The 1,153,433-nt window shown below is 40.2% G+C and overlaps 1 protein-coding gene and 1 long non-coding RNA gene across 2 annotated transcripts; one reads left to right on the top strand and one right to left on the bottom strand.

Annotated features, from left to right (window-relative positions):
• The first annotated feature begins 306,172 nt into the window (after positions 1-306,172).
• On the top strand, positions 306,173-1,137,909 carry LOC140719596 (CUB and sushi domain-containing protein 2-like). The gene is made up of 5 exons (XM_073034301.1): positions 306,173-306,491; positions 491,108-491,324; positions 619,500-619,612; positions 1,114,178-1,114,372; positions 1,137,659-1,137,909. Exons 1-5 carry the CDS (start codon positions 306,422-306,424, stop codon positions 1,137,907-1,137,909), a joined length of 846 nt encoding a protein of 281 aa, XP_072890402.1. The 5' UTR covers positions 306,173-306,421.
• On the bottom strand, positions 372,581-388,619 carry LOC140719597 (uncharacterized). Its single transcript, XR_012096956.1, has 3 exons — positions 388,446-388,619; positions 378,734-378,868; positions 372,581-374,129 (listed from the first exon to the last, which is right to left on the bottom strand). It is a non-coding gene; the product is annotated as an uncharacterized lncRNA (long non-coding RNA).
• Positions 1,137,910-1,153,433: the final 15,524 nt, after the last annotated feature.

Below are 1,153,433 nucleotides of genomic sequence, written 5' to 3'. Positions count from 1 at the left end.
ATGCATTACTGACCAGAATAAGTGGTCAACTCCTGTTCTAATTTTATAGTACCGGCAAGAAATGAATAGGATATTGGGTGATCTAATCAAACTAATAGACGAGATTGCAGAAAGCTTATTAATAAATGTAGTTACAGTATATTCTGATTTCCATCTTCCTCAATATTTATTTATTGTATCAGCAATGCCCTTTTCACAAAAAACAAATTGTTCAGACACTAAAGATTAGTAGGTTGGAAAAACAGATTCTGAAAATTCTAAAAATAGAAGAAATATAGATAGGAGATGGAAATTCATTCCCACCCTTATGTGCCTGCTGCAGCATTCAGCATAATCTCGGCAGATTGTTCTACTTCAATGCCACTTTCCTGTACAAACTCCATATTGATTGATTTCCTTAATATCTAAAAATCTTTCAGCAGCTGCATTGTGTCTCAACAGCCCCTTCGGGTAGTGAACTCTGAAGATTTACTAACCACTGGACAAAGAAATTTCATTTCAGTCCTCAACAGCCAAATCTTTATTTTCAGTCTGCAGACCTTTGTTTCAGACGTCCCCAGCCAGACAAAACATCATCCCTGCATCTGTCATATCAAAGACTAAAATCTAACTGTTGCATAATTCAGTTAGATTATCTTCCACTCTTCTAACCCAAAAGGGCATAGGCCCAAAGGGTTTCTCCTTGTATGACATGCATATTATCCCAAAAAACAGACTCATGAATTTTCACTGATCTCCCTTTATTGCAAATATAACCATCCCCAGACCGAGAGAGCACACCAATACACAATATTTCAGATGTAGTCTTCCCAATGCTCTTTATAATTCTCTCGTACTCATCTTATAATAAATGCCATGGCTTGTTGTGCTTTCGAATCAACTTTCAATGATTTATAATTATGGATAGCAGGTTCCTCTACCTCTGAACACCTTGAAGACCTTTTTGAAATAAACTGGTTTGCCTGCATCTCATCTGCTAGATACAATCTCCAAAAACACTAACAGGCCCCTGAAATATGATGTTACTCACATAAATCCATTTTAAATGTGCCAGATTCTATAACTGTGACCTCTGACCCCCTTTTTTAAAACCGATTCCAGTATTTTTCTTATTACTGATTTTATCATGATTGGTCTTTTCTTTTTCTTGTTAAACAGTGGGGCAATATCTGCTGTCTTCACTGCTGGGAACAGTTCAAGAGTTCAGAATTTTGAAACATGACAACTTGTGCATCCCTCTACCTCCAGAGTTACCTCCTGCATACCTTTAGGTATGCTATAATGCCCTGTGGTTTTTATTGTCATCTAGTTCCAATGATTTCATTATCACTACTGTTTTCAACTCGTTAATTTCATGGAGTTCCTCACTTGTGATTTCTGGGAAGTTTTCTGTGAATTTTTCTGTGAAGGTGGCCATTAAATAGTTAACCAATTATGCTGCCTTCTTCTTATTCCTCAACGTTACTTCTTCTGCCTCAGTCTGCATCAGCACACATTAACTTTAGCTAATCTTTTCCTTTTACTTAGTCACAGAAGTCTTAATACTCTGCTTTTGCCACGAGTGCCTCCTTCAGGTCAGGGTAACGGTTGGGCCTTTCCTCGTCCATGGCTGAGTGGGCTTCCAGCACTCTGCCAGACAGGAGAGGGATGAGTCGACACGCCCCCATGTTTTGGCCAGCCGTTCAAACCCCAGGAGATAATTACAGATATCCTCTCTCTCTTGGGAGACTGGCATCTTGGGTTCTGACCAGTAAGCAAGGACTCCACATCGTGGCTCAGGTGCTGAAGTGGGCACAGGCACGAGTTGCTGGGAGGGGACCAGTGGTGTCTGTGAGGGCTGGTCCTGCATACCTGGAGGCCCAAGTAACAGAGAGCGCCGGGGTGCTGGTGGTGGAAGCAGCATTCTTGGGCTTCTACTGAAGATGCTATGAATCTTGGTGCCCCTGATGTGGTGGGTACTCCTTGTCTATGCTGGTGGGGCTCTGATCAGACTGGTTTGTAACTCTTGGAACGCCTGCAGAAGTACTCCTTCTCAGGCCTACTGCATGGGGATGAGCTGACCAAGAAGAGTTGTCAGCTCCAACATCCCTACAGTCTTCCTTGGCTCCTCAGAAGGACCCCGAAAGGTACTGGGCCGTGCCCCTAGAACCACGTACTCTTCCTCGTGCCCCATCATGTCCCACCGTCTGTCCTCATGAGGCTCCATCCCTGAAGCATCCAGCTTAACATTGGTCTTCCATGAGTGCAATCGAAGTCTTTTTGACATCTTCACCCCTTTTTGGCTTACCATCCAACGCTGCCACCATCTTTCACTCCTCACTATCAGGTGCAGGTAAGCGTGCCAAATGAGGATCACCAGTTGGAAAAAAAAACAGATGGCAAACCACAACAGCACATTAATGCAAGGGGCAAAATAAAAGAGCAAAAGGTTCTGAAGAAAGGAAGTATTTACAGATCGACAAATGCAAACAGAATGTACACAGTTTTACAAATGTACAGAGGCTTTCTCCATGACACATGTTGTCATTAACTTTCCAATATAATTATTCACCAACCACCAAATCCAACCTCCACCTCTCAGCAAAACCTAACTGAGGGCTTATATCTGCCTGCTCCCAATAACCCAGGCATTATTTTAGGATGGCCTACACTGCCCCTCGGGTCTTTTGGGACTGCTCGGCTGTTTTCTCCGTGGATTGTCACCTTGCCATGGTAGAGAAGCTTGTGTGGTCCTGAGATCCCGAGAACGATGCCGTCTGGAGCTATGCTCCTGGTAGGGTCACCCATGGCGGTAAGGTCGAGGGTGAGATCCCTGACAAAGAACAATCCAACCAAGACCTCAACGGTGGAACAGGCAGACAAAGTTACTTCGAATTCAATGGCTGTGAAGGTGGATGAAGGCTGCAACAAATCCATCAGCTCCAATCGTCGTGGTTTCCATGCCACTGGAATCAGTTGGTTGATTTGTGAAGTATTGTGTGCTTCTTGGAGTGCAACATCAAGTACACGTTAAACAAATACACGAACAGGCGTCTTCGCTCTGTAGTCAATGGAACAAAGACCATCATCCTCGACCTAAGTGAAGGATAGCCACAAAATGATGTAATGGTATGAGTGAAAATAAATGAAACTGTTTGGAATGCCTGTGTCTAGAATGCTTATTTTTATGAGTTATAAACCAGTAGAGCACATTAATTGAAGGGATTGTTTTGATTAGCCAAGCTAACGATTATTTTCTGTTGGAGTGTGTAAATGGTGATCTCCCAAGAACTGCAGAATGGGAGGGCAAAAGGGAAGCTAGACAAAGGACAGAACGAGGAGGGGTGAGTAACCAGGTAATGGGGCAAGATTAGCAGGTGAATTAGCACTGCTAGTCTATTCTGTCACAAATATCTAGGCATAAATAGAAATTTAAAGAAACATGACATGGAGCAATATACAAGAACACAATGAAAAATTATATTACATCAGAGCTGTTTAAGAGAAGATAAAAATCCTGAAAATGTTTACATTTACTTGTCCTATTTAATTTGCTGATCTTTCAGTGTAAGCATTTCTTCTGATTAATTTGAAAAGTTGCAAAGGTCATGGAAGAATCCTGGTTGACTTTCAAACTTTAAAATAGATTGGTTGTAAGGGGTAGTGTAGATTAGGATACTTTGCTCAAAAGTAAATTATATTACAAAATATTCACTATTTCTCTGCATTATAAAATACTTCTTGCTAACTGGAAAACTTGGAGAGTTGTTATATTAGCAGGGAGGAATTTCAAGATAAAAGTTTGAGTTGAGAATATAGTGGACACAGTATGAAAGATTATTATATCTTAGATAAAAGGCTCTGGATTCCATCTTTCTCCAGAAACTTAAGCACTCTGTCACATAAGTGCAGTATTGAAGAATGGTATACTGTGAAAGATGATAAGACCATAAGATATGGAAGCAGAATTAGGCTCATCAAGTCTGCTCTGCCATTTCATCATGGCTGATCCAATTTTCCTCTCAGCCCCAATCTCCTGCAGTCTCCCCGTATCACTTCATCCCCTGACCAATCACAAATCTATCAACCTCTGCCTTTAAATATACATAAAGACTTGAGTGCACAGATGCCTATGGGAAAGAATTCCACAGATTCACTGCCCTCTGGCTAAAGGAATTCCTCCTCAACTCCATTCTAAAAGGACGCCCTGCTATTTTGAAGCTATGTCCTGTCGTCTTAGTCTCTCCCATCAAAGGAAACGTCCTCTCCACATCCACCATAACAAGTCCTTTCACCATTCGATAGGTTTCAATGAAGTCACCCTCATTGAATTCTACTAAATACAACAGCCCAGAGCCATCAACGCTCTTCATATGACAAATCATTCAATTCTAGAATCATTTTCAGGAAACTCCTTTGAACCCTTTCCAGTTTCGGCACATTCTTTCTGAGATATGGAGCCCAAAACTGCTTACAATACACCAAGAACTCTATTAAATCTCAATATGACATCCTTGGCTTTATATACTAGTGGTTTTGAAATTAGTGGTAACATCGTATTTGCTTCTCTCAACACAGATTCAACATGTAAATTAACCTTTAGGGAATCCTGCACAAGGACTCCCAAGTCCGTTTGTGCCTCAGTTTTCAGTGTTTTATCTCCATTTAGAAAATAGTCAGACTTTCATTTCTTCTACCAAAGTACATGACCCTACACAGTATTCCATCTGCCATTTCTATATCCATTCTTCCAATCTCTCTAATTCTTTCTGCAGCCTTTCTACTTCCTCAAAACTACCTGCATCTCCATCTGTCTTCATATCATCTGCAAACTTTGCAACAAAGCCATTAATTCCATTATAGAAATCATTGACATCGAATGCACAAAGTATCAGTCCCAATACAGATCCCAGTGGAACACCACTAGTCACCACAGCCCACCAGAAAAGGCTCTCCCTGTTCCTAGTCATTGCCTCCTGCCAATCAGCTACTGCTTTATCTATGCTAGAATCTTTCCTGTAATACCATGGGATCGTAACTTGTTAAGTAGCCCCATGTGTTGTACCTTGTCAAAAGCTTTCTGATAATCCAAGTACACAACATCAACCAATTCTCCTTTGTCTATCCTGCTTATTATTTCTTCAAAGAATCCCAACAGATCTGTTGGCAAGATTTTCCATATTCCCAACCACTGATGTCAAACTAACTGGCCTATAGTTTCCTTTCTTCTGCCTGTGTCCCTTCTTGAAGAGTGGAGTGACATTTGCAATTTTTCAGTCTTCTGAAACCATTCCAGAATCTAGCGATTTGTGAAAGATCATTACTAATGCCTCCACAATCTCTTCAGCCACCTCTTTCAGAACTCTGAGGTGTACACCATCAGGTCCAGATGACTTGCTCAACTTCAAGCCTTTCAGTTTCCCAAGGTCCTTCTCTCTGGTAATGGTAACTTCACACACTTCATGACCCCTGACCCCTGGAACTTCCACCATACTGCTAGTGTTTCCCACAATGAACGCTGATGCAAAATACTTTTTCAGTTTCTCTGCCATTTCCTTGTCCTCATTCCTACCTATCCAGGAGTCTGATATCCACTCTCACCTCAGCTTTACATGTCATGTACCTGAAGAAACATTTGGTATCCTCTTTGATATTATTGGCCAGCTTATTTTGGTATTCCATCTTTTCCTTCTTAATTACTTTTTTTAGTTGCTTTCTTTTGGTTTTTAAAAGCTCCCCAATCCTCTAGCTTCCCACTAATTTTCACTTTATTTTATTCCCTCACTGAAGCTTTTATGTTGGTCTTAACTTCTCTTGTTAGCCACAGCTGTGTCATCATGCCTTTAGATTACTTATTCCTCTTTGAGATATACAGTGTGCATATACATATGCATATATCTTATGCCTTCTGAACCGCTTCCAGAAATTCCAGCCACTGCTGCTCTGCCATCATCCCTGCCAGTGTTCTTTTCCAATCAATTCTGGCCAGCTCTTCTCTCATGCCTCTGTAATTCCCTTCACTGCACTGTGTTACTGATATATCTGATTTTAGCTTCTCATTCTCAAGTTTCAGAGTGGATTTGATCATATTATGATCACCTGCCCCTAAAGGTTCTATTACTTAAGCTCTACCAGCAATTCTGGTTCATTGCACAACACGGGATCCAGAATAAATGTTCCCCTAGTGGACTCAACCACAAGCTGCTGTAAAAAGCCATTTCATAGTTAATCTCCTCCTGTAATCCAGCACCAACCTGATTTTCCAAATCTACCTACATATCGAAATCCCCCATGACTCTTGTAGCATTGCCCTTTGGGTATGCATCTTCTAACTCCCATTGTAATTTGTATACCACATCCTTACTACTGTTTCGGGGTTTGCATACAATCCCATCAGGGTTTTTTTAATGCTTGCAGTTCCTTAGCTCTGTCCACGATGTTTCAAAATTTCAACCCTATATCACCTCTTTTGAATAATTTGATTTCACTTTTTTACCAACAGAGCAACACCTTCCGGCTCCCCCCCCCCCCCCCCACCTTCCTGCCTGTCTTTTTTATATAATGTGTATCCTTTGACATTAAGCTCCCAGCTATAATCTTCTTTCAGCCATGAGTTAGTGATCCTATAACACATACATGCCAGTTTACAGCTGTGCTACAAGTTCATCTATCTTATTTCATTTACTGTGTGCATTCCAATATAACACCTTCAATCCTGTATTCATCCTTTTTGACTTTGTCCAACTTTAGCATTGCAACTCATTCTGTTGACTGCAATTTTGCCCTGTCAGCAGCCTCCCCTCAATACACATTGCCTCTGTTTGTAAACCGGCTACCGCATCTTCCGCACTATCATCCACCTTTCTTACAATACAATCTTGGAGGTCCGGCCCATTAACTTAGCATCTCACTCCCAGAACTCCCTATGCAGAACCTCATCACTCGTCCTACCAATGTCATTGGTACCTATATGGACCACAACTTCTGACTGTTCGCCCTCTCAATTAAGAATGTTGACAACCCAATCCGAGATATCCCAGACTCTGGCACCTGGGATGCAACATACCATCCAGGGATCTCGTTCTCGCCCACAGAACTTCAGTCAGTTCCACGAACTGATGAATCCCCTATCACCACAGTGTGCCTCTTCTCCCCTCCTTCACTTCTGAGTCGCAGAGCCAAACTCAGTGCCAGAGACCCGACCACTGTGACCTTCCTCTGTTATGTCAACCCCCTTCTCCAAAAGTATCCTAAGTGATGTGCCTGTTCTTGAGGGAAATGGCCACAAGGGTACTCTGTGGCTTCCTCCTCAACAACAGGTATATGAATGGTGCCATTTGCTGGCTTTGTTTGATGTGTAAAATACTGTTGCACTGGATTTTGCAGGCAAATGCATTGGTGTAGAATTGCTGATATATATGCTTGCATAACTACAACCACATATGAATTCCTGCATGTCTGATGGGAAATCAGTCTGAAAATTTGTGCCATTAATTTTGCTTCAGGAACTGTCGCCGTTCATTTAAACAGGAAATGATGACAACATGAGGCCAAGGTAAAGTTTAGTTATTTAAATATTTTTTGCTTAACTGAATTTATTTAAATTATTTTTATTGCAATTTTAAGTGTTATAAGTATTTCCTTTTTTAAAATTTAGATAGCTCTTCAAAACTGCCAAATGTTTGCTTAATTTTTAATTGCTTTAAAAATAGTAACTGTGGCAATTCATCTGAGCAACACCACAAAACCAAAATGTGCAAATGAAAATCTCATGAATGTGGCATTAACTAATATTTTACTTACTTCTGGAAGAGATAACATGCTATTTCAAGTGAGATCTTACCGCTGTATTTTTTATCCACGACTCACGCAAATTTTGCCATTGAAGTATATTTACAGAAAAAAATTCAATTACATTAGTCATGATAAATTTGATGTTTGCACTCACAGAAAACAAAAACAGCTATCAATAAAACTGAACGGCCAGACATGAACAAACCACTGCACAACTCCTGCCGAGCAACCATCAAGCAAACTTACCTAGTTGTGATCCCAGTCACCTTATCCCCAGGAAGTTTCGGAAACTGCCTTTCAAAATCAAATGGCCAGAATTGCCGGAGGAAAACCTGCTAAAGTAGGAATAGTCTGCCCTTTGGGCAATTCATCAATGTTTTTCTATGTGATTAAGCACATTCAGCTTTTATTTTAATGAAAAGTTTCTGATCTGTATTAGGTCACTCATTGTGCATTCAGGAAGTAGTAAGTAGAATATCACATTGGCTGGCAGAATGCTTGAGATTAATGTTAGGAGCAAAAGAAATTTCTATCTAAAACCTTCCTATTGTTTCCCCAGCAGAAGCATGGTTTGTAAGTTAACATTATTCGGTTTAGAAGTTCATCGGAAGGTATCAATCCTATTTTAATGAAACATAGTGTTAGTTTTAGTTTATTAGGTACTAACCTTGAAACTAATGCTTTGCACATATTATTAACCTGTAGTATTTACTTGTTGGAATCTTATAATACTTACCTGCAGGAAACTTAACTAAGTTCTTACTTACTTAGGTACATTTGCTTGTGTGAATGGAGCAATGCAGTAAATGCACTGTATTTTGTTTGTTTTCAGTGTCACCCCTTACTCACTCTGTCATGCCAATGAGTCTGAAATAAAATCAAGGTGCTAGGAGGTTATACCCTGACTCTCATGTCATGTTTCAATGGGGTTTAGCTGACTGTCTAGTTGATATTACAACTCGTCAGTGAAGGCAGTGCAAAGAGTGCTTAAATGTTTATCATATATAAAATAAAAGAAATCTCTCTGACATTGTTAGCCGTTTACATCGTGCAATTTGCTATTTCCCCATCTTCTCCTCAGATATTCCAATTCCCATTCCCATCCCAAAGATGTGCAAATTGATGTGCAAAGTGCCATTGTGAATTACCACAAGAGAGCAGGCAAGCGGAAGAACCTTAGGGGAGCTAAGATGCATGTGAATGATAATTCCATCTGTCTGCCTCTCAGTCTCTGTAGAGCTGACATCAAGACTATTCTTTCCTGCTGCCCTGACGTTGGGCCTCTCATGCCGAAAGGCATTCTATAACTACCCTCCACAGGCCGCGTTTTGCCTGAGTCTGAGGCAGATGGCCGCAGGTGTCAGTTTCAGCAAAATGGCTGCCTTTGCTATCTTGCTGCTTAGCTGCTAATGGGCCTTTGAGCTTTTAGATAACAGAAGAAAATAATGAGAAAGTAAGGATGAAGAAAAAGTAGACTGTTCACTCCATATTTATTTTGTAAATCAAATCTCACTATCACAATACAAGAAGGATTACAGTTATTATGTGATACAGCTCAATACACGCTCGGCAGTGGGAAGAGGGATAATTAGTTTGATAGCATACATTTATTGTCCCCTCATGAATCAAAGATAATTTACATTATCAGTCAATAAAATTGGGGGAGTGTTTATAAGCAGAGGCTGAATAATTATACCAAAAATCTAAATTTTTCCAACAGAGAATAATCAACTTGCAATGAAATTAAAGGAATGTTTGATACAATTGAGTTGCAGAAATATTTTATATATTTGAGTTGCAAGTATGTTATGCTAAATCTACAGGAATGGAATTGAAATTGGAAACAGTAGGGGCTATCAACAAAGTCTGATGAGGGAATACGTGACAGCTCATTGTGACAGATAGTAGTTGGGAATATTCTAGTATTGACTGGGAGCGAGCCTGTTCACTGACAAATTAATGACAAGAAAAATTCTACAACATTCTTCTCATGCAATTTTGCTATCGTGAGCAGAGTTAAAATTTAAATCTCCTGCAGAGAGGAATTGATCATGTGGCAATTGATTACTTTCCTCCCATTGTCTTCTTTTTAGAATTTTCAGCAGAATTTTTTTTTTATTTGCTCAGAAAGTAGCCCAGCTCTATTTCATATTCTGCCTGGCCTGAGGCAATTGCCTCCCACCATCTCTGATCCACACTCTCCATCATAGCTGAAAGTCCTGCTCAAAGGCACCATGCTTTTTGGCAAGCTGCAATCATTGCAAGTGGTTGCTTGTTGGTGAAGCTGCATGAGGTTTAAAAAGAGCTCAGGGCCTTTTGGAACTCTTTGGTGTGTTGCAGTCATTATGAGAGATCGTTCGTTGGTGAGGTTTTGCGAGACTTTACAAAACTTCGGAGTCTTTCGGAACTTTTTGTGGGCTGCAATCAGCATGAACTTTTAGTCACTCAGCAAAACCCAATTAAAAAAGTGAGTTGTAAGCAGAACAGCCATTGTTCGAATGGGCCAATGCTAGAATGGATAGGCTTTGACTCAACAGGCTTGGATGATAACAGGCGCAAGCTAGAACTTAAGCTTGATAAGTTAGAGATATAATAAGCGTAGGCAGGATGGTAGCTAAGGCAATGGAATGCTCCTCCCCTCAGATGTAGGATTTCAGGATACCTGAGAATCTCTCTGATGACTACATCTTCAGAAAGTGCAGTCAACTTCAACTCCTGAGTGACAAGGTCAACAAAATGGAACTGAAATTTTATGTGCTCAGGACTGTCTGGGAGACTGGAAACCTCATAGATGAGACTTCTATAGAGGTCATCTCAATCATAGTGCACACTTCAAATAGTAGATGGGTGACCACCGGCACAAGTACAGGGAGTAAGCAGTAAGTGTACCCAACAACAAGTATACACCTTTTCTGGGGGGAGGGGAATGGATAACCTACAATGGAACAGCAGCAGCAGGCAGGCTCTGAGGCTCAGCAGGGAAGGGTAAAGTTAGACAGAGTGATAGTGGTTGGGGACTCTTTGAGGGGATAGAACAGGAGATTCTGTGGCCACAAAAGAGACACCAGGGTTGTGTGTTGCCTTCCAGGTGCATGGGTACAGGTAGTTTCAAACCAGCTGCAAAAGATTCTCAAGAGGGAGGGTGAGCAGTTAGAGGTTGCAGTGCGCATTAGCATCAATTACGAAGGTAAAAAAGAGGGAAGAGATCCTGCACAGTTAATGAAGCGACAGAAGAGCAAGACTCCCAAGGTTGTAATTTCTGAATTATTCCCAGTTTCATGTGCTAGCCAGGACAGATGGTACAGATGAGTTAATGGCTGAGGCAGTGGTGCCGGGGGCAGGACTCCAGATCTCTGGTTCATTGGCATGTCTTCTTGGGAATATACGACCTATTCAAATGCAGTGTCCCGAAGGAGGCAAGTTTGCTAAAGCTGTTGGGGAGGGTTTAAACTAATTTGGCAGGGGGGATGGGAACCAGGGTGAGGATGGGCAATTGGTACACAAGTTAATGCTTTGTGTATTGAGACTATGAGGAAGGATAAGCAGATGATAGGGCAAAATTGCAGTCAATGGGATGATTTGAAGCGTAACATAGGAGCAAAAACGAAGAGGGTGATGAATATAGGACAGAAGGTGTGATATTTGAATGCACACAGTATAGAGAATAAGGTAGATAATCTTGAAGTATAGTTAGAGATTGCCTGGTATGACCTTGTTGGCATCACTGAGTCATGGCTAAAAGAAGATCACAATTTGGAACTTACCAAGGATACACCTTGTATTGAAAGGACAGGCAATAGACAGAGTCGGTGGGATGACTCTGTTAATAAAAAACTGAAATTAAAACCTTAGAAAGAAGTGAGATTGGATCAGAGGAGGGAAGATACTTGTGGGTAGAGTTAAGAAACTAAAGTGTTAAAAGACTCTGATAGTTTTATACCAGCCCCTGAACAGCAGCCAGGATGTGAGATATAAATTACAATGGGAGATAGGACAGTCATGTCGTAGGCATAATGCTCTGATAGTCTGAGGGGATTTCAATATACAGGTAGATTGGGAAAATCAGGTTGGCGCTGGATCCTAACTAAGGGAATTTGTAGAATGCCTACTAGATGGTCTTTTAGAGCAAATTGTGGTTGAGCCCACTAAGGGAAAGACATTTCTGGATGGGCGTTGAGTAATGTACCATATTTGATTAGAAAACTGAAGATAAAGGAACCATTCATTGGAATTGATGGCTTTGTGGCTGAGGATGATACAACGGTAGGTGGAGAAGCAGGAAGTGTGCAGGGAATGCTCATGGTCATGCATGTTGGTAGGAACAACACAGGTGTAAACTAATTTTTAAGTAGGAAGAAAATTCAAAAATCAAAGGTGCAAAGGGACTTGGAGGGTCCCTGTGTAAGATTCCCTAAAGTTTACCTTGCAGGTTGAGTCACTAGTAAGGAAGGCAAATGTAATGTTATTGATTTTGAGAGGACTAGAATATAAGATAAAAGATATTATCCTGAGACTTTATAAGGCATTGGTCAGACTGCACTAGAAGTACAGTAAGCATTGTTGGGCACTTTATCTAAGAAAAGTTAGATAAAAGTTAGTAAGAAAAGTTGGCTTTGAAGAGGGTCCAGAGAAAGTTCACAAGAATGATTCCTGGAATGAAAGGGTTAATGTATGAGGAGCATTTGATGACTCTGGGCTTGTACTCACCGGAGCTTAGAAGAATGGTGGAGGGTGGTGGTTATCTCATTGAAACTAATTGAATGTTGGATGAATGTGGAGGGGATGTTTCTTATAGTGGAAGAGTCTAGGGCCAGAGGACACAGCCTCTGAATAGAGGGACATCCATTTACAAAAGAAATGAGGAGGAAGTTCTTTAGACAGAGGTTGGTGAATCTGTGGAATTCATTGTCAAGCATACAATGGAGGCTAAGTAATAGAGTATATTTAAAACAGAGGTTAATAGGTTTTTGATTAGTCAGTCTGTCAAAAGTTATGGGGAGAAGGTAGAAGAATAGGTTGAGGGGGGTTAATAAATCAGCCATGATGGAATGGCAGAGGAGAATCCTTGGTCTTAATGGCCTAATTCTGCTCCTATGCCTTATGTCTTATTGTTTAGAGGTGTACTTAGATAAATGGGTTGCAGATATGGGTTATTCTCAAGTTACCAGATAATATCCATTGAGACTGGTGCCCACTTTACAGTGTATCTTAATCGATCTCAGCAGCTTAACTGAGGTCAGCAAAGATCAATGATTGCCGATGATACTCAGCTCGGTGGGATCATGTTCGTGGAGGATGCTGTGGAGAAGATTCAGCTACAAGTTAAATGAGTGGACATGACAAATGCAGATGGAATAATTATGAGACTATCCACTTTGGTGTACTTAACAGATAAGCACAGTGTTTGTTAGTCAGTGAGGGGTTAGATGATACAGTGCTGTGCTTGCTTTCCCCAACAGAGCACAAACTTAGCATGAAGCAATGCAGGGATGGCAAGATTGTTGAATAAGTAAAGATTGAGTAGAGAGGAAATGTACTCTCTAGAGATTAGAAGAATGAGAAGAGAACTTACCAAAACATAGACTCATAAATAAACACTGTATGACAATGAGTCCTTTAGTCTAACTAATTCTTAAAGGGCTTGACAAGGCTTGGTTGAAGTGGAATGGATCCCTTGAATGAGGACTCTAAAGGGTACAATGCATAGACCATTTAGGACTGATATGAAGGTAAATATATTTCTAGACATTAAAAAATATCAAGCCATACAGGGATAGTACTGGAAAATGGAGCAGAACAGTACAGAGTGTTTGGAGTAGTCCTACTTCCATTTCTAATGCTCGTAGGTTCCTAAACATCACAATTCTTTGCCCCAAAGTCATATCGATATTTAGCTGAAGTGAGTTTGAATATATAGGATGGAAATACAGGAGACATCAGGGAAACCCAATGTGCACCATTATTCTGGATTTCAAGCACCATTCTCTGTGTGTTTGTGTTGAGCTGTCAAGATTTTGCATGCGTTCAGAATAATATCACATTAAAATATGATAAAGCATTTGGCCTGTATTCTCTTGAATTGATAAAGTTGAGTGGAAGTCTACTAAAACTCTTCAAACTTATAATGGGTTTCATTAAAATAAATGGAAGAGAATTATTTTTTTAATGGGGAATGCAGAAAAGGATGGTCTAGCCTTAAATTAAAGTCAGACCATGAAAGAATAAAATCAAAATGCTTTTGCCTCTCTCACAAAAGGTCATGAAATATGGAATTCTTTCCTGCAACAGCCTGTGGAAGTTGGCTGTGTCAAAGTGTAAGGTTGACAGATTTTTTTTTTGGGTTAATGGTGTCAAGGCATGTGTAGAGAAGAGATGCAGTGCAGCCAAAATCAGAATGAAAGGTGGAACAGAATCAAGGATCTGTGCAGTCTATTCATCTTCCAACTTCAGTGTAATCTGTCTGCACACTGGAGTTAATATTAGTCTTATTTCAGCATATTTGGCAAGAAATCCATAGGTTTCATCTGTTATGTTCAAAGCTCAAAATAAATTTATCATCAAAATACTTATACTGTATGTTACCATATACAACCCTGAGATTAATTTTCTTGTGGGCATACTCAATAAGTCTATAATAGAATAATAACCATAACAGAATCACTGAAAAACTGCATCACTTGGGCATTCAACTATTGTAAAAATAAACAACATCAAACTGTGAAAATACAAAAAGAAAGAAATAATAAAAAGATAAGCAGTAAATATCAAGAACATCAGATGAAGAATCATTGACAATGGGCCTATGGGTTGTGGGGACATTTCAATGATGGGGCAAGAGAAGATGAGTGAAGTTATCCTCTTTGGTTCAAGAGCCTGATGTTTGAGGGTAATAACTTTTCCTGAACCTGGTAGTGTGAGTGTTGAGGCTCTTGTTCTTTATTTCTGAGAGCAGAAGTCAGAACAGAGCATGTGCTGGGTGGTATTGGCCTCTGATGATGGATGCTGCTTTCTTGCAACAACATCTGAAGTAGATGTGCTCAGTGGTGGGGAGGGTTTTACTCAAGGAGTACTGGGCTGTATCCATTACTTTTTGTAGGATTTTCTGTTCAAGGCCATTGGTGTTTCCATACCAGGCTGTGGTACAGCTAGTCAATATACTCTGCATTACACGTGTAAAGAAGTTTGTCATGCTGAATCTTTGCAAACTCCTAGAGAAGTAGAAATGCTGCTGTGCTTTCTTCATAATTGCTCAGGACAGGTCCTCAAAAATAGTAACACCGAGCAATTTGAAGATGATGATCCTCTCCATCTTTTGATCCGTCAGTGTTAACTGGCTCATGGATCTCTGATTTTCTCCTCCTGAAGCTAATAATCAGCTCACTGGTCTTGCCACCATTGAGTAAGGTTATTGTTATGTCACCATCAGCTGGATTTTCAGTCTCCGTCCTACATGCTAATTCATCACCACCTTTGATTCGGCCATCAGCAAACTTAAACTCAAACTTAAACTTAAACTCAGTGGTGTCCTCGGCAAACTTAAATACAGCATTGGAGCTGTGCTTAGCCACACAGTCAGAAGTGTAAAGTGAGTAGAACAGGTGGCTAAGATTTATGGTGCACCTGTGCTGATGGGCATTGTGGAAGAGATGTTGTTGCCAATCCAAACTGACTGCGGTCTGCAAGTGAGGAGATTGAAGATCCAATTGCACAAGGAGGTACTAAGACCAAGGTCTTGAAGTTTATTGACTAGTTTTGAGGGGATGATGGTATTGAATGCTGAGCTGTGGCCGATAAAGAGCATCCCTGATGTGCATATGCATATTTGCTTATGAAACAACCATTGAGAAAAAAGATATTGAATCCTAACATTTCCTTTTGAATTACAGTATTTACCTTATATATATCCCAGAGAATGAACCAATAGATGGTGTGCTTTGTATAACTGGATTATCTTGCCTCCTGAAATTTTATTTTTTATAATAGTTCGGTTGGTTCAGAGTCTTCTCAAAACTCATTCAGTAATTTGGATAATCTCCCCCTCAGAAATTTCCCTTAAAACCTGTGATTGTTTTGAAAAAATGACAAAAGCAGTTAGAGAGTACTAGAAATAGAGTACTAGTGGTTTTAAAATATAATTGGTCATTAATAAATGCCCATGAAATAAGGCATTCTGCAGCCTGAGTTTCACCCCTTGAGAATCCAAATGCCTTTGAGATTCCGTGTTTGTATTCTGTTTACACGTTGGCTTTTCTAAATCTGTTAGCAAAATGAAGTTAAACAAATTGCCTTAAGCAAGTCATACTCTAATGAAACAGCATTGCTATCAGGAGACAATACAACTGTCTTGAGATGTAATTAAATGGGTTTCTGAGCAATGACAGGTGGGCTTTGGCTGGATAGGGACCTTGGACAGAAGTAAAATGATCATCTGGTTCTGTGCCACCAGCAAAGATTCAACAAGGAATTCAGAAAGGAATCTCAATATCCAAAACTTGAATATTGACAATTTTCCAGAAAGCCTGCATAAACTCAATTGTTGCAGTGGTGCTTCTTCGTTGTATTATTTGGGATGGATCCATTCAATGATCTGATATTTTTGAAGAGGATAGAAATCTCACAAGCTTCACTAGACAGATTGTAATTGAGGAGAAAGGTACCTTGGCATCTCTGGAGTGACTTTTGGGCATGTGTTATAATCATTCCCAGATAATGAATTCCTTATCATAGTCAATTGCTTTGCAGGCAAAAGCGACTTCTGATTTATGGGTAGTTTTTGGATAGGGGATAAATGGAAGTCAGGACACAAGGTGAATTATGGACCAGTGTCACATAGAAAGATGCCATTTACCCATCTGAGTCTGCATTGGTTCTTTCAAAGAGAAATGCAGTTAGTCCCATTCATCTGCACTTATCCCACCTGACCACTTTATATTCCCTCAGGATTTTATTCAATTCTATTTTAAAGGTTGCCAGAAGATCTGTATCTATCATCCTGTCAGGCAATGCAATGCAAATCCTAGCCGCACATTGTACTAATTGTGTTTTCCCTCACATCTTCTCTATTATTATTTTTTGCCAATCGCCTTAAATCAGTACACTCATTTAAACTATGTCTAAGATCATCAGGAATACGATTTAAGTGTGAGTATTGCAATCTTTAGAGGTGCAAAAGGCAGGAGATCTTGACACAGATATTATAGGATCCAATTGGCCTCAGAATGCCTGATTCAAATGGCCCAGTGCCACAAATGTCACATATGGTGAAGACATTTAAAATTACGGTAAACTGCCGGTAAAGAGAGTGGTCTCCATCTGTCTTAGACTTGAGGGATCAATGGTAGGGAACAGTTCTCCTGAAGTCCTGAACACTCAGCAGAATCAGATAATTTGGTGAAGGAAACAGGAGCGTTGAACAGTATTGTTGAATGTGTGGGATTGATACTGCAGAAGGTCAGAGTGTCACAGGCAAGGCCTTTGCAGTGAGATGCGGCAAATTGGTTTGGGATATGCCTCCACTGAACTCTAACAACAGTCCAACTGATTAGAAATGAGAGCTTGGAATGAAAGGAGAGCTAAACAATTAAATATGAGACCTTCTTGGGAAGTGTTGAAACACCAATTTGATCAAAGCATGAATGTGCTGTAGGTTAAGTAAATAAAGACAAAGTTGTGAAATATAGAGTCATGGGATATTGTGAAGCTATGTGGTGTTGTGTGTGATAATCTTAATTGTGAGTTTGCAGTGAGAGTGGGCAATGTTAACAAAGAGCTATCGACAGAGATGTAAAAGAGAATATTGTGTGTCAGTCAGAAGGTCAATCCTTTTGTCTACTTCACTGGAGGTCAACCATTGAGACAGGTATTGCAACATCCCTGCAGTGCGATATTGGGAAGGGATGTATTAATTACAGGAGCAGCTCCAGGGACCATCAATATGTTGAGAAGCACTCCTGCAAAGCAAAGTAACAAATTGCTCGGAGAATTAAATCAGAGTGAGCTGTCCCAGGGGAAATAGTTTTCTGAGTTTGGGCAAAGAAAAACGTTGTTGATCCTGAGTAACCCAGATCAAAGGCATCACTTCAAAAAAGTCACGTCCATTCAGAGTAATGTGTTGATCATAATGTTCAGTGTCAAGCAGTTCAGCTGAAGAATCTGCAGTAGTATAAAACTTGAGCACTGGTGTGTCAGAACACCCAGGACACTAAAGAAGTCCTCAAACAAGGTGACAAGCAAAATTCTCAATACAAGATAGTCTAGTGAGGTAGCATCACAGATGATATTGACTAAAACGGAGCTTTTAGAAGTTCTAAGGAAAATGAATGTCCATAAATCTCATGTTTGCTGAATTACCTAGATCAAAGTCAAACTGTGTTGGATTCTTTAAGAGGGGACTGATTTACAATATAGAAGAACGTCCTCTAGTTTAATCTACATGATCTCCTCTCATGAAATATTTCATGTTCTATAAAATAAAGAGCCTTCATTTAATATGTCATTCAGACCCTACTTCCAACACTTGGTAAATTGGTTCATTAGTGTCGTATGTACCAAGTTACAGTGTAAGACTTTGTTTTGCTTGCTGTTCATACAGATTATTTCATTACAGCAGTGCACTGAGGTAGAACAAGGGAAAACAATAACAGCATGCAGTATTAAGTTTTACAGTTTCAGAGTTTCAGAGCAGGCGTAAGGTGCAAGATAATAACAAGATAGACTGTCAGGTCAAGTCTCAAGCGAGAGATCATTCAATAGTCTTATAATGGTGGGATTGAAACAGTCTTTGAGCCCAGCGCAATGTGTTTTCAGGCTTTTGTATCTTCTGTGTGATGAGAGAGGATTTAGAGAGAATGTGTGGGATTGGTGGAGTGTGACTGTACTGGCTGCTTTACTAAGGCAGTGAGATGTATGAAAATAGTCCATGGAGATGGGCTGGTGTCCATGAAGTGCTGAGCTATGTACACGACTGTGGCAAAGCAGCTGCCATACCTAGTTTTAATGCATCCAGATAAGATACTTTCTATGAAACGTCATTGGTGAGGGGCACGTCCAATTTCTCTAGCCTCCTGAGGAAGTCGACTCCCTCAGTTATGTATTCAAATGTGCTGACGACATGTAGCTGCATTTAGACTCAAAACCTACTGACTCACAAACACGAGGAAGTCCGCAGATACTGGAAATCCAAAGCTACACACTCTAAATGCTGGAGGAGCTCAGCAGGTCAAGTAACATCTATGGAAAAGAGTCGATATTTCAGGCCATGATCATTCTTCAGGACTGAGAAGGAAGGGAAGATGTCTGAACAAAATGGTGACTCAGAAGCTTTCATTAACCCAAGTGGGCAAAGGGCTAGAAAGATAATTGGTATTTTATAAAGATGAATCCAGCCATTTTGCTAGTTTATAACTATCATGGAACAGTTAAACTACAGACTTTGAAGAGTATGTTTCTGCACACAGTACAGGTTCTGACATAGAGTCTGTGTGGTTCTCACACACGAGAGGTAGATGAAGTTGTGATGTGCAATATATTTGGTGAACTGTATCTAAAATGGTTTGATATAATGGGAATTAATCCTATTGGAATTCATTAGATACAGAAAACATTCTAGCAAATGAAATAATTCAGATCAATATAAGTTACAGATTACTTTAGAGTTTTAAAAAGGATATCTCACCTTAAAAAGTAATATCTCTGAAAGTCTCACATTGAAAAGTTATCAAACCATTGTAAAGAAATTTAATCTAAATATCATTATTTTGAGTTATTTCAGGCTTGAGTAGGCAGACACTAAATTCCTAGATTGGTAATGAGGCATCTAAATGTGGAGAGAGAAAATAAAAGTGAGTAGATAAGGTAAGATGATAAAATTGTTGATGGTCTGGTTATGTAAGATTTCAAGTCATTATAGCACAGTAGCCTAGAAACTGGATTTCATCCCTTGTGCTGCATTATTCAATGCTTGTTCTAGGTTCATTTACAGACAGAAACAAGTACTAATTGACCAATTTTATACTCCCCTGACATATGGCTGTGGAGCTTTCAGAGAAGGGGGAGTCAGTGCTCTCTAGTGGAAGAGACTCAAAAGCACCATGTACTTTTCCTGCCACAGAGAAGCCAGAAAATGTAGAAAAGAGAAAGGCGAATACTATAATCACTTGAAGTGCCACGAAAATCCTGGTCAACAAGATACATGCAGGATTCTACATACTTGTAAACTCCGTGTACAAGGGACCCTGTCAGGTCCAACAACTTGGCAGGAATGGTTTCCAGAATACCCTCCAGGAGTGATGATACACAGACCACAGACAATACTAAATGAAATGTCTTAATTTCTCGAGATATGCTAAGACAATGTGCACATTACTGTTTAACCCAGAGAGTAAAATAAACTGTGATCCTCTGGGAGGGGGGGGCATGGTTGACATCCCGCCCCTGCATTACTAATGACTAGCACTGTTTATTGTCCTTATGTTAAAATGCTTTTGAGGGATTATGGTGGGAAGTTGCAGTTCATTTATTGTTACGTTTTAGCTTGGGTTATACAGTTATTCACTTGTGTATTTGTGGGTCACCCTGACTGTAACCGGGGTGAGTGATGGTCACCTCCCCCATCTGTATGAGGTTGGTTGGGTTCACTCTCTGGGTCATGGTGCCCGGTCTTTCACAATAAAACGGTTGTTGAGTTAACAAACTTTCCTCATCTGTCATTACGGACCAAATGCTCGCCACATTGGTGTCGGGAGTGGGATGCGAGATTGATGAAAAGGTTGAAGAGCTGCTACATTGGGTTGAGTGCCTTAAGACCCAGGGATTAAGACGAGGGACCGAGCAGTACGTCTCCCCTGCTCCCACGGGCAGGGCTCATGAAGATGAGACCCGGAGGGGGGACCTGAGAACCGAGCATTGTGCCTTCTCACCATCCCCCTTTGGAGCAAGTGTACACAGGCGCCCCAACCCAGGAGACATGGCAGAGCACATCACTCGCTTCCATAGTGACCCACACCGTGGAACCCAAGACACCTTAGCCATGGGAGGATGGGTAGCAGGGTAGATCCCGTCGAAGAAACAGGAAGACCAAAGTCTACCCTGATGCTCCCTAGATACAATGGTACCAGCCGCCAGGAGCATTACCGGGCACAAGTCAAACATGTCGCGTGGCACAACAGGTGGAGCCCCACTGAGACAGTGGTGTGCCTTGCCCTGGAACTGGAGAGAGATACCCTGTGGGCCCTCCTCGACCTAGCGCCGGTGGAGCAGCCTGACTACAGAGCCCTCGTGTTGGTGCTGGAGTGGTATTTCAAGCAGAGGCACCATATGGGAGAAAGACTGGGGGCATTAGAAGCTGATCTCCGTCACCGTGCTCGCCATGACTACCCCCAGTTCCCTCCCGTGGCCCAGGAAGAGCTTGTCCTCCACGCTTTTGTGAAGGTGCTGATGCTGGAGCACCTTCGGGGGGATGTTCACCTGACGTCGCCATCGTCGCTGGATGAGGCGCAGGCCGAAGCAGAGAGGGCAGAAGCAATTTTAGCCTCCTAAGGTATTCCAGCATTGCCCCGCACGCAGCAAGCCTGGGCTTGCGTCACCGAGGGTGAGGAGGAGCCCGTGAGACAGGTCCGATCAGCGCCGTGGGTCACGGAACAATCTCTGCTACCAGGGTAATGAGGTGGGTCACTTGGCCCGGGGTTACCCCACGCTGGCACCCCGCCACAACTCAGAGCAGCCATTGAGAAATGCCGAGCGGGCAGCACTGGCTGAATCCTCCAGCAGAACCTCTCCATTGTCGCCCCTGCGGGTGGGCCGTTTGGGTGAAGAGCAAGGCTTATGTGTGGACTATATCGTTGGAGGGTATCAGATGCCGTGCGTTGGTGGACATGAGATCAACCATCACTATCATCCATCCCGGTGTCCTCCCCTACACGGACCAGCCATCTCCGCCTGGGTGGAGAATGACGGTAGTCCAGCTGGCTACAGTCACCGGCGACTGTGCGGCGATGCGAGGGACGAGGCGGCTGCACATTGCAGTGGGGAAAAATGTGTGAGGTGTGGCTCGCTGATATCCGAGAGTCCTGCATCCTTGGCCTGGGCCTGCTGTCCTGCTGGAGGGCCTGTGCGGATGTGTCGGGGGCAACACTGTACCTCGGCGCTGAAGCTGTGGCTCTCCGGCAGGGCAGCTCCGAGAAACAGACACAGCGGGGGCAGCAACCGCCACCGGTTTCACAGCAGCCCAGTGCAGCACACCCGTCAGCGGCCCAACACAGCACAGCTGAACCACGGGCAAGCAACGGTGACAGCCAGTGACGACCTCCCCACTATGGGCGACGAGAGGCTGCGCAGCGAGCAGGTGAGCGATTCTGATTTGGCCTTAGTAAGGGAATGGCTGAGTGTGGGACGGCAACCGGATTGGGCAGAGGCCTCCACTCTGGATTCGGTGACCAACGTCCTATACTCGCAGTGGGGAATGCTGGAGGTGCGCGATGGGCTGCTGTTCCGGCGGTGGCAGTTGTCTGACGGGGACAGACATCTCTTCCAGCTGGTGGTCCCTGGGGGGCTCCGCGACATGCTGCTGTGATCGGTGCCCGGGCTGGTGGGTGTCTGCTTTCTTTGCTTTGATAAGAAATGAGTCTGTGGTAGCCGCTGCCTTGTTCCTCATGCTCCTACTGCCATCCAGTCTCTGCCTCACAGAGCGCAGCCTCAGGACACCTTGCTGTTTCTCCTCCGGCACCAGATATGGGGTGACCTACGTCACGGTGTGCACTGACAGATGACTGAACCCAGGTGCGGAGGAACGACAGACTCCTGTGCAGAGACAGGAACAAGAGGAGACTTATAGAAATTCCAGCAGAACATCGGTGGCTTGCCTGAGCGACACTGCAAGATGAATTATTCTCAAAACACAAGGATCCCATGATAAGCACTAATTGGGAGTCCACTATAAATAATCACAGTACACGGAAAACCTGTGCCAGTCAAAATAAACTTGACAAGATTAAATAGTAAGCACAAGGACTTAACAACTGTGGATGAGACAGCAATTAAAATCTCCAGGTGTATAGGCCTGCAGGAATCCTAACAGATCCATGTGGTCATTTGGAAAAATCCAGTGGGAATGAAGTTAGAAGTCAATGTAACCTTGACCTCCATGGATAAGAGTCAGTCAGCACAACAATATGGCTGAGTTTCTCTTCACATTATGTCACTAACAATGATGACAGTACTGGAAAACTAAAGCTACCAAATATCTTGCATAATAGAGAAGTTCAGGAAGGAAGTAATACCTGTGGAGACCTGGGAATAATATCTTCATTGATGATAAAATCAGCTTATTAGCCCCAAATTCCCTTTAACCACAAATGGCCATTTGTGGCCAAACCAACATCTTCAGCAATGAAGCATTGCCAATAATATCACCACTGAGGCACCCAATGAATGTCAATCTCAGCAGCTAAATATGTTAGAAAATATACTCCATGTTGACTATTGTTGTTGTGCACCAGCCCTGGACCAAACTGTTATTCCAGTTGCTTGGTTTGATCTTCCTTTGGTCTTCGCATTTTAGTATGACCCCACACCAATGGGTCATCTCAGCCCACTGCTCTTACAGAATAGATAGGACACCTGCTGAGATGTGGCCCTCCACTTAGTGGGCTGTCAGTGTGAGCAGCACGCTACAAGCTTATGGCTTAAAGGTTAACCATCACTTCTCAGGTTAGGGATGACAAAAGTCAGTACACTGTGAATGAATAAAAGGTTAAAATTTAGCTTCTATCAAAGGAAAGGAAGACAGATTGAAGACAATATGTTTATCACTCAGATGCAAAGTGAAATGTCAGAGTCCTGAAACACAGATGCTGCCCAATTTGCTGATAAACTTAATTGAGTCATTGAGCACAGAAATAGATCCTTCAGCCCATCTTGTTTGTGACAGCCTACATAAAATAGGCCATTTCATTCTCTCCACATTCCTTCATCCCTGGGGTGTGGGTGAGTGGTGGAATCTCCTATTCCAGAGCTTTTCACCACTCACCTATGTACCAGGGATGATTTACAGAGACTAATTAATGCAGCAACCCAGAAGGCTTCAGGGTATGTGAGGAAAGCAGGTCACCTTGAAGAACGCCAGGTGGTTACAGTCAAAATGTACGAACTCCACACAGGCAGCACCAAAGGTTGGGATCAAACTCAGGTCAGTGAAGCTGCAAGGCAGCAGCTTTACTAGCGGTACCTGCCAACATGAACTCAAGTTCAAGTGTAATTATCATTCAACCATACACGAATACTGATGGATAGAGCCAAATGAAACAGCGTTCCTCTAGGACCAAGGTACAAAACACAGTACCAACAGTCAGAAATAGCACAAGGCACATGTAACACATGAAAGATAGCAATAAATACACACACACACACACACACACACACACACACACACACACACACACACACACACACACACACACACACACACACACACACACACACACACACACACACACACACACACACACACACACACACACACACACACTCCTTGAGTGACATATTGACATATGCTGGAAATTGATAGCACATGGGTGTGGTTGGCAAAACCAAACAGTTCTCAGCAGTCCACAGACAAACATACACGTGCACACACAGACGACCCCAATCCAGCACGGGCACAGTGCCACACTCCCTCTGATATCTCCCTCCTGAAACTGCTGCAACAGGCACATGGCATAAGATCTTGTCCTCTCTACAACCGAGACCGGTGAACTGAAATAACTCCGATCTGAAGTAAATAATCTCATTGTCAGAAAAGAAAAAAAAATCTGTTTGTTTTTATTTAAATGTGTAGTTTTTAGATTTTAAGTACACAGCATTGCCCCTGTTTTTTTATGAGCTTTATAGAAAATAATGGAATTATGTAAATATCTATCACTGCTACATGAAGGAAGATCTCAACCTATCTTGCAGTATGAAGCTACAGCATAGCGATGGAGATAGTTTACAGATGAGAGATTAGTAGAATGTCTCTATTAAAGTAACTACTTGTTAATGTGATTGTCAATTAGAAGAATTACTTTATGTATTTTATTGGCACACTCATCTTTAAGGAAGCTTATTTTTGTCTCATGAATCCCATGGGTTTTATAATCAGTCTGTGGCAATTTAGCAGCCCCACAGCACAGCATATGACCATAATGACCAGTCATTTTGAAATCTTGTTTTGTAGGTTTGAGCTGGTGAACAGTGAACACCCTGGGGGGTAATGAGGGAGTAAATATATTTAAATATTTGATTAATTTCCTGCTCCTACCTCTTAGTGGCTTTCGTTGTTCATTAAGATGTTCACAGTGAACAGAAGCAATATTTCTCTTTTAAAATGGGCTCATCTGGAGAGAGTGATTACCACAAGAGTCCCAAAAGGAAAATTTACATTTCTCAGCATTTCCAAAGATTCTTCTTTATCTTCACGATGTAATGCAAAAAATATACCCATTTAAAAGATCTTTAATGATTTAATTAAGTAGATCACTTTTAAATGCTATTGTTTTTTAATAAATGAAGTAACATTAGAGTAAACAAGGAGGGTCTGGTATTTAAAATTCATGAATTCTTCAAAAATGCATCACAACATACATTGGTTTGTTTCCCATTGATAGCAGGGGACTGAGGGATAGTTTCATTGCAATATTCTCCAGCATTGCCTTAATTTCTGAGTGTCCATAAATATGTTGTTCCCAAATATTTCACTATTTTTTCAGCTTCCTTATGTATATAATTCCTGCCTTTAGTGCAACACTGAAACATCCCTTATGAATCACAGCAGATGACATCTCAGTTGACAGTGATGGTGGTGAACAATGCCTCATTATCCTTAGTTATCAACCTTAAGTCTTTAATACAATTGCTCATACCTTCAGTTGTCCTACTGGGTGAATCATGCTAAACTGTCTCAATTTCTATCTATCTGAATGTAGCCAATGCAGAGCATCTTCTGCCAAAGCCTCCTGCCCATTCCTGCACCATGTCTGTCATCATGCCCTGAGATTCTCCGCCATTTCTCATCTACAAGAGGAACTTACCAACATTACAAGAAAAAAAAAACACATCAGTTTTCAAAAATACATTTATCACACTTCCTATTATGTTGGGGGAGCAGCATCGGTGCTGTGATGATGCAAAAAGACTATATAAACTCGTCAAAAAGGCTGGATCCATCCTTGGCTACAACCCGGACTTTTTTGAGCTAGTGGTGGAGAGGAGATCATGAAATGAACTGTTAACCATAATGGACAATTAGGCAAATCCTCTCCATGACCTACTGAGTAAGCAGCGGAACACCCTTTTGAACAGGCTGCATCAGCTCTGCTGTCACAAGAATCATTGAAGAAAATCTTTCTTACCAAATGCAATAAGCATATACAACAATTCAGTATTGACCACAATAGGTCAACGGCAGATGCAACCTCAATGGCTCTCCACCTGGGCCTCTGTACCTCCCTCTGCAACTGGATCCTCGACTTCCTAACCAGAAGACCACACTCCGGATCGGTGATAACATATCCTCCTTGCTGATGATCAACACTGGCGCACCTCAGGGGTGTGTGCTTAGCCCACTGCTCTACTCTCTATATACACTTGACTGCGTGGCTAGGCACTGCTCAAATACCATCTATAAATTTGCTGATGATACAACTATTGCCAGTAAGATCTGAGGTAGTGACAAGAGGGCGTACAGGTGTGAGATATACCAGCTAGTGGAATGGTGCTGCAGCAACAACCTGGCATTCAACATCAGTAATATGAAAGAGCTGATTGTGGACTTCAGGAAGGGTAAGATGAAGGAATACGTACCAATCCTCATAGATGGATCAGAAGTGGAGAGAGTGAGGAGTTTCAAGTTCCTGGATGTGAAAATCTCTGAGGGTCTAACCTGGTCCCAGCATATCGATGTAGCTATAAAGAAGGCAAGACAGCGACTATATTAGGAGTTTGAAGAGATTTGACATGTCAACAAATACATTCAAAATCCTCTATAGTTGTACCGTGGAGAGCATTTTAAAAGATTGCATCTCTTTCTGGTGTGGAGGGGCTACTGCACAGGACTGAAAGATGCTGCAGAGGGTTGTAAATCTAGTCAGCTCCATCTTGGGCACTAGCCTACAAGGTACCCAGGATATCTTTAGGGAGCGATGTCTCAGAAAGGCAGCATCCAGTATTAAGGACCTCCAGCACCCAAAGCATGCCCTTTACTCACTGTTACCATCAGGTAGGAGGTACAGAAGCCTGAAGGCACACACTCAGCAATTCAGGAACAGCTGCTTCCCCTCTGCCATCCAATTCCTAAATGAACATTGAAGCTTTGGACACTACCTCACTTTTTTTAATATACAGTATTTCTGTTTTTGCACATTTTTAAAAATCTATTCAATATACGTAATTGATTTACTTCCTTATTTATTATTAATATTTAATTTAATTTATTTTTTTCTCTCTTTCTGCTAGATTATGTATTGCATTGAACTGCTGCTGCTAAGTTAACAAATTTCATGTCACATGATATAAACCTGATTCTGATTATTGTACGGTATTACGCATTGGTAAATTATTATTGTGTATATTATTATTCTGTACTTTATATTTTGTTATTATTATGTTTATTAATACTAATATTACCTTATTGACATACCTCTTCAGCCTTCTGAAACTCTTAATGTTTTCAGATCAGAAGATAGACACTGGAATGATTAAAGTCCCAACCACAGTTGCTGTTCCCATACACTTCATCCAGTCTCAGTCACCATTCCAATTCCATAACCAGTAACTCAGTTTACGTATGTTTGATCTAAGCACCCAAACTCACCATTGTGATGTTGCCTATTCCTCCCTGGTTTTAGCAAATATACACTTGAAATACCTTTGTAATTAGATCTGAAAATCAGCAGTGCACTCCCAGCTGACCTCAGTTTTTACCCTTCCATAAAACTCTCCAAAGCTCTCCTACTCATATCCTAATATATGCCTTGCTTTGTTTATCCTTTATCTTCCGCTTTCCACATCTGTTTTAAACACCACAGAGAACATCAACGTAGTTTTAAAATTCTTATTGTTAACTTTATTGCCTTGTCCAATCTTCCTTCAGTTCCATAAGATTAGGTTATCTTTAATTGTCACGTGTACATCAATACATCGAAACGTGCAGTGAAATGCATTATAGTTTGCGACGTGCTGGGGGCAGCCCGCAAGTGTCGCCATGCTTCTGGCATGAGCAGAACATGCCCATTACTTACTAACCCCAACCCCTGTGTCTTTTTGAAATATGGGAGGAAACCCATGCAGAAATGAGAAGGATGTACAAACTCCTTACATAAACTGTTGGGGATTGAGCCCCAATCTTCCAAACATTGGTGCTGTAAAAACGTCACGTTAATCCCTACGCTACTGTGCACGGTTACATTCACATGCATGTTCCCTGCATTCATTTAATTCTAGATTTTTGCTTATTGCATTTTCCTACTTTCCATCATTTGTGTCTTTGACTTTGGCAGCCCAAGCCCTAAATTCTGGAATTTTCCCACCTGAAACCTCGATGCTGTTAAATGGTATGCTAATATTTATCTGTAGTATATTTAAAGAAGTATAATGCTATTTCAGATGTATTTGATCCGATGTCCATCATTACGTAAACCCGTGCAGTTAAGAATTCAAATCAACCATTTTAACATATTCAGTATTTGAAAACTTCCTATGCGCTCACAACCCACAGTGTGTAAATATATTATACTGGTATTGAGGAAGGATTGGAAAATAACTGAACTTGTTTAAAGTAGTGAAGTCATCAACAGCATTGAACTTGTAGTGATGTGATGAATTATAATGCTTAAAAACAGACTGGAAACATCAATATTCAAAAGTAGACTCAAACGCAGAATAAAAAAGTGTTTGGGGTGGTAAAGTTAAAGCAGGAAAGGTTCAAACTTGAAGTTCAGGATCAGTTGACAAATTCAGAACCTTTGAAAAATATGATAAACTACAGAAGTACTGTGCAGATGTTAGAGACGTCGATGGAGTTGTGGATAGTGAGAAAGGTTGTTACCATGATACAGCAGGATATGTGCATCAGTTGGAAATTCGGGAGGAGAACTGGCAGATGAAGTTTAATCTAGTCATGTGTGAGGTCTTGCATTTTGGGTGGTCAAATGCAGGAAGAAATCTTGCAGTTAATAGCAGGACTCTTAGGCGCACCGATGTACAGAGAGACCTTGGGATACAAATCCATAGCTCCCTGACAATGGCAACACAAGTGGATAGGGTGGTGCAGAATAATTATGCATGCTTGCCTTCATCAATCAAAGCAGTGAGCTTAGCAGTCAGAAAACATTTTGCAGCAGTATAAAACTTCAGTTAGGCCACATTTGGAAAAGTCATCCTTATAGGAAGGAGTGGAGGATTTGGAGATGGCACAGAAAGGGTTTGCTATGACGTTGCTTTCAGATTGGCGTTCCTCTCCGTGCCTCGTGGCACATTCAATGGCTTCCTTACCATTGATTTAGCATTTGTCTGTTTTTTATGATGCCAAGTTGCTAGCTTGATGCTCAACTCAGCACGAAGGCATGCAAGGAGAGCCAGCTAGTTTCAAACCCGGGACAGCTCACTTCGAAGTCCGGTGCAAATGCCACTACACCACCAGCCGGCTAAGCTATAAGGATGGATTGGACAAACTTAGATCAGTTGCACTGGAGCATCAAAGCTAAGAGGAGATCTGATAAAAGTATTTCAAATTGTGTGAGGCATAAATAGGGTAAAAAGTCAAAGTTGGAAATATCAAATACCAGATAAGTTTAAAGTGAGAGGGGCTAAGTTCAAAGAGATGCTTGAGGCAATTATTTTTCACTGAATGTTAGGTCTCTGCAATGGACTGCTAGGGGAAGTGTCACAGTGAGGTTTATGAGGTATGTAGGCACTCACATGAACAGGGAGAGAATAAAGCGATACGGTCAATGTGCAGACAGACGAGATTAGATTAGATAGGCTTCACGTTGGTGCAGACCTGATAGCCCAAAGGGCCTGTTCCTACACTTACATTGAATGGATAGACATGGCATTCAGGGAAAATAAAAGCATTGACGCTAAGTATAAGAGTGAAAGCTTGTCTCCCAAAACAGTAGATGATTGCATATTATAAAGAATCAAGTGATATGAGGTAAGTGCAGGGAAGTGGCACAAAGATGTAGAGTCGGCCACAATCATATTGAATGATAGAGTAGACATGAGGACATGATGGAGCACAGTGACTGAGTGACTCTAATTTTCTTAATGTAGTGATGTCAAACCGGAATATAAAAAATATTCTTACTAATAGCAACAGGTTACTCATGTTACCCATTTCAATTGGTATACTGACGTGATGCAAGGTAAAGATGCTTTATTTTATAAGGTAATAGGGAGCTTGCAAAAGCACTTTACACCAGCACCCTCACAGAGATTAGAAAGTTGCAAGCAAGTCATTGGGAACCAAATGTCAGGCAGCACCATGAGTGGCTCTCACAGTGTTAGAGAAATCATTCCAATGTTTTAACTTTAGCAACTTTTAAATAATTGCTATGGGACAGGCTCACACGAATGTTAGATGAACAGCTTCTATCCAGTTATTAAAATTCAAGATTTAATTGTTGAGCCTGCATGTGAAGTCACCACCTCAGTGGAGGGGTCTTTTCAAAACAGCAACAAATTCCATCCCTGCCCAGTGCTACCACTCATCTACCAACTTCAGATGTATCTGCCGATGTCAATGTCAGTAAGAGTAAGCAACGAACAGAAAATGTCAAAGCAAAATTGCATCTTCGCACTATGTTCATCCTCCATCACAGGTATGGGCTACAATTGTACATAGTGCAATAGAAGTTGAAGTAGATAGGAACAATGTATGATAAGTGTAAATGGTTCTCAACGGAGTGGTCAGATTTAGAGTGATGAACTGAGGCTTTGGTGTGAAGAAGCAAAATCTAAATTAAGATTTTTGACAGGGTTCACTTTCTTTATTCATGCCTAACTAGAGAAGTGAGAATCGCTACCAGATCAGTGATGTGCCCATAATAGATCTGTTACTAGGCAATAAACATGACTGGATGAAAGTTCTCTTGGTGGGTGAGTGTTTCAGAGACAGTGATTGCAATTCTCTGACCTTGCACAGGGATAGGAGTGGATGGTATGGAAAAGTTGGGGAGGACAACTTACGATGCAATTTGGCAAGAACTTGGGAAAGTGAACTGGGAATAGATTTACTCATGGAAATGTACAAAGCAAATACAGAGCAACACACACAAAATGCTGGTGGAACGTAGCAGGCCAGCATCTATAGGAAGAAGTACAGTTGACGTATCAGGTCAAGAACCTTCGTCAGGACTAATGGAAAAAAGAAATAGTAAGAAATTTGAATGTGGGAGGGGGAGGGGGAGACCTGAAATGATAGGAGAAGACAGGAGGGGGAGGGATGAAGCTTAGAGCTGGGAAGTTGATTGGCAAAAGGAATACAAGGCTGGAGAAGGGGGAAGTTTGTTTAGCGAGCACTTGCATGGGGTTGTCGTTAGATTTGTCCTACAGAGGCAGGGAAAAGATACAAGGGTGAGGGAATCATGTCTGATAAGGGATGTGGAATATCTAGTAAAGAGGAAAAAAGAAGCATACGTAAGGGTTAGAAAGCAAGGATCAGACAAGATTCTAGAGAGTTACAAATAGCCAGGAAAAAAGTTAAGAAGGGACTTCAGAGAGCTAGAAGGGGACATGAGAAGGCCTTGGCAAGTAGGATAAAGGAAAACCCCCAAGGCTTTAAAGAACAGAAGGATGATTACAATGAGGGTAGGACCAATTAGGGATAAAAGAGGAAACATGTGCTTGGTGCTGGAGGAAGTATGAGAAATCCATAATGAACACTTTGCATCAATACTTAACCTGTGAGAGGAGTCTTGATGAATGTGAGGACAGAATAAAACAGGCTGATATAGAAACATAGAAAACCTACAGCACAATACAGTCCCTTTGACCCACAAAGTTGTGCCGAACATGTCCCTACCTCAGAAATTACTAGGCTTACCTATAGCCCTCCATTTTTCTAAGCTCCATGTACCTATCCAAAAGTCTCTTAAAAGACCTGTCTCTGATATGTTTGAACAGGCTGAGATATTCTTTGAGGCAGTGACTAAACAAATTGATGAAGGTAGAGCACTGAATGTGGTGCATAACAATTTAAGTAAGGTACTTGACAAGGTTCCTTATGGTAGATTCACTCAGAAAGTTAAGAGGCATAGGATCCAGGGAGAAATTGGTGGATTCATAATTGGCTTGTCCAGAGAAGGCAGAAGGTGGGTGTAGATAGAACATATTCTGCCTGGAGGTTGGTGACCAGTGGTGTTCTATAGGAATCTAATTTGGGACCCTTGCTTTTTGTGATATTTTTAAATGACATTAATGATGAAGTGGAAGGGTGAGTTAGTAAGATATGAAGGTTGTTTGCTGTGAATAGTGTAGAAGGTTGTAGTAGATTACAACGGGACATTGATAGCAAGCAGTGCTGGGCTGAGAAGTCAAAGATGGTGTTCAATCCAAAACAGTGTGCAGTGCTACACTTTGGAAAGAAAAGCTTGGAGGCAGAATACAGGGTTAATTGCAGAAATCTTAGCAGTGTGGATGAACAGAAGGATCTTGTGGTCCATGTGCAAAGAATCCTCAATGTTGCTGAAGTTAATAGGGTTTTTAAAAATGTGTTGGCCTTCATTATTCATGAGATTTAATTCAAAAGCAGTGAGGTAATATTGCAGCTCTATAAAACTCTGATTAGACCACACTTGAAGTATTGTGCTCAGTTCTGGTTGTCTCATTCTTGGAAGGCTGTAGAAGCTTTAGAGAGGGTGCAGAAGAGATTTACCAGAATGTTGCCTGGATTAGAGAGCATGTTTTATAAGAATAGGTTGAATGAGCTCGGGAGTTACTCTTTGAGAATAAAGGAGAATGAGAGGTGACCTGATAGAGGTGTACAAGATGAAAAGAGGCAGAGATTGAGAGGACAACAAGAGAGTTATTTTTCCCCAGGTTGAAGTGGCTAATAAGAGGGGCATAATTTTAAGGTGATTGGATGAATATATGGGGGAGCGGAAGGAAGTCAAAGTCAGAGGTAGCTTTACTACATAGAGAGTGGAGGGTGCATGGAACTTACCCTACCAGGGTAGATGATAGAGTCAGATTCATTAGGGGAACTTAAGAGTCTCTAAGATAGTCACATGAAAAAAAGAACAATGAAGGGTTATGTGGGAAGGATGGGTTAGACTGGTTAGATGGGTTAGTGTTGGCAGAACTTTGTGGACCAAAAGGCATAGAGTCATAGAACTTTGTAGCACAGTAGTAGGTCCTTTAACCCATCTAGTCCTTGCTGAACTATTATTCTGCCTATTTCCATCTATCTATAGATCTATAGATTCAGAGAGTTCTGGAATACAGTGAGCAGAGCACAGCACTGTGCTGTTATGTGGTTAAGGTTTTATGTTCAATTTGTGGAAGGGGCTGTTTCCAAACTGTGTGACTCTGTGGCTATGAATCTTTGACCGTATAAGATCTGGGAGTTCAGGATGAAGCATTTATAAGACCATAAAATATTGGAGCAGAACTAGGACATTTGGCCCATTGAGTCTACTCTGCCATTTCATCATGGCTGATCCATTTTCCCCCTCTGCCCCAATCTCTTGCCTTCTCCCCATATCTCTTCATGACTTGAACAATCAAGAATTTATCAATTGCTGCCTTGCATATATCCATAACTTGACTTCTATGGCAGCAAATTCCACCGATACGCAACTCACTGGCTAAAGAAATTCCTCCTCATCGCCATTCTAAAAATGGCCTCTATTCTGAGGCTGTATCCTGTGGTCTTAGACTCCCCCACCATAGGAAGAACCCTCTCCACATCCACTCCATCGAGGTATTTCAAGTTCTGATAGCTTTCAATGAGCTCACCCCTCATTGTCTAAATTCCGGTAGAGACCCAGAGCTATCAAGTACTTTTCATTTATGAGGTCCCATGGGCCATCAGAGGCAGCAGCAAAGTAGACCATTACCATTTGTAATCTTCTGGGCGAGAATATCCTTCGATCTGCTGATATAGTCAAGCTAACTAATCAAAACTTGCTTATAAGTAGGACAAAAGAATGCAGAAGATGCAGCAGTGAGCAAAGCTAAAACTGAGTTGTCAACCATAGTGAATGTGTAACATAGACTTTGTGTTTGGTGAACAGAAAAACGCAGGAGACAGAACTTAAGTGACAATCAATAGATTAGATCAAATCTCTGCAGTCCTGCTACATCTAGTTATGAAAGGCAGCGGACAATTAAACCAGGAATAATGTCAGGAATGCAGACATTGTGAGGCAGGCAGTGAACAACTGGTCCCAATGGACTAGAAATCACACACCATCGTGGTGCCAGTTTTGAGCAGCAATGTGCGTTGGCTACAAATAATCAAGTTGCCTGAGGAATTCAATGGGTCGGGCAAACATCTGAGGAGGCAGAATGATTTACCCCATGTTTCAGGCCCAGAGCCTGAATCAGATCATTAACTGTGAAGGGAAAGGCACAGGGTTTCACGCAGAGCAACTCAGGAGTCACATCTCACCGAAAGGGAACATTTAGGAAAGAAAGCTATGGAGAAAAGACTTGTACAACACTGGAGCAAATGAGCTGTCTGAAGAGAGAATTCTGAGCAGCACATTTAAGGTTATTAGTATATTGGAAAAAGTAATAATTTAGAGATCAACATGAAAAGAAAGATTAAAAAAAACATTACAAACCTTTAGGGAAAAAAAGGCAAACCAATTAACTACAACCTTTCATCAGAAGCCCCCAAGTCCTGTAAGTTCATGGCTGTTTGAATCAGAATCAGGTTTAATATTGCCGGCATATGTTGTGAAATTTGTTGCTCTTGTGGCAGCAGTACAATGGTAGAAAAAAATGTGAATTATAGTAAGTATAGGCAGTATATATGAAATAGTTAAATTAAATAAGTAGTGCAAAAATAGAAATAAGAAAGTAGAGAGGTAGTGTTCATGGGTTCAATGTCCATTCAGAATTCGGGTGGCAGAGGGGAAGAAGCTGTTGCTGAATCATTGAGTGTGTGCATTCAGGCTTCTGTACCTCCTCCCTGCTGGTAGCAATAAGATAAGATATGAGCTGGGTGCAGGTCCTGTTTATAGGTGGCAAACCGTCTTTGTCAGTCTTTGGGGTAATGAGTTCCAGATGCCTGCTCTGCTCTGTATGAAGTACTTGTTTTACCCTTTCATTCCTCTAATCCTCAAATTAACCAGGCATTCCTTTTTGAATGGTTCATATTTCTTCTCTGTTCTTATGCATGTGACTGCACAACGACTCGCCAGGTGTAAAGCATTGATTTCTACAGATGCTTTCCCATGCTTTACCTGTTCTAAAATGTGACTCGGTTCAAATTCTCTCTAATAATACTCCAGGAATACACATTGGGACATGCCTATGGTCTACGTAATTGCAAGTTAATAGTACACTAGAGACTTCCTCTGCTGCAGGAATCGATAAATAAAAGAATACAAACAGAAATCAGAGCTGAGCTTTACAAGAATGGAATCACGTAAGCCCTATTTCAGACAAATGCAGGACATTTTTCTCTGAAGTCCCAGCCAAAGTTTATCTCCTGTCCATCGCAGAAGCAGGTTATCTCATTAATATCACATTTCTGCTTATGGGAACTTGCTGTGCACAAACCAGATGCCACATTTCTGGTGTGGAAATTGGGATACACTTCAAACATGTTTCATTCCCTATAAAGTTTTTGGGAATTTCCTGAGGTCACAAATGGTGCTACATAAATGCAAACATGTTTTGTGTGTCTGTGTTCTGTAGTACCAAGACTTAGGTAATTGCTTTTTCTATTACTTTTGATTTGTCAATTTATATATAAATTTTTTAGAATTATTTTAAGTATAGTCAGCAATATGGTGTTGGTCTTGCATTACCAATTACATCTACATGGACTTGTTGGCTTATGAGCATGGCAAATTTGCCAGGCAGCAGCTGTGAGTTTACATTTACTACCAAAGTTATTATTTTCACTCCCAGCACTGTGGACTCAGTTGATCAAACCAGCCTTTCTAAATTTTGCTCACCTATTGGATAGACTTTTGCTTCAACTTCTAACAGATCAAGCACTTTCAATTATTTAGCAGAGATAACTTGATAAGGTCTCTGCATTGAAATGGCTTGACATCAGGACCTTTATGTGCATGGTTTCACATTTATCTTCATCAGATTTGTTTGCTGGCTGTAATCCAGCTAAAGTCCAAATGTACAAAGCCAACTGGTGAAGTTACATTCTATTATTTAATTCTTATTTTCCTTTTCCTCATCTTGTAAAGGTCACCTTTATAATCATTTCTGATACTTATGTCAAAATATACTTACGATGAAATTACTATCCAATTAAATATTTGTTATATAATTTTTGATACCAATGTCCATCTCAATTGTACTATGCGATGTATAATCATTCCTATGGGCTGCGACTTTATGTTACAAACTAACCAAATAATATCTGTGACTTAATTTTGAGTTACGTTTCAAAAGAATTTAATGACCTGTATATTGTGTTACATTGCTATTTAACTAGTTTTCAGTGGACTGGGGTTTTATTCCAACAGGAATTTTAGGATTGACTGTTTGTGAAGTGTGAGTAAATGTTGGAATTGACATTGACCATAAAAATGGTTATCTAAAATGGCCGATAAAGGAAAGTGAAAATTTGGTGAACTTACTCAAAGCATTAAATAGAACAGACACACTGAACTGTGATGCCAGAGAAGATAGGCAGCAAGTTAGTGGCAGCTTCAAGTACAATGTTCCTTGCAATCGGTTCTCATTAACGTAAGGATAGATATTGAGGAAGAGAGTGGTCAGAACTCTGATTGTAGAGATGCTTCACTGGTAGCAAAGCTGAAGTTAGATGAAAATGACCTGAGTAAATTCCATGGAAGCTGGATTGTTCTGTTGATACACCATCAATAACTCTTGGAGATGTGAGACGAGATATAGGCTTTTATTGGCTGGAAGAAAGAACAAGCAGCAATTGACCACCACACTGCATCCTGGAGACCGAGGCCGGGGCCATGTCCCCAATCGCCTTTATACTGGGGTCCATGGGAGGAGCCACGGTCAGTGGGAGGAGCCACAGAAGCAGTCAGCGGGGGGGCGTGTCCAGACAGGTATATGTAGTTCACCACATCTGTAAAAAGCCACATTTTTGACTGAGATGTCACGTTTCTTTTTAAGGATAAATAAGTCTTTGCTATGAAGTGTACACAATCACCAACCAAAACTTAGCTCTGGACTCCATACTTCCCCCAGTCTGAGATGACACATTACTCAGGGTGGTTGGTAATCAACAATAGCCAGTGTTATGTAAGGTCTGTCCTAGTGAAATTACCTGGCTGCACTCACAGAAAACTCTTGATAGTTAGTTGGTAAGGCACCCCATCCCCACCCACATCTCTCCAGATACTATAGCTGCCCTTTCAAACAAATGTTGTACTTCAGGTCCTTCCAGGTTGAGTCAAGGTTTTCTAGCTGTGTTTGTAATCTGGACAATTTGTAAGTCATAATTGAGTTCCCAGACAGCAAAAAATGCCAGAACCCACAGCAGTCAGCAAACCCATCTCGCCTGTCTCCGAAATGCTCACTCATAGGTGCAGGCTGTACATAAATTAGTCATTCTCTGTCATCGGCAAGTCAATACCAAAGATCAAAGCCCGAAGGCCGATCGGAAATCTGGAAGTCGAGGCCAGGTGGCCAGAGCCATGAGCCTAGGTATCTCTGTGAGTTCACTGCGGACTTGAACAGCCCAATGTTTGTGGATCCATGAGTCCGCTGGAGTCTGAGGACTGCCGCTGGAATGTGTGATGGCACTTGTGGGCTGTCCCCAGCACGTCCTTGGGCAAGTGGTTTGATTATGCAAGTGTCACACTTTATTGTGCATTTTGATGTACATGTGATAAATAAATCTGGATCTGAGTCTGAGGGAGGGCATTACATGTCATCCTGTAATGCAATATTTACTGCAGCGCCACACAGATCCAGCAAGCCGACTTCAGTCCTTACACTGGGCACTGACCGCGTGCAGTTTGCACGTTTGTCAGTATCCACATAACTCTCCCTTATGATGTCACAGCTTTCTGCCACATTCCAAGCACATTCCAATTATTTGGCAATTTCAAGATGCAACCCACTGTGACCAATGTGATGGTGGGTGCAGGTGTTTCGATGGAAGCACATGAGGCAGAATCAGTTATAAGAAAATAAATATGGAAATGGGATTAATGTGGATTGTTCCGAGATTCAGTATGGACTGGATGAATTAAGGAAATGTCGACTATATATTTCTTTCCATAGATGCTACCTGACCTGCTGAGTTCTGCCAGTATTTTGTGTCTGTTACTCTGGATTCCCAGCATCTGGAGAGTCTCTTGTGTTTATCAGTTAAGTTCTCCTTCTGTGTGCTGAAGAAAATACAGGTTCAAGTTCAAGTTTATTGTCATTCAACCATCCACATGTATACCACCAAGTGAAACAAAGCTCCTCCTGACCGAGATGCATACACACGGTATATACAACTGGCACGCAGAACACATGGAGTAATATTACCACTAGTAAATTCATAAGTAAGGTGCAATTGCAACATAAGTTTAAAAAGTAAACAGTATGACCTTATTAGCACTTCATGTGTGATGAGACCTGTGTGGTAGCAGGGAGTTCAGTATTCCTACAGCATGGGGAAAGAAGCTGTTTCCCTTCCTAACCATTCTTGCCCTAAAGCTGTGGTACCTCTTGCCTGATGGTAGGGGGTCAAAGAGATTGTTCGACAGATGGGGGGATATTATTAACAATGCCAAGGGCACTGTATGCACAGTGATCCTGATAAATATCTCTAATGGATGGAAGAGAGATCCCTCTTAGCAGTTCTCACAATCCTTTGTCGAGACTTGTAGACAGATGCCTTGCAGTTTCTACCCCAGATGGTGATACAGCTAGTCAGGAAATTCTCAGTGGTGCTCCGAAAGAAATTGCTTAGAATTTGGGGGGGGGGGGGTGGAGGGGGGAAGTCTCGCTCATCTCAGTCTTCTTAGGAAGTGGAGATGCTGCTGCACTTTCTTGACCAAAGAGGTAGTGTTCAGGGACCAGATGAGATCGTCCGTTACGTGCACTTGCAGAACCTTGGTGCTCATAACTCTCTCCGTGAATGAGTTGTGTATGTGCACTGAGGAGTGGTCAGCCTGCACCTCCCTAAAGTCCAGAATCATCCCTTTTGCCTTGTCCGTGTTGAGGGTCACGTTGTTGTGCTTGCACCCTTCTGCCAGCCGCCTCTGCCTCCTCTCTGTCTGCTGTCTCGTTGTTGATGGGGCCAACCACTACTGTTATGTCATCAGTGAGCTTGGTGATGCAGTTTGCACTGGATCTGGCAATGCAGTCATACATCAGCAGTGTGAACCGCAGTAGGCTGAGCATAGACAGTGCTCAGGATGATGGAGCCAGAAATGTTTCTGCCAACACAGACTGACTATGGTCTTTCCATCAAGAAGTCCAGGACCCAGTTGCAGAGAAAGGAGATGAGGCCCAATGAGGACAGTTTACCTACCAGCTGCTGAGAGGTGATCATAGTAAACACTGAGCTAAAGTCAATAAACAGCATCCTTGTGAATGAGGAACCATTTTCCAGGTGGGACAGGACAGAGGGGAGTGCAAAGGCTACAGCTTCATCAATGCACCAGCCTGAGCAATAAGCAAACTGGAAAGGGTCCAGTGTAGCAGGAAGATGGGAAATAATGTGATCCATAATCATCCGCTCAAAGCACTTCATTATTGTTGATGTCAGTGCCACTGTACAGTAGTCATTCAGGTAGGATGATGGTGGCTGCCACTAAGGAGATGGTGGACTTTTCAAGAGAGATGCTGAGATGTCTGTTAGAACCTCTGTTAACTAGGCTGCACAATTGTGTTTTATCATTCAAACAGTGAGAAAGTATATACAGAAATTAAGTACCCTGGAATTAACTGAATTAAATGAACTAACGAGTACTGCTTGCTCCATTCCTGTTGGCCATTTCTTCAAAATCATTTCAATGGACCCGCTATTCTTGAATCAACTGGGTGAAGCAGATTCAGTGCACAGGATATCAGAGGAGATCTGTGCTGTTTTGTTGGAGTCCATCAGAACGGAATCAGTGCAGAACAAGAGCCCTGGGGCCAGCAATGAAATGGAGCAGAAGCCACACTTCAGCCTGCTCATGGGGTCTCAAGCTATAGTTGCTTGAAGTCTAGCAGATCTGAGTATAACTGTTGACTTTTAAGTGAAAGTTATGCCCCAGTTTCAAACTTTCTTTCTGCCTTGATGCTCAGCTGTCTATTTCAATTCAGATTCATGTCTTGAACAATTCCTGATAATCATCTGATCGAAATTCCCATTTTAACAGACTTTGAAAAATAATATAAAATGCTGGTGATGCTCAGAAAGTCAGGCAGCATCTGTAGGGACAGAAATGGGGTTAATGTTTCAAGTCACTAAAACTGCAGCATCATTGACCGGAAACTTTATTTTTGCCTCTTGTCCCACAGATGTTCTTCACATGGGGAGCAATCAATCAAATTTTAATTGGAATAGGCTTCACCATCGCAAATTTTCTTTTCATTTGTTCCAGCCTCACACTCAAAAACTATCACATTTCCAGTTGATGACCATTAGGAGCTGTGGAATATGGCAGTACAGAAGGAAACCATTCACCCTGTCATGCCTGTGCCAGCTCTTTGATTGAGTCATCAAATTTAGTTCCTTATCCCACCTTCTCCCCTGAAGCCTTGCAAATTAGTTGAAGTACGTGTTCAATTGCCTTTGGCAAGTTCCCATAGAATCTGTTTCCCACACTTTTCAGGTGTTGCTTTCCAAATCTTAACAACTCTCTGAGCGAGAATAATTCTCATTTCCCATCGGCTTGACTTGCCAATTAACTTAGACCTGAGACCTTTGCTTACCTATCCACTTGCCAGGAGAAACAATTTCTCCTTACTTCCTCGTATGCAACGTTGAATTCTTCTGTTAACCTTCTCTATTCCGGTGACAATAGTGTCTCCATTCTCTGAACTGTGTTGAAAACCCGTTACTCTCTTGGGGCTTATGATATCCCACATAATGTACATACCCCAAAACAACCCAGAACTTGAGAGCTTGTAAATATGTCGAGCAATTTCTATCATATCCTCATATTATCAATATTCATGAACATAATCATCACTTTTGTGTATAGCAATTAATTTTCATGACCTTTCTTTTCGTTCAGTCTCCGTCAATGGAAAAACAATTGTTTTCCAGATTGAACAAAAAAAATGATCAGTTCTTGGTCATTTTTTGTCACTCCATAAATTAAATGAGGCGTTTAATGGATAATGTCACATTTACCCTTATGAGGGTTCCAGACATCGCACATAGAATGATGCAGTTGCTATAAAATTCCTCTTGGATAATTATGGAGATATTGAACTGCTGGGAGACTGACAGCTTGCTGAAATACACTCTTTGATCTGCCCAAGACTTGCTGGACTTTCACCACAGTGTGATGTCCGTCAAGGAACACTTCCTACGAGCAAATTCAGACAAAATGCTGGAGGAACTCAGCAGGCAAGGCAGCATCTATGGACAAGAGTAAGCAGTCAACCTTTTGGGCCAAGACCCTTCATCAGGACTGGAAAGAAGAGATGTGAAGCCAGAGTAAGAAGGCGGGGGGAGGGGAGGGAGAAGTACAAGGTAGTAGGTCATAGGTGAAATTGGGAGGGGGGGTGAATTAAGGAGCTGGGAAATGAATTGGTGGAAGAGATAAAGGGCTGGAGAAGGAAGTATTAGATAGGAGAGGGAAGAAAGAAGGCTGTGGAAGAAAGGGATAGAGGGGAAGCACCAGGAGGAGGTGATGAGCAGGTAAGGAGAAAGGGTGAGAGAGTGAAATGGGAATGGGTAATAGTGAAAGAGGTGACGGGTCAATTCCCGGAAATTCGAGAAAATGATGTTCATGACTTCAATTTGGAGTCTACCTAGATGGAATATAAGGTGAGGCCTCTTTGCAGCAGTAGAGGAGGCCATGGACTGACATGTTGGAATGGGAAGTAGAATTAAAAGGCACGGCCATGATGTAGCCAACATAAAGGCTCTTCGAGGAAGGACCACAGTCTAAGGTTGTTCACTGTCAGATGGGGAAGCTCATCAAACAACGAGCAGATGTATCACCCCGGGATGTAAAACCTACCACTTAGCAAGTCTTTGGGATCTAGATGTAAACCAGTGCACCAAGGTCACACCATGGTGACACAGCGATTATGAAACCTAATGAGACTGCACACAAGGCCACTGGGCTGTGTGAAGGCTGCACAGCCTCCTGTCTTCATCTGGTGCAAAACGTATCTGCTTATGCAATTAGATTTCTATTAAAACAGAACTCTCCTTCTAAATCAGAGGCATCTAGACATGTGCAGCAAGGCCCAATTACATATGATGTATGACTGACAATATGTCTGTAGCTTTTGGTGGTGCTTATGTTTGTAAATGGGATCTGATCTTGGTCTGGGGAAGTAGGTTTAACTGATGTTTAATATAGGTGACAAAACTCGTGAAAAACATTTGCTGCTCCAGGACTATCACCAGTTATCCCAAATGACTAACTGCTTTTGATGCTGAAAATTCCAGGGAAGTAGTCTGTGAAAAGTTTCTATATAAGTGACACATGCCTTGTCTGAACTCTTTGTGCCTCTGTGTATTCATCTGAAAGCCCTGAAATGAACTGCCTTGGAGGTTAAGAACTCACTGAACATATTCTATTAAAAAAAAATGATGACCTGATTCCCACATATGAGATATTGGAAATTCTCAGCTGGTCAGACAGCACCTTTGTTAAGATAAAAACAGAATATTTAAGCAGATAGGTGGTGCATGCTTGGAACTTTGCTTTTGGTTACATGCTGAGTACTAAGAAAATCAATTTCCACAGGATGCTAAAAGTTTGAAAATTCCCACAGACTATTTCCCAAAAAATCAAGTTAGAGAAGTACATTTGATCAACTAAGGGTACTGACAGGATCATTGTACCCAGATTCTGTACATTATCTCGTCACATATTCATTATTATTGGAGAGTAAAAGAAAATTCTTGATGACTTGAAAACTCTGGATCCATGGAAGTTATTATCACAGCATGCCAATTCTGCTGGATCTAAGTGATTTTGTACCACCTATTCAAAATTGTTCTGTCCACACTCTTGTACAGATCAGAATGCAGACACATGATAGAAAACATACCTCGCCAAGCTGTTGCCATTCCAATCCATGAGCCTCCAGAAGATCTTCCATATTTTCTGCCCAATAAAGATCTCCAGCTACACCCTATGTCCCAGTGTCACCAAGAGGGCATGGCCACAATCATCATGAGAAAACATTGGAGATGGATTGGGCACGTGATGAGATGAGAGGCCAGCTCTATTATCAAGACAGAACTTCATTGGATTCCTGATGGGTAGAGGAAATGTGGGAGACCATACACAACTTGGTGCCATACTATAGAGGCAGAAATGAAGACTTTGAATTCATGCCTTTGTGAAAACATTGCATACTTTCAATGCTGCTGTTAGGGACTGGAAGTTTCTTAAAAAATTAACTTTATCGTTCTAAAGAGAAAAAAACAGAATCAGCACTTCGAATGTAGGCAATGTTTTCACAAAGAGACGAATTGTTCTCACTATAATTAACATTTATTACTAAATATTAATGGTACAAATTTTAAAAATTGACACCAAATCACTTTGGTTCAACAGAATTGGTATCTTGTGGTAACAATCTAGTATTTGCTTTTTCTAATCAATATTGTTTTACATGATAATATGTTAATATCTAATCTCTCCAAATAGTACATAGAGTATACTGTTAAATTATATCTTCTGCTAATGTTCTGTTGGAGCTGAGCTGAAAATTAAATTTAAATACTGTTATATCGCTTGACAGTGAAGAAAATAAGATTTCAAAATGTAATTTTGGGGAAATGATTCATTGAAATGATTCATTGCAAACATTGAAAAGATTATTAATAATTAGAGTGAAAACAAATGCTGCATTTAAAATGTTTCCACATACTTAGTATTTGAGTAGGGAGGCGTGATTGATGCAATGATAAATAATTAAAAACACTGTAATGATTCTACAATTGTAACATAGAGAATGCAAGTATATTCATGATGTAGAAAGCGGAAACATGCTGTGGCAAGATAAATGGTATTTTTTCTAAAGGGGTGAAGGCAGGAAGCAGAGCAATATTGATTGACACAAAGATTTTGTTGATTGTGGTTATATGTGAAACATGAAGGTTGTAATTTAACTCAGGATCTATTCAAATGAACAATATCAGCATGAAATCAAAACATGGAAACCGGAAATCTTAAAAAACTGGAAAAAAAAAGGAAGGAAAGGAAATCATGACTGAAAAGTAGACCCAAAATTATCAAAGAAAAATTTTCCCAAAGAAAGCCATCCTAATGTAGGACTGAAGCAACATTTGTGAAATGAATCTGAGACTGGTGTATCACAGAATGGTGTTTTTGAAGTAAGAGATGTTTTGAATGTGTATTGAGGATAAGATGTAATGATATGAATCTATAGCTCGATTGAGGTTAAAATGCTGAAGACAGAGAAAAGTATGATTTCCTCATCTGTTTTCTCGCCTTTGGTCCATTCGGACCTTTCTTCAAAGCATGTTGTGTCTTCAAGGCGGTCAAAAACCAGGAAGGCCTACTTGGTTCTTGAGTGAATTCTGGTTTCCAGGCAACAGTTTCACTCCAAGCATTGCTGCATTTGATGTCAGCATTGTAATTGCTGAGGGGATTAGAAGATTAACATTTTTGTCACATACACAATATATAAAAACATATGTAACGTGTATTGTTCTGTGCCAAAGACCAATACAGTTCAAGGATTGTGTTGGGGTCAAACCTCAAGTGGAACCATGCTTCCCGTGCCAACATAGAATTTCCAAGTGTAAGACCATAGAGATCAGACATCAAAAATTGCCTTTTGCCCAGAGCTTTTCTACCACATTTATACTACTGATATGGATAACTTAGTTTTTTGGCCATGTGAGATAGAAATCATAAGTGTGGGGAGCAGGTTAGACTCATCAAAACCAAAATGACAAGAACTTCGCAAGCAATGGGAAGATGTGAACCTAGCATCATCTCTGGGTGTATCAGTACACTCATTGCGATAAGATGGGGAGTTCTCACTGCATCACTGTCGCTGGCCGAATCAAAGGTGATGATGAATCAGCATATAAGAGGGAAATTGAAAACCTCGCTGAGAGATGCCACAACAACAACCTCTTACTCAATGTCAGCAAGACCAAGGAGATGATCATTAACTTTAGGAGGAGGAAACTGAAGGTCCCCAAGACAATCCTCATCAAGGGGCCAGAAGTGGAGAGTGTCAGCAAATTTAAATTTGTCTGTGTTATCATTTCAGAGGTCTATACTTGGTCCAGCAAGTAAGTGCCATTACAAAGAAAGCACAGCAGCACCTCTACATTCCCAGAAGTTTGCAAAGATCATCTAAAACTTTAACAAACTTCTATAGGCGTACGGTGGAGAGTATATTGGCTGGTTGGTTACAGCCTGACATGGAATCATCAATGCCCTTTAATGGAAAATCCTACAAAAAGTAGTGGATATGGCTTAGTCCACCAAGAGTAAAGGGCTCCCCGCCATTGAGCGCGTCTAAACGTCTTTCACAGGAAAGCAGCCTCCATCATCAAGGACCCTCACCATTCAGGTCATGCTCTCTTCTCTGCTGCTCTGACGAAGAAGGTACAGCAGCTTTAAGACCCACACCACCAGGTTCAGGAATAGGTAATACCTGACTCTTGAGTTATCAGGCTCTTGAACCAGAAGGGATAACTTCATTCACCCCATCACTGAACTGTTCCCACAATCTATGGACTCACTTTCAAGGACTTTTCATCTCATGTTCTGGATATTTAGTGCTTATTTATTTGTTTGTTTATTATTAGTATTCATTATTATTATTATTATTATTATTATTATTTATTTATTACCCCTTTCCTTTTATATTTACACAAATTGTTGTTTTTATTGCACATTGGTTGTTTGACCATTCTGTCGTGTGTGGTCTTTCATTGATTCTATTGTTTTTCTTGTATGTACTGTTAGTGTTCTCAAGACTGAATCTCAGGATAGTTTGATAATAAACTTACTTTAAGCTTTTAACTTTGAAACTTCAGGAGAATTTTGGTCGCTTACAATGACAGTGAGTTGGCTAATTCATTTAAGTACTTTATAGCATTATTTCCACTGGGCTTCTACTTTATCATTGAAAATGAAGAACATCTTTCATTAACATTGCTCTGTCACTACTGCAAGATATCTCAGTACTTTATAGATATTAGAAATGTTTAGACTTCAGTTGCCAGTGTAAATGAGTAACTCTAGTACGGACAACAGCTCCTCAGCAATGTCTCCCAAAGAGTAATGAAATACAACTAAATACTTCATTAATAACATTTCTCTGTAAAAAAAAATATGGTAAATGATCATCGCAAACATTGACGAGGTGAGTAAAAGTGAGGCTGAGTTGAGGTGGGGAGAGAAGTTCAGGAATGTTCAAGATGGAGTATTCTAAATACTATTTGCTTAATTTTATTGTTTTCATGATTTGTTTTTCATCTCTCTTTGCACATTGGGTGTTTGTTGTTTTTAATAGGTTCTTTTGGGTTTCTTGTTCTGTGCCTATCTGTAAGGAGATGTATCTCAACATTGTATAAATGTATAGATATTTTGATATTGAATGTTCTTTGAACTTTGACCTATTTATTATTTATTGAGATACAGCCCCGACTTGGCCCTTCCGTCCCTTTGAGCCACACCACCCAGCAAACCCCCTGATTTTATCTCAGCTTACTCACAGGACAATATGCAATGACCAATTAACCTGCCAACTGGTATGTCTTTGCTCTGTGGGAGGAATCCAGAGCACCCAGAGGAAACCCACATAGTCACGGGAAGAACGGCCAAGCTCCTTACAGGGAACTGAACTCAGGTTATCTGTACTAGAAAGCATTATGCTAATCAGTACGCTATCATGCCAGCCAGTGGAAAGAATGTTATTAGAATACTTAAATGAATTAGCCAACTCACCATCATTTGTAAATGACCAAAATTCTGAGGAAGGCTCCTAGTTCAAAGTAAATTTATTAACAAAGTACATATATGTTAACATATACAACCATGTGATTCATTTTCTTGCAAGCAGTCACATAATTAGTGAAGATAGTTAAAAGATAATTATCAGCTGTTGGCAAGCATCATGGATAAATGTTAGTTTCTCTTCCTGTGGGTTTCACTGTTCCCCATTGATGATTAAATATCAAGTAGAAATAACAAAAGAGTGAAAACTGCAAGTAGTGATCCATGCTTTCAATTGTTAATATGATACTTTTTTATATGAGAAGACCCTGGAGCAGAAGAGATTGCTAACTAGGCTCGCATCTCTAAAAGAGCTTAGATCCTTCAAAATTAAATTTCAGAATTTCAACAAGATGGCAAAATGTCTCTAATTATGGGCACCCTGTTCCGACTGGATGAAGAATGATGTCAATTTCTAATGCAATTGATATTAGCAGAGAGAATGAAACCAGAAACAGACTGTAGATGGTAGCTTGGCACAACAGTAGCACTCTTATCTTTAATTCAAATTTTCATGCGTTCAAGGACCCCTCCAGAGCCTCCAGCCTTGATATTAAATGCAGCAACGAAGGAATGTTCGAATGCTGCCGGATCTTTCTTTTGGGCAATTTGCCTTTGCAGGGGTAAAAAGAGAATTTGGAACTGCTTTAAAATGAGCAGGAAGAGGCATCGTGTTCATTTATACTTTGATGGTATTCAAAGGAATCCAAGGAACCAGCTCAGCAGGAGCTGCTTATTGTAAGGTGATAAAGTTGCTATCAAAGATCGGACAAAGGAAATAATGATAACAAGGAACTCTGAGTCACTTCAAGTTCTGGCATTTGAAGTTTGTACTTCTGGCATAATTTTGAAGTCTGATATTTATCAAATGGCATAATTTCTTGTGCACTGCACCTTTAGGAGTACTGCCGGGACCAGTAGTCCGTGTGGCCCGGGAAGAACCTGCCACTGGTCACTCCTCAGAGAGTTGTATTTCTGTAGTGAGCAGACTGATGCTTTATCAAAACAAATCCCATAGCTGCCCTCTATTATTTTTCTTTTTTAAATTTTGGTTTTGTTTTCAATTAACTTTTTAAAACATTACAAGAAGGTTAAAGTATTGTAAAGGACAAGGGAAGACACCAGAATAAGAATTTGTGGGGGGGGGGGGGGGAGTGGCAAGCTGGCAAGTGATAGGTGAAATCAGGTGAGGGGATATTTAGGTGGGGGGGGGTAGGGGGAATGAAGTGGAGGGCTGGGAGCTCACAGGCAGAAGATGAAGGAATCTGATAGGAGTGGAAAGTGGACCAATGGGGAAAGGGGAGGAAGGGAGGTGATGGGACGTGTATTGCTTCCATTCCCCCTACTTCCTTATTCTGGATTCTTCTTCCTTCCGTTCCAGTCCCGATGAAGTGTCTTGGCCTGAAAGTCAACTGTTTGTTCCTCTCCGTAGATTTTGCCTGACCTGCTCAGCTTCTCCAGAACTTTGTGTTTGTTGCTCTGGATTTCCAGCAGAATATCATGTGTTTCGGTTAAATTATTGATATCACCATTCAGCATATGATCCATCCCACTAGTTCAATGGTGTTTCAGCAAGCTGGTGGACCTCATGGTTCTTTTGCCAGTGTCCCAAAAGCAGGGACATAACCTGGGAGAGGGTTATCCTCCCCTCATGCATCCCAGTCTTCCTGGCTAGTCACAGCCTAATTTTTGAATTCATTGAATCTCTGAGCCTTCAATCCATTTGACTGCAATTAGCACCCAGTCTCCATACTCCAACCTGGCCCATCCTAGTTACTGAATTCCTCCTTCATCTCCACTGCCACCAAAGTAGCCCTGATCATGGTTGCAGACTCTCCTCAACACAATATACAAATAGACCTCCAGCTGTTGTCTACTCCTTCTCCTCTCAAAACCTGCCTTTGGTCTTGGAAAACATATGTTTCTTTGTAGGGGAATTAACGGTTATGGGGAAAAGGCAGGTAGGTGGAGATGAGTCCATGGCCAGATCAGCCATGATCTTATTGTATGGCGGATCAGGCTCGATGGGCCAAGTGGCCTACTCCTGTTCCAATTTCTTATGTTCTTATGTGAAAATGTCCATTTATTAGAATTAGAATTGTAAAGCTATTTAAGAATGAGGTGGCAGCTCATTTAAGAGTCAAGATTGTTTAATGTCATTTCCAGTACACAAGTGAAAAGGAGAATGAAGTAAATGTTACTCTGGGTCTGATGTAGTATAAAAAGTTAGATAAAGAACACAAGAATAAAAAAAACACAATAAATATAAATACATAAAATAGCTTGTATACATAGATTGATTGATTGTATGTTTATAAAGTGATGCAAGGCATGACTATACATAAGGTGACTCTGCCAGAAAATTTTAAAAGTATAGGTAGCATGGAGGTAGGTTAGTGAGTAGATGTTTTGATCATCCTTACTGCTTGGGGAAAGTAACTGTGGTACATGGAGGTTATGTACCCACCTCTCTAATGGGAGTGGGACAAACAGTCCAGGAGCAGGGAGGTTGGGATCCTTTATGATGTCACTGGCCCTTTCTCGGCACCTTTTTGCATGTATGTCCTTGAAGGTGGGAAGGATGGTGCTGGTGATGCATTGGGGAGTTTTCTACTTGTTGCACAGCCATCCTGTTCGCAACGCTGCAGTTTCCACACCAACGAATGATGCAACATGTTAAAGTATTCACTACTGCGCATCTGAAGAAGGCCGTGAGCATTGATGTGCATAGTCCAGCTCTTCTCAGACTCTGCAGAAAGCAGAGGCTTTGGTGAGCTTTCTTGATTGCGTAGGATTTGATAGATAGATAGATAGACAGATACTTTATTGATCCCAAAGGAAATTACAGTGTCACAGAAATTCACAGATATAAATATTAGAAGTAGAAAGAATCAAAGATAAGTTACCACAAACAGTCTAACAGGAAGGGGAAGTCATCACTTCCCTGGCTATAGGTTGATTCATTATTAAGCTGAATGACCTCATATAGTGCTATTTAGAGCAGCGCAGCTGTCTTAGTTCTGGAATTATATGAGTGTGTGAGGTATGCACTCCCCGGAGTCTGAAAATGCTTGCAGCTTCTACTGCTGTGCTGTTGATGTAAAGAGGGGTTCGAGTGTGAGTTCTCCTAAAGTCAACGACCTAGTCCTTGGTCTTGTTGGCATCGAGGAAGAGGTTATTTGCCTGGCACCAGGCCTCGAGCTCTTCATCCTCTTCTCTGTAGGCCCATCACGAGTTAGTGAGTCCCTCTGTTGGTTAGAGTCAACCATGAATGTTACGTCTCAGTTGACTAAGCAAGTCAAGGCAGTACATTATGGAGAGCAAGCTGCTGTCCATGTAGCAGGGTCCCTCTTCCACTCAGCTGATGAATCCAAAGTAACTCCAGAGACCAATACAGTTTGGTACCAGCAACGTGGCAGGATTTGCCAATGAGTGTTGAATTTAACGTAGAACTGCCTTAAGGACTCCAGCTCCGGATTTTTCCTTGAGCTGCAAGTCCACAAAGGTTTGGGATCAGAGTTTTCCTTCTCCTAAATGAGCTGCAAACCATGGATAACCAACCTCATCTGCCCCAAGTGACTGGTTTTAAGATGCTAGTAACCCAACCCTTCTCCTGTCGGAAGAAATGGTTCCTCTGGACGTAGTAGCTAAACCACCCAAGAAGGCCAGGAGTTGAACTTGGTTGTCTGAGGCCATTTGAGACACACGACATTGGGAGCATTTCATAGATAGTGGAAGCTCAGCTGCATTACCACTAACCTTAAGAAATCATAATCAAAACTGAAACATACAAACAATGACAATATGATGTGGCTGTACCTGTACACTACATTTTTTTTTCAGCCATTATGTAGGCTTGCCTCTGTGGAACTTGATTCTGCATCAGCTGTTTGCTTCATTGCCAGATTCTAGGAAACGGTCTAAACTTCTCAACTAAAGTTCTCAACTGTGAAGAAATTCAGAACATTCTGGCTCACAAAATGATGTAAATAAATGTTATTTTCTTTTGTTCTTGCAGCTTGACAGCTCAATTCTGCTCAGTGTCATCAATTTTTTTTCTCTCTCTCCACTGGTTGAAAACTCCAACTGAAATGGATGGCTTTCATCTGTTCTTCTGGAGCTTGGGACCACAACAGTTCACATTTTATCAGTAATTGGTGTTGCCTGGAAAATGCAATGCCATAGAGATGAAAATATTTCAAATGGTGATTATGGAATCATAAAATTATAGAATGAGATAGTTTTGAAGATGTCCATTGAGCAGTTTGTGCATGTAATGGCTCTTAGAAACTGCTGCCCAATTAGTCCCAAACTCTGCTCGTTTCCTAATGCTCTGCCAAATTTTTGGCTTCAAGAATTTTATCAGGTTCCTTTTGAGTTATTATTGCATCTGCTTTAACCATCTCTTCAGGCAATTCATTCCTGATCTTAATAACCCACTGCATGAAGATATTTTTTTTCATGTCATTGCTGGATTCTTTTACTAACTTATTTATACTGTATAGATCTGAGCATCCATAATTCTGCTTATAATTATTTTAAATCTTCCTTAAAGTTCTCATTATCTCCTCTGCTTTAGTGAAAACTATCCCAGTTTCTACAGAAACTTAATTGTAAAATTCCTGGCACTAATCTCAATAAATCTGTGCTCTCTCCAAGAGCTATGCATTCCACCTTAAGTTTGAGACTGAGAATTGGGCCTAGCAGGGGCCTAACTAATAACTTATAAAGTTTTATGTTCAATTGCTTGTTGCTGCAATTTGAACACCATTTATAGAACATAGAAAATAGAACATAAAATAGTACAGCACAATACAGGCCCTTCGGCCCACAATGTTGTGCCGACCCTTAAACCCTGCCTCCCACCTTATACCTCCATATACCTGTCTAGTAGTCTCTTAAATTTCACTAGTGTATCTGCCTCCACCACAGACTCAGGCAGTGCATTCCATGCACCAACCACTCTCTGAGTGTAAAACCTTCCTCTAGTATCCCCCTAGAACTTCCCACCCTTTACCTTAAAGCCATGTCCTCTTGTATTGAGCAGTGGTGTCCTGGGGAAGAGGCGCTGGCTGTCCACTCTATCTATTCCTCTTAATATCTTAATATAAACCCACAAATCTTACTTCCCTGCTTAATGAGCTTCCTAACATGTCCCACCATCTTCAAAAGATTGTATATGCATATTAAATTGATTTTCAACACTTAACAGGTTACTGCAGCCAATTCCAAAATGGTTTTACTTTTTATAATTTGTCCCTCCCCTATATCATTTCTTGAAGATTGTGGATACAGAGAATCACAGGAAGTTCCCTTCTGTTTTTTGAGCTTTTCTCCACTTTGCTAATTTTGGAATTACCTGTACAAAAACGGAAGTTCAAGACTTGCAATTATTTGCTGGTTCAAGATATTCTGAAGTACTTTATTTATTTATTTAGAGATACAGAGCGGAATAAGCCCATAAAGCCACACCGCCCTGCAACCCCCAAGTTAACCCTAACCTAAGAAATTGATGAGGGTAGGGCAGTGGATGCAGTATACATGGATTTTAGCAAGGCATTTGACAAGGTCCTTCACAAGAGATTCATCCAGAAAGTCATGAGGCATGGGATAAGTGGAACCTTGGCTGTTTGGATAAAGAATTGGCTTAAAGGAAGAAAGCAGAGGGTAGTTGTGGAAGGGAAAGTATTCTGCCTGGAGGTCGGTGACTAGTGAAGTGCCGCAAGGATCTGTTTTGGGACCCCTGCTATTTATGATTTTTATAAATGACCTGGATGTAGAGGTGGAAGGATGGGTGAGTAAGTTTGCGGATGACATGAAGATTGGAGGAATTGTGGATGGAGCTGTAGGCTGTCGAAGGTTACAAGAAAATATAGACAGGCTGCAGAGTTGGGCAGAAAAATGGCAGATGGAGTTCAATCCAGACAAGTGTGAGGTGATGCATTTTGGAAGGACAAACCAGAAGACTGAGTACAGGATTAATGGTCAGTTACTTAAGAGTGTGGATGAACAAAGGGACCTTGGGGCTCAAATCCATGCATCCCTCAAGGTCGCTGCGCAGGTTGACAGGGTAGTTAAGAAGGCCTATGGGATGCTAGGCTTCATTAACGGGGGATTGAGTTCAAGAGTAGAGAGATCATGTTGCAACTCTACAAATCTCTCGTGAGACCACACTTAGAGTATTGTGTTCAACTCTGGTCACCTCATTATAGGAAGGATGTGGAAGCTATGGAGAGGGTGCAGAGGAGATGTACCAGGATGTTGCCTGGTTTGGAGAACAAGTCATATGAAGCAAGGTTAGCAGAGCTGGGACTTTTCTCTTTGGAGCGTAGAAGAATCAGAGGGGACTTGATAAAGGTCTACAAGATTATGAGAGGCATAGATAGGGTGGATAGTCAGTACCTGTTTTCCAGGGCACCAATAGCAAACACCAGAGGGCATATGTACAAAATTAAGGGAGAGAAGTTTAGGGGAGACATCAGGGGTAAGTTTTTTTACACAGAGGGTTGTGAGTGCCTGGAATGACTTGCCAAGGATGGTGGTGGAGGCTAAAACATTAGGGTTATTTAAGAGCCTCTTGGACAGGCACATGGATGAAAGAAAAATGGAGGGTTATGGGGTAGTGTGGGTTTAGTACTTCTTTAAGGATTATATGGGTCAGCACAACATGAAGGGCTGAAAGGCCTGAACTGAGCTGTAGTGTTCTATGTTCTAAACATGGGACAACTTGCAATGACAAATTAACCTACTAACCAGTAGGTCTTTTGGAATATGGGAAGAAACCAGAGGACCTGGAGACAACCCATGCATTTCACAGGAAGGACACACAGACTCCTTACAGAAGAAGTTGGAATTGAACCCTGAATTGCAATACCCCAAGCTATAGTAGTAGTAGTAACAATAACAATAATAATAATAATAAATATTAATCCCGAGTGGGAAATTCTTTCATTACAGCAGCAACATTTAAAAACACACTTAGCAGTGTGCAGACTTAATTAATAATAAAATACAGAATAATAATATACCCAATAATAACATACAATAATATGCAATACCATTCAATAATAATGTATGAAATAATAAAACAGAGACTACTGTACCATGATGTGTGTTCTCCTGTCTCACAGAGATGAACTGTTGGAAATGCTTTTTGTACCGTGTAGGAAAGATTTTCTGTAACGGTCCTTGTGAGAACGGCGCTGAATGAATCTGTTAGAAAAGGTTCTCTGCTGCTTATTCAGTAGGTCGTGGAGGTGATGTGCCAGGTTGTCCATAGTGAATAGCAGTTTGCTTAGAGACCTCTTCTCCACCACTAACTGAGAAGAGCCTGGGCTGTCACCAAGGGCAGATCTACCCTTTCTGATGAGTTTATTTAGTCTTTTTGTATCATCAACATTGATGCCGCTCCCCCAGCATAAAGCAGCAAAGAAGACTGCACTCGCTACAACAAACTGGTAAAAGATCTCTAACATCCTGCTGCACACATTTTGGAGGATCTCAGCTTCCCTAGAAAACAGAGTCTCACTAACTGCTATGCTACAATTCAGATTTCTGTTCATATTTTTAATTGGTTCCATTGTTAGATTTTACAATTGTTTTAAAATTATCCCAGTCTTAGAGAGATTTGTAATTGCACATAAGCTTTACCAGAATTGACAGCAAGCTAAGCTAGTCAGTTGACATTCTTTTCACACACTTTATGGCTTGGGCTTTCCCTGGGCTTCTACATGATGAAATTGCACCATGCTAAACCCTTCTTTTGCCTAAGGTCTAGCCAGTGACTGTACTACTCCGTGACAGCAAGTTTGCTCAGACAATTCTACAAGGGTAAGTGGATGTACCACATGCATGGCTGAGTATATTCCACAAACAAGTCCTGGCACACTATAGTTGAAACTGATGCACATAAATAGATTTTCTGCAGCACACTCCGTGTAAACGCATTGAGTCTCTGCTTAACCAATACCCAACTCAGAAAACTTAAGGTTCTTTCAAGTTGAAAAATGATGAGCATTTCAGAATGAGTTATTGATTATTTCTGACTTTCCCTGAATATTATATTTTATAACCCAATTATATGTCATGTGTGAGATTCTATTTCAAAGTGTAATTATCAAATTTTAATCTATGTTCTTCTGACCTGTTCTCTACTGGTCATGTTTTTGTTTTGCTTAATATTTTGCTCTAAGTAATTTAAAGTTCATGATTGTGTACATATAGCATTATTGCCCTTTGAGAGAAATCGCTATTTCATGTACACACAGTGGTATCTCCTGTACCTAATAAGACAGCCTCTGAGTGTACAGTCTGTGTGTGGTCTTCATGGCTATAGCAATTACCACTTCAAAGTTCAATGTGCTGTGTATTCAGAAATGCTCTTCTGCACACCACTGTTGTAATGCATAGTTAATTGAACTACTGTTACCTTCCTGTCAATTTGAACCTGCCTGGCCATTCTCTTCTGACCTTTCTCATTTACAAAGCATTTACACCCACAAAATTGCCACTCACTGTTTTCTTTTCACCACTCTCTGTAAACTCCAGAGCCTGTTGTCCGTGCAAATCCCAGGAGATCAGCAGTTTCTAAGACACTTAAGCCTCCTTATCCGGCATCAATATTCATCCCATGGTCAAAGTCACATTTCTTCCCCATTCTGATGATGGTTTGAACAACAACTGAATCTTTTGACCATGTCTGCGTGCTTTTGTGCATTGAGTTGCTGCCGCATGATTGGTTGATTAGATGTTTGAATTAATGACCTTCTGCACAGGTGTACCTAATAAAGCGACCATGAGTATACTTAGCATCTGGTGGTTAAGTATGAAGCTAAGACATCCGATTTGATTCCAGATCCTTACAGAGTACTGCAACCATTCATGAAAGATCTTGTTCTTGTAATCTATGAAATTCCCCAGCCCTCGAAGTGACACAGATGTTATTACAGTGAAATACAGTTCCAATGCACTCAAAGACTGTGGTATTGATGCCTAGAGAAGAAGTGCTAAGCTATACACCAGTTTCTAATTGCATTGATCACATCTTCTCGTTCCTGTTATTAATTTAATGAAGCAAATTTTATAAGTGCAAGTTAATATACATTGATTTTTATTTGCATTAATATTGCAATTCTCTTATGCTGAGAAAACATCTCATCAACTGGTATCTTTGCAGAAGCTGACAGCTGAATATTTGAAGTGTGCAGTGGGGATATATACATATTTCTAGGATAACAGCACAAGCCCATCAAGAAAAGGAATTGCAGTTAATTAACAAAAAGTGTTCGGCATGTATTAAGAGTTTCATTCTGCACTGAGCACCATGTAGTAGGAAGAAGATTACTCCTCTGTTACCATTTAGAATTCTTTCAGGTCTTCTTTTAAATCATTGCTTTGAGACTGTTTTACATTCTAAGCAGATTTCAACAGACTGACTGTTTCACTTCACTCTGAAGAAATGTTCCTCTATCTAATAAGTAGCAATCTAAATGACAAAAATTAAGAAATTTAAAAAAAAAACACTCCAGGGTCAGTAAGCCGATAGCATATGTTTTCTCTCACTAAGGTTTCTGTCCTTTCCCAAATCCTGGCTTTCTGAGGATATTAATTACTTCCAATACCTAGACAAAATGGCTGTTATTTTGGGAGTTGAATTATGATTACTGGAATCTTGCACCGGTATCTTATCGGTGAACAGCCTTCATAGAGTGGATGTGGAGAGGATGTTTCCTATGGTGGGGGAGTCCAAGAGCAAAGGACACAGTCTCAGAGTAGAAGGGTGTCCTTGTAGAACAGAGATGAGGAGTAATATCTTTAGCCAGAGATTGGTAAATCTGTGGAATTCTTTGCCACAGGCAGCTGTGGAGGCAAGGTCTGTATGTATATTTAAGGCAGAGGTTGATAGATTCTTGATTAGTAGGGCATGAAGGGATACAGGGGAAGGCAGGAGATTGGGGCTGAGAAGGAAATTAGATCAGCCATGATGAAATGGCAGAACAACTCTACTCCTATACCTTATGTTCTGATTGTCTTATCCCAGTCATTCCCTTACTAAGAAACCAAATGTGAATACCCAACAGGAATCATTTATTGATAAGGAGGACTCATTCAGTTTCACATGTGCTGATCCCGGTATTCTGCGATCAACTATGGCAGATTACCAGTGGTGTATTGGTATAGTTACATGGAACAGACGTAAGGGGGACACTTAAAACATGCTGATTTGTTGGGGATAGAATTTCCTCCACAAAGGGATCTGTGCCAGATTGTCCTGGCACAAGAAATTGATGTGCATTGCCCAGTACTGGATGTTTCATGGAATGCATGTTATCTCATTTGTCTTTTTGCTGATCTGCAGCTCCCAATATCCTGCCAGCTGCATTGCTGTGTGTGACCATTTCATGAGATAGGGCAGGCCGTGTGTGACTAGGCCAAAGGTGGCACCGGTTAAAGTCATGCCCATCAACTACCTCATGATCTCTTGCTGTCAAAGGCCTTTCCCCCTGATTTGCAATGTATTTTCATCATCGGAAATGTGCAGAACCGTATAAAGTGTTTGAATAATTTACTGTTGGAAATACATTCATTTTAAAATGCATTCATGAAAATTATTTACAAACAGTAATGTTAAATTGTATGAGCTTTTTGCTTATACCCTTGCTTTTATCATTTTAGCGAGGCATGGCAAACCCACCCAAATGAGGGGTGATGCCAGATGCTCAGGGCATAGCTGGCATGAAGCCATGCGGTCAGATATGAGGGACCTGATCTTTCGACTCTCTACCACCACTGGAGTCAGCACTGGATCCATTTTCAGAGAAAGGAGATCCAAGCTGAAGGAGAGACCCCTGCGAATGCAGAATTATAATTATAGCCACAAAAGTCATGAGAACCATAGTAGAGAGAACTACTAAGGTGAACAACGTGACAGCTTGTTTTCAAACAGAAAGACATTACCCCTGCAGTCGAGAAATGCAACCTCCATCAAGGCCAAGCCTTAAAGGCACACCCACCCATATCGTGACTATCCTGATTAAAGAAAGAGAAATCTATGCTTCACTTAGAGGGACTTGGGAATATTGATGATTGGAATGGAGGCCAAGACGGCGATACCATATACCAGAGGCACCACAAAAACCAATAAGGAAACTATTCAAGGGGCCTAGCTGGAAGTGGCTACAGTGGGCTCTTCCAAAATCCCTACAGACTTACAGAAGTTTCATGATTTCACACAAAGCTATCAAGGTGAGCCCTAGAACAACTATAATGTTTCTTGCATTCTCTCTCACACAAACCACTTGCTTCCATCCACCCACTCCTCAACACACCCTGTCCTGCACTACCATCATATTTTCATTAACATTGTACACCCTAAAAAATCCCCTGCTCACTCCCATAGACTTCATGCCTCCTAAGGGATAATTGAATTTTTTTTTGCTTTGTCGCTACTTATTTATTCCATTTTTGCAATATTTATTTAATTTAGCCATTTAATATATATACTTCCTGTAATTCACCAATTTTTCTCCATTATTGTGTACTGCATTGTACTGCTGCTGCAAAGTCAACAAATTTCATAACATATGCCGGTGATATTAAACTTGATTCTGATTCTCATTCTATCTATATAAGGAGATTCAGAAACAGAACAGAAATTTCTCCAAATGCAGCCTCACCAATTTCTTGTACAACTGCAACATTACATCTCAATTTCTATACACGATGGCCTGATTAGTGAAAGCCAGCATGCCAAAAGCCTCCTTTTGGACCCTGTCTACCTGTGACTGTAATTTAAAGAAACATGTATTTTACTCGTAGGTCAGTCTGTTTCCCAACACACCATAGAACCCTATCATTCTCTATGGGAAAATCCTGCCTTGATCTCCTTTCTCAAAATGCAACATTTTTGCTCTTTTCTGAACCCATTTGTCATTTATCAGTCCAATAATCCATCTGGTTAAGATCCCATTTAGTTTTTGATAACCATTATCATTGTCCACAATGTCAGCTATTTTAGTGTCATCTGCAAACTTGTCCCCTGCACGAACGACACAAAGGCAGATTCCACTTCTGTTGCTCAGGCAGTATCCTCTCCCATGCACACCGATTCAGCTCCTTCAATTGGCCATGGACAATAGACTGAAAGCAACCCATTCTGGGCAAGAACGTTGTGAGATAATCTTTTTCATGCGCAAATAATTTAATGTGGTGACTTCTACACTGGAGAAATCAAATGGAATGACAGCTTTGTCCTTGCACTTAAAGATAGATTTTCTGTGTCCTATCCATTCTTCAGCCCCACTTCCTTGCAACTTAAAACACACTTGCTTTCTCACCTTTCCAGTTCTGTTAAAAGATCTTCAAGCTGAAATGTTAACTATTTCACTATCCACAGATACTGCATAACTTAACTGTTTCTGGCATTTTCTTTTTTTTTCCATTCAGTTTTCCATCAACTTCTATTTTATTTAATTTTCAACCAAGTCAATAACTCCCATTCCCATGTTGAGTGCTCCCTATGTTAATCTGAGCTCTTTAGTTTGTGTTAAAGAGAATGCATACAACTAACACTGTGTATTCTTGCAGTTTGTTCATACAAAGAATACCGTGAGTAATTCTGCTCCACAATTTAGTTGGCTATCAAATGAATGTTATAAAGCAACAAACAGTAGCTTAATTTTAATGGTGATCATTAATTTTCCCTTTTTAAAGTCTCAATAATTGGAATTGTCCACGTGTTATTATATTTTAAAGTATCAAGTTATAGCTGATCAGGGACCAATGCTAAATGTGTACTTTTCAAAAATGTATACAATTGTGCAATCTTGCAAAGAACACATCTAACCATTGAGTAAATATGTTTGATTAATATATTGAGATTGTAGTGAAACAAACAGTGATATTAATGACAACTCAGATTGGAGCTGACCTATTTGGTATACTGCTGTGTTTTGTAATCCCACGATTTGCATAAATATAACTCCAACAATTACTTGGATCAGCTTTATTATGTGAAAGGATGGAAGTTCATTAAGCTTGTTAAACTTAATGGAGGAAAATGCAATAGAAAATCAATCTGCAGTACTTTGTATGTCTATAGCAATTATTTCTGCTCTAGCAGTTTATGAAGAGCTATCCAATTAATATATTGCATATTAAAATTAAGAAGTCAAGTCCTCCTGGTATTTTATGCACTTATTGCCAAGTGTATGCACTTATTGTCAAGCAGTATTAAAATGGTATCTCCATGTTATTTCTACTATAGAAGAAACAATAATCACCAAAATGTCATAAATTCAAGATTCAAAAGTAGCCTTTTATACAGAGTCAGGAATCTTCTCTGAACCTGCTGCTTGGTAAACCTGCTTTTTTAAGAAAGACAACACAATTGCGCATAAATATGGGGTCAGCTGCCTCACAAGGAAATGATTACGAAAGGTCAATTTTAGGAGTACTCTTCAGTGTTCAGGACTTTAACCATCATCCAACCAGACCATATGAGCAATAGATAGAAAACATCTCCGGAGATGAAATGAATTGAATTTTTTATGCTTCAGTGTAGTATTGGAGTTTTCTGTTGAAAGTCCATTTATATTGCATTCACCCATCCTGCAGAATAGCTGACTGTATTGAGGAATTGCACTCTAAATAATAAAATAAAGGAATGCGAAAATTGTTTGGGAGAAAAGCTGGAGATTACAAAGCAGAAAATAAAAGATTAAAGACTTTGAAACTACTGAATGCAGCTGTATTCAAATTTTCTTGAGGTCTGCCAATAGATTTCAGAAGCTTGAATCAATTCACTTAAACTGGTCAATGCTTTTGAAAGAAATATTTACACTATTAGTAATATATGTTTATGATTGTTACAGATTAGCTTGTAGAAACATAGCTTTGATGAAATACCAGCAAGAAGGATTTTATTTTAAGTGGTTTAGTTTACAGGCAAAGTGGTAGTCCTCATTTGGTAATAGATTCAACCACTCCAACCATTGGCTTGGATATTGCTCCTGGCAAGTCTTTCAGAATTCGTTGCCATTCTCACAGCAACTTCAGGAATTCCCCACGTGGCTATTTTAAATGAAACAGCCAACATTAGGTCCCAAGGATCTTTCACAGCTCTGTGGACAGTGTCGTGTTCAGCAATCACCAACAGTATCAAGTGAGTTTAATCTGCTGGAACACTATTACCACTGTAAAATACTCAGTGAATATTATTTTTTGTTGCAAGATGGTCAGAGATGTTGATAATGTACATAGCTATAACTGTGTCTCACCTAACTGACCCTAAAATGCTAGTTTCATACATAGAGATTATAATCTGATATAAATATTTCAGGGTTTTAGAAAACTAGCTTTCAAAGACAGTTGTTATCCACAATGTAATAAGAAAATGTAATAATGTTACCTACAACCTTTTACATTACCTTATGGAATCAATGGGAATAGATCTGGATCTTCTTTGTTTCTTGAAGAAGCTTACAGGTTAGTGCTTAAATATTAAATAAAGTTAATGTTTAACATTAATTCATTCATTATCGTTTCATCATACATTGTGAACTATTCGTAACTCAAGACTCTCCATTATCTAAGCTCATTATTGCTGCTTACCTCATATAAACTGCAATGCCAGTCTGGAATCCATAAAGCTAAATTTTATGTTTGTTTAAAAATTATCCTTCATCTCCATTTACATCTCCGTATCTTAAATCTCTGTCGTAGCCTTCCTACTCATGGTCCAGAATTTGCCTGGCTTTTTAACCTGAATGTAACTGTGATGTTAAGGAAGAACCTTCTATGTTGCCTTTTGTAACCATGAGCAATAGTTTCCACTACTTTTCTCAGTGTTACCGGCTAAACTTCATGGAATCCAAATATTAATCTGTCATCCCATTCTTGATGTAGCTGCTTTTCCAAAGATCTGTCTAGTATTACCACTCCACTGCTCTTCCCCCATAACTCTGCTGTTAATGAATGTGTTGTCACGTACCCCGTGATGGGTTAAAGAACCAGCAGAAATAGAAAACACTTTGGAGTCTGGTATTGCTATTAACTAATAGTGTTTATTAGTAACTACGCAATACAGTAATACAAATGCAAATATATCAAATAGGTTAGCAATGATTACAAATATATATAAAAGTGTGGAAATAGAAAAAAAACCCAGGCTTTCCCAAATCTAGGGGTAAATGGATACAGTCTTCCGATGATGAAGAACGTTCAGTTCAATTTGTGGTATTTAGTTGAGCAGAGTTGGAGAGAGAGAGAGGTCTTCAGGTGAGCTGGTGTCGTCGATCTTCCCGTTGTCCTCTGAAATCCTTTCGAAGTCACCGACTGTGATCATAACAAAGGTGACCATTCTTCCGTGGTGGAATTATCAGCCCAGGCAAGGGTTGGACACACAAATAACTCCCCACCGGTCACACCTTTTCTACACTGCGAGAGCCACTGATCGATTTCCCCGAATCGATCCTCCAAAAACCTACCTTCCTATGGGCACAACAAAGCTCATCCAGTGTCCAAAACCGTGTGTGTGCGTGAGTCCAGCAGCTGACCTGGTATTTATTTCAGCATGCTGAACACCAGCTGTCCATCAAACTGCTCCGCCTCTCTCTGTCAGACCTTACAAACAGGCAGTGTCCTTGTAGAAATGTAAACAAACTGCCGAGAAACCATAACATCAATCTTCCGAGCATTCTTCGCCTCTCTCTCTCTCTCTTAATAACAAGGTCTCTGCATTGGACACCTCCCTCTCTCTCTTTCTTTTTAAGAGCACAGTTCAAAGGGTCAATTCGGGACTCCGTCACAGTGTCCACACTCTATAAGAGGGTGCTGCAAATCATTACTATTCATTATGCAAAATAGTTCTTTCACCAATCACCTCAAATCTGAAGCCCTTTTCTTTTGGCATGGTTGTGCTTAGTGCATTTTTTTCTTACGGTACCAGCTGTAAGATTGAGGATAAATTCAAGCCACTGCCTTAAGGCATTTGTACATTCTCCCATAACCAGGTTGGTTTCCTCGAGGTGCTCCATTTCCCTACCACATTCCAAAGGCATATGGTTATGGTTAGTGAGCTACGGGCATGCTGTGTAGGCCCAGCACATTCTCGCTGATTTGATTTGACACATACGATGCTTTAAACATTATGTTTCAAAAAATAAAGTTAATCTTTGTTCCTTCAGCAACTGAAGTGGCTCGTGTCAAGTGATTAGTGCTGTGGACAGGGTGATATATTAATAGAGGCTGGCTGAACAGGGCCCAAGGCAGATTGGGGCCTGTCGACATGTGTAGGTTGGTGGCCTTATTAAAATGTATGTAATAATCATTCTCTTTTCTCCCATCTCCCATCAGGCAGAAGATATAAAATCCTGAAGTACATGCCACCAGGTTCAAGTGCAGTTTCTACCCCACTGTTATAAAACTATTCAATGGTTCCCTGTTATGATAAGATGGACTCCCGACCTCATGATCTACCTTGTTATGATCTTTGCATCTTATTGTTTACTTGCATTGCAGTGTCTCTGTAGCTGTTTTGCTTTATTCTGTATTCTCTTATTGTCTTACCTTGTTTGACCTCAATCCACCACGTAATGATTTGTTCTGTATGAACAGTATGCAAGACCAGCTATTCGCTGTGCCTTGGTACATTTGACAATAATAAACCAATTTCAATTCCTGCCTGAGGCAGTTCTGGAGTAAGCCTGGGATCTGCTTATGGGTTCCCAATCTTTTTTTAATACCATTAAACCAGGACACTTGATTGGGAACCCCTGCAATTACATTAAATTGCAATGCTGCAAAGCCAACAGCGCTATGAGATCGCAATTAAATAGTCAGTGCCCACGGGCAGACAAACTTACAATAAATATGATCTAATTTCTCCTGGCAATTTTCAAAAGGTGATTATATTCATATCTGATGCAGACATTGCCTTATCCATGAAAGCTGATTTTGTGACAGTAAATACTTATTCAAACTTAACATTGATGCAATCCAACCCAACAACTAGAGTTTTTAATCTAGTAGATATAATTTTTCAAGAGATGTAACTCTGCTGGAGAATTGTCTGCTTCCTGATTAGTGTTTTACTTCAACAGGATTTCTAGTCATTTCAAATAAAATTCACCTAAACATGAAAATTGTAACCTTTTGATTGGATTACCTTGTTACAAACCTTCCTTCCTGTGTTTTTCCTGAATTGTCCAATTACATCGTCTTGGTAATAAAAGTCTGTGGCTTCTTTATTTCTAGCAAGGGCCCTATTTATGCTATTAATCTATGGTCATTTCTATCTTTTATATTTCTTTCTGAATTTTAAATTTTAATTTTAAAAATTATAAATTTTAAATTGAATTTTAAAGTGAATTTTAAACATCATTTATTTTAAATACATAATATTTCTCCATCTTTTTATATTGTTAAGACCAGAAACTTTTATGTAACAATCTATATATATGATTCTAGCAATGTAATTTCTTCACTCAGGAAACATAGCTTCTCCAGTGCTGTTAACGTCATCAACAGGAGATCAAACTCTTAAAGCCAGATGCCTCCATCACTGTTCTATATTAAGATATTGTTAAGATATTTTCACATCTCAATATGTTCTATTATAATTGAATGTGTTCAATTTGCAAAGAAGGTCATTAGATGATATGGTGTAGAGCATGTTTGCTTAGATGCATTAGATGTTAATAATCTCATAATTGGTTATGTAATTTTGTTTCTCATAAATCGACTAACATAGAAAGTTGATTGCTAGAATATATCTGCCTGTACATTGGCTGCAACTTGGGAAGATATGCTAGTACATTTGTGAAGGAATAACACCCACCTTTCTCAAGGTTTACCGCAGGGAAATGGCACGGCACAAAACGAATGAACCACAGGAAAACCCACTGGAGAATGAAGCCGAATTATTCTGCGCTGGTGATGATAACTTGCACACTACAAAACTCTTCCTTCGTATATTCTGTCTTTGCAGGAGGTGCAGAGTCTGGGAACAGGAATGGACCTCAGGGCTTCCTCTGGAGTGGGTAGTGATGGCAAAGACTGAAGTGAGACTGCCAGTGGTGGAGTGTGGGCAGAGGAAATGCATGGTGGGCTGGAGATGGACACTCCTTCCAGTCTTTCTCAGCACAAGTTCCACTAGGTTTACTAGAATGGAAAATGAGGATTTGCAAGCCAGTTTTTCCATGATTTTCTCAACTCTTTTCTGACACTGGAATTCAGCAGTAAGGCATGAACTTGCTGCAGTTATCCAGCAGTTGCATTATGAATTTGCACCGTCCAGACCCGATGCTGTAATGGTGAATGGTTAGAGTGGGCAAATTGACATTGATCAATGGTTGTGGTTTGCAGTCATTGTAATAAATTAGCTTATTGTTGTCACATATATCAAGATACAGTGAAACATTTTGTTTTGCATGCTATCTATACGGATAATTTCATTACGACAGTGCACTGAGGTGCTACAGGGAAAAGCAATAACTGAATGTAAAACATAGGTATAGCAAAAGTGCATTGCAGACAGACAATAAAAAGCAAGGTCATAATGAGATAGATTGAGGTCAAGAATCTATCCCATTGTAGTAGGAGACTGTTCAGAGGTTTTAAATCAGTCAGAGAGAGATTGCTGTCATTGAGTCTGGCTCTATGTGCTTTCACACTTTTGTATCTTCTGCCTAATGGGAGAGCGGATAATATCTGGGATGGGTGCCATCTTTAATTGTTGTTGGCTGCTTTAGGAAGGTCGTGAATAATGTAGACAATGTCCACAGAGAGGAGGCTGGTTTCCAGGACGTGTCTCTGACTTCTTGCAGTCTGGGGCAGAGCAGCTGTCGTACCAAGACATGGAAAGATCCGGATAGGATGCTCCTGAGAGAATAGATTGAGTTCAAGAGACAAGTCTATAATGACAACATTTTTATAAATTTTACATTAGCAAGCATATGGCTCCCAAGGTCTTGCTACTAAGGCTCATCCTGTCAGGAAGGCTCTTGAGAACAGGATTTGAAAAAAAATTGTGAAACTATAACTGATTTAAAAAAATACTCACCTAAAATATCAATTAATGTATGTGAATTAATCTTAATGTTTTCATTAACAAATTTAAAAGATCCATAGCCTTACTTAGTTTTTAAATGAACATTTGTGGCACTATTTAAAATTAGTTGGTGGAAAACTTAAGAGGCCAGGTATGGGGTACAGGCACCTCAGTTCAAGTTGATCAGGAACACCATTGGAATCAGTTTGCAAGAAAACCACAGACAGGATTCATTGCTGGAGAAGACTCAGAAGACACTGTTAAGGCAGTGCAAGATGTTCAGTAGAAAAACCATACTAATTCAAAAGATTTTGCATAATTTCCTGTGATACCTTATATTATTTATGACACTTTGTAAATGTATTTTTCTGATATAGCATCTACTTAGTTTTAAAACACTTTTTCAAGCAATGACATGCTGCATTCTCTGTTCTGTGACACTTTGATTAATTTATCCTATCCAGATAGGGTAGGGTAGGGTAAACTCCGAGGATCGATATGAGAGAAAAATCTCTATCTTAAGGTCGGGAAAGGTGAGCCATTGTAAGAGCATGATTATTATTTATACTAATCACTCAACAATTCCTTCAGCATTTTAAAAATGTCTTATTTAGACCATAAGATGATAAGATATAGGAGCAGAATTTGGCCCATCAAGTCTGCTTCACCATTTCATCATGGCTGATTCATTTTCCCTCTCAGCCTCCGTCTCTAGCCTTCACCCCGTATCCCTTCATGCCCTCACTAACCATGCATCTGACATCCCTTTCAATGACTTGGCCTCTGCAGCCACCTGTGGTAATGAATTCCACAGATTCTCCACTCTCTGGTGGAAGAAATTCCTCCTCATCTGCTTTCAAAAAGCACATACCTCTGTTTTGAGGCTGGGTCCTCTGGTCTTAGACTCACACACCATAGGAAACACCCTCTCCAGATCCACTCTAGTGGGGCCTTTTAACATTTGATATGTTTCAATTAGGTCACCCCTCATTCTTCTGAATTCTAGTAAGTACAGGCCCAGAGCTAATAAACACTCCTCAAATGACAGGCCTTTCAATCCCAGAACTATTCTCATGAACTTCCTTTGAACCCTCTCCAATGTCAACACATACTTTCTTAGATAAGGAGCCCAAAACTGCTCACAATACTCCAAGTGAAGCCGAAGCAGTGCTTTATAAATTCTCAACATTACATCCATGCTTTTGTATTCTAGTCCTCTCAAAGTGAATGGTAATACCACACTTGCCTTTCTCACCACCAACTCAATCTGCAATTTGCCCTTTAGGGAATCCTGCACAAGAACTCCCAAGTCTCTTTGCAGCTCAGATTTTTGAATTTTCTCTCCACTTATAAAATAGACTATGCTTTTATTTCTTCTACTGACCATACACTTTCCAACACCGTATTCCATTTCTTTACTTCCTGCCAATCAGCCAATGAATCTTTCCTGTAATACCATGAGCTCTTAACTTATTACCCAGGCTCTGTGGCAAATTGTCAAAGGCTTTCTGAAAATCAAAATACACAACATGTACTGATTCTCCTTTGTCTATCCTGCTTGTTATTTTTTAAGAAAATTTGAACAGATTTGTCCGATAAGATTCTCCATTAAGGAGACCATGCTGACTATAGCCTATTTTATCATGTACCTCCAAGTACCCCAAAACCACAGCCTTAACACTCAAGTCCAACATCTTCCCAACCAATGAGATCAGACTAAATGGCTTATAAAAACACAAAATGCTGGCAGATCTCAGCAGGCCAGACAACATCTATGGGAGGAGGTAGTGATGACGTTTTGGGCCAAAACCCTTCATCAGGAGCTTCATCCTTCATCCTGATGAAGGGTTTTGGCCCAAAACGTCATCACTACCTCCTCCCATAGATGCTGTCTGGCCTGCTGAGTTCTGTCAGCGTTTTGTGTTTTTTTTTTATTTCCAGCATCTGCAGATTCACTTGTGTTGCCTAAATGACCTATAGTTTCCTTTCTTCTGTCTCCCTCCCTTCTTGAAGAATGGAGTGACATTTGCAATTTTCCAGTCCTCTGGAACCATGCCAGAGTCAATTGTTTCTTGAAAGATCATTAATAATGCCTCCATAATTTCTTCAGTTACTTCTTTCAGAACCATGTAGTGTGAACCATCTGGTCCAGGTGACTTATCTACCTTCAGACCTTTCGGTTGCCGAAGACCCTTCTCCCTAACAACGGCAACTTCACACACTTCAGCTCACTGACACTCTTGAACTTCTAGCAGACTGCTAGTGTCTTCTAAAGTGAAGACTGATGCAAAATACTTATTCAGTTCATCGGCCAATTTCTTGTCCTCCATTACTACCTCTCCAACATCTACCCTCAGCTCTCTTTTACATTTTATATATCTGAAGAAACTTTGAGAAGAAACTTTTACATTAGTTTATCTCATTTGGTGCAAACAGAACTTTTGATTATATGCTTATGAATTCCTGGGCTGTATATTTTAAAATAGAATGGAAGGTTACATTAAGTGGATAGGAAGTATGCATATTTACATAGAAAGTTTTTATATCCTTAAATAGGTTCAAAATCAACTAATTTTTAAGAGTAAAAATGCTGGAAGTGTTCACGTCAGACAGTAGTAATGGACACAACTGCTGATCTCTTCAGTGCAATAGATATTGTTGGGCAGGCAACTCCAGCAGACAAATCACATAGAGCAAGGTCCAAATACACAAGGAAATCAAATCTCCATTTAAACTATTGTCTGCTAATGTTAAATAGCATCTCTTCTTTGAAGTGTGCAATGGAGTCTTCTGAGCCAGGCATTGAAGGATAGCCATTGTTGGATATCGTAATAGAACAGTATGAATCTCCTCAGAATGAGTTCCCAAATCCTGAAATGAAACTTGAAACCTCAACCACCTCATCCAGTCATGGAAGCAGCATGTTATAGGTCATCTACGTAATCACAGAGCATTGTTTGTGGCTCAACCATTTCAGGTGCTGCTGAATTTCCCAGATCTGAGCAACACCACAATGCTCAAGAAGCCTGAAACCTTCCTGGCCAAAGAGTTCTCTTGATCAGTAGACTGCATATTTTACAATGTGTACCATCTGCAAGATATATGATATTACTCTCAAGGCAGACACATGATATGAAAATGTTATGTTAACTTCAACTAGGGAAAAGTTTCAGAATTAGAATCAGGTTTAATATCACTATTGCACTGTAAAATACGTCATTTTGCAGCAGTACATTGCAACACATAATATAAGAACTATAAATTACAATAAGAAGTGTGTATACACTACATATACAAACGTTTGTATAAAATTAAGTTAAATAAGTTGTGCAAGAAGAGCGCAAAAACAAGTGAGGTAGTATTCATGGGTTCATTATTCATTAAGAAATCTAATAGCAGAAGGGAGAAAGCTGTTCCTGAAATGTTGAATGTGTATCTTCAGGCTCCTGTACCTCGTCCCGAATAGCAGCAATAAGAAGAGGGTATATCCTGGGTGATAGGGGTCCTTAATGATGGATTATGCCTTTCTGAGGACTTTTGAAGGTGTCCACATCAACATCTGTAGAAAATTAATACGTGTTCTTGGTGACATACCAATTCTCCTCAAACCTCTAATGAAATATAACTGCTGTCATTCCTTTGTAATTGCATCTATATGTTCTGCCCAAGATAGTTCTTCAGATATGTTGACACCCAGGAACTTGAAATTGTCACCCTTTTCACAGCTGATCGCTCAATGAGGGCCGGTGTTTGTTCGCTTCACTTCCCATACCTGAAGTCCACAATCAATTTTTACTAACACTGAGTGCAAGGCTGTTGTTGCAACAACATTCAACCAGCTTATCTAAATACCTGCTCCTGTACGCCTCCTTGTCACCATCTGAAGTTCTGCCAAAACTAGTTGGGTTATCAACAAGTTTATAGATGGTGTTTCATCTGTGCCTAGTCACACAGCCATGGGTGTAGAGACAGTAGAGCAGAGGGTCAAGTACACATCCTTGAGGTGTGCCAGTGTTGATTGTCAGCAAAGAGGAGATGTTATTTCCAGTCTTACGGACTGTGGTCTCCTGGTGAGGAAGTTAGAGATCCAGTTGTAGAGGAAAGTACAGAGGCCCAGTTTTGAAGCTTGTTGATTAGAACTGAGCGAGTGATCAATAAACAGTTCCCTGTTGTAGGCATTACTGTTGTCAGGGTGATCCAGGCTGAGTGGAGAGCTAGTGTGATTGCATCTATTATAAACCTATTGTAGCGATAGGTAAATTGCAGCAGATAAAGGTCCTTACTTAGGCAGGGGTTGATTCTAGCCATGCCACAGATCTGGCCCCTGCCAGACTATGAATCTCCTGGTTCATCTATGGCTTTTGGTTTAGGAATGTCCAGTATGTTCTCAAAGGCATGCACCTATCCACACAGGTCTTCATGAAGTCAGTGGCAGCAGTGACATATTCATTCAGATTCAAAGATGAATCCTTGAATATTATCCAGTCCAAAGCAGTCTTACAAGTGGTCCTCTGCCTCTCTTGACCTTACTTTCTCGGTCCTCACCACTGCTGCTGCAGTCTTTAGTCTCTGCCTGTACGCTGGGTGTAGAAGTACAACCAGGTGATCGGACTTTCCAAGGTGTGGGCGTGGGGTGGCCCGGTAAGCATTCTTGATGGTGGTATAACAGTGATCAAGAGCGTTGGCTTCTCTGGTTCCACGGCTGATATGTTGATAGTTGTTCAGATATTTCTTCAGGCTGGCCTTGTTGAAATCCCCTGCAATAACAAGGAAGGCTTCATGGTTCACTGTTTTGTGTCTGCTAATTACAATACTTAATTTCTCCAGTTCCTGTCGGCTACTGGTCTAAGGTGGAATGGACACTGCTCAAAGGATGATGGCAGAAAACTCTCTCAGCAAAAATACTGGATGATACTTTACCACAAGGTGTTCCAGGTCAGCTGAGCAGGACTGAGACAGAACCATGTGCACCATGATGGCTTGACTACAGGAGTAAGGAAGTCTTATTGCAATTGTGTTGTGCCTCACTGATATTGAAGCTGGAATACTGTGTGTTGCTTTGGTTTCTTTACTTTAGAAAGGATGTATTGAGAAAGTGCAGTGAAGTTTCATTAGACAAATAATCTCTTCTCGAGGTTCCAGCTGGGTACAGGTATGGATTATAACTGACATTTCGATGACAAACTCTGCCACCTTCTTTAGGGACGACTGAAGAAGATGCAAAGTTTGTCGTCGAAATGTCGGTTATAATTGATACCTGTACACAGCTGAAAGCCCAAGAAAAGTTTATTCATCATATACACCGGGAAAGCTCCAGATCCTTATTGATTAAACAGCTTCTAGAGATGGTGCCTTTGGTGCAGGAGGGAAAGCTGAGCAGAAAAGGACTATATTCTTTACAGTCTTGAAGTATGAGAATAAAATCTCATCAAAGCTGAAAGAAGGTCCCTGGGCATATGGTACCCCTGTCTGAAGCGTATCAGACCTGGGACAGTGAGAAAAATTAGCCAGGTGATTTATGACAGAGCTGAGGACAAATATCTTGAATCCAAGAGGGTGAACCTTTGGAATTGTCAGCCCCAGACTCATGTGAAAATGTAATAAATAGATACTTTATTGATCCCAAAGGAAATGATAGTGTCACAGTAGCATTACAAGTGCACAGATATACAAATATTAGAAGAAAAGTTAGAAAGAATAAAAAATAAGTTACCACCAACAGTCTAACAGGAGGGGATCATCACCTCCCCAGCTATAAGTTGAAGCATTATAAAACCTAATGGCCAAGGGTACGAACGACCCCACATAGTGGTCTTTGGGGCAGTGCAGTTGTCTTAGTTTATTACTAAAAGTGCTCCTCTGTCCAGCCAAGGTGGCATGCAGAGGGTGAGAAACATTGTCCAGAATTGCCAGGATTTTCCGTAGGGCCCTTCGTTCCACCAGAGCTCCGGTGTATCTAGTTTGACTCCTAAAACAGCACTAGCCTTTCTAATCAGCTTATTGAGCCTGTTGACATCACTCATGTTGTTGTCATTGCCCCAGCACACCACTGCATAGAAGATTGTACTGGTGACAACAGACTGATAGAACGTGTGAAGGAGAGTCTTGCATACTCCAAAGGAAGTAAAGGCCACTCTGGCCCTTCTTGTACACAGCCTCTGTGTTGGTGCTCCACTCAAGTCTGTCATTTAGGTGCATCCCCAGGTACTTGTAGGTCCACACCACATCCACGTCATCACCATCAATGCTAAAAGGGAGCAGTGCAGGGATAATTGTTATGCTCATACAAAATGGAGATTTAAAGATTTCCAGATTTTGGGATCATTCCATGACCTTAACAAATGCCAATCAGGTTAGAAGGAACGTGGGGTTGATACCTGTTCCTGCTCTTCAAAAGTTCAATGGTTCAATGTAATATCAGAGAATATAACTTGAAATTCTTACTATTCACAGACGTCCACAAAACAGAAAAACAATCCCAAAGCCCCCCTCCCAATCCCCCACAAATGCATCAACCCAACCATTCACCATGCAAGCAATAGGCCATGATCTAGAGTCCACCAAAAACTACTGTCCATCCCAACACTTCGACATCTCAGAAAGACTCTCCCATTACCAAGGGAGAGATATCTGCCACAACGAGAAGGGGAGACCAAAAGCTTGCTGTTTTGATGTTGCAATCTGCCATGTCAACTCGAGGACCATCGAGAGAGCGAGTGAGAGATCACTCAAGTGCAGGGGCCTTCTTTCAAAGGCAGTGTGTATCGCCTGCCTGCTGACTCGATGTTTCAATCTCCCACAATGTTTCAGTCGGCAATATTGCAATGACTCAGGTCCGCCACAGGGCCGCATTCTGAAGGTGCTTGTCTTCCAGGCCGTACCTGGAGATTACAAAATGCCAGGCCATTTGGCAAGTTCTGAGATTGAGAATACAAAGCCAGTGAGGAACCATAGTTTGTGCTGCAGCTGTGAATCACAGACTCTGAGAGAACCCCTGCCACCTGGAGAAAGAAAGAAGAGACATGAGAAGAAAAGAATTAAACTGTTTCGCAGATGGACTGGAAGAAGTCACCCAGCTCCGCAAAAACCTCTGGTATCATCTTTAGCTCCTCAAGTACAACTTCTCTGATGGTATTTCTCAGTCTAAGCTCAGGCATGAACTTGGTGAAGGGAAGACGATGTGGGTTCAACAGGTGAACCAATGAATCTGTGATCAGTATAGTTCTGGGTTCAGTGTCTACCCTTCTCAAGTGAATGTGAAAGGATACAAGGGTTGGTAACCAATTTTCTCAGTTTGAATGACATTCATACCATTAAATTTAAATTTACATTCTGTTTCTAACATAAGTTGTCAATTTATGTGCAATAGAGAATTTGTATTTTTTAGGTTTGTTAGTTTTAACTGTGTTAAACCTGTGAAATCTGTGAAATTGGAGAAAAACACAAAGCATTGATTGAACAAATTCCTTGAAAGGCTGAAGACAGCAAGACAAATCGTTTGCACTCGCCTTCATAAATTTGACTTAACTGATGGTATATTGTTCATTGTGTTATCACTGACATCCATACAGTGATTGTCAAAGACTGAGCTGATGTGAACTCAGCTATCACTTTTCTTATCTGCAGTCCAATATTTAATTCTATAAAGTATTAGCAATTCATATAATTTGTCTTTTTTATTTACAGCCCATAATCCATTCACTTCTATTTATTCCGCTAGGACTGGAGGACAATCTTAAACATCTCCCTGCTGCTCAGAGGATCACATTAGATTTCTTGTCACTGAACTGTCCTAAAGGTGTCATGCTTGTATGTGAGTTAGATGTCTATCCACTCCTGTATATTTTCCTGTGATAATCAATTATTTACTGAAAGTCCATTGTCTATTGGACTGCATTCAGCTGCCTGACAACTGACTGCATTTGGCTGCCATCCATTTGAATCGCTGCTCATCTGGGACATCTGCATTGTTTCACTTAACTATGGATGTCCAAGATGAGTTGGAGGTCAGATAGTGGCTTGTAGAATAATGTAATTGTGAAAATGTACAAAATTCACAACCACTGACATTAAGTTGGGGTTCATTTAAGTGTCCGGCTGGACATGATTACGTATTACATAAAGTTCTGTTATCGCGCTTTTGTTGTCAGTGTTTGGAGTACAATAAATGAGTTGTTACAGGTTTTCATAAGCATAAAATGTTCCATGCTGTTTCATTTGCAAAACCTACAGGCTTATCAAGCTGAGGATGGTGGCAAAACCCTCTGTGGGTGTCTTTGAAATATTGTGTGAAAGTTCAGTGATCATAGATTTCCTTTCTTCAATAAAACTACAATTTCTTCAACAGTTTCTTCAATAGACTCAGAATGACTTGGCAATTTTCAAACGGATAAAGCTTCTGGTATTTTGATCAGCCATTTAATAAATTTAAGTTAATATTCACACTTCTTGCAATTCACCTCAAGGCAAATTGCTGTCACAATCATAGAATCTTTCTCTCAGTCACAGAAACATGCGTTCAGCTCATTTTGTCTATTATGAACTTTGAGTACTTATCTATATTGAGTACTGATCGCATTTCCACCACTGGAATTGTATCCTTCTATATCTTGACAATTCAAGTATGGTAATTCAATGCATGGGCCTTAAACGCTGTGGAACTAACTGCTTCCTCCACTCCTTTGGGCACTGCATTCTAGATTCAGGCACCCTTTGATGAAATAATTCTTCCTCAGATTTCTTCTAAACATTCTACTTCTTTCCCTAATATGATGTTTTATACACTTCTATTTGGGAAAAAAAATATTACTTTATCACTATTTAACCTTCTCTCGACTGATAAAACAGGAAGGCTACATGCACTAAAAATCCAATAGTGTCTCCTGTCAATAGTAATCCTGCTGAAGTTCTAAAACTCGTGGTGGAAAGAGTCAAACACCAGCACATAAATCCTTTGTCTACTTCCATCCAACGGAAGTACAGAGCAGGCCAGCATAATTGACAGAAGGAGCACATGCTTTGCAAATTATTCAGGTCTCCTGTCAAAACCAGGGTGATGCGAAGTAACCCTCAGGTCCTGCAAGGTGATTTGGCTGGAATGGAAGAGATGCTGGGTATCACAGCATTAAAGACACACAGTAAAAGGAAGGTCTTGTATCAATCAACACCTGGTCATATCAATCAAGAACATAGCTAAGGGAGCTTCTCAGCCCTATGGGCTATCCACATGTAAACATCCCACTGAGATCCATCTGGAGGGCTGGACAAGCAAATAGATATGCTTTTGGAACTGACAATTTGTGAAAAAGATAGTTTAATGAACTACAAAAAAAATCTCAAAAATTCCTATTAAGAAAACAAGCAGATAAAGCAATGATAAAATAGCTCCAGCAGGAATTTGAAGAAGTTTAAGAAACTTATACTCATATAGATAAGGATTGGAATTACAGCCATGTTTGCAAGGTATCCAAAGAAATGTAGAAATAAGTACTTACGGCAGTATGGTAGCGTAGTGGTTAGCATAACACATTACAGTACCGGTGACCCAGGTTCAATTCCCACCACTGCCTGTAAGGATGTTCTCCCTGTGACCAAAGAAATGCAATTGAGTTCAGTAATCCTCAATTATAAGGGCCTCCTTTAAAAAAAAGAGACCTTATTTGTTCAGAGTAGATAAACTCTCCTTAACAAATGCTATTACAAATCAGCTCCTATTCTTTTATTCAATTTTTTTTAAATGTGATAGTTCCTGGAGATTCACTTTGAAATTCATGGCATCAACATTCTCAGCTTTTAACCTCACAACAATTCTAATCAAGAACAAGTTCTCATTTAAATTTGACCTTGGAGTGGACATTGTTGGTAGAATCTCAGAGAGTGACGGCGGGCGTACTGGTGTGAGATTTGCCAACTAGTGGAATGGTGCCACAGCAACCTGCCACAACAACCTGGCACTCAACGTCAGTAAGACAAAAGAGCTGATTGTGGACTTCAGGAACGGTAAGTCGAAAGAACACATACCAATCCTCAGAGAGGGATCAGAAGTGGAGAGAGTGAGCAGCTTGAGGTTCCTGGGTGTCAAGTTCTGTAAGGATCTAACTTGGTCCCAACATATTGATGTAGTTATAAAGTAGGCAAGACAGCGGTTATACTTTATAAGGAGTTTGAAGCGATTTGGAATGTCAACAAATACACTCAAAAACTTCTATAGTTGTACCGTGGAGAGCATTCTGACAGGATGCATCACAGTCTGGTATGGAGGGGCACAGGACCGAAAGAAGCTGCAGAAGGTTGTAAATCTGGTCAGCTCCATTTTGGGCACTAGCCTACAAAGTACCAAGGATATCATTAGGAAGCAGTGTCTCAGAAAGGCAGTGTCCATTATTAAACACCTCCAGCACCCAGGGCATGCCCTTTTCTCACTGTTACCATCAGGTAGGCGGTACAGAAGCCTAACGGCCCACACTCAGCGATTCAGGAAGAGCTTCTTCCCCTCTGCCATCTGATTCCTAAATGGACTTCCAAGCTTTGAACACTACCTCACTTTTTTTAAATATAGAGTATTTCTGTTTTTGCACATTTTTTAATAATCTATTCAATATACGTAATTGATTTACTTGTTTATTTATTATTATGTTTTATTTATTCAATATTATTCTTTTTCTCTCTGCCAGATTATGTATTGCATTGAACGGCTGCTGCGAAGTTAACAAATTTCACATCACATACCAGTAAAAATAAACCTGATTCTGATAAGGCGCCACGGTAGCATAGTAGTTAGCACGGCACTATTACAGCTTGGGCCATCGGAGTTCAGAGTTCAATTCCAGCATCAGCTGTAAATACTCCTCATGACCATGTGGGTTTCCTGCAGGTGCGCTTGTTCCTTCCCACAGACTGAAGGCGTACCAGTTAGTAGGTTAATTAGTCATTGTAAATCGTCTTGTGTTTCGGCCAAGGGTTAGATAGGTGGGTTACTGGGTGGCACAGCTCATAATCGGCTGGATCTCTAAGTAAATCAATGAATTATTTCAGAATGAAATTGCCTCAGTGAACACATCAGACCAAGCTGCCTTTGACAAAGATATACAAAATTGCTTTGAAACTAACTAAATGTTGCTGGGGAGTGGCATGATGTTACAAACACTCCCTTATGTATTAATTCCCAACCTATGTTAGTGAGTACTGCTGTGCAAATTGAATGTACAAACTTATAATCCTCATTCTAACCCTTTCTCTGTCTTTAACTCAAGAAAAGATCTAGAAATGAGTTGTAAACCTCACAAAATAGCCCTTATGTTTCAGCACATAGCAAACAACTGGTAGAATCAGGAAGTATTTCCACTGTGAATAGATTATGACTGATGTGAAAAAACTGTGTTACAAAAGTGATCTGAATCTTTTGGAAATGTACAGAAAAATAGAATTCAAAGCAAAGCCCTATTCAACTGTAACAAGGGGACTTTAGAACAGTGGGTATCATCAGTATCATGTTTAATATCACCAGCAAATGTCGTGAAATCTGTTAATTTTGCAGAAGCAATGCAATGAAAAAACTGAATTACTGTAAGAATATATACATGTACATTGAATAATAAAGTTAAAATAAGTAGTGTAAAACAGAAATAGATTAAAAAATGGTGGTGAGTTAGTGTTCATGATTTCAATGTCCGTTTAGAAATTAGATGACAGAGGGGAAGGAACTGTTCCTGAATCACATTAAAAACAATTCTGTTGCAGGGTCTCGACCTGAACTGTCAGACTATCCTCTTTGCTTCCACAGATGTTGCCTGATGCATTGAATTCTTCCAACAATCCAGCTTCTATGGTTACTTCTTCTTTAGAAACAGTTCATTGACACAGAGGTTTTAATGTGTGGCCAGTCATGTTTCTGCTGCACTTTGTATCCATCAGTAAATTGATGGATTATTATTACACTACCAAATGCAATTGACTAATTATGTATGTTCCTCTTTGTCACAAACCTAGATACAAACCTATTAAAATTGTGATAAAACAACACAGGTCCATGTTAAAGTGAACTGAAGTTACCGATGGCATCAAGATAAGCCTTAAAATTGCCACATAATAAATTAAATTGCAAGGTAATTAACAGAGCTCGATCAGCAATTTGGACTGTTCCTTTTCACTCTACCACTGCAAATGTATGTGACACCCTCCACCAAAACAAGGAAATCTTTCCTTTAAACAAAAGCACTGGCTGTAGAGATGTGAGGGAATCCCCAACATTATGGAAAAGTGAAACTCCAATTATAAAACGTAGAATCAGAAGTCCTCTGTTTGAAGGGGATGTCCTTCTATTCTGCGACTGTGCCCTCTGATCCAAGGCTCTACCACTATTGGAAACATCCTCTCAACTTGCACCTAATCTAGGACTTTCAATATTTAGCAGGTAACAGTGAAATCTCCCTCATCCTTCTAAACTCCATTGAGTAAAGGCCCAGAGCCATCAAGTGCTCCTTATGCATTAACCTTTTCATTCCCGAGATCATTCTCATAAATTTCATCTGGATCTTCAACTATGCCAGCACATCCTTTCTTAGATATGGGCCCAAAACTGTTCACAATGTGCCAAATGAAGTCTGACCAATGCTTTATAAAGTCTCAGAATTGCATCCTTTCTTTATATTCCAGTCTTCTTGAAATAAATACTAAAATTGCATTTACCTTCTTTATCACCTACTCAACCTGCAAATTAACTTTTAGGGAATCCTGCATGAGGACTCCCAAGTCCCCTTACACCACTGATTTCTGATTTTGATCCTCATTTAAAAATAGTAAGTGCCTTTATCCCTTCGCGCAAAGAGCATGACCATATACTTCCCTATGTGGTATTCCATCTACCACATCTTTGCTTATTCTCCTAATCCTAGTCCTATTAGTCCTGTTGGCGCATGGCCAAGTGGTTAAGGTGTTGATCTAGTGAACTGAGGGTCACTAGTTTGAGCCTCAGCTAAGGCAGTATGTTGTGTCCTTGAACAAGGCACTTAACCACACCAACGACACCGGTGCCAAGCTGTATCGGCACTTGCCCTTCCCTTGGACAACATCGGTGGCGTGGAGAGAGGAAGGCTTGCAGCTTGGGCAACTGCTGGTCTCCCATACAACCCTGCCCAGTCCTGCGCCCTGGAAACTTTCCAAGGCACAAATCCATGGTCACTCGAGACTAACGGATGCCTATTTATTTAGTCCAATTACAGACTCCCTGGTTCCTCCACACTACCTGCCCCTCCACCTATCTCTATAGTGTTGCAAACCTTGCCACAAAGACATCAATTCAGTCATCCAGATCATAAACATATGACCTGATGAACAAAGGATCTAATGCAGAATGCTGCAGAACATAACTAGTCTTATGGTCTTATGATCTATTTTCATTCTGGACTCATGGCTCACATTCCAGATTAAATAGCAAACAGGCTGTGGTGAACTACAGATACCTGTCTGGACACGCCCCCCCCTGCTGACTGCTCCTGTGGCTCCTCCCACTGACCATGGCTCCTCCCACGGACCCCGGTATAAAGGCGATTGGAGCCTGAGCCCTGGTCTTAGTCTCCAGGATGTAGTGTGGTGGTCAATTGCTGCTTGTTCTTTCTTCCAGCCAATAAAAGCCTATATCTCACCTCACGTCTCGGAGAGTTACTGATGGTGCATCACAGGCACAACACCATCAGGAATGTTGAATATGAGCTATGAGTCCAGAATGAAAACATACCACAAGACCATAAGATTTAAGTGCAGGATTAGCCCTTTTGACCCATCGAGTCTGCTCCATCATTCAATCATAGCTGATTTATTATCCCTCTCAACCCTATTCTCCTATGTTTTCCCCATAACCTTTCACACCCTTACTAATCAAGAACCTATCAACCTCCACTTTAAATATTTCCAATAACTTGGCCTCCACAGACATCTATGGCAATGAATTCCACAGATTCACCACACTCTGGCAAGAGAATTTCCTCTTCATCTCTATTTTAAAGAGGCGTACTTCCATTCTGAGGCTGTGTCCTTTGGTCATAAACTCCCCCACTATAGGAAACATCCTCTCCACATCCATTCTATCTAGGCTTTTTAATATCTGGTGGGTTTTAACGAGATCCCCCCACTGTTCTAAAATAGGGAAGTTTACTTCTGGAGCCAGAGGTTCAGAGAGCATCTGGTGCAGGGGATAAGATCCAGAGCTCTGGATGTTAGGAACATGAGTATTTTGTCAGCTGGAGCCCTGTTCCGGAATGTGTGTACACCTTCCACATTCTTTAAGTGCTCTGGTTTCACTGAAAATATTTGTGACACGTGTAGATAATCAAGAAAGTGAAATAAAATCTTGTATGGGTATTAGAAAGAACAACATTAAATAGCCTGGAAAATCTTCTAATTTGGTACCATCAAGTATGGTGGATTATTGGAGTTTTATCATAAATACAACTCCTTTTTACAGTTTCTGTCAACTAATCTACAGCTTTATCACTATCCCGTTGTATATTAAATTCAAGCACTTTGCTAGCAGTATGATTCTCAAGATCACAGTTAAACTATTGACTCAATAAACACAGTTGAACTATTTTCCACATTTTGCGCTGATAAAATGTATTCACCATCAGTTTTTGACTCAACTTACTTCCTTACTGCCCGTTACACCACTGGCATTTAGGTTCTCCATCTCTGGCAGTGTTCAATAAAGGTTCTCCATCTCTGGCAGTGTTCAAGGCTCCCTCTATTATGTCAGTCGCTTCCTCTCGGTTTTAACTGCTGTCAGTCAACAAAGCCCGGGTGGACACTCAGGAATGCTGCCACACTCAAATGTAGAAGGATTCTTTATTACCATTTCCATAACAATTTTTTTTTAACAGTCAGGGTTGTTAACTTTGAGATGAACCCCTGAACTGGGAGGAGCGGTGGACAACTCTTAATATGGTCTCTATCCTTTGACCTGTTTGAAGTATCAAGAGCCAAAGCGTAAAGCCCTGACTCCAGCCAACGTAGCTCTCCAGGTCATTGAGTCATGCAAGCCTCCAAACCACAACAAGGTATGTTGTCCTCTTGGAGGATCTCTTGACTATGCACAACTGCTATTTGTAATTATTTCAAGAAAGATAAAATCTTAAGTAATATTTTGCATTGCCATCTGAGAAAAATAACAATTACTGGAAAAGTTCAGAGCAGGTTTGCTGTTACCAGTTTTATCCTGAAAATGTAAGACCTTCAATAAATTAATGCAACTCTATTTACAAGCAGGGCACTCTAAATAATGTTGCAGAACATGATCAATCAGCTTGATTCAAGTCTTTAAGGTCAGCAGAGAAGAAAATAGAATATGATGAATGACTATTTTGACACGGAAAGCTAGGAGTCATATCAAACTATGATAGATCTTCAGATAAATGGAACTACTATTAACTCTGCTGTAATTTGGGCATTAAAATGTATTTGTCTTCTATTGCCATATCTGATTATTTGGGCTTAAGGAGAATGTCAGTTGATAGCAGCTTTCTGAACATTGGCAATTTCAGATCAACCTTCAGCCTTCTGGGAAGTTTCAATTCTTATTGAAATGAATGGTGCTCCCTCCCAGGATTTACTCTGTTACTCTGATAATATGAGTAAGTGGTGAAGATGCACTGGAAAACTGAAGCAGCTCAAGGAATATTGCAATACAATAAATAAACCTCCTTGTAGCAGAAATTCTGGGCACACAGATAGGTATCTACTATAATATATGAAAAAAAATCTTCAAACAGCTTCATTAAATATTGGTCCTCTGTAGAAATTGTCCCAAGAACTCAGGACTGAAGATAGCCATTTGAGTTGCTATGAGTGGGGGACTTGTGGGTATAAATCCAATTGTGCTGCTCCTGAAAGAGGGGTGGGAAGACATAAGTGTTAGGCAGCTATTTATGAAAGGTTGGAACAGGAAATAACAGACACAATGCATAGGGATGCAGGACCCAGTATAAAAAGTGGCATGATTGGAACTTAAAAGAAAGGTCTGATTGTCTGGTTACAGCTTGATAGACTGCAAGGTGTGTCGGAAGTGAAATTTGGAATGAAGTGTGAGATATATTGAGAAGGGGGAATTGAGTGGGTTGCTGAAGTAACTAGTCTTCCTGACAAGTTGGGTCCAGATTAGTCTGGAAATATTTGATATCGTGTACCTACCTTTCAACTTCTAGATTGTTAGACTTCTTCTCAGCTCCCCCACCCTGCGGACATTCAAAATGCTGACTCCCATGCTCTGCACACCTCACAACCTCCAAGTCGTAGCACAGGACCAATTAGACTTGTTGTCATTGATCCACTAATTCCAGCCTCCTAGAAGAACAGGGGGCAGATCAGAGCCTAATGTGGTTTGGTAATTACACTAGAGAGCTCTGAACAATGTTCGCAGGGAATAACTTAATCGAGGGAAGAGTAGCCAACATCTTGAAGTGCTTGGTTGAATTTTCAAAGTGGCCTGTCAATACATTTCCACAACTGCATAAACCTTGGGGTGGCACGATGGCATAGCGGTTAGTGTAATGCTCTCACTGCACCAGCTTCCCAGGTTCGATTCTCCCGCTATCTGAAAGGAACTTGTACCTTCTCCCCATCACTATTCTGGTTTCCTCCTATATTCCAAAGATGTATAGGCTCGTAGGTTAATTGATAGCATGTTTAAATGGGTGGGGTGAGCTTGTTGGGCCTGAAGGGACGATTACTGTGCTTTATCTCTAAATAAATAAACTTAATGAGCTGTCAGGTACATGCAGACTGTTTATATAGAAGTATTTCACACAGGATATATTTGCTATTTTTTTAGTCCCCATAGTATTGCTTGACAGATTATAAACCTTTTTTGGTTATTTTGTCGCATTTATTTATTCAGAGAAGTTTAATTGCATACATATTTTTTTTCCTATTTTTTAAAATCCTGAATTTAATGCAAATTTTCCCATTGACTGCAACAGATTTCTTTAATTTGCTTTCAACTGTTACTGCATGTCAATGATTTGACTAAATTTTGAAATGAACCTAAATATTTGCCTTCAGCTCTGTTCATAAACTCATTCCCCCTAAAGCTTGTTTGACTCCGATGAGAAAGAATGCATTTCCTCTCTGGCATTTAACAATACCCGTATTCCACGAGTCAGTTAATGCAGCAAGGTATTAAAGGCTATAATTCTCATTGTAAGTTATGAATAATGGAAAGGTTTGTGTAAGCAGCTGAACAAAACCTAATTAAAAAGTGGTAATAGACTTCTCATTTGTTACATCTATTCTATCTTCATAAAAGTGTGTGGGAAAACTAGCTTGTTAGGAGACAATTAAAGAAGTGCTAAACTGCTACCTTCTGAAAATTGATGCACGAGTGTTCTATAAGAGAAGGAAAATATATATAAATGGAGTCCAGAATTTCTATTCAATCCAATTCTTTAGGCATATGACTGGGACTTTGTAAAGAAATGTTCAGCCCTAATTATATTTTATTTCTGACAAAAGCATGGGTAGGGTGGGAAAAAATTATGTTGAAAAGCTGAATACTGCCTCCAAAATGCCTACTTCAAACTTTAACAGGATTAGGGGAGAAATAGACACAAAATGCTGGAGGAACTCAGCAGGCAAGACAGTATCTATGGAAACAAGTACAGTCGATGTCTTGGGCCGAACCCCTTCGCCAGTCCTGCCCAAGGGATTCGGCGCGAAAAGTCGACTGTACTCTTTTCCGTAGGTGCTGTCTGGCCTGCTGGGTTCCTCCAGCATATTGTGTGTGTTGCTCGGATTTCCAGCATCTGCAGATTTTCTCTTGTTTGCAGGGGAGAAATAGAGTGATGTGAATGAAGCTGCAGATGAAGAGGCATAGTTGTAGTGGATCAGTGCAATTGCAGGCAGCAGGTTGCTCATCGAGATATTAGAGTGAGGCTTCATCCTTTAGAAATACAGTCGGCCCTCCTTATCTGTGGGGGATTGGTTCCGAGACCCCCAGTGGATACTAAAAATCGCGGATGCTCAAGTCCCTTATTTAACCTGAATCTGTGTGGTGGTCTTTAGGACCCAGCGGAACCCCGGACTTTATTTAACATGTTCTGAGCGGTGGACATTAGGACCTGGCGTAGCTTTGAATCCATGGTGTTTCTGTTCACGAAAATAATCACGATCGCAATTGAAAATAAGGTGGAAGTAATAAAGTGATTGGAACGCGGTGAAACACCACTGGTCATTGGAAGAGCATTACGCTACAGTCGGTCAACGATCGGAACAATTTTAATGGAGCATTTGAAAAGCCCTGCCCTGATGAAAGCTACAATTATTACTAAGCAACGCAGTGGTTTAATTATTGAAATACGTATGTTTCTTAAGTGTTTTATATGCATAGAAAGGTAAAATATGTACTATATACTAAGAAAAACGTTTGACTAACTGACGCTAAATAATACTGGATGTACCTGTTCCGACTTCAAATCCGACTTAAAGACGGAGTCAGGAATGGAACTCATTCATAACCCGGGGACTGCCTGTACTTTTAAGTCATTTCTAGATTACTTATAATACCTAATACAATGTAAATGCTATGTAAATAGCTGTTACGCTGTATTGTTTAGGGAATAATGACAAGAAAAAATAGTCTGTACATGCTCAAACAACGAGTGCTGGAGAGAGAACTTCCAGGTTTTCCCGTTCCACGGTTGGTTGAATCCGTGCATGTGGAATCCATGGATAAGGAGGGCCGGCTGTAGCTGAACCCAGACTAACCAGTGTTTTCCTGGGTAGATTTAACTTTTGTGCAGATTTATTGGCTCTGACATTTCTGTTCCCCCTGCCTACTCCTTTTCTTCGCACCTCAACCCTTATCCTATTCAACCTCCAACTTCTTCTTAGCTAGAGACTGGATTTCATCTTTGTTTAGTGCTGCATTCAACACTAACACCCAATCAGGGGACATGAAAAGGAAAAAAAAGATACTGAGAAAATTGTCTTTTAAACGATCATGGGATATGCACAGTGATTGTTGCTTCCACCTGACAGAGATATCAGTGGCTGCATCTTTGTTAGTAGGATATATGGAAAGAAGCTCAGACAACTGATCTCTCTATGGCAACTACAGAACAGCAGTTTAAAAAGCTGCCAAGAACTGAGGGGAAATGTGGGAGAGTGGAGCACATGTGCTTTCAGTCTGTGTGGCCTCATCACCAGCTCCCCATGATCATCTGTGCAGATCAGCCCCATGCAGGAAGTGGCTCCCAGCCATTGTCAGGCACTGGTTCATCATTTTGCAGAGCGCACAGCATGCCTCCTTGCTGCGAATGGCTACACTGAGCAATGTGGGACTTAGTAATGCTGTGTGAAATATGTACAACATCATAAGCTCAGGCAGGTGGATACAGGCAGCTGTACATTGCTGACCCAATGGGGATCCTTTTGATTCACATCTGCTTCTAACACCACAGGGTTTAAAACTTTATTTTGTTCGCAGTTGAAACAAAGGTCATGGCCTGAATGTTTGCTCCAGTTTCTATTGATAAGGCAGGTACTAATATTAAGGTCAACCATGCTAAGGGAAATCACACCCAAATTTTGCTTTGGGCGGGTTAGATTTGTGTTGAAATGCTATATTTAAAATGTTTCAACACTTTCTGTAAGGAGTTTATACATTCTGCCTGTGACTGTGTGAGTCTTCCCTGGTGCTTAGGTTTCCTCCTAGAGTCCAAAGATGTCCCAGTTCATATCAGAATCAGATTTAATATCACCAGCATGTCTCATGAAATTTCTTACTTTGTGGCAGCAGTACAGTCCCATACATAGAAATAAAAAAAACTATAAATTACAATAAAAGCATATATAATATATTAAGTAAATTAAGTAATTCTTCCCCCAAGCCATCAGACTCCTCAATACTCAAAGCCTGGACTGGCACCTTGCCCTATTGTCCTGTTTATTATTTATTGTAACGCCTGCACTGTTTTTGTGCACTTTATGCAGTCCTGTGTAGGACTGTAGTCTAGTGTAGCTTTCTCTGTGTTTTTTTTTACGTAGTTCAGTCTAGTTTTTGTACTGTGTCATGTAACACCATGGTCCTGAAAAACATTGTCTCATTTTTACTATGTACTGTACCAGCAGTTATGGTCGAAATGACAATAAAAGTGACTTGACTTGACTTGAAGTAGTGGAAAAGAAGGGGAAAACTGAGGTAGTGTTCATGGTTTCATTGACCATTCAGAAATCTAATGGCAGAGGGGCAGAAGCTGCTCCTAAAATGTTGAATGGGTGTCTTAAGGCTCCTGTACCTCCTCGTCGATGGCAGCAATGAGAAGAGGGCATGTCCTGGCTGAAGGGGGCCCTTAATGATGGATGCCACCTTTTTGAGGCTTTGCATTTTAAAGGTGTCACTGATGCTGGAGAGACTGGAATCCATGATGGAGCTGGCTGAGTTTACAACTTACTACAGCCTTTTCCGATCCAGTGCAGTGGGTCCTCCAGAACAGACGGTCATCTTATCAGCTAGAATGCTCTGCACAGTACAACGGTATAAATTTGCGAGGGCCTTTGGTGACATACCAATTCTCCTCAAAATCCTAATAAAAGTTAGCCTTCTTTGGAATTGCATCAATAACTTGGGCCCAGGCTAAATCATCAGAGATGTTGACACCCAAGAACTTGAAGCTGCTCAGCCTCCCCGCTTCTGTGAGGACTATGTTCCCACAACTCTCCCTTCCTGAAGTCCATCACAAATTCCTTGATCTTCCTGACATTGAGTTGCTGTGACACCACTTAACCAGCTGATCCATCTTGCTCCTGTGTGCTTCCTTGTCACCATCTGAAATTCTGCCAACGATTGTTGTGTCCTTGGCATTTGAGCTGTGCCTAGCCACATAGTTGTGGGTGTAGAGAGAGCAGACCGTGGGCTAAGCCTACCTCCTTGAACTATGTCAGTGTTGACTGTCTGTGAGATTAATTGGTCATTGTAAATTGTCATGTGATTAGGCTAGTGTTAGAGAGGTGGGTTGCTCTGCACACAGCTCATTGGACCAGAAGGGCTATTCTAAATAAATAAAATAAAACATAATAAGATGTCCTTTATGCCTGATTTGTGCAGATTGATCTGATTTTCTATTTTCTTTGGATGATTTCCAAGCTTTTAAAATACTGAAATCAAATTGATTTCAGAAACTGGTAGTGGCTTAATCTCCCAAAAATATTGTCTGTTAAATTGGGTGTGGATGAAATTATTCCTCAGAAATTGTGGCTTAATGCACACTTTGAAGTGCTAAGTGTGAACCAAAGGAAATCTGAATTTGCCATTTAAAATCTCCTATAAAACCCTTACTGAATAGTTCCAAATTAAAACAATAAAAAATGGGAGGATGTTTAATCTGAAGCCAAGTCAGAACAAATACAGTGCATAGGCTGAGTAATGGTTTGTCCTTGTCAGACCAGGAACTAGTGGTATTTTGTTCTTATTTTCAAGCACTGACAATTATTTTGTCATCTCTATGACAGTTATAGGAAGTTGGATGCTACATTTTTACAAACAAAGGCAAATCTGCAAGGACACATTTCAATGCTGTAATGCCATCAACATTGTTGGAAGTAAGGCCATTTTGACAATCTCCTTAGCTCTTGGTACTTTTTCAGCTTAATGTCTCCTGAAGTGTATCACCCTTTTTCACCCTCTCAGATGATTGCACAGTACTCTAAAGGCTGCTGGTGTTTTTAGTGTTACTTCAGGATACGTAGTGTTGACTCTAATCATTCAGACAACATTCAGACAGATCATGTACTATTTTCTCTGATAATATACAGTACAATATATCTGCTAGAAAAATTATAAAGCAAAAGATATATATGTACATTTATCATTACTTTGCCTTCTTTTTTCTCTTTTACTTAGTCGCTGTGCTGTCACCCTGCCACTTTCTATCGGAACAGCACATGAATGTCTTGCGGTACCTAGTTCTACATTCAGCTTGAAGTCAGGGAGTTCAATGCAGTTATGTATGATGAAACAATAAAATTATTCCACTTTCCTACATGATTGTTTGTTTTTTGTTTATTCCTGAGGCCCTTCCGTGCCATCTTCTAACCTTCCTGTATTTTTGATGGGGTGTGGGGTTAACTAATTCTTTTTTTAAAAATACTTTAGAAAATTAAAGTAATCATAACCTTGAAGGTTTTTTTTTCAACAAATAGGAGATGTTTAAAAATTTTCAGCTCATTTGTGTCTGTCTTATTAATTGAGCAATTCCTAACGTCATCATGCAGCACTGGACAACATAGTATTGGAAAAGCAAATGTAAATAATTATTCTTCCTTCTTTAGTTAGGTTCACTCACTTAAATGTGTTCTTCCAAAGTGACTTGATAGGAGTGTGATGAATGAGGAACTTTGTTTCCTCACAAAGCCACTTGTTATCCAACAAGTCATGAGGTGGATTCAGAAACATCTCACCAAACTCACTCTCAGCAGGTATTATCTCAACTGAGGCTTTGATATTCCTCTGGCGTAAGCACAGAGATTGTCAAAGGATAGATTTCCACCCATAACTCCTTAAAATGTAGTTTGAGGTGTAACACCCTGGAAATTGACGTGAAATTGATTAGAACCTCAAAAGTCATATATGAAGGAGAACGGACAAATCAGATTCGATGAGTTCATACTACAGTGGTGAATGTTTGAAATGCAGTGCCTAGAAGGGTGTAGATTTTAGTTAATGTCATTGTTTGACCCTGCTAAGTTGCCTGACACCACTTCTTCTAAACCTCAGTGGATCCCCTTGATCAAAATACACCAATTCAATAAAAAAAACCTGAATGGAAGAGTATAGTTAAATATCAGTGCTGGGAGTTGGAGTCATACTTATAGTATCATACTCTATTAGTACTCTCCTCTTTGATTAGGGCTTTGACTCTAACGTTGACTATCTTCTGTCAGTTTCCTTGTTCTAGAAGTTAATGAAGCCCTCTGAGAGGAGTATACTGTTTAAATCTAGATTCTTGTGCTTAAGTTTCCTGACAAAATTAGGTTGTCTTTAAGAGTAAGTCTAGGACATAGCAATCAAATTACAGCCAACAATAAATCTTATTATACAAGCTTTGGGCATGCTTACAGATTTATTTTATTTATCTCATGAACATCAAAACATACAATGACCAAAACAGTCTGAGATGTGCTGGGAGCAGCCTGCAATTGTCACCATAATTCAGGTACCAACATAACATGTCCAAAGCTTACCTACTCGTACATCTTCGCTTGTGGTACATTTTGGGTCTTTTGACAGATCAGGAATAGTGGAAAGATTGGTACTGGGTCTTTAACGATCATTTTTCAAGGCTTGAATTTCAATCCTTTTGAAAGTCAAGCCTGTCAAAATAGAGGTGGTCTTGGAGTTCTATGTGCATCACTGAGGATCTGGGGCATAAAGTAAAAAGGGTATCAGAAAAGGGTAAAGAAACATAAATCCTAAGAGAATGAGGGCAATTAATAGCCTCATTACTGCAAAGTTTATTTTGGGTCTGTTAATCCACACACATCAGATGCCTTAATGCCAAACTCTCTTTCCAACATCCACACAAAGCTCACTTGCATACAGCTGCGAAGGTCCTCCATTGCTTATTTTGTTTGACGTGCCTTCTATTGTACGAGTCAAAGGACCACCTCTCTGTTATAATTTGAAGGTACACTCAGTCAAAAACTGAGGCCTTGGACCCAATGATCTTAAACTAAACACTCCAACATAATATGGCATATCCTCCTACAACAGCATATTTTAGCACTTCATCTTTCTAAATCTCCAACATGATAATACTCAGGATATCTCAGCAGGGCTAAAGCCAGGTTACTCATATCCTCGGCTTTGAAAAGGGAGATGGTCTTGGCTAAAATCCTCTGCTTTGTGGACACACAGTGCACGTCGAAAGGCTAGAATGGAGACAAGGTGCAGCAAATGGGTTCTGACTATGAGGTAGAGCAGTGAGTGAAAATACATTGATCAGTGCTCCTACTTCCATAGCTGCTGTAACCCTTATCACTCACTTGGCCTTTCTGTGCTTTCTGATTAGCACTTCACTGCTCAGCACAGAAGAGGTCAATTTAAGTTTATCCTGTTCAATGCGGCAGTCATTATATGCAACCCCATGGTGAGAGACTGGAGATATTTGTGCAGTTACTGGGATTGATGTTCAGTGCTGCTGACCACACTGTTCATGACTGTGTGTGAAAAATGAGTCAATAGGAAGTGTGACATGCAGGAATAGACCAGACAGTTCAGATTCAGAATTATTAAGCATGTGTACACTGAAACACAATGTGAAGTGCATTGTTTGTGTTAAAAACCAACAAACTAACGATGCACTGGGGGCAGCCTGCAAGTGTCACTACACATTCTGGCACCAACTTAACATGCCCACAATGCTCGGCAGAACAATATAGAGCACAGCAATGCAAAACAACTCCAGGACAGGACTCCAGTCTCCAAAATTTGGACTTTGACTTCTGAACTTCTGTTTTGATCCTGGGCTTCGATCTTTAACCCGTTCATTCTGTGGTGGTCTCAGTCTATATCTTGATATAACCGTTAGATTCTTCCTCCATTCTCCTGGGCCAAAGTATTCTTTGGTAGGACATCCCAGTTGTTGCATATTTACAGTTCATTTCCCATCCTGTATTATGCAGTTAAATGCAGCTCCATTTTACGTGCATTAAATTATAGAACTGAAATTGAGTTGTTTATATCCTTATCATTTCAGCTCAACCTATTTGATTAGAAACTATATATATATATATAGTTATTGCGGTAATGTTAAAATTGCTCTGAAACACATGTTTGAATGTTTCACATCAGTGGACCAGTCCAACCTCCTCACCTTTCAACTTCCTCTGTCCCATGTCACGAATCTCAACAACATACCATGTGTGCAGAAGTTATATCTCAACCCTTTATCTCCAATTTGCTTGCGTTGATTGCTGCTACTTTGGCAATGAATCAACCTCTTTTTTACTGTCATGTAACCACAGGAAATTATCATTTAATTTAATGTGTAAATCTATATCCACCGTATCTTTAGAAACAAATTCATGGCGGAACTTTTGGCTCACATCACCTGATATTTTGATACTATGGCAGCTGTTGTTCAATCAGAATTAGTCCTAATTTAATCTCAAACTTCCCACTTCTCCAATAACAACCCTGTTCCTTGGTATTTTTTTATGCAACATATTGTTGGAACATGAAGATACAAAAATATGAGAAGCTCTCATCATTCTTGTATTTCAATTGTGTAGAATTTGGAGTGGACCCATTAAATATTAAGGAGTGTACTGCTAGTGTCAGTTGGAAGCCTTCTTTAAGCTTCGTAAAATCAACTGAGTCAGAATTGATATATTTTCTATAATTTTGCTGAACCAAAAAATCACAAATTGCAAGTTTTCCAATGAAAGCTGCTTGAAAAACCTGCAACTGTCATGCTTTTGCATTGTCAAGAAGTTCACAGGTCTTTAATCAAAGTAAATTTCAAAGTTTGAAGTAAATATATGTCACTATATACAACCCTCTTATTCATTTTCTTGCAGGCATCCACAGTAAACACAAAGAAACACAATAGAATCAATGAAAAACACTACATGAACAAAGATGGACTAAGAACCAATGTGCAAAAGAAAATAAATAGTGCAGATATAAATAAGTAAGTATTGAAAACATGAGTTGTAGAGCCCTTCAAAGCGAGTCCATAGATTGTGGAATCTGTTCAGTGTTAGAGTAAGTGAAGTTATCCACTCTGGTTCAGGAGCCTGATGGTTGAAGCATAATAACTATTCCTGAATCTGTGGTGTGGGACCCTTCTAACAAACCTCTAACCCCACCACACTTCCTTCCCACAAAAACTACAAATCAACTGCATAGAAATTTGTTAAGTATTGTACGGTGCGTGCTGGCATATATTAGTGACCTTCTGTGTGTGGACATTTGAAAGTGCTGGAAGATGGGGAGTGGTCACTGGCGGGCAAAGATCAGACTAAAGGAGTTACAATGTGATTCATCTGCCCTGATGGAGTCCTAAGCTACTGAGAGGTGCAAGATGCGCAGAGACTCAGAGCTGAAATAATTAACTGGTTTTTTTCATCAAGTATATTTCATCAAAAGAAATACAGCATGTTATATAAAAAAAGTAACTCTTTGAACCACCATCATCCAACTATCATTCTATTGATGAATAACTATTAAAATATAATAATATTATAGTACCGCTATTGATCTCACAAAATATTTCTTATTTTGAAATGTCTATTTGACTACAACTGTTCCACTTTTGAGCACCTCTTCCTGCCTATTAAAATTCAGCCTGAGGATATTAGACTTAAATCACTTTCTTTGTGTCTTTTTCATTCCTTACAGTGATACATATGCATTGATGTCTTCATGGTTATGACTATGCAGCATCATAGTTTGATTTTGATGTCATACTGTGCTTAATTTTTTAGCCAGAGCCAGAAATACAATGTGCATTCTGATCCAGTCTATTGAAAATTCTTCCCTCATCCCTATTTCTATTAAAGTCTTTTCTTGTAAATTCCTTTAATCGTTTTGTTTCATCGTGACAACTTCTAACAGGATGATGATCAATGAGAAATAATCAATCAGATTATTAGGATTAGATAACCTGTTTCAATTTTCACCACTTGTTCACGTTTATTTTAGCAAAACCACTAATTTGACTACAAAGAACCCATTCTTCTGCTGGAACTAGATTAGCATTGATTCATTGACTATTGGGCATTAGTCTAGAGACAAGAGATCCTGCAGATGATGGAGCAACTCAGCAGGGCAGCATCTAAGAAAATAAATAAACAGCTGACATTTCAGGCTGAGACTGGAAAGGAAGGGGGAAGATGCTAGAATAAGAAGGTGGCGGGAGGAGAAGGATAAGGTTGAAGGTGATACATTGACCATCTTGAATTTCAATCCACCTCCATTTATTCCCACATCCATTCAACATCTATACACGGAACAAATAATCTTCAGGATAATGTGAAAAATGCTGATGCCTGTGCATAATAAGAGAGGTTATATTCAATGGATCACAAGGGACCAGCACATTCATACTTATCTCGATGCTTCTTCATATTTTGATGATGTGAGATTTAGTCTTTTTTTTAGAAAAAAAAACAATTAATTGCATTTTGGTTAGTGACTAATTGCATATCTGAAGTAAAAATGGCTACAATCTATGAAGAAAGAGTAACAGAAGATCAACACTAGTTCATTCAAATCCCAAGACTACCAATGAAATGTTAAAGTTCAAAAACTGCATAGTTTATATGTAGTTAACTTACTGGGGACAGATCTTAAGCTGAAAGCTGATGATTTCTTCAGATCAGACTGCTCTTAACTGGTTAACTGGATGAAATCTTTGGACTCCTAAACATATTTTTTTGGTAACCCTCAAGCAACCTGTATTATGCCAGAGGAGTCCTCACTTGGTCTCAGAGGGCAGACTTCCCTGTTCCTCGGCTGGGAAAGCTGGCTGTCAAGGCTATGTCTGGTTGAAATGACAAGTACCACACGGGAGTTGCACTCCTAGAACTGGAGAGAAGCAGAAAACATTTAAAATACTGTTCTCACTGACCATGGGATAGAGTGAGAGCAGGTTCAGCAAAATATTACTTATTATCAGCCCAATTAATATCATGCCTGTCAATACAACTATTGTTAGACACCATCTTGTTGAGATCGTTCAGAGGTTACATTGGGAAATTACCTTACAGATCCTGAACTACGTCTGGCACAGGGTCAGACTCCCATTGAATTCAATGAGGATTGAAGACTTCTAATTGAAAGACCGAGGAGGGAAGAAAAGTGCTTTTCCTTTTAATTTTGTTTCAGTTTGAATATTTTATAAGTTTTTAGTTGATTAAGGTAATCTAGTTTCTTTTTCCTTCTTCAATAGTTATTTACGTTTTTTTTTAAACGTCTATAAATGTCAAAGACATTTAAAAAGTATTATAATTGCTACTCAGTGAGTAGCTTCTAAAAACAGAGGCAGGACATTATTCATTTTGAAGTCTTTGGAGGTGTGTTGTGGGTTGGGTGTCTTTCTGATGATGTTGGAGATCCAATGCCTAACTCTGCTCCTAAGTCTTATGGTCCTACAAGTTGTACTCACAAAAGGTGGTAAGTAGATGGAATGATCATCCAGAGAAAGTGTTAGAGTTGGTTAATAACATTTAAATATCATTATGACAGGCATATAAATAGGAAAGGTTTAGAGGGTCAATGGCCAAAGACAAGCCAATAGAATAAATTTAGGAAGGAACCTTGGTCAGCATTGATGAGGTGGGCAAAAATACCAAATTCAGTGTTGTATGTATATCTTGATAACTTTATGAGATAGTAATTGACAAATTAATATTGTCCAGAAAACTTGGAGAAATCTCCTGTGTCTGAGGTGGCAAGACAATGTTTTACTCATCCAACTCTAAAGCAGCACTCTCTCAGTACAAGATGCATGGATTCTTCCTTCATGATATTGAAGGGAATTTTCTGATTAGAAGCTCATTTTTGAAACAATATAGAAGTTTTTTCTCACCATTATATTTTCCAATATTGCCTTTGAGTTATCAATATCATTTATTGCAACAAGGATTTTTTCTTCCTTTCTTGAAATTATTCACCTAATTCTCTCTCTGCATCATTATCTGGTATTCCCTTATTTTCCATTTTCTTTGAAAGTTCAAAGATTCAAAATACATTTTTATCACAGTATCTGTACGGTATATAACCCTAAGATTATATAACCCACAGCCACAAAACAAAGAAAACCATGAAAACTGTTCAAAGAAAAACATCAACTCCCCCACAAAATAATAAACAAATTGCAAGAATGGCAACAAAAAAAAGAGTGAAAAACACAGGAAATAAAACACAACATCAGAAGACCTATTCAGTTCTGCTTAGGGTTCATTTGCTGCACTCCACCCCAATCAAAACCACTCAAAATAGCAACAAAAATGACCAGAAACACATGATGTGAATCACAGCGTCCAATCAACAAATCGACCCAATTAAACCTTGCCCAAGATTGAGAACCCTGGCACCATCCTCCGAGAGCATTGAGGGAGAAAGAGACCATTCCAACACAGGGACCTTCCTTTGGGATTATCGAGTGAGTGGGAGTGAGAGACCGTCACATGCAGATATCTTCCTCTTGCAGCAGTGATCAAGAGGCTGGTATACAGTGCTGAACACTCGTTTGCCATCCACCCTCGCCTCATTGATTTCAATTTTCCATAATGATTTAATTGCAAGATTGGTGTGAAACAGAGTCCATGATGGTCTCCAAGCTACTTAACTTTACTCAAATAAATACATTTTGTTACCACAAGAGATTCTGCAGATGCTGGAAATCCAGAGTTACACACACACAAAATGCAGTAGGAACTCAACAGGTCAGAACTAAAGGTTGTCTTTTTAGGCTGTGACTCTTCATCAGGATACTGACCCAAACCAATGATTCTTTATTCCTTTCTGTAGATACTGTTGAGGTCCTCCAGTATTTTGTACGTAAATACATTTTGTAGCTTGTTCTGATATCATAGTATTCCTGTCCATTTCAATCTTAGATTAGTGCGGCCACCTCAGAATAAACTCTGTTTATTCTGAATAATTTCTACAGAGTATTTTGTTCCCTAATTTAACCTCTGCATTAGTACAATACCGATGCAACATCAGCTGTAGCTTCACTCATTAAACTCTTAATTATGATTCAAACTGTTACATCTTCAAGTTGCATTTGAGGACGAAGTGTCCAAATGTGTCCTGATGTAGCAGAGGAGTGTTGGAAAAGCTGTCTTTCAGGTGGAAATGCAAATCAAACACCCCCCAGGCCCATCCATCGAAACAATCCTAGGACAGTAATTCCATGAAGAATACCAGAGTTGTCACCAGTTTATATTTATACATATTCTTTGAAGGCAAGTTTTCCAGTCAACATCACTTTGTCACATCAGGCAGTACCTCTTGATTAGAATGTTTTCTATGTGGAGAACCATGACCACACATCAAAAGTTCTTTATTGACTGTAAAGTACCTTGAGACATTCTGATAGTGGCATGAAAGGCACCATTAAATACAAGTATTTCTTTTATTTCTTCCTTTAAACCTCACCAGAACAATTTGTTTCACCAGCTCACTAATTTTATTCACAATATATAAAGCAATAATGTGCAAACAGTTTATCTGCTCTATCACAGGCAATGTTGCTCATCTCCCTTCTGATCTGTTATTCATTTTTATTCTCTTTGACATTTTTGTCCTTCACTTCCCTTTACTATATTAATTGTTTTCAATCTTATTTAAATAAAGTCTGTTTATCCTCCTTGGGCAGGATGCAGAATGTAGAAGTCTTACCAGCACCATCTAATTTTGCCATCCATTCTTCCAAGGCAAAATTGGTGAAGTTGTGGGTAGTGAGGAAAGCTGTCGAATGACGCAGCACGATTTAGATCATTTTCCAAGTTGGGTAGAGAAATGGCAGTGGAGTTAAATCTGGAAATGCATGAGGCATTGTATTTTGTAATGTCAAGTGCATGAGGGAGGAAGTGTGCAGTAAATGACATGGTACTTTGATAAGCAGTGATGTACTATGCAGATGGAGCTTGAGGAGCAAGTCCATAGCTTCCTAAAAGTGGGCACAAGTGGATAGGGCGGTAAGGGCAGCAAACAGAGAATGCTTCTCTTGATTGGTCAACACATTGAGTATAAAAATCAAGAAATCATATAGCAGCTGTATAAAGCTTCATGTGGAGTCGAGTGTTCACTGCTCTACTCTCTATATACGCATAAATGTGTGGATAGGCACAGCCAAATGCCGTCTATAAATTTGCTGACAACACAACTATTGATGGCAGAACTTCAGATGGTGGCAAGAGGCCGTACAAGAGCGAGATATATCAGCTAGATGAGTGGTGTCGCAGCAACAACTTTGCACTCAAAGTCAGTCAGACTAAAGAGCTGATTGTGGACCTCAGAAAGGGCAAGACAAGGGAACACACAACAATCCTCATGGAGGGATCAGAAGTGGAAAGACCGAGCCATTTCACCTGGGGGTCAATATCTCTGAGGAACTATCCTAGGCCCAACATATCGATGCAGCTGCAAAGAAGGCACAACAGTGGTTATATTTCATCCAGAGTTTGAGAAGATTTGGTATGTCACCAAAGACACTCGCAAATTTATGCGGATGTACTGTGGAGAGTATTATAACTGGCCTCATCACTATCTGATATGGTGCAGGGTGGGGGGTGGGGGGTGGGGTGTGACTGCACAGGATCAAAATAAGCTGCAGAGAGTTGTAAATTTAATCAGCTCCATCATGGGCACTGGCCTCCATAGCATCCAGGACATCTTCAAGGAAAGATCCCTCAAGAAGATGGCTTCCACCATAAAGGACTCCCATCACCCAGGATAAGCCCTCTTCTCATTGCAACCATCAGGAAAGAGGTACAGAAGGCTAAAGGCACACACTCCATGATTCAAGAACAGCTTTACCCCCTCTGCTATCTGATTTCCAAATGGATAGTGAACCCATGAACACTATCTCACCACTTTTTTATTTAATTTTTGCATTATTTAATATACATATTTTATATATATTATACTTGACTATAATTCTCAGTTTATTTTCTTCATTATTATGTGTTATATTGTACTGCTGTCACAAAGGCAACAAATTTCATGGCATTTGCTGATTATGTTAAACCTGATTCTAGATCCTGATTCTGACTTCTGGTCACCATACTGCATGTGGGATGTGGAGAGGATATAGAAGATGTTCACAGGGATGTTGCCCGGATGAGAATGTATTGAACTATAAGGAAAGATTGGAGAAACTTGGATTGTTTTCTCTGTAACAGTCGAGGCAGAGAGGTGTTATGATGTAAGTATGCAAAACCAATAGAGGCTTCGATAGGGGAGACAAGGTCCTTTTCTCAGGGTGGAAATGTTGAATATTAGAGGGCACAGGTTTACGGATTTATTTGAGAGGAAAAAGTTTAAAGAAGATTTGGGAGCAATTTCAGGAATGCTGTGCCACAGGAGGTGTTGGTCGGAATCAATAGCAATGTTTGCACGAAGAACATGTCTCCTGCAGGCACAATCTTCCCCAACCTTTCCAGTCTCTCTGATACCTACTAAATGAATCATGTCACATTTTGCTTCATTAAATTTTATCTATTACATGTCTTGTTATTTCACCAATACTCTCAAAGTCTCTCAGACTGTGTTACTTTTACCCAAAGTAAGGGGAATTCAGCAAATGCAACCTGAAAATCAAGAAATTGTTCAAATAAAAGCAGGCAACCTCATTTTAATATTGAAGTTACTAATCCAGCTTCTGGAAGCATATTGTTCAGCCAACCATTATTCTGACTAGTTAAGTCGAGAAATTGTAATTTTCAAGGCAGATTTATTTATTGTTCTAAAACTTTTGAATTTTAACTTCTGATATAACTCCTAAAAGAGTTTTGTAAGTTAATATTTAGCCCAATGCTTTCTGTTTGGGGGCACTGATGGTTCAGACATGCAAGGTAACAACAAATTGCAAAAACTCTTTCAGCATCATTTCTTTGCTTGTTTGGAAGAGGAATATTAAAGCATAGACTAACAATCTGACTACGAGATCCAACAAAGCTTAATGCTGAAAGAAATGAAAGACTTTGCATTGGAGAGTGATATTAAAGACCAAACACTTTAAGTTGCTCTATATAAAGTGCACCATCACAGAATGTTGTTCAATGCCATGTCTAATGGCTGAGGATTTATATAAAGTGCTATATTTTAGCAGTCTGAACTGTAAATCTGACAGAGAGCAGCTTCTACTTCCAAAGGGAAATCAATCATTCACTTAAGTTGAACATCTTACAAGAGGTACACAATTTAACATTTCATTTAACATGCTTTCTTGATAATAGATGGTAGATTTTAGAATGGTGAGAGTAACAACTCTGACATTAACAGTATTACTAAGATTATTCATAAAATTATCTATATTTCTATAGCCTTAACAACAAAAAATACATGAAATTAAATTTGCAGAGCTGGAAGACACCAGAGCTGCCAGTTTGCATATTATTTTTCTAAGTAAATGAGTGCAATTAATCATTAATTGATTTCCAGGAATACATTAAGAATTGTACATCAATGTAAGCTATTTAAAATGTTCAAGAGCAAGATCCTGGGACAGAACTCCTGGGTATGATCCATTATCTCCATTATAACAGGAATTACATATGCAGGGTGAATAATTACTATATTTGGAAAAAGATAGCATTCTCTCTTAAGGCAAAGTGGCAGTCACCATCATGCAGTTCAGCAAATCTGCTGAAATATAGTTCAATGGCTCAGGACCCCAACATGGAAGATTCCAACTAATTGAACTGTTTTGTGATGCAAGATGGCCATTGTTCCAGAATGTACGTACAATTAAAATTTGGAATCAAACAAAGTTGAAGTTTAATTGTCATTCAACCATACACGTGCATACAGCTAACCAAAACATCACTCTCCAATGCCAAGGTGTAAAACACAGTACGTAGAGTCACTCATTGCACTCAGCACATACAGTCACTAACTAATAATTAGCTCAAGTCCCTAAGTGGAATGGCCTGAAGATCAGTGGTGCATGGGATGCTGTCCTGGAGTCAAGTTTCTGCAAGAACAAGCATGTTCCTCATCTTGTGGTGGGTCAGTCATCAAAGGTTCATCTAATAATGTTGTTTATTTTCTAATTCTTAATTTGTGTTCCTCAATATTGACGTCAAGTACACCCAATAATCCCCATGTGTGCAATTGAATGTTTGAGCTCTGAAATTGGACCCATTAGCAATGATCTTTTTGAGAAAGTCATGCTTTAACCCTTACATACTGTTTGGGTCAAATTTGGCCCGTATTGACACTTGACAGCAGTAAAAACACCCTAAATGTCATTTTTTTTAGCCGAAATTTGATGACTTTACCTAAAGTGACCCAAAATGTGCAAAAATTAAAATATTTTAAAACTTTGTACTTTTGTACAGGTGCTACAAATTTTTGTACATTGAGGCTGTTCTGGGTCAAATTTGACCCCTATCTATCAAAATGGATTTTAGATCTCTGAAACACTAATTAAGGATTAATCACACATATATTAATGTCAGATAGGCTATTTATACATTCTAAATAGATCTGTGGTTCAAAATTTGGTATAGACCCTTGTTTGAGGGGATTCTTGGGCCGGGTCAAAATTGACCCAGACCATACCGTTAAGGTATAGAATATGAACAGTATGGCTTGGGTTATACTGATTAAGCATTGCAGCCATTGAACCAGACAGCTTCATGAAACATTCACTTCAGTGAGTCTATTATTTCTGCAGCATCATTTGCTCTGTTTCTGTTGTCACAAGTTAAGATTATAGATTTTACATCTAACCAGGGTAAAATGGAGGTTTGGATACTTCTGTTGAACACTCAAAAAAAGCTTGAAGCACCATGGTGACTTCCAAGTGAAATGTCACTTGAAGGGTTTTTGCATTAACATCAATATCTTCCTCAAGGCACCTGATAATCTCAATTTTCAATGCTTAGTCTAGTGGAAATCTCATCGCCGACAGTTTTTAAAAAAAAAATCAAATACTACATACTATATACATAGCAGCATACGACAATCAAATATTCATAGAGAGGTACATTACAGAAAAAAGAGGCCCTTCAGCCCATTGGGTCCAAACTGATCATCAATCACCAATTTTTACAGTAGTCCACCTAAACCCATTTAATTCTCACCACTCACCTTAATAATTTACAGTTGTGTCTTTTGGGATTTGTGAGGAAACTGGAGCAGCTGGAAGAAACGCATGTGATCACAGGGAGAGCGTGAAAACTTAACACAGACAGCAAGAGAGGTTAACATTGAGCCTGGGTCACTGGAGCAGTTGGGTAAAAGCTTTGTGTGTTGCATGGCTGTGCTGGCCTGCTTCTTACATCTTGCGGTGGTGTGTTGCCATTTGAGGGAGAAGTTGCCCTCACATATAGCAGACCATTCTGTCTCAATCATTTCTATTACTTCCATCAGCCCTTAATGGGCCAGAGGTTGTGAGGCCACATTGGTTCCAAGGTTGAGAGGTCAAGGGTCAGCAGTCATGCCCTACAGAAGGATTGAGTTCGAGCTGTCACTCTCCTCGATGTTGATGGAGAATGTTTTTGGAATTCTGATACATATGTGATTATTGCTATGGACTGCAATTTATATTGGTCTCCTGTCTAATGCCCTTGTTGGTGTTTCTCCGTGTGAGTGATCTGTTAGAGTTTTGTGCGTGAGAGAGAGGTAGGGGGTTTGACATAATCGTTGCTGCTTATTTTTTTTGTGTGTGAAGTGCCTGGGGGTTAGCGGTTTTGATATTTGACCTGCCATGTCCAGGTGGGTGATCTGTTAGTTTTTGTGTGAGAGAGAGATTGAGGGGTTTGAGGTTTGCGAGTTTTGTTTATTTTTATTTTTCATGCAGGAGGGAGGGTTGATGTCTCTGCTCTATATGGCTATTATGTTTTTTTCTGTATTTCATGGCTACCTGGACAAGATGAACCTCAGAATTGTATTCTGTGTAATACTTTGATAATAAAGTGAACCTTTGAACTTTGAAATTTGAACCTTCAGCTGTGTGTGACGGGTTCTTAAAAATCTGAAGCCTCCTGATCATCTGCCTGGCAAATAACTGGCAGATGGAATTTTCTCACACAATTCCAAATGGGATTTTTACATGTCCTGTTTTAGGCCAAGACTCTAGTATAAATCATCATTGCACAATGATTCTTAACATACTTTTACAAATTTTTGCAATATTTTACAGGAATCTGATTATTGCTAGCAAATATTTAGCACTTGTCCATGCAGAAAGAAAGTGTGAGATCTAATTTCTCAGCATAATAATCTAAGTTACTATATGCCTAAATTTCACAAACTATAAAAGGCAAAGAAAAGCATTAAATAATCTTCAGCAAAGTAAAAATGATGTTCAACAATTAAGCTACGTCTGTTATTTTGGCAATTATTTTAAAATATTTTGTGAGGTGCTGAGAATTGACCATGTGAAATTTTACAAATCAGATTATTGCTTTCAAGTTCAAAGTACCTTTGTAGATTAAATTCAATTATTTCAAATGTTCATCTTCTTTGTGCTGAATAAATGTAAAATAATATCTGCAATTAGTTCCGTTTCCAGCTGACATCTGCAAATTTATTAATGGTCTAACAAGATCGTAGGCTTAAACGTTGCATTGCAGTCGCAAGAAGATGGCGCTCACCTCCCATTCTGAAGCAGGTTGCCTCGAAAGAGCTTGCAGTTGTCATGGTGTGTCGGTCCCCTTTCCCAATGTCAACTGGTATCGGGCTTCAACTGTCTGTTATCTGTGTTGCTCAGCAACAGTGACATCCTCAAGTAGACAAAGCAGTCTCATTAACAATAAATTAGAAAGTATAAGCTCCTATTTTTGGCTAATTTTTTTTGCGTTTCACAATAGGTGAAATGAAAATATTGATCTTCACACGAGGTTGATGTGGAAGATAAAATATAATACCGATATAATTTATATTTGAAAATATACAATGAAAATAATTTTAATGATTTTAAACCACTGCAATTTGGAACATATCTTAGTTTCCCACACTTGATGAGCGCGATGCTAACGCAGCTCGGGACATCGGAGTTCAGAGTTCAATTCTGTGACAACGTGGGTTTTCTCCCATATTCCAAGTTACTAGTTACAGTATTACTAGTTAGTAGGTTAATAAGCCATTGTAAAATTGTCCTTTGATTAGGCTAGGGCTAACTATAGGCAGGTTTCAGGGTGGCACACCTCCTTGTGCCAGAAGGGCCTGATCCATGCTGGGGAATGCAGCATTATGAAAACCTATGAATTAGTAGTAGAATTAGGTCATAACACTTCTGCCCCCACAATCACCATCACATCACTCCATGCACTTCATTATCACAACACCCCACCGCCACCCCACAAATCTGCTCTGCCTCTCAGTAAGACTGAGGATATCTCCTATCACTAACCTGATACTAAGCTGGGTGGCAGTGTGACGTGATGAGGATGTTAGGAGAATTCAGGGTGACTTGGATAGGCTGAGTGAGTGGGCAGATACTTGGCAGATGACGTTTAATGTGAATAAGTGTGAGGTTATCCACTTTGGGAGTAAGAACAGGAAGGCAGATTACTATCTGAATGGTGTAGAGTTAGGTAAGGGAGAAATACAAAGAGATCTAGGAGTCCTTGTTCATCAGTCACTGAAGGTGAATGAGCAAGTGCAGCAGGCAGTGAAGAAGGCTAATGGAATGTTGGCCTTTATTACAAAGGGAATTGAGTACAAGAGCAAGGAAATCCTCTTGCATTTGTACAGGGCCCTGGTGAGACCACACCTGGAGTATTGTGTACAGTTTTGGTCTCCAGGGTTAAGGAAGGACATCCTGGCTACAGAGGAAGTGCAGCGTAGATTCACGAGGTTAATTCTTGGGATGTCCGGACTGTCTTACGCAGAGAGGTTAGAGAGACTGGGCTTGTACACGCTGGAATTAAGGAGATTGAGAGGGGATCTGATTGAAACATATAAGATTATTAAGGGATTGGACAAGATAGAGGCAGGAAATATGTTCCAGATGCTGGGAGAGTCCAGTACCAGAGGGCATGGTTTGAGAATAAGGGGTAGGTCATTTAGGACAGAGTTAAGGAAAAACTTCTTCTCCCAGAGAGTTGCGGGGGTCTGGAATGCACTGCCTCGGAAGGCAGTGGAGGCCAATTCTCTGGATGCTTTCAAGAGGGAGCCAGATAGGTATCTTATGGAAAGGGGAATCAAGGGATATGGGGACAAGGCAGGAACCGGGTATTGATAGTAGATGATCAGCCATGATCTCAGAATGGCAGTGCAGGCTCGAAGGGCCAAATGGTCTACTTCTGCACCTATTGTCTATTGTCTATTTTCACATCCATTTTCGCACCTGATGCCTATATTCTTTCAATTTTTAGATCTCAATGGTATCAATCTAAAATTGCTGTAATATCTGAGCACCCACAGGCTTCTGGGATAGAAAATTCCAATAGCTAAAATCCTTATCTTACTTCTAAATAACTAATTCTTTATACTGCAATTCTGTCCTTTTCTTCTCAACTGTCTCATTTATCCTTTCAATTCCTCTCAGAATGTTAAAACCTTTCTTGATGGAATCATCTCTGATTCTTCTAAATGTCAGTTAGTGTAGTTCAGTTCTAATGAATCTTAAATTATAGAGCAACCCTCCCATCCCAGGAATTAAATGAATGAATCCACACCACACAAATTCAGAGGGAATTACATCATTACTTAAGAACTAAGAACAAAGCTTCACAAAACTCCACAATTGGTCCCACCAACACTCTGAAGAAATGGACACAGTTTTCTTTCCTCACGGAGGGGCAGTGAACACTGACACTAGTTCATGAATTCCATACTAACTCTAGAAGTTGCTGTCTCATTTTCTTCATTACAAAGAGCTTTGACAAATTGCAGATCAATATGGAAATGAATAACTGCGCAGTAAGTTTATGTTAACTTCAGTGTGACGTTTAAGTGAATTTTAATGGAAATGGATGATCAAAAACATCAAAAAATGTAAAAATTGAATACTTAATCCAAATACAAATTATAATTAACAAAATGCTGGAAGAACTCAGCAGGCCAGGTGGCATCTATGGAAAAGAGTAAACAATCGACATTTCGGGCTGGGACCCTTTGTCAGGACTGAAAAGGAAGAAGAGAAGTCAGACTAAGAAAGTGGGGGAGGGGAGGAAGAACTACAACATGGTAGGTGATAGAGGAAAGCAGGAGGGGGTAGGCAATGAAGTAAAAAGCTAGGAAGTTGATTGGTGAAAGAGATAAAGGGCCGGAGAAGTCAGAATCTGATAGGAGAGAACAGAAGAACATGGAAGAAAGGGAAGGGGGGCGAGCACCAGAAGGAGTTATGGGCAGGTAAGGAGATAAGGTGAGAGAGAGAAACAGGAATGGGGAATGGAGAAAGGGGGGTGGTAATTACCAAAAATTCAATAAATCAGTGTTGATGTCATCATGTGGATCACTTTCGCGAACTAGTTTTAGAAGAGTTATTGTGAAGTCAGCATGAAAAGAAAATAAATTCAAAAGAATCCAGGAGCCACCTTCATAGTGGACTTAGCAATTCTCCAGGCTGTCCGACACTCCATTCTTTGATGTAGGCCAGTTCTCCTTACCTGCAGCTTCCATCTGCATTTCCTATCAGAGTAGATATTTGGCATAAACTAGCCTAATGCCATTTCAGACTAAGCAATCTTGCAATTTTTTTTTTGCAGAGAATCTGATTTGGCATTTGGGTTTAGCACAGCAATGTTTTAGTCATCAAAAAGAGATGCAATAAATTTTGCTAAGCATCCTTTCACAAATGGCATTGCCAGAAAATTATCCTGAATGCTTTCTCTTAGTTCATCCACCAAACTACTTTTGTCACATAGGTTTGCTTACTCTACCTGAATTTAAAATTTGCGGCAATTATTGTATTAACTTTGTCATTGACAGTTCTTGTTTAGGACCAAAGAACATAAGAAATAGAAACAGGAGACAGTCCCTTGTGTCTGCTTTCCCATTCAATATTATCATTACAATTCTTTTAGCTCACCTCTGCTTACTTGCACTCACCTCATATCTCTCAGTTCACTTATTAACCAAACTCTGTCTTTGATAATGAATTCCAATTCACCACACCTGGTTAAACATTTCTTCCCATCTCATTCCCAAACAGTTAACCTCTTACTTTGAGAGTGTGACCTCTGTTTTAAGACACCCCAGCTGAAAGAAACTTCATTGCTGAATTGTGATTAATTCTCTCTCCAATTACTTTGCTGGCAATAAGGAGCCAGTCAACCTTCACATTCAATGTTTTCTTTTTGTCTTCTCACACTGGATCGATTTTGTGTTCTTCTGCGTCAAAATCATCCCTCACTAATATTTTTGTCCTTTACTATTTGGCCACTTACCTTTCTTCGCTATTTGTTTGCCCTTTTTAAATAGCAAGAATATTAGACTATTTCAGTCCAACCTTGGTCACCTTGCAAATGTGTTTCTATAATAGCTGTGAGTCAAATAGGTTTAACCTATTAATTTGTCTATTTTGTTACAAATCCTTTATGTATTCATATACAATGCTTTTAATGTTGGCTTTTTACCTTTTTTTCCTTGAAGTGACTTTGTTTACTGATGTACTTTTACCACCACAGCTATTTCATTCAAACTGGCCTACCTAATTGCTGGCAGTGAAGTCTGCTGAAACAGCACTGTAGTTATTAATATCGTCAAGTTTCATTTCGATATAGCTTCTGATCTGTTGTACTGACAGAGACCCCATTGTCTCACTCTGAATAAGTTGTAAATGCTTCATCTTCTATATTCATTGCAAATTGCTGATTTGTACTGAGAAAGAACCTTGTACCTGCTCGGCGTTAAGCACAAAGTGAAGTGAAAAATAATCACTAAGTAAGGGAAAGATTGACTGAGGACTTCTTGGTTGAAAGTTGAAGTCATGGGCCTCACTTGCTTCAAACCTCATCTAGGCTTCTTGATGATTAAGCATAAACAAAAGAAATTGTCTAAATTGAATAAGGAAAAGGACATCTACATATTATCTTATTGTAACTTTACTCAAATATCAGGGCTGAGCTACAAAGAAAACTTAGACTGGCAATGAATGAGGAGTCTCTTGAGGTGCATGCTCAATAATTTTACTAATGATTATTTTGGATACTAATCCAAAGGTTTGAAATTGAAGACCCTCATCAAGAATTGTAGTTAAACTAATTCACTTGCTCCTCTCGCTAGTTGTCTGCATGAATTGAGTTGGAATATAGCGATGGCTGTCACTAAATCTGTGCAACTTCTATTGCTGAAAGTGGTGGGTTAGTAAGTTTGCAGATGATATAAAAGTTAGCCCCTGAGGCATAGAAACAAAATTAGGCCATTCAGCCTATCAAGTCTGCTCAACATTCCATCATAATTGGCTTATTCTCCCTCTCAACCCCGTTCTCCTGTCTTATCCCTGCAACCTTTGACACCCTGACTAATCAAGAACCTATTGACTTCCATTTTAAATATAGTCAGTTACTTGCCTCCACAGCCATATGTGGCAAAGAATTCCACAGATTAACTACCCTCTGGCTGAAGAAATTCCTTCTCATCTCTGTTCTAAATGGACATCCCTCTAATTTGAGGCTGTGCTATCTGGTCCTAGACACCCAATATAGGAAACATCCTCTCCATATCCACTCCATCTAGGCCTTTCAATTTTTTGATAGATTTCAATAAGAATCCCACTCGTTCTTCTAAATTCCAGCGAGTACTGAAGCCGAGGCATTGAAAAATGCCTCGTGCATTAACCCTTTCATTTCTGGAATAATTTTTGTGTACCTTCTCCAATGCCAGCACAACCTTTCTTAGATAGGGGGCCCTAAACTGCTCACAATACTCCAAGTGCAGTCTGACCAATGCCTTATAAAGCCTCAGCATTACATCTTTGCTTTTATATTCTCATCCTCTTGAAATGAATATTAACATTGCATTTGCCTTCCTTACCTCTGACTCAATCTGCAAGTTAAACTTTGGGGAGTCCTGCACAAGGATTACTGAATTTTTCTCCCTGTTTAGAAAATAGTTCACACCTTTATTCCTTCTACCAAAATGCATGAACTTACACTTTCCTATACTATATTCCATTTGCCACTTCTTTGACCGTTCTCCCAATCTGTCTGTCCTTCTGCAGAATCCCTGTTTCCTCAAAATTGCCCGTCTTCCTCTTATCTTCACGTTGTCTGCAAACATGGTCATAAAATCATCAATTATGTCATACAAATCATAGACATATAATGTGAAAAGAAGCGGTCGCAGCACTGATTCCTGCAGAACACCACTAGTCACCAGCAGCTAACCATTTAAGGGCCCCTTTATTCCCACTTTTTGCCTCCTGGAAGTTAGCCAATCTTATAAACATGCTAGTATCTTTCCTGTATTGGCAATAGTCCTATATCTTGTAAAGCAACCTCATATGCAATATCTTGTCATAGGCCTTCTGAAAATCAAAGTAAGCAACTTCCACTAGCACTCCTTTGCCTATCCTGTCTGTTATTTCTTCCAAAAATTCCAACAGATATGTCAGGAAATCTTTCCTCTTAAGGAAATTATGATGGCATTTGTCTATTTTATCTTGTGCCAAAAGTTGGTAGAGTTGTGAATAGTGTGGAGGATTGTTGCAAGTTGCAATAGTACCTTGACAGGTTGCAGAGCTGGGCTGAGAAATGACTGATGGAGTTCAACCTGGATTAGCGTGAAGCGTCAAACAAGAGAAAGTCTGCAGGTGCTGGAAATCAAAGCAATACACACAAAATGCTGGAGGAACTCAGCTGGCCGGGCAGCATCTATGAAAAAGAGTAAACAGTCAATGTTTCAGACTGAGACTCTTCATCAGTGTGAAGTGATTCATTTTAGAAAGGATTAATTGTTGGATTCTTGCCATTATGGAGGAACAGAGGGCTCTTGGATTCCACATCCATCAATCCCTCAAAGTTGCAATGCAAGTTGATAGGATTTTTAAGAAGGTTGTATGGTCTGTTGGCCTTCATTAGTCAAGGGATTGATTTCAAGAACCAAGAGGTAATGTTGCAGACCCATAAATCCTTGGTTAGACCACACTTACACAATTGTGTTCTGTACTGGTCACCACATTATAGGATGAATGTAGAAGCTCTGGAGATGATGCAGAGGAGATTTACCAGGATGCTTCCTGGACTAGTGGATATGTTGTATGAAGGTTGATTGAGCAAACTAGGCTTTTCTCTTTGGAGCGAAGAAGGATGAGAGGTATGTTGATAGAGGTCTACAAGATCATAGGTTGAGGCAAAAGACAACTGCCTTTCTTTCAGATCAGAGTAACATTAATGAATTCTGCAAATGTCGGACATTCTCTTACCATTAAAACTGTAGCCAGTAAAAATATCTGATTCATGAAATGAGTTATATTCCTTGAAAATAATGAATAAACTACAGTTATTGAATTAAGTCAGAATAACTGGCACTGACGTAATGATTTCAGCGACTACACGCTTTGTTTGGGCTTTCTCACAACCAGGATGGGATAAATAAATTAATTCTTTGAATAACTTCTGTACGTGTACACTGATGTAAGCATGTTGTGAAATAAAACATTAGCCATGAAGCAACTTATTTTATTCTCTGCTTAACTATGCATACGTCATTGCCTTGTTAATTTCGTATAATAAGAGTCTGTCTGTTAAGTGATAATTGATTGATTTGTGATTCAAAATTATTTGTGAAAAACAAACAACAGAAGTAAACTTATTTCAATTAGTCTCATTCCTGTGATACACCTATGCATGGAGTACATAAATCATGCATTGGTGGTTTGAATTTCCAAGCAATGCCATAAAATTGAATTACTTATGAATTAACTAACGGCATGGACCACAAGCATAAAAATGGATCTTAAAAACAGGGGCATGTTCTGTGGAAATTTAAAATAAAAACAGAAAATGCTGGAAGTATTCAGCAGCTCAGGCCATGTATGTGGGAAGTTCAAATTCAAGTTCAGTTTCAATTATCATTCAACCCTGCATGAATACAGCCAAATGAAACAGCATTCCACTGGGACAAAGGTGCAAAACACACTCCCAACAGCACAACACACCGCACATAGCACAAATAGTATATATGGTTGTGATTTCAGAATAATCATACAGTAGGGGAGATTCAAATAAGAGGACATGAGTTGAGAGTTAGGGGGCAAAAGTTCAGGGGTAACACGAGGGGGAATTTCTTTACTCAGAGAGTGGTAGCTGTGTGGAATGAGCTTCCAGTAGGAGTGGTAGAGGCAGGTTCAATATTGTCACTTAAAGTAAAATTGGATAGGTATATGGGCAGGAAAGGAATGGAGAGTTATGGGCTGAGTGCAGGTCGGTGGGATTAGGTGAGAGTAGGTGTTCGGCATGGACTGGAAAGGCCAAGATGGCCTGTTTCTGTGCTGTAATTGTTATATGGTTAGTCACAAAGAGAAAAAGCAAATAACATAGCCCAAGTCCCCATGTGGCATGGCAAGATTGATGTCAAGTTTTCTGAGTCCAGCTTGTTCTTACACTGAGTGAACACCAAGCAAACACCAAGAGAATAGCACTGCCCTGGCATCTCCTCCCTTTGGCTTCTGCCACAGGCAATCCTATAGCCTCAGTGTAGGCCTGGTCCTCGCTACAACCAATGCAATGCTGTGGGTCACACCAATGAAGAAGTGAACTGGACTTGCAGTATTCTATGTTACCATTGTCCAACAGGGTTTTGCAATTATAATAAAAACATCCAATACACTCACTCACACCATGCATGTTATGCAATAAATCCAGCTCCATCACTATCAAGCATCAAGCTAATGGAGTAGTTGATCTTCTTAGCATCCAGCAGTGACCTGTGGTCATAAAAAGACATACAAGACTTACAAGCTATTGCTTCCGAGTGCACCACCATCTTATCGACATCTACCGAAAAGAAACAGAGTTGACATTTCAGGCGGAAGATCTGTCACCAGAACTAGGGAGGAGGCAACAGAGGCTTTGTTGAGGAGCAGGGAGGGTAGGGAAAAGGAATCAAGGTGACCATGGGAGTTAATGGTGAACAAGACTATCTGGTTAGGTCTCTATTCATTGGAGCGTAGAAGGTTGAGGGGGGATTTGATCGAGGTATTTAAAATGTTGAGAGGGATAGATAGAGTTGACATGAATAGGCTGTTTCCATTGAGAGTAGGGGAGATTCAAACGAGAGGACATGATTTGAGAGTTAGGGGGCAAAAGTTTAAGGGAAACACGAGGGGGTATTTCTTTACTCAGAGAGTGATAGCTGTGTGGAATGAGCTTCCTGTAGAAGTAGTAGAGGCCAGTTCAGTTGTGTCATTTAAGGTAAAATTGGATAGGTATATGGACAGGAAAGGAGTGGAGGGTTATGGGCTGAGTGCGGGTAGGTGGGACTAGGTGAGATTAAGAGTTCGGCACGGACTAGGAGGGCCGGAATGGCCTGTTTCCGTGCTGTGATTGTTATATGTTATATATGGTTATATGGTTAGTAATGGAATGGGAGCAGTCAGAGAGTGAGAACACGGGATGGAAGAATATAGAAGTTGCAAAATGAAGAGTATGAAGGCATGCTCAGTAGGTTAGGCCAGTCATTGTCTCCTGTCGCAGCAAAATAAAAAACAAAACAAGCTGAGCTAATATCAGAAATGGATGGCTGATACGGAGAGAGAGATCAAGTTATCTCAAGTTGTAAAATTCAATATTGAATGCAAAAGGTGGAAGATGAAGTACTGTTCATGTGTTGAGCCTTATTGTAACTTCAATAGAGGCCATAGGCCAATAGGTCAATGTGAGGCTGGGAGGGAGAATTAAAGTGGCAGGAAACAGGAAGTTCAGGGTCACCCATGCAAACTGAACACAGGTGATCCACTCCCACCCTTTTGTTCTCTCCTTCCTGCCTCCCTTTCTTTGCTTCCTGAACCTATGTAACTCTATTTCCAGTTCCAATGTGGGGTCACCAGGCTGAAAGGTTAGCTTCCTCCTGACCACCTCTCCTCTATTTCCACCCCTAGTCTGTTCTCGCACAATGAATAAACAAGCATAATACCTCGTCACAATTCACTTTGAACTAAGATGAGTAAAGTTTCGTTTACACGTGACCGCCAAGAGGTTTTAAAAGAAAAAGACATTTCATTGTGCAAACTGGAAAAAAAATTGTTTTCTCCATAAAAAATCTGCAACAGGTTCAATTTATTTTACTGGCTGCAGTGGAAAATCCTTCCTTGTTGTTTAATTGTGGCTAATTAGCTTATCAAAGCATGATTCCAGGCCAACAAGGAGACTAGCCTACATCAGTTACTCTAACATTCTGGTGGGTCTGTTTCTTTCATTTCACATTGCAAGTGCACTTATTGAAGATTGATTCACAAAATGAAAATAAACTGCTCTCCCTGTAATTTCTATCACTACAGTGTTCTGTTCCTTACCTTAAACTTTGTATCAGTTGCCACTTTTTAAAATGAAAATAGCACAGTATGTGATTTAAAATTGATTCACTACAAAAATGTTTGATTTCTTTAACCTCCGAAGCGATTTGCTTGCTTTGGCTCATGCAAGTTTTTTCTGTGACTTCTTCTCCTTCAAAAAAAATCTGATATTGTCACTGGCGGACAACAGAAGCACAGCAGGACAATGAAGATGAACTCCAGGGTGGTTTTCTCAAGGTTACTACCCAGGCCACATGCTAATGAGGCCAGAAATAGGAAAATCGTGCAGTTTAACATGTGGCTAAGGAGTTGGTGTAGGAAGTGGCCACACTTCAGGTTTTTGGATCATTGGGCTCTTTTCGAGGGAAGGTGGAACTTGTACAGAAGAGAAGGTTTGCACCTAAATTGTAGAGGAACTAATGCCCTATATCCTAGTGGGATGATTTCCCAGTGCTGCACACTGGGGGTGGGTTTAATCTAGGGAACCAGAGTGCCAGAACAGATAGTGGAGTGTTTGTGGAGACAGATGTTGTTAAGACCTCGGACAAAGTTAGGAATCAAAAGGCTGAGCATGGTGTGACTTACTGTACGTTCTGAGTTCACAAGATCACAAGACAAAGGAGCAGAAGTAGGCCATTCGGCCCATCAAGTCTGCTCCACCACTCCACCAAGAGCTAAATTATTCTCCCGTCTAGTTCCAATTTCCGGCTTTTTTTTCCTATATCCCTTGATACCCTGACTAATCAGATACCTGTCAATCTCCTCCTTAAAAACCCTCAATGATTGGGCCTCCACAGCTGTATGTGGCAACTAATTCCATAAATCCACGACCCTCTAGCTAAAAAAAATTCTCCTCCTCTCTGTTTTAAATGGGTACCCTCTAATTCTAAGATTGTGACCTCTTGTCCTGGACTCACCCACCAAGGGAAACAGCCTTTCCACATCTACTCTGTCCAACACTTACAACATTCAAAATGTTTCTATGAGATCCCCTCTATGCATAGATCCTTCTATGCTCTAATGAATACAATCCAAGAGCCGACAAACGCTCCTCATATGTTAGTCCCTGCATTCCATGAATCATCCTCGTGAATCTTCTCTGAATTCTCTCCAACATCAGCACATCCTTTCTAAGATAGGGGGCCCAAAACTGCACACAGTATTCCAAATGGGGTCTCACCAGTGCCTCATAGGGCCTCATCAACACCTCCTTACTCTTATACACTATTCCTCTTGAAATGAATGCCAACATACCATTTGCTTTCCTTACTGCTGATCCAACCTGGTGGTTAACTTTTAGAGTATCCTGCACTAGGATCCCCAAGTCCCTTTGCACTTCTGATTTTTGAATTTTCTCCCCATCTAAATAATAATCTGCCCGATTGTTTTTCTTCCAAAATGTACAACCGTACATTTCTCAACATTGTATCTCATTTGCCATTTCTCTGCCCACTCTCCTAAACTGACCAAGTCTCTCTGCAACCTTTCCATTTCCTCAACACTTCCTACTCTTCCACCTATCTTGGTGTCATCCACAAACTTAGCCACAAAACCATTTAATCCATAATCTAAATCATCAATATACAGTGTAAAAAGAAGAGGCCCCAACACCGACCCCTGCAGAACACCACTAGTAACTGACAACCAACCAGAATAGGATCCCTGTATTCCCACTCTTTGCTTTGAGTTATGTATACTTCAATGCAAGATGTATCGTAGGAAAGACAGATGAGCTCAGGGCAAGGAAATATGATATTGTAGCCATTACTGAGACTTGGTAGCAGGAGGAGCAGGACTGGCAGCTTAAAATTCCAGGGTTCCATTGTTTTAGGTGCAATACAGCAGGAGGGATTAAAGGGTGAGGGATAGCATTACTAGTCAGGGAAAATGTCACAGCAGTGCTCAGACAGGACTGACTGGAGACCTTGAATAGTGAGGCTTTATGGGTGGAACTGAGGAATAAGAAAGGTATCACCACATTAATGAGGCTGTGTTATAGACCACCCAACAGTCCCAGGGATTTAGAGGAACAACTTTGTAGAGAGATCGCTGAATGTTAAAAGTAACATAAGTTACTGGTGATTTTAACTTTCCACATATTGACTGGGACTCTCATGCTGTTAAAAAAAAACTAGATGAGATAGAGTTTGTCAAGTGTGTTCAGAAAAGTTTCTTTAATCAGTACATAGAAGTCCCAATGAGGGAGTGTGCGATACTTGATCTCCCATCAGGGAATGAGACAGGGCAGGTGACAGAAGTTTATGTAGGGGAACACTCTACATCTAGTTGTACAATGCCATTAATTTCAAGGTAATTATGGTAAAAGATATGTCTGGTCCTCAGGTTGAGATTCTAAATTGAGGAAAGTCCAATTTTGATGGTAACGGGAGGTCAAGGGTTAAGGGTGAAAGGTGAAATTTTTAAGGGGAACGTGAGAGGATCAAGAGAGTGTGAAATGGGCTGCCAGTGTAACTGGTGGGTGTAATTTCAATTTCAACATGTTAGAGAAGTTTGTATAGGTACGTGGATAGAAGGTTATGGAGCTCAATGGTCCAGATGCAGATCGATGGACTAAGCAGTTTATATGGTTTGACATGGACTAGATGGGCCAAAGGATCTGTTTCTGTGCTGTAGTATTCTGTGACCCGATGACTCTATGTGCTTGTGTTATACAATCTATTATTCTAAATTGTACACCATCGCTCTTAGACATACTGATTAAACAGTTTGAACAAAACAGTACCATTTTGGAACATGAAGTCAATAAATCCCCCCCACATTAACAACAGCGTCAGTTACTTTTACTGAGTTTGGTACTCCTTTGGAAAATTATATTATCATGAATGCATATAATAATATAAATGTATATACACATGTACTGTAAATATAAGTTCATTAAGAATTCTAGAATTAAGATAGAGTGCTTAATTGTGAAAATTTCAATACATATAGAAGATTCAGATCAAGATCTTTCAAATAATAGACACAATATGATAGAAAGATTATAACTATTTTAACTGATGGATAAATCAAAAATAAAGAGGTTTAAATGGTCTGAAAATGGGAGCTAAACCAGGGAAGCATATTTTCAATCATCATATTTTAAAAATCTGGAAATCATCTCTTCCCATGCTTTGGATGCTCTGAGACAACATGGCTAATATTGATAGATCAACACACCATTTTGTTTCAATGAATCTCGCTTGTTCAATAACTCTGCAAGTTAATGATCGCTTTTGTGTATTAAGATATTTAAATCTTGTATTTTTCCAATTCAAAATCATATAGGTAAAGAGTATGCCTACATAGAAGTTAGGAAGCTCAAAACAAGAAAGCATCCCTTGAATATTCTGCTGCATATGCTTATTTCCACATAGAATGGTAGCAGTGCAGAAAGAAACTTTTTCATCCACACTGACTCGCAAATAAAAGCAATCCAACAGGTTTCACTCTTGCACCCTTTACGCCTAACACAATAAGTTCTTTTTTTTCCCTTTTCAACTAGCTTGCTTCTGAATTCTGCAAGTGAATCTGCTTCCACTAGTGTGTCCGACAATTGCATTCCAGGAGCCAACCACTCAGGGAGAAAAATACATTTTCCCCATGTCACTTTTGGTTCTATTGGCAATCACTTTCATTCGAATTCCTATCTCTTCACTCCTCTGCCATTTGAAACAATTTATTTCAATCCACCCTTTTTTCCGAGATATTCCCGATCTTAAACCCCATTCAGAGATTTATCTGCAACCTCCTTTGCTTCCAAAAGAGCAATCGGTATTTCTCTCATAACAAACACTTATAATACTTGGAATCTTTTTGGTAGATATTTTTCTTAGCCTTTTCACTTCTTTCTCAGCTTGAAACTAGATACAATAATTATGGAGAAACTATTATTTTACTAAAGTTCTTCATGAATGCTCAAATTTTGTACTCAATGTCTCTGTAGATAGATCCTTTATTTAAACTCTGTTAATAGTCTTCCCTACTACTTAAACAATCTCTGCAAATATACCTGAGACTGCTTTGTTATGTTACCCCAATTAGAACAATATCCTTTTGTTTACCTTCCGCTCTCATTCTTAGAATTAATTATTCTAATTAATGGGGTGGTACAGTAACGTAGTGGTTAGCATAACACTTTGCAGTACCAGCGGCTCAGGTTCAAATCGTGCCATTGCCTTTAAGGAGTTTGCACGTTCTCCCCGTGACCGTGTGCATTTCCCTCGGGTGCTCCAGCTTCCTCCCACAGTCCAAAGACACACGGTTTGGTAGGTGAATTGGTTGTGCTAAATTGTCCTGCAATTAGGCTAGGATTAAAATTGGGGATGGCTGGACAGCATGGCTTGAAGGGCCAACAGGGCTTCTTCCCTGCTCTATGACAATAAGTCAATAAGAACATAACTCTCCACATTCATCAGCAGTAAATGTCATTGCTGTCACTGATCTCCCTCTACCACAGCCTCCCTATATCTCAGTGTTCTACTTCACATAATTCATAGTGGCTCTTTGGATTTGCAAAATGTATATTGTACATGCATGTTTGATACAATTTCAAATTAAACAGCTCTCCTAGTACATTTCCCCCCACTATCACTATCACTGTTTCTTGTGAATCAGCAATTTTCTTTCTATGTTATGACAGATCTTCCTGTTCCATGTCCTTCAATCTTGTTAACAATTATATAGTACATTTATTAAGCACGCTTTCAAAATCCATATGTACCACATCAGCTGCACTTTCATCACTGTTTTCCCATCTTCATCAAAAAACTCTATTGTTTGACACAATTTGTCTCAAACAAGTCCACACCGGCTTTCTCTAAATAACCTACAGTTTTTCAAGTGACTGCCAGCTCTACAGCTGATTCTTGTTTCTAGGATTCCAACCCCCAAAAAGAAACAGATCTGTTTGCAGTTACTAGGTTTTGCCCCTTACGCAACATAAACAAAGGTGAATTGTTTGCAGTTTTCCAATTGTCAGAGATGATGACAGAAGCCACAGATGTTCAAAGATTAGGGGCAAGACCTCTGCACTTTCCTTCATTGCTTTCTTCAGCTACCTAGACTGCATCTGTCTGGACTGGGTAACTTAGCTACTTAGAATGGATTGATTGCTAACCTATCCAAAACTTTATCTACATCTTCCTTTACTGACACCAGCAGCATCCTATTCCTTGGTAAAGACCAAAATGAACTACTCATTTAGAGCCTAAACTATTCCTTGAAATAAAAAAATGATTTTTTTTATTGATTTTATATATTTATTGAGATACAGCATGGAGTAGGCCCTTCTGGCCTTTTGTGCCTTCAAATTAACCCTAGTCTAATCACAGGACAATTTACAATGACCAGCAAACCTACCAACTGTTATACTTTTGGACTGTGGGAGGAACCTGGAACAGCCAGAGGAAATCCACGCGGTTATGGGGAGAATGTACAAACTCCTCAAAGACAGTGGTTTGGCTCTACCTCTTCATCTACTAATTTTCTCCCCCTCCACCCCCCCCCCCCCCCCCCCGTTTACATGCTTTTGGACTCTGTTTTACATCTCTAGCCAGTCTTTCCTTTTTTAAACTTCCCCTCTAAACTTCCTATAGTCAGTCTGTTCTTCACTGCATTAATCATCCTGATATCATTTTGCTCTTCCTTCCTGGTCACCCACTGAACTTTGGTTTAAATTTCCCCATCTTTCTCTCTGTGCCTAGACTGCAAAAGAAATATACAGACATGTAAAGTAAAAGCAGGAGTAGGCCATTCAACCCATCCTACCTATTCCACTGTTCAATGAGATCATGGCTGATATTTTTCCTCAATGTCGCTTCCCTGAACTATCACACTTTATTAACATCCCTAATATCCTAAAACCTATCGAACTCTGTCTTGAATTTGCTGCATGGCTGGACCTCTATAATTCAAGTAAAAAATTTCAATGATTCACTTTTGTCCGGCTGAAATCATTTTTTTCACTCTTCTCAGTCCTGACTGACCTCAGCCTTATTTTGAATCTGTCACCCCCTAGTTCCAGATATCCAGCAGAAATATCATTCCTGTATCTACCCTTTAAACCCCATAAAAATGTTTTCTATCTCTATAAAAAAGAATTCCCACTTCTGCTTGCTAAATGCCAATTCCAGTTCTCCTAAAACCTTAAGGCAGAGAACTCCATGCACAAAGTCTATGCCAGCTGAGTGGCACACGTTCTCGGTGGCCCCTTCCACGGCTTTTAATTTATTGAGTTTCAAGTGTGTCCTGAACTACTTTGATCAGAATGTTTCTCAACAAACAAGGTACATGGGTCTGTGAAATGAGTCAGACCAAGTGATGTGAGTTTCAAAGTGAGAACATCAAGGAATCATAATCTTCTTAACTTCCGTTAATGCCCCTCCTCCCCTTCTTACCCCATCCCTGACATATTTAGTTGTTTGCCTGTTCTCCATCTCCCTCTGGTGCTTCCCCCCCTTTCTTTCTCCCGAGGCCTCCCATCCCATGATCCTTTCCCTTCTCCAGCTCTGCATCACTTTCGCCAATCACCTTTCCAGCTTTTGGCTTCAACCCACCCCCTCCAGTCTTCTCCTATCGTTTTGCATTTCCCCCTCCCCCCCACTACTTTCAAATCTCTTGCTATCTTTCCTTTCAGTTAGTCCTGTCGAAGGGTCTCAGCCTGAAACATCAACAGTGCTTCTCCTTATAGATGCTGCCTGGCCTGCTGTGTTCCACCAGCATTTTGTGTGTGTTGTTTGAATTTCCAGCATCTGTAGATTTCCTCGTGTTTGCTGTATAATCTCATAAGATTTGGACTCGCCACTGGAAAGGATTTAAACCTTTCCCAAAGTCAAAATAGTGAACTGTAGGACAGCTGACTTCAGTTGACCTAGGTAAATGGGCAGCACATTGAGATAATGTCTTGTGCAAATACTGTGCAACTACTGTACACCTCTCGCCCCCTTGGATTCACTCTGGACTGAGATTCTTGTCCATTCATCATTTACTTGTTCTCTCTGTGACTGTGGTGGGTGCACATTGCAAAAATCATGGACGTTGATAGACTTACTGGTGGAAGTAGTTGATAAAATGAAAGAAAAAAATTGATGAGTCCAACTGGATAATCTTGATCCAAACCATGACTGCCCATTTTCATTTTCCAATGCCACCTGACTCATTGACTTTCCTCTGCCTTTTTGTTCCCTGCTCTAAATCCAGCATCTGCAGTTTTTTGTGCTTCCAGGAATAGTTGATGGCCATTTTACAGAGAATACTGGGAAAAAAAAAGTCTGGGAAGAAATACTGGAGAAGCATGGTAGCATGGTAGTTAGCACAATGCCTTACAGGACCAGCAACCTGGGTTCAGTTCCCACCACTGTCTGTAATCCGTGATCACATGGGTTTCCTCCAGTTGCTCCAGTTTCCTCCCACAAAGATGTGTCGATTGGTAGGTGAATTGGTCATTGTAAATTGTCCCATGATTAGGCTAGGGTTAAACCAGGGATTTCTGGAGTATTTTTGTCAGGCAATACTACCAGTTTGACACTTGTTTTCTCTTGCTTATCTTTCCTGAACACGTACATTCAGGAATATATAGAAGTTCTTTTTCATAATTCAACTTGTTTACATGGATCTGCAACTGTCTTATCTTCTTCAATAACCTTGCATTTACATATGTCCTCTTTAAATTCTCTCCAGTCTTTCACGTGTTCTGGTTCTGTAATAAATTCATTTTTCTTTTCATGATTCTACTTATCTCTCCTGATCCACACTGCACTATTTTCTCATCTCTTCAGTGATATTCTCCGGTGCTGGAGTTTAAATATCAATAGTAAAATGCTCCACGAGGAGACTGCTTAAAGTCTATTGAGATGCAGTCCATCCACCCTGTGCAATTTCTGCTTCTCATTGCTCCCAATGCCCTCAGTGTCCAGGTCTTTGCTCCTGAACCAACTCACCACAGATTTCTCTGTACTACACTCCTATTTGTAGACACGTGAGAACAATACAAAGATTTTTACAGCTGAGGCCTCACCCAGCTTGGTCAAAATCTGCCTGCAGAGCTTCATTCCTTTTTCTAATTATGTGACTGCACAAATGCAACCCCGAATTTTAGTTGTCCATCCTATATTTCCAGAAATTTCTGCTGCCATTATATGCAATTACACCTATGATCCCAACACCAGTGAAACAATATGCTATTCTTAAAACTTTTAATATCCTGAGATTAACTACATAAATATCTACCTACTTGTCAATTATTGTACTCCTGAATTTTCCCTCTGTGTACACCCACTGTGCTGTGATCTTAGCTCAGAATGCAGTGCCACAGCTTTCTATTCCCCATCAACACTTAGAAAAGAATATAAGACCATAAGACATAGGAGTAGAATTAGGCCATTTGGCCCATCAAATCTGCTCCACCATTCAATCATGGCTGATCTTTTATTTTTCCCTCCTCAGCCCCATTCCCTGGCCTTCTCCCCCTAACATAGAACATAGAATAGTACAGCACATTACAGGCCCTTCAGCTCACAATATTATGCTGACCCTTAAACCCTGCCTTCCATATAACCCCCCACTTAAATTCCTCCATATACCTGTCTAGTAGTCTTTTAAATTTCCCGAGTGTATTTGCCTCCACCACTGACTCAGGCAGTGCACTCCACGCACCAACCACTCTGTGAGTAAAAAAACCTTCAACTAATATCCCCCTTCTAGATAGATAGATAGATAGATAGATACTTTATTCATCCCCATGGGGAAATTCAACTTTTTTCCAATGTCCCATACACCTGTTGTAGCAAAACTAATTACATACAATACTTAACTCAGTAAAAAATATGATATGCAACTAAATCACTATCTCAAAAAGCATTAATAATAGCTTTTAAAAAGTTCTTAAGTCCTGGCGGTTGAATTGTAAAGCCTAATGGCATTGGGGAGTATTGACCTCTTCATCCTGTCTGAGGAGCATTGCATCGATAGTAACCTGTCACTGAAACTGCTTCTCTGTCTCTGGATGGTGCTATGTAGAGGATGTTCAGAGTTTTCCATAATTTTCCTACTCAGCGCCCTTCGCTCAGCTACCGATGTTAAACTCTCCAGTACTTTGCCCACGACAGAGCCCGCCTTCCTTACCAGCTTATTAAGACGTGAGGCGTCCCTCTTCTTAATGCTTCCTCCCCAACACGCCACCACAAAGAAGAGGGCGCTTTCCACAACTGACCTATAGAACATCTTCAGCATCTCACTACAGACATTGAATGACGCCAACCTTCTAAGGAAGTACAGTCGACTCTGTGCCTTCCTGCACAAGGCATCTGTGTTGGCAGTCCAGTCTAGCTTCTCGTCTAACTGTACTCCCAGATACTTGTAGGTCTTAACCTGCTCCACACATTCTCCATTAATGATCACTGGCTCCATATGAGGCCTAGATCTCCTAAAGTCCACCACCATCTCCTTGGTCTTGGTGATATTGAGACGCAGGTAGTTTGAGTTGCACCATATCACAAAGTCCTGTATCAGTTTCCTATACTCCTCCTCCTGTCCATTCCTGACACACCCCACTATGGCCGTGTCATCAGCGAACTTCTGCACATGGCAGGACTCTGAGTTATATTGGAAGTCTGATGTGTACAGGGTGAACAGGACCGGAGAGAGTACGGTTCCCTGCGGCGCTCCTGTGCTGCTGACCACCGTGTCAGACCTACAGTCTCCCAACCGCACATATTGAGGTCTATCTGTCAAGTAGTCCACTATCCAATCCACCATGTGAGAGTCTACTCCCATCTCCGTTAGTTTGTGCCTTAAGATCTTGGGCTGGATGGTGTTAAAGGCACTAGAGAAGTCAAGGAATGTAATCCTCACAGCACAACTGACCCCATCTAGGTGAGAGAGTGATTTGTGCAGCAAATATGTGATAGCATCCTCCACTCCCACCTTCTCCTTATACGCAAACTGAAGAGGATCCTGGGCGTGCCTGGTTTGTGGCCTCAGATTCTGTATTATCAGCCGCTCCATGGTCTTCATCACGTGCGACGTCAAGGCAACAGGTCTGAAGTCATTCAACTCCTTTGGTTGTGGTTTCTTCGGTACCGGGACAATACAGGATGTTTTCCACTGTCTGGGTACTCTTCTCTGCTCCAGGCTCATTTGAAGATGCGCTGTAGTGGTGCTCCCAGCTCAGTCGCACAGGCCCTCAGTAATCGTGGGGAAACTCCATCCGGTCCAGCCGCCTTGTACTTCCCACCCATTACCTTAAAGCCATGTCCTTTTGTATTGAGCAGTGGTGCTTTGGGGAAGAGGTGCTGGCTGTCCACTCTATCTATTCCTCTTAATAGCTTGTACACCTCTATCATGTCTCCTCTCATCCTCCTTCTCTCCAAAGAGTAAAGCCCTAGCTCCCTTAATCTCTGATCATAATCCATACTCTTTAAACCAGGAAGCATCTTGGTAAATCTCCTCTGTACCCTTTCCAATGCTTCCACATCCTTCCTATAGTGAGGCGACCAGAACTGGACACAGCACTCCAAGTGTGGCCTAACCAGAGTTTCATAGAGCTGCATCATTACCTCGCGACTCTTAAAGACTATCCCTCCACTTATGAAAGCTAACACCCCATAAGCTTTCTTAACTACCCTATCTACATGTGAGGCAACTTTCAGGGATGTGTGGACATGTACCCCCAGATCCCTCTGTTCCTCCACACAACCAAGTATCCTTTCAATTACTTTGTACTCTGCCTTGGAGTTTGTCCTTCCAAAGTGTACCACCTCACACGTCTCTGGGTTGAACTCCACCTGCCACCTCTCAGCCCACTTCTGCATCCTATCAATGTCTCTCTGCAATCTTCAACACAACACCACCAAACTTTGTGTCATCTGCAAACTTGCTAACCCACCTTTCTACCCCCACATCCAGGTCATTAATAAAAATCATGAAAAGTAGAGGTCCTAGAACCGATCCTTGTGGGACACCACTAGTCACAACCCTCCAATCCGAATGTACTCCCTCCACCACAACCCTCTGCTTTCTGCAGGCAAGCCAGTTCTGAATCCACCTGGCCAAACTTCCCTGGATCCCATGCCTTCTGACTTTCTGAATAAGCCTACCATGTGGTAACTTGTCAAATGCCTTACTAAAATCCATGTAGATCATATCCACTACACTACCCTCATCTATATGCCTGGTGACCTCCTCAAAGAAATCAATCAGGCTTGTTAAACACGATCTGCCCTTCACAAAGCCATGCTGACTGTCCCTGAACAGACCATGATTCTCTAAATGCCCATAGATCCTATCTCTAAGAATCTTTTCCAACAGCTTTCCCACCACAGATGTAAGGCTCACTGGTCTATAATTACCCAGACTAACCCTACTAATTTTTTTAAACAAGAGGACAACTTTCGCCTCCCTCTAATTCTCAGGTACCATTCCCCTGGACAACAAGGACATAAAGATCCTAGCCAGACGTTCAGCTATCTCTTCCCTCGCTTCATGGAGCAGCCTGGGGAATATTCCGTCAGGCCCCAGGGATGTTCTTCACCATCATCAAGTTCCCTCTCATTGGTGAATACCGAAGAGAAGTGTTCATTGAGGACCTCACTCACTTTCACAGCCTCCAGGTACATCTTCCCACCTTTATCTCTAATCGGTCCTACCTTCACTCCTGTCATCCTTCTGTTCTTCACATAATTGAGGAATGCCTTGGGGTTTTCCTTTACCCTACTCGCCAAGGCCTTTTCATGCCCCCTTCTTGCTCTCCTCAGCCCCTTTTTAAGCTCTTTTCTTCCTATTTTCCTCAATAGACCCATCTGATCTTTGCTTCCTAAACTTCATGTATGCTGCCTTCTTCCACCTGACTAGATTTTCCACCTCACTTGTCACCCATGGTTCCTTCACCCTACCATTCTTTATCTTCCTCACCGGGACAAATTTATCCCAAACATCCTGCAAGAGATTCCTAAACATCGACCACATGTCCATAGTACATTTCCCTGCAAAAACATCATCCCAATTCACACCCGCAAGTTCTAGCCATATAGCCTCATAATTTGCCCTTCCCCAGTTAAAAATTTTCCTGTCCTCCCTGATTCTATTCTTTTCCATGATGATGCTAAAGGCCAGGGAGTGGTGATCAATGTCCTCCAAATGCTCACCCACTGAGAGATCTGTGACCTGACCCGGTTCGTTACCTAATACTAGATCTAGTGTGGCATTCCCCCTAACCGGCCTGTGAACATACTGTGACAGGAATCCATCCTGGGCACACTTCAGAAACTCTTCCCGATCTAAATCATTGGAACTAATCAGGTGCCAATCAATATTAGGGAAGTTAATGTCACCCATGATAACAACCGTATTATTTTTGCACCTTTCCAAAATCTGCCTCCCAATCTGCTGCTTGGTATCACTGCTGCTACCAGGGGGCCTATAGAATACCCCCAGTAGAGTAACTGCTCACTGACTCAAGATCATCCACCTTATTTCTCATACTCCTATTTCTTATTCCCTATTTCTGATCACAGTTCTTATGAATATGATCTCAGGGGTCTTATGAACTATCCAAAAAAGTGATTTGGTTGATCTGGCATGAACCTATTCTCCCTTTGCATGCACTCTCTTGATTTACAGAGTGAGTGGCTCCTTTCTTCGACCAATAGAGCCCAATGCAAATTGATCAGAGATTCCTAAAATATCGCCTCTGACTCCCTTAATAAGAAACTGAGCACTGTTCCTTCCATCATGTCTACAATTGGTAGCAGTTGGGCAATGCAGTAGTGCAGCAGTTAGCATAAAGCTATTACAGCATTAGCAACACCAACAGGGGTTCAATTCCCACTGCTGCCTGTATGGAGATAAGGAGTTTGTACATTGGAGACCTCTGTGCTCTCCAATTTCCTTGAACGTCCCAAAGATATAGAGTTAGGTTTAGTGAATGGTGGGCATACTGTTTTAGTACTGGAATCATGGCAGCTCAGTATAATTCTCAATGATCTGACTTGATTTGACACTAAAAAGACATATTCCACTGTATATTTCAATTTACACATGGAGAATAATGCTACTCTTTACCTTAAAAGAAAATAATTAGTTCTGAAAGATCTAGTACTATAAAGTAGTTGAATATGCGTGTACAGAGCAACTGGCTTCCCTATCCTGAAGCTGTATTTAGTAGCCTTGTTCTTTCTACCCATCCCTTTGATGAGAAAAAAAGTCATTTGCTCTTCTGTTAGTATAGTTAAAATACTTCTGTATAGTCTATGTTTTTGGAAATTGAGTTAAACTCCAGGAATTACTATATGTTTCCTGCCACCAAATTCTTGCATAAATTCAAAAGAATATTTCTACCCTTTTATTAACACGAGTTTATGAGAATTTTTAACAATGATATTAAAGTACAGATTGCATTCTCATTTTTCCAGCTCTTAACTGATAGCACTCATTCAATTGTTCAAATCACCAGACATAATAGTACTGCCCACCTCTCCACTCATCTCTACCTCACTTTTGAATCAGCAGGAATACTTTGCAGTTAAATTACTTACGCATTCTGATTCTTTCCTCTAAAATATGTTCTCATTCCTATTTTAAATGATCACCCTCTCAATTATACTTAGAATCTATCTTATAGTCTATTCTTTATAGTTCTCTGGCGCAAAACATCAATACAACGGATAATTTAATTGTGCTCACCTGAACCTATTCTATCTAATGGAAGCATTTTCTGTGGATAATGTCAAGCTATATTACTATGGTCTGAAGCCATGAACACTGATATATTGCCAGTTCTTTGTGATGTGGAATTGATTTTAAAATTTTCAAATGGTTTTCTGACCCAAATGAGCATTTGAGTTATGGATTAATGTTGGGCTGTGGTTTAGTTTAATTGATGGTTTATCAGTTTGGGGTGTCTGAAATACAGATCTAAAATAGATTCCAATCAGAACATTGAGTATATTGAGTCTGGGATTTAAAATGCATGAGAATATTTCTGATTTATTAAGGAGTCAGAGTGCCGTACAGTCAGAGAATCACAGAAAAGTACAAAAGAGAAACAGGCCCTTGGGCCCATCTAGACCATGTTAAGCCATTTAAGCTACCTACTCGCATCAATCTGCACTGGGACTTTAGCTCTCTGTACCCGTACCATCCACATACCTATCCAAATTTCTCATAAACTTTGAACTCGAGCTCGCAGGCACCACTTGTGATGACAGCTCATTCCATACTCTCATGACCCTCTGAGTGAAACAGTTTCCCCTCATATTCCCCTTAAACTTTTCACCCTTAACCCAGGACATCTAGTTGTAGTCCCACCAAACATCAGTGGAAAAAGCCTGCATGCATTTATCCTACCTATACCCCTCATAATTTTGTTTACCACTATCAAGTCTCTTCTTAATATTCTATTCTCCAATGAATAAATGCTAACCTATTCCATCCTTCCATATAACTCAATTCCTCCAGACCTGGCAAATCCTCGTAAATTTTCTCTGTTCTCTTTCAACCTTGTTCACATCTTTCCTGTAGGTAGTTGACCAAAATTGCATACAATACTCCAAATTTGACCTCACCGATGTCTTATAGAACTTCATAATATCCCATCTCCTGTTCTCAATACTTTGATTTAAGAAGGCCAATGTGCCAGAAGCTTTCTTTACGTCCTTATCTACCTATAGTGCCACTTTCCATGAATTATGAACATGTATTCCCAGGTTCCTTCATTCTACCTCACTCCTCAGTTCCCTACAGCCCACTGTATAAGACCGGGTTCATCCTACCAAAATGCAACACCTCACACTTGTCCACATGAAATTTCATCTGCCATTTTTCAAACAATTTTTCCAGCTGGTCCAGGTCCCACTGCAAACCATGATAGTTCCCGCACTGTCCACTACATTCCCAATCTTGGTGTCATCTGCAAATTTTCTGATCCTATTAACCAAATTATCATCCAGATTGCTGATATAGGTGACAAACAGCAACAGAATCAACACCAACTGCTGCAGCACTCCACTAGTCACAGGCGGCCTGTCAGAGAAGCAACCATCTACAGCACTCTCTGGCTTCTCAATGCCAGTGACCTGACCAGTGTGACTTTTCTCTGTTAGGTCATCCCCCTCAACAGTATCTAAAATGGTATACCTGTTGTTGAGGCAGATGGCCACGGGGTACTCTGCATAGGCTGGTTAATCCCTTTCCCTTTCCTGTGTCCTGCACCTTGGTGTAACCACCTCTATATATGTCCTATCTATTACCCTCTCAGCACTTCGAATGTTCTGGAGTTCAGCTAGCTCCAGCTCCAACTCCTTTATGCTAGTGTGAGAAGCTGCAGCTGGATACACTTCTCACAGTTATAGTCATCTGGGGCACTGGAGGTCTCCCTACCTTCCTACATCCCAGAAGAGGACACTCCACTGATCTGCTTGGCATCTCTACTATTCTAACTAAGCAAATATAAAGAAGGAAGAATAATACACTGTAGGGTGAACTCTAACAACAGCTTTTTTGCCTTCTGTCACTGAAGCCCCTCCTCCCTGATTCCTCAAAGTGCTCAAGCCAAAAAATCTCCACTCTAACTCTAACAATTGCAATGATGACTACTCCCATGATAGTCTCTTTGTGTGCCCCTGCCTTACTTTAATTTGTTCTTGCCAATGAATCCCACCACTGCTCAATGCACCAAACTGCCTCACATCGCTACCTTCTCTACTCAATCGGTGAACCTGAGTGAGCTGCACCTTCTCAGGCTTGGGATCTCCGCATTGCTACTGCTCAGAGCTCCAAACTGCCGCACATCGCTACCTTCTCTACTCAATCGGTGAACCTGAGTGAGCTGCACCTTCTCAGGCTTGGGATCTCCGCATTGCTACTGCTCAGAGCTCCAAACTGCCGCACATCGCTACCTTCTCTACTCAATCAGTGAACCTGAGTGAGCTGCACCTTCTCAGGCTTGGGATCTCCACATTGCTACTGCTCAGAGCTCCAAACTGCCGCACATCGCTACCTTCTCTACTCAATCAGTGAACCTGAGTGAGCTGCACCTTCTCAGGCTTGGGATCTCCACATTGCTACTGCTCAGAGCTCCAAACTGCCGCACATCGCTACCTTCTCTACTCAATCGGTGAACCTGAGTGAGCTGCACCTTCTCAGGCTTGGGATCTCCGCATTGCTACTGCTCAGAGCTCCAAACTGCCGCAAGTCGCTGCCGTTTTCTGCTCAATCGGGGAACCTGTGTGAACTACGTCTTCTCAGGTTCTCAGTTTCCAAGTCATTTATTCTGCATTTTGTGTGGCAGGAAGCAGGCTACAAATTCACACAAAACCAATCTTTTCCATTAGTTCCAAAAAAACAATGACTGGAATATCTTAGAAAAGAAAACAGAGAACGGAGTGCAGATATTAAAATGAAGTCACCTTGGATTTGATGTTCTTGATTAAGGAAAAGAGCTGACTCTTGGCTTCATTAAAAATAAATTGCAAATGTACTCTTGAGGCTTTTAATGGCTTATGGAGGACAAGTAGATTATACAAGACCAGATAACTCTGACACTGAGATAATCAAGCTGGGCAGTCCAAGGAATCATGTTTCACTTTAGTGGTTTTTGATAGGGCTTACCCATCATTTTTAAATGGAAGTTTCATTAAATTACATCAAAGGGGTATACGGCCTTTCATTATCCAGAATGATAACACAATGCATAACTCTTCATTCCCAAATAGAATTCTAGCATAGTCAGTAGTTTAGATTATATACATTTTGACCTGTGGGTAAAAAATAGAGGGCTATGTGGTAGGGAAATTCCAGGCAGTTTCTAGAGTAGGTTACATTGTGGGCCGAAGGACCTGTAATGTGCCGTAAATTTTTATGAGTCTATGATAAGTGATTGAGTAAATAAACAGATTTGGAATATGTTGAACATACAAGGTCTCTTGCCCCAAAGGGAGCAGAGGTCATACTGCTTGAGGCATGCTCATTCAACTCAGACCGTTGAATAAACTTGGCATGTGTCTGGTGTGTGAAGGAAAAAATAATCATCGCCCAAATTGATTGAATTTGAGGGCAAGCAAGGCCAGTATAGGACAAGAATACAACATTACAAGAACACAAGCCGTGAGAGTGGACCACCTGACCTCTCAAACTTGTCCCTAAAATATGATTTTTACTGATCTACTCCTGGCCTCAATGTCTCCTCTGTGACAAATTCTCATAAAACTGTATCCCCTGATCATTCAAAATGCTTTCCATCTCTGAATGTTTTATATGAGCTACAGTAGTGCCCACAGTTCTTTAGGGCAACAACTTCCGAAGATTCACTAACCGTTGCAGAAGGAATGTCTACATAGGTCAGATATTTTTGTAAAGTAACACTAATCCTGAAATCATGGCTCCTTTAGTGAGAACAACAAGATATCTACCTTATCACTGCACTTAGGATTATACATATTTCAATAAGATCACTCCTCATTCTTCAATTCTCAGAAGAATACAGACCAACCTGTTGAGGTTCTCTTGATAGGACAGACCTTTCATCTCGGGAATTAGCCTGGTAAATCTCCTTTGGACTGTCTCCAGTGCTAACACACTCAGTGCCCATATACATAAGAAAATGTCCACTGAGTGTATGCTTATGGTCTTCTGCTGCTCCAGCCCATCCTAAGTTCAAAAGTTCAAAGCAAATTTTATTATCAAAGTACATATATCACCACAAACTCCTAAGGAAGTAGAGGTGTTGTCATGCTTTCTTCACAATTGCACTTACATGCTGGGTCCAGGACAGATCCTCTGAAATAGTAACCCAGAAATTTAAAGTTGCTAACGCTCTCCCCCTCTGATCCTCTGATGAGGACTGGATCATGGACCTCTGGTTTCCCTCCCCTGTAATCTACACTCTGTAGGCTTGCTGACATTGAGTGAGAGGTTGTTATTACGTTGTTTCGATCTCCCTCCTGTAAGCTGGTTCATCAGCACCCTTGGTTCAGTCCACAACAGTGATGATCTCAGCAAACTTGAATATGGTATAGGAGCTGTGCTGAATCACACAGTCATAGGTGTAAAGTGAGTAGAGCTTTACACCTTCACGGTTTATTTCAAGGCTTGATGTGTTGTGTGTTCAGAGCTGCTCTCCTCTACGCCATTGTTGAATTGCATGGTTATTTGAATCACTGTCGCCTTCCTATCAGCTTGAACCATCCCGGCCATTTTCTGACCTCTCTCATTAACAAGATGTTTTCACCCACAGAACTGCCACTCAAACTATTTTTTTTGTTTCTTGCACCATTCTCTGTAAACTCTTGAGAATGTTCTGCATGAAAATACAAAGAGATCAGCTATTTGTGAGATACTCAAACCACCCCGTCTGGCACCAACAATCGTACCTCGGTCAAAGTCACTTAGATCAGACTCCTTCTCCAGTTGGATGTTTTGTTTGGGCAACAGCTGAACATATTGACCATGTCAGCATGCTTTGATGCATTGAGTTGCTGCCACATGATAGGCTGATTAGATATTTGCATTAATGAGCAAATAGAGTTGTACCAAATAAAGTGTATATCCTTTCTTAGATAAAGGAGCCAAAACTGTGTGCTGTACGCTTCAACAACATACTGTACACTTGTGATAAAAGCTGTTTCTAAACTCTGAATCCAAAATAATTGCATGTTGAAACATTATTAACATAGACGTTGAAAGGCTGTTTCTATCTTTCGCTCATTGACTAATTATTGTGAAATACAGATACAAGTCTGACAACACTTGGCTCATTTCCTTTTGTATCTGGTACATTGAGTTAATTTGTTACTATAGCTTTGAGCGACAAAAAAAGATGCTTTATTTTCCTGCTTAGCACTAAAACCAGCTGATATAAAAATGCAAATTGTGCCAGAAATATCTGAGTCTTTGGAACTTCACCTAAACATTTGGCTTACTGTATACAGTATCCAAATTTGGCTTCTGTTTGGAAGTTGCCAATTGGTTATAAGGGCACTTAAGGTGTTATTAAAAGATATTGCAGCAGTGCGATTGTACTTCTGGTGTTAATATCTCTTGTATTTCTCAGTTCAGGATATTACAAGTAGTGATTTGAGATATATTATATTTTTGAACTATCAATGATAAATATCTAATTCATAGATGCATCAGCAAGGAAAAAGGTCTTGTTTACTTTAGTCAGATTGATTTAGAAGGAACATATCTGGTTGTTGTCACACATGTTCCAAGATCATTTAGAGTGAGTATGTTGCTATTTTTGATGTCTAATCATGGCACAGTAGCAGAGTGGCTAGTGTAATGCTATTACAGTGCTAGCAAACCAGTGTCAATGCCACCGCTGTCTGTCAGGAGTTTGCACGTTCTCCAAAAATGTGTGGGATTCTCCCAATGCTCTCATTTCCTCCGACATTCCAAAAGACATGTGAGTTGTATGCTATCTTGGTGCTGCAAGTGTGCAACACTTGTGGGCTGCCCCCAGAACATCCTTGGAGTCTAATGGTTGTTGACATAAATGATGTCTTTTACTGTATATTTCAACTTCATATATATAGATATAGGTTTATATATATTTTGCCATTATTATTATTATTATTATTATTATTATTATTATTATTATTATTATTATTAATTATTATTATGTGTGTTAATATATACAGTATACACACACATATTTTATATATATATAGGACGGTGAATTTGTAAAATCTGTTGCCATGTGCAGCTGTGGAGGCCAGGTCGCCAGGTGTATTTGAGGCAGATATTGATAGGTTCTTGACTGGACATGGCATCAAAGGTTACGGGGAGAAGGCCAGGAACTAGGTTTGAGGAGGAGGGAAAAAAAAGGGATTAGCCATGATTGAATGGCGGAGCAGACTCAATGGGCCAGATTGTCTAATTCAGCTCCTACATCTTCTGGTCTTATAGTCTAAATATATACAGTGCCTAGAAAAAATACCCAGGCCCTTGGAAGTTTTCATGTTCTGTTGTTTTCCTGCATTGAATCACAAAGGATTTAATTTGGCTTTTTTGACACTGATCAACAGAAAAAAGACTGTTTTGTGTCAAACTGAAAACAGACATCTACAAAATGATCTAAATTAATTACAAATATAAAACACAAAATAATTGAATGTGTAAGTATGCACCCCTACCCTTTAATATGACACAGCAAATAATCACTGGTGCAGTCAATTGGTTTTAGACATCACATAATTAGTTAAATGGAGATCTGTTTTTGGAGATCTGTGTGCAGTCAAGGTGTTTCAATTGATTCTAGTAAAAATACACCTGTATCTGGAATGTCCAACTGATGGTGAGTTAGTATTCTGGCGAAGACTACACCATGAAGACAAAATAACACTCCAAGCAATTCTGTGAAAAGGTTATTGAAAAGCACAAGTCAGGAGATGGATACCAGAGAACTTCCAAGTTACTGATTATCCCTTGAGGTACAGTTAAGTCAATTATCAAGAAATGGAAAGAATATGGCAGAACTGTAAATTTGCCTAGAGCAGGCTGTCATCAAAAACTGAGTGAACATGTAAACAGGGGACTAGTGAGAGAGGCCACCAAGAGACCTATGACAACTCTAGAGAAGTTACAAGCTTCAGTGACTGAGATGGGACAGACTGCACATACAGCTGTTGTCCAGGTGATTCACTAGTTGTACCTTTATAGGAAGGTGACAAAGAAAAAGCCACTGTTGAAAAAATATCTAGAGTTTGCCAGAAGGCAATCTGGGAGTCACTGAAGTCAGCTAGAAGTAGGTTCTATGGTCTGATGAAACCAGAATTGATCTTTTTTTGTGGACAGACTGAATGCTATGTTTGATGTAAGCCAAACACCACCATACGGCATCAAGACCATCCCGACCATAAAGCATGATGGTGGCTGCATCATACTGTGGGGATGCTTCACTGCAGCAGGTCCTGGAAAACCTGTGAAGGTAGAGGATAAAATGAGTGCAGCAAGATGCAGGGAAATCCTGGAGGGAAATCTGACGCAGTCTGCAAGAGAACTGTAACTTGGGAGAAGCTTTGTTTTCCAGTAAGACAATGACCCCAGGCATAAAGCAAAAGCTAGACAGGAATGTCTTAAAAACAACAAAGTTAATGTCCTGGAGTGGCCAAGTCAGAGTCCAGAACTTAATCCAACTGCGAATTTGAGGTTGGACTTGAAAAGGGCTGTGCATTCAAGATCCCCTTGCAACCTGACAGAGCTTGAGTAGTTTTGTACAGAAGAATGGGGAACAATTGCAGTGTCCAGATGTGCAAAGCTGATAGAGACCTGTCCACACAGACTCAAGACTGTAATTGCTGCCAAAGGTGCACCTAATAAATACTGACTCGAAGGGGATGAAAACTTAAGCAATCAAAAAATTTTGTATTTTGTATCAGTAATTAATTTAAATCACTTTGTAGTGATTTGCTTTCACTTTGACGTGAAAGAATTTTTTTCTGTTGATCATTATCTAAAAAGCCAAATTAAATCCATAGTGATTCAATGTTGTAAAACAATAAAACATAAAAACTTCCAAGGAGGTGAATACATTTTATCTGTAATCATTGCAAATGCCGGATCAAAATTTTCCAAAATCATGCAGTTTAATTTTGGAGTAATAAACACCTCACACCATCCTTCTTCTATAGATCTGACCATTGTCCATAAAAATCATAATTACATATTCTACTTAGAAATATTAGCATCTCTGTTCCTTGCAATTAAAACAAACTCAGGAACATCCGATACTTCTACATTTATATTTTGGTTTGCTTTCTCATGAGCAAAACACCAGTGGTAATGCCATACAGAATCATAAATAGCCAGTTTATGGTACCACATGGTTTGTTGCCTTGTTATAGATGATGTTATGTTTATCATAGAATTACATTAAAAAGCTCATGACTGCAAATTCAGATCTTTAATTTCCAAGTATAGAGACAGTGTTACTTTACTAGCTCCTCACAATACCTTACGATTACCCATTGTATAACAGAACATCAAGAGCAGATATTATAAATTATACAAAAAACCTAATAATGAACACTGATCTGAATGGAATTCAACCAGCCTTCTGTGCCTTATAAATATAGATCCCATAGCAATTATCATGATCTTGTCTGCAGTGCTGTCAGTGGCCAACGCAGGAAAAGTAAATGTAACAAAACATGCTATCATTCCAAGTTAAGCAAATCAATTCCTAATTGTTGCCTTAGTTTCAATATCTGATGACGGAGATTGTAGTTTGTTAATTAAACTAAAAAAATGTGCCTTTGATATGGCAGCACTGTCTCTGAGATATGTTGTTTCATGCTTGTGCATGAATATATTCAATACTTTGCAATGTCAATATGACCTTCATGAACCTTAGAAAATATGAATTTCTGTAACTTATGAAGATCACTTTCTCTTCTGCTTATTGATGATTCAATCTACAACTATCAATACTTCACTTTTCCATTCTTCATTGACATGTGGTAAATGCTGCTGTCCATCCAGCTGTTTCTCCACAATCATTTCAGGCAGAGCTCTTAGTGCCTTATTTTGCTCTCAATTTTCAATTGATTAAGTCATATGTTTGCCAGAGAGAATTCTAGTCTGTGCCTACATTGCCATCATCTCTTGCTCGGCTCTGTGTATTGATTCAGTGATTATGATCACCTCATATTACATTAGATCTTATTTCAGGAACCTAATCTCCAATTCTTGAATGCTCAACCAGCAATAACTCAACAATATGATTAATAAGGGCATAATGTGTTTCTCAGTCATTGTCCATAAATGTGCTTGCGAAACCATTATTAATTATGATCATGAATATTTATTTTCTTATCATCTCTAAGAGAGGCAGAGTATTACAGCAGAGAATCCTTCAAAATGCAGATTTAAGACAATGCTGAAGCATTTATCTTGAGTATAAATTATATATTCAGATATATATGAGGTAGACAGGAAAGTTTCAAAGTAAATTTATTATCGAAGTGCATATACTGTATGTTACCATGCACTCCTTAAGATTCATTTTCTTGCAGGCATTTACAGGGAAACAGAAATACAATAGAGTTTAATGAAAATCTGCACGTAAACAAAGACTGACAAATAACTCATGTACAAAAGAGACAAAACTGTGCAAGTAAGTACTGAGATAATGAGTTGTTAAGAGACTTTGAAAGTGAATGTGTAGGTTGTAGAAACAGTTCAGAATATTGATGAATCAGATTATCCAGTCTGGTTCAAGAGCCTAATGATTGTAGGATAATAACTCTTTGTAAACCTCGCTGTGTGGGGACCTATGGCTTCTGTATCTCTTGCCTGATGGTGGCGCTTGGCTGATTGTGATTGCTTTCTTGTGCCTAAATTTATGCAAATTTCTAAGAAAGTAGAGGCACTATTGTGTCTTCTTTGTGATGACACTTGTGCACTGATACCAGGACAGACAATCTGATATTTTAATGCCAAGGAATCTTAAGCTACTAACTGTGTCTGTCTCTCTTCCCCTAATGTGGGCCGGCTTATGGAATTCCAACTTCTTCCTCCAATCTCTTTGGTTCTGGTGACATTGAGAGATTGTTGTGGCACCACTGAACCAAATTTTCAATCTCCCTCTTATATGATGATTCCTCACCGCGTTTGATTCAGCCAACTACAACAAATCATTAAGTGGTATGACTTAAGTTAAGCTCACTTAAAGAGCTAATTGTCATGTTGTTAACCTTTTCTTTGACAGATAGAATATTATGTTGTATTCATGCTGGCTCATTTCAAAGATTTAAAATACAATTATTATCAAAGTGCGTATACAGAATACAACTCTGAGATACATCCTCCCACAGGCAGCTACGAAACAAAGAAACACCATGGAACTCATTCAAGAAAACATCAAACACTGAATACGTGAGAAAAACAAATTGTGCAAAAGACAAAAAGTGAGCAAACAACTCACAGAATTTCAAATATCAAACCAGGACTCCAGCAGTACTCAGCTTAGTCCAGTTCAGCAGTGCACCACAGGTCGCAGAGCCGTTCTTCACTGAAGTGTCCCAGTCTGCATCAATCGTCCCCCGAACAAACCGCTTAAAAATAGCAACAAAAAAAAGAGTAAGCAGAATCCAGATGCACGTGCAACATGAACCTCAAAGTCTCCAAACGTGAGTCCACAGCTCAGCAATCAATCCTTGCTTTGCAGATCCCAAGGCGCCTGCACTTTTCTCTGACAGCACCCGTGAGAGGGAGAGGAAAACCAGAACAAAAATGCAGTGAGACGGCATGAACACCCACCCATCCTCCGCTCCCTTCCTCACCGAATGCAACTTTGCTTGGAGACTCAGTTGGAGGGAAGCAATGGAGTCGGTCATGGGCTCGTGCCCTAACCCCAGACCTCCAGGCCTCCAGGCTGCACACTCCGCTCCAAACCTCACCAAACTCTCTAGGAGACAGCCAAGCACCAGATCATTCAACTGGCCCAGAAACACACAATCAAGATGAAACTCACAGGTTCGAATCACACACAGCTTAGTAGTAGAAACATATTTGAAATAAGAAATAAAAGAAGTAATTTTGTGCACTGTCTGCAGGACGTTGCCATTGGTCGCATTGTTCGCTGGAGCCATCTTGATGTACACTATATTTGAACTTTGCTAATGCTAAATGAAATGCTGTAAGAACAGCTTTAGTCTTTTCCCAGTTAACTCCCTTCCTCTCCATGAGAAGGATCTATTCTGTTAACTTTTTTTCTGGCTTCATAAAACATTTATTCTAGCAGGATGGTTTGTAATGGCATTTGCAATGGTGTTTTGGCAGTGGAGATAACACATTATTGTGGTCCACATTTCTGTTATGCGAACTGAATCTCTATCAGGGCCAGCTTCTTTTTCTGTCCCAGTTCCAGCTCTGTCATGTTGTTGGTAACATCCATGTCTACATTAATCAGTAGGTTCCAGGGTTTTATGATCCAAATGGATCATTAACTGTGAGTAAAATCGGCAAAATTTACTCATCTCTGTGCTGAGCTGAAGCAATGGCTTATAACTAACGGGTTCCTGGGTTGGCTGTGACTGGCTTCGTGCCTGTGAACCCGCTTTTGTAAACTTTAGTTCTGAATGTTATTTGCTTCCCTTTATTGTTTTGCACTTTCTTTTGCATGTTGGATGTTTGAAGGTCTTCTTTGATGGGGTTGATTGGGTTTCTTTGTTTTGAGGCTGCATGTAAGGAGATGAATCTGAAGGTTGTATATAGTACACATACGTTGATAAGAAATGTACTTTGAACTTTTCTGCCTATCTCCAGTTTCAGTGACTGCTTACAGTAGAGAATGCTGTCTGCACTCTAAATGGGCAGCAGACAAGTGGTCTATGTCTATGGACTTACCGGCAAAGCAGAAGCATGTAAAATAATTAACAAACCATTAAAATTAAAATATGGCATTTACTCTTGGGCAATGCAATAAAGTTAGAAGAGAAGCAATTCTAAAAGTAAATGGATTTTATTCAATTTATATGTTGAATGTAAAGAATAGAATAGGAGAAGGTAACTCAGCAAGAATAAAGTTTGATCTGAACCTTGTTAGAAGGTGTGCGACATGCACAATTTTGGTAATATCATGAATTGTTACTTGTGTATCTATAAACACACATAATTGGTGGAATTATTGAGAGTGAGGAAAGTATTTAGATGAGGTATAGATCAGTTGGAGCTAAGGTTTAATCGAGAGGAGTGTGAGGTGTAAAATTTTGGGAAGCTAAATGAAGGAGGAATATACACAGTAAATGGCAAGACCCTTTGGATCTTGTGGCGCAAGTCTGTAATATCCTGGTTGTGTGTATGGTGAATTTTAAAATAAAGCATGTTGTATGTTTGTCTTTGTCAGTCAGGTCACTGAGTACAAAAGTTGGGAAGACATACTGCTGCTGTATAGAAATCTGTTTTGGTCACATTTGGAGCATTGAGTGCTCCTCTGATCAACATACTTTCGGAAGTGTGTAGAGGCTTAGAGAAGGTGCTGAAGAGATTCACCTTGGATGCTGCCTGGACTGTAATGTATTACTTCCCATAAAAGGAGACGTTCGATAGTTCACTCTGGAACAATGGAAGCTTAGAGGCAACCTGATAGAAGTATATCCTATTATGAGACTCAGATGTAGGGAGAATAGAGTCTGTTTTCCAGCGTGGAAATGGTAAATGCAAGAAGGCACAGGTTTAAGACAAGAAAGGAAAAGTTTACAGGAGATTTGCAAAGCAGGGATTTTAGAGAGAATGGCAGGAACGTGGAACTCCAGGAACTGCTGGGGATGGGTGGGTGGCATGGTGGAAGCAGATACAATAGCAGCTCTTAGATGCATAGATGTAGGAACAGCCAAGGAGTGGAGGGATATGGACTATGTTTAAGATCGTAAGAAGTAGGAGTAGAATTCTGCCATTCAACCAATTGAGTCTGCTCCACCATTTCCTCATGGCCAACTTATTAATCCTCTCAGCACCATTTTCCCTAGACTCCTCCATTATAGGATACATCCTCTCCACATCCACTATATCTCAGCCTTTCAGTATTTGAAAGGTTTCATTAAGATCCAGCCTCATTTATACTCCTTCTCCAAAGAGTACAGGCCCAGAGCCAACAAATTTACTCAGAGAGTGGTAGCTGTGTGGAACGAGCTTTCAGTAGAAGTGGTAGAGGCAGGTTTGATATTGTCATTTACAAAAAAAATTGGATAGGTATATGGACAGGAAAGGAATGGAGGGTTGTAGGTTGAATGCAGGTCGGTGGGACCAGGTGAGGGTAAGCGTTCGGCACGGACTAGAAGGGCCAAGATGGCCTATTTCCGTGCTGTAATTGTTACATGGTTAAATGTTCCACATATTTATTCCTGTGAACATTCTCATGAATACTACCAGCCCCATACACCTACCCTTGTATCATCCGCAAACTTGGCAAAAAAAGCCATCAATTTGTTCATCCAAACGATTGACCAGCATGTGAAAAGCAGCAGGTCCAGCACTGACCCCTGCAGAACACCAGCAGCCAACCAGAAAAGGTCCCCTTTATTCCCACTTTTTGCTCCCTGCCAGTCAGCCAATCTTATCTATGCTAGTATCTTTCCTGTAATACCATGGGTTCTTATCTTGCTTAGCAGCCTCAGGTGCAGCACCTTGTCAAAGGCCTTCTGTAAATCCAAGTGAACAATATCCACTGATTCTCCTTTCTCTATCCTGCCTGTAATTTCCTAAAAAAATTCCAACAGATTTGTCAGGCAGGATTTCCACGTAAGGAAACCATACTGACTACGGCCCATTTTATCATGGGTCTCTAAATATCCCAAAGCCTCAACCTTTACAATGGATTCCAAATCCTCCCATCCACTGAAGTCAGGCTAATTGGCCTATATTTTTCTGCCTTTTGCCTCACTCCATTTTTAAAGGGTGGAATGACTTCGCAATTTTCCAGGAAGCTGCAAGGTGTTGAAGCCACAATTACATGTATCAAACTTTTCATTCCATTGCTGCATGCTGGAAATTAAGCACACAAAGGTCTTAAGCATGGTATTATACATTGACAGGGTGCAGAGTTGGACTGAGAGGGGCCAGATGGCGTTCAGCCCAGAGAAGTGTGAGCTGATTCTCTTCAGAAGGTCAAAGGCAGGATTCGAGAGTGATGGCAGAAATATCGAGAAACATAGGAATCTTGGGGTCCATATCCATAGATCCCTCGAAGTTGCCCCTTAAGTTAATAGGGTAGTTAAAAAGGCTTATGGTATGTTTGCCTTCATTAATCAGGGGCTTGAGTTCAAGAGCCACAAGGAAATGTTGCACCCTGATTATACCACACTTGAAATACTGTGTTCAGTTAAGTGAGTATTGGTTTTGCTCCTTGGAGTGAAGGAGGGTGAGAGGCAATTTTATAGAACTGTACAAGATGATGTGAAGCATAGGTCAAGTGCATAGCCACATACTTCTTCCAGGGCAGAAATTGCTAATATCAGGAGGCATCATTTTAAAGTGATTGGATGAAAGTATAGTGGGGAGGAGGATATCAAATGTAGATTTTTTTACGCAGGAAGTGGTGAGTGCCAGTAGCGGTGGCAGAGGCAGATATATTAGGGGCATTTAAGGAACTCTTTGGAGTCATGTGGATGATAGAGAAATAGAGGGTTATGTAGGTGAAAAGGGTTAGATAGACCTTCGAGTGGGTTAAAACATTTGCACAACATCATGGACCAAGGAGCCTGTATTGTGCAAGGAATGTTCTGTGTTCTATGTTCTAAAACTTTTATTGATTTTTCATCCATCCATCCTTTCTTTTAGGGCAGCTTATGTTCTGATTTAGTCATTAGTAAACAAATATTATAGCCATTAAAATGGAAAATTGGCAGGAGGATCACCTCCAATTAATCAATTCGTTGTGACATCACTCACGGTAAATGCAAAAGAAAGTGACTATCTCTTAAAAGCTGGAAGGAGAGTGATTCATAAAGCCTTCAGTTTTGTCCCACTCAAAGTGGAATGGCTTAATTTGCTGTTCAAATAAAACTATATCCTCTCAAGGCCACAAAATCTAATTGCTATTAAGTGAATGCAGAATGAGTTCATTCATGAATAATTTGCCCTTTGGTGAGGAAAGCTTGCAACATGGAAGATTGATAGAAATAGCAGACCAATAATTATAATATGTTAGTCAATGGGTAAAATGTTCTAACTCTTGTTGATTTTGTCTATTGTTGGGTACATTCTTCTGTATGGTACAAATAATTTTAATTTTTAATAATTATAGGTACTAGATTAGATTAGATTATGAGGACACTCAGTCCTCGTTTATTGTCATTTAGAAATGCATGCATGCATTAAGAAATGATACAATGCTCCTCCGGAGTGATATCACAAAATAAAAAAAGGACAAACCAAGACCCGCACTGACAAAACCACATAATTATAGCATATAGTTACAGCAGTGCAAAGCAATACTGTAATTTGATAAACGCAGACCATGGACACGGTTTAACAAGTCTCAAGTCCCGATCGACTCCAATCGTCCCAATATCAGGCAGCAAATGGGAGAACTCTCCCTGCCATAAACTTCCAGGCACTGACAATGCCTCGGAAGCACCCGATGACAGCAGAGTCTGAGTCCGTCCGAAAACTTCGAGCCTCCGACCAGCCCCTCTGATACAGCCTCCCGAGCGCCATCCTCTGCCGAACGCCTTCGACCTTGTCCCGGCCGCCAAAACAAGCAAAGCTGAGGTCTCAGAGGCCTTCTCCTCCGGAGATTCCGGACCGCACAGTAGCAGCGGCAGCAAAGCGGGCATTTCAGAAGTTTCTCCAGATGTTCCTCCACGCTCTCACGTCTGTCTCCATCAAATCAGAATTGTGCACGGATCCCTACTTAACACATAACAGATATCCATTCTACAGAGATGCCGCGCACACTGCGTCTACTATCTTCTACTATCAGCAGATATTGAGGGCAATGCAGATACGTGATATTTTGAATTGGTAATCTATACAGGGATAAGTGATTTAAGTATCAGTAAAACACTTATTCACTGAATTAAGTATTCAGTGAAATAGTTTTGGATGGTTGCAGAATGAGATTAATCTTATATATGTAGTTTTGGTTGCCAATCAGCCCTGGTCATGTTTCTGTATGTTATTAAATTCTCAGGGCCAAAATTGCTTAGAATTCTGCACTACTTGCACCAAATGTTGAGATCCGGTTTATAGGGATGGTGTGAGGGTCAGAGAGGGGAGTTAAGGGTCAAGGTGGGATTTAAGTTCAGGGATGTAAGGGAGTTAGTAGAGATCAGGCCAGGACCAGCCCTCTGCTTGTGCTCTACGTTCAAAGGCCAACAATGTGGACAGGTGGCAAGGAGCATCCAGAGAACAGTCCTCTGTACCGCCCTTGAAGAGCCAGTGACAAGTGATGAAGGTCATCAGTGGAAGTCAGGGTGCCCGAGTCGGTAGATCCCGGGATTGGTTACACATATGAGCAAGAGGCACAAGGACTGGTTAGTCAGCAAGCCCAGGGACTGAAGTCTAGATTTCGGGGTCCCTCCATCAGCTACTCTGTCAGTCAGTACCTTAGGCTCAAAGCAAAGTGGCTGATTGGAAATCAAAAACCAAAGGCCAAAGTCTGCAGAGTGGAGACTGGAAATTGGAGTACTGGAGGTCTGTTCAGGCATTGGAGGACTGTCTGTGTCTGGGGTTGAATAGAGGGAGGAAAGGGACCGGTGTTGTTATTGTTGCTTTGTTGTTCGTTGTATTCCACGCTGCTCTGCCAGGCATGGTGAGCATGCTATGTTGACACTGGAATGCATGACAGCACTTAAAGACTCCCCCTGTGATGAAAGACCTTGACAAGGATGGTCAGGACACAGATCCTGGAGTATCTGAAAGCAGAACTGAGTCACAGTACAAAGCTGGAAAGAGAACTAAGCAAAAACAAAACGTTAGATGATATCTCTAGTTACGCTTATGATTAATCACTGAGGTTCATTTCAGGTGCTCTTTAAGTACTCAATTCTTGGTGCCAAAAACCTGATTGCCAATTGGCAGAACAGTCCTGAACAGTTAAACAATACTCCCGAGTATTAGAGCATTGAAACCCTGGAAGATGGCAATGTTGGGTGTGTTCCATAACAGGACCCCCTTCCCTATGGTTGACTCCTGACTGCCCTGGCTCTTGGGAGAGATGGTGATGGTAGTTGCAGATGAGAAATGGATCCAAGGCGTCTCTTTCAGGCACCCAGCACCTTTCCTCGGGTCCAAATCCCTCCCAGACCATGAGGTATTGCCGAACACACCAAACAGTTTGTGAGTCCAAATGTCTTCTCGCTGTGAAGGCCTGTTCCCCGTCGATAAATCCGGGTGGTGGTGGGGCTGATGCAGATAGGTTTTAATTCAGAGATATGGAAAATGAGATTGATCTGTAGAGTCTTGGGGAGCTGCAAGACTAGTGTAAGCCACTAGGTTTACTTTCCTCAGAACTTTGAAGGATCTAATGAACTAGTGGGGGGGGGGGGGCAACTTTCTAGACTCCATGTGGAGATGCAAATACTGAGTGGACAGCCAGACATGTTGCCCAGGCTGCAAAGTGGGACATTGTCTTCTCCTTTGGTTCATCTTAGTTTGCACCTTCCGGGTAGAGGCCAGCAAAGTCTCTGTTGCTTTATTCCATTTCTATTTGCAGTGTTCGACAAGATCTTCAGCCACAGGAACCCAACTTTTGCCATCCTGTTCGTGGAGGATATTTAAACTGGAACTTGAATGGTGACCTTTCATTCGCTGAGTGCTGTAAGGTGTTGTGGGTAACCTCTGCCCACATCAAATGATCGCCCCACCTCTCAGGTCTTTCTGAGGCCAGGCGTCCTAGGGTTTGTACCAAATCTTGGGTTGGTCTACACCCTCTTCTCATTGCCCTGTGGGTGAAACCCAGAAGAAAGACTTGCAGTTGTCACAGAACGCCCTCCAGAAATGTGATGTGAATTGTCGACCACAGTCTGAGACGACATCCACCAGGAATCCATGGATACTGAAGACCTGATCCAGCAAACTTTTGGCCATCTCTGCCGCAGATGGTAGCTTATCGAAGGCAATGAACTTGTAGGCTTTCAAAAACTGATCGACAATTACCATGATGACTGTCTTCCCATGGATGGTTGAAGACCCATGAGAAAGTTGATAGAAACAAGTGTCCATGGTCTTCTACAGAACTCCTTGATCCAGGCACACTCCTTGCACACTCCTTTGCATGTACTACAGAACACCTTTCATCATTCTGGGCCACCAATAGCTCCTCCTCCTGATAAACTCGAGGGTCTTTGCAATCCTTGGGTGAGCGGGCATTTTCAATTAATGTCCCCATTGGAGTACCTATGACTGGACAGAGCTTGGGATGAACAGCCAACCTGAAGGACCGTTCTTAGGAGTCTCACTTTGTGCATGGTCATGCATACAAGAACGTTGAGTCCCCAACGAATTGGCACTACCACCTTGGCCTGGGGCAAAATGGCGGTAGGCTGCTCCTCTCAGTAAGATAAAGGACATGGTGATGGACTTTAGTAAAACCAAGCCCACATTGCTCCTTATTACTATTGATGGTGAGATTGTTGACGGGCTGAGGATCTACAAGAACCTGGGGGTGCACTTGGATAACAAACTTGAGTGCAGCACCAACATGGAGGCTGTGTACAAGTGCCAGAGTTACCTCTACTTCCTGAGGAGACTGAGGTCGTTTGGAGTATGCAGATCTCTCCTTCTCATGTTCTACCAGTCTGTTGTTGCCAGTACTATCTCCTATGTGTCTGGTGCTGGAGCAATGATATCAACATGGGTGATGCCAGCAGGCTCAATAAACTGATTAGAAAGGTTGGCTCTGTTATAGGAGTCAAAGTGGACGGACATGGAGGCTGTAGTAGAACAAAGGAAAATCCTGGCAATTCTGGACAATGTTTCTCACCCTCTGCAAATCACCTTAGCTGAACAGAGGAGCACTTTCAGTAATAGACTACGACAACTGCGCTGCCTCAAAGAGCACAATATGAGGTCATTTTCTACTGATGGCCATTAGGCTCTATAATGAGTTATCCTATAGGCCTGGAATTGATGACCATCCTGTTAGACTGTTTTTAATCTCTGTTTACTAGATCTCTATTTAAGCTCCGTTTATGAAAATAGACAGTAGGTGCAGGAGTAGGCCATTTGGCCCTTCTAGCCAGCACTGCCATTCACTGTGATCATGGCTGATCATACACAATCAGTACCCCGTTCCTGCCCTCTCCCCATATCACTTGACCCTGCTATCTATAAGAGCTCTATCTAACTCTCTCTTGAATGCATCCAGAGACTTGGACTCCACTGCCTTCTGGGGCAGAGCATTCCACATATCCACCACTCACTGGGTGAAAAAAGTTTTTCCGCATCTCTGTTCTAAATGGCTTACCCCTTATTCTTAAACTGTGGCCCCTAGTTCTGGACTCACCCATCAGTGGGAACATGCTTCCTGCCTCTAGTGTGTCCAATCCCTTAATAATCTTATATGTTTCAATCAGATCCCCTCACATCCTTCTAAATTCCAGTGTATACAAGCCCAGTCGCTCCAATCTTTCAACATATGACAGTCCCGCCATTCCGAGAATTAACTTTGTGAACCTACGCTGCACTCCCTCAATAGCAAGAATGTCCTTCCTCAAATTTGGAGACCAAAACTGCACACAATACACCAGGTGAGGTCTCACCAGGGCCCTGTACAGCTGCAGAAGGACCTCTTTACTTCTATACTCAATTCCTCTTGTTATAAAAGCCAGCATGCCATTAGCTTTCTTCACTGCCTGCTGTACCTGCATGCTTGCTTTCATTGACTGATGTACAAGAACACCTAGATCTCGTTGTACTTCCCCTTTTCCTAACTTGACTCCATTTAGATAGTAATCTGCCTTCCTGTTCTTGCCACCAAAGTGGATAACCTCACATTTATCCACATTAAACTGCATCTGCCATACATTTGGCCACTCACCCAACCTGTCCAAGTCACCCTGCATTCTCATAACATCCTCCTGACATTTCACACTGCCACCCAGCTTTGTGTCATCGGCAAATTTGCTAATGTTACTTTTAATCCCTTCATCTAAATCATTAATGTATATTGTAAACAGCTGCGGTCCCAGCACCGAACCTTGCGGTACCCCACTGGTCACAGCCTGCCATTCCGAAAGGGACCCATTAATCGCTACTCTTTGTTTCCTGTCAGCCAGCCAATTTTCAATCCATGTCAGTACTCTGCCCCCAATACCATGTGCCCTAATTTTGTCCACTATTCTCCTATGTGGGACTTTATCAAAAGCTTTCTGGAAGTCCAGGTACATTACATCCACTGGCTCTCCCTTGCCCATTTTCATAGTTACATCCTCAAAAAACTCCAGAAGATTAGTCAAGCATGATTTTCTCTTCATAAATCCATGCTGACTCAGACTGATCCTTCTACTGCTATCCAAATGTGTCGTAATTTCCTCTCTTATAATTGACTCCAGCATCTTTCCCACCACTGATGTCAGGCTAACTGGTCTATAATTCCCTGTTCTCTCTCTCCCTCCTTTCTTGAAAAGTGGGACAACATTAGCCACCCTCCAATCGGCAGGAACTGTTCCTGAATCTATAGAACATTGGAAAATGGTTACCAATGCATCCACAATTTCTAGAGCCACCTCTTTAAGTACCCTGGGATGCAGACCATCAGGTCCCGGGGACTTATCAGCCTTCAGACTCAACAGTCTATCCAACACCGTTTCTTACCTAACATAAATTTCCTTCAGTTCATCCTTTACCCTAGTTCCTTTGGCCACTATTACATCTGGGAGATTGTTTGTGTCTTCCCTAGTGAAGACAGATCCAAAGTACCTGTTCAACTCATCTGCCATTTCCTTGTTTCCCATAATAAATTCACCCTGCTAGCGAGGGCACCCTGTGCAATATTGTGCAATACCACCATCACTTCTTATCTAGATGGTGTGGAATGTGCACCCATTACTGTGTAATATTATGGACAATCAGAACTTCTAAGTTCTCTGCTGGCTCTCCCAAGGTGAGGGCATCCTCCAGTTCTTCTCAGAGTCTGTGGAGGGATACAGTGGCCAAGATCTCCCCATTCCAGCCACTCTCTTGGGCCAAGGTCCAAAGTTCAATCGCATATTCATCCGCTGACTATCCACCCTGTCGAACCTTCATCAGGCAGTTCAAGTCTTGGCTGGCTTCAGCAGGGTAATGGAATACCCTCCTCATGGTGGCCATGAATTCACCCGAACCTGAGCAAAATTTTGACCTATATTCCCAAAGCATGGAGGCCCAGGGCAGGGCTCTACTAGTCAGAAAAGAGATAATGGAGGCCACCTTTCTACTCTCCAAAGGGAACTGGGATGGCTGAAGTTCAAACACCAATGAACATTAAATGAGAAAGCCACAGAAAGAACCAGGTCATTGTCAAATCTCTCTGGGATTGGAAGATGTGCTGGCTCCACAGAACAACCGACTGGCTCTCCGGAGTGACTCTGGCTTTCTGCTTGCGAAAGTTGATGAGTGGTAATCGGCGGTCATGGATGTCTAGGCTTTGTCTGGAAATCCTCCTTTTGTGGCTGGCCACAGTGACAAAAGATTCTGACACCCCACTGGGTCCATGTTAGCCCAATTGTACTGTGATGAAAGACCTTGAAGAGGATGGTTAGTAACCAAATGCTGGAGTATCCGAAGGCTAGGATCAAGACATGGTATAAAGCTGGAACAGAGACTGAGAGAATACTAAATACCAGACAATATCTCAAGTTAGGCTTATGGTTGAGCACCAAACCTCCATTCAGGTGCTCTTAAATACTCAATTTTTGAAACCCAAAACATGATCGGCAACTAGCGAAACAGTCCTGAATCTTAAAAGAGGCTACACCATCTACCTATACTCTGGAGAGTTAGAGCATCTACTGTAAACCCTGGAAGCTGGTGCAGTTGGGTGCATCTCGTAACACCCCCATCCCCCCAGCATTTCCTTAGGTTGTGTTGGTTATTAACAAGTATGACGTATTTCCTTACATGTTTATGTTTATGTGATAAATAAATAAATCCAGAATTTGATTTAGATTATGTCTGGCACTGTGGCAAATGGATGATAATGAATCTGGCCTGAATAACTTGAATCAAAACTCAATAGGCAAAACTAAAGTTTAAAAGATGTTTTGTTTTTAAGGAACTTACTTAAGCTTTAGTCTGGTTATATTGCCATAAAGAATGTGGGGAAATTAAATCCAGAGTTTCAGTTAAGATTCAGAATAGCTTGGTGTCATATATATATATACAAAGTTAATAGTGCAATCTGAGGAAGTGCAAAACAGAATGATAAAGTGAAAATGACAATAATAGAATAACCAAGGGAACTACAATTAAGAGATGGAAACAGTGGCAGAGACGTATGAAATACGTGATTGATTCAGAAATCTGATAGCAGTGAAAAAGAAGCTGTTCTTAAGTCTGATCATGCAAACTCTCACGTTTATCTATCTTCTCCCAAAAGGTACCAAGGAGAAAAAAGGAATTGACTGTGCCAACCAAACCAGCCAAAATGAGCTTTGCTGATATCATGAAAACAATGAAGGAACATTTAGAACAGAAACCAGTGCTGATTGAAGAACATTTTAAGTTTCATAAGCAGAAACAAAAGGAAGTGGTGTCCATTTCTGTGCATGTAACTGAATTGAGGAGATTGTCTGAGCATTGTCAGTTCAATGATGGGCTTCATGATGCAGTGAGAGATTGTTGTGGAAGCTTACAAGCAAGCATTCAAAAGGAGCTTCAACTGAAGGACAACTCACATTTAAATGAGCAGTTGACATTGCTGTATCAATGAAAATAGCAGGCAGAGACGCAGATGAGTTACACTCAGAAATGAGAATGAATGTGAACAATATTGAAATGTCGAAACAGAAATCTGCCTGGCTGAGCAAATTGTTTTCGAGGTTCACATTGACTAGACCAATGCAGACTGAGAGGTGAAACTTGCAGAAAATGCAACAAGATCCATGGCTTGGCTTCACGAATGAAGATTTAGGAAGGGGGCTGCCTACGTCTGCTGCAGGCTCGCTGGTGGCTGACGAGGCCAATACGGGACAGGCAGACCCGGCTGATGCAGCTGAACATGGGGGTGTCCTGCGGCCTGTGCAATGTTTTTTTTAGGTGGAGAGCAGTGTATGTGGTACTGGCCCCACCCTTTACACCTGGGGTTCATCTGCCGTAGCCTATCAAGCTGGGACGGTGACAGTGAGGTCCTCGGGTCGTACGAGTTACGTCGGACTTTTCTCCTCCTAGGCGGAGAACCCAGGCTGACGAGCCCCACCTGCCCGGGTTTGGAGTCAGAGTTGTCCTTCTCTTAGGCTGGCTGCCAACCAAGGCTAACGAGCCCAGCCTACCCATCCAGTTATACCGCCGGACACTCGGTCGCGCCATGACGTAGCAAGCTCGGTGGAAACGGGGGGCACCGATGAGAAGGTGTTGCTATGGATGCAGTAGTGTAGGAGAGGCCATTTGCAGTGGCCTCCTGCCTAGCAAGCCAGACGGTGACCACACGGTGATCACTACACTGGGGAAAGGAGAGGAGATGTATTGCGCGTGCACTTTCTCTTGGTGAGCGGGACATCAAGCCCAGACCTCACCCGCTCCCCAAAATAGTTCACATACAAAGAGCATATCAGAGAGTCCAAAATAAATGTACTGCACAGAGAAGAGAAAAAGATAAAAAGTCAAGTTGCAGTTTCAATAATAGCACTAATCTACATGTTGATGATGAAAAATCTGATGATGACGAAAGCGATATGAGATTGAGTATACTTGAGATTTACAATGTGAAATCTAACAATAGACAAGCTGTATGGCTTACAGCAGAAGGGAATGGCAAATTAATTAAAATGGAATTATTGGACACTGGCTCAGCTATTTCAATCATCTTACAACACGAGTTTGAATGGCATTTCAAAGATATTGAACTGAAGCCTGCTGATATCCAACTAAGAACTTACACTGGAGAAAAGATGACTCTTCTAGGAATGACATTCATTACAGTGAAATACAACTACCAACAAACCACATTGCACTTGTTTGTTGTAGAAACAGAAGGGCCAGCATTATAGGGTCATAATTGGCTGAGACAACCACAAATTGATTGGAGATCGATCCACCATTTGAATGTCACATCCTCTGCAAAAGGGTCAACAGAAAATGAATTAAACATGTTACTGAAAGATGCCACAGCAGTGATCAAAGATGACATTGGGAAAGTCAAACATATCAAGGGCAAAATAGTGTTAAATGAAATTGCCCCACCCAAATTTTACAAAACCTGTCTTGTTCCTTATACAATCCATGATAAATTAGCCAGTGAGCTAGATCACATTGAGGCTGAAGTAATTCTTTCCAAGGTTGAGTGTAGCTCATCGGTAAAGCCAATCGTTCCAGTAGCCAAGATGAATGGGTCTGTCAGGATCTTGAGTGACTTTAAGGTCACCATCAACCCAGTACTGAAAGTAGATCAATACACTATCCCAGGATAGAGGATATTTTTGCAAATCTAGAGAAAAGCACTTCAGCAAAGTGGACTTAGCTGAGGCCTACCTACAGATGGAGATAGAAGAAGAGTCCAAAGTGTTTATCATCATAAGCACTCTCAAAGGGCTTTATTACTGTAATAGACTTTTTTTGGGAGTAGCATCTGTATCTATACTCCAGCAGGAAGATGTGGCCCAGGTACTACAAGGCTGTCCAGGCACTCAGCGTTACCTGGATGACATCATTGTTTCCGATAAGGATAACAAGACACATCTCCAAAGTCTCTAGACAGTGTTAAAAAAGATGAGAAGATTATAGGCTCAGAGCCCCACATAACTAGTGTGAATTCTTTAAACCAAGCATCACTTATTGGGTTCACACCATCGATGCACAAGGCTTACACAAGTGTGCTGAGAAAATTCAAGCAGTGATGGATGCCCCAAGGCCAAAGGACATTTAAATGAAATGATGACATTTGACAATGTACTCACACATTATGATCCACATTGTCCAGTGACGCTTGTCAATGACACTTTGCCTTATAGTATAGCTGCAGTCATGTCACATTTTATGAGTGATGGAAGTGAACTCGCCATAGCATTTGCATCACATTCCCTTACCATTGGGGAGAAAAGTTACACACAGATTGACAGAGAGGCCTTGAGTCTGGTTTGGAGTGTAAAATGCTTCAATCAGTACTAGTACAGTTCAGAGTTTTCCCTCGTTACTGATCATCAGTCACTGGTGTCCATTTTCAATCCAAAGAGGGTGTTCAACTAACAGCAGCAGCACAAATGCAGAGATGGGCTCTGTTTCCTGGAGTACACAATTATAAGATCGAATCCAAGAGGACAACTAATAATGGAAATGCTGATGAATCATCCCATTTATCCTTGGAAAAGGAAATAAATGAAAAAAAATTACAAAAGAGGACACTCCTCTCGATGCATCCTCCCTAATGCAAATCAAAGGTATCGCCACTAAGGCAGAGGTGATACAATGGAAAACCAGAAAAGAACCCACACTGTCTCAGGTCTACATGGCAATCTCAAAATGGTTGGAACGTGCAGCAAAAATTCCAGTTCCTTCATTTTTACCAACACTGAGATGAACTTGTCTTTGACAGGGATTGAAAGTTGCTGTACTATCCAAGCTGAGAGCTAAAGTGTTGGACGAGCTACATCACAATCATCTAGGAGTGGTCAAAGTGAAAACATTGTCTCAAAGTTTTGTCTGGTTGCCTGGCATGGATCAGCAGATGCTAACACATCCAGAAGAAAGGTGCCCAGAGCAGCAAAACCACTTCCTGCAGTAGCAGAGTCAACAGCTGGAACCACCACAGAGAAGGTCCTAGAAGCTGAGATTGTTTCACAGCCTCAAGTCTCACCTACCAAGCAAAGTGACCCCTCCTTGTCAGGCATGATGTCGTCCCATAGGAGTAAGAAAACCTCCACTATGATTAAATCTTTAGGCCTGAATGAGAAAAATTTGTATTTTCTATGCTGTGGATAGCTATATAGTAGTTGTATTCTGCGTATATAGTTACATTCCATATTGATTTGGAATTTATAGCTAAGCAGGGAGGAGTATTGTGTATTTACTATTTGAGTAAATTATAGGTCTTATATACTGATTGATTAAGCATTCTTTGTTTAAATAATTCATTATGTGTAATATGTATGAAGTGAATGAATGTTTCATGTCATTACATTACCACATCACATTGGTGGGCCTCACATAAAGTAAAACACAAAGTTAGGCACGTTATCCCCGTCTCTCTGTCTTTCTTCTTCTGATTAGTTTTATAACAGAAAACTGCAAATGATTCACAAAAGGGTGTGAAAACACTGAACCTGCACAACAATCAGGTTCTCCTCAGTGGTGAGGTTTGCCGTGAAAATCATAACCAAGAACAGTATAAAAGACCTAACTAATCTGGTAGGAGTTCCTTTAACTTTTTACAGAGAAATCAAGATGAAAGTCTATAAGATACTGGTTCAGCCACCGGTCCTCTGGATCACAAAGAAACAAAGGGCTGAGAGAGAGTGTGCAGAAATGATTTACAAAAATGATTGCAGAGCTCATGGATTTTAGTTATGTGGGGGACTGGAGAGGCTGTAATGGATCTCCACAAGACAGATAAAGTTATAAGGCAATCTGACAGAGGAACTTAAAATCAGGAAAAGTATATAATATGAAACAAGAGAGACTCTTCCCTTTGGCAGAAAGTCAAGAACGTGGCTACTAACAAAATGAAAGAATCATAAGGGAAAAGCTTCTTCTTATGGAAAAGTCAGAGTCTGGATTACCCTTCTGTGGTGAACTACATATACCTGTCTGGACACGCCCCCTGATGGCTGCTCCTGTGGCTCCTCCCACAGACTCCTGTATAAAGGTGATGGAGGTCTGAGCCCGGCCTCTCAGTCTCCAGGATGTAGTATGGTGGTCACTCACTGCTTGTTCCTTCTTCCAGTCAATAAAAGCCGATACCTCGCTTTTACATCTCAGAGTGAGTTATTGATGGTGCATCACCTTCCAGGGAGAATACTGGAGCAGATTCAATAATGTTCAAAGGGAACTGGGAGTATCTAAAAGGAAAGGAAAATGTATTGATGGGGTGAGGGTGGCAGATTGCCCTCACATTCTGCTGGCTTTGAGGGGCTTCTTCATGTGTTCGAACCGTTCTGTTATTCTATGAATTGGTCACTCTAAAGTGACATCTTTTCAAAATTCTTTTCAGGCCTATTCATTGGACGTAGCCTCAGTTTGTATCTGACCAATTCATGTGATGTACCTGTGCTTTCAAGAGCACTACCACAAGACTACCATCTCCACAATAACCACTCCAGTGCTCACCTCTCCTAAAATCTTGATTCCTAATGAAGCTTTATTATTACTAAGAGTATCTTGTGCTTAACTGGCTAGTGGCATAGTGGCATCAGCACTGGACTTCAGATCCAAGGCTCCCGATTTCAAATCCAGCCGGCTCCAAAAAACCTGGAGAGGGATGGGCTCTGCCAGGTTTCAGATGCTCAAAACATGCCGTATCTCTCTCTCTCTCTCTCTCTCTCTCTCTCTCTCTCTCTCTCTCTCTCTCTCTCTCTCTCTCTCTCTCTCTCTCTCACACACACACACACACACACACACACACACACACACACACACACACACACACACACACACACACACACACACACACACACACACACACACACACACACACACACACACACACACACACACATATCAGAATCAGACTTTAATCGCCAAGTACCTATGCACATACAAGGAATTTACTTCCGGCAGATGTTGTCTCTCTGCTCATAACAATAATAATGATAAATATAAATGAAAATATAGATTATACATACAGGTAGTGCAATCCAAGTAATAGTTAGCCGACAGTTAACCGGCAAGTTTACCCCAAGGTAAAACCCACAGAGACAAAATACTGTAGAAGCTACAAATCTGACAGGGTAGCAAAAGATCTGGACCACATCAGCACTGAGAAATGTAACACAGGAGTAGGGGGGTGGGGAATGATGGTGCTTGTAATGATGGTCTCCTATACAACCCCACAGTCTTTATCTTTGATTGAGGTTTTTATTGTATGTAGCATGTTGATTTATACTTTATTTTTATATACTATTGATCTTAACATTTTATTTTCCAGCTTATTTTCCAAAGGCTTGCCTTCAGCATTGAATATGACAAAATCAATGTCTGAGAAAGAGTGTACAGAACTGTAATAATCTCCCTCATACAACCATTAAATGTTGTGTGCACAACAATTAAAATAAAGTTAGGAACAAAAAATAGATGATCTAAACTCGTTTTAATAGTGACACATCTAAAGAAAATCATTAAGAAATGTAATGGCTGGGAAATTATTACCAGGTACTTTGAATAGATCAATAGCTATCGAATAATGCAAAACCCTATCTTTACAAGTAATGAGATTCAATCACACCATTCTGTGCTAGCAGCCTCTATATTCAAGAAAAGCACACTATGACAGACTCCTGTAAACTACAATTCTGCAATATCTCCAAACATTGAGAATATTTTGTTTGAATTTGCAAGCAAACTTGCAAGGAATATATGCAAGCTTATCTGCATGACTTAATTACAATGTAAAGAAGTTTGTCAACAAATTGGAAGAGAACCACAACTGAGCCATATTGGTATTCAAGATTATTAGGTATTCTGAGGTGGAGCATAGTCCAGTAAGAGGCAAGGTGAAATTATTCATTGATATCATTAACGCTTTCCTCCTTCAACATGTTTGATGTGTGGACATTGGTGATGGTTGGCATCTGCCCGTCTTGAAGGACAATGGGTGATGATAATCACCATCACAAGCCTGGGCAGAAGGTATGGAGATCCTGAGATGCCCAGTTGTCAAGAATCCCCTCTCTGCCTTACCAGTGCAGTCCAAGGGAAAACTTACGAAGCAATACGTTTGGCACCAGCTTGGCTGCAGCAGATGCTGGAAGGATGTTCAACAACATCCAGCTGCCTTAGGGGTTCCACTCCGGATTTGCTGTCTGGATTTATTCCCATATCCTTCATCTCTCCCGAGGCTGCCCACAAGGCAGTGGAGCTATTTACCCACAGCTGGGGATCCGATTCACAAGCACCGGGGCGTGTCCACACACCGGTGGGCCTGTGTGCTACGTGTGCAGAGGCCAGACCTCCTCCCTGTCCTCTAGTTTAGCCTGAGTCCAAAAGGACTTCAGTTTCCGTGTGTCGCCACTGAGGAGGCACTACAGGGGGCATGTTGTTGGAGATGCTATGTACTGGCAGGGAGAGACTTACACATCCAGCTCTCCTTTTTATGAGACTACTAGCCAGCAGTGGAGATTGAAAGTGAGAGCGACAAACACTATCCACTACACTACCACACCAGACACATCACAACGACCATGTTGACTCAGTGAACATTAGGCCCAAGGTATTCTGCAGATGGAGCAAGATAAAAAATCAAGTAATTCAGTTGTGGATGGAATAATTTCAAATTTCAATCAAGCATTTGGCATAGATGAATTCAAGTTGAAATGAATAAAAAGGGTTATTTTTACCTTTAAAAATTTGGACAAATAATGTATCAATTCCCATGAAAGAACATACGTCAAAAGGAAGAGCTCAGAAATACTCCACATTAGTTTTCATTCTCAATTACAATTATACAATTGTCTAAATACTGCAGGCAATTTGCGTATTGCATTGGCTTCACTCCAAGCAATGACAAATAATGGTAGGAGGTAAATTAAAATGTTGAAACTTGATGGCACTACAGCATATAATGCACAGAGAAATTTTGAGGTTGGTTGGGATGTCATTTGTAAGCCAGTGGCTCATATATTCAATGGCTAATTGACATCTTAGTTGGTTCTTTACAAATGGAAAATGGATCATTTGAACCATTATTTTAAACCAGAGGAAGCTGTAATTATAGGCACATTAGCTTGGCATCAGTTGGATTACACAGAGCATGATTTATCTTCACTAGAAGAGTTTGGCGATTATTGGGGATTCAAATAACGGCTTTTGAAAATAGCTGTTATTTCTAATCTATTTAAGTACTTCTGAGGAAGTGAATAGAATGACAGATGAGGATGTTTACTACTATGTTGATTTACAAAAGAGAACAATCAGTAAAAGTAGCAAATGGACAGACAAAAATTAGTTGTCCTGGAACTATACGACCATGATTCATGGTCCAGATCAGAATCTGTAATGATGCTGAACCTGTTAGAACCCCAATTATTATTGTGGAGAAAAGAACAATGCTTTTGACCTATTTGCATCTGTGTAAGATTAACGAACTCTCTCTCTTTCTCTCCCTGCAGCTTCTTTGCTGTTGAAATCCTCATCCAGGTCTTTGTTGTCTTCATATTTGTCTTATTCAATGCACCCTCCCTTACCTTTGTTCTGTAAAAGTATGACATGGGCTTGAACTTTGTTGATCTTTACTTTCCCTAGATCTGTTCCTCTGATAGGCATCCTGCTTGGCTAACAGTTTAGTAGCATTCTGGCTTCTAATAGTTTCATTATTGTGCTCAGATCTCTCCACAATCTCATTATTTCTCCAATCTTCTCTCTGTCTGATGACAATCCAGCCTACTCTCACCCAGAGTTTAACAGGATAGACACGGAGAGGATATTTCTTCTTTCTGTAGAGTCCAGAACTATTGGAAAAGTCTAGGGATAAGGACTGATATGTGGAGAAATTTCTTTATGCAAAGGGTTGTAAATACTGAAGAATTCTCTGCCTCAAAGTTCAAAATTCAAAGTAAATTTATTATCAATCTACACGTAGTTTGCCATATACTATCCTAGGTTCATTTTCTTGTGGCTTTTCATAATAAATAGAAAGAAACACAATAGAATCAATGAAAAACCACACACATCAGAGATGGACAAACAGCCAATGTGCAAAAGACAACAAAATGTGCAGGTACAAAAAGAAAAGAAAAAACAGTAATAATAATAAATAAATAAGGAATAAATATTGAGAGCATGAGTTGTAGAGTCCTTAACAGTGAGTCCATAGGTTGTGGAATCAATTCAGTATTGGAGAGAATGAAGTTATATCCTTTGGTTCAAGAGCTTGATGTTTGAGGGGTAATAAATATTCCTGAACCTGGTGGTGTGAGAGTAGAGACTCCTGTACCTCCTTCTTGATGGCAGAATAGTTTGGATTGTAGGGGTCCTTCATGAGAGATGCTGCTTTCTTGCAACAGCGGTCCCTGTAAATCTACTCAGTGGTGGGGAGGGCATTACCTGCAATAGACTGAGCTGTATCCACTACTTTATGTAATTTTTTCCCCATTCATTATTATTGGTGTTCCCATACCAGGCTGCATGGCAATCAATCAATATACTCTTCACCACACACTACAAAACTGTGTCAAAGTTTTAGATGACATGTCAAATCTGTGTAAACTTTTAAGAAAGTAGCGGCACTGCTGTGCCCTCTTTGTAATGGCAGTTACATGCTGGACCCAGGACAGATCCTCTGAAATGATAATGCTGAGGAATTTTAAGTTGCTGACCCTCTCCACCTCCGATTTCCCGTGTTGAGGATTGGCTCAAGGACCTGAAGTTTCCTCCTCCTGTCGCCAACACTCAACTCTTTGGTTTTGCTGAAATTGAGTGAGTGGCACCACTCAGCCAGATTCTCAGTCTTCTTCTTATATGTTGATTCAGCCCACAAGAGTGAAGTCATCAGCAAACTTAAATATGGCTTTAGAACTCAGAACCAATGGGGGAATGCTGGAAATATGTGAAGACATGGTATTAACTTTGAAGTTGAATGATAGAGGAGGAATGTGGCCAATTCCTGCTTCTGTTTTGTATGTTCCTTTCATGATGAGATTTGGAGTTTTCAACCAATTGTGGTGAGGCAACTGACTCTTTGGGCCCCTGTCTTTGTATTTCAGATAATGGAGCTGTGTCTTAAAGACCACATTACCACTCAGTTCTAACCTGCTTCTTTCTCCTTTGGCTATGGCTGTAAGTCAGTGCTCTCCCCGTGCTGAAGTGACAGACGAGGCAGCATTCTCCTCTTAGAGCTTCCTGTGCATTTAGTGCATCAGATAAAATATGGAAGGCAAAGTAAACTGTTTAAGTTTGAAAGGGTTCTTCAGAGCTCTGCTGTGTATGTGAGGTTGATTATACGCATGAATTGTAGCACAATTGGATACTTCTTGTCTTTATGTTTGTTAAAGTGCTCAAGTAATATGCAGAATGGCGTAAAGAACCTGATAACAAACTGCCTATAGATGAAGAATTCACCATGTATAGTTTGAATGAGGAAATACTTGGATGGGTATCTTGGTTAGTATAGACCAACTGGGCCAAAGGGTCAGTTTTTTGAGCTATGTGACTGCATGAACTCTATTGGGAGCTGGTCTCTCATTTTACTTTCAGAAATCTTTGCAGTCTATCAATTTGGAAGACAGTATCACCATTTTTCAGCGTTTCCATCTGATTTCATGGTCAGAGTGTGAGTCAATACAAAAGTTATACCAGACTGAGTCTGATGAGCATTTCTTGGCATACTCAAATTTGTTACAAACAGATGGAAATTTAAAATTATAAAGTCTGCAGATGCTGGAAACACAAAGTAACACGTGTACAATGCTGGAGGAACTCAGCAAGTCGGGCAGCATCTATTGTTACGTATTCAGGCAACAATAAATATAGATGAGTTAGGCAAGGGTTTTTATAACAAATAACACGTTTATTAAACACTGAAAACAAACCCCCTCAAAAGTAAACAAACTCAAACGTGACCGGAACTCAGCTGCTGTACGGCAGATTCACAGTTCTTAATAGCGTTGCATGTTCAAACAGTTCTTAAAGCGGTATTGAAAAAAAACAGTTCTTTAAAGCGGTATGCCGAAAGTTCAAAAGCTCACAGTCCTTTTAAAAGGAGAGACTTTTTAAGGTGATTTAAATTTTCTTCCACGTCGTTGTCCTTCGATTCCCCGGCGTCGAACTTTCCCACGAAGAATTTTATAAAATATAACGGCTTAAAGGTACTGACCTTTCTTCCACACTATTCTCAAATCCTTTCTGGTCATCCCAGGGATTAACAGCGAGAATAGTCAACAAAATCCTTCTGAATGAGGATCACATAAGGTCGTAACCAATCCACCGTCGAAAATCGATTCTCCGCGATTTTTATCTTCCAAACTTTTCTTCACTCTCCACCAGCAAAGAAACCGCTGGCAATGACCTTTTAAACTTTAGGCATTTTATAAAACTTCATTTTTCAACTAAACTGCGTCATCACATTAAATCACGCAGTGACATGAAGTCATCTTGGCAAATCCAGCCACGAACTGCCCCACCTGACAGGGTGGGTCTTCCTTTTATACCCTGTAAAAAAAACCTGTCACATGACCTCTACTGGCGGGAAAATGACATCACTCCACCATCACAAGACCATTACCTCATGTCCAGTATAACTTCAACCCCAGTCACGTGACAAGGGTACCACTGTCACGTGTCACGGGTACGTAACACTATAGAAAAGAATACACAGCTGATGTTTCTGGCTGAGACCCTTCTTCAGGACTCAGAAGAAAGGGAAAGATACCAGAATAAAAGGGGTGGAGAGGGAGGGAGGTAGAAGATGATTGGCAAAACCAGGTGGATTAGAAAATTAAAAGGCTGGAGAGGAAGGAATCTGATAGGACAGGAGGGAGTACCATAGGAGAAAGGGAAGGAGGAGAGCACCCGGAGAGGTGATAAGCAGGTGAGAAGAGGCAAGAGGTAAGCATGAGGAACAAGAGAAAAGAGGAGGTATATTTTTACCGAAAGGAGAAATTGATATTCATGGCAATGTGTCGGAGGCTACCGAGACAGAATATAAGGTGTTGCTCCTCCACCCTAAGGGTGGCCTCATCTTGGCACAAATATAAACATATTTATCTTAAAATTATGTTTGCTGATATTAGCAGAGAAATGTTTTGGACCTTCGGCATTCTTTTATTCAAATCCACTTCCTCACTTCAAACTGATTAACATTTGAATTAAAACAATGAACAGAGAAAAAAAATCATGAGTGTTCTGTTGCAGATATCTCTAATGGAAACTTCCAGTTAGTTTTCCATTTATCACATTTCCTCTGAAAAAGTTGTTTCAGCTGGTGTCCTTTGTTTTTGGAAAGGGAATTTGTGAGAGAATTAGTGTTTTCATTTAAGATGGAAAGTTATTCTACAAAAGTTTGCTGTCAATGGCATTTTTGATTTTCACACTAATTAAGCAACTACAATGACAGCCAGAACTAATAATATTCACATGTGAGCTTGATGCTTTTATGATCTGGTATTAAAAAGGCTTTGTGCTCAATGGGAATGACAGATAAAGTCTATTGAATTCACGATTCAAGATTCAAGATTGTTTATTGTTATAATGTCAGTACAACAGTGGAAAGGAGAACGAAATTATTGTTACTCTGGATCCAGTGCAGCGTAAAAAACCAACACAATAACCATAAAAATAATAAAAAACACAATAAATATTAATACATAAGATTAGCTTATATGTATAGACTGTATGAATGTAAAGTGATGCTAGCTACAGGCATATCTGTACATAAGGTGACTGAAAGGAAGTGATAGAGTAGTGGTGGTAGGGTGGGTTAATTGGTTAGTGTTGATCATCCTGACAGCTTGGGGTAGGTAACTGGGCTGGTGATTCCGGTATGGATGATCCGTAGCTTTTTCCCTGGTGGGAGTAGGACAAAGAGTTCATGAGCCGGGTATGCGGAATCCTTTATGATATTGCTGGCCTCTTTTTGACATCTTTCTGCATCTATGTCTTTGATGCAGGTCAGGTGATGCATGGGTCAGTTTTGACTACCTGTTGTAGAACTCTCCTCTCTATCTCAGTGCAGTTTCCCATACCATGTGTAGTGTACTACATATACCTGTCTGGACACGCCCCTCTGATGACTGCTCCTGTGGCTCCTCCCACAGACCCCTGTATAAAGGCGATTGGAGGCACTGCTCCTCCCTCAGTCTCCAGGATGTTGTATGGTGGTCTCTCGCAGCTAATAAAAGCCTATCGTTCGCCTCCCGTCTCCGAGAGTTATTGATGGTGCATCACCAGCATGTTAGAATGTTCTGGACTGCACTTCCGTAGAAGGCCATGTGTACTGCTGTGCAGACTCCAGCTCTCCTCAGAAAGTAGAGATGTTGGTTAGATTTTGAGACTCTGGAGAATATGCTCTGGGTCCATGAGAGGTTGGGCGAGGTGTTCACTCCCAGGAGTCTTAAACTGCAGTACATCTTGATTCTTTGTGCAATGTGAAGATGGGTGTAAGTGATGTGAGTTCTTCTGAAGTCAATAACCATCTCCTTTGTCTTGTTGACACTAAGGAAGAGGTTATTTGCCTAGCACCAAGCTCAACCTCTTCGACTTCATCTCTGTAGGCTATCTCATCCGTTTTGGTGATGAGCTCCATCACTGTCAAGTCATTAGCAAACCTGACAATATGATGGCTCTATCTATATAATGCCCCTCAGACAAGAGAGACATGAATTCTGCTCTCTGTATAACATTCCTCTCTTCACACCTTTGCTGTCAGGTACCTCAGTTATTTTCAGAACTCTCCCCACCAACTAACACACTATTTGTTTTTTACCTATTGCCCTTGACGAGATAGCATTAAGTGACTTTTTGAAGTGCTGCAGTTCTACTGGTGAAGTTGCTTCCACAGTGATGTCCCACGACGGGAAAGTTTCAGAGTTCCCCTGTACATTTTGCTCTTGCTGTGTTTGGAAGGAGAGGAGATGGGTTTGGAAGGAAGAATCTCCACAAGCAACTGCAGAACATTCATTGTGTTAAGGATCCGGCCTGAACACTGGGTCAAAGGGGCTCTGCTGATAGCTCTAGACCACGACAGCCCTTAAATTCTACCTTCTTGCACCTGGCCATATGGGCTTTGAACCAGCCCCTTCCCTAATTGGACTCTCACCAATTACCCACTTATCTCCTCAATTGCACCCACCTGTTTCTGTTCTCGCTCATTACCCGGTCCACTTAAACCCTGCCTCGACTCACCCTCTCTATCTGTTTGTCCCAGTCCTGAACTGAGTTGTTCCAGCCTGCTATAGTGACTACTGCCAATGGAAATTGTTGAATTCTGTGTTTCTGGATTCTGCCTGTTTGGAACCTGATTCTTGCCTGAAGCACCCGTAATCGCCTGCCCTCGCCGGACAGCCTTTCCCGGGTAAGACCTCTGCCTGCCTTTCCAGCTTTGTGCCTGCCTCCTGGTGTTGAAAGACTGTTGCCCCTGTGGCTGCTAATAAAATCCTGGTAAAAGAACGTTCATTGGTCTGCACTTGAGTCCTCCCACAACCGGCCCCTCCTGACACATTGTAGCTACTGTGAAGGGAAGTTTAGAGTACCAATTTGTCCTGGATAGTGTTGAGTTACTGAGAGCTGGTGAAGCTCCATTCATCCAGACAAGTAAAACATTCCATCATCTTCCTGATGTATCTTGTAACTGGCAGAAAGACTGTGATGTTTTAGGGGATGACACAGCTACAGCAAGATACCTAGACTCTACCCCCTCCTGACATCACAGTAGTTATGTAGATTAACTAATTGTGTTTCTAATCCATGGTGATCTACAGAAGTTAATGTAGGGTGACATAGTGCTGGAAATTCCACTCAACATCAAGGGTATGTGGTTTTATTTTTTCTTGCTTATGTTAATCATTGTCTGCTCTGCTGAAGCCATGAGTGTTACTTGCCAATTTTCCATACATTAAAGCATATATGTCAAACTCAAGGCCCGCGGGCCAAATCCGGCCCGCGGTGGAATTATCTTTGGCCCGTGGGATAATACCTTTTTACTATTAAAGCTGGCCCCAGTAATCGAAGCAACTATGGTGTATGATATGGCTAATGCTGTTTATTCAGGTACCAGGTTTTCAGGGTTTTTAGTGTTTATTCGGCAGTCTTGCTCGCAGTCTTCTCCATAAGAAACCGAATTTGTAAAGTGAAACACTTTGTAGTTATAGCAGAGACAGACACATGAGAGCAGGCTGAAAAAACGGAGGCAACGAAAGCTGCGTTCGCACGCGTCCGACTGATCCGGCCCGCATGAAGCTGCATTTTGCTCAATCCGGCCTGTGACCTAAAATGAGTTTGACACCCCTGCATTAAAGGGTCCACATGAAATATAAACCTTTCCTCTGATGCTGTCTGCTTTGCTCAATGTTTCTAGAATTTTCTGTTATTTTTCAATTCCCAGCATCTGCATTTTGATTTTCATTATCTGGGCCTTGCTTCAGGCAGGCATGAATTACTTAATTTGCTAAGAACATGTAAATTAAATTGAACATTGCACAATTAGAAATGATTAAGTCTAATTCTAACTTTATGATGGAAAACACGGCATGATAGCATAGCAGATAGCGTATTGCTTTACAATGCTAACGATCCCCGATTGATATTCAAATCCTGCCACTGTTTGTAAGAAGTTTATACGTTCTTCCCAGAACTGCGCGTGTTTCTGCCAGGTGCTCTGATTTCCTCCCACATTCCAAAGTTTTACAGGTTAGAGTTAGTGAATATTGGGCATGCTTTGTCAGTGTCATGGTCCAATCCGAAGTCTGCATTCCGGTTCACGTTCTGGTCCGCAGACTCTGGACTCCGGGTCCTCCGGCTGTCCCTTGTTTCGGTTAGACTCAAGCATTTGCACCTGATACTCATCTTGTTGACTGGGAATATAAGTGGCTCTGGGATTGAGTGTAGTTGGGAGGTTGTCTTGTCAAGATTCTCGTTAGTCTCTGCTTGGAGCAACCCACTGGTGGAAGGCTAGTTCATTCAGTGCGTTATGGATTTGGCTGTTCTGGAGCCTGCCGAGGTTACCAGCCGCCTCGAGTCTTGGAGCCACCCCAGACCGAGCTCCCTTCCTGTCCCTCGCCTCAGTCGGGTAAGCCAGGCTGATTGCCGTCACCCTGCGGTTGGTTCTGTCCCCTCCTGTTCCTTGCCTCCTTCAGGTTGTGTCCCGCGTCCTGCCCAGGAGTCCCACGACCCGCCCGGGAGGCTAGCTCTAAGAACCCAAGATTCTAGCCTCGAGCTACCCAAGCCTCCAGGGACTCCAGGAACTCAAGTCTCCAACTCTTAGAACCCAGGCCTTGTCACGCCTTCGACTGGTTTGGGGGTCCGAGCCCGAGTCAAGGCCCAGGCTCTGGGTCCGTGTCCAGTCTCAAGCTCAGAGTCCACCCCAGGCTGCCTGTTCCCAGTCCTGTCTGCCACCTGTCCCATCCTTTCCCTTGTACTTCAGTGTCCTGCGTCCTGCATTTGGGTCCAGTCTCAACGCGCCCCCCGCCCCCCCAATGACAGTCGGGACTTGAATCATGACAACATAATCCTTGCTGGTTTAGTTTGATACAAACAATCCATTTAGTTGTATGTTTCAAAGTTTCAATGAACATGTGGCAAATACAGCCAACTTTAACCTTTAGAATGTGGGTCACTGGTGAAGCAGCTGAAAACGGCTGGTCTAGGATCTCTTCTGTGGAGATCTCCCACAATGATGTCCTAGGATTGGAATGATTAACCTCCCTCAACTATAATGGTCTTTGTGCAGCTTTAACTCCAAGCATTGGGAGCACGGAGTTGTACTTTATGCCTGTTGACATCAGATTTATGAGGAACCTTTGATGTCACTATCAGTGAAATAAAGCTTTGATATCAGCGACTCTCTCCTCACCCGTTTAAATCTTTGGTCTATGTTTTGACCAAGGTTGTGATAAGATTCAGAGCTGAAAGACGTAGTGGTCTGCTCTATGATTCAAAAAGCTTCATCACAATCAGTCTGCAGTCCAATATTTTATTACATTAGGAGGATCAGGGTTCAAGGGGTCGAATCGGAAGTCTGAACGATGAGGCCTGATGACTGGAGCCATAGTGTGAAAATCTCTGCTAGTCAAAGGCAAAGGTGTGTGAGTGAGTCTGCGGGATGTTGGAGGCTAAAGCTGGTCTGTCCTGGGCTTGGGCCATGTGTGTATGGGTAGATGGGAAAGAGGAATGGGCATGTTTTGTTCATAAAAATGAGAAAGTCTGCAGATGCTGGAAATCCAAATGAACACTGTGGTGAACTACATATACCTGTCGGGACACGCCCCCCCCCCCCGCTGACTGCTCCTGTGGCTCCTCCCACTGACTGTGGCTCCTCCCACAGACCCCGGTATAAAGGCGATTGGGGCCTGAGCCCTGCCCTCAGTCTCCAGAATGTAGCATGGTGGTCAATTGCTGCTTGTTCTTCCTTCCAGTCAATAAAAGCCGATATCTCACCTCCCATCTCAGAGTTATTGATGGTGCATCAAATACACAAAGTGCTGGAGGAACTCGGCAGTTCAAGCAGCATCTCTGGAAATGAATAAAGAGTCGACATTTTGGGCCGAGACCCTTCTTCAGGACTGAGAAAGAAGGGGAAGGTGTCAGAATAAAAAGGTGGGGGAGGGGAAGGAGGCTAGCTAGAAGGTGAGAGGTGAAGCCAGGTGGGTAGGAGAGGTAAAGGACTACAGAGGAAGGAATTTGATTGGGGAGGAGAAAGGGAAGGAGGAGGGGATCCAGGGGGAATTTATAGGCTGAGAAGAGGCAAAAGATCAAAGTGAAGAATAGAGGAAGAGTGGGGGGTGGGGAGTTTGTTGTTGTTTTGTTGCTTGCTGTATTCTGTGTTGTTCTGCTGAGCATTGTGGGCATGCTTTGTTGGTGCTGGAATGTGCAGTGACACCTGCAGGCTGTTCCCAACACACCCCTGTTGATTGTTAATGCACGTGACACATTTCACTGTAAGCTTCGATATACAAGTGATAAATATACATGTATCTTTAATCTTGAATTTTGAGTTGGGAATCTGAAGTTCACAGTTCCCTTGTGTGATATTATCCCTAAGTTGTTGATCAAGCCGTTCAGCTGTTTGTTTGCTAACATAAGCACTGAACCAGCAGCATACTTAATGGGATGTGTTATGGAAATCAGGAGAATAAATACTCGATAATAGCTCTGGTTTTCCTTGTTATTGTGTTTCTCCTGGTAATTACTTTTTGGCAAGTATATAACTGAAGAAGCAGAATGTAAAATATAGTTTAGATTTGTGAAGAGAAATAAACATTATATGAAATGTTACATCAGAATTTCATTGTGAATAATTATTAATACCTTTACATAAATGTAAAATAAAGGCATGGTCACCTTTCTACAGGAAGGATATGGAAACCATAGAAAGGGTGCAGAGGAGATTTACAAGGATGTTGCCTGGATTGGGGAGCATGCCTTATGAGAATAGGTTAAATGAACTTGGCCTTTTCTCCTTGGAGCGACGGAGGATGAGAGGTGACCTGATAAAGGTGTATAAGATGATGAGAGGCATTGATCGTGTGGATAGTCAGAGGCTTTTTCCCAGGGCTGAACTGGCTGCCACAAGAGGACACAGGTTTAAGGTGCTTGGGAGTAGGTACAGAGTAGATGTCGGGGGTAAGTTTTTTACTCAGTGATGAGTGCGTGGAATGGGCTGCCGGCAATGGTGGTGGAGGCGGATACAATAGGGTCTTCTAAACGACTTTTGGAGATGTACATTGAGCTTAGAAAAATGGAGGGCTATGGGTAACCCTAGTAATTTCTAAGGGAGGGACCTGTTCGGCACAACTTTGTGGGCCGAAGGGCTTGTATTGTGCTGTAGGTTTTCTATGTTTTTCCGTGTTTTTTCTATGTAGTTTTCTATGAAACTCAATATTATATATCAGCAACACACACACAAAATGCTGGAGGAACTCAGCAAGTCAGGCTGCATTTATGAGGAGGAATAAACAGTCAATGTTTTGGGATGAGACCCTTCACCAGGATTGGAAAGGAAGGGGGCAGAAGACCATTTAAGGAAATGGGGGGGTGGAATACAAGCTAGTAGATAATAGGTGAAACCAGGTGAGGGGGAAGTGGGTGGGTGGGGGAGGGACAATGAAGTAGGAAGCTGGGAAAGGATAGTTGGAAGATGTAAAGGGCTGAAGAAGGATTCTGATATGGGAGGAGGCTGCTCCATAGAGGAAAGAGAAGGAGAAATGGGATCAAAGGGAGGTGATGGGTAGGCGAAGAGGAGATAAGGGGTCAGAGAGTAGCCAGAATAAGGAATTGTAAAAAAAAAATGGAAGCAGAAAAGGGGGGAAGATATCAGTAGTTCAGAAATTGATGTTCATGCCATCAAGTTGGAGGCTACCCAGATGGAATATGAGGTGTTAATCCTCCAAATTGAGTTTGACCTACTCATCATGGGAGTGGAGAAGGCCATGAACAGACCTGTCAAGATGGGAATGGGAAGCCAAAGTGAAAAACGTGGCCACCAGGTGATCCTGATTTTTGTGGCAGACAGGGTGATAGTGATTGATGAAGTGGTCCCCCCACCCCCCCCCCCCCAGTCTGCATCAGGTCTCCAATGTGAAGACCACACCAGAATGGCCCTGATGATCTCTTTTCTTAGAATCCTACAGTTCGTCCACATGGAAGCACATGATCTTGTGCGATGCATGGTCTTCTCCACACTGAAAAGCAAACGCCTCCAAACATGTACGTTGCATTGGATGTGGTGGCTGTTTGTGCAAAGAGAATGAGAGGGATCGTACAGAGCCACTCTGCAAAAATGCATGTACATTCATTCTCAAAGACTTAACTCCTTTGACATTAGGTCTTTCCTTCTATTTCTAATAGTCGCTCTATGTTTTTTTTTTCTCCATTTTCTTGCGGTTCTTTAAACATGAATAAGGGAATAACACAGTGGCTGATTCGTGCTTGAGTCACTGTGTATTTTCTGGCTCCCACCATGAAACACCTGTTATCTGGAGTCTGTGCTTTAGTGGGTGTGACATGGCAGTTTAATGGGCATATATGATTTTGTTGGCATACAGTATGATAGTAATGCAGAAGCTTAATTACTTCACCAGGTGTAGAAGGCACAATGAAGACTGCATAAATACTGTCTATTACATTTCTGTGACATCTATGAACCACCCCCACAGTCTTGCACATCGAATACTTCCATGGTGCTTACTTGTAGTTCTAGTCCCAACATAAGGCTATTCCATAACATCCTCGTATCCCATTCCACAACTGGTTTGTTAATCTGCTGAACCTATAGGATGTCCACGCACTGATACGAGAATGCTTTCCTGACAATTAAAATGTAGCCTCTACCCTATTAGCCAGGGAACCTCACACAGAATGAAAATAAAGTTGCAAGTAAACAAGCTTCAATTTACTCCAGCTCTTCTCCTTTAAACTATAGACCTTCAAGACATAGAGCAGAGAAAACATTGTGATAATAATAATTGATAAATTCTGAAGGCAAAAGGTAATGATGAAATCTGTCCCATGATCTGTATCTGAATAAAATTTTCTATTCATTTCCTCTGTGGAAAGCATTAGAATGAGCCGCTTGCTGCTCATGAGAGTGAGCTTTTCATGTCTAAACTTCCTTAAATCCCACTTCAGCCTCATCCTATAATCCTATAATTCAGATGGTTTAAATATTGCGTGAACTTGATCATTTTATCTTCTTACTTGAAAAGCCCAAGCAATCTCTATCCACCTGCATTCTACTGTAGGTGATAAGAAATTAAGAGATGTGCTTTTGCTCACAAGCTCAGCCTAAATACTGGCAGTCCCCAGGCTTTAGGTGAGAGGGTAGAGACTGCTTCTAAATTCAGTGCTTTAAGGGACTGCCCTATGGTCGATGTGGGTATGCATCGCATGCCATTTCTCCAGGAGGGTGGGGAGAAGGGCTGTATCACATTGGTTCTGCTCTGAAGAACTCAGCTGAGGACTAAGTACTGATGCTTGGAACATTGGACTCCATATGGAGGTACAATTCCAAGCTTGGCACAGCTCCACACTGAACCTAGAGCTTAGCTATTGCAGTGTAGAAGTCGAGGCTGTTGTGTATTTAATATTTGAGTAACCTTGTATATGTAGATGGATTAAACATGTTTGTTTGAATAATCAAATACAGGTTGTATGTAAAAATATGCTAATTGTTTACATAGTCATGCTACCTCGTCTTTAAATTAGTACTAGACCCGTATTCCTGCGTCTATTTTGAGTTAGTTTAATGTTACAAAACATAACATTGGCGACAAGGTATTTTTAAAACAAAGTCCAGACGCAGCTACCAACCTCTTGAAGGTGCAGAGTGAGTAACTTTATGCAGCCCAGGATATGGAGAGACAACTTCAGAAGGGAAGACACGATCCAGCTTTTTTTTTAAGAAAAGACCATAAATGGAAGAATTCAGTGTTCATAAAGAGTGAGTACCAGGTGATATTAATCATTTTAAAAATCAGAAATGGGGGGGATACATCAGAAAAATTGAGTTTGATTTCACATCAGGTAATTGGCTCATGTGCACTAAGCTATTGGAACAGTATTTTGAAGCAAATGAAGTAACCAATGAGAAGCAAGTGGCAGTTTTGCCAAGTGCATTGGGTTAAAGGGATTTCGTTTGCTTTGAAAGTTGACTTCTCCAACCAAATCATCAGAACTGAGCTTTGTTACTATTGTCAAAGTGATGCAGGAACACTTAGAAGGGAAGCCATTGTTGATTGCAAAGCACTTTAGGTTTGATAAGCAGAATCAAAAGGAAGGGGAGGGGGTGCATTTCTGTTTGAGGCTGGGTTGAAGAAATTGATCTGAGCATTGTCACTTCAGTGATGGACAAAATGATGCACTGAGAGATTGTTTAGTTTTTTTTTTAGAATCTTACAAGAAAGCATTCATAAACAGCTCCAAACTGAACTACAACATATATTCAATAGTACAACTGACCTTGCTATTTCAAAGGAATCTGCAGACAGAGATGCAGCTGAGTTGTAGTCAGGAATGAAAGTGAGCGTGAACAAAATTGTATCATTCTAAACAGAAACCAGCCTGGCTGAATGAACTGAGTTACCTTTGTGGCAGGAGCTCACACACACACACCCCACACAAGCAGGTTTAAAGGTGAAACTTGCAGAAAATGCTCCGAAGTAAGACACATACAAAGAGGATAGAAACATAGAAAACCTACAGCACAATACAGGCCCTTCGGCCCACAAAGTTGTGCTGAACATGTTCCTACTTTAGAAATGACTAGGCTTACCTATACCCTCTATTTTTCTAAGCTCCATGTACCTATCTCAAATCTTCTTAAAAGACCCTATCGTATCCGCCTCCACCACCGTTACTGGCAGCCTATTCCACACACACCACTCTGAGTAAAAAAAAAAAAAAAAAAAAAAAAAAACAGCCCTGACACCTACTCCCCAGCACCTTAAACCTGTGTCCTCTTGTGGCAACCATTTTAGCCCTGGGAAAAAGCCTCTGACTATCCACACAATCAATACCTCTCATCATCTTGTACAACTCTATCAGATCACCTCTCATCCTCCTTTGTTACAAGGAGAAAAGGCTGAGTTCACTCAATGTATTCTCATAAGGCATGCTCCCCAATCCAGGCAACAACCTTGCAAATCTCCTCTGCACCCTTTCTATTGCTTCCTGTAGTGAGGCAACCAGAACTGAGTACAGTACTCCAAGTGGGGTCTGACCAGGGTCTTGTATAGCTGCAACATTACCTCTCGGCTCCTAAATTCAATTCTACAATTGATGAAGGCCAATACACCATACGCCTTTTTAACCACAGAGTCAACCTATACAGCTGCTTTGAATGTCCTATGGATTCAGACCCCAAGATCCCTCTGATCCTCCACACTACCAAGAGTCGTACCATTAATACTATACTCTGCCATCATAGTTGACCTACCAAAATGAACCACTTCACACTTACCTGGGTTGAACTCTATCTGCCACTTTTCAGCCCAGTTTTACATCCTATCAATGTCTCACTGTAACCTCTGACAGCCCTCCACACTATCCACAACACCTCCAACCTTTGTGTCATCAGCAAACTTAGTTACCCATCCCTCTACTTCTTCATCCAGGTCATTTATAAAGATCAGAGTATGGGTCCCAGAACAGATCCCTGGGGCACTCCACTGGTGACCAACCTCCATGCAGAATATGACCCGTCTACAGCCACACTTTGCCTTCTGTGGGCAAGCCAGTTCTGGATCCACAAAGCAATGTCCCCTTGGATCCCATGTCTCCTTACTTTCTCAGTAAGCCTTGCATATGGGGTAACTTATCAAATGCCTTGCTGAAATCCGTATACACTACATCTACTGCTATTCCTTCATCAATGTGTTTAGTCACATCCTCAAAAGGTTCAATTAGGCTCGTAAGGCACAACCTACCCTTGACAAAGCCATGCTGACTACTCCTAATCATATTGTACCTCTCCAAATGTACATAAATCCTCCCTCTTGGGATCTTCATCAACTTACCAACCACTGAGGTAAGACTCACTGGTCTATAATTTCCTGTGCTACCTCTACTCCCTTTCTTGAATAAAGGAACAACATTCACAACCCTCCAATTCTCCAGAACCTCGCCCGTCCCCATTGATTATGCAAAGATCATCGCCAGAGGCTCGGCAATCCCCTCCCTCGCCTCCCACAGTAGCCTGGGGTACATTTCACCCGGTCTCGGCGACTTACCAACTTGATGCTTTCCAAAAGCTCCAGCACATACTTTTTCTTAATACCTACATGCTCAAGCTTATCATTCTGCTGCAAGTCATCACTACAATCACTAAGGCTACATCCACACTACGCCGGATAAATCCATAACCAAAGCTTTTTCTCTTCATTTTTACCTTCCATGCACACTAAAATGACGTTTTCACCCCCCGAAACCGGAGCTTTTCAGAAACGCTTTCCAGGGTGGGTATTTTTGAAAACGTTGCTTGGGCAGATCAGTGTGGACGGGGTAACCGGAGACTTTTGAAAACGCTATCAGACGGCAGCATGCTATTTCATTGTTTTCTTGAACACAATCAAACCATTTCAGAACAGATGGCACGAGACTGAAGCCAGAAGAGTTAGAAATGTACTCACTAAATACTTTGATCCATAACTTACTGAATAAATAAGTATACTGTACTCACTTTGCCTTGTTTTCTGTCCGTCCTTGTATGAAGGTGGTTTACCTATTTATGCAAGTACTTCTGACAATAAATGTGTAACAGCCTAATGTAACATTGTAGGAAATGCAAGATAACACTGATGCAGACATGTTTTATACATTTAACAAGGTGCTTTATTAATGCAACAGAATTAGTCAGTTTTTCAATGTTTGTCGTCAGCCGGGTCAATCTGTCTGTGAGCTCCCTGTCGGTTGCCACCATACGCTCCAGTATTTGTTTTTTTTTTTTGGTTTTAAGTTCTCCTGCATGAGAGCCAACAACTGTCTGTCGTTTTGAGTTTTTCTAGTCTGTAACTACACAAATGCGCACTTTTACGGCGAGATTCGACACCAAACATGTTGTTTGGTTTTGGTAATGTGTCCTACATATGTGCAGGAGGAGGAGATTCACCAACATCTCCGTTTCAGTGCGGATAGAGATATTTTCAAAAACGCATAGTGTGGACGCCTATCGTTTTTACGCAAAACTGGTGTTTTCAAAATTATCTGGTCTAGTGTGGATGTAGCCCAAGTTCCTTTTCCATAGTGAATACTGAAGCAAAGTATTCATTAAAGACCTCAGCTATTTCCTCCAGTTCCATACATGCTTTCCCACTATCACACATGAAAGGTCCTATTCTTTCACATCTCATCATCTTGCTCTTCACATACTTGTAGAATGCCTTGAGGTTTTCCTTAATTCTGCCCACCAAGGCCTTCTCATGGCCCCTTCTGGCTCTCCTAATTTCCTTCTTAAGCTCCTTCCTGCTAGCCTTATAATCTTCTAATTTTCTAACATTACCTAGCTCTCTGAACCTTAAGCTTTTCTTCTTGACTAGATTTATTACAGCCTTTGTACACCACAGTTCCTGTACCTTACCATAACTTTCCTGTCTCATTGGAACATACCTATACAGAGCTCTACACAAATATCCCCTGAATATTTACCACATTTCTTCCATACTTTTCCCTGAGAACATCTGTTTCCAATTTAAGCTTCCAACTTCCTGCCTGATAGCCTCATAATTTCCCTTACTCCACTTACACACTTTCCTAACTTGTCTGTTCCTATCTCTCTCCAATGCTATTGTAAAGTAGATAGAATTATAATCACTATCTCCAAAATGCTCTCACTGAGAGATCTGACACCTGAACAGGTTCATTTCCCAATACCAGATCAAGTACAGCCTCTCCTCTTGTAGGCTTATCTACATACTGTGTCAAGATTCCTTCCTGAACACACCTAACAAACTCCACCACATCTAAGCTCCTTGCTCTAGGGAGATGCCAATCAATATTTGGGAAATTAAAATCTCTCATCACAACAACTTTGTTATTATTACATCTTTGCAGGATCTGTTTCCCTATCTGTGCCTCGATATCCCTATTACTATTAGGTGGCCTATAATAAACACCCAGTGAAGTTATTGACCCCTTCCTGTTCCTAACCTCCACCCACAGAGACTCCGTGGACAATCCTTCCAATGGCATCCACCTTTTCTGCAGCCATGACACTATCTCTGATCAACAGTGCCATGCCCCCAACTCTTTTGCCTCCCTCCCTGTCCTTTCTGAAACATCTAAAACCCAGCACTTGAAGTAACCTATCCTATCCCTGAGCCATCCAAGTCTCTGTAATGGCCACTACATCATATCTCCAAGTACTGATCCATGCTATAAGCTCATCCGCTTTGTTCACAACACACCTTGCATTAAAATAGACACATCTCAAGCCTTCGGTTTGAGTGCATCTCTTTATCACCTACCTATCATCCCTCTCGCACTGTCTACAAGCTTTCTCTATTTGTGAGCTAACCTCCTCTTCCCCAGTCTCTTCAGTTCAGTTCCCACCCCCCAACAATTCTAGTTTAAACTCTCCCCAGTATCCTTTGCAAACCTCCCTGCCAGGATATTGGACCCCTGGGATTCAAGTGCAACCCGTCCTTTTTGTACATGTCACACCTGCCCCAAAAGAGGTCCCAATAATCCAGAAATCTGAATCCTTGCCCCCCCGTTCCAATCCCTCAGCCATGCATTTATCCTCCACCTCATCCTATTCCTATTCTCACTGTTGTGTGGCACAAGTGGTAATCCCAAGATTACTACCTTTGCGGTCCTGTTTCTCAACTTCCTTCCTAACTCCTTGTTGTCTTTTTTTAAGGACCCCTTCCCTTTTCCTACCTATGATGCTGGTAACAATATGTACCATGACCTCTGGCTGTTCTCCCTCTTACTGCAGGATATCTTGGATGTGATCTGAAACATCTCAAACCCTGGCACCTGGGAGGCAAACTACCATCCGAGTTTCCTGCGTCCACAGAATCGCCTGTCTGAGTCTGACCCCCTAACTATAGAGTCCCCTATCACTACTGCCTTCCTTTTCCCTTTCCTACCCTTCTGAGCCACAGGGCCAGACTCTTTCTGCTTCCCCCCCCAGGTAGGCTGTTCCCCCCCCCAGCAGTACTCAAACAAGAGTACTTGTTGTCAAGGGGTACAGCCACAGCAGTACTCTCTAGTACCTGACTCTTCCTCTTCCCCCTCTTGACTGTGACCCACTTATCTGTCTCCCGTGGCCCCAGTGTGACCACCTGCCTGTAACTCCTCTCTATCACCTCCTTCTCCCTGACTAGGTGAAGGTCATCAAGCTGCATCTCCAGTTCCCTAACGCAGTCCCTCAGGAGCTGCAGCTTGACACATCAGGCGCAAATATGGCTGTCTGGATGTTGGGCAGACAAAAATAAATAAAAAGGAAGAGAAAAAGATAAAAGTTCAAGTTGCAATTTCAATAAGAGCACCAATCTGCATGTTGTTGCTGAAAAATCTGATAATGATGAGAGTAATCCAGAACTAGGCAGCCTTGAGATTTACAGTGTGAAAATTAACAATAAACACGCAATATGGCTTACAACAGAAGTGAATGGAAATTTAATTAAAATGGAATTGGATATTCGTTCAGTTGTTTCAGTCATTCCACAGTTTGAACAGCATGTCTGCAGATATCCAACTAAGAAATTATACTGCACAAAATATAACTCCCGTGGGAATGACGTTTATAACTTTGTAATACAACAACCAACAAGCTACATTGAGCTTGTCTGCTGTAAAAACAGAAGGACCAGCATTATGTGGTGTGACTGGTTGACACAACTACAACTTGAATGGAGATCCATCCACCACTTGCATGTCACACTTCCTGCAATGAAATCTGATGAAAGTGATTTAAAAATGTACTGGATGATGCTAATGGTATTGGAAAACTCAAACATATCGAAGGCAAAGTAGTGTTAAATGAAAATACCACACACAAGTTTAGCAAAGCCCGTCCAGTTCCTTATACCATTTGTGATGATGTAGCCAGTGAGCTAGATAGCATAGAAGCTGAAGGAATTCTTTCCAAGGTTGAGTAGAGCTCATGGACAATGCACGTGGTCCCAGTAGCCAAGAAGAATAGGCCTGACAGGATCTGTAGCGTTTTTAAGGTTACCGTCAATCCAGTACAGAAATTACACCAATATGCTCTGCCCAGGATAGAGGGTACCTTTGCAAACCTTTCCGGAGGAAGACACTTCAGCAAAGTGGACTTAGCTGAGGCCTACTTGCAGATGGAGATGGAAGGAGGATCTGAAGCATTTCTCACCATAAACATTGACTCGCGATATAATAGGCTTATTGTTGGAGTGGCATCTGCATCTGCACTCTGGCAGAAAGCTATGGACCAAGGCTACCCAGGTACTCAGTGGTACTTAGATGACATCATTGTAACCAGTAAGGATGACAAGGACCATCTGAAAGACCTCAAGACAGTTTTAAAATGATTAGATTATGGGCTCAGGGCATGACACGACAAGTGTGAATTCTTTAAAATAAGTATCACTGTGATCTCACGATCAATGCAAAAGGATTACGCAAGTGTGCTGAGAAAATTCAAGCAGTGGTGGATGCCCCAAGGCCAAAGGACGTGTCACAGTTGCAGTCCATTTTAGGATTTGTCAACTGCTATTACAGGTTCCTGTCAAATCCGGCTACTGTGCTCCACCCCTTGAACTGATCACTGCAGATCAGGAAGAAATGGTGATGGATGAAGCAGTGCGACATGGCTCTCAAAAAGGTAAAGAAAGTGGCGACATCAGACACTGTATTGAGACCTCATGGTCCACATCACGCAGTAAAATTTACCTGTGAGGCCTCTCCTTATGTTATGGATGCAGTCACATCACATGTTATGGGGGGGAGGGTCATTGTTCTTGTTGCGTTTTGTGCGGGGAAGGGGGCTTTGGGGATTGGTGATCAGGATGCCATTCATTTTTGTGCGGGGGATGGGTTTGACATTTCTCTCTGAATAATTTTCATGGTCTTTCTTTGTTTTGTGGCTATCTGGAGAAGACAAATCTCAGAGTTGTATGTGAATGCATACTCGGAATCAGGTTTATTATCACTGGCATGTGTCATGAAATTTGTTAACTTAGTAGCAGCAGTTCAATGCAATGCATTTAGAAGAAATTAAAAAAATAATAGTAATAATAGATTAGAAAATCAATTAGAGTATATGTATATTGAATAGATTAAAAATCATGCAAAAACTGAAATAACATATATTTAAAAAGTGAGGTAGTGTTCACTGGTTCAATGTCCATTTAGGGGACAGAGGGGAAGAAGCTATTCCTGAATCACTGAGTGTGTGCCTTCAGGCTTCTGTACCTCCTACCTGATGGCAACAGTGAGAAAAGGGCATGTCCTGGGTGCTGGAGGTCCTTAATAATGGACACTGACTTTCTGAGACACCGCTCCTTGAAGATGTCCTGGGTACTTTGTAGGTTAGTACCCAAGATGGAGCCGACTCCGATAATAAATAAAACGTTGAATCTTTTTTGAGTGACGGAAGTGAACACCCCATAGCTTTTGCCTGACATTTCCTGAATGTTGCAGAGAAAATAACGCACCGAGCGAGGCTTTGAGTCTGGATTGATGTGCAAAATGTTTCAACCATTGTATGGTTTCAAATTGTTTCAACCAATTCAGTTATTGTATGGGAGAGAGTTCACTTTTATTACTGATCATCAACCTTCATTTTCAATCCACAGAAGGGTGTTCCACTAACAGCAGCAGTACATGTGCAGGGATGGGCTCTGTTTCTTGGAGCACACAATTTCAAGGTTGAATTCAACAGGGTGACTAAGCGTAGAAATGCTGATGGATTGTTCTGTTTATACTTGGAAAAAGAAGTACCAGAAAATTTTACTAAAAAAGAGACTTAACGTATTCACTCTAATGTAAATTTATAGTCTCCCTATTATGGCAGAAATGATTCAAAGGGAAAGCAGAAAAGACCCCTCACTAGTCAGGTCTGCATGGCCACCCAAAATGACTAGAGTATGCAAAAGAAATTTCATCCCCATTTTTTCCTAGGGCCAGACAGGGATTACCCTATGTAGCTATTGAGAGTTATTGTACCATCCAAGCTGAGAGCTAAAGTGTTGGAGGAGCTACATGCCTGACATCTAGGCATGGTTGAAATGAAAGCATTGGCTTAAAGCTTTGTCTGGTGGCCTCGGAGAGATCAGCAGATTGAGCAACTTGCAAAGCACTGTACAGGATGTCAACACATCCAGAAGATGTCGAGAGCAGCCCCCCTCTATCATTGGGAATGACATGGATAGCCCAGGCAGAGGACTCGTGTGCATTTTGCTAGACAGTTCATAGGCACAAGTTTCTTGGTGGTATTACATGCAGCTACGAAGTGTTCCCAACAGCTTCTACTGGAGCCTTTCACACTGTTGAGCTATTGAGAAACCTTGCAAGGAACGGTGCTTCAAAACTCTTAGTCAACAACCACAGTTTGTGGCAGAACAGTTTCAGTCATTCCTAAACATGAATGGAATAAGATATTATATCTGTACCGTACCAGCTAGCTACAAATGGCTTGGCGGAAAATTTTGAGAGTCAAAAGAACACACTGAGCAATGTCAGCAGTGCACACTACACCAACACAACTAACAGCTCACCAATTCCTTCCTTGCATATCGTAATGCAACACATTCCACAACCAAAAGCTTACCATCTATGCTGTTCCTGGGTCATCATTTTCAATCACACTTGGATCTCCTAAAGCTCAAACTCAGAAGGAGTGTGCAGGATAAACAGCTGAGACAAAGTGAACGCTCCTCAAAGAAGATTTGATGTTTCACTCCTAGACAAGCCGTCCCGGCAAGGGACTACAGAGGTAATCAAAAGTATGTACTTGGAAAGATTACGAACAGAACTGGACTGCTCTCCCTCCTATCCAGTGGAGATTGAGTCTGATATTATCTGGAGATGGCACATTGATCAGTTATGGAGAGCAGAATCAATTAACAGAGAAGAAGAACCACTTCCTGCAGTCTCAGAGTAAACTCCTACACCACCCCAGAGGAGACCTCAGAACCTGCTTCACAGCCGCAACTCTCACCCAAGAAGAGTGATTTTCCCCCCCATGTCTGGTAAAAGATTATCCCGCAAGACTAAGAAATCCTCAACGATTAAATATGTAGACCTGAATGAGTCAATTTAAATTTACTATGCTGTGGATGTCTGTATATAGTAGATGTTTCATCTATAATACTGTGCATAGTATTGAGAACATAAGAAAATAAGAAATAGGAGCAGGAGTAGGCCATCCAGCCCATCGAGCTTGGCCAACCATTCAATAAGATCATGGCTGATCTGTCCATAAACTCAGCTCCATCTCCTGCCTTTTCCCCATAACCCTTAATTCCTTTACTACGTTAAAAAAAAAAGAGATACATTCTCTATTGAGTTGGAGTTTGTACCTAAACAGAGGTTTTGTGTATTTCAAAAATATTTGAGTTATATATATAGTTTGATTAAGCATTATTGTTCATTTAGATAATTACTTGTTATAAATCTTAAATTGTATTTAACATGTATGTTAAATACAATTTAAGATTAATACAATGAAGATTTCGCTTAATGAATACCTTTAGGTATAGCTTATGAATTTTTGGGCTACTGATCCTGAAAATCACCAAGAAATTTCCCTATCACACACCATTTTTAAAATAAACTTGTGTTTATTATTGCAATTCATAATTCAAGTCAATTAAAATGTTGCCTACAATGTAAGCTGGAAAGTTTCCTATCTTGTCCGGGCATGCTTAGGTGGCATGGCTGCTGCAAGGCAGGACAGGTTTTAATAATAGTTGTTGGGTTCAGGACTGTAAGGATGGAATTTGCTATCACCAGGTACAAAAATTTCTATGAAGGATTTTGATATTTGAGACAGATGCTTCCCAGAATAACTGATGCCAAGATTAAGGAAAGCATTTTTGTTGGTCCAAAAATCAAACAGGTCATCAATGACAGGCAATTTGAAAAATGTCTAGTGGGACCGGAGAAAATCACATGGAAGGCATTCAAGGAAGTTGTTGAAATTTTTCTTGGCAGCTACAGAGCACCAAACTACATGCAGCTGGTTGAAAGCATGCTTCAAGCATTTAAAACCATGAAATGCAACATGTCACTAAAGATTCATTTTCTGCATTCTCATTTAGACTTCTTCCCTGCAAATCTTGGTGCTGTTAGTGATGAGCATGGTGAAAGGTTTCACCAGGATATTATGGTCATGGAGAAAAGGTACCAGGGCAACTGGAATCCATCGATGCTGGCAAATTATTGTTGGACACTTAAGCGAAGTCTCAGTCACTGAGTACAAATGAAAATCATTAATTAAATATTTTTAACTTAGTTGAACTTTTACAAAACATCAGCACCATTATGCAAATAAACACATTATTTTCAATAAAAGTTAATTTGTTGTTCCTCCAAATTCCTACGTGATATAAGTATTCTGAAATTATATTTGTGTTCATCTTCAAGCGGACTATCATAAGCAAAAAAAAAAATTCTGAGGAAGCAACAAATGATATAGGTATGCCTCACAAAAATAAATTCAGACTAGATACCCCACATCTTTCTTTGAATTAGTTTAATGTTTGAAGTTGCTAAATGTAACAGAGGCCACTTTCATACCAATACTCATGAACCCAGAAAAGCTGCAGCAGGAAATGGCTGAGATCTCGGCATTAATTTCAGTACAGGCAGAGACCACACAATATCAGAGTGCTGTTGTCCCGGCAGTCCATGCCAATATGCAAAGGAGATTTGAGATTGCATCTACAAAGAGATCTGCCGCAAGAAAGCTGAATCTATCATCAAGGACCCCATCATCCAAGCCATGCTCTCTTCTCACTACTATTATCATGCAGAAGGTACAGGAGCCTTAGGTCCCACACCAAAGGATCAGAAACAGTCTTCAGGCTCCTGAACCAGCATAGATATTTTCATTTACCTCCAAGCTGTACTGACTTCAGAACCTGTAGGACCTTACAATCCATGTTCTCAGTATTCTAATTGTTCGACAATCCCTAACTGCTTTAGAATAAAAGAGACACAAGAATAGCTAATGTTGCTCCATTATTGAAAAACTGCTTTAAAGTAAGCCATGAAATAACAGGCCAGTGAGCCTGATGTCTGTAGTGGGTAAATTCTTGGAAGATATTCGAAGGGTAAGTATATTTACTGTAAACATTTGGATAGACAGGGCTGATTAGGAATAGTTAAGATGGATTGTTAATAGGGATGGTAGTTCATGTCTAACCAATCTTATAGGTTTTTTGAAGAGATTATCAGCAAAGTTGAAAGAAATGAAGTGGACTTTGTCTACGTGGACTTCAGCAAGGCCTTTGTAAAACCCTTCATGGGAAGTTGGTCCAGAAGGATTGGTCACTTGGTATTGAAGGATTAAGTTGTAAATTGGACTCAGCATTGACATAGTGGGAGAAAAGAGAGTGATAATAAAAGTTGCCCCTCTGACTGGATGCCTGTGACTGTAATGTGCTGCAGGTATCAGCACTGAGTCACTGTTGTTCATCATTTTAATTAAAGATTTGGATTAATATGCTTAACTGGATCAGCAAATTTGCAGATCACACCAAGATTTGCAGCTTAGTGAACAGCGAGAAAGGCTGTCGAAGCTTGCAACAGGATCTGAACCAGCTGGAAAAATAGGCTGATAAATGGCAGATGGAATTTAATGCAGGCAAGTGTGAGGTGTTGCACTTTGGGAGGACACACTAGAGTAGGACATACACAGTAAACAGTACAGAACTGAGAACAAAAGGATCTGGAAATACAGATCTATAATTCCTAGAAAGTGGTGTTGCAGGCAGAAGGATCATAACGGAAGCATCAGGTACACTGGTCTTCAAAAGTCAGAGTGTAATCCTTAGGTTTGGCCGGCAGCATTAGTCTAGGGGAACACAGTCTCCAGCCCTGCCAAACTTGTGAAATCTTGCTTGTGTGGATGCTGTGTAATGTTTTCCCCTGTATAAATCAGTACCGCGAAATAACAAACAGTATACCATATGTAGTTAAATGATTGAGCTTTATAATTCTTAATTTGATAAGGTTGGTAAAGAAAAAGGGCCCATTTTAGTGAAACAGTCTAATATGCACGTTGGAGCTCTCAATTTTCCCGTCTGTTTGTTCACCATCAATTTCCCCCGGGCGTCGTCAACTCCTGACCCCATTCCAAGTCCACTCCGTCCTGCAGTCTATGACCTCTCTGTTTCAGCATCTCCTCTCTCTCCATCTTCCGCCGAACAAGTGGCTGTGAATCCCTTGGTCTCGGACACACAAAGAAAAACACTCCCCTCATTGGATGCCACACATTCCAAAGCCCCCTTTATCTCTAGTTGTAACCCAAACACTGCTGCTACAGAGAAACCATTACACTAGCAGTGAAACCTTTCCCAGGGTATTACATTCTCCCCCCACTAAACTTTGTCATGTCCTCATGACTTTGAGATAATTTGCCAACCCTCCCTGCAAAACACAAAGTCTAACCCAGGTGTAAAAGTGGTAGGGGCCACACTGTTCCCCCAGTGCCACATAGGCCAGCCTATTCAGTGGTCTCCTGTTCCTTTGAGACCTCTGTACACTCTCATCTACCTCTTCATGTTCTGACACTCCTGGTCTACCTGGTAAGGCCTCCCCTGGCCTATCACTCATGCCCACCTGCAACTCAGACCCACCTGCCCCTTGGCTGACCTCCGCTTCTTCCGTTGCAGGGTCCTGCTGCAACCCAGGCTGTCCACAGATAGCTTCCTGATTTCACCTGACACAGTGTGAGAAGGGTTGGGTGTCTCTTCCTTTATCAGTGGTGAGTTAGCAAAAGGCACCACATACCACACCCCCATGTCCGCATCCTTCAAATCAGTATCCCACTCGGAGCGGGGACCGGACTAATCTCACATGCTTTTGGTCCTGTAGTCACCCTGCATTTCCACAGAGCCCTCTTATTAGGTGTAGGCTCTAGATGGGGCTCTGGGTCAACCTTCACCTCTTGTCCCAAGAGGAAGAAGGTAGTTCCAATGGAGAATCTTGACAGGCCCATTCCCATCCTCTGGATTCACCTGGAAAACCGATACATTTGGCATCTCACTCTCCACTACATAGGGCGTAGCCACCCAGCAGTTGGCCAACTTATACTTCCCAGGTAGCTCCAAATTCCTTATGAGAACTCTGTCTCCCAGCCTGAGTTGGGAGAACCTAACCTTTTGATCATACCTCTTATTTCTTTGATTCTGCTTGGCGGCCACAAACTCAGCTAATTCATAAGCCTTTTTCAGCTCCCTTCTCATATCAGAAACATACTTCAGATGAGTCTTCGGTGATAGGTAATCTTCATCAATCCCAAAACAAAGGTCAATGGGCAACCTCACCTCGTGCCCAAATATCAGATAATATGGCCAAGTTCATTTTGGGTACAGTTGTAACAGTGGACCAGATGTCTAATATATTGACTCCACCTGCTCTTCTTGCTGATCTCCAAGGTTCCAAGCATGTCGAACAAGGTCCAATAAAACCTCTCGGGTTGGCGATCATCCTACATGATGATAAGGACTAGTCCTCAATTTCTCGTCTCCAAGCATGCTCAGTAACTTGTAGATGAGCCTAGTCTCAGAATCCTGTCCCTGATCACTATGTATCCACCTGTGAACCCATAATAAATAAAATACTTCTCCCATAACACTTTGGCCACCGTGGACACACTCTGCTGCTTGGTAGGGAAAACCTGCACATATCTGGTGTAGTGATCTGTGATGACTAAGACATTCGCCATGTTGCTGGCATCTGGCTCTGTTGACAGGAAACTCGTATACGCCAGGGCCAGGGGCCCTGAACTCTGCAAGTGGGACAAGGGAGGTGCCCTCATAAGCAGTATCTTCCGCCGTATGCATCGAATGCATGACTTGCATATTCTTCGACCTCTGTCTTCAATCGGGGCCAGTAAAACCAATCTTGGAGAAATCCATAGGTCTTTTCAATCCCCAAATGTCCAGAGTCATCATGAAGTGACTTCAACGCCATCCTCTGATACTTCTCAGGCAGAACCACCTGGGAATGCCAAGGTCAGTCCAGAGATGAGGTGACCCGATATAGGATCTCCAACCTGGGCCATTCTCTCGGTTATGGATGCACCGCAGCGTATTTTGTCGTCTTCACCTGAGCCATATCTCCCTTTCTGACTACTGACCAAATGGTAATGATGGCTGGGTCATTTCACTGAGCAGCTGCCACTTCCCCAGGACTCAATTCCGGTAACTGGTTTGGCTTCAGAGCAGTCAGGTTACAGTAAGCTTGTGGAATGGCGTCATCAGTAGCTCCCGATTGCTTTACCGCTCGATCCTGCCCTTGCTTTCTGTCTGCCTTCACCATGATGGCAAACTGGCACAAGGCTTTCACCCCCGGGGCAGGAACACTCTCACCCTCTTCATCCCTTCCCAGCCCTTCATACGCACGTAGGGACAAAGCATCCACATCAATGTCCCTGCTTCCCAGCCAGTACTTCAGGCTGAAATCCTAAGCAGACAATGCTGCCAAACACCGATGGCCTGAGGCATCCATTTTCACTGAGGTCAGGATATAAGTTAAGGGATTGTTATCCGTCCACACCTCAAACTTGGCACTGTAGAGGTAGTCTCTCAGCTTATCCACCACAGCCCATTCCAGTGACAGAAACTCCAGCCTGTGAGTAGGATAGATTTTCTCAGAGGGCGACCGACTCTGGCTGAAAAAAATGCAACAGGTCTCAACCAGATGCCCAGATTCTGATACAGGACAACCCCTAATCCCTTTCTGCTGGCATTCTTATGCAGTACATATGGAAATCAGGGGTCTATGAATGCTAGCACAGCCACCTGGGTTAGCATTTCCTTCAGCAACTTCGCATTTTGCATCCCAACTCAGTCTAAAAGGCTCCAAAGGGCTAAGATACTCTTTACCCTCCTCTCCTTTTGTCCTCCTCTCTTTCTTCCTCAGGGGAAGGCAACCACACAGAAGCTGATTCAATGGTGATTCACTTTCGCGTAGCCCTTCACAAACTTCCGATGATAACCACAGAACCTGAGGAATGAGCGCAGAGTGTTCACGGTCTGCTGCCTTGGCCAGGTTGGTCACTGTCTCTATCTTAGATGGATCTGTATCTGCTCCATCCCATGAGACTATTTGCCCAACACTGGGCTTTCTGCTCTGCCAAATGCATTTTCCAGTGCTCCCATGAAATCGGCAGCATTAGCTAGGGGGTACTGGGACCTGACAGCTCTCATAGTGCCAGCAGCCCTCCCACTCAAACTCTCGATCAATCTCTGTTGCTTTACGTCATCAGAACACTGCCACTCATCTAACAACTGAGAAGTCTGCTCCACCCAAGTCTCATACACCTCTTCCCCTTTAGGGGTGGACATTATTCCAGAGAATAGGCAGAGCCTACCATAGCTGGGACTTCAGACCTGGGCACTTTTCCATTCATTTGCCAGAGAGGTCAGGGCGGATACTAACTTAGAATTCTCTCTCTTCCCTGGGGGACAGGGACTAATTAGACATTCCAAATCTGACCAGTCCTTCCCTTCACTCCTCAGAAACGATAGAACCCTGTCTTTGAAGTCTCTGCCCCAGCTATTGGAAACGCGACTTGTGATTCAACCCACTCCGCTACCATTACATCAGTGTTAATCTGCAGTAAAACGAGGGCTCTGCCCGCCATTTTATCAAATCTCCATCCTGCAATCGTAACTTTGCCAACAACTTTAACAGTATTTAACAGGCAAATTAACAATTCATACAGAGTACAAATATCTACCTCACTCAACACGCACGCATTAGTTACCATTCCAACCTGGCAGCATCCATACCAGCACAGACTTAAACACACAACCCACTGGTTCAATGCTCAGGGCAATCACACAGCATTCAACAAAATCAATCCTGGATGAGCCCCCACTATTGTAACTCCCAGGTTCGGCCGGCTGCGCTAGTCTAAGGCAAGGCAGTCTCCGGCCCCGACAAACCTGTGAAATCTCATTTGCGTGGATGCTGCGAGATGTTTTCCCCTGTACGAATCAGTGCCATGAAATAACAAACAGTACACCATATGACTTTAGGGTTAGTAAAGAAAACAAAAAGAAAAAGGGCCTATTTTAACAAAACAGTCTAATATGCACGTTGGAGCTCATGATTTCCCCGTCCGTTCGTACTCCATCGATTTCCCCTGGGCAACCTCTACTCCTGACCCATTCCAGGTCCACTTCATCCTGCAGTCTACGACCTCTCCATTCTTGCATCTTCTCTCTCCATCTTCTGCCAAACAAAATCCCGCGAATCCCTTGCTCTTGGGCACGCAAGAAAGAAAAACACTCCCCTCATTGGACACCACACATTTCAAAGCCCCCATTATCTCCAGTTATAACCCTAACACTGCTGCTACAGATAAACCATTATACCAACAATGAAACCTTTCCCAAAGCGTTACAAGAGTATTGTGTGAGTTAGGATGCTGTGCTGAAGATCTGTAAGATGTAGCTAAGGCAAAATTTGAAGTACTGTTTGCAGTTCTGTCACCTAACTACAAGAAAGTTATCAATGAGGTTAAAAGAGTATAGAAAAAAAAACATAAGGATATTGCTGAGCCTTGAGGACCAGAGTTATAGGAAAAGGTTCAATAGTTTAGGACTTTAGCCCCATAAGACCACAATATGCAGGAGCAGAATTAGATTGTTCAGCCTATCGAGTTCACTCCGCCATTCCTTTATGGCTGATCCCAGATCCCACTCAACCCCATATACCTGCCATCTCGCCATATCCTTTGAGGCCCTGACTGATCAGGAAACTATCGACTTCTGCCTTAAATGTACCCATGGACTTGGCCTCCACTGCAGTCTGTGGCAGAGCGTTCCACTCTCTGGCTAAATAAAAATCTTCCTTATCTCTGTTCTAGTAGGTCACCCCTCAATTTTGAGGCTGTGCCTTCTAGTTCTGAATACACTCACCAGATGAAACATCCTTTCTAGTCCAATCTAGTCCCTTCAACATTTGGTAAGTTTCAATAAGGCCCCCACATATTCCTGAAAATTCCACTGAGTACAGGCCTATAGCTGCCAAACATTCTGCTTTTGTTAACCCCTTCATTCCTAGAGTCATCCTTGTGAATCTCCTCTGGATTTTCTCCAATGACAATACATCCTTTCTGAGATATTGAGCCCAAAACTGTTGACAATACTCCAAGTGCAGCCTGACCAGCATCCTATAAAGCCTCAGCATTATCTCTGTTTTTATATTCTATTCCCCTTGAAATAAAGACAAAATTGTATTTGCCTTCTTTACCACAGACTCAACCTTTACATTAATATTATGGGAGTCTTGCATGAGGACTCCTAAGTCCCTCTGCACCTCTTGAGTTTTGAACCTTCTCCCCTTTTAGATAATAGTCCACACTATTGTTACTTTTATAAAATGCATTATCATACATTTCAGAAAACTCTATTCCTTCTGCCACTTTTTTGCCCATCTTCCAATTTGTCTAAGCCTTGCTACAATCGCATTCCTTCCTCAACACTACCCACCCCTCCATCTATCATCATATCATCTGCAAATTTTGCCACAAAGCCATCAATTCCATGATCCGAATTATTGATAAACAATGTGCAAAGCGGTGGTTGCAATACTGACCCCCGAAAAACACCAGTAGTTACTGAGCAAACAAGAGGAAATCTGCAGATGCTGGAAATTCAAACAAAACACACAAAATGCTGGTGGAACACAGCAGGCTAGGCAGCATCTATAGGAAGAAGCACTGTCAACGTTTCGGGCCGAGAACCTTGGCCCTCTTTATTCCCACTCACTGCCTCCCGCCTGACACCATTCCTCTATCCATGTCAGTATCTTTCCTGTAACACCATAGCTTTTTATCTTGTTAAGCAGCCGCATGTGAGGCGTCTTATCAAATGCCTTCTGAAAATCCAAATAAATGACATCCACTGCCTCTCCTTTGTCCACCTTGTTGTTACTTGCTCTAAGAATTCTAACAGAATTGTCAGGCAAGATTTCCCTTTATGCTGATTTTTTAAGTTATTTCATCGTTAGTCTGCAAGTACCCTGAAACCTCATCCTTAATAATAGACTTCAACACTTTCCCAAATACTGAGGTGAGGCTAACTGGCCTATAAATTCCTTCCTTTTGCCTTCCTCCCTTCTTAAAGAGTGGAGTGACATATGCAATCTTCCAGTCCTCTGGGACCATGCCAGAGTCAAGTGGTTCTTGTAAAATCTTGAGATATGCATCTATTATCTCCTCAAGAGCTTCTCTCAGAACTCTGGGATGTAGTCCATCTGGTCCAGCTGAGTTATCCACCTTAAGACCTTTCAGTTTGCCTTGTACTTTTCCCCTTTGTAATAGTAATGGTGCTCACTGCTGCTCCCTGTCACTCACGGACCTCTGGCACACTGCTGCTGCCTTCCACAGTGAAGGATGATGCAAAGTACCCATTAAGTTCATCTGCCATTTCTTTGCCCCTCATTACTAACTCACCAACATCATTTTCCAGTGGTCCAATATCAAAGCTCACCTCCTTTTTACTCTTAATATAACTGAAAAAAACTTTTAGTATCCACTTTATATTATTGGCTAGTTTGCACTCATCTTTTCCTTTGTTATGGCTTTTTAGTTACCATTTGTTGGATTTTAAAATCTTCCTACTCATCCAACTTCCTACTCACTTTTGCTACCTTACATGCCATTTTCTTGGCCTTTATACAGTCCTTAACTTCCTTTGTCATCTGTGGTTACCTAGTCCTGCCATTTGAGAACTGTTCTTCTGTGGGACATATCTATCCTGTGCCTTGTGGACTATTCCCAGAAACTTCAGCCATGTCTGGTCTGCCGTCATCTCCACCAGTATCACCTCCAATCCACCTGGGCAAGCTCCTCTCTCGTGCCTCTGTAATTCTCTTTATTCCATTCCGATACTGATACTTGTGACTTATGCTTCTCCCTCTTAAACTGCAGTATGAATTCAATTATATTATGATCACTGCCTCCTAAGGGTTCCTTTACATTAAGTTCCCTAATAAGATCTGAGTTACTATACAACACTCAAATAAGATATCTGCTCCCCAAGTAGGCTCAAGCACAAGCTACTCTGAAAAGCCATCGTGTAGGCATTTTTAAAAAATCCCTCTCTTGTGATCCATCATCAACCTGATTTTTCAATTCCCCTTGCATATTGAAGTCTCCCTTTACAATTGTGTCATTACCCTTATTACATGCCTTTTCCAGCTCCCTTTGCCATCTCAAACCCACACCTTGTCTACTATTTGGAGGCCTATATATGATTCCCATAATGGTTTTATTACTCACGCAATTTCTTAACTCCACCCACAAAGAGTCAACATTCTCTGACCCCATGTCACCTCTTTCTGAAGATGTAATGCCGTCTCTTATGAACAGACCTCCAACACTGCCTATGCTTTCTTGCCTGTCCTTTCGATACAAAGTATTTCCTTTGATGTTAAGCTCCCTACTATTCCCTTCTTTCTGCCATGATTCAGTGAGGCTCACAATGTCATAGCAATGAGTCTCAAATTGCACCACAAGTTAATCCACCTTATTCCAAATGCTACACAAATTTAAATACAGTACCCTCAGTCCTGCATTCTTCACCCTTTTGAATTTTGCCTCTGTAGTACAGTTTAACTCTTTGCTCTGTCTGCAGTTGTACCCTGTCATTGGCTTGTCCTTCCTTATATTCATTTTACATCTATCATCGATTGGTACTCTGCTGGCTTATCCTCAGCTCTATCATACAGGTTCCTATCCCCCTCCCATATTAGTTTAAGCCACTCCCAACAGTTCTAGTAAACCTGCCCTCAAGATTATTGGTTCCCCCTTGGATTCAAGTGCAACACCTGCCCCAGAAGAGCTCCCAATTATCCAGAAATATGCATCCCTGCCCCCTGCTCCAATTCCTTAGCTACACTTTTATCTACCACCTCATTCTATTCCTGTCTTCACCATTGCATGGCACAGGCAGTAATCCCCTGGAGCATCGGAGAAGGATAGGAGATTTGATAAAGGTATACAAATTATGAGGGCTATAGATCGGGCAAGTGCAAATATGATTTTTCACGGAGAATGTTTGAGACTAGAGCTTGAGGTCATAGGTTAAGTGAAAATGATGAAATATTTAAGGGGAACCTGAGGAGGAAGATCTTCCCTGGGAGGGTGGAATGAGCTGCCAGCCAAAGTGATGGATGTGGGTTTGATCACTGCATTTAGGACAAGTTTGCATATGTACAAGGATAGGAGGGGGTATGGAGGGTTTTGGTTCAGATACATGTTGATGGCTTAGGCAGAATAACAGTTCAGCATGGAGTAGATGGGCTAAGGAGCCTATTTCTGTTTTGTAGTGCTCTATGACACCATGATAAAATCTTCCCAAGTGGATAGCACTGACCAACAGCATCTTTAGTAATTGGTTGTGTTCAATTTACATACTCAGATAGTTATATTTTTCTGCTGATGAACAAGCAGTGATTCACATTTGTGAAACTTTGCTGCCACTGTTAGGGAGTCAGCACTCCAGGAACACCCATGTGACTTCTTCTCTTTCTGTCTCCCACATCAGAGACTACGGCCCAGCCTGCTGTTTTCTTCTCCGGAAGAACAGAAATTCCCCTTTCCCCATGTGCGGTGCCTCTGTCATATCAAATCTACAACAGTGGAGTGCAAACTTGTTCCATGAAATCATTTGAAGACCATGAACACTAGCACCTTTTCATTTCCCTGGCCCAGAGGGCCAGCCTAAGGTGCCAGCTAAAATGATAGATCTCAGTGGTAACCTGTTTTTAAAATGTTAGCCTCGGGCTTCATTGCTTCTTAGAGTTGGAATGTAAAGACAGCATTTCTCCCAAAACACTTGTGACCAGAGACCTTCTGCCCTTTCTTCTCTGACTTCCATCATAAGAAACCTGTCTTCAACTCAACTCTCTTGCTTCTGCTCAAACAGGAGGCCTATATTACAGTACATCTGTGTTAACATGAATAAAGAAACATTCAAATAACAAATAGAGAAAGTAACTATGGCACAAGCACTATGAAAGCACTAACTGTGGTATACAAAATAGTCTGTAACACTCGCTTTGCTTAGTGGCATGATCGCGGGGTGATAACCCACTGCCTGGCTAAACCTTAGCACTCTCATTTGGGTGTATGCTGTGTGTGATGTCCCCTGTGTAGAATCAGTACCAATAGCCAATATACAATAGGTGCAGAAGTAGACCATTCGGCCCTTCGAGCCTGCACCGCCATTTTGAGATCATGGCTGATCATCTACTATCAATACCCGGTTCCTGCCTTGTCCCCATATCCCTTGATTCCCCTATCCATAAGATACCTACCTAGCTCCTTCTTGAAAGCATCCAGAGAATTGGCCTCCACTGCCTTCCGAGGCAGTGCATTCCACACCCCCACAACTTTCTGGGAGAAGAAGTTTTTCCTTAACTCTGTCCTAAATGACCTACCACTTATTCTCAAACCATGCCCTCTGGTACTGGACTCTCCCAGCATCTGGAACATATTTCCTGCCTCTATCTTGTCCAATCTCTTAATAATCTTATATGTTGCAATCAGATCCCCTCTCAATCTCCTTAATTCCAGCATGTACAAGCCCAGTCTCTCTAACCTCTCTGCGTAAGACAGTCCTGACATCCCAGGAATTAACCTCGTGAATCTACGCTGCATTTCCTCTACAGCCAGGATGTCCTTCCTTAACCCTGGAGACCAAAACTGTACACAATACTCCAGGTGTGGTCTCACCAGGGGTCTGTACAAATGCAAGAGGATTTCCTTGCTCTTGTACTCAATTCCCTTTGTAATAAAGGCCAACATTTCATTAGCCTTCTTCACTGCCTGCTGCACTTGCTCATTCACCTTCAGTGACTGATGAACAAGGACTCCTAGATCTCTTTGTATTTCTCCCTTACCTAACTTTACATCGTTCAGATAATAATCTGCCTTCCTGTTCTTATTCCCAAAGTGGATAACCTCACACTTATTCACATTAAACGTCATCTGCCAGGTATCTGCCCACTCACCAAGTCACCCTGAATTCCCCTAACATCCTCATCACATGTCACACTGTCCCCAGCTTAGTATCATCAGCAAACCCTGAAATAACCAACAGTACACAATGTGCAGTTAAACAATTAGGATTTTATATTTGATTATGGGGTTAGTAGAGAAACAAAATATAATATAAAAGGGTGCCAATAATCTCATTAGACAGTCCAGTGCACAAATCGTTGGAGCTCACAGAGTTTTCTCTTCACTGATCCTCCTTCAGTCATCGCCAACTCTGGGCTCCCGCCCTGGACCCAGAGGCTCTCGCCGCCCATCGTCTCCTCAAGCCGTGTCTTCTCTCTTCATCCTCCTCACGCCTTCTCCTCGAAGCCCGCACAAACTAACAGCTTTCACACAGACAGAAAGAATAACATCTCTTCCACTGGTTAACACTGAATTCCAAAGCCACGTTATCAGTTATAACCCAAACATGCTGCTGCACAGAGAACCCACTACCTCAGCAGTTAACATTACAGAGAAGTCATTTTATTATAAGCCTTAGCAAGTAACATGAAAGGAGAAATCCTTACTAGTCTCTCCTTAAGTCGAAACAGAAAAGCAATTCAGGGTGCTTTCAAATATTTTGGTTGCAGGGCTTCTGTCTCCTGTGCAGAGCTAACCTCCTGTGTGAGATCCTTATTATATGCTAGGTGTCAAGGAGCCATCAAATGAGTTTTACAGGAGGATTGATAAGCCATTCTGTGTACTGCACATACTTCAGGGATGCAAAATTTGGGACTGAAGCACATAAAAAACCTTGGCTATGCAACCGTATTTATCAACCCTGCATGTCAGTTTTATTGCCAGAGAGGTTATATGGACAGACTTGGTGACATGTTTCTAAGTAGTTTGTAATGTTCTCTCCAAATTAAAGTAAAAAAAAATGTTCCCTGGAAAATGGATAGCATAGCATCACATATTTCTAGGCACCACAATTCAATTTTGACAGAAAGTAAATCGTCACAGATAATAAAGGGATTCATTGCATATTGCACCGAGTTTGCAGTTCCCCCCTTTTTTATGTGGTACTTTAATACACAGTGGAGCCTGGATATGCACAGCGGTGTACAGTTATGTGGAACAAATTGCCAGTGGACAGCATAATCTACTCCTGTGGGAATTGCAAAGACTGCTTCAGTGTTATGTGCTTGAGGAAGCCCCAGGTCATGAAGTCCATCATTGCAAATCAATCCCAGCTGTGCCCCTTTGAGTAAGATACTTAGCTGGCTCTCTCTTGCTCTTGCGTTCTGTAAACTACCACCAGCATTACAATGGGCATCAACTTCCCCCCAGTAAACGCTGGGTATAAGTAGTTAATTCAGTTTTCTGTCTTAGCTGCTTGTTGCAACTGAACTACAAACTGAATCCATTTTGCCATCATGCAAAAACGTGAATGTTATCCTTCACTGCGCACACAACTTACAGCTTTCAACTTCAGCCTCCTGATGCATCTTGAATTAATACGAGAGGCTGGACAACTTCAAGTGAAGCAGCAATTCACAGCAGCTCACAACTACTCATCAAAGGGCCTATTTAAAAACCAATTGTAGTCAAGTACACTGATGGATACCTCCGGATTAGTACAGAGACTACTCAATGAGATCAAAGGGGCACTCTATAATCTCTTCTTGATTCAATAGGTATCAGTAGGAGATAATCATTGCTTCCCTCAGCTCACAAGCCTCTAGACTCATAATTAGATGTAAAGATTTGTTTCAATGTAAGTTCCGAGAGTATGGCACTGTTGTGCCAGATTTTCATTTTATTTATTTATTTATTTGCTTAGCGATACAGTTCAGAACAGGCTTTTTCAACCCAATGAGCTGTACCACCCAGCAACCCGCTGATGTAACGCTATACCCTAATCACAAGACAATTTACAATGATGAATTAACCTACTACTGCTTGGAACGTGGGAGGAAACTGGAGCACCCAGAGGAAACCCACACACTCGCGGGAAGGAGGCACAAACTTCTTGCAGGAAGCTGGAATTGAACTCTGCAGGCCCGAGCTGTAATAGCGCCATGTTAACCGCTACGCTACCATGGGGCCCCAGATGCAAATTGTGGAGGAAGCAGTGATTTTTGATTTGCAATTAATTAGTAATGCATCAAGTCTTGACACTGTGGAGTGTCTGTTTATCCAAACATACTTTAGTGGTATGTGTGCTGTGAGTCAGTGTTTGCAGCTGGCTGATACACCGGTTTAAGCATGTGTTCTGTTAATTCAGAGTGATTTTGAAGGAGCTTCCTTGGTCATAGGACACGTCTCTGCAGATAAAGACCCCAAGCACTTAGCAAGTTCAGAACCAGAACCAAGTCTATTGTCACTGACATGCTGTTTGTTTTGAAATTTGTTGCTTTGCGGTAGCAGTACAGTGCAATATGTAAAATATACTATAAATTATAATGGGAAATGCAGTATATGTAAATAAAAATTACAAAACATAGAGCAAAAATACAGAGATGTTGTTCTAAGGTTCTATTGTCATGGTCAGGTCTGTGAAGTCCATGATCTGGTTCACGGTCCGATCCGTGGACTCCGGTCTCCGGGTCTTCTGGCTGTTCGTTGTTTCATTTGGGCTTAATCACAGATACCTGATTCTCATATTGGGGCTGGAATATAAGTGGCCCTGGGTTCAAGCGTGGTTGCTGGTTTGTCTTGTTGGGATCCTGTCCTTGCCTCTGTGGGGGTAAGTCAGGTGGTTCTTGCTGTTAGCCTATGGTGGGATCTGTCCCTTCCTGTCCTTGCCTCTGTGGGGTAAGTCAGGCTGTCTTTGCTGTTAAACTGAGGCTGGACTGTTCCTTCCCTTCCCTCTGAAACCTGGCCTGTAGCCCTGTTGGCTACCTGTGCCTGTAGCTCTGCTGGCAACCTTGCCTGCATCCTTGCCTGTATTGCTGTCAAGTTCAGCTGCCAGAGTGAGACTGGAGCCTTGCCATGCCAACAGAAGGAACTATCTATTGTTGAGCTTGGAAATGTCTCTTTGTGTCCCTGTGTTTGGTGTCCGTGTATCAGTCCTGGCCCTATGTCCTGTTCCCAAGGAGGGGTCCTAGCTCTGTGTTCTGTGTCCCTGTGCTCCAGTCCAAGGCTCAGTGGAAGTTCCATTCCGTGTCCCAGTCTAAATCATAGCCTATGCCCTGAGTCCTGGTCTCGTCCAGGGCTAGTGTTTGTGTCCAGCTACACCTCTCCCTGCTTCTGCTTTGCTCTCCCTTGACCTAGGCTCTGTGTTCCTGCTCTCCCTTGACCTAGGCTCTGTGTTCCTGCTCTCCCTTAACCAAGACCAAGTCTGAGCTTCATGTCCTTGTCCAGCCATCGAGTCCCGTGTCCTGTCCCCAACATCCAGTCCTGTTGCCTTGCCACGTTCAGTCCTCACCTGGATCCAGAGTCCGAGCCCGAGTCAAGACTGAAGTTCCAGGTCCCTGTCCAGTCTCTGGCTCGGAGTCCTTGTCCAGGTTCCTAGTTCCTTGTCCAGGTCCCACTTTCCTACTCTAGTCCTAGCCCATGCCCTGTCTCCTAGTCTTGTCCAGTGTTGTTTCTTCCCCACTTCCCTTGCTTTCTTGATACACCTCATCCTCTCTCTATTACATCAGTGTCTGTGTCTTGCATTTGGGTCCTCTCCCAATGCCCACCGTATGACATCTATGTCTGTTCTGAAATCTGGCAGAGGATGGGGTGAAGCTGTTCCTGACACGATAAGTGTGCATCTTTAGGTTCCTGTACCTTCTTTCTGATGGTAGTGATGAGATGAGGGTACACCCTGGGTGCTACAGATTTTTAATGACGGATGCCACCTTTTTAAAGTATTACCTTTTGAAGATGTCCTTGAAGCTGGGGAGGCTATTGCCCATGTTGGAGCTGGCTGAGTTTACAACAATCTGCGGCTTTCTCCGATCCCGTGCAGTGGCCCCTCCGTAGTTTAGTGGAGAGTGGCCAGTGAGTGAGTGGGCCAGTGAAGGAATGGAGCTTTGAGGCTTTGGCTCGAGAGGCTTCGGCAAGAAGAGGCGGAGGACAAGCTTGCTCCCAGTGAGGTAAGGCTGGGTAAGTTTCTTTAATTAATTTAATTAACTTAGGAGTTGGTAATGGAGGCAGTAGATAGGGCAGTCCAGTGCTCTGATTGTAGGGCGTGGGAAGTCAGGGACAGCACAATTGTCTCTGACTACACCTGCAAAAGGTGCATCCAGCTGCAGCTCCTCTCAAACTGAGTTAGGGAACTGGAGCTGGATGAACTTCGGATCATTCGGGAGGCAGCGGCAGTAATAGATCGGAGTTTCAGGGAGACAGTCACCTCTAAAAGTCAGGAGGCGAGTAACTGAGTGACTGTCAGGAGAGGGAAGGGGAACAGACAGAAAGAGCAGAGCACCCCTGTGGCAGTTCCCATCAACAATAAGTATTTTGATATTGTTGGTGGGGACGACCTACCAGGGACAAGTTGTAGTGGTCATGTCTCTGGCACTGAGACTGGACCCTCAGCTCAGAAGGGAAGGAGGGAAAAGAGGAGAGTGCAGAGTAGTGATAGGGGATTTGATAGGGGGATAGATAAGAGGTTCTGTGAGAGAGATCGAGAATCCCAGATGGTCTGTTGCCTCCCTAGTGCCAGGGTCCACGATATCTTGGATCGAGTTCTCAGTATTCTCAAGAGAGGGTGAGCAGCCAGATGTCATGGTCCGTATGGGGACCAATGACATAGATAGGAGTAGGGATGAGGTCCTGAAGAAGGAATTATAGGGAGTTAGGTAAGAAGTTAAAAAGAAGGACCTCAAGGGTGGTAATCTCAGGATTGCTGCCTGTGCCACAAGACAAAAGGTAGGAACAGGAAGTTATGGCATATGAATACGTGGCTGAAGAGGTGGTGCAGGGGTTTCAGATTTCTGGATCATTGGGATCTCTTCTGGGGAAGGTCTGACCTGTACATAAAGGATGGGATGCACCTGAACTGGAAAGGGACCAATATCCTGGTGGGCAGGTTCCCTAGAGCTGTTGAGGAGGGTTTAAACTAGTTTGGCAGGGGGTTGAGAATCAGAATGTGAGTTCAGGGATTAGGGTAGAAGGACAATGGCATGAAGCAATGTGTTCTGAGTTGGTGAGGAAGGACAGGCAGGGGACAAAACATAAATGTAGCCAGTTAGAGGTGTTGAAATGTGTCTATTTCAATGCTAGGAGTATTAGGAATAAAGGGGATGAACTTAGAGCATGGATCAGTACGTGGAACTACGATGTTGTGGCTGTTATTGAAACTTGACTAGAGGAAGGGCAAGATTGGCTGATGTAGTTACTGGGGTTTGGGTGTTTTAAAAGGAATAGGATGGGAGGTAGAAAAGAGGGGAGAGTAGCATTACTGGTCGGGGATAGTATCACAGCTATAGAGAGGGAGTGTCCACTGAGTCAGTGTGAGTGGAAGTCAGAAATAGGAAGGGATCAATCACTGTGCTGGGAGTAGTCTATGGGCCCCCAAATAGCCCTCAGGACACCGAGGAACAGATAAGCAGGCAGATTTTAGAATGGTGCAGGAAATACAGAGTAGTAGTTATGGGTGATTTTAACTTCCCTCATTGACTGGCACCTCCTGAGTGCAAGGGGCATAGATGGGGCTGAATTTGTCAGGTGTGTTCAAGAAGGATTCCTGACACAGTATGTGAACTGGCTGGCGAGAGGAGAGGCCATATTGGATCTAGTTCTAGGTAAAGAACCTAGTCAGGTGGCAGACTTCTTGGTTGGGGAGCATTTTGGTGAGTGACCACAACTCCCTTAGCTTCAGCATGGCTATGGAAAAGGGTAAAAACAGACAATATGAGAAAGTGCTTAACTGGAGAAAGGCTAACTATGAAGGGATGAGGCAGGAACTAGTGAGTGAATTGGAAACAGATGTTCAAGGGTGAAAATACAGAAATAATGTGGAGGAAGTTTAGGGACCACTTGTGCTGAGTTCACGATAGGTTTGTCCCACTGAGACAAGGGGAAAAATGGTAAGAAAAGGGAACTGTGGCTGATGAAACGTGAGGAAACTTGTCAAGAGGAAGAAGGAAGCATTTGTCAGATGTAAGAAGCAGGAAGCAGGGGGGGCTCATGAGAAATATAAGGTAGCCAGGAAGGAGCTTAATAAAGGACTTAGGAGAGCTTGAAGGGGGCATGAGAAGGCCTTGGCATGTAGGATTAAGGAGAACCCCAAGGTGTTATATGTGTATGTGAAGAACAGAAGGATGACAAGAATGAAGGTGGGGCTGCTAAAGGATATAGAAGGCAACATGTGCTTGGAGGTGGTTGGGGAGGTTCTTTGCTTCAGTATTCACAAGTGATAAGGACCTTGATCAGGGTGAGGTCGAAATAGAACAGGCCTGTGTGCTGGACGATGTGGAGATTAAGGAAGAAGTGTTGGATCTTCTTTAAAAACATCAAGATTGATAAGTCACCAGGGCCGGATGTGATATATCCCAGGTTGCTGTAGGAAGTGAGAGAAGAGATTGCTGGAGCAATAGCTATGATCTTTGAATCCTCTTTGGCTGCAGGGGAAGTGCTGGAGGATTGGAGAATGGCAAATGTAGTTCCCTTGTTTTAAAAAAAAAAGGTAATGGGGAGAATCCTGGGAACTATAGACCAGTGAGACTTACGTTAGTGGTCTGCAAACTATTGGACAGGATTCTTAAGGATAGGATCTATGAGCATTTGGAGAACTACAGACTACTCAAGGATAGTCAACATGGCTTTGTGAAGGGAAGGTCGTGCCTCACGAGCCAAATTGAGTTTTCTGAAGAGGTAACAAAAGAAATTAATGAGGATAGGGCAGTAGATGTGGTCTACATGGATTTTAGCAAGGCATTTGACAAGGTACCCCATGAGAGACTCATCCAGAAAGTTATGAGGCATAGGATCAGTAGAACCTTGGCTGTTTGGATAAAAAATTGGCTTAAAGGAAGAAAGCAGAGGGTAGTAGTGGAAGGAAAGTATTCTGCCTGGAGGTTGGTGACTAGTGGAGTGCCGCAATGATCTGTTCTGGGACCCCTGCTCTTTGTGATTTTTATAAATGACCTGGATGAAGAGGCGGAAGGATGGGTGAGTAAGTTTGTGGATGACATGAAGATTGGAGGAGTTGTGGATGGAGCTGTAAGTTGTCGAAGGTTACAAGAGGATAGACAGGATGCAAAGTTGGGCAGAAAAGAGACAGATGGAGTTAAATCTGGACAAGTGTGAGGTGATGCATTTTGGAAGGACAAACCAGAAGGCTGAGTACAGGATTAATGGTCAGTTACTTAAGAGTGTGGATGAACAGAGGGACCTTGGGGTTCAAATCCATACATCCCTCAAGGTCGCTGCACAAGTTGATAGGGTAGTTAAGAAGGCCTATGGGATGCTAGGCTTCATTAACAGGGAGATTGAGTTCAAGAGAAGAGAGGTCATGCTGCAACTCTACAAATCTCTGGTGAGACCGCACTTAGAGCATTGTGTTCAATTCTGGTCACCTCATTATAGGAAGTCTGTGAAAGCTATGGAGAGGGTGCAGAGGAGTTTTACCAGGATGTTGCCTGGATTGGAAAGCAAGGTTAGCAGAGCTGGAACTTTTCTCTTTGGACCGTAGAAGAATGAGAGGGGACTTGATAGAGGTCTACAAGATTATGAGAGGCATAGATAGGGTGGATAGCTAGCACCTGTTTCCCAGGGCACGAATAGCAAACACCAGAGGGCATTTATATAGAAAGTTAAGGGAGGGAAGTTTAGGGGAGACATCAAGGGTAAGTTGTTTACACAGAGGGTTGTGAGTGCCTGGAATGACTTGTCTGGGGTGGTGGTGGAGACTAAAACATTAGGGTTATTTAAGAGCCTCTTGGACAGGCACATGGATGAAAGAAAAATGGAGGGTTATGGAGTAGTGTGGGTTTAGTAATTTTTTAAGGAATATATGAATCGGCACAACATCGAGGGCTGAAGGGCCTGTACTGTGCTGTAGTGTTCTAGTGCTCTAGTGTTATAACAGTTAGAATGCTGTCCACTGTAGATGTGCAGAAATTTGCTAGAGTCTTTGGTGACATACCAATTCTCCTCAAACTCCTAATGAAATATAGTCAACAACATGCTCTTATACTAATTGCATCAATATGTTGGGCTCAGGATAGATCTTCAGAAATGTTGACACCCAGGAACTTGAAGCTACACCTCATTTCCACAGTTGACCCCTCAATAAGGGCTGGGGTATGCTTCCTTGTCGGCCCCTTTGTGAAATCCACATTCAATTCCTTGAACTTACTAACATTGTGTGCAAGGTCATTGTTGTGACACCACTGATCTATCTCAGTCCAGCATGCCTCAACGTTTGTGCTGAAATGAAATGTAATCATACCCTTCTGATCCTATACCAGCTCTGCTTTATCTTGTGCTTGGCATCTGCCCCAATACCTCCAAAAGTGTCAACCTGCTATCTCCTCATGCTACACATTTGTTCCTGGCAATCTTATTCTATAAGAACAACACACACAAAATGCTGGTGGAACACAGCAGGCCAGGCAGCATCTATAAGGAGAAGCACTGTCGACATTTCGGGCCGAGACCCTTCGTCAGGACTAACTGAAGGGAAAGATACTAAGAGATTTGAAAGTAGTGGGGGGAGGGGGAAATGCGAAATGATAGGAGAAAACCGGAGGGGGTGGGATGAAGCTAAGAGCTGGAAAGGTGATTGGCGAAAGTGATACAGAACTGGAGAAGGGAAAGGATCATGGGATGGGAGGCCTTGGGAGGAAAAAAGGGGGGGAGCACCAGAGGGAGATGGAGAACAGGCAGAGTGATGGGCAGAGAGAAAGAAAAAAACAAACAACTAAGTATGTCAGGGATGAGGTAAGAAGGGGAGGAGGGGCATTAACGGAAGTTGGAGAAGTCGATGTTCATGCCATCAGGTTGGAGGCTACCCAGCCGGTATATAAGGTGTTGTTCCTCCAACCTGAGTGTGGCTTCATCTTGATAGTGGGGAGGCCATGGATAGACATATCAGAATGGGAATGGGACGTGGAATTAAAATGTGTGGCCACTGGGAGATCCTGCTTTCTCTGGTGGACCGAGCATAGGTGTTCAGCGAAATGGTCTCCCAGTCTGCGTCAGGTCTCACCAATATATAAGATACCACACTGGGAGCACCGGATGCAGTATACCACACCAGCCAACTCACAGATGAAGTGTCGCCTCACCTGGAAGGAATGTCTGGGGACCTGAATGGTGGTGAGGGAGGAAGTGTAAGGGCAGGTGTAGCCCTTGTTCCACTTACAAGGATAAGCGCCAGGAGGGAGATCGGTGGGAAGGGATGGGGGGGACGAGTGGACAAGGGAGTCGCATAGGGAGCAATCCCTGTGGAAAGTAGGGGGGGGGGAGGGAAAGATGTACTTGGTAGTGGGATCCCGTTGGAGATGGCAGAAGTTACGGAGAATTATACGTTGGGCCTGGAGGCTGGTGGGGTGGTAGGTGAGGACAAGGAGATCCCTATCCCGAGTGGGGTGGCGGGCGGTTGGGGTGAGTGCAGATGAGCTCAGCATGCATGCAGGAGACATCCGTCCCCCTCTTTTCCTTCGCTACATCGACGACTGCATTGGCGCTACCTCCTGCACGCATGCTGAGCTCGTTGACTTCATTAACTTTGCCTCCAACTTTCACCCTGTCCTCAAATTTACCTGGTCCATTTCCAACACCTCCCTCCCCTTTCTTGATCTTTCTGTCTCCATCTTTGGAGACAGCTTATCTACTGATATCTACTATAAGACTACAGACTCTCACAGCTACCTGGACTATTCCTCTTCCCACCGTCTCTTGCAAAAATGCTATCCCCTTCTCACAATTCCTCCGTCTCTGCCGCATCTACTCTCAGGATGAGTCTTTTCATTCCAGGACGAAGGAGATGGCTTCCTTTTTTAAACAAAGGGGCTTCCCTTCATCCACCATCAACTCTGCTCTCAAACGCATCTCTCCCATTTCCCACACATCTGCCCTCACCCCAACCGCCCGCCACCCCACTCGGGATAGAGTTCCCCTTGTCCTCACCTATCACCCCACCAGCCTCCAGGTCCAATGTATAATTCTCCGTAACTTCTACCACCTCCGACGGGATCCCACTACCAAGCACATCTTTCCCTCCCCCTCTCTTTCTGCTTTCCGCAGGGACCGCTCCCTATGCGACTCCTTTGTCTACTCGTCCCCCCTCCCCCCCATCCCTTCCCACCGATCTCCCTCCGGGCACTTATCCTTGTAAGTGGAACAAGTGCTACACCTGCCCTTACACTTCCTCCCTCACCACTATTCAGGGCCCCAGACAGTCCTTTCAGGTGAGGCGACACTTCACCTGTGAGTTGGCTGGTGTGGTATGCTGCGTCCGGTGCTCCTGGTGTGGTCTTTTATATATTGGTGAGACCCGACGCAGACTGTGAGACCGTTTCGCTGAACACCTATGCTCGGTCTGCCAGAGAAAGCAGGATCTCCCAGTGACCACACATTTTAATTCTACATCCCATTCCCATTCTGATATGTCTATCCATGGCCTCCTCTACTGTCAAGATGAAGCCACACTCAGTTTGGAGAACAACACCTTATATACCGGCTGGGTAGCCTCCAACCTGATGGCATGAATATTGACTTCTCTAACTTCCGTTAATGCCCCTCCTCCCCTTCTTACCTCATCCCTGACATATTTAGTTGTTTGTTTTTCTTTCTCTCTCTGCCCATCACTCTGCCTGTTCTCCATCTCCCTCTGATGCTCTCCCCCTCCCCCTTTCTTTCTCCTGAGTCCTCCCGTCCCATGATCCTTTCCCTTCTCCAGCTCTGTATCTCTTTTGCAGGTCACCTTTCCAGCTCTTAGCTTCATCCCACCCCCTCCGGTCTTCTCCTATCATTTTGCATTTTTCCCCCTCCCCCCACTACTTTCAAATCTCTTGGTATCTTTCCTTTCAGTTAGTCCTGATGAAGGGTCTCGGCCCAAAACGTCGACAGCGCTTCTCCCTATAGAAGCTGCCTGGCCTGCTGTGTTCCACCAGCATTTTGTGTGTGTTGTTTGAATTTCCAGCATCTGCAGATTTCCTCGTGTTTATTCTATATGAGAAAGTTCCAAAATGTACTTAGGCGAACCTAATAATTATTATTACAGGTTGAGTATATATATTAAAATGTTCAATTAAATAAATAGCACAATAGGGAAAAATGTAGTGCGGTAGTGTCCATGGGTTCAATAGCCATTCAGAAATCTGATTGCAGAGGGGAAGAAGCTGTTTCTGAATAATTGAGTGTGCACCTTCAGGCTCTTGTACCTCCTCCCTGATGGTAGCACAGGCAGTTGGGTTATGGGGGTCCTTAATGATGGATGCCGCCTTTTTGAGGCATCACTCTTTTAAAAAAAAATATCCTGGATACCGGGGGGGCTTGAGCCCATAATGGAGATGACTGAGTTCACAACTTTCTGCAACTTATTTCGAACCTGCACATTGCACCCCCACCTCTTCCACCTCCCCCCACCCAGCCCAGCACAGAAGAGGCTTTGGGTTTTCTTAGCAAACCTGGGAGCAGATTCCTTCTCCTTTGGAATCTGAGGCATGGCATTTGCAGGAAAGAGCTCATCAACACTCTCCCCTAGGCACTGTATACTGCAATCTATTTGGAACTTTCTAAAAGAACACTGTAGGGGTTTGTTACTGAGAGAATGACTCTTATTTATCTACTTCATAATAGCTTTCTCATTTTGGTCATCATTTTCATGCATCTTTCACTGCTATTTTATAGACTCGCCTCTTTCCAGAACTGGATGGTCAATAACATTTTACTAAGCATAATTTCCTGACCATCTCATATCCCATTTTCCCTTATCAAGATCAGGAACTGAACACTTAAATCTAAAGGTTAATGAAATGTGTGTGGTGGGTGCCTGATGGCTGCCATGGACGGTAGGCCAAAAGGCCTGTTTCTGTGCTGAATGTCTGCATGACTCCACTAACAGTTTTGTTAATTTTCACTTCCAGCTGCAAAATATTTGTACACATACACAACACACACAAAATGGGTGGGGTGTGGGTGGATTCTCATCAAAAACCTATCAGAAGTTGAAAGGCCGAGATAGAGTTGATGTGGAGAGGATGTTTCCTATAGTGGGACAATCTAGGGCCAGACAAGGACAGAAATGAGAAGGAATTTCTTTAACCAGAGGGTGGGGCTGAGAGGAAAATGGATCAGCCATGATGAAATGGCAGAGCAGACTCATTGGGCTGAATGTTGTGTATTTAATATTTCAATAATATTTGAGTAATCTTGTAAATATATTGTTTGATTAAGCATTCTTGTGTTGACCATAGCGGATTTAAAATATGGAGTAAAACGTTGAACTCGATCAAGGACAGTGGAAGTAGACAAACCAATTGTCTGTTTCACCCCATTTTTGAACTCTGAACTGATTCTTGGTCTGGGGTAATATAACCAGAGCAACTGAATGTGGACACAAGGAACTTCAGCTACTTGATCTGCTAATCTTAAAACCATTCTCAGATGAGTAGCTATTTATTATGTAAAGTGGCAGGTTTATGGGAGAAGTAATTTGTAATCTCATTACACTTGGTGCCTGGATCACCTTGTATAACTAATTTGAACCAGTCAGAGTTGAAGTGAACAAAGACACCAAGCTTGAGGGCAGAATTCATAGAACTATGTGGGTTGTAGCCCTGGAAGAAGGTGACTCAGGTAGGTCTTGTGACCTTGAGCCAATGGGTTGGAGGTCATCAGTTCAACTGATGGGGAACAGTCATAAGAGTCAGGAGCTTTAAGTGCATAATGGTGATAACTTTTTCAAGAGAATTGCCATCGTGAGGGAGTAACCCATGCCAGGGGCTGGGTGAGAAAAGGATCGATTACATAGCCAATGGAGATCCTCTATTTTGGCGTTATTGGAAAAGTGGGCTGGGTGAGCATTGTTACAGAGAAAACTGCAGAATTCATTTTGGCCCAGAGTCAGCATAGTTATGTTCTTGTTTGTGCAGAGACAATAAAGTGAGAGCTTTGATTAATTAAAAGTTGTGTAGTGAGTTTCCTAATCTAGATAAACAGTCAACACTTGTTCATTTAAATAATTATGGATTATACTGTATATAAAATTACTTTAATTTCATACATCATCACGTTACCAAGTGATATATGCGCACCTCGCTTAAACTAAAATCAAAGTTACCCATATTTCAGACTCCTTGTGTCTTCCTTTGAACTAATTTAATGTTTTGAAGTTACAAAACATAATAGCTTAATTCTGTTCCTATGTCTTGCAGCTTTATACCTCCTCTTTACAATTATTTATTTGCCATGTAGTGACTGGACTGATTTAGACACGCTATATCACCCCCTACTGATGTAATCCAGTGACAAGGAGGGGCCTTAAAAGAAATATTGAAAGAAGAATGGAAACACAACGTGTAATTTCTTTCATTTTCAAGTTGATCATTAGAGTTGGGACTACAATAATATCTATGCTAATAGAGTCATAAATGTTAATCCTGTTAGGGATGCTTGATATTTTCTAATCAGGATTCAAAGTACAATATCATTATTTTGCTTTCAAGGAAAGATTCTGAAAACTGTGGGAAAAAAAAGACCAGATATGAACAGCAGTTGGTGTTTCAGTACCTCAGACCTGCTCTGGCATTCAGAAGCATTTCCGACTGATCCCCCACCTTCACAAGTTATTTCATATCCTTTGATTCCTTTAGTCTCTGAAATCTTTCAATCTCTATCCTGAATATATTGAAACATTTGCCATTCTCTATGGTGGAAAATTGCAATGAGTGGTGACTCTTTGAGTGAAGAAATGTCTTCTCATCTCAATTTCAAAAGGTCACCACTTTATTGTGAGTCTGTGATCTCTATTTCAAAGCTCCCCAGCCAGGCAGGACAAACATTTCACCAACTATCTTGTACTCAGTTCTTCCTCGAATGGAGATCCACCATATCCCCCTTTACAAACACACTATTTCAATTAGTGGAGCTGGTCTTTAGTCTCAGTAACATCTCCTTTGATTCCACTCACTCTTTCCCTATTAATAGTGTAGCTATGGAAACTGTCATGGTTATGTCTTTTTGTTGGATACATTGAACAGCCCTTGTCACAGACATCTTCAGGATCACTCGCCCAACTCTCCCTCCTATGAGTAAATCAGTAATTTGGTAAAATTGTGGAGAGATTGCAGAGGGTTATGAGCACAACTCAGCATATGATGGAAACCGAACACTCCTCCATAGACCCTGTCTATAATTTTTGCTAGAGCAACCAACATAATCAAAGATGATTCCCACTTCAGGCTTCTCTTCTTCCTCCTCCCATTAGGCAGAAGGTACAAAAGACCATCAGGCTCAAGGACAGCTTCTGTCTTGTTGTTATAAGGCTATTGAATGGTTCCTTAGTATGATGAGAGAGATTCTTGACCACAAAACCTATTCCATTATGGTGCTGCATCTTCTTATCTGCCTGCAATGCACCTTCTTCGTAACTGTAACACCATTCCCAATTTGTTATTGTTTTCCCTTGTACTGCCTGAGAACACTGTTGCAATGAAATTATATCAATGGCATGCAAAACAAAGATTTTCATTGTACCTCTGTGCATGTCATAATAAAAAATAATTTACCACTTTACCAATTCTCCCTCTGATACACCAATTACTGCATTAATGTTGCAGCCTGCTTCCATGCAGTACTGGAGGGTCTCGGCCCAAAATTTCAACTGTACTTTTTTCCATAGATGCTGCCTGGCCTGCTGAATTCCTCCAGCATTCTGTGTGTGTTACCTGAAAATGCAACTGATTTTCACCCAATTCACACATTTACCTGAACCAGCTCAGACACTTCTGACCCCTTTCTGGATCTCCCTGTTCCATCTCAGAAGCTAGACAAGCTACCAATATCATTAACAAGCCCACAGACTCTTACAACTATTTTAACTGACCATCTTCTCATCCTGCCTCCTGTAAAGATGTCATTCCTTTTTCCTAGTTAGTTCAAGTCCATCACATTTGTTCCAATGATGAGGCCTTCTGCTCTGGTGCCTCTGAAATCTCCTTCCTGGAATGTGGCTTCCCCTCTGCCATAGTGGATGCAATACTCAAGAACATTTCATCTGTTTGCATACCTCTCCTCTCAGTCCCTCTCTCAAGGATAGCACAAAGATAGTGCTCTTCAGGTTCATATCTTTCTCCCCACCAACCTTCACATTCATTTTCTACCAGATCAAACTTTATCCCATTAACATTAAGAGTGAGAAGAAACTGCAATGGTTGGGATTTGAAGCAACACATCAAAAGCTGAAGGAACTCATTTGGTCTATGGAATGAAATGGACAGTCAATGCTTCAGGTTGATGCCCTTCATTTGGAGTTATTTTCCCTCTCCTCCCAACTCTGAATTGTGCAATGTATACTCATTTTATGACTCTTGATCTACTCTTCCATCCCCAACCAGGGTTCTCTGTCCCATGGCATTTTCCCTTTCAACCAAAGCTGAAATGGCACTGAACCTTTCACCTCTTCTCTTCCCAATGTCCAGGGCTCCAAACAGTCATTCCAGGCTTGCATCTCCTCCTATCTAGTGTTATGTATTCAGTGTTTACAAAGTGACCTCCTCTGTATTGGAGAAACCAAATGAAGATTAGATGACTGTTTTCCACAACACTCGTCTTCAGTCTGTAGGGTTGATCTTGAGATTTCAAATGAAATGCAATCCCACTCCTTTTCTGATCGACTATCTGCAACTTCCTCTGGTGCCCCATGAAAACCTAGTAGAACCCAATCTTCAGTCTAGGTGCTTTGCAACCTTCTACAATGAAGATGAATGTTTCGACCTCAGGGAAACTCTTCTCTCATCTTTTTCCATTACCATGTTTATGCCTCTTTCTCGCATCATTTGCTTAATGCCTCATTAATGGTCAGTGCTCATGCTCCTTATCATCTGATCGATCATATTGTATCTCCATACGGTTTTACACCTCATCCTTCCCCTCCCCTGTCCTGCCTCAACTCTGCATAGAACACAGCACCCCCCACCCCCCACTCATCTAGTTTCACTCACCCAGTACAACAACTACTCTCTCATTTCACTGATGCTGCCTGACTGGCTAAGTTCTTCCAACTTTTTCTGTTTCTGATTCCCGTACTTGCAGTTTATTTATTCTCCTTAAGAATAACATCTGTTTCAGTCAGATTTCCTTTCATTCTTCTGTGCTCCAGAGGAATTAGAAATTGAAAATAAACCAGAGAAAAAATAACTGGTAGAGAAGTTCAACAGGTAAAGCAGCATCTGTGGAGAGAGAAGTATGGTTAATAATTTGAATCTTTTTGTTTGAATTTTCACAGAACTGTTACACTACCCCATCCCCAGGGAACTATACTTAAATTGTTGTAGTAATCAATGTGTTTTACTTAGTAGAGTATGATCTATTATTAACAAAGTTAGCTTTACAAGAAGTAAGCAACACAAGGGAAGCAATATTATACAGTCCACCTGGATTGTGCTTTGAATTTTTGTTGATCTTTGACCATCAGAACCTCAGTTATTTTTGTGTTGGGTGTATTCTACAACCTTAGTAATATTATTGAGATGATCACATGCCACATTATTCAATTTATACTGTATAACTCATTAATCATTTGATCAAATTTTCAATTTGATTTAAAATTATATGGAAAATGCTGAAAACAGTCATCAGGTTAAGCAGCATCAATGGAGTTCTGCAATCCTTTTAAAAGTCTGACGTACATGCTTCTAAACACACCTGTTTGCTTTTCTTTGAAATACCTTGCCCAGAGTCTACAAAAAAAAGAGTAAATAAAAGGGAAAGACTGGTTTCTAAACACATTAAGTCTTTAAAACGACTACAACCTGATGAGACTATGACACAAATCTTCACACTGACAATAGGACACAACACTGACTCTTATAAAGATTGCTTGCTTACTTTTTTGCTTGTACGATTTGTTTGTTTTTTCTGCACACTAAGTGTTTGATGGTCTTTTTAATGGGTTCTGTTGGGTTTCTTTGTTTTGTGGCTACCTTCAAGGAGACATCTCAAGGTTGTAGATAATATACATACTTAAATAATAAATGTACCTTGAACTTTAAAGATGCTTGGTTAGAAGGCAAGTGATAGCCATCTATTGAATATAGAACTTTACTTCTGGAGGATGGGGGTGGGGGGGGGGGGGGGAGTTTGTAATTTGTCATCCCGTGAGCCTCTGCAAATTGATGGAATGTAAGAAGTGGTGGGTGGAGGAGTGTGTGAAGAAGTGCTGTTACTACAGCTTATCCCATGAATAAAAAGAGTGCATTTTGGTGCAGATTTTACTCCGCAAGGCTTACTCATCTCTACACTAAGCTGTGGCCTGCTTAGTGAATGCACTTTCATGAACTTCAATTCTGAATGCCGTTTGTTTATTTTTATTGCTGGCACATTTTGTTTTCATTTTATTTCTATTTTTCTCTGCACTTTGGGTGTTTGACAGTCTTCTCTTGTTTTAATAGATTCTATTGGGTTTCTTTGTTTTGTAGCTGCCTGGAAGGTTGTGTAAAGTATACATACTTTGATAATAAATGTACTTTGACTTTGATATTTTGGGTATTTGGGGCTGTTTGTCTTTTCTGATTCATTATGCAGACAGATTTATGTTCCTGCTTACTTATCAGCATTGTAAGAGGAACTGGAGGTGGCAGTTGACACAGTGAGTTTCTTCCATTGAACTAAGAGAAAGAAAAGAATAAAAATATTAAATTTCAAAGTCAGTAATTCAACCAACCATCATTGTTCATGAAAATGGTTGCTTGAATTATTTTTATGTTAGATGTTTTTGGAATAATCAGGGAAGTGGAGTCCAATAATCACTACACCAAACAGGAACTGATGGAGTTGTCTCTGGTCAGGATTCACAGTACTTCAATTCAGTAATGATTGGAAGACATGTCAATGCCCAGTAAGGCAACAGCAGATTGGACAGGACTTTATGACATCATTTCTGGCTGCTATGGTATTGGCTGTTATCTGCTTAGTGAAGTTCTATCAAATTAGCAAATCTGGTTACATGTCAAGGATGACAGTCTCTGGGGAAGGAGTTGGAGCTGGAGTGTGTAGTTGATACAGAGGCTTTTTTTAAAATTAAGAGAAAGGAAATAAAGTCACAATTTAAAGTAAATGTAAGTAACTTAATCAAATTATAAACATAGACATAGAACAATACAGCACATGGACAGGCCCTTCAGTGCACAATGTCTGTGCTGAACACAACACCCAACTAAACAAACACTACCTGTATAGGATCCATTACCCCTTCCTTCTCTACATATCAATGCAAGTAACAGCTACCTAAAAGCTTCCACCACTCCCCTCAGGAGCCTGTCCTAGTAACCCAGTACTCCTTGTAAAAAATCATCATGACTTGCACAAACAAGAGAAAATACGCAGATACTGGAAATGCAAGCAACACACACAAAATGCTGGAGGAACTCAGCAGGCCAGGCAGCACCTATGGAAAAGAGTACCATTGATGTTTCAGGCTGAGGCCCTTCAACAGGACTGAAGGAAAAAAGCTGAGGAGTAAATTTAAAAGGTAGGGGAGGGGAGAAATAAACACAATGTGATAGGTGAAACCGGAAGGGGGAGGGATGAAGAGCTGGGAAGTTGATTGATGAAAGAGATACAAGGCTGGATAATGGGAAGTCTGATTGAAGAGTACAGAAGTCCATGGAAGAAAGAAAAGGAGGCAGGAGAACCAGAGGGAGACGATGGGCAGGCAAGGAGATAACGTGAGAGGGAAAAGGTTTTGGGGAATGGTGAAGGAGAGGTGAGGACATTACACCAGAGGGAGGCAACGGGTGGGCAAGGAGAAAAGGTGAGAGGAAAATGCCCCTGCCCCTCTCTCCTTCACCATTTCACATCCCCTTTTCCCTCTCTCAGTTTATCTCCTTGCCCACCATCCCCTAACTCTGGTGCTCCTCCCCCTTTTCTTTCTTCCTTGGCCTTCTGTCCTCTTCTATCAGACTCACCCTTCTCCAGTCTTGTATCACTTTCATTAATCAACTTCCCGGCTCTTTACTTCAGCCCTCCCCCTTCAGGTTTCACCCATCACCTTGTGTTTCTCTTCCCTCCCACCCGCCTTTTAAATCTACTCCTCAGCTTTGTTTTTCTCCAGTCCTGCTGAAGAGTCTCAGTTTGAAACGTCAACTGTACTCTTTTTCCATAAATGCTGCCTGGCCTGCTGAGTTCTCCAGCATTTTGTGTGTGCTATCTTCCAGATCTTCTTTGAACTTTCCCACTGTCACCTTAAATGCATGTCCTCTAGTACTTGACATGGCTATCTTTAATAATCTCATTAACTCTGTCAGGTGTCCCCTTTGCACGTAAGTCCAGAGAAAACAACTCATGTTTGTCTGACCTCCACTTATTGCTCATATCCTCTAATCCAGACAATATCCTGGGAAACCTCTTCTGCTCCCAGATCAAAGCTTTGACACCTATTCCTGCAATGGGACAATCAGAATTGCACCCAAGGATTTTGAATATATACCAAAATTTAATTTTTTTTGTCAAATTCTAATCCAGTAACAGTTTCCAGGATAATTCTTCCTTATTTATTCCTTGAAGGTACCTCGGGATAAATTTGCAACTCAGGAAGGTGAAGTGAAAGATGAAACCAGGATGAGTTTGAAGTTTGATAGTATTGGTATTGGTGAAGTTTTATACTTAAACTAAGATATTAAGCCCTATCCAGTACTGTAGCTATGGGTACCCTCACTAAAGAGAAATTATACTGTAAAATACATACTCTTTAAAACTAGTGCACTTCCCAGCTTATCCTCCATGCCGAGTTCAGCTGCCAATGCCCACTATTTGAGTGGTGGTTCTCCCTCCCTACCAAAGGGGAGATACTTCCAGCTAACAAAGTGGTTTGTATGCAGTTCATTTATTTTTAGTGATACACCTTTAAATCCAGACAAAACTCTTAAAACACACTTAAAACTCACTGAGGATTTTACTTAAAATAAATTCCAAAATTACTAACAATTTTTAAAACTCAAAGGGTTTCCTAAACAAATGTACAATTGCTATAAGCTAAGAAGACACATTAATGATTCAGTTGAACAAATTGTTTGTCAGAGAAGTCGAAGCCAGAGGAACAGATTCCATCTATGCTGTCTTTCTGTCATTCTTCTTGATGTTCTTTAACTATTCCTAATATGCCTTAACTGCTCTCTACATTTATATTGCTTTTCTGCCACTAGGGTGACTTCACATGTCTATGATTTCTTTTTAAATACCCTTTCTAAGCTAATGGTCTTAATACTTCTGGAAAACAAAGTCCTAGGTACCCACTGTTAATGCTGTGAAGCTGAATCTTGGAGCATACAAACTTTCCAACTGTTATGAAATCAGATATTTGATATGCTAAGTGATAATATCAATCAGGTCAGCAAGCTTCTTTGGACTAAATAAGTTAGCCAGCCTATCTGGTTTGGAACAAGCCCAATTAAGTAACCCTTTGTCCTACACTGCAACCCTTCAGACGTCAGTCCAGTTGCTGTGAACCAACATTTTGTGTTCTATAGGCAGTGCATCTGTTTGCAAAGCCATCCTTTTACTTCAAATTGAGTATTGCTTGTCATTTATATTAAAAAACTGAAGACTGGTTCCTATTTTTGATAAGAAGCTAAACAAAGAATATTGGTGGGAATTATTTATTATTCAAACACAATCCGTTGATCTCTTGAAGTTTCAGCTGCTAGTGTAGAAAGTTTAGCTTGACAAAAAAGAAGAAAAAAAGCCCCCATGGGTCTGGACAGTGAATTTCTATCACAGAAGCAGATCTCCTGACACTGGCTCTAGTTTTTTGACTGGACATGACAGTAAGGTTATGGCTATCAATGAAGAGGTAAGAAAGTATTACATTTGCAGTTTCCTATGGAAAGAGAAAATTGGATTAATTAGATAAGTCAATCAAGAAGCCATACCACAATTGGCTGAAAGGCCAAATTCAGAACAATGTCATTCCACAATAATAGATCTGTGAAGCCTGAGAATACAAAAAAATCTGAAAATTGATCATCTCCAGCAATACCCAGTAAGATGAATGGATATCAGAGAAGACCTCAGCTATGATGGTCTAATAACTTTTGATACATCATTCCTGACCGCCACCCCCTTTATGATGCACCTAGAGACACGAACCATGATTATAAATTGACAGCAGTCGCTCTGGTGAGCGGCTGTTAAATTGTGACTTCTATGAGCAGCTAAGTCCATGTGAAGGGAGAAATGAAAAGGGCAATTTATTCTCAAGTTAACTTGTTCAAGGTTTGCTCCAATTGTCTCTCAGTTTCAACCTGGAGTACCCCTCCATTTATTGTTTGACTTTCCCTCTCATTAAACTGCAAAATTTGCTTTTTAGACTATGTGAGAGGTCATGATAGCCTCATCCTGATACTATTGCTTCAATTCACTCTCATTTTATTTAGAGGTTACAGCTACCTGAAAGTGCAAAGTTAAACCTTCGGTTTGAATTATGCCATCATTGACACTGTTGAATGAGGACTGTGGGAGCCAGGGCATTGGTGTAATTAAAGCTGAAATTGATAGACTCTTAATTGGTCAGGGGGTTAAGGGTCACAAGGAAAATATGGTGGGATAGGATAGGAAAGAAATCAGACATGAATTAATTACAGAGCAAACTTAATTCAGCAGCTCCTATAATTCAGGTTCTATAACTTATGGTCATATAGAATATTGGAGCAGGTTGCAATAAAAGAGCAATTGTGAAAGAAAAGGAATAAACAGATGACCTCATTTTAGCAAAGACATAGGCCCCATCTTTTAAGCAAAACACAAAATGCTGAAGGAACTCAGCCAGCCAGGCAGCATCTATGGAAAAGAGTACTGTCAATGTTTTTGCTGAGACCCTTCAGCAGGACTTTTCCATAGCCCTGCTCTCCATAGCTGCTGCCTGACCTGTTGAATTCCTCCAGCATTTTGTGAGTGTGTGTGTGTGTGTGTGTGTGTTGCTTGGATTTCAAGCAATAGCTGTTTGTTTGTGATTGGAGCCCCATCTTCTAAGGAAGCATCTCCTGAGATGTAGTGGAATTTCTGCATCCTCTGTAGTCCTACCTAGCTTTAAACTCATAGTCATAGAACACTACAACACAGAAACAAACCTTTTGGCTCATCCAAGCTACGTCAGACAATTACTCTGCCTAGTACCATTGGCCTGCATCTGGACCATAGCCCTCCATACCTTCCCATCCATGTACTTAATCAAATTTCTCTTAAATGCAAGGATTGAACCCATGTTTACCACTACTGCTAGCAGCTCATTCCACACTACCACCACCATCTGAGTGAAAAACATCCCCCTCATATTCCCCTTAAACATTTCAGCTTTCACCCTTAACCCATGACCTCTGGTTCTAGTCCCACCCAACCTCAGTGGAAAAGCCTGCTTGGATTTACCCTAACTATAACCATCATAATTTTATATACTTCTATCAAATTTCCTCTCATTTTCCTCCATTCCAGGGAATTAAGTCCTAACCTATTGCTAATAACTCAGGTCTTCAAGTCCTGGCAAAATCCTTGTAAGTTGTGGCTGCATTCTTTCAATCTGATTGATCTTTTTCCTGTAGGTAGGTGACGAAAACTGTACACTTTGTATCTTTAAAGTTTCATAGAGGCTAGAAAAGTAAGCAATTGTGTTTGATGTATATGTAGTCATGCTCAATAGTGTCCATCTTGCTATAATAAGTTCCTTTAAGAGTATAAGAAATACTCACATTCACCTATGGAGATAGAATATGGCTGTACTGCCTGAATATGAGACAGTGGGGGCGGGGGGGGGGGGGGTGGAATCAGGAAGAGAAACCAAACTATATACTCAGATGCTGGTGCATTTGTAGCTGATATGAATGAAACATCTGTGAGATGGCAAGGTACTGATATAAGGAAAGATCAAATCTGCAGACAAGTGAAGAACCAACACTGCAGGAAGCAAGGGAGGTAGGAAAGGAGAAGGGAACTATTTTGTACTAACCAGGATCTGGAAGCATTTTTGATCAATACCATTGCATATTATCTGACAAATGGGTTCCCTCCATTAGAAACCATTATAGTTTATCTCAATGTTTGTATGCCAGATAGATTTTTATTTTAAATTGAGTTTTTTTCTTTGTTATATTGACTTTGAAGCCGCAGGTGGGCACAGAACAAAGTATTTTTTCAATGCCGGCTTCTTTTCAATCAATATAGAAACTGTAATCATTTTCCTGCTTTACCTCAATGATTACTTTTTGCAGTTACTATTGAGAGCTTGTAGCTCCCTTCCTTATTATGACTGTTAAAATATGGCCAAAGTGTTTTGTATTGTACCTTACTGACACCCACACAGTCATAGTACGCTCTGTGCAATTACTACAGCAGCAGTTCATGGCTGGAGAAGGATCAATTCTCTTGGCATCAATACTGTTTTTATTTTCTTTTCCCAAGTAGCGAGTCATTTCATTATATTCTACTTCATTAAAAACTTAGAATTTTTTTGATTCCTTTTGTTAGCTTATTGACTTTTCTGGCAGTCATTTCTTTTGTAATTGTGGACACAGATGTAGGAGCTATAAAAACAGCAAGATGCACTGCAACTGGGACACATCTTGAGGACCCAGCAATAGAAACGACCACAAGATATGTGGGTAGTCAATGTCTTTGGGGTGCAAAGAAAATTAAAAATAAATGGATGATTCTCAAAGCACCAGTTTGGTTCCAATTATGGAAGAACACAAACAAAAGTTAATGAAGAATTAGTACTTTGGAAGGGTGATTACATTGATGCCTTGTTGTGAGCACAGGATGGATTTCTCTTATTCATTGCATTAATAGAATGGGTTGTCCAGGGAGGGGTAGCTCCTCTGGCGAAGGTTTGTCATGTCCATTCTGGTACAGCTCACTCAGCTTTGATCTGCACCGGACACTCAGTTCTCACCTGTGGCTCCCATTTAGCTGTGTGCATGTAACAGCAGCCACACCCTTGTACACCACCTCGACTGGCGGACTAAATCAGGTGAAGGTAGCCAACAGGTTTCATACCCTGGTAAGATAGCATGCGAAGTCAGCTCCAGCAGATCCCGCGGCCAGGAAGGCGGTTCTGAAGTGTTCTGTGGAGAGTGAAGGGAATGACAAGGCACAGAAGACGTCATGGTCATCCACTGCATCCAAGGAAGACCACAGTTTGTGATGCTTGTTCATACCACCGGACCAGACTTCTGAGATAGAGGGAGTAAACTGCTCTGAGAGCAGCCCCTTTCTCACTTTAAAAACTCTTGCGCAAAGGTCTCCTGTCGTATTCGTATACGATGGACAGCAACCAATAGAATCAGTACAAGAACAGGGTCATTAAAGCACTGTAGAGAGAGAGAGAGATACAACATTCACACTGAGAAACCCAACACCAACCCTTGCCGAGCAGCGGCCGTGCGAGGAACCTGCTTGAGATCTAGGTTCTCTGCTGAGCCTCCCACACCAGTGAAGCAATTAAAGTGATCTCCACACTCCATAGCTCAGTATGGAATGAATTACTAAAATAGTGTGTAATGGCCGCCCATCAGGGCTATTGTTTGAGCTGGCATGACAAGTGATGTCCCCACACGTCATTAAGCTTCAGAATTCAGGGCTACAACCTAATCAGCATGGTGAATATGGTCATCAGTGTCAATTAACAGTGTTAATTGTTAATTTCAAATTTTTGAATGGGCTTTAAGGGTAAAAGCGAGTAGTCCCTTTTCCACCAAGATTGGGTAAGATTAGAGCTAGAGGTCACATGTCAAAGGTGGAAGGTGAAATACTTGAGGAACCTGAGGGACAGCTTCTTCACTCAGAGGGAAGTGCAAGTGTGGAGCAACCTGCCAGCAGAAGTGATGGATATGGGTTTGATCACAACAAACAAGAGAAGTTTAGATAAGTACATGTTTGGGAGGGATAAGGAAGATGTGACCCAGGTGCAGGTCAATAGAATGAGGCAGAATAACATTTTGGCAAGGGCTTGTTTCTACGCAGTAGTGCCTTATGACTCTGTGATATCTCTCAACAACTTCAAGTTAACTTTTTATTCACCATAGAGAAAACTCTGGACTGGGGACAGACAGAGAGATGGAGGTAGAATCAGAACAAGACAATGGGGATGATCAAATTTGAGTAGCTTATCAACATGTAGAGCAGCCTGAGTCCAGACATTCAATCCAAACAGCCATACCACTCATTTCAGTCCACCTGCCACCAGCCCTCATGCTACCTTCTGCTCATTCCATGTTAATTCACTTTATGTACACCAAATATGCAGAAATATTCTCACTATCTCCTCACTGTAAGGGCAAGGAGGGGCAGAATTTGCATTAGATTCCTAGCACAGCAGAGTTCAAAATGAGGAGACATATTTGTTTAAGTATGGCGGTATGCACATGAGCATTCAGATTCCAGGAGGGCTGAGAGCACCATGATGGATCAGAGGGATATTGGTCTGCATAAAGATCACAAATTGAGAAGTAAATGTTGGAAACGAGGAGAGAAAATGTTCCATATAACTGAAGCTGAACAATCAGTGACAAGGGAAAGCATGCTAAACACGTGAAACATACAAAATTAAACAGAGAAATAAGAAAATCACAAAATGGACGGTTGAAGGGCCTGTACAGTGCTGTAGTGTAAAATAACAAGTTGGAAGAGAAGAAAGATAGGAAACTAATAAAATGGCAGACACAAAGATGAGATTTGAGTTAGAATGGTGTATGATCATGTGTGAATTAGGATATAAAAGGGGCAAGTAGCGCCTCTATTCGGGGGATAATTCAGCAGACATGATGTGCTGGTGATAGAAGTAAAGGAAACAATATAGGTTAGAGACACTGAATAAATAGTAACAAAGTAGGTATCTCTGAAATGTAAGAAACCAGGGTTTATCAGTGTTAATGGTGATGGGAATCAATGCAAAAAGAGAACTCCCACAGATTGAAATATACCCATTAACATACACATGAAGACTACAAACACTTCTTGTCACATTTCAACCAAAGGCAAGGGTGCACAAAGTCAAGGTGGAGTAAACATGGGTAAAATGCAAATGAGTTGTGGAAAAAAATTAGTAAATTGTTGAGAAGAAAAATGTTTAAAAGACTTTAGGAAAGGTAAATGAGAAGACTAGAGAAAATAGAAAAATAAACAGGATGAGGAAGGTGTATAAAGGAATTCAGTCCTGAAAAGAAAGGAAGTGCAACAATAAAAGAGTAACAGAAAGAACACACAGAGGGTTTTAAGACAAGAAAGATGAAACTAATGAGCAATAATTCTGAGCACGATGAGGTAAAACAGTTAAAATAGTTAAATTTAAAATATAAGAAGTGAACTTAAGCAGATGAGAAGGTGCACAAATGAACATATAGATGAAGTGAGAAATTCAAAGGAGATGTAGAGGTAGCAAAGGTATAAGATGTGGTGAGCAATAAAGACAAAAGAAAGAGAATAAGCTGAAGAGGAAATAAAGGGGAAGGAAAGTGAAAGGAATATGTTCCAACAGAGAAAGAAGAGAGGAAATAATCAAGAAAAAAAAATTAAATGTCTAGAAAAGGAATTGGGGGAAGTAAGAACACATTATGGGAAATTAGTCCTTCTCCTCTCTACCTATAGGCAAGGGCTAAAGAGCAAGGCTCCAGAGATAAAGACAACAGGGAGGTGGTTGTGGGAGACAGAGGAGTGGCTGCAAGATTGCTTCAAGTCAGTGGACTAGTCAGTGGACTAGGCCGTGTTCAAGGACCAGCAGAGGATCTGAATGAACACACCTTGGTTGTCACAGACTTTATAAAAACAGCCGTAGACAAGTGCATCTGCAAAATCAACCAGGTGTCCTGGATGACCCATGCAATCCACAATCTGCTGAGAGCCAGATCAGTGGTATTCAAGTCCGGTGATCAAGTAAGATACAAGACGTCCTGCTATGATCTCTGGAAAGCCATCTCACATGTGAAGTGACAATTCTGGATAAAACTTGAATCTAGAAGGACGCTCGACAGCATGGCAGGGCTTGAATTCTATTTCCTCTTACAAAGTGAAACCAAGCGACATAGGCGACAGCAAGGCTTCACTCTGAGATCGTTACTTTGTATGCTCAATTTGACTGTCAAACATAAAAGAACCATCACAAACTCCCACTGCCCCCAAGGATCCTGAGATTTCAGTCTCTGAAGCCGATATGAAGTCATCAGCTGAACCCATGTAAAGCACCCTGCCCAGATGGGGTACCTGGCTGAGTACTAAAGACGTGTGCTGGACAATTGGCTGGAGTGTTCTCTGATATCTTTAAGCTCTCACTTCAGCAGTGTGAGGTACCCACCAGCTTCAAGCAGTCTTCAATTGTAACAGTGCCTACGAAGATCATGGTAACCTGCCTTATTGACAATCATCCAGTAGCACTTAATGTACAGCCACTCCAATGAATTGTTTTGAGACATTAGCGATGAAACATATCAACTCCTGCTGAGAAGTGACTTGGATCCACTCCAGTTTGCCTACAGGCACAACAGATCCACAGCAGATATCATCTTCTTGGCTCTTCACTCAAACCTGGAACATCTGAATAGCAAAGATACCTACATCAGAATGCTCTTTATCAACTCCAGCTCGGCATTCGATACCATCACCCCCTGAAAACTAATCAATAAGCTTCGAGACTTCAGCTTTGGTACCTCACACGATTAGCTCCTTGATGTTCTTACTTGCAGTTTTGATTGGCAACAACATCTCCACAACCTCCATCAGAACTGGTGCACTGCAAGGTTGTGCGCTTCACCCCTGCTCCACTTGCCTTATACTTATGACTGCCGAGGCAAGCACAACACCAGTGGTTGAGCAGAGCCATAGCAACAACAGCTCAGTCAATGTCAGCAAGACCCAAAGAGCTGATTGTTGACTTTAGGAGGAGAAAACAAGAGGTCGATGAGCCAATCCTCATCAGGGGATCAGAGGTGGAGAGGGTCAGCAACTTTAAATTCCTTGGAAATTAAAGGATCTGTCCTGGGCTCAGCATGTAAGTTTTTTTTTTTGCTTCTGGTTTAAGATGGCAATGGTGAAGCTCAGCAACTGATGGCTGATGGCAAATCAAAGAAAGAAAATGACTTAATAACTAATTACACTTTTTCTGCTAAATGATCACTGCAAACAATAGGACCACTGAGTACATCTGCACGGAGTGCTGTCGCAGGAAAGCAGCATCTATTTTCATGGGCTCCCACCAACCAGGCCATGCTCCTTTCTCACTGTTACCATCAGGTAGAAGGTACAGGAGCCTCTGAGCTCACACCATAAGGTTCAGAAACAGTAATCACTCCTCAACTATTAGGCTCTTGAATGAGTGGGGATAACGTCACTCAAATTCACTTGCCCATCTCTAAACAGTTCCCACAATCTATGGACTCGCTTTCAAGAATTCTTTATCTCATGTTCTCAATACTTATTCCTTGTTTATTTATTATCATTGATATTTTTTTCTTTTTTATTTGCACAATTTGTTGTCGTTTGCACGGTGGTTGTTTGTCCATCCTGCAGGGTGCGGTCTTTCATTAATTCTATTATGTTTCTTGGATTTATTGAGTATGCCTGCAAGAAAATACATCTTGGGTTTGTATATGGTGACTTATTATGTACTTTGATGATAAATTTACTTTAAACTTTGAAGTACTCATTTAATGTGGGAAAGGTGATGGAGTTGAGAGAGTGAAGAGGTCCTACAGCAGTAAAATGCAAAGCAGATGAAAGATATTTAATAACTTGTTATATGTCAATTTGTAAAATGTAAAGGTTGAACTAAGATTGAAACTTGAAGTTTCAGTGTGAATAAAAATAAGAATGAGATGAGCTAGGTGAAGTAAAACAGAGAGCATGAGAAATGCAGAGGACTTAAGGAGAAAATATCATGAATAAATTAAAAAACTAGAAAAAAATCAATAGGATGATTTAGAATGACAAAAGGATGACAATTTAGGCCACCTAGAAATCTCTAAAGGGACTAATAAAATGATTGCTGTGAAGATTAATAAAGAGTATGGAGCACTGAACGGTGGTCAAATTATTGCTTTATGGAATGTAGATGAACATATTCCTAAACATTTACAGAATTTCAATTCCAAAGTTCACAACAAGTATTCACTAACAAAGGCAGTATTTGCTGCATTCCATTGGAATGTAATAAGGAACATCATTCATGAAGCAGGTTGGATTGTATCCTGAAGGAATGTCAGCAATCTTAATAATTATAGATCAGCTGGATTTTAGTGATGTTGGATCAAGGAAGTATTTCCAAAGTAGGGTAACACTAACAGAATCATAGACCTGATGATGCTCGGGAACTTCAGCAGATCGATGTTTTAGGTCTATGACCTTTCAGCAGTACAAGGAAAAGACTGAAACAAAAGCATATTTTAAGTTGAAGAGAAATTTGAGGGATGCTGAGGACGAAGAGATGCTTGAGAAAGGAGATGAAAAGAGACTGAATGATGCAAGAGTTGGTGCTGCTGGATGAGATTGAATGATCAAGGCTTGTAACTCACATCTAAGCTTTCTGGAGGAAGTGTAGATAGACGAGGATTTGTAAGGACAGTGAAAAAGTGGAAAGAAATAACTAAACTGTGAAATGTAGAACATTGCTATTGGAATCATGAAATAAAAGGCAGCACTTCTGTAATTTACTCTGTATCTTCTCTAATGGTGACCTGCTTTCTTAGTTTCAATTTTGTCTTCTGGCCCCTCACCTTCACTTTATCTTGCTGCCTCATAATTTCCATAATCAATAGTGCTCTCTGTAATTTCATGTTCCTGTATTTACAATTACTCTGACACTTACATTAACCATTGTGTTGCTGAACATTTCCTTACTTCTGATGCCTAGTTTCCTCTCTTTCATCTGCTTAATACTCTATATTTTCACTGTCTTCGCAAACTCCACCTCTCTTATGTTTTCTTTTTCTGCTTCATCTTATTTGCATGGAGCATGCAAATACAGATAGGATCGAATTCACATCACTGGAGTCTAGTAACCTCACTAATACCTCATTATCAAAAAGGCACCCCCATCACCCAGGTCACGCCTTGTTCTCTTTGCTACCATCAGGAAGGAGGTACAGAAGTCTGAAGGCACAACCTGAGCATTTCAGGAGCAGCTTCTTCCCCTCTGTCATCCGATTTCTGAATGGACATTGAGCCCATGGACACTAATTCAGTACTTCTCTATTTCTATTTTTACACTATTAATTTATTTTAACTATTTAATATATACATTGTTACGTTCCCTGTAACCGGGTGACTTACCAGCAAAGATAGAGAGGTCCGCTGAAGTCTGATGGTACTATTTTCAAACGTTTTTATTTATAAAGGGGCACAAACGTATGGTTAATACAAAACATTCAGATCAAATACGTCGTCAAAACTCAATCTAAAGCACAGGTATAGTAATAATCAATCAGAAATAAGCTCTATCGTTGTCTAGGGGATAATACTGAGTCCAATGGGATATAAAAGTCACTCATAAATCTGCAGGCTTTTCCGTTTGGGAACCGCTGGCATTTCACGTGTTGGAGAGAGAGAATTGGTGAGAAAAAGGAACACTTACCCGTCGACTTTGTGAAGCAAATCCCTGTTGTTAGTTAAAACGGTTTTCCTTTGGTTTCAGCCACAGACTCCCGATCCGGAATCTAACGCACGTGGCTTCCTTCAAAATGGCTTCTCGCTCCGACGGGAAGCGCTATCGTGTCTTCTTCGTTTGTCTCCTTGGTGTGTCTGAGGGGCCGCCTCGGTAGCCCACCTTTTATCTGGACTGGCAGGGTTGTAGATGTCAATCAGGGTGGGGTGAGGCAATCTTTCCCCATCACCCAGCCCACGTTGCCCTGAGGGTTTGCACGTAGTCCAGTCCCTTATTCCACAAAGGTGTCTCCCAAGACAATGGCCATGTCCGTGGCTTTTGTCTGGCTGAGAGGCCAGACCACATTCCAAACCTTAAGGCTTCTCTCTTATTTTCCTGAGTCCAATTCAGCACGTCTCTCTCTCTCTCTCTTGCGATTCTCACAAAGGAGGGGGCTGGGGTCATAACAACATATACTAACTGTAACTTTTTTTCTATTATTATGTATTGCATTGTACTGCTGCCAAATTTCACAACATATTCTGGTGATATTAAACCTGATTCTGATTACTTTGCTCTCATTTTGCAGTACTTATTTATGTTTCTATATATTTCTTATTGTAACTTATAGTTTTTAAATGTATTGCACAGCACTGTACTGCTGCAAAATAGCAGATTTATCAACGCATGATAATAAATCTGATTCTGATTCTGATTCTCAGTGTCAGCACCAACCACTGAGTCTTTGCATCCCACTTGTATGGAGAAGATTATGATGATTACTGACGCTGTTGTGCATTTAATATTCTAGTTATATTTGAGTAATCTTGCATATGTATTGGTTGATCCAGCATTATTGTTCCTTTAAATAATTCATTACTGTCAGAATTTTCAAATATGGCCCAAGTGTAGAGGGAGAGAGACTGAGACTGAAGCGGGTTGACAGTTCACTGACTTTAATGAGAAATTTGCAGAATTTTAAGGGAAAGGAAAACAGTAAGTGCCAAGTCAACAGGGCCATTAACTAAAATTCTCAGCTGTAAGTAAAATGCCGACACCGTGGCTGAAAGCAATATCTAAATTCTAAATGAATACCGCTGCATCAGTCAAAGTGATCATCCCCTATTCCAGACAAGAACAACGATAAGCAGGGAGCATAACACTGCTGCCCTTTTCCTCAAGTCTCGACAAGACTACAATGAAAAGAAGGGAGTTAAAAATCTCCACGATCAAACAATGATTAGCTGGAATGTGCATAAACACAAGTGCAATTGCTAAACCTGCTACACAGCCCGCCTGCGGGGGCACCTAGACCCTGCAGTAGAATCCGTGGCTGTGACAATGACAGGTATATGTATTAATACATGAATTGTGATGTGCAATACATGTGCGTTTCGCTAAAAAGTAAATCAAAGTTAGAGCCACATTTTGGACTCCCATGTCTTTCTTTGGAGTTTAATGTCTTGAAGTTACAAAACATAACAATAAACTTGATTCTGATTCTCAGTGTCAGCCTCTAGCCACTGAGTCTCTGAATCTCACTTGTATGGACAAAATAAAAATTATTTCTGATGCAAGACTGTTAAGTAGAAAATTATACAAAGAAGAAAGAGGGAACAAGAAAATGATGGTGAAGAGTAGCACAGATAGGAGAAAAGAAAGGGAAACAGTTAATATGATAAATAAATGATAGAGAGCTTTGATATAGAAATTGAAAACAAGCAATTACGATTATTGAATGCAAGTTTTAAATAAAAGAGAAAGAAAGGGTAATAACAATCTCGGTGAGATTTGGCAACAGTGAAGGCATGTAGAATAAAGAAAGGTGATATTTTTACAGTATAACAGCTGCACTGGAAGCAAATAGATTTTTTGCAAGATCAGAACGTGTGAAAAAGAAGTCAATTAGGGGAAAAAAGTTGCGAAAGATTACAAGAAGAATAATCACGATGAGAGAATACAGAGAATCAGAATCAGGTTTAATTTCACAGCATACATTGGTGTCAATAAACCTGGTTCTAATACAGAGAAAATGAGGCGGGAAAGAGATGGAGAAGAAAAATGAAATGAAAAAGTTCAGCAGAAGAAAGAAGTTGAGATGAGCAGACGGGAAGAAAATAATAGATCGAAAATGAGGCAGGTAAGTATAATGGTAAAAGTAAAAGAGCAGAAGAGAATAAAGTTTAAAAAAAGGGTTGAGGAAATATACGATAGAAAAAAAAGGAGTTTTGAGGAGATCATAAGCAAGTATGAAAGAAATTTGAAAGCAGGAATGGATAATTATCATGAGGCCAAAGATAGTGCTGTTAAGGAAAGATCTCTAGAAAGTTAAAGACAGTGGGGAATAAAGGTAAACTGTGAAAATATATGTAATATGCAGATCAGGGACAAGATTATTTAAATTGTTTTGGGGTATTGTGTGCAGTTCTGATCACATACCTGCAGGAAAGATGTCAATGAGATTGAAAGAGTGCAGGGAAAATTTACTAGGATGTTGCCAAGACTTGAGGATCTGAGTTATAGGGAAAGGTTGAATGGATTAGGACCTTTTTTCCTGGAGCACAGGAAAATGAGGCGAGATTTGATAGAGGTATATAAAAATATGAGGGGTATAGACAGGGCAAATGCAAGCAGACCTCTTCCACTGAAGTTGGATGAGACTGGAAGAAGAAGTCATGGGTCAAAGGTCAAAGGTGAAGTCTGTAAGGCAACATGAGGGGGAGCTTCTTCACTCAGAGGGTGGTGAGAGAGCAGAAGGAGCTGCCAGCAGAAGTAGGGGATGCGGGTTCAATTTCAACATGGGAGGGGCATGGAGGGCTGAGGTTTGGGTGCAGGTCGAGGGGACTAAGCAGATTAATAGTTCAACACAGACTAGATGGGCCAAGGGACCTGTTTCTGCACTGTAGTGTACGATGACTCTATCAGATAAAATAGAGAGGTGAATTAGAAGGCCAAGGATTTAAGATAGAGATCTCTTCATTAAATTATTGCATTAGAATTAATGTTTAGTATCAAGAAATTGAGAAAGAATATCTCCTGTAAATAAATGACAGTGATTTCTTGATTTTAAAATACATAATTTATAAACTTATGCTTTAGTACCATTGAATCAATAAGGTGGCTGTAAATATAACAAATATTCTATCACTCTCTCACATGGCACTAAATGTTCATAATGTCTGAAAGTCCCTGGTCTTTTGATGTACATAATTTTGCTTAATTGAGCCTTTTTTAGGAATGTATTCTTTTTGTAAAATGATGAATGTCTGTAGTATTAAAATCACAGACTTCAGTGTACAAAACACATTTAGCAACTATCAAAGATTCCGAAGATAGGATCACATTGATGTAATGTTTATTAACTGATATGCGTTCAATAGTTATCAGACAGCTTAATAAAGACATGAACTGAATATATAAACATCATTAAAAAGAACTGTTGAACTGTGATAGATGCGGAAACCCAAAATATTAACTAAACAGCAGAGGAATGAGAAGAAAGGAAAAAAAAGTTAAAGCAAGTAAATTTGAACATGAGGGGAAAAATTGAAAAAAATGGAAAATGGTGGAATAAAGAGAAGGTGAAGATAAAAAATAGAATTTATGTGAGAAGTAGAAGTGAGAAACGGTGAAGTACCTTCATACAGCTACAGAATATTTGAAGGAGAAGAGCAATAATTTAGAATATGAAGTGAATAAAGAAAGGTGATAAAAAAAATTCAATGAAAAATGAGTGTCATTGTTGACCCACGGGGGCATCAAATTGGAAAGTAAGAAAGTAAAACAGGGTAAAAATGGGAAATAAAATGAGAGAAAGAATGAAATCATTAAAAAAAGGTGAAATTTTAAGCCATTCACAGGGGAAGAAGTGAAAATGAGTGAGAAGAAATGTGGAATAAAAGAGTGGAAATAATGTGAAAGTGTAAGAGTAATTCAAGCGTATGCAGGATTATCATAGGAGGCACTTAGTAAAATGTGAAATAATTAGATTTATTCGAGGTGACAAAGTGCGAAACAGAATAATTGCAGAAATATACTTACGCAGAAACATGCAGTATTATGCAGGATAGAAACAAGTTGAAGATGACAAGAAGCAGAATTAAAATGCAGATCAAAATTAATTAGAAAATGAGCAAAGGAAAGAATACTTGAGAGCAATAGTGAACTGTTTTCAACAGAGAAAACCAGGGGAGTAAAATGAGAGGAATGTGATATAAACTTCGGCAGATATCACTGACAAAAGGTAGATCAAATAGAGAATTTAAATAGAAGTTATAAATTATAAAAGTTATAATTATAACAATGAAGAGTAGGAATGGGAAAAAAGGCAATGTCAGAAGAAAGAAATATAATGCAGAAGAAGGAAAAAGCAAAAGACACGAAAGATAATGGGAAAGGAGAAGAATCAAGTATATGAGCTATATTGAAAGATAAGAAAAAAAATCAGAGAAAGTAGATTATATGTCAATTATAATCTGGAAAACCAAGATTGGAATTCCTTTGGTATCAAATGAAATCTTCTTTTATTCAATTTATTTCATTTTATATGCACCATATTTTTTTTCTGATCAGTTTTGTCCCTGAACATTGACAAATAAAAAAGATGATATACAGTAACTTAAGAAAGTAATCATTATGAGTAATTTTGAAAAAGATCAGAGATTATTCAGAAAAAAAAATTAGAAATATCAAGAAGGAAAATAAATGATGTTGAGACATAGGAAGGAGCAAGAATGAGAAATGGTAAATTAAATCTCAAAAATAAGTAGAGTATATAACAAACTAATAAAAAGCTGTCACAACATAGTGGCATGCACTGTAGCAGTGATCCCTCTGGTTCAATCAATGGTGAAATTTCTCATCCTGTTCATCTTTTCTATGATGAAAAGACATTACTGATCATAAAGAACACTAGAATTTGCAAGTAGACATTACTAGTGAGCGGAATAACGAAAGTCCTGCACAGTTACATCCTAATGCATGGAGCGGATCCTCACCCTGCACTGCAGCTTACTACAGTTACTTGGTGAACCGTTTATCGGAAGTGGTGCACGAGGACACAGAAATGCGGTGATTGCTCCAGGACCTGAATGAGACTTAAAGCGGATCCCTGCAGACCCATGCTCCCGATGATTCTACTCACTGTTGTCTGATCACGAGAAAATTAGCTGGGGTTGCCTGTGTCTGCATCTGAACCAGTTGGAAATGAGGCACACACGTCCTGACAGTGAACTGGCTCCAGAACACCATTCCAGACTTGGACATCCAGCTACAAGGCCTAATCTCTTTCAGACAGACAGAAAAGCTGCAACCTCCATTAAGGCCAGCAGATGAGATCTCTGTGTCTGCGTCAATAAGAACTGGTGTGTGGATGTCTCGGTAGCAATGGCCCACTGCTCACCACAGATGGAGTTTTTAATGCTGAAGTGCATTCTACTTACCCAGGGAGTTCACTGCCATTGAGATTGCTGCTGTTTACATCCCCCCTCCCCCTGTGCTAGTGCTGGAGAAGTGCTGCAGGAACTCTGCAGCACGACCTGCGACCTCAAAACCACTCACTCCGACAGTTTCTTCATCATTGCTGGTGGCTTCAGTCATGCCAACTTAAAAACAGTCCTGAAGGTATCTTTAGATACCTTCAAATTAGACATTTCATTAACCCTCTATTGTCTAATTTTCCTGAGGTGCCTGAGAAAAACGTGGTGGACCTGTTTCTTTGTATTAATCCATTGGGCAAAGGCTTAATATATTTTATTCATGATAAATTAGTGACCTTGAAGCATGCCCCCTTTGCTAAAATTAGAACTGCTTGGGAGCGTGATCTAAATATTTCTTTATCTGATGCGGTTTGGGATTCAATTCATAAGTCAGTCAATTCAACCTCTTTATGTGCTCACCACTGTCTTTTACAGCTCAAGGTTGTACATAGGGCTCACGTGTCTAAAACTAAATTGGCGTGGTTTTATCCTGATATCAGTCCTGTTTGTGATAAGTGTAAAGGTGGCGAGGCCTCTCTTATCCATATGTACTGGGCTTGTTCTAGTTTAGAGAAATTGTGGAGAGAAGTTTTTTAGTCTTTATCCCATATTCTTAATTGCCACTCAGAACCTAATCCTCTGATTGCCCTTTTTGGTACCTTGGGTGAGGCAGACATGCATTTGAGTCCGACTAAATGCCGAACATTATCTTTTGCCTCTTTTTTGGCTAGATGCTTGGTTCTCCTTAAGCGGAGAGATGTTGCTCCACCCACTCATGCTCAATAGCTTAATGATATTATGTCCTGTTTAGATCTTGAAAAAATTCTTTCCTCACTTCTCAACTCGGACATAAAATTTCAAAAGGTGTGGGGACCTTTTCTTGAATGCTTTCATAACTCCTCTTTAGATTAAGCTTATTCTTCTTAATCCCTTACTTTCAGCTTTTTATTCCCTCTAAGTTTGATGGTTTCTTTTTTATGGAAATTATATTACAGTTTTTGTAGTAGGCATTATTCTTTTTTTAAAACTATATTTATAGTTTTGGGGGGTTGGATGCTCTCTTTACTTTACACAATGTAATGGCTGGCCTGGAGGTTTCCAGTGGGTGGGAGGGGAGGATACTATCATTATCTGATTTTACTCTGGGTGCTGTTTTCTTATTGTTATGAATTATACTTTTCATATGCTTATTTTGCGCTGTGTTCACTCTCATTCGAGCCAGTCGAATGTCACTCGACAATCACTCGAATGGAATCCACAAGGGAAGAGAAGAAGAGGTCGCCCAAAGCAAACCTGGAGGCGTAGGCTTTTTGGATGAACTGAAAGCCACCGGCCAAACTTGGGAGACTGCAAAAACATCTGCTAGAGATCGCAGGAAGTGGAGGACTTTTGTTGAGGCCCTATGCTCCATAAGGAGCGAAAAGGATTAAAGAGAGAACTCTCATTTTGCTGTTGGGTTTTTTTCTTTGTAGTTGGTTTGTAGAAATGCATTAAAAAAATCAATAAAAAACAGTCCTGCACAGTTCTATCATCCTGCAACCGGAGGAGATCTGGACTATACCAAAGATCGTAGATCCTACAAGTCGGCCCTTTGCTCTCACCCTGGATACTCAAACCCCATATCCATTTTGCTAATCCCTGCATGCAGACCACTGGTTAAATGAGTCAAACCAGTTCAAAGGGAGGTGTGACCTGGCTAGAAGGTGCCACCTCTGTGTTACAGGACTGTTTTGAAAGCACAGACTGGAGAATATTCAGGGAGGTGGCTACCTACGACCAACATGCCAACATTGATGAATACTAGGGATTGGTGACTGGCTACACAGGAGAATGTATTGGGGAGACGTTCTCATGATTAAACACTACACTGCCAGGGCATGCCAGAAACCATAGCTGACTGCTGAGGGACTGGAATGCTGTCTTCAGATCGGGAGATAGGACGACCCTAAGATCAGCAAGATCCACGCTCTGACCTACAACCAGGAAGACAAGGTATAAGCACTCACAGGAAACTCACACAGACTTTTGTGACAGCAGGAACACACGGTGCATGAAGCAAGGTATAGAAACCGAAACCGTTTACAAGTCCATCCTCCACACCAGTGACAGCGACGCCTCCTTTTCTGATAGGCTGAATGCCCTCTATGCATAATTTGATTCAATGAATGATGTAACATCAAGTAAAGTCCCCTCTCATCCTGAGAAACAGGTACCCTGTCTGGTCATATCTGTGGTCAGGTGGATCCTGGCCAGGGTAAACCCACGCAAAGCTGTGGGGCCAGATAACATTACTACTCAGGGGCTGAGGGATTCTGTGGCCCAACTAATAGAGGTCTTAATGGACACCTTTGTCTTTATAACAGTCCAGTGTGCTTGCAGGCTTCAAGGCAGCCACCATTTTCCTGGGCCCAAGAGAGTAACAGTAACTGGCCTAAATGATTACCACCTGGTGGCACTGACCTCAACCATCATAAAGTGGTTTCAGGTAATGGATCGTACAAAATCCCACCCTCCAGCTACATTGGACCCTTTCCAGGTCACCTACCACTCAAACCAGTGCGCTGATGATTCCAAAGGCCTAGCCCTCCATTCCATCCTGTTCAACCTAGAAATCGGTGCCTCATGCAGCAGGACAGTCATCAGCTTCAGCTCGGCATTTCGCACGATTATCCCTCAGAAGCTGCTGGGCAAATTGTGTCGCTGGGACTCAATACCTTTCTCTGGAACTGCATCGTGGACTTTTTAACAGAAAGGCCCCAGTCAGTCCGAGTTGGCAGCAAGATCTCAAGCTCCATCATGCTGAGTACTGGTGTCTCCCAGGCCAGTTTGCTCAACCTGCTGCTGTTCACACTGCTAACTCATGACTGCACTTCCAGATCCAGCTAACACTGCATCATTAGGCTCGCTGCTGATACAACAATGCGAACCTCATCAGGAAAAATGATGAGTCGGGTTACAGAGAGAAGGTAGAAAGACTTGTCATGGCGTGAGAGCAACAACCTGAATCTCAATGTGCAGAAGACAAAACCGATGATTGCGGACTTTAGGAAGGTGCCAGTCGGCCACTGTCCATTACATATTAATGTCTCTGCCGTGGAGTGAGTGAAGAGCACGAAGGTCCTTGGTGTGCACATAATGGACGATTTAACCTGTACCCACAACACCTTCTCATACTCAAGAGGGCACAGCAGCATTTAAACTTCCTGAGGAGACTAAGGTATGCAAGTTCCTCCACCCCTATTCTATCAACTTTCTACAATAGCAACATTGACAGTGTCCTATCTGGCTGCCTCAGTGTGTGGTACAGAAGCTTCAAGGCATTAGACCGCAAGAACCTACAGGGGATAGAGAAAACAGCTGACATGGTTACCAGGGTCTCCCTCGCCACTATTTTTGACATTTACCGGGAGCAAGGTGATGCACCATCAATAACTCACGCTGAGACGTAGGAAACGAGGTATCGGCTTTTATTGACTGGAAGAATGAACAACACTACATCCTGGGGAATGAGGCAGGGCAACAGGCCACAGTTGCCTTTATACAGGGGTCTGTGGGAGGAGCCACAGGAGCAGTCAGCAGGGGACTGTGGGAGGAGCCACAGGAGCTGTCAGCAGGGGTCTGTGGGAGGAGCCACAGGAGCTGTCAGCAGGGGTCTGTGGGAGGAGCCACAGGAGCTGTCAGCAGGGGTCAGTGGGAGGAGCCACAGGAGCTGTCAGCAGGGGTCTGTGGGAGGGGCCACAGGAGCTGTCAGCAGGGGTCTGTGGGAGGAGCCACAGGAGCAGTCAGCAGGGGTCTGTGGGAGGAGCCACAGGAGCTGTCAGCGGGGGTCTGTGGGAGGAGCCACAGGAGCAGTCAGCAGGGGTCTGTGGGAGGAGCCACAGGAGCTGTCAGCAGGGGTCTGTGGGAGGAGCCACAGGAGCAGTCAGCAGGGGTCTGTGGGAGGAGCCACAGGAGCTGTCAGCAGGGGTCTGTGGGAGGAGCCACAGGAGCAGTCAGCAGGGGTCTGTGGGAGGAGCCACAGGAGCTGTCAGCAGGGGTCTGTGGGAGGAGCCACAGGAGCAGTCAGCAGGGGTCTGTGGGAGGGGCCACAGGAGCAGTCAGCAGGGGTCTGTGGGAGGAGCCACAGGAGCTGTCAGCAGGGGTCTGTGGGAGGAGCCACAGGAGCAGTCAGCAGGGGTCTGTGGGAGGAGCCACAGGAGCAGTCAGCAGGGGTCTGTGGGAGGAGCCACAGGAGCTGTCAGCAGGGGTCTGTGGGAGGAGCCACAGGAGCAGCCCAGACAGGTATATCTAGTTCACCACACAAGGTACACAAAGGCCTGAAGTATTGTTGAGGATGCCTACCACCTACCCAACAATCTCTTTGAGCCGCTCCCATCAAGAAAGGACGTACTGAAGCATCAGAACCAGGACTGTCAGACTGGGTAAGAGTTTCTTCACTTAGATTGTGAGACTAATGAATCCCCTGCTCCCAAGGTCTTCTCACTAGGACAGTGAATGTTCAACTGTTCACTGTTTATTGCTTACCTGTGCACTGCACTAAATGCATTTTGAATTATATTTTATTAATTTATTTGTGGTAACGTTTTGTTTACGTGCTGCGTGTGATTTATGTTTTGTGAGTGCACCGTGGTCCAGAGGAATTTGATTGCTTGTATGTATGTACAGCCAATTGACATCAATCTTGAGCTTGAAAATTAATATCTACTGTATCTGATAAAAGTATAATATTTCAAAATATGAAAGCTGCTTCTAGAAAAAGTGTAAAAATGTGCTACAAAATGATATGAAAAATATGAATTAAATGTGAGCATATAATCATTGAAAAGAAAAAAAATGCATTTTTAAAGGATAAAATAAAATGGAGTTGAATTGTCGCAAGGAAGGTGTACCATAAAGGGAAAATTGTGCCCTACTAAATATGACTTTTTTGTTAGAATATTGAATATTATTGGCAAGGTAAATCATAACACAAATAATTTAAATGAGATGAGAAGGTATGAAACAGATCACTTAAAGAAATCTAATTATGTATCCACAATACATCTAAAATGCAAAGAAATGGGCTAAAATTGAGAAGTAGCAAGGTGAAATGACAAAGACAAAAATAGTGGAAAGCACAGAAAATTGAAGGATTGGGGAAAGAGAAAGGTGTTTGGGAATAAAATGGGGGAACATAAGGGTTGGGGAGTTGCAGTAACAAAATGAAGAAAAAATACAAGTTGCTAAGACATCAATAAATTAGACATTAAGTAGTTAAATAGTTAACTAAAGAGTAATGATAAACTATTAATTGTAAGTTGGAGAATGGTTAAGTGCAGAAACAGAATTGGACAATGCTAAGTTAATGATGGGTAGAAAGAGGCTGCACAATTTATTTGGAAAAGCTTTTATAACCTCTAATTTGAGAGAGCGTGGATTTCACTTAGAAGGAGAGCATTTATTTTCAGCCACACCTGAGAAGGTTGTAATCAATTGTTGGCTTGAAGCATTGTGTTAAAGATGTACCTACTTTGTTGCTTAGATAGAGAACTCTTGGATTCCAAATCAGAGTTGATAGAAAAACAGTGAGATATTTTCAGCTCAGGATGTCATTGTGGTAAAATCAAGAAAAGTCTGCCTTTGAAGTAGCTTAAGCAAGTTGATGCAGGGCATCTTGTAAATGGTGTACTTCACAACTGTTGTACAGCACATGTGGTTCATGCCTAATATGCATGCAATTGGATCAGATACAGGTTCTCCATGGGTTAAGACAGGGTTTTGTGCCTGGGAATTGTTCATAACTCGGATAGTTACTCAGACATTCAGATATTGCAGCATGGCGGAAAATGTCAGCAGACCCACAGTAGCAGGCAAACCCATTCCCACTGGAATCACAGACACTCATTCGTGTGTAAGAAAAATTGGTCACTTGTAATCAAGGAGTATCTTCTACAGTCAATGTTTTCCTTGATTGATTGCCACAAGTTGATAACGATGAAGAAGATGATGATAAACATTGCAAGAAGTGAGATAGTTAGATTTCCTATTTAAAAGCAATCATTGCATGGACCGTTTAAGCCAGGCCAATCAATGATAGTGTAAGATGGAGAACATGAGCATAATGGGTGAAAAGAAAGACAACAATATATTATATGCAGAATTAAAAGCTAAAGAAAGGAAAGGAACACAAAATCAACAGGGAATTGAGTCAAAAAGCGAGTGATAACAATTGAGAAATTAAGTAAAGAAAAAGCAGTTGAATTCAAACTGGGAACTCAGAGAAGAAAAGACAATTAAAATAAAACTAATAGGATATTATTAAAATAGGATCTTATCTAATGGAAATTGCAAAAGTGAAAGCTAATAGTAAAATTACTTTTATGAAACAATAAGTAAACCAGAAAGAAAATAACTAAAAAGAAGTGACAATTTAGATAAACCAGAAAGCTAAAAGAAGGATAATGAGAAGAAGGATAGAGAGGTGAAAGGAAATAGCCATGGAATAATCCAGTCCAGAAGCAGCCTCTTTACTCAGCTTGTCCATAAATTAATGAAAGACAAAGTAATCCATCAAAGAAAAGGAGAATTGAAAATGAAAGCTAAGAAATAAAGATAAAGAGCAAAATTACTGAATAGGAAATATGATAGATGCTAAGGAAAGTATGTAAAAAGTGAAATATTCAGTGGTCAGAAGTAGAAGAGAAAAATAAGAGATGATGATTAAGAAGGCATTAAATCAATGAAACAAAATATTGAGATTAATTGAGAAAAAGTTTGTGGAAAGTTAAAAACGTGACATGTCAAATAGGAATTTAGAACAAAATATGTTCATAAGTTTGAAACAGAGAAGTAACTTATGATTTTCAGAGATCTGTAAAAGTAACAAAATGACAGAAATTGTTAGAATTAACTATACATGGAAAATCATTTTCATTTACAAAGTTGAGTTAAGCAACAATTAATATCTTAATTGGCCCCATTAAAAAGAAGCCGAGCTAAACAAAAACACTAATAAAGTGAATGATTCAAAGAATTACTGACATGAACTGAAAAACACCATGAATAAAGAATCTAAAACAAATAAGAAATCGATCAGATGAATAAGGAGTGAGAAGACAAAGTCAGAAACCGGAAATTTGGATGTGAAAAGGAGGTAAAGGTGGGCAATAATAAAATAAGTGCTGAAGCTAAAGAGAACATCAGAATGATCTGACAGTTGATCTGACAGTTAATCTGACAGCCATGACAAAATTATTATTTAGCATATTGAAGATGAGATGACAGCTAAACTGGTAGATCTGATAAATTGATCTGGTTATTTGATCATTGCAGCCAGATAAGTTGTCCGTGTGTCCCATGTGTGAGTAGCTACACCCCAGGGAAGGCCTCTGTGTTCAATTGGTCTCTCTCTCCCTCAACATTGTTGGTGGATGCTACCAAAGTTTGCAATTTATGGATTGGACTGTGGACTCTTTCATTCAAATCGTGTTTAATTTAGGTGAAGCTTAGTTCAAAAATGTCAGCTCTGTAGTTCAAATTGGACTCTTTCAATTTTATGTTTTTATATTCTGTGTTTTCGCCCATCCTTTCTGGTTGCCATTTGGCATGATTTGTTAGTTTTTTCTGTGTGGGGTGTTTGGGGTTTGATGTTCTTGCTGTTTGCATGATTTGTTTTGTTGTGTGTGGGGGGAGGGATGATGTTCTTATTGCTGTTTGTGCAATTCTTTTTATTTCCGGTGTGTGGGTTTGATGATCATGTTGCCGTTTGCAAGATTTTTTTCAGTCCTGGGGGTGTTGGTTGATGTTTTTCTTTGAACAGCCTCCATGTTTTTTTCTATCATGACTCTGCAGAAGATAAATCTCAGAGTTGTCTACTGCATACTTACTTTGATAATAAATGTACCTCTAAACCTTTGAACCTTTGAATTCTGTCAACTGGAAACTTTTTTGAAGTGTAGAAATTTAGAAAATTATTCACTGTTTAATTATACCAATATATAAGGAATGAAGAAGTAAATACTAATAAAATAATATTCATTAGAACAAAATATTTTGAAAGGAAAATCACGCACAATAGAAAATTAAGTATGTTGGAGAAACAAAAGGGATGATAGAAATATAGAGTAACAAAATGAGAAAATAATGGAATACAAAATGTGAGTTCACAGCAGAAAGGCAAATGGAAATTAGAATCCTTAAGATCATATGAAAAAGAAATGAGGGAACAAGAAAGAAGTGCATTTAATTGAGATAAGTAGATGGAAGATGAAGAACAATTGGAGAAATGCATTAATGGGGAAATAAATCATGCAAAGATCTTGAAAGAAAGTACAATGAATATGTGAGAAGACAATCAGGGAAGATAGCATTTCATGGAAGGAAGAGTCATGAAATAAACAAAAAAATGAGGTATTAATGAGAGAAAAGTAAAGGAAAAATATCTCAGCTCTGGAAATCAGAGTAGAAAATAGAATGTGTTATGAAGCAAAAGAATCACTTATTCAGGTTCAAACAGAGAAGTACTTCATAAATCAATCTTTCAGCTGCAGGAGGGAATGTGGCCTCATCACCATATAGGTGTTATCCACACACAAAGCATAACATTTCATACATGACTTGAGAAAGGATACAACACTTTCATGTTTATGCAAATATTCTTGCATTTTGACCAAAAAAAGGACATGTGGTCAATTGTTGCTGATAGCTCCTTAGAAAATCCCTGGGTTTGGCCAATGTCTTATGGTCTCATGCCCAAAACATACAGTTTGGTGCGAGCATGAGGAGCAGGTTTCTGTGTCTCTTCCTCCATTTTCTAATAATTAACTATCTCTATTCACTTACTGACTTGAGATCAGAGGGACATCACATTGCCTCCTAATATGTGTGTTGCATAATATACCTATATGTTTTTTCTTTGTTCTGTATCAGATCCTGACTCATGGTTACCATGGAGAGAGCCTGGAGGCAAGCAAGGAATTGTCTCTACTGACATAAAAAATCTCTTCTAGCTGGCTGTACGATCTCCAAATGGACTAACAAAAAGGCTGTCTGTCTTACGATTTCTGGTAAAGCCAGGATTATGTTTAAGAGGACTTTCTGGAAGGATGCTTGTTTATTATTCCATACTAATGAGCATCTTGTTGACCTGTACAGTCCTGATTTATCTAATGGGACAGAAATATACTTTTGCCCCGCAATATGGATGTTAATCCAGTATGCTGTTTCCCATGTCAACAATATCCCCATTTAGGCTTGTCTAATCCACCCCAGGAGGGCATTACTGAGACTAAAGTACCCTGAAAAGCATGCCTTGACTGCATTGACTAGTTGGTTTGGTTCAGTGCATTATTGTGTAAACAGTACCTTTTTTTCTTTTTGTTTGATAGTACTTCAGTATTATTTTGATATCAGTGATTGGTTGATGTTGACAAGTAGCTTTAACCATCTCACAATGGCACTTGCATCTTGAAACAATACAAAGATGACTTCCAGTCACTGTAGTAGCAAAACCTACTAGCAAAACATGAGAAATCATTCTGACCAAAGAATATATAATAGATTCATAACAATTTCTCACTTTAGACCACAGTGGTTCTCTTTTCAGAACCCTACGCATCTCACCCTGACATGCCTTAAATTTTTATTGACTGTGGTACTTCTTGAATAGCTTAGCAATTTTCTTCTAGAGCTGCACCATGTGTGGTGGGAGATGAGGAATCATTGTCCCCATGGGTGTGTTCTATTCATCCAAGTCATTGATCAGTCCTGTCTCAAATACAAGCTAACCATATTTCTTCTCCTGTAATGAGATAAAGTGGTGTGGGCCCAATGAGGGTGGCGTGATTTATCTGAAAAAAAAACTGCAGATGCTAGAATCTGAAACATTAACAAAATTCAGTCAACATTTCAGGTCTGCCACCCTTCTTTAAATTAGTTTTGTTTCTGATTTGTTTGACATGTCTTTTACTGTAATTGAACTTGTGATGACACAATGCTTTTTTTTCTATAGATAGTGTGGATTGATTCTAAGTCAAACAGACTGATCTACACCACATATATCATAGTCCAGTTGAAGCCACTACAGGCAGCTTCCCATTTTGTCTACATTCTATCAGAGAGATTCCTTGAAGCACACCATCCTTTTGAGTCTTGCAGGACTCCATTGCTGTACAACAAATACACTAATCATCTCTCCTGACCCCCACGTTAATCATTTCATTCTGGAACTACAACAGGTCCTGCTTCCCCTAAAGTCAAGAAGACAATCCCCGTGTACCTGATGTCATGAGTCTCAGAACCATCTTTCAAAGGGTGAACGTGGGTTAAGCTTTTTAGGGACAGTCACTCAAACACCCAGGACTGTCAGCCCATGATACAGTCCCATCTTGGGAATTTCCCTTTCTAGTTTTGGTTAAGATTACAGTCATCCCTCTTTATCCATGAGGGATTGGTTCCGGGACCCCCCCCCCCCCCCCCATGGATACCAAAAAACGCAAATGCTCAAGTCCCTTATAAAAAATGGCGTAGTATTTGCATTTAACCTATGCACATCCTCCCGTATACTTTAAATCATCTCTAGATAAATATAATACCTAATACAATGGAAATGCTATGTAACTAGTAGTTTTATTGTAATGTTTAGGGAATATTGACAAGAAAAAGATCTGTACATGTTCCTCTCGCTCACAACACAAGCAGTGAACGAATGAGATGCGAGGCAAACAATGATCAAACAACAAGTAAAACTTGTACTACCTGTGCAGTAGTTGTTACACTGTCTCGTTTGGGGAATAAAGATGCTTTGGAGAAGGCTCAATAATACTAAAGTCAGGAACTGTGGAGATTGAGGGCTGAGGAAAAGCACTTCGGAGTTTTCTATATTCGCGGTTGGTTGAATTTGCGCATGTGGAACTCCTGGATAAGGAGGGCTGACTGTATATCTTTTCTGGTGGGTCATCTATCTTCCATTAGCATAGCAAAATGCCCCACCTCTGTGCTACATGTGAAGCTAGAGAACTAGCGTGACTTCACTGTCCACAGTCGTCATTTGCTGGAGTTTATTGGTGCTGTCTATTCCTTAACACTCCTGCTTGAAGAAAGAAACTGAGAAACAAGAGGGAAACATCCAGGTGTAAGCTCCTCTTTGAACGTTGACCTAGTGTGAAGAAATCGTACCCAGATTCTACAGCTGGATTCAACTTATAGGAATGGATGCAATGACTTACTTCAGAAAGTGGTGATTAAAACAATGGTAGCCACAAGACAAGTATTGCTGCTATCTGTTTATTTAGGTTACAAAATCACAGCAGGAGAAGAGAAAATTCAGGAAGTACTCATCGTTTCAGATTATCAGTGATCATTTGCCCATTATTGCCCTCTTTTCATTGTTACAGAAACCTGAAAGCATCCACACAGATTCAGGAGCTGCTTCTTCCCCTCTGCCATCCAATTTCTAAATGGATATTGAAACGATGAACAACACCTCACTACTTCTTTTATTTGCTTATTTGTTTACAGTAAAATACACTGACTATAATTTGTTTTCTCTCTATATTAACTTGTCATGTATTTCATTGTACTTCTGCTGTAAAGTTAACAGATTTCATGACATAAACCTGATTCTGATTATTTAAAAATATCTGACCATAATTTGGTGTGGCGACGGACCTGGAGATAGCAAAGAAGCTGGGAAAACTGAAAGTTCAGCAACAGTATCAGGGAATCTGAGACCTGAGGGAAAAGAGCAAATCTCCTGATAGGCGTTTTTGCCAGCTGGGAATTGTAACCATTAAAACAAGCTTTGTCAGCTCTGAAGCTCCCCTGTGGCTGGAACGGATTAATCAGGCATGAAACACAATAAGCTTCAACACAGCTTTACTATTAATTCTCAATTTCAATTCACTAAACATGCACATTAAGTGTTATACATGTTTAACAGATAATTTGGTGAGCACCAACAGAAACCATAGACCATTAACTATAGTCAGAGTGTACGCTTGAACAAGTCCACTGTTGTTGTAAGGAAATTCTTATGGGGATAACCTGGGGGTTTCCAATCTCAGGTTGATTTTCTTTGGCCAAGTGACGTTTGTATCATTAATAGAGATTTACCAACTTACTTCCAGGACAACATCCCATGCACCATCATCTTTCAGGCCATGCCACTCAGAGGGCTTGTGCTTATATTATTTTGTGAATGCATGGCCTGTAGAGGGATACGGGGAGAAGGCAGGAGATTGGGGCCGAATCAGCCATGATGAAATGGCAGAGCAGACTCAATGGACCAAATGGTCTAATTCTGCTCCTATACCTTATGGTCTACAAGCACTCTTGGTGACATGGATCTTAACTAGCTACCATCAATGCCATTCTGTGCTGTTGTGTGTGACTGTTGTACCGAGTTTTGCACCTTCACCCCAGCAGAATCTTGGTTTGTTTAATTGTATGCATGTTTAAGGTTGAATGACAATTAAACTTCAATTTGAACTTGAAGTGAAGATCTTTTATATCGAAGGTATGCTAAGCTTATTTCATAGCTGATGAAAGCCAGTTGATGTGCAATTTAGAACCTCCATCTTCTTTGCAGAAACAGTTGTTTCAGGACATCGTGTAACTTTCAGAGTTCATTCCATCGATATATGCAGTTTCATTTGGCTTATAGTAGGTTATGCATTTCCTCATTTTCTGTTCTATTATCTTCAACTTGACAGTCTAAGCAGTCAGACATTGAAAAGTAACCCATCTTGATCACTGTGATACCTTTCTCCAAAGACTTCTGGTCAGACTCAGATCAAGGTCGCTAACTTGGTCAGACTGTCCACAACTTCATTACAACAGAATTTCCTTTCTCAAAAATCTAAATTACAACACAAAGCATTACCTTCAGCTCCCATCACTTGTGTTGCTCTTTGGTGACTAGGACTCAATCAGTAGATCTTTAGGTCTTAAATCCAACCCATTTATAAAACAATTCAGAAAGACTTGAATGAAAATAAAAAATAAATTTAATTAGAAATAACCTGAGGCACTCAAAACTAATTAAACAATATTCAGGTGAAGTTTAATCGAGAAGAATAGCCAAACCGCTTAGCTTTTCATTCAACGTCAGAAGATCCATTCAAATGAATGGCATCAAACAATGATAAGCTGATATCAAAGGGGTTTTAGGTCTGCCAAATGTAGAAGGCTATGATTAATATATCTACTACATTGTGTGTTTCACAGAGTCATGGCTCATTCAATCACACCGGATATGGTGGTCCAGCCCGAGGAGTTCTCAATTTACTGGGTGGATCAATCTGCAGAACATTTGGTTATGGAACAAGCTGGGGGGTGAAGGGAGTCTGTGTTTCATGAGAAACACTTGGTGGTGCTCAGATGTTTTGGTCTTGTCACACTCTTGTTCCTCCTGATGTAGAACATATAATGATTAAATACTGACCTTAACAAGAGCGTAATACTTCATCAGATGATATCGGAATTTCACAAGTATTGGGATAAACTCCAGATCATTCGGGAGGCTGAAGGGGTGGTAGACACAGGAGACTGGGTGGCAGTCAGCAAGGGAAAAGGTGTTAAGGAGCCAGTGCAGAGTACCCCTGTGGCCATTCCCCTCAACAACAGGTTTATCACTTTGGATACTGTTTAGTGGGGGGGGGGGGGGGGAAGTTGACCTAACAGAGGAATGTCACAGGGGCTGGGTCTCTGATACTGAATCTGTCTCTGTGACTCAGAAGGGAAGCGGGGAGAAGAGGCACGCTGTGGTGATGGGGTTTCATTAGTTGGGGGAATGGACAGAAGGCTCTGTGGGCAAGAATGAGATTCCCGGTTGGTATGTTGCCCACTGGGTGCCAGGGCCCAGGATATCTCAGATCAAGTCATTAGCATTCTTAAGGGGGAGGGTGAACAGTCAGAAGTTGTGTTCTATGTAGGTACCAGTGACATGGGTAGGACGAGTGTAGGCAAATACCTTCAGTATGTCAAGGTGCTGTTTATTGACTATAGCTCAGCATTTAACACCATCAATCCAACAGTCCTGATCAAAAAGCTACGGAACTGAGGTCTCCGTTCCCCCCTCAGCAACTGGATCCTCAGCTTCCTAACTGGAAGACCATAATCTGTGTGGACTGGAAATAACGTCTCCACCTTGCTGACGATTAACACTGGCACTCTACAGGGAAGTGTGCTCTACTCTCTCTACACCCATGGCTGTGTGGTTAGGCAAATGCCATCTATATATTTGCTGATGATGCAACCGTTGTTTGCAGAATTTCAGATGGTGACAAAAGGGCAGACAGAGGTTCGTTGAGTGGTGTTGCAGCAACAACCTTGCACTCAACGTCAGCAAAATGAAAGACGAGATTGTGGACTTCAGTAAGGGTAAGATGAGGGAACACAAACCAATCCTCAGAGGGTTCAGAAGTGGAGAGAGCAAGCTGGGTGTCAGTATCTCTGAGAGCCTAAACTGGACACAACATATTGATGCAACTATAAAGAAGGCAAGACGACAGCTATATTTCATTAGGAGTTCAAGCAGACTTGGTTTCTCAACCAGAACCTCAAAAGCTTCCACAAATGTACTGTGGAGAGCACTCTGACTGGCTGTAACACTGTCTGGAATGGGGGTGGGGGTGGACTACTGCAAAAGATCGAAATAAGTTGCAGAATCTTAGTCAGCTCTATCGTGGTTGCCAGCCTTTGTAGTATCCCACTGTCGAGCAATAGTGCATTAGGAAGGTAACGTCCATCATTAAGGATCCCCACCACCCAGGACGTGCCCTCTTTTCATTGTTGTCATTGGGAAGGAGGTACAGAATCCTGAAGACACACGCTCAGTGATTTAGGAACAGCTTCTTCCCCTCTTCCATCCAATTTCTGAATGGACAATGAATCCATGAACACTACCTCACTACTTTTTACTTCTGTTATTTTGCACTACAGACACATAAATATTTAATGTAACTAATTTTTTCTATATACATTCATTTTTCATGTAATTAATTGTACTGTTAATAAATTTCACAACAAACATCAGTAATACGAAACCTGATTCTGATTCTTGTGTGGACTTACATTTCCTTACTATTTCTTAAGCTTTTCTCTTAACTTTCTTGCTTGGGTTATCCATATTATACTCTATTAGGCAGGATATTTCTGCTGTTATTATTATTATTTTTACTTAAGATTCAACCTGCGTACAACACTCCTTTGTCCTCTGGATAGATCATAAAAATATATTTTTCACTTCTTTTATGTGTTTTATGTTTGTTTCTCATCTTGGATGTGATTCTGGAATTGTTGGAGACTATGTTTGTTGTTTGGAGTTTGTTTGGGTGCTTCAGCACTCTGCAGTCTCCAAGAGGATTCCCAGAGGCAGCGTAGCGGGCAGGCTGCAGGATGGGGCGCAAGCCAATACTTGGCTCCATTTTGCTGATTAAAGCTTCCTTTGTTCACCAACTAAAGTGATCAGTTCTGCTTGTTAATTTTTGTGCGGGAGCAGGGATTTGGGGGGTGGGTGTCGGTGTTCCCGATCATTTAGTTATTTTTTGTGTGGGAGCAGGGATTTGGGTTGATGTGCTGTTCTGTTTTTGTTTATTTTTTTTGTGGGGAGGTGGGATTTGAGGATTGATGATCCTTCTGCCTTTCTTGGTTTCATGGCTACCCAGAGAATTTATCAATTTCAGAGCTGTATACTTGGATGGTAAAATGAAACTTTGAATCCTTTTTCTCAGCTCAAGGTGGTAAAATCTGAGTATGAGCACAGGTGAGTAAACTCATTTCTCAGCTTCTAGGAACTTTCAGACTATTCTAGTGGTGTTTAGTATTGTGGCTTTCTGGAGGTTTACATAAGTATTGTTCTGAAGGCCTAATTATTTAATACTATAGTGTAGTGACTTTTGGATAATACCAGTTACAGATATTACTACTGGATACAATGTTTATTCTGTTTATGTTCCACAGTCTTTCAATTTCCTCTTTTAATTCAGCATATTTCTGTTGTTTTTTCACTTAATGATCAACACTTCCCAACAGCAATTTAATCTGATGAGTGTTTAGGTAATGATCTAATTAACAGAATCACAATCAGAAGCATGAAACAGAATACATTTACAAATGTATAGTTTGATAATAGCTTTTGACTGTAGAATGGAAAAAAAGAAATCTCGGCATTCAAATATACTTCACTTCCCCATGGAGGATCTGCAGCTAGGCAAATTTTTTTTATTTGCTGATGGTTTCCTGAACTAGGTGTACTCCCTAATACAGGGGTTCCCGACCTTTTTTTTATGGCGTGGACTAATACCATTAAGCAAAGGCGCCTGTGGACCCCAGGTTGGGAACCCCTGCCCTAAGATAAGAAAAAGTACAGAAACCCTCCAGGCAAGGTTAACTTAGTCTGTGCTGTTGAGATAGACTATTATACACCTGGCTATGGCACATTATACCCAACTGGCATGACTAATAGAAAGAGTTGCAGTTAATCATAAGGCGCTCCAGCTTTCGAAACAGGGTAAGATTACAACAAAGTGGACAGGGATCATTTCCCCAAATGGCAAAATAGCGCAGGTCAGAAGAGTCGTGAGGAAAGTGAAAAGAAAAGCGAACTACAGCTGCTGGAAATCATGTTGCTGCTCTATAAAATTTAAATAAGGCAAGACCTGCAGTCTAGCCATGCCCAGGGAATAAGGTCACTGAATTTCTCAACTACTTCATCCTTAATAATGAATGCTAAGTACTTTACTGCTACAGTTACCATAACTTTTACAGTGAAAATAGATACAAAAACACTTATATAATACCTCAATCATTTCTTTACTCCCCAATATATTTCCTGATACTGCTTCCATGGGACCTGCATTTACTTTTGCTCTGCTCTTCCATTTGACATAGTTTCAGAATCTCCTCTAATCTTGATTTACATTGTTTCAACAACTAACCCTCTCCAACTGTAAGCTCCAACAATCTCTTGGTTGTCCTATAAACCAACAACACTCATGCTCATTATACTTGCCAATATTGTGAACTTATTTTTGATATAATACCGTATTTAATCTCCTTAGTCAGCCATGGCTGGGTCACTTTCTGAGCAGTTATTTTTTTTTAAATTTCTCCTTGAGAATTCTGGAAATACTTCTTTAGGTGATTGTCATCTTTTAACTGATTAAAAACATTTAAGTTAAATTTCTTGAACTATCTTTTGGGTGACATGGTGGAGAGACATCTCTAACAAAGGAGGTGTAAGGCAGTTCTTCCCTCCGCTAGCCTGCAGGTCACTCTTGGGTAAGGTGTAATACCGCCTTAGTCCCCCCCCCACCGATCAGAGTCACGTGAAGCCATGGGAGCAGGAGGTGGATGGTCATATGAGCAGCTGGTGCGTATCACAAATCCTGGTTATGTTAATGCTACACTTATGATAATGCGTGGGGTTACCTGTCTTGTAAAGACATTGTCCAGAAGAAGGCGATGGCAAACCACTTCTGTCGAAAAATTTACCAAGAACTATCATGGTCATTGAAAGACCATGATTGCCTAAGGCATACGACATGGCACAAAATGAATGATTGAAACTATCTAAGTAAATTCTTAGGCAATTCTTTCTTCATTTCTGCTTAACTGTCTTGTATAAGTTTAAAACTTAGTTTCCTGTTCACTCTCTCTTATGATCTGCAGATAAATTTAATAATTCTGTGATTATTACTTGTACCTGAGAAACTAAATGTTTTCTGATCCTCGTGGAACAACACATTCTATAAATTGCCAATCTGACTCAGTTCCTTTAACCACAACAGTCTATTTAGCAATTTGGCCCTTCTCTCCTGTAAAAGCAAGGAAGATGTAATCGATTAACCAGTTGCATTGTATCCTAGAAGATTCATTACGATCATGTGATAGAAAGGGGTTCTTTCCCTACCCCACCAATGCTGATTGCTTCCTGTTTATGCATGTAGCTTCAGGTAATCATTTAAGGAGGATCCCAAACAATATTTTACTTCCCAGCTGATGGTTTGAGAATAAAGATTGTATTATATAAAGAAAATAGCCATTCATGATGTTGATTCCAGGTGATCAGTGTCGAGTCATATTCTGAACAGGAACATTCTTGTGGAGAAGTTATTTTTAAAACTGTGCCTGAGATAAAGATGAAGAAAAATATTTCTGGATTGTAGGTTGCAGCAATAAATATTAATTTATATCTACCATTCTATAAAAAAATATTCCAAAATATATACCCTGATTTGTTATTGGTATATTAGTCCACCCACGAACTACTCTGTGCAGCCAAAAAGTACTACATCATTCGAATGGATCCATTTATTATCGGAGGATGTATACAGTCTACAACCTGAAATACTTGTCCTCACAGACATCCGCACCGCAAAGAAACAGAAATATTCCATAACCCAGGACACCTTCGTACCAGCAACTAAAGTAAGTCAAACGTGACAGGTCATTGTCCAAACTCTCAAAGCTAAAGCAGGATTTGAAAAGCAAACATAAGGAAATCTGCAGATGCTGGAAATTCAAACAACAACAACACACACAAAATGCTGGTAGAACACAGCAGGCCAGGCAGCATCTATAGGGAGAAGCACTGTCGACGTTTCGGGCCTAGACCCTTTGGGCCCGAAACATCGACAGCGCTTCTCCCTATAGATGCTGCCTGGCCTGCAGTGTTCTACCAGCATTTTGTGTGTGTTGTTGCAGGATTTGAAATATTTTTTTTCAATTTTGTGGTTACATTGGAGGGTGTACCTGTCCATTCCTTGGAATTAGTTACTAAGTATAATAAAATATCAAAACATAGAAATGGAAAGAGGGTAAGATTTATTTAAGAAACAATTTAGAGCAACTCTTGAATGCACTCCAAATTGTTAAAGCACATTCTATTCCCCTTTATTTATGTCAGAACACCAAGTCTATAATCAGTTTCAACAGACATAGAAATATTCCAATATTATTCAATTATGGTGAGTTATGCCATAGAATTTCTAAACTGAGGTAGGAAAATTATTTCATTAGACTTTTGTACATTCTTGAACCTCGTTGTCAGTTTATGTCAAATGTTTTGCGCACTTAGCAATATCAGATGAAAAGAAGTTTGGTAGGACATGGAGCCAAGGTGTCTGGATAATGTGTCTATTATATGTCTCCCTACATTTTTTTATGTAAAGCAATGGCAAGAATACTGATTATTATATAAATGATATGCGATGCCTCCTTCTGGAATAGCAATTTTATTTCATTGAATGAGACCACATAGTAGTCAGCCTTGTAAGTGTAATTGAAAAGTGCATTGAATAGAACTGCACTAAGAGTCTTCTACTTTGCGTGCAGTATTCTGCAAAGAATTTAAAAGTTAGAAGATCCAAAAAGAGCTATCTTGAATAACTATGCAAGGAAAGTTAACCACTGTGGATTAGTATCTGTAATAATTCTGATTACGTCTACATTTGTTAGCTTACACAGGGGGTCATTGAATGACTGACTCTCCATGTTCATCTATGTGCTCTTGGTTTAAGTCCCACTGGTTTCTGGCAAGGATATCCTCCACATAATAGGAGGTTGTGAAAGACAGGCAAGAACTTTCAAGGTGAAGTAAAACAAGTCATCATGTTTAAATGATTCCAAAACAAAATTATTCTTGCATCGCTGTCATCAGCATTATCCTGTTGTGGTTCCTTAGAATATCTGATAGAAGCAAATCTGTGCCCTTTTCATTATCATTAACACAGAAGTTGCTTGGCTCAATATCACTGAACTTAGATAGTTAGTAATATTAGGAGATGTAATCTATATTCCCCTATTTTTTCAGCATTACAATTAAGAAACATAGAAACATCGAAAGCCTACAACACAATACAGACCCTTTGGCCCAGAATGCTGTGCCAAACATGTACTTACTTTAGAAATTTCCTCAGGTTACACATAGCCCTCTATTTTTCTAAGCTCCATGTCCCTATCAGGGAGTCTCCTAAAATACCCTATTGTATCCGCCTCCACCACTCTTTGCATTAAAAAAAAACTTACCACTGATATCTCCTCTGTACCTACTTCCAAGCACCTTAAAACTGTGCCCTCTCGTGTTAGCCACTTCAGCCCTGGGAAAAAGCCTCTGACCGTCCACACGATCGATGCCTCTCATCATCTCCTACACATCTCAGGTCACCTTTTATCCTCCATTGCTCCAAGGAGAAAAGGCCACGTTCACTCAACCTATTCTCATAAGGCATGCTCCCCAATCCAAGCAACATCCTTGTAAATCTCCTACACCCTTTCTATGGCTTCCACATCCTTCCTGTAGTGAAGTGACCATAACTGAGCACAGTAGTCCAAGTGGAGTCTGACCAGGATCCTATAAAGCTGTACCATTACTTCTTGGCTCTTGAACTCAATCCCACAGTTGATGAAGGCCAATGCACCGTATGCCTTCTTAACCACACAGTCAACCTGCACAGCAGCTTTGAGTGTCCTATAGACTCGGACCCCAAGATCCTTCTGATCCTCCACACTGCCAACAGTCTTACCATTAATACAATATTCTGCCATCATATTTGACCTACCAAAATGAACCACTTCACACTTACCTGGCTTGAACTCCATCTGCCACTTCTCAGCCCTGTTTTGCATCCTATCAATGTCCCGCGGTAACCTCTGACAGCCCTCTACACTATCCACAACAGCTCCAACCTTTGTGTCATCAGCAAATTTACTAGCACATCCCTCCACTTCTTCATCCAGGTCATTTATAAAAATCACGAAGAGTAAGGGTCCCAGAGCAGATCCCTGAGGCACCCCACTGATGACCAACCTCCATGCAGAATATGACCGGTCTACAACCACTCTCTGCCTTCTGTGGGCAAGCCAGTTCTGGATCCACAAAGCAATGTCCCCTTGGATCCATTGCCTCCTTACTTTCTCAATAAGCCTGGCATGGGGTAGCATATCAAATGCCTTTCTTCATCTACTGCTCTTTCTTCATCAATGTGTTTAGTCATATCCTCAAAAATTTCAATCAGGCTCGTAAGGCATGACCTGTCTTTGACAAAGCCATGCTGACTATTCCTACTTATATTATGTCTCTCCAAATGTTCATAAATCCTGCCTTTCAGGATCTTCTCCATCAACTTAGCAACCACTGAAGTAAGACTCACTGGTCTATAATTTCCTGGGCTGTCTCTACTCCCTTTCTTGAATAAGGGAACATCTGCAACCATTCAATCCTCTGGAACTTCTCCCATCCTCACTGATGATGCAAAGATCATTGCCAGAGGCTCAGTAATCTCCTCCCTCACCTCACACAGCAGCCTGGGGTACATCTCCTCTGGTCCCGGTGACTTATCCAACTTGATGCTTTTCAAAAGCTCCAGCACATCCTTTTTCTTACTATCTATATGCTCAAACTTTTCAGTCCGCTGTAAGTCATCCCTACAATCACCAAGATGCTTTTTTGTAGTGAATACTGAAGGAAAGTATTCATTAAGTACCTCCACTACCTCCTCAACTTCCATACACACGCTTCCACTATCACACTTGATTGGTCATATTCTTTCACATCTTATCCTCTTGCTCTTCACATACTTGTTGAATGCCTTGGGGTTTTCCTTAATTCTGCTTGCCAAGACCTCATGGCCCCATGTGGCTCTCCTAATTTCATTCCTAAGCTCTTTTCTGCTAGTCTTACAATTTTCTAAATCTCTATCATTACCTAGTTTTTCAAACCTTTTGCAAGCTTTTCTTTTCTTCTTGACTAGATTTTCTACAGGCTTTGTACACCATGGTTCCTGTACCCTACCATTCTTTCCCTGTCTCATTGGAATGTACCTATGCAGAACAACACACAAATATCCCCTGAACATTTGCCACATTTCTGCTGTACATTTCCCTGAGAACATCTGCTCCCAATTTATACTTCCAAGTTCCTGCCTGATAACTTTATATTTCCCCTTACATCAATTAAAAGTTTTCCTGACTTGTTTGCTCCTATCCTTCTCCAATTCTATGATAAAGGAGATAAGATTGTGATCACTATCTCCAAAATGCTCTCCCACTGAGAGACCTGACACTTGACCAGGTTCATTTCCTGATACCAGATCAAGTACAGCCTCTCCTTTTGTAGGCTTATCTACATATTGTGTCAGAAAGCACACCTAACAAACCCCACCCCATCTAAACCCCTTGCTCTAGGAAGATGCCAATCAATATTGGGGAAATTAAAATTTCCCATCACTACAACTCTTATTACTGCACCATTCCAGAACCTTTCTCCCTATCTGCTCCCTGATGTCCCTGTTACTATTGGGTGGTCTATAAAAATCACCCAGTAGAGTTATTGTCCCTTTCCTGTTTCTAACTTCCACCCACAGAGACTCAGTAGACAATCCCTCCATGACTTACTCCTTTTCTGCAGCCGTGATATATCTCTGATCAATAGTGCCACACCACCATCTCTTTTGCCTCCCTCCTTGTCCTTTCTGAAACTGCTAAAGCCTGGAACTCCAAGTAGCCATTCCTGCCCCTGAGCCATCCAAGTCTTGTAATGGCCACAACAGCATAGCTCCAAGTACTGATCCATGCTCTAAGCTCATCCACTTTGTTCATGAAACTCCTTGCGTTAAAATAGATACATCTCAAACAATCAGTCTGAGTGCATCCCTTCTCTGTCACCTGCCTATCCTACCTCTTACACTGCCTATAACCTTTCTCTTTTTGTGAGCTAACCGCCCCTTCCTTCGTCTCTTCAATTCTGTTCCCAGCCCTCAGCAATTCAAGTTTAAACTCTCCCCAATACCCTTAGCAAACCTCCCTGCCAGGATATTGGTCCCTCTCAGACTTAAGTGCAACCCGTCCTTATTGGACAGGTCACACCTGCCCCAAAAGAGGTCCCAAATGATCCAGAAATCCGAATCCCTGACCCTGCTCCAATCCCTCAGCCATGCACTTATCCTCCACCTCACTCTATTCCTATACTCAATGTCGCGTGGCACAGGCAGTAATCCCGAGAATACTACCCTTGTGGTCCTGCTTCTCAGCTTCTTTCCTAATTCCCTGTAGACTGTTTTCAGGACCTCCTCCCTTTTCCTGTATCTGATAACCACTCTATAAAGCTGATGTCCACATGCCTGCACAGTCATGCCTTGTTCAACCTGCTGAAGAAAAAATAATCTCCCTATAAATTCTTCCCACTGGTCTAACTCACTGACGTCCACGTGCCTGCACAGTTATGCCAATATTTTATGCATATACTTTACGCTGATACAGTATTCATTTTTAAATTTTAAATAATGTTTAATATTTAATCTGACAGTCTTTCTTACACTCACTGAACAGTGCAAAATCATTAGTTATGTACAGTTTATGCAATATGCATGTCTATTTTGATCTATTGCCTGTTTAGTTAACCCTCTCCTACCAGATCTTCACTACATGATATCTGTAGACACCCTTGCTACATACCTTTTTCAAAAATCACATACTCAAGTTTTTCAGCCACACACACAAATTGCAGGAGGAGCTCGGCAGACCAGGCAGCAATTATGGAGGGTCTTGGTCTGTCATGTTAACAGTTTATCTCCCGTTGTAGGTGCAGCCTGACCTGATGAGATGTTCCTGCATTTTGTGTGCTGCTGCTCAAGATTTTCACCATTTGCAGCATCTCTTGTACCCAGGTTGTTTACTTGCTAACAGAAAATGCAAGAAATAGACATCCGGAAGGCGAAGTCTGGGAGAGAACAACAACGAACATTTCTGGTGAATGAGTAAGGGAATAAACATAATGATTAAAGTTGAAGAGCTGCAGAGTAGAGAGAATGTCTGTGATATGCTGGAGATCAGGTGACTCTGAATGACATAAGAGGTGCCGGTTGTGTACTTAATATTTCAGCAGTATTTGAATAATATTGTAAATATATTGCTTGATTAAGCATTTTTTGTTAACTTAATTCATTTTGAGTTACATGTATGAATGGCATACAACATTACGCCACCATGACATATATATGCACTTTGCTAAAGTAAAACGAACTAGGAAAACTATATCCCAGGCTCTGTGATTTTCTTTCAATCAATTTTATGTTTTGGATCATAAAATATAACATTGGTGATGATTAAGTTTTAAAATGACCCCAAGATGACTACCTACCTGTTAAAGGGCAGTGAGACGTTCGAGTTAAAAAGAAGCGCAGTGCAAGAGGAGAGAGACAGTTGAGTTAAGCAAAGCACAACTTGTTATTTTTCTTTTTCTCAAGAGGAGAAGATGGTCAAGTAAAATAAAAAGCAGAGAAAGATCTAAATTCACGAATTCATAAACAATAAGTACCCAGTGATAATAATAAGTAATTTAATAAACAGAAATGGTTGGCTACCTCAGAAAGATTGAGCAGTATTTTGTAGCAAGTGAAGTGGCTAGTGATAAATGAATGCCAGTTTTGGTGAGTGCAATAGTTGGAAAGGCATACCGTTTGCTTAGAAGTTTGACTTTTCCAATCAAACCAGCTGGAGTGAACTTATACAATATCAAGAAAGTATTACAGGACCAGATTGAACCAAAATGTTGTTGATTGCTGAATGCCTTAGATTTCATACTTGGAATCAAAAGGAAGGGTCAAACAAATTTGTTACCGTTGTGGCAGAGGCTCTCATTTCAATTTGTGTAGCTGAATTGAAGAAATTGGCAGAGCATTGCCAATTCATTGATGGAATTCATGATGTATTGAGAGATAATTGTGGAATCTTGCAAGAAAACAATGCTGAACACCTCTTAGTGCACTGTATTTAATATTTCAATAATATTTGTGTAATATTGTAAATATATTGTTTGATCAAGCAAATTGTTTGTTCACCTAGTGTAAAAGTACAAGAATGGCATATTATACATCATTAATTCACTACATCATGTGCGTGTGCCTCGCCAAAGTGAAACAAACTAAGGACACATTATCCCTAGCTCTGTGTTTCTCTTTCAATTAGTTTTATATTTTGGAGTCATAAAACATAACTGTGCCTGCTTTGAGAGGAGGTATAGTTAGGAACATTGGTTGGGGCTGGGGAGGGGCATTTGTTGGTCAGGAACATGGAATAGTTGTGCCTAAGTCAATGCCTAGAATGTAAACTGTGTATGTGGCTGCTATTGGGTTTGGTGGGGAACACAGCGGCCCAAGAGTATAGGTGGGTGCGTGACCAGAAGTTTGTCTAGACTTCCTGCATGCTTTGCAGGCTTGATATCACTATCTGCTCTGATTGGTTTGAAAGGTGAAAAGTTTAAGGGGAACATGGAGGGGCAGAACTTTGTCTCTCAGAGGGTTGCAAGGGTGTGGAACAAGCAGCCAGCACAAAAGGTGCATGAGAGCTCAATTTCAACATTTAAAAGAAGTTTGGATATGTACATAGATGGCAGGGGTATGGAGGGCCATGGTCCCATTGCAGGCCGATGGGAGTAGGCATTTTTAAATGGTTTAGCATGGGTGAAGTGCTATACTTTTCTATGAATATGACTCAAACTGCAGAGAATCCATGCACTTATCCATTCCTGATCATGAGAACCTAATGCAAGAGTCTAAAGATATGGATGCCAAAGTGCGAGTAGGAGAAGTAAAGTGATAGGCAAGTGAAGATCTTAGGTCACTTGAGTGAACTTGTTGGAGGCTTTCTGTAAAATAGACATCCACTCTCCCAGCGGTTTCTCCAGTGTAGAGTGAGCAAAAAATGCAGTATGTAAAACTGGAAGAGATACAGGTACAATGTCGTTTCACCAAGAAGAGTTTGAGAGGGATAAAAATAAAAGTACAAATGTTGTATCTCAACAAAAGAAGGGGCTGTGAGAAGAAGGATTATAGTTGGTGAGAACCAATTGTCATTGAGGAAAAAGTCTGTCTGAAATTCTGGAAATGAGAGGAGTGATAGAACTGGTGCAAGTTATAGAGAATTATCCAGTAAATGTAGAACATGCTTGGGTGGAACGTGAGGACAAATATAAGCTTCTGCTGGTTCTGGGTGGAAAGAAAGTAGAGGAATTGGACCCAATGCATTTGACAACCTTATTAAGTATTGTTGAAGGAAAAGTATGGTTGAGAATAAATCTTGGAAAGTTCTTGTCTCAAAGGTGCCATAATCAGATCAAATACAAAAGTATCATGAAACTGAAAGAATAAAATATAGCTTTTATGAGAAATAGGGTGGGAGAAGGTATATTTGGGATAGCTGTAGGAACCTGTGCACTGTCAATGGATAGTAAGTTCAAAGTAAATTTATTATTGAAGTATGTATATTGTGCCATATACTACTCTGAGATTAATCTCCTTGCAGGTATTCACAGTAGAAAAAAATAATGGAACAGAATCAATGAAAATCTAAACATAAATGCAAACTGTGTAAATGCAAAAGTAATCAATAAATAAATAACACTGACAACATGAGTTGCAAAGTCTCTGAAAGTGAGTCCAAAGTTTCTGGAATCAGGTCAGCGTTGAGATCATTTAAGTTATCCACACACAGAAGCAGAAGCCTGGTGGTTGAAGGGTAGTAACTTTTCCTGAACCTGGTGGCAGAATCCTTCCCAGTAGCAGCATGAGAAGAGGGCATGGTCTAGATGCTGGGGTCCTTGATGTTGAATGCTGCATTCTTATGGCAGCACTCCTTGCAGATGCCCTCAGTGGTGGGGAGGGCTTTTCTTGTGATGGACTGGGCTGTGCCCATTACTTTTTGTAGGCTTTTCCATTCTTGGTGTTTTCATTCCAAGCTGTGATACAACCAATTAGGATACTCTCCACTGTGCATCTATTAGACATACCAAATCTTTACTTTATTGTCACTAAACAATTGATACTAGAGCGTACAATCATCACAGTGATATTTGATTCTGCGCTTCGCGCTCCCTGAAGTACAAAACAAATTAAATATAATAAAAATTTAAATTATAAATCATAATTAGAAAACAGAAAAGGGGAAGTAAGGTAGTGCAAGTCAGGTCCGGTTATTTGGAAGGTACGGCCCGGATCCGGGTCGGGATCTGTTCAGCAGTCTTATCACAGTTGGGAAGAAGCTGTTCCCAAATCTGGCCGTATGAATCTTCATGCTCCTGAACCTTCTCCCGAAGGGAAGAGGGACAAGAAGTGTGTTGGCTGGGTGGGTTGTGTCCTTGATTATCCTGGCAGCACTGCTCCAACAGCGTGCGGTGTAAAGTGAGTCCAAGGATGGAAGATTGGTTTGTGTGATGTGCTGGGCTATGTTCACAATCTTCTGTAGCTTCTTCCAGTCTTGGACAGGACAACTTCCAGACAAATCTGCGGAGACTTCTAAGAAAGTAGAGACATTACTGTGCCTTCTTTGTAATGACACTTTCATGCTGGTCCTAGGACAGATCCTCTGAAATGATAATGACAAGGAATTTAAAGTGGCTGATCCTCTCCACCACTGATCCCCTAATGGCTCACGCACCTCCATTTTATTCCTCTTGTATAAATAATCATCTCTTTGGCTTCTCTGACATGAGTGAGAAGTTGTTGCTGGTGGCACCATTCAAACAAATAAAGATGAAGAAGGTGAGACAGGAAAGGGGGAGAAATAGAGATGCATCATATGATAGTGAGAGCAAAGTGGAAGTTGGAAGCAAAAGGTGATAGAAATTTTGATTTTTGCACAAGAGTGGGAAGTAGATGGGGAAAGAGAGAGAGTTGCAGTTCTTTAGGCAGCAGCAATAAGTTAGTTTTAGAATATTAATCTGAAAATTTAGCAATTTTATGATCTGAAGGGCTCGCTCTATTTGAGTCATATTAAAGGTATATTAAAGCATCAAGGCTCAAGATCAGAAAACAAACTGGTGTTCTTCTCCACTACTCCATGCCAAACAAGATCCCCTACCTGAGGCCATCCTATCTACCTGCCTTTGAATGGTCTCGGTCTCTCCATTCCACCACCATTAGGCAGGAGGGGCAGGAGTCTTGGGTTCCACATGGCCAGGTTCGAGAGAAGTTGTCGCCTGCAGCCAAGGGGCTCCTGGACCAGCTTCACTCAGCTCAGCACTGAAGTGACTCTGCAGCCTGTGGACTCACTTTCAGGAACCCTGCAGCACATATTCTCCGTATTATCTGTTTATTTGTTTTAATTATTTTCACAATTTGGCCTCTTTTGTACATTGGAGGTTTGTTGGCCTTTGTTATGTGAAGTTTTTCATGGTTTTTACGTTTTCCTTTGCTTTCCTGTGGGTGCCTTCAAGAAAATGAATCTCCAGATTGTATATGGTATGCATATATTTTGTAATAAATTTATATATATTTTTACAATCAACACTTTGATAATCTGGCATCCTTGAGACATCGGTAATGCAACACCAGCATTTCTTCTTGGCTACTGGATGCTACTACAAATAACACATAAACACCCTGCTATTTTATAATTTGTAAACTATTGCACAGAAGTAGTTTACATGATTGGAAAATGTACATGCACACAGGACGCTGCTCCAGCTGCCAATTTGCCCAAATTCTGGACTTTAGATATTCTGGGCCCCAATTCTGTCTCTAGATGTATACCTGGCTTTTGGTACACACACCCCCCGGTCACTTTCATGACCCCTGCTTTTGGCTGTAGACCCTTGCCTGAATCCTGGAGCCTGGGCTAACATGCTGGACTAATGAATGAGCCAGATGCCAGGCATAGAACTTTAGTATAATTGGATGCAGGAGCATTGGAGTTCTAAAGTTGACTGCAATGAAAAGTCCTTGACTTAACAAGTTAATTGCTTTTCACTCCATAGATGCTTCTTGATGAGCATTTCTAATATTTGCAAAACTTTTTTTTTGCTTTTTGAGTAATAAATTCCTTTCTAAATGTTTATCATAAACATTTTAGATGAATTAATTAATTACTAACTACCTGTTACACCACTGGAGATTAGGGTAGCAATGAAGGTCCTCCATCTTTGTCCATATAGTTGCACACAAATGTAGAAGGATTCTTCATTGTTGTATCCATAATAATTTTCTTTTTAGCAGTGAGGGTTGTTAGCCCTGAGCTGAATCTCTCAATCTGGAAGACCACTCTTAGTCTGGCCTCTACCCTTTGACCTGTCTGGAATATGTGACCCTATCAAGAGCAGAAACTATGTTGACTCCAGCCAAAGTAGCTCTCAGGGTCATTGGGACCAGCAAGCCTCTCAATCCTATGACAAGGTTGTGGTCCTCTTGGAGGAGATGAATGACTGGTGCATATCAGCACCAAGGCTCAAGAATCTGACTAATATTTCTGAATCAATACTAATCTTTAAATTATATTTCCACAATTAAGCTCCAATAACATCGCAAAATAGCCAGAATTTAATTTTTATGGAGCTAAATGAACCAACTTCTTAAAACTATAAAGCCCCTTGAATGCTAATTAATGTTTGCTTTACAATTGATGATTATTGTAAAATATTACTCTATGTTCTTTCCTGGGAAATCTCAAGTGGAATTCTAAATAGTTGAAATGCATAGACAAATGGCTAGATAGTCATTAGAGTTTCTTTTGTATTAGATGCCTTTGTAATGTTTTCTTCCATTATTAACAACATATATCAGGTGGAATTATGTACTTAATAGTAGCCACATTAGTTTAATTGACTTGTAGCTGCTGTGGGTGGAAGAGGATAATAGAGGAAAGTTTTGAACCCATGCTCAGTAAAAGTGGTGTCTGACTTGAAGAGTAACCATGTGTGTACACACACACACACACACACACAAACAAAGATGGTTCTTTATATTCTCTTTCCAACTGCAAAATGGGAGTCATTCCGTCCACCAGTTATTTGGAAGCAAGGTCAGTTGAATTTGGATCACCCGATATTGTTGCTTCCCAATGCAGAGAACCAACTGAGCTGACCTTCCACACCTGAAAGCATATGAAAGTGTCAGGAGACATTAGACCTTAGGTGGTGTTCTGATGATATCTGTCCTCAGAGGACCCTGATTAAGTTTGAAGAATACAATGCTGGAAATACCAAGCAGAAAGACTTCTTGCACTATGTTTAAATTTTTTTGACATTTGGAGCTATTTTAAAACTATTTTTATTTCTGTATATAATAAAAATATAAGTAGTATATACAGAATTATAAAGTTCTTAATATTGTTATAGCCAGGGTGAGGGGGTTGGGGAGGTAGTGGGGATAAGTTCCCCACCTATTAAATGCTCCCAAAGTTGTGCATCTCAAATAGCCTCTGAAAACCAAATCCAGCTCCTGGCCTTCACATATGGTTCAGCTACTAGGCCCAGCATAATCATTTATACTGACAGCAAAGGTGGCTGACTGGTACCTTAAAACCAGTCACTTTGGCTGATCTGCTGGAACGAAAACACTGATCTCAAAACTCTGCCGCCCTTGTGGCTATACCCATTCACAGGAAAGGCTTCGGGAGTAAACCCCAAGGAAAAATCTGGAGCTGGAGTCCCTAAAGTAGTCTTATGTTGAGTTCAAAACGGACTGGCAACTCCTGCAATGCTGCTGGTACCAAAGAGCAATGGCCTCTGCCATTCCTTTGGATTCATCAGCTGCACAGAGAGGGGGAGCCTGCTCCATACTGTACTCTATTGGCTTGGACACAACATCCAGGGTCAACCTTGACCAATGGAGGGGCCTCTCAATAAATACTAAACCTAAGCGTAAAAATACTTACATGTATTAAAATACTAAGTGTTAAAATTTCAAACAAAATGAGAAAAACTTTATTAATTCCTTCTGTGTTAGATTGATGAGATCACCTTAATCAAAAGGTCTGGGTAGTAATATATGGTGGGGTACCACAATGCATAATTATAGCAAATCTGCTTTTGGACTCTGCATGAGTTGCAGAGTCCAAAAGCAGATTTGCTATAATTATGCATTAATTAATGGACTACATAATTACAAAGTTTCCTTACATGGAGGTGGCTGAAAGCCATTGATTCCCTCCAGAATTACTGTCTACAGTGAGCAATGTTATTTTTTTTATTTTTTCTGCTACTGTATACAAAAGTTTGCTATGAATTTTAATATCAGCCTATAAGGATAAATACCCTTCCTTTGTCCCAAACAATTGTCCACTTCCCTTAAATGAACCAGTAAGGATGCTCTTTGTAAATGATAAGCTACTCTGGATCATCAGGGAGAAGGCTGATCACATGCACTCTGATAAGATTTGCTTACTTAATATGGCTCAGAAAGAAGCTATTCCATCCATTTGATCCAAGCCAGCTCCCAGAAGAGCAATCCCATCCGACCCATTTCCATTTCTTACTTATTTATTTATCTTATTTATTTATTTATCTCCCCCCCCCCTTTTTCTCTCTCTCTGCCCCTCTCACAATCACTCTTTGCCTGTTCTCCATCTCCCTCTGGTGTTTCCCCCCCACCCCCTTCTTTCTCCCTAGGCCTCCCATCCCATGATCCTTTCCCTTCTCCAGCTCTGTATCACTTTTGCCAATCACCTTTCCAGCTCTTAGCTTCACCCCTCCCCCTCCTGTCTTCTCCTATCATTTTGGATTTCCCCCTCCCCCCCTACTTTCATAGCTTTTACTATCTTTTCTTTCAGTTAGTCCTGACAAAGGGTCTTCGCCCGAAACATCGACTATGCTTCTTCCTATAGATGCTGCCTGGCCTGCTGTGTTCCACCAGCATTTTGTGTGCGTTGCTTGAATTTCCAGCATCTGCAGATTTCCTTGTGTTTGTATTTCCATTTCTTCTTATTTCGGTGTAGTTCTGACACTAATGTCACATGCCAATCAACACTCTTCTGACCCTTTTGCCAGTTACTTAAGTTAATTTACAGTTGTCAAAAAAAACCTGTCAGCATGTCTTTTGGAAGGAAACCAGAGCAGCTGTACAAATATTGCCAAGGAAATAATGTGTAATCTCTACACAGACAGCACCTAATAGTCAGGATCAAACCCAGGCCTCAGGAATTATGTAGAAGTGTGTGAATGATGCTCCATTTCACAACTCCTAGAGGCAGAGGAGGACCGACGCTCAGTTGATCTATTTTTCTCAACTTTCTTTCCTTATTTCCTTCTTCCTATCTCCAAGTCTAGGGATAATTATCAGAGTTACATCAACCCCAATTATACCAAGGATAAGAATATTAACTCTATATGTTTGAGTATTACATCAAAGTTCAAAGTATATTTATTATCTCAAGGTAGTATATGGTGACATATTCATATACTTATTATCTAAGCACATGTACTGTATGTCCCCATATTCTTGCCTGAGATACATTTTCTTGCAAGCATTCACAATAGGTCAGAGAAATACAATAAAATCAATGAAAAACTGTGCACAAACAAAGACTGACAGGCAACTAATGTGCAAAAGAAGATAAAATGTGCTAAAATAAGTAAACAAATAAGATTATACTGAGAACATGAGTTGAAGAGTCCTTGAAAGTAAGTCCATACGTGTGGAATAAGTTCAGAATTGAGGCGAGTGAAGTTTTCTACCCAGGATCAGGAGCCTAATAGTTGAAGGATAGTAACAGTTCCAGAAACTTGTGGTGTGGGACCTAAGGTTCCTGTTCTTTCTTCCTGATCGCAGCAGGGAAGAGAGCATGGCCTAGATGATGGGGTTTCTTGATGACGGATGCTGCTTCCTTGTGTCAGCTCTCCTTGTAGATGTGCTAATGGTGGGGAGGGATTTTCCTTTGAAGGGCTTGGCTGTACCCATCACTCTTTGTGGGCCTTTATATTCTTAGACATTGGCCAGTCTAGATCACTGGACATACAAGCCCATTATCCAACCATTCAGGATTCTATCCACTGTACATCCATAGAGGTTTGCAAAAGTTTGAGATGACATGCTGAATCTACACAAACTTCTGTTGGGGAGATAATGGAAAACAATATTTATATCAATATATAGATACATCATATATTGTGTCCATTATAACCTTGCTGCTTGGATTTCATTTGGTCTTGCTTCATAGCCTGATGAGATCAAACTACCTGTTTACAGAAATATATGTAAAATTCAATTCTAGGTTAATGCAGCTTAAGTTATAAATTATAAGTTATAAATTTGCCTCAAGTTCAAAGACAAGCACATCCTGAAATATGTAATGAATCAACTGTTCGAAAATATAAAATAAGAACGTCTTTTATTAAAAATGCAATTTTGATGCTGCTGACCAGTGGTGCTGAGATCAATCAAGTGTCACCCTCGGCTGGATCTGCCCCAAATTTGCCTCTCCCCTTCTCCAGCTTTTCCCCGCTCCACTCACTCCAGCTTCATTGAAACCTCAATGTCTCATTTGGGTGATCCATTATTTTGCATAGCGATTTTGATATTATATGTAATTAATATGTGATTACTGAGTACAGTTGCTCCCTGCCCTGCAACCATTCCCCTAACTGTTTTAATATGTAACTCTAAACCAGTGATCCCTAACCCTGAATGGTACTTTCTGCAGTTCTATTTGAATATCTACATCCTGTAGTTTCCCCTTTATTGACCTGTTATTTACATCCTAAGACAATTCCTCTAGATCTGTCAAACATGATTTTCCCTTTGACGCACCATATTGATTCTACCAAGTGATATCATAATTTTGTTTTTAGTCACTCATTACTCACTCCTGCTGCAATTTTCTGACTAAGGGTCTCAACCTGAAATGTTGACTGTACTTCTTCCTATAGATGCTGCCTGGCCTGCTGTATTCCACCAGCATTTTGTGTGTGTTGCTTGAATTTCCAGCATCTGCAGATTTCCCCGTGTTTGCGGCTATATCCCTGTCATCACCCTTAAGTTTACATACCTGTCGAATCTCCCCTTTGAATATATCCAGTGACTCCATCTCCACTACTCTCTAGGGAAAAGAACTCCAAAATTTACTATCTTAAGTGTAAAGAAATTCAAAGTACATTTGCTATCAAAGTATGTACCTGTCATGGTCTGGTCCGTAAAGTCTGCGTTCCGGTTCATGGTCCGGTCCGTGGACTCCATGCTCCGGGTCTTCCAGCTGTCCCTTGTTTCATTTGGGCTTAATCACAGGCACCTGATTCTCATCTTGTGGCTGGGAATGTAAGTGGCCCTGGGGTTGAGTGTAGGTGTGGATTTGTCCTGGTAGTATCCTGTTCTTGTCTCTGTGGGGGTAAGTTGGGCTGTGTTTTTGCTGTTATGTTGTGGTTGGATTGTCCCTTCCATTTCCCTGACTGTTACGTTGGCAGTAACTCCTGTCAGAACTCTTGGATGGGACTGGCACCTGAGCAAGTGCAGTTGTGCCTGATTTGGGTCCCAGTTGATTGTGGACTCTTAGTAGCTTTGCCAGCTGGGGCTGTGTTGTGGATTTGATTGTTCTTGTGACCAGCTGAGTTGACTACTGTTTGTGCCATTCTGAGCCAAAGGCATGAATTCTGCTGTTTCCATGGCCAGCTGAGTTTTGCTGGTCTGGTTACTGCTTCTCTGAGCTGAGATGTGAATGGACTGGTTGTTTTGTTTTGTATCCAGCTCAGTAGGCAGGCTGTTTACTGCTACTTGAAAGGACTGTTGTTTGTTGTTCCAAGTCCAGTCTGGGTCCAAGGTGTGGTAGCTTCTACTTTACAAAAAGACCACTCGACAGCTTGATGGCCAAAAGAGCATCTTTATCTGGGACGGCAAATGATATTTACAATACAGAGGCTTCCAGGTACCTCGTGTGGCATTGGTGGAGGAATTATATACAACGCATACTGGGAGTAAAAAGAGTGGAAGTAAAGACCCCGCCAACCCTGGATCCCGCCTCTTGCTGCCACAGCTTCCTGATTAGTATTAACTTACTGTTAATAATACTCATATTACAACACAAGGCCTCTCCCTGCTTCTGTTTTGCTCTCCCTCAAGCAAGACCTAGTCTGAGTTTCATGTCCTCATCCAGCCCTGGAGTCCCACGTCCTGCCCCAACGTCCAGTCCTGTTACCTTGCCATGTCCAGTCCTCGTCTGGGCCCAAGTCAAGACCTAGGTTCCAGGTCCCTGTCCAGGTTCCTAGTTCCTTGTCCAAGTCCCTCTTTCCCAGTCTAGTCCTAGCCCAGGCCCTGTATCCTGGTCTTGTCCAGTGTTGTTTCTCCCCCACTTCCCTTGCTTTCTGACACACCAGGTCCCACTTTCCCTAGCACTTCAGTGTCTCTGTCTTGTGTTTGGGTCTGTTCCCAATGCCCACCTTATGATATACCTTGAGATCTGTCCTCTTACAGGCAGCCACAAAACAAGAAACCCAGAAAAACCTTTATTTAAAAAAAAGACTGACAAACACAATATAACAGAGGGGGGAAAGAAAACAAATCTTGCCAGCAATAAAAGTAAGCAAATGGCATACTTGGTAAATGCATGGAGCACACTACTGGGGGTGGTGGTGAGGACAAGTCATTAGGAACACTTAAGAACCTCTCAGATAGGCACATGCATGAAAGAAAACTGCAAACACGAGGAAATCTGCAAATGCTGGAAATTCAAGCAACACACACATAATGCTGGTGGAACGTAACAGGCCAGGCAGCATCTATAGGAAGTACAGTCGACGTTTCGGGTCGAGACCCTTAGTCAGGACTAACGGAAAGAAGAGACAGTAAGAGATTTGAAAGTGGAGGGGGAGGGGGAGATCTGAAATGACAGGAAAAGACAGGAGGGGGAGGGGTGAAGCTAAGAGCTGGAAAGGTGATTGGCAAAAGGGATACAGAGCTGGAGAAGGCAGAGAATCATGGGACAGGAGGCCTAGGGAGAAAGGGGGAGGGGAGCACCAGAGGAAGATGGAGAACAGGCAAGGAGTGATTGTGAGAGGGACAGAGAGAAAAAAGAGAGAGAAAATAAGGGGGAAAAATAATAAATAATTAAGGGATGGGGTAAGAAGGGGAGGAGGGGCATTAACGTTGATTTCTCTAGCTTCTGTTAAGGCTCTTCCTCCCCTTCTTAGCCCATCCCTTACTTAGCTGTTTATTATTCCTCATCCCTCCCCCTCCTGTCTTTTTCTATCATTTTGGATCTCTCCCTCCCAAATTTCTTTCTATCACTTCTTTCAGTTAGTCCTGACGAAGGGTCTCAGCCCGAAATGTCGACTGCACTTCTCCCTATAGATGCTGCCTGGCCTGCTGCGTTCCACCAGCATTTTGTGTGTGTTGTTGTGAAAACTGGGCAGCCTTTGTCATAGACAAGAGTTGGATTGATCTTGGAGTTGTTTGAAAGTCTGGCTCAACATCATGGGGCAACTGTTTTCTGTTCTAAATGCACACAGTCTTTCTCTTCCCCAGAGTGGGGGGAATCAATAACTGGAGGGCAATGTTTCAAAATGAGATGGGGAGAGACTTAATAGAAATCTGTAGGTAGCTTCTTTGCCTGAAGGATGGTCATAAATTGAATGAGCTGCTTCCTCACGAGGCAAGCACATCAAAACATTTAAAAAGGTACTCAGACAAGTACATAACCACGAGAAAGTCTGCAGATGCTAGAATTCCAAAGATATACACACACACACACAGACACACACACACACACACAGTGCTGGAGGAACTCAGCAGATCAGGCAGCATCGACGGAAATGAATAAACAGCTGCAGGCAGAGACCCTTTTTCAAGGCAGGTACATGGATAGGAAATGTTTAAAGTTATATGCACCAAAAAATAGTCAATAGGACTAGCTCCAATGAGAAACTTGCTCAACATGGAGCAGCTTGAAGAAAGCACACGCTTTTGAGGTGTATGACTCCAGGACATGGTTGCCAATAACTAGGCCAGCATTAATTGTTCACCCTCAATTGCTCTCGAGAAGATGGACAGTTCTTGAACCGTTGCATTGTATTTACTGAAGGTACTCGCACAGTGTCTTTGACTTGAGAGTTCCATGATTAAAGCCCAAAACTAATGAAACAATATCTACCCACTTCTGTGTCAAGATAACTTGAGGCTTGAAGAGGAACCTGTGGTGATGTTGTCATGCGCCCATTACCCTAGCCCTTCACGGTGGTATTTGAGTGTTCTATTGGGGAGGTGATATTGGATTAGCCTGAATGAGTAACCGCAGTGCATCTTTTAGATGGTCCACCTGCAGTAATAATGAACTCTGTGCATATGTGCAGCAGTTGTTATGATATTAATCAAATGCATTGAACATTATTTGAGTAATCATAGATATTCCTCTGAATGCTGATGGTAAATTTGGTGGTGTTAATACCATTTTATATATATATATATATATATATATATATATATATATATATATATATATATATATATTTGTGATTTTGAGTAGACCACTTCTTAGTGAAGGTTATTGCCAAGCAGATATATAGCTTGACAGATAGACCTCAGTATGTGCGGTTGGGAGACTGTAGGTCTGACACGGTGGTCAGCAGCACAGGGGCGCCGCAGGGAACCGTACTCTCTCCGGTCCTGTTCACCCTGTACACATCAGACTTCCAATATAACTCGGAGTCCTGCCATGTGCAGAAGTTCGCTGATGACACGGCCATAGTGGGGTGTGTCAGGAATGGACAGGAGGAGGAGTATAGGAAACTGATACAGGACTTTGTGATATGGTGCAACTCAAACTACCTGCGTCTCAATATCACCAAGACCAAGGAGATGGTGGTGGACTTTAGGAGATCTAGGCCTCATATGGAGCCAGTGATCATTAATGGAGTATGTGTGGAGCAGGTTAAGACCTACAAGTATCTGGGAGTACAGTTAGACGAGAAGCTAGACTGGACTGCCAACACAGATGCCTTGTGCAGGAAGGCACAGAGTCGACTGTACTTCCTAAGAAGGTTGGCGTCATTCAATGTCTGTAGTGAGATGCTGAAGATGTTCTATAGGTCAGTTGTGGAGAGCGCCCTCTTCTTTGTGGTGGCGTGTTGGGGAGGAAGCATTAAGAAGAGGGACGCCTCACGTCTTAATAAGCTGGTAAGGAAGGCGGGCTCTGTCGTGGGCAAAGTACTGGAGAGTTTAACATCGGTAGCTGAGCGAAGGGCGCTGAGTAGGCTACGGTCAATTATGGATAACTCTGAACATCCTCTACATAGCACCATCCAGAGACAGAGAAGCAGTTTCAGCGACAGGTTACTATCGATGCAATGCTCCTCAGACAGGATGAAGAGGTCAATACTCCCCAATGCCATTAGGCTTTACAATTCTACCGCCAGGCCTTAAGAACTTTTTAAAAGCTATTATTAATGCTTTTTGAGATAGTGATTTAGATGCATATCATATTTTTTTACTGAGTTAAGTATTGTATGTAATTAGTTTTGCTACAACAAGTATATGGGACATTGGGAAAAAAAGTTGAATTTCCCCATGGGGATGAATAAAGTATCTATCTATCTATCTATCTATCTAGCAATTCTTGCAACTTGTAAGCATGCTTGAATATTGCCTCTGGTCTCTCGGTAGGCATGGATTGCTTCGTTTTCTGAACAGTGAAAATGGTGCAATCAAGTAAGATCAAGAGGGATTAATTCAGAGAATTTTAAAGCTTTCTATAACTGAGGTTATTGTTCCTCAATTGCTTATATTGATTAAGTGGGGGAACTTTAGGCAAAAAAGCTGTAATTACCACCCTTGAGGTGTTTGCTGGAAATCATCACACCATGCTGTGGAGAGCATCAGTCAATCAATTTGATTTCAGTGCTGTATTGCTATAAACACTATTTTTTTAAACCATAAACTAAAACCCCATTCATGGGATCATTATTTTTAAGAAAAGATCAAAATGGTACCCTAACTGATACTTTTATCTGTTGCAATATCAAAACACCTCAGCTATATTATCTCCTTTTTTAAAAAAAAACACTTCCGCCAAATGATCACACACTTAACTACAAGGTATCAATTATTTTATATCAATGCTCTTCTAGTTTGCTGAAAGCAAATGCGTGAAAGCCATTGCATAAATCTAATTACTCTTATTGAACTTGGAGCAGATACAAATTTCTAATGATAGTGAGGAACTTAGAGTCATTAATATTACTAAGGATATCCCTCGTCTTGATATTCTGCATCCCAGATAATGATCAGCAATGTACTTGTAAGGTTTGAGATTCTGGAACTGTTCTGGGAAATGAGAAATTATTAATTGTAATATTTTAAAAAATTAAGAAATGACCTAGAGTAAACAGAGGAAACTATAAATCAATTAGCTTCTTGCCTTTTTACAGATAACAGAGATCGGCTAAGTGGATGTGTTGCTAAAAGAATTGCTACACACCCCCTCCCCCCACCAAGCTGTCCAGGTATCTTGAATAAGGAGGCAGAGTTGCAAAATAATGGATCACCCAAATGAGATGGAGAGGATGTGATGAAATTGGAGCGAGTGGAGTGGGGTAACTCGGAGCAGATTTGTGACCCATCCAACCGAGTGAAGCTCGATTGATCTAAGCACGGGGCCAATTTGGAAAGGTCGGGTAGGAGTTAAATGTGGCAGCAGAGTATATCGATGTGATAGGGCCTGGATACTAGAGTGAGGAATAACTCGATGTTCGGGCAATTTAAACGCTGGACCAGGTGGATTGAAAAGACTGGGGGGGTCCGAACCAAAGGTAGGGGTTGGGCCGCTTCAGATGGCTGCTGTGCACTATTTACTCCAACCTTCACTGCACTGATGCTAAGGCTGTGAGCCTGCTGTGTCTACGGATGCCGCCACATTTGCTCTGCAATGTGCTGAACCGAAGATGAGGTTATGGGCCTGCTCCGGGTGCTCCAGGCTTCGTGTCTGAGGACTTACTTTTCAATGGCATAACCTGCCCTCACAAAGCAGTGCTGACTTTCTCTAATAAAACTATGCTTCTGCAAATGCTCACTAATCCTGTCTATAAAAATCCACTTGAATAGTTTGTCTAGCACTGATATAGAACTCGCTGGTCAATTACTCCTAGGATCATCCCAATTACCTTTTTTAGAATGAAGGAATGACACTTACCCTCCTCCATTCTTCTGGTACTACTCCTTCAGCTGGTGAGGATGCAAAGATTATTGCCATTGGATCAACAATCGCTTCCTGTGCTAACCTGGGAAAATGTTTATCATCCATCCCCAGGGGATAACTTAAATAATAAAACAGCCTAATGTTGTCCAAAAGTTCTAGAACATCCTCATTTTTAACCGTGACATATTTCAACACATTAAGCTGTTCTACACTGATCTCAGATTCATGGAAGTTCCTCTCACTGTTGAATTCTGAATCAAAGGATTCATAAAAAATCTTCCCTATTTCCTCCAACTCCAGGCATGTTTTCCTCTTCTATCTTTGATTGATTCTACCCTCTCTCACTCTAGTAATCCTCTTGTTTTTCAGAATACCTTAGGGATTTCCTTAATTCGACTATCCAAGGCCTTCTCATGTTCCCTTCTAGTTCTCCTAAGTCCTTTCTTAAGCTGCCTCCTGGCTACCTTATAACTTTCAAGTGCTGTCTGATTCTTCCTTCCTAAACCTTAAGTATGCTTCCTTTTATCTTCTTGACTAGATGTTTTACTCTCTGGTCAACCATAGTTCCTTCACTCTACCATCCTTGTCTCAATGAGACAAACCTATCTGGAATGCTATGCAGGTGCTCCTAAAGCAACCATCACATTTCCATTGTACAGTATATTTCCCTGAGTGCATCTGATCCCAAAAGAAGCTCTCAAGTTCCTGCCTAATAACATCATAATTATCCCTTCTCCAATTAAATACTTTCCCATACGATCTGCTCCTATCCCTCCCCAAGGCTACGGTAAAGGTCAGGGAGTTTTAGTCACTGTCTCTGAAATATTCACCATCTAAAGATCCAGTACTAGATCTAGTATGATCTTGCCTCTAGTCAGCCTTGTTGGACGAACTTAACAAATTCTGCCCCATCTAAATGTCTTGTACTAAGGAGGTGCCAATCAATATTAGGGAAGTCTGATGTCACCCTTGACACCAAACCCCTGTTACTTTTTCCCTTTCCAAAATCCGCCTTCTGACCTGTTACTGAATGTTTCAGTTGCTATGGACTGGAGAATGCTCCCAAGAGAGATTGCTTCCTACCTTTTTCTGACTTCCATCTACACTGACTTAGTAGACAATTCCTCCACAACATCCTCCTTTTCTGCAGTTGTTATAACTTTCCCTATTACAAGTGCCACTCTGCCAACATTTGTACCTCCCCTCTGTCCTTTCTTTTTTGAAAAATCTAACCTCCAGAACATCCGGTAGCCAATTCTGCCCTTATGACAGCCAAGTCTCTACAACAGCCACAATATAGTAGATTATATACTAATCCATGCTCTAAGTTCATTGTCTTTCTGATATTTCTTGCATTAATGTAAACACCTTTCAATCTACCCAGCTGACTGCATTTATTCTCGCTCTCCACTGCCTCGCTGTCTCTCCATGGACTGCATCTACCTTTATTTCAACTGCTTCATCATCTGTCCTGTCTCTCTCTTTCCCATTCCCTGCCAATCTTGTCTAAACTCTCCCCAACAGCTTAGCAAAGCTGCCCACAAGTACATTGGTCCCCCTCAAGTTCAAGTGTGACCTGTTCCTCTCATATGGATGAGATGTACCCGAGAGGATGATTCCAACAATCCATAAATCTGAGACCCTACCCCCCTGCTCTAATTCTTCAGCCTCACATTCATCGGACATATCATCCTATTCCTCCCCTCAATGATTACTACCCTTAAAATCCTAATTTGTTTTATTTTTTTTAGCTTCCTGCCTAGCTCCTGATATTTGCTCTTCAGGTCCTCATTCCTTTTCCTCACAAGAGTATGTTGTTGGTACCAATATGTAACATGACTTCTGGCTGCTCCGTCTCCCGATAAGAATGCTCTGGGCCTGATCTGAAATGTCCCTTACCCTGGCAGCGAGGAGGCAACATACCATCCAGATCTCTTTCACATCCACAGAATCCCCTATCTGTTCCCCCTAATTATTGAATCCCTAGACTCCACCATTCTCCTCTTCACACCCCCTTCCTGTCTGAGCCACAAATTCAGACTCGATGCCAAAGATCTTGCTGCTGCAGCTTTCTCCTGGTAAGTCATCTCTCTCTCTCTCCCAGCAACATTATCCTTGTTATTGAGCAGAATAGCTACAGGTTGCTATGTCTGCCTTTTCCCTTTCCCTCTGCTGATTGCCTCCTGCAAATTAGGTATAACTGCCTCCCTGTAGCTCCTGTCTAGCAATCTCTCATTCTCTTGAATGATCCATAGATCACTCAGCTCTGACTCCAGATCCCTGACACAGACTGTATGTAGCCGCAGCCAGATGCACGTGTAGTCGTCAGGGACATTAGAAGTCTCTCTGACTTCTGACATCATTCACGAGAAGAACACCACTGCCCTAGGGTCCATTCTGCTCTCCCTATGCAATTAGAAAGAAAGAAGGAGAAACATGATGTGAACTTCACCCTAGCCTTAACCTCTTCTTGCCAGAGCCTCTTGAGCTAAAGCCTCAGTTCGCCATTCTAACTGTGTCCAGTTTCACTATGGCTGTTCTGCTTAAACTCAAACTTCTTCTTATTGCTCTTGCCAATTGTCCAATTACTGAATCAGTTTGCAACTGAACTTCAAGTCCCAACAGGCTCTGCTTTTTAAATCTCCCATTTCTCAAAAAATAGGGAAGAGCCCTGCACCAACCCCAAGGGCACACCATCAATCACAGGCCTCCAGTCCAAAAAGCAGCCTTTCACCGTCACTGTTTCTGGCCAATTGTGTATACAATTAGCTATTTCTCCCTGGATGCCATGTGATTACATCACAGCCTCCTATGCAGAATCTTATCGAAGGCTTTACTGAAGAATCAACCTTATTCACTATGTATTTACATGTATTAGGAAAATGATGTAGTGTGTTAGTGTGACATGCAACAAAAGCAGCATTTAGCAATTATAAAGGATAAAGAATTGTATAAAAATAAAGCTAGAGGTTAAAGTACAGATATGGAATAAAATGTGCATATATACATATACCAGTATATATTTACAATGCAAACAACATTATAAAAAATGGTTTAAAATGTTTACCATGCCTAACAGTGACTGAGATAATATATGGGTGGGGGGTGAGGATATAAGTAGAATGGTTGATCAAATAACTGCCTTGGGGAAGAAGCTTTTAAGATAGTGTGAAGTTTTTTTTGTCTTAATAGCACTTTACAGAAGGGAGCATGGGTGTGTAGTGTCTGCAATGATTTTTCCTGCCCATTTCTTCGTCCAAACTTCAAATCCATTTAGTATCAAGGTACGTATACATTATACAACATTGAGACTTGTCCCCTTACAGACAACGACAAAGCAAGAAACCCAGAAGAACGCATTTAAAAAAAAATCCAACAAGTACTCAATGTGCAGAAAGAGAGAAAAATGCATCATACAAACAATAAAAGCACACAAACTGCATTCAGAATGAATCCTGGAGTAGCAAGAGCAGACCCACGGCCTCAACCTCAGTGCAGCGAAGAGCCAATCAGGTTTCACGGAGCAGTGAGCAGAACCAGCCCAACCGGTATCTGTACACGTACAAATCCTAAAGTGATGATAGACTGCTAAAAAAACTACACCCTATCCTCATTAAATGTGTCTTCAGACTAGGCGGATTCACCATTATGCGAGGAACCTACTTCTATCAATGTCTCCTTGTGTGCGTCCAAAACTCTCAGTTGTGCAAGGAGCACTGCTTTCCCGCCAGTACAAGCCACGTACGCACATCTCACAGTCTCACTCCCGCCAGTCTTGCATTGGTTTTGGCAATGTGTGGATGTGCGACCTTGCACTCTTAAACGTTTGTCATTTTTACCTACGCTGCAGTGATTTTGTGCTTGAAATATTTAACTATGCTTCCTAAGCATCCGATATCAAGTCCTGGGCCATCAGCCAAGTGGCAGAGAACCACTTTAACACTTGGGGGAAAAATAAGTTGGAAATTATAAACAGGGTGGTGTCAGATGAGACTGGACTTTTTTGGAAGCTTATGCTGAAACACACTTACATAGATAGATACTTTATTCATCCCCATGGGGAAATTCAACTTTTTTTCCAATGTCCCATACACTTGTTGTAGCAAAACTAATAACATACAATACTTAACTCAGTAAAAAAATATGATATGCATCTAAATCACTATCTCAAAAAGCATTAATAATAGCTTTTAAAAAGTTCTTAAGTCCTGGCGGTTGAATTGTAAAGCCTAATGGCATTGGGGAGTATTGACCTCTTCATCCTGTCTGAGGAGCATTGCATCGATAGTAACCTGTCGCTGAAACTGCTTCTCTGTCTCTGGATGGTGCTATGTAGAGGATGTTCAGAGTTTTCCATAATTGACCGTAGCCTACTCAGCGCCCTTCGCTCAGCTACCGATGTTAAACTCTCCAGTACTTTGCCCACGACAGAGCCCGCCTTCCTTACCAGCTTATTAAGACGTGAGGCGTCTAAGTAAGGATGAAAAGACTGCGTCAGGTTTCAAGGCAGCAAAGGATAGATTGACTTTGCTTATGTGTTCCAATGCCGAAGGAGACTGTAAGATGAAGCCTCTCTTAGTTTACCATTCACTAGACCCCCATTCTGTTAAGGATTTGAGTAAGAATATGCTTCCACTGGGCTGCTAACAAGAAAATGTGGGTCACTGTGAAGATTGGTTTGCTAATCATTTTGCTGTTGAGGCTGAACACTACTGCAGGGAACAGAATCTTGCCTTTGAAGTTCTTTTGTTGCTTGACAATGTGGTAGCTCATCCTAAACATTTGGATAGCATTCATCCTAACATAAGTGTGTTTCCTGCTGCCTAACACAACATCACTGATTCAACCACTCGACCAAGGTGTGATATCCACATTCAAGGCATATTTTTTACGGCGAACTATCTCTCGGATGCTGCAAGCAACAGACAATTTTGAAAATCCCAGGAGTTTACCAACGGTGAGGGGAATGGTGGAAGTCCTTCAACATCAGACATGCCATCAATAACATTGATGAATCCTGAAAAGAAGTCAGGTCTGTGAAAGTTCTGTGAGTCTTCCTTCACCCCTTGCTGTCCTTGATGATCCTGATGACCCACAACCATCCACCTCATCCATGTAAAGTTGCCCGACACCACAACAACCACTCATCCCCCAGAGCGAACACCCACCACTGTTGGTGAGTACTGTACCACCCTAGTATGTTAACTTTCTATGATTTCTTACAGTGGATATTACCTTAAATTGATGAAGTATAATATGAATGTTGCCTTGAGGTACTACTTTTGTGTCGTATTGGTATGAAAATGTGAATGAATTACAGATAAATCATGTTTAGGAAGCCCTCCAGAACGCATCCCTGTTTTTCTCCATTTAAATAATTATTCACATTATGTGATTTCACATTATGCGTCGACTGCGAGGAACGTATCCCCCGCAGATAACGAGGATAGGGTGTACTGTATATCCATTGCATATAGTCCATATGAACCATGCCCTCATCAACCTTCTTAGTAATTCTACAAAAGCTCATTCGAATTCTTGAGACATGCATAAAGCCATGCTGACTATCCCTAATAGCCCTGTCTATTCAATTGCTTGTATATTTTATCTCGTAAAATCTCACTTAATAAATTATCTATCACAGATGTTAGTCCTACAAATGCATGACAAAAAGGTATTTAAACTTTATTTATTTTTAATTGATTCTATCAATTTGGAGTCTGAATGAATGCACTAATAAAACCCATTAGCAAGCAGTTTGACAGCAAGTAAAGCAGATCAAAAGCGTTTGCAGTCAACTATAATACATATGGATTGTCAGTACTATTCAAATATGCCTCACCATGCACACCAAATAACCCTTTGTAACTCAGCTGGTCAACCACTAGTAAAAAGAATAACATAAATGATTGGCATTCACAAGCACTGGCAGCAGAATCATTTACTTCATCAATATTGTTTCTGTTCAATTTTGCATTCCTAAACTTCATTCAGAAGTGTATTGTATTTGTAGATAGATTATGTAACCATAATGGAAAATATGCAAACCATTGTCTGTAAGGAGTAGGTATGTTCTCCTCGAAAGCACATGAGTTTCCGTCGGGTGCTCCGGTTTCATCCCACATTCAAAAGAGACAGGATTAGTAGGTTAATTGGTCACATGGGTGTATTGGGTGGTGCAGACTCCTTGGGCCAGAAGCACCTGTTACTGTGCAATATTTTGAAAAGTATAAAACATTATGATATTGTATTCCAGAATCTTTAACAAGAACATATTTAATATTCTCTCCACTATATCTGTAAATTATATTTTAATTTTCATTCCTGAATCTGAATTCATAATCTTGAACTGACCTTGTGCAGTCCTGATGAATTGGTACATTGCAAGGGATTACATACTTTGGAACAAATTATTAGCCACAATCATTTCTTTAAGCAATTTATTTTTTTAATCCTAAAAAATCCATTGCTAAATTTATTCTAGAAATTTGAAGCAAATTTCACCATAAAACATTGATTATGTAATTATTGTTTTGGAACCTATTTTTTAAAAAAAAACAACAACATAGATAAACCACATCCTATTGCTTTTGAGACATTTAAGTGAGAGGAGAAGCTTTTTAGCTATGATCTATGTCAGGGGTGTCAAACTCATTTTAGGTCACGGGCCGGATTGAGCAAAATGCAGCTTCATGCGGGCCGGATCAGTCGGACGCGTGCGAACGCAGCTTTCGTTGCCTCCGTTTTTTCAGCCTGCTCTCATGTGTCTCAGTCTCTGCTATAACTATAAAGTGTTTCACTTTACAAATTCCGTTTCTTATGAAGAAGACTGCCGAATAAACACTAAAAACCCTGAAAACCTGGTACCTGAATAAACTCAGCATTAGCCATATCATACGCCATAGGCGCTTCGATTACTGGGGCCAGCTTTAATAGGAATTAGATATTATCTCGCGGGCCAAAGATAATTCCACCGTGGGCCGGATTTGGCCCGCGGGCCTTGAGTTTGACATATATGATCTATGTGTATTTAAGTGTTTACCATGTCACATCAAGGCAAGCTATTTCCATTGTGAATTAATATTCATCCGAAGGAAATCAAAAAATGGATACATAAACATAGACATGACAAAATCTGCAGATGCTGGAAATCCAAAGCAACAAACACAAAGTGCTGGAGGAACTCAGCAGGCCATGGAAAAGAGAAAACAGTTGACGTTTCAGGCTGAGACCCTTATTCAGCTGTTTCCACTTTTCTATAGATGCTGCTTGGCCTGCTGAGCTCCTAAATAATGTTAACTAAACATAGAGCTAGTTACAATGCTAGAATTAAACAAACCCTTTTAACTAATGCTGCAGAAGGCAAGAATGCAGCTCAGGCAGCTCCGAAATGTTTGCTGAACTCCTAAATAATGTTCTGCTATCTTTTTCTGCTCTTGTCTTATCCTCTTAATCTCCTCTTTTTTTCAGATGGACTCCTACTGAGGAGTCTGTGGTCCCCACGCTTGGACCCCCTGCCAAAAGTTTCCGTCATGTGTGAACCTCAATAGCAAACATTGATATCTATGAAACCAGAGCACACAGCAGGGAATTATATTGTTTTGTGCATTTCGTTGATGTTTTGATGTTCAATAATCATGATATTAAATTCTACATATCAATTTTCTATTTGAATTCATGAGTACTGAAATAAAAAGTGTTTACAATGTTCAGCAATATCTCTGCAAAGTGGAACAAAACTAGTGCTTTAGGTAGATGACCTTTCATCAGAATCAGAAAAAGTTAGAATACAAGAAAGCGAGTGTAGGAATGAGTCCTGTACCCTCCTCAGGCCTGCTCTGCTGTTCAGTACAACTGATTCGCCCCAAGCCACATCTCCTCTTCTGTGATAGTTACCCAGTCTTGAATTCCCCGATCTTTTAAAAATTTATATACCTCCTCGTTAAATAACTCCACAATCCTCTTGAGTAGTGATTCACAAAACAAAGTTCCCCCATATCTCAGTATACTGCAGAGGGACCATCCTCTATCCTGTAGTTGCGTTCCCTCATTGAAGACTCTCCCAAGAATGTAAATATGTTTTAAATTACAGAGAAGACTTGGGAGGGGGTGGTGGGAGGTGGCAGTGGAAGACAATCATACATATTTCTGTAATTTTTAATTTTGATTATTTTTTTATTTGTGAGTACAGTAGTCTCAAAATATAATTGTAATATTAATTAAGTTGTGGGTTAAAATTGCATAGTTGATCTATAAACTGAACATGTACTGTTCTGGTTAACTGCCAAGACGCTTTTTTTAATTTTGTACTTACCTGAGGAGATGAGGTGAAAATAAAAATGAATTATTGTAGGATTAGTGTAACTGGGTGTTTGATGGTTAGCTCTGTCTGTGCTTGATTGGTGCTGTAAAACCTTGACAATTGTATGAAGATTTGTTTATTCTCTTAGCCTTTCTCTACATTGACGACTAACGCAATCAGTTGCCTGTTCTGTTATGTAAAGGGTTTGGAAACAAAGATGAGTTGGACAGAAATTGAATGATAACCAAGTTGGCAGAGAGGAGGGGTACAAGCAAGGTTAGAGGTCCACAGGAGGAATGGGATGAATCTGGTTTGTGAATGAATTATTTTTAAAAGAACACACCAATTGAAAAGAAACTAGGGATTACACAGTAAAGTAATTGAGTTTTCATGTTAACTCTCGATAAGGACTGCGCTATGATAACCAAGGGAATTAAAATGTGGAATGGGGCATCTTGAGATACAACTAAGAGCCGAGGCTACATTTAAGAAAACGTGACAAAACAGACTGAACCAGTATCCCAGAGGAGCTCAGAAGCACAGATTCTGGAGCTGAGCTGATAACCTGCTGCCATTGTTAACTATTTTCCTGTAAACTTTAGAGGGATTTAATAAGCTCAGCTTAATGTGAAACCTGTAAGATCTATGTCGACAAGAGATCCCACAATTACACTTGGGAAGTGAATGTGTTTCTATTAAGAATTCTGCAGCTAACAGTGTCTCCATTGAGGCAAGGCTCTGGACTACCTGCCTGTCTTTCAGTTTGAGAGGAGAAATTCATAGTCAGGAGAATGCATGGTTCAGGGATGGTCCCCTGAGTTGTTCTCCATCCAATATTATGCTCAGTTATTATATTAGAGAGACTTGCACCTTCTGTTTAAATAATAGGGAGGAAAAAAGAAGCATACAATAGTTGATTGTATATTAAATATTAGCACAAGAGGAGACACGGTTATAGGGACAGGTGACTATGGTAATTGAAAATCAGAGACAAATGAAAATTATTGACTAAATTTTTCTTGAGGGCATTTTTCCTGTGCAGAAAATTACTCTCAAGGTAGCGTGTGCCAACAAATGTGAACTTTGATAATATATTTACTTTGAACTTAAAACTTTGAGCTCTATAATTAATGACCTACAGCATGTTTCCTTCCATTGTGTGTATCCATGTGCTGATGCTTACAAGGCTAAGATCTCTGTGAAAACAAGGAAAGAAAATTGAAACACAAAATCAGCTGGCTCTGCTGTTACCTGTAGTACAGCCTTGTCTGTATTAAAAGCAAAGCTGACAGTGTTTGCCATGCAGTTACCCAATTAAAGGTCCAACTCCAAGGTCAGCAGTAGTTCGAGGAGCAGTTGCCTGACGCTCATGGGGAAATAGAGGAAAGTGCACACAACCCAAGTGATAAGCAGGCCAAAGTATCAAGAGAGCTGATTCTGCCAGGAGTGCTCGTTCTCCAATCAGACCCTGACATTGTGGATGATCCAATTATTTCCTGGGATGGTTATTCCTGCAACAGAGCCCCATTGGGAAAATGACATTCCATTAAAATGTCTGTGTTGGGTCTCACCATTATAATGGGTCACAGAATCCAGTAGATGACCCCGACAGATTTGCAGGTGAAGTTTCCCCTCACCTTGAAGGACTGGTTGGGACCCTTAATGGTAGTGAGGGAGAAGGTATACACTTGTTCCAGATATGGCACTTGTTTCACGCGCAGGTAAGTGCCAGGAGGGAGATCATTAGGGAGGGATAAATGGACAAGTCAGTCGTGAAGGAGTGATCCCTGTGGGAAAACTAAAATTGGGGTGGATGTGCTTGGCGGTAGGACTCTTTTGGAGGTGGCAGAAGTTTCAGAGAATTATGTGCTGGAAGCAGAGGCTACTGGAGTGGTAGGTGAGGACAAGAGGTACCCTCACCCTCTTAGGGTGACGGGAGGATTGGATGAGGAAAGACGTGCATGAAATGGAAGAGATGAGGGTGAGGGCAGTGTTCATGGTGGGGGAAAGCCCGTTTCTTTGAAGGAAGATGTCTTATTAGTTCTGTAATGAGAAGCCTCATCCTTGGAGCAGATGCAGTGAAGTTGGAGGAACTGAGAGAAGGGGATGGTATTTTTACTAGTGACAGGGTAGGAAGAGGCATTGTCCAGGTAGCCATGAGAATCAGTGAGTTTGTAAAAGATATCAGTAAATAAACCATCTCCAGAGAAAGAGGGATCAAGAAAGGGGAGCAAGGTGTCGGAAATGGTAAATTTGAGGGTAGGGTGGAAATTGGATGCAAAGTTGATGAAGTTGACAAGCTCAGCATGGGTGCAGGAACCAGTCCCAATGCAGTCGATGATATAGCATAGTAAAAGTTGTGGAATGATACTGGCTTGGAACATAGACTTTTCCACATAGCCAACAAAATGGCAGGTAAGCTGGGGCCCATGTAAATGCCCATGGCTACACTTTTAGAGGAAGTGGGAGGAGTTGAAGGAGAAATTATTGTGAGTGAGGACCAGCTCCTCCAGACAGAGGAGAGTGGTGGTAGAGGGGAACAGATTGTTACCTTGAAGGAAGTGGAGAGCTTTAAGACCTTCCTGATGGGAGATGGAGATGTACAGTGACTGGATGTCCATGGTGAAAATGAGATGATCGGGGCCAGGGATCTTGAAGTTGTTGAAAAGATCCAAAGCGCATGAAGTGTCACAAATGGCTGTGTATTTGAGTAGCTAGCTTTAGAGAAAATGGAAGATCAAACAGCAAAGTCAGATGAATGTAAACAGTGAATGACATATCAGGCTCCCTATAGTTAGAAGAGACTAGATTATGACAGCAAAAGGTATTTCCAGCTTTGGGTCCAAAATGTCAATGTATGATTTATGGCATTGGTGCTGTGGCTGTCGCCCACTGGAGGAAGAATGTAGAATGGACTCTGTAGATTCCAGATTAATAATCTTTAAATTATTACCATAGGAGTAGGAAGATGCATGCTTTCTCAAAGCATAACATTTAATACAATAGACTTGAACTGTACTCGCAGTCACCTCGAGAAAAGGCAAATCTAGCACCATCGGTTATGGGAGGTATTGAAATAATTTAATGTTGGTTACTCAAAAAAAAAACAACTGTGGCTGGGACACCAACACAGCATTTACAAGGACATGAATAATCCAATAAAATTCAAAATAAATTTGTTATCTAAGTACATATATGTCACCTGTTACGTATTCAGGCAACAATAATTATAGATGAGTTAGACGAAGGGTTTTATAACAAATAACACGTTTATTAAACACTGATAACAAACCCCCCTCAAATGTAAACAAACCCAAACAATGATCCGAGCTCAGCTGCTCAAACAGTCCTTAATAGCGTTGCAGTCCCAAACAGTCTTCAAAGCGGTATTGAAAAGAACTCAGTTCGTTAAAACGGTATGCCGAAAGAAAACAGACTTTAAAACGATATGCCGACAGTTCAAAAGCTCACGGTACTTTTAAAAGGAGAGACTTTTTAAAGCGATGTAAATTCTCTTCCACGTCGATGTCCTTCGATTCCCAGCGTCGAACTCCCACATCGAATTTTATTAAATATAACAACTTAAAGTGACTGACCTTCCTTCCACAATATTCTCAATCTCCCGCTTTTTCCAGCGGAGACTATCATGAGAATAGTAAACGAAATCCTTCCGAATGAGGATCACACAAGGTCGAAGTCAATCCATCGAAAATCGATTTTTCTTGTTCTCCATTTTCCAAACTTCACTCTCCTTTAGCAAAGAAACCGTTGGCTCTGACCTTTTAAACTTTAGGCATTATATTAAACTTCATTTTTAACTAAACTGCGTCATCACATTAAATCACACAGTGATATGAAGTCATCTTGGCAAATCCTGCCACGAACTGCCCCACCTGACAGGGTGGGTCTTCCTTTTATACCCTGTAGAAAAAAAACCTGTCACATGACCTCTACTGGCGGGAAAATGACATCACTCCACCATCACAAAACCATTACCTCATGTCCAGTATAACTTCAACCCCAATCACGTGACAAGGGTACCACTGTCACGTGTCACGGGTACGTAACACCTCCCTCCAAAAAAAACATTTTTGGTCTGACAAGAACAAAAATTTTAACAATTACTTACAAGAAAAAAAACAAATGTATAAATCATATAACATACACAATATACAATACAGTAGGAGTGTTACAATAAAAAAAACCACTCCAAAAAAAAACATTGTACATTCAACATCGAGATAGACAATCAGCAACCACATTATCTTTACCTTTAATATGAGTTATCACAATATTGTACTCTTGTAACATCAAACTCCAATTTAACAATCTTCTGTTTTTGTTTTTCATCTTACTCAAAAAAACTAACGGATTATGATCAGTGTAAACAATAAGTGGTTTTTGAGTTGTACCAACATATACCTCAAAATATTCCAAAGCTAAAACAAGAGATAACAATTCTTTCTCTATTGTTGAATAGTTTCTTTGATGCTTATTAAATTTCTTAGAAAAGTAAGCTACTGGATGATCAACCTCATCACCCTCATTCCTTTGCATCAATACTGCTCCCGCAGCTTCATCACTAGCATCTACAGCTAATGAAAAAGGTTTTTCAAAGTCAGGTGCCTTAAGCACAGGTTGTTGACATATCATTGTTTTCAATTTTTCAAATGCTTCCTGACAAAACACTGTCCACACAAACTTTACATTCTTCTGCAGAAGATTAGTTAATGGAAGGGCAACATTAGCAAAATTCTTACAAAATTTTCGATAATATCCTACCATTCCCAAAAACCTTCTGAGAGTTTTTTTCCCCGTCGGAGTGGGAATTTCCAAAATTGCCTGAACTTTTGCCTGAACAGGAGCTACCTTACCTTGACCTACAACATAACCAAGGTAAGTCACAGTAGCATGTCCAAATTCACTCTTGGCTAAATTAATAGTCAAGTTAGCTTTTGAAAGCTTTTCAAACAATTTCTCCACCGCAATAATGTGTGCTTCCCAAGTATCATTTCTTGTCACTAAATCATCAATATAAGCATCAGTATCTTTCAATCCCTGAATCACAGAATTAATCATCCTCTGAAAAGTACCTGGGGCATTCTTCATCCCAAATGGAAGAACATTATACTCATATAACCCAGATGGAGTTACAAATGCAGAAATCTCTCTACCTCTGTCCGTTAATGGAACACACCAATACCCTTTCAATAAATCAATCTTTGTAAGAAACTTTGCTTTCCCAACTTTATCTACACAATCATCTACTCTAGGAATTTGATATGCATCTGTTTTCGTTACAGCATTCACCTTCCTATAGTCCGTACAAAACCTAATACTACCATCAGGTTTTGGCACCATTACACATGGCGAACTCCAATTCGAGTTAGAATGTCTAATAATATCATTCTCTAACATGTATTCAATTTCTTTCTCAGCAAGTTCACATTTTTCCATGTTCATCCTATATGGATGTTGTTTAATAGGTTTGGCATCTCCAACATCTACATCATGTGAAGCTATAGTAGTCCTTCTCGGAACATCTGGAAACAAATCCTTATACTTAAAAATCAATTCCTTCATCTGTTGTTTCTGCTCTAGCTGTAAATGTGCTAATTTCTCATCCATATTTTCCAAAATAGTCGAATTAGGTAACCTAACAGAAACAATGTTAGATTTAGAATGAAAGTCAGATGAATCATCTATCATGTTCCCAGTTAAATCCAACTCATTCTCACCAACCACAACAGTCACAGTATCAGATTGTTCCTCAAAATATGGTTTAATCATATTTATGTGGCAAAGTTGTGTTGACCTTCTACGATCTGGAGTTTTTATTACATAATCCACATCATTAACTCTAGACACAATTTCATAAGGTCCATGAAATCTAGCTTGTAAAGGATTTGTCTGCACTGGGAAAAGAACCAACACCTTATCTCCAGGCTTAAACATCCTCATCCTAGCTTCCTTATCATACCAAGTCTTCATTTTCTCCTGAGCCAACTTTAAATTTTCCTTGGCTAAGCTACAAGCTTTATGTAACCTGTCCTTAAATTTCAAAACATAGTCCAACAAATTAGTATGCACTTCCTTACTAATCCACTGTTCCTTCAATAAAGCTAAAGGTCCTCTAACTCTATGTCCAAACACAAGTTCAAATGGACTAAAACCTAAAGATTCCTGTACCGATTCCCTTACTGCAAATAAAAGTAAGTTTATACTCTCATCCCAGTCACCTTCATTCTCCACACAATATGTCCTAATCATATTCTTGAGAGTAGAATGAAACCTCTCCAAGGCACCTTGCGATTCTGGATGGTATGCAGACGAAGTAATTTGCTTAGCTCCCAATTTATAAACTATCTGTTGAAACAATCCAGACATAAAATTACTACCTTGATCAGTTTGTATTTCCTTAGGCAATCCAAAATAAGTAAAGAATTTTATAAGAGCCTTCGTCACAGTTTTAGCTTTTATATTCCTAAGTGGTACTGCCTCTGGAAACCTAGACGAAGTACACATGATAGTCAACAAATACTGATAACCAGTTTTTGTCTTTGGTAATGGACCAACACAATCTACAATAACTTTAGAAAACGGTTCACCAAATGCTGGAATAGGTTGTAATGGAGCTACTGGTGTAACCTGATTTGGTTTACCCACAATTTGACAAGTATGGCACGTCTTACAAAACATCGCCACATCTTTTCTTAAACCAGGCCAGTAAAAATGTTTTAAAATCTTGTCCACAGTTTTCCTTACCCCTTGATGTCCACCTAAAGGCACACTATGAGCTAAAGTCAAAATCTCATTCCGATAAACTTTAGGAACAACCACCTGATAAACAACATTCCATTCCTCACTTGCAGGAATTGTAGGCGACCTCCACTTCCTCATCAACACTCCTTTTTCCAAGTAATATCCTACTGACACCTTCTCAATTTCACTACCTGGTAAAGCTTGTTCCCTTAATTTTATAATCTCAGGATCTCTATTCTGCTCTGCTATCATCTCCTTCCGAGACAGAGATAAATCTTCATAGTCAGACTTACTCCCAGAATCTTGTTCAAACAACGAAGGTAAGAAAGTCTCTGACACATCCTCAAAACTCAAATCCTGAGTTGAACAGTCATGAGTAACAACCTCATTCTGCACATCAATCTTTTTAGCCATAGCTCTAGTCACAACACAAGAAGAATCTGTGTTAGAATTCACCTCTGGTTCCTCTGCTTCCATTGTCAAATGCACTTCAGGAAAAACTTGTCCACCTGCCAAATCATTACCTAACAATAAAGAAATACCCTTCACAGGTAAGCTATGCTGTAATCCTACTTTAACAAATCCTGTAACTAACCCTGACCTTAAATTTACTTCATGTAAACGTACAGGCATAAAATCACTTCCAACACCTCTTATGTAATTTACCTCACCAGTATCACTCTCTTCATTAAACTTCAACACACTGTCTAACATCAGTGATTGAGAAGCTCCAGTATCCCTAAGAATTTTTATTGGCACCAGAGTAGATCCTTCTTTCAAGGATACAAACCCTTCAGTTATAAAATGATCATATCCCTTTCTAACTTTGTCAGACTCTAACAAATCCTCATTTGTGTTTACCAAACCCTGTAACTTTACAGGTGCTTCAGTATGTTGCACACAAGCATCTGGAACTGCTTCCTTCTCTTTCTTCTTCAATTTGAAACAGTTAGCTATTACATGGCCAGGCTTCTTACAATAGTTACAAATAAGACCAAACTGTCTTTCCTTCACAGGTTTTCCTTCCTCCTTACCTCTCTCATTAACCTCTGATTTAATTTCTAATTTACCTGGAGTCTCCATATTATTTTTCCTCTTAAAAATTCTACCCTGAGGAAATTTATTCTTATGGATTAAAACATACTCATCAGCTAATCTAGCACAGTCCTGCAATTTATCAGTATCCCTCTCATTTAAGTAGGTCCTTACTTCAACAGGAATGCTTCTTTTAAATTCCTCCATTAAAATCAGCTCTCTCAATGTCTCATAGTCCCCATTTACATTTTTAGAAGAAACCCATCTCTCAAAACACATAGCTTTATCATAGGCAAATTCCACATAAGTCTTTTCCACAGACTTTTTCAAACTCCTGAATCTTTCCCTGTACGCTTCTGGGACCAATTCATACGATTTGAGAATATTTTCTTTCACAATATCATAATCTAATGCTTGCGCAGCAGTTAAAGCTGTGTAAAACTGTTGTGCCTTGCCTTTGATTACACTCTGTAATAACACTGACCATTTATCTTTCGGCCACTCTGACATCCAAGCAATAGTTTCAAAATGTTGAAAATATCTCTCCACTTCTGTTTCACTAAATGGAGGGACCAATTTAATTTCTTGGCTAGCAACAAACGGTTTTCTAGAATCAGAAGACTGATTCTCAGACCTTAAATTCACCATTGCATATTCAAAATCTCTTTCCTTTTGTTCAATTTCCAATTTACACCTTTCTAACTCTGCTTTACTTTGTTCCAACCTCATTTGTTCAATTTGCAACTGCATCTCCAGATTACTTATTGGAAACGATTCTAAAATCGATTCTTCAAAATGACCCGAAGCCACAAAATGTGATGCGATCTTTCTCTGTATTACAGCTTTTGATGTAGTTGGCAAAATCCCTTTAAGATGCAACCGATTAGCAAGATCAGAGACTTCAGTTTTTTTCGCCTTCGCTAACAAGTCCGCGTCTGGCGAATCCAGAAACTCATCAATATTCATCGTTGCCGAATACCACTCACAAGCCAATCAAACAAAAAAAAAATTGAGCAATCCCCGTTATCAAAACACCGACTCAAAATTCAAAAAGCTTATTAAACCCAAACAATTCAATTCCGGACGTAGCCCCCATATTTATGTTACGTATTCAGGCAACAATAATTATAGATGAGTTAGACGAAGGGTTTTATAACAAATAACACGTTTATTAAACACTGATAACAAACCCCCCTCAAATGTAAACAAACCCAAACAATGATCCGAGCTCAGCTGCTCAAACAGTCCTTAATAGCGTTGCAGTCCCAAACAGTCTTCAAAGCGGTATTGAAAAGAACTCAGTTCGTTAAAACGGTATGCCGAAAGAAAACAGACTTTAAAACGATATGCCGACAGTTCAAAAGCTCACGGTACTTTTAAAAGGAGAGACTTTTTAAAGCGATGTAAATTCTCTTCCACGTCGATGTCCTTCGATTCCCAGCGTCGAACTCCCACATCGAATTTTATTAAATATAACAACTTAAAGTGACTGACCTTCCTTCCACAATATTCTCAATCTCCCGCTTTTTCCAGCGGAGACTATCATGAGAATAGTAAACGAAATCCTTCCGAATGAGGATCACACAAGGTCGAAGTCAATCCATCGAAAATCGATTTTTCTTGTTCTCCATTTTCCAAACTTCACTCTCCTTTAGCAAAGAAACCGTTGGCTCTGACCTTTTAAACTTTAGGCATTATATTAAACTTCATTTTTAACTAAACTGCGTCATCACATTAAATCACACAGTGATATGAAGTCATCTTGGCAAATCCTGCCACGAACTGCCCCACCTGACAGGGTGGGTCTTCCTTTTATACCCTGTAGAAAAAAAACCTGTCACATGACCTCTACTGGCGGGAAAATGACATCACTCCACCATCACAAAACCATTACCTCATGTCCAGTATAACTTCAACCCCAATCACGTGACAAGGGTACCACTGTCACGTGTCACGGGTACGTAACACACCATATACAACCCTGAGATATATATTCTTGTGGACATGCCCAATAAATCTATCAAACAATACCCGTAGCAGAATCAATGAAAGATTGCCCAAATAGGGTGTTGGGCCCAGGACAGGTCCTTCAAAATAATTACACCAAGGGATTTAAAGTTGCTAACCCTTTCCACCTCTGATTCTCCATTGAGGACTGACTCATGAACCTCTGATTACCTCTTCTTTAAGTCTATAATCAGCTCCTTGGTAATTCTTAAATTGAGTAAGAGGTTGTTGTTATGGCACCATTCAGCCGGATTTTCAATCTCCTTCCTATATGCTAATTGATCACGACCATTGTTTCAGCCTATGACAATGGTGCCGTCAGCAAACTTGAAAGTGGCATTGGAGCTATGCTTAGTCACACAGTCATAAGAGTAAAGCCTTGCAGTGCACCCGTTTTGATGACAATTGTGGAGGTCATGGTGCCAATCCAAACTGACTGGGATCTGTAAGTGGAGAAATCCCAGATTCAATTGCAAAGGAGGTATTGAGGCCAGGAACATGGACAAGAACAGCTGAAAAGTAGGTGGAGGGATGTCTCACAGATGATACCACAACAGAACTAATATAGTAATTTTTTTGATTCAGCCTCTATTCAGGTAGTTGCAATTCAGACAGAATATGATCCTGTAGAAAAAGCAGTAAGAATCTAGGAGACGATCACATGGTATTTCACCTTTGGGAAGTCAATTAAATTTTTCAGACATGTTCCTAGACTATAAATACAATGATCAAGAAACCAAGTTAGTTTGTCTATGTCACCAGAAAAAATATTAATAGAGCAGTTTATAACCTCTGTTGCTAGGAGTTTCTTCTCTGTCACAAGCCTTCCATCAGTCAGAATCAGAAGAAAAGAAATTGTGAAATCAATAATCAAGAAATGACCATTCAAACATTTAAGTGACTTTTAAAGGGGAAACAACAGCAGTGCATTAATCAATTTAGTCATGATATTTCACTGAGGAAATTACAAGGAGAAATCAAACAATCCTGCAAGCTCTGTGGTATCCTATGAGAAGCAAATGTAGACTGCCAAAAGCGAACTTTCATGTAAGCGGTTGGAGATTTTCACTAGTGTGCAGTACATTTATAGATCAGGATTACCTCCCATTAGTTGGTCACTATACATTTTACCCCTTGTCTAGAGAGGTAGATTGAGGAACTTGTATGAAAATTTGGGGGGGGGGGGGGGAAGAGTTTGGTGTCCAGAGCCAATATGTACTCAAAGGTTTCTGCTCTGTGATGGTACAAGTTACAGAAAATCTTTCCTATGAAATACAATAAGCATATACAACAGTTCATCTGTGTGACAGATGAACACTCATCATAGTTCAATAGTCTTTGCGTTATTATTTTGTACATTATAATTGCACATTGGTACACAATTTCTATATTGTTACCATTTTACACTATTATTATTCTGCATTTATTATTTGTTAAGCACACTACTAAGTGTGTTTTTAAATGTTGCAGCTGTAACAAAATCATTCCCCACTCAGGATCAATAAAGTTCTATTATTGTTATTATTAACCTTAACCTAAATTAATTTGATTAAGGTGAATATTCTCACCGTCTAGTAGTTGAGCATCTAGAGTTAGTTAATTGGTGATAATTCATATTGAGAATATTTATTCATCAACGTGATATTGAACCTTCAGAAATCCATCCCCCACCCCCAATCTTTTATTTATGAATGGTGTTAAAACTGTAATGCATGATAATAAGATTAGCTAAGTAATTAAATGGTTCCTCAATTTTGCAGTTAATAAGTAAACCAGGCAACTACTGTTACAATGTATCTTAATATTGTAGTTCCATGTACTAATCCAGACTCTAAACTCATCTGCCTTACCCATTATACTCCTTGCTGTTTCTTTTAACTGAGATAAAAACCATTAAATTGGGAATTATCTGAGGAAATGCTGCAGAATGGAGACAAGGTATAAATAACTTCTTTGTTCCAGGAGCCTTTCTATGCTGCAACTGATTGCTTGTTATTTAAAAAGTTTGTGAACAAAGTCAAGCTACACGTAGACCAAGAGTTCCCAACCTGGAGTCCAGGGATCCCCTGCTTAATGGTATTGGTCCCTGGCATTCAAAAGGTTGGGAACTAGTTCAAGTTCAAGTTTATTGCCATTCAACCATACACATATATACAGCTAAATAAAACAACATTCCTTTGGGACCAAGGTGAAAAACACAGTATGTATTTCACATACTATTAACACAATATTAATAACAGCTTTAAAATATTCTGTAGATGTGCTAGTTGACATAAAGTGAATATACTGCATATAGTTAAATATATAAAAGTGTAATGCTATTGGTGCTGTAATAAATAATGTGTACTGGATAGTAACAGGGTGTTTATCAGTCTCACAGCCCGGGGGAAGAAGCTGTTACTCAAACTAACAGTTTTTGTTCATATACTCTGGTACCTTCTGCCCGACAGTAGGAGGTCAAAGAGATTTTTGGATGGATGCGAGGAGTCCTTGACAATGTTGAGTGCTCAGCGAACTCATGTTCTGGTATATGTCCTGGATGGGGCTATGGTCATAAGTCAAGTCAAGTCATTTTTATTGTCATTTTGACCATAACTGCTGGAACAGTACATAGTAAAAATGAGATGTTTTTCAGGGCCATGGTGTTATAGACAATAGGTGCAGAAGTAGACCATTCGGCCCTTCGAGCCTGCACCGCCATTTTGAGATCATGGCTGATCATCTACTATCAATACCCGGTTTCTGCCTTGTCCCCATATCCCTTGATTCCCCTATCCATAAGATACCTATCTAGCTCCTTCTTGAAAGCATCCAGAGAAATGGCCTCCACTACCTTCTGAGGCAGTGGATTCCAGACCCCCACAACTCTCTGGGAGAAGAAGTTTTTCCTTAACTCTGTCCTAAATGACCTACCCCTTATTCTCAAACCATGCCCTCTGGTACTGGACTCTCCCAGCATCTGGAACATATTTCCTGCCTCTATCTTGTCCAATCCCTTGATAATCTTATATGTTTCAATCAGATCCCCTCTCAATCTCCTTAATTCCAGTGTGTACAAGCCCAGTCTCTCCAACCTCTCTGCGTAAGACAGTCCAGACATCCCAGGAATTAACCTCGTGAATCTACGCTGCATTTCCTCTACAGCCAGGATGTCCTTCCTTAACCCTGGAGACCAAAACTGTACACAATACTCCAGGTGTGGTCTCACCAGGGCTCTGTACAAATGCAAGAGGATTTCCTTGCTCTTGTACTCAATTTCCTTTGTAATAAAGGCCAACATTCCATTAGCCTTCTTCACTGCCTGCTGCACTTGCTCATTCACCTTCAGTGACTGATGAACAAGGACTCCTAAATCTCTTTGTATTTCTCCCTTACCTAACTCTACACCGTTCAGATAATAATCTGCCTTCCTGTTCTTACTCCCAAAGTGGATAACCTCACACTTATTCACATTAAACGTCATCTGCCAAGTATCTGCCCACTCACCCAGCCTATCCAAGTCACCCTGAAATTCTCCTAACATCCTCATCACATGTCACACTGCCACCCAGCTTAGTATCATCAGCAAATTTGCTGATGTTATTCTCAATGCCTTCATCTAAATCGTTGACATAAATGGTAAACAGCTGTGGTCCCAATACCGAGCCCTGTGGCACCCCACTAGTCACCACCTGCCATTCCAAGAAACACCCATTCACCGCTACCCTTTGCTTTCTATCTGCCAACCAGTTTTCTATCCATGTCAATGTCTTCCCCCCCAATGCCCTGAGCTTTGATTTTACCCACCAATCTCCTATGTGGGACCTTATCAAATGCCTTCTGGAAATCGAGGTACACTACATCCACTGGATCTCCCCCGTCTAACTTCCTGGTTACATCCTCGAAAAACTCCAACAGATTAGTCAAGCATGATTTACCCTTGGTAAATCCATGCTGGCTCGGCCCAATCCTATCACTGCTATCTATATATGCCACTATTTCATCCTTAATAATGGACTCTAGCATCTTCCCCACCACCGATGTCAGGCTGACAGGTCGATAGTTCTCTGTTTTCTCCCTCCCTCCTTTCTTAAAAAGTGGGATAACATTAGCCATTCTCCAATCCTCAGGAACATTGAAAAATGATCACTAATGCATCCGCAATTTCCAGGGCCACCTCCTTTAGTATCCTAGGATGCAGACCATCTGGACCTGGGGATTTGTCAGCCTTCAGTCCCATCAGTCTTCTCATCACCGTTTCCTTCCTAATGTCAATCTGTTTCATTTCCTCTGTTACCCTATGTCCTTGGCCCATCCATACATCTGGGAGATCTGTTACATCTGTTACCATACATCTGTTACATGACACAGTACAAAAACTAGACTGAACTACGTAAAAAAAACCAACACAGAAAGCTATACTAGACTAAGTTGACGAGGAGTGAGCAACAATTCACAAGCTGATATCTCTGCAGGAAGAATGAGACGTGCAAGAGGTGGAATGGAAATGCAAAATGTTGATGAATGTAGGGCAAAGTAATTGCTAATTGTCACATGAATTCTGCAGGAAAAAAAAATTCAGGTTGATAATGGGGGTTACTTAAACCAGTGGCATTGAGACATGTTAAGACACACCTGAAAAGACACTACAGCCAAGATAACACATCAAGAATGGAGGAAAGATGTATCCCAGAGGAGTTTGGAAAGCTTGGTTATCAGCACTGAGCATTTTATATCCAATGGAACTTGTGTCTGTTCCTATAAGACCTAAGTTGCCGAGAAGCTACAGGCTTAGAGTAGACAGGTTACTCTGTGACACGATGAGGACTAAGAGATTCAATGAAAAATTGATGATGAAGGCTTGATCATCTGTTTTTCTGTCAGGAGGAATTATAAATAAATTAATGGAAGAATGGGTTTTGAGAAAGAAAAGAAAACTGCTGGGAATTTAAATAACACTGCAAATGCTGGAATTGTGGAGTAAAAAATGGGTAAAACTCATCAACCTAACTCATTAAGTTTTGCTCCATATTAGATTCAATATTTTTATTCAAAATGTGAAGTTTTTTGAGAGGATACAAGAGAACTGCAGAATCTGGAAAGATGCACAATCTGCTGAAGGAAATCAATAGCTCAAGCCGCATCTGTGGAAGGAAAGGAATTGTTGACATTTCAGGTTGAAATCCAAAACATCGACAATTCTTCAGGTTCTGATGCAGAGTTTCACACTGAAATGCTGACAGCTCCTTTCCTCCCATAAAATGTTGCTCGATCCACTGAGTTCGTCCAGCAGGTTGTTTGCTGATAAAGTTTTTGTGATATGGTTTGATAAAATATCAAATTCTGGATTCTGCACATTCTGGCTTTTCTCTCTCATAGCTAGGAGGGAGCTCTTCCTTAAATAGAAGGATGCTACTCCGCCTAATCACACTCAGTGGTTATGGGATGTTATGGCATGCTTAAATTTAGAAAAGATTCATTGTTTAATTTCTGAATCTAACCAAGGTTTTCAAAATTTGTGAGGACTGTTTCTGAATTATTTTCAAAACCTTTGATTTCCCGTTAAAGTACAGATGCTGGTTAATAGCATATTTCACTATCTGAAGGTTTTATTTATCTTTTTTTCTTTACCAAATAGCTTCAGCTTTGGTAGTGGGTATAGAATTTTTTTTCTCTCTCATATATATTAAAAAAAATTATTCATATCTCAACATACGAACTAATCTAATCTACATGAATATCAGGAAAGGAGTTCATCAATGTGATTCAAATATAATATATTTGGTATTACATCTTTTGTTTTATAATATGTATTGAACTCTGTATTCTTCTATGTATAAATTAATAAAAATATTGAAAAAGGATAAAATATTAAAATAATTCATTGATGTTTTACAAGTAATTTCTGTAAGGTGTTCAACCGAACCTAATCAGAATCATGTTCCTACCTTCCTCCTGTCACTCCTTCATTCCAATCTTTCACGTAATCTCTCCAAACTTGTTGTTTGAACAAGTTTGAGTGAGAAATGGCCCCATATTTAGATTTAAGTGCCAGACCAGATTGAAAAGGCAGAGGTGTGAGTCTGGTCGGGGTCCACTTGCTGCTCCACAATGGTTTCTCGGCTGAGTCTGTGGCCTGCTCCGGGTGCTCCTGGTTTGTGTCTATGGTCTCACTTTCATTCAGAATGGCATCTGCTTATTTTTTTATTATTTGCACAATTTTTTTTTCCTCTCTGCACATTGAATTGAATTTTTGACACTCTTCTATTTCTATGCTTTGTGTTTCTTTATTTTGTGGCTGCCTATAAGGAGATGTACACATACTTTGATAATAAATGTATTTTAAACTTTGAACTTTGTTCCAAAATAACAGATAATTAGCGTACATTTTTTCAGTATTTGCACCAAAATTATAATTTATGATAGCACATGCTTTCACCATGACAATTACTTTCTCAACTTGACTTCTTAGATAAACCAATCAATTGAAAGCTTTTAAAATTTTACATGTTTCTTTCTTTATTCTTTATGGAAAGCTTCACTAATCTTTAATTTTACTAGACTCTTTCAGATTAATCAATGCGTGCTTTAGTTTTTTGGCTAGATAACTTGCATAAATATTACAAGATTTCAGCTGCAAAAGTGCTGTCATGCACATTTTTTCTGCATTTTATCTATATCAATATTCATCATTCACTTTCTCAGATGGAAATAAACAGTCATGTAGGCTTTAAATATTTTAGCCATTTCCCCTTCTTTCACCTCAGTAATTCTGCCTTGTTTCTTTATAGCTTTCTCTTTTTAAAAAAAAAATGCCATTTAGTATATTACTTCATGGAAGATTAAACACACACCTCCTACTCCAAGAAAGCACATGGTTTTCAGCGTCCAACTTCCTTGAAGTAAGTGAATTTTATGCTTAAGTATCTCAGAAGATTTCCAACAATCAAAAATAAGGAGCTTTCTGAACAGTTGAGTTTGAACTCAAATCCTAGGTCCCAGCAAAGTTTATGTTGACATTTCCAAAGCAGATACTGCTGAAATTAAATATACGTAGTTTGTAGAGTTGTGGAGGGACTGCATTCAGAGAAAACCATGTATATCACAATTTTTCATAACTAAAATCCTTTTTTTTCCCATTGTGTCCTATTTATGTGAAGATAAATGGGGAGCTTTTCCTGCCAACAGCATTGCCCCTATGTATACACTGTTGATGGGCAAGGGAATTCTGATTGTCTTGTAGGTACAGCTAAAGAGTCATTGTTCGAATTAATGATGAATGGGTGTTTACATTGTTTGATAAAATATTGATGTACAAGTATCGATAGAAGAAGCTGTTAGGTCAATTTCCATAGCATGTCCTTAAGTGATCTCCTGCTGCGAACTGGCAATCTGCAATCATTAAACTAGTTTAGTTCCTGTGCACATTTTGTGTTTATTTCTTTCCATAATGGTGAATTGTATTCTATGTTTTTTTTGGGAGTGCTTTGTGAATTCTATAAGGATGCATTCCCATTATGGAAACTGCAAAAAGTGGGAATGCAGCATATTCTGAAGAAGGATGTTATTTATTTCACATCATTTGAGGATCTAAAAACTGAAAAGATAGAACAGTACAGCATGAGAACAGGTTCTTTGATCAACAATATTTCTGCTAATCATGATACCAAATTAAATTAATGATATTTTTTTGCACACAATCAATATCCCTGCATTTCCTACAGGGTCATTCGCTTGTCTAAATGCCTCTTAAAAGTTACCATTATATCTGTTTCCACTAGCTACCCTGGCTATACATTCCAGTCATCTACCACAGGCATAATTTATTACTATATAATAAAGCTGAAATAATTGAGCTGATATCAACAGTGGCAGCTGGAGTTTCTGGGAGACTACCGAGGAAAGAGAAGCTCAAACATCTTGCAGGGATGGGAAAAATTAGTGGCAAATGTCACAGTCGACAGTGCATGAGTTACATCAAGGGATGGGCAGGCAAAAAGTTTTGAAGAGTTTATTAGAACTTCTCAGATTAAAGACAAATGGAAGACCATAACTGCCAATATTATATAATATTGCACATTAGAACATAAGAAATAGGAACAGGAGCAGGCCATCCGGCTCGTTGAACCTGCTTCACCATTCAGTAAGATCATGGCTGACCACATAGTGATGATGATGACTACTGTCTGTGTAAAGCTATGCCCTCTGGTATTTAACATTTCTAACCTTGGAAAAAGGCTCTATCTACCCTATATATACCTCTCATAATTTTATATACTTCTATTAGAAGTTTTTACTGCCTTCCATGCTCCAGAGAATATAATAGAAGTTTTTCCTTATAGATAATTCTTAATGCAGGAAACATCGTGGTGATTTGTTTGGCACCTGCCCACTTGAAAGACTCCATATTCTTCCTGTAATGCGATGACCATATCTGGTCTAATGCAGCCTAACCAATGTTTTTGCAGCTGCAACATCTTCCCAACTTCCATTTTCTAATGCCCCAACTGTGCTATGTGCCTCCGTGACCACTAAATTAATTTATATTGTCACTTTCAAGGAGCTATGGACTTGCATCTGAAGGTCTCCCTCAACCCTGTGCTCCTCAAGGTTTGTCATTTACCAAATGCTAAAGAGGGAAATAAAAACAAAATACTGTAAAGAACCTCCGAAACAAATCACAAGTTCTAGAAGATGATTATACTCTAAAATCTGAATACCTGTCATCTTTGATCAGAATAAATCTCAGGGTAAGGTTCAATGTGAAGTCAAGCTACATAATAAATCAGTTGTAGAATAGCTCTTAAACAATTGATAGGAAGGAGATTGCAAATGTGATGATTGTGTAATATTGTAGTGAACATATAAAAGAAAGTGATTAACATTTGGGTAACCTAGACACATTTAGTGCATACATAAATACATAATTGGATAAATTTCACTTGAGGGCATGGCAAGGGCATAACAACTGAAATTAAGCTTTGCCTGTCCTCCTTACCTGAATTGAAAAGCAAGACAGTTCAGTATGCAAATTAAATAGTCCAGAGTTTGAAATTTTCACCTTTGTGAACTACAGATCAATGACAATGCTTCAATATCTCACTCTTCAATTGTTTAAATGCAAACCTAGAGAAGGTGAGGAACGTTATTATCTTAATAGAAAACATTGCCGCTATACCTGTTTTCACATCACATATATCACACGTTTGCATGCTTAATTATACAGTATTGACTTGGAGCTCTGTATGTTCCTTCTTTCAAGTTCTTGTCGAGAGAATTGAAGTTAATTAAATTACCCAAATGCTACCTTTGTTGAGAACAAAGTTGGAAATTCTCATCTATGTGATTAAGAACTACACCATGTACACGGGGTGATTGATAAGTTTGTGGCCAAAGGTAGAAGGGGATGAGTTTATACAGCTCTCCTTGCATGTATATGCAGGTCAACTCTTTGAGTGATTATGCAGAAAGTTTGAAGTTAATAACTCATCTCCTTCTACCTTATCAATCACCCATGCTGTGGATACTTTCTGGAGGTCCAAGATCCATATGCTCCTCGACCGCTGGACTAAGTGTGTAAATGTAGGAGGGGACTATGTTGAAAAATAAATGTGCTAGGTTTTCTAAAATTGACTCCTTCTACCTTAGGCCACAAACTTATCAATCACACCTCGTATTACTTATCCTGACTACACCAAAAGGATCTTAGTTCAAATATTTGAGGAACATACCCAATAATGATAAAGAACATTTCCAAAAAATCTGATTATTTCCACATATGGTATGTTATGTTGAAGTTGTATATGACATTGGTGAGGCCTAATTTGGAGTATTGAGTGCAGTTTTGTCACCTACCTGCAGGGAAGATGTAAATAAGGTTGAAATACTGCGTAGACCTCGGTTATAAGGAAAGACTGAATAGATTAGGACTGTATTCTTTAGAAAATAGAAGGTTGAGAGGAGATTTGATAGAGGTATACAAAATTATGAGGGATATAGATAGGGCAAATGCAAGCAGGCTTTTTCCACTGAAGTTGGGTGGTACTACAACCAGAGGTCATGGGTTAAGGGTGAAAGATGAGAAGTTTAAGGTGAACATGAGCGGAAACCTCTTCACTCTGAGAGTCGTGCAAATGTGGAATGAGCTGCCAGCACAAGTGGTGCATGCGAGCTTGATTTCAACGTTTAAGATAATTTTGTATAGATGCATGGATAGGAGGGATAAGGGACTAAGGTTCTAGTGCAGATCGATGGGTCTAGGGAGTTTAAATGGTTTTGGCATGGAGTAGATGGGCCAAAGGGCCTGTTTCTGTGTTGTACTTCTCTATGACATATGTAAATGGATATAGTGATTTTAAAATTACTCTGTCATATCCTATATCTGTTATAATGTTTTGTTTTAGTTTAATTAGAATTAAAATATAAAGCCTATTTAAGATTTGTATTTGATTAGCTTGAACAATAGTTCTTTTCAGAAAACCAAGAACTTTCACATTAAGGAATTATGGACAAAGTCATCAGGAATGTCACGTACTATCTTGAATGCACAGGGAAAAAAATCACAAAGGAATACACATTAAAAGGTCAGCTGATTCCAAGAAAGTCTAAGCAGCAATTTCTGGACAAGGGATAAATTGGATATAAGGTGGTCAGTTATCACATCACATCACTGAAGTTGTAAAGAAAAATGCATTTTCCATCCATACTTTGAAAACCATGTTGTGTTATTGTCTAGTATTTAAAGGGAAATGTTATAGATTGAGACCCTTTTTTCTTAAAAATAATCCAGAAATGTTACTTGGTGCAAAATTTGCAGTTAGAAATAAACCAGCTTGTATTTACATTGACAACATGAGTGAATCTGCAGATGCTGGAAATAAATAAAAACACAAAATGCTGGCAGAGTTCAGCAGACCACACAGCATCTATGGGAGGAGGTAGTGACGACGTTTCGGGCTGAAACTCCATGCACTTTACACTCAAGGACATATAACTTGGAATATTCATATACAGCACCTACAGCTGTTAGATACTAAAATAAATCAATATAATTTACATTTTAATGCATCAGTGCTGTTTAATTACATCATATTCAAGAGTAGTATTTTCTAAGGCTTGGCTACTCAACATTCTTTGAAATAAAGTTTTCATTTATTATTACTATTGAATTTAAGCATCTCACAATGGCAATCCACAAACCCCTATGTTTCACTTTCGATCCACCAATTACTATAAAGAGTAATGTACCCTTTAGCCGAGTGAGATGAACTGACTGAGATGAAAAATCTTGAGATGGTCACCATTACTGTGTATATTTAGGATCTCAGAATAAAAATCTGGTCATATTTCAAACTTTTCTTCCTTCACAAGAAATCATGCCAGTTTACAAAATTGGTCCTCAACTATCACACTTGCCAGTTTCCCTGGATTGCCTTGTAGTTCCCTTCTGCTTTTTCAGTAGTTGAGATATTGGTCTTGTGCTGTGGTTGATGTGCTTCAGTAGTTTATAAAGTGGCAGATACACATCCTTCTGGCCCAACATTAACTGTTGTTTTGCCTCAAACCTCGATTACCCTTATTCAGTGCAGTAGTGTTTTTTTTTAATAATACTTTCCACTCATCATCAACCAAGACCCAGATGTCTTTCATTTTCCATAATTTTACTTTCCCCTTTAGAAATTATTGAAGGCCATGCATTTTGGATTTTTCTTTTTGAGTATCACCTGTCAGTCCCATTTCCAACCATGTTCATATCTTTGGACAAGTCAATCAGTTTAGGTATAATGTCTCCCAGTCATAAATAACTTGATATTTGTTATTGACAAGAGTTATTAAGAACATAAGAAATAGGGGCAGGAGTAGGCCATTTGGCTAGTTGTGCCTGCTCTGCCATTCAATAAGATCATGGCTGATCTGGCCATGGACTCATCTCCACCTACTTGCCTTTTCCCCATAACCCTAAATTCCCCTATTATGCAAAACTCTAACCAACCTTGTCTTAAATGTATTTACTGAGGTAACCTCCACTGCTTCATTGGGCAGAGAATTCCACAGATTCACCACACTTTGGGAAAAGCAGTTCCTCCTCATCTACATCCTAAATTTACTTCTCCGAATCTTGACGCTATGTCCCCTAGTTCTAGTCTCACCTACCAGCCTCTATATTATCTATCCCTTTCATAATTTTATGTTTCTATAAGATCTCCTCTAATTCTTCTGAATTCCAGTGAGTACAGTCCTAGGTGACTCAATCTCTCCTCATAGTCTAACCTCCTCAACTCTGGAATCAACCTGGTGAAATTCCTCTGCACTGCCTCCGAAACCAGTATATCATTTTTCAAGTAAGGAGACCAGACTGCACACAATATTCCAGGTGCAGCCTCACCAGTACCCTGTATAGTTGCAGCATAAACTCCCTGGTTTTAAATTCAATCCCTCTAGCAATGAAGGCCAACATTTCATTTGCCTTCTTGATAACATGCGGCACCAGCAAACCAACCTTTTATGATTCATGCATAAGCACTCCCAAGTCCCTCTGCACAGCAACATGCTGCAATTCTTTACCATTTAAATAATAATCAAATCTTCCATTTTTCCTTCCAAGGTGGATGACCTCAAAGTTACCAACATTGTACTCCATCTGCCAGACCCTTGCCCACTCTCTTAACCTATCTATATCCCTCTACAGACTCTTCTGCACAATTTGCTTTTCCATTCAATTTAGTGCCATCAGCAAACTCTATACTTGGTCTCGTCTTCCAGATCATTATTGTATATCATGAACCGTTGCAGGCCCAGCACCGACCCCTGCCGCACACCGCTCACCACTGATTGCCAACCAGAGTAACACACATGTATCCCAACACTCTGCTTTCTATGAGCTAATCAATCCTCTGTCCATGCTAATACATCATCCCCACCTCTATGCATCCTTGAGTTTACGTCAAACCCCAATTACCCTTATTCAGTGCAGTAGGGTTTTTTTATATAATACCTTCAACTTATCATCAACCAAGACCCAGATGTTTTTCATTTTCCATAACTTTACTTTCCTCTTTAGGAATTATTGAAGACCATGCATTTTGCATTTCTCTTTTCATTTTGTGAAAACAAAAGAGATGTGAGATGCATTGACTTAGTGAATCCCTCTTCATCCCCTTTCAGGCTTAGACCTACTAATGTTGTTCAAAGTTCAAAGTAAATTTTATTAGCATAGTCCATATATGTCACCATATGCAACCCTAAGATTAATGTTCTTGTGGGCATACTCAGCAAATCTACAGAATAATAACTATGACAGGATCAGTGAAAGATCAACCAAGGTGCAGAACACAAATTGTACAAATAGAACATAGAACAGTACAGCACAGTACAGGCCCTTTGGCCCATAATGTTGTGCCAACCCTTAAACCCTGCCTCCCATATAACCCCCCACCTTAAATTCCTCCATATACCTGTCTAGTAGTCTCTTAAATTTCACTAGTGTATCTGCTTCCACCACTTCTGAGTAAAAAAAAACCTTCCTCTAATATCCCCCTTGAACTTCCCACCCCTTACCTTAAAGCTATGTCCTCTTGTACTGAGCAGTGGTGCCCTGAGGAAGAGGCGCTGGCTATCCAATCTATCTATTTCTCTTAATATCTTGTACAGCTCTATCATGTCTCATCTCATCCTCCTCGTCTCCAAAGAGTAAAGCCCTAGCTCCCTTAATCTCTGATCATAATCCATACTCTCTAAACCAGGCAGCATCCTGGTAAATCTCCTCTGTACCCTTTCCAATGCTTCCACATCCTTCCTACAGTGAGGTGACCAGAACTGGACACAGTACTCCAAGTGTGGCCTAACCAGAGTTTTATAATACAAATAGAATACAAATAGAAATAAATAATGAGAGATAAAGAGTCCTGAAAATGAGACCATTGGTTGTGGGAACATTTCAACAATGAGGGCAAGTGAGTGCAATTATCTCCTTTTATTCAAGAGCCTGATGGTTGAAGGATAGTCGCTCTCCTTGAACCTAGTGTTGTGACTTCTGAGGCTCTTCTATCTTTTGCTAACAACTCTTGTACTGAACTGTTAAATGTTGTTGTTTTGCATAAAAATAATACAGTATTGTATTGGGTGTAGATTATTGACCCTGTTCCAAGCTTATTTGATTTTCCAGCTTTAATCTTATTTATGTTGAGAGGATCGGAGTTGACGACACTGATGATTATGTATTCTTGTGAGATATTATAAACAGCCTTTTTCTTTTTCTAGTTTTTCTTTTTTTTCTTATTTTGCTTCTTTTTTCTTCTTTATTAGCTATTAGATTAGTAGTTTAGTTAATTTGCAAACATTTTTTTCTTTTTTCTGTTTTTTTATATCATATATTATGAAATACCTAGATTTACCTTGTTCATACATATACTGTATGGTTCATGTTTTGGGAAAACTTATTTATACTGTAATCATTGCTTATGTATTCTTTCATGTGCAATGGGAATTTGTATGTTTGTAATCCCTTTATTAATATATCAATTGCATTTTGTTCATATTATTAATATTAATAAAAAGATTGAAAGAGAGAGGGTGTAGATTATTGCTCAGTATTTTTAAAAATATAATAGTATATATTATATTTATTTATAATATATAAATATTATAGTATATTTCTCCCAAAATAGGCAGAAACACCTCTCATGGTGGTTCCAATGTAGATTTGAACTTTACAGGCATCTGTTAGTCTCGTGAGACCATGGATTTGCACCTTGGAAGGTTTCAAGGGCGCAGGCCTGGGCAGGGTTGTATGAGAGACCGGCAGTTGCCCGAGCTGCAGGCCTTCCCCTCTCCACATCACCGATGTTGTACAAGGGAAGGGCACCAGGACCCAAGCAGCTTGGCAGCTCGTCACAGAGTAATGCTCAAGGAAACAACACGCTGCCTCAGCTGAGGCTCGAACCAGTGACCTTCAGATCACTAGACCGATGCCTTATCCACTAGGCCACGCGCCAACATGATTTAAACTAATGTTTGTATTTTCAGATCTCAAGATTCACAGTGGATGGGGCCAAATAGGAAATTTCCATGACTTTGTTTCAATTCACAGTTTAGCTACATTATTCCCCCCCCCCCCCCACAACCAGTGAGGACTCCTGTGATTATACACAGAAATTCCTATCATTTCTGTTTCACTTGTTGTTATAGTGATATCATCTAACTTATTTATGATCAGAACATCATGATTGTTCACCCAAGGAGTAGAAGTGAGGACCTGGGTTCTCCTCCCTTGAATGTAAATGTAAATATGTGAAATTAACTCTTTTACTTTGCATCCAACCCAACAACATGGCTTCTGAGAGCTACAGAAGGCATTGATATCACTGGATTGAAGTAGAGAATGGGCTTTGATGCTGTTATTGCCTGGAAGAGCTGAAGTTCAGGTAGTTGCCCAGCAGAGGTAGTACATCGTAGATGCACTGGCTGACCTCAATTCCAAGTGGAACTCTTGAGTATATTTACTACAGCTGCTACACTGAGCTAGGATCTCTGGCTGAGTAGACCAGTAATATCTATCACAAATATGGAATAACACAATAACCTGGAAGTAAAATATTTAATCTCAAACAAAAGAGATTTTGCAGATGCTGGAAGTCCAGAGTTAATCTTACTTTTTTTTTAGCAAATTGGCAGTTTTTAAATTTTGAGCATACGTTATGGGACTTTCAAGTATGTTAGCAGATTCTCTATATTTATCTGAATGCCTGTCGATACTTTATTGCTGCAGAGTAAACAGCTACAATCTATGAATTAATTTCAATTTCAGTATTACAAGGTGAGTTAGAAGCCGAAAGCTGATTCACTTGCTCAGCCTAGTGTTTAAATGATACTCCAGCATATAACGAAAACGTTCATCGAAAAAGTTCAAATTGTTCATGTTTAATAAAGTGTGCACGTTGTTGTGTGCTGTTCACTTCCCGAAATAGCACGTTCTGTATGTATTTCCCAGCCCTAACCATAAAATATTTAACTGTGATGTGTTGCGGGGAGTCGCCTGTAGGTGGCATGTATGTTCCAGGATTCAGCCTTGCTGGTCGCTCGTCCCTTCCTTAAAATAAGCCTCTGTATTGAAAGCATTTAGAAACATAGAGTCAACCTACTGTGGTGGAAGCCAGTTATTGAAGAGTATACATTGTGCTGGAAACTGATTGCGTATTGTAAAAAAAAACAATTTCCTACATCCTGATCCAATCTGAAATTAAAGCAGGGGAACCAGACCTCACGCAGAAGGTGGGGAAGTGAATTTTCGCGGATTGAATCTTCCGGTAGTTGGCTCGAGAGTCGATTTCCTGATTTGCATTACAAAACATCGGCACTGACGCTGCTAATGCACGGTTAAACAAACTCCTGCATAACGTAACCTTTGTAACCACACGCATATATCACAACAGCTCATCATTTTTCCCCACTACGTGGATAATGATGTATTTACAGCATGCTTAACGCCGCCCTGTCATTGATTTTTTTTATCTGAACGAGGAATAACGATTGAACAATTTAGAACTAAGGAGCTTGAGGCAAAATGAAAGAAAATCAGAACCCAAAAATTCGAGCAGTATCAGTTTGGTTGACGCAATTGAAAATGAGAGATGAAGGTGGAATCCCTTAAAACTAAACGGCACGTTTTATAGGCGAAGAGGAGAGCGCAAACTAACTTGATTGAAGAGGGGAAACATGGATAAAGTTGAGTTTTTAATGTGGGGGGCAGGGTTTGCAAAGCACTGAAATCCCTCTCTTTAAATAAGAATAAAGCGGTTCTCTCATGTAGCGTTTTGTTTTCAATGGCCCGTTGGCACCATACCACCCTACAGACAACGGGACGATTGAAGGCAGCACAAGTTCAGAGAATGGTTCTCCGAGTCTCGTCACCAACGAGTTGGAACATGAACTGCATCTGTCAACGCCGCTCATTCAAGCCGCCCTCTCCTGTCGAACCGGGCTTGCAGCAAACTCTTTCACAAAAACCCGGTTTGCTCGCACTCGCGACTTCCACACACTTGTTGGAGGGACGCTATTAAACCTCACGTGAAGTCACAAATTGGGCGACATCCTCTTGTCATTGGGCTAAATACTGATACGCCCACTTTCGGGTCTCTCTCTCTCTCTGTCCAATCGCCTCATGCCACTCTGAGTTGTGGGCTGGCGAAGGGTTAGCGATGGTAGATGGGTGCTCCGTCTTTAAAAAAAATGGTTGTAATTTGTGAAAGGAAATCTGAGGCTGATAGACTGAATCCGGTCTGGGTCTAATGGATGCTTCATTGCAGAGACTACAATGTGCTGCTAGATCTTCTAGGTGATAAATGGAGGCCGTAAGGCGGTAATCTTCACCAACAATCGATGAAATACATGGCGTGTAATACGCGATAGTAGTTGTACCAGTGGTCGCTGATTTCCCCAGTGTCGACCACACTTGGGTAAATAAGGCATGGAATTACCAATTTCTCAATGCGTACGATTTCCACTCCCAATTTATTGCTGAAACAATTGATCCCAAGCATACTCGCCTATATGTGATGTCTAAACCTGGAAAATGTGTAAGTCAGTCCAATTTCTAGGCTTAATACCCCACCTATTTAGAAATACCCACCAGTCATGGGATAAGTTCAAGTGTACTCTTCGCCTCCGCAAACTTTAATGCTGCAAATGGAGTGGCGTATTCTGAGCTGCTGGGGAGACTAGAGACCAATTTCAACCTGCTATCATCTGATTTTATGTGAAAGCGACCAGAGTTAAATGCACAATACAATATCATTTACATTCGTATTATGTTCAAGTATTATCGTGGAATTTTTTTTAAAAAATAGTATTTTAATAAATTAATAGTAATCCGTCCCGATGAAGGGTCTCTAGCCCGAAACGTTTGACTGTTTATTCATTCCCACAGATGTTGAGTTCTCCCAGTATTTTGTGGGTGTTTCTTTGGATTTCAAGCATCTGCAGACATTTTGCTTATTATTTTTAATATCATAGGTAAGATTGAGCAATCTAACATAAGGTAGCAGGAATAAAGTGAGGTGGGGGGGGGGACTATTGTGTCAAATAGGAAGGTTCCATGCTGAACTTTCCATATCTCCCCAATCCAACCTATTGTGACAATCCCCTATTTGTTGATCATTTACAGATATGGAATGAATTTGCAATAATTTTGATGTCCATCAACACAAATCTAGAAAAGGTGGAAGTTGAATTACCTGGTATTCACTTACCTACATCTATTGGAAATTTTTGAAAAAACAATTTTCAGAAAAAAAAATTGTAAATGGCTACATCATCAAAGACAATACTAGAGAACTGGACTTACGTGAAGCCCCACTGGTCATTTGGTTGACAGTATTGTTAAAGTCAAAATCTGACTCTTAGCAGGTAAAAAAAGGTGAACCATTCCCAATTGACCCTTCCACAAAGGAGAGGTATGAAACATAAATAGTGAAGGGAAGAAATATACTATATTTATTTGTCAGACTTATTTCTTCACATTATTTGTTACGGAACCTACAAATTAAAAGTGTGCTTTTTAAGAGGTCCTTTTAAATTAAGACAAAACAATTAACTTCACACCAAATGTTACCTTCGTTGTGTAATTTTAGGCACACCTAGGTTTGATTTTACACAACATATCAGAGGAAATGGCTCTGCAAGTTGGGTGCTAGGACACATACTCCAAATGTGAATGTATTATATTTCCATATTCTTCAGAGAAGCATCAGAAACATGCCTTCCATCTGCCTCCATAACGTGTTGCATCTCCAACTTTATTACAAATTAGTTGCTGATGGAGTTGTTCTCTATGTCATTATTAGTGTCCCTGTGCCCCTATTCCATTCTCCACACTGGAAGCTTCAAAAACCATTGGCTCTATCCTTTCTTACCCTGATTCACACAGTCTTCATTTTTGACTGACCTCTCAACGTTAGCTGAAAAACTTGCATGCTTCCAATATAAAATTTTTATGTCTTAGATGTATCTATGTGGTCTCACTGCTCTTTGTCATTCTAATCTTTTTCTGAAACAACAAGTTCATATTCTCAGCACCACCCCCCCCCCCCACCCACACACACAGGCACATTCCCGAAAATTTTGGGGTCCTCTGACTCCACCTCTTTGTGAATTATTTGTTCTCAATAGCATTTATTGTCAGTTGTGTCTTTAGCTCTAAACCCTTCTTCCTTTCAACTCTTTCCCTTTCATCTATAAAACATAAATGCTCTTTATAACATGGTTATAAAACCATGGTTCTATAAAACCTATAAAACATGGTTCTTCGAGGTTTTGGTCAACAGTTTACAATATTTCTCTTTTGAAGTCAGTTGATATTTTGTTCACTATCAAAGAGAATGGAAGTTCGTGCAGGTTGCTATTGACGTCATTGTGATAATTAGATACATCAAGTATCACATATGAGATCACTGGGGGGAAATGGAACACTGGTGATAAAAACAAATGAAACAATGTTTATTGACTGTAGAAAGTAGAGTCTTAAAATGTTCACATCTTAATAATAAATACTCAAAGTGTACACAAGATCTTGAAACCATCAGTCTGCAAAAGATTAGATGGTCAGTGTTAAACTGGCAACATATACCCCCTTATGACATGATTAAAAGATGGCAAATTACAAAGGATCCACAATTTGTTGAAAGATGGCAAATTACAAAGCATCCACAATTTGTTGAAAGATGGCAAATTACAAAGCATCCACAATTTGTTGCAATATTCTAAGGAATTACAAATAAGTTCAAAATCCAAAAATTGTTAAAATTCCTGAACAGGAGGATGTTGATTTATGTCACACACTCCATCAGGATGAACTTCCTCTTCCACTCCCAAAGTAGCCAATTATAACATAATCCGTATGTCTGCTATCCTTAAACTCTACTGTCCCAGTAACATTACTATTCTGCATTTCCTCTTATTTGGAGAGGATGGGAGAAATGGACATTTTACAAGAATCTGACCCCTTTATTTTTCTTTCATTAAGAAGGACAATCTCTAATGCAAGAAGAAATATTTTTAAAAAAAATTTATAGGTCTCATAATGTCCTTAAGACAACCCAAATCGATTTGGACATGCTGCTACTCATGTAATTTAGGGATCAAGTAGATGACTGGTAAAAACACACAGGAAACAAAAAAACAGCACAATGATCCCTTAATTGAATGTTGGATAGAGTTGATATTTGTCCAATATACAGGACAACTTTGGAAACCATGTTTGGAATACAAAAACAGATAAAAGGAAACTTGTACAAGATATGCATAACGTGTGGAAATTGCTTAATTTGCTAAGATTGAAAATCTGATTTAAAAAAAAATACTCATAGTTTCAGTCCAGGTATGTTCTGGGCGATGTGCATTATTACTTCACGCGTATGGGAACCCATTCACATGGTTTTTGTACTTCACAAGTTCAATATACTGTGCAATATCATTCTGTCCCAGAGCAATATTACTGCACTCTTCCACCCACTCGTATTTTAATGAAAACTCTTGTCAAGTGAGCATGTGTGATAACTATGTAATTCACTTAAGAGGATTTGACTAAAATAGGCTGGCAAGTGTGACATAAGACATCATTTTTTTTCGGAAAACGTCCGCTGAAGGCGCAACAACCCTCCCCGAGATGGTTCATTCCATGCGTGAAGCTGCAAGAGCCGGAGGGAGCTCTTCGTACAGCGTTTTTTTTCTTCTTCTTCTCCTCAGCTCTTAACTCAACGCCAAGGCGCTGAACGAAGGAAGAGGAATAATACTGGAAGGGCTTCCATCGCCACAGACCCCCCGTCGCAACATCTCGCGTGTCAGATATCGAAAACCGGAGTGCATGCTGCTGCTGTTGGGCTCAGAATAACACGGACGCGCTGGAGCTCTGACAGTGTTGGTGCATTCGGGATTACAGTTATGATGAAGGTGCAACTCAATCTGAGCCGGATCCTGCTCGGTTGTTTGATTTGGATCGCTGCAGCCGGCGGTAAGTTAGGAGCCGCTATTCGCCCTTTTTTTAAAAATCATTTCCTTCTGTGAGGCAACACCGCAATCTATTAGGAGGTTTGCATTTTGTTGTAATGAGGGGGAGATTTTTCGGGTTCGCGGTTGCTGTAGCAACGCTGCAATATTTTTTTCCCCTCTTTCTGTCCTGCAAACTATTCCGGACTGCAGTATGCAAAATAAGCTCCATAAAGTGGCATTATTTGCACCTCTTTATATTTAAAATAAAGAAAGGGGGGATTTCAAGGCGGGCAATCGTATTTCTAGTTCTTTAGTGAATTGCCCATTTTGACTCGCGATTACTTTCAGGTGAAAATTTGGAAGCGACTAATCCTAGACACGCTGTAAACATGTTATCATCGGATGGGTGAACTTTATGTGCTTCATGTTCAGAAGGTGAGACTAGGTTTGGGGTGACTGGGGAAAGGGAGTGGAAACATTTGGTGGATGGTTACCGGGACACTGGAATGCAGACGGGTAACGAGCACCCACTTTTTCTCCATTTCCTTTCTCCCGACGCCTTGGATAATCTCACGGTTGCCCCTTCTGATAGTCAAAAGCCCAGTGCCTGACAAATATACGGGGAACGTCGCGCGTGTGTTTAATCCTTTCGCTCCCGTCCCTCTTCGGCCCGGGGCCCTCCCGTACCCCATTCCGTTATCAGGACAGCTGTTTTAACACTTTCTCCAGATGTGCAAACCAGCTCTAGCTCGCGCCATTCCAGTAACACTAGACAATTAATCCCGAGATGAACCGATTAGAAACCATCCTCTACATGCAATGATTTAAATAGTTTGGAATCCACAATAATACTTGATGCTGCGCGGGAGTGTCCGGACCCATCTGTACTGATAGTCACAGGTGAAGGGAGGTTGTATGATATACCATTACGTTGCATTGCGGGGAATATTTAACTCTCTTTTCGGTACTACGAACAGCTCCCTGTACAACGATCCTTTTAAACAGCGCGATGATGATTTGTTTAACATTTCCTTTTTCTATGTTTATGGTTGTAATTCCGGTTTAAAATTTCTGCAGACCCTTTAACGTGTTAGGATACATTTGTTTCAGTAGCCGGTTTCAATTTGGCTGCGATCAATTATGCGTTTAAGTGGATTTGAATACAGTAACTGGCTGCGGGGTCCAGCCTGGGATTTGATCCGGTTCCGCGAATCCAGCTCCCCGCTATTTGCTGATCATTTGTAACCGAGTCTCCCGTACTTGGGTAGCGGTCGGTGGGATTTGCTGAGGGAAAGGATTCCGCGCGGAAATGATAAATTACTTCTCCTGTTGATTAAGGCCACGGCTTGACGGAGACCTGTAACACTTCATGCATTTACTGCAACTTCAAGGTGACAAACCCCCATCGTTGTTTAGAGATTCTTGTCATCGCTTGGGTCCACCTCGATTCCGGACTGCATTCTTCCCCTTAAGTTATGTTTTTGTTTTAATCAAGATGCTAATGACTTGGCGGAGTCGTAATCGGCTTTCGTGAAAACGCGCCGAGAAAGTGGGGTAGGATACGTATCGGTGAAGGCTGGTTTTAAACTGGCTGGTGCATTGTGAGCGTAGTTGCAGTGGGTTGAATTGGGACGGTGGACTAATCGCTTCGGTTAAAGGAGTAACTGGAAACCGTGACGTCTAGGACCATCGCCTAAATTGATGGTTGTTCTAGTCACCCAGTAAGCGAATGCCAGCCATTGTTTCCGAAGACTTGCGGAAATTGAAGATTGACATCAAGTTCACTCGGCATCTGGAAAGTCTCTGTCCATGGTGAATGTTCTTTCACGGAACAGAATTAAGACATTCTGTTTCATAATAAACTCTGTATTACTTGAAAATATCTTCCAGCGATTTTCAGAATCGACTCTTCTTGATTCAGCTCCAATTATCGCCCACGAGTTTCAAACCTGTGATTCATGCCCTATAATTTATGCATTTATAAACTGCTTAACCGCGTTTAATTATTAATTGGATTGCAGATACGTGATTTGACACAGTAGTCTGCTTTTTAAAGAACATAGCCGGTGTTTCCTCCGGATGTAGTGGGGGAAGTGATTTTCATTATAATGGGGTATTTCCTTCGTTAGTCAAGACAGCGTTGGTAATGAACTTCCGAAGCGGGAGAAAACAGCTCTTGCTCTTCCACAAGTCAGCGAAAACGGCGTTATGCTTTGGAATTGTGGGATTAACTTACTCAAGAGTTCACCGTGGGAATGAATAGTTTTATGTAATGATAGAATGCAGTTTATAATTAAACGTGCATTGATCAATTAATTTGAGACTAAAATACTTTACCACGGTAAGCTGGAAAATGAATGTAAGCGACATAAAATTAGGTTTCTTTGGGAGTTCATGATAGGGAAATAGTTAGTCACACTTTGTCCAACTGCAAAAAAAAAAAGACTGAACATCACTTCGCTAATTCATTTGGCCGTATTCATGGATATTCATGTTTGGTCGAATGACAATTAAACTTGAACTTTTAGAACCACAAAACCATAGAACATTACAGCACAAAAACAGGCCCTTCACCCCATCTCGGCTTTGCCAAACATTTTTCTGCCTAGTCCCACTGACCTGCACCTGGACCATATCCCTCCATACCCCTCTCATCCATGTGCCTGTCCAAGTAAAGTGTTAAAAGTGAGCCTCACTCTTATGCTCACTTTCTTCTGAAATACTCTTGACTTTGTGCATCTTTTGTATTTGCCATATAATTTTAAAGGAAATTTCAAAAAAAAAATACTTTTGCATTCTCTCAATTTACTTTGATGTGCAGTTGTGTTTGCCAGAATGTTTTCAGAGAAACTTGGCAAGTGTTTTTTGGTCTTCACTGATTATGTATCCTTGCCCTGAATGCGATCTCTTATTGGAGGTGTTGGTTGATGTGCTCTGATATGATCTTGGTAACACAACAGATGGGACTCCATCATTAATGATGAGGTGCTCTGGGTGAGATGCCAGAGGGCAGCAGGCACTAAGAAATAGCATAACAATGAGAAATCCAATACCTTTAACAGGAGACACAGCTGTGAGAACATTAGTGCAAAAAAACAATAAATTAATCCACAAGTGAGACACATAAACCAAAAGTTGAGGGTTGCACAAAATTTGAAAAAAAAACTTTTTCCTATCTTTCTGTTACTTTTTTTTCTTTGTTGTTAAAAGAATTGCTGGTATGCTGGCACATTGAATAAAGTTCCACAAAGCACTTTGGCCACCTGACTAATACTTGCTAAATACATCAGCATTGAGATATTAAAACACCAGTTAAAATTAGTACTATGCTTGACAAGTACAAATTTGACTAGAACATGAGGATGTTCAACAGGAGTTCCGGAGTCACCTGGAGCAGTAACCCAGATTACTCTCTAGTGATGTGCTATTCCCAGAATCCAGGACAATTTGGTTAATCCTCCTGTTAATCCAACTTTTTGACTGTACTGTTGTAAATCAAATTCAAGTTTAATTGTCATTCAACCATACATATGGATGCTGCCAAATGAAACAGTATTCCAAGTCCCTGAGTGTCATGGCCTGTAGATTGATGATGTAATACCCCTCAACACATGTGAGTGTAGCTACTGGCAAACATAATGTAACTAGTCTTCCACCGAGCAAGGACTGGAACATATTCCAGCTAGTCTCTTTCCCATCTTGCCACCTTTTCATTCTGGCATATTCCCCCTTCCTTCTCAGTCCTGAAGAAGGACCCTGGCCCAAAATATTGACTGTTTACTCTTTTCCTTAGATGCTGCCTGACCTGCTGTACTCCTCCAACATTTTCTGTGTGTTACTTATCTACACCTGATGCATTTAATTTTAACTAAAAGAAACATATGTTACCCGGCTTGTGTGTTGTTCATTCTACAGATAGTATCTGCTTGGTGTTCATTTGATGGCATGTTCTGGGGTAAATGGCCTGCCCTGCTTTTTTAAATTATTAGCTGAAGCAATGTTGGCAACAGATATTTTTCTTGTTTTTGTTAAGTTTATTAATACATCAGACTGCAGTAGATTGCTTTAAGGCTTAAATGACAGGGCATGAATTAAAAAAAAATTCTGCTAGGAGTAGGGCTTTAATTTTGAAAATTGGAGCCAGGTGCTTCAGGACTGCAAGGAGTGCTGGGCATTTCAATCTTCATTTATAATAGTCAATTGATAAATTCACCAAGATGTTTGACGCCCAAGGTACGCAACAGAAAATCTCTGTACGTAGAGTTGGGTCAAAGGTCTGAATGAATTATTGAATGGCAGAATAAATCATAGATATAGTATTCTACTGGCCCTTCATCATTGGGTTTCAACTGATACTTGTAAAGTGTTTGCAGATGTTGGATTCTGATAGGGCATATTGAGCAAATAGCAGGGACCTTGGAAGTCTTAATATACAGAGAGACTTTGGTTTGCAAGTCCATAGCTTGCTGAAAGGGGAAGCACAGGTAGATAGGGTAGTGAAGAAGGCTTTTGGTAGGCTGGGTATTGAGATTAAGAATTTGGACACATGTTGAGATGATACAAAACATTGGTTAGACTGCATTTGACATATACAGTTCTAGTTGGCACATTATAGGAAGGCGATAAGAACCACTGAGAATATAGACAAGATTCACCAAGGTACTGCCTGGAATAAGGAGATATAGTTATAAGAAGAGATTAGATAGGCTTTGTTTAGTCTTACTATGCAGTGGACTGAGAAGTGATAAAGGTTTATACAGTTATGAGGGGCATAACCTCATAAGCTGTGAATTGTTAGAATTCTTATGTCAAGGCAGAGAGTCTGGAACTAGAGTGCATAGATATAAGGTGAGATGGGAGAAGTTTGAAGGTGTTTTGTGAGGTAAGCCTTTTACATAGTTTGAGTGTATTGTCATCTGATTGTACATATATACAACCAAATGAAACAATGTTCCTCCAGACCATAATGGACGCACAATAGAAAATTCAGAGTTCAGATAAAATTCTATTATTAAAGTGCATATATATCAGCATATGCAACACTGAGATTCATTTTCTTGCGAGCATACACAGGAAATCTATAGGACAAGTAACTATAAAAGGATCAATGAGAGATCAACCAGAGTGTAGAAGACAACAAAATGAGCAAATGCAAATAGAAGTAAATAGCAATAAATAATGAGAACTTGAAATAATCAGATAGAGTCCTTGAAAGTGAGATCATTTTATTCAAGAGCGTGATGGCTGAGGGTTAGTAACTGATCTTGAACCTTGCAGTGTGAGTCCTGAAGCTCTTCTGTCTTCTACCTGATGGCAGCACCGAGAAGGGTGCATGATCTGGGTATTGGGGATCTCTGATGATGGATGCTACTTTCCTGCAAGAGTGTTTCGTGTAGATGTGCTCAGTGGCTGGGAAGGCTTTACCCATGGTGTACTGGGTCAAATCCACTAATTTTGTAAGAGTTCCCGTTCAAAGGCATTGGTGTTGTAATATATCATGCACAGCACTTAGAACAAAATATTAGCACAAATTAGTTATTAAAATATAATTGAAAATACATGCAAAGTGTGCAGCACAGGTGAGCAGTATATAGTAATTTGCTGTCCCAGTGATGACACCTCAGTGATGGTAGGGTATTCATTTACATCACAGCCTGAGGGAAGAAGCTGTTTCCCAGTCTGGCAGACCAAATCCTGTTGCTTGTTTACCTCCTTCCTGATCATAGTTGTTCAGAGAAATTGTGGGATGCATGGTAAGGATCTTCAACAATGCTTCAGGCCCTTTGAAAATGATGCTGCTGGTAAATATCACCAATAATGGAGCAGGGGAGGGGCGAAGCCTGCTGATCCTCTCAATGGCTTTTACTATGCTCTGTAGAATCTTGTAGTCTGATGCCTTGTAGCTTCTGTACCACACAATGATGCAACCTGGAGGACATTTTTGATGGTGCATCTGTAGAAAGTTGTTAGAATGGGGGCAGAAAGCCTTGCACGTCCGAATTACATCAGAAAGTGTAGATGCCACTGTACCTTCTTGACTACTATGTAGGTGTTGTGGGTCCATGTTAGACTGTTTGTTATGTACACCCAAAGGAACTTGTGTTCTTCACTCTCTCCATAACAGAGTTATCGATGGTCAATGGAGATTGCTTGTCCTGTGCCTTTTCGAAGTCCACAACCATTTCTTGTGTCTTGTCCACATTGAGACTCAGGTTGTTGTTCTCACACCATTTGATAAGCCTCCTCTCTCTATGTCCACTCATCATTGTTACTAATGAGGCCAACCAGCATTATATCATCAGTGAACTTGATGATGCGGTTTGAGCTGGATCTGGCAGTGCAGTTGTGAGTCAGCAGTGCTTGGTCTGATGGAGTTTGAGTTATTGCTGCCAATTTGGACCGACTGGGATCTTTCCATTAAGTCCAAGTTCCAGTTACAGAGAAGAGTATTGAGTCCCAACAGGGACAGTTTAACAACCAGATTCTGAGGGATGATCATGTCAAAAGCCAAGTTAAAGTCTATAAACAACATTGTAGATGTGAGGCATCATTTTCTAGGTGAGACAAGTATGAGAGCAGGTTCAAAGCTATGGCATCATCAGTGGACCAGTTTGAGCAGTACACAAACTGGAAAAAGCCCAGTGTAGCTGGAAAGTGAGATTTTCATGAACCATTACCAGCTGCTCAAAGCTCTTTGCGATTGTTGACGTCTTTAGCACTGAGCTGTAATTGTTTAGGCCAGTTACCATCACCGTCTTGGGCACCAGAATGATGCTGGTTGCCTTCAAGTCTGCAGGGAGAGTAGACTGTTGCAAAGAGATGTTAAAGATCTCCATTAAGATCTCTATTAGCTCGCCCATATAATCCCTCATCACCTGTTGTCAGGTCCCGCAGCTTTGCATGGGTTTATCCTGGCTAGGATTCTCCTCACCCGGGCTGTGGCCAGACAGGGTTCCTGTTACTTTGGGGGAGAAGGGGCTTTCCGCAAATTCACATCATTCATTGTGCCAGATCATGCCATCAGCCTGTCAGGGTGGGAGGCGTTCTTATCGTTGATTCGCTGGGTAGACTTGTAATCTGTTCTGGTTTGCATAACATTCCACTTGCGCCATGTGACCCTGGTGTCACAAAACGTGGCTGTGAAGAGGACGGAGTATTACTGGATCAAGCTGTGAGAGGAGATGGTAGATGCAGATCTATTACAATTTTTAAAAGGCCTTTGGACGTGTACTTGGATAGAAAAATTGTGGAGGGATATGGGCCTGCTGTAAGCAAATAGAGTGGCTAAAAGGGCCTCTGCTGTGCAAGTCTATGATTCTGTTACATTGCTCCTTATTTAGATATCCTCAAGGTCCATCTATTTTGCAATATGTAGCTTCTGCAATGATTCTGATGTGTGCAAATTGCTGAATTACCAATATTAATGCTTTTTAATGAAACAATGGAGCATCATAATGACTTGCACATCGAACAGAGCTCAAGGTCATTCACATTTATGCAAGTTATATAAATGTTGGCATCATCTGAAATGATCAATTTAAGTTCACATGTTAATTATACAGAAATGCACATTTTATAGTGAGAGAGGCACATTATTTCTTCTGTTGCTTTTAACCCCACAGATCAGATTCTCTCAGTGGTTATTTTGACCCCTCTTTGGGGCACACTGCATTGTCGCAAAGCTTTACGGCACTGTGCAAATTTATTCACAATATTTTAAAATAATTATTATGACAAATAAATAGGTCACAAAAGTGAATTTCGAAAGTGCAAGAATGAAGCCAAAAATTAAGTCGTGCGGACCTGACTCTTCAGAGTAAAAATAAAATTGGAGCTTTTAATACTAACGGACTTGCAAACTGGAAAGAAATGATGCAATGGAACTTCTTGATTTATATTATTTAAGTGATTTTAAATGCCATGCCCTTGATGCACCAATGCTATTGAACAAAATAGAGTACAAAAAGTAATGGACAAAGCTCTGTCCATCAGAGGTAAAGCCCCCCCCCCCCCCCCAACTATGGAGCTCATCTATAAGGAGAACTGTCACAGGAAAGCAGCATTCATCACCAAGGACTCGCACTATCTACGCTATGCTCTCTTCTCGCTGCTGCCATTGGGAAGGAGGTACATGAGCCTTAGGACCCACAGCACCAGATTCACCACCTCTCTCACTCACCCCAGCATTGAACTGATTCCATAACATGCGGACTCGCTTTCAAGAACTCTGCAACTAATATCAGAATCAGGTTTATTATCACCGGCATGTGACGTGAAATTTGTTAACTTAGCAGCAGCAGTTAAGTGCAATGCATAATCTAGCAGAGAGAGAGAAAAAAATAAAATAATAGGTAATAATAATAAATAAGGAAATCAATTACGTATATTCAATAGATTGAAAAAACATGCAAAAATAGAAATACTGTATATTAAGAAAAAAGTGAGATGGTGTTCACGGGTTCAATGTCCATTTAGGAATCGGATGGCAGAGGAGAAGAAGCTGTCCCTGGATCGCTGAGTGTGTACCTTCAGGCTTCTGTCCTCTGACCTGAAGGTAACAGTCAGAAAAAGGCATGCCCTGGGTGTTGGAGGTCCTTAATAATGGACACCCTTTCTGAGACACCACTCCCTAAAGATGTTCTGGGTACTTTGTAGGCTAGTATCCAAGATGGAGCTGACTAGATTTATAACCTTCTGCAGCTTCTTTCGGTCCTGTGCAGTAACCCCACCATACCAGACGGTGATGCAGCCTGTCAGAATGCTCTCCACGATACAACTATAAAAGTTTTTGAGTGTACCTGTTGGCGTGCCAAATCTCTTCAAACTCCTAATAAAGTACAGCCGCTATCTTTCCTTCTTTATAACTACGTTAGTATGTAGGGACCAGGTTAGATCCTCAGAGATCTTGATACCCAGAAACTTGAAACTGCTCACTCTCTCCACTTCTGATCCCTCTCTGAGGATTGGTATGTGTTCCTTCGTCTTACCCTTCCTGGTCCACAATCAGCTCTTTATTCTTACTGCTGTTTTCAATATTTCATCGTTAGTTTGCTTATTTATTTATTATTTATTTTTTTGTTTTTCTTTTCATATTTGCTCAATTTGTCATCTTTTGCAAATTGGTTTGTGTGTAGTTTTTCATTGATTTTATTATCAAAGTATATATATGTCACCATATGCAACCCTGAGATTCATTTTCTTGTGGGCATTTACAGCAGATACAAATAAAAATAAAAATAACTACTTTGAAATTGATTTTGAATGTTAAGATTCACCTGTTTTTAAAGTGGAAAAGCTCATCAAATGTTGACGATGTTTATTTTCTTGGAAATACTTATAAGTTGTGGTTTTTTTTAATAGATCTAAGAAAAAATTTATAAGATTAATTTTTGCATCAAATTAAGAACAAGGTACATCTGGAAATCTTCAGCTGCAGGTAAATTGAATGCTGTTCTAGAAAACAAAGTAAACACATTTGCTCTGCAGAATGGAATCTGGGATGAAATAAAGGCTGTAGATTATAGGAAAAAGTCATGTGAGCTGATATCCTTTTAACTTAAATTTTGAGGATGATGTACTTTGTAGTCCAGTTTACACAGATTTCTTAAATATTAATTTTGGCTACTGATGCTGCTGGCTTATGCTTGTTTTAAGCCCAGAAACTGAGATTGAATATGAATATTTGCAGGGCAATTTTCTTTGAATGGACCTCTTAAGAAATCTGATTATGTAACTCCTTTAAATGCGTATTGGTGTCAACTGCATGCACCTGAGAGAAATATGTTTCAGGAACTGATTGAAGTAAAGTTTAGTTGTAATTTAGTTCTTGAAATATTTCACTTAACAAGTTCTTAAAACTTTTAATAAAAATATATTGCATTTACTGCATTACTGCAAGTTAAGACAGTCCCATATTCATATTTAAAATAGATCAACTTTATTGCATGTAGGAAGAAGTGTGTCCTTAAACTCAGTCTATGTTTCAGTTCATGGAATACAAAGTGTTTTGAGCAGTTTGAGTGAATTAAATAAAATTTAATCTAAACTATTTCAGAAATAAAATTTCTTTGCAATCCATCCAGGTATAAAACATGGCTTTTAGAATTAGATCGAAATTGTGTGCAGTTCGAAAAGTCAGCCAGCTTTGGTTTATAGATGGTGACATCAAAGAAATCTTTGGCTGAGTCTAGAATTAGCTTTGCTTCATATCATACTGAACTATGTTTTTGTTTATGGTATCATCACAGCACAGTGCATTTTAAGCAGTATGCTTTTTTCTTAAGGGAGTTTGAACTTAAAATTTTATTTGGTCTCTTTTTATAAAGAGATAAGTGAAATATGGCACTCAAATACAGAAAAAATTGCTTTATATGAGTGTAGGTGTACTTTGGAAAGGAGAATCATATGAAATGATTGTCTTATTTCCTCACCAAAAGTTAATAATCCTCTGAGGTTAAACTGACATGTGATATTTGTATATTCTTTTTATTGTTGGCCTTTTTGTTGTTTTTGTCATCACATGGTAGTCATAGTGCATTCTAGTAACTTATTAGTAACTCTTAATAACTTATTTTTGTATAATTCTTCCACTGAATGACAACACTAAGTGAATCAGTGCATCTTGCCCTAAGTCGGATTGTTACATATGTGTGTTTTCAGTATAAGTCAGATGTGTGTACGACATAGTTACCTTCACCAAAAAGACTGCAGTGTTTCAAGAAGACAGTTGTCTGCAATCTTCTCAAGGGCACTTAAGACTGGCAATAAATTCTGACCTTGTCAGTGATGTCCAAACCACAAAAAATCTAATTAAAAATAAAATGACTGAGTACATATGTCTCTGGATGCAGAAGAAATTTGCGGGAAATAACTCCAATGCTCGGTTGCTACTTTTAAATGTAGCAAAGAAAAGACTTGGAAAAAAGTTGTAGTTGACACATTATTGCGATAGGAAAGTAAATGTCGTCTGAATTTTATTTGTTTATCTATTTTTAGCATATTGAGAATTCACCAATTCAAAGCCCATGGAGTTCTGCATAACAAAGTCATTCACTTGTTTCTGGGAAATATTCTGTATTGATTCTATTACTGGAAATAAAATAGTCAGATTGGCCCAGAAATTCATCTCTGTCAATTTTCTGGCCATTAAAATGGCATTGACAATCTTCTAAACAGTATTTCATAAAGCTTTATTTTAAGAAAAAGTCACTGTTCATTAACAGCAATGCTAGAGGAACATCACACATGACAGCGTTGCTTTAGGAGCAGCTGACTATAGAAGCTACATTGCTATACCCAGCATGACAGCTTAGACTTGAACAATAAAACAACATTTTTTTGTCAGGGGATTGGTGTCATTGAGTGCACGATGCCGTCATAGAGGGGGACAGCACATGTGAACCATCTTTCTTTGCCAAGAGTGTTTCAGACAGGAGGTTTTCAGGGGGTATTTCTAAAGACAAAAGTGTCCTCTGTATTTTTGCACACATGGGGATGCTGTATTGCTACCAATAGTCCCTTTCAGGTATAAACATAAAATTTGTAGTTATTAATAATTTTATGTTTATCACTTTGTAAATCACCAACGTTCCATTCAGCTTGCAAGGTTTCTGGAGGTCTTGTGTGTATGATTAGGGGGCAGAGAGTCATTTCCACATTCTATGTGTTTGTTACTCTTTGTGATTGTTTCTGGCAAACAAGTGACTGCACTTCTGGGTCACTCTCAATTAGAGAGACCTTGCCTCAGATCCTGTGCAAGATGTTTTACAAAGGTACTATTCAAGACTTTAACACCTTCAAGCTGCTTATTTGTTCCCCATATATATTTTATCCTGTCCAGGTTCTTCCACATCTGTATCAGTGCTGCCATCATATCTGATGTCTAGGATCTTTAACCACCACCCTCTTCCGTTTCCCAACTTCAGAATGATTTTTGGAGCAGGTTGAAGATGTTCATTGATACATCTCACTAACTCTTCCTGCAAGGAGAGCAGAAGGAAGCCAGCAATTGCTATTTGAAGGCGGAGGAGAGGCCACTGTATCAAGAAACTGGTAGCCCTCAACAATGGGAGAGCCAGAAATTTTGTAGACCCCTTTATTATCTGCAGAAAGGTTTTGTAGAATTTCTTTGGGTGTAAGGACAGATCTGTGTTCAATTATTGTAGGGATCTGAAAGACCTTCTTGAATGTTTCAGATGATTTCATTGGTCCATCAGGTCTTTTGCCATGAAAGTGTGCATTGCCTAAAGTAATCGGCTATCAATTTTTTTTCATGGGATCTTTACATAATCAACCAGGAAGCTGTCATGACAGTGATGTGACGAATAGTGATCAGGTTTCCTCTCTTAAATGCAGAGTGCAACTTCTTTACCACTAGGTGTAGGCAGTTATAGGAAGGATGTAGAATATTGGCCATATTACTGAATGTTTAGTAGAGAGGGTGCCATGGTAGCCAGTGGGTTAGCAAGACACCGTTAAAACTCGGGTTGTTCCTGAGTTCCAGAGTTCAGTTCTGACACCATCTGAAAGGAGTTTGTCCATTCTCTCTGTGACCACATGGGTTTCCTCTGGGTGCTCCGATTTCCTCCCGCAACCCAAGTACGTACCAGATAGTAGGTTAATTTGGTCATTCTAAGTTGTCCTATAATTAGGATAGTTTTAAATAGGTGGGTTGCTGGGCTGTGCACCTCAGTACGCCAGAAGGGCTTGTTCTGCACTGTATTGCAAAATAAATATATAAATAATCCACTCCAATATTAACTATAACCCAATATAGTACTAAAGTCACATATCAAAATATATTATGGTTAGCTGACTTTACAAGTGCAAGAGATCTTTGATTATAAATGCACAACATGTGGTAATGACCAATTACAGCTCTATCAAATGCTTTGAATGGATTACTTAAGATGATGTTTATTTTTCCGAAAAGTCTATTAGGACTTGGTGCAGTACTGTGGAACTATGCCAGGCTCCAGTCGCTCTAAATGTTTTTTTTCTTGATTCATAGTGGTTTCATTTTCAATCATTTTCAAGACCTGAGCTGGATCTTTTTATGTCATTTATATAATGAACACATTGGAAGTTTGCATTTGTCAGTGTCTTGGGGAACAGAAGAAAGTGTATGTATTTTAAGAGGTAGTTTCTATAATGGAAGTTGAGACCACATATATATTTGAAGGTCACATAATGGACCATAACGTTCTGACAGTTAAAGAACTACTCACTAGATGCAGTGTGTGTGGTAATACATTCTGAGCTTGTGTGCCTGCAGACTGCGGCAAGGAAATGAAATACATGTCTGACACGTCACTTCTGGACTCACCAGGGTGGCTATGGAAGTTGTTGAACCGTGACTGGATATAAGTTTATTTCTAGCCCTCATTTTTACAGCAGCTCTCACTAGCTCCTCCAGCACTTCCCACAGGCTAAGTTTGTTTTTATACATTAGTTTGTTTTCCATTATTTGTGTGTTGTTATAAATAAACAGTTGTCACATACTGGAGTTCATTTTTTTCCCCAACTATTTCCAAATGTCTGGGATTATAGGGGCAATTGAAAAACAGTAAAAAACATCTTTGACATTGCACGTTGCTGGAACATGTCAGTAGAGCCTTGGATGAATCCTGGAGCCAGGTTCACTGTCCATGGCTCCTCACAGTGGTAGCAGCCTAACTAGAATGCATTAGTATGGCAGTGTAATGGTCATCACAGTGCTTTACAGTACAGGTGACCCAGGTTCAATTCCCTCTGATGCCTGTAAGACGTTTGTATGTTCTCCCCGTGATGGTGTGGGTTTCCACCGGATGCTCTGGTTTCCTCCCACAGTCCAATGATATACTGGTTGGTAGGTTAAATGGTCATTGTAAATTGCCCTGTGATTAAGCTAGGATAAAAAATCAGGGGGTATGTTATGTGGTGTAATATTAGTTAACACAAACCTTATTAAAATTCTCAGCTCTAATATGGAATTGTTTTTATTTTCCTCTCTTAAAAATAATCACAAGTGAACATAAAGCTATGAGAAAGCTAAATTTTATGTTGGGCTTTTTTGTTCTTGAGTGTTGGTCCCTCTCCTGTGGTCGAAATATGAAGTGTAAAGATATGTAGTGGCACTTGTGAAATCCTGAAAATAATGCGTTATCTCCACTGGTCTGTTTCACTTGCATCTCGCACCATAGGCTCAGGTTTGCCAGTTCTTAACATGGTCACCAGGTGGAGCACTTGACAGAAATGCCACAGCAAAATTGCCACTGAGCGTCCCAGCTTCATAGCGTAGGGGGATCCGTGCCACAGTAGTGTTAAATTTGGAAGGTGAGGGGATGTAGGCGCAGGGGCATAGAGTAGTTATGTCAGGTAATCACACCTTCAATTTTTATTTTACTCTACGCATGAGTTTCTGTTTCATCTCAGGTTAGCTAGTCTTCTGCTGAGCTCGTACTAACATTTCAATCTATTTGTCAGCTTAGTGCCATTGAAGAAAGCCACAGCAGTGAAGCCTATCAGTGGCTATTAATCAGATCAATGGATCTGAGTGCCAAACATGTTCGTTGTTTCCTGTCGTTCCCTCCACGAGCTTGGGGCACAAATGTACTGACATGAGATGATAAGTCTGACAGCCATAATCAAAGTTAACAATTTTTTACAAGGAGTTTACAGTGCAGAACTAGCCCAATGAGGCTTTGTCATTTATGGCTCCCATCTTGCTTCAATAGATCTCTGTTAATGTTTATTTAAGATTTCTCCCCAAAGATGTATATGTAGCGGATGTGCTTCTTAAAATGTCTCTTTTAAATACTGTTCTGCAATAAAGATGATTTTGCAACATATGCCCAGCAATTGTAAAATTTCCTTGCTTGGCTACTTCATGTGAGCAGTGCAAATGTCATAAGATCTACGAACAGAAATGCTGAATATTGGCATTTACTAGAGTATCTTTAAATCTGTTTTGTAAACCCAGTTGGAAGAAACATTTCAAGTTTTTTTTTGGCAGTACTCCCATTTAAGTATTGTGTTAGTTAAATGCTGTTGTAAATTGCTTCTTTTAAAAAATTTCCCCCTTCTTGCCATCAGTGTTTGGGTGTTGTGCATAGCTGCAGTTTAGTTAGACAATTGTCATTAGTCTGTGTGACACCATGATAAAAAAACATCATTCAGAGATTCTTCAGAGATGAGATTCACCATTGCTTGTATCTGCATTTTCTTCTGTTGTTTATGATGCACCATCAATAACTCTGAGACGTGAGTTATTGGCTTTTATTGGCTGGAAGAAAGCACAAGCAGCAAGTGACCATCACACAACATCCTGGAGACTGAGGAAGGGTCTGTGCCTCCAATCGCCTTTATACCGGGGTCTGTGGGAGGAGCCACAGGAGCAGTCAGCGGGGGGGGGGGGGGGACGGACATGTCCAGACAGGTATATGTAGTAATCTATGTTTATAATCTATGTTCATCAAAAATTGTCCTTTGTGCGAGGTCAATGTATTCTTCTACAACCTGGGCTGGATCTGCTCTGTGTTGTTGCAGAAGACCATAAGGTATTTAGGATACCGTAAATATTCCTTCTATTCATTGACCTAATTTGGATATCTTCCAGCAGCATCTCCAATAACTTCTCAGCCTTCCATTCAAAACCTTCTATTGTTTCTTTAAATCGTTGTTAATGCCTCAGTGCTTTGAGGACCCTTGCATCACTCTAATTCTGCTTCTTGTTGCAAAGTTAGCGTAAGTGTATTCCTACCTCGCCCTTGCAAGTGTGCTGTTCATCTTTCCTAAGCTCTGAATTGCCTTTTTTCCCATTCATCCTTCCATCCTCACTCACACTGACCACCAAAACCAGACCTGTCTTTTTCAAGTACACTCCTGACCTTCTATCTGTTTTGGCTCTGTGTCAACTAACAATTTGGCTTTGTCAGATTTGGTCCAACTGTGTCCCTGTAATGCATCGCAGAGCTTTTATCTGCATTGAAGAGGAATCCAATGTTCATTTCAACAACCGGTTTTCAGGTCAGTCAAAAGAAATACGTAACTGAAGTGATCATTTTGTTTCAGCCTAATGGTACATCAGGGAAATCATTTCCATTCTGATATGCACATTGTTAAAGAAAAGTTTTATGCAACAAGTATCAAAATTTTGCAATTTGTAAATGTGAGAACTTTCTGCATCAAGTTTATATGAAAACTATTTTTGATGTTGTCATAATTTTTGCAGTTATCCATGTGTGTTGTTTATGAAATCTCTGCCTTGTGCTTCATAATCTAATTTGGGCATTAGGATGCCTGTGACATCATATTCACCTCCTTTATTTTTCTTCGCTTTACTTCTTCACTGCTGAAAATTTGCAACACACATATCAGACACAGCTGAAATATAGAATAGAGTTGACAGTGAGCAAAATAGTAATTGGTTTCACACTGCAACGCAATTTGAATGTGCTGAAGTTTCTGGGCCAGCATTTCACATTAAACTGCCCCTCAATGTTTCAGTTTTCAATCATCTATCCAATGTTTTTGCTCCACTTACTTTTGCAAACTTTAAAACACTGGTGACTAATATGATTTGAGGATGTTGTCAGGGTTGGGAATTGTAATTATGGAGAGACATTATAGGCTGGGGTAGTTCTTTAGAATAATGGATGTTGAGGGAATATTTAATTAAAATGCATAATATTATGAAAGAGTAAACATAGAGGACCTACTTTCATTAACAGAGAGGTCACTGACTAGGGGACATAGACTTAAAATAATTAATAGAAGGATTAGAGGGTGCGGAAAACAATTACTTAGTGAGAGTTGGACGACTAGAACTCACTGCCTGGAATAGTGGTGGTACAAAAACCTTCATGATACTTTAAATATAAATCTTGAAGACCTGAAGAACCATAATCTGCAGTGCTAAGATGAAAAACTGGGAAGCGGGATCAATGCAAATCAATTTTTTTTTTTGTCTCTCAAATAGCCTTCTAAACCTTGAGTTGCTCTGTTTCTAAGATCAATTTTTTTTTCAGAATATGGTGTTTTAGAATGTGGAAGGTTGCTGTAAAATTGGAATTAGAATAGTGAGCATCTTTACTGTTGGAAAGGATAGAACTTATTAACTAGGAAGCCTGCACCACTGTATTTGTGGACAAGTCTACAAGCCCTCCAGCTGAGGTGTCACTAATGTACAGCACTGCAGCTGGTTACTTGGTAGCATAGAAGGGATATTTCAGTTTTCAAACATGAACATCTGCTCCAGGGGTGTCAAACTCATTTTAGGTCACAGGCCGGATTGAGCAAAATGCAGCTTCATGCGGGCCAGATCAGTCGGACGCGTGCGAACGCAGCTTTCGTTGCCTCCGTTTTTTCAGCCTGCTGTCATGTGTCTCAGTCTTTGCTATAACTACAAAGTGTTTCACTTTACAAATTCCGTTTCTTATGAAGAAGACTGCCGAATAAACACTAAAAACCCTGAAAACCTGGTACCTGAATAAACTCAGCATTAGCCATATCATACGCCATAGGCGCTTCAATTACTGGGGCCAGCTTAAATAGTAATTAGATATTATCTCGCGGGCCAAAGATAATTCCACCGCGGGCCAAATCCGGCCCGCGGGCCTTGAGTTTGACATATATGATCTGTTCTATCAGACATGGGCTAATGGACGTGTTTTTCTTTTTCTGATAATGAACATTGTAAAGTCAATTGGCCATAGTAAACTTCAGTGTTTTCTTTCTTTTCCATATATACTGTAGCCGTATTGTGCAACATAGCTAAAGTTTAAAAGGTGATTGGGTAGAAGGTGGAGGAGATGCATTTGATATGATGGAAGTTTGTGAGCATTTTCCCATTTCTAATATTCACCTGCTATATTGGGTATTTGCGTTTTGAATCACAGAGGCATGGAAACAGGCCATTCGACCCACCATATTCATGTTGACCATGCGGAACCATCTGCACCAATCCCACCTCCCAATAGGTGACTCATACCCTTCCATGCCTATGCAATTCAAGTGTTCATTTATTGATTTCTTCAATGCTGTCCGTGACCCTGCTTGACAAACAGTTACTCACCACTATCTAGGTGAAAAACTTCCTCCTCATATTTCACATGTGCCTCTCCTCATTATGCCAGATCTATATAAGGTTTTAGTGTGGACAAGTCAGGCTGAAGAGCATGTTTCTGTTCTGCATAACTCAGTGAGTCTGTGACTATACACAGCCATGTACCTTGTGCACTTGAAAAATATTCACTTAGCATCTTCTCAGTCTATACACAGATTGTTCCCTTTGTCCCTTATGGCTTCTACTTTTTCTTAGATTTTTTTTTTGCCCTTTGGGTACTTCTCAAGCATCTTCAGGTAAACCATAATCCTGACTGCCAGTGATAGTTCACAGCCTTTGATGCCTTGTAATTTCTTTTTTAAGCCCATCCCTACACTTCTTGTGCTCCTGATGGGCCTTGGTCAGCTTTGGTTATGAAGATCTACCACATTATTTTTCCCCCTTCTCATCCATCCTTCATAACCTTTGATATTGAGGATTCCCTGAACTTGTTTCCCCTGACTTTTATCCTTGCAGTGATTTGTTGCCCTGACCTTTTTTCCATTTCTCCTTTAAATTGTTCGCAATGTGCAGCTGTAGATTTGCCTTAAAGTAGATGCTCCCAATCAAACTTAGCCAGATCCTGTCATATTCTAATGAAAATGACCTTCTTCAATTTCAAATGTTTATTTCTGGTCTATCCCTATCGTTTTCCATAACCGCTTTGAAATATATGGAGCTATGGTCACTATTCCCAAAGTGCTCGCCCATGGCATTCCTCCATTTGACCAGTTTTGTTTTCCAAAATAATGTCCAGTTGTTTTCTTCCATTGCTGGTCTATCTACATACTATGTCTAAAAGCACTTGAGGCTTCTCATAAATTCCACCCTTCTGAGCCTAAGACAATCCCAATTTATTTAAAGAAAATTAAAATCCCAAAGTACTATAACCTTCGTTCTGTCTAATACCTGCCTGTATTGTGTAGCTCTTGTTGACTTTTGGAACTTCTGTAGCACAGCACTGGCAAAGTGGAAACACCATTTTTGTTTCTTATCTCTACACATTTGACCTAATTTGAGGACCCTTCCAGGATATCCTCTCTCAACACTGCAGTAATTCAGTAATTCATTAACACTGCAAAGCCACCTCCTTTCCTATTTCCTCATCTGAATATTGAATACTCTAGGATAGTGAGATGCCAGTCTTATTCCTCCTTCAGCCAACTCACAGTTCCCTTTGATTTTATCTACCTTACTAGTTAAACTGTTGCATGAAAATAGATTCACTTTAACTTTGCATTCCCCGGATGTTCACTTACATGATTGCTCTGCCCACTTGGCATAATCACTATTTCTCCTTTTAGATGATTGTACATTTTCAGCCAAGCATCTGCTCTGAGACTGTTGAGTCTTCCTGTCAGTGCATCTCAAACTGACTTCAAAAGTGCTAACAGTCCTCCCAGCAAGGATGTTGTTGTATTCTGGTGAAGGTCCAACCTGTCCTGCTTCTACAGATCCCATCCTTCCTCAGAAACAGTCCTAATAATTGTAGAACTGAAAGCCTATCCTTCTGTACCATTCCTTCATGCGTACATTCATCTGACCCATCTTGTTCCTGACGTCATTAGCTCGAGGCACCAGAAGCGATCTGAAGTTTGCAACCTTTGAAGTCCTGCTTTGTAAGTGGCTACTTAGCTCCATAAATTAATGTTGCAAGACATTATCCCTTCTCCTATCTGTATCACGGAGACAATGACTGCTGATTAATCACTCCAGAATGTCCTTCAGTCGCCTGGAGAGTTTCTTGACCCCCGCAATAGGAGCAAATATAGCAGCTTGGAGCCTCCTGCAGCTACAGAAATGCCCATTTCCTACTTATGATCAAATTCCCTACTGTTATCGCCCTCCCAGTCCTGTCCCACCACCTCCCTTGATCCACTTTTGGTGTCATAAGTTGGGCTGTTGACCACCTTCCTTTGGGAGGACATCCCTCCTATAATTACCCAAGAAGTCGTAACATTTAGAGAGGGGATTAACCAAGGGTTATTACTGTACTACCTACCCCTCAAAACTGCTCATACTTGTGATTTCCATCTCTTCCCTTTTTGTGGAGTGACTGGACGCAGTAGCTTAGCGGTTAGGATAATGCTATTACAGCACCAATGACACAGGTTCAATTCCCGCGTTTGTCTGTAAGGAGTTTGTACGTTCTCCCCGTGACCATGTGGGCTTCCTCAGGGTGTGCCAGTTTCCTCCCATGTTCCAAAGACGTACAGGTTGGGGTTAGTAAGTCGTGCCGCACTGCAAGCGCACTGGAAACAAACATAGCAAAACCTGTGGGCTGCTCTCAGCACATCCTCGGTCTGCGTTGGTTATTGACACTAACAACACAATTTATGGTCTGATTCAATGTACATGTGACAAATAAAGCTAATTTATTTATTTTATTGACCTGCGGCATCAAATAGGCCCTTCGGGCCTTTCGAGCCATGCTGCCCAGCAATCCCCTGATTTTAATACTAGCCTAGTCATAGGACAATTTACAATGACCAATTAACCTACCAACTGGTACGTCTTTGGAATGTGAGGGAAAACCAAAGCACCCGGTGGAAACCTATGTAGTCATGGGGAGAATGTACAAACTCCTTACTCTTCATCTTTATCACTAAGTATGTTGTCTCCCACCTTTTCTGCATTTCCGATACTCCATTGGAAGTCCGTCTGCACTTCTAACTGCTCTATGCTGTCTGTCAGAATCTGCAGCTGTCTACACTTTGAGCTCCGTTCAATCAAGCATGCAGCTTATCTTATTCTTATTTATATTGTTTTAATTCGACATGCATTCTGGTTGACTGCCTCCCTTGGTTAAGCATTCTCTGAGAACTGTCAGCTCTGTGCTGACTGTGAGGAATTGTGTCTGGGCATCAGTGCGAGACCAGTGTTACAATTAGTTCAGTGAAAATAGGAACACTTGGAAACAGTCAGCAGGTCAAAATATTTGTGGAAAGAGAAGCAGTGTATGTTCTGTGTTAATGATTCTCATCTTCATTCCGAAGTGTTCTCTTTGCTTTTCTTTCCAGGAATGTTCTGTCCTGCTAAGTATTTACAGCAATTTTTATATTTATTTTAGATTACCAGATGCTGCAGTTTTCTTCATTTTTCATTTAGAATAAGCTTTTTTGTCACTTTTTTTGTGAGGAACCTATGCACACATTTTTGTGTCTCTTTGAGGAATATGAAAGGTTTCCCTCTGCCTCTTCATGAGCTCCTGAAACAAAATGTATAACGTTATTATATGAAGAGGGAACCCAACCTGAAATGTTGATTGTGTATTCCTCTCCATAGATGCTGTCTGATCTGTTGAGTTCCTCGGTCATTTTGTGTGTTGCTCTGGATTTCCAGCATCTGCAGCATCTCTTGTGTTTATTATTATTCTCTGTGCCAGGTGTTGGATATAAGGTGACAGATTTGATGTACTGCTTGTTTGTGTTACATGCACATGATACCAAAGGAGTGGGAGAAGAAAAATTAGAGGGAGTTGAGAAAAGATGACTTACAAAAGAGATATAATAATAAGCATATCTGTTTATGATATATATGTTTCTTGTATTTGATGTAATATGTTTAAGATGTGCAGGGTTGTTAAGTTGAATGCTGTTTATCATTTGCTACTTCTCTCATAAAATTAATGTTGAGCATATGCGATGGATGTTCATTTCCTGGGCCAGGGGTCTCATGTTTTATCAAGCTTGCTTTCTAAACATAGCAGCTGTAGCTTGTGAGATCAAAATATTGTGTGTAAACTTCCAACTAGCATTGTTTAGCTTCTGTTCATAAACAGGAGCCAGTCTTCAGGTCTTAAATTGTAAGTGGAAAGTAGTAATCAGTTTGAAGTTAAAACAAAGTACTGTCTATAGAGCAGCTTTGCAAACAAGCACTGTATAGAGCATCAGAGTTGCCATGAGGCTAATAGTTAGAGTATAAGACAATGGGTTACTTAATTTGGCATATTTCAAATCAGACAATGCTGACTAACTTACTTAATTCAGGGAAGATTGTAGACCAGATGGATATTTCACTTAGCATATCAAATAATTGATCTATTAATCTTGGAAGGTTTATGCACACAAAGATGTTAGCTTCACAGCATTGGTGGTGGGGAAGCTGAGATTTACATCTCCAAAAAGCTTTTAGACCTTTTATGTAAAAAAGGGTATCTGAGATAATGTCTTGTACACGTGAAGACACTGCGGAGTGTAAACAGGGAAGTAAACTCGTCCTTGAAGATTGGCTAGTTACAGTATAATCTCCCTTTAGTGAGAGTACGCAAGGCTATTTATATCTGCTAGGGCTTAAGTTCTTCATTTGAGTTTAGAATTTTGCGATCAGCGAACCCAATGCCATCACACTGGTTGTCCTGAATTCAAGAGCTATCAGTGCAAGATATCTGAAGGCAAACCAGTATTCCTAAGGACAAGCTAAAATAACATTATGCCTCCTAATTTGCATGAATAAAGCATTTTGTATCTCTTAAGGATGGGCCTGAATGGCATAAACATTGCATAGACTGTCTGATGTACACAAGTATTAATTAGAGTCATGGCATCCTACAAAGCATCCTAAATAATAAATTTTAAGTGTGGAATATTAAAATCAATATTTTCTCATATCCTCAAAGTTAATTAAAAAGGTTTAAAGAGTTTCTACTTTATTAGAAGAATAACAATTCACACCCAAGTTTGTTTTGCCTTTCATCAAAATTACTAGGTTCAGTTTTGACTTGAAAGCTCAAATTTTAACATTTACCATGTCTTCCTTTGCATTCTACTTTTGTTTAGTTTAACACATGTAAGGGCTTCTCTGTAATGTTAACTAATGTAATGGCTTCTCTGTAATGTCAACTGCTGAGGTAATGGTTTCTCTGTAGCAGCAATGTTTGGGTTATAACTAGAGATCTTAGGTGGCTATCCAATAGGAGAAATATTATTCTTTCTTGTATGTCTCAAAGCTGTTGGTTTTGTGGGCTTTTGCCATAAGGCACGAGGGGAATGAAAAAGGAGACGCGACTTAAGAGAGTCCGACTGGGTGGACTCCGGGTGGGAGTCCTAGGGTCGCTGACGCTCGGAGGAGATTGAATGGTGAATAGAAGATCTTGCTGAGTGAGCTCCAATGATTTGTGTCTAGACTGTTTAATAAGATAGGCACCTTTTTCTTTCAGATTTTGTTTCTCTACTAGCCACGTAATCAAAATAACAGTTATAAATCTTAATTGTTTAACCGCATATTGTGTACCGTTCATTATTTCTGGGTATTGGTTTGAAACAGGAGACACATCACGCAGCATCCACCCAAATGAGATTTATTATGTTTGGCTGGGTGGGGGGGGGGGGGTGTTATCACCCCTGAGATTAAGCCGCTAGGCGAAGCAAGTGTTACACACAATTTAGCACAATGGTAAAATCAGCAGATTTATCTACAGCAATTTGCATAGTTCCCTAAAGATCAGTCAAACTCTGAACTCATCCACCTGTCTTGTATTCTCTCTTGCCCCTGAGTTGAGGAAAGCTTTAGGAATGAGAGCATTTCCTTGTGAACAGTACAAGTAGGGGAAGATTCAACTCTTTTCTGCAATTGGGAACCATAGTTGATTCAATGAGCTGCAGTATACAGATGAAATAATGGAGGCTGAATCTTAAATACACTTTACTGAATAGGTTGCCAGTGACAAAGAAAATGCATATTATCTTAAATATCTGCAAATCAAAACTCGATTCCCAAATTGTCCCTTCTGCCTTTCAGCAAAAATCTTTATGGTGAGGCTGTAGAAAAGAACAGAATCACTTCCCTTATCTCAGGAATTCCCAACCTGGAGTCCATGGACCCCTTGCTTAATGGTATTGGTCCGTGGCATAAAAAAGTTTGTGAACCCTTGATCTAGAAAAAAAATAATGACAAAATTCACCGTCACATTCTGTGAGTCATTGGCTGTCAAAAAAATGGAGCATTTAAAGATTAAGACAACTAACCCTTATCTTCTGCAAGGCAGTAGTAATCCCAACCCTCCTGTATGCTTCAGAGCCTTGGATTACAACAGCAACACCAATGTAAAGATGTTATCACAAAAAAAAATCTCCAAATGGATAGGATAAATAACCTTTCCCTCCTTTCCCAGAGGAACATTCACAGCACTGAAGCCCGATTTGCAGGCATCCATTTTCAATGTGCAGGTCAGGCCATTCACATACATTACACTAACACCAGAAACAGGCCCCCTACTCTAAGATCCAAAAGGCCAGGAGGTTACCTGTTGGACAGAAGAAATTGTATGTCTACCATCCTTTCCAACTCATGAAAATTTTTTGGCCCAGCATTCACCCTACCAGATACACCAGAGCTGGAGCTACAAGGAAAATCTAGCCTTTGGGGTAAGGATGCCTGCAAGAAGATGAATCTCAAGGTTGTATACAGTATAATTACTTTGATAACAAATGTACTTTGAACTCTTGTTGGTAAAATTGTGCAATTCCATTGAGGAAGGATATGATTAAATGGGAGAGGATCCAGAAAAGATTCACAAGGGTGTCACCAGCTTGAGTTATAAGCAAACACTGAATAGATTTGGTCTGCAGTGAAGGAAGTTGAGGAGTGACTTCATAATGGCTTATAAAACCATGAGGAGCATAGAAATGGTAGATGGTCAGTCTTTTCACCAGGGCAGGGAAGTCCAAAATTAGAGGGCATAAGTTTAAGGTGAGAAGGGAATGATTTTAAAGGATGCGTTTATGGCAAGTTTTTCACATGGGGTGGTGGATATATGGAATTTTCTACCAGAGGAAGTGGTAGAGACAGGAATAATTATGCTGTTTAAAATACATTGGGGCAGGCACATGGAATAGGAAAAGTTCTATTGCAATTCAAACATACATGAATACCCGTGAATATAGCCAAGCAAGACAATACCAACAGTCACACGGCACAAAGCACACACATGTAGCAAGCATATAAAGATATCCAAGATACAGCCATGCAAAAATAAAAGTCCAGAACCAAGCCATGAATACCGTAGAAATCCATAGTCAACCACACTACAGGTTGTCTTCTGCTGAGCAAACACTAGCGGGCAGCCTGGATGCTGCACCACCCTGCCCTTGGTGGTGTGCACCGGCTCAGCTCTTCTTTCCTGGGGGCTGTAAAATGGTGACACCATGGCTCGAGGCCTAATCCTCAACGCATAGAGATTCATGTTGTCCAAGTGCAGGCCAGCTCAGGTAGCCCCATTTGGAACCTTGGATAGAATGGATGAGTTGGGACGAAAGGCTTCTTTTATTGCTGTATAATTTGAGTTTTAAGGAGATAGTGAATAGGTTAGGTCTGTTTTCCCAAAATATTCCTTCACTCTTCCATTCCTTTCTGTTCAATTTCTCTCACTATTCTATTCCATACTGCTAGCTAAAGTAGGTAGAGTATGGGCCATGTCTATTTCAGGATAAATAATGGAGGAAGTGATGAACCAATATTTTGGTTCAAAAGAATTCAGATTATTTTCTTCTCGAGAGATGCTGATGGATATTTGATTAGTGAGCCACTCAAGAGTATTCTTCAAAAAAAAATGTGCGCAATTCTGAATCATGCATCTAGTTTTGCCCCACCTGTTCTGTACCAAATGCAGAATTGATTGATGAATGCTCTAGTTCTTTTGAATAAAGAGAATGTTATAAATCATTTTGCTTTTTTCATTACTTTGCAACATTTTGCTCTTAAAAATATATTTCTGACAGAATTCTTACTTTTTTAAAAGTAACCAGAGAAATGCCTGCATCTACAATATTGGTGCAATTTACTATGAATCATGCTTGTTTTGCTCTGGATAGATTAAAGTATTTGACAGGTCTGTATCTGTGGTATAATGACTAGATGACATCTTGCTTTTGATTTGTCTTTACAGAGACCATGTTGAACAATATAACAAGTCATTTATTGAATTTTAGTTTCCTGCTATTTTCTTAACATTGAAATGGTGCCTGTGCTGAACTTTTATCATTTTGAAGGCATGTGAAAGCTTACTAAGTTAATTGCATTCAGAATGAAGTTCAATAGCTTTCTGGATGATAAGCAAATCAATCGGACAAGAAAATGGTGTGGTGATCAAAGAATAGACACAAAGGGCTGAATGGTCTCCTCTTGAACGTGTAACTACCTTAGATAGTGGTCCGTGTCAGTCAATGGCTTTATTGAATCACAGAGTGCAATTGTATTGGCTTCTGTCCTTGAAGGTTTTTTATTCAGATCTCTAGTTCCCACATTGAACACGACCTTCCAGCATTTTCTATTCAGAAGTGTGACCATGTTTTTCTTCTCTGAACTGTTTGCATTTATATATTACTCACCAAATCCATGACACGAGGTTAATGTAGTTTCTCAAATCCTGTTTACCATTCAATTTCACTGTGGTTGACATGTACGTCTCTTGCAATTTTTAAACATTGCTGGCAATGCAAGCATATACAGGAAAACCCTGTGTTGTAGCCATTAAGGCAATGGAAATTTTTACCCATACATTTTAGAAATGGAAGAAAACTTGCTCTCAGGGAATTCATATGAAGAAAAGTAAGTAAATCAACAAAAGATTATTTTTTTTTAACTTGCATAAGTTGATTCTTTAAGCTTCATGCCAGAGGAAATTGAGATAAGGAACAACACCTAGAATGCAACCACTTTTTAAACAATGGATTGCTGGTAATTATACGAGGGGTGATTGTTAAGTTTGTGGCCTAAGGTAGAAGGAGTCAATTTTAGAAAACCTAGCACATTTATTTTTCAACATAGTCCCCTCCTACATTTACACACTTAGTCCAGCGGTCATGAAGCATACAGATCTTGGACCTCCAGAAAGTGTCCACAGCAGGGTTGGTTGATAAGTTTGTGGCCTAAGGTAGAAGGAGATGAGTTATACAGCTCTTGTTACATGCACATACAGTTCAACTCTTTGAGTGATTATGAGAAATTTTGAAGTTAATAACTCTTCAGTTACTAACTCATCAGGGGTGATTGATAAGTTTGAGGCCTAAGGTAGAAGGAGATTAGTTATTAACTTCAAACTTTCTGCATAATCAGTCAAAAGAGTTGACCTGCATGTGCATGTAATAAGAGCTGTAATACTCACCTCCTTCAACCTTAGGCCACAAACTTATCAATCACCCCTGCTGTGGACACTTTCTGGAGGTCCGAGATCCATATGCTCCATGACCGCTGGACTAAGTGTGTAAATGTAGGAGGGGACTATGTTGAAAAATAAATGTGCTAGGTTTTCTAAAATTGACTCCTTCTACCTTTGGCCACGAATATATCAATCACCCCCCTTATTTTTCATTTCATTTTTATTTTTAAATATAGCATAGTAATAAGTCCTTTTGATCCACTGAGACTGCTCTGTTCAATTATGCCTATGTGACTAACTAATCTGGTAACCTGTATATCATTGGATTGTGTGACGAAACTGGAGCACCCAGAGGAAACCCACACAGAGACGGGGAGAAAGTAAAACTCCTTATGGACAGTGGCAGGAATTGAACTATTTCAGCACTATAATAGCTTTACACTAAACTCTACACTTTTGTGCCACCCTATGTCCATTCCTAATCTTTGCTGAAGAGACTGTTAAAAGTTAACTCGATCAGTGAGGCTGAAGTAGTGCTGGAGGAATTCAGTAGTTCAGGAACCTCAATGGAAAGGGATAAACAGTGGACGTTTTTGGCTGAGATCCTTCGTTAGGATCTTGGCTTGAAACTCTGACCTGTTGAGTTCCTCCAGCATTTTGCATATGTTACTCTGGATTTCCTGCATCTGCAGAATCTCTTGTGTTTGGTAAGTCAGAAGTCATATCATGGCCAGTCTGAGTTAAAATGGCAGGTTTCCTGCCCTGAAATGCAACCCTCAAGTTATGTTTTTTTCTATGACAATCTTGTAGGTCATGGTTACTGTTACAAGCTCTTTTAAATTTATAGATTTTTAAATTGCTCAAATTAATTGCTATCCTGATAGCATTTAAGCTTGTGCTTTGAAATAAATGGTGTAGAACTCTCGATGTTAGTCCAATAACTTAAATTCTAGATAACCCAACTTGGCTTTATAGCCTGTGGGAATAACACAGCAAATTCATCTCAGCTGCTGAAGTTGGGCTTGCCTCACAGCTTGACAGAATTTTGTTACTTAAAGTACTTACCCTGTTTACCCACATGTCAACAATGAATTATCTTTATTGCTTTTCAGACACGTTTTGTATCTCTACTTTGGGAAACATGACCACTTACTATACTGTAACTTAATGCATCAAATGAAGAAGGGGAATAGTATAGCAAGGATGATTAATTGTAAAATATTAAATTAACTGCTATTTTATGTATTCCTAGTTATGGATGTGTGGACACTACAAGCATTTGCACTAATAACAAGGTCATTTGGACAGCTTAACATTTTCAAGGCAGCACTGAGGTTTCTAGATATCAAATTCTATCTTCCTATCTATCTTTCCTACTCAGGAATCATTAGACCAGAGTTTTCCCCACAATTGGTGCTGTAACTAGCAGATGCTACTGTTAATATTCCATGCAACTGATATCACCATTGGGGAATTCCATAGACGTGCACCGAACAGACATTGCTGGCATTGCTGTATGTGATGCATTCCTCCTACACAGCCTGTGCTGTTTTTAGCTTCCTCCAATATAATCTACTTGAAATCCCTTGAAGCAGTATGAATTTCAGATACTTTCAAAGCAGAATTGCCCTTGCAAGTTCCAAAAATACTTCTGTGTTCATTGTAGGAAATCGATTTGAGTTTTCAGTATAATATTTAGTCACACTTATTGCTCAGCAAACTAAAAACATATGTATATTTTATTTCATTAGTTTAAAATACAGCAGAATATCATTTTGAAAGGGTTTTGGAATGGACAAGGCGAATTAGTGTGAAAAATCCATTCTAGTTCTCTTCTACAGCAATCTTCTTCATCTCAATAACATCTCATGTCTTTTTTCAATGTACAGACTGACTTATCAAAAATAATTTATTTATGAATATTGCAGCTTCTATTTTGATTATATATACATATTCCAACCATGTTAGTGCAGTTTGTCATATTTTAATAGGTTAATAAAAAAATAGTTTCATTGAGATTCCTTTGGTATGAGTGGCTGTATCACCAGCTTAATGATATCACAGCTACTGATCATCTTGATTTGATTGCCTATAAGTAAAAAGAAGCAAGAACATGAATGTTATGCCATGCAGATTTTCAGATCATTGCAGAGAATCTTTTCCAAAGCCAGGGGCAAGATCCATTGCAAGTTCTCAACCCATTATAACATATTCAGCACATTTGTCTTTCTTCAGTCTTCTCACCTCTAACTCATTCATTGCCATTAGATTTAGGTTCATAATTTAATTGGCTACAAATCCCCATATCTTTACCTTAACATCCATCAAAGGAGAACCCTTTTTTTTATTGTGATTGTTTATTTCCACCCTGAAGTGCTGTTTCGTTTAAGACAGTTCAGCTTTTATTAAACCTCATTTTATTTTATCAAAAGGAATGAACATTATGATTCTGTACTGCTAGAGCTGTCAGGAGATATAGAGGATGTTTGATCCAGAAGAAGAGCTGCGGAGATGATTTAGCAGTGAGCGGTAACTTTAATTATAAACTGCAAGATAATAAGCCACAAGAGGCCATGAAACAAGAGAGAACAAGCTCTAAGCACTGCAGGCAACAAGGTAACTGAAGGCTAAGAGCAACTGGTTGAGGCTGCCTGATTTGATGGGTGAACAAGAGCTGTGGATGAAACTGGGTTTAAGTAGGTTACAGGTGAGGAGTTGGAAAAGAGTAGCAAGTGATTTCTATTAGCTGGGTGAAGATTTGGAGGTGCCTGCCTGTGCAGGCCTGACAAGAGTCTCAAGTCAAAGAAGTTTATGTCACTGCAGCACAATTCTTTTAAGTGTTCAGATCTTTCAAATCTAGCGTTCAGAAGCAATTAAACTTCTATAATGAATCTTTGAATTTCTCTGTCCGAGATGGAGATGAATGTTCAGTGAATTCAGAGCTGCGATCAATATATTATTGTACACTAAGGAAATCAAGGAATATAACTGGAAATTGAAATAATATTGAGAAGAAGTTATGATTGCATTAAAAGGTGGGGCAAGTTCAATGTTATATGCACTCCATCAATTTCTCACATTGCTACGTCTTCATATACAAATGATTTCTGGTGTACTTGGAGCTGTATCTCAAAATGTGTTGCCACTTATTCATCAGAGTAGAGTTGTTATTAATTTTAAAGAGGAGTGTTATTCAGTTGCATCTGGAGCACAGTTCCTGAGATTTGTGGCACGCAACATCAAGAAGCCCACATAGTTATTAAATATACTTACGTTCTTCAGTTACTTGCTTCATTGTGAAATAATATGTTTGTAAACCTCCAGATGTGAGTTTGTAAAACTCACATCTAAAATTCAGATTGTTTCCACTGCACTTTCATGGAGAATTGTGAAACCTTGGATGGACTGTAATCATTTGAAGCACTATCTTAACCGTTTGAACTGATTGAGATTTACAGTCAGTTTAGTAATTCATTTCTAATTATGTTCCTTTTTATCTCTTAACATGTTGTGATTTATTCTCTGCTTTTATAAACAGACAAGCCAAGCTATTGACAATTAATATTTTATTGCACTGTAATATTTGCTGCAAATTAAATTTGATAATGTTTTCTGTGTTCCTCTGAATCCTTTCTCAACTAAAGATTTAAATTGTGCTCATGTACCTACTGGCCTTATTTCCTTCCAGTGTGGGGGTATTCTGAGCGATAGATACTGATGATTGGCTGGATATTATATTTGAACTTTGTACATCTGTAATAAGAATTATCTTCATATTGAGGCAAAATATTATAAACTTAAATGGATGTTAAAATCTTTGGTTAACCTCATGCAGGTCTAGATACAAGCACATTCATTTTGGTAGTTACCTTTGCAAACTCAGAAGTATATTTCAATAGAATTGTGAGCTGTCGCTCTTTGCATCCAGAAATTTTAAGTTTTTACTTGAGGAGCTTAAAGACACTTTAATGACTATTTTAAGGCTGTAACTGGTCTTTGTTGGCACAAAATAATCAATAATGACTCATCATCTGGTTTTGTTCTCTGCTCAGATTTTGTTTCCATTCACTTTACTGTTATTAACCAATTTCACCACTTTGGCCAAACGTAAGGAAAATTATTTCTTTTTGCAAATGTAATTATGTAAATAACATTCTAAGTTACAATTTTTATCTCTTAATTGTTTATGTGGAAGGAATTACTTTCTGTTGTGGAGTATTTCTTTTCAGTTTAAATTCATGTGCAAAGGCAACTGCATGCTTTGATTCAAGATCATGAATCAATGGTCTTGGAGATTAATTTGAAGACACAAAGAATGTAATGAAATAATGGATGACAAACGGAGTGCAGAAAAAATCCAGTCAATTGTTTGACCTTGTCAAACTATTTGAGACGCATTAATTTCTTTTAAATATTTCATACTCATGTTCAAATCTTCAAAGTAAAATTTATGTATTGAAATTTTGTATTGAAGGAAGACTGTTGTTCTAAATGGACTCTTCAGACTGATGATGTTGCTAGTGCATCAGCAGTTGCGGTTCTGGGATTCAATATTAATCGTAAAGGAAACAGATTGATCCTGTCTGAAATATGAAGAGTGATTGATAAGTTTGTGACCTAAGGTAGAAGGAGTCAATTTTAGAAAACCTAGCATATTTTCAACACAGTCCCCTCCTACATTTACACACTTAGTCCAGCAGTCATGGAGCATACAGATCTCTTCTTTGTATAAATCGACGTCTTGGACTTCTAGAACTGGTCCACGGCAGGGGTGATTCATATGTTCGTGGCCTGAGGTTGAAGGAGATGAGTTGTTAACTTCAAACTTTCTGCATAATCACTCAAAGAGTTGAACTGCATGTGCATGTAACGAGAGCTGTATCATTAATCTCCTTCTACCTTAGGCCACGAACTTATCAATTACCCCTGCCGTGGACCACTTCTGGAGGTCCAAGATGCTGACTTCTACAAAGAAGGGCTCTATATGCTCCATAATTGCTGGACTAAGTGTGTAAATGTAGGAGAGGACTATGTTGACAAATAGATGTGCTAGGCTTTCTAAAATTGACTCCTACCTTAGGCCACAAACTTATCTTTTCAAATCTTTTTATTATTATTATTCAAAAATAGCACAAGTACATCAAAGTAACAACACTTACAATGCCACAAAAAAGAAGAAATTATCTTAAGGAATGAAAGTTTTTGTGAATTAAAAAAACCCTACTAAGCAAGAAAAGTGAGGGGAAAAAAAAGAAACCCATTGGAGGTACAACCCCGGAGCCATGCGTCATACAAAAAGCTTCTAAAAACAAACATCAAACTGCCAACAAGAAAAAAAGTTATATCAAGAAAAAAATTAAATTTAGATCATGGAGGAAATCTATCGGTTAACTGAAATGATAATAACGAGCAAATGAGTCCCATCTCTTCTCAAAATCTAATCAAGGTTCAAAGGTTCGACTTCTAATTTTCTCCAAACTAAGACACAGCATCACTTGAGAGAACCATTGTGACAAAGTAGGAGCTGATGTATCCTTCCATTTCAACAAGATGGCCCTCCTAGCTATCAATGTAACAAACGCAATAGCATGTTGGTCAGATACAGAAATACCATGGATATTTTGAGGAATTATTCCAAAAAGAACAGTCAATTTATTAGGTTGTAAATTGATTCTGAGTGCTTTAGAAATTGTCAAAAAGACTGACTTCCAAAACTGTTTTAATATAGAACATGACCAGAACATGTGTCAGTGTAGCTAGATCAGTTTTACATCTATCACAATACTTGTCAACATTAGGAAATATTTTAGAAAGTCTCTCCTTCATCAAATGGTAATGATGTACAATTTTAAATTGAATCAGTGAATGACTAGCACAGATCGAAGAAGAGTTAACCAGCTTCAGAATCCATGTCCAATCTTCCCATATAAAAGTCAAATTGAGTTCATTCTCCCAATCCTGTTTAATCTTAAGTAAAGGACGCTAATCCCATTGTAATAATAAATTATAAATTCTTCCAATAGAACCTTTCAACGAGGGGTTCATATTCATAATAGTATCTAACAAGTCAGCCTCCAATATGTAAGGGAAATCACTTAAATATTTTTGTAATAAATGTCTAACTTGAAGATATTGTAAAAAGTGTGAATATGAGAGAGAATACTTATCGACTAGTTGTTCAAAAGACATCAATCTGCCTTCTTCAAATAAATCCAAAAAAGAATTATTACCTTTATTTTTTTTTAAAAAAATTGGATCACTCCAAGAAGGTTTAAAAAAGTAATTACGATAAATTATACTACAAAGGTTAAATTTTTAAAGATTAAAAAAAATTGCGGAACTGGAGCCAAATTTGTAAAGAGTGCTTAACCACAGGATATAGGTTTAAATTAGCAACTTTAGCTTATTGTACAGGTAAAGCAACTCCTAATGACGAAGTTAAATAAAACTGTTTCACAGCTCTCAGTACCAGGTTTGTCCAAATTGGCCGATAGGCCACAAACTTATCAATCACCTCTCGTATCTGTAAATACATTGAAATCCAGCTGCAGTATCATGAAGAGATGCATTGTTAGGATTTGACTTGCCTCATTGATCTTGTGAACAATGATTCTATGTATATGATTCTAACAGTGAACTATGTATGTCAGGGTCAAGCATAGATTTTACATCCTAGCTTTCTAGGTATGCAAGCCAGGGCGGTACAATATAGAAAGTATTGTATTGGTGGCATCCATCGGTCTCGAGAGACCATGGATCTGCGCCTGGAGTTTCCAGGGTGTAGGCCTGGGCAGGGTTGTATGGGAGACCGGCAGTAGCCCAAGCTGCAGGTCTTCCCCTCTCCACGCCACCGATGTTGTCCAAGGGAAGGGCACTAGGACCCATGCAGCTTGGCACCGGTGACGTCGCAGAGCAATGTGTTGTTAAGTGCCTTGCTCAAGGACACAAACATGCTGCCTCAGCTGAGGCTCGAACCAGTGACCTTCAGGTTACTAGTCTGATGCCTTGCCCACTAGGCCACACATCAACACAATATAGAAAGTAAGCTGTTGCCCATATAGCAATGTCCCCCGTCCATGCATCTGACGAGCCCAAAGGAACGGCAGAGACCAATGCAGTTCGGCACCAGCAGCATTACGGGAGTTGCCAGTCAGCATTGAGTTCAATGTAAAACTGCCTTAGGGACTCCAGCTCCAGTTTTTTTTTCCCCTTAGTGTTTATTCCCACAGTCTTCCTATGAATGGGTACAGCCACAAAGCACTGGAGGCTTGAGTTTTCCTTCTTCATGGCTGACAAGCCCCATCTGCACAACTCGACAGGTTTTAAGGTGCCAGTAACCCTCCTTTCCCCTTTTTCCTGTCAGTAGGAATGGTTCCACTGGGCTTGGTAGCCACACATGATGGTCAGGAGTTGGACTTGGTTGTCAGAGGTTATTTGAGGCGCACACCTTCGGGAGCATTTAATAAGCAGTAGGAGTCTATCCCCATTAGCACCTATGGCTATAACAACCTTAGGAACGAACACACACACACACACACACACACACACACACACACACACACACACACACACACACACACACACACACACACACACACACACACACACACACACACACACACACACACACACACACACACACACACACAATTAAATATACACTGAATGCTCAAGGCAGCCACTGAATGAATTAAAGAATGCAGACATGGTCAAGAGGTTCAGCTGTTGTTGCTCAGACCGTGGAAGGATCATTGGTGCCAGAAGAGCAACTGATGATCTCAGAAGATTTTCACATGTAAGTATCTCCACAGTTTAAAGGGAATGGTGCAAAAAAAAAACAAAAAGAAACTTGCAGTGAGCAGCAGTTCTGTGGGTAAAAATGCTTCGATAATGAGAGAGGTCGGAGGAAAATGACCCAACTGGTTCAAGCTGACTGGAAGGCAACAGTAACTCGAATAACTAAAGTGCGTCTCTGAATGCACAATGCATTGAACCTTGACGTGGAGGGGCAACAGTAACAGAAGGCCATGAACATACACTCAGAGACCACCTTCTTTACCTAATGAAGTGGCCATTGAGTGCAAGACCACTGAAGTGCTTGCATATATGATTTTCTGAAAACTTTTTTCTGTGCAATTAACATGCTCTATACTAACGGATTCAGTGTGACATTTCTTTCTCAGTGGATACTAAAGCAGGAGAAATATGTGGTAAAGAACACACAGTCTGTAATTCAAATATAACAGTTCTTCCAGTGACATGCGGCTTCCAACTGAAATCAGCATTTCAGAACTTAGAAAGGCAGCATCTCCTTACCTGTCCCTGTGAAAGATCACACAAATACACACGTTTTGTGTTCTCCTTTTCTTGGACAATGCTGAAGGCTGATCTTTTATCTCAGTAGCGGCACTACATAGAATGTTTGGGTGATGGGAAATTGACATCAGCTAATCAATTCCTTGATTGCAGTCTTCCCGTATGCCCTTCAGAACTTTCATTAGACACAATTTCCAGTGCTCACGCAGTAAGTGTGGTTTAACAGTGACCTAAGCAACAAAGTGATTTTACTTTGGGGATTTTCATCAGATGGATGTATTGGAGAAGCAGTATTCTGTAAGGGAGCCTGAGTACTCTAATGCCAGTAGAGGAAATCTAAACATTACTTTTAGTTGCTTAAACAGTAGCAATAAATACAGAAAACAACTGACCAATATAACATAAGCATTAGAGTTAGAATTAATCGATTGATATATTGAGCCTTGGATATTAACCTTGAAGTTTCAGTTTCCCAAATGTGTAATGGCAATATTATAATAGTAATTGGCATGGCTTCCTGGCAATGGAGTCACATTGCACTTGGAATCTTTGGAATAAATTTAAATATTCCAGTTCAGTGTTTTAACACTGTTTCGTTCTCAGGAGCAGGTAGCAAGAAGAGTTTTGGAGGATGAAGACAACTTTATATCCTGTGTCAACAGTACTATAGAGAAACAATGAGGGGAAGGTGTCTGTTGACCTTGTTCAGTGTGGTTATGCATTTCAGTAAGAGACATCCAAAGCTGAACTTCTATCTAAATGGAGGGGCTGTAAGTGGGGGAAGTCTTGACAAATCACAAGGACGTTTGTTGGTGGGTGCCGCATGTAGTTAAGAAAGCAAGTGACATATTAGGCTTCAGTGCAAAGGAGTTGAAAGTCAGAAAAAGGAAAATTTTGTTATAAATGTAAAGAGTGTTTGTGATGTCACTCCTGGAGCTTTCCACAGGTTTTGCCCCTTAGTTTAAAAGAAAACCTGGAGTAGCTCGGGAGGCAGCCTGATGGAGATTCGCTAAGCTGACTTCAAGGATGAGAACACAAAAATACCCCTAACCCTCCCCTATCTCTATTACTGGGCTTCGGCTCTCTCTTCCCCGTCATTCCTGATGAAGGGTCTGGGCCCGAAACATTGGCTACTCTTTTCTCGCGGATGCTGCCTGACCTGCTGAGTTCTTCCAGCATTGTGTATGTATTCAGGGATGAGAGATCTGTCCTATCAAAGAGGCTAAATGGCATAGGTTTGTATTCCTTGGAGGATACAAGAATTACACAGAATCATAGAAAAACCTACAGCACAATACAGATTCTTCAGCCCACAATGCTGTGCCAAACATGTACTTATTTTAGAAATTACCTAGGGTTACCCATAGCCCTCTACTTTTCTAAGATCAATGTATTTGAATAAGCAAAGACATTTTCTCTAATGGGAGAGTCACAAATTAGAGAGCATATTTAAAGGATAAAGGTTCACTCATTTATAACTGAGCTGTGTTGACTACGATGAATATATGCTTTCCATAATAAGCAGATGGAATTTTGGAATTTCATTGACTCTTCACTCAATCCTAGAGTATCTGGACAGTGAAGATGCATACATTGGAATGCTTTTCATTGACTACAACTCTGCATTCAACACTATCAACCCCTCAAAACTAATCAATAACCATCAGGTTCAGGAACGTTTTTTACCCAGCAGGAGTTTATATCAATGATTGCTATTCTTAATTTGCAAGGTTGAATGAACAGATAGTCACCTGCACTTTTTCCCTCCTGGACTGCTTAGGGAGAGTTGTCCCTTGAGGATGAAAGATTTGTTGTTTTCAGGCAGCAGCATCAGAATCCTGCAGTCAGGCCTCCATGGTATAGTTTGAGAAAATAGTAATTGGATGGGTATGTGGACCTGCCTTTGTCGCACATCTGGTATAACTCACTATTACAATTAACAGGCTACAACTTTTTTTCAGAGAAATAATGGAAGGTGCCATATTTCATCAGTGAGAAAGCTTTAAAAAATAGCTTTGAGTTAATCATTAGTTTATCTGCTTTAATAAACTTCTAGAGCAGTTGTAAGATTTTTCTGAGTTGTACGACTTACTTAGGGATGGGGAACTTAGAAATAAAGCATTCAGATTCTTGTGTATTATATTTAATGAAGCTGTTTAATGTAATGCATGTTTTGGACTTTTCTATATATAATAAATATGTATAGACATATAAATACAGTATATCACATATAATGAGCTTGCTATTATTTTTGGATAGGGAAGTATATATTATGTTGTGTTTAAAAATACAGTAATGTATGCCTTTATATCCTACTCCCTTGAAAAAAAAGAATATCTTTTTGGATATGATTGGCAATGAGCTCCCTATTGTAATCTTTCACATTCATTTGAAATTGTAACTTCGCTGCCTATTTATTTTATAATTAAGATAGCAAAAATGATGGTGTGTATCTGACAGACATAATAGATATACATAGCAATTTTAGGTGTTCGCTGGAAGGTCAAATGAGTTAAAATGAGGAAGTGTTACTGAATGTTTCTTTCAGAAGATAGTTCCATTAATATTGCAGTGCTTCATTATGCAGTAGGAATCAACCTAGATTTAAATAGCATTGTCTGCATTCTCAGAATATCCCTTAGGACCACATGGCCAATGCAGAACCTTGAAAGTACAGTCACTCATTGCACACAAATACAACAATTTATATATGGCACTACCTGATACAGTAGTTATACAATTGTAACTGATAAGTTTGAATTAAATATATTTTGTTATACATATTGGTCAAGACATTGGGACTAAGTCGTCAATGCCCAGAGTCTAGTCCGTCACCAACCTACACACACTGTTTACATTGTTTACATTTACATCATTTATTATTATATTGTAATTTGCCCTTTACTGTGCCTATTGTCTTGTTTATTAATTATTGTACTGTCTTGCACTATTTTGTGCTCTTTAAGTAGTCCCATGTAGGTCTGAAGTCCAATGTAGTTTTGTGTTGTTTCACATAGTCTAGTGTAGTTTTGTGTTGTTTCAGGTAGCACCATGGTCCTGGAGGAACGTTGTTTCATTTTTACTATATACTGTACCAGCAGTTATGGTTGAAATGACAATAAAAGCAATTTGACTTAATTTGACAATGAGAGTTTGCTCCATCTTCTAACTGTTCTATAGTTCAAAATGATTTATTTCATAAAGGACACACCAATCTCAAAATTATCAGATCAATGTGTCCTTTATGAAGTGAATTAATTTGAACTAATTCTTTATTGTGTGATCGACACGGAGCGCTGTCACAGGAAAAACAGCATCCATTATCAAGGACCCGCAGCACACTGGACGTCAGGAAGAAGGGTCAGAAACCTCAGGACTCAGTTCACCAGGTTTAAGAACAGTTATTACCCGTCAGCCATCAGGATCTTGGACCAATGGGGATAAATTCACTCAATTCACTCAACTCCAATTTGCCCCATCACTGAACTGTTCCCATAACCCATGGTCTCACATTCCCAACACTTATTGCTTATTTATTTATTACTTTTTTGTATTTGCACAGTTTGTTTTACACATTGGTTATTTGTCTGCCCTGTTGAGTGCACTCTTTCATTGATTCTATTACTTTTCATGGACTTATTTTGTTTGTCCGCAAGAAGTGAATCTCAGGGTTATATATTGTGAAATATATGTACTTTGAACTTTGATTCAAAATGCAGCATCGTGTACAAATGTGTGCAGTGGGCCAGTTTTATTGTACATTTTCCTAGATTGTTGAGTGAAAAATAATGTATCATTGCAAAATAACATTCAGATTATCATCAAAGCCCTAAAATATTACCCAAATTATTGATAAAATTAGATCATTGTGACTACATTACAGTCTCGACCTTCACATTTCCGTGTCAAAAATTTCCTTGCTATCTCTGTTTTTATGTTGATCATGTTTGAAATGTCAATGCAAAACTCAAGCTACATGACCTACTTTCCTGTCTATGTTACATAAGAGAATCTAACCTGAAGGTAAAAATTATTTTATGAACTTGAATTTGGATTTTATGCAATCTGTTATCATAAGTATTTTCATGAAGATGAAGAATAGTGTAATTCATTTCTTTTTCATTTTCCTCCGTCAAGTGTTGAGTGAAGATTTTGTTTATAATTAGGCACAGATAAATCTGACTAGAGAATATTGTTAATCGACATTGCCACTGTATAGTCATCTTTGCCTCCACTAGCTTAAGGACTGATGAATGGAAAAAAGTAAATTGGTGAGATCTGTTGTAAATTGTGGGACTGCTTCATCCAGCACCTTTGCTCTATCTGTCAAAAGCGGAACTTCACAATGGCCAAACATTTTGATTCCCATTCTCATTCACTTTCCAACATGTGGGTCTCTTGATCCCAGATGAGGCCACCCTCAGGGTGGAGTGGCAACACTTCATATTCCATCGAGTCAGGCTTCAACCTAATGACAGGAATATTGATTCCTCCTTCTGGCTAAAAACAATTTCCCTCCCTCTCCACTCTTCTTTTATTCCCCACTCTGGCCTCCTACCATTTCTCCCCTGTCCATCGTCTCCCCCAGAGTGCCATCTCTGTCCCTTTCTCCTATGGTCCACTGTCCTCTCCTATCAGACTCCTTCCTCTTCAGTCCTTTAGCTTCCTCACCCACCTGGCTTCACCTATCACCTGACAGCTATTCTCCTTCCTCTTCTCCCTCTCATTTTATTTTGGCATCTTCCCCCTTCCTTTTCAGTGTTGAAGAAGGGTCTCAGCCTGAAATGTTGACTGTTCATTCATTTCCATAGATGCTGCCTCACCCGCTGAATTCCTCCTGCATTTTATAAGTGTTGCTTTTGACTTTCAGCAACTGCAGACTTCATATGTTCATCCGTGTAAAAATATGTCTTAAATTGTGCTCAGGATGTAATGTTAACCCGTCATAAAGCACTGATGAGACTTCACTTGGAGTATTGTGAGCTGTTTTGGGCCCCTTATCTTAGATTTGCTGAAACAGGAGGTTCACAAAAAATGATTCCTGCATTGAATGGCTTGTCGTATGAAGAGCATTTGATGACTCTGGCCTGTATTCACTAGAATTCAGAAGAATGAGGGGTAACCACATTGAAGCCTATCGAATGGAAAAAGGTCTTGATAGAGTGGATGTGGAGAGGATATTTTCTATGGTGGGAGAGTCTAAGACCAGAGGACACAGTCTCAGAATAGAGGGGTCTCCTTTCAGAATGGAAATGAGGAAGAATTTCTTTAGCCAGAGAGTGGTGAATCTGTGGAATCCTTTGCCACAGGCAGTTGTGAGGACCAAGTCTTTATGTATGTGTAAGGCAGTGGTTGATAGATTCTTGATTGCTCAGGGCATGAAGGGATAGGGGTAAAAGACTGGAGATTGGGGCTGAGAGGAAGATTGGATTAGCCATGTTGAAATGGCAGAGCAGACTTAATGGGTAGAGTGGCCTAGTTCTGCTCCTATATTTTATAATCTTATGGTAATTTTATATTCACATATAATTGTGATATTCACATTGAAATCGTCATGATGTGAAAATTACAAGGAATCAAGAGATCTATGCAAGTTTGTGAAAAATGCCATTCTTTCAATATTTCTTTAGTAAAATGTATTTTCAGGACTTTAGAAATATGCTTCTGAATACAACTTGGACACTTGTTTTTTTTATTTTGTGTTTTATTTTACGAGTTAAATATACAGTGAATTATGCTTGTTAAATTTTGCTATGTGATTCTTAATTATTTTTATAATGATTCTGTATTATTTACAGTGCCAAAAGGCAATCCTGTAGATTCTACCATGATGTTACCAAAACTTCCATGGGTTTGCTTGCATAAAATGAATACTTCATGTTGGTCTTTCATATTGGAAATGTCCAGTTCTAGATGTTTTATTAAGAATCTGCTGCTTAGCAGCTCCATTCACTTGACTTTCACTGCTCGCTTTATATTATACCTGTGCTGTCTAGTTCTTTGAAGATAATAGCATTCATGTGTATGAGTAGGTCCCCAAAGACTAATTTCCTTATTTAAGCAACTAGCTTAACTTCTGGTTACTGAGGTAATATAAGTACTTGTCAAATATCTTAATAAAAACGATTGGAAGTGTACCTAATTGCTAGAAGAACATCTATATAGGGGAACCAAGTACTTACTGCAACAGTTGTTGATCAGTGAAACATTCTTGTTCATAAATGCTTTTGGGACTAATGTGAAGTTTTAAAGTTTTTAGTTTAATAACTTAAATTGGGTGCATTTTGTCATAGGTGTTTTTGACACAGCCAAAGTAAACATATGTTTTACAAAAGTACAGAAATGTTTATTAATATTTCAATAAGTAGAAATATTCTGTACTTTTCTAATTGGGTTAAAATAATTATAAAATTTAATCATAAACTGAGCTACCTTTCAAAATTCAAAGCCATTTCCAAGTAAATTTATTATCAAAGTATGTGCAGTATTCATTGCCATATGCAGGCATCCATAATAGAACAAAGAAAAACAAAAGACTCAGTGAAAAATTACACACAAAGACTGACAAACTGCTAATGTGCAAAAGAAGACAAACTATGCAAATAACAATAAAATCAATCAATTAATCAAACTGAGAACATGTGTTGTAGTGTTCTTTGAAAGTGAGTTCATATGTTGTGCAAAATAGACAGGAATCAATATAGGTAATAAATTATACAGGGGTACTGCCACAAGAAAGCAGCATCCATCAAATACAGATACGATACAACAAATACGATAAGATCTGCAGATGCCAGAAATCCAAGCAACACACAGGATCTCAGCAGGCCAGGCAGCATCTATGGAAAAGAGTTAACGGTTGATGTTTTGAGCCGAGAGCCTGGGAAGAGTCCTATAAAGTGTTTTGCTCTGACACATTAACTGCTTACTCGTTTCCATAGATGTTGCCTGGTCTACTGAGTTTCCCCAGCATTTTGTGTGTGTCATAGGTTGTGGGATCAGTTTAGTGTTGATGTGAGTGATGTGGTGCAGGAGCCTGTTAGTTGAAGGGTTTTAATGTTCCTGAACCTGGTGGTGTGGGGCCCAAGGTTCCTGTACTTCCTTTCTGGTGACAGCAGCAAGAAGAGAACATGGCCTGGATGGTGGCAGTCCTTGATGATGGATGCTGCTTTCTTGTGGCAGTACCCCTGTTTAATTTATTACCTATATTGATTCCTGTCTATCTTGCTGCTGTATATGTATTTTCCCTACAGTTATTTTTTTTTTGCATTAACACTTCGATGTCTCTGAAATGTACTTCACAGCTTTCAGTCTAACACTTTCAGTCAGTATTGTTGCATTTGTTTCCTGATCAGATATCAAGTGGAATTTGGATGTTCTTGTAATGAAACAGAGAAAATTAGTGCAAAAGTGTAGCAAGCAATTATGGGAAACATGGCTATTAGCCTATATTGCAAGGACTCTGGGCTATAAGAACAAGAAGTCTGGTAATTCTACTCTGTGTAGCACTACTCCAACCAGTCTCAACATTCAACATCACTTAGGAAAGATAACTAAAAATGCACTGGAGGTTGGTATATTTAATTAGGAACACCGTTTTGTTGAGAGAACTGCAGATGTCAAGTTCTTTGAGTGAATCTATAAAGATCCACTTCAGTGAGAAGACTTACTAATTATGCTCATGGAGCTTATATTTTTGTGTCAACATTTCTGTTCCTCCTTAAATTTCCAGCATTGATACCAATGTATATGTTCAAATAATGATTGGAAATCGGTTTATTATTGTAACAGTGAAAAACTTTGTCCTGCATGCTATCCATACAGAGCATTTCTTCACGTCAGCTCATTGAGGTAGTATAAGGGAATAACAATAGCGTATGGCAGAAGACAGAGGAAGTGCAGTGCAGGCCTACAATAGGGTACAAAACCATGAGGTAGATGGTTAGGTCAAGGCTCCATCTTATTGTACCAGAGACTTATGACAGTGGACCCTTGAGTCTGCTGCTATGCGTGTTCAGGGTTTTGTATCCCCTGTCCAATGAGAGAGAGGAGAAGAGAGGGTATTCAGGTTAGTTGGGGTCCCTGATTATGAGGGATATTTCCTGAGGTAACAAGATGTCTAGACAGAGTCCACAGTGGAAAGGCTCATTTCTGTGATAGACTGGCATATGTCACAACTTTGCAGCTTCTTGTGGTCTTTTGCAGAGAAGTTGCCGTAACACATCCAGGTAAGATGCTTTCTATAGCATGAGTATAAAAATTGGTGGGAGTCAAATTTCTTTAGCTTCCAGAGAAAGTAGATGCAGTTGTTAACTTTCTTAACTATATTTGCTGCATATCCTAATATGTCCTGTTGCTGAGCTACAACCGGTTCTCCAAGCCCCAGATCCTGTCCTGTTTTGCTGAATCTAATTAACTCCTCCTGCTGATAGACTTTGGAAGCCCAGACCAGACTAGAAAAAAACTTTGTACTTATGAGATGTATTAATGCTGAGGCACCAGTAGATTTATCCAATATTATCAGCAACATCTGGACTTCCACACCCATCCACTGTCCACTTTAAGAGTTTAGTGTGGAACAGCATTGCATTTGGAGCTGGTGCTGTTCTCCAGGTCTTGAGTTTGGCTTTTGCATCTACCCTTGTTTCACTCACTTGAATTAAGAGTTACGATCATTAAATGAAGGTGTTGTATCTTTTACCTTTACTCTGTATACATTAATGAAAATAATAATTTTGTAAGCTGTGCATTTTAAAAACAAGAAAAAGTTAAGAAACTAGTTTTAAAGGTTATGGATAATAATCATAAATTTGGTAAAAGTGAATCAAAAGTCAAAGTATGCACACGTACGCATAGGTGCAAGTTGAGTTTATTGCCATATGCAGTAATACATGTTTGAATAGGTGAAAAACTTGTAGCAGCATCTCAGGCACATCACATCAGATAAGCAGGATTCACAAGAAAAACACAAATTAAACAAAATTATACAAGACAACACAATTAGAACAAAAAGACAATTGTAGTGGAAAGTGCTTATTGTACAGAAAGGCCTTTGAGAGCACAAGTTGTCAGTAAGCCGTCAGCATGATCCAGGGGTTAATGGCCCCACTCAAGGCCTGGTCACAGTCACAGACTGCTCTGCTTCTTAGACTGGCCGCTGAAACAAAGTCTTCAGGGCAGTCTGTGCTATGTAGCCACAAAAAGTTACCAGTGGCCATAAGGCATGGGTTAGGAATGATCCAGACACATGTCGCTATTCCTTTCATAGACAAAAACAAGTCAGTTACCTCTTATCCTTTATTTCTCTGTATACATAAATTGCTGTGCCTTGAGCTTTCTTAGGACTGAAATGCTCTTTGCATTTTTGCCTCCTGCAAAAATGGTGAATTCTGATCATGAACCATTGTAGTTCAAACTGTAATTGCTTTCCATACCCATACATTCCATTTTTAATAAAATAAATTACTTTTAAATTAGCACAGCTATTTATTCACACACACCTTTTTTTTACCTACAATTATTTCCATTATTACACTAACAAAAATGGAATAGGTGAAAAGAAAACATGCAATGAATATTCTATTTTTCATTTATGATGCACATAAATGACCCTTTTTCAATCAAATAAATGTCACTGGTCTTTTGGGACCTCTCACTGTTTCAGAAGTCACCTGTTGGGAAATCATCATCATACACCAATCTTTGTTTATTCCTTTATCCAGATATGAATGGATTGTTACCAAATGCCCAAACACCTGGACAAAGTTGTCTCAAATCCAAATGTTGTTAGTTATTAGCATTTTATTGTTTACTAAGATATGGAAAATGCACCACAATAAAACAGGGAGTACTTAAAAAAGCAGCTCTCCTCAGTCAACTGGCTCAGGAATGTTATTTGGTTCTGTATTCTTCCAATAAGTCAATAGCGTATTCCTTTGGATGGAATGGTGGCCTTAAATAGGGGCCCAGATGCTGTAGCATCTTTTAAAACTCATCACATGTTGTCAGATACATAAAGATTTACAGCATGCCAATAATGGTGTGTGTACACTGAGGAACTCTGCAGGTGCTGGAAATCTATAGAAACAGAGAAAAATCCACCACACAATCCCAAAAAACCTGGTTTAATCATGTCTCCTGACATAGCTGGCTGTCAAAGATGCCCGCAAGAAATTCTGCAGGTGCTTAGAAGCTTGAACACACACAACATTCTGGAAGAACTCAGCAAGTCAGGCAGCATCTACGGAGGGAAATAAACAGTTGATATTTCATGCTGATAGTTCATAAAGTACATTCCTTAACATTTTGCATGTTTCTGAATTTTTCAAAACATTTTAGATACTTAACCTCTATAATTTGTATTAAGGGTTCAAAACAAAACAATAAATTTCATTTCAAAAACTAAATTTAATCATCTAAAACTCATATTCAGATAATTTAAAAATACATATCCAAAAGTTGAAGGAGGGGAGTGCAGTGGCAAGTTAATGGGAGAAGACACAAAGAATATCTCTATCTTCTAAGGGTAGGCACAGAGTTTAGTGCTAAAGCATTCATAGTCAGAATTGTCAAATGAATGATCCATCTTTTCTTCCTCCTGAGATCCTCACCAGTGCCGAAGCCTGTCTTCAGGCAGTTTAATTTGATTCACATGATATCAAGAAATGACTGAGAGCACAAGATATGGTAAAGCTCTAAATCTGAAGTATAATGTTCCAGCGACAAATCCATCTCAAACGAACTTGTTCCAATACCGTTGTAACACTGGTATCAACCTGCGGTACAGTACCGTGCACCCTAGCTATATATTTGCAAATATCTCATCTTTATCCTGCTCGTAAATAGCAGGTCAAATCTAATGGAGCTGATTACAACTCTATCAGTCTTGCTGTCACTCATCAGCAAAGTGATTGAGGCTGTTGGCAACAGTGCAGTCACTAAGCACTCATTCACCAGTCGGTTGCTCATTGGTGTCCAATTTGGTGTCCTCCACCTTCACCTGACCTCTAAGTATGGACCAAAGGGCTGAATTCCAGTGGTGAGTGACTGCCCTTGACCTCAGATAAGCATTGGATTGGAAGCAAAACTGGAGTCAGTAGCCATCAATGGGGTAGATCGTCAATGGTTGGTCAATTATGGCGAGAGTTCTTCAGACGGTGATCTAGGCCCCAGCTCCTTTAGCTTCTTAGCAAGTACCTCTCTTGCAACACAAGATAAGGATGTTTTCTGATGATTGCAGAATATCTAGTTCCATCTCCTCAACTCCTCTTCTGTGCCACATATTAATTACTTCGGGTGAATTGCAGAGATTGGCCATTCTAGATCAAAAGGCATTTCTGCATTCTAATGTCTTAAATGATTGTTGCCTTGTTGTTCAGTCTATTACCGTCTTATTTGATGTACAGGGGTTATATGGTAGCATAATGGTTAGCCTAATGCTATTACAGTGCCATCAGCCCAGGTTTAATTCCACCAGTGTTTGTAAGGGGTTTGTACATTCTCACCACGACCGTGTAGGTTTCCTCAGGGTGCTCCAGTTTCCTTCCACTTTTCCAAGATATACAGGTTAATAGATTAATTGGTTACGTGTGTGTAATTGGACGGTGGGGACTCGTGGGGCCAGCAGAGCCTGTTATTGTGCTGTACTTCTCAATAAAAATAAAATAATAAAATTCTAATAGGCACTTAGGGATTGGTGATAAATGCTCACTTAGCCAACAAAACCCAGAATCCAAAAGTTAATTAGTTTATTCAGGTTATTCAAACAAATCCCACCCCTGAAGAGCTGCATATATTTGCTACTTAGCATTTGCATGTTGCCCTGTTTGAGGAATTTGCACTTTGAGCATTTTGTACATTTTCCAAGAAGACAATTCCCAAGAAGTTCGAACTTACACACTTTCCCACATACACTTCTTCTGTAAGTAAAACAAAGCATCACCTGTGGGAAATCTCGCAGCTTCTGGAATTATTTGTTGAGGATTTTAAAATTAAACACCATTGTTTAATTTATAAACAGAAGAAAAGTCTGCAGATGCTGGAAATCCAAAGCAACACATACAAAAATCCAAAGGAACTCAGCAGGTGACGCAGCAAAGATGTAAATGAATAAACAGTCAACATTTCAAGTTGAGACCCTTCTTCAGGACTGGAAAGGAAGGGGGAAGACGCAAGAATTAAACAGTGGGCTGAGAGGAAGTAGGACGAGCTAGAAGGTGATAAGTAAAGCCAGGTAGGTGGGAAAGGTTAAAGGGATGGAGAAGGAGGAATCTGATAGGAGAGAAAATTGGACCTGGGAAAAAAAGAAGGAAGGGCACCACGAGGAGGTGATTAGGAAGTGAGGGGAAGTGTTAAGAGGTCAGAGTGGGGAATAGAAGATGAGAAATGGGGAAGGATTTCTTTTGCCGGATGGAGAAATTGATGTTCATACCATCAGGTTGGAGGCTACCTAGAAAGAATACGAAGTGTTGCTCCTTCATCTTGATAGTGGCCTCATCATGGCAAAAGCAGAGGCCGTGAATCAAAATGTCAGAACGGGAATGGGCATAGGAATTAAAATGGTCAGCCTTCAGGAAATTCCTTTTTGGGCAGATGGAGCAGAGGTGCTTAACAGATTTACATCAGGTCTCACCGATCTAGAGGAGGCCAAATCAGGAGCCCCAGACACAAAAGCCAACTCCAGAAGTTTCTGAGGTGAAGTATTGCCTAATCCGAAAGGACTATTTGGGGCTCTGAGCTGAGGTAATGGAGGAGGCAAGTGGGGAAGTGTAGCATTTCTGTTGCTTGCAGCGATACGTTTTCAGGAGGAAATTAATGGAGAGGGACGAGTGGCCAAGGGAATCATGGAAGGTGTGATCCCAGCAGAAAGTGGAGAATGGTGGGGAGGAGATAAAGATGTGTTGGGTGGTAGGATCCCGTTGAAGATGGCAGTCATTGTGAGAATAATGTCTTGAATGCAGGGTGGTAGGTGAGGACAAGAGGAACTCTATCCCTGTTAAGGCGGCAGGAAAGTGGGGTGAGCGCAGATGTCCAGGAAATGGAGGAACCCTATGCTTTGAAGAAGGAGAACATCTCTGACAAACTCACCCCATATTTTACATTACATGCAATCAGTATATTATTCTCTTCAGTGTTCTTTCTATGGCTAATTTATCATGAAGTAAACCAGCTACCAACCCCTTATTCAAATTCTGGAGTGTTCATGAATAATTCTTCAGTCCAGTTGGTTCAGGGTTGGCACAACAAATAGACTTGCTGCTATGGTCTCAGATGCACCTTAGATAGAGCATTAGCTAAGAGGGACATCCACTGTAAATGCTCACAGAAAATTCAACTGTTCACTATTGACTGCTAAGTGAATGCTTGTAACCTTATTGCAGTGAATCATAAAGATATCATAAATTTCAGCATTATTAAATTTCCTGTTGGTTCTCCCATTGCTTGCCAACACTTTGACAGAAGGTCAGCAGTAACCCCAGAATAATGGAATTGAGTCAATTTTTTTTTAATGTAAAAGTTGGAAGCAGGAATGACTGTCTTGTTCCTCAAAAATGATCCACCTTTCAGAATAAATTAGCTTCACTTTTCTGTCTGATTCCCCCTATCCTTCAGTACTGTACTGAGAAATATATCAAATCAAGATACTCAATAACTAAGCACTGTGAGGGAGAACCTTCCAGAGATTTACAACTCTGTCTGAAGAAATTTCTCCAATTCTCAGTTCTAAACTTAAACACCAGCCCAAATAGGCTGGAAAGCCCAAGTGCAGAGGCAAGTGTGGGGCTGATTTCACATGCTCTCTCACAATGTTCATTCCTCTCTCCAGTGGCTGTCGTCTCTGTGAGTTTTGCAGCATTTTTGCACGCTAAAATGATGAACTTCAGATCAAAGCTTGGGCCTACTACTCTAGCTGCTCCGGGGAGCAGATCTAAGGATTCAATCTGATTCAGAATGTTGTCGTTTGCTCCTATTGTTTGCATGATTTGTGTTTTTCTCGCCCTCCCCCCCCCCCCCCCCCAAGTCGTTCTCAGCACAGTGGCTGTGATCTTTCTTTGTTTAAAATTGGGTTCTTCAGAGCTCTTGCTTTCTGGCTGCCTGTAAGTAAACAGATCTCAAGTTGTATAGTTTATACATTCCTTGATAATAAATAAATGTACTCTGTACTTTGTAAATTGCTGCCCCATTATCATTACCTCTAGATATTCCTGTTCATTCCTCTCAGAATCCAGAACAGCACAATGAAATCGCTTCTGGAGTTTCTACTGATCATTTGCCAAGATTTGCAGCAGAACAGGAAAACATTGTGGCAGATTTTGTTGAGTTCTAGTGGAAAACCAGGAGATAGCCGTTAAATTGAACATATATGTTCTATCAATCACAGAGGATGCTAGTAACATATCAGAAATAGCGGTCTGTCAGGCAATGGGAATGATGGAGGAATCCTGGACAACTGCAGTCAGCAGGGGAGTGAAAGGAGCTCTTTGAGCTTGTGTAGGGAGCCGGAGAGTGTTGGGCTCCTGGATTTCAGAGCACCAGAATTGGTGAGCTGTTGTTTAGCGAGAGTCATTAATCATTTAGCGTTCCTTGTTTTATTCTTTCTCAAGCAACTTGCTGTTTATAATACAGTCTCCTTGTGCTTTCTGTTTAAACCTGTTAAGTTTATTTTGATAAGCTCGGGGATTTTGTGTTACTTGTATTATTTAAGTGGAAGCCCAATTAGTGCTAATTGTAGGGTCCCAGTTCTGAGAATGCTATGCTGCTCAGCCAAACCACCAATGTTCTGTTGGAATTCTTAGGAATAAACATTGGTCACCATCTGTGGTGAACTACATATACCTGTCTGGACACGCCCCTGATTACTGCTCCTGTGGCTCCTCCCACAGATCCCTGTATAAAGGTGATGGAGGTCTGAGCCCGGCCTCTCAGTCTCCAGGATGTAGTATGGTGGTCACTCACTGCTTGTTTCTTCTTCCAGTCAATAAAAGCCGATACCTCGCTTTTACGTCTCAGAGTGAGTTATTGATGGTGCATCATCATCTCTACATTGGAATCTCTCTTCCCTCCGCACTTGGGATCTGACATTGCCAGCACGCATTTTGACAGGAAGTGCCACTAAGCAAATTTTTGGAACCCTAAGTTGACTGGTCTCCGGGTCCTGATGGAGTTCATCCTGGTATTTTAAAGATGTGACTAGTGAGATAATTGATGCAATAGATGATTCTAAAATAATCCCAAATTAATGAAAGGTTGCACTAGAGAGGAAAATGCCAAATGTTGTCGTGGCTACCCCTCGAGGTCGAGAATGATGGTCTTCATTCTGTTGATCTGTTTACGGACTCCCAAGTGGCTTATGAGTCCAATCTTGGAAAGTTCAAGCCCAAAGAGTGAAGACGCCTGTGCGTGTATTCGTTTAACGTGTTCTCGATGTTGCACTCCAAGAAGCACACTATACTTCACAAACCAACCAACTGATTCCAGTGGCATGGAAACCACGACGATTGGAGCTGATGGATTTGTTGCAGCCTTCATCTGCCTTCACAGCCATTGAGTTCAAAGTAACTTCGTCCGCCTGTTCCACCGTTGAGGTCTTGGTTGGATTGTTCTTTGTCAGGGACCTCACCCTCGACTTTACCACCATGGGTGACCCTACCAGGAGCATAGCTCCAGACGGCATCACTCTCGGGATCTCAGGACCACACAAGCTTCTCCACCACGACAAGGTGACAATCCACGGAGAAGGCCAAATGCAAATCTTTATTGAAAAGGAAAGAAGCAAACTACAAACCATCTGCTACTAGGAAAATGTTAGTATCTATTAGTAAAGAAAAATATCAAGATAATCGAACAAAAATAACATAGCCTAGTGCAGGGAGGTTATATATACTTCATTTATTGGAATTCCTTGAAGATGTGTGTGTTGTGTTGTGACAAAGGGAAGCCAGTTAATGTCCTAAAATTAGATATCCATTTGATAAGGAGCTTCATCAAAGTTTATTACAGAAGTAAAAGTTCATGGTGTTGGAGGTAACATACTGGCATGGACAGAAATTTGTCTGGCTAATAGGGAATAGAAGGAATTTCTATATATAACTCTAGTTCTGGTTGATAAGATATGCCATGAAGATTGGCTCCTGCCTCCGCTTTTTATAATTGAGATGAAGGCACTGAAGCAAGATGTTTGCCAAATTTTACTAATGAGACGATGATAGATGCAAAAGTAAATGGTGAAGTGAAAATGAGACCAGCAAGGGATATAGATGAGTTAAGTGAGTGGAAAAAAATTCTGACAAATAGAGTCTAATGTGAGTAAAATGTGAAATTATGTGTTTTTGTCAGGGATAATATAAAATAGAAAATTATTTAAATATAAAGAGATGGCAGTGCTCTGAGATCATTGAGAAAGCTCGGTATCATGGTGTTTGATTCACAAGAAGTACATACGCAGGAATAGCAAATGATTAGTAGTGGTAACAGACTGATATTGCTTAATGGAATTGAACACAAAAGTGACAAAATTATGCCTCGCTAATATAGAAGACAGGGTAGGCATGCACTGTAGGTCTACACAATCAAGATAGTGGGAATGGCTATGCCCCAGGGAGTTACACTGAGAAACATTGCAAAGGTGTGAACAGTGGGGGAGCAAATGGTCAGGTCAGGTCTGAGTTTCACAAAGTCACGCATGGATAGTTAGGGCAGAGGAGTAAGGAAGGGAGTTGGAGAGAGACAACAAGCAGGGAGAAGATGCCCATTCTACATGAATACCCTCTTCCTCCTTTTCTTCCTCTGTTTATCCATTCTGTCTTCCTCTTTCACCTCCTCTTTCAAATCTCTTACTTTTAAATCCATTTCACCAGTCCTCCCATGTGAATGTTGCCTCCCGTTCTCTCACAACCGTTCTTCTTTCACCCTCTTCCTCTTTCTTCCTTTCATACCAATCCTTCAGACTTCCACATCCCCAGCCATTTATCTCTTCTCCCCTCACCAGCTGTTTTACAGGAGCTCCTGCTGCTTTTCAGATGAAATGGCCGTTGAATTCTCAGCAGTTACCTGCAGTTCTGGATGTGCACAGTGCAGTGAAGGTAGATGCTGACTTTACAACTATCATCAGATCCACAGCCAGAATGTACAGGGGATCTGAGGAAATGTGCAGAGAATAAGTTGTATAACAATGGTTGTTCAGGTGTGGCTGAATATGGCCACAGCTAAAATTATAAGTCATCACTGAGGAAGCCTCACTAATATATACTTAGTGATAACTTCAAAAAGTTCTAGGATAATCAAGCTTTACCTTGCATTAAGCAGTTGCTCTTGCATTTCTCACCTTCAAAGTTCAAAGTAAATGTATTAACAAAGTACACATATGTCACCATATGCAACACTGAGATTCATTTTCTTGTGGGAATATTCAATAAATAGAAGAATAACCACAACAGACTGCACTGATTTGGGTGTTTGACCAGCATGCAGAAATCAACAAACTGCAAATTCAAAAATAAGAAATAATAATAATAATCAATAAATAAGCAATAGATAGTGAAAGCATGAGATAAAGAGCCCTTGAAACTGAGTCCAAAGGGTATGTGAACACTTCAGTGATGGGGCAAGTGTAGCTGAGTGAAGTTATCCCCTTTGGCCCTGCTGCTCTTGTACCTTCTTCCTGATGGCAGCAGCAAGAAGAGAGCAGAGCCTGGATGGTGGGGGTCCCTGATGATGGATGTTCCTTTCCTGCAACAGCGCTCCATCAAGATGTGTTCAATGGTGGGGAGGGGCTCTACCCATAATGGACTAGGCCATATCCACTACGATTTGTAGGATTTTCCATTCAAAGGCATTGGTGATTCCATACCAGGCTGTGATGCAGCCAGTCAATGTATTCTCCACCACACCTCAATAAAAGTTTGTCAACATTTTAGATGCATGCTGAATCTTCGCAAACCCTTACTGTAGTAGAGAAGCTGCCGTGCTTTCTTTGCAACTGCACCTATCGATGGGCACATCACATTTCCTTCAAAATGATAATACTGAGGAATTTAAAGTTGCTGACCCTCTCCACCTCTGATTCTCTGCTGAGGACTAGCTCGTAGACCTCTGGTTTCATCCTCCTGAAGTCATTAATCAACAACTTGGTCTTGCTGATATTGAGTAAGAGTGGCACCACTCAGCCAGATTTTTAATCTCCCTTCTACTTGCAAATTTATCACCACCTTTGATTCAGCCTGTGCCAGTGGCATCAAACTTGAATATGGCACACAGTCATAAGTGTAAATTGAGTAGAGCGGAGGCTACGTATGCAGTCTTGTGGTGCACCTGTGCTGATGGAGATTGTGGAGGACATGTTGTTGCCAATCCAAACTGACATGAGTTTGCAAGTGAAGAAATGCAAATGAAATGCAGTTTCTGTGAAAGATAAACATTAGCTTCATTTGTCACATGTGCGTCAAAGTATTGGAAGATAGTTTCACAACCACAGACTGTGTCGTGGAGTCTGAGTGCACTCGCAGGTGGGCTGCCGAACGGCTTTGGCAATTATGCTCCTGAGTATGTGTGTTCCAGCCAATTAATTTTTCATTGAGATGGTGCTTAGCTCCTTTCCTCTTGTTCCAGTCTTGTTAAGGCTTGACCAAAAGCAGCGCTATGTCAGTGCTACTTACTTACCATTGTCCTGGTTCTAAAAGAAGACAACCGTTTAGCGTGGCGCTGTTAAGGAACGGTATTTATTTAGTATTAAGCTGTTACGGCCGAGCTGCTGTATCGACTTTAGATTTAGTTTGACAGTTCTAGTTAACGGCCCTGCTGGCCTAGTGTTTATTGTGTTTTTTTGTCCTTGTTTTCTACACAGTTCCCATTAAAGTTGATCCATTTCAGTATCTCACTCTCTGCACTTGGGCCAGCACCGCACATCCTGTCAGCAAGTTTTGACTGTAGAAAATGGACCTAGCAGAAAGAGAACAGCTGGCTTTGGCCCCGTCATTCACTGGCCAGATTGGAGAGAAGTTACAGTTGGTTGGATGTGCATTGGGAGAAGTAACTGTAGCAAAGCAACAGGTACTCTCAGAATGACAGGTCCAGTTCAAACCAAAGTTGTGGAGGAGAAACTAAAGTCAGGGGAAGATGGCGCCTCTCACGCAGTGTGACCGCTACTTACAGAGCGATGAACCCAGTCCTAGTTGCAACTCAAGCCCACGCAGTGACAGTTCAGCAACTCACTGCAGACAGCCAGAATCAGCTGGCAGGGACTACAGCTCTCAACACCGCCGTTCAGCAGCTTACAACCGATAGGCAGAACCCGGTAACAGCCACTAACACCCACACAAACACAATTCCGCAGCTTTTAATGCACAATTCAGCATGTCAATCTCACTCCCAATATCTTCCAGGACCTCCTCTTCAACCGCCTCATCAACCTCGGCTCTGAATCCCGTTAACCATGTGCAGCTAAGAACCAACTATTCCTCCACCCAGCAGATACTCTGGTGACCCCAATGGCTGCAGGAATTTGATTGCCCAGTGTAAGCTGAATTTACAAGCCCAGTCTGGTCAGTTCAATGATGATGCGTGTAAAGTGGCATACATTATGAACCCCAATTCATCCTGTTCGATGTTCTATAGGAACAACGTTTCCCTGCAGCTCAGTCATTTTGGCAATTTATTGTTGAGTTCAGAGATTTGTTGACCTTCTAGTACAGAATTAGGAAACTGCCTACTGATTCCTGGAGCTGTGCCAAGGTAGAGTGACAGAATGTGGATGATATCCTAATCTATTCCCACTCCCTCCAGGAATATGTCCAGCATGTCTGGATGGTTCTTAGATGGCTCCTTGAGAATTACGCCAAGCCAGGGAAGTGTGAGTTCCATAAAGAGCAAGTGTCTGTTTAGGGCTATATACTTAGTCCATCCGTGTTCAAACGGACCCATGTAAAGTTCAGGCAGTCACAGAGTGGACCAAACCATCTATGGTCAAACAGGTGCAGTGCTTAATGGGGTTTGCAAACTTTTATCATCGCTCTATCAGAAACTTCTGTTCTTTTGTGGCTTTCATAAATGCACTCATGTGCAGGATTCTAATGGACAGGCGAAGCAGACCAAGAGTTCTCAGAACTAAAGCAATGCCTTACCACTGCCCTGGTGCTGCAACACATAGACCCATCCCAGCCATTTGTTTTCTGGCCATTACAGCTGTACTCTCCCAGCTCTCTTCCATGGATAACTGGCTGCACCTGTATGCCTTTCTCTCCTTCCACTTGACTCCAGTTGAATGTAACTATGATGTCGGGAACCGAGACTTCCGGCCGTCAAGATGCCCTTGAAAGCATTTTGACACTGGCTGGATGGGGCAGATCACCATTTTGATTTTGGCTTGGGCAGATCATAAGAACCTCGCATACAATTTGGGACATAAAGAGACAAAACTCTCTTCAAGCCCATTCATCCCTCTTCACCCAGTTTAATTTCACTTTCATTAAACATCCCGGCAGCAGGAATACCAAGGCCAATGCTCTCTCCTGGCAGTTTGGCTTGTCCGAGGAAAACACCAATCTAGAGACCATCCTTCTTCACTTGTGCATTGCTGCTCTAATAATCTGGGAAATAGAGATGGTATTTTAGTGGCCATCTAGGCCCAGGTGTTTCTGACCAGAAAATTATTAGTCTTCGGAATGTGGGACCTACACATTCATGGGGAGAATGTGCAAACTCCTTACAAACACTGGTGGGAATTGAACCCTAATGTTCAGACCACTGGTCCCGTAATGTGTCATGCCATTTAGAGGCTGTAAAACTAAAATATTTTGCTAATTACTATTGTTGAATACTGTTTGAAGAGCCATAAGATGGAACTACTTGCATAAATCTATAATCATTTTGAAAAAAAAAGAGCGCACCCTTTTCGGCTGCAGGTTGAGCACTCCTGATCAGAAAGCTCCAATATTCAAAAGTTTTTAAGCACTGACATGATGTCACAAATGGAAAATTCCAGAAGATGCTGGGAAGGTTCCCAAACAATGCAAAGGTCTCTGTGCAACACAGACATTTCTGAGAAGTGACCTCAAATATGTAATAAGCAGAAGTTAATGAAAAATAGAAAAAAACTGTCATAATGTGAAAAATTAAGATCTGGGTTGTGTACTGATAGAGTGGATTCGTCAATGTCGGAGTGAACATCTGCCACTTAACGGTAATCTGATCATGAAACAAGCAAAGATCTATCGTGATGAACTGAACATTGAAAGAAATTGTGAATGGTCAGCTGGCTGCTTACGGAAATTTAAGAAAAAGCATCCCATTATTTTTTTTCAAGATTTGCGGTGATCATGAAGCAGCAGAAAAATTCATTGATGAGTTTGCCAAGGTCTTTGACAATGAAGATCTATCATGCTGAACAGCTGCATGAGTACATATGTGTGATGAATATGTGTAAGACAAAGCCTGCTTACTGATAGAGCATAAATTCAGAGACAGGAATGGTGGCAATGCCAAACAGCCACTGACTGTCCACCTGGGAAGTTGAGGTAGTGATATCTTACCTTTTTGATGGTTCAGTGTACGCATTACTGTTTCGTGCACAAATTATTAAAAAAAATATTATATCAACCTACCCTCAGGTTTTATGTATCAGCTGTACACGTAATGTTAAATGGATTGTGTGTTTAAACTTTGGTGCCAAGGCATCTCATTATATAGATGCAAATATTCCAAAATCCGAAACAGTTCCTGCCCCAAGCATTTTGGATAAGGGGTGCTCAACCTGTAATAGCAATTTCTCCAACCATCGGCAATTTCCATAACCTCAGATCAGCCCTCAGCTGGGAAATTATAGTTTGTGAGTTCCTTCAAGGCTATTTTTATAAATAATCAAGATATATCTATAAATTCTATCTCAATTTCCTTGTGGAAAATTATAGTGATTCATTCATACTCTTTCATATCATCACTTGGTTTGAAATGCTCCCATGAAACAGTTTGGGCTGTTTTTGTATAGGTAAGGTGCTATTTAAGTGCAGGTCACGTTCTGAAAACTAAAAATAAACTGATAATTTACTATTTATGTCATCTTTCCAGAGATAATTAGCAACTCTGGAAATGGTTTCGAAAACAGCACACTTCAGAATCATGATTAAAATTGAAATTCTGTTGGAGAGTAATTGACTCCTTTTGCATACAATGATCAGATTGAAATTTTATCCGACTTAGAGCTTAGGTTCTAAATATTCCAAGCATATTAAGACAGATTTGAGAATGCATTTGAAATCATGGTAACAAAAACTAAGAGGGTACCAAATTGCTAAATTTTTAACAATAACGATATGTGTTTCCATTTGAATGCAATCAATTTAGATTTTGAATTATAATTGTAGCTGTGTTCTGTGCATTGATGGACTCAATAAAATGCTGATTCTGAACCATGAGTTTGCTCACAAATCCTGTGCAATGGAGGAAGCATTGGCAATGGATGGAAATATGTTTGCAGCTATTTTTATGAATTCACGATCAGACTGCAAGAAAATATCTATTCTGTATGCAGGGGCAGAAATCAATCAGCTTTAGCCAAGACTTCATGGCCAGAATTCCTGGGGGTATTGCCAACTCCACTTCATTGAACGGTCATGGTTGCTATGCAAACATAGAGGTCTGAGACTTGTGGACTACTCTTCAGTCAGGTTTTACTGACTGTAGACGGATACTTGAATCTTTCTAGAGTCACACAGCAAGGCCGGAATGTGCTGAGATTTGCTTGTGTTTTCAGTGGAAAATCTACCTGCTAGCCTCAGTCAGGTCTGCTGCGTCCCCTTTATTTCCTTGGAAAGGATCAATGGGAGAAGAAATGATAGAAGATTGAGCTTGCTTTTTATCTAAATTTGCTTAAGTACACTATACAGTACTTGGTTTCTTTAAATACTAACTAAAAGATGTAATTTTATGAATATTTTAATACACTTTAATAAGTTATTTTATTCATAGTAATAGTTTTTGAATGCTCCTCAATGTCAGGGAAATTGAAGACTATTCAATATTTCGACAAGTTTGATTACCACTTTAACCAACTTTCATTGTTCTGATTAAAGTTGATCGACCTGAAATTTTAACTCTGTTGCCTGCATGACTAATTGAGTATCAACAATATTTTCTGTTTTGATTTAAGATTTCTGCAGTGTTATTATTTTCATAGTATATACAACAGTGTTGCAAAGGAACAGGCCCTTCAGCCCATCATTTCTGTACTAACGATGATGCCAATCTAATCAAATGGACTGTATTCTTTTATTCTTGATTTCAATTCAAACTTTTTGCTTTGTGAATGATATTCATACAGTAATTTGAACCAACAAAGCAGCCCACGCTACTTCAATTGCAAACAATATCCAGAACAAAGATTTCTAAAGTAAAATCCTTGACTGTTCATAGGTCCTTTAGGATGTTTATCTTGAGTAACCCTAGCTGCATCACTTCACTCTCTTTCCACTGCTACTTCCTGGGTGTTCCATTTCTTCTGAATGGAACAAGTCCTTTGGATACATTGCAGATTTTTATCAGATCAGGCATATTCCCTGCTTTATATTTTAGTACTAAATGTTTTCACAACATGGCTGTAAGCAGTAGATGAAAATGGTGCTAATGAATGATTAGTACTTATTAATAAAGTAAAATATTTCAATATGCAGAGGAATTAATAACTCTTGCTCTAAGCTAGTGGCGTAGTGGTCAGTACAATGCTTTACAGTGCAGGTGATCCAGGTTCAATTCCCACCACTGACTGTAAGGAGCTTGTACATTCTCCCCGTGATCGTATGGGTTTCCTCCGGTGCTATGTATGGGCCTATTGCTTTAAGAGCAATGGACCAAATGCTCCAAGATGTCCCAGGAACACAATGTTACCTTGAAGACATCATTGTGATTGGCAAAAATGATGAAGAACACCTCCAGAACCTTGGTAAAGTGCTTACCAGGCTGAGTGAGTATGGTCTGCATGCAACAAGAGAGAAATATGAGTTTTTCAAGAATGTATTGTGGACATGTCATTGACAAGCATAGCTTACGTAAGTCGCAAGAGAGGATTGAAGCAGTGCTACAGACATACAAACCAGAAAATGGGTCACAACTCAGGTCATACTTGGGCCTTATAAACTAATACCACAGGTTTCCCCCAAACATTGCTACAGTGCTGCATCCATTGAGCAGACTGTTACAGATAGGAGCAAAGTGGAAATGGTCAGAAGATGTGAAAGAGCATTCAAGGAAATAAAGAGACTAATAACATCCGATGAACTGCTCACCCATTATGACCCATCTCTGCCCATCAGACTAATTTGTGATGTGTCTCCTTATGGCATTAGAGCTGATTTGTCACACATTATGAAAGATGGATCTCAACACCCAATTGTGTTGGCTTCAAGATCACTGACAAGTGCAGAACACAACTACACACAGATCAACCAAGAGGCCCTTAGTCTATTATGGGGAATAAATAAGTCCCACTAGAACCTCTGTGGACAAAAGTTTACTCTCGTGACAGATCACCAGCCCATTGTGTCTATTGTCAATCCCAGGAAGGAAATTCCAATGATGACTGCTACCCGGTTACAACACTGGGCACTATTCCTAGGAGCCCACTCTTATGACATAGAGTTCAAGAGTACCAAACAACACAGAAATGCTGATGGCTTGCCACATCTTCCACTAATGGCAACTGAAGAAGGGAAGTCTTTATACTGTGACCCAGCAGAAGTATTCCACACCATATTGGTGGACCAGTTACCGGTAACAAATACCAAAATACAAAGGGAAACAAGGAATGATCTGACATTTTCAAAAATCTTTTAAGTCACCATGCTAGGTTGCAAGGGTGCATTTTGAACTTCCTGGCATCCCAAAGAGCTTTTGGCCAAGTCTTCAGTCTGTCAATCTATCCCCGACCGCCACACTTAGTTCTGGGTGAGACTGTTCATCTTGACTGTACCCAAGTCTTCTTCGTGTAGATTTTCTAACACTCTGGTGTGCAGTTTAAAGGGAACCACAACACAAGATCCACACATCAGCATTCTTTTTTCGGTAGCTGGTCTCGTCTCACTGAGAACTCTGGAAATGTTGGGTTACCATGAGATGGCCATCCGTGCATGGCGATTCCATAGATTTTTGACAATGTTGGTCATTCCTTGATTCCACTCCACCGGTCCAGATGCACTATCCTGAAACAGAGTTCTACCAAAAGGACTGAATCATTAGAACTGTGAAGTTAGTTTTGGCCTGTTATTGTGAAGCATGTTTATTTGGAATATGGATTTAAGAAAGGGGAATTGAATGCTTTGAACATATACCATTTATTTTGTGCGCGTGCACACACACACACACACACACACACACACACACACACACACACACACACACACACACACACACACACACACACACACACACACACACACACACACACACACACACACACACACACACACACACACACACACACCAGTTAAATCCATCTCCCATGTGCATGCTTTTATTTAATTGATCTGTACGTGCCAACAGACACAAAATCTGGGTTCTCCAGTTTCCTCCCACAGTCCAAAGACGAACCAGTTGGTAGGTTTATTTGGTCATTGTAAATTGTCCTGTGATTAGACTAGGTTTAAATCAGGGGATTGCTGGATGATGTGGCACAAAGAGCTGGAAGGGCCTATTCTAGGCTAAATCTCAATAAATAAATCGATACACAGATGGATAAATAAATAATTTTGTCGCTGTGCAGTATGTTGCTAATTATTGAAACCACTGTATCAGTGTAAAGATGTTGAGTAAACATTTCCTTTGTTTGTTGAAGGTTATATGAAACCTTTAATATAACTCTTGGGCTTCTCTGTAGAACGTTTTTTGGTCTTAACTCACTTTATCTACTCTTAAAGAGATGGATATATTGGTTGAGATTGTCAGAGAGCATTGAGGAACAGTAGAAAGTGTGGTGAACTACATATACCTGTCTGGACGCACCCCCTGCTGACTGCTCCTGTGGCTCCTCCCACAGACCCCGGTATAAAGGCGATTGAGGCCTGAGCCTGGCCTCTCTGTCTCCAGGATGTAGTATGGTGGTCAACCACTGTTTGTTCTTTCTTCCAGTCAATAAAAGCTGATATCTCGCCTTCACGTCTCAGAGAGAGTTATTGATGGTGCATCAGAAAGTAATTCAGTTCACCCTTGGATGAAATGGATACCTGGGTGGAAAACAGGGCTCCGATCTGGTATTCATTTTCATTTAGGATCAGTATTGCTTATCCACCATGATTAGTTTTACAGAATTTCCACTTTATTACCAAACATTATGAAAGTATATTTCTATATCACTTCTCGTGGTCTCATGAAATCCCCTAACCCATAGAGGGTAAATAGAGAACTCTTTGTCATGAAATAAGAAACCAGTCTACCTGTAGCAAATTCCCACAAACAATAATGTGATGCTGATTATTTTTTTTAAAGTAGTTTTGATTTGAGGGGTGAATATTTACAAGGACTGTGGAGAAAACTCTGCAGAATACTTCATGCCATGCGATCTTTGACTAACCAAGAGAGCAGATGGGTTTAACACTTCATCTGGAAGCTGACACCTCTGACAGTACAGCACCCTCTCACGATTGCACTAAAGTGTCAGCTTTTGGCGTATTTTTATGTTCACTGTCTGGAGTGTGATTTGAACGTACAGCTTTTGAGATGTTGCTTTGAATTCCAAGTGACTCCCATGGTTGGTTTTATTTTGAAGTCATTATAGATTTCTAAATTACTAATTTGTCTGGTTCATTGGCTGTGTCCTCAATCCATTCTGCTTTTAAGTCTTCCAACTGACTTTATAAATTGCGTACCCTGCGGTTACAAGAAAAGCATATTTTTATTCATATCGTGGCTTATTTACTTGCTGGAGCATGGTGTTGTTTCTGTACCTTGTGAGGTGGTTGATTCATGACATTCATTTAAAACTTGGTGCAGACCATGCCAGTGTGACTATAGTGATGCTTCCCACTGCTTTTTGCCACATTCCATAATGAGCATTGTTTAGTTACCCAAGGCAGTGACATTGCACTGTTCTGTTGTTTTTTTGGAGTTGTATTTCCTTGTTAGCAGGAAGACAGGGCATCAATGCTACTTAGAAGTATCTCTGCCCATTAAATAGGGAGTGATGGATAGAACAGTATTTTAATTTAATTGGAAGAGAGTGGTCAGATTACACACCCCGACGATTAACGTGGGTTAAAAGTACATGGAATTTAATCCGAATAAATTTGCACAATGTTGAATATATTTAATTTGCATGATGTTTAGCATATTAAATTTATTTTGTAGTGTGCAGGAAGGTTTATTCTCTCTTGAGATTATTTCTGTCAGTATGTTCCATATCTAGAAAGCATTTTGAAATGCATGGAATTAGTAAATTGCTTAGACTAAAGACATAATTGGCTTTAATTAACCAGTATTTTCCCAGCACCTGAGACAGACTGTATATTTTCTTCTTCCACTTTGTAGAAGTGGAATGTGCGGTCCCTCTGCACATAGGCACTTAAACTGTTGGATGGTTAGCAGCTCTTGGTCATGCTTTACAGGTTTTGATTCACTTGGAGCAAACAGTGGAACCCAGGCCTGCGAATGAACAGTTTTGTACTTAGCATGATAGAACAGGATGCCGTTTGTCCCATCAGGCCTCTGCTGGTTTCCAGCTGAACAGTCCCATCAGTGGGAGTCCTTCTCTCCTTATTTTCCTGTGGCTCTGTTACTTATTAGCTCTAACCTATGCCATCAACTTTTGGTACTGTACCACTTAACTATGTAATTATAAAAGATAATTTACAGCAGCCAATTAAGCTACACTGGACAATAATTTTTTTTTTGTTTATGATAGACCTCTTGAAGCTGAACAGAAATATAATTTCACTTGTATTATGTAGGAATTTGAAGAAACAAGAAATTAAATTTTAATGCATTTAATTACATAATGGTGCTGATGCTTTGTAACAGTTCAACCAAGCTAAAACTGCTTTGTTGATGAAGTTCATGTGTACTAAGTGTCTGAGGCTTCTCAACTTAAGTGTCTAACAATAATCAGCCAGCATTGATTGATTCCAGTTGCCCTGATACTGTTTCTCCAGGACCACAATATGCAGGTGAAACCTTTCACCATACTTATCACTGACAGTGCAAGCACTTACAGGGAAGAAGTCCTAATGCAAATGCAGAAAATGAATCTTTAGTGACAGGTTGCACTACATGGTTTCAGCTTACATTGTGGGCAACATTTTAATTGACTTGAATTATGAATTAAAGTAGCAAATATTGTCAATTTTTAAAACTGTTGCATGGTAGGGAAATTTCATGGTGATTTTCATGAACAGCAGCCCATAATCCATAAGATGCACCCAAAAGTATTCAGGAAGCAAACTCTTTGTTGTCCATGCTATTAGCAGAGTTTTGGAAAACAGGGGGGAGCTCGAGATTTTTGCACATATGGACATGTATAAATTCCACATGGAAGGAGCCTGAGATTTGCTGTTGAAGGTGAGACTCTGGGCTGTGAGGCAGCAGCACTGCTACAGCGTGATGTTTGTAAGTCTGGGATTTTTTATTTCAACACGTGTTGGGATGGAGGACTTTGTGTCATTTAAACAACTAAATTCCTGTTCCAGTTCAGTATCTGCAATGGCTCTGCTTCAGTCTTTCTGAGTCTACAGCTAAGTGGATGCGGAAGCACACACTGCTCGTCAGGAAATATTTCATGTATGCAGCACTTAAAACTGTAAAATATTGTAAAACACTCTCCAGCAGTATTCAGTTAAAGGATTGACTCATTAAAAATGTTAGAAATAAAAGCAAAAAGTGCTGGTGTCAGATTGTTCAGATATGGGCAAGTGCGGAGAAAGAGAGAGAGAGTTGCTGAAGTGGGTCGATAGTTCACAGACTTTAATGCAAACGTTTTAAGGGAAAAAAACAATAAACATTAGGCCAGACAGGGCCATAATAAAACTCTCAAATGGAAAACTAGATGCCAACACCCCAGCTGAAAGGAATATCCAAATGTAAAACAAATACTGCTAGTCCTTAGTGTTAGTTTACTCGACAGTCTGCTATTCTCAGACAAGGCTGAATGCAAGCAGGCAGCGTAATGTTGCTGTGCTTTGCTCAAGTCTCGACAAGCGCTATGATGAAAAGAAGAGAGTCAAGTACAGCATAATGAAATAATAATTAGCTGACTCGTACATTTTCAGAAGTGCAGTTGCCAAATCCGCTGCGCAGTTGAGTCAGCAGTTGTGACAGCTGGAATGATTCTGCTGGTCCAGCAGCACCTATGGATAGAGGAACAGTTGCTGCTTTAGACCCGGACCCTTCCTTAGAACTGGGAAAGAGAGCAAGGCAAGTTAGCTCTCAGATGGTGGGGAGGAGATGGACAGAACAGATAGAGAATCAGAATCAGATTTAATATCAGTGACATATGCTATGAAATTTGTTGCTTAGAGGCAGCAAGTCATTGTATTACATAAAAAACTATAAATTACAAGATGAAATGTATAATATATATAATATTTAATATCATATATATTATAATATATATAATAAAGTAGTAGTACAAAAAGTGAGCAAAAATAGTGTTCATGGGTTGGTTCAATGCCTGTTCAGATATCTGATGATAGAATTAGCTGATAGTTCAAATGAAGTGAAGACAGTGAAGACAGTTAAAATCACATTGTATGTCCTTGTTTCTGTTGTCGATAATAAGGCTGTGGGCCATTTGCATTCGTCAGAATAAATAAAACGAAAATCTGAGCCAAAATGACGGAAGACAGAAATGGCCTGTTTCAATGTCGCCACCGCAAATGAAGGAGCAAGTTAAAAAAAATGGAGAATTTGATACTGAAGTCCTTCACATTGCAACATGTGCAGATGGAAGTTGAGATATATGAACTTGGTCAAAACAGTCATTATAGGTAATGTCTTAAAGTAAGAAGGAATTAAGATCTCAATCGTAAAAGAGTTTCAGAGATTTATACATTAGGAACAGAAGGTGTCAATAGAAGCCAAAAATGAGCAATTTAATTTAAGAATATAGCTGGGCTATAAAACCATGTATGCTTGAAAATGAGACCGATAATTTTAAAAACTCAACATTCTAAAATCTATCTACAATCTACAACTTTGTGTTTGCATGTGTGGAAGTTCAGGACTTCCAATATTTTAAGCTACTCAGTCCCTGTGGTTCCAGAGCGCTGAATACATAAATACTACTAAATCTTCGTTATGCTTAAAAAATCATTGATAAAATAAGTGTAGGAACCCAATGAAGCTTACGAACATCAAAACTCTGGTGCAGCAATCACTGCATTGTCTTTTGATACCAGTAAATTCAATAAATTTAATAGAAACAGTAGATTTGGCATGTCATCAAAAATCTTGGCAGATTTCTGTATATGTGTGGTGGAAAGTGTGTTGACTGGCTGCATTACAACCTAGTAGTTGATTCGGATAGGACATCACGGGTAAATCCTCTCAACCATTAAGCACATTGATATGAAACATAGAAAAGCAATGATACATTGAACAAAAGGGGTAACAACACTTATTTAAGTGTATCTTGTTATTTCATGCTCAGTATTTATTACTATTTATTTATTATCTGAATTTGCACAGTTGGTTTACAGTTTACAGTTCCTGGTGCTTTCAGGTTACAAATCCTGTTTACTGTTACTGTTGTATAGTTTGCTATGTACGCCCACAGAAAAAGAATCCCAGGATTGTATGTCGTGACATGCATGTATTCTGATAATAAATTTTACTTTGAACTATGATGAAGAGCTCCTGTGCACTACCTTCCCTTCCTTGAGATACTGCTCAAAGGAGCTGGAGTAACTCCACGGGTCAGGAAGAGAAATAATCAGTCAACATCCAGCCCATTTTGTGTTTGGAATAACTTCATCTAGCCTAGAAGTGGAATCGTGTAGAGCCACAATTTTTGTCATTATTCCATTCAATATTTGTGAAAATTAAATATAAATGAAACTACTGTCTGGTATTAGATATGCTTGCACGTGGAAGAATCGGATATTCGGTAATCTACACTTGGTGGTTGGTGTCAATTATGGGAATCTTTTCCAGCCATGCAGGTAGGCCACGCATTGAGTAATGGACCTAAGGAAATAGAATTTTACTCTGAAAACCTTCCTTATTTATGTCCCTTACTTTGTATGGCTTCTCTATTGAGGTCATGAAAGCTATAGACAATTTCCTCAATTACTATGTTACATGACCATCAATTTACAGTGGCGTACAGACACTTACACGTTACCTACATTTATACTGGGACGGTGCTGACTGGGCAGAAGTGCTAAGTGGATTTTAATAATTGACACAGAAGTAAAATTCCTCCTGCTGCGATGATATACTCATTCAACTTCAAGTAAAATTATAATTACTTCAGTGTGACAGAGGACATGATAGCCATCATTTTCATTATCTCCTGCTGTGCAGAGCGCCGCGCACACCAACATCTCAGGGGTCAAATTACTGACAATCTGAAGATTTCGGCTGACTTACTAGACTGCTCTTTTCCAAATGCAGTGTTATTACGGCTGAGAAGTTTTATGGAGTTATACAGAGATATAACACAAGGATAAACTTCAAGATAAAGCTCTGTTAGCCGTTAACAGGATTTTAAATAGAGATTCTGATATACATCCAATTATTCAAATATCCAGAGGAATTTTCTTCATATTTCAGAAGTGCAGGGACCACCAGGGGTTGATCTATGTAACCTGCATCTTGGCTGGCTGTAATTCAGCTGTGAATGCCTTAAATGTAATTATGATGCTTATAAAAGTATCAACAAAATTATTTTGACCTCCGGCACTCTCTCTTAATGTGCAGTTAGTTGGTGTTTAACATCAGTTTGGGTTTAATTGGGTACTTTAAGAATATAGTAAATAGTTAAATTAGTCGATTTCCAACCATTACTCTCCAGTCAAACATTTACACAGTAGGACTTGGAACGGCATTGTTTAAATTCTGTGTGCAAGTACAAAAAATAACAAAATCCAAGTGTCTTCTTTATAACCAGATTGCAGCAATCTCAGTAAGTTGTGCGTGCACACATTACTCAGAGTTCCAGGTGAAACCAAGATGTATTGCACTCTGCAATGATGAACCTGAAGTGGAGAAATTGAGCAGTAACTGTTAGTTAAAGAAAATTTACAGTTTTCAGAGGCAGAAATAACATCGAGAATGGTGGCTTAAAATAGATGTTTAATACTAAAGATTACTGAAATCTATTATCTAAATATTCAAGAGTGCCCATTAGAGGATTTAAAGTGCAGAAGGTCAAGGCTGGCTGTACATTATGAATTGGAGAGGGTAAATTATGAAGTTAGGGTCACCAGCAACTTGCTGGAGACATTGGGAATGTTGCAGCATTGGAGAAGGACTTGTAGGACGAGCATTTTCTACTGCCTACTTATATTGAGACAATGCTGGTTGGGCAGAAATGCTAAGTGAGTTTAAATAATTGACAAGAAAGCAGAATTCCTCCTGCTGTGATGACATAATCACTTAACCTTAGGTGAAGTTATAATTGCTTCAACATGACAGAGGACACAGCAACAGTGATCATTTTCATTATACCCCGTTTCGCAGGGCACAGCTCATACCAATATGTCAGGGAATAAACTAATGACAATCTGAAGATTTCTGGTGACTTACTAGGTAATCTTTTCTCAGCTGCAATGCTTTGTGGCTGAGAAGTTTTATGAATGCCTCCCAAGAAACTATACAATGATAAACTTTAAAATAAAACCCTGTTAGTTATTAACATCTTTAATTGCAGCTCCCCTTTTGCACTCAACCTCCTGACCTGCTCAAACTAGGTTTTAGCTTTTAAACATTCTCCTAAGTCAGCCCTTCCATACACCTTTAATATGATGAAAAGTTGTACTTTTAAATTGCATTCTATGCATTGAAAAACAATTTCAATAGTTCATATGGAATTATATTTATGAAAGAGTTTGAGATGAGGAAGCATTACATAGTCATAATAGAGTTACATTTCAATTGCAAAAGTCCAGACTTTGAAGCTTTCCTGCCTGTATTCCTTTATTGAAATAAAGTAGTCAAATTATTGACATGAAATATTACATGTAAACAAAATAGTCCTTGAGGCATTGTGGGGTTTCAATATAGCAGGTTTTTGTTTGGATAGGGGAAATGCTCCTTTTTAGCTCAACAGTCTCTAACAAAAGGCATTCTCAAAGGGTCTGAATACAAAACCCGGGTAAGCGGGCCCCATTCCATACAATTCTCCCAAAATAAACAAAATGCCTTTTATTCATGAAGTTATTTTCTTGAATATATGCAGTACTGTGCAAAAGTCTTAGGCATATTCAGTACATACAGCTAGGGTGCCTAAGACTTTTGCACAGCACTGTATTTGTCAACATGGAGTAGAGAGTGAATTTGTAAATCTGGCTGAAACAAAGGATGTTGGGAATTGCAAAGGTGGAGTGCCATGAGAAGAGTGTGGGACAGGTGGCAGAGAAGGAGTACCAGGGGCAGGGGACGGTGTGGGTACAGAAATAACCAACCCTGAGACACCAGGCAAGGTCATTTGATTCCAAACAATTAGTTTATTGATCATTATTCAATATATTTCTGATGCTTCCTACTCCCTCCCCCTCCCCCTTTCCCCAACCATAATTCCCCTCTCCCTGACCCCTTCCTACTCTCAGCCCACAATGGAGACTCATAACAGAATCAGGTTTAACATCACTCTCACATGTCATGAAATTTGATATTTTTTTTGCAGCAGAAAAGTGCAATATATAAATTACTACAGTACTGTGCAAAAGTCTTAGGCACCCTAGCTACATATACTGTATATATACCTAAGAATTCTGCACAGTACTACATGTATTTTTATAAAGTTAAAATTTTAAGTTTTAGATTTTTTGTTTTAACTGTAAATTTTAATAGATATTCAATTGAAATTTAAATATATGATATTTTTGGGATTAAAAACTTAAATTATTTACAAACGTATAATGTGAATTGGGAGCAGAAGGCTATCAAAAACTGTTTCACAATTTAATAACATAATGATTGATGTGATTGTAGGTTAGTTCTGTATTCCCATTTACCTGAAGTAATCTTTCAGCCTTGTTTATCAGGCCCTTCTAACCCATGTCTTGACAATATTGAAAGACCATTCCTACCATGTTCAATGTTCAGTATATTCAACGGGACACTTTTCCATTGGCATGTCAACATTACTGCCTTAATGTACTTGTCTTCAAAAGGCTCAGTATTAGTGTATTATTCCTATTGCCTTTCTTTTCTTTCTCTGTGACTGTTTCAGTTTAGGTTCTTATTTCTTTAGTCTGTCAATATCTCCTCTCCCTGTCACACTCTTTTCCCCACAATATTTTCCATCTTCATTTGTTACCCCTCTCTTTACATTGTTCCTTAGGATTTCTTTCTCTGTTTTCACTTTCAACCAATCAAACAGAAATAGGTCCACAATTATTTTAATGCTTGTGGGCAAATTATGATAATTTCCTAATGTTCAGCATTCAACACCATCATACCCTCAATACTAACCAACAAGCTCCAAAACATGATCCTCTGTACCTCCCACTGCAACTGGATCCTTGATGTCCACATCGGGAGACCGCAGTCTGTGCAGATTGGAAATAACACCTCCTCTTTGCTGACAACCACCTTTGATGAGGAGGTTTACGGGAGTGAGATAAATCAACTGGTTGTGAAGTCATAACAACAACCTTGTACTCAACTTCAGTAAGATCAAGGAATTGATTGTGGACTCCTGGATGGGGGAAGTCGCGGGGATGCACGCAAGTCCTCATCGAGGGATCAGCAGTGGAAAGGATAAGCAGCTTTAAGTTCCTGACTGCCAACATCTCTAAAGACCTACACAGGGCCCAACATATTGATGCAATTACAAAGAAGGCACAACAGCGACTATATTTCATCAAGTCTTTGAGGAGACTTGGTATGACACCAAAGACACTTGCAATCTTCTACAGATGTACTGTACAGATTATTCTGACTGGTTACATCAAAAGCTGATATGGTAGAGTGACCGCACAAGATGAGAAAATGCTGCAGGAAATTGCAAACTCAGCCAGCTCTGTTATGGATACCAGCCTCCATAACATCAAGAACATCTTCAAAAGGCAATGTCTGAAAGAAGTGGCATCCATCCTGAAGGATCCCGTCACCCAGAACATGCCCTCTTCTCATTGCTACCATCAAGGAAGAGGTACTGAATCCTGAAGACATACTTAATGCTTTAAGAGTAGCTTCTTCCCCTCCGCCATCAGATCTTTGAATGGATATTGACCCATAATTTCACAAAGTGATGAGGATGCATCGGCAGTGAGGGAGATCAGCTGGTTAAGTGGTATCACAATAACAACCTTGCACTCAATATCAGTAGGACCTGGGATTTGTCTGTGGGCTTCAGGGAGGAGAAGCTGAGGGAGAACACATCATCCATGTCAAGGAACCAGCAGTGAAAAGAGTGAGCAGTTTCAGCTTCCTGGGTTTCAACATCTCTAAAGATCTACCTTGGCCGAACATATTGATGTAATTACAAAAAAGGCATGACAGTGTATAGATTCCATTAGGAGTCTGAGGAGTCTCACTGAACACAATCACAAATTTCTACAGGTGTACCACAGAGAGAATTCTAACTGGTTGCATCAAGATCTGGTGAAGAGGGGCCACAGCAAGGGATTGGAAAAAGCTACAGAAAGTTGCAAACTCAGCCAGCTCTATCACAGGGACTGGCCTCCCAAGCATGAAGGATTTCTTCAAAAGTTGATGCCTCAAAAAGGCAACATCCATCGTCAAGAGCCCCCATCATCCAGAACTTGCCCAATTCTCATTGCAACAATCAAGGAGGAGTTACAGTAGCCTAACATTTTAGGAAAGGTTTCTTTCCTTCTGGAGTCAGATTTCTGAATGGACAATGAAAACCATAAAACTACCTCACTATTTTTGCTCTCTTTTTGCACTGCTTATTTAATTTATATATAAATAATCATAATTTATAGTTATTTTAAAATTATATATTGTTATGTTCTGCTGCTGCAAAACAACATATTTCATGGCATATATTAGTGATATTAAACCTGATTCTGATCCAGATTTTGATGTGATTTTTTTCTCCACCAAGATCTTTATATTGGCTTTATTGTCATGTGTCAACTTTATTTCATTTTTTATATTTCTGCTTTTCACTTTTGTTTTTCCATGATTTATCGGTTGAACTCCTCTTTGTTCCTTTACTCAGTTTTAAGCCAATCTATATTTTAAATATTCTGTGTTTTGTTGCTCAGCCTGCTGACATCTAAATACTATCATGGCACATCCATTGTTTTATGATTTATATTTTATATAGTTCTATCATATAATATATGCTGAAATAACAATATATTTTAAAAGTTTTATAGGCTGTAAGATAGTAATGTTGATGGTTACTGTTAAAATTGACTGAACAACCAAATGACTTTTACAGTCTTCAAGGGACTAGGCATTGTGTGCAAAAGATATCTGAATTTTAAAATTTTAAACAATAATCAAAGTCACTCAACTATGAATGAAAAATATCTAAAATCAATACCACCTTCAAATCAGAATGTACATCTTATCTGTCCTCATTTCACTACAAAGCATGTAACTATTCACCGTTTAATAATTCTACTTCAGTGCTCCATAGGCGATGTACATTCTTACTTACTTTGGGTATGTGTTGAACCTAACTGCATGCACTTCATCCACTGTGTAAAGTGTTTTGCGATACAGCGACTTCCACTTAATTGGGACAGGTCGGGACCAGTCCATTTTGGCACATTTATGCGGCTGCCCCAATTAGCTGAAATTTCATGGAAATAGTTAAAAAAAATAAAAAAGACAAACTACTGTTTAACTGAGTAACAAATGATGTATTTAAATGAAATACAGATTGACTGACTGTAAGTGAACAACACCAGTGCAGACACCTAGTGCAGATAATAGACTGCCGTCATACAATACTTTTGATGATTGCATCACCCAAGTTTTCATTCTCATTTTAACATTCAAGATGATTGTTGATACTTTTAAATTCACCGTTGTTCCCAACTTGTTGAAGTAGTGAAATGGTTTCATTTTCATACCTGGCCATTTCTGGCATCTCCAAGCCTGAATGCTTGAAACCGCAGTGAGCAAAGAAGCTCGGAATTGTCTTACTGCATATTTCTCACCAACCCTTACTGACAAAAATCACTGCTTTTTGAACACAAATGTACACAACTGATGTTATTTAAAATCTGTTCATTTTCAGCATGGTGTAGTGTCGAATGAGCAATACAAGTGCATATGATTGGCACAAGTTTAAAATAGTTCAGTGACATATTCCTGCCCCATTTAAGTGACATAGTATCCAAATAAATGAAAGGAATGCCAGCTAATTTCTTGATTATTTTTTATTCTTTTAAGATTTGTCCTAAATAAAAAGCTGTTTTGATTAACTGATAGCCTAATTAATTGGAATTCACTGTGTATGGTTTTAGAGGGCTGATTATTATTTGGAATAATTATTTACAGTTGTCTCTTATCATGGTTTGTTTGTAATGATTGGTTGCTGCTCTGAGATGAGATTGGTTCATAAACACGTTTTGGTTGGAGTGAGACTGGGGTAAATATTTATCCATATTTGCTTGTGCATTGTACTCTGCTTCCAAGATTTGCCTCCATTGGCTGGAACACAAGTTTGGAAAAAAAAATTCCCAAAACCATGGGCATATATGCATATACAGAATATGACTGTGGTGAACTTCTTCCATTGAAATAGTGAAGTTTTTTTTTTACATATGTTAGTCAGACATTTGTTCATTAGTCTCAGGATCCCTGTGACTTGTTGGGTTCTCAGAAAACAGGTATTCACATAAATGAGCCAGTGTCTACGCTATTTACTAATTTCAGTGGAACTTCAGGATAGAAATTGATTGTTAACTCGAAGTACAGAACATAATGTCACAATATCCCACTTTTTAAATTGGTTTCCATTGACTCAGACCCACATTTTGAAAGTAGATACAATGTTCAGATTCCTCCATGCTGTATTTTTAGGACCAATAAAACATGACAAATTCACTTTCTATTCACAAACACAAGAAAATCTGCAGATGCTGGGAGTCCAAAGCAGCAGACACAAAATGTTGCAGGAAACCTTTGACTTCCCTTTCTTTCCAGTCCTGATGAAGAGTCTCTGCCCAAAGTGTAATCTGTTTACTCTTTTCCATAGATGATGCCTGTCCACGCTGAGTTCATCCAGCATTTTGTGTGTGTCACTTTTTATTTACTTGCTTTTGCTGTGAAATGGCAATGGGATTAATAAAAATCACTCAAAACATTTGGAACTACATCTATTGTGATGCGCATTTCGACTTATTGAAGGAGTACTGTGCTCAGAAGTCAGATTGATGCAAAGCTACAAGGTTCAGATAGAGACAAGAGATTTTATTGATACTGGAAGTCTTGAGCAGTGTGCACAAAATACTGGAGGAGCTCAGCAAATCAGGGAGCACTGGTGAGGGTGAATTAGCTGTCAACATCTCGCACTAAGACCCTACATCAACATTTTGGGATGAGATTCAGTGTGTGCTGCTCAAGGTTCAAGTAACTGCACTGATCCAATATATTGTGCACAAATAAAATAGTGATTTTAGCCTTGCATGCTTTCTTCTTCAGCCTCTCTCAAGTGGAACAGGGATGGGAGAAGATTGGGGTGTAAGGAGGACGTTAGTGGAGACAACACTGGAGATTGAGACCTTAAAGTGTATCTAAAAAAATGAAATAAAAATAAAATAGGCCATTTAGACCCTTGTTTCTTCTTTGCCATTCAGTAAAATCATTAGCTGATCTTTTACTTGAATCACTATATATATTACTATATATATTCACTGTGAAAGAAAAATAATGTAATAGTGAAGATATAAATGGGATATAAATGATTGGTGGGATACTGAGAGTTGGGGTAAGAATGGTACAAATGTTTGTAGAATGAAGACTGTAGGGGAGGTGATCTTGGGAGTAGATTATGAAGCTTGTCGTTCACCCAGTGTATTTGATCACTTCAAAGTTAATTTTGATGGGGCATTGTTTCCCTTCAACAAAACTTGTGACTCTTATTACCTTTTCGAATCTTAATGTTCTTTTGTCTGTCATTTCTTTAGCATTATCTCCTGCGCACAGTTTTGTGAAAGATTTAAGTCCAACAAGTTGTATTTTAACATCCCATTGCGCTCATGTGTTACCTGATTTATCATCCTGTTATAAAGCAAAAGAACTGACACTCCGGCCCACTGAGTCACTGCCAGTTAACATCCACTCATTTACCACAATGTCATTTACACTCCCCATATTTCTCACCCCGGAATCTGCCACTCTACTGCATAGTGGTCAATAAGCTAACAATCTGTACACACTTGAGATGTGAGGAATTACAGAGCTCTTGGAGTAAACCCATGCTGTTACAGGGAGGACGTAAAAACTCCATATAGATAGCACCTGATAATCAGCATTGAACCTGGTTCACTGGAGCTTTGAGCTATTAGCTCTACTCTCTGTGCCACTGTGCCACTTTATGCGGGTGGGTTTTTCAAATATCTGCATGCAAAGGGCTTGGCATACAATCAGTGGGATGGAAGGGCTTGTTTTAGTATATTTCAGTCCAGCCACAGTCCTTCCACGTGCTGTACACTGCTTTATGTGCTCATAAATATAAACTGACATTTTGAATAACGATTGCAACGTGCGTCAGGCATCTTTTTTTCCGGAGAACTATCCAAATGGAGAATATGCTTTCGCATGTCAGAATGGCATTAAAATTGAACATCCGTATATCCTGGATCTATTTGTGAACAGTAAATATTGCAGAAACCTAGGGGAAAAACAAACAGTGTCTGTGTTCAGCAGAAGGCCTGGAGGATAAAACTAGTTAGCAGTTCAGTTTATGCAATGCAGGAACAAATGACAAATGTTGCACAAGTGTTTCTGTTGACTAATTTTAATGAAAATGTCATCACTTAGAAGAGCAGATGCATGACAAGTTTGTCTCCTTTTTAACCTTCAGAATCAGAATCAGGTTTACGATTACTGGCACTGTTGTGAAATTTGTTGCTTTACAGCAGCTATACAATACAATACAATACATAATAAATAAAGTAACTATAAATTATATATAAAATATATAGATTCTGGTTACTTGGAGCTTTGGTTAATTGGGCCAACCACTTATTTGGACAGCTTGTATAAAACCAAAAACTAATCGAGAACATGGCCAGCATTCTCTTCACTATTTGACACATTTTTCCACTTAATTGGGGAAAGAGAATGTTGCTGAACAGTTTCTAACCAGTGTCAGTTGCATGTACGAGGGGTGATTGATAAGTTCGTGGCCTAAGGTAGAAGGAGTCAGTTTTAGAAAACCTAGCACATTTATCTTTCCTACATTTACACATTTAGTCCAGTGGTCGTGGAGCATACGGATCCCTTCTTTGTAGAAGTCGGCGTCTTGGACCTCCAGAAGCGGTCCACAGCATGAGGTCTGATGAAGGGTCTCGGCCCGAAACGAGGACAGTGCTTCTCCTTGTGGATGCTGCCTGGCCTGCTGTGTCCCACCAGCATTTTGTGTGCGTTGTTTGAATTTCAAGCATCTGCAGATTTCCTCGTGTTTGCACCGCATGAGGTGATTGATAGGTTTGTGGCCTAAGGTAGAAGGAGATGAGTTATTAACTTCAAACTTTCTGCGTTTTCACTCAGAGTGTTGAACTGCATGTGCATGGAACGAGAGCTGTATAACTCATCTCCTTCTACCTTAGGCTTCAACCTTATCAATCACCCCTGCTGTAGACCATCTGGATGTCCAAGACACTCTCGTTACATGCACATGCAGTTCAGCTCTTTGAGTGATAATGCAGAAAGTTTGAAGTTAAATACTCATCTCCTTCTACCTTAGGCCATGAACTTACTGATCACCCCTGCTGTGGACCACTTCTACAAAGAGGGGATTCGTATCTCCACAATCACTGGACTAAGTGTGGAAATGTAGGAGGGGACTATGTTGAAAAATAAATGTGCTAGGTTTTCTGAAATTGACCCCTTCTCCCTTAGGCCACAAACTTATCAATCACCCCTCATATTAGTGTTCAAAAAGCAGTGTTAAGAAATAAGCAGTAAAACCATTTGGAAGTGTTTTGTTCACTGCTATTTCAAACATTCAGGCTTGCAGATGGCAGAAATAGCCAGGAGTGAAAATGAAATGATTTTACAACTTCAGCAAGTCAGGAACGATGAAGAATTTGAAGGTATCAACAATTATCTTGAATGAAGATTTGGAGGTTACAGTCTTCAAAAGTATTGTATGAGGCTGTCCATTATTTGAGCAACACACACAAAATGCTGGAGGAACTCAGCATTATCTGAACTAGGTTTCTGTGCTGGCTTTGTTCATTTACAGTTAATCAAAAGAACACAGCATGGTGCAATCTTTGAATACCTCCATCATTGACTATTAGGAACTAATACACAATTTTATAGTGCTAGTAGTCTTTTAATTTGTTCTGATTTCATTTAAATACGTAAGTAGTTACTTAATTAAATGATAGATTGACTTTTTTTAAAAAAAAAAACCTTTTTAACTATTTCCATAAAACTTTGGCTAATTGGGGCAATGAGAAGAAACCTTGCTGATGGGAATCCTTAATGATGGATGCTGCCTTTTCCAGGCATTACCATTTGGGAACGTCCTTGGCACTGGGTAGATTAGTACCCTTGATGGAGTTGGTTGTGTTTGCAATGTATTTTCATGATGGTCAAGTCTTGAGTGGAGTCATTGTTGAAGACAGAATTATAATCAAAATAATAAATGATTAAATCAAGGCCAAATCATTAAGGGAAAAGTTTCCAGTCTGCCTAAAAATGATAGATTGCTTTTCATTTTAGCATTCTAAACAATCACACAGTGTCTAATCAAAAACAAGAGAAAATCTGCCGATGCTGGAAATCCGAGCAAATCACACAAAATGCTGGAGGAACTCAGCAGGTCAGGCAGCATCTATGGCAAAGAGTACAGTTGACATTTCTGGCCAAAACCCTTCATCAGGACTGAAGGAAAATAAAGATGAAGAGTCAGGATAAGAAGGTGGTGGTAGGAGAAGAAGAAACACAAGGTGATAGGTGAAACTTGGGGGGGGGGGTGGCAGTGGAGGAATGAAGTAAAGTGCTGGAAAGTTGATTGGTGAAAGAGATACAGGACTGGAGAAGGGCAAATATGATAGGGGAGGGCAGAAGCTCATTGTAAAATGAAAAGGGGGAGGAATACCAGAGGGAGGTGATAGGCAGGTAAGGAGATAAAGTGAAAGAGAGAAATGGGAATGGGGAATGGTGAAGGAGGTGGGGGTGGGACATTACTGGAAATTCAAAAAATTGACATTCATGCCATCAAGTTGGATGCTACCCAGGGGATATAGGGTGTTATTCCTCCAACCTGATTGTGGCCTCATCACAGCAGTGGAGGAGGCCATGCATTGACATGTCAGAATGGGAATGGGAAGTGGAATTAAAATGGGTGGCCACTGGGAGATCCTGCTTCTTTTAGCAGACAGAGCATAGGTGCTTGGTGAAATGGTCTCCCAATCTATTTCAGGTCTCTCCAATATACAGGAGGCCACACCTGGAGCACTGGATACAGTACATGACCCCAACAGACTTACAGGTGAAGTGTTGCCTCACCTGGAAGGACTGTTTGGGGCCTTGAATGGTAGTGAGGAAGGAGGTGTAGTACTTGTTCCACTTGCAAGGATAAGTGCCAGGAGGCAGATCAGTGAGGAGGGACGAAAGGACAAAGGAGTTGAACAGAGAGTGATCCCCATGGAAAGGAGTAAGAAAAGGGGAGGGAAAGATGTTCACCCAGCATTTTGTGTATGTCACACAATGTCTTGTGGAGCTGTCACTTTATACAATCAGAAGGGGGAATTACATAGTTTTGTTGACACACAGCATAAATTGTGTTAAACCATGACAGAAAAATGTCAAAAGTGTTTATGGAAAAGAGCTGATTGAAATGTGTAAAGCTTTCCTTAACTGGATTATAAAAAAAAAATTCTAATATGGAAATCAATGTGGAAATATAATTTTATTGGATCAAGTTAAGTCCGAACAAAATACCCTCCAGAGAAAAAGTTGAACTCTGTGGAGTAGCTCCGATTGCTATACTTTTAACAAACTAAATATGGAACATATGATGAGATGCTTTATGTTTAAAGCATTCATCTGATAAAAGAATGGAATGTGTGAATACAAAACCAAATGTCAAAGCTGAGATTTGAAAATTCAAGTTCAACAAGGGAATAACTAATCTTTGGACTTGTGTACCATGAAATGTCAGAGTGAAAGAGAGGCATGCCAGTGCAGTGAATTGAATAGTAAACTAGAATGCAAAGTGTAGGAATAAAGCAATAATATATCAACCAAGGAAAGTGGGAGTGGGACTTGATAAGGGTATTTTTGTGAGCTGGACTAGATAGGGAATATTAATGGAATTAATAAAGGCGGAGGACCTGGCTAGTGGTGAGGTCAGAACAACTGGACTGATGAATGAGTGAGAATTGATTGCCATGCAAAAGCCAGAAGCAAGGTTATTTATGGGGATGATCCACTTCAAACATCGATGTCAAAATTTCCAGAGGAGTACTGCCAGTTCCTGATGGAGCTGCTGATATTTCTGTGTAGGTGTTTCCAAGTTGATGATTTTCAAACGTAGAAACTGAAATATCTAGTTAAGATGGCTCAGCACAGACTAGATGGGCCAAAGGTCCTATTTCCGTGCTATACTTTTCTTTGACTCTATGACTTTAAAGAGACGCCAGATTTGCTGTTGATCATCATTACTGACTTGTTGACTGTGTCATTTTTCCCTCAGAACTTCTAATTATGAACGGATTGTCAATATTTTTGTAAGTTTCTGCATGTTCCTCCATTCAAATATCTCTACAATGATTAGTGGTTAAGCCAATAATTTCATGGGAGAGTTTGGTTCTGTCTGGCTCTTGTCCCCATTTGGGTGTGTGCACATACATCCATTGCCCTTTCACCAAGAGTAAGCCCCCAGGAGGTACAGGGAGGAGTTTAATACAATGATTCCACCATAAACAGTTGTGGTTTTGGCAGAAACATTAACATTTGCCAAGAATTTCCAAACCGTTTTTAGCAGCTGGACAATTTGTGACTGCTGAGATTTGAAGAAGGGCCCTTAAAAGTTGTATAAATTTACAAGTCATTTTAGCTGGTATATCTATCCATGTCACATCAGTTCTGGAAATGATCCAACACATTAGTGCCTACAGTATCATTGAGTCTTGGACGAACTCGTGGATGTTTTCAATTTACTTGCATCTGTTACATCTGTTCCCCTTTCCCTCTCATTATCCTTCTCTTGTGCCTTCAAGGACAAGACAGGAGAAGCTATTAATATGTGTGTCATTCTCTTTGACTAAGGAGAATGAGGTAGGACGTGTTTCAGATTTCTTCAGAGATCCTATGTATGGAAGTTGGTCTTTAGCTCATCATTGGAAATCTGTCATTAGTATCACTCTTTTCCGGAGGGACTGGGCAGTCTTCCTTGTGAGCCCATTCATTATTGTTTTTGCAGCACAATGGGTCTGAAAGCAATGATGGCTCCCCTCTCAGCAATATCCAACTTTTTTTTTCCCAAGAGGAATGGGTACTCAATGGAAAGACCCATAAGCGAAAGCTATTGGGCAATACCGGCTTGCTGAAGGAGAGGGTATGGATCTGGTATTTAAGTATTGAGTCTTCACAATGGCTAACAAGGGAAAATCTGCAGATTCAGCAGGCCTGACAGCATCTATGGAAAAGAGTGAACAGTCGATATTTTGGGCCGAGACCCTTCATCAGGACTGAATTAAAGGATGAGGTCAGAGGAAAAACATGAGGGTTAGGAGGAAAACATACGAGGTAGTACGTGACAGGTGTGAAAACAGGACAGGGTGAAGTAAAGACCTCCCTCTACACCTCCTCCCTCACTACCATTCAAGCCCCAAACATTCCTTCCAGGAGAGGTGACACTTCCCCATGAGTCTGTTAGGGTCATCTACTTTATCCGATGTGTCCGTCTGTATATCGGTGAGATCCGATGACGTTTGGGAGACTGCTTCGCCGAGCGTCTATGCTCCAACTGCCAGAAAAAGCGGCATCTGCCAGTGGCTACCTGTTTTAATTCCACTTCTCATTCCCATCCCTACATGTTAGTCCATGGTTTCTACTACTGTGGTGGAGTGGAGAAGCAACACCCTAAATTCCACGTGGGTAGCCTCTGATCTGATGGCATGAAAATTGATTATTTGAACTTCCGTTAATTATCCCCTTCACTATTTCCCTCTCTCAGCTTATCTAGTTACCTACCCATCACCTCCCTCTGGTGCTCCTCCTCTTTCCTTTCTTCCATGGTCTTCTACCCGCTCCTATCAGATTCCACCTTCTGCAGCCCTTCATCTCCTTCACTAAATAACATCTCAGCTCGATACTTCACTCCCCCTCTCCCAGTTTCAGCTATCACCTACCATCTGATATTTCTTCCTCCCCCCCCCCCCCCCCCCACATCTTCTTACTGTGGACTTTCTCATCTCTTTCTTTTCACTCCTGATGATGGGTCACAGGCCGAAACATCCATTGGTGTTTTCCATAAATGCTGCCTGGCATGCTGTGTTCCTCCAGCACTGTGTGTTGATTCATAGTGGCTGTTTAGGGAATGTTGTGTACAATCCACTGTTAGGATGCAATCCTCATTGTATGAAAATTACTGCAGGAGGCCAGAAAACATGCTGACATCTTGGGTGGTTGGAGGAACAGAAAATGTCAGAGGAAGGGGCAATGGATCCATTGAAATAATGCCTTGTATTGTTGGGTTGGGATAGATGGAATGATAACAGTGCCGCTTTACCATTCCTGGCAAACTCACTGTCATAGACACCAGGAATTGATGTTTCCTAAATTAAATTTTGGCAGAGAGATCTTGAAGAGAGAAGCCAGATAAAATGTGGTGTTACACTTATGCTGGACTGACTTTGCTGCCTTGTTCGGCTTCTTTATCCAATTATGTCTGCTGCTGATATTCAGGAACGGAATAAATGATAAAATTGAACAGATCTGTGGCAAAGTCGTCAGGGAATCAAGCACGAGACCTTTCAAATTGATCGTTTCCCTGCCTATTGCTGCTGTGTGCAATATTTAGCAAGACCCCAAAACACCAATGTAGGTCCAGAAAAAAAGCCAGTGTTTAGATATGATATTCCAGAGCAGTTTATGCAAATTACAGTATGCAAAATCAGTTTTTTAACTGCTGAACTCCTTGTTTCTTTCATGGCCTTGCCATCCTCATAACTTACCGATTTAGTGTTTTCTTGTCTATAGTCTTGTACTCATCCTCTCATCCTTTGGCCTTATCCTTGGAGAATATGCCTTTCACATCTAAGAACCAAAACAACTGCCAACACCTTCTTAAAATCTACTGCTTAATCAAATACGTGTTCACCTTCTTGAAGAGCATCAGACTTCTTGTAGACACCATCTGCATGTGAGTTGTTATTTGAGGATCACTTTACTGAAGCTTGAATGCCAAGTTAAAGATTCTGTTACAGCATAACCACATGTTACGGTACACTGTTTATTCACCCATGCAATGTATAATTGAGGTGATGACTGAATCCAGAAAATAACTGGACTATGACCTGCTGTTTTAATTTGGGTTTTATTTTGAAGTTACATGCTGTGACCATTAATATATTGATATAATAATTATATTGCAAAACTTGCAGAAATTTCAGAAACAAGGTTGAAGCAGCATTATTTTGAGTTATTGTTTTGATGCAAAAAATGCAGAGGGTATCAGAGGTGCAGAACCTGGTCACAACGGTCTCGTCTTTGGCAGAGGAAAATTTATAATGTGCACAACTTTCTTATTAAGGAAGCTTGATTAAAAAAAAGTGGAACATGTGAATCTGCGGAAAAGTCTAGAGCAAAGATCTGACAATTTAACATATAGTTTTATAGTTAACGCCATGAAAGGGTTTCTAATACATGAATACTAAGCACCAAGTATTTAAATTGAACTTGTTTTCTTTATTCTAGTTTTATTTCTCCATTCATACCCTTCAAGTTTTTTTTTTCTCTTTTTGTGATCAGCAATTATTTTCCCATTTTTTTCTTTGGTTTAATTTTGGAAGAAAATTTAGCTGCTGGAAGAAAAAAAGGGCAAAGCCATTTGTCTAGGTTTTGTGGTCAGAATGGTGTTGTCCGCTACCCTTGAAAGAAAGCAACCTATAAACATCTGCACACAGAGAATAGTGAAGCTCTGGAATTCGCTGACCTAAACAATTGTGGAGTGGAGATCATTAGAAGCACATAAATTTGAGCTCAAGAAATTGAGGGCTAAGGGAATCGAGCAGGAAAAGGAGATGAAGCATAATAGATCAGCCATTGATTGATCAGGTAGGCTTGAGGAAGCAGGTGGCGTATTCCTACTCGCATTTTCTTATATAGTGTATCTATAAACCATGGTGATGTGGATTTGACATCACCAAGAGTCAGCTGGTCTCAGGCATCACTTCAAGTGATCTCTGGCATCCAGTGATGTCACTGAGCAGCAGACATCAAAGAATTATTTCAAGCCACATATCAGAAATAAAAAAATAGTATTAGAGGTTGTTAATGAACTTTTTAAATATTTTGAATAAAATGAAAAATTTTTGGACATTCTCCCTTTAAGATTAAGCTGATAAATCATCATAAATGAATAAAATAGAATGCACATAATTATGAATTAATTATCTGAGCAAAATGACATTCCAAGAATATAAAATGATCTTTTCAGGGCTAATGTCGTGCATTGAATTACTGCTTTGTATTAACACAATTACTCCTTATTCAACAAAATGCATTTTTAAAAATGTTTGTCATTGTGAGTATAATGTGTTAATATTTAAAACTGATGTAAAGCTGCTGAAATCAAAGATGGTACAACAGGGCTCTGTGTACACCACCAGGGAATTACAGTTATTTCTTGTTGGGTTTCAGCATTTAACTGATGCATACACTTTCAATGTTGCTTTGAGATTTCCTCCATTACAATGAGAATGTTGATAGTTCATTCAATAAAAATTGTAGACTGTTCAATAAAAATAACACTCTCCCACTCTCCCACTTGTCGGATGTCTCTGTTCTATTGTATGACCACATTAGCTCAAGTAGTTTACATATTAGAGTTTTGTGTGGAAAACCAGGCATTGTGTCTATTCAGATTCATTTGATTTATTTGAGAATTATCTGGCAACAGTGGACCGGGATGCAGATAAACTGTCGATTTCCTTCTATATTGAATTCTTTATTCCAATACCAAAGAAAGTTGAATTTTTTTTTCCCATAACAAATAAAAACAAGGAGATTAAATAATTAATGGGCCAATCTCCTTAAACTCAAATTAATTGTTCAATTAAATGGCCAGAGGCAAGACACAAGTAATCTTGTATAAGCTGTTATGAAAGATTATTGCTAGTCAAATTTTCTTTTTTTTTGTTAAATTAGCAATGCAGTCAATATTTCTAGCATAGGAATAGCAAGCAAAACATCAACAAATCATTTTCTAAATGAGTTTATTAACTTGTTAATTTTTGGTGGCTTTAGAAATTGTTATTAAGGGCTGGAATTTTCTCTGTAATGTATCTGGTTTGCTGCTTAATATTTTCTTGATAAATTCCTGTCTTACACTGTCAAGTGCCTCAGCTAATGTGTTAAAAATGGCATAAAGGGGAAATTAGTCACTTGAATGATTGTTTTCTCCCATTTCAACACAATGATAACAAATTTGCATCTACCACCACCTATTATTTTCTGTGAGATAGCAACTTATTTTTGCAAATTATTTAGTACAGCAGACAGATAAAACTATCCCACCTTGCCTGTGCTTACTGAGAGTTAGTTAATAAGCAAGTTTCTTTTACCCACAAGAAAAGCACACATCTCAACATCAGTTTTTCTTCTTTTGTGCTGTGTAACATGAGGTAATGCTTCTCACTTGAGCGTAAGATATGATGAAGGTAGTGATATTCACACATATATGACATGAATTACCCAGCAAGTATCAGAGTTGAACACACCAGTGATGTGCAAAGTTGCAGTCATTCTAATTGGACTTTCCATAGGATTGTGTAAATCTCTTCTGTTTAATTGTTCTATCTTGTGTCTGATGATCAGGATTATGATTGTCAAATTAATTTTATATGGTGAGCCTGATTTGTGGCATAGCACTGACTTCACTAAAGTTATTAACAGAGAAATAAAGATAAACCAAATTACATCTTTGATAAAAAATACTTAATTAACCTCATCGCTCAAATATTCTTTGATTGTTTCATTCTTTCCATACTTCGAATGTTTTCTTATATGCCAATGCTCCACCCATTCTCCCATCTTCCTTTTGAATTTCTTGGTTTGTACATTTTCTTCCAGACCTCCATTGTAATTTTGTCATTGCTTAATTTGAACAAACTTTAAAACTATTTCTTCTCAGCATTAAATTATCTTTATCTTTGTAAGACATTTGTTTTTGTCTAGATACTATAGAAGCTGTTTGCACATTTTAACTTCTGATTCATTTTGTCGAATTTTAAAGCTTTACAGATTCTTATTAAGGCTGAGAATTATGGGTTCAGTATTTGTGTTATTTTGCCCATTTTAAGTTTATTCAGTTGACTCTTTTTAGTATTATTTCTTCCTACAGTGAGAACTCAAATTTTTGCTTTTCTGATTAGATTCTCATTTACTTTCCTGCCCTTCTTTTAATTTTAACATAATCTTATCCAGTGTTATCTTGGTACATTGAAGCAAATAAGAGGTGCTGGCTTGCCAAGTTATCTTATTGTGCCCTTTTATGCTTTCATTAACTGTTCAAAGGGAATATCTAGTTCAGAGTTCTAAAGATTAAATTAACGATTAGCTTTATTTGTCACATGTACATTGAAACATATGGTGAAGTACATCATTTATATCAAATCAAATCAGCAAGAACTCTGCTGAGCAGCCCACAAGTGCCACTAGGCTTCCAGCACCAACATAGCGTGCACGCAATTCACTCACCTTAACCATACACGTGGGGGGAAAGCATAGCACCCAGAGAAAACATGGCCATGGGGAGAATGTGCAAACTACTTACAGACAGCAGTGGGAATCGAACCCCAATCTTGCAGATTATCTGTTATTTGTGAAGCAGGGTGCCGTGCGCAATCATAATCGATTGAAAACGGACGTGGGAGCACGGAGGAACATCGGGAAATCTCCAGGAAGACCTTTGTTGCTGCTGCTGCTGTGAGGTCCAGGACTCTGCTGGGAAGAACAGGCCCCCAGTCCTCAGGGTTGTGTTGCCGATGGCCGTTGACGGGGTTGTCTTAATACGCTCGGCAGAGGATGGTGCTCAGAGAAGCCGTGCCGGAGGGGATGGTCGTCGGCTCGGAGTCCGCTGCGGTCAGGTCGCTTTCAGTGTATGCTGCGTCTGCGAGACTGGGATCGACAGAGCTTTCGTAGTGTGCTGCATCTGCGATGCTGAGTCGGGCGGTGCCGTGGAAGTCCATAGCGGGGGTATTCCCTTCTGCTGCCGGCTTGGGATGGCGAGTCTGTCGGGACCCTGGGGACTTGTGGAAAATGTGTGGTGATTTCTTTTGAACTTATAGTCCCTTAACATCTTTGGACTATTTTTACTGTGCCCATGGTTTGATTTTTATCAATTATGCTATTGTTTGCACTGTTGTAACTATGTGGTTTTGTGCAGGTCTTGTAGCTTTAGTTTTTGGTCTTGTTTGTCTGGTGGATTTGGAGCTCCTTTCTGGGAAACGCGCTAAGACAGTAGCGCAATATTAATACGCAGCAGCCTCTCCGGACTCTGGATTGGGGATTGCCAAACGTCACGTGGATTTTCTAGTGTAGTCTGTTTTGTCTTATGCTTTTGTGACATTATTCTGGAGGAACGTTGTCTCATTTTTTAACTGCATTGCATTTGGGGTTTCTAAATGGCAATAAACTGAATCTGAAACTGAAATAGTGTTGTGCTAACTGCTACACTAGCATGCCACCCCATTTTTGATTGGTTCAATCAAACAATCCATTGTATTTCTTATAATCCTGGCATTTTGTCTGTTTCGGGTGTTCTGGTTGAAGTCATCCCTTGAAATCTACTTCTGCCACCCTATGGGGTAGTTGCTGCCACGTGAAGTTACAGTTTGTTTGTGTTATCTCCATTCCTCAGGACAAATGTCTTTCCCCTATTTATTCTCTCAATAGTGCCTCAAAAACTTTGGCAGGCTCCTCCAGTCTGAGAACGTTCTGAGCTGTATGACCAACCCCAGCTTCTGCAAATCAGAATGCATATTATGTGGATCTTGCAACTAAAAATATCCTAGCCAGTGATGATTTTTATTTCTATTTAGTATAAAAATATTAACTTTGAAATATATTCCACCCACAGGGCTCACAGACTTTCAGGAAGATCATTTTTAATTAAATGATTAGTAGTGTGTTGCTAAACAAATTGAACACATAGTCACTAAAATGAAAATTAACTTATAAAACAAAATAGGTTTTACAATTCTAGTATTAAAGGTTCCATGATTCAATTTTCTATCAGACAATATCTATAGTACACAGCCTGAAATTCTTACACTTCACAAATATCAACGAAACAGAAAAAGACCAAAAGAATGAATGACAGAAATGTTCGAACCCTAATGCCTTCCACCCTCCCTCCCATGCACAAGCAACAGAAAAGCACTAACCCTCCCCCCAATTAGATTTGCTAGTAAGGAAATGATACAAAATAATATATTGCTACAGATTATATACTTAGTATTAATCAATTGAAATCTTCAACATTTTTCTAAAATGAAGTGTAATAGCATGATAGCATAGTTGTCCAGTCCTCATAGCGGGATCAGAAGTGGAGAGAGTGAGCAGTTTCAAGTTCCTGGGTGTCAAGATCTCTGAGGACCAAACCTGGTCCCAACATATCGATGTAGCTATAAAGAAGACAAGACAGCGACGATACTTCATTAGTTTAACGAGATTTAGTATGTCAACAAAAACACTCAAAAACTTCTATAGATGTACCATGGAGAGAGCATTCTAACAGGCTACATCACTATCTGGTATGGGGCAATTACTGCACAGGACAGGAAGAAGCTGAAGAGGGTCGTAAAATTTAGTCGGCTCCATCTTGGGTACCAGCCTACAAAGTACCCAGGACATTTGAGGCTGTGTCTCAGAAAGGCAGCGTTCATTATTAAGGACCCCAAGCACCCAGGGCATGCCCTTTTCTCATTGTTGCCGTCAAGAAGGAGGTACAGAAGCCTGCAGGCACACACTCAGAGATTTAGGAACAGCTTCTTCCCCTCTGTCATCCGATTCCTAAATGGACATTGAAACCATAAACACTACCTCACTTTTTTATTAGATATTATTTCTGTTTTTGCACGATTTTTAATCTATTCAATATACATATATTGTAATAGCTTTGTTTATTTATATATTTATTCATTCATTCATTCATTCTTCTATATTATGTATTGCACTGAACTGCTGCTGCTAAGTTAACAAATTTCACGACACACGACAATAAACCTGATTCTGATTCTGGTTAGCACAACGCTTTACAGTAACAGTGACTGGGGTTCAGTTCCCATCACTGCCTGTGAAGAGTTACGTTCTTCCTGTGGCCGTGTGTGTTTCCTCCGGGTGCTCCAGTGTCTTCCCACAGTCCGAAGATGTACTGGTTGGTAGGTTAATTAGTCATTTTAAATTATCCTGCGACTAGGCTAGGGTTAAATCGGGGGGATTACTGCACGGCGGAGCTCGAGGGGACTGAAGGGCCTTCTTCACGCTGTATCTCAATAAAAAAACAAACAAACAGTACAGGCTAGTGCTCAGTACTCATTTCTCTTTTCTTAATTATAACTGCCTGTGTATATCACCAAATATGTGGATCCAAGATGAGAACAGATACAATTGATACTTTCAGTGTACTGGTTCAGAATTCAATGGAAATCATTTTATCAATTGCATATTCTTCAGAACATGAGAGACAGTCATGAATATTTAAGAAACCACGTTTATAGCTTTTGCATGCGTACATTGGAAGCACAAAATGACAAATGACAGATGGCTTAAGAAAAAAATAGACTTAAGGGCTAGGCTTTTATCTGTGAAATACAAATCATGTTATTTGTTGTGCTAATTAATTTATTCAAATCAGGTTACACCTTTATTACTAACCCATTTTGCTTAGTAAGAATAATAATAAGACTAAGAGAGTTCATTAACATGAAGAAGTAGGTTGAAGAGCACACTCGTGCATAAAAACACTGAAATTTGGATTTCCTGGCCAAACTGCTTTTGCACCTTCAAAAAGACTGTTTAATTCAGATCTGTGAAGAGCTTAGATTGTGATACCAACATAAACATCTGTAAAGTAAACATAGAACGCAAAGTAACTTGTTGAAAATACTTAGATCAGGCATATCTGAAGAGGGAGAAACAACATTAATGTTTCAGTTCAATGGGTGTTTCTGAATTTTAGCCTATGAAATTAAATTTGTTCTTCTGCGGACCAATGCTCATTTTGATGAATTGCAGAGATGAGTGAAGTGAATTTGACCGTCCTTGATATCAACACATCATTTGACTGTGTTCATCATTAAGAGTTTCAGCATCGATAGGTCATGTATCATAGTATGCTAGTAAATCATGGGATATATCTGCGGGGCATCCTTCGAACAGTGTTCTGTGCTCGACCATCTTCACCTCATTGATTAACATAATATTAAAAATGAAGCTATTTGCTGATATATAATACACAATTCCACTTAATGTTCCTCCAAAAATAAAGCAATTCACCCTTTCATGCAGCAAAATTGAGACAACATTCCTAGATGATCTGAACTGGAAAGCATGCCAGGCAATGATCATCCCCAACAAGAGAAAATCTAACCACCAATACTCAATACTTAAAGTATTACAAAGATTGAATCCTCTGCTATTGAGGTCATTGAACTCATCACTGACCAGAAACACAGATGAACTAGGAACAGAAATACCATGGCACTAAAAACATATCAAAGTTTGCGCATCCTGTGGAGAGTGACTCACCTGCCTGCCTGCCAAAATCCTTTACAGCATCTACAAGGCTTGATGGAATCGTTTGCAAGTTGCCAATGAGTGAGGCTCCAGTAATACACGGGAAGGCACTTCCTGCCTAGAACAATACAATTAATTTAGTACAAACCTTATCCGTAACACAAAATATTTACCTCCCTTCATCACGAGTACACTGTGGCCACAAGTGCACATGTACCAGACTTCACTGGGGGTCAGAGGTGGAGACGGTCAGCAACTTTAAATTGCTCATTATCAATTGAATATTATCATTTCAAATAATTTGTCCTGAGCCCAGCACGTACTTGTCTTTACAAATAAAGCACAGCGGCACCTCTACTTTTTCAGAAGTCTACATCTAAAGCTTTCACAAACTTCTATAGATGTGCAGTTCAGAATATACAGACGGGCTGCATCGCAGCCTGATAAGGAAACACCAATGCCCTTGAAAGGAAAAACCTGTCAAAAGTGGTGGATATAGCCCAATCCATCATGAGTAATGCCCAACTCCACCACTGAGAACATAAAACTGGTGTGCTATTGCAGGAAGGCAACATCTATCATCAAGGATCCCCATCATCCAGCCCATGCCCTTTTCTCACTGCTGCAATCAGGAGGGAGATTCAGGAGTCTCAGGACCCGCACCACCAGGTTCAATGATCAAACGCTCAAAGAAACTTTATTGTCAAAATACATATATGTCAGTATATACAACTTCATTTTCAGTCAGTCCAAAACCATAAAAGAATCAACGAAAGACTGCACCCAACACAACGGACACACAACCAATGAGCAAAAAAACAACAAACTGTGCAAATACAAAAGATAGATAGATAGATAGATAGATAGATAGATAGATAAATAAATAGGCAGTAATATCAAGAATATGAGACAAAGAGTCCTTGAAAGTGAGTCCATGAATTGTGGGAACAGTTTGGTGGTGGAGCGAGTGAAGTTGAAAGAAATTATTCCCATTGGTTCAAGACCTTGATGGTTGAAGGTTAATAACTGTTCCTGAACCTGGAGGTGTAAGTCCTGAGGCTCCTGTACTTCTTTCTGATTGTAGCAGCAAGATGAGAGCATAACCTGGGTGGTTGGAGTCTTTGATGATGGATGCTGCTTTCCTGCAACAGTGCTCCATGTAGATGTGCTGAAAGTGGGGAACAACTTTACCCATGATGGACTGCGTAATGCTTAAGGCCAATTAGTGGTAGAGTATAAATACTGGCCTTGGCAACAGCAGCCACATTACAAAAAAAAAATAAACATAAGAAAGATACGGAGTCAGTGTTGCTTTAATGTCACGGGTTTAAATTCTCACTGATAAGGAGACCATGAGAAGCAGAATGGTGAGAGTACATAACCTGGAACAACAATAGGAAATGAGAAGAAGAATATCGATGCTCCTGAAAGGAAGGCCTGGTAAACATGCAGAAGAGAAATTACCAGATGAAGATGAGAAGAATTAAATTGTACATTGGCTTAAATAATTCACAGAGGCTGACGTGGACTTGTTGATTGAAGCGGCCTGTTTCTCTGCTCTAACTTCTTTCTCATTGCTTCTCACTTTTATTGGAATAACATTGTCATCTTCTCTAACTGAGGGAGGACAACCTATTCCACTTTTTTTTTTAACTATGGCCGGATTATAAAAGAGCCATACAAGTTGGTTTTGGGGAGGCCTTGATATCTAAACTGTGGGTGTTGTGATGGTTATTAACTTCCTAGGCCAATGGGCCTCGTGTTTTGTAAAACTGCGAACCACAGCAGGTGCCACTTATAAGATCAATCAGTTGTAAGTAACCTTCCAACTCATATTATTTAGCTTGTTTATAAACGGGAGCCTGTTTTCAGTTCTTGAAATGCAAATGATGAGCAGTAATCAGTTTGAAGTTCAGACAAGGTTCTATCTACAGAGCAGCTTTGCAAACGAGCTCTGATTATAGCACAGATTTACTGGCTCAAAGCATCCTGTCCTGCTGCTCAGAAGGTGCAGTATATGATAATGGTTTACTTAATTTGACTTGTTTCAAAACAGACATGCTGAATTGCTTAGTTCAAGAAAGCTTGCAGACCAGATGAGTGATATCATTTAGCATATCAGTAGCTGATCAGTTAATAAGTTGGGAGTTTTATGCACGCTAAGAAATTAGCCTTTGCAGCATTAATTATTGGGTGCTGGGAACTATATCTCCAAAATACTTATAGAACTTTGTGTGAAAAGGGTATCTGAGGAAATATCACAAGTGTCTGAAGAAAACCAAGTTGTAAAAAAGGGTATAATGTAGAGAGTAATTCAGGCTTATTAGGAATGAGGTAAGGACATCAAGAAGCATGAAGTAAACTAAAATCCATTCCACTTGCTTCAGTTTCTTTGATGGACAAATCGTTCATTTGCATCATTGGTATGTTCTTCAGTTTATAGGAATAAGACCATAAGGTATAGGAGCAGAAGTAGGCTATTTGGCCCATCAAGTCTGCTCCACCATTCAATCATGGGCTGATTCAATTCTTCCAGTCCTCCCCACCCCCCTGCCTTCTCCCCGTACCCTTTGATACCCTGGCTAATCAAGTACTTATCTATCTCTGCCTTAAATACATCCAATGACTTGACCTCCACAGCCACTTGTGACAACAAATTCCACAGATTTACCACCCTCTGACTGAAGTAATTTTTCCGCATCTCTGTTCTAAATGGACGTCCTTCAATCCTGAAGTCATGCCCTCTTTTCCTAGACTCCCCTACTATGGGAAATAACTTTGCCATATCTAATCTGTTCAGGCCTATTAACATTAAGAATGTTTCTATGAGATCCCCCCTCATTCTCTTGAACTCCAGGGAATACAGCCCAAGAGCTGCCAGACATTCCTCATACAGTAACTCTTTCATTCCTGGCATCATTCTCATGAATCTTCTCTGAACCCCCTCCAAAGTCAGTATATCATTTCTAAAACAAGGAGTCCAAAACTGCATACTCTGAGTGTGGTCTAACAATTGCTTCATACAGCCTCAACATCACATCCCTGCTCTTATATTCTATACCTCTAGAAATGAATGCCAACATTGCATTAGCCTTCTTCGCTACTGACTCAACCTAGAGGTTAGCCTTTAGGGCATCTTGCACAAGGACTCCCAAGTCCCTTTCCATTTTGAGTTCTCTCCCCATCGAAATAATAGTCTGCCCATTTATTTCTTCCACGAAAGTGCATGACCATACAATTTCCAACATTGTATTTCATTTGCCACTTCTTTGCCCATTTCCCTAAACTATCTAAGTCTGTCTGCAGGCTCTCTGTTTCCTGAACATTACCAATCCTCCATCTATCTTTGTATCATCAGGAAATTTAGCCACAAATCCATTAATCTCATAGTCCAAATCATTGACATACATCATAAAAAGCAGTGGTCCCAACACAGACCCCTGTGGAACTCCATTGGTAATGGGCAGCCAGCCAGAATAGGATCCCTTAATTCCCACTCTCTGTTTCTGCTGATCAGCCAATGCTTCACCCATGCGAGTAACTCCCCTATAATTCCACGGGCTATTATCTTGCTAAGCAGCCTCATGTGCGGCACCTTGTCAAAGGCCTTCTGAAAACCCAAGTACACCACTTCTACTGCATCTCCTTTGTCTATCCTACTAGTAATTTCCTCAAAAAATTGCAGTAGGTTACTCAGGCAGGATTTTCCTTTCAGGAAACAATTCTGGCTTTGGTCTATCTTGTCATGTGCTTTCAGATACTCCGTAATCTCATCCCTAAGAATCAATTCCAACAACTTCCCAATCACTGATGTCAGGCTAACAGGTCTATTGTTTCCTTTCTGCTGCCTCCCACCCTTCTTAAATAGTGGAATAATGTTTGCAATTTTCCAGTCATCCAGTATAATGGGGAGACGGGGAGAGAATTCTACATGTATTTCGGAAATCCTTTGTGTTTTACAAATGGTTTATAATTTGGAAATGCTTCATAAGATAGAAATCATCTATGAATTTTAACTGTGCTTTAAGAATATTGTTTGGGTTTAAATGTGTATCACTGAAAGTAAAAGCACTATGTTTAAATTACTTTGTTAGCTGGAAGTATCTTCTCCTTGGTAGGGAGGAGGGATCCACCACTCAAATTGTAGATATTAACAGCTGAACTTTCTCTGGAAAATAAACAGGGAAGCGAATTAGTCTTTGAAGATTGTATACTCTCCTGAGTGAGATTACTTGTGGCTATTTATATCTGATAGGGATTAAGGTCTTCATTTGGGTTTAGAACTTCATGAACAGAAAACCCCATACTATCACAGTGTTTAATCTTCACAGGAGAAATCTAATGCTAAAAAATAAGGATGAATAAATATGTTAAGTATGGGGATGAATTTTGTATCCAACCATTGTGTGTGGCATACACTGCAGCAGCTAGTCCAGAACACATTTATCTATAATGAAGTCTAATACAAAATCTTCCTTCCATCTGCAACATCGCCTTAAGGTGAGTGAGCAGAGATATATTCTGGAAGCTCATTTGTGTTAGATTCTGTAAGAATTCAAATAACCCTTATTGTATTAACTTTATGTTCAAAAAATACAGAAATTGTCCTTTCTTGGAGAACAATAAAAAAGTGAAAACTTTTAATTTTGCTGATTGTATCAAGACATAAATTACTACAAGATTTTGGTGAGAGGCAATGTCGCTTTATCATAGCTTGAAGTACCAACAGGAGAGTTAATAGATTTTAGTTGAGACTATGAAATTTAAATTTGTTGAGGTTAAATATCTGTCAACTTTCTATTAAGATTTTTTTTAGGAGCTGCACAGTTTGGAAGCTCAGCAGAAGCTTCCGATGTTAAATTAACTTATTCACAGAGTGAATATGTAGCTAGAAATCTGTAGTATTTGCATTTAGGTCAGCATTCCATCTGAGTCTCTGCTCATCTTAGTGTTTTTGCGTCTGAAGTAAAGCAAATACTCCTGTTTAGTCTACTGTAGAGAAGAAGATACAAGTTTTGAGTCATGACAGCCTGATAAAAATACACGCTTTATTTATCCCTGCTCTGAACGTTGTTCAGATATTGTCTCTTACGCTCGTGATGGTATATCAATAGTTCAGAATCAGGTTTATTGTGGACCCCATCCACCTTAAAAAGGAAAAAGAGAGACATTAAAGGTAGAAATTAAGCTGTTTCTGCAGATGAGCCCGAAGAAGTAGCTGTCGAGCACCAACATAGCTCTGCCCAGAATCATGTTTGAATTATTAAGGTATTAAGGTATGCTTTTTTTCATCAGATTCTACTTTCTACTCTCTCCTGAACTTGTTTCCCTGTACAATATTTCATTTTTATTGGGGGTGAACATTAAAAGTCATGGTTGTTCTTCCCCTTTCATGAGAGTATAATTTGCCACAGGGGTGATCTGTGGACCTTAGAGTTCGGTTTCACTTCATAGATTTCGGTCTGTGACTATACAGGTAACTGCACCAGAATAGCATCCCTTAACACTGCTTTCAGAAGAGATTAGAGTAAAAATTCGGAGATTTGTTGAGTTGCAGTCAATTGCAAACACTTCCCGTTTGACTTGGTGTAGGCTGCAGGTGAACTGCAAGTTGCCTGCTCATAGTAATGATTTGAGCAAATAAGTACCCAGAAGTGTGCTATGAATTTGTCAGAAACATCAATCATAGAAGCCATTTTCATCAGTGGTTGCTGTCATTGGCTGGCCCTGATTAAAGCCACTCTGTACTTCTTTAAAGGGAGTTGTGCTGCAGATAGAATTGAAAGACGTTTCAAAGATCTTCACAACTTGTTAGGAGATTTGGCACAACAGAAGTGATTTTCAGACTATCAAAGCCATTGATGGATACAAAAGAAGAGACTTCTTGAAATGCAGAGTTTAGGAAGTAGGAGCATGCAGAAAGGGGTGGTAGAAAGCATCTGCTAAAGTCCTCACTAAGTTTGTAACATCAATGATCTGGTTGCCCTACTGCGAAAAGGTCAATAAGCCTGGCTAGTGCTAAGGTCATTCAGTAATCCTCAAATGCCACATCCCACTGGCTGAGGATTCAAACACACTGCTTGTTACACTAGATCCTCGTCAGCTATCTATTAATATTCTACATCAAGCAGGGTCCCTACCTTACCATTCTATCCCTGCAAACTTATCAATAGTGCAAGCCTCACCTGTGCACCTCACAGATTGTACCCTTGTTAACAGCTCTGCTATGGCAGGTGCATTGAGAGATACACTCTGACACATTATTCGTGGAACAAGGTGGCACTTAACCACTACCAGCCACAGCAAATTAGTGAGGAGTATCTGTTTTCACCATTTGTGGAGTGTTCTTCACATGGTCTGGAGTGGGGAAGAGATAAGAGATTTGTATTCTTATGGAGAACCCTTCAAAAGTTAAATCTGAACATAGACATAACATCATCCCATGCAGGCAAAATAACAGATAAATAAAACTGGTAACAGGAGACAGGAAGTACCTGGTTCAACCTCTATTCTCCCTCCTCCCACAACCTGTTTTGACAGATATGCCCAGAAACTGGATCCTTTTAATTTTTTTTTGTACAAATGTGTGTGGAGTTTGATTTGATGTGTTTGTGCCCATTTCCTGTTGATGTCCCAACCACTGGGTGACTGGACTGAACATCTTCTGTGGTGACTGGACCGCATGCAAGTTTCATTTGCCTTTCCTTCTTCCTACATGAAATAATGTCATAAATGAGTGGCTCCTGACCTAAAATGAATCCCAAAATCATAAATTGCATTCACCACCAATAGCTGACAATAACACGAAGAGTTCAGAAAGCAGTGACCACGTAAGAATTAGTGTGTTGCCCTTCACCAACCCTTCACCTCTAGTCAGATCACGTAAAGAGTTATCACTTCCTCTAAGATGCTGTAAAAGACAAAGTGGCTGTAGGAGACTCAAAGCCCCAGAGGTTCAACCACTCAGTACTGCTTTTTATGGCATTGTGTGACTTTACTTTGATTTTACTTGAAGCAAAACATGATTAAGACCATTTCCTAATCATTACCTTCATTCAGGAAAATTGGCTGGGCACTATCTAAATTTACTGAAAGCCCATTTTGTTGCAGGGGCACCCATCACTTGAACCTCATGGGTAAGTTTAGGCTTGGGACTGTTTTGAGATTCCAGTAAGTAAGATTTTATCCGTACCTTTGATCATTCATGTATCTCATCTTTGATGCATCTCTCCTCATCTCCAACTTCCCAGGTCCACTTGGTCTTTTGGCCCTAATCTTTGGGCACTTCTCAGGACACCCGATTCTACCTTCCTGCCCAGGCAAATACATGTCTCACTGGCTAACTGCCTGATCAGGCTGCACGGTCTGGTGGCGGTTAGCGCAATGCTTCACAGCGCCAGTTGTATGAGTTGTGTTCAGTTCCGCTGTTGTCTGTAAGGAATTAGTATGTTCTTCCATGACCATGTGAGTTTCCTCCTAGTGCTGTAGTTTCGCACCACAATCCAAGTACATATGGTTCAGGATTGAGAGTAGTGGGCATGCTATGTTGTTGCTAGAAGTGTGGCACAGTATTCACTGATTTGATTTGATTCAAGCAACGCCGTTAACTCTAGGTTTCTATATACATATGACAAATAAAGCTACTTTTTAATCTTTTCTCGATCCATTTGTCAAGATATGGCCTCCCCACTCCCATCCTGGACACATTCACTACTCAGTAAACTGACTCAGAGATGGTCAATGCTCTCTCCCCATCGGACCCCCGTTACAATGCACGTCCTTGGCCAGATACTTTCATATACTGAAGTGTACCTTGGGCCACAGGCACGCAGAGGCAGGCCAAGCAATGAAGGAGCAGTCATGACCATTGAAATGCAATTATTTGATTGTACTGGAATTATCCTGCAATGTGATTGGACAATATAGAGAATTTTTTGGAAGAGTTGTAGATATCGTGTTCAAATAGTTGAAATTGCAATTTAGCTTTTGAAGAAGATGCTGCCTGCTTTAATTTAACAAACATTTTTTAAACATTCTGTTGAAGAAGTCAATGTTACAGACATTTATTCTCCCCCAGTTGCTATAGTTTACATCACACCAGCTAAGTATATTTTTCAGCTCTGCACTAACCAGGAACATTTTGTGCCACTAATGACTTCTTGGGCGAGATCAAAGTTTGTGCTGCAGAATCCTTCCAATTACCGTAGTGTAAGTCTGACATGAAGCAGCAGTGGTAATTATGCTTATTTAAGCAGTCAACACAGAGAAGAAGTGGATCTGGATTGATTATTTACAGCTAATGGGACCGCAATGCCTATTTCTAATTATACATTCTAATGTGGAAGAGGATCAAAGCAAAAATGACCATAGAATTACTGTGGATTGAGGTTTATCCTCCATCTGAAATGCCAAAGAGAGTCACAGAGCACCACAGCACAGAAACAGGCACATCTAGTCCATACCCAACTATTATTCTGTCTAGTCCCATTGGTCTGTACCTGGACCATAGCCCCCATACTCCTCCCATGCATGAACTTCTCCAAACTTCTCTTAAATGTTTAAATCATTCCTGCAGCTACCACTTCTGCTGGCTGCTCATTCCAGACTCTCACCACACCTCAGATTCCCTCTTAAATATTTCACCTTTTGCCCTTAACCCATGACCTCTTGTTCTAGTTTCACCGATTCTCAGGTCTTCAAGTCCTGGCAAAGCATCATTGCAATTATTCTCTGTACTCTTTCAATAACTTCCCCGTTGGTAGCATAAATGCAGGGCATTGTAGTCTTCTCTCATTGTACTCTTCTGAAATTCAGTTCTGTTGGCATGCGTTCCATGAAACTAGTCCCAAGACCTCTAACAGACTGTTGACTTGTTGTATGTCATTATTTTTAAACATATCCAACCAAATTTAATTTAACTTACTGTGAACGCTGTGAACACGTGCTTTGATTTAATTGGTTTACAGAGAAGCCATCTCTCCTATTAGTTGTGTTTTCTAACTCCCACCTTTAAAGTTCAAAGTAAATTTATTAACGAAGTATGTATACTGTATGTCACTATTTTCCCCCTTTAGTATTTCTCTCAAGTAGTCTACAAAAACTGCACTGTAAAAAAAAACAGCTCATTAAACTATGCCTTGTGATAAGTGGGAAACTTAATTGCTATTGTAAATTTAATCCACTAGTTTAAACCTGCTTTTGAAGGTCAGTTTCAATTAAGGAAGGACATCCACATCTACATTAAACACTGTGTATTTATAGAGTATTTTTGTATCACCTTCAGTCTGTAGAAATGTGTGGATGAAATGATGCTACATTAAATCCTTTGGTGCTTATAATAGATAAAACATACTAAATTGACCATCATGTTGACTAAATAGCTGCCTGGAACGTTTCCCAGAACCACAGGCTTTCCATTTAATTAAATAGGACCAAGCAGAGGTTTATTAAGCCTCCTGCTAATTTGGTCAATGCTGCCTGTGAACTCGGAAGAATCAAACATAGGTTAAGTGGAATTCCAAGATTTAGGTTGAAAGCAAAAAAACCTTACTTTTACTTTTGCAAAGAGAGATCTGCTGGAGGAGCTCAGTGAGTCAGGCAGCATCTGTGTGAGGAAAGAAAGTGTGACATTTTGGACTGAAACACTCCATCAGGCTTGATACAAATTTTCAACCTGAAATGTCAACATTTCCTTTCCTTCCACAGACACTGCTTGAGTTCCTCCAGCAGATTGCTAGTTGGTCCCGATTCCAGCATCTGCAGTCTTCCATGCCTCCATCTTTACTTTTTCTGAATTTTTCAGGTTTCCCCATCATTGCACCTAATGATCGACCCCTTTCACAATTGATTAAGTGATTGATTGCTGAAGAAAGTCTGTGTAAAATTACGGCAGGAGTCTTTACACCTTTTCTTACTAACGTCTTCTCTCAAATCAATGGCAAATATGAAAGTTTCCTGCAGGTGTATCACAGTCTTATGTGTTCATAACTACAAGGGATTCTGCAGATGGTGCAACAACCTGTGCAGTGGGTGGCATGGTAGCATAGTGGTTAGGACAACACTTGACAGAACAGACAACACAGGTTCAAGTCCTGCAGCTGCCCATAAGGAGTAGGTATGTTCTCGCTGTAATTATGTGGGTTTCCCCTGGGTGCTCCACTTTCCTCTTGCAATCCTAAGATGTACCGTTTGGTAGGTTGATTGGTCATTGTACTGTGATTAGGCTGGGATTAAACTGGGGACTGTTGGGCGGTGCAACTCAAAGAGACAGAAGGCCTTATTGTGATCTGCATCTCAATAAATGAACCACAAAATGCTGGATGAACTCAGCAGGTCATTAGCATCTTTGGAGAGAAATGAACAGTTGACATTTCAGGCCACAGCCCTTCATCAGGACTTATTCCCTTTGAAATTTTATTCATTATGTCTTGAAATTACATTATTGGATTGTCTACTCTGCTTCCATTTGTGAACTATATGCTGCTCTGTGGTTGGAAAATACACATGATTGAATATCGCAGTAGTGTAGTTGGTAGAACGGCAGTCTCAGAGCTCCAGCAAACTGGGTTCAACCCTGATCTCCGGAATTCTATATGTGCAGCTCACCCCTTCTCCCTGTAGCTACATGATGTTCCTCTGGGTTCTCCAGTTTCCTCTGCCACCACAAAGATGTGTGGGTTGCTAGGTAAATTGACCGCTGTAAATTGCCCTAAGAAGGTGGCAAAATCTATGGGGAGTTCAAAATTCAACGTAAATTTTATTATCAAAGTACATATACTGTATGTCACCCATATGCAACCCTGAGGTTAATTTTCCTGTGGGCATACTCAGCAAATCTATAGAACTGTAACTATAACAGGACCAATGCAAGATTAACCAGCATATAGAAGACAACAAACTGTGAAAGTACAAATATAAATAAATAACATTAAATAATGAGAACATGAGATAATGAGATAAAGAGTCCTTAAAGTGAGATCATTGGTTATGGGAGCATCTCAATGATGGGGCAAGTGAATGTAGTTATCCCCTTTTATTCAAGAGCCTGATAGTTATTGGGTATTAACTGTTGTTGAACCTTGTGGTGTGAATCCTAAGGCTCTTGTACCTTCTACCTGATGGCAGCAGCAAGTAAAGAGCATGGCCTGGATGGAGAGGATCTCTGATGATAGATGCTGCTTTCTCATAACAGCATTTTATGTAGATGTGCTCAATGGCTAGGAGGGCTTTACCTGTGATGAGGGGAGAATAACATGGTTATTATTGTAAATATGTGCTTAGTGGTTAATACAAACTTGATATGTGGAACGACCTCTTTCCGTGTTACATGAGTCTGTACGTACATGACCAACTAGTGATCTGTTTACTAACCAGTGAATATCTCTCATATAAAGTTGTGACACCATTTCTACCCCAATGCTAATATTCCCAGCAGAGCCTTAAGCAGATAAGAATTCCTAGAAAATGATCTTTTACTCCTTCAATCATTTGAAACTGAAATATTCAAATAAGAACCAATAGCAGATATATATATATAGCAATATACACAAAATGCTGGAGGAACACAGCAGGCCAATTCCTCCAGCATTTTGTGTATATTAGTTTGCTTTCCGGTATTTGCAGATTTTCTCATTTGTGGTTTAATAATATATATGTAACATATTGGATCCTCACACATCGTGGAGTTCAATATGTAAGTTATTTAGAAGGCTTTTTTATTAGTGATAGATGGTAAAATGAAGCCTTTTTTAAATGAGTTCTAATGGACCTTAGTGATATAAGATGGTTGATTATCATTAGCCTACCCTGCTTGAGTGAGTAAAGGTCAACGTGAAATTCATGTTTCCTTCTCATTATTGTGATTGTACAATATAGCCAGCAACTGCTGCCTTGGAATATATTCACAGGATCCAATACATGAAATGCTAGTCCAGCTGAAGTCTGTTTTGTAACATCTTGCCTGAACCCTGTACCCTGTACCCCATAACAAGGGATGGTTGCAGGATAACCTTATTGAAGCACAGGTAGCTTAACCTTTTTTTTTTGCTGTAGCTCTGGGAATGTTGATGGGAAAAGTGGAACAGGAGTCTCACAGAGATCACAGGAAGTCATCCAGATTAGTAGCTGGAGCAGAATTGCTGGACAGCAACAGGAATGAAGTACACAGACATGGACCCACTACCTCATAAGGTCAAAGATCTCCTTAGTCAAGTCAGTGAAGATGTCATCAACTTTCAAATTCTAAAAGACCCCCTCCATTAGCCTTATAAACCACACTATTCAAAACACATCCATTGCTCTCTCAGCAAATATCTTGTCCATCATGATTCTCACTTAATACCTATCTGTTTGAGCTCACTCGCATACACTTACCAATCTACTGCCCTCTCTACATGTTGTCAGCTAGTCAGCGACATCACTCAAATACATTGCAAAGCATCTGTTTGCACACTTCCCTCTTTCTAGCAGGAGAAGGTGGCACTGAATTTGTCCCAGCAGCAGAAAGCTGTTAGGGATAAACCTTTGTCCTTTCTTTTAACTTTTGGAGAGAGGCTTACAGATCATCAATGGTCTGGTTTTCATAGTGCACCAATGATTATCGCTCCTCTGAATGTTACACAACTGATAGATACTCACACAATTTTTTAGTAGGGTAGGGTCTTTCACCTTGAATCCTTCTATCCCTGTTCTTCTTATCTATTCTACATGGCCTGGTCTCTCAGCGTTCCTTTCCTTTATAGTTTGCAGAAGACATTACAAAATGCATCACAGCAAGTTGCACGCTAACAAGCAGGAGTGCTGGAGATGCCCCCTAGGCAAGTGCAGATGTTACTTGTTCAAAACACTCTTAAGTCCTGGACTCCTGTTCAATCGTCAGCTCGCAATTTGCAATCAAACGCAGAAGCTAATCGTAGCACTGGAAAGAAATATCATTTTAATTCCTTCATTGTCTTAACCGAAATAAGGACATGACAGGAGACATATTCCAGATGGAATGTGTTCTTTAAATTCTCCACTGGTGTTGGCCTGTTTAGAATGATATTGCCCAACAAGGAGAGAGATTTATTCCAAGACTTGTGTCCGGTTAACTGACTAGGAAACTCAGTAATGTTGAGAACAGCTGAGAAATGTTGACAACATCCTGATGAGGTTCACCTTGAAAAATAAACAAAGGAAAAATGTACTCTCAGAAATATGTGTTGTCCTTGAAGTCTTAAGGAGCAGAGTAATTGACTGGAACATTGGCACAGTGTAAGATGATTAAATGATTGGCTGGAGATTTGGAATACCACAGCATTTTGAAGACTAGATTGACACCTAGGAGATTAGAGCAAAATTTATGTTTTAAAAAGAGGCAGACAACAAATTTTGGAAAGAATTTGCGGAAGGAAACTAGTGCAAGGACAGGAGAGAAGTGATGGTTCATTTGAGAACTCAGGGGGTGTGAAAAATAACTAATGAAAGGACTCTGAGAAACGTATAAGGACAACACTTGCAACTATAAAGGGCAGTACATCTCTCTGCCAGCATAGTCAAGATGTCCAAGCCATTTCAGAAATTAGAAGCAGTGTCAGTACCTTGTCCTTGAGTGTGAAGTGAAATCTGGGCTGACTATGAGCCAATGGAACCATCTAATGAAATCAAAGCGTTCTGGAATTGATTCCAATTAGTGGAACAGCAGTGGCCAGTGTGAATGACTTAATGCTACAAAGAAGAGAAAATGGCGAGAATTATGGCAGGAATTTCATGCGATATCTCACCTTTTACAATGATGTCATGAAGAAATGGTATGTATGTCCAGGAAGACATATTGGTTCCTCCCAAGTGAATGTATCCATACCAGGAGCAAAGTACCAAAGTTAGCTATACTACCATCTGGTCCATGTATCAACAACCCACTAGTATGATGGCACACCAAAATTGCACTCCCCCAGGAATTTCATAATTGTCCACTCAGCAGTTGTTAACATGTGTTGGTGAACCACCACTCTCATTTCATATTTACCATTTCCCTCTTTAATATGCCCTGAAATCTAACAAAGGATTCAAAGTGCATTGACTATCAATGTACGTCTGCGATCTACAACAGTGAGATTAATCTTTCCCAAAGACTAATATTGTGGATGCCTCTTTAGTTATCTAATCTGATATGAATGAATTATTCCTGAATGGTATGTTTCAGTTCCAGATCCTATTGTCCTTTGCAGTCCAGCCTCTCAGGCAGTCTAAATCTCAGATCTAAATAAATACTTGGAGGAAATTCCCACTTCAAATGACAGAATGGTGAAAAGACTAAACAAAGTTCAAACAGAAACAGAATTAATGAAGCAGATGGAAAAAGTATAATCAAGTTTTTTTTTGCAAAATTAATGAGTTGAGTGCTTTAATAATCCCTTGAGGTAAAAAAAGAGCTTTGATTATGGTCTATTTATGGTAATGAAGGCCATAACATATTTCCATAAGAAATCAAACAACCCAGTTTCTACTGGATGTAGAATAAGAACTGAAGCAATGAGCTGTGAGATAGAGAAGAAAGTGTACAAATTTAGAATTTACCCATTCTTGCAAATGAGTGGACTTCTTTGATAAAAGGATTGCTTTATCCTAAGCCCGTTTTCCTTAGCTGAGAAAGTTTTACTGAAACTGGTACACTTATGTTTTGCCACTTGTTCACAGTGATTTCAGACTTGCTCTCATATACATGGGAATAATAACAATAATAAAATTGATCAAGCCATCGCCATTCATCAAATGAACGAAAACAATAACCGATTATTTAGAGAGCAGTAATATAGCTATCAACAGACCTCAGGAATGGAGAGAAAAAGCAATCATCTTGAAATGTAACCTTGTAGTTTGCTTGCTGGTCAAAAGCCACTTCTCTGGTGTTGGTTGTTGATGGGTCCATTTAAAGGATGCAGAGGCTCGTCTCCATTGATTGCCTTGCATGCACGGCACCAGAGTCTGGTTCCATGCGTTTCAGCACATGCAAGAGACTTGTGCTCTTTCCCTTGTCTCCAAGGGTGCTCTTCACACTGAAGTCGCGGCCCGTGCTGAAGAACCATTGGGAAAGTATGCTGCAAGTACAAGAAGGTTCATGCGCGCACTTAGCTTAGTATTTGCTGAATGTTTACTTTTGTAGTTGTGTAATTTTGGGAGACCTAATGTCGAGTTTGATTTGTTACTGAATGTTTAGTGTCATAGTTTTTGTAACTTATGGTGGTTTAGATGAGTACTTGTTTCATCTGGATGTTTGATTGCATGTTTTACTGTTTGTAAATAATAGTTACTGTATTTACTTGTAATCAGTGTCTTCTGTCCCACTTACCAAACCTGTCAACCTGCTTCACTGTAACACATCTGCAAGCAGTTCTGCCCATATTTATGAATCTTATTTACATGTATAATCCTTCAATGCCTCGGCTATTTCTGTCTGCCTAATATCCCCTTAAAAGTAGTGGGAGTGGATGAGTGGCTGTGTTTCAAAAGGTTTTATATTGAACAATTGGCACACTATTAAAATGAAGTTGTTGACTTCATTTCTACTTTTCATGAAAAACCACAATAAATTTATATTCTCATAAGGAAGTGTATAGTGAGAAGTATCGGGATCTTTAGAAACATATAAAATTGTAAAAGTGCCAGAGGAAATGGAAGCAGGAAAGTTATTTCTTTCTCTGTACAGGTATATATATCTATGCACACAGTGCAATGGATTCCAGTAAATTAGACAATCGGGGAAGTGATTTATTTGGGACAACTCTTAAAGAACAAAAACGAATTGAGAAAATAGCCGGGATTCTATTTGTTTATTTGGGAGTCTCTGCCACTTAATTAGTTTCTAATTTGTATCAATCGAGTGCACTTCCATAGACACTACACCATGTTCAGAGAGAACAGTTTTTAAATAGCATCAGTTGCGTGTGTTTGTCTTCAAAAAGCAGTGATTTTTGTCACTGTGAGTTAGTGAGAAATAAACAGTTGGGCAATTCAGAACTTTTTGCTCATTCTGATTTCAAGCATTCAGTCTTGGAGATGTCAGAAACAGGTGAGAGTGAAAATGGAAAGATTTCACTGCTTCAACAAGTTAAGAATTACTAAAAAATTGAAGTTATAGAACTTAGAACATAGAATAGTACAGCGGAGTACAGGCCCTTCGGCCCACAATGTTGTGCCGACCCTTAAACCCTGCCTCCCATCTAACCCCCCCCCCACCTTGAATTCCTCCATGTACCTGTGTAGTATTCTCTTAAATTTCACTAGTGCATCTGCCTCCACCACTAACTCAGGGAGTGCATTCCATGCACCAACTACTCTCTGAGTAAAAATTCTTTCTCCTTGAAATTCCCACGCCTTACCTTAAAGCCATGTCCTCTTGTATTGAGCAGTGGTGCCCTGGGGAAGAGGCGCTGGCTGTCCACTCTGTCTCTTCCTCTTAATATCTTCTACACCTCTATCATGTCTCCTCTCATTCTTCTTCTCTCCAAAGAGTAAAGCCCTAGCTCCCTTAATCTCTGATCATAATCCATACTCTCTAAACCAGGCAGCATCCTGGTAAATGTCCTGTGTACCCTTTCCAATGCTTCCACATCCTTCCTATAGTGAGGCGACCAGAAATGGACACAGTACTCCAAGTGTGGCCTAACTAGAGTTTTATAGAACTGCATCTTTACTTTGCAACTCTTAAAGTCTATCCCTAGACTTATGAAAGCTGACACCCCATAAGCTTTCTTAACTACCCAATCTACCTGTGAGGCAACTTTCAGGGATCTGTGGACATGTACCCCCAGATCCCTCTGCTCCTCCACACTTCCAAGTATCCTGCCATTTACTTTGTATTCTGCCTTGGAGTTTGTCCTTCCAAAGTGTACCACCTCACACTTCTCCAGGTTGAACTCCAACTGTCACTTCTCAGTTCACTTCTGCATTCTATCAATGTCTCTCTGCAATCTTGGACAATCCTCTACACTATCCACAACACCATCAACCTTTGTGTTGTCTGCAAACTTGCCAACCCCACCCTTCTACCCCTACATCCAGGTCGTTAACAAAAATCACAAAAAGTAGAGGTCCCAGAACAACACCACTAGTCACAACCCTTCAATCTGAATCTACTCCCTCCACCACGACCCTCTGTTTTCTGCAGGCAAGCTAATTCTGATTCCACCTGGCCAAACTTCCCTGGATCACATGCCTTCTGACTTTCTGAATAAGCCTACCATGTGGAACCTTGTCAGATGCCTTAAAAAAATCCATGTAGATCATATCCATTGCACTACCCTCATCTATATGCCTGGTCACCTCCTCGAAAAACTCTATCAGGCTTGTTAGACACAATCTGTCCTTCACAAAGCCATGCTGACTGTCCCTGATCGGACCATGATTCTCTTTATTTTCTTTTAAAATCTTATTATTAATTTTTAAACAAACATAAATGAAACATGAATACAGAGAGTTTGAGAATACATAATTAATAGTTTAAAGTATAAATACAAATAGATGATAATCCATATATAATAACCTCCCAAACTCATAGTAGTTACAAAAAATGGAGTAAATAAGAATCCACCCCCCAAAAAAATCCTAACCAATATGGGCCATTGCATTATGTCAAATATACACAGTAGCGTCAATAGCTCTGTACTTCCATCCAAATAATTAAGGATAATAAAAGTAAGGTTTAGGAAATGTCAGTTTAGCTCATATGAAAATGTTGAATAAATGGTCTCCAAGTTTCTTTAAATTTATCTGAAGGGTCAAAGACAACACTTCTAATTTTTTCTAAACTCAAACAAGAAATAGTTTGAGAAAACCACTGAAATATAGTTGGAGGATTAATTTATTTCCAATTCAATAGGATAGATCTTCTAGCCATTAATGTAACAAATGCATTCATCCACCGAGCTGAGGGGGATAAACAACTATTATCCACCATTGGTAAACCGAATATTGCAGTAATAGGATGCGGTTGCAATTTGATATTCAGAACTGTTGAAATAGTACCGGAAATATCTTTCCAATAATTTTGCAAGCAAGGGCAAGACCAAAACATGTGGGTCAATGAAGCAACTTCAGAATGACATCTGTTACAGGTTGGATTAACATAAGAATAAAATGGAGCAAGTTTATCCTTGGACATGTGAGCCCTATGTACAACCTTAAATTATATTAAGGCATGTTTAGCACAAATAGAAGAAGAATTGACTAATTGTAAAATTTTCTCCCACTGCTCAGTGGGTATAAGATAATGAAGTTCATGATTCTCTAAATGCCAATAGATCCTATCTCTAAGAATCTTTTCCAATAGCTTTCCCACCACAGATGTAAGGCTCACTGTTCTATAATTACCCAGACTATCCCTACTACCTTTTTTGTACAAATCTTGAATGTTACAATGAAAATGAAGATTTGGTGGATGCAGTCATCTGAACATTGTATGAAGCCAGTCCATTATCTGCACTAGGTGGCTGGACTGATTTTGTTCATTTACAGTTAATCATAAGAACACAGCAGATGAAATCCTCCATCAATAACTATTATGAACTAATACAGAGTTTTATAGTACTGTAGAGGTATTGATAGTGTTCTAAATTGTTCTCTATTTAAGTACATGAAATGCAGTTTCCCGTTTTATCTCTTTTAAGTATTTCCATGCAACTTCGGGTAATTGGGCAGCCACTTAATTGGGCCAAAATGTACTGGTCCCAATGTGTCCTGCTTAACCGGAATGCAATGTGTATAAAGACACATTTAGAACAGTGTTTGCATAGCAGAGGAATGGTGGAGCTGGCTTGATAGCCCAGATAGCAACTCCTGCTGCCATTTTTCATGTCCTTAAGTTCCTGGGTTTAGTCTGTGTGATGTTTGTATGTTTTCATCACTGACTGAGTTTCCTCTTGGTCAGGGGTTCCTAACCTTTCTTGAGCCATGGACTAATACCGTTAATCAAGGTCCATGGACCCCAGGTTGGAACCCCTGTTCCAGGGGCTCCAGTTTCCTCCCATATCCCAGGTCAGTAGATTAATTGCTGCTGTAATTTGCCTCAAGCATGTAGGTAAATGGTAGAATCTGCAAGGAGTTGATGTGTATTTAGGGAAAATAAAATAGGATTAATGTAGGATTAATGCAAATAAGAAGGTGATTCAGTGCAGACTCAGCAGCTGTGCGACCTATTTCCATGCCGAATTATTATGAACATAAGGGCTGGAAGGTGCACCAACTGCTGAAGAATCAGAATCAGGTTTAATATCACTGGCCAACTTTTGGGGAATCACCATTTGAAGACATTGTTGATGCTGTGGAGGCTGGTGCCCATGCTGGAGCTGGCTGAGTTTACAATTTTCTGCAGCTTTTTCCAACCCTGTGCAGTGGCCCCTCCGTATAGTACAGTTAGAAGGCTCTCCATGGTACACCTGCAGAAAATGCAGAGAGTCTTTGGTGATCTACCAAATCTCCTCAAACACCTAATGATATATAGCTGCTCTAGTGCCTTCTTTGTAAATGCATCAATATATTGGGCCCAGCATAGATCTTCAGACATGTTGACACCCAGGAAATTAAAACTGCTCTCCCTTTCCACTGCTAATCTCTTGATGAGAAATTGTGTGTTGCTCTGTTGACTTCCCCTTCCTGAATTCCGTTATCAATTCCCTGGTCTTACTGATGTTGGGCACAAGATTGTTGCTGTGGCACCACTCAACTGGCTGATCTATCTCACTCTTGTACGTCTTCTTGTCAACATCTGAGATTTCTGCCAGTTACAGTTGCGTCATCAGCAGATCTATTGCTGGTGTTTGAGCTATGCCTAGCCCCATCATCATGGTTATAGAGAGGGCAGAGCAGTGGATTAAGCATGCACCCTTGATATGTGCTGGTCTTGATCGTCAACGAGGAGAAAATATTATTTCTGATCTGATTGTGGTCTCCCAATGAGGAAGTCAAGGATCCCACTGTAAAATACTTTGATTGTTGGTTAATTGAAAAAAGAATGAAAAGGCATGCATGAGAAAGAATATGTTGTAGGGGAGAAAGGAATGGGAATGATGTGAATTGTCCTCTGGAAGGTGGTCGGAGCCTGATGAGCCAAATGGTTCATCAAAATCAGAAGTAGGATCAATTATTATCACTGCCATATGTTGTGAATTTGTTATTTTGCAGCAGCAATACAGTGCAAGATGTAAAAATGATTATAAGATTCAAAATAAATAAGTAGTGCAAAAGATAAATAATTAAGTAGTTTTCAGGGGTTCATGGAATATTCAAAAATGTTATGGCAGAATGGGGGTTACGGAAGAAGCTGTCCTTAAAACATTCAGTGTCAGTATTCAGGCTTCTGTATCTCCACCACTATGTTTGTAAAACAAAGAAGGCATTTCCCCAATGGTGAGGGCATTTAATGATAGTTGCTACCTTCTTGAAGCACCACACCTTGAAGATGACCTCAATGACAGGGATATCTTCAACCAGCTGGTCAATTTAACTCTGTACACCTCCTCATTGCCATCTGCAATTCTGCTAACAAGGGTGTATGTTCATGGTCTTCTGCTGCTGTACCCTATCCGCTTCAAGGTTTGACATGTTGTGTGTTCAGAGACGTTCTTCTGCATACCGTTAATGTAATGTGTAGTTATTTGAGATACTGTCGCCCTCCTGTTAGCTTGAATCAGTGTAGTCACTTGTGTTATGAACCCCGTAACTGGGTCACTTACCAGCAAAGATAGAGAGGTCCGTTGAAGTCTGATGGTACTATTTTTAACAGTATTAATTAGTAAAATTACACAAAAATAATATCAATGCGAACATACAGATAATATACGTCGTGAATACTAAATCTAAAAGTGCGGGTATAATAATAATCAATAAGAAATAAGCTCTATCGTTGTCTAGGGGATAATGTTATTGTCTAGGGGATAAAGCTATTATTAATGCTTTTTGAGTTAGTGATTTAGATGCATATCATATTATTACTGAGTTAAGTATTGTATGTAATGAGTTTTTGCTACAACAAGTGTATGGGACATTGGAAAAAATGTTGGAATTTCCCCATGGGGATGAATAAAGTATCTATCTATCTATCTATCTATCTAATGTATTGTCCGATGGAAATATAAAAGTCACTCAGTTCATTCAGGCTGCAGCCTTTGGTTGGAGTTGAGAGAGAGATTTTTTTTAGAAACTTGCCAATTCCTTTTATGATTCCGATCCTTCGAGAGTTCCATTGGTGTGGCCGGTCACTTATGGCCTCTCCTTTAGCTAAAGCCGTTCTTCCATGGTAAGGCCCAATCCCAGGCAAAGGGAAAGGACGCACGCGAGCCCCCCACCGGCTGTCGCTATTAAACGCTGTCACGGGATTTCTAGCGTCTCTCCTGGTGCGTCTAAAGGGGTTGTTCCCCAGACCCTCTTTTATCCTTACTCAAGGGGTCTCAGATGTCAATCAGGTTGGGATGATGCAATCCCTCAACCAACCCACTCTGGTCACCCCCCCTGAGGGCTTCAATGAATAGTACAGTACTCAATACACAATTCCGTCTCCAAGAGACAATAGTCATTATCAATGGTTCCGCCTTGCTGAGGCCAGGACACATTCCAAACCCTGTGTATTCTGGACGTCTCTCTCTCATTTCCTGGGTCCCAGACCCGAATTAATAGCGATCTTGTGATTCTCAAAAAGGAGGGGGCTACTTTGTACCCTTTGGCCCCTCAGAGTTGTGGCACATTCGTAACACTTGCCTGTGACCTCTGTCATCAACAAGGCATTTTCACTCAGAGAAATGCCACTCAATAGATGTTTTTTTTTTGTTTTTCACACCATTCTCTGTGAACTCTAGAGATCAGTGTGGATAATAATCCCAGGAGATGAGCAGTTTCTGAGATACTCAAATGAACCCCTCTGACACAGTCAAAGTCACTTAGATGACACCTCTTCCCCATTCTGATTATTGATCTGAATAACTGAACCTTTTGGCCATGTCTGCATGCTTTCATGCATTGAGTTGCTGCCCAGGATTGGCTGATTAGATAGTTGTATTAACAAACTGGTGTGCAGGTGCATTTAATAAAGTTGCAACTGAGTGTATATTCAGAATTAAAAATTCTCAAATGAAGTAATTGAAATGCTTGTGATTTAGATGATTGTACCAACTTATCTATCGACTTAGTTTTGAACAGAAGAATTCAATAACAAAAGCAACAGTTTATAATATTATTTTTAAGATGACAGAACATGGCAATCCAAAGTACATAGACTTAGATACCATATCAAAGGAGACATTAGTCAAGGTGAAAAAAAGGTGTGCATCAAAGATTTGATGTTTAAGCTGGGCGTGTAATTTGACCAACTCAGAATCAAGAATATGGCTAAGATTGTAGTCAGTAAGGGAAAATGACCAATGATAATAATGTCCCTTTAGTTATGAAGCAAGTTGCCATGGAATGGAGGGAATTCTTTTTTTTACAACACAATCATCCAAAATGAGAAATGATGTTTCACATATCATTATTATGCTATGATTTCCTGAATTTGTCCTTAGAATTTGCTAGGGTTCTGCTCAGTTCTTACAAAGCCAGTTTGGCACCTTCAACAAGGGTTGTTCGCAGGTAGTATTTACTGTAACCACCATTATGTTACTTTTCCATCTGATGGCATGATTATATTTCTTTCAGCAGATTAACATGACGGTGTAGCAGTTGTTGCTGCTGCCTTGAAGTTTTGATCTGGATCACAGGTTCTGCTTTTCTAGAGTTTCCAAATTCCCATGTTGATTATGGGTCAACTTTTGGATATTGGTTTCATAGCAGAACTCAGCATTCTAGTCATTATAGCAACATTATAGCAACAAGCTTAAAAAAAACTTGTTTTGATTTATACTAAAGATCAACCATGTTCATCATTAAATTTGAATAACTAGTATGGTAATTCCGTGTGTCTTATCCCATAATGGAACAATCCATTGGCATGTGGTAAACTGTATCTGTGTTGACTTTCTGAGGATCAGAATGTGACATTAAAGCCTTGTTAATTTATGTTACTGTTTTTGCAGCACATATGCTATACAAAGTAAATTTTGTGATACCTGCACAGATTTCCATTTTGTGACCAACAGTGAGAAATTTATTCTCCTTCATGATGTCATATTGAAGACCACATATTTCAATGTTTCACTTTACAACATATAATAGTGTATCCTCTTTTTTGGCACGAGCAGCACTTTAAAACTACAGTTGTGTTGGGAGTAATAGCTTGTACCTCTACCAGCCTCTGGATCTTCTTGTGAAGTAATGCACTTGTCATATCGGGACTTAATCTGTTGCCGTTACCTTGACATTTGACTTCTGAGCCATCTATGGGTGGTGGAATTTGAAATCCATAATGGCTTTGGTTGCATTCTCCGTGGCATTTGCAGTTCTACACACTGAAATCATCTTTTTGTGCACAACTTAAATTAGACACTTTTGTCTTTTTAGACTACATGGAAACCTGTCCCCAGGTGGTTCATCTAAAATTACATTTGTTTTATATTTTCTTGCAGCATAGGAGACTATTCAGCCTAATGAATCTAGCTGACTCTCAGTTCAATGTCATCAATCCCATTCCATTACTTATATCCCTGTTACCAATTTCCTCATGCATGCTCATCTATAACCTCTCAATTCTCGCACCAGCCATCTCCACTGAAGGTCATTTACAGTGGCCAATTGATCTTAAACTAACACATCTTTAGGATGATGGAAGAAACCAGAGCATATTCAGGAAACCCATGAAGTCACATGGAAAATGTACAATATCCATGTAGATAGTATCTGATGCCAAAATCAAGCATAGAAACATAGAAAATAGGTACAGGAGTAGGCCGTTTGGCCCTCTGAACTTGCACCGCCATTCAGTATGATCATGGCTGATCATCCAACTCAGAACCCTGTACCTGCTTTCTCTCCATACCTCCTGATCCCTTTAGCCACAAGGGCCATATCTAACTTCCTCTTAACTATAGCCAATGAACCGGCCTCAACTGTTTCCTGTGGCAGAGAATTCCACAGATTCACCACTCTCTGTGTGAAGAAGTTTTTCCTCATCTCGGTCCTAAAAGGCTTCCCCTTTATCCTTAAACTGTGACCCCTCGTTTTGGACTTCCCCAACATCGGAAACAATCTTCCTGCATCTAGCCTGTCCAATCCCTTTAGAATGTTATACATTTCAATAAGATCCCCCCTCGATCTTCTAAATTCCAGTGAGTATAAGCCTAGTCGATTCAGTCTTTCTTCATATGAAAGTCCTGCCATCCCAGGAATCAATCTGGTGAACCTTCTCTGTACTCCCTCTATGGCAAGATTGTCGTTCCTCATATTAGGGGACCAAAACTGCACACAATATTCTAGGTGTGGTCTCACCAAGGCCTTGTGCAACTGCAGTAGAACCTCCCTGCTCCTGTACTCGAATCCTTTTGCTATGAATGCCAACATACCATTTGCCTTTTTCACCGCCTGCTGTACCTGCATGCCCACCTTCAATGACTGGTGTACAATGACACCCAGGTCTCGTTGCATCTCCCCTTTTCCTAATCGGCCACCGTTCAGATAATAATCTGTTTTCCTGTTCTTGCAACCATAGTGGATAACCTCACATTTATCCACATTAAATTGCATCTGCCATGAACTTGCCCACTCACCTAACCTATCCAAGTCACCCTGCATCCTTTTAGCATCCGCCTCACAGCTAACACCACCGCCCAGCTTCGTGTCATCCGCAAACTTGGAGATGCTGCATTTAATTCCCTCGTCTAAATCATTAATATATATTGTAAACAACTGGGGTCCCAGCACAGCCTTGCGGTACCCCACTAGTCACTGCCTGCCATTCTGAAAAGGTCCCGTTTACTCCCACTCTTTGCTTCCTGTCTGCCAACCAATTCTCTATCCACATCAATACCATACCCCCAATACCGTGTGCTTCAAGTTTGCAGACTAATCTCCTGTGTGAGACCTTGTCAAAACCCTTTTGAAAATCTAAATATACCACATCCACTGGCTCTCCCCTATCCACTCTACTAGATACATCTTCAAAAAATTCTGTAAGATTCGTCAGACATGATTTTCCTTTCACAAATCCATGCTGACTTTGTCCGATGATTTCACCTCTTTCCAAATGTGCTGTTATCACATCTTTGCTAACCGACTCTAGCATTTTCCCCACCACCAATGTCAGACTAACCGGTCTATAATTCCCTGGTTTCTCTCTCCCTCCTTTTTTAAAAAGTGGGGTTACACTAGCCACCCTCCAATCCTCAGGAACCAATCCAGAATCTAAGGAGTTTTGAAAAATTATCACTAATGCATCCACTATGTCTTGGGCTACTTCCTTAAGCACTCTGGGATGCAGACCATCTGGCCCTGGGGATTTATCTGCCTTTAATCCCTTCAATTTACCTAACAGCACTTCCCTACTAACATGTATTTCCCTCAGTTCCTCCATCTCACTAGACCCTCTGTCCCTTACTATTTCCGGAAGATTATTTATGTCCTCCTTAGTGAAGACAGAACCAAAGTAGTTATTCAATTGGTCTGTCATGGCTTTTTTCCCTATGATCAATTCACCTGTTTCTGACTGTAAAGGACCTACATTTGCCTTGACCAATCTTTTTCTTTTCACGTATCTATAAAAGCTTTTACAGTCAGTTTTTATGTTCCCTGCCAGCTTTCTCTCATAATCTCTTTTCCCTTTCCTAATTAAGCCCTTTGTCCTCCTCTGCTGGTCTCTGAATTTCTCCCAGTCCTCAGGTGTGCCGCTTTTATTTGCTAATTTATATGTTTCTTCTTTGGACTTGATACTATCCCTAATTTCCCTTGTCAGCCATGGGTGTACTACCTTCCCTGTTTTTTTCTTTTGCCAAACTGGGATGAACAATTGTTGTAGTTCATCCATGCGATCTTTAAATGCTTGCCATTGCATATCCACCGTCAACCCTTTAAGTATCATTTGCCAGTCTATCTTCGCTAATTCACGTCTCATACCTTCAAAGTTACCCTTCTTTAAGTTCAGAACCTTTGTTTCTGAATTAACTATATCACTCTCCAGCTTAATGAAGGATTCCACCATATTATGGTCACTCTTACCCAAGGGGCCTCGCATGACAAGATTGCTAACTAACCCTTCCTCATTGCTCAATACCCAATCTAGAATGGCCTGCTCTCTAGTTGGTTCCTCGACATGTTGGTTCAGAAAACCATCCCCGCATACATTCCAAGAAATCCTCTTCCTCAGCACCCTTACCAATTTGGTTCACCCAATCTATATGTAGGTTGAAGTCACCCATTATAACTACTGTTCCCTTATTGCACGCATTTCTAATTTCCTGTTTAATGCCATCCCCAACCTCACTGCTAAGCCTGTAGCAACACTGTATGGTCAACAATGGATCTTAGAGTGTTATAGTGTAATGATGGAATATTTCTCCCAGTTTTAAATCATGTGCGCTATCTAAAACAAATTTAGGTTAGAGTTTTTTTTTGAACTCTGAACAGTGTCTGTGAATGCTGGCTACTAATTTGAGGATTGTACTGTACATTTAGGAATGAAGCATTTCTGTACTTAAGCATTTCCAACACACCCTTCTTGCTCAACTTAGTTATTGCTTTTGAGAATTACTTGCATTGTCTACAGTGCAGAATATGAATGATTCTTAAACTTAGTTACACACCTCCAGATGGCCTTTGAAGTCTGCATTCACTTCTACCACCATTTTCCTTCTTTTCCTATTGAAAGAATAACACTTTACTCCTACGTGTCACTCATTTTACTCTCAGTTTATTGCATTATTTGCAAGATTAGACTGCTTTGCTGGCATTAATTTTGTTTTAAAAATCTCTTGACGCAAATTCAGGGAAGAGTGAGCAGGCATAGCTGACTGGCGTTCTCACTGTTTCCCTTCGATATGCTGTCAGGAACTTGAGCAAGATAGACCTACTAAATCTGTAAACAAGTGATTAAACCTACAGGGGGTCTGTTTTTTTTTGCAAGAAATAGTTTTTTGAAATGTTTACCTTTCAGCCACAACATTTCCATAGATTTAGTTGTGTAACAAAACTGTTGACTGAGGCATGATGCTATTTTAACTTTGTCCTAAGTTGTAATGTGTCCAGTTCTGTACCTTACGTCCTGCTGATGTTCGGGTCAGGTCAGTTGAACTTACAACAATAGCTATTGGGCACAGGATGGTGCTTGTAGTATTTGCCTTCATGAGCAAGAAACTGAGCAACTGATTCTTTAATCATATTTATATACTGCATATGTGATGATATCTCCACATTCTTTGACAACATGACATATCAACTCATCTTTCTGCACGAACACCACAACTTGGTGCAATTACTCAACCATATTCAGAGGAAAACATTATCCATGAGTGTTTTCTAAACAAACATCCAATATTTTAATATTTGTTGGTGGATATATGTTTGGTCAGCAACAAATCTGAGGGGAGGATTTTAACACTAGTTGTAATCAGCCTGATCCCATTAGATGTCTGAATGATTTAGATTTCTAACGGATCAAGCTGATTTGAGTCTGTAGGCCCTGATGCTTTGCATGGCACCATTATTCATATTGCGGCACCAGACACCTTAGTAATGTAGGTAAGTTAGTGTTGAATTTGGCAGTGAGTAGGAATGGGTATTAAAAGGAAAAGCAATGGAGATGGCACGAGAGTAGTTACCTGTAAAAACACGCACACAAAGAAGTCCCAGGCCATTTTGAAAGCACAAGTTAAACTGTTAGCCATCTGGTACAAAGCCAAAGGGTAATAAAAATAGAATCCTATAACAGCTGAACAGACCCCAATTTGTATAAGCAAGATGCTCCTCATCTTTAATTTGAAGCCCCTGACACTTATTCACAGCCTGGCCAAACAGTGCATCTGGGGAGCATTGGGCAGCTGTTACTTCCGTGACTTCTTTAGCCAGCAGATGTATCATTTGTGAGCTGGGTAGCTGTTAAAACTCACCTCCAGAAGCAAAGCAATTGAGAAATACCCAGAACTCCGTTTATGCTTGCTGATTTTGGAGTGCACACATGTGACCTCGGGGGGGTTAGCACCATATTTAGTCCAGAGTGTCAGTAGAAATTGGCTCATAGCAAGGCAATTTATGACTGGAATCCATGCAAGCTCTTTAATCCTTTAGTGCAGTCCAAATTCAGTTTGTTTATTGCTGGCCACCAATGCTTCCATTTGGCACTTGATTTAAGCCAAATGTTCATGATCACATTCACAGATGGAGCTGTGCACCGCAAACCTTGGCCTTCTAAGCCAAGTTTTACCTATTTTATCTTCCAATTAAACATTACGAACAGAGAGGCAGAAAAGAAACAAATGTACATTTTGGCTACAAACAGCGTATTGTTGAAGAGAATTTCCAATTTTTTTGATATTGCACTTCTGGCAGTAGCTTGGAATTTTCCCTGGAAGGGAATTAAAGGTGCTTTATGAGTAGGTGAAGTTAACATGACAGTTCTTGAGGCTTTTTTTTGGTTTTTCCCACAATTGCCAAAAATGAGAATTTTAAATGATAAAATCATTTCAAATGATAAAAAAAAACAACAGGATTCCTGAAAAAAATATCCCAAGAAAAATCACCACTATTAAAACTGTTATGTTAACTTATTTAATGTCATCTTTGAAACAAGGAATTGCATGAATAGTTCAAGCAGCTTCTCTTAAGGTCCAACAAAATCATCAACTTTCCTCATATCATGTTGGATCGATCATGAGATAATAGGTTTCTACTATAACAAATAGGATGAATTATTACATTGGAAAATTATCTTCAATTCAATTCAAGTTTATTTATCATTCAACAATACATGACTACCCATGAATAGAGCCAGATGAGATAGCATAACTCTCGCCCAAGGTACAAAATACAATACACACATGGCACAAAGTACACATTTCACATACAAGATAGCAAGCACATATAAAATATCTGTAAATTAAAATCACCCAAAAAACATATATATATATATATATATATCATCCTGAGTCCACGAACGTTTGAGAAATCTGCAACCACAATACAGCTTGTCTTCTGCCAAGTGAACACTGGGGGAGCAGCATTGAATCCAGCCTGGATGCCTCACGAGACCAGTCCCAGTTGAGTTGGCAGGCTCAGAATTTTGAGAGCTCGACTGTTCTAGCATAATTCTGGCACAACTTCTGTAGATTTATAGTCCTGAAGTATATGTGAGAAAATACTTTACTTCGTAAAATAATTATGTGACAAAATATATTTTTCTGTAATGGTCTTTGTGATTTATATGCTTTCTTATGGCTTTTTACCTTAAAAGTAAAATAACACAGAAATAAATTACAAAAGCATTAACTAAGGAATGGGGTTTACAGATTGGAGGGCCTTTAAGTAATTGGTCAAAAAGCACATTCAGATGAACTGCAATCTACAAATACTTCTTTTAAGAAATAATATTCTCTTAATGTCCTGGGATTGGGTACTTCTGGGTATATTAATAGTGGGATGTGGAACTGAGTATGTTCACTGTTATAAATTAAGTTGAACTGATTATTATGTTTGACTACCCTTGGTTGTTGTAGGGCTGCCTTACTAACAATTAACCAGCAGGGTGAGCCAGAGAGAAAAATAAAGATGGCTGTACCCAGATGAGCAACACATGACTACATCTCCCTTTCTGTGATATAATAACAAAGTTTATCATATCGATCTATTTTCCTGGGTTAGATGCCAGAATTGAATCTGAATCATTCAGACTTCTAATGGGATCTCTTCCTCAGGAATGTTGTTGACCAAGAATATATCCACCAACAAATATTAAAGTATTGGACTTTTATTTAGAAAACAATCAAGGAATTGTTCTCTCTTCATTGTATTAGAACACAAATTAATTGAGATTATTGTAATAAATTTGAGCCAATTTAATGATCTTCTGGATGAGTTGTAGGATAAGTTGAGTGACCTTTCTAACATGGTGCTGGAAAGAGATGACATTTTGTGTAAGAGCTCGCAAGGGAATCATCAAGTATTTCCATTTTACACTACTAAAGCTGAAATCTGCAGCCACAGACATTGCAGTAAACATCATTATCATTTAATAAAGATTAGTGATCTTCAGAACCAGCAGGATTGGGGGTGTGGGAGTGGAAAGCAGCAGACCATCCATCAGCTGGAAGATCAATTGTCTCAGGAAAATGGCTTCTGGGGAAGGAGGCTGCAGGTAAAAGTGAAGTGCAGAACCCTAAGGATACCACTCTCCACCATTCTCCTGACCAATGGACAATCTTTGGAAAATAAAGTGAAGACTACAGTTTCAGAACGACATCAGAGATTGTTATGTACTCTGCTTCACTAAGACATGGCTCACCCCCCCCCCTCCCCCCCCCCACAGCACTCTTGCCCGAGGCCTTCACCAGTCACCACATTGACTGGACAGTGGCATCAAGTAAAGACAGAGTCAGCAGCATTTATTTCTTGATGAACTCATTTTGGTGGACCGATGTGACAGTTCTGTCTCAGTCCTTTCCCCGCTCCCACTTGGAGTATCTGGCCGTCAACTGTAGTGTACTCTATTGGCTGAGGAGTTCTCCACTGTCATCCTAGTTGCAGTACATCTTCCAGCCCTGGCCGCTGTCAGGCTGGCACTGGAGGAGTTCAGCGCCAGGGGACAGCGTGGTCAATGTTTTCCTGAACATTGCAATGGACTTCAACTGGCTTGCAGAAGTCTCTGACCAACTCTCACCAATGTGTCACCTGTGAAATCAGAGGGGTCAACACACTCCATTACCATTAGACCACCATCTAGAATGCCTACCATGGCATCCCATGCCCGTACTTTGGCAAATCCAATCATCTAGCTGTACTTCTACTCCTGACATATAGGCAGAGAATAAAGACCATAGTATCAGTAGTGAGGATCATGAGGTGGAAGAGCACAATACAAGACTGATTTGAATCAGTGAACCACATTCAGGGATTCATCTTCGGATCTGAATAAATATGCCTCAGTTGTCACCAGCATATCAAGATCTGCATAGGCAAGTATGTGCCTTGACATCATGATGATCATCCCCAAACCAGAAGCCCTGGATGAACCAAGAGATTCGCAGTCTGACCTGTGCTAGACTGGGCAATCCAGAACCCTACAAGAAATCTAGACACTACCTTAGGCTATCGTCAGAGTGAAATGCAATTCTATATGAGGATAGAGACACACTCAAATCCACAACATGGGTCTGCAAGCAATTGTAACACCTGCTCAACAGGCTGGTATATGTCTAGGGGAAGAATTCCAGCCACTCTCCAAACCCACCTCCCGTATACGCAGGTGCTGTGGAAAACAAGTTAATGCAGCGACGCACACACAATATCAAACTCGCATCAGATACCGTTCTAGAATATACTTTAAAGATTTTACTAGAACTAAAAGGTTACTAACAATACACTATATATGAAGGGAAAAAAAATAAAAGGCACCAAAACTTATCAGAGTTCAGTCAGTTTAGTGCACATCGTTGGAGCTCAACCATCGAACCACTCGACTCCTCGTCGCTTTCCGCTGACCTCCACGTCCTTGCACCTGGGACCACCCTGGTGGTCGACTGAGCAGTGCAGCACATGTCCACCTTCTTTGGCGTCCTCTCCCCGACTCCTGAAAAGACCGCGAAAAACCCCCAAGCTCCCAGACCCACAAGACAAAATAACATTTCCCCATTGGTTAACAAAGAATACAATCCCGTTATCAGCAAGTCTAAAGCTAAACAACTGCGAGAGAAAGCACTTATAACGAAGAAGCATTCCTGCTCTTAACAAAACAAAGAAGCCATTTTGATTAACATACACAGTACATTGTACACAATTATTTCTGTCATTGCGAAATCCAACAGCATAAATAGCAGTGATGTTTAATGCTTTTTATGCACATTTTGAAAGGGAGAGTAACATCTATGAATTCCCACAACATCTGGCAGCCCTGTAAACTCTGTCTTGGATGCTGACATCAGGAGGGTGATCCTCGCAAGGCATCAGGCTCTGATGGAGTACTGAAAACCCTAACCGAATGGCAGGAGTTTTCAAGGACATCTTCAACCTTTTACTGCCTCTGTCAGAGTTTCCCAATTGCTTCAAATCAAAGAAGAGCAGTGGTGAGCTGCCTCAACAACTATCACCCAGCTGTACTCGCATTCGCTGTGATGAAGAACTTTGAGAGGTTGGTCGTTGCTATAATTAACCTCTGCCTGACCAAGGACCTGGACCTCTGCAATTTGCCTATTGCCGTAACAGGTTTACAGCAGACACAATATCACTGCCCTCCATTTGACTTTAGAGAACCTGTTCACCAGTAATACATAGGTCAGGCTGCTGTTTAATGATTACATCTCGGCGTTCAACACTATCAACCCCTCATTACTAATCAACAAGCTTCTCACCTTGGACCTCTGTGCCTCCCTCTACAACTGGATTGTTCACTTCCTGATCAGGTGACCATGGTCAGTGCGGATCAGAATTGACATCTCTTTCTCACGGATAATATAAACAGGCACACCTCAAGGATGCAACCTTGGAGGTATGTGTTGCTAGGCACAGATCAAACACCATCTATAAACACACTGATGACACAACTATTGGCAAAATCTCAAATAGTGACAAAGGGGTGCACAAATGAGTAGATCAGCTGGTTGAGTAGTGTTGCAATAACAATCTCATATTCAGTGTCAGTAAAGTCATGGAAGGGAAAGTCTGGACAACACACATCAGTCCTCAGTGAGGGGTCACCAGAGGAAAGGCTGAGTAGCTTCAAGTCAAACATCTCTGAGGATCTATCCTGGGCTCCATACATTGATGCAATCATGAAGAAGGCATGTCAGTGGCTATACTTCATTAGGAGTTTGAGGAGATTTGGTTTGTCACCTAAGACTCTTACAAGTTTCTGCAAATGTATCGTGAAGGGCATCCTGATTGGTTGCATCACCATCTGGTATGGAGACTCCAAAACCCATGGTCAGAAGAGGCTGCAGAGGGTTGTAGAATCAGCCTGCTCCATTATGAGTACAACCCTCCTCACCATGTAGGACTTCTTCAAAAGGTGGTGCTTCCAAAAGGCAACATCCTTCACTAGGTGCCTTCACCATCTTGAATATGCCTTCTTCTCACAAGCACCATCAGGGTGGAGCTATAGGAGCCTGATGACCCACACTCAGTATTTCAATAACAGCTACTTCACCTCCAGCATCAGATTTCTGAATGGTCCTTCAAGTAATGAACACTACCTCATTATACCTCTTTTGCACAATTTATCTATTTTTGTAACTTATGATCATTTTTATCTCTTGCACTGACTGCTGCTGCAAAACAACAAGGTTCATGATATATGTCATTGATAATAAACTTGATTCTGATCATTAATGTTATTCTTTGGAAAAAAGAAGAATTGTTAAGATGTGCCTTCCATAACTATTAAAGCAAGGTGACATTGTTTAATGTTGTATCATAACCCGCCTGCAACCTTGTGTAAGATGTTAATCTGCAATTCTTTGTGTTACTGGGAGACTTTAATGAAATTACATGGAAATCTGTAGATCATTTTAATTGCCTTGATTTTAATCATTATAGCAATGAGATGAAGGGAAATTGAAATACAAAAATGGTGATAAAAAATAAGAAAATGGCTTTTTCCTTCAGTTGTTATTTTAACCTTGATACCAAATGAGCCAACATTTTGTACATTTGTGTGTTCAAAAGGAAGTAAAACACGTAGTGGAAATAAAATTGATTTAAATACAATTCTGTATATTGGTGTTCCCCGTACACTCTGAAAAGACTCTGGGAAAGCTAAGCAGAGGCTTATCATTTTGTTGTTTTGAATGTGCGAACACTGATGTTACTTGACAGCCATGGGCCACAAAGGCTGGGCAATGGTTCTGCACAGAAGCACTTGTGTATGGGTGTGTCACCATCCTTTGGATTCCTACATCTGCACACCGCAGGGCAGAATAACAGGATACACTGAAGGTGAAAGACGTTTTACACTGCCTCTGTACTCAGCACCAAATACAGTGGCTCTGTAATGATCTGAGGTGAGAAACAGGATCTACCTTCCTTGTGTCACCTTTATATCAGCTGGCTTGTCACACACCTCATGGAATGACTGCAACCATGACGCTGTCAGGGTCTTGGGAGCCATTTGGTCGTAGGAGACAAGCGCAGCGGTTGTCATTGTATGAGACGTGATTGAGAGCGGGGGGCCTGTACAAGCCTAATCTTTGGTAATGCAATCCAGTTATTTGTCCAGCTTATTTACAAATGTATCTCCCAAACCCACAGCCTCTCCTAGGATCAGCAGGTGCAGCACCTGCACGTTCCACTCGAAATCATGCAGCACCTTGACTTGGAAATATATCACTTTCTCTTCACGGTTATCAGGTCTAAATTCTGGAAATGGCCTGAGAGCAATAGGGGACTATCTCCAGCAGAGGAGTGTAATAGATCTCACCACCATCTTCTAGGGATAGGACCTAAATTTAGCCTTGCAAGCAAAGCTCCGATCATGAAAACTGAATAAATAAACTTGTCCAGAGCATAGGAGAATGAGAAGAGGTTTGATAGAGTTATAAAGTTCAAAGTAAAAATTATTATCTGAGTACAATAATGTCACCACATAAAACCATGGGATTCCTTTTCTTTTTATATAGAACATTATGAGGGGAACAGAATGGACAAATGCAAACAGGCTTTTTCCACTGAGGTTAGGTGAGAGTAGAACAGATTGAAGTTTTGTCATGTTGAGTTGAAATATTTAAGAGGAACATGAGGGGGAACTTCTTCACTGAGAGGGTGGTCGGAGTGTGGAATGAGCTGCCAACCAAAGTGGTGGATGCATGTTTGATTTCAATATTTAAGAGAAATTTCAATAAGTTAGTGGATGGGAGGCATAATGAGGGCTATGATCCAGATGCAGGTCTCCGGGACTATGCAGAATTAAAGGCCAGCATGGGCTAGATGGGCTGAAGGACTTGCATCTGTGCTGGAGTGCTCCAATTAAAATATCACTGCTCACTCACAGATTAAAATCTCCTGTTCCTTTTTTCCTTGTTGTGCTATTTAATTTCCACTTGCTATTTGCGTAGCTTGTGTGTGAAATATTGTATATGTTGTTCATCTGATAGCAAAGCTGTTTTGTACAGAACCACATTTCCTTCATGATTGTACAAAGGTTTTAGCAATGTTAATTGGGCTTTTCTTCCCATCATGCTTGAATTGAGGTAAACTATCAAAGCACAGTACCAGCAACCAATTGGAGATATAAGAGACTACAAATGTTGGAATCCAGATCAATAAGCAAACTTCTGGAGGAAATCCAAGCAATACACACAAAATACTGGAGGAACTCAGCAGGCCAGGCAGCAACTATGAAAAAGGAAAAACAGTCAATGTTTCGGGCCAAGGCCCTTTAGATGTCCAGCATCTGCAGATTTTCTCTCGTTTGTGTCCTGGAGAAACACAGCAGGTTGAGCAGTATGTATGCAGGCAAAGAAGTGGTCAGCTTTGTGGATCAGGACCCTGTAGCAGGACTCTCATTGGAGTACCTCACCTAAAAATGTTAACCAAATTTTTAAATCCCCTGCCCCTTTGTTTGCTAAAATTAGCAGAGAAAAAAATGAATAAATTTATTGACTTTCAAAGGTAGTGGAAGATGACTTGAATATCAAATTTAGCTTCTCACTAATCATCCATTTTCCATTTTTATTTTCTGCCTCATAAAGCCAGGTTTTACTTGCTTTCCTACCATTGAGGTCTTGGTTTATTTATTCATTTAGTTTCATTTAGAGATACAGCATGGAATAGGCCCTTCCAGCCCAACGAGCAGTATCACTCAGCAACCCACCTGTTTAACAGCCTAGTCGCAGAACAATTTATAATCATCGACTTACCTACTTAATTTGTACGTCTTTGGACTGTGGGAGGGAACCCGAGTACTTGGAGGAAACCCATGCTGTACATGGAGAGAACGTACAAACTCCTTTCAGAGGGCGCCGGAATTGAACTCCAAACTCTGGAACATCCAAGGTAGGAGCATCGCTTTGAGTTATTCAATGTATTTCTTTTTCCTCGCCTCTAAACACTGTGCATGCAAGGTGTGGCATATCTGAATGTGTGTACATTTAAGAGCAAAATATACCAGGTAAAATTACTTTTTATGTATTATAAGCCAATGTTATTAGTTGAACTTTGATTAGTTTTAATAAAGGTTATTTTATTGGCAACACTAGCCTTTTTATTTGTCTTAAGTGAACAACAGCATTTGTCCTTGAACACATTTTTAATCAATGTGCCATTTCAAGTACAGAACTCTTTCTGATCCTCGATCCTTTTCCTATTTGTTCTGGCTTATTTCCTCTCGATACTCTTGTTCCTTCTTTTCAGAGTTTCTTTCCTGATGATTATATTGTTTTACCTGCATCTGATCATGGCTGGCAAGTCAGATAATTATCGGACATCCCAGATTACTGAAGGGAAAGCGGTGTTAATTACCCTCCTAGCACTGTTGCATATAGCTGCTCCCACACTCCACATTCTAAAAACAATTCTTGTTTCAGTGATGAGGGGATATCATAGTGGTTCCAAGCCTGAATGGTCTGTGACTAGCAGAAGAACATGAGGTTGGAACTCCAACTCCCCCCCGACCCATCATTTTCCTTGTGACCTTCAGTGATAGAGATCTTGACTTTGGGAGGAGCTCTCGCCAAAGCCTTGGTGGTTTGCTGCAGAGAAATTTGAAGGTGGTAAATATTGCAGCCACGATGCAGCAGAAGTGGAAGAAGTGAACTTTACTGCAATGTTTTGGATGCATGTCAGGTCAGGTTGTCCTAAATTATGTCAAATCACCTGAATATTTTCAGGGTTCCACGTCTAGACATGTAGAATATATTATGACACTTTTGACATGACATGTAGGTAGAGGTACCTCTAACATAACTCAGCAGCTCATGTTTCATCACAAGATATTGATCTAATTTTCAAGTTACAGTTTCTAGTTTTTGGAGAATCTTGGGAAAATATCAGTGTCATGCCTCGGTCTGACCATTTGGGGATGCCAGAGTCCTCCAGGTGCCATTTCCCCAGCTCTTGTAATTATTAGTTAATTATTGTCACCTGTGTCTTGTTTAAGCTATCAGTGCACCTGTGCCTTGTTTTGCTTGTCTTTGCTCAGTCTTGAGTTTTATGTAGTGATGCTCTCGTCCCAGCATGGGGTCTCTTCTAGCCAATCTGCAAGTGAAGATTCTTTATTTAGTTTTATCCTTGTCTCTGGTCTCATCTGTACTTGTGTCTACCTGGTCTAAGTCTCTCCTGGTTCTTCACTGGTTAAAAATATGGAACTTCACCGTTCAACCCAGCCTGGCAACCATCCCCATTACAGTCACTGGGGCATCTTTGAGTGGCATTTCCTTTGAACTCCAGAGGGAATTAGATAGACTTTCTCTTGCTGGAGTGGATATTATCTGGCTTGTGTGGTCTGGATGCTGCCATTTATCAACTTATGATGAAATTGCATAAATTATTGCTGCATACTGTACATCTGTGGAGTGCTTTAACTGCTGAGAATTTGTAAGTATGGCACTGTACATTAATTAGTGAAATGTACACCTGACCTCATAATGGAGGGAAGGTTGTCAAAAGGGTATCTGAGGCTGTTCAAATCTGCCCTGAGTATACAATATAGTAAGGCCTGTTCCCTGTTTAATGCTTAGTGATTGAATGAGCTGCAATAATGCACTGATAATATTTCGGTTTGTTGATTGAGAATCCAGGTTTAGCCGATAGTGTTATAAATTCAATCTTCTTCCAAATGAACAGTGAAAACGGTGATAAAGAATGTAACTATAGGTTTTAAGGTTACCTTTGCCTCAGGATAAATGAGGCAGGAATTCTCTCATTATGATGTGCCTGTAAAAAAACAAACATAAAGGAGATTGGACACTGATGTGCCCATCTCTCTTTGAGCATTTACTCTGTGTACTGTTTGATATATTACAATCATGGATGGTTTTGTTCAACCATAACAACAAAAAATTGCCCTTTAACAATCATAAAGAATATTTTATGTCTGTATCTTGAAATATTATGGTCTAGACCAGGGGAATTACTTTTTATTTTTGGATTTATGGCTATCGGTGAATGGACAGGCAGTCGGAACACAGGCTTAAGCACCAGCAATTAAGACTGCATGTACAGTAGCTGAATTGTTCAGAGGTTTTGAGTAGTGCAAGGGGTCATCCCTGACCTTCCTGTACTGGAACTTTAATTTGGATCCAGCCCAAACTGTTGAGGGAAAAGATTCATTCTTCTCCTGTAGTTTGAGAGCTTAACTTAAATCTGACTACAATTCTCATTATATAGCATGACACTAAAAGGCCAAAACTCTTGCAAACCATCATTGAAATTGCCATGAAATAAAAAGATGTAAAAGATAATCAGTTAGGATGTGCTCAATCAAGGTCTAAGTGGGAAGTGAATATGGATCTTAATGACTTGTAATTAAACACTAGCTGTCTCAGCAAAGCCAAATACTTTATTAGAAAACACTAGAAGTTTATAGATGCAATTATATTTTTATGGAAGGTAAAATATAGGGCACACTGTCACCATACTTAAAGAAGGTACAAATGCTTTGATTTTGAGGGTTGGTAAGTTCATCCACTAATGGAACCAGCAGAGAGTCATAGAGCCACATGGTTTCAATTATTTGTTTGTCAGAATGGTGGGAGTGCCAATTTTGACGTGGAGGCATTTTCCACCAATTTGGTTGCCTGAAGCAAATGGAAAGAAATTATGCTTCTCATGCATGAAGTCTTATCTCTTCCAGGTAAACATTAATTAATTGGAATCAACCCGTCGTTCTCTTGGTTGTCCTTTTCAAATGGCTAATGCAGGGTGGCTGGCTTTAGACTGTCAGCAAAAATTATCCCTGGGGCATAGTATTATGAACTTTAATTATGTTTCCTAGAGTGTCCAGTGAGTAAGGATAAATCAAACCAATATTGTTTCTATGTCATATATAGTACAGGATTTAATAATCCACCTTACAGTTTCCTGTTCTCTTCATAATCATTGCAGGAATGGGGATTTGAACTTTTAGGACTCTGCAAACAGATTCCTTTGCATGAAGTTCTTACAGGTGGTTTTTCAAGTAATGTATCTCATTGATCGCTCTCTTTTGGGGGAGCCAGCACCTCTTCATCTACCAATCATAATCAACCTTACTGCTATAACCTCACCACACAATGCCTGTTTGCTCTCCACTTCCACCGTCTGATCTGTCATCAACCCCACAACTAAATCCTGGCAATCGACCCTTTGACCATTGCTTCATCGCCCTGAGCATCAGTCACAAGTAGCCCAATATCAAACCCCTTCCAGTTACGACACATCCTCAAGACTAAACAAAAGTTTTCCAAATTACTTGAAAGTACAATGGTAAATACTTCATAAGCAAATTACTAGGGTGTATGTCTTGGAAATGAACAGGAATACTTTCTGTAAATATAATGGAAGAAATTTCTTCTGAATTTATTTACTTATTTATTGAGATACAGTGACTCTGCCTTTTGAGACTCATGGAGAATGTACAAACTCCTTACAGACAGCAGCAGGAATTCCTGGTGTTGTAAAGCATTGAGCTAAGCACTACATTACCATGCCACTCCAAGGAATGTATAGTAATTGAAGAACATTATGTACTTTTAATATGCTTTGCAAAATCACTGTGCTGGGATGGATATCATCCAGAAATACTATAGCACCTAATTAAATTCACTTATCTTTGCCTTCTTAATACAATCTGGGTGTTCATTCCAGGCTTTGATAACTCATTGTGAGCAGGAGAATTTCCTTTCTTAATTGCAAAATTGCTTTTCTGCAGTTTGAAATGGTGACTGAGGAAAACAGTTTGACCCTATTCACTTCTTCACTTTATTCAAAGTAAAACAGAATCAAAAATCTCTGAAAAGTCAACGTGATGTTCAATGTAAGAGTTAGCGTGGCCAAATTGGCCTATCCATCCCCATTACAAACAAAGTAAGTCTGCAGGTACTGGAAGTCCAAGCAACACACGCACAATGCTGGAGGAACTCAGCAGGCCAGGTAGCATCTATGGAAAAAAAAATACAGTTGATATTTCAGGCCAAGGCCCTCCTGCCAGAGGAGAACCTCCAGCATTTTGTGTGTGTTGCTTGTATTTTGTATTTTCCCTGTAATTTTGTTTAATTCACAGAATAGTGACATTGCCATCAATGGCTCCATTTATTGCCTGTTCTTACTCCTCACTCTAGTGAGGAAGAAAATACAGGCTGAGAACCCCTTATCCAAAATCCTTGGGGCTGGAAGTGTTTTGGATTTTGTATTTTTTTTGTTTTGAATTTATAATGAGATAGCTTGCCAACCCCATCATTTCCAACTCTGAATTTATGTGCTTCAAGTAAGTATCTGTTCCCAGGATGCAGTTTTCCTTTCCAGGACATGAGAGATGCCCCCGTCTTCAGAGAATAGGGTTTCTCCTCCTCCGCCATTGATGACGCCCTTGCCCGCATCTGCAGCATTTCCCGAACATAACACTCACCCAATCTTAATGCCGCCTTAATAGTGATAGAGTTCCTCTTGTCCTTACCTTCCACCCATGAGCCTTTGGATCCAATTCATCATCCTCTGCGACCTCCGAACGTATCTGCTACCACTGAACGTATCTCTACGTACCCCAGTTCCCTCTGCTTTCTGCAGTGATTGCTCCCTCTGTGATTCACTTGTCCCTGAAAGTGCTCAAAGTGCTAAACCTCCCCATTAAATTGCTCCCTCACCTCCTTTCAGGGCCCCAAACCTGTGAGTCTGCTGGGGCTGTCCATTGCCTCCAGTGCTCCCGATGCAGCCGCCTCCTACATTGGAGAGACCCGTTGTAAATTGGGGCATTGCTTCTTCGAGCACCTCTGCTCTGTCGCCACAAGCAAAACTTCCCGGTGGTGAAACGTTTTAATTCTGATTCCCATTCTGACATGTCGGTCCATGACATCATCTTCTGCTCCACTGAGGCCACCTTCAGGGTGGAGGAGCAAAACCTTATATTATACCTGGGTAGCCTCCAACCTGATGGGATGAATATCAATTTTGCCTTCTGATTTAAAAAAAAAAAATTAGCTCCCCCTCCCCTCTGCTTCTATTCCCCACTCTAGCCTTTTATTTCTTCTCACCTGCCAGTCACCTACCCCAGGACCCTCCACCTTCCTTTTCTCCCACGGTCCACTCTCCTCTCCTATCAGATTCCTTCCTCTCCAGTCCTTTACCCTTTCTACCCAGCTGGCTTCACCTATCACCTAGCTATCATGTCCTCCCTCCCCACCTTTTTATTCTGGCATCTTCCCCCTTCCTTCTCAGTCTTGAAGAAGGGTCTCGGCCCAAAATGTTGACTGTTTATTAATCTCCACGGATGCTGCCTGACCTGCTGATTTCCTCCATTATTGTGTGTGTGTGTGTGTCTTCATCATACGTGTACTTAAAAGTAAAAAATTATTACATACCATCAAAATAATGAAAATATAATGTGTGCAGGGTAACAAAAACAATACAACAGCATCAGGAGAATACATGAATCAGCTGTTGAGCAACAACAAACAACAACAGTCTCCACCTATGATGCCATGTTTGATTACACTGTATTTGTATTTTACTTTTATTTAAGGTATACAAACAATTAGCATTGTGGACTCATTCTGGTGATAGATTTTCATCAGCGCCGACCTTCACAAACTCATCAATGAATTTTTTTAGGTGCTTCATGATTAGCAGATGCCTAATCTTAAATTTCTTTTTTAATCTTTAAAAATTTAATGCCGTGTCTTTTCTTAAATTTCTACAAACCACCTGCTGAATATTCACAGTTAATTTTCAATTTCATCAGGACAGACCTTAGCATGTCGCATGATCAGCATACTGTTAAGCGGCTTATGTTCACTCTGATGCTGATGAGTTCATTCTTTTAATACACAATCGAGATCTTCAGTTTTCACTTTATTTGGTGCCTTTCTATGTTTCCATTAACTTCTGTTAATTGCATATGCAAGGTAACTTCTCAGAGCTACTGGTGATACACAGAGACCTGCATATCACCTGGGAACCTTCCAAGCACCTTGTGGAATCTTCCAATTGTGACATCCTGTCAGTGCTCAAAAAATTCAGACTTTGGAGACTCTTGGATTTTGGAATTTTGGAAAAGGGGTGTAATAGGGTGGAGTCAAGTAATAGTCAAGCAATGTTGATGTGTCTGATGTTGCATATTGGCTAGAATGGGTAAGGATTCTTCACTTGAATTTTTTCCTTGAAACACATTAGTGAACCAGATAAATTTTCATGACTGTTTGATAGTTTCATGATCACTTTCACTTGGACTATTTATTTTTTATTATTTCACTTCTTGAATTTTAAAATTTCAATTCCCCAGCATCTCTGGCAGTTGTATCCAAGAACATTATCTAACCATAGTTATCATTAAATTTATTCCTGATCTGTATTTCATAATGTTGCTTGGGAATAGAGTTTTAGTATTTCTTTGTTGAATCCACATACATTATAAAAATTAAGTTGTCAATTGAATCCTTGCATGGTTTTAAAATCCTCTGAAGTCTAACCCAAATTGGATATTTGTGACTCTTCTCACAGCAATAATGAAGTAAGTGTAATGCAGTGGTTAAGATTTCTAGGTATTTTATTTTAGCAGTTTTCTGTAAAGCAACGTGTCCTGCTGGTAGGAGTGTTTTGGCTTCGGCTAAAGGCAAGGAGCCATGTTGTCCTACCTAGGGATGTTGTGTCAGCCAATCAGGAATGGAATGGCATGGAATATTCCTGAGAGCGGAGTGAGAAGGTTTTTCTGAAGGACAGTCATCTGGTTTGGGGTCTTCTGGCAGGAGGTTCAGGGAGAAGAGCACCAGGGAAGACGCTTAGAGGATTCCATAGTGAGGGGAGGCCCTTTTTGCAAGGAGTGCTTTGCAAGGTGGAGGATTCCAAGAAGGGAAGTTCTGCCTGTGGTTGGTGTTGAGAATTCAGCTCCATGAGTAAAGCGATACACCCGGCTACTACAGAAATGAGCTCCGACATTTATGAGCGCAGTTAGACTGTTTTAATTGTAATGGGCCCTTTTATCTTTATTTTCTTTCTGTTAACTCTTTGGTAAAGTTGAAAAATGGTCAATGTACTTCCATTATAATTTTATGCTGGTCAAAAGATAAATGATCTGTCATTTCTGGGCTACTGATAACTGTAGCACACATTCACTCAAATCAAGGTTCCTTTAATCGGAACATCATGACGTCTCTGGTGGTTGAACCCCAAATCATAGTGACCCTAGACGTGTATTGCTTATGAAGGGTGGCCTTCTCACCACTGAGTTATATGGCCATGAGCAAAGTAGCTAACAAGTCAATTGATGAGTCCCGGTGAGAGAGTTGCATGAGCTTATCCAATTTCATGGTATACGATGACGAAGGACTTAGATTGGTGAATTATTTGATTTAGGCTGTTGTGGCCTTCTGTTAATTAACTTAAACATTGACATTATGCTGCAGACATCATGGAATAATGTTAGCTAATGCAGCCTTAATGTGGCCATATGGTTCTGGTGTTCCATGTCTCCTCATGGCATTGAAGAAGGCATTCCATTCAATGAGTCTGTGCTGGCATTGGATTACCCCACTAATTTCCCTGTGATCTCTGCTCTCCACATTCTTACTAACTTCCTCAGATTCTGCCATTCACCTACAAATTAGGTGTAATTTAGAATGGCCAGCCAACCAACCCACCAGCTTGCACATCTTAGGATTGTGGGAGGAAGCCAATGCACCCAAAAGAAATTCTTGTGGTTTCAAGGAAGAACATTGAAACTTCATACAGACAGCACGCTGGAGGGTTGAACCTTGGTCCTGAACCTCTGAATCAGGAGCCTTACGGGTTGTGCCACAGTGTAGCCCAAAGGGAAAATGTAGTTTGTACTTTATTTAGTCACCTTTCTGAATGTAAACAGTTTGAAATTTTCTAACAAAAATCCATGAAGCAGTTGGCAGATCATTTCTAACATGCAAGAAATCTGATATAAAAACATATTTTACAGATTTTTGTTACTTCAAATGCATTTGGAACTCCAGATAACTCCAAGTGGGGTGGCATGGTGGCGTAGTGGTTAGCACAATGTTTTTACAGTACCAGAGGCCAGGGTTCAAATCCCAGCACTGCCTGTAAGTAGTTTGTATGACCCCATGGGTTTACTCCAGGTGATCTGGTTTTCTCTATTGTAAATTGTTGCATGATTAGGCTCGGGTTAAATTTGGATTCTGGGGCAGGCCAGCTGGAAGGGCCTGTTCTATGTTGAATCTCAATAAATAATTTGTTCAGAGAAAAACTGCCAGCTCCAGTGTTCAGCAGTAGCTCTGAACTGCATTTCACAGCTTTAAATATGTTTGCTTGTTTTCTCTCTGTGGATCATTAATCTATTACCTGGATAGCTCAAAAACAACACCATTACATGTGTGGCCATGGTCTCCCTCTGCCAGAGATATTCTGTTTGTTCTTTCCCCCACCCTTTGCAACATTTCATTAGACACAAACATCATAGGGCTTCAGTTAACTTTTTTGTGAAGGATTATTCCCTCAATTGTAACCAGATTTGACATTTTTATATAGCTCAGTAAAAAAGAGACATTCTTAACTCCTGTACTCCTTTGCAACCGTTTGGAACTTTGAATACACATGGACTGTTGTTGGGATTTTAAAATTATTTTGATGTGATGTACATTATTTGGCTTAATTTTAGTATTTCCATGCAGAAGTAGTTTTTTTATTCAAAACACCTTACAACTAATGAAATAATTTTGGTGTAGGTACTTGCAATCTGGTCATTTGTTTTGATTTACAGAAATGTGAATGTCCTAAGGACCAAATAGTGGCCTCCAATTTGTAACTCCTAGTGTTTGATGGAATGGGTTGCTTTCAGAGACCGAATTGGAGGGGGAAAAAATGGATTGAAGTTAGTTACTATTAGGTTCTAATGTTATATAATTTGGAATATAGATGTTCTTTATGTGGCTACTGAACTGACATTGTAGTTTGTTCCTTCATGTACTCCACAGTGTGCATTTGAAATTCTGCTGTCTGTGTCTGAGGGGTGCATGTAGAGGGACTGCTAAAAATCAGAGACTCAGAAGACAATCGGGCTGAGTAATATACGAAGATCAATGTTCCCTCTAAGGTGTGAGTGTGTGCGTGCACACATCTTTTGGTACTAGCGCACAAAGAAATTTAAGCTGCGCCCAAAAGGTGGTCGCTGTCTACCTTGCTGACGTGCTGAGTATATTTTATGATTGTACGCAATCATATTTCCTTTTTTCAGTTTCTGCTGAAGATGGTATTGACAAAGTGGAGTCTGTGTTGATTTGTCTGCAGATTTTAGAACTGGCTTATTGAGGCTGTTTTTATTGAAGAATTTATTCAGTGCGCACAGGTTGTTGTCACTGGGCAAAAAAAATTGCACGGGCCAAGACTTTTGCGCACACCGGTCATTACAAATTAGAGGGAGCATTGTTCAAGATGGAATTCAAGTACGGAGTTGGAACCTGAAATAGGGATATTGAGGTTGACTTGAGTTGGGTTAAATATTGAAGGTGGAGGAGTGGGGGCATCATTCAGGGATCTCAAGATATTTGGGCCAATTGATTGGTTTGTTGACCGTTTGATGCCGGAGCTGATTCTGGAAAGAGGGCTGAAGTGGGGGCGATGTGGGAAGAGTTGAAATTTATGCAAGTGGGACTCTAAATGCCATAGAAGGGGTTATGCACAGAAGGATAATAAACTGGAGAAATATATGCATATAACATAAAAACTGCATCAGATGCTCAAGTGTGACCAGCTCAAGGAAATACTTGTTCAAGTTATTGCAGTGACACAAAGGAGACTGAATATAAGTGTAATTGGAAGCTGTGCTAACGTAATTTGCAGGGAAACCATCTGAAGTTTTATGATCACTTGATAGGGAAAACGGAGACTCGGTTTAATATTACATTTAAAAAAATAAGACTTTTAAAATGACAGTACGCCTGCTACAATGGAATAAAGAGAATTATAATCCTCCATCTGTTAAATATTCAATTACTGTTCGTTTATTCAGTGTTGTACAGGCAACTTGGTATGTGTAAGAAGAACTGGCCTTGTCTGCATCACAAATAGATAAAAAGGCAAATAGTAAAAAAAAATCAAATAGTTCTCAGCAAAAAGAAGGGTAAATTATTCAGGGGATATGATTACTTCCAATTTTTGTTGGAAACTTAAAATTATCTTGATGTGACGGTAGCATTTTGTGAGTTAAAATTATTTTATTTGGTTACCCCTACTGAACCAGAAATTCATGCACCACTGATAAGATCATATTGATTTAATTGGCACATTAGAGGGGATTTGAACTGACAATTTCTTGCTGAGTGAAGCATGTAACATTACTATTTAGCCACCTCATTTTAGGGAGATTATTAAAAGTTGATATCACACTGGCAATAATTTATGCTAAGTGTGAAAAATGTTATTACATTAATCCATACTGGTATATCAGCCTACAAGTGAGATATTACTAAATTGAATAGTTATTGACTCATTGAAGAAATGCATGCCATGGAGAATGTTGTTAAGCAGAGAGACGTACAAGGCAGTAATATAATCCATGGGTTCCAATGATATCAAACTGTGATGAAAATGTTTGGCAGCTTATCAGCCATATGAATCCCAGTACTCCAAATATAATGTAAAATCTGTTGCTTTGCTTCATAATATTTCAGTTTTATGGTATATATTTCAGTTAATGGTCCTGTTTTGCAAAATTCTTCACTCCCAACATTAGGTCTAATGCATCATGTGAGGCAAAATTTCTGAGTAAAATTATTGCCACGAGTTTGTTTTGCTGCAGGCAAGGTCAGCATTTGTGTTTGGTAAATACCTTAATGAGGGCATTCCTGTTGACTATCTATGGGAGGACAGGAATCAAAAGTGAAACTCCTTACCTTATCACTGGTCAAAAGATTTATTTGATAAAGCTGCTTCCTCAGAATCTTTTTTTTGTTCATGATAGACTGTGTGAAGCTGAACACAAATATAATTTCAGCCTACCTGTATCATGTAGAAATTTGGAGAAACAAGTAATTAACTTTTATTGAATATAATGCATTATAATGCATAATATTGTACATTACCCTAATTGCATAACAGTGCTGATGCTTTGAAATAGTTCAACAAGCTAAAAATATTCTGCTGATGATTTTCGTTTGTACTCAGCGCATGAAGATTCACGCTTAAGTGTCCAACAATAATCATTCAGCATTGATGGATTACCGTTGCCCTAATACCATTTCTCCATGACCACAATGTTCTGTTGGATCCTTTCGCTATGCTTGTCATTGGCAGTGAAAACATTTGCAGGGAAGAAGTCTAAATGGGAATGCAGAAAATTAATCTTTGGTGACATGTTGCACTTCATGGTTTCGTATGCTTAAAACATGTTGCCAATCTGCTGCACGTAACTTGGTGCTCTGTAAATGCCAAGAAATTTTTCAACAATGTCCTTGAATGCCTGCCATGTGATTTTCCTCTGGACCCACTGGAAGTTCTTTGAATACCCTGTCGTTGATGACCTATTTGATTTGTGGACCAACAAAAATACTTTCCTTAAACTTGGCAAACGAGGAAATCTGCAGATGCTGGAAATTCAAGCAACACACACACAATGCTGGTGGAACGTAGCAGGCCAGGCAGCATCTATAGGGAGAAGCACTGTCAATGTTTCGGGCCGAGAACCTTCCTGACAAAATGTCGACTGCATTTCTCCTTATAGACGCTGCCTGGCCTGCTGCGTTCCACCAGCATTTTGTGTGTGTTCCTTAAACTTGGCATCAGTTATTCTGACAAACATCTGTCTCGAATATCAAAATCCTTCACTCCTTTCTTTGAAGTTTGCAAAGGTTCAACGTGTCACCAAAAACTTTGACAAGCTTCTATTTATGCACCATGGATCGTATCTTAACTCTTTGAATCACACCCTGGTATGGAACCACCAATACCTTGGAACACAAAGGGCTGTTGAAAATGATGGTTACAGCCCAATCCATCAAGGGGACTGCCCTCTCATCATTGAGCACACTTGCATGGAGCCCTGCCACAAGAAAGTAACATTCATCGTCACAGTGCAAAATTGAATGCCAGTCCCTCAGAAGATGAGAAGTGAGAATTAATATTAGGTAATGTGGAAATGGCTTGAATGTTAACGTTGTGTTAGTCTTCACATTTGAAGACAAATCTAACATGCTAAGGGGAAATGTTATGGGTGCAGTGAGAGGTGAGAACCTTGATGCAATTGTTATCACTAAAGAGGTAATGATGAGCAAAGTAGTAGGTCTAAAGTCCCCTCATCCCCTAGTCCTAATGGAATGCATGATGGAATACTATAAGAAATAGCAGGTATGTTTGCACTGGACAGCAATTTTTTTTTTGGAAGTGTTGCTTCCAAAATTATTGTTTTGTTTATGATAGACTGTATGAAGCTAAACACAAATATAATTTCTGACTAATGTCATGTAGGAATTTGGAGAAAGAAGAAATTAACTTTTATTGAACTATTATTAACTATTATGTGTTTATTGCATAATAGTGCTGTTGTTTTGCAATAGTTCAAATAAGCTAAAAAAGTTTTGCTGATGGTTTTCATTTGTACTCAGTGTCTGGGGCTTTTTGCTTAAGTGTCGAACAATAACCAGGCAGCATTAGTAGATTCCAGTTGCCCTGATACTGTTTCTCCACGACAAGAATGTCCCAGTGAAACCTTCCACCATGCTCATCACTGACAGCACCAAGATTTCCAGGGAAAAAGGTTAAAAGGAATGCAGAAAATGAATTTGTTCACAGTAACATGTTGCACTTCATGGTTTTGTATGCTTGAAGCATGTTGTCAACCAGTTGCACGTAGTTTGGAATTCTGTAGCCACCAAGAAAATTTTCAACAATATTTTTGAATGCCTTCCATGCAATTTTCTCTGGTCCCACTAAATCAAATTGAAATTGACTGTCATTGAATGACCAGTTTGATTTGTGGACCAACAAAATTGCCTTTCTTAATCTTCAACATCAGTTATTCTGACTTGAATTATGCATTGAAATAACAAATATGATTTTTTAAAATGGTGTGCAATAGGGAAACTCCATGATGATATTCATGATCAGTAGCCCAAAATCCATAAGGTACACCCAAAAGTACTTGGGAAGCAAAATCTTTGTTGTCCAGTGTTACCAAAGTTCTGTGGACTCTGGGGGTTCCAGTAGATTGGAAAACAGCAAATGTTGCACCACTGGTTTAAAATGGATGTTGACAAAAGGCTGGTAAATGTAGGCCAGTGAGCTTAACATCTATAGTAGGGAAATGCTTAAAGCTATCATTGAGGAAGAAATAGCAAGACATCTGGATAGAAGTGGTTCCAGCAAACAAATACAACATGAATTCGTGAGGGATAGGTTCTGTTTGAAAAAAATACTGGAGATATTTGACGATGAAATAAGTTCAGTGGATAGAGGAGGACAGGTGGATTATACTTGGGTTTCCAGAAGACATTTGATAAGGTGCCACATAAAGGACATATCCATAAGATAAGGATGCATGTAGTTAATGTATTAGCATGGAGAGGATTGGCTTTCCAACAGAAGGAAATGAGTTGAGATAAATGTATGTTTCTCTGGTTGGCAGTCAGAGCTCAGCTGAGTGGCATAGGGTCAGTGGTGTGCCTGCAACTGCTCATGATATATATATAATGATATGATATATAATATCATATGATATATCATATATATCATATATATATATATATATATATATATATATATATATATATATGATATATATATATATATGATATATCATATGATATGATATATGATATATAATGAATGTAAAGTTCACTGATAACTCATTGAGTGGAAAAACAAATTGTACAGATGACGCCGAGGATCTCCAGAGTGATATAGATAGATGAAGTGGGTGGGCAAATGTAGAGCAGAATGAGTTTAACATTGGCAAATGTGAAGTTATCCATTTTGGAAGGAAAAATATAAAATCTGATTGTTATTTAAATGATGAAAGATTTCTGTGTGCTGTTGGGCAGAGAAACTTGGGGGTGTTTGAGTCACAAATGTTGGTTTGCAGGTGCAGCAGGTTATCGGGAAGGCAAATGGAATATTGGCATTCATTGCTGGAGAGACTGAATGTAAGAGCAGGGAGGTTATGCTGTCACTGTACGGGGTACTGGTGAGGCCTCGTGGAATTCTGCATGCCGTTCTGGTCTCACTTGAGGAAAGGTATACTGGTTTTGGAGGTGGTACAGGTGAGGTTCACCAAGTTGATTCTGGATATGAAGGGGTTAGCCTATTAGGAAAAATTCAGTCACTTTGGGGTTATACTCACAGAAAAATGAGAGGGGGTCTTATAAAATTATGAAATAGGCAGATAAGGTAGAGGTAGAAATGTTGTTTCCACTGGTAAGTGAGACTAGAACTAGGGGACATAGCCTCAGTATTTGGGGGGGGGGGGAAGATTTAGAATGGAGATGAGGAAGAACTTACTTTCCAAGAGAGTATTTAATCTGTGTAATTCTCTGTCCAGGGAAGCAATAACGGCTTCCTCATTAAATATATTTAAAGCACAGATAGCTGTTTCTTTGTATTACAGGGGATTTAAGGGTTAAGGTGAAAAAGCAAGAAAATGGAGCTGAGTCCATGGCCAGATCAGCCATCATCTATATGAAAAGACAGAGCTGGCACAATGGGCCAGATGTCCTACTCCTGCTCATATTTTCTTTTCCTGTTCTTAAGGTATATTGATATATAGGTTATGGAAAAGATACAGGATTAGCATTTTTGTTGCTTTGAAGTGCTAATTCAAGTAGTGCAAAGAATAATATGCATACACAATTAGCATGAAGAATTCTTGTAAATGGCTATCAATGATTTTATGTTCTGTAATTAGTCATGGATAATGTAAACAACTATTAACATTAAAGGTAGATTAATTTACAAAATTATTAGAGAGAATAAAAGACAGCTGGTAAAGTGTCTGGTTGACAGAGATCTCACAGAATCCAGAGTGTGCAGATGCTCAGACAGAACACGTCCGGTATCCAGAGGGCTCACTCATGAGGGAAGACAGCTAAAGGCAAGACAATTGCAGCCCAGCATCCCATCACGATGAGCCTATCTTTTATCTCTTCCCCCCTTAGCCATCTATCTTTGTGTGGCATTGGTTGTTACTGGCCCTTTTTATTTTAATTAATTGTACATAATATAATATTTTAAGTAAATTATTTACTGTTAGTTTATTCCAAAATAGCACTTTGTTAATAATCACCTGATTTTTACAACTCGTGAATGATGAACCCATGAATTAGAAATAGGGTTAAACCACTTAGTCCTTTGTGCCTTCTCGAGTTGTAGTTGGTTTACTTTGCCTTCTCTCCGATACCCAGAATTCTTTCATTCACTTGCTTCCTACAGCATCTGTCTGCCTGTCCTTTTAAAATTAATTCAAGGAATCTACTCCACTGCACTTTAAGGAAGAAAGTGCCAGCTTAACTATGAACCTCTGATAGAAAAAAAAATGCATTGCAGCATCTGTCTAAAATGGCTGACTCCTTTTATTTCTTTAGGTGACCGTGATTAAATCTACTATTTGAAACATCTTAATAAGCACGTTGATTTAAAAAGAAATGTTTTCAGTCTTCATTTAGCAAATACTTTCTTAGTCCATTCTGGTTCTTAACCACTCAGCAACCATGTTTCAAAATGAGTGAAGATTTTTGCCAACCAATCTTTTTGTTGATTTGGCATAATCGCAGTTGCACCATTTTCAGACCATCCAGCTAACGTGTCAATGTTTAATCTTTGCGTCGGACTGCATGATCCGTCTTCAAGCCAAACCTTGGATGGCTCTTCCTGGACATGTGAAATGTACACAATGCATCTCGGCACTGCTGCAGATGAATGCTAGAATGTCCCATCCTGCACTCCCTCTCAACTCCCCATCTGGTCTGTCTGGAATCAGGAACTCAGCAAATTAAATATTGTCTCCTCTGTCTGCCACAGGCTTAGATATGTATATCATACCTCACCCAGATAAGAGTTTTGGTCTTGTACTGATGGGAGTTATGCTTTGAGGAGGAACTCTCATTTAACTAAGACTTTGCCCTGAAATAACAAAGTACTGAAAGGACTTCACAGAAATTTGGATAGCAGTAGACTACAAGTCAAGTGTGTTTTCCTTTATGTCAGTGTTACTGCACAGAATGTGCAACTGTGCCATGTACATAAGCATTATACTTCATGAGTGGCAGCCATTTTATTTCAAATTTCAAAGTAAATTTTATTATCAAAGTACATATGTCACTTTATACAACCCTGAGATTTGTTTTCTTGTTGGCATACTTGGCAAATCTATAGTATGCGCCCCAAGAACTAAATTTCATATGATATAGGCATTTTAAATTGAGGCCTTTTGATGCAATATGTGTTGTATTCAAGGTGGCAGACATCTTTACGGTGGCTGCAGAACTGTGGGAGAGAAAAAGGCTCTGTCACTGTGAACAGGATAAGTCAGATAAACTCAGATGAATATATTTGAGTGGATTTCAAGGTGCAATATATTTGTCACCATCCCGCAGTCTGTTGCATGTTTCTTCAGATGTAATACGCACGTGAGGAAATTTAGTGCTTTGGTAACTTTCAATGCTATTTCCAATGGAACTTGCCCTCCAGACCGTGGCGGGTTGCTTTCAAGAGGGTTACAGGACTACCTGAAGTTATTGAGATAGGCAAGAGAGGTAACTGGGGCCTTGACAGATTTTTGTTTCCTCTTTTAACCACAGGTGATGTCCCAGGGAACTGCCAGAACTGCCAGTGTTGCTCCTTTTTTTAAGAACAGTAGAGACAGACCAGAAGTTATAGGCTGGTGAGCCTTGCATCAATGGTAGGGACATTATAGGAGAAGGTTCACGGGAATAGGATCTGGTTAGATTTGGAAAATTGTAAGCATGTTAGGGATGACCAGCAAGGCCTTGTGCGGGGGAGTTCACATTTTTACAAATCTCATTATGTTTTTTGAGGAGGTGGCCAAGATGATTATTGAAGGTAGTGCAGTGGATGTGCATGTATGCTCTTCACTGAAGATGTTGACGAGGTTCCTCTCAGTAGACTGATGCAAAATATTGAGGCATATGTGTTCCATGGGGCTTTGCCAATTTTATTCAAAGCTAGATTGAGCAGAGAAGACAGAGGGTAGTGGTGGAATCGTGTTATTTTGACTGTAAGTTTGTGACTTCTTTGTTTCTGATCTATATATATTCAAATGAAAATGCTGGCAAGCTGATTAGTAAGTTTGCAGATGACACAAGAATTGATGGAGTTCTTATTAACCTTGGTAGCTTGTGATCCATATTTATTTAGATAAAAATGTTGGCAGGCTCATTAATAAGTTTGCAGATGACACAAGAATTAGTGGAATTGTGGATAGTGAAGGTTATCGAAGTATTCAACAGGATCTAGATCAGATGGAAATGTGGGCAGAGAAATGGCAGATGGAGTTTTCTCTGGACAGGTATGCTGGTTACACTTTGGAAGGTCAAATGTAAGGGAAATCTATACAGTAAATGGCAGAGCCCTAAGAATCGTGTGGCGTCGCAAGTCACTATCTCGCTGAAAGCTGCAACACAAGTGAATAGGATGATAAAAACATACAGCATACTCTATCAGTCAGTCAGTGTTGAGTATTTAAATCGCGTCATGCTGCAGCTGTATAAAATTGGTTCAGCCACACATGAAGTGCTGTGTGCAGTTCTGGCCACTGCATTACAGGAAGGATGGAAAATCTTTGGAGAGGAAGGCACCAGGATATTCCCTGGGTTGCTTTCTCTAGATCTTTTGATGAATATTTTGGGGAGAGTTGAATATGTAAAATTATAAGTGGTATAGAAAGGATTGGCAGTCAGTGTTCAGGGTGAAAATGTCCAAAAAAAACTTTAAGGTAAGGAGAGGAGAGGTTAAGGGAGATGTGCGAGCATCATTTTTTGCACAGGGAGTGGTGGATGTCTGGAGTACATTGCAACAGAAAATGGTGGGAAGTAAATAAAGCAACAGCATCTAAGAGGCACTTAAACAGACACATAAATGGGCAAGGAATGGAAAAATATAGACCATGTGCCAGGCAGATGGAGTTCATTTGGAGTGGCACAGAAGGGTGTGTTTCTGTTCTCTCTGTTCTATGTTTGAAGGTCAAGACTGCACACTCAGCACAGTGTCTATGAGGAAGCAGTGATCCTTGTTCTCCTGTGTACTTCAGAGACATGGACTCACTACAACAGGCATCATAAAGCATGTGGTAGGGTTATTGCTGCCTCAACAGAATTCTTTCCAATCCCCTAGCACTTAAAGCAAGCCAATGTCCCCAGGATCAACTTGAACTTGAGCACTCCATATGCAAAAAAAAATCATTGTTGTATAAAAACTGGGACACTATTTAACAATAATGCTTCAGATCACTTATCCTACTTCTAAACTGTTTCATTAAATTTGTTAATATTTCAGTGGCAGCTGTGATTGTGTGCTTAATGAAACAGTGCTCCCAGTGTCAAGACAGTATCAGTGTCAGTCTGTATTTAAACTGTAGAATGTAACTTTTTTAGCCACTACACTAAGTATAGGCAAATTTCAGAATAATCGAATAGTTACTCAAGTGGTTAATAGCCACAGGTAAATCAATAAATAAATACTAGATATGTTTAGAAGGTCAGGCAGCATCTGTGGAGAAAGGAAGAAGGTGAATATTTCTGGCCATTGACCTTTCATCAGGATTAGGAAAAGTTAGAAAAAAGGTTGTAGATCGCAATGAAGCTGATTAGTGAGCATGTCAATGTTGTAGATGGAGAAGCAATGGTAATGTTTCTGATAGGATGGGAAGCAATTGAGATGGAATGACATAAATGGTGATAGCGTCAGCTGAGAGAGGACATTGAAAGCTTATTAGGATGATCAAGAGGGCCAAGATCAAGTCAGAGCAGATCAATAAGAATATGCTGTACTTACACATCAGTTTTGGAACTGTGAGTCAGTTACTCGAAATCTGAAATAGGATTTTGGAAATACTCAGTAGGTCAAGAGAAATAAAAATAAAGTTAAAACTGCAGTTTGACATTTAATCAGAACTAGTCAATTCTGACACAAAGCGGAGAGATGACTCATCTGTAGATGGTGGAAGTGCTGGAAACAATAAGCAGATCCATTTCTGAAATGGATTTATGCTTCAAACCTCTGTTCAGAAAGAATTGAAAGACCCCCAGGGTAATCTGGTGTGGAATAGGGGAGAAGAGAGATTGGATCGTCATGTCTAAAATTAACTGGTTGGCATCCAGAAACAGGGAATTGTCAATGTGGCAGAAAGCATCAGAATCACCACAGATGCAAGTGGGAAGAACCTGGCCAGGGAAGGAAAGATCTGAGTCAAGGTAGGAAGAGGTAGAGAAAGGGTAGGATGGGGCAAACAAAGCCCTGCTGTGAATCCTAAACACAAGGCAGAAGAGCATTGTGTCGGAGATGAGGCTGAAAGCTGTGGAGCGAAATAAGGACAATGACCTTGGAGTCACAGACCAGAGAAAAATACAGAGTATTAGAGAAAGATATAGGGTTGCAGGGAGTCAGTGTTCTGCCAAACAACAGCAGCTTCTTCTTCTTCAATAGACTTGTGGACAGTCTTTTATTGACTACAAGTTTATAGTCGGTAGTTTAGACTGCATAAGGGCAGTCAATGTCACACCAGCAACATGTACCAATGAATAAAGATAGTATTTTTGAAAACATTGTTTTCTAGTCAATAATTTCGGAAGACGCTATATAAATAGAAGCCTGTCTGGCTGCCAGTGCTTAGAGTGCACAGATACTATATCAGTTTCTACAAAGATTAATGGAATTTTAGTTGTTTACTGCTCAAATCCATTTTTGAAAAATTAATTGTCGTGCTCCATCACTTCTCCCACTCTCCCACTTTTCTCTCACTATTCTCCCACTCTGCCTCTGGCACTTATTTGTTATTTAAGTCAACTTACATTTTCTGTTCAGTTGTGGGAAAGAAACGAGCAGTTCCTGGCCCAACACAGTTTACTGTACTGTCTTTGAAAGATGTTAAGAGAATGGTGGTCCTCCTGAAGAAGACTGCTTCATGATTGATGTAGTTCAATGAAAGAGATATTTTAGTATGTTTAAAAACCGAGTGGCAAAGCCCTTACAGCTTTATGGTCTTTAAAGTAGAGAGGATTTAAAGTCTATGTTACATCATACACTTCTAAAAATGAAGTTCTAAGTCCTTCCATTGCAGATGTATGAACAGAAGTTAGAACACTATAGAATCAGAGAGCATGGAAACAGTCTCGGTCAACCTTGTCCATGCCAATAAGTTATCTATCCAAACAGGTCCCATTTACCTGTATTTGCCCCATATCTCCCTAAAGCTTTTCTATTCGTCAACCTGACAAAATGTCATGGATATTACAAAACCACAAGGCTAATTAAACACAGACTAACTGGGGAATCTAAATCTTTTTACATGAGCATGTTTTTTTCTGGTAGTTTACCACTATTTATAGCACCACTGTTTCGATTAAAATGATATTTTGTATTAAAATTTTAAATAGAAAACCATGCCTTTTTATTTGGACTGATAAGAACATATGACTGACCGGTGGCGCTCATCGTTCCCTCAGCATTTATTGTGTAAAGTGCAGGAAATTGTGTTGAGGGCAGACTCGTGTTTTTCCCTCTAACAAACAAATAGGAGTGTATTGTGGTCTCTGGGAGACCTGCCCTGGGGGAAGAAATAGCCTTGCATTCCCTTTCTCAATCTCTGTTTTCTTAATGGAAACGGCTTTTTGTATTTCTTCAAGATGTGATCAGACCAGACCATTGGACTATTTCCACCTCTCCCAACATGAAGTTATTTGGTTTAACATCGTACTAACTGGCAAACCAGTGTATCTGTTATTCTGCTTTAAAGTTAAGTATAAGATGTTGTAAACCTCCTTTAACTTCTTCCCTTGATATTTCGGTGCCATAGGTTTACTTGTCTTATTCGCTTATAGCAATTTATAATTTATATAGTTATCTTCCTTGTATCTCATCTGACACTCTTCCCTCTTGGGCATTATCCAGTTTATTCTCTCATTTCATTTCCAATATTTCCACTCTTAACTCTTCTCACCGCAAAAAAAAAGTAGAGTTTCCCTTATCATTAGTAAATATGATAAAATGGGCCACAGATATTCAAAGCAAAATTTAGAAAATAACAAAAGCACAGCAGGTCAGGCAGCATCTGTGGAGGTAGAAACAGTAAAATTTCAAGTCTGGAACCACTCATCAGATACCTTAATACAAAAGAAAATGCCAAATAAAAGGGAATTTCACAGATGGAGTGAAATAATGTGGTACTGGAAGGGCTGTTATGATCAGAGGAGCTATCTTGTGAATTGTGTTGTTTTTGGTGTATGGTCTGAGTAATGTTCAATGTTGTAAATTAATCTACCTTTAATCTTAACAGTTGTTTACATTATCTGGCATGTTCTGTTTTTATTTCCCTTATCAACTTCAGATTTATTAATCACATGTACATCAAAACATTTAGTGGAATGCGTTGTTTGTGTTAACAACCAGCACAACCAATGTGTTGGGGCAGCCTTCAGCCCCCTTATCCAGGCAGATGGTATTTTTCTTTCTTACCCAGCTCAGTTGTTTGCCTCCTGCCTATTGTTGTGCAAAACTGGTCCCTACTTGTTCATGGTTCCATTATTGTTAAGGGTGCTGTTGACCTTCTATGTTCCATATTGTGCTCACTGACTCTTCGATTTTAAACTGCCTCACTCACTCTCCCTAAAATTCAACAATCGATTCAAATAAATGTCAAAAGTCATCTGCTAGAATGCAAGAGTAATCAAACATCTGACACAAAATAGACAACTGTGAACTAAGCTGACATTTTAAGACTACGCAAAAAAAATCAATATTTTAATATTTTAGTATCTTTGGCATGGACAATGGTGAACTTTGATTTCTCTTTCTTTAATGCTTTTATGGGGAGTAGGATTTAAAACACTATCAAGCAAGCTACTCTTGAACTGTCTGTTCTGAAGATACATATGAAGTATGCAGCTTTTATTTTGCTTAGCAAAGAATTTTCTAAGAGAAGCCAAGGTCACAATGCTATGCTAGCTGAAGGAGTGGAATGAAATCAATTTCATAGAGAGGGACATGTTCAGGCTCATAGATTAAAATATAATATTACTCAACTGTTCTGTGAGGTATTCAAAATGTGATAATGCCTTTTATTAACAGGATGATTATGATGCTATCTCTGTATCACAATGGCAAAATAAGCCAAACATAATCCATTGAAAAGGATGGTGCGGCACCTACCAGCCCATTGATAGACAGCGCAGGAGCAGCTCCTTCGACCCATGATGTTGTGCAGAACTAATTAAGCTAGTGATTAAATACCTAATAAAACTACTCCCTTCAGTCTCCACAATGTTCACCCTCCTCCTATTCTGCACATCCATGTGCCCATTTAAGGGATTCTTAAGCAGCCCTGTTGTATTTATTACAACTGGCAGTGGGTTCCAGGCACACACCATTCTGGAGTTCTTATAAAAAAAACTTAACCTGCACATCACTTAATTCATCGCCTCACATTCCCCCGAGCAAGAACTATGGAACTGAAGGGAGAAATGTAAGAATGAGGTAATTTGTATTGTTCGTACAGCCTATAATATAATGTATTTGTTTTCTCTAATTTTTAAAATCTTTCTGGAATGCTTTTTATTGCATCCTTTCTTGAAGGCAGGGCGATAGCTGGTCAGCAGAAGGTAGGGCCCAACTCTAATTATGGTACAGTACGTTTACTTTGTGGAGGGTGGGGCTGAGGGGTTTAATTTTTGCCTGTTTCTTGATTGAGGGATTGGAAGTTTGGGCCGAAGGGTGATGTTGAAGGATGGGGCTTTTCCATCAGAAACTCAAGAGTTTTTTGTTTATACTTCCAACTTAGCAAACTTAAAAATACAACATTTGATCCCTGCAGGCAAACCATTCATTTTGAATAAGGGTTCCCAATCTTCTTTATGCCATAGACTCCAGGTTGGGAAACCTGATTTAGATTATGAATGGCTGAGGCCCAAATATTGATCACTGAACTGTCCCAATGTATCCCAGCCAGCCAACTGAAAAGGAGATTTATATCCCCTTTTGCTTTGATACAGCTTTGCAATTCATGCCAATACATTGCGACATTCCACATTGACTAGCCTCTGTGGAACCTTGTTGAAGGCCTATTGTAAGTTTAAACAAATCACATCCATTGTTTTTCTGCTAGTCACACTCACAAAGAGTGCCAGTGGATTAACCAAATCTGTTTTGGATTTTACAAATTGATATTGACTATATTTAATCCCATTAAAATTTTCTATTTCTATCGTTAATTTTTTCAGGTCCTCAGTTCACTCGAACTGACATTTCTAGAGCTGTGTTTTTACTAAATCTCATTTTCCTCAGCCCCTAATTTATTTCTTTCTTACTGCCCATTATGCCACTGGCATTTAGGGCAGCAATCACTGTCCTCCTTTCCTGTGTGGAGAAGGATTATTCATTGCTTTTTCCATAATGATTGATTTTTGACCGGTTATGATTGTTAGCCCTGAGCTGAACCCCAAAACTGGAGGACCAGTGGACCACTCTTCGTCTGGCCTCTACCCTTTGACCTGTTTAGCATGGGTGACCTACCAAGAAGCAAAACATAAAGCCTTGACTCCAGCCATCATAGCTCTCTGGGTCATTGAGGCACACAAGCCTCTAAACCTTATGACAATGTTGTGGTCCTCTTGGAGGCCTAGCTCTTTCTGATAACGTTTTAATGTTTTCTTCTATGATGCAAAGTATTGTTTTATTTATTTGCCATTTTCTTTTCATCCATTGCAAGCTCTTTCATTCTGTCTGCTGGAGCCACATTCTTGCTCTCACTAGATGATTATTGTTTAATTTCCTACCAGAGTTCACCTTTCTGTGTCTTGCCAAATAAATTTCATATAATATCTTCTCTTTCTTCGGTAAGCTCTCATTTTTAGAAATGACTGCATTCTGCCCACGTAAGTTTTCAAAGTAAGGTTTCTGAAAGAGCTGTCTTGGAATATTCCATTTGACTATATTAGTCTTGTACATTTTTCTCAGTATCAGTTTCAGCAAGGAGATAGTTTTGTGGAATGATAATGTTTGTTATTTAAATCATTCTTCCAAATATTACTATTTCAAAAAAGCAATTGCATCCAATACACCCTTAGGAATCTTTTAATTGATGTTGAAATCTAGTGTAATTCATGAGCATTTCTATTACTGAAGGATAAAATTGGAAAGGAAGGTTATTGATAGTTCCCACAGCTAAAGTAAACATGTCATAATATATGGTTCATTGCAATAATCTGTGCAAATAGACCTACTGTGGAAACCTGTTGTTTTGGATATTAGTTCTTGGTCGACCACAGAGATGTTAGCTGTCATATTAATATATTGGTTGATATAATTTTCTTTATGAATCTGAGAATTATGATTCTCAGATATCTGAGATTTTTGAAAGTGCGTTTCATTTAATGGATTCTCCATTGGTGAATCACCTAATGCTTGAATGAACTTGTAAACTTTTCTTATTTTGTTGTTCTCGCAAATCACAATATACTTGCAGGCAAAAAAAGAATGTAAAGTTGGTTATGTCTTGGGAAAACAACTGAAGATGTTTAGTTATGTAAATATTAGTAATTCTCGACGCTGTAAAGAACCAGTACACTGGCAAATTAATTAATAGATCCCCACAGGTGCTGAACATTAAAGGCCATTCCAATCGAAAAACAAACAGAGCTAGTGTTTCAGGTCAAATATCCTTATCAAGTCATTTTCTCGAAACATTAACTCTGTTTAGCTTTCCACTTATCTCACATGTTGAGTGTTTCCAACACTCCACTTTTATCGGAAATTTCCGATGTTTGCAGTGATATTTTTGTTTTTCAGCACGGGTTGCGTGTTTATTCTTCCTGCCATGATCGGGAACCAGTTCTTTTCAGGAGAGCAGGCCTTTGGTTATTCAAGGTCCAGCTTGTTTATACCAGAAAATATGGATCAAGCAGACTTTGTGCCTGGAGCCCTGGCAGTAATCATACAGTGATAATCTTCAGTTATTGGCAATGTTTAATATCAATAGGCCAGCTGAACTTGGAAATGAAAATTTCTACTTGCACCAATTGCACTTGACTCATGTAAAGAATTCGCTCAAGTGAAAAAGCTCTGATCTAATATCAGCCATACATACACACAGTGACCACTTTATTAGCTACCTCCTATACATAATAAAGTGGAAGCTGAGAGTATCCATAGCTTTCTGCAGCTGCAACCCATCCACTTTTTTTGTCCGCGGAGTTGTCGCTCTCTGGATGCTTTTTTTTTTGCACCGTTCTCTGTAAACTCTAAAGACCATTGTGCAATTTCTGAGATCATCAAACCACCCCCGTCTAGCACCAACAATTATTCCACACTCAAAGTTACTTTGATCATATTTCTTCCCCATTCTGATGTTTGGTCTGAACAACAGCAGTACCTCTTGACCATGTCTGCATGCTTCTAGGCACTGAGTTGCTGCCACTTCACTGGCTGATTAGATATTTGCGTTAATGAGCAGGTGTACCTAATAAAATGGGCACTGAGTATAAAACATAGAATAATAATCATATACTGTCTCCTGTACCTCACTGGCATATCGGATGAACCTTGCTGGTTCTTTAGTGTTTGTATGTTTCACAAGGCCAGCACAGGTGGAAAACATACAAGGAGCCGGCCGGATTCGAGCCCAGAACGACTCACCCCAAAGCGCAGTGCAGATGCCACTACACCACTAGCCAACTAAATCATAGAACATTACTCCAAAATACAGGCCCTTCAGCCCATGATGTTGTGCTGACCATTTAACCTGCTCAAAGATCAATCTAACTATTCCACTTGATATAGTTCCCCATTTTTCTTATCCATGTGCCTAAGTGTTTCTTAACTACTCCTAATGTATCTGCCTCTACCTCCACCCTGGCAGGACATTCCATGCACCCACCACTCTCTGACTTCTCCCCTAAAATTTCCTTTTAAAATTATGCTGCCTTGGGTACAGCCATTTCCACCTTGGGATAAAAGTCTCTGGCAATCCGCCTGATCTATGCATTTTATCACCTTGTATCAAGTCACCTCTCCTCCTCCTCCTCCTCCTCCTCTCCCCAGTGGTTGAGATTTTGAAGGTGGACATCTGTTGCACTCTCGTGAACCGAGGTGGATGATTTAGAGAGCTTTGACTACTGTGGTGATATGTGAGAATCTGCTTCAGTCAAGGAAGAGCATTCACTAAACCCTCCATAACGATTGTGTTGCCAGACACTGTAACCGAGGCACTGGGAAGAGGCTGAAATTCCACTGCTTCTGTCAGAATCACCATTAAAATCTCTCAAGTCTGCAGCCTTGGAGCATCACATTCACAAGAATAGATGCCCTTCATTTCTCATCATTACCTTTTTTTGGTCTGATAATTTCTAGTTAATTGTATTAATTAATACTTGAATGATTTTAATGAATGGTAAGAGCTAGACACATTAAATCACTTCTTCATGTTGTAGACCCGAGTATTATTAATATGCTCATGGACTGTATGCTGGAGAACACTGATTTGTTTTGGTGGTCTTCAGTTTGAACACTCACAGGTAGGTGCCTGCTAGTATATCTGGAAAAAAACATCTGCTCAAGCTGTGCATGGTGTTAGGAATCTGGTGCAAATCCCTGTCCCCACCCCACAATGATTCTCCTGCAGCAGAGAGTCGTCCAAAGTCCCTGGGTGCTCACCTTGTAACCAGAGACAAATCTCTGGACTGGGGAGGGCTATGCAGTAAAACAGTGCGAGGTGGAGCCAATGACTTCCATCACATTCAGTGGGTGGTGCTGAGGAAGATCATGGTATCCGGGCGATGCGTCGAAATGTTCAGTGGCCGCGGCCGAAGCCTAGCAAAGCTTGTCACACTGTGCTGGCCAGGGTGGAACCCTGAGCCCACTGCTCAGCACTGAGCAACTGTACTGCTCGATCAGTGCGCCCAGCTCCAACCCTCCGCACCAAAACTTAGTCAGAGTGCCGGCAGACGGCAGAGACTGAAACCAGGCTTCCTACACAGCAGCACTGCCGACATTTCTCTGCATACATAATGCTATACGCTGATCCTGCTTCTGTTCATGACCTTGGGACTGTATCCTAAGCACCACATGGTATCAGTGTGTGAAACTCTTCATGGCTTTTGTTATGCAATAAATTCTCCATTTATAATGTTTCTGCATTACTTCCCGAATTTTTATTTGTATGTAAGACAATTATGTAAATTGATTCTGAGCAAGTTGGTTATATAGGTTATACGCTATACCAGAGGCAAATTTCTTCAATATTTTTGCATAATTCCCTCATATGCATCAAATGATTAAGTGCATGCTTTCCATCTGCTCACTTTAACCAGAATGGGGAGAAAAATATTTCATTGTATTGTATTAAAATACCGATCCAGGTTAAAATCTGCCCAGTATGAGTACTCTCACTAAAATGTATGCACACGCACATGCACACACACACACACACACACACACACACGCACGCACGCACACGCACCTGTGCTACCCTAGCTATATATATTTTTGCTCAATACTGGTAGTAATTTAATGTATTGCACTGTACTCCTGCCACACACAAAAAAAACAAGTTTCTTGACGCATGTGAGAGGTGATAAACCTGATTCTGATATGGGTCTCAATCATGGACAGAGAGTGGGAGGGAGTTAGGAAGGGGGGGGGGTGGGCTTCATGGTTGGGAAAGGAGTGGGGAGGAAGCGGGAAGCACCAGAGAGACATTCTATAATGATCAATAAGCTGTTTGTTTGGAATCAAATGACCTTGCCTGGTGTCTTAGGGTTTGGTGTGTCTGCAGTCATGACATTCCCCAACCCCAGCACTCCTCTCTGCCACCTGTCCCACACCCCTCCTGCAGCGCTCAACCTTCACCATTCCCGTAGGCTTTTGTTCCCACTAGTTTTACAAACTTGCACTGTGCTCCATATTATCAAATACAGTACTATGCAAAGGTCCTAGGCATCTAGCTATATATTGGTACCTAAGACTTCCGCGCAGCGCTGTAAGTATATACAGTATTTTTACCTCATACATCGTTGACTCACTCATTCAATGGTACAAAGGAATGAGTCTTTAATGTAAAACATTCTACACAAGCAAATCACCCCCCAGCAACAAAGGTCACAGACAACCTATTGGAGCAAGTAGTTGAGCGGGAATTTGGCAATGACTTTCTCCAAGTAACTCAGCAGGGTTACTTCTCCATAGATACAATCCAATTTGTCTCTTTTCTTGATGATAGATGTAGTTCCAATGTCTGCGTGGTGCCCTGGCATGTCAGGCGCTCCTCAGAAATGGGCGCTGAAGTTCTGATTTTTGTAAATGAAATTCCCCTTAGCAAATTATAAAATGTCAGCAGAGTAACAGTCTGCTCCCCAGGACTTGTTGTTTATAATGTGCCATGGAGAAGAAGCATTTGGGATGGGATAGAGAATCTGGTTTATGAGCACATGAAGAAGTGGAAAGAGTACACTACTTCACGAAGTGTTCACCTATCTGCCCCACGAGGTACCTCCTGCCCCGGCTGTAGAAAGCTCAGTGGTTCCCATATTGGCCTCAGTAGTTACCTCAGAAACAGAGTGGAAGCAACCATTCTTCATCCCGAGGGACTGCGTCAGTCAAGAAAATGGCTTTTTTTTCCCACTTGTCCACTGAAGGCGGTGGTGAGATTTGACTAGATAGCTTAGATGGTTGAGAGTTCAAGGCACTTCCACCAAAGACCCTCATGGTTGAGGAGTGCTTCAACCACTTGGTGCTGATTACCTCTCTATTCATCCACACCCTCAGTGGGTCAAGAGATTGGGTATTTATATTATTTGTTGCTCTTAACTGTGCTCAAGAATTGTGAAAGCTGTATGCATCTGCTTGTTATCATAGCACTGACAGCCCTATAAGTATTTCAGTTTTATGTAATCAAGCTGGTAAGAATTATAATGAATAATAAAGATATCTAATCCATGTTTTGTTTCCTTTTCACTATTTCAATTAAAACTTGGCTCCCAGTGGACCATCAAGTTCATTCCATCTGGTGATAATCCTCAAACTAAATCTTTCCCCAGCTAAATTTCATAAAGTATTATTGTGATTTGTATTTATTTTGCTGAGAGTTTTTATACCTTTGGTTATGAAGAATATAGAGGCGTTTTCCCCATAAATTATAAGCAGTTATAAAGGGAACCCTTATGTGAAACAATCTGCTTTCCACAGTTAATGCAGTCATTATCTGAGGTCTCACCTTTTGGATCATGGCCTTATCTGAATATAAATATAATATTTAAAGAAGAGCTAAAGAATTTTACCTGGTGTTCTAGCCTGTTTATTTCTCTCAACGCAACTGAAGCAAATTGTCCCCTAGCTCATTATGATTGTGGGTTATTACTGTCCTAAGTTTAATTCAATTTCAGCTTGCCCCTTGAGTGTGAAACAGAGAATGTGGTCATGTGTCCATTATGGAAAGTGCCCAGTTTTCTATTCTCTTGAGAATGAGTGCAGCTTGATCTCTCTCAAGTGCCCATTAGCTCTACTCTTCTCTGACTATCCACATAAACAGAAGAATAGACTCAGTCTATGTGCATAGTAGAGGAATGAAGAGGACATTGATATGCATATAAAAGAGGATGAATTGTGGGGGAACCAGATGGGGCAATGGGAATGCACTCAGTCAGTATAGACTCAATAGTCTCTAATGTTGTGAGAAGGAGAATATTGGGATATCTCTTCAGGGACTTCTGCAGGTGGGAGATGACCTGGAGGATGGAGTCAAATGAAAGAGGATTGAAGGAGGGGCTGGTTGGTGTGGTCGTGCTTGACCGTACTGAACATGAAAGCGGGTTCCTGGGTCACTGAATTATAAAATAGAACCAATAGTGGAGTTAGGCAACATCTCTTGCTGTGGTCCTGGTAAGATCTGGCCTTGTAGCTCAGTAGCAGAACACTTAACTGCAGATAAAGAGGTCCCGGGTTCAAACTGCAGATAAGGAGGTCCCGCCTCCTTCAAAATTTATGGGGCAACTCTGTTTAGCACAATGCTAAGGATCCAGGTTCAATACCCACTGCTGTCTCTAAGGAGTTTGTACGTTCTCCCCATGAACACATGGGTTTCCTCTGAGTTCTCCACCTTCCTCTCACATTGCAAAGACATATGGTTAGAGTTCATGAGTTGTGGGCATGCTACACCGGCGCCAGACGCGAGGTGCTGCACAACCGTTGTCTTTACCTTTAAATAACGTTTCAACCATCCACATAAAGCCTGTTTCAATGTTTAAGGCAACACCATTCCTGTGCAATGCTACGTTCCTCAAGGGTTGCTGTTTGACATTGCTAGTTCCTCCATGTGAGTGAGTATTATTCCCCTGATATCACGTGGGTTTCCTCCGGGTGCTCCAGTTTCCTCCTGCAGTCCAAGATATACCAGTTGATAGGTAATTGGTTATTGTAAATTTTCCCGTGATTAGGCTATGATTAAAATCGAGGGTTGCTGGGCGGTGTGGCTGGAAGGGCCTATTCCACACTGTATGTCAAAAATAGTATGCACAGAGGATCTAGTAATTCATGAAAGCACACTATCAGTCCTCAACATACCCGATTCCATTTAGTAATTAGACTTTTTATCAAATTTTACTGTAGAGCTCATGAAAATCTAGCAATGCACGGCAGAATTTCTAGGTTGAGATATTTTAATTATTTTTTTCTAAAGTAAGTGTGATCTGGCTACATACATTATGTGATGATTATAAATGTATTTCAGCTCCAGTTTTGAAATTAACCCAAGTGTCCATGACACTGGAACTGACCAGCTTTAAAGAAGCACTCCTACTCCGTCATTCTACCTTGCTTCGTGTGACCCATTGAAAGAGTATGTTAGGCTGACAACCATTTACAAGTTGCTGCTCAAAATCTGCAACTTTGGAACTAAATATAAAACAGCCATTTTGAATAATTCAAGCAGCAAAGTAATATATTTTGATAAAGTCAATCAATGACAGGATGTTCTGCGTTGATGTTGTGGATGCCTGTTGGAATCACTGCAAAGTTCCTGCTGCAAAAACGTAACTTGAAACTTAACAGCTGATGGTTTTGCGATCAATCATTGTTAATGTCTATCATACACTCAGTGGCCACATTATTTCGAACCGGCGGTACCGACTAAACTGGTTACTGAGTGTATGCTTGTGGTCTTCCACTACCGTGACTCATCCACTTCAAGGTTCAATATATTGTGCATTTGGAGATGCTCTTCTGCACACTACTGTCGTAATGCGTGGTTATTCGAGTTGCTGTCATTTTCCTGTCAATTTGAACCTGTTATTCTCCTCACTTATAAAGTGTTTTCACGCGCGGAAGTTCTGTTGTCTGGATGTTTTCTTTGTTTTTGCACCTTTCTCTGCAAACTCTAAATCTGTACGTATCCCAGAAGATCAGCAGTTTTTGAGATACTCAAACCACCCTGTCAGACACCAACAATCATTCCACGGATAAAGTCACTTGGATCATACGTACTTCGTCTCCTTTCTGATATTTGGCTCGAACAACAACTGAATCCCTTGACCACTTCTGCATGGTTTTATGCATTGAGGTGCTGCCACATGTTCGGCTGATTAGATACTTCAATTAACAAGCAGGTGTACCTTATAAAGTGGCCAAAGAGAGCAGTTCAAATAAACTGAATGTGCCATGCACCCTTTGTTCACAATGCAGTTTTGACATAATGCTGGGGAGCAGGAAGAAGGCTTAATTTACTTTAATATAAGGATAAAGGCCTGCTGGGATATAGCAAGGGAACAGGCCCTTCGATCCACAGATATCTTAGATGGATCTCACGCTCTATTCTACCACTCGTCTATAGACTATAGGCAATTTGCAGTTTGCAAAAAAAAAAACTTCTGGAGAAAATCATAAACTCAAGATATTCTGCAGATTCTGGAAATCTGGAGCAACACAGAATCGGGTTTAATACCATTGACATATGTCGTGAAATTTGTTGTCTCTCTGGCAGCAGTACAATGCAATATGTAATAATAGAGAAAAAAAACTGAACAACAGTAAATGCATATATATATATATATATTTAATAGTTAAATTAAATAAGTAGTGTAAAAAATTTTAAAAAGTAAAAACGTAGTGAGGTAGTGTTCATTCAGAAATCTGATGGGAGGGGATGAAGCTTGAGAAACACAGCAAGCTGATGATTCAGACTCGGATCCTTCATCGGGATGAGTCTTGGTGAAGGGTCTCAGCCCAATATATCGACTGTTTATTCCCTCCCATAGATGCTGCCTGGCTTTCTGAGTTCCCCGGCCATTTTGTGCACTTTGTTGGAGGAAATCAGCAGGTCAACCAGTCCTCTGCAAACAATTCACATATCTTTAGACTTGAGGGAAGAAATCAGACCATTCAGAGGAAGCTCAACGTGGTCGCAGAAGGTACAAAGTGCATCCAGACAGCACCTGATATAGGATTAGGTCTCTGTGGTGATGAGGCAGCTACTTTTCTAGCTGGGCTGTTGTGCCACTGATTGAGATGACTGACCTCAGTCAACTAAGCACAAAACAGAACTAAACTTTAAACGTCTGTTGTGTGTGTACTTTAGTTACAGATGGCTACACATGCACAATCATCAAAGAAACATTAAAAGACTGAAAAAAAGATCAGTGAGCATATTAAAATGAAAGCATTATTAATGTTATAGTGCAGTAATGTGAAATGAATTTTGAAAAAGTTGAGGGTTACTGCATAGGAATATTGCATTTTGTTCTATTTAGTTTGCTGTTCGATAACTATTTTAATTGGTTTGGCACAACATTGTGGGCTGAAGGGCTTGTACCTGTGCTCTACTGTTCTATGTTCTAGTTCCATTTTGATTGGGAATGTACACTCCCTTGCTGTGGTAAGGGGTTGCAACCAAAATTAAATCAAATGCTCAAAAACACAGACAGAAGAGGTACTGCAGATGCTGGAAATCTAGAGCAACATACACTAGGTGCTGGAGGTGCTCAGCAGGTCAGGTAGCATCTCTGGAAATGAATAAACTGCCAATGCTTTGGACCTGGACTGGAAAGAAAGGGGTAAGAATTGACTTCATTCCCCTTGCTCTCCAGTCCTGATGAAGAATCTCAGCCCAAAACGTCAACAGCTTATTCCCATCCAAAGATGCTATCTGACCAGCTGAGATCCTTCAGCGCATTCTGTCAAATGCTCAAAAAGACAGTTGACCCAAAGGCTCCTTTCATTTTATTCCCATGGAACTTTGATTATGACCGTCATGAAGCAGAAATCTTAATGGCATAAAAAATGTTTTGTTAGTGGAATAGACAAGGAGTCGTCCTTAACCTGTGAGCTTTAGTACGCATTTGGCTCAAATTAGGAATAACAAACAAATTGCTGGAGGAACTCAACATGTCAGGCAGCATCTGTAGAAGGACATGGACAGATGATGTTTTGATTTGAAACCCTTTATCTTGAAGACTTAATTTTCTCTCTGGCAGTTTGATTTTTCTCCAGATTCCAGTGTCTGAGGTCTCTTGTGTCTCCATTAGGCTGAGTCAAGTATTGAGTCATTCAAAGTCAAGTAAATCCTCAAGTGCACAAGCTCTGAGTACAAGGCTTCCTGATAGCTTTGTTGGGAAAATCGATCATGAAACTTTGTTGATGATCTTACAGAGTCTAGTAGTGGAGCACAGTGCTGCTCTGATTCCCTGAGCATTGCTTTAGAAAATCACTTCTCGGATCACAGTTTTCCCATACCCGCTGCAGGATCTGAAACCTCGTTTAATTCAATGGGGATTTAAGGCCTGATCATTCAGAAGGAAAGGAGAAGTTGCATTGCATTTATTTTCCTATTTATGCTGCTGTAGTTAAATGTTTATGATTATTCTAAGTAACTTGTATGTTTCTAAGCAACTTTTAAAATTTAATTGTTATTTTTAAATTGATTTAATCAATGTTAATATGCTTTGTATAGTGAGAGGAGGTAGAAAGATTGCTTTTCTATATGGAAGGTACGGGGACTCTCCATTCCACTGGTCAGATTTGCTTCTGACTTGTGTTAATATGGTAGATATGGATATGAGAATCAGTGATATAGATAGAAGAATGAATTGTCTTGGATTACAAAATAATGTTGGTCAGTGGGACAGTTGGGTTCAGAAATGGGAGGTGGAATTTTTATTGTGATAGGTATAAAGTGCTGCATTTTGAAAGTTCAAGTAAGAATAGGGCATACACAATAAACGGTAAGGCCCAAGCAAGTATTGATGAATGAACAGAAGGACCTTGTGATGTGCTATAGATCACTGAAAGTTACTGCACACTAGACGACATATGGGATGCTTGCCTTCGCCAGCCTTGGTATCAAATGTCAGAGCAGGAACATCTTGAGGTATTATGTGCAGCTCTGGCCTCTGCACTATAAACATGATGTGATTGCACTGGAGAGGGTGCAGAGAAAATTTTCCAAGAGTTTGCTTGGTTTGGATAATTTCAGTTAAATGGAGAGATTGCTTAGGCTGGCTTTCTTATCCTGGAGTGAACGAGGTGAAGGAGTGACTTGAAAGAGCCATGCCAAAGTATGAGGAGCACTGTTAGTATGAATGTTCCTTTCCATAGTGGGAGTGTCTAAAAGAAGCGGGCGTGGGTATGATCGAGAAATAGAAGGTTTCAAAGATCTGCACGGGCAGTAATTTTACAGAGAGTGGCTGAGGTCTCCATTGTGATGGAGGCAGATGCACTCACAATTTTAAAAACAATTAAATTCCATGAGAGCCATGGTCTAACACCCAACCAGGCCATTAAAACCTGCCAAGCATGTTTTGTCAGCAGGGTTAAGGCTTTCTGTCAAGGAAGGCTATTGTTCTCACTGAATCTCACTGCTTGACTCAAGGGTGTAGAGGGCCAGCAAGATCAGCCCACCAAACATCCGCCGGTCAGTCGGTGGGGGAGCTCCTGGACAGTGAGGTGCAGTTTCTGCAGAAGACAAGATCTAGCAAGGCTTGGCTCAAAGATTTTTCAACCAAAAGGGAATTCTAGTGGCTCTCACCTATGCTATTCAGATGCTAAACTAGTTTATTGATACAAGAATGGCACTAGCAGCTTTGGCTCAAAACATTTCAGCGAAAGAGCTTCTGTCTCATTGTTGTTATGGTAATTCTTCAGCGCTACAATGGCAATTCCCATTTGATTTTTTTTTAAAAAATTGTTCTATGCTTTGAAATAGATTCGAATCAAGACTGACACCAATTTAAACTGAGGGTGTTCCGATGGCTTTTCTTTTGTTAGAATAAAAAGCAAATACTTATGGCAGAGCTAGCTTCTATGTACAACACCATCTGCTCAGAGACATTTCAGTTTCCTGTCAAGAGGTTTGATTTCTAATAACAAAGGAGGCAGCATGATGTCAACACAGGGGAAAAAAAATGCTTCTCTTTGAGCAAATTTTTAAAAAGCTCTGAGCTGCCAATTTTTATATTGAATTGAAGAATAATGGGTATATGTGACATGTAACAGCACAGTCCTTAATCAAGTTAAACTTAAGGCATTCAATCAGATGCTGGAGAATTTGCATACCTAAATGAATTTCTCTATGCATGAATGTGATAACCTACAGGGGTGCCTGAACTCGTTGAATGCTGTCCAATGTCAGAGAAGTCGTCTGATCTGAATACTGCTGCTTCAGTCTTCATAATTTTCAAGTCATCTTTTGCTTGCTCCAGTGCACCAGTTGTGGAATTTGGCCGATCCCACTTTTAGAACTATTCTCTTTGATTCCCTCCCTGAAACCCTGACATTATCTCGAGATGCAATATTTCCACCGAACGCAAGTGGCGTGAAGGCTTCAGAATGTGCCAACCCATGCAAAGCCTCTTGTATGTAACGTTCAGAGCCTTGTACATAGCGGAAGTTTGTAACAATCATTTAGATATCATTGTGCAATACAGGTTTGATGCACTGCTAAAAGTTTCTAGGATGTGGTTTATGACTAGCCAAAATTTTCCTTCAAAGCTGATATTGACAAAATACCCTATAGATTTAGATGACTTCCATCTTGATTATTTTCCAATAAGAGAGTACGGGATTAATATAGCAGAGTCATGAAGGAGTACAGCTGGTTGCACCAGTCTAACATTTGGATGTGCAGTAGCTGACAGCACCAACATGTAGTCTTAACCAGGGAAGTCATTGGTCAACATATTCCTGCTCTGAGACTTCTCGCTAGCATGTTTCGACAGTCATTCAGTTCTGCTTGATGACTGCGGCCATCAGAAATACATTGTGCTCACTGAGCTGGAAGGAACTCAGCCTCTGTCAGTAGCCTACCCTTCACTAGGAAGTAGTCCAGCAGGATTATTTCTGCTGGGGCAGTATCCGATACAATTCAAAAGCAGATCGGTGAAGTTCTGGATGGTGGGCTGCTGCAGGAGAGGTTGAACAAAAGGGCTGCAAGAGGCCAAGAATGTCTTCAGTTGAGAAATGAGAATTTTGAATTGGAGCCATTGGATGACTAGGAACTAATGTGGATGAGCAAGGGCAAGACTGATGAAAGAACATGGATATGGTGTGGGATAAGATGGGGACAGTAGAGCTAACGGACTCTGTGATTTACGCTGATACTTTATTGTCTTATTTATTTAGCGGTAAGGTGTGGATTAAGCCTTTGCAGCTCTTTAAGCCAGGCCAGCCAGCAACACCCGACAAACCCAATTTACCCTAACCTAATCATGGGACAATTTACAATGACTAAGTAACCTACCTGGTAGGTCTTTTCAATGTGGGAGCAAACCGGGGAGCCTGGGGAAAACCCATACGTTCAAGGAGCTAGCCATTGACTTCAGAAAGGGAAGCCAGGAGACAACACTTCAGTCCTCCTTGCTGGGTCAGAGCTGGAGAGAGTCAGCAGCTTCAAGTTACCGGGCATTAACATCTCAGGTGACCTGCCCTGGGCCCAGCACATTGATGCAACCAGGAAGAATATGCACCAGGTTCGTTACTCTCTCAGAAGTTTACGGAGATTTTGGACGTCATCATGCACTTTGCAGATGCATTGTTGAAATCATCATGACCTGGTACAGCAATCCAATGCACAGGAATTCAAAGAGGCTGCAGGGAGTAGTGGATACTGCCCAGCCCATCACAAACTCATCATTTTCCACCATTGAAAGCATTTACAGGACAAGCTGCCTTAAGAAGGTGCATCTATTATCAAGGATCCTCACCATCGAATTGTGCCTCCTCCTTCCTGCTACCATTGAGCAAGACCTACAGAAGCCTGAAGTTTAGAGTCACCAGGTTCAGAAGTGGCTGATTTTCTACAAGAGTTAGGTGCTTGAACCTGTTTGAATACCCCAGATCGCTGCCTCAGCAACTTATCTTTGGCCCTTTGTGGACTTATCCCTGGTTGTGTCGCCCGCCCTTAGCACTCCTTCTCTGCCACCTGACCCAAAAGTGCAAAAGTCTTTGGCAACCCAGCTACATGTATATGTGCCATAGACTTCTGCACAGTACTGTAGGTAAAACATCTTATTCTTGGGATGATGGTGCTGTCATATGAAGAGAGATTAAGGTGACTAGGCTTGTCCTCAATAAAAATGAGATGGCTGTGAAAGATTCCCATTTAAATTCATAAATTTCTCATAAGGCTAGATTGACTGGATGCTGGGAGAATGTTTCTCCTAACTGTGGTGTCTGGAATGAAGAGTCACAGTCTCAGCATAGGGAATAAAGATATTTAGGATTAAAATGAAGTCAAATTTCTTCAGGCAGGTGGAGGCGGGCCTGTGTATTGGACCATCACAGAGGGTTTTTTAAGGGCAAACCACTGAAACTGTTTAAGAAGCTAATATCTCCTTCTACCTTAGGCCACAAACTTATCAATCACCCCATGTGCGTGTGTGTGTGTATTCACTGTTTCGATGGGTTTCAATACATACATTTAATGGCAGATACATCCTGAAATTCTTCTTCTTCGTAGACATCCAGGAAAACAGGAATTTCCCCCAAAGAATGAATGACATTTAAAATGTTAGAAGCCCAAAGGCCCCCCAGCTCTCCCTCCCACGCACAAACAGCAGCAAGCTGATGGCCGTACCCTCCCCCACTAACGAGAAAGCATCAGCACCCTTCACCAAGCATTCAGCAAAGCATCGATAAAGACACAGACTTGCGGTAGCTGAAAACCTACTTGTTCACCTATTCGACATATCACAGACTTTCTCTCTCCCTAATAAGGGAAAAAGAGGTGTCCCTGTTTCACAGCAAGAGGGGAGATGTAATAAAAACTCGCTGATATACAATGTTGAAAGTCTGTCGCATCGATTTTTCTGTGCTCTGCGCCCAGAGAGCCAGCACCAAAAAGGGGGCAGCTCTCCAGACACAAAGCCCCCGGCAGCTAACCCATTGCTCCCGATGTTCCATGTTCCCCCGCGATGCTTCGGTCAGGGGCACCGGCCTAGAATCAGCATGACCCTAGAGCCACGAAATCCCAGAGCCCTGAAGGCACATTCGTCTTCCAAGCCACATCCTTAAGATATCAAAAAGTGCCTGGTCGTGAGGCTCTGAGAGCGGGTCCCATTCCCACAAAGAATGAAAGTCAGAGTGCAACTCTAGGTCAGGGTCTTCAAAAGAACCTTGAAAAGGTATAAAAGAGATATCAATGATAGAAATAGAGCTGTTTCAGAAGATGCAAGTAAAGGAGTCACAGTTTGGTGCCATCTTGACTTTGTCTGCCTCTGCCAATTTTACTGTAATTGATTCACTAATTTTTTTCCATATTATCAAGTACTGTATTGTATTGTTGCCTGCCAAGTTAACAAATCTCATGACATATGCCAGTGATGTTAAACCTGATCTGATTTTGATTTCTGGATGCCAAACGATGAAGAGAAAACAGTGACTGAGGTATATATGTGCCTCAGATTTTTGAACGGTACCGTATTCTCCTCACCGTACTTATGCACATACTATAAACTAGACTCGTGATGGCACTCAGGGTTGAAATGCATTTCACAAGATAATGTATTATATGAGGAATTTAGCTATCACCTGTAACAGCAAATGAACTGTACTGCGGAGAGTTCCGTATTGTGCCAGGGCTTCACAGGTCAAAGTCGGACCAAAAGAATGTAGGATAAAGAACAGGATCTGAACTGACTGATGGAAATTATGTATTATTTCAGTTATAGCTTAATACCTGTAATAAAGTACACTTAGAAGTCCATAAAGTCTCTGTAGGAAGTACTGGCTTTTAGCTATAATATGATGGAGATTATATCAAAACGATTTCTCTGGCTACTTGTTTTCCAACTTACTTAGGGCCCCTAATGCCATTGGCATTTAGTATAGTAATGAAGGCCCTCCATCTCTCTCCGATATCCTGCCAAAGGATCTCGGCCCAGAACGTTGACCGTACTTCTTTCCATAGATGCTGTCTGGCCTGCTGAGTTCCTCAGCATTTTGTGTGTGTTACTTGGATTTCCAGCAACTGCAGACTCTCTCGTTTGTGATTTGTCCTCCGTCTCTGGCAGTTTTCAGGACATCCTTCATCATGTCGGTAGCTTCCTCTTGGTTTTCACTACTGTCAGTCATGCAAGTCCTGGGTGGAGACTCAGGAATGCCATCATTCTCAAACGTAGAGGGAATCTTCATTGCTGTTCCCCTAACAATTTTGTTTGACCAGTCAGGGATGTTAGCCCCAAGCTGAATCCCCAAACCTGAGGACCGGTGGTGGGCTACTCTTTGACCTGTTCATCCTGAGTGACCACCAAGAGCCAAAGAATAAAACCCTGAATTCTGTCAACAAAGCTCTCCAGGTTTCGGGGCATGCACACCGCTGTGCCACAGCAAGGTTGTGGCCGTCTTGCAGGTTGTTTTGCAGTTTTGAGGTAATTGTATATATAATTGTACATGTTTTGAACTATGCAAAGCATCAAATTTTGATAAGATCAAAATTCACCTGCTGTGTTTGCAAAGTAGCAGTTGCTCTTTGCACTCATTGTTTACATGCTGTTGTGTGCTGTCTTGTCATCGGGGATTTGTATTGGGCGGTCTATGCACGGTGAACTGAATAAACCTGTTTGCTTCTGGTTTAACACTAGTGCAATCAGGTGGCAATCTGTTACTCTGCATTGCACTGAAATAACCAAACATTCACTATTTTGCTGCTGTCCAGTCAATAAGAAAAATATAAAGACAAGTAACTTAAGATATTGCTTTCTTGATTTGGTTATCACTTCCCTCATCTTAATGGTTTGATTTTTCACCTGGCCACACTGGGGAATGATTAGCAAAGCAAGCAGTATATTGCTCCAAATTTTCTGTTAATGCTGCAACAACAGACTTGGAAGGAAATGTTCCACTTGTTAATGAGAATCCCACTGATATTTTCCTTAATGATCTTACAGATTTCGTATTTAGATGATAGGGATCTTAGCCGACAAATTTCCTGTCAATATTTCAGGCTAATAGCCACAACTTTAGACAAGGTCATTTGAGGACATTGATGTAAGGATCTTTGTTTGTCCACTACTGTTAAAGTGTTGATAGACATTGGCTGTCTGTTGCGCTTCTCTCATAATATTAAATTTTGTTGAGTTCTTGTTACTCTCCTTTATAATTTCCTTTCTACCATGGCACAGTAACATAGTTAATGCTATGCTTTATGACGCACCAGCTGGAAGATTGGAGTTTTACACTGCTGCTCTTTGTACCTTCTCCTTGTGACTTCATGGGTTTCGTTCAAGCGCTCCAGCTTTCCCCCACATGCCAAATATGTACAGTTAAAGTCAGCGTGTTGTGGGCATGCTATGTTGCTGCAGGAAGAGCGAAGACACTTCTGAACTGTCCATTCACTCATTGCTGATGTCATTTGACACAAATGCTGCATTTCATGGCATGTTTAGATGTACAGTTGAAGTCAGAAGTTTACATACACCTCAGCTAAATGCATGTAAACTCAGTTTTTCCACAATTCCTGACATTTAATCCTAGAAAAAATTCCCTGTCTTAGGTCAGTTAGGATCACTATTTTAAGAATGTGAAATGTCAGACAGAATAATAGTAGAGAGAATGATTTATTTCAACTTTTATTTTTCATCACGTTCCCAGTGGGTTAGAAGTTTACATACACTTTGTTAGTATTTGGTAGCATTGCCTTTACATTTTTTTTTAACTTGGGTCAAACATTTTGGGTAGCCTTCCACAAGCTTCTCACAATAAGTTGCTGGAATTTTGTTTCTTTCCTGCAGACAGAACTGGTGTAATGGAGTCAGGTTTGTAGGCCTCCTTGCTTGCGCATGCTTTTTCAGTTCTGCCCACAAATTTTCTAATGGATTAAGGTCAGGGCTTTGTGATGGCCACTCCAATACCTTGACTTTATTGTCCTTAAGCAATTTTGCCAGAACTTTGGAGATATGCTTGGGGTCATTGTCCATTTGAAACACCCATTTGCAACTGAGCTTTAACTTCCTGGCTCATGTCTTGAGATGTTGCTTCAATATATCCACATCATTTTCCTTCTTCATGATGCCATCTACTTTGTGAAGTGCACCAGTCCCTCCTGCAGCAAAGCACCCCCACAACATGATGTTGCCACCCCTATGCTTCACGGTTGGGATGGTGTTCTTCCGCTTGCAAGCCTCACCCTTTTTCCTGCAAACATAACAATGGTCATTATGACCAAACAGTTCAAATTTTGTTTCATCAGACCAGAGGACTGTTCTGAAGGAAGTAGCAGTGGAAATTGCGGAGGCATTAGCAATGATCTTTCAAAATTCGATAGATTCTGGCCTGGTTCAGGAGGACTGGAAGATTGCAAATGTCACTCTGTTATTTAAGAAGGGGCAAGGAAGCAAAAAAAGAAATTATAGACCTGTTAGCTTGACATCGGTGGTTGGGAAGTTGTTGGAGTCGATTGTCAAGGATGAGGTTATGGAGTACCTGGAGGCATATGACAAGATAGGCAGAACTCAGCATGGTTTCCTTAAAGGAAAATCCTGCCTGACAAACCTAGTGCAATTTTTTGAGGAAATTACAAGTAGGCTAGACAAGGGAGATGCAGTGGATGTTGTGTATTTGGATTTTCAGAAGGCCTTTGACAAGGTGCCGCACATGAGGCTGCTAAACAAGATAAGAGCCCATGGAATTAAGGGAAAGTTACATATGTGGATATAGTGTTGGTTGATTGGCAGGAAACAGAGAGTGGGAATAAAGGGATCCCATTCTGGTTGGCTGCTGGTTACCAGTGGTGTTCCACAGGGTTCTGTGTTGGGGCCGCTTCTTTTTACATTGTGTATCAACGATTTGGATTATGGAATAGATGGCTTTGTGGCTAAGTTTGCTGATGATACAAAGATAGGTGGAGCGGCTGGTAGTGCTGAGGAAACAGTCTACAGAGAGACTTGGATAGATTGGGAGAATGGGCAAAGAAGTTGCAAATGAATTACAATGTCGGAAAGTGTACGGTCATGCACTTTGGTAGAAGAAATAAATGGGCAGACTCTTATTTAAATGGGGAGAGAATTCAAAGTTCTGAGATGCAATGGGACTTGAGAGTCCCCGTGCAGGATACCCTTAAGGTTAACCTCCAGGTTGAGTCAGTGGTGAAGAATGCGAATGCAATGTTGGCATTCATTTCTAGAGGAATAGAGTATAGGAGCAGGGATGTGATGTTGAGGCTCTATAAGGCACTGGTAAGACCTCACTTGGAATGCTGGGTGCAGTTTTGGGCTCCTTATTTTTAGAAAGGATGTGCTGACTTTGGAGAGGGTTCAGAGAAGATTCACTAGAATGATTCCGGGAATGAGAGGGTTAACATATGAGGAATGTTTGACCGCTCTTGGACTGTACTCCTTGGCGTTTAGAAGAATGAGGGGGGACCTCGTAGAAACATTTCGAATGTTGAAAGGCATGGACAGAGTGGATGTGGCAAAGGTGTTTCCCATGGTGGGGGAGTCTAGTAGGAGAGGACATGACTTGAGGATTGCAGGGCATCCATTCAGAACAGAGATGCAAAGAAAAATTTTTAGCCAGAGGGTGGTGAATCTATGGAATTTGTTGCCACGGGTGGCAGTGGAGGCCAAGTCATTGAGTGTATTTAAGGCAGAGATTGATAGGTATCTGAGTAGTCAGGGCATCAAAGGTCATGGTGAGAAGGCGGAGGAATGGGACTAAAGGAGAGTCTGGATCAGCTCATGATGAAATAGCGGAGCAGACTCGATGGGCCAAATGGCCAACTTCTACTCCTTTGTCTTATGGTCTTAATGGACATTTCTCCAAAAAGTAAGATTTTCGTCCCCATGTGCACTTGCAAACTGTAGCCTGGCTTTTTTATGGTGGTTTTGGAGCAGTGGCTTTTTCCTTGCTGAGCAGACTTTCAGGTTATGTCGATATCGGACTCGTTTTACTATGGATATAGAAACTTGTCTACCTGTTTCCTTCAGCATCTTCACAAGGTCCTTTGCTGCTGTTCTGGGATTGGTTTGCACTTTTCACGCTAAAGTACATTCATCTCTAGCAGACAAATTGCATCTTCTTCCTGAGCGGTATAATGGCTGCGTGGTCCCATGGTGTTTATACTTGCATACTATTGTTTGTACTGATGAATGTGGCACCTTCAGGCATTTGGAAATTGCTCCCGAGGATGAACCAGACCTGTGGAGGTCCACAATTTTTTTTCTGAGGTCTTGGCTGATTTCCTTTGATTTTGTTTGTAAACTTCTGCTCCACTGGAGTTGTGATATAGTCAATTAAAAGTGAAATAATCTGTAAACAATTGTTGGAAAAATTACTAGTGTCATGCACAAAGTAGGTGTCCTTAACGTCTTGCTAAAACTATAGTTTGGTAATATGAAATCTGTGGAGTGGTCAAACAATGAGTTTTAATGACTTCAACGCAAGAGTATGTAAACTTCTGAATTTAACTGTACTTGTGACAAATAAAATTTTAATCTCAATGCCAAAAATGCCTCTCAAGTAGCAAAATAACTAAAGCTAATGTGAGGAAACATTTACTTTATGTAGCAATGTGTTATAACCTGTAAGGAATTGTGATGTTCAACAGGGAAATGGAAACCCTAAATTTGAAACAACAATACATCACTATAAAGAGTTTTACGTGTAGGAGGAGCTACAGTGCCAGCACAGATTTACTAAATAGGCTCCTTCTGTACTGTCACCCTTCTTAGGTTGGAAACGTCTATATATTCCACAAAACAAAACCAATGGAAAGTTGCAAATGTCAGTATATGCAGAGTGCAATATTCAGTACTGTGCAGAAGTCTTAGGCACATATACATAGCTGGGGTGCCCAAGACTATTGCACACTATTGCACTAATTTTATGTATTGCAGTATGAGGCTGCTGCAAAACAAAAGCAAATTTTATGATATATGTGAGTGATGATAAATCTGATTCTGATGGGGGTCTCCATTGTGGATTGAGAGTGGGAAGAAGGCAGGGAGAGGGAATCATGTTTGGGAACAGGGGAGCACCAGAGAGACATCCCGTAATGATCAATAAACCGGTTGTTTGGAATCAAATGACCTTGCCTGGTGCCTCAGGGCTGGGTGTGTCTGCACCCGCGCCGCAGCCACTGCTCTCAGTACTCCTCCTTTGCCAACTGTCCCACACCCCTCCCACGGCACTCTACCCTCACCATTTCCAACAACTTTTGCTCCCACCAGATTAACAAACTTGCTCTCTGTCCCATGTTGACAAGTAGAGTACTGTGTAGAAGTCTTAGGCACCCTACCTATATATGTGCCGAAGACTTTTGCACAGTACTGAATATAGCACTCTGCATATACTGACATTTACAACCTTCCATTGATTCTGTTTCATGGAATGCTAAATGGTAGTATTTAAGCAGAGCCTGTTCTATTTTCTTTCTCTGAGAGTCAGAACCTCTCCAAAAAGCCACCAATATCAATGGCATTTGAAAAGAAAGATCTAAGGTGTTGCAAATTGAATGTGTACTCACTATATGAGGCACTTAAAATCTGTCTTTTCATTATCCAATTTCCCTTTCGTAATAAGTTATTGATTTAGCAATACAACTCTCTTAATTGTACAAGACAGCTGCCACTTGGCTGAAAATACACGAAGGTAAATTCTAAAGGGGGTAAAGCAGAATTGGTTACAGTTAGAGTGCAAACAGAATGGTTAATTGAAAAATGCCAAGTTAGTGTTATAATTAGGCAAAAACGGGTTAACATTTAGAAATTTGAAAAAGCAATTACACTTAAATTATACATGAGTATGTATTGTCTATGTTATTGTTTTTCTTAAGATATAGTAGCAACATGCAGTGATGCTCAGGACTTGACTCTGGATTGGCAGACTTTCCAGTTTATTGGATGATATGCTTATTAATATAAGACACTTCTAATTCATGCTTATTTAAGGTTTTACACAACATTTTAATTTTTCAGTGAACCAGATTAGTGGGAAAAGAACACTGTCTCTGTGAATGGGTGGGGATTAAGGTAAATATCATCTGATGAGCCAAGTGCAACACCTTTGAGATTATCAATCATGAGTTATTAGGATTCTACTGTAACCATTCAGAGTCCCATCGCTGGCGAGTCCTCGGCTTAATGCCGAAGACTGATGCCCAAGGGTCTATCGAAGATCTAGAATTCGCTGTCCAGTGGCTGTAGTCCTGGTTCTGTGAGTCTGCAAGTCCATTGGGGAAGTCAGGGTTTCAATGTCTGCAAGTCCACTGGAGACCTGTCTCCTGGGGTTAGAGGACTGTCTGTGTCTGTGTGTGGGTGGGTGGGTCGTCTGGTGGAAAGCAGCTTATTTTACTTTTGTTGTTGTTGTTGCTCCCATTGTTCTGATGAACATTGTGGGCATGCTAAGTAGGCACTGCATTGTATTGGGACTTGTGTGGGCCGCCCCCATCCTGAGGTTGTATCGGTCATTAACGCAAATGATGCAGTTTGCCTTGTGTTTCAAAGTACATGCAGCAAAAAATACATCTGAATATGAACACACAAACTATAGGGCCCAAATTTATCTGGTCCATGGAATTTTCATCTTAGTTGACACCTCAAACATCTGGGAAAATTTCTGTCGCTAAAATGCCTATACGATGGCTAAAGGAAAAAAAAAATCAGATATTATATACACATTGTAGCTCTCATTCAATCTGGTTGATGCTTGGCAAAAAGAAAAAAAAAATCCTTTAATTTCTCAAAGTATTTTTGTACTTTCATTACTGATTGTCAAAAGGATGCTGAAAAGATATCCATGTTTGTGCTTCAAGGAGCAATGCCTCAAAAGTGATGATATCCATCACTAAGTACCGCCATCACACAGGACATACCCTCTTCTCATCAGGGAGCAGGTACAAAAGCCTGAAGGCATGCACTCAATGACTCAGGAACAGGTTCTCCCCTATACCATCTAATTTCTGAATGGACGTTGAACCCATTAACACTACCTCACTGCTTTACTGTATTAACTTTTTACTCTATTATTATATATTGCAATGCGCTGCTGCCACAAAGACAGCAAATTTCATGACATATGCTAGTGATACTAAACCTGATTTTGATTCTGATTAAGTTCTGTGAGGTGGACCATAGAAATTCAGTTACATTACTGTTTATGTGGCTCAATAATTCATCCATTTTCCAATACATCCCATATACTAAAGGGAATTTTGCCAGCATTGTAGCCCTTAGGAGCTATGTCCTTGATACAGCTCTATGCAAGAAAAGTGAGATAGTTAAAGTTTTCAGAGCATGGGATAAGTAGGAAGGGTTTAGAAACATTTTCTTAATCTTCTTCAGTCACTCTGGTTTGTTAAAGCTTGGCGATAATCCAGTGGTTATAGACAATAATAGACAGTAGGTGTAGGAGTAGGCCATTTGGCCCTTCTAGCCAGCACTGCCATTCACTGTGATCATGGCTGATCATACACAATCAGTACCCCGTTCCTGCCCTCTCCCCATATCCCTTGACCCCACTATCTCTAAGAGCTCTATCTAACTCTCTCTTGAATGCATCCAGAGACTTGGCCTCCACTGCCTTCTGGGGCAGAGCATTCCACATATCCACCAGTCTCTGGGTGAAAAAGTTTTCCCGCATCTCTGTTCTAAATGGCCTACCCCTTATTCTTAAGCTGTGGCCTCTAGTTTTGGACTCACCCATCAGTGGGAACATGCTTCCTGCCTCCAGTATGTCCAATCCCTTAATAATCTTATATGTCTCAATCAGATCCCCTCTCATCCTTCTAAATTCCAGTGTATACAAGCCCAGTCGCTCCAATCTTTCAACATATGACAGTCCCGCCATTCTGGGAATTAACCTTGTGAACCTACGCTGCACTCCCTCAATAGCAAGAATGTCCTTCCTCAAATTTGGAGATCAAAACTGCACACATCTAAGTTATATTTGCAAACAGCATTAAACAGATCTGCAATTAAGATATAGCATCATTACAAATCACTTCCTAGTCTTGCCAGAAATGGCATACGGATTTCATTTTATAAGAGGTTATTGTGCAAGCATTTCCTTCAGCTATCGTGGAAATAGAAAATACTTTAAAGCACTCAGCAAGTTTAGGAGGAGAAGTTAATTCTTCCAGGTGATGACCTTTTATTAGAATTTAGCTAATTTAATCAATCCCCCCACTTCAACGATAGGTTGGATGGTCTAGATCAGAATAGTTAAACTGATTATTATTATTATTTAGCGAACATTGGAGTCTGGGAAATGAGTTCACAGTGGTAATCCAAAAAGGTAAATATGATCCATTGCTGCTTTCTGCTTCATTATGTTAGTCTCGTCATACCGTAGGATTGATGGAGATATATTCATGGCCACTTGATCAGGTATACCTACTTGTTAATGCAAATATCTTATCAGCCAATCATGTGGCAGTGAGTCAATGCATAAAACCAGGCAGACATGGTCAAAAAAACTCAGTTGTTGGTCAGACTAAGTGTCAGAATAGGGAGAAAAGTGATCTAAGTGATTTTAACTTTGAATATTTGTTGGTGCCAGATAGGGTCATTTGTGGATCTCAGAACTCGCTGATCTCCTGGGATTTTTATGCACAACAGACTCCAGAGTTTACAGAGAATGGCGCGATAAGCAAAAATGCCTTGTTAATGAGAGTCCTTGGAGGATGATGGCCAGACTGGTTCAAGCTGACAGGAAGGCAACAATAATTCAAATAACCGCGTGTTATAGCAGTGGTGTGCAGAAGAACATTTCTGAATGCACAACACATTGAATGGCGGGGGGTGCTACAATAGCAAAAGACCACGTATGTACACTCAGTTGCCACAATAATTAGGTACAGGAGGTACCTGATAAAGTGGCCACTGGATGTAGATTCATGAAGACAGTGGTAGTTGAGTGGAAATGTTCCCGCTAAGTAAGCACTATGGAGCTGTGTTCAAAGTGAGGAGTATTTGGAGAATCACTTTGAAAAGTTGTGGAATATTAACAATTTAAAGATGATATTCCAACCAAAATGCTACTGTATAAACTTCGCAGTGTTTTATTTTTTTCTTACTTTAGCAGGCACTAACTGTAAGCTATTGATTGCACATCATGCAAGATATTCTGTCTTAGTGTACGCCCAGTGTATGAAAACTACGAAGCTTTTTGATTGTCTGTAATTAACATTAAAATGCAAAATATTATCCAGATGAAATTCCAGTTGTAAGGTAGGGAGATTTGAACCATATTTGGCACAGAACACAACATGCCAGTAATAGTAAACCTGATTCTGATTCAGATCCCTTCAATAATTCAAAGGTTTAATTTAACTTTAGAGAATGTATACAGTATACAACCTGAAATTCTTGCTCTTCATGGATATCCGAAAACAGAAAAAAAATGAATGACAGAAACATCAGCACCCCAAAGCCCCCACCCACACACAAACAGCAGGAAAAGCTTCAACCCTTCCCCCCCCCCACACTTCCTCCAGCAAAAACACCATCCCCTTTACCCACCACCCCCCACCATGCAAGGAATAGCAAATACTTTATGAAGCAACAAAGCGTGATGGGCCACAGGTGTTTACTATCCAAGTGTTACGTAGATCATCAAGATTTATTCCAAATATGAATGTTCTTGTACTTTTACAAATAGAATTTAGTAATTTGGAGAAAGAAAGAAATAATAGGGAAAGAAAATATGCCTGAAAGGTTTGAAATGCTTCTTCAAAACTTTATGTACTGAATGAAATATTTTGGGAATATCTGCATTGCCATTTATCAGAATATTAGAACTAATGAGGCTTATGTCAATACCACCAAGATTTACTCTGGGAAAATTTAATAAGCTTTATCATGTCTTAACGACATTGAAAAATATCATTGCTATTGTCGTAAGTCCCCACCTGCTTCAAAAAGGCATCAGTTATACCAGTCGTGTGAACTGCTTTAATGACTTATCATCCAATAGCATTCACATCTATGGTGATGAAATGCTTTGAGAGGTTGCTCGTGACTGGAGTCAACTCCTGCCTCAGCAAGGATCTGGACCCACTGCAATTTGTCCATGCCACAGCAGGTTTACGGCAGATGCAATCTCAATGGCTCTTCACACGGTCTTAGATCACCTGGACAGTACAAACACCTATGTCAGGATGATGTTCATTGATTATAGCTCAGCGTTTAACACCATCATTCCCACAATCCTGATCAGTAAGCTACTGATCCTGGGCCTCTGCACTTCCTTTTGTGTTTGGATCCTATCTGGAAGACCACAATCTGTGTGGGTTGGTAATAATATCTCCTCCTCGCTGACAATCAACATTGGTGCACCTCAGGGGGGTGAGCTTGACCCACTGCTCTACTCTGTCTATACCCATGACTGTGCAGCAAGCTTTAGCTCAAATGCCATCTGTAGATCTGCTGATGAATGAAGGAATTGACCGAACTGACTTTATTTCTTACATTCTTCACATATATGAGGAGTAAAAAATCTTTACGTTCGTCTCTGTCTAAGAGTGCAATGTGCAATTTATAGCAATTTATAATAAATAGTATGTACAACAGGACAATCAATATAACATTAGAAATACAGTTGTGTAGGCGGTCTGATGGTCTGGTTGAAGAAGCTGTCCCGGAGCCTGTTGGTCCTGGCTTTTATGCTGCGGTACCGTTTCCTGGTCAGTAGCAGCTGGAACAGTTTGTGGTTGAGATGACGGGTCCCCAATGATCCTTCTGGCCCTTTTTACACACACGTCTTTGTAGATGTCCTGATTAGTGGAAAGTTCACATCTACATGTCTGCTGGGCTGCCCGCACCACTCTCTGTAGAGTCCTGCGATTGAGAGAAGTGAAGATCCCATGCCAAGCAATGATGCAGCCAGTCAGGATGTTCTCAATCATACCCCTATAGAAGGTTCTCCGAATTTGGGGCCCATACCAAACTTCTTCAACTGTCTGAGGTAAAAGAGGTGCTGTTGCCCCTTTTTAACCACACAGCTGGTATGTACATACCACATGAGATCCTTGGTGATGTTTATGCCAAACAACTTAAAGCTGTTCATCCTCTCAATTCCAGATCCATTGATGTCTATAGGGGTTAGCCTGTCTCCATTTCTCCTGTAGTCCACAACCACCTTCTTTGTTTTTGCAACATTGAGGGAGAGGTTGCTTTCTTGATAACACTGTGCCAGGGTGATGACTTCTGTATAGGCTGCCTCATTATTCTTTGAGGTAAGACCAATCAGTGTAGTGCCATCAGCAAATTCAATTAGCAGATTGGAGCTGTGGATGGCAACACAGTCATGGGTGTACAGAGAGTAAAGGAGGGGCTTAGTATACAGCCCTGAGAGGCACCTGTGTTGAGAGTCTGAGGGGCAGAGATGAGAGAGCCCACTCCTACCACCTGTCAGCGATCTGACAAAGTCCAGAATCCAGCTACACAAGGCAGAGTGAAGGCCAAGGTCTCTCAGCTTCTTGTCAAGCTATGGTGTTGAATTCTGATCTGTAGTTCAAGAACAGCATTCTCGCATAAGCATCCTTCTTCTCCAGATGTGTAAGGACGGTGTGTGGAGCTGTGGCTATTGTGTTGTCTGTCGATCAGTTGTGTTGGTAGGCGAACTGTACGGGGTCCAGATGATGCAACAACTGTTGGTAGAATCTCGGATGGAGATGAGAGGGCATGCAGGAGCAAGACCTACCAGCTTGTTGAATGGTGTCACAGCAACAACCTTTCACTTAATGTCAGGAAGATGAAGGAGCTGATTGTGGACTTTAGGAAGGGTATGACAAGGGAACATGAGCCAATCCTCATAGAGGAATCAGAAGCGGGGAGAGTGAGCAGTTTGAAGTTCCAGGGTGTCAAGGTCTCTGAGGATCGAACCTGGCCCAACACATCGATGCGGCTGTAAAGAAGGCAAGACGGTGGCTATATTTCTTTAGGAGTCTGAAGATAATTGGTTTGTCATCTAAAGCACTTGAACACTTCTATAAATGTACCTGGAGACCATGCTGATGGGCTGCATCGCTGTCTGGTATCAGGGGGGAGGGGGAGATGGTTATGGGGGAGCTACTACACAAGATCGAAAGAAGCTAAAGGAAGTTGTAAAATTAGTCAGCTTCATCTTGGTTACTAGCCTCCATATTATCCAAATCATCTTCAAGGAGCGGTGTCCCAGAAAGGTGGTGTCCATTATTAAGGACCCCATCACCCAGGCTATGCCCTCCTCTCATTATTACCATCAGGAAGGAAGTACAGAAGCACGAAGGCACACACTGAGTGATTCAGAAACAGCTTCTTCCCCTCTGCCATCCGATTCCTGAATGGATATTGAGCCCATAAAGATTACCTCATTTTTATACATTATTTCTGTTTTGTGCTATATTTTTAATATACCTAGAAATACTTACTGTAATTGATTTGCTGATTTACTTTTTTTCTTTCTACGTTACCATGTATCGCGTTGTACTGTCGCTGCTGAACAAACAAATTTCACGACACATGCCGGTGATAATAAACCTAATTCTGATTCTGAATTAACAAAGCTGTGCTCAGAGAGTAACACAAAAACCCATATTTTTCCTGATGAGGTCCCTGCTACCTCGTGTTGGATATTTGTCAACTTGGTTTATAAGTCTCTTCTGTTCATGTGTTCCAATCTCTTCTAATCATCGTGGTTTTATCCAAAATTATGAAATTATATTTTCAGTTTACAGTTGTTCTGAGTAAAATACTAAACTAAGACGGTGCCAATGTTGCAGAGATGATGTTAGTGATGTTGCAAGTCTGAGTACCACCACCAAAAGAAAAAATGCTGCTTTCAATAAACCCAGGTGCCAGGGAAAGATATAGTATTAAGATCAAACTTCAGCTCAGAATCCCCTGTTTAAAATTCATGAAATGTGCTTGTGAGCCAATTGTTGCGCACAGGGAGCATCAAACTCTGATTGAATTTCTAACTCAATGCACTTGTGGGGGAAAATTCTCTGATAAATAATTGATCTTAATATCTTTTTTATTAGTCAGCAGTTTTGTATCATAAATTTGCATTATGTTTGCAATGTTTCTGATTACTTGGAAAATAATTCCCAATTGCAGTTGATTACAATGCCTTGTTTGGAAACCAAATGCCCATACATGTTATTGATGAGGATCTTTGGAAAAAAATAATTCACAGAAGATTTCCCATTTCATTCTAAGTTGTAGATTGTCATTCATGCTAATCCCCAATTCAGTTGTGAAGGATGAGAGACTTAATATTGTTTTGGTTGAAACAATCAAATTGAAAACTAAAAAGCAGCAAAAAAAGTTGCAATATGTGTGAAGTTTCCATGGAATGATTTTGTGGTTATGAAATAAGTTCTGATGTCATGCTCACCTAATCTGCAGACTCAGAAGGTCCTTGATATAGTCCTTCTTCTGGATTAAGTTCTCTATGTGGACTAAGTTAGCTAATTTTCCACTGGAGTAGCAATCTGGCATCATAGTTGACCATAGTCCAACTTGGAAAATCACCCATTATTCCTAAACACTTTGAATAGTTATGAATGAAAAGTATGTGTGTCTGATAAGATTGGTTAGGCTATGATCAACCAATAAATCCACAGATAGTTAGATAGTGTCAAGACTCATATCTGAAAAGTTGGGTGAGGTGTTATTGTGCTGTCAACACACATGGTATCTTTGACATCGGAAAGGAGAGAATATTTTGGGCTTACTAACACAAGTATTTGACTTTCATGATTACGTAGTTTAATAAATGGGAATGTCAATCTTCTTTCTCTATCAGCAACTGTAGTTTTATAACCTGATATTTCCATACAGTGGGACTTATTTTGTTTGAAGCTCAGAGGAAATTTCACTTCAAGTTGAAATATTATTTATTTAATTTAGTATAATCACTTGTTCATTTTAGAAACATAGAAAGTAGGTGCAGGAGTAGGCCATTCAGCCCTTCGAGCCTGCACCGCCATTCAGTATGATCATGGCTGATCATCCAACTCAGAACCCTGTACCTGCTTTCTCTCCATAGCCCCTGATCCCTTTAGCCACAAGGGCCATATCTAACTTCCTCTTAAATATAGCCAGTGAACTGGCCTCAACTGTTTCCTGTGGCAGAGAATTCCACAGATTCACCACTCTCTGTGTGAAGAAGTTTTTCCTCATCTCGGTCCTAAAAGGCTTCCCCTTTATCCTTAAACTGTGACCCCCCTCGTTCTGGACTTCCCCAATATCGGAAACAATCTTCCGTCATCTAGCCTGTCCAATCCCTTTAGAATTTTATATGTTTCAATAAGATCCCCCCTTAATCTTCTAAATTCCAGTGAGTGTAAGCCTAGTCGATCCAGTCTTTCTTCATATGAAAGTCCTGCCATCCCAGGAATCAATCTGGTGAACCTTCTCTGTACTCCCTCTATGGCAAGAATGTCTTTCCTCAGATTAGGGGACTAAAACTGCACACAATATTCTAGGTGCGGTCTCACCAAGGCCTTGTACAACTGCAGTAGAACCTCCCTGCTCCTGTACTCAAATCCTTTTGCTATGAATGCCAACATACCATTTGCCTTTTTCACTGCCTGCTGTACCTGCATGCCCACCTTCAATGACTGGTGTACAATGACGCCCAGGTCTCATTGCATCTCCCCTTTTCCTAATCGGCCACCTAATTTTGCCCTTCTGTTGTGTGCATACATTCACTGATGCTTCTGGACACATCATCAGTGATGTTCCTGGAATCATCAGTTGTTTCAGGTCTTTCAACATCATATACCCTTCTCCAGGTGATCCAGCTGGGGCTGATCAGACTCCGGCTTGTGTCCAGATGGCTATCTACTGCAGATGACTCCATGGCTCACCTCTCTTGAGCCACAGCCACCTTGAGGCCCTCCTCTTCCTCTCTCCCTCAATGCCCAAATAGCTGTAGGCTCTGGCTAAGGAATGGGCTGCAAATCCCCTACTTCCGCTGGGAGACACTTCGTTCTCCATCCAGCCTGCTGGCAGTTGCTGACCAGTCCTGTGTACTTAGATAGCTTCCTTTCAAAGGCCTCTTCCAAGCGATCTTCCCATGGGACTGTCAGCTCCAGCATCACCACCTGCTTCGTAGACTCAGACACAAGGACAATGTCTGGTCGCAGGGTAGTGGCTGCAATATGGTCGGGGAACCTCAGCTGCCTTTCGAGGTCCACCAACAGCTGCCAGTCTCTTGCAGAGGTCAGGATACCTGCCGATGATCTTTTGGTGGGCATTGGCTGCTCCCCAGCTCTGACAAAGGCAATGGTCTGCTTGGAGGGCCGGGACCATTTCGCCCAGTCCACTCAGGACCTGCTCATGCCTCCATCGGTACCGTCCCTCACCAAGTGCCCTTGTGCAGCTGCTGAGGATATGCTCCAGGGTTCCTCCCTTGGAACACAGTGGGCACACTGATGACTCTGCTTTGCCCCATGTGTGCAGGTTTGATGGGCTTGGAAGCATATCGTACTCTGCCTGGATGAGAAATTGGATGCAGTGTGGCTCGGCTTTCCAAAGCTCAGCCCAGGTCACTTTCCTGTCCACCGCGTTCTCCCATCTTGTCCAAGCTCCCTGTTGCTTCATTCCCACCGCCTTGCAGGTTCTCCTCTCCTCCACTGCTGCTCTCACCTCCTCCTGAACTAGATGGTGCCTTTCCTTCCCTCTGATGGTGTCCATTTGTGGAGTTGGAAAGGATCCTAGCCCAGCTCTGCCTCGTGTGACCGCTCCCACCAGCCTCCTGTGATGCAGCCTTTCCTCTGCTTCCTCTGCCCTCCACTTCTTGCCAGTCCTCACTTGGATCCCTGCTCTAGCCACCTTCGGATCACTTGAGTCCCTGTACTGTATCACCTCTTGTAACTTTGAATTCCTCCTCCAAGGATTTGAGGGGGCAGTTGCAGTTTATTGTGGTGTCACAGAGCAATGTGTGGTTAAGTGCTTTGCTCAAGGACGCACACGCAGCCTCAGCCAAGGCTTGAACTAGCGACCTTTAGATCACTAGACAAACACCTTAACCACTTGGCCACGTGCCAACACAAGATGGGTGAAGAATACAGCATGATATCGATCAGTTGCAGATATGGGCTGAGAAATGGCTGTTGGAGCTTAACCCAGATAAATGTGAGGTGTTGCACCTGTCGAGCAAACGCAGAGACAGTACACTGTTAAGAGCAAGGTCCATAAGTGATTCTGAGCAGAGTGATCTTGGGATTCAAGTTCATAACTCCTTGAAAGCGTCGACACAGGTCGATAAGGTGGTTAAGAAGGCTTATGGAACACTTATTAGTCAATGCATTGGGTTCAAATGCCAGGAGGTTATGTTGCAACTTTATAAAATTCTGGCTAGGCCGCATCTGGAGTATTGCATATAGTTTTGGTCACTAATGGGGTTAAGTTGAGGTTTACCAAGATGCTGACTAGTTTAAAGAACATGTGCCATCACAAGAGGCTGAATAAATTTGAGTTGTTTTCTCTGGAGCGTTGGCGGTTGAGGGGTGAGCTGATAGAGATTTAGAAGATTACGAGAAGCATAGAGAGGACAGAGTATCTATTTCCTAGGGTTGAAATGTTTAATACCAGGAGGGCATTTATTGAAAGTGAGAGGGTAGGTTCAAGGGGGACATGAGGGGTAAGTTTTGTACTCAGAGAATCGTGGATGCCTGGAATGTGCTACCTGGCATGGTGGTAAAGGCAAATACATTGGAGGTTTTGAAGAGATGTTTAGATAGACACAGGGATGTGAGGAAGATGGAGGGATATGGGCATGGTGTAGGTAGGAGGGATTAGTGTTTGGGTGTTTCTGATTTACTTTTTAGCTGGCTCAGCACAACATTGTGGGGCAAATGACCTGTTCCTATGCTGTACACTTCAATATTTTATGTTCTGTAACAGTTTTCTCTCAGTGATTTTGCTGTAGTTTTACACTTGCCCTTAAGTGATTTGAGCGATTGATGATCATCCTTTTCTATGTATTTTTTTTTCTGGACTGCAGTTCATGAAGAACTAACATCCATGATGCTGAGATACCTCCTGGGATGTGCTGGAATATATCATCAGAGATGTAACCTGGGGTCATTGTGTGTTTTGGGTCTTTTTAATCAGACACACTCACTAAAGGGGTACACCTCTTGATTCATAGCCATCTGAAGGCTCACTCAACAGCCTCTGTGATGGCTCTGACAGCTCCTTTTGCAGCCACTGTAATGCTGAGGAGTAAGTAGGTTCCGCAAAGCGAGCTGGCACAAAGCCTCTCCACCCCACCTTTATAGGCTCACATCATGTTCTCCACCCCTGTCTCTGGCACTACTCTACCAGCTCCTGGTTTTTGGTTTTCTTATGCTGAAATGCCTCCTTCATCCAGTCTTCCCTGTGTGTTCTACCATGACCACCTGCTTCAAGGTTTCTGATAGAATGACCATTTCCGGCCTCAGTGATGATGAGGTGATAAAGTCAGGGAACATTAATTGCTGGCCAAGTTCGACTTTCAGTTGCTTGTCATATGCAGTGTCAAGCAAGCCTGCTGGTGATCTGGGCTAAGTCTGAGGTTGGTCTCCAGTTTTGACAAAGACCATGGGTAGTGGAGGTATTTTCTGCTGTTGATGGCCAAGGAGATATTTTCCGTCATTGCCTTCAGCATCTGCTCATAGTGCCATCAAAGACTAGCTCTGTTCACACTGTTTTTTCTGTTTTCCTGTTTTGCATGCCATAAAGTTGGACGTCAGGACCAAACCATGAAATTGTATTATCTTTGCTTTAAGAAGTCATCATCTTGGTTGTTGCCATTTAGGAACTTGTTTGTTTTTCAAATGGCTTGTCACTAGCTATGTCTACCATGGAAATAAGGGAGAATGGGAGGGATTGCAGAAAATAGGGGGGAGAAAAGAGCAATGACATTTGGCTCTTCTTGAGAGACTCCTACTCCCCCAACTATACAGTAATCTAATGGCCCCTATTGATCACAACGATTTATTGGTCCACATGTTAAGGGAACTGTGCACTACAGTTATGTGGTCATAAATACCTTCATCTTCACAGAGGACTGCTCTCATCAGTTTTTTTAATCTAATCAAAATTTTATGAGAATAAGTTTTGAACATTAAGATGGTACAGTATCCTAATTCAGAAGGAGATAGCCATTTTAATGTACATATGATTTCTTTATGTTCTATCGCTGAGCAGCAGTGAACCATCTGATTGGCCTATCAGAGTTCTCTTTGGGAACTAGTTGACTCGATCAGCATCTCTGATCTGGCTGTTGTTTGTGGTTGCACTTAATAAAAAAAAATCATAGTTCATTGCTTTCAGCAGAATGTATTCCTTTCTTTATCATGCGTCACTTGCAAAGGTTGTACATCATGACCTTGAGATTTTGTTTCTATTGTAACCAAAATAAGCTAGAGGTCCATTGATAATACCTGCCAAAAATATGACAGACATGATGCCCAGAAGTTCCTGATTCTGTCTCCTGATTGGTGAGACAGAAATGGGCACAAACATTTAAAGAATAGCATAATTTCCTTTTTATACATAGTTTGCACATAGAACACAGGCACATTTCCTTTAAGTCAGATGACCTAATGTTGCAGCCTTGTGTTCAACTTAAATGTTTAAGAGGAGAATTTGTGCATCAAGACCAACACACACAAAACTCTGAAGGAACTCAGCAGCTCAGGTGCATCTATCAAAAGCAATAAACAGTCATCATTTGAGGTTGACGCCTTTCATCAGGACTGGAGAAGAAGGGGGTAGAAGCCCGAAATAGGTCTGATCTTCCTCTCCCTTCCGTACTAGTCTTGATGCAGTTTCTTGACCTGAAATGTTGCCCGTTTATTCTTCCCTGTTGATGGTTCCTGAGCTGTTGATTTCCTCCAGCATTTTGTGGAACTTGCTCTTGATTTCTAGCATCTGCCGAATCTCTTGTGCCTAAAGTTATGGAATTAATTTTCACACTAAGTAGTACTTCATTTTTTTACAAACTCATTTCACTTTAGAAGCAGATAATTAAAAGTGACACAACATTTAATAATATCAAATTTGTGTTTCAGGACAGAACTGTGGTGATACATTACATGGACCAAATGGAACAATAGATAGCCCAGGCTTTCCATATGGGTATCCAAATTATGCCAACTGTACATGGACAATCATCACTGAAGAGCGAAATAGAATACAACTGGCATTTCAGTCATTTGCCTTGGAGGAGGACTTCGATGTACTGTCAGTTTATGATGGTCAATTGCAACAGGAAAACCTAAGAACAAGGTACTTTGTTCACACATTGTGGCTAACTTTAATTAATCAAACCTGTTTATCCTTGTTTATCCCAGTTTTTCAAAACTGCAATTATTTTAGAAAATTAGATAGCAATAGTCTATTGATGTTTTGTCAAGTTAAAATTATTATTTTGTGAGACCATAACTTAAAATGCTCATACATTTATTTCTACCATACTGAAAATTAATAATATTAGAAAAATGAAATATGTTTCATAAATTCAGTGCTCTGTAAGAGAGTAGAGTTGACACATCAGATGCACAGCCAGTGATTCTTAAAGATGTCAGCCAGATTTGTAGTAAGGTGTTTCGTTCCTTTCTACAAGTTATCATTCTGCCATCTCAGGTTGAGATTGACAAAGTTGAACTGTGCTTTGGTTGATGTGTAGCTTTAATAAAGGATCATCCTTTCTAATCAGGAACCTATTAAACTCCACTTTAACTATACCCAATGACTTGGCCTCCACAACTGTCTGTGGCAATGAATTCCACAGACTCACTGTCAAAAGAAATACCTGCACATCTCTGTTCTAGAGGGACAACCTTCTATTTTGAGTTTGTGTCTTCTGGTCCCACTATTGGAAACATCTTCTCCTCATTCACCCTCCTCATTTCAATTTCTTAAACGTTTCCATACAACAAAACTAGGACCTCACTTTGGATGTAAAATCTTTTTTTTTGCCTTTCTATTTAATGTAAGTACTAGCGTGCTTTGCCACTGTGCTTCATCATGTCCCTGCACTAAACGTGAGCATGTTTCTTCCATTGCATTTGAGTCACAGTCGCGACATCTGGGTGGATCAACTTTATGGCATTACTTTAAGGTGTTAGGTCTTTGGAGATGCGTCAGACTGACTCAGAATCAGATTTACTATCTCTGACATATGTTGTGAAATACGTTAACTTTATGGCAGCAGCACAAGAAGTACAAGATAAATAAACATAGAAGGAGAAGAAGTGAGTGTGTGTGTGTGTGTAAATGTCTGTGAAATAGTTGAGTAGTGCAAAATAACTGAAGTAAAACAGTAATGAGGCGGTGCTCATAGGTTTAATGTCCACTTAGAAATTGAATAGTAGAGGGGAAGAAGCTGTTCCTGAGTGTGCGCCTTCAGGCTTCTTTCTGTGCTTCCTACCCGATGGCAGCAGTGTGAAGAGGGCATGTTCTGGGTGGTGGGAATCCTTAATGATGGATGCTGCCTTCCGAAGGCACCGCTCACTGAAGGTGTCCCGGATGCTACCGAGGCTGGTGTCCAGGATAGAACTGACAGATTTTACAAGTTTCTGCAAGTTATTTTAATCTTGCGCAGTAGCCAACTACACCCCCCCCCCAATCCTCCCCATACCAGACGGTGATGTAGCCAGTCAGAATGCTCTCCATGGTACATTTGTAGAGATTTCTGATTGTCAATCTCCTCAAACTGCTAATGAAATAGAGCCACTGCTTAGCCTTCTTTATAGCTGCATCAATATATTGTGTACAGGTTAGGTCCTCAGAGATATTGACACCCAGGAACTTGAAATTGCTCACTCTTTTTACTTCTGATCCCTCAATGAGGATTGGTTTGTGTTCCCTCATGGTACCCTTCCTGAAGTCCACAATCAGTTCATTGGTCTTGCTGACGTTGAGTGCAAGGTTGTTGCTTTGACACCACCCAACTTACTGGTGTATCTCACTCCTGTACGCCCTTTCGTCACCATCTGAAATTATGCCCACAAGGTTTGTATCATCAGCAAATTTATAGTTGTCATTTTGAGCTGTGCCTAGCCACACTGTCACGGGTGTTGAGAGAGTAGAAGAGAGGGCTAAGCACTTATCCCTGTGGAGCACCAGTGTTAGTTGCCAGCAAAGTGGAGATGTTATTTCCAATTCACACAGATTGTGGTCTTTCAGTTAGGACTTTGAGGATACAGATGATGAAGGTACAGTCACCTCAGTTCTGTAGCTTTTCATTCAGGGCTTTAGGAAAGGTGGTATTAAATGCTAACCAATTGTCAATAGCCAGCACCCTGACTTAGGTATTTTCATTGTCCGGGTGATCCAAACCTGTGTGGAGAACCATTGAGATCACGTGTATTGTATACCTATTGTGCTGATGGGCAAATTGCAATGGGTCTAGGTCCTGCCTGAGACAGCCGTTGATTCTATCCAGGACTAACTTCTCAAAGCATTTCATCATCATAAATGTGAGTGCTCCTGGACGATAATCATTGAGGCAGCTCACGCTGCTCTTCTTGGGCACTGGTATAATTGTTGCCCTTTTGAAACAGTTGGGAACTTCCATCTGCAGCAGTAGAGATTGAAAATGTCTTTGAATCCTCTTGCCAGATCAGAGACTTATCAGATACTCCTGTTTGTCTTCAGCTTCCAAGTCAGAGATCACATGGTCATTAGATGCTGCAGGGATCCTCATAGCTATAGTTTTATTTTCTCTTTTAAAGTGAGTATAAAAGATGTTCAGCTCTCCCAGTAGTGAAGCATCACTGCCCCTGATGATGTTGAGTTTTGTTTTGTGGGAAATAATGATTTGCAAACCCTGCCAAATTTGATGTGCATCCGCTGTCGCTTCTAACCTCTCCTGGAATTATTTCCTGGCACTTGAAAGTGCCCTATGCAAGTCATACCTAGTTTTTTTTTAATACAAACCTGGATCACCAGACTTAAATGCCACAGTTCTAGTACTCAGCAGCTTATGAACCTCCTGGTTCATCCACAGCTTTTGGTTCAGGAATGTGCAGTAAGTTGTCATAGGCACACACTCATCCACACAAGTTTTAATGAAGTCAATGACAACTGTGGCATACTCATCCAGGCTTGAAGATGACTCTCTGAACACAGTCCAGTACATTGATTCAAAGCAGTCCTCTAGGTACTCCTGTGTCTCCTTGGTCCATACCTTCTCACTGCTGATGCTGCAGTCTTCAGTCTCTGCCTATACTCAAGCAGTAGAAGTCGAGCCAGGAGATCAGACTTACAAAAGTGTGAGCATGGGATAGCATGGTAGGTACTCTAGAACACAGTGTAATAGTGGTCCAGTTATTTCCTCTAGTACTACGGGTGATTTGTTGACAATAATTACTTGGTGACTTTATCAAGTTAGCCTGGTTAAAATCCCCAGAATAATGAGGAAGGCATCAGAATGTGTTGGTTCATGCCTGTCTGTTGAGTGCCTGTCCAACATTACCCTGAGGTGGAATGAACACTACTAGCAAAATGGTTGCTGAAGTCTCCCATGGCAGATAAAATGGCTAGCAGTTAATTGCGAAGTGTTCCAGGTCTGGTGAGCAATATTGGGAAGTCACCAACATATTGGCACATTACAAGGAGAATGGGTTCCATGGTTTTCTTTGTTTTGTGTCTGTCAGAGGAGATGACGAATCTCAGGGTTGTGTACTGAATAAATGCTTCAATAATAAATGTACTTTGAAACATTGAATCTCAAATCTTGGAGGTAGATGTACTTTTGCCAGGTGTCAGACCCCGATGGTGTAATGGGCTGGGTCCTGAAAACCTTGACCAAAGAACTGACCTTCACTGCTGTTATGAGGTTTCCACCAGCTTTAAATGAGTAGCAGAAAGATAGCAGAAAGGTTCCCAAGAAGAGTATGGTGTGCTGGATTAATAATTATGAGCCAGTAGCAATTCATCTGTTGTGATGAATTGCTCAGAGAGTTGGTCAAGGCCAGAACTAATGCCTGTCTGAGCCAGAATCTGTACCTACCACCACAACAGGTCTACAGTGGATGAAATCTCATTGGTTTGCCATTCAGTTTTGGAGCACTTTGATGTATTACCTACATCAGGCTGTGGTTTAGTGATTATAGCTCAGAAGTCAACATGATCATTCCCTTAGTACTATTCAACACGCTTCAACAACCTTGACTTTTGGACATCTCTCCGCAACCCCATCCTTGACTTCTTCATTGGGAGACTGTGGTTCGGTAATAACATCTCCTCACTGAAAATCAATAAAAGTGCACCTTAAGGATATATGCCTAAGCCCAGTGTTCAACTCTTTCTACATTCATGACTGTGTGACTATGAGAATGTGAAGAGGGTAAGGGGTATGTGTAGAGGGGGTAGGCGAGGGGTAAGTGTAGCAAAATATGTAGACAGGACAAGAGAGAGGTACGTCATTGGGGAAGTAAGGAGAGGTAGATAAAATAAGGTGCCAGGCCAGACATGGAGACCACAAGGAAAAGGGAACCTGTAACCACAAGACAATGTGTTTGGCAAAGTATTTTGAGCTATACCTATTTCAAGTGTTTCAAAGTGCGCCTGTATTAATTCCAAGTATTGCGCTTGAATCTTTGCTAACTCTGAGTATTTTGCGTGCTTAGCTATGCAATAGCCAATCAATTGATGAATTTGAATCGGTAACCATATTTGCGAATGTAGTACCCTGCTTTTGGGTATAAGTATGACCTTTGTAAACCGACAAATTGGGAGTTGGCTACCGTACGCCTGAAGTGCGTGGGGGCTACGAACTCCTCTCTGAATAAAAGCTGCTTCAGAGGTAATTTTGTGTCTCTGGTGTTTTTCCTCAACTGAGCAGGTAACAGTTACAGGTTGACAATGATCACTGCTAGGCACAGCTCAGACACCATATATAAATTTGCAGGTAACACCAGTGTTGTTGGCAGAATCTCAGAAGGCATCTAGGAGGTGTACAGAAGTGCAATAGGCTGGCTTGTTGAGTGGTGTGACAACCACCATTTAACATGCAAATTTCCTATGATTACGTTTGTTCATAAAATAAAAACAGGGTGCACAGGGGAAGAATTACTTTTTTTGTTGTTTTATTTGGTTTGGCTTTAAATAATTGGGCGACACAGTAGCGCAGTGGTTAGCACACTGCTTTACAGTGCAGGTGACCCCGGTTCAATTCCTTTCACTACCTGTAAGGAATTTGGATGTTTTCCCCTTGACTGCATGGGTTTCCTTTCACAGTCCAAAGATGTACCAGTTGGTTGGTTAATTGGTCATTGTGAATTGTCCCATGATTCAGCTAGGATTAAACTGGGGACTGTAGGCAGTGTGGTTCAAAGGGCCGGGAGGGGGCAGACCTGTTCCATGCTATAAATATATAAATAAATTCCCTTTTTGCTTTCAATTTGACCTCATTGAAAAATTGACAGTATACTTGGATTCTTGTTTGTCAGCCGTATTGGATTTTTATGTGTTCCAAATGAATCAACTTAAAAATTTTAAAGATTACATGTTTCTGTAGAATTAGATGGCCAGAAGCTTTAATTTTCAGACTTGAAAATGAACAAGCACATAGAGCTTGCTTCTGATTATATCTACCTTGTGCCAAGTTGCAAGGGGCCGCAGACAGTGGAATTTGGAGTAAAAATAAATTACTAATTGGAAAAATTAACCCTTAACTGGACACAATTTGCAATGCCATTTCCTAATGTACAGTAGCGTAGCAGCTAATGCAAAGCTTATACAATGCCATCTGAAAGATTGGGTTTCAATCCTATCACAAAGGAGTCTGTGCATTCTCCCTGTGACTATATGGCTTTCTTCTGGGCACTCTGCTTTTCTCCCACATTCCAAACCAAAGACATAGAGTTCGGGTTCGTGTTTTGTGGCCATGCAGGGAGCATGGTGATACCTGCGGGCAGCCCAACACAATCCTCGCTGATTTGTTTTACTGCAAATGGAGCATTTCACTGTACTTTTTGATGTTCAAATCAAGCTAATAAACCTAATCTTTGTAGGATGTCACACAATGCATTTATTCTGGCCTGCTGCTTTCATTCTCATTTTAAAATATCTACAAAGTTATGAGTAGAAAGATGCTACTTGCTTAAGGCAGGTTAAACAGCATCCATGAAAGAGGATGCAGTGGACATTTTGAGTCCAGAACCCTTTATCACTTTTGGGTCTCTAATCCTGAGACCTCTTGTGGTGAACTACATATACCTGTCTGGACACGCCCCCTGCTGACAGCTCCTGTGGCTCCTCCCACAGACCCCTGCTGACAACTCCTGTGGCTCCTCCCACAGACCCCTGCTGACAGCTCCTGTGGCTCCTCCCACAGACCCCTGCTGACTCCTCCTGTGGCTCCTCCCACAGACCCCTGCTGACAGCTCCTGTGGCTCCTCCCACAGACCCACTGCTCCTGTGGCTCCTCCCACAGACCCCTGCTGACTGCTCCTGTGGCTCCTCCCACAGACCCCTGCTGACAGATCCTGTGGCTCCTCCCACAGACCCCTGCTGACTGCTCCTGTGGCTCCTCCCACAGACCCCTGCTGACTGCTCCTGTGGCTCCTCCCACAGACCCCTGCTGACAGCTCCTGTGGCTCCTCCCACAGACCCCTGCTGACTCCTCCCACAGACCCCTGCTGACAGCTCCTGTGGCTCCTCCCACAGACCCCTGCTGACAGCTCCTGTGGCTCCTCCCACAGACCCCTGCTGACTGCTCCTGTGGCTCCTCCCACAGACCCCTGCTGACTGCTCCTGTGGCTCCTCCCACAGACCCCTGCTGACTGCTCCTGTGGCTCCTCCCACAGACCCCTGCTGACAGCTCCTGTGGCTCCTCCCACAGACCCCTGCTGACAGCTCCTGTGGCTCCTCCCACAGACCCCTGCTGACAGCTCCTGTGGCTCCTCCCACAGACCCCCTGCTGACAGCTCCTGTGGCTCCTCCCACAGACCCCCTGCTGACAGCTCCTGTGGCTCCTCCCACAGACCCCCTGCTGACAGCTCCTGTGGCTCCTCCCACAGACCCCTGCTGACTGCTCCTGTGGCTCCTCCCACAGACCCCTGCTGACAGCTCCTGTGGCTCCTCCCACAGACCCCTGCTGACTGCTCCTGTGGCTCCTCCCACAGACCCCTGCTGACTGCTCCTGTGGCTCCTCCCACAGACCCCTGCTGACAGCTCCTGTGGCTCCTCCCACAGACCCCTGCTGACAGCTCCTGTGGCTCCTCCCACAGACCCCTGCTGACAGCTCCTGTGGCTCCTCCCACAGACCCCCTGCTGACAGCTCCTGTGGCTCCTCCCACAGACCCCCTGCTGACAGCTCCTGTGGCTCCTCCCACAGACCCCCTGCTGACAGCTCCTGTGGCTCCTCCCACAGACCCCTGCTGACTGCTCCTGTGGCTCCTCCCACAGACCCCTGCTGACAGCTCCTGTGGCTCCTCCCACAGACCCCTGCTGACTGCTCCTGTGGCTCCTCCCACAGACCCCTGCTGACTGCTCCTGTGGCTCCTCCCACAGACCCCTGCTGACAGCTCCTGTGGCTCCTCCCACAGACCCCTGCTGACTCCTCCCACAGACCCCTGCTGACAGCTCCTGTGGCTCCTCCCACAGACCCCTGCTGACAGCTCCTGTGGCTCCTCCCACAGACCCCTGCTGACTGCTCCTGTGGCTCCTCCCACAGACCCCTGCTGACTGCTCCTGTGGCTCCTCCCACAGACCCCTGCTGACTGCTCCTGTGGCTCCTCCCACAGACCCCTGCTGACAGCTCCTGTGGCTCCTCCCACAGACCCCTGCTGACTGCTCCTGTGGCTCCTCCCACAGACCCACTGCTCCTGTGGCTCCTCCCACAGACCCCTGCTGACAGCTCCTGTGGCTCCTCCCACAGACCCCTGCTGACAGCTCCTGTGGCTCCTCCCACAGACCCCTGCTGACTGCTCCTGTGGCTCCTCCCACAGACCCCTGCTGACTGCTCCTGTGACTCCTCCCACAGACCCCGGTATAAAGGCGATTGAGGCCTGAGCCCGGCTCAGTCTCCAGGATGTAGTGTTGTTCATTCTTCCAGTCAATAAAAGCCGATATCTCGCCTTCACGTCTCAGAGAGAGTTATTGATGGTGCATCACCTCTCTAACCCTACGATCACTGATTGCTCAGCTTCCCAGTCAACAATTATCTTCCCCACCCCAAAATTCTGGTATCTTCCTAGTTTGGGAAATTAAACAACTTGCATTGAGTTGGAAAAAATAGATGGAGGAATTATTTTTAAAAACTGTAATCAGAATGAAATAAAAGTAACTGTGAGGCTGCTGAGTTGGTTCACTGGATTTTGAGTTGCCTCGGTTTTTATGGTCCAGTGAATTGCTGAAACATCTCACTGAAGCAGACAATATTTATTCTGAAAAAGCTTTTCTAACCTCACCAGGGATGAGATCATTAGCCTTTGTGTTTAGCAAGCTGTCACTCATTTTGGCATTGTGGTTCAATGATTACTAACATGTCAAGAAAGCTGCAGAGTATGATTTAGGTGAATGGCAAGGCATAAATTAAGAGCTACAAGTGTAATGTAGCTGCTGGTTGGCACGAATACACACGTTTACGAAACTTGCAAAAATAAATCTTAGTTTCTGTGGTGTTGTTTCCTTTCATGTGATTACTGGGTGAAGTTTCAGTGGTGCTGTTTTTTCTCAATGTAGTCAAATTGGTTCAAGTGATCAAGAGATTTTAAATAAACCTGACATAACAAGCAAACTAAAATCTCAAGATCAAGATTAGAGTTCATTTATCTTCTGTACTTTGAAAGATATAGTGAAATGTGGTTTTTATTTAGCATTAATAACCTACTCCCCACAGGACAACACAGAGCACACCAAGTACCAAAACAGTAACAGCTAAACGAGCTCTATTCCACACTCATGCACAGTCCTTTAACCCTGGACATGCTGCCTTCCACCCGCGGCCTCCAGCAGACTCAGAAACAGATTCAGGCCTGCAGACACTGTAGAGATGGTTAATAGTGTTATTCTCATTCCACTCAGTTAGCCTCCCCCACATGGGAGGGGTTTACATATTGTACAAGCAGTGTTATCAATACAGTTCAGTATCTAGCATGCTGACCTGCTGGTGTGTGTTCTGTACTCTCCCTCATTATCAAGCACAACAGCTCAACCCCAGCAAGTGTGAGGTGGTTCATTTTGGTAGGTCAAATATAATGGCAGAATATAGTATTAATGGTAAGACTCTTGGCAGTGTGGAAGATCAGAGGGTTCTTGGGGCCCGAGTCCAGAGGACACTGCTGTGGTTAAGAAGGCATACGGTGCATTGGCATTCATCAATTGTGGGACTGAGTTTAGGAACTGAGAGGTAATGTTACAGCTATATAGGATCCTGGTCAGACCCCACTTGGAGTACTGTGCTCAGTTCCGGTCACCTCAGTACAGGAAGAATGTGGAATCCATAGAAAGGATGCAGAGGAGATTTACAAGGATTGTAAATCCCTGGATTGGGGAGCATGCCTTATGAGAGTAGGTTGAATAAACTTGGCCTTTTCTCCTTGGAGCGACGGAAGATGGGAGGTGACCTGATAGAGGTGTATAAGATGATGAGAGGCATTAATCATGTGGATAGTAAGAGGCTTTTTCCCAAGGCTGAACTGGCTGCCACAAGAGGAGATAGGTTTAAGGTGCTTGGGAGTAGGTACAGAGGAGATGTCACGGTTAAGTATTTTTACGCAGAGAGTGTTGAGTGCATGGAATGGGCTGCCGGCGACTGTAGTGGAGGCGGATATGATCGGGTCTTTTAAGAGGCTGCTGGATAGGTACGTGGAGCTTAGAGAAATAGATGGATATGGGTAACCCCAGGTAATTTCTCAGGTAAGGATATGTTCGGCACAGCTCTGTGGGCTGAAGGGACTGTATTGTGTTGTAGGTTTTCTATGTTCCTATTAGGCTTCAATTTACCCAGCAAACTCAAATGTTCCTCACTCCTCCACTGTGCTCCTCCCAAAGATATGTTATAGGCAGGGCAAGTGCAATGATTGTGTTGAATGTTGGCAATTATTTTATAGATATGATTTTATGATTATAACTGTGCCTGCTTTTCACTGGCGCGTTCTGTGGGACTCCTTGGTTTCACTCTCCGTAGAGAGGGTCGAATCACGCAGATCTGAATTCACTGCCAGCCCACCCCACCTGCGCTAACTTCTTCCATTAATGGAAGGATTGTTGAATCAGTGCTCTGTACATAATAATCACTCAAAAACGCACACTGGACCGTGGGCAATAACTATATCCCCGGCAGGGAGCACTAAAGCCCTGACCTTGGTATCTCAGATGGCTTTTTGGATAGCACACTGCTGATAAATGATTTTAAATTGTTTCAACCTGTCATAAACGTAAAAATGCAGTTCAATACAGAATTAAATATTTAAAATTTATTTTATACCCACCTAAAATTCAGAAAAGAAATACAATTAAGTAAAATTGAAAAATCAGAAATTAGTTAAAAGCAATAATGCAGGATATAGTTAAAAACAATATTATAGGACAATAATATAGGATTTATAGGGTAAACTACTGAAAACACTGACCAGTGTACCCAGGTCGGTCCTATCATTCATGTTCAAGTGATCTGGTCAATTTGAAGGGCCATCATCATTTCTGAGGGATTGTCTTCTCTAGGGTGTTACCGTTCTAGAACTGCAAGACCTTACAGAGGAGAGTAATCACTGGGGTTTCCCTCCCCCCCCCCCGAGATTTACCGAGAGTATTGTATATGAAGGGCTTAAAGTATTGTTGAGGATCCCTACCACTTATCCAGCAATCTCTTTGACCAACTACTACGAGGATTGAAGTGCAGGAGCATCAGGACGAGGAATACCAGACAGGCTAACAGCTTATTCCCTCAGGCTGTGAGACTAATGAATACCCTGATACCCCTGAGGTCCCGTCACTAGGACAGCAAGCTGATTGCTTTTCACTGTACTGCTTGCTGTTTACCTGGGCTGTGCACTATATACACTTTGAATGTTATTTTATTAATTTATTTGAGGTAATATTTTGTTTTATGTGCTGTGTATGATAAGTTTTGAGGGCACACTGTGATGCATTTCATTTGGTTGTATGTATGTACAGTCAGATTACAATAAACTTGAACTTGTACTGCACATCCAGACCATCCTTTCAGAGCACTTTTACTCTTCTGCTGGACTGTGTTGTCAGTTCAGCAATGGAGTAGGTGATAGGTACAGTGCATCCCAGGCAAAGCCCTCTGGACCATTACAAGGAGCACCGCCACAAGAAAGCAGCATCCATATTGAAGGTCCCCACCTTCCAGACCTTGCTCTCTTCTCACTACTACCATTGTGTAGAGGTTGTAGGAGCCGTAGGTCCCATACCACCAGGTTGAGGAACAGGTATTACCTTACAATCTTAAACTTGTTACGTACCCCATAACTGGGTCACTTACCAGCAAAGATAGAGAGGTCCGTTGAAGTCTGATGGTACTATTTTTAACAGTATTTATTGATGAAATACACAAAAAATAATATCAATGCAAACATACAGATAATATACGTCGTCAATACTAAATCTAAAAGCGCGGGTATAATAATAATCAATAAGAAATAGCTCTGTTGTTGTCTAGGGGATAATGTATTGTCCGATGGAAAAATAAAAGTCACTCAAGTTCATTCAAGCTGCAGCTTTTGGTTGGAGAGAGAGAGATGGGGGTTTAGAACTTGCCCGGTTTTCCGTTTTATGATGTTGATCCTTCGAAATGGCGTCGGTGGTGATCTCTTCCTTAGCTAAGCCGCCTTCCGTGGTAGGGCCTTAATCCTGGGGCAACGGGAAAGGACACACTTGGGCCCTCCACCGGCTATCGCTATTAAACGCTGTCACGGAACTTCTAGCATTTCTCCTGGTGCGTCTCAAGGGTTGTTCCCCAGACCCTCTTTTATCCTGACTCACAGGGTCTCAGATGTCAATCAGGGTGGAATGATGTCATCCCCCAACCAGCCCACGTTGCCTGAGGGCTTCCATGAAGTACAGTACTCAATACACAATTCCGTCTCCAAAAGACAATGACCTGTTCCGTGGCTTTGTATCGCCGGCGCCAGGCATTCCAAACGTCTCTCTCTCATTTCCTGGGTCTCCTGACCTGACTTAATAGCGATCTTGCAAATCTCTAAAAGGAGTGGGGGGGGGGGGGGCACAGGCGTAACAAACTGTTATGGAGAACTTCATTTACCTCAGCAGTGAACTGACTCCACAACCTGCAGAGTCACGTTCAAGGACCCTACAACTAATGTTCTCAGCTTTGTCTGTAGATCTGTCTGTATACAAGTTGTATTCATTTGCACATTAGTTGTTTGTCAACCTTAATTTATTGATAGTTTTTCATAAATTCTATTATATTTCTTTATTTGCCTATAAATGCCTGTAAGAAGATAAACCTGAAGGTAGTATATGTTCATACACTGTACATGAATTAGATAATAAGTTTACTTTAACTTTGAATTAATATGATCACCATTTCAACTCCAACTTCAGCATCGCAGCATTGTGTTCAGAGTTGAGCTGAGTGTGAAATAGCTAGTGCTTCTCGATGGAGAAATTGGCTAAAGGCAAGAAAAGCTTCTAAATTTGCATATTATTGTCACATGAAGTACAGTGGATATCTTAGTCTTGCATGCCATTCATACAGGTCATTTTATCAGATCAGTATATGGAGGATATACACAGGAAAACAATGAAAGGATAATAAATGTACTGTAAGACTTTGTCCATTTATTTAGTGGATTCAGTACATTGGACTGGTTGAGTAAAAATTATTGCTTTTTATCCGTCTATTTTTAATGCAGTTCAAAACAAAAGAAATTGATCCCAAAACAGTTGTGGAGGTTAGTAAAACTCAACAAGTTGTTGGAAAGGAGCTCAATCACTCTCCTTGGTTTGTTTTTGTACTCGTGATAGAAAATCTTCCCTGAAGCAACAGGGTCTTTCCATCAACCCAGTAGCCTCACAGGCACTTATTTTCTTCATTCATTACTGCTTTTACTGATTTCAGTGGTTCAATTTAATATCAGAGAATGTATACAGGTTACCACCTGAAATTCTTACTCTTCGCAGACATCCACAAAAGCAGAACAGAGCCCCAAAGAATGCACAACAGAAAAATACTAGAACCCACAGCACCCCTCTCCCTCCTCCCACACAGAAGCAGCAGCAAAACATCAACCCTCGCCCCTTGTCCTACCCACTTATTTCAACAGCCAGCATCACTGCTCATCACCCACCGAGCACACAGTAACAAAGCCCACAAAGAGAGACAACGAATTGCAATCTAACAGTAACTATTATTCCCCTGGTAATTTGACATGCCATACACTCTCTCTCACTAACAAGGGACAGAGTGGTGTCATCCTTGCACAGCGAAAGGGGAAACCAACAAAACAAACAGTCACTGACTATGATGTTACCACCTGCTGCGTTGCTTTTGTTCTGAGTTTCCCGGACTTGAGAATCAGCAGCAATCTCTCTCCCACCATCGAGAGAAAGGTCTGTCCAGATCTGTTTATTAACTTATACTCATCTCTACTTTAACGTTACATCCAAAGACAGTGCATCCCACATCAGGACAACACTGAAGTTTCAACCAAAACTTGGGTATACAGAACTGTATAGTTTTGACTTTCTTCCAACTTCATGAGTTGTATCTTATGTCCGAAGTTTTTCCAAAATACATCATTTGTAACTTCAAGACGTACAAAAAAGCTGGATGAACTCAGCAGGTCGGGCAGCATCCATTGAAAGGAGCAGTCAGAGTTTTGGGTCGAGTCAAAGGGTGCCTGACCTGTTGAGTTCATCCAGCTTTTTTGTACGTCTTGATCTGACCACAGCATCTGCAGTGTACTTTGTGTTTATCATTTGTAACTTTTTGCTTCAGAATTATGCTTCATGTGTAACACATCATCTCTCATCTCCAGGTAGAATGTTCTTACTCCTTTAGATTGGGATTATTTTTGTTCTTTGTATGTCTAACCTAACTTGTTATGGTCATGTTGACAAGAAATCTGCTGAGTGAATTTTTAAAAAAAAGCTGTTTTAATTAAATCTGTGAGCATTGCCAACTAAGAAGTCGAACAAAAGAGGAAATCTATTTCCTTTTATTTGTATATTAATACATTACAGCCACATAAAATAATTACAGTGATTTATTCATGAAATAATGTGCCTTTCTGACTTTTTGCTGAAAGACATCTTGAGCAATTTGTTACCCATGAAAAGCTCAATGAACACATTGACATCAAAAATGCACTGTAATATTACAGATTCATGCTTTAGTGGTTAACGTTGAAAGGGCAATTAACCAGATTATCAATTATTTTAATTACTTCATTCACTGTTCCCCTCAGTTTCATCAGTTTCAAAAGATTTAAATAGTTCTCCTTGTTTCCTTTGGTGGGAGGAAGAATTTTGTTTATTTAATAAGCATGAACAGTTGAAAAACTGCACAATTTGAATTTAGTAACAATTTACAACAGGATAACAAGAATATAACTAAATAGGATAAGCACATTAAAAGGAAACTGGTTAACACAAATTACATGGAACAAATGATATTTCCAGGAAACCATCTGGGTGAGATAAATTAATTATATTTTTTAAATAGAGTTCTGCAGGTGAAAACATTATGGCTATTAATTGGAGTTGGTTAATTATCTAATGCAATTTCAATGGGGCACTTTTTATGCGTGGAAATGTGATGTGTTAAATTAATTTGCATTTTCACACAGTGAAATAAACTGAAACAAGTAAGTGTTTATTTAATATTTCAGTAACATTTGAATAGTCCTGTAAATATTGTTTGATTAAGCACTCTTCATTGTTTTAAATAATTAATTATGATTATATTTATGAAGTATGTGAAATACATATGTCATGACACTACTGCGATACATGCGTGTCTCACTTGAAGTAAACATGAAGCTAGACTCGCATTTTGGACTCATGTCTTTCCTTTAATTAGTTTAATGTTTCGGAGTGCAAATTATAACAATGTTGATGAGGTATTTTTGAAACAAATTTGAGTGGAAGGGCAACAAGATATTGAAATTTAATAGAGTGCAGTGCAACACAAATTCTTCTGAAGGGAAGACACGAGTTCAAAAAAGGTCTGAAAACGGAAAAAACTCACAGGTTCAAAAATGGTGAGTACTGGGTGATAATCATGAGACAAGCAGAAACTGTTGGCTACATCAGAAAGATCACGCGTTCCATTAAACAGATAATTGGATTTCGTATACCAAACAAATTAAGCAGAATTTTAAAGCATATTGAATAGCCAATGAGAAACAAGTACCAATTTTGCTGAGTGCATTGGACCTAAAGGCATACCGTTTGCTTTGAAGTTTAACTGCTCTGACCGAACCAGATGAAGTTAGTTTTGTTGATATCATTTTGAAACATTTGCTGATTGCAGAATGTTTAGGTTTTATAAACAGAATCAAAAAGAAGGGGAGTCCATTTCAGCGTACGTGGCTGAATTTATGGTCATGGATTTATGGAATTTGTTGCCACATACAGCTGTGGAGGCCCAATCATTGAGGGTTTTTAAGGAGGAGATTGACAGGTATCTAATTAGTCAGGCTATCAAGGGTTATGGGGAAAAAAGCCGGAAATTGGAACTAGACTGGAGAATAGTTTAGCTGATGGTGGAGTGGCAGAGCAGACTTGATGGGCCAAATGGCCTACTTCTGCTCCTTTGTCTTGTGATCTTGTCTTGTGAATTGAAGAGTTTGTCTGAGTATTGTCAGTTCAATGATGGACTTAATGATGCATTAAGAGACTGTTTAGTTTGTGGAATCTTACAAGAAGACACTCAAAAACAGCTCCTAACTGAAGTACAATTTGCATTTAAAAGAGCAGTTGAAATCACTGTATCATTGGAAGCAGCAGGTGTAATAGAATTGTAGTCAGGAATGAAAGTAAGCATGTAGAAAATTCCAACGACTGAGCTAAAGCATACCTGGCTGAACAAATTGTGTTACTGTTGCAGCAGGCACTCACGTACACCTGACGAATGCAGGTGTAAAGGTGAAACTTTCAGAAAATGCAATGAAGTAGGACTCGTCCAAAGAGCATGTTGGCCAGACTTGTGTAAATAAATGGATTGCACGAGGAAGAGAAAAAGTCAAATTGCAGTTTCAGAAAGAGCACTAATTTGCATAATGTTGATGAAAAATCTGATAATGTTGAGAGTGATACAGGACTGGTTAGTCTTGAGATTTACAGTGTGAAAACGAACAATAAACAAGCAATATAGCTTACACCAGAAGTAAATGGCAAACTAATTAAAATTGAATTGGACACTAGCTTGGCTGTCTCCACAAAATGCTCAGTCATGCCACAAAATGAGTTTGAATGGTATTTCAAAGATACTAAACCAAAGCTCGCAGTTTAACTGCAGTTAAAATGATTTCCAACTAAGAACATTACTGGAGAAAAGATAACTCCTGTTGGATTGACAGTTGTAACAGTGAAGTACATCAACCAACAAGCCACATTGGGCTTGTATCTGGTTAAAAACAGGAGGGCCAGCATTGTGGGGACATGATTGGCTAAGACAACTACAACTTAAATGAAAATCCATCTGCAATTTTCATACCGCATCTCTTGGAATAGACTCAACCAAAAGCGAATTTGGAAAGGTACTGGCTGATGCCATAACTGTATCCATGCTGTACATCATGAACCAACAGAGGGCAGACAGGTGTTGGTGCCAAACACTGTGCATCTGTTCGGAAAGCATATTGGACCAAGGAAGGACAGTGCTGCTCAGAGGAACTGTGAAAGTGACAAATGCAGTGGACCGACTTCAACAGTAATTGTAGACAATATACCTGAGAGTTCAAGGAGCTTTAGGAAAGTTGCAAGCATTCTGCTTTTATGAGAATAAAGTACCGGAATCTACTCTTTGTGAACTTCAATTGGGGGAACAAAGAGCTGCTTGTAAAAGTAGATGCAAAGACCAAGGCCCAGGTGGATGAATGGAAACCCAAAAATAAAGCAGTCAAGGAGATACAAAACAAAGGATTTGTCATGACGTTGTGGATGAAAAAGCCAAGATGAGAGATCAGATCATAAAGTTCCAAGTTAAAAGTAAAATGTATTATCAGTTTACTTGCATGTCACCAAATACAACCCTGAGATTCTTTTTCCTGTGGACATGCTTAGCAAATCTATGGAACAGTAACTATAAACAGAATCAAAGAAAAACAAATGCAATTATAAATAAATAGCAGGGCATGAAGGGATATGGGGAGAAGGCGTGGGATTGGGGCTGAGAGGAAAAATGGATCAGCCATGATGAAAAGCTGGAGGAAACTTGATGGACCAAATGGCCTAATATTGCATCTATGTCTTATGGTGTTATAGTCTTATATCAGTTGTTCATTATTCACAATTGTCTAGGATGGCTCAAGAACTGGTGCAGGGGGCAGGGTTTCAGATTTCTGGATCATTGGGATCTCTACTGGGACAGGCTGGCTAGAGTTGTTCAAGTGGGTTTAAACTAATTTGGCAGGGGGTGGGAAACAAAGTGATGGTGCGGAAGATGAAGGAGTTGGTTTACAAACAGAGGCAACGTGTAATGAGACTCCCAGCAAGGAGAGACTGATGATAGGGCAAAGTTGCAGTCAACAGAATGAGTTGCAATGTAAAAGATGGACAAAATCAGAAAAGGTGAATACAGGATGAAAGGTATTGTATTTGAATGCGTACAGTATACAGAATAAAGTTGATGAACTTGTAGCACAGTTACAGATTGGCAAGTATGATGTTGTAGGCATCACTGAATCATGGCTGAATGAATATTATAGCTGGGTTCTTAATGTCCAAAGATACACATTGCATCAAAAGGGTAGTCAGAAAGGAAGAGGTGGTGGTGTGGCTTTTTTGGTAACAAATGAAATTAAATAATTGGAAAGAGGTGACATAGGGTTGGAAGGTATTGAATCATAGTGGGTAAAGCTGAGGAACTGCAAGGGTTAAAAAAAACCCTGATGGGAATTATATACAGACCCCAAATAGTAAAGATGCAGTCTATAAGTTACAAGGGGAGATAGAAAATGTATGCCAAAAGGGCAACGTTACAATAATCATAGGGGATTTCTATATGCAGATAGATTGGGAAAACCAGTTTGGTGTGGAATTCGAAGAGGGAGAGTTTCTAGAATGTCAACGAGATGGCTTTTTAGAGCAGTTGATGGTTGAGCCCACTCAGGGATCAGTTATTCTGCATTGGGTGTTGTGCAATAAACCAGAATTGATTAGAGAGGTTAAGGTAAGAGAACCCTTAGGGGAAAGTGATCATAATATGATTAAAATTTACACTGAAATTTGAGAAGGAGAAACTAAAATTAGATGTATCATTATTACACTGGAGTAAAGGAAATTGCACAGGCATGATAGATAGATTTTTGATTGGTCAGGGCATGAAGGGATGTGGGGAGAAGGCATGGGATTGGGGCTGAGAGGAGAAATGGATCAGCCATGATGAAAAGGTGGAGGAAACTTGATGGGCCAAATGGCCTAATATTGCTTTATGTCTTATGGTGTTATAGTCTTATATCAGTTGTTCACTCTTCACAATTGTCTAGGAGATCTTTTAAAAAAAAAGAAACAATTTCTTTTTAAGTTCTGGATCAATATGAAACATGAAAGTCCTTTGTAATAATAGTTAACAAATTTATGTCAACAGCTGAAATCAGATTTTTAACAGTTGTTTTCATGACAAATTACTAGCTTGTATGTATTGTCTGGATTTTTGAAAAAGGAACAAATAATTTTAGTGTTCTCCATTTACTGAATGCCTCGCGAAATGCATGTACAATTTTATACACCATTACATGTCACAGCAAGAAATGTTGTATGAAAATGAAATGTAATTTCAAATGTATCTATTAGTTTGTTCCAATAGTTTGTTAGGGAAATGTGGATTACCTCTAGATTTTAACACCCCATGCTGCACAAGAGCTTATAAAATCCCCAGTGTTATGCTTTGTAACTTCAAAACATTAAACTAATTAAAAGAAAAACATGGAGTCTGGAATTCGAGTCTAACTTCATGTTTACTTTAAGCGATGCATGCATGTATCATGTGGTAGTGACATGACATATACAATTCATGTATTTTTACATATAATCTGCAATTAATTATTAGAACAACATAGAATGCATAATCAAACAATATATTTACAAGGTTATTCAAACATTACTGAAATACTAAACACACAAATCTCCTCGTTGTTTACCTATAAGCTCCAACTCTAGTGCATCTCAACTATATATGTACATAGTATACTATATAACACAATTATAAGACATTTACTGCATATTAAATTTTAAATTGTCTGATTCAGGCCTAAAGATTTAATTGTTATGAAGACTATAAGCACAATTAGGCTATTTGACCCACCGAGTCTGCTCCGCCATTTCATCAAGGCTGACCATTTTTCCTTCCAGCACCAATTTCCTGCCTCCCCCCTCCCCCCGCATCCCTTCTTGACCTGACCAATCAAGAATCTAACAACCTTGGCCTTAAATATACATAAAGACTTGGTCTCCACAGCTGCTTGAGGCAACAAATTCCACAGATTCACCACTCTCTGGCTAAAGAAATTTCTCTTCATCTCTGTTCTAAAAGGACACCCCTCTATTCTGAGGCTGTGTCCTCTGATCTTATACACTCCCACCAGAGGAAACATTCTCTCCACATCCACTCTATTAAGGCTTTTCACCATTTGATAGGTTTCAATTAGGTCACCCATCATTCTCTGAATTCCAGTGAATACAGGCCCAGAGACATCAAATGCTCTTCATATGACAAGTCATTTAATCCTGGAATCATTTTTGTGGACCTCCTTTGAACCCTCTACAGTTTCAGCACATCCTTTCTATAAGATAAAAGGCCAAAAATTGCTCACAATGCTCTGAGTGAGACCTCACCAGTGTTTTATAAAGTCTCAACATTACGTCCTTGCTTTTCTATTCTAGTCCTCTTGAAATGAATGCTAACATCACATTTGCCTTCCTTTCCATAGCCTCAACTTGCAGATTAACCTTTAGGGAATATTGCCCAAGGTACCCCAAATCCCTTTATGGCACAGGTTTTTGTATTTTGTCTTAATTTAGAAAATAGTCAACTCTTTCACTTTTTCCAGATTGCATGACACTGTATTCTATCTTCCACTTCTTTGCTCATTCTCCAAATTTGTCTAAGTTCTTTTTTAGCCTCTCTACTTCTTAAAAACTACCCGCCCCACCACCAATCTTTATATTGTTTGCAAACTTTGCAACAAAGCCAGCTATTCCATCATCCAAATCATTGACATATAATGCAAAAAAAATCAATCCCAACACAGACCGCTGTGGAACACCACTAGTCACTGACAGCCAATCAGAAAAGGCTCCCTTTATTTCCGCTGTTTTCCTCCTGCCTATCAGCCACTGCTTTATCCATGCGAGAATCCTTCCTGTAATACCATGGGCACATCACTTTTAAGCAGTCTCATGCGGTGGTATCTTCTCAAAGGCCTTCTAAAAATCTAAGTACAGAACCTCAACCAATTCTCCTTTGTCTATCCTGCTAGTTATTTCTTCAAATAATTCAAAACATTTGTCAGGTAAGATCTTTCCTTGAGGAAACCATGCTGACATCAGCCTATTTCATCATATACCTCCAAATACTCCAGTGAAGGTGCAAGTGAAGTTGAGTGTAGTTATCCTGTTTTGATCAGGAGCTTGATGGTTAAGGGCTAGTAACTGTTCTTGAACCTGGTAGTGTGATTCTTAAGGCTCTCTACCGGATGGAAGCATCAAGAAGAGAGCATGACCTGGTGGGTGGAGATCCCTGATGATGAATAGTATTAAACTACAAGAGCATTTCATGTAGATGTGCTCAGTAGTTCAACTGGCTTTACCCGTGATGGACTGAGTCAAATCCACTACTTTTTGTAGGACTTTCTGTTCAAAAGCAAATATTTGGCAATACTTGTGACCTGCTGCACACACATCCTTGGGTCTGTTGGCTGTTATTGTAAATAACGTATTTCGCTATATGGTTCAACGTACAAGCAAAAAAAGAAGCTGAATCTGAATCCCGGACATTTGTTTGATGTGAATGTTTCTTGTCAATTCTCAGTCCATGCTGAAATCTATTTAGTGTTGCTGCATGCTGGCATAACCTGCATTTTTTAAGAGGCTGTCGATAGATTTGAATATTGTGTCAACTGTAATAGACATCCCCACTTCTGACATTACTGTGGTCTGTTGTCTCTCTATCTTGTCAGCTGCAAATTTACAGTAATGATTATATATTTGAAACATATTTTGATTTACCTATTATAAATTATCTAGGTGAGTGGCAGCGTTTGGGGGAACTTTATAAGACTGTGAGGAGAATAAAAATGAGCTTGATGAAGACCGAGTAGAACTGGGAGTCCTTTCAAAAGTGTGAACTTGATGGACTGAAGAGCTTGTTTACATGTTCTATCACTCTTTTGTTGTATTCTCTGGAGCTTCTGAGTGTAACAAATGAGTGTGGTAAATGTCATAACCTGAAATTCTTTGGACTAAGTGTTCCAGCAGAACTTTAAATTGTAACACTGTATTTTGCTTCATTGTCAAAGCTAAAGGCCTTATCCATAGTTGTGCAAGCACCTGTTCAACTCAGTCAAACTAATTTGTACTTTATTTCTTTGGCTTTAAACTTGTAACCATATCTGTGGACCTGTTCTTGGTCTCATTCCGTGAACACCTATTCTTTGCTAGTTCCATATTTGTCTTCATTCCTGGAACAGCTATTCCACATTGCCATGAATTTATCTCTACAGGTTATTTTTTTTTTACCATTTTAGATTTTTATTTAAGTCTAAAGTGCAGAAAGCAAAAATAATTCCCTTTTATTACCACGTTATTCTTCAAAGAACCTGTAATGGGCCAAACTTAATATCTGAAGGAAAAATTATTGGTTGTAATTTTGATTGCGAGAACAGGAGCAATTATTTCATATCTGTGATGTTCCTTGGGCTCTGTTACTTTTACTTCGCCTCAGTGATTGTTATCTTTCCTCCTACGGGGTATAGCCAATAATAGAACTATAGTCCCATCAAAATTTGAGACTACTGCACAAAAAATATTCTCTGTCTTAAGATATTGTCTCTTTACTTTGTGCATTGAAAGGCATGTTTACCAATGTTTGAATATTGTCACCCTTTATGCTTTTATTGTGTTAGTGGGAAGTGATACCTATATGATATTAAAGTACTTTGCTAAATGAAATAGTTACCTGGTACACCAGACCTGGCACGCTCTGTGTGAGTTCTGTTTCTTTTGCACTATGGTTCTCATTTATTGCCTCCTCTAATTCTACTTAGGCCTGCAGCTTGGTTGGTCTATCTATCTCATCAGTTGCTATTATTTGTTCCCTTCACCACTGTTACCCGTGTAATCTCTTAACAACTTTACTCTATCTGTCTCAGTCTCGCTTGAATTGTTGCATTATCAAAGGTTCACTCGGTATCTCGCTGTAATCTTTCAACTTGTTTTTTGTCTCATCATCCCATCACACTGAACACAAATTATTTTGCTACACAGCATGAGGTAATTATGTACTTCGCCATTGGTCTGGTTTCATTTATCAATCCTTTTGAGTAAATTTAATTCCAAAAATAGAGTTTCTGCAGACTGAAATAATCTGAAATAAATTATTCCTTGCTGGATGAAAGTGTACAAAATTCTCCCATATCTTTGCTTTACTGAGTTCCTCAGCTTTTGCATTGGATTCAATTCTTCTTCCTTATTCAAGCCCAAAGCAATTTTAAGTCCTTCAGATCTCTTCACCCTTCTGTCTATTTTGTTTGCTTAGTGATATCAAACATATTCCATAGGTGTATGTGAAAACTAGCTTGCATTTAATGCTTTTAAAATTCCCTCCATCAGCAATCTTCTTATTTTTCTATCTTAAGATCGGAACCTTGGTAAACGTGCTTTTACATATGTATCATGATTCCCCAACATGTCTTTGTGCAGGATGGGATATCAGTTGTTGAGCTGTGGCTCAGCTTATTGATAGTTGGAGAACAGAAATAATGTGGAGTTTAGACTTTACAAAAGAGGGGAGATTCCCTTTCAGAAGAAATAAGTGCAAGAATAAAGGTTTTGGCTCTTTGAGCCGGGCCTGAAATCCATGAAGTTCATCATTGACTATCAAGTTTTATTTCCCTCTGTTGCCCTAATCCTACAACTCTTGAATGCTATAGTGTCGTTATGAGTCTGTTCAAACACTACACACCTTGGATGGAGAATTCCTTAAATCCTTTGTTTCTCCCTTGTGAATGACCTATATAGTGCATATGACTTTGAATACCAAACCTGCGTTCTCTTTAGCTGGGGTATATGACTGGTTAAGCTCTAGACTGTCTGATCAAGTTACAGATTTAACAAATCAAAACCAGAAAATATTGAAAAATTTCACTGTCCACCAGTATCTGTGGAGAGGTAAGCAGGTAAATCACCATTTTACTTATTTAATTAAACTTATTTGCCACTACCGCCTCCCCGGTAGAGTGTTCTATGCAGTCACTATTCTCTGTGTAGGAAACAAAAACTTTCTCTAACATTGTCATCCTCCATCTTTTCCTCCAATCACCTTAAAATTAAAATGCCTCAAATTAGCCATGTCTGCCCTGGGAAAAACCCATCTGTCCATGCTATCCAAGCCTCTTGTCATCTTTTGCATCTCTTTCAAGTAAATTCTCATTTTCCTTCACTCCAAAGAGAAAAACATTCTTCACTCAGACATTCCTCATAAGATATGCTCTCTAAGTAATGCAGTATCCAGTTAGATGTTCTTTTCACCATCTCTAAAGCTTCCACATCCTTCGTATTGTGAGGCAACCAGAACTGAACACAATACTTGAAGTGTGGTCTAACCAGGATTTTATAAAGTTGCAACATTAAGTTGTGGCTTTTGAACTCAGTCCTCTGAGTAATGAAGACCAACACAACGTATGCTTTCTTAACAGCTGTATCAACTTGCTGGCACCTTTGAAGGATCTATGGCTCTGGATGGCAAGATCCCTCTGTTCTTCCACACTGCTAACAATCCTGCCATTAACCCTACATCTCAAATCTGACCTTAGAATGTGAATCACTTTACACTTTTCCGGTTGAACTCCATCTGCTATTTCTAAGCCCAGCTTTCCATCCTATCAATGTCCAGATGTAAACTATGACAACACGATCCAAAACAACACTAACCTTTGTGTGACCTACAAACTACTAGCCCACCATTCCACTTACTCACCTGCCATTTATAAATATGACAAAGAACAGAGGCCTGTGGAACACCACTGGTCATGGATCTCCAAGAACAATACACTCAAACTATAACTACTCTTGATTTTGTGTGGCAAGACCAATTCTATATTCTCATAGCCAAGTTTCCCTGGATCTCCTGCCTCCTAAATTTTCTAAATGAGCCTACTATGGCTAATCTTATCACATACCTTTCTAAAATCCATACACACCACATCCACTGCTCTACCTTCAGCAATGTGTTTTGTTGTATTCTCAAATAATTTGATTAGGCTCGTGAGACCTGAACGTTCCCTCACAAAGCTGTGCTGACTATCACTATTTAGACTATGCTTCTCCAAATGTTCATAAATCCTGTCTCTTGGAATCTTCTCCAGTAACACTAGACAACGTAGATTTTGCTTCGTGAATGATTTTGGATGTATTTTATGGATTTTGGCCTGCTGATCATGAAAATCACCATGAAATTTCCATATCATGAACCTTTTGTTTTAGAATTTGCCTATATTTATGATAATTCATAATTTTAATTCATAATTTATGTCAGAATAACATATGCCAAGATTAAGGAATGCATTTTTCTTGGTCCACAAGCCAAAGAGGTTATCAATGACAGACAATTCAAAGGAGATCTGGGACCAGAGAAAATCACATGGAAAGCATTCCAGGATGTTGCCAAACATTTTCTTGGCAATTACAGCACACCAAACATTATGCATGCAAAACCATGAAGTGGAACATGTAACTAAAGATTTATTTTCTGCATTCCCATTTAGACTTCTTCCCTGCAAATCTTGGCGCTGTCAGTGACGAGCACGGTGAAAGGTTTCACCAGGACATTGCGGTCATGGAGAAACGGTATCAGGGCAAATGAAATCCATCAATGCTGTCTGATTATTGTTGGATACTTAAGTGAAAAGCATCAGACATGTAGTACAAACAATGATCATCAACAAAACATTTTTAGCTTATTTAGCTTTATTGCAAAGTGTCAGAACTGTTATGCAATTAAATGCATTATATTCAATAAAAGTTAATTTCTTGCTTCTCTATATTCCTATGTGATACAAGTAGTCTGGAAACATACTTGTATTCAGCTGCAAGTGGTCTATCATAAACAAAAAATATCTCAGGAAGCAACACTTAAGAAAAAATTTGTTGTTCAGTGTAATTTGCACACCACTGAAATAAAATTCACTACTTCATAATTTGCAGGCTGATCCCTACTCCCTTTCTTGAACAAAGGAATAATGTTCACCCTCCGTTCATCTGGTGCTGCTCCTGCAGCCAGTGATGATGCAAAGGTCACCGCCAAAGATGAAGCCATCTCTTTCCTCACTTTCCTTGTTACCTGAGCTGTATCGCACCCAGCCAAGGGGACTTACCTATCCAAATCTTTTTCAAAAGTTCCTCCACATCCTCTTTATCTTTCTTAACCTGTTTTACACTGACCTCGTATTCATGAAAGTCCCTGACATTGGTGAGTACCAAAGCAAAGTATTCATGAAGGCTCTACTACCTCTTCCCACTTTAGCTCTCCTAACTCTATTCTCAATCGCCTTCTTGCATACCTTGTAACTCTAGAGCCCTGTCTAATCCTTGCTTCCTAAACAGCCTTCTATCTTCCTTTTGATTAGGTGTTCCAGATCTCTTGTCAACCATGTTTCCTTCAACCTACCATCCTTTCCTTGTCTCAGTGGGACAAACATATTCAACAACCCATCAAGTACTCCAAAAACAAACTCTATACTGCGTCCGGTGCTCCCGGTGTGGCCTTTTATATATTAGTGAGACCCAACGCAGACTGGGAGACCGTTTCGCTGAACACCTACGCTCGGTCCGCTAGAAAAAGCAGGATCTCCCAGTGGCCACACATTTTAATTCCACGTCCCATTCCCATTCTGATATGTCTATGCATGGCCGCCTCTATTGTCAAGATGAATCCAAACTCAGGTTGGAGGAACAACACCTTGTATACCGGCTGGGTAGCCTCCAACCTGATGGCATGAACATTGACTTCTCTAACTTCCGTTAATGCCCCTCCTCCCCTTCTTGCCCCATCCCTGACATATTTAGTTGTTTGCCTGTTCTCTATCTCCCTCTGGTGCTCCCCCCTCCTTTCTTTCTCCTGAGGCCTCCCGTCCCATTATCCTTTCCCTTCTCCAGCTCGGTATCACTTTCGCCAATCACCTTTCCAGCTCTTGGCTTCATCCCACCCCCTCCGGTCTTCTCCTATCATTTCGCATTTCCCCCTCCCCCCACTACTTTCAAATCTCTTACTATCTTTCCTTGCGGTTTGTCCTGACGAAGGGTCTTGGCCCAAAACGTCGACAGTGCTTCTCCCTATAGATGCTGCCTGGCCTACTGTGTTTCACCAGTATTTTGTGTGTGTTGTTGTTTGAATTTCCAGCATCTGCAGATTTCCTCGTGTTTGCTCTATATTTCCATTTTGTTTTCTCCTGAATACATTTGCTCATGTTTTACATTCCAAAGTTCTTACCTAACAGCAACATAATTACCCTTCTCCCAATCATCTGTACCATCTGCTCCTATCCTTGCCCAAGGCTATGGTAAAGGTCAGGGAATTGTAGTACCAGATTGTTTATCCACTGATGATCAGACACTAACTTGGTTCATTGCTTAGCATCAGATCCAGTGTGGCCTCTCCCCTTGTCGGCCTGTCTCCATATCCATATTGTGTCAGGCACACAATGGTGTAAACACAACAACTTGAGTTTCAATATGGACAAGACTAAAGAGATGACGGTGGACTTTGGCAAGGTACAGGATGACCATTCCCCTTTGTGGAGAGAATCAGGAGCACACAGTTTCTTGGTGTGCACATTTCTGACAACCTCACCTGGTCCCTCAACACCACCTCTTTCACCAAGAGAGCACAGCAGTGTCTCCACTTCCTGAGGAGACTGAAGCAGGTGAGGCACCCCCCCCCCCCATTCTCACTACATCTTACGCACTATCTGTTGCAATGCATCAGATCACAAGACCCTGAAACAGATGGTGAAGACTGGAGAAATTATCATCGAGGTCTCTCTCTCTCTCTCCAACCCTCTCATTCAGGACATATATATCAGAAATGCCTCCAGCATTTTCAAAGCCATGTCCCATCTTCCCTTCTTTGACCTCCCTGTTTGAATGCCCTGCTCAGCCCGCACCCTCACCCCCCGTTACTCTCAAACTCATAGACACATTCTCAACCTGCACTGGTCTCTTCCATTATTTTGTCGTCGCTGTTTCATATATTTATGCCACTGCTTATTTTACTATAGTGTCAGTGACATTATACATAAACGTACATCTGGCATTTCATGAGAAATTCTTTAGCTTCAATCCATGCTACTTAGGGACTTGCGTTAATATTATTTTATGACTGTATGTGCTGGGCTTGAAGTATATAGATAGATAGATACTTTAATGTTCCCAAAGGAAATTATAGTGTCACAGCAGCATTACAAGTGCAAGTATACTTTATGCTGTGTGTGATTATATGTACTGTGCTTTGCCCCTTGGATCCAGAGGAATGATGTGCCTATAGAATACTCCCAAAAGTGTGATTGCTCACTTCCTGTTTCTGATTTCCACCCACACTGACTCAGTGGACTTCTTCACAACATCCAACACCCCTGCAGCTGAGATACTATGCCAGATAATATCTAATAAGGCGTGACCTTCAACACAGAAGATTCTAAGTAGGTTGATCAGGGTACATATTGAGAGAAAGTCAATAGTGGGAAAGTCATGAACAAAATAGAGGGCCAGAATATATTCCCTCATGTTCCTGTACTCTCCGGCAGTCCATTCATCTTCATTCTAATGAACATGGAAATGAAGAGAGTGTGGGGAAGGGTGGGGGGGTGGAGGGGTTGAATAGATCCAACCTGTAGTATCACAATCCTTGTCTTATCCAGGTCCATAAGAATTCCTAGCACTCAGTTGTACAAAAGGAATGAATTGCAAGAGAGATCTTCTAGTTTACAAGTCAGAGGTAAAACTATTCCGTTAAACTCCAACATTCCTAGAATATTATTAAGTATTTATTCAAGACATATCTTATTTAGTTAATCATATATGAAAAGAAGCTTTTTCTTTGAGGTTAGCTGTGTGCCTGCAATGTTGCTGTAGGTAGTTTTTTTTATTCTACCTGTGCATACACTTACCAGCGCATAAGAGAATGAACTCGATTTACATGAGAAGTCATTAAGCAGTCTGAACCTTTACTCTCAAGTTTTAAAGAATGAGAAGCAATCTCATGAAAAATACACAAAATCTTTAAAGGAGCTCGTTAGGCTAGATGGGAAACTAGAGGTCACAGTCCCAAAAAGCGTGAACATTCAGAGGAGAATTGAGAATCAATTTCTTCAGACGGCTGTGAATTTTCAGAATTCATTCTACAAAACAGCAGTAGATGCTCAGTCCCCAAGTTTTTTTTTCAAGCAAAAATCAATAGATTTTTGGATATTAATAGAATAAAAGTATACGGGAGTATTGATGGAGAGCAGTGCTCAGAAATAACATCATTCATTGATTTAAGGAAGAACAGGTGAGCCCCCGCCCCAAAGGAACAAACGGACTATTCCTGCTTCTCAAGAGCAACACACACTAAATGCTGGCGAATCTCAGTAAGTCAGGCAGCATCTAACGAAAAGTGTAAACAGTCCAAGTTTCAGGGTGAGTCCCTTCATCAGAGAGGAAAGGAAGAGGAGAAGCTTCCAGCATTTTGTGTGTGTTCTTTTGGATTTTGAGCATCAGCAGATTTTCTTGTGTTCATAATTTTCCTGCTTATGTTTTCTATGCCATGTTATATTCTCAGTAACTGATTATGTTCTTTGCTGAAGGTTTTGGTATTGTGATACAACTGCATCCAGAATAAAAGGCTGCCAGTCAACCATATACACAATAGCAAGGTTATTCTTTTTGGAATTTTGGTTCATAGACTTCAGTTCAGCATTCAACACAACCATTCCTCAGAATCTGATTGGAAAGCTGAGCCTACTGGGCCTGAACACCTCCCTCTGCAACTGGATACTAGACTTCCTGACTGGGAGACCTCAGTCAGTCTGGATTGGAAGCAGCATCTCCAACACCATCACACTGAGCACGGGGCCCCCCAGGGCTGTGTGCTCAGTCCACTGCTGTTCACTCTGCTGACCCACGACTCAGCTGCAACACACAGTTCGAACCATATCATCAAGTTCGCCGATGACATGACTGTGGTGGGTCTCATTGGCAAGAACAACGAATCAGCATATGGAGAGGCGGTGCAGTGGCTAATGTTCTGGTGCAGAGCCAACAACCTGTCTCTGAATGTGAACAAAACAAAAGAGATGGTTGTTGACTTCAGGAGGGCATGGAGCGACCATTCCCCGCTGAACATTGACGGCTCCACGGTAGAGATCGTTAACAGCACCAAATTTCTTGGTGTTCACCTGGTGGAGGATCTCACCTGGTCCCTCAACACCAGCTCCATAGCAAAGAAAGCCCAGCAGCATCTCTACTTTCTGAAAATGCTGAGCAAAGTCCATCTCCCACCCCCCATCCTCATCACATTTTACAGACATTTTATTGAGAGCATGCTGAGCAGCTGCATCATTGCCTGGTACGGAAATTGCACCATCTCGGATCACAAGACCCTGCAGCGGATAGTGAGGTCAGCTGAGAAGACTATCAGGGTCTCTCTTCCCGCCATGACGGACATTTACACCACAAGCTGCATCCACAAAGCAAACAGCATTGTGAAGGATCCCACACACCCCTAATACAAACTCGTCTCCCTCCTGCCATCTGGGAAAAGGCACCAAAGCATTTGGGCTCTCACAACCAGACTATGCAACAGTTTCTTCCCCCAAGCCATCAGACTCCTCAATACCCAGAGTCTGGACTGACACCAACTTACTGCCCTCTATTGTGCCTACTGTCTTGTTTGTTATTTATTGTAATGCCTGCACTGTTTTGTGCACTTTATGCAGTCCTGGGTAGGTCTGTAGTCTAGTGTCATTTTTTTCTGTGTTGTTTTTATGTAGTTCAGTGTAGTTTTTGTACTGTTTCATGTAGCACCATGGTCCTGAAAAATGTTGTCTCATTTTTACTGTGCTCTGTACCAGCAGTTATGGTCAAAATAACAATAAAAAGTGATGACTTGTTGTTCTATTTACAAGGGAAACCAAATGCACAAACAGGTTTAAAGCATATTTCTTGCTTCCTTAAAGTAGCTTGAGCATAGTATGCAAGATATGAATTAATATGATAAGAGCATGTTTTGTTGAACAAGCTGAAATTTGGCATCATTGAATTATGTGTTAGAGGTAATGAGAAGCAAATTAATAATAATTGATTATTGATTAATTATTGACCCTGAAAATTAAGATTTTTTTCATGTTACATTTGGCAAAAGATCTCCTTTTGTAGATACCATGCATTCTGTTTGTTGTGTCTGTACATATCAAATAAATAAAGGCACGCACTGGGAGGTGAACTTATCGTGTATTTTCACTTTACAGAGAGAGCTACAAATCAATGTGGGTAAATTGTCTGTCAATAATTAGTGCTAAGGGGAGTCTATACAGAACGCTTTCCTTCCCCGTTAGATTAATCTAACATTAAACTGCACATGTAACAAAACATTCCATTTCCCTTTAACAAGCCATGTTCAAATAAACGTGTTCACAATAACAATGTTTGTTTTATTTTTCTTTTTTTAATAGCAGTCTCTAACTAACTTTACTATACTAAAGATCCAGTCTCTTGGCTGATGCTCCGTATCTTTCAGGATAGCGCCTCTGCGCCTGTGCAGTGGCATCAGGTTTGGCAGGTGTCTTGTCAAAGACAACTTCCTCTGTTGCAGTTTATTTGATGTTATTAGTCTATTTGTTACCCTGAATGCCGTTTTTTTTGCAGCTTTCTGACTGCTCCCATTTTGCTCCAGTCTGCAACAGTGCATTCAATAGATGCAGCACTGTAGCAAGATTTGGGACAAACCCATGGTATTAGTTTACAAGGCCCAAGCATGACCCGAGTTGTGATACATTTTCCAGATTTGGTGCCTGCAGCATTGCTTCAATCTTTTCTTGTACTTACGTTAAGTCATGCTTATTGCTTCCACAATATGGGATTTCATTCTTGAAAAACTCACACTTTTCTCTCTTTGCAAGCAGACTGTACTCAGTCAGCCTGGTAAGCACTTTACCAAGGTTCTGGAAGTGCTCTTCATCATTCTTGCCAGTCACAGTGATGTCATCAAGGTAACGTTGTGTCCCTGGGATATCTTGGAGCACTTGTTCCAGTGCTCTTTGCCAAATTGCTGGAGCTGATGCGACGCCAAAGATGAGACAATTGTACTGGAACAGTCCCTTGTGAGGAACTTCCTGCTTGACTCTGCCATCTCCATTTGCATATAGAGTTGTGACAAGCCAATATTTGAAAACCTCTCCCCACCTGCCAAAGGCACAATAATGTTTGTGGCAGGGGTTACTGCTCATTATGCAGAACAGGGTTGATGCTCACTTTGAAGTCCCCACAGATGCAAACAACTCCGTCTTTCCCTTTCTTGATCACTGGGACAATGTGCATGACCCAATTGCTCCACTCAACCTTGGAGAGAATGCCAGATGCCTTTGATCTTTGAAGTTCAGCATCCACTTTAGGACATAGTGCACAAGGCACTCAACATGCTTTATGGAGTCTTGGTAGTGTTGCTGACTCACCCAGTTCATTTCTAGCCCTCAAGCCTTTGAGCTTACCAATATCCTTCTCAAACACCTTCTCATTAGCATTAAGCAGCTTTGCCAGTCTCTGGTTAGTGCTACCATTTGGGCTGAAGTTGCCTGTTGATGACACATTGAGAGCTTTGATTGTGAGCTGGTCTAGTAGGACTTTTCTCAACCATTGATGTCCAAAAAGTGCCGGCCCTCCCCTTTTCAACACATAAAGCTCTTACTGTTGTGCTTTGTTTCCATATGTCACATTCACTTTCAGTTTGCCTTTGGAAGGCACTTTTTTTGCCTGTGTAGGTCTTTAGCATCACCGAGTTGTTTTTCTAAAGGTAGCTTAGAAACAGTCTGTTGTAGTCAGCCGGTGAAGTTACAGACAAAGCTGACCCTGTCTCCAACTCCATTTTCATTTCTACACCAGACACATCGGCTGTGATCAATATGATTTTGTGATCTGCTTCAGTAATGTTATAGAGTTCTAGGCATGGCACCTCACCTTTGTCAGACTCTGTGTTGTCTGATTCAGTTTCATATTCTGTCAATAGACAATAGGTGCAGAAGTAGACCATTCGGCCCTTGGAGCCTGCACCACCATTTTGAGATCATGGCTGATCAATTCCTATCAATACCCAGTTCCTGCCTTGTCCCCATATCCCTTGATTCCCCTATCCATAAGATACCTATCTAGCTCCTTCTTGAAAGCATCCAGAGAATTGGCCTCCACTACCTTCCGAGGCAGTGCATTCCAGACCCCCACAACTCTCTGGGAGAAGAAGTTTTTCCTTAACTCTGTCCTAAATGACCTACCCCTTATTCTCAAACCATGCCCTCTGGTATTAGACTCTCCCAGCATCTGGAACATATTTCCTGCCTCTATCTTGTCCAATCCCTTAATAATCTTATATATTTCAATCAGATCCCCTCTCAATCTCCTTAATTCCAGCGTGTACAAGCCCAGTCTCTCTAACCTCTCTGCGTAAGACAGTCCAGACATCCCAGGAATTAACCTCGTGAATCTACGCTGCACTTCCTCTACAGCCAGGATGTCTTTCCTTAACCCTGGAGACCAAAACTGTACACAATACTCCAGGTGTGGTCTCACCAGGGCTCTGTACAAATGCAAGAGGATTTCCTTGCTCTTGTACTCAATTCCCTTTGTAATAAAAGCCAACAGTCCATTAGCCTTCTTCACTGCCTGCTGCACTTGCTCATTCACCTTCAGTGACTGATGAACAAGGACTCCGAGATCTCTTTGTATTACTCCCTTACCCAACTCTATACCGTTCAGATAATAATCTGCCTTCCTGTTCTTACTCCCAAAGTGGTAACCTCACACTTATTCACATTAAACGCCATCTGCCAAGTCTCTGCCCACTCACCCAGCCTATCCAAGTCACCTTGAATTCTCCTAACATCCTCATCACATGTCACACTGCCACCCAGCTTAGTATCATCAGCAAATTTGCTGATGTTATTTTCTATGCCTTCATCCAAATTGTTAACGTAAATGGTAAACAGCTGTGGTCCCAATACCGAGCCCTGTGGCACCCCACTAGTCACCACCTGCCATTCCGAGAAACACCCATTCACCGCTACCCTTTGCTTTCTATCTGCCAACCAGTTTTCTATCCATGTCAATGCCTTCCCCCCCCGATGCCCTGAGCTTTGATTTTACCCACCAGTCTTCTATGTGGGACCTTATCAAATGCCTTCTGAAAATCACTTCATTCATTTATTTCATTTTGTGTTTGAAACTTTTTACTCCGTGTAGTTTTTCTCTTTGGCTGTGCTCTTGTCTGCCTTGCATATTCTCTCTGTCTCCTTGTCTGTGACACTTCCTGCACACTTTTTCTTTGAACCAACGGTTATTTTCATCATGGGAGGATTTGCCACATCAATAAGATTTTTGGCTTTTTGCACCATTCAGGGGCACTTTGTGCATTTCACTTTCTGGACTCCTTTTCTGTAGGTCTGACACACCCTTTGCAGCTGTCTCCATTGATATTGCAATGGTCAATAACCGTTCTAAGGTTAGGTCTCTTTATGACAACAGCCTCTTTTAATTACTTTGACTGTGTATGCCACTTAGTGCATCCAAAAGCTCATCGGTATTGGGGAAGTTTGCACAGTTCTGTAATGCATTCAGAAATACTTTCATACTTTGATTGGTTCCTTTTGTGAAATCTAATTCTCTCGGCTATTATCAGGAGTTTTGGGCTCACATGATTTTGTAAAATTTCAACAATTTCATCAAATGTCTTGTTTGCTAGCTTTGACAGAGTTAGTAAGTTGCAAAAGAATCTCTATGTTCTAACACCCATGAACCTAAGAAGTGTGGAGACTTTCTTTTCTTCATCCATGTTGTTAGCATTGCAAAGCAGTTCAACCCTCTTGATATATGACTCCCAGTCCTCATTAGCACTATCAAATTTGTCAACTTTCCCAACTAAGGCTGTTGTAACATTATTTTCACTTCAGCTTTGTGAGTTGTGTATTTCTCACTGTGTACTGTGCACTGTCACTCATGCATCCCTGTGCTAGCATCCGTGACTGTCTTCTCTGTAGTGGTTCACTCTTTCCTCTCGCCATCTCGCTCCCTTCCTCTGAGTTCTGTCGTTTCATAGCTGTTGGTGCAGTTGGTGATATTTGCTGACATTCAGGCTCATACACATTGCCAACATGTTGTGTTTGTACAGATTCATATCAAATATGTAAAGGCACACACTCAGAAGTGAAGTTAACTTGTATATTCACTTTGCAGACAGAGTTACAAATTAATGCACGTGGGTAAGTTATCAGTAAATAGTTAGTGCGAAGGGGATATGTTGCACTAAAAGAAACCGATCCATACACAACTCTGTTAACCAATATCTATGAATTTTTCTGTACTATAGGATTAAGCATTAAGGTATTAACTGTACTCTGAGAAGTGAGGAAAAATCTGGTATGAAGAATAATGGCAATGGATGATTGAGCAAATTTGGATTTCTTAAATTTCTTCTACTTTGTAACACCATGTTCATGTTTTGATTGAGCACAGCCATAAGGGATTAGTGTAGAATAGCCACGATGTCAAGTAAACTACAAATTAATAGGTATGCCTGACTAAAATAAGCTAAGCTGCCACCTCTCACAATATTTTGGGAATGCGTTTATGTATTATAAAGCACTTTTGAAGCAAAGTTTAATATCTCCTGTTCTGTTTGGCTAATAATCAGTCATAAATCTTCCTTGTCATTACCAGATGGGAAATGGAATGATTTATAAAACCGCAGGGAATGATTATCATTCACAATCCATTCTCAATTATTTTACAGTTGATAAAGGGGACTGTAACAAAAGAAAACAAATAACATACTGTCTAGATATTAACTATAATAATTTCTTGGGTAAAAGTCGTATACAAACTTAATTAAGAAAGTTACTGAGGTGCAGGCATGTCATGGAAGTCAAAACTTTCTCTACCCCCATCTTCTGTTATCACAATATAAAGTGAATTGGGGATCTGTAGAGTTTTTATTTGTGGTTTGTCCCCTGTTTTGTCCAGGAAAATAACCTTCAACTTTTGGAGAGAGCACTTTGATATTTGAAATGTTTTCAAACTTCACTCTATAATCTAAACAAGCATATTAATTTCTCCATGCATACTATTAATTTCACATTTAATTTGAGGGGTAAAAGAGAGACAACAAATCTAGCATTAAATTTCTTTTGATCACTTTATTCTTTCCAGGTGACTAGTGCTGCAATTTCTAGTTGGGCAAGTTTTACATTCTTGTTGGCAAAGGTATTGCCCCTAACCAGCATTTAAGAGAAGTAACTTAGTCATTATTACACAGCTTTTTATTGGACTTTGGAAGTTCTGTAGGGGCGTAGAATTTCCGAAGATTGTAAAATGCTCCAATAAATTCAAATTCACTTGCCAAAGCCTAAGTATATCTTTATTGTGGTGAGGTATTGAGTTTATAATCTATGAGGAATAGAGGTCAGAATTCACTGTGATGAGAAGTGGCAATTTGTTCCTTTCAGAGTGTGCTTTTCAAGATAGCAACTTCTCAAATATCTAACTGACTGATATTTCTATGTGAGTACTTAGGTGGTTTAAAAAAAACAACAGATCATTCCTTTCCTGGAGTTTCAGGAATTGTGAGTTGTGGAAGTAACTGTCATAGCCAATAATAAAATAAAATAACTGAAATAACTGGGCCTAGAACACAGCATTCTTACAACTCAAGCATTCTTTTTGTTTCACTTCTGCACAAGGAATGAAGCATGGGCCCCAGTCACCCACACTCTTCTGAAGTCTGAACAGAAAACTGCTTTTTGTATAGAGAATTGGCTTATCAGTATGGATATTGATTATTGATTTCCTTACTCGCAAGATCAATCACCATTCACAATAGAGGTGTTACAGTCAATCAAAGCTTCAAGCAACACCAGCAATGATGTTTTGAAGTTAGTAAAGAAAATAGAGCTTTAGTTTTTGGGTATGTTTCACATCTTCCTGTTATCTCATCTGACTCTGACACCTCCTATTGTGTAAAGGTACGCTACAAAGATCTTTCTGGAAGAGTCTCATCATAGAGATCACACTCAATTGGCTTGAGTACACACTATCACAATCAATTCAGCCTATCTCATTTACAGCAAGCAGAGGTGTCTCTGGTAGTCTCACTTCAAAGGTTTCACTTGATTACAACTGTCCCAGGCTCCCACAGAGTGGCTTCAAAAGAAAATTAAGAGCTGCTCTTGAGGTGCCTGATTGGTTTGGAAATGAATGCTAGCATTGCATTTGTCTTCCTCAGCACTGACTCAACCTGCAAGTTAACCTTTAGGGAATCCTGCATGAGGAATTCCTCAAACTTCTGTGCCTCCGAGTTTTGAATTTTCTGCCTGCTTAGAAAATAGTGTTCTTTTGTTTCTTCTACCAAAGTGTATGATCATAAGCTTCCTGACACAGTAGTCCATCTGCCACTTCTTTACCTATTCTCCTAATCAGTCCAAGTCCTTCTGTAGCCTCTTTGCTCCCACAAAACTACTTGCCCCTCCACCTATCTTTGTATTGTCTGCAGCCTTGGCCACAAAGCCATCAATTCTGTCAACCAAATCATTGACATATAGTGTAAAAAGAAGTGGTGCGAACACTGAGCCTTGCAGAACACCGCTAGTCACTTGTTACTGGCAGCAAAAAAAAACTCCCTTTCTTCACACTTTTTGGCTCCTACCAATCTGCCAATACTTTATCCATGCTAGTGTTTTTCCTGTAAATACCGTGGGCTTGTAACTTGTTAAGCAGCCTTGTGTTTGGCACCTTGTCAAAGGCCTTATGAAAATATAAGTACATAACAGTCATCAATTCTGCTTTTTCTATCATGTTTGTTATTTCCTCAAAAAAATTCTAACAGATTTATCAGGCAAGATTTTCCCTTAAGGAAACCATGCTGACTTTGTGTTATTTTATCATGTGCCTTCAAGTACCCTGAGACCTCATTCTTAACAATAGACAGTAATATCTTCAAAACCATTGTGGTCAGGCTGCCTGCATATAAGTTCCTTCTTTATGCTTCCTTCACTTTTCAAAATATGGAGTGATATTTGCAAATTTCCAGTCCTCAGGAACTGTGGCAGAATCTAGTGATTATTGAAAGACCATTACCAATGCCTCCACAATCTATTCTGCTACCTTCTTACAGAACCCTAGGATGTTGTCCATCTGGTCCAGGTGACTTGTATACCTTCAGACCTCTCAACCACCTAAGAACCTTCTCTCCAGCAAATGCATTTGCACTCACTTCTGCCTCCTGACACTCTCAAACTTCCAGCCTACTTCTAGTGTCTTCCACTGTGAAGGCTGAAGAAAATACTTATTTCTTTTGTCCGTCATTTCCTTGTCTTCCATTACTACCTCTCCTGTGCCATTTTCCAGCAGGCTTTCATTGCTTTTTATATATCTGGAGAAAAAAAACTGTTAGCATCCTCTTTTATATTATTGGCTAGCTTACCTTAATGTTTCATTTTTTCTCCTCTTATGGTTCTTTTAGTTGCCTTATTTTTTTTTTTAAATCTTCCCAATCCTCTAACCTCCCACTACTTTTTGCTCTATTATGTGCCCTCACCTTTGCTTTTATATTGTTCTTGACTTGCCTTGTCAGCCATGGTTGCATCATGTTGCCTTTAAAATGCTACATTTTCTTCGGGATGATTCTCCCAGAAACTCCAGCCATCATTTCTGCCAGCATTCCCCTTCCAATCAGCTTTGTCCACTTCCTTTTTCATTCCTTTACAATTACCTTTACTCACTTGCAATACTGATACATCTGACTTTCGCTTCTCCTTTTCAAATCGAAGGGTGAATTATATCATATTATGGTAAGTGCCTCCTTAGGATTCCCTTACTTTAATCTCCTTAATCAAATCTGGTTCATCGCCAATACCCAAGCCAGAACTGCCTTCCCCTGGTGAGCTCAATCTGCTCTAAATAGCCCTCTTGTAGGCATTCTACAAATTCTCTTTCTTGTGATCCCACACAAACCTAATTTTCCCAAACTACATGCAGATGGAAATTCCCATGACTATCATAAAATTGCCCTTTTGAGATGCATTTTCTATCTCCAATTGTAATTTGTAGACCACATCCTGTCTACTGTTTGGGAGCCTGTATATAACTCCCATCAGTATCTTTACCCTTAGTTTCTTAACTCTACCCTTAAAGATTCTATATGTCATCTCTTTCTGAGGATGCAATTTCATTTTTTTTTTACCAATAGACCATGCCACCTACCTGTCCTTTTTGATGCAATGTGTATCCTTGGATGTTAAGCTCTCAACTATGAACTTCTTTCAGCCAAGACTTGGTGATGCCCATGTCCTAACTGCCAATCACTAACTGTGCTACAAGATCATCTATATTCCATATATTGCATGCATTTAAATATTACACCTTCAGTCCCATATGCATCACCCTTTTGATTTTATCTCCATGTTGCGCTACAACTCATCCCATTGACTACAATTTTGCCCTATCATCTGTCTGCCCTTCCTGACAGTCTCACTGCATACTGCATCTAGTTCTATACCAACTGTCACATCCTCAGTCCTATCACTCTGGTTCCTATTCCCCTATAAAATCGTATTAAATGCTCCCCAGCAGCTCTAGAAAACCTGCCCACAAGGATATTGGTTCCCCTTGGGTTCAGATGTATCCATTCCTTTTGTACAGGTCATACATTCCCCAGAATAGATCCCAATGATCCTGATGTCTGAAGCCCTGCCCTCTACACCAGTTCCTCAGCCATACATTCACCTGCCAAAACATCTTATTCTTACACTCACTGGCATGTGGCACAGGCAGCAATCCAGAGATTACTACCATGAAGGTTCTGCTTTTTAGTTTTCTGCCTGACTCCTGAAATTCTCTCTTCAGGACCTCCTCCCTTTTCCTACCTATCTCATTGGTGCCAATATTAACAAGACTTCTGGCATCTGGGAAGCAACATACCATCCAGGTGCCTCTTTCAGGTCCACAGAATCTCATTTCTACTCCTTTAACTATGTAATCTCCTATCACCACTATAGTCTTCTTCTCCCTCCTTCCTTTCAGAGTTGAAGCACTAATCTCAGTGCCAGGGACCTTGTTGCTGCAACACCCCAGTGGTAGGTCAGCTCCCCACCCAATGCCCATCAGTATCCAAGGTGATATACTTATTAGTGAAGGAAAAGGCCACAGGGATTCTCTACACTAGCTGCCTATTCCCTTTTCCACTCTTGACAGTTACCCAGGTACCTGCCTCCTTCAATTTAGGGGTGACTACCTCCCCTGTAGCTCCTATCTTTCACCTCAGTTTCCCTCATGAGCTGAAGGTCATCAAGCTGCAGCTTCAACTCCTTAACATGTTCTCATCCAATGTGCTTGAAATTAGTCTGGAGATAACTACAATATATGAATAGCCATAAATTCTGGGGCACTATCAAGTACAGGCCACCATTTTGATATGCTGTGACTAATGCCAGCTTGGATCATACGGAAAATTGTTACCGCTGAGTAATACATTTTGTAACTTGAGCACTACATTGAACATGAGTACAAGATCTTGGAGGCTTGAGCAGAATGCTGATGAGCTTCATTTGCTGTTTTCAAAAGATTCCCTGTCTGATCTACCACTGGACAAAAGAGCTTTCATGATGCAATGCAAAGAATGATTTATTACTTTCAATTGATCTTTACTTCCAATTAATCAGTCTCATTAAAATAATGTGGGCTAAATCCTGCCAGTTGACACATCCAAAGGGAGCTGTCAATGGTGTGCATACACGTGTTAGCTTGGTCCCAGCTTCTATGCCTGGGGAGCAAGTGTATATCTTCAGCTAGATCAAGCTCGTCCAACATATCAGCTTATTTGTACTGAACTGGCTGGCTTCATGGTTGCTACATTTCTGACAAGGAACCTTGTTCATTTCAAGAGAAATATTGCATTGACTGCATAGCATTTTGAGAGAAGTTGAAGAAAAACACCATCTCCCTTCTTTCTTATCTACCTCCATGTAAACCTTTAACAAAAGAGACATTCAACAGCTTATATTGTAGTTTAAAAGACTTGACTCTTCAGTGCAAAAGAAAAACAAATCTAGATGAAGTCTGGATGGGCGGTCCCAAAATTATATGCTTACTACCTATTTCCCTCTGAAAATTGCACTTGACTCTCAGAGTTCCTCTGCTCCAGATTCCAGCATCTGCAGTTTCTTGTGTTCATGTTGTAAAAGTGGGAAAAATGAACAATTAACTATATTATCATCTCTAATTCCGTAAGAATAATGACAAACACAATCTAGTTCAAGATCTAATCTGCATCCAACACAACTAAGGGAAATATATCCGTAAAACTCCATGAATTTATTTGCAACTAATTTACTTACAGCATCCATTTTGGGTGTTGTCAGCAGAAAAGCCAAATGGGAAATCAGGGCATGATGCTTTAGGGTTCCATGATTATCAGAGCAGAATGAAAATGCACAGTTCATGCCTAATATTTCTTTCTTTTTGCTCTTAATTTATGGATCTTGTTTGGGAACAAGGTTGAAGGAAGTAACATCTTGTATTATTCCTTTTTGCTCAGCCAATCCAGACCTTGTGAAATTGTTGCTTAAAGAAAATAATTTGCCATTCCATCTGGAAGATAATGATGGAGTAAGATATGTGTGGTCATCAATATGCATGATTGATTTATGATTGAATGGCTTTTGTCACAGCATTACACTGGTGTCTTGCTTTAAAAATTACAGAAATTTAATTTTATTTTACTTAGAAACACATGGGGTTTAGTTAAGACATGACAATTAGTATGCACTGCAGAATGTGCATTAAAATGCTTATGTGAGGAATATCTCATTGGATATGCTGTATTATGATTGATGGGCTGACTTACCTGACACGAGCAATTTAAAAGGAGTACTGAATTTGAATGAACTTCTGAAGCTGCTTGGTTATGTGTGGATATAAAATTTAAAGACAAGTTGGCTTAATCAGTTTTTAGGTGCTTTCTGTTGCTGTGTTGAATGGTAAAGTGCACATGGGTCAGGCAAAGAGCTTTATGGATGAAGCAGAAGTTTAAGTAACTTTTTGAAAATCAAGTTACATTTTCAGCCTGGAAATTATCACAGCTTCATAAAAATGCATGAAAGGTGCATGAAGGCAACAGTGTATATTTTGTGCACTCCCTATATCAGAACAGTGCCTATTTTGTTGCCTCAAAGTATTTTATTTAATAGAAACCAGCCCTGCATAACAAAATATGTACAAAGGCCTTTATAAACTGGCTAAGTATTGGCTAAATAGGAATGAGAATGTCATCATACGAGGAATGTTTGATGGCTCTGGGTCTGTACTCGCTGGAATTCAGAAGGTCGAGGGGGGAGGGATCTTATTGAAACTTTCCAAATGTTGAAAGGCCTAGACAAAGTAGATGTCGAAAGGATGTTTCCCATGGTGGGAGAGTCTAGGATATGAGGGCACAGCCTTGGGATAGAGGGGCGCCCTTTCAAAACAGAGATGCGGAGAAATTTCTTTAGCCAGAGGGTGGTGAATTTGTGGAATTTGTGCCACATGCAGCTGTGGATGCCGGGTCATTGGGTGTATTTAAGGCAAAGATGGATAGGTTCTTGATTGGATGTGGCATCAAGGGTTACAGAGAGAAGGCTGGGAATTGGGGTTGAAGAGGAGATAGTAAAAAAAAAATCAGCCATGAATGAATGGTGGAGCAGACTCGTTGGGCCAGATGGCCTAATTCTGCTCCAATGTCTTATGGTCTAATATTACTGGGAGAAATGGGTTAGAATCAAATCATGGAATACTGGATGGGACTAATAGAGACATGAGGGAAATTTGAAAATAATTTTGATAATGGGTAATAGGTGTTTGAACTATTTGGTTGCTTGGGCTAGTTGGTTGTGCCATGTAGATGGTTACGGGGGCTATGATTTGTTCAATATCTGATGGAAGAGACACAAAGGGGATTTACATTGAAGAAGGTAGAAATTAGAGTCAATGTGATATCTCTTGGGAAGGTCTACACACTAGACTTGTCTGCTTATGTTGGTCCCAAATTAGTTGTACAGTTCTGGGTCAGGGTTGTCTTCTGAAGGTCTGCTTCATTTCATTTTTGCACAAATGTATGTGATGCAAGTCATGCCAAAAGGTGTGCCTGATGTGAATTGATAGCATGACAGTTGCCCTGGTAGCTCTGTGTCTGCAAACTGTGAAACACTCAGATGACTTTGAATAAATTTTATGACCTTTATTATTTGTTATACAATATGATTTAAATTCTTTCACATGGCACACAAAGCAAAGACCGAAGTAAAACAATTTCTTAACTTTTTTCATATTTACAAGGAAGGTATTATTACTATTAGCAAATCCATATACCATGATTTAATATTCTGTAAATATATTGTAAATATAAAAATCTATAAGTAACATTCATAGCTCCAGAAATTTTTTGCATAATAGCATTCAGCATATTTCCATATTCAAAGTCTTTGATGTAAAGCAGACAGTGTGTGGCAAATAATTTACTGAAGTGCAGTTTCTTTCCTTGAATTATGCACATAAGGCTACAAGAAAAAATCTTGTAATCTTACTCTTGATATTATAGGAAATTACTCAGATTACCAGGATGATGATTTTACTATGAGGCAAACATGCATAAAAATTAAATGGGGCTTTCCAACCCACAAAGATCTCTTTTATCAGGTTTCAAAGTATCCCAAAGAGAAAATGCTAATTTGTTATGCACTAACCTTTTATAGAGAGAACACTTTCAACTGGCTTTGAGCAATCATTTGCTTCAACAGCTAAAGAAACCAGAAACTATTTTCCACACTTCCCAAGAGGCCTGTAACGAACACTATAATGCTCCACTTTTTTAACTGATGCACCACAGAAAAGTATCCTATCAAGATGCACAGCACTTGGCATGGCAACTGTTCTACGTGTGCCTGCGAGAAAGTGCGGAGAGCTGTGGACACAGCTCAACATATCACAGAAGGCAGCTTCCTCTCTAAGGACTCTGTCTATACTTCTGGCTGCCTCAGTAAAGCAGCCAGAATAATCAGAGACCACACACACCGGATATGCTTTCTTCTTCCATCTCTCATTGGGCAGAGGATACAAAAGCCTAAAGGCATGTACCATCAGACTCGAATAGCCTGCTGCTATAAGACTATTATGTAGTTTCCTAATTCAAAAAGCTGGACTCCTGACCTGACAAAGTACCTCATTATGAAATTGTAATTGGTTGTTCACTTACACTTCACCTTCTATAGCTGTTACATTTACTCTGCCTTGTTATTGTTTTACCTTCTTTTACCTCAATGCGATGTGTTCTGGTCTAGACTGTGTGAACAGCATGCAAGGCAAGGTTTTCATTGTACCTGTAAACGTGAGGCAATAATAAAACAATTCCAATTTCATGATCTTGTTAATGGCAACAGACTGTAGATTTTAGACAAGAATTACAATTGATTGTCTGTAGAAGGCTGCATATGGAATCTCTATTGAGCACCTCCGCTCCATCTACCAAAAGCAGAAAAGCCAAATATTTTAATTCCAATTCCCGTTCCTGTTTTGACATGTTAGTCCATGACCACCTCAGAGTGGAGGAGTAACACCTTGTATTCCGTCTAGGTAGCCTCCAACCTGATTTCTTCAATATTGATTTCTCATTCTGGTAAAAAGAATCCCCTCCCCCCAACCCTGCTCTTCTTCTATTCCCCACTCCGGCTCCTTACCTCTTCTCAGTTGCCTATCAACTCCCCCTATGACCCCTCCTCCTTCCCTTTCTCCTGTAGTTCACTCTCATCTCCTTCCTCCCCAGCCCTTTCCCTTTCCTATCCACCTGGCTTCACCTATCACCTTCTGGCTAAAATCCTTCCCCTCCCCCCCACCTTTTAATTCTGGCATCTTCCCCCTCCCTTTCCAGTCCTGATGAAAGGTTTCAGCCAGAAACTTTAACTGCTTATTCATGCCCATATATGCTATCTGACCCAGTGAGCTCCTCCAGCAATTTGTGTGGGCTGAGATGGAACTAGTTGTCTGAGAGTCTTAGAAGCTGTTTGGAATTGTCTTCTTGAAACTGATTCACTGTATTTGGAAAGTAAATGATTTTGTGCTTCAGTCAATTAAAATAATCGTGTTGCAGTGACAGTAATGTAATGTAGATGTCAATTTGAAGGAATCAGACCTACCTTCATTTATGTTTTAGAGGAAGTTTATAATAATTTTCAATAATTTCAATCTGTCCATTGAGGTACAAAACAAAAGCCTTGATAAATTACAGACATTTCTTGTGTGGCATATAAACCGTCTCTTCACGCAGATGATTATAGGATGATTTGCAAGGAGGGAGGTTGAAGTTGTACATGAAGCTATTTAGCTGAGTGAATTACTGAATGACTTTAGCAAAGTGAAAATAAGGTAAAGTCATTGGAGGATCTATCCTAAGTCCAAAATATCAACACAGTTATAAAGAAGGCAAGGCAGCGGCTATATTCAATTAGGAGTTTGAGGAGATTTGGTATGTCACCAAAGACGCTCGCAAGTTTCTACAGATGCACCATGGAGAGCATTCTAACTGGCTGCATCACTGTATGGAATGGGGCTGGGGGCAATGCACAGGATTGAAAAAAGCTGCAGAAAGCTCTAAACTCAATTAGCTCCATCCTGGGCACTAGCTGCCCCAGCATCCAGGACATCTTTGAGGAGCAATGCCTCATAAAAGTGGCATCCATCATTAAGGACGCCCATTAACCAGGACAAGCTCTCTTCTCATTGCTACCACCAGGGAGGAGGTACAGGAGCCTCATGGCACACACTCAATGATACAGAAATAGCTTCTTCCCCTCTGCCATCAGAGCTCTGAATGGACATTGAAATCATGAACACTACCTCACTACTTTTTTTGCACTACTTATTACATTTAACTTTTTAAATTTATTTATACTTCTTACTATAATTCACAGTTTTCATTATTTTGTATTGCAGTGGACTGCTGCCACATAACAACAAATTTCATGACAAATGCCAATGATATTAAATCTGGTTTCAATTCTGATTCTAGCAGGATGTGCAAATATTTTTGAACAGTGGTGGATTAATCATCAAAACAAAAGTAATACTCACTCATTAAAAGCTTAAAGTTTTTTATCTCAACAACTAACTCCCGGATGGTTAAACCATGCAAATCTGTGGACACAATAGGGATTTCCTAAATGGATCTGCAATGATTCAGGAAGACTATGAAGACCGATGATGATGGAGCTTGTGAGCACATGCAGTTTTGAATATGTCATAAGACTTTGGGTTCACTGAAATTTGGGAGAAAGAGATGGTGGCGGGGTGGGGGGGGAATCTGGCCTGGAAAAGGGACCTTTTTAAGAGGTAGAGTTTTAGTACAAAGAAACGTATATGAATAATTTTCTAACCATGTTGTAAAAGTGGAGGTCAATAAATACAAAGACTCCAAAGGTATTTTAAGGCATATTTTATATTGAGTGGAATAGAGAGATTATATGGCAAAGTTAAACATAATCTGAGCAGGGAGGCTGTTGGACTCGTGGATTAAACCTAGATTTACAAGGCAGAAGAGTGGTGGGAAAATGTAAAGTTTTCAGAATTTAAATGTCAAGAGTTTTACAGTTTTTTAGTCCTAATACCAAGATCCTAGTACTGGGAATTCATATGTTGGAAATTATCTGTATCTTTGTGAAAAGTGATGCTTTTTCAGCTAATGTTGCTGAGTGACAGCATGTGATTGATAAAAGTGGATGACCAACATGAAATTGAATAATCATTCAGTTCTTTTTGCCCAATTAGAAAATGTTATAGAGGCTTTTCTGAGGTTGGAAAAGAGGCTTACTGGGCTGTTGCCTGGAGTAGAGACCATGTACTATAAGAAGAGACTGTATCGAGTTGTGTTCTCTGGATTGGCAAAGGTGGACGTGAGAGCTGACTGAGGTTTATAAGATTATGAGAGATATGAATGAGAAATTGAGGTAGAACCAGGGTTTTCTTCGCAGATTCCAAATGTCTATTACTAGACAGAACTCAGTTAAGGTGAGAGGGGTAAATTCAAGAGATATGTGTCAGACAAGTTTTTCTTATTACGCAGGGGCAGGTGAATGCCTAGACTACACTTTCATGGGTGGTGGTGTAGAAAAATATGACACAAATATTACATCTGCAGATTTCCTCGTGTTTGCTACACAAATATTCAAGACACTTTTAGGCAGGTACACCATTTTGCAGAGAATGGAGGAATATGGAAATTGTATAGGCAGAGTGAGTTAGTTTATTAGATATTTAATTACTAGCTTAATTAGCTAAATTCAGCATTGCAGGTTGAAGGATCTTTTTTTGTGCTCTACTGTTCTATGTTCTATTGATAAGAATTGGAAAAACTGATGAGGAAATGATGTCAAGCAATTCACTCATGGAAAGTAGTGATGGATAATCTCGACAGTAGGAATAGCGGGCTGTTCAAAATTCACACCTTTGACTTTGAATGAATAAATTTTGAAGATACAGTGCAATATACTAAATACAATGCAATTAGCAACAAGAGTGGGAAAATGAGTCTTCAGGCAGTTCTGTGTGACAGTGGCTTTCTACCCTCCTTGGAGGATCTTGAAGAGAGTGACAGTTCCTAGAGATAATATAGGGATTGAAGAGTAGATGTTTTAAAAGAGCAGAATAAGAATTGAGGAATCAGAATCAGAATTGGGTTTAATCACCAACATATGTTTGTGATATTTGTTGACTTTGCAGCAGTAGTACAATGCAATACATCATATATTTATATATAGTATATTGTTAAATTAAATCACTAGTGCAAAAATGGAAATATAAAGTAGTGAGGTAGTCTTCATGGATTCAGAAATTGGATAGAAGAGGGGAAGAAGCTGTTCCTGAATCATTGAGTGTGTGCCTTTATGTTTCTGTACCTCTTTTCTGATGGTGGCAATGAAAAAAAAAAGGCTTGCCTGCATGATGAGGGTCCTTAATGATGTACACAATCTTTCTGAAGCATCGCTCCATGAAGATGTCCTGGATACTACAAAGGCTAGTGCCATAATAGACCTGACTAAGTTACCATAAGACCACAAGAGAAAGGGACATTTGGCCCATTGAGTCTGCTTTGTCATTTCATCATGGTTGATTCAATTTTCATTTCAGCCCCAGTCTCCTGCCTTCTCCCCATTCATGCCCTGACCAATCAAGAATCTATCAACCTCTGCCTTAAATATACATATTGACTTGGCCTCCAGCATATTCCACAGATTCACTACTCTCTGGCAAAAGAAATTCCTCCTCGTCTCCCTTCGAAAAGGACACTCCTCTATTCTGAATCTGTGTTCTCTGGTCTTAGAATCTCCTGTCATAGGAAACATTCTCTTTACATCCACTTTATCAAGGCCTTTCACCATCTGATAGGTTTCAATGATGTCACCTTACATTCTTCTGAATTCCAGTGAATACGAGCCCCGAGTCATCAAATGGTCTTCCTATCACAAGCTATTCAATCCTGGAATCACTCTCATGAACCTCTTTTGAACCATTTCCAGTTTCAGCACATCCTTTCTAATATGGGGGCCCAAAACTACTCACGATACTACAAATGATACCTCACCTGTGCTTTATAAAGTCAAAACATTACATCCTTACTTTTATATTCTAGTCATCATGAAATATATGCTAACATTGCATTTGCCTTCCCCACCACAGACTCAACCTGTAAATTAACCTTTAAGGAATCCTGCACAAACACTCCCAAATCCATTTGCATCTCAGTTTTTTTTCTATTTTCTCTCCATTTAGAAAACAGTCGACCTTTCCATTTCTTTTACCATAGTGAATGACCATACACTTCCCGACACTGTATTCCATCTGCCATTTCTTTGTCCATTCTGCTCATCTGTCTAAGTCCTTCTGTAGCCTCTCTTATTCCTCAAAACTACCTGCCACTCCATATATCTTCATATCATTTGCAAACTTTGTAACAAAGCCATCAATTCCATCATCCAAATCATTGACATATGCTGTAAAAAAAAACATTGCTCCCAACACAGACCCCTGTGGAACACCACCACGAGTCACCAGCAGCCAAACAGAAAAGGCTCCTTTTATTCCCACTCATTGCCTCCTGCCAATCAGCCACTACTTTATCTATGCTAGATTCTTTCCTGTAATACCATGGGCTCATAGCTTGTTAAACAACCTCATGTATGACATCATGTCAATGGCCTTCTGAAAATCCAAGTACACAGCATCACTGATTCTCCTTTGTCTGTCCTGCTTGCTATGTCTTCAAAGAATTCTAACAGATTTATTAGGCAAGATTTTCCCTTGAAGAAATAATGCTGACTACAGCCTAGTTTGTCATGTGCCTCCAAGTACCCTGGGACTTTGTCCTCAATAATTGACTCCAGCATTTTCCCAACCACTGAGGTCAGATTAACTGGCCTATATACCCTTTCTTCTCCATCTCTCCCTTCTTGAAGAGTGGAGTGACATTTGCGATGTTCTAGTCTTCTAGAACCATTCTATAATCTAGTGAGTGCTGAAAAATCACGACTAGTGACTCCACAATCTTTTCAGCCACCTCTTTCATAACCCTGGTGGGTACACCATCTAGTCCAGTTGACTTATCTACCTTCAGACATTTTGGTTTCCCAAGAACCTTCTCTCTAACAATGGTAACTTCACACACTTCATGCCCCTAACACCTCAAACTTCCACTGTACTGCTAGTGTCCTCCACAGTGAAGACTGATGTAAAATACTTATTCAGTTCATTCGCCATTTCTTTGTCCCCTGTTACTACTTCTCCACCTGTCCAATGACCACTCTCACCACTCTTTTCCACTTTATGCACCTAAAGGAAACCTTTGGTATCCTCTTTAATATTACAGGCTAGCTTTCTTTCAAATTCCATCCTAACCTTCTTAATGAAATTTTAGTTGCCTTCTGCTGGTTTTAAAAGCTGCACAATTCTTTAACTTTCCATTAATACTTGCTCCATTATATGTCTGTCTTTTGGCTTTTAGGTTGGCTTTGAATTGTCTTGTTAGCCACGGTTGAGTCATCTTTCCTTTAGAATACTACTTCCTCTTTGGAATTTATATATCCTTTACCTTCTGAATTGCTTCCAGAGATTCCAGCCATTGCTGCTTTGCTGTCAACCCTGTTTAAGTGTTCTATTAAAATAGTTTCTGGCCAACTCCTCTCTCATGCCTCTGTAATTCTCTTTGCTCTACCTCAACTCCTCTTTCTGAAATTTCAGGGTGAACTCAGTCATACTATGATCACCAATCAATTTTGGTTCATTGTACAGGTCCCAATCCTGGATAGTTAATCCCCTGGTGGGCTTAACCACAAGCTGCTCTAAAAAAACCATCTTGTAGGCACTCTAAAAAAAAATTTCCCTCCAGCACCAGCCTGATTTTCCCAATCTAGTGTGAAGTCCCTAATACCAGCTTACTTCAATCTTGTGCAGTAACCCACCCACCGCTGCCATACCCCCACCCCCCATACCAAACAGTTAGAATGCTCTTCACGGTACAACTGTAGAAATTTGAAATGTTTTAAGTGACATACCAAATTCACTCAAATGTCTAATGAAATATAGTCACTGCTGTGCCTTCTTTATTGCTGCATTGATATATTGGGTCCAGGTTAGATCCTCAGAGATATTGATACCCAGGAACTTAAAATTGCCAAGGTGATGAGATGCTGAGAATGTAGAAACATAGAAAACCTACAGCACAATACAGGCCCTTCAGCCCACAAAGTTGTGCCGAACATGTCCGTACCTTAGAAATTACTAGGGTTTCCCATCACCCTCTATTTTTCTAAGCTCCGTGTACTTATCCAAAAGTATGTTAAAAGACCCTATCATATCTGCCTCCATCACCATTGCCGGCAGCCCATTCCATACAGTCACCACTCTCTGCATAAAAAAACTTACCCCTGACATCTCCTCTGTACCTACTCTCCAGCACCTTAAACCAGTGTCCTCTCATGTTAGCCATTTCAGCCCTGGGAAAGAGCCTCTGACTATCCACAAGATCAATGCCTCTCATCATCTTATACACCTCTATCAGGACATCCCTCATCCATTGTCGCTCCAAGGAGAAAAGGCCAAGTTCACTCAACCTATTCTCATAAGGCATGCTTCCCAATCCAGGCAACATCCTTGTAAGTCTCCTCTGCACCCTTTCTATGGCTTCCACATCCTTCCTGTAGTGATTCATGTAGTACTCCATGTAGTTCTGTAAAGAAATGTTGGGTAATCAGTGACAGGGCATTTAGTCAATGAAGCATGGACGTGAAAAGTTGCAACCTAGAACAGACAGCATAGCATGTACAGCATTAGTTTGATAGTGATCATTGATTAGTGATCATAGTATGACTGAGTTCACCCTGAAATTTCAGAAGTATAGCATGGTACAGGCCCTTCAACCCACAATATTGTGAAAACCATTTAACCTGCTACTAGGTAATTTACATAATTCTGGTGTATATAGCTCTCCATTTTTCTTACCTCCACATGCCTACAGTTCTCTTAAATATCCAATAGACAATAGGTGCAGGAGTAGGCCATTCAGCCTTTCAAGCCAGCACCACCATTAAAATGTGATCATGGCTGATCATCCACAATCAGTAACCCGTTCCTCCCTTCTCTCCATATCCCTTGACTCCGTTATCTTTAAGAGCTCTATTTAACTTTTTCTTGAAAGCATCTAGAGAATTGTCCTCTACTACCTTCTGAGGCAATACTCCCTAATGTATCTGCCTATGGCACCAGCTCCATGCACTCATCCCCCTCAGTGGGGGATAAAACTTACCTCTGATACCCACCTATACTTTTCTCCACTCACCCTAAAATTGTGTCCCTTGTTTCAGCCATTTCTGCTGTAGGAAAAAGGCTCTGACTATCCACTCTATCTCTGCTTACTATCTTATACACTTCTATCAAGTTGCTCATCATCTTTCTTGGTTCCAAAGAGGAAAAACCCAAGCTCACTCAACCTTCACTTGTAAGACATACTCTCTAATTCAAGGTGGTTAAGACAATGTCAAGTTGAATTTATTGCCCTGTGGACAAACATGGTGAAGTACAAGTACAGTGTATGCAGCAGCAACACAAGCACATAGGTTCAGACAAAACTCAAATATACACAATTTACATAGACACACAAGACAGTGAAGTCAAGAAAACTGCAAAATAACATATTAGAGCAAAAAAACTTCATTTGGAGGCAAGTCCATAGTAATGGTCCCTAATGTAATGTTGCTGAATGGAAGTTATGATAACAGTTAAGGAAAATAACCACCCTTGTCTTCTGAAGTGTATAGTGTCATTTCAGAATAATGAAAGAACTTCACTGTTGATTGACAGAAATGAGTCATTTGATCAAAGTTTGTTGTGGTATATGCAGATAATGTAGATACTCTGTGTGATATGCTGTTGCAGGTAGACCAGAATTACCTTTAGGATTCAAAGTGAAAGAAGAAGCAAGGGAGTTGTTCAGCTGAACTGAGGCGTTAAAATAAGATTTGAATGGTCAAATAAAGATGTTTATTTCCAGATCTGAGATCAATAGTGCTAGAGAAGAGAAAAGTGCATAAATCCAATGAATGAGAAATGAAGAATGTGACCTTGGGTTTTAAGATTCTGTGTGTGACACCAAATTGAAGAAGGTGGTAATCCATGCATATTAGCATGGAGGAGCCCAGAACAAAACTTAAAAATTGCAGAGTTCGCAATTTCAATAATTTCAATTTATTATTATTTTATCTTCGAAATTGAAAGTATAACTTACAAGAGCACGGCTCTACATGATCCTGACTAGTCATTATTTTCTTTGAATTTTCTGTTCAGAATTAGTCTCTAGATAAATTATTTATAAATTAACTACAGTGATGTTCAATGGGACACATCAAGTGTTGTATTTAAAGGCTAACTTTGAGCATGGAAATGGGGCAGGAAATTCAAAGAAAGTAGTGATCAGAGGGAATCACACAGCACCATGCTTTTATGGGTTACTTATTTAGCTTCAATTGAAATTGTAGACTATTACAAGTCATCTTCTAGGCACCTCCAGGCTAATCCACAGGAGCCTTGATGTATAAAATGACATTAATGCCATACAATTCGGGTCTGTCTAGCATGTACCTTCCACGGATACCTCAGGCCACTCATTACACTCCCAGCTGGAGACATTCTTTGCCCTTTTTACGATAGCTTCCCTGTGGGGCTCTATAACCTTGCTGAACCCACCAACTTGTGACCTTGCTCTCCACCACCAACCCTGATGGACAATCTTAAATTGACACTTCCACCCACCAATAACCCAATTCACAAACACAACATTCCATAATGCCCGATTTCAGTCAAGAATTCATCAGTGAAATGAAGTACATAAAGGAAATATCTTTGAACAATGTCACCCCTTTGGCCTTAGCTCCTAATGGATTTAATGCTGCAGCACAGTACCTCCCATACAGAACCGGACTCTTCTCCCAGCAACATTCAATGCTTAAGCATACTTTTGCCACACTATAGAGAACAGAAGCCACAATATGAGCTTTTATTTTTGCTTATTTGAATATTTTTAAAGTCTTCATTACATGAAAAATCCTATTATAGATAATTTGAAGTACATACTAATTATATGCAGTGAAAATTGTATCATAAATGGACATGCAAATCATACATATCTTGAGACTACTGGCAAATGTGAAGGATTAAGATGCCAAGTTTTTGATTACTGCTGTGTTCTATCCCAGAATATGTGTTTAGTGACCTGAGTTTAGTGTCAATTATCTTAATTAACAACTCGTCGGGTATGCATGTAGAAGAAACAAAATTATTAGAGGACTTGGGTACCAGTTGCAATTAAGCAAAATGCACTGATTTTTTTTTGAAGGAAACTTGGTCAACATAGAGGTAACCCTTCTCTTGAGATCTGATATTGATTTTCCCACATCCAGGCAATTCCCAAATGGGAAATGTCATCCAGGCTTTACTCAGTGGGATAACAGTCCTAATTGGCTCTGAGATTTCTACTCTATCTACTTTGATTACGTAATATGAACTTCTGTAGATTTCCCACCTCTCAGGATGGACACTTTATATAATTTCATTAAACTTTAAATATGTATCTGTGTATTCCTTTAGATTTCATATTTAGTCATTAAACTTAATTCCGTTTAGCATGATTTTTAATATTTGACAGGTCCCAAATGATTTTTTTTTTAAAGGTTTAAGTGTCCACAAGTAGGAGAAAAGCTTGTATTGGAAGAGGCCTTTTGCTGCCTTAGTCTTTGTCCATACACTGGGAGACTGATGTGGAGTGGTACATTGTTAAGCTAACAATAAAGACATGCTACTCCATGTTACCTTAACTGTGTTTTTTATGGTATTTTAGTGGTTAATGTATTAACAGTAACCTACAATAACATTTTTATCAAAAAATGCAAGAAATTTTTTTAAAGTTTTAAAGTATGCATTGTTGTGTTAAGCAAGTAAGAGCATTGAGTCAACATGTCCATCACTATATTTATTTAATGGCATGTGGTTAGCTTACTGGATAATACTGATTAACAGAGATAACTTATGATCATTGCATTTCCTCAGCTTTTCAGTTATACATAAACTTTCTGAGCTATTAATCTGCCTAACGAGCCCTCTAAAATGTAGACCTACTGTAGGGTTAAGCAAGCTCCTCATTCTAATTCATTGGACTCAAAGGAATTATCCCTTATTTTCATTGTATTTCCATTATTTTGATTCATAAGTCCTTAAGTAATTTTCTTTGAATAGTTGATGGACCAACATTAAAATTATTTCTGTCTTCTACATCCTAAAATATTATTGTAAAAAGAAACATCCTTTTTTAAAATTTAATTTGTCCTATTAAATTCTACTTGCAACTTTACCGTTATCTCCATACCCTTTGAATGTGTGGTCCACTCAAAACTTCACATAAGCCTAATAACTTCTCTGCTTCACAGTGTTGTCCTTCTTGCAATCAATCTCAGGCGATTTTTATCTTTTCTTTAATAGTTTCCCTCAAGATTTAACTACCTCTTTGTCTGTATCTGTAAATCTTTCTCCCTTTCTACTGCATTTAAACGCTTACTTTTTAAGGAAATATAATTTCCTGAGTCCCAATGCAGGGTTCTGACCTCAAACATCAACAATTCCTTTCCATTTCCTGAAAAACAACTGAATTATTATTTTTGTGCAAGAAAACACATTGAATACTCAATGTGTGTTCTGTAATACAGCCCTTTTTTGTAAGAATCAAAGACTACCAGAAGGTTAATGGTATCTTACAATGTGTTTTTATTTGTCCTTGTCTCTCAGGTTGTGTAAAGAGAAAGTTGACAGCAAAGAGCATTTTATAGACACAAGGAATGCTAAATTGATTTAAAATACATTGGGAGCCCGTGTCATTAATTCTGTTATGTATAAAATATTGATCTTGGTGTAATTTCATCTTCAGAAAACTTCACCATTGTATAATGATAACATGACAACAAAGCTGTTACTATAGAATTTGTTTAAAGACCCTTCTCTTGTATTCCAATAGCTCACAGCAAAGAATATGTCAGGACAGGTGATAAATATCATAGTGAAACTGGTGGATTTTTAAGAAAAGTTTGAAATTCTGAGAGAAACAGGGTGATTGATGTCTCAGGAACAGAGCAAGGGAGTAAATGGCAAAGTTATGAGAACTCGATGGTTACAGGCTTGGGGATGGGAAAGAGCAAGGCCAAGTAGTGATTTAGAAATGAGAGTATGAATTGAGAAATTGAATTGGTGAGAAGCCATGTTCTATTTCTATGACTAATATCTGTGTCAGCATCCTGCAAGTGTCTTTGAGTTTCCAAGTCTCTGGGACGGAACATGTCATATCACACACTTACTCCCTCACTTTAGACCCTTGAAAATCTCTCACAAGAAAACATAAGGTACATTGACCAGTCCCATAAGAGGTAACCTGTGAATCAGTTTGATATTTTAACATTTCCCCGAGACATAATTGTGTTTTAACCAAGACATACGACACACAGATTAACCTTGAAGTTGGTACACCAAAACTAACAAGGTTCTGAAAAAAACTAGCTGGCAGTTTTCAAATAAGAGGCAATATGGCCAACAAGTAATGCATTAAAAATTACCGAAGGTTGACCAAATTACTTGTTAGTATTTTTATAAATAGTGTGGTTACAGTCTTAGTTTTTTTTACATTTAATGCTGTCAACATAGACATTAAAAAAGATTAGAAAATAGCATGGTATAAAATTATCTTGCTGTCAATTTCAGTCCATAACAAATTGACCAATTAAGTGGAATTTCAATGGAAATAACTATTACTGGAATGGCAATGGCAGTAAAAAAAAAAGTATTTCAGTTAATCATTTTGGAGGATATAAATGCATTTTTGATTAGAATGTAATTGCAGTATTCACAGCTACAAACCATGAAAATGTAATTTCATTAGATTCATGAGGGAAGTTGGGATTATCATTTGTAATACCAGTTAAACATAGTACTTTAATGTTGAGTATACAACATCAAGGTGATTTCATTTTGTCTTTGTTGTAAATAAATACAAGGTCTCACTATGGTATATGGTGACAACTTGGTTCCTTAAGTTTGTCATGGCTGGGGGAGATAGTGAAGATAAGCTCCCACTACCTTTTAAATGCTCCCAAATGGTGTGTATCTCAAACAGACTTTGACAATAAAGTCCAGCAGCTGAATTTCACATGTGGCTTAGCTACAAGCCTGGCAGAACCATTTCTGCTGGCAGGAGCAAAGGCGGGCTACTGGCGCGTTGAAGCCACTTGCTAGGGTAGATGGGGCTTGTCAGCTGTGGTTGGCAGCTCATCTAGAAGGAAAACTCTGATCTCAAACTTCTGCTGCCTTGTGACTATACCCACTTATGGGGAAGGCATCAGGAGTAAACCCTAAGAAAAAATCCAGATGGACTCCCGAAGGTAGGCCAATGTCGACTTCAATGCTGACCGGCCGCTCTTGCAATGGCACTGTTATCAAACGATATCGGTCTCTGCCGTCCCCTTGGATTAATCATCTGTATGGAGAGGGGTGCTTGCCATGTGGGCATCAGCTTGCCCTCCTTATCGTATTGCCCCCATGGCTTGCGTATCACATAGAGACCAACAAAGGACTTCATGGTGACAACTGCATACATCTTATAATGGTAAGGAGTGGATGAGTTTGATCAGCTGAACTTTGTGGAACTGAAAGTCAGAATAAAATCAATCTTGGATATCGAGCTGATGGCAATTCAGTAATAAAAGTGTATGCTGGTACTGAAAATTAAACAAGTCTTCAATCTAATCTTGAGGTGTGAGAATAAGTCAATTTTGGGCAATATAATGCCTGCTGATGTTAAGAAAATGGATAAGCAGGCAGCATTCCACATAGTGAACTCTGGACAATCATCAGCTCATACATTAAGATTTTGAACTTACAGGTATAGCGAAGGAAATAAATACATCTTTTTGGAATGCAAGAATAAATCAATGATATATTGAATTTGCTGATAAAGAAAGTATTATGACTTTATTCTTTTATCTATGAAAGGGTATACTAAGAATGGAAGCAGAAGAGAATGATGAGGTTAATTCCTGGGAACGAAAGAGTTGTTTTATCATGAGCAGTGGAGGAAACATTCTTCGATGTTTAGAAGAATAAGAGGTGATCTTATTGAAACAAGCAAGATTATTGGGTTGAGATTGACAGGATAAATTAATGTATTTTCTCTGATTTTTCCACCTGTGGGAGAATATTAAATGAGGAGATCCCAGTTAGGAGATTTGAGGATTGTCATTTAAAACTGATATTCAGAGTAACAACTTCTCGCAGAGAATATGGAACATAAGAACCAAGGAGCAGGAGAAGACCATGAGCCCTTCAAGCCTGTCTTGCATTCAGTATGATCATTGCAGATTACCTGATCACCACCTCTTCTGTGCTGTTTCCCCATCACCCTCAATTCGTCAAACTTTCAAATATTTAGCTAAATCCACATGAAGTATATATAATGATTTGGTATCCACCACCATCAGGGAAGAAAATTTCCAAGATTCACTATACTCCATGAGAAGAGGTTTCCATGTATCTCATTTTCAGATGAATTTGCAGTTCTATCCCTTGTTAAGGAATTCCCTACTAATGTAAACATCTCAATATCTATCTTGTTAAGGCCCCTAGGTTTATCCCTCATTCTTCTGAACTCCAAAGAGCAGAGGCCCAAACTATCCAGCCTCTCTAGATAAGTCATCTCCCATTCTCTGGAATTAGCCTAGCAAATCTCCTTTGGACTTCCTCCAATACCAGCCTATCCATTTTTTGAAGATGAGGGCATCAAAACTCAGCACTGTATGCCTGATGTAGCTTTGCCATCATTCTGTATAATTGTAACAAAACCTCCCTCATCTTGAACTCCAGCACTTTCACAATGAAGACCATAATGCCAATTGCCTTCTTAAATTAGGCCAAAAAAACAAACAAACTGGTGGAGGAACTCAATGGGTCAGATAGTATTTGTGGAAGGAAATAAGCAGGTAAAATTTAGAGTGAGGACACCTGGACCCCTCTGTATAGCGCTCATTTACAGTCAAAGGTTCATTTGTTACTGAAGCATACAACTCTGAAATTCTTCTTCTCCATATAGCCACAAAACCAAGGAAGAAAAGAATGGAGCATGATTACCAAACCCTTGATTCTTCCTTTCCTGCACAAATAAAAAAACAAACAAAAACGGAACAGGCATATTGACCCCAAATCTCCCACCCCCACACACGAAAAAAGAAAAAGATTGGACAAAAACACAGAATATAAAAAAAACTATAAGACTGATCTCTGAAATCTGACCATTTAGATTATAGTCCAGTTTTGATTACTCTTAGTTAATTTCATAACATCGCACATTTACAGGCTGTTGGTCTGTAAGTGTTCCTTATTCACATTAGTGACCTGGAAGACAAAAAAATATGTATGGCTTCTAGGTTTGCTGATGATACGAAAATAGGCAGAACAACATATTGCAATGAGAATGTGAAGCAACAATCTGTTGGAGGTCTTGGAGCAATTTATTTCAACCTGAAATGCTAATAATTCCATTCCTCCCACAGATGCTGCTCAACCTGCTGAATTTCTCTAACAGATTGCTTGTTTCTCTAGATTCCAATATCTGCAGCCTCTTGTACATCCATTGTGATTTTGCAACAGATAGATTTTTACATTGCAGTGGAATTAAGGGTTCTGGGGAAAAGGCAGGTAGATAGAACTGAGCCCATGCAGGTCAACCCTGAATGGCGGAGAAGATGGTCTGCTCCTGTTCCTGTTTCTTGTGTCTATTGGAGCAGGCCTCCAAGAAGACCACAACCTTGTCATAGGGCTTGAAGGCTTGCACGCGTCATTGACTCAAAGAGCTATGTTGACCAGAGTCAGGGCCTTGTGCTTTGACTCTTGGTAGGGTCACCCATGTTAAACAGATCAAAAGGCAGAGACCAGATGAAGAGTGGTCCACCAGTTCTCCAGTTTCGGGGGTTCAGCTCAGGGCAGCAACACTTGACTGGTCAAAAAAAATTGTTATGGAAACAGCATAAAAAGCTGCCCTAAGTCCCAGCAGTGTAACAGGCAGCAACTAACTGACTAATTCAACAGGATTGCATAATTAGGTGCATACCTGGGAATTATGTTTCAAAGTGAGAAAATGCGATGTTGTGAAATTAGTTAAGAGTCTATCGTCGTTATCTGAAACCCTTAGTGCCTAGGTGGCACACGGGGCCTCCACAAGGGTCTTCCATTTCTGCCAGTCTTTTGCTCTGCTGTTTGCTGTTCATGCCTACTTCTTTCAGTTCTGCTTCCACAGATCTTTGCCACATCATTTTGGTCCTGCCCCTACTTCACTTTCCCTTTGGGGCCCACCTTAGTGCTACTTTTGCTAGTTGATCATTTGGCATTCTCATTTCATGGCCCAGCCATCTCCACCATCTTCTTTTCACACAAACTGAGATTGATACCATATTGCAAGATGTAAGCAAGTCTTGGTTTCTGATTTTCTCAGGCCAGAAGATCTTCTTGATACGTCGTAGACATTTTGCCTGGAACGTGTCAAGTTTCTTGCGGATGTCTTTCGTCATCTTCCAACGTTCACTTCCATGAAGTAGCACCCTTAGGATGTTGCTTTTAAAAATTCTGAGTCTTATAGTTTTTTTATATTCTGTGTTTCTCACCCGATCTTTCTCTTTTGTGTGTGTGTGGAGGGGAGGGAGATTTGGGGTCGATATGCCTGTTCCATTTTTGTTTGGTTTTGATGTGCAGGAAGGAGATAAATACTTGGAAGATCTAAGGGCTAAGGGGAACCACACAGATGATGAGGTAAAGTCTGGAGGAGGTCAGCCTTGATCCTATTGAGGGGTAGGGAAAGTTTGAGGAGCCTGATTGTCTTCTGCTCCTTCCAATATACAAAGTTTTTCAACTCGTCTATCGCCATCAGTCTGATACTCAATGAATAAAAATGTGGCAGAGAGTTGCCAGTGATTGGCAGCATTAATATAAGTAACACCATGGGACTAAATTATTGTTAAGTACAAGAATATTAAATAAAGCCCACTGTTGTTAAGTGGATACAAACTTTCTTTTTCTGACCCCCACTCTGACCTTTTACTTCTCACTTGCTTATTACTTCACCCTGGATCCTTTCCTTCCCCTTCTATTGTCCACTCTTCTCTCCTCAGATTCCTTCTTCAGCCCCTGGTCTATCACACCCACCTCTCTTCACCGATCAACTTTCAGCCAACCTCTTCCTCCTCCACCTTTTAATTCAGGCATCTCGCCCCCTTCCCTCTCAGTCCCAAAGCAGGGTCTTAGCCCACAACGTCGATCATTTACTCTTTTCCATAGATGCTGCCTGACCTGCTCAGTTCCTCCAGCATTTAGTGTGTGTTGCTTTAGATTTTCAGTATCTGCAAACTTTCTTGTGTTTGAAACTTTATTTTATTGGCTGTTTTTGAATAGTATTGAAAAAATTGATTTAAGACACTAACTTTCTAGAGCCATAAGTATTTCAAAGACAAATAAAACAGATCATTTAAAGAGGCAAAGAAAGCTTAGTTTGTGTTTTGTAGAATTACTCTTTTCAAAGATGTCTGTTCCAATGCTCTGTGTCAATTTCAAAAGGGAAATAAAAAAAATCAATATTCTCCACCTGCCCTCATAAACAATCCATGAAAGATCATGTAAGCTTGAACATCAAAGTAAAAGTCATTTGATCTTATTAGTTCAAAGTGCGGTTTAGTTGACAGTTAATTAAATACTGATTTTTCATTTGCTTACATCTTTGTTGCTAAGCTTGAGGTACTTGCAGAATATTTTCAACCACACTGGCAGGACTTTGTAACCACTAGTAAACAAACAAACAAACAAACAAACAAATAAATAAATAAATGGTACTGTTTGTTCATTCTGTTTGCATTTACCCACTGTTGTAACCAACTCTGGTACAGGAAGTAATTAGAAGACCAGACTGAAATGTATGAACAAGGCATACATCTGCTTTTCTCCTGAACAAATCTTGCTGAAGAATCCTTCACAAGCTATTCAGGACCAGAATGTGAAAGAGCAGACAATTTAACATCAAATCCTGTATTGATACACACAATAATAACAAAGAAAGATTCAAATAGACAAGTGTTTTAACATTTGATATTAAATTTTACTATTTCTAACAATAATTAAAGTCTGGAGGAGCATATACATTCACCAAATACAAGTGTGTGTATTTTCTCTAGTAATTAAAACTTAACATGTTTTAAAATATTCATAGTGGTAAAATAGACGTAATTTTATGTTATGTTTTTGAGACTTTAGCAATTATCACTTTATCAACTTGCTACCAAGTGTGCTAATGCTTGATGCCTCCCAGTGCAATGTAACTTTTGAAAGGCAATGTTGGCAGCAACAGCCTGATTTCTCTATTTAATTGTGTATGAACTATTCACTCACACTTGTCTGATTCATTTATCAACAAGGCTAAGTGTTCAAAGTTCAAAGGAAATTTTTATATCAAAGTACATATATGTCACCGTATACAGCCCAGAGATTCATTTTATTGTTGACATACTCAGCAAATCTATACAGTAGTAACTACAACAGGATCAATAAAAGATCAACCAGAGGGCAGAAGACCATATATATAAATATATGGCAATAAATAACGAGAACATGAAATAATAGAGATAAAGTCCTTAAGGTGGGATAATTGGTTATGGGAACATTTCAATGATGGGGCAAATGAGTGTAGTTATTCCTTTTTATTTAAGAGCCTGATGCTTGAGTGGTTGAGTAACTGTTCTTGAACCTGGTGGTGTGAGTCCTGATAGTCTTGTTCATGGTCATGTTGCAATTTACATTGCAAGGAATGGAAGCCACTTTTCTTTGTTAGTTCCTTGGGATACAGGATGACCCTGTTCCACTCTAGTTTGTAATTTATGAATTGACTGATGAGTCTGGTGATGGAACAGCTGACACTTCTGCAGATGGAGCAGAAGGAGCTTTGAAAGAAACCTCCGTCATTCTTTACGCAAAATCCACCACAAGGGGGAATAAATCAATGTAGAACTTTGCAGTGTTGCCACCATGCCCAGTATTGTGGCCCTAGTTACATCCAGTCAGCTCTATGGGGAAGACCATGGTGCCTAAATGCCCGCTATGAATTCCCAAATCAGCCACTCAATTTCAAGCACTGATATGGGAAGAGATTTGCCAAGCAGGTGGTGGTAACATCATAAGTATTGTTCTAAACATCCATGTAAAGATGCAACTTTCTTATTTACTTTTAGCCTCTAGCCAAAGGCCGCTCAAGGTGAAGATGGGGTATTTGGGATGGTCTCGAGTAGCTTGAATCTTTGTGGTGGGGGGGGGGGGTGGTTGAACCAACAATCATAAATAGTATAAGTAATGCACAACTTCCAAGCCATACAAACTTCTAAAGATTAGCTTTACTTGTCACATATACATCAAAATATACAGTGAGATGCATTGTTTTCGTCAATGACAAACTTAGTCTGAGGATGTGCTGGAAGCAGTCCACAGCTGTTGCATGCTTCCAGTGCCAACGTAGCATGCCTACAATTTACTAACCCTACATCATACATCTTTGGAAATGTAGGAAGAAACATAAACACCTGAAAGAAACCCACAAAGACAAGAAAAGAATGTACAATCTACTTACAGGAGCGAATTGTACCTCGAATGCTGGTGCTGTAAAGTGTTCGCTGACTGCTACGCTACCATGCTGCCCCAAACATCAACCCAACCTCAAAATTGAGCAGGACAGAAGCTCAGGCTGAGTTGAATAGGACGACACAGAGGTTGGGTGGGGACTACAGCCAGAGGTCGTGGGTTAAGGGTGAAAGGTGGAAAGTTTAACCGGAACATAAGGGGAAACCTTCAGAGGGTCATGAGAGCATGGAATGAGCTGCCAGCAGAAGTGGTGCATGCGAGCTCGATTTCAACATTTAAGCAAAGTTTGGATAGGCACATGGTTTGTTAAAGGTATGGAGGGCTATGTTCCCAGTGCAGGTTAATGGGAGGAGGCAATTTAAATGCTTTCATCATGGATTAGATGGGCCAAAGGACCTGTTTCTGTGCTGTACTTCTCTATGACGCTATGATTCCATGAGTAAAATATTCTTAATATGGAGGCTTAAAGTATTCCAGAGATACTGTATGCACATCAGCAATTTCTCCTGAAGTCATTGATTGACTTGGTTACATCCTTTGATCTTGCTCACCGAGCAACCTCATTAATGAAATTTCTGAATTCTTTAGCCCTCTCTTACTCTGATAAATGTGTTCTGCAAAATGCTAACATCTCACCTTGTTCTCCTCTACAGTATTTATTTTTTTAAATTATATGCAAGTTTTTATGGTTGAGCTGCTCACCATTGCCAAGAAACTGGATATTTATATAACGTGCTGAAAGGCTGCTGCATTTATTATGAGTCCCAAGCTGAAAAGCTGGACAGAATCAAATGTATCACAAGTGTGCACAAGTATTGCACCCAAAGATTAGGATTAAAGCACTGTCCATGTATTTATTAAGTGAGAGCTTAAATTCAGAGAAGCTGTTGATAATTTCCTGTGCAACAGCCCTTAAAGCACATTCCACAAGGTATCCAGACAACAAGGATAAACGCTGCTGCTGCCAAGGAGGGCGGACCTGCAGGTGACTAGAGGTGAGCCTCCATATTCTGGATTCTTATAGACATGTGCATGATAACTGAAGGTCATAATTTAGAGGTTTTTCAGCAGAATTTTCTTGACCATGCTCCATTGCCAGATCCAGCTGTGGATCTTGTCAAAAAGTGCAAATCGACAGCGGTTTCTTCAGAATCAGAATCAGACTTTAATCGCCAAGTACCTATGCACATACAAGGAATTTACTTCCGGCAGATGTTGTCTCTCTGCTCATAACAATAATAATGATAAATATAAATGAAAATATAGATTATACATACAGGTAGTGCAATCCAAGTAATAGGCAGTTAACTGTTCAGCAAAGTGACTGCAGTAGGGAAAAAACTTCTCCAGTGCCTATTAGTCTTAGTCTGGAGGGATCTGAAGCGCCTACCAGACGGAAGCAGATCAAACAGTCCGTGCGCAGGATGGGAGGAGTCCTTTATGATGTTCCCCGCCCTCTTCTTCAACCTGGAAGAGTACAGATCCACAATAGAGGGCAGGGAGGCTCCAATGATACGCTCGGACGTCCTCACTGTGTGCTGTAGTCTGGTTCTATCCTGCTTCTTCATCTAAAATCTACCACAAAACCTGTGTCAGAATAGACCAAGATTAGAAACTGCATTGCAACTCACTTGAACAGAGATGACTGGCTGTAAAAAATAATGCCTAGCTTCAGGTGATTTATATTTCGTCAGCTGTCTCAAGCTTTATACCAGCTGTGTAAAATCTCAATTGCTGAAATATTCTAATTTCATGAAAATATAATTTTCATTTCTCTGTAGTTGACCTGTTATTCTGAACTCAGACTGCCCTCTGAATATAATTACAATAGAATCTTTTGACCCAGACAATGACTTAATGAACCAGAACTATGTAGTGCAATTGGATCCAAGTGAAATTGTAGGGAACACCAGCTTGTTATTGTAATTTTAGAGAAATGGCTTCTGTTAGCTGTTGAATTGGTTTAGAATTGTTTTTGTGTCAATATTTACTGATCACAAGATATTATATAATTACGTGGACAGAGGAGCTCAGTTAGTGGTTGTGTTACAGCTGAGTGTAGCTGATTAGATTGATTAGATGGCTCTTATTTTCTATTTTTTTGTATCAGATACATTGCTAATATTAATTTAGAAAGTGTTGTGTGGCAAAATATAAAGGTAAACATAAGTATGATTCCAGGAAAATTTCAGTTTTTTGCTGAAAGTAAAATTGAAAACCTTAGAGTAAAACAGAGTACCAGAGGAATATCAGGGACTGCTGTTTACTTTGCTTCAAGGAAACATGGCTTGCACTAACCATTTCAGATGCTCAGTGGCTTCACCATTCTTCACAAAGACAGGGCAGTTTGGTCTTTTAAAGGCTAAAGAGGAGGAGTGTGCTTCGTGATTACCTCATCGTGGTGCAGTTCTCTCACAGTCCTGCTCACTCAACCTGGACTATTGAGTGATCGAATAATGTCTATTTTATCTGCTGAGGGAGTTTTCCACCATTGTGATCGTGCTGTACATTCCACCTCAGGCCAATGTCAGGCAGGCTCTGAGCAACATAATCAGCAGGCACAAAACTCTGCACCCCACTGCCTTCCCTGTCATTGTGTTAGATTTCAACCAGGTCAACTTGAAGAAGTCTCTGAACAATCATATTACCTGTGGAACCAGAGGAGACAACACACATGATCACTGTTTACCACCATCCAGAATCTGTGCCATCCCACACTTTGGAAAGTCCGATTACATGCCGGTACTTCTGCTCCCAGTGTGTAGGTTGACGCTAAAGACTGCAGCACCAGTGGTGTGGACCAAGATGCTATGATCAAGGGAGGTGGAAGTGCACTTACAGGTCTGTTTTGTGTCAGTAGACTGCTGGACAATATTCAGGAGTTCATCTTTGAGTCTGAATAAATACGTTACACTTGCCACCGACTTCTTCAGGGCTTGTATGGATGAGTGTATGCCTTTGAGTATACTGGACATGCCCAAATCAAGTCATGGAAGAACCAGGAGATGTGCAGTCTGCTAAGGGCCAGGCCTGTGCCATTGAAGACTGCTGATTCAGAACTGCAGTACCCAAGAAGCCCAGGTATGATCTACAGAAAGCTATCTTAAAAGTGAAATAACAATTCCAATTGAGATTGGAGATGGAATTGGATGCATGTCAGCTCTGGCAGGGTTTGCAAGCTATTACTTCCTAGAAAGTGAAACCGAACATCAGGAATGGCAGTGATACTTCACTCCCAGATGAGTTCAACACCTTTTATGCACATTTTGAAATCGAGAATAAAACTACAGCGTCCCTACTACATACGGTGATCCTGTGATCTCTGTCTCAAGTGGGGACATCAGAACATCTTTCAAGAGGGTGAACCCTCAGAAGGCATCAGGCCCTGATGGTGTACCTGGTAGCGCTCTGAAAGCCTGTGCCAACCAAAAGGTGAGAGTGTTCAAGGACATCTCGCCATCTCTCATTGCTACAGTCGGAGGTTTCCTTCTGCTTCAAAAGGGCAACAATCATACTAGTGCCAAAGAAGAGCAGGGTGAGCTGCCTCAATGACTGTTGCTCAGTGGAATTCATATCTGCTGTGATGAAATGTTTTGAGAGGTTGGTCAAGAGTAGAATCAACTTGGACTTGCTGCAGTTTGCCTATCGCCACAATTAGTCTTCAGCAGATGCAGTCTCGCTGGCTCTCCACTTGGCGCTGGATCATCTGAACAATAGAATTACTCATGTCAGCTGCGGTTTATTGGCTACAGCTCAGTGTTTATTGCAATATACCCTCACTTCTAGTCAGAAAGCTCCAAAACCTGGACTTCTACACTCACTGCAATGGGGTCCTTCACTTCCTCAGTGATAGACCAGTCTGTGTGAATTGAAATTAACGTCCCCTCCTTGCTGATAGTTAACACTGTCGTACCTCAAGAAATAACCCTCTGCTCTACTGTCTCTACACCTACGGCTGTATAGCTAGACACAGCTCAAACACCACCTGTAAGTTTGCCAATGACGCAACTAGTGCCGGCAGAATTTCAGATGGTGATGAGGAGGCATACAGAAGCAAGACAGATCAGCTTGTTGAGTGGTGTTGCAGCACCCAGTGTCAGTAAGACCAGGGAATTTATTGTGGACTTTAGGAAGGGTATGTCGAAGGAACATTGAGGGATGAGAAGTGGAAAGGGTGAGCAGTTTCAGGTTTCTGGGTGTTACCATCTCTGAGGATCTGTTCTGGGCCCACATATTCAAAAGGACAGTAATCATGCTGGTGTCAAAGAAGAGCAGGGTGAGTTGCCTCAATAACTGCTGCCCAGTGGAATTCATATCTACTGTGACAAAGTGCTTTGAGAGGTTGGTCATGGGTAAAAGAAGGCATGACCGTGGCAATATTTAATTAGGAGTTTTATGAGATTTGGTATGTAACCAAAGACACTCACAAATTTCTACAAATGCACGGTGGAGAGCATTTTAATTGGTTGCATCACCATCTAGTATGGAGGGGCCACTGCACAGGATCAGAAAAATCTGCAGAAATTTGTAAATTCAGTCATTCATGAGCACTGACACCCCTAGTATGCTGAACACCTTCAAAAGATTAATGCATCAAAAAGGCGGCATCCATCATTAAGGACCCCCATCACCCACGGCATACCCTCTCTGATTGCTACCATCAGGGAGGAGGTACAAGAGCCTGAAGGTATACAGTCAACATTTTGGGAACAGCTTAACACTGTAAAATTATATTACTATGAATTCCATTACACTGCTGCTGCAAAACAACAGATTTCACAACATATGCCGGTGATATTCAACCGGAATCACATTCTGATTTAGAGTGCCATATTAGTCACACAGTGACAGCCACACTGACAGTCGAAGCAAATACACAGATACAAAACAAATTTCAGTTTCTGTTTTGTTTTTGCTCATGCACTGTTTGTTAATTTTGATGTTTGGTGTACTTAGTGTGATAAACTTGACACAGCACGAACCAGTAGAAAAATCACCTTCTCTGCTTCTTTCACGAAAAAGAAAATAGGCATCAATTTGCTTTATTTTATAGATCTTCAAAAAATGATGATGCATTGGAATTCATCTGCAGCAAGAAGGCTCTTTATGCATGGGTTGTGTTTTCTCTACTTTCCTCTACCGTACTTTTTTTATTCTATTCATAGAATGGGTGGAGGCCAAGAGGTATATTTTATGGCACTGTTACCTGGGCATAATGGTGTTGAATGGAACGGGGCTAAATTCTCCCTTCAGTGTAATGAATATATGAAGGCATTATACCCACTTGACTTCCTTTAACCTCCTCAAGTGCTCAACCAGAGAGCACAATGTTCTACTTCTTGTTTAAACTTAGGGTATAACTCTTATGATAACCCAATCTGATCTAGCAAAATCCGACCATTTCCTCTGACACGGTTTTATTTGGGATAGGAATTGTAAAGAATACATCTATAAAGCAATTTTCTCAAGAAGCTCATGGTTTCCACATGTAAATATTATGAAGATTTTGAGTTTTCACAACTTTGTTTTTTGGAATCTTCATGAAGTCCAGCAGAGGAATAAGAAATTTTTCCTCTTCTTCCCAAACCCAATCATGCTGGGAAACCCATTCTAATTCCACGTGCAGCTTTGTGTGGATGGCAGGGACTGCATATAGCCAGCTTACATAGACATCATCTTCAAATGATGGCTGAGGGCTGGACAAAATATCTGCAAATGTTATGAATAAGTTATTCTTTAATGATCACAAATCCATTTACTGCTTTTCTGCCACACAGTATTCTTCTGCTAAGTAGTTGAATAACCATTTAATCTCTGTGCTGTCTCGGTTTGCAAAATTGATAATAACTTGCCAGATATTGGGCTGGATTGTCTTGGATCTGGCCCATTCCCCAAGCGTGTCCTTGTGCTCTTTTCTTTGCACTAATCTACTGTGGATGGAGGTGATCGTAAGAGGTGGAGGGACAAGTGAACAGACTCTCAGTGTCAGGGAGGTTTCCTCCAATATCCCATGGGCATCAGGTAACAAACTAGAGAAAGTCTGCAGATGCTGGAAATCCAAACACACAAAATGTTGGAGGAACTCAGCAGGCCAGGCAGCATCTATAGGAGAAAGTGCAGTTGATGTTTTGGGCTGAAGCCCTTCGGTAGAACTGGGGAAGGAAAGCTGGAGTAGATTCAAAAGATGGGGAGAGGAGAGAGAGAAATACAAGGTGACACGCGAAACCTGAAGGGGAAGGGATGAAGTAAAGAGCTGGGAAGATGTTTGGTAAAAGAGCCAGAAGGCCATCGAAGAAAGAAAAGGGGGGAGGAGCACCAGAGGGAGGTGATAGGTGGGCAAGGAGATAAGTTGAGAGAGGAAAAAGGAAATGGGAAATGGTGAAGGGAGAGGGTGGGTGGGAGGCATTATCAGAAGTTCGAGAAGTCGATATTCATGTCATCAGGTTGGAGGTTCCCCAAACGGAATATAAGGTGCTGTTCCTCCAACCTAGGTGTGGCCTTATCACAACAGTGGAGGAGGCCATAGGCAGACATATCGGAATGGCAGTGGGAAGTGGAATTAAAATGGGTGTCCACAGGAAGATCTCACTTTTTCTAGTAGATGGAGTACAGCTGCTTGACGAAACGGTCTCCCAATCTACATCGGGTCTCACTGATATACAGGAGGCCACACTGGGAGAACCGAATACGGCATATGACCCACAACAGACCCGCAGGTAAAGTGTTGCCTCACCTGGAAGGACTGTTTAGGGCTCTGGAAAGTAGTGAGGGAGGAGGTGTAGGGGCAGGTGTATCACTTGTTCCACTTGCAAGGGTAAGTACCAGGAGTGAAATCAGTGGGGAGGGACGAATGGACAATGGAGTCACCTAGGGAGCGATCCCAGTGGAAAACAGAAAGTGGGGGGGGGGGGTGGGGGGGGGGGAAAGATGTGCTTGGTGCTGGGATCCCATTGGGGATGGCGGAAGTTTCAGAGAATTATGTACTGGACATGGAGGCCAGTGGGGGTGATAGGTGGGGACTAGGGTCCATGGTATCCACATACCCCACATACCTATCCATGGTAGGAGGATGGCAGGAGGATAGGGTAAGAGCAGAGTCCAGAGATAGAGGGAGGGAGATGTCAGAAATGGACCAGGTAAATCTGAGGGCAGTGGGGAAGTTGGTGGCAAAGTGAATGAAGTCAACAAGTTCAGCATGGATGCAGGAATCAGTCACTAATGCAGTCGTTGATGTAGCATATGAAAAGTACGGGACTGAAAAGTACTGTTCCACGTAGCCAAGAAAAAGGCAGGCATAGCTGGGACCTATGCGAGTGCCCATGGCTACACCTTTTGTTTGAATGACGTGGGAGGAGCCAAAAGGGAAATTGTTTAGAGTGAGGACAAGTACTGCTACTCAGAGGAGATTGGTGGTGGAAGGAAACTGGTTAGGTAGGGTATCCAGAAGGAAACAGAGAGCTTTGAGGCCTTCCTTCTGGGTATGGAGGTGTATAGGGACTGGACAGCCATAGTAAAAATAAGATGATGGGGACCAAGGAACTTGAAATCTTTGAAAAGATCTAGAGCGAGTGAAGTGTTACAGAAGTAGGTAAGAAAATGACTGAACTAGGAAGGGGGGGATAAAGCAGTCAAGGTATGCAGATATGAGTTCAGTGTGGCAGGAACAAGCTGAAACAATGGGTCTACCTGGACAAACATATTTGTGGATCTAAGGTAGGAGGTAGCAATGGGAGGTGTGGGATCAGATGCTGAATTGCCATGATGGCTTTTGGTAGCTCTATGTCAAAATCTTTCACAGAGATTTATAAATGTCCTTGATCAATGATGTTTTATAACACACTTCGGCTTTCTAATTCTAATTTTAGAAAAACTATTTTAAATTAGAAATGTTAGAAAATAACTTATCAAACCTTAAAACACTGTTAAAATGATAAATAACCCATTTACATTTGTTAACCCTTTCCAACAATGTTGATGAACCAGTCAGCTGAAATCTCTAATTATGTCTGAGTGGTCTCTTCCGTCATTCTCCGCTATGCCACACTCAGAGAATCCAGTGGCGGAGTGGGAGATCAGGTGTACTGGAATCTGACCACCGGTTCATCTCCAGTTTTCCAAGATGTGCTGATCTCAGGAGGACGTATAAATCAAGTCCAAGTTTGTTGTCATCTGACTGTACATATATACAACCAAATGAAATAATGTTCCTCAAGACCACAGTGCACCCTCTATATATATATATCACACAGCACATAACCTAAAATATTGCCACAAAAAAGTTAATAATCAATAATTTTCTCATTGAACTGCCAGCTAAACTTTAGCTTGATCCTCCCCATTATTCACCCTGTGGCAAGAGAAAAACTTTCCTAAATTCCTTTCTGCTTAAAGATCCCAAATATATGCATATTATTGTTGCTGTAGTTTTGGGCAACTCTGGGAATTATGCTGTTATAGTTATACCAGCAGATGTGAATATATGTCGGATTTCCTCTGTATTTAGAAGTAAATTTATTATCCAAGTGCAAGTATGTCACAATTACAACCCCAAGATTCATTTTCTCGTGGGCAATCACAGTAAATGCATGAAATACTATAAAAAATGTTAATGACTGCACTCAACAGGGTGTTCGAACAGTGTGCAAAAGATAACAATGTGCAAATGCAAAAGAAAGGAAAAAAATAATAATAAAAAGCATTAATTAAATATAAAAAAAAAACAAGAGATGATGAGTCCTTGGAAGTGAATCTATAGGTTGTGGAGCAAGTGAGGTTGAGTGAAGTTATCTCCTCTGGTTCGAGAGCCTGGTGGTTGAGGGGTAATAATTGTCCCTGAACTTGGCCACATGTGTCCTGAGGCGGCTGTACATTCTTCCTGATGGCATCAGCAAGAAGAGAACATGACCTGGTTCATGGGGGGTCCCTGATGATAGATGCTGAATTTTTGCAACAACATTTCATGTAGATGTGCTCAATAGTGGGGAGAGCTTCATCCATGATGGACTAGGCCATATCCACTGCTTCCTGTAGAATTTTCTGTTCAAGTGCATTAGTGTTTCCATACCAGGTCGTGATGCAACCAGTCAATATGCTCTCCACCACACGTCAATAGAAGTATATCAGAGTTTTAGATGTTGCACCAAATCTTTGCAAACTTCTCAGGAAGTAGAGGCACTGTCATGCTTTCTTTGTTATTGCACTTAAGTGCTGGACATGTTCTCTGAAATGATAACACCAAGGAATATACAGTTGAGGACCCTCTCCAGCTCTGATCCCCTGATGAGACATCATGGACCTCCGCTTTCCTCCTGCTGAAGTCAACAATCACCTATTTTGTTTTACTGGCACTGAGTAAGAGTTTTTTTGTTGTGACACCACTCAGCTATATTTTCACTCTCCCTCCTATATGTTGATTTGTCAGCACCTTTGATTGTAGTAACATGCTCTCTGAATTGATTTTGTTCTGTTGTGAAGGCAATGATCAGAGCTTTCAGGACACTATTCCTAATTCTGAGCTTTATGTTTTGTTAGAATGTGATCCATGTTCCCCTTTATGCAAGCCTCTTTGTGAGCCAGATAACCTTAGTACCAATAACTGAGATAGCTTGCTATATTTGTACTATTGGTACTTTCAATAACAGTTGTTTGTATGTGTAGTCTCCAGGCAAGCCTAGAGGAAAAAAATCCTTTGAAAGTCACTCTACGATGGTTGAATATTAATTTTTGGTGAAGTGCATTGACCCATTCTTGATCTCAATTACAGCTACCATCTTAATAAAGAAGTGTCAGAGGTTAGAAAGGAAAATCAGTAAATGCTGAGAGAAAAGGGAGGTTAATTTGCAATTGATTATTTTAAAAATACAGTGTCTTGCAGTTCGGATGTAACCTAATTTGTTCAGGGCAAAGGTTGTTAGATGGACCCACAGTCCCAGATGCAACTATCAGTATTTTTCTCACATCATCTCAGGAAATTGGGAACTTGTACACGAATGAGAGGTTTCCAGTTTTCTTGATGGTATTTGCATAAACATAAACATTTGATTACTTTTTGGAATGCTTCTGCATATAAGAAATATACACTGTGAATTAGTATTTTAGTGTTTTATGACAGTAAGCTAGGCAGGGTATATACACTTAGTGGCCACTTTAATAGGTATACCTGCTCGTTCATGCAAATGTCTAATCAGTCAATTATGTGGTAGCATCAGAGTGTATGCAGACAGGTCAAGAAGTTCAGTTGTGATCTAAGTGATTTTGACCATAGAATGATTGTTGCTGTCAAACAGGATGGTTTAAATATCTCAGAAACTGCTGATCTCTTGAGATTTTCACATACAAAATTCCCTAGAGTTTACAGAGGATGGTGCCAGGATATAATTCAAAACATAAGGTAAATATTTGGAGGTGTTTGAAATGCTGGGGAAGTTGATCTTCATAAGTGCCAAACGACTAATAGAAGTTATGCTGCTGCTTAGCAATACAAATTTTCTTTCCATCCAATAACAACAATTTTGTTTTCTTTGTGATGTTTCACTCTAGGAAAAGTCATTGAGATTATCTCCCATCTGTAGTCATGTTTACAGATAGCTAGCCTAAACCATTCACCTATCATGACTAAAATTCAAATCTGTTTGACTAAATAGGAACCACTGGTAACCTTATGCTTAATTTCTGAAAATACTTTTTGAAATATTTAATTCATAAATAAGAACATAATAATGGAATTCTTTGCATTTTAACTATAGACATGTCTACATAAAATTGTAGAACCCGATTCATAACTCCCTGTATTATTTTTAGAGTTCTAAGTTTTTCTTCTGTCACTGCAATGAAACCAGTTATAATATAAATAGTTTAATATATTCATTACTTAACAATTTGCCTGAAGAGCATCAGGAAATATGGACTGCAAAGAAGAAATATGAGGTAAAAATCTGGAATTAAATCAGCTGTGTATTTATCTGGAGATCAATGTAAATTCACTGTTGTTTATTCAGAATGGAGAGGTATCTAATGTTGGTCATGAAAATAATTCTTATACTCAATGAATAAATGTGTCCAGATGGCTGTTAATTATATCAGTGATTTTTGCCAAGAAGCTTTTAATATCATGTTTGGGACTGGAAAAGGCCAACTGATGCAGCATTTGTTGGATAAGACAGATCACAATTTTTTTTCCACATTTAGTTTTTTTTTATACAGGAAGGATGTTTCCATTGATTCAGTTTGGTATCAAATGACAGAAACAGGAAATAAGATGGTTTTTCATCAACCAAGTTTAAGGAATATTGTGTAGCTGAAAGGAGGGCAATGGATTTGAGATAATAAAGAATGATTCCTTTGGAATTTACACTTGCTGATATTTTGTCCAACCCTCGGCTGTTGTTGGAAGATGGTATTTATGTACAGCCATGAAAGAGCAGGTTGCTATGTATCTATGTTCAGGTGATTTACTGTTAATTTAAAACAAACCCCGGGTGGGTATGTCCCATCATTTACAGTGCAGTGAATTATCCATCGCCAATATTCTTATATTAGTAAGCAGTAAGAAGCAGATGATTTTTAAAAAAAATATACTAATGGTGGAATTTTGTATCTTTTGGTAATGCTAAAATTATAACATCTGCTGAGTTTGGTAATGATTTTAAAGATTATCACTGAAAATCTCAAAGGTAATAAATTCAAACTCTAGTAGTACTAGGCAATACTCCCGAACATCTACACAACTCTTTCTCTCATTCAGTTTGCTTATAGCATATGCAGACACTGGGTTTGAAGTTTTGTTGGTCGACAATCACTAAATATTGAAATTCAACTTGACTGATAATTTCCATTAATTAATTTAGCCTCTCAGGATTTGAACAAAGCAGAGAAAAGTTGTGTTCCTTAGAGCTTTTTGCAATGTTCTGAAGGTGAATGCTTCCAGGTTAAAGTGCTAAGAAGAACCATATATCAGAATCAGAATTAGGTTTATTATCACCGGCATGTGTCGTGAAATTTGTTAACTTAGCAGCAGCACTTCAATGCAATGCATATTATCGGGGAAGAGGAAAAATAAATAAATAATTAAATCGGTCGCCGGATGTATATATACAATAGATTAACAACTGTTCAAAAAACAGAAATAATATATATAAGAAAGTGAGGTAGTGTTCACGGGTTCAATGTCCATTTTTGAATCGGAAGGCAGTGGGGAAGAAGCTGTTTCTGAATCACTCAGTGTGTGCCTTCAGGCTTCTGTACCTCTTCCTGATGGTAAACATGAGAAAAGGACATGCCCTGGGTAGTGGAGGTCCTTAATAATGGATGCTGTCTTTCTGAGATACCGCTGCTTGAAGATGTCCTGGATACTTTGTAGGCTAGTACCCAAGATGGAGCCGACTAAATTTACAACCTCTGCAGATTATTTCGGTCCTGTGCAGCAGCCGCCCCCCCCCCCCCATACCAGACAGTGATGCAACCTGTAAGAATGCTCTCCATGGTACATCGATAGAAGTTTTTGAGTGTATTTGTTGCCATACCGAATCTCTTCAAACTCCTAATGAAGTACAGTCACTGACTTGCTTTCTTTATAACTGCATCAGTATGTAGGGACCAGGTTAGATCCTCAGAGATCTTGATACCCAGGAACTTGGAAATGCTCACTCTCTCCATTTCTGATCCCTCTATGAGGATTGATATGTGTTCCTTCATCTTACCCTTCCTGGGGTCCACATTCAGCTCTTTCATCTTACTAATGCTAAGTGCAAGGTTGTTGCTGTGACACCACTCCACTAGTTGGTATATCCCACTCTTGTACACACTCACATCTCCATCTGAGATTCTACCAACAATGGTTTTATCAGCAGCAAATTTATAGATGGTATTTGAGCTATGCCTAGCCACACAGTCATGGGTATAGAGTAGATCAGTAGGCTAAGCACACGCCACTGAGGTGCATCAGTGCTGACCGTCAGCGAGGAGGAGATGTTATCACCAATCCAAACACATTGTGGTTTTCCGGTTAGGAAGTTGAGGATCCAATTGCAGAGAGAGGTACAGAAGCCCAGGTTCTGTAACTTCTCAGTCAAGATTGTGGGAATGATGGAAGTAAATGCTGAGCTATAGTCAATGAACAGCATCCTGACATAGATGTTTGTGTTTGGTCTTAAGCCGTTTGAAGTGTCATTGAGATTGCACTTGCTGTTGACCTATTGTGGCAATAGACAAATTGCAATGGGCCCAAGTCTTTGCTGAGGTAGGAGTTCAGTCTAGTCATGACCAACCTCTCAAAGCATTTCATCACTGTAGATGTGAGTGATACTGGGCAATAGTCATTATGGCAGCTCACATTATTCTTCCTAGTCACTGGTATAATTGTTGCCTTGTGAAGCAAGTGGGAACTTCTGCCTGTAGCAGTGAGAGGTTGAAAATATCCTTGAATGTTCCCACCAGTTGGTTGGCACAGGTTTTCAGAGCTTTATCTGGTACTCCATCAGGAAATTCTGCTTTGTGAGGATTCATTCTCTTTAAAGGCAGCCTAACACCGGCCTCTGAGGCAGAGATTACAGAGTCATCAGATGCAGCAGGGATCTTCACAGCTGTAGTTATATTCTCCTTTTCAAAGCGGGCATAGAAGGTGTTGAGTTCATCTGGCAGTGAAGCATCGTTGCCATTCGTTTTGGGTTTCACTTTGTGGGAAATAATGTCTTACAAACCCTGCCAGAGTTGCCGTACATCCGATGTCACCTCAACCACATTCAAAATTTTCTCCTTGCCCTTGAAGTAGCCCTCTGCAAATCATACCTGGTTGTCTGGTACAGACCTGGGTCGCCGGACTTGAATGCTACAAGTGAAATATCAAGTGATTTTCACAGTTCAGTAATGTATGCATTTTGTTAAGAGGTTATTCGGTGACTTAAATTAATGTGCAATGGCAAATGCTGCTATATTGGGCATCCTAGAGCATGCAGGAAGTGGTCTGTGGAATCATTTCTGTTTTCTGGAGAGACTCAGAGGTCTGAGTGGATTCTTAGATCTGTGCTCGCAAGTGGTTCTCTCCATAACCTGACATTAATGTAGGTAGAGCCATTTCCAACATTTGCAAGCTGGTCTGACATGGGTCACCTCAAGGTTCTCTGCTACAAACCATTGCACCAAATGCAGAATTTATTTACCATCTATCATCTTCGTCTACGGTGTTTCATCAAAGGCCGTGGATCAACCTACTGTGATGGATATTCACTGTCCAGGGCCAAAGTAGGCCTTGCTTTTTACGAAGCTCGGCTTTCTAAACACTAGCAGCTGAAACTTCTAAAGATACAGTGGTTGTTTATGAATAAGATGAACTTCCAGCCAATATTCTTTGTTTAGCTTCTTGTCGTAAACTTGAGCCAGTCTTCAGTTCTTAATGTAAATGATAAGAAATAATCAGTTTGAAGTTAAAAAGAAAGCTTTTTAAAGCCAGACTTCCTGGCCCCATTGCACATCTGCTAACTGCTCAAGAGGGACCCTGTAAGACAATGTGCTATTTCATTTGACTTGTTTCAAATTAGCCAACACTGCCTAACTTGTCTCGATCAAGGAAGCCTGCAGGTCAGATGAATACTATCCCTTATCAATAGCAGATCTATTCATAAGTTGGATTGTTTGTATACTCAAGGAGTCAGCTTCACAGTGTTAATTGTGGGTACCTGAGAACTCAGACTCCAGAAGCTTTTTGATCACTTGTGTTAAAAGGTATTTGAAAAAACGTCCTGTGTGTGAAATCATCCAAGTGGCAGAGAAATAATATAAATGTGGACAGCAGTTCAAGTTTTTTAGGAATGGTCCAGAAAAATCAAGAAGAATGACAGAAACACAGTGTAAATTAGCATCCATTCCTTTGCCTTTGATTTCTGTGATGGATGACTGCTTCATTGGTATGTATTTTTAGCTTATAGTAGTTATTCCTATATTTTGGAAATCTTTTGTGGTTTAGAAATGGTTTCTAAGTTTTATAAGATAGAAATCCTCTGTGAGCTGTGTTTTAAGAGAGTAGTTTGGATTTAAATGTGTTATCACTGAAAATAAATTAACCGTGTTTTAATCTAGTTTGTGAGCTGGAAATATTTCCTCCTTGGTGGGGAATCTACCACGCAAATGGTAGGTATTGGCTGCTAAACTTTTCATGGAGAACAAACCAAGAAGTGAACTACTCTTTGAAGATTGGGTAATTACAGTATAACCTTTCTTTTGTGAGGGTACCCATGGCTATGTAAATCGGATAGGGCTTAAGGTCTTTGGTTGAGTTTTGAACTTCATAGTCAGCAATCCGAAAGCCATCACACTGCATGATCTCCTTTCAACGTATATCCACTGCTGCTTCCTGGTGACTAAACATTAATATTCACAGAATAAATTACTAGACTAATGTGTCCAGTTAAGAACTTGTCCAGTTAGATCCCAAAGTCACAAATGCAGCAGTCTCAGCTTCTACTGCACTGCCCAGACATTGGATGGTATCTCCATCTGAATTGAGTTGAATTGACTTTATTCCTTACATCGTTCACATACATGAGGAGCAAGAGTCTTTACATTATATCTCTGCCTGTATGTTCAATGCTCAATCATAGTAATTTATCATAATATATAATAAATAGAATAGTCAATGTAACATAGAAATACACTCAAATCAGTGTGAGTTAATCAGTCTGATGGTCTGGTGGAAGAAGCTGTCCCAGAGCCTGTTGGTCCTGACTTTTATGCTGCGGTACTGTCTCCCGGATGGGAGTAGCTGGAATAGATTGTGGTTGGGGTGACTCGGGTGTCCAATGATCCTTCAGGCCCTTTTATCACACGTCTTTGTAAATCTCCTGTATCATTGGAAGTTCACATCTCCAGATGTGCTGGGCTGTCCGCACCACTCTCTGCAGAATCCTACGATTAAGGGAGGTACAGTTGCCATACCAGGCAAATATATAGCCAGTCAGAATGCTCTCAGTTGTGCCCCTGTAGAAAGTTCTTAGGATTTGGGGGCCCATACCAAACTTCCTCAATATTCTGAGATGAAAGAGGCACTGTTGTGCCTTTTTCACCACACAGCTGGTGTGTACAGGTCATGTGAGGTCTTTGGAGATGTGGATGTCAAAGATTTAATGTGGTTTTCCTTCTCAACCCCAGATCCATTGATGTCAATAGGAGTTAGCCCATCTCCATTCTGCCAGTAATCCACAACCAACTCCTTTGTTGTTGCGACATTGAGGGAGAGATTGTTTTCTTGACACCACTGTGTCAGAGAGATGACCTCTTCCCTGTAGGCCACCTTGTTATTGGTTGAAATTAGGCCAATCAATGTAGTTTCATCAGCAAATTTAATTAGCAGATTATCAGAGTCAGAGGGGTAGAGGTGAGGGAGCCTACTCTTATCACCTGCCGGCGATCTGACGGAAAGTCCAGAATTCAGCTGCACAAGGCAGGGTCAAGGCCCAGGTCTCTGAGCTTCCTGTCGAGCGAGGATAGAACTATGATGTTGAATGCTGAACTGTAGTCAAGAGCAGCATTCTCATATAAGCATCCTTCTTCTCCAGATGCGTAAGGGCGGTATGTAGAGCAGTGCTATTGTGTCATCAATCAATCGGTTGTATCGGTAGGCGTATTGTAAGGGGTCCAGTTTGGGTGGTAGCATGCTGCAGATGTAGTCCTTGACCAGCCTCTCAAAGCATTTGCTTATTTTTGAGGAGAGTGCGACATGATGCCAGTCGTTCAGGCATATTACCTTGGTCTTCTATGGTACAGGGACAATGGTGGATAATTTAAATCCAAAAAAGAAGCTTTAGAAATTGATCAGCAGACACTATATGATTATTGAATGTGCAGAAATGAAGCTAGTTTGCACTTCAGTGCTGAGTACATTTGGTGCTAGGCTCTCTGCAAAGCCTTAATGAAACTGGATCTCCTCCTAAACTTTGCAAATAAAAAAAGACTAAAGAAGATCTTTGACCTAAAACCTTAGCTCTGTTTCTCTTTCCTCAGATGCAACCTAACTCGCTGTGTATTTCCAACATCTGTTTTAATCTTAGTCTCTTCATAAGCCTTGAAGGTTATCCATTTAAACTCTTATTGTGATAGCACATCAGTTGCCTTTGGTATAGGCAAGCCATTCACCATCTTCATTCTAGACTTCTGTGTGTGACTTTGGGCTCTGGGTGTTGGTATCTGGTGCAATCTTTCTCCCAGCTTGGCTGCAGCTTGTTAAGTATAGTTTTCTCCTCTACTAATTACATTGTGCCCGGTGTCAGTCTGTGTTAGTGGCTGCCATAGTCAAATCAATTGATAGTTGGATCCTTCCTTCCAAGTATTCCATAGTTGTATGGGCCCCTCCTGAAAATCCCTGGCCAGTTGAAAACAAAAAATAAAGCCTGATGATGAAGTTGGGACTGATAAAGTGAAGAAATATGGGATGATTGCTTACAAAATCTCTGTGTCAAAAGTCAAGAGATTGTGGAATGAGAGTAGCAGTTTGAGATGAAGGAAGAGCCATAAGCATATTCTGTGGGCATTGACTCTGATTTCTGCCTTAGCAGCTACAGTGAAATGGGAATTGGTGACCAGTTTATTGTTGTCACATATGGACAAGAATACAGTGAAAAACTTTGTTTTGCTGTCATCCAGACAGATCATTTTGTAACTACGTCAGGATTTTACAAAGGGGAAAACAATAACAGAATGCAGAACCCCTGTTATGTGACTATTGACAAGATTTATAAATCAACTATGAATCATGGATTGTTCCAATAGTCTTCGAAGGCAGTTAACTTCGAAATTAGGATTAGAGTAAAGCTCACTCATCAAATTTGCAGAAAAGAGACAAAGGGGCAAAGAATAACAATGCAGAATGTACTGTTAGAGAGACAGAGAGTGCAGTGCAGGTAGACTAGAAACTGCCTAGCCAAGATAGTGAAAGTTACTTCCTCCAGCTCATTTGGCTAATCTATGTGCACGTCCTCCTTCCAATCAGTTGTCAACTTCTCAAACAAGAGAGAAGTAAATGTATCGGAGAGTGCTTAGTAGTGGGTCTACTATGGCTGACCTCTGAATGTTAAGCTGCTTGTTGTAAATTTGGAGTGTGATTAAATCTGAGACACATGAATGTTATTAGAAATGCTGCTTGTTGGTTGAGCCTGGGGACAGACTGAATGTGCAGAAATCTCCAGATGGGTAAAGGTATATTCAGAGACCTTAATAATGGATTTAAAGTGCAATCTCTTCCTGCACAGGATTCAGCTCCTGGGGGAAGGACTCAATTAATTAATTCTTCAAAATTCAAAGTAAATTTATTATCAAAGTACATACTGTATATGCCACTATATACAACCCTGAGATTCATTTCCTTTCAGGCATTCACAGTAAACACAATAAAAGAACTCACTCAACAGGATGGACAACCAGTGTGCAAAAGACAACAAACTGTGAAAATACAAAAAAAAATAATAATAGTAATATTAATAATAAAATAATAATAATAACTAAATAAACAATATGAACATGAGCTGAAGAGTCCTTAAAAATGAGTCTGTAGGTTGTGGGAACAGTTCAGTGATGGGGAAAGTGAAGTTGAGTGAGGTAATTCCCTCTGGTTCAAGAGCCTCATGGTTGAGGGGTAATAACTTCCAGGATCTGATGGTGTGAACCCTGAGGCTCCTGAACCTTCTTCCTGATAGCAGCAATGAGAAGGAAGCATAACCTGGGTGGTGGGGGTCACTGGTGATGGATGCTGCTTTCCTGTGACAACATTTGGTCTAGATGTTCTCAAAGGTGGGGAGGGTTTTACTCGCGATGGTCTGGGCTGTATCCATTTCTTTGTAGGATTGTCTGTTCAAAGGCTTTGGTGTTTCCATACCAGACTGTAATGCAGCCAATCAATATATTATCCACCACACTTTTTTTGATAAAAGTTTATCAAATTTTAGATGTCGTGCTGAACCTTTGCAAACTTCTAAGGAAGTAGAGATGCTGCCATACTATCTTCATAATTGCACTTACCTGCTGGGCTTAGGAAAGATCCTCTGAAATAATAACAATGAGTAATTTTAAAGTTGCTGACCCCTTCCCATTCTGATCCCCTGATGAGACATCATGGACCTCCGGTTCCTCCTCCTGAAGCCAATAATCAAATCCTTGGTCTTGCTGGCATTTAGTAAGAGCTTGCTGTTGTGGTAGCACCAGTCAGCCAGATTTTCAATCTCCCTGTTATGTGCTGATTTGTCACCATCTTTGATTTAGCCAGTGACAGTGGTGTTGTCAGCAAACTTAAATATGGCATTGGAGTTGTGCTTAGCCTCACAATTATGAGTATAAAGTGAAGAGAGCAGAGGGCTAAGCATACATAATGTGATGCACCTGTGTTGATGGAGATTTTGGAGAAGATGTTGTTGCCAACTCGAACCAACTGTGGTCTGCAAGTGAGGAAGTCAAGGATCCAATGTACAAGGAAATATTATTGTCAAGGTCTTGAAGCTTATTAATTAGTTTTCAGTGCATGGTAGTATTGAATGCTGAGCTGTCATCAATAAAGAACATCCAGATGTATGCATCTTTGCTATTCAGATGTTTATTGAATCTGGAGATGTTTGATCCAGAGATTCTTCAGAAGTCAAGAATGAGGCATAATACTAGGTGATTACTGCCATCTTATTAGATGTTATGAGAACCAAGGAACGGGAATGAACAGAGAATTTTGTGATCATTTTATATTAAAAACTAACACAGATTAGAAAGCAAAAGGACATCCCTTTGATTGTAATTAAACTATAAAATAGTCAGGTTTAATGTTGTAACACAGCCTGCAGAAAAACTTCAAGAAAAATAGAGAACTAGCTATACTATTATTGAAATGTCTCTGTACAGTTACACACAAACAAGTGATTATATTAAAATTATAAGCAAGCATGAAGAAGGTTAAATTACAAGAAAAATAACAAGGCTCCAGATCCAACAGCACATTCCTACTGGCACTTGGCATTTGATCATTTCCTACCTAATCACCATTGCCACTGTCATGACTGCTAATGAAGCCACTGAGAGGCACAGCTGGTAGCTATAGAAGTATTTATTAGGGACACACACAAGCTGACTGCCTTTGGAGTCATTTGAAAGACAGAGTTTCCCCCACCCAACATCACAGCACATTTGAATATGTTAAAGAACAAAGGTAACTTGACAATTTCTATAGTTACAATGCCAAAGTGCTTCTTCTGAGTTACATGTAATTTTTCAGATACTTGGATCCTCCCACCAGCATACCCACGATGAGTATTAATTACTGTGGTCTCTGAGTCATATTTATACCTGTTCAGACTATCAGGTTGATGGGGTATTGATTGAACTCATGCATAAGCAGACATCTCAGTTAGTTAGGTGTTTACTGGTCGGCAGTTTACTCTAAAATGCAGCTTCAGGAAGACCATTGTTCTGAGCAGCATCTTAAATAAAATCTACAATCCATATTCAGGTATAAAAACTGCTGATGAAATTAATATTTATTGTTTTGCATATCTCCAGCATATGCCCTAACAGCCACCTTCACTTTCTCCAAGCCCAACAGTGTCTAGATCTTTTGGGAGGAGGGGACAGTGGAAAATCCTTGGATTGGTCCTGAGAGTGTGGTTGGTGTCTAATCATTAAATAAATTACCAGCAGTTGAGAAAGCGTAGGAAAGCCAAATCAGCCAAGGTCCATTTTTTAGGGTAGAGCCAGTTTGAGGGGTTGTATGGCCTATATGTGATGTTTGTGGTCTTGCAAACACAACATTTCTTTTGTGGAATGTCATCACTTGATGCAAGTTGCATCGTGTGTTCAGTGGCATGTCACATTGGGCTGAATTTCCAAAGTTATGTAAAGCAACCCTGAAATGATTATCACTAAATATTGCTTGTTCTATGTGCACCGATTGTTTAAATTAGTGGCTGAACTACGTGAGCAACAATCTGGATAATATTCTTCATTCCATAGATAACTAGTTTTGTGGATGGGCCAAACTTTCTTTTTAAATATATAAAACCACCATTATGTAACATACGTAGTCCTTCAATTATACTGTATATAACAATATATTATTTTACATTAAAATATCATAATATATTGAATGCCCATTGAAAACTTAAATTATACAAGAATTTGATATATGTTCTTATTGACTGTTGATTCAGCAACATAAACACAATCTTACTGACACATACTTGCTTCAAAAACTTGAGGCAACCTGATTTGTATCTTAACTCGGCTCTACTGAAGTAGGCCAATTTAGATTGTGTTCAGTAATATTACTCATCAATAATTCAAAGAGCTCTAGTAATTTCCATACAGAGCAATGAGACTCTTTAACATACTGTACTGATCAAGAAACTTGCCTGTCCGACATCAAACCATGGAAAATGAATTTCAGCAAATTGCCCACAAAGGAATTTGGTACAGAATGTTACATAAACCAAAGTTTTATAGAATATTTCAACAGATTTTAATATAATTCTTTTTCCTCAACACTTTGAAAAGTTACTTCAATTAACTTCACTTTTTTTTTGGAAATAAATCCCGGTTATCTTTGCAAGCCTTGTTTAGCAACAAATACCGATTCTCCTTACGATCCTTCAATGCTTCATAGGCTTTGACAGCCTAGCCATGTTTGTTCCAGCACAGCTCCAGTGAACTTCTTTGCTGGGGCCCCAACTTGGGTGCTGCAGTACAGTGCACAAACTGTCACACCACAGACAGCTTGCTATTCTCAGAAAATGGTTTTGACTGTCAGCAAGACCCTGTATTCATGATTGCTGCCTGACAGTGCTGTCTCTGGCATCAGGTGGATATCTTTGAATTGTGGTGGTGGCATCCGTCGGTCTCGAGAGACCATGGATCTGCGCCTGGAGATTCCAGGGCAGAGGCCTGGGCAGGGTTGTATGGGAGACCGGCAGTTGCCCAAGCTGCAGGCCTTCCCCTCTCCACGCCACCGATGTTGTCCAAGGGAAGGGCACTAGGACCCATGCAGCTTGGCACCGGTGACGTCGCAGAGCAATGTGTTGTTAAGTGCCTTGCTCAAGGACACAAACACGCTGCCTCAGCTGAGGCTCGAACCAGTGACCTTCAGGTTACTAGTCTGATCTTTGAATCAGGTATCTTTGAATACCTTTGATAGATAGATAGATACTTTATTCATCCCCATGGGGAAATTCAACTTTTTTCCAATGTCCCATACACTTGTTGTAGCAAAAGTAATTACATACAATACTTAACTCAGTAAAAAAATATGATATACATCTAAATCACTATCTCAAAAAGCATTAATAATAGCTTTTAAAAAGTTCTTAAGTCCTGGCGGTAGAATTGTAAAGCCTAATGGCATTGGGGAGTATTGACCTCTTCATCCTGTCTGAGGAGCATTGCATCGATAGTAACCTGTCGCTGAAACTGCTTCTGACTGCTGAAACTGACATTAACAAATATCCAATAATACTTAGGAGCTAATTAAAATGACGGTTAAAAGGTATATTTTAACACATTAAAACAAGTGTCAGTTAAAAAAGACTAAAAATAACATTAAAACTAAGAAGATTTTAAAAAATCCTAGCTTTTTCTCTGAATGTTCAATGTGTCCCTTCACTTAAGTAGGGTTCTGCAGTGCTGGAGTCATGTTTAGACAGTACAGATTCAGCTTGCAAGGCACTTAGGGTGAATGATAGAAATAAAAACGGAAGATGCTGCAGATGATGGAAATCCAGAGTAACGCGTACAAGATGCTGGAGGAACTCAGCATGCCAGGCAGTATCTATGGAGTGGAATAAATAGTTAAAGTTTAGGGCTGAGATCCTTCATCGGGACTGATAGATAGGAAAATAGAAGAAGTTCACGTGACTGATGTTCTCTTCGGCCATTCTCTTGAGCTTAGCCACTCGATCAGAGAATTAGGTTGGAAACGGGTCCTTTGGTCCACTGCGTTTACACCTGTTTACAGTAATGATACCTTAACCCCAATTATTCTCCCCACATTCTCATCAACCTGTCCCCAGATTCCACAAGTCAAGGATCATATACAATGGCCAACTAACCTACTGTTGGATCTGGTCATATTGATCCAAAGGTTCTTCAGAAGTCAAGAAAGAGGCATAAAACATGGTGGTTATGGCCTTGTAATTCAGTGTTACAAGAACAATGAAGAAAGGAAAAAAAAGAAGACAAAGAAAAGGAAGCTGTGGCAATCTCATTCTCAGACTTAGAGGTAAAAGTACATTCCATTGATAAGATATAACCCATCCAGTTGCCAGATTGAAGCAGTGTGACAAAAGCTGCAGAAAATCCGAGAAGCTTCTAGAAAATACATCATTTGCTCTACTATAATTACTGGAAAATTTATGGAATAATTACACATTCATGGGTGATCATTGAAAAATTATAAGCCAGCATAAGAAGGTTTAAACTACAAGAAAAATAACAATTCTACTCCCTAATCCAACACTACTTACGTGTTTGTCTTTGGGATGTGGAAGGAAGCCCACATGGATTAAGGGAGAACTTGCAAACTCCACATGGACAATACTGGAGTCAGGATTGAGCCCAGGTCACTGGATCGGTGAGGTAACTTTTTTTTCCAGTTGCATCATGGTGCTGCCCTGGGAAACCCTTGGTCAACGGCTGCTGAAAATGGAGAATGAGCATTGAAATAGCTTGGGGAACCCTGGATCTCTTTGTTACAAGTTCACAGAGCCCCAGTTAAAACAGGAAGTTTCCATGATACATAATTCAAAGCTGTTCTGTTAAACACCATTTGCCCCACCTGCAATACAGTCTACAAATGCCACATTGGCTTTGTTATCTATCTTAGAACCTGATGAACTTGAGTAGAAACAAAACATTCTTGATTGGGGAGACTGTTTAAGAGGATGGAGAGTTATGGGCAATCCATCATTAATACATGGGAGTAAATTAATTTTCCAGTCCCAATGTTGTAATAATTCTGAAAGATCTGAAATGAGTAGGACTGGAATCAAAACTTTCTACTGTCTAATGTAAGAGGCATTATATATAAGAGCCCTTGGGGAGGGATCAGTACAAGGGATATAAAATCCATATATTAGATGAAAAATGTTTTCAGTAAACTTCATTTTATTGTACATGCTAACTCAACAAAATTATAGGTCATGTCTCTTGTGACACATTGCATGCATGGAAGAATCCAAGATTTAGGTAATTAACTAGGAAGCGCTCCAACTTGTCTATTAACTACAGAACCAATTAACTCCAAATTAATATGCACACTTTCTTGCAGTAAAAATACACTAAGCTATTTAGAGCAGAAGGTGATTGTGCTTCCTCCTCTCTTTCCCCAGCACCATCTGATCATTGTCAGAGTCACAACTCAGTGATTCCCAAAGCCAATAGGCACTAAACAAAAAATTCCACTGCTTTATCTTCCATGCACATGCAAATAGCATAATAGACCAGAACTTCCATTCCCAAACCAGTGGCAAAGCAAAGATTTGCTTGTATCTCCTGACAGAAATCTTCATTTTCACTGGGTAGCATGGTGATCCAGTGAGTCAAGTCTCCCTATGATACTGGGAGCTTTCCTCAAGTGGATTAGAGTAGGATTTGGATTAATGGCCATTGTGGATGAGGTGGGTAGAATGGCCTACTTCCTCACTGTATGTCTCTATCACTGTACATCTCTATGAATCAGTATAAACATTGTTCCTTTCAATGGTCCATTTAGAAATATTGTCCTTGCATTCCTGTTGAGTTCTTACTATAACAGAGCTTAAAATTGAGTTGCTCCTTTAGGAGACTGGCGACAGGTACTGTATGTGAATGATCTTTGGAAATTTGCTTGAGAGGGCATGAAGAAGTTCATTCTGCCAGTGGATTTGAAGGATCATTTGGAGACTGTGATTATACTCCAGTACTTTAAGAATCAGCTGCAACTACTTCATGGTCTTCAAGCATCCAGAAAGAAAGGGGAGGGGTTCTGCTCTACAAAGGACATTAAGCTTTGTGGTACATCATAGCTTCTGAACTTCGAACACTCTTTTGCTAAAAGTTCCACTATAGTCCTGATAAGTTACATCTTTGATGTTGTACTTTGGTGAAGGATGTCATGGAACAAGATTAATGTTTTCTGCAGATCATTGAGAACTTTTATTATTGGGCATAGTATTGTGCAATTGTTGGGAGGTTGCTAGAAGATCCTTGTTTCATAGTGAATGGCTAGAGATTGCTCTCTATATGTTAGTTTGTAGGTCTTGCCTGCTTCTTTACAGTTGATATACAATCAATGCCTTTGGAGCTGACAGTATCTGAGTTAGTTTTTAAATGTGGTAGAGAGGAACTTCAGGCACAGTTCCCACCTTTCTCTCACTGTTGAGCTGAAGACGAGCAAGGGCACCATAGAGCTCCTGTGACCATGACCATCTTCAGGATAGCAGAGAACTCCTAGTATGGAACTACAGAGAGATCTCAAACAAGAGAAAATCTAATGTGTTGGAAATCCAGGCAACACACACAAAATGCTGGAGGAACTCAGCAGGCCAGGCAGCATCCATGGAAAAGGGTACAGTCAGCTTTTCAGGCCGAGACCCAAAAGAAAACTTACTCTAACTCCTTATCTTTCTTTTTCCCCCAGTCCTGATGAAGGGTTTCAGGACAAAAGGTCAGCTGTACCTCTTTTGCATAGATGCTGCCTGGCCTGCTGAGTTCCTCCAGCATTTTGTGTGTGTGACAGAGGGATCTGCTGTCTGCCTTGGACAAAGTCATTGCAAAGGATCATCTCACCTGTCTCCTTCTTTGGCTGAAGAGCTATTTCCCAAATTACAGTGTGTTCCATCCATCTCAATGTACATTGGCCATGACTTTCACTATGTGTAAACTCTAAGAGGAATGCAGGGAGCAGCATTATTCACCATTCTGATCTTTTTTGGCTTTGTAAGAACTTTCGTAAATCAATATGGTCTGTGGAGAATGCTTCTCAATTGTGGCTGTCTGCTAAAATTGGTCTCTATTCAATGCCTGCTACTTGATTGTGTGTAAGCAGTGATTCTAACCGATGCATCTTCTATAGATTCAACCTCAGTGCAGATGGGAGTCATGCCAGGCGCTGTCATCTCTGTAACACTTTTCTCATTCTTTATTGCCACTAAGCTGTGGGCTCACCTCCAACAAGTTTCGTTCTTGAGTGGAGTTCATCTGCAGGATAAGAGGGATACTGTTTGAGCTATATCATCTTTACTCCAGACCAAGGTCACCCAGCTTCAGTGTCATAACCACAATCAGATCAAGATGTACTCAAGTATGAACTGAAATATAAGGATTTTTGCAGTGATTTTACATTCCTATCTAAAAAGAAACTTAAAATGCAATTTTTTGTGTGTTTTGAAAAAAAAACCTCATATTTCAACAAAGTCAAAAAAGTCAAAGACAAGGTAAAATTTATTATCACAGTACATACACATCACCATGTACAACCCTGAGATTTCTTTTCCTGTGGGCATACTCAGCAAACCTATAGAGTATTAGCTATAAACAGGATTAATGAAACAGCAGGTAGCGCATAGAAGACAAAAAACTGTGCAAATGCAAATATAAATAAATAACAATAAATAATAAGAGCATGAAATAACAAGATGAAGAGTCCTCACTCGTCTGAATGTGAATGTAGTTACCTTCTTTCGTTCAAGAGCCTGAAGGTTGAGGGGTAGTAACTGTTCTTGAACCTGGTTGTGAAAGTCTTGAAGCACTTATACCTTCTACCTGATGGCAGCAGTGTGAAAAGAGGATGGCCTGGGTGGTGAGGATCTTTGATGGAGGATGCTGCTTTCCTACAACAGTATTTCATGTAGATGTGCTCAGTGGTTGAGAGGTAGATTTTCCCATGATGTACTGGGCGGAATCCATTAGATTTTGTAGGATTTTCTGTTCAAGGCACTGGTCTTCCCATACCACGCCAGAATGCAGCCAGTAAATACACTTTCCACTACACATCTTTAGAAGTTTGTCATAGTTTTTAATGTCATGCTGAATTTCCTCAAACTTTTAAGGGAGTGTAGGCAGTGTCGTGCTTTCTTTACAATTACATTTTTCTGATGGCTCCAGGACAGGTCCTCTGAAATGGTGGCACCCAGGAATTTAAAGTTACTGACCCCCTCCGCCTCTGATCCTCTGATGAGGACTGGCTCACCTAATTATCCAAATTGTGATTTTCAAATGTTCGTTTTTCAATTAGACTGATCTGGTAGCAGTTAGAAATCTCCCTCCATTCCTCTTCCTTAACCTATTCCTTCTCTCTCTGACAAAATGCCAAACATTTACTCGCTCTGGAGAGTAAAATTACAACTAGAAATTGAGTCCAGTGGTGACCATTTCTCATGCATATATTGTGCACAAGAAAGACTTTTCAGTCTGGTTATATTATCTTATCACTCTCTTTTAAATGAAATCATTCCTATTGAGAACTGGGCTTTTCTGCACGTGAATTACCACAGAGCATCTAATGTTTGCCCGACGTCAGTCATGTACTCAATTATGTCTCAAGTCATGCACTGCCTTACCTGCATACATTGATGTTCATTGTACCATCTCATTACTTTCAGCACTCAAGATGAGATTGTGAATGACTTGTCAATTACAACATTTCCAGCCTGACATTGATATCTGGCACACGGCACCTGCCAGATTCAGTTTTCAATGTTCAGAATGTTTGAAACCTCATTGTTAGGTGTTCCATCATTGACTGCAGTTTCTTCATTTTATGTCTAACATAATAGTTACATACTGCAATTTCTGCATTGTTGATCTTCCTGCATCTTGTAGTGAAGAGGTCTCTAGCAGTGCAGGATTCAGTCAGGCCAAGTTGTTACCCATATGTAAAAAAGATTATTGCAAGCAATCTCGTCCATGTATCTCACATCTCCAAGGTAAACTTTTATTTCATTACAGCATAAAAAAGGAAGCCATTTCAGCCCATCGCTTTGCCGCTGTCACACAGAGAAATTCTATACTTCCAGAATTTTCTCTGGAACCTGTTCTCTCTGCGTTCCCATCAGTTTCCCAGCACCACCCATCCCCGTATTCTATCACTTGGCTGCATTCTATATGTAATATACAGAGTCTGAGTAGTCCAGCAACATGTTTGGGATATGGGTGGGAAGTTGAGCACTTGTAGGTAAGATACATAGATAGGGGAAGAATGTGCCATCGACAGACATCCAGAGACACAGAGACAACAACAGCCTTGAGGTCAACAGTGAACCTGAGTCACAGGAGCTGAGGAACAGCCATTCTACTCGCTGCATTACTGTACCACCTTATCTTATTGAGAAGTATCTCTGTCGCCCCTTCGAGCTTGGCTGCCCAGCATCTCTCGATTCAACCCTAGCCTAATCATGGAACAATTTACCAATTGTCATTTACGAGACAGTGAGCAATTAATCTATCAATCGGTATGTCTTTGGACCGTGGGAGGAAACTGGAGCTTTCAGAAGAAACCCTCATGTTCATGGGGAGAATGTACAAACTCCTTACAGGCAGCAGCGGGTATTGAACCCAAGTCACATGTACTGTAAATCATTGTGCTAACAAATACACTACCATGGAATTATGTTGTGCACTGTTCCTTAAGGTCTGGTTCCATTGCAAGTAATCTCCGTGGTGAAGACAAATATCTTAGGAGCTTCTAATACAGTCCCTGTCGGGAACTACATTCTTTGGTGTTTACTGCACCAGAAAACTGTGATATCCAACCTAGGCATGCAGATTTTAATATGTCGTGAATTACAATATAGCAGGCTATTAGAATTTGGAGCATACTTTGAAATTTTAATCTTGAGTTAAAATGCAAACAGCAGATATTCTAATAAATAAGAACCAAACATTTTGTTTAAAAAAATGCACAATGTATGCAACTATGTCTCCTTATTTCAGGAACAGTGATAATAGGTGTCAAACAAAGTATCTTCAGAATGACATTCAAATGAGAGTATTTTTCATTGATGTAATTTCCTTCAGTAATTACTTTATCTGAACAAGAAATACTTAGCTTTCTGTGAATTGCATTTAAATTCAATGAATCAAAATGCACTGTAAAATTCTAGCTGTGAAAGATAAAATTAAAATAGAAAAATACAGTTTTTTTATTTTTAAATACATTAAGAATTGCCTCCTTCTCTGTTGAATAAGATCTGCTAGGCTTGAATTAAGTTAAAAGACATCTTGCCAGTTAAATTTACATAGATTTTCACACATCTGACATTTTTTTTGCAGTACTAGCAATTCTACCAATATCTGTCAAATTAAATAATTCTCTATTTCGAGACAAAGCTGCCATTTAATATATGGACAAATCAATCAATTCCAATTTTGGTGACATTTTTTCATTGACAATGTCACATCGTTTTTGACAGCATCATTCATGTTGATAGATAATGTTTCCCTCTAGGGCTCGAGGACATTCCACTTATTAAAATTGACGCCCGTCAGATTTTTTCTTAAAATTGTAATCCTGCACAAAAGACGGGATCAAATTTTCTCACATGTTAATTTAGTTTATTCCTGTACACTTAGGTATCATTTATCGTATTAGTTATGCCTTTATGATTTATATATAAAAGTGACTTTAACTCCAAATGTGTGCAACTTTTCTGTACTTAATGGAATCTTTCAGAGTTTATCCCAACAGAAATAAAGGCCATTACTTGGACATTGGGACACACAGTAACAGGAGTGACTGGTTTGTGCTGTTTCTATGTGACATGTCATTATTAGCAAAATTATGGAGTGCTAGTGATTGAAACCAAAATGGCCAGCATTTTAAAAAGATTATACTTTATCCAAAAATACACCAAATTGATTTCATATGCCAGGATTTGTAACCCAACAAGAGAAAGCCTGAAGCACTTCCTAACACCTCAAAGCTTTTTCTGTTATGTTACGCACCCAAGCATGATAGCTTCTGGGGTTTAGACGCTCTAATTCTCTGGAAAATGGATAGCTGGCACAGTCCCTTTAATGATTCAGAACTGTTCTGCTAATTAGCAGCCATGTTTTGGCACCAGAATTTCAATATTTAAGGAGTACCTCAATGGAGGTTCAGTGCTCGGTCGTCAGCTCTACTTGGATGATCGACTAGTGTCTAGTTTAGTATTCTGTTCTTGAATTAGTCTTGCATCAGTGCCAGCCTCGAATGCTCCAGCACCTGGGGCTAAGTGCTGTTTGCAGATTCAGCTTCACACTGCCCATCACCCTAACTTGGAAACGTGAAGCCTTTTGTTTATCATTGATATAGATCTTGGAACTCCCCAAACAGCAGCACAGTAAGAGGACATTCTATTAGTTACACTGAACTGAGGCTTTGGCTTGTAGTAATGGGCTTCTGGACTGGCTGTGACCTCCCTTTCCTGAACTTCAGTTCTGAATGCTATTTGCTTACTTTCATTGTCTTTTTTTGATGAGTTCTGTTGGGTTTCTTTGTTTTGTGGCTGCCTGTAAGGAGATGAATCTCAAGCTTGTATGTATATACATGCTTTGATAATAAATGTACTTTGAACTTTGGGCTTTGACATTTCTAAGAATAATTGCAGCAGTCCATAAAATGGCTCACCACCACCATCTTAAGAGACGGTCAAGGTTTAATAATACATGCGAGCCTTTTCAACAGCACCTGCATTCTGAAAAATGAATAAACTTGTCACTCTTCATTCCATTACTGATTTCATGTTGTCTCTCAGAATCAGACTCTTGGGTTTTTCCTCCTCTGCTATCTCAGTCAGGTCAACAATGTTTCTTCAGGTTTTGCAATTCAGATGTCACCTTCCGCAAGTATAGCTGATTGTTCATAGGCATGTTTACAGAAAGTGCTGCAAATGACATTGATTCTTGGTGCGCAGTGCATGCACTTAACCTAAGTGCTTACGTTAGAAAAAAAATTGAGGTAAGGTATGAAAAAAGTACATCTCCATCGCAGGCACAACCCTCCCCACCATGAAGGATATCTTCAACAGGTGGTGCTTCAAGAAGACATTGTACATCTATTGATCAACATTCAGTGATTCTCAAAATCAGCTTCTTCCCCTCTGCCATCAGAATTTTGAACAGTTCCATGACCTACTGCGAACACTGGCTCTCTATTCTTTTCTGGTACTATTTATTAAATTTTGTAATGTATAATAAATTTGTCCTTGTACTGCTGCTGTAAGGCAACAAATTATGCATAATCTAAGTCGGTGATAATAAAAGTGATTCTGATTCTAATCTCTTTCTTTGAGCTAAGTTGACCTGTGTCTTCAGGGAAATCAAAATCAAGCTCGCTATATTTAAGCTAAAGTGGGGATGTTGCTTGTTATCTTTAAAAGCTGGTTACTGGTTATTCTGTGAGATGTAGGACGCGATATCCCTGATATATTTAGCTTTTCCTCCCCCCTTTTTTTCTCTCTTTCTGCCCATCACTGTGCCTGTTCTCCATCTCCCTCTGGTGCTCCCCTCCTCCTTTCTTTCTCCTGAGGCCTCCCGTCCCATGATCCTTTCCCTTCTCCAGCTCTGTATCCCTTTTGCCAATCACCTTTCCAGTTCTCAGCTTCACCCCACCCCCTCCGGTCTTCTCCTATCATTTCGCATTTTCCCCTCCCCCTCCTACTTTCAAATCTCTTGCTATCTTTCCTTTCGGTTAGTCCTGACGAAGGGTCTCGGCCCAAAACGTGGACAGTGCTTCTCCCTATAGATGCTGCCTGACCTGCTGTGTTCCACCAGCATTTTGTGTGTGTTCCTAAACCATCCTCTGGATTTGGAGCTTACCTGAGTGCAATGGGCTGGGTTGATCAGACACAAGCAATTTGTGTGTCCAGGAACTGTGGTAATCAGTGTACACACACGACAAAGTAACCTAAGCCTAATTTATTATCATAAAATTGAAAACACAAATAAACCACACAAAATATTACATAGTAAGTCACAAAGATTTCAGGGCTCTCGATCCTAAGTCACCTCTTGATTGTCGCTGTTGTTGGGGGAGCTCCGAATTCTGACACACTCAACAAACTGCCCCTGGATCCTGGGCACTGATCACAATTTCCAGTCCAATCCCAAGGAAAGATCCCCACTAAATATGAGTCCACAAGTGAAGAGAGACACACAGAGACCAACAAACTCTTTGATCTTTTGTTCTTATGCCATTAATTCATCCTGGTTTGAAACAACCCATGTGCTGATTAACACAGTGTTCAGTATACACTGATAAATCAATTAGACTCTTTAACAGTCACTTATTATTCACCAGTCCACCAATGGTTTGGACATGACATTCCTTTAGTTGCAAAAGAACATGAATACTACATACTGTATAAGTGATAAACTTAAATCCAATAAGTATCCATCAAGCCAACTTGACAGATGTTAAGAATCCAACACCCAAGCTTACAAAGTGACCAATGGCCATTTAATCATTAACAAACATCCCCATATTAATGATGCCTGAGACTAAGAAAGGATCCAGCTGCTATCAACAAACATTAGACAGTAACAGACCTACAGTGTTTACCTTGTACAGACATTCTACATGCTGTGAGCTCACGAAGAGTTAAACTGTCATTTTGAACTGTTCAGAAATTCATCCAGTATTTTAAAATTATAATATAACACAATAAGAATCTGCTAAATGACAATCATGAAATTGAAGGCTTGGAAATTAGCTGAACAGTAGATGACAGAGCAAGGTTAATGTCATGTGTTCAATATTTCAGTAATATTTGAGTAATATTGTAAATATATTATTTGATTAAACATTGTTTACATAATTCATTATGCGTTATATTTAAGAAGTACGTGAATGGCATACACTGGAGAAAAGATAACTCTTGTGGGAATGACATTCGTAACAGTGAAATACAACAACCAACAGGCCACATTGGGTTTATGTTTGGCAAAATCATGAGGTCGGCATTGTGAGACTGTGTTTGGCTGAGACAACTATAAGTTGTTTGGAGATCCACCCACCACCTGCATGCCACATCCCCTACAATGGAGTCAACTGAGAGTGAATTAAGAGAGGCACTGGATGCTGCCACATTAGTGTACAATGTTGGCAGTGGGAAACACAAACATATCCAGGGTAAAATATGGTGAACTGAAAATACAATATCCAAGTTTTGCAAAGCCTATCCAGATCCTTAAATAGCACCATCTGTGATAAAGTAACAAGTGAGCTGGACCTCGTGGAGGCTGAGGGAGTTTTTTCCAAGGTTGAGTGGAACCCATGTGCAACGCCAATTTTCCCAGTGGTGAGAAGGATGGGTCTGTCAGCATTGTTCGAGTGATTTTTGGGTTTAGGACATACACATTTAGCAATTGACTTTGGCTACCAGTCTTCACATCTGAGTATGGATTGTGGATTTAACTTGGAGAGCAGTTCTGAACAATGGGTTTCAGAAAAGCAATAAATCTCAGACCAGACAATGCTGATTAAAATTTATTTGGATGTTTGTGGTGTAGATTGGAATCAAAAGGTGTGAAGGTTGTATTCGGATTGAAAAAAAACGTTGTCTGTACATTGTAAATATGGAATTGTCCTTTGATGTTTGACACATTAAATATCGAGCCCCACATTAGGCCACAAGCCTTTCATATGATGTCTGCTGTTGCTTTGTCAAATAAAGAAGCTGCTTTGTATCTACCAGTACTTATTTCTGATGACTTCATTCACACAACAACAAGCATCTGTGGTAATTTTAAAGTCACCATCAACTCAACACTACACGTAGGTCAATACCCCCTGCCTAGGATAGAGGATATTGTTACAAACCTTTCTGGAAGAAAACACTTCAGCAAAGTGAACTGAGTCCTACCTACAGATAGAGTTGGAAGAAGCATCCAAAGTGTTCCTTACCATAAATACTCATAAAGGACTTTATCACTATAATAGGCTTATATTTGGAGTAGCATCTGCACCTGCACTGTGGCAAAAAGCTATGGACCTGGTGCTGCAAGGCTGTCCAGGTACTTAGTGTTACTTGAATGACATCATTGTTACTGGTGAGGATGACACAAAACATCTCCAAAATATTGAGACAGTGTCAAAAATCCTAGAAGATTTTGGGCTCAGAACACCACAATGACAATGATGAATTCTTTAAACCAAGCATCACTTACTGTGAGCGCACCATTTTTGCACAGGAATTTACACAAGGGTGCTGAGAAAATTTAAGCAGTGGTGGATACCATAAGGCCAAAGGACATGTCAAGTGTGGTCCTTTTTTCGGATTTGTCAATTACTATAACAGATTCCTGCCAATCCTGCCTACAGTGCTACATCCATGAGATCCCATAGCCTTTGCCTCATGTTCCCTTGCCGCTGCAGAAAATAATTATGCACAGATTGCAAGAGAGGCCTTGACAACGCTTTAAGCCCAAGTACTAGTTTGGGGTGCAAAATCTTTACCTATGTTGAAGAGAGTTTACTCACATTACTGATCATCAACCACTGGTGACCATTTTCAGTCTAAAGAAGGGTGTTCCACTGAACTGCAACACCAGGAATACATGTTTCTTGGAGGAGACAATTACAAGATCAAATTCAAGAGGATGACGAATCATGGAAATGGGTGACTAATCATGGATTGTCCTGTTTACCCTTGGAAAAGGAGATACCTGAAAATGTTAGAAAAGGAGACAGTCCTTTCAATGTATTCTCCCTAATGCAAATCAAAAGTCTCTCGATTATGTGAGAGATTATCCAAAGAGAAACCAGAAAAGACCCCACACTGTCTTAGGTCTACATGGCCACCCAAAATGGCTGGAATATGCAACAGAAATTCGAGTCCCCCATTTCTACCAGCACCAGGAGGAACTTACCCTTGATGGGGTTTCCCTATGTGGGGTTTGAGAGTAGTTGTACCATCCAAGCTGAGAGCTACTATGCTGGAAGAGCTACATGCTGGTCATCTAGGCGTGGTCAAAATAAAAACACTGGCTTGAAGTTTTGTCTAGTGGCCAGGGATAGATCAGCAGATCAAGTAGCTTGACAGGCACTGTTTGTGATGCCAACAGGTCCAGAAGATGCCATGGGCAGCATCGCTCCATCCCTAGGAATTCCCTCCATTGCCCTGGTGAAGGATTCATGAGGATGTTGCTGGACCATTCATGGGCACAAATCTCTTGGTAGTAGTGGATGCAGCTACGAAGTGGCCGGAAGTGTTCCCAATAAGATACACGACAACCTGGCACACTGTTGATGCATTATTCTCAAGGACTGGTCTTCCAGCCAACTTAGTCACGGACAATGGGCCACAGTTTGTGTGGAACAGTCATTCCTGGAAAGGAATGGAATAAGGCATATTACATCTGCACTGTACTACCCAGCTACAAATGGTTTGGTGGAAATATTTGCCCAGAATCTAAAGAATGTACTGTGAGTGATGTCAGCAGAACACACTACACTGATTCAGAAGCTCACCAATTTTTTGATTTACACACTCCATAACCCACAACTCACCAACAACGCTGTTCCTGGGTCGTCCCTTGCACTCATGCTTGGATCTCCTCCTACCAAATCTCAGAAGGTGATGTAGGACAAATGGCTGAGGTAAATTGAGGGCATCTCAAACAAAGAGGTTCAATATTTCACTCCTCAAAAAGCAGTCCTGGTGAAGGATTGCTGAGATAATCAAAAGCGGGCACCTGAAAAGACTAAGGACAGTACTAGACCACACACCGCCTCAGTGGAGTTGGCGTCTGATGTCATCTGGAGATGACACGTCCGTCAGTGGAGGAGAGCAAAGACATTTGTGAAGCAACGTGTCCAGAGCTGTCAGAACTACAAATGTATTTCCTGCTGTCCCAGAGTCAACTCGTACAACCACCATGGAGGAGGCCCCAGAACCTGAGATTGTTTCTCAGCCACAGGTCTCTCCCGTTAAGCAGGGTGGCCACCCCCACCCATCAGGAAAGACATTATCGCACAAGAGTAAGAAATCCTCCACAGTGATTTAAAACTTAGGCCTGAACTGGACAACTTAGTATATACTGTGCTCTGGAAATCTACAAAGTATATAGTCTGGTGGCATTAACACCAACCATTATAAAATGCTTTGAGCGGCTGGTCATGGAGCATGTTAAAAAGCCTTTCTCCCAGTTACACTGGACTCTTTCCAGTTTGCTTATTGCTCAAGTCAATCCACTGATGATGCAATAGCGTCTGCCCTCCAATCTGTCCGGCCCCACTTGGAAAATCAATGGAGGAGTCCAGACTGCTGTTACAGACTTCAGTTCAGTTATCAGCACCATCATATCCCAGGGACTTGTGGGGGAAACTGTCCTCGCTGGGTCTCAACACTTCCCTCTGGAATATGATAATGGACTACTTAACAGTAAGGCTACAGTCAGTCCGTGTGGGCAGCAATGTCTTTAGTCCTATTATATTGAGCACTGGCGGCTACCCCCCCACCGCCGCACACCAAGGGTGTGTGCTTAACCTGAGGTTGTTTGTACCGTTGATGCATGACCGTGTCACAGGGTCCAGCTCAAACCATGTCATCAAGTTTACAGATGACGCTACACTGGTTGGCATTATCCAGAACAATGATGAGATGGAGTATAGCGAGGAGTTGGAGTGGCTGGTGGATCGGTGTGAGAAGAACAACCTAAGCCTGAATGTGGAGAAGACGAAGGAAATCATTGTGAACTTCAGGAAGGTGCAAACAAACCATCCCCCTCTGCGAATCCATGGCTCCTCCGTGTAGAGAGTTAAGTGCACCAAATTCTTGGGAGTTCATATCACGGATGACCTCACCTGGTCCCTTGATATCACCTCCCTGAACAAGAAGGCAGAGCAGTGCCTCCACTTCCGAAGAAGATTAAGGCAAGCAAGGCTCCCCACCCCCTTCAACTTAACTGCATTTTATAGGAGCACCATTGAGAGTGTCTTGACAAGTTACGTCTCCATCCGGTGTGGGAGCTGTTGAGCATTGCACCGGAAGTCCCTACAAAATGACTATGAGAACATCTAAGAGGATCATTGGGGTTGCCCTACCATCCATCGAGGAGTTAAACCAGGAGAGCAGCAAATGCAGGGCCCTTAATATTATCAAGGATCCCACCCATCTATCCAGCATTCTCTTTGACTTTCTGCCATTTGGCAGGAGACTATGATGAATAAAAACATGAATGGTCGGGATGAAAAACAGTTTCTTCCCCCAGGCCATTAGGCTTCTGAACTCCTAGCCACATTGTATTCAAGGTGTCACTGGTTAATCTGTTTCATACCTTACAATATTTACAATGAATGCAATTATGGCTATTATTTATGTGTGTTTCATCTATAGGTTTTATCTTTACCTTAATAAGTTAAGTATGTTATGAATACAATTGTGCCTTACATCCTGGTTTGAATACGCATCTGATTTCTAGAAACGTTTTATGATTATATGTGTTGTATACATGTATATAGATAAACGTCAATACCCTTGGCTTGATTTGAAATATAGACGTATGGACTAGAGAGCGACATATTACATGCTTGAGATGCATTTTATATTGAGTTGGAGTTTATAGCTAAGCAGGAGGAGGAGTGTAGTGCATTCAATATTTTAGTAATATTGTTTATATTTTGTTTAATTAAGCATTGTTTGTTCACATAATTCATTATGGGTTATTTGTAAGAAGTATGTAAATGGCACAGTATATGTCATTACACCGCCACATCATATGTGAGCTAAGAAAAAGGGAAAGAAATTAAATGGACAGCATCCCGGCTTTTGTGTTTTGCTTTTTTGATTAGTTTCTGGAATATAAAACAAAACAGGTATTGGCAGTTCCATTATGCAAATAATTGCCTTGAGACAGGAAATTTCTTGTACTTAGTGTAACAAATAGATGCTGAGTACAGCTTAAACCTCAAATCAGAAGCTCCGAAAGAAATTAAGAATTTGGAAGATTAATGCTTTAAGAAGCTTTCAGGGTGATCCCTTTAAAACTCGTCCTGTTCATTTTTCACTCTGCTTTTGAAAGCAAAACCATTGGTGCACTAACTGATGGGAATTGAGTCCAGCCCTGGTAATATTTCCTGTATGGCCACAGGGTGGATTCTTCAGGGGACTGTAAAGCTTTATTAATATTGAGGTAAATTAGAAAATTGAAAAGAGTAAAAATAATTGGGGAGAAGTACTCAGCATGCTGTTACTCAGAATGCACGGGACATCTATAGCTCTGCAGAAAGTCAAGACCATAACCTTAAATAATGGGATCAAAAACACAGATCTAAATCAGCACATCTGATCATCTACATTCGCGGTTAGAAGTTGTAAACAGTATAATTGGCAGGAATAAATTATAACAGATGTGACTATAAGTATTTAGAACCATTCAATGCAGACAAAATGTGAGGAGCACTGTTTTGCGCAGAAGATTCCTAGAACAGGTTGAACAGAAGCAATGGAAATCTGTACTTCCATTTGTAAGCATTTGTGGATGAATCAGTAAGGTATTGTGGATAGGGTGTGATAGGATAGATGTGGATAGGGTGTGATAGGATAGACATTGTGTGATACTCCAAGCATCATCATAAGACCTTAAGACATAGTAGCAGAATTAGGCCATATGGCCCATTGAGTCTGCTCCACCATTCAATCATGGCTGATTCTTTTTTTCTATCTCCTCCTTAACCCCAGTTCTCAGCCTTCTTCCTGTAACCTTTGCTGTCAAGTCCAATCAAGAACCTATCAATCTCTGCCTTAAATGCACCCAACAATCTGGCCTCCGCAGCTGCATATGGCAACAAATTCACCACCCTTTGGCTAAAGGAATTTCTCCACATCTCTGTTTTGAAAGGGCGCCCCTCTATCCTGAGGCTGTGTCCTCTTGTCCTAGACTCTCCCGCCATGGGAAACATCCTTTCCACATCTACTCTGTTGAATCCTTTCAACATTCTGAAGGTTTCAATGAGATCCCCCTTCATCTTCCTGAATTCCAGCAAGAACAGACCCAGAGTCGCTCTGCATCTCAGACTCCTGGGTTTTCTCTGCATTTAGAAAGTTGTCTGCACATTTATTTCTACTATTAAAGTGCATGATCATGCACTTTCCAACATTGTATTTCATCTGCCACTTGCTTGCCCATTCTTCTAATCTGTTTAAGTCCTTCTGCATCCTACCTGTTTCCTCAACACTACCTGCTCCTCCACCAATCTTCGTATCAAATAAACCAATATATTACAAGCTTATTCATCAAGAGGCTTGGAGTAGTTGGAGATCTAAGTCAGGGTTTGGAACTGTGATTAAGTGGCACACCTCGGGAAGGACAGTTTGTATTTTGCAGGAGTACTGGTGAGATGTACCAGGTGCTTTCTAGTGCCACTGGAACTAAATTACAAAGTATGATTACACAAATTAGGTGCTTGTCTTTCTGAAATTAAAGAAGAAGTGGATTGAAGTTTTGAAAATGTTGCAAAGAACTGATGGTGTGAGAAGGGTTGGTGAATTCTAAGATTTGGAGGCATAGTCACAAACTCAGAACCAGGCCTTTCAGGACAGGATTGTAGGGGTTTGGAGCTCACTCCCATAAATGATCATTGATGTTTTGGTTGATTGTTTAAGGTTTTTAGATTTGTTAACCAGTTGTACAGAGAGTCATGTGGTTAGAACCACTGTTCAGTCAAAGGTTAGTTGTGATCTAAGCAAATAATAAATAAGTTCAGGAAGCCAAGTGGCTAGAAACTTGTCTATGCTTTACATTTATCATTACTAAAGTCTTATGCTGAAAAACAAATACAGATTTGCAGTTGGAGCCCAATCAAAGTTCGGCATAAATAAAGTACTACCACTAGAGGGGTGGTGTGGTGAACAACGTAAGATCAATCATTTCTTTTACTCTGATACTTTTGCGCATGTTCATGTTCATGTTCATGGATATCTAGGGTAAATTTCTCTGCTTCCTCCCAACTCTTACCCTCACACCATTTTGGAAATAATCTACCTTGTCCTATTTTGATGCAGCCTTAATAGCCTCACATTGAGTTCAATCTGACCTCTGATTGGATCTGTGTGTGTTTTTTAAGCTACTTGCTACTGTCTGGAACATAGCCAGAGATTGACTACCCACTCACTGATGCTCTTTGTAATGCCAGCGGTTGTCTGTAAGTCAGATGATGACAGGAAATCTGTACAGGAGAGTTTTTAAGTGGAAAAGCCATTGCATTGGGGTACTTCCACTTTCTTGTCCTCAGATGTCTGAGTCAAGTGGTATAAACAAGTGTCAGAAATGGAGGCCTTTCCTTGCTTGCAGTGGATGACCATGATTTCGTCTGTCCCTTGTCATGCCCTTTGCTCTCAGGAGAGTCAGCAAACGTACTTTCAGAATACTGGGCCAGTGACTGCAGTCCAAAAGAAATTACTGGAAGGCTTGAGAGATTTAGAATCCTCTATTGCAGAGAAGTGACATGCCTGTCGTAGTATGTGAAGTCAGCTCCGGCCGATTGGGTGGATGAGATCTACAGTGATGTCCACCGGCCAGGAAGGTGGTACTGCAATGTTCTATAGAGAGCAAAGAGTGGAAAATGCCAACAACATCATTAATTTCAGGTTCAGACAAAATTCTGCATGTGGACAGTCTTCAATGCATTGGAGAAAAAGGGGACCTAAGTTGGATGGCGACATCTTTCCCCCCATATCCCAAGAGGGAATAGCATTGGTCGGTCTATAAAATTCTTGCAAAGCTCCAAAACTGCATGTCAATGTTAGAGGTATTGATAGGAAATTTGCAAGGGTGAATTGGCATAGTGAAAGAAAATTTGTTCAAGAGTTAAGGAAAACCATGATATTTTAATACATAATGGTCACCAAGATATCTACAGATAAGGAGAAATCAAAAAAAAGAAATAAATATAGAAGCAATGAATCTGAAGCTTCAATAAAAACAGGGAGTTCTAGAAGACTTGAGAAGTGGAAAAGGGAGTCAACAGCTTTAGGATGATGATCTTTCATCAGAATCTTGAATCTCGAGGAAAAGGAATCAATGATAACTACCCAGTCTGTGGTCAAACTTCTGGAGTGACTCTGAAAAGGGAAACAAAATGATCTTTCAGTAGAAAGATCTGAAAAATTACCTCCTTCTCTGCCCACAGATACTGCTTGACTTGTTGCCTATTTCTAGTCATTTCTTTTCTTAAGATGGTTGAAGATTCACATTCCAAGTGTTTTAATGTATAGTGCTCATTATCAATTAATAGCAGCACATCAAACCCGCATGCAGGCATTATCATGCTACTTTTGTATTTATAAATTTCCAGTAAACATCTATCATTTGAGTAATAAACGTGAATATATTTGTTCTTTTAAAAACACATTTATCTTTTCTCCTTAACTCATTGCAGTTTGAGTTTGATGGAGTCATGTTGGTTTAAAATTGTCTTGACAGTGCACATCCATTAAAGCTAGTGCCATCATTCCCCCAGATGCTTTTTATTGGGTTTATTGAAATGCAAGTTTTGATACAAGTATATGTTTCAAAAGAGACCTCCATTGCAGGCTTCAGTAACCAAACAGAAATTCAGTGTAAGGGACACGTTCACCTTTCATAAAACTTGAATTTCATGAATTAAAAACAACAAGAATAAATATTTCTTATCAGTGATTGGAGTAATTAATTAAATCATATTACCATTCTCCTGATCAATAAAACCTAAGTTAATCTCATCAATTAATCTTAAGATTTCAATATTTTAAAAAACCATAATCTTGAGAGCATGTTGAAATATGATCATCTGATCAATACACTAAACAGAAACACTGAGGACTAAGCTAAAGAAGGCAATCTACCTGAAGATTAAGAATTTAAAATTCATGTGCAATGTAAATCACATAACTTATTGTTCTAAACCAAAACTTTGAATTACTTTCTTGGACTCAGTTTCATTATCATTCATTCATTTTGCACCTATTGTTACTGATTCATCTCCTGCTGTTAATAAATGGTCAGATTCACATCAGAGGCTTGGTGATTACATGGTCATTCTTGCAATTATGAAAAAAATCTTTTCAATCATGTTTTTCTTTTAATGGCAAATCATCAAGGATTTGCAACTTTTCCAGTGATGCAACCTTCAGTCCCACTTGGCAGCAGAATTAACTTTGCTGTAGCATTTGAGTTCTACTTTAATAAAGCTGGATTAATCTATCAATATCAGTAGTGTAAGCCTCTGCATCTGGGTTATCCAATGTAAGTTAGAGTGTAGCATGCAAATCAGATCTAATATCATCCACTGTTTTAATTATTCAATTATTGGGAACATACCTCATAAATTAAATAGGAGATCAAAATGATCTTTTTTTTTGCTTTATGGTGCTGCTCTTGCCCTCTTTCCACATTTTGCAAAAAAAATTCAATATCCTACAATGATATCTACCATGATGAAGTGATTTGAGAAATGATTATGGTTTGATTGAACTCCTGCCTGACAAGGACCTGGTCCCACTGCATTTTGCCTACTGCAATGACAGATCATCAGTCTCATTGGCTCTCCAATCAGTCTTGGACCACCCGGCCAACAGCAATACATAGGTCAGGCTGCCGTTTATTGATTACAGCTCAGCGTTCATCAGCGTCTTCCCCTCAGTACTAATCAACAAGCTTCAAAACCTGGGCCTTGGCATCTTCCTGTGCAACTGGATCCTTGACTTCCTCATCAGGAGGCCACAGTCTGTGCAGATTGGAAATATCTCCTTGATGAAAATCAGCAGAGGCACACCTCAAGGATGGGTGCTTAGCCCACTGATATACTCTTTCTATAAACATGAATGTGTCATGAAGAAAGCAAGCTAATGTCTATACTTCATTAAGAGTTTAAGGAATTTTTGCATGGCATTAAAAAGTCTATCAAATTTCTAAAGATGAACTATAGAGACCATTCTGACTGGATCCATCCCTGCCTGGTATGGAAGCTCCAATGAATAGGATAGTAAAAAGGTTGTAGAGGGCATTGGACTTCGCCAGCTCTGTCATGAGCACTATCTTCTCCAGCATTGAGGACATCTTCAAAAAAGGAAGCCTCAAGAAGGCGACATACATTATTAAAGACACTCCCTATCTAGGACATGCCCTCTTCTTATTACTGCAATCAGGGAGAAGGTTGAGAAGCCTGCAGACACACACTCAATGTTTTAAGAACAGCATTTGCCCCTCTGTTATCAAATTTCTAAATGGTTCACAACCTCAGTATTTTGATCTCATTTTGAACTATTTATTTATTATTGTAACCTATAATAATTTTTAAGTTTTATACTGTACTGATGCTGCAAAACACCAAATTTCAATGTATATGTCAGTGGTATTAAATCTGATGGTGATTCTACGTTTTGTTCTAATATCCAAAGTAGCAAATGCAGAAAGAAATACTGTGGATTGCATTTGTTCATATACACTGAACTGATCCAACTGAGGTCAGGATCACATTTAATAAGGAAATAATTGAGGAGATTCTGCAGCTGTAGCTACATTGCGGTATGTTATTGCATTAATAGAACAAGACAAAACATTATGATATCATAGCTTTCAATATTCTTCCATATTTTGAAGTACATGAATGATTTGCATGCCACTACTGCCTTGAAAACTTTGAAATTGTCTGCTTCCGCCACATTTTATGAAAGAGTTCAAAAGGCTTACAACACTCCTTGATGAAAATTTCCACCTCATCTCTGTCTTAAATGGGTGATATTTGTTATTAAACAGTGACCACTAGATGTAGATTTACCTACAAGTTCTAGATCTGGATTTCCTCATTTGTAGACCCCAGTCAGTTCGGATTGGCAAAAGCATTTCCTCCACAATCTTCATCAGCACAGGAGCGCCACAGGACTGTGTACTTAACCCCCTGCTCTACTCGCTTTACACCTTTGACTGTGTGACTGAGTGCAGCTCCAACATCATATACAAGTTTGCAGACAACACTATTGTTGTGGGCTGTATCAAAGGTGGTGATGAATCAGCACACAGGAGGGAGATTGAAAACATGGCTGAGTGGTGTAATAACAACAACCTCTGACTCAATGTCAATAAGACCAAGGAACTGATTGTAGACTTTAGGAGAGGGAAACCATGAGCCAATAATCATTGAAAGATCAGAGGTGGAGAGGGCCAATAACTTTAAATTCCTGGGTGTCACTATCTCAGAGCACCTGTCCTTAACCCGTCATATAAATATTATTGCAAAGAAGGCACAACAGCGCCTCTACTTCCTCAGGAGTCCGCAAAGGCTCAACATGTCATTGAAAACCTCAGTAAACTTTCACAGATGTGTGGTACAAATTGTGCATTACGGCCTGGTATAGGAGCACCAATGTGTTTGAACAGAAAATACTACAAAAGTTATTGGATTTTGGCCCAGTGCATCTCGGGTAAAACCCTCCCAACCATTGAGCACATCTACATAAAATGTTGCCATAGTTGTCGTAAAACATTGATACTCACTACTAATTCCACTCTTCACCGTTCATGTCTTCAGCTTCTAATTGTTGCTGCATTTCTATCCTTGTCCGTCCTGTGTCCAGCCCACCCTCCCCTTGCATAGCATTTTTTTTCCAAATTCTTTTTTTAAAATCGGTAACCCTTGTTTTCATCCTTCTGCAGGTAGAATTTTTTAACATAACAACTTTGGGTTTAATTAACCTGGGTTACAGGTGCCTCAGGACCCACACTGCCACATTCAAGAACAGATACTACCCAGCAACCATCAGGCTCTTGAACAAAAGGGGATAGTTACATTTATTTAAGGACTCATTCAATGGCTCTGCTATATTGTTATTTTGTGATCATTATTTGTTGCTATTTTATGTATATCTACATTTGCACCATTCCTGACAACAGCTACTGTTCTATAGATTTCTAAGTATGCCTACAGAAAAAGAATCTCAGGGTTGTATGTGGTGATATGTATCTACTCTGATAATAAATATTATTTTGAACTTTAAACTTTGAAGAAAAAAAATCCCATTAAGTTCCATTCGGGCAAATGCCTCAGGATCTTATATTTCTATCAAAATCCCATTCGTTCTTCCAAACTCAAAGGATTCAAGCCTGTCTTGTCCAAAACCTTCTCATGGATCAATCTGCCCATTCTAAGCATTAGTTTTTCAAACTTTGCTGAACTGCTTCCAACTCCATAAGACCAAAGGTTTTCACAGAACTCCAGATACGTTCTCACTAATGCCCTCTGTAACGGAAGCACAGACTCCCCATTTTAGCATTTAATTCTCCATAACTTTTTTAAAAATTTCTAATCACTGTATACTGAGTGCACCCAAATCTGTTTCACAAATTTCTACAGTCTCATTATTATACACAATATGTTCTTTTACCTTACTTGCCATATTGGAGTATTTCCTATTTCCATGCATTGTCCTCAATTTACTTTTTCTTTGCCACTCACATACCCTATATCTCTCTGAAGCCTCTTTGTGAGTGCTTCACAACTTACTTTCCTAAATTTCTTTGATGCCAACAGCAAACTTATATCTTTTGTGCCTTCATAGAAGTTATTCACGTCAACTGTAAAGACTGGTCCCAGCACCAATCTCTTGTGTTGGATTTTCTCAAGGATCAATGTTATTACCCTTTTTTTCTCATCTCTATAGAGTCATTGAGCTATAGAAAAGTATAGCACAGAATTTGGCTCTTCAGCCCATCTACTCCATCGAACCATTTAAACTGTCTCCTCCCATTAACCCATTAACCTGGATCATGGCACTCTGTACCCCTGCAATCCATGTACTTATCCAAACTTCTCTTAAACACTGAAATCGAGCTCGCATGTACCACTTGCCCTGGCAGTTCGTTCCACACTCTCACAACCCTCTGAGTGAAGAAGTTTTCCCTCATGTTCCCCTTATGCTTTTCATCTTTCACCTTAACCTGTGAGCTCTAGTTGTAGTCCTACCCAACCGCAGTGGAAAATGCCCTGTCTACACTCCCAAAATTTTGTAAACCTCTATCAAATCTCCCCTCAATCTTATACATTCCAAACAATAAAGTCCTGACCTATTCAATCTTTCCTTACAACTCAGGTTTTCCACTTCCAACTACAACCTTGTAAATTTTCTCGGTACTCTTTCAACCTTATTTACATCTTTCATGTAGGTTAGTGACTAATTATACAGCATCTCATAGAACTTCAGCATAACATCTAATTTATGATGGTCATCTTGTGTCTTAATGTCATTTAAGGTATCATTATCATTCAGAATGTGTGTCGTGTTAACACCCAGCCTTTGCTTCGCACCATCTTTGCTCTTCTTCTTTCTTATCCTCCATCCTATTTTGAATAAGTTGGAACATTTCTCACACAAGCATTACTTATATTGAAGTTACCTTGTCCTCCTGTTGCCTCTGATTCTCTGGCTATTTATTTTGATCACCGATTCAGATTGCTGGAATCCACAGTACATATTTTTGACCGTGACCCAGATTTCCAGCTCAGATTCATCTCTGGCTTAAAGATAAGTGTCTCTCACCAGCTGATGGGCCCTTTGGCCTCTATTTCAGCTGACATACTGCAGAGACTCTCCCTTCACTGCACCAACAATGACTCAGGAAAGCCCTTTGAATCAAGGGAAAAATCTTGGCTTTAATACCAGCATCCTTCCTAAAACTAATAAAGTAAGCCAAGTTCTTCAGGACCAGTCATTGAGAGCAGAATTTTCGATATCCATCTTTTCAAATGAGTCTTCTCCTTCCACTTACCAATGGGTAAAGTCCTTGTAGTGGTCCGAGGAATGCTGTCAAATTATATTGAAAATATACCTCATGAAAATGGCTGTTGGCACCCATGTAGGAATGAACAAGCGAATATCAGCCTCATGGGTGCCACATTCTCCATCAGGCAATGAGGAAAACCACACAATCTTCACAAGGAAAAAGAGAGAAGTAAGAAAAGAATATGAATCTTTTCTCCATCTCCAGGTAGTTGAACGGAATGCCTGTACTTTCTGTGTGTGGGTTTGTGGTCCCAGAACCTTAACTGGAATTTGTAGTAATGATCATTCATAAGCAGAGAAAAACTGCTTGTACTTTGCTGCTTTTTGATTTGACTGTTTCATATACTGCACTTTCAATATTATCCTATAGTACAGAAGACCCTCTGATTATTAACTCAGCATACATATTATACATATAGACCTCAGTAATGCAAATATCTAATCAGCCAGTTAGGTGGCAGTAGCTCAATGCAGACATAGTCAAGAGGTTCAGTTGTTGTTCAGCCCAAACATCAAAATGGGGAAAAATGCCTACTTTTGCCAGTGAAATTATTGTTGGTGCCAGATGGGATGGTTTGAGTACCTTAAAAATGCAAAGCAGTCTCTAGAGTTCGTAGAGAATAGTGACTATAAACAAACAAATACATCCATTGTGCTGCAGTTATGTGGGCGAAAACATCTTGTTAATGAGAGAGTTCAGAGAATGGCTAGATAGGTTTCAGCTGACTGGAAGTTGACTGTAATTCAATTAACCAAGCAGAAAAGCATCTCTGACTGTACAATACATCAAACTTTGAAGTGAAATAGTTGCAACAGCAGAAGATCACACTGGATTCCTCTCCTTTACCTGATAAAATGACCACTGAGAGCTGACTCTTTGAAAAACCCATTATTCTATTCCCCCTGCTTAATTCCCATAATTTGTTCTCTCCCATGTGATCATCCTTCCCCTTCCCACCTATACCAGGAGATAATTCACAGTAGCCAATTAACCTTACATCCAAGGTTTAAAGTTCAAAGTAAATTTATTTTCAAAATACATATATGTCACCATTTAGAACCCTTCAATTCAGCTTCTTCCACACACATTCAGTAAGTCCATAATGGAATAACAACCATAACAGAATCAATGGAAGATGCACCTACTTGGGCTTTCAACCACTGTGCAAAAGACAACAAACTGTGCAAACACAGAAATAAATAAATAAGGAATAAACATCGAGAATATGAGATGAAGAATGAGTCCCTTGATTGTGGGAACATTTCAGTGATTAGACAAATGAGGTTGAGTGAAGTTATCCCCTTTGGTTCAAGAGGTGTAATAACTGATCCTGAACCTGGTGGTGTAACTCCTGAGGCTCCTGTACTTTTCTCCTGATGGCAGAAGTGAGATGACAGCATGACCTGGGTGGGGAGAGAGGGAGTTGTCGTTGATGATAAATGCGGTTTTCCTGTGACAACACTCCCTGTAGCTGCTCCCAATAGTGAGGAGGGCTTTACCCACAATGGACTGGGTCATATCTGATATTTCTTGTAGAATTTCCCATTCAAGGGCATTGGTGTTTCCATACCAGGCTGTAATGCAGCCAGTCAATATACTCACCACCACACATCTGTAGAAGTTTATCAAAGTTTTAGATGTCATGCCAAATCTTCACTAAAACCTAAAGAAGTAGAGGCCTGCCATGTTTTCTTCATAACTGCACTTATGTGCTGGGCCCAGGACAGGTCCTCTGAAATGATAGCACTGAGGGATTTAAAGTTGCTGACCCTCTCCACCTCTGATTCTCTGAAGAGGACTCGTTCATGATTTCCTTCTCCTGAAGTCAATAATCAGCTCCTTGGTGTTGCTGACATTGAGTAAGAAGTTGTTGTTGTGGCACCACTCAGCCAGATGTTCATTCTCCACCCTATTCTGATTCGTCATCACCTTTCTTTCGGCCTATGACAGTGGTGTTATCATCAAACTTGAATATGGCATTGGAGCTGTGCTTAGCCACACAGTCATATGTGTAAAACAAGTAGAGCAGGGGATTATACACACAGCCTTGTGGTAACCCTGCGCTGTTGGATATTGTGGAGGAGATGTTGTTTCCAATATGATCTGACTGGGATCTCTGCAAGTGAGGAAATCGAGGATCCAATTGGACAAAGAGCTATTGAGCCCAAGGTCTTGAAGCTTATTGGTTAGTTTTGACAGGTTGATAGCATTGAATAGCAAACCGTAGCTGATAAAGAGCACCCGGACACATGAATCTTTTCTGTCCAGCTGTTCTAGGATTGAGTGAAGAGCCAATGAGATGGCATCTTCTGTTGTGCTGGTAGGCAAATTGGAGTTGATCCAAGTCGCTTATCAGACAGAAGGCCTAAAAAATAATTTTTCTAGCTGGAGGAAGTCATCCAGCCGAGCAGCATCTGTGGGAGAAAACCATTGCTGATGTTTCCAGTGGCATCTCTGCATCAGGAAATAAACAATTCCTTTCACCAACCCCACCTCCCCCACCTCTCAGCTACTGCTCAACCTGCTGAGTTCTTCCAGCAGATTGATTGTTGTCCCAGATACCATCATCAGCAATCTCTTGTGATGTCAACATTATTTCATAGATCGTTTTTCGTCACTGAAACCTCAGTTTCCACTTTGTACAGAAAACCCCTCTGCGATTACCATACCTCTTGTTGCCTGTTTCCAAGTGGCCATAGTTTAAAATATTACCTATGATTACATTTTTTGCACAGCCTGTATTCCTCTATTCTATCCATTTCTCTAATTTATTCCAGCCCTATCACGTTCCCTTTACCCCATTCCTGTGACTCTGACCCTTGTGTCTCCCATGCCTCTGTTAGTGGTCATGCGGTCATCCAAGGGAAATTCAATCTCAAACCTGTAAGGCTTCTCATTTTAAACCCCAGTTGATTGTCCAGCTCTTCCAATATTTTTCCTTGTGATTCAAAATCTAATGCTTTTGAAATCTACTGAAGAAATACTTTGCCCGTGTGTTACCCTGAAGTGCATTAGTAATACACAATGCAGTTGATATTTGCTGGTCGTGTTTTGTTGGCCTCTGCTGGACTAATGCAGTCCATTTTTCCCAGCACCTTCCTGCATTTCAAGTAATTAGTAAGTCTCCACATAAAAGAAGCTTTCTGTGGAACATCACTTCTTGACTCACTTTGATCATACATAAACAACCTGCCTGGCAACGAGAGTAAACAGATTTATCTTATTCGCCTTAGCAATACATTTAATATTATTAATCTACAAAAACCTGGTTTTCTCAAAGGGAATTAGTTTCAATATCTCAAAGAACCTCTTCATCCTGTTAGGCAATATCTGATGATTCTAAATTTTACACTCTCAGTATTTTAATGTTCTCTCCTTAATTCCTGAATAATTTAGAATTAGTTGGTGCCTTTCCAGGGGCAATATTAAAAGAATGGAACTTTTATGTTTATTTCAAGAGCCATGCTGAAGTAGAAAGAGGTGCTAAGGAAATAAATCTTAGGTACAAAGCTCAATTTCAGAATGTTGAGCATATGTCAGGTGGTCAATGCACCTAAATAAACTAAAATTAGACCATTGATGTTTAAATTCTCCAGCTAATACAAACAAGTAATTGAATTCTTAAATACAAAGTAAAGCATGAATCTGGACAAACGAGAGGAACTATCAGTTCACATTATTATTTAGCTAGGGTAAATGCAAGCAGGCTTTTTCCTCTGAGGTTGGGTTGGGACTACAACTAGAGGTCAGGAATTAAGGGTGAAAAGTGAAATATTTAAGAGGCACATGAGGGGAAACCTCTTTGCTCAGAGTCTCGTGAGAGTGTGTAGTGAGCTACCAGCACAAGGTGTGCATGTGAGCTTGATTTCAACGTTTAAGAGAAGTTTGGATAGGTACTTGAATGGTGGGGGAATAGAGGACATAGGTGCAGGCATAGGTGACGGGAGTAGGCACTTTAAATGATTCATCACAGACTTGATGGGCCAAAGGGCCTGCTTCTGTGCTGTACTTTTCTAAAACACTATTGTTCTCCAGGATACCATTGCAGTGAGAAAACTTCCTCTCCTCAAACCACCCTTGTGCAGAAACTTATATGTTTGCACATATCTTGAATGTAATCATAATGCAACAAAAGAAAATGTAGTATAAAGAATCGTTTTACTCTATCATCTGGGATGATTGAAGTTGCTGCAAAAAGATTTAAAAGAGTCAATTTGTTTTATTATTACACATAAGAAATGGTGATCAGGGAGTGGTGGTGGGGGTCGCATCATTTTGATTCATGAGCTGCCAGTTTAAAGCATACCATTTTGCATTCTTATAAGTTTGTGTGCTACACTGGAGCAATCAGCAGGGGAAAAAAAAGGCAATACTGTTGTTTTATTTCAGCCTTGCATTCCTCAGATATGAGATTATATTAACAGTATGATTCCAATGCAATTTCTGGTTTATATATAAACCCTCTTTTGAGATGTCCTTCAGAACATTACTTGTATCTGATTCTCAGCAGAATGGGGAAATTGAAATATTGCGTATTGCCTATCATCAGAGGATATAAGCTTTAGGAAATTGGTCACTTTATCCAGCTATTCAGCTGTTTAATATCCCACGGCATTTTGTGTTCTAGATAATCAAAAAAGCTGATCAAGTGGGTGGATATGAGGAATATCCCTTAGGAGAAAGGTAAATAGAGAGGTAGATGCTTGAGCGTGGAATTCCACACCTTAGGGCAATAGTAGCTAAAGGCATGCCATTGATGGTAGAGTTATTAAATTCAGTTATAATCATGAGACCAGAATTGGAGGAAGGCAGCTATCTTGAATGGTTGTAGGGCTAGAAGACATTACAAAGATAGAGGGCTGATTTGAAGATATGGATGAACTTTTCAAATATTTGCAAATCAAAAGCATTTCATAACTGAGCAACACACACACGAGATGCTGGAGGAATTCAGCAGGCCAGGCAGCAACCATAGAAGAGTATATTCGACTGTACTCTTTTCCAGAGAAGCTGCCTGGCCTGCTGAGCTCCTCCAGCATTTTATGTGTGTTGTTATATCTAGATTTTCTCTTGTTTGACACTGCTTAGCTGAGAGCCATTGTAGTTCAGCAGTCAGGGTGCCATTGCTGAATTGGGTTATGTTTACTCAGACAAGGACAGCAGGAATTTGATGCTTTCAAGTTTAAAGAGAAGAGAAAGGGGGAATTTTGATAGGAGGGTATTACAATAGTTAATTCAGAAAGAGATGGGACACAAATCAGCATATTCTGGGCAAGGTCATAGGGACTGGGAGTATGTTCGATTGGGTATGTGGATATCAAGCAACATTGCTGAGATGGAACTGGAATTCTTTAATTGTGGTGTGGACGTAGGATCAGAAGCTGATGATCAAGGATCCAGTTGCAGAGAGCTGAAAGGGTGTGTAATTAGAGTCAGGATATAGCATGAAACAGGCCTTTTGGAGAAATTTGCCCAAGCCAACCAAGTTGCCTATCTGAGCTAGTTCCATGTGCTTGTGTTGAATCACATTCCTCAAAACCCCTTCTAATCATGTACTTGTCTAAATGTCTTTTAAATATTGCAACTGTATCCACTTATAACACTTCCTCTGCCGACTCATTCTGTATTCCTACTGCACTCCATCTAAAATGTTGCCCCTCAGTTAATTTCTAAATCCGTCCCCATTCAATTTAAATCTGTGCTCCGTAGTTAAAGATTCCTGAGGAAAAACAATGACTGGGAACTACTATTTGTGAGGAGGAATTGAGAAAATGTCTTTGGTCTTCTCAATAACTTCATCGGAGGGCATTTCCACTCCTCCTATAAACAAAATAGTTAATTATCGAGTAACCAGTGGGTCATGCAGTTTCTGTGGAGGCAGAGTTTAGGTCAATACCCTTTCATATTCTGTGACAGGCGGATGACCATATAATGACAGCAAGGGAACAAGGGAGGTGTGATGAAGTAGAGTTGGATGTTGTCATGTGGAAGCTGAGGCTGTTTAAGAAAACTCACCAAGGCAAACTTAAGGCCCAATGGTGATGATGTGAGTGAGATAAATCATCTGGTAGCATTGGGTGAGAATGCGCACCTGGTGAAGAATGATAGGTTAAGACTACTGTAGGGCTGGTGTACACAATGGCAAAAAGCAGTCAATGAAGATGTCAGTGGGATCCACATGTATTGATTCCAAATACTCAAAATCCTGGCATTGAACCTGTTTTGATTAGTTTCACTGAAGCTAATCAAAAAGGTTGTTGTGACACGTCTCATGTGGTACTATAGTGGGTAGTGCGTGTCGCTCTGACTTTCAGCTTCCACCGCTGGCTAGCAGTGTCACAAAAAGGAGAGATGAATGTGTAAGTCTCCTCTTGTCAGTACATAGCCTCTCCAACAGCAAACCCTGTTTAGTGCCCCCTTGCAGGCGACACAGGGAAACTGAACCCCTTTCGGACTCAGGGTGAACTACAGAGGATGGGGGGGAGGTCTGGCTCCTGCACACGTAGCACACAGCCCCACCAGTATGTGGACATGCCCTGGTGCTGGTGAACCAGATCCACAGCCATGAGTAAATAGCCCCACTGCCTTGTGGGCAGCCTCGGGAGAGACGAAGACTGCGGGAGAGAGCTCACACAGCAAATCCGGAGTGGAGCCCCGGAGTCAGCCGGACATCATTGAACATCCTTCTGGCAGCTCCTGCAGCCAAACTGGTGCCAAACACATTGCTTCTTAACCTTTTCTTTAGACTACGCTGGTATGACCAAGGGGGAATCTTGATAACTGGGCATCTCAGGATCTCTTTACCTTCCGAGGTATCATCATCACCCTTTGTCCTTCAAGATGGATGGATGCCAATCAACCACTGAATCAAGCCTTGCATTATTTTAAAGATCTTTCCCTGTGCCAGTGAACCATGCAGTCACAGTCCATGCATGTGTAAATTAATTTTGTGGCAGTGACATTGCACCATGCATTGGATGCCATTGAATATCATATTGGGTACCTCCCTGCATTACAGAGCAGAGAGAATTTAACACCCAATGCACCACACGGTAAAGTGTTCCAGTGAGGTATCAGACAGACAGACATACTTTATTGATCCCGAGGGAAATTGGGTTTCATTACAGCTGCACCAAGAATAGTGAAGAAATATAGCAATATAAAACCATAAATAATTAAATAATAATAAATTAATCATGCCAAGTGGAAATAAGTCCAGGACCAGCCTATTGGCTCAGGGTGTCTGACACTCCGAGGGAGGAGTTGTAAAGTTTGATGGCCGCAGGTAGGAATGACTTCCTATGCCGCTCAGTGTTACGTCTCGGTGGAATGAGTCTCAGGCTGAATGTACTCCTGTGCCTAACCAGTACATTATGGAGTGGATGGGAGTCGTTGTCCAAGATGCAACTTGGACAGCATCTTCTTTTCAGACACCACCATCAGAGAGTCCGGTTCCATCCCCACAACATCACTGGCATTACGAATGAGTTTGTTGATTCTGTTGGTGTCTGCTACCCTCAGCCTGCTGCCCCAGCACACAACAGCAAACATGATAGCACTGGCCACCACAGACTCGTAGAACATCCTCAGCATCGTCCGGCAGATGTTGCATTGAATATATAAACTTTGTATTCCTTGCTAGCACTTCAGATTACTACAACTAGAAGTTCTGAACCCCTATTTAGTTTGGGATTTTCTTTCCACAAGAACATATCTACAAAAATAATAGGGGAAATGGGTATTACAACATATATGGCGCTTTGTTGAGCGATTATAATAGCTTATATACAAAGGATACATTGTCAAAGGCACTTTCAAATCACACTTGTTTGGAGAAGCTGAATTATAGTGCAATAAAATTGAGATTATTTTGAAATTATTTCTACAATTCCCAAATGCATGGTTCACAGATACAATAAAACTTTAATTAAAGTGTTGGAAATGAATTGTAAAGACGAACTAAAAGTGATTTCAAAATTGGTTTAGAAGAAACAAATAATAGTCAACCATTGAAGTGTCTTGAAGCCAGTGATGAAAAGTTTTCATGAACTTTGTAGCTCAAGATTCTCTAGTTAGACATGAGTTTGACCTTAATATTGTTGCAAGCAAATTGTGGTGAAGGTAGGTGAGTTTGCACAACAGAGCGATGAATGTTCACAGTTAGCAAAGCATGGAGTACATATCAGAAGAGCCCAAAGATGCAATTTAGGTGGAAAGTTAACTTTAAGTATAGATTTTAATTGTATTTAATTTATTTCATTAAAATTTTAGTTCATTAACTACTTTTTAAATAAGTCAGTCTTCAAAATTGTTGTTATTTTTTATTGTTCGACTGTAATTATGACTCTTTAAAGACTTAGTTACATTTGGTGATCTTGGATGCCATTACAGTGACAATAATCAGTAATTACTAATTTGATGAGCTCTGAAGATTTCTGTAGTATGTTTTGTGTAGGAACAATGCATCTATTACAGCATGTATGGATATTTGAAGCAGCTAGCATTATTAATGATAAACAGTGGGAGCACTGGTAATGATATCATTGCAAATATAGGGCCTAGATATGTTGGTAATCACCTGGTTTACTTGGCTGTGTAAGTCTAGGGAATACACACTCCAGTCTCACCAAGCTCGTGAGATTGAGACAGCTCTCCCGCCCCAAACCCCTGGTTTGTGTGGGTGCTGTGTAATTTGCTACCCTGTTACAACTCAGTACCAAGAAATAACAGATAGCACATTGCATATGATAAAAGGAATTATATTTATGAACTTTAACTTAATTAAAAAGTTAGTAAAGAAAAAGTAAACAAAAAGGGCCCGTTATAACTAAACAGTCAAATGTGCACAAGTTGGAGCTCAACTCTTTCAAAATTCATACATATTCCCTGATCCTCAGTAGAAGCCGACACCTTGCTCCATCAAACCCTGGTCCCCCACTGTGTCAAGTCCTATGACCACTTCTCTCCAGCCTCTTCTTCTCCCACCAAGCAAAGGACCCAGCTCACACCAGTGTCAGGCACAAAACACAAGCCACACACTCATTGGAGGGCTCACATTCCAAAGCACCCATTATAACCCAAACACTGCTTCTGCAGAAAGACCATTAAAATAGCAGTGAAACTTTTCCCAGGGTATTACAATGACATACAGATTTTTACACCGTATATTACTTATATCACCAAATCAGTTGTTGCTCTTTGCTGTTCACATCCTAGTTAGATTATAGTCTGGTAATCCAAATTCCACTTCTTGCATAATGTTACTATTCAAAAGTGACAATTTTGCATTTGAAGTTACAAACTTTATGACCAAGAAACTCAGTCACATGCTAGTTCCGTTCAGAGTTATCTAAATCAGCATCAGTTATATTTGGAATGGAATAGAATTAGGATCCTTTCCAGGTGAAACATCAACAACCCAGAAATTGAACTAACAAATACAGATGGTATCATTACTGCACAGGCACGGATAAAATGGCATAGTTCCCCAGACCATGCTTCAGTGCCTCGGAAATTAGGTCACATTTTTTTCAGAGGCTCACCTGATGTTGTTCCTGGAGTAACAGGAGGATTTCAGGGATCCTTGCAGAGCCACAACCCGACACTCCCCACTAGCAATGTAGAAAGCACTGAAGCTAACCTGCCAAAGGCTTAGGGAATCCTGCTGCCCCAGAGACTGCCAAGCTTTGCAAATTTTTCCTCAATATCAAAGGTGATACAGTTCCTTCCTCATTGCAGCAAAATGTGTTTAATATCTTCTTAAAGATTTAATTGAAAGGAACAAATCTGCAATGATTTTCTTCAAGACACCCTTGTTCTTTCTATCTCCACAGTATTAAGCAACCACTCTTCTCTTGGCCTACCTAACTGAGACATACCAACTCTCAGCAACTATTATACCTGTTGTTTATGCAATGACCACCAAGTGGCCAATTAGCCCTGCACTACCAGATTGCATCCAGCAGATTCCCTCTCTCACAATCCCACCAATGACCTATTCACTCCCCTGTTCTGTTTTGTAACTCCAGAAACTAATCGAAAGAATAACACATACGGGTTTATCTAATTTTACTTTTGTGAGGCTCTCACATATGATGTGGTGGCATAATGACACAGACCAATCATGTACTTTTGCATATAGCCCAAAATGAATTATGTATATTAACTAAGAATGCTTAACTAAACAATATATTTACAATATTGAAGTATTAAATACACTGCATCCCTTCGACTCAGATCAGACCTCAGCAACCCATACATAGGTCAAATAACTTCTTCTGTGCCTTAATTGTTCTGTGAATCTCTCAGTATCTATCCCTCTGGTCTGAACAGCCTGGCAAATAATGGCTCAGGACTTTTGCCCATCAAAGTACCTATAAAATCTGTGCACTAAAATGTAGAAGTTCCTGCTGGTCGTTAATTTGGACGCTACCTTTTTGAGATATTGTTCCTTCTTGAAGATGTCCCAGGTACTATGGAGGCTATTGCCCATGATGGAGCTGATTGGCTAAATTAACAACTCTCTGCAGCTCACTTTAATCCTATGCAGCAGACCACACAGCCCCCCACCCCACACCAGAAATCAGTAGAAATCAGTGAGTGTTTTCTGTGATATACCAAATTTCCTTAAATTCCTAATGAACTATGGCTGCTGTCTTGCCTTCTGTATAGCTGCATCAATATGTTGGTCCCAGATTAGGTCCTAAGAGATCTTGACACCCAGGAACTTGAACTCTCCATGTCTGATCCCTTAATGAGGATTAGTATGTGTTCCCTCATCTTACATTTTCTGAAGTCACACTTTTTGAAGTTTAAACATTTAAACTAGTAGAAAATTTATGTTGCAATTCAAATATGAGAAGGACTCAATTTGAAAAAAAGCTAATCTGTCATGAATGATAAATTAGATGTAGTACTTTTTAAATACAGATTACATAAACTGTTATCATTGAACTGTTTATATGAGGAAAACCTTTTTATCCGACCTTGTCCGCATTGCAGTCACTGCTGTTGGCTAAATTCCCTACATTGCACTCCTTTCATGAATCCCTGTAACGCATAAAAATGCTCAGACTTGATTTTATTCCATACATGGGAACTTACCCCGACAAAAATATTAAATTGATGAAACAATACAAGCCATAGAACAGAACAGGCCCTTTAACTTACTCCAGGATCAAACTGCTGTAACCCTCCCTTTATGCGTGACCCACCATTTTTCTTTCATCCATGTGCCAACAAGAACTTGTAATACCACAGGGAATGGAGCTACTGTGGTGAACTACATATACCTGTCTGGACTGCTCCTGTGGCTCCTCCCACAGACCCCTGCTGACTGCTCCTGTGGCTCCTCCCACAGACCCCTGCTGACTGCTCCTGTGGCTCCTCCCACAGTCCCCTGTATAAAGACGATTGAGGACTGATGCCCGGCCTCATTCCCCAGGATGTAGTGTTGTTCATTCTTCCAGTCAATAAAAGCCGATACCTCGCTTCTTACGTCTCAGAGTGGGTTATTGATGGTGCATCAGCTACTGCAACTTAAATTGCACAATTACCCCACATTTTTATGACTTTATGCAGATGTATAAAAGAGGCTTTGAGGAAAGCGAAACAGAATAAAGAGTGTAAAGGTAGTAAGGCAGAAGGGCTAAAGTGTGTGTACTTCAATGCAAGAAGCATCAGGAACAAAGGTGATGAACTGAGAGCTTAGATACATACATGGAATTATGATGTAGTGGCCATTACAGAGACTTGGCTGGCACCAGGTCAGGAATGGATTCTCAATAATCCTGGATTTCAATGCTTTAAAGGGATGGGGGAGGGGGAGGGGAGGGGGCATGGCATTACTGGATGCTACTACAGCTACAGAAAAGGTTGGGTAATGTAACAGGATCCTTTTTTGAGTCAGTAAGGGTGGAAGTCAGGAAGAGGAAGGGAGCAGTTACTCTATAGGGAGTATTCTATAAGCCCCCTGGTAGCAGCAGAGATACCGAGGAGCAGATTAGGAGGCAGATTTTGGAAAGGTGCAAAAATAACAGGGTTGTTATCATGGGTGACTTTAACTTCCCTAATATTGATTGGTAACTGATTAGTTCCAATGGTTTAGACAAGGCAGAGTTTGTTAAGTGTGTCCAGGGTGGATTCCTGTCACAGTATGTTAACAAACTGACTGGGGGAATGCCAAACTAGATCTAGTATTAGGTAACAAACCGGGTCAGGTCACAGATCTCTCACTGGGAGAGCATCTGGGGGACAGTGACCACCACTTCCTGGCCTTTAACATTATCATGGAAAAGGATAGAATCAGAGAGGACAGGAAAATTTTTAATTGGGGAAGGGCAAATTATGAGGCTATAAGGCTAGAACGTGGGTGTGAATTGGGATGATGTTTTCGCAGGGAAATGTACTATGGACATGTGGTCGATGTTTAGGGATCTCTTGCAGGATGTTAGGGATAAATTTGTCCTGGTAAGGAAGATAAAGAATGGTAGGGTGAAGGAACCATGAGTGACAAGTGAAGTGGAAAATCTAGTCAGATGGAAGAAGTCAGCATACGTGAAGTTTAGGAAGCAAGGATCAGATGAGATTATTGAGGAATATAGGGTAGCAAGAAAGGAGCTTAAGAAGGGACTGAGGAGAGCAAGAAGGGGGCATGAGAAGGCCTTGGTGAGTAGGGTAAAGGAAAACCCCAAGGCATTCTTCAATCATGTGAAGAACAAAAGGCTGACAAGAGTGAAGGTAGGACTGATTAGAGTTAAAGGTTGGAAGATGTGCCTGGAGGCTGTGGAAGAGAGCAAGGTCCTCAATGAATACTTCTCTTCGGTATTCACCAATGAGAGGGAACTTGATGACGATGAGGACAATATGAGTGATGTTGATGTTCTGGAGCATGTTGATATTAAGGGAGAAGAGGTGTTGGAGTTGTTAAAATATATTAGGACGGATAAGTCCCCGGGGCCTGATGGAATATTCCCCAGGCTGCTCCACGAGGCGAGGGAAGAGATTGTTGAACCTCTGGCTAGGATCTTTATGTCCTTGTTGTCCATGGGAATGGTACCAGAGGATTGGAGGGAGGCAAATGTTGTCCCTTTGTTCAAAAAAGGTAGTAGGGATAGTCCAGGTAATTATAGACCCAGTGAGCCTTACGTCTGTGGTGGGAAAACTGTTGGAAAAGATTCTTAGAGATAGAATCTTTGGGCATTTAGAGAATCATGGTCTGATCAGGGACAGTCAGCATAGTTTTGTGAAGGGCAGATCATGTCTAACAAGCCTGATAGAGTTCTTTGAGGAGGTGACCAGGCATATAGATGAGGGTAGTGCAGTGGATGTGATCTACATGGATTTTAGTAAGGCATTTGACAAGGTACCAAATGGTAGGCTTATTCAGAAAGTCAGAAGGCATGGGATCCAGGGAAGTTTGGTTAGATGGATTCAGAATTGGCTTGACTGCAGAAGGCAGAGGGTTGTGGTGGAGGGAGTACATTCGGATTGGAGGGTTGTGACTAGTGGTGTTCCACAAGGATCTGTTCTGGAACCTCTACTTTTCGTGATTTTTATTAATGACCTGAATGTGGGGGTAGAAGGGTGGGTTGGCAAGTTTGTAGATGACACAAAGGTTGGTGGTGTTGTATATAGTGTAGAGGATTGTCGAAGATTGCAGAGAGACATTGATAGGATGCAGAAGTGGGCTGAGAAGTGGCAGATGGAGTTCAACCCGGAGAAGTGTGAGGTGGTACACTTTGGAAGGACAAACTCCAAAGCAGAGTACAAAGTAAATGGCAGGATACTTGGAAGTGTGGAGGAGCAGAGGGATCTGGAGGTACATGTCCACAGATCCCTGAACGTTGCCTCACAGGTAGATAGGGTAGTTAAAAAAACTTATGGGGTGTTAGCTTTCATAAGTCGAGGGATAGAGTTTAAGAGTCGTGGGGTAATGATGCAGCTCTATAAAACTCTGGTTAGGCCACTCTTGATTTAAAACATTACATCTGGTACTTCACAAGCTATTGTAGGAAATATGGTACCACTATTTTCATGTAATTTAGAATATCGCAAATAATCAATGTGTTCCTTTATTTGAAACTATATGGATTTGAAAAGTAATACAACTCGAGCAATTTTAGAGGGCTTGGCTTTGCAAGAATTGTCCCTGTTCTGAAATAAATTTAGTGCAAAGGGTACCAATTGAAAGATTGATATGTTGTCTGCACAGCTATTGCAAAGTTCCAAATAACTATTAGTCTAGGATGCAAGCTGAACGCTTAAAGCAGATCTCTGCTAATATCTGGTCTTGAACTTAAAATTGTCTTTTATGTGTCTTGTTGATGTCTGGTTGTGTAAAATGGATGGAGTTAACTTTTTTATAGATTCAGGAATTAAGGGCTATAGGGGACTGGCAAAAAGAGAATTTAAGGCCTGTGGAAATCAACTATTATTATACCGAATGAAGGACAGACTAAGGAGGCCCAGTGGCTGACTGTTGCTCTTACTTTTAACTAATGCAAGGACACAGAATCTCTTTCCCGAAATTTTATTCTTTTACATGATGAGCTTTGCATTTCACTATTCCCATTGTTCAACCATCAGGAACTGTGCTGCTCTTCATTTCTCATACTTTGCACTTTGATTATGTCTTTAATGGCACATATTTTCTCATTAATCATGCTATACTGATGTGAGTTGCTCTTGAATGCATTGAATGAGTTATAGAGCAGTGTACTGATTCCATCCTTGTTCCATAAACCTATCTAATATTGAAAGGTCTCAATAGAGTGAAATGGAGAGGATGTTTCCAATAGTGGGAGAGTCTAGGACCAGAGAGCACAGTCTCAGAAGAGAAGTATGTCCCTTTAGAATAGAGATGAGGAGGAATTTCTTTAAGCAAAGAATGATGAATATGTGGAACTTATTGCCACAGATAGATGTTGTGATTTAGTTATTGGATATGCTTAAAGGGGAGGTTGATAGTTTCTTGATTAGTAAGGGCATCAAAGATAACAGGGATAAGGCAAGAGAATGGGTTTGAAAGAGATACTACATCTGCCATGATGGAATGGCGGAGCAGACTCAATAGGCCAAAAGGCCTTATTCTGCTCCTATGTTTTGTGGTCTTGTGTTTGGGAAGCTGATCCAACAAAAAAGCCACTCACCAATGCTGTATGAATATGAGATAGAGTTCTGAACCACTGATTTCATGATATGTTCAAATCAAATTGTGGTAGATGAAGAATTAAAATGCAGTAAAGTAAATAAAATAATACTGAATTAAATCTTGTAGCATAAATCATAAAACTATTGTTGCAAAAATCCATCTGTTTCAATGTCCTTGAATGAAAGAATTCTGCCACCCTTGCTCAAGTGTGCATGTGACTCCAACCCAGCAATGCCATTGACTTTTCACTGTCTCTATGGTCCCAGGGCTAATTAGGAATGACTCTTCTTGTGTTGTTCACCTCTGGAGAAAATATTTTTATATATGCAAAATATTAGTTTTATCAGCATAAGTGTTTAAATAGGGATTGTATTCCGTACATGAAAGCAGTAAATGTAGTTGTATTTCCAAGTTACATTAACAAGCAATCCCAGCTGAGCTTCCTTCACAAAACTATTTTGCAGGCTGTGTTTCCAATAAATTTTATGTCATTCCTATAGAACCCCAGTATTTGTAGGAAAGTCAATAATGAAGCTTTGGGAGCAAACCTGTATTAAGGAGGAAAGCAAAACTCTGGTGTAACAATGTGTAGTTAACAGCAGAAATTCACAGATGTTTATCAGTGGTGTCCTGTGCTATAGCAAACAGTTCAAAATAGAAGTTTTATCACATCCCCTCCAACCTTCCCCTCTCTGATCCAGATTGTTCTGTCCTCAGTAAGGGCCTCACCTTTGTCCTCCTGTGTGCACACGTCAGTGAGTTCCACGCACGCCATGACAATAAGCTCTTGTTTTGCTGCCTCTGTCTTCGTGCCTTCTTCTTTGACAAAGACTCTCCACCCCACTCCGATGACCCCCTTACCTGTCTTTATCCCTTCTCTTCTTACTGGACACCCCACTCTCGTCTTCTGCCTGCTCTGGATCTTTGCATTGCTAACAGCAGATAGGATATCAACCATCTCATCTTCACTGCTCCTCTCTCCAAAACCAAACTTTCTCCTTCCGAATGCACTGCTCTCCCCTCTCCACACTAATCCTAACTTCACTAACAAACCCACAAATAAGAGGGGTGCTGTAGTAGTCTGACAGACTGACCTGTACCTTACTGAGGCCCGGCGACAACTTTCGGACACCTTCTCTTATTTTCCCCTTGAACAGGACTCCACTATGGAGTACCAGGCCATTTTCCCCCACACCATCATCGATCTTATTAACTCTGGGGATATCCTATCCATTGCCACCAATCTCATAGTTCCCTCACCCCGCACCTCCCATTTGTACTTCCTGTCTAAGATCCACAAATCTGCCTGTCCAGGTAGACCCATTGTTTCTGCTTGTTACTGCCCCACTTAACTTACATCTGCATTCCTCAACTCAGTTTTATCCCCCAGGTCCATTCCCTTCCTACCTACATCCGTGACACTTCACATGCTCTTAATCTTTTCAATGATTTCAATTTCCCTAGGCCTGATCATCTTATTTTCACTATGGATATCCATTCCCTAAACATCCCCATCCCTCATCAGGAAGGCCTCAAAGCTCTCTGTTTCTTTCTGGACACCAGACCCAACCAGTTCCCCTCCACCATCACTCTCTCCATCTGGCAGAACTTTTCCTCGCTCTGAATCATTTCTCCTTCGGCTCCTCCCAATTCCTTCAAACAAAAGGTGTAGCCATAGGCACTCGCATGGGTCCCACCTATGCCTGTCTTTTTGCCTGCTGTGTGGAACAGTCTATGTTGCAAGACTACCCTGTATCACTCCCCAACTTATCCTACGCTACATTGCCGACTGTATTGGTGCTGCTTCCTGCACCCATGTGGAGCTCTTTGACTTCATGAACTTTACCTCCAACTTCCACCCTGCCCTCAAATTTACCTGGTCCATTTTTAACAGCACCCTCCCCTTTCTCAACCTCTCTGTCTCTGCCTCTGGAGACAACTTATCTACTGATGTCCATTATAAACCCACTAACTCTCACAGCAAGCTGGACTATACTTCTTCCCAACCTGTTGCTTGTGAAAATGCCATCCCTTTCTTTCAGTCCCTCTATCTGCATAACATCTGCTCTCAGGATGAAGCTTTTCATTGTAAAACTAAGGAGAAGTCCTCCCACTTCAAAGAAAGGGGCTTTCCTTCCTCCACCATCAACACCTCAACCACATCTCTTTCATTTTGTGCCCAACTGCCCTCACTCCATCCTTCCACCACCCCACCAGGGATAGGGTTCCTCTTGTCCTCACCTACCACCCCAACAGCCTCCACATTCAGTACAAAATCCTCCTTAAATTCCTCCATCTCCAACAGAATCTCTTGGGGTCATCTACTGTATCACTTTCACTAATCAACCTCCCAGCTCTGTACTTCGCCCCTCCCCTCCTCCTGATTTCACCCATCACTTTATGTTTCCTCCATCCTTCCCCCCCCCCCCCCCACCTTCTTACTCCCACTCTCTCTTTTTCTCTCCAGTCCTGATGAAGAGTCTGGACCCAAAATGTTGACTGTGCTCTTTCATTGACGTTGCCTGACCTGCTGAGTTCCTCCAGTATTTGGTGTGTGTGTCTTTGCTTGAACTACTGAAAGTCAACTTTCCATAACCTATAGAAAGCTGGAAGTATTCTACTTTGTTGAATAAAATTTGACATTAATCATGTACACAGTCTGCTCTATTGCTTAATAATCCTTCTGTCTCTGACAAAAAAAAACCTAATTTGAATGTATGGGATTTCTTTCCTCAGAGAAATTAATTTTAACTGGATGGATTCCTTTTTTTAAGTTTGATATTTTATCTTTTGTCATATTCCATGTGTCAATCTTTGTTTTGTGCTTCACAAGATGTCTAGACAGGGTGTTCAAAATGAGTACTTTGCAAATGACGACTTTCTGTATCATAATTCCTCCATCAGCTTCCTCAGCTAGATTAATAACCTTGGTCTTGCTGGGGTCCACTAGAGCTTAAGAAGTGATGAACATTTGCAACTGACATCAATAAAGTGCAAATCTATGTCAACAGCATTCAAGGGCAATGAGCAGACTTAAGTGCAGCTAGCCCCAAAGCCTGGAATAGGAGAATGATGAGAAGGTTGAACATGCTGTCTGGTTCTCCCGAGTGAAGATGTCAGCTTTGGTTAACATACAAACTATTTCATGAGGACTGGGTTTGTTGCTTCTTGTAGAATCTTCATTTTCCCATTGCATTGAACCAGAAAGACTTGCAATGTTCAGTCTCTTATCGTGTTCAGTTGCTCAACTGACAATACATCTTCTGTCAGCTGAGCGCAGAAGATACCCGGTTGTGATGATACCTGAGGCTCAGGCCAACCCAGCACTGCATAAAAGACGATGAATACCCAAAATAATTGGGTAATTAAAAATTGGGTAATCATGAACTGAGATTTATTGGGCACAATACTTTTGACCAATAAGAGATATTGCCACATCCCACACCAACACACCAACTCATCTAAATTTGGGTCTATTACAAAGATTGTGTAGTTCCTTTGTGGCATGCAACTTGGTGAACTGTTTTTGAATGCTGATGCTGCACTTTCTGCCTTAATTCTGATTTTTGTAATGAATCTCTCCAGCTTAAATCACCAAAGAGTTTGAAATTTCTGATTGCATTGTGTTTCTTATTTCTTTGCAGGTTAACAGGTTTTCAGATTCCTCCTCCAATTGTGAGTTCTGGATCTGTTCTCACATTGTGGCTTCTCAGTGATTATGCAGTGAGCGCTCAAGGCTTCAGAGCAATCTATGAAGGTAGGGTGTTGATTCTTGTTGGAAGTATCTTGGTTTTTTGTGCAATATGGTGCTGCAAAGAACATGTTAAAAGTTAACTCAGACACTATTGATGAGATGTTACAGCTAAAACCAAAGAGTTATTTTCATTATACTGAGGAACAGGAAAAGGATATTGGAAACTTTATTTGTTGAATATTGAAAATAACTTGACCGGAACTACTGATGGAATACCTTTGTCACCACAAATGTCCTGAAGTTGAAAGCTTAATTACAAATGTGGGAATAAGCCATGTTTCCAAAATTATGCAGCGTATTATTTATTTTTCAATGTGTGCCTTACAATTCCATCACTGTGGTGACAAAATAAATATGAAATGTGGCTGCAGATGCTGGAGTGTAAATAGTGGAAGCAGAACTAGAAGAACAAAATATTAATGGAAAAAAATCCTAATTGTACCTCTTAGGGTGGCTTGTTTAACATCTTAAGTTAAAGATGGTTTTGAAATTTGTATTTATCCAGAGAGAGTGGTGGTTGATATTGCAAGTTATAGGAAGTTTTGTGATGATGTAGAATAGTCCACTATTTGGTAGTTACAAGAATCGCAAATTTCTTACGTCCTGCCAGTGTGATAAACTTGTATGCTTAATATCAGATTATCACTTGGGTTAATGAAAGCAAGCTTTATTGCTTGGAGATGCTGGGAGAAAAAAGGTGAAAACTCATGAGCAAGAGTTATAGATGAGCTTTGCATTAATTTCAATGTATACTATTTTGGCTTTTGCAATTTAGTTCTGCAGTTTGGTATACTGTTTTATCTACACCATATTTTAAAGGAGCAGAAGAGTAAAGAGGTTGAAGTTAGTTAATAATGCAATGTTTGCAAGGAGATCAGCAAAGCAAAAGAAAACTTAGTAAAACTTTGTACAAGCGCAGAGTTTTACACAGGCAATATGAATGCAAACAATACAGGAAACAGTATATCATTTAGTTTCAGGACGTATCTTGATCTCAGACATTGACTACTTCTGCACAGGAATTTAATCACATTTCATGAATTTGAACAAACAAAAAATAAGTATGAGTGTTGGTAGTTTATTTTAATTTTTTTACAATTAGATATTAATAGATAAATGAAAAGGAACAAATAACCATTGTTTCAAAGAAAATGGCAAGATTTGCTGAGATCTGAATCACACACCAACCATATGTTCCTGGATGTGTGACTCCCACTACTTTGTAAGCAATATGCATTGTTTTCCCATGCTATGTGCAGAGTTGACTCATCAGACATCTGATAATCAAAATTAACCATGGAAATTCAAGGAAATTTAACAGGAAATTTAAAAGCAAGTGCAAGGAAATTCAATAGCAAATAGATGATTTGCATTGTTGCTAGAGTTAATGAATGAAAACTGAGAATATTTCAGGTTTGCAACAAATGAGGTAGAATATGTTAGAGATGAATTTAGTAAGAATCAATACAAAGCTCAAATGGAGTAGGCTGTATTTTGTCATAATTATAGATGAGCCTTAAGTTTGTAATTATAGAAGCAGCTGAAAACCATTTATGAAATGCTTTTGTCAGATGAATGTAATGAATTTTTTAAAATATGAAATGTATCTAATAGTAATTATATTATGCATATTTTGGTTTGCTTTGAATCTTTGAATCTTTGGTTTCTTTTTCTGATTTATCATTGGATGTTACAGCTTTTCCAAATGACGAGTTAAAGTAGGTTATGAGGAAGTGGTACTCTCTAGTGGATTGTTTCTTTGAGGAAGTAACAGGCAAGATAGACAAAGGAGAGTCTATGGAGGTTGTTTGCATTGATTTTCAGTAGGACTTTGACAAGGTACCACACATGAGGCTGCTAAATAAGATAGAAACCCATGGTATCACAAGAAAGATACAAGCATGGATAGAAAATCGGCTGACTGGCAGAAGGCAAAGAGTGGAAATAAAGGGGGGATTTTCTGATTAGCTGCTGATTACTACTGGTGTTTTTCAGGGGTCAGTGTTGGCTCTGCTAATTTTCACATTATATGTTAATAACCTGGATGACTGAATTGAAGGTTTTGTGCCCAAGTATGTCGATGATACAAAAATAGGCGGAGAGGCAGTTAGTGTTGAAGAACCATACAGACTTGGACAGATAAGGAGAATTACACACAGCTGTGGAGGCTAAGGCAGTAGATATATTTAAAGCAGAAATTGATAGGCTCTTGATTAGTAAGGGCATCAACATTTATGGGGAGCTGGCAGGAGATTTGAGAAGAAAAATAATTCAGCCACATTTGAATGGTGGAGCAGAGACTCAATAGGCCAAGTGCCCCGAACCTGCCCCATGTTTTATTTTCAGACCTTTTCATCTATGGAGTATCAGTAGAATCAATATGTTTAGTAGAGTTGGAAATGGTTGTGCAATAATGGGTACTAATTCTTCCAATGTGAGTGGCATGATACAACTTTCTCCCTTTATGTTATTACTGTTTTTAAAAAGTGGTGATTTGAATTTGATGACAATGCTGATGTAAGAGCTGTGTTAATTCATGTTCAATCAAATGTTTTAAATGAAAGTCAATACATTTACAAAGGATGAAACAATTTGCAGAAAGTGACACAGATAAGATTTTCATAGAATTACTGAAAAGATGAGCAGAAGACTAAAAACATGTTTGTTGTACATTTGAAATGTAATGTAGATGAATTGTAACATATCCCATCCTTTGGCTGCAATTTGTTGGCTATTGACAAAGCAAGGACTTTATTTGACAATTCTTTGCACTATATTTTAATTCCTATGGATTTGCATCAGAGAGAGGCAAGTTGACTTGATGCTTGAGCGGAGAAAATGCAGTGATCTATTATTACTGTGGGTGATAACTGGGCACTTAGAAGTCAGTGGTGTTAGTGCAAATTCAAGGTAGGCCTATGAAAGACAAAAACTATTTGCTGTTACGTTTTAAAGTTTTAACTAACAATGTTGATGAAACATCAATAAATGTAACATAAATTTTTGACAAATAAACATTCAGTAAGGAACTTCATCAAAATTTACTGGAAAGGAAAACATCTTATGAGATTAGTGGTTAATATATTTAAATAGATTAATAGCTAATGTTTAGAAACAGATTAACAATAAATAGGTCATTTTATCGTCGTAATCGCTTTATTTTTCTGATCGTTCTTACATTTCTGTAAGGTTTTTAGTGATTAGTTTTTGTATGGAATTGTTCTTTTTGTTCTCTTTAAGCAGTGTAATACTACAAGAGCTGGTGATGATATATAGTTAGTTGTTATATTTGAATATCATTATTCATTGTGATTGAAATTGGAGAATGTGGTAGATGCAATATATAATAGAAATTTATGAATTTGGTTAGTATATTTGTCTTTGTTACAAATTGGTCAGAATATAAAAGTATAAATATTAAGTTGCACTGAAATCAATAGTATTTAATATTAAAACTATGCATTACTGTACCACAGAGAACAGTTTCCTACCCCAAAAAGTTTGCAAGAAAGAGATTTCTCGCACTGCACAGAGTTTTTCCTCTAATCCTTTCATGATTTCACTTCAGAAGCACACAATAAGGATTTACTCAACTGAATGTTTTGGTTAGGAGATTGTCCTATGAAAATTGTTGTCTGAATCATTACTGCTAGAACTTTGAAACATGAAAGTGAAAGAAAATGAAATTGCCACACACTTTCTAGGTTGGGTGCTGGTTTTAGTTTCTACTGCTGCTGTAAATAGCCAAGATATCACAGTGACAGAATAAGAGGTTAGATATTGAGCCCTGAGGATCTTTTTCTGTCGATGGCTGACATCAATAGAGTCTATTGTACCAAAGGAATTACTTAAGTTCATGGGATAATTCTGTAAAATGTAGTTCAGATAGATCACAAACTGGAAACACTTTGAATAGTGGAAGATATTCAAAAGCAACAACAATCTTTTGTGGCTCCGACACCTTACATGCTTCCTAACTTTATAACCCTTTGGTATATCTGCATTGTTCCAATTTTGCCCACCAGGTTATCCTTGGTTGTGAATGTTCCATTGTAGCTGGCCACATCTTCTGATGCTAAGGCACTAAGTCCTGGAATTGCTACTTCCCTACTGTTTAAGTTGATCCTTAAAACCTACCCATTTGTCCAAGTGCTTGACTGTCAACTGGAATATTACTGAATGAGGCTCAATGTCAGATTTATTTAGTTTATCATTCTGGGAGCTGTCACAGAATGGATTGCAGCACAAATACAATTCATTGATTCTCTTGTACATTTTCTGCAAAGGTTTGAAAGGGCCGTTCATAAGGATTGTATTTAAAAATCATATAGATTTAATGAATTAATATAAGCAAATACTCCCTTGTCTTGATTTAACCAATCTCAGAAAGCTCTGATTAGAATTTTCCCTAGAAGCTGAGGCTGAGTGAAGAGAATTGCAGAAAATTATATTGAAAATTCATCCCTTATAATAAGGACCATTGATGAAATGTCAGCAAAAGGGAAGCAAACCTATAATATTATAAAATGCAAATAATATACTGGATTCAGGCAATTAAAATTGTTCATCAGAATCAAAATTACCGGACAATTACATTGATCTCTTGGTGACTTCCCCGCACTACAGATGGTAATTGAGGTTATTTTGTAAGAGGCAATCAAAGTGTGACTTGTGGCAGTAATATTTTATGATGCATAGTTGAGCTCTTTTAAAAGATAAAATTACTTGAGTATAATGATTAGAATATTTGCTTTATTGTCAAATATTTATCTGAAACAATGCCATTCAGCATTAATAACATATACACTTCAATATGCTGATCCTTATAAGACATAGGAGCAGAATAAGATGATTTAATCCATCAAGTTTGCTCTATTATTCAATCATGGCTGATTTATTTCCCCATTCTTCTGCCTTCTCCCTGTAACCTTTGATGCCCTTACTAATCAAGTACCTATTGACCTCTGCCTTATTACAGCCAATGATTTGAACTACACAAGTGTTGGTAGCAATGAATTTCATAGATTCATCACCCTCTGACTAAAGATATTCCTTCTCATCTCTGTCTAAAGGAATGTCTTTTTATTGTGAGGAAATGCCCTCTTGTCCTGGAATTCCCGCTACTGGAAATCCTCTGCACGTCCACTCAATCCTTGTGTTTCAATATTTGATATTTCAATGAGATCGCCCCTCATTCTTCAAACTCTGGAGAGTACAGGCCCAGAGCCAAAAAAAAAAAAATCTCCTCATGTGTAAATCTTTTTGTTTCCAGTATCTTTCTTGTAAAACTCCTCTGGACCCACTCCAGTGCCAGCACATCCTCTCTTAGATATGGTACCTCAAAACTGTTCACAATGCTACAAATGTGGTCTGTACAATGACCTATAAAGAATTAGCATTACATCCTTTGATTTTATTTTCTAGTCTTCTTGAATTAAATGCTAAACATTGCATTTGCCTTCGTTACTGCTTTCTCAACCTGAAGGGACCCCTGCACAAGGACTCTTACACCTCTGATTTCTGAACGTTCTCCCCATTTAGAAAATAGGCTTGAAGTAGTCACATTTTATTCAGAGATACTTAGCCTTGGAAGTTATTACAGCAGATGCATGGCTTGCCAAAGTAATTCCTCTATGGAAAAATAGAGAGAAGAGAAAAAACAAACAAACTGTTGACTAGACTAATGGCCAGTAGATTAGTTTCTGGTAGCAGTATTGATCAAAGGTAACATTCACCTAAAAACATAGCATGGATTTCTTTTAGTTGAGGATTTATGACAAGTAATGAAAGAGACTTTTAATTAAGGTGTCTGCAGCAAATAATGACACACTCCAATGAAGGGAATTTAGAGGATGTTGTGAATGTGAACTTTCAAATGCCATTGATAGGGTGCCAGATATGTTACATTAAGGAATGTGATTAAGTGCAACAGGCCTAAACTCTGTGAGCTGCAGAGGATTGATCATATCAATGTCAGCTAAGATTTAACAAAGTGAAGATATGAGGTGATATATTTTGGAAGGAAGAATGAAGAAAGGATATATAAATTAAATGATACAGTGGTATAATTGTGGTAGAGCAGAGGTCTAGGGGTTCGGATACACTAATCTTTGAAATGGAAGGACAAACTAATAAAGCCTTGGTGTTATAAATAGAGCTATTGAGTTGAAAGGCCATTAAATAAATGTATATTTGTATAAATCATCGGCTAGGATACAGATAAAATGATGAACAGCTTATTTTTATAAAGAGTGGCAAACATACCCGAAACCTGGACTGACACCTTGCCCTACTGTCCTGTTTATTATTTATTGTAATGCCTGCACTGTTTTTGTGCACTTTATGCAGTCCTGTGTAGGTCTGTAGTCTAGTGTAGCTTTCTGTGTGTTGTTTTTTTACGTAGTTCAGTCTAGTTTTTGTACTGTGTCATGTAACACCATAGTCCTGAAAAACATTGTCTCATTTTTACTATGTACTGTACCAGCAGTTATGGTCGAAATGACAATAAAAGTGACTTGACTTGACTTGACTTGAAAAGCATTAAAAAAAACTTCACAAAATAGGTTTTATTTTTCCAAGGAGCTTGGATATGTAAAAAGACAGGAATAGGTAGAAGACTGTAGACCAAATGCAGATGGGATTAGTGTTGGAAGGCATCTGAGGTGGCATGAACGAGTCGGGCTGAAGGGAGTGATACTACTCTACTAAGAGGCAAGAGAACACCTTGGCTGATGACTTTCCAAAGCATGTGTTCCAGGTACTGGATCACCAGCTGCTATTGTGAGTCAAGCAGAAGAGATCATTATGATGGAAACTATCCAGGAAGGTACTCCTACCAATTTGTTTTACAGGAAGTGCGTTGACAACTCGGGCAAGAAAGGCCTTTGAAGAGCATTACTTCCCTTTTTTTCTGCAGGGTACCAGATCCATCTGTCATACCAAGATAAGGATACAAACAAAGAATTCTTCAATGACACTTACAATTAGTCAGTTCCTTTTCTAAATCTGAAGTATTATTAGCCTTTAATGCATAGATTTTATTGGTTACTATATTACTGTAATGTGATGGTGATTGATCATACAAATATGGAATATAAGTGTCCTCAAGGTTACCAGTTGGTCAATGGCTATATCCAACTAGTGAATTTTTTTATAACAATAGAATCTTCTGGTTCAAACTTTGAAACAATTTGATGGTCGGGGCCATACTGTTCTCCTTGTGCATAGGTAAATACAATGTGTTTGAAGAACGAGTGCAAGTTTTCTGATTCCAGTCAGTCAGCAGCGACAATGCCAGTCAGGACAAGTCAATTGCACAGCTGGGCACAGGACCATGTAAGCGCTCTGTGTACATAAGGACTAGTTTGGGCTAGTGTTTCTGGAAACATTGCTGTGAGTTCCTTTACATGTGTCGCCTTCCAATGTTGTGGCAAAATTGATATTAATGAGATTGTGATTGAATTGATAAAAACATAGTCAAAAAGCTAGGGCAGATTGCTGACTGGAGAAATGGATATATGTAGGAGGGTGTTGGATTCCAAGCTGGAACCTGCAAAAGATGGAGGAGTTGCATTGCAGTAGATTAGTAATCTGTAAACCTACTGAGATTTCTAAATATATTGTTGGACAGGGAGAGGAAGCAGGAAAAAGCTTTAGACCTGCTGTTCCCAAACTTTTTTGGGCTACCATCCTTTTGGATCCCAGATCTCATCACGAGTGCCAACTCTCCCTTTCCAGCCATTTCATAAAAATTATAAAGAATTTGATTTACGATGCACAGTGAAAGAAAATAGGAACTGCAAATTCAAAGCAATGACAAATAATTGTAAAGATTATTCAAATCTAATCAAAGCTACAAATAAATTACTTATTTAATTACAGTAACAACATTTTTCATCAACAATTTTAGAGCATGCATTAGTAGTCCAATTATTCACTACTTCATTGCTTTTTGACCTTTCCATGAGATGGATGAGTTTGGTGCAGTGATATCAACTTCTCAATATCAGGCTGAATGTCACTGAGAAGGACTCTCAGATATCCATGTTCAGTAATTTGCAGTCTGTTTTGTTGCTTTGAAAGAAGTTGGGAGACTGCACGGAGACCAAACACCACTAAATATAATATCAGAAAGGCAAGTAAAAACATCTTGACCTTTTTCCACAGGATAGCTCTCTGAGGTTTCATTCTGTAAACAAAAGAATTGATGTGATTTTTTTGATCCTCGGTTTCAGCTCAAAGTCATTTGGTAGTGAGATCAGTTCTTTCTTGTCCTTCTTGATAATTCCTTATTATAGATGCCTTGCAATAGATTTACAACCCGATCGGGAATCTGGATCGAGAGAAGATCCTGAAGTATCTCTGACGTGTCTTTATGCAGCTCACCCAGGTAGGCACAGTATACTTGAACAAGAGAAAATCTGCAAGATGCCCAAAATCCAATTGACACACACAAAATTCTGGAGGAACTCAGCAGGTCAGACAGCATCTGTGGAAAAGAGTATAGTTCTGCTGAGGGGTCTGGGCTCGAAACGTCGACTGTACTCTTTTCCAAAGATGCTGCCTGGCCTGCTGAGATCCTCCAGCATTTTGTGTGTTTTGGCAGTATAGCTGAAGATTATCATCTGGTATTCTTTCTTTCTCTTCCAACTAAGAGAGGCTCAGAAATTGGAAAAGGTTCCAACGGCATATGTTGCACTTAAATAGGGTTAATGTGGACAGAAATGTGGAGATGACTAATTTGACTTTAATAAGATTCACATCATTTCCTTGCAATTGAAGGCTGATTTCATTAAACTTTGTGAATAATTCTGACAATTAAGCAATGTCATGCCTAATATTCTAGAGTTGATTACTCAATGAAGTGTTCGAATGTTCAAAGATTTTTATCACACTTTTAAGAAATGCATAAAAGCATCTCAGGCAGTTTCCTTTTGAGGAATATTTGACTTTGTGTGTAACAGCAAGCTTTCCAAATGTTCATCATTCTCAATACAAAGCTGTTGAAATAGTCAAGAATTGTGAGCATGGGACTTGATTTTATTTATCGCTGTGATAATAATATTCAATGATTTGTGCAGCTGATCACTAAGGTTTTTTGTGACAAAATTTTGCTTGTAAATTACAAGAAAGTAATAATGCCACAACAGCATACTGTCATATATGGTGGCCTATTTGCAGCACAAGTAAAAATGTTGGTGAGCCGAATGTCCTTCACTTTTTAAAAATTGTTCAATAACCCAAAACATCGACTCTTCATTTGTATCTGTTTCTAAAAAATTTCCCTTAAAAGCACTGATTGAATGTATAAAATAATCGCAGAAATGCAATTTTTTTGCCATTCACCTAAAATGCATTTGTGATCAACTTAAATATAAGCAAGAGTTTTGTAACATATCAAGCTCCACAGCATGATCGGGACAGCATGGTAGTGTCATTAGTGTAACACTATTATGGCGCCAGCAACAGGGGATCAACTCTCAATGCTGTCTGTATAGAATCCTCATGACTGCATAGATTTCCTCTGGGTGCTCTGGTTTCCTCCCATATTCCAAAGACATTTGGGTTAATTGGTCACATGGGCGTAATTGGGCGGCATAGGCTCATTGGGCTAGAAGGGTCTGTTACCATGCTGTATCTCTACATAATAAAACATCTCAGAAGTACATTTTTGATTACTTCAGGCTGATCTGATATTCTATCTATACCTTCCTTTTATACCTTCATTGAAGGTCTTTGATATTTACATCTGAAAACATGCAAATCTTATTAAAAGGGCACAGCTTTCCCTTGCCTTACACTTAGTTCTGTGTTCATCACTGGAACAATTCAAGTGGTTTGTTTAATGACCAAGACACGAATCTATCTAATGTGACTTGCACCATAACCTTTGGACATTAGTCATTAATTCCATTTCTTTTTCTAACAAGCTCAAATTGAATTAATGTTCTGGCTAACTTGAACTGAAATGATATTTCATTGTTAGCTCCTGACACCATCATCTCTGGCTTATTTCTTACCAAGGTTCCATCAATTGTTCTTCATAGGACAAACCAACCATCTCTTGACGTAGGCTGGAGAACCTTCGCTACAGTCCCTCTGTCACTAACATATTCTTTTTATAGTTGGAGGACAGAGACATTACTGTATTCCAATACAGTTGCTTTTGTGTTACTATAATAAAGCAATATATCAACACTCTTTTACCTAAATCCTCTTGTATTAAAGGACAGCAGAACTTTTGCTTTTCTAATTGCTTGTCGAAGTGGCAATTTATTTCCAGTAATTCACAAAGTTACCTGATCTTTAACTGTCTAAGAAATACACCTACTTTCTGACTTTTTCTACCAAAATTGATGACCTTATATTTTGTGCAAACATATCTGTCACAAACCAGGTTTTTGTCCATTCACTTGGCTTATGGAAATGTCCATGAAACCTCATTACATGCTCCTCACACCCCAAAATGCTTCTTATCCCCATATTTGTCCTGGATAGCTTATATAGCAGCAACACACAAAAATCAAACCAGATGAAGGGTCTTGGCTCAAAACATTGACAGCTTATTTCCCTCCATGGATGCTGCCTGACCTGCTGAGATCCTCTTGCATTTTATGTGTGTTGTTCAAGATCTTCAGCAACTGCAAATTCTCTCCTATCTCCGTATTACACAGTAGTGTGGGCTGCAAGGAGAATTTATTTCTTTGAAGTTTGCTACATTTCTAACTTCATGCCCAGCTCAATTATGTTGGTTGTCCCTCATGGAATAAACTTCACATTCCCTTTTACAAATCCCTCCATGAACTTGCTTTGGTCTTTCTCTGCAATTATTGAAATCAGAATCTGCAAGCCAGGTTCACTTTTCTCCAGCCAGTTTTCATCCAGCCTCTCCACAGTCAAGGACATCTTCCAAAGGCAGTACCTCAAGAAGGGAGCATCCTTTATTAAGGACCATCACTGTCTGAATTGCCCTCTTCTCATTACTATCATCAGGGAGAATATACAGGAGCCTAAAAATCCAAACTCAAATATTTTAGGATCAGGTTCTTCCCCTCTGCCATCAGAATTCTGAACAGTTCATAAACCCGTGAACACTACCTCACTATTCCTCTTTTGCACTATTTATTTATGTATTTATTTTTATTCTCACTTATAGGAATTTGTTAAGCTGCAGTCTACTGCTGCCATAAAACAATAAATTTCACAGTTCACACCCAGTGGCTACTCTATTAGGTACACCTGTACAACCCATTAATGCAAATACCGGTATATAAATAGCCGATCATGCTGCAGCAGCTCAATACATAAAAAGGTTTAATATTTGTTCAAACCAAACATCAGAATGGGGAAGAAATGTGATCTAAAGTGACTTTGACCGTGGAATTATTGCTGGTGCCTGAAGGGGTGGTTTGAGTATTTCAGCAACTGTTGATCTCCTGAGACATTCACACATGGCAGTTTCTAGCATTTGCAGAGAGTGGTGAGGAAAACAAAAAAAAAAATCCAGTGAGTAGCCAGTTCTGATGGTGAAAGTGTCTTGTTTATGAGAGATATCAACGGAGAATAGCGAGATGGTTTCAAGTTGACAGGAAGGCAACAGGTACTCAAATAACCATGCATTACAACAGTGCAGATGAGTGTCACCGAACACACATCATGTCAAACCTTGGAGTGGATGGGCTGCAGCTGCAGAAGGCCACGTCCAGGAGGTACCTAATAAAGTGGCCACATAGAAGAGATATCTAATAAAGTCACCATTGAGTACATGTCACTGATAACAAACATGATGCAAATCCATCAGACTCGCATTTAATTCTAAAACGTCAGGTTGATTTATTTCTCTTTCAAAATCCTTTTGAAACTTTGTTGATCAAATACTCAGAATCAGAATCAAGTTTAGTATCGCTGGCGTATGTCAGGAAATTTGCTATGTAGCAGCAGTGGATTACAATACATAATAAAAACTGTGAATTATAGTGACTGTATATATTAAATAGTTAAATAAATAGTGCAAAAAACAGTAGTGAGGTAGTGTTCATGGATTCAATATCCATTCAGAAATCTGATAGCAGAGGGGAAGAAGCTGTTCCTGAATTATTGAGTGTGTGCCTTCAGGCTCCTGCACCTCTTCCTTGATGGTAGCAATGAGAAGAGGGCATGTCCTGGGTGATGGGGTCCTTAGTGATAGATGCCACCTTTTTCAGGCATTGTTCCTTGAAGTTATCCTGGATGTTGGGGAGACTAGTGCCCATGATAGAGCTGATCGGGTTCACAACTTTCTGCAGCTTCTTTTATTCAGTGCAGTGCTCCCACCACCCCCACCACCATTACCAGATGGTGATGCAGTCAGTTAGAATGCTCTCCGCAATATATATGTAGAAATTTGCGAGTGTCTTTGGTGTCATACTAAATCTCCTTTAGCTACTAATGAAATGTAGCGACTGTTGTGCCTTCTTTGTAGCAGCATTGATATGTTGAGCCCAGGCTAGATCTTCAGATATATTGTTCCATTATATCTGGAAGATATCAAATATAGCCAAAATGGAACATTTTACAACAAAAATATCAAATCCTTTTTCAGAATGTAATTGCATTGGACATATACCATGGCAATTTGCAAAGTAACTTGAAGTATCACATCTGTTCAATTATTGTACAAAGATGGCCTGTTTTCTGCTAATTTGTTCCATGTGAAATTTTAAATGAGACTCCTGATTTTTTTCTCATATATCCAGACAGAGCAGCAAGTGTGTTTATTTTCATCACTAAGATCAGTTGTGTTTAAGTGATATATTAATCTTGAGATAAAAATAGTTTAATAGAATTTTACTGTGAACAGGTGGAAGGACCATCTGTCACTAGTAAGGGCATAAAATACATAGTATGTTTATATGTGCAGTATTTAAATTGATGTTCAGTTGCAAAATTGCATTTTTAACCATCATATGAAATCATAATAGATTGGTTTGCAGAAATCTTTCTGCAAAATTGTATGTAATATTATTTATAGTTAGTGCTATGATAACCAGAGTTGTAGTTTCCAGAAATAAAAGACTACAAACATTTCCACTGCATGATGAGAATTTTAACTGCTTAATATATTTGATGCCAATATTTGTCCATTGTTATTGGATTTCAGCTGCAGGCAGATTTCAACATGTTCTCATCACTGTTGCTCTTTATCAGTGTCTTTTTGTTTCTTCGTGATTTCCTTCACTTCCTCGAGTATATGCCGCAAAGCTGTCACTTAATTTCTATTTACGTCCATAATTCTCACAAAAGATGTGCAAATTATTATGCAAATAACAGAAATTCGATTCTAGCCATCTAGTCCTTGCTCCTGCTCCATCATTAAATAAGCCATGGCTGATGAGTATCCAATGCCTTTTATCCACTGTTCTCTATCGTGTAACACCATTATGAATAAAAATCTATTGATGCTGTTCATGAATGTGACCCAGCATCCTGTCTATTGAGAAAGCTCGTTTAGATTTTCTGATAGTGCGTATTTAATTTTAAAAAAATGCTTTCATATTTCACTGTAAACGAACTGGTTCTAATTTTAATATTTTGGTTCAATTGTTCTCGATTCTGCACTTTTTTCAAAGGAATAAAATGATTTTGATGGAATTATGAATTAGCCTTAAAACCCAGTATCCTTCTGGAAATCATGCCTCTGAAGCCTCATATTGTTCTTAATAATTTAGACTCTGTACCTGAAATATCTGCCAACTGATTTTTGAATTCAGTGATCTAAATGCCAACTTTATATTAGCCATTATCCCTTATGATAACTTGTCCAAATCTGCTCAGTAATTTTTTAAATTATACTTGAGGTCTGAAACTCTTGCTCTTAGTGCTTCTTCACTGATTTATGCATTGTTACCGCTCACTGTTGTTCATTTTAGTAATCATTGTCAGGATATATATATCACATAATTCTTGTCTGAATCCTTGGAAATCTAAATAGTAAGTGAAAGGCATTAATCTACTGGCAAAAAAAAGCTATTTGCATTACCATTTTTAAAAGTGGAATATACTGCTGACCACCAATTGATCAAAGATGTCCTAAGTATGTTAGTTTCCAATGCTCAGGAGTTAACTCTGTGCTGCTGCTTATCATATGTGGATTAATAATTAAAACTGTCTTTCTGTCATCATTCTATTGTTCATTGTTATGGGTTCTTTCTGTGAGTATTGCGTGTATATTTTCTTCATGCTTTTATTGATGTGAACCCTTAAAATGTGCCAGATGTGTTCACCATAAATATTGACTGCTCACTAGCATTAACACAAATTACACAAACTCTTTAAGTTAAGAAAAAGCCCATTATGCTCCTTAAAACCAGCTTTATATTTCAATGTGTTTATGGCTGTCTCCTAGCTACGTTTAATTGCTTGCTCTTATCTATATCTATTCTCAGCTTACATATAAATGGCATGGTCGCTACTCTGAGACTAGACGCACTGATTAAGGATTAGCTTCTCAAGCACCTTAAGGCTTTTATGGTACAATGGGACCAATTCCCATTCTACTGAAGTTGAAGCAATTTTCAATCTTACCTCAAAGCATCACTGGATTGAATGTTGAGAAAGAATTGATTCCTCTTGTTCCAAATTAAAATCAAGTAAACCTTTCTTTTTAAATCTATGCCAAACTATATCTTTTTCTGGGTCAGGAGTCTAAAATATCCATGGCACTGTAGCTGTAGACTCACCAAAGCCACGGATAATGACAGAAAGGCTTCTTTACTATTGAATATCAATACTTGAAATAAATAATAACGTATTAATAGAACATTTACAGCACATTACAGGCCCTTCGGCCCACAATGTTGAGCTGACCAAGTAACCTACTCTAGAGACTGCCTAGAATTTCCCTAGCGCATAGCCCTCTATTTTTCTAAGTTGCATGTACCTACCTAAGGGTCTCTTAAAAGACCCTACTGCATCCACTTCGGCCACTACAATGGTTGGCCTCATCAGCAACAAAGATGAGTCAACATACTGAGGAAAGATAGAGAAGCTTGTCTAATGGTACAAGAACAACAACCTGAGTCTCATTGTGGACAAGATAAAAGAGGTGATTGTGGACATTCAGGAAGGTGCAGGTTGACCACTCTCCATTGCACATCAATGGCTCTGTTGTGGAGAGGGTGAAGAGCACAAAGTTCCTTGGTGCGCAAATAATGGACAATCTAAGCTGGACCCACAATATCTCTTTATTAGGCAAGTGCCTATGCTTTCTACGGACATGGGGTTTGCAAAGGTTCACTGCCCCCATTCTAACAACTTCCTACAGAAGCATCATCAAGAGTGTCCTGTCTGGCTGCATCATTGTATGGCATAAAGGCTGCAAAGCATTGGACCACAAGACCCTATAGCGGATAGTAAAGTCCACCAAGAGGATCATTGGAGTTTCCCTTCCCCCTGTTTGTGACATTTACTAGAAGTGTTGCTGACAAAGAGCTCAGAGCATTGTTGAGGATCCCTACCACCCATCCCACTATTTATTTGACCCACTACTGTAAGGAAGAAGGTGCAGGAGAATCAGGACTAGGACTGCCAGATTAGGTAACAGCTACTTCCCTTGGGCTGTGAGAGTAATGAGTACCTTGTCACCACAGAGGTCTTGGCACTAGGGCAGCGAGCTGTTTATGGTACTGTTTCCTGTTTACCTGTGCTGCACACTACCTGCATTTTAACTTATTTATGGTAATACCTTGCTTTATGAGCTGTGTGTGATATATGTTTTGTGGGTGCACCATGATCCAGAAGAATGTTGTTTCATTTGATAAACTTGAACAAGTGCAGAGTTAAAGTGTTCAACAAAATTAGTGACATCTAGGCCCACTAGTCTGCTTGGCAGGCATTCCACTTTCCTCCTCAGCTTTCAAGGTTGTCATCAGAGTTACATAAGGACATCATTACAGATCATCTCATCGTAACTCTAAAGCCCACTATTTCTGTTGTTAAAAAGGTAGAAGAATAGCACTTACCTGTAATTTTCATACTAAATTGCACATCATCTGAGCAAAGCTTTGTTGAGTCTCTATTGATGCTGTATCATAGTCTTACATTTACCTTTCTTACAACACTGTAGAAACAACATCTTGGTATTCCTGAGAAATACCGGTTTTCCAGCATGTGTTATACAGTGCAGATGGAAATGAAGTACTTGTCTGATAATTTTGCTATATCCATAATCCCCATTATAGTTTTATCAATCTGTGAATTTCTTCCCGATTTATATACACATGAGGTTCCTTTGACCTGTTTCTGTATATTTTACTATTTTATTCCTTTTCTTTTTTTCTCTTGCTTGGCAAAGCTCTCCTCAGTTTCAAAATCTTGTGACTCTACCCAATATCGAGACAATCTTCAGCTAGTCATGATTCCCCCCTCCATAGTCTCTTATTAGCTTGAAATAGTTGGAACACTTTCATATCTATTTGCAATTTCTTGAAAGGAAAGTATATTCATCAAGAAGTATGAACTACACTCATTGGCCCTTTATTAGGTAAAATTGTACACCTGCTCGTTAATGCAAATATCCAATCAGCCAGTCATGTGGCTTTAACTCAATGATAAAAGCATACAGTCATTGTCAGAAGCTTCAGTTGGTGTTCAGACCAAACAACAGAATGGGGAAAAAATGAGATCTGACTGACTTTGACTGTGGAATGATTGTTGTGCCAGACAGGGTGGTTTGAGAATCTCAGAATCGGCTGATCTCCTGGAATTTTTACACACGAGTTTATAGACGCTGCTACAATAAGCAAAAAAAAACCCCCAATGAGCAGCAAAAACTCCTTGTTAGTGAAAGGACAGAAGAGAATGGCCAGACTCACTTACAGTATTACAGTGGTGTGCAGAAGAGCATCACTGAACTTCCAACACATCAATCCTTAAAGTGAGTAGGCCACAGCAGCAGAAGACCATAATCATACACTCAGTGTCCACTGCACTAAGTACATATCTTTAAGTATTCTCATCTAACTGGTGATTCTTTCTTCATTTTAAGGTACAAACAAGAGAAAATCCGCAGATGCCAGAAATCCAGGCAACACTCACAAAATGTTGGAGGAACTCAGCAGGCCAGGCAGCATCTATGGAAAAAAATGCAGTCGATGTTTCGGGCTGACACCCTTCAGCAGGACTTCAGGACCGGTCCGAAAGGTGGACTATACTTTTTGTCATAGATGCTGCCTGGCCTGCTGAGTTCCTGCAGCATCTTGTGTGCGTTGCTACATTTTAAGGTAATTGACTTTGCTTCACTTTCTTAGAAGACTCTTATTTCAGAATTAATCGCATTACTCACAGTTTCATGTTGAGGTTATCATATTATGATAACTCTTTCCCAATGAATCTTTTTAATATCATTGATAATTAGCCTAGTCTCATTACCCAAAAATATTCTGAATTGATGTGACTGCTAGTTAGCAGCTAAGAGCAGAAGTGCAATGTTTAATAAATATTGATTGCCTTTTGTATACTCATACACAGTTGTTGGGAATATTGAATAGATTGTTCTTGCATGGCATTTTATTTCTTAGCAATCTTTTTAACTTTAAGAACATTGCTCAGACCAAGATATACAATACTTGTCAATTTTTTTGGCTATGAACTGATTTCTGTTTATTTCTACTAAAATGGATATGCTCAGGCCATTAATTTAATTAACTCTATTATGCCAAATCAGTAAGGATATACAGCTAAGGATGATTATTAATTGGGTGCACGATCATGGTTTAAATTTGCAAATGCTGTAATCAATATGAATTCCAGTCCTCAGACTAGCTAAAAGCATGAAAAATCAGATCATAAATAGAAAAATAAATAAACTATTAAATAACGCAGTGAGTTCCTTTAAATCAAAATGAATTATAGCATCATAAGAGTTTGAGATTATTGTAGTCAGTCAGTTATTTAAAACAAAGTTTAAAATAAATTTGGATATTTGGATATTTCTTAATTTAAGAACTTAAGGAATTTGGATATTTCTTAAATTCATGTTAAACAGGCATTTTATAACATTTCTGAGTTTGGGTGTAGCTGTAGTCTTTCTTCCCTCTTCTCTTCGGATGAATGAGTCAAGCTGATCTCTCTCATTGTCTGGCAATTTTGGCATTCACAGTGGAATAATTTGCCAGTTAACTCCACATGATCAATTTGGATCTTTTCTGTCAACTGAGCACACCTTTTCTGTATCAATCATAAACAAATAAACAACGGCCGTTGTTAACTGAATGCAAATAACTAGCTTTATTGAATTATTTCTAGTGAAGATAATGTTGATATTAAAGGGATCTTGCTGCATTCATCATGTTTCTTCTTGTCTTCTGTAAAATTTTTTACCAAGAAGGTAAAAAGTTGAAAAGAAACAAAGATAAAGGAGAGCTCAGATTGTGCTGTTACTCATGGTATTAACATTTCTCTTCTGCTATTTTAACTTCAAATTAAAGTCAGTACATTCAATCAGCGTGAAGTGTCATAGACTTGTTCCACTCTCCTTTGCGGATGGTCATGAATAGATATGGATCCCCTGTTAATCCCCCTGTAATGTAATAGCCAGAAGAGCACACAATGTAATTTGGTTGATGTTTAAGTAATGCTTTGTGATATTTCAGTGTAATCTCTCTCCCTTTATATTCTTTATCTTGGCAAGTAAAGAGAAGCAACCTAAATACTTCATAAGCACTTCTGTTTACCTCTCCTGCCAGTTTTAAAATTGTGTTAAGAAACACTCCAAGATCACTCCTTCCTCTACAGTTCAGAGTATCTGATAATTCATTACATAGTTTTTGTCAAGTTTACTTTCACTGAAATAAAAAGGATGATCCATTGAAAATGGAGGCCAGTGGGGTGGGAAGCTAAGGTTCAGTACCTTATCTCCTGATGAGGTGTGTATGGTATAATTCCTGAGATTCAATAATTTAATATAACCAGCCTTTCCTGTTTGAATTTGAACTTCACTTATAACTGTAATTCTGTATTTTTTTTCTAATGTGTCCTGATCCAATGAGTGTTTGCATTCTCTCCACCCACCCCTTGACTGCAACTTAAGCCACACTTAGTAAACACAAAGTACACTGCAAATGCTGTGGTCAAATCAACATGTACAAACAAGCTGGATGAACTCAGCAGGTCAGGCAGCATCCGTTGAAAGGAGCAGTCAACGTTTTGGGCCGAGACCCTTCGTCAGGACCACACTTATTTCCTTACTTTCACAGTTCTGATAAAGGATCAGTAATTCACCTGTTCCTCTCTTCGTGGGTTCTGCCTAACTTGCTGAGACTTTCCAGTACTTTTGATTTTATTTCAGATCACTGTGCATCTGGGCTTGGTGCAAGATCCAGTGTGGTTCCAAAAGTGCACTTTGATTGGGAGTTAGTTTGCCAGCACTCACAGAGTGGCTTCAGACAGTCGTGAGGGGACACCCCTAGGTTCATTAGCAATCAAAACTATCACTGAAAATGAATGTTTGTAAATGCTTTTATCCTTAAATTATTAAATATGTTTAAATCTTTTTCACCAAATTACACACTGAAAATCAATTCAGTAAAAACTAAACAATTAATTGCATTTAAAGACAACTATATTTGATTTCCTTCCCTTGACATGGTTTACATTCCCAAGGCTTAGCCAATTAGAAACAGAACTGACTAGAAACACAGAGTGAACCAGACAGCATCTGTGGAAGCAGGAACGGTTAAAACTTCAAGTCGTTGCCCCCTCATCAAATCTGGGAAAAACTGCAAACAAATTTGTTTTCATTTGCAAAAAAAAGTGGTGGATGTATAGGTTTAAAAGTACATCATACGACTATGTGATTAGATCTCTGCTTTAGTTAAATATGGCATTGGAGCTGTAATTTGTCACGCAATTAAGTTTGCTGATGACACCACAGTCTTCAGCTGAATCAAGGCGTGACAAATCGATAACTACCTAGTAGGGAAATTGAAAATCTGGTTAAGTTGTGCTACAGCAACAGGCTTTTACTCAAAAGCAAAGAGCTGATTATCAACTCCAGGAAGAAAGTGGCAGAGGTCCATGAGCCAGTCCTCATTCAGGGAACAGAAGCAGAGAAGGTCAGTAGTTTAAAGTTCCTTGGTGTTATCATATCAGAGGATCTGCCTAGGATTCAGCACATAAGTGTCATCACAAAGAAAGTATAACAGCACCTCAACTTTCTTAGTGTAGATTCATAGCGCCAAAAAGTTTGATTAGCACAGTGGAGTATCTCTAAGTGGCTGTATCATGGTCTAGTATGGAAGCACCAATTCCCATGAATGGAAAAGTTTACAGAAAGTTGTGGCTACAACCCAGTCCATCACAGGCAAAGCCCTCCCATTGTGTCCTTTTGCATGGAGCATTTCCATCAGAAAGCAGCATTCATCGTCAAAAAACCCACCATCTAGCCCATGCCCTTTTCTCACCGCTACCATTGTACAGGAGGTATAGATTTTAAAAGGTGCCCTAGTTGTCAACTAAAGAGAATCTAAGGAAGGTTCTTATTCAATGTTTTTCAACTGCATTCACAAAAAATGGGAAAGTTGCTGATTTAGTTGTTATGCAAGTCTAAATTATTGGATTTGTTCAACATACTAAAAGTGTAATTGTTAGGCCAAGAGAAAAATTATTCCAGGCTGTGAAACAAAAGGGAAGAAATTGCACAGGTTCTGACTATAATTTTTCAATCCTCTCTCTACAGGAATAATGCCAGATAATGGGAGGACTATTAGCATTGTATACTTCTTTAAAATGAAAGGTTAAACTCAGTAATTGCAGGCCTGTTTGGTTAAATTCAACACTGGGCAGATGATTGGAATCCATTCAAAATGACAGTATACAAACTCCCACTCAAAAAAGCAAAGATTAATCAGGGGTAATTAGCTTGGATTTGTTAAGGGAAGGTTGTGTTTTACGAAGAACTGAATTCTTAGAGGAGGCACCAAAGAAGGTCGATGAAGGCAGTGTGCTTGATGCCGTTGACGTGGATATCAGTAAGATAGTTAGAAAAGTCCTACAAATTAGGCTGGTTAAAAAAGTAAAATTTAATAAAGTGAAGGGTGGCAAATTGGATGTTAAACTGCATCAGTGGCAGGAAGCAAAAGATAAAGATGATATGTGTGTGTTTTTGTGACTGGAACTTTCGTAGGGGAGTGTAAGGAACGATTGGAAAGCTGAGGTTTTATTCAGAATAATGGAGGCTGAAAAGAGATTTAATAGAGGTATGCTAAATTATGAAGGAATTGGTATTGGTTTATTATTGTCACATATCAAGACACAATGTAAGGCTTGTTTTGCATACTACAAAGTACAAAGTAAATTTTATTATCGAAGTACATAACCCTTAGTTTCATTTTCCTGCAGAACCACACAACAAGTCTATAGAGAAGTAACTAAAATAGGACAAATGTAAGATCAACTAGAATGCAGGAGACAACAAACTGTGCAAATGCAAATATAAATAAACAGCAATAAATAACAAGAACATGAGATAACAAAATAAAGAGTCCTTAAAGTGAGATAATTAATAATGGGAACATCTCAATGGATGGGCAAGTGTGTGTGGTTGTCCCCGCTGTTCAAAAACCTGATGGCTGTGGGGCAGTAACTGCTGTTGAACCTGGTAGTGCCAGTTTTTGTTAAATCAGATCAAATCATTACAAAGTGCTTTGAGGTAGAACAAGGTAAAACAATAACACTGCAAGATAACAATACAGAGAAAGAGCAGTGCAGGTAAGCCATAAGATGTAAGATCGTATTGAGCTAGATTGTGAGGTAATGAGTCCATCTTATACTAGGGAGGCCATCTTTGTAGGACATGCTTCATTTAAAGAGGGCAGAATTTAATAAAGCAGTTTGTTATACAATAATTGTAAAAATGTTTAGAGCAGGGGTTCCCAACTTCTTTATGCCATGGATCCCTTAACCATTAACTGAGGGGTTCATGGGAGATGTGGATTTTTTGGGTGGAGATATGTGTCTAGAAATCACTGAATGAAATAATGACTATTAAACCCTCATCACATTTAAGTAGTACTTAGACGTACATTTGAAGGGTCATAACCTGCAGAGCCACAGAACCAAATGTGAGAAGGTGGCACTGGATTAAGTAACCCTATGGTTGCATGATCTTCTATGAAATACCACCAGAATATACTCTGAAGATTTGTTTTATTCTTTTCAAGCAAGATGATCTCCTCTGCTGCAAATGCACTTCCTAATAATGAGATTTAACTGCAATACCTATTATTTGCCAATAATTACATACAATCGCATATAGTCATTTGTCAAAATAAAATGTTCCAGCAGGGTTATTAGAAAATCTACTTACATTCATCAGCAATCTTTTCCAAATTATGTTCAACTGCATATGTGTGTTATAGTTCCAAATATTAAATCAGTGCATAACCATACCTTATTTAAATGTTTGTATTGTATTGAAGATGAAAACAAGATTGAATATGAAAAAAAGTATTCAATAAACCTGTGCATTAGTTGCTTGCAAAGTATACCTGGATTTCACTTCGCCCAAAGTTAACCATGTAACAATATATTTTATTTGTAGTAGCAACAAAATTTCTGAATCACCTGTTTCAATTGTAACAGTAGTAATAATTTGCAAAAATGTTCATTCTTTTGTAAAAAGCATTGATTTAAACGAGTATTTTTCCTCTGTCCATCCATAAATTAGTTCAACTGAGAAGGGCTCAGTCAATTATCAAAGCTGTCAAGACCCATTAATAAAGATGGGAAATTGTGCTGCAGGTGTTCAAGAAACAACCGTGAAAAATCCACATGAAATCAACCATTAATTTCAGTTGTAAAAGACAAGTTATCTTCCAACATTTACAAAAAGTATCAAGACCATTTTGTACAGTTCATGCGAAAATGATTTAAACAATAGCACATCTTGAGCTGGTACTGATCATTATAATGTGTACAGTGCAGAGGCCAAATTTTTACTATCATTGCAAAGTATTAACATATATTGCTAAAGTCATGAAATTCTGCAGATGCTGGAAATCTTGAACAAGGTGCACAAAATGCTGGAGGAACACAGCAGGTCAGGCAGCATTTATAGTGAGCAATAAACAGTTGACATTTCAGACCAAAACCCTTCATCAGAACTGGAAATAAAGGTGGGGCAAAGCCAGACTAAACAGTGAGGGGAGGGAAGGTGTCCAGCCTGCCTGAAGGTGAGGGTGGATGGGGGAGGGGAGATGTTGTAAGAAGCTGGGAGGTGATAGGTTGAAGAGATAAAGGGATAAAGAAGAAACACTCTCATAGAAGACCACAAAAGAAAGTGAAGAAGGAGGGCTACCAGAGGGAGATGACGGACAGGTGAGAAGAGAAGGAGTAAGAGGGGAACCAGAGTGAAGAGGGAGAATATGAGAAGCAGCAGGGGAGAGAAATTACTAGAAATCAGTAAAATAAGAAAAAACAGACGTTCATGCCAACTACTGAGACCAACCTAAGCGTGACCTCTTCATGGCAATAAAAAATGCCGTGGACCACTATGTTGGTGTGGGAATGGGCAGTCGAATTGAAATGAATGGCACCAGGAAATGCCAGCTTTTGTGACAGGTGGAGTGAGGGTACTGGAGGAAGCGCTCCCCAAATCAGCGTCAGATCTCGCTGATGTGAAGGAGGCCACACTGAGAGCACCGGATATAGGAGCTGACCCTGACAAACTCGCAGGTGAAGTGTCACCTCACCTGGAAGGACTGTTTGGGCTCCTGAATGGTGGTGAGGGAGGATGTTTAGGGGCACGAGTAGCACCTGTCCGGCTTCCTGGGATACATGCTGGCAGGGAGATCAATGTGGGGGGGGGGGGGGGGGGTGGGAAATCAAATGGACAAAGAAGCTGGGAGTTGGAAAATGGAGACTGGGTAGGGGCCTATTGAAGTTTGATTAGTTGTAGCACCATATTGTCAATGGCAGAAGATAGAAAGAATGTTGCTGTTGGGTACAGAGGCTCATGGGGTGTTATATGGTCAACTGGAGTCCTATCCCCATCATGGCAGTCTTAGGATGGGGTGAGTCCAGCTGTGCAGGAAATGGAGGAGAAACAAATGAGGGCAGCATCAATGCTGGTGGAAGCAAATCCCGGTCTTTGAAAAAGGAGAACACCTCAGGTGTTCCACAATGGAGAGCCTCATCCTGGGAACGGTTGCCATGGAAATGAAGGAACTGTGAAAAGGGAATAGCATTCTCACAAGTGATGGGGTGGGAAAAGGTATAGACAAAGAGAACTGTGAGAGTCAGTTGATTATAAAATATAGCAGTATGGAGACAGAGAGCTCAAGAAAGGGAAGAGAGGTGTCAGAGATGGACCAAATAAATTTGAGGGCAGGGTGGTAGTTGGAAGCAAGGCTGATGAAATTGACAAGTTCAGCATAGGTGCAGGAAACAGCAGCAATGCAGTTGTTAATATAGTGTAGAAAAAATTCAGGGATTAGTGCTTTGCTGAGTGTGAGATTGAATCACTCAGACAAGCGATACATGAATGAGGATAACGGTGGCTGGCAAGGTCACAATTTATCGTCCAGTCTAGTTTGGCCTTGTAAGTGTGAACCCAGAAAGGAGATTTCAGTATTTAGGTCCACTGATAATGAAAAATAAGATATGATACATTTCAAAGTAAGGAATTGGAGAGAAAACTCACAGCTAATGGGATTGATTGCCAAGTGTTGACTCATAAAACGGCATTGTGTTAGTGGATCTTCACTTACAAGTGGCTAATACACTCAATTTCATTTCTAAAAGGGTTTATTTAATGAATTTAATATTAAACACACAGCACATATTTTCCTCGCATGAATATAGTGATAACTCTATTATATGTCACTTATAAGTCAATAGCATCATAACATTTTAAGTAACATTTGGATATTAAACACAGTGCAGATTTTCCTCATACGAACATATAAAATTGTTGCAACACACCAATATCACTGAATCAGTGGGAGCCCTGGGCTTGTTTCCTCGCAACAAGACGGTCCCATCGAGGGGTGATGGGAGTGATATTTGAAGGGAGTTCCTTTTGTCCAGACCATTCAGCAATTTAGTTTTCCTTGCATGCATTGCAGAAAACCCCGCTTCGCAGAGATATGAAATTGGAAATGAAAGCAACGTTTTCAGTGCTTTTGTGGCTATCTCAGGATATTCAGCTTTGACTTTAATCCAGAATGCCAGCAGAGATGTTATGTCAAACATACTTTTCAGCCCACTGTCATTTGCAAGCTTGAGGAGTTGATCTTCTTCCCGTGCTGACATGGATGATTCATCGGGGACATTCACAAATGGGTCACAGATCCTTTCCTTTGCATGTCTTTTCAACATAATTGTATAAGGGCTAAGAGTGTTGTAAAAACAAGCCTGAAGGCTTTGTGTGTCAATGCAAGGAGCATTCGTAACAAGGTGGATGAATTGAATGTGCAGATAGTTATTAATGAATATGATATAGTTGGGATCACAGGGACATGGCTCCAGGGTGTCCAAGGATGGGAGCTCAACATCCAGGGATATTCAATATTCAGGAGGGATAGACAGGAAAGAAAAGGAGGTGGGGTAGCATTGCTGGTTAGAGAGGAGATTAACGCAATAGAAAGGAAGGACATTAGCCTGGAGGATGTGGAATCGATATGGGTAGAGCTGCATAACACTAAGGGGTAGAAAACGCTGGTGGGAGTTGTGTACAGGCCACCTAACAGTAGTAGTGAGGTTGGGGATGGTATTAAACAGGAAATTAGAAATGTGTGCAATAAGGGAACAGTAGTTATAATGGGTGCTTCAATCTACATATGGATTGGGTGAACCAAATTGGTAAGGGTGCTGAGGAAGAGGATTTCTTGGAATGTATGCGGTATGGTTTTCTGAACCAACATGTCCAGGAACCAACTAGAGAATAGGCCATTCTAGATTGGGTATTGAGCAATGAGGAAGGGTTAGTTAGCAATCTCGTCCTGCGAGGCCCCTTGGGTAAGAGTGACCATAATATGGTGGAATTCTTCATTAAGATGGAGAGTGACATAGTTAATTCAGAAACAAAGGTTCTGAACTTAAAGAAGGGTAACTTTGAAGGTATGAGACGTGAATTAGCTAAGATAGACTGGCAAATGATACTTAAAGGGTTGACGGTGGGTATGCAATGGCAAGCATTTAAAGATTGCATAGATGATCTACAACAGTTGTTCATCCCAGTTTGGCAAAAGAATAAACCAGGGAAGGTAGTGCACCCGTGGCTGACAAGGGAAGTTAGGGATAGTATCAAGTCCAAAGAAGAAACATATAAATTAGCAAAAAAAAGCGGCACACCTGAGGACTGGGAGAAATTCAGAGACCGGCAGAGGAGGACAAAGGGCTTAATTAGGAAAGGGAAAAAAGATTATGAGAGAAAGCTGGCAGGGAACATAAAAACTGACTGTAAAAACTTTTATAAATACGTGAAAAGAAGAAGATTGGTCAAGACAAATGTAGGTCCTTTACAGTCAGAAACAGGTGAATTGATCATAGGGAACAAAGACATGGCAGACCAATTGAATAACTACTTTGCTTCTGTCTTCACTAAGGAAGACATAAATAATCTTCCGGAAATAATAAGGGACCGAGGGTCTAGTGAGATGGAGGAACTGAGGGAAATGCATGTTAGTAGGGAAGTGGTGTTAGGTAAATTGAAGGGATTAAAGGCAGATAAATCCCCAGAGCCAGATGGTCTGCATCCTAGAGTGCTTAAGGAAGTAGCCCAAGAAATAGTGGATGCATTAGTGATAATTTTTCAAAACTCCTTAGATTCTGGATTAGTTCCTGAGGATTGGAGGGTGGCTAATGTAACCCCACTTTTTTAAAAAAGGAGGGAGAGAGAAACCAGGGAATTATAGACCAGTTAGTCTGGCATCAGTGGTGGGGAAAATGCTAGAGTGAGTTATCAAAGATGTGATAACAGCACATTTGGAAAGAGGTGAAATCATCGGACAAAGTCATCATGGATTTGTGAAAGGAAAATCATGTTTGACGAATCTTATAGAATTTTTTGAAGATGTAACTAGTAGAGTGGATAGGGGAGAGCCAGTGGATGTGGTATATTTAGATTTTCAAAAGGCTTTTGACAAGGTCCCACACAGGAGATTAGTGTGCAAACTTAAAGCACACGGTATTGGGGGTATGGTATTGATGTGGATAGAGAATTAGTTGACAGACAGGAAGCAAAGAGTGGGAGTAAACGGGACCTTTTCAGAATGGCAGGCAGTGACCAGTGGGGTACCGCAAGGCTCAGTGCTGGGACCCCAGTTGTTTACAATATATATGAATGATTTAGACGAGGGAATTAAATGCAGCATCTCCAAGTTTGCGGATGACACGAAGCTAGGCGGCAGTGGGCAGTGTTAGCTGTGAGGCGGATGCTAAAAGGATGCAGGGTGACTTGGATAGGTTAGGTGAGTGGGCAAATTCATGACAGATGCAATTTAATGTGGATAAATGTTAGGTTATCCACTTTGGTTACAAGAACAGGAAAACAGATTATTATCTGAATGGTGGCCGATTAGGAAAAGGGGAGATGCAACAAGACCTGGGTGTCATTGTACACCAGTCATTGGAGGTGGGCATGTAGGTATAGCAGGCGGTGAAAAAGGCAAATGGTATGTTGGCATTCATAGCAAAAGGATTTGAGTACAGGAGCAGGGAGGTCCTACTGCAGTTGTACAAGGCCTTGGTGAGACTGCACCTAGAATATTGTGTGCAGTTTTGGTCCCCTAATCTGAGGAAAGACATTCTTGCCTTAGAGGGAGTACAGAGAAGGTTCACCAGATTGATTCCTGGGATGGCAGGACTTTCATATGAAGAAAGACTGGATCGACTAGGCTTATACTCACTGGAATTTAGAAGATTGAGGGGGGATCTTATTGAAACGTATAAAATTCTAAAGGGATTGGACAGGCTAGGTGCAGGAAGATTGTTTCCGATGTTGGGGAAGTCCAGAATAAGGGGTCACAGTTTAAGGATAAAGGGGAAGCCTTTTAGGACCGAGATGAGGAAAAGCTTCTTCACACAGAGAGTGGTGAATCTGTGGAATTCTCTGCCACAGGAAACAGTTGAGGCCATTTCATTGGCTATATTTAAGAGGAAGTTAGATATAGCCCTTGTGGCTAAAGGGATCAGGGGCTATAGAGAGAAAGCAGGTACAGGGTTCTGAGTTGGATGATCAGCCATGATCATACTGAATGGTGGTGCAGGCTCAAAGGGCCGAATGGCCTACTCCTGCACCTATTTTCTATGTTTCTATGTCTTGGGTCATTTGTGGTTAGGAAGTAACACTCAAATTCCATTGACAGCGAAGACAGTTGATCGTGCACCAGCTGTGAGAAGGACGGTGCAGCCTCAGTCTCTCCCAAAATCCCAGCTAATATTGGGAAAATGTCAAATATGCCCCTGTCCACTCGCCGTCCCCACAGATCCAGTTTGACTTTGAAAGCACTTTATCTGCCGACTTGAAGACAGTTGTAATTCTCCCCTGAAGTGTCAAATTGAGTTCATTGAGCAGGTTGAAGATGTCACACAAGTAAGCGAGTTTTGCTATCCACTCCTCATCACAGGGTGACTCGTTAAGCCGTTCCAACAGCTGTGCTTCGATGTCCTCCGCTATGTCATCGATTCCCCTTGAAACAGTGGTTGCTGAAAGAGAGACCTGTGCCATCTTGTTAGCTGCAGCTTCCCCCAACCTCTCACAGCACATGTCCTTGGCAGCAGGCAGAATCAATTCTTCACCAATAGTGAAAGGCTTCTTAGCCTTAGCAATACGGCTAGCCACTAAGTACGATGCTCTCAGAGCAGCAGCATCTGTGGAGGTGGTGGCTGTCCCACTTGCTCACGTTTTTTCCACTCAAGAAACTCAACAGGTTTGTCTTTAAGTGCAGGGTGCTTGGACTCAAGGTGCCGAAGCAGTTTTGAGGGCTTCATTGCCTCATTAGACAGCTTATCTCCATATATCACGCACAGGGGGCTTGGAGCTTGCAAGTCACCAGTCGCATTAAAGCCATATTTTATGTACGACCCCTCATACTTTCTGTTGAAGGAAGCTTTCTTTTTTTTTTGCAGTCTCAGCCTCAGATGTCTCTGTGTTATCATCATCGTTAGGCCTTTTATGAACCCTACCACCTCTTCCAAAGAAACTCTCAAGCGATGTTTTTTTGCTCATCGAGTATTTGTAGGTTAATGACTGAATGATGACCTCGTGTGTGTTCAAGTTCAACAGTGGCCATGACAGGGAATGAGGAAAGGTGCAGCTTACTCGTATCGTTTCACATGCTTTGCGGCCCGGTGGTTGGGGACCACTAGGGTAAGGGAAGTACTTACAAGTATTAGTAACATACCAATGCTGTTTACCTGGGCTTGGAGATGGTGACTGGGAAAGTTGGCGAGAGTTCTTGTGCTGCTGTGTGGGCCTGGGCATGGAAATGGAGACACAGAGCAGGAGATATCTGTGGAGAAGGGAAACGGAACAGGCACGGGGGAAGTTGTGTTGAAGCAGAATGGAAGGAGTACCATGGGCTAGCATTCAGATGTGACAACAATGAGAATCATAAGGGGAAACTTATTTACATTTCAGAGGCTTCAGAAGGCAGACTAGAGATTGAGACAAGGGCGCTTGTGGGATTGGTTGCTGTAGTGCCATCCAGGCAAAAGTTGGGGCTGCCTAAGGGCTTACACAAGTATTTTAGACATCTCACAACAGGATGTGCCTGTAGAAATTGCAAATCTGGTATGACTTGTGGAAATGGTTGCAAGCACAGATTTCATTGGATTGGATTGATTCGCATACATGGTAGCACTAAAAATAATCAAATGGTCCAATTTTAAGGCATTTCAATAACTAATATTAAGTTCTAGTATGTTATCTATCAGCCAGAAATTGCATACATATGAACATGAAGTCAAGATGGGTTTTTGCATGATTCCAGTGCACTCCATGGTAAATAGTATTTGTTATATAATCTTGTGGTAGAGGTGAGGTAACAATATTTAATGCATTGTCCTGGCATGTAAATAAGATATGATTAAAGCTAACAATGGACAATGCCCCTGTGCTTTATAAATGTGCTCACCTCCCAGTGGTGTTCTTCTAACCAGACACCTCTAGCCCCACCAACCCAAATGGCCAGTCTATCCATTTAATTCAATGCCAAGCAGGAAACACAGTTAATAAATGTAAACAACACTCTGCAGTTATAGACTGCAGGATTGTTATGACTTTGACCTTATTGATTTCTTTGAAACTTTTTGTTTTAACTCATAATCTTCCAGTAAATGTGATGAAGTCACTTTTTTTAAAAATTGTTGAAGTGCATAGTGTGTTCCAGTCAGCAACTTGTCAGCATTTATTGTAAGGAGATCTGGCTGTAAGCGGCAGGAAAGCCATATTCTTTCATAATTTTTAATGCAGTGGGAAAGAATGAATTAAACCAGAAGCTGTCATGAGCAATTTTGTTCTTGAGGTGAATATGTGTCTGGAAAACAAAAAGCCCAGAATTCTATTTTGACTTGTCACTTGAATAAGACACTGGAAAGCATATGCCATCTACCATGTGTCACAGATGAAAGCTAATACTGAAAGGTTATTTTGTTTTTAACTTAAGCAGTATTTTTCCCCCAAGATATATTCTTAAACCAGGGAATAGACAGTCATAAGCTACAACAAATGCTGATTCGGCCATCAAATTTGAAAGATAAGTAGACAGCTTTCCCGATTCAGCAAAAAGATAAAATAGTTCAGGATTTGTAGAATGGTGTGTGAAACAAGGAATAATGACGGAACCACTGGATTTAAATCAAAGTTAGGTTGATATAATCACATGCTTATTATTCTTAGCTTGTTCCTATTAGATGTATCGGCCTTAAAATTTGTAAAATGTGCCAAAATGCAATATGCACGCAAAAATATTTATGGTGAATATTTATAAATTACAAAGTCAATATTTCATCAGATGGCAATCAGTATAATAAGTACAACAGGTCTCAGCTAACAGTTAACCAGATACTATTATGAAGTATAGTGCATTTTATATTACACTGATAAAACCGGTTATTTAATGCTTGTTTATTAAGGTTAAATTATTTTGTTCATTTCAAAGATCGATTTTATTCTGAAGATACTTCATCTGTATCTTAATTTCTTAAGACTTCTTGAAATTGATAGAAATATATATATATATATATATATAGTATTGAGGCTTCTCATGCTGAGTTGTAAACTCAGTCAGCTCCATCATGGGCTCTAGCTTCTCCAGCATCCAGGATATCTTCAAGGAGCAATGCTTCAGAAAGGCAGCATTTATCATTCAGGATCCCCATCACCCAGGACATGTTGTCTTCTTATTGCTGCCATCGGCGAGCAGGTGCAGGAGCCACAAAGTCAGTGATTCAGGAATAGCTTCCCCTTCTGCCTTCAGATTTCTGAATGGACATTGAACTTGTGAACACCATCTCTCTACTTTATTTTCTGTTTTTGCACTACTTATTTAATTTAACTTTTTTAATATATACATATTTCTTACTGTAATTTATGGCTTTAATTTATATGTATTGCACTGTACTGCTACCACATAACAATAAATTTTACGATGTATGCTGGTGATATTAAGCCTGATTTTGATTCTGATTCTGATCATATTTCAGATGTTCTTGAAGGAACGCATGTTTGTCTTCATGTAGTTTAAAAATGTCTACAGCACTCAAAGGTTAACAGCTCTGCCCTACAATTAACACATCATAAAACTTTCTAAGCCCGTCATCATTTAAAAGGGTCACAAGTACTCTGTTTTAGTGTTCGGTACATGAAGGAATCAATGTTAGAATGACATTATTAACTTTAAAATGATCTTATTTAAAGGAAAATTGCACTTGCTTGTAAGATCTTTCTAAAGTAACTCAGTTTAGTTTAACCTGGTTACCATTAATGATTTTGAGTGGCTATAGCCTACTTTCATAGTTCAATAGTTCAATGTAGTTCCATTTAATATCAAAGAAGATCTACAATATACAACTTAAAATTCTTACTCTCTGCAGACATCCTCAAAACAGAAGAAAACCACCAAAGAATGAATGACCGAAAGAAATGCAAGAAACCCGAAGCCCCCTGCCCACTCCCCCACATATTCTAGCATAAAGCATCAGCATTCCCACCACCCGCTATACAAGCAATAGCAAAGCCTCAAAGAGAAACCATGATCTGCAGTACGTCAAAAATAACTACAATCCCACATTTTCTACATCCCTCAGGCACTCTCTCTCACTCACAAGGGAGAGATAAATTTTGCTCCTTTCACAGCGATGGGGAGACAAAAGTCACTATTTTGATGTTGCAGTCAGTCTGAAGCACTGCTTTTATTTTGAATTCCCCGACTCAAGAATCAGCAGCAGACCCTACATTGCCATTGAGAGAGAGAGAGAGAGAGTGTGAGAGGTTGATTACCAAGTGCAGAGCCCTTCGCTAACCACTCTCACTGCCTTTAATGTTTCGGCTCCCGCTCCTCTTCTGTTTGCGACAGTGTTGAGAATTTGTATCCACAGGGCCGCAAGTCATTCAACTTCAGACCAAACGCGGACAGACTGAAACGTGGCTGATTGGCGAATTCCAAGAATGGGAACACGCTGTCATGCAGAACTGCAATTTTGAGTGCAGCTGTAGATCAAAGATCCCGATGGAATCCCAGCCACCCTGTAAAGGGAAATAGAGACATTAGAATAGGAAGAATTTAACTGTTTCTCTGATTAGTTAGGAGAAGTTTCCCTCCAGCACCAGCTTTAGCTCTGCCCACCACTCTGTTCATATACTGTACGTAATTTTGTTTATTTTATCTGTACATCTGTTGAGTTTGTCCATCTTTATATAGGATTGGCAAGAATGCAAGAAGATATCTGTGCAGCAATATATGCACTGGTGCAAGTAGGGCAGCACGGTCAGTGACCCGGGTTCAATTCCCGCCGCTGTCTATAAGGAGTTTGCACATTCTTCCTGTGACCATGTTGCTTTCCTCCGGGTGCTTCGGTTTCCTCGCACAGTCCGAAGACTTACCGTTTGGTTGGTTAGTTGGTCATTGTACATTGTTACGTGATTAGGATAAGGTTTGTTCAGGGGTTGCACAGTGGGCAGGTGCGACTCGAAGGGAGGGAAGTGCCTGCTTCGTGCTGTATCTCAATCAATAAATAAATAACTTCCAGTTGCAGAATAAATCAGGAACTATTCAATGTAATTCTCAAAATGGGTGGACTTTGTGAGCATATCATTGCTCCATCACTACCCATCAGCAGGACTTTTCTCTATTTCTATTCTTACTTTTATTTGATCAACATCTTATCATTATAGAAGTTCTGTCTATGGATCTGAGGATACAATACATGCCTTTTTGTGGGAAGTGTAAAGCATCTAATCCTTCTTCACCTCTGTTTTTTTTCTGGTACATTGATAACCGCTGATCCCATTCTTGCTGAGGCAGGGGAATCCATTAACTTCTGTTCACCAGTTGCAACCACGTCCTCATCCTTATAAGGTTTGTTTGCAACTCTGCTTCCTCTGCGGATTCAATTCTCTCCTTAAAAAATCAGACCTTCTGATGTATCTTTGTCGGTTAAGAAATTCCTTCCCTCTGCCTGACAGCATCTTTCCTTCCAGGATGCTCCCTAATCAATTCAACTGAAGCTCCTCAGCGTTTTTTTTTTTGGTAAACTCAGCACAACATCACATTGTTATGTTGGAATCAGGAGCAACACACAAGGTGCCAGAACTCAAAAGAAGGGTTCAGATGATGGACTTCAACCTGAAATTTCAATGATTCAGCGTACATTTATTTTCAAAGTATGTATGCAGAATCCAACTCTGAGATTCAACCTCTTGCAGGCAGCCATGAAACAAGTGAGCACCATGGAACTTGTTCAAGAAAACACTGAATACCTAATGCATAATAACAAAGAGCAAATCACACATACAGCAAAGATACATAGAATATCAAACATCAAACCAACAGGATTAAGTTTGGTTTTCAGTGCTGTGCCACTAGCCAGTGCGGGGTCATTCTTTGCTGAAGCACTCCAGTCCACATCAATTGCTCCAATCAAACCGCTAAAAAATGGCAAAAAAGTGTAGCCAGAATCCAGGAACATGTGCAGCATGAATCACAAAGTCCCTAAAAAAAATGAGTCCACAGCTCGCCGATCAATCCTGGCAATGTGGATCCCAAGATTCCTGCACTTACTTCCAACAGCAGATACCAAGAGGGAAAGGAAGACCTGTCAAACGCAGGAAGATGGTGCTGAACAGCTGCCCAACCTCTGCTTCGACTGTTCATTTCACTCCATGTATGTTGCTAGGCCCACTGAGTTCCTGCAGCATCTTGCTCATTGAAATACATCTGCTGACCGAACCAACCACTATCCTTCTACCCATTTCAACATTTCTGCCATCTTGAGCGTCCGTAACCCTGCTCATCGCGGTCCAATACTTAGCCATTTTCCTTATCACCTGCAAACATCATAATGTTGCTGCTTATGCTCATGGAAAGAATAATCACTTCAAAATTAATCTGTCAGATACAACCATTTGAAGCAATATACAACTTTGAAAATTATCCATTTACCACCCATCTTCTTACTCCCTGCAATGTTCAATCTGTACATCCTATTCTTTTTTGATTTGTTGTGCTTCCTGCTTGGAATGTTACCGCTGTATTATTTATCTGCTTTTCCAAATAATCATTAGCAAGAGCTCAATCAATTTCCAAATGAATTATTTCAGAGAATTATGTAACTGTTCGCATTTTGCATTTTTAGAAGTTTCATCTTCTGTTTCTCTCCGTCCTTGGATGACTTCCAGTGTTTCAGCTCTCTGATGTTAAAAAGATGAGACCAGCTGCCTTTGTTATCTTGCTACCTTAGAATTGCCAGGGAATCATTCTGCTGATGATGATGTCCCATTTTCCAAACATACTACAATGCAAGAAAATATATTATATGCAACGTGCATTTTGGGTGATAGAGATAATTAGTCTTTGGAATCAAAAAGTGATGTTTGTTTGGATCCTTGCCAATAATGCAGTTATCCAGCATTGTTTGTTCTATGCATATTCAAAAAGAGTCTTTACTGTTGGAGGAACTGGGCAGTTTGTCAGGTTGCCAAGTTGCCACATTTTCACAGTGGTCACTGCCCAGGTTGTTTTCCTGTATGCTTGTTGAGTGAGTTATGTTCTGCGATGTAGGCTTTCAATATTACAAAAAGATATAAAAATCTGACACCCTTTCACATGAATTTTCAATGCCGTATGGTTTTGAATGTGTTCTTTAAATGGAGAAGAAAGAAAATACAATGTGATTTGTTTCAAGACTTCTCGCTTGTGAAAGTTAACAAGTCATTAGTTTCTGAGTTGTCATTTGGGTTTGTCAAATATAAATGTTTACTTATGGTGCCAAAGGCATACCCTGACATTTGAAATTTTTTCTTGCATTTTGAAAGATTACCCACTTGTTTTATTTCTTTAAAAATTAGCCAAAACAAAAGAGAATTAATCTGAATGTTTGATCAATGGCCTTTGCAACGTAAATTGTGAGCAATTTCAATGCTGTAATGAAGAAATAAAAATGCAAGTTGTCCATCAAAGCAGCCTTTCTCAACCATTTTGCTCTGGAGGAACCCTTGAAATAATTTTCAGGTCTCAGGCAGCCCCTGCGTAAAAATTATTATATCTACAGCTAACACTATGTTAGTGTAATCAGTAAGTTGTAGACAGAATAATCCAAAAATAATTGTCAATGCTCTTTTGAGTAGAAAATGGATTTTTAGCTAAACTTTCTTGAGGAAAAAAAAGTTAATTAAGCTTAGCTTACCTTTCTTGAAATTAATTTCTTTCTTTCTCTTTCATAAATGTTAAAAATTCATCGGGAAAACATAATAAATTTATGTTAAATTACTGGCTTAAGCCAAAATGGGATTTAATTATTCTAAAGGTAGGCTCGGTAGATTTAAATCAAATAAAGGTTGTAAATTGGTTTTAATTAATGCTATTTACAACAAGAAAATTAATTGACTACATTCAATAGTAAAACTACTAAAACACATAAGCCAAAGCAATATGAATAAAAATATAGCCTAAGACACTATTTTATACAAGGATTTGAAAAAACATTTTCTTCCTAAGTGACATGATCAGACTCAATTATAGGCCTAGAATGTGAAACCTTCTCTTGTTTTTTTTGCTGCACATGTACTCAATTCTGGGTCGAATTTGAGATAAGCACGCATGGATTGTACCTTCAACCAAAATGAGAAGATTTCTATCCTTGCATTTAACACTTGTTAAACAAGAAACAGCTTGCTCACACATGTAAGAAGCTGAAAAGTGCAGCAAAATATTCACTGCTTTCCTATGAATGGCAGGATACTCTTCTTTCACAGAAATCCAAAATTTGTTCAGGGGCAGGTCAGTAATCTCATCTTGAATGCACTGCAGACTGCACAATCACCAAGTTCTTCCTTTTCTCTCTAAGTCAAGTTCTCAGGCTGAGCAGCAGATTCAGAGAAAGAGTCACACACCACATTATACACCTGTGTTGAAAGGGAGGAAATACACTGTTCAATTTTGTAATGCAATTCTTCCACATATTAATTCTTCATTAAGACTTCCTGATATCTTTCTTCACTCTGAAGCCCAAGCAGCATTGGAAACATTTCAAGATTTCCTTTTGCAACATGATTTTTCCAAAGATTCAGTTACTTTTTTAAATCCAATCATCTTGTCACTTGAAGTCAAAACATTTTCTCCAGAGCTTTGCAGTGACTTGTTCTAATGATTCATATGATGAAAACTGTCTGCTAAGTAGGCTAGTTACTGCAGCCATTCTTCATCTTCAAAGTACTCTGCAAAATCTGGCCTACTATTTTCTTGAAAGTACTCCTGCAATTCACCTTTCAGTTCAAATATCCTCTTGAGAACTCTTCCTCTGCTAATCCAATGGATATTTGTATGTAGCAGGAGACTGGTGTGCTCTTTCTTGAGGGTTTCACCCAGTTTGTGAACATTCTTGAGTGAACTAGTCTTTGTTTAATAAAGTTAACCAATTTTGTAGCATCATCCAGAACTTTTTTTCATTCATCTCCAAGAGGTTTTGACATCAGCACCTCTCTATGAAGAAAGCAGTGTGTTAAGACAACATCAAGGTTTTCTTTTTTTACAAGAGAAGTGGAGTCAACATTGATGGTGCTCCATCAATACAGTTGCCAACACAATTACTCCAAGACAGATCTTTTGTTTCCAGATATGAAGGCAAAACATTAAATATATCTTGGCCTTTGCTTGTTTCGGGCAGTTCTTTGCAACAGAAAAGGTTTTCTTGGATTTCACCATCATTTAAAAATATAAGAAACTTGGTTCACAAGTCCATGTAAAACCCATTGATAAGTAGCTTTCATTGTAAAGACAGACTTTTTAGTGCAGTGAAATGACTTAGACATCAAACATCACCATATTAGATCATATTAAGAATGAAAATTTCTCTTCAATTTTCTGCTATACCAGCAGAGTTTTGTCGCTACCATAAGTCAGTCAGCAGCACTTAAGGGGAAGTTGAGTGAGGTAATTATCAAGAGAGTGAGGCTGACGTCACAGCCCAAGTTGGGCGACTCCGTTCAATGCTCAGAAAATATACTTCACGCTCCTCACGAGCCTACCATCCTTACCTCCGTGTGAAACAGCGCTCCCCATTAGCCTGCTGGCTTTCCTTCTGTGCAATACAGTGCTCAGCAATTATCAACGGCCTCCCCCATTTCATGTCCAAAACTGAGAATGGGCTCAACCAAATAAACACGGTCCTAATGTGCACTGCCATACTGGGCTGAGAGACCTAATGAGTTTATAATGGGGCTTTTTAGTCACTGCCCACCACTGCGAGTGCTAGCGTTGTGCATTGTGCGAAGTTCAAAAGGACAATTTTTTAAATCTCAATCTCTCACAGAACCCCTAGCAATCTCTCATGGAACCTTAGAGTTCCACAGAACCCCTTTTGAGAAACCCTGATCCATTGTTTTCAAAGACATCAAACTTCTCTTTCCATCTCCTGAAATCTCTTTGTGTATCCACTCTATTTGCAGACACTTGACTATCATGTTTGCCCTTTAAGTAAGACTGGACCTCATCCATGTGGGATAGAAATGATCAAGATTTTCAGAACAACACAATGAGGAGCTCCCTAAAAAGCTTAATAAGTTTAAGCAAATAGCACAGATAAAATAATACAAATAATGTAAACAATAAACATAAGAGCTCAAGACATGGGAGGAGAATTAGTCTATTTGACCCATCGAATTTTTCCGCAACTCAATCTTGGTTAATTAATTTTCCCTCTCAACTCCATCCTCCAATAACCTTTGACACCTTTGCTTATCAAGAACATGTCAATTTCTGTTTTGTATATACCAAATGACTCGACCTCCACAACCATCTATGGCAATGAGTTCCATAGGCTAATCACCCACTGGTTAAAGAAATTCCTCCTCATCTCTGTTCTAAAGGGATATACTTTAATTATGAGGTTGTGCCATCTGGTCCTCAACTTCAATGAGATCCTCCCTCATTCTTTTGAACGCCAGTAGGTACAGGCCCAGAGTCATCAAATGCTCCTTATACATTAACCCTTTTGTTCCTGGGATTATTCTCATAAACATCCTGTGGACCTGGTCCAGTCCAAAGTTAGGATATATTCCCCTAGATATAGGGCCCAAAACTGCTTACCACATTCCAAATATGGTCTGACCAATGCCTTACAAAGCCTCAACATTACATTCTTGCTTTTATATATTCAATCCTCTCAAAATAAATGGTGACATTACACTTCTTTTCTTACTAATGACTCCTACTTACTCCAGCAACTTTAAATTCCTTGGTGTTATCATTTGAAAGAACCTGTCCTGAGCTCAGTATGTAAGTACAATTATGAAGAAAGCTCAACAGTGTTTCTATTTCCTTAGGAGCTTGTGAAAATTTGGCATAACGTCCTACACAAAGTGGTGGATATGGCCCACTTAATAATAGCTGAATCCCTCCCCACCATTGAGCACTTCTAAATGGGGTGTTATCACAGGAGAGCAGTATCCATCATCAGGGAGCTCCACCATCGATGTCATGCTTTCTTCTTGCTGCTCCCATCTGGAAGAAGGGACAAGATCCTCAGACGCAGTTATCATCCCTCAACTATCAGGTTCTTGAACCAAAGGGGTTAACTTCACTCAACTTCAATTGCTCCATCATTGAAATGTTCACACAACCTATGGGCTCATTTTCAAGGACTCTTCATCTCATGTTCTCAATATTTATTGCTTATTTATTATTAGCTCCTTTTTTTCTTTTTTTTATTTGCACAGTTTGTTGTCCTTTGCACATTGGTCAAGTTAGGAAAAGGGGAAGTACAATGAGATCTAGGTGTTCATCAGTCACTGAAAGTAAGCATGCAGCTACAGCAGGCAGTGAAGAAAGCTAATGGCATGTTGGCCTTCATAACAAGGGGAGTTGAGTATAGGAGCAAAGATGTACTTCTGCAGTTATACAGGGCCCTGGTGAGACCACACCTGGAGTATTGTGTGCAATTTTGGTCTTCAAATTTGAGGAAGGACATTCTTGCTATTGAGCGAGTACAGCGTAGGTTCACGAGGTTAATTCTCAGGATGGCGGGACAGTCATATGTTGAAAGATTGGAGCGACTGGGCTTGTATACACTGGAATTTAGAAGGATGAGAGGGGATCTGATTGAAACATATAAGGTTATTAAGGGACTGGACAAGCTAGAACCAGGAAACATGTTCCCAATGTTGGGGGAGTCCAGAACCAGAGGCTACAGTTTAAGAATAAGTGGAAGGACATTTAGAATGAAGTTGAGGAAACATTTTTTCACCCAGAGAGTTGTGGATCTGTGGAATGCTCTGCCTCAGAAGGCAGTGGAGGCCAATTCACTGGATGCTTTCAAGAAAGAGTTAGATAGAGCTCTTAAAGATAGCGGAGTCAAGGGGTATGGGGAGAAGGCAGGAACGGGATACTGATTGTGATTGATCAGCCTTGATCACAGTGAATGGTGGTGCTGGCTCGAAGGGCCGAAGGGCCTACCTCTGCACCTATTTTCTATTTTCTATAGGTTGTCTGCCCTATTGGTGCGCACTTTCATTTATTCTATTATGGTTATTGGATTTACTGTGAATGCCTACAAGGGAAAGAATCTCAGAATTGTATATCGTGACATACAGCAGATGTACTTTGATAATAAATTTACTTTGATCTTTGAGGAATTAATGAGTGGAGTCCATCCCCTGGGATCTGAATCCAGTGCCGAAAAAGCTTTCATTGGAACACTTCAAATCTATTATCAAGGTCTCTGAATACACCTTCATCTATCTGGAGGGACTTTGCCAGCTTGCTGCATATTCAGTCTGCCCCAGATTCAACCAACTAGCTGCATTTGTAAATGACATTCACATGTCGCACATTTAATCACACTCCTAATTTACAACAAGCAGCTTAGCATTCAACAGCCAGCAAGGGTGGACCCATCACTAAGCACTCTCTGATATATTTCCTTCCCTCTTGTTTGAGAAGTTAACAACTGATTGGAAGGAGGATATGCACATGGATTGGCCAAATGAGCTGGAGGAAGTAACTCTCACTGTCTTGTCCATGCAGCTTATTGTCTACCTGCACTGCACTTGCTCTCTGTAACAGTACCTTCTACGTTCTGCTATTGTTTTCCCCTTTGTCGCCTTGCTGCAGATTTGATGAGTTTACCCTGATCCTGATTTCGAAACTAACCTGCTTTGAAGACTGTTGGAACAAACCATGGTTTATGGTTGACTTATAAATCTTGTCAATAGTCATTAACAGGGGTTCAGAGAACGAGACGCATACAATATCACTGTTTTTGCATGAGCTTATTAAACTCCCTTAGTTCCCAGCATGGTGGGATAAAGCTTACCTGATGGGTGGTGGGTTGGAGATGCATTTAAACCAAAGGAGGCGTAAGGCGCTCCTTCCCTCTGCTAGCCTGTAGGTTGTCCTAAGGCAAGTTGTAGCACCTGCTTAGTTCCTTGATTAGGATCACATAAAGCCATGGGAGAAAGTGGTGGATGGTCATATGAGCAGCTGGTGCATATCACAAGCCCAAGTTATGCAATCACTGATGCCAGGCAGAAAATCTCTTAAGACTATTGATAATAGCTGGGGTTATCCATCTTGTAAAAACACCGCCCAGAAGAATGCAGTGACAAACCACTTCCGTAGAAAATTTACCAAGAGCCACCAATGTCATGGAAAGACCATGATCATCCATGTCATATGACATGGCACTTAACAAATGAATGATGTTGGTTTTACCTTGAGTTAAATGCACACTTGTTGGATACTGACTACTCACCCTTATCACTCAATCTCATTTTTGATTCCTTTTCCTTCTTGTACACCTCGAGCTTCTAAAGGAATCCCGTCTATGAAACAGATGCAGTGTTCTAGAGGTTCTGGTTGTGAACTCCTTAAATTTAGCAGCTTCAAGGTAGTTGGACGCAATTTTGCAATTTTGAAGGGCTGACCCTGTTGTGCATTGATCTGGTAAATGCTAAACAAAGGTTTACTAAGTCATGCATTCTCAGAAGTCACATACTTTTTTCCTAAACTTTGCAACCTTGATCTGCCTCCTTCAACTCTGAAGCTCTGAATTAATTCCCAAACTTTATTCAGCTTCTGTGCACAAGCTGTTCACTTAGTTCCCAACCTGGGGTCCACAGACACCTAGCTTAATGGTATTATTCCATGGCAAAAAAAAGGTTGGGAGCCCCTGACTTAGGAGCTTGCGACAGTGACTCCTGCCACAAGGAAAGAAATCAGTTCGGGGTGGCACAGTTGTAGCAAAGAGAATTTTCAGTGAAATGATAGGATAGTTGAACTGATGTGCACACTGTGAGATGGTACATTGAAGAAAGTTATTCATTGGTTTCTTGAAGTAAAAAAAAATCCATATGTTAATCAGTCCATTGACTGTGTAGTTACAAGTGCTGCAACATTTGCAGTTCATTTGATACCTGAAGTTAGGAGAGCATTCTTTTTATTTTATATGATCACTGCTGTATGAAACCCAAAGGATTTTGATCTAAATATTAATTCTATTCTTTGCTAGAAATAAATTTAAAATTGATTAATATTATCTGTCATTTAGAATTCAGAGCTTTACTGTCTTTATGGCCATTCACATGAAAGTAATTACAATGAAGCATAACTGTGGTTAGAATTGGATCCTGGTGCTTAGTCCACTTATTTTGCCATGTTCCTAATTAATAGAGATATATTGATGTGTGGTACATACCAATGGCATTTAGAGAACCTATTATTGGTGACTTTTGAATAAGATAATGCACAGATTTCAGGTACTTACTGCAGTAAGAAAGGTAATACGTAGTTATTTCAGGCTACTGTTTCATATCTCTGAGTGTATTTACATAATCCTAGATGCAGCACTGCAGCCATTGCTTTCATTTCAAGCTGTGTTGAGCATGTGCAATAAATGCTAGACTGCCAGTACCTTATGTTTGAGTTAGGACCTGAAGTGCATTTTTATTTTCTTCTGAAATGAAGTTGTACGATTTATATTTGCTACTCTTCAGCTATCTTGTAAAAGGAAAACCGGATGTTTAAACCCTTTAAGGAATGACTTGTCATCATCATCATCATTATGCACCATGTCGTATGACGTAGGCGATCATGGTCCTCTATCCATGACAGTGATTGTTCTCGGCAAATTTCTCTACAGAAGCCGTCTTCTGTTCCTCAGGGCAGTGTCTCTACAAAATGGGTAACTCCAGCCATTATGAATACTCTTCAGAGATTGTCTGCCTGGCATAAGTGCTCGCATAACAAGGACCTGTGATTTGGACCAGCTGCTTATGTAAACCATCCACCAGCTGCTCTCATGGCTTCACGTGACGCTGATCGGGTGAAGTGGGGGGGTACATCTAGCCCAAGGATGACCTCCAGGCTAGTGGAGGGAAGGAGTGCCTTTCACCTCCTTTGGTAGAAATGTATCACTACCCAATGACCTTAAGCTATGATTAAGAAACACACAAGTTGGTAAAATTTTTTCTGCTGTGAAGTAATCCTACCTTTAAAGTTAACAAATCACATAGAAAACGTCTTGATTCTTTATCAGAGTATATCTTTATCCCTTAAAAGTGTAATATTTGAAATTACTTACATAAACTTTGCATGACCGCTACATCATTGGCTCAAAAACTTGCTGTGAAATTCAGCGATCCCCTCCTTATCATAAATCTTGTCATTCTCATGAATCCAAAACATTGTTGTCTCAAAACATGCTGGAATCACTCTGCGGGTTGGGCAGTATCTTTGGGAACACAAACAGTATTAATGTTTTATTCCAACACAGAATCTTGTAAGTGAAACATCAACTCTGTTTCTGTTTCCAAGATGCCATCTGATTTGCTGAGTGTTTCCGGCACTTTCGGTTTTAAAGTTTTTGTTTGATATTTTCTTATGTGCATCTGTTTTTTGCATTAATCACTCCATGTGTTCCACACGATAATCAACTTCTAGGTAAAAAAACTGCTGAATTCCTTGCTGCATTTATTAATGACGTCTCAGTTGAGACACCAATTGCTAATGCAGTTGCCTCTATCTGCTTTTCTCAGCATTATGCAGTTGCAAAGTAGTGCATTATTTGATAATGACCTTTTCTGGTGCAAACTGCAATACTGAAAAAACATTCTGAATCACATGTGTCACCCTGGTACGATTGCTGTATGAGGGGCAAGTGTGGTGAGATAACTATGAATTGACTGTGTGGTCATATGAGTTCCAGATCTTGATGTACCCAATTTCCTCTAGTAGTGTCATAGAAAAGTACAGCACAGAAACAGAACCTTAGCCCATCTAGTCCATGCCAAGCAATTATAATTGCCTACTCTCATCAGCTTGCAAAAGGTCTATGGCTTTCCATGCCCCTACCATCCCTGTACCCATCCAAGCTTCTCTTAACACACTGAAATCAGTCACATGCACCACTTGCGCTGGCAACTTCTTTCCATCCTCCCATCATCAAACAGACTTTTGTGATTGAACAAGACTTCTTTGTAGAAATGGTCTGATTTTTTTGTGGCCATGAATTCTATTGTACCTTGAGAGGCTCAGGAGGGGTGAATTTTCCAAAGATGTAACTTGGGGCTAAGTGGAGGCAATTTGGCCATGAGACTGGCAAGTACAGTTTGATCTGGGAGAAATTGGGGATCAGGATTTTTCAGTGGAGTGGGTTCATAGAGAACTGAAGTGGGTGGTAAGACTGGAAGGGTGGTGCTCAGTCCAGGGACACTGGTGTATCAAAGGGTGCAAGTCAATGATGTACTTACCCAGCAACCAAACCATGTCTTGAAAAGATCATACTGCCCAGAAAATGCCTTATAGTGGGTAAGTCCATTCAATATAGTCCAGGTTCCCCCATGGTGTTCTGAACAATATGTTGTACGGGGAGTGATATGACTCGGAAATAATGCCAGCAGCACATGAATTACTGACTCCAGGAATTAAAATTCACTTGAAAGTTACTCACTCCCAAGTGAATTAAAATGATTGGAAGATTATCAATAATGTATTTAATGGAGAAATTGGCTTTTGTTGGTATTATGAAGCAGCTGGCATATATTTAAAGTTCAAAGTCCAAAGTAAATTTTGCTATCCAAGTGCGTATACGTCAGCAAATGCAACCCTGAGATTAGTTTTCTTGTGGGCATGCTCAATAAGTCTTTAGAATTTTATCCATAACTGACTCAATGAAAGACCAGCCAACTAGGGCATTCAACCAGAGTGCAGAAGACAATGAACTGTGGAAATAAAACAAAGAAAAAAATATATAATAAATAAATAAGCAATAAATATTGAGAGCGTGAGATGAAAGGTCCTTGAAAGTGAGTTCATTCATTGTGGGAACATTTCACTAATGGGGGCAAGTGAAGTTTAATGAAGTTATCCCCTTTAGCTCAAAAGCCTGATGGTTGAGGGGTAGTAACTCATCGCTGAACCTGGTGGTGTGGGTCCTGAGGCTCCTGTACCCACTTCCTGACGCAGTAGTGAGAAGTGGGCATATTCTGGGTGGTGGGGAGTCCCAGATAAAGGATACTGCTTTTCTGCAATAGTTCTGGTAAGGCGAGATGGGAATTTGATTATTAATTTAATTAGTTGAGCACGGTACTGCAAGCCAAGGGACATGTTTATGTTTTGTGTTCTATGAAGTATCTTAACTGTCACAGGACTTCTTGTGCAGAGCATTTACTCTGCGAGTAGCCAGGTAAGTTAGTTTAACATGGCTTTGTCTTCACTCTTGCGTCATTTGCAGAAATGAATTTGTAGAACAAATTCTGCAGCTCAAGAAAAATAAATGCAAATTGAGTTGATGCAATGAATCAACTGAGGTTCAAAAAACTGATCTGTCAAATTTTATACTGACTCTTTAATCTGTATACTTCCAAGCCTTGAAATGAAACAAATTTGTAAGTATTTAAAACATATTAGCAATCCTGTAGTCCTCATTGATTTACAGTAATGACTGAAGTTGCTGTACATAGGTACAATGTATGCTGATAATTTGCAAAGTTAAATATTTGATTAAGAACACTAAATCACTCCTAAAGCTCCTGTGGGTGGACTAATCTGTGTTATCAAAGAGGGAGCTGCAGGTTTCCAGAGCTGTTTTTGAAAGGAGAACACTGGCATTTTTCTGAAGTGCATGCTCTTCCTTAATGTTTTAATTACAAAATACCTCTCCTTTTTCTAGCTCACCATCACACCATTTTCCCCTTATTCTTTTTAAGACTATCCTTTATTGTTATTGCACTAAAAATTCAAATGGCCCTCTTGCTAGTGGATGGTGGGGGGGGGGCATCTTCTTCAACAATCCCTTGGGAATGATGGTGTCTTACTCTTGTTCTGTCGTGTCTAGTTTGACCAATGAAGTCATGAATATTTTAGAAATGGGGTGGTTAGCCTATGCAGTGATGCACTCTCTTTGCAGTTAGCCACTGTTGCTCAGCTTCTTTGTCCTCTCCACATATGGACTAATGCTTCTTTGTGTCAGATCCTATGCTTTTTCTCCACTTTGACCTGGTTGGTACCAGGGATTCACAGATATACTGGTCAACAATTCCTTCCAGATCAAACTGTACTTGCCAGTCTCACAGCCAAATTGCCTCCACTTAGCCCCAGGTGACATCTTTGGAATCACAATTTTCAAGTACGCTTTGAGAACATCCTCAGATCTTTTCCTCTGACCACTTAGAGTCTTTTCCAGAATACGGGTTTTGAACAGAATATAGATTTCAGGATTCTTATCTTCAGCATGCAGACATAATGCACCATGAAATGAAGCTGACAAACTGTAATTAGAACCTCAGAGCTGAGGATTTTATTCTGAGGGAGCATGCTGATAATTATTATCCTTATCCTGCCAGTGGATTTGATCGATGTTGCAGACAGTGCTGTTGCTAGCTTTCCAATGCCTTGAGGTGCCTATTACAAGTCATGCAAGTCTCAGAAGCATTTAGGATACCAGGAATCACTGCTCCCCAGGATACTAAGGATTTTGTCCCATTTTGAATTCTCAATCCTGAACAGCCTCTTTCTTCTGTTAGAGAAAGGCTCTGCTGATGCACTGACAGCGTTGATGCTTACTTTTGCTGGGAGGTGTTCTCTGAGCTATTGGTAGTGGCCCACAAACTTTGTCAGTGCAGAAGGAGCAGGTTACTTGAGGATCTTTCTCTTGTGGATGTTGAGCATGAAGTGGATGTGAATGAGTTGATGTTAATCAGAAATTTGGCCTAAATGTGTGCAATTGCAGGCATCATCCATGTACCAGAACTTGACCACTGAGATTGAGCTTTTCTTGGTCTGGGAGTGTTTTTCAGCTTCAGCGGAACAGTTCCACTCTGGCTTGTTTTAGATGAGATGCCACATTGTGCCAAAAGTGATGAACAGAAGAAAACTTGGTACAAGGACATGCAGTAGCCTTGACAATGGTCTTCACTAAGAATAGCCTTAGCATAGCTTGTATTATGGTTTGTGCATCATGGAGAAAAGTAAGGATAGCCAAATTTGAGGAGGATCTTTTAGGGTGTCAAACTAGCCATGTTAGTGCTGCTTCCTGCATTTCCCTTAGAGTTGCTATGAGGGAAAGATGATATGAATTATGCTTGTAGATGAACAAATTACACACTGAGTTGGAGAGGAGGTTCTTTGCCACTGAGAGGAGATACTAAGAAGGACAAGCAAGGACTTGCCTGCGGCAGACAGCAAAAAGGTTACTCTGTAATCACAATCATTCAACTTTTCAGCAGCCGACTGTGTCACAACCACAGATTCAGAAGCGCAGCAGATATGGCAATTGTGCTCGTGAATATGCATGTGTCAGCTAATTATTATTTCATTGTGATAGCATTTAGCTCCACTCATTCCGTTGCAGCTTTCATAGAGACCTAGACACAGCAACGCTTTGCTGCCTGCTTGCATTCTGCCTTGCCTAAGAAATTGGACTATCGAGTCAACTGACTCTGAAAACTAGTAGAATTTGTTTTATTCTTACTTGTTCTTTTCAGCCGCAGTGAAGGCTTCATTTTCCATTTGAGAGTTTTAGTCAATGGCCCTGTTTGGCCTAGCACTTATTGTTTTCTTTTCCCATTAACACTGTTTGCATTAAAGTCTGATCTATCGACCTGCTTCAGTGTCTCTCACTCCACACTTGGGCTATATCCAAACTGGGTAACATACTGCAAACAAAGTCAATGAGAACGTTTTATCACAGTCTGGTCTGTGTAGAGAGGTAAAATGTTTATCCGGGGAATTCTAGGTATTTTTAATTACAGTTGGGGGAAAAGAAGTTAACCTTCTGGCAATGAGTAGGTAGGAAGCTGAATCCAATGGGATCATTCATGAAACGGTTCGAACAGACTTGTAACTATCTCATTACTTTACCAGAGAGTTGAGCAGAAAACCTCTTCGTCCAGATATCATTATCTGAAAGAAGGTTCACAATTGTTAAGCACTGCACCCACACTGTTACTAATACTGATGATTTCTGGAGCTTGTTACTCTGTTAACCCCAACAAACTGACCCTAAAATGTCGAGAGTCACTAAGTGCATTATCACAAGGAGATCACTATCAAATTGCTGACGGATCCCACAGAGGTAGTTCTTCTCAGATAGGACATCGCAGAAAAATAAACTCGTTGATACCCAGCCAATAGAAGCTCCAGTCGGAGTCAGTCCGCAACAAACGGGATGCACTAATTTCCACCATAATTGACTCCTGTGAGATACAATTGGTCTGCCACCAAGAAAAACTGAGATTTTTGAAAGTGAGTGATTAAGGAGCTCATCTACTATAAACATAAGACATTCATGCAAAGGACTCTCCACCATTTCTCAAAGGAAAATAGGTTGCCCAATAGTCAAACCCATGACCGAATGGCAACTGAAGTAGCACAGTCCCCTCATCCCCAGGGTCTGCACATTGAGAACAGAAGTGAACTCATCAAGGGCAGGAAGGCACTCAGCACCTTCTGGCTGGAAAACGTTTTAATGCCTCCTGATCCTGACTGTAACCGTTAGGTGAGCTCACAGACAAGCTATGAAGCAGCAAAGTCTTGGTTTGATCATCTACAGCATTATTTATGTGTCATGTTTTATGACAAGGGTGATCATGGTCTATGACCATGATTGTTCTTGACAAATCTTTCTACAAAAGTGTTTTGCCATTGCCTCCTTCTGGGCAGTGTCATTATTAAGACTCCAACCATTATCAGTACTCTTCAGAGACTGTCTGCCTGGAGTCAGTGGTCGAATAACCAGGACTTGTGATATGCATCAGCTGCTTGTACAATCATCCACCGCTTGCTCTCATGGCTTCTCGTGACCCTGATCAGGGGGCTAAGCAGGTACTACACCTTGCTCAAGGGTGACCTGCAGGCTAGCAAAGGGAAGGAGCACTTTACACTTCCTTTGGTAGAGATGTATCTCCACCCAGCCCCCTTGGTTTGGTATCCCTTGTGTAGTCTATAACTCAGTGGTCAGCAGTTTCTCTAATGAATCCACAACCTTGTCATCTCCATCTGAAAAGAGGGGAACACAGCTGCAAAAAAAAAACTCTTATGGAGAAGGAAACATATGTCTTCATAAATTACTTGTTCAAAGAAAAATGAAGAGAAAAATAGAACTAACTAGAGTTTCTGGAAAAATATAACTGTAGAGCCTCTTCCAGCTTTGATACTCATTTGGCAACCATCTTTGCTATGATGGATCATGTTGTGAGTTCTGTTTTGCTGATGCATGTTTAATTTATTAGGGAATGATAAATTGCATGACTTTGGGTGAAATAAATATACAGAATCAGTCCATGGCAGTGTAATACTATTTTCTTTGCTAAAGCACTAGAGGGCTTGTAGAGAGAATAGATGAAAGCTGGTGCAATATTCATGTTATGCTGATAAAATGTGTCTTTTTGGAGGTCTGGTTTTAGCTTGCAACTTTGGCCTTACTTGCTGATTAACATAATCAGATCTTGCCTTGAGGTGCTGATACTGACATCAGGATTTGTAGCGTTTAGTTGTGGAAAGTGAAAAAATTCAGGCGCAGGATTATTTGGGATGACTTAATGGCGGAGTTAAAAGGCTCATTTTTTTTTCTCCATTCTATCAATGGAAATCCTTGTGGATGATGTTTGGTGAAGGAAATCTCTGCAACTGCATTTGCGTGGGTGGGGCGTGGACTCCAAATCACCCTCCTATATCTCTGAACTTCTTAATCACAAGAGGTTGTGCTGCCGTCCCTCATCTAAACTACCTGCTGGAGCAAGACAGATACCTCTATCTGAGAAGTTAGTGGTGATATTCACAACTGACAAGATATCTTCCATTTTTTTAAAATTTTGCGTTTTGGTGCGCTGTCCACCATTGAGAACATCTTCAGGAGGTGGTGCTTCAAGAAGGTGGCTTCCGTCGCTGAGGGGCTTCTCTCTCCAGGACATGCCCGCTTCTCATTACTACCATCAGGGAGGAGGTACAAGCGCCTGAAAGATTCACATTCCATGATTCAGAAACAGCTTCTTTCTCACCATGATCAAATTTCTGAACACTCTGTGAACTCTTGGATGTTTCCTTATTATTCCTTTATTCACACTATTTATTTATGTATTTCGTAATGTATTGTAATTTTATGGCTTTGTATTGTACTGCTGATGCGAAGTAACAAACTTCACATCATCTGAGACAATGATAATAAACCTGGTTCTGATTAATGTTCAGACCTAGCCAAGTAGAGTAATTTGAAAGAAGCAAGGAACAGACCTAGAATCATAGAAGATGCAGTGTAGGTTGGGTAGCACCCTCTAAGAGTTGCACACTTACAATATTCACATCTGTTTGATCATCGTAGATTCAGCCATGGAGCGTAGGATGTACAGAAGTAGATTAAACATGCATACCCTATCATCTGTATTGATTTCTGTACCTTCGTCCAAACATGGACTTGCTGGCAGTTGTCCAATACTTCCTGCTCTAGGCTTCAGACTGATGAATGCTGAATTGACTGCCAGTAGTTGCTGAAGGTGTATTAATGCCATTTTTGTCTTGCAAGAGGAAGATTCTTCCAATATCTGTAGATGAGATGCAGTCAACAATTCATTGGTGAGCTTTTTGGGTGTTTTTTTCGGGTGTTTACACAAATGACATATTTCACTCGATATTTTGATATACATGTGATAAGTAAATCTGAATCTGAAATTTTATGAGGCTAATGTGACCTGAAACACTGAGAAAGGCATTGAATTCAAGAGTGATGGGCAGAGAGAGAAAAAAAAGGTCATTGTCCCTCCTCCCCTTCTTACCCCATTCCTGATTTATTTATTTCCCCCCTCCCTTTTTGCTCTCTCTACCCATCACTCTTTGCCTGTTCTCCATCTCCCTCTGGTGCTCCCCTCCACCTTTCTCCCTAAGCCTCCTGTCCCATGATCCTTTCCCTTTTCCAGCTCTGTATCCTTTTTGCCAATCACCTTTCCAGCTCTTAGATTCACCCTACCCCCTCCTGCCTTCTCCTATCATTTTGGATTTCCCCCTCCCCCTCCTACTTTCAAATCTCTTACTATCTTTTCTTTCAGTTAGTCCTGACGAAGGGTCTCGGCCCAAAACATCGACAATGCTTCTTCCTAGAGATGCTGCCTGGCCTGCTGTGTTCCACCAGCATTTTGTGTGTAATCCCCTGGGTTGCCCCAGGCTCGCTCAGCTCGTTCTCGTCTAGGGGGAGCAGCCTTCGGCCCCGCCAAACTGGGTAAACAGCTGGTGTGGATGCTGTGTGATGCCCCTGCCTCGCCCAAAAACAGACAGTACACCATATGTGATTAAATTATTACAATTTATAAAGGTTACTATAACTAAGTGATTAATAACGATACAGTATATATGAAGGAAAAAAAATAAAGAAAAGGCGCCAAACTTATCAAAGTCCAAACCACTTCGTGCACAATCATTGGAGCTCAATTACTGAAGTCTTCTGGCCACCATTCGATCCCTTTCGAACTCCTCGACTCGCAGCTCAGGACCACCCAAAGTGGTCAACCAAGCACATCTATCGTCATCTCCTCTCCTCAGGGTACCTCCTGGCCTTGGACTCCCACTTGGGGTCCGTTCCTCGCCCAGTTTACAGCATCACGTCCTCTCTCTCTCACCCCCTCGCGCCGATCTCCCCAAAAGCCCGCCAACAATAGCTTACAGACTCAGAAGAAAGAACAACATTAATCCCAATTGGTTAACAAAGGAATACAATTCTCGTTATCAGTAAATTTTAACCCAAACAAGCTTCCAGCACTCTCTCGCAACAAAGAAGCATTCCTACTTTTAACAAAACAAAGAAGCCATTTTCATTTAACATACACAGTAACAAAGAAAAAGAAGATACCCCCTTTACATGTGTGTGTTGTTTCTTTCAATAATATGGTTTTAGTTTCATTTAGTACCAGTTGGCTTCAGAAGATTTTGATGTCCTGAAATTGGACTTAGCAATAAGAATTCATGCAAAAACTAGTTGATGCCGTTTGAAGGTTACATAAATGATAATCATATGCTATCAGAAATTTCAGGTGCACTGAATCTATATGGCATATCTGCCTGCATATTGGAACACCAATAGGTCTACTGTCTATATTTTTCTTGCTTTGAAGACACAGAAAATATTAATCTCAAGTTGATGAGAAATGCAGAAGAAAAACAAATTTACTTTCCACCCCTGTAATTTCTGGAGTGTAGAAAAATTATTTATTATTTCAACTGTTCAAGAAAGTTTTCTTTTGTGAAGTTGTAGGGAGAAAGGATCAATGATTCTGTGAAATGAGAGAATGGAAGTTGAAGACCCAATGTCTGTAAATCCACAAATCTACCAGAGGCCAAAAATGGCCTGTCCTGGGATTAGAGGTCTGTGTCTGGGCATGGGTAGGTGGGAGGAAGGGAGCAACGGGGCTTGTTTGCTATTTTTGCTTGTTATGTTCTGTTTTGCTATGTACTCCATCATTTTGCCAAGCCTGGTTGGCATGCTATGTTGGTGCCAGAATGGGTGGCAACACTTGTGGGCTGCCCCCACCACATTGTTGGGTGCATTGGGTGTGTACACAAATGACATATTTCACTCAATATTTTGACATACATGTGATAAGTAAATCGGAATCTGAAATTTTATGAGGCTAATGTGACCTGAAACACTGAGAAAGGCATTGAATTTTTTGCTCGATGATTATTGCCTAGAGTCAGTATCCAACCTTTTGAGAAGTTTTGTTTGATAGTGCTTCCACTCGTTGTGTAACCAAACATTAATTTTCTACGAGAATAAGACAGGTTAAATTATACAAGTAACAGAAGACCAGGGAAATCTTGATTCAGAGAAAGGGTACAGGCAAAGCTAAATTATAGGCATCTGATGTCTGGTTCGTGCTCAGTTCTGATGCCTGTTATCATTGACGTGAGGACACTTACAACAAGCTTTGTGTTGTGGGCATCAAATACACAGGGCAAATGCAATGAAAGGACAAGCTGTGCCTGACCTCTGGGAGCAACTGGTTTAGTGGGACAATGGTTACTTGGGGGTTTTCGCTTCGTTGTAATTGCGTCGTCACTTTGGTGAGTCATCGTAGTAGATGGCAGCGGTTTGTATGCAACCCTAGCACATTAATATCCAGTTTATTTCATTCAGCAAGTGAGAAGTTTCAGGTGATTGCATAAAATGTCACAGAGATTATGGCCAATTTCCAACATGAAATGAAACATTCAACTCTTCAGTCTGTGCTGTAGCAATCACCTGGCTCCTCTCCTCAACATTAATCTGTGTCTGTGCAACGTCAATCTGCAGGTAATTTCCCTTCTGAAGTCAGCTTGATTTTGTCAGTGTAGGTGAAACCAGTTGAGACAAACCTCTCCAAATCAGAACTCTAAGAGTTTATTAAAACTCAACCAACTGCCAAAAATAAAATAGCATAAATATAAACATTACAAATAATGTCACATACAACGTTACATGAAATTACTGAATGTATGATAGAAAGTATTACAAGTCTCTGATTTCTAATAAAAACCTATGTATTCTGTACATCAGTTCAATTATTAAAAGTAAATCCTAGTGTGTGTCTCCCTCCCCCCCCCCCCCCCCCACACCCCTTCCCCTCCGCCACTTTCCCGATACTGTTTGGTCACTACTGTTTGTGGTTTCTGTAGAAGTTTTTCTTTAAAGATGTTTTCTACTTTAACTCTACTGTAGATCTGTGGCTGTGAACTTCCCACTATTCAGGACATTTACAGCGACAGGCGCGCAAAAAGGGCCCGAAGGATCATTGGGGACCTGAGTCACCCCAACCACAAACTGCTCCAGCTGCTGCTATCCGGGAAACAGTACCTGCAGCATTAAAGCCAGGGCCAACAGACTCTGGGACAACTTCTTCCACCAGGCCATCAGACTGACTAATTCATGCTGACACAATTGTATTTCTAAGCTATATTGACTGTCCTGTTGGATATCTTACTGCACAGACAGACAGACAGACATACATTATTGATCCCGAGGGAAATTGGGTTTCGTTACAGTCGCACCAACCAAGAATAGTGCAGAAATATAGCAATATAAAACCATAAATAATTAAATAATAATAAGTAAATTATGCCAAGTGATAATAAGTCCAGGACCAGCCTATTGGCTCAAGGTGTCTGACACTCTGAGGGAGGAGTTGTAAAGTTTGATGGCCACAGGCAGAAATGACTTCCTGTGACGCTCAGTGTTGCATCTCGGTGGAATGAGTCTCTGGCTGAATGTACTCCTGTGCCTAACCAGTACATTATGGAGTGGATGGGAGACATTGTTCAAGATGGCATGCAACTTGGACAGCATCTTCTTTTCAGACACCACCGTCAGAGAGGCCAGTTCCACCCCCACAACATCACTGGCCTTATGAATGAGTTTGTTGATTCTGTTGGTGTCTGCTACCCTCAGCCTGCTGCTCCAGCACACAACAGCAAACATGATAGCACTGGCCACCACAGACTCGTAGAACATCCTCAGCATTCCCCGCCAAATGTTAAAGGACCTCAGTCTCCTTAAGAAGTAGAGACGGCTCTGCCCCTTCTTGTAAACAGCCTCAGTGTTTTTTGACCAGTCCAGTTTATTGTCGATTCGTATCCCCAGGTATTTGTAATCCTCCACCATGTCCACACTGACCCCTTGGATGGAAACAGAAGTTATCGGTGCCTTAGCCCTCCTCAGGTCCACCACCAGCTCCTTAGTCTTTTTCACATTAAGCTGCAGATGATTCTGCTCGCACCATGTGACAAAGTTTCCCACTGTAGCCCTGTACTCAGATTCATCTCCCTTGCTGATGCATCCAACTATGACAGAGTCATCAGAAAAATTTTGAAGATGGCAAGACTCTGTGCAGTAGTTGAAGTCCGACGTGTACATGCCATTTATTACAGATTAATATAATTTGCACATTGCACATTCTGATGGAGGCATAAAGTAAAGATTCTTACTCCTCATTTATGTAAAGGATGTAAGAAATATAGTCAATTCAATTCAATACAGGGTTTGAATTAATTATCCACAGTAACCACTGAGGATTTTCTGATGGTAACTCCTTGCAAATTCCCTGTTGCCAGCTTTCTTCTGATCTGAAAGTTAATCCGGTGACAGTTTGATTGACACAGCTTTCCCTTTAGATTGTATCGCCTCCATCCTGCTTTTTATTGTAGGAATGCTGTGCATTAGCTCACCAAAAATACTTTAATTGGGAAGCGTTAGTCTATCAGCAGTCCAAAACTTGTTAATGAATATTTTCCCAACATTCACACTTGCAAATGCCTGTTGAGGACAGAGCTAGACACAATCTAATCAGCCTGCTGTTTATATGACAACTTGCTACTTGAGCCACGATGTTACTGAACAGGGATCCAGGGCTCCTGTTCGCATAACTGAGCATTTCAGAATTTCCTTTACAGCCCTCAATCTCTTTAAAAAGCTCAGCAATGAGTTTCCCACAATACCATGGGATATGAATTGCAGTCAGTATTTTTAATCTGATTATGGTTCTTTTTTTTTAAAGTATCTGACTGCAGATCTTTTTCAAGTATGGGATAAATATACTTGAAAATATCTGGTCATTTAACCCAGGTGAAGTATGCAAGTATCTATACTCCACTCAAAGTCCTCTTTCAACTTGCTCAACTAATCCCCCTGTTCTTATCTCCCTCATATAATTGTGAAAACCTTTCCTTAAGTGTCTCTATAATATTGACACACCTTGCTATAGCAGAATCTCCATTCTCACCAATTATTAGGTGAAGAAATTTCATCTGGATTTCTTGTTTACTATCCTATAGTGCTAGCTTTTATTTGTTTTTTTTCTTCAGAAGTGGAAATATTCTCTCTGCACCAATTCTATCAGAACCCATGCTTAATTTTGAAAACATTTTTCTCTTCAGCCTTGTTTTCTCTGGAGAGAAAACTCACTCTGTTCATGCTTTCCTGATCTGTACATATTGCATTTCTCATATCATTTTCATAAAACTCTGCATCCTGCTGCCTCTACATAATCTTCATAATGCAGTATTCATTACTTCACTGTGGTCAATTCTGACTCTGGTTTAATATTCCATCCCCCTAAAGATGCTTGGCTTTGTTTGTTCTTTGTGGCTTCCTAATCAGTGGTGTAACTTTCACAGACTGACATATTTAGACTCTCAGATTCATTTTTTCATCTTCTCCACCTTAAAAGTAATAAATTACCTCTTTATACTTCCTACCAAAATGTTTTGCCTGTATTGAAAATCATCTGGCAGGTTTTTTTTGGGTATTATACAATTGACACCACTCAGCCTTATTTGTGTATTCTTTAAAACAAAGGTCATTGTTAAGAAAATAATTTACTTATGCTATCTGTGACTATTCAAATAAAATCACTCACGTTGTGTCATCAAATAATGTTCCAAATTAAAGTCTGGAAATTGGAGTGTGTACTTACTATATTGTACTAATCTATTGCTCCTCCTTATAACAGGAGTTAAGGTCTCTTTGGACAGTAAAATTAAAATTCATGTTCCTATTGCATAAAACAATTTGTAATTAAATGAGTCAAATTACTGTAAATTTATTATAAAATCAGGGTGTGTTTTTTTCTACTTTGATGGAATGACTAAGAATGTTTTGAGCTGAAGCTATGATTGTAGCCAAATTAATTATACAATGAATTAAAAATACTAAGACTTTCAAGTTGCTATCTTGGTCCTGGAAAGAAAGGCTTGGCAGTTTATAGACCTCTTCGTCTGAAGCACCTAGTTTGTATCTGATTTTTGTCTCTGAATCTTTATGTTGCTGAACTGCCTCTGTGGTTGCGGCCCACAGCCATTGAGCCCTGGGACCGGCAACAGTGCTGAACTGCCTCTGTGGTTGTTGGACTGGCTGGAGCACTGATTGGACCCCGTGGCTGTAGGCTTACATTCAGGGACTCTGCTGTTCACGTTCTGTGTGTTATTTGTTTACTTTTTTATTGTTTTCAATGGCTATATTTCATTAAGAGTTTGAGGAGATTTACTACATCACCAAAGACATTCGCAAATTTCTATAGATGTGCTGTGGAGAGCATTCTAACAGGTTGCATCACTATATCGTATGGGGAGGGGAGGGTGGCTACTGCACAGGATCGAAATAAGCTGCAGAGAGTTGTAAACTCAGTCAGCTCCATCATGGGCTCTAGCTTTCATAGTATCCAGGACATCTTCAAGGAAGGATGCCTCAAAAAGGCAACATTCATCATTAAGAATTAAGGACCCCCATCACCCTGGCCAAGCCTTGTTCTCGTTGCTACCATCAAGGAGGAGGTACAGAAGCCTGAAGGCACACACTCAACAATTCAGGAACACCATCTTCCCCTCTGCCATCGATCTCTGAATGGACATTGAACCCATGAGTATTACCTCACTATTTTTTTATTTTTACTTTTTCACTACTTATTTAATTTAACTATTTAATATATACACTTGCTGTAATTCACATATTGTCTATTAATATGTATTGCATTATACTGCAATCACAAAGATAAGTCTCACGGCAAATGCCGGTGATATTAAAACTAATTCTGATTCTGCTTAGTTCTATTTTCAAACATTGGGTGTTTGACAGTCTTTGTTGTATGTGGTCTTCTTTAGTTGGTTCTGTTGTGTTTCCTTGTTTTGTGGCTGCCTGCAAGGAGATGGATCTCAAGTTGGTATATGGTATACATATTTTGTAATTCAAATTTTTATTATTATTTATTCTTATTTTACAAAGCAGCACAGCATATCATAGAGCAGATACAGTACAGCATACTTACACAGCCATCCCATGACAGGATAACATATAAAACTAAGAAACAGAAAAAAACTTCTAATTGAAGTTTAAATTAACATACACATTTTGATAATAATTGTACTTTGAAAATACATTATGCCACAGTCTGTCATTATGTCACTTGGTGTGTTCCTGGGATCATACTTCTTATCTCTTCTCTTGCATACACTTTGCATACATTCTACTTTAGGATCAAAAGTCACTAATGGCTTTAATATTTTATTGTGGTTTCATCTTTTAGGTGTCCTGCAACACAAATATTAAAACAAATATGTTTAGATCGTAGGCAGATAATTTGTTAAGAAAAGAGAAGTCAGATAATTTTTTATACTCTTCGGCTTTAAGTTTACTTCATGAACAATACTAACTGACTTAATTTCACAATTTACCTCTTTTGCATGACCAAGAAAAGATACCATTCACTATATTGTATGCTTTCTGATTAAGCTCTCCAGATGCACCTAAAGATATAAAGTGATCTAATTATTGTTGCACATAAACCTATTTTATATGTGAATCATCTTTTCAACTTTTAATCATAAAATTTCATGGATGGGATGATTTTAATTCAATTGCAGAAATGAGACAGTTCAAATTGAATGGTTCAGTTATTCACCCAAAACTCACCCCTTTCCTATCGTTTTTAACCCTGAGCTACAGGATTTTACAGATGATTGAGGCAGATGTTTAAACAGGTGGACTGCTTATAAATGTTTGCAGGTTGTAGTTTTAACAATTTCCCTGATGAATAAGTGAGAAGTTTTCTTGCCAGGTAAAGGAATTTAGCAGCTGCTGTGATGTCAACTAAACAAAACAGGTAAGGTCTGTTGCTGAAATGGGAATTGTTCCAAACAAGATTCTCTCCCCTCAGAAACTACAACCTCATGAACAACCAGAGATACTCTTAAGGAAACTCTAGTGTGAGAAAGAATTATTCCTTTTTCTTTGAATATGACAGTACTAAGTTAGTACACTCAAAATGCTGGAGGAGCTCAGCAGGCCAGGCAGCTTCTATGGAAAAGAGTAAACAATTGACATTTCAGGCTGCGACCCTTTATCAGTATCAAATTAAAAAGCTTTTAAATAATATTCATAGAGCAGGACAGACTGGAATACATTTTCACTTTGGTTTTGAAGCCGTAACATTAAGGTCAAAAGTTTTGATATTTTAACATTATTTTTACATAATTCTGGAATATAATAATGTGCCAAGCAACAATCATTTTAATTATAAAGCAATTAATTTATCTTGGTGAGCCGTTTTGTGCTGGAAAAATTGACTAACAGTTTACCAAAGACTATGAAGTTTTATAGGTTTCTTAGACTGAAAAGGGCGGCTACTTACTCATTGGAATAAAATAATGTGCCATGAATTCATTATTTAATACACAGGGATTTATTTCTCAGTTTAAAAAAATTTTCTCCCGGAGTTTATTTTCTAGTCAGTACCTTCATTATTCCTTGCTTTAACATCTCTGTATGCTGTTTGGTTTTCTTTATAGGGGAAGTATATCTTGTACAATGTGCCCTTAGGATACACGACTGGATAAGCTGTCATGCATCGGCTCAAATGACCTGTGGTGCTTCAGTTGTTGTTAATTCTACTAAATATATAATATGGCTAGGTAAACTGTCCTGCCAAAGCAAATAGAAGGCATCAACATGTAATGCAAATAGTACTTGGAAAGCAAGCACGGACTCAACTGTGATGAATATTTGCTTCATGGGCCAGTGGGAGGGGGTCACTTTTTGCCAAGCTTAGCTTTCTACACTGGCTTGATTTTCCAAAATACATCATCTGTATTGACATCCGCTTGCTCCTCCTCGTCCCCCTTCACTAACTGATCAAGGTCTCCCTGTTATCTAACCTTCTTCACTTTGAACACCACCTAATTCCTTGTCAACTGCAGACTTACTGATTAAGTCATGTACAATCACATCAAAGTGATTTACATGAATAAGACATAACACTGAGCCCTGTAGCATACCACTGGCCTTGAATCCACTTAACTAGCTCTCCCTGGATTCCATGTGATCTCACCTTCTGACTAGCCTAGCGTGTGGGACTTTGTGGAAGCTTTGCTGAAGTCCAAATAGACAACATCAATTACCCTACCCTCATCTACCTTTTTGGTTACCTTTTCAAAAAGCAGTGAAATCTCATCAAGCATGACTTTCCATGCACAAAGCCATACTGATTCATTCTAATCAGACACTGTCCATACAAATGTGGTAGATCCTGTCCCTCAGAATTCCAAGTGATTACCCTTAAATGAGGTTAAGCTGATCAGTCTGTATTTTTCTGTCTTGTCCTTTACTACTTTTTTTAAACAATAAGCCAACTTCCAATCTTCATGAATTTCAGCAGTGGCTAATAATGAAGCAAAAATCTCAGCAAGGGCTTCTGCAAATTCTCCTCTAGCCTCCTGCAAAGCCCAAGTATGTACTTGATCATGCCCTAGTTATTTGTCTACCTTAAAGAGCTATAAGGCTACAAGTACCTTCTCACTGGTAGTATGAATGTTCTCCAAAATGTCTCTGCTTCTTTCCCTTAACTCTTGAGTGACTATGTTTTTCACCTCTGAATACACCATGACCAAACAGTCTGTTCAGTTAGTGTAAAGATTGGGATGAGCGTATATTCCATATTTAAAAACATAGAACATAGAATAGTACAGCACATTACAGGCCCTTGGGCCCTTCTATTAAAATTTAAAATTCTATTTTAAAATAGAATTAACAGTTTGGTTTGATGGTCTTCCAAATGAACAATAGTTCATATAATAAGTGGTTTTGAAACTTGAACTATGCATGGTATTGAATGCAGATATCCACAGTTTACAGGAAGCATATGTTTATTTCTTAATATAAGTGTCAACATGAAGTGTATCAATCAAAGAATATGACAATATGAAATGTAACAATAAAAAAAACCTGTAATTTAATGTTGAGATACAATACATGGAGCTGGGCTGGAGACTGTTTCTTAATAAAGGAATTTTTACCTTTAGACAAGACATTACAAGCAAGTGTAAAATAAAATATGGTGAAACATATATGCACTCAATAGTCACTTTAATGTGCACACCTGCTAGTTAATGCAAGTATCTAATCAGCCAAATACGTGGCAGCAACTCAATGCATACAAGCATGCAGACATGGTCACAAGGTTCAGTTGTTGTTCAGCCCAAAGATCAGAATGGGTTGGAAATGTGATAGAAGTGACTTTGACCGTGGAATGATTGTTGGTGCCAGGCGGGATTGTCTGAGTATCCCAGAAGCTGTTGATCTCCTGGGATTTTCATGCACAGCAGTCTCTAGAGTTTACAGAGAATGGTGCAAAAACAAACTACTTCCAGTGAGCAGCAGTTCTGAGGGTGAAAATGCCTTTTTAATGAGAGAGGTCAGAGGGGAATGTTCAGAATGGTTCAAACTGACATAAGCTGATAAGAAGGTGATAGTAACTCTCAAATATTGATGGTTACAACAACAGTGTGTAAAAGAGCGTCACTGAATGCACAGCACATTGAACCTCTGCTCTATAGCAGCAGAAGACCATGAACATACACCTAATCAGGTGCTACTGAGTATATACCCTCTGCATTTATACCTTCACGCTCCCCAGATAATGAACCATTTCCCATACATTTATAAGTTCAGAATCAGAACCAGCTTTAATATCACCAGCATATGTTGTAAAATTTGTTAACTTTATGGTAGCAGTACAAAGAAATATGTGATAAATAAACATAGAGGAAAAAAACACGGTCTCCATTGGTACATCTGTAGAAGATTTTGAGTGTTTTAGTTGACAAACCAAATCCCGTCAAGCCTCTAATGAAATATAGCCGCTGTCTTGCCTTCTTTATAGCTGCATCAATATGTTGTGTCCAGGTTAGGTCTTCAGAAATAATGACAGCCAGGAACTTGAAATTGCTCACACTCTCCACTTATGATCCCTCTATGAGTATTGGTTTGTGTTCCCTCATCTTACCCTTTCTGAAATCCACCATCACCTCTTTGGTCTTGCTGACGTCGAGTGCAAGGTTATTGCTGCAACACCACTCAACTGGGTGGTATATCTCACTCCTTGATCCACTTGCCACCATCTGAATTTCTGCGAACAATTGTATCATCAGCAAACTTACAGATGGCATTTGAGCTATGTCTAGCCACACAATCATGGGTATAGAGAGAGTAGAGCAGTGGGCTAAGCACACATCCCTGTGGTACACGAGTATTGATTGTCATTGAGGTGGAGATGTTATTTCACTCCGCACAGATTGTGGTCTTCTTGTTAGAAAGTCAAGGATCAGTTGCAGAGGGAGGTACAGAGGCCCAGATTCTGTAATTTTTTGATCAGGACTTGAGGAACGATGGTACTAAATGCTGAGCTGTAGTCAATAAGCAGCATCCTGACATGGATCCTTGCACTGATTGTGTCCTGAAGTCGAAGATGAAATTGATACTCGATTTGGCAACTGTACCTTGACAGTATTGTAATAAATGGCAACAAAAGCAGTCATAAGAGCAATTACTGAAAGTGCAGAGGGAGAGAGGAAACTAGTGCTGAGTTCATAGGAACAAAAGTGCTTAAATGTGTTGGACTTTTAAATTTAATATTGTTATCAGAACTCATTTTTTATGTGGACGTGTCCACAAAGAAGGATATTTACATCCTGGGACAATTAGACGCTCTATTGGATTGTATTAAGAATAGTTCTGCTGGCAGTTGGTTGCATCTAGGACAGTATCCTCATGAGAGTGTTTGCACATTATGATGAAGAAAGTTTATAAATCTTGAATTGTAGACTCCAAGGTCAAATAACCTTCTTCTGTGCTGTCGAAGAGTTTGTGACACGATAACAGAGTCATATAATTATATGGCATCGAAATATTCCCCTCCCCATCACGCCTATGCCTGCCATCATCTTATTTATACTAATCCCATTCCCTAGCTTGTAATCTCCTTTGCCCTGGTGTTTCAAGTGTTCATTTAAATATGTCTTAAAGCGTTGTGAGAGCATCTGCCTCCACCAGCCTCTCAGGCAGTACACTCTTTGTGAAAAGCAAATTCCATAGATGTCCACTGTCTCGACCCTCTGGTCATCAGCATCTCTGCTAAGGGGATATAGTATCTCACCATCTAACTTGTTTGTGCCCTCATAATTTTGATTCCTTATTCGGGCCCCCATTTAGCCAACATCACACCAGAGGAAGCAAACCCAGCCTGTCCATCCTCTCCTTGCAGCTGAAGGGCTCCATACTTGACAACATTGTGCCGAATCTTCCTTTTTCTCTCTCCTCTGCAATTACAGCCTTCCTATATGCTGGAGGGCATTGAAGGGTGGGCTAAACTAATGTTTAAATGGTTAAACCATAACCAGGCTACTTTTATATTCCATATCCTGGCTAATAAAAGCAAATGTCTTGTTTGCCTTCTTAACCACTTTATCTACCAGAATTGCAATATTAAAACAATCTTTGAACATGCAAATCCAATCACTCTGTTTCAGAGCAGCAAACTCAAAATGCTGGAGGAACTCACCAGGTCAGGCAACGTCTATGGAAAGGAATGAAGAGTCGACATTTCAGGCTGAGGCTCTTTATCAGAACTTCTTCCTTTCTTCTACATAGATTTCATCTTCATAGATACCGCCTGACTGCTGATTTCCCTCAGCATTTTGTCTGTGTTACTCTGGATTTCTTTTTTTTAACACCTGCAGAATCTCATGTGTTTATGTATCCTTCTGTATTTTTTCATGTTTCCTCGGGTCATACCACTCAATATGTATATCTTCATCATGATCTTTATTGTATGCTGTGTTTTACAACATGGGTGATCTTGGTCTTCCATCTGTCCTTATTGCTTGAGGGGAAGACCTCCTTATCACTGCTGTTGTTATTCCTTGTTCTATCCATGACCGTGATTGTTCTTGGCAGATGTTTCTACAGAAGTGGTTTGCCATTGCCTTCTTCTGGGCAGTGTCTTTACAAGATGAGTGACCCCAGCCATTAGCAATACTCCTCAGAGATTGTCTGCCTGGCATCAGTAGCTGCTTAACCAGGACTTGTGATATGCACCAGATGCTCATACAACTGTTCGCCACGGCTCCCGTGACTTCACGAGATCCTGATTAGGGGTCTGAGCAGTTGCTACACCTTGCCCAAGGGTGGCCTGCAGGCTAGCAGAGGAGAGTAGCACCTTACACCTCGTTGGTAGAGATGTATCTTACAATAAATTCAGTTTACATTTCCCTGCCTTGTCTTACTAACTAATCTATGTGGTTAGATTTATAATGTAAAGTCAGAAGTTCTGTTCTATTGAAACATGCTGTTAAATTTATGCTCATTTATACAGCATTCATTTTCAACTCAAGGTATTTAATGTAACTTGCACATTGTAGTGTTTCTGAAAATCAGTTCCGCTGGTCCTCTGACGAGAGTAGAATGTGCATATGTTGCTACTGTTACAGTATAGACTTGGTCATAGAGTCAAAGAGCACAACAGTGCAGAAACAGACCCTTTGATCCTTCTAGTCTGTTCCAAAAGATTATTCCGCCTAGTCCCATTGACCTGCACCTGGGCCATAGCCCTCCCATCCATATACTCATCTACATTGGTCTTAAATATTAAAATCAAATCAGCATCTGTGTATGGAATTAAGGCTAAATCTGTAACTTTCAGTAGTTTGTGCCTGTGATTTACCTCTCCACTCCTCAGACTTTTCCACCATCACCATCATATCAGGAATCTGATGGCTACAGCAGTGGCCATGAAGCATGCCTTCCTTCTCCACAAAGCAGACTAACCTGAGTGATACCCCAGACTGCACCTGGACATCCAGCACTACTGCTGCTGATGGACATAAAACACGCGACTATCTGCTACAGTGATTTCCCTGGGCTTCTTTAGAAGCTCCTTCCAGCCCCACAATGTCCATTTCCGTGAAACAAAGACAACTCTGCATCGAGTCTCTTGAAACCCCAGCTGAGACAAGTATTACTATTTCTACAGCAACATTGAGCCAAATCTTATAATTTCCACTTAACACCATTGTAGCAATTCTGTCACTACCAGTCCAAGTTATGTTTTAAGAAGGCAATTATCATCTTAGCAGAACAACAAAGGGTCATAAATACTGACTGGCGAAAGTACTCGTGACCCATGAAGAGTTTTTGTAAGACATGCCTGTCTTGGAGACTGTCAATTGAAAGATTTAGATTTAATATAAAAGACTCCCGTGTCTAAACCTAAACTTAGGTTTTGTTTAATTGCGCAATTATATGTGAAAACCAAGGAGGATGACCCTGGTAAAAAGTATTTTTTAAAAGATGATATTTAGTGTAATCCAACTTATCTGTTTAATGGTCCCCTTAAATTTAAAAATTATTTGCCAAAATATTTTTCATTTGAGCACATAAAATATAATTCCTTGCAAATCTGTATTTGATATTCCATTAATAATTGTAATGTAGATTAAATGTTCTTTGATGAAACAGATGGGTTTCATAAAAATGTATTAAAAATCTGTTGGTTTATTAGATCAGATGGAAGCATCCAGGAAAATAAATGTGGAATTTCAAACTATTAATTGATTAATTTCAACTGGGATTAATGAAAAGTATCAAATCATTAATAGAGTCCAATGTTCCATTAAATTTGCTCTGTACTGTAATGATTCTGTATGTTATCAAGAAAAAGGAGGCTTAGAAATGAGAAAGTTCCTTTCTCAGTGGTTTACAGCTCATTAAATACATAATTTGCAGGACCATGATTAGTATTCCTTGCATTCTTAGTGTTGCATAAATTTTATAATGAAATGAAACTTGCAAACAAATCAGTTTAATTATCCATTATCCATCTTCATCCCTGACATTAAAATTGGAGGATGTAGGAAGAATTTTCTGAAAGTGATTTACTAAGCCCATTTTGCAGAGTGATTTGTGTAAATACTTTGAAAAATGAGTAGATAGTTTCAGCTTGACCAAGCTCTTTGGTGTTTTACACTCATGGTGGGTTTATGGTCATGTTGGCAGAACATTATTAACATAAATTACTCTGTTTCTTTTTCAAAGGCAGTCCTGCTGTAGGAATTTCCCTACAACATTGGATGTATTTTGGATTTATCGGCCAAGGAGGTTTCATGAATTGTTAGAAAAAATCATCCTGAATTCAGCTCACTGACATCTCCCAAACTCACCCTCCCCCTATACCCACAGTATGGATGAGTGTGTGCAATCACCCCATGGCTCATGCTCCCAGAAATAGGCAGCGATATGCAGTGACCTCAGTGATGAGGTCCAAGCCTGCAACATAATATCAATTCAACACTAACTGAAATACCACTATCATTTGTCAAAATCATCAAGGAGAAAACAACCCTTTCCTGATTCATTCCAGCTTTCCCATTTCTTCTGCCGATGTTCAGCTTGAGCTGACAATAAACATTCCTGAACAACTTCGTAATACAAAAGTCTCTACAAAATGCAGATCACTAAAATTTTGACCATTCAATCACCATTCTTCAAATCTTTTAAAAGAGTAAACTAACAATACAAATGTACAACTAAAAATTTTTGGAAACACATACTTTTAAAGCCAAACTCTCAGCAAGGATATATTTATAATACTATACTGCTATTTATAACTCCAACATCTTTGGGAACTTTCAACTGACATGATGCCTTAATTCACTATTTGGCAATTAGAATTGTCATTGTCCTTTGTTTACAGAACTGCGTGAAATGTTAAGTTTTGTTTTAAATCAGGAATGGGGAGGAAGATAAAAATGGAAAAAGGAATGAAATAAGTATCTCAATGCTAACCTAGTAGATGTGTTCATATGAACTTACACAACTGTTTGAAAAGCTGTCATTACTACTGCTTCCATTGAAACAGAGGAATTGAAAAATGACTTCCCCTTATATGGCCTATTCCATACTTTTAGTGTTAACTAAAACACTTTGCAGAAAATGGAAGTATTTTGGAAGATTTGCCACAGTAGGAAAAATGGCAGGCATTTTGCACACAAATCTATCATCAATATAATGGCCAGAAAATCTCCCGTCATTAATTTTGTTTATTGAAAATAAAGGAGAAGTTAGCGGGCTAACTTCCTTTCTCTTTATCAAAGTAAGGGTACTGTTATGTCTGTTTAGAGAACATAATGGGGATTCTATTTAATATATCTTTTAAAAGGAAACACTTCTGAAAAGCCCTCATGGCAACTGAATTCTTGAACTCAGGTTACTGAATGAGAGGTTTTGGACACAGAACCAACTGAATGCAGCTGACACTGAAATGGATTTGTCCAAAAATGCATTGCTTGCACTTTAATGAAGGGCACAATTTAATAATTTATTTGATATTGAGTTAGTTGTCTTTTATATATTGTCTAGAAATCTACATGATGGATATGCCAAACAAATTTCACTTGACCTTTGTAAAAACATGTCTATGCTAGAGCAAATTTACTCAAGACATCACTGAAGGATGCAAACCATGATTTATTGCAGCTAAAAGAGGCATTTCACATATATAAATTAAGGAGGAAGCATATTTGTTTAGTCATCTGTTGAGCATTTTATTTTGGAAGGTAGTATGTTCTAGAGTTTGAATTTTTAAACAAAGACGTTGAATGATGGACCAGTGTGTAAGTTTGGTTCTAATGAATCTTTTGGCAGAAATATACTGTAGAGGATATAGAACTGTCCCATTTTAATTCGATTTATTTCAGAGGAGTGCAAATTGGACAGATGGTCTGATTAGCGAGGTATCATCTGGGCAAAACATTGAAAGTTGTCACCTTACACATATAGCAGGAATTATTTTATATAATGTTGAAAAACATTAGAAACATAGCATCTACAATATTATCCAGGATATAAATATTGAAAACCCAAATATATATTCTCCTTGTCAATTGATGATAACAATATTGATTTCAGTCATTTACTGCATTTTTCCTCAATAGCTTTCATTTTGTTCCAATCAATGATTCTCTCTAACCATAGGTCTATGAATAGTGAAAGGATGTTTGTGAGGCAACCTAATATTAGATTCCTATAGATTCATGAGATAATCTCCAGAGGGAAAACTACAAAATAGACATTTTTCTCATGTTTATTTCCCACAATGACTGATAATATTCATTATTTTGTAAACGGACAGATCTTTTAAAATGTCTTACAAAAATATCATTAGCAGTGTTCCCCTTTACTACGATACAGACAGCAGTCAAAACAAATTGCAATGGTTACCATGGCTTAAGCATATACTGTATAAAGTTAAACAAATTTGAAATGGGCATAGTGAAATTCAGTCTTGGCAGCATTTGCTTGTTAAGATTGTCCAAGCAAAATGCAGAACATGAAACTTCTACCCACAGATTGCTCATGTAAGTACTTGTGTAATAAGTCAGTAGAAATATTGATTCAAACACGGTAACAGACAAGCAACAGTTTCAATAAATCTAGGTGGTTATTCTTTGTGAAGCTTAATTTCCTATTATGGAAATTTAATGGTGTTTACTGATAAAATGTTTGTAATCTATATAACCTTACCAAAAGGCATTGGATCCAATTACTGGTAATGGGTTCGTTGGGATATTATTTTGGAGTGTGTTTTTTAACATAAATAAAATCATGACACCAAAAACAATTATAAATTGAGTTTTTCTTCACATGCTTGACATTTATTACATTTGATATTTAAGGGAGATCAGAATAACAAAAAATGTAATCAAATTAATTTTTTTCCAGTTATAGATTTTTTTCCCTCTATTTAATACATGAACTCTATGGTTCAGAATGTGCAGTAGTAGTGTTAATAAAATGATTGCTGCTGACCAATGTTTTATTGCCAAACTGTTGACAGCTCAATTCCCTTTCATGTGTAGTTTAACACAAGATTTAAGCGTGCTGTCTGTAATTTATCTCTCCTCACCAGGAGAGCAATTTAGGAAGTTCCTCTACTGGAATCTGTCGAGATCCATTGAGTTCGTGACATCTGCAGTAATTTGCAAATTGGTCTTTCGGCAAAATACTCTGATTGTGTTACTTCTGTGGTATGAGACCTACCGTATGCATTTTTTTATTTGTGAAATATCACTATTACAAGTGACACAGTACTCTGACTACTTATTTTATAAATTGTATGTGAATTGCACTTTCCTCAGATAAACATTTTTAAATATGATGGAATTAAAAATATTTTTGTATAATTTAGCATTAAATATTGCACTCTTCAGTTTGCACTCTGAAAATATGTGATATATTTGTTCAAAGATGTGCTTTTTTTTCTTTTTTCCAGTCTGTAGGAATTTGGACCTCGTGTTCCTGGTGTATATGATGAACAAACTCTTCTCAGGCTTCCAGCCAGGTACAGGTATCGATTTTTACCAATGTTTTGATGACAAACTCTGCTATCTTCATCAGGGATGATGCTTGTGCATGTGTAGTCTGGTGATACTTATAACCCTGTCATCCATCCAGTCTTGATTGGTTAGTCCTCATCCAATCAGGTTTCCAAGGTGGGACAGACAAACCCTGTTTGGATAAGGGCTAACCAATCAGGAGGGATGGATGATGGGGTATAAGTACCAGTGTGCTAAATATGCCCAGGCATTATCCATGATGAAAATGACAGAGTTTATTATCGAAATGTTAGTTAAAAACGATACCTGTACCCGATTGGAAGCCTGAGAAGAGTATTATGTAAGATTTGCTTTCCTGATCAGTACTGTCAAAAAAATACTCACATTACAAAGGTTCCTAGATATTTGTGGGCAGGTATGCTTGACATGAGCTACTTGAGGCATTGACATTGATCATAAAATATGTGTGCATCTAGTAGCAATTTGAAAAACTTGCTTTTATCAATATTCAATACGCAAACTGATTTAAATACTACATATTCTAATATAGAGCTCAGGTTGCTAATAGGTAGAATATTCATTTGAGACACTTTCACATGGCTTTCAAAACTAATGGGATAGCATGGTAGTGTAATGACTAGGGTAATGTTATTATACCACCTGTAACCCGGCTTTCATAAAAGACATTTCATTTCCTGCTGCAGTCTTTTCGAAATTTGTATGATCTTCCATGATGGCATAGGATTCCTTCAGGTGCTCCGGTTTCCTCCAGCATTCCAAATACTTATGGGTTAGTAGATAGATGGCTCACATGGGTGCAATTAGGCAGCAAGAGCTCAATAAGCTGGCGGGGCCTATTAGTGAGCTGTAAATCTAAATACAAATTAAAAATTATATTTCACTTACATATTTCCAGCTAAAACACACTCTCACATACTGCTGTCCAACCACGTGACCTGCTCTAGCATTCCTATTGTATTGTTTACTGTCAATTGTTTATTGTAACTACAAATCTGATCAAAAGAAAGATAAACGTGTACTTTGTTCTTACTTTTAGTGAGTCATGCACATATGAAATGGTGCCGTAATAACATATGTCATTCACCTACTTTTACATATAACTCATAGTGAATTATGGAAACTATAAAGCATGATTAATCAAACAATATATTTTCAATATTACTAATACATTAAATGCTCAACTCTCCTCCCTGCTTAGCTATAAACTTCAACTCAATATAGAGTGCATCTCAACTTATGTACATACACATGTGTGTGTGTATAAAATTCTATAATGGATTTATTAAGCTTGCCCACAAGAAAATGAATCTCAGGGTTGTATATGGTGACATATATGTACTTTGATAACAAATTTACTTAGAATTTGAGGATATTCTTCTGGGATCTATTAGCATTTCCATGATTAGTTGTCCTCTTGAATTTCAAATCAAGTCAAGTCAAGTCACTTTTATTGTCATTTCGACCATAACTGCTGGTAAAGTGCATAGTAAAAATGAGACAACGTTTTTCAGGACCATGGTGTTACATGACACAGTACAAAAACTAGACTGAACTACATTAAAAAAAAACACAGAGAAAGCTACACTAGACTACAGTCCTACACAGGACTGCATAAAGTACACAAAAACAGTGCAGGCGTTACAATAAATAATAAACAGGACAATAGGGCAAGGTGTCAGTCCAGGCTTCAGGTATTGAGGAGGCTGCTAGCTTGGGGGAAGAAACTGTTACATAGTCTGGTCGTGAGAGCCTGAATGCTTTGGAGCCTTTTCCCAGATGGCAGGAGGGAGAAGAGATTGTATGAGGGGTGCAGGGGTCCTTCATAATGCTGTTTCCTTTGCAGATCTTCTCAGCTGACCTTACTATCCGCTGCAGGGTCTTGCAATCCGAGATGGTGCAATTTCCGAACCAGGCAGTGATGCAGTTGCTCAGGATGCTCTCAATACAACCCCTGTAGAATGTGATGAGGATGGGGGGTGGAAGATGGACTTTCCTCAGCCTTCGCAAAAAGTAGAGACACTGCTGGGCTTTCTTTGCTATGGAGCTGGTGTAGAGGGACCAGTAGAGATTCTCCGTCAGGTGAACACCAAGAAATTTGGTGCTCTTTACGATCTCTACTGAGGAGCCGTCGATGTTCACTGTGGAGTGGTTGCTCCATGCCCTCCTGAAGTCAACAACCATCTCTTTTGTTTTGTTCACATTAAGAGACAGGTTGTTGGCTCTGTCCCAGTCCGTTAGCCGCTGCACCTCCTCCCTGTAAGCTGACTCGTCGTTCTTGCTGATGAGACCCACCACGGTCGTGTCATCGGTAAACTTGATGATATGGTTCGAGCTGTGTGTTGCAGCACAGTCGTGCGTCAGCAGAGTGAACAGCAGTGGACTGAGCATGCAACCCTGGGGAGCCCCCATGCTCAGTGTGATGGTGTTGGAGATGCTGCTCCCGATCCGGACTGACTGAGGTCTCCCAGTCAGGAAGTCTAGGATCCAGTTGCAGAGGGAGGTGTTCAGGCCCAGTAGGCTCAGCTTTCCAATCAGTTTCTGAGGGATGATTGTGTTGAATGCTGAACTGAAGTCTATGAACAGCATCCGAACGTATGTGTCTTTTTTTGTCCAGGTGGGTTAGGGCCAGGTGGAGGGTGGTGGCAATGGCGTCATCTGTTGAGCAGTTGGGTTTGATCTTGTAATTGTGTTCACTAAGGAGAAGAGCCCATCTCTGCTTTCTTGCTGCTTCTGTTAGTAGAATATCCTTTTGTAGATTGTAAATAAACACCTGTGGCTGGTGATCAGTCATGGGGGTAAACTCTCTCTGATTCCAATAAAAGTTAAAATGTTTTACAATCCAAACCAGCCTCAAGATCTCTGTCAATCTGTGTATAATTTTTCTCCGCATTTTCAATGCAAAGGCTATGGGACATTCACTTCCATCACTCATAACATGTGACATGTCCACATTTATACCATAAAGCAAAGTGTTCAGGCAAGCTTTGCTGGATAATGTGGATGATAATGTGTGAGTACCGTGTCTGATGTCACCATTTACTTTACCTTCTGGAAAGCCACCTCACACTACTTTATCCATTGCCATTTCTTCTCAAACTGTAGTAATGAGCTCAAGAGATGGAGCACAGGAGCCAGGTTTGACAGGGATCTGTTATAGTAATTGACAAATCCTAAAAGGGTCATCAACTGTGAAACATTCTTTGGCCCTGTGGCATCTTCCACTGTTCGAATTTTCTGAGTACACTTACGTGATTCTTGTGCAACAATAGTGTGACCACAGTATGTGATGCTTGGTTTAAATAATTCACGTTTGTTATGTTGTGCTCTGACCCCATGATCTTTTAATCTTTTTAACACTGTCTTGAGGTTTTGGAGATGTTCCTTGTCATCCTTACTGGTAACAAGGATGTCATCCAGGTAACAATGAGTACCTGGGCAGCTTTGCAGCACCTGTTTTATTACTTCCTGCTAGAGTGCAGGTGCAGATGCTGCTCCAAGAATAAATATATTATAGCGGTAAAGCCCATTGTGAATGTTTACGGTGAGAAACAATTTAGACACGTTTTACATCTCCATCTGCAGTTAAGGCTGAGCTAAATCCACTTTGCTGAAGGGTTTTCCTCCAAAAAGGTACGCAAAGATATCCTCTATCCTTAGTAGATGGTATTGATCCACTTTCAGTACAAGGTTAATGGTGACCTCAAAATCACCACAAATCAGGACACACCCATTCTTCTTGGCTGATGAGACTACTGGTGTTGCCTATTGACTCCACATAACCTTAGAAAGAATTCCTTTAGCCTCCATGCAAACTAGCTCACTGGCTACTTTATCACAGATGGCATAAGGAAATGGACCTTGCAAAACTTGTGTGTGACATTTTACTTAACACTATTTCATCCTTGATATGTTTAACTTTCCCAACGTCATCCTTGAAAACTGCTGTGGCAAGGCATCCAGGCGATGTGGCATTCAATGAAGCTGAGATTATCTCAGCCAATCATTTCCTCAGAATGCTACCCCCCTTGTTTTTTTTACCACATACAAACCCAATGTGGTTTGCTGGTTGTTATATCTCACTATTTTGAATGCCATTCCCACAGGAGCTATCTGTTCTCCTGTATAAGATCTTAGTTGGATATCCACATCATTCAGTTTATTACCTTTGAAATCCTGTTCAAATTCATTTAGTGGAAAGACTGAAACAGGTGAGCTAGCGTCCAATTTCATTTTAAGTAATTTGCCATTCACTGCTAGTGTAAGCCATACTGTTTCTTGTATGCTACTTTTTACATTATAAATCTCAAGGCCACCCATTCCTATGTCACGTCACTCACATTGGTATCAGATTTTTCATCAACAGCATGTTCAGTATGCTTTTTGAATCTGCAATTTGACTTTTTAATCCTTTTCACTTCTCTGTGGAGTGCATTTATTTTGCCTGCCCGACATGCTCTTTGTATGTGTTTTCGCAAATTTCACCTTTAACCTTGAATTGGTCTGGTGTATGTGAGCCCCTGCCACAGTGGTACCATGATTTGTTTGGATGGGCAAGTTTCTGTTTAGATGTTGCAATCCTGTTCACCCTCACTTCCGTTCCTGAATGCACTCAATTGTCTCTCTGCATGTGGTTTCCATTGATACAGCGATTTCAACTGCACTTTTGAGTGTGAGTTGTGTTTCAGTTAGGAGTAATTTTTCAATGCTTTCTTGTAAGATTCCACAATCTGAATGATCTCTCAGCCCATCACGGAGCTGACAATGCTCAGAAAACATCCTTTCAGCCATGTGAGCTGAAATGGACTCCCATTCCATTGATTCCACTTATGAAACCTAATACACTTAACAATTAATAATGGTTTGTGCTGTAAATGTGCCTGCATTACTTTTACGATATCTGTAAAGTTCATTTCAGCTGGTTTAGTTACAGCAAGCAAACTGTATAGCTTTCCACCTATTACACTCAGAAAAACTTGTACTCACTTTGCATTAGCTATTTGATTTGCTTCAAAATACTGATCAATTTGCCCAATATACATCAGCAATTTATCTTACATGCAATTAAACATGTCTCTCTTTCCAATGTACCTAGCTATTTCTGCTTTTTCTTATTATTTATTTTGATTATCATCCACTACTCCTCATTTATGAACCTGTGAATTTTGTCAGTTTTTTGGCTTTTTTTTTTAACTTGATGTTCTCTCTCCTCTTCTGAAGAACATGTGTTGCTCTGAGGAGAAAAATGTGATGCATTTTATCGCTGTGCTTCAGCAGATAAGTAGTCATCTGGGGTTTATTTTAAAACATACTCATCACCGCTGTTATGTTTTGTAACTCCAAAACTATTCAAAACAAAAACACAGGGAGCCTGTGGATAATTATGTGGATGTTGTTTTTACTTTTAGCGAGATATGGGGTGGCGTAATGAAGTTCTGTATGCCAGTCACATACTTCCACATATAACCTGTAATGAATGACGTAAAGCAAAGAATGCTTAATTAAATAATATATTTACAATATTGCTCAAATATTACCAAGATATTAAATACACAACTATAGTTTTCTTTCCACCGCTAATTTCTTAATTTCTCATCCTATTCTATCTCTGTGAAGCTAACTTTTGCTCCTTTTTTAAAACAACCTATTCTCTCTCTCCATTAATTTTTTTTTTGTGTTCCTTTGTCATGCTTGTACTTTTTGCTTATCCGCTCTCTTTTCCCGATCTTTTTCCTTCCATCTCCTGGTGCTAAGTTCTATATTCAGACTCAAAGCCCCGTGTGTTATATTGTTGAACATCTAGTAAGAATAAATAAAACCTATAGATAGAAACTAAATTCAATAGATGCAATTATTTTGAAGATTATTGCCTAATTTGATTTTGGTTTTGGCTCCTCAAATGTAAAGTCTTGGAAAATATTATAAGATAAAAGAAATTGATGTTGTCTGTATTCTGCAACAACATCATTATGTTCATTTCTATATTAGTAATTAATAAACGAAACCTCGCATTGCCTAAGCCATTTTTTGCTTGTATTCTGTAACCAGATACTTCATGAATGATCATGATCATTTAAACCACATTCCACTAATTGAAAAATCAAAATGATCAAACAATTGTTCAGTGAATCATGAATTATTTCTTGGCAGAGAGGTAAAATCTATCTTAAGTGGGAACATCTTGTATAAGAATACAGAGAGAAGAAGAAATGATCGGAATGCAGAGCTACTCAAGAGGGAAGTACATTGAATAACAGATTTAGTGTACAACATCTCTTTACCAACTCTATTTGGAGCTTAAGGATTTCAGTAAAATAGAAATAAAAATGGAAATTGGTGGATTTTTTTTAGCAAGTTTGGTAGCTTCCATGGAAAGAGGGAAAACAGTGAATATTTTAGGCTACTAATCATTCAGCAGCACCTTTTTTTTGGGCGGTGGTTGCTAGTCACTAGAAGTATTTTATTTTTTTTCCAACAAGTATATTCCTCTTACACACGTGGAAAGTCGTGTCTGACCTGGAGTTCTTTAAGTAGGTTATCATTAAAGATGCTAACAGAAAGTTAATGAATGCTGACTACATTTTAGCAAGGCCTTTGATGAAGTCCTGCATGCAAGTCTGGTTAGGAAGATTCAGTCGCTTGGTATTCAGGATAAGGTACAAAATTAGATTCAATATTTGATCACTGACTGGATTGGGCTAGTGACAGGTGGCATGCCGCATGGGTAGATGCAGGATCCACTTTTGTTAGTTATCTATATCAATGATCTGGATGATAATGTGGTAAATTGGACCAACAGATTTCCAGATGACACCAAGATTGGGTGTGTAATGAAAAGAGACGAGGGCTATCAACGCTTGCAGTGAGATCTGGACCAGCTAGAAAAATGGGCTGAAAAATGGCAGATGGAGTTTAATGCAGACAAGTGTAAGGCATTGCAGTTTCTGAGGACAAACCAGTGTCGGACTTATTTAGTGAATAGGAGTGAATACATATCCCCCCTAATTCCCTGAAAGAGGTGTTACAGGTATATAAAGTCATAATGAGAGACTTTCTGCCTTCAGTCTTCAAAGGATAGAGTGCAGGAGTTGGGATGCTCTACTGAAGTTGTTTAAAATACTGGTGAGGCCTAATTTGGGATATTGAGTGCAGTTCTGGTCACCCACCTACAGGAGAGATATCTATAAGATTTGAAAGAGTACAGAGAAAATTTACAAGGATGTTGCTGGGACTTGAGGACATAAGTTGTAGGAAAAGGTTGAATAGATTAGGAATTTACTCCCTGGAGTGTAGGAGAATGGTGCAGAATTGACAGATGAATACAAAATTATGAGGGGAATAGGTAGGGTGAAAGCAACCAGACATTTTCAGTGAGACTAACACCTAGAAGTCATATGTTAAGGGTGAAAGGTGATATATTTAAGGAGATTCTGAGAGAAAACATTTTCGCTCAGAGGGTAGTGAGAGTGTGGAATGTGCTGCCGGCAGAAGTACTGGATGCGGGTTTGATTTCAACATTTAAAAGGAATTTGACAGATACATGCTTGGGAGTGGTATGGAAGACTATGGTCCATTTTGGGTCAATGGAACAAGACAGAAAAATAGCATGGCATGAACTGGATGCGTGAAGGGCCTGTTTCTGTGCTGTAGTGATCTGTGACTCTACGGCTGTAGAACACTCATATGTTTTCACTCCTGTTCATGTGCTTCTTCTTCAAAGAGACTGAAAAGCAGCTCATTTACAGTATATTCTCCATTCTGCACACCGCTTTGCCTTAAAAACATTGTCAAAGTCAAGATTGGGTTTATTGTCTATGCACAAGTATATCCGTGCAGAGTCATCACAAGCACATTTCATCATATGCACAGTATTCACAGGATAAACTAAAATTATACACAATTTTCACAGGGAAAAATCAATTAGAAAAAAAAACTAAGTCAATTTTAGTGCAAGGTGATCAGATTAGTCATGGTATTGCTAAACTATAGTTTAAGATTTGCCAGTTGGTTCAAGAACTGAATGTTTGAAAGAAAATAACTGTTCTTGAACCTGGTAGTGAAGGACTTCAGGCTTCTGTAACTCCTGTTGTAAAGAGAATACTACTGATGGTGAGGATGGATGTACCTGTAATGTATCGGGCAGCGTTCTCTATTGTCTGCTGCTGCTTATGTTCCTGTGCATTAGACAAGCCATACCAAACCATGATGCAACCCAGCAAGATACTTTTAACAGTTACCTGTAGAAGTTTGTTAGACCATTTGTTGAAATGCCTAATGTAAAGTCAAATCAGGCTCGTGCTGGGAACTGAAACAGAAAATACTGACTGTGAATAAGTATGATAATCACCTATTTACAAACAGTAAAAAAATTGACCAAACGTCCATGTTCCCAAAGTTACAGAAGCTACAAAACTGAATATTCAACACACATACTTATCTAAAAGCGTGTGTAGAGCATACATTCCCAAAGGTTATGTCCACCATTTGCCTCATATAAAGGAGGAGAGGGAAAGAACCTCCCACATGTGCTCTCTATAAACCTAAGATATTTGAAACTGGGCACCAGACAGCTAACCAATGGGAAAAGCAGCTTCATTTTCTGATCTAACCAATCACGATGGAAGCGATTTTCAATAATCAGAATAAAGCACACCCTCCCACGGGACATTCCACCCTTCAAAAGTTGGAAACGTGATGATCCAAATGTCAGACTAGTTCCCACCTTCACAACACCATTTGGCACAGGCACAGCCATCCCAGTATACTGTTCCTCCTCACACTTGCCATCCACCTTGCAGCTTATACCTGTACTCAGCATACCGCCCACACCAACACTCTGTCAATTGGAGGAATCATTTTAAGTGTCAAGGCCTTCCAATTAAAAAATGGGTCATAGGAAAATACCAGTCCTTAAAGTACTTACAGTACTCCATTAGGGCTATTAAAGCTCAAGTCCCTTGAGGCTGTTACCATACTTTGGGTTGAGGTTGGCTGGAATAGGCAGCTCCCCCAAAATAGAATGCCAAAACCCAAGAAGCCAGCTAATTTCCCCAAACTGTCTTCATCCTTGTCAAAGGGATCAGTATCAGTGGCACCCCTTCCGCAATGGAGTAAGGAATCCTCATACAAATTCAGAAATCTGACCAACTGGACCGATGTGCAAATTGAAACACCATCACCAGGAATCTCCCACCACCAATTAGCATTCACCATTTTGCCATTCTACAATGCAGAGGGATACATATGCACTCACCCCTGATTAATTACTGGATATTTAGAAAACACAACAACAACAGTACTACTAGAATTGTTCCCCAAGTGTTCAATTCCCTCTGAAATGTGGGCACCTCATATCTGGAACAAAGTTGCCTTAATTTCTACCCCATTAACTCAAATTTCATCCGGCCAGTATGAAAGGGGTGTTCCCTGAAACCAATTGCATGGAGAGACAAGAAACAAAGTAACAGATTCAGGCACAATAAACACATAATAGATTAAGAAAACACAAAATAAAGTTACAGATTAGAACACAAAACAGAAAGTACTGTTCTCTTAAAACTTAATTTGGAACTGCAAAAACTTAAAACAGTTAATTTCTCAGAGAAACGACACACTTAGCAGAGAAGAACTGAGAAGGTAAAAACAACTGGGCACATCCACAGAGTCTCTTAAAGGCAAAATACACACACACACACACGCACACCCCCCCCCCTGCCCCCCCACCCAAGGGGCCACGCCTCACATTTCTCCACATTCAAATCATTCATACTATTTACAGGAAAGAGCAATGCAGGCCGAATGAACTCCTCCCTACAACTATGAGTTGCGAATGTGAAGTTGACCCAAATTCCCACTACTGGCCAACATAAGCCACGGCACTTTGTAGCGAATCCTGAATGGAATGTGAGGAATCTGGCAGAGGCAAAAAGGAAACCTTATTGGGAGAGGATTTGAAGAATGACAACAGTTTCCTCAACAGTCTTCCTTTCTTGAATCTCCTGACTGTACTTTCTCCACATTGCATAGAGGATGGAGGCATTTACCTGCTCCTTTGGAACCCCAGCTTTAAGCAACACTAAAAACATTTTTTAATGGGATATGCGGGATCCCCCACTCCCTGCCTGCTTATCCAACTTCCATGCCTGGATATGCGCACCATCTTCTACATAGTCTAAACCTTGTAATAATTGAATCGCTGTACTTATAGAATGACCAACAGCTGGGAATATGAAAGACGACACAACCCGTTTTATTGGGGGGGGGGGAACAACCTGTAACCACTTCTATCATTTCAGAAGTTAATTCAATATAATCTGGTGGGCTACCACTATTGTAGTGTAACTCTATGATAGCAGCCCACTTGCATAGAACTTTAGTGCCTCCCTCTACTCTACTCCATTCCTCTTGGCGTTTTAAATTACATTCAGTAAAAGTGGAATACCTAAGTTTAACTGCTGCCATTACTTGAAACCATAGTGATGCATTATACTCAGGGGAAGCAAGCAGTGTTCTCAGGGCAATTATGATTGTGTGCTGGGATGATAAGCTACTGAAAGCGCCCATCTCTTTGTTAAATAGGATCACTCCAGTACCAAATAACCACATGGCCAGAGACTTCCTAACCTTTTGTCTACACCTATCCCCTAGACTCACTAATTCTTTAGCAGAGAATTCTCTGAGCTCAACTGTCTTGAAGGTGTCTATTGTACCCTCCCCCACACATTCCTGATCCTCTTCTCCTCCCCTCTCCTGATAGAAAGAAGCTGCGGGCATGGGAACGCGTGATCACTGGGCTTGGCCCATGCTGCTTTGGACACACAAGGAAGAGGGCGATCATTTTGAGGGATAATCCAACGGGTCCATGCTACCATCTTTCACTCGTTTTCATCATCCAGCCAGACATCCCCATCCCTCAGCCCCACAGTAGAACCGTTGCCCCCCACCCCCCCAAAAGAGTCTATGTGCTGTAGTTTCATTTGCTGACAAGCTTTCTCTGTATTCCTCCAACTTTGCAGCCTACCCTGAACCATCAGTAGTGATTCTCTCAGAATGATACAGCTCTGACTGAGATTTTCCAGATCATTCTTGCTGTTATTTTATACTGATCTCTTACAATCACTGTAAACACCCAGAAAACATCCCACTGGCTATCCCTTCTTCTAGTAAAACCCAGTTAATGAAGTATAGAAACAATGTGCTGTCCCATTTCAACCCCTGGCAAAATCTAACTGGTCTGACCAACCTAATGGCATTCCCTAACTCATCAGTAGGTTGGCGAGACTTCCAAAGCCTGCTCTATTATCTGTCCACCCGGGAACCCCGCATCTTTCAAACAAAGGGTCCACTCTTCTTAAAGAGATGTATTTCTGCTCAAAAAGCCAGACCCTTCTCACTGCAGCACCAAACTGTAATGTTGAATCAGGTTCACAGGTCTGGGAAGTCGGGCAGAAAAACACTGACTGCAAACAAGTAGATTAATCATTTACTTACAAGGGGTAAAAATTCGACCAAACATTCACGTTCCCCAAGTTACAGAAACTACAAAGCTGAAGATTGAATAAACATACTCAGCTAAGAACATGGGCAGGGCATGCTTTCCCAATGGTCATGTGCGCTGCTTGCCTTAAATAAAGGAAGAGAGAGGAAGGGCCTCTCACATGTGCTCTCTATATACCCAGGATATTTGAAACTAGACACCAGGCAGCTAACCAATGGGAAAAACATTTGCAGATTCTAAAGTAACCAATCACGGCGGAAGCGACTTTCAACAATCTGAATAATGCATGCCCCCCTCCCCCCCACCACAGGACACCTATCCTCATGAAAATGTAAAGGCACTGCTGTGCTTTCCTTATGATTGTGACTACGTTCTGGGCCATCTCTATGTGGGCTATTTGCAGGTCATCTGGTATGTTAATTCCCTGGATTTTAAACCTGCTGACTTCAGTACTGTCAATTCCCTAATATGGTCCTCCTTCCTCATCCTGAAGTCAACATCCTGTTCTTTAGTTAAGCTGATGCTGAATGTGAGGTGACCTGTTTTGACCTGGTAAGCTGTCTCATCCAACCTCTCATTCATTCAACAGCAATTGTATCATTGGTGAATTTGAACATGGTGCTGACTTAGCCACAAAGTCATGGGTGTATAGAGAGTAGAATAAGGGCTCAACCACAAAGCCTTGATGTTCACCTGTGTTGATGATCAGCAAGGAGGAGATATTGTTACCAATTCTCACTGATTGAGGTCAAGTGATGAGGAAGTCAAGTATCCAGTGGAGGGAGGCACAGAGGCCCAGATCTTGAAGCTTGATGATGATTTTGGATGGGATATTGTGCTGAAAGCCAAGCTGTATTTGAAGAACAGCAGCTTGTGTTACTGTTGCTGTTGTCCAAAAGGTCAAAGGCAGAGTGAAGAGCCAGGGAAATTACATCTGCTGTTGACGTGATGTTAGGCGAACTGGAGTGCATCTGGGTCATCTCTGAGGAAAGAGTTGACTTGCATCAGTAAGGTTGATGTAAGTGCTACCAGACTGTATTCACTGAGGCAGATCACCAGGCTCTTCTTGGCTTTCGGTACCATTGATGCCTTTCTGTGGGAACCTCAGACTGCTGTTGGAAAAGGTTGAGTTGGTTTAGCTCTGTGATATAGGTCTGCTGATATTCAAGCTGCTTCATAACAACACACAATTTAAGGTTAAAAATGATGCCAATTTTTCTTGATTTTTAAAAAATTTAGCAGACTGTGAAAAGTTGTATTTTTAAAAGCCTGAAATTAGAAATGTAGAGCCTGAACATACAAATTCTCCCTGATGTATGGCTGTGATGGTAATGGTAATTCAACTGGAATATCCATTGCTGTCTCTGTTTAAATATATAAGCTTACTCAAGATTAAAGGCCAACGTTGTAACTGAGAAGAATAAGAATATGTTGTGAAAGACCCTTCTGACATGATCAGATTAGGAAGCCAACAAAATCCATTGATGAGAAATAAACTCAGTGGAAGAGAACAGTAGTACAGTGGAGGGTTGCAAAATAACATTAGATTTCAAAGATTCTCTTGGCAACAAATAGTGCTATCTGGTATAAGAGTACTAACTAAAATAAGAACTGAAGAAGCCATGGGTGTTTTAGGATTTGACTGTAAACTATTGCTTGCCTTCACATTTCAGAAGATATTTGTACTAATGGGGCAACATTATGAAAGCTAATCTGCTATAAATTCAACACATGCAACCGTTAATGAATTAATACCCTGTGTAAGTAAGCAGAATTAATCTTTCCATTTTGAATGATATTTTTTGTTCTGTTGTTGATTTGTACGAATAGTGTTTCAATCATGCACTGTCATATGTTTTGGGGTAGAAATGGAACTTTAGCAGATATATTTCATACAATATGCAATTCAGATCTCAAAGTGGTTTCATTTCTGAAATTGGGTAAGAAGGACACAGACCAAAATAAGATTAAATGAAGGAATTTATTTTGCTGTCAATAACAAGTTAAATTTAATTAACAAAAATGGTGTGTGACAACATCTTGTTTTAAGCCTATGCATCAAGAGTGAACCTGTTCAACCTAATGAATGCTTCCTTTCCTCTTGTGAATTCATTAGGAACAGTTTATAGTGCCCATGGATGGAGGAAATATGGAATGGGCCAATAGCAATACCACCAATGATCCTGACTCTAAGCCCAATTTCTCCCATTAGGCTTAATGGGAAAAACGTAATGCTCTTTGCCTTCTGCCTTGTCTGGTCCATCCCCAATGCGTCTAGCCTTAAAAAAGACCCCACCCAACCCAGACATTTTCTCTCAGATACAAAAATGGGGATGTATGTACCAGCAGGCTTAAGGACAGTTTCAGCCCTGCTGTTATAAGACTCTTGAATGGTCCCTTAGTGTGATAAGATGGACTCCTGTCCTCAAAATCTAACTCATTAAGACTTTGTACCTTATTGTCTGCCTGTACTGCACTTCCTGTGTAGACGCAGCACTTTATTCTGCATTCTGCTATTCTTTTATCTTGCACTTTGTCAATGTGCTACGTAATGATTTGACTGGCATAAACGGTATGCAACACCTCAGTACATAAACCAATTCCAGTTACATTCAGTCCATCTCCAATGATCCGTAGCCTACTAGATTAAATTTGCTAGCTGAGTCATTGTGGAGTACTGTCTGCATGAAGAGCAAAGAGCCTTCTTGGTTGTATCCATTGTCTTCTTCGAAGTGAATGATTGGATTTCATACCCGAAGTGCCTCTCCCAAAGTCAAACACCTCTGTCATGTTGCTTCAGCGCATCTATTCAGAAGGGGAGACATTCCAACGCACATATTAAATTGTACCATGTTATTTTTATTGTGTGTATGCAAAATTTATTGACCAAGTGGTGAAGAATTAGTTGTAGGGTGTTGCAATGGTGCAGCTCACAGAACTGTTGTGTCACGGTGAGAGCTGGGTTCACATAGTGTGTCGAGTTTGTGACCGCTTGGATTTCTTCTGGGTGATCTGTTTTTCTTTCACACTCTAAAAAAATGTAGGCTGGCAGGTTAATTGGCTGCTGAAACTGTGCCAGTAGTGTACAAGTGAGTGGTAGCATCTGGAAGGAGTTTTTAAACACTCAGAAAAATAAAATAAAGGGATTTATGGAAAATGAGTGTATATTGGTAAGTAATAGTCTGAATGGGTTCAGTGAGCCATGTTCCAAAGACAGTTAATTGGTCATTGTGAATTGTCCTGTGATAAGGCAAGGATTAAATCGGGGAATTGCTGGGAGGCATGACTCGAAGGGCCAAAAGCACAGGACCAAGCCCCATGATCTACAACGTCTGCTCTGAACATTATGACAAATTAAACTAAACCTCTTCTGCCTGCAGATAATCCGTATCCCTCTATTCCCTGCTATCTAAAAACCTCTTAAATGCCACTATCATATCTGATTCCACCACCACTCCCGGAGGCTTGTTCCCGGCACCCAACTCAATATATAAGCGGAAAAAAAACGTGTCCCACACATCTCCTTTAAGCTTTTGCCTTTCCACCTTAAATGCCTGTCCATTAATATCAGACATTTCTACCAGGATAAAGATAAAAAATTCTGACTATCCTACAGTTTCCTTATTTGCGTTGTGTTACAGTGTCACATGAAGGCAAGCTTTATGATGGATGCCAGCCTAGTTCTTGAGGTGCGCAGAGCTGAAAGAACTGAATAACTTCAGCAGGCTGCTAGTTCTGCCTTTGCTGAGAACAAGAGGATCTATAGATCTCTACCCAGACCTGGTCTGGTTTTTAAAAGTGGCACTGAAGGAGGAGTATTTTTGAGATGGCCCCGTGCTTCTGGCCAACTGTTGTAAAAGTCAAAAAAAGCTTAGTTTCTTTTTTTGCATAATGCAGGTTGCAAATACTAGAACAAATTTGCACCTCGTTTTGCTTTCCACCGTAATGCAATATTAATAATGATCCTTTATCTGACGAGAAAGTCCCTATTTCGTTGCTGATAACTATAGCCTTGACATAATGAGCATTTCAGTAGTGCCTACTGTACCTGATCACAGGCATTGATCCAAAAACTAAAGGTATAAAATGGATTGAGAGCTAATTTCTGGTAGTATTCGGAATCACTGGACTCGTGTTAAGCCTCAGCATAATTTTCTGTTTGTTTCTACAAAGTGGATTAATTGTACAATAGATTCAATGTTGAGAATGAAAAGGAAGAGCCCCCCATACATCTCAGAAATTTGTTTTCACATGCACAAATAAAGGAAATGTAAGATTTGAAAGCAAAAAATGCATTTCATGGTTGTGATTCATTAGCTACTTCAACACCACCTGACTTAACCAACAAAAAAAAAATTTGGATACTCACTAAGAGCAAAATTTGCTTTATGGGATATCACGGTGGATAAAGCTAGCGCAAAGCTCAGGGAAATGGATTCTTACAGTATATAAGTTTCAACCATCCAAAGTTTAAACAATCTGAGAGCATTGGTGTGATGTGGTGTAGTGCCCTCTACAGGGATTCTGGGTACTGCATAAACAAGGAAAAGCGACTGTATGTCATCTTAGCCAGTTGCTGAGGTATATAACATAAACATGTGCCCTCCAAGCCCATGCGGGCCATCAAGTACCCATGCTCACTATTCCTACGTTCACACGATTTCTGTCCTCTCCACATGCGCATCAATATCCTCTAAAATTCTTCCACTTACATGCACACTTGGGAATGGTACGGTGGGAAACTCTGTCACATGGTGCGAGCAGAATCATCTGCAGCTTAATGTGAAAAAGACTAAGGAGCTGGTGGTGGAGGAGGGCTAAGGCACCGGTGACCCCTGTTTCCATCTAAGGGGTCAGTGTGGACATGGTGGAGGATTACAGATACCTGGGGATATGAATCGACAATAAACTGGACTAGTCAAAGAACACTGAGGCTGTCTACAAGAAGGGTTAGAGCTGTCTCTATTTCCTGAGGAGACTGAGGTCCTTTAACATCTGCCGGACGATGCTGAGGATGTTCTACGAGTCTGTGGTGGCCAGTGCTATCATGTTTGCTGTTGTGTGCTGGGGCAGCAGGCTGAGGGTAGCAGACACCAAAAGAATCAACAAACTCATTCGTAAGGCCAGTGATGTTGTGGGGGTGGAACTGGATTCTCTGACGGTGGTGTCGGAAAAGAGGATGCTGTCCAAGTTGTCCATCTTGGACAATGTCTCCCATCCACTCCATAATGTACTGGTTAGGCACAGGAGTACATTCAGCCAGAGACTCATTCCACCAAGATGTAACACTGACCTACATAAAGTCTGTCTGACACTTGTGATGGTTTGCAGCATTTCTTTCAGCACTTGAATTCCAATCTGATCACGAATAACAGTGAGCCCAACGAACCCTGTTTTTTTTTGGAGTGAAATCAAATCCATAAATAACTGTGTTGGTAAATTTTATAATCTGCAAAATTTGCTGAATTTAATTTAATAGGTTAAAAATGTCACCATACCCATACCAACAGGTTCAGGAACAGTTACTATCCTTCAGCCATCAGTCTCCTGAACCACTCAACACAACACTAAACTGAACATTGAACACAACCTTTGCACTCGCTTTCAAAGGCTGTACAACTCAAGTTCCCAGTTAATTATTTTGGTTGTTCATTTATCTATATATTTTTTCATTTGTTTGTTATTTCTTGTTTCTTTTTGTACTTGCACAATTTATCATTCATTGTGTGCAGTTTTCATTGATGCTATTGTAGTTCTTTGTTCTACTATGAATACCTGCAAGAAAATGAATCTCATGGTAGTATTTGGTGACATATATGTACTTTGATAATAAAATTTACTTTGAATTTGAAAATATCAAGAGCCAAATTTCTCTTTCTGCTTCTGATTGTTTTCCTTACCTAAAAGCTCCATCCCTGCATAACCATTAAATCTGGCATTTATTATCAGTGCTTGGATATTGTGACTATTCAGGACAAAGATAAGAAGAAATTTCTTCTACAAGACTGTGTTGAATCAATGGAACTCTCTGTTCCTTAGTGGAGGCAAGGCTGCTGAGTATGTTCGATAGCTTTTTGGATATTATGGGAAATCAAAGGATGCTGATTAAATTCATGAAAGTGGTGCTAAGGTAAAAGATGTTGAATGGGGAATAGTCACAAGGAGCCAAATGACCTGCTGTTGCTCCTATTGCTTTTGTTCAATACAAAACTTCAAACAATGCAATAGCACTTCAGAAGAATAATGACTGAACTAAAGCCATTTGAGGACATTGTTTCAATCATATTTTAATCCATCAATCTCCTTTCTGAACATTCTCAGTATCTGAACCTCTATAGCCTTTTGGGCAGTGAATAACCTCAAGGGTAAAGAAATTTCTTCTCATCTGTCTCCTCTATGTCTTATTTTAATCATATTTAAAAAAAGAAATTCCCTGATGCCTGGAAGCTTAAACTGTACTTAATCATTTTTCTATTCAGACTTTTGTGCTAACTAGGCTCCCAAAAATTTAATAAAAATGTACTAGTGTTATTTATTAAAGCAAATATATAATGTAATCAATGTAAAAAGTATTTTCCCGTATTTAACTTGAAATGCAATTGCATTTGCTTATGACTATTGTTACGCAATGTTAAATTGATTTCTTTTTGGTATAGTGGAATATGATGATAAGAGATCTGTAGTATGTCACTGTAATGTGAAGCAGGTTCACAGGTTAGTCAGTGGGAGAAAAAACACTGACTACGAATAGGCATATTCATCATTTATTTACAAACAGTAAAAGATTTGACCAAACATTTAAGTCACACCAAGTTACACAAAATACAGAACTAAATTTTCAACAAACAGATACATAACTAAAAGTATACACAGAGCAAACCTTCCTGATGATTCTGTGAAACAAAGGAGAGAGAAAGAGAGAGGTATTCTCGCACGTGCTATTTTATGCCCATGAGGCACAAGGTGCCCAGGACTGGAAATTGGTGCCATGCCACCAAAGCCAACAAATGGGAAAGAGTGGCTGCAGTTTTTAAATGGACCAATCGATGACCAACATGGTGCAAGCAGCTTTTGACTGGTAAATGAACCACACTCCCACACGACAGTGACTTTATGTCATTCTGGAAATTCAAATGGACACAATGCTGGCTGACTTTGCAGCCCCTTTCCCCATTTGGAGCACCGTGCCAGTAGTCAGCCTCGTAAATGCATACAGGACAATGCATATCCTAGAAAGCTTTTAGGATCCAAAGTTATCAATGTAATTTCAGTGGCTGAAACAAATGTACTGTACTGCTGCAGCCACCTGCGTTGGAACTTCAGTCAGTTGTGTTTGTCACAAGTACAAGAAGCCTCAAAAATACAAAATCCCATACCTAATAAAGTGGCCACTGACCATATGTTTGTGATTTTCTGCTTCCGTAGCCCATTATGGTTCAACATGTTGTACATTCAGAGATACTCTTCTGCACACTACTGTTATAAGACCTGGTAATTTGATTTCAGGTTGACTACCTGTTGGCTTGAACGAGTCTGGCCATTCTCTTCTGACTTATTTAAATAATATAGCATTTTCACCCACGGGACAGTGGATTTTTTTCCCCTTATTGCACTATTATTTTACAGCTGTGTGGGCCAACCATTGCTCTGAGTCAGAAACTTTTACAAGGCCTGAAGATTGCATGGCACTTTAAAAGATTTTTTAAAATTAATATATGCATACTGTGAATATTTAGTATGAAAATTGAGAAGTCACATGCTTTTGATTTTAGTTATTAATTGATGGGTACAAGTAAATACAATACCACAAAGAAAATCTTTCATGTTTTGTAAACGTTTTTCTAGTTCCATACAATTCCAAGTGCAAAGTAACAGAGGCTACGTGCGCAGGAGCATTTCAGTTATTCCGCAGCCGTGCACCCGCACTGCTTACAGGGAACAATAGTTGGGCTTGAATATTCCAGTAGATCAGCTGTTTCTGAGATATTCAAACCACCCCGCTTGGCACTGACAATCATTCCACCATCAAAGTCGCATAGGTCACATTTCTTCCACATTCCGATATTTGGTCAGGACAACAATTAAACCTCTTGGCCATGTCTGCATGCTGTTATGCATTGAGTTGCTGCCATATAATTGACTTGAGTAAATATCTACAGTAATGAGCAGGTGTGCAGGTGTACCTACCATTCAGTGTAGAACCATACAGCAAAGGGATGGGTTGTGGTGAAATAATTACGCAAGTAATTAAACATCTTATTAAACTATTCCCTTCTGCCATATCTCACCATTCTCTGCATATCAAGGTGCCTATTTAAGAGGCTCTTAAACACCTTTATCATATTTACCGTCCCTGGTAGTGGTTTTCAGCATCCGCAATTCTCTGTCTGGAAAAAAAAGCCCGTCCTGCACATTTATTTTGAACATAGTCCCTTTTACCTGTATGCATTTTTAGCTAGATGTATGGCAGTTCTGATTAATTCTGGGTATCAGCAAAATATAAATATTCTGTGTATAAAATAAAAAGACCTTGTGGCAGGGCTTCACATTCTCCACTATCTTATGTGGCAGTGGGGATATTCTGCCTCATATGGAATGATCACGATGATCACTTTACTGAAGGAAATGATTTCGCAGCTACGGAATAATTTTTTAAAAATCTGGTTACCTTGAAGTGAAAACAACCATATGCGACAATGCAGTTTTTACACTTGGAGAGATTGCCAGATATCATAAATTGAATGCTTAGGGTTATTCACCAGCATTCAAGGGCAATGATCAGACTTAAGTGCAGCTAGCCCCAAAGCCTTGAATAGGAGACTGATGAGAAGGTTGAACACGCTGTCTGGTTCTCCTGAGTGAAGTTGTCAGCTTTGGTTAATACTTGAACAAACTATTCCATGAGGACTGAGTTTGTTGCTTCTTGTAGAACCTTCATTTTCCCATTACATTGAACCAGAAAGACTTGCAATGTTCAGTAGCTCAATTGACAGTACATCTTCTGTCAGCTGAGCGCAGAAGAACATTGACAAAAGATTGTGATGATGCCCGAGGCTCAGGCCAACCCAGCAGTGCATAAAAAAAACAATGAATACCTAAAATAATTCTTAAAATGAGTCAGGAAATTCCAATATATTAAGTTCTAATTCCAAATCGTTATCTTTGAAAGTCAATGAGTCTGAAACTGCTCAGGTTTCTCCTAAATGAATGTCATGTGGAATGGTGTGGACAGCTGGTGGATCCTTACCCGAGTATGGAGATACCTGCTTGAAAGAAAGTGAAAGATAGGATCACTCAAAGTCTTTCTAGAATGAAGGATTGCCCTGTAAGAGAACAAGTTAATTAGGACAGTGAAAAAAAGATCTAATGCTTTCCTGGTGTATATGAAGAATAGACTCTTCTCGGCCTTTCAGCCAGGTATAGGTATTGATTTTAAACAATGTTTTGATGACAAACTCTACCATCTTCAGCAGGAATGATGCCTTGGAAAATGCAGTGGTATTTATACAGTACCCATTGTCCATCCCTCCTGACTGGTTAGTCATCATCCAATCAGGTTTCTGCTGTCCCACCTTGTTTCCAATCAAATTCCAGTTCTTGCTTAGAGTGAGACCACCATCTTTGTTAAAATTCTTTTCCTCTAGTTTTATTTCTCAAATGGATACACTTACTTTATTGTCACCAAACAATTGATACTAGAGCGTACAATCATCACAGCGATATTTGATTCTGCGCTTCGCGCTCCCTGAAGTACAAATCGAAGTAAATATAATAAAAATTTAAATTATAAATCAGAATTAGAAAATAGAAAAGGTAAGTAAGGTAGTGCAAGTCAGGTCTGGATATTTGGAAGGTACGGCCCAGATCTGGGTCAGGATCTGTTCAGCAGTCTTATCACAGTTGGAAAGACGCTGTTCCCAAATCTGGCCGTACGAATCTTCATGCTCCTGAACCTTCTTCTGGAGGGAAGAGGGAAAAAAAGTGTGTTGGCTGGGTGGGTTGTGTCCTTGATTATCCTGGCAGCACTGTTCCAACAGCGTGCAGTGTAAAGTGAGTGCAAGGATGGAAGATTGGTTTGTGTGATGTGCTGGGCTATGTTCACGATCTTCTGCAGCTTCTTCCAGTCTTGGACAGGACAACTTCCATACCAGGTTGTGATGCACCCTAGAAGAATGCTTTCTACGGTGCATCTATAAAAATTAGTGAGTGTTTAGGGGACAGGCCAAATTTCTTCAGCTTTCTCAGGAAGTAAAGGTGCTGGTGGCACTTTCTATACTCCTTGATGTAGAGCAGCGCTTATTGGCCAGACAGGACACATGGTGGAAACCTGCATCAAGGAGCACAGGAGGTGTATCTGTTTGGGTTACCCGGAGAAATCAGTGGTAGCAGAACATTGCATTCACAATGGCTAGAGGATTGAATTCAATGGCACCAAGCTACTGTGCAGCACCAATGGCTTTTGGGACCGCCTGGTGAAGGAAGCCATTGAAATAAAACCAGAGGAAAAGATGATCAGTGTTTGACAGTTGATACACACTCAAGAGAACTGCTTGCATTCTGCATAACTCCATGTCTCTAATAAAGGTGAGAAACAGAATCAGGGCCTCCTTTTTCTTCAGACCATCAGAAGAGCACTAACTGAGTTTCAATAAACTACTAAACTCCTCATTCTGTTACACTTCCCAACAGCTGTAAAGGGTTGGGAATTGCATAAATTATTCCAAACCCCTTTCAACACTGGCACTTCCTTTCTCAGAGGTATACAGAACTAGGAGGGGAGCGGGAAGGATGAAGGGTGAAGAAACCTAGGTAGACAGGTGTGTGTGGATGGGAGAAGAATGGCAGGGGGTGGGCTATGTGAAATTAGGAAATTTGGTGTTCATATCATTGGGTTGTAATTTACCCAAGAGGATATGAGATCTTGTTCTTCCAATTTGACCTCACTGTAGCAATGGAGAAGTAATTTCCTCCACATTGGAGAAAGCAAAAGTAGACCAGGTCACTACTTTACAGAACACGTGTTCTGTCTGCATTAGTGATTTTGAGCTTCCAATCGCATGTCATTTTGATTCTCCTTTCCTCTCATACATCAACCTCTCTATTCTCAGCCTTTTCCATTACTATGACAAAAGCAAGCATCGCCTGCTTTTCCTGTAAGATCTCAATAATCACAGTCTGATTCGGTGATGCCCCATAGCACTGAGGAGGGATCCTTCAGAAAGGAATGTTCCATGGCAACACGGCCAACATCATCCATGGGATCTTTGGAGATGGGAGGAACAAAAGCACTTGATGGCGTTCAGTGCTGGCTTTCTTAAGACATACACACCTTTTGATGAAGCCATGTAGATTTCTATGTTTCTATGTATACACAAAAGGTGGCAACCAGGTCGAGAGTTACATTGGGTAGAATCGTGCCCACTTTCCGTGGAGACGTGTCTTGCAATTCTAGTTGACATGGTGCATTTCTAATCTTCAGATAAAGTAAAAACCAACTTAGGAGACTGCTACAAAGTAGTTGTGGTATTTTGGTGACAACCATGTTTACACACAGCAATGCAAAAATCAACTGATTCTTCCCACAGTAGAGTGGGAACATCACCTCTGCTTTACCTTGGTTATAAATGCCATACAGTTCTTGGTGCTTGACCTGGCCCTCTGAGCCTTAAACCTGGCTGTGAAGGACTGACTAGATGATCAAGTATTAAAGCATATGGCTTTCATTTTGCTGTGATTAACTTTAGCCCTGACTGTATCGGAGCAGAAGAGAGTGAAGTCGTTCATGAAGAGGCAGCCTTTCATCAGCATTCCCCTAGATGAGACCATCTCTTTTCTTAGATCTGAATTCTTCTTGATAGACTTATTGAAAGGTCACATTCAATCCAAAAACAAGTCAGAGGAGAGAAGGTATCTTTGCCAAACTCCAGACTGAATCATAAATAAGAGAAAATCTGCAGGCACTGGAAATCCGAGCAACACACAGGAAGCTTTGGATCGGGAAGCTTCAGATGTCCTCCCCTTTTAAAAGCTGACACCAGGTCAGACGAGCACAGGTTAACCGCACATTGCAATCCCCTCATCTAATAAAGCATTTTTCAGTTTAGTTCCCTTCGCTGTATTATTGAGTTGTCAGGGGCCAGAGAGCCACAGCATCTTGTTTTAAGAAAATGATTAAATTTCCATTTACTTCAATAAGCTTCTCAACTATTCTTAATTCCTTGCTAGATTAAGCTTTACTGCTTGTAAGGCTGCCAAGGTACTATTAATTGTACAGTGGCCACTTTATTAGATACTTCTTGTCCGTGATAAAGTGGCTGCTGAGTGTATGTTTGTGACTTTCTGCTGCTGTAGCCCATCCACTTCAAAGTCCCATGTGTTGTGCATTCAGAAATGCCCGTCTGCATTCCACTGCTGTAAAGTGTGGTTCTTTGAGTTACTGTTGCCGTCCAGTCAGCTTGAACCAGTCTGGCCATTCTCCTCTGAGCTCTCTCACTAACTATGCATTTTTGCACACAGAAATGCTGTTCACTCCATGTGTTTTATTTTTGCTTTTCACACCATTCTCTGTAAACTCTGCAGAGTGTGAAAATCTCAGGAGTTTATGAACTTCTAAGATCACGTTTCTTCCCCATTCTGATGCTTGGCCTGAAACTCTTGACCATGTCTGCAGATTTTTATGCGTTGAGTTGCTGCCACATGATTGGCTGATTAGATTCAGCTGTACCTAATAAAGTGGCCATTGTGTGTAGTTTTGAGAGTTAAAGTCATTAAGGTAATAACATGAAAAATATAAGTGACAGTGAAGATTAAAAGAGACTGAGAAAAAAAAAACCTTAAACTACAGCAGAGGCAAAGGGCTGTGACAGACCTGTCAACCTTCCTTTGTCAATTCAGAAAAATTGTGTTGAGTAAAACTTTTTTACTCAGAGAGTGGTTAGTGCATGGAATGGGCTGCCGGCAACGGTGGTGGAGGCGGATATGATAGGGCCTTTTAAGAGACTCTTGGATAGGTCCATGGAGCTTAGAAGAATAGAGGGCTATGTGTAACCCTTGTAATTTCTACGGTAGTGACATGTTCGGCACAACTTGGTGGGCTGAAGGGCCTGTATTGTGCTGTAGGTTTTCTATGTTTCTATGATGCATTGTCAGAGTAGGCTTTGATATGAAGGCAGAATAAATTTAGAGGAAGATGTGTCTAGATTTTGCATTAAGTATTTTTGGATTAAGAAAATCAGAAGTATATCCATCTTTATTAAAAATCTAAGTTAAACATTTCAGTTAGGTTTATAGTAATTACAATACACACTGAAGTGTGCATAGATATGCTGCAAATGAGTCTGAACAGACACCACTTTGGCTGCTATCCCAGTGCAACAAGCTATCAGAGGCCCAAGATCTTAGTCACAAGTTTCCCGTCATTGTGGCTTTTATGCAGGAAAAATTCGTTTTCCCTTCTCGTATCAGACTTGGGAGCTCAGCCAATGGCCCAGTTAGGTCTGTGATCAGGGAGCTGAAGGAAGGCAATTGGAGCAGACACAACATGTAGGTGGGTTGGGATCAGGCCAGGCAGCGATGGGAGGAAAGTTGGGACAGCTAGCATCAGGAGAAAACAATATCACAGATAGAAAGTTAATGAACTGAAAAACTAAATTGTAAAATAATTAGCAGTTTCCAACAAATGATGAAAACAATATTTACTTTATGAATCCGTGATCACCTAGCATGAGCCTCTGTGTTTATATTGTTCCTTTAATTTGAAAAGATTGCAAGTAGGTAGTGGTATCATTAACTATTACAGGTGAAAAAACCCCCACATTGTATACAGTGTGGCCTGTCTGTAAAGGTGTTGTAAGCATTAAATTAAGTTTAATTGATGAAATGTATTGATTAACCTTTAGAGCAGGGGCTCCCAACTTTTATTATGCCGTGGACCCCTATCATTAACCGAAGAGTGTGTGGACCCCAGGTTGGGAATACTCCGCTTTAGAAGCTGATCTTTTCTCAACAACATTACAAGAGAACCATGAGAAATTTATCTTATTAAAATTAGAGCATTGTTTAGCCACAGATTCAAAAGCATTTGCATAAGTAGTCTCATCTCTTGGTCTCAAATAGTTCCACGTTTATTCACCATTTGATTTGATTGCCATATTTGTTCTGCTCTAGATTACGTGTTTCCATGCGATTTAACACTGATCTCTGCAGTTTTTGGACAAGTTGAACAAAAATGTACATTTTTTCAACGTTCTTTGCTTTTAGTGAGTTACTTTTCCCTCAAGTAATTGTTGTATATATTGTACACTCAGAATAAAAGCAATGTGGCAGACTGTAACATCGCAATAGTGACTTTGTTGGTCTGCCCTCCTGCTGTGGTGATACCTCTCCTTCTGTTGTTAGTGAGAAAGAGGGCAAATTGTTGGGTGAACAATAGCTCTTGTTTTACTGTAGATCATGTTCTCTCTTTTGGGGCTATACTATTGCTTTTGTGGTGGGTGGTGGGTGCTGATGCTTTCTGAGGGGGAGGGGCAATGTTTTGCTGCTGCGGCTTGTGCATGGGAGAGGGACAAGGGGCTTTGGGGTTCTAACGTTTTGTAGTTATTCATTCTTTGACGCTCTTCCATTTTTGTGGGTGTCTGCGAAGAGCACGAACTTCAGGTTGTATTCTGTATGCTTTCTTTGATATTAAATGGAACCGTTGAACCATTAAAAATCTAAGATGACCTATTTCAGTTACGTTCATAGTATTAGTGCATCCTAACGTGTATGGAGACATGCTGCGATTGAGTTAGAACAGAAAGTACTTTGGCTCCTTGTTAGGCAATCTTGATTCATTTGGTCATTGCTCATCAGTTCCATGTTGAAAACAACAAACATCTGAGAACTTAAGTATTTTTTTGCAGAAGTTTAATTTTTTTAAAATTAATTCAGGGAATCTCTGTCTCTCTTGAACTCTCATAATCTCACTCTGGAATGGTGCAAAAGCATACGACTTTGTAAAACAATTTGAACTGAAAACTGATCACATTATTTTAATACCAAAAAAAGATGCAATCACAAGTTAAATATGGATAAACAGAAGCAGTGTGCAAATAAGAGGAATAACCAAATCAATATGTGTAAATTTTACACTTAGGGAAGGTGACCTCCTCTCGGGATGAATTGTTAGGTAGATCACTATTATTTCAGGAGCTGTTCACATTGTTCAAAGTTCAAAATAAATTTATTATTCAAGTACATATATGTCACCATATACAATCCAGAGATTTATTTACTTGTGGCCATGCTCAATAAATCCAATAACCATAATAAAATTAATGAAAGGCCACACCAACAGGGTGGACAACCAGTGTGCAAAAGATAACAAGCTCTGCGAATAAAAAAGAAAGAATACTAATAATAACAATAATAATTATGAACAAATATGCAGTAAATAATGAGAACATGAGATGAAGAGTCCTTGAAAGTGAGTCCATAGGTTGAGGGAAAATATTAGTGATGGGCAAGTGAAGTTGAGTGAGGCCCTTTCATTCAAGAGCCTGATGGTTGAGGGGTAATAACTGTTCCTGAACATGGTGCTGTGAGTCCAAAGGGTCCTTTACCTTCTTCCTGAAGGCAGCAGTGATAAGAAGCAACGGTGGTGGGGGTGGGGGCGGGGGTCCTCTGATGATGGTAGCTTCTTTCCTGTGACAACATTACTTGTAGATATGCTGAATGGTGGGGAGAACTTTCCCATGATGGACTGGGCTGTATCCACTACTTTTTGTAGGATTTTCCATTCAAGGGCATTAGTGTTTCTATATGATGCTGTGATGCAGCCAGTTAATATAATCTCCACCACACATCCGTAGGAATTTGTCACAGTTTTAGATGTCATGCTGAACCTTCACAAACTCCAAGGAACTAGAGGCACTGTAGTGCTTTCTTCATAACTGCACTTACGTGCTGGGCCCAGGTCATCTGGAGGAATTTAAAGTTGCTGACTTTCTCCAGCTCTGATACTCCAATAAAGACTGGCTCATGAACTGCGAGTTTCATCCTCCTGAAGTCAATAATCTGCTCCTTGGTCTTGCCGACATTGAGTAAGAAGTTGTTGTTGAGGCCTCAGTCAGCCAGATTTGCAATCTCCCTCTTTGAGCTGATTCATCACCACCCTTGATTTGGCCTGCGACAGTGGTGTCATGAGCAAACTTAAATATAGCATTGGGGCTGTGTTTTGCCAAACAGTCATAAGTATAAAGTGAGTAGAGCAGGGGGCTAAGCACACAGCCCAGTGGTGCCTCTGTGCTGATGGGGATTGTGGAGAAGATGTTGTTGCCAATCCAAACTGACTGGGGTCTGCAAGTGAGGAAAACAAATGTGTCATATCAAACAATTTAAAATTGTCTCTCTTTACAATATTCTTGTTCATTTTCTTTTTGTAGAGCAATTACTGTTGAAAGGGCTTGCATTTTTAGAGTTGTTTTAGAAAATGCCTTTCATCAGCCTGAGGTGGTGTGAGGAAATTATAAAATCAGGTTACCAACATTTTCATGTTGCTGACATAAAGATTTGAGAAGATGCTGGGAAGAGGTAGTTTCATCTGAACAGTGCCTACCTATCTTTTACCTCCAAAGAAGAGCTCTGTCATGACAATGCGGCACTTGCCTAAAACATCACTGAAATGTTAGATGCATTAAGAACACTTCAGAGATGATCATTGCTTTAATCCACCACCTCCTGACTTGGCTAAGAGTGCCACTTCTGAACTGTGGGCACTCCAAGATGAGGAGTGCTTTTGGAAATTCAGAAATTCAGATAACCCAACTTCCTGCCTGTTAGTTAACTTTCCCCTGTGCTATGAATACCACAGCTCTTCAAAGTCAAATATTTGCAAAGGCCTTTGAAGAATATCAATACATTCTGTGTGCAGTGGCAACGTTTACCTTAAATTCGCTGACCTAAAGCTTCCCGAGAGAGTGTTATGACCACAAAAGATAAGTTTAGGCAAATATCACTTAAATGAAAGGGTAAATGTTTTATGGACTGCAATGTTCTTGGTGTTCTGATGGATTTCTAAATGAGTCATTTGGCTTGAAGCTTCATGCCGACCCCTTAAGCTTGCTGATTCCTTGTATCGCTGCTCACCCTCCCACACACTCATGTTTTATTCCATATGTAGTATTCCTCAAGTTGTGTGAAATCAGGGTTGTTGTATAACAGGACCCTTCTAATTGACAAGCTGTGTTTCTTGCGTACTTGGAACTGACAAAACTTATTACTTAACGTATAATGATCGACTGATCTGGAGACCAATTCCACAATTCTCTCCGATATCTGCAGAGACATTTACTGTGGAAGCAGATAATGAAGTTATGCAACAGCATCATTACTAAGGACTGGATAGAGTTACAAGGAAAATGACCGTGACCTAATATTTAAATACTATGTGACTAAAATGTAAAGGAGCTGTATTCCAGTTCTTATAAGACAAACACACATATATATCACTGCTTTATAAATTAATAAAAAATCTTAATAATTAAGGAAACAAACTTTTTTTATGGAAACCTGTAATATTACTTGGGAAAAATATGTGACTAACTTTACCTGCATTATCATTGTTGCGCGATTGTACAATAAGAGCATATCCAGAAAGAGACCAGATCTCCACGGTTTATTTGTGCTTTGAGAGAACCAAGTGTACAAGCTGTGGATCTATCGAACAGTGAGAAAGAGAGAGAGAGAGTGAGAGAGAACAATATTCATCTGATGTCCTGTGGTTTTTGATTATCTTCAAAGCAGTAATGCTCACAGTACAGCTGCAGAATATGTTTTTTTTCTAGCCTAAGAAGCTATTAAGAAAACTAACATGCCGGACTTGCCTGTAACACATGGCATTTCATGGGATTAGTCTGGTTCTATCACAAAAAAGCAGTTGTAGTGAAAATTTAAACTTTTGTGGTTTTCCCCAGCTAAAATATATCCAACTGTGCCTGTAGAATTCTATTGAACTCTTTATTCATCTGAAATACTATTGAAGTAAAGTAATTACTAATTATGGGAGTTGTTAAATCACCAGGAATATAATCTGAAATTATTACTTTGGAACATTACAAATTATATCCAACTGTATGTTCAGATACTGGACAGGAAAGGAGTAACATGATCCCGTTTGCTGTGGCCAGCAAATGAGGGGTGTTGTAAATCAAAAGGGAAGCCATGATTTCTATTTTTTTTATTAAGGTAGAGCTTTTTTAAAAGCAAGATCTCTCAAATATAAAGGCAGCGTGGACAGAGAGAATGGCGTGGTCAGTCACCAGAAGCTGTACCTCATTGATTCATGTGTGCGGATCCCTGGGACAGTTGTTGTTTGTATACTTAGAGTTTATTTGTTTGTTTGATTATTTATTGAGATACAGCATGGAACAGGCCCTTCTGACCTTTCGAGCCACGCCGCCTCATAATCCCCTAATTGAATCCTACCCTAACCATGGGACAATTTACAATGACCAATTAACCTTCCAACTGGAACGTCCTTGGACTGTGGTAGGAAACCGGAGCATCTGGAGGTAACCCACATGGCTTCTTTGCAGGCAGCAGCGGGAATTGAACCCGTCTCGCCTGTACTGTAAAGCGATGTGCTAACCACTATGCTACCGATTCATTTTGTGGTAAGGAGAGAAAGAGAGAAATGGAAGGGTATCTCAGTGTGAGCAGTTACACTAAGGTTACAGAAATTGTTCGACCTTGAGTAATGATGTTGCACTGCAGAATAAGGGGTTCAGCTTCTATGCCATTGAATAAAAATTGGTAATCTGGAGTTGTGTACATCCATTGGTAATTCAGTATGGGTCTATTGTAAGCAGAGAAAGGCATGAGAAAGACAGGAGAGCTACATATCCTATAACACTTATAGACAGTGAACTGTTCTGAAGTGTAGACAGCAGATGTAAGCATATGTAAATCAGATCTTCACAGGATGGTCGGAAACATCCTTGCGTGAAAAATCAAAGAGAGGGACAGGAAACACAGTCCATAGCCATGAAAGCATCCCATAGCCAAGGTACATCAGAAATTTATTCCATTGAATTCAGAGGAATGAATTCTGGAGACATTGGATAAGATGCTGTTGCTGCTGTATAATGCATTCAATGCAGCCATACGGGGACTAATTTCTAGGCAAACATATCAGAAAGGTACATATTTCATGAAGGTGATCACTTTTTTTTCTCTTGATCTTTCCTTGAAAAAAGTTGGTTCTAGCAACTGCACCACTAGTTTAGTCTCTCTTAGGCACTTCATAAACATTGAGATTTCTAAATTTGATCTGGTAAATTAATGGAGAATCACTAATTCTTAGGATTGAATATCTGTTGCAAGTGGAATTCTGCTGATGCATAGATGAGCACATTTCAAGTTCCTGCAGTACTCTAAGTTTCCATCAACATTCCATACTTTCTTATTGCAAGATTGAGTGAGTTATATCACTTGTTTTTACTTGCTAACAAGGCCATCATTTATTGGCTGTCCATAATTTTCTCCTGCACTGAATGACAGTTAAAAGTTAACCATATTAGGGAATCTAGAATCATATGTATGCTAGATCAAGTTAGCGTTAGATTTCCTCCCCTTAGCGTTAATGAATCAAACCTTTTCTTTATTGGCTATTTATATTTGTGTTTTAATCCAGATGTGTGAAATTCCCCAGCTCCAGTATCTCTGATTAAATTGTCCTGGAGAAGGGTCACTGCTGAAAACATCGACTGTTATTCATTTCTACTGATGCTGTCTGACTGGCTAAGTTCAATGATTCAATGCTTTATTGGTTGTATTTAATATCAGAGAATGTATACAAAACACAACCTGAAATACTTACTTTTCTCAGACATCCTCGAAACAGAAGAAAAACTCCAAAGAATGAATGACAGAAAAAACATAAGAACTCCAAAGCCCACTGGCCCTCTGCCATGAACAAGTAGCAGCAAGCAGAATCAACACTACCCCTTCCCCTCTTCCTACTTATTCTAGCATAAAGCATCAACATTCCCACCACCCACAATGCCAGCAACAGCAAAGCCTCAAAGAGAGACCTCGGTCTACAGTCCATCAAAAGCTAACTGTTCATTCCAACATTTTTGACATCCCACAGGCACTCTCTCTCACTAGCAAGGGAGAGACAGATATTGCTCCCACAGCAGCGAGAGGGGAGACCACTATCACTATTTCGATGTTACAGTCATTCTGAAACTTTGCTTTATTATCTTGAGTTCCCCGACACGAGAATCGGCAGCAAACTCTCCTTCACCACTGAGAGAGAGAGAGAGGGTGATCAATCACCGAGTGCAGAGCTCTCGGGCAGCCACTCTCGCTGTCTTTGATGTTCCAGCTTCCTCTGGCATTTCTTGTGTGTTGCTTTGGATTTCCAGCATCTGAAGACTTCCTCGAGTTTATGATATGCATTTCTTTGTTCACCAGTCCAGTAACTCAACCACATTCTACAGTTTTCTAATAGGACTGAATGCTATGGAGTGTAAAATAAAGAAGCAGGTCACTCTTATTTGACTTTTTTATTTGTGTTAATGGCATTACTTGACAGGATATTCTTAAAAGTTCAAAGATTCAAAGTACATTTTTTTAAATCAAAGTATAGAGACAGAATGTTGCTCTAAGATTCGACCTCCTGCGGGCAGCCTTGAAACAAACAGACACCTTGCAATCCGTTCAAATAAAACATCAAATATCTAACCTGCGAAAAAAGAACGCATTGTGCAAGGGCTAAAAGTGGGCGAATAACACATAGAATATCAACATCAAACCAAAAGTCCAGGAGTATTCAGTTTAGTTCTGTTCATCGCTGTCAACTGATTGCGGGTCATAGAGGCAGACTTGGCCAAAGTGACCCAGTCCACATTGATCAAAAATAAAAATAGCAAATAATGCGTAACCAGAATGCAGAAACACAAGCAACGTGAACCTCAAAGTCCCAAAAATTAGTCCACAGGCACAAGCCACACTGATCCAACCTTGCAGCAAGGAACCCAGGACTCCTGAACTTTCTTCTGACAGCATTTAGGGAGAGGAAGAGGAAGGCCAGTCAAACGCAGCCAGACAGCACTGAACAACCACCCACACTCTGCTCTCATCTTCATCGGCTTCAGTCTTGCTTGACTCCCCAATCAGAGATAAACAATAAACAGATCATGGGCTTGTGCCCCACATCCAGGCATCTAGAAACCCAGGCCATAACACTCCAGTCCCAACTTCACTGAACTCCCTTGGAGTCATCAAAGCACCTTGTCACTCAATTGGCGCAGAAACACACCATCAAAATGTAAATCATGGTTCCAATCACGCACACCTTAGTAGTAGAAACATATTTGAAAGAAGAAGTAGTTTTGTGAACTATCTGCAGGACATCGTCATTGGTCACGTTGTTCACTGGTGTCATCTTGGAGAACTAAGAACCCAAATTTGATGGGTGTAGTTTCACAGCATGGCTAAATAAATTGAAAATTGTGATCTAGCATAAGTGGATTACACAACGTCTATGGTTTTTCACTATTCATCTGTTTTACTTTGAATGAAATGAATCTTTGGATCCAGTCCCTTCTAGTTCTTCCATTTACTGTGTGACTCATCATTATATAATCTTCTTTTTACTTGGAAACCTCTGCTGCTTTCATGGATTTTAGTTTACATAATATAACACTTAGTGAAGAAGCTGGCAAGCATAACTTTCCAAATGGATTTTAATACCTGCATCAGAAATTAATGTCCTGCAATCATGCCCATGTAGATCTACTGTTAAAATGTGTGTGTGGCTGCATTATGAAGTTCAGAGGTGCAATTCAGTTGCACTTGCATTATTGCAACCACTGATTAGATTACTGCTTTGCAGACAGAGAAGCAGTTTCAGCGACAGGTTACTGTCGATGCAATGCTCCTCAGACAGGATGAAGAGGTCAATACTCCCCAATGCCATTAGGCTTTACAATTCAACTGCCAGGACTTAAGAACTTTTTAAAGCTATTATTAATGCTTTTTGAGCTAGTGATTTAGATGCATATCATATTATTACTGAGTTAAGTATTGTATTGTATGTAATGAGTTTTTGCTACAACAAGTGTACGGGACATTGGAAAAAATGCTGAATTTCCCCATGGGGATGAATAAAGTATCTATCTATCTATCTATCTATCTATCTATCTAACTCATTCTGTGCATCTATTATTCTCTGCATTCTAACTGTTTCTTTTCCCCAGTGATTCATGCTACCTGGAGGGTCACCACTGATGCAATTACCACTTGGTAATTCTGTTATCAACCCAACAGGATTAATGCAACTTATTTCTGGTTCTATTTATTGATTTCAGTAAGTAGCATGGTAATCATATTTTAAAGGAGCTGCAAGTCATAATAGAAATCATTTTGATAATTTGATGTCTGAGCAGTCTGCGCTAAAACCCTTTTTAGTCACAGTCATTCTATTTAAACAGGAATGACTTTATTGATCTAATTACTTCCTTTCATAGTTCCAATACTGTGCTGCCATTTTGTCTCCACAGTTCCACTCTACCATTGTTATAAATGCAAATGTCTTCCAGCTTTCTGTTTACAAATACCTATGATAAAGTTAACAACATGTAATTTGCTGTTCAACAATATAAATGATTTAATTTCAAAAAGTAATTAAATATTTGTGGCATACATTGAAAGGTATATGATGCACAATATTGTTCTGTTTCTACAATATAGAAAGTAAGGGGATCCTGCTGTGGGATATAATCTTGCTTCAAAGAGATTTTTTTCTATGTGATGAATATTAATAACTCAACTTAATTTTATTCGGAAGCCTTTATAAAATGAGAGGGCAAGCAATGCCTGAACTATTAAGCCCAAAATTTCTTTTCATCATATAATCAATTTGAGCACAAGAAGAAATTTAGTTTGAATTGCTTGTGTGGCGCAGAATGCTAGCTCCATTAAGGGTCCAAAGTGCATGGGATCAGGTCACACATGAAAAAATCAAGACATGCTCAGTGACATCAAATGGTATCCAAAATAGCTCATGATGCCATTTCAGCAAAAAATTTTTGTGATTGGTGCAGCAGACTCAAACGGAAACAGAACTCATGACATAGGCCTTCACAGGACAGAAAAGGTCTATAACTATGTGATTTAAGGTAGACTATTCTGACCTGATGACATGATGTGTGGCTGTAAATCTGGATTATACATTATCCCATATCAAATACATCCTTGACTCCAGCTGCACAATCATATATACTTTCGGTCTTTGGCCTCCTACATTGTCCCAACAATGTCCAGTTAAAGATCAAGAAACAACACCATATCTTTTTTCTAGACACAATACAGGTCTCAGGATTCAGTCATGAATTCAATAATTTCAGGTAATGAACTTCTGTCCTCTCTTTTCTCACGGATCCTGTTGAATATCTCAGTTTCACTTTTTTTTCCTTTGCTTCTTTTCTCTGAATTAACAGAACTTCCAACTGAACTTTTCTCTGAACTTCAGTGTAATAGTTACCTTGATAGCGTTGGTCGGCACCTTTTCACAGACATTCCCTCTGTTCACTCCTCCTCCTTGCAACTTAAAGCAGGCTATTTTTCCCCTCTCACTCTTCCAAATCTGATCAAGAGTCTTTGAGCTGAAGCATCTACTTTGCTTCTCTACCCATGGATGCTGCTTAATCTGCTGAGTACTTGCAACATTTTCTGTTTGTGGCCAAAGCAAGCATCTGTGCAAAGTTAGATGATCGCCATCAGTGTGGTGGTTGGAGATATTATTTGGTTCTAGATTTAGGGACAGAGAACTTGTTGTTGTTCTCTCTCCTGCTTGCTTTTCATAAGATTGGGAAGTGTAAATGGAAATCAAAGATAGAATTGACTTGATTTGTCATTCTCTTACAATAAGAATGCCTTTTCTCTTGCATTGTTACTATATATAATTATAATGCATGGTATATATGTATATTTTTATTTATATTATATATATATTATCATATATAAATATGCTCTAAATATATATATATCTGTAGTATATTTGTATATTTTATGTATTGAACCGTACTGAAGACTCAAACCAACAATTTCATGACATACTGTATATAAGTGACAATATAACTGATTCTGATCTGAGGTAACTTAATGCAAGACATCATCATGAAGTTCACCCAATTATCACAGCACTGGTGAAGCAGCCTCTTCGAAAGCTTCAAGCCAATTTTACAGTTTTGAAGAAATCTTCTCATTTATGCAGAAGTAAAATGAGTTCTTTATCATCCTACACACACAAAATGCTGGTGGAACACAGCAGGTCAGGCAGAATCTATAAGGAGAAGCACTGTCGACGTTTCGGGCCGAGACCCTTCATCAGGACTAACTGAAGAGAAAGATATTAAGAGATTTGAAAGTAGTGGGGGGAGGGGGAAATGCGAAATGATAGGAGAAGACTGGAGGGGGTGGGATGAAGCTAAGAGCTGGAAAGGTGATTGGCAAAAGTGATACAGAACTGGAGAAGGGAAAGGATCATGGGACGAGAGGCCTCAGGAGAAAGAAAGAGGGAGGGTGGAGCACCAGAGGGAGATAAACAGGCAGAGTGATGGGCAGAGAGAGAGAAAAAAACAAACAACTAAATATGACAGGGATGGGGTAAGAAGGGGAGGAGGGGCATTAACGGAAGTTAGAGAAGTCAATGTTCATGCCATCAGGTTGGAGGCTACCCAGCCGGTATATAAGGTGTTGTTCCTCCAACCTGAGTGTGGCTTCATCTTGACAGTAGAGGAGGCCATGGATAGACATGTCAGAATGGGAATGGGACGTGGAATTAAAATGTGTGGCCACTAGGAGATCTGCTTTCTCTAGCGGACCGAGCATAGGTGTTCAGCGAAACGTTCTCCCAGTCTGTGTCGGGTCTCACCAATATATAAAAGGCCACACCGGGAGCACCGGACGCAGTATACCACACCAGCCGACTCACAGGTGAAGTGTCACCTCACCTGGAAGGACTGTCTGGGGCCCTGAATGGTGGTGAGGGAGGAAGTGTAAGGGCAGGTGTAGCACTTGTTCCGCTTACAAGGATAAGTGCCAGGAGGGAGATCGGTGGGAAGGGATGGGGGGGGGGGGGGGAAACGAGTGGACAAGGGAGTCGCGTAGGGAGCGATCCCTGTGGAAAGCAGAAAGAGGGGGGGGAAGATGTGCTTGGTAGTGGGATCCCGTTGGAGGTGGCGGAAGTTACGGAGAATTATACGTTGGATCTGGAGGCTGGTCGGGTGGTAGATGAGGACAAGGGGAACCCTATCCCAAGTGGGGTGGTGGGTGGATGGGGTGAGGGCAGATGTGCGGGAAATGGGAGAAATGCGTTTGAGAGCAGAGTTGATGGTGGACGAAGGGAAGCCCCTTTGTTTAAAAAAGGAAGACATCTTCTTCATCCTGGAATGAAAAGCCTCATCCTGAGAGCAGATGTGGCGGAGATGGAGGAATTATGAGAAGGGGATATCTACTGATATCTTCTATAAGCCTACAGACTCTCACAGCTATGTGGACTATTCCTCTTCCCACCCTGTCTCTTACAAAAATGCTATCCCCTTCTCACAATTCCTCCATCCCTGCCGCATCTACTCTCAGGATGAGGCTTTTCATTCCAGGACGAAGGAGATGTCTACCTTTTTTAAACAAAGGGGCTCTCCTTCGTCCACCATCAACTCTGCTCTCAAATGCATCTCTCCCATTTCCCGCACATCTGCCCTCACCCCATCCGCCCGCCACCCCACTCCGGATAGGGTTCCCCTTGTCCTCACCTACCACCCTACCAGCCTCCAGGTCCAACGTATAATTCTCCATAACTTCTGCCACCTCCAACGGGATCCCACTACCAAGCACATCTTTCCCTCCCCCTCTCTTTCTGCTTTCCGCAGGGACCGCTCCCTATGCGACTCCTTTGTCCACTCGTCTCCCCCCCCCCCCCCCCCATCCCTTCCCACCGATCTCCCTCCTGGCCCTTATCCTTGTAAGCGGAACAAGTGCTACACCTGCCCTTACACTTCCTCCCTCACCACCATTCAGGGCCCCAGACAGTCCTTCCAGTTGAGGCAACACTTCACCTGTGAGTCGGCTGGTGTGGTATACTGTGTCCGGTGCTCCCGGTGTGGTCTTTTATATATTGGTGAGACCCGACGCAGACTGGGAGACCATTTCACTGAACACCTACGCTCGGTCCGCCAGAGAAAGCAGGATCTCCCAGTGACCACACATTTTAATTCCACGTCCCATTCCCATTCTGATATGTCTATGCATGGCCTCCTCTACTGTCAAGATGAAGTCACACTCAGGTTGGAGGAACAACACCTTATATACCGGCTTGGTAGTCTCCAACCTGATGGCATGAACATTGACTTCCCTAACTTCTGTTAATGCCCCTCCTCCCCTTCTTACCCCATCCCTGACATATTTAGTTGTTTGTTTTTCTTTCTCTCTCTGCCCATCACTCTGCCTGTTCTCCATCTCCCCCTGGTGCTCTCCCCCTCCCCCCTTCTTTCTCCCAAGGCCTCCCGTCCCATGATCCTTTCCCTTCTCCAGCTCTGTATCACTTTCGCCAATCACCTTTCCAGCTTTTAGCTTCATCCCACCCCCTCCAGTCTTCTCCTAACATTTCACATTTCCCCCTTCCCCCACTACTGTCAAATCTCTTAATATCTTTCTCTTCAGTTAGTCCTGACGAAGGGTCTCGGCCCGAAACGTCGACAGTGCTTCTCCTTATAGATGCTGCCTGGCCTACTGTGTTCCACCAGCATATTGTGTGTGTTGTTTGAATTTCCAGCATCTGCAGATTTCCTCATGTTTGCTCTTTATCATCCTCACCAATTTTTCTGTTTTGCTGGATGATGTTTTGACATCACTGAATGGGGCAGCAGGAGAGAATGCATTGCTGAAGATTAACTTTACTGCCGGCTTTAAAGTGATAGATAGCTGAACATTCAGATTCCTATTTGTTAATACTATTTTGTATGTTGAAGTGTTAATGCCATTGGTACTGCTGACATTGTTACCCACGTCGTCTGCTTTTCTATGTGACCCATGAAGAATTGCTCCTTGGTTTAAAATATTTATGAATAAACCACTTGGCTAAAGCAGTTTGCATGACAGATTATGACGATTGTCAGCAATAGCTGCACCTAGCTGTTCATGCAGGGCTTTAGAATGAGGGGGAATTGATGTTTGCAGGCATGTTTGGGCCATCTGAATCTTTGGTTGTGGTGTGAAGAATTTGTCTGCTGAATTCTCTTTCATATGTAAGGAGGCAGCAGAGAACTTTATGTATTTCAGTGCTGCTATAATGTGGAATGATCTTATCCACATAGTCCTGATCCTGGGTCTTGTGTGATGTTACATTACTGCTCCAACTTGATTAAAAGTGAGACTAGGTCCAAGATATTTATTAAATTAGAAAGGAACCTGAGGGGAAACTTCTTCACTCGGGGGGGGGGGGGGGGGGGTGAGAGTAGAACGAGCTGCCAGAGGAAGTGGCAGATGCAGGTTTGATTTCAATATTTAAGAGAGGTTTAGCGAGTGGTATGGACGGCAATGGTCGAGGTGTGGGCCAGTGAAACTACGCAGATTAACAGGTCATCGTGAACTAGTTGGGCTGAGGCATCTGTTTCTGTGCTGCAATATGCCATGACTCTAGATTTAATTTAGTGATAGTATTGTAAACCTTTTAATAAAATAGTCTGCCTTTGCATGGACTGGAAGGGTAGGACAGGGAAGTGATGGAATTCTCTCCACTTACCTGGATGAATATAGCTCCAAAAACACTCCAAAAGGTCAGGTCAAAGCAACCCTCACCTTCCAACCCTGTCTTCTACATCCATTGTGCTAGACTACCTTTGTTCCATTTATTTTCCTGACCTACACCAACTGTATCTCCCAAATTTATGGCTTCTCCCACTGAGATGGCCCACGGGTGCAAGGACACCAACTGTCCAATGACGTTGAAGGATTGCAGCAGTTCAACAAGGTGGAGTATCTCCAACTATTCAGGGTAATTAAAGAGGCCAACAAATTGCCTTAGAAATCGACTTTCTTCCAATATAAGCATTAAAACTGCATTGTGTTTTTGACCGGATATTGGTTTTAAAAGCTTCCAGAGAATAATGATCTTCTATCACCCTCCTAGTGTGATTTTCATTCACCAACCCCCATCTTGCATTTCATTTTTTTTAAGATTGGAAGGCTGAGCAAGCAAAGGTGTTTGGACTGACTAAAGTAGTTTTGACAGGATTTATGAAGAGGAACGATTCACTTTGATCATGGAATCCTAGTCTTCTTGTTGTTCATCCTTCGGAGTCGAAGACGACCACAACTTCTGTCAGGTGGAGGGTTTGTGACTGTGGGTCCGGAGGTGACTGGGCCCTGAAAGCTCACCCACATGTGGGACACATGAGGGTAGGTGCTGCAGTGGAAGTGGAGGTAGCTCGAGCCGTGCACGCTGCGCATTTCCTCTGAGCATCTGCGGTGCGTCTGATTTCTGCTGCATACGCTCCTTTAGTGGTCTTGCTCCACCAGGTTGGGTGGTCCAGAGCAAGCGATTCCCAGCTACTGGGATTGATGTTGAGGTCTTTGAGGGACACATTGAGGCAGTCTTTGAAATGTTTCTTCTGCTCTCCAACTGAGCGCTTGCCCAGTCTCAGCTCTCCATACAGCAGCTGTTTTGGTAGTGGACTGTCAGACATCCTGACGACATGGCCAGCCCATCTGGCTTGGGCTTTCTGTAGGAGGGTGTAGACGCTGTGGGTGCTAGCCCGCTCCAGAACCTCCATGTCTGGGACTTTGTCCTGCCGTCGTACGTGGAGAAGTCTGCGGAGGCAGCTCAAATGGAAGTGGTTGAGCTGTTTAACATGTCTGCTGTAGACAGTCCAGGTCTCGCTGGCATAGAGGAGGGAGGTGAGAACCACTGATTGGTAGACCTTCAGCTTGGTGGTAAGGCTGAGTCCTCTCCACTCCCATACATTCTCACGGAGTCTCCCAAAGGCTGCACTGGCTTTGGCAATTCTGTTGCTGATCTCTGCATCTATGTTCACTGCTCGTGATAGAGTACTGCCCAGATAAGTAAAGCTGTCGACTGCCAGTAGCTTCTGCCCCTTTACTGTGATGTGTGGTTCATTGTAGGGCTTTCTGGGTGCAGGCTGGTACATAATTTTGGTCTTTTTGGTGCTAATTGTAAGTCCGAAGTTGTCACAGGCTCATGAGAGGCAGTTCATTTCTCGCTGCATCTTCTGCTCTGTGCTGGCATTGAGGGCGCAATCATCAGCGAATAAGAGGTCTCTGATGACGGTCTCCTTTACCTTTGTAACAACCTGTAGACACCGGAGGCTGAATAGCCCACAGCCAGTCCTGTATCTGACGTGTATACCATCCTGACAATCGCGGAAGGCATCATTCAGCATAGCAGAGAAGACCATGCTATAGAGTGCAGGGGCGAGAACACATCCTTTCTTCATACCCTTCGTCACTGGGAAGGCTTCTGATTTGTCACCATCATCCAAAACTTTCACCTTCATGCCATTGTGGAACTGCTGAACAATCGTGATGAACCTGCTAGGGCAGCCAATCTTCTCCATTATCTTCCATAAGCCATCTCTGCTGACCGTATCAAATGCCTTGGTCAGATCGACGAGGGTCATAAAGAGGTTGCTGTGCTGCTCTTGACATTTTTCCTGGAGTTGGCGTGCAGCAAATATCATGTTGACAGTTCCACACTCTGCACGGAAGCCACTCTAGCTTTCTGGGAGGAGACCTTGCTCAAGGTGTTGGAGAAGGCGATTAAGCAGGACGCGAGCCAAGATCTTCCCAGCTATGGACAGGAGGGAGATGCCACGGTGATTGCCACAAGACTGGCGGTTGCCTTTCCTCTTGTAGATGTGGACTATGCTGGCACCTTTCAACTGTTGCGGGACCTTTCCTTCGTTCCACATAGACTGAAAGAGCTCAGTCAGCTTCTTCATCATGAATGGGCCTCCTGCTTTGTAGACTTCAGCAGGGATTGCATCTGACCCTGGTGCTTTGCCACAAGAAAGTTGCCTGATGGCTTTTCTGACTTCTTCTTCTGTGGGGAGGTTGTCAAGGTCCAGGTTGATCTCCACCTGAGGTAGGCGAGCAATGGCCCCATCATTGATTTCAACAGGGCAGCTGAGGACCTGGTTGAAGTGTTCAGCCCATCTCTCCAAAATCTGCTTTTTCTCTGTCAGCAGCCGAGTCCCATCTGCACTGAGGAGGGGGGAGGAGCCAGAGGACTGAGAAACATACATAGCTTTCAAAGCGTTGTAGAAACGCTTGGTGTTGTGACTGTCTGTGTAGCCCTGGATCTCATCGGCCTTGTTGCTGAACCAGACATTCTGCATCTCACGGAGTTTCTTCTGCACTTTCTGTATTGCACAGGCGAAGGCATCTATCTTTGCTTGTGATGTGGGATCGTTCTGGTGCGCTCTGAACAGTTGGTGTTTCTCTGACAACAGTGCCTGTATCTCCTCGTCGTTCTCATCGAACCAGTCTTGATGTCTACGGATTACTGGTCCGAGGTGTTCGAGAACGGTAGAGTAGACTGCATCTCTGAAAGGTGTCCACTGCTCTTCAATGCTGGAGTGGTCATCCTGGGGTGTGTCAAGCAGCCTGCTATCTAGGTCTTCACAAAATTCTTCTGCAACTACGCTGCTCTTCAGCTTGGAGACATTGAACCTCTTTGCAGTCTTCTGACCTTGGGGTCTTCTTACAGGCAGGATGCGAAGTTTAAACTTGGACACTATGAGTCGATGATCCGTCCAGAAGTTGGCACCACACATGGCCTTTGTCACTCTCATGTCTTGCCAGCCCCTCTTTCTGGTGATGATATAGTCGACCAAATGCCAGTGCTGAGAGCGTGGATGAATCCAAGATGTCTTGTTACGGGTAGGGAGGCGGAATAGGGTGTTGGTGATGACAGGGTCATGTGTAGCGCATGTCTTGAGGAGCAGCAGGCCATTGCTGTTACACTTGCCAATGCCATGTCTTCCAAGAATCCCTTCCCAGGTCTGGTAATCTGTCCGCACTCTGGCGTTAAAGTCCCCGAGGACAATAAGCTTCTCTGACTGTGGGACTGCTGCTATGAGGGCATCAAGTTCTTCATAGAACTTACCTTTGATGTCATCTGGGTTGGTCATCGTTGGGGCATATGCACTGATCAGCATTGCACTCCTCTTATTGCCAAGTGGGAGCCGAAGTGTCATCAGGCGATCGTTGATGCCCTCTGGAAGCTTGGCAAGTTTACGAGCGAGGTGGGATCAGATGGCAAATCCAACGCCAGCCTCTCGTCGTTCAGTGCTGCTGTGACCGCTCCAGAAGAAGGTGTACCCACCACCACGTTCTGTAAGCTGGCCCTTGTCTGCTAGGCGTGTTTCACTGAGTGCTGCAATGTCCACGTTATAGCGGGCTAGTTCTTTGGTGACCAGTGCTGTTCTTCTTTCTAGTCTGACAGCCTTGGTGATGTCAAGCAGAGTTCGCACGTTCCACGTGCTAAGGTTGAGCACCTTCACTTTCATCTTCTTTGTAGTTCAACCACTGAGTGGGATCCCCGCCAGCCGCGGTGTGCTGGCTAGGGTAAGATGAAGCAGGCTATGTTGAGGCACCTTTTCTAGCCCCTTCCTCCATGGAGGTGAGCAGAGCGATTCCTAAAGAGGACTGCTCAGACACCCAGGGAGCTGCCGAGCTCCACTGCTGCCTCATTCCAGAGGAGAACGACCCAATGCCCTGGGCCGCCTGTGTGCAGGTTTGTGACTACAGCTTCCAGTGTATCCATACCTGCTGCTTCGCCACTCACCCATCGCCACAGGACTTGAAGTTTTTAGCGGAATGGGTTTGGAGTCGTGACTTGGATTAAAGTAAGGGAGAGTTGCTCAAATCGTCAGCCTCACTCTCTCGTTCCGACCTATCTGTATCCAGTTACAAGACGGAGTCGAGACAGCTGGAGATAAGTCGGGATGCAGTAGATGGCCAGCAGTGTCCTACGTGTCTCACTGTGCCCTGATTGCGCTCCACAACTTTGCTGGGTCCGCCTTTCTACTCATTGGACGGCCAAGTGGTGGTCTCCTCCGTGTAGTCCGCCGAATTCAGTCTTCACGTGCGTAGGTAGACAAGCCCTAACTCACCGAGGGTTTGAGGCCCATCGGCTACCCTCACCAGGTTTTGCCAGCTGGTCGAAGCCGTTGCCCGGGGTGTGGCTGCTTTTGCATGCAAACAGCTACGAGGAACCACTGGTGAGAGCTGAGTGTCAGGTGAGGACCAATGCGGACGAACTACTCAGAAGAGTACGACGTGTTCCCCGTCAGAGGTACTACCTCTCCCTGACACCCCATACACCCTAGTCTTACAACTGGAGCTAAGGCAATTAACTGGGAATGCAGGATACAGTCCTTCTTGCATACTCTAATGGAAATTTGGTGCTTCTCTTACCATTAGAAAATGAAGGATGCTAAAAGGTTCATGCTTGATATCACTAGTGAAAGTTAACGAGAAATATGGCAAAAATCTTGTAAATCTAATACAGATTGTTACTTAAACATGGATGAGGGTAAACAGTCCTATCCCTTATCCGTGGGAGTGGATTGAGGGAATGAGTCAAAGGAATGGTTTGAGGAGATAGTGATGATTTGCCGTCCTTGCGAATGACCTGAAATGAATCTCTGGCAGGGAGATGGAAGTTAATTGGAGTTTGATGAAATTAAACCATATTTGGCAATGAATGACTCTCCTTTGGAACCTCATTTGCATCCTATGGAAGAATCGATCCAAAGTACAGCAAGGGAACAATGAGGATGCTAAGAGATGCTGATGGTGTTGTGTGTAATTTATTGATTATTTAATACCATGTTTTTACAGTCAAGTCAGTTGAAACTATGCATCAAAAAAAACCTGTTCTTTTTCATAGCAAATTAGTAATTTTGGAGAGATCATTGCAAAACTTACTGACTACATTCGAAATGTTTAATGAAGTGAGCAAACAATAAAATCTTAGTTGATGTGCCAAAATTAACTTTTCATCAGTTCATGTGCAAGCATCCTTCCTTCCATACCTTCAATACTGGGATGCATATGTGATGAAGAATGAAGGAAGAAGGGGACAAAAAAGAAACAAAAATGCAGCAGAGGTGAATGAAGAGAAACAAATCAAAGATAAACATGAGGAAACTGGGATGTAGTCATTGGTAGAAACAAACAAACAGGAAGAAAAAACTCACTGAAATAATCCAGTGAACTAGAAATATTGTAGAATATAATGATGAAGTATATAAAAACTGCAACAGCTGCATTTTGTTATCAATAATATTTTTATCTTCCCTTTACTATTTTGGAAGAGCACAACTTTGACAGCACATTATTTTCTACCGCTGAATATTGAAGAATATTTGACATTTAGGAAGTGCAGGTTAGAGGATATAAAGAGTTGGGATAGAGTTGTTAATGAGGGATGAGATTAGTAGGGCATAGATTGCTAGTCTTGGCTCAGCAGGTCATAATATAAATTAGAGTCTCCTTGGGTGTAGCTAACAATGAGCAGAAAAAATCGGTGGGAGTAGTGAATTATCATTACGCACCATGTCATATGACATGGGTGATCATGGTCTTTCCATGTCCACGAATGTTCTTGGCAAACTTTTCTACCGAATTTGTTTGCCCTTGCTTTCTTCTGTGTAGTGTCTTTACAAGACCAGTGACCACAGCCATAATCAATACTCTTCAGAGATTGTCTAAAGAGATCATATAACCTGGACTTGTGATATGCACCAACTACTTGTATGACCATCCACCCCCCTACTCCCGTGGCTTCACGTGACCTTGATCGGGGGGAGTAAGGAGGTCCTACACATTGCCCAAGGATGACCTGCAGGCTAAAGGAGGGAAGGAGTGCCTTCCACCTCCTTTGGTAGAGACGCATCTCCACTCTGCCACCCGCTAGTGGTTAATAGACCTCCAAAAAGTGTTTGTATTACTGGGTACAGCACAAATCATAAAATTAAAGGTGAATGTCATGGAAGAAATGCACTCTTCCTGGCATTACTTGAATCTATATACAGACAAGTCAAGCAGTGGTAAATTAATGGAATATATAAAGGATAGTTTTCAAAGTTATAATCAAAGTATTTATATGTCACCATAGCCACTAGAGATTCAGTTTCTTGTGGGCATTTAGAGCAGATACAGAGAAATACAATAAAATCAATGAAAAACTAAACACAGAGAAAGATGGATGATCTATGTGCAAAAGACAAACTGTGCAAATATAAAACATTGCAAAAGAATTAAACAACTATTTTTTTCACTTTATGGAAGAGACAAAACAAAATTGGAAGAAATATCAAAGAACTGAGCATCCAGTGTGAATGAATAACTGTGGGAAATAAGTAACAATCACAAAACATTGAGAAGAAGTTTGTGAATGTAAAAGTTAGTAACTCTCAAGGATGTGACAGCATTGAAGGAGATGGACTGTGGATCTGTGGATAATATGGTTATCTCCTTTCAGAACAAAGAAGAATATGAAACAATTCCTGCGGATTCCTGCGGATTGTGATATCACTAATTAAGAAATAAAGGAGGAAGGAAACAGTGAACCTGGGACCTATTAGCCTAATGTGATAGTTGGAAGCTGTGTAACAGCAGAATATATAGAAAATCAATAAATCATGTTTGAGTAATTTATTGGAGTTGTTTGGGGATGTAACTTGTGGAATGAAGGAGCACTGGCAGATGTAATGTATTTTAGATCTTTAGCAAGTTTTAGCAAGGTTCCACATAGCAGTTTTCTAAGAAGTTGAAGCTCACAGAATTCAAGGTAATATACTGGAAAGAATGTAATAATTGGTTAACAGACCTGACATAAAGAATGGGCATAAATGTACATTTCTGAGGCAGACAGACTTCATCTCATATCCTACTGCACAAACCAGTGTCCATGCTATTCTTACATATTATTATATATCTTAGTATATATTCTTATATACATGTTTTGGCTGAGAGGACCAGGTGACATTTCTCCCACTTGCTCATTTCGTCATGGTTGATCCCAGATCTCACACCCTTGACGGCCCGACCAATCAGGAACCTATCAACTTCTGCTTTGAATATACTCACAGACTTGGCCTCCACTGCAGTCTGTGGCAGAACCTGCCATGGATTCACCACCCTTTGGCTAAAAAAAAAATCCTCCTTACTTCTGTTCTAAACAGTCACCCCCCAATTTTGAGGCTGAACCCTCTAATTCTGGATACCCCCACCAGACAAAGCATCCTCTCCACATCCACCTTATTTAGTCCTTTCAACATTCAGTAGATTCCAATGTTGAGATCCCCACCTTTCTTCTGAATTCCAGTGAGTGCGGGCCCAAAGCTGCCAAACGCTCCTCATACGTTAATCCCTTCATTTCCAAAATCATCATTGTGAATCTCCTTTGGACTCTGCCAAGTAGCAACACATCCTTTCTGAAATAAGGGGCCCAAAACTGTTGACAATACTCCAAGTGCAGCCTGACTAATGTCTTATATGGCTTCAGCATTATCTCCTTGTTTTTACATTCTTTTCCTCTTGAACTAAATGTCAATGTTGCATTTGCCTTCTTTATTACAGACTCTACCTGCAAATTAACCTTCAGAGTGTCTTGCAAGATGACTCCTAAGTCCCTTAGCACCTCTGATGTTTGAATTTTCTTCCCATTTAGATAATAGCCTGCAATTTTGTTCCTTTTACCAAAATGCATTATCATACATTTTCCAACACTGTATTTCATCTGCCACTTTTTTGCCCATTCTTTCAATTTGTCTAAGTCCTGCTGCAATCGCATTGCTTCCTCAGCACTACCTACCCCTCCACCTATCTTCGTATCATCCACAAACTTTGCCAACAAAGCAATCAATTACACTATCAACAATGTGAAAAGTAGCGGTCCCAATACTGACCCCTGAGGAACACCACTAGTCACTGGCAGCCAACCAGAAAAGGTCCCTTTTATTCCCACTCACTGCCTCCTGTCAGCCATTCCTCTATCCATGCCAGTATATTTCCTGTATCACCAAAGGATTTTATTTTCCTAAGCAGTATCATGTGAGGCACATTATCAAATGCCTTCTGAAAATCTTGGGAAATTAAATCCACTGCCTCTCCTTTGTCCACCTTGCTTGTTACTTCCTCAAAGAATTGTAACAGATTTGTCAGGCAAGATTTCCCTTTACAGAAACTACACTAACTTTGATTTATTTTATCATTAATGTCCAATTACCCCAAATCCTTAATGGTGGATTCCACCACTTTTCCAACCACAGAGGTTAGGCTAACTGGCCTATAATTTACTCTCTTTTGTTGTCCTCACTTCTTAAAGAATGGACTGACATTTGCAATTTTTCAGTCCTCTGAGAACATGCCAGAATCAATTGAGGCTGTAGTACTGTTTGTTGTAAAACATACACCAAATTTGCAGATAAGTTAAAACTGAGGGTGAGATTGCAACTGGGGAGGAGGATGTAAAAAGACTTCAAGGAGATATAAACAAGTGAACTCAGTGGGCGTGAACATGGCAGATGAAACAATGTAAAAAACTGTGAGATTATCTAAAGTAATGCTCTAAATAGAAAAACTGAATATTTTTAACGGTAACTTATTTAATATTTAAATGTTGATATTCAGTGGGAACTAGATATTTCCATACACAGCTCGCAGCTAACATGCCAGCACAACAAGCATTTAGAATATCAAATGATCTACGGCCTTTATTGTGAGAGAATTTGATTACCTGAGTAAAGGTATCTTGCTAGAAACATGGTGTGATAATTTTAGCAGCTTTGGTGTCCCTACGGAGGAAAGGTGCGCTTCTCCAGACCACAACTATAATCTACCAGGCTACTTCCTGATGTAGCAGGTTTTCTCCATGAAGAGGCTTGTCTATATTAGGTTATACTTTCTAAAGTAAACAGGAAACAAAAGGTGAACTTGTGGCGACCCACTTCCCAGCGCACTCGAACCGGCTCACAAAGTGGCATGCACCGGCATTGAGGCCGGTCCCAAAGAGGGCGCCAAGCCTGCTTCACCAGCAAGGTGACCCAGACGGGACTGTGAATACGTGGGGAGGGCGGGAACAGGAAGGCTTTAAAGCGAGGCCGCGAAGTTTGAATAAACCTCTTTGCAACTGCAGCTCACCAACTACGTGTCGTTATTTCAGCGCTGCGTGTAGTACACCGCTACAATCTCATTGAAACTGGTTAAGTTAGAAGGCTAGACAGAGTGGATATAGGGAGGGTGTTGTATCTCGCAGGAATCCACATTGAAAGATCACTGTCTTATAGTTAAGAGCCGGCCATGTAGGACAGAGAAAAGAATGTTTCTTCACTTAAAGGATGATACATTTTTGGACTCTTTGCAGTCCAGATAACTACTGAAGGCTGATTCAGAGCAGACAGTGATAGAACACTGGATATTAGGCAGAACAATCGGTACGTGATTACGGGAAAATGGAGCTGAGTTAGAAAATCAGTCAAGATCCTGATGAATGGCAGAGGAGAATCAGAAAGCCTACTTCTGCTCCCGATGTTCATGTTCTTGAAGCTTTCTTGACAGGTCTTGACTTTGCTGTTTCATTTCTTACATACAGCACAGCCACAAAAGGTGGCAACGGTAGACTCACAGTTTGAATCAAACAATCATAATTATTTTGAATTTCTTCCCACATAGTCGAATTAGCCTCGGACTCATTGTGAAGAAGGCTGGATTAACTCTACAAATTAGTGAAAGTCTTACAGATTATTTCATGATCTTGTACTATTGTTATATTCTAATTCTAATATATCAGGTGAGATAGTTTTCTGGCAACAGGCTATCTTCATTACTTGGCACTTTATGTCAATGTAAAGTCATTCTGGACAAACATACTATAGGCAACGTTAATGCTTTTGTTCCTGACAAGAACAATAAAAGGGGATTTTGCCATGGAAATATGTTTTGAGCATGGTATTAGTAGCATTTTTTATTCCATTCAATTGAAGAAGCATTGAGGTAACAAAGAAGAAGCTCCTCTGTTCGAGTGTTAAACAAAACTAAATGCTGTTCATCATTCATCTCGCCAAATACATTTTTAATGTATTTTGTTTGCTTTCTATGTGATGTTTAATTAATATTGAAATACTTCCAATGTTGTCATGCTGTGTATTGTACAAAATAAATGAAAAAGGAGTAAATTGAATTTGAGAGTAAGAGTTGGATTATTCTACTTCAATTCATTGGAACTTGAGCAGAATCCGAGTGGGCTGGAAAGATTTCAGCTTGCACTCCTCACACCAAAAGCAACTTTTAATTCTCAAGACTGAAATATCCCATAATATCTAGCATTTCCTCTGTACCTGAATGTATCTACCTTGGAGAGTGCCCTGAGTTGATTATCACTTTACATGTGTTCGCCCTGCATCAGTGATTAGTGTTCTTCATTTCACAGGCCAATTTTTATGGGTTTGAGTACAAATTCAGAGACAAAAGTTCTGGAGTACTGAAGCAACTCTGAACTTTCAGAGGTACCATCTTTTGGACAAGATGTTGACATAAAGCGTTATGAAATAATTTGAAAATGTCACTGACATGTTCAAAAATAAAAGCAGATAAATGCTTATGGTGCTCTCTCCAATATTTGTTCTTCAACCAACAATAAAAGGCAGATCATCTGATCACCATTTCCTTGCTGATTGTTGGATCTCAGTGTCCAAAACTTGGCTAGTATATTTTCCAAAAACACCATGGTAACTTGAAAAGTATTTCATTGGCTCGAGAATGTCATGTGGGTAATGAAAAATAAAAAAGGAATGAAAATAAAGTTCTGTTAATAAAGTGTACTTTCGATTTGCAGCGTGACTTAATAAAGGAAAATGTTTTGATATCATATGGGTCCTCTTCAGGTTGGTTCAGGGTTCAGTCCCTGTGAACTGTTTGTAACCTGAACAGTCTACAAATCAGAAATGTAGCTGCAAGCAGAGTTCCTACATGGCAGCATATGCCATGAAACCCATCCCAGTGGTCTCCCAAAAGCCCATCTTATGTATAGGCTCTAGGTTAAGATGGGTGTTCATGAGCATGGCAGAACTTGTAATCCTTGTTGTTTTTCCTTTCAGCTTTAAGATACATAAAGTCCTCAAAATGCATTGAAGTGGAAATTGCTTGAAGTACCCTCTGTGTTGCCATCTCATTATAATGACAGTATGCCAACTTCTGTTAGGATGGAGGTTTTCTAATGAACTGAATGGCAGCCCATCTCCAAACTCTGCGTAGTTATCTCACTCTCTCACTCTAATATGTGAACCAAAATTATAATAAACCACAGTCACATTTCTTTTCAGGTTCTGTTCTGCTGTTGTTACAGGGAATAAAACCTGAGCCTATTGGCTACCCAATAAACCTGGAGCAGTGCTCTGGACACAATCAGAGACCTTTCCAGTATCAAACCACAATTTTCCACGTGGTAATGATAATAAGCAATACTGGAAATTACATGCTATTTCTTTTTTTTGTAATTTTTTTTTATTGAAGTTCATCATCAAACAAACTTTTCCATAAGATGTATTTCAGACATTGTACATATATATCATATAATCATATATATCACACATCTCCACAAAGTATTTATCTGAGGTATACACTTATAGAAAAGAGTGGAAAGAAAAAACAAGCAAAAGGAAAGAACTATGTACAAGTAGGGAGTGATCTTTTTTTACAACATATTCATTGATTTGTGAGAATAAAATCAGGCCTATGAGGCATTATGTAGTTAAACCATTTTTCCCAGTATGAATCAAATTTTTCCACCTTATGATTAACAGATGCTGTTACCTTCTCCATTTTGTAAATGTCCATTGTAATTTCCATCCATGTATTTAAAGTTGGGCTCTCCTGTGATAACCATTTCCTAGTAAGAGTCTTTTTACCAGCCACCAACAGTATATTCATTAAATATTTATCTCTTTTCAACCATTCTTAAGGTATATATCCAAAATATATGGTCTTACTCTCTAAGGGTATTTCACATTTAAAGATGTCTTGTACAGCATTGTGTATCCCCCTCCAATAGTTTTTGATAACAGGGCAGTCCCAAAAAATATGATAATGATTTGCATTTTGATTTCCATAATTTCTCCAGCAAACAGGGAGGTTACTATCATAATGAGATTTCTGAGAGGGTGTAATTATGTTGCAAAGAACTGTTATTCCTTTAGCTGTCCAGTCCTTAAATCTAGCATCCAATTTATTTGGTGTAAAATCCAAGTCATTTGCACACCATTTAAGAATTATAATATCTCCCTCTAGATTATATTCTTTTATAGTAGTTTTCCATATTTTAAAAGCCAATTTCACCCATGGGTTATCAATAGTATTTATGTACCTTTGCAGGTTGTTATCAGCCAAAATTGCTTGTATGGGGATGAACAAATATATTTTATATCACAATTTGCATTATTTTCCAGATGCTGACTGGTGGTTTCGTTTTCCTTAATCTGGAATATTTTGATTTAATCCTTAATTTTTACCATGAGTATAACATGGTCCTTCCTTGAACACCATATCCTATGCGCGCAAAAACATTTTTGACTAGTAGAATGGTTCTGATTGTAAATGATAAGCAGACTCATTTATCATAGAAACTTATATATTTAAAAAGGCCATTCAACCCACTGTACCTGTAATTGGTTCATATACTCTTACATAACCCAATTTTCTGCTGTCTTGTCAAAACACTGCTACTGTTTTTAAAGGACTCAGTGATCTCTCATGTATGTTTCTTTTAGTAAATTTTGATTAACTATGTACTGTAGAAAGACAATTCCTGTAACCCCTGTGATAGCTTTACATGTTCAAAGTAAACGTATTATTAAAGTATGTACAGTATATGCCATGATATATTATTTTGAGATTCATTTTCTTGCAGACATACACAGCAGTGCAAAGAAATATAATAAAATCAATGAAAATCTACACACAAAGATAATGTGCAACTGAAGACAAACTGTGCAAATACAAATAAATCAATAATGCTGAGAACATTATTTGTGAAGTCCTTGAAAATGTGTCCATAGGTTGTGTCCAGTGACCATTTCAGTGTTGGGGTGAGGTTAAAGGGAAATAACTGTTCCTGAACCTGATGATATGAGACCTAAGGCATCTGTACCTTCTTCCTGATGGCAGCAGCAAGAAGAGAGCATTGTCTGGATGGTAGGGGTCATTAATGTTAGATGCTGCCTTATTGTTGCAGTGCTGTTTGTAGATGTGCTCAATGGTTCCTTGTTGTTGTCACTCCCCCTGTCAGTTAAGAACAGGGATAATGGAGGTATTAAATCTTTGTTCCTTCTTTCAAGTGGCATCAGATTTGCACCTTCTCAAACTACTTGCTTATTTCTGAAGTAAGTTCTCAAAATTTCAGACTGTTTTAGCAGCTTTTTGGTTTATAGGATAAAATAGAACTTATTAAAGCCAAATTTTGTTAGATACTGCTAAATTTGCATCTGCTTTATTGAGAAGAATACTTGCTGAGTTAATAAACAATTCCTCCCACATCAAAAAGAGGTGAAGTTTGATTGGTTACTTGGCTGCTGTAAATTGGCCCAGCATAGGTGGGTGGGAGGAGAACCGGGTGAGGATTGGTGAAGATAGATGCAGAAATACTGCTTGTTGGTTTACATTTCCTATTAGCCAGAATTGAATAAGGTGCTCCAATAAAATCCCAAGTAATCGGCTGCATACATTTTGTCCTTAGTAGTCTGTCATCGCATTTGTAGAATGGGAAACTATTTTAAACTTTCAAAACTGTGTCCAACTGCTCTCACACTATGAAAGAAATGTAAACATACTGTACTTCGATGCCTTTGTATAACTGTGATTAGTAACCTTTATATGGAATTGCACTGATACATTCCTTATTAAATTTAGTGGTGCATTATTGTCACATGGACCAAGGTTTGAAAAGAACTTGTCATCCACACAGATCAATTCATTGTGATAGTGCACTGAAGTCATACAAGGTAAAACGATTAACAGTTGCAGAATAAACTGTTCCAGGACAGAGAAAGTTCAGTTCAAGTACACAGTCAAGTGTATGGTCACAGTGAGGTAGTGTGTGAGGTCTGAATCCATCTTATCGTACTGAGAAACCATTTAATAATCTTATAACAGTGGGTCAGTAACTGTCATTGATCCAGCTACAGGCTGTTGTACCTTCTGCCCATTGGGATGGGGAGGAAGAGAGAATGTCAGGGTGGATGGGGCTTTGATTATGCTGGGTGCTTTAACAAAGGTAGCAAGAAGTGTAAACTAAAATAAAAGAATAAGCTGTTTTCTAAATGGAGAGAAAATACAAAAATCTGAGGTGCAAAGGGATTCGGGAGTCCTCGTACAGGATACCCTAAAGGTTAATTTATATATTGAGCCGGTGGTGACGAAGGCAAAGTTAGCATCTATTTTGAGAGGACTAGTATATAAAATCAATAATGTAATGTTGTGGTTTTGTAAGGCACTGGTGAGGCCTCACCCGGAGTATTGTGAGCAAGGATATGCTGACGTTGAATGGGGTTCAAAGGGGATTCATGAAAATGATTCTGGGACTGAAGGGTTTATTGTATGAGATGCGTTGAATAGCTCTGGCCTCTCCTCTCCTGACTGGAATTCAGAAGAATGAGGAGGATCTCACTGAAACCTATCAAATGTTGAATGCTCTCGACTGAGTGGATGTGGAGACGATGTTTCCTATGTTGAGGGAGTCTATGATCAGAGGACACAGCCTCAGAATAGAGGGACGTCCATTTGGAAAAGAGAGGAGGAGGAATATTGTTAGCCAGAGAGTGGTGAATCTGTGGAATTTGTTGCCACAGGTAGCTGGGCAAACCAAGTCATTATAGTATACTTAAGGCAGAGGTTGATAGATTTCTCATCAGTGAGGACATGAAAGGATATGGGGAGTTGGCAGGAGATTCGAGCTGAAAGGGAAATGGTTCAGCCATGATGAAGTGGCAGAGCAGACTCAATGGACCAAATGGCCTAATTCTGCTCCTATATCTATGGTCTTGTAGAGAGAGTCCATGGAGAGGTGACTGGTTTCCATAATGTGCTGACCTGTTTCCACAACTCTCTGTTGTTTCTTGTGGTCATGGGCAGAGCTATCAATATACCACTCTGTTCTGCATCCTGATGAAATGCTTTCTATGGTGCATCCATAAAAAGTTGGCGGGGCTCAAATAGGGCATGCTGAAGTTATTTATTCTTCTCTGTTTTCTTCTCCCAAGACCCATGACCTCACACTTCTCATTTCAATATTATCAGAAAATTTCCATACTTTATTTTCCATCATGGCTCTGGTAGTCTACACAGAGATAAGGAGTGACTGAGAAAAAAGCATAAAAAAGAAAAGTATGTATATCCCAAGTATTGACTCCTGTGAATGATTTTCAAAGCATCTTGAAAGAGGCTCATGCACACGCTCTCCATAGAAATGACTCAGCATGTTTGTGTAGCCATCAAGCATCAATCTACAATAATCTCCACCCGATTCTCCTCACACCCTCCTCACACCCTCCTCTGCTGGGACAATTTATGTGGCCAATTAACCTATCAGACCACATCCTTGTGATGTGGGAGTAATTATCTGCAGCTCCACCAAGTTCCTTCACAATAAGCTAGAAGCAAATCTAACAACATTTATCAAGATTTGGGTTAAACAACTTCTATTTTATTCCATTAACCTCCAAACTGTGAAAAAATGTTTAATCTTGAAGTAGGAATTTTGAGATTTTTTTCTGAATATAGACGTTACCAAAATACACTATAGTTAACTGTAATTCAAGGGTTTATTTCTTGAGCAGAAGTGTCTAGCTCAATTCATTTCAGCCAACAGCCTTAGATTTGTGAGCGAAATCCTGCAAACCTTGCAATTTTTCTTAGGAACGTGTTATCTCTAATAGTTTTTGTCATATCTTCCTGCTACTGTTTGCAACTTTTAATTTGTGACATGATGTTTAATTAATGTCATAGGAGTATAACATTTGCAAGATTCCAATCCAAGCATGATGGAAGACTGTGGTTAAGGCTTCCAGAATATGCACACAGCGGTAGGCAAGGATGCAGTCCATCTGGACTAGTTGAGCCACCACAAATCCTTTTCAGATCTTAGCCTAGAAATTCATCTGTGTCACTAAAAGTGGCTGAAGAGGGGTTTACCAAGCAAACAACAGTTTAAATATCAGCCAATCCAGAAAAAAGAATCAGATTTATGGTCACTGGCATAAGACCATAAATTATAAGGTATAGGAGCAGAATTAGGCTGTTCAGACTGTAAGGTGTGCTCCACTATTCCATCATGGCTGATTTATTATCCCTCTCAATTCCATTCCCCTGGCCTTACTCCATAACCTTTACATCCTTACTAACCAAGAACGTATCGAGCTCCACTTTAAATATATCCAGTGACTTGGCCTCCACAGTTGTCTACGGCAATGAATTCCACAGATTCAGGACTCTCTGGATAAAGAAATTCCTCATCATCCCTGTTCTAAAGGGCTAAACCTCTATTTTGAAGCTGTGCCCTAGGTCCAAGGTTCCCCCACTCTATCCTCTCCACATCCACTCTGTCTAGGCGTTTCAATATTCAGTAGGATTCAGTGAGGTCCGTTCCCATGCTTCTGAACTAGTGAGTACAGGCCTGGAACTATCAAGCGGTTCTCATACATTAACCCTTTCTTTCCCTGAATCATTCACATGAACCTCCTCTGGACACTCTCCAATGCCAGCACATCTTTTCTTGTATATGGGGCCCAAAACTACTCACAAAGCCCCAGGTGCTGTCTGAACAATGCCTCAGCATTATATCCTTGTTTTTATTTCTGTTATTTTTGTATGTAGAGATACAGTGTAGAACAGGACCTTCTGGCCCTTTGAGCCATGCCACCCAGCAATCTACAGGTTTTAACCCTAGCCTAATCACGGACCTATTTACAATGACCAATTAATCCACTAACCAGTTTACCTTTGGACTGCGGGAGGGAACTGGAGCACAAGGGGAGAAACCTACACACGGGAAGGAACGTACAAACTTACTTACAGAGGAGGTCAGAGTTGAACTCCAAGCTCCAACACCCAGAGAGAGCTGCAATAGTTTTTGCACTAACCGTTACACTGCAATAGCATCTATATTTTATCTCTAAATGAATACCAACATTACTCTTGCCTTCATAACATCCAATTCAACCTGCAAGTTAATCTTTAGGTAATCCTGCACAAGTACTTTCAAGTCCATTTGCTCCTCTGATTTTTGAATTTTCTTCCTGTTTAGAAAATAATCTATGCCTTTATTCCTTCTACCAAGGGGCATGACCATATATTTCCCTACAATATATTGCACTTACACTTTTTTCCCATTCTCCTAATCTGTCTAAGTCCTTCTGCAGACTCCCTGCTTCCTCAACACTACCTGCCCCTTTACCTACAGTATCTTTGTATTGTCTAAAACCTTGATCACAAAGCCATCAGTTCTGTCACCCAAATCACTGACATGTAACATGAAAAGAACCGGTCCCAACACCATCCCCTGTGGAACACGATTAGTCACAGGCAGCCAATCAGAAAAGGCCCTCTTTATTCCCACTTTTCGCCTCCTGACAGTTGGCCAATCTTCTATCCATACTAGTACCTTTCCTGAAATATCATGGGCTCTTATCTTGTTAAGTAACTTTATTTAAAGGCATCTTGTCAAAGGGCTTCTGAAAATCCAAGGAAACAACATCAAAGATTTCCTCAAAGAATACCCATAAGGAAACCATGCTGACTTTGGCCTATTTTTTCATGAGATTTCAAGTATCCTAAAACCTCATCCTTAATAATGGACTCCAACATCTTGCCAGCCACTGAAGTCAGTCTGTCTGGTCTATAACTTCTGTTTTCTCCCACGATGCTTCAGTCGGTGGCATCGGCTTAGAAACAGCCCATCCACAGAGCCATGTTACCTTGAAACCCTGAAAGCACACTCGTCTTCTAGGCTTCATCCCTGGGCTGTTGAAAGTGGCTGGTCGTGATTCCCCAGGAGCAGGTCCCACCACAGCAAAATCTGAAGTCTGAGTGTAACTCCAGGTAAGGGTCTTCAACAGAACCCCATCCACCCTGAAAAGGGAAAAGAGAGGCATCAAAGGTAGAAATCAAGCTGTTTTTGTGGATTAACATGAAGTCGCCATTGAGTACCATCATAATTCCGCCTCAAACTCCTTAGTAATCATCACTGCACTCACTTCTACCCCATAATACTCTTGAATTTTTGACATACCACTAGTGTCTTACTCAATGAAGTCTGGCACAAACTATTTTTTAAGTTCGTTCTCCATATCCTTGTTCCCCATTATCAGCTCCAGCATTACTTTCCAGCAATCTGATATCCACTCTTGTTTCTCCTTCACTCTTCATATATTTGAAAAATCTTTTGGTATCCTTTAATAATATTATTGGCTAGCTTACCTTCCTATTTCCAATTTTCTCTCCTTAAAGGTTTTTTAGTTGCCTTCTGTTTCTTTTTAAAAGCTTCCCAATCCTCTAACTTCCAACTAGTTTTTGCTATATCTCATACTCTCTCATTTGCTTTTATGCAGTCTTTGACTTCCCTTGTCAACCGCAGTTGCATCCTCCCCTTTGATTACTTCTTTGGAGTGTTTATGTTCTATGCCTTCCGAATTGCTCCCAGAAGCGCTGGCCATTTCTGTTGTGCTATCATCCCTGCTAGTGTCCCCTTCCAATCAACTTTGGTCATCTCCTTGATTATGACTCCACAATTTCCTTTACTCCACTATAGTACACTACAATGTTTCTATAATGGAATTAGCTGTTTTTTTTTGGCAGCAGTGTAGTGCATAACAAATTCAAATAAGGTACAATCATGAAAAGTAAGTAAGTAGCGCAAAAGAGGAATACCAAAGTAGTATTTATAAATTAATGGATTGTTCAGAAGTCTGATGGCAAAGGGAAAGCAGCTGTTCTGAGAACATTGAGTGTGGGTCTTCAAGCTCCTGAATTCCTCTCTGATGGTAAGAATGAGATGAGGGCATGCCCTGAATGGTGAAGGTCCTTATGCTGCCTTCTTGAAACACCACATTTTGAAGATGTCCTTGATGGAGGAGAAGCTTGTGCCCATAATGGAGCTGGTTGAGTCTACAATACTCTGAAGCCCCTATGATCCTGTGCATTGGTGCCTCCATACCAAATGATAATGCAACCAGTCAGAATGCTCTCCACCTTACATCTGTAAAAATTTGCTGCTCTTTGGTGACATTCCAAATCTCATCAAACTCCAAATGAAGTTTAGCCGCTGGTGTGCCTTTGACAGACCAGAGCATCGCTATGTTAGGCCCAGGATAGATCCTCTGAGATGTTGAAACCCAGGAACTTGAAGCTGCTCACTTTTTCCACCCTCAACTCTGCAGTATGACAGACAGAGCCCCAGGGTTTCAAAGCTTGTTGATTAGTATTGAGGGGATGGTGGTGTTGAATCCCAAGCTGTAATCAAAGAGCAACCTGATGTAGATATTGCTGCTGTCCAAGTGGCCCAAGCTGAGTGGAGAGCCCGTGAGATTACATCTGCTGTAGACCTGTTGTGGTGATAAACAAATTTCAGTGAGTTCCGGTCCTTCCTTAGGCAGAAGTTAATTCTAGCCATGATAAACCTCTCAAAGCACATCGTCACAGATGTGAGTGCTACCAGGTCATTGTCATTGAGGCAGCTTGCTCTGCTCTTCTTGGGCACTAGTATGATTGATACTGTTTTCTAGCATAAGGGACCTTTCACTGCTACAATGAGAGGTTGAAGATGTTCTTAAACACTCCTGCCAATTGGTCAGCACAGGTTTTCAGTATTCTGGTACACCATCTAGTCCTGATGCCCTGAGAGGGTTCACCCTCTTGATGAATGTACTGACATCAGCCGCCAAGTCAGAGATCACAGGCTCACCAAGTACTCTGAGTATTTGCACAGTTGTGGGCTGTTATTCTCCTTTTCAAAGTGTGCATATTGTGCATAAGTGTGCAAAGTGTGCAAAGTGAGCTCATTGGGGAGTGAAGTATGACTGCCAATTATGCTGTTAGGTTTTGTCTTACAGGAAATAATGGGATACAAATCCTGCTACAGCTGGTATGCCTCCAATAGTGCATCAAATTTCACATGGAATTACCCTTTCAATCTCAAGATGGCCTTCCATAGGTGACACTTGGAATTATAGGGTTCTAGATCACTGGCCTTAAATGCCATTGTCTTCCCCAGTCTGCAAATCTCCTGACAGATCCGGGATTTCTGATTAGGGTAAGTTAGGTATGTTCTCTAAGGCTCACACATTCATCCACGCAGCCCTAATGAATTTGGTGGCATTTGCTATTGCAAATTCAGTGCTTTCCAAGTTTATTTCGCTCAGCACCTTTCACAGGCAACAAATGGAAATAGAGTGAATATAAGGAAGCCTGACCAGTGACAGATAGGACCAGCAATGAGAGATCAGACCTGAGATTAAAATCTATGGCACAGCCTCCACTTCAGTCTGTTTAAATTTTTACTTATTCCATTGGGCAATGATAGAAATGTTTGCATTTATTGCTTATTCCCAATCACCCTCAGAAAGGAAATGATGAGCTGCCTACCCGAACTCTTACAATATTTATAGTGAAAGTGCTCCCACAATACTGTCAGAGAGCAAGTTCGAGGATTTAGACCCCATGGAGATGAAGGTACAGTGGCATATTTCAATGGAATGATGGTGGTTTGCAGCTCAGAGGAGAACAGTGGTGTGGTTGAATTTCTCGAGCAGTATATTGCGCCATGGAAATTGTCACAATTGAGTTCAACTCTAAAAATAAATTATTTTCCGTCAAGTATCACCAAGAATAACAGATCGTTGCATCCAAATTTCAGGCAATATAATTGATAAAAGCTGATCCAAGCTCTGAGTTTCCAAGTCTTCCTCTCCTTGTTTTATCTGGTCTATGATTCTTTATTTCTGATTCTGTATTGTACATTGCCAGTATCTTCTTATTTGACAAAAACAAGTTCAGATATCAGGCAAATGCCAAGGGATTCTGCAATTAAGTGAAAACTTGAGCAGCACACACAAAAGACTGGAAGAACTCTGCAAGTCAGGCAGCAACTATAGAAGCAAATGCATAGTTGATGTTTTGGGCTAAGACTCTTCATCAGGACTCTCCGTAGATGTTACCTGACCTGCTGGGTTCCTCCAGCATTCTGTGTGTGCTGTTCAAGTAGTTACCAAATGCATCAGAAAGATTACCCCCTATTTTGGTCCCAAATCAATTGCAATCTTCTTTCAAATAACACAAAACTATGTAAGTTTAACAAAAACTTTTGGGATTCTATTTTATTTTAGTTACCTTGTTTTTTATTCTTTCACTCAGTGTGTTTCAGCTATGTACACTCAAGTTAATGATATAAACTGAAACAATGATATGTGGGTATATGTTGAAAAATAATGAGCTCACTCAGAATTTTGAGAGTTTTTTCAAGTAATCAGTATGGTATTCAGCTCACTCTCATTCAATGAGATAATTGAGTAATAGGTGGTGTCAGGCAGTCTCCTTGAAATTTGACAGCCTTGTCATAGTAAGATCATGCTCATAGGGTTGCTTTGTTGGTTGTCAAGCATATGCAGATTATGCTCAGAAGTTACCATCTGAAACACTGTGGTTCTCATAATTGCAAAGATGATTTCCTGCAATTCTGACATTCTACCATTTTCCAATATTACTTTCTGTATTACTGATCAAAGACAGAGTACCATGGTAAGCATTCAAGCTGACTGCATGACTACCTGGTATGGGAAGGGGAGGAGAGCTACTGCACTGGATCAAGACAAGCTGCACGGAGTTGTAAATTTAGTCAGCTGCATCACGGGCACTAGCCTCTGTAGTTTCCAAGTTTTCTTCAAGGTGCAATGACTCAAAAAGGTAGCATCCATCATTAAAGACCCCTACCACCCAGGACATTCCCTGCTCTCAATTGCTACCATCAGGATGGAGGTACAGGAGCCTGAAGGCACACACTCAATGATATTCAGGAACAGCTTCTTCCCCTCTGCCATACTATTTCGGAATGGACATTGAACCCATGAAAAATGCCTCACACTTCTTCTTATTTATTTTTTGCACAACTTATTTAATTGAGTGATATATATATATATGCTCACATATATATATATATATATATATATATATATATATGTGAGCATATATATCATACATACTCACACACTTGTAATTCATAGATTTTTTTTCTCTTTAACTATGTATTGCATTCTACTGCTGCTGCAAAGACAATAAATTTTATGACATATGCCAGTGATATGAAACTTAACTTAATTCTGGTTTTATTGAGTGTTGCTTTCAGGTCAACAGTATAGGCAGGCAAGGCTTCCTTGTCACATACACAAACTTTCTGGTGGTTATCAAATGCAATATTCAATCTTCCAAAGAAATTTTTTCCTGGTTTTAGTCATTTATAAGCCTTGTTTGATTTTTTCCTTTTTTTTGGCGTTTCCTGATAATTAATTGGATTTTGACCAAAACTGAAATATTGACTAGCGTTTTTGCACGTTCCAATTTTTATTTTCTGGTTGTACGTCAGAAAATCAATTTTGATCTTTTTCTTCTTCTTGACCCTGCTCAGACAATCAAAAGGTCAGTATTCCCTGGGCTCTCTGCAATAAAAAATAAACAAGATTCTGTTCCCTTTTACCCTCAACCACCAGATGTCATGCCAATTGATTTTCCTGCCTTGCTCCATGACTTTACTGTCAGTAGGAAGTTAATGATCAGCAAATCATGTGTGCAATCCAAAATCCTTTATTGTATAGGACATTGATTGTCCCAGTACCTGGCTGTGACTTCCTGCAGTGAGTGAACTTGTCCCGGGAGAAATTCTGATATGAAGGAAATGAGATCTAACATGATATAGCATTCACTCATTAATATGACTCAAAGATTAAACAAAATACAAAGAAATTAAAAGTGTAGAACACACATAACCATTCCCATCTGTATCAATCTGTGATTTTCCAATATATTTTTAATGTTGGATTTCCATCATTTTTTTCCCTTCAGTCTCCTTGCTTTCTGTAACCCTTGTGAAGAGAACTGAAAATAGGGAAATGCATTCAGAATTTTCCTGTGCATTTTAAAGCTGGGTTATATAGTGAGATTGTTGGAATGTGAGTATTATTAAAAGTAAGTTAATACTAATCGGGAAGCTGTTGGTAACAAGAGGCGGGATCCAGGGTTGGCGGGGTCTTTACTTCCACTCTTTTTACTCCCAGTATGCAGTGTATATAGTCCCTCCACCCATTCCACACAAGGTACCTGGAAGCCTCTGTATTGTAAATATCATTTGCCGTCCCAGATAAAGATGCTCTTTTGGCCATCAAATTGTCGAGTGGTTTTTTTGTAAAGTGGAAATTACCACAGAGATGATTTCAAATATTGTATTATATTACTTCTCTTTTCGCTGTGGCTCAAACTTCTCTCATTCCTCCTTTCATAAATGAAATAATATGCTAACTGTTTATATGTTATGTGTAATAATGGTTTCAGGCCTGTGGTCTTGTTCATGTTTGTTGGCTCAAAATGACTGTTCCAAATCACTTAATCTTCACCTTTGGGCATGTGAAGGTATCAGTTATCAGGATGAGAACTGAACGTACTGTGCTTGTTTTCCTTGTTGCACCTGGTTGAAGTTGGCTGCTGCAAATCAGCTCACCTGAAATATGCAGTTACTTAATGTAGGCAAAAAATGTTCTCGTCAAAACTGTGGTAACTTCAGGGACTGAGATCCTATTCTACTCTGTTGTAATAACACATGTATGTTTATGTTTGGAATAGCATCATCAAGTGTGTATTCAATAGTATATTTATTTTAACAAAGATTGCTTGCTTTACATGCACGTGTTGAAGCAGCTTATGATGGATAGGGACTTCTTATTGCTTCCATGCATATCAGGATCAATGGAATTGTGTTGTTATGATAAGAAAAATATCCAAATTAGCAATTCCAAAGAAATATTGTCAACATTAAATATTAAATCACTTCATGGCTACATATTTACCTTTTATACATCTGAGCGAGAAGCTAGTGTATGAATTTTTATGGAGCATTTTATTCCATTACCTCAGTGTTATACATTCACATAATCATTGCAACGTTACACACAGTTTATTAGGTATTCCTGTACACCTCTTTGCTAATACAAATATATAATCAGCCAATCATGTGGCAGCATCTCAATGCTTAAAAGCATACAAACATGGTCAAGAGTTCAGCTGTTGTTCAGACCAAGCATTAGAATGAGGAGTAAATGTGACTTTGACTGTGGAATGATTGTTGGTGCCAGATGGAGTGGTTTGAGTAGGGGTGAGGTGGTTGATCTCCTAGGAATTTCATACACAACAGTCTCCAGAGTTTTCGGAAAATGCTGCGCAAAAACAAACGAAAAAAATAATCCAGTGAGTAGCAGTTCCATTGGGTGAAAGATTAATGTGAGAGGTCAGAGGAGAATGGCCAGACTGATTAAAGCTGACAGGAAGGCAACAGTAACTAAAAAAAACGTATAACAACAGTGGGTGCAGAAGAGCATTCTTAACATGTTGAACCTTAAAGTAGATGGGCTGCAGAAGACCATGAAGGATTACTTAATAAATTGACCACTTAGTATATTAATAGCCATAAAACAAAATGAATATTTGGGCAAACATATATGTATTTTATTCTGTGCATAATTTATTTCTCAAGTACTCTAATGTCTTCTAAACATACAAAATATTGCTAAACCCAACAAGGTTAAATGAGTGGCAAACCCAGCATGTGAAGTTTAATTATCTGACTATTCTATCCCTTTTGTTACATTATATTTTATGAAAGTAACTATAGATTTCATACAAAATAATTAGCATTATTTTAATAAAGGGAGAACCCTTCAAGCAATTGTGTAGTCGCAAGCACAATTAGATCTTAAAATACATTTAGGTCTTGCATAATACTTCAAATCAGATATTGTCATCCCACTCTGCCTTGGAGCAAATTCTTCACACTCAGAAGAAGTGATAATGCTTGGGAGGATTGGAATTTTCAAAAATAGGTTTAAAAAACTTTTTAACTTAAAATAATTTAGTGTTTTTGACTGAAGCATAAGGAAATTAAGATGTGTTATATATTTCTTCATAGAGACTGCAATGAATTTTAATAGGAAATACGGACATAAATAATTATTAGGAATCTTTGCTGGCATTGAGAACGTACTATAACATGTATGCTCGGAATGATTAGAAGAAACTGCATGAAGCACAGCTGGATATAAAGAAATTAGAGAACTTGATTATTATAGAATGATTTTGACAAGGGGGTAAATGTGAATTTTTGCTTTTAGTTTTTGACAAGCTGTTGTTCTCCAGTCTGTGTGTCAGTGCATTTTAACAATAGAAATAAGGTAACATCCATATTATATAGTAATGTAATAAGTTTACTATTTGAATGAGCAGTTAAAACTCGTTATATATTGCAGTTGCTCTGATAGTTGTTTAGTGTTTTAAGACATGATTCAAATGAGAACACTACTGCTGTCTAACTTACCCTTCAAGTAATTATTATAAAAAAAACCATGAGATTCATAATCATTTAGTGTACATAATGAACGTATGATATGTGTCTGGAAGGCACTGCTGGGGGTGTGGCAGTGGCAGTAAATATAAGACGCTCTTAAATAGGTGTAGAATCTGCAGGAAGTAGAAGAATGTTGATATTGTATAGGAAGAGGGAAACACTGGTATTTAGAAAATCTTTATTTGTACCAGTTTAATTAGTTCAGCTCAACATCATGGGCCCAATGGCGTGTTCCTGTGCTGTGCTGGTCTATATTCTTTAAGCAGACTTAACCGTCTATCCAAACAGGACTCAATTTTTTCATTTTACTCTAAAAATAACTCAGTATTTCATGTATCAAAATACAAGTAACTGTGTATTTATTGTGCGGTGAAGCAGATCACCAGACACAAACTTCACAGAGTCAATCCTGAAGATATAAGGACGCAGATATAAAATCTTTGCACTACTGCAGGTGCCACAAGCAAAATGCTCATGTTAAGATATTATGGCAGTGAGAGAAAAGGTAGGAAGGAGCAGAGAAAGAATAAATGCATTGAAATTAGGAGACTGCAGTGCTGGAGGCTAGAGTACAAAGATTCATTTTTAAATCAGTTTTATAGACTATCTTCTAATGCAGAGAAAGTAACATTTTCTGATAGCAGAAATAACGGGGTCCACAGACGACATCCAAGTGCCGTGACCTCAATATTGCAACAAGGCCAAAATTATAAATCACTTTCCAACTAGCTAACAAATATCATAGTAGTTGCACGCAAGGAAACTCAGTGTTTTTAATCACGTGTCTGCTGTCTGTTTCCAGTTTATATATGTATATATATATATATATATATATATATATATATATATAGTGATGGTTGACATTGACCATCTTTTTGTCCTTGTGATCAAAGGCCAAGTCTCACTTCTTCAGGACATGATTTGGTAATTTACCTCTGCAAATGCATCTCTGATATGTTCTTGATTGGGTTACAGGGTGAAATCTGAAGTATTGTGTGGAAAAATAACCAGCCATGATTGAATGGTAGAGCATACTTGATGGGCTGAATGGCCTAATGCTGCTCAGGTATTGTTTCTTTGTCTAACTTTTCATGAAGATTAATTGCTGTCAATTTTAAAGGATTGAGGTCAGAACTTCAGAGAACCTCTATCTCATTGTTGTGAGCATTAGAGTCCCCTGGACAGGCAACAACAACAAGGGATCAGACGAAAAGATTTTGTTTGTCTTATTCTTTCTGACACCCTGTTTTCATAGTTGTGCATTCACAAATTCTTGTTTCTCTTAGAACATACTGGGATATGAAGCTTTTGGTCAGGTTCTGACTATGGGAACCATTAGCTGTCTTTATTGTACAGATACCCTGCCTTGTACAGGTAGATAGAGTTTTTCACTCTTCCTACATATATTTCCTTTGAATGGGAAACAGTAAATAAGCACAGCTATCTAAGAGCTTAGTTAGACCCCTTTTGGAGTACTGTGTTCAGTTCTGGTCACCTCACCACAGGAAGGATGTGGATGCTATACAGAGAGTACAGGGGAGATTTGGAAGGATGTTGCCTGGATTGGAGAACATGCCTAATGAGAACAGGTTGAGTGACCTTGGCCTTTTCTCCTTGGAGCGATGGAGGTCGAGAGGCGGCCTGATAGAGGTTTATAACATGATGAAAGGCATTGATGATGTAGATAGCCAGAGAGTTTTCCCCAGGACTGAAGTGGCTAACACAAGGGGGCATAGATTTAAGGTGCTTAGAAGCAGGTACAAATGGAATGTCAGAGGTAAGTTTTTCACACAGAGCATGGTGGGTGCGTGGAATACACTGCCAGTGAAGGTGGTAGAGGAAGATATAATAGGGTCTTTTACAAGACTCATGGAGCTAAGAAAAATAGAGTACTATGCAATAGGGAAATTCTATGTTTTTTAGAGTAGGTTACATGGTCGACACAACATTGTGGGCCAAACAGCCTGTAATGTGCTGTAGACTTTTATGTTTCTATGTAACTAGTGAGCTGGGTAGACAAAAGTGTTGATGAAGAAGACATTTGATTACTGGGGGGGTGAGGGGTGTCTGGTATTAGTGCAGTGGAACCAACAGATGTAAAGCTAACAGAAATACTGATGAAGGCTTCAGCAGATATTGTTCTAAGGGAATGGTGGAGTTGGGCGATCATGTGGCAATAGAAGTAGGCTGCCTTAATGAAGGTCCAAAGCAGATTGCCATTGAATAAGGCAGAGAGCTTGCAAGCTAACCGGGTCCACGAACCTTATTTGCTGTCTGGATATGAAGTCATCACCCTCAGTCTCCCCAATATTTCTTTGGAGGAAACTCCCATACTGGATGATGATGGAGAAGCAGCCTGACAATTAAGAACTACGAGGAGTGTTAGAGGCCATAACAAATGAGAACTGAGAGTTGTCAGCACACGTGTGCATACTGATGCTGTATTTTTGCATGATCTTTCTGATTGAAAATAGAAATAAAAATGGCACGAAATTCTTGAAAGACTCCAGGACAGCAGTACAGATGTGCGAGGAGAGCTCCTTGCTCATAGGTATGAAGCTGAGAATGGAACTAAGAGAACACAAAGTAAAGTGAGGGTCAAGGGTTAGTTTTGCAGGGAGCAGTGTCAATGGAAAACAAAATCATGTGCTATAAACTTTAGCACAAAATGCTGGAAATTCTGAAAAAGGATAGTCATTCTCTGTGGAGAAAGAAACGACGTGAACAGTTCTGTTTGATTACTTTTCTTATTTGAAGGAGAGGGCAGTAGAACTGCTGGCAATTTCTAATAATATATGGTGACAGAAGAAATGTGAGTGGGAATATATAGGAATGAAGAAATGAGCCTAATAAGATGAACTCAAACAGTGCTCCACTGAATCTCTAACCACTTATCAAGGGTTAATCCAATACACATTTAAGCTGCTGCAAGATCACCTCATGTGAGTTAAGGCGAGCTCTGAATTTCTGGAAGCTTAATTCATATCTACCATGCAAGTACAACAGTCTCTTGCTACTTATTGGACATCAATGGTGACGTCTGGAAAAGGATGTCTATTTCACAAAACTAATGGAGGAGCAGCACACTTCAGACAGCAGTTGGATATTTCCCATGTTTAACCACACGTTTACACTAACTTGGATTTGGTGCAGCTTCTGTGCATGGGTAAATTCTAAGTACTGTTAAATACCGATGTTTTCAAAGTAAGCAGTTTGTAAGCTGATTACTTTTGTTAATTCTTGTTATTGCATTACAAATCAAGGATCAAATCTATGGCTTACATTGCGTTTAGTTTCAAACTATGGAACATGCGCTTTTGAGAATTATAATACATGATTTCTGCACAGAATATACTGCATCAGTGAAAGAGCTGGTTTAATAAATATATAAACACAAGGGATTCTGCAGATGCCAAAAATCCAGACACAGTAAATCCTGGGGAGCGGAGTGGGTAAGGCAGCATCTATGGAGAGGAATAAAGAGTCAACGTTTTTGTCAAAGAAGCTTCATCAGGACTGGAAAGGATAAAAAAAGTAGGCAAATTCAGAAGGTGAGGGGGGAGAGGAAAGTATACAACCTGGAAGGTGATAAGGAGGATTTCCTGGTGACCAATCATTTTAATTCCATGCCCCATTCCATTCTGGCATGTCAATCCACAGCCTCCTCTACTGCCACGAAGAGGCTGCTCTCAGGTTGGAGGAGCAACACCTCATATTTTGCTTGGGTAGCCTCCAATCAGATGGCATGAACATCGATTGCTCCAACTTCTGGTAATTTTTTCCCGCTCCACTTTCTATCCTTTTCCATTCCCCATTCTAGCTCCACTCCCATCCCTTCTCCACACTTGCCTATTACCCCCTCTAATGCCCCTCCTCCTCCTTCCCTTATCTCCATGGTCTACGCTGCTCTCCTTTCCTGGCAGATTTCTTCTTCCGCACTTTACCTTTCCCACCTATCACGTCTAAGCTTCTCTGCTTCATCCTCCCTCCCCTACCCACCTATTTTCCCCCTTAGCTAGCTTCACCTGTACTCTTTCCCCTTCCCCCACCTTCTTTTTCTGGCTCGTACCCCCTTCTTTTCCAGTCCTGATGAGCAGTCTTGGTCCGGACGTTCAACTCTTTATTCCTCGCCATTGATGCCCCCTGACTTGCTGAGTTCCTGCAGCATTTGTGTGTGTTACAATAAGTACATAAACATTCTCAATCCCCATAAATTCTTCCAATAGTATTGCTCTTGATAATTCAGCAGATTATTCATTTTGGTTCGGATCCCACAACGCTTTTTCTCAGTCGTAGGGTTGTTTTTGCGTGTCTTGGGCTAGTGAGGCCTAGCAGCGCCCATCCCTCTCCAGGTCAGACCATATCCAATGTCCTCCAGCCCGGTGGCTTGCCCTGGTCCTGATCACCTGGCCGTTGTAGTTCTTCGAGGAACTCATTCGCCCTGGCCGGTGACTTGGTCAACAAGATGCTTTGTCCAGAGGTGTTCCGTCATTGCCCCGTCATGCCATTTAGCCCGCCAGCCGAAGTAGTGTACAAGGGAGTGCCACTTGGAGGCAGATGAGAGAGATTTAGGAAATGGATGAGGACCTGTAATGCCCATCCCCCCTACGAGGTAGAGTGCAGCTGCCAGACATCAAAGGTACAACCTCCATCCAGAGCCCCCTACACCCCATAATTATATGCCAATAAATTATCTTATTCCAACACACTCCTGTCTGGTGGTTTGAGGGTGGTGGAAACATTTATAAGATTTAGATTAGCACCTCATGGCATAAAATGAAAAAAGTGAGAAGCCATACCTTGTTTGTGGCTTATGCAGTCACTCTATTTGTGGTGGACAATTAGTTGTGGAAGGTCAACGAATGCTAGTGGGTTGGAATTCAACTTGTTTCTTTCAGTAATGGTCATTGTGTGTGTGTGTGTGTGTGTGTGTGTGTGTGTGTGTGTGTGTGTGTGTGTGTGTGTGTGTGTGTGTGTGTGTGTGTGTGTGTGTGTGTGTGTGTGTGTGTGTGTGTGTGTGTGTGTGTGTGTGTGTGTGTGTGTTGTGAAGATTATTTTTCACTACCGAGGCCAAGTTAGTATTATTATCTGAGCAACCAGAATTTTTTACTAATGTTCTTTTCATCAATGGATAACCTTGTTTCTGATTTTCTCATCTTATACTTGGAAGCCCCTTGACAAAGCAGTTGAAGATACACTCACGGACCACTTTATTAGGGACAGGAGTGGAACCTGTTGTGATCTTCTGCTGCTGTAGCCTATCCACTTCAAGGTTTGACGTGTTGTGCTTTCAGAGATGATCTTCTGCACACCAGTGTTGTAGCGCATGCTTATTTGAGTTACTGTCAGATTCCTGTCAGCTTGACCCAGTCTGGTCACTCTCCTCTGACCTCTCTCATTGGCAAAATGTTTTCACCCACAAAACTGTCACTCTCTAGATATTTAGTTTTTTTTTTGTTATTGCATCATTCTCTATAAATTCTAGAGAATGTTGTGTGTGAAAATCCCAGGAGATCAGTGGCTTCTGAGCTACTCAAACCAACAATCATTCCACAGTCAAAGTCAGTTAGGTAACATTTCTTCACCATTGTGATATTTGGTCTGAACAGCAACAGAACCTCTTGCATGTCTGCACATTTTTATGTACTGACGTGCTACCATCTGATTGGTTGATCAGGTATTTATATTAACATGTAGGTGTACAGGTGTGCCTAATAAAGTAGCCATTGAGTGTCGTTCCCCAAAGATCATGCAATAAAGTTTTAGAAAGGGAATGACTGACTTGCAACAAAAACATGTCTTCTGTTTTACACAAAGCACAAAACCAGTCCTGGACAGCCTTCCCATTGCTTTTTGCTTTGTCATGATATCAAAGGTGTCCACTCACCTCCCAGCCTCTGGAATGCAGCTCCCAAGTCCTTGCATGACCCAGTTACGACACTCACATCTGGCTTCAGGCAAATGCAAAATGTCAGCCATCTTTTGTGCTTGGTGAACTTGACTGCTTCAAATGACATAAGATCTGATATCTGTCATACTATAAAGCATGAAAGACCATAAGACAAGCTGGAAGGTGATAGGAGAAGCCCAAGCTCTTAGGAGAAGTTTCATGCAATCATTGCCTCTGGTTTTAGTCTTTAACTTTCAGCAATAACCATCATGGTCATTTGTTACTGCACTGTCCAATGCTATTTTTATCAAGATAGAAGAGGGTGCTACTGACAGACAAGTATCTATGTGGCCATGTTTTAATTTCACCATGTTGTTACCACATTCCCACATAAACCATTGGTTGCTTCTGGTTTGCTTGTTGAACCAGGGTCCTTTATAACTCAACTTCTCATGGACTGAAAGGCTGGAATTACAAGAAAAGACTGGATAAGTTGGGACAGTTTTCCCTGGAGAAGAGGGTCATAGACCAAGTGGGTAGTCACATTTTTTTTCAGGGTAGGGAAATCTAAAACTAAAGGCATAGGCTTAAGGTGAGATTTAAAGGGGATCTGAGGGGCCAGGTTTTCCACACAGAGGGTAGTGGAGCGAGCTGCCAGAGGAGATGGTAGTGGTAGATTGTGATACTATTACAGCATTTAACAGACATTTGGTTAGGGGTATAGTTAGTAAAGGTTTCGAGGGATGTGGGCCAAATACAGGCAAATGGGATTATTGTAGACAAGCATCTAGGTTGGCATGTAAGAGTTGGGCCGAAGGTCTTGTTTCCATTTTGTATAGCTCTCTGAATGTAAACAAAAGGCAGTGGTCTGCAAGGTAAAGGAAGAGTGAGGGGTGCACTGGTCTATGAGATTATTGATTACAATTATATAACATTCTACACATGCTGATTACCTGCAGCACCTCTTTATTACAGGTTTTAAACTGCTAGATCTATCCAATTTGTATTAAGACAGGATCATAAAGGTTGATTTTAACTCCCATTGTTGAGAAACATATTTGTGTTGGGTAGTATATTCCTTTATCATCAGCAGTGGTGTCCTCCTGTTTATTTTCAATGGTTAGGCAACTTCCTGTTACTCAGATAAGCTAGGAAATCAACACTGTGGTCTGAGAGAGGATACTGACATCTGCATTCAGTAAACGTGGAGAATTTTACAGACACTTCATTTTGCCCCTCCGTTACTCTGAGGTGCTTGCTGCAGGTAGTCTACAGTTCAGGGGCATATAGGAGTGCAGGCATCTCTGTTGCTCAGTGACCCATAAGTTCTCTTTTCCTGCTAGATCTGAGATGGAACTGAATCAATTGAAATTAAGTATTTGTGAAATCTTAGTCAAGTGCCAGAAAATATGAACTCGTGTCATAAATATATTTTGGACAGGCCTGTTATCTTTTCTTTAAAGGAAATCTAAGTCAAAGAAGGAAGTTCTGAGCAAGTGTTCCTTTCATTTAATGAAGGAACAGCAAAGCTGAGTTGAGGCAAGTGCCCGAGTATTTCAAACTACTTACAACACACTCTCACTATGAAGCACTGTCACTGCACGTCTTCTGATATTGATTAGATTACAGAGCATAACCAAGCACGTCCATCCAGTCTGCTTATGGATCCCCCCGAGTATCTGAAGACGCCCTTTTGTGTCAAGGGAATATTTTACTATGGTAAGGAAGTGTAAATTATTTTACCAGAACTTAATGCAATACATTTTGGGCAGGGGATGGTTGAAATTCATTTTGCAACAAAATGAATTGCATCTCCATCTCTGCAGTTTCTGCTTTTCTGGTAAATATCTTACTGAGTTATAATAAGTATGAGATGTGTGCAATGCATATAATTGTGACACAGTGGCATAGTGGTTAGCACAACGATTTATAGTACCACCAATCCGGGTTCAATTCCCGCCGCTGCCTGTAAGGAGTTTGTACCGTTTCCCCGTGACCATGTGATTTCCTCTGGGTGCTGCCACTTTCCAAAGACACACTCGTTGGTGGGTTAATTGGTCATTATAAATCGTCCCATGACAAGTTAGGCCAGGATTAAACAGGGGTTGGGGGGAATTGCTGACCGTGCAGTTCAAAGAGCCAGAAGGGCTGTTCTGTGCTGTAACTCAGTAAGTAAATAAATAAATTTTACTCTCTCATCTGTTGGCTGTCCGCTTCCTCTCCTCAAAACTCACTTCTTCTCGCTAACCTTTTACCACTCGTTTCGAAAGTGTTGTCTGATTCAATTACACCTCCGGGAAGAGTTGCAGAACAGATTTTTTTTCCCCCCTCTGGTTGGTAGAGTTGCTACTTCAAATCTTCAGTGACCCAGTTTCAACCCTGACCTCTGATCCTCTCTGGGGGGGGGGATTACCACCAGGTTCTCTGGATCCCTCCCACACGAAAAGACTTCAGAATGGTAGGTTAGTGTGCCAATGTAAATCGTCTCTATTGTGTTGGTGATTGGTAGAATCTGGGGGGAGTTTATGGGAATATAAGGAGAATAAAATTGGATTAGTGTGAATGGGTGCACAAGACCAATGGGTGAATGTAATGTTTACGTGAATGCTTTTTCACCATGAGACTTACATTCAGAAAGCACGTGTCCCTTCCAGACGTAAGCTTCCACAGACTGTGAATAATATCAGTTATTGCAGACTGCAACAATCATAGTATGTTAATATCATGATTTAAAACCACATAAACACTGAGAGCTGCAGATTTTTTTAAAAAAGGTCCGAAAGATCAACTCCACCCTGGAAGAATACTTAGAATTGATCTGTGCAGCTGCCACAGGCGACACTGGGAGTTTTGAGGTGATGCACTGACCGTTTAATGGAGCAACTGGCCCATTATCTACATAATCATAAAATTAAACTGATTGCTTCACACTTAAGATTGCCCTTTTGGCATAGCAAATCCTGAGAACTGCCCAGAAACTGATTCAATTAGTTTAATACTGTATGTTCCAGCAGACATTAGTCATGGCAGCTGATTGATTTCGACGTATACTGCACAAATAGTGATTTGTGTTATTTTTGTCTGTTGGTAATTTTAACTTAGTTTCAGTTCTCATAAATGGGAAAAATATCTAAAAAAGATAATTTCATTGCCTAAAATGAAATCAATAGCTTAATTAGGCTTTATATTCCAATAATTTTCCATTATTATCATAGTTTCCATCAGGTTTCCATGCAATTGCCTGAAGTTAATCATAGGATATCTTTCTTTATGAGTTTTATGGCTTCTGTGCCGCAGGACTAAAAATTCATTCAGACATTTGAAAGTAAAAAAGGCTGCTGAAGGATGGTTTCATTTGAAGAAATTTGTGCATATTTCTGGCTGTCTTGGTGCCCATTGGAAAATCAGTTTCATTTCTTGATGATATTTTCATTCTCCCTGGCACATTTTTTAAGCCTAACACTCCTCCAAACTACAGCAAAATATTAATTAATCTGCAGTGAGTTTGGTCTGCCAAGCAACAGTCATATTGACTTGCAGAACAAACTAGTTTTCCGAAATTATTCTCTTCTAGGAATTGTGTTCTTTCAACTGTTAAAGCACATAGTACATTCTCTGCCTTAATGAGAACTTCCATTACTAAATGAAACTTGATTGCCCTGGCCATATTATTAGAGTATTAACATGTTAAAATTTGAACTTTGGGAGAGATCTGGGGTGCTGCTAACCTTACTTACAGCAGTATTTCATTTAGAGATACAACATTCTGTCCGAATGAGCTCAATTACACCCATGTGACTAACTTATCTACTAACTCGTACATGTTTGGGATGTGAGAGGAAACGCAAATGGTCATGGGGAGAACAAATTCCTTGCAGGCAGTGGTGGGAATTAAATCCAGGCCACTCTTAGCAACCAAGCCTCAGAACTGTCACTGGATGCAGTTATGATTCGTAACTCCAACATATTAAACTACAGAGATGAAAAGCAAGGGAGCCAGGAAATAACTCGTGTACATTCATTTTACTTTAATTAAGGCACGCACATGCCACGTGGTAGTGTGGTGACATTTGCAATTAACATATTTTTACATATAACCCATAGTGAATTAAGCCGGCTGGTGGCGTAGTGGCATCAGCGCCGGACTTCGGGGCGAGAGGTCCCGAGTTCGAATCCGGCCGGCTCCCTTGCACGCTCTTCATCCGTGTCTGGGTTCAGTGTCGAGCTAGCAACTCGACCTTGTAAAAAAAAGCCTGGATAGGGATGGGCTCTACCAGGTTTCAGATGCCCAAGACATGCCGTACGATGAGCAATCACCAAAAAGATTGGTGCAAAAGGTTTGTTAAGCGGCGCCCCGACGACACCACCAGGAGCTAAGGACGTGCACACACACGTAATGAATTATTTAAAGAACAAGAATGATCAAACATTACTGAAGTGTTATGGAATGCACAACACTCCTCCGTGCCTAGCTATAAACTTCAACCCAATATTGAATGCATTTCAACTTATATACATATATAAATATATACAGTATACTATATAACGCAACTACTATATAGACATCCACAGCATAGTAAATTTTAAATTGTCCCATTCAGGCCTGAAGATTTAATTATTGTGGAGGACTTCTTACTCTTGTGGGATAATGTCTTTCCTGACAAGAGAGGTCATACTGGGTGGCAGATGAGACTTGTGACTGAAAACAATCGCACGTTTTGGAGCCTTCTCCATGGTGGTTGTAGGAGTTGACTCTGAGACTGCAAGAAGTGTTTCTGTTAGCTCTGGACAACTTTCTTCTTCTTTTATTGACTTTTCCCTTTGAACCCTCTTCTACCCTTGTGTCTCTCCTGGTTCTGGCATTGTTCTCTCTCTTTATCCTGCTCTTTTACTTTCTCACATTCCTTCTCTCTTCCATGCCTTTCTTTCTCACTAACATTATTTCTCTTTATCTCTTCACCCCTAATCAACTTTGTGTCTTTCTTTTTCTCACCTTTATTTTTCTTCTACTAGTTTCTTATGAGTATTTCTGAATTTGCTAATTACTTTTGAGAAAATAGGTCTTGTTTATCCTCTTCCATTTCCATAGCATTCATAGTATGTCATCCTCCCCTTTATTTTCTCTTTTCTTCTTTCTATGATGTGTATCTTGAACTTGGGAAGGTGAATATAGTCTTATTAATCATTCTATTGCTCCCATTACAATCTTGTTTTCTCATCCACAACATCATCTGACAAATTTCTGCTTTGTTACCTCCATTGACTCCTTTTTTTTGGTCTCCAATTCATCCAGCTGGGTTTTAGTCTTTGCATTTATTTTACAAGTAGCTTTTAGTCTCCCACTTGAAGTTTATGCAATAACCTTAGTGCACTCAGAGTAGCTTCTGGATCTTTATTCTCACAAAAACTAAATGCTTGCAACTTTTCTGAAGCTCCTTGAACTCTCCACCACCTTGAAGCCAAGCCATATTTCTCAAGTAACTGCCTGATTAACACATCAGAAGCTTTGTCAAATATGTTGCGTACAAAACCTGTTATAGTCAGATTACTGCTTTCGTCACTTTCACAGTTTCTCTGAGAAGTATCTCCCTGCTTGGTCCAATTTGCATTCCAACCAGAGATACAGAGCTTGACACCAACACTTGTTTTCCCTCTCTGAGCTCATGGTGTACAGCATAGAGACAGCTTTGGAATCACTACCTTTCTGAAATTGCTTTCAGTTAACTCTATTACAGGGTTGCGGCATGCAAGTTATGAGGGGATCCCCAATCAAGTTATAGTTGTCTTAGCCAGTCATGTCCCCCACAAGGCTGGCTCTCCTGTTTTTTTTTACCACATACACACCAAGGTGGCTTGTTGCTTGTTTTATTTCACAGTTACAGATGTCATTCCCACCAGAGTTATCTTTCCTCCAGTATAAGTTCTTAGTTGGATATCTGCAGGCTTTATTTCAATATCTTTGAAATGGCATTCAAACTCATTTTGTGCAATGACTGAAGCAGCCGAGCCAGTGTCCAATTCCATTTTAATTAATTTGCCGTTCACTTCCAGGTGAGTCATATTGCTTTTCTTTTGTTAGTTTTCACACTAAATCTCAAGGGTACACAATCCAGTGTCACTCATCATTATCAGATTTTTCATCAACAGCATGCAGATTAGTGCTCCTTAGAAAACTGCAAGTTGACATTTTATCTTTTTCTCTTCTCTGTGCAGTCCATTTATTTTTGACTGCTCGACATGCGCTTTGTATGTTTCCTATTTTGTTGCATTTTCTGCAGTTTTCACCTTTCAATCTGCATTGTACTGGTATCTGCGAGCCCCTGACACAATGGTAACACAAGTTGTTCTGCAAGGCTGGTTTCTGTTTAAACATTGCAATTTTGTTTATGCTCGCTTTCATTCCTGACTACAACTCAGTTGCATCTCTTTCTACTGTTTCTATTGATACTGCTATTTCAACTGCATCTTAAATGTAAGTTGTGCTTCGGTTAGGATCCCTTTTTGAATGCTTTCTTGTAAGATTCCACAAATTCAATGACCTCTCAGTGAATCATTCAGCCCATTACTAAACTGGCAATGCTTAGGCAATCTCCTCAATTCAGCCACATCTGCTGAAATGGACTTTACTTCTTTTTGATTCTACTTATGAAACCTTAAGCATCAACAATGGTTTCAGTTCTAAATGGTCCTGCGTTGCTTACATGATATCAGCAAAGTTCATTTTGGCTGTTTTGGTTGGAGCAGTTAATCTTCAGAACAAACTGTATGCCTTTAAATCCAATGCACCCCGCAAAATTGGCACTTGGTTCTCAACGGCTATTTTGTTTGTTTTAAAATACTGTGGAATTCACTCGATATACAATATCCTGTTAACTGTTGTGTAAGCAAACATGTCAATCTTTCTGCTGTTGCCAGCCATTTCTGATCTTTTTATTTAATCATTATTTTCACCTGGTACTCACTGTTCATGAACCCTTGAATTTGTCCATCTTCTGCTGTTTTTTTGTAACTTGATTACCATTCCTTTTGCGTAGTAGACATGCTGCTCTGAAGAAAAAAAATGTGCTGCTTTTTTTTCTAACTTAACTGTTTCTCAATTCATTTTTTTAAAACATGAACATCTTGCACTGTTTCAACTTGTAGGTAGTCATCTTGGGTTCGTTTTAAAAATCTCGTCACCACTGTTATGATTTATAACTCCAAAACATTAAACTAATTAGAAAAAAATCAAAGGAGTTGGGAGACAACTTGTGTACATTTGTTTCTACTTAAAGCGAGGTGCATACTTATCACATGGTAGCCTCATGACATATATAATTCACGTATTTTTACCTAAAACCTTTAATGAATTATTTAAATGAACAAGAGTACTGAATCAATATATTTACAATATTACTCAGATACTACCAAAATATTCAATACACAGCAGTTGCTACTGCTGATTTTGGCCATATCTTATAACTTGTTTGTCACAGTTACTTTTGGGAGGTTATTAAAATTTTCTGCGGCCCACAGAAGCAGGCACAGCAAGCTGATTTGCAGTATTTTTTATTCCTCCCCCCCAGCCTGAAGAGTGGACAATTGATGGTGGGCCTGGAGGATCTCAGTAGTAAGTAACATGGTCCTGTTGAAATTGTTGTTCTGGCCTGGTCCCTCGCACTGTTTAGGAGTATTTTCCCAACCCAAAGTTGAGTTCATTGTCCAATGCAGTAAAATATTTATTATGAACACGGGTAATGGAAACCTCACTCGCAGCAGGCATTCAGCATCATATAAGCAACATCGCAAGAAAAACATAAATTAGACGTACATTATAGAGAAATATTTACAAAAATGAACTCAATTGGAATAACAGAATATTCCCACTGGTCATGACGTTGCTATCCTGAAGTAGCGATAAGGATTGTACAGGTTGGTTCAAGAACCGAATTGTTGAAGGCATGTAGCTATTTTTGAACCTGGTGGTGTGGGACTTCAGGTTTTGGTACTTCTGTCTGATGGTCACTGAAATAATATTGTGTAATCTGGATGGTGGGTATCTTTGATAATGGTTGTTGCCTTTCTGAGGCAGCGCCTCAAATAGATACTGCCAGTGGTGGGGATATGTTGTGCCCATGATGCATTGGGTGGAGTCAGTTACTCGCTGCAGTTTTTTTTGCATTCCTGCACATTTAAATTGCTGCACCAGATTTGATGCAATTAGTGAAGGTTCTTTCACAGTGCACCTGTAGAAGTTTGTTTTGTTCGAGTGTTTTGCTGAACATCCTTAAACATCAAAATATGTAGAGACGCCAGTGTGTTTTTTTATAACTGTATCTATGTGCTAGGCCCAAGACAGTTCATTCAAAGTGTTAATACCCAGGAATTTGAAGCGACTGATCCCTCCAGTTCAGATCTATCAATGTGGAATGGGGCACGTTCACCCTCTTCCCCTGTTTTAAAGACAATAATCAACTCTTTCATTTTACCGACCATCATTGTAGCCCTATCTTTGTAGCATCCATTCACTTAGTAGTAATACTCTCTGTAGTCTGACAAGTGTCAGCTGTTATAGGTACCTTTAAAAGCTGATAGCATATATTTTACCTATGTTATGTTTTGTAATTTCAAAACATTAAACTAATTCAAAGGAAGACCCAAGAGTCCGTGAATGCTAGTCCATCTGTAAGCGAAGCATGCATGTATCATGTGGTAGCATGATTATACATAAACTCTTAAAGAATTATTTAAACAAACAAGAATGCTTAATCAAAAATATATACTCAGTATTACTGAAATATTAAATATACTATATGTTGCAAGAACTTGATTCATACAAATAAGGACCATTAGACTTAAAGCATTCAAGTCAGTTTTAGCATAGTGTTATGGAAAGAAATCAACAATTTTGTGAATCCTGCAATTGACTTTATTTATACAAATATAAAATATATTAGTCACCCACAATATAGTTTTAATAACAGAAAAATATGTTTGAGCTATTTTCTGAAATGTATTTTTTTCTGATTTTCCATTTCCCACATTTAGAAAGATCTTATGTGTTTTTTTTATATTGCAGACAATATATATTTTATATATTGGCCAAGTGTGTCAGATGAATCACTATAGTTGTTTCTATGTTGTGACATTGTTATCTAATACTGGAATAACTAGACTTTGTATAAACCCTGAATACTTATATAATCTTAATCTTCATATCACAGCTTTAACAATTTGATTTCAAAATTACTTACAATGAAATGTATAAATGGATTTTCCATTACAGTGGTTATGTACTGAATAATGCATGTTACATGCATATAAACTTTGGCTTCCTTGCGACATAATGTGAGATATGGGCAAACAATGCTTTGATATCACCTGTCATTGTGCACAGCTATGCTGTGATTGTGCAGAGTATATCTGTAGCAGCACCAAAGTCTTTGTACTGAATGTTTTTAAATCATTCCTGATAAGGACAGTAATTCACAATGTTGTACACTAATATATTATTAAATTAAACATATATTACTTTGAAGAATCCAGTTGTAATATTTGTATACCAAATTTGCAGAAAATCCATGTCTTGAATTTGAAACTTTGCTGAAAATCTGAAGAGATGCTAACTCTGCACAAGTCTTTAAAAAACCTTAAACTAAGCCTTTTAGCGATCTTTACCGATATATTTTTAAAAATAATTTGTTTAATTAAAGGGGAAGACCATGCACGTTCCTGACTTCTCTGGTTCCACGTTGCCGTGAGGAGCTAGACACACCAGAACTCCCAGTCCCTAGAGCAGAGATAACCTGAGATGAAATGCTAGATCTATTTTGCTTCCATTCCCTCAGTTTTACACCAGTAGTAGTTGACATTCATCTGAGAATGCTTGCTACTGGTAAGTGCAGGGAAGAAGCAGAAAGAAACATTAGCTGCTTTTTTTTTGTCAAATCTACTTCAATACACCGGAGCATACTGCGAAATGCGTCATTTTGTGTTATATCAGGCTCGCAAGGATTGTTCTGGAGGCAAGTACCGCCATGTTTCTGGCACCAACATAGCATACCCACAACTTACTAAACCTAACCCTAACGATACATCTTAGAGTGTGAGAGAAAACTGGAGCACGCGAAAGGAACCCACTCGATCGCAGGGAGAAATGTTAATCAGAGACATTTCAACACCTTTCAAAGGCCTTTAGAATCAAAGAAAGACTGTCCCTTATAGGACAGATAAGGGCCACAGTACAAAAGACAAATTCCAGGCTTCAGATTGCAGTGAGAGTAGTTCAGAAGTATATTTAGAAGTTTTGTAGGTTTCCCACCACACATCACCCTGCTTCACCTGTGCCATCTTGAATCTAACATTACACTGTTAATTATGTGTTTATTTGATGACTAGCACCGTATTAAAGTATCTCTTTGCAACTGCATTTTTATGGTTTTTCAAAAATAATTCTTAGCATGAGCCAACCCCAGAGCCATTCAGATGTGTTACAAAATGTAAAGTTCTTGTATTTATGCTATAGATTTTTAACAGCACTTTAGCTCTTAATTTTTGACAAACAGGTGCTTTGACTTTGAATGTTAAGTTTCACAAGGGTGGAGTCTCATTCCTTCAGATGAGAATTATTGAAATGTTTAAAAAATATTAATTTCTTACAAAAATGCTGGATGAACTCAGCAGGTCGGGCAGCAACCATTGAAAGGAGCAGTCAACATTTTGGGCCGAGACCTTTCGTCAGGACTAAAGTGTTTATTAATTTCTTCTTTATTTGGTCTTTACTCTTGCTATCAATAATTTAAAAATACTTGTTTTCTCATTAACTTTTATGTTTTTTCTGGTTTGTAATGTTCCTATCCACTTCCTGATTCAAATCCAGTTCAATTCATTCACATCAGTTTGGTCTGTTTGGCTAAGGCAGTACACTCATTTGTCCTGTTCGCACAGCCCTTAGTTATTCAATAAAATACCTTGAACTCTTTGAATCAGGAACTGACAATAGCTTAAAATAGAAAAGGTCATAGAAATTAAGTAGTTAAGTATTCCTGGTCTCTGCAATGCTTTGCAAATTGCAAACACATTGTGCTGTGTATGCTGAAAGTGAAATCAAGTCTCAGGATTCAACCTCTGTCAGTGGAACTAAATTAGCCCAATATTCACACAAGCTTATTGTTTTCTTCCTCTGAGATCTATTGTATTGACTTTACTGCAATAAATTTCAGAGGCAAAGTACAACACACCAATATGACTTTATAGTTCATTTAGCAGACTGGGGGTGAATTTATAGGCACAGATACGGAACATATTCAGAGTATCTGTGAAGAGTAGAACATTTGCAATCCGTGAAATTCAAAAAAAAACAAACAGCAGATGCTAGAAAACTGAAATAAAAGTAAAATAAAAACGATGGAAAGACTCATCAGGTCAGCAGCATCTATGAAAGAGAAATATAGTCAACACTTCACATGAAACACCATTTGTCATTTTTCAATTACCAATTCCAACTTTAAGTACCTGAATCAAACCCTGTGCAGTAGTTTGGTCAAATTGATTAAGGAGATCAAATTGCTTGTCCTGTGTGCACAGGTTTCAGGAACTCAGTGAAATGCTTGATCTGAGAGTGACTTGTAATGTCTTTACTTTGGAACAGTATCCTGAAATATTAGCTTTCCTTCTTTGTGCCCAGGTTCTGTGTTAGCGATTGAGAGTTTCCCATACTTTGTAACTTTTGTCTATTCTCTATTTCAGAAGGCTTCAAGGGGCATGGGTATTTTGAACCTCAATGAAGATGTGAATCTAAATAATGGATGATGTAGATAATACATTGAAGGGAGCAGCATATCCAATTTGGATTGTACCTGATCCTGTCCATTACAGATCCTATCTTATCAAATGGGCTCTGTACTGATTCTTATATGAATCACCATATCTAGACCTCTGGCTGATTATTTTTCGATTACTCACTCAGCGATTTGCTGGTCAACTAAAGAGTTCAACCAACCCAATTGAAATATAATCAGCTAGAAATGCCCCTATTGCCTCTAATCAAATAACAACACACACAAAATGCTGGTGGAACACAGCAGGCCAGGCAGCATCTATAGGAGAAGCACTGTCGACGTTTCGGGCCGAGACCCTTCGTCAGGACTAACTGAAAGGAAAGATAGTAAGAGATTTGAAAGTAGTGGGGGGAGGGGGAAATGCGAAATGATAGGAGAAGACCGGAGGGGGTGGGATGAAGCTAAGAGCTGGAAAGGTGATAGGCGAAAGTGATACAGAGCTGGAGAAGGGAAAGGATCATGGGACGGGAAGCCTCGGGAGAAAGAAAGGTGGGGGGGGGGAGCACCAGAGGGAGATGGAGAACAGGTGAACAACTAAATACGTCAGACATCCCTAAAGGACAGACACATGACCTGTGGCCAATGACGCTAGAATGCAGTATTTGAATTCATAAGGAATGGATATAAAAGTGGATGCTTTGTGTGTGCCGGTGGCAGTACCTTCTAAGAATAACTATCACAGATACAAGCATGAGCAACCCTGTGTGAAACACGTGGTGGGTGAATCGGGAACACAAAGAATGCCTGGCCGGCGTAGACTCTTTTGCCCGGGTAACACCTTTCCTATTCTTTGACTATTCAGGATAGTCAGGGATACTTAGAGGGTGTGCACACAAGGTATTTAGTGTATGAATTCATGTACTTGTTAGTTTAAACAATAAAGATACTTGTTGGTAAATACAGATTTCTCTGTGCCTCACTAATCATTGTTATAAGAGGTATTTTTTTACAACATTATTTATTATTCTTTCTTACTTCTCTTGTATTATTTATATCTGTGCACTTGTAATACTACTGTGACACTGTAATTTCCTTTGGGATCAATAAAGTATCTATCTGTCTCTCTATCTATCTATCTTATTTTGGATCAATTTGTGTTTGTTGACAGCACAGTATACTTATATGTCAGCTCTGCAAAAGACTGATTAGCGTGTGTGTGTGTGTGTGCATGGTCTTGCATGTATGGAGCAAGCGTGTGGATCACTATGTTAGATACTGACTAAATGTCAGAAATCATTTAGTTATTTGTTATTCTGCTTCCACCAGTGAATGACATTTCTACACTTCTAGTACCAAACAAAAATCTATAACTTTAAAAATTGATCTTATTTCCTTGATTATACTGCTGCTAGTCTGGAATTAGTTAGAGAATTTGGGTGGGAAGTGTCCCTCTGATAAAAATGTTGTCCTGGTATTCTTCCTTGCCAACATTTGGATATGTTGTTCAGACTTGTTCATGACCTCAGGATAATGTTGTGGTCTGGAGACAGCCCCGGGGTAGGGCTGAGGACTTGTATATTGGTGGGTTTTCTGCTGAAAACATATGGGTGGATCAGAGAAACCCCAATTCCAATGAATGGCAACTGTCAAGGCCATGTACCCATCAAAATTATCAACATAACTCTTTTTAGTTTTCTTGACATTTTCAGTTTACAATTTACAGTCATTTGCTATTTTGCATCTTTCCAGATTAAGTCTAATCTGCTAAAAGTTAGGCCTGCAACTTTTGCACTGTATACGTTTGGGAATTCCTGTGACCCTGGGCACCTTTGATGGGCTCTCGCACAAGTCTCCAGGACAAGCATCACAGTAAATTGATATTAGCTCTCTTAATATGCATCTATCCATGGAATTGGAGAAGATGGTTTTCCGTAGAGTGAAGTCATTGAACACTGGAAGTTATGCTGTGCTGTAAAACAAAATGAGACACCCAAAAACAGGAAAGTGGCTTTAAGTGAAGAATGTCATTTGTATCCAGTGCCTTGGTAACAGAAACGCGGGAAGAAAAAAAATCAGAATTATTTGCATTAACTGAGCAACTTAACACCCACATCATCAGCTTTAAATAACATTTTACAGTTGATTTTCAGAAAAAAAGTGTAGAAAGTAAATTCCTACTTGCTAGATTTAGAACAGTGCAAAGGCAGATTGATTCCCCACCTCAGATAATCAATGAACGTTTTATCGAGAAGGGTCACATATTCCCTGAAAACAGGGTTAAAGCTATTCTTCAATACATGCTTCTAGTTGATAAGTATAATATAGTCTGCAAGAAAGGAACTGCTTTACCAACCTCTGACGGAGCAGAGAGCCTGTGAGTAAATGCATGCTTTCGACTGTTTGGTCTTTACCCTTGGTGATTGTTGTCTCTCTTTTTTTTGACGCCTGGAGCTTGTCAGCACATTAGTCAGAAACCTAATCCTCTGAGAGATGCTTCCTTTAACTCCCATCTTGGTAGCTGATTCATTCTGTGGGTCATTATTCTTCTAGGTCCTTCATAGATGTTAGGAAGGACATTACATTGACCGTTGGCTTCATTACACCATTGACACAACCTCCCATCGGAAAAGAGAGAACCACTCAACAAGGAATTCTTCTCATCTCCACCTTACCCCTGACTTCACTAACTTCCATTCCGAATACATGTATGTTGTCCTGGAATACCTGCCTGATAGATGTACAATGAAGCACTTTCCCAAATTCCTTATCAATTCTAAGCATTTTTTGAACATAGCTTTAGGGAATTTGCAACCCTTACAATGCTTTACATTATACCTGGTGAGGCTTAGTTGATATCACTATTTTTTTTCCTGTTGTTCTACTTCTTCAAATTATGTGAATTAACAGAAGCTCGGTATTCTAAGCATAAAAAAAGCAAAAATCAGTTAATACAAAGAGTTCCATTCATGATGTGCCATGTTGTATGAAGTGGGTGATCATGATTATTCTTGGCAAAGTTTTTCTACTTAAGTCGTTTACCGTTGTTTTCTTCTGGACGCGTGACCCTAGCCATTATTAATACTCTTCAGAGACTGTCTGCCTAGCAATAGTGGTCACATAACCAGGACTTGTGATATGCATCAGCTGCTTATACAACATGCTCCATGGCTTCATGTGATGCTGATCGGAGGCTAACCTTGCCCAAGGGTGAGTTGCTAGCTAGTGGAGGGAAGGAGCATCTTACACCTCCTGTTGTAGAGATGTGTCTCCACCCTTTCACCCGAATTCAAAGAGTAGCAATGACAAACACAATTTAGTCAAATTAATCTGTTATTTCCTTTTCTTGGCTAAAAGCAGCATTATGTACACCAATATAGCAAGTTTCTACCATACACACTTTCTTTAAGTGCCCTGTGCGCCAACTTATAATTTTGAAATGGGAGCCATCCGATAAAGAGGTGAGATTCTCACCCATTAGCTAGAGAGCTAGTGTCTTTCATGATGATTTGCCTAGCAAGTTCTAAATAAGCAGTTCCACACACTTGCCAGACATGCATCCTATGCTCGTATGAGCCAATGAATAAAAGTGTTAGAACAGTTTGGATAAATTAGTTCCTTTCATCATTCATTACAGTGGTGCCCCTCTCTCCAAGCAGTGTGACTGGCCATTATGTTCTGTAGGTGGGAACTCCTGGGAGAGTTGTTGCATAGAGTGCAGAAGACAATATCAGCCATTGACACTGAATGTGAATTGGTGTATCAGCAGAGGATGACCAGACCATGATGCACCGTCTGTCTGAGTAAATCACTAATGGAGTGGATTCCAGTTAATTGGGACACATCAGGACCAATAAATTCTGGCCCAATTAAGTGGCTGCATTTAACTGAGTAACAAATTATGTATTTAAATGAAATATAGAACAAATTAGAACACTATCAACCTTATTCAAAGTTCAAAGTTAAATTTATTATCAGAGTACCTACATGTCACCACCTACAACCCTGAGATTCTTTTTCTGTGGGTATATTTAGCAAATCTATAGGACAGTAACTATAAGCTGTAAACTGTAAGCAAACTGTACAAATGCAGACATAAATAGTTGCAAATAATGAGCATAAAATAACAATATAACAGAATCCTTAAATAAGTATAGCTATCTCCTTTTGTTCAAGAGCCTGATGGATGAGGGGTAGTAACTGTTCTTGAACCTGGTGGTGTGAGTCCTGAGGCTCTGTTACCTTCTACCTGATGGCAGCAGTGAGAAAAGAGCATGGTCTAAGTGGTGAGGATCTTTGATGATGGATATTACTACAGTACTATTAAACTGTGTGTTAGTTGCTTATTGTTATTGACAGAGGAATTCATTCAGTGTATACTGCCATATTCTTTTGATTGACTATCAATGAACCAAATCAACACAGGCAGCTAGTGCAGACAATGGACGGACTGAGTGCATTCCTACATGAATTAGTATCAAAAATTACTGCTTTCTAATTTAGTGTCGGTCAGCCAAATGAGTGAAATAACACTGATACTATTTAAAAACTATTAATTCTAAGTTTGGTGTAGTGTCTAACAGCCACAAAACTGCATACGACTGACACTAGTTAGCAACAGTTGCACCTTCCAAATCTTCTTCTTCATTGTAACATTCAAGATGATTGCCGGTACCTTCAAGTTCTTCAAATTTTGTTTACTTGCTGTAGCAGTGAAATAATTTTATTTTCACTCCCAGCTGTTTCTTGCATCTCCAAGCCTGAATACTTGAAACTGCAGTGAGCAAAACAGTTCTATACTGCTCATTTGTTGACAACAATGAGACCAAAAAAAATCACAGCTTTTTGCACACAAGCACATGCAACTGATGCTATTTAAAAACCATTCACTCTAAGTACATTGTAGTATCTAAGACTGCACAAGTCAATGGGACTGATGCTAATTAGAAACTGTTCAGCAAGTCTCCTGTCCCAATTAAGAGGCATAGTGCCCAAATAAAAGAAGGGATTCACTGCTATTTTTTGGATTAGCTTTTGTTCTCTAAGAGTTACCTCAAACAAGCAGCTGCTCCAATATACCGATGGTCCAATTTACCAGAACTTACTGTAGTTGCAATACACAATCCTTTAATACTCTCCTTGTGAATTAATATATTCAAATCAATAAACAACAGTTCTGAACAACCAGACAGGACCCTTTAAATATCCTGATATCTTAATTCCTTACTTTTTATTGACTGCCTCTTCACTGCCAGACTTCGCCCAGGTTGTTCCACCATCCTGCTGCCAAGTGAGGGTAACTTCAGCCAGCAGATGGCATTAAAGCATTTTCAAGCCTTTACGATATATTGAAACATTTTATTGGTATTTACAAAGCAAAAACAAGGTAGGAAATAGTCAGGAGAATCTGAGGAGAGAGAAAGGATGTGAATGGTTTTAGATCATGAGACACAGGAGAAGAATTAGGCCATTTCGCTCATTGAGTCTGCTCCGCCATTTCATCTAGCTGATTTATTTTTCTTTTCAATTCCATTCTCTTGCTTTCTCCCCGTAATCTTTGATGCCCTTACTAATCAAGAAATTATCAACCTCTGTTTTAAATATACTCACAGCCATCTGTGGCATTGAATTCCACAGATTTACCACTCTCTGGCTAAAGAAATTCTTCCTCATCTCTGTTCTAAAGGGACGACCTTGTATTCTGAGGCTCTCCCTCTGGTCCTGGACTCCGACGTTATAGGAAACTTCCTCTCCACGTCCACTCTATCTAGGCATATTAAATAGTTAATCTTTGTCTCTTGGATGTGATGAAATATATGTCCTTACACTAGAACTGGAAATGAAAATGACCATTAATCTGTAATAATTAATTTTATTTCATTCTCAACAGATGCTGCCTGACCTGTTATATATAGAATCATAAAAATCATAAAATCATGCTGCTCTTGAACCCACTGAGTCCACACTGACCATTTATACGAATCTCATTTTATTCTCCTCACAGAGTCTAGCACTAATCCAATGAGTGGTAAATTACAGTGGAGAATTACTGTAAAACGGTACAGCATCCAATTGTTCAGGCAAAAGGACCACTTTAGAAACATAGCAAACCTACAGCACAATACAGGCCCTTCGGCCCACAAAGTTGTGCCGAACATGTCCCTACCTTAGAAATTACTCGGCTTCCCCATAGCCCTCTAGTTTTCTAAGCTCCATGTACAAATCCAAAAGTCTCTTAAAAGACCCTGTCGTATCCGCCTCCACCACCATTGCTGGCAGCCCATTCCACGCACTCACCACTCTCTACTTAAAACTCTTACCCCTGACATCTCCTCTGTACCTACTCCTCAGCACTTTAAGCCTGTGTCCTCTTGTGGCAACCATTTCAGTCCTGGGAAAAAGCCTCTGACTCTCCACACGATCAATGCCTCTCATCATTTTATGCACCTCTATCAGGTCAACTCTCATCCTCCGTCGCTCAAGGAGAAAAGGCTGAGTCCACTCAACCTGCTTTCATAAGGTATGCTCCCCAATCCAGGCAACATCCTTGTAAATCTCCTCTGCACCCTTTCTATTGCTTCCTGTAGTGAGGCAACTAGAACTGAGCACAGTACTCCAAGTGGAGTCTGACCAGGGTCCTATATAACTGAAACATTAGATCTCGGCTCCTAAACTCTGTACCACGATTGATGAAGGCCAGTGCACAATATGCTTTCGTAACCACAGAGTCAACCTGAGCAACTGCTTTGAGCACCCAATGGACTTGGAACCCAAGATCCCTCTGATCCTCCACACTGCCAAGAGTCTTACCATTAATATAATATTCTACCATAATATTTGACCTACCAAAATTAACTACTTCACAGTTATCTGGGTTGAACTCCATCTGCCACTTCTCAGCCCAGTTTTGCATCCTATCAATGTCCTGCTGTAGCCTCTAACAGTCCTCCACACTACCCACAACACCTCCAACCTTTCTGTTATCAGCAAATGTCCTAATCCATCACTCAACTTCCTCATTCAGATCATTTATAAAAAATCACGATGAGTAAAGGTCCCAGAACAGATCTCTGAGGCACACCACTGGTGACTGAACTCCATGCAGATATGGCCGTCTACAACCACTCTTTGCCTTCTTGTGGGCAAGCCAGTTCTGGATTCACAAAGCAATGTCCCCTTGGATCCCATGCCTCCTTACTTTCTCAATAAGCCTTTCATGGGGTACCTTATCAAATGCTTTGCTGAAATCCATATACTGCTCTTCCTTCATCAATATGTTTAGTCACATCCTCAAAAAATTCAATCAGGCTTGTAAGGCGTGACCTGCCCTTTGACAAAGCCGTGCTGACTGCTCCTAATCATATTATACCTCTCCAAATGTTCATAAACCCTGCCTCTCTGGATCTTCTCCATCAACTAAATGACCACTGAGGTAAGACTCACTGGTCTATAATTTCCTGGGCTATCTCTACTCCCTTTCTTGAATAAAAGAACAACATCCACAACCCTCCAATCTTCCGGAACCTCTCCCGTCCCCATTGATGATGCAAAGATCATCGCCAGAGGGTCAGCAGTCTCCTCCCTCGCTTCCCACAGTAGCCTGGGGTACATTTTGTCCGGTCCCAGCGACTTATCCAACTTGATGCTTTCCAAAAGCTCCAACACATCCTCTTTATTAATATCTACATGCTCAAGCTTTTCAGTCTGCTGCAAGTCATCACTACAATCACCAAGATCCTTTTCCATTGTGAATACTGAAGTAAAGTATTCATTAAATACCTCTGCTATTTCCTCCGGTTCCATATACAGTTTCCCACTGTCACACTTGATAGGTCCTATTCTTTCACATCTTATCCTCTTGCTCTTCACATACTTGTAGAATGCCTTAGGGTTTTCCTTAATCCTGCCCACCAAGGCCTTCTCGTGGCCCCTTCTGGCTCTCCTAATTTCCTTTTTAAGCTCCTTACTGTTAGCCTTATAAGCTTCGAGATCTCTAACATTACCTAGCTCTCTGAACCTTTTGTTAGCTTTTCTTTTCTTCTTGACTAGATTTATTACAGCCTTTGTACACCACAGTTCCTGTACCTTTCCATAACTTCCCTGTCTTATTGGAATGTACCCATGCAGAACTCCACACAGATATCCCCTGAACATTTGCCACATTTCTTCTGTACTTTTTCCTGAGAACATCTGTTCCTAATTTAAGCTACAATTTCCTGCCTGATAGCCTCATAATTCCCCTTACTCCAATTAAACGCTTTCCTAACTTGTCTGTTCCTATCTCTCTCCAATGCTATTGTAAAGGAGATAGAACTATAATCACTATCTCCAAAATGCTCTCCCACTGAGAGATCTGACACCTGATCAGGTTCATTTCCCAATACCAAATCAAGTACAGTCTCTCCTCTTGTAGGCTTATTTACATATTGTGTCAAGAGACCTTCCTGAACACACCTAACAAACTCCACTCCATCTAAACCCCTCACTCTAGGGAGATGCCAATCAATATTTGGGAAATAACAATCTCCCATCGCAACAACTTTGTTATCATTACACCTTTCCATGATCTGTTTCCCTGTCTGCTCCTCGATATCCCTGTCACTATGGGGCAGCCTATAAAAAGCACCCAGTAAAGTTATTGACCCCTTCCTCTTCCTAACCTCCACCCACAGAGACTCCATAGATAATCCCTCCATGACGTCCACCTTTTCGGCAGCCGTGACACTATCACTGATCAACAGTGCCATGCCCCCACATCTTTTGCCTCCTTCCATGTCCTTTCTGAAACATCTGAAACCCGGCACTTGAAGTAACCATTCCTGTCCCTGAGCCATCCAAGTCTCTGTAATGGCCACCACATCATAACTCCAAGTACTGATCCACGCTCTAAGCTCATCTGCTTTGTTTACAATACTCCTTGCATTAAAATAGACACATCTCAAACTGTCTGTCTGAACACGTCCCTTCTATATCACCTGCCTATCCTCCCTCACACACTGTCTCCAAGGTTCATCTATTTGTGAGCCAACCGCCTCTTCCCCATTCTCTTCAGTTTTGTTCCCTCACCCCCAACAATTCTAGTTTAAACTCTCCCCAGTAGCCTTAGCAAACCTCCCTGCCAGGATATTGCCCCCCCCTGGGATTCAAGTGCAATCTTTCCTTTTTGTACAGGTCACAGCTGCCCAAAAAGAGTTCGCAATGACACCAGAAGCCAGGATATAACCCAGGTCATTGAATCTGTAAAACAGCAGCTCCATTAGCTGAACTACTATCCTGACCTGGCATTTTCTACTTTTATTTTCGATTTCCAGTATTTCAATATAACAAATACTCCTTCATGAATTTACCATGTGACCACTTTCTTCAGGATTTTAATGATGGATTTACCTCCATTTTGAGGGTTGAAGTGATATAGCATGATATCACTGTCACTCCTTTTATAAAATAGGTCAGAGGTTATTTATATCATAACAGATATATATTCTACCTTGAGCTCCAGGCAATTCCCATACTTAGGGCAGCCATTGACCTTTCTTTATGATAATATACATTTTATTGTTTCATAGAGTCACAAAAATGACCTTTGCCCATCTTGTCCAAGCCAAGCCACTAATCTGTCTAGTCTCACCAGCCTGCACCCAGACCATAGTCCTCCATACATCTCCCATCCATGTACCTATCCAAACCTGCATCCACCACTTCTGCTAGAAGCTTGTTCCCTACTCAGCTGAGTGAGGAAATTCTCCCACATGTTCCTCTTAAACAATCCATCTTTCATCCTGAGCCCATTACCTAGTTGTAGTCTTATCCAACCTCTTATCCAAGCCTGTTTGCATTCACCCTATTTATACCCTTCATAATTCTGTACACCTCTACCAAATCTCCCCTCAATCTTTTACATTCTAGCGAATAAAACCCAAACCTATTCAAGCTTTCCCTGTAACTTGGGTCTTCAGCACTTGGCGAATTCCTTATGAATTTTACCTGCACTCTTTGAAACTTATTTACATCTTTTCTGTAGGCAACTAACTCCAAATTCAGCCTCACCAATGTCTTACACAATTTTAAATTAAGATCCCGACTCCAGTACTCAATGCATTGATTTATGAAGGCCAAAAGCTTCCCTGACAACCCTATCTACTTGTGATGCCACTTTCAAGGAATTATGAATCGGTATTCCCTGATTCCTCTGTTTGACCACATTCCTCAGTGGCCTACATCTCACTGGTTAAGACACATACTGGCTGGCCCTCCCATAGTACAACACCTCACAATAATCTACATTAAATTCCATATGTCATTTTTCAGCCAGTCCAGATCCCCTTGCAAGCTTTGATAGCCTTCCTTGCTGTCTACTATACCCCCAGTCTTGGGGTGATCTGAAAATTTGCTGATCCAGTTTACCACATTATCATCCAAATCATTGATATGGGAGACAAACACCACCACCAATCCTTGCGGCACACCGCTGGGCCTCCAGTCAGAAAGGCAATGATCCACTACCACTCTCTGGCTTTCCCGTGAAGTCAAAGTCCAATCCAATTTACTACCTCATCTTGAATTCCAAGTGACTCTGTGTGTCTCCCAAGCAAATACAGTTGCAAGAAATCTTGTTAAGATCTCCCCCATCTCTTTCAGCTTGACACATAAATTACCACTCTGATCTTCCAGAGAACCAATTTTGTATCTTGCTATCCTTTTGCTCTTAATATATCTGTAGAAGCCCTTAGGATTCTTCTTCACCTTATCTGCTAAAGCAACCTCATGCCTTCATTTTGTCCTCTTGACTTCTTTAAGTGTTGTCTTGCATCTCTATACTCCTCAAGCACCTACTTGCCTATACCTGTTATGCAGCTCCATCTTTTTTCTTAATCAAGGCTTCAATATCTGTCAAAAATGAAGGTTCCCTAAACCTTTCTCCAATTCAGAATCTTAACCTGTGGACCAGACCTATCCTTTTCCATAACTACATTGAAACTAATAGCATTATGATCACTAGGTGCAAAGTGTTCCCCAATCCAATCTTCTGTCATCTGCCCTGTCTCATTCTTTAATAGAAAATCTAATATTGCACAGTTTTTCATTGGGATTTCTATGTACTGATTAAGGAAACTTTCCTGAAGACATTTGACAAACTTTCCCATCCATCCCTGTTACTTTATGGAAGTCAATACAAAGAAAGTTAAAATCACCAGTCAATATGTAGAAAGTGAAAATCACCTACTATCACAACCTTGTGTTTCTTGCAACAGTCTGCGATCTCTCTGCCAATTTGCTCTTTTCAATCCCACAAACTGTTGGGTAGTCTATAATATAATCCCATTAACATGGTCATACCTTTCTTATTCCTCAGTTCTACCCATAAAGCCTCACTAGATGAACTCTCCATTTTGGCTTGTATGAGAAGTAGAAGGTTCGAAAAGTTCCTTAAAAGTAACTTTTTAAAAAAATAAAAGTAATTATTTCAAACACCAGAGAGACAGATAAATGCTCATTACAGCTGGATTATCGTGCAATTGCAGCAGATCAAGTGAACCAGTTGGGCATAATCTCTTCTCTGTTCCTATATAACCATTTTAATCACCTTCATTTTCCATGCAACAGTGATATGCATTTTGACTTAAATGCCCATTATCTTACAGAAACGGCATTCATATAATTCACTTAAAATGAATTAGAACAGAAAAGTGTTTCAAAATAGCCTTAAGTACACCATTTTATTTTCTCCTGACATTTATCAATCACGACACATCTACTCACAAGATGCATATTCCCTTTGGCTTGATTCTTGTGGAAATCCAGGGCCCTGTTGCTAGAGAGGGATCAAAAATAATTGGCTATTTGGATTCACATAGCTTCTCTCAACATTTCCATCAGCGTTCGGCAATCTTGAAGGATGACCAGTTTCATTGTATTACTCTAATGATTGTAATTTTGGAAGTTCTTTAGAGGCTTATATTATAATGACCATGTTTGGATGTTGGTAGTTCAAATAGTATTCAAAGGGTAGCAAAGTGTAAGTAGAGCCCAGGAACTTTTTGTTGTTTTATGATTCCAAGGAATCATAATCAGGCATTTTATTGTGCCTCAGTGGGGTTATTATGAATTTGCTATTGTTTTCAAAGTCTCCAGTTGTTGCTAATGGAACCCTGTGATAATGACATTCGTCAAGTGTGTGAAGAAATATTATTTTGTGGTCATATTTCATGCAGCACTCATGGCATATCTGTTTACTCACGTATGAAACAACAGGAATCAAAGAGCGATTTTTAAAGAGCATATTTGACATGAACATACCTCACCAAATTTACTATATGCAATTTACTATTCTCAGCAGTGGAGCATCTAGAAGAGCTTTTCTCTCCGAGTTCCTGTGACCCAGGTTCAGTCCCGACCTCTGGTATTGTCTATGTGAAACTTTCTTGTTACTCTGTGACTGTGTCGTGTCCAGGGGCTCTGGTTTTCTCCCTCATGTGGTTTGATAGGTTATTCATTGTCATGTGGGGTTTGGTTTACTTGTCAATCGAAAGCTGCTTCTGCTGTCCCAATTATCGGTTGGCCCTTTTGAAGGATGCAGCAGCTCTTTCCCATCGGTTGCCTTGCGTTCCTCAGCACCTGTATCTGGTTTCAGGTGCCTCAGCGATATAAGAATTTCATGTACGGGGGGTTCGGTCTCTTTCACACTGATTCTTCACACTGAGGTCACGACCAGTGCTGAAGAACCACTGGGAAAGTATGTTGCAGACTTAGAAGTCCTGCGCGCATTCTTTGCAAGTATCTGTTTGTTGAAAATGTAGTTTTGTAGCTTGTGTAACTTTGGGGAACTTAGATATTTGGTCGAATCTTTTACTGATTGTAAATAAATGATTAATGTGCTTCTTCATAGAAACAAAGAAAACCTGCAACACAATACAGGCCCTTCGGCCCACAAAGTTGTGCCGAAAATGTCCCTACCTTAGAAATTACCAGGCTTACCCATAGCCCTTTATTTTTCTAAACTCCATGTGCATATCCAAAAGTCTCTTAAAAGACCCTAATCATAATCAATGTCTTCTGTCTCGCTCACCAAACCTGTAAACCTGCTTCCACATTACATTTGGTTGCTGTAAATGCCCCTACAGTGCAGGTGAGTGTTACAGTCTGGAGGGGAGTTGTTGGAAATCTGGGGGAAATGGAGCGAGACTAATACAGATGTAATCAGTAGCCCAGAAGAACCTGCTTCTGTGCTGGTGGTGGGAAAGTTATAGGAAGGAATCCTAAGAAATAGGATTTATTTTAGTAGGAAAGGCAGGGACTGATTTGGGAAAGCCAACACAACTTTGTTCAAGGCAACTCATACCTCATGAATAGCAATACTGTTCCCCCTCATTAATTTGATTGAGGTTCTTGAAATACTGAACAAGAGTATTAATGAAGCCAGGGCAGTGGTCATTGTCTCAATGGACTTTAGCAATACTTTTGCGAGGTCCCACAGATTAGGTTGGTCCAAAGGGTTAGAGCACATGGGATCCAGGGTAAGCTAGCCAGCTGGATATAGGAAGTGGCTTGATTGTATTAGGCAGGGGTGGTAGCAGAGGGCAGTTTTGCAGATTGGAGGCCAGTGACCAGTGGTGTATCAGTAATGAAACCTTTTCTGTTTCTCAATAATATGGTAATAACAGCAACAAGAAAACAAGATGCTGAAATTGAGTTTCCGGTGGACTTGCTGCATTTGGGCTGAGAAAGGAGAGGGTAGACGGCCAGTATAAGGAGTACTGAAGTAAAGATGAGAAGGGGTCATGCAAGGGCTTGACGTGAGGCATCAACAATTCCTTTCCCCCAGATGCTGTTCAACCTAATGAATTCCTCCAGCAGTTTGGTTCCCACTCCAGATTCCAGCATCAGTAATCTCTTGGATCTGCATATGTATTATTGTTTTGGACGAGCATGCAGGTGGCATGATCAGTAAGTTTGCTGCACAGTGAAGAAGGTTGTTTAAGGTTACAGCAGGATATTGATCAACTGGGAATGTGGGCAAAGGACTGGCATTGGGAGTTTAACTTAGACGAGTGTGAAGTGGTGCATTTCGGGAAGTAAGATTAGAGCAAGGCAAACACAGTGAATGACAGGACCTTAGGGAATGCTGAGGATTAGGGAGACATGAAGAACAAGTGCATTCTTCAAAGTTCAAAAGTTCAAAGTAAATTTATTATCAAGGTATTTATATATTACAATATGCCACCTTGAGATTCAGTTTCTTGCAGGCATATCAAGGAAAAGAAGAATTTTATTTAAAAAAAAACTATACAGTAACAGAAAAACACTGATAAACACCAATGTAATAAAGGAAGATTGAGCAAATAAAAATTACATGAGTTGTAAAGAGTCCTTGAAAAAGAGTTTGGTTCATTGAGTCAGTTCTGAGTTGTGTTGAATGAAGTTATCTGAACTGGTTTAGGAGCCTGGTGGCTGAAGGGTAATAACTATTGCTAAACTTGGTGGTGTGGGACCTGAGGCTTCTTTACCTGCAACAGGCGCGAGACAAGGGCATGGCCCGGATATGGTGTGTCTTTGATGGTGGATGCTGCTGTCTTGTAACAGCACTCCACGTAAGTGCGCTCAATGGTCGCAGGGCTTTGCTTGTAGTGCATTGGGCTATATGATATTTGATGGGCCGAATGGCCTACTTCTGCTCCTTTGTCTTGTGATATCCACCACTTTTTGTAGACTTTCAGTTCCAGAGCATTGGTGTTTCCATAGTAGGATTTCATGCAGCCAGTTAGAAAACTCTCCAAAGCGCATCTATTGAAGTTTGTTAAACCTTTTTGGTGACATACCAAATCTATGCAAACTTTGAAGAAAGTAGAGGTGCTGTTGTGCCTTTTTAGTGATAACACTTATGTGTTAGTCCTTGGACAGCTCCCCTAACATGTTGACACCAAAGAACTTGAAGCTACTGACCCTCTCCACTCTGTTTCCAAATTAGGATTGACTCATTTACCTTTGGCTTTTTCCTCCTTCAAGGTAGGAACACAGTTGGACAGGAAGTTGAAGATGGTGAATGACTGCTTGCCTTCATCAACTGAAGTGTAGAGTAGAAGAGTTGGGATTTTATGTTATAGTTGTCCAAACAGACCGAGTCTGTTCCCCATGGAGCAAAAGAGGCTAAAAGGTGATGTGATAAAGGTGTACTAAAATCTGAGAGGTTTTGATAGGGTGGGCAGCTACTCTGTTTCCCATGGCACAGGTTTCAAAAACTAGAAGGCACAGGCTAAAATGAGAGGAAGGAGGGCTAAAGGAAATCTTACTTTCTTTTTCCATCTTTTTATTATCATTATTAATAACAACAAAATAAAATTGGTACATAGATTACAAACGTACATACTTCAACTAACTATAAAAGATTACAAGAACAATGATTACAGTATAAATGAGTATTCCCACATCGTAAATGATACAATATACAAATAGACAAGGCAAACCTAGGTGTATCATAATATAAAATAAAAAGAAAAAAGAAAAAGGAAAAAAGAAAAAAAAATCGTTATGCAAAAAAAAACTAATCTAAAAATATAATAACTAATAGAAGAGAAAAAAAACAAAAAAGAGAAAAATAAAAAATAAAAAAGAGAAAAAAAAGGGCTGTTTATAATATCTCACAAAGATACAAAATCATCAGTGTCGTCAACTCCGATCCTCTTGACATATATGAAATCAAAACTGGAAAATCAAATAGGCCTGGAACAGGGTCCTGAGGGCTAAAGGAAATCTGATGAGTTACTTTTTCACACAAGGAGTAGCTGATATTTGGAATGAACTTGCATATCATCTGGACAGCTAGGATGCAACATTCATAGTCAACTTCAACCATCAGAGGGTCCCAAATAGCAGGAAAATTCATCTATTGTTTCCTACTTCTGTAGTTTCAATGGGACAGAATCTGAATGTCCCATTAAATTGTGTACAGGTTTCTGTTCTTGAAGACTAGTCCTTATTTTAGTTAATCCACCATTCATGTGTCCATAATGTCCTGACTCCAGAATGATTCCTAATACACCTGTAGCCCACTATGCTGGTGTTCTGATGGCTCATGCTGTCACTACACCTCCAACTGGCTGTGATGATCAGAGGCGGTTGGCAAATTTGGAAGTAGATGGGAAAAAAATTGAAAAATTATAAGTAAAATAAGTAGTTTCTGTCTTTAGTTCAAAACATATTAATCTACTTACAATTTTGTTTAAAAAGTCTACATTGAAGCAAGTAAAGTTAATCTCTTTAAAAGTAAGTTGGCAGGGCTCTTCAAAGGAATGAAGCCAAGGTGTACAGTATGTCACAAACCGTATCCGAGATTTGCAGGGAAGAAGTCTAAATGGGAATGCAGAAAATGAATCTTTAGTGACATGTTGCATTTCATGGTTTTATATGCTTGAAGCATGGGCTCAACCAGCTGCATGTAGTTTGGTGCTCTGTAGATGCCGAGAAAAATTTCAACAACTTCCTTGAATGCCTTCCATGTGATTTTCTCCGGTCCACTAGACATTTTTCAAATTGCCTGTCATTGATGACCTGTTTGATTTGTGGACCAATAAAAATGCTTTCCTTAATCTTGGCATCAGTTATTCTGGGAAGCGTCTGTCTCAAATATCAAAATCCTTCATAGAAATTTTTGTGCCTGGCGATTCCATCCTTACAGTCCTGAACTCAATAATTATTACTAAAACCTGTCCTGCCATGCAGCAGCCACGCCACCTAAGCGTGCCCAAGCACACCTGGACAAGATAGGAAACTTTCCAGCTTACATTGTAGGCAACCTTAGTTGACTTGAATTATGAATTGAAATAATAAACATAAGTTTATTTAAAAAGGTGCGTGATAGGGAAATTTCATGGCGATTTTCATGATCAGTAGCCCAAAATTCATAAAGTACACCTAAAGGAAGCAGAATCTTTGTTGTCCAGTGTTATCTGTGGAGAGAGAGCCAGGTTAATGCTTTAGTTTAAAGATCCTTTGTCAGAACTGATGAAGGGTCTTTGACGGAAAACGTTACCTCTGCTTCTCTCTCCACAGACGATTCCTGACCTGCTGAGTGTTTCCAGCATCTTCCCTCCAGTACTTTGCATCCTTTTTGTAGTTTTGTACATGGGTTAGGAAGTTCAGAATCCAGTGCGCACAGAAGATAACGCTTCTCTCCAGATACTCTATCAGATGGGTAACTTATTAATTTTTTTGATATATAGCATGGAATAGGCACTTCTAGCCATGCCGTACAGCAATCCTCTTTATTTAATCCTGGCCTAATCATAGGACAATTTACAAAGACCAATTAACCTAGCAACCAGGACGTTTTTGGATCGTGGAAGGAAACCGGAGCACCCCTAGAAATAGCGTTCCTAAGTCTCACAAATGAATGGATTTTAAATCCTTTCTTCTGACAATAACATTTGAAGTGAATTGATAAAATGAAAATAAAATGCCATTTTTATTTTTTGATTTTGTTACACTTGTTTCTGAAATGGGATTGGCAAAATTGTCAATAGTTTTGTACCAGCAGCTGGTTACCTAGAGGTCTCGAAAGATTCCCACATTATCACAGTCCACACAATATCAGTACTTGTATATTATGTTTTATTTAGCCTTTACTCAATCTGGTTAAGACTTCACAGGTTTCAGATTGAAAATTCTTTTAAGGAGCACAAATATTAAGTGTAATGAAGAAAAAATGGAAATTAGAATGAGATTTGCTACTGTATTGATTAATTAAGACTTAATTTAAATGTCAATACTTCATTTTCAATTTATATTGTTTAAATATAGTGTTGTTTGCATTGCCTTTAACATTATTTTGTAAGCCTACTTAAAAAAAGTTTACTTTTCAAAGCAGCCTTCTGACATTGTTGGTTTAAACAATCTAAGACTGGGGTGTTTTTTAATTATCACAAAAATATGAATATTCCACAGGTAAACCCAGTTCTTAATTTCAGCAAGTTCAAGATCAGTTTATTATTATTCAACTGTACATATGTATACTGCCAAATGGAACATCATTCCTCCAGACCACGGTGCACAATACACTACATATAACTCAGACACTAGTACTTAAAGTCATATTACTTTAAGTAAATTAATAAACAATAAGGTGCATTTAAGCCACAAATTAAAAAGTAAACAGTAAACAATCCTGCTAAGTGTTTCCAGCATTTTCAGATTTTTCTTTATTAATTTAGATTTCCAGCATCTGCAGTTGATTTTTGCTGGGTAATCAACAAAAATTTCTGCCCAGCTTGGACATTTCCACTCAATGGTGGCGAGTAATCAGAATTTACTCGTGTCCACCTTGGTTCTAACATTTATGTGGAGATGGCAATGCTAGCGTATCGTAGATGACTTGGATTAGCATCACTTCTACCAGAATGGTCACGTTGCTGTGAAGTATTTGCTTATGAGTAATTTATAGGAGATTGAGGCAGAGAAGAGTATTTCCAGTTGTGATATTATCAAGGCCTCATATATCAAGAATTCTGAGTTGAACACATTATTATTCAACAGGATTTATCAAAGCATCCATTATTTAAATAAACTTTATTATTCTGTGGATGTTATTGTCCTGCTCCTAATACAGAGCTCAATCTTATCAGTACATGCAGCTATATAACTGATTGATGCCAAATAAGGGACTTATATGGCATACCAAAAGCTTATGTACAGTATGTGTAGTGATGGATTGTTACCTTGACATCTGTTTCGTGTATTCAGTATTAGCTGAAATCATTTCAGTTTCTCATTTGCTTCTCTCTCATGGCAGGTTGCTGTGTTGATGCCAAGAAGGGATTAACAAAAGGAGAAAAATGAACGGGAGAAAGCATAACAGAGATACATGAGATAGAGGGCAGCGGGAACTAATTTAATACAGAAGTCAAGGGAGAAACAGAAGGAGTAACAAAAAAAAAGCAAGAGACAAACTGTGCAAAGACTGATTAACAGATTGGGCAGTAGGAAACAAAAAAGGAGGAAAAACATTGGATGAGGTAATTAAAAAATATAAGCATTGAACGCCATTGTGAAGTCGAAGTCTTCCTGAAATTTTTTGGACAAGCTTTTCAAGAAAACATTTATCCAGTTAACAACTTACTCAAGCAGGAGAAGTAGGGCTTTCACACCAACTTGTTAAGTAGTTATATGACGGTATTCTACATGTTAATCTACATATTATATATTTTACATATTTTACAATCTGCATATTATATATATTTCTACATGTGGTAGAAAGAGTAATACAAGTGTTGGGCACTCTGAGATCCTTAAACGCAGCTGGAAGCAGCAGTTCCAATGATATTGCTGTGGATAACAAACCCCATCTCAAAGCACAACTAACTTCCCAGACAGCACCTTGAGTATAACTTTAGCCACACAAGAAAGTGTCTTCCTCTGATGATGTTCACTTCTTCAGTGCACCCAATGGTTGAAGAATCAACCTACAACTCTATCCATAAGGATTCATACAGTAAGTCTACTTCTACATGCATCACTCTTCCTCACAGTTGTGGATATTTGTTAATGGCACCAAAGTGTTCAATTTCAATCACATGTTCTAAGAGAAAGCATTAATCCATACTTGCATGCACCAAAACTATGCCAACATTTGGGTGAATTCAAGTAATGTTTACTTTAATTCTGTGCAGACCACTAGTCAGAGATTTTCTGACTGCATACCCTAGATATGCGAGGTATTGCCATTACCATTAACACCCTGTGGGGCACAATTGACCCAAAGTGGCCCAATAACTTTAATATTGAACTGTATGAGCAGATTAGAGACTGTAATGTGTCAGTTGGTGGAACCCTTTACACCACCAGTGATTGGAATTCAATCCCACTATTGTTTGTAAGAAGTTTGTACGTTCTCCCTATGACCGCATGGATTTTGATGGGTGCTCCAGTTTCCTCTCACGTTCCAAAGAGTCATGAATTAGTAAAGGTTAGTAAGTTGTGGTGGTACAATGTTGGCACTGAAGCATGTGGCACCTGTGGGCTGCCCCCAGCACATCCTCGGACTGTGTTGGTTGTTGACGCAAATGGCGCATTTCACTGTATGTGTGGATGTACATGTGACAGATAAACACAATGTTTAAAAGGAAGTTTATTTCACCCCCCCTGATTCCTTTCCATCATCTACAAGGCATCAATCAGGAGTGTGAATGAAGACTCTTTTTTGCTTGAATTGTAACAGCCAATGACATGAAAGGAGCTTGACCCCATCCAGGACAAAGCAGCCTGTTCATTTGGCACTCACTCTGACTGCATTCAATCCCTCCACTATGGCTACCATGTGCACCAACCACAAAATACCCTGGCACCTCCAGACCACCATGGCCTCTACCAGCAATGAGGAAGAGAGCACCATGGGATCTGCATCATGCGGCCACCTCCCCCTCTACGATGAACACCATTTTGACTTGGAAATATATTTCTGGGATGTTTCATCATCATATATACATATCCAGGAATTCCAAGCATAACAGTATAGCTGGAAATACATCAGCAGCACTGCAGTGCTTCAACAAGTTAATGCACCGTTCTCTTCTCAGGCACAGTTAGGAATGAGCAATGAATGTTGTTCTTAACGATGATGTAGGCAACTTCCAAATGAATGAATAAATGAGCACTGTGAATGTGCATTTGTCCGAAGTAGTGACAATATTATGGGAAAACATACTTACTGAGTGTGACATTTACTGAAGATCAGGGATAACACATTACACCATGCTTCAGTAGCTTATGGTGATGTTCATCATAACTGTCATCTCCCACTTCCTTTTCAGAATCCATCTAAAGAACCTCCCATGCTGAGAGATATCATATTTCCTTATTTTTCCCTAATGGCACCATACAAAATTCCAAAGATTGATCCCATGAATGGAAGGGTTAAATATGAGGCATGTTAGATGGCTCTAGGCCTGTACTAGCAAGACTTTAGAAGAATGAGGAGGGTTTGTATATAGAAAGGCTTAGATAGAGTGGGCATTAAGAGGATGTTTCCAATAGAGGAGGTATCTAGAACCAGAGGGCATTGCCACAGAGTACAATTACATCCCTACAGAACAGTGATGAGATGGAATTTCTTTAACTATAAGGTGCTGAATCTGTGGAATTCATTGCCACAGACAGTTCTGGAGCTCAAGTCATTTGGTATTTTTAAAGCAGGGATTCACAGGTTCTTGATTAGTAAGGGCATCGAAGGTTACTGGGAGAAGGTAGGAGAATGGGATTGAGAGGGATAATCAGCTATGATGGAATGACAGATATGATTCAATGAGCTGATTATCCTAATTCTGCTCCTCTGTCTCAAGAAAACCTTGCAATCCACTGCAATGTATTTATCAATCCACAGCCCAATTTGATTTTCAGCGGAAGAGATGCCAGTCTTACACCACAGTTTGACTTCATATTTGAGAGCCGCCTATTGACTTTAACCGTTGCAGGCAAATTTGAAGTGCTGCAAGCTACCCATGATGTTCGCCCTCTGCTGAGGTGTACAGTCCTGGTGTTGGCTGCCCAAAGCAAATATGCAAATTGAAAGACAATATGGAATTGGTCACATGCACAAGAAGCAATATTAGTGGCCAGTTATTAATTGAGATTTCTCAGGCTCAGCACTCTACACAAACACACCCTTAAACTGTTCTTTAATAATACTATTAGGAGGATTATTGTTTTATATAGGTTTTTGAAAAGCTGTGGAAGGATTAAAAATTGAAAACTTGGTTCCGTGTCTACAGTTAATGATATGCAACTTTGATAAATCACAGTTGATAAATCAGCCTCATTACTGGAAACATCAGATATACTTATACGCAAGTTTCTCAGATCAAGGATATTAACATATCTTTGAAATTATTCTAATGTAATAATCTTCTGTGAAATTGTGTTTGTCCCTAATTTGCAGAAACCTTAGAAAAAAAATTATGTTCCATTTGAAACTCCCAGGGATGAAATATTATGAAGGCATCCAAAAAGATTTGTTAATTGTGTTTACAGACTTGTCAATTAAGATAATATAATCCTTTACATTGTCAGTGGAATTGGCCCTTTTCACTGTAATCTTATGAAAGCGGTCAAAGCAGTCATTTATGGACTTAACTGAAGGTAGCTTCTCTTCCAATCGTCAATAATTACACTGTTGTTTTCCAGAAGATGTTTTTGATACCATTTCATTTGTTAATCTTCCCACCGCTGTCTGTAAGGAGTTTGTACATTCTCACCGTGATTGTGAGGGTTTCCTCTGGTTGTTCCAGTTTCCTCTCAAAGACCAAAGACGTCCCAGTTGGCATGTTAGCTGGTTATTGTAAATTGACCCATGGTTAGGCGAGGTTAAATTGTTGTTTTACGGGTTATTGGACAGTGCAGCTTGAAAGGCCAAAAGGGCCTGTTCCACGCAGTATCACAATAAAAATAAAATCAGTAAGTAAACTGCATTCAATAAACACAACAGAGTTGAAAAGATTGAAATATAGAGATAGTGGCCGAAATACAGTCTTTACGGACAATTAATATTCTTAATTTCATGTCAGTAGATGGACATGAAGCATCTGGTGGAATTTAACAGCTGAAATCACGTATTTAAGCTTATTCCATTAATCATTTGTCTTCCTTTTTGTTCTGCAATGTTCTATGAAGTAAAAGAAAGAACAAAAATGCTTCCTTACAGCTAAGTAAACAACAACTAACCGAGTATTTATGTACAAATTGACACATCTGTAGATTTTCTGAAAATCCACCTTCATAAATCAAATGGTTCTTGAATCAGGCAGGGACATTGCTGTATTCATTCCACTGCACAAGTAAAATTGAATCTGATGAAAACTAATTTGCTTTATATAACTTGAATTTAAAATGATGCAGAGATATATTCCGTCAACACAAACTGAAATGACTAAGGAGAAGTTTATGGATAGATCTCCAGAAACTATTACATTTGCACTGTAGGACCATTTGTTATTGTCACAAGACATGGGCATTGCTGCCAGCAGTTACTGCCCATCCCAGAAGTTCTTAAGGTGGTGATAGTAATAAACTACCACCAAGAAACATTGAATTCCTCTTGGTGAAAGTATTCCCTAGGCCAGGAGTTCCCAATCTGGGGCTCATGGACCCCTCAGTTAATGGTAGGGGTCCATAGCATAAAATAGGTTGGGAATCCCTGCTCTAGGTAGGGTTATGAAGGGAGTTCCAGAATTTTGCTGATGTATAAGCCAGAATTGTGCAGGTGGAGGAAAGCTTTCAGTTGCTGGATTCCTGTTACTCTGACACACTTGCCCTTGCCTGTGATAGAGTGAAGATCCTGTAGGTGTTTCTGAAGGAACTCAGGTGAGATCCCACTGTGCATTAGGCACTTGTCACACTTTTAACCCACAGTGAACTTTTAAGTGCACAGGTAGTGAAAGGAGTGAACATTCAGGGTCTGTACGGTTACCAGTCAACCAGGATGCTTAGTCTAGATCAGTGTCAAACACCTTGGTTGTTCGTGGAGCTGCATTCATGCGGGCTATTGAAGAGGATTCCATTTTATTTCTAATGTACCTTGCAAATTGTAGAAATACTGAAAGAAGTTTGCAGATACTCAACCTGGGAGGTGTTCTTCTATCCAGTGTGGTTTGTTCAGTTAACATTCAAGTCTGTATTGATCCTAGGATATTAATAGTGCAACATTGACAGAAATGATATTTACCCTGGATCTGATTCTGGACACTGCCATTGATTCCAATCATTTTACCTTGCATCCTGAAGCCAGTCACCCTTGGACTATAAGGCTATTGAGTGCCTTTGAGTTAGGAGCTAAAGAGAAGAGTGTACATACAGATATTACCCACTGATGAAGTCTCTCAAAAGGAGTTTTATGTGCCAGCTGGACTTGCCATAAGCCTAACACTAGAATAGGAAGCAATTCAAACAAGCATCCATTCTGTAGTCCAATCAATACATTTCAGATTTTTTTCTGTATGTTTTGAGTATCAATTAATATATTAGAAATTAGTCCCTGTTTTACTGACAGGTTCAAAGGTTCAATTTAATGTCAGAGAAATGTATGCAATATACATCCTGAAATGCTTTTTCTTTGCAAAACATCCACAAAACCAAAGAGGTGCCCCAAAGAATGAACGACAGTTAAACGTGAGCACCCCGAAGTCCCCCCCCAGCTCCCCCTTCCCACACGTAAGCGGCAGCAAGCAACAATCCCCCCTTCCCCCCACCCCAACTGGCAAAACAAAAAGTGCACCCACCCGCTACCAAGGTTATCTGAGTTTTAAGTATATATATATATAATGACTTGTCATGGGCTCTTGGCATCTAACAACATACAACATAACAAAGCTCTCACCCATAGATACTAAATATTTAATCTTTTTGCATACTGGAATCACTGAGATTTTTTTTGGTGCAATAAATTTTGAATGGTAATTAAGTAGGAAACAGTACTGCTTGAAATCTTTGAGGCATACTTGCCCACTCCAACTGGGCAAATTCCCAGGCACACCTCCAATTATCAGCCCCCACAATCCTTACAGCAGGCTTTGACTGTCAGGAAGCTGAGATTGGAACTTTGCTGGCACAAAATCGATGGTCGATTTTAATTTTGAAAGCTTATTAAATACTGCTGAAATTGAAGCAAATGTTTTGATAGTGATTCATTTAAAAATATTCATTTTAATTTCAATAGTTTTAAAATGTAATATTAAAATATTTTTAAAAAACAAAAAATAAAGTTTACTGAAATACAAAAACATAATTACTTTTCAAAAAACAAAGCAAAATAATAAAATGACTTGCTTTTCCCTTTGATTCATTCAACAAGACTGAACTCCCACTACCCTCCAAAGCATGGGGTAACAGATGGATGTAATCTCTACCAGTACGTCTTGAATGTTCATTTTGGCGGAATACACAAATCTGGCCTTTGCTTCAGTTTCAGTGATTGAAAGCTGGAATTTTTGGACAGGACCTGCTAGCAATCATCAGAAGATAATCCCTGTTCATTTTTAATTTTTCCAGGATATACTTAAGTTTTTGTGCATAGGTCAGTGACTTAATTGTCAGTAGCTATACCAATAAAACTTTTTGAAGTGGGATAATAGTATTTCTTGTTGAAAGAGAAACAAAGCCTAGCTTTTAAATTTTCTGTCCACCCAAAGCAGCCCCACACAGTTGCATTAGTCCACAACATTCAGGATTAATATTGATTTTGAGAACCACCATGTTAATACCAGAGGTACAAATGATCCCAAATGAGCTGAATTAATATATCCTTCTTAAATATATGCAAGATTTGACAATTATGCATATTTATAATGGAAGAAAAGGGTTTGAACTTCTCTAACTTCAGTGATATCACTGAAATTAATTTCTGAAATTTGGCTGCTTGAAACATCAGTCACAAATTCTGCTTTTACCTTTTTGCTGAAGCTACTTATTATTTAAGTGTGGCGTTAAAAAGACATTACAGAAGATGGCTGAACTCGGACGATCAAGGATTGATTGCATATGTCTGCAGCTTATTCAGTCCGCTGAGAATGTTGTAAATCATGCAAGAAGATCACAAAAACCTAGTGGACTAAATTATTTTTATTCAATAGTTAGATGTGAAAAAGAAGTGCCAGACCATATATTCATGAAAAAGCTACAAAAGAATCAAAAATCAAGTTTTAATTCAACAGAATGGAAATATCAAGAGCATGCATACAAAGGCATAATAAAATCATTTTGCAAATGGACCTAAAGCGGAAAATCCACCTCGTGAACAGGTTCAGTTGGCGAAGTATTGAGGAGAGTGGGATAATAATTAAATAAAACCGAACCAACCAGGGAGCCAGACAACGCCAATCAAAATTACATTTGACAGTAGCTTTGACAGTCAAAGCTGTTGCTACATCCTAATTCAGAAGCATATTTCATTCATGTGATATTTGCAAGCAAAAAATGTCAGTAAGCTCAGGCCTAGAATTATGGAACTGAATTGTGATAAACTACTTTGATTTGTGAAGTATTTTATGTAAGACATCCAGCAAATAAGTTTCTCAATTACTAGAGCAAGCTCAGTGTCTCAATGAAGGTAATGGATTCCAGCTCTTCAATTGTCTATGAATAAGGTTAGTGAGATGAATTTTGTGTGTGGACTTAACAGTGAAGCAACTGGAACACTGTTACCAATGACTAAATTGGACACATTACAATCCCATATTCTCTTTGCTTTGCCTTTGGTTTGAATACATAATTTTAGATTGGATTAACACTTCACAGGTGTCTGACCACCTGTGCATGTTCAGTTAAGTCTGGAAGCAGCAAGTCCTTTCCCAGCCTATCTCAATATGGTACCTGACTGGTAGATCCCCTACTAAAGGCATAAATTTGTGGTGTTTGATCATTGAAATAATTAACTTCTATTGCACAAAAATGTATATTTATAAGCATCGAGCCATAGTCTTTGAAATATACATGATTAGACATAAAAACATAGACTGGATTTCTTGCAATACCATAATCTCTTTACTTTTTTTGCCTTCAGTAAGTAAGTTTGCATTGCATTAACTCTTCAAAGTTGCAGGTTTAAACTGTTCCCAAGAAATTCAATGGTTTAATCTTTTATTCATTGTTGAGCAATTGAAAATCAGTCTTTTCAGAGTGAACTACAATTGTGACATTTCCTAGTCATATTCATGAAATTCAACCAGGGATCATGCTTACAAACTTGATGTAACTTCCAGGCCTGTGGTGATGGTTTACCCACGTTGGATTCTTCTAAAATGTTGCAGGAACATACACTGCTTTTTGTCTCAGCATAACCAGGCACACCTGGTAGAACTTATTCTCCCAGTGCATTGCTAGACTCATAAGTCTTCCACATTAATTAGAGACTTACCTTCAGAAGTTAGGTTGTACGACATAACCTTTGCTGCCTTCTATCACATCTCTGTCTATCATCCCCGATCCTGCCCAAGGCCTTGAGCCTTTAAATTTTCCTTGCTTGCAATTATCTACAGCAATCCTCATTCCCTTCATCCTTCAGTTCCTGGGAATCACATTCTAGCTCCAAGCCAACTAGCCAGGCTCTTTATCCATTGAAAGCTTGAGAAGAGGTTGAGATTTGTTTAGCACCCAAGGCCTCTAATCACATAAAACTGCTTCAAGGATCAGAGAGGATTAATTGGGCTTCCAACTGTTAGCAGTGTCAGTCAGCTGGTGCCCTGCTTTGGACCAAATTCGGTTGGTGAGATAAGCACCAAAATAATAATTAGTGTCACAATCCTGTGCCCATTTAGTTCACCTAATCATATGCCAATTCTTTAATCAGATTAGTTGAGATGTACAGTACCTTTGCTTTGGACATTCATCATCATTGTTATGTACCATGTCGTATGACATAGGTGACCATGGCCTCGTGACCATGATTGCACTTGGCAAATCCTTCTACAAAAGTGGCTTTCCAGTGCCTTCTTTTGAGCAGTGTCTTTACAAGATGGATGACCCCAGACATTATCAATACTTTTCAGAGTTTGACTGCCTGGCATCAGTGGTCGCATAACCAGGGCTTGTGGTATGCACCACTTGCTCCCATGGCTTCAGGTGACCCTGATTGCAGGGGTGTTAACCAGGTGCTATCCCTTGCCCAAGGGTGATCCACAGAATAGCCGAGGGAAGGAGCACATTACCCCTCCTTTAGTAGAGATGTATCTCCACCCTGCCAAGCAAATTTGGACATTGAATTCTCCAAATTCAGCTCCTCCACTCCGCGCCCGGCCTTTTTTCCTTTTCCGATGTATTCAGGTGGTCCTCCACACACCCTTCTTTCCACCCACTGTCCCCAGCCTCCCTCCACCCTTTTTCTTTCCCGTCCACCATCTACTCACTCTGCCCATCACTCACACAACCTGACCCTTTGGGATCAATCCCCCCCCCCCCACTGTTCCCATTTCTCCACTTTACCTCTCTTACTTGGTTGCATGCCCCACCTTCCTTTCTTATCAGATTCCATCATCTGGAGCCTTTGGTTGCCTCCACCAATCACCTCCCAGCCTCTGTTGGTATCTCCACCCTTCCCTGCCCTACCTGACTCCATGTGCCAATCTCCCCCCCCACTCACTTGGATCTGCCTACCACATGACAGTTGTTGCCCTACACCTTCCTAGTACCTACTTACAATAGTTATCTAACTCTTGCTCTTTCAATCCAAATGAAGGATTTCAACCCAAAACATCAGCAGTTCATTTCTCTCCCCAGATGCATCCTGACCTGCTGAGATCCTCCAGCCTGTTGCTTTGTGCTTGAGATTTCAGCGGCCACAGTCTCTTGCGGTTCCACACTCTGCTTCTCCTCAGTTCACACACTAACTAAAGATGCTACACTGTCTTGACGGTATGATAACCACAAATGACTATGCAAGCATCTACTGGACTGGAAAGAAAATGCACTATAAATCACAGAGATCACTGTAAATATAACTTGTTCTCCCCTGGACACAAAACCCAGCATTGATTCAAAATATTGAACTTAAGCAGGGGATTTTGATCCTTTTAAATGGTGATGTGTCACACTGATCTGCAGTGCAAGATGCAAGGGGAAATAGTCCTGATTTATTCTAAATGTTGTAAGTTCATACTGCATCTGAAAGTTTATCTGTCCCAATTACCAATACTCTTCAATCTGATTTGAATGATTCAAAAGATGATTTCCTTTGTCTTTTTATCCTCTCATAATAGAATGAACTCGCACTTAAACAAATTCATCTCTTGCCAAGGAAGAGGATTGTACAGATAATTTCTCATAAGGAATGTCCAATTTGCAGAGAAGGCTCACCTGTTTTTCATGCTTCAGAGAGGTTTTACTGCAAAAAAACCTCTCATTGATGTAAAATAACAGCTTTTTATTGCAAAATCTTACTTGTTTCAAATCAGGCAATTCTTATTTCAATATAAGCAGAGCGGTAATCCAATTCTAACATGATTCACTTTACACCTATTTTACTTTTGTAGTCGTCCATATATTTCTTAGCCTGGTCTGTTTGCAGACTCTGTGTCTCCTTGCTTTCGGAAAATGAACCTACTCTGTGATCTGACTTTTGGCTGCATTATGACTGGCTGCACTGCAGAAAGTAGTTTATACTCCTGAAGTAAAATCAGAAAATGCTGGAAACAGTCAAAAGCTTTTAAATTATCTGTGAAATGGAAAATGGAGTTAATGGTTCAGATTGAAGACCCTTCGTCATTTTAGTCCAAGAGCAGTTCCCATGCAGTAATTTTTTCCTGCCTATAAATAAGGAAATTCCAGATGTTTGGGCTCCATTGTTGGCGAAGTAAACAAACAAAGATGGTTTTCAAATCTCTTACAAGAACCAAATTTTCATAGGAGCATTGACCTGAAAAATTAACTCTACAGATGCTGTCTAAACTGCTTAGTGTTTCTGGCAGTTTCCCTCTTTTACTTCAGATTTCCAACATTATCAAACCCTACTCAGATAAGAACAGAGAATGCTAGAAACGATAAGTAATTCAGGTGGCATCTGTAGAAAAATAAAGTTAATGTTTTTGATTAAAGATGCTTCATCCTAATACTTCAACCTTAACTTTTTTTCCGGTTACCATAGAAACTGGCTGACCTGCTGAGTGTCTCTAGTACTTACTTTTCTTTATTTCAGACTTCCAGCTTATGCATGTTTTAACATTTTCATTTACTTAATGTAGATAGATTTGGAAAATGGGAAAGAGATATAGGCACCCAATTTGCACAAATTCTCTACTTCTGGCCTTAGTATGTTGTACTGTGCTGCCCTTAATAACCAGCTTCTCTACGTTCTCAAGAAGCTAAAGAAGTACCCTTTGACCTTCACCAATTTTTATCAATACACCAAAGAAATTATTGCCCATGTCTGGTTAAATCTGCAAAGCATTGTGAACACAGATCAATATATCATAGAAATCATGGGCTCTGTACTTCTTGGTGCCTCGGTAAAGGGACCAACATTGTCTGGAGTTGCCCACTAACCCCTGACAATCATTCTTCTCCCATCTCCAGTCAGGCAGAAGATACAAACACCTGAAAGCAGATAACATCAGGCTTACTCTTCTGTCTTGCTGTTGTCGGACTGTTGAACAGTCCCCTAGATGGACTGCTAACCACACACTCTACCTTGTTATGGCCTTGCACTTTATTGTCTACCTGCACTGCATTTTCTCAGTGACTCCTTATTCTCCATTCAGTAATTGTTTTACCTTGCATTATTGCAATGGAATAATATGTACCGATGCTATGCAGGACAAGCTTTTCACTGTGCGACAGTAAATGGGACAATGATAGATGAATTTAACTTTCACTGCTCTACCCACTAGGCAGAGTCTCTTTACTGAAAGCCCCAGGAGATGCAATCTCTATTTGTGCTGTTACTTAAGGAGAATAGTTATGAAATCCTAGGGAATTTTTTTCTGGACAAGCAGAATAACTTGGGAAATTAACTCCTATTGGATGAGAAAGCATGATAACCACATTGCTGGGATCCCTCCAGTTCTTTGCAAAGCATGATACAAGTTGATCTCACATCAAATATTTCCTGCCGTTTTGAATTCAGCGGTCAATAAATGCTATAGCAATTAGCTTTTATTTTTTCAGTTCCTAATTCTGATGTTTAGACTTTATTTCTCAGGGATTATGCCAACATATCAAGTCAAATCCAAGGCATTAAAACAATACTTTGGTGAAATTACAGAGTGCTAATGTATTCCCTTCCTGACAATCTCTAAGGCAGAGGTTTCCAACCTCGGGTCCACAGACCCTTAAGTTAACGGTAGGAGTCCATGGCATAAAAAAGTTGGAACCCCTGCTCTAAAGCATCACAGAGCTGTAGATTTAGGCAACTATGTGTGGCTTTAGACATTGCCAGGGAGGGTATATTAATGCATTCTCATGAAATAATGCATTGGAACAAAGCAAAAGAACAGGCTCCAATTAACTACAAAGTTCTGATAAACAAAAATGTAAATTCTAATGAGTTAATTTTCTGTATAGTTTTGCAGTAATTAAGTTCAATGTAAATAATTTCAAAAACTTGCCTTTGATCTCAGTCCTGCTGAAGGATCTCAGAGCATAACCCTCGACTGCTTACTCTTTTCCATCGATGCTGCCTGACCTGCTGAACTCCTCCAGCATTTTGTGTATGATCCTTTGATCAGCTAACTGTGAAGTGAACAGAAATCATTTATGAATGCTGATTTGGAAACCTCTTCCAGCAGATTGGGTTGTGCAAACACGTTTTCAAGGGCTATCCTTGTTGCTTGAGTACTGTTGAAACAGTTGGCTGTGGTTGTTGGAAAGCAGAATTGGAATTGGTGGAGCTGGACAGAGCTGACATAGACAAAATTTCCTTCCATCTAGGTTTTGTCTTTAGTGTTTGGTACGAGAGCCTATTTAAGCAGCTGTTAAATGTACTGTAGGAAAATAAGGAAGAGGTAAGATAGTGATGCGTTCGGATGCAGTGGCCCCTCCGGGTTCAATCAAGGATATGAGTGTTCTTCATTTACATATTTTTCACAATCGCAAGACTCTGTTGTATATTAAGAACACCAAGTTCTGCAGGTCTACCTCACCACCATTCCAGTTCACTAGTTCATTGGTAAGACCAACGGTGGGGATTTGCATTGCTTTGATTGTTGTGAGGATGCTCGTTGAGGCCCCAAGGCATGAGGGCCATGTCCAGGGGAGCAGACGGTACTGGGTTTGGGGCTGGCCTCTCCTGTTGATGCTACTCTCTACTGTTTGCTAGAAGACAAGCAGGATTATGATTGTCTGTGGCTGCACTTGGAACGAGATGAGGACTGCTGTGAGCATGTTCTTGCAAAAACGTGGCTGCAGGACATCATCCATGTACCATCGATCTACAGGCCACGACACTCGGGGACTTGGGCTATATTAATATTTTTTTGAACTGTATGTTTTTTTTGCAATCATAATTATATGTGCTTTATGTACTGTGGGCTGTGTGTGATTGTTGGTACTGTTCTTTGCATCTTGGCCCCAAAGGAAAGATGCTTCATTTGTCTGTATTCATGTGTATGGTTAAATGGCAATTAAACTCCAACTTGACTGTATTTCACTGCAATTTCATATTGAATGCTTACTCAAATCAAATTGAATAGAATATGAAGCGCAGACAGGATCATTTTATGCATTGAGTTTGTAATAATCTTTATCCTCCACATGGATTTACTCCTGTTCTAGTTTTTTTCATCCGAACCTTTTCCTTTGTTTCTTCCAGATTTATTTTTTCCACTCTTGAAAGCAATACCTTCAGGTAATGTCTTCTGTAATTGTTCCCTGGGTCAATACTTCTCACTTCTTTACTTCCCGATAAACATCTTCTGATTCCTTGCTGGTTTTGAATTCTCCCATATGAAAAATACTCTCTGCCTTTATCATTTCCAAACTATTAATAAGTTTAAAGATTTTCCAGATCACCTCCAAGTTTTTTTCATAAAAGAGCAAAGCATAATCTCAGCAATCATTCCCAATATCCGTAATCACTAGTTTTATATCAGTCTTGTATATCCAGTGCTTTTATCATAAGATGGGTATTATATGTGAAGTGAGAAGTCCTGCAGATTCGTATACATATGTTTAAAAAAGTCATTTCCCTTGAATTCGGTGTATTCCCATGAATTGTCATATATTCTTTATTTAGCTTTTGAGGGATCTTGTAGATCATCTTGCTTCACTCTAAACATATTTTGATTTTTGTTTTAGCCAATTTTGAAATATTCAATGATGTGACCACTGATTCCACATACCTGTATTTTCTTTTTCATCCTGCTGTGGTACCTTTTTGAAAACCTTTTGCAAAGCAAATCATTCACTGTCCATTATATTTCTTTTTTCTATTACTTTCATAAGTCTTGAAATAATCCTGCAAGTAGTTTCAGCATGACTTTGCCAATCAGATCCCTTCTGGCTGTCTTTTTGCAATATTTTCAGTCTCGAAGCTCTTCTGTCATTTTTCAATTTACAGTTAGTGATATTAATCAGATTAGTTATGGTTCCTAATGTTTTTATTTCTTTCTCTTCCTTTGTATAAACAAAGTTCTTTGAGATAATCACTCTTCTATAAAACTAAAAAGTCTTCTATTCTGTGCTTAAAACTACCTTGATATACCTTCTAGGATACCAGACTTGTGTTTCATCTGCTCGATTATTATATTATACTAGTTTAGTATTTATCCTGCTTAGACTCATCCTCTTGGGAAGAATCTCCTACATTATTGTCAGGAAAACCTTAAGCCACAAATCAGGTGTTATTTTCTACATCCCTTGGTGGTCAATCCCTTCAAGTTCCATATAAATCTAGTGGTTCTAGAGATCAGAAAGTCATTATGCAAACTAAAGTCTGTCTTCATTTTCAGAGGCAGTCAGTGAACCGGGACAGAAATGATACAAAGCCATCAGTTTCTTTTCTAGGTTGCCACATGCTTTAAAGATATCTTTAAAAATGTGGCGCAGCTGATATGCCACTTTACAATTTAGAGATGAACCAATTTCTTGAAGAGTAGATTATAACAATTAATAACCTGTTTGATTTATTAATGATGGGCAAGAAATGCTGATGATGATAACATCCCATAAATGAATAAATAGAGAAAAAAAATCACATGATGGTTGCAGTTAGTGTACCACTATTACAGCAACAACTGCCAGATTTCCATTCCACTGTTGTCTGTATGCTCTCCCTGTGACCTCATGGGCCTCCTTTGGGTGCTCCGATTTATTCCCACATTCCAAGGAATGACGGGTTATTGGTATATTTGGACAAGTGGATATAACTGAGTGTGTGGGTTTATTGAGCTGGAAGGGCTTGTTACTATTCTCTATCTCTAAATTGCATATCCCTGTTAGAATGCTTACATTGTAACAGTTAAAATAACTATTTCATTATTTCAACATGGATTATCTGATCTCAGTCTTGATTTTGAGTTGGGAATGATTGAAGAAAGAAATAATTGAAATTGCATGCTCTTCTCATTATATAATGTCGGGAGTTACCTCTGAGACCATGTTTTGATTGTTTCACAACTTTGTTCGTGTCACTATAAGTTAATCGCGTAACTTCTGGAATGGGATTTCCATCAGCTTTTGAATTGATTCTGAGCCCACGTTGGAGATCAGAGAGAGTGAATGTTTTCAAGTTAGTGAATTACTTTATACTTCCCTTTTTGCTGCTGGTGTTCAGGGCAGCAATGAAGGTCTTCCATCTGTGGTTGTATTCAGCACTTCCTCTCGGTTTTCACTACTGTCAGTCATACAATTCCTGGGCGGAGATGCAGGAATACCATTGCACTCAGTCATAGAAGGATTCATCATTGCTGTTTCCGTAACTACATTTGTTTTACCAGTCAGGGTTGTTAGCCCCGAGATACACCCCTGAACTGGAAGACCGGTATATCACTCTTAGTCTGTCCTCTAACCATTGACCTGTTTGGCATCGGCGACCCTATTGATAGGCATAAAGCCCTGACTCCAGCCAACATAGTTCTCCCGGTCATTGAGGTGTGCAAGCCTCCAAACCATGACAAGGATGTGGTCCCCTTGGAGGAGGATAGTGAACACGCCGATGGTATCTCTCATGCCACATTGGATCCAAGACAAAATGAAGGGGGTGGCACGGTAGCCAGGTGGTGAGCACAATACTTTACAGTAAAGGTAACCCAGGTTCAATTCTGGCCATTGCCAGCAAGGAGTTTGTACTTTCTCCCCATGACCGTATGGGTTTCCTCCTGGTGCTCTGATCCATCCCACAGTTCAAAGACCTACCGGTTGGCGGGTTAACTGGTCATTGTAAATTGTCCCATGATTAGGCTCAGTTTAAATCGGGGTAATGATGGGCAGTGTTTCTGAGTTGGCCAGAAGGGCCTGCTCCGCTCTATATCTCACTAGATAAATAAGTAGACAGATAGATAGATCAATCTTAGATCATCATATTTCCCTGAGATTATAATGTGGAAATTACTATTCAAATATAAAACCCACTCCATTTTAACCACTTTATAGGTGTATGTGTATGTTTATCCTGCCACCAATAGTTCTAAATCCTAATAACATATTTGCAAGTAGCCAGAATTCCTGCAATATTACTAAGATTTTTCCCAGGATAGAATATCAAATATTAGAGGACATACATTTAAGTGGAGAATCAGAGAGGGCAAGTTTAAAAGAGACAGATACATGAATATACATCTGTCTGCATGTGCATACACAGAAGGAAGAGATTCGACTTAATTTGGCATTGCGTTTAGTGCAGGTGTGAAAGGCTGAAAAACCAATGTATTTTAGCCCTATCCATTTGCTTCTCAATGTTGATGAGTCCATTTGATCTACAGCCATGTGAATTCAGAGCTGGAAAATGTTAACTTTTAAAATATGTAATTACATTGTCTTTGTGAAAACAAAATTGCAGAAAACAAGATATCACTGAGGGATTAGCAAAGCCTGCTTAATTAGCATAGAATAATAGCATCACTGAATAGACAGATAAGAATATCTTAAAACTATAATTTTATGTATTGCTGTAATATAAAGTACCAAATTGAGATCATCTGCAATAAGATACTTAAAAATTAAGTACAGATATTTATGATGTATATTGTGAGAATTTATTTTTATCATAATTTGGTTAATTTACAATGATTGTAGTGGGTACCAGTGATAATGATGCTTTCTGCACTAAGCTATAATAATATACCAACTGAAGGTTCAGTTCATAGTAACAGCTGGACATTTAACAGGTTGCAATTTTATAATTGATTTCTGAGATTAAGCACTGAATAAATGTCTGGAGTGCTGAGAACGTGTTTGTTCATTTAAAACGTCCAATGGCAAGGCTGAATACCTGACACAGCCAAACAGTGTTTTGCCCTTATCGCTGTTTGTCAATCATGTAAATGCAGTTCAGTTTTCTCATCTACTAATCTGCTCTAAAGATATCCTATTAAGCAATCCTTTACCCTGAAGCCAGGTAAGTTGTGCAGGAATATAAGAGAGGGGAGGGGTTAGTAGATGTGGATAGGGAAATTTCATAGAGATTTGTGGAAAATGTCATTGCAATTAGTGGAAAGGTTGAGAACCAAATTCAAGGTAGTTGGCAAATGAACCAAATGAGAAATAATGAAAATCTATTTTGCTTATGAAGGGAGTGATTAACATCTGGAATACATTGAATGAGGGGATAGTTGAGACAATACTTGAAAGCAAAAACATAATTGTAGTGCTGTGGGGTATGGATTTGGGAATAAAATTAGCTGCATTTTGCTTTTAGACAGTTGACATTGTTTCAAAGAATAGCTTCTTTTCATGCTCTACCCATGTAAAGACTCCGTGATTTCTTTTATTATAAATACAAAACATTGCTTGAACCCTGATTAGTCACATTGTGATATAATGGTTAAGGGATTATGAAATCATGGAACATAAATATTCATTTGAGCAAAAAGAACAAAAGATAAATCATCCCTTGTAAACCTGATTAATTTTTTGCATTGTTGACTCAAGTATAAGACAGGCAGCAGGAGCTAAGCTGACTTATATATCCACAAGACAAAAATACAGAGAGGGAGGTGAGTAAGAAGTTATATCTGAGTAGTACCAACTGCTCACACTCCTGATCACTTGTCAATCCCCAGGACATATATTAACTTGATGCCATGACTAGCCATCATGCATATACAGTCCTGGAGCTGATCTTTGAGGTCTTGAGAGATGACAGGGTCTTAAATGAGGCACTAAACTGAGTTGAATGGACTAGTACAACAGGTGAGTTAATTTCTCCGGGACTGGGTCTGAGCTACCTGTGGATGGAAAGCCAGAACTTTGGGAAGTAAGGTTAGGAGACACTTTTACGAGTAAACAGTCAACTAAGCTTGGAACTCATGTCAAAGAAACAAAGAAAACCTACAGCTCAATACAGGCCCTTCGGCCCACAAAGCTGTATGGAATATGTCCTTACCTTAGAAATTACCTAGGGTTACCCAACCTTTCTATTTTTCTGAGCTCCATGTACCTGTCTTAATAGACCCTATCGTATCCGCCCTCACCACTGTCACCGGCAGCCCATTCCATGCACTCACCACTCTCAATGTAAATAACTTACCCTTGACATCTCCTCTGTACCTACTTCCAAGCATCTTAAATCTCTCGTGCTAGCCATTTCAGCCCTGGGGGAAAGCCTCTGACTATCCACATGATCAATGCCTCTCATCATCTTATACACCTCTATCAAGTCACCTCTCATCCTCCATCGCTCCAAGGAAAGAAGGCCAAATTCATTCAACCTATTCTCATAAGGCATGCTCCCCAATCCAGGCAACATCCTTATAAATCTCCACTGCATCTTTTCAATAGTTTTCACATCCTTCCTGGACTGAAGCGACCAGAACTGAGCACAGTACTCCAAATGGGGTCTAACCAGGGTCCTACATAGCTGCAACATTACCTCTCGGCTCCTAAACTCAATCCCACGATTGATGAAGGGCAATGCACCATATGCTTTCTTAACCACAGAGTCAACTTGCATAGCAGCTTTAAGTGTCATATGGACTCAGACCCAAGATCCTTCTGATCCTCTACACTGCCATGAGTCTTACCATTAATACTATATTCTGCTATCATATTTGACCTACCAAAATGAACCACCTCACACTTACCTGGGTTGAACTCCATCTGCCACTTCTCAGCCCAGTTTTGCTTCCTATCAATGTCCCATTATAACCTCTGACAGCCGTCCACACTATCCACAACACCTCCAACCTTTGTGCCATCAGCAAATTTACTAACCCATCCCTCCACTTCCTCATCCAGGTCATTAATAAACATCACAAAGAGTAGGAGTCCCAGAACAGATCCCTGAGGCACACCACTGGTGACAGACCACCATGCAGAATATGGCCCGTCTATAACCACTCTTTGCCTTCTACGGGCAAGCCAGTTCTGGATCCACAAAGCAATGTCCCCTTGAATCCCATGCCTCCTTACTTTCTCAATAGGCCTTCAATGGGGTACCTTATCAAATGCCTTGCTGAAATCCATATATAATATATCTACTGATCTACCTTCATCAATGTACTTAGTCACATCCTCAAAAAATTCAATCAGTCTCATAAGTCATGACCTGCCTTTGACAAAGCCATGCTGACTATTCCTAATCACATTATGCCTCTCCAAATGTTCATAAACCCTGCCTCTCAGGATCTTCTCCATCAACTTACCAACCACTGAAGTAAGGATTACTGCTCTATAACGTCCTGGCCTATCTCTACTCTCTTTCTTGAATTAGGGAACAATATCCTCAACCCTCCATCCTCCGGAACCTCTCCCGTCCTCATTGATGATGCAAAGATTATCACCAGAGGCTCAGCAATCTCCTCCCTCGCCTTCCACGGTAACCTGGAGTACATCTCGTCTGGTCCCGGTGACTTATCCAACTTGATGCTTTCCAAAAGCTCCAGCACATCCTCTTTCTTAATATCTACATGCCCAAGCTTTTCAGTCTGGTGATCCCAACAATCACCAAGATCCTTTTTCCACAGTGAATACTGAAACAAAGTACTCATTAAGTACCTCTGCTGTCTCTTCCAGTTCCATACATACTTTTCCACTGTCACACTTGATTGGTCCTATTCTCTCATGTCTTATCCTCCTGCTCTTCACATACTTGTAGAATGCCTTGGGGTTTTCCTTAATCCTGTCTGTCAAGGCCATCTCATGGCCCCTTCTGGTTCTCCTACTTTCTTTCTTAAGCTCCTTCCTGCTAGCCTTATAATCTTCTAGATCTCTGTCATTATCTAGTTTTTAGAACCTTTCGAAAGCTCTTCTTTTCTTCTTGACTAGATTTACAACAGCCTTTGTATACCACGGTTCCTGTACTCTACCATCCTTTCCCTGTGTCATTGGAACGTACCGATGCAGAACTGCACACAAATATTCCGTGAACATTTGTGACATTTCTTCTGTACATTTCCCTGGGAACATCTGTTCCCTATTTATGCTTCCACGTTCTTGCCTGATAGCCTCATATTTCTGCTTACTCCAATTAAACACTTTCCTAACTCATCTGTTCCTATTCCTTTCTAATGCTATGGTAAAGGAGATAGAATTGTGATCACTATCTCCAAAATGCTCTCCCTCTGAGAGATCTGACACCTGATCAGGTTCACTTCCCAATACCAGATCAAGTACAGCCGCTCATCTTGTAGGCTTATTGTGTTAAGAAACCTTCTTGAACGCACGTAACAAACTCCACCCCATCTAAACCCTTTGCTTTAGGGACATGCCAATCGATATTTGGGAAATTAAAATCTCCCACCTCAACAACCCTGTTATTATTAAACCTTTCCAAAATCTGTCTCCCTATCTGCTCTTTGATGTCCCTGTTACTATTGACTGGTCTAAAAAAAAACACCCGGTAGAGTTATTGATACCTTCCTGTTCCTTACTTCCACCCACAGAGACTCTGTAGACAGTCCCCCTATGTCTTCCTCCTTTTCTGCAGCCGTGACACTATCTCTGATCAATAGTGCCACATCCCCACCTCTTCTGCCTCCCTCCCTGTCCTTTCTGAAACATCTGAAGCCTGGCACTCGAAGTAACCATTCCTGCCCCTGAGCCATCCAAGTTTCTGTAATGGCCACATAATGGCCACTCTGTAATGGCCAAGTACTGATGCACGCTCTAAGCTCATTTGCTTTGTTCATAATACTCCTTACATTAAAATAGACACATCTCAAACCATCGGTCTCCTAGCTTTCTCTATTTGTGAGCCATCTGCCTCTGCCTCCGTCTCTTCAGTTTGGCTCTCACCCCTCAGCAATCCTAGTTTAAATTCTCCCTAATAGCCTTAGTAAACCTCCCTGCCAGGATATTGTTCCCCGTGGGATTCAAGTGCAACCTGTCCTTTTTGTACAGGTCACTCCTGCCCCAAAAGAGGTCCCAGTGATCTAGAAATCTGAATGCTGCCCCCTGCTCGAATCCCTCAGCCACACATTTATTCTCCACCTCACTCTATTCCTATACTCACTGTCACATGGCACAGGCAGTAATCCCAAGATGACTACCTTTGAGGTCCTGTTACTCAACTTCCTACCTAACTCCCTGTAGTCTGTTTTCAGGACCTCCTCCCTTTTCCTGCCTGTGTTGTTTGTACCAATATGTACCATGACCTCTGGCTGTTCTCCTTCCCACTTCAGGATATATATGTCAATAGAGACATGTTTTTAATTTAGTTTACATCTGAGACTTAATCAAAAGTGTTGATGGACATGGGTCCAGAGTAGGTCTGTGGTTCTGATACATAGTATTACTGAATAGTAGAACAGATTTAAATAGAACTTCTCATTTTCATTTATAATGAACTCCCTGGTAAAGAAGCAGTTCAGCCTGCATGCAATAGAATATGGACAATACCCAGCTATGAACTGATAATTGGCAGATTATCAGGTCAAATCAGAAAAAGGTTAGCTATCTCCCTTTGAACTTTAAAGGCAACACCATTATCAAATCACCCAACGCCATTATCATAAGGGTCACCATCAACAAGGAACTTAGTTGGACCAGCCATTAAACCCAAATTTTCCAGTCTGTGGTAAATAACTTTCCACTTGACTCCCAGGAACCCTCCTACTATTCAGAAAGTATTGAAGGAAAGTGATAGAACGTTATACATTTTCCTGAACTCAGAATGGTCAGCTTCACTCAGGATAGAGTAGATTGTCTGGTTGGAATCCACTACTGACATCTTCAGTGAAAATCAAGAAACTACAGATGCTGGAATCATACCTTAATTATTCTTTTCCTTCTGCACCAACATATCTTGGCTGCAGTGTGTGTCATCTATATTGCCGCAACTTGCCAAGGTAACATCGACACTAACTTACCAATTCTGCGAGCTTTGTTATCCACAGTCAAAGACAATGTGAGGAGTCCCACTGCATACAGGTTCCCCTCTGTATTGCTTGCAATCCTGATATACACATATGTAACTACTCATAAGGGTTCCTCAAGATTGTCATAGTCAGGGGAGGTAGTGGGGATAAGCTCTTACTGCCGATTAAATGCTCCCAATGCATCTCAAATAGCATCTGACCACAAGGTCCAGCTATTACCCTTTATGTGCGGCATTACTACTAAGCTTGGTGGAACTTCTTCTACTGACAGGAGAATCTGCAAGGTGGGTTACTGGTGCCATAAGACCAGTTGCTTTGGGCAAAACCAGCCATTTTGGGCAGATGGGGCAAGTCAGCTGTGGTTGACCCCTCATCTAGGAGAACAAAACTCTGATCTTAAACCTCCGCTCCTTGTGGCTGTACCGACTCATAGTGAAAGCTTTGGGAGTAAACCCCAAGGAAAAATGCAGAGCTGGATTCCCTAAGGCAGTCCTACATTGCGATCAACACTGACTGGCAACTCCTGCAACACCACTGGTGCCAAACTGTATCAGTCTCTGACATTCCTTTGGATTCATCAGCTGCATGGAGAAGGGAAGCTCGCTACGTGGGCAACAGCTTGCTCTCTATACTTAACCACCCTACCTTGCATATCACGTAGACAGCTAGGATGCAACCCTGCCCAACCCTGATCAGCTCTTTCATTGATGCCATGTTAAAATCTTGGAACCTTCTGCCAATCGGTAGTGTGGGAGCACATAACGAATGTAGCATTTTAATTTTCAAGGGAAATTTAGAAAGGCCATTAAATACTGGACTTGTCAATGTTGCCTGCATGCTAAGAATAAAGAAAAGGGGCTAAGCTTCAAGGAGCTAAGTGGCTTCCTTTCATTCCTGACTCCTTAAATTATTAAGTTGTCAAATTAAAGTTAAAATTTACATACATTAATTAAAGTATTGCAATGTTAAACTAACATATTACCTCATCAATCAGGTCAGCCCAGAATTTCTGCTGCTGCCTGATTACTGGTTTCCATTATGGTGTATTACTATATCCATATATCTCATCTATCACTGTACACCAAAAAATAGCAAAAAATGGGAATTTTGAACTCTTAATGAACATTCTCAAATCTAAAGCTCCTGGTAGCAAAGGATCAAGATTTATGCAGCATGGCACCTGCTTTTCATGAACTGTGAATGGATATAGAGACATTGCGATATTGAGTCTGAACAAATAGAGCCACCCTTATGTATTTCCAAACCAAGTGTTGGGCCTCTAGCATTTGCACTGAAAAGGTCTAATGTCTGCTTTAGAACCTTACTGCAATGACAGCATTGGAAAACATTTTTTTTCAAAAGTGTTGCTTTCTCTGAAATTCTTTCTGTTTTTGATAGACCACTTTGAAGCTGAACGCATGTATAATTGCAGACAATTTGTGTCACGTAGGAATTTGGAGAAACAAGAAATTGACTTTTATTGAATATAATGTGTTTAATTGCATAATGGTGTTGACTCTTTGCAATAGTTCAACTAAGCTATAAGTGTTTTGTTAATGATTTCCCTTTGTGCTCATTGTATGAGGCTTCTCACTTACGTGCCCGACAATAATCAGCAAGCAGTGATGAATTCCAGTTGCCCCAAAACCATTTCTCCATGGCCGCAGTGTCTTTAGAACATTAGAAAATTTTTGACACGAACAGGCCATTCACCCAACAAATCTTGCCAAATTCCTGTTCACATAGTGTGTTGAAATAACTATCGAGTTTAGATTTGAAAGTCTCTAAGGTGCTACTTCCAACTGCACAACTAGGTGTCCATATATCCACAACTCACTGTGTAAGGAAATGCTTCCTGATGTTAGTCTGAAATCTTCCTTTAACCAGTCTCCAACTACACCCCTGTGTCCTTGTTGATGGATTAATTTTGAATTACCAGCTGGCATCCACCTTACTTATACCCATAATGATTTTGAATACTTCTATCATGTCTCCTCTCATTCCACATCTACTTAGACTAAGAAGATTTAATTCTTTTAATCTTTCTTCATAGCTCATACCCAACAGACCTGGAATGAGTCTCATTGCCCTTCTCTGAACTCTCTCCAGTGCCTTCATGTTCCTCAGAAAATAAGGACACCAAAATTTTACACAGCGTTCACATGCAGCCTCACAAGCGCATTATACAGGTTAAGGAGAATGTCTCTAGACTTGAACTCTACCAAGCCCAATGTTCTGTTAGCCTTCCTAATCGCTTCTGTATATTGTCTAGATGTTGATAGTGATGAGTCTACCAGGAAATCCAAATCCATCTCGTACAGTGCACTTTCTAAATAGATACAAATATACAGTGTATATTTATATCTAATATTTCTACCTATTTGTGATATTTTACATTTACTTATGTTAAATATCATCTGCCATTTATCTGCCCATGTCTGGAGTTTGCTTAGATCTAACTGTATCGATTCTGCTGCCTGAGTCTCTCTGCTTAATTTTGTGCCATCTGCAAACTTTATTAGTTTATTTGTTACGTGTTTATTCAAATCCTTAACGTAAATTAAAAACAGCAGCGGCTCCAAAACTGATCGCTGAGGAACCATACTTTTAACATCTTCTAGGTGTGAAAATGATCCTCTCACTGTAACTCGTTGTTTTCTGTTCATGAGCAAACCATTCACACACCTTACCTGCACCCCTACCGCCTGTAATTTGTTTATTAACCTCTTGTGGGATACCTTGTCAAAAGCCTTCTGAAAGTCCATGTAAATGATATCAGCCATTCAATTGTTATCATAAATTTTATTCGCCTCTTAGTTGAACTCCAGCATATTAGTAAAATATGATTTCCCCTTTCTGAACTCATGCTGGTTTTCTGCTAACATGCCTGTTCTTATCAGCTGTTTTTCCACCTCATTCTTTATTCATGTTTCCATTATTTTACCTAGGATACACATTAAGCTTATTGGTCTATAGTTACCAGGGTCAGTGCAGTCACCCGTCTTGCATACCAGAACAATGTTAGCCTATTTGCGGTCCATAGGGATTTCACCAGTTTTCATTGACTTTTGAAAAATACATGTTAGTGGTTTGTATACATAATCACAGACCTCTCTAAGTACCATTGGATATTTGTTGTCTGGCCCTGGAGAATTATTAACTTTCAGGCTTTTCAGCTGAAGCAGGACCTCACTTTCTAAGAACTTAAAAAAACACATTAAAAGTCACTTTAAAAAGCTTTTTTTCCCCTCTACACTTACTGGCATATTGCTAACATCTGTGCAGGTGAATACTTTACCAAAATATGAAATAAGAGTATTGACTATGTCCTTCTCTGCATAATTTAATACCCCACAGTTATTCTTGCTGAAACATTCCACCATGCTTGTCACTGACAGCACCAAGATTGGCAGAAAAGAAGTCTCAATGGGAATTTAGAAAATGAATCTTTAGTGACATAGTTTTGTATGCTTGAAGCATTTGTCAACCAGCTGCACATAGTCTGATGTTCTCCAGTTGCCAAAAAACATTTTCAACAACACTGTTGAATGCCTTCCATACAATTTTCTTTGGACCCTCTAGAAGTTCTTCAAATTGCCTGTCATTGATGACCTGTTTGATATGTGGAACAACAAAAATACCTTCCTTAATTTTGGCATCAGTTATTCTGACTTGAATTATGAATTTCAATAACAAATATAGGCAATTTCCACATGAATGTTATAGCATTAAAGCTAAAGACTTAGCAACAGGATTGCTGCCAGTGCTACGTGATAGTGATGGTAAGAATTGGAGGAGATGGCAGTTGAATGCGTGGCTGAGGAGTTGGTGCAGAGGGCAGGGTTTTAGATTTTTGGATCATTGGGATCTCTTCTGGAGAAGGTGGGACCTGTACAGATTGGATGGGTTGCACCTGAACTCGAGGGGGAACAATATCCTTGCAGGTAGGTTTGCTAGCATGGTTCGGGAGGGGTTTAAACTAATTTGCAAGGGGGATGGGACCCAGTGCGATAGAGTAGTGAAAGAAGTGCATGGAGTAAAGCCAGATGTAACATATAGAGAGGCTTTGAGGAAAGAGAAGCAGAATAAAGGGTGTAAAGATAGTAAGGTAGAAGGGCTAAAGTGTGTGTACTTCAATGCAAGAAGCATCAAGAACAAAGGTGATAAACTGAGAGCTTGGATACATACATGGAATTATGATGTAGTGGCCATTAAGGGGACTTGGCTGGCACCAGGGCAGGAATGGATTCCCAATATTCCTGGATTTCAGTGCTTTAAAAGGGATAGAGAGGGGGGAAAAAGGGGAGAAGGGGTGGCATTACTGGTCAGGGATACTATTACAGCTGCAGAAAGGGTGGGTAATGTAGCAGGATCCTCTTTTTAGTCAGTATGGGTGGAAGTCAGGAACAGGAAGGGAGCAGTTACTCGATTGGGTGTATTCGTTAGGCCCCCTGGTAGCAGCAGAGATACTAAGGAGCAGATTGGGAGGCAGATATTGGAAAGGTGCAAAAATAACAGGGTTGTTATCATGGGTGACTTTAAATTCCCTAATATTGATTGGCACTTGATTAGTTCCAAGGGTTTAGATGGGGCAGAGTTTGTTAAGTGTGTCCAGGATGGATTCCTGTCACAGTATGTTGACAGGCCAACTGAGGGAATGCCATACTAGATCTAGTATTAGGTAACGAACCGGGTCAGGTCACAGATCTTTCAGTGGGTGTGCATCTGGGGTCAGTGAACACTGCTCCCTGGTCTTTAGCATTATCATGGAAAAGGATAGAATCAGAGAGGACAGGAACATTTTTAATTGGGGAAGGGCAAATTATGAGGCTACGTACACAACGCTGGAAGAACTGAGCAAGTCAGGCAGCATTCGTGAGAAAAGAGTAGCCAACGTTTCGGGCCGAGACCCTTCATCAGGAATGGGGGTAAGAGAGGGCCGAAGCCCAGTAATAGAGATAGGGGAGGGGGTAGGGCCTAGAGGAGCCAAGTGAAAAACCAATCAGAAGAAAGATTGAGGAGGTGGCTAGGCATATAGATGAGGGTAGTGCAGTGGATGTGATCTACATGGATTTTAGTAAGACATTTGACAAGGTACCACATGGTATGCTTATTCAGAAAGTCAGAAGGCATGGGATTCAGGGAAGTTTGGCCAGGTGGATTCAGAATTGGCTTGCCTGCAGAAGGCAGAGGGTCGTGGTGGAGGGAGTACATTCAGATTGGAGGGTTGTGACTAGTGGCGTCCCACAAGGATCTGTTCTGGGACCTCTGCTTTTTGTGATTTTTATTAACGACCTGGATATGGGGTAGAAGGGTGGGTTGGGAAGTTTGCAGGCGACACGAAGGTTGGTGGTGTTGTAGATAGTGTAGAGGATTGTCGAAGATTGCAGAGAGACATTGATAGGATGCAGAAGTGGGCTGAGAAGTGGCAGATGGAGTTCAACCTGGAGAAGTGTGAGGTGGTACACTTTGGAAGGACAAACTCCAAGGCAGAGTACAAAGTAAATGGCAAGATACTTGGTAGTGTGGAGGAGCAGAGGGATCTGGGGGTACATGTCCACAGATCCCTGAAAGTTGCCTCACAGGTTATATAGGGTAGTTAAGAAAGCTTATGGGGTGTTAGCTTTCATAAGTTGAGGGATAGAGTTTAAGAGACACGATGTAATGATGAAGCTCTATAAAACTCTAGTTAGGCCACACTTGGAGTGCTGTGTCCAGTTCTGGTCACCTCACTATAGGAAGGATGCGGAAGCATTGGAAAGGGTACAGAGGAGCTTTACCAGGATGCTGCCTGGTTTAGAGAGTATGGATTATGATCAGAGATTAAGGGAGCTAGGGCTTTACTCTTTGGAGAGAAGGAGGATGAGAGGAGACATGATAGAAGTGTACAAGATATTAAAAGGAATAGACAGAGTGGACAGCCAGCGCCTCTTCCCCAGGGCACCACTGCTCAGTACAAGACGACATGGCTTTAAGGTAAGGGGAGGGAAGTTCAAGAGGGATATTAGAGGAAGGTTTTTTACTCAGAGAGTGGTTGGTGCGTGGAATGCACTGCCTGAGTCAGTGGTGGAGGCAGATACACTAGTGAAGTTTAAGAGCCTACTAGACAGGTATATGGAGGAATTTAAGGTGGGGGGTTATAGGAGAGGCAGGGTTTGAAGGTCGGCACAACATTGTGGGCCGAAGGGCTTGCAAAGTGCTGTACTATTCTATGTTCTATGTTAAAATCACCCTTTCTCTCAATCTTACATCTCTGATCAACTCTCTTCCTGCAGGCTCAGCCTTTATCCCTCCTTCCATTGCAATCATATTTTCCAACCTCCCTACTTCCTATTATTCTCAGTACCAAGGCCCTCAACTCCATTACTGCAAAAGCTAAAACCAACACGAGAGATTCCGCAGATGCTGGAAATCCAGAGCCACATGCAAGAAATGCTGGAGGAGCTCAGCAGGGCCAGCAGCATCTATGGGGAGGATTAAACAGTTGATATTTCAGGTCAAGGTCCTTCATCAGCACTGGAAAAGAAAGGGAAAGAATAAGATGGCGGGTGGAGGGCAAATAGTACAAGCTGACAGATAATAGATGAAACCAGATGAGGGGGAAGGCGGGTGGTTGTGGGACGGGGAATGAAGTAAGAAGATGGGAGAGGTTAGGTGGAGAGGTAAAGGGTTGAAGGAGTATGATAGGAGAGGAGAGTAGACCTTGGTAGAATGGGAAGGAGGAGATGATAGGCTGGTGAGGAGAAGAGAAGGGGTAAGATAGGAACCAGAAAGGGGAATGGAAAAAGAGAAGACAGGGATGGTAGAGGAATCAATGTTTATGTTTTCAGGTTGGAGACTACCCAGATGGAATATGAGTTACAGAGACAGTGATTTGCAAGGAAAGCAGAGAGTTGGGGGTGGAAGAAGAAAGATGTCCTTCGTGGCAGAATATAAGCTAACATGTGGTAGCTTATTGAGTTATTAATGGCCTAACAGTGGGGCACTCAACCTTTAGTGTTACTCTTACTGAGACATACAGGATGTAAAAAAATTCAATGGTTTATTATCATCAGGTTTCAGCATTGTACACAAAGTAATAATCTAGCAATTGTACATTGTACATTGTAACATTGTACACTGGATGAATTGTCATAAGTTGGAAAACAAATGATGCAGCAAATGAAAGTAAAATAATCGACAGATGCTGGAAATTTCAAATTTCAGTGTTCAAAGTTCAAAGTAAATTTTATTATAAAAATTCAAATATGTCACGATATACAACGCTGAGATTCATTTCCTCTAGGCATATTTAGCAAATCTATAGAACAGCAACTATAACAGGATCAATGAAAGATCGGCTAGAGTGCAGAAGACAACAAAATGTGAAGATGCAAGTATAAAACGTAACAGATATAAAGAGGCCTTAAAGTGGATAGTTTGTTGTGGGAACATTTCAATCGATGGGAAGGAGAGTAAAGTTATCCCCTTTGTTCAAGGGCCTAATGGTGTTGGGTTATTAACTGCTCTTAAACTTGGTGGCCTGAGTCCTGTGGCTCTTGTACCTTCTACTTGATTGTAGCAGTGAGAAAAGAACATTGACTGGGTGGTGAGGATCCTCTTGATGGATGCTGCTTTCCTACGGTAGCATTTCATATATATGTGCTCAATCTGAAATTAAAAATGGAAAATGTTTAGGCTGCATCTGTAGAAGGAGAAACAGAATAACTGACTGAACAGAACTTTGTTCAGCCTCTTAACAAAGCCTTATGCTTGGTCTTGGTTCTATTGATTTATTTGAGAATCATGTAAAATCTGCTGAAATTCGGCAACACTTTTTCCCACCAAAACAGAACTTTTATTTGTTCAACCCATTAATTAGTCATGTGATCCTTTGAAATTATTCCACTTTAATTAAAATTGCTCAAGAGCAAAATTCAAATGCTTTTAGTGTTTAATCTAAAAGGTGTAAATTACATTCTCAGGGCTTATTCAATGATGGTATTTTATGTCAAATGAATCAAAAAATCTCCTGAATGCATTCAAGAGTTGAAACTTAAAGAATATTATTTGTGAATCATTTTGGTTTTGTAATGCAATTTATGACTGAATCATTATTATTCATATGTGGATCAATTTTAGACCATAGCATTGAAATGTTGAATCCTGAGTTCTGAAGTAAGTCCATGAGATACAAATTCACCTACATTCCCGCTCATATTTGTAAATACTTCGTTTGTTTCTTCCAACATGATGTAAAGGAGGGTTTATTCATACGTCGCCAGTTTGAGAAAATTCCTCTTAGAGTAGTGCTTTGAGAAGAAAATTTCCCAGTGAGAGAAACAGTAAAACACTACTAGTTGTCCTTTATTGCTGTATTTGTGTGAGCTTTACCTCTGAAAGTCAGCCCTCAAAAATGTTGGAAAATCTTGCATGAAATGATTTCAAATACTTTTGTTTTACTTTCATTTTCAGTGAAATCTTAAAAAATATTACAGACAGGATAAAGAAATGCATTTGAACACAAAGCACCCTTTATTATCAAATGTTTTGGTAAACAATTCAGGGAAGCAATTTAACAGCTCACCGTGACTTTTTAATGGCTGAAAGAATCATTAGCAAGGCACTGAAAACATCTTGATATACAAGCTTAATTGAGTATCAGATGTAATGAACCTGGAAAGACAAACCTCAAGGTTATTGCGATAAGACAGACTTTTCCCAGCAGAAATGAACACTAGATACTATGATGAGGATAGGAAACAGGTGATTATCCAGAGCAAACTTTTGTCAGATTTATAATTGATCATTCAAGTGTTTTTGCATTAATAACACTTTATTACTTTATTACTGACAGAATTTAGTGTTATAAATCAGTTCATAATTGTCACATTACTGATGAAGTTGACTGTAAAATTGCAGTAAAGGGAGAAAGAATACATAAACGGAATGAAAATGTGAAGAATTGCGATTCCTCTTGTGCGATATTGTAGTTTCTTTTTCTGCATTGCTAACTTCCCTGTTTATTAAAGTATTATTCCCTTTGTTTCATATAGATCAAAATTATCCCAGCAAGTCACTGGAATATACCATTAACAAGATAAAAAATAGCTTTCTTCATCTACAGCAGTCATTCTCTATGTCAAACTTTTAGATTTTGTTTGCTGTCCTGGTAATTCATGTTGTTTTCATCTCCTCCTATTTATTCCTCTTCTAAACATGCCTTTAACACTGTTTTCAGGAGCACCACCACTATCTCTCATTTAGCATTTAGCATTTTCTGGTTTGCACCCTGTCATGGACATATGTCTTTCCTCCTTCCCTCACCTTCCGCTGAGATGTTGACTTTATTTCCATCTCCACAGAAGCTGCCTGACCTGAGAATATTGTACAGTCGGCCCTCCTTATCTGCGAGTTCCGCATATGCAAATTCAACCAACCTCAAATCGAGAAAACCCGGAAGTACTCTTCCAGCACTCATTCTTTGAGCATATACAGACTTTTTTTCTTGTCATTATTCCCTAAACAATGCAGTATAACAACTATTTACTTAGCATTTACATTGTATTAAGTATTACGGTATAAGTAACGCAGAGATGATTTAAAGTAAACAGGAGGATGTGCGTAGGGTTATGTTCGGGATCAAAAAAAATCAGAAGTTCTCTTACTACGTAAGTGGGAACAGCAACATCCGGTATTATTTAGTGTTAGTTAGTCAAACGTTTGTCTTAGAAAATAGTATATATTGTACTTTTCTATGCATATAAAACACTTAAGAAACATATGTATTTCAATAATTGAACCACTGTGTTGCTTAGTAATAATTGTAGCTTTCATCGGGGCAGGGCCTTTCTCTCTTTATCCTTTAAAACTGTTCCGATCATTGACTGACAGTAGCCTAATGCTTTCCGATCGCTTTATTTTTTCCACTTTATTTTCAATCGCGATCGTGATTATTTTTGTGAACAGAAACACTGTGGATTCAGAGCTTCGCCAGGTCCTAAAGACCACCGCTCTGAGACAGGTTAGATAAGGTCCGGGGTTCCACTGGGTTCTAAAGTCCACAGCTGTGAAACAGGTTAAATAAGGGACTTAGGCATCCGTGCTTTTTGGTATCCACGAGCGGTCCCAGAACCAATCCCTCGTGGATAAGGAGGGCCGACTGTATCATTATTTCTATTTATATCATATTCTCACTGAATCACTCTCTTTATTTATCAGATTTTCAGCTGTTTAAATGTTGATCTGTTATTGGCTAGACAACCGAGGTCTCCATTGACTAAGCTCAACCATGGATGTTGCGTCCTAGCTGTCTAGGTTCATAAGCCAGCGCTCTGTCCACACATCTGATGAACCCAAAAGAATGACAGAGGCTGATATAGTTTGGCACCAGCAGCTTCGCAGGATTTGCCAGTCAGCGTTGAACTCAATGCAGGACTGTCTTCAGAACTCCAGTTCCGGATTTTTCCCTTGGGGTTCAACTCCCGAGGCCTTCCATATGAGTGGGCGTAGCCACAAGGCAGTGGTGGTTTGAAATCAGGGTTTTCCTTCTCCGAGGTGAGCTGCCAACCATAACTGATGGGCTCCATCTGCCCAAAACAACTGCTTTTAAGGTGCCAGTAACCCACATTTGCCCCATCGCCTATCAGTAAAATTTGTTCTACCGGGCTTGGTAGCTAAACCACACATGAAGACCAGGAGCTGATCTTGGTTGATAGAGGCTATTTGAGATGCACAGCATTGGAAGCATTTAATAGGTCATGGGAGCTTATCTACATCACCACCCCTGGGTACAACAATCTTATGGAACCAGGCTAGACTAAGTTAAGATTTATTTTTGTGGGTACACAGTACTTGCCTTGAAAATGAGCTTAATGCACCAGCAAAACAGGACATCAAAAATTAAATCAATCTAAATTAGACTATTTCCTTAGTTGCCAATTTACATAGCAATACCTTCTCCTTCATCTATGGCACTCTGGACCATTCCAAAATTATAATTTCCTTCCACATTACCCATTCCCTTTCTGTTATTTTTTCTACTGATCCTTTAACTGAACAGGAATGTGACAGACATCTGGTTCTGTTCATTCCCAGAGGGGAGAATTGCCATTACTGTGGTCAGCCAAAACAACTTGCATTTTTAGAATCATCTTGGATTGTACAGATTATCACCACTCTCAACCTTTTATTTAAAGTTCAAGTAAAATTGTGTTATCAAAGTACATGTATGTCACCATCTACACACCCCTGAGATCCATTCTCTTGAGGGCAAGTTTAACAAATCCATAATAGAGTAATAACCTTAATAGAATCAATGAAGGACCACACCAACTGAGCATTCAACTAATGTGCAAAAGACAACAAACTGTACAAATGTAAAAAAATAAATAAATAATAATAATTAATTAATGAACAATAAATATCGAGAACACGAAGCGAAGAGTTCTTGAAAGTTCGTCCACAGTTTGTGGTAACGTTTCAGTGATCGGGCAAGTGGGTTCAAGAGCCTGATGATTGAGGGGTAATAACTGTTCCTGAACTTGGTTGTGTGAGCCCTGAAGCTCCTGTACCTAATAGCAGCAGCGAGACAAGAGCATGACCTGGGTGATGGGGATCCCTGATATTGGGTGCTGCTTTCTTGCTCTGTGTAGATGTGCTTAATGGGTGGGGAAGGCTTTACCCGTGATGAACTGTGCTGTATCAGCTGCTTTTTGTAGGCTTTTCCGTACAAGGGCATTGGTGCTTCCATACCAGGCGTGATGCAACCAGCCAATATACTCTCCACTACACATCTATCGAAGTCCGTCAACATTTTAGATGTCATGCTGAATCTTTGCAGTCTTCTAAGAAAGTAGAGGTGTTGCCATGCTATATACTGGGCCTAGGACAGGTCCTCCGAAATTTTAACACTGATGAATTTAAAGTTGCCGACCCTCTGGTGGGGACTGGCTCATGGACCTCTGGTTTCCTCCTCCTGAAGCCAATAATCAGCTTCTTGATCTTGCTGACATTGAGTGAGAGGTTGTTGTTGTGGTACTACTCAGCTAGAATTTCAGTCTCCCTCCTCTATACTGATTCATTACCACCTTTGATTTGGCCTGCAATAGAGATGTTATCAGCAAACTCGAAAATGGCCTATTCTTATCTCTGGAGCTTACTTTCACTCTAAACTCTGTCGGGAATCTGCAATACTCCATTCTGTCCGCCAGAATATTCTCAGTTAAACCCCTGTCAAATCCATGCACTGTAATTCTCTCCTCATTGCATTGGCTCTCTTTTCTCCTTGTGAAGTGCCCTGGGAAAATGTTGTTTTCTCTGATGCACTGTATGTGTTTACACTGTATGCAAGTTCTTCTTTTTCTGAAAACACTTTTATAATTCATTTTGGCATTGAACATTTACTGCCCAAAGAAATATTTCATCAATAGTACAACAAATATTTGCTTTTCTGTTGTTAATAAACTGAAGGACAAACCATCCATTGCTGAACAGAAGCAGCAAGAGTCTTGAATTATTCTATTTCTGTTAAGAAATCTTTTTATTTTAGTTTTTGTGTCTAATGGGTTTGGAAACAAAGCCTCATTAAGGCCAATGAAGAGTTCTCACAGCTGGCCTATTTTTTGGCTTGTTCCCAGGTACCCTATTTATGATTCAGTCAGACTATTCGAGTATGTTTAAAAATAAATTGTCATAAATTGCAGCTGCACATTGAAAAACAATAACAAACTTTTAATCTTTCTTTTCTCTTGCACTAGTGAAAGTGGTTTGAAAGGGAAATTCCAGTAGTTCCCTGATTAACTACTAACCTTAATATCTCTAAGTGCCAGGAACTTTGGACTTCAAAGGACTTCAATTTCTAAAGCTTTGAAATTATTGAGCAGGCTCTTCTTGTGACGTCCTGACTGTCCTTCATTGTTGGAATCCAGAGAGAGTCCAGCAGCAGAATATGAATTTAATGAATTCCCCAATGCTTACATTGGGAAGCTTGTCCATTGGGAAGCACTGAGTCATAAGTTCCTTACTTCAATACAGGGAAGCAACTCTGCAGGAGACGGAGCAAACTATAAAGTAATTTACATCTGAAGGATTTAAGTTATTTTAAATGTTCATGTTTTCTAATTTTAAGCATTTTAAAAATTTTAGTTGCTTTATTTGTAATATTTTTACAGTGCTACTAAATGTCAATGGTATTTTGAGGCATTCAAAGTTCTTGGGTACTTTGACACCTGGCAAAGCAAGGAAGGTTGCTTGCCTTGCCATTACTTTTCCTGTTAGTCATTCCGATCCACTTTGTTGGAAATCTCAGCTGTCCTTAGGGTATTCAAGTGGTTCTGTTCCTGATCCCAATGTTTTCACATGTCAGAAATGAAAAATTTCAATGAAAGTTAATTAACAAGAACATTGGTCTATTCTCTTCTTCTGTGTATTTATAAAGGTACTAAATCAGAAAGACCCAGATCCACTTGTTAGTTCTGACAGCCTTGATGCATCATTAGATGTTACAATGCTTGATGTAGAAGAATCTTGACTTCTTAGGTTCCAAAGCAAATCACTAAAGTGGTTTCCTGCACATTTTGGAAGACAACGTGTCTACTTGATCACTTTTCTGAAGATGGGTTGTTTTGTGAATTAATTCATTTATTACTTTATTCCATAACTCCTGAGGTGTTTGCATTTCTGTAACTTGTGAAAAATGATTCAACATTTATGGGAGAATTACTGTAAAGTCAGACTTCCTTAAGTCAGGTCATGTTCCGAGCACTGCGGGTCTGAACAACAAGCTGTAGATTACTGGGTTCCGAGGTTTCTGGAGCACCTGTATTTGTTAATTGTCGTATTTACTAGAATCATTAAGCCCTTGTGTTTCTGATTAATCTTGTCAAGTTCATTTTGACTGGCACGGGTTTGCCACATTCTGTGATGATTTAAAGCGGACTTCTGATCAGCGCTTATCGCGGGGTCTTTGTTTTGAGAATAAATCATCTCGTGGTGTCGCTGGTCAAGCCACCAATTTTCTGTTGAAATTCCTACGTATAAGTTCTTGTTTCAGTCTCCACACTGGTGTCTGCTGCTCCTCCGCACCTGGGCTCAGTTGTTGCCAGCACCTACTGTGACAGGTCATGCACAACCCAGTGAGCCACTGCTATGTCAAGTTTCCTTGAAAACAACCATAGTAGATTTTAAATTATAACAAAGCAACAACTGACTTATATAACTAATCTTACCCGAAGGCTGCCTGGGAGAAACTAATAATTCAGATATGGCTGAGCTTCAACTTCTTGTCTTTAATTCATAGGCCTCAATCATAAAGTTCTTAGTGATTGTAAAAATTGGTTTTGTCCTGTATATTTTTCTTTTCATTACTTAAACATTTCTTGTCGTACGACATGGAATGAGTGTAATGAGTTATTTGAATCACTGTTGTTTCTGTTCAGCCGTTGAATAATGTGTCATAATAATCGTAGCCAAGGGTTGATTATTCTTCTCTGTTTCCTTGCTCAAAAATTATTGTAGTATTATAGCATTCATACAAGAGATATTTAGAATTCTATTGTTATCATCTATCATATCACCATTTTTGCTTGTAATTTTGAATTATGCAGATATGTAAGGGAAATGCAGTGTAATGGATAAACCCAGGCATAAATAACCCTGACTGCTTAATGTTGCTTCAAGAATACTTCACCAATTTTAGCTACATACCAATTCAAAGATCATGGGAAAATTTGCTTGGTTACAATACATGATGACATGTACTTTATATTTTCCATAATGAAGATAATAAAAACAATGTCCAAGGCATTTCTTATTTCTTGTGGCAGAAGGTTACTGATGCTGTTTCATTCTACACAGCCATCTTGTGCTTGTATTATAGAAACTCCCAAGGACACTCCACAACCCATGAATAACTCAAACAGCTTGTGAATTGGTGCAATGGCCCTGGTTGTTGGGAAGCCATAAATATCCATGCACTTGTAACAATATGGAAAAAAGAATCATCCTTCTGCACAATGCATAATTATCTAGTTAACTGTTATTTTACCTGCATTTGGCAGGTATTAAGCTTTATTTCAAACCCTATTGCATTCAACTTAATTGGAGTAGTACTCTGACATCCATTTCCCAATATCAATGGTTTGGCATTTGGCTCACTAGGTGATGTTTCCTACATTCCTCTTCCACAAACGAGGATGCCAGATCCTGTGCTTCATTCATCAGGGTTCTCATATGACCTGAATTCCCTGTTGTACACACATTGCTTTCCCACTCACTGGGGTCCTGATCCCATACTTGCACTGCACACAATGGGGCCCTGGTATCCACGCTCCTCTTCTGCTTCACAGCACTCCATTTCCGACACTCAATTTATCTCACCGGTTTCATGAAAAGTTTATTATAATTCACTGACCGAATTGTGTTGAATTATTTGAGTTTTACTTCAGATGCTTTTCACAAGAAGAACCCATTGTAAATGGGGGTTCAGTGCTACAGCCACAACTATTATTTATACAGTTGGTTGTTTTTGTGTGAACAAAATCGCCAGAGAGAAGTACTGGTAGGTATGAAGCATTCTCTTTATTCAGCAAATACAGCAGGCATCATGTTGAGACTTCTTTTGGAGGAAAATGACCTGCTTGACCCAACACTACATGGAATTTTTCATGCTAAAGATCAAAGAAAAATTCAGGATAATTCCATACTTACAATGCTTCCTTTGAACTACATACCACCTTCACATCTCCTTCTTCGCACTTCTACTACAGACACCCACATACACACAAATAACAGATTTAAATCAGCATTGTCTGGTCTTCCAATTAACTATGGTGCCCTTTAATTAACTTGGCTCACAGTTCTTCGGAACCCATTGCTCAGAGCAGCATTTTAGATTTAATCCGCAGTTCATACTCGCATTGGAAGACTGGTAGCTGAAGTTATTTGCTACATATGCTATCCCCAAATAACACTCTAACTGTTGAAAGGCACTAAGTGAATTAACAGAGACTTCAAGGGCTGCTGAACCGTGTGACTGTTTGCTACAGTGGCACCTCTGCAAGTGCCTGGAAGCTTTTGCAATGAATATAATAGTTCAGAGAATGCCAGGTAGTATCTCACCTGTAGAAACGGCATCCTGAAAGCAAAAGTTTTATATTCGCATGTTTTCTTACAAGAGGCTATTCAACCTATCAAGTCTATGACAGCCCTGAGACCAACCCAATGGATTGCATCCCTCAACTTATTTCCCTGTAACATTCTCTCTCTCTCACATGTTTATCTTCTCCCTTGATTGTCATGACCCTTGCTCCATTAATTTTCAATATCCTATTAACCTGGCAGCTAACACATCTTTGAGAGTTAATGTAAGAATGGCCATACACCACAAAGGCAGAAGAGGAAGTCAGGATCAAGCTCAAGTCACTGGAGCGGGAAAGCAACATTTCTTTCTGCAACTGTGTCTCCCCCTATCCAATCAAATTAAACCAATATAGTTAAAGTTTCATAGTTAAGGTCGGGTAATTAAAAATAGATTTTATGAATCTAATAGTTGGTTCACTGGCAATTACTAACTTTTTATGACAAATTATTTTCCAAGTTTACTCCCAAAAATATTGTGACATAGAAATGGACTAACCTGTCTATGGATGTCTAATTACCAAGGGGTGGGTTCAACAGAATGGAGAATAAAGCAAAAGAGAAAAGTGGGCGGGTAACAGTAACATAAAAGGAAACATTAAAAAAGAGAAAAGCAAGGGTGGAGTGCAGATAAGTCAAGTGCAAAAGAGACAAAGGTTATTAGATTTTAAAAGCATAATGAGTGTAAAGGCACTTTGTCTGAATGCCCGTATTATTTGAAACAAAGTCAGTGAACCTGTGGCACAAATTAATACAAAGGGGTATAATTTAGTGGCCATTACTGAAATGTGTCTGCAGGTGGAGAGCAGTGGGAATTCAATATCCAAGGATATCAGGTAATATGGAAGGATAGGCAGGAAGGTAAGGGAGGCGGGGTAGCGCTCTTAATTAAGGATGAGGTCAGGGCAATAGTAAGAGACAATATAAGATCTAAGTTGCAGAATATTGAATCCATCTGGGTAGAGGTTAGGAATAGTAAAGGGAAAAAAATCACTGGTGCGATCTGTCTATAGGCTGCCGAATAACAATATTACCGTGGCACAGGCATTAAGCAGAGAAATATCTGAGGCATGTAAGAATGGAACAGCAGTTATTATGGGGGACTTTAACTTGCACATAGATTGGGTGAATCAAGTTGTTTGAGATAGCCTTGAGGAGGACTTCATGGAATACATAAGTGATAGCTTTCTTGAACAGCATGTTACTGAACCTACAAGGGAACATCTTATCTTTGATCTGATCCTGTGCAATGAAACAGGTAAAATTAGCGATCGTGTAGATAGGGATCCTCTTGGAAAGTGTGATGACAGCATGACTGAATTTTGCATACAAATGGAGGGTGAAATAGTTTGAGCTAAAATCACTGTATTATGCCTAAACAAGGGAGACTACAACGGCATGTGGGAGATGGATAGGCTAGACTGGAAACACAGACTATATGGTGGGACAGTGAGGAGCAGTGGAAGACTTTCAAAGAGATCTTTCATAGTGTTCAACAAAAGTATATTCCAGTTAAAAGCAACAACAGGAAGGATGGGGAGAACCAGCCATGGCTAACTAAGGAAATGAAAGAAGGCATCAAACTAAAAGCTCTTGCACTAAGTTGCCAAGAGTAGTGGGAAAATCAAAGATTGGGAAAAACTTCAAAAAGCAACAAAGAACCACTAGTGAGCAAAAGACAAAAGGTAAGATAGATTATGAAAATAACCTAGCACAAGATATAATTTTTTTATAATTATATAAAGCAGAAGTAATGCTAAAGTGTACGTAGATCCCTTGGAGCATGAGAAAGGGGAATTGATATTGGGTAATGAAGAAATGGCCAACCCTTTGAATGACTATTTTGTGTCATTCTTCAGGGTGGAGGGGATATGTCTAACATGCCAAAGGGAGATGATATGGATGCAAATGTGAGGTGAGAACCTCGATACAGATTAGAAGAAGGTGAATGTGATGGTTCAAAAGACGATGTAGGCAAAAGGCAAGTAACTATAGGACAGTTAGCTTAACATCTGTATTTTGGAAATTGGTTGAAGCTATCATTAAAAAAAATGAGGCATCTGGGAAGAAATGGATCCATCATGCAGATGCAGCATGGATTCAGCAAAGGCAGGTCTTGGTTGACCAATTTACTGGAGTTCTTTGTGGATATAATGATTACTGTGGTTAGAGGGGAACATATGGACATTATTTACTTGGATTTCCAGAAGGTGTTTAATAAGGTACCACATAAAAGACATTCCTAAGTAAGAATGCATAGAGTTAGTGATGATGTGTTAGCATGGATAGAGGATTGGTTAACCAATAGAAACCAGAGAGTTGGGATACATAGATGTTTCTCTGGTTGGCAATCAGCAGTGAGTGGTTGGTGCTGGTTCCGCAACTGTTCATGATATACATTAACGATCTAGAAAAGGGGATCTAAGTTTGGTGATGACCACTAAATTAAGTTTAAAAGCAAATTGAGCAGAGGATATGGAGAGTCTACAGAGAGATATAGATAGGATAAGTGAGTGGGCAAGGGTCTTGCAGATGGAGTATGATGTTGGTAAATGTGAGGTCATCCACTTTGGAAGAAAAAATGAAAGATCAGATTATTATTTACATGGTAAAAGATTGCAGCATGTTGCTGTGCAGAAGGACTTGGGGGTGTTTGTGCATGAATCGCAAAAAGTTGGTTTGCAGGTGGAGCAGGCTATCAAGGTGGCAAATGGAATGTTGACCTTCATTGCAAGAGGGATTGAATTTAAGGGCAGGAGGGCTATGCTGCAACTGTACAGGGTACTGGTGAGGTCTCACCTGTAATATTGGGTGCAGTTCTGGTCTCTTTACTTGAGGAAGTATAGACTGGCTTTGGTGGTGTTGCAGAGGCAGTTCACCAGGATGATTCCAGAGCTGAGGGGGTGAGGCTATGAGGAGTGATTGAGTCACCTGGGACTGTACTTGCAGGAATTCAGAAGAATGAGAGGAGATCTTATAGAAACATATAAAATTATGAAAGTGATAGATAAGATAGAGGCAGTGAAGTTCTTTCCACTGGTAGGTGAGACTAGAACCAGGGAAATAGCCTCAAGATTCGGGGGAGTAAATTTAGGATGTAGATGAGGAGGAACTGATTTCCCTTAAGAGTTCTGATCTGTGGAATTCTCTGCCCAATAAAGCAGTGGAGGCTACCGCAGTAAATATATTTAAGACAAGTTTGGATAGACTTTTGTCTACTGGGGGAATTAAGAGTTTTGAGAAAAAGGCAAGTAGGTGGAGATGAGTCCATGGTCAGATTAGCCATGATCTTATTGAATAGCGGAGCAGGCTCAACGGGCCAGATGGCCGACTCCTGCTCCTATTTCTTATGTTTTTGAGTTTTTTGCTCTATCTTTTTGAGATAAGTATCATATTAGGCTGTTTTTGCTCTTCTGCAACATATGTTAACATAATAATAACAATAATTGCCAATGTCCCTTAAATCCCTTCTTTACTTTTTGCTCAAAACCTCTCGAGAACCAATTTTGAAGGTTAGTTACTTAGAGCAGCTCAATCTACTTAGAAATTAGATTTTTTTTAAAAATTCATACTTCTTATTTTAAGTATTTTTTCTGGACTTTAGCCAAGGAGTTCTCTGCCTGAGTTAATGTGATACAGCAGAGTTCCTTCAATTTTAGTTTACTGTTGTATGTCTGCCCACAGATTATGTGTTGCTTGGTCTAGAGGCCTTTCAAACATAAAGCCTAATTCTGGAGGCCAAAGCCTGTGATATGTTTGATATGTTGAGGGAATGCGATAACATGGTGGAAGTTTGGCAAGGGGTGAGGATTGCGGAATAGGAGAAATTGTGACACTGGTGAGGAGAGGAAGAGGGGTTACCGGATAGCTTGCTAGGCTTTACAGAATCTAACTGCTGCTGGAAACATAAGAATTGTTGTAGCCACCTGGTGCATTCCACACCTTACACCTACAAAGGTAGAAGGATTTTGGAATGAGAATTAACCAGAATGCAGTGAGTCTGATTATAATTACATATCATACATGCCAGTGAAATAGATGTTCATACGCTGTATGCTATCTTTTCCCATCTGTTCACTATTTAGGTGTGCTTTTGAATCATCTGTATAGGCTTTGTCAGTTTGCTCATTTAGATCAAAGATACAAGGACAGTTTTATTTTGGGGAGAAAATTATTTCTTCGGCACAATCGACATTATTCCTTTGAAGATTTTCCAATGATGTGATGAATATTTTTGTCCGTTACATCTAAGAATATAAGAGAATAAAATTGGGTTAGTGCGGAATTAATATAAATTGGTGCTTGATTCTAAGCATGAACTCAGGAGCCTCTCTCCATGCTGCATATTTTATGACTACTTATTTTAGTCCTCCTTATTTCCTCACAATTTAAGGCCATTGAAGTCACAAGTCTATTTCTTGTTCCTTTCCATCATCACAAAAATGGATAATTTCATTGCCAATGTCCTCTAGAGATTCTAGAACGTCCATTCCCTATATAGTTCAAATACAAAGTACTTGTTCTATATTTTATTTGGTTCAAAAGCTAAGTGCAAATTCAAGATGCTAGTGCTTCGCATAATATTATTTATGCTTTAGATTATGAAAGAATCATGCTCCTTGTTTATCATATGTAATTCTAAGCAGTTTGTTTATCCCAACTTGTAGTTGGTTGATGAAAGTCTCTGTGATAGTGGCTGCTTTGTTCTTTCCTATCATTCTATAATTGTATTAGCTTAGGGTGAATTTGCATTTCATTACATATTAGAGATTTCAATCTAACTGTTCTTTATTAGCTTAGCCCCTCCAATAGGATCAACTTCTTTCATCTTTCCATTCTTTCAAATGAAAACTTGGCATGAATGTGCTACTGATAAAATTTTGAAAAAGTGTTAATTAAATATTCATTGTCCACCTTTTACCCTTCACAATAAAGATTTTCATGTCAAGCGATAGTCATTTCAAAACATGATACATGCATTTGGAAGTGCTTGCCTGAGCATGAGAAGAAAGGCAAGAAATGTAATTAGATCGTGGAAGCTTTATTCCAAAGTGCTTATTTATCCAGTTACGATGTTAAGAAGAGCTATCTTATTACAAATCATCTGCCATTTATCTGCACAATGAATTTGTGAAGATTTATTATAGCAATTCTTGCTTTTGACAGCAAGAGATATTTGATGGCCTCTGTGGTCAGTAATAATAATTCCAAGCCCCCACCCACTTACAGCATGCACATAAAGAGTTCCTTCTTCTTCAAGATTCCCTGATCTTTTGATTTTTATGAGCATCTATAGTTACTTTCCAGAAAGGAAATGTGAAGGGAGAACTGATTCAAATCTAGCTTCAGTCAAGACCAGATGCATTGTGGGATTCTTTGGAATATCTGTCAAAAAGTGGAAAGTGTTTCGGAAACCTGAACTGAAGGGAAAAGGAAAGAATAACCAGGGGTCGACAAAGTCACTCATAATTTTAATTAACATTGAAAGTGAATGACATATGGTCAGTAATACAGAACTCTGCTGCAATGCTTCACAGCATTTGCTGGGTGATAAATTGATCTATGCAAGTGTTCAAATTGTGATAAACTCCTGGAGGGCTACAAGATGCTAATTGGTTGGAAGTCCTGTCATTTTAGATCATTTTCACTTCCCTTTATTCTGTTCTACTTTCAGAGTTTCATTAGACCAGTCAGGCATTAAGTTCATTTAGCTCTTTATCAGTTCAGATAAACTGCTTTTTAATTCTCCGCACATTCTTCATGGTTCTGAGTAAAGTGTTTTGTCCTTGTACTATCTACATTGAATTGAACCACAGAAGAATAATGTGCGTCCACCCTTGGTTTCAAACTTTATGAACAGCTAGGCAGCTTTTAGAGTAGGTTACATGGTCAGCACAACATTGTGGGCCGAAGGGCCTGTAATGTGCTGTAGATTTTCTATGTTTATAACAGCTGTTATGCAACAACAATAAATTGTTTAATATCTTGCATAAGATTAGTAAATTCTTTAAAACAATGTTTATAGTGAAAACCAAGTTGATGATTTGAAAATACTTTAACGTTTGATTTCAGTAGTGACATTTATGTTCAAAAACTGATTTATGTTACGAGAAATATCCTGGTGTCTTGGCTGGTATGGATGAAGCTCATAACTAGGGTGATACAATTAGTATATCTTCTCCTTCATATCTCCAGAGACTAGGGTTCAACGTTAACCTCTAGTGCTATGTTTGTGGAGTCTGCATGTTCTCCCATTGGCCAGGTCTGTTTCCTCCAGGTGTTCTGGAGGAAACCAAAGACATATAGGTTCCACAAGCCAAAGACACATGTATTGGTAGGTTGTTTGGCCACTGTAAGATTTCTCCTGTTGTTAGTGAGCATTAGAATTGATGTGAATGAGGGGAGAACATATTACAGAGGAAAATTAATGTTTGCTCATTTTGACTCAGTGGGCACAAGGGTCTTTTATGTCATGCGGAAAACTAAAATGAAACTCAGTGAAGGACAATACTGAAGAATGATATGTGCAGGGCATTCATGGCAGTAATTGTCCAATCAGCAACTTATTCCTAAATCTGGTTCGATGTGCCCTGGAGATTTTATGCGTTAAAGACAAATGGTGCAGCCCCACAGGATGCTGTGGGGTGGAGTGAAAAATGCACTTATTTATTTATTTGTTTGTTTGTTTGTTTGTTTGTTTGTTTGTTCAGCATGGATTAGGCACTTCCATCCCTTCAAGCCAGACCACCTCAGCAACCCCTGACATACTCAATTAACCCTAACCTAGTCACGGGACTATTTACAATGTCCAGTTAACCTCCCTAGTACACTTTTGGACTGTGGGAGGAAACCAAAGATCCTGGAGAAAACCCATGCTACCATGGCACCCTATCAACAACAGAACTGCCAATAAGGAGGCCATTAAACTGATCCTTCAGGCAAATGTTGATGATCTCTCTATTCTTGATATGCTTACCTTTGTATGTAGTTCTTGGTTCTTGTTGAGGAGAAGCTTTGGGCATCTGGGCCATAGATGACCCTGACCGCACTGAAGAACACTCTCATGTGTGCCCTTGATATTAGCAGCTTCTTGAATATCTACATTTTTTTCCCATTAACTACTTTTCACCTTAGGGATTTCTGCTCAGTTTTCATGTGTGTAGAGTTTATTTTTTTTTACAGTTGTTTATTTTGCTTCTCGGGAGAAAAGTATAAAACTCTCTTCACAGATGCCAATTTTGGCAGTCTTAAAGGCGTGCCAATTATTATGGACACTCTAGATCTCTTGTTGGCTGGGAACTGTTACGGTGGTCGTTGAGGCAGTGCCTGAGAAGTGTTACTTTTGTGGGGTTTTTGAAAGCTTTAACATTTCTGATGCTGTTACATTAGGGAAAAATCAGTGGAGATAATATAGTGGATTAGATAGTGGTCTATCCAGTGTTTGTCAAGGCAAAGATGGTGTGCACACCTTTGTGGTCTCACCAGAACTATTATATTATTTTAACAGATGCCAGTCCCTGGATTAAGAGCAATGCCATGAAGTGTGGCGCTTATCCCTCTAACAAAAGAGTGCCACATTTTCTTTGGTTATGCTGGGAGAACCTCACAATACAGGAACTCTGTTGGGAGAAGAAATTACTGAGTGGATCGTCCATGGAAAATGTCACAACAACTCCACTGAATCCTGACAACCTTTGATCCATGACTACTTACAGTACAGAAGCGGCCTTCAGAATGGTCTTGAGAGCCATATCTCTTACTCACTTACTTTGCAGAAAGAGACCCCAAGACCATAAGATATAGGAGCAGAATTAAGTCAATTGGCGCATTGAAGCCACCACTTCATCATGGCTAATCCAAATTTCCTCTCTGCCTCAATCTCCTGCCTTCCCCCCAATCTCTTCATGCCCTGACCAATCAAAAACCTATCAAACTCTGCCTTAAATTTACATAAAGTCTTGGCCTCCACAACTGCCTGTGGCAATGAACGCCACAGACTCACTGCTCTCTGCCTCAAGAAATTCCTCCTCAACATAAAAGGAACCCCCACCACTCTGTAGCTGTGTCCTCGGGTCTTAGACTCTTCTACCATAGGAAACATCCTCTCCACATCCACTCTGTCAAGGCCTTTCACCATTCAATAGGTTTCAATGAGCTCAGCCCTCATTCTTCTAAATTCCAGTGAATACAGGCCCAGAACCATCACACACTTTTCATATGACAAACCATTCAATCCTGGAATCATTTTCGTGAACCTCCTTTGAACCCTCTTCACTTTCAGCATATCCTTTCTAAGATAAGGGACCCAAACATGCTCTCAATATTCCAGGTGAGGCCTCACCAATGCTTTATAAAGTTTCAATGTTGCATCCTTGCTTTTATATTCTGGTCTTCGTGAATTGGATGCTAATATTGCATTTGCCTTCCTCACCACAGACACAACTTGCAAATTAACCTTTAGGGAATCCTGCACAAGGACTCCCAAATCACTTTGTGCTTTAGATTTTTGTATTTTCTCTCCATTTAGAAAGTAATCAATCCTTTCATTTCTTCTGTCAATGTGCATGACCATACACTTCCCAACACTGTATTCCATCTGCCATTTCTTTGCCCATCCTCCTAATCATTCCAAGTCCTTCTGTAGACTCTCTACTTCTTCAAAACTACCACCCTCTACCTATCTTCATTTCATCAGCAAACCTTGCAACAAAGCCATCAATTTCATCATCCAGATCATTAATATATAATGTAATATGTATTGGTCCCCTGCGGAACACCACTAGTCACCAGCAGCCAGCCAGAAAAGGCTCCCTTTATTCCCACTCTTTGCCTCCTGCCAATCAGCCACTGCTTTATTGATGCTAGAATCTTTCCTGTAATATCATGGGCTGATAGACTGTTAAGCAGCCTACCTCATCCTTAATAATCAACTCCAACATCTTCCCAACCACTGAGGTCAAACTCGCTGGCCTATAGTTTGCTTTCTTCTCCCTCTCTCTCTTCTTGAGTAGTGGAGTGACATTTGCAATTTTACAGTCTTATAGAGTTAAAGAGTCAACCTTCAGATAAACCTTCAGCCCAACTGGTCCATGTTATCCAAGATTCCCATCTGACCTTGGATCATTTGATCCATATCCCCCAAACCTTTCCTACCTATGTAGCTGTCCAAATATCTTATAAATGTGGTGAATGTCTTGTATCTGCCTCAACCACTTCCTTTGGCAGCTCCTTTCACATGAAGACCATTCTGTAGGTGAATTTGTCCCTTGGGTTTATATTAAATCTCTGCCCCCTCACCTTAAACCTATGTCCTCTCATTCTTGATTTCCCAACCCTGGAGAAAAGACAGTGTGCGTCCACTCTAACTATGCTCCTCATGACTTCACACACCTCTAAAAGGTCACCCTTCAGTTTCCTATGTTTCAGCCTGTCCGACCTGTAACTCATGTCTTCTGGAACTATTTCTGGAGATCCTTGAAAGATCATTTTGAGTGCCTCCACGATCTCTTCAACCACCTCTTTCAGTACTCTGGGGTGTACACCATCTGGTCCAGGTGACTTATCAACCTCAGACCTTTCAGTTGTCCAAGAGCCTTCTGTGTCATTATGGTAACTTTACAGATTAGGCATCTGGAACTTCCATCATACTGTTAGTGCTTAACAAGGACATTATCCATGCTGGTTCCCAGCAAAGATACCCAGTAGAGCACTGGTTATGGAACGTAGAACAGTACAATACAGGAACAGGCCTATTAGCCCATAATGCTCACGCTGGACATGATGCTAAGTTAAAATATATCTCTCTTGTCTGTACACGATCCATATCCTTCCATTTGATGCATATTCATGTATCGATCTAAAAGCTACTTAAAAACCACTGCTATCTGCTTCCACCACCACCACCCCGGCAATCCATTCCAGGCACCTACTACTCTCTATATAAAACAACAACTTGGCCCACTTATTTCTTTTAAACATTTGCTCTCTCTTCTTAAATGCATATCCTCTAGTACTTGACATTTCTACCCTGGGAACAAGATTCTGGGGTACCTCTAGCCTATTTCTACTTGTCATAATTTGATCTAATTCTCTCTCAGTTCTCTCCTCAGCAACTGATGTCCCTGAGAAAACAATCCAAGTTTTCTCATCCTTTCCTTGTAGATTATACCCTCTAATCTAAAGTGTTCTGTAATATTCCATGTGCAACCTTACCAAAGATGTGTGTAACGTCAACATGACTTCCTTACTTTATACTCAGTGCTCAGACCAATAAAGGCATACACTCTATCTAGTTGTGCAGCCACCTTCAGTGAACTATGGACTTGGACTCCAAGATCTCGCTATACACATTCCCCTTGCATTTGACCGCCCAAAATACAGCATCTCACTCTTACTGAAATTAAACTCCATCTGCCATTTCTCCGCCCATATATATAACTGATTGACATTTGGTTCTTTCCTTTGTCATCCCTCTACACTGCCTATAGCACTACCAATCTTCATGTTGTCTGGGAACTTAGTAACTAAATCACTTTTATATATCATAAACAACAGAGGCCCCAGCACTGATCCCTATGGACCACCACTTGTCTTAGACCACCACCCAGAACAATATACTTCCATGCTACCCTCAGTCTTTCATTGTCAAACCAATTCTCAATCCAAACCACCTAGTCACCATGAATCTCATGAATGCATACTAATCTCCCAAAAGTATATAAAACTAACATTCTCCCCCAATGTTGTATCCTAACATTTTTTTTTCAATTTGTCATTGTGTAATATTTCTACTAACTATTCAAATTGAGCTCAACACAAACTATAAAACTATAAAAGCAGTACAACACAGGAACAAGCTCTTTGGCCCACCATATCTCCTTCAATGATGATGCCAGTCTAACTCTTCCCATCTGCCTTTATATTGTATATATCTCTCTATTTGTCTGTAAAAAGGCCTCTTAAACTTTATTATTCTATCTGCTTCTACCACTTCCCTGGCAGGGTGCTCCAGGCAAATATCACTCTCTGTGTAAAAAAAAATTGCCTTGCAAATCTCCTTTAAACATTTCCCCTCTAACCATAAGCCTGTGCCATCTAGTACATCTTTATATACTTAATAACACGAGTGTCATCAATTCTGTAGATTTAATGCAGCATGAGTGAGAAGATAACACACAATTATCCACTGTTGATGATTTTGCATTGATAAACTGTTTTAAGTGTGAACTTGTAAATTACTTACAGGAGATGTGATAAGGTAATGGTTATATCAAAACCCCCACTTTTATAAGGTTCCTTTATCTCATCTCCTGCTAACTACATTTCAGCAGAAAGCTGATGCCCTCAAATTGTTTCTAAAAATTGCATTTTTGCCACTTAAATCTTGAAAATTAATTTGTAATAAATTAGCTGTTGCAAGGGGCAACACCATTTGAGCCTAACTGCATTTGTTCAACACGCCACTATGTTAGAGATTGCATTTGGTTCTCACAGTTCGTAATGTATAGCTGTTCCTCACAACCTGCAATTTATAATCTGTAAATTATGAGAATTTATTTAGGGTTCTGCACAGTTATTGGTCAGATTATTGTGGAAACTGTCAGTTCCATGTGCAACCACTGACATTCTCCTAGATGCCTTCTTCACGTGTATGTGCAAATGAGAAAGAGCCAGCCTTACCAAGGAAGACAGACATGTTGTTGAGTCCAACACCAATGCACAGTGTTTACTATATGAATCTACACAAAAAAAAGCTTTTTACCAATAAGATTCAATGTATTTGACTTCAGTTAAGTCAACCCTGCAACAGAACTTGACCCAAAGTGTCAACGATTCCTTTCCCTCTACCGATACTGCTTGACCTGACTGAATTCTCTTGTTGGCTTGTTTCTTGCTCCAAGCCTTCATTCCTTGTCTCATATGAGATGCAGTAAATCACCTGTTGTAAAAGAATATTTACCTTCAGTTTGAATGTGATCTAAGACTATAGAAGTAGTGACCATGTGGAAATTTCCAAGTTAAAAGCTCGTCTTCATCACTTCCAGTCATTGGATGTAAATTATGTAAATCTAGATACTGTTTGTAAAGATGTCCACAGCCCGTTTTAAGAACAGGATTCAGTTCATGCCGCTGTTCATAAGGAGGTTGTATGTTCTCCCCGTGACCATGTGTGTTTCCTCCGGGTGTTCCAGTTTCCTACTACATTCCATCTGGTTTACACTGCCCTGTCATTTCTAAGGTTGGCTGTCATAGCAGTTATGACATAAACTGAATGGTTAGGATTAGTGAGTTATGGCCACGCTAGGTTGGCACTGTAGGCATGCCAGCACTTGCGAGCTGCCCAGCATAGTCCCCGCAGATTGGATTTGATGCCTACAACACAATTCATTGTATGTTTTGATGTACATGTGATAGAGCCTTCGGCCCATCTAGTCCATGCCAAGACTATTCAAACTGCTACTCCCATCGACCTGCACCTGGACCATAGCCCTCCAAACTGCTACCATCTTTGTATTTATCCAAATTTCTCGTAAACATTGAAATTGAGCTCACATGCACCACTTGTGCTGACAGCCCATTCCACACTCTCTTAGCCCATGACCTCTTGTTGTAGTTCTAGCCAAGCTCAGTGGAAAAAGCCTACTTGCATTAACCCTGTTTATACCCCTCATAGTTTTGTATAACTCTTTTAAATCTCCTCTCAACCTTCTAAGGAAAAAGTCCTAATCTATTCAATATTTCCTTATAACTCAAGTCCTCCAGACCCGGCAACATCCTTGTAAATTTTCAAAGGTTTCAAAGGTACATCTAATGTCAGAGAAATGTATACAATATACATCCTGAAATGCTTTTTCTTCACAGCTATCTACAAAAACAGAGGAGTGCCCCAAAGAATGAATGACAGTTAAATGTCAGAACCCCAAAGTCCCCCGCAGCTCCCCTCCCTCCCGCGCGCAAGTGGCAGCAGGCAACGATCCCCCTCCCCCATTGGTTAAAAAAAGCATCAGCACCTGCCACCGAGCACTGAAGTGTGCAGCAAAAGTAACAGCAAAGACACAAGGCTTGCAGTGCTCCAAAGACGACGTGTTCACCATACAGTACCACCAGTTCTCTCTCTCCCTAATTAGGGAGAATTAGATGTCTCCGTTTCACAGCGAGAGGGGACACATAACAAACAGCTCGCTGGTTTACGGTGTTGAAAGTCCATTGCATCGCTTCTTCTGAGCTCTGTGCCCAAAGATCTCAGGTCGCTGGGCACACAGCCAAAGATCTTCCAGCTGCCACGATATACTGGTCTGGGGCACTGACCTTCAATCCACCTGTCTCCTGAACCCCAAGATCCTAGACCTCCAAAGCCGAGCCAAGCTCTTCGGCTGAGTCCTTGGCATAACGGATAACAGCCAATCGTGAAACCCCAAGAACGGGTCCCATTCCTACAAAGAACCAGAGTTAGCACGTAACTCCAGGTCAGGGTCTTCAAAAGAACCCTGAAAGGGAAAAATAGAGATATTAAAGATGGAAATAGAGCTGTTTCCAAAGATGCAAGCAAAGGAGTCACTGTTTCTGTACTCTATCTTATTTACATAAACCTTGATAAATAAATTTAATCTTTAACCTTTTCTCAGTGCATTATTCTTAAAATATTTTCACTTGAATCTAGACCATTTACAAGTTGTCTGTAAACATTTCAAACACTAATTTGTAGATCCTAAGATGCCGAGGAGCTGATAAATAAGCATACACGGGGATTCAAAATTTACTTGGTTATAGGTTGATTAGCTCAAAGGTAAATGTATATAGAGGTATTTACATGTCTAAAGATTTTAGATTACATTTAGTAATCAATATGTGCATAAAAATACCAAATTTGAACAAGTGTACAACCAAGCAAGATTGTGAACCATTAAATTGTTGTGCCGGTCATGGTTATGCAAAGAAGTATTTTAATTGGAAGCTTGAAAATAATTTTTAAATTAAATCTTGATGAATTTATAGCATTAAAGCCGAAGCACTGCAAAGGTAAAATATGATGGTGGTGCATTGGTTAAGGTTGAGCTTGGCCTACACAACCAGCTTTGTGAGGCTTCATCTTATCGCTTTGAGAATTTAAGTTCAGTTACAAATCTGAGGAAGTGGAAAAAAACAACTAGCTTTAGAAATGTCCCTCGTGGAAGAAAAATCTTTGATCTTTATACAGTCTGGCCTATATAGGACTTCAAATCTATCATTGCAGTTTTCCTTGAAAACCTTTCAGTTTATGCCACATCTCCGATGATATCCACATGCAGAGATCGCAGCACAATTGAAGGCAGATGGAGGGAATTAGCATGAATACAGATTCCAACAAGTCCATTAATGATGAAGTATGGGCAAGGAAACCTCCCATAGACCACCAATCACAGGCTTCCCTCAGCTGAAGAATCAGTCCTCCTTCATATTGAACAATACTTGGAGGGCATATTGGGCATAGTACTTCTCAGGGGCTTTTGCCAATTTATTACCAAGAAGTAGCACTGGATAGAAGAAAGGCTATGGGACCAGACAATGTATTGGCTGTAGAACTGAAGACTTACACTCCACCAACTGTATACTCTATGTATACCCCTCTGTGGTGAACTACATATACCTGTCTGGACACGCCCCCTGATGACTGCTCCTGTGGCTCCTCCCACAGACCCCTGTATAAAGGTGATGGAAGTCTGAGCCCGGCCTCTCAGTCTCCAGGACGTAGTATGGTGGTCACTCACTGCTTGTTCCTTCTTCCAGTCAATAAAAGCCGATACCTCGCTTTTACGTCTCAGAGTGAGTTATTGATGGTGCATCACCCTCATAACTTGATGAACTTCTGTCAGGTTTCCTTCCCCTCAGCCTCTGAGCTCCAGAGGAAACAGTCCAAGTTTGTACATCCTCTTCTTGCTCGTACTCACTAATCCAGACAGCATCTTGGTAAATCTCTTCTGCACACGTTCCAAAGCCTCAGCATCATTCTGAAGTGGGGCAACCTGAACTGCTCACAATACTCCAAGTGAGGCATATCCGAAGGTCTGGCAGCATCTATGGAGGGGTACAAACAGTTGATGATTTTGGGCTGGGACACTTCATCCGGATTGGAAATGAAGTGGGGAGAAAGCCAGAAAAGGAATGTGGGTGGAGACAAACGAGACTACTGGCAGGGAATAGGTGAGAGGGAAGGTAGGTGTGTGGAGGAGTGGGGGGAGGATGATGTGAGAGGTGGAAGAGGTAAAGGGCTGAAGAAGGATTCTAGTAAGAGAGCGCAGTGAGCCATGGAATAAAGAGAAGGACGTCGGAAACCAGACGGAGGTGAGGGGCTGGCCTTGTGGGCAGGAGGAGGAGAAGTCCTCGTGACCTGCCCATCACCCTCCTGTGGCTCCCCACCAGCTTCCCATCGTGAGTAAATGAAAGCCATGGACAGACCTCCTTCCCTCCCCCCGCCCCAATCTGTTTTCTGTAGGAATCATTCCCAATGCATCTCCCTTATTCACTCATCTCTCCTCACTGGGTCTGCTCCTGGCACTTTATTACTGCAAGCATAAGTGCTACACCTACCCACTGACCTCTCTTCAGGGCCCCAAACATCCCTTCCAGGTAAGGCAATTCCTCATGTATGAGTCTGTTGGGGTCATCTATCGCACAGAGTGCTCCCGGTGCAGCCTCCTCTACGTGACTGAGACCAGACGCGGGGGGTGTGGGTGGGTGGGTGGTGGAGGGAGCTTGCTTTGATATATCCTCTGCAACGGCCAACATCTCCCAGAGGCCGCCCATTTCAGTTTGGTTTCCTATTTCTACACTGACTGGTCTGTACACACGGTCATGCCATGTCCCTTCTTTACAATCCTATCAACTTGCACCACCACCTTCATTGAACAATGGACTTGGTTCCAAGATCTGTCCTTCCTGGAGTATTACTTCTATTCACATTGAGAACAAATCATGTACTTTTATTTTTATGAATACACTGTATATGTTGGAATGTATTCAGTGGCAATATATTATAAAAAAAAGGTTAACATGTCTTTCAACTGAGCAGCAACAAGCACATCAGTTGACTAGGGACTAAATCTTTATAGTTCACAGCTAGGAATGAAGAGTCAGTGTTACTTCTGCTGTGATGGATGTTTCAATGTTCATTTGTTCACACTTGCATTTCTTTGGTAGTAAACGAAAACCTTTCAATGGCTTATTTTTTGTGCTTGTCGAAATTTGGAAATCATGGGTGATTGTTCCCTTCATTTCTAGTGCATGGCCATGCAGAGAATCATCGATCTGATTCCTCAGCAGCATCTTCATGCTTGTGATGTACGCTGAAGTACTGGGTAATGGTTTAATTCAGGTGCTTAGTGCATTGGAAATTTTAAGAATATTTATACTGAAGTAATTTGACCATAAAAATTTATTGTCTAAAAGAAAATTGCATGTGAAATTACCAGTAAGCAGAGGGCACATGGCCATCTTTTCTGAATCCCTCTCTTGATGTATAATGTATTTGGAAAACTGGATTATATGATGTTTAATGCTTGCACCACTGAGCAGAAGCCAGATTTCAACACTTGTCACCTTCCTCTGATGAAGGCTTTGATATTTCAAAGATAGGCAAGAAAACACAACTACCTGGGAGATGAAAAGCCCACTGAATGAACCCATCTCAGGGTAAGGAAATCAGTCAATCCCAAACCTGAAGTCAGAACTTAATTCAACTGAATGCACAAGGAGCAGCTTTCAGGAACATTACCACAGCCAGAAATGAAAAGTGAATAATGCAGGAATTGCCACCTCATCATGCAGATGTGTTACATCTGACCAGCTTTTGTTCAATGCCATTAGCACAATCATATTGTATAAAATTACATATAATAAGATTCTGTGCATGTGATGTTTGATTGCGGATCATTTTAAATCTGCGGGCAGAACTCCTGACTTCACTTGGAGTTTGAAATAGATACAAGCGAATCATCTTTTTTCATCATGTGCCCAGATAGTTTTCTAATTTCCGATGGAAAGGAAATTAGGTAGGCTGCACAATCTGTGGTCAGTCTTCCTCCACTCATTTACATCTCGGTTAAAGCTGAAAGAGCTGATATTTTAAAAGGGGAGTGGAAATGCGGTACAGAAAATATTATTTTAAAAAGAAAACATCGACAAAATAAAATATATTGTGGCAATCCGGGGGCGTGGTTGACAAGCCCGCTCCAGCATTCCAAATAGCCAGTGCTATTTGTTGTTCTGTTGTTAAAATGCTTTTGTGGGATTATGGTGGGATGTTCCAGTTCATTTATTGCTACATTTTAGATTGGGTTATACAGTTATTCGCTTGTGCGTTTCAGGGTCACTCTGACTGTAACTGAAGTGTGTAATTATCACTTCCCCCATCTTTATGTGACCAAATGGGCTCTCCCCCTGGGACATAGCTCCCAGTCTGTTTTTGTGCTTGTTGCAATAAAACTGGCAGCTGAGCTAAACAAGCTTCTTTCGTCCATCATCATGGACCGAATGCTCGCCACGTTGGTGTCAGGAGTGTGATTTGAAATTGGCAGTGAGATTGATGAGTTACGACATTGGATGGAGCACCTTATGACCCAGGGGATAAGTTGAGGAACCGAACAATATGCCTCTCTGCACCTTCGGGCCAGGCTCCTGAAGATGGGGCATCTCTCTTCCCGCCATTACAGACATTTACACTACACGCTGCATCCACAAAGCAAATAGCATTATGAAGGACCCCACGCACCCCTCATACAAACTCTTCTCCCTCCTGCCATCTGGGAAAAGGCACCGAAGCATTCGGGCTCTCACAACCAGACTGTGTAACAGTTTCTTCCCCCAAGCCATCAGACTCCTCAATACCCAGATCCTGGACTGACAACAACTTACTGCCCTCTACTGTGCCTGTTGTCTTGTTTGTTACTTATTGTAATGCCAGCACTGTTTTGTGCATTTTATGCAGTCCTGGGTAGGTCTGTAGTCAGGTGCTGTTTTTTTTTCTGTGTTGTTTTTACGTAGTTCAGTGTAGTTTTTGTACTGTTTCATGTAGCACCATGGTCCTGAAAAAACATTGTCCTGTTTTTACTGTGTACTGTACCAGCATTTATGGTCGAAATGACAATAAAAAGTGACTTGACTTGACTTGACTTGACTCTGAGGGAGGACCTGGGAAATGAGCATCTTGCCTTCTTATGAAACCCCAATGGGGCGAGTGTACCCAGACTCCCCAACCCGGGGAACACAGTGGAGTGTATCAGCTGCCTCCCTCATGGCCCGCACCGGGTAGTCCAAGATTCCGCAGCCACAGGAGGATGGGGAACATGGCAGACACCACCGATGCCACCGGAGCAAGAGGGAGACCAATGGGCCTCAGCAATTCACTCCCACAGATACTGCTTGACCTGCTGAGTTCTTCTAGCAGCTTGTCTGCTGGCCAAGATTCCTCCATTTGCAGTCTCTTATGACTTCTTAACCTGCTTACAATTATGTTCTAACTGATTAAAAATAGACTGTCAGATTTTTAAGAAAGAATAACACCAAGCTTCTGAGTTTGTGGGAGGCTCCAGCTCACTGTTTGTGTGTTCAACTAATTTAGCAACTGAATTTATGAAACCTATACTTGGTATTTTGCAGCATCCATTGCTAAGGAATCCCACATTGCACCTGATACTAATTGACAATGACCAGGGTTGTCTAATAATTTGTAAATAAATGCAAATTTTTAAAAATGCCATGCTTTGTAACACTACAAATGATTTTTTTTTAAATGATCACTTATAATTATATATTTGAAGCAGCTTTAGGAGCTGCAGCAAATTGCACCCAAATCCCTGTTTTGTGATCCTGGTGATATTGTATTTCTCTCTCATTAATTCAAAAATGCTTCCTAACTTTTTCAAAGGTTGGTTGGACTAATAGAGTGATAAACTCAGCAGAAGAATGAACGGCATACATGATTAATGATCTAACTTTTATTTAAATGATTTAAAGTAATTGTCACATCTGTATTCAGAGGACTGCTCAGTTCCTCTGCAAAACAAAAATGTTGTGAGTAGATATAATGTGAAACATTAGCATCATCTAAAACTGGCATTTAGATAATAGGACTAAAAAACCTGCCATGCTATGCAGTTTTAATTAATACCAGACCCTACAGGATTGCTGCATTAATTATCGCAGGAAGTTATCATTAGCTCAGCGTGATCTACAGGACCTGCACAATAATGGGACCAAGCTGCCTTATTTACTTAATATATGGACAAAATATTTAGAGGAAATCCTCAAATGCCCTGTTTATCATTTAAAATACACAGCAGAGAACTCTGACCTTCCTTCAAATTCCATTCAAATGGCTCTTTACTGAGATCTCAGTAGCTCCACGCATTTTAAAATTATCTTTTTTTTAAAGTTCAGTTCTTATTATCAAAAAAAATGAAATAAAGTATTTTTCAAACTAACCCTGCACCATAACCATTATCTCTCGATTTACATCATGGATTTGGGAACTAGGATTAAGATATGGTGAACATGGGCATCTCAAAGTTCAAAAATTTAAAGTTAATTTATTATCTTTATTGTAAGTTAATTTATGTATACATTATACAACTTTGAGATTCATCCCCTTACAGGCAGACAGAAAACAAAAAACCTAAAAGAACCCATTTAAAAAAGACCAACCCAAATTGCAGAGAGAGAAACAAAAAAAACGTGTAAACAATAAAGCAAGCAAGGAGCATTCAGAGCAAAAGTGAGTCCATAGACAGAGAGCAGACCACAGTCTAAGCTTCAGTGCAATGAAGAGCAGAGCGAACATTGCAGAACAGTGAGCAGAACTAGCCCGACCCTTGCCTCTGGTCCTGGCACCTTCCTTTTTCAACCCATCCGGCCCAGCGTTTAACCCATCCAAACATCCAAAATCCCATTTGTTCACAATCACCATCCATTCTGAATTTTCTTCTGTCAAAACTTTTCTTGGTTCATCATCTGCTAATTGCTTAAAATCTTGCAAGCCAACACTACGTTTGTCTGTGCCTAGTTTTTGGAAGGTGGAGACTTTTTGAAAATTTAAGCTGCACGCACGTGCATTTCAGATGAAGCACACATTTTCAATGCAGCAATGAATGCACAGCCAATGTCCATTTAAAGCACGTAGAGCAAACAATCCCTAGTGAGTAGTAAGTTTTGTTCTGATGCCATCACTGCCATTTTGTTGCTGTTTGCTTCCGTTTCTTTTGTCTGTTAACTTTATTCAGTTAAATGGATGTTAAGTGCCATAAAGGATCAGCCTTCCACGTCTCTACTGCCTTCTACCCCATATCTGTGCCATTTACAGGGATCAAAGTTCAAGGTATATTTGTTATCAAAATATGTATACAATATACAAACGTGAGATTTGTCTTCTTGTAGACATCCACCAAACAAATAAGCACCATTGAACTCATTTAAAGAAAGATTCCACACAAATCCATCAGACATCTAAAAGACATTGACAGTCAAGATTGATGTGATATGATTCCTGACACAGTGTTTGACCCGAAGCGTTGGTTCTTCTCCCCTTCCACATGTTTGCTGTTCAACAACAGAACTCTTCCAACAGATTATTTGTTGCCACAAATTACAGCATCTGCAGTTTTGTGTGACTCTTGTATGTTCTCTTCAGGCTGTTCATATAATTCATATTTGTTGTGTTTCCCATCATTCCTTCAGACAACCACAAGGACTGGTGTGATTGGATCCCAAGGGAGGGTGTTTATAGAATGCCTCTAAGACGGCATTTTAGAGGAGTTTGTGGTTGAGCCCATTAGGGGAATGGCAGTTACGGATTGGATATTGTGTAATGAACTGGATCTCATGAGGGAGATTAAGGTAAATGAACCCTTAGGAGGCAGTGATCATAATATGATAGAATTCACCCTGAAGTTTGAGAGGAAGAAGCTGCAGTATCAGTATTACAGTAGAGTAGAAGGAATGACAGAGACATGAGAGAGGAGCTGATCAAAGTTGATTGGAAGGAGACGTTACCAGGGATGATGGCAAAGTGCAAAGGCTGGAGTTTCGGGGGGCAATTCAGAAGATGCAGGATAGATACATCCCAGAGATAAAAGAGGTATTCTGAAGGGAGCATGAGGCAAGGGGAGTAAAGGCAGCATAATGCAAAAGAGAGGGCACATTATATAACAGAATTAGTGGGAAGGTAACAGATTTGGAAGATTTTAAAAACCAGCAGTAAGCAACAAAAAAAACATAGAAAGAAAAGATGAAATATAAAGGTAAGCTAACCAATAATATCAAAGAGGATACCAAAAGCTTTTCAGATATATGAAGAGTAATAGAGAGTTGAAGCAACACACACAAAATGCTGGTGGAACACAGCAGGCCAGGCAGCATCTATAGGGAGAAGCACGGTCGACGTTTCGGGCCGAGACCCTTCGTCAGGACTAACTGAAAGGAAAGGTAGTAAGAGATTTGAAAGTAGGAGGGGGAGGGGAAAATGCGAAATGATAGGAAAAGACTGGAGCGGGTGGGGTGAAGCTGAGAGCCGGGAAGATGATTGGCAAAAGGGATACAGAGCTAGAGAAGGGAAAGGATCATGGGACAGGAGGCCTAGAGAAAAGAAAGGGGGAGGGGAGCACCAGAGGGAGATGGAGAACAGGCAGAGTGATGGGGAGAGAGAGAAAGAAAAAAAAGGGAGGGGAAAAAAACCTAAGTATGTCAGGGATGGGGTAAGAAGGGGAGGAGGGGCATTGACGGAAGTTAGAGAAGTCAATGTTCATGTCATCAGGTTGGAGGCTACCCAGCCGGTATATAAGGTGTTGTTCCTCCAACCTGAGTGTGGCTTCATCTTAACAGTACAGGAGGCCATGGATAGACATATCAGAATGGGAATGGGACGTGGAATTAAAATGTGTGGCTACTGGGAGATCCTGCTTTCTCTGGCGGACCAAGTGTAGGTGTTCAGCGAAACGGTCTCCCAGTCTGCGTCGGGTCTCACCAATATATAAAAGGCCACACCGGGAGCACCGGACGCAGTATAACACACCAGCCGACACACAGGTGAAGTGTCACCTCACCTGGAAGGACTGTCTGGGGCCCTGAATGGTGGTGAGGGAGGAAGTGTAAGGGCAGGTGTAGCACTTGTTCTGCTTGCAAGGATAAGTGCGCTCCTCACTATAGATGCTGCCTGGCCTGCTGCGTTCCACCAGCATTTTGTGTGTGTTGCTTGAACTTCCAGCATCTGCAGATTTCCTCGTGTTTGCCTTTTATAGAGAGGTGAAGGTGGTTTTTGGACCACTGGAAAATTATGCTGAAGAGGTAGTAATGGGGGCAAAGTAATGATGGACGTACTTAATAAGTACTTTTCCACAGTCTTCACAGTATGCCAGAAACTTAAGAGTGGCCAGGGGCAGAAGTGAGTGTAGTTGCTATTACTAAGGAGAATGTAATTAGGAAGCTGAAAGGTCTTCAGGTGAATAAATCACCTGGACCTGATGGACTACACCACAGTGTCTGAAAGAGACTGCAGAGGCATTAGTAATGACCTTTCAAGAATCACTAGATCCTGGAGTGGTCCTGAAACCAACAAGCTTTGCGATCTATGCAGTTGATATTAAACCCAGATTCTGATTGTGATTTTGATTTGGACGTCACTTCATTCTTTAAGAAAGGAGGGAGGCAGAAGTTGTTGGTTGGGAAGATGTTGGCATCCATTATTAAGGATGAGGTTTTTGGTGTACTTGGGGCACATGATAAAACAGGCCGAAGTCGCTGTGGTTTCCTCACGTAAATACCTTGCCTGAGAAATCTGTTGGAATTCCTTGAGGGAACAGAATGCAGAATAGACAAAAGAGACTCAGTGGATGTTGTTTACTTGGATTCTTAGAAGGCCTTTTACAAGGTGCTGCACACGGGGCTGCTTAAGAAAATAAGAGCCCAGGAAATTACAAGAGAGGTACTGGAATGGATAGGAGACTGGCAGACTGGTAGGAGGCAAAAGTCAGAATAAACCGAGCATTTTCTGTTTGGCTGCTGGTGACTAGTGTGTTCCGCAGGAGTTGGTATTTGGATCGCTTCCTTTCACGTTATATAGGAATGATTTGAATGATGGAATTCTAAGGTTCAAAAGGTTCAAAGGTCAAATTTAATGCCAGAGAGATATATACAATATACCTCCTGAAATGCTTTTTCTTCACAAACATCCATGATAAACAAGGAAGTGCCCCAAATAATGAATGAGAATTAAACGTGAGAGCCCCAAAGTCCCTTCACCGAGATCCCCCCTCCAGCATGTAAGCGGCAGCAATCAATGATCTCCCCTCCCCCCACCAGCAAAAAAAAAAGCACATCGGTACCGTCACCGAGCCCAAGCGTGTGCTAAGCAAGACACAGACCAAAATTACCCCCAAAGGCTTCACATTTCATCCAACATTCAACAAACCACAGGTTCTCTCTCTCCCTGGCAATGAAAAGGGAGGGGTCCCCATTTTTCACAGTGAGCAGGAGACATAATAACAGCCCAATGGTTTACAATGTTAAAAGTCCGTTTCATGGCTCTTCTCAAGCTCTGTTTCTGAAGATCGCAAAGACCTCAGGTCTTTGGACCCACAGCAAAAGATTTTCCAGCCTCCCTGATGACACACGGGTCTCCTGCCGTGACACTGACCCTCGATCTGCCCGTCTCCAGAGCCCCGAGATCCTAGGCTTCCAAACACGAGTGAGACTCTCAGGCCAAACCCTTGGCATGTCGAATAACGGCCAGTTGTGGAACCCAAGAATGGGTCCCATTCCCGCAAAGAACCGAAGCCTGCATGTAACTCCAGGTCCGGGTCTTCAAAAGAACCCTGAAATGGAAAAATAAAGATATTAAAGGTGGAAATAGAGCTTTTTCTGAAGATGCAAGCAAAGGAGTCACCGTTAGGAGCCATTAACCCTCCTAAGCTTTGCCTTCTTTGCAAATTGATAGCTTTGTGGTCAAATTGGAGGAAAATACAAAGATAGGTGGAGGGGCAGGTAACATTGAGGAAACAGGGAGTCTACAGAGAACTTAGATCAGGAGAATGGGCAAAGAATTTCCAGATGGAATATAGTGTGGGAAAGTGTACGTCATGCACTTTGGGAAAATGAATGAAAGCATAGAACTAAGTTTGCTAAACACAGAAAAACATCAACAATTAAAAAATCAGAGGTACAGAGGGGCTTGGTGGTCCTCATGCAGGATTTCCTAAAGGTTAACTTGCATAGGCCGAGTAAGTAGTAAGGAAGGCAAATGCAATGTTTGCATTTGTTTCAAGAGGACTAGAATACAAGAGCAAGGATGTAATGCTAAGGCTTTATAAAACATTGATCAGCCCACACTTGGAGCATTGTGAGCAATTTATGTAAGAAATGGTATGCTGCCATTGGAGAGGGTCTAGAAGAGATTTGCAACATTTATTTTGAGAATGAAAGGGTTAACATATGAGGAGCATTTGACGGCTCTTGGCCTATACTCACTGGAGTTTAGAACAATGGGTGGTGGAGGGTGGGGAATCTCATTGAAACCTATCGAATATTGAAAAGCCTAGATAGAGTGGATGTGGAGAGAATGTTTCTTATTGTGGGTGAATCTAGGACCAGAAGACACAACCTCAGAATATAGGGATAACCATTTGGAACGTAGATGAAGAGGAATTTCTTTAGCCAGATGGTGATGAATCTGTGGGATTCATTGCCATGGTCAGCTGTGGAGGCCAAGTCAGTAAGTATATTGTGATGCTCTGGGGCAGATTGGGGGTGATGATCGACAGCTCACCCCTGCATTTCCAATGGCTAGCACTGTTTATTATTCTTGTGTTAAAATCCTTTTGTGGGATTATGGTGGGAAGTTCCAGTTAATTTATTGTCACATTTTAGCTTTGGTTATACAGGTATTTGCTTGTGTACTTGAGGGGCACCCTAACTGTAAATGGGGTGTGTGATGGTCACCTCCCCCATCTGCATGAGACCAGTTGGGTTGTTCCTCCTGGTCATGGTGCCCGGTCTGTTTTGTGTTTATCACAATAAAATGGTTGTTGAGTTTAACGAGCTTCCTCATCTGTCATTATGGACCACATGCTCGCCACAATATTTAAAGTGGAGGTTGATAAGTTCTGGATTAGTTAAGTTGTCAAAGGTTACAGGGAGAAGACAGAAGAATGGGGTTAGAGAGATAATAAATCAGCCATGATGGAATGATGGAGCAGTTTCAACTGGCTGAATGCCTAATTCTGCTCCTATGCCTTATGGTCTTTTGGTCTTGGGTACTGAAGGAGTTTGAATTGAATTGAATTGCACTGACTTTATTTCTTACGTCCTTCACAGACATGAGGAGTAAAACTCTTTATGTTACATCTCCGTCTAAATGTTCAATGTGCATTCATAGTAATTTATAATAATTTATAGTAAATAGAACCGTCAATGTAACATAGAAATAAACTCAAATCAGTGTAGTTAATCAGTCTGATGGCCTGGTGGAAGAAGCTGTCCCAGAGCCTGTTGGTCCTGGCTTTGATGCTGTGGTACCATTTCCCAGATGGTAGCAGCTGGAGTAAAACGTGGTTGGGTGACTTGGGTCCCCAATGATCCTTCGGGCCCTTTTTTCACACCTGTCTTTGTAAATGTCCTGAATCGTGGAAAGTTCACAACTACAGATATGCTACAGATATACCACCCTCTGCAGAGTCCTGCAATTAAGGGAGGTACAGTTCCCATACCAGGCACTGATAGACCAGTCAGGATGCTCTCAATTGTGCCTCTGTAGAAAGTTCTTAGGATTTGGGGGCCCATACCAAACTTACTGAACTATCTGAGGTGAAGGAGGCACTGTTGCGATGGACATCAATGTTTCGGCACTAACCAGTTACCCTGGGGGAAATATCCATGTCCTTTGCACTTAAATATCCCAGAAGCAAAGGCAGAGGCAAGCTGTTAGGTGAAAGAACAGGGAGGATGGGAAGGAGGGTAAATAATGTGCGGGACACTGGGAAACTATGTTCTTCAGGGAATAATTCACAATTCTGATCCTTAGAACAGTTAATGTTCAAGCTGTCTTATGTTTCAGTGAGTCTAATTTGCTACAGTTACAAGTCCAACATTAAACAAGACATAATCTATCATGCCAGTGTCTTTGAAAGTGACAATGGTTGCGATCTTCATTATTTGTGTCTAATTCCTAATTAGTTTTGGAATACCAGCTCAACATTTCCATTTCACAGATGCACAAATGGGGTGTGGAGAGAGAGTATGGCTACTGTGGAAGTCAATTAATTCCCTCACTAGAGATAAACTAATAAAATAAGTACAAGGCACTTCAGGATTTGTAGGCTTCAACTGGTTAGAGAGCATTCCTGAATGCATGTTTTTCTGATGGCCGCTGTGAGTCAGCTCTTCAGTCTACTGCAGCATAAAAGCACAATATCAAACAGCCTGATGACCATACTCCTGCCAGGAACCATGTCGTCTTCCCATGGGCTCTCAGTCAATGTACAGCTGGGACCACTGGTCAAAACCTTTTCATTCTTCGGACGTTTCTTCTTGGTGACAGTTGGCAGTCTTATGTCAAAATGTGAATAGCTTCACGTCTCATGAATCTCTTCCTAAATGTTCTCAAGATTTCAGGAATCTCTGTTTCATGGTTTTCTTTGTTTCTGTCTGCTTTTGCTGCACCATTAATGCACATTTTAAGTCCATGCACAAGTTACTGTCCTGGTCTGGTTACTTATCTTGTAATATTAGAGAAGTAATGGAATCATAGTGAGTTTATAGTGCAGATGGACACCAGTCCTTTCGATTCATTCAGATCACAAAATGAGCCACCTAGCTTTATCTCATCTTTTAGCCCACAGCACTGTGTGTAAAGGAGCTTCTAGTACTAATCGGAGACGACAGAGGGAGTGGTCAATGGGACTTACTCTGGCTGGAGATCAGTGACTAATGGTGTCCCGCAGGGATCCGTATAGGACCTTTGCTGTTTGAGATAAATAAAAATGTGGAAATGCTTTTAAGTTTGCAAGTGGCACAATGAGTGATGCCATTGTGGATTGCATAGAAGTTTGCCAAAAGGTACAGCAGGATATAGGTAAGTGACAAATACTGGTGGAGAAATAGCAGGTGGAGTTTAATCTGGGCAAGTGTAAGGTGTTGCTCTTTAGGAGATCAAATTTAAATAGCATTTACTATCAAGACCCTTTAACAGCACTGAGGAATTTCAAGGTTCATGTTGACAACTCCATGAAAGTGGTTGCACAATTTCTTCTGGTGGTGAGGAAAACATGCTTGTCTTTATTAGAGGATTCTGTTGAAGAGTCGGGAATTTATGTTACAGCTTTATAAATATCCATTTGGACTGCATTTAGAGTATTCCTTTCAATTCTGGTTGCCTCATTAAAGGAAGGATGTGGATGCTGCCCCCTGGATTAGAGGATTGGTTGGATTTCCTGGAGTGGCAGAGGCTGAAAGAACTGATAGAAGTTTATAATGTTATGAGAGTGCAGCATCTGTATCCCAGTATTGAAATGCCTAATAGTAGAGGGCATGAATTAAAGATGAGAGGGAGAGAATTCAAAAAAGACACTTCTTTTTTAATACAGTGGATGATGGACTTAATGCCAAGGATGGTGGTGGAGGCAGATATGAAAAACGCATTTAAGAAGCTTTTGGACAGGCACATGAAACTGCAGAGAATGAGGGGATATGGTATCCTTAGCCTAATTAATTTGTCATGGACTGAAGGGCCTGTTGCTGTGCTGTTCTGTTTTATGTTCTATGTTCTTTTTCGATGTGATCATGGTTCCTGCCAAAACCACATAGTCAGGCAATGACTTTCAGGTCTCCACTACACACCAACTGATTTTCTGCCCTTTATTCTTTCTACCAATCACTTTAAATCTATTTTCCTTCTTTAGTCTGCTCAATGAACAGAAATTAATCCTTTTTATTTATTCTACTGAGACTCTTCATAAATTTTTACATCTTAATTGAATCTCCCATCAGATTCCTGTTTTCCAAAGGAAACAATCCATGTGACAGGCTTTCAAATTTGGACAACACCATATCAGATCTTAAATGCATTTTAATCTGCATTTCCTTTCCCTGTTTGTTCTTTTGAGATGTATTCGTGCACAAACTTCAAATTTGAACTGCTATCTACTTGCATATCCTTCTGCATTTCCTCCTGATGGTTCTTGTTGCTCTCTGAGCCCAGTGGCACATCAATTTCAACCTTGCAATTTCTTTAGCGTTTTTTTTTATGAGGACAAGTTGCTATTTTAATGCTCAACCCAGCACAGATGTAAGGTGTACAAGAAGCTGGCCAGATTCGAACCTGACACCATTTGCCTCAAAATCCGATGTAGATGCCACTACCCCACCATCCGGCATTTCCTCCTAATGTCTCCCTGTACTTGCCTCCCGCAAGTCACCCAAGTCTTTTAGATAATTCCTCCTCATTTCCACATCCAGCTTCATTTCAATAATATTTTGGAGACAAACAATAAAATTGTCAGATGCTGGGTAACGTTATTGAGGGAATATTTGCAGAGAAGAATTTCTGAGCTGACAGTGTGCCAAGCTCAATTAGTATCAACAAAGATAAAGTACAGAATTAGCAATATTGCCACTTGTGCTTTACAAATTAATTCAGCTGTTACAGATTGTCAAGCTTCAGTAATTCTTTCAAGCAAATTTTAATTCCTTGTGCTCACAGTTAGAACAAAATGCCCATCTTCAATTATTTCTTTTTACCTTTTCTCTGCAAGAATAAGCTTCCAATAATTTTTAAGCAGACATTTTAATTTGTATTTTGGAGATGGGATGTAAAGTGATAAGCAGGCTAGGACACGGCAGAAAGCCAACTACACTTCATTTTGGCTGAATTGTAGGCTTCTCAGAATATCGAAAACATACCAACGCAAACTTTTAAGTTCTAAGTGCCAGTAGGTTAGGGAAAAATGTGGTAAAAAGTTACTTTAATCATTTGAAGCAAGTGCACTTTACTGAATGTATTCCTAAAAGTATTAGATTGTCCTTCAAGGAACAGAAACAGGCCATTCAATACCTTAAGCTTTCACTGCAATTTATTAAGATCATAGTGGGCCTACAACTCATTATCATGTCCCAACATACTTGATTATAGTATCATCTTGAAACAAAAGTTTCATATTGACATAGATGAATAAATCTGAGATGTACTAATCTCAGATCTAAAGTTAACAATGGATCTTACATCAGTTGCAATTGGTGGAAGAGTTTCAGACTTCTGCCATTCACCACACTGAAGAGTGCCAAGCTTCACTGCCAAAGATGATGGCTTCACTTTTACCTTTTCATCTTAGTTCTGATATAATCCAATGACACCGACCTCTTTTGTTGGCTTCTGAGACATGTTGCTACAGGAAAATATTGAATACACTCCAGAAATTTGCTTCCTTTCTAACTTCCCAATATTCAAATACTGCATATCCCATTACTGACAAAGAGTAAATCTCCCATTTAAACTAGTATTACTTTAATAATAGTTGTCTCCTTTCTACATTTACATATACTACCGGTTAACTGTTACTAGTTACCTAGCACAACTCCCACAGTAGGCCTTCCAGTATTATTTCTTAATTTCATCTATTTCTACAAAGTCCTCATTGCCTGCATCTTTTCTGTTATACTCCATTAATTTTATTCTGAAAACTATTTCTCTAGTTTTCTATTTCTTTACCACAAAACTTATAACTGGTTGTATTCAGTTACCAATTTTGACTGCCTTGCCTTCCTACTTCAGCAATGAATACTGGGATATGTCACCACTTAATTTGTCTTCGCAATTCATTCAGTTTGTTTTTTTATGAAAAGATCATTTGTTTGAGCCATACCCTTGTATCTGTCCTATCTTTCATGTGATTTGGTCAATTTATACTTAAGCAAGTAATTTATACTTACTTCTCAGTTTGACATACTAATACCTTTCAGTTTTCCCTTATCCATTATGCAAAGGTACCCTTCCTCGCTGAAACTTCAGGAACAAATTAAATAAGACACAAAGAAATGTCTTATAGGTTTCTTCTATTGCATTTACTTTAGAAATTACCTACATCTGTTCCCCATCAGAGTAAAATCTCTGTTACTGCTGTATATATTTTTTTCTGCTTGGTCCCAAACCTGGTTTGTTCTGAGCTCATTCCAATCCCATGAAGTGCTACCTACATTTCCCACACTGCTCCTTCATCAATTTCCCTCCGTAATCTGCCAATCCCCATGCTATTTTACACATGGCATACATTAATTTTATGGTTCATTATCTCAGTAGTGAAAAACTTTCAGTACTTAAAATCCTTGCTGATTTGCTGAAATGTAATTCTTTTCAATGTATCTACAAATGACTACTCCGCCTTAAAATGCTAACATACAAAAAAGGCTGTATGTTAGTATGCAGTACACATCGACACTTGATGAAAGAGGATTCTGCAATCTTTTGATTTTCAGTTGTCTTAGTCATAGCTAAATAGTTAGAGAGGCACAAAGGCTGCCTTAGTGAATGATATGCTGCATTTACACCATATTCTCTATTTCTATTGATAATTTCCTTTTATTTTTGCCTGGGTAGCACAAAGCTTGTTTTCCTCTAAACATGAATAATCAAAGATGATCTCCAGGGAATAAAATCTCCAGTTTGATGTGCATGATTTGGAAACAATCTTCAAATACTATTTTTTCTGATTTCTTTTTTGAGATAACGTTGAACATAAGGAATGGGGTTGCTGGAGCTGAAATTGTTTTTTTTTTAAGACCAGTTATAATATTCTTGTCAAATTCATTGTCTTTGCATGACAAGGCAGAAGAAAACTATTTTATTGTCAAATAAGAACTGCTTAAATTTGGCCCATAAATAAATGACTATTGGGCTGTTTAAAATAATGTTATTGAAAGGTAGTCGGTTTCTTTTTGAATAATAGTAGTCAGTTATATGTGAAATCTTGCACTCAACATCAGATTTTTTTTCCTGAAATATTAAAAGAGTATTTGAAGCTTTAAGTTAGTTTTGGTTGAAGTGAATAGATCGTGGCTGAATTTACAAGGAGAGCCAGCAAATCTGTGATGAGGCATGCTCATTAGTATAAAAAGTCTGCCAGATTCTGCATGGAAGTAGAATTTCCTATTTGATATCAAAGAAGTGAGGTATCGTTACAGGGTGAGAGTATGACTTGAAGTTACTCTGCCAAACAAAGTGCAGATGAATTATCTGAAACTCACACATCAGCAATCTCGTCAGAGGCAGTGATCAATTAGGGTGACAAATTTGAAGATTAGGTTATACTGCAAGAACAACTGTAACCAAACTACAGTGAGAAATGAGGATGCCTAAACCGTACATTTTTTTCCTTTGGTTCTCTCCAGGAGGCCAGTGTAAACACACACAATATCAATCAGACTGTGGTAGTTCACCACATCAACCAGTTGAATGATGTCTTGTTTGTCAGGGAACACAGGTAATATATTTTCTTTGGACATGGGAGAGGAAGATAACAAGAATTGCAGCATGCAGTAGAAAACCAGAAATCCCTGGATTTTGCACTTGCCACATTCTGAGACTTTGCTTTGATTTTTTGATAGAAGTCTGATTGAGTGAGGAGAGGCCATAAGCTACAGTCATAGGCTTCTTTTCTAGTTAAGCTTTCCCATTATTAATTCACAGCCTGCAGTTTTCCTCAGCAGGCTTCCAACACCCATTGCTTATTGGTATTGCGTTAGATCAGCTATACTACACTGCACCTGGAGTAAGGATGAGACCCAAAATAATTATTTGGACATTTTGTATACATTTTTAAAATCATCCTCTTGATCACGATAAGAAACATAGAAAACCTACAGCACAATACAGGCCCTTCGGCCCAGAAAGCTGTGCCGAACACGTCCTTACCTTCGAACTACCTAGGTTTACCCATAGCCCTCTATTTTTCAAAGCTCCATGTATCCATCCAGGAGTCTCTTAAAAGACCCTGTCGTTTCTGCCTCCACTACCTCTGCCGGCAGCCCATTCCGCACACTCAAAAAAACTTACCCCTGACATCTCCTGTGTACGTACTTCCAGACACCTTAAAACTATGCCCTCTCGTGCGAGTCATTACTGAGATTAGCTTTTCTGTTTATTTAATTAATTAAATAACTACTGCTGACATGACAGAATTTGGACCTAATTCTCTGTATTATTGATCTGAGTTTCTCAAACACAATTCCACTAACATAATCACTTGGTTATCAAATCTCTAAACATCTATTGTAAATATCAGAAACTAAATAATGTTAATTAAAACTTTACATTTGGATTTGATGGAACCTATTGAAGTGGTGGACTTGCACTCCATTCTTGGTTTCCTCTTTTGGAGAATACTTGCTAGCAGATGTAAAATTGGCATTTCATCAACATCCCCACAGTGCGCAGAGTAAGCTCGGTAAATAGTACCTTTTCCGTTGACTGGTAACAATTTCAGGATTTCTGCTTGTGAGAAATTTTCATAAAACCTTTCAACAGGCAAATTTCAAAGAGCCAATGTTTGGCCTTTGCCAGAGGCCGCTTGGGACCGATTCAAAGCAGCAGATCCGAGACGAGGCTGAGTTGAGGTGACAGGGCCAGGGCCCAGGAGCAAGGAAGAAGTAGATGTTTGACTGATTTAAACGGCAGGCCAGATTGGAAAGCTTGAGTACAGGTCGAATCACAGTGGTGGGTCCTGAGCCCGAGAGCAAGGAACGACCTGCGGTTTGGCCAATTTTAGCGTCGGTCCAGATTGTAAAGGTCAGGGTCTCAGGGCGGGAGGAGAGGGACGAGCAAATATTCAGCTCACTGCTCATGAGGTTTACTCATCTGTGCTGAACTGAGGCTGTGGCCTGCAGCTAATGGACTTCTGGGCTGGCTATGGACTCACTTTCGTGAACTTCAGTTCTGAAAGTTATTTGCTTACTTTTATTGTTTGCACAATTTGTGGGTGTTTTTGCAAATAGGCTGTTTGATGGTCTTTTTTAATGGGTTCTATTGTGATTCTGTGTTTTGTAACAGTCTATATGAATCTCAAGGTTATAGATAGTATACATATTTTGATAATAAACAAAATTTGAAATTGCACAAGCACTATTTTTATGCTTGAAGAACATTACAGAATGTTTTAGAAATACTTCCTTGCTCACTTTATGTACATGATAACTAGACCTTTCGCAGTTGGAATGAAACCAGTGTGTATTTTCTGGTTGATCTTTCAGAAGCTCTGAGATACACACATGGGAACATATGAAGCATTAGAAGTAAGAACAAGAGAAGCCTGTTATGTCATATAGTAAGATAAGATGATAGTGCCTTTGGCCTTATCTCCATTTTGCTGCCTGATCCCCAGTTCCCTTGATTCAGTTTTGATTCAATTTTCACCTTCCTCCATTTACAGATGCTGTCTATTGCTCCCTGAGATTCATATTTCATAAGATTTTTAAAACTTAGTGCAGGAATTCCTTCTCATTAGGGATTTAAATAAATGCCTCCATATCCTAAAATGCTGCCCTCTAATTCTTGACTTTGCAGTCACGGAAAATATACTCAGAACATTTACGTTGTTGAAAGTTAGCCACCCTCCAGTCCTCTGGTACATAAACTTTGGCTAAATAAGATGCAAAAATCTCTCTTTCCCTACTTCCCATAGCATGCAACCCTCATGTTTGTCTGCCCTTACACACTTTAAACTATGCCAGCACCTCCTTTTTCATCATATTGAAAAGATCAGGGATATCACTTTTCTATGAACTCACTTGTTTCCCTGTCTTCATTGTAAGTACAGATGAGAAGTATTCATTTAAACCTCTACAACTTGCTATCAGTCCATACATACATAGATAACCATGCTAATCCTTAAGGAGATCTACTCTCTCCTGTGTTACCATTTTACTTTTATTGTTGTATCTTTGAGGATTCTCCATTATGTTATCTGCGGGGGATAACTCACGTCTTCTTTTGCAGTCCCAAATTCTTCCTTGAGTGCATCCCTGCATCACTTGTAATTCACGAGAAACTCACTTGATCCCAGTTACTTTTACCTGACTTCTACCTGCTCTTAAAAGGACATCAAGATGGCATAGTAAGGTAATAATTAGCACAATGTTATCACAGCGCTAGCAACCAGAGGTCAATTCTGCCGCTCTCTGTAAGGAGTTAGTATGTTCTCCCCATGATCATGTGGGTTTCCTCCATTTGCACTGGTTTCCTCTGGCATTGCAAAAACTCTCATCATCTTACACAGGTGTATGAGATGATGAGAGCCATTGATCATGTGGATAGTCAGAGGCCTTTTCCCCCCCAGGGCTGAAATGGCTAACACGAGAGGGCACAGTTTCAAGGTGCTTGGAAGTAGGTACAGAGGGGATGTCAGGGGTAATTGCTTTTAAAATGCAGAGAGTGGTGAGTGTGTGGAATGGGTTGCCGGCAAAGGTAGTGGAGGCAGATGCGATAGGGTCTTTTAAGAGACACCTGGATCAGTACATGGAGCTTAGAAAAATAGAGGGCGTAGGTAATATTTTAAAAAAAATTGGATAGGTATATGGACAGGAAAGGAATGGAGAGTTATGGGCTGAGTGCAGGTCAGTGGGACTAGGTGAGAGTAAGCGTTCAGCACGGACTAGAAGGGCTGAGATGGCCTGTTTCCGTGCTGTAATTGTTATATGGTTATATGGTAATTTCTAAAGTAAGTACATGTCCAGCACAGCATTGTGGGCCAAAGGGCCTGGATTGTGCTGTAGGTTTTCTATGTTTCTATGTAACACAAGAGATTCTGCAGGTGCTGGAAATCCACAGTAACACACACACTGTGTGAGGAATTCAGCAGGTCAGGAAGCATCCATAGATAGGAATGAACAGTCAATATCTTGGGTTGCAACCCTTCATCAGGACTGATGAAGGGTCTCGTCTGAAACATCAACTGTTTATTCCTTTCTGTGGATGCTGCATAACTTGCTGAGTGTTTTCTTTTACCTGCATACAGAGTCAATATACTCATTGACAAGATTTTCCCTAATCTTGCCAGCCATGCTCTTCACTCTAGCAGGAACATGCTGGCCATGAACTCCTCCCAACTCACTTTTAAAATCTTCTTGCTTGTCTGACTTTCCTTTACCAGCAAACACCTTCTCCCAATCAACTCCCTTGCCATCAGAATCAGCCTGTAATAAATTGTTTCTTAAATCCTCAAACTATTCCACAGAAATTGCATCAAATGCATTGCCTGAGCTCATTCTCAACAATTCCTTGCCAATTTTATTTTGTTAGTCTTTATCAAAATTAATTACCAATAATTTTTGTATTAATTGACATCCTCAATGTTCATCGTATGATTCTAACTCCGAAATGGTAGCATAGATGTACCTTTTTATAGCAACTGATAGTTTCCGCAACCCTCAGTGTACTCTGAATTTATATTAGACCACAGAGATTTTCACCTCATTATAAAGAATGTGAGATCTGTTGGAAGAGGGCAATGATATTGAATGCAAAGGCAAGTTCATATCTCTGATCTGCCAACTCTCGAAATCACGAATAAGGTACAAGAACAGCCAATTAATATGAAACCATCTGTATCAAAGCCAAAGGTTTGGGGCTGATTTCCAGTCATAATCCGTAGTTACGACTGCTTTTTATGCATATGCTCATGACATATTCCACTATTGTAAACTGGCCAGGACATTCAAAAGAACTGCTTCACTGTTGGCATCCTACACACACACAACTCACAAATAATGTGCTGAATTTGCATATCATTTGGTCATTAAGTTTGCATTAGAATACTATGTATTGCTACTACCAGTGTAAAAACCCTATTAATATGATAATTAAGAAAGATCGAGCTTCGAAGTGGGCTTTGATTGGGACCTTTTCCATTGAGGTGCCTTGTAACATCAAGCAGTCATGGACCCTGGATTTGAGGAGGGACTGGACAATGATGTTAGTGAATCAGAGAGGTTAGACTATGAACTAATTAGATGATTGGGTTAAGAGATTGGTGGACGTACAGGGGTTGGAGAATGAAGAGTCAGGTGAAGAAAGATATGTATGCATGTAATTCTGGAGAGTTGATATGCCACTAAAACCTTAATGTTCCAGGATTTTCCAACATCCTTCATTTCCAGTGAAATGGAAACCATTTCCTCAACAGTGCTACAAAAGAAAGATTGCAGGAAGGATAACTCCATTCACTGCATAACTGAAGCTAAACACTCACCAGAAGTCTTCAAAGTTCAAAGCACATTTATTATCAAAGTATGTATACATTATGTTGGCGTGTGGCCAAGTGGTTAAGGCGTTCGTCTGATCTGAAGGTCGCTAGTTCGAGCCTTGGCTGTGGCTGCGTGTGTGTCCTTCAGCAAGGCATTTAACCACACATTGCTCTGCGACGACACCGGTGCCAAGCTGTGTGGGTCCTAATGCCCTTCCCTTGGACATCATCGGTGGCATGGAGAGGGGAGACTTGCAGCTTGGGCAACTGCTGGTCTTCCATAAAAAACCTTGCCCAGGCTTGCACCCTGGAAACTTTCCAAGGCACACATCCATGGTCTATCGAGTCTAGCGGAGGCCTATCTACTTACATTATGTAACCTTGAGATTTTTCTCCTAACACGAAACAAAGAAACCCAGAAGAACTCATTAAAAACAGAAGACCAACAGACACCCAATGTGCAGAGAAGAAAAAAAAAACAAATCATGCAGACAATAAACAGAAGCAATTTGCATTCCGTCTTGAAGTCCATCAACAGACCCTTAGGTCAGCGCAGAGCAGAGCAGTGAGCTGAATGAGCTCCTCCCTGGCCTCAAAGCCTGATATGTTGACCTTTTCAAATGGCCCAGTGCCTAAATCATCGTCCAAACATTGGATTCAGTTGCTTCCATGCGCTTTGGAGCTTGGACCCCAACAGCTGGATTCAGCCTATACCCGACCTTATGAATTCATCCCAGCACTTAAATCGATTGAACCTTGGGTCTTCCTCATCCCTGGCCTTGTGAAATTTCTCCAGGGAAGCTCTGTCACCCTAAATTAATCATAATGCATTTCACTGTAAAGTTTATTTTGAATTATTTAGTGCAGAAATAAATATTGGTACACAATTGAATGAAAGCAGGGTAACTTTGGGAGGTCAGTTGTAACAGCATGCATTATTTTAAATAACATATTTTGAGTCTTTGGGTGGGGGGGAATGTCAAAGGATGCCATTAGTACAGAAATACTACTAGTGGTGTAAATGAACAGAAAGTTAAAGTAAATGATTACTTTTTCCCTGTCTTCCTGCTTTTCATGTTCTTCTGAAGACTCAATGAGGAAGATTTAAATATTCAATTTATAATTCAATGTACAAGACATCTTCAAGGTGCAGTGCCCCAGGAAGGTCCACCCTTAAGGACCTCCACCACCCAGGACGTGCCCTCTTCTCATTGTTACCATCAAAAATTACATACAGAAGCCCAAAGGCACATGCTGAATGATTCAGGAACAGTTTCTTCCCCTCTGCCATCCAATTTCTAAATGGACATTGAACCCATGAACACTACTTCACTATTGTTTTTGTTTATTTCTGTTTTTGCACTACATATTTAAGTCTTATGTATTAACTATATCTACTGAAAATCAGTTTTTTTTCTATATTTATCATGTATTACATTGTACTGCTGTTGCAAAGTTAATAACTTTCATGATGTATCCTGGTGATATAAAACCTCATTCTGATTCTGATTGTAATTAATGAGGTGACTTCTTTACATTTTAGAGGAATTACTAACAGTATTTTGGGGAACATTGTTTCCTATGGAACAATGATGTGGCTTTGCCTATAAAGATGCAGGCAATTAATAATACTGAACCTGCCTGGAGACTTAAGCTAGCCCTGGGAAATTTGTTGCTTGATATACCGGATGCATTTTGAAATCCATGGCACTGCCACTTTTCAAATAGAAATTAATTCATTCGTGCAGATTTAGAGGTATTTCAATGTTAAAAATAGTTGCTTTTCATGTTATTCACCTCTCCCCCCCCCCACCTGCACTTCTACCAAGATTGTGGATGGTGACTGTTGCTATGGTGAAGCACCTCAAAGGCATTTGTGGCTGTACCTGTCAATATTTGACTTGTACAGCAAACATTCAGAATGCTTTCACTACATGGTTAAGGAGTTATTCCGATAAGCCAAAGAATTCTACTAATCTGCAACAAATAACATTAGCATTTCAATTTGTATAATTTAAATATTACCTCCTTTATTATCTCCTGAATACAAAGAGTGGATAAATTAACTGAGATGGGTTGAACAATAGTGGCTATTACTTCTGTTTTCTTCTGTCAGTTAATCAAAATAGTAGGATTTTCCCTTTGGTCATTGAGTCCAGTAAATTTGGGTATTTTCTTGTGAGGCATCAAAGCACACCTTCAACATTGAATGAAATCATTGATAAGCTTGTGTAATATGGAAACCTGTTATGTTTATGTAAAGAAATCTTAGTTCATTATGAAAGAAATGTATTGTTTTTAGGTAACAGAATTTTAGCTGAAATTCATGACAGAAACTTCTTTTTATTCTGGAAAGAATGTTCTGCTTCAAATTCCAATTTTACTTCTACCCTCCAGATATAATCCAAGGCAAAAGGGGAAAGTTTTGTTTTGCATTTCCTGGATCAAGAATTGGTTTGTGAGTGAACATCAAATGGAGGTTTACATAACTTACAATCTAATTTGTTGCCTGTTGAAACACAATGAAACTACTTTCCATCTCTTGGAACTGCATTGGCTCCAACAAGTTGTGAATCAGATGCTACTTACTGGTGAAGTTCAACTTTTCTGCCATAGCTTAAAATGAGAAATTCATTTTAAAAAAATGCAGGCTTTCAGTTTATGAAATATGCAGGCTAATGGGAAGTAAATGTAATGCTTGCTAATATCTCCTGGGAAATGATCCTAGGACTCCCAGTCCCCCATTTATTTTCAGTTCTTGACAGCCTTCAGTCACAGCTGTCATTTTGATGAACGTACAATGCAAAAGCATTGGCACAGATAACAGTGCCTTCTAGATATTTCTAATCACCATGTAATCGAATGAAATGTTGGAGATTTCAGGCCAGTATACAACTCAGATCTCTGCAGCAGTGTAACCAATCCAAACTGACTCCGACACCGAATCCATTTCATTTGGAATTATCCAATCTCGCAGCTGACGGTGTGTAAGAGGAAAATACTTGTCATGAAAACCGTGTTGATACATACAATGTAATGAGGCAGACAATTAGAGTCCTTCATCAACACTTCTTCTGCAGTCAGGTTAATTTTGGGGGCACGTTACAACACAGTACTGGAGTGAAGTCTCATGCCTGAGCTAGTAATTACAGCCTCTTTTGTTATAGAGCCTCGGCATTTTCCGGCCATGAGTGAGTAATTGATGGAGGAGGAAGCTCCTTTCTTATAGGACTTGCAGGGAAAGATTACCAGCACTGATGTTTTGGTGAAGAGAGATTAGAATCCCTGTGAGAGTGCATGTCTGCAGTTCCACACAGCAAAACCCAGACAACACTCAAGACTTAAGCTGATAAATGACAAATGGAAGCTTCTGTCTCCAATGAGATAAGAATGTACACCTATTCCCATTAGTGTTTAGCAGCATTCCCCACCATCAGCTTGCAGGGACTCACCTATCTCAGAAACTCGAGTGGAACAGGCACATAACTGTTGTGCCCGCAGGAGCATGCGAGAGGTTATGCGCTTTATAAAAAGTGATGCAGCTCCAAATTCCCTAAAGCCTTTCCTTTGTGAGCAAGACATTAGGTGTGTGATGAAACTCTCAGCACTTACCTGGATTTATACAGCTCCTGCAACACAGAAGTAGCCTGGCCTCTATCCAGACAGACAGACAGACATACTTCATTGATCCCGAGGGAAATTGGGCTTCGTTACAGTCGCACCAACCGAAAGCATCGCAGATTGGCATGTCAATTGCTCTGCCTGTAGCCAAAAAAAAAAAGCAGCAGAGAAAGTTTGGACATAGTTTAGCACATCACAAAAACCAGCCTCCCCTCCATAAACTCTGTCTATACTTCTCACTGCCATAGTAAAGCAACCTGCATCAATGTTCTCTCTTCTCCCCTCTCCTATTGGAAAGAAAATCCAAAAGCCTGAAAGCATGTACCACTAGGCCCAAGGATGTACCACAATTATAAGTTTATCAGACCATCCTCTAGCACAATAAAGTGAACTTCTGATCACACAATCTATCCCATTTGGCTTGTATCTTATTGTCTACCTACGCTGCACTTTCTCTGTAATTCTGCATTATTGTTTTTACCTCATACTATCTAAATACACTGTGTCACAGTGATCGCTCACAGGACTGGATCGAAGTGCAGAGGAAGGCAGACTCTGTCACGGTGAGCAATGGCAACAACTCAACCCAGGAGTGTAGGACAACTAGCTCCTGGCGTGGTGAGTGCTGGCAATGACTTGACTTAGGAGTGGAGAAACTGCAGATCCTCATGAAGAGACAGAAACAAGCGACTAGACATAGGTATACCAACAGAGCATCAGAGGCACAACCAACCTTATACCATGAGACAAACTATTCCCCACAAAAGCACTCCACTACAATGCTAACTAAGAGTCTCCTTTAAGTAATCATAGAATACGGGAAACACTTGCCAGCCAAAATTAACTTGACAACATTAAACCAGAAAGCACCTGGGCTTAATGGCTTTAACAATTAGTGAATACAAGTACTTGAGAAACACAGAAGCCCAATGTACTATTGCAAGCCTCAGAGGCCTGCAGTGTCCATGATAGCGCTGTTGTAATGAAATGATCTGTATGGACGGTATCCCGCACAAGTTTTTCACTGCATGTGATAATAAAGAACTAATTTACCAAAGCAGCCTGTCATATTAGAGACCTGTCCGTGTCCTTTGGCATACTCTCCCTCCACCAACAGTTCATCATGCCAGCAGTATATACTGCCTTTCAAATGATAGGCAGAGAGCACATGGGAGCACTATTACCAGCTGGCGTCCTTGGTGTGGTACAGTGTACTGACTTGGAAATACAGTAGATCTACTTCCTTTCATTGTTGCCATTGGTGAAGCTTCCATTCGTGTCTCACTGTGGAACAGTTTTACCATAATGATTGTTGTGGTTCAAGACGTGGCTTCTCCTCACCTCCTTAGAGGCAATTATGGTTTCTGATAAATGCCGGTCATGCCAAAGCTGGCTCCATACCACGGGTGTATAAACATAATGAAAAGTTATTTGTCTTTGAACTATTGTTCCTCCTTAAGCTTTCAGTAAGTTATTGCTGTCGGAATGACCAAAATTGATGATGAAATGCCAGTCAGGTCAGTCAGAGGAATGTACTCACAGCTACCTTAGTGCTGACACTTCATGTACCTATTCATTTATCCCATATTCCCCAGGTGGCTGCAGATAGGCTGGTAGAAAATTATTAACATGTAATGAGGCAGATATCTCAGGAGGATCTTGAGCTGGGCTGGGCCAAAGTGGCATGATTCTCTAATGGGCCACCTTGCCATAGTGTGGCTGTCTGACTGGTAATGGCAAGTGTACAGGCCATGTGGCATTGCTTTGCTCACAAAGCACCGAGAGAAGCTGGTCATCTTGTGGTCTGTCATCAATTGTCACTTGATAAAGAGCCTCAGCAAACTCACTAATCAACTGAAAGCTGGATAGCTGACATATCCTCATGTTGAGGCTAGGACATTGGATCCAATGGAACCAAAATAGGAATCATTAGATTGCTACAGGTGGCTTTTGAAGCCAAGTCATTGGGTACATTTAAGGCAGAGGTTAGTAGATCCTTGATTAGTCAGGGCATGAAGGAATACTGTCACAAATCAAAAGAGCAGTAGTGTGCTCTGGGAGTTTTGGGTGTACCACAATCTTGGTGGCTCTGTAACTGGCCATCGTGATTGTTGCTCAACTAATAACCAGTTTAACTTGTGTGTCACTTTTGGAACTGGTAATGCACTGTCTCCTTCTGTTGGAGTGATGCATGTGGGGCAATGCACCATCCATGTGCCTGATAGGCTTGTGAAAGATGCAAAATGTGAATCAGTATCAGGTTTATTATCACTGGCATTTGTCATGAAATTTGTAGTCTTGTGACAGCATCCCTTCATGGAGGGGAAGAAGCTGTTCCTGAACTGTTGAATGTGTGTCTTCAGGCTCCTGTACCTCCTCCTTGATGGTGACAATGAGAAGAGGGCACACCCTGGGTGATGGGCATCCTTAATGATGGATACCACCTTTATGAGGCATCACCTTCTGAGGTGTCCTGGTTGCTGGCAGAGTTTACAATTTTCTGCAGCTTTTTCCGATTCTGTGCGGTGCCCCCTCCATACCAGAAGGTGATCCAGCCAGTACATCTGTAGAAATTTGTGAATGTCTTTTGTGACATACAAGTTCTCTTCAAACTCTTAATGAAATATAGCTGTTGTCATTCCTTCTTCCTAATTGCATCAATTTATTGGACTCAGGATAGGGCCCCAGAGATGTTGACACCCAGGAACTTGAAGCTGCTTTTCCTTTCTACATCTGTTCCCTAGATGAGAATTGGTGTTTGTTTCCTCAACTTCCCCTTCCTGAAGTCCACAATCAATTCCTTGGTCTTATTGATGTTGAGTGCATGGTTGTTGCTGCGACACCACTCAACCAGCTGACTTATCTTGCCCCTGTATGTCACCTCATCACCATCTGAAATTCTGCCAAAAAAAGTTGTGTAATCAGCAAACTTGTAGATGGCATTTGAGCTGTGCCTAACCATACAATTGTGGGTGTAGAGAGAGTAGAGCAGTGGGCTAAGTATACATCCCTGAGGTGTGCCAGTATTGATTGTCAATGAGGAGGAGATGTTATTTCTGATCCACAATGCCTGTGTGTCCTGGTGAGGAAGTCAAGAATTCAGTTGCAGAGGGAGGTACGGAGACACAGGTTGTAGAACTTGTTGTTTGGAGTTGATTGTTTTGAACATTGAGCTGTGGTCAATAAACAGCAGCCCTGACATAGGTATTGCTGTTGTCCAGGTGATCCAGGCCCAAGTGGAGAATGAGTGAGATGGCATCCACTCTAGGCAAATTGTAGCAGGTCCAGCTCCTTGCTTAGACAGAAGTTAATTCTAACCATGACCAAGCCGTGCCACCAGGTAGTAAGAATGGGCTCTCACCCCTGCTCCTCTGACCCTCAACACAGGTGTCCCTCAGGCTCTGTACTAAGCCCCCTCCTTTACTCTCTGTATTCCCATGACTGTGTCGCCACCCACAGCTCCAATCTGCTAATTAAATTTGCTGACGACTCTACATCAATTGGCCTAATCACAAATAATAATGAGGCAGCCTACAGAGAGGACGTCATCACCCTGACACAGTGGTGTCAGTCGCAAAAACAAAGGAGTTGGTTGTGGACTACAGGAGGAGTGGAGACAGGCTAACCCCTATTGACATCAGTGGATCTGGGTTTGAGAGGACGAACAGCTTTAAGTTCCTCGGCGTACACATCACCGAGGATCTGATGTGGTCTTTCACCTCTTTCACCTCAGACGATTGAAGAAGTTTGGTATGGCCCCCAAATTCTAAGAACTTTCTAGAGTGACATGATTGAGAGCATCCTGACTGGCTGCATTACTGCCTGGTATGGGAACTGTACTTCCCTCAATCACAGGACTCTGCAGAGAGTGGTGCGGACAGTCCAGCGCATCTGTAGATGTGAACTTCCCACTATTCAGGACATTTACAAAGACAGGTATGTAAAAAGGGCCCGAGGGATCATTGGAGATCATCCCAACCACAAACTGTTCCAGCTGCTACCATCTGGGAAACGGTACTGCAGCATAAAGGCCAGGACAAACAGGCTCTGGGATAGCTTTTTCCACCAGGCCATCAGACTGATTAATTCACGCTGATACAACTGTATGTCTATGTTGTATTGACTATCCTGTTGTGCATAATATTTATTAAAAATTACTATAATTGCACAATGCACATTTGAACGGAGACGTAACGTAAAGATTTTTACTCCTCATGTATATGAAGGATGTAAGTAATAAAGTCAATTCAATTCAAACTCTCAAAGCACTTCGTTACAGAAGAAGAGAGTGCCCTGCGTGATATTTGTTGAGGCAGCTCACCCTGCTCTTCTTGCGCACTAGTATGATTGTTGCCCTTTCGAACCAGGTGGGAACCTCCACCTGCAGCAGTGAGATTGAAGATGTCCTTGAACACTCCTGTCAGTTGTTTGGCACAGGGTTTGAGAACCTCTCACTAGGCACACCATCAGAGCCTGACATCTTGAAAGATGTTCTGACGTCAGCCTCCGAGACAGAGACCACAGGGTCTCAGAATGCTGCAGAGATTCACACAGTGTAGTCTTATTCTCCCTTTCAAAGTGTGCATAAGAGGCACTGAGCTCATCTGAGATTGACACTTCACCGTCGCTCACGATGTTAGGTTTTGTTTGTATGGAGTAATGGCCTGCAAACCCTGTTAAAACTCTCATGCTAGAACAGATTCTGTCTCTAACCTCAACTGGAATTAATTTTACACCCCTAAAATAGCCTTCTGTAGGTTGCATCCGGACTTCTTGTATGGTTCTGAATCACCGGTTTTGAATGCCACAGATCTAGCCCTCAATAGACTATGAATATCCTGGTTCATCCATGACTTTTCATCTGTGTATGTCTGATATGTTCTCGAAGGCACACATTCATCCACACAGGTCTTGATTAAGCCAATGACAACTGTGGCATATTCATTCAGACTCGACGATGAATCCATGGGAATTGTCCAGTTCACCATTTCAAAGCAGTCCTGCAAGCACACCTCTGTCTCCAATGAACATACTTTTTTGGTCGTCACCTCTGGTGCTGCAGTCGTTAGTCTCTGTGTGCAACTTGAAGTTATGGTTAGCTGGTGAGAGCATGGTGGGTTATATTAATTTGAAGATGCTCTGTTGGAGTAATCTCAGAGAATTAGAAACTCTCAGAAACTAATGATTGATCATGAGTGAATGCACAATCCCCAATGTTTCGTTGTGGCTCAGGAAGCCATGGTTAATGAAAAAGAGGAGGAAAGAATTCCATTCTCATTATGGGCAAGGAAAGTCCCCTCAGGCAAAATTCAGACAAAGTCAGAGGCTTGTCAAAAAGTCAATGGCAGCAGTGTTTGAAGATTTTTAATGACTCCACATTGGTGGATGTTGCTCATGAACTTGCACCTTGAGGATGAGGCCAGCAACCAAGAGGTTAATGCTGACTGGATGCCGAAAGCATGGCGAGGTTGCTGCACCATTTTCTGTGTGCCCTGGAATGACTCAAATACGTGCAAGACAATTCCACATAATGGTCTCAATGCATTGTTCCATTTTAGCGTCTGAGCTGCATTTGGAGTGAGCAAACTATTTGTAATAATTCTCATAATGTTATCTTTGAAGCTTATGTTCACAAATTAAATTCAGAGATACATTGCAACAGTCACGAATAATATGCGACAGAAGGCAAATCAAAACAATAAAAGTATGCACATGAATAATCTTGGTAAACTGTCCTCCAAGGGGAACACTCATACGATAATGACAGGATGAGATCCCAGTGTGGCCATCAGTATCTTATTTACATCTTCTTGCAGCCTTCCTGAAGTGAGCAAGACCGAATTGCTCTTGTCCTTTCTGCTAAATTTTGAAGTCAGACCAAATAATAGTAAAATGATGCTGATTTTCAGCAATCAACAGAGAGTGACAGGCCTGAAGACATTTGATCCCTTCCCAGGTTCAGTGAGAACATATTTTTGTCTCTCACCTAGTTTCTCCTTCTAAAGTTCCTGAGCCATTTCAATTCTGTGAAGTACAGGCTGGCAGCTGAAGAAAGAGCAAGAAAATAAGATGTTGCTGATTGACTGTCTTTAATAGAAGATAGAGCCTTTTTCATTTGCTGCCTCTAGCCATCATGGTCAGAAGCAGATTTAAGTCAGCCATGCTTCCAATTTTTCTGGCACTCTTATCCTTGTAACCAGAAAGTGAGACTGGAGCCTTGAAATTCAACGAGGTTTAACACTGAATTTGTCACTTCAGCCTCTCCTCTTTTTCCAACCCACACAAATCCCACATAATCGAGGTTTACCTGACAGCAAGAACTCAGAGGAGCCTAACAATTAGGAGCAGGAAAATGCCATCTCATCCTTCAATCCTATTCCACGATCATCTTCTCTCAGCACCATTTTCCTGCATTATCAACATATCCTGTGTAACACAGAAGAATTTAAAGTTGCTGACCCTCAATTACAAGTACCTGAGGTCAAGAACGATGAGTTTGGAGAAGGACCTGAAGATGTAGAAGGCACTGCTGTGGAGGGCTCTGAACGACATGAAGGAAATCTGGAGGTCGATCCTGACCAGAGGGCTCAAAAGTTATAGCAGTCATCGAGTCCATTGTCATGTACAGATGCAAGATGTGGACACTCACCAAGACCATGCAAAAGTCACTAGATGGTTGCTATACACAAAGGCTCCGGATGGCTCTTGACATGATTTGGCAACAGCACATGACAGACATCGAGCTCTATGACAACCTACCGATGCTCACTACTAAAATCGAGGTGAGAAGACTACAACTAGCGGGGCACCGTCTACGCCACCCTGAGCTACCTGCCAGCCTAGTCATCACTTGGGAGCCCAAGCCTGGGAGGATGAACCCTGGGCACCCTCCCAAGACTATGTTCAACACGCTCCTAGAACATAGCGTCATGGCTAATGTAGATGAACCGAACACACTGATGAGGGAGAGGGAGGAGTGGAGAGTCCATTATCATGCCGACGCCGGCCCCCTAGGCCTGAGTTGCTGTAGTAGTAGTAGTGGTAGTACCTCTGATCCCCCAATGAGGAATGGCTCATGGACTCCTCCTGAAGTCAAAAAAGCATCTCCTTGGTCTTGCTGACATTGAGTGAGAGGTTGTTGTGGTGGCCTGCCTCGTATATGCTGATTTGTCACCATCTTTGATTTAGCCTACATCAGTGGTGTTGTTGGCAAATTTAAATATGGCATTGGAGTTGTGCTTAGCCTCCCAGTCATAAGTATAAAGTGAGTAGAGCAGGGAATTAAACACATAGATCTGTGGTGCACCTGCGCTGATGGAGATTGTGGAGAACGTTTTGTTGCCAGTCCAAACTGACTATGGTCTGCAAATGAGGAAATTGAGGATCTGGTTATACTAGGAGCTAATGAGGCCTTCATCTTGAAGCTTACTGATTAGTTTTGAGGGCATGATATTATCGAATGTTGAGTTGTAGTCAATGAAGATAAGCCTGATGTCCAGATGTTTCAGGATTCACTGAAGAGCCAATGAAATGGCATCTTGAAACCTTATTATGAAATTGCATAATAAATATCCTGCTCTGTTTTCTATGGTTGAATTCATTTCTGCTCCAGAATAAATTAGGATGAACACATAGCAGGGACATGTTGTTGTTTTGTTTTCCCAATGGTGCTAAATAAATACTTCAGCGGTAAGTTACAAGTATGTTTCAGCACCGCATGGATTGCAGAGTTTATTTCAAATACAGAACTTACATTTCTAAAATGATATTAAACCACACACAAAATCAGTGAAAGGGTTTTCCATTTGATGATACTTAAGATAATTTGAGAAACAATGGGCTGGAAATTGGATTGCACTGCACCATGTATTCCATTTTCAGTGTCTTTGAAAACATCATTGAAAATGGAGGACTGTGCAAATTGCATGAAATTCATGATCTTTAAGGGAGGTCTTCCACATGCCTATCCCAGAGCAGTGTAGTGGTGTTCAGCAGTGTGCAACATCAACCTGCCTGTTGCTGCCATCACTCAGCCAGCCATGCGTGACTTGCTCCATCTCCCGGGCGTTTATGTGGAAGCAGATTTTCACAGTGCCACTCGGGCCTGCTTTTGAGGAGCTGACTGAAGAGCTTGAAGGCAGTCCCTTGCCACCAGTCAATGGTAAGTCCCTTTGAAAAAAATGGATCCCTATCAGTGGCTGAATTTCCAATCCAGTGTCGGCACACCCACTGATCCACTCGTCTGAGCCAAATCACCCACTTGTCACTCACTACTCACTACCAATAGCCAAGCCTACCATCACACCTTGTATGCCAAGCAATCCCATGTACTCCTCGACTGATCACCTAGCCTTTCTCCCCTGACTATTTTAAGCCTTCACCCTGACTGTTGATTCTACTTTTCACAAGTTGCCAACAACAGTCCTTGTTCTAAGACATGAGCGTGCACACACATCTTTTACTAGCAGCGCACAAAGGAATTTAAACTGCGCACAAAAGATTGTCACCCTCTACCTCTTTGGCGTGTTAAGTATATTTCACAATCCTACACAATCTTATTTCTTTTCCGGATTCTGATGCAGACAATGTTGACAATGTGGCATTTGTGATGATTTGTCAGTAGATTTTAGGACTGGCTTATTTATATATTTTTTTTTATTAAAGATGTTATTGATTCACTATGTTGAATTCCAAAGAAACAATGGGTGTCAGATACAAAAGAGCTGCCAGTTCATTTAAAGCAGATGGCTTAATGAAACAGCAGAAACAGCTTCATCAAGAGCTCATGAGGTCAGGAGCGTGCAGCTATGAGAATTATACATGTACAATAGCTGCGTGTATTGTCACGATGCAAAAATTGCTGGAGAATGCGCAAGTGGGAAGAAGTGGAGAGGTATTTGGAAACTTGACTTTTAAGGCATCGTCTCGCAGGCAAATCACATATAGATGGTGTGCAAAAGCCCCGGCGAGAAAACCCTTCATTACCCGGTAGATGCCTACAACGTATGTTTTGTGAGAATGCAGATGAATAAGAGTGAAAATGATCAAATCCAGAGGAGATCTAAGTTCTCATTGACAGTATATTGCTAGCTGTTAAAATGAACACCTCTATGTATAAAATTCAGTGCGCACATGTTGTTGTCACTGGGCAAAAAAATGCACGGGACAAGATTTTTGCACTCACTGGTCATTACAAATTAGAGGAGGCATCACCCAGGGACCTACAGAATGCAGCCGTAGTACTTGTGAGAAGTTCAGATATTGAAATTCCCATGTAGATAAAACATAAAATCATAATCAAGTTTATTGTCATATGCACAAGAATATGTTGTTCCAAATGGCCATACCTTTATTGTGAAGCTGTGCCCTCTGATCAGAGATACCCTGACTGAAGGAAGCATCCTCTCCACATCCACCCTGTCTAGCCCTTTCAACATTCAATAGGTTTTAATAAGATCCTCTCTCATTCTTCTAAGCTCCAGTGTGTACAGGCCCAGAGAGGTCAAAAGCTCCTCATACATTAACTCTTTCATTCCTGGAATTATTCTTGTAATCCTTCCCTGTATCCTCTCTAATGCTAGAATACCTTTGCTTAGATAAGGGGTGCAAAACTGCTCACAGTGCTCCTAGTGTGGTGTGGCTAATGCCTTATAAAGTCTCATAAAGCCTAGGCATTACATCCTGGCTTCTATATTCTCATCCTCTCGAAATGAATGCAAATATTGTATTTGTCTTCCTGACCACTGATTCAACCTACAAGTCAATCTTTAGGGAATCTTGCACAAGGACTCACAAACTCCTTTGCACCTCTGATTTTTGTATTTTCTCCCCATTTAAAAAATTGTCTGCATCTTTATCCCTTCTACTAAAATGCACAGCCATACATTTCCCTACACTACATTTCAACTGCCATTTCTTTGGCCATTTTCCTTCTTGCAAGACCTTCTTGCAAACTCCCTTCTTTCTCAATACTTCCACCTATCTTTGTATCATCTTCAAACTTGATCATAAAGCCATTAATTATATCATCCATATCATAGACATATCATCCATATCATAGACATGTCTTTTCATAGACATGAAAAGAAGCACTTCCAACCCTGACTCCTGGGGAACACAACTAGTCTACTGCAGTCAGCCAGAAGATGATTGGTGCAGGAAAATGGTGAGAATCTCTGATGATAGACATTCCCCCTTGAGGCAGTGCCTCATTAGATACTTTGGACGGTGGAGAGGGATGTTCCCATGATGAATGGAACTGAGCTTACTATGGTCCTAGATATTCTGAATAACTACCAGATTTATGTGCAACTAGTCAGGCTATTTTAAACAGTATATCTCTTGGAGTTTCTTTGAATGTTCCATGTCATGTTCAGCCTCCTTAACTTTCCAAGGAAATGGAAATGTTGCCACATCTTCCTTGGAATTGCATTTATGTGCTAAGTCCAGGGCAGGTCATCTGATTTGTTAACACTCAAGAATTTAAAGCTGCTAACCCTTTCCACAGGCTGAAAACAGTGAGCTCAGCACATCTTTACCCTAACCCTCTGTTCCCAATTTCCCATGGAAGCATTCATATATAAGCATTAAAGTTGATGCATATCAATTACAGATGAATGACCATATGATTGTTGCAAGAAAATGGTATGACAGGATGATGGGATTCTCTGATAACAGACATTCTGACTTGAGGCATTGCCTTAGTAGATACTTTTTATGGTGGAGAAGGATATACTTATGATGGTACATTCTGGACTTCAGGAATTACACACTCAAACATCTTGGTAATTACTTACATTGTGTGCAAATATATGGGGAGTCAGTGTTCCCCATGTAGGTCTCTGAGCAAGTAAGATTTTCATTATTATTACTATTATTATTATTATTATGAGGAGTTTACAAGGTTATTCCCAAGCCATTCTTCAAAATTATCTGCAGTTTTACAGTGTGACCTTCGTGTCACTTAAAGTTTTTTTCTTCTCTTTGCAATTAGTTACTTCAAGAAAGTACCCAATAAAATCATCTGACTTGCAAGGGGTGGCAGTGGGTGAAGCGGTTCACAGTCTTCCTTCTGTTATTTTAATTCTTGACAGTCTAAACAAATAGGCATTGAATAATAAATTTGGCCGAGTGCTGCCATATTTACAAGGTCTGTTCTGCTCCATTTGTTTGCAAAAGCTCAGCAACACCACAGTGGTTAATTTCATTGAAGCAGCTCACAGCTTCAGTTCCACATGACATTCCCAGTTCTTAAATAATCCAAGCATTTGTTGCCAGTCCATTGCAAACCATCTGACCATTAGATGCATCAAGCATGGTTGAAGCAATTATCGTCCAGGGTGGCACAGTATATGTTCCACATGGATCTGTAGTGCTATCTGTGTGCAGTTTGCATATTTTTCAAGGGTCTTTATGCATCTCAAAAATGTGCTGATCGGTAGGTTAATTGGCAATTGTAAGTTAACTCTAGTGTAAGTGATTCAAGATGGTTTTGTTGTGCATGTGAGAAACAAGCAGGATCAGGTTTATTATCACTGACATATGCCTTGAAATTTGTTGTTTTGTGGCAACTGTACAGTGAAACACATTAAAAAAAGGTACGATGACATGAAATAAATAGTGCCATAGAGGAATAGCAAGGTAGTGTTCATGGACCATTCAGAAGCCTGATGGCAGATGGGAAGCAGCTGTTCCGAAAATGTTGAGTGTGAATCTTCAGGTTCCTGTATAGTGCCATGTTGGATGTATTGAGAAGAGAGCAGGCCCTTAATGATGGATTCCACTTTCTTGAGGCACTGCCGTTGCTGGCAGGGAGGTTTGTGCCCGTGATGGAGCTGAGAAGCCTACAACCCTCTCAGGTCTCTTTTGATCCTGTGCATTGTAACATCTTAACCAGGCGGTGATGCTACCAGTTGGAAATTTGCTAGTCTTTGGTGGCATACTAAACCTCCTCAAACCCCTAATGAGGTGTGCCTTTGTTGTGATTGCATCAATATTTTGGGCCCAGGATGGATCCTCTGAGATATTGATGCCCAGGAGCTTAAAGAGAATACTGGAGTTTCAAGGGGAGATTTGGATTGCTCTGAGAGTTATCACAGGCTCAGTGGGTAAAATGGTCATTTACATCATAAGACAATGAAGAAATAAGAGTTTTATTTTAAATGATCATCAAAAATATTAATCTGACTACTTGTATTGGCAAACAAATCAGTAGGATTACAAGGAAAAGAGTAGCAAGGATGTTTCAGCCCGAAACGTCGACTGTTTACTCTTTTCCATTGATGCTGACTGACCTGCTGAGTTCCTCCAGCATTTTGTGTGTGTTGCTTGGATTTCTAGCATCTGTTTGCAGTGGGATTACTGTTGGTTGTTATTCTTGCTGACATTTGGAAGAAATTTATAAGGAATACATACATAGTTTTGTAGTCATGGAGGAACCTAATCCTCTTCATGAGTTATTTTGATATTTTTTGGGTCATTACCGTGAGGTTAATGTTATATTCAGACCTGCCCAGCTGGGAGCCACCTGGTTTTCAATATCAGCATTAAATTCAGACCGTTGTTAAAATAATTGACTAGTGGATAAGCCAAAGGACAACGAACAGTAGATGGTTTGGCCTTTAATATTCAGCTGACTATGCTTCATCACATTGCCTCTTCATGATCCAGAACAAGAATGTCTGTGTAATTGCTAAACAAAGCAACTAATTTCAGAGTTATACTAATAGAAAATCAGTTATTTTGATTTTTTCATGAAGCAATCTACTCACTGTATTTATGAGAATAAAGATATATACTTGATTAAGTGTCTGCTACTCACTTTTCTTTCCATTGCTAACTTTATCACAGCACTGACACTTTTTTTATTGAACAAAAAGATGGAATTGGTTTGATTTTCATCCTGATGTTCTGTCAGGCAGTATCGCTGCCTCCCCTGTGGCTGACAAGAGAACCAATTGACTTCTCTATTCCAGTCTCATGTTGAATGGACCAGCGGACATGCTGTTGCTGAATCAACTGCTTTGGTGAAGTAACAAAATGTGCCATTGATCTAGTTGTCAAAAAAGCATTTGATGAAATGCTTGCCAATAAAATTGAGCTCACAGTGCTAAGTGATCAGCTGCTGTCTGAATACAAAATCGGCTAATAAACTGAGAGTGGTGTGAAAAGACACTTTGGCAGATACAGGGATAGAAACGATTTAGAACAACACGGATCAGACACAAGCAGATAGGACTAGCTTAGGCGGACATCTTGGTTGGCAAGGACATGTTGGACTGATGGGCCTATTTTCTTGCTGCATTACTCTATGATTCTGTGTGATTGATTGCAGACTGGAGGGGACAGTGCAGTAGTGTTCAGATGGAACTATGATAACTACCTAGGCTTGGGTATACAGAGTATCATTATGAAGTCATAAATGCACTAAGTCAAGGGCGGAATCAGGCACGGCAGAGCGGGGGAAAACAATGGATGAAACTTCAAGCATCAAATGATACCTTTAGTTGGAAAGAATGAGGAAATGTTTTAAGAATGCAACTGTACATTGGGAAACGTTGAACCCATCATACTGCCCAGACCTACTGCCTGGGATATCCTCCTGCCTGCCTAGTTTGTTCCTTTTCTGGACGCAGAGGCTGAAAGGCAACCAACCAGGCAAGATGGATCCTGAACAGTGACAAGGCCTCTGCAAATGTAATCCATCCCTATCTCTATCGAGATGTTTAAAAAATCTTCGGAGTGATTTAAATAATTCAAAACTAAAATAATTTTAAACCACTAAGTACTAACAAATAATTAACCTTTGAAATAAACTAACTTAGAACTTTTCCTATCTGATTGGGATCAACAAGAATGCACCTGACCTTCGTCCGACCTCATCAAGATGTCCACAGCAAGCCGAGCAGTGATTGGCTGACAGCTGATCGATCATGTAGGGACTGTCACTGTCACTCAGTGCTCATATTGAAAAGGTGCAGAGACAAAGCTGTGGGAGGCACAGTTGTGCAGCTTACGGAACCTCGGCCTTGGCGCCAGTGGCTGGGCTCAGTCCTGGTCTTGGAAAGTGTCTGCGTGGATGTTGCACATTCTCACTGTGACCACATTAATGTTCCCTTGGTGGTCTGGTTTTCTCCCTTTTCTCAAAATGTGTGGGTTGGTTGGCTAATTGCCCATTATAAACTGCCCATTAGATCTAGGTGAGTGGTAAAATCTGAAGGCAGCCGATGAACTGTGGGGATAATCAGAATCAGGTTTATTATCATTGATGCATGTCATGAGTTGTGTTATTTTGAGGCAACAGTACAGTGCAAGACATAAAAAAACTATTGTAAACAACAAAAATATATATGGTGCAAAAGATGAACAATGAGGTAGTGCTGAGGGTCCATGGACCTTTCAGAAATCTGTTGATGAAGGGGACAAGTCTTTCTTAAAACATTCAGGCTAGTTTTTGTAGGTTCCTGAACTTCAGGGTTTCCCATCCTGGAGTCCACAGACCCCTTGCTTAATGGCATTGGTCCATGGTATAAAGAAGGTTGGGAACCCTTGCTGTACTTCCTTTCTGATAGTAGTTATGTGAATGGTGAAGGTCCTGAATGACGATTGCTGCTCACTTGAGACACGGCCTCTTGAAGATGTCTTCGCTGGTGGGGAGGGCCTGCAGCGCCACCCTGAAACTAATGCTGAAAAGAGTACAGCAGGGAAATTGGATCAGAATTGAAAAATACTTGTGCCTGCTTTTTTTTTCCACTGTGTAAATCATACATAATGCTAGTGCCCATTTCCCAGTTACAATTAAGGTGTGATCTCAGTCCATGGCCTTTATTGTTCATTAATTAGCAGAGGACCAGGAGGACACTGTGCAGAAGGTCAGGAATCACAAATCAATCCAAGGCATTGTGTTCTTTTTACTGACTCTCCACACATCATACAATGCTACCCTTTTGTAATAGACAACTCGAACAATGACCACAGTTACTGTATACTCGCTACTCTGATCTGCTATCATGGTGTTCACTGTGGAAGAGGACCAATGCGCCAAGCTGGATCATCTGCTGCAAAGTTAGTTAACTCCTACCCTACCACAATTTCACAACTACAATTTTTAAATTCTTTCCTCCCTCTCCACTTCATTCTAAGCTTCTTTATATTATATAATTCTAATGAAAGATAATTTCATTGAAGTATTAACTCTATTTCTTTCTTCACGGATGCTGACTGTTGAGTATTTGCCACATATAATGTATGCATTTCAGATTTTCAACTACTACCATGTTTTGCTTTACAAGTATTAAGTTTACTCTTGTTAATGGCCTTATTACTTTGCTTCGCTACTTTTTTTGTGATTTGAATACTCAGTTGCCCCTTGTTGCCATTTAGGCTCCATTATCTGGGCAATATGTGACCTCCTTACTACAACAGCATAAAACATCATCATTTTGAAATTAACTTGCCTATTACATGCTGACTTTTCAAGTTTATCCATGTCGTGCATTGCATCATATTCAAAGTACATTTATTATCAAGAATGTATAAATTTCACAACCTTGAGATTTGCTTGCTTCTGGGCAGCCACAAAGCAAGAAATCCAAAAGAACTCAATTAAATAAAAGACTAACAATGCGTAAGAGAAAGGGAAAAACAAACACATGCAAACATTTAAAGCAAATGACACAATTGAACAATTGAATTAATGTTAACTAAATCTTCAGTCTGTTTGAGTTGCATAGTTTGAAGTAGTATTTTTGTCTGAGAACGAATCATTAATGTCACTTCTGAATAGTTAGAGTGTTATTGATTGTACTTTCAAGTTTGCATGCACAGCTGTTACATTTGACAAGAACTTTGCATTCATTTTCAATTTCCAATCTTGCTTTCTTCATATTTTGCTCCATCCCTTCAATACCTGCAGACAGCTTAACTGGGAAAATAACCATATTCATTGAAAGTTTCTGCACAGTGTAATATATTTTGAAATTAACTTCCCTATGTAATCTTAGACCTCAGGTGCACTGGTGAAAATGATGGATCCCCACTGTGAGGGAGATTAGTCAATAATTTATTACCACAGGTGGGCAGATGTGCAGAGTCCCTGGAAAAGGATCATGTTAGCAATGAAGTGCATCAGGTTATATTTTGCACATAATTTTAAAACAGCAGCAAATGCCCAAAATCAGATGCTTCTTCGTGTTGTATTTCTATTGCAAATACATGAAACTGTTTTTCTATTTCTGTGATTTCTTCAATACTAATGGAAAAATAATGTCATTTATACTTTTCTCCTTGCATATTTTGCCCTAAATCCTCCTCCAGCACATTATTCTGCAACAAAGAATGTTTGCAAACATGTTGTCCTCTTGTTGCACAAATGATTACACTAAAACAGTAGCAATTGATTATTTCCACAATGGAACTAATGTTGAACAATTTGTTAAATTAAACAAAACTCAATATTTTGAGAAGAGAAGTTGCTTGGTTATTGTGTCATAAGCATTTAAGAAACAGGAGCAGAAATAAATCAGTCAGCCCTTATCATTCAATAAGATCATAGTCAATCTCCTCTTATCCTTAACACCACTTTCCATGCTTTGTTCATTCCCCTTTACTGTCTTGTTGCTTAATTGTCTGTCAGCCTCTGCCTGAAATATATTCAATGGCCCCTCCCCCAGAGCTGTCTGGATTAGAGACTTACAAATATTTATAATGATCTGAGAGAAGTTTGTTCTCCTCTCGGTCTTTAGTGGGGGACCACCTATTCTGAAATTATGCCCTCCAATTAAAGATAACTTGTTGTTCCCTTCCACGCCTAGTGGCGCATCCAGCAGCAACCTTGCTGTTTTTTTAGCATTGGTCTGTTTTTAACAAGGTGAGTTGCTAGCTCTATGCTCAACCCAGTACAGATCCAAAATGTGCAAGGAGCCGGCTGGATTCTAACCTGGGACTGCTCATCTTGAAGTCAGGTGCAGATGTCACTACATCGCCGGCCAACTAATTCCAGGTAACTCCAAGCTGAAAAAAATATCCTTACAGCATCCTAAAAAGATCTTTATGCTGCAGTAGATAACCTCCGATTCTTCTAAACTCCCTGCGTATAGGGCCAGCTTATTGAACCTTTCTTCATGAGAAGGGCAACAGGGGCAGACCAGGAAATTATTAGTTTTAAACTTTGCACCAGTGGTATGGGAATTATTGGAGAAGATTCTTAGGGACAGGATCTACCCACATTTGGAAAAGCATGGACTGATCAAAGTTATATATGATCTCTGATGAGTTTATAATGGGCTTGATCATAGTGGGTGGTGATAGAATGCTATTGTTCTGATTCAACAAGGATTAGTGCTGGGACATCTGTTCTTTGTTTTTTATATATATATATATATATATATATATATATATATATATATATATATATATATATATATATCTATATCTATATATATATATATAATTTAGATAAAAATGTAGGTGGTCTCATCGTGATTCCTCAAATGTCCTGAACATTGGTGGTGTTGTGGATTCAAGAGGAAGTCTGAAGTTTGGGCAGAGACGTGACAGATGGTGTTTAATCTGGATAAATGTGAGGTGATGCATTTTGGAAGGTCAAATGAAAGAAGAAAATATACAGTAAATGGGCAAAATAAATTACCTGATATACAGAGGAACCTTGGGGGGCAAATCCATTTGCTGCTTGAAAGTGCCAGCACAAGTAAATAAGGTGATTGGTATGCTTGTCTTTATTGGTTGGGGCTCTTAGTGTAAGAGATGGGAAGTCGTGTGGAAATTGTAGAAAATCTTGGTTGGGACAAAATTTGGAGTACGGTAAGCAGTACTGGTCACCACAAAGTAGGATGGCTTTGAAATGAATGCAGAAGAGGTCCATCAGGATGTTACCTGGATTGGAGTGTAATAGCTAAAAAAAGAATTTGGACAAATCTGGCTTTTTTCTGTCTGGAGCATTGAAGCGACCAAATATAAGTACATAAAATTAAGAGTGACATAGGTATGAGAGATCAAACACGAGGAAATCCGCAGATGCTGGAAATTCAAACAACACACACAAAATGCTGGTGGAACACAGCAGGCCAGGCAGCATCTATAGGAGAAGCACTGTCGACGTTTCGGGCCGAGACCCTTCATCAGGACTAACTGAAATGAGAGATACAAAGAGATTTGAAAGTAGTGGGGAGAGCCACCTCCAACGGGATCCCACTACCAAGCACATCTTTCCCTCCCCCCCTTCTGCTTTCCGCAGGGATCGCTTCCTAGGCAACTCCCTTGTCCACTTGTCCCCCCCATCCCTTCCCACCGATCTCCCTCCTGGCACTTATCCTTGTAAGTGAAACAAGTGCTACACCTGCCCTTACACTTCCTCCCTCACCACCATTCAGGGCCCCAGACAGTCCTTCCAGGTGAGGCGACACTTCACCTGTGAGTCAGCTGGTGTGGTATACTGCGTCTGGTGCTCCCGGTGTGGTCTTTTATATATTGGTGAGACCCGACGCAGACTGTGAGACCGTTTCGCTGAACACCTATGCTCAGTCTGCCAGAGAAAGCAGGATCTCCCAGTGACCACACATTTTAATTCCATGTCTCATTCCCATTCTGATATGTCTATCCATGGCCTTCTCTACTGTCAAGATGAATCCACACTCAGGTTGTAGGAACAACACCTTATATACCGGCTGGGTAGCCTCCAACCTGATGGCATGAACATTGACTTCTCTAACTTCTGTTAATGCCCCTCCTCCCCTTCTACCCCCATCCCTGACATATTTAGTTGTTTGTTTTTTTTTCTGTCTCTCCCTGCCTGTTCTCCATCTCCCTCTGGTGCTCTCCCCCTCCCCCTTTCTTTCTCCCGAGGCCTCCCGTCCCATGATCCTTTCCCTTCCCTAGCTCTGTATCACTTTCGCCAACCACCTTTCCAGCTCTTAGCTTCATCCCACCCCCTCCGATCTTCTCCTATTGCATTTCGCATTTCCCCCTCCCCCCACTACTTTCAAATCTCTTAGTATCTCTCCTTTCAGTTAGTCCTGATGAAGGGTCTCGGCCCGAAATGTCGACAGTGCTTCTCCTATAGATGCTGCCCGGCCTGCTGTGTTCCACCAGCATTTTGTGTGTGTTGTTAGATTGAGAGATTATTAGTCTGTTTCCAAGGTTGGAAATATAAAGTACTAGGACGCTTTAGCTTTAAGACAGGGGTTCCCAACCATGGACCCCTAGCTTAATGATATTGCTCTATGGCATAAAAAAGGTTGGGAACTTCCTGCTTTAAGATGAGAGAGATGAGGGAAATTTGAAGGAAATTTGCAAGGCAGGTTTTTGAATGGAGACAGATAGGTGCCTGGAATATGCTGCCCGGAGAGGAGGTGGAAGCAGATACAGTAGCAATATTTGAAGTACTTAGGCAATCAAATGGACAGACAGGGGATAGAGGGATATGGAGCAGGTAAGACTAATCTATATCAGCTTTATCGTCAGGACACCCAGGCATGGTGTTCCAAAGCGCCTCTTCTGTGTCATGTTATTCTGTGTTTTGCTGCATGTTCTATGTTCTCTGTCAGCCCCTTCATCCTAGGAATCTTATCTGCACAACCTCCAGTGCTGGTATTCCACTCTTTAAATACGGAGACCAAAACTGTGTGCACTTCTCCCAGTGTGGCCTCACTAGTACCCTGTAAAGTTGACCATTCCTTACAACAGTCTATTAGCCTTTCCAATTATTTGTTGAACCTGCATGCTAACATTTCACATGCTATGCCAGGAACCTCTCAGTCATTAACTTCATTTATTTTCTTGGTGCTGTTTTCCTGTGATAGAGTTTGTTTTAATTTCCCGTGTCCCTGTAGTCCTTCACTATCTCATGTTATTGGGATGTCCTTAGTGTCTTCTGTTGTGAGACTGATTGAAAATAATTATTTAGAATCTTTGATATTTCCACATTTCCCAGACTCAGCCTCTATGAAACTACAGTTTACTTTAGTCACTCTATATTTGTATGCCTCTTTTGATATTTTTTCTAGTTTATTCTCGTTCTCTATCTTGCCCACCTTTATCATGTTTTATAATCATGCTTCGAATCCAGGAATTCCGCAGACCTCCAGTGAACCATTAAACTTCACAATTTGTGTTTAATAATAACCTTTACTTCCCTAGTTAGCAATGCAAAAGTTAGAAGTACAGTACACATCCTTCTCAAGTAGCTTTACTCCTGCACTGGAATGTCCATTTGTCGAGATTGATCCTTAACTATCTGCCACTACTGAACTGTCATATTACCCTTTAATCTACTTTCTGAGTACATTTTAGCCAATACTGTCACCTTACTTTTGCAACTGCCTTTATTGAAGTTCAGACCCAAGGATTTCACCCTGACAGTAAATTTGAAATTCTTTCTTTCCTAGTAGTTGCTACATTATGGGATCATTAATAAGTCTTGTCTGATTATACATACAGTATCAATTCTGTTTGCCGAAGGGTCTCAGCCCAAAACGCCAACTGTACTTCTTCCTATCGATGCTGCCTGGCCTGCTGTGTTCCACCAGCTTTTTGTGCGTGTTGCCTGAATTTCCAGCATCTGCAGATTTCCTTGTGTGTTTATAGTTAGCCCTATGATTGGTTCCTCAATATTTTGCTCTAAGAAGCCATTTTGAAAGCACCATCAATATATTTCCAAACATACTCTTGCTAATTTCATTCATTCACTCTTTAAGGTAATTAATATTTTTTTAAAAACAGCCAAGATTATTGCCTTTCTTTAGAAACACCATTTATTGACATATATTATACCTTACACTACAGTTTTTGTTCAGGGCCCTAAGTACCACTTCCACCAATGACTGCTTAGTTCCTAAGATCATAAGAATTATGCAATTTGGCCCTTCAAGTCTGTTCCCCCATTCTATCATGGCTGATTTATTATGCCTCTCAACCCCATTTTATGCTGCTTTCTTCCCATAACCTTTGACACACTTACTAAACAAGAACCTATCAACCTCTGCTCTAAGTATATCCAATGGCTTGGCCTCCCATAATAATAATAATACTCTTATTATTTATCTCTACATCTTGAGCTCTGAGCGAACATCGTGATTGCGAACTTACCAACAGATACACCATTTCCTTTTCAGATTCAGATTAGTTTATTGTTATATGCACTAACCGAGCACAATGAGATTGCTTGATCATGTGAAGCATGCAGAGTTAACAGTATACATGGTAAAATAATAAATCCTACAAAAGTAGTGGATACAACCAACGCCATCAGTAGTAAAGCCCTCCCAGCCATTGAACACAGTTACAAGAAACCCTGTCACAGGAGAGCAGCATCTATCACTGGGGACACCCACCACCCAGATCATGCTTTCTTCTCGCTGCTTCTATCAGGATGAAGATACAGGAGCCTCACAACTTACACCAACAGTGTCAGGAACAGTTATTACCCATCAACTGTCAGACTCTTGAACCAAAGGGGAAAACTTCACTCAACTTCACTTGCCCCATCGTTGAAAGGTTCCCATTACACATGGACTCACTTTCAAAGACTTTTCATCCCATGTTCTTCAGATTTATTGTTTATTATTATTATTATTATTATTATTATTATTTCTTCCTTTTATATTTGCACAGTTTGTTGTCTTCTGCATTCCGGTAGAATACCCTAGTTGGGTGTTCTTGCATTGATTTTGCTATGGTTACTATTCTATAGATTTATTGAGTACACTTAAAAGAAAACGAATCTCAGAGTCATATATAGTGACATATATGTACTTTGATAATAAAATTTACTTCGAACTTTTGAAATTTGAATATATAGAACAATAAATACGGTAAGTGTGAAAGGACAGAATTGTGTTGTCTGGGTTACTGCAAAAAAATGCTAAATTCAAAACAAAGGAATAGCCAAGAGAAAGAGAGTTAAAAACAGAATGAGATGCGAGAGAAGCAACTGGTTTGGAAGTTCTTCTTGAGTTTGACTGGCCTGTCTTTTGTCCCAGAAAGTAGAACAGAGAAGAGAGAAGTAAAACAAAAAAAAGTGTAATGATTTGCCTTTCTGAGTTTTGGGCTCCAATTGCTGGGTCAAAGGATAATGTGGACTTCACTCTGACAAAGTGCTGTGTTTGCAGTCACAAGTATTTTACATCATGTTCACCAATGTTTGAGAAGGGCCTTTTTCTATGTGTGCTCTGCACTGATACCTCTCCTGTATAGAAAGGGCTACAATAATTTAAAAGGATTGGCAGTGGAAAATTGTGACTTAAGAGCCAGAGTAATTTATTGTGACACAGTGTAGTTTGTTGCATTGGACACTGACTCTACCTTCAGATGAAATGCTGAACAAAAATAACATGCAGGAAGTACAGCATTGAATATTTATCCCATCTACTTTACCTTCTGGCAGTTTTCTATGTTGATAGGCAACATCAATTATTAATAAATTACCTTTCACCCCCCTTCTAGAAGGAGATGAAGAAAGCTTAACCTATATCGTGGATTTCAATTTTGCCCTCTTTCAATTTAGGCTACATGCTAAGAATAAAACTGTTCTTTGTGTATCTCAGCGAAGTTCAGAATTTTGAAGTAGCATTGCAATAATAGGTCTTAAGAGGTAAGTGCAGCATTTTCAAAGTTAGAGTTACTCATATCTTACAAATGATAGTCTGCTAAATATTAAATGTCATTTGAGTTCATATTTGCAGCTCCTGGACGATACTTGAGTGCAAAAGGGAAAAGAAATGAAAAGTAGAACTGTGCATCTGTTTAGTTTAATTGCTAGCATCATAGCTTTCACGAAGTTATCGGCTTGAGCTCCACGTGAGTTATCATGGAGTAACTGAAACGACTGCCGAAGAAACTCTTAGAGGGCCACATAGATGAAAGCAAAATGGGGGGATATTTGGAAGGGAGGGTTTAGATTGAACTTAGAGTAGGCTAAAAGGTAAGCACAACATCATGGGCCAAAGCGCCTGTACTGTGCTGTACTGTTCTATGTTATTTGTATTTCTCCACATAACATACTTTCTTCAAACAACACTTTAAATTGTAAATTATCTCTTTGCTAAATTGGATACAAAAGGGCTCGGGCATTTGCTTACACAACAGCCATTGCATTTTGATGATTTTATTTTCAAAGTTCGAAGTAAATTTATTATCATAGTGTGTATACAGTATGTTAGCATATACCCTGAGTAGGTTACCCTGAGTTTCATTTTCTTGCGGGCATTCACAGTAGAGACAAAGAAACACAATAGAGTCAATGAAAAATAAACACACAAAGAAAACAAGCAATGTGCAGAGTAAAACAAATTATGCAATAACCAAAGCAAAATTAAATAATAACTAAATTCTACCATTCAAAAGAATTGTAGAATGCTTCTAAGAAAAGGGATATTGAGTACATTTTGTATTCAGAATTCTTCTAGCTTCTCTGCACTGATATTCAGCAGAAATATGTTCTTTTAATTTGTTTGTAATTCACATCCCAAACTGCATTTTCATTCTAAGCCTGACACCAATGGTGTGAGATGAAGCTTGTACCCAATTAAATTTTAATTTAATAAGGCATTTTATGCCAAAAGGTAGGTGTCTGAACTTTGGTTTTGCAGAGGCATTCTGTCGACATCCTTTGTCATGACTTGAGAAGGAGGTTGCGAGGATGTGGCGAGTCGGAATGACTCCAGGAAGCAGACAGTACAGCCCACTGAGGCTTCTGCCTGACAACTACTTCGGATGCTAATATGTACAGTTTTGTCTGTCACTCTCCACAACAGAAGACCAGGGTTGAGCAGAGCAAGGAACTGAAGGTCATAGGTTGTTGTTACGATCATCCTCATGCTGCCTGGCAACAGCCGGTCGCCTTGCCAATCATTGTCACTTCTTATCAGCTGAACCATACTCTGATGAGGCAGCCAATCCCTGATGCATTTGCTGTTACCCAGATGATTAGCATCTTTGAAACTGCAATGATGGCTCTTGACTACTCTGCCATGCCTCCTGTTATTCAAACCCATGCAATATAATGACCCTCTGTGAGTGGAATGCAACTTACAGCAGAAGCATAGGTTCTTGTACAAGGAAAAAGGTACAGAATCCCCAGGACATGCACCACCAGGCTCAGGAATAATTACGACCCATCAACCATCAGGCTCCTGAACCAAAGGGGCTAACCTCACTCAACTTCACTTCACTTGCCTCAACTTTGAAATGTTCCCACAACCAAAGAACTCAATTTTAAGGACTCTACATCACACTTACTTAATGTTTATAAATTATTATTCTTTCTTCTTTTTGCACTTGCACAGTTTGTTGTCTTCTGATCTTTAGTTGAATTCCGTAGTTGGGCATTGTTTCATTGATTCTGTTTTAGAAACATAGAAGCATAAAACATAGAAAACCTACAGGCACAATATGGGCCCTTTGGCCCACAAAGCTGTGCCAAGTGTCCTTACCTTAGAAATTACCCAGGGTTATCCACAGCCCTCTATTTTTCGAAGCTCCATGTACCTTATCCAGCAGTCTCTTAAAAGACCCTATCATATCCGCCTCCACCACTGTCGCCGGCAGCCCATTCCACGCACTCACCACTCTTGCGTAAAAAAAAAACTTACCCCTGACAACTCCTCTATACCTACTTCCAAGAACCTTAAAACTGTGGTCTCTCGTGCTAGTCATTTCAGCCCTGGGAAAAAGCCTCTGACTATCCAGGTGATCAATGCCTCTCATCATCTTATACACCTCTATCAGGTCACCTCTCGTCCTCCATCTCTCCAAGGAGAAAAGGGTGAGTTCACTCAACTTATTCTCATAAGGCATGCTTCCCAATCCAGGCAACATCCTTGTAAATCTCCCCCGCACCCTTTCTATGGTTTCCACATCCTTCATGTAGTAAGGCGACCAGAACTGAGCACAGTACTCCAAGTGGGATCTGATCAGGATCCTAGATAGCTGCAACATTACCTCTCTACTCCTAAACTTAATCCCATGATTGATGAATACTAATGCACTGTATGCCTTCTTAACCACAGAGTCAACCTGCGCTGCAGCTTTGAGTCTCCTATAGACTTGGACCCCAAGATCCTCTGATCCTCCACACTGCCAAGAGTCTTACCATTAATACTATAATCTGCCATCATATTTGACCTACCAAAATGAACCACTTCACACTTATCTGGGTTGAACTCCACCTGCCACTTCTCAGCCCAGTTTTGCATCCTATCAATGTCCCACTGTAACCTCTGACAGCCCTCCACACTACCCACAACACCCCCAATCTTTGTATCATCAGCAAATTTACTAACCCATCCCTCCACTACCTTATCCAGGTCATTTATAAAAATCACAAAGAGAAGGGTCCCAGAACAGATCCCTGAGGCACACCTCTGGTCACTGACCTCCCTGCAAAATATGACCCGTCTGCAACCACTCTTTGCCTTCTGTGAACACTATGGTTCCTGTACCCTTTCCCTGTCTCATTGGAACGTACCTATGCAGAACTCCACGCAAATATCCCCTGAACATTTGCCACATTTCTTCCGCACAATTCCCTGAGAACATATCTTCTCAATTTATGCTTTCAAGTTCCTGGCTGATAGCTTCATATTTCCCTTTACTCTAATTAAGCACTTTCCTAACTTGTCTGTTCCTGTTGCTCTACAATGCTATGGTAAATTAGATAGAACTGTGATCAGTATCTCCAAAATGCTCTCCCACTGAGAGATCTGACACCTGACCAGGTTCATTCCCCAATACTAGATCAAGTACAGCCTCTCCTCTTATAGGCTTATCTTCATATTGTGTCAAAAAGTCTTCCTGAACACACCTAACAAACTCTACCCTATCTAAACCCCTCACTCTAGGGAAATGCTGTAGTTCTTATTCTATAGATTTGTTGATTATTCCCACAAGGAAATGAATCTCAGGGTTATATATGGTGATATATATGTACTTTGATAACAAAATTTACTTCGAACTTTGAACTTTGCGATGCCAGGAGGACTTCCTTTATTTGAAATATATAAAACTGCAGATGCTGGAATTCTAAAATAAAAAGCAGACAATGTTGCAAACACTCAGCAGGTCAGGCAGCTTCTGCGGGGACAGAGCTAGAGTTAACATTTCCAAGTTGGAGATCCTTTATTTCAGTATTTTCAGCTTCATTTCTGTTTTAATTACATTTGAAACTTCTCAGAACGATATTGATGAATTGAGATTTCCTGTTGTTTCTGTACAATGCTGGGGATGGGGAAATGAGTGGAGTAATATCCACAAACCAGTCTGCTCTAAGGATTGCTAGTGGAAAGCCCTTTGGTGTCAGTAAAAAGGGATGAGGACAATATAAAATGAAAGTATAGTGAAAACTACAGCAGACTTTCAAAAAAAAATTGCCATACAATTTGATGGGATGGTTAAGGAGACACATGGTGTGTTTGCCTTCAATAGATGGGGGATTAAATTCAAGAGCCATGAGGTAATGTAGTTTTATAAATCACTGATTAGACCAGACTTGGAATATTGTGTTCAGTTCTGGTCACCTCATTTTAGAAAGGATGTGTAAGCTTTAGAGTGTGTGCAGAGGATATTTACCAGGTGCTGCCTGGATTAGAGGGCATGTCTCATGTGGATAGGTTGAGTGATCTAGGGATTTTCTCTTTGGACAGAAGGAAGGTAAGATAGAGGTGCACAAGATGATAAGGGGCATAGATCTAACATCAGCCAGAGATTTTTTCCCAGTGTGGAAAAGGCTAATACAAAGGGGCATAATTTTAAGGTGACTGGAGGAAAATATAGGGGCGATGTCAGAGGTAGATGTTTTACACAGAGAATGGTGAGTGCATAGAACGCCCCGCTGAGTTGGTGATACTGGCAGATACATTAGGGGAATTTAAGAAGTCCTTAGAAACTGGAGGGTTAGATTGATCTTAGAGTAGGTTAAAAGGTCAGCACAACATAATGAGCCAAAAGGCCTATAGTATGCTGTAACATTCTATGTTTCATGTACTAAAATTACTTTGAAAAATGTGCATACTTTTTAAATGTTCTTTTGCCTGAAAAGTATTGGGATTCCATAGCCTGTAGCACCCAGTTTGTTTCTAAGCATCAAAAATAGTTAATATCCCTTCCAAAATTGCCTCTGACTTCCAAAATTGCTTCTGAAGTTTGGCAGTGAAGGTCCTGCTAGCTGACAGTTGGGACATTGGCACACAAACTGAGGCCTATCCAAAAATCAGGTAGGTTTCATGCAGAAATTCAGTTTCTCATTTCCTCATCAAAGCCATGAATTTCTCTCCCTTCTTAGTTCTTTTAATATCTTCCATTTGATGTTTTGCACTGTGGCTCCTTTCTAAGAAAGTGCGCTTGTGAAGTTTGTGAGGAATGACTAAAGGGTAGAGGGGTGATAAAAAGCATTATGAATGATGTTTCAAAGAACTGCCACAGGCACAATGGACTGAATCACTTAATTCTGTGGCATATTATGATGCGCAGAAATGCAACTTCCATAACACTTGGCATGTATTTGCATGGAAGGACTTGGGAATTGACAGATTCCATGATAGATAATTCAAGGAAAGGTGCACTGGTCACTAATTCTCTCATTCTCTGTGTGCTTGGAGCAACATTACTCCAGATAGATCAATACATATTGCCTCTTCTACTCTGAAGATTTTTGAATCTACTTCTGTGTAATTATGGTGATATAAGCAGCTGTCTAACAAACTCATGACCAACATGCTGAAAATGTTGATGTTTTGTTTTTTTCTTCTTTTTTAAATGACCCTTAACTTCATTGTGAACCCTTGCTGCCATGTTGGGGTTTTTTTTGCCACTGATTAGCTCCATATGAAACCAGTTTGAACTGCAAGATCATAACTATGAATTATCAAGCTGTAATGAAGTCATCACTGACTGGATTATTTTTGACAATTCTACAAATTGTTCATACATGTGGAGCAATATGTTATATACAGTACTTGGTTGCTTTATTGATTTTGTTTTGTGATCAGCTGTGCGCTAAAAGAGAATCATTTATTCCCTATTTTTGGAGTGAGTTGGGAAGAAATTTTCCTGGTTGTTTCTACTAATATATGGTCTCGTCAGTACAATGTTCGTCGGAAATCGTCCAAAGTACATCTACTAAATCTCCATGATTGTTGTGAATTCCATTGTTGAAAGTTACTTTGTGGTGCATTTAATGCAACTGCACATCCACACTTGACCTTGGGTTTTAGCTGCATCCATGATCATTCTTGATGATTGACTTTGCTTGTGTTTGACATTTATTTAGTGGAAAAAAATAGCTCTTATTTCAATAAATAGATTATTGCAACTTCCTAAACAAGATTTGTTTCCAAAATGTGAAGATATTTGTTAAGTGCAGCAGACCATAATTTGTTTAAAGGCATACGGAAGTGCTGAACAACTTGATTTGGTGAACCTTTTGGATAAGAATTGGGCTATTAGATGTCAGAATGCAAAGAAATATTCAATTGCCAATTGCTAAATTGCTTTCCACCTGGTATATCAGATGATCACTTAATTAAATATCTGAAATGCATTCATTTTCAAAAAAAACATTTGAAGCACAAAGTAATAAGTCAAGACTGTGCATTTAAACATTAGTGCACAAGTTAATGATTTGAAGGCAATTCAGAAAGTGTTTTTGATATTTTCAGAGTGATTATGAGCACAGCCAAAAATCAAAGTGCTTTATTTTTGCTTTTGGAGTGTAATTTATAGGAATCTGATAATGCTATAAATTCTCAAAGAAGTCAAATTACTTTTATTTTATTTAGCAACTTCTGAAAGAATTTTTGATCTTTTTGTCAGGTCTTTTTCATTGGAAATATGACAGAAACCCAGAAAGCATCTACAGCCCTTTGAACTTCTGATAGCAATGCAAGATTACTACTCTTTTCTGTTCAATTGACTAACAGTAACATTTACAACAAATATTGAGTTTCTGCTGTAGGAGATACTGACAGTGTTGAATGGTGGATAGTGATTCTGTTAAATGCAGTATAATTGCAAGGAATCCATTTCTTCTAAATCTCAATTTGATTATAATTTATTTTTGGAATGATTGAATACAAGATGTGTAATAAATATTTATTTGGCTGTTCTTTCAGCCCACTGTAGTATTTGAATACATGATCTCAATGGAAATATCTGTCTAGTACTCACAGAGAAGAATATTTTCAAACATACAAATTTTCAGATGGGGCATTAAGCCTGGAAATCTTTTTGCATAAATTAAAGCACAGAGCTTCCGCAGGAAAGCCAACTAATGCTTGGGCTAGAGAGTTCTCCCATATGTGTGGGCCGAAGGGCCTGTATTATGCTGTAGGTTTTCTAAGATTTCTATATGTGAAAATTAGTGTAAAATTAAATTGTCTTTCTTTCTCCATGAGGCAGAAGGCTTGGAGAGACTATTGTCATGAGAGGCACTTCAAACACAAATGAAGGGAAAGTAGAACACTTGATCATTCTCACTTTTCTCTTTTGGTTATACTGTGCCAAAGGCTTGGACTAAATTTCTCTCCTGTTAGCTTATGCATTTTCAATTTTCCCACAAGAATTCATTTGGTTCAATAGTGTGCTGAATTCTCTTTTAAAATTGGTTTCCAATTTTTAGAAAAAAGAATTACTACATGTGTTAGTTCCTTCTCTCACACACAAAGAAAACTGGAGTCTATTAAACCAAGTTGGGCTTTGAAAAGTAAAAAAAAAAGTGACTGTAGCCTCTACAAATCTGAAATAAAGCAGAACATATTGGAAATACTCTGCAGATGCCAGAAATCCAGATCAACACACATAAAATGCTTGAGAAACTCAGCAGATAAGGCCGCATCCCTGAAAGGGAATAGGCGATGTTTCAGGCCAAGACCCTTCAACAGGACCCTTCTTCATTTTTGTGTGTTTTATGAAAACTTGGCAGCTTAGGCATCATCTGCAAAGAGAAAGCTGTTGTTTTGAGTCAACAAGCTACTACCAGACTAGAAGTTAGAAATCAAAAATGTTTTATGTTGGAGAGCAGGGAAGTGGTAGAGAAAACATTGGGAATGTTTGTAAATAAGGTGGAGACCAAAAGACTGAATGATAGAGAAAGAGTTAGTCCTAGCTGACAGAAGGTGGTGAATGATTGTTCATCACAGCTGGAGGACGTGCCAATAGAGATAGATGAATTAGCACAGAGAGCAAGGGAAAACAAAGCAGTGCTGAACCAGTGAGATGCATAACTTGCAGTTGCTGGAAATCAAAAATTAATGAGAATACTAGAAATATTCAACAGTTCAGGTAGCATCAGTGGAGAGAAGATAACTTAGTTATTGCAACTCATTCAACTATCTCATTAGAATGGTCAATTCTGACACAAATTGAAGTTAGCTGTTGAATGCAGATAACAACTGCAACACTAAATAAGAAAATCATAGTTCCTAACATGGTTGCTGAAATACTGGTTTCAGACACACTGTCTAAATCCAGTTTTACAGTTTAAATTAGTGAGAGACACAGCACAGATATAGAGATACTTGCTGATAATGAATGTGCTATCCATCTACCACTCATTTATTTTAATCCTACTTTAATTCCATTCTTATATTCTCTGCTGCCTTGCAAATTTGACTCCTCCAAATCAGGTTTTAGTATAAATTTTAATCTACTTCATGTTGGGGCCTTTACCTGGTAAAAATTCCAAAGAATCCCAAAGCAGGATACAAGTCTCATCAAAATCTAATTTGCCCTATTCAACATCTCAACTAGGTGATAACTTCCTGTTTTTATGAATTCTTGCATGTTAAGTTTAATAATGTAACAAGGACACCACAATTGTTTGAGAACAAAGTTATAAAATTGTTTTATTTTTAAATCTAGGACTCTGACTGCAAAACAAACTTCAGTGTGCAATAATCAATGCTAAATTGGTTGAACTTTGATGATTGAGATATACTCAAACTTATGAAGAACATAGATGGATCTTCTATAATTAAGAGATGACAAGTTTCACACAACAGAATAACAATGATAAATCACAGAAATAGATGAGTTATAATCTTTTAAAATGTCCTCAAGGACACATCTTGAAACATTTTCCATAAACTTACATTACAAATACGAGATATAAAGCTCTTGAAAATTAGGTTTTATAATTTAGTAAGATATTTTGATTTTTGTTAAGACCTTTAAATTTAAAGAAACTGAATGCTTCCCTATGGAAGTGTGATTAAGCCTAATATCTTTGCAATATTAAATTTAATATTAAACATAACTTATTAATGTCAAATAAAGATTTAAAACATTTCTTTTAAACAGTTAATGTAGACAGTGGACAAATACAGTTTTGTAGTTATTTTTGTTAAAATAAATCTTCTCCATTTGTTCAGCAATGTTGTGACAATACAAGACTGATTGGTATGGTCTTTGCTTTATTGGATGATAAATCAGCATTTGTCAAAAATGCAACTAAATTGGACTCACTGGAGTGTCAAAGCACAGATTCTAAAAAATGTTATAAAGTGTCAACAAAGTATATTTAGATGTTATAAACTTCCTCATTTTATGAATGTTTTACTGCATTTATATTGATATTTACGTCAACGATCAAAATAGACAACTTACAATTATTTGTGTCACAAAGACGAGAAATCTGCAGACACTGAAAAGCCAAGCAACACATATAAAATGTTGGAGGAACAGAGCAAGCCAGGCGGCATATATGTGAAAGAGTAAACAGTGGACATTTTGGTTGAGGCCCTTAATCAGGACTGTTAAAAAAGACGTAAGGTTAGAGCAAGAAAGTGGGCGGAGGGGAGGAATAAGTACAAGATGGTATGTGACAGGTGAAAATGGAAGAGGGGGTGGAGTAAAGAACTGGGAAGTTGAGGTGTCAAAGACATAAAGGGCTGGAGAAAGGGGAATCTGATAGGAGAGGGTAGAAGACCATGGAAGAAAGGGAAGGGAGAGGAGCACCAGAGGGAGGTGATGGGCAAGTAAGAAGCTGAGGTGAAAGAGGGAAACAGGAATGGAAATGAGAATGGTATTTGTATCAATTGCCTTCAGAAGTGTTTATAAGATGATTTGGCATAACAAACCTATAAACAATTTCACAAATCAAAAGATATCAAGTACAGCTATGACTACTTAATTTTCATCAATTAGTGATTGAAATTTTTGCATTGTAAGTTAATAGTTTGATTGTAATTAACTTCAGAAGATACTTTTATTGCTTCATTTTGATTTGAAATATTACATTTTATGAATTATTTCTAATCTCTCTGATTTTGACATCTAGAAACAATGGAACTGGCTGTCTGAAATCCAGAACTGTCCAGAAGCCATCAGGGTGGGACGCGGATGAGTGCTAATATTAGTAACTTGAGGTGTAGCTGTTGTTTGCTGACCTTCTGCCTTGTAGAACAGTTTGGGGAAAAGAGTGCATTGTTAGAGGGTATTGCCCTTCACAGTAATATAGTGATGAAGTGAATGTAGCTGGGAGAAAATCAGCTCTGGCTGCATTGAAACAAATGGCTTTGGTGGATGAAAGTCAATAATCTTGGCCTTTAATCACCAAGGTAGAAAAGGAAGAAATTAACAGGAGCTGAAACTGTGAAATAAAACAGAAAATGCTGGAAATAGCAGATAAGGCACCATCTGCGCAGAAAAAGTTAAAGATGATCTTCCAGGCCATCAGATGGTGTCTAATCTGCTGAGCATTTCCAGCACTTTTGTTTTTATTTAATTTGCATCTGAGTTCCTCAAGTCTGTGTCCTGGTCTACCTTCAGCTACTTCATTAATGATCTATACTTTATCATAGATATGGTTGGTACTGCTAATAACATACTAGCATAGATATCAAAGTAACCCAGGCCTTTGAGAAACAAGACCTGAACAATCATCAATTATAGACTGATAAATGGCAAGTACTGCTCAAACCGCATTCGCGGTGACCATCTTGATGTTGTACCACATGACAATTATTAAGTTCTTCATTCAACTGCCTAGGGTTCACCATTGGACATGAACATACTAGTCTAGCAACATAAATATTGGAGTTGCACAGCAAAACAGGTACCCTACCATCAGCGACTCATATCTTGTTATCCCAAAGACTTTCCACCACCTAGATGCCACAAGTTAGATGTAGAATGGAATATCCTCCACGTGTTTCTCTACTTTACTGCCCATTATGCCACTGGCATTTAGGGCAGCAATGAAGGTCTTCCATCTCTGGCAGTATTCATGACGTCCTTCATCATGTCAGTAGCTTGGTCTTCACCACTGTTAGACATGCAATTTCCAGGTGCAGCCTCAGGAATACCCTCACACTCAGATGTTGAAGGTTTCTTCATAGCTGTTCCCTGTAACAGTTTTGTTTCTCCAGTCAGGGTTGTTAGCCCTGAGCTGAAACCCCAACCTGGGCACCACTCTTGGTCCAGCCTCTACCATTTGATCTGTTTGGTATGGATGGCCCTACCTCGACCCTAAAGCACAAAGACTAGACTCCAGCCATCAAAGCTTTCCAGGTCATTGAGGCACATCAGACTCCAAACCCTACAACAAGGTTGTGGGTCTCTTGGACGTTCACTTGCTTAGGTAAATATGATTCCAATAACACAAGAAGCTCAACATTACCCAGAATAATGTAGTCCATTGGATTGGGTCTTGGTCCTCCAGCCCTAGCATTCATGATTAATATGCAAGGGTGGCTTTCTCACTAACTCAGCATTCTGCCTTAATAATGATTTCAAAGCATTGGAACACCCCTCCAACAAGATTTCAACTATCTTACCACAAGGACCTCAACACTTCTTACCAACATCTTAAGGGTGATCATGATTGAGTAACAAATGCTGGCTTTGGTTTGTACACCCTGCATCCCAAAAATAGATCAAATAAAGCAATTCTCATTTAGAAGTTGTACTTAATTTTTTTTTTTTTTGGAAGAGGACAGCGAGGCTTTGAGAAGAAGTGCAGCGGCGGCCATTTTCAAATTGCTTCTCAGATCGGAGTTCTGAGAGGCGGGACTGCGCAGGCGCGTGAAGGAGGCCTGGGAAGGAGGGAAGATATAAAAAGGAGAGAAGGAGTGAGGTAGTTCTCTTTTGGAAGAGGACAGCGAGGCTTTGAGAAGAAGTGCGGCGGCGGCCATTTTCAAATTGCTTCTCAGATCGGAGTTCTGAGAGGCGGGACTGCGTAGGCACGTGAAGGAGGCCTGGGAAGGAGGGAAGATATAAAAAGAACACAGCCTTAAGCAGCGGGCAGCTTCGTTTGCGGGCAGCGGAGTGAGCCGGGAGCAGAGTGTAGGGCTTGGGCTCAGAGGGCTTAGGCAGAAGAGGGCACAGTAGGCTTATCTTTTAGTTCTTGTTATTTTCAGTTATTCGGGAAGTATGAGTGTGAGGGCAGCTTGTTGTTCTCGGTGTCAGATGTGGGAGGTCCTGGAGTCTCCGAGCCTCCCGGACGTCCACATCTGCGCCAGGTGTGTCGAACTGCAGCTCCTGAGGGACCGAGTTAGGGAACTGGAGCTGCAGCTCGATGACCTTCGCCTGATCAGGGAGAGTGAGGAGGTGATAGAGAGGAGTTACAGGCAGGTGGTCACTCCAGGGCCACGGGAGGCAGATAGGTGGGTCACGGTCAGGAAGGGGAAGGGGCAGGTACTAGAGAGTACCCCAGTGGCTGTACCCCTTGACAATAAGTACTCATGTTTGAGTACTGTTGGGGGGGACAGCCTACCTGGAGGAAGTGACAGTGGCCGGGCCTCCGGCACAGAGGACGGCCCTGTAGCTCAGAAGGGTAGGGATAGAAGAAAGAGGACCATAGTAATAGGGGACTCGATAGTCAGGGGTTCAGACAGGCGGTTCTGTGGAGGTGATCGGGAGTCCCGGATGGTAGTTTGCCTCCCTGGTGCCAGGGTCCGGGACGTTTCTGATCGCGTCCAAGATATCCTGAAGTGGGAGGGTGAGGAGCCAGAGGTCGTGGTACATGTAGGTACCAATGACATAGGTAGGAAAGGGGAAGAGGTCCTGAAACGAGAGTATAGGGAGTTAGGAAGGCAGTTAAGAAGAAGGACCGCAAAGGTAGTAATCTCGGGATTACTGCCTGTGCCACGCGACAGTGAGAGTAGGAATGGAATTAGGTGGAGGATGAATGCGTGGTTAAGGGATTGGAGCAGGGGGCAGGGATTCAAGTTTCTGGATCATTGGGACCTCTTCTGGAGCAGGCGTGACCTGTTCAAGAAGGACGGGTTACACTTGAATCCTGGGGGGACCAATATCCTAGCGGGGAGGTTTGCTAGGGCCACAGGGCAGACTTTAAACTAGTAAGATGGGGGGGCGGAAATCAATTTGAGGAAACTATGGGAGAGGAGGTTAGTTCACCAGTAGAGCAAGTAAGTAGACAGTGTGTGAGGGAGGAAAGGCAGGTGATGGAGAAGGGATGCGCTCAGCCCGAAGTTGTAGGGGAGAAGAAAGAAAAGGATAATAAATTTGAATGCATTGCTAGGGATGAAAAGAGAGGAGGAGGTGGAGAGTATCTTAAATGTATCTATTTTAATGCTAGGAGCATTGTAAGAAAGGTGGATGAGCTTAAAGTGTGGATTGATACCTGGAATTATGATGTTGTAGCTATTAGTGAAACATGGTTGCAGGAAGGGTGTGATTGGCAACTAAATATTCCTGGATTTAGTTGCTTCAGGTGTGATAGAGTAGGAGGGGCCAGAGGAGGAGGTGTTGCATTGCTTGTCCGAGAAAATCTTATGGCGGTGCTTTGGAAGGATAGATTACAGAGCTCCTCTAGGGAGGCTATTTGGGTGGAATTGAGGAATGGGAAAGGTGTAGTAACACTGATAGGAGTGTATTATAGGCCACCTAATGGGGAGCGTGAGTTGGAAGAGCAAATGTGTAAGGAGATAGCAGATATTTGTAGTAAACACAAGGTGGTGATTGTGGGAGATTTTAATTTTCCACACATAGATTGGGAAGCTCATTCTGTAAAAGGGCTGGATGGTTTAGAGTTTGTGAAATGTGTGCAGGATAGCTTTTTGCAACAATACATAGAAGTACCGACTAGAGATGGGGCAGTGTTGGATCTCCTGTTAGGGAATGCGATAGGTCAGCTGACAGATGTATGTGTTGGGGAGCACTTCGGGTCCAGTGATCACAATAGCATTAGCTTCAATATAATTATGGAGAAGGACAGGACTGGACCTAGAGTTGAGATTTTTGATTGGAGAAAGGCTAACTTTGAGGAGATGCGCAGGGATTTAGAGAGAGTGGATTGGGTCAAGTTGTTTTATGGGAAGGATGTAATAGAGAAATGGAGGTCATTTAAGGGTGAAATTATGAGGGTACAGAATCTTTATGTTCCTGTTCGGTTGAAAGGAAAGGTTAAAGGTTTGAAAGCGCCATGGTTTTCAAGGGATATTAGAAACTTGGTTCGAAAAAAGAGGGATGTCTACAATAGATATAGGCAGCATGGAGTAAAGGAATTGCTCGAGGAATATAAAGAATGTAAAAGGAAACTTAAGAAAGAGATTAGAAAAGCTAAAAGAAGTTACGAGTTTGGTTTGGCAAATAAGGTGGAAGTAAATCCGAAAGGCTTCTACAGTTATATTAAAAGCAAGAGGATAGTGAGGGATAAAATTGGTCCCTTAGAGAATCAGGGTGGTCAGCTATGTGTGGAGCCGAGGGAGATGGGAGAGATTTTGAACGATTTCTTCTCTTCAGTATTCACTAAGGAGAAGGATATTGAATGGTGTAAGGTGTGGGAAACAAGTAAGGAAGTTATGGAACCTATGACAACTAAAGAGGTGAAAGTACTGGCACTTTTAAGAAATGTAAAAGTGGATAAATCTCCGGGTCCTGACCGGATATTCCCCAGGACCTTGAGGGAAGTTTGTGTAGAGATAGCAGGAGCTCTGACGGAGATCTTTCAGATGTCATTAGAAACGGGGATTGTGCCGGAGGATTGGCGTATTGCTCATGTGGTTCCATTGTTTAAAAAGGGTTCTAGAAGTAAGCCTGGCAATTATAGACCTGTCAGTTTGACATCAGTGGTGGGTAAATTAATGGAAAGTATTCTTAGAGATAGTATTTATAATTATCTGGATAGACAGGATCTGATTAGGAGTAGCCAGCATGGATTTGTGCATGGAAGGTCATGTTTGACAAACCTTATTGAATTTTTTGAAGTAGTTACGAGGAATGTTGACGAGGGTAAGGCAGTGGATGTAGTCTATATGGACTTCAGCAAGGCCTTTGACAAAGTTCCACATGGAAGGTTAGTTAAGAAGGTTCAGTCGTTAGGTATTAATGCTGGAGTAATAAAATGGATTCAACAGTGGCTAGATGGGAGATGCCAGAGAGTAGTGGTGGATAATTGTTTATCGGGATGGAGGCCGGTGACTAGCGGGGTGCCTCAGGGATCTGTTTTGGGCCCAATGTTGTTTGTAATATACATAAATGATCTGGATGATGGGGTGGTAAATTGGATTAGTAAGTATGCTGATGATACTAAGGTAGGAGGTGTTGTGGATAATGAGGTGGGTTTTCAAAGCTTGCAGGGAGATTTATGCCGGTTAGAAGAATGGGCTGAACGTTGGCAGATGGAGTTTAATGCTGAGAAGTGTGAGGTTCTACATTTTGGCAGGAATAATCCAAATAGAACATACAGGGTAAATGGTAGGGCATTGAGGAATGCAGTGGAACAGAGAGATCTAGGAATAACAGTGCATAGTTCCCTGAAGGTGGAGTCTCATGTAGATAGGGTGGTGAAGAAGGCTTTTGGAACGCTGACCTTTATAAATCATAGCATTGAGTACAGAAGTTGGGATGTAATGTTAAAATTGTACAAGGCATTGGTAAGGCCAAATTTGGAATATTGTGTTCAGTTCTGGTCACCGAATTATAGGAGAGATATCAATAAATTAGAGAGAGTGCAGAGACGATTTACTAGGATGTTACCTGGGTTTCAGCACTTAAGTTACAGAGAAAGGTTGAACAAGTTAGGTCTCTATTCATTGGAGCATAGAAGGTTGAGGGGGGATTTGATCGAGGTATTTAAAATGTTGAGAGGGATAGATAGAGTTGACGTGAATAGGCTGTTTCCATTGAGAGTAGGGGAGATTCAAACGAGAGGACATGATTTGAGAGTTAGGGGGCAAAAGTTTAAGGGAAACACGAGGGGGTATTTCTTTACTCAGAGAGTGATAGCTGTGTGGAATGAGCTTCCTGTAGAAGTAGTAGAGGCCAGTTCAGTTGTGTAATTTAAGGTAAAATTGGATAGGTATATGTACAGGAAAGGAGTGGAGGGTTATGGGCTGAGTCCGGGTAGGTGGGACTAGGTGAGATTAAGAGTTCGGCACGGACTAGGAGGGCCGGAATGGCCTGTTTCCGTGCTGTGATTGTTATATGGTTATATGGTTATCTATTTAATTTCTATTGAGGACCTCAGTTAAAGTGTCAATTTTAACTAATTTTTATAAATCTGAACTTACTCTATTATTGGAAGTGAAGAAGAAAATTACAGATTGGTCCACATAACTTAAAAGAGCAGAAGAAAAAAAGACAACCGACTGGTCTGAATGCTTCAACTAACATGTTGAAGGAAACATCAATGAATCTTTTCAATGTCGTGCTGTTTAGTTACCTTGAGTTTTCAAGAGCTATTCAAGAATTCTATTCATAATATTGCATGATATGACCATGGCCTTCAAGAAGGGAAAAGTGATTTCAAGAGAAGTTACTTGTAGAGCTCACCATTGAAGTTTGTGGCATTTCAATCTCAGCTTAAAGCAGCTTGCTTCTCATAATTTGCACTATTATCTGTTTTCTCTACATAAGAGTAAAGTGAACAACTTATTGAAAAACAGCTCAGACAGGCTCTTGATAATCAGAATCAGAATCAGATTTAATATCACCGGCATACATCGTGAAATTTGTTGACTTTGCAGCAGCAGTATAATGCAATACATAATAATAATAGAGAAAAAATTGTGAATTACAGTAAATATATATATATATATATATATAATAGTTAAATGAAATAAGTAGCAGAAAAGAAAAACTAGTTATGTATTGTTCATGGGTTCAATGCCCATTCAGAAATCAGATGGCAGCAAAAAAAAAACCTGTTCCTAAATCGTTGAGTTTTTCGTGTTTCTGTACCTCCTTTCTGAAGGTAGCAATGATAGCAAGGCATGACCTGCGTACGAGGGTTCTTATTGAAGGATGCTGCCTTTTTGAGGCATTGAACTTTGAAGGTGTCCTGGATACTATGGAGGCTAGTGCTCATGATGGAGCTGACTTATTTTACAACCGTCTGCAGTTTACTTCAATCCTGTGCAGTAACCACTCTACTCTCCCACCCACCCCCACACTCCCACCACCATACCAGACAAGATGCAGCCAGTTAGAATGCTGTCCGCGGTACAGTCCACGAATAAGTCTTCAACACAAATATTTTTAAATTGTAAAATCTTAAATGCATTAAATTCTCTTCAGCATCATGAACCTACTGTTAGAACATCTTTGTGTGTCTTTTGCAACTGAAATTAAGCACAGCCGTGGCATCAAATTTATGAAACTTAAATAACCTGTCAAATTATGAAAATAAAATGAAGTCAACTGACTGACAAGTGAGATCAAGAATACACATTTGAATCAGGAAGACAGGCTAGCCAAACTTGGTGCTTGAGTAAACACGAGGAAATCTGCAGATGCTGGAAATTCAAACAACAACACTCACAAAATGCTGGTGGAACACAGCAGGCCAGGCAGCATCTATAGGGAGAAGCGCCCTAAGTAAGAGATAGTAATCTCTTACTATCTTTCCTTTCGGTTAGTCCTGACGAAAGGTCTCGGCCCGAAACGTCGACGGCGCTTCTCCCTATAGATGCTGCCTGGCCTGCTGTGTTCCACCAGCATTTTGTGTGTGTTGGTGCTTGAGTATATATTTTTTTTATCAAACTGGCTGGTTTTGGCATTTCTAATCAGCAAGTACATTGTAAAATTATGCACGTTCACATTCCAAAAGACATTAAGTTTTCAATGCACTTGGGGTTTCAACTGTGATCTTACTGTCTTCAAACTGAGCTGCTTAAAGTCTTTGTGTGCTAAAATGAACTGAATTGCTTCATTTCAAGAATAAATTGCAAGTATGTTTATAGAGTTACCCGTGGTGCAATTTCACCTACAGCAGTGCTGAAGGCTTCAGAGATTCCTTTTAAAATTCTCATTCATATTCTTTGCTCTATTCGCTCTGGTTCAGCTGGGATTGTAGGTTATATAGAACAAGAGCATTGTGTCATTGTTACCCTGTAACAAGCAAGTGGATCCTCTGCTTGAAGCAGGCTAAAAAGTCAGGTACATTGGTCTGCCGTTAATATTAGCATATTCCAGCAACATAGAAAGATCTATCTTGCAGGAAGAAGGGAAGCACCGAGGACTATGCATGTGCTTACATTCTGAGAAGCTGACGATAACATCACTGATTTGATTTATTGACTACGATAATTACAATTTGTAACCAGAGTTAAATTACTTCTGAAAATCCTCTCCTGCCAATTTTATATTTCACACAGTTAAGAGAAGATCTTTGCATTTTCATTTGATTACAGCCATCTATTCTTCCACCCATAATATACAATGATAGTATTGGTCTGATACAATCATTTAATATATTTTCAGCAAAGTTGCTTTAATTAACCTATTTGACTGTTATCCACAGCAGGACTGTGGAGTGTTCTGGGACTGGTGTCCTTCATAACAGACAACAAAAATCTAAGTCAAAACTAAATGGAAGCTCTGACAGAACCTGCACAGTGAACAATTTTTATAATACTAGATACTCTGCAGTAATTTCAAGGCTAAAATCTCATCTCAGGGTTCAGGATATGGCTATGAATCACTTGAGCATTACTTTGAAGGTTCAAAGCATCATTTGACCTCCTTGATATATTATGTCATTAAATAATAGTAATGTTGGAAATCTGTTTGTTTTCTGATCCTTAGGGTTTTTCCGGGACTCAGGAATTATGAACCACCTTAATTCCAAGATTTCAGTTTATTTTAGAGTACAAAAAATACAATACTAAGCAAACTAAAGACCTGAGAAACAATGCTAAAAGGTGTCTAGATGCAAAGAAAAAGGAATAAAGAAACCACGATGATGCCTCTGAAAAATCTATTACTTTTACAATAAGTTAAGGAAAATTCTTTTGATTGGAATAAATTAGTTAATAGGCAACACAATTAAACCAATTACATCACATGGGCAATGTGCTCACACTTAGCTAATGAAAAATGAGAAAGTGATAAACTGTTAGTTTAGCTGCTGTACCACTTTCTGCCAGTGAGTGTGAAAAATACATAAGTTTGTTAAAAAGTATTATTAAAAACAGTGGTTTCCAACAGTAATTTGTCACAGAATTCAACCATATGATATTTAAGTTATTTACATCACTGTTAAGTTCTACATTTGTAGCCCGGGGAAAAGTACACACTCAGGACAACAAATACTTTTTCGTGTTTTAATTCCTTTATCTGTTTTTGATGTTTTAGTGCTGGAAGAGGGTCTTAGAACAAACAAACAAATTTACAACCAGCCCCTGCCGTTACAATCTCAGTTTAACCTTTGATCCACACCCTTGTGTATCGACGAATTGTATAAAAATGCATAAAGCAAACCGCACAAAACTAATACGGTAGTTGCAATTCTGAAGGAACACAATACAGACAACATTAGAATCCCCCCAACCCTGTAGCAGCGAAAATGTAAGCGAATACATCTCATCTAAGATGTCTACTCCCTTTGAGTACACATGTGCTTAACTTCCGAACAGAGACTAACCATTCACGTTATGTTGTTACATTTGCAATCAGTCATGGTACAGTAAAGTTACACAAAAGGTACACTTTGGCACAACTTTTACAAGATATTGCCTGGTAGTTAAATTACAGGAAGACTGACCTACTTGGTGGGTAAGGAACCTTGCACAAGCCACGCTATCCAGTGCCGATGCCTTCACTCGTGAAAATCTAAAGCATCCACATGTAAAGCATGTCAAATTACCAATATTCTCGATTCACCAACAAGCATGAAGAAATTCACATGGATATCGTCAATTAACACTCACTTTTCCTCACCATGCCCAGTATCTCTGGGAGGGACTTAATCCCAAAGCTCCACCAGCTGCTTCTGCAGAAAACAAAATGGTCTCCGGACTATCCCGCGCATGCGTAATGACATCACCGTCTCCACTTAAAGATACAGGCAACTATTCTAGCATTACCCAGATGGATTCCAAGTACACTTTTAACGAAAATGAGTAAGATTTGACGGTCACCCGGTTACACATGCATAAGACGTAAAGCATAAGTTGAAGTGATAACCGCAAGAGTATCCTATCTGAAGGGACAAAATGGTCACACTAATTACTTTGACAATAGCCAAACTTCACTGAGCATTCCTACCCACTTCGTCCTTGGCATAATATATGTAGACACAGTTGTTTTTGAGTTTTCATTTTGTACTTCTTTATTATATTGGAGTTATTACAATAATCATGTACACATATCCATAGTCAACATAAGAATGCTGGACTTTATCAGATAAAGTTACAGCATTATATGGTTCACAAACAGAAACTTCTGTACACCATGTTCATCAGATAGCATCATGTCATATGATAAGGGTGATCACGGCCCTTTGACTATGACTGTTCTTGGGAAATTTTTTACAAAAGTGGTTTACCATTGCCGCCTTCTGGGCTGTGACCTTACAAGACGGGTGATCCCAGCCATGATCAATATTCTTCAGGGATTGTGTGCCTGGAGCCAGTGGTCACATAACCAGGACTTGTGATAGCACCAGCTGCTCATATGACCATCTGCCACCTGCTCCCATGGATTCATTTAACCCAATTGGGGTGGGATGGTCTAAGGAGATGCTAAACTTTGCCGAAGGGCTACCTGCAGGCTCGCGAAGGGAGGCAGTGCCTTACACTTTCTTTGGTAGAGACATATCTACACTCAAGCATCCAAACCTACCCAAACCCATTTTATTCTCTCCAAGCCCCCAGCAGATTCCACCAGCCACTTACGCTAGAGGAAAATTACAGTGGCCAATTTACCTAGTAACGTCCGTGTGTTTGGGATGCAGGAGGAAAACAGAAAACCTGGGGGAGTCCTGTGTGGTCAGAAGGAGAATGGGCAAATTCTACAGAGACAGAACTGAAGCTTTGAAGTGAGCCCACGTTACTGGATCTTTGAGGCAGCAGTTCTGCTGTTCCTTGGACTGACTTGAGTTGTGATACAGGATCTCTGTGCCCTGTGCTCGCTCAGTGAAAACTGAACCAATGAAAGTACTTCCAACCAAATAGTCCTGCTGCAGAGTTTTGGCCTGAAACATTGACTGTACTCTTTTCTTAGATGTTGCCTGGCCTGCAGAGTTCCTCCAGCATTTTTTATGCGTTGCTGTGAGGTCAAAAGTAATTTTCTCAGGGTACTCTAATATGTTTATTATCATGGCTGGAACCCATAATGAAAATGCATAAATTGTTCTTTATTCTTTGGAATATAGGACACTGTGGTGTGATCTTGTAGAATTGGATAAATCATGAGGGGCACTGATAGGGTGAATGCACAGAGGGGCGTAGGTTTAAATGAGGGAGAAAGATTTAATAGGAACCTGAAGTACAAGATTTTCATACAGAGTGTGGTCAAGCAGCCAGAGGAAGTGGTTGAGGCAGGTGCAATAACAACATTAAGATGTTCAGACTTGAACGTGGATAGGAAAGGTTAAGTGTAACTTTTGTCAAATGTGAGCAAAAGCGACCAGCTTAGGAGGGCAGCTTGTTGGCATGGACGAGTCCGGCTGAAGTGCCTGTTTTTGTGCTGTATGGCTTTTGACAGCAACTCTCTGACTTCTCCCTGGAGGATGAGATGAGAGCCCAGGCCATCTCCTGCAAGAAAATCACTGAAATAATGAGTGACACACACAAAATGCTGGAGGAACTCAGCAGGCCAGGCAGCATCTAGGAAAAGAGTAGAGTCGATGTTTTGGGCTGAGGCCCTTCAGCAGGACTGCGGAAGATTTAATTTTCTTTAGGGTAGGCATCCCTGGAAGAGACTTCACAGAGTAGTCTTCACAGAATAATGAGCAGTCTTGCCAAAGGATTTCGGCCTGAAACATTGACTGCACCCTTTTCCTAGATGCTGCCTGGCCTGCAGAATTCTTCCAGCATTTTGTGTATGTTGCCCAGGTTTCCAGCATCTGCAGATTTTCTCCTGTTTGTGATTGGATTGCTACTCTGCATAGTCTCTTCCAGGGATGGCTACCCTGAAGAACTTTAAATCTTCCCAGTCCTGCCAAAGGGTTTTGGCCCAAAGTGTTGACTGAACCCTTTTCCTTGATGGTGCCTCACCTGCTGAGTTCCTCCAGCATTTTGTGTGTGTTGCTCAGATTTCCAGCATCTGCAGATTTTCTCTTGATCATCATCAAAATAATGAGCCTAATTTTGCAAACAATTTCACAAATGCGTATTAAATATTTTACATTTAATATTTTCAGAATATGTTCACAGTACTTAATATTTTTCAAATGTCTCTCAAATACATTTGCAACATGTTGACAAAATTGAGAGTCAAGTTAGTAGGGTCCATGTCTCAGCCACATTCACTTCAACACCTATTTATAGATCACAACTGATTAATCTCTACCCCTGTACATGAAACAGGATTGAAGGGAGGCTCAGCTGGACTGCAGAGCATTCCAGCTGAGGAACTGGCTTCCTTTATCCAGAAGTTCTGTCAGAATATTTTCTGTCACTGTATACAAGCATAGAACTAAAACAAAAGAGTTCGGCAGTTTTCATTATGTGCCGTTGTCTGTTTAAAGATAAATGTTTCTCTTAAAAGAAGCTTTTCAAAGAGACTCTGTCACATCTTTTCAGCAGGTGATGAGCAGAAGATAAATGTGAACTTAGACCTGAGGTCAGCTACAATTGCAGAATACCTACTATTGAGTACAACAGTCTGACTATGAATTATAATTGTCAAGTTCATACTGGTAGCAAACTGCACTCAGGTAACAGATATAAGCAGTTAAAAGCCATTCAGTTTCTCAAACCTGCTCCACCATTTAGTTAGATTGTAACAGATCTGCTTTGGTCCCATACTCACTGTATTCCTCTCAGAAAAACATGATTCTATAGATGTATAGTGGAGAATATATAGACTGGCTGAATTACAGCCTGGTATGGAAACGCCAGTGTCCTTGAACAGAAAATCCTACGAACTGTAGTGGATACGGCCAGCCCATCATGGGTATAGCATTGTGGTAAACTATGTATCCCTGTCTGGACGCGCCCCTCTGCTGACTGCTCCTGTGGCTCCTCCCACAGACCCCTGCTGACAGCTCCTGTGGCTCCTCCCACAGACCCCTGCTGACAGCTCCTGTGGCTCCTCCCACAGACCCCTGCTGACTGCTCCTGTGACTCCTCCCACAGACCCCTGCTGACAGCTCCTGTGGCTCCTCCCACAGACCCCTGCTGACAGCTCCTGTGGCTCCTCCCACAGACCCCTGCTGACAGCTCCTGTGGCTCCTCCCACAGACCCCTGCTGACAGCTCCTGTGGCTCCTCCCACAGACCCCTGCTGACAGCTCCTCCCACAGACCCCTGCTGACAGCTCCTGTGGCTCCTCCCACAGACCCCTGCTGACAGCTCCTGTGGCTCCTCCCACAGACCCCCTGCTGACAGCTCCTGTGGCTCCTCCCACAGACCCCTGCTGACAGCTCCTGTGGCTCCTCCCACAGACCCCTGCTGACAGCTCCTGTGGCTCCTCCCACAGACCCCTGCTGACTGCTCCTGTGGCTCCTCCCACAGACCCCTGCTGACTGCTCCTGTGGCTCCTCCCACAGACCCCTGCTGACAGCTCCTGTGGCTCCTCCCACAGACCCCTGCTGACAGCTCCTGTGGCTCCTCCCACAGACCCCCGCTGACAGCTCCTGTGGCTCCTCCCACAGACCCCTGTCTGACTGCTCCTGTGGCTCCTCCCACAGACCCCTGCTGACAGCTCCTGTGGCTCCTCCCACAGACCCCTGCTGACTGCTCCTGTGGCTCCTCCCACAGACCCCCTGCTGACAGCTCCTGTGGCTCCTCCCACAGACCCCTGCTGACAGCTCCTGTGGCTCCTCCCACAAACCCCTGCTGACAGCTCCTGTGGCTCCTCCCACAGACCCCTGTATAAAGGCGATTGGAGGCACTGCTCCCCCCCAGTCTCCGAGATGCTGTGCTCCGTTTTGCTGCTAACAAAAGCCTATTGTTCGCCTCCCGTCTCCGAGAGTTATTGATGGTGCATCAAGCATTGAACACATCTACACGGAGTGTTGTCACAGGAAAGCAGCATCTATCATCAGGGACCCCCACCACCCTGGTCATGTTCTCTTCTCACTGCTTCCATCATGAAGCAGGTATAACTGTCTCAGGACCCACACCACCATGTTCAGGAAATGTTATTACCCCTCAACCATCAAGCTCTCGGACCAAGAAGGATAACTTCACTCAACTTCACTTGCCCCATCACTGAACTCTTCCCACGACCTGTGGACTCACTTTCAAGGCTCTTCATCTCATGTTCTCAATATTTATTGGTTATTTATTAATTATTATTATTCCTTTCATTTTGTGTTTGCACAGTTTGTTATCTTTTGCATACTATTTGAATGCCCAAGTTGGTGCAATCTTTCATTGCTTCTACTATGGGTATCATTCTATTTTAGATTTCTTGAGTATACCTGCAAGAAAATGAATCTCAGGGTGTGTATGGTGACATATATGTACTGTACTTTGATAATAAATTTACTTTGAGCTATGAACTTTGATTCATGTCTGTTTCCACTTTGAAACCACTTTGCCTCCAGCTTTCTAGGGAAGGAATTCCACAGAATTATTCAGAGAAATTCTTCATTCTCTTCATCTCAATGTTAAGTGGGTGACCCTAAAGAAAGAATGGGAGACAGTTTCTGGTAGATAATTCTGCTGGGAAAGACTGATATAGTTTTCTGTGAAACTGACCTCACATTGAACAAAGTAGAATGGAAGGTAGAAACACAGAATACCTACAGCACAAGCCCTTCGGCTCACAAAGTTGTGCCGAACATGTTCCTACCTTAGAAATTACTAGGCTTACCCATAGCCCTCTATTTTTTCTAAGCTCCATGTACCTATCCAAAAGTCTCTTAAAAGACCCTATTGTATCCGTCTCCACCACCGTTGCTGGCAGCCCATTCCAGGCACTCACCACTCTCTGAGTAAAAAACTTACCTGACATCTCCTCTGTACCTACTCCCCAGCACCTTAAACCTGTGTTCTTTTGTGGCAACCATTTCAGCCCTGGGAAAAGCCTCTGACTATCCACATGACCAATTCCTCTCATCATCTTATATACCTCTATCAGGTCACCTCTCATCCCCTGTCGCTCCAAGGAGAAAAGGCCGAGTTCACTCAACCTATTCTCATAAGGTATGCTCCCCAAGATCAAGGAGATTCACAATTATTAACACAGCAAATAACTTCCCTGAACGATTGCCTGAAAATGAAATATTATTTGAAAAAAAAAAGACATCACAAAACTAGCCATGTTTCCTTGCAGAATTATTCACCATGGCAAGTCCCACTGGTTTTGATGATTAATCCTGCATGGAAGCATTGCTTCTACTTATTTAGATGCAAAACCATGAATAGGTTAGATATACAAGCTTTCAATTATTTAATTTGAAAAGCAAGTGGCTGATGTATTTGGTAAATGTTTCTTAATAGAGCTTTTTTTTTTGAATATGACTCATTAAAGCCAGTAGCTGGAATAATAACTTTAATTATCAAACTTAAGTACATCAAGTCAGTTTTAAAACAAAATTTAAAAAGTAAAAGGCCATGCTGTTCATGCACTAATTCTCAGAGGATTTTATTTTTTTAATTGAGATACAGCGTGGAGAAGATCCTTGCGGCCCTTCAAGCTGTGCCGCTTACCAACCTGATTTAACCCTAGTCTAACCATGGGACAATTTACAATGACCAATTAACCTACTGACTGGTACGTCTTTGGACTATGCGAGGAAATCAGAGCAACCAGAGGAAACCTACATCGTCGCAGGGAAAATGTGGAAACTCCTTACAGGAAATGAACTTGAGCCACTGGTATGGCTGACCGCTACATTTACCACTGTGGCATTTGGGTGGAAGTGTAAGATAAACACATTTCTTAAAACTAGTACAGCTTACACATAGACTGCTTAATGAACTTAAAATCTTTATTTTATGAAGATGCCATTTTATAAAAATGTACTGTTTTGAATATCAGGAGGTCTCAAAATGCTTTTCAGCCAATGAAATTCTCTGTGAAGTGTAGACTGTATCTAACTGTATTTGACTGTACAGTCGACCCTCCTTATCCGCGAGTTCTGCATGCGCGAATTCAACCAACCACGAATCGAGAAAACCCAGAAGTGCTCTTCCAGCACTTGTTGTTTGAGCATATATCGACCTTTTTTCTTGACATTATTCCCTAAACAATGCAGTACAACAACTATTTTACATAGCATTTACATTGTATTAGGTATTATAAGTAATCTAGAGATGATTTAGAGTATACAGGAGGATGTGCGTAGGTTATCGTGGATTGTGATCGAAAAAAATCGGAAGTTCTCTTACTAAGTAAGTCATAACAGGTACATCCGGTATTATTTAGCGTCAGTTAGTCAAACATTTGTATTCGTATATAGTATATATTTTACCTTTCTATGCATATAGAACACTTAAGAACATATGTTTCAGCGCTGGGCTCAGGAATGGAAGTTCCCGAGTTTGATCCAGTGACAGATTGCTCCCAAGCATGCTGTCCATCTGTGCCTGGTCGATGTGGAGGATCAAAAACCCAAAACCCCAAAACCCAATAATTAAACCACTGCGTTGCTTAGTAATAATTGTAGCTTTCATCGGGGCAGGGCCTTTCTCACTTTATCCTTTAAAATTGTTCCGATCATTGACCGACGTAGCCTAATGTTTTCCCAATGATCGATGGCGTTTCACCTCTTTCCAATTGCTTTATTATTTCTGCTTTATTTTCAATCGTGATCGTGACTATTTTCGTGAACAGAAACACTGCGGATTCAGAGCCTCACCGCCGGGTCCTAATGTCCACCACACTGAGACGGGTTAAATAAGGTCTGGGGTTCCACTGGGTCCTAAGGTCCACCGTATTGATACAGGTTGAATAAGGGACTTGAGTATCCACATTTTTGGTATCAGCGAGGGATCCCGGAACCAATCCCTCACGGATAAGGAGGGCCAACTGTATTTAAGTACAAAACAAGCCAACCAAATTGAGCAAAACAAAATTTCACAAAAAGCTCTGAGACAAAAAAAGGAAGTTTGTTAGTTTCAATTATGTTATTTGAGGGGTAAATATTGGCAAGGATTTTGCCGGTAATTTCTGTTTAGCACTGCTGGTATTGCAAATGTTTGCACCTTCAGAATTTCCATACAAATGGCCCTGCATAGAATATTTAAATTCACGAGAGCTTTCACCCATAACGAACCTTATAAATGAACTGTTCGTTTGCATAGGTTTCATGTACCAACCAATCACATCCTTACATTTGTTTACAAATTACATTATGTCAATATTAGCATCAATTTTTCATTCCTAAGCATTTAAATAGTAATCTGTCTAGATAGTTATTTCTTAGCTCTGGTGGCAGAAAGAGCCTAAACCTTGGTCTTTATACATAAGTCCTTTGCGGTGGTGGCAATGAAGCTTTAATTTGTCCGTCACTAAATAGTCTTGCACCCTGGAATGGGCCAGTCCACTATTCATCTGTGAGCAGCCTCAACACATTTGTTAAAACTTCAATAAGTGCATAAAAATAAATACTGTTTTTTTTTACAAACATTCTACATTCAAAATCAATACAGTGTGTACACTTCAAATGCATCAGTGCCACTTGCTTCCTCTTTGAACAATAAAATGATTCAGTCCTTCAAAGTCCAGTGGGAGCAGACCCTGGATTGTGATCCTTCTGTGAAGATGGATCACTGGCTTGTGGTGGCTGGACTGGTTTCAAAATGAATCTGCAGTCCGGACATGGAACTGCTTGCTGTGAGTTTGTACCTGTTTTGTCTACCATGTGAGTTCAGCCACGTCATATTGCTCGTTGCCTACATTCTACCTTCCTGACGCGGTCTCAAGGCTGCGTGTGATATTATACACACTACCGTCGCAAGACTCCAAATGCAACACCCCGATGGGTTCATTGCAATATCAGGAGACTTCAGCCATGCTTCTCTCTCGATAACCATACCACCTTCGATCAGTTTGATTTGTGTCATACAGAGAAAATAATAACATTGGACCTTTTGTACGCAGATGTTAAAGATGCGCACAGCTCCATGGCTCTCCCCCCACTTGGAAGATTAACTCACAACCTGGCTCACCTCACGCCCTTGTATCAGCCCAAAGTACAGCAACAGCTAGCTACCATCAAGTCAATACAGATGTAGTCTCCAGAGGCCATCGAGGCTTTGAAGGGCTGCTTTGAGATTACTGACTGGAATATGCTTTGTGGACCATATGGAGAGGACGTTAACGGGCTTACTGATTGCATCACTGGCTACTTCTGTATGGACACTGTAATACCATCAAGGACTGTTTGCTGCTTCCCGAGCAACAAACCATGGATCACCAGTGATCTAAAGAGAGCCTTCAGATCAGGAGACAGGGAGGAATTGAAACAAGTGCAGAGGGAGCTAAAGTGTAGCACATGGGATGTGTGGAGAGGCATGTAGACTAGCTGTAGAGCCTTGGAATGCAGCCGTGAGTGGGCTAATGAGTTAAACCAATTCTTCAATAAGTTTGACAGTTGCTCTCCTTTTGACATCCCCCTCAGCACACCAGTCCAGGTGCTGAGGCACCCAATGCTCTCTCAGCACTAACGCCTCCCATCCTTTCTCCTCGCCCCCTCCATTTCACCACGTGGATGAATGACACAGGCTACAACTGTCTACATCACCTCCTTTCCCTGCACTCACCATCCTCACCTCCACATATCAACTGCTATCATCCCAATCTTCACCTACAGAGCCCCCACCTTCCACCAACTCCCCACTCATCATGGACTCACCTTCACTACAGGGCTCTGAGGAAACCCAGACACGGCAAAGCACTGGGAGTGGGTGGTGTGAACCCCAGGGTTCCGAAGGAGTGTGCTAAGCAACTGTGTGGAGTTCTCCAGTGCATTTTCATTCTGTGTCTCAGCCTGGAAAGGGCCCCGGTGTGTAAGATATCATGTGTGGTCCCAGTACCCAAGAAGGGCCAACTGAACATATTGAATGATGATCATTCGATGGCCTTGACCTCTCACATTATGATGACCCTAGAGGGGCTGGTCCTGGCTCACGTCCAACTCCTGGTTGGATCAGCCCTCGATCCCCCATAGTTTGCCTACCAGGAACACATTGGAGTCAACAATGCTGCCATCTACCTGCTAAACAGAGCCTACTTCCATTTAGATAAGTAGGGCAACACTGTGGGGATCATGTTTTTTGATTTGTCAAATGGCTTCAATATCATACGGTCCTCATTGCTGGGGGAGAAGCTCCATTCAATGCAGATTGGAACTTCCATTGTATCCTGGATATTGAACTAGCTGATGAGTTTGATAAGGGTTGCTACGAGAATACTCGCCGCACTATCTGAGCGACAGAGGACACCCCTTTCAGAGAAGGGTCTTGACGGTTAGCACCAGGGGAGGTGGAAGGTGTTCGGCAGCATCTGTTGAAATTGAAGGAAGCTGGAATGGTCACTGAGTCAAGGAGTCCCTATGAGTCATCCAAAGTGGTGATGAGGAAGACGAATGGGAAGGTATGAAGGTGGGTTGACTGTTGAAAATGGAAACAGCGTACAGTCCTTGACCAATACACTGTTCCATAGATCGAGGATGCCCTGGCCTTCCTGAGTGGAGAACAATGGTTCAATGTGTTGGACCTAAGGAGTGGGCTTCATCGGATACACATGCGGGAAGCTGACAAAGGGAAGGTGGCATTTAGATGTTGACTGGGATCCTTTTAATTTAAACGAATGCCTCAGAGAATATCAGGAGCAATGGTTTCTTTCCAATGTGTCATAGAAAAGACTGTTGGGGACATGAACTAGCTTGAGGTACTGGTGTACATGAAAGATCTCATAGTGTTTGGGTCTCCACCGGAGGAGCATGGGTAAGGCTAGTGAAGTTGCTAGACTGCCTGAAAGTTGAATGGTTAAATCTATCACTGGACGTCTGCCAGTTCTTTAAGATGCCAGTCAACTACGTTGGGCACATAGTCTCAAAGGATGGAGGAACTACGGATCTGTTCAAGATAGAGGCAGTGACCACATGGCCAATGCCCAAGAAAGTGAGTGCTCTACCCTCATTCCTTGGATTCTGTGGGTAGTACTGGAGATCTGTAAAGGACCCATTCCAAAGTAAGCCACCGTTGGAATCAGCTTCTGTGTGGCTACCCTCTATTGGGGAAGAAAGGGAGGAGAACAAAAGGAGAAGAAGGTAAAGTTTATCTTAGACCTTCTGTGCCTTTTGGGGAAAGATGGGATGCAAAATGTGAAGACACCTTTCAGCTGCTGATAGAATTACTGACTAAAGAACCTGTGTTGGCCTTTGCAAGCCCCCAGTTGCAGTATGTACTGCATACAGTTGCCAGCCATGAGGGTTTAGGGGGTGTTCTATATCAGGACCTGAGTCTGTCACTCTGTGAAAGAAAGCACCCTTTGCACAAATTGGAATCTCTGGTATTGAAATGGGCTGTGGTGGATAAGTTGAGTGATTATCTATATGGTCATAGTTTGAGATGAGGACTGACAACTATCCACTGACTTATACCCTGACCTCGGCAAAGTTGGATGTCATGGGTCATCACTGGTTGGCAGCATTATCTGCATATGAGTTCAGCCTGAAATATTGGCTGGGGAGCCAGGACATTGATGTAGATGTGTTGTCCCAATGTTCGCATGAGCTGCTGGAAATGGACTGAGAGCGGGAGAGTGTTCCTGCCTCTGCTGGTAAAGCAAATATGCCAGTTTTCTGCAGTGGGAAAATCAGAGGCAAGGCTATGTCATGATTGTGCTGTGGATCATTTGGGAGTCTCTAGTTGTGCCATTCCACAAGCCTATTGCAACTTGACCACTCTGGATATGAAGCGTTGTGTTAAATAACTGCAAGGGTAAAATACCTCACACATTGCTATCATACTGAATTTCTCGTAAGTAGATTGACGCATCAACTAGCGGTATGAATATGCCAGGAACCAAGAGAAAATACCTATCCCCCACTGGCAATCCTGCCCCAATAAATTGTTCCCAAGGCTTGGTGTGAACAGGATTGGTGTTGGGTGAGCTGAGGCAAAAGGTACGGCTGAGATTGGGCTGGGAAGTATCTCAAAAGAGTAAATTTGTTGTATGCCTATGAGATGGGTTTTTTGGGCAATTTGTCATTGAGCCTACTGTGGATCACCTGTACTGGATTCAGTGTTATGCATTGAATCTGAGGCGATTAAGAAGATTAAGGTAAAGGAGCCCTTAGGAGGTAGTGATCACAATATGATTGAGTTCAACTTGAAATTTGATAGGGAGAATCAAATAAAGTCTGACATCGCAGTATTTCAGTGGAGTATAGGAAATTACAGTGGTATGAGAGAGGAGCTGGCCAGAATAAATTGGAAGGAGGTGCAGCAGGGATGACAGTACAGCAGCACTGGCATGAGTTTCTGGAAAAAAATGAGGTAGGTGCAGGAGAGGTGTATTCCAAAAACAAAGAAATGCATATATGGCAAAATTGTACAACCGTGGCTGACAAAGGAATTGTACAACCGTGGCTAATGTAGAAGCAAAAGTGAGGGCATGCAACAAAGCAAAAATTAGCGGGAAGACAGAGGATTGAGAAGCTTTTAACAGCCTACAGAGAGCAACAAAAAGAATCATTAAGAGGGAAAAAATGAAATATGAAAGCATGCAAGCAAACAATATCAAAGTGGATGGTAAAAGCTTTTCCAAGTATATAAACAATAAAAGAGAGATGAGAGTGGATATAGGACCGCAAGAAAATGAGGCTGGAGAAATCATTGATAAAGCTGAAACTAGTGAGCACACTTCTTTATAATTGTATGTTGTGAACGATCTGTTACTTCTTGGCAATGGATAATTTTTTAGGTCAGTATTTCAACAGCATTTGCTCAAATTGGGATTCCATTTATTGAAACTTCCCAACTTTCCTGTTTGGTTGAACTCAGGTCATACCGACCCTAGACGTATATTGTTGAAGAAAGGTGGCCTTCTCACCACTAGTCCCATGTTTGTTAGCAGAGCCGGCTAACAAGCCGAGTTTGCATACAAGCTCAGTGAGGGGGAGTCACAATATTATGTCCACAGTTGGTTTGAGAGTGTCCGATCTGTTCCGCAGTTCTGAGAGAGAGAGTTTATAATAATGGGCAAGAAGGTTCTTCTAGATGGCCCTTAAAAAAACAAGGAAGGTAATTTGCTTGGTTGTTCAATCAGCCCTCTGACCACAAAAATAAATCACTGCCTTGAATGGTTTCCAAGTCAAGCTACTGATTGACCATGACTTCTGTTTGCCTGAAGTGTTTTGCATATTCCTGGTCCATTTGATTTAATGGAAAAGAGCCCGAAAAGTTTTGACAATGAATACCCTGCTTGTCCTTTTGTCTCAGTGTTTTACAGGAGTCAGCTCTTTAGTTTTCTAGTTTGTTAAATTATAGTACGAGTACTGTACACACTTAGTCTTCCTGAATTTTCTATCACCCATTTATAAACTTGATGGAATGACTCCAGAAAACAGCTGCTGTAAGCTTACAGTAGCATAACCATAGTGAATTGGGGATAGAGGTAGCTGGATGATATATTCTGAGTGTTAGGCATTATCAAGCCTGCTCTCAAAGTTTCAGGCACATGATCTGAAAGCATTTTTTTCCTGATCTGAGTCAAATGACTTACAAAACCAAATACACTAAAGTTATGCCCAAAGTTAGTGTGGAATGAATGGGTAAGTGTCCTGTAGGCACACTGTTTTATGTAGTGTGTATCTGTGATCTGGTATTCATATGCTTCACCAGTGTGCCTGACAAAGATTGCAGACTGGCTCTGTGCTCTCATTCTAGTCAGAACACAGAGTAGAGACATTCTCCAGAAGGAACAGGTTAACAGCTTCCACTGCTTGCTGCTGCTCTGATCATCGATAACAGAGTTGCTGTTCCAATTTACCTTGAAGCAAGTAAGTGCTAGGCTCAATAGATGATGCTGCTCTTTGACACTGTCCTCCTCTCTGAATTCTGCCCTATACATCTTGTTCTTATGGAAATCAAATTGCCTTGGAGACTCGCAAGAGTGAAGGTCAGCTCAAAGCTCTAGCACTGAAAGACTGGCAGTCTTCGTCTGTGGATTTGGTGTGTCTGGCATTGCTCTTTCTCCTTTTGACTCCATTCCCCTTTGGTGTGTCATCAATTCTGAAATTCTTAAAATTAATATCAAGAGAAAAAAATGCGCACATTCATTGTTGAATTTCTTTTTATAAAATACTTGCCTCAATAAACAATTTTACAATGTAGTGCATTTTTATCATTTTCTGAAGAGAGAGAAAAAAAGGTGATGTGGTTATTAAAGGTTAACTGTAAAGCCTGTGGAGCAGTGACCCATCTGTTCCATGCAAAATGGTGCAATTGTTTGAATCCCAAGGAGGGCTGGCCTTCCTGCAAATATTTCCTTTTACAGTGACTGTAATTAGAGCTCCGATGGCAGGTAACTGTATTGTAATACGTATTTGTGGGTATTACATAATTATTGAGACAACATAGCCGCTAGCTGGCAACTAAAGAATCAAATGTAATTAAGCTAATTTGCCAAGACCGACATTGCATGCTGGGCAATTTTAATTAATATGAATCTTGCCTGGTGAGCTTTTGTTCCAGCCGGGTCAACAGGTAAGACACAGATCTTGGCAAGATTGCAAAAAGTGCCCGTTATCCACCTACTTGCAGCTGGTTTGAGGATAGAATAGTGTGAGAAGGCCTACTCTATATTTACTCAGCATGAGCAAATGCCATCTTGCTTTAAAGAGAGGGGAGATACATAGCCAAGAAAATAGATTTAAAGTCTGAAATAGATAAATGCCTGGCAAGCAACTGTTCCTTTAAAGAAAGACATTTACAGGAGTTGTACCTGAAATTAACACATGAAACAGATGCACTTGCTGCCAAGTCGTTTAATTTTGAACTGTTCTGGCACACATAACAGATGAACTAGATACTACTCTTGCTTAAAATCTTAACTAAAAATGGTGAATAATAGAAATACTGATAAAATGCTATTGAGAGAAAAAAAAGAACGAATCAATATTTAGACGGAGATTCAGTGCCTTTTATTTATCACATATCACTTCTAAACATACAGTGATATGTGTCATTTGCATTAACAACCAACACAACCTGTGGAAGTGCCAGAGCAGCACACAAGTGTTGCCCCACATTGCAGCGCCAACATAGGATGCCCTCAATGTGCAGCTAAACGATTAGCAATAAGAGCACAACAGCAGCAACAAAGCAGAACAAAAGTAGCAAACTAGTCCTTTCTTCTCTCTAACATCCACCCACCCACCCACCCACTCACACACACAGACAGGCCTCCAACCCCAGACAGACTGCATAACATTGAATTCAATAATGTCAGATAACCTGCCCTTCCAGTCTATATCAGAATCAGACAACTCTGATTAAAAAGTCGTCAATCTGACGTGTTCGCACTGATTTTCACTTTCTGCTGAGCTTTTCCAGTATTAAGTGTTTCCATCTCAGATTTTGAACGTTATTGACTGAAAATAAATGTTACAAAATTATAAATTTATTTGACACAAAGCAATGAATTAAAGCAATAGTCACATGCAGAAATGTACTCAGTCTCTTGGCTCTGCAATTTGGCAACACAACTGGATTCGCAGTGATTTCAGAGGTACAGCAAGGAGTCAGTGTACATGTGCCTGACATTCAGAGTGTTCTCAAGTTCATGCAGATGCTAGAATTTCTGGCCAGCTGTATTCCATGCCTCCACAGATATTGTGTGATCCTCAGTGTTTTCTTTGGTAAATGATGCAAATCTCATCATCAGGTGATGACTTCATGTCCAAAAAACAGGTAAAATTTTGGTTATAAAGAACTGTAATGCAACAGAGACATCCTGAATTGCAAATCCAGAAATAAAAACTTAAGGTAGCAGCTCAGGTAGAAAATAAGGTCATGTAAGCATTTAGAAGTCTTTCTTCAGACAGGTACAAGAACATTTTGGATAAAATATTAAAATATACCTATAGTTCTGTGCACGTGTCTAGTCATTACCCTATGAGAAAATACTGATTGCAGTAGAGAGTATGCAAGAAAAAAAAACAGTATGTTGGTTTTTTAAAATTAGAGAATTATAGAATAATAGTCCAAAGAAAAGTCTTCCTCAGAAGGAATAGTCTTCTATGGAATAAAGGAAAGAAATAGTAGAGAGAGGTGTATAAAGTATCAAAGGCAGAGATAGATTAAAGAGAAATGCCCTAGGGCAACTATTTAGGAACAAGCGGAACATTTTCCTCCCTATCTGGTAGTGAAAATAACCAGATAGAGAAGAAATTGCTGCTTGCAAGTGTGGTGGACATACTTGCAGGAGCCTTAACCTACAATTCCATGGACTGAGTGCAAGGAGGTGGGTTTAATATATAATTCATCTTTGGTCAGAAAGAGAACAGTGGACCATGTGGATGCCTTTTGTGGCATACATTTCTATAGTTTCTATGATGAGATATTCTGCAGTCCTGTATGACTTTGAAGAACATTTATAAAAACAATGATTAAAAAAAGAATTTAAATGAAATGTTGCTTGCATTCTGAATAAGAGAGAGTTATTCAAAAGTGAGGATGGCCAACATGAGAACAGAAACATGAACAACACCGTTCAGAATGCACCCCATTGCAGTTTGCATGTTGAGCTACATAGTATTTGAGTATGGTACCTTACCTTAGGTAGCATTTCATTAAAGCTTTACGCACACACTGTTTGAAACATAAGAAAATTGAATTTCTTTGATTCCTGGTGAAGGGTCTCAGCCTGAAACATCAATTATTTATCCCTCTCCCTAGATGCTGCCTGACTTGCTGAGTTTCTCGAGCATTTTGTTTGCATTGCTCAGGAATTTCAGCATGTGTTCTGTTTTTGATTTTGAATTTCAGTTCAGAAGCAAAATGCCACAAGACTTTGAAAAACAATGAAAATTTAACTTTCTTTGATGTATTATGGGGTGTTTTCTCTCACTTTAAGACGTGATTCAGGAATCACACTCAGTGGTTCAGGAATAGCTTCTTCCCCTCTGCAATCAGATGTCTCAATGAGAATGAAACCCATAAACACTACCTCACTATCTCACTATACTTCATACTGTAACTTACAGTTTTTATTATGTATTGCAATGTATTGCTGCCACATAACAACAAACTTCATGCCATATGCCAGTGACATTAAACCTGATTCTGATTCTGGTTGTTCAAACCTCATTCCATGATGTCACTTTGGAGTTCATGATTTGATGATCAATTCAAGGCTGAAATAATTAAAGAATGCTTACTGCTGCACGTTGTCAGGAGATTTTAATCACTTAGTGACTTCTACCAAGCAACATAGAGCATTTACAAGCATGGTGTAAATCTTACAATATATAGAAAAGTGAAAGAAATTGATTTGTCTTATCGCAAGACTTAAAGCATAAATCCATTGCCAGTAGAGACAAATACAGAAAAAAAATGACCAAAACTTTTGAGATGTAATTAATCTTTATACCTGATAGTAATTTGATTTGTGTCCAAATATTAATTGGTCATTGAGGAATTTATGATGTAGAGCCTCTTATTGACTGTCTATGGTAATATAACTAATTTATTACTGCCATGTGTTACGTACCCGTGACGTGACAGTGGTACCCTTGTCACGTGACTGGGGTTGAAGTTATTCTGGACATGAGGTAATGGTGGAGTGATGTCATTTTCCCGCCAGTAGAGGTCATGTGACAGGTTTTTTCTACAGGGTATAAAAGGGAGACCCACCCTGTCAGGTGGGGCAGTTCGTGGCAGGATTTGCCAAGATGACTTCATATCACTGTGTGATTTAATGTGATGACGCAGTTTAGTTAAAAATGAAGTTTTATATAATGCCTAAAGTTTAAAAGGTCAGAGCCAACGGTTTCTTTGCTAAGGGAGAGTGAAGTTTGGAAAATGGAGATCGAGAAAAATCGATTTTCGATGGATTGACTTCGACCTTGTGTGATCCTCATTCGGAAGGATTTCGTTTACTATTCTCATGATAGTCTCCGCTGGAAAAAGCGGGAGATTGAGAATATTGTGGAAGGAAGGTCAGTCACTTTAAGCTGTTATATTTAATAAAATTCGACGTGGGAGTTCGACGCTGGGAATCGAAGGACATCGACGTGGAAGAGAATTTAAATCGTTTTAAAAAGTCTCTCCTTTTAAAAGTACCGTGAGCTTTTGAACTGTCGGCATATCGCTTTAAAGAACTGAGTTCTTTTCAACACTGCTTTAAAGACTGTTTGGGACTGCAACGCTATTAAGGACTGTTTGAGCAGCTGAGCTCGGATCATTGTTTGGGTTTGTTTACATTTGAAGGGGGTTTGTTATCAGTGTTTAATAAACGTGTTATTTGTTATAAAACCCTTCGTCTAACTCATCTATAATTATTGTTGCCTGAATACGTAACACATGTCATAAATTATATCTATGATGGACTTTTTGTAAATATATGAATATTAAATCTGGTTTACTGCCACAACACAAATATTAACTGATGTTGTAAGATTTCTGAATTTGCTATAGTTTAGCCAGCTTTTGGAGAAGTATAAAAATGCTCTGTATGATCCAGTCTGAATTGAACTGGCTGGAACAAATCACAGTCTCCTAATTTCTTTCCCTGGGGTCCCGAGGTAATAGCAGATTTGTAGATGTACCAGTCTAAAATAACTTTTTTTATCAACTACTTATCAAAATTTGAAATTGAAACAGTTTAGCCAAAAGAAGACTTGAGGGAATTCATTTCATCTGAATAAATGCCAACTTTTTTTGTTTACTTTCAGTGTCAAGATTGTACGAGAATGACAAATAGATACATTGATCCCAGAGAATCCTCTTAACAAGCTTAAGAGAAAAAAAATTAGTTTGGAATAAATGTGGATCAGTTAATTCATCCTCGGTTTGGAACCCTAAACAATTCTGGTTCAATGATTACAAGAATTGGTATGAGAGGAGAGGAGGTTCAGAAACAAATAATAGCATTAATTGGGAAATGCAGAACTCTTATTCCAACACAGGCGGTGGTGAAATGCTCACTGATATTAATTTAGAATGCAGGATCTACAGTATGAGAACATTCAGAAAGAAGTTCTTTCTCAAACTCATGGGATTCTTCAAAGAAATTACTAAATGAATGGAGATCTAATCAATGCAATTTAATTAAATGTAAGACATTATTTTGTAAGGTACCTTGAGTGTGCTTTGGAAATATGATTAACAGTGTACAATTAATAGAGTTCATGGATTTAATCTTATATGACAAATGCCATGGGCAGGATGGGAGATGTGGTCCTGCAATATGATTTTAGGGAGCTCGGTAGTAAGGCAGTTTGTTACTTTCAGGATTGTATTCTCAGGATTACTACTTATGCCACACACTTAGAGTGGTGAGAAATGGGATGATGGTGAAATTCCATACATGTCTAAGGAAATGGTGCAGGACAGAGAGCTGCACATATGGATCGTTGCCTTTTCTCTGAGACACGTGAGGTTTGGCTGGCAAGACAGGAAGTAGGGAGCTTGATCTGTAAGGCAGTAAGTGGAAGGGTTGAGGAAAAGGTAGGTATTATGACAAGTTTAAAATGAATGACAAGCAGAGACAGGTTAATAGACATGGTGGACTGATGTATTGAAGTGTGATTATTTTGACATAAGGAGTATTATGGATAAGGAGGATAAACTTGGAGCCTGGACATATATATGGAATTATGATGCTGTAGTCATCATTGTGAGAAGGACATGAATGGCAGCTCAATGTTCCTGGGTTGGGATGAGATATAAATGAGGTTGAAGAGTTGCAATACCAGTCTGGGAGAATGTCACAACTGTACTCAGGAGGTACCAGAGAGTTTATGCACTGAGTCAGTATGGGTAAAGCTCAAAAATAAGAAAGGTGCAGTCACTTTGATGGGGTTATCTTATAGGTCTCCCAATAGACAGCAGGAGTTCAGCAAACAGATATAAAGGCAGATTATGGAATGATCTAAAACTAGCAGGGTTGTCGTAGTGGAAGATTATAGTTTCTCCAATAATACTAGGACTTCCTTAGTGCAAGAGGCATAAATGAAGCAGAATTTCTTCAGAGCGATCAAGAAGGCTTCTTGAATAGTACATGTGTAGTCCAACAAGAGGAGGGAAAGTACTGGGCCTTGTTTTGGGAAATGAGCCTGGCCATGTGACTGGCCTTAGAGTGGGAGAGCATTTTGGAAACAGAGCTCCTTAAGTTTTAAGGTAGTTATAAATAAGGCTAAGTTTAGACCTTGCAGGTAATTGAGCGTGAGAAAATTACCACATCATTAGACAGGTGCCAGGAGGAGTTAATTCAGAGAAGTTGTTATCAGGCAAGTCGATTTCTGAAGTGTGCAGGTTTGTCTAAATACCAAATGATCAAAGTACATGAAGGCTATATTCCAGAAATAGGAAGGATGGAAAGATAAGGTCAAGGAAAATTAGATGACGTGAGAGATTATGAGTTTAGTCAAAAAGGAAAAGAAAATATATGTAATGTTTAGGAAGATAAAAAATTTCAGACAGAACTCTTGAGGAATATAATATAACAAAAGTTAAAGCTGGTGATAAGGAAGACCAAAAAGGGCAACACACTAATCACCATTTAACCAAAAATCAATTTCTTACTCACTTTAGAAAGCAAATTAGAAAATACACACATTCACAATTGTAGGTCAGGCATTGCACTTTGACCTGCTGATTTCCTGAATGTGCTGCAGTAAATTTGTGGCCTTCTATGTATCACCCTGCTTGACCACACGCTAAATGCAGAAGCTCATTCTACAATCAAAACTCTGTCAATTCTGGAAACCTGAAATAAAAGTAGGGAATTAGGAAAAATGTTGTAGGTAAGGCAATGTCTGCGAGTAAGGAAATGCAAGGTTTCATCAGAAGTATGAAATGTTAGAGATGCGACAGCTATTTAGCCAATGGAGTAACCAGGATTGTCTACAGTGATACTGCCAGTCATATTGGTATCTCATGATTCCTGTGGTTCAATCCTGACTCCGTCCTCCTGAAACAGACCCTATTTTAAGATCTATCAGTGCAGGAGATTAGTGGACAAACTTCAAAGATGTGTTTAAATCCACCTTGGATTTGTATGTCCCTGGCCCACAACCACTTAAAATGGAGACATTGCCAGCAATGAGCTCATTAGTTGGGAGCACGTAAGCCCATTATCAATGATGGGAGAAGAATTCCACCTCCCAAATTACCCATCAACTTGCCCCTCCAGCCCCCTCATAATGGAAACTGTGGGTCCCACAGTGGTCTCATCTGTCACCTCAAAACCCATGGAACTCTGATTGGAGCAAATTCACCTTGACCCTAAGAAACTCACAAGAGACAGAAAGAATGTGGAACACAGAACAAGATTTAATTAGCAATAACCTAAAGTAGTCAAATAAAGCATTAAGTTGTGTGAGCTATTTTTAATATGTATAAATCATAGTTAAACTTATTGTATGCAGTGTATAATGTAGTAGAATTCTCACTTCCTTGCTGCAAAAATAAACCCAGTGGAGTCATGTAATAATCAATTAGTGTTTACACTATATTGAGCACATCACGGTTGGGTGCTACTAGAAATCCTTAATGATAATATGGCAATAGTTCAATCCTTCCAATAGTCACATCATCTAATGTCAGACATTGAACTATGTGTTTCCCGTTTTTCTTTCCCTAATCCTTCGCATGCCAATACATTCTGATAGAGGTGTACAAGTTAATGAGAGGCATTGATCGTGTGGATAGTCAGAGGCTTTTTCCCAGGGCTGAAATGGCTAGCACGAGAGGGCATAGTTTTAAGGTGCTTGGAAGTAGGTACAGAGGAGATGTTAGGGGTAAGTTTTTTATGCAGTGAGTGGTGAGAGTGTGGAATGGGCTGCCGGTGGCGAGGGTGGAGGTGGAAACAATAGGGTCTTTTAAGAGACTCTTGGATGGATACATGGAGCTTAGAAAAATAGAGGGCTATAGGTAAGCCTAGGTAGTTCTAAGGTAAGGACATGCTCGGCACAGCTTTGTGGGCCGATGGGCCTGTATTGTGCAGTAGGTTTTCTATGTTTCTATTAAAAGTTGCCAGAATTAAAATTATTCTTTACTAACAAGCTCCAATCTGACTCAATCAATAGCAGTGTGATTAGTAATTATTTTGCTTAAGCTGGCATTGCAAGAGTTTCCCAAATTACTCAGTAATGTCGAATGGCTTTAAAATCACTGCTGAATCTGCCGTCTTCTATCACTCCTCTCATCTCCTTCCCCCAGTGCCTTTAAGGTGAGCTGGTTACTATGGAGAAATCTCCAACGGAGAATAACACCTCATAGCCACACACAGCAAGGGGGAGAAAGCCACTTCCACATCATCGACTAAGTGATGATGAGAGGAATCATGGTGGTCTGGTGACATGTAGAACAGGCACTGCCATTCTCCAGCAATGTCCGTGCTCTCTGTGCCAGACAGGGTACGGCCCTGAGACCCACATCTCAGCCGCACCTTTTGCCTCAGCTCACCCAACACCAATCCTGTTCACACCAAGCCTTAGGGACAATTTATTGGTGCGTGATTGCCAGTAAGGAACAGATACTTTCTTTTGGTTCCTGGAATATTTGTACTGCTCGTGGATGCATCTCTCTTGTTTACGAGAAATTTGGTATGATAGCAAATTGCGAGGTATTTAGACAGATACACAAACAGGAAGCGAATGGAGAGATGTAGTCCGCATGTAGGCAGTTATACAGCATAAACTGGTGCTGGACTCAGTACAGACGTTGCGGGCTAAAGGGTCTGTTCATGTGCTGTGCTGTTAAAAGGTCTCTCATTCAATTACTGCTCTCATTTCTGCAATAATTTTGGACCTTTACAGAAATTTACATGTCTCTAGATTTAGTCTTTTGTTATTGCACTTCTTAGGTTAATGTAAGGCCATTTAAATTTTGCAAGAATGTCACCCTGGTACATTAACTCTGTTTCTGGCTCTTTAGCTACCTTACATATTATTATTTATTTGAGATGTAAGTGCAAAGGTTGAGGCTGCTGAAGATCTAATCTTGAATTGCACCCCCCCACCCCCAGTTTGCGTACATTGTTGGTCAATGAGAAATGGGTACATTACCGTATGCCCAGAGACACACATTGGCTACTCTGGGTAGGTGCAGCTGATTGCCTTCCTTTAAATACAATAGCAAGCTGAATCTAATAACCTGGTAGTTTTGTCTGTCACTGATACTGCTTAATAGATGAGATGTGTTTAATCATTGAAGTTCAATTTATCAGCTGTCATGGGTTTGACTCACTTTGGATTATTAGGTGGTACAGCAGAGGATAACTTTGAGTGGCAAAAGAGTTCACTTTAGTGGTCTATGGAATTTTTCTGAAAAGGATAATTCCCAAGAATCTACCCATCATGCATGATTATTGCATACTCAACATCATTCTTTTACTAGACTCTAAAGCCAAAAACAACCTCTTTGCTGCCATGCCCCGATATGTATCTTCAAGAGTTTCTTTCTCAAGCATTTTGTTTTAATAAGGAAATTCATCTTTTAGTGAGTCTTATAAGTTTGAGAAATCAAGACTGGGGTTAATATCGGCATAAAAATAGAAATTAGAAAGGGCAGCATGTTTATAATGAGTCTTCAAAACATGGGATCGTTTCCAGAGAAAGAAATCAATGATAATCGTTGAACCTGAACTGAATCTTTAATACATCAGATCCAGTTTTTGTAGCACAGTAGACCCTGCTGCATCAAGCAGCCCAGAATGCAAAGTGAGGGTTCTGTTCTGTTCTCATATCTCTTTACTTACTTATCCAAATTCCACTCCATGTTCTGTCTTAGCCCTGCTCCTCTGGGTTGCGATGTGAATTTAAAGATGTGCACTAGGACATAAACCTTTGTGCTTTAGAAATGGTTCAGGTCAACAAGTGGTGCGCAGTTCAAAGGATTTTCGAGTACACAGTAACAATCCACAATGGTGGCGGTTCGGACGCCAATGATAGCATAGTGAGTACCGCAACAATATTCAGTTCAGAGTGTTCTGAGTTTTAGTGTTCAGTTCTGGTGGCATCTGTAATGGAGTTTGGACGTTCTCTCCATGAATGTAAGGACTTTCTCTGGGTCCTCTTTCTTCCTCCCACAGTCGAAAGACGGATCAATTAATAGGCTGATTGGTCATTGTAAATTGTCCTGTGATTTGGCTAATTTTTAAGAGGTGAATTGTTGGGTGGTGCAGCTTATTGGGCTAGAAGGGCTTGTTAGGCACCATAGCTTTAAATAATAAAAATAAATGGGGTGTTTTCGCGGGAACAATGACACCATGGAAGTATCGCATTCCTCCTGATGAAGGGTCTCGGTCCAAAATGTTAACTGTTTACAATTTTCCGTAGATACTACCTGACCTGCTGAGTTCCTCCTTTACTTTGTGTCTGTTCCTCATTAATGAGATTGCATTTTCCATCTGAAGCTGTTCCAGTTAATCCTCTGTTCTTCCAATTAGTGCACGATGTAGAACTTCGAATTAACTAAACCCAGTTCACTACGGCTGGGCATTCAAGAAACTTTTAGATAAACTCATGGATGATACAAACATGGAGGCTATGTAGGAAAAAAGTATTTGATTGATCATAGTATAGGTTAAGAGGTCAGCACATTATGGGCCAAGCAATCTGTTCTGTGCCATAGTGTTCTATGATATAATGTTCCATTGGAATCAAGGAATTTCAGAATTCATGTTCAATATATAAACTTTATAGCAACTTGCATGCACAGAGGATGAACTTCCGCTTTGATATTACTTGCCTTTTCTTTCAAATACTGCAGCTTATCACAGATCATTTGCAAGAATTTTTTGGAGTAAAGTCTTTCATGCCGATGGGGATGTTTGCCACCCTCTTATGTCCGATGTAAATTAACATCTACAATAAAAGATGTAGCTGTGTGCTGTTCTCAGCAAAGCAAAAATGTTTGGTTCCTCGTTCAACCATGGTCTGATAGACAGGGAAATTAAATGCAGGGAACAAGCTTCAATCTTATAGAACTGCATTTTCTCGAACTCCTAAGTACTATTTGAACCCTCAGAAGGACAGTACTGCAAGAACAATACCAAAAAACTTGAATGGAAATATGCTTGATTAGTTGTGCAGGAAAATATAACCAAGAGCAAAATGATACAAGAAGTTAGGTACCAAGATAATTGCTTTCTTATTGTGACACAGAAGGAAGCCATTTGACCCATCAGATCTAAGTCATCTTCTAGCAGAACATTTTCATTATTCCCATTTCTCACAGCCTATTTTCTCCTGTTCCACCGCAGTTTAGTATTTCTTCCATTTCCATCAAGTGTCCTCCAATACTTTTTACCACGTGCCATTTGTAAGAGGAAATTTTTGCAGTGCATCTTTGGGAAGAAAGCAGAACACCCACCATCACAGAACATGCAAAATTCTACACATACCAATACCAGAAGTCAAGATAAATTCCAGGTGCCCTTGAGTGCTAACTGATCTGCCTCCATGTCACCCTGCACTGAAGGAATAAAACAATTATCTTTGTAGATTCTAAATAGAAGCAGGACTGGATTTTATAGGACAAAATGCTGAAGTAAACCAGTACTCATTTATAAAATAGACGTGGATCATGGATCTAGGACTTAAATGTAAGGTTTGTTCACCTACACTAATGGTGGTTGTGGAATAATCAACGGCAAATTTTCTTCTAGTCAATGTTTTTTTACATTAGGTTCCTCTTCACGAACCTTTTATACTGAGCAGAAATATTTCTCAGCCCTTTTATCCTAACATTTTCTGATTGACGACATTTAAGTTGAATAGTTTTGTAGAGACTTACAGCCCTCCCATAGACATTCCGAAGGTTCACACAAAGCTTCATCTGTGCTACAGAAATGGTGCTTTTTAGACACTGTAAATCACACTCAATCATCTTTCCACACTGCTGCCACGGATCAACTACTCTGGTGAGAATAACAATAGAGCTACCAGCCACAATTTTTCGATATATGGGAATTACCTGACATGGGTTTATTATGGGAAAGTGGCACTGAAGTATAAGACCAGGCCCCATCTTATTGAATAGTAGACCAGATATAATGGGCTGAATAGCCTGCTGATTTTTTTTCTTATGATCCAAAGATCAAAACTTGAGTCCTACTCATCAGACTATTCACCTTACTGCCATAAAAATCAGAAGGAAGTATACAGTGCTGCCAGAGATCCAGCAGAAGAACTACTTTAGGAAATAATGAATTTAAAGGGTTTAGGTTTGCTCGCAAAATCTTTGGAATTTGCTATTCTGCAAAGCAAGACCACTCATACAGTTGTACAAGTTGTACAGAGGGCAAGTTGTCATCAGTGTAATAATAATCACCGTGTCTAACATTGATGTGTACATTTAATCACTTGAGAAGTGGCAGGGAATTCAAAGTTCAAAGTAAATTTATCATTGAGGTACATATATGTCGCCATATACAACCCTGAGATTCACTTTCTTGCAGACGTTCACAGTAGACCAAAGAAATAAAATAGAATCAATAAAATATTATGTACAAAGACTGACAAACAGCCAAAGACAAACTGCATATTCTAAAAAAAGGTATAGTATTAACAATAAATAAATAAATAAATAAATAACACAGAGAACATGAGTTGAAAAGTCTTTGAAAGTGGTTGTGGAATCAGTTCTATTTTAAGAAACTATCATAGAACTGATAGTTTAGGTTCAGAAGTCTGATGGCTGAAGGGTAATAACTGTTCCTGAATCTGTTGATGTGAGACCTGAGGCTCCTGGATCTCATTTCTCATGGCAGCAGGGAGAAGAGTGAGTGCATGGCCAGGATGGTGAGGATCTTTGATGATGGATGTTGCTTTCTTGCTCCTTGTAGATGTGCTCAATAATGGGGACCAGTTCAATTGGAGAACTGTAGAATTGCGATCGCATCGAGTGCATGGGGGGGAGCTTTTGAAATGATCCCTGTGACTATTCAGCAGTCCATCTTTCCATTGTAGCTGATACCAGACTTATAAATTATAGCATATGTTGGTTATTTAAAATCTATTGGCAGTGAAGAGGACAAGTATGAATCAACATATTATTTCCATATTTTAAATGTTGAGGTATTTTCAATCTAGGTAAATATAATGAATATTCTTGAAGCTGTAATTCTGAGTATCACTAATATTCATACCCATGGCTTATTGTCTTCTGGATCCTTTTGCGACAATATCTGCAGTTGCAACATGCAACTGTTACAATGCAGAACACATAAGTAAAGCACATTTATTATATAATTTACTAGAAATGTATTTAACATGCTCCATTTTAATATCCAATGCAGTTCATGCATGTGAATGTGGGAGAAAAAGTCACCAGTAAGATATTTGTTATTTTCACCCTATTAGCTTAATGTCCTCCTTAAATGAGTGAGGAGAACTGTACTTCAAGGTTGTAATATCCTTGGTAATGAATGTACTTATTAAACATGGCGTGTTCTTCACATGAATGAAACAGAGCTATTGTTAGAATAACCTGTCTTTGTCTGAGAACTTCTCTGGACTAGTAATTGGTATGTTCTTGCTGATATTAGTATAAAAATCAATGACGTGACTGTTAGATGAATTGTTTCATCTGGCATCTTTCATTCCTCATTTTAAGGTCCTGATAAGCCAAACATAATTAGTTAAATCTAACAAAATAGAGTTAAACTATAACTTTGAGTGAGGAACGACAGTCGAATATATTTGCTGAAAAGCTCTAATCATTACAATAGATGATAAATGTTTGCATATTTCAGCCGGTGTAGCTATTGTGCAGCAGCCTAAACAATATTAACAATTGTGTGCAAAGAATTTCTGTTGACAGAATTGACAATACCTATCAAAAGACAAATACAAAATCAAAATATTCTGTGTGTATCCAGAAAGAAGTGACCTTTAGCTATGCAGCTATAACATTATGCATACAAAGAACATGATGACTTTATCTTTTGCTCCAGATCTCTTCATCTCATGTTCTCAATATTCATTGTTTTTTTTTTCTTTTGCATTTGCACAGTTTGATGTCTTTTCGACATTGGTTGTTTGTTCATCCTGTTGGGCATAATCATTCATTGATTCTAATGGTTCTTGGGGATTTGCTGATTTACTGAGTAAAGCAGCCCACAAGAAAATGAATCTCAGTGTTGTATGTGGTGAGATATATGTAGAGTCATGACCACCACAAAAACAGGTCCTTCAGCTTACCAAGTCTGTGCTGAAGCATTTAAACTGCTTACACCCAGCAACCTGCACAAGGACCATAAGCCCTCTATCCCCTATCATCCATGTACTTTGGTAATAGATTTATTTTTAATTTACTTCATAGCAGTAGTTAATTTTATTCAGCACAATTATCCAGCAATATATTTAAAGTTGCGTATGATTTCTGGTGTGTTAGCTATTGCAAGCAGTGTTTACAATGGAAACAAAAATCATTCTGCAGCATCTTGACAGTAATAATCCAAGATGTACTGTGCAGTGTCATGATATGGCTTTCAAAATAAATGGGTAATCGTTTCTTTAAAGGCAATACTGCATTATGATTCTAAGTAATGTTATACAATGGACATTATTGGAGAAACTCACCATAACATTCCAAATGTTATTATGAAATATGGCATTAGATTTGTGATAAGACCTTCAGTTATAGTGTCATTTTCATTCATAAACTGACCATGACTTTGAATTTTGGAGTAGCACTGCTACTATTAGAGATGTTGCCTTCAGGTTAACATGACAGCAATCTAAAGGTCAGCTGCTTATTGAGTACTACCATTATGCAATGCAATATTTTTTTATTCCCGATTCTGATCTTTGATAAGGTTGATTCCAAAAGGGGTACTTCTGTTGCTGCTAATTTTTCTTGATGTTTGATCACTGATGCGAAGGCCTTTGTTATGAACAACAACTGGGATGGAGCTCCAACTCCCTTTCTCACCATGGGAATTAATACCATGCCTAAGAAGGGAGAGTGAGGACGCTAATCAGTAAACCTGCAGTCTACCAATGTAAATACCAACAAACGGTTATTAGAGACCTACAATGGTGGCTATCATCATAGCTGGATTAAGTGTACTGAGCTGTGCATATTAACACCAAAGTCCTCTTGTCCATCTTGCACTGTCTTAATGAGGCTGTTCATTACCTTGATCAAACTTTCAGCTAGGCCATTAGACTTTGGGTGATGTGGGCTTGAAATTATATGTTGAAACCCCCAATCATTAGCAAAGGACTCAAACACACAGCTTGAAAATTGTGGACCATTATCTGATACCACTTCACACAGAGTTCTGTGTCTCTCAAACAACTCTTTCAGGAAGGTGATGCCCACTTTGCTGGATGTTGATTGCAATGTTGCAACCCCTGTGTAATTGGGAAAGTATTCTGTTATAACATTATGACTCTTCCTACTACAATCAAACAAATCCACTCCGACTTTGAAATACGGCCCATGCTGTACTTCCTCACTAAAATGCATTTTGTGTATTTTCTGGAGCTTGTCCTTGTGTCGCAACACTGGAATTACAATCATATTCCCTTTGAAGACTATATTTTCCACTACTGACTGTTCAGTTCTGGGTGCCCAATAATCCTGAATACACAGTCATTGTACAGTTATTCATAGTTGTTGGCCATCCTATCTGTATTGTTTCTTTGAGTACATTCAGTGTTACTTCTGTCCCTCCTGTTGTGCTAACCTTCTCTGTTCTATCAGGAGATACTGGAATGAAGCTGACAATCATATCAACATAGGCCTGTGTAACAACAATAATCTCTTGGTCACTCTTTTCTTTCTTGTTGACTGCTCGAGAGAATGCATCAGTAGCAAACATATATTTTCCTAGTGTGTACATCATCTTCACATCATACTTATGCAAACTTTAAAACCTGTGAAAACCGGAATGGTCCATTAATGTTTAGACCAATCTTCCTTGCAAGCAAAATGCATGCAATCTGCAAATGTGCCACACCTAGCAGAGGAGCAAGAGCATTTTAAAGCCAAGGCCAATAATGCTGGCTCAAAGCTCTGAGCAGCAAGAAAACAAAGTTAATTAAATTGATTGGTCACCTGTTTATGAGTTATTGGTTGCATGAACTGTTAACTTAAATCTGCACCAATTCTCCCACGTAAGTGGATTTCACATCTATGCGGTGTCTCATTAGCAACCATGCACACCTTGAAGATGAGGTCAAGAGACCCTAAATCACTAACAGTTACCTCACATTGAGAAGTGTTCTTGCTGCATCATTTTTGACATGACATTGCTGAAACAGCTTCATTAAATTTTGCTGACAATTATATTGTGACCTTGTTCGTTTCTCATATAAACAGAAAAGTCCCTAACATTCTAATTTGAACATAGACAAGATTTTCCAGAAATTAATATAACTTAATATAAACTGAGAAAAGTCAAAACTTATTGTATTCTGCTTGGACAATACAAGAGCTTGTAACTCCAGAGCTCCTAGTGAACAAGGTTCATCACTATCCCTTCATGCAGTATCTATGTGTTATTTTAGATCATCATGAAGATGCAAAAGCTTTGGAAATTAATACAATTCCAAAATAATGGAGAGCAAAAGATACATTTTTTTTCAGGTTTCAATCATATCCATTGACAATGGGAGCAACATTGGAAGATATCAGGATGTCACTAAGCAAATAATATCAGATAGATAACACTTCTGACTTGGGCCCCAACTCCTTCAAAGAGTGCCACACCTCCAGAAGCTATAATGTCACCATATGGAGGGATAGAAACTGATCCTGATCTTACAGGTTCTTGACAAAAGACTAGTATAGCAACATATTCTTGGCTGTATGCTATATCTTAGCCATGCTTTCTCAGGTTCAGAAGCTAGCATGAAGCAATCATTCAGAGCAATCCATTGATTAAATTCACTTTTTTAACCTATCGAGGAACAAATTGGCACTTGGAATTGGAATTTGTTTGTTATTATCACATGTAATGAGGTATAGTGCGAAGCTTGTTCATACAGATCAATTCATTACATAGTAAATTTAAGTAGTTCAGGATAAAAATATAAGAGAATGAAGGACAAAGTGTAACAGCTACAGAGAAAGTGTTGTGCAGGTAGGCAACGGTGCATGCACCTCATAAACAATCATAGATTTAACAACTCCTGCTTCACACATGTGATGAAGTGCAAATTATCCCGGTCTTTACAACCAGAGCCCTGAGCAAACTAAGTGGATTTCTTAGCATTTCTGGAAGAAAGCCATTTGCTTATGTAATTTAAGACAGTTGCATTAACTTCTGTTTTTACTTTGTCGGAATATCTGGTTGCTTTATTTATATGCCATATGCCCCAAATCCTCATAAAGTCCATGAAGCAGTTTTCAAATATTTGTTGCTCTACTTCCATGCCATTCAACCAAAATGCAAATAAGAACAATTACACTATAAATGTTTTTATAAAAAGGCTTAAAATAATATGGAAACTACTTCACGTTTATTTATCCTGAGACAAGTGGTATTTGTTCATTGCTTTCTGTTTGCATCTTGTTTTTCTGACTTAGCAGTGATAAATAAGCATGATTACAACAGTTCCTATGCTGAGCGTTATGTGTGGTTGCCTTGAATGCATAATATCTTGTGCTGTTTATACTTGCAATGCCAGCTAATCATTGACAATTTCTATTAAATGCTTCTCATTATGGCAAAATTGCCCATTTCCCCAATGAAAGCTCAATTAGAAGAAGCAGAAGTGCTGAAGCCTTGAAAATGGGACATTCACAAAGAAGCTTCAGTCCCCATAAACAAATTAATACTAGAGTAATAATGGATACAACTTGAGGAGAATATAGGCAAGCCATGGAATATTATAATATCGATCAGCAAGTAGACTGGATTGTTTCTGTTATTCTGATATAATATTACCTTTTTTTGGAGAACGTAAAAAATATAATGAACACACCTTCATAGAAGGCAGCGATCTGAAGAGTCAAAGTTCTCATGGATTGCAATAAGTTCTGTGCATTCAGCCACATGATAAAGAATTTATGTTATGATTTGTGCTCTCTATTTGTGAGAAACACTCCCCCTTGAATGGAATGCACTGCTTATAAAGTAAGCACCATTTAGAAATTCTGATTTGATTGAGGAAGTTCCTCTTCGATGAGAATGGATTTTTGCTCAAAATGCAATAGATTTCCCAGCACAGGCAATGGAAGTACAATACCTTCCTAAATGTACGTACTTCGTTTTCTGAGGATGTCATCTTTTAGGAGAGCAGCTATGTGAGCTCATCCAGACTCTACATGTATTCTGTGAGTACTGAACATGACAAACCATTTTAGGGTGGAAGCCAAACCTCTGCTAATCTGACTGATTTCTTGAGAGACAAATAAATGTTGTGTCGTTTAATGGTTTGGATGTACTGAGAATGATGGTTTCTTTTCTCTCTCTCCCACACTTTCTATAGACTATGACTTTAAATATTGTTACACCCCATTGTTTGCTGTTCGTGTTTGTCACCAGTCTTGCTATAATATATCACCGAAGTTCCTGAATTGAAAGCAAAACGAGAATTATTGATATTTGATCTCTACGATTGATTCTAATCAACTGTACTAGAGGACACTGATTGGACTTTTCTTTGCTAGCTGGTTAGGAATATTTGATAGTGTTAATCAATCTTAAATAAAGAATCAACAATCTCCTCAGTTCAATCTTAGAGTTCATTATGTTTGTTCTGCTAACAATATTTTCAAAAATAAATGTTGTATCTCCTGACAATATCCTTGGCCACTAAGCTTAAGTAATCAGTTTGTTTTCATTTGCATTCTCCATAGAAGTCATCAGACTGAAAAGTGGTAGTCCATAAATGTGGATAATAGTCAGCATTATCAAATTCAATTGACAGCACTTTTTCTGTCTTTTGCAAATTAGAATGCAGTAGTATTTCCAAATATAAATTTGTTCAAAGTTCAAAAGGTTCAAAGTACATTTATTATCAAAGTATGTATAACATATACAACCTTGAGATTTGTCTCCGTACAGGCAGCCCCAAAACAAAGAAACCCAATAGAATCCATTTTAAGAAAAGATCGTCAACCACCCAATATACAGAAAAAGAAACAAATCGTGCAAACAATAAAAGTAAGCAAATAGCATTCAGAACTGAAGTTCATCGACACAAAGCCAGCAGCTGATTCAGAAGCCTGCTAGTAGCAGGCCACAGCCTTAGTTCAGTGTAGTGTATTCATTAAAATGAAAACTCTTTAATTTTTGGCAGAATTTTCACAGTTTTGACAAATAATGATTGAAATGTATAGCAAATTAAGTCCATTATGCCCACACTGGTAAAGCTGGAAAGTGTGTTAATTCTGCTCCACAGCTTTCAGTTAACAGCCCTGTAGGTCTCCTGCTTCAATCTGTCACCCTCTGATGAACTACCCTCTTCACCTCCATTTTGCTGTGCTTGCAAAGCAGGTTTTAAACGTTGCTAAATTTGGTTGTAAATCGGCTTTCTTGGGTTACTGATATTGGTTTTGTGGAGCACATTTGAGACTTGAGAACACATTATCACAGTTATGTGTTAACATTGAAAGCTAAAGTTGACATTAAATAAGAGAAATTGCAATTCAAATAAGTAAATGTAGAAAAAATCCATTTCAACACAGAGGAAAAGAGAGACAAAAGTACTGCTCATGCATGTGTAACTACTAGAAACCCTGGTATGCATTAACATGATGGCTCCTGACACCAAATAACATAAGCAGGGGAAATTGTATTTTAACATTTAAATGATCAACATTTATCTTAATTGAATGTCTCTGCAAGGATTTGATACATACTTAAATATTTAGCCCTGAATTTGGTCAGTTGTTAGATCTAAATACCAGTGAAGGCATTATTTCACTCCGTGCTGTGTGTGACATTTTAGGTGTCTGCTGATGTCAGTTTTATTAGATAAATTGATGGTGTTTGTGGGAGGTGTTAAATTGTTGCCATCACATAACAATATAGAAATCTTTGACATGAGGTGATGAATGAATCATTGGGTGAAGCAGGCTCTTGGCAAATAATAATAATAGCTACAGTTAAATTGAGAATGTCAGGAAGCTTACTACCTCCCGATATATCCCCTCCCCCTACCAATCCTGGCAAAATATGATGTGTTCTTTACTCAAATGAGACTATGTTAATTTATATATTGGTAGGCTAATTGGCCACTCTGAATTGCTCCAGTGTGTAAATGGGAGGTAGAATTGGCATGGTAGCATAGTGGTTAGCACAATGCTTTACTGTACAGGTGACCTGGGTTAAGTTCCTGCCGCTGCCTGTGAGGAGTTTATACATTCTCCCCATGACCGCATGGGTTTCCTCCAGGTGCTCCAGTTTCCTCCCATAGTCCAAAGATGTACTGGTTGGTAGGTTAATTGATCATTGTAAATTTTACCATGATTAGGCTAGGATTAAATCGGGGTATTTCTGGGTGGCGCTATTTGAAGGGCTGGCAGGGCCTATTCCACATGGGGTCTCAATAAAAATTTTTAAAAATGAAAACTTCCACTGAGAAAATAGGGCAGCAGAGTATCATAGTAGTTAGCACAATGCTTTACAGCATAGGTGACCCGGGTACAATTCCCACTGCTGCCTATAAGGAGTTTGTATGGTCTCCCTGTAGAAGTGTGGATTTCCTCCAGGTGTTCCAGTTTCCTCCCACAGTCCAAAGACCTACAGGTTGATAGGTTAATTGATCATTGTAAATTGTCCCATGATTAGGCTATTGTTAAATAGGGGGTTGCTGGGTGGTGCAGCTTGAAGGGCCTATTCCATGCAGTATCTCATTAACTATATAAAAATATCTGACAAGAGTTCAGAGGAACATAGGGAGACTAAACAAGATTGGTTCAAAATGGATGCTTGATGGTCAGCATGGATTCAATGGGCCAAAGGGCCTGTTGCACAGCAAGTTGACTGTATAACTACTTTGAGCTACATCAACAGAGGTACTGCTTTTTGGGATTAGATGTTAAACTATGATTCATGCTGCTTTCTTGGTCCTCAAGGGGAAAAATCTAGAGGAAAAATGAAGATTTACTGACAGTGATGTGGAGAATATTCAGCTTTGTGTTAATATTGGTTATACCTGACTACCTCGCCATTGTTCCTTTGCTGTTTGTAGGAGTTGATGCATAGACATTATGTTGCATCTATCATATATTTTTCCCCACAAGGATCAGTTTGGAACTTTCTTCAAAGTCAGATCAGTTGTTGTCTTGGTTTGTAGATCCCCAAGTCATGACTGCAGCATGTTGGTTCCAAATTATTATGTAATTCTACAGGGGGAGTCATTGAGATGTCAGACTAATTCATTAATATAAGAGATTCTGCAGGTTCTGGAAATCCATAGCAACACACACACAATGCTGGAGGAGCTGAGCAGGTTAGGCAGCATCTATGAAAAGGAATAAACTGTTGACATTTGGAGCTGAGACCCTTCATCGGGGCTGGACTTTAAGGGAAGGGAGAGGAAGCCAGAATAAATATATTACCTCCTTTCCCTCTCCCTATCTTTTTATTCTGGCATCTTTCCCCTTCCTTTCCAGCCCTGATGAAGTGTCTTGGCCCAAAAAACCAAATGTTCATTCATTTTCATAGATACTGCCTGACTGGTGGAGTTACTCCAACATTTTCTGTGTGAGATTAATTCGTTGTTGATGGAAAAGCTCATTCTGTGAGGAAAGTGTTCATCTTCCAGTTCTCCTCCACCAGAAGCCACATCTTCCACCATGTACTTTCAACTGATGAATTCCTGCCTATCATATCTCACTGAGTGCAACACCATTGATGTCAGAACTGCTGAGTGTTCTAATTCTCCCTTTGGTTTTTACTCTACTGCTCCCTTTAATGCTATATCAAACTTCAGAGTACATTCATTATCAAAATATGTATACTATATACAAACTTGAGATTCATCTCCTTACAGCCACAAAACAAAGAAACTCAATAGAACTCATTAAGAAAAACAACCATCAAACACCTACAAGTCATCACTGTACTTTACCAGCGCCATCTTAACGTGAACAAGAACTACCTATCAGCAGTGAGCTGCCAGGCTGACTCCTTCAGACTTCTGCCAGATAGGCTGCATTTTAAACTTGTAGTCCTAAAGCCAGCCAGTATGGCAGGAGGACTGAGGAGATATATTGATTTACATTGAAGAAGCAATATAAACTCCATCTTCAAAGCAGTCGAAAAGACTTTGACAGTTAGGCAAGATTAACCAGTCTGTCTTCTTCTACAATTTCCACCATTTACAAACTTCCAAACAATTAAAAAAAATAAAATTTGTTAAAAAAGAACAAAATATAAACAGCTTGAGAAAACTATTAAGCCATTTATAACACAACCAAACTAAACACAACACAACTAAACTCTCTTAATTCATTTTTGACCTGACACCAGTCCAGTTGACAAATTCTCCAATGTAAATTCTGATGGGTGGCCATAAATTTGTGTTCCTTCACAGTCTAATATCATTAACAGTTGGAAGAAAAGCTGCCAAAAGACAGTCAGTGAATTAACGTCTTCTTGAACTCAATGTACCTTCAGATGGTGACGAAAGGGCATACAGGAGCGAGATATACCAGTTAGTTGAGTGGCGTCACAGCAACAAGCTTGCGACTCAGTGTCAGCAAGACCAAAAACCTGATGTGGACTTCAGAAAGGGTAAGACAAGGGAACACAAACCAATCCTCAAGGAGAGATCAGAAGTAGAAAGAGTGATGAATTTCAAGTTTTTAGCTGTCAATATCTCCGAGGACCTAACCTGGATGCAACATATTGATGCAGCTGTAAAAAAGACAAGGTTGTGGCTATATCTCATTCAGAATTTGAAGAGATTTGGTTTGTCAAATAAGACACTTGAAAACTTCTACAAATGTTCTGCAGAAAGTATTCTGACTGGTTGCATCGCCATCTGGTATGATGTGGGGGGTGGGCAGTGGGGAGAGCTACTGTAGCACAAGATCAAAGTAAGTTGCAGAAAATTAGTCAGCTCCATCATGGGTTCTAGCCTCCATAGTATCCAAGACACCTTCAAAGAACGGTACCTAAGGAAGCCAGCACCATCATCAAGGACCCCCCTCACTCAGGATATGCCCTGTTTGTTCTCATTGCTGCCATCAGGAAGGAGGTACAGAAGCCTAAAGGCACACACTCAGTGATTCAGGAATGGCTTCTTCCCCTCTGCCATCCGATATCTAAATGGACATTGAACACATGAACACTACCTCACAACTTTTTTATTTCTGTTCTTTTGCACTACTTATTTTAACTTAACTATTTAAAAGATATATATATATATACTTACTGTAATTTAGTATTTATTTTCTTTATATTGATTTATCATGTATTTAATTGCACTGTTGCCATAAAGTTGACAAATTTCACAATATATGTGGGTGATAGCAAACCTGATTCAGATTCTGATTCATGAAGTTGTTGACAGTTCCTGCAAATTCTCACCAATTCCTGCAAACTTAGACATTTGGTTCCTGAAGCTCTTTGAAACCAAGATAGTTCTAATTCAACCTGAAGTCTGCAAAAGACCAACCTGCAAATTCTGAACAATTCCTGGAAATTTGGACATGTGGTTCCTGAAGCTCTTTGCAACCAAGGTAGTTCTAATTCAACCTGAAGTCTGCAAAGACCAATTGATCAAGACTGATGGCTATGTTTAATCTACTCCATTACTGCTGTGCAGCATGATTACTGTGATGTTTGGGATCAAGTTCATTCAGCCTTCATTTCCCAATCCAATATTCATATCTGGAAGACTTCTTCACATCCTGATTATTCATTACATCAACAAATGTGGTCTGATATCAGTTGAATATTTTCTTTAGTCTAAACTAGCATTACTCACTTGGATGGCTATAAGATTTTATGCTTATGGAAGATCTATTCTGAGATGGCTCCTTTGTAGGCTGGAATACAATTTCCATCTTTAACAATAGGAAACAGCTTCTTATTTCTCTAAGGTTAAAACATCAGCTTTAGTTTGGAGAAGCTATTCATGAACTGTCTCTGTTTTTTGTTCCCATTCACAGTGTTTTACATTTAACTGTAATTAAATTGTATCTGCCGTTTTCAATTACCTATCAAAAAAGTTAATACAGTACTGCTTACAAGGCCACTCAGTTCACCTTCCTTGTTCTGACACTTTGAAAGAGTTGTCCTATCAGTCCCATTCTTTTCTTCATCAAGAGCCCTGTAAGATTTCCCACTTGAAGTATTTTTCTAATTCCTGTTTGAAATATTTCTTTTACAACTACTGTGTTCATCATTCCAGACTTAAAACTAAACCTGCATTCCTCTGTTATTCTTTTACCAGCTAGCTTAAGTCCGCACCGTCTGATTATTTGCCCTTCTAGGTGCCCTTCCGTTCCAGTTTCGCTTTAAGCATTCTACCAAGGTTTCTTAGAACTTTGAACATCTTCCTTATTTTCTCTTCTTGATGAAGAGAAAACACCTTGGAATATTCCATGCATCCAACACATGTAGAAGATTTCTTGCACATTTATTGCTCCTCTGAAGCTGATATTGTCATCCAGTTTAATCACTTGACTTTCTGAGTTTTAAGTTCTGGTTTAAGTTTATTGTCATTGGTACCCAGGGTATAAATGCCATGAACATGAGCATTTTGCAGTGACAGCACAGTACGTTAAAAACGTGTCAGACATAAATTACATAAGCTTAACATAAAACATATGGTATCTATGTGACAAAATAAACATAATGACATTGGTGCAAGTTGGTGCAAGAACCTAATGCTGCAAGGCTGTCCTGGCATTCAGGTATTACCTGGAGGACATCGTTGTTGCCAGTAAGGATGACAAGGAACATCTCCAAAATCTCAAGACAGTGTTCAAAAAATCGAAGTTTATGGGCTCAGAGCGTGACACAATAATGAGCGAATTCTTTAACCCAAGCATCATTTACTATAATCACATTATTGATGCCGAAATATTACACAAGCTCGCTGAGAAAATTCATGCAGTAGTCAATGCCCCAAGACCAAAGGACACATCACAGCTGTGATCCTTTCTAGGATTTGTCAATTACTAATACAGGTTCCTGCCAAACCTGGCTAATGTGCTGTACCCCTTGAGCTCACTATTACAGATTGGGAAGAAATGGCAATTGATAAAGGAGTGTGAGGTGGCTTTCCAAAAGGTAATGAAATGGTGATATCAGACACTGTACTCACAGAGGCAGGATGTATGAAGGATGGTAGACTGCCAAAGGACATCCTCTACGGAGAACTAGTAACAGGCAAGAGGAAGATTGGTAGACCCCAGCTTTGCTTCAAGGACTTCTGCAAGCGCGACATGAAAGCTTTAAAAATCAACACAGAGTGCTGGGAGGGTACAGGAGATGACCACAGCAAATGGTGAGGTACTCTTCAGCAGCATCTAGAGCAAGGCAAAAGAGTGATCCTGAGTCAGTTTGAGGAACGGAGAGCACAGCAGACAGCAGACAATAATTCCACGATGCCCTACATATGCAGCAACTGTGGCAGAGCCTACTGTTCCAGGATCGGCTTCAATAGCCACGGTCGACGCTGCTCGACAAACCAGTGACTGCCAGAGGCGCAGTACCCCTGGTCGACCATGACCGACGGAGGCCACAAACTCACACATTATGATCCGCCTCGTCCAGTGAAGCTTGCCATACACTGCTCGGGATGCCAGCATGTCCAGAAGGGAGATATCCAGAGCTGTCAGAACCACTGCCTGCAGTCCCAAACCAACTCCTACAACCACCAGAAACAGAGATTGTTTCACAGCCGCAAGTCTCTCCTGCCAATCAGAGTGAACCCCCCTACCACCCCTATAAGGAAAGGCATTATCCCACAAGAGTAAGAAATTCTCCACAGCATTTAAATCTTTAGGCCTGAATGGGACAATTTAAAATTTAGTATGCTGTGGGTGACTGCATATAGAAGTTTTATTATATATTATACTATATATACACTTAAACTGAGATGCTTTGTGTATTGATTTAGAATTTATAGCTAAGCAGAGAATAGTTTTGTGTATTTAATATTTCAGTAAAATTTGAGTAATATGGTAAATATGTTGTTTGAGTAAGCATTCTTCATTTGTTTAAGTAATTCATTATGGTTTCTTTGTAAAAATACGTGCTTGCATATGTCATGACGGCTACATGTGACATGGTGAATGCCTCGCTTAAAGTAAAAGTGAAACTAAGGCAGTATTCCCGTCTCCATGTTCTTGTTTTGATTGGATTTATCTTGAAATTACAAAACATAGATGTTATTGTTACGGATTCAAGCAACAATAAATATATGAGTTAGGCAGGGGTTTTTATAACAAATAACACGTTTATTAAACACTGAAAACAAACCCCCCAAAAGTAAACAAATCACCAACGTAACTGGAAATCAGCTGCTGTGCGGCAGCTTAAACAGTTCTTAAAGCGATGTTGCAAAAACAGTTCTTCAAAGTAGTATTGCAAAAGTTCAAAATGCTCACAGTCCATTTAAGGGAGAGACTTTTTAAGGCGATTTAAATTCTCTTTCACGTCATGTTGTTGCAATTCCCAGTCGAACTCCTTTTCTCACGAAGAATTTTACGAAGATGATATGTAACGGCTTAAAGGCACTGACCTTTCCTTTACAAAACTGTTCCCAATCCTTTCTGCTATTATTCACAGGGATTAACACAAGAACAGTCAACAAATTCCTTCCGAATAAGGATCAAACAAGGTCAAACCTGTTTCACCGTTGAAATCGATTCTCCTCAATCTTTTAACTCCCGAACTCCGATCTTCACTCTCCACTGATTCTCAACTAGCAGTATTGTAAAGAAACTGCTGGCAATGACCTTTTAAACTTCAGGCATTAGATAAAACTTCATCTTTCAACTAAACTGCGTCATAACATTAAATCACGCAGAGGCATGAAGTCAACATGGCAAATCCAGCCATGAACTGCCCCTCCTCACAGGGAGGGGTCCTCCGTTTATACCCTGTTAAAAAAAAACTGTCACATGACCTCTACTGGCGGGAAAATGACGTCACTCCACCATCACAAGACCATTACCTCAAGTCCAGTATAGCTTCAACACCTGTCACGTGACAAGTACACCACTGTCACGTGTCACGGGTACATAACATTATGACCAGACATCACCACCATCTGTGGAATTTATCAACAGCGGAATTTAAAGATAAAAAAGTGGAAAGTGTTCAGCAGGTTAGGCAGAGTCTTAGAAGAGAAAAACAAGAGTTAAAATTTCAGGTCATGACCTTACATCAGAGTGACCTGAGTTCTGATGACATACTATTGGCATAAACCATTAACTAGATTCTTTCCTTGCAGATGCTGTTTGGCCCACTGGGCATTTTGATTCAAATGTACAGCACTTACAGTATTTTGCCTTTCATTTCCCCGATCGATTTGATACACAAATTAGTAATAGGATGATCTTTGTTTCTCCCCATCCCACTGACAACCTTGTTTCCTGTTAACAGTGATTGTTACTGCTGTGTCTGCTACAGGGCACTAAATGGTTGGAATCTCACCGAGCATGGAAGGAACTGGGCACTCACGTATCAGACATAATAGAATGCATAGTGTTCCCAGTTGCCAAATGCACTTCAATAATAATTTGGATTGTTTGATGCTGATTTCAAGAACAATGCCTACAAAAAGCACAAATTGTGTATTTATTTACAGTTATTTTTACTCATAGCACAACATTTTCATAAAAAACAGAAAATACTTAGAATACTCTATGGGAAGAGAAACAGTACACATTACCCTTACCTTAAAGATTTAGGAGCAGAATTAGGCCTTTGGCCCCCTAGTCCACTATTTTGTCATGTCAGATTAATTTCCCTCACAGCCCCAATATCCTGCCTTCTCCCCGTATCCCTTCACTGACTAATTAAGAACCTATAAGAAGAAGAAAGCCTTTAACTCCAAGTGGAATCATTGGGATGCCATCATATTTTTAGCAGGCTTTCTTGTTTTTAATGAGGTCGAGTTACTAGCTCAACACTCTACCCAGTATAGATGGAAAGCATGGCAAGCGAGCCAGCTGAATTCGAACTCAGGAGCCTTCACTCTGAAGTCCAGCACTGATAACACTACGCCACCAGCCAATCTAGTAAAATTTTCCCTTAAGGAATCCATACTGACTTTGATCCATTTTATCATGTGCCTCCAACTACCGCAAAACCACATCTTTAACAATTGACTCCAACATCTTTCCAGCCACTGAGGTCAGACTAACTGGCCTGCAATTTCCTTCCTTCAGCCTCCCTCTCTTCTTGAAGAGTGGCATGACATTTGTAATTTTCCAGTCCTCCGGAATCATGCCAGGATAAATTGATTCTTGAAATATTATTACTAATGCCTCTAAAGTCTCTTCAGCTACCTCCTTCAGAATGCTTGAGTGTAGACCATCTGGTCTAGGTGATTAAGTCTACCTTCAGACCTTTCAGTTTCCCAAGCACCTTCCCCCTAGTAATTGCAACTTTACTTAGTTCCACCCCCTGAACTTCTGCAATACTACTACAATGAAGACTGATAAAAAATAGTTATTTGCTTTGTTCACCATTTCCTTGTTCCTTATTACTACCTCTACTCTTGCCTATCACTTTATATACCTGAATGAACTTTTCATATCTTCTTTAATATTATTGGGTAACTTACATTTTGGTTTCCACCCTTTGTTTCTTTATGGCTTTTTTAGTTGTCTTCTGTTGGCTTTTAAAAGTTTCTCAAACCTCTAACTTCCCACTTTTTTAATTATCTATTATATGCCTTCCCTATGACTTTTATGTTGGCTTTGACCTCTTTTGTCAGCCACGGTTGAATCATCCTCCCTTTAGAATACTACTTCTTTGGAATGTATCTATCCTGTGACTTCTGAACTGCTCCCAGAAATTCCAGCCATTGCTACCTGCCATGTTCCCTTCCATTATTTTTTTTGCCAACTCCTCTATTATGCCTCTGTAATTCCCTTTACTCCACTGTAGTACTGATACATCTGACTTTAACTTCCCCTTCTCAAATTTCAGGGTGAAAGCAGACATATTATGATCACTGAAGGTTCCTTTTCCTTAAGCTCTCTAAACAGTTCTGGTTCATTGCACAACACCCAATCCAGAATAGCTAATCCCATTGTGGACTCAACAATGAGCTGCTGTAAAAAGCCATCTCATAAGCATTCTACAAATTCCCCCTTTAGTGATCCAGCACCAACCTTATTTTCCCAATCTATCTGTATATTGAAATTCCCCATAAGTATCATAACATTGCCATTTTGACATGCATTTTCTGCCTCCATTTATAATTTTTAGATCACATCTTTACTACTGTTTGGGGGTCTGTATATATATATATATATAACTCCCATCAGGGTCTTTTTACCCTTGCAGCTCCTTAGCTCTACTCACAATGATTCTATACCTTCCAATCCTATGTCACCTGTTTCTAATGATGTGGTTTAATTTTTTACCAACAGAGCTACCATACCTGCCTGTCCTTTCAATACAATGTGTATCCTTAGACATTAAGCTATAGTCTTCTATCAACCATGATTCAGTGATGAGACACAAGATATATGTTTATATGAAGCTATATTGCATACAAATGCAGTAAGTGCCTTCCAAGATCTTGTTGATCTGATTAATCATAAATTTTCTTCTTAATGGAAAATAAATGCATACTGCATTATCAAGTAGCTGACTACATATTTACAGCAAGATCCATGCTTACTGCCAAGTGGTCAAGTGAAGTGTCCTAAGAGCTTAAGAACTACAAGCATAATTAGGCTATACTGACATTCTGCTTCATGGTGCAGAAAAGTGAGGCCTTTTTTATTTTTAAACTATAAACTTAAGATGATTGATTACTGCACACAAATACTGCGTTTGCAAGCAGGTAAGATGTATGACAAAATTCAAGAAAGTAATGCAATTTAGTTTCAGTTATGCAATTAAAAGTAATTTTGTTTTCTGGAAGGAAACCCAATAATGATCTTTTTTGGGTTGGTTCCCCCCACTACAGAAAGTCAAACTGATTGACTTTCAGATTCCTTGGAATGATTGTGAAAGCAGTATTTCAGTCAGATAAATAGCACACTTAGCTCTGTCTGGAAAAAGCTATTTGACTTGCTGTAAACTGCTGTTGTGACTGGTGGTAATGGACAAAATGCTCCCTGAATGCAGCAATGATTTAAACAGCAAGTCTGAAAAGTATTATTTTAGTTTCCAAGTATTTTTAATCTGTTATGAAACAGTGTCTCTTTTCTTAAACTTGTCTGGTTTGCTTTTTAAAATTCAAGTAAACATGCCAGAACTGACACAGTTGGAATATATGAACATCATTTAGAGGTCAATTCATGTACCAAGCTATCAGTTTAAAACTGGAGTCAAATGCAGTCAGGTGCTTTTTATTATCAGAACATGTTGTCTCCTCTTAGATATTCACTCCATTTCTTTCAGTGGTCAAGCAGAATTATGATGTAAATTCACTTGTGTAGGTGCAAGAGTGTCTTACAGTAAATTTGGCAGGCGAATTTTTCTTTTTCTCACAGGGGTTTTCCATGAGAAACCTGATGACTTGGAAGACATGTGATTATATTGAAATTAAAGGTCCAGACATCTATTAAATTAAAACAAATCTTTACTTATAGAAATGCACAAATGGATAGGTCTTCCAAATAAATGTGAAACCAAAATGTTTTGAAAAAAGATCATTTGGGATAGATGATGGTGGCATTCTGTGGGTCGAGGTCAACCATAGACGTTGTAACCCAGATATCTATGATGTTGGTGCAGCACCATCTGTGCCTGACGAGAGTATTGTGAGATTGGCAATTTCTGGTGCAAAGATCACATCTATAAATGGTTGCAACTCTGCCAGAGCTACAGCCTTCCTTCCTATGGGTCCATTTGTCTTCTGTGGCTTTCAGGATTTTTTCTTTGCTTGACTTAAAATGTTGTTTCTGGGTGCTTCTCCACCTCTTGCAGTCAGTTGCAAGTTCCTCCCAGGACTCTCTTGATGTCCATTGCTTTCATGTTCCACTTGCAGACATCCTTGATGCAAGAATGCGGGCGGCCAATGGCTCTCTCGCCTGAGGCTAGCTCACTGTAGAGGAAATCTTTTAGGGTGTGGTCATCCTGTGTGCAGCAGACATGGCCCAACCAGTGCATTCTATGGAGCCTTAGCAGGAAGTACATGCTAGGGAGATCAGCCTGAGAGAACCTCAGCACTGGGTATTCTTTCTCTCCAGCAAATGACCAAGGTGCAACAAAAGGCAACTTAAAAGGAAGGTTTTGAGCCTTCACTCCTTATTAGTGTGTGTCGTCCAGTTTTGTTGCCGTAGAACAGTCACAAGTATTGTTCACAGCCATCTTTGTTTGGACTGAGAGTTTGGAGTTCTCCCATACTGCAGGGAGACAAAGCAAAAGTTGTTGCTGTCCTCGCAATGTGCTTGTCAATTTCTGTGTCCGTGTAGAGGTTGTCACTGTTGACCCCGGTACATGAACACATGAACAATATCCAGTTCGTTGTTATCAATTGTCTTTTTCAGGCTGATAGATAGAAGTTCTTGCACTCCGAGAAGCAAAGAGCTCTAGAGGTGCTGCAGAGTGTGAGATGCAACTGCCACGTCATCAGCAAACAGCGTGACACTGATCACAGTCTTGTGCACGTTGAATTTGGCTCTTTTGCAAGCGAGGTTAAAAGGCCTGACATCTGATCCGGTGTGCAGGTAGCTTCCCTCTGTTGCAGTGCCAAATGGGTGCCTCAGGAGAAGGGCAAAGAAGATCCCAAAGAGCACTGGGGAGGGGACACAGCCTTGCTGGACATTGCTGCTTGTATCAACGGGCTTTGAAGAGCTGCCATTGTACTACACGGTCTGCTTCATATTGTTGTGGAAGGATTCGATCATGCTCTGCAGACTTGTTGGACAGCATATCTTGGAGAGGGTCTTAAAGGGCCTTACTTTACTAACCGAGTCAAATGCCTTAGTGAGATCAACAAAAGTGAAATGCTTGGCACAGATGATATAAAAAATATCAATTATAATTATGTTGTCTATATTGATTAAGGTGGCACTGCAGATGGTTTGCACAACGCCTTGCAGTACCAGCGACCCAGGTTCGATTCCCGCCGCTGTCTGTAAGGAGTTTGAGCATTCTCCCTGTGACTACATGGGTTTCCTCTGGGTGCTCTGGTTTCCTCCCACAGACCAAAGAAAAGGAATCTCAAGGTAGTATATAGTGACATAAACATTCTTTGATATTAAATTTACTTTGACTTTGACCAATATGATGTAAAAATCTTGATTCAATAAGTCTGGTGCTACCAATGTCATCAATAGCTGTTGATCCACTACTTGAGTCAAAAAAAAACCCTCAAGTATACGTAGGTAATGAAAGTGGAGAAACAAAATCTGACCAATTAGTATTACTGGAAGAACAAGGTCAATGAGTTAACATAAGTGAAGATACTTTTGTATTTATTTTTGCAAAAAAATGATTATCCCAGATCATTTTGCAGAGCAGAAAATATGCATAGTAGATGAAAGAAAGGTCAGGTAAATTTACAGAATTACATAGTTAAAGTGGTAGCACATACCAGATTTTTGTTTGACGTAAAATTTATTATCAGAGAACATACATGTCACTAGATACAACCCTGAGATTCTTTAAATAAATAATACTGAGAACATCAGTTGTAGAATCCTTGAAAGTGAGTCCAGTGGGTACAGGTATCGATTTTAACCGGCGTTTTGATGGAAAACTCTGCCACTTTCATCAGGAATGTGCCTGGGCATGTCTAGTCCAGTGGTATTTTTACCCCTGTCGTCTGTCCCTCCTGATTGGTTATTCCTCATCCAATCATGTTTCCACTGTCCCACCTTGTTTATAATCAAACTCCAGTTCTTATTTAGAGCGAGACCTTTGTCTTTGTTAAAATTCTTTTTTTCTGGTTTTATTCCAATGGCTTTCTTTACCAGGCAGTCCCAATTCCACTGGCATGGCACAGTAGTTTTGCGCCATTGAAATCAATCTTATGGCCATTGCGAATGCAGTGTTGTGCTACCACCAATTTCCCTGGGTAACCCAAATGGATACGCCTCCTGTGCTCTTTGATACGCGTTTCCACTGTGTGTCCTGTCTGGACAATATATGCTGCACTGCATTCACAGGGAGTCCTATAAATGTCAGCTGTCCTGCATCCCAGCTCATTTTTGACCCGCATAAGCTGTGACTTAGTCTTCCTTACAGGTCTATGGGTGGTATTAATCCAGTATTTCTTCAGGATCCTAGTGATCCTTCCAGGAACTATGGAAATAGAGGGAAAACTGGTTAAGTGATAATGCTAAACTGTGAGACATTGGCAATATTTCAAAGGAAACAGTAAAGGAACATTTATTATAATGGTTACACGGAGACTGAAGTGGCAGCTGGAACTCAGGGCAAATAAAAGTAAATGAGCAGAAGCATTTGCAGATTGATATTCAATGGGACACAAGAGCATGAAAATCTGATAGAGTAAAGGAATTGATGACTCTACGTGCAGAGCATAAATGTAGAAACAGGAGCCAAGAAGTTTTTGTTGGTCACAATGGTCCTAATATGGATAGAATTCTAATTGTCAATTCTGATATCAACATCATTACATACTTGATGCCAAATGTATCAAATGCACGGACGCTTAACTGTTACGTTTCCACAACTGATGTGGTGATATCTGTCCACATAAACAAATCTGATCAAAACTTGGCAAGTTATGTGTGAGCCTGGTCAGGACAATTGGCCTGAATTGCAGGAAATATATCTTCATGCAAGAGAAAGAGATCTAAATCAGGTTTAATATTACGGGCATATGTCAAGAAATGTTTTGTCTTTGTGGCAGCAGTACAATGGAATACATAATAATAGAGGAAAAATACATGAATTGCAGAATTGTGTATATATTATGTACTTACCAATTTGTTGAGGTCTGAGCAAGGTGAGACGGCTTTGTGCTTAAGTGAGCTAAAGAGTTGTACTGCAAATGTTGTTTTGACTGGTTGAAAGCAAAGGTACCAGTTGTCCTTAATTTTCACACAAAATGTATATAACACTTAGGCATGACCTTCTAGGCCTGTGATCAGGAGCTAGACAAGAGAACTGAAAGGCAGAGCTTCCTTGGCAGCAGAGGCTAAAAGTACAAAAGTGGAGAAGACGGCCAGGAGGACCAGATTCACAAGCCCTCGGTCAGTGTTGATTTGAGTTGTAATAGTTACTCTAGTTAAGTAGGACTGTGAACTTTAGAGGCTGTTGTGTGTAAAAATCCCAGAGGATCAGAAGTTTCTGAGAAACTCAAACCTGCCCTTCTGCACAGTCGAAGTCACTTAGATCATATCTCTTCCCCATTCTGATGTTTGGTCTGAACAACAACTTATTGACCGTGTTTGTATGCTTTTATACATTGACTTGCTGCGACATGATTGGTTGATTAGATATTGGCATTCATAAGCAGGTGTACAGGTGTATCTAATAAACTGGCCACTGAGTGTATTTCTGTATTGTAAACAAAGTTATGATTTAATGGGGTATTACTACATTATGTTCATCTGTAAACCTTAAGATTCTAATTGTGATGATAGGTTATCATTGCCCTGGAGAGGTGATACTGTTTTGGCAAAGGGCTAGTTCACACCATGGAAAATGGAGTCTTTCCCTGCTGTGGTGATATGAGATCTGATTGCGCATCATGTTACCAGGAAACATCATGACCAGAAGTGCAAAATATTCTGCATATGTAAAGCTGATCAGGCACCATTTGTGGAGGAAGAACCACAGTTTTCTTCCAGGTCGTCAGAAGTGAAAAAAGTCAAGAATTAATGCAAGCAGAGTGCAGAGGAGAATGGAGACTAGAACAAAGGGAAGTCCTGGCATAAGACATAGGAGCGAGAAGAGACCATATGGCTGTTTGAGTCTACCCTGCCATTCAATAAGAACATGGCTCATCAGATCTTGGCTTCTACTCCATTTTCCAGTCGGCTCCCCATACTCATTGACTTCCCTGCAGACCAAAAATCTGTCTATCTTGGCTTTGAGTTGATTTAGTGACAGCCACAACAACTCTCTTGAGTACCAAATTCCACAGATAGAAAGCTCAACAAGAGGAAAGTCTCTCAGAAATTACAAATTTCAATGAGATCACCTTTATTTGTCTAGCCTCAATTAATAAAATCCTAACCTCTTCTCATAAGTCAAGCCTTCACCCCCCCAGTGTGAATTAATGTATTCACTGATTAATCATTGGAGAGAATGCTTAAAAATGGGAGAGCTCACAATAAATTTTTATTTCACAAACCACTCACAACCTGCATTTGAGGCTCCTGAATGAGTCCTGAATTCTGTTTGGCAGTACAAACCTACTTGTATTACTCGTCTAAATCCTGTCTCAACATCTTATTGTTTACTTGAGAAGTTCGTTCAACTAAATACCACATCACCATTTAACGTCAGGTCAATTATTCCCTTGTGGTGGACTGGGGGAGCTTTATTTATTAAAGTTGAACTGATACAAGTGTGCAAGTTTGGGACAGAGATGTTCCAGAGATCTCCCATCCACAAAGCTATTTCTCAAGCCCTCATTAACCAAGGCTTCTGGTACATGGGGTTCCCAACCAGGGGTTCTCAAGCCCCTTAGTGAATAGTGAGGCTCCATGGCATAAAAAAGGTTTCGAATCCCTGCTCTAGGAGAACCAGTGGATTTGTGCATGTGCGCGCTCTCTCTCCCTCTCCCTCTCCCTCTCCCCCTCTCTCCCTCTCCCTCTCCCCTCCCCTCCCTCCCTCACTCTCTCTCTCTCACTCTCTCTCTCTCCCTCTCTCTCTGTCTTGTTTTACGGCAGTTGGCACCCAGCTTAATGGTGCATTATCGCCACCTTCTGCTCTGGAGTATGTGATGAACTCACATTCTAAATCCCTTCACCCAATCGCACACATACACATACCCTAACCTACACTTTATCCTCCCCATCCTAGTACCCTATTTCTGTTTATCCATCATATCCTATAAAAAACCCCTGTACCCCTTAAGAAAGCTAAAAATACCCTGACCTGTGTTCTCTCACCCATGCCCAGCAACCCTTTTAATGTGAGTTCCTGCACCCCCAATTCCCTTAGATTAATTCTCATCATCTCTCTGTGTATCCCATACTGTGGATTTGTGCTTGCAGCAGACATTGATTAAGTACTGCAAGTATATGCACCTGTCTGTGCTGGGAACAAGCAAAAGTAAGTTGTTCACCAATAATCACCTAGAAACCAATGGGAAAATATAAAATTGAATAGTATGAGGAGACTGAATAAAGAATTAAAAATTAATTTGTGAGTTTAACAAGGTAACCCTGGTTTTATTGCAGTGTAAAGCTAAGGAAGTCTTACCTCAGTTATATAGATAGATGATAGATAGATAGATAGATACTTTATTCATCCCCATGGGGAAATTCAACTTTTTTCCAATGTCCCATACACTTGTTGTAGCAAAACTAATTACATAAGACTTTGGGTGTGGCCAATGCACTATTGTTTATGGGTTTGTAGCAAAAATTTAAAAACATTTACTCTCATAGAGAGCTATCTTGGGAGCAGAGACTTGGTAGAATGTCCGACATTTTGTTGAGTTTACAAGACTGGGAATAAAACATTTAAAATTCTACAAGGTTTGATAATAAGAGAATGCTTTCCTTAGCTGAAGACTCAAGAACTAATGGCCACTATTTCAGAATAAGGGATTTACCACTCAGGTCAGATCATGTCGCAGCAAGCCAATGCATTAAAGCATACAAACGTGGATGAGAGGTTCAGTTGTTGTTCAGACCAAACATCAGAATGGAGAAGAAAAGTGATCTAAGTGACTTTCACTGTGGAATGGTCGTTGGTTCCAAACAGGTTGGTTTGAGTTTCTCAGAAACTTCTGATCTTTTGGGATTTTCACACACAACAGTCTCTAAAGTTCATTAAGAATGTGGCGTAGTACAAATAGATATCCAGTAAGCAGCAGTTCTGTGGGTGAAAATGCCTCATAAATGAGAGAGATCAGAGGTGAATGGCCAGACTGGGTTCAAGTTGACAGGAAGATGACAGTAACTCAAATAACCATGCTGATGCACCATCAATAACTCACGCTGAGACTTAGGAAGCGAGATATCGGCTTTTATTGACTGGAAGAATAAACAGCACTACATCCTGGGGAAAATGAGGGAGAGCAGCAGCCCACAGTCGCCTTTATACAGGGGTCTGTGGGAGGAGCCACAGGAGCAGTCAGCAGGGTCTGTGGGAGGAGCCACAGGAGCAGTCAGACAGGTATATCTAGTTCACCACACATGCATTTCAAGCAGTGGTGTGCAGAAGAGCATCTCTGAAAGCACAAGGTGTTAAATCGTGAAGGTGATGAGCTATAACAGTGGAAGACCACAAACATAATCTCAAAGAGTGCAAGTTTAAATTCCTGATGGTGAACTGAGTTAAAATTGCAGGATGGAACTTAGGTCGCTGGTTTGTTTGTCAGGGTCAGACCAGAATATCATGGAATCTTTTCTGCCTACCTGAGGGAATATCCTAAGTTAATGTCTAGCCTGTAAAACTGTACCTCTGACAGTGAAGCACTTCCCCAGTACTGGTCCATGACCTAACTCAACAAGCAGTGTTGTGCAGAAGAGCGTCTCTGAATGCACAGCACGCTGAGCCTTGAAATGGATGAGCTACAGCAGAAGAAGAACAGGGCCACTTTATTATGTACAGGAGGTACCCGAGTGTGTCAGAAAAAAAAAATTCTTTTCCGTTTACATTTTAGTTTGCCGTGGATAATAAGCTAAAAAGATCCATACAACTTAAATAAAATCTGTAATTTTAAAATTATAAGGTAATATTAAGTTGTCTGGCCCAATCTATCTATTTTATCACAGTAATTGTATAAAATATTAGTGCAAATAATTTGATGTATTTGTGTTAATTTGGCAATAATTGGTAGTTTCTCTTCTTTTTAATCTTGTACCTCAAATTCACTGTGCTGAATACGAAAAATTAATTCATAATTAGAAATAGTGGTCCTTGACCACCTTAATTATGGTGCCATTGGTTTGCTCCCAGGAGTTTAGCCGAGGTTGATAGAAAGCAAATCCTTTAAAAGTGACATCTGTTAATTAATAATTGTGTAATGCTTAATTGTGTGTTTATAACACAAGTTGCAACAGTTCCATTTCTCAAAATTCCATGTTGCCTTTTGTTGTGATTAAATCCTTGCCTTTGGGCATTTTTCCTGTATTGTGCTTGCTTCTCTTCAAGGAGCACTCATTGCCAGGGAGATATGCTGTCAATGTAAAGTAGATTATAAAAAGGGTTGAATTTAAATAGGTTTTGAATATCTTATATTGCTCAGCTGCTGATGTACCGTGTGAAAATATTACATTATTTTAGTGTAATTTTCCAAATTCACAAAGAATCTTTTATACAAAACTGTCAAAGACCTTAACCTATGAGATTTTGCTGATAGCTGAAGCTGTAGAGAGATGTGTCCAAATGTGCATACTGCAACTTGCTACTTAAGGGTCACCAAATAGACAAAGAACATTTTATTCTCAGGTGAGATGAGATGAATTACAACATTGTGTTGTATTATAACATTTCCCTTTAGAGAGACACTGAATAAACACTCTTGTCTCATATCTTACACGCTGTTACTTAATGTCTAAGAGTGAGAAGAGAGATTAAAACCTTCCTGTTTGTACATTTGCTGTGACTTTCTATACTTGTTGCAATATTCCCAATCATTTGGAAACTGCTGTGATCAGGAGCAATGCAAGCTGTATGGTATGATGAAAACATGTACATGAAATGGATGAGCTTTCTGAGCATGCTTACTAGATTGAAAGGTGGCTGAGTTCATTGAAACATTTTGAAATGCAAATTACATAACATGGCCCCATTCTGAGCAGCCTTTATACTAAATGATGGGTAACTGAGTTCGTCGGAACATTTTGAAACTCAGATTATGGTTAAACAGTTGGATGGTCGCAATGCTAGATTTACTACACTGTGGGATTCACTGAACTGATTAACTCTGCCAGAGCATGGTTGCAGTGGCAACTTGTGCTGATGGAGAACTCTTTGTGCGAGGTGCAAGGTACCACTTCATCCTGGATGAAGTATAATTGGGGGCAAGCACAGCCAATTCACCACTGGAACATGTCACAAGAAATGCCATGGGCAGCAGAGCAAACGAAGGCATTCTGCAGCGGACTGGGGACCCACAGGCACTTCTTTCGATAAGTACTCTATTGATTAGGTTCCCCTGAGTACTGAGTAAATTGAATTGTGCTTTAAAGTTTTTGTGCATCCTCTGATTCTCTCACCGTCAGATCTCAAACTGAGCATAACACTTTCTGATTTTGCTTGTCAGTAACAGAGAACTTTGGAGCCCCAGCTAATCCCGGGACGGGCAGCAGAGTAACTCGGCAGGTAATGCTGCCACTGCAGGTTCAATCCTGATCTCAGGTGCTTCCTGAGAGGAATTTACACACCTTTGCTGCGGTTGAGTAGGTTTCCTCTGGGTGCTCCAATTTTCTCCTGCATCCTGTCAACATCTGAATTGATTACACTGGACACCAAAGATTTTGCTTCTTGAATAATTTTGGATGTATTTTATGGATTTTGAGCTGCTGATCATGAAATTTCACTATTACAGACTATTATTTTGAAATCACCTATATTTGTTATTTCAAATCATAATTTAAATCAATTAAAATGTTGTTCACAATATAAGCTGAAAAGTTTTATATCTTGTTCATTTTTGTCTGGGCATGCCTAGGCAGGGCAGATGCTGTATGGCAAGACAGGTTTTAGAAGGGCTATAAATTTCCTTGAGGGATTTCGATATTTGAGACAGATGTTTCCCAGAATTACTGATGCCAAGATTAAGGAAGGCACTTTTGTCAGTCCAGAAATCAAACAGATCATTACTGACAGGTAATCCGAAGAACATCAAGTGGGACTCGAGTAAATCGTATGGAAAGCATTCAAGGATGTTGTTGAAAATTTTCTTGGCAACTACAGAGCACCAAACTATGTGCAGCTGGCTGGCAACACGCTTCAGGCATACAAAGCCATGAAGTGGAATGTGTCACTAAAGATTCATTTTCAGCATTCCCATTTAGACTTCTTTCCTGCAAATCTTGGCACTGTCAGTTACAAGCATGGTGAAAGTTTTCACCAGGATATTGCGGTCATGGAGAAACATTGTCAGGACAACTAGAATCCATCAATGCTGTTTGATTGTTGTTGAACACTTAAGCGAGAAGCCTCAGACACTGAGTGCAAATGAATATCATCAACAAAACATTTTTAGCTTAGTTGAACTATTGCAAAGTATCATCACAATTATGCAATGTGCTATATTCAATAAACATTAATTTCTTGTTTCTCCAAACTCCTACTTGATGCAAGTAGTCTGAAATTATACTTGTGTTTAGTGTCAAGTGGACTGTCATAACCAAAAAAAAATTCAGAGGAAGCAACACTTACAAAAAAATTTGTTGTCCTGTGTTATTTGGATACTGTAAATGGCCTCCAGTAGAAAAGGCAGTTGGAGAATGTGAGGGCGAGGGAATCTGATGAATATATGAGAGGGAATAGGTTGCAGGGAGGCAATGAGGGGACTGCTGTAGGAGCCTGCATTGACTCAATGGGCCAAATGACTTGAACAAAGAAATATGAATGATTTGATTAAATGCGATCATCTTCAAAATGCCCACTACACTCACTTCACCAGAATGGTGCTACAAATCAGAAACACAAGAAAGTATGGAATTGCCAGAAATCCAAAGCAGCAAAGTGCTGGAGGAATCTCAGCAAGTTACGCAGCATCTATGGATATGAATAAGATAGTCAATGTTTTAAGCTGAGACTGTTCTTCAGTACTGAGAAGGAAGTGGGAAGATGCCAGAGTAAAAAGGAGGTGGGTAGGGAGGGAAGCTAGCTGGAAGGTGATAGGTGAAACCATGTGGGTGGGAAAGGTCAAGGGCTGGAGAAGAAGGAATCTGATAGGAGCAGAATGTGGACCATAGGAGAAAGGGAAGGAGGAGGGGACTCACAGAAAAGCAATAGGCAGGTGAGAAGAAGTAAAAGGTCAGAGTGTGGAATAGAGAAAAAGTGGAGAATGTTTTTACTGGAAGGAGAAATCAATATTCATGCAATCAGGTTGGAAGGTAACCAGACAGAATATAAGGTGCTGATCCTCCACCCTGAGGGTGGCATCATTTTGGCACAAGAGGAGGCTATGGAGTGACAGGTCAGAATGGGAATGTGAACAGGAATTAAAATGTTCTGCCATTGGGCCTATTTGTGTTACTGAAATCCTTCCGTCAGAGAAGGAAGTTATACATTCTTCTCCATTTGGCACACGTGACTTCAGGCCTATAGTTTATGCTTAAATGCACTCTGAAATGGAATGGCATGTCATTAGTTCAGAGGGCAATTAAAACAAGCACCAAATCAAAGTCCCAGGAATGAATCAATAAAGAATCCTACTGGCTGGCTACATATTTCTCACTGGTCCCTGGCAGCAACTGATGCCACTCAAATCCTGTTCCTTCATGGAGCCTTTCTTATTATTCCTGCTGTTTGCAGATGTGAATATATCCAAGAGAATGGAAACAAGATACAGTCCTTAAAATTTGATGAACCTTCCCCAAATAACTTAACCATTTGTCATCATTGGAGACAAATTTGATCCAAGAAGGCTTTTATTATTGTTAAATCAAAAAGCACTCTGTGAGACAATCCAGAACATTTATAACTTTGCTCACTGATGTAATAAACATGATCGATGTTTTAATTGGTACTGTTGTGTGTTTAACAGGAGGCAGTTGATATTCCCCATTTGCCACTAAGAACTTGTCAAAAAAGACTGCATTAATTTTGGGGATTTGAATTGATCCACTGTTTTTTTCTTTCTTGTTCGACCTTTTGTTCCTGTGGTCTGTTTTGCTCATGGGAAGTTTTAATATGGCATTAGTCTGCATATGAATTATCTAACTTTGAAGGTAATAGAAACTTCAGGCAGCAAACCAGATTAACCATTACGATTTCCTTGGCATTAAACAATTGAAAATTGATTTTCCTTATCCCCTGGAGCACAATGAAATAATGACCATTTCCAAGTCATTTTGCGTCACTCACTCGGGAAATTCAAACAGGCATTTCCAGGCAGGAATGACACTTTTCTGCACTGACAGTGCACGGGAATTCTCCCCGCCTCCATCACCTTTCAAACTTGCAATGCGCCTTTTGCATTCAGGAGAACTTTGACCAGATAGTCATATGAAGTTCCTTTAAGCATACATTGGACATTCTGTTCTCCCTGATGTATCAAGTCGAACCAGATCAAGTTGCATATTATTTAACCATTCGTGGATACAGCCGAATGAAACAATGCAGGACAGTTCCCGTCAATCCAGCTGGTCATTCCAACAATTGAACACTGGAGAGCAGCACCGACGGGAGAGGCCAGCCTCCAAACGAGCATGGACATCACACTACACCACCTCCGGTGACCCCTCACCTAGACAATCAGTCAGTCAGATTGGGATGTTAGACATTTATATACCTCACCCTCTGCCACTGTAAATGCACACATTAATAATTTAATAAATAATGCCGAGAACATGAGTTGTAGAGTCCATGAAAGTGAGTTCATAGGTTGTCAAGTAAACTCTTCTCGGGCATCCAGACCCCTGTCGTCCGTCCTTCCTGATTGCTTAGTCCTCGTCTAATTAGTTTCCACTGTCCCACCAAGTTTACAATTGAACTCCAGTTTTTACTTAGAGCACAAACTTCATCTTTGTTCAAATTCTTTTTCTTTAGTTTTATTTCAATGGCTTCCTTCACCAGGCGGTCCCAAAAGCCATTGGCACAGCACAGTAGCTTTTTTGTGACATCTAAGTCAAACCTTTGGCCATTGCGAATGCGATGTTCTGCTACCACCCAAATGGATACACCTCCTGTGCTGCTTGATGCGGGGTTCCACTGTGTGTCCCATCTGGTTGATATACGCTGCTCCGTATTCACAGAGAATCCTGCAATCGCCAGTTGTCCTGAGTCCCAACACACCTTTGACCTGCATGAGCTGTGACTTGAATTTCCTTATGGGTTTGTGGATGGTATTATCCAATATATTTTCTCTCCACTTTACTGAGGAAATCCAGGATGCCAGTAGACATATGGCCCCAGGTGCCAGTACCACCAAGACTTTATGGGCTCCCTAACATACACCAGGAGGGTCCCCCCTGAGGCCTATTATCAGTGGGATAGATTCTCCAACTTATTACCTTGCTAAGCATTTAATGACCATTCAGTTTCCCTTTGTTGGCGGCTGCGAGCATCACATCACAAATTCAACCAATTTTGTAAAAACCCCAGAAGATAAATTAATCGGTTTTGATGTGTTGTCCCTGTTCACGAGAGTTCCCATGAAGGACAGCTTGGTTCTCCTGCAGTCAAGGTTTGATTAGGATACCATTGACCTTTATGAACACACCTTTCCATCAATGTACTTCCTCTATAAGAGGAGCTACTATGAACAATCAGATGGAGTGGCCGTGGGATCACCCTTGTTGCCGGCAATTGCTAATTTCTACATGGAGGTCTTCGAGGAGAGGGCTCTGAGTTCATTGCCCTTATGCCTCAAATACTTCTCGAAATATGTCGATGATACCTTCATAGTGTGGCTTCTTGGATTCCAGGCACTCCAACAATTCCACGACTATCTGATCAGTAGACATCCAAACATTCAGTTTACAGTGGAAATGAATAAGAATGGTTGCCTTCCATTCCTTGACGTTCTAATATGGCAGAAACTGGATGGTAGCCTCGGACATTGAGTCTATTGGAAACCTACTCACATGGACTTGCACCTCAACAAAAAACAGCCATCATAATGCCTCCCAATGTAGAATGATTCTTTCTACTTTGATTAACCATGCAAAATCTACTTTGGACCCAGAGAGCCTCCATGAGCAAATAAGATGGTTACGCATAACGTTCCTACAGAATGACTACAAGGTGAAGGAAATGAATCAGGCCCCTAAAAAAGCCAATGACAAAACCAGGAACCCTGACAATGAGGAGGAACTTGACACTACTGCCTGTCTTCCCTATATTTCCACGGTTTCCAGAAGGGTCACTAGGATCCTGAAGAAATACTGATTTTTTTAAATTAATTTTTTATGAGTTTCTACAATACAACTACAAAAAAAATCAACAAAATGGAGATGAATACAGTGCAAAACAGATGTGTCTAATATATAATTTGTAACATTAAGGAAAAAGCACCCAAAATAAAATCATATAAAGTTAGTATCCTCCCTGCCCTCCCACTACAAAACTTCAGGCCAACCATTACAATGTGTAAAAGAAAATTTTATTGGAGTGTTCGACCCCACAGAGCGGTAAATATATATCTAAAAATATAATGTCTACTACCAAAACTATAATGTAATTCACATCAAAAATATGTAAAACTTACAGGAAAAACAAGCGGAAAATAAGGGATTATGGTACAAAAAAATAAGCTTAATCTAGGAGGAGTTATGAAAATATTCAAGAAAAGGTCCCCACACCTTATGAAACTTTATGTCCGAATTGAGAAGCGAATAATGAATCTTTTCAAGGTCTAAACAGGACATAATATCACTAAACCATTGAGCATGAGTGGGTGGGGCACCATCTCTCAGTCATAAGGTGGGGGCAAGGGTGCTGGGAGAGGACCCACAAGTAGGACACAAACACGTCTTTCTTAGGTTCAATAAAATAGCGTTTATTACTCGCTACACAGAGAACCGGGAAATCAAGGAGGACAAAGAGGAACACGAACCTCGGACTAGGAGACTAGGGACTTGGATCGCCGCAGACCTTGGACTTGGAAACTGGGAACTTGGATCGCCGCGGACCTTGGACCTGGACACTGGAACTTGGATTGCCATGGACCTTGGACCTGGACACTGGAACTTGGATCACAACAGACCTTGGACTTGGAAACTAGGAACTTGGATCACCGCGGCCATGACATAGACGCTGGGAATATGGACCGCCACGGACCTTGGACCTAGACACTGGAACTTGGATCACCACAGACCTTGGAACTGGAGACTGGGAGCTTGGATCGCCGCGGACCTTGGACCTGGACACTGGAACTTGGATTGCCGCGGACACTGGAACTGGAGATTGGGAGCTTGGATTGCCGTGGACCTTGGACCTGGATCACAACAGACCTTGGACTTGGAAACTGGGAACTTGGGTCACCACGGCCATGACATAGATGCTGGGAATATGGACCGCCACGGACCTTGGACCTGGACACTGGAACTTGGATTGCCGCGGACACTGGAACTGGAGACTGGGAGCTTAGATCGCCACGGACCTTGGACTTGGAGATTGAGAACTTGGATCGCCACAGACCTTGGAACTGAAGACTGGGAACTTGGATCGTTGCGGACCTTAGACTTGTAGACCAGGACCTTGATCCTTGATTTGCCGCAGCCAGAACGTGGACACCATGGATCATCGCAGCCAGAACGTGGACACCATGGATCATCGCAGCCAGAACATGGACACCAAACACAGGACAGGAACGTTGAGCCAGGACTCCGCCTTCAACTCAGGCACCGAGCCCGGACTCTTCTTCGAGGGATAGACATGGACACTGGACATGGATGTCAAGCCAGGACTCCGCCTTCAACTCAGGCACCGAGCCGGGACTCTACTTTGAGGGATAGACATGGACACTGGGTATGAACATCGAGCCAGGACTCCGCCTTCAACTCAGGCACCGAGCCGGGACTCTACTTCGAGGGATAGACATGGACACTGGGCATAAACATTGAGCCAGGACTCTGCCTTCAACTCACCCCTGGCAGTTTGACCTTGCCCGGACCCACTCTGGGTCGCCCGGAAGGCGTATTGCCTGCACTCCGATGTGGGCTGGATAACTCTGGCTTGTGGTAGCGATGGTGACTTACTAATGCTTCCTCACACTCTCGCCCTGAACGGCTAAAGCTAGGGGCTTATAAGCTGCCGGTTCGGGTCGAGAGTAGATGACCTTAATGGCCAAGCTCAAGGGACACGTGAAACGGAATTAGAAGAGAACAAGGAGTCAATGGTCCAGATCATAATGCAACTTAACTAAATTTAAAGGGGAACTGATCCGGACCATGACACTCTCCACCTGAGAAGACCTAAGCGTCCAGCCAAAAGAGAGGCAAAATATAGTGTTCGATGTTTAGTTGGACTCAAATGCATGTCTACTTCACTCAAGGTACCAAAAAAAGCAATCAGAGGGTTAGGTTCTAAGTGGCAATTAAGAATATGGGATAAAGACAAAAAACTTCTCTCCAAAATTTTTCTAGACTAGGACAAGCCCAGTACATATGAATAAAAGAAGCCTCGTTCCCTTTACACTTGCCACAAATCGGACTGATGTCAGGATAAAACCGCAATAATTTAATTTTAGACATATGAGCCCTATGTACAACCTTAAACTGCAAAAGGCAGTGGTGAGCACATAAAGAGGTTGAGCTAAATGACTTAAGAATTGAATCCCAAACCACATCAGACAAATAAATATTTCAATCATGCTCCCAGGCAGTTCTAATTTTATCGAAGGGGACATGCCTCAAGGTCACTAACTTATCACGAATAGTAGATATTAAGCCTTTACCCAATGGATTAATATAAAGAAACAGGTCCACAACATTTTTCTTGGGCATCTCAGGAAAACTTGATATTAAAGGGTTAATGAAATGTCTAATTTAAAAGTATCTAAAGAAATCAGTATTAAGTAGGTTAAACATTACAGACAGTTGTTGAAAAGTTGCAAAATGATTATGTATGAAAAGATCTTCGAAGCACCTAATGCCCTTTCTATACCAATCATGAAATGTTGAGTCTTGCATAGAAGGCAGGAACAGATGATTGTGTAAAATAGGACTAGAGAGAGAGAGAAACCATGAAGGCCATTATATTTCCTGAACTGAGCCTATATTCTCAGAGTATGTTTAATAAGAGGATTAACAATTAGTCTAGGCAAGTGTTAAGGAAGTGCGGAAATACTGAATTAATACCATCCACAAACTCGTAAGGAAGTTCAAATCGCAGATTATGAGGGTCAACGATGACCTGAGACTCAGGTCAGCTGGCGTTTACAGGATTCCTCGTGAATGTAGAACAGCATATATCGGCCAGATGGGACGCATGGTGGAAACTCCCTTCAAGGAGCACAGGAGCTGTACCCATTTGGGTTACCTGGAGAATTCGGTGGTAACATAACATTGCATTTGCATTGGCCATAGGATTGACTTCAACGGCACAAAACCACTGTGCCATGCCAGTGGGTTTTGGGACTGCCTGGTAAAGAAAACCATTGAAATAAAACCAGGGGAAAATAATTTTAACAAAGATGAAGGTCTCACACTAAGAACTAGAATTTGATTGTAAACATGGTTGGTCAGTGGAAACCTGATTGGATGAGGATTAAGCAATCAGGAGGGACAGACCACAGGGGTATAAATACCACTGGACTATTCATGCTCAGGCATCATCCCTGATGAAGGTGGCAGAACTTGTCATCAAAATATTGGTTAAAATTGATACCTGTACCCGGCTGGAAGCTTGAGATAAGTTTATTCGGCTACTTATGGACTCACTGTCAAGGGCTCTACAACTCACGTTCTCAACATTATTTATTTTTAAAAAATCTCAGGGTTGTACGTGATGATGTGCATGTTCTCTGATAATAAATTTTATTTTGAACTTTGAACAAAGTGATTCTACTAGTAAGCAATGTGCTAGCATTGCAAATATGTAATTCTGTAAATTGACCAGACTATATTCAAAACATTAAAGTTGAGCAGTGATTATAGCAGCTGAAACTGTAATTATTTGTTTATTGTTATCTTTGTTTTGAAGTAGAAAACATTGTCAAGAGAGTGAGCTGTGTAAATAAAGACTTTCTTACACTATTTCCCAGTTAAAAACTTGCAGGTGGCTTGGTTTTAGTCAGTCATGACAACATGCATATACAACTTGTAATCCTCAGACACTATAGCAGGCTTTCATTGTTGGATCTCTTAAAGGGCCAGTCTGGACTCAAATCAGCCAAAACAGTGATGCTTTGAGTCAAACCATATATTCCTAGGTGGCTTAGTGTTAGCTACTTTCTCACAGCTTAAGTGATCCAGTTTCAATCCTGGCATTCATAATTTCTGTGTAGAGTCCACAGATTTTCCTGGTAACCTTGTACATTCTTACATTAGTTTTGCTTCCCTCCCCCCACACCAACCATCCTCCCTCTATCCAAAGGCAAGCACAGTAAATTGCCCCTGGTGTGCAATGAATGATAGAGACTGGGAAGGCTGATGCAAATTTGTGTAGAGTCCACTAGAATTGGTGTAGGAGCAGTATAAATAAAAGTTTGATGGCTGCCATGGACCTGATGAGTTGAAGAACTGGTTTCTGTGTTCTCTGATTCTATGATATTACAAAGATTATTCATCTTTATTATATGGATGGCCATAATCCCACTATTTCTGTCCCAACTGCTCCCCCCTCCCCAATAACTTGGTGTTCCATAAATCTTTCAAAACTTCATCCCTTAGTAAGCTACAACTTCATTTCTTGGGCAGGCTAGGGCTTCATTCCTTGAAACATAGGAGACTGAGGCGTAGCCTTACACAAGCTATAAGATCAGAAGGTTCATAGACAGGGTGAATGCACCTAGTGTTTTCCCCAGGGAAAGGGAGCCAAAAATACAAGGAGGCATAGTTTTGTGAATGAAAGAAAGTATAGGAGGGATGTCGGATATAAATGTTTTTACACAAAGTAGTGCGAGCATGGAACGCCCTGCCAGAGATAATGGTAGAGGCAGATACACTAGGGACATTTAAAAATCTCTTAGATAGGTACGTGGATGATAGAAAATTGGAGGCAAGGTTTGATTAATCTTACAGTAGGTTAATAGGTTGGCACAACATCATTGGCCAAATAGCCTGTACTGTTTTGTAGTACTCTATGCCCTATCTTCAATGTTCATATACTAGAGAACGCAAATTTAAAGTGAGTGGGGAAAAGATTAAGAGGGACCTGAGAGGCAAATTCTTCACGTAGACAGTAGTGCCAATGGGAAATGAGATGCCAAAGAGAGAAGCTGAGGCAAGTACAGTAACATTTAAAGACATTTGGATAAGTACAGTGCATAGATAGCAAAGGTGCAGCGGGATATGGGCCAAATGTTGGCAAGTCAAAGGTGCAGCGGGATATGGGCCAAATGTTGGCAAGTGGGTGTGGCCCCCTTAATCAGATTGGACGAGTTGGGTCATTGAGCCTGTTTTCAAGCCTCATATGGCTGTGAGTCAAAATGGTGACCAGCTCCATCACTGGGATATAATTCCAAGTCAAATCTGCCTCTCCACTTGACCAGACTTTAGGAGGTCCTCTCATGGCAGGAGATCACACTGCATAATTCATGCTAAAAAATATAGAAAGGCAGTAGGTCAGCGATTTAGCCCTTCAAGCCTGCTGTGTCTTTATTCCAGTCTCAATGCAGTTTTCCTGTTACCCAGCTACACTCCATGATGCCTTTTATGTCTAAAAATCCATCCATTTCCTTTTCCAAATCTACAGTGAAACTTGGTCTTCTTATCGTTGTCTCAGTCCAAAATGTGTTTCCTCATATGCTGAGATTATGGCCACAAGTTCTAGATCCCACAGCCAAAGGAAACATCGATCTTGCATCCAGCCCAGTTAGTTAACTGAAACAAAGTACATGTGAGGGTCCAGGTTTATCATCACTAGGTGTTATTTTAACATGGCCTCCTGTGCCTTATTTGCTCTACTTCTCAGAACTTCCACCTAAAATATCCTTAGTCAGTTACAGATGTGCTGGGAGAAAAAATGTTAAATTCCATTTGGATAGTGCCTACCAATTCTCCTCTGGAACCTCCTAGAGTCCTTGTGGCCAGTGAAATATTGCTTCAAGTAGTCACTAGTGAGCTATCTGTTTCCAGTATGGAGGAAACCCTGTAATGTCAGGCCTGCAACAATGCAGATGTGATATGATGACCTGTGGTTCCTGTGGTTGGAGATCCTCACTGGGCCACAGGACTGCAAAACTCTCCTTGTGCTGTTTTCAGGATGGGAAAAGGAGTGTTTTAAAAGATAGAGACAACATTTATCCACTTCTGAGAAATTTCATTTGACCTTCATGTAATTTAACTTGCTTCAGAAGAAAGAAAAGCAACAATTGCCCGTCATTTATCATGAAATCTATGCAAATAACATTACATTGCAATGTAATTTATGTCACTGAGTTGTGCAGCTGTGAATGAATGAGAAACAGGGAAAACCATTCTTCATAAAGTCAGTATCCCTGCTAAATTTCCCAAACCTGCTGTTTGGATGACAGTGGTGTGGCACTGCAGTGAACATTCTGACAGAATTCACTTGGAAGTCATTTGACATTAGAAAGCTAGCTGGCAGCAGCAGCTATATAAAGCCACCAATAGATGCACTGTACTTACAGCAATGAATGAGAGGGTGATGGCTGAAACAGTAGACAATGCACAGGAACAATAATAATAATAGATCTTACTGTTTTTTTGTCAAAAAGTGCTATGTGACTTTTTATTGTCCATTCTAGCAAGCAGTTGGGAGTATTGATCATAAAGCACTACAGAACAAAAACAGGCCATTTTTGTCCATCTAGTCCCTGCTGCCTCTCATCCATGTACCTATACAAATTTCTCTTAAATATTACAATTGAACCTGTATCTACCACTTCCACTGCAGCTCGAACCATACTCACACAACCCTCCGACTGAAGAAGCTCCCCCTCAGATTCCCCTTAAATATTTCTTCTTTGACTCTAAACCTGTGACCTCTAGGTCTAATCTCACCCAACGTGATATATGGTTCCTATCTGAACCCCTTATAATTTTGTATAACTCTATCAAATCTTCCTTCATTGGGAATATCAGACAATCTCTGATCACTTAAATTCAGAGTGAAATAAATTTGCCAGTAAGTATTGGAACATGGAGATTTAATGATAGGCTTTATTAATTAGAATTTATGTGCTTCAGAATTCTAGTTTATTGAAGAAGAATTCAGTGCGGGGACCAGGAAAAGGTACCAACCATTTTCACCTCCCCCACTGCTCTGACCACCATTAGCAGCAGTGGGACAGGTGTGGCATATCTTCAAGGTTGGTGATACTGTGCTGAGGCTGGGCTTGAGATGGTTTGTGACCACAGATTTGATCGCACTTGTGCTATGGCCAAGGTATGTTAGATATCGGAGCCTGGCACATGTGGACAGTAGGTTAAGGCATGCGTGCATGGCCAAGGTGTGGGAGTAGTGTGCCAACTTGGAAAAATGGTGTGTGTATATAGCTGATTGCTTCAGTATCACTCTCCCCCCATCTCTCTCTCCTCTCAGAGATTCAAAGGAACTACAGAGTACCTTAAGCAAAATAAAAGCTTAGCAATGGTTGGCATCTTCTCCCTGACTCAATCCTACATGAGTCGATTGATTCTGCCCAATTCCTCACTGAAATATTTGCAACGACGTAGAGAGAGTTATTGATCATATGCTCCAATCATTAAGGTGGTACACACCAAAAATTTCAGGAGGCACGCACGTTATTAAGATTCTGAGGGATAACTTGAGGGTAGTTTGTAGCTGAAGGAAACATTACCTCAGGATCTGGTTAGTGGTGTTGGGTGCTCAGCATGGAGATTGGTGGATGATTGGGTGGTCAGTGCAGGACTGGAGGGAAATCTCATAGTATTTGATGGACTGAACATACCTTTGCTCATTGCGGCAAAAATTGTCAGAAGTTTGCAAAGGAACATCTAAACAAGCCTGATGCAGTTTGGAAGCAAGTCCTGTGGACTGATAAAGTTAAAATATAACTTTTTGGCCACAATGAGCAAAGGTATGATTGGAGAAAAAAAGGTGCAGAATTTCATGAAAAGAACACCTCTCCAACTGTTAAGCATGGGGGTGGATCGATCATGCTTTGGGCTTGTGTTGCAGCCAGTGGCATGGGGAACATTTCACTGGTAGAGGGAAGAATGAATTCAATTAAATATCAGCAAATTCTGGAAGCAAACATCACACCATCTGTAAAAAAGCTGAAGATGAAAAGAGGATGGCTTGTACAAAGGACAGTGATCCTAAACACACCTCAAAATCCACAACGGACTACCTCAGGAGGTGCAAGTTAAAAGTTTTGCCATGGCCCTCACAGTCCCCGACCTAAACATCATCGAAAATCTGTGGATAGACCTCAAAAGAGCATTGCATGCAAGACGGCCCAAGAATCTCACAGAACTGGAAGCCTTTTGCAAGGAAGATTAGGCGAAAATCCACCAAACAAGAATTGAAAGACTCTTAGCTGGCTACAGAAAGCGTTTACAAGCTGTGATACTTGCCAAGGGGGTGTTACTAAGTACTGACCATGCAGGGTGCCCGAACTTTTGCTTCAGACCCCTTTCCTTTTTTGTTATTTTGGAACTGTAAAAGACAGAAATAAAAAGGTATTCTTGCTTAAAATATTAAAGAAATGTGTCATCCTTAACTTTATGACTTTTGGAAATCAGGTCGTCTTTTACTTGCTTAGCTATTCACAGTAACAGAAATTCTGACCACGAGTGCCCAAACATTTGCATGCCTCTGTGTTTATTTATTGTTTGTATTTGTATTTGCACAGTTTCTCTTCTCTTACACATTGGTTGTTCGTCAGTCTTCGTCTGTGTGTAATGTTGCATTGATTGTACTGTATTTCTTTGTTCTACTGTAAGTACCTGGAAGAAAATGAATCTCAGGATAGTACTTAGTGACATATTCACACGTTGTTAATAAATTGACTTCGAAATTTGAGATCTGTCCTGAACTGAGCATTAAATGGCAGGGATACACCTCCACCAATGTGGCAATGGCAGGAACATTCATCTATTATTTGACCTTATGTCGCTTCAATGGGATAAGATCAATGATTGGTTTCACTAGCCACAAAATATCAGTTGGAAGTTAAATTGTTTGCAAATTTTATTTCTTGAAAACTTGTTTTAGTTCATCTATAATTATGATAGCCATAATTGACCCATTAAGTGATCTGACAGCGAAAGCCAGCTATAGCGTCTGAGGATTACAAACTGTATACGCATGTTAGAATTTTACATTTGAGGTCAACCATGCTTTGCCTGCTGTTTGACATCATTACACTTTCAGTATTCGCTGTGTGTAAACATAGCGTATGCATGGAGAACTGCTGTACGTTTTCTCAAAACAATTATGCAGGCACGAATGTACAGATAGATTTCGGGAGAAATTTCCCTAGTGTAGCATAATATTGCACAGTACAGCAATGGTTCTAGGCTCGTGAATTTTGCAAATGTGAAAGAATTTGTGGCATACAAAGAAACTGCCAGAATTGCCTGAGATAATAGTAACTATATAGATTTAACTTATGCTAATGTTTCCATTGAGCATCTATTTAAATTCAATTGCACACTTGCCAAAAAAAGATTGCTATTTTTTAGAAAAAAATTGCTTTGTGAGATAAATGGTGAAACTGACAGAAAGACTTCAAAATATTTTCCATGTTTTCATTACATTCATACCATATCCAAGTTACATTGACCGAGGATGATTGCAGTCTTTTCACAGTTCAGTCAAAAGGTTAGTCGTTAGCACATTGCTTTGCAGTACCAGCGATCTGGGTGCAATTCCTACTACTGCCTGTAAGGAGTGTGCATGTTCTCCCTGTAAGCATGTGGGTTTCCTCCAGGTGCTCCAGTTTCATCCCACAGTCCAAAGACGTACCAGTTGATAGGTTAATTGTCCTATGATTAGGCAACGGTTAAATTGGGAGATTACTGGTGGCATGGCTCAAAGTGCCAGAAGGGCGTTGTATTTGGGATAATGTAATGTAGCGCTCTGGTTAAGATTTTACTGCTGGTGCTGCTGGGTATTTAATTTAGTAGTTTTCTGTAGAAGCAGTGTGCTTTGCTGGTAATGTTTGGGTTACTGTTAAAGATAAGGGGTTGTGATGCTCAGCCTAGGAATGTCAGGTCAGCCAATCAGGATGGTGGAATTGGGAGAAAGTTCCAGAGATGCTGGGAGGAGTGATTTTGTGATGGACACTAAAGAGAGAGAGAAGAAGATCAAGAGAACCGATGGTAGGATTCAATCTAATCATATGCATGATTCAATGGAGTCCAATATGGAAAGTTCTGCCGGTGATTGGTGAATACGTGTTGACACTGTGAGTACAAGGACACATCTATTTTTAAAAGATCTGAGCTCCAACTTTGTCCACATTTGACTGTTTTAATAATAATGGGCCTTTTTATTGTTCTCTCTCTTTCTCCTTTACAACTGTTAGATTAAGAAGACATTCATAAATAAGTACACCTTATAATTGTATACACTGTATGATCTGCTATTTCTTGTGATGGGTAATTGCAAGTGGGCCGCATTTACACAGCATTCGCTCAGATTGGGGGTGCGGGTGGTCAAAACATCCCAGCTCTCCCAGTCTGGTGGGACGCCAGTCATATCAACCCTAGACATATGGAGTTCGAGAAAGACGTTTTGCTCACCGCTGAGTCCATTGGCTTGCTATCGAGGGGCTAACCAGCCACATTTCTAGAGAAGTCTGGTAAAAAGGAATTTCAGTAATAATGTCCAGGGAGAGTGGTGAATTGTACCTGCTTTAATATACATGGTAGAATTCACCACAATCTGCACCACAGAGGTGTTATAGTTAGTGCTGTGACTGCTGCATGTCTCCAATGAACTATGTTCATTACTGACATCGGATCCTGTCAGTATGGAGTTTATACATTCTCCCTGTGACTGATTGGTTTCCACCCACCTTCCAAAATCATACTGGTAGGCTAATTGGCAGCTGCGAATTGCCCTTAGAAGATGGCTGGGGAATTGGGAGCATTTGATGGTCAGATGAGAGAGAATAATTCACAGGGAGATAGGTTGGGGGAATGGGACTAGTGGGATTTCTCAGAGATCTGTCAATATCTCGATGGGATGAATGATGTAACAGCATTTGAGAAATAATGAGGTAACTGCACAGGAGATGGTTTGTGGTCCACAATCCCAGAAATTGTCCAATTGTATAATAAACTTGAATGCCCTGAAATAAACTGTGAAATGTACAAGCTGTGAGAACAGATTTACATGTCTTTTTTTCTCTCTGACCACCTGTATGCTTTGTCCAGAGAGATACAGTTTTTATGCTGTTGTAAAACATTCCCCTTATGTCGAGGTTCTGTCCTCAGAGTTTTTAGGCATGCTAATAATTATTTTATCCATGTGGCTACACAGTGTGGCAACAAGAGCAGGTTAAAGGCTACAAATCCTGCGGAAAGTAATTCACCTCACAACTCCAAATGCATTTCCGCCATCTATAATGCTTAACTTAGGATTGTTCAAAGTTCAAAATAAATTCATTATCAAAATGTACATGTCACCATATACTACATAGAGAGGCATTTTCTTGCAGGTATTTACAGGAAAATAAAGGAAAACAATAGATTTTATGAAAACTAAAATTAACAAAGACTACCAAACAACCAAGCTGCAAAAGAGGGCATCATGCAAATAATTAAAAAGTAAATAAACAATAATAATTTGTAGAATCCTTGAAAGTGAGTCTCTGAGTTGTGGAATCAGTTCAGCATTGAGGTGAGTGAAGTTATCCATGCTGGTTCAAGGGCCTAATAGTTGTAGGATGATAACCATTTCTGAACCTGGTGGCACGGGACCTAAGGCTCCTGTATCTCCTGCCTACTGGTAGAAGTGCGAAGAGTAGTTGTTGGATGGTGGATAATGGGTTCCTTGACAATTGATGCTGCTTTCTTGTGTCATCTCTTCTTTAACACTCCACTTGCCTGAATGAATACAGTTCCAACACTTTCAAGAAGTTAACATCATATAGGTTATAACTCACTTGATTGCCACATCATCAACAACCATTCATTCACCCTACCACCAATACCCAGTTGTGTCAGTATGCACCGTTTCCAAAATGCACTGTAGAAAATTATCAAGACTCCTTTTACAGGACTTTCTAAACCTATGACCTCTACCTTCTTAATGAGATATCACTAATTTTCTTGATATTTGCAATCCTGTCCTTAAATATGTGATTATTTTCCTCAGGGAAAAAAATGAATGAGATTTCATTAAAAAAAAAGGATAGTCCCATCAAGTTTTTCTGTGTAGATATCTTTCCAAATCATACAATTGAACTTAAACCTGCATTAGATACAAATTAAAAAATACATATATTTGGCACGCTGGGGGAAAATGAATTTGCTGGCACAAAGAAGCAGCCATTGCGACTTGTGTTGTCAGAAACGTTAAGCAATCAATAAGTCATCATTCTGGAATTGGCCATCACACCATGTAAACTATTAGTTAATATTTCCTTGTGCATTAAATAGTTGGACGTACAAGCTGGTAATGACACATTGAACACAACAATGCATCTGGTATTTAAATCAACAGAAGGCTCTGCAGTATTGCCTGGACAGATCTATTGCACTGGCTGGGAATTTGTATTGGTCCATTCTATCCTCTGTTTGGAGCCTGGACCCCAGCTCGCTGATGATATTTGGGGATGGGAGACTCTTGGTGTTTGCATATTGATTGGGTGGGTGGCCTCACCGAACAGGGGCTTTATTTCAAGGGTAAAAGGAAGTTGGGGTTCAATATTGGGACAGCAGGTCAAGTAATTAGGACCTAACACTTGGACAATCATAGAGGAAGTAGAATTGTAAAATTGCATCTCTAATTTTCAGGAAAAATCTCATGAGTAATTAATCCCCACATCTAGCAGATGCTTAAAAATAACAGAAAAGTTAAGGGCACAGTGTCATTTGCAGAATTCAGGTGACATAAATTTGCAGGCAGGTTCAGCAAAATTCCTTATCTTCAGAGTCTACTACATAAATTCATGATTTTAACATTGTATTCTATTAATATGCAAATCATTTCCCAAAATATATGGCCTATTGAAATGAAATATGCACCTATGAAAAATGAATATGCTATCCATTAATTTCTCTGGATACCTGCCTTGTACCATAAGGATAATTTATTTTAAACACTGTTTATAATGGTTGTCAAGGAAAATACATATATATATTTAAATAGCAAATTATTTAGCTCATTCTCACCTTTGTAAATGTTAATCTAATAATTATTCATCTCAGTGGAAGGAGCGAAGCACTTTAATAGTTAATGGTTTATTAAATTCAAGCAATCCCATTAAAAGACAAGAGGATGCCTATTGTCAATATTTCATTATTATAGAACTCATTAACCTATTTTTTCCTAAATGCATTTTAATGTTAGCTGTCATGTCTGCTCTGCCTTTATACTTTTCCTTAGTACCTATGCTAATCCTTAATTGAGAGTTGAGAGCAGACACTCACTACCAGTCTTTAGCCAGTGGTACAAATGAGTTGTCTCCTGAAACGGGTGCCAACAACCTATGGTGTGACTTGGCAAACTGCTTTTCCTCTCTCCTACTGAATCGGAGCATCTGGTGTATACATTCTGCAACATAGCTGGGATTACGTATCATGTGGAGAAACCACAGGCATAAACACTAATGTTGTAACTGTACAGCGTATGATCACCAATGCGTAACGATTAAATACAAAACCACACCCATTGCATATTAAATACATAATCGAACACTTAATCAACCTGTACCCAGCAGCTATTATTATGATACACAGCATCAGTGAAATACTGAACAAGGCCCAACACTTATTAAATATAAAATCTTACTCAGCACATATTGACTATCATTTGTCAACATAACAGTCTTAATATTACTGACAAGGAATTAAAACAAGAATCTCTAACTAAAAGAATCCAGAATTAATTCAAGATCCTAAGGGGCCTCTTGTTCCATACAATACTGAAACAGTTTGTTCTGCTATCAGAGACCTGTGCTGAATTCTTCTATTCCCATGTTAGTCCATGTTCTGGGCCCTTGCTCACTTAAGGCCTCTGATAAAGCCTTATTGCAATAAAGTCCATTTCTTTCAAAACATAAGAAGACCTGACCTATTTGTTTATTGAGATACAGCGCAGAATAGGCCCTACTGGCCATTCGAGCTGCATTGGCTAGGATATCCCACTTTAAACCTATCCTAGTCACAGGAAAATTTACAATGACAAATTAACCTATCAACCAGTACGTCTTTGGACTGTAGGAGGAAATTGGAGCACCCGAGGAAACACGCGGGGTCATGGGGACAGCGTACAAACTCCTCACAGGCAGCGATGGGAATTAAACCCGATTCGCTAGCACTGTAAAGCATTGTGCTAACTACCACGTTACCATACCACCCCACGGTATTTTTATGGTAACGCACACAAAATGCTGGATGATCTCAGCAGATCAGTCATCATCTATGAAGAAGAATAAATAGATGACGTTTTGAGCCGAGACCATTCATCAGGGTATCACTGGGCTCATGACATGACTTCCGTAGAAGGGTCTCGGCACAAAACTTTGACGTTTATTCCTCTCTACAGATGTTGCCTGACCTGCTGAGTTCATCCAGCATGTGTTACTCAGGATTTCCAGTATCTGCAGAATCTCTTGTGTTTATTATTTATTTATGGGTTGTTGGCTGGCTGCTATGTTTTTACCAAGTGTTCATTAACCTTCTGAAGCCAGTTAATCAGGCAAATCAAATGCAAGGTTGAGTGCTTTTGAACAAAGATATTGCTTTTCACGCCTGGCTCATGAATTCTCAATGGCTCATACTTGGCAAACGTTCTGTTCCACATTCAATTCAGCAGTTCAACTGGACATCCTCACTGGGCTAACCACTGAGATCTTGAAATATTGCATTGGTTCTAAAACACAGCTTTACTTCGGGTCATTAGCTCTGGATATGCTTGGGACTTCAATTGGGATGGCTTTGAGGGGGCTCGACTGCAGATTGCTTCGGTCATTTTGAGCTGGCAGCTGATTGTTTTGACATGTTGAGTCAAGGGGATTGATTCAAGGATACGGCGAGTGTGAGATGTCACTACCTCCCTGACAGAGGACATCCTACTCTCCTCCCGTTTCAGGGCTGAATGAGGGGTTGAAGTACAGAAACCACTGATTAGCTGAAGACCAGATTTCAGGCTGTCTGTAATCTGATTAAGGGCCCTATTGTTCTCTTTCTGGGCCAGTCAAATACAGAGGAGATGGTAAATCCTATCGCCCAGGTGGACTCCATATTAAGACCTTGGAGCATAATGCCCTGGTGCAGAGATTCCTTCAAGGTGCAATGTTATGATTGAGTAAACTGAGTCAAAGAGAAGTTGTAACTGGGAAACTCCAGACACCCCAAATATATCCTTTTGTTACAACGTTGAGGGTTGGCACATGAATATACAAGTAACCAGGAAGTTACATGACAAAATGGATCTGCCCTGAAGTGTACATTTTCGTTCTTTGGAAAGCATTCTGGGAAATTTGAATTCGCACAGTCCACCCAGAATGCAGTACTAGTGAAATATATGGACGTATACCATGAAGCTTGGTAAGGACACCTGAAACAAACAAAAGAATGAATCTTTATCGAACTCCTGTTGAAATACACTCAGTGGTCAGTTTATTAGGTACTTACTGCACATAATAAAGTGGCCACTGCGTGTATGTACATCGACTTATAGAGTCATAAAGTCATCGAAAAGTGCAGCACAGAAACAGGCCTTTCAACCCATCTGGTCCATGCCGAAATAATTTAAACTGCCTACACCCCTCAACCTGCACTGGGACCATAGCCCTCCATTCCCCTCCCATCCAAGTACCTATCCAAACTTTGCTTAACCGTTGAAATTGAGCTCGCATGCACCACTTGTGCTGGCAGCTAGTCCCACACTCTCACTACCCTCTGAGTGAAGAGACTTCCTCTCATGTTCCCCTTAAACTTTTCACCTATCACTCTTAATCTATGTCTGGTTGTAGTCCCAGACAACCTCAGTGGAAAAAGCCTGCTTGCATTTACTTTAACTATACCTCTCACAGTTTTGTATACCTCTATCATAGTTTGTATGCCACTATCAAATCTCCTCTCAATCTCTTGCTTCTGTAGCACATCCACTTAAGCCTCATCTTGCTGTGGATTCTGCACACCACCATTGTAATATGTGGTTACTTCAGTCACTATTACCTTCCTTTAAGCATGGACCAGTCTGACCATTCTCCTCTGATCTCTCTCTATCAGAAGCCCTGTTAGCCTTGCACCTGTATTTATTAATTGTTGTCTTATCTAGGGCTGTAAAGCCTTTGTACTTTCTGTTTAATCTTTTGTCAAATTTATTTTGACTGGCACAGGTTTTCAGCCTACTATTATCATTTAAAGCAGACTCCCAGTTAGTGCTTATTGTGAGGTTCTTGTGTGTTTCAAGAATGATTCTTCTCACAGTGTCGCTCGGTCAAGCTACTGAAGTTCAAATGAATAAACTCTTGTTTCAGACTCAACATGGGAGTTTGTTGCTTCCTGAACTTGGGTTCCGTCATATGCCAGCACACACTGTGACGCTCTAATTAACAAGTCATTTTTGCCCACAGTATTTTTTTTATATTTTTCGTGCCATTCTCTGTCAACTCTAGGGATTGCTGTGTGTGAAAATCCCAGGAGATCAGCAGTTTCTGAAATACACAGATCAGCCCATCTGCCACCAACAATCATTCCACTGTCAAAGTTACTTTGATTACATTTCTTCCCTGTTCTGACGTTTGGTCTGAACAACAGTTAAATTTCGTGGCCATGTCTGCATGTTTTTATGCGTTGAATTGCTGCCACGTGATTGGCTGCTTAGATATTTGAAATAATGAGCAGGTCTACCTAAGAAAGTGGCCAGTGGATGTGTATGAAAATAGTTCACCTAAATCTCATTTTCCAACTTGTTTTTTATACGTATGCTAACATTCACATGTGGCAGAATTATGCAGTAATAATCTAAACATTCAAAAACATTTATTTGGGAGATGCTGTTTCTCTTACGTGCACAAAAATTTCAAACTAAGTAAATTATGTAGATAATCATCTTGATGTTGGATTATCACATCTTGGTACAAATAAACAGGATATCTTCAAACTTGTGCAGTAATTCTTTCACTGCTTAGCCAACTGTGACTGCCATATCACAGTTCTATCTGCCAGCCATCACAACAAGTAAGCCTTGTTTTTGCAACTGTTTGCACTACTTAAGGAGAAATAAACCATTATCACTTCCAACCAAATATCATGCCAGATGTCCTGTTTAGATGGAACCTGGCTTTTGCAAGTAAAGAGATTTTAAAGAAAAATCTCTTAAAACAATTAAATGATGTTAAATCTTTAAAAAGTAACCTCTGCAAGCATGCTTTGATCCCTGATGATACTGTGGGAACACTTGTTATCAGTTGCTACGATCACTTCTTGATTTCACCTGGCATGATACACCAAAGTGCCTATCTTCCCTTAACCATCTTAAATAAAATGTAGAACTTCTCTTGCCTTTAATGTAGTCAGGACCTGTTTTCTCCTTCTTTTTGAATGCCATTGCTGTAATTTCAGAATCATCTGATTCTTGCCTTTCCCTTTGCCAATCTGTCTCTTGTCGATGTCCAGTTGCTTTATCCTTTCCCTTTTTTACCTCTTTGCTACCTATTCTCCTTTTCCCTGCCCTCTTTTGCATAGCCATCTTCTCAAACTACAGTCTCATCCCCCATGTACTTCTATCATTTATTGTGAATTACATGACCAAAATAGAGATTACAATACAAGTCTGCCCAATAGATCCCATTAATGGTCAACACTAATGCAAATGGCACCATGTCCATTCAGAAGGTCTGTTGCACAGAGCACTTAAGTGTTTGTTTGTTTCTCAAAAATAAGGGATCAAATCAAAGAGTTCTCTGCTTCCTGAAGCTTTTGAGGAAACAAGATGTTCAAAGCAAGTTGGAGAACTGTATTGCATTTGTAAAGTTAGATTCAAAAGGGTCCAGTGTAAATTGTTGGCATGGTTGAAGTAATGAATGAAGACAAGCTTGAGAGATTAAACATACGAGCTGTTTGTTCCCATCTACCATCATGCCATTGTTTCTGAATATCCAGAGACAGCTACCTGGTATTGGCCAGGGGCATCTGCCTCCACAGGTTTTGGGATCAGTGGAAACTAGCTGCAGAGCGATGCCATCTGCTGCAGGGAAACCTGTAGCCAATAATGCTACAGGTTATGGTTTCTGTCAGTCTTGTCTTATATTCCTGCCTCCTTTTGACACTCATGTGACTATCATCAGCAATAATAGGCAATGTGCTGCTCACTAGCGTAACAAGCCAGTGAAGTGAGCGTACTTTTAGCCTTCCCTTCTTTGAAGCAGTTAGTGTAATTCTATTACAATGCCAAAGATTGGGGTTCAATCGTCACTGCTGTCGGTAAAGCATAGGTACATTCTCCCTATGACCACGTGGGTTACTGTGGTGAACTACATATACCAGGGTGGTTTGCTCCCAACAGACCCCTGCTGACTGCTCCTGTGGCTCCTCCCACAAACCCCTGTATAAAGGCGATTGAGGCCTGAGGCCGGCCCTCACTCTCCAGGATGTTGTGTTGTTCATTCTTCCAGTCAATAAAAGCTGATATCTCACTTCTTACGTCTCAGAGTGAGTTATTGATGGTGCATCAGTTACCTCTGGTTGTCTAGTTTCTTCCCGCACACCACAGCCATTTGATTAGTAAGGGCTAGTAAGTTGAGGCCATGCTATGTTGGCACCGGAAGCATAGCAACACTTGCAGGCTGCCTCCACCACATATTGAGACAGTGTTGGTCCTTGAAGCAAAGAATGAGACAACTAAAGTTAATCTTTAGATCCTTAATCGTTGTTGCTGTCCATTTGCACTGCACCTTAATATTTTCCAGCGAAGTGGATTGTTGCTGTAGCTGTTTTAATCACAATCCATGCTCCTTTATTGCAATTACTTGCTCTTCCTTACAAATACATACTGCTGCACTAGCATTCAGTCCTTGTGCTTCACAGAGTCTTCAACCTGGAACATTAAATGGTTTTCTCTATCCACAGATGCTGTCAGCCCTACTGAGTTTTTCCAGCATTCTCTGTTTTGTTCATTAACTGCAGCTCCGGAAGCATGTTACAGCTTTGCAAAAATGCATTGGTTGATATAGGGTGCTCCGACCTGTTCCAAACTGTCTTTATCACTGAAGCTTCATGAAAGCAGACATTGTGGAAATGTGAGGAAATCTGCGGATGCTGGAAATTCAAACAACACACACAAAATGCTGGTGAAACACAGCAGGCCAGGCAGCCTCTATAGAGAGAAGCACTGTTGACATTTCGGGCTGAGACCCTTCGTGTGGAAATGTGTTTGGTAGTCCCTGAAAAAATATGTATGGACTCCCCTGTTATACAAAGTAAAAATAGAAGATGCTGGTAGCACTGATAATATCTGTACAGAGCAAAGCACCAAATTAACTTTTCTGGTCAGTAAGCATTTCCTTTGTTATGTTAGTGACCGATTTCGCTAGTATTTCAATACCTGTCAAGCATTTTGAGAATTGCCTAAAATGGATGCAGAAAGGATGGTACGAATGTCAATCTACCTTTATCTCCTTTCTGCTCAAAGGTGCAGTGGTTCCATTTAATACGAGAGAACGTATGCAATATAAAGTCTGAAATTCTTGCTCTTTGTAGAGACATCCATTAAAACAGAATTTCAAAGAAGGATTTGACAGTAAAACGTTTGAAACCCAAAGCACCTTTCACCCCTCCCCACCCACGCACAGAGAAGAGCAAAGCATCATCCCTCCCCACCACCCCTTCCTCCACTTATTTCAGCAGGACAATAAGTAGCCACCACCCACCAGGCAAGCAATAGCAAAGCCCACAGAGTGTGACCATTAACTGTAGTCCAACAAAAACCAATTGTACACCTGACAATTCAACACACCACATTCTCTCTCTCTCTCTGCCTCCCTCCCTCCCTCCTTCTCCCTCCTTCTCCTTAAAAAGAGACAGAGAGGTATTGGAGACCAACAAAACAGAACAGCTCACTGTTTGATTCCATGTATGAGGAGAGAGGTGTGGAAATTGCCTGATATGTGAGGAAATGGTTATTATATTGTATGGATGGAGGTGAAAGAATTAAAGGTGGTGTGGATTTATAAATTCATGCTGAAGTCATATCTGTTTATACAAAAAAAGTAATTCAGCAGTTAAATGAAAGTGAGTGCAGTCTCACTATACAGAAAACAATGGGGAAAACATATTAACATGGTTGCTCAGATACGGATTAGTCTGGATAACGTGATATATCAGATGGCACAAGGGATTCATTGCCTTGGTGGCATCCTACAGATATTGACTCCATTCAGCTAATAATGCAAGACAGGAGAGTTATAGCAAAGTAAATAGCAGTGCGTACTACACAATCTTTAGATCTTTTAGCCCAGCTACTAACCTGAGTATTGTATGTGATGAAGCCAAGAGAGTGCTCACCAGACTTACCACAGATTTCCAGCATTTTCAAAATCTTTTGTGTTCTAAATCCCAACTCCTGAGCTTTCCACGGAGCTCACCCTTGTAATGTTTTAAATACAATGATTCTGGAATTGATATTCAAAGAAAATAAAAATCAGTGAAAAGTAAGCAATGTATATGGCCTTGAAGGTTAGCATGTCTCATTTTTTTTCTGGCATTACATAAGTGAAATCAAGTCAATTCACTTTTTGTTGTCATTTTGTCCATAACTGTTGGTACAGTACACAGTGAAAACAAGGCAATGTTTTTCAGGACCATGGTGCTACATGAACAATACAAAAACTACATTGAACTACGTAAACCAACACTAGAAAAACTACACTAGACTACAGACCTACCTAGGACTGCATAAAGTGCACAGAACAGTGTAGGCATTACAATAAATAATAAACAAGACAATAGGCACAGCAGAGGGCAGTAGGTTGGTAGTCTGATGGCTTGGGGGAAAATCTGTTACACAAATAAACAGCTGAATAGTGGCGTCCGGGATTCCATCTGTTTCTGTACTCCTGCTGAGTATTTCGTTGCCACAAATGTAGTCCAATTTAATGTCCATTGGAGAGCAGAATGGACGGCAGAGCCGGCCGGCTAGGGTTTGCTTTTTTCCTGGCACGGACTCCTGCCTGCTCGCCTCATTTCTGCTTCCTCGCACACCACTTCCTATACTATATCTACTACATCTGAAGGTCTGAAGTGGACCATGATCATGACCAAGTTCAGCTTGAGTTGAATCTGGATGCTGTCTGCGATGGAGTTTGCAAAATCCCATTCTGAAAGCATATCTTTCCCTTGGCTACTCTGGTTTCCGTCTGTGCCCCCGATACATTCACGTTAGTGGGCTAATTGGTAACTGTAAATTGCCCCGCCTTGGAATATCTTGAGTAGTTGATGGGTGTATTGGGAGAATAGAATAGGTTTGTTGTAGGATTAATGGGCAATGATAGTTGGCATGGGCTCAGTCGGCCTAAGATCCTACTTCCAGCTCAGTAATTCTGTGATTGTAATGACATTATTCATTGTACACCGCGTCGATAGACTGTGGCCTGGAAAATTCGGTAACATTGTTCTGAGCTGTACCTGCCATGAGTGCTTGTTAGTCGATCAGATGTTAATAATGTTATTGCCTCTGCAGCATCGTCATTTTTTTCAAGAGACCACGCTGAGAGTATCCCAGATAGGCATAGACAACCCAACTCAGAACTCCCCAAGGGCTTTCCTGACTGAGGCTCACTGCCACTTCCTATGCCACCTATCCCCACCCTGAAATGATGATCCGTGGCTGGTATTCTATCATTTAACTAATTCTGCCTGAAGCCTAACAGTCCCACGGGACAAAACCTGGTTGACAGGTTTACATGAGACTTTGTACCTTTGTGTAACAGGTAGTGCATAAAGGAATGCAAAAATCGTTCAGTAGCTCCCTGCACTTCAGGCACCATTAAATTATGCAGTGGTGAGCCCACAGCTGAAATAGATATGAACGCACCCTGCAGGGACTATTTATCAGAATTTCGGGACCAATCTATTTTATGCAACAGCTTGGGACATTTTGATTCTTATTTCTCCACAGCACTTTTTTCAAGTATCTCAAGGTTGATCACAAGATAGCAATACTCCTGTGTAAGCCAAACATGCTTTCTAATCTGTAAATACTTACTTTTCATCATTTGAACAATCATCTGAATCTGAGTCTTGGGATGCTTGGCTTACTGTCTACTCCTCATAATTCTCAATTATTGAATTTTGAATTATGCTGTGATAAAACCTTCGTTCTGAGATTTCAACATCAACCTGACATTTATTCACTAAAATTAAAATTGTGAAGATTTAAATATGTACCACAAAACTTGACATCAAATTCTTCAAAAAGGGTGTATTTAATAATGTCATTATTCAAATGGAAATGTCAGGAAGTCTGGCAGACGACTGAAGTGCTCTCCAACCCAAATAAATGATTACCAATATTAAAAGGCACAGAGTAGTCTTTCAATAAAGACTATCCTTGTGATATTCAAACGGAAATCCCCAATATAGAGAAAATAAATCAGGATATTTAAATACTAGGTTCCTGTATGAGTTTGCAATCTCATTTAACTTTGAACAAAATATATACTCTTAATCGATACTTCCATGCTATTTGAAGGTGTTCAGATTACTATTTTCCCACATTCAGAATTTTAAAAGATATATACAGAAGGAGAATGGTGAGGATATTTCTATTCATCTGAAGGATGATGTTTTCAGAAGAGCCCGAGAAATAAAATCGTAAATTCTCTGACATTATTTATTTCCTTGTTTCCACTTATTTGATATGACTTTGTCTTTATCACTTAACTAATCACCAAACTAAAAAGCCAAATATATCCATACTCCCCAGGTATTATACAATACTTTCTTAAGCATGCACAATTTTCACTCATAGTGACAACCATGTTAGCCTACAGTGAGGCACCTGGTGTAGATAGTGATTGCATGAGTTGCAGAGTTAAGATGTTAGTGAGACTACAAATAGATGGGAATTTATCATTAGACCTTGGATCCATCCAACCAGAGACAATAGAATTTGTCAGGAATTAAATGGGAAACAGAAGTCTAGTCAAAGTTGTATTGTTACAAAAACGTTGGATCACAGAGAGAAATTTGGCTTGCGTTTTGTCAGCAGGTTGGACAAGTGAATGCTGTTCTTTGTAGTTTGATGATAAAGTTATATGAAATTGCAATATAGAGGTGTTATAGTGTAACATGTTTTTAAGTAAACATTGTTTTCTTCATTCACATTTCCATGTATGGCAAATTGTGATATATCTAGTGAGTGTCATACCACTATGAGCTGATCAAGAACTAACGAGTAGAACTCCTACAGGTTATTTGACCTTGTGTTTCTCAACCAGCCTTTCAGTGAGTGAATGCTTCACATGGACAGCTTGTACAGAACTGTGATTATCAAACTGTTTCCTGTTCTACTTTCATTAACAAGTTTCAAAGCTACAGACATGTTGAATTTGTTAGGTACTTTTTCCTGCCATTCCTCATGTTTGTTGGGGTTCATTGTCCATGCTCTCTATTGTTGCTGCATTTGAAGTGTGAATGGGTTTGTTTGTTATGTTCATGTCATATGATGTAATCAATCGTGGTCTTTCCATGAACATGATTGCTTCTGTCAATTTTTTCTACAGAAATGGCTTGCCATTGTCTTCTTCTAGGCAGTGCCTTTACAAGACAAATGACCCCAACCATTATCAATACTCTTTAGAGATTATCTGGCTGGCGTCAGTGGTCACATAGCCAGGACTTGTGATATGTGCCAGCTGCTAATACGACCATCCACCATTTGCTCCCATCGCTTCATGCGACCCTCCGGCAGGGGGCTAAGCAGATGCTACACCTTGCCCAAAGACGACCTGAAGGCTTGCAGAGCAAGGACTGCCTTATACCTCCTTTGGACATAGAACATAGAATAGTACAACACAATACTGTGCTGTGAATAGCCATCTTAATTCCATTGGATAGTGTTCTGCTACCTTTGTGAACACTATATTTCAGCATCACTTCCATTTATCTGATTTCGCTGACAAAGAGAATCTATCCTGAGGAAATTTATGTTCTTCCATTTCTTTGGGTAAACTTGTGCAACTCCATTCATCTTTGATAAAACACACTACATATAGGCCACGGTATTTTTTTCTCTTTTTGAGATATATTTCTCCCTCTTTAATGATCAACACCTTTGCAGTGGAGCCTTTGAAAACTTGAAGAAACAAAGTGGATATGTTCATTTAGAACTTCTAGCAAGAAGCATAGCAAACAAGTGGGAAAATTCCAGTAGAATTTCAATCAAATGATCTTTTAGTCATTCCTTGTTTGATCTGTTGTACAGTAACTATACAAAGCAAAGTGACTCATCATGACAGTGAGAAGTATGAAACCTAAATAAGAATTTTGGTATTTATTTTGATGCCAAAGATCATTTTGCTTATTGGGTCCACACCAACTACCACTTGTCTCATCTCACTCTCCTTATTTTTCTCTCTCACACATTTGCCCATCAACTCACCATTGATATTTTTGTGTTAAGTGTTGAATAAATTTAAGGAAAAAAATGTTTTAAAAGATACCATACTGTACAAAATCCAAAATAAAAACATAAAACTCTGTAAGTTGCTTAGCCTTTCTGTAGAGAGCAAATCAGATTAAGGATCAAGAATCAATTTTATTCATAAGTGCACAAGACCATAAGGTTTTATTCACCATAATGTTTAAATAGGAATTTGTTGTGTTGTGCCAGTCGGAGCATGCCATGCAACAAACATTCAGCAATTATAAAGAACAAAGAACTATCTAAAATAAGAATAATTTATAAATAAATAACTAATTAGGGTAAAGGATGGATATGGAATAAAAAGTGCATAAATGAATGAATAACCAGCATGCAGTTTTCTTTCACACTTGAAAGTAGATGCTAAAACATCACTGAACTGCTAATATATCGGTTAAGTTTGAAGCCAGCGGGGAGTGATTTTCTTACATGCAAGATGTATTACACTGTGCTTTTAATTATCAAGAGCCCCAGACATTTTGTGCGATTAATAAAGAAGTTACATTTCAAATGCTAGGTTTATGAGAGTGGGGACTTTAAGATACAGTCACGTGTCCATTTCCAATGGCAGCGACCAATTGCACACAGATTTGGACAGCTTTATATAAAAACAATATGTGAAGCTCAGGATTGTCACTCAATGTTTCAAATAGGCAATGGGACCACGTCCCACTGGAGAGGTGCTCCTAAGGCAAAAATTCCTGCAGTTATCATCCAAACACTAAAGTCTTTGTCTATAAGTTGGAAGACATTGGGAGCATCCATGTTGAGACTAGGACTTATATTGCTGGTGGCACAGGTGGGGAGCTGCCTTTAACTTCACTCCTAAAGGTTCAAAGGTTCACTTATTATTAAAGTATACAAATCTGAGATTCTTCTTCTCCAGATAGCCTTGAAACCAAGAGAAAAAATAATGGCCATGCAATTGTCACCCCCCCCCCCCCAACCCCACTGTCCTACACAAAATGCAAGAAGAATATTGGTCCACAATTCCCTGCCCCCACACAAAATGCAAAAAGAACACCAGCTTCCTAATCCTGCACTCCCCTGCAAAGAAACTAATATTAAAAAAACGCAACAAGAACATTGGCCACAGTCTCCCTACCCCAGCAAAAAAAATGAGAAAGTACGGACAAAAACTCAGAACAAGAAAACTATAAGACTGAAAAAAAATTCCATAGCCCATAGTCCAAATTCACATCCATATCCATATCCAAACGCAGAAAACCTTGTTAACATCTAGACCTCTTCCTGTTTATGAGATCCATAATGCTTCTATAATATCTACTCTAGCGAGAGTTTGCCGTAACTCCACGTCTATGAACTTCACTGCTGAGTAACAACACATTGTGCAAACACCATTTGTATGGTGGACTATGATATAATTTACCATAAGGAGTTTAGTGTGCACAGAAATGCTGATGCTGTCTAACATTATACATATTGAGTACACGGTGTGTGCGAATTTTTAAAGCCTACATTTATTGTGTAGACTGTTACCTTTTCAGCAGATGAAGGACCAAATGGAAAAAAAAAATGTTGCCTGAGGGTTTAGAATTGTGAGGAAGATCTTTTGTGCTTTGTCAATAAGTAAATGTGTAACATTAGTGATCTGTGGAGGAGATGGGAATCCAGTGACATCTTTTGATATATTTGAGAAGTGAATATAATTTTGAGCCTTGTACATCTGCAGGAGAAAATTGATTCCCCAAGTCTTCCCACAGGGCAATGCAATCCAACATTGATTTTGCCAAACATAAATTGCATTAGTGATCATTCCCAGGAAACTCAAAGGAATTGTGAAACTGGACTGAGCATTTGCAGTCGTGGTTCACAGAAGCGCATTCACTATTTTCTCAGGGCTGCCAAGTAGCAAGTGATGACAAAAGTAACACATTGCATGCTTCAGCTCTGTGAGACAAAAAATTGGAGTCCAAACAGCATGAATAAATGATTGTTGAACAGTTATATAAAACCGTAGTATGGATCTACTTTCTATGTCGTTTTAACACTACTGCATAGACCATTCCGCTGAGAGTGGTACCCTCCACAAGGACCCAGCTTACTGGGATCCGCACAACTCATCTTTCGAAGTGGAATGCACACTAACACAGAGGTAGCACTTGCATGTAGCCAATTTTGGGCTCACTTTAGAGATCAAAATTGGACAGTTGTGCTACAGCAAGGATGTTTTACTGCTCCAGAAGTGAATTTTCTGGCTCTCTTGATTAAAGCTAAAGTCAATTGAGTTTAATATACACTCCTGTACCTAATAAAATGGCCACTGAGTGGATGGCTTTGGTATTCTGCTGCTGTAGCCCATCCTCTTCAAAGTTTGATGGATCATGCGTTCAAAGATGCTCTTGGGTTACTGTCACCTTGCTGTCAGTTTGAACCAGTCTGGCCATTATCCTCTGACCTCTCTCATTAACAAGGCATTTTTGCCTACAGTAATGGTGCTCACCGGATTTTTTGCTACAGGAGACTTTAGTTCAAATATGTTCTCATTTTGTTTTATTAAGGCCTCAACCTTAACACAGATTTCAAACAATTTATCAGTTGTTTCAAATATTGTGTTACAACTAATTTTGAAATTAATGTCACATTGTAAATATAGAGAAAAATAATTAATATGCGAGTTCGTGTTATTTCTGAGTTACATAATACATATGCTCTTCCTCATTGGAATAGATGGAAGAAATTAATTATACTCTTTGAACTGACTGTTCACTCAATTTAGCAGAGTGCGTAATAGCTAATCTTTATTGGATGACATCAGTTATTACTCTGGATTAACAGGAGCCATGCTTTAAACCCAGACGAATTATAAAGAACAATATCAGTTAATGAAATAAAACTTCCTGCAGAGCACATTAGGTGTAGATTTTGCTGAATAATAATATTCTGAAGTACTGTACGTCTTCCAAGTGGAAGTGACGTACAAGTGGTTTTGTAGCCTCCAACCTGATGGCATGAACATTGACTTCTCTAACTTCCGTTAATGCCTCTCCTCCCCTTCTTACCCCATCCCTGACATATTTAGTTGTTTGTTTTTTTTCTCTCTCTCTCTGCCCATCACCCTGCCTGTTCTCCATCTCCCACTGGTGCTCCCCCCTCCCCCTTTCTTTCTCCCTAGGCCTCCCGTCCCATGATCCTTTTCCTTCTCCCTTCTGTATCACTTTCGCCAATCACCTTTCCAACTCTTAGCTTCATCCCCTCCCCCTCCGGTCTTCTCCTGTCATTTCGCATTTCCCCCTCCCCCCCCCCTCACTACTTTCAAATCTCTTAGTATCTCTCCTTTCGGTTAGTCCTGACGAAGGGTCTCGGCCCGAAACGTCGACAGTGCTTCTTCCTATAGATGCTGCCTGGCCTGCTGTGTTCCACCAGCATTTTGTGTGTGTTGCTTGAATTTCCAGCATCTGCAGATTTTCTCTTGTTTACAAGTGGTATTCGCTTATTTAGGAAAGGAGAAGTCGTGCTTGGGGCATGAGTTATTATCTGAGCCTGCAAGGCAAACTTAGTTACTTGGAAAGTGTGATTTTCTCTAGTGTGTGCTTTAATAAGGGTAGTTTGTCAGTTGTAGCTTGGATCTTGTTCTTCTTCATACTCTGAATCAGGCTCAGAAATACTTTGTGATTTCCAGGCTTGGATGGAGATCTTGGAGAACAGCCAATCACTCAGTGGCCATCAGTGGCAAACCCACAGCATGTCTAGGCATACAGCATCACTGGTTGCTTCCCGCTCTCAATACCGTATGTCTCTGCATTTCTCTGATCTTGGCTATCAGGAGCACGTTTGGAATTTGGGACTATTGTCATCCAATCCATATTCTAAGACAAATGATGTTCTGATTAATTATATTTTTAATTTTAAATATCTTGATTTATATGTGGGAAATGTGTACTTGAATATTCTGATTAATCCAATACCAAAGTATTTGTGTTTTCTAAGTTCAAAGTAAATTTTATTATCATTAATGTCACTATATACAGCCCTAAGATTCATTTTCTTGTGGGCATACTCAAAAAATGTATAGAATAGTAACTATGACAATGAATGACCACTAAACTCAGGCTTTCAACCAGAGTGCAGAAGACAACAAACCAGGCAAATGCAAAACAAAGAAACAATAAAATAAGCAATAAATATTGAGACCATGAGATGAAGAGTCCTTGAAAGTGAGTTCATTGGTTGTGGACACATTTCAATGATGGCACATGTGAAGCTGACTGAACTTACCCTCTTTACTCGCTGTAGATGTTAGCCTAATTCCTGAGCCCCACCTTTGAGGGAGAGGGCCTCTGGACTTGGGCCTGTGTTTGCTGTAAACATTATTTGAAGTCAAGGTGCAAGGGTGATTTAATAAATTAGCCACTGACACCACTACCCAAAATTCCCCCTCTTTCACCTCCATTTGAACATAATCTCGGCAAAACAGGTAACTGTAGATAGATGACTGATCAGATGACCGTACTGTGTACTATTATCCCTCCCACTACCCAAAATCCCCATTCGCTGCTGTAACATGAATATTTCTGATGAGTGTATGTTTCCACTTAGATGACAACAATTTTGCTTACTAACTGTGGCCATTACATTATTGCCCTCTGGGACACCTGTTTCTCATGGGCTGTGAGCAGTACTTGGCAGCATTTTCTGGACCTTATCTCAACGTCCTCCCGTTGAGAGTGGTTCTGCTGCTGCATCACACTCTAGGAATCTGGTAGACTGGCAAAGAACAGATGAGGTACATTCATAGGGGCAGTTAAGTTGACTCTGATTTATAATGACAAATGGAGCTTGGATTCATTCCAAAGTCAGCTGGTTAATTTATGTTCTGAGTTGGCACCAAAGAGAGCCAGACCCATCCCCAAGGATGATTTCATCTAGTTATGACTTGAAAGTAGAAATTGCCAGCAGGCATTTGATGTGAGCAGTCTTTCTTTTCCACGTTATATTTGGTCGGGGCATTTCTTTTTCTCTTTGTTCTTCAATCCCTGCCTGAATTAATTTGCTGATAACATCCATAATTCAATGTCCTGCACACTGACCAACAAAACTTCTGGTTGCAGAAGAAAACCAAATTCTGAGGCTTAAATTTGCAATCACAGCTTCTAACATATGTATAAAGAAACATTTTTAAGTGAATTCTCCAATTACCCAGTCTTTGAACTTGAAGGGATGAAAGCACTGATATCTCCACTGGAGCTGTAAGACCATTCTTAGCCTAATTCCAGCTGGAATCCCTAGCTCCGTTAATCCTCCAGGAATAGGAAGCTATCAGTTTTCTTCTGTTTAGATGTTGTAAAACCACACACTTCAATGAGTTTCAAGTCACACAACATCTAAAACAACTTCAATTAAAAAGAAAATCAGTATTAATTAGTTGCAGATTATGGGCAGCAGAAATGATGTATCAGAGATCACCAAAGAATAATGTACAAAAATTTAGAAAAAGCCAGTGCCAAAAGAACCATCTGCGAGTATGGCAGTTAATTAGCTAAAAGAACTGGGCCAAAACAATTCCTTTACACAATCCCAGCAGAATTGCTGATGTGCAGTTGAAAAATAGCTTAACCCAGGGTGAATCAATAGTGTAGTCATTTATGGGTCTCTCAATGCTTTTCAAGACATTTAGTTCCACTTTATCTGGATTTTCTTTGCTACGCCACCTTTTTAGTCTGTGCATTAGACTCTCTCAAGTAATATCAGGTACTGCAACATATAACATTTGCCTGCAGTGTGACTTTTAATCGCACTGGTCTGAAAGAAAACTGACAGTTGCTATTTACTCAGAGAGCATCCAAATTTTACAAATCTTGCTTTGCCTGGAACGTGCTACTTAAAAGCTGAGGCACAAATTGCATTTTTTGCCCTTATTAAGATCTCGCAGTTTCTCCGCACGACTGCAGCATGGAGGTCACCCAAATGCCATATCTAAGACAAGGAGACTTAATCTATTTTTCCTTCAGCTCACAGGAGGAGACAGGCACACACAAGGATTCATCTGCAATGCTTGTTTCCCTGAAGTGCAGACACTGAGAGAGTGCATCCATCTATTATACCCTTTGTAGACATGTCCCCATTAGTATTAACTGACTATTTCCTTGGAGGTTTTCTGTGACCCTGTTTCACAGAAACTACACCTACCATGGACACTATCCTTTGGCAGCTGCTCTAACAAAATCCCCACCCCAAATCCTGCCTCCTGCATCACTGTAGCATTCACTTGCTCAAAGATTGGCTGGAAAGATATTGGTTATTTTGTGGTGTGAGCTGTAAGAGCTGGGGGCAGAGATCACAGCTGCAAGGCTAAATCCTAGCAGCTGCAAGAACCAGTAATGGATTTATAGAGAATAGTGGAACTATAGAGACTGACACTTCATTGTGTTACATATGGAAACCCCTCAATTCTGTTCTATCAATCACACAACTGAAGGACTTGATTTTTATGCAAAATTTACAAATGATAGGGGAGACCCCACGCCATTTAAAAAAATATATATTTATTTTTACTTAATTTAGAGATACAGCTCGGTAGCTGGCCCTACTGGACCAATGAACCCCCCCCCCCCCCTCCGCATCCCAAATGACCAATTGATCTACTAAACTTTTGGAATATGGGAGAAAAGTAGAGCATTCACGGGGAGAATGTAGACATTCTTTATAGGCAGCAGCAGGAACTGAACCCGGCTCACTGGCGTTATAATGGCATGATGTTAACTGTTGCCACAAAGGGACGAGAAGGAATTTCTTAGCTTTCACCCAATATTCCACCATTGGAATTTTAATCATGCAACACCTCACCTCCACCAACCAACTTTGACTCCTTATAAGGAATCAATTCTACAGTAGTCTCGCTGCCTTGCCAAAGTTAGCCTAACTTTATTTTCATATTTGCATGTTATTTCAGAATAAGGTTTTCATTCCAATCCTGCTATTATTTGACTATTTTTGGTGACCTTAAATAGGAGGCATGAAACCCTATCTGTCTGAAAGAAAATCACTCATTTACGTATGTGTAGAGTGGGGTTTTAGGATGCATTTGGACATGCTCACCCGAGAATATTAGGGACATATGCAGGTGCTATCTAAAAGTTAAATTCTAAAGCAAGCATAAACTTCACCCTGAGTTATTCAGTGTCAATTTAGTAGGAAGAACAAAACGAAAATGGCAGTGGTTGGAAATCAGTAGTCAAAAGAGAAAACGCCAAAAATTCTCTGGAGATTCCCTGGAAAGTTTAGTTTATTCCTTCCTCAACAGATATTGCCCAGCCTGGGGAGTATTCTCACAATATTCCCTTGTACATAATATTGTTTTCTTAGCAAAGATGAAGCTAATTATGCCCTCACTAGTAGCACCACAGCCAAAAGAAAATGATAGATTGTGGCTATGAATTTGAATTTGGTAGCATTTTCACATCCTTACCAGGTAAAGAGCAGAAGAGATTCATCTGCTTCTAAGGGAACAATTTTCTAAAGAACACAAATTATTCTCTTTCCCTTCCCTTTCTCTATCACACTCCTACTCTGTCTCCCATTCCTATGAATCACTCCTCTTCCACTGGTCCCCTCACCCTACTGTTCTCATCTAACCGCACCTCTGCCTCCCGTATTTGATTCCATGTTCTACCTTCCTTTTATTTAGTCATCTGTAGTTCTTTGTTGTCTCTCCCTCCTAGACTCTGTCATTGTGTCCACCATCTATCTGTTACCCCACTTCATCTGTGTATCACCTGCCAGTTCAACTCCTTTCCCTCACCTCCTTATACTGGCTGCTTCCCTTCCACCTTCCAGCCTTGATGACGGGTCTTAACCCAAATCATTGACTGTCCATTTCCCTCTCCAGGAGCTAATGGATCCACTGAGTTGCTCTGGCATCCTAATTATTACTCTGGATTTCAGCACCAGCAATGCTCTGCCTTGTATACCTGCTCTCCTTCTCACTTGATTTCTCCTACTTTCACTCTTGCTTTATCATGTTCTTTCTCTCACTCTCATTCTTCGTCGTTCACCTATTTGCTTTTTCTTTCATTTCCTTCCTCGGTCTTTTGCTCCATTTCTGTTCGTCGTTGCAGCGTTCACTTCCCTACATTGTTTCTCTTGCTCATTTGCTTTCTCTCGTTTGTCTGTACCAGCCAGAAATGTCTTCATAAGATGAATATATACCAGAGTAACACATACATAACAGCAAGGAGCCAACTTACAGTGAGAGAAAGGTTGTTTTGTATGAAGTGTGAGCATCTGGAGCTGCCTCGACACTCCAAATACAACACGAGAGGCATTCCCTCATTCAAGTTCACCCTGAGCCAAAAAAGTTAGAAGTAAATTTTATTATCAAAATACATATATGTCACCGTATACAACCTGGAGATTCATTTTCCTGTAGGCACACTCAGAAAGTCTATAGAATTGTGGCTATAACAGGGTCAGTGAAAGATCCAACAGAGTGCAGAACACAGCAAACTGTGCAAATGCAAATAGAAATAAATAGCAATAAATAACGAGAACATGAGACAATGAGATGAAATCCTTAAAGTGAGAACATTGGTTATAGGAGCATTCCAATGATGGAGCAAGTGAGGGTAGTTATCCCCCTTTTATTCAAGGTCCTGATGATTCTGGGGTAGTAACTGTTCTTGAACCCAATGGTGTTAGTCCTGAGGCTCTTCTACCTTCTACCTGATGGCAATAGCATGGCTTGGGTGGTAGGAATCTCTGATGACGGATGCTGCTTTACTACAACAGTGTTTCATGTGGACCACAGGAGCCACTTGAATGTGATAACTTCTGAGTCCTTTGGCAGTTTTGTAGAGTCTGTTCTAATCCTGTCAGTTCTTTGATGCAAATTGTCCAGTTAGTTATGGGTTACACCCTTCTCTGATAATCTATGACGTTTTGCCAGATGCCTTCAAGACTATTTTTACATGTCTAAACTGTTGCAACATTCTACTTATAATGTCTGTATGGATTCATCATTTTGACAGGAGAAAAACTACAGATGCTGTATATCTGGTGCAAGACACAAACTGCTGGAGGAACTCCACTAGTCATGCAACGTCAATGGAGAGAATGAATAATGGACCTTTTGGACCAGGAGCATTCATCATTTCTGGAGTGTTACGTATTCAGGCAACAATAATTATAGATGAGTTAGACGAAGGGTTTTATAACAAATAACACGTTTATTAAACACTGATAACAAACCCCCTTCAAATGTAAACAAACCCAAACAATGATCCGAGCTCAGCTGCTCAAACAGTCCTTAATAGCGTTGCAGTCCCAAACAGTCTTTAAAGCAGTATTGAAAAGAACTCAGTTCTTTAAAGCGATATGCCGAAAGAAAACAGTACTTTAAAAACGATATGCCGACAGTTCAAAAGCTCACGGTACTTTTAAAAGGAGAGACTTTTTAAAGCGATGTAAATTCTCTTCCACGTCGATGTCCTTCGATTCCCAGCGTCGAACTCCCACGTCGAATTTTATTAAATATAACAGCTTAAAGTGACTGACCTTCCTTCCACAATATTCTCAATCTCCCGCTTTTTCCAGCGGAGACTATCATGAGAATAGTAAACAAAATCCTTCCGAATGAGGATCACACAAGGTCGAAGTCAATCCATCGAAAATCGATTTTTCTCGATCTCCATTTTCCAAACTTCACTCTCCCTTAGCAAAGAAACCGTTGGCTCTGACCTTTTAAACTTTAGGCATTATATAAAACTTCATTTTTAACTAAACTGCGTCATCACATTAAATCACACAGTGATATGAAGTCATCTTGGCAAATCCTGCCACGAACTGCCCCACCTGACAGGGTGGGTCTCCCTTTTATACCCTGTAGAAAAAAACTGTCACATGACCTGTACTGGCGGGAAAATGACATCACTCCACCATTACCTCATGTCCAGTATAACTTCAACCCCAGTCACGTGACAAGGGTACCACTGTCACGTGTCACGGGTACGTAACAGGAGAGAAAGAGGGCAGAAGCCAGAATTGAAGGTGTGGGTGGTGGGAGTAGTACAGGCTGGCTGGTGAATACAGGTGGGGGGGATAGATAGGTGTAGGATGAGGAATAGTTTTTCTACTCCTTGTCTAAAGTTTTTGATGGTTGACTTCAAGAAGTCATAATTTTCAAATCTTGTTAAGAACATAGAGCAGTACAGCACTGGAACAGGCCATTCGACCAACAGTGCTGTGCTGAATCAGCCAAAAAGCAATCAAAAACACTCAAACACTAATCCTTCCTACATACACCATGTCCATATCCCTCCATCTTCCTTACATCCATGTGCCTATTCAAATGGCTCATAAAAGCCTCTCACAAACAAGAGAAAATCTGCAGATGCTGGAAATCCAAGCAACACAAACAAAGCGCTGGAGGAACTCAGCCAGTCAGGCAGCTTCTGTGGAAAGAGTACAGTCAATGTTTTGGACCAAGACCCTTCATTAAGGCTCTAATATATTTGCCTCTACCACCATACCAGACAGCGCATTCCAGGCATCCACAGCTCTCTGAGTAAAGAAACTGACCTCTCACATTCCACTTGAACCTAACCCCTCTCACCTTCAATGCATGCTTTCTGGTATTAGATGGTTCAACTTTGGGAAACAGAAACTCTCTGTCCGCTCTATCTATGCCTCTCACAATATTGTAAAGCTTTATCAGATCTCCCCTCTTGTTCCAACTCCCTGGAGGAAACAACCCGAGCTTATCCAGCCTCGAAACACATAACACATGCCCTCGAAGCCAAGCAGCATCTAGGTAACATTCTGCTGTATCGTCTCCAAAACCTCAACATCCTTCCGGTAGTGGGATGACCAGGACTGTGTGCAATACTCCAGATGTGGCCTAACCAGAGTTGTATAAAGTTGCATCTTAACCTCTTGACTTTTGAACTCATAGCCTTGTTTGATTTGCTTTTTTGACAGATTCATTTGGCCTTGTGTCTCCGCCAGCTAAACTTACTGCAGCACTCTTTGAGAAGTATTGTTGAGGTTTTAAGTAATGCAGTGTCATGTCTCGTTCTCCCCTGCCATCCTTCCTATCAATGTTGTTGTCAGTGAATCTCGGTGATCTGAATCTGCAAAGCAGTTTCATTGTCACAAATCACATTCACCAAATGAATTTGCAGCGGCCCAATCAGTCTGGTGTCATTCAAAGGATCTCAGAAAACTCTAAAAAGGAATTTAACTGATACATCGTCTATTACCGTTTTTCCAAGTAAAGTACCTTTAATGGGTTTAAATCAATTCTCGTTTGTTGTTGCAGGTAAAAATATTTCATTGGCTGTAAAGTATTTTGATACATGGTATTTTAATGCATTAATGCATGTCCTCCTTTCATTCCTCGATTGACATTCAAGAACAGTTGAAGATACAAAATTGATTTGAAGGTTGAGTATTTTGCAAGGTAACATTTTCAATTCAATGTCGGCAGGATTTCTGTCTTTCTCTGGACAGAATGCTGGTGAACCATGCATTAACCAAAAGGTGAATGAATGGCAGTAAGTCGATTTCTCTCTCCTGGTGACTGTAAATCACAGGTCGGAGCTGTGAAGTATGGTGCCTGAATTATAATTTGAACACCTCTTTTAACTCTTTCTATTCAGAACTGTGGTTTGAAGAGTGAATTAATAGAAAAGGTGAATAATACTGGTGATAAATTGGTGGATAGATTGATTCAGACTAGGGAACACTGAGCAGATTGAAATTTTTGATTTGCTTTAAAGGTTGTGGAATCCTTGACGTGCTTAGTTGTGAATAATCCTGTCTTGCAGCACAGCGATCTAGCAGAGTTGCAAATGGAATTTCTAAGGACGTGCAGTGAATGCTCAGTGTGAGAGTTCGTAATAAACATCTGTAATGTTTCAAGGGATGATTGGCACTGGCCTTCTGAATCTGTGAAGCTTTCGAAGTGCCATATGTGGCATGGGTATCATAGCACAAACCCAAAGGCACCAGTGGTACTTGTTGTTGTACACCTGTTAAAGGCTTAGCTCGTTAAAGTCACAAGTTGTAGTTGAATGAAGGAATGCCTCTCCTGTTGCATTTGAGTGCCTGAACAGCTCCAGATGCTCACACTCCATATAAAACAGCCTTTCTCTCACTGTTTGTTGGCTCCTTGCTGTTATGTATGTGTTGCTCTGTTTAAGGTTTCTGACTAGTGTTTGTCATTGACTCCTGCTGTGCTTAATTGCTATTGTGGGAAAAAATAAATTAGTAAAACATATAGGATTGTACTGACAGCTTCTTACTGATTTCTCTGGAGAATTATCAATGTCTACATCTTTGGAAATTATTGTTGGTGTTATGGAAATAGATTCCATGTAGGATTATTATCCGCTGCAAAAAAACCTTTTGTTCAAAATATAGTTCTGCAATATGCATATATTTTGGGTGCTTGGATTACAAATGATTCTAAGTGTTGTTGTTTGAAAACTCAATTAGTTTGTGACGGGGAGGATGACACTTACTGCAATATCAATCTCTTCCATCTGTAAGGATGTGAAAACATTTTATAATTTGCTGAAATATAATTAAATTCTCATTCTTTCTACGATTTTGGCAAGTTTCATGCATTGGACTAAGTCAATGTAGATTTATGCAATTGTAATCATGTTAAACGAATCTATTGAAACATTGTGTCTAGAAATGACCATTAGGGTAGTTAAGGAAGAAGCAACAGTTCTTTCTTATATATTGCAATGGTCATATCCACACAGTGGTATAGTTGCACTTTAAATAGGCTTTTGATAAGGTTGGACTTAAAGAATAAGAGATTGGCTGGGAGTGAGGTACTAACATGAATTAGGAATTATTTGATAGAGAGGAAGCAGGAGATAAAAATGAGAAACACAAGAGGTCATATGTTAAGAGTGAAAGGCGAGATGTTTAAAGGGATCATGAGGGGACACTTCTTCACACAGAAAGTCATGAGTGTGTGAAATAAGCAGCCAGCACAAGTGGTGCATGCAAGCTCGATTTCATCATTTTAGAGAAGTTTGGATAGATACATGGATAGTAGAGGCACAGAGGGCTATGGTCCTGGTGTTGGTTGATGGGAGAAGGTAGTTTAAATATTTTTAGCATGGGCTAAAAGGCCTGTTTCTATGCTGCACTTCTCTATGAGTCTAAGTCTGCAGATGTTGGAAATCCAAAGCAACACACACAAAATGCTGGAGGAACTCGACAGGTCAGGTAGCATCTATGGAAATAAATAGAGAGTTGACATTTTGGGTTGAGATCCTTCCTCAGGAACGAGAAGGAAGGGAGAGGATGCCAGAATAAAAAAAAAGTTTGGGAGAGGAGGCAGCTTGGTGGAAAAGGTCAAGGGCTGGAGAAGAAGGAATCTGTTAAGAGAGAGTAGTGGACCACAGGAGAAAGGGAAGTAGGAGGAGACCCAATGGGAAGCTATAGGCAGGTGAGAAGAGGTAAAAAAAGGTCAGAGTGGAGAATAGGGGAAGGTGAGAGGGAATTTGTTTATTCGAGGGAGAAATCAACATTCATGCCATCAGGTTGGAGGCTACCCAGACGGAGTCACTCCGCCCTGAGGGTGGCCTCATCTTGGCACAAGAGGAGGCCCTGGACCGACACATTGGAAGGGGAATTGGAATTAAAATGTTGGGCCACCGGGAAGACCCTCCTGTAGCAGCTGGTGTGGAGGTGCTCGCCGAAGCGACCCCTGATTTACAACAGTTCTCACCAATGTAGATTAGTCCACATCAGGAGCACCCCACACGATAGATGACCGCAGCAGGTTTGGTGAAATGCTGCCTCACCTGGAAGGACTGCTGGGGCCTTGAATGGAGGTGAGGGAGGAGGTGTATGGGCAGGTGTAACACTTGGGCTGTTATGGAAATGAAAGAGCAGGAATATGCAACTGTGTGTCATTCAATGACCACTGGGGTGCCTCAGGAAGCAGTACATAAACCTCAACCATTCACAATGATTTAGATAATTGAATGAAATACAACATCTATAAGTCTGTAGACAAAACAGAACTTGGGGGAAGCAGCAAGAGTAAAAGTTGTAAGAAGGATGCATAGTGGTTCCAGTGTGTTTCAGATAGGTTTGATAAGTGGGCCAATAGATGGCGGATGCAGCCATCTTTTGGATAAATGTGAGATCATCGTCTTTGGTAGTTTACAAAAAGCAGAAAAAAATTGAAAGGTTATTTTCTGAATGATGACTCGTTGGGAGAAGGAAAGCTGCTTCGAGGTTTGGGTGTCCTTGCACACTGGTTGCTAAAGGTACGTAGTTGCTGAAGGTGCAGCAGCATTTATGAAGACATATAAAATGCTTGCATTCATTGAAGGAGCAAGGATATTGTGTACAGAGGTAGAGGGCCTTTTGTCACTCCTCTGGATGTTATGTCGAGTTTTGATCTCATATCAGGAATGTTCTTCTTGTAAAAAGGGGAGTGCCATGAAAGTGTACTGAAGTGATTTCAGGGAGGGCAAGACAGATGTTTAAGGAAATATTGAGTCCATGAGGCCAGCAAATGGGATACTGGTCTGTGAGTTGTATAGATTAAAGTGCTAGCTTCTGGGAAGGAAATTCCCTAGGAACATTTTGTGAATGGCCTTACAATGCTTCCTACCATGACAATGTGGTAGCTCTGTGTACCCATGTTGGTTTCCGATATGTTTGACCAGATAATTTGAACAGAATGGGCTTGGAAATATCTGGAAGCATACTTCCTTTTATTTATTTATTTTTAAATGTAGCTTAAAGTATTTTTTTCACATCTTACGCTGTACTTTTCTTCTGATCGCTTTTCTTGTGATCACAAGAACCTGTTAGACATTGTTAATTTGTTAATGTGGAATGCTGCAAGTCCAATTCACTGATTGGTTGGCAGCTGGCTGTGGTAGTGGGCGGAGGAGTTGCACGGCCTTGGTCGTGTCGAGGAGTAGGCCTCAAGCCGCCCATGAGAGAGGCATCAGAGATGGTGCGCACCACCAGAGGCAGTGTGTGCAGCATACAAGGTGGAGTCGGTGTTGCTGCTGCCCCCTAGAGTTCACTCGGCAGAAGACGAGCTGTATTGTGTTCGACTGCAGACTGCTGCAGCATTCATGGACTCAGGTTCTTATACTAATTTTTTGTGTGACTGCATTTTACTGATATCTTCTATGTGCTTACCATGTACCTTGTGCTGTGTGTGACTGCTGGTTCTGTGTTTTGCACCTTGGCCTGGGAGTAATGCTCTCTTGTTTGCTGTATTTATGGGCATTCATGCTTGAATGACAATTAAACCTGAACTTGAACTTGTACTGCTTCCACAAAACAACAAATTTCATGACATATGTCAGTGATAATAAGCCTGGTTCCGATTCTGTACTTGTTGTATTAACCCTTAGCTCTGAATACTCAGACCTGATCTCTGGACAGTAATTTCATTCCTGAAGCTGACTGCTTGAACTCCAGCATGGAAAACAGCAAGTCCGATATCTTGGCATTTGCATTGGAAGGCTGAGATTCTATCGCCAAGATTAGTCTTACTTACTGCCCGTTACCCTGCTGGTTTTTAGGGCAGCCATGAAATGTCCTCCATCTCTGGCGGTGTTTGGAGCTTTCTTCATCATGTCTGTAGCTTCTTCTTGGTTTTCACTACTGGCAGTCATAAAAGTCCTGGATAGAGTCTCAGGAATTGAGACAGGAAAGGAATGGAGGGTTATGGGCTGAGTGCAGGTCAGTGGGACTAGGTGAGAGTAAGCGTTCGGCATGGACTAGAAGGGCCGAGATGGCCTATTTCCATGCTGTAATTGTTATATGGTTATGTGGTTAATACTATCACACTCAGATGTAGAAGGATTCTACTTTGCTGTTTCCGTAACAATTTTGTTATACCAGTCAGAGATGTTAGCTCTGAGCTGAACCCCCAAAACTGAAGGACCAGTGGACCACTCTAAGTCTGGTCTCTACCCTTTGACCTTTTAAGCATGGGTGACCCCTAACCCAAGCAAGAGTCAAAGCATAAAGCCCTGACTCCAGCAAGCAAAGCTCTCCAGGTCATTGAGGCTTGCAAGCCTCCAAACCACGACAAGATTGTGGTCCTCTTGGAGGAAGATTAGTGTCTCAGCATTGATCCTGAGACAGATATCCTGCTGTACGTGGTCTTTGTTGTGTAGCCAAGCCATGTTGAAATATGGGAATTATCAGCAACATATACTTTCAGTTGATTGTAATATCAGTTTCTTATTCCCTTGCCAATAAGTAGTTTCCAAAAGTTTTCACCCCACTATTTCTGTCCTTCATAAACTGTGAAAAGTCCCCCTCTGTACCATATTAAGTGAAATCCTGAAGTGTGTAAACACAAGTTGATGCTGCACATCAATGATGGGAGCGGCTGTGAGAAGTTCATGTTAGATTTTGGAAGAAATTGGAAGGTTGTTCTGTTCACCTCCAGGGGCAGGGAAGGATAGATAGCTGATGGAGATAGACAAAATTACAATGGGGCATAAATAGAATAGATAGTTAAAAACATTCTGCATGGTAGAGGTATCTAAAGCAGGAGGGGAGGAGGGGTACAGAGCCTTGGTTTCATAGCAGAGAAACAGACCCATCGGCCCAATCAATCCAACCACGGCATCCTCCTGGTCAGTTCCAAATCAGAATCATGTTTAATATCACCGGCATATGTCATGAAATTTTTTGTCTTTGCATCAGTACAATGCAATACATAATAAGCTCTTAAATTTCCAATGACTGGCAGCTGAAGGAAGTGTCCACCATTTTGCCAGTCCGTCCCATGGGAAAAAAAACCCACAGGAAAGTACATGGCAATGGTGGAGGAAGAGCAGTCGCCAGCGGAAAACTGCCTTACAACATCTATATTTATTTTAAATAATTTTGAAAATACATCCAGAGGGTGCTTTATTAGGTCCACCGTAATATAGGCTCATTAATGCAAATATCTAATCATCCAATCATGTGGCAGCAACTCAATACATAAAAGCATGCAGACCCGGTCAGAAGTTTAGCTGTTCAGATTAAACATTAGAATGCGGGAAAAAGTGTGATATAAGTGACATTGACCATGGAACGGTACCAAGCGGCGTGGTTTGACCGTCTCAGAAACTACTGATCCCCTGGGGTTTACACACATTAGTTCCTGGAGTTTACAGAGAATGGTGCAAAAAAAACAAACAAAAAGCCAGTGAATAGCAGTCTGTGGGTGAAAATCCCTTGTTAATGAGAAGGATCAGAGGAGAGTAGGCAGACTGGTTCAGTAGGATAGCAAGGTGGCAGTAACTCAAATAAGCACGTATTACACGCAGTGTTGTGCAAAAGAGCATCTCTGAATGCACAACACATACAGCCTTGAAGCGGATAGACTAGAGTAGCAGGAGACCATGGACATACATTCAGTGGCCAGTTGATTAGTTACAGGAGGTATCTAATGAAGTGGTTACTGAGTGTATTTTCATACAAGGATGTGTGCAAAATGTTAGTGGCATGAAAGACTCCCCATAAAAATCAACTTTACCTGGGAAAGGTTGGACACACAAGTGTTGAGTCAGCTCCTCGGAAGGTCTGGAGTGTACGTTAAGGGCAACGGAAGAGGATATCTCTGAAGCAGGACCAACTGGGCCTTGGGGAAACTCTTCAGAAATGTACTAGGACAATGGGGCACCACCAATATACAGTGAAAGCTTTGGGTCTGCAGCTTCTGGCACTGATGTGGCAAGGCTGTTATCTACAGCAAATGCAGCAGAGTTAACATTCAAGAACATAGCCAGTGTTTCTCAGTTGCTGAGATATGACATCTGTGTCCAACCTTTAGATTAAACTGACATTAAGATAATAATTAAATTGTACCATGTGTGTGAGTCCTCTCGTTTTCGCCCCAATACTGCCCAGTAATTCTTCCTTGATAAATATGTCTGATAGAAAATTATTTACATTCAGAATGCTTGAGCAGTTTTCCAAATGAGGAATGAGTTATGACCCAACATGCAAAAAAGATACCTGCGTCTCTCACACTTGCACTGGTGATTGTTGGCTACTGTGCTCTGTTTCTGCAGAGATAGTTTCCTTTAAAAGCTGCTGGTGATGTATAACCTGTCCTCTGACCCCCCCCCCCCCCTTGTTTGCAGGATGTGCGGTGTGTGGGGACTGCTAAGCATTCATTCAAATAAGCTGACCTTGCACTACAGTAATGATTAGCTAAGTAGAGCATGGGTAGACTGTGACTAGACTGCATTTTCATCCCTTTCATGAATTAAGTTCTTCTGGGACTGAATGATAAGCACCCACGAGGGAAATGCACACATGTAGGAGAAGAGTAAAATTTTACAGGAGGGTGTAATCAGCAACATGAATCACCAATCCCACACTGAAGATCAGGCGAAGTAAGTGAAGGTCTAGTCATCATTAAATACTGCCCGTTGTGATGCAGAATAAGATATAATTTAAAATTTTTGTAAAGTAAGTAACAATAGCAGAAATACCAGTGATCGATTCAAGTGGGGCCAATTTGCATTTCATGAACTGATCCAGATTATTCAAACTCAATGCATTGTTTATAACAAGGAATTTCACATGGCCTTTCAGTATATCAGTCATTGCTATTCCCGTTATAATGTGTGTGCAGACTTAAAATAAGTAAGTATTGAGTAAATAATTAGCCAAGGAAGCCATTAAGTTGAAAGGTGTATTTGTTCAGCAGTAGTCTATGCAAATCAAAATGGTGAACTTGTGGAGTATCAATATGTCCTGATGTGGAACTCTGTTAAAGTAGGTTACTGCGACTTGCATAATGATTGCCATCATTAATATGTTGTTAATGACCTGAAATTAAAATCCCATTTCTTTTGTTGCTTTCTCCTGAAAATTTTCTGTGTCAACATAATTTGTTTAATTGCTGATTATTAAAGGCCAATCTTGAAAATCTATATCTATGTCTTAGTTCCAAATAACTTCCTCTTGTTGTCACATTTTTATTACACTTTTAGTGTTCGCATTTTTGCATTATAAATTCCAATGTTCACATTTGCCATTTTTTGCCTCTTGTCTAAAGTAACTTGCTATGTAGATTGTGAATTGTGTTGTTACTCTTGTGTGTGTAAGGGCAGCTACCATTTTGTGTTCTTGTGGCATAGCTTCATCTACTGTAATGTATAGCCAGTTGATCATAGTTCATAGGCATTGATAATTGTGTTCTTATATGAGTTTTAATCAAATACTTTGTAATCTTTGATACTTAAGTACATATTTAACCTGCAGAATAAATGATTATTTTCAAGCTGTTTCACTTCCCCATTGCTCCATAACCTCCTGTCTTTTTAATCAATGTAGTTAATCCCTAGGTATGCACAAAATTATTTTTATAAAAACAAAATGTTGTATATTAGTTTAAACATCAAGATATTTCTTCCCTACCTCCAGGAATATTTCTAAAGCTATTGACAACCAACTCCATCTCCTGGTGATTATAGTGTGGTGCTTTGCTTTAACCTCGGCTGCAGAATTCATGCATTGCTCTCCGGGTGATGTTGAAAGGCATCCCAAGATATGAAAGAGGTGACTAATAGACACACAGTGTGCTAATCTTTCCCTGTATCCTGACTGACTCCCAAGGAAATTGACATGAAGACAATATATTGCCTTTTCTGGTGTTTTATTTTCCTACAATAAGCCTCTTGGTGTACTAATCTATCTTCTAGTAAACCACTGGGCATCCTCTAGTGTTAAACCTTTGTGAGGTAATAGATTGTGTCTCAGCTGGGCACTACCCTTTGTCATTTATGTCAAGACTTGGACAGGTGTGGCATGGATATTCGCTAAAGTTAAATTAAGGAGTTCCTGGGATGAGGTTGTTGTCTATCAAAAGTAGTTAAAGTGCACAGAATATAAAAATTAAAATAATGGAATTTAAAATAATGAGGGATAATCCTCTTGAATCATAAGTGTTTCTCACGGGGAATGACAAAATCGATGTCAAAATGTTTCCAATAGAGGGTGAATCTTGAATGAATTCATAGTTACAAGATTAGGGATCTCTCATTTAAAACTAATGTGCATAGAAACTCTGGAATTCCCTCTCCCAGAGGTTTGTGAAGGGTTGATTATTGAGGGTACTTCAAGAGGATGTTGATGTATTTTTGGAGGATCAGTAAATCGCAAGTTTTGGGAATCTGGTAATAAAGAGGAGATGAGACCTAGCAGTTCAGTTATTACCATATCAGAATATAAACTGGGAGGGAAGAAGTATCTGACCTGTAGAAGGCATTTAATAGATAGTAAGAGTTCTGAGTTACGAGACACATGGGAAGACAGGATTCTTTGCAGAAGACTCTCACATTTGGTAAAACAGAAGGCAAAAGAAGGAAAGGATGACAGAAGCTATGATGGATAGATAATATTACTCAGACAATGCGTATGACCTTGGGGTATTTTAGAGAGGCAGTTTCCAACAAGAAGGCTTGGTGTGCAGGAGACCATAAGGTCACAAAGAGTCAGAATCTACCTAGTGACTGAACAACAAAAGAGTTCTGAGTAGGCATGCCCCTGTCAGGTAAATATTTTTTAAAAATGATGAATAGAGAGATGCTGGTCAGATTCAGAATCAGAATCAGATTCAGGTTTGTTATCACCAGCATGTGTTGTGAAATTTGTTAACTTAGCAGCAGACTACTACTATGTGGACTCAAGCTTAGGGGGCCGGCATCGGGCACAATGACGGACTCTCCACTCCTCCCTCTCCCTCATCAGTGTGTTCAGTCCATCTTCAGTTTAGCAGCAGAAGTACAATTCAATACATGATAACATAGAAAGAAAAAGATAATAAATAAAATAAGTAAGTCAATTGCAGTAAGTAGAAGTATGTATAGTAAGTAAATTAAAAATAGTGAAAAAAACTAAAATAATATATATCAAAAAAGTGAGGTAGTATTCAGGATTTCAATATTCATTTATGAATTTTATGGCAGAGGGGAAGAAGTTGTTCTGGAATCGCTGAGCGTGTGCCTTCAGGCTTCTGAACCTCCTATCTGATGGTAATAATTAGAAGAGGGCAGGCGGTGGGTGATAGTAGACCTTAATAATGGATGATGCCTTTCTTAGGCATTGCTTCTTGAAGATGTCTTGGCGTGAATTTTACAACTTTCTGTAACTTCTTTTGGTCTTGTGCAGTGGCACCCTCCCACTCCTGTACCAGACAGTGATGCAGCTTGTCAGAATGCTCACTACCTTACATCTATAGAAGTTTTCAGTGACGAACAAAGTTTCTTTAAACTCCTAATGAAATATAGTTGCTGTCTTGCCTTCTTTATAGCTGCATCAATATGTTGGGACCAGGTTAGGTCCCCAGAGATCTTGACACTCAGGAACTTGAAATTGCTCACTCTCCCCAATTCTGATCCCTCAATGAGGATTGGTTCATGTTCCCTTGTCTTATCCATCCTGAAGACCACAATCAGCCCTTTTGTCTTACTGACATTGAGTACAATGTTGTTGCTGTGACACCACTCAGCTAGCTGGTGTATCTTGCTCCTGAATGCCCTCTCATCTCCATCTGAGATTCTACCAACAATGGCTGTATCATCATCAAATTTATGGATGGTATTTAAGATATCCCTAACCACACAGTCATGGATATAGAGGGAGTAGAACATTGGGCTAAGGACACACCACTGAGGTGCACCAGTGTTGATCGTCAGTGAAGAAGAGATATTATCATGAATCCACACAGATTATGGTCTTCCCGTTAGGAAGTCGAGGATCCATTTGCAGAGGGAGGTACAGAGGCCCAGATTGTGTAGCTTATTTGTCAGGATTGTGGGAATGATTGCATTAAACTCTGAGCTATACTCAATAGCTCAACAAATAGCATCCTTATATAGGTGTTGTATAGCCCAGGTGATCTAAGGCCGTGTGAAGAGCCATTGAGATTATGTCTGCAGTTGACCTATTTTGACCATAGGCAAATTGCAGTGGGTCCAGATCCTTGCTGAGGAAGAGGTTCATTCTAGCTATGACCAACCTCTGTGAGTGCCACTGGGCAATAGTCATTAAGGCAGCTCATGCCACTCTTTTCGGACACTGGTATAATTATTGCCTTTTTGAAGCAGGTGGGAACTTCTAACCATAGCAGTGAGAGGTTGAAAATGTCCCTGAATATTCCTGCCAGTTGGTTGGCACAAGTTTTCAGAGCCTTACCAGGTACTCCGTCTGGACCTTCCACCTTGTGAGGGATCCCCCTCCTTAAAGCCGGCCTCCGAGACAGAGATCAGAGAGTCACTGGGTGCAGCAGGGATCTTCACAGCTGTAGTTGTATTCTCTCTTTCAAAGTGGGCACAGAAGGCATTGAGCTCATATGGAAGTGAAACTTCACTGCCATTCATGCTATTGGGTTTCACTTTGTAGGATGCAATGTTCTGTAAGCCCTGCCAGAGTTGACGTGCATCCGATGACACATCCAACCTTGCTCAGAATTGTTTTCTTCGCTCTTGAAAAAGCCTCTCACAAGTCACACCTGGTTTTCTTGTACAGACCTGGTGTGACTTAAATGCCACCGATCTAGCCCTCAACAGGCAACGGACCTCCTGGTTCATCCACAGCTTTTGGTTTGGGAATGTACAGCAAGTTTTCATAGGCACACACTCATCCACACAGGATTTAATGAAGTTGGTAACAACTGTGGCATACTTAGCCAGATTCAAAGATTAATCCCTGAATACATTCCAGTCTACCGATTCAAAACAGTCCTGTAAGCGCTCCTGTGCTTCCCTTGTCCATACCTTCTTGGTCCTCACTACTGGTGCTGCAGTCTTCAGTCTCTGCCTTACTCAGGGAGTAGAAGTACAGCCAGACTTTCTGAAGTGAAAGTGTGGAATAGCACGGTAGGCATTCTTGATAGTGGTGTAACAGTGGTCCAGTGTGCTGTTTCTCTGGCACTAAGTGATTTGTTGATGGTAATTATTTGGTGATTATTCTTAGACTGCCCAGGTTAAAATCCCCCACAAGGATGGTGAAAGCTATGTGCTGTTCCGTGCATGTTAATCCCACTGCTCAGATCATCTCCAGTCTGTTCGACAGTGGTGAAAAGTACGCCACAACCAAAATGATCACAGAGATCTTCCGTGGCGGGTAAAGTTGACGGCACTTAATTGCAAAATAGTCCAGATCTGATGAGCAGTACTGGGACAACACTGATACATTTGTGCACCAAGAAGAGTTGATCATGAGGCGTACACCTCCCCCTCTGCTTTTGAGAGACTCGGCAGTCCTTTCCTCATGGGGTATAGTGAACCCATCACTCTGAATCACTGCATTCTGTATGGAAGGGGGTAACCAGGATTCTGTGAAACAAAGGACGCAAGAGGTCCTAATGTCTCTCTGATACAGCAGCGTATCTCTGAGAGCTTTGATTTTGTTTACTGTTTGTTTGAATCAAGATAGTCGATATTGGGAGTCAAAAACCCCATTTTCTTAAACGCATCTGTAACCATGACCGGCTGCCATGCTTCCTACGAGGAGACCAGCGAGAAGTATGGCCTTGTTTCCATCAGTTTTAACCAGTGATAAATTATTTAATTGCATTAAGACATCTTTATTAACTGTACAGACCTTGGAAGAGTTGTGATTCTCAGCTGTATCAGTCTGAAATGGGAATATTTTATCATATCCATTAAGCTGAGCCACACGAGATCGCCTTCAAGGCATCCCGGAAGGACATTGAAGTTGGCTCGGGGAAAAGAAGGAAACAGAAATCAGCTATATGAAATTGTTATCAAACAATTCAATTGAAATCTGTGCAGGGCAAAAAAGAAAACTTAAGAAATTGTGAGTCCCGAAAACAGCCATAAAAATAATTAAGTAGAATTAAGGAGAATCCTTAAACCTGCTATAAGTATGTTAGAAGCAAGAGGGTAGCCAAGAATAGAATTGGTCGCTTCAGGCCAAATGGATAATCTCTGTGTGGAGTCAGGAGAAAGAAGCAAAATCACACATGAATATTTCTTTTTGGCACTCACCCACGAGAAGGATTTGGAGGCTGGTTAGTTAACAGAGGGGGGTTTGCTGATACATTAGACTATATCTGTATCAGGAAGGAGACAGTGCTAGGCATATTGAAGTATGAGTGTGGATAGAGAACTGCCCATGGCTGGGTGAGATCTATCCCAGGATTCTAAGAGAAGCAAGGGAGGAGATTGTTGAGGGTCTGACAGGATTATGTTTGCAATTTTTTTTTTTAGCCAAGGATGAGGGTCCAGAAGAATGAAGGATATATTTGTTGTCCCATGTTTAAAACTAGCAGCAGGTTTAAGCCTATAAACTATAGACCTCAAACCTTATATCAATAGCTAAGAGACTTTTGGAGAAGATTTAGAAGGATTTATGTTCACATGTAAAGGCATGGACTCATAACGTGGACTCAGCTTGGCTTTGCATAGGGGAGGTCGTATCTCACAAATCTAATTGAACATTTTGAACAGATAATGAAATTGATGAAGGCAGTGCAGAGGTCTTGCTTTGCATGGACTGAGGTAAAGCTTTTGGCAAGGTCCCACAGAGTAGGCAGGAAGTTAAGACCCAGGGATCAGAGGTGTGTTGGCTAAATGGATCCAAAGTTAGCTGGGTGATAGGAAGTGGAGAGTAGAGTTGGACGGAAATACACAGGGATCTATGCTTGGATCTCTGCTTTTATAATATAGGAAGTAGGGAACATAACTAGTAGATGATATAAGGCATTGATAATGTTATTAAAAAAAGATTGCCTGATGTTATGGTGGGACATTGTTCAGTTGAAAAGTTGTATATAGTAATGGAAGATGAAATTTAATCCAGACAGGTATGAAGTAATGCATTTTGGAATGTCAAATCCAGGTAAGACATGTTGAGCAATGGCAGGCATTTTAGGAGTGGGAAAAAAGGCTACACAGGTGGGTAGGGTAATAAAAATAAAACATTTAATGAGCTTGTCTTCAGTCACCAAGGTATTGACTATGAGAATTGGGCTGCAGAAAAGTTGGTTAGATCACAATTAGTAAATGTGCATATTTCTGATCACCACACTACAGGGAGCGTGGGAGAAACTCATCAGGTTGTTCCTCGGAATATAGGGTTATTATTAACACTCAAAGATTCAGGAACAGCTTCTTCCACTCTGCCATTCGATTTCTGAATGGACATTGAACCCATGAACACTACCTTGCATATATATAGATACTTACTGTAATTCAATTTTGTTTCCATTACTCTATATTGTATTGTACTGCTGCTGCAAAGTCAACAAATTTCACGACATCTGCTGATGACATTAAATCTGATTTAGATTCTGATTAGTGGAGACAGGGTTTTGTTTTACTGGAGTGTAGGATAGATGAATTGGATGATCATATAACCCTCATATAACCCTTATATAATCCTCACATCCATAAAAGTTTGTCTAAGTTTTAGATATCATGCCAAATCTTTGCAAACTCCTAAGGAAGTAGAGGCATAATTTATTTATAAAGATGCTTACGTTTTGGACCCAGGACAGATCCTCTGAAATGATAACACTGAGGAATTTAAATTTGCTACCTTCTCCACCTCTGATCCTCTGATGAGGACTAGACTTCTGGTCTCCTTTTTCTGAAGTCAATAATCAGCTCCTTGTTTTTACTGATGTTGAATAAGAGGTTGTTGTTGTGGCACCACTCAGCCAGATTTTCAATCTCCCTCCAATACGCTGAATCATCACCAACTTTGAGTGGGCCTATGACAGTGATGTTGTCAGCCAACCTGAATAAGGCATTGGCTCTGAACGTAGTCTCATAGTCATAACTGTAAAGCGAGTAGAGCAAGAGGCTAAGCACACAGCCTTTTGGTGCACGTGTGCTGACGGAGATTGTTGAGGAGATGTTGTTGCCAGTCTGAACTGGCAACAACATCTCCTCAATGATCTCTGTGGATAATAAACTTCAAGACATCAAGACATTGACCTCAGTACTTCCTTGTCCAATTTGATCCTCGATTTCCTCACTTGCTAACCCCAGAAATTGCACAAGGAAGTACTGAGGTCAATGTCTTGAAGTTTATTATTAGTTTTGAGGGGATTACTGTATTGAATACCAAGCAGTAGTTGATAAAGAGTATCCTGATGTATGGATCTTTGCTGTCCAGATGTTCCAGTGTTGAATGAAGAGCCAAGTAGATGGCATTTGCTGTGGACCTGTGGTGCCATTTAACAAATTGGCATGTATCCAAGTTGCTTCTCAGGCAGGAGTTTATACGTTTCAGTACCAATCTCTCAAAACACTTCATCACTGTGGATGTAAGTGCTACTGGACAATAGTCATTAAGGCAGGTTACCACGTTCTTCTTTGGCACTGGTATAACTGAAGCCTGCTTGAAGCAGGTGGGTACCTCAGGCTGCCAAAGTGAGAGATTAAAGATCTCAGTGAACACTGCAGCCAGTTGATCAACAAAGGTCTTTAGTATTTTGCTAGGTACCTTATCTGGGCCAGATGCTTTTCCTGGGTTCACCCTCCTGAAGGTTGCTCACATGTCATCCTTAGAGACTGAAATCACAGGATCATTGGGGGCTGTGGGAGTTCATGATGATTCCTCCATGTGTTGATGGCCAAAGTGAGCATATATTCCAGGTATTTGTTTAGTAGACTTCCTTCAACTGTTTTTTAAACACATTAACATCTTTAACTAATATTACATACAGTGCTCCAGGTCTGTTCTTACAGATGCCCAGTATAAATGAAGAATCTCCTCCCTAATTTTGCATCAATTTCCTCTTGTAACATATTATAATATTTTGTTTGTTTTCTGAATTGCTTACTTGAACTGTTAATTAGCCTTTTTTTGTGAACTAAATACCAAGGCTTCTACATTTCAGAGCTTTGAAACCTCTCACTGTTCAGCTATTTAAAAAAAAAAATTCATTCCTATCAAATTGAGTATTTTCAAATTTTCCCTCATTATGTTCAAGTCAGATCTTCGCCCATCAGGTCTTTTAATATCCTCTTTCCAACTTAGCTTCCTACTTATCTTTGAGTCATTAACAAATTTGGCAACTATAACTTTGGTCTCATTATAAATGAAAAGAACTTGCTGTACCAGCACTGTTCAAAGCATCTCACTGCTCGTTGCATCTGGTCAATCAGAAATAGCCCCCATTTCTTCCCACTCTCTCCTTACTGGGTGCCAGCAAATCTTTTACCTATGGAAATATGTTGTCTATGAGTCCCTATTTTCCAAATTAATCTTTAATGTGGCACTTTATCAAATGCCTTCCGGAATTTGAGGAGTAGTTCGTCCATTACCTCCTCTTCATGCGCAGCACATGATTCTTCCTCAAAGAGTTCTATGCATTAGCTTATCATAATTTTCCTTTCACGAGGAACAGTAGGGTAGCATAGTGGTTAGCACAACACTTTACAGTATCAGCAACGAGGGTTCAATTCCCGACGCAACCTGTCAGAAGTTTGTAGATTCTCCACGTGACTGTGTGGGCTTCGGCGCTCTGGTTTCCTTCCACAGTCCCAAGATGTACTGGTTGGTAGGTTAATTGGAAATTGTACATTGTCCTGTGATTAGGCTAGGATTAAATTGGTGGATTTTTGGCTGGCGCTGCTTGAAGGGATGGAAGGGCCTATTCGGAAATGTTTCTCAATAAATAAATAAATAAAACCGTGTTGACTTTACCTGATCATTTTTAAAGTTTCTAAATACCCTGCATTTATATATTCAATAATAGCCTCATTTCCCACTTGACAGATGTTAAGCTAAGTGTCTGTAGTTTCCTGCATTTTGTTTAAGTTTGTTTGAATGCACAAATTACAAGTTTTGCTTTCAGCTTATTTTGTTACTTCTTAATACTCTTTAGTTTGGCAGACATGTCTTTCCTTTGGTAAAGAGACATACAACGCTCCAGATCTTATGAAAACCATAAACAGCAACGTCTTCATTTTAATATTCAAATCCACTTGCAGTTAACTATAACATTCTCTTAGTTTTCCTTTTTTACTGTACTTGAATAGCAACCATTTTACGAATCATGCACTACAGCATGCAGATCCCCCGCTACCAGGTCTGACCATTTCAATTTGAGATGCATTTCAATCTTCATGTTATTTCTTCCCTTTGATGCCATTTTTTCACTAATTTACCCCATTTCCTCAGATTCCACTGAACTCAGCATTTGAAACACTAGGAAATACATGGCTTATCTTTTCATTCAAAAGGAAATAAATCTACCTCCATGTGTGAGAAGAAGCACTCAGTGCTGAGTGATGCTAGCTAGTCAAGATTTCACAGTGGCTATGACAATAATGCCATAAATGTTTGGTGTGATTTCCTTTGAGTCTGACATCCGCTCAGGATTTTTATACATACATTATTTAACTTGAACATACTGAAGTTGCTGTAAGTCATTCAATCACCTCTATAACACACACCATTAACCAACTTCCCCAACAGGATCAAGGATTTTTAAATTTTATTTATTCATGTACCATAGATATCATTGACACTGTGATTAGTATTTGCCCCTGAGTTAAGGAAGTAGTTATGATTCAACCACATTCATGTTCTGAAATGGCATTTATAGGCTAGGCAGAGTAAGGACAGCAGATTACTTTCCCTGAAGGACGTTAACGAAGCAGATTGGTTTTTATGACAATTTTCATTGCTATTTTTATTGGGACTAGATTTTATATTTGTCTTTACAGATTTTATTTAATTACTTGAATTTAATTTCCCCAGCTGTAGATGTGGAGCAATGCTTTAGACTTGTAGATGCTGCTGCATTCACTTCACCTTTGTCTTTGCAAATCCCACTTCAACTCACTTGGGCAAACACAACTTTATATGATAAAGTCCAATAACATGTCTGAGGATTCTCTACAGATGTATATGAGGCTTACGTGATTGATGCTTGGCAAACAAAATTGCTAAAATTAGAACTATTTTGTACATGCATTGTAATTTTATTACATATAAATTTCAAAACATTAAAAAAAATCATTTGGTATATTTCACCTTCTATCTTAACCATAGGAGTATGTTTCAGTCTTTAAAATTTCCAAAGTTAAATAAAAATTGTTCTTGGAATTCTTTGTGAGCATCCATTAATCTGGTCTTGAGGATTTTACATTATTGTCCCCCTCAGATTCTGAGCCAGAGCGAACTGGGATAAATAGCTAATGTGACTATCATTTGTGAGGTGGGGGAGTTGCGCTACTGATAGTGGAGAATGTACCCAGAGTACCCATAGATGACTTTGGTGGATTCATCCACAAAGGCAAATTGGTGAAGGTCAGAATTAGGTTAGATGCAGTTTATTGATGCTGATAGATGCAGTGGGATTATACTGTAAGTCTCCCAAGAGCCACCGAGAGGTGGAGAAATAGATACATAGGCAGATGGTAGAAAAGTACAGAAGCAAGAGGGTTGTCATAATGGGGGCCTTTAACTTCCACAGTATTTATTGGAACTTCCTTATGCAACCCTCTCACCAGGGCTCATACACCAGCTTGGCTCGTTAGCTACTCTGTGAGTGAGAAGACCACCTTTTGTAAGCAATATGCGTCTAGGGTTGGTATGTTTTGGGATTCAACCAAACAGGAATATCGTGATGTTCTGTTTAAAGGAACCTTGATTTGAGTGAATGCTGTTTAAATACTGCCCATACACAGTTACCAGTAGCTCAGAAGTAACAGTAGTACATTCTACCAATTTTCAGCTTTATCAAACAGTTAACAAAGAAAGAAAAAGAAAGACCAAGGGGCTCATTACAATTAAAGCAATCTAAATGTGCACATAAATGCTGGAGCTCATTTCGGTAGTAGCTGGGTGTATCACTTTACTCACGGCACTGAACTTCCATCACCAAATGCAGTTAGAACTTCCCTTCTTGGAATCCTCTGCCTCGTAAAGCACTCCGTGAAAAATGTCTCCCCTTTGAATGGGATCCTCCAAGCGTCTCACCTGTTCGTCCCTTCACCTCCCACCAAGAGAACCCAAACCAGACTACTGTCCTTCAGAAATCTCTTCCACCTTGCTCCCTAGAGGTTTCCCTCACATCACACAATCCTGTTTGCCTGACACAACATTCCTAAATTGGACAACATGGTTCCTTATCTTTAGCTGAATCAAAATGCTCTTACCAGTAGGGCACACTGCTTTTACAGAAAACAGCTAAAATAAAACACCTCACAGCATAGCAGTAGAAATCTCAACCAGGGCATGAAACTTAGATGGGGTGCGATTTCTTCAGTACATTCAGGAGGGGTTCGTGAAACTGTATGTGAAGAGTCCAACTGGAGGAGAGAACTTCCTCAACCTAGTTTTGGGAATTAAACTAGGCCTGGTGACAAACCTGATAACGATTGAATGCTTTGGGAATAATGACAATCACTCATCATGTTTTTATTATGTACAGTATTTCATTCTTGTCCCATGTAAGATTAGCCATGGTACACGCTGGGCAACTTAGAGTGTGGGACCAACAAACCTGGCCCAACAAGATGAAAACATGTGCAAATGAAAGACTGTGCAAAGAGGGAGGTTCTTCCCTCTCTCTTTGCACGGACAGGAGGCACAATCAATTCACTACGCCATCAGTCAGCCGATTGTGCACTTGCCGTATTCTCACAATTGATATTGATCATTAATAGATATGGCTAAAGAGTGGCAGGTGGAGTTTAATCTGTGCACATGAGAAGTGATGCACTTTGGGAGGTTAAAGAGAAGGAGAAAGTATACTATCAATGATAGGCCCCCTAATAGCCCAGGTCTATATTTCACTAAAAGTAAGTACAGAAGTAGATAAGGAGGTAAAGAAGGCACACGGAATGCTTGCCTACACAAGGGTAAGGAAGTCATGATGCAGCCATATAAAACTTTAATCAGACCTGCATTACCTAGAGTATTGTGTGTAGTTCAGGGCACCCCATTATAGAAAGGATGTGGTGATTATGGAAAAGCCAGAATTAAAGCTGATGTGAGGGGCGAAGTTTTTGTGCAGAGAGTTATAGGTCACTGGAATAGGTTACCAGGGCATTAGCAGCGTCAGGCGGTTTGTGGAGTTTAAAAGGCTTTTAGATGAATATCAGAAGCAGAATCTGTTTTAATGTCACTGCCATATGTCAGGAAATTAGTTGTTTTGCAACAGCAATACATTGCAATACATAATAATAAAAACTAAATTGCAATAAGCAGGATATATACGTACAAAAAATTAAATTAAAAAATTGTGCAAAAAAAAGTGAAAAAAATTACTGTGGTTGTGTTCATGGGTGCATGGTTTCTGTGCCTTCTCCTTGATGGTAACAATAAGAAAAGGGTATGTCCTGGGTAATGAGGGTCCTTAATAATGGATGCTGCATGTTTGAGGCATTGCCCTTTGAAGGTGCCCTCGCTGTGGGTGAGGCTATTGCCCATGATGGAGCTTGCTGAGCTTACAACCATGTGCAGCTATTTCTGATCTTGTGCAGTTGTCCTTCTATACCAGATAGTGACGCATCTAGTTAGAATGCTGTCCACGATGCATCCGTAGAAATTTGTGAGTGTCTTTGGTGACATATCAATTCTCCTCAAAGTCTGCTGTCATCCCTTCTTCGCAATTGCATCAACATGTTGGGCCCAGGATAGATTCTCAGAAATGTTGACACCCAGGAACTTGAAGCTGCTCACCCTTTCCTCTTCTGATCTCTCGATGAGGACTGGCGTGTATTCCCTTGGCTTCCCCTTCCTGAGGTCCACAATCAATTCCTTGGTCTTACTGACATATGAGTGCAAGGTCATTTGTGTGACATCACTCAAATAGCTGATCTGCATCACTCCTGTATGCATCCTCATCACCATGTGAAATTCTGCCCACAATAGTCGTGTCGTCAGCAAATTTATAGATGACTATGAAGGGAATGGAGAGATATGGATGCCAAGTAGGAAGAGGACTTTTAGTATAAATTGGCATCAAGATTGGCACAACATTGTAGACTGAATGGTCTGTCAGTACTCTATTTTTCTGTGTTCTTAACACAATTAGGAAGTCATATAGAAAAATACTCGAGCCTTCTTCGACACCTGTTGTCTATCTAATATTGTCTAACAGCCTCCTGTACTTTTGGAACCAGCAAGCTAATTACAGAAAGATAAATGTTGGTGTGTCACTTTGTTCTTACACTGTTAATGCATGGTCTACTTGCTCATTTCTGTAAAAATAGTTTTATGTTGTAATCTTTTTAATTGCTCGGGAAAAAAAATCTCTTGGTACAATGCAATTTACATGGAAAACACTCTCATACATGTACACCAGTATTCTCAATGGTGAATTTGATTAAACAATGGCTCTGCCATGGGGGAATAAAATCAATTAAATATTTTCATTAAAATGTGCAAATAAGTTATTTTAGTTAGAGGTAGAATCTGATTTAGCAAATAAATTCATGTTTTTTTCTTTTATTTATGTGATACTATTTTGTTTATATTATAATAAGATTACTTTTAAGAAGAATTCTAAAAGACTTGACTTGTTCACATTTACTGTGAATACAAAGTGCGAATTTAGGCTGCCTCTTTTTATCACTTCATTGGAGTGACTGGATTATAAATCTTGTATTTTCTAGCAAATTTTCAACTGTTCATATTTGAGGGAGTGACAAGGAAAGAGATCATATGCAACCATTCTATAATATCAGCGTCTGACGTGAATGAGCGTTGTGTCCTCAGTGGCTTGAAGTAATTACATACCTTTATGCTGCATTAACTCTGAGGTGACACCTACTTAATCAATGTTATAAAATTCAAGCTTTTAAATGCTAATGGTAATTTAAAAGATAAACATAAACGTTTCTGGTTTCAGAAAGATAATTGGATGGTTCAAAGGTTCACTTTAATATCTGAGAATGTATACAGTATACAACCAGAAATTCTTACTCTTCACAGACATTCGTGAAACAAGATCCCATAGAATGAATGAGAGAGAGAAACATCAAAGCTACAAAGTCCCCCTCCCTTTGCACAAGCAACAGCGGAGGCATCGGCCCTCCTCCTCCCCCACCACTCGCGCCAGCAGAAGCGCCCACCTCTCACTATGCAAACAACAGCAAAAGCTCCAGAAAGAGACATTGATCCAAGGTCCATCAAAACTACAGTCCACAACCCAACACTTTGGTATCTCAGACAGGCTTTCTTTCTTTCCATTGAGAGAGAGAGAGACAGGGAGAGGTCGCTCGTGCAGCAACGAGAAAGGAGACAGGCAACTCGCTGTTCCGATGTTACAATCGCCCGCTCCGCTCAAGATAAAGTATCTTTATTTTAATGGTTTGAATTCCAAAAGCCTGTCAACTATTTTCACCATCAACCTATTTGTCCTTCGTCTGACAGAGTTCTCTTCTCGACCTTAATCAGTGAGAAAGTTCTGAGAGATGCTCAAGGTATTCAAAACTGAAAGATCATAAAAAGTTGATCAGTTGCAGTGCTTTCTGTGATCCCTCTGAAATATTTCTGCTTTTTGTTTCATTGCTTGTGTAATATTTTACTTTCTAAGGAATATAGAATGCCTGTTAGGTTTAGCAGGACTCTGGTTACACTTTTTTAGAAGATGGTAGTCATGTCACAAAATTACTTCTGACTGATTGAATCATAGAAGAGTCATAAAGTCAGACAAAACTACAGCACAGAAACAGGCTATTCAGCCCATCCAGTCTGTCTGAACCTTTCAAATTGTCCACTCCCATTAACCCGCACCGGAACCATTGCCCTTAATTTAAGGGCTATGATTTATTTTTGTCCCTTTGCCTCATTTTCAGACGTGAATGAAGTTTCTCAAATAAGAGATCATAACAAATGTATGATTTTATGCATAAGGAAAGTACTTTAAGTTGTTTAATATTAATACAGGTTTCAAATTACTTGTCAAAATTGTGTAACAAAATTTTATACGGAGACAGCAATGAAGATTCCTTCTACATCTCAGTGTGATGGTATTCTTGCGTCTCCATTCAGGACTTGCATGACGACGGTAGTGAAAACCAAGAGGAAGCTACTGACACAATGAAGGAAGCCCTGAACACCACCAGAGATGGTGGACCTCCACTGCCAATGGCATAACAGGCAACCTGACTGAGAAATTACTTGTACCAAACATGCAATTCACAGACATTTCTTGCCCATTAACTTCATATTTGGTACAAGTGATTTGAAAATCTCCAATTTCATGATGCATCTCATTTCAATAACCTAAGTATTATAATTTTATCAACAATTCATTGTATTTTCCAATCAAATGCCATTGGGTTAATAGTTGAGTTGATTTCTCTCATTTGCAAAACATGAAGGTAATTGTTAAAGGAATATAAAATAAAATGCATTTAAAAATTGCTTATTTACTGAAATAAGACTGGAGAAAGTTATAAAAATACAATGACAATATAAGGAGAAACACAAATGCCTTTTGAAAATGACACAAAATGTATAGAGTAATGACAACTCTGAATGAAGAAGCTTAATCACACATCAAGGAGAGAACATGCACTTACATAGTGCATTATCAGATTATTCATTTGTTCCAATGATCCAAATAACATGGGCTTCTATTCCAGAAACAGCCTAACCAGAGGAATAAGATGATTTTCTTCTATTGCTTATTAGTCTTTATACCTAATTGCACAGATGTTTACAATTCTGACAATGAAGTTTCTTCTCTGATCAATTGAAAGTAAATTATTGTTTTTGGTTCATTTCTCATTGATCACCTCCATGTCATAATGCACAATTGGCTTTCAATTATGAGTCTGTTGCTTTCTTCTATTGTATCTGGTGCTTCCAATGTGGCCTAAACTACATCAAAGAGATCTGACATAGATTGAGGGCAATTTTGTCAAGCATTTTTGCTCTGTCAGCCACAAAAGGAAGGATTTCCCCTTGGCCTCCCATTTCAATTCAATTCCCATTGAAATTCCGACACATTAGTCCGTAATCTCCTCACTTCCATGATGAGGCCAAACTCAGGTTGAAGAAGCAACACCTCCGATTCCATTTGGGTAACCTCCAACCTGATGACACCAACATCAATTTCTCCAGTTTATGAATATCTCTTCCTGCTTCTGCTTCTCACTTATTCCCTTTTTACCCCTTCTCTTCTCCACCTACCCATCATCTCTCTCTGGTATCCCTCTTCTTTCCCATTCTCTCATGGTCTACTGTCCTGTCCTATCAGATTTCTTCTTCTTCAGCCCTTACCTCTTCCACTTATCAGCTCCCAGCTTCTTACTTCATCCCATCCCCAACTATCCTCCCTCTCAACTGGTTTCACAATCACCTGCCAGCTTGTAGTCCTTCTCCTCCTCTGCTTTCTTAATTTGGATTCTTTCCCTTTCCTTTGTCATCTTGATGAACAGTCTTGGCACAAAACATTGTTTGCTTTTTCCTCTCCATAGATGCTGCCTGACTTGCTAAATTCCTTCCACAATTTGTATGTGTTGCTCTGGATTTCCTGCACCAGCAGAATCTCTTGTGTTTCTTAAGTGATTTTATATTGCTTTATGTTCATGCAGAAGAGCTGTTGAGCAGAAGTGTGGTTTAAATTTTCAACATAAGGCAGGAGAAAGTTGGACCTCCTAGATTTGCAATCACTTTGAATGCTAACCAGCAGAGAGAGAGAGCGAAAGGGAGTGATGCTTATTGGTAGATGCAAGCAAGCATTCTCTTTATCAAACAATCTCTCACAGCTCCTACAAATGTATTGCTGTAGTTTTTCAATTTACTGCCTTTATAATAAGACCTCATGCAGGCAGAGACTGAAAATCTAAAGAGAATGCAAGTTGTGAATTGAAGTTTGCTGATGTCACAGCAGTGTTGGGGCTCATCAACAACAATGTTGAGATGGGCTAGATAGGAGGTGGAAGAACCAAAGGCCTGGTGCAAGGCAAATAACCTCTTCCACAATGTCAATAAGACAAAGGAGATGGCCTTCAACTTAAAGAGAACTTGCACTGCTCACACTCTCCTTACACTGGCAGCACAGTATTGGAAACTGCGAGCTGTTCCTGGGAATGCACTTAGCAAATCTATAGAACAGTAACTAAACAGGATCAGTGAACAACAAACTGTGCAAATGCAAATATAAATAAATAGCAATAAATAACAAATATGAAATAACAAGTCCTTGTAAGTAAGAGCATTGGTTGTGCGAACACCAGAAATAGAAAGTGTAGTTATCCCCTTTTGTTCAAGAGCCTGGTGGTTGAGGGGTATTAACTGTTCTTGAACCTGGTGGTGCGAGTCCCGTGACTCTTGTACCTTTTCCCTTATGGCAGCAGTGAGAAAAGAGCATTGCGTGGGTGGTGAGGATAATGGTGCTGCATTTGTATGGCAATGTTTCATGCAGATGTACTCCATTGTTGGGAGGGTTTTATTCATGATGCACTGGTTTGTTGCTGACATTGACCTGATTTCATCGGGAAGTCATTTGTATTGTCAGCGGATTGGGCTATTGTACAACGACCTGTCATTGATAAATTTTTATAAATGTTCAGTGAATATTTCTTTGGTATTGGGGGATATAGAACTTTTCTGATGGATGATATTGCCCTATCAAGGTTTCTAATTATTTATAAAAATTCCTCAATTTTTAATATTTTTAATGTAAAATTTTGATTGATGTATTGATGTAAAGCCCCTAAAGCTTCAAAGCTTCATTTAGGATCAAAGTATATAACCATATACAACTCAGAAATTTGTCTTCTGCGGATTGCCACTACACAAAGAAAGAACATTAAAGTCATTCAGAGAGAAACATCTAACTCATTTACGTACAAAAAAGAATGGCATCCCAATCATCAACTCCCAAAATACCCCCTCCCCTGCTCAAAATGGAACAAGACCATCACCCCCCCAAAAACAACCCCCCTCTCACACAAATAACTAATAGAACACAACAGAACACCATCCCCTCAAAAACCTTCCACTCACTCAACAAAATGGAAAAGGAACAGGCGATTAAAAAAACTCAGAATAAAAATGTCCACAGTCCAGAAATGCAACAGTGCAATCCATAAACACAGAGCCACAAAACCATCCTACAATACCACCAATATTCGGCGAAAGACAGGGACACCTCACGAGGCAAAGCGGTCTACTCGCCTGCCGCAACGAGCTACAATGTGATAGGCTGTTCACTGATTCCTTCTCTGCAGCAATCAAAAAGCAGGCAGTCGGCTCTGAACTCTCGCTCACCATCTGCATTCACCTTGATATCTCAATCTTCCTCGACCTGTTAATTTGCGATGAATGGAAGCTTTGACCAGTGAAGTGTAGTCAAACTTTGGCTTGTACCCCAATGCATCCGAGTATGCGCTCACTTTCCAGAACCTTCTCAGAGACGCCTTAGGGCCGTGTCACTCAGACAATCTCCATAAGCTCAAATCTAATGAATCGCTTGTACCCCAATGTAATCCCTATACCAAGGCAACACGAGTGAATCTGCAGATGCTGGAAATAAATAAGAAACACGAAATGCTGGCATGAACTCAGCAGGCCAGACAGCATCTATGGGAGGAGGTAGTGATGACGTTTCGGGCCGAAACCCTTCATCAGGAGTGAAGTAACATGGGATGGTCGAGGGGAGATAAGAAGTGGGGGGAGGGATAAAGTAGAGAGCTGGGAAGTGGTAGGCTGGAGGGAAATGGGCTAGGGGGAAGGTGGAGAATTATGGGAAATAAAAGAGAAAGAAAAGTAGGGCTGGGGGGAGAGATTATAGTAAGGGGGGAAGAAAGAGAGAAAGAGAACCAGACTAAAATAATAGATAGGGATGGGGGTAAGGGTGGGGGGCAGGTGTTGAACTCAGCAGGCCAGACAGCATCTATGAGAATTTCGTGTTTCGAAGCATTTCGTGTTTTTTATGTAATCCCTATATCCTTGGCTTTTGAAATCAAGAACTACTTGCTGGTCAATCAGTTTATTTGTATTCTACCATTTCTTCTTTGATCTCTGTTAATGGAAACTAATTGTCTGCCATTTCTTCTGCTGAGTAAATCTAAGAAAGAAAGTGGCAAACTTTTAGACTTGGAAAGAGTCAGTGGATCTAGAAGTAGTGTCACTAAGTGGTGCTGGGGTTAAAGGTCAACCATGACCTTGCTGAATGGAGGGGCAGCTACAAGGGGCTGATTAGCATATTCTTGTTTCATATTTTATGTTTTAGTCCCATTACCATAGAACCATAGAACACTACAGCACAGTACAGGCCCTTCAGCCCTCCATGTTGTGCCAACCCTATAATCCTTAAAAAAAGTACTAAACCCACAATACCCCATAACCCTCCATTTTTCTTTCATCCATGTGCCTGTCCAAGAGGCTCTTAAATACCCCTAATGTTTTAGCCTCCACCACCATCCCTGGCAAGTCATTCCAGGCACTCACAACCCTCTGTGTAAAAAACTTACTCCTGATGTCCCCCCTAACCTTCCCTCTCTTAATTTTGTACATATGCCCTCTGGTGTTTGCTATTAGTGCTCTGGGAAACAGGTACTGACTATCCACCCTATCTATGCCTCTCATAATCTTGTAGACCTCTATCAAGTCCCCTCAGATTCTTCTACGCTCCAAAGAGAAAAGTCCCAGCTCTGCTAACCTTGCTTCATATGACTTGTTCTTCAAACCAGGCAACATCCTGGTAAATCTCCTCTGCACCTTCTCCATAGCTTCCACATCCTTCCTATAATGAGGTGACCAGAATTGAACACAATACTCTAAGTGTGGTCTCACCAGAGATTTGTAGAGTTGCAACATGACCTCTCTACTCTTGAACTCAATCCCCCTGTTAATGAAGCCTAGCATCCTATAGGCCTTCTTAACTACCCTATCAACCTGTGCAGTGACCTTGAGGGATGTATGGATTTGAACTCCAAGGTCCCTTTGTTCATCCACACTCTTAAGTAACTGACCGTTAATCCTGTACTCAGTCTTCTGATTTGTCCTTCCAAAATGCATCATCTCACACTTATCCAGACTGAACTCCATCTGCCATTTTTCTGCCCAACTCTGCAGCCTGTCTATATCCTCTTGTAACCTTCGACAAGCTACAGCTCCATCCACAACTCCTCCAATCTTCATGTCATCCGCAAACTTACTCACCCATCCTTCCGCCTCTTCATCCAGGTCATTTATAAAAATCACAAATAGCAGGGGTCCCAGGACAGATCCCTGAGGCACTCCACTAGTCACCAACCTCCAGGCAGAATACTTTTCCTTCCACAACTACCCTCTGCTTTCTTCCTTTAAGCCAATTTTTTATCCAAACAGCCAAGGTTCCACTTATCCCATGCCTCATGACTTTCTGATGAGTCTCTCATGAGGGACCTTGTCAAATGCTTTGTAAAAGTCCATGTAGACAACATCCACTGCCCTAACCTCATCAATTTATTTTGTTACCTCTTCAAAAAACTCAATCAGGCTCATGAGGCACGATCTTCCCTTCACAAATCCATGAGTATCCACGAGTAGACTGTAGTTCTCCAAATGCTCGTAGATCCTATTCTTAAGAATCCTTTCCAGTAGTTTGCATACCACCGACGTAAGACTCACTGGTCTATACTTCCCAGGTTTCTCCCTATTACCTTTTTTAAACAAGGGAACTACATTTGCCATTCTCCAGTCCTCCGGCACTTCCCCTGCAGCCAAAGAGGATTCAAAGATCATAGCTAATGCTCCTGTGATCTCTTCTCTCAATTTCCACAACTACCTAGGGTGTATCACATCTGGCCCTGGGGATTTATCAATCTTAATGTTTTTAAAAAGATCCAGCACTTCTTCTTCCTTAATCTCCACATTGTCCAGCACACAGGCCAGCTCTACTTCGACCTCATCCTGATCAAGATCCTTTTCACTTGTGAATACTGAAACAAAATATTCAATTAGGACCTCCCCAACCTTCTCCACTTTCAGGCACATGTTGCCCTCTTTATCCTTTAGTGGTCCCACCTTCATTCTCGTCATCCTCCTATTCTTCACATATGCATAGAACGCCTTGGGGTTCTCCTTAATCCTACATGCCAAGGCCTTCTCATGCCCCCTTCAAGCTCTCCTAAGTCCTTTCTTTAGCTCCTTCCTGGCTACCCTATATTTCTCATAAGCCCCTCCTACTTCCTGCTTCTTATATCTAACATATGCTTCCTTTTTCCTCTTGATGAGTTGCCTCACATGTTTCGTCAACCACGGTTTCCTTTTCCTACCATTTTTTTCCTTGCCTCAGTGGGACAAACCTATCCTGAACACAGCTCAAGTGGTCCCTAAACTTCTCCCACATTACTTCTGTGCTTTCCCCTTTGAACATCTGTTTCCAGTTTACACTCGTTAGTTCCTGCCTCATCCCTTCAAAGTTAGCCCTTCCCCAATTAAGCATTTCATTCAGTGCCATCCGTCTATCCTGCTTCTCACCTAAATATAACCACATAACAATCACAGCACGGAAACAGGCCATTCCGGCCCTCCTAGTCCGTGCTGAACTCTTAATCTCACCTAGTCCCACCTACCCGCACTCAGCCCATAACCCTTCACTCCTTTCCTGTCCATATACCTATCCAATTTTACCTTAAATGACACAACTGAACTGTCCTCCACTACTTCTACAGGAAGCTCATTCCACACAGCTATCACTCTCTGAGTAAAGAAATACCCCCTCATGTTTCCCTTAAACTCTTGCCCCCTAACTCTCAAATCATGTCCTCTCATTTGAATCTCCCCTACTCTCAATGGAAACAGCCTATTCACGTCAACTCTATCTATCCCTCTCAAAATTTTAAATACCTCGATCAATTCCCCCTCAACCTTCTATGCTCCAATGAATAGAGACCTAACTTGTTCAACCTTTCTCTGTAACTTAAGTGCTGAAACCCAGGTAACATCCTAGTAAATCGTCTCTGCACTCTCTCTAATCTATTGATATCTTTCCTATAATTCGGTGACCAGAACTGTACACAATATTCCAAATTTGGCCTTACCAATGCCTTGTACAATTTTAACATTACATCCCAACTTCTGTACTCAATGCTATGATTTATAAAGGCCAGCGTTCCAAAAGCCTTCTTCACCACCCTATCTACATGAGACTCCACCTTCAGGGAACTATGCACTGTTATTCCTAGATCTCTCTGTTCCACTGCATTCCTCAATGCCCTACCATTTACCCTGTATGTTCTATTTGGATTATTCCTGCCAAAATGTAAAACCTCACACTTCTCAGCATTAAACTCCATCTGCCAATGTTCAGCCCATTCTTCTAACTGGCATAAATCTCCCTGCAAGCTTTGAAAACCCACCTCAGTATCCACAACACCTCCTACCTTAGTATCATCGGCATACTTACTAATCCAATTTACCACCCCATCATCCAGATCATTTATGTATATTACAAACAACATTGGGCCCAAAACAGATCCCTGAGGCACCCCGCTAGTCACCGGCCTCCATCCCGATAAACAATTATCCATCACTACTCTCTGGCATCTCCCATCTAGCCACTGTTGAATCCATTTTATTACTCCAGCATTAATACCTGACGACTGAACCTTCTTAACTAACCTTCCATGTGGAACTTTGTCAAAGGCCTTGCTGAAGTCCATATAGACTACATCCACTGCCTTACCCTCGTCAACATTCCTCGTAACTTCTTCAAAAAATTCAATAAGGTTTGTCAAACATGACCTTCCACACACAAATCCATGCTGGTTACTCCTAATCAGATCCTGTCTATCCAGATAATTATAAATACTATCTCTAAGAATACTTTCCATTAATTCACCCACCACTGATGTCAAACTGACAGGTCTATAATTGCTAGGCTTACTTCTAGAACCCTTTTTAAACAATGGAACCACATGAGCAATACGCCAATCCTCCGGCACAATCCCCGTTTCTAATGACATCTGAAAGATCTCCGTCAGAGCTCTTGCTATCTCTACACAAACTTCCCTCAAGGTCCTGGGGAAGATCCTGTCAGGACCCGGAGATTTATCCACTTTTAAATTTCTTAAAAGCGCCAGTACTTCCACCTCTTTAATTGTCATAGGTTCCATAAATTCCTTACTTGTTTCCCACACCTTACACCATTCAATATCCTTCTCCTTAGTGAATACCAAAGAGAAGAAATCGTTCAAAATCTCTCCCATCTCCCTCGGCTCCACACATAGCTGACCACCCTGATTCTCTAAGGGACCAATTTTATCCCTCACTATCCTCTTGCTTTTAATTTAACTGTAGAAACCTTTCTACAGTTTTCTACAGCTGTAAATCCACAGCTCTATTCAATTCTACACTCAGTGGCCACTTTATTCGGTACCCCCTGTACGTAATAAAGTGGCTACTGGGTGTATATCCCTGCTCTTTTGCTGGACCTACTTTTTGAGTCTTTTAAATACTATTACGTGGAACATTCAGCTGAGAATGGTGCGTGGCACAAGGCCTCTGCTCCACTGGGATCCGCAGAACCCAGTTTTTGAAGCGGAATGCACTCTAACTCAGATGTAGCACTTTTGTGTAACCAATTTCGGACTCTCTTTAGAGATCAGAATTGGAGAATAGTGCTACTGCAACGATGTTTTAACTGCCCCAAAGGTGAATGTTGTGGCTGCCATGACTAAAGCTCAAGTCAATTCTGCTTAATATATATTCTCGTAACTAATAAAATGGCCACTGAGTGAATGTCTGTGGTCTTCTGCTGCTATAGCCTATCCATTTCATAGTTTAATGAGTTGAGCATCCAGAGATGCTCTTATGCACATTACCGTTCTAACGTGTGGACGTTCTCCTCTGTCCTCTCTCATTAACAAGGCATTTTCACCTACAGCACTGCTGCTTACTGGATTTTTTTTTTTGTTTGTTTTTCTCACTGCTCTCTGTAAACTCTAGAGAATTTTGTGCATGAAAATCCAAAGAGATCAGCAGTTTCTGTAATACACAAACCACCCCAATGACTGGCACTTACAATCATTCCATGGTCAAAGTCACTTAGATCACACTTCTTCCTCATTCTGATGTTTGGTCTGAGCAACAACTGAACCTCTTGACAAGGTCTGCATGCTTTTATGCATTGAGTTACTGCCATATGATCGGCTGATTACTGAGCTGGTGCCTAATAAAGTGTGTACATTAGAGTACAGTGTGCAGCAGGTTCTTTTGGGCCTTGGAAACACACCGTCCCAGCAAGCCCCAGTAAACCAGATTAACCCTAACCTAATCATGGGGCAATGTACAATCACCAATTAACCTATCTGGTGTCTTTGGACTGTGGCATAAAACCTGTGAACTTGGAAAGAACTCATGGAGAGGGTGTACAGAGACTCTTTACAGAACAACACATGAATTGTACTCTGAACTCTCGAATTCCCCAAGCCGTAATGGCACCACTCCAACTGTTACCCTTCTGCGGTATCCAGTTCCATAAACATCTACAGAAAATAGAGATGCTGCATTATGCATTTGTAAGTTAAAATTTTAAGCTTTATTTCTGAATGATGTCAAGAAGATGATTTCCATTCAGTTTTGTTCTGTTAAATGCAAATGAATTTGCTAGATTCTATCAATCAATCACTTAATTCTTCATTTACCAGCACAGAGCAAACAAGTTAACTTTTATCGGTCAATCATATTCTGAGAGAACATGCATAAAAGTCTTTGACTTATTCCCTTTCTACAACCTCATTATACATGGTCTGAGGTCCATCTTTATGAGACACACTTGTCAACTTTATTTGGTTTCATATCATTAATAGAATTGGAATAAGGACTAATCATCCAGATCTGATATCTACTGTCAAACATTTGCCTATCACTTTTAGCACATCAAACTAGATGGAAATTCTCCTCAAACATGTGAATGACCTTTATGTACTGTTTTAAGGAAATTTGATTGCAAGAAAAATATTCATTGGAAACTATAATCAAAAACCCAAAACATATTTCACTTAATGATTCTTTATATTTATAAAATACATGTTAATGCTGATGAATCTTCTGTTTGAAACCAATGGCTTTTTTGTCTTGTTTGTCAAATAAAAGCTTGTATTTTATGAATTAAATGAAATGTTTGCCAACCATATCAAGCATCAAGAATCAATGATCAACCGTATCTGCCATTGTCATTCAAATGTATAAGGAATTTGCTGTGAAGTGTTGTTCAGGGAAAACAAAAAATAACATTCAACAATTATAAGAAATAATGATTTATTTATTTAGTTATTGAGATTTAGCCTTCCAGCCCTTCAAACCATGCTGCCCAGCAATCCCACGATTTAATCCAAACCTAATCACGGCACAATTTACAATGACCAATTAACCTACAACATGGTATGTCTTTGGACTGTGGGAGGAAATGATTGCACCCACAGTCACGGGGAGAATGTACAATCTCCTTACAGGCAGCAGTGGGAACTGAACCCGGGTCACCTCTATTGAAGAGCGTTGTGCTAACTACTATGCTTCCGTAGAACCAATAAGGTTAGAGGTTAAGTGATGGAATGAAAAGTAGATATATCTGTAAATACCTGAATGAATATACAATATAAAAAGCATTATAAAAAGTGGTTTATGGTTTCTGCAGTCTGGTGCTGTGAGAGCAGTAATAGAGGGAGGTGCTACTTTCTCTTTAACCCCCTAGGTTTCATCTAGGTGCTTCTAGTCCCTCAAAGATAGGGAAATTGGACACTGCAAATTGCCCCTAGGGTGTGTAGCATAGGTGTGTGATAAAATCATGAGCAGGGTTGATGAGAATGAAAAGAGTGTGCCTTGTGAATTTCTAACTTCCTTCAATCACTTATGGCATTTTGGAAGAATTTCTTCCTTGAATCTCTTCAATCCCTTTAAAATCCTCATGAATATTTCCTAATTTTGGCCTTATCATACAACTGTAAATTTGCTTGGGATGTCTTCTTTTGTTAAGGCCAATCTTTGAATGCAAGATGTTATTATTGTAGTAAACCTATTATCATTTGGAACCACTTATTCTAATATCTCCTCCACTTTGCCAACAAAAATCTTCAATTATTTACCAGAATATGGATGGCAAAGACCTTTATGTTGCATGACTGAAATATGCTACTAAAAATTAAACCATTAGTTAGTGCTGTCTCAGCAATCCGTCATCACTCTTTTGCGTTGTATAAACTAGCAGCTAACTATTTTGAATAGAATAATAATTATTGAATGTTCATTGATCTTGAAGCCTGAATTTAAGACTGGATAATTATAATTTGATCATCAAGTTAATAGTTCATTTTAACAAAAAATGGAAACTAAGATTTGTCCAAAGTAGACATTAATGTGAATGCCATTTTATTTGTGTTGTAATATCCCAGAAGACAAAGCTGATAACTCTGTAATAGTCCTAAAGAAGGGTCTTGACCCAAAATGTTGACAGTTTGTTCATTTCTGTTAATAGTGCCTGATCTGTTGAATTCCTCCACCATTTTGTGTGTGTTGCTCTGGATTTCCAGCGTCTGCAGAATCTTGTCTGTTTATGATAATAATTCTGATCATTTGTGACACTACCCATTGCATCAAGATTTCTTCTTGGAGTTATAGACTTTAAAAAAAAATAATGTAGAAGGAGGACTTTCAGGGACTTATGTCCATGTTGGCCCAAGACTCTGCCGTGTGCTGTCCATAGCTCTGCAGGTTATGGCCTTCCACATGTGTTTCTTATGTGTGTGGCTGCCTTTTTTTTGGAATATGTTCCCTGTCTCAACTAGTTGTTATGAGATATATGTATTCTCCAATCCTTCTTCCCAAATACATTATGTATATTACATTGAAAGGGAAACAAATCACAGAATCACAGAAAGATATTAGCCTTTAAGGCCATTGGCTTTTCAGGAATATTCTCTTTTTTTTGGAATTGGAATTGGTTTATTATTATATGTACTGAGATTTTGTGATGTTGGCATGACCTTATCTTGAATACTCTTCACACAGCTCAATTCATTATACAGTACATTGAGGTAAATGGGGAAGAAAGAAGAGAGGATGCCCAGGGTGGGTGAAGTCTTTGATTTTGATTGAAGATTTACTGGTGAAGACAGAAGTATACTCAGAGTCTATAGGGAGAGGCTGGTTTCCATGATGTGCTGACCTGTGTTCCCAACTCCACACAGTTGCCATACCAAGCCATGGTGCATCCAGACAGGATGCATTCTATGGAGCATCGATAAAAATTGGTCAGGTTTGATGAAGCCATGCCAAATCTTTGAATCTTCAGAAGAAGTAGAGGCATTGCTGAGTTTTCCTGGCTGTGATGTCTACATGGTTGGGCCAGGAGAGGCTACTGATGATATTCACTCCTAGGAACTTGAAGCTTTCAATCCTCTTGACCTTAATATCATTGATGTAGACAGGAGCATGTGATTTGCTGCCTTTTCTGAAGTCAGTGACCAGCTCTTTGGTTTTGCTGAGATTGAGGGAAAGGTTATTGTCATGACAACATGTTACCAAGCTCTCTGTCTCCTTTCTGCATATCAACACATCATTATTTGAGATATGGTGCACTACGTTGATGTGATCTGCAAATTTGCAGACAAAGAGCAAGCCAACTATCCCGCTCTCATGGTACAACCAATGGAGCAGATAAGAACTCCATATTCTCATCAAATCAAGGTATGAATGTCAGTGGAGAATTAAATGGTTAATGGGAAGTGGTAGCAAGTAATATTTACAGCCCAAAACACAAAGAAATGACAATTTTCAACAGGTTTGAATCTGACCACTGACCTTGGCATCCAGCATTACCATTAGGAAATCTTTGATTAGCACTTAAGTACTATGGCTGTAAAGATAAGTCAAAGGATAAGAATCATGGGGCAGATAACTCACCCCTTGACATCACAAAGGTTTTTCACCATCTACAGGTCAGGAATGTGTTTGCAAACCCAACCAAAACAGACCTTCCCTCCCTATCCCTTCCAATGCCTAAATGTTCATGCCCTGGTATGAAGTGCTGACAGTGTCTGTCATTGACAAAGTGCCAGTTTTATAGCAGCACTCGAACCCAGAATCTCCACTGACAAGAAGGATAAGGACAGCATATGGAAGGAACACCACTGATTGTAGATTCCCTTCCAAGTTTTCAAAATATATAAGACTTTCCTTTCATTGGAACTTCTCTAATTCCTAGAACTCCCTCCCCAACAGCACTGGAATTACCTTTATTGGAAACACTGCAAGAGTTTAAGCAGATGTCTCACTGTCCCAGCTGGTGGAAGAAATAAATGGGCAGACTATTATTGAGATGCAGAGAGAATTCAAAGTGCAGAGATGCAAACAGACTTGGGAGTCCTTGTGCAGGGTACTCTAAAAGTTAACCTCCAGGTTGAGTTGGTGGTGAAGAAGACGAATAAAATGTTGGTATTTATTTCTAGAGGTGTAGAATATAAGAGCAGAGATATGATGTTGAGGCTCTATAAGGCACTCGTGAGACCACACTTGGAGTATTGTGAGCAGCTTTGGTCTCCTTATTTTAGTAAGGATATACTGAGATTGGAGAGGGTTCAGAGCAGATTCACAAGAATAATTCCAGGAATGAAACAGTTAACATATGAGGTACATCTGGCAGCTCTTGGGTTGTATTCCCTGGAGTTCAGGAGAATGAGGGGGGATCTCATAGAAACATTCCACATGTTAAATGGCCTGAACAGATTAGATATGGCAAAGTTATCTCCCATGGTAGGGGAGTCTAGGACAAGAAGGCACGACTTCAGGATTGAAGGACGCCCATTTAAAACTGAGATGTAGGTGGTAAATCTGTGGAATTTGTTGCCATGAGCAGCTGTGGCGGCCAAGTCATTGGGTGCATTTAAGGCAGAGATAGATAGGTTCTTGATTAGCCAGGGCATCAAAGCATATGAGGAGAAGGCAGGGGAGTGGGGATGACTGGAAGAATTGGATCAGCCCGCGATTGAATGGTGGAGCAGACTCGATGTGCCAAATGGCCTACTTCTGCTGTTGTACCCTGTAGTCTTATGGTTTTAGCCAGTTACAGCCACATCCTGAAGCCAAGGAGTAAAAAGCACAAAACTAGCCATTCAACCCTACTCATCCATGCAATCAAGCTGCCCACATAAGTTAGCCCCATTTCCCTGCATTTGTCCCATGTCCCTCTGAACTTTTCCTATCTGTGTACATATCCAAATGTTTTTGAATGTTGTTACTGCACCTGCTTCAACTATTTTTTTCTGGTGGCTCATTCCATACACGTGCCAACCCCTGCAGGGAGAAATTGCTCTTTTTATAATTTTCCGTCTTACCTTAAACTACCGTCCCCCAGTTTTTGATTCCCTTTCCCATGGAAAATAGGGTGCATTCACCCTATTTATGCCTAAAAGAAAAATAATAAAAAACTGATTATCCCAAAGTTTTAATTGATTTCTTCAAGGAAACCTCACTACCACCTCAACCTCTACCAACTCTTTTGAATGGTTACATATTCAATGTGTTTCCCATTACACTCAACTTTTTGACACACTTAGAATATGGCTTTGAGCGTGTCCCGCACAAAATTGACCATTTTCATCTTTCCTGGTGTAGAGCAATCCCAGCTCAGGAAGTTCAATTAACATCTTTCCTCACTTTGAAGGATATCCAGCTCTTCCTTTACAATATTAATGAATCCCTTTTACATACTGTAAAACTGGAACTGAAGTAACTATTTGAAAGTGTGTTATATTGTAAAAAATAAAACACTGCCACATTAGTAAGCTACAACTTTTATCAATCAGGCCAGGGTTACAAGTAATGAGACCCGATCCTCAACAGGAGGTCAATTTTATTACAATTCATTAGCAATAAAACTGACATAATTTTGTATTCACAATAGCTGTCCAGCATTTCAGAAATACAGCTTATGTGACAACATCAGAACCTCTTACTCATTGTGTGAAATATTTCTGGAATGAATATTGAATTACTTCTTGAATTCTTTCCAATTTGATAATCCTTTGTTCTTACTATTAATGACAAGTTTGGGTAGAATATTGTATTCAGCCTTCATAAAGTATTTTTAATGAAGCAATGATAATCTTTCTCCATTATTAAAGTGGCTTCCTAAACCAACATCACTTTGTGGAAGATGATAATAAAGCCCATAAATTTTGACTCATACCAATGCTTTTTCTCTTGGCATTTTGTACCAGGAAACCATTTTTTTCAAGCTGAATTAAGCTATTTATGCTATTCCATAAATTCAATTAGGTGTACCTTGTCAAAATTCACCCCAGGGCATGACATGTTTTCCACACAGACAATGCTGGAGGAACTCAACAGGCCAGGCAGCATCTGTGGAAAAGCGTATAGTCAGCGTTTCAGGCTGGAACCCTTCAGCAGGATTGGAGAAAAAAGAATGAGGAGTAAAGTTAAAAGATGGGGAGAAGAGCACCAGAGAAAGGAAATGAGTGGCCACTGGGAAATCCAGTTTTTTTCTGGCAGAAAAGTAGGATTTTCCAGTGGCCACCCATTTTAATGCCTATTCCCATTCCCATTGCAATATGTCTATCCATGGCCTCCGCTACTGTCACAATGAGAACACACTCAGGTTGGAGGAACAACACCTTATATTCCATCTGGGTAGCCTCCAAATGATGACATGAACATTGATTTTCCAATCTTCTGGTAATGGCATCCCTCTCTCCTTAACCATTCCCCATCTGTTTTTACCCTCTCTCAGCTTATCTCCTTGCCTGCCCATCACCTCCCTCTGCTCCACCCCCACCCCACTTCTCTTTCTTTCTTCCATAGCCTTCTGTCTTCAATGGATCAATGGATCTGGGCTTGAGAGGGTGAACAGCTTTAAGTTCCTCGGCATAAATAGGATCTCAAATGATCAGTACATACTGGCTGTCTGGTGAAAAAGGCACAACAGGATCTCTTTCACCTCAGATAGTTGAAAAAGTTTGGTATGGGCCCCCATATTCTAAGAACTTTCTATACGGGCACAACTGACTGGCTACACCACTGCCTGGTATAGGAACTGTACTTCCCTCAATCGAAGGACTCTGCAGAGAGTGGTGCAGACAGCCCATCGCATCTGTAGATGTGAACTTCAGGACATTTTCAATGACAAGTGTGTAAAAAGGGCACAAAGGATCATTAAAGACTGGAGTCCCCCCCAACCACAAACTGCTCCAGCTGCCACCATTCAGGAAAAGGTACTGCAGCATAAAATCCAGGACCAACAGGCTTCTGGGCAGCTTCTTCCACCAGGCCATCAGACTGCATAATTCATGTTGACAGAACTCTATTTCTATGTTATATTGACTATAATATTTATTATAAATCACTATAATTGCACATTACACATTTGAATGAAGACGTAACGTAAAGATTTTTACGCATGTATATGAAGGATGTAAGAAAAAAGTCAATTCAATTGAGTTCTCCTATTAGATTTCCCCTTCTTCAGCCCTGTACCTCCTTCACCAATCACACGCCGCCCCCTCCTGGTTTCACCTATCACCTTGTGTTTCTCCCTCTCCTCCCCCACCCATCGTTTAACTCTACTCCTCAACTTTCTTTCTCCAGTCCTGCTGAAGGGTCTCAGCCCGAAAAGTCGATTGTGCTCTTTTCCATAGATGCTACCTGACCTGCTGGGTTCCTCCAGCATTTTGTGTGCGTTGCTTGGATTTCCAGCATTCGCAGGTTTTCTCATGTCTATGACATGTTTTCCACTTCAGATATACACGTCCTTATGTCATATCCCAAGCAGCTGTCCTTTTGAATGAGCTTCATATGCAATGTTGCTGAGGAATTAATCTTTGTTGACATTGGACTTTCATAAGTAACCATGTTCTTATAACCAAAAATGTCCCCACAGTGACAACTCATCTTATTCTGTGAACTCATGTCCTCACTTCCTCAGACTATCAAGCCCCATTTCCCTGAGGCTCGAAATACACTGAGCCACCTCCTCCACCTTACTCGATAGGAAGACCAGCTAGTGGCTCTCTTGTGCTGAACTGCAGGTGCACTTCGGGTGCAGAGAGTAAATAATTAAGGTTCATTCAGAGCCTTGGGAAAATTCTTAATGGTAGTCCATGACAAGCATCAGGATTTGCAACAGTTTAAGGCATACCTTTCAGTTATATATATATATCACTTTTTAGGCAGAGATAGTCATACTATATGGAAACAGGCCCTTCAGTGAAACCAGTAACTGTAAAACAAGTCTGACATCAAGCTTCAACAAATTAAAGAACAATCAGTGCACTTATTGTTAAACTGGATCTAAATATTTTCTACAGTTTTTCTTTGCTCCTGACTGCAAGGACAATGATTATTAATTCTGCTTTAGATTTTCCTCTTCTGGCTATGGGCATACATTTCAAATTTATATTCCTCTGTAAAATTTATTCATACCTCCACTTTTATCCATTTTTTTATTCTTTCATGTCTTCTTTTTTATCTTGTTTTTTTGTTATTTGTCCGTGGTCTTTACAGAATGATGAATCAGTCACAGTACCAGAAAGGTACAAAGGAAAATTCTTCTGGGTCTTCTGTCATCAATTTTTGGCATTTTCCTGTGTAGTTGGAAATTCTGAATTAAATGGCTAAAACTCTGCTCTAGTAGTCAAACTCTTTTGTGATGAGAATCCACAGCAGTTACATTGGGAAATCCATTCCTGCGTATAATGCTGGGTTCAATCTGACTCACGATTTGTATGGAGTATTGGTAGGGGTCTATCATTTAATTATTTGTGTTTTACAGCCATACAGTGGAGACACAGGCATTTCAGCCCACCATCAACTACATATTTGCAATAATCCTATATTAATCTATTATACTCCTCCCACTCCCATCAACCCTCCCCATTTTCCACCTTGCATTAGTTGCACTCTAGGGGCAATTTACTGTGACTAATTAACCCACCAGTTGCAACACACACATTTGTAACCAACCATATATGTGTTTTAAGTGTTTTACTTATTTTAAAGCATTGAAGTGTTTTATTTTCAATTTTAAATTTCTGTTTCATTTTCATAGTCCTTGGAAGCAATGAAAATCTTAACTTTAACAGAAGACGGAGATGAGTTGGGACTTGCAGTGTCAAAGATATCCATGGGTACTTGGGGAAGGCAACTGACTCAATGACACTGTTCAGAGTCCAGCTGCTGCCTGGGGCCATTCTGTTCCTCAGCTGTATCCAGAGAGCTGTGTTCAGTCAAATGGAGAATGTGGATGCCGACTGTGGTAACAGGAATCACACATGAAAACACGCCACTATTTTTTACTGTTTGGAGTTAAAAAGTAAAAGAGGCAACTCTTAAAATTAGGAACATGATCTAGATCAGAAGACCAGTTTTCCCTTATTAAACATGCATACTGAGGAAGTACTACTGAGGAAATATATAAACAGTAAGTTCATCTTGACATAAATGTAGTTCAAGAATGTTTTAAGTACCTTCAGGTACATTCGTGCTTGGATGTATTCAAATTTCTCATTTGGATAGTGCATAATGAAAGGAGATGCACAAGGTGATCTGGTTATCGATCGTTCAGGAAGAATTTGCCATCTGTAGCAAGCATACCTGCAGGCAATTTACAGCATATGGCTAGCATTTCCCTTAATGATATTCATTATTGCTTATTGTCTGACAGCATTTAAGTGTCAGATATTATGTTGCTCAGGTCAAATTTTTAAACTGCAAAGGCAAATGGATTAAAAGAAGGAAAGGGAGTTTTGAATAAAGCTTTACACCAACACCAACCGACTTACCTTGATTTTTGTATATTTTCAGAACAGTAGTTTTGAGCTGATGCATTTTATTTAAATTTAGTTAACCCTCTGTTGTGTGAAGAGGTACGCTGTTTCCCTGAATGCAGGGCCTGTCTCTGATGTATAGCCAGGATTGTGTGATCAACCTCATAGCAATGTCAGTGTTACAAGATTCATTGGTGATGCTTAATGTGAAGGACACTTGTGTAATGACCTGGAATGGAAGTAAATCACGACTAATGGTAATATTCCAATTTGCATTCTCAAATATCTGACATTAATCACAGTTGGGGAGTTCCTAATTTCAGAATGTCAAAAAAAAATTCTTCTCAGATTCAATGGAGGAAGACAAAAGTTAAACTGTACTGGGATTCAAACATTAATGGTCAATTTGATTGAAGTATATAGCTAAAAAATGTTGACCTGCTGTCCAATTAAAATAGAACTTATGGGTTCATCTGTAATAAACAAGCATGTATGAATCACAGGCAAAGCTCATCAATTCATCCTGGTGCTAAGGACCTCATCAATTATGTCTTGCTGCTGGTACATCAGCCTGAGTGATGAATAGAGTTGTAGGAGGGCTGAGTTGGTGTTGGTTGAACCTACGTTGGAAGCTGTACTACATATACATGTTCTGTGATTGTAGGAGATCAAATTTTATCCTATCTTTTTAATGTGGATCTGAAGATACAGAATAACAGAGTAAAGATGGTGTAAGGTCCACCTAGCCATTTGCAAATTTGAGCATGATTCCTGACTGAACCTTTTGACTGTTGGTTTGTACACACAGGGTACAAAACTCCTCTATGTACCAGGGAAAAGAAGGGAATAATTTGGCATGACCATACTGCTGCCAAAACTCAGTCCTGGGAAATCATTCCCCAAATGTGTCCTTCACTTGTCCTCTCCCAAAAAAAATGCACTTGATCATCTTCTCTCCTCATATTTTATATTGCAACATTGTTAAAGCATTTCATCCTACCACCAATTCCCCCATTCCACTGTTCCCCCTCCAAAATGTTCCTTTATATTTCAAGATTATCTGTATAAACAATAGAGATTCATCACAAAATGTTTGGTTTTTTTTTGGATTTTTTGATTCACTGAAGAAATCTTTGCTGATTTGCATTCCACACTGAGAAAATTTAAAAATCATTTTACCTTTCCTTCAGTCTTTCAGGTTATATTCAAAGAGCTTTACAGATGATTTGTCTTTCTTTCCCTGGGCATTAAATACAAATGGAAGGATCAGGCTAATAGTTCAGTACAGAGACGCTGGCTGGTTGCCATGTTCTCATTAGTATGCTCGAGACTTTTGGTGATCAAATGTGGGTACTTCTAATGTCTTGTCTCATCACTGATCTCACCTCAGGGAGAAAATGCTACCCATTTTAAAATGAGCTGGGAGGGCGAAGGCATGCTTCATATCCAGCCCGTCAGCTTTATATCAGCTACAGTACAGATGTATCAGTATTACAGTGGTGTAAATGGAATTATAGAAGCATGAGAGAGGAGTTGTCCAGAATTGATTGGAAAAGAACACTGGCAAGGATGATGGCAGAGCAGCAATGGCACAAATATTTGGAAGCAATTCGGAAGTCACAAGATATATATATATATTCAGAAGATGAAGAAGTATTCTAAAGGGAAGATGACACAACCATGCTAACAAGAAAAGTCAAAGCCAACATAAAAGCCAAAGAGAGGGCATGTAATAGACCAAAAATTAGTGACAAGTTAGAGGATTGGTGAACTTTTAAAAACTAACAGAAGGCAACTATAAAAGTCATTAAGAGGGTAAAGATGGAATACAAAAGTAAGCTAGTCAATAATATTCAAGAGGATACCAAAAGTTTCTTCAGACACATGAAGTGCAAAACAGAGGCAAGATGGATATTGGACCACTAGAAAACGCTGCTGTACAGGTGGTAATGGGAGTCAATGAAATAGCACTCAAACTAAATAAGTATGTTGTATCAATCTTCATTGTGGAAGATGCTAGTATGGTGGAAATTCCAGTTGTTGGGGGGGGGGGGGCATAACTAGAGAGAATGTTCTTGTGTAACGAAAAGGTCTGAAGTTAGATAGGTCACCTGGACCAGATGGTGTACACCCCAGAGTTCTGAAAGATGTGATTGAAAGAGATTGTGGAGATATTAGTAATGATCTTTCAAGAATCACTAGATCCTGGAATGATTCCAGAAAACTGGAAATTGCAAATATTACTTCAAGAAGGGGGAGAGGCAGAAGAAATGAAATTATAGGGCAGTTAGTCTGATGTCACTGGTTGGGAAAATGTTGGAGTTGATTATCAAGGACGAGATCACAGAGTACTTGGAGGCACATGATAAAATAGGCTATAGTCAGCATGGTTTCAAGGGAAACTCTTCCTTGATAAACCTTTTGGAATCCTTTGAAGAAACAACAAGCAGGATAGACAATGGAGAATTGGTTGATGTGTACATGGATTATCAAAAGGCCTTTGATGAGATGCCACACATGAGGCTTCATAACAAGCTACAGAAAAGATTCAGGCATGGTATTACAGGAAAGATTCAGGCATGGGTAAATCAGTGGCTAACTGGCAGGAGGCAAAGACAGGGAATAAAGAGAGCTTTTTTTGGCTGGCTGCCAGTGACTTGAGATGTTCCACAGGGGTCTGTGTTGGGACTGATTTGCAGAAGATATGAAAAAAGGTAGAAGGGCCGGTAGTTTGGATGAAATAGAGAGGCTACAGAAGGACTTAGACAGATTAGGAGAATGGGAAAAGAAATGGCAGATGGAATACAGTGTCGGAAAGTGTATGGTCAAGCACTGTCGTATAAGAAATGATAGGGTTGACTATATTCTAAATGGAGTGAAAATATTTAAAAAAACTGAGATGCAAAGGGTTTTCTAAAGGTCAATTTGGAGGTTGAGCCTGTGATGGGGAAAGCAGACGTAATGTAAGCATTCATTTCAAGAGGACTAGAATATAAAAACAAAGGTATAATGTTGAAGTTTTATTAAACACTGCTGAGGCCTCACTTGGAGTTCTGAGAGCAGGGTTGGGCCTCTTGTCTTAGAAAGGATATGCTGAGATTGGAGAGGGCACAAAGAAGATTCACAAAAATAATTCCAGGACTGAATGGCTTTCTAAATGAAGAGAAAATACAAACAACTGAGGTGAAAAATGACTTTGGAACCCTTGTTCAGGATTCTCTGAAGTGCTAATTTGCAGGTTGAGTCTGTGGTGTGGAAGGCAAATGCAATGTTGGGATTCATTTCAAGAGGACTAGAATATAAAAGCAAGGATGTAATGCTGAAATTTTATAAAGCACTGGAGTATTGTGAGCAGGTTTGGGCCCCTTATCTTAGAAAGGATGTGCTGAATCTGGAGAGGGTTCTAATGAGAGTCACAAAATAATTTCAGTATTGAATAGCTTGTCATATGAAGAGCATTTGATAGCTCTGGGACTGTATTCACAAAAAATTGGAAGAATGAGGGGTGATCTCATTGAAACCTATCAAATGGTGATAGGCCTGATAGAGTTGATATGGAAAGGATGTTTCCTATGTTGGTAGAGTCTAAGACCAGAGGACACAGCCTCAGAATAGAGGGGTGTCTATTTAGAATGGAGATTAGGAGGAATTTCCTTAGCAAGAGAGTGGTGATTCTGTGCAATTCTTTGCCACAGGCAGTTGTGGAGGCCAAGTATTTATGTATATTTAAGACATAAGTTGACAGAGTCCTGATTGGTCAGGGCATGAAGAGATATGGGGAGAAGGCAGGAGATTGGGGCTCAGAGGAAGTTTGGATCAGCAATGATGAACTAGCAGAGCAGATTTGATGAAACAAGTGGCCTAATTCTGCTTTTTTATCTTATGGTCTTGTATCTGGGCCATATAGTGCATTTCCATTCACTGAAGTCACTAAAAACATTAGTGAAGAGTTTTTTCTTAGTTTAATTTATTGTATCAAGGCTAAGTAGAATAATTATCTTAGCAAAATATGGCCATTGAGTGGACATTTGTGGTCTTCTGCTGCTGTAGCCCATCCACTTCAATGTTTGACATGTTGTGCATTTAGAGATTCTCGTTAGCACACCACTATTGTAATGCCTGTGTTTTTTTGAGTTACTGCTGCCTTCCTGTCAGCTTGAACCAGTCTGCCCATTCTCCACTGGCCTTTCTTATTAGCAAGGTACTTTTGCCCACAGAACTGCAGCGCACTGGATTTTTTTTTTTGCACCATTCTCTGTGAACTCTAGACACTGTTGTGCATAAAAATCCCAAGAGATCAGCAATTTCTGAGATACTCAAACCACCCCATCTGACACCATCAATCATTGTGGGGTCAAAGTCACTTTGATCATATTTCTTTATTTATTTGAAGCTACTGTGTGAAACAGCCCTTACAGCTCTTCGAGCCGTGCTGCCCAGCAATACCCCAATTTAATCCCAGCCTGATCACGGGACAATTTATAATGACCAATTAATTTACCAACTGGTACGTCTTTGGACTGTGGTAGGAAACTGAAGAACCCGTAGCAAATCCATGTGGACACGGGAAATATACAAATTCCTTACGGGCAGCAATGGGATATGAATCGGGGGTCGCCTGTACTGTAAAGCATTGCGCTAACCACTACTCTGCTGTGCCACACACTTCTTCTCCATTTTTGGTCTGTACCTCTTGACCATGTTTACATGCTTTTATACAATGAGATACTGTCACATGATTGCATTAATGAACAGGAGTATATAATAAAGTGGCCATGGAATGTAAATTCAATGTGTTGTTAAATGCATTTAATATTACATTTTAATATTAAAAAAAAAACATATTTAAACCATGTTGACAAGTATTGGAGATATTAAAATTTGTAGGAAGTGCCTATCAAGCATAAACTGTCAGAATGTCATGAGGGCAGTCCAGGGATTGTTGCTTAGAGTCTTCTATCTCCAGTTACCAGTTATGGATGACCTCACTCCATAGGATGAACACAGTAATGTTACCAGTCCTTTGGGAAAGCCAAGTCTGGCTGCAGGCATCTCACATGATGCAAAATCAAGGAGTACGTCACTTTTGGTCCAGTCAGTTTCACTAGGAGTTGGACTGATGATCTATTGTAAAATCTGACCGCTTCAGAGAAACAAAAACAGAACAGCCGTTAACTCTTCGCTCTTTTCAATACAGCCATTGTTTTTTATCCCCCTCAATTTTAATGAAAACATTGACCTACAACATTAATGTATTTTTTAACTGGTAAGCCATAGTTTTTTTTTTAACTAGTTCACCCTTGTAGTGAACAATGCCAATGTTAATAGGTGCATACTTGCTGACTTGTGCATCTTTTTATTACTCTCTGTATGTCTACTTCATCTCTCTAAATGCTTCTAAGATATTCACTTCAATTAGTGAATAGAACTAGCAAGTTCTATTCTTTTCACTGTATCCTTCATTGAATTTGTTGATAAACATCTTCATACTAAGGGCCGTCTGACTTTTGGACCCCTCAAGTGGTGACAGTATCTTCTCACTGTCTCCCATTATCAGTCCTTATAATATTAGAGTGTTGGTTTGAGTTGCCTCTCGGCAATCTCTTTCGTTTATTTTGTTTGATCTTGTACTTCCACTAGGTCAGTCCTTCTGGGTTATTCTACACCGTTATGCTCCCTCATTTCAAGCTTTCCAGCAGACCTGTTCTGTTATCATTGGAACTGTGTAATTTAATCCACTTTGAAATTTAACCTATGTTCCCTTGGTTGGGGATTTTCCTTGCTTCACTTAGAGAGTCTGGTTGTTTGTAAGGATTGTTAAGCAATGGATTTGAAAGGAATCAATGGAAAATGTTGGTCTCAAAGAACTTTTGCATGAAAGATGGGTAGTGCAGCGATGTCTAGCTGACTGGGATGTTACACAGCTGTGGGGAAAGAACCAATCTTCATAACACTGGGATCAGATAAAACTTCAACATGTACTGAAACTTGCTGCCCATGCACTTGAGTCTCATGTACAGCCTGATTTAGCCACACATGAAGGTAGTCATCAGGATGAGGGTGACAACTTTGCCCTTGTTTATCACGGTCTGTCGGAATCATTCCATCAGGGATCCCCAGATGAACCGGAAGATAGCATGGATGATCCCCAAGCTAGAGGACCAGGGCTACAGGCCACACCCACAGTTCTGAGAACACCTCACATCTGATGGCCAAGATTTTTCCCTCTTATTGAGAGGGAGCGCCATTCCCACAGACCCAATCTCTGTTTAACTTTCCCAATTAATTCCAGCCTATTCTTGATACACAGCTCAGATCCTTTGAGCCAGATCCCCAGCCCCCAAACCTGATAGGGAAGGGACTGTTGGATTGATCGGGCTAGTTGCCAAGGAGCATGGCCTGGCTTTTTGTGAGGTTGACGCTGGGCCCTGATACCACTTCAGATAGGTCACAGTTGCTGATCAGTTTGTGACCTGACCTTGGATCTGAGCAGAGGATGTACAGGGAAGTTTTCACCTGGGTGCCTCCACTGTCTGGCAGTGTCACCCTGTTTATGCTCTCAGCCTTCTGATTGTTACAACTAAGGAGGCTCCTCCCTAGAACAGAGCAGGGACATTTTTGGTAGTCTGAGTTGCCCACAATGAGGCTACTAACAATACTGTTAAGGCTAATAGCTCATTTCTAGTACAGTAGCAGGTTCATTAATACTGGGCTCAACAAGTCAAAACTGCCCATCATGATATAGGTATATACCAGTTTAAATGTAATTTCTGAAAAATAGCATCTTCTCTCCCAATGGACCATTTTGATACTGAATATTTTATAACCATTGCTCTTGAGCTCTTAATTCTGATGGATCTATTTAAAAAGTGACAGGGTAGCAGTGTGCGCTGTTTAATATAAATTGAGATTTAAAGTATTATAAAAAGTGCTCATATTGTGCTTGATCTATTCAGTATAGTCTGGTTCTGTATCGTTATTTCTTTTTCTGTCTGCCCCTTAATCGAGAACTTACAGGTCAGAAAACAGCTGCAATGAGAAAAGAATTACCAGCTTGTTATTTTTGCCTTTTTTGGTGACTTGAACATTCTACGTTCAAGGATACACAGCATATCTGTGTTAGATAGTGAATTGTGTTTTTCTTTCATGTATGATGGTAAAGATTCATAATGAACAATTCCTGACCTTTATTTGGAGGTAGATGTCGTTTTCTGTTACTCATAGCAACCGCAGATGCAGAGATTCAGGAAAAATAAACATTTTATGGAGGAAATTTATCTTAACTGAAAAAATATATGGAAATTAAATCTGGACAATATTTAAAGTATGAAATGCTACCTGTCTACAACAAAGATCATTTATGAGTTCATATGAGCTTATTTTTTGTCACCTGAATTTTACTGTTATTTTTAAAGAAGGTTCACAAGGCATTTGGATATTTAGAGGAATTTGGCAGTAGTACACCAGAAATTTGTCCTGTCACTTGTACTAACTAGAAAATTTATTAATAGATGAGCCTTGTATTCTGAAGTTTGATTTCATTCATGTCAATGTAAATGAGGTTTGAAGATCCTCATTTGCAAAAGCACAACCATTTCATGCAGTTTCTAGTCCAAAAATTTCATGCAAGTTTTTTCAACCCTGATTTTCAGATCCAGATTCAGATTTAATTATCACATGTACATCGAAACACACAGTGAAATGAGCCATTTGTGTGAGCAGCCAACACAACCTAGGAATGTGCTGGATCAACACACAGGTATCGTCACACATTCTGACGCCAACATAGAATTCTCACAATGCTCAGAAGGATGTTCTGAAGTTCATGAAGTAATAAGGTGGAATTATGCCGCAAGAGATTTAAGGCAGTGTTTGTTTTGCAACCTAACTGTCTACACGTGGATTGGCTAAACTTTTCTTCAGACTACCCAAAGCTAAGACTTGCCACCTTGTAATTGAAAAGGTTAAGGGGGATGTTAAAAAGTGCAGAGGAATACAGTATGATGGGATAAATAAGCACGAAACTCTGGTAGTGACAGAAGTAGGGACATTACTTTAAAGTGATTGGAGAGAGAACCATTGCTGACAGAAGGCAACTTTTTTTTTGTATACAGCAAGTTGTGATGATATAGGTGCACTGCTTGAAAGGTCAGTGGAAGCTGCGGCATCTTAAGTGGAGCTCCATTTCAGTGTCAGGAGAACGTGCAAGCCAGTGGAACAAATCGGTATCTTTCTGAGAGCTGGAGGAGGATAGATGAGCAAACTACATCCCATGTCATGTCGTCCTTTTATCTTAAATCTCAACTTAAGATGTAGTACTTTGTAAAATTGCCAATTTTCTTTCATTTATTCATTCATGGGATCCAAATTTCATCTTGAAATGACAGAGTTTAAAGTCAATTCATTATCAAAGTATATATGTGTCACTATATATAATCCTAAGATGCATTTTCTTGTGCCATATTCAATAAATCCATAATATAATAATAGCCATAATGATCAATGAAAGACCGCACCAGTTGGGTGTTCAACCTGTGTGAAACACAGAAAGAAAGAAATAAGACTAATAAATAAATAAGCAATAAATATCAAGAACTTGAGAGAATGGATCATTGAAATTGCATCCATAGGCTGTGAGAACATTTCAGTGATGGGATGTGAAGTCATCCCCATTGGTTCAAGACACTGTTGGCGGAGGGGGTAATAATCGTTTCTGAACCTGCTGGTGTGAGTCTTGAGGCTACTGCATCTTTTTCCTGATGGTAGCAGTGAGGGAAGAGCATAGCCTATGCGGTGGAGTCATTGATGATGGGTGTTGCTTTCCTGAGACAACGCTCCACTTTGATGTGCTCAGTGGTAGGGAAGGGCTTTACCTGTAATGGACTGGACCGTATCCACTACTTTTTGTAGCATTTTCTGTTCAAGGGCATTGGTGTTTCCATATCAGGTTGTGATGCAGCCAGCCAGTATACTCTCCACTACACATCTATAGAAGTTTGTCGAAGTTCTAGATGTCATTACAAACCTTCGCAAGCTCATGGCTCATGTATCTCTGGTTTTCTTCTCAATAACCAGCTCCTTGGTTTTGCTGATATTGAGTAAGAGGTTGTTGTGGCACCACTCAGCCAGATTTTCAATCTCCTTCAATATGCTGATTTGTCACCACCTTTCAGCTTTCGACAGTGGTGTTGTCAGCAAACTTGAATACGACATTGGAGCTGTGCTTAGCTGCACAGTCATAAGCGTAAAGTGAGTAAAGCAGGGGGCTATGCACACAGCATTGTGGTGCACCTGTGCTGATGGTGACTGTGAAGGAGATGTTGTTGCCAATCTGAGCTAGCTGGGGTCTGCAAGTGAGGAAATTGAGAAGCTAATTCCACAAGGAGGTACTGAGGCTGTCTTGAAGGTTAATGATTAGTTTTGAGGGGATGATAGTGTTGAATGCCAAGCTGAAGTTGACAAAGAGCATACTGATATATGCTTCTTTGCTGCCCAGATGTTCCAGGTTTGAGTGAAGAGGCAATGAGATGGCATCTGCTGTGCATCTGTTGTGCTTGTAGGCAAATTGAAATGGATCCAATTTGCTTCTCTGGCAGGAGTTGATATATTTTATTGCCAACACTCTCAAAACCCTTCATCACTGTGGATGTTAGTGCTGCTGGACGATAGTCATCGAGGTGGGTTACCATGTTCTTCTCAGACACTGGTGTAAGTGAAGCCTGATTGAAGCAGGTTGGTACCTCAGACTGATGATGTGAGAGGTTAAAGATCTCAGTGAACCCTCCAGCCGGTAGATCATCACAGGTGATAGATTCACAGCAGATTTGTTGTACATCTCTCATTGTCTTGAATTGAGAAGGCAGTTGAGCCATCTATATTGTACTGAGGTGTGATTCAAACAGATCTGCATAAGGATGACACATTTCCTTCACAGAAGGATATCAAAAATAAATTTTGCTAATAATCATTCATCCAAGAACATTGTTCCTGAGATCATCCTTAATACCTGATTTATTTAATTACTCCTTTTTAATTTGTCCTGAAGGTGAGCTTTTCTTCTTGGGTCAATGATCTAGATCTCTGGGAATTAAACCAGGAAACCTAACTATACTCTACCAGCCCTGGAGATAAATGAAGAAATGTTTTTTAAGGAAAATTTCCTCCTAGATGAATGAATTCAGTGGACCTTCTCCCTTAAAATATGCCATTATTTTCTGTTGGAAGATCTTGCAGGTTTCTATCTATTTTCATATATCTTTAAGACTTGAAGAAGGCCTTTAGACTCATTAAGTCTGTGCTCCTTAGATAAGCAATCTGACTTCCTCCCTAATTTTCCTGTAATCCATTCACTCACACTATTATCAACAATCATGTTTATTAAGTCGAGCAATGTGCGGTGTGGTAGCAATATAGTGCAAGGAATAAAAATTAATATAAGTTACAAAAATTAACCAAATAGTGCAAAAAGGCAAAGAGTGAGGTAGTGTTCATAGAAATATGATCCTGGAAGGGAAAGAGCTGTTCCTAAACTTGCGAGGGTGCATCTTCAGGCTCTGTTGCCTTCTCCCTAATGCGTAACATGAAGAGTGCATGTCCTGGATGGTGAGGGTCTTTAATGATGGATGCTACTGTACCTTGAAGATGTCCTGAAGTGTTGATGCTCAGGAGCTTGTAGCTGCTCAGGCTTTCCACATTGATTCTTCAAAGAGGACCGGTGTGTTTTCCTTTGCCTTCTCCTTCCTGAAGTCTGCAATCAATACCTTGGTCTTGCTGACACTGAGTGCAGGATTGTTATTGAGACACCACTCAATCAGCCAATCTATCTCACTCCTGTTCTCCCTAAAATTCACTTACAAAATCTATGATGGCTGATTAATCTATAAAGGTTTACCCAACCCAGCTGCCTTTACGATATCGAGGAAACCGGAACACTTGGAGGAAATCCACACAGTCACATAAAATATGCGCCAATGCCATACAGACAGAGCCAGAGATCAGGATTGGTCCCTGATTGTGTAGAGCACAGACTCTTCTGACTGTGCTATTGTGTTGCCCTGGGTAATGTGAATTAAAATCAACACAAGCAAAGATTCTGCATTGGTCTGATAAGATTCTGGAAAATGTTTTTCGTTCCCTGTTCTCTTACACCCAGGGTCAGAGTGGATCCATTCTAGTCACCTGCATTCGGTCATAACCTCTGGTGCTTTCTCTGCAGAGTCCATACATTCTACCTCTTACCATGTGGATTTCCCCAGGGAACTCCAGTCCCCTCCCATATCCCAGGACATACAGGTTCAGAAGTGTATTGCCCCAATGAAATGGGGTGGTAGGATTATTCGGAGAATCAATGAGAAGGTAGGAGAGAATAAGTTGAATGGGAGTTAGTAGGGTGTTGGAATAAATGGGCATTCTCTAAGTGCTGGAATAGGCTTGAATGGCTGCAGGGTACCATTGATGTCATAGCTCAGGATTAGTTGTTTGTTGAAGTTTGAAGGGCTGGTTTTGAGGGCAACATGGGTGCTAGCGTATGGGTTAGATTTTAGCGACAGGGATGAGGGGGCTTAGAAGTTAGGGATAGTAATGAAGTGTCTGGGACAGGAGCCAGAGTTCCAACTCGGAGCACTCCTTGGTAAACACAGGTTGGCAGACACTGAGACAAAGATAAATGGGCCCTGTGGACAAGGGTAGCTGACACCCAGGTCTGCAAGATCCCTAGGACATTTGTTTTTGAGATTGGAGGTGCAGGAGGCATGAGGACTGGAGATGAACCCAGGTCATGTATCCTCTGGAAGTAGATTTGCATGAGCTCGGAGCTCAAAGCCAGGAATTCAAAGTCCCTTGATCGACAAGTCCTGGGGGAGATAGTGAAGATCAATGACCAAAGACAGTGAGCTTGGAAGTCAAGGCCTGATGTCTGTAAGCCTACAAGTCCAGGGTTGAAAGCGATGTGAATCTGGAGTTCAAAGTCCCGTGATTGGCGAGTTCTGGGATCAAAAACAAAGTCAGAAAGTCTGGAATGTGAGGATCAACGATCAGGGATGTCTAGAAGCCAAGGGGACAATGTCTGCAAATCTGGACCAGGGAATTGAGGGTGGAGGCCTGGAGGCAGCATGTCCTGGGGTTGGAGACCACTTTGTGTGAGTGTGTGGGTGGTTGGATGGGAGAAAGGGAACTTGATTTGCTGTTATAGTTTTGTTTTGGAGCTGTCGCCGTTGTTGTTACTGATGTTCTACTGAACGTTGTGGACGTACTATGTTAGTGTCAGAATATGTGGCGGCATTTCGGGGCTGCTCCCAGCACATCCTTAGGTTGCACTGGTTACAAATGCAAACAACACATTTTACTGTATGTTTTGGTGTACCTGTGATAAATGAATCTGAATCCAAAAACTGTACAAAAACATGTGACATTTTTACTGGAGAATTGGAATAGTGCAGCTTCTAGGTTCAAGTTTAAAAGGTTATCAGAGAGAAAAAAATATCATTACCACACAGCAATAAGGCAGGGATTCCTAATGGTAAGAAGATATCTTTGTCAGATTATTATTGTCTGCTGAATATTACTACAAAATTCGGTTATCAAAAAATGGACCATATTTGAGTATTTTTCAGAGAGCCGGTGGAAAATTGCAGGAAATTAAACTGCAGTTTTGCAGCAAAAAATCTTTTCTTTACTATTTTAGGAACACCTTTGTGTTGTGGATTATTTCTTGCTTTGGTACTGCAGGTTTATCTTTTATCTGTAACAACCAAATATATTTTCTATTTCATGTAACTTAAGGATTATCTCCATATCTTGAGTTAATGTTTTTACTTGGAGACCATGGCATTGTACGTTTTATCAATTATGTTTGAGAACTTCGGTTAACTTTCTAAAATTGAAGAGCAGCTATCTCATATAAATAGAAAATAACTCCAAACTACATTAAATTCTTTATTTTCTAAACCAGTTTTTGAGTGACTATAGACTTTACTGTCTGCATGGTTACATAATCACACAACAAACAGAAGCAGGGCTGGATCAAAAGCCTCTCACATCTGTTAAGCGACTAGACCAGCACGGTGTAATGTGGAAGCTGGTTCACTGTTTTGGTGAAGTGAGACAGAAGATGCTAATTACAAATAAGCACATTGATCATTTATTTACAAGCAGTACAAGTTTTGAATAAACACCTGAGACACAAAAGTTACACAAAATAAAAAACTAAATACTCAACAAACAGATACTTTGCTAAAAGTGCACGTGTGTCTTCCTAACTCGGTAGCATGCTTTCCCAATGGTTCTTCAGCACTGGTCAGGACTTCAGTGTTGAGCGGGCCCTGCAGATGCAAACAAAGAGGCCGAACCTCCCTCATACGCTGTCCTTAAGCCCCTGAGGTGCCTGAAAGTGGATACTGGTGGCGAGGCACATAAAGCAACCACTGGGAAAGAGCTGCTGCATCCTTCAAATGGGCCAGTCAATGCCCAGCATAGTACAAGCAGCTTTTGGCCTTCAAGTAAACCAACTCCCACATGACATCCAGGTGCAGCCTCTTCAGGTCTTGTCTAATTTCATTGAGGTGTCTTTAATCTCATAACCTTGTCATGAATACATACCTTCCGAATTGCTTGTTGTACCTGCACGTTACTCTTCACTGATCAGTGTACACCTTCAGTCTCTTCAACAAAATACTGTGATCTTCTGGTTTTGTTTGTTCAGAATCAGATTTAATATCAGAAGCATATGTTGCAAAATTTATTAACTTAGTGCCAGCGGTACAATGCAATACAAGATAATATAGAAAAATATATAATAGTAAGTATATATGTATATTAAATAGTTAAATATAGTGCAAGAACAGAAATAATATTTAATAAGTGAGGTAGTATTTATGGGTTCAATGTCCATTTAGAAAGCACATGGCAGAGGGGAAGAGGCTGTTCCTGAATCCCAAATAGATGGCCTTTCATTTTTCACCTGTCAGTCTTTTCCCATGCATGTATCTGTTCTGTACAGCCTGAAGCTGTCCTTCTCACATCTAAAAATGCCATCCAGCTTAAATAGCAAAGGAATGTTGTATTTTGTCCTTTTGTTTAAATTGCTGATACAGATCATGAATGCCTAAGGCCTCCTATAACACTTCATCCAAATACTCAAAGTCCCCGATGAATATTTGGTGTAAAACTGCTGTATATGTGCTGGAGTTCTTGCTTACAGTGGCTTTTTCACAAAGCACCTCACCTAGGGATCTGTCAGTTGCCTCAGTATGCCTTTCAGTTGTACCATCACACAAATAAATTTGTGATTCCCACCTTGCACCTCCCACTTCCTGTCGATCCTGGTGGCTGTTTCTCTTAATGATGTATGTACAGTTCCAAAAGGGTGGCTGGGTGAAGATACGTCTGTGCCAAAGGAGGTGTAAGGCGCCCTTTCCCTCCGCCAGCCTGCAGGTCACCCTTGGGCAAGGTGTAGCAACTGCTTAGCCCCCCAACCCCACCCATGATCAGGGTCACGTTGAGCCATGGGAGTAGATGGTGGACGGTCATACGTGCAGCTATGTCATGTGAGTACCGCTGCCAGGTAGACAGTCTCCGAAGAGCATTGATAATGGCTGGGGTCACCTTTCTTTTGCTGGCCAGAAGAAGGCAATGGCACACCACTTCCATAGAAAAATTTGCAAAGAACAATCATGGCCATGGAAGGACTGTGATCACCTAGATTATATGATAGGACACAAAATAAACGAACGAACAGTTCCAAAAGTTGAAGGTGGCTTCCATATGAGAACAAGTGTAGCTGTGACAACAAAAATAAAGGTGCTACAGTTGGTCATCCGTTCAGGATGTCCCTTAATTATTTATAATATTGATTGTCCTTCAGGTAGTCATGAACACCACATCTTTCAAGCCCCATATTTGTGCATGTTTTCTCACTAGTGAGTTATTTTTCACCCTATTGTGCATTGACCAGCACAGTCTGAGGGAATTAGACAGTCATCTATAACCATATAACAATTACAGCATGGAAACAGGCCATCTCGGCCCTTCTAGTCCATGCTGAACACTTACTCTCACCTAGCCCCACTGACCTGCACTCAGCCCATAACCGTCCATTCCTTTCCTGTCCATATACCTAACCAATTTTACTTTAAATGACAATACCGAACCTGACTCTACCACTTCTACTGGAAGCTCATTCCACACAGCTACCACTCTCTGAGTAAAGAAATTCCCCCTCATGTTACCCTTAAACTTTTGCCCCCTATCTTTCAACTCATGTCCTCTTGTTTGTATCTCCCCTACTCTCAATGGAAAAAGCCTATCCACGTCAACACTTTCTATCCCCCTCATAATTTTAAATACCTCTATCAAGTCCCCCTTTAACCCTCTACGCTCCAAAGAATAAAGACCTAACTTGTTCAATCTTTCCCTGTAACTTAGGTGCTGAAACCCAGGTAACATTCTAGTAAATCTTCTCTGTACTCTCTCTATCTTGTTGACATCTTTCCTATAATTCGGTGACCAGAACTGTACACAATACACCAAATTCGGCCTTACCAATGCCTTGTACAATTTTAACATTACATTCCAACTCCTATACTCAATGCTCTGATTTATAAAGACCAACATACCAAAAGCTTTCTTCACCACCCTATCCACATGAGATTCCACCTTCAGGGAACTATGCACTGTTATTCCTAGATCACTCTGTTCTACTGCATTCCTCAATGCCCTACCATTTACCCTGTATGTTCTATTTGGATTATTCCTACCAAAATGTGGCACCTCACACTTATCAGCATTAAACTCCATCTGCCATCGTTCAGCCCACTCTTCTAACTGGCTTAAATCTCACTGCAAACTTTGAAAACCTACTTCATTATCCACAACGCCACCTACCTTAGTATCATCTGCATACTTACTAATCCAAATTACCACCCCATCATCCAGATCATTAATGTATATGACAAACAACATTGGACGCAGTTCAGATCTCTGAGACACACCACTAGTCACCGGCCTCCAACCTGACAAACAGTTATCCACCACTACTCTCTGGCATCTCCCATCCAGCCACCGTTGAATCCATTTTACTACTTCAATATTAATACCTAACGATTGAACTTTCCTAACTAACCTTCTGTGCGGAACCTTGTCAAAGGCCTTACTGAAGTCCATATAGACATCATCCACTGCTTTGCCCTCATCAACTTTCTTTGTAACCTCTTCAAAAAATTCAATAAGATTTGTTAAACATGACCTTCCACGAACAAATCTATGATGACTGTTCCTAATCAGACACTGTCTATCCAGATAATTATATATACCATCTCTAAGAATACTTTACATTAATTTACCCACCACTGATGTCAAACTGACAGGCCTATAATTGCTAGGTTTACTCTTAGAACCCTTTTTAAACAATGGAACCACATGAGTAATATGCCAATCTTCCGGCCCCATCCCCGTTTCTAATGACATTTGACATATTTCTGTCAGAGCCCCTGCTATTTCTACACTAATCTCCCTCAAGGTCCTAGGGAACATCCTGTCAGGATCCGGAGATTTATCCACTTTTATATTTCTTAAATGCGCCAGTACTTCCTCCTCTTTAATCGTAATAGTTTCCATAACTTCCCCACTTGTTTCCCTTACCTTACACAATTCGATATCCTTCTCCTTAGTGAATACCGAAGAAAAGAAATTGTTCAAAATCTCCCCCATCTCTTTCAGCTCCACACATAGCTGTGCACTCTGATTCTCTAAGGGACCAATGTTATCCCTCACTATCCTTTTGCTATTAATATAACTGTAGAAACCTTTTGGATTTATTTTCACCTTACTTGCCAAAGCAACCTCCTATCTTCTTTTAGCTTTTCTAATTTCTTTCTTAAGATTCTTTTACATTCTTTATATTCCTCGAGCACCTCATTTACTCCATGCTGCCTATATTTGTTGTAGGTATCTTTCCTTTTCCTAACCAAGTTTCCAATATCCCTTGAAACCCATGGCTCTCTCAAACTTTTAACCTTTCCTTTCAACCTAACAGGAGCATAAAGATTCTGTACCCTCAAAATTTCACCTTTAAATGACCGCCATTTCTTTATTACATCCTTCCCATAAAAATCTACATCTACATTTACATCTACCTGAGAAATTAAACACTACACGCACCATTCTGAAAGTGAAAAGCAAATTTGACATGACTGACATTTTATTGTCAGCACAGAATGTTATAGGTGATTTAAACAATTAAAAATGATTTTGAATTCAAACATTCAAATGTTTTTTTAAAATTAAAATAAAGAGAAATTATCTCCTAAACCTTGATCATCATAATCCTGATAGTGGTGTCTCTAACAAAGAATGGAAGTCACTTCAGAGGCTGAATGCCACAGAATACAGAATGTTGACTGCTCAAAATTCTACTTTACCTAATTGCTTGTAGCGGAAACAGTAAACATATTTGGGGAACAACAACACACACAAAATGCTGGTGGAACACAGCAGGCCAGGCAGCATCTATAGTGAGAAGCGCTGTTGACGTTTTGGGCCGAGACCCTTCGTCAGGACTAACTGAAAGGAGAGATACTTTCTTAGTGTAGATTCATAGTGCCAAAAAGTTTGATTAGCACAGTGGAGTATCTCTAAGTGGCTGTATCATGGTCTAGTATGGAAGCACCAATGCTCATGAATGGAAAAGTTTACAGAAAGTTGTGGCTACAACCCAGTCCATCACAGGCAAAGCCTGACGAGGGGTCTCGGCCCAAAACGTCGACAGCGCTTCTCCCTATAGATGCTGCCTGTCCTGCTGTGTTCCACCAGCATTTTGTGTGTGTTGTTGTTTGAATTTCCAGCATCTGCAGATTTCCTCGTGTTTGCTCTTTAAACATATTTGGGGCTTGTGTTTAGGTTAGTGGGACTGGTGCCCAGGAATAGGCTAATGGGACTGGTGTCCAAGCGCAGTCTGATGATCATCGGAGGGAAGTATCAAAGGTTTGGAATGATGACCACCAGAGGGAGGAAATAAGAATGAGTTTTGGTGGCGGACGGGTCAGGAGTAGTAGCAGCAATGGGCTAGTAGAGATAAAGGTTTATTGGAGGCAGGGTGTTTCTGCAATTGGGATGTGCCTATATGAGGGGTTGGAGGCTATTTTGCAAAATTGGAAATGGAGATCCGGAATGATTAATTCCAGTGAAAGTATCCCTGTTAAGGACTAAGTCAGAGAAACCAAGATAACAGAAGGGAATCTACCAAAAACTGCTTGCAGAACGTTTTAGTCCAAATTCCCCTCAGTAGTCAAAATGGAGCATTGCACAGTGAATGATGTCATCAGTACATCTTGTCTGACAATATCCCATCAGGCACATGTGAGTAATTCACAACTGCAAGGGCCTATGAATTTCCAGAGTGCCATATACATGTAGGAAACCGTGTAATGAGATTTAATGCCTAGCAATCATCTTTGTAGTAATTTTTATCAATGCAGAATTTTCAGACAGAAGTTATCGATATTTAAACCATATGAGGGAACTGTGAAATGTAATTCCATGATTTTCTTGATGAGTGTCCTCTCTACACTTGAATGGTCTCCTCGCAAAATAATTCAACTACTGCCTCTGAAATTTTCATTGGGAGCGAGGATTTTAATATAACATGAACTGAAATGATGTGATTCATAAATTGGAAATACGTTGATTTACTTGGATGAAATATGTTGATTTACTTGGCAGAATATTAATCTACACTGTGTTACATCAGGTTGTAAGTGTAGGATTTTATATGTCTTCTAAATTAATTTTCCTCTTTTTTACCTGGATAAAAGTATTATTCTGTAGTCAATTATTGATTACATTTAAATACAATTTTATCCCTTCTTCTCTGTGTTCTCTTTAAATTTGACTGAATTTGAATAATATCAGTTATTCACCATAATGTCAAACATTTTAGTTTGCTTTAGAATTTTCTCTGAGTTTCAAGTTACAATCCACATCATTTCATCTCAAGTTACAGGGTCATAGATTCAGAGACCATCTCGTAGACTCCAGAAAAATTATTTTACAAGTAAATTTATTAAAATTAGAATAAACTCAGTGAAGGGCTACCTCTCTGCTTGTGGTTATTGGAGAAGTAGTTAAATGACAGAGACTAACCATTCAAAAATCTGAATTCAAATCCCATGATTGGAATTTAAAGTCAGGTGTTTTAATGCTCTTAAATTATTCTGTAAAAGCTAATCTTCATAAAGCCTCACCCAGTTCGCTATTGAACTTCAGGAGAGGAGTCTGTATTCTTAAACTGATCTGCCCTGAATGTGATTCCAGGCTCAACAGTATTATAGCTGAAATAGAAATGGCCTTGCAGGCTGCTGTGTTAAGTGGCAATTATGGATGGTCAGTCAATGCTGGTATGTTGGTGCATGCATCATGAAAAACAGTTTAAAAGATCAACTTGAATCTTATTATGAAATTGTCTTAAATTGGAACCCCATTTTATATTGTGGAAATCAAGAAAGAGTAGGGAGTAAGCACGATCATCAGCCCATTCACCTCAACGAGTCTCTCAGCAGTGGTGGTTTGCTCTGGTCCGGGACTTCATGAAGTAATCCTTGGCCATGAGAACGTAACAGTTCCCTGCACCATTGCAGAGGAAGGGGCCCACACTGACCACCCCTACATGCTCCATTGGGGCCCCCACTGCATTGGCTCCCTAGACTGGTGGCCTGGCCCCTTCTGGCACGTGAAAGCATCGCCGCAGTGCACAAAAAATTTCCACGTCCCGTCTGCACCCAGACCAATAGAAGCATCTGCACAGCTTGCCCAATGTCTTCACAGTATCAAAATGGCCAGCCCGTGTTCCAGCCGTAGCACCATGGTGCGGGAGATGACTGTTGCCATCAGAAAACAGTCACAACCAGAAAGGCAATCTGTTGCACAGTTCCAGCATGCCCCACTGAGAGTATAGGGCTTGGGTCTCCGGACCCAGGGCAGGTACCTCTGCCCCCTCCAGCAGCCGACCCACACTCAGTCACCCCCTCACCTAGACCAGCACGGGATTACTCTCCTGCCTGCTGCGCAGTGGCTGGTGCTCAACGGTGGGGAGGTTCTACCTCGCTACCCGCTGTCACCTGGAATACCTCCACTGCCGCCTGCCTCTGGTTCTGCTTCTCGGCCCCGGCTGTGAAGGTGCTGAGGCGCTGGTCCTGGAGGTCTTCCAGCTGCCACCAACGGTCCTGATCCACTGCTCTGCCGCCTCAGCTCCCGCACTGCCCGGGCGGTCTTGATGGAGGGCTCTGCTGCTGAGCCGCCGATGTTATCGCACTGTGCCGATGCAGTTGCTGATGACGGTGGTTATGGCGAGAGTCGCCCGGTCGCAGGTATCAGCATGGCGCTCTGCGTTGTGTTGGGCCGCCTCAGGGTCTGCCGCACCGCCGTGGGCCGCTCCGAGACGGGTGGCGGTTGTTGCCTCGTTTGCCTGGTCCGCTTCCCGGAGATCCACAGCGTCAGTGTCGAGGTAGAGCGCTGCCCCCCGGTACGTCCACACAGGTCCCCCAGCAGGACAGCAGACCCAGGCCATTGGTGCAGGCCTCTGGGATGTCGGCGAGCCGTTCCTCATGCTGCGCTGCGTTTCTCCCCACTGCGACGCACGGCCAGCTCTTTCCTCACACCACCGCGCAGTCGCCGGTGACCATAGCCAGCTGGACCGGTATCACTGTCCACCCAGGCAGAGGTGGCTGGTCCATGTTGAAGAGGACACTGAGATAGCTGATGGTGACAGTTGACCCCCCCTCGTCACGGCATCTGATGCCCTCCAGCACGCAGTCCACGTAAAAGCCTTGCTCTTCCCTCAAACTGTCCACCTGGGGAAGTGACGAAGGAAGGATTCTGCTGGAGGTCGTGGCATTTCCTGATGGCTTCAGAGGGTAGTGGCATGGTGCTGGTGTGGGGCAGTTCCAGAACACATGGGCATCTCTCCATGGCATGCGGTGGGGCCAGTGCAGCACTGGTTAGATGTGTCTCACGGTCTCCTCCTCCGCCTCGGTGACACAAGCCCGGGCTTGTGAATTGCAGGGTGATGTTGGAACTCCTTGGGGTGCTAAAATACACATCTGCCCTCTCTGCCTCTGCTAGCAATGATGGTGATGTCAGGCCAATGTGCTGCGGAAGGCACTCCAACATCAGTGCCTTCACAAAGGAGTGGAGGGCAAGCTCTTCCTGGTCTGCGGGAGGGAACTGGGTTAGCCATGCCGAGCACAGTGGCACAGATCTGTAGTGAATGCTCCCAGGCTTTCTCCCGCATGGAACTGTCTGCTGCCCAGTTCTTCCCTCACTGCTCCCCCCGACGGCTGCTCCAGTGCCGCTACGCGGGCTCTGTAGTCATGCCACTCAGCTGGCATTAGATCAAGGAGGTCCTCCAGGGTATCACCCTCCAGTGCCAGGGCAAGGTGCACTGCTGTCTTGGTGGGGCTCCACCCCTTGTGACATGAGGCAAGTTTGACTTGTGTCTGGTGAGGTTCCAGGCGGCCGGTACCACTGTATCTGGGAGCTTCAGGATGGATCCTGTGGCGTTAATTTTTAGAGCCCCTTAGTCTTCCTCTTTCTCCGGTGATGTTGGTTGTGCCTGTCATGTTGCCCATCCTTCTGTGGCTGCTGCATCTTGGGTTCCCCGGCCCGGGCTGCAAGGAAGGCAGGTGATGCACACGGCTATGTACCACTGGTCAGGGAACCTGGGTACGCTCACCCTATTGGGGTTTCTTGGGGAAGCACGATGCTCGTGTCCCATCTTCTGGAACCCTGCCCATGGGTGCATGGGAGGCAATACCACTTGGTCCTTCGATTTATTCCCCGGGCTTTAATACACTCTATCCCACATTGTAGCTCTTCAGTTTCGCTCTCCATTTCTAATCCCACTGCTGACGCTAATGTGACAAGCATTCAGTCCACGATAACAGATGAGAAGAGCTTGTTTATCTCAACTGCCATTTTTATTGCGACAAGCACAATACAGACAGGGCTCCATCGCTTGGTGAGAGCCAACCCAGTCTCATACAGATCGGGGAGGAGATTATTACACATCCTGGTTACAGTCAGGGTGGCCCACAAACACATAAGTCAGCAACTGTATAACTCGAGCTAAAATAAATGAACGTTAATATCCCACCATAACTCTACTGAACATGTAAACCACGAATGCTTTTTAAAATAATAACAATAGGTAGTGCTGGACACTGGAAATGCTGGAGTGAGCTGTCAACCATGCTCCTGGAATGCCACTATATATATACACACACACACGACAGTTATCTAGAATCAGAATTAGATTGATTATCACTGTCTTATATTAGATGATTTGTTTGTTTTGTGAGAGCAATACAATGCAAAGACAAAAAATTACTATAATTTATAAAATGAATAGTTCAAAAAAGTAAAGTAATAATGAGGTAGCATTTGTTCTTTCACGGGCTGTTCAGAAATCTGACAGCAGACAGGTAGGAACTCTTCCTGAATAGCTGAGTATGGGTCTTTAGGTTCTTGTACCTCCTCCTCGATGGGAGTAATAAGAAGAGGGCATGTCTCGGATGGTGAGGATTCTAAATGATGGATGCCACCTTCTTAAAGATGCCTTCAGTGGTGGAGAGGATTATGCCTGTGGTGGAGCTGAGTCTGTGAACCTCAGCAGCCTCTTGCAATTCTGTGCCGTAGAGCCTCGTGACAGTACTACGATGGAATCACTCAGAGTGTGCCACACCCTATATCTATAGAAAGTCTTCGGTGGCGCACCAGTTCTCTGCAAATTCCAAACGGTGTGGAGCTTCTGATGATTGCATCACAAAGAAGAGTGCCACAGTGGCACAGCAATCAGCATAATGCTGTTACACCTCAGCGCATCGCAGTTTGGAGTTCACCTCCAGCGCCGTCTGAAAGGAGTTTGCATGTACACTTCCGGATGCTCCAGTTTCCTCTCACAATCCGAAGAAGTACTGGTTAGTGGGTAAACTGGCCATTGTAAATTGTCCTGTGATTAGGCTAGTGGTAAATGGGTGGGTTGCAGGGTTGTGTGGCTCGTTCGGCTGAAAGGGCCTTTTCTGCACTCCATGTCTAAAAAAGATAAAATAAATGAAATAAATCAAGGTGTTGGGTCCAGTTGGCACATTTTAAGGTTCAATGGTTTATTTTAAGATCAGGCAATGTGCACAGTATACAACCTGAAATTCTTGCTCTTCACTGACATCCACAGAACAGTAACACCATAGAATGAAAGATAGAAAATTTGAAGCTCCCAAAGCCCCTTCCCCCACCTTTGCACTAGCAGCAGTAAAAGCATCAGCACCCCCCCTGTCCACTCATGCCAGCAGAAGCACTGCCCCCCCACCCACCCACCATGAAAGCAAAGCAGAAGCCCCCCCCCCCCCAAAGAGACAGCAATCCAGAGTCCATCAAAACTACGGTCCATAACCCAGCACTTTGGTATCTCAGACAGGCTGTCTCGCTCCATCGAGAGAGAGGGAGGCTGTTCCTGCAACAACGAGAGCGGAGACAAGCAACTCACTGTTGCGATGTTACAATCTTCTGCATCGCTTCTCCAAGCGCCTTGTCTTGAGGACTGACAGGCTCTCATTGTCCATCAAAGGAGAGAGAGAGAGTGAGAGAGAGATTGCTGTTTGGTGTTCCACTCTTGATGTTTCAGTCTCCCACAATGCTTCATTCAGCAAAAAAACAGCAAGGAACCGGGTCACCCACAGGGCTGTTCTCTGTCTGCAACCTCCCAGCTCTGAGGGCACACATCTTCCAGGCCATTTCTGGAGATAACGAAGCACAAAAACCCACCTCTTGCACAGAATTATAGATTGAACTGTAGATCACTGACTCCGACAGAACCCCAATCACCTTGAAAAGAAATAAAAGACATAAGAGAATAAAAATAAGGTGTACGTGGATAAACTGAAAGAAGTAGCCTGGGTCTACAACATCCACTGGTGTCATCTTTCCTCGATCCTTCCTATCAAACTCTTTCACCCTATGAAACATTTTCTTATTTTGCTATCTTTTATCGCCCAAAAACAAAGCCCTTGATATTAAATGTTAAAAAGTGTCTTTCTAAGAATGTGAACAACTATTAGCTTGAAGATCTGAAATTTTTGTTTTGATGCACAGTATCAACTCAACATGAGCTAGAGGAACAGGGAACAATTGACTTCAAATCCCATTAAACAATATCAGTTCAAATAATTCTCTGTAGCAAAGGGAGTGATGTATTTTTCATTTAGTCACTCAGAAGAGAGAAACTGTTTCTCTTTGAACAATTTTTCTTCATGTTTGATAAATGATACATTCATATCTGAGCAGACCAAAATATCCATATAATGTTAGTATATCTCTATCAGTCTCTGTACATAGTGATTTATCATCCCAGTGTGGGAAGTGTTGGAAATGTGTTGCGTTCAAAGTGTTAAACATTAAAAGATACACACAGTAAGCCCAGTCCCTGGTGGTGTGGCCTGTTTTAATGTTCATGGCCATGTATCTGTTGATGTCCAAGTAACAAGAAAGAAACGATGAAGGAGAATTATTTGCCAGTTAAGCTTGATTTACACTGTCTTACTGACAGCATTTTCCAAAAGCTGTGGGTGCTGCCAAAAGTTAAAGTGGCCACTTTATACTCACTAATTTGTCCTCTGAAGATCAATAACTTACATTTGTTACCCTGCACTTGCCATGTGCAATATACTATTTCACAATATTTTGATTAAAGCATCAAGTATATGTGTCTTGAAATTGGATTCCACCCATTTCATGAGTGCTAATTAGACACTATGCCTTACCCTAGCAGGTGTCAGCAAAATCATCATACGTTAACGTTGGCTGATTTAGAAGTGATTTTGTCCTTTGAGAAGTGTAAGTGAAATTAAGTGCTAAGGTACTACTGTGATGATATTGGGTTTACTAACCCTAAAATTCTAAACTCAAATAAAGACCATAAACTCTATTCAATATAAATAGCCATGACTACACTCACTAAAGGGAGGTTATATAAGTATCCAATCTCCAGAAACTAGTTCACTTCCCTGTTTATTCTCCATGGCAAATTAAGCTGGCAGTACCCACTATTCGAGTGGTGTGTCCTTTTCCCCCTACCAAGGAGAAGATAATTCCAGCTAACAAAGTAGTTTAAAACACAGTTGATTTATTTACAATGTTACACATTTAAATCCACACAGCTCTCTTAAAGCACATGTAAAACACACAGAGGATTTCCATCTGAAACATTTTCTAATTACAAAGCAGTTGTAAGACAAACCATTTATAAAAGCACAAAGCACAAAGTATTTCGCAGTCACAAGGAATTAAGTATTTCCACTGGTACAAGTCGTATAAACTGAAAAGACATGCCAATATGTAGATGAACAAGTTGTCTGTTGCAGAAGCCAAAGTTGAAGGAATGGATTCTAGTTCTTCCATGTTCTTGATATTCCTTACCTCATTCCTAAAAAGCTTGAACTGTTCTGTATATTTACACCCTTTTCTCCCACTTGTGTGACTTCACAAGCATGTGATATTTCCTCAGATACCCTTTTAACACAAACAATTTCAAAGATTCTCAGTCAGAACATGAAGGAATACAGGGAGAATACAGGAGATTGGGGCAGAGAGGAAAATTGGATCAGCTGTGATGAAATGGAGGAGCAGACTTGATGAGCTAATGGTCTAACTCTGCTCCTATATCTTATGATCTTAAAGCATTTTTGGAGACAAGGATCTTAACTAGCTACCACTGTCACAACCCCGGATTTGCCAGCGCATGGATATGGAAATTGTGCTTGTAAATTTATACATGTCAGCTAATTATTATTCAATCGTCATTGTATTTAGGTTCTTACTGGTCGTCATAGTGCTTGTCGAGACTTGGACAGAGCACAGCAATGCTACGCTGCTGTTTTGCTTTCGGCCTTCCCTGAGATATTGGACTTCCAAATCAACTGACTCTGAAGACTAGCGGCATTCATTTAATGTTTAGATGTTCTTTTCAGCAGCACTGCAGACTTCGTGTTCCTTTTGAGGGTTTTAGTTAACGGCTCTGTTTGGCCAAGCGTTCATTGTTTTATTTTCCCTTTCACACTGTTTGTATTAAAGTCTGTGGACTATTGACCTGTTTCAGTGTCTCTCACTCCACACTTGGGCCATATCTGAACCTGGTAACAACCATTAATGCTGTAAAACTAACTTCTGAGTACGTAAACTTCTCGATTATAAACCCATTAGTTATTGATATGCAAAACGATATTATCCATCTGGTTCTGCAATCTACCTTGAAATAAACATCTTAAGAGTCAGCTTGTTTGTTTGAAACAACTAAAATTAAACAATCCATTGTCTTCTACTGTATTCTTAAGCAATTATAAAATAGGTGCAGTGTCTCTTTACCTACAGAGCATCTTCAAAATACGGAGCCGATTTGAAAGCAGAGTTTTTTAAAAATTTCTAGCTGCTTTTCCACTTACATTATAAGGACTGAATACTGACTTCCATTTATGACTAGTAGTTAAACAAGGCAATACAGCTGAAAATTTACTTACAACTGTTTGTGACCTTTCAAATGGCAGCTGCTATTTAGAAAGCAAGCTTAGCAAACATGAGATATCACACTACTATATTGCACATTTTGTCCATGGAATGGAAAACTGTTTTCTATCTCATTGCACTCAAAAGTTGGTTTACTTTCAGATTCTGTCATAGTACAGTAAAGTTTGTCAGAAACATGCCTTGTAAATTCAGGAATTGGAGTATTTGTGCTGACAGTCCCAGAATCTTGACAAGATTCTGTTTTTTGGGATTGTTTGTAATCCATGCAATTTATCAGACAGAAATGAACAAAAACAGAATGCAGAAGAGGATCACAGAAACAACTGTGCCAGGAAACTGAGTGGTCTCCAGCTGGCCTCACTGACTCAGTGAATAAGCAAATGAGACTGGTCAGTATCCCGAACCCTGTCTGGCTCAATGTGGACCTCATCATTACGGCTTGGATGGTGTATCTGGGTTCCCATATGTCAGAAGATGCCTGCAGCCCCACAGCAGCTAGAAAATCCCTCCCCGTCCACCCTGCTGATCTCCCAAACACTCACTCATATGTCAGACGTTTGTAACCTGGGCGGGACACACTGGAGGCAGGAAGCATGTTCCCGCTGATGGGTGAGTCCAGAACTAGAGGCCACAGTTTAAGAATAAGGGGTAGGCCATTTAGAACAGAGATGCGGAAAAACTTTTTCACCCAGAGAGTGGTGGATATGTGGAATGCTCTGCCCCAGAAGGCAGTGGAGGCCAAGTCTCTGGATGCATTCAAGAGAGAGTTAGATAGAGCTCTTATAGATAACGGGGTCAAGGGATATGGGGAGAGGGCAGGAACGGGGTACTGATTGTGTATGATTAGCCATGATCACAGTAAATGATGGTGCTGGCTAGAAGGGCCGAATGGCCCACTCCTGCACCTACTGTCTATTGTCTATTGTCTATTGACCTGTAGTTGCTTGTGAGAGGGATGGAATCACAATACTTGCTATCTGGTGGATAGTCTGTTTGGCTCTGGACACAGGAGCTGAGGGGTTCTGATGGAGAGGTGCTACCCGAGAATTTGCACAAACTCTTTTACCATCAAATGTGATTTCTTACATTTCAGCAGCAACTTAATGTAATAATGTACTGCAAATCTGCCATAAAAGGTGCCTTAATGAAGGTGTAAACCTTAGCATAATTATTAGATTTGTATTTGTTGGATCTTCTCCTGTGATTACTTCATTTCCCTTTGTTTCCCAACTGCTTTAAGCTACATTGAACACTGGGCAAGATATTTGGGTTGTGATGTTTATTTCCTACACTAGCTTTGATCTAAATTACACTAGTTTTGTTTTCCCATATTATTTCACTGAATGAGTAATAGCCATTGTGAGTTACCATTCTAGATGTACATTGGAAATCCAAACGAAGCATGATTATTACTCCCCAGTACACATTACACAATAAAACCATGATAACATTCTATTCCATGCACAGAAATCAAAAATAGCTTGTAATGTGGCTCACAGGGTCCTTGATCTCACACTCCTTAGAAGCACATCAGGGGCCCATTCCTTGCCCCTTTGAACTCACTGGTATTTTTTTCTTGTGCTCTCTTCAACCTCACTTGATTCAGTGGAACACCTCTGTATAACATCTACATAAGTGAATTAAATGTCCACTGGTCTATTAATATGAGTAGCATCCTGTAGTCTACAAGTCTACCTATCAGGTAGCAGATTATTAGGAATTTTCTACATTGAGATCTATGACTAAGTCTAATATTGGGATCAAACAATCTGAAAACTAAAACCATGTGTACGTGTTGCCAAAGACAATTATTATTTGGACTAAACGGCTTCAATATTTGTTTTAATGTTATGAGCATGTTGTTTGAAAGGGTAAAAGGTCTCGGATTAGTGTTGCATTTTTCATGAGCATTGGGTATTCTGCTTTATAGTCAATAACAACATGAAGCCAATAATGAAGCCAACATGCCGTGCTAGCTTCCTCAAGGTCTAAGAGCTTTTACAGATAATGTATTATATAGGGACACATGACTGAATTGGGATAAAGTAAGCTGTCAATTGGCTTTATTGATTGCCTTTCTTTAGAGGGCATGGATGTCAAAATACCAACAATATGTCTGTGACACTGCTGTCTTCTAATCAGTCATGTGATTCTCAAGGACAAAAGGGTGCAACATCTCTGTGTGTGAAGAACATAAATTAGAAAAAGAATTAGTATTATTATGTGGCTCACTGATTTCATTTTTTATGTCACAGATGACGAGATGTTATTGGGTTTCATAGGAATCTGAAGAGCCTGTGCATTTTCATGATGAATGTCTGTCGGCACTCAGTAACTGCAGTTAGTGATTTTACCAGATGAGCACTTAATGGGTTATATTTTGTGAGGGAATGTTGGCAATTCTACACATAACTGCTAGCATTTCCTTGCAATATTGTGAGTAGGACCAAGGATTTCTGTACATATGCATGCATATATGGTGGTCTTAAATTTACAAGGAGCTTTTTGCTGGTCATTTCCAAATTGTGCTTTGGTGCCGGATGTGATTCCTAGGGCAGAACATAAAACTGCGGCAATTCCTCAAAATTATCTCTTTCGGAAAGTACCTGAAGATCTTGTACTAGAATCAACCTGGAATTCTCATTCATTGATTTTAGTGAAGGTGAATGTCTGTAAATGTTCGAGCAACAGGCACAAAATACTGGAGGAACTCAGCAGGTCAGGCAGCATCTATGAAAATGAATAAGCAGTTCATGTTTTGGGCCAAAAGCCTTCATCAGGACATTCTGATAAAAGGTCTCGGTCTGAAATGTTGACTGATTAAAGTAAATGTTAGTACATTTAGATTTCCTGACTCATCATATTTCTGTTTAAGAAATTAATTTTGAATATTTTTGAAATGCTTTAGAATTTTTTTTAAGTCACATTTTTACCAACTGAGTGAGTCTGTGATGAAACCTCACATCTGCTGCGATTGACAAAGGGAAAATTCTGTCATGGTACGAGGCCCCAACACTGAGTTAGCAACAGGGAGCTTGTTTGTAAGTCCACCTTGGTAGACCTAGATGAGGTAAGCATTTTCTTTGACTGTAGCTTAGCAATGACCAGGATTTCAGGGCCAATTTATCTATCTGCTTCAAATTATCGCATTAAGAAAAAGCAGTTTATTTATGGCTGCTTCAAGAATGTCACAAAAATTAAGCACATGTTTACTTATATTAACAATGAACCTTGCCATCTTTAATATCTTCATCAACACCTTGATCTCAAATGTTACTCAAAATATTCCATCAAGAAGCCCATAGCATGATGATATTTGGTGTCATTTCTACCAAGGAATACCAGTATATCCAAAATTCTCATTTCAGTTAGTGCGGTATAGCCAAATTTTAACTCTTTCTTCAATGTCAGCTGCTTCGTTTTTGATTAAATGTTAGATTTCTGAATGAATTCTTTTTCATATACCTGTAGACAAAGTATTTAAATCCTGAACAGTTATTAAACTTTTTAAAAATTACCAATGGCTTACCAACCACAGTTCGCTCACACATTGTCACACTTCCCCTCTGCTATCCGATTCCTAAATGGACATTGAATCTTCGGACACCACCTCACTTTTTTTAATACTGTACATTATTTCTGTTTTTGCATGTTTTTTAAAAATCTATTCAATATACATAATTGATTTACTTATTTATTATTATTACTATTTTATTTTTTTCTCTCTGCTGAATTACGTATTGCATTGAACTGCTGCTGCTAAGTTAACAAATTTCACTTCACATGATAATAAACTTGATTCTGATTCTGACTTGCTTGTGACATTAGCCAACTTGTAGTATATCAGACCTAGCACTTAACTCATCACATTTCTTTAACTTAGGAAACTAGTCAAGAGTAATACAACAGTAAAATGCTACATTTTCTTGAAATTTTAAATAATAGAACACAACTTGCATCCTTGAACTCAATTATTATAAACACATATGACAGAGAAAGAAATGAATATTTCATGTTAATGATCTTTCTCTGAATAGGACATTGTACAAATGTTGCAAAATTTAGGTGATGATAGGGGGGGGGAGTTGGATAATAAGAGAAGTGCATATTTATGCTAGGATAGATGGTAGTGCTGGGTAAGTATCACAAATGGTGTTACCTCAAGGTGTAAGTGGGATATGGTGACATATAAGTGGTACAATCAAGACTATTACCCATAGTTGTAACACAAGTAACAGAAAGTTGTGGCAATGCTCCTTACACAATGCTAGAGACCATGCGTAATATTCCTGCTGTTACCAAATACACCTCTTCTAGATCTAAAATGTGCCGCTTTATTTTACCTGTAACTAACCCTCATGCATCTTCCCTTTTTATGTATCATAATCTTGTCTGCCATGATTTTTATGCTAACGCCTAACTTAAAGAACAAGACATATGTCACTAAGTCTAATAAAACATATAACCATATAACAATTACAGCATGGAAACAGGCCATCTCGTCCCTTCTAGTCCGTGCCAAACACTTACCCTCACCTAGTCCCACCTACCTGCACTCAGCCCATAACCCTCCATTCCTTTCCTGTCCATATACCTATCCAATTTCTTTTTTAAATGACAATATCAAACCTGCCTCTACCACTTCTAGATAGATAGATAGATAGATAGATAGATACTTTATTCATCCCCATGGGGAAATTCAACATTTTTTCCAATGTCCCATACACTTGTTGTAGCAAAAACTCATTACATACAATACTTAACTCAGTAATAATATGATATGCATCTAAATCACTAACTCAAAAAGCATTAATAATAGCTTTAAAAAAAAGTTCTTAAGTCCTGGCAGTTGAATTGTAAAGCCTAATGGCATTGGGGAGTATTGACCTCTTCATCCTGTCTGAGGAGCATTGCATCGACAGTAACCTGTCGCTGAAACTGCTTCTCTGTCTCTGGATGGTGCTATGTAGAGGATGTTCAGGGTTTTCCATAATTGACCGTAGCCTACTCAGCGCCCTTCGCTCAGCTACCGATGTTAAACTCTCCAGTACTTTGCCCACGACAGAGCCCGCCTTCCTTATCAGCTTATTAAGACGTGAGGCGTCCTTCTTCTTAATGCTTCCTCCCCAACACGCCACCACAAAGAAGAGGGCGCTCTCAACAACTGACCTATAGAACATCTTCAGCATCTCACTGCAGACATTGAATGACGCCAACCTTCTAAGGAAGTACAGTCGACTCTGTGCCTTCCTGCACAAGGCATCTGTGTTGGCAGTCCAGTCTAGCTTCTCGTCCAACTGTACTCCCAGATACTTGTAGGTCTTAACCTGCTCCACACATTCTCCATTAATGATCACTGGCTCCATATGAGGCCTAGATCTCCTAAAGTCCACCACCATCTCCTTGGTCTTGGTGACATTGAGACGCAGGTAGTTTGAGTTGCACCATATCACAAAGTCCTGTATCAGTTTCCTATACTCCTCCTCCTGTCCATTCCTGACACACCCCACTATGGCCGTGTCATCAGCGAACTTCTGCACATGGCAGGACTCCGAGTTATATTGGAAGTCAGATGTGTACAGGGTGAACAGGACCGGAGAGAGTACGGTTCCCTGTGGCGCTCCTGTGCTGCTGACCACTGTGTCAGACCTACAGTCTCCCAACCGCACATACTGAGGTCTATCTGTCAAGTAGTCCACTATCCAATCCACCATGTGAGAGTCTACTCCCATCTCCGTTAGTTTGTGCTTTAAGATCTTGGGCTGGATGGTGTTAAAGGCACTAGAGAAGTCAAGGAATGTAATCCTCACAGCACAACTGACCCCATCTAGGTGAGAGAGTGATTTGTGCAGCAAATACGTGATAGCATCCTCCACTCCCACCTTCTCCTTATACGCAAACTGAAGCGGATCCCGGGCGTGCCTGGTTTGTGGCCTCAGATTCTGTATTATCAGCCGCTCCATGGTCTTCATCACGTGCGACGTCAAGGCAACAGGTCTGAAGTCATTCAACTCCTTTGGTTGTGGTTTCTTCGGTACCGGGACAATACAAGATGTTTTCCACTGTCTGTCTGGGTACTCTTCTCTGATCTAGACTCATGTTGAAGATGCGCTGTAGTGGTTCTCCCAGTTCAGTCGCACAGGCCCTCAGTAATCGTGGGGAAACTCCAAAGCTTCTACTGGAAGCTCGTTCCACACAGCTACCACTCTCTGAGTAAAGAAGTTCTCCCTCGTGTTACCCCTAAACTTTTGTCCCTTAACTTTCAACTCACATCCTCTTGTTTGAATCTCCCCTACTCTCAATGGAAAAAGCCTATCCACGTCAACTCTATCTATCCCCCTCATAATTTTAAATACCTCGATAGAGGTATTTCCCATCTCAACCTTCTATGCTCCAAAGAATAAAGACCTAACTTGTTCAACCTTTCTCTGTAACTTAGGTGCTGAAACCCAGGTAACATTCTAGTAAATCTCCTCTATACTTTCTCTATTTTGTTGACATCTTATGTAATAAAATATGAGAATATATTTTGTCAAAATATTTATTTTGACACAAAATATTTATGTCTTGAGGTTCCAGTAGAAGTGGTAGAGGCAGGTTCGGTATTGTCATTTAAAGGAAAATTGGATAGGTATAGGGACGGGAAAGGAATGGAGGGTTATGGGCTGAGTGTGGGTCAGTGGGACTAGGTGAGAGTAAGTGTTTGGCACGGACTAGGAGGGCCAAGATGGCCTGTTTCCGTGCTGTAATTGTTATATGGTTATATTGTTATATCTTTCCTACAATTCGGTGAAAGACTTATTTAAAATGTTCAAAATGTTTAACTAAAGTAAACCACAAGATATAATTGTAGAAATTATTTCTTATTTCATATCTCCTTACATTTTGGAAGGAGGCCATTTGGAATGTTGAGTCTCTCCGAGCCATCTGATCTTTCCCAATGCTCCAATCGCTCCCATATGCCCATTAACTCCCATCTTCCTATTGGCCGACAGTGGGGTTACATAACGTTCACCTGCCAATGAGCATGTCCTCAGAATGTGAAAGAAAATTGAAGCACCCAAGGGAAAAGCTTTAGCCAGAGGATGATGAATTTGTGGAGTTCATTACCACAGATGTCTGTGGAGACCAAGTCATTGGTATATTTAAAGCGGAGGTTGATAGATGCGTGATTAGTAAGGGCATTAAAGATCATGGGGAGAAAACAGAAGCATGAGGTTGAGACAGATAATATATCAGCCATGATGGAATGGCAGAGCAGTACGGATGCATTGAATCACAAACAGGAGAACATCTGTAGATGCTGGAAATCCGAGCAACACACAAAATGCTGGAGGAACTCAGCAGGCCTGGCAGCATCTATGGAAAAATGTACGGTTGACATTCCGGGCCAAAACCCTTGCATTGAATAATGGGTTGAATAAATTAATTCTGCTCCTATGTCTTATGGCCAAGGTCTAAAACCGTACAGTCAAAGGGGGAAAGTACCCTCTCGCTTAGTGTCTTTATTGAACCCAGGCTGCTGAAGCTGTGAGGCAGCAACACAACTTTCAGCATCATTTGGCTGCCCTTCAGTGTATTTTTCTGGTTATAAATTGAAGATAAAGTAGCTTGTTACAGAGTGAGCCATCTTTCTCTATTAAAATCAATGCACCGGATTGAAACACACAGATCCCTTTGCTTTGCTTCTGATGAACATCAGCTGAAAAGATATGTGTTGATTGTAGACATTCGCACTTCCACATATGACATATTTTCTTCTCTTCAATGTTCATATTCATGTAATTTTTTATAATGATTACATATACTTGACCTGGTGATTTGCTGTGGTCATTGTAAAGACATTTAAGCATATAAATGCAAATAAGTACTAGGAGAAAATATATTCAAACAACCCTGATGATCATTGCAAAACTATAGGTCTCCTTTAAGCTTTTAAAACTTTTCCAATGTTTTGTAAGTCAATGACAATGTTTAACATGATATAAATCAAAACTCCTAAGTTCTATTTGACAGGTACACCATGAAAAATATGAACATGCAAAACTAAAAACGCCTTCTAATATTTGCTGATATTTATCTACAGAGATTTCTTGAAGTTTCATGCAAGTTCATGTAGTTTTGTTTTGCTTACACCAAGCCTGTTTGGTGACCTGTCAGAGCTGTACATATACAGTTATTGGACTGGTCACCTGCGGGAGTTTCTATTAATTCAGTGATCTGATCTTGAATCCCAGTATCATAAATGCCGATTAAATATATTCAAATCATTAAATTAATTTTGAATTATAAACAAATTTCTACAGATATACCGTGGAGAGCATTCTAACTAGATGAATCACGGTCTAGTATGGGGTGGGGGCGGCTACTGCACAGGATCGATCTAAGCTGCAGAGAGTTGTAAAATTAGTCAGCTCCATTATGGGTACTAGCCTCTGTAGTATCCAAATCATCATCCAAATCAAGGAGTGAATCCTCAAAAAGGTAGCCCCCATTATTTAGGACCACACCCTTCCACCCATCCCCAAAATATGTTCCTCAAACTCTTAGGTGCTCTTTCCATTGTTCACGTAATTTTTCTGCTTCCTTACATTGAACATTAGTCTCACGGGTAAATGTAAGAGACCTAGTTTTTGTACAACAGCTGCATATTTATACATGTACCGAGCGCCATACAAGGGTAACTATGTAGATGCTCGATTTCTCCTTAAGTCAACTTTAATCAAATCCTCCAACCTGGAATAGGATTAGTTTGTATTTTTGACCTGAAATAATCAAACATGGAAGTCTTTTCCCCTCCTCCGATTAATTGTTCCTTTCCCACTTTTTTGCATTGTGCTGGCATATTTAAAGAACACTTCCTACTACAATCATAAGGAAAATGCCCCAGGAATGATCTGTTTGTGCATATTTCAGTATGTTGCTAAAGCCAACGCTGTCCCTTCAGTCCCTCGAACGGAGCTCCTGTTCAAAGACAACTGACCGACAAAACACATTACAGGAAACAAAGTATATATTACACAGATCAACATGGTACATTCTTCGACATTTCTAATTTCTTCCTTCAGTGCTGCTGTCACACCATAGTAACCTCTAATCTCTTGTTTAAAATTTGTGAGTCTGACTACTGACTGCACATAGGCAGGAGAAGCTAAATGGCTAATATGTTCAGCTATACATGAAAGGGATATGTATATGGATTTGTCAGCAGCATATTAATTGATTAACTTTGTACGTTAACATCCAGCACCATTGAATTATATTTTCCCTCCTCTAAGTCGTTCTCAATTCTTGCATCAGTATACATAGGGCACACCAGTCCTCCCAGGTGAGGTAACCCTTCACCTGCAAATCTGTGTACTGTATTTGGTGCTCCCAATGCGGGCACCTCTGCATTGGTGAAACCCAATGTAGATTGGGATAGTGCTCTGTCAAGACCTTCACTCCATCCCCATCCTGGTGCCCTTTCTCCTTACCTTTCCACTGTCTTCTCCTATCAGATACCTTCATGTTCCTGCTTTTTACTGTTCCCACCTAACCCTTCCTACATAGATTCTTTCTTCATCCTCTCGTGTACCCACGTGACTTCACCTATCACCTTTTAGCTTGTATTCCTTCCCCTCACCCCAACTGAATGTTCAAAGGAGATGCGTAAGGCAAATTTTTTTTCAATCTTTTTATTAATATCAGCATCTTGAGAAAACAAAAATTGATACATAATTATTGGGATTACAAAGTTAAAATGAACATAGAAGGATACATAAACAATAAGTACAATAAAATTAAGTCTCCCAAAATCATACATGATATGAATATAATATGAACAAGACAAAAAAAATAAACTAGGTATAACAATATGAAAAAAGGCAGAGAAAGAAGAAAAAAATTACCCCCCAAAAAAAGAACTACCGTAATCTAACAAACTAACCACTAACTTAAAAAAAGAAAAAGAGAAGAAACATGGGCTGTTTATAATATCTAAGACAAAGAATCATCGGTGTCATCAACTCCGATCCTCTCTCCATGTATATAATCAGAAACAGAAAGAAATAGGATTGGAAAACGGTCAAATTACATCATATGAAAATATTGAATAAATGGCCTCCAAATCTTTTCAAATTTAATAGAAGGGTCATATATGACACTTCTAATTTTTTCCAAATTTAAACATAACATAGTTATGAAATGTGGTAGGAGGATTCATCTCTTTCCAATTCAACAAAATAGATCTTTTAGCTATTAATGTAAAAAATGCTATTATCCAACAAGCAGAAGGAGATAAATGAATTGACTCTATCATTGGTAAACCAAAAATTGCAGAGATAGGGTAAGGTTGTAAATCAATACTCAATACCGTAGAATAATATCAAAAATATCTTTCCAATATTTTTTCAAAAATGGACTTGACCAAAACATATAAGTTAGAGAGGCTGTCTCAAAATGACATCTGTCACATATAGAATTTATATGAGAATACAACAAGCTAATTTATCCTTGGACATATGAGCCCTGTGCACAACTTCAAACTGTATCAACGAATGTTTGGAACATACAGAGGATGAATTAACAAGTTGAAGAATTTTTTCCCATTTCTCAATACGAATAGTAAACTTAAGTTCCCTTTCCCAATCATTCTTAATTTTATAAGAAGCCTCTGAACTTATTTTCATAATTATATTGTAAACATTTGATACTACACCTTTCTGAAAAGGATTTAATTCTAGCATTTTCTCCAAAATACCCATAGAATCTAGTTTTGGAAAGGTAGGAAGTACAGTGTTTAAAAAGTTCCTAATCTGTAAATATCGAAAGAAATGGGATCTGGGCAGCAAATTTTTACACCAGAGAGTGGAGTATGCCTGGAATGCCTGTGGAAGTGAAAGAAGCAATTGTGATTGAGGTGCTTAAAAGGTTCTTAGAAATATTGATGTGCAGGAAATTGAAGTTTATAGACATTATGTAGGTAGAAGGGATTAGTTTAGTTGGGCATTTGCTGACTGATTTATCCGTTCAACACAATATTGTGGGCTAGAGGACCTGTTCCTGTGTCACACCATTCTATGTTCTATGTCATTACAGAATATTGCAAGAGATTGGTGGTCGAATTTTACACTTTCATAAATTGCAAGGCTGATGTCTTGTTTTAGGAGAATGAAAATTAAGCTACGGTCTTACACATACTTTTTGCATATTAAGTGCCTTCCTTATCCTCATTAAAAAAAAGTTTAACATTTGAAAAAGAAGCGAAGGAATTGCAGCAGAAATCAGAAATTTCTTGGAGGTGCTTCCCTGCTGACCCAACATGAACTCATGCAGAGCGTCTGATGAAGTAGCTGAGAAAGAGCAAATGGTTCTCTGAGAGATTCATTAGTCATACATGTCGAACTATAATACTTGACTTATTTCATTCTTGCACAGGAATAATGTGCACAGCCAAATTGTTTTTTTTTAAAGATTGGAGGTCTCATGATGCAGTCATGTGTTGAAGGAATCCCTTTGAATCGTTGAGTCTGTGTTGCCCGTCAAACACAAAATAATACCAATCATGTATCAAGGATCAACTTTGTTCACCATATATGTACACTTAATATCTATTATGATATTGCTGTGGTGTGTTGGTCAAGGTGTGATATGTAACAGAAAGCAATTACATTACGCAATTATAAATCATAAAGAATTATATGAAATGTAAGATTTGAAGTTAAAATATAGACGTGGAATAAAATGTGCATAAATGCATATATACTAGCATGTATTTACAATGTAAATATCATTATAAAAGTCGTTGAAATTATGTATTATGCAGTGCAGGGACAGGGTAATAGAAAGAGAGGTGGGGGGGGGGTTAACTGGAATAATTGATCAGATTAAGAGCCTCAGTGGGAAAAAAACTTTTAAATTGGCGTGAAGTTTTTGTTTTCATAGCTCTATATAACTTTCCAGACGAGAAAGTTTGGAAAAAAAGCAATTTACAAGGTTGGTGGTATCCTGCACTAAACCACATACTAATCCTATTTACTCGAAAGTCCCTTCAATTTTTCCCCTCTGATGCCCAATTACCTTACACACCAGGAGCTGTTAGGCTGGTCAATAAAAGTAGCAACCTGCATGTCATTTGAAATGGGAGTAAAGTGGAACACTGAGGGGGGGAATCTGTGCTGTCAAAGGGAGAATGTGCAAATACCATAAAGAATGTGCTAGAGGCCTGGATTAGACGTGGATCATTGGAGCTGTAAAGCAACAGCACTGCTAATTGTGCCACTGTTCATTCATTTCTTATATGTTGTGCTACATGACATGGGTGATCACGGCAATGACTATGATTGTTCTCGGCAGAAGCTTCTACAGGAGTGCTTTGCATCGCCTTCTTCTGGGCAGTGTCTTTACAAGGCGGGTGACCCCAGCCATTATCAGTACTCTTCGGAGATTGTCTGCCTGGTTTCAGCAGACGCATAACCAGGAAGTGCACCAGCTGCTCCCGTGAATTCACGTGACCCTCATTGGATGGCTAAGCAGGTGCTATACCTTGCCCAAGGGTGACCTGCAGGCCAGCAGAGGAAAGGAGAGCCTTACACCTCCTTACTGCCTGTTATGCCGCTGGCGTCTATGACAGCAATGAAGGTCTTCCAGCTCTGGCGGTCTTCAGGGCTTCCTTCATTGTGTCAGTAGCTTCCTCTCTCTTTTCACTACTGTCAGTCATGCAAGTCCCGGGTGGAGGCTCAGGAATACTGTCGCACTCAGATGAAGAAGAATTCTTCATTGCCGTTTCTATAACATGCATTTTTACCAGTCAGGGTTGTTAGCACAGAGCTAAATCCCCCAAACCTGGAAGACTGGCAGACCACTCTTCGTCTGTCCTCTGCCCTTTAATCTGTTTGGTTTGGGTGACCCTATCACGAGCTAAAGCATAAAGCCCTGACTCCAGCCACCATCGCTCTCTGGATCATTGAGACACACAAGCCCCCAAACCCTACGACAAGATTGAGGTTTTCTTGGAGGTTCCAGCTCCTTTGGTGGAGACCCCGCCGAACTGCAACAAAATTATTGAATCTAGTTGACAAAATAATCAGTTGAAAATTATGGTGCCACAGTTTTAGCAGAGTTTAGTGTAACACAGCAAATCAGTGATAATAGGCCCAAGTTCCTTTGAATATGTTTGCAGCATCACTTAGTTGGCACTCCAGCTATAGATTCCCTCAGACTCTTTCCCCAATATTTGGAGCAATGAAAATTTAGCAAACTAGGTAAGGTGAGGATTGTTTTTCTCCTCATCATTTATATTTGTGAAATAAAATTATGTGTATTGTTACGTATTCAGGCAACAATAATTATAGATGAGTTAGATGAAGGGTTTTTATAACAAATAACACGTTTATTAAACACTGATAACAAACCCCCTTCAAATGTAAACAAACCCAAACAATGATCCGAGCTCAGCTGCTCAAACAGTCCTTAATAGCGTTGCAGTCCCAAACAGTCTTTAAAGCGGTATTGATAAGAACTCAGTTCTTTAAAACGATATGCCGACAGTTCAAAAGCTCACGGTACTTTTAAAAGGAGAGACTTTTTAAAACGGTTTAAATTCTCTTCCACGTCGATGTCCTTCGATTCCCAGCGTCGAACTCCCACGTCGAATTTTATTAAATATAACAACTTAAAGTGACTGACCTTCCTTCCACAATATTCTCAATCTCCCGCTTTTTCCAGCGGAGACTATCATGAGAATAGTAAACGAAATCCTTCCGAATGAGGATCACACAAGGTCGAAGTCAATCCATCGAAAATCGATTTTCCTCGATCTCCATTTTCCAAACTTCACTCTCCCTTAGCAAAGAAACCGTTGGCTCTGACCTTTTAAACTTTAGGCATTATATAAAACTTCATTTTTAACTAAACTGCGTCATCACATTAAATCACACAGTGATATGAAGTCATCTTGGCAAATCCAGCCACGAACTGCCCCACCTGACAGGGTGGGTCTTCCTTTTATACCCTGTAGAAAAAACCTGTCACATGACCTCTACTGGCGGGAAAATGACATCACTCCACCATTACCTCATGTCCAGTATAACTTCAACCCCAGTCACGTGACAAGGGTACCACTGTCACGTGACACGGGTACGTAACACCTCCCTCCAAAAAAAAACATTTTTGGTCTGACAAGAACAAAAATTTTAACAATTACTTACAAGAAAAAACAAATGTATAAATTATATAACATACACAATACACAATACAGTAGGAGTGTTACAATAAAAAAAACCACTCCAAAAAAAAACATTGTACATTCAATATCGAGATAGACAATCAGCAACCACATTATCTTTACCTTATATGAGTTATCACAATATTGTACTCTTGTAACATCAAACTCCAATTTAACAATCTTCTGTTTTTGTTTTTCATCTTACTCAGAAAAACTAACGGATTATGATCAGTGTAAACAATAAGTGGTTTTTGAGTTGTACCAACATATACCTCAAAATATTCTAAAGCCAAAACAAGAGATAACAATTCTTTCTCTATTGTTGAATAGTTTCTTTGATGCTTATTAAATTTCTTAGAAAAGTAAGCTACTGGATGATCAACCTCATCACCCTCATTCCTCTGCATCAATACTGCTCCCGCAGCTTCATCACTAGCATCTACAGCTAATGAAAAAGGTTTTTCAAAGTCAGGTGCCTTAAGCACAGGTTGTTCACATATCATTGTTTTCAATTTTTCAAATGCTTCCTGACAAAACACTGTCCACACAAACTTCACATTCTTCTGCAGAAGGTTAGTTAATGGAAGGGCAACATTAGCAAAATTCTTACAAAATTTTCGATAATATCCTACCATTCCCAAAAACCTTCTGAGAGTTTTTTTCCCTGTCGGAGTGGGAATCTCTAAAATTGCCTGAACTTTTGCCTGAACAGGAGCTACCTTACCTTGACCCACAACATAACCAAGGTAAGTCACAGTAGCATGTCCAAATTCACTCTTGGCTAAATTAATAGTCAAGTTAGCTTTTGAAAGCTTTTCAAACAATTTCTCCACCGCAATAATGTGTGCTTCCCAAGTATCATTTCCTGTCACTAAATCATCAATATAAGCATCAGTATCTTTCAAACCCTGAATCACAGAATTAATCATCCTCTGAAAAGTACCTGGGGCATTCTTCATCCCAAATGGAAGAACATTATACTCATATAACCCAGATGGAGTTACAAATGCAGAAATCTCTCTACCTCTGTCCGTTAATGGAACACACCAATACCCTTTCAATAAATCAATCTTTGTAAGGAACTTTGCTTTCCCAACTTTATCTACACAATCATCTACTCTAGGAATTGGATATGCATCTGTTTTCGTTACAGCATTCACCTTCCTATAGTCTGTACAAAACCTAATACTACCATCAGGTTTTGGCACCATAACACATGGCGAACTCCAATTCGAGTTAGAATGTCTAATAATATCATTCTCTAACATGTATTCAATTTCTTTCTCAGCAAGTTCACATTTTTCCATGTTCATCCTATATGGATGTTGTTTAATAGGTTTGGCATCTCCAACATCTACATCATGTGAAGCTATAGTAGTCCTTCTCGGAACATCTGGAAACAAATCCTTATACTTAAAAATCAATTCCTTCATCTGTTGTTTCTGCTCTAGCTGTAAATGTGCTAATTTCTCATCCATATTTTCCAAAATAATCGAATTAGGTAACCTAACAGAAACAATGTTAGATTTAGAATGAAAGTCAGATGAATCATCTATCATGTTCCCAGTTAAATCAAACTCATTCTCACTAACCACAACAGTCACAGTATCAGATTGTTTCTCAAAATATGGTTTAATCATATTTATGTGGCAAAGTTGTGTTGACCTTCTACGATCTGGAGTTTTTATTACATAATCCACATCATTAACTCTAGACACAATTTCATAAGGTCCATGAAATCTAGCTTGTAAAGGATTTGTCTGCACTGGGAAAAGAACCAACACCTTATCTCCAGGCTTAAACATCCTCATCCTAGCTTCCTTATCATACCAAGTTTTCATTTTCTCCTGAGCCAACTTTAAATTTTCCTTGGCTAAACTACAAGCTCTATGTAACCTGTCCTTAAATTTCAAAACATAGTCCAACAAATTAGTATGCACTTCCTTACTAATCCACTGTTCCTTCAATAAAGCTAAAGGTCCTCTAACTCTATGCCCAAACACAAGTTCAAATGGACTAAACCCTAAAGATTCCTGTACCGATTCCCTTACTGCAAATAAAAGTAAGTTTATACTCTCATCCCAGTCACTTTCATTCTCCACACAATATGTCCTAATCATATTCTTGAGAGTAGAATGAAACCTCTCCAAGGCACCTTGCGATTCTGGATGGTATGCAGACGAAGTAATTTGCTTAGCTCCCAATTTATAAACTATCTGTTGAAACAATCCAGACATAAAATTACTACCTTGATCAGTTTGTATTTCCTTAGGCAATCCAAAATAAGTAAAGAATTTTATAAGAGCCTTCGTCACAGTTTTAGCTTTTATATTCCTAAGTGGTACTGCCTCTGGAAACCTAGACGAAGTACACATGATAGTCAACAAATACTGATAACCAGTTTTTGTCTTTGGTAATGGACCAACACAATCTACAATAACTTTAGAAAACGGTTCACCAAATGCTGGAATAGGTTGTAATGGAGCTACTGGTGTAACCTGATTTGGTTTACCCACAATTTGACAAGTATGGCACGTCTTACAAAACATCGCCACATCTTTTCTTAAACCAGGCCAGTAAAAATGTTTTAAAATCTTGTCCACAGTTTTCCTTACCCCTTGATGTCCACCTAAAGGCACACTATGAGCTAAAGTCAAAATCTCATTCCGATAAACTTTAGGAACAACCACCTGATAAACAACATTCCATTCCTCACTTGCAGGAATTGTAGGCGACCTCCACTTCCTCATCAACACTCCTTTTTCCAAGTAATATCCTACTGACACCTTCTCAATTTCACTACCTAGTAAAGCTTGTTCCCTTAATTTTATAATCTCAGGATCTCTATTCTGCTCTGCTATCATCTCCTTCCGAGACAGAGATAAATCTTCATAGTCAGACTTACTCCCAGAATCTTGTTCAAACAACGAAGGTAAGAAAGTCTCTGACACATCCTCAAAACTCAAATCCTGAGTTGAACAGTCATGAGTAACAACCTCATTCTGCACATCAATTTTTTTAGCCATAGCTCTAGTCACAACACAAGAAGAATCTGTGTTAGAATTCACCTCTGGTTCCTCTGACTCCATTGTCAAATGCACTTCAGGAAAAACTTGTCCACCTGCCAAGTCATTACCTAACAATAAAGAAATACCCTTCACAGGTAAGCTATGCTGTAATCATACCTTAACAAATCCTGTAACTAACCCTGACTTTAAATTTACTTCATGCAAATGTACAGGCATAAAATCACTTCCAACACCTCTTATGTAATTTACCTCACCAGTATCACTCTCTTCATTAAACTTCAACACACTATCTAACATCAGTGATTGAGAAGCTCCAGTATCCCTAAGAATTTTTATTGGCACCAGAGTAGATCCTTCCTTCAAGGATACAAACCCTTCAGTTATAAAATGATCATATCCCTTTCTAACTTTGTCAGACTCTAACAAATCCTCATTTGTGTTTACCAAACCCTGTAACTTTACAGGTGCTTTAGTATGTTGCACACAAGCATCCGGAACTGCTTCCTTCTCTTTCTTTTTCAATTTGAAACAGTTAGCTATTACATGGCCAGACTTCTTACAATAGTTACAAATAAGACCAAACTGTCTTTCCTTCACAGGCTTTCCTTCCTCCTTACCTCTCTCATTAACCTCTGATTTAATTTCTGATTTACCTGGAGTCTCCATATTATTTTTCCTCTTAAAAATTCTACCCTGAGGAAATTTATTCTTATGGATTAAAACATACTCATCAGCTAATCTAGCACAGTCCTGCAATTTATCAGTATCCCTCTCATTTAAGTAGGTCCTTACTTCAACAGGAATGCTTCTTTTAAATTCCTCCATTAAAATCAGCTCTTTCAAAGTCTCATAGTCCTCATTTACATTTTTAGAAGAAACCCATCTCTCAAAACACATAGCTTTATCATAGGCAAATTCCACATAAGTCTTTTCCACGGACTTTTTCAAACTCCTGAATCTTTCCCTATACGCTTCTGGGACCAATTCATACGATTTGAGAATATTTTCTTTCACAATATCATAATCTAATGCTTGTGCAGCAGTTAAAGCTGTGTAAACCTGTTGTGCCTTGCCTTTAATCACACTCTGTAACAACACTGACCATTTATCTTTCGGCCACTCTGACATCCGAGCAATAGTTTCAAAATGTTGAAAATATCTCTCCACTTCTGTTTCACTAAATGGAGGGACCAATTTAATTTCTAGGCTAGCAACAAACGGTTTTTTAGAATCAGCAGACTGTTCTACAGACCTTAATTTCGCCATTGCATATTCAAAATCTCTTTGCTTTTGCTCAGCTTCCAATTTACACCTTTCTAACATCATTTGTTCAATTTGCAACTGCATCTCCAGATTACTTATTGGAAACGATTCTAAAATCGATTCTTCAAAAGCACCCGAAGCCACATAGTGAGACGCGATTTTTCTCTGTATTACAGCTTTTGATGTAGTCGACAAAATCCCTTTAAGATGCAACCGATTAGCAATTTCAGAGACTTCAGTTTTTTTCGCCTTCGCTAACAAATCCGCGACTGGCGAATCCAGAAACTCATCAATATTCATCGTTGCCGAATACCACTCACAAGCCAATCAAACAAAAAAAAAATCGAGCAATCCCCGTTACCAAAACACCGATTCAAAATTCAAAAAGCTTATTAAACTCAAACAATTCAATTCCGGACGTAGCCCCCATATTTATGTTACGTATACAGGCAACAATAATTATAGATGAGTTAGACGAAGGGTTTTTATAACAAATAACACGTTTATTAAACACTGATAACAAACCCCCTTCAAATGTAAACAAACCCAAACAATGATCCGAGCTCAGCTGCTCAAACAGTCCTTAATAGCGTTGCAGTCCCAAACAGTCTTTAAAGCGGTATTGAAAAGAACTCAGTTCTTTAAAACGATATGCCGACAGTTCAAAAGCTCACGGTACTTTTAAAAGGAGAGACTTTTTAAAACGGTTTAAATTCTCTTCCACGTCGATGTCCTTCGATTCCCAGCGTCGAACTCCCACGTCGAATTTTATTAAATATAACAACTTAAAGTGACTGACCTTCCTTCCACAATATTCTCAATCTCCCGCTTTTTCCAGCGGAGACTATCATGAGAATAGTAAACGAAATCCTTCCGAATGAGGATCACACAAGGTCGAAGTCAATCCATCGAAAATCGATTTTCCTCGATCTCCATTTTCCAAACTTCACTCTCCCTTAGCAAAGAAACCGTTGGCTCTGACCTTTTAAACTTTAGGCATTATATAAAACTTCATTTTTAACTAAACTGCATCATCACATTAAGTCACACAGTGATATGAAGTCATCTTGGCAAATCCAGCCACGAACTGCCCCACCTGACAGGGTGGGTCTTCCTTTTATACCCTGTAGAAAAAACCTGTCACATGACCTCTACTGGCGGGAAAATGACATCACTCCACCATTACCTCATGTCCAGTATAACTTCAACCCCAGTCACATGACAAGGGTACCACTGTCACGTGACACGGGTACGTAACAGTATTCCTTGCAAGCAGCTGTTTTACTGCTCCCACCTGGTACCCACTGAAAACAGACTCCGGAAAATATCTCTGCATAATGGGTAAACTGAACAGAGAAAAGATACAGCTCTTCTATCACATTGCAGGTTATCAGATATATTAAAACCATTTCTCTTGTACTAAGGTGCTTCTAACCTCTGGGCGAGGTATTTAGCAAACTGAATGTAATTGTTCTACTTCCTCATTCATTGGGATTGTTTGTCTAACCTCGAGCTGATGTCTTTATTGTACTGTTAACCCAATCGATTTAAAATGCCACCACTTTAGATTTTTCCCTGTGCTGCACGTTAATATTTTTCCTCTGTTTGTAGAACCTTGCTGAGTGCAAATTTGCTCTTGTGTGTTTTGTATTCCAGCAAGGTAAATTGTTGGAAGTATTTCACTGGCTTTAAAGCATTTGGAATGTTTTGAAAATTAATTGCATTCTCTTGTTTCAGAAAAGATGTATAAATTTATATGTAAATATAAGATGCTTGAAGCTGGCTTCAAAATTTCTGTTTTTTTCTGTTGTTTTGGCAGCAACATCTCCACAATCTCCATCAGCACGGGTGCACCACAAGGCTGGGTGCTTTCCCCTCTGCTCCACTTGCTTTATACTTATGACTGTGAGGCTAAGCACAGCTTCAATGCCATAATTAAGTTTGCTGATGACAACAAAGGTCACGGTTAGGAGGGAGATTGAAAATCTGGCTGAGTGGTACCACACAACATCCACTCACTTAATGGCAACAAGACCAAGAAACTGATTATTGACTTCAGGATAAAGGAAACTGGAGGTCCATGGGCCAGTTCTCATCGGGGCAGCTGAGGTGGACAGGGTCAGCAAATTTAAATTCCTTTAGGAAATTTTGTTCCTGAGTCCAGCACCTACATGGGATTATGAAGAAAGCTCGGCAGTGCTTTTACTTTCTTAAAGTCTGCAAAGTTTCAGCATGTCATCTAAAACTTGGACAAACTTCCACAGAAGTGTGGAGGGGTGTATAATGACTGGCTGCATCATGGTCTTATATGGAAACAATGGAAGAGCCTACAAGTCCATCGATGATAAAGTCCTCCACATCATTTAGCACATCTACACGGAGCTCTAATGCAGGGAAGCAATATACATTATCAAAGACCCCCACAGTCCTGGCCAGGCTCTCTTCTTGCTGCTGCAAGAAGAAGGTACAGAGCCCTCAGGATCCACACCACCAGGTTCAGGAACATTGATTACACCTCAACCATCAGGCTTTTGATCAGACGGGTTAACTTCACTCACCCCATCAGTGAACTGTTCCCACAATCAATTGACTCACATTCAAGGACTTTTCATCTCATGTTCTCGATATTTATTTCTTCTTTATTTACTGTTATTCTTTCTTTATTTTTTTCTTTCTTTTTGTATGTGAAGAGTTTGTTGTCTTTTGCATGTTAGTTGTATGTCCATCCTGTTAGGTCTGTTCTTTCATTGATTCTATTATGTTCCTTGCATTTACTGTGAATTCCTGCAAGAAAATGAATCTCAGGCTTGTATATGGTGATATATATCTGTACCTTGATAATAAATTTACTTTAAATATTGAAACATAGAAATAAACATACTTTATTTGCTGTTCTTCAGGTTCTGAAAGTGTTGGTGATTTAACTCCGTGCTGAAACCTAGCCCCATTGCAATAGGCTTTGCAGTAAATGAAACTTCAGCCTCATTAATTCAAGCAATTACCTACCCTTTTTCCACAAAGTAAGCAAACTTATTTAATTGAATATGGCTGCCATCCATGGCATAGAGCCAAAATAAATATTGTTGACAATTTGAAGTCAGATGAACAATAGCAGGTAATTTACATTTTTCAGTCTTTTCCACTACAGGTGTCCCCCACTTTACGAATGTTCGCTTTATGACATTTCACTTTTACAAAAGACCTACATATAATAATTACAGCATGGAACAGGCCATCTCAGTCCTTCGAGTCCATGCTGAATGCTTACTCTCACCTAATCCCACTGACCCGCATTCAGCCCGTAACCTCTATTCCTTTCCTGTCCATATACCTATCCAATTTTGCTTTAAATGACAATACCAAACCTGCCTCTACCACTTCTACTGAAAGCTCATTCCACACAGCTACCACTCTCTAAGTAAAGAAATTCCCCCTCATGTTACCCTTAAACTTTTCCCCCTAAGTCTCAAGTCATGTCCTCTTGTTTGAATTTCCCCTACTCTCAATGGAAAAAGCCTATCCACATCAACTCTATCTATTGCCCTGATAATTTTAAATACCTCTATCAAGTCCCCCCTCAACCTTCTACACTCCAAAGAATAAAGACCTAACTTGTTCAATCTTTCCCTATAACTTAGGTGCTGAAACCCAGGTAACATTCTAGTAAATCTTCTCTGTACTCTCTCTATTTTGTTGACATCTTTCTTGTAATTCAGTGACCAGAACTGTACACAATACTCCAAATTCAGACTTAACAATGCCTTGTACAATTTTAAAATTACATTCCAAATCCTATACTCAATGCTCTGATTTATAAAGGCCAACATACAAAAAGCTTTCTTCACCACCCTATCCACGTGAGATTCCACCTTCAGGGAACTATGTACCATTATTCCTAGATCACTCTGTTCTACTGCATTCTTCAATGCCCTACCATTTACCATGTATGTCCTATTTGGATTATTCCTACCAAAAGAGAAACATAGAAAATAGATGCAGGAGTAGGCCATTCGGCCCTTTGAGCCTGCACCTCCATTCAGTGTGATCATGGCTGATCATCCAACTCAGAACCCTGTACCTGCTTTCTCTCCATACCCCCTGATCCCTTTAGCCACAAGGGCCATATCTAACTTACTCTTAAATATAGCCAATGAACCGGCCTCAACTGTTTCCTGTAGCAGAGAATTCCATAGATTCACCACTCTCTGTGTGAAGAAGTTTTTCCTCATCTCGGTCCTAAAAGGCTTTCCCTTTATCCTTAAACTGTGACCCCTCGTTCTGGACTTCCCCAACATCGGAAACAATCTTCCTGCATCTAGCCTGTCCAATCCCTTTAGAATTTTATATGTTTCAATAAGATCCCCCCTCAATCTTCTAAATTCCAGTGAGTATAAGCCTAGTTGATCCAGTCTTTCTTCATATGAAAGTCCTGCCATCCCAGGAATCAATCTGGTGAACCTTCTTTGTACTCCCTCTATGGCAAGAATGTCTTTCCTCAGATTAGGGGACCAAAACTGCACACAATACTCTAGGTGCGTACAGCCTTGTACAACTGCAGTAGAACCTCCCTGCTCCTGTACTCGAATCCTCTTGCTATGAATGCCAACATACCATTCGCCTTTTTCACCGCCTGCTGTACCTGCATGCCCACTTCCAATGACTGGTGTACAATGATGCCCAGGTCTTGTTGCACCTCCCCTTTTGCCTAATCGGCCACCATTCAGATAATAATCTGTTTTCCTGTTCTTACCACCAAAGTGGATAACCTCACATTTATCCACATTAAATTGCATCTGCCATGAATTTGCCCACTCACCTAACCAATCCAAGTCACCCTGCATCCTCTTGGCATCCTCCTCACAGCTAACACCGCCACTCAGCTTCATGTCATCTGCAAACTTGGAGATGCTGCATTTAATTCCCTCATCTAAATCATTAATATATATTGTAAACAACTGGGGTCCCAGCACTGAGCCTTGCGGTACCCCACTAGTCATTGCCTGCCATTCTGAAAAGGTCCTGTTTACTCCCACTCTTTGCTTCCTGTCTGCCAACCAATTCTCTATCCACATCAATACCATACCCCCAGTACCATGTGCTTTAAGTTTGCACACTAATCTCCTGTGTGGGACCTTGTCAAAAGCCCTTTGAAAATCTAAATATACCACATCCACTGGCTCTCCCCATCCACTCTACTAGTTACATCTTCAAAAAATTCTATAAGATTCGTCAAACATGATTTTCCTTTCACAAATCCATGCTGACTTTGTCCGATGATTTCACCTCTTTTCAAATGTGCTGTTATCACATCTTTGATAACCCACTCTAGCATTTTTCCCACCACTGATGTCAGACGAACCGGTCTATAATTCCCCAGTTTTTCTCTCCCTCCTTTTTTAAAAAGTGGGGTTAAACTAGCCACCCTCTAATCCTCAGGAACTAATCCAGAATCTAAGGAGTTTTGAGAAAATTATCACTAATGCATCCACTATTTCTTGGGTTACTTCCTTAAGCACTCTGGGATGCAGACCATCTGGCCCTGGGGATTTATCTGCCTATAATCCCTTCAATTTACCTAACTCCACTTCCCTACTAACATGTATTTCCCTCAGTTCCTCCATCTCACTAGACCCTCGGTCCCCTACTATTTCCGGAAGATTATTTATGTCCTCCTTAGTGAAGACAGAACCAAAGTAGTTATTCAATTGGTCTGCCATGTCCTTGTTCCCTATGATCAATTCACCTGTTTCTGACTGTAAGGGACCTACATTTGTCTTGACCAGTCTTTTTCTTTTCACTTATCTATAAAAGCTTTTACAGTCAGTTTTTATGTTCCCTGCCAGCTTTCTCTCATAATTTTTTTTCCCTTTCCTAATTAAGCCCTTTGTCCTCCTCTGCTGGACTCTGAATTTCTCCCAGTCCTCAGGTGTGCTGCTTTTCCTGGCTAATTTATATGTTTCTTCTTTGGACTTGATACTATCCTTAATTTCCCTTGTCAGCCATGGGTGCACTACCTTCCCTGGTTTATCCTTTTGCCAAACTGGGATGAACAATTGTTGTAGTTCATCCATGCGATCTTTAAATGCTTGCCATTGCATATCCACCGTCAACCCTTTGAGTATCATTTGCCAGTCTATCTTAGCTAATTCACGTCTCATACCTTCAAAGTTACCCTTCTTTAAGTTCAGAACCTTTGTTTCTGAATTAACTATGTCACTCTCCATCTTAATGAAGAATTCCATCATATTATGGTCACTCTTACCCAAGGGGCCTCGCATGACAAGATTGCTAACTAACCCTTCCTCATTGCTTAATACCCAATCTAGAATGGCCTGTTCTCTAGTTGGTTCCTTGACATGTTGGTTCAGAAAACCATCCCGCATACATTCCAAGAAATTCTCTTCCTCAGCACCCTTACCAATTTGGTTCACTCAATCTATATGTAGATTGAAGTCCCCCATTATAACTACTGTTCCTTTATTGCACGCATTTCTAATTTCCAGTTTAATGCCATCCCCAACCTCACTACTACTGTTAGATGGCCTGTACACAACTTCCACCAGCGTTTTCTGCCCCTTAGTGTTATGCAGCTCTACCTATATCAATTCCACATCCTCCAGGCTAATGTCCTTCCTTTCTATTGCATTAATCTCCTCTCTAACCAGCAATGCTACCCCACCTCCTTTTCTTTCCTGTCTATCCCTCCTGAATATTGAATATCCCTGGATGTTGAGCTCCCATCCTTGGTCACCCTGGAGCCATGTCTCTGTGATCCCAACTATATTATATTCATTAATAACTATCTGCACATTCAATTCATCCACCTTGTTACGAATACTCCTCGCATTGACACACAAAGCCTTCAGGCTTGTTTTTACAACACTCTTAGCCCTTATACAATTATGTTGAAAAGTGGCCCTTTTTGCTTTTTGCTCTGGATTTGCCTGCCTGCCACTTTTACTTTTCACCTTACTACTTTTTGCTTCTACCCTCATTTTACACCCCTCTGTCTCTCTGCACTTCTTCCCATCCCCCTGCCACATTAGTTTAAATCCTCCTGAACAGCAGTAGCAAATGCTCCCCCTAGGACATTGATTCCAGTCCAGCCCAGGTGGAGACCGTCCTGTTTATACTGGTCCCACCTCCCCCAGAACTGGTTCCAATGCCCCAGAAATTTGAATCCCTTGCCCTTGCACCATTTTTCAAGCCACGTATTCATCTGAAATATCCTCCTATTTCTACTCTGACTAGTACGTGGCACTGGTAGTAATCCAGAGATTATTACCTTTGTGGTCCTACTTTTTAGTTTATCTCCTAACTCCCTAAATTTACCTTGTAGGACATCATCCCGTTATTTACCTATATTGTTGGTACCTATGTGCACCACAACGACTGGCTGTTCACCCTCCCACTCCAGAATGTCTTGCAGCCGCTCAGAGACATCCTTGATCCTTGCACCAGGGAGGCAACATACCATCCTGGAGTCTCGTTTGCGGCTGCAGAAACGCCTGTCTATTCCCCTTACAATCGAATCTCCTATCACTATAGCTCTCCCACTCCTTTTCCTTCCCTCCTCTGCCGCAGAGCCACCCATGGTGCCATGAACTCGTAGAACCTCACACTTATCAGCATTAAACTCCATCTGCCATTGCTCAGCTCACTCTTCTAATTGGCCTGAATCTCTCTGCAAACTTTGAAAACCTACTTCATTATCCACAACGCCACCTACCTTAGTATCATTTGCATACTTACTAATCCAATTTATCACCCCATCATCCAGATCATTAATGTATATGACAAACAACATTGGACCCAGTACAGATCCCTGAAACACACCACTAGTCACCGGCCTCCAACCGGACAAACAGTTATTCACCACTACTCTCTGGCATCTCCCATCCAGCCACTGTTGAATCCATTTTACTACTTCAATATTAATACCTAACAATTGAACCTTCTTAACTAACCTTCTGTGCGGAACCTTGTCAAAGGCCTTACTGAAGTCCATATAGACAACGTCCATTGCTTTACCCTCGTCAACTTTCCTCGTAACCTCTTCAAAAAATTCAATAAGATTTGTCAAACATGACCTTCCACACACAAATCCATGTTGACTGTTCCTAATCAGACCCTGTCTATCCAGATAATTATATATACCATCTCTAAGAATACTTTCCATTAATTTACCCACCACTGACGTCAAACTGACAGGCCTATAATTGCTAGGTTTACTCTTAGAACCCTTTTTAAACAATGGAGCCACATGAGCAATACGCCAATCCTTCGGCACCATCCTCGTTTCTAATGACATTTGAAATATTTCTGTCAGAGCCCCTGCTATTTCTATGCTCACCTCCCTCAAGGTCCTAGGGAATATCCTGTCAGGATCTGGAGATTTATCCACTTTTATATTCCTTAGAAGCACCAGTACTTCCTCCTCTTTAATCGTCATATTTTCCATAACTTCCCAACTTGTTTCCCTTGTTATGATACCAGCCCCCTCCTTTGTGAGAATTGCAAGAGCCCTAGAAAAGGGGGGTCAATGACCCAAAAGAGAGAGAGAGAGACAGGCTGAATGGACACAGGAAATGGAAAGACATTCCACTGGGACAAAAGCTGGTGACTGTGGCATTGTTCTCAGGAGACACCTGGGAACTGCAGACGTGCCAACTCGCAGGGACATTGTAAAGCCCTCGGGCAAAGTGGGCTGGTTGAGAGAGAGATTGCACCACCTGCAACCTGATTGACACCTGAGATCCCGTGAGGCAGTATAAAGAAGGGTCTGAAAGAGGACGACCCTCAGACGCACCAAGGAGACACCAAGAAGCATGATACCGCTTCCCGTGGGAACGGGAAGCCATTTTGAAATAAGCCACGTGCGTTAAATTCCGAATGCGGGGTTTGTGGCTGGAACCAACGGAAGATCGCTTTTATTTAACACCAGGGAAGCCAAATCCTCTGAGGCTGAGGATTTGATTCATCAAGACAACGGCAAGTGTCTCTTTTCCTAACAATCTCTCTTCTCTCTCTCCAACACGTGAAACCAAAAAGGGAAAAGCCTGCAGACTTCAGAGTGACTCTTTATATTTCCAATTGGACTCAGTATTATACCCTAGACAACGAAAGAGCTTATTTCTGATTGATTATGGTTACACCGGTGTTTTAGATTGAGTTTTGACGATTTGAATGTTTGTATTAACCGTAATTTTTGTGCCCCTTTATTAATAAAACGTTTGAAAATAGTACCATCGGACTTCAACTGACATATCTATCTTTGCTGGTAAGTGAAACCAGTTACTGGTTTCGTAACAAGTGGGGTTCTCGTCTCGGGATTTGACACCAAAAGGGGGAGGTCAGTCAATCGGGATTGTAAGTCAAAAAAAAATAATTTGGATCTGGTACGCAGGTAGCCAGACAGAAAAACCAGCAAAGATGGACGTGTGTGAATTTATGAAAAACGCGACTGTGGCGGTGCTAGAGGTGAGCGCCAAAGCAGACTTGTTAAATTTGGCGAAGGGGTTAGAGGTGGAAAACGAGCAGAATCAAGCTGAGAGGCAAAGACAGCATGAAATTCGGATCAGAGAGTTAGCAGCAGCCGAGAGAGCGGCAGCGGGGAGAGAAAGAGAGCGGGAGGAGCTAAGGAGAGAGCGGTTTAATGTTAGTCGGGAGCTGAGAGTAGTACCTCCGTTCGAGGAGACGGATGTTGATAGTTATTTCTTGCTTTTTGAAAAGGTGGCAGTGAACCAGAAGTGGCCACAAGAGCAGTGGGTCGCGTTGTTACAAGGTGTGTTAGCAGGAGGGAGGATTTGGGCAGCCATGATGCCGACCCGCCGACCGGCGAGTACGGTGGCCCCGCCCCTAGAGTCCCAAAGCTATCGCGCATGCGCGGTCACTCGCAGCCTGTCGGAAAAAGCGGCTGAGAAAGAGGACAGTTTAAATGAAGCCAGCGGTGATCTGGCCAAGATGTTTTTACCGACCCTGTACCATGAGGGTTCCGAGGGTGGTAAAACAGAAAGCAGTATAGTAAAAGGGGGTAAGGGAGAGGAAATAGCCCTGCCCTTAGTGAAGAGAAAGGTCCTAGAGGTAGGAACTAAAGTTGAGAAACGGATAAAGTTGTTAAAATGTCCAGAGTTGGACATGGTTAATCTGTCTGGTTTGGCAGAATTGTTTGAAGAAGTTCAGAGTTCTAAAGGTGTTCTCGATGGTCCCGAGAGTGAAATGAGGGCAGTCTTAGAGAGGAAGGGTATCCTTGCTGTGGAGAAGTCAGCTGAAATGGCCGAGGAGGTTGTTTCAGCTCGCAGGGTTGCGCCTTCCCCAACGGGGGGCTGCCTAGAGAGTAGCTGGAAGGATCGGGGGACGTTAGAATTTGAAAAAGATACGGGTATTGAGAGCCTGGAAGGGGCCAATGTCCCGTTTGAGTGTGTCCAAGATGGGGGCGCACGTGGTGCTGAACCTGGTAACAGAGCTCAGAGGAAGTCTGAGGTGTTTGATTCAGGGGGACGGGGCGGCCGTCTTTGTGGATCAGATAGGGTTGGTTCAGTAGGAAAAGGGTTAACCTTGGTAACCGTGGGAAGTGTGAGTTCCACGGCGTTTGTATTCGAGAGTGGGGCCAAGGTTAATGCCGAATTTAAGGGGGGAATGAGGATTGTTATTGAAGGAAACGGAAAGTCTGTAGTTCCCAAGTCGAAGGAAGAAATTTTAAACCTGGCAGATCGCTCACAGAGTGAGTCGGGAAATAGCGGGGCCCCCCACTCTATTGTTACGCCAGGGTGGGGTGTGAAGAGGTTGCATTCGAAATGCTACCTGAAAGAGGAGTTGGAATTAAAAACAAATAGCCTGAAGGGTCTTGACAGTTTCAGGCATGGTGTTGAAAAAATAGCCCCGATGAACGAGGCGGGCGGGAGTTCACCACGCCAAATTACTCAAAGTCCCAACGGGTGGACTTGCCAGAAAAGAGGTGACGGTTAATGGGGATGCCATTTTTTTTAAAACAGCAAAGCAGGTTTTTACGGGTTGCGCCAAAGCCTGTGAATAATAAAGACAGACCTTTGGAGACCTGCCGGCGAAGTAAACCGACCGAAACGATTAGTATTCGCATAAACTTTTGTAGATGCACCTAAGCTAAGATCACACCTCCTTAGTTATGTTGCTGGAGAAAGCAAATAAATAAGCTGGTTATTGAGCTGAAGTTTGATGCTACCAGGCGTTAGTAGGGCACATGAGGTTAAGGTATTAAAGGAAAGGGGCACTGTACTTGTTAACTGTTTAGATGCTGACTTGAATGTATAACTGTATTACTCTGTATTAGATTCAAAATTTCTGTAAGACTGTACCACTCTGGGTTTTAACCGCTGGTAAAAACCTTTTTAAGAGGGGAGGTGTTATGATACCAGCCCCCTCCTTTGTGAGAATTGCAAGAGCCCTAGAAAAGGGGGGTCAATGACCCAAAAGAGAGAGAGAGAGACAGGCTGAATGGACACAGGAAATGGAAAGACATTCCACTGGGACAAAAGCTGGTGACTGTGGCATTGTTCTCAGGAGACACCTGGGAACTGCAGACGTGCCAACTCGCAGGGACATTGTAAAGCCCTCGGGCAAAGTGGGCTGGTTGAGAGAGAGATTGCACCACCTGCAACCTGATTGACACCTGAGATCCCGTGAGGCAGTATAAAGAAGGGTCTGAAAGAGGACGACCCTCAGACGCACCAAGGAGACACCAAGAAGCATGATACCGCTTCCCGTGGGAACGGGAAGCCATTTTGAAATAAGCCACGTGCGTTAAATTCCGAATGCGGGGTTTGTGGCTGGAACCAACGGAAGATCGCTTTTATTTAACACCAGGGAAGCCAAATCCTCTGAGGCTGAGGATTTGATTCATCAAGACAACGGCAAGTGTCTCTTTTCCTAACAATCTCTCTTCTCTCTCTCCAACACGTGAAACCAAAAAGGGAAAAGCCTGCAGACTTCAGAGTGACTCTTTATATTTCCAATTGGACTCAGTATTATACCCTAGACAACGAAAGAGCTTATTTCTGATTGATTATGGTTACACCGGTGTTTTAGATTGAGTTTTGACGATTTGAATGTTTGTATTAACCGTAATTTTTGTGCCCCTTTATTAATAAAACGTTTGAAAATAGTACCATCGGACTTCAACTGACATATCTATCTTTGCTGGTAAGTGAAACCAGTTACTGGTTTCGTAACACCCTTACCTTACACGATTCAATATCCTTCTCCTTAGTGAATACCGAAGAAAATAAATTGAAAAGAAATTGTTCAAAATCTCCCCCATCTTTTTCGGCTCCACACGTAGCTGTCCATTGTAATCAAATGTAACCAAAGAGGTTACTGTAGTAACCTGTTTTTGCATTACAAAGAGGATTTTGCTTTTACAAAATTTTTCCCATATAAATTAATGGCTCTTCGCTTTAAGCCATATCGACTTAAGAAAGGTTTCATAGGAACGCTCTACCTTTGTAAAGGGGTGGGGGGACACCTGTATTCAATGAAAGCAGTGAGGAGTCTGATGTTACTCAATTTTCTTGCTGCTGCTTGTCATAAAATCATACAACCATAAAGCATAGAAACAGGTCCTTCGGCATATCTAGTCCATACTGAACTATTTTTCTGCATAGTTCCATTAATGTGCACATGAATTATAACCCCCCACACCTATCCTATCCATGTACATATCCAAACTTTTCCTCAGTATTGAAATCAAACCCATATCCATCACTTCTGCTGACAGCTCATTGCACATTTGCACCACCCTCTGACTGCAGTTCCCTCTCATGTTCCCCTTAAGCATTTCACCTTTCACCCTTAACCCATGACCTCTAGTTCTAGTCGCACCCAACCTCAGGGAGAAATGCATGCTTGCATTTACCCTATCTGTGCTCCTCATAAATTTGTGTTTTTCTGTCATATCTCTTCTCATTCTCCTATTCTTTAGGGAACACAGTCCTAACCTATTCAACCTTTGTCTATATCTCAAGTCATCAAGTCCTGTAAATTTTCTCTGTACTCTTTCACACTTTTGTCTGAACATTAATATCTCTGATATCTCACATTAAAAATTTACACTACGCTTAGTATCAAGTGCATTTTCTGTAGCAGTTACAAACTTCTCTCAGCCGCAAGAATATAAGACCATAAGATATAGGAACAGAAGCAGGCCATTCAGCCCATCGAGTCTGCTCTGCCATTCAATCATGGGCTGATCCAATTCTTCCAGTCATCCCCACTCCCCTGCCTTCACCCCATACCCCTTGATGCCCTGGCTAATCAAGAACCTATCTCTCTCTGCCTTAAATGCACCCAATGACTTGGCCTCCACAGCTGCTCATGGCAACAAATTCCACAGCTTTACCACCCTCTGACTAAAGTAATTTTTCTGCATCTCTGTTCTAAATGGACACACTTCAATCCTGAAGTTGTACCCTCTTATCCTAGACTCCCCTAGCATGGGAAATAACTTTGCTGTATCTAATCTGTTCAGGCCTTTTAACATTTGGAATGTTTCTATGAGATCCCCCCTCATTCTCCTGAACTCCAGGGAATACAGCCCAAGAGCTGCCAGATGTCTCCCACAGGGTAACCCTTTCACTTCTGGAATTATTCTTGTGGATCTTCTCTGAACCCTCTCCAATGTCAGTATATTCTTTCTAAAATAAGGAGTCCAAAACTGCACACAGTACTCCACGTGTGGTCTCATGGGTGCCTTATAGAGCCTCAACATCACATCCCTGCTCCTATATTCTATACCTTTAGAAATGATTGCCAACATTGCATTTGCCTTCTTCACCACTAACTCAACCTGGAGGTTAACCTTTTGGGTATCCTGTACAAGGACTCCCAAGTCCCTTTGCATCTCTGCATTTTGAATTCTCTCCCCATCTAACTTTACTACTTCTGAAAGACCTGGTGCAAAAATGTAAACCAGGGCCCTTTTAGATTATACAACCAGTAGAAAACACACTTTATTTTTTCTCCTCAATATCTTTAAATTATTATATGTAACTCCTAATCTTTAAATTCCTGTGTATATAGCTTTAATTTGTGTAATTTATCGTATTTTAATCTTAAAACTCCAAACCTCATTTTTGTAAATCTACGTTTGCCTTCCCTCTATGGTCAATATGTTCTCCCTAAAGCATGGCACACAATATAATCAGGTGTAATCTAATCACAGACTGACAGCATGGCTCATACATATTTCAGTCCTGGAGCAATGAAGACCAATATTCTAATTACTTTTATTATGCCATTATTTTCATTATTTCTTTACTCTTTTAATTCCATTGTTAATCATTTTGAATAAATACAATTATTTCCCAAAGTGCATACTATTACAGCTGTCTGAAATTTGTTGTTCAGAATTTTGTCCATTTTATTACTGTTATTCACACTGTATACAATGACTCTTCTCTGGGCCAATGATAAACTTGGGGTGCATGCCTTTCCGTCTTACATAATGATAATATTACCATCATAAATACTTGTAACACAACACTGATCCTTGCAAGACACCACTTGTAAGATTCTCCTGCCAATCTGTGCAGCTATTTAGTATTCCTGCTTCTTGTCTCCTGTTGCTCAGCCTGTTTAACAGGTTAATAATGTCTTTCCTTGTGAAGACCATTTGGAAGTCCAGTGAGACTCACCTGTCTTCCACTTCAGACAGCTGTTCAGAACCTAATCTGGACAATACAACATTGTTCCTTCTGCTCAAAGTTCTAAGGTGTTCAGGCACTCTATCCTTAATCTAGAAATTTCTCACCCCCACACACACGAAATAAATCCCACACTTAAATATTATAGTGAGCAATTTTCCAATGTAAAGGAACAATTCTTAAATTGTGAGAATTTTTGAAGGGTATTCTCTTCATATTGCACCCACATACAAGAAAATGTTTAGTCCCACAACTCACTTTAGTATATTAGAAAGTCATACACAAGATGCTGGAGGAATTCTGTGGACCAGGCCGCATTAATGGCGGGAAATAGGCAGTCGATATTTCAGGTCAATATGCTTAATCTGGATTCACAGTACAGATGAAGGGTCTTGACCTGAAATGCTGAATGACCGTTCCCCTCCACGGTTTCTTCCTGACCCATACAGGGCTTCATAAGTCAGTGAATTGAGCATAGAAGTTGGGAACTTAATGTTGCAGTTGTACAAGATGTAAAAGGCCACATTTGGAATATTGTGTTCAGTTCTGGTCCACCTTGTTATAGAAATGATGCCACTTATTTAGAAGGAGTGCAAGGGGATTTACAATGATGTTGCAAGGAACAGAATTATAGGGTAAGTTTGAGCAGGTTGAGCCTTTTCTTTGGAGCATAGGAAAATAGAGATGATCTTATAGAGGAGTATAAAATCATGAGGGGGCTTCATAGTGCTAATGCGTGTGGTCTTTTTAAATTGACATAGCATTATACGTGAACTAACTACCTTGTAGAAATTGAAATTTCTTTCTGAATGTAAGTCATTATTGTAAGCTGGGGGATATAGCACAACATTTTAAGCATCCCTATCTTTAGTAAACAAGGATGATGATAATGATCAGCTAATCTGTTTACGAAACAATGTTGATTTCCTAGTCAAAAACTGAAAGGCATATAATTGAAGTAAGAGGGAGAAATTTAATAGGAAACAGCAGGGTAGGGGAGGCAACTTTTTAGCCTAGAGAGCGGCCAGTATACAGAATGAGCCACCAGAGGAAGTGGCTGAGGCAGATATATTAAAAACAGTCAGAAGGTACTTGGAGACTTACGGTACATAGGTAGGAAAGGTTTATAGGGTTAAGGGCCAAATATAGGTAAATAGAACTATCTTAGATGGGAATCTTGCTTGGCATAGATTTGTTGGGTTGAATGACCAATTTCTATGCTCTATTTCTCTATGACTCTTGGTCCCACTCCCGAGGTTTGAACAAAAAGAAATCTAGGCTAGTGTTTACAGTGCATAACTGAAAGAAGCTACACTGTCAAATGCTCTGTCTTCTTTTTAAGTTAAGCCAAGTGTTTTCTTTTAGATAGATATAAAAGATTTCATGGTATTTTTTTCAGAGAAGTACAGAGTGGTATTGGGAAAACAACAGTGATGTAAACAGATTATCTGGGCCATAATAATTTTCCTTGTTTATTCAAGGTTAGAGTGTTTAAAATTCCATGCTGTATGTTGCTTATTCCAATGGTGACTTACCTTCATAAATGCAACTTTGTGTGTTTTTTTCTAAATTTCTCCCTGACTTGGTTTTGATTGTATTGCCATTTCTTTTACAATTTATTTCTGAAAGAAAGGCAATTTTGCTTACATTAATTCCGGTGATGTTGTATTGGCCAACACCTGGAGCTCCAGCAGAGAGCTACTGACTGCTGGCACCAGTTCATTTGGTGCGCAAGCTTGGTCTAATGCAGAAGTCAAAAGTGACCTGCTGGTCAGGAGCAGGCAGGGTTTGAATCATCGCCCGTCTGCTGGGACATTGGTGACTCACCCAAGGAGTTGTGGAACTGGCACGTTGATTCTGTAGAGATAAAATACTAAGTGCAATTTTAGTTTATAAAGATATTTGACTTTGTTTTTTTTTAATTTGTTTTGGAATTTTCAGTTGTTTGCAGTAACTTTATAGTTTTAATTGTGATTTTTACATACAAAAATTATTTAAATAGTTTAAATGCCTGTCAGAGAAATGCCTCCCAAAGGCTGTAAGGGACTTATAGGCCACAGGTGGGCTAATCCTGCAATGCCTCTTGGTAGTATAGGGGCAGCCCATCCATACGTAGTGGACGTAATTCGTTGGGCTACTCATCAGTTTTCTTGAGAATTCCAACAAACTCTCCACTTCCTCTAAGTATTCTCACAAGGTAATCATCCAGGATGTTTCGCCTTTCCTTATTTTTGTTTGGGACATATATTACCATTGGGAGTTTTGAATGGGGAACTCATCCATCTTCAAGGACCCCCACCATTCATGTCATGCTCTCTTCTTGCTGCTGCCATCAGGAAAGAGGAACAGGAGCCCCAAGTCCTACACCAACAGGTTCTTGAATCAGAGGGGATAACTTCACATACCCAACACTGAACTGATTCCACAACCTATGAACTCACTTTTAAGGACTCTACAACTCCTGTTCTTGATATTTCTTGCTTATTTTATTATTATTATTATTATTACTATTGAAACATTCTGGTTTCCTGCACTGCATAAGTCTAGGGAAGAAAACCTCCTGCCCCGCGAAATTCATGAGATTGAGACGCATTCCCACACCAAACTTCTTTTTGTGTGGAAGCTGTGTAATTTGCTACCCTGTTACAAATTAGCACTTCAAGATAACAGACAGTACACTGCATATGATTAAAAGATTTATATTTATGAATCTTAACTAAAGGGTTAGTAAGGAATAACAAAAAGGAAAGGGCCCATTCTAATTAAACAGTCAAATGTGCACCAGTTGGAGCTCATCTTGAACTTCTCCATCGCTCACGAGCTGGGCCTTCATCAGCGTGAATGCCCACACCACCTTCCGAACGTTGCTTGCAATCCATCTCGGATAAACGGGTCTCCCACCGGATCGTACGCTACGACCAGTTCTCCCCAGCATCTTCTCTCTCCATCTCTCACCGAACAAAGGCCCAAGACCTACCTTATTGTCCCTCACTCAGGTAAACCACACGCTAATTGGATGGCACACATTCCACATCATCCCTTATCTTCAACAGTAAACCAAACAAGCTGAAATGGAGCAAGCTAAAGACAAGCTGCTCTTACAGAACTGCCAAAGTGAAATGCATACAGCATAGCAGTAAAAATATGAACCAGGACATTCCATTATTATAACTCTCTTTTTGTATTTGCACAGTATGTTGTCTCTTGCACGTCGGTTGTTCGTCTATCTCTATCAGGTGTAGCATTTTCATTGGTTTTATTGTATTTCTTTGCATTTCTTTGAATGCCCACAAGGAAATGAATCTCAGAGTAGTATATGGTGACATATACGTACTTTGATAATAAATTTACTTCAAACATTGAACACGTGACTGCTCCACTTTGGCGTATTTTTGGTACATAATTCATATCCCAGATGATGTTCTTTTTAAGCTCCTTATACATAACTCTTAATTCTGTCACTTTCATCTATGTATCCCTCCCACTTGCCAAATCTTGTGATAGTTATTGCATATTTTTTTGCTTGGATTTATTAATTTATACATATTGTTCCTCGTGCCATTGATTTATGAATGTTTTTAGCAGGTGCATTTGTGGTCCTTAGGGGGATAACCTGATTCTGCAACACATTAAATTCTTCTTTAAAACCTCTCATTGAACTTAGCTCACAAGCAAATATGCAGAATTTACCATCTGTCTCATCTTGATGTTGCCTTATTCAAATTAGATATAAGTCATTTTATGACAGCCATTAGATGAATGTTCACACATCATTAGCCTTATATCTAAAATAGCCTTATCACTTATTAAGTCTGCCGCTTTGTGGATTCCAGGACACATTATGGACAAAAATGTCCCAACTACATTAAAAAAATTCACTGGGTTAGAAATTTTGTAGCTTAGTACAATCGTCAATGTTGACTGATAGAATTTCAACAAAATACTGATCATTAAGTCGATCAGGGGCTTAGATTGTCATTCATAAAGTCCTGCAATTTGCATTTTGAGTTCCTGTGCATGCTGAACAAGTGATTATCTTTCATTTAAAAACCAAGTGAATGCAAATATAAGGAGGCTATGTTTTCACTGATTCCACATTTGAAATACTGTGTGCACTAATGGCTTTCTTACTTAAGAAGGAATATTTTGGAAGCAGTTCAGAAATGGTTTAGTAACCCTATATGAGAAAAGACAAGCTACATATCTTATGAGGAAATGCCGCTTTGTTTTATCTGGAATCCACTGGAATTGTTAAAAATGAAAAGACATAACAAGTCTTAACAAGGCAGGTGTGGGGAGAGAATATTTCATTTTGTTGAAGAATTAAATACCAGGGCTATTTGGAAAGATGAGAATTTCTTTTTCTTTCTGAGGGTCCTTAGTCTTCAGAACTTCTATCCTCAAAGAATGTTGGAAGTAGAGTCTTTAAATATTTTTAAGTCAGCTGGCATTGAGTTTACAATTGAATCAACCATGATCTTATGATGTGTTGGAGCGGCTCAACGCCTCTGATTGACCTAATCCGGCTCCAAATAATGTTTGTCTGATCACTTTTATTTTTTACCCACTGATCGGTATGATTTATCTGTCTCTCATTGACCCCACCCTCCATCAAGCCATCAGCTCCCTCTCACCACTCCAGTCACACCTTCTCTTCATCTCCAACTGTTGAAAAGCAGAGTAATCCAGATAATGAAAATCTGAAATAAACACAAAGGGTACTGGAAGCACTGAGAAGGTCAGACAGCAGTTGTGGGGAGAGAAACAGAGTTAATGTTTCTGATTGATAACTTTTCAGCAGAAGAAATCTCAACAAATTGAAATCTTTTTCCACACATGGTGGTTAACATTTAAATATTTCCAGCATCTCCTGATTATTTCATGTTCCCATCTGACCTATTGATCTCCCAGATCAAAAATGTCCTGATCATAACCCAACAACCCCCAACGTACATCTCCCTCTCCCCCAACTACAGATCACCAGAAGTTGTCCTTCAGTGCTGCTCCTTCCCATTCCCTGCTCTCCAACACCCAGCTCCTCCATCCCACAATAGCTTCGACCAGTCCCTCTCAAGCCTGGCTCTACCCCTGGTCTTCAATGATTTACTTTGTAGATACTGCACTGACACACCACATGAAGCATGTTTTTACCTCATGAAGCCTACTTAGATGAACCTTGAGTGCAGTTGAATTTCCAAGCAGCCAGAACCAAATTTGATATGATTGCCTCTGTAGTCACGGCTACATCACTGTAAGCATACATTTAGGGTTTAGCACATTCACAGAGCTGCCGCCTCACAACTTCAGTGGCCCAGAATCAGATTTTGCCTTTGGTGTGGCTGTGTGGCATTTGCGCATTTTCTCATTGACGCTGCAAATTTCCATAGGTTCCCCAATTTCCCCTCACGTCTCGGCGATACGTAGGTTGGTAGCTTAATTGGTCTCTGTAACTCACCTCTTCCTAGAGTTGGGAGAATAAAATGGGATTAGTGTAAATAAGCACTTGATGGTAGGTGTGGACTTGATGGGGCAAAAGGCTTTGCTCCATGATTGTGACTCATGGGTTCGATAGCTGAATACAAAGGCATTTTGTGGACTGTGTTACAGAAACTTACTGAAGCTTTGTACTCCAGAATTTTGATAATATACAAGCTATAAGAAGTGGGAAGGACACCGGCAAATACTTAAGTTACTTAACTCTTTACTAACTGTGACCCCTCCCCCCAATGATCGCTGGTTATATTTAAAGTGCCCATATATTTAAAACTTATCAATAGGTTGATAAGTTTTTGATTAGTAAAAGGGCATCAAAAGTTACGGGGAGAAGGCAGGAGAATGGGGTTTAGAGGGACAAAATATCAGCAATGATTATATGGCAGAGCATTTTCAATGGGCCGAATGAAGTAAATTCTGCTCCTATGTCTTATGGCCTGAGAGGGAGTTGAGACTGTACGTTGTTGGTTTATAAGTCGTTGGTGAGGCCAATTGTACAGTGTTGGTCACTATGTTGTAGGAACAATGTGGTTAAACTGGAAAAGATGTAGAAAAGAATTACAAGGATTTTGCAAGGACCAGAGGGCTAGAGTTATAGGGCGAGGATGGTCAGATAGATCTTTATTCCTTGGAATGTAACAGAATGAGGAATATCCTTATGGAAATGTTCAAAATTATGAATGATATAGATAAGATAGATGGTAACAGTCTTTTCCCCTGGGTGAGGGTGACCAAAATTTGGAGCCACAGATTTAGGATGAAAGGGGAAAGGCTTAAAAGGGACTTGCAGATGGTGGTATATATATAAACAAGCTGCTTGTAGAAGTGGTTGAAACAGAGAAAAATATTATTATTTAAGAACATGGATGGGTGGGGTTAGAAGGATATGGGCTGAATGCAGACAAGTGAGTTTAGCTGGATGGCCATTGTGGTTGACATGTACTGACTGTACTAAAGGGTCAGTATTTGTGCTTTATTGTTTTATGACTCTAAAACTAACTGACAGTAGTTCAAAGTAAGGAGAGGGAGAGAGAAAGAAATAATGAACAACACAAATTGTGCAAACAATAAATGTAAGCTACAGCATTCAGAATTAAATTGAGTCCATGGACACAGAGTCTGGTACAGCTGGAGTAGGCCCAAAGCCTCAGCCTCAGTTCACTGCACAGCTGAGCAAGTCTCCACAAAGCTTGTAGATAAGGAGCCGAGAGCACCTGGAGTAGTCTCATGGCCTCAGAAAATTCTATTGCAAAAAGCAATTAATTGTCATATTCCTACTTGTGGGTTGTATAGTCTTAGCTCAATGAAAATGACTTCAAGAAAAGAAATCAGAATCTATTGTTTAATTTTATTGGTATATAGGCATCAAGTTTTAGATAAGTTATTTAAAAAGCATTTTACATTTATTTCATTCTGTCCTCGCCTCTAAAAATTAGAAAAGATTAATTTTGGAGACACTTAACCAGTTGTAAATTAGCACAATCTGCAGTAATTTACATAGCTGATTAAATCAACTTGGGACAGGGTCTGCTACCAGAATAATGACTTCTACATTGATGTAAAAAATGACCAACCTAAGTGTACTGAGTATAATTGGCACATAAAACTCAAATGCCCTTTGCATTGGTTTGACTTATTTTTCTCCAACTAGACATCATGACTCTGTAAAAGTTGTGAACAATGAATTTTCAAAACCTTTGGCTTAGAATATAGTTCAAAATAATAATTTTCATTATTGTCATGTGAACAGAACGTTGACATCTACAGCACATTACAGGCCCTTCAGCCCACAATGTTGTGCCGACCATTTATCCTACTCCAGAAACTGCCTAGAATACCCTACTGCATAGCACTCTATTTTTCCAAGCTCCAGGTACCTATGTAAGAGTCTTTTAAAAGATCCTTCATATCTGCCTCCACCACTATCGCCTGCAGAGCATTCCACGTACCCACCTCGCTGTGTGAAAAACTTACCCCTGACATCCCCTCTGTACCCCCTTGTTTTAGCTATTTCATCCCTGGGGAAAAGCCTCCGGTTATCCACACGATCAATGCCTCTCATCATTTTATAAACCTTTATCAATTCACCTCTCAACCTCCATTGCTCCAAGGAAAAAAGGCCAAGTTCACTCAATCTATTTTCATAAGGCACGCTCTCCAATCCAGGCAACATCCTTGTAAGTCTCTTTTGCACTCTTTCTATAGTATCTACATCCTTCCAGTAGTGAGGTAATCAGAAATGAATACAGTACTCCAAGTGGGGTCTGGCCAAATCTTATATAGGCATTACATTACCTCACAGTTCTTGAATTCAATCCCATGTTTGATGAATAGCAACACACCATATGCCTTCTTAACAACACTGTCAACCTGTGTAGCGGCTTTCAGTGTCCTATGGACACAGACCCCAAGATCCCTCTGATCCTCCACACTGCCAAGAGCCTTAACATTAATATTATATTCTGCTTTCAAATTTGACTTTCCAAAATGAACCACTTCACATTTATCTGGGTTGAACTCCATTGGCCATTTCTCAGCCCAGTTCTGCATCCTATCTATGTCCCGCTGTAACCTCTGACACCCTTCCACTACACCGCCAACCTTTGTATCATCAGCAAACTTGCTAACCCACCCTTCTACTTCCTCATCTAGGTCATTTATAAAAATCACAAAGCGGAAGGGTCCCAGAACTGATCCCTGCGGAACATCGCTGGTCACCAACCTCCATGCAGAATATGAGCCATCTACAACCGCCCTTTGGCTTCTGTGGGAAAGCCAATTCTAGATCCACAAAGCAAGGTCTCATTGGATCCCCTGCCTCCTTACTTTATGAATGAGACTTGCATAGGGAACCTTATCAAATGCCTTACTGAAATCCATATAAACTACATCCACTTCTCTACCTTCATCAATATGTTTTATTACATAAAATGAAGTTGAAGTTTCGTAGCAATCAAAAGGAAAGCTATGTAAGTCTTCTAAAGTTTGGGAACTTCAGTGTACTGGGTGAGCTTTCAGAGCATGCCATCCATTAAAATACAATGGTGCACAGTTTGTTCCCAAACTAAGATAAAAAATGCAAAATTTGTTGAAATTCAAAATACATTTACTTGAATTTTAGGGAAGGATGATCAAGATAATCAAAGCAAAACAGTACATTCGGTTATAACAGAGTGATTATTTTTATTTCTTTTAGTATTGCCAAGTCATACTTGTGGAAATCCTGGCAAATTACAGAATGGACTGCAGCAGGGATCCACGTTCAATATTGGTGACAAGATCCGGTTCAGCTGCAACAATGGTTACTTCCTCGAGGGACACGCAGTGCTGACTTGCCTTGCCAGCTCAGAGAACAGTGCTTCATGGGATTTTCCAGTTCCCTTTTGCAGAGGTAAACTGAAACTGGAATGGGGATTTCAAATGAAAAGCCAGAATATTTAAATTAGTGACTTTATCATTCACTTCAAACAGGAACTGTATTGTGGTGGTACTGGGTTTGCTAATCGTGAATTCTTAAACTGAAATGACAAACTTAAATTCTATCCAATATAAATAGCCACGTGTACCCACAATAAAGGGAGATTATACCCTTCATCAGGTCCTGATGAAGGGTCTTGGCCTGAAATGTCAACAGTTCGTTCATTCCCATAGATATTGCCCAACCTATTGAATTCCTCCAGCATTTTGAGTGTGTTAATCTGGATTTCCAACATCTGAAGAATTTCTTGTGATTATGATCAACTAGTAAGAATAGGTTAAAAATTGGCTGACAAATCCTATTTGCAATTCTCCTTTGCCCAGCATTCCTTTCCAGAGACAATGATACATAGCTGCTCCACTTTGGCACGATGTAGTGGAGACCAGTGGAGAACTTAATGAGCCTAGGTAAAATAACTGGTTATCCTGTACAAAACAGCAGTTAGGTTTATGTAATCTGAATCTATTTACTTAAAAGCAAGGTTTGAAGCTTTGTGAAAGTTGTAACTGTTTATACGGCAGGGGCTCTGCCATCAATTCAGCAGCATTGGAACTTCTCTTCCATGAACTTCTCTGTTGTTGTGCTATTGTGTGAGGGACATATATTGGTTTCTGACCCTGTCACTGATGCACCTCTGGCACCCTTCCCAACAATTGTTGCTGGGTTTAGCATCAACGTCCTTTTGATTTTGACCTTGATGGTAACTCAAGTGTGCAAGCTTGACAGTTATAGATTAAGTCTGCCCGTGGTTCATTTGCTAATGGAATAAGGTCAGTAGAAGCATCACAAAGGTAGTTGCAACTCTGACGTCAGCTGTCAGTTCCTACTTCTTATCTCTGACTGGCAGGTCATAAAAGTCCCACTTACCTTTGGGGCCAGCCATTTATTGCTGGCCATGTCCAGTCCTCTCCCTTTACTCATCCTCACAAAGAACATAAGAGCAGGAATAGGTCACACAGCCACGCAAGCCTGCTCTGCCATTTAAAATGATCATGATCATGACACATTTTGTCTCTAACGTTATCTTCCCTTCTGCACAAGATCTCTTTAGTAATCTATTTGCTGATCTTTCAGAAATCTATCTACTTCCTCTTTAAATATCCTCCATGATCTGGCCTCCACTGCAACTTTAGGGTAGGGGAATCCAGAGATTCACCAACCTCTGTGAGAAGGTTTACTGGATTATCACTTGATTTTCTAACTATGTTCCCTTGTTTGAGATTATCTCACTCGTGGATACATCCTACTATCTCCAACCCTATGCCCCTCAGGGTATGGTAATCTTTAATTAGATCATTCCTCATTCTTCTAAACTCCAAGTCACATAGGTTTAATTTATTTAGCTACGCTTGATAGGTTAACCTTTTCATCCCAGGAGTTGACAGATAGAATCTTTTTTGGACTGCCCCCTGGTGCCCGTGCATTCTACCTTAGCCAAGAGGACTAAAGTTGTGTATTGTACTCCAGATGCAGCCTCACTAGTAACCTGTACAATTCTAACACGACCACCCTATTTCAAACTTCTACTCCACTGGAAATATAAACATCCCCATGATGAACTCTTTAAGTGAAACAGGATCTGCTTTGGACCACTCAGTTGATGCCATGCATTAAAACATCAGTATTGTGTCGCTTGCCACTTGACATCGCAGTGCAAATCCAGTGGCTTTTGGGACGTCACTGTGTTTCAGGTTACTATTTTCTGTGATATGCCATGTGATTGGGAAGTGTGATCAGATTTAGTGATTTTCAATAACGTTTTACCATAAGGTGCATCGAAACGTTGCTCTGTGCAAAGCAATTTCTAGGTCTTGGAGACCATGAAACTAATGGAGTGTAAAACATCACCTGGTTCATTGATGCCATTAAATTTGGGCTCAAATTTGAACAGTAAGGTTGGGGAATATCCGAACACAATTGAGCATGTGGTGCCAAAACCATTAAAGTTGAGACTTGATTGCTGCTATTCTCAAGCACTCGGTTTATTCAGAAAAAAATGAGTTTGGCAATTTTGCTTACATTGGACTTGGATCATAGAACTTTGCAGCACAGTACAGGCCTTTCAGCCAACAATGTTGTGCTGCCTTTTTAACCTACGCTAAGATCTATTTCAAGCTCTTCTCTATACACATCACCGACTATCTCACCTGGACTGTACACACAGGCTTTGTGGCAAAAAATGCACCACAGCATCCCTTCCCCCTCAGGCAACTCAAGAAGTTCGGCACAGGCCCCCAAATCCTCAAGATCTTCTACAGAGACACCATTGAGAGCATACTGACAGGCTGTATCACCACCTGGTAAGGGAACTGCACAAATGTTGATCGCTGGACACTGCAGAGAGTGGTACGGACAGCCCAGCGCATCTGTGGATGTGAACTTCCCTCCACTGAGGACGTTTACAGCAGCAGGTGCAGAAAGAAGGTCTGGAAGATCATCAGGGACACTAGTCACCCCAACCATAAACTGTTTCAGCTGCCTTCATCTGGCAAACACTAACACAACATGAAAGCCAGAACCAACAGGCAATGGGACAGCTTCTTTCTACAAGCTATTGGACTTTTAAATTCACATGTCTGTACATTGCAACAGAGTCATAATGCAAATATTTTACTCCTTCGCATTGTGGGATGGATGCAAGACTTAAATAAGTTCTAAGTTCTAAATTCTAAATTCTATTTAACCTTCCCTCCTACATAGCCCTCCATGTTTCTTTCACCCACATGCCCAACTCAGAGTTGTTTGAGTATCCCCAAAGCATCTGCCTCTACCACCACCCTTACAGTCTGTTCCACCTACCGACCAATCTCTGTGTAAAAAAAACACTTCTGATATCCCTGTGTACTTTCCCCTAGTCTTCTTAGAATTATCCATTCGTGTATTAGCTATTGTCACTCTGAAAAAAAGCTTGAGATGGTTGTCTTTTCGTGATCTAGGATTAGAAGTAGTGATCTGTGGACTGTTGATGTTGTGGGTTCTGGAACAAAGATAATGCACCTGATTATTCATGGTATCCAATCAATGTCAAATTAGTGTCAACCAGACTAACCAAATGTAATGGACATGTAGACCTCAATCCTATTTATAAGCCAAAGCAGGCAAAATTCCAGACCCCAAAGCACAGAGTTCGCCACTCAACCTATCAGCGACGAGACTCACTGCTTACATCACAATTGATTTTCCGCAATGACTACCAATCAGCTGATTGATAGCTATATAAAGACCAATCATTCGGAGGACACACCACAAATGAACAGCACACTGATGATGTCTTCTGATATGGTGATGAAATGTTTGCAAATGTATTGCCAAGATCAGAGAATAACTCAACTGAACTATCAACTACTTGAGCTACACATTTTCTGAGTTATTTCCAACAACATCAGCATCATAGAGTGCAGAAACACATATTCCTGCAATCATGAACACAAAACTGAGGGCAGTTATTCATTTATTTATTCATTTATTGATTGATTAAGACACACCATGGAATTGGCGCTTCTGATCCTTCGAGCAACACTGCTCAGTAATCCCCTGATACAATCCTAGTCTAATCATAGGAACATCTTTGGTCTGTGGAAAGAAACCCACGAAGTCCCAGGGGAAACATACCAACTCCTTACAGACATCGGCAGGAATTGAACCCAGGTTGCTGGTACTGTGAAGCATTGTGTAACCATTATGCTACCATACAGTGTCAATGCAAGTTGATCGTTGGTGAAGACAGAAATTGGTGAGTATAATTTTAGACCAAATCGATGCTGGTCTATCACAGATGGTTGAAACAAGATCAAAAAAGTGTAACTCTCAGAAAAAAATACATAAAATACATTTTACATTAAAAAAAATGTGGCTCATGTTAAACTTGTGTTTGATGTAAGAAGAGCTGGAGAGTAGAAGCAGATCTGAAACGTTAAATTGCAATGTAGTACTTCCCTTTGATGTGAACAGAGGATGTTCCCTCAAGAGATAAAATAATGGATAGCCTACATATTCAAGCAGTCCCTAGGCTCTGGAAGAAGTGGGGCTGCTGAGTGAATTGCTTTCTCTTGCTCTGGGCAAGCTTACATATCTCATGCATTGGGAGCTTTGTAAAATTATTGTGGATAAAAACCTGAAGAAGTTGGATATTTTGGAAAACAGTACTCTGATACTATAAACAACAGAAGCTGTTGCTAGAAAATAATTCAGTTTCTCTCTTAATGCTCAAAGCTGACTTGGATTTTTAAGCATGATTCTGTGCTGACAGTACATTGGTTAGCGTGAAATTTTCACCAGGTCACCAGACCTTCTGTTGGTCTCATCCATAATTTTCCACAGAGGTCCCCAATGCTAAATAAATAATATCGCTATTTGTGCTGCACTGGTGGACCCCATGTGGAGTGGCACAGGGTAGTGCAAATTTGCATGGGCTTCCAAACACTCGGGCTACGGAATCTATCTGCTGAGTGCGCATCAGGCTTATCTGATGCCATAGATTCTAGGTTTGACAACTGCAAACTTTAGTAGCACACTGTGTACAAAAGCCTCAGGAGCTAATGAACTTTGATTTGTTTATAAGGTGAAGATAAGTTCCTATATCAGAGGGAACAAGAAGGTTGCGATTGCTTCTTTTCACGTTATATGTCAGTGATTTGGATGATGCAATTGATGGCTTTTGTGGCCATGTTTGTAGATCATACAAAGAAAGGTGGAGGAGCAGGTAGTTTTGAGGAAGCAGGCATCTGCAGAAGGACCAACACATTAGGATAATGGCAAAGAAGTGGCAGGTGGAATACAGTGTAGGATGGAGTGTATTTGTACACTTTGGTAGAAAGAATAAAGCTATAGATTATGTATTAAATGGCAAGCAAGTTAAGAAACTGGAGGTACACAGGGACTTGGGAGATGTAGTGCAGGATTCCCCAAAGGTTAACTTGTGGGTTGAACAGATAGAAAAGAGGACAAATGCAGTATTAGAGTTATAGAGTCATAGACCACTACAGCACAGATTAGGCCCTTTGTCCCTTCTAGTCCATGCCAAGCTATTTATCTGCCTAATAACCCTTTGACTCATCATTCTGGATAGGTACATCCATCCAAATATCCCCTAAATGTTTAAATCAAACCCACATTCACCACTTCTGCTGACAGCTCATTCCACACTTTTATAACCCTCTGTGAAGAAACTCTCCTTTCTGTTCCCCTTACATATAACCCATGACCTCTAATTCAAGTCCTTAAGTCCTGATCATATCTGTGTAATTTTTCTCTGTAAGCTTTCCGTCTTATTGATAATTTTTTCCTGTACATAGGTGACCAAACTAGCACACAATACTCCCAATTAGGCCTCCCTAACATCTTATACAATTTCAACATAATATCCCAACTCCTGTACTTAATACTTTGATCTATGAAGGCCAATGTATTCAAAGGTTTCATATGACTCCATCTACTTGTGACATCACTTTCCCTGAAATGTATATTCCCAGATTTCTCAGTTCTACTGTACACCTCAGTGCCCCACTGTTCATCCTGTATGTCTTTGCTTGTTTTGTCCTCCCAAAGAGCAACACCTCATGTTTGTCTGCATTAAATTCTATCTGCTATTTTTCAGCCCATTTTTTCAGTTGGTCCAGATCCCACTGTCTTTGATAGTCTTTCTTGCTGTCTACTACACCCCCAATCTTAGTGTCATCTGTGAATTTACTGATCCAGTTAAACAAATTATCATCCATATCATTGATGTAGATGAAAAGCAATAGGCCCAACACCAATCCCCACTGCACTGCACTAGTCACCGGCCTCCAATCAGAGAGGCAACCGTCTACTACTACTCTGGCTTCTCCCATGAAGGAAATGTCTAATACAATTTACTGCCTCATCTTCAATGCCAAGTGACTGAACTTTCTTGACTATCTCCCAAGTGGAACCTTGTCAAAGGCCTTGCTAAATTCCATGTAGACAACATCCACTTCATCAACTTTCCTGCTAATTTCTTTGAAAACTCTTTAAGAATGGTTAGACACAATCTACACTGCACAAAGCAATGTTGACTATACTATCCCTAATCAGTTCTGTCTATTCAAAAATTATAATACCTTCTAATAACTTACTCACTACTAATATCAGGCTCAGCTGGCCTATAATTTCCTATAATTCTTAGAGATTTTCTTAAATAATGGAACTACATTAGCCATCCACCAATCCTCCAGCACCTTACCTGTGGCTAAGGATGTTTTAAATATCCTGCCATTTCTGCATGAGCTTCCCAGGGTCTGAGGGAACCTTGTCAAGCCCTAGGGATTTATCAACTCTAGTTTTCCTGAATGCCTTCTCCTCCATAATCTGTGTATGGTGTTGTGAATGTACCACAGCTCTGAGGGGCCGAAGGGAGCGGGACCAGCCCCCTCCTTCCGGAGAATCGCAGGATCGCTATTGATTCGGGTCTTGGACCCAGGAAATGAGAGACAATGCAACGGATTTGACCATTGTTCTTAGAGACACCTGTGTGAATTGCAACTCTATAGTACGTGCCAGCTATCAGGGACATGGACACCCTCGAGCAATGTGGGGTGGGGATTGTATCACCCTACCTTGATTGACATCTACAAATCTGCCAGTCATGATAAAAAAGGAGACTGCAGGAGGCAGTACCCCAGCGACGCACCAGACGGAGACACCATCGCTCATCGCTCCCGTAAGGACGGGAAGCTGTTTGGGAGCCACGCGTGATTCGGTTCCCCTAGCTTGGGAAATGAGTGGCTGATAACCCCGAAAAGTATTTTGAACTGACAACGGGGAACTCACGTTCCCGATTCAACGATTTGAGTCCAAAAGGCTGGCAAGTTTATTTTCTCTCTCCAACCCATGAAAACCCAGCGGTCCTCAAACGGCTAAAAGCCTTCATGAACTGGCGAGACTTCTTTATTTCCATCGGACAATAGTTTTACCCCTAGACAAACAATAGAGCTACTTCTTATTGTTGATTATTACTATACCCGCGCTTTAGATTGAGTATTGACGACGTACATTATCTGAATGTTTGTATTGACCTTACTTTTGTGTCCCTTTATAAATAAAAATGTTTAAAAATTGTACCATCAGACTTCAGCGGACCTCTCTATCTTTGCTGGTAAGTGACCCAGTTACGGGGTTCGTAACAACGGATCATGACCTCAGTGCTGTTTTGCCTCACTTCTATAGACTCTGTATCCATCTCCTGAATAAATACTGATGAAAAAAAGTCTATTTAAGATCTCACCATCTCACTTGGCTGCATGCATAGATGGCCACTCTGATCTTCAAGAGTACCAATTTTGTCCTTGCTATCCTTTTACTCTCAATGTATCTGTAGAAACACTTGAGGAACTCATTCAATTTCTCTGCAAGAGCAATCTCTTGTTTTATTTTAGCTCTTCTGACTTCCTTAAGAATTCTCTTGCATTTCTTGTACTTCTCAAGTACCTCATTTGCTTCTTCCAGCTTATACCAGCAACGTAACCTCCTTTTCCTTAATCAGGGTCTCAATATCTCTTGAAAACCAAGGTTCCCTAAACCTATTATCCTTGCTTTTTATTTCCATAGGAACATGCAAACTCAATACTCTCAGAATTACATTTTTTGAAAACCTCCCACTTACCAAGTACATCTTTGCCACAACACAACCTGCCCTTATTCACTCTTTCCAGATCCTTTCTGATGCCATCAAAATTGGCCTTTCTCCAATTTAGAATCTCAACCCGAGGACCAGACATATTCTTCTCCATAATTATTTTAAAACTAATGGCATTATGTTATCACTAGATGTTAAGTGTTCCCCTATACAAACGTCTGTCACCTGCCCTGACTCATTCCATAACAGGAGATCTAGTATCATACTCTCTTTAATTGGGACTTCAATGTATTGATTAAAAAACTTCTTTGAGTACATATGACAAACTCTATTCCTTCCAGCCCTTTTACAGTATGGGAATCCCAGTCAATACGTGGGAAATCATGAGTATGAACAAAAGTGCATTGTCTAAACAGAAACCAGCCCGGCTGACAAAGTTGAGTTACCATTGTGGCAGGTGTTCACATCACTAAACAAATACAGATTTCAAAGGTTCAAAGGTACAATTTAATGTCAGAGAAATGCAGCGAGCAATAATCCCCGACCCCCCCCCTCACTGGCAAAAGTAAAGCACACCCGCTACCAGCACTCAAGCGTGAGCAAAGCAATAGCAAAGACACAGACATGCAGTTATCCCAAAGACTACATTGTTCACCCGATAATTTGATATGCTGCAGGTTCTCTCTCTCTCCTAATAAGGAAGAATTCTCCATTTTCCAGTGAGCAGTGAGAGGTAACAAACAACTCATTGGTTTACGATGCTAAAAGTCCATTGTGTTGCTTTTTCGAGCTCTGTGCCTGAAGATCGCAAGGATCCCGGGTCCCCAGGCACACAGAGATGTTCTGACTCCCCCAACGACACACGGGTCTCCTATGGCGACACCGACCCTTGATCCGCCTGTCTCCAGCTACTCAAGATCCCAGGCTTCTGAACGCGTGCTGAAATCTTGGGCCGAAACTTCGGCATGCTGAATAGCGGCCGATTGTGGAACCCCGAGAGCGGGTCCCATTCCCGCAAAGAACCGTAGTTGTCATGTAACTCCAGGTCAGGGTCTTCAAAAGAACCCTGAAGGGGAAAAAAATAGAAATATTAAAGACGGAAATAGAAGCAAAGGAGTCACCGTAGGGCACAGTAGGGCACATACAAAAAGCATGTCAGGCAGACAAAAATAAATAAAAGAGAAGAGAAATAAGACAAAGGTTCAAGTTGCAGTTTCAAAAAGAGCACCAATCTGCATGTTGTTGATGAAGAATCTGATAATGATGAAAGTGTAACAACTGAGTTCAGTTGAGATTTACAATGTGAAAGCTGACAAGAAAAAACAATATAGCTTACTACAGAAGTGAATGGCAAATTAATTAAAATGGAAATGGACACTTGTTTGGCTGTTTTCGTAATTCCACAAAAAGAAATAGAATGTTATTTCAAAGATACTAAACTGAAGCCTGCAGATATCCAGCAAGAACTTATATTGGACTAAAGATAACTCCTGAGGGATTGAGAACAGTGAACTGCAAAACACAACAAGCCACATCCAGCTTTCATGTGGTAAAATCATGAAGTTTAACATTGTGGGGATGTGAGCGGGCTACAACTTGATTGGAGATTCATCCACATGCTGCATCTCCTGCAATGAAGCCAACTGAAAGCAAATTAAGAAATGTACTGGATGATGCCACAACTGTCGCAGTGACAAACATCATGAACCGTTTCCCAACAGGGGTCAAGCATGTGTTTGAGCCAACCCCTGAGCCTTTGGTTTGAAAGGATATTGGACTAAGGAAGGACCATGCTGCTCAGAGGATTCGTGAAGTGACAGTGCAGTGGTCTGGCTACAACAGTTTTTGTAGGTAACATATCTGGAAAGGCCTCTGATCAGGTTAATCAGGCAGTCGTGAAATGTGGCTATGTTTTGCGCTGGAAGAGAACTAAAAGTGCTTCAGGAAAGTTGCAAGCATTTGGCTTTTGTCAGTATGAAGATCTGGAATCTACTCTGTATGCATTAAGGTTATTGCATGAACTTCAAGTGAGAGAAAAAAAGTTGCTTGTAAAAACAGATGCACAGACCAGAGCCCAGCTGGATGAATGGAAGGTGAAAAAGAAAGGAGTTAAAGGAGATACTTAAACAGAGGATTTTCCAGTTGATGATGAGATGGAGGAGGAAACCAAGAGGAGAGATCAGATCATAAAGGGAGCAATAGAAGGTTTGAAAAGAGAATACTCCAGTGAACCGAATGCACCTTTCCAAGATCAAGATGCACAAACTAGAAGAAGAAAAAGGAGGGAGGAGACGCAGAGAAAACATGTGAATGAGAAAGGGAATAGTGCGAAAATGAGAAGGAATGTGAGAAAGAAAAAGAAAGGGATTGAAGTAGATCCAGAAAGAAAATGGAGAAGAAGGGTGTCCAGTGCTGTCTGAGCCACTTATTGTCGTCTCAAAGTCAAGTCCTGCTGCCACTATAGAGGAGGCACCAGAACCTGAGATTGTTTTGCAGCCACGTCTCACCTGCCAGGAAGAGTGATCCCCTTTGTCAGGAAAGGCTTTATACCAGAAGATGAAGAAATTCTGCATAGAGATTCAATCTTTAAGCTACAATGGAACAATTTAAAAATTGACTATGCTGTGGATGGTAGTTGTTGTGTTATTGAATATACTGTGTACATCGTTCAGATGCATTCTCTATTGAGTTGGAGCAGGGACAGTGTCTATTTAATATTTCAATGGTTTTGAACAATATTGTATATATATTGGGTTATTAAGCATTCTTGTTCATTTAGATAATTCATTAGTTATATGCAAAAATACATTAATTGCATACATTATCTCATTACCACGGCATACAAGCTCACCTCACTTAAAGTAAAGATGAAGCTAGACTTGCTTTTCAGGCTCTCATGTGTTCCTTTGAATTAGTTTAATAGTTTGAAGTTACAAAACATAACAAAGGGCTTCTAGCTTTTGAACAGATGAAGAAGAACCTACCATCTGTGATCCCTCACCCCATTCTGAGTTCCAGAGATACTGGAGAATGGAGTTAGAATGCCAGCAAATGGGCATGGGGTGGATTATGAAGCTTCCTTTCTGGATTCTTGAGGTGCAGTTCCAATGCCTGATGCATTCAAAATACAATGAAAATTTATTACCGAAGTGCATATATGTCACCGTAAACAAACTTCAGATTCATTTCTTGTGGGCACTCACAGGAAGACAAAGAGTACAACAGAATCAATGAATTCAAGCTGTAAAGTCCTTAAAAGTGAAAGGTTGTGGAATCAGTTCAGTGTTGAAGTGAGTGAAGTTATCCACATTGGCTCCAGAAGCTTGATGGTTGATGGTATTAACTGTTCCTGCACCCAGTAGTGTGGGACCAAAGGCTCCTGCACCTCCTTCCTGACGATAGCATTGAGAAGAGAGTATAACTTAGATGGTGGTGGTCCTTGCTGATGGCTGCATTCTTGTGGTCGTGCATCTTGTACCAAAATTCAGGAAGTTGTCAGGAAAAGCCCAGCAGAATCCCTAGCTTTCCCACTTTGTTGCCATCTACTTGACCTTGTGCAGAGCTGCAAATATAAATGCAGAACCCTTGTTATTTAAATTCAGCCACTGACCTCAGCTTGCTCATGTGTCACAGTTAAATAGTAACTTTGTCAGTGGTTAAGAAGTGAATCAGGGCCTGAACAAAAAGGTGTTTGAAGTAAACAGTTGCTGCCAGAATGTGGAGGTCTTAAAAATCATGTGATGTTTCTTTAAAGAAGCATGAAATTAAGAATTTGGTGAGAGTGGAAATTTAATTTTGAGTGAAATCTCTAACATGTTTCCAGCATTTAATGTAAACTCAATTCAGTAGGTATTTCAATTATTTCCAATATTTTAATGTCCCTTGTTTTAATATTTAATATTTTAGTGTTAGAACTTGGAGCTGGTAGGTGTTAGAGGTGTACAATACATTCAGAGGAGGAGGTCATGGATGGTTACATTCCCACACAAGGCTTACCTTGGAGAGAAGAGCTGAATTAGGATTGAGCTGTTGTAACTGACATTGTACAGTGTAAAGAGTGAGCAGGGGACACACTTTTCTGCCTGTGAGGAAAAGATTAAAAGATTTCTGGCGTACCATGTCATCTTGGAGGGTGAAGCCACAGAGAGTGGGAGTGTGAAGCAGGAAGGGGTTGTATCATTGGGGTTCGATCTGAGCTATTGGATATGACATGGTGTTACACATTAGGAGAGTTTCACCATTTGTGGGTATTCCTTAAGAGTTTGTAATTTAAAAAATGTATGTCTATAGGTTCATGGTTAAGAGATGGGTTACATTTGAGAGTCATATTCCAACCTCACCAGATCACATTGCAGAGATAGTTCTGATATGAAATGCATGCAGGATGTGAAGGGAAGGTTCAAATATGTACATATAGTCATCCCAGTTACCTGTAATTCTCTATCGTTCTTGGGACCTGCGGTGGCCAAGGCCATGAACACATGCACTCTTTCTTCAATGCAGCAAAACTTCTAAGCATGGTAGGGTTACTCCACCGCTCCGTTTCCAGTCCTTGGCACTTGCGTAAATTGGGAGAGGGTGTACGTGAGTACCTGTGCCTGTTTTGGAATACAGTGGTTTCTGGTTAATTTGGTTATCAGTTAATTGGGGAAGCCACTTAAGTGAGACAACTCTTAAAGAACGAAAGCAAATCCGGAAAATAAATGGGATTCCCTTTGTTTATTTGGGACATTATGCCACTTAATTGGGACAGTTTCTAACTAGCATCAGTCCGCATGTATTTGTGTGGCTGTCAGACATGACACTGTGCTTAGAGTGAACAATTTTTAAATAGCATCAGTTGCATGAGATGTGTTCAAAAAACTACAAACGTTTGTATGATTTTTGTCACTGATAGTTGATGAGAAATAAGCAGTAAGTCAATTCAGAACTGTTTTGCTCACTGCGGTTTCAAGCACTCAGGCTTGGATATGCCAGAAATAGCCCGGAGTGGAAAAAATGAAAGAATTTTACTACTTCACCAAGTTAATAGCTACAACAAATTTGAAGGTGTTGGCAGTCATCTCGAATGTTACAATGTAAATGAGGATTTGGAGAATGCAATCATCAAAAGCGTTGTATGAAGGTAGTCCATTATCTACACTAGGTGTCTGCAATGATTTTCTTCATTTACAGTCAATCAAAAGAACATGTCAGCATAACTAGGATGACTTCCTCCTTCGGTAATTATTAGGAACTAATTCGATTTCTCATAATACTGGAGTACAATTGGTAGTGTTCCAATTTGTTCTGTATTTCATTTAAAAGCATAATTTCTTACTCAGTTAAACAACAGTTCCATGAAACTCCAGCTAACCGGGGCAGCTGCTTAATTGGGCCAAAATATATTGATCTCCATGTGTCCCAATTATCCAGAATACACGGTATATGATTATTAAAATGGCCTGGTGATTGGTGGGTGTTGTGAGGGAGAATGTTAGATGCATTCAAAGTTCAAAGTAAATCTATATCAAAGTACGAATATGTCACCATATAAAACCTTAAGATTTATTTCCTTGCAAACAATTGCAGTAGAACAGAGAAATACAATAGATTCAATAGAAAATGACATACAAAGGTTGACAACAAAACAATGTACGAAGTCAGACAAACTGCAAATAACAAGATAAGCAAAATAAAAAATTCTGAGAACTTGCATTGCAGAGTCATTTGACTGCATGTACAAGTGTAAGGTTAGTTGTGCAAATTTTGGCTGCTTGTAAAAGTTCATGATTTTATATGGCAAAAACTGTCACATTCTGCTTTGTTTTGTTTCATTATTGGCACTATTTCAGAGTGAATTGCCTCCTGACTAAATTCAGATACTTTTCTCGAGTTTGATCTAAACCATATATGTTAAACTCAAGGCCCGCAGGCCAAATCCGGCCCACGGTGGAATTATCTTTGGCCCGCGAGATAATATCTAATTACTATTAAAGCTGGCCCCAGTAATCGAAGCGCCTATGGCGTATGATATGGCTAATGCCGAGTTTATTCAGGTACCAGGTTTTCAGGGTTTTTAGTGTTTATTCGGCAGTCTTCTTCATAAGAAATGGAATTTGTAAAGTGAAACACTTTGTAGTTATAGCAGAGACTGAGACACATGAGAGCAGGCTGAAAAAACGGAGGCAATGAAAGCCGCGTTCGCACGCATCCGACTGATCCGGCCTGCATGAAGCTGCATTTTGCTCAATCCGGCCCGTGACCTAAAATGAGTTTGACACCCCTGATCGAAACCATGCATTGCAGAAATCTGAAGACACAGTGGAGCACCTCCCAACCAAACATCCACTGTTATGAAACCAGCAACAAAAGAAGTGTTCTCTTCTGCTAATTCTTGTGTGTAAACCCGCAACGACACTGCAGAGAAAGAAAACACACGGGGCCACCCTGAAAGTGAGCACATGATGGTCTGGTCGGGTTCGACTCTTGTGAACTCGGACTGGTCTGAATATCTTCTCCTGACACCAACCCCCACTCTTCCACCATGACTGGTGATTAAATCATTGCGTGCTCCTGTGCAGCTCTACAGACAAGAAAGTGGTAGAACTGGAGAAATTTAAGCAGGTGCTAGAAGTCTGAAACAACAACAAAATATAGAACCATAGAACCATTGAGAATTACAGCACAGAAACAGGCCTTTTGGCCCTTCTTGGCTGTGCCGAACCATTTTTCTGCCTAGTCCCACTGACCTGCACCCAGCCGATATCCCTCCATACACCTCTCATCCATGTACCTGTCCAAGTTTTTCTTAAATGTTAAAAGTGAGCCCGCATTTACCACTTCATCTGGCAGCTCATTCCACACTCCCACCACTCTCTGTGTGAAGAAAACCACCCCCCCATGTTCCCTCTCAACTTTTTCCCCTTCACCCTTAACCCAAGTTCTCTGTTTTTTTTTTCCCCTAGCCTCAGTGGAAAAAGCCTGCTTGCATTCACGCTATCTATACCCATCATAATTTTATATACCTCTATCAAGTCTCCCCTCATTCTTCTATGCTGCAGGGAATAAAGTCCTAACCTATTCAACCTTTCTCTGTAACTCAGTTTCTCAAGCCCCAGCAACATCCATGTAAAGCTTCTCTGCACTCTTTCAACCTTGTTAATAACCTTCCTGTAATTCAGTGACCAAAACTGCACACAATACTCCAAATTTGGCCTCACCAATGCCTTATACAACCTCACCATAACATTCCAACTCTTATGCTCAATACTTTGATTAATAAAGGCCAATGTACCAGAATCTCTCTTTACTACCCTATCTATCTGTGACGCCACTTTTAGGGAATTTTGTAACTGTATTCCTAGATCCCTCTGTTCTACTGCACTCCTCAGTGCCCTACCATTTACCTTGTATGTTCTGCCTTGGTTTTTCCTTCCAAAGTGCAATACCTCACATTGTCTGTATTAAACTCCATCTGCCATTTTTCAGCCCATTTTTCCAGCTGGTCCAGATCCCTCTGCAAGCTTTGAAAACCTTCCTCACTGTCCACTACACCTCCAATCTTTGTATCATCAGCAAGTATACTGGAAAACTTAGCAACTCAGGCAGCATCTGTGGCAGAAGAAGTAGTTAACCTTTGTGAATCTAAGAAAAACTGAAATACTAACTGATTTTCTTTCCAAATGTTTTGCTTGACGACCTGAGCTATTTCAGCATTGCACACAAAATGCTGGTGGAACGCAGCAGGCCAGGCAGCATCTATAGGGAGAAGCACTGTCGATGTTTTGTGCCGAGACCCTTCGTCAGGACTAACTGAAAGGAAAGATAGTAAGAGATTTGAAAGTAGGAGGGGGAGGGGGAAATGCGAAATGATAGGAGAAGACCAGAGGGGGTGGGGTGAAGCTGAGAGCCGGAAAGGTGATTGGCAAAAGGGATACAGAGCTAGAGAAGGGAAAGGATCATGGGACGAGAGGCCTAGGGAGAAAGAAAGGGGGAGGGGAGCACCAGAGGGAGATGGAGAACAGGCAGAGTGATGGGCAGAAAGAGAGAAAAAAAACAGAAGGAGGGGGGAAAAAGCTAAATATATCAGGGACAGGGTAAGGAGGGGAGGAAGGGCATTAACAGAAGTTAGAGAAGTCAATGTTCATGCTATCAGGTTGGAGGCTACCCAGCCGGTATATAAGGTGTTGTTCCTCCAACCTGAGTGTGGCTTCATCTTGATAGTGGGGAGGCCATGGATAGACATATCAGAATGGGAATGGGACGTGGAATTAAAATGTGTGGCCACTGGGAGATCTGGCTTTCTCTGGCGGACCGAGCGTAGGTGTTCAGCGAAACGATCTCCCAGTCTGTGTCGGGTCTCACCAATATATAAAAGGTCACACCGGGAGCACCGGTTGCAGAATACACACCAGCCGACCCACAGGTTAAGTGTCGCCTCACTTCATGGTTTTGGAACTGGGAAAATCCGCACTAACCTTTGATCATATTTGAAAAGGCTTCTTGAGCTTTATAAACTAACAAAGTCACACTTGTGCCTGAATTATGTTCTTTATGTCCTTCTGCTTCAGGGGAATGAGTTCATCTAGGACTTTTCAATCTTTTCTGCATTTTTGAAAACTGTTAGCACTCAATTCAAATTATGGTCTCAAATCCTATTTTAATTACATTTAATGAAACAGGTGTCAACATAGAAGAATATACCTGGGTCATGTGAATTGACCACGTGGGACTCCAGTGCACTGTTTGCTTGCTAACCTTGCAAATCATAGTGGAAAAATCCATATTGCAAAATATGACTAGAGAGAACTGCTTCGGTGTGTATTGATTTTAATCAGAAAATCAAGTTGAGTAAGTAATTTCAGAACAGAATGGGAGGTAGGGGCACATTTTGTAATTTTACTGTGTCATCTGATGACAGGTAAGATTTAAGGCTAGAGAGTTTGCTTTACTTGGCGGAACGGAATCACTTAAAAATCCAATACCCGATGCTCAGATTGCATTATTTTCTGAGATAAGATTTTTTTAAAACTCAGATTCATTTTACTATCTCATTCTATTTCTTCCTCTCATTCTAAGTTGGGTACAATATTGTTTCCCAATTGCAAAAAAAAAGCTGCATCAGCAAAACTAGTGCCAGTATTATTTGACCAGCATAATACAAATAGCTTTGATTTGAGCATAATGATGCATTTAAATCAGGGGTTTTGCTGAAACTCTGATGGATATGTACGTTTATTTGAATTCTTAGGTGCACATTTGACCAAAAATCTATCATTTTTATTGCAAGTGAATTCTGAAACATATAAATACAGTTTGGGGCAAAAGTGAACTTGGCAATTACTGACAACCCATGGGAAAAGTAGAAACTGGAAATATATTTTTGAGTAAGTTTTGGGATGTATAAAGACCATGCTAGTGCATATTTATTTCTTGATTAGGTGCATTTTCTGACAGTGCAAAATTTCTGTCACTTTGAAGTTTTCTGTGGTTTTAACTTTTGATAAAAGAATGAAGAATAAAGAAGCAAAATAGTCTCCAAGGCATAAGGACTACTTTGCAAATTTCAGTCCTCTCAATTCAAGATCTTGACATTCTATTTGTGAGCTGAAACCTCTTGAAATGCATTTACGACAATCATACTGGTAAAGCTCACTGTCATTTGTGTAAATTCTTTAGTTACATAAGCTTTCGTTCTGATTTCGCTTTAAGAAATAATGTATTCATTTGATGGAGTAGTATTAGGAATTGCAGTGGAAATGGGGGTCATACTTTTCAATCTTTAATTTGAATCAGTTCTGTTACTTTTAGATTCCATTTTCCTCAATCTGATTGGTTTGATCAGTTCCTGTAGGGCCTCCTAAATATTGATAGTTACTGCAAACTTCGTAAAAAAAAAAATTTTTTTAATGAAGGACAAAAAATGTTTTTTTCATCCAAAGCTACAACAATGTACATTATTGTCCTGAACTTCTCCTCCCTATATTGTGCTCATTTTTTTTCTTTCTTACTAACAATATACTTGACAGTGATGTGTAGCCTCATAGTGCAGATATTTTGTTTACATGCATGGTATATGTCAGTGTAATTAATAAAACAAAACTGATAAGAATAGTGGCAAGGTTGCTTCAGTCAATGCAGATTAATGTTGGGAGAGGTGTAACTCTATTAGCATAAGCAGGCTGACTTGCAAACAATCTTGACTGGAAATATTAGCAACAAACCATTGAAACTACCAGAATTCTGCTTGAGGTCAAGAATTGTTCTGCTTTGCCCTAGGATTGTTAAAACAATGAAACACAGTGCACTAAAGCCTTCTAAGGTGCTGATTTGATAATTATATCCTATATTTAAAACACTTTTCTGCAGGGGTCTCTGAGAAAACATGACATTTTCTCTGTTTTAGGACACTGAAACAGATGTCTATTGGGGTACTGTTGAAAGTAACCTGCCAGGTTATCTGGCACAGTGATTTGAATGCACAGGGACATAAAAAGCTGCATACAGAAGAGGACTCAGCCCAATACATCATTGGCCCACATCTCCCCACTGTAGGTAGTATGTGTGCTCCCCATTTCCACTGCATTTCCTACTGCTACTCCATCAAATGAATAAGTTATTTTGTAAAACAAAATAAGAAAGAAAGCTTATGTAACTAAAGAATTGATACAAATCACAGCGAGCTTTGCCAGTATGATTGATGTAAACGCATTTCAAAAGGTTTCAGCTCACAAATGGAATGCCAAGGTCTTGAATTAAGAGTGTTACTGCACTGTGGTGGTGATTAGTGTTATGTAGCTGCAAGAAGATGGCATCAGGCAGGAAGTTCAGAAGCTTGAAGTCCACACCATAAGGCTCAAGAAGTTACTTCCCTTCAACCATTCAGTTCTTCAAGGTTCAAATTTCAAAGTAAAACTTATTATCAAAGTACATACATGTAACCATATACAACCCTGAGATTCTATTTCCTGCAGGCATACTTAGCAAATCTATAGAACAGTGACTGAAAACAGGATCAACGAACAGCAAACTGCGCAAATGCAAATGTAAGTAAATAGCAATAAATGATGGGAGCATGAAATAACAAGATAAAGAGTCCTTAAAGTGGAACCATCTGTTGTGGGAACACCAGAACCAGAATGAGTGTAGTTGTCCCCTTTTGTTTTAGAGCCTGATGGTTGATCTGAACAAATCTAATCCCCACTGCAGTGTAGTAACACTCTGATCAGTTTCCACAAAAGGACTTTGATTTTTGTTCTAATTGTCTTCTTCTTGTATAATTATAGAAGTGCAACGTGGCAATTCCATAATAAACTTGAATCACAGTGGGATGCTCGACAACTCTGGCAAGGCTTGAATGCCATCACCTTCCACAAAGCAAAACCAAGCAACATAAAATAAATTTCAAGTTTAATCATCATTAAACCATACATGAATACCCATGAATACAGCCAAATTAAACAGCATTCCTCTGGGGCCAAGGGTGCAGAAAACCATACCAACATTCATACACAGCACAAGGCACATATAGCATATAAAAAATAGCAAGTAAATATACAGTCACATGAAAAGAATATGCATAACCCAAGTCCCTGAGTGACATGTCCTGTAAGTTGATGTTGCATGTGTGTTATCGGAAAGAACAAGCAGTTCTCAGCAGTCCGCAGAAGAATGTACACACACATGCTTGCAGTCCAGCTTGTCATTCCACCAATTGAACACTGGAGGGCAGCACTGATGGGCGGGGCCAACCGCCAACCTGGTGTGGACGCCTTTCTTTACCGTCTCCAGCGTCTCCTGGCCTGGAATGCTGCAACAGGCAAGTCCACATCTTGAGGCCTATTTCTTGCTACACCTGAAGCCAAGCAGCTCCCCACTACCAGTCTTACCAGTAAAGAAGGGGAATGGACTTGCAGCGTTTTACATTACCAATGTTCGACTGGGTCTTGCAATTGCAAGAGAAACATCCAAGAAAATCACTAGTCGTTAGACTGCACGGCGGTTTTGTGCACTGAGTCCAATGCTTTCCTGCAACAGGCAGTAACATGGTCCACGCTAAGTCTAGTTCCTCGGCAAATGAGAAGTTCGCTGATGGGTTAGATCAGCAGCACTTGAAGTTTTTGATGTCCAGACTTGTCTTGTGATCGTTCAAAAGATGTTTAAAAAAAACACGATTGGTTGGCCACTGCATCTGAACGTGCCACTATCTTACTGGAACTTCTGGTAAGTAGGTTTCGCTCCTAAATGAACTCAATAATTTCTATACTCACTTTGACTAACAGAACCTGGAGGACCTTCTTTAAAGCTGACATGAGAGCATCCTTTAGGAAGGTGAGTCTACAGAAAGCATCTGCCCAGATGGCGTACCTGAAAAAGTATGGATTATCTGTGCTAATCAACTGTCATTCTGAGGTACCTCCCTCCTTCAAGCAGGCATCAGCCACACTGGTGCCTAGGAAGCATGTGATAACTGCCTGAATGACTATCATCCATTAATGCTTTGATACGTTAGTCATGAAGCATAGCTGCTCTTGCCTGAATAGTGACTTGTTTCACTCCAAGTTGCCTTCCATCACAACAGGTCAACAACCAATACTATCTTTTTGATTCTTGTCTCAACTCTGGAACACCTGGACAATAAAGGTGCATATCATCAGAATGCTTTTCATTGACAGCAGCACAACATGAAACTCATCACTAAGGTCTAAGACCTGGGCCATGGTACCTCCTTGAGTGGCTCCTAGCAGACCCCAGTTAGTGTGGATTTGCAATAACGTCTCCTTACCACTGCACACACCGTCAACACAAGGGTGTGTGCTTAGCACCCTGCTCTACTCATTTTATAGTAACACACACAAAATGCTGGAGGAGCTCAGCAGGCCAGGCAGCATCTATGGAAAAAAGTACCGTTGACATTTCGGGCTGAGACCGTACCTTTTTTTCATAGATGATGCCTAGCCTGCTGAGTTCCTCCATCATCTTGAGTGTATTAAACAACACACACAAAATGCTGGTGGAACGCAGCAGGCCAGGCAGCATCTATAAGGGGAAGCACTGTCGACGAAGGGTCTCGGCCCGAAACATCGACAGTGCTTCTCCTTGTAGATGCTGCCTGGCCTGTTGCATTCCACCGGCATTTTGTGTGTGTTGTTTACATTTCCAGCATCTGCAGATTTCCTCGTGTTTGCTCTTATGTGTATTACTTGGATTTCCAGCATCTGAAGATTTTCTCTTGTTTGTGATTGGTCTACTCATTTTATACTTATGATTGTGTGGCTCCAATCTCATATTTAAGTTTGGTGATAACACCACTGTTGTCCAAATCAAAAGTGGTGACAGATTAACATATAGGAAGGAGATTGAAAAATCTGCCCAAGTGGTGCTTTAACAGCAATCGCTCACTCAACCTCAGTAAAACCAAAGAATGGATTATTTACCACAGGAGGAAGATGCTGGAGGTCTATGAGTTTGTCCTAATAAGGGGAATGGGGGTGGAGAGGGTCAGTAGCTTTAAACTGCTTGTTATTAACTTAACAGAGGATGTGTCCTGGGACCAGCACATAAGCATTGTCACAAAGTAGGTGTGATAGCCCTTCTATTTTCGTAGAAGTTTGCATAGGTTCTGCATGTCATCAAAAACTTAGACAAGTTTCTATAGATGCACAGTGGGGAGTATCCTAACTTGCATCACGGCCTGGAATGGAAATACCAATGCCCAGGAATGGGAAAGGCTATAAAAAGTTGTGGACACACCTCTGTTTAACACAAAGAGCTCTCCACCCATTGAGTACATTTGGAAACATAGTGAAAGATAGAAAACCTACAGTACAATACAGGCCCTTCAGGCACAATACTATGCTGAACATGTACATACATTAGAGATTACCCAGGGTTACCCATAGCCCTCTATTTTTCTAAGCTCCATGTACCTGTCCAGGCATCTTTTAAAAGACCCTATTGTAGTCGCCTCTACCACCCTTGCCAGCAGCCCATTCCACACACTCTGTACCTTTTTCCAAGCACCTTAAAACTGTGCCCTCTCATATTAGCTATTTCAGCCTTAGGAAAAAGCCTCTGACTATCCACATGATCAATGCTTCTCATCATCTTATACACCTCTATCAGGTCACCTCTCATCCTCCGTTGCTCCAAGGAGAAAAGGCCAAGTTCACTCAACCTATTCTATAAGGCATGCTCCCCAATCCAGGCAACATCCTTGTCGATATCCTCTGCACCCTTTCTATAGTTTTCACATTCTTCCTATAGTGAAGTGACCAGAACTGAGCACAGTACTCCAAGTGGGGTCTGAACAGGGTCCTATATAGCTGCAACATTACCTCTCAGCTCCTAAACTCAATCCCACGGTTGATGAAGGCCAATACACCGTATGCCTTCTTAACCACACAGTCAACCTGCGCTGCAGCTTTGAGTCCTATGGATTCGGACTTCAAATTTCTTCTAGCGTTGTCACACCACTGTTGTCAATTAGTTGTGTACTGCAGCTTCAGGAGCCAGTCCTTAAAGGGACACACACAATACCCAAGATTACAGCTGCAACCTATTAAAAAGATGCTGTGCAGAGAATGACAAAGCCAGATGTAGGCAATAGAATGTGCACCCACATTCACTGTCAGGAAGTGGAGTTTGTGTTGGATGAACGTGCATGGTGAAAGAAGACCATTGTGCCGAGAGAATGCCACAGTGATTTACTCCTGGTAGGAGGTTGCTCAGAAGAGCTCTGCTAGGGTGGACTGATAAGTGACTATCTTTTGTGTAGGCCGGGATAATTGAAAACTAGTCTGTCTTATTCTCCTGTTAGAAGGAAGAGTAGAGGAAATCTACTGTTGTTGAAAGTTCAGGTATCACAGTCAAATAGGCTGGCTCCAAGAGTTTTGTTCAATTTTTGCGCCATTCAGCAGGACTAGCATCAGAAAGTTTCATTGGAAGTAAGCTTTGAGTGCAGAAGTGTAATCAAAGATGTAAGGAAGGTTGGCTTACAGGGTGTGAACAGATTTTTAGAGAGAGCATTGGGATGGAAATTGTTGTGGAGAAGTCTGTCAAAGAATGTACCGTGAATATGATTAGACCTTTAAGTGGTATAATTTAAGGGTAAAGTGCTTGAGTCAATTAAGCTTTAATTAAGCAAGGACTGACGTATTCTGGAACAATGAAGTTGAAAAAATGCTGGATGGCAAAAATAGACCTTGTTTTATTACTTAGAACATTGGGACAAATTTCACAGTGGTATTTCATCAATGTTTAAACATTAAGTCTTTGTTTGCCTTTCCTAACTGTTAATTTGTGTTCTGAAGTCACAAACAACATTCATTTATTGATTTGTCAGTTATTAAACTGCTCATCGGTGAGACGCAATCAACTCCAAAGTCTGCAAGGTATTTTGTGGAATTGAGACAAAATAACGATGGTACAAATAAAACACTAGATTTGTTTGGGCCCATTTTACACTTATAGCTGACCATTTCTGACTCACAGTTGATGTAATCAGTAAATTAGTGCTTTCTTTACTCTATTGTTTTATATGAAAGTTAAAGTAATTTAAATATTGGTCACATTTTCAAGACAGATTTTTCATTTTTTAAAAAATATATCTGTTTATTCTGCAGCTGATGATGGTTGTGGAGGGACCTTGCGAGGGCAGAGTGGGGTTATCTCAAGCCCTGGTTTTCCATCAGAATATGACAATAATGCAGACTGCACTTGGACTATTCTGGCAGAGCTTGGTGACACCATTGCACTGGTCTTCACGGATTTTCAGCTGGAAGATAAATATGACTTCTTGGAGGTCAGCGGGACAGAAGATTCATCAACATGGCAAGTTCACAATTTTAGCATTGTTATTGGCACTGTTTCTTAAATGTTGTGGGAATTGTGCTTCCATTGTACTGTATATGATAAGGATACATGGAAATCTCAATGCAAATCTACTGCCATTTTGATGGGGTTTTATTTCCAAGTGATTATACTGTTCATGGTGGTTACTTGTGAGCATTCCTTACCCATCAATCCTTTTCTCAAGTATTTTACTTTCTTAAAATAAGTCACAGCAGAGTGCATATTCCAGGATCAACAGCTTTGTAATTTCTTCTGAAACCTCCAGCTGCGTTTTTACCACGGTCATTACAGGGTGCTGTGCATGGCTAAAAATATTCAGCAATTTATTAAATGCGAAGAAGGGGAAAATGGGGGATAAAAATGCCTTCATTGCACAAAATCTTTGTAAAGGTGATGGGTTGCTGTTCCCTAATTAATCTGGAGTTGGAATCTGAATGTAATATTGGGATGTTTTAAAGGAAACAAGGTCTAATAATTGCTTCCTCTTGGGAGTAGAAATTGTCATTGACATAGCAATGGCTATAATGAATTTCTATGGTTTGTTTTTATATGTACATACAAATGTTGCCTTACTGAGTGTGGATTTTGTAATTGTGTGGAAAAATACCCTTTATTTGAAAGAATAGCATAATTTAGAGTATGTTTCTTGGCTTAAAATTGTCATCTGGAAACAAAACCTTTAAACAAGGTTTTTGGAATGTGTTTGACTACCTGACAAGAATTCACCCAGAATTAGAAATAATATTTTTTTTCCATTTATGTCTATATAAGCTAATGTTTTTCTACTAACATTTTAGATAAATTTGGCTTAATAGATGGAAATATTTAAACTGAGTAAATTATTGTAATGTCTAAGATTACTAAGTCAGATTTGGTCAGAAATACTATGCTTTGGATGGAACATTATGGACTATGTTGACAGATGGCTAACGGAGATGCATCTGAAATCATGATCCAGTTTTTGGCTCATACTTTCTTATAATTGTCCACAGATAAGTGTGAAGTAGATTTGCTATAAGGTCCAGGTGTCATAGTGGAAAAAACTGCCCTTGATTAGAGAGATATGGTACCAATTACTTGACTTTATAAAAAACCTACAGTTGCTGCAATTCTGAAAAGAAACTAGAATTGATGGAGATTCTCCGCACATCATTGCACATTAATGAAGAGAAATACAATGATGATTTCAGGTTGCTGACCTTTATGTTGTGATGGTGGGTCATCAACCTGAAATGTTAATTCTCTTTGTCACTCCCCTGATGGTATTTGGCCACTTGGAATTTTCCAGTATTTTATGTTTTATTTCACTTATAATGTCAATGTTTGCTCTTGGGAGGTTCTTGCACATTAAAAATAAAATGCAGAAGTGCTTAGACAATTGCAGGATCTAGCACTGCTGACAGGACAAGTATTTATTGTTGCTTCATAACTGCCTTTGAGAATCTGGGAGTGAGCCACCTTCTTGAACTCTTGTATTCTATCTTGTATGCACTACGCTTTTTGGGAGGTGGTTTAAGCCCTTAGACTAGGATTGACCAAGTAGCAATGATATATAGGGGTTCCCAGAAATGTAAGTGTTCTGTTTCTGAGAACTGTCTATATACTGAATTTTCTGTAAGTCAGAAATCAACAACAATCATGATATGAAATCCTTAGCCTAATTATCCCTCGCCTCCAAGAGGACCACAACCTTGTCCTTGGGCTTGGAGGCTTGCGTGCCTCAATGACCTTGAGAGCTATGGTGGCTGGAGTCAGGGCTTATGCTTTGACTCTTGTTAGGGTCATCCATGCCAAATAGGTCAAAGGGTAGAGGACTGAATAAGAGTCGTCCACCAGTCCACCAGGTTCGGGAGGTCAGCTCAGGGCTAACAACTCTGGCTGGTAAAACAAAATTGACATGGAAACATCAGTGAAGAATCCTTCTACAGCTGAGTTTGATGGTATTCCTGGGCCTGCATTCGGAACTTGTGTGACTGACAGTAGTGGAAACCGAGAGGATGCTACCTATATCATGAAGGAAGTACTGAGCATTACCTGATATGGAGATCTTTCATTGCTGTCCTAAATGCCAGTGGTGTAACATAATTAGCCCTCAGGAACTGACAGGAATAGGTTAGCAAAAGTGATGGGAGTTATTATTAACAAATGAGCTGAGACAAATGTGTGTCTGAATACACTCTGTATGGAGTGATGGTGGAGGGGTTGTCATTTGTGGTGTGAGCTGATTGTAAGCTGATCTACTGACCAGCAAGTTAACCTTGAGGCACTTGGCTCAAGGTTCTTAACATTTGATCTTGGGTGAAGGACATTTTGGAGGAGGATTTGGCTTCTGCATAACCACTGTATTTATCTCTGCATGATTTCCGGCTGAAGAGGTATGAGTATATCGTAAGAACAGAACTTGGGAGAACTTGCATTAAACTGAATTTTCATTAATCGCATCTTACATAACCCAAACACCTACTGTTTTTCCAAATCAGTGTAGTGTGGGGTTTCCCAACCTGGAGATAGTGTACCCCTTAATGTTATTGATCTACAGCATAGAAAAGGTTGGGAACCCCTGCAGTAGTGTGTGACTTGGAGAGGAATGTTATGTTCATGTATGCCTAAATCTCTCAAGTTGAATTTATCCTCAATTTATTTAAGGATCTACAGTTCATGAGTTATTTCTTCTTTACTTTTTGCAATGATTGTAAAATCTGCAGTATATTTGTGATTCTAGTCTAAGTAAATAGTTCTTATCAGTGAGGCATGTGCAAAGACGTTGGTGTAATAGTGGAAAGGATGGTGAAAGGCCTATGTGGGATAAAAGATAAAACTGAGAAACTAGTTTTCTGTTTGTATTTAGTTGTTCTCTACAGTGCTATGAAACATCGCACCTAATAGGTAACTATTCAACTGCTTTGCGCCATCAGGAATTTTAATTGTGGTATATTGTATTGAATGTATCATTCTGTGCAAAAGTCTTAGGCCCATATATATATATGTATGTATGTATATATAGCTAGGGTGCCTGAGACTTTTGCACAGTATTGCAGTAATTTTACGTAATGCGCTGTATTGCTGCTGCAAAAACAAAAGCAAAGCTCATGACATATGTGAGTGATGATAAACCTGATTCTGATATGGGCCTCTTTTGCAGACGGAGAGTGGGAAGGTGCCAGGGAGAAGGGGAATTATGGTTGGGAAAAGGGGACGGGAACAGAGAGGGAGCGGGAAGCACCAGAGCGACATTGTGTACGATCAGTAAACCAATTGTTTGGAAGCAAACTACCTTACCTGGTGTCTCAGGGCCGGGTGTGCCTGCACTCATGCCACCCCTGCACTCCTCCTCTGCTATCCATACCATTCCCCTGCCACAGCGCTCAACCCTCACCATTCTCCATCTCATTTGCTCCCACCAGGTTTACAAATGCGCTCACTACTCCACCTTGACAAGGACAGTACTCTGCAAAAGTCTGACGCACCCTAGCTGTATATGCGCCTAAGAGATTTGCACAGTATTGTACATCAGTTAAGAAATGGCAGTGTCTAGGTTACGGCATAGAAGATGCTCCAACATCTATCTTTCACTTTGGGATCCTACTAAAATGAAGGTATGCCTATTTGGCTTGTTTTTTTGTTCGGTTATAATCTTCATAATCTTGAAAGTATTCTTTAATGCAGATTTAGCAGCTATATGAAATCAAGTCAAGTCACTTTTTATTGTCAGTTTGACCATAACTGCTGGTACAGTACACAGTAAAAACGAGACATTTTTCAGGACCATGGTGCTACATGAAACAGTACAAAAACTACACTGAACTATGTGAAAACAACACAGAAAAAAAACACTAGACTACAGACCTACCCAGGACTGCATAAAGTGCACAAAACAGTGAAGGCATTACAATAAATAATAGACAGACAATAGGTACAGTAAAGGGCAGTAAGTTGGTTTCAGTCCAGTCTCTGGGTATTGAGGAGTCTGATACCTTGGGGGAAGAAACTGTTACATAGTCTGGTCGTGAGAGCCCAAATGCTTTGGTGCCTTTTCCAAATGGCAGGAAGGAGAAGAGTTTGTATAAGGGGTGCATGGGGTCCTTCATAATGCTGTTTACTTTGCAGATGCAGCGTGTAGTGTAAATGTCCGTAATAGCGGGAAGAGAGACCCCAATGATCTTCTCAGCTGACCTCACTATCCGCTGCAGGGTCTTGCAATCTGAGATGGTGCAATTTCAAAACCAGGCAGTGATGCAGCTGCTCAGCAACCCCTGTAAGATGTGATGAGGATGGGGGTGGGAGATGGACTTTCCTCAGCCTTCGCAGAAAGTAGAGACACTGCTGGGCTTTCTTTGCTATGGAGTTGGCGTTGAGTATCTACTAACTAAAAACACAAGGTCCAGGAAATTCTCTAGCGTGGAACAACATTTTTGCTTACTACTTGATGAATTTTATTATTATTTATTGCAAATGGGAAGATCTTTTCAGAAACATTTTATGGGATTACCAGTGGCATGGTTGGCACTTAGAGCAGAGTCCACAGTGTGCCTCATTATATTCTAATACAGAAAGTGGAGGGCCTGTGGAGCTCTGTCTTATAATGCTAAAGCATTACTTTAAATAAAGTCAAAAAGTAAAATACAAAAATGCACAAAGGCCGGGAGTTGGAGACTTTGCGTGTCGAGTTGGGAAGAGAACTTCTGGAGTCAGACAGAATCTGAATATTGACTGTAGGTGAGGACCAGCAGATTGACTGTGCCAGAGCTTTATCCATGAATGGGAACTGAACCTGACTAACACACTAAGACGAGAAATGCAGAACTCAGTGTCTGGTAACACTGTTCTAGAATTTTAGCTTGAGGGGTTGAGGTCCTTTGCCACCAGAAAAATTCTGCATGCATAAAACTTACAAACAGTAAGGGCCTTTCAATGAGATGAGCCCAAACTGCTGGGTTGAGGTCTGTCCTAAATCACTTAATAGATGGTCTGACTTCAGCTGGTTCACTGTATGGTTGCTCCTTTCCCTCATGCTGATGTCCTTGAGGTTTGCAATTGCCTCTCCAAAACACCACCTGCTGATTGACATTGTCAGATTTCATCTCAATGAAAGCCACTAAAACCTAACTCTCTCCTGTCTGTCATAATCCTCTGATCCTGTATCCCGAGTTGTAGCTCTAACTCCAGTTCATTTCAAATGCTGGCCACCTCCCCCCCCCCCCCCAGCCAATTATTCCATCTCTTTGATCGTCTAATTAACATCCACAAGTCCATCTTTTGCCTCACTCCACACCGTTGAAGGTATTTAAATGAAACTGAATAATGTTTTAGCTATCATTCGCAACTCAAATTCTATCACCTTAGAATAAAATGTTTTTTGAATTCCATAAAACAAGCTTTGTGATTGTGGCTTGTAACAAAGAGAGAACAACACATGACATAAGTTTAAGATAAAAATGTCAATGTTACATTTTTCCAGTTAGTAAAGTGTGTATTCCATGAAATAACTTATCTGATTATGGATATTGGGCTATTTTAGGCTTTGTTTTACCTCAGTATGTTATTTGAGTTAGGTTTTTTAATAATTGGTCTCCTGTGCATTTCTTCAGCCTGTTAGTTGACTTTATTGGGAAATGCCAGACGATTTTGCCAATATTTATTCTCACCCATTTCAAACATCCTATTCAAACATGCTGTGTTCAAATGATTGTTAAAACCAAGATACAGATTTGTCAAGAGTACGTAGAAGGTGTTGTATCTGAAACCCAGCCAATACTTTCCACACACTTTGTATCGTGTCACTGCCAATTAAGTAAGAGATCACAGATTGAAAGACTGTGCTGGATCTTGACATTTGCCAGGACCACCAGACTCAAAAAAAACAATTGCTTTCCCCAAGCAGCAAGACTAATCAACACCTCCACCCACTAACTCCACCACGACTTTATTATTTCCCATCAGTCACCTTATGTACAACCTTGCGTCACTTTATGGACATAGATCAATCTATGTACATAAGCCATATTATATACTTATATTTAATGTGTGTTCTTAGTATTCTTATTGTGTACATTATCTTTTGTGTTTTTTTATACATTGCATCGGATCCAGAGTAACAATTATTTTATTCTCCTTACACTTGTGTGCAGGAAGTGACACCAAATAATCTTGAATTTTGAATGATAATCCTAACTAATGCTTCTCTCTTTTGGATCTTCGAAAATGGCATTCCACCAAACTTGCGCAGCACTTGTTTGATGAAAAACTTTTTGAAACAAACTACCCTCTCCATCTCTTATAAGGTGCATTTGCTAATTCTTAATGCACTGGATTTTCCATCACACATATGCTAATAAGCAGTTTTTAATCGGTTATCCAAATCTTATCTGAACAGTGCCTCCTTCAGAAAGAAATTAGAAGAATTTGATTAGACTATTCAACATTATAGTTCCAAAGTTCCATAGTCCATGCCATGTCTAAATTGCATCCTGTATATCAATACTGATGCATGGATTATCTTACAAGTATGCACTTGAATGCAAACTTTATCTGTGGTTCATGATTACTTCAAGATCGTCATTTAGCCGAGATGTACAATTTGAAGTATTTTACATTGTGGCAGATTTGCTTTGGTTATAATTTCTACTGTTACAATAATTTGCAGTTGAGAGTGTTTGAAGGTTAGAAAGGTTATTGTCAATATTTCTGTGTTGCTAGTCTATTTATTTAACATGAACTAATTAGCAGGAATTAATTGAAGCAGCTACTGTCTAATTGGGCTAAGTAATGGTAAGGGCCAGCAAACAGTTCCATGGAGAGACATTGACCTGCTGCAATCCATACATCAGTGCATACTTGACTTTGGCTGCTGTGCACTGTATTATAGAAGAACAAACTGCACATTGGACCTCCTACTCCATGTCTGGACTTGTCACTGAGCCTGAGGGTGTCCAAAGGTCTTTGGAGACACATTGCATCCGCTCTCAGCTCTATGCCAGTCAAAGCTGGCACATCCAAAACATGCACAATCATTGAAACAGGGTTGATTGATTGGGTGTAAGATCAGGAATTGGGGTATTTCTTTAAGTTAGCTTTGTAGCTGATTAATTTACATTCTAATTTTTAATTAATTTATTTATTGAGATACAGCATGGAGTAGGCCCTTCAATCCATACCAGACCAATTAACCTGCCCACTAGTACGCCTTTTGACTGTGGGAGGAAACCAGAGCACCTGGAGGAAACCCACGTGGTCATGGGGAGAACGTATAAACTCCCTACAGGCACCCAGGTCGCTTGTACTCTAATGTGTTGGGCTAACCACTTTATATTTACTGTGTACCATACTGCCCAAAATATTTATGAAGCATTTTAAATTTTCTATGGTTTCTAATGATCTCTGCTTATCGGAAGTATTTGGAAACAGTGCTGAACCCTTCTGATTACATGGTACACGGATGAGGCGCAACAATTACAGAGTTCAAAAGGCATTTGGATAGGACAGATGTTGAGGGATAGGGGTTTAATGCAAGTAAACAGAGTTAATGTAGATGGGCATCACAGCTGGCATGATAAGGAGGCTGAAAGCCCCTCTTGGTGTGTGCAATGATTCTAGTTTCCTCTACCTGTGGTCTGCTTGTAGCTTGCCGTCTATTCTGACTCACCGGATGATGATATTAGTAACACCAACAGGACATTAGCAGCCACATAAACATAAAAGGTACACAGGACTATGTGGTGAAACAAGTCTACAAATTATGACGGAGTAAGTAGTGATGTGGGGGTAAGGATTAGGTCCAGTGTGGTCCGACCCATTATGATTTGCGGTCTTCATAACCTTGATGTGCAAAAGTGTAAAGTACATGTGAATGAACTGTAATAGTATTGCTATATTTCTTAAATGCAGTTAATGATATTGTGCTGTACAGCTCCGCCACAACTATTGCCTCCGCCAAACACTTCTTGTGACTGGCTGCTGTCGGAATTTTTAATTTTTTTCTGATTGCTATGAAACAAAGTGGTCAAAGCAATATTTCAACGGATTTGCTGCCGTCAGGTCCCAGATAAGGCCCAGTTCAGAAACACATACTATACGTTTGGGTGAAAACCATATTTACACTATCGTAAACTTGTTTATAACTAATTTTACAATTTTTGGGGAATCTAATTAATTTAACAGTGCGCATCATTTCACCAAAAATAGAGGAAATCCAATTACCGGGCAGAAGTGTGCACAAATCAGTTGTTTTAATTGATTTAAATAAGTAATTATGACAGTTACATTTATTGAATATTGTAAGGCAATTTGGTGATCAGCTGGCAATCAAGCTCTCTGGAGCCACAGATTGACACATTATTGAAGATCACTCAGCTTTTAGTGTATTTGTCTAGAAGTGTCATTCAATTATCCAGCAACCTGAATTTTATTTATTAGCTATATAATTTTATTTTCCTTTTCAATTTTTTTATTCCTATAAATTCTGAAGTTTTGATTGAACCGAACTGAGCATTCTGAGACTGTTTCAATAACTTTGTGTGTTGCTGCTTTATATTCCATGTTTTTCACTTGTTTTTCCTGTTTGCACAATTTGTTCTTTTTTTGCATACTGGGAGTTTGATGTTTCTCTTTGTACATGTGTGTTTCTTTGTTTCATGCCTGTCTGTGGCAAGACAAATTTCAAGGTTGTATTCTGCTTACATAGTTTGATAAGAAATGTACTTTTGAACCTTTGACTCTGCAACTCCTGTGAAAATTATGCATTTTTAATTATGTTTGGGGAAAAATTAAATCACATAGTACCAAAATTTTGCATAAAATGTGATTCAGCTTTGAAGAAAACTTGAATTAGAAGTGAAGACTTAAGCCATTATACATATTAAAAGGAGTTTGTGTTTTTCTTCTATCTTGTCCTTGTGACTAATGTGCCTATATACGGAAAAGCTCAGATATGTACAGCCAGTCAAGACACACATGGACTGCCTCATTCCTGTGATTTTCCGCAGATTGTATGAACTGTGGGGTGGCTGGTAGGGTTACTGCCACACCTCACCAGAGACCTGTCTTCATCCCTAATCTCAGGTGCTGACTGTGTGAAGTTTGTACGTTCTCTTCTGTGTGACTCTGTGGGTTTCTATTGGGTGATCCGGTTTCCTCTGACATCCAAAAGTCATGTAGGTTGCTAGTTAATTGGCCACTTAAAAATTGCCACCCATATGTATGTGAGTGGTAGAATCTGGTATGGAATGGAGAGGATATAGGGAGAACAAAAAATTGGATCAATACCATTTTAGTTTTCATGTAAAATGTGTGATTGATAGTCATCATAGGGCAATTTTTGCTCTGCACCTCTCTCTGACTCTATGGTACCCGTTCAGAAGTATGCCCTTACAGCTTTCGTGAAGTCTGTTTTAGCAGAATTGGCTGCTGGGAGCCTTTCATCTCTCCTAGGAACCTCTGCATCACAGATATGTCCGTCTCCTTCCTTTGCTCTGAATATAATCCTGCTCCAGTTACACTCAGCCACTAAAACCATCCTCCTCAATGATCACTGACTACTGACGGGTTACCCAATCCTACCACTGATGCTTTGTTTCCCAGGGCCTCTTCCTTCCCCATCCTGTGCCCATTCCAACGTGGTTTCCAACATGACTGATCTCCTTTCAGTGCTTCGCAGTGTTGGGAAACCATTTGACCATGTAAATCCTGCTCTATAGAATTGATACTCTGTCCCATTAACATGTCTTAATTGTTTTTTTCAAATTCTTAACTATGTGATTTTTTAAAAAAATGTTCCCCTTGTGTCTCAGTTTTTCTTGGCCTGTTTTAAACTGGTCTGTCAGTGGAAACTGGTTATTATCATTTACTCCAACATGCTCATTAAGGCCTCTTTTTCTTCTCCTCTCAATCCTCTCCTCATAAGTAATCTAGTCATTGCTCATTCCTGCTCTAGCTTCCGTAATTTTGCTGTGCAACTCCCTTAAGGCCTTGACAGCTTTCAAAAAACATTATCCTTTGAATTGGTTGCATGATCCTTGCTGAGTCACTGAGTAACTATAAGAACAATACAGATAAATTAATAAAAGCAAAAGGCATCAAAGACGATTGGTGAATGTGGTTTGAAGGTAGATATTCATATTGAATAGCTTAACAGCCTCCAAGGCTTTGAGTGATTTACTCCTGCTTCTGAAAGCTATAAGTTGACTATGAAAAATTGCCAAAATGTCATTGCTCTTGTACTCTCTACATCCAACAAGAAAATGCAAGCATTAAAATGAAAAAAAAAGTAATTATAGTTTTCTCACAATATCATTTTCTTATTCTGGTACACGATGAGGAAATGGCACCGGCTCAATAGGCTGAATGTCTCCTCCTACGTCAAAAGAAAGTTTAATGAAAAAATAATGTTTCTGTTACTCAGGGTCTGGGAACAGTCAGTCAAAAGTTACCACAGAATCATCAGCCTAGAATTAGCCATGTATCAGGAATAAAGATCATGCTGAATACTACCAGATGCCCCATCTGAGAAGTGGCTGCTAGCTGCCAGCTAGGTTTGCGGTTATACCTGTGCAGAATCTTTCTATGTATCAATGGCATAGTCCTGGGAGGGATGTCAGAGCAGCCTGTGCTCAGAAAACTGCTCAAAGAATATTTTCCCAACCAATTCCATCAAGTGCTGCCCTCTCCAGTTGACAAAAGTGACATTTTCTAAAATCAAAACTGTTAAAAATTAATCAGACTAAAATAATTTGTTTAAACATTATTAAAAATAAAAACTTGAAAGCTCTTAGCAATATTTAAACAGGTTAAACATAACTAACATAAAACTAATTAATCCATTATTGCTGTTGTTCTCCTTTGAAGTTGCCATCAATGAGAACCCCTTCACCTGTAGGTTCCCCAACAAGCTGGACACTATTTAGACCTTTCCTTTCATCATCATTGAGGTTAAGTCCTGGAATTCCTTGCATTGTGGAGCACCTTCACTCGATCAATTGATGTAGTCTAAGAAGGTAGCTTGCCACCTTGTTCTCAAGTTTGCTGACATGAATAGAGAAATGCTTGTTGTTCTGCAATAAGCTCTCTGCACTTTCCTACAGATTTCGGTTTCATACAGTTTTCAGTCATTCAATTGGTTTCAATTAATGTCACACTCGCTTTTAAATTTAGAGATAATAAGACTCCATGATTCTGTTATCCGCATAAAAGATGTATATATCATTATTGTTCACACAATTGGTTTTGAAAATATTATAAATGCACAAGGTTAGCTGATTAGAATACTTTAAACTAAGTAGAAGCAATGACTGACTTGTCCAACAAATCAATTCCCCTGAAAGGTTGATCACTGTGTTCCTAGTCTTTACTGAAACTTGATTAGCTGAATGTTTCCATTTTCTGTCAGCACATTAAAAATAAGGATCCTTATGCTTTAGCTGTAGTTAGAACATATAAAACAGCAACAGCAGTAGGACACTATGCCACTTGAACCTGCTCTACCATTATATAAGGTCATGTTCCCAACACAACTTTTCGATTCTCTCAATCTCTCCTTTGACTCCCTTGTCATTTCAATGCTTGTCATTTTCTGCTGTGAATATATTCAATGACTGCCTTCACTGTTCTCCAGGGCAAAGGTTTCCTAAGATTTACAGCCCTCTGAGAGAAGAATTTCCTTCTCATTTGTCTTTAATGAATGACTTTTTATTCTGAAACTACATTCCCTTGCCAGCCTCTCATCATTCTAGGTAATTCTTGGCATCCATCTTGTCAATTGCCTTCAATCCTGGAAAACAAACAAAACTATAGATTCTGGAATTTGAAACAAAAGAAAACTGAAATGCTGGATGTACTCAACCAGTCCATCAGCATTTGTGGAAGAAGAACCTTTTTTTTTTCAGATCAAGGACCCTTCCTCAAAACTGGAGAGAGAGTGATGAATTTACAGACTTTGAAGCAGAGCTGGGGGAAGGGTTGAGGTATAAGACTCACAGCTTTTTTCCATGAAACTAGAGGAAATAAAACACCTGGAGACACAAGTCTGGAGACATGAAATGTGGAACTACAAACAATCTGGTGTGAGAACTCAGTTGATCAAGCAGAATCTGCTGGGAGAAAGGAATTATTGACATATTGACTCAATAGCCTTCATCAGGACTAATCATGGAGAGGGGTACACACACACACAAAATGCTGGAGCAACTTAGCAGGTCAGGTTGCATCTATGGAGGGAAAGATCAGTTGACATTTAAGGCTGAAAGCCTTAATCAGTCCTAATGAAGGGCCTTAGCAAAAATGTCAATTCTTTATTCCCCTCCACAGATGCTGCCTGACCTTGTTGAGTTCCTTCAATGTTCTGTATGTGTCGCTCAAGATTTCCTGTAGCTGCAGAACCTCTGGTGTTTAGTGGAGAAGGGAGATGACCAGCATAAAGCGAGAAGTGTGAGTGGTGAGATGGGGCAGCAGTGACTGTATTGCAGCAGAAGTCCGTCTTACCTGTTCATCGAAAGTTGCTCCCCCATGCTGACTCAGGTTTGGCCCATTCAGGGAGCATTGCAGCCCTCGCAGTGGGTGCCATTTGGCGCCTGTGCCAGGTGCAGGTAGAGTATAAATCTAGCACACTTAAAGCACAGATAAGGTGCACAACATCAACCTTTTCCCGAAGGTAGGGAAGACCAAATGAGGGGAATAGATTTAGGGTGAGAGGAGAAAGATTTAAAAGGGACCTGAAAATGCAAAAAAGGAGAGCACAGCATAGGGCCTTCAATCCTTGAAGTTGTGCTGACCTTTTAACCTACACGTAAAGCAATCTACGTAACCTTTACCTCTCCCATATCCTCCGTTTTTCATTTTTGAGGAGCAGGGTGATGAGTATATGGAACAAACTAGTTTAGGCAGGCACAATAGGATCATTTAGAGAGCTACATGGAGAGGTGGAGTATAGGAATCGGGGCTGAACACAGCAAATTGGTTCTGTGGTCGGGATGGACTGGATAGGCCAAGCTGTCTGTAACTGTGCTGTATTGATTTATGACTCTGCTGCTTTAATTTTCAGTCCCACTCCCATTCCAACCTATCTCACTGTCACTTTCTCCACTGCCACAATACGAATTAGAAACCAAAATCGGTTTGGTCGTTGAGTATAGGAGTTGGGAAGTTATGCTGCAGTTAAATAAGATGTTGATGAGGCCTAACTTAGAGTATTGTGTACTGTTTTGGTCACCCTGTTATAGGAAAGATGTTATTAAATTATGAAAACTGCAGAAAAGATTTACCAGAATGTTGCCTGCACTTGGGGGCTTGAGTTACAAAAAGAGGTTGTGTAGACTCGAACTTTATTCCCTAGGACAGAGGAGATTGATGGGCGACCCGATAGAAGATTATAAGATCATGAAGGGAATAGATAGACAGTGCATAGCCTTTTTTCCAGGGAGGAGCTGCTGAAAACAAGAAAATGTGGGTTTAAGATCAAAGGTGAGAGATTTGAAAGGGATCTTTCGGGGCAGCTTCTTCATCAAAGAGTGATTGTGATTGGAATGAGCTACCAGAGATAGTGATTGAAACAGGCACATTAGCCACATTTAAAGACAAAAAGATAAATACTTTGATAGGAGAGGTTTGGGGGGCTATGGGCCATACACCGCAGTCAGCTTGGACAGTTTGGGCTGTAGAGTTTGTTTACATGCTCTCTGACCCTGGAGTTTCAGTGCTTCCTGCCTGCAATCAAATTCAATTTCAAACACAGCGCCAAAGAGCCCATGTGAATATTTTCATGCCCGTGTGCTTGGTGGAATTGTTTTTGATGAGAATGTGCCAATGAACACAACTCGGTCAATGAGACATCAATGAATAGTTCAGAGTTTAAAGTAAATTTATCAGCAAAGTGCTTAAGTATATGTTACCATACACCAGCCTGAAATTCACTTTCTTGTAGGCATTCACAGCAGAACAAAGAAATGCAATCAAATCAATAAAAAGCTACACACAAAGATGGATAAGCAACCAATGTGTAAGTGCAATAAAACCTGATAATAATAAGTAAGTAAGTAATACTGAGAACATGAATTGTAGAGTCCTAGAAAGTGAATCAAAACATTGTGAAATCATTTCAGTGTTGAGGTAGTTGAAGTTGTCTATGCTGTTTCTGGAGCCTAATATATGAAGGGCAATAGCCATTCCTGAACCTGGTAGTGTGGGACCTAAGGCTCTTGTACGTCCTTCATGATGGTGTCAGCGCAGAGAGCATTGTCTGTATGGTGGATGATGCTGCTTTCTAGGGATGGAGTTCCTCTTGTCCTTTCCTACCACCCCACGGGCCACTTCATCCAACACATCGTTCTCCGCAACCTCCGCTATGTCCAAGTATATCTTTACCTGCCCCCACCTCCCCAACTCCTCTTTCCCCAGGTTGCTCCCTCTGTGATTCCCTTGTCAATTTGTCCCTCCCACTAATCTCCTCCCGGCACTTATCCCTGCCACCTGCCGATTCATCTCCATTCATGGACCCATACAGTCCTTCCAGATGAGGTAACAATTTACCGGTGAATATGTTGGGGCTGTGTGTTGTGTCCAGTGCTCCCGATGCAGCCTCCTCTACACTGGTGAGACCTGTGGCATATTGCTTCATCGAGCATCCCTACTCTTCCTGACACAAACAGAACTTCCTGTGGTCAAACATTATAATTCCGATTCCCGTACCTGTTCCGGTCCACAGTCTCCTCTTGTGCAATGATGAGGCTACCCTCAGGGTGGATGAGCAACAACTTAAATTCTGTTTGGGTAACCTCCAACCTGATGGCATGAATATCGATTTCTTCTTCTGGTAAAACAATTCCCTCTCCCTCCCCTCTTCTTCTATTCTTCATTCTGGCCTCTTAGCTCTTCTCAACTGCCTATCGCCTCTCCCTGGGTTTACTCTTTCTTCCTTTTCTTCAGTGGTTGACTTCTCTCCTATCAGATTCCTTCCTCTGCAGTCCTTTACCCACATGCCTTCATCTATCAGCTTCTAGCTAGTCCTTCTTGCATCTTTTTATTCGAGTATCTTCTTCCTTCCTTTCCAGTCCTGAAGAAGCACCTCGGCCTGAAACCTCGACTGTTTATTCATTTCTATGGATGCTGCCTGACCTGCTGAGTCCCTCCAGCATTTTGTGTGTGTTGCATAAAATGTAATTGTTAATGTAGAAAGGTGGAGGGGTTCACAGAGCAAGAATAAGGAGATGGGTTTTGATGGTAGAATTAAATAATCATGAAAATGAAAAATTAACATTTAGCTTTTTACTTCAGTCAACAGTAAGTGCAATTAACAGTCATAAAATTATTAAATACATCTTTAATCTTGATAATGCATGCATATCGAGTTTTTAGAACTTGCTGGGCTATATTGAGTTTATAGATTAGTTTCCACTCTCTGTGGCTTTCACTAAATGTTGGGTGAATTTATGATGGCGGGTTTTTTTTCTTGCAAAGCTCAGCAGTGGTTCTGGTTAATTTGAACCAATTAATTACAAGCAGCTTTTTTTTTGTTTCATGCTATTTGGTGGCGTTAAAGGCAGTAGTCCTTGATTCGTGGGC

This window comes from Hemitrygon akajei, chromosome 32 (assembly GCF_048418815.1).
Source record: "Hemitrygon akajei chromosome 32, sHemAka1.3, whole genome shotgun sequence".
NCBI classification, from domain to species: Eukaryota; Metazoa; Chordata; class Chondrichthyes; order Myliobatiformes; family Dasyatidae; genus Hemitrygon; species Hemitrygon akajei.
This window is presented reverse-complemented; position numbering and strand designations above follow the sequence as displayed.

What these genes read in the sequence shown, in the direction of transcription:
- LOC140719596 (XM_073034301.1), top strand. Translation starts at nt 306,422, where the DNA reads ATGATGAAGGTGCAACTCAATCTGAGCCGGATCCTGCTCGGTTGTTTG. An exon ending in TTGGATCGCTGCAGCCGGCG is followed by an intron (nt 306,492 to 491,107) that starts GTAAGTTAGGAG and finishes TTTGTGTTTCAG; the next exon opens with GACAGAACTGTGGTGATACA. An exon ending in CAGGAAAACCTAAGAACAAG is followed by an intron (nt 491,325 to 619,499) that starts GTACTTTGTTCA and finishes ATTTCTTTGCAG; the next exon opens with GTTAACAGGTTTTCAGATTC.